General features: G+C 42.0%; 7 protein-coding genes across 22 annotated transcripts; 5 read left to right on the top strand and 2 right to left on the bottom strand.

The window, feature by feature from the left end:
* Positions 1 to 72,335: 72,335 nt before the first annotated feature.
* Positions 72,336 to 230,372, top strand: ly75 (lymphocyte antigen 75). Its single transcript, XM_078552240.1, has 35 exons — positions 72,336 to 72,516; positions 75,113 to 75,490; positions 97,738 to 97,908; positions 110,751 to 110,915; positions 112,909 to 113,019; positions 113,688 to 113,828; positions 122,177 to 122,365; positions 130,628 to 130,785; positions 133,442 to 133,555; positions 134,262 to 134,350; positions 137,622 to 137,791; positions 139,527 to 139,723; positions 143,288 to 143,430; positions 155,254 to 155,335; positions 157,425 to 157,496; positions 162,380 to 162,494; positions 163,123 to 163,158; positions 168,171 to 168,346; positions 170,003 to 170,067; positions 174,320 to 174,414; positions 183,952 to 184,094; positions 185,821 to 185,926; positions 187,913 to 188,073; positions 191,216 to 191,339; positions 196,882 to 197,111; positions 199,634 to 199,802; positions 200,419 to 200,586; positions 200,873 to 200,989; positions 206,651 to 206,848; positions 211,736 to 211,959; positions 216,834 to 217,008; positions 222,111 to 222,275; positions 223,324 to 223,446; positions 225,683 to 225,856; positions 227,204 to 230,372. Exons 1-35 carry the CDS (start codon positions 72,420 to 72,422, stop codon positions 227,407 to 227,409), a joined length of 5,247 nt encoding a protein of 1,748 aa, XP_078408366.1. The 5' UTR covers positions 72,336 to 72,419; the 3' UTR covers positions 227,410 to 230,372.
* A 25,384-nt stretch (positions 230,373 to 255,756) lies between these two features.
* Positions 255,757 to 305,074, top strand: LOC144686691 (CD302 antigen-like). Of its 3 annotated transcripts, none has more exons than XM_078552243.1 (6): positions 255,758 to 255,929; positions 267,064 to 267,183; positions 281,074 to 281,193; positions 288,711 to 288,893; positions 301,558 to 301,587; positions 304,265 to 305,074. In XM_078552243.1, the coding sequence occupies exons 1-6, from the start codon at positions 255,845 to 255,847 to the stop codon at positions 304,465 to 304,467; spliced, it is 741 nt and encodes a 246-aa protein (XP_078408369.1). In that variant the 5' UTR covers positions 255,758 to 255,844; the 3' UTR covers positions 304,468 to 305,074. The 3 variants fall into 3 exon arrangements, with proteins under 3 accessions (XP_078408370.1, XP_078408369.1, XP_078408367.1); XM_078552241.1 differs by having other exon boundaries at positions 255,759 to 255,929; positions 301,555 to 301,587; XM_078552244.1 differs by lacking the exon at positions 267,064 to 267,183 and having other exon boundaries at positions 255,757 to 255,929; positions 301,555 to 301,587.
* Positions 305,075 to 325,145: 20,071 nt separating this feature from the next.
* Positions 325,146 to 389,340, top strand: marchf7 (membrane-associated ring finger (C3HC4) 7). Of its 6 annotated transcripts, XR_013577974.1 has the most exons (13): positions 325,290 to 325,346; positions 333,759 to 333,938; positions 340,166 to 340,324; positions 340,438 to 340,624; positions 350,776 to 350,892; positions 351,571 to 352,816; positions 355,373 to 355,548; positions 356,382 to 356,491; positions 360,251 to 360,364; positions 361,000 to 361,048; positions 372,515 to 372,632; positions 388,400 to 388,478; positions 388,727 to 389,340. XR_013577974.1 is itself a non-coding variant. In XM_078552237.1 (12 exons), the coding sequence occupies exons 2-11, from the start codon at positions 333,765 to 333,767 to the stop codon at positions 372,583 to 372,585; spliced, it is 2,403 nt and encodes an 800-aa protein (XP_078408363.1). In that variant the 5' UTR covers positions 325,284 to 325,397; positions 333,759 to 333,764; the 3' UTR covers positions 372,586 to 372,632; positions 388,727 to 389,340. The 6 variants fall into 6 exon arrangements, 5 of the variants coding, with proteins under 5 accessions (XP_078408362.1, XP_078408363.1, XP_078408364.1 ...); XM_078552237.1 differs by lacking the exon at positions 388,400 to 388,478 and having other exon boundaries at positions 325,284 to 325,397; XM_078552236.1 differs by lacking the exons at positions 388,400 to 388,478; positions 388,727 to 389,340 and having other exon boundaries at positions 325,146 to 325,346; positions 372,515 to 373,341.
* A 79,055-nt stretch (positions 389,341 to 468,395) lies between these two features.
* Positions 468,396 to 790,734, top strand: baz2ba (bromodomain adjacent to zinc finger domain, 2Ba). Its single transcript, XM_078552234.1, has 37 exons — positions 468,396 to 468,467; positions 619,274 to 619,420; positions 625,547 to 625,738; positions 642,394 to 642,561; positions 644,159 to 644,343; positions 662,579 to 662,845; positions 666,843 to 667,238; positions 668,385 to 669,018; positions 675,293 to 675,565; positions 684,121 to 684,184; positions 688,992 to 689,100; positions 693,091 to 693,192; positions 695,680 to 695,890; positions 695,973 to 696,065; positions 696,180 to 696,241; positions 703,386 to 703,451; positions 715,985 to 716,050; positions 716,475 to 716,519; positions 716,787 to 716,813; positions 718,675 to 718,740; positions 724,685 to 724,825; positions 728,815 to 729,069; positions 730,772 to 730,986; positions 731,069 to 731,143; positions 731,488 to 731,731; positions 733,040 to 733,102; positions 744,880 to 745,024; positions 750,161 to 750,840; positions 764,945 to 765,197; positions 770,810 to 770,965; positions 771,145 to 771,308; positions 777,763 to 778,070; positions 778,458 to 778,593; positions 779,303 to 779,449; positions 785,307 to 785,578; positions 788,996 to 789,139; positions 789,248 to 790,734. The coding sequence occupies exons 2-37, from the start codon at positions 619,276 to 619,278 to the stop codon at positions 789,399 to 789,401; spliced, it is 6,723 nt and encodes a 2,240-aa protein (XP_078408360.1). The 5' UTR covers positions 468,396 to 468,467; positions 619,274 to 619,275; the 3' UTR covers positions 789,402 to 790,734.
* Positions 790,735 to 796,103: 5,369 nt separating this feature from the next.
* On the top strand, positions 796,104 to 844,474 carry wdsub1 (WD repeat, sterile alpha motif and U-box domain containing 1). Of its 7 annotated transcripts, none has more exons than XM_078552228.1 (12): positions 796,104 to 796,226; positions 804,863 to 805,327; positions 813,748 to 813,935; positions 818,060 to 818,158; positions 821,200 to 821,293; positions 826,285 to 826,318; positions 826,747 to 826,787; positions 833,783 to 833,886; positions 834,101 to 834,280; positions 836,316 to 836,456; positions 837,023 to 837,225; positions 844,351 to 844,474. In XM_078552228.1, exons 2-11 carry the CDS (start codon positions 804,930 to 804,932, stop codon positions 837,208 to 837,210), a joined length of 1,467 nt encoding a protein of 488 aa, XP_078408354.1. In that variant the 5' UTR covers positions 796,104 to 796,226; positions 804,863 to 804,929; the 3' UTR covers positions 837,211 to 837,225; positions 844,351 to 844,474. The 7 variants fall into 7 exon arrangements, with proteins under 7 accessions (XP_078408354.1, XP_078408352.1, XP_078408356.1 ...); XM_078552226.1 differs by having other exon boundaries at positions 796,110 to 796,258; XM_078552227.1 differs by having other exon boundaries at positions 796,142 to 796,268.
* LOC144686686 (protein TANC1-like) lies at positions 837,768 to 1,107,811 on the bottom strand. Of its 3 annotated transcripts, XM_078552222.1 has the most exons (28): positions 1,107,724 to 1,107,811; positions 1,097,423 to 1,097,496; positions 1,068,108 to 1,068,192; positions 1,018,794 to 1,018,868; positions 1,008,347 to 1,008,532; positions 977,808 to 977,924; positions 966,502 to 966,632; positions 965,659 to 965,848; positions 944,426 to 944,671; positions 937,925 to 938,047; positions 929,912 to 930,193; positions 928,717 to 928,868; positions 918,002 to 918,233; positions 915,237 to 915,403; positions 907,104 to 907,711; positions 899,454 to 899,562; positions 896,533 to 896,655; positions 887,399 to 887,635; positions 870,846 to 871,031; positions 869,634 to 869,712; positions 865,637 to 865,770; positions 864,810 to 864,933; positions 864,551 to 864,726; positions 860,631 to 860,763; positions 857,093 to 857,184; positions 847,992 to 848,138; positions 840,118 to 840,218; positions 837,768 to 839,939 (listed from the first exon to the last, which is right to left on the bottom strand). In XM_078552222.1, the coding sequence occupies exons 2-28, from the start codon at positions 1,097,477 to 1,097,479 to the stop codon at positions 838,583 to 838,585; spliced, it is 5,649 nt and encodes a 1,882-aa protein (XP_078408348.1). In that variant the 5' UTR covers positions 1,097,480 to 1,097,496; positions 1,107,724 to 1,107,811; the 3' UTR covers positions 837,768 to 838,582. The 3 variants fall into 3 exon arrangements, with proteins under 3 accessions (XP_078408348.1, XP_078408351.1, XP_078408350.1); XM_078552225.1 differs by lacking the exons at positions 1,097,423 to 1,097,496; positions 1,107,724 to 1,107,811 and having other exon boundaries at positions 1,018,794 to 1,018,871; positions 1,068,108 to 1,068,200; XM_078552224.1 differs by lacking the exons at positions 1,068,108 to 1,068,192; positions 1,097,423 to 1,097,496; positions 1,107,724 to 1,107,811 and adding an exon at positions 1,059,327 to 1,059,942 and having other exon boundaries at positions 1,018,794 to 1,018,871.
* Positions 1,107,812 to 1,119,604: 11,793 nt separating this feature from the next.
* LOC144686294 (death-associated protein-like 1.S) lies at positions 1,119,605 to 1,142,337 on the bottom strand. Its single transcript, XM_078551376.1, has 4 exons — positions 1,142,094 to 1,142,337; positions 1,127,614 to 1,127,682; positions 1,121,730 to 1,121,784; positions 1,119,605 to 1,120,193 (listed from the first exon to the last, which is right to left on the bottom strand). The coding sequence occupies exons 2-4, from the start codon at positions 1,127,676 to 1,127,678 to the stop codon at positions 1,120,083 to 1,120,085; spliced, it is 231 nt and encodes a 76-aa protein (XP_078407502.1). The 5' UTR covers positions 1,127,679 to 1,127,682; positions 1,142,094 to 1,142,337; the 3' UTR covers positions 1,119,605 to 1,120,082.
* Positions 1,142,338 to 1,153,433: the final 11,096 nt, after the last annotated feature.

Raw genomic sequence — 1,153,433 nt, 5'->3', positions numbered from 1 at the left:
TCTGCAAGTACTGGGCCTTAAGAGGAGGGCACTCCCCCAGTCAGAAGGGGGCTTCTGATGGAGGCAGCCCCCCCGCCTCCCAACCTCCCCACCCGAGATCAAACTTACTTTATTTTCACGAACTGTCCCTGAGCAAGCTGTCATCCATCTGCCAGCCTAAAAATGGAGGCTGGGTGGGAAAAGGCCCTTAAGTGGCCATTAAGTAGCCATTTAAGGACCTTAATTGAGGAAAGGGCAGGCTTCCCATTCGAGGTCATGCCCGCCCCAGCTTAAAAAAGCTACCAGGTCAGAGGAGGGGGGGAACCTGGAGGGAATCCCATCTGAGGGGGTGGGGTGGGGGCCAGCATCTGCAGTGCTGTGCACAACCTGATGTAGCAGATGGGTGAGCCCTTACATCCAGAGGATGTGGAGAAGACTTACTTCTCGTGATGAGTAGGGGGCAGAGGAGGCAGAACAGCAAGATGAGTTGCCTGCACCAGAAGCAAGAGCCTTGGAGATATATGTTAGGGAGGCTTCTGACAATCTAATTCACAATCACTTCCAGTAGGCATCAGGTCCCTAAGCTGCCTGTGCACATCACCAACGGGCCACAACATCCCCACATATCATCATATTTGATAAATATCAGCATCTCATCACTGAGTATCTCCAAGTCTAGTGCCCCATGCACACAGACTACACACACCTTACAAACAGGTAGATGAGGGTCCAAGGGTTCACACTGCCATTCAGTAGCCAGCAGTCACTGAATAAAAGATTCAGGAATAAATGCAATACAATTTAATAATGCACAAATACCAATTAGTAACATTTAAAGTATAAACACCCATGCTAACCTGATGCTTTTAGGCTTCCAAGTGCCCTGACAGGGTGTGGTTCAGGCATCTGCAGCTAAGTTGGAGGCAGGCTGCTGAATGTTATGCTCCATGGCCTGAGGTGACCTTGGCAGCTGTCCACTGGGTGCTCAAGGCCTGAAGGGCCCAGGCATGCAGAGGGCTCCTGTGCAAGTGCTGCTGCCTCCTCTTTGGCTGTGTCTACTGGAGGCAGTCTGGTAGCTCCACTAGATATTCCCTGTGTGTCATTGCACCCCCAGCAGGCTCAGTGTGGCCGACACCAGAAGCCTGTCATCAGCCTAGAGCCAGCATTGACCTGGCCTCCAACAGTCCTCTGACTATCAGGGCCCTTGGCTGTCACAGCTTCTGTCAGCTGCTTCTGTGCGTCAGTGAGGTGTTCACCAGCTTTTGACCCTGAATTGAGTCGCAAATACATATTCACTGAGGCAATTGTATCTGCACTTGTGGAGGGTGCAGCAGAATGAACTGACCTTGCATTCTCCTCCTCAGAGATGGACAACAGAGTCCCTATTGAGGCAACAGTCTATCCTTCCAGAGTGTGGATACCTGCATGGGAGAACATAATCAATTAGGTCATAGGCCTTCCCGTTCCCTCCTCTCATCCAACCTTAACATGCACTTCCTGTGTTCCCAGAGGTGCACATCAAGCTCGAGGCTTCCATACTCCGACAACACATCATTCTGATCTGGTCAGGTATATCCAGCTACCCTGCTCTCCAGCCAGGTAATGATCCTCCTCCTCAGCAGGTGTCAGGGTCCATATGTCTAGCACACCTTCATCCAACCTTGCCCTTTCCCTGGTGTTGTGGGCCCCTTTCTCCTGCAGGTAGAAGGGGAAACTAAGTCTCCATAGTGTGATCAACTGCATCCCTACTCAGCTGGCATCGCTCAGGCACATGATGGGAACTCCCAGATGTTCATTCACACATCCATTCTCACAGGACTTGGAGGGCGCTGGCACTGAGAAGCAGATGCTTGTCATCCACAAGCAGCCATTTCGCAAGAGGCAGGAGCTGCTGGTGCATACCATTCCTTTGACTGCCTGGTCGATCTCTCCCTACGTTGAGAGCCCCCTCCCGTCGTGTGTTGCCCAACGGGCAGCCATGGTGCGCGCATCATACGTTCGCATTCACCCCGGCTGTGAGGAAGGTCATTGACCCAATTCCGACTGTGGACCTAAGTGTGCTGCTGGACCCCATGACTATTAACCTCTGCCACTATCTCTATTCAGACTTCCTTGGTCAGAAAGGAGGGTCTCTTGCCATCTGTTGGAAACAACACCTCACTCCATCCCACTGCAGTCTTGAGGAGAACCAACAGGGAGTCATTGCTGAACCAAAGAGCCACCCTTCGACTGTCCTGCGACATTTCTGTGGTGACAGACTCCTACTCCGCTACATGGATTGAGCACTGCAGACACAGGAAGTGAAGGTTGTTGGTTTGGAAGCTGAGAGATCTCTATCTTGGAGCTGAGGGATCTATGTCTATCAGCTGAAGTGCTAGAATGTGGGCCCTTACAACAGCAGCCATAATGATGCAAAGCTTTGAGGCACTGCTGACAGGTCTAGCATGCCATTTCATAAAGGCGCAAGCATCTATCTCCCATCTCCTGACACTGGGATCGCCGCCTTCCTGTCTGTCCCCAACACTTGATTCGCTGGGCCCCATGGCTCTAACTTGTTAATTGGCTAGCTGCCATGTGATCCCATTTGGCCGGCCGCTTCGACCCCAAACTGCAATGCCACCTGCTTCTGGGTCCGCCAACAGGACCTGCACTGCGTTGTGTATAAAATATCTGCATCATATGTCTTTCTGTTTTGACAGACCGTTGCAGCACAGGAATGTGGTTTAGTTTTTAATGGGCAGAATTTTGCCCTTGGTGGGCGGGTGGGGGTTGTCAGGAAGCCAATGGCCGCCCGCGATCAGGATCGGACTGTGATTTCATGCTGGTGGGCCAATTAAGGCCCTCCCAGCATGTAACACGAGCGGCAGCGCTCAGCGATGCTGGTGTGGGGGGGGTGAGGAGGGCAAGCGGGCTGAGCATGAACTTCATGCAAGTGAGCGCTTCATAATCTCCCTGAGGCAGAAGAGTTGTTAAAAAAATAAAATAAAAATGTAATGAAACATGTGACTCTGTCTGATGAGCAGGGACATGTTATTAATTCAATTTTAAAACTTTTATTTTTATTTGCTTTTGGAAACCTCATCCTGCCCATGGATGAGGTTTCCAAAAAAATACAAAGGCTGCTTGGCCTGTTCGCCTGCCCGCTAACCGTTAGGTTAGACGGGCAGCAAAAAATTTAAGTTAATTGATTACTTAATGGCCTTAACAGACCTTTTAATTGTCGGTGGACACGCTGCTGGCTCTGGTGCACGCCCGCCAACTGAAGACTGCGTGTTGACGTCGGCACACTCAGCCGACATCAATGCGCGTCATCTCACTTTCAGGTGGGTCGGGTGAGCGCCTGCCTGCCAAGTGAAAATTTCTGCCCAATATGTTTGTAATCATTAACTTTACTTCCTTCATTTTAATGAATCAATAAGGGGCTATTCCATCTTTTGGGTGGATGGTTGATGGAATGTGCAAGCTAACTAGGGGGTGGTGCCATAGGAAACCATTTTTTGAACCAAGCCTCATTTAAAAATATAACATCATCACATTTTGGCCAACATGTTTTACTGAGTGGAGCAGCCACCACCTGTGTTCCAACCAGTAGGCCATAAAAATGGTTTTGGGATCCTACCTATGTAACAGAACGTTGATCTGAATGTAGACATGAGGCTCACTGTGGCAAGACAATAGCAGAGGGGCAGAGAACAAGCTGTAAGTCTACTGCTTTGATTATGTTTTAAATAAAGACTTAAGTTAGTAGCTAAGGAAGAAGACTGTAGTTGCACAGCGTAATGTAGCAATCGTCCCTTTAGATGTGTTTATAATCATAGCTCAAGTAAATAAAGATTCATTTAAAGCTATGCATAAATGAAGATTAACAAATCTTCCATTATCCATTTACTGCCTCTTTTCATTTGAAAAGTATGTAATTTTTTCAAGAGTTTTCCTGCAGTTTTTTTTTTCTTCCAGTTTTTACCTGTATAATCATTAAGTGCAATCACCAGCTAAACTTGAATGGCTAGTTTCAAGACTAAATGCTGCTGTCTTCTGTATCATTCCTGAAACAGATTCTAACTGTTGCCTCAGGCATTCTTAGTGTTAGACTCGGCATGTGGATCAGCAACTCAAAATTCATATATTTAAAAAAAATTGGATGAGTCTAATTCTGTCGTGCTGGAATTTCATCTTCTAGATTTACGTTGCTTCAACTTATGAATCCACCGTACCAATTAGATATTGATCACTCAATGGGTTTCCCATAGAGCTCATAGAGTGAAGATGGCAGTCACTGTAGGAGTAGGCCATTGGCCCCTCAAGCCAGCTTGGCCATTTGGTCAAATCATGATTAATCGGATTGTGACCTCAGCTCTACTTTCCTGTCTAACCACATACCCCTTTGCTTCCTTGTCAATCATTCTCTTTCACTTAATGCCATACAATTAAACAAAATGTATAGGAGACAATGTATTGTGGAAATATATATATAAGGCGCATTCTTGCATTGTTTCCCTCAATTGTTGATGTCATCAACATTAAGATAACATCCATGGTTACACTCTTTGCCCAGGAATAGGAGAAGCCATTTGATGACTTAATCCTGTTCCACCATTCTAATAGGTCATGGCTGATCTGTACCCCAACTCCATTTATCTGCCTTCAAAATTTCTATTGACCTAGCAACCACGTTTTAGAGGACAGAGTTCCAGATTTCCAATGTCCCTCTTTGGAGGGGAAAAGAAAATTCCTAGTTTCATTCTTTATTGCTCTAGCTCTAATTTTAAGATTATGGATTCCCACATCAAAGGAAATGGTTGTACTGCACCAATCCTATTGAATTCCTTCATAGTGTTAAGCACCTCAATTAGGTCACTCTTCAACCTTCAAAATTGAAGGACATACAGACAAAATTTAGGCAACCTGTCCTCGCAATTTAACCCTTTAAGCACAAATATAATTTTGATAAATCTACTCTGAAAATCCCTCCAATGCTATTGTATCTTTTCTCAGATTCAGGGTCCTCAACTAAAAGCAGTACTTCAGATGGGTTCTGATCACAGTTCTGTACAGCGATGCATCAAACCTCGCTTTCAATTATCAGATACCCTTGAAATAAAAGTCAATAATCCAATATCCTTTTGACTGCATTTTTAGCTAAGGATGAACTAGGGGGAGAAATTAATTTGTGTTATGCTGCTTGAAGAACACTATGAGCCATGCAGCCCATAGCGATGCCTGTCCCCAGGGAACCGATCAAATGAATTTCTATCACAGTCTGTGTAATGAGGTGACCTAAGAAATAGTTAATTTACTTTGCTTAGTTCGCCAATTGAGCATTAACAGTTGCTGCATAATTGCTGGGATTTACAGTAAAATTGTAATATATGCAATGAACCATCATAGCCTGATATTATGTAATGTTTCCATTTTTGTGATGGTTTGTTGCATAGCACATTTTCTAAACTTTCATTTATGTTTTCTCTTTTCCATGTATGCATATTTAGTCTCAATCATATAATTGTAATGAAAGAAACTTGCAGTTACCAGTGGTACTGCAGAGAAAGTGGTGAACCAAAATATTTAATGAATTATTCAATTAACTGTCAATTATAAATTGCAGTTAATTTAATTTTTTGTTTGTTTGATTTACCTTGTTAGCACAATAAGTAATTGCACTGTCTTTACCAACCTTCTGAAAACATGCTTCCTCAAATATTATATGTTAGTTTTATTTAGTTACATTTGCTTATACCCGTTTGCTTATACCCATTCAGTAGTCATGGCGATGTAGTCTACATGTACTATCATCTATCCAGTTTTTATGCAATGAAGATGTGATAAAAACTTAGGACACAGTGAAACTGATTATTTTAAGTTATTCTTTTATTAATGAAATATAGCTTTAAAAAACTTTTCAAATGAGCACTATTACCTAATGCTTATCTGATCAAATTTGGGCTTGTACCTGTTTGAAAAAAGAAAAATATCTATGCGTTTCTACAATGGACAGTTTTCTTGCTACTCTGTATCGGTTAAGTGGAAAATATCTCAATTTAAGTTCCTGACATGGTTGTATATAACAGATGGCAAAATAATTCTGGCATATCTGTTATGCTTCTCTGCACATGTTTTTAAACACTCTAAACACTGCATTGGTTAGGAACTAAATTGTGTGCTAGATAATTAAGAATATGGTTTGATTTATTAATGAAATGAATAATGTAAATCAGTTGCCTTTAATAAAACGTATTTCACACAAATAGAGTTTTGATTTACTTGACTTGCTCATGTGGAGGCCACGTTTCCTTGGCCACAGCAGCAGAAATCAGAAGTCCAATGGAAGCAGAATTCGGAGCTGGACCAAAGGCTGCAAGGTTCTCCACTTTGCAACTTGCTGGTGTCCAATTTGCACAGGCAGCTCAACAGGCAGAACTCCTGTCCAGTCTAAACATGAGTGGGGGTGGGGGGTGTTAGTTAGCTATTATGCCAAGCATTTCCTCAGCATCTCCCTACTGCCAAGACAGCTGGATGCTGGGATGAGTCAAGCTTATAGGTTACCTCCATGTTGCAAATGTGGCCAAACTGAGGATCCAAGCCTGGCTATAAATATTTATCACTTTTATTTCTCTCCAACATCCCATAAAGCAGGCTATTGCAACATTTTGTTTTTAAAACCTACTTGGCCAGTGGCACTAGTTGCAGCAGCAGTGGCTTGTCTGTGACAATTTTCCTGCACCCTCTCCTCTAACTGTCTAAACAGGAGATTACAGGGATAGGGGGGAACAACTGGTTGTGTGGAGAAGGAACCACAAGAATAAAACTGGGGTAAAGCAAAACTTCCATCGATCATAGTAGATTCCATGTGCTTGAGTCTGGATAATTCCAGGAACTGTGTGTACCATACAAAGGTACCCATTAACAATTATGGAGCAAGAGAGAGGCCAGGGGATATTAATGAAGAAAGCACTGATGGTCTACAACCAATCTACCACAGATAAGCAAATAATATATTCAGGTGATCGCTTGGGCAATACACTGTAAAACTCGGAATGCTGTACTTGCACTATGCAAAGTCCTGGTTTGCGAAAATTTAAAGTACTGCATCCAGTTTTGGTTCCTGTAAATGGGTTTTCAAGGCCCTAAAGAAGGTCTGACAAACAGTGACTAACCTGGAGATGTAGCTCAAAAAAGGGGACGAATTGATGCATTAATATTTCTGGGTATAATGTATTCAGGAAACAGGCAGAGGGAAAAAGAGCAGGGACAGCAATTTTGATTAAGGAAAATATTACAGTGCTAGAAAGAGAGAATGGTCTTGAGGGGTCAAGGACAGAATCTATTTGGCTGGGATTAAGAAGCTGTAGAGGAGCTATTATGCTACCTGGTATGTTTTATAAGCCACCAAATATTGGAAAAGATAGGGAAGCATATCTGCAAGCAAATTACAAAGAAGTGCACAGACTTTGTTTCAGGAGGCAGTTGCACCCCTTAGGCTAGATACTTCAGCTTTGGCCAGTGGTCAGGGACAGGATGCTATGACTACAAGTGAAGCAGGTATGGGGATCCAGGAGTTAGCAATGGACAAGCTTCAGCCCTGCAATTACCCCAACGGGTTCAAGTTTCTTGCAGCATGTGTGGATGAGAGCAGGGACAGCAGGGGGGATGAGCAAACTGACCAAAGCACCGTGGTGTAGGGAGCCATTCAAGTCAGTGGAGTAAAAAGTAATGTATTTATATTAGGGTACAGTTTGGTTGGTTGGATGGATACTGTTCTCTTAGCGGAGAGCTAGAGTCGCGAACATTGTGTTGTCTGCCAGTGCCAGGTCAAGGACCTCTCTTCAGGACTGGAGAGGAACTTGAAATGGGAGGGGAAGGATCCAATTGTTATAGTGCGTGTTGGTACCAACAACATAGGTAGGACTAAAAAAGAGGCTCTGCTGAGGAAGTATGGGCAGCTAGGAACTAAATTAAAGAGAAGAATCACAAAGATAATCTTTGGATTATTACCTGAGCCACAAGCAAATTGGCATTGGGTAAATGAGATTGGAGAGCTGAATGTGTGGCTCATAGTTTAGTGTGGGAGAAATAGCTTTCTGGGGCACTGACACAAGTAGTGGGGAAAGAGGGAGCTCTACCATTGGGACGGCATTCACCTGAGCTGTGCTGGGACCAGTACATTGGTAAATTGTATAACTAATGTTGTGGAGAGGGCTTTAAATAGTTGAGGGTGCTTGGGGAAGGTTCACCTGAGGGGAGACTTGTGAAGTTAAAGAGAAAGGACAAGGCAGTCGTTCAGGGTAATGAAACAAGTAATGATAACCAGAGTGTGACGGGAAGGGAGAGAGCATACAAATGGTATACCCGCAAATAAGGCAACACAGGCAAAGTTTAGGTGAAGATAAGAAATAGCAAAGGAAAGAAGTCATAGCTGGGAGTGGTTTATAGCATGCCCGCCCCTCCCCCAACCTTAACAGTAGCTATACTGTAGGACAGGGTATAAATCAAGAGATAATGGAGGGCTTGTAAGAAAGTTACCTCAATAATCATTGGCAATTTTAATCCTCATATAGGTTGGAAGCATCAAATCCACAAAAGTAGCCTGGAGGATGAGTTCCTAGGGTGTATTCAGGACAGTTGCTTAGCACAATACTTTCTGGAACCACCCAGAAAACAGACTAAAATAATAAGATCTGGTAATTTGTAATGAGACAGGATTAATTAGTGACCTCACAGGAAAGGATCCTCTAGGCAAATGTGATCATAACATGATAGAATTTTGCCTTCAGTTTGAGGGTGAGGTGAAATGTGGGTCTGAAACTAGTGTCTTAAACATAAATAAAGGCAATTACAAGATTATGAAGACAGAGTTGGCTAAAGTGGAATGGGAAAACATGTTAAAAGGTAAGAAAGTACGGAAGTAATGGCAGACAGTTAAGAAGCTAATTCATAACTCTCAGCAAAGATATATTCCACTGAGAAAGGCACTATAAGAAGGATGCATCATCCATGGCTAAGCAAGTAAATTAAGGATGGTATCAAATTGAAAGAAATGATGCATAATACTGAAGGGATTGGTGATAGTCCAGAAGATTGGCATATCTCTAGAAACCAGTGAAGGATGACTAAAAAAAAAGCAGGGAGAAATTGGAGTATCAGAGAAAACTAGCAAGAAATATAAAACAGACAGTAAAAGCATCTACAAGTATATAAAAAGGAAGACAGTAGCTAAAGTAAGCATTGGTCCTTTAGAGGGTGAGACTGGGGAATTAATAATGGGAAACAAGGAAACGGCAGCGACTATGAACAAATAGTTTCCATCTGGCTGCATTGCAGAAGACACAAAAAGCACCCCGAGAGTAGTAGAAAATCAAGAGGCAAAAAGGAGGGAAGAACTTAAAACAATCATGATCACTAAAGAAAAAGTACTAGGAAAACTAATGGGACTTAAGGCTGACAAGCCCCCTGAACCAGATAGCCTGTATCCTAGGGTCTTTAAGGAAGTGGTTGGGAAAATGGTGTATGCATTGGCTGTAATCTTCCAAAATTCCCTAGATTCTGGTAAGGCCCTGGTAGATTGGAAAACCACAAATGTAACACCACTATTCAAGTAAGGAGGGAGACAGAAAGCAGGAAACTATAGGCCAGTTAGTCCCAACATCTGTCATTGGAAAATGCTAGAATCATTATAAACAAGTTAGTAGCAGGACACTTAGAAAATCATGATAAAATCAGGCGAGTTAACATGGATTTGTGAAAGAGAAATCATTTTTGACAAATATATTAGAGTTCTTTGAGGATGTAACAAACAGGATGGATAAGGGTTAACCAGTAGATATAGTGTATTTGGATTTCAAAAAGGCCTTTGGTAAGGTGCCACATAAAAGGGTACTGCAAGATAAGAGCTCATTGCATTGGGGGTGGTATATTAGCATGGAAAGAGGATTGACTAACCAACCAAAAACAGCGTGTTAGTTAAATGGGTCTTTTTATTCATTCATGGGATCTGGGCATCACCGGTTAGGCCTACATTTATTGCCCATCCCTAATTGCCCTTGTTCAGAGGGCATATAAGTGAACCTTCTCTGAACTGCTTCCAATGCAACTATATTCCTCCTTAAGTAAGGAGATCAGAACTGTACACAGTCGTCCAGATGCAGTCTCACCAATACCCTGCATGCATAGTTGTAGCAAGAATTTCTTACTTTTATACTCCATCCCCTTTGCAACAAAGGCCAACATTCCATTTGCCTTCCTAACTACTTGCTGTACCTGTGCGGTCACTTTTTGTGAGTCATCTACAAGGATACCCAAATTCCTCTGTATTGTAGCATTTCGTAGTTTCGTAGTGGGTCTGAAATCACATGTAGGCCAGACCAGGTAGGCATGGCAAATTTCCTTCCCTAAAGGACATTAGTGAACCAAATGGATTGGCAAACTGTAACTAGTGAAGTGCCGCAGGGATCAGCGCTGGGTCCTTAACTATTTATAATCTATATTAATTACTTGAATGAAGGGACAGGACAGACTGTATTGTAGCTAAATTTGCTGGTCATACAAAAAAATAGGAAAGCAAGTTCTGAGGAATACAAAGTCTGCAAGGAGATATAGATAGGTTAAGTGAGTGGCCAAAAACTTTCAGATGGAGTATAATGTGGGCAGATGTGAGGTTGTTCAGTTTGGCAGGAAGAGTAGAAAAGTAAAATATTATTTAAATAGAGAGAAACTACGAAATGCTTCAATACAGAGGAATTTGGGTATCCTTGTAGATGACTCACAAAAAGTGACCGCACAGGTACAGCAAGTAGTTAGGAAGGCAAATGGAATGTTGGCCTTTGTTGCAAAGGGGATGGAGTATAAAAGTAAGGAATTCATGCTACAACTATGCATGCAGGGTATTGGTGAGACTGCATCTGGACGACTGTGTACAATTCTGATCTCCTTACTTAAGGAGGAATATAGTTGCATTGGAAGCAGTTCAGAGAAGGTTCACTGGGCCGATTCCTGGGATGATGGGGTTTTATGAGGAAAGGTTGAGCAAGTTGGGTCCACAATGGGTGTTTCAAAGAATGAGAGGTGATCTATTGAGGCACATAAGATTCTGAGGGGGTTTGTCAGGGTAGATGCTGGGAAGATGTTTCCTCTCATATGGGAGACTAAAACAAGGGGCACAATTTAAAAATGAGTCCCCCAATTAAGGCAGAGATGAGGAGGAATTTATTTTATCAAAGGATTGTTAGTGTTTATAATTCTCTTCCCCAGTAAGAAGTGGAGGTTGGGTCAATGAATATATTCAGGACTGAGTTGGACAGATTTTTTGATCAAGGGAGTTAAGGGTTATAGGGAACATGCAGGAAAGTGGGTTTAAGGCCACAATCAGATCAGCCATCATCTTATCGAATGGCAGAGGTTCAATGGGCTGAATGGCCTAGTCCTGCTCTGATTTCTTATGATCTTATGAACCATTAGCCTTCTACATTCTAGGCAATACAACCATAAAGAACTTAATCTCTCTTCATATTTTAACACTTTCACTCCAGATATCATTCTAGTAAATCGACACTATCTTCCCATCAAAGCTAATGTATCCTTCTTTAGCTGCGGCTCCCAGAACTGCTTGCAGAACTCCAGGTGTGGTCTAAAAGGCATTCGTACAGCTGAAGCATGGCTTTTTTCCCTTTGTATTCCAGTCCTCTAGATATTAAGGTCAACATTCCATTGGCCTTTTTGATTATTTTTTGTTCCTATTCATGACATTTTAATGATCTATGTACTTTGACCTCCATTCTCTTTGGACCTTCATTCTTTCTAGCTTTTCACAATTTAGAAAGTACACTATTCTATCCCTTTTGGGCCAAAGTGGATGACCATACATTTTCCTACATTGAAATCCATTTTCCACAGTTTTGCTCATTCATTTAATCTATCAATATCTCTTTATAATTTTATGCTTTCATCTACATGGCTTACAATACCACCAATCTTTGTGGCATCACAAATTTGATTATGTGGTTTTTGATTCCATCATCTAAATCATTAATGAATACAATGAACAGTTAAGGCGCAACACAGATCCTTGTAGGACACCATTAGTCATACACTGCCAGTGAGAGTTCCTTCCCATTATCCCTATTCTCTCTCTCTCTCTTTCAACACTCAGCAAATTTCCAAACCAGGTCAATAACTTGTCTTCAGTTTCATAAGCTTCAATTTTATCTCAAATGCATTCTGAAAGTCTATATAAATAACATCCAAAAGTATTCCCTGTCCGTTACCTTATCTTTTCAGAAAAATTCAATCAGATTTATCAGGTTTGATCTACCCTTTACCGATACATGCTGGCTCTCCCTGATCAACTGAAAAATTTCAAGGTGTTCAGCAACCCTGTCGTTAATTATAGATTCTAGCAAATTTCACTACAACAGAAGTTATAACTGTTCTATAACTCCCTGGTTTCCCTCAGTCACCTTACTTAAATAGCAGCATGACGTGCACAATTTTCCAATCTAAAGTAATGGTTCCTGAATCATTAGAACTATGATAATTTATAGTTAGGATATATACCATGTTCTAACCTACTTCTATTAAATCCTTGGGAAGGAAACCATCTGGTCCTAGTGATCTATCACTCTTTAGTGCTATATGTTAACCTGAAGTTAATATATTAAAATGTAATTGCTTTTTATGTTAAGTCAATTTTAATAAGCTCAGGGATGTGTAATTTTTAACTACCACCAGTTTTGTATGTCATTTATAGCATTCTGATGCAGCATATGTTGTCAGTTTCCTTAGAGACTTCATATTCTGAGGTGAGATATATTAGCACTCAGTCTCCTTGACACCCTGCTGCATTACTGTCAGCTTGCTTGTGTTAATTCTTCTTGAGTCCCTGTCTCTTTTTAAATAATAGTTTCTTTGGGATCTCTGACCATGCTGACCACTTCCTCTGTTGTAAATACAGAAGCAAAATGACCACTATTTCGATATTATTATTGACAACGTTATTATAGTTTTCAAGGGGAACACCTTGCCTCTGACCATCCTCTTTTTCCAAGGTGTAATTTGTAAAACTTTGTTGGTGTGATTTTGATATCCCTTGCAAATTTCTTTTCATTCTCCCTTTTTGTAGCTCTTACTATCTGTTTTGTAACCCTTTTCTGCCCTATGTATCTTTCCCATTCGCCTGAATCTATGCCAAGTTTTGCATTTTTGTGTGCATTTCTTTTAGTTTTATGTTGTCTCTCATATTATTCATTGCTATCCTTTTTGGCAAATAGCGCCCTTGCCCAGGTCTGGGAGAGAAATCAGGGCCCTAGTGCTTCTCCTGTTTCCGGGCCCTTATTCCCACCCCCCACCCCAGCACCCCCCACCCCAGCACCCCCCAAACCCCACCACCACCACCCCTTTTACACTCCCCCTCAAGCGTGCACATTATTTTTTTGAATTAACTTCAATTTATGCTTGACATCTTAACCTCAAGTTAATATATCTAAAAGCTAATTGCTTTTGATGTTAAGTCGTTTTAAATACGCTCAAGGATGTACAGTTTTTAACCACCACCAGTTTTGTATGTCATTTATAGTATTCTGATGCAGCATATGTTGTCGGTTTCCTTAGAGACTTTATATTTTGAGGTGAGATATGTTGGCATTCAGCCTCAACACCCTGCTGCATTTATTATTTTGATACTGCCTGAAATCCAGTATATTGTAACGAATATCTAGTTCAATGTTTATCTTACTATTTTAGAAGTAATGGCCCACAACGTTTGCACTCCCCAGGGTGGGATTTGGGGGTTACCCCAAAGATGCGCTGGGGAATCCCTCTGGCAAATTCCCGGGTAAGAGTGCCCACGGCAATTGCCCAGAAGCGCACACTTCCTCTGGACAATTGTGCTGTGCTGGGAACCATCCAAAAATGCAATTTAAATCGCAAACTTCAGATGGTTCCGCCGGGGTTATACTAATAGTTACTCAAACAGTTACAAGAATTGAAACCTCTTCTAACTTCTGAGTAACTATTGTAAAGACCCAGACCGGCCTCACAACCCCGACCCCGCCCCAAACCGCCAACCCCCTCCCCCCCCCCACCCCACCCCGATTTCGGAACACCCCTAATGCCCCCCACAACCTCGGACATCACAATCCCCCAACCCTCCCACCCAACCTCGGAACCCCTAACCACCTTCCCCCCGACTTCAAACCCCCACCCAACCTCGAACCCCATCCAACCCCTCCCCACCTCCCCACCGACCTTGGACACCCCCAAACCTCCCCAACCCCTCACCCAACTCGGACACCCCTCTGACCTGGGTACCCCCCCCAACCCCGACTTGGACATCGCCTGACCTCGGGGCCCCCCCACCTCCAGACTTCCGAACAACCCACCCACCCCCTCGGACCACCACCTCAGCCCCTCAGACCACCCCCCTGGACCACCCTCCTGATTTGATTCACTCCACGTAACATCAAGAAATGGCCGAAGGCACTGGATGTTGCATAGGCTATGGGCCCTTACAATATCCTGGCAATAGTGCTGAAGATTTGTGCTCCAGAACTTGCCCCATCCCTAGCCAAGCTGTTCCAGTACAGCTACAAAATTGGCTTCTACCCAGCTATGTGGAAAATTGCCCAAGCATGTCATGTACACAAAAAGCAGGAGAAATCTGACCCAGTCAATTACTGCCCCATCAATCTACTCTCAATCATCAGTAAAGTAGTGGAAGGGGTCATCAACAGTGCTATCAAGCAGCACTTGCTTAGCAATAACATGCTCACTGAAGCCCAGTTTGGGTTTCGCCAAGGCCACTCAGCTCCTGATCTCATTACAGCCTTGGTTCAAACATGGACAAAAGAGCTGAACTCCCGAGGTGAGGTGAAAGTGACTGCAATTGACACCAAGGCCACATTTGATCAAGTGTGCCATCAAGGAGCCCTAGCAAAACTGAAGTCAATGGGAATCAGGGGTAGAACTCTCCACTGGTTGGAGTCATACCTAGCACAAAGGAAGATGGTTGTGGCTGTTGAAGGTCAGTCACCTCAGCTGCAGGACATCACTGCAGGAGGTCCTCAGGGTAGTGTCCTCGGCCCAACCATCTTCAGCTGCTTCATCAATGACCTTCCTTCCATCATAAGGTCAGAAGTGGGGGCTCTAAAGAAGGGTCAGACGGACTTGAAACGTTAATTCTATTTCTATCTCCACAGAAGCTGCACGACTTGCTGAGTTTTTCCAGCATTTTATGTTTTTGTTTCAGAAGTGGGGATGTTTGCTGATGATTGCACAATGTTCAGCACCATTCGCGACTCCTCAGATACTGAAGCAGTCCATGTCCAAAAGCAGCAAGACCTGGACAACATCCAGGCTTGTCTGACAAGATGCAAGTAACATTCGCGCCACATGAGTTTCAGGCAATGACCATCTCCAACAAGAGAGAATCCAACCATCGCCCCTTGATGTTCAATGGCATTACCATCGCTGAATCCCCCATTATCAACATTCTGGGGGTTACCACTGACCAGAAACTGAACTGGACTAGCCATATAAATACTGTGGCTATAAGAGCAGGTCAGAGGCTAGGAATTCTGCAATGAATAGCTCACTTCCTGACTCCCCCAAAGCCTGTCCACCATCTACAAGGCACAAGTCAGGAGTGTGGTGGAATACTCTCCACTTGCCTAGATGAATACAGCTCCCACAGCACTCGAGAAGCTTGACACCGTGCAGGACAAGCAGCTCGCTTGATTGGTACCATATCCATAAACATTCATTCCCTTCACCACCGATGCACAGTAGCAGCAGTGTGTACCATCTACAAGATGCACTGCAGGACTTCACCTGGGCTCATTAGACAGCACCCTCCAAACCCACGACCACTACCATCTAGAAGGACAAGGGCAGCAGATAGATGGAAATAACGCCAATTGGAAGTTCCTCTCCAAGTCACTCACCATCCTGACTTGGAAATATATCGCCATTCCTTCACTGTCGCTGCGACAAAATTCTGGAATTCTCTTCCTAACAGCACTGTGGGTATACCTAAAACACATGGATCTACAACGGTTCAAGAAGGCAGCTAACCACTACCTTCTCAAGGGCAACTAGGGATGGGCAGTAAATGCTGGCCCAGCCAGCGAAGCCCACATCCCATGAATGAATAAAAAATAACAACCAACCCTAGACCATCCTTCCAACCCCTGGACCACCCACCACCAACCCCCGAAGAACACCCCTCCGAACCCCAGACACCCCAATCTCTAAATCCTTTCTACTTACCTTAGACACTTACCTTTTCCTGGCCTGTCAATTTCCCTGGTCCTTTAAACTTATCTGCTTTACGGCAGCTAGTGCCGTAAAAAAGAGGGCGTGACCTCCTTGAATACGCTGGATCTAGACTTCGCTGGGGTCTGCAAGGAGTCTTTCAATGCAGGCCCCAAGCAGCACCAGCGAATGGAAGTGGCAATGTTAATGTAAGTAGGTATTTATTTCTTCTAATTTCTGTAGGCTAGCACTTTCCAACGCTGGTCGGAGGTTTCAGCCCAATGTTTAGTTCTGGGAAGATTGTTGTTGTGAAGGTAAGGTACATAAAATGCTAGGCTTTAGAGATTGCCAGGACACCTAAAATAAAATGGTAGTTTTGGAGATAACCCTTGTTTGTTGAATAAAGTCAGAAAAGAAGAGATGAAGCCATAAAATAGCAGGTGGGGTTACTAAGCTGGAGAACTGGAGATGTGATGTCTATACTGCTTGCAAAGAAGTGCAGTCCAGAGATGTTTTGTTTGGGAGTTAAGTTAATTTCTAAGCATTTAGTGAACCCTGAAAGGCTATGTCCTCATGGAGATGGGTGGAGCCTAAGAAGGTTCACTGGTTTCAATTTATCTGTGTGTTTGCTAGAATAGGGGGTTGTTTGCAGTTTGGACCTCGTGTGGTTTGCAGCTCACAGAGAAGCCCTGGGAGCTGTTCGCAAGCTCTAGGCAGTTAGGGCTTAGAGAGGTCCTGGGCAGCTGAGAAGGCAGTGGAAGGTCATTAGTTCCATGCCAGATAGTTAGGGTTCAGAGAAGCACTGGGAGCTAATAATAACTTGGTGGAGCTGGGAGACTGGAGTTCAGAGAAACACAGGGGCAGGGCCAGCTTAGTGAAGCTAGGAATCTGCTAAAGAGTTGGCATACTGGGAATTAGATTTGGGAGTGCAGCTTTGTGAATCCCATGAAACGCAGTCTCAGGAGAAGGGATTGAGCCATTGGGAGATTGAGACAGTCCAAGTTGGAGTGGCTTTTGAAGGAATTCTGGAGCTAGATCTCAAAAGTGAAGAGCTGAAAACCCTCAAGGGGGGATACAGAGTTTTATTGAGATATTGTGGCTCACACTGGTCACTGACATCTGGGTGCTTTGCTAAGAAATCCGGGGGATCTGTCTTGGTTGCATCTGCTGTGTGGTCATGTGTGATCAACCATAGTTTGCCTGTTAAGTAATGTTTACATCAGGTTAATTCTAAATGTTAGAATATAAGATAGATATTGTAGATTGTTTTACATGTCTGACTTTGTATAGTAAAGTTTATTTTGTTTGTTTAAAACCATGGAATCTTGTGGCTTTATTCTTTTAGTAAGTACCTGGCATTTAAAACTTTGTCTACTTTAAACAAAAGGTTACTGGTCCCTAACCGGATTGTAAAATAAATTGTTGGCTCTTGCAGGATTTTGAATCTACAGACAAATACGGGTGCTGGGACTTGCAGAGGTTAAGGCTGACAAGATTTTCAGTGAATTTTATTATAATTATTGAAAAACAGAATGGCTTTGTCAGTGGCTATGACTTTTCTGGAGAGGGAAGATTTATCCCTGAGTGATTTGCAATTAACCAAGGTTAGGTTAATCGCATTAGCAGAAAAGCTGAAGTTTAAAAGCAGAGGCTAAGAAAGCAGACATAGTTGAGGTAATTGCATAACATTTGAAATTAGAAGAAGGAAAAGTTAATCCAAACAGCAATTCATTTGAGTTAGCTAGAAGTCATTTACAGATGAAGCAGCTTGAGAAAGAAAGAGAAATACAAAGGCTTGAACTTGAACTTTAGAGAGAGAAGTTAGCAAGGGAATGAAGAGAAAAGCAAATAGAGCTTCAAAGAGAAGATATCAAACAGTACAGACTAACTAAAGAAAAGCATAAGATACAGGGGGAAAAAAGTAGTTCAGCTGATGAGTCGAATCCCACTCTGAGCTTTGAAATAATGTAGAATCTTCACCTAGTGCCTAAATTCACTGAGGACAGAGTTGAGAGATATGTTATCTTATTTGAAAAGATGGCTACAAAGCTAACGTGGCCAAAGTACACAGGGATTCTCATTTTGCAGAGCATTTTGGTCAGGAAAACTATGGATGTGTATTCTAGCCTTTCAGCAGAGCAATTCTCAGATTATGAGACAGTTAAAACTGTGGTACTTAATGCTTACGAGCTTATCCCTGAAGCATATCGGTTGAAATTTGGGACTTTAAAGTAAAAATTGAATGAAACATTAATAGAATTTGCTAGGGAGAGAGTAATGTTGTGGGACTGGCAGTTTCAGGCACTGAAACCTGAACAGGATATTCAGAATGTGAGAGACATAATGATAATGGAAGAATTTTGAAACAGCATCCTAATAGCTATAAGGTCACACCTGGCAGACCGCAAGGTTTCTAATGTTAGGGAAATGGTTGTTCTGGCAGATAGGTATGATATATCACATAGGCAGCTAGGGAGCAGTAGATCTCCATTTGTAAACCTACAGAGAAGCTGGAGGAATAGAAGAGTTTAACTTTGGGGAGAAGGCAGAAGCTGTTCCAGTCAATGAAAATGATGGTATAGAGGGTAAATAAACCATTTTGCTAAGACAAGGCATAATAAAAGCAAATTGTTGGAAGTGGAATGGTAAATCAGTGGCGGTAATAGGGATGTTTAAGGAGTCTTCAGGAAAGGTTGTACCAGAAAATGAAATGGTGTTAAATCACTGGCACTGATGGAAGTTACAGGACTTTCCACAGAGAAACCCATTGCATCTAATGTTTTTTTTTTGCCTTGGGAACAGATAAGGATGCAAAGGATTATAAGGGGTTTATATTTGAAGGGGAAGTCACTCCACTTTGTCCAAGAAAGTACCTAGAAATATTGTTATTCTTAGAGGTACTGGTTCACCTCAGAGCTTATTGTTAGGAAAGAATTTTCTTCGGAAAGTTTGCTGAATCAGAATGTATTAATGCAGGGTATTTATGGGAAGTAAGTGCCTTTCCCATTTCATAAAGTAAACTTAAATTGTGCTCTGATGAAGGGGCCTTGTGTGGTTGTAATTGTTCCTAAATTATTTATTAAAAATATAGATTTTATATTGGGAAACGATATAGTGGGCAATATTGTTTTTCCACAGTCTCAGATAGTATTGCACAATTCAGGAATGGTTCCTGTAAGTAAACTCCTCACTTATCTGTGATCCAGTTAAGAAACAAAATGATGCAAGAAAAAATATTTATGGAATAATTTTAGTGATGGGCAGTACAGAGGCAGCAAAAAGTGTGTGCAGAGTTTCAAAATCAAACTTCGCCACAGAAAGGACTGAGACCTCAGATGACCCTAAAGGGTTAATGACAGTTGACACTGAATTTAATCGTCCTGTCAGTACCGAGACATCACAAGAATTAACTATGCCTATCAGTGTTGAGATACTGAATACAGCTGAAAAAAGACAGGCAACTGGACTGAGTTCAAAAGACCAGTTGCAACCTCAAAACGATTGGGATAAAGTAATTTGTGAATTGTGTGGAAGTCTCAAAGTCTTAGAAAGAAAATTCAAGATCCAAAAAAGGAAGGCTATTGATGTTCCTCGGAAATAAATAAAATTAGGTCTGAATGGGATCAGGCGAAACTGAAAGATTACAAACTGTTTAAAGATCAGACCAAATAAGAATATAAACCTTTCTGCTTCCGCATAAAAAGTATCTGAGTAATATTCTTAAAATGGCTAAAGAAGATTGTGATCACAGAAGGAACGAGTTGTTGGCACAAAAAGAAGCCTGTTTGAACTTGTTATCTCAAAAGGAGAATTTAAAATGTTTGAATCTGGAAAACGAACTTAAAAATAAAGATACAACTACAGCTAATGGAGAGGGCGATAATTTAACTATGGACTTAACTGAGACCTTCTTTGTAGTGTTTAAAGATGAGAAAGCTACATACAAGGAGGACAATAATGTTCAAAGCTGAAATCAGCACAGACTGTTTTAAAGACTAAGCTTGACAATTCACCTGTGCATAACGATGAGGAATCTTCTTTTGTAGATGGACCTTTGGAATGTAATGATTGTAAGGAGAAAACTTTCTGAAAGCATCATAAAAAGTATTCTTTTCATCTTAAACTGGACATGAAATTCAGCAGAGTGCTGATGAACTTGTGAATTTTATTGGAAAATGGGGGGGATGATTATTCTGGGTAATGCATGCTTAGATAGTTTTAAAATATATAACATGTGGTAAATTGTTATATTCTAAATGGTAAATGGAAACGCATCACATTGGTGATGCATTTCATTTCTTTGGCGGGGATGTGTGATGAATATCCAGTTCATGATTCATGTTAATATTTTAGAGGTAATGTTTAGCTCCAGGAAGATTGTTGTTATGTAGGTAAGGTAACTGAAGTGCTGTGTTTTAGACAATGCCAGAACACCCGAAGGAAAATGGCAGTTCATAAGGTTACCCATGTTTGTTTAATGGAGTCAGAATAGAAGATATGGAGCCATAAAATAGTACATGGGCTTACTTAGCTGGAGAACTGGAGGTGTAATGTCTGCACTGCTTACAAAGAAGTGCAGTCCAGAGAGATGGTTTGTTTTGGGAGTTAGAGCTAAATTGATTTAGAAGCATTCAGTGAACCCTGAAAGGTTATGTTGCCATGAAGATGGGTGGAGCTTAAGAAAGTTCTCTGGTTTCAATTTATCTGTGTGTTTGCTGGGAGAGGGGGGTTGTTGCAATTTGGACTTCATGTGGTTTGCAGCTCACAGAGAAGCCCTTGGAGCTGTTAGCAGGCAGTTAGGGCTCAGAGAAGTCCTGGGGAACTGAGAAGGTGGTGGAAGGTCACTAGTCCCATGCCAGACAGTTAGCTCCCAGTGCTTCTCCAAGCCCTAATTATAGCTTGGTGCAGCCAGGAGACTGGAGTTCGGAGAAACCAGGGGCAGTGTCTGTTTAGTGAAGCTAGTGATCTGCTAATGAGCCGATAATTAGAGAAAGGAGTACAGCTTTGTGAATCCTGTGGAACATTGTTTCAGGAGAAGAGATTGAACCATCAGGAGGTGAGCAGTCATTGAGGCAGTCCAAGTCTGAGCAGCCTTTGAGAGTATTCAGAGGGTATATCTTCAAAAGTCAGGAGTTGAAATCCCTCAAGAGGGAGTCAGAGTTTTAACAAGAAATTGTGACTCATTGTAGTCACTGATGTATGGGTGCTTTGCTAAGAAATCTGTGGGATTTGCCTTGGTCACATCTGCCATTTAATGTGCAGTGTGGTGTGTTCAACCACAGTTTGCCTATTAAGTCTTATTTACTTCATGTTAATTCTGAATGTTAGGGTATAAGATAGATATTATATGGTTTTACTTTTCTGACTTTGTATAGTAAAGTTTATTTTGTTTGTTAAAAACGTTGGAATCTTATGGCTTTATTCTATTAGTAAGTACCTGGGATTTCAAACTTTGTCTACTTTAAACATGAACTTAAAGGTCCCTAACTGGATCATAACAATATAAAATTATCTTGCAGATTCTTAACTGTACATTTCACCTGTTATGTTATATTTCCAACAGACTGTAATACAGAGATGTTACTTGATTTACAACCATTGATTTAGCTTGCAGAGCTCTGAGTTAAATTTGAGGCTTGCATAGTCCCTCATTATGCATTCCGTTAATTCAGATACAATAGATTAACTCATTGTTTTAGTTAAAATAGCATGAATACGGTATGTTTTTATTTTTCTTACCAAAGTGCGATGGGCATAATCATTAAACCCATCATCAAATGCATCTTTACAATGCTTTTATCATATTTATTTGTTTATTATTATTTATCATACCTCCATTTAAAATTATGAGTGAGAAAATTCACGAAATCTTCCCGCAAATCAACGTGTCGATCACAATAATCCCAACATCCACATTTAACTCCTTCACCATTACCTTTCAATTTGAGCTGGCTGATGGAAAATTCACGACAGAGCTGTTATTGTAAAAGTTTTAAATTTAACTACTCGACAGATCAGACAGTTAACAGTTTACTGAGATCTTGCACCTCATTATAATATTTATCAACACAAAACCAAATGTGTTTATTTCACTCTCCCTTCAACTGAAATCTATTTTTTGGACACATTTATTTGCCTTGCGGATCAGGATGCTCGCACTGACGGAGAAATTGCGCTAAAAATAGGAGCCTCGCCAACCGAATGACCCACCTGGATTCCACATCTCATTGGAACATCCCCACACATATTGACCTATCATCACAGCAGAGACCTACGGGATTCTGGGGATTGTAGTCAATTCCGCCCCGTCTTGATCCAATTGGATTAAAACCCCCGAAAATCCATTTGATTTCAGGTACCTTGCATCCAACCTCCCTGCACAGCCCAGGCATTCAGGAAATTCTGGTGATACCTGTGGCCTGAAGCAATCTGATGCATGGAAAATATTTGCTTGAGCCCAGGCCCCCGCTAGGTGCCTTGTGCACTCCCCTCTCCCGGGCCTTACTCTTACCCTTTGTGGATGTAAACTCGTTCTTTATCACGTTAAATTATTTTTTGAACACCTCCCACTAATCATGTTTTATTTTATATATTAACAGATTTTCCCAGTTTACTGTGAGCAATTTCTGTCTCAATCCTACTGAAGTCAACCTTATCGCAATCTAGAATCTTAGTTATTTTACGTTCCTTCTTAAGGGTGTCTGAGCACAAATTATTGAAGGTGGCAGCACAGGTTAACAAAGCAATTAATAAAGCATTTGAGATCCTGGGTGTTTGAGCTTTATAGATAGACAGGTACAGTACAAAAATCAGGAAGTTATGCACAACCTTTATAAAACATAAGTTTGGCCTGGATAGAGTACAATTTTCCATTGTGAACACCACAATTTTGGAAGGATGTGACTACTTTGGAGACATTACAGAAGAGTTTCACTAGAAAAGTTCCAGGGATGAGATTATAGTCACGTGGATAGACTGGAGAAACTGGGGATGTTCTCCTTTGAACAGAGAAGGCTGAGGAGATTTGATAGAGGTGTTTAGAAGGATTTAGATAATAAAGAGAAACTGTTTCCAATTCTGAAGGCTTGATAACCAAAGGAAACAGATTACAGGTGATTGGCAAAAGAACCAGAGGAAGTATGAGGAAAAACGTTTTTACACAATGTGCGGTTAAGATATGGAATCCAATGCCTGATAGGGTGGTGGATATTGATTCAATAGCAGCCTTCAAAAGGGAACTGGATAAATACTTGCATGACAAAAAATGGCAGGGATATGAGGAAAAAGTAGAGGAGCGGGATTAACTATAGAGACAGCGTAGACCTGATGGGCTTAATGGCGTCCATCTGTGCTATATTATTCTGTGGTTCTATGGTGCACAGTGTTAGGGCTGTTATCGGTATTGAGGTCAACAAAATGTTCTTTTTCTCATTGGAAAAATGTAGATTCAAGGAAGATGTGTTTGTATTTTTTAAATGATTAAAGAATAGGTTTGGTCTGGTTGAATACATTATTTGAGCATATAAAGCATATAAATATAATTGAGAGGAGGGTATAAGCATAAATTACAGCAGTGAGAAGTTAGATTAGATGTCAGGAAGCATCCCTTTCCATAGAGAACCATTGCTCTCTGGAAAATATTACTGGTTAAGTATGGGCTCCCTGCAAATCTTCAAAAGGAAGCTGGAAAAGTTCTTGAGTAATTTGAATGTCCCAAGTTAACGAGTAGATGTAAGGGAACTGAGATGATCATTCAGACTCCAGGAGACTAACTTGTTTGCCTTTGAGGGTCAGAGAGGAATTTTCCAGCGATTTCCCAAAATTGGTTTCAGTTTTTTCTCTTTTTGCCTCATAAGATTGTATTTGGGTTGATCGTGCATAAAGGTTGAACCATGGATGGAGCATACTTGATGAATCAGATGGAATTTTGTCATCCATGTTATCTGTTTGTATCCAAAACTAAATGAAATGTCTGTCTGGAATTGATGGTTGCAATGTCAACAAATCCTATCTAATATGCTACCTGAATCTAGTAAACACTGCTACATTAATAAGCTTCAGAACGAAGCAAGCGTGCTTTGAATTGGCATAGTTGCATAACTTTCAATGTTGCCAGTACACCATTACAATATAATTTTCAAATGGAACAGTCCATACTATTGTTTGTTTTTTATGGAACAATTTGGTGAAACATTCAACATACGGCAAAATGGAAATAAAATTTTGATCCATCCTTTCTCACTTAATTCACATTAAATAATTGGACTCAAGCAACTTTTCTTCTAAGACATTAATATATTGTATCATTTACCTAATAATCATCATTTTGCCGAAAAGGGAGATGTGCTGAAGCTTTTCATCTTGCATTGATCAAGATAAATGCAAGAATGCCAAATTTCAAATAATCACAACAATTTATACTGCAGGATAAGACGGGTGCTGATTGGTTGGCAAGTTGACATAGATTGGCTGGGGCTTTGCCATGTAGATTGCAACAGGTAACCACAGGCTCCATATGCTTCCAGGTAATTCAAAAAAGGTGCAAGGCTTGAACACATTCCTTTTGTTTGCACAGAATGGATCCCTGTGTATGAATCTATGTCACTTCTAGCAAGTGTAAATGAGCCACATTACAAGGTTGACTGATTATCTTAAATTGGTTGTTAATATAGCTATTAGCGCATTCCGTATTGTTCAGCAAGTGCTGCCCAATCAAAGAATCACATCTAACTGTAGATGCATTTTGGATTTTGCAAACTCGCAAGTGGTCCAAACTGCCACTTTCAGTGGCACGGACCCATTCTCTGCAGACAAAAGGAATAGGTTCAAGCCTTATGCCCTTATTGAATTATCCGCAAGCATGGGGTGCCTAGAGATCCCCGTTCCATAACAATCAGAGTCGGCTTGCCAACAAATCGGCATACCTTTTCTCCTATAGTATAAATTGTGATTGTTTGAAATTTGGCATTCTTGCATTTGTCCTGATGGAGTGCAAGATGAAAATCTTCAGCAACATGTCTCTCTTTTCAGCAATATTCAAGTTCTGTACTAACAAGCAACTGTTACTAATTATTAGCTCACCAAAAGGCTAGTCAACACTAAAAATCATAATTAGGAAAAGAGAAAAAGTTCGGTGAATGGTAAACCATGAGTGCCTACACATCAGTATTTAATAGTGCATAACTGCACTGTGGGATGTGATATTGAGGCATCCAGACTAGGAATGTTCCAGATTTAATCCCTGGCCTAAATTGAATTAGCTAATATCAGCGTGACAGTGACGGGTATGATAATTTGCCTCTGCATCTCCAGGCTATAGGAGATGAAAAATTGGCTCAGGATTTGCCCCTGATTTTTCCCCAGTGGAAATACACATGTGTGAACATCTTCTGGGAAGAGATCAGATTTAGGTGTGGTCAACTATTAAGATCATTGTATATTATAACCAAGCTAGATTCATTAGCTTTGCAAAAAGAAGGGACTAGGAAAACACAGCTGCTTCTTGGCTCCATTGACTTGCTGCACATTACTCCTTGAAAAATATGTCCAATATGAGGATGATTAGAACCTAAAACATTAGAGTGGTAAAGCGGAGTTCACAACCTAAATTGGCATTTGCATGAGGTTTTCCCCTGAAGGACAAGTGTGGTTTAGTTTTACTGGGTTATCTCTGGAAGTGAGTGAAAAATGTCAAGGATGGGAGTGATATTCTTAAAACCATTCAATGGTACATCTATGATGTATAAACACTTCCTGGGTTATACATGATGGATGTGTATAGGGGATAGGAAGGAAGAAGTAGAGAAAAGCTATAAGGTACAACTGTTGTTTAGTGCTGCTTAAAAATGTGTTGTGCTTTTAAAAAAATCACAAGTTTCATTTGAAGTTTACTTTTTAAAGAAGTTAAGACAGGTGTCAGACAGACCTGCAGAACATAAGATTGCTGTTGTATTTACAAGCAAAGAAAACCACTTTAGCTGACAACCACTAAATGGCAGTTGCTCTTGGTACTTTGCAGCTGCTGAACTGCAGTAATCGAGAAAGATATATCAAAATTGAAATCAGTATTCCTTAAGGCAGTAAACAATTTGATATTAAGGAGATTAAATGGTTAAATGTCAAGAGGTTAAAGCAACTCCACTCCTTAAAAAGCCACCAAATAGCAGATTATGAAATTGTGAATTTACTGTCTAAGGAGTAAAGTTTCCACTTTGGGCCCAATAAGTAATCCAGGTGCAGGTTGCACTCAAAATTGCACTAGATTTCAGAAGCTTTATTTTGGCTTGTTTTCACTCAAACTCATTTGCTGAGCTTAAAACCCTCTATGAACCATGCAATCAGGCAGTGTTTGAATATGTAATTTAGTTTTTAATTTTTAGCATCAAAAATACATTATTTGATGAATTTAAGGGTAATAATTGGGCAGTTTATTTAACGCAGCTGAAAATGGGTCTATTACAAAAAGCAAGCTGATTTAATTAGTGGGCAGAATTTTCTGCCTGTCGGGCGGGCGGAGGGGGAGTGGGCGCGGGCAGGCATGGACACGATCGCTGCCTGCAATCAGGTCTGCGCCGCCATTTTACGCGGGCAGGCCAGTTAAGGCCCGCCCAGCGTGAATCGCAGCTCCCGAGGACAGCGGGAGTGGGTGGGGGTGGCGGGACTGCAATGAGCACCGGGTCCAATGGTGACCCGACAGCCTGTTTTAAAAAGTTGCTGCATGTGAATCATGGCCAGTGGAAGGGCTCCCCAGAGCGCTGTTGGTGAGCAGGCCAGGCAGGAGGGTAGTGCAGGGGTGGCACTGTGCCCCTCGTTTCTCAGACAATTGCCTTGCTGCCCTCCTTGATGACGTGGCAGCACGGCTGGAGGTCTTGGTACCCCAGGACGGGAGGAGGAGGCCCCCCCAACATGACCAAACGCGCCTGGGAGAAGGTGGTGGAGATCGTGAGCTCCCGCGACGTGGTGCGGTGCACCTGGGTCCAGTGTCGCAAGCGCTTCAATGACTTGTTGCGCTCAGGAAGGGTGAGTACCATCTTGGCATTGGTCACTTAACCCAACAGGTAGGCTTTCCCCCCTGGTGCCCCCCCACCCCACCCAATCTGAGTGTAGTGACTGCATTGAATCATTGACAGCACGTGTCCTTCGCTGGGTGGGCCAGCAGATATTACCCATGCCAAGCTCACCCTGAGAGGGTGGTGAAGAGATGGGTTCTGCACCCGCAGCATGTGGTACACTGAGACCGACATTACTGTTTTGGGGACAACCTGGAGGGGCTGCATCTAGGCTCAGTGCTGGAACTCCAGGATATGTCAAAGTCAGGGTGATGACATTGCTGGGAGGGGAGCTTCAAGGTGACGTTAGCACCGATGGATCTGCTGTCCTCTGCGCTTCACGTGCTTGTGCCTCCTTGCTTGGAAGGTTAGACCGTGTGGTGCCTAATGTGATGTAGGCAGCATTTGGCCAAGGGGGTGGGGGTAAGGGGGTGCAGACCTAGCATTTTTTTGTGAGTGTATGGCAGCAGCGGGGTGAGAAGGCACTGGAACCCTGCAATGTCCCACTCTGGTTGGGGTGGGCCGTCCGCAAAGAGAGTCCAGGTACAAGAAGCACTAATCAATGCACTTCTCTCCTTTTCAGGAGAAGGATACACATAATGCCACCGGGCGGGTGAGAACTGGCGGCCGCCCAGCACAGTTGGCGATTCTCAGCCGCTTCGAGCAGGAGGCCCTAGATTTGGAGAGGCGCCATGCGCTCAGGTCCACAGGTGTCAGTGAGGCTGGGGTGCCACAGGCAGGTATGTTTGCCCAGCAGTGAGGTCACCATTGTTCTCCCAACAGCCATGGCAGTGCTGAATGTTCAGTGATTGAAGTTTGCAATATGGCTTGACCATTGCTTATGGAAGGATGAGCGCATAATGATCTGGGGGACAGGGATGCACATTGACATTGTCTCCACGCAAACTGATCCAATGTCCTTGTTCTTCCTTTCAGCATCAGCGGAGCAGGGCCGGGAGGAGGAGCAGCAGGGGCCCCCTCTCATACCTGAGGACCCTGAAGTCTCGGACTCACCAGCGTCACACCATCTCTGCCAGGCAGGCACCAGCGCAGATACTAGCACCTCAGTGGGAATTAGAACATCAGCTAGTGTCCCAGGGCACAGCAGTGAGGGAATTTCACAGTCACTGGAGGAGTTGGCAGAGACAGAGAGTGCCCATGGCGCCAGCAGTTGGAGGACTGCAGGGGACCAGGCACATGCTCAATCGGCGGGTGATGATGTGCCTCTGGAGTCGTCCGCGATGCAGCAAACACAGGAAATGCAGCCGGGTGTGTGGGAGCATCTGGTGGAAATACATGAGGCTATGCTTGGCTTGGTGTCCGTGGTGGAGCAGTCTACACGGACTATCGCTGAAGCAATGAGCCTCATGGCCGAGCACCATGTGTCCGCCATGGAGAAAGTGGCGACTCTCGTGGGGAGGCTCCTCTAGGAGACCCATCAGGGCTTCCTGGGGATGCACTCTGACCAGCAAGCCCTCACATCAGTATTTACCTCAGCTGGTCATTGCCAGTGTGGGAGATGGTCTGGGCACCAAGTTTCCCAGTTCAGTGCCCATCCATCCATGGTGACCTCATGTTGGCGCAGCAGCTGCCTGTTGTCTCTGCGAGTTCCTCTCAGGGCACTCTGGGTAAGGGCGGCAGCTCCTCTGCCCCTTTGCCAGTGACTGTTACATCCGATAATGCTGTGATGACTGGGGAGATGCCAGCTGTGGAACTGGCAGCTCCCTCCCAGGCGGGGCCAGCATAGGCTCCACGGGCCAGAGGACGACCGCCAAGGTCATCGAGGCTAATAGGACAGCAGAGTCAGCAGGCTGTCTCAGATGCCACTCCAAGCGATGGGGCAGCACCAAGACTTAACACCCGGAAACGAAAACATAAGGCACCTTAGACAACCACGGGTTTATCACTGGTGCTTTTGTGTTGGCCGCAATGAGGTCTTTATGAGTTGGTGTGATTTTTAACACCTTTTTCATTTTGTTTCATTAAGTTTCTGTGGTTGTAATATTAAATTCATTCATGTCACCATGGTTGAGGGTGCCTCTTTTCTTCTGCAGGTGGATGGTTTCCAAAAATATTATGAGTGTTTTGTGGGACATTCAGCTTTATTAACAAGGACCTTTGTTAATGTTCCTAACCTGGCAGATTTTGCACTTAGGGATCGAGTATGAAGCCTACAACCCAGCTTGTCCTGGAGGTCCATATGTGGTGGGCTAGCTGAAGGTTCATTGGATTAAAGCCTCCCGGATGTCCCTGTCTCCCTGCAGTATGCCCGGGTCAGCATCTACCCCCTCAGCATTTCCCTGTGCATGCTCATCCTCGGACTCGGTGCTGGACTCATCGTGTGCAGCCGCAGACACTGCGTCTACGTTCTCATCATCCACTGCATCCCCCCTTTCCAGCGCAAGATTGTGGAGAGCGCAATCTGACCGGCCCAGGCATCAGAAGCGCATCTTGAGAAGACCGATGGCTCTCTCCACCACAGCCCTTGTGGAGGTGTGGCTCCTATTGTACCGCTGCTCAGCTTCTGTTCTTGGATGGTGGAGAGACATCATGAGCCACCTTCTGAGGGGATAGCCCTTGTCACCCAGCAGCCATCCATCCAGCCGGGCTGGAGCACTGAAGAGTCTTGGCACTTGGGAGTGTCTGAGGATGTAGGTGACGTGGGAGCTGCCTGGGTACCTTGCACAGACTTGTAGAATCAGCATCCTGTGCTCACACTATCTGCACGTTCATGGAGTGGAAGTCCTTCCTGTTGACGAAGACACCGGGTTCACCTGCTGGCGCCTTGATGGCCACATGTGTGCAGTCAATTGCACCCTGGACACGGGGGAAGCCAGAAATGGCCGCGAAGCCTCTGACTCGCTGTTTCTGGCTTGTCTGGTCTCAACGGTAGTGGATGAGGGTCAATGCACGCCTGAACAGAGCGTCTGTAACCTGCTTGACACAAGTGTGGACAGCTGATTGGGAGACACCGCAAAGATTACCCACTGACCCCTGGAAAGAACCGGAGGCATAGAAGTTGAGGGCAGCTGTGACCTTTAGAGCCACTGGAATGGGATGTCCACCCACACAGTTAGTGGAGATCTCAGGCTCAATCATCTGACAGATATAGTTGACTGTCTCCCTTGAGAGACAGAGCCTCCTTCGGCACTGCACCTCAGACATATTGAAGTAGCTACTTCACTGCCTGTATACCCTGGCAGCAGGGTAAAGGCGTCTTCTGCAGCCCCTTCCGCCTTGGTCTACCTCTTGGCCCTGCACACCTTGTGCCTGCACTTGACTTCCCAAAGGTGGCTCCCCTGGAGGCTGAATATGCACTCCTGGCCTCCTCCCCCTTCTAGCCCTCCCTTCCTCCTCAGGAGGTGCCTCCAGTGGAGAGTTCAGCTCCCATTCCTAGGCTAAGGCTTCCTGAAACACGCAGACCCAAAAAAGATTCCTCATTGCAGAGTGCTGACCTAAAGGTTGTGAGTCCAGCCCAAGCAGCTGAAATGCGTTTTGAAGTGTTGCAGATCACACAGGCAAGTATCAGTAACTCTGAAAAAACAATATTTGACAGAATACACTCGCGACCTCACTGAGCCCTCTTATCCTGCTCGTGGATGAAATTTATACAAATATGTCCTATCCGCTTGTCCGTTGCGCCCATGCGCCAACCCAAAGATCGCAGGGCACTGAAAAATCGCCGTTGATTGGCGCCTCAAGGGCCTTAAGTGGCCGGTTAATTAATGGCGGGCGCACATCGGAGATCATCGCGCGCCCGCCCAACGAAATATCGAGATAGCGCTCGCCCGACATCACCGCGCGTCATTTTACAAGCAGGCGTGCAGAGCCCACCCCGGCACGCCAATGGGAAAATTCTGCCCAGTGTGTCAAGTCCACTACCTGTGAGTAACCTGACATTAAATAACTGAAAAATACTTTAGAGAGCTATGCAGAATCATTTACTGATTTTATTGCTGTACAGTAGTCTGTTTCTTAGTAAATTAAGTATTTTTTAATACTTATAAGTTTTTAAATTATTAGTATCTAATAGTTTTTAAACTATTAGTATCTTTGTGCCTAAAACAAACCTTGGCTTTGTGCCTCATTCAAGGCCCACAGATGAGTACAATTAGCAGAAACTTGTAAATGTGATGAATTCAATCTTCGTGCATTGTCAGTTTTGTGTGCACGGCTGGCTTCCAGCGTGATTTTTTGTTTAAACTAGCACTATAGATGCAGAAACTTAAGTTGCACTGGATGTAATTTGCACCTGAAATTCCTTGAACCTTTGCCAATTTTGGATGAATTGTTCTGAAAAATCCAGCACAATCAGGCAGAAATTCCAGGCATCTTGTTCACAAAGATGATCCATAATTGGGCATACTGCACATGTAAAGCAAAACAAATGCAATTGTTGTGGTCGTAAGCAATAACAGCAGCCATAACATCAATGCAAGAGTTGCCATTAACATTGTTGGTTACTTGGACTCTATCACCTTTCCCTCTCAGGGATGTGTATCACACAGAAACCTTTTGAGGGAAGAGATCATTTAAAAATTAAAAGAGATTCAATGTAAGAATACTGAATTTTATCATATATTCCTTGAGAACTATTTTTTCATAAAGCTTTTGAATTGACTTCCAAACATCAGAATGCAAGTTACAAAGATTCCAATGACAAGAATTCTCAAGAAAGAAGATGGGGTTTTGCATAGCAAAATGGAGTGCCTCCTGCAAAAGTTAGTTTTGCACTCTAACTGAATTTTCTGAGTCTATAATGGTGTCCTCAAATTGAAGGTTTCATTTGTGAACATTCTCTGAGGCATCAAGCTGTTATTCTTCTAAAGTCTTTATTGTATTGATTTCCTAATTAAAAAGCTATAGTTGGATCAATCAATAACACATAGTGCAAATGAATTATCACTACATACCTTCTTGAAGTAATGAATCCATGAATTGGGCTGTGCAACAGTTGACTCCCCTCCTGAAAACTTACTGATACTTTTTTTCCATGTTTGGTTACCAATTATTCACTTGAAATCTGAATTAAATGTCTTATCACCCTATTTTTTAATTCTTCTGCTCTCTCTTTCTCCATCTCACTCTTTTCTCTCCTCATTCCACACATCATCACTTTTAATTCCCCTATCCATCTTTCTCTCTCAAAGCTTTCATACATTCCTTTCTTGTGACTTGTCATGTCCCCATTCCTTTGTCATTCCTTTCTCTCTCCCTCTTACCTATTACTCTTTTTTTCCTCCACCCCTTATTCCTTTCTTTCACAGTTACCAGCAATGGTTCTTAGTTTCATGGATTTGTATCTTTGGACTGATCTTTCTCTTCCTCAAACATCCACACCAGACATTAGACAGTGTCAGTGCAGTCTAAATTTAACATTGTTGTGCAGATTTAATGGGCTTAAAACGCTTGCAACCATAATTAATTTAGCAATGGAAAAAGATGAGGAATAGATCATATCTCAAATCTTAGTTTTAACTCATGCAAAAAAACAACTGCATTTAACATTGTTGGAGACATGTTGCCAAAGCGTTTGTCTTGCACTCATCAAAACAAAAACAAGCATGGGGTACATGAGGAGGACCTTTTGAACTTACCTTTTAAAAGGTCCCCTCGTGCAGACTAAGGTTCATGACTCCTCTAGGGGCTGTGAACCACCGACTCTTTAAAACTGCATGGGCAGGATTTTTCATATGGCGGGTGGGCTGGGCGGGAGCGGACGGGGGCGGGCACGGAACGGATTGCAGCCTGGGATCGGCTCCGCGCTGCCATTTTACATAGCTGGGCCAATTAAGGCCCACCCAGCATAATACGCGACCGGTAGCGCTGAGCGCTACCTGTGTGGGCAGGGGGGGGAGGGAGAGTTGGGGCCAGCGCTCTTTCACACATGCGCACGAAAAAGCACGGCAATCTCTCTGAGGCACGGAGCTGCTTCAGGGAGATTGAATGGATATTAAAATAATTGAATTAATGATTTAAAAATATATTTAAACATGTCCCCTCATGTGACTGTATCACATGAGTTGGAACATGTTTTTATGTTTATGAAAATGTATTTACATTTATTTAATAAAAGCCTCAGGAAACCTCATTCTGGATGAGGTTTCCTGAAAAACGTGAAGGCCACTTGGGCTTTTCGCCTGCCTGCCAACCTTAAGGTTAGACGGGTAGCATTCACAAGTGCTTCAATTAATTTCTTAATGGCCTTAATAGGCTGTTTACATTTCGGCGGGCGCGCAGCCAACTCCGGCGCACACCCACCGAAGGAAATATCACGATGGCACGCGGTGGCGTCGGGGCGCATGCCCAACGTCATTGCGCCTCATTTACACGTCAGCGTGTTGGGGTTGCCCCCACACACCGACCGGAAAATGTGCCCCATGAAAATTGCAGATGAGTCAGATATTCCTATCTACCCAATGGAGCCAGCTAGGTCACGAGTCCCTGGTGTGGGCTTTAGACAGGAACCGGCCCACACCCATAAAAGGCACTCCCGAAAATCAGACCAGGAATGGGATCCGACAAACCTGGAACCAGGACTGGCCCACCATTTTTAAAGGGCTCCCGACACAATGAAAATCCAGGCCTTTAACTCTGTTTTTCTGTCCACAGATACTGTCTGACCTGCTGAGTATTTCCGGCATTTTCTGTTTTTATTTCAGATTTCCAGCATCTGCAGTATTTTGCTTTTACATCAAAGCCTGCTTGGTTTGAGAGGCTGGAATCTTCCTCCTATCCTTGGGAAACATCACCTCACTTCAGTCTCTCAGATTTGCAATTAGCAATGTCAGCTACCTTGGGGCCCAGGGATTGAAGTTGGATGGTCAGCAGTTTGGTGGAATTGGGGTCAAATGAATGGAGGGTGGTCTCATTGACAACTTGAGCTTGGGGAGGGCATGATGTGAGGTAAGAGAAAAATCAGAGAAAGACACAGGTATTTGGGAATGTGTGAGGGTATATTTCTTGGTAGTAAACGAAAAGGAGGAAGCAGCAAAAGAAGATGAATCAGTCTTAATAAAAATATAAGTCCATGCGTTCTTTGCACTTGCTGTTGGAAGTGAGGCTGAAGAAGGCAAAGGAATGGGATGGTTGGTAGTTGGGGGTTATCTTCACACTTCAGGACGATCTTGGAGTAATAGTAAATGATTTGGGTGGGAGAATGAAGCTCAATGGTTCTTGCTGTTGCCTGATCAGGCAGTTGATGACACCTAAATGAGTAAAATACTCCAAATGTGACTACTTCTGTTACAGCACCACCCCACCACCACCCCTCCACCCTAACCGCTACCCTTTCCCTCACAACTTTTTCTATTTTTCATGAAAAGGAATGTGAATTTTTTTTAAAAACCTCTTCAATAGATCTAAAAGACAAACCCAAGATACATTTTCACAGCAGTGGCATGAAAATTTAAACTTCAAACTTTGAACTGCTTGATTATTTTGTAATATATTAAGTGGCTCGGGGTGGCTGAATTTCCTTTATTTGTGAATATGCAAAAGGGGTTCACCTAAATCAAGATAATTTAAAGCAAGATAGTGATGCTCACATCCCATGAAAGACTGAAAAAGAAGTGTTTTGTTTTATTCATTCATGGCATTTGGTTATCACTGGCAAAGGCAGCATCTATTGCCCACCCTTAGTTATCCTTTAGAAAGTGGTGGTGAACCGCTGCAGTCCATGTAATGGAGGTAAACCCTTACTGCTGTTAGGAAGGGAGTCCTAGGATTTGACCCAGCAACAGTGAAGGAAAAGTGATAGAGTTCCAAGTCAATATGGTGTGTGGCTTAGAGGGAAACTTGTATGTGGTGGTGGTCCTATGCACCTGTGCCCTTGTTCTTCTACATGGTAAAGGTCCCGGGTTTGGTAGGTGCTGTTGAAGGAGTGTTGGTAAGTTACTACAATGCAACTTGCATATGGTACACACAGCTGTCACAGTATGCCAGTGGTGGAGGGAGTGAATGTTTATCTTGGTGGATGGGGTGCCAATCAAACATACTACTTAGTCCTGGATGGTGTCAAACTTCTTGAATGTTGTTGGAGCTGAACTCATCCAGGCAAGTAGAAAGTATTCCATTACACTCCTGACTTGTGCTTTATAGATGGGCAGGCTTTGGAAAGTCATGAGGTGAATTATTCACCACAGAAAACCCAACCTCCGACCTGTTGTCACCATAGTATTTATAAGGCTAGTCCAGTTAAATTTCAGGTCAGTGGTGAGCCTGGAGTGTTGATGGTGCAGAGTTCCGTGATGGTAATGCCACTTAATGTCAAGAGGATGTGGACAGCTTCTCTCTTGTTGGAAATGGTTATTGTCTTGCACTTGTGTGACGCTAATGTTATCAGCCCAGGCCTGAATGTTGTCTTGGTCTTAGTGCATCATGAATTGCTTCATGACCTGAGGAGTTGTGATTGGAACTGACTCTGTGCAATCATCAGCAAGCATCCTCACTTCTGACCTTATGATAAAGGGAAAGTCATTGCTGAAGTAGCTGAAGATTATGGGCCTATGACGTTGCCCTGAGCAACTCCTACACCAATGTCTTGGAGCTGAGATGATTGGAGTTCAATTCCCACAACCTTGTATCTTCCTTTGTGCTAGATATGACTCTAGTCTTTGGAGAGCATCCACCTGATTTCCATCGATTTCAATTTTACTCTGGTTCTTTGATGCTACCCTCAGTCAAATGCTGCTTTGATGTCAAGGTTAGTCACTCTCACCTCACCTCTGAAATTCACCACGTTTGTCCATGTTTGGGCCAAGGCTGCAATTGGGTCAGAAGCCAAGTGGTTTTGCCAGACTCCAAATTTATCATCGGTAGGCAGGTTATGCATGAGTAAGTAACATTTGATAGCACTGTCAACGAAACCTGCCATCACTTTACCAATGATTGAGTGTAGACTGATGGGGTAATAGTTGGCTGATTGGATTTGTCCTGCTTTTTTTATGGACAGAACATGCCTGGGAAATTTTCCACCTTCTCCGGTATATGCCAGTTGTTGTTTGGTGGTACAGAACTTGAATGTTGCTGAAAAGAGAAATTTTTTTGTCGAAGCTTTTCATATTGCACTCAGCAGGACCATTTGCAAGAATGCCAAAAGAAACAACAATTTACGCTTCATGAGAAGTGAGTGCTGATTGGTTGGCACATGGACTCTGATTGGCAAAGGCATTGAAGAATGCGCCAGTTGATGGTGACTGATGGTTAACTGCCAAGCATTGCTTGAAAATTAAAACCAGGCAGTTTAACTCTGCTTCGTCAAGGCTTTGCCCTGAGGAATGAAGCAGTGCGTGGCTGTCACTTATATTGTTTAGCTGAAACAGGCACAATGTGTGTACATGTTCTTTGTATTAATAAATGTAGCTTCCAGTGCACACAAATGCACCACACTATGAGCCCAACTGACAATCTTAAATTATTTGTCAGCATAATTCTTAGTACACTGAGGATTATTTCACCATTGTTGTCCAATCGTGGAATCACATCTCCTGTTGGATGTTGTGTTTTGAGTTTCACAAGCACGGGCTGGTTGGGTACGGTCTGTATGTTGCCCATTTTGAGTCCACTTAACCAAACAGCACTCTCTTCTCATATAGTATAAATTGTTGTTCCCTTTACATTTGGTATTCTTGTAAATTGTCCTGATGAGTGCAAGATGAAAAACTTCAACAAAAAATGTCTTTTTTTTCAGCAATACTCAAGTATATGCCAATGTTGTAGCTGTACTGGAACAGCTTGGCTAGAAATCTGGCTAGTTCCAGAGCACATGCCTTGAGCTGGGATGTTGTCAGAGCCCATAGCCATTGTTACCAAAGCCAACTTACCTTCTCGTCGAGAGCAGAGGTTTGGAACTCCAAGTGCTGACAAACCTTGGAAGTTCTGCACAGGCATGGACCCGGAGTGGGCTACGCCTGCACATTTCAGCATTGTAAGTTCTTTGGGTCCAGCGCGCTTGCGCGTAAAGAGAAACAGCACAAAAAACCCAGGTCATGTGACCGGGAGTGGAGCGCCATTGCAGATAAGTGTCCCAGGGCAGGGGACAGGGAGAGGTCCCAAAGAGGCAGGGGAAGAGGACATGCAAAGGTCTCAGTTAAGTTGAAAATTAAAGAGAGGAGTAGAGAAATGGGCTCCAAGCAGGAAAGAGCTGCAGTTAGCAGACTGTAAGTAGTGAAGGCTCAGGAGAAGCTCTGAGGATCTAAGAAGGCAGCAGAAGGTTGGTTACTCCGTGCTACGGGTCATTAGGCTGAAGGTACACCTGTGGAGCAGTAGTGGTTTACTCAGAGCTGAAGTTGTGCTTGAGTTGGTGCTTGAATGCAAACTCAAGAATCCAGGGGAACGGAATTTCTAGAGACGAGATTGAAAGCCTGCAAGGTGGGCTGTCGTTGATGCTGTCCGTGTTGGAATGACTTTAGGAGAGAATTCCGAGGTTAGATCTTCAAAGGTAAATCCCTCATGAGAGAGACAGAATTTCAACAAGATTGGTTGACTCAGTGTTTTCTGACAACTGGGTGGGTTGTTGAGAAATCCATGGACTCTGCCTTTGTCGCATTTGCCATTTATTGAGTAGTGTCATGTGTTCAACCAGAGTTTGCTTGTTAATTCCCATGTAGCTCATATTAACCCTAAATGTTGACGTATAAGATAGATATTGTAAATTGTTTTATCTTTTTGGCCTTGTATCATAACATTTATTTTTGTTTGATTCTTGATAAACAAGGGGATGAAAGGTTATCGGGGGTAGGGTGGAATGTGGAGTTGCAGTTTCAATCAGATCAGCTATGATCTTATTGAACGGTGGAGCAGGCTTGAGGGGCTGAGTGGCCCACTCCTGATCCTAATTCATATGTTCGTATGTTCATATGTTTGTTCAAAACCCATGGAATCTTGTGATTTTATTCTATTAGCAAGTGTCTTGGATCTTAAACTTTGTCTATTTTAAACAAAACGTTATTGATCCCTAACCAGATCTAAACTTGGTCCAGGTTCATAACACCATTTCTTGCTACCACGTGGAGTGAATCGAGGTAGCTGAAGACTGGCATCAGTGATGCTGAGGAGACCTCAGGACGAAGTCAAGATGGATCATCCACTTAGCTATTCTGACTGAGGATGATTGCAAATGCTTCAAGCGTGTTGATTGTGGAATTGCTTAGCTCGGTCTATCACTTGTTGCTTCTTCTATTTATCATGCATGTAGTCCGGTGTTGCATCTTTACCAATTTTTAGGCATACCTAGTGATGCCCCTGGCCTGCCTTCCCACACTCTTCATTGAAGTATTTAAAGGGAGCCTGCACCTAAAAGACTCTCAAGAATATTATGCACGCAGAAATATGAATGAAAAAAAATGTGACATTCTCTTAACTTTATATTCTCCTTTTGCAAAGGTAAATGTTTTTGCCTAATCAGCAGCAAAAGAAAACTGCAACGAGAGGAAAATACCAATCTTGAAAATTTTGGACAGAATCTTCTAATTGCATCCAGTGTCCCAGCAGGACAAGAAGTGCACGGGACTTCCATTCGGAGACCGGATGTCTGGCCTGGCACAATCACATGGCAGCCAGCCAATTGGATAGTTATAGTCGAGGGGTCCAGCCAATCATGCAGCAGGAATAGGCAGGAGATTGATGACCCTGCTGTTACCTCACAGGGATCAGAGGTCCAGACGCCATGTTTAAAAGGCATAGGCCAGAATTTTACATTCGTTGATCGGGCGGGCCCAACTGACTCAATGGCGGGCAGGCGGCCGATTGCTGCTGGCGAAACGGGCCGCGCCGCCATTTTCTGTGGGCGAGCCAATTAAAGCCCGCACCGTGGCTTTGCAACTCCCGTGGAGAACGGGAAAATAGTCGCGGGGGCAGGAGCCAGCAGCCTGTTTAAAGAGTGGCAAGGCAGCCTGCTTGAAGCAGTGCACCATGGCCACTCAGAGATCAAGAAATGTTGCATGTAGGGCAGAGGAGGAGGTGGAGGAGGAGGGGGGCAGGCTGCAGGAGAGGCCAGCGGGGGGCCACTGCGCCCCCAGATTTTCCGATGCATGCCTTGCTGTCCTCCTGCAACAGGTGGGAAACCGGCGTCAGATTCTGTATCCGGAGGATGGGAGGAGGAGGGCCCCACATGTCGCCAGCCAGACGTGGAAGGAGGTGGGTGATGCTGGTAAGCACCCATGATGATGTGCGGCGCACTGGCACACAGTGCAGGAAGCGATTCAATGATTTGCTGCGCTCCGGACGGGTGAGTACCATGTCTGTCTTGGCCATTTGACCCAGAAGGCAGCCTTAGCCTTTGACCCCACCCCGCCACCATGTATGGCTGTCGTTACTGCATAGGGCATCTGTCGCACACTGGCTGGGCAACTGGGTACTGACAATGCTTACATCAGCCTTAGTGGTTGAGGAGAAGAAGGACTTTCCCCGCAGCATATGTTGGCGTTTGTGGCATTTGAGTAGTCTGGGGGCAACCTGCAGGGGAGACCGGTAGACACATACTCAGAACTCCAACACATGTCATATTGATGGTAATGAGATGGTCCAAGGGGTGCCTCAAGGTATTTTTGGCAAGTCCCATCTGCTGGCATCGGTGCTGCACGTATTTACTCCTCCTTGCCATGGGCACTAGGACCTGTGTGCTATTCAAAGCGATGGACGCCGAATGTGTCCAAGGGGACCGTTAAGGGAGGGGGTTGGGACCAGCCGTACTATCTTCTGGGAACTCATCGCTAGTAGTATGGACAGGAGCCACTGGAGGCCTCAGATGGGCCACTGTGGTTGGGGTGCGGCATGCGCGTGCAGAGTACATGAGCGAGCAGCCCCAATAAATCCTCTTCTCTGTTTTGCAGGCAAAAAGTAACCACAATGCCCTGGAGTGCCTGAGGACTGGAGGTGGGTGCGCCCTCCTGCAGCGCCTCACACCCTTTGAAGAGCAGGCCATGGAGCTGGGCAGGAGGCAGGAGGCCAGGGCAGCCAGGGGCGGCGAGGCTGGGGTCCAGTGGGCAGGTATTTGAGGTCCACAGTCCCATCCACTCTGTCTGCACACCATCCAAACCACTGATGGTTGCTGCAATCGTTAATGCTGAAACAATGCTCATTCATAGACTGAGACATTCTGACATTTGGGTCTATGCCCCTCCTAACGGAATGAAGGGCAATAATATGACCTCTCAATCTCCTGTGATCGACGGCAAATGTCGCTACTGTTTGCGATGTTTCCTCAGCTCCGCAACTATCCAGGCAACAATACATCCACATCAGGTACCCCTGCACTCTCCCCACTCCTATGGTTCATAACAAGCCATGTGGCATTCCTGAGGCCATCTGACCAGCCTGTCTGCATGGGCATTTAATGGTTGGGGCCCATCTTGACTCATTTCCACCTCACCAATGTTCTTCTCCTTAGGGTCTTGAAGGGTGAGCGACTTATGAGGCTGGGGGGGAAAGGGATGAAAGGTTGAAGTGAATGTACGCTAACTGATGCACTGTCCTTGTTGTTAATTTCAGCATCACCACCAGAGCGACCCACACGTCTGCACTGCAGCACCTCCTCCACACCTGAGGGCCAACAAGTGCAACTTGCGGCACATCATTTCAGCCAGCCAGGCACCAGCGCAGACACACACACCTCGGTGGGGACTTTACCATCAGCTAGTGTCCCGGGTCACAGTGGAGAGGGCACATCACGATCGCTGGAGGAGATGTTAGGGGCAGAGAGTGCCAGTGGTGCCGGAGGGCTGCAGGGGACGAGGCACATGCTGAGTCCGGGATTGATGACGTGCCTCTGGAGTTGTCCCCATTGCAGCAGCTGCAGGAAAGGCAGCAGGAAGTGCGTTTGCATCTGGCAGGGTTGCATGAGGGAGTGGTTATCTTATGGCGACACAACATTACCATCCCTCTACTGGCCAACTCCCAGACTTGCACTCCCGCTCCAATCACTCAACTTGAAATTCCCAGCATCAGCGTCCACAGGCTGTCCTAGAATGAGGGATGTGGGACAAACTGTCAAAATAAGGAACAATCCCTTACAATACGGGACAGATGGTCACCCTGAGCAAGGGGTCAGTAGCAGAAGCAAGCCAGTAGCACCAGCAGGAGCAGAGTCTTCTCCACACAGGCCTGTCATTTCACAAGAGAGAGGGATGGTCACAGTGGTGTAGGTTGCAAGAGACAATATCCTCAACAAAGGGTATAAAAGCAGAGGATTAGCTTCCTTGACACGTCTGAACAGTGGTGCTTCTGTCGGCTCCAACTATCAGGCTGATAGATTTGATTGGCCGGCAGCTCTGGCAGTCCCAGCAGCACCTGAACTCAGCAGTGGATGCTGCTGGGACTGCAAGGAGGCCCACAGATGAAGAAGACATGGCCTCCCGAGCGTGGTAAGTTGGTGGAATTGGACAGAGAGGGATCAGGGAGCACATGTGGAAGGTCGGAGTGAGTGGGGGGGCTGATGGGAGGGTGGGTTTTGGAGGCCAGGAGGGGAGGGACAAAAGGGGACATCATCATGGGATGGTGGCCCCAATGCACACAAGTCACCCACAAAGGATGTGCCTCCCCACTTCCTGCCTTCTAAGTAGATTCCTTTAAAAAAAATGGTCTGCTCGTAGGCAACATATTATTCTGGTCAATTGTCTTGGTAATTGACTGCTAATTATTTACTTAAAAATTGCCCCCACCCAACAATCATGTTATAAGGGACATTTCAGGGGTGTGGGGGGGAAGGTAGTGAGCTTACCAGCCCTCATATTTTACATGCCTAGTCTGCTGAAAACATGCGTGGCAGGGGGCTGTATAATCCAGCCTATCCTGTCAAGTTGTTGCAACCACTTGCTGCCGACTGAAAGAATACCTGCTACCAATTGGAACTGATGGTCATGCTTTGCCAGTGTTAGCAAACTTCTTTGCCTCAGGCTCATTCCATGGATCTGCAGGAGATATTTGCAAAACATTAGTCTTCCTCCCATAAATGGATCACATAGGTGACCAATGCCATGTTTACCAGGGCAGGAAATTATGTATAAGTTTACCGCCAATGAGACCAGTCAGAATGAATGGGCGTGCAGGTTTGCAGCTCTGGCTGGCTTCCCAGAGGTGCAGGGCATTATTGACTACACACATGTAGCAAACAGCACAGGCAGATCACCCCAGAGTGTTTCACTCCACCAAGGTGTGGCTCATGTACAACTACAAGAAGATCATCATGCAGATGTACGCAAGGTTCCCAGGAAGCTGCCATGCTTCATTCATCCTGTACCAGTCCACTCTCCCTGAGCTCTTTGCTCTTTGGCATCCAAGCTGTATCCAGGATCGGAGACAGAATAATCATCTCGTGGACACTACTTCACTCGACATCTACTACGCAAAAGGTGGCATTAAAATTATGTCATATGGCATAGGGCCATTCTGTGCCATGCCCACAGTCACATAAAAATAACGCTTGCATCTGATGCAAGTCAGATGTGATTTTATTTGTGCTAGCAAACACAAAAATAACACGCTTGTAATTTTAGAACTGCCTAGCTTCAGTTGTAAGCTTGTGATGGCTTCTAAAACTATTCAAGCATTTAGAGATTGTCATGTGAGAGAAATATTTGTTTCCATGCCTGCAAGTTAACTCAATTAAATACTCAATAGGTCATTTGGATCAAAATGAAGAAAGTGTAAGGAAATTAAATTACTTCAATAATGAGTACTTCAGCCCCTGCTGTCATAGACATTGCTAGAGGAAACACTGACTCTCTGAATTCACAGCTTTTGTCTGACAGCTAAATGGATTTTTTAAAATAAACTAAATTTTGAGAAGATTTTGTGTGACTAGATTATGCTGTTTGTTTTACATGTCTACATGTCTATTTTTGTCCTCGTAAATTGACTAACATTTGAATGACTTTTGTGATTTTTCTGATTATGGGAATGGAGTTTTTGCAGTATGTTCAGGGCTCACTATGTACCTGGTGTGTAAAAGGAATCAATAGGAAGTAAACCAGGGCAGAGAAGAAAATGTGGGGCAGCGCTTCCCAAATATTTTCCCATGTGACCCAATTTTAATGCCTCAGATTTTGTGTGACCCAGGGATGAAAATTTGGGGGGTATGAGAGTTGTTGAGCAGGGCAAGGAGGGTGACTTCAATTGTTGAACAAGTGAGGGAAGGAGGTGAGCGTGACCCATCTCCCCCTCCTTCACCTCCCCTATCTCCCCCTCCTTCACCTCCCCTATCTCCCCCTCCTTCACCTCCCCTATCTCCCCCTCCTTCACCTCCCCTATCTCCCCCTCCTTCACCTCCCCTATCTCCCCCTCCTTCACCTCCCTCATCTCCCTCATGGGACAAGTTGATGAAAAGCCAAGGTTTCTCAAAAAAAATCCAAACCCATATCTATTCACTATCTTTTAGCAGCAGCCACCGGGCTTCAGATAGCAGGCCATTAGGTCATGCCAACCAACAAATAAAAATGAGGATTTAAAGAGGCCTCACAGCTCTCAGAAATCAGTCCATGATTCAGGGCAGCCATTACTGCCTCAGAGCTCACGACCCAAGAATCTCATCTCATGACCCTGCTGGATGCCCCGACCCATGGGTTGGGAAGCCCTGGTGTCAGGGAACATCTGGGCAATAGAATCATAACATAATAAGGTTTAAAATAATAATTGAAAAGGAGATAAGTGAGACAAGGCCCAAACTAATAGTTTGGAAAAAAGCAGTCAATAATGAAACACTATGGAAGAATTAAGTGATAAGGGTAAAATTGAAACTAAAGAAGAAGGTATATACTAAGTACATAGATAATAAAGGATAGGATGACAAAAGGGAATATGAAGAGTTTAGGAAAAAAGTCACAAAAGCAAGTGGAGAGCAAGGAGGATCTACAAAACTGAATTATAAAGAAATGTAAAAAGAAATAGTAAAATATTCCACAGACACATAAATAACAAAAATAAAAATTAGGGTAAGCATATGGCCACTGAGGGATGCATAAGAAATAAGGGATACATAGGTAATGACAGCGAAATGGCAGAAATATTGAATAGTTACTTTGCCTCAGTATTTACCAGGGAGACTAACAATATGAACATACCATGTGAAGAAGAGATCAAAAGAAATATAAAGACATTTAAGACAGCAAAGGCGAAGAAAATTACTAAACCGAATTAAATTTAGAGGGCAGGATTTTTGAGGTGTTGGGGTTTCCCACCCCACTACCGGAAATGTCACCACTCCCAGCAGGCTGCCCCACAGCCATGTAACGCTCTGGAGAGTGTTAGTTGGCTTGAGACAGGCCTTCCACACACATCTGGGGAGGAAGTCTCATCTTTGAGAGCTGCCTGCCAATCTGGTTGGCCGGCAGCTAATCCCAACAACGCTACCGGGAGTGATAGCAACTGCTGGTACTGCATCGGTCCCCAAAGGAGAAGAGCCAGGAGCCAGATGACAGGTATTTTGTGGGAACGGTGGGGGCGGGGGAGGGTGGGGGGGTGGGTGTGGTGGTTCAGCGTGACCAGGATTGGAGGCCCTGGGGTATTGGGGGATGCACAGGCAACAGGGGAGGGGGCATTGGGGAGCAGACCTTGATGAGAGCAACCTGATGTGGAAAGGGACATCTTGACGGAGGCCATCCCCCATTAGGCTCATGGCCTGAGGTCAACCCCCCCGCCCCTGAACTCCTCCCATCAGCCTCAAAATCAAGGCTGTGCATGAAGCGGCCTATATGTGGCCAATAATTGACCACTTAAGGGCTTCAATTGAGGCAAGGGTGAGTGAGCTGCCCTAGGCCTTGCCCGCCCCACGGAAAATTGCAGACTGGTCAGGGTGGGGTGGTAGGGCTGCGGGAAGGCCAACTGTGGAATTTTACAGGTGCTCCCATTTGCAAACCCACCAGCAGGGTACTGTAAAATTCTGCCCCTTGTTTTGATGAATTACATCTGCACATATCAAAAGCAGGGAAATCATATTACATACTCCAAGTTAGAGTACTGTGCAAAGTTCTAATCTCCATATTATGGAAAGGAGATGGAGGCACTGGGGGAGGTGCAGACATGATTCCCAAGGATAATGCCAAAGGTTATGAGAGTTCAGATGAGAGATTATAACATTCAGGGAAAACTGAACAAGCTGGGGCTCTTTCCTCTAGAAAAAAGGCCGGAGGAACAACTTCATAGAGGTTGTTAAGATAACGAAAGGATTGGTGGGGCACATGTAGATAAAATGCTTCCCCATGTGGGGGAGACCAAAACTAGAGGCCATAATAGACCCAGTAGTGGCCATAAATATATCTAATAGTGATTTCATACATAAAAGAGTGATAGAGTGTGGACTGCATTACCACAAGGAGTCTTTGGACAAATGGCATAGATGGGAAAGCGAGATAATTATATGAGAGAGATAAGAATAGAAGAGTATGTTGATAGGGTTAGATGAGGGCATGGGAGGAGGCTCATTTGGCATATAAGGACTGGTATGACCAGTTGGGCTGAATGACCTGTTTATGTTCCATAAACCCAATATAATATCCCATCGGAGGCAATTTGTCAGATAAATTCATTTTTGTTTACTATTGTGAAAAATTGATATATGCAATGTGAGACACATCAATTATAACACAACAATTATATTTATCAGAAAACAGAAACATTTCTAATTAACCTTTTGCCCTCAAAGGATCATTTTTTTTAAATGAAAGACAAAATACTTATTTGAGCAGTCATTAGAAAGGCAAGAATGCAAGTAATGTTATCAAGAAGTCCAAACAGACATGCATTATTCGGATGAACAAAGTCAGCTTTGAATATTTAAATACAGTAAACAATAGAAGATACACAGCAAAATAAACAAAATAGGGAATGTCACCAAACTACATTTCAACTTGATTGTTTAAAACTTTCTACCTACTGTACGTCCCATTTTGTAACCACATTTCAATTCATAATCTGTCATTAAATTGTTCTTGATCGAGCTAAGCCATCCCAAGCCAACGGATCCAATCAAAGCTGTGGAGTCCAGCCACGTCCAATCGTGAATGGTGGTGAACAATTAAACAATTTAACAGGAGGAGGAGGCTCCTCAAATACCCCCTTCCTCGATAATCAGCCCAGCACATAAGTGCATGAAACATTTGCAATCATCTTCAGCCTGGATTGCCGAGTGGATGATTCACCTCAGCCTCCTCCTGGTGTTACCCAATATGCCAGTGCCAGTCTTTCAGCTAATTCAATTCACCCCACATGGCATCAAGAAAGGGCTGAAGACACTGAATACAACAAAGGCTAGGACCCTGACAAAATCCCTGGGAGCAGTACAAAAGATTTGTGCTCCAGAACTAGCCATGCTCTAACCAGTACAGTTACAACACTGACATCTACCAGACAATGTGGAAAATTGCCCAGGTATGTCCTGTCCTCAAAAAGCAGGACAAAACCAATCTGGATAATTACTGCCCTACCAGTCTACTTTTGATTATCAGCAAAGTCATGGTAGGCCTCATCAACAGTATCATCAAGTGGCATTTAAACAGCAATCACTTGCTCACTGATGTTCAGTTTGTGTCCTACCAGGCCACGAGACCTCATTGCAGCCTTGGTTCAAACACGGACAAAGAGCTAAATTCAAGAGGTGAGATGAAGTGAGTGCCCTTGATTGACATCAAGGCAGCGTTTGGCCAAGTCTGGCATCGGAACCCAAGCAAAATTGAAGTCAATGGGAATCAGGGAAGTCTCTCCACTGGTTGGAATCATACCTAGCACAAGGAAAGATGGTTGTGGTTGTTGCTGGCCAATCATCTCAGTCCTAGGACATTACTGCAGGAGTTCTTCAGGTTAGTGTCCTCAGTCCAACTAAGTTCAACTGCTTATCAATGACCTTCCCTCCACCATAAAGTCAGAAGTGAGGATGTTTGTGGATGATTGCACAATGTTCAGCACCATTCACATCTCTTCAGAAACTGAAGAAGTCTGTGCCCATATACCCAAGATCTGGACAACATTAAGGCTTGGGATAACCTTCACAATGACCATCTCCAACAACAGAGAATCTTATCATCTTCCCTTGACATTCAATAGCTTGCCATCGCTGAATCCCCCACCATCAACATCCTGGGGATTACCATCGATCAGAAACTGAACGGGTCTGGCCATATAAATACTCCAGTTACAAGAACAGGTCAGAGGATGGAAATTCTGCAGAGAATACCTTATCTCCTGATTCCCCAAAGCCTGTCCACTATCTAAAAGGCACACGCCAGGAGTGTGAGGGAATACCCTCCACTTACCTGGATGAGTGCTGTTCCAACAACACTCAAGAAGCTCAACATCATCCAAGACAAAGTAGCCTGCTTGATCGGCACCCCACCACCTTCAACATTCATTCCCTCCACCGCTGGTAGACAGTGGCAGCAGTGTGCACCATCTACAAGATGCACTGCAAAAACTCGCCAAGCCTCCTGCGACAGCACTTTCTAAATTCCTGATTTCTACCACCTAGAGGAACAAGGGCAGCAGGCATATGGAAACATCACCACCTACAAGTTCCTCTTCAAGTCATACACCATCCTGACTTAGAACTATATCATCATTCCTTCTCTGTCACTGGATCAAAATCCTGGAACTTCCTCCCTACAGTACTGTACGTGTACCTACACCGTGTGGACTGCAGCAGTTAGGATTGGGCAATAAATATTGGCCTCGCCAGCAATGCTCAGGTGCTATGACCGAATGAAAAAAATTATAGTCAGTGCTGATATATTTCAGTTGCTTATCCATCTGCTCCTTAATATCTGCTTGGGTCAGCTTTCCAAATCAGAAGTTTGTAGATTTAAGGCCCAATCCAGAATTGACGCATATAACACTGACTCACATTTAAGTGCAGTACTGAGGAAATGTTGCATTGTCAGAATTGTGTTTGTTCAGGTGTATATAAAAGATTCATAGCACTATTTGAAGAAGACCAGGAAGTTTTCCCGATGTCCTGGCCAACATTCATTCCTCAGACAACACCACCAGAACAGAATACTTGGTTGTTTATTGAATTGTTTGGAGGATCATGCTGTCCATTTGACAATAGTGATTACATTTCCAAAACCAATTAATTAGTTATCATGCACTTCGAAATGCGCTAAGGACATAAAATATGCTATGTAAATGCATTTTCTTTCAATTTTTGCACGTTAACCTGGTTCTGAGCCACCTTTTGTCTCTCTCAACTATCATATTAGATAGGATTTCACTGTAATTTTTACCTTTTAAGGGCATTGCTGGTGTTATAATGCAAAATGTAAATGATAAAACTTAGTAATTTCTGGGCAAATTTTAACATTCGGCGACTTATCACCCATTTTACACCATGGCCAAAACTTAAAATTACCTCCTCTTAGTTTTAACCATATAAACCACACAGGGAACGGCGAACATTTCACATTTTTTATTTTTCTTTTCTTCATTTTCTTTCATGTTCAGTAATTTTGTTGTACTTTTCTATTTGTGACTTGGCTAAATTTACTTTCTTCTCTTTCACCTCATTATTTCTCACTTAGCTCCTGTTTTATTTACTTCTTCTTTGCATTTCGTAATTCCTATCTCTCCGACCTGGAAGATATTATAGATGAACAGTTTATAACATAAATAGACCTGACAAAGGACATGAACGTTTTTCCTCAGACTTTATTCTTCTCCCAACAGAGGCTGCCTGACCTGCTGAGCATTTCCTGCTCTTGTTTCAGATTTCCAACATATCCAGTATTTAATTTTTGAAGAAATAACAAGTTAAATTTTTTACCTATTAGTATAAGTATTTATTTTCCATCTGCATGACTATGAACGTCCCATCCCATATGTAATTAACATGCTGTCTGTCGTTTATTAAAGACTGCATTTTGCATTTTGTCCACTTAAGGTTACAATAAAAACCAGCAGAGAGATCATGGAAGGAAATAAAAGAATTCACGTTTTAACAGCATGTGTAGTTCTGATTCATAATACTGTTTCTTCTGAAGACCGTTACACTGCCTAGTCAGAAGTAAGTAATCAGCTCAAACCAATTCCCCAGCCTCAGTCATGAGGGAAGAACTGTATAAAAACAATGACTTATTTTCTTTTAGTGCAAAATTTGAAAAGATAATAAGTGGAATTTTCCTCTCCCACCATAGGTCCCGTGGCGGCATGAGAAAGTGGGAGTAATTCCTGCTGTGGAGCGGGAAGGCTTTTACACGCAATCATGCATTCCCCAACTCATTAGTTATGCATGCACGCATTCCACATTGAGTCTCGTGGCAGGAAGTCAGGCGCCCCGCCATCATATTCAGGTGCTATATTTAAAAGGCACCCGGACAGCCCATCACTAATGGGAAGAAGGAAAGGATGAGCAGGAGAAGGCAGTAAGCCGTGGCACCCCACTTCAGCAACACATCCCTTGAGCAACTCCTGGAGGCAGTGCAAAAAGGCTGGATGTCCTCTTCCCCAGGGATGCCTGCAGGAGGCCATCCCAGCTGACCACCGCAGCCTGGGAGGTGGTAGCCAGGATGGTCAGTGCCCATTTTTTTAATTCATTTATGGGGTGTGGGCTTCATGGGCTGGGCCATCATTTATTGCCCATCTCTAGTTGCCCTGAAGAAGGTGGTGGTGAGCTGCCTTCTTGAACCACTGCAGTCCATGTGGTGTAGGTAACCCACAGTGCTGTTAGGAAGGGAGTTCCAGGATTTTAACCCAGCGACAGTGAAGGAACGGTGATATATTTGCAAGTCAGGATGGTGAGTGACTTGGAGGGGAACTTCCAGATAGTGGTGTTCCCGTCTATCTGCTGCCCTTGACCTTCTAGATGGTAGTGGTCATGGGTTTGGAAGGTCTTGTCGAAGGAGCCTTGGTGAACTCCTGCAGTGCATCTTGTAGATGGTACACACTGCTGCTACAGTGCGTCGGTGGTGGAGGGAGTGAATGTTTGTGGATGTGGTGCCAATCAGGTGGGCTGTTTTGTCCTGGACGGTGTCAAGCTTCTTGAGTGTTGTGGGAGCTGCACTCATCCAGGAAAGTGTAGAGTATTCCATCACACTTCTGACTTGTGCCTTATAGATGGTGGACAGGCTTTAGGGAGTCAGAAGGTGGGTTACTTGTCACATGATTCCTGGCCTCTGACCTGGTCTTGTAGCCACAGTATTTATATGGCTAGTCCAGTTCAGTTTCTGGTTAATGGTAATCCCCAGGGTGTTGATAGTGGGGGATTCAGTGATGGTAATGCCATTGAACATCAAGGGGTGATGGTTGTATTCTCTCTTGTTGGAGATGGTCATTACCTGACACTTGTGTGGCACGAATGTTACTTGCTACTTGTGAGCTCAAGTCTGGATATTGTCCAGGTTTTGCTGCATTTGGACATGGACTGCTTCAATATCTGAGGAGCCGCAAATGGCGCTGAACATTGTGCAATCATCGGCGAACATCCCCATTTCCGACCTTGTGATGGAAGGAAGGTCATTAATGAAGCAGCTGAAGATGGTTGGGCTGAGGACAGCATCCTGAGGAACTCCTGTGGTGATGTCCTGGAGCTGAGATGACTGATCTCCAAAAACCACAACTATCTTCCTTTGTGCTAGGTATGACGCCAACCAGTGGAGAGTTTTCCCCTTGATTCCCATTGACTCCAGTTTTGCTAGGGCTCCTTGATGCCACACTCTGTCAAATGTTGCCTTGATGTCACTCTCACCTCACCTCAGGAGTTCAGCTCTTTTGTCTATTTTTGAACCAAGGCTGTAATGAGGTCAGGAGCTGAGTGGCCCTGGCGGAACCCAAAATGGGCATCCATGAGAAGGTTATTGCTAAGCAAATGTCGCTTGATAGCACTTGTTGATGACCCCTTCCATTACTTTACTGATGATGGGGAGTAGACTGATGGGGTGGTAATTGGCCAAGTTGGATTTGTCCTGCTTTTTGTGTATAGGGCACACCTGGGCAATTTTCCACATAGCCGGGTAGATGCCAGTGTTGTAGCTGTACTGGAACATCTTGGCTAGGGGCACAGCAAGTTCTGGAGCACAAGTCTTCAGTACTATTGCTAGAATACTGTCAGGGCCCATAGCCTTTGCAGTATCCAGTGCCTTCAGCCGTTTCTTGATTTCATTTGGAGTGAATCAAATTGGCTGAAGACTGGCATCTATGATGCTGGGGACCTCTGGAAGTGGCCGAGATGGATCATCCACTCTGCACTTCTGGCTGAAGATTGTAGCAAATGCTTCAGCCTTATCTTTTGCACTGATGTACTGGGCTCCTCCATCATTGAGGATGGGGATATCTGTGGACCCTCCTCCTCTGGTGAGTTGTTTAATTGTACACCACCATTCATGACTGGATGTGGCAGGACTGCAGAGCTTAGATCTGATCCATTGGTTGTGGAATCGCTTAGCTCTGTCTATCACTTGCTGCTTATGCTGTTTGGCACACAAGTAGTCCTATGTTATAACTTCACCAGGTTGACACCTCATTTTTAGGTATGCCTGGTGCTGCTGCTGGCATGGCATCCTGCACTCTTCATTGAACCAGTGTTGATCCCCTGGCTTGATGGTAATGGTTGAATGCAGGATATGCCAGGCCATGAGGCTACAGGTTGCGTTCGAGTATAATTCTGCTGTTGCTGATGGCCCACAGCGCCTCATGGATGCCCAGTCTTGAGTTGCTACATCAGTTCGAAATCTATCCCATTTAGCATGGTGGTAGTGCTACATAACACGATGGAGGGTATCCTCAATGTGAAGGCGGGACTTTGTCTCCACAATGACTGTGGTGGTCACTCCTACCGAAACTGTCATGGACAGATGCATCTGTAGCAGGCAGATTGGTACAGATGAGGTCAAGTATGTTTTTTCCCTCTTGTTGATTCCCTCACCACCTGCCGCAGACCTAGTCTAGCCGCTATGTCGTTTAGGACTCGGCCAGCTCAGTCAGTATTGGTGCTACCGAGCCACTCTTGGTAGCGGACATTGAAGTCCCCCACCTAGAATACATTTTGCACCCTTGTCGCCCTCAGTGCTTCCTCCAAGTGGTGTTGAACATGGAAGAGCACTGATTCATCAGCTGAGGGAGGGCGGTACGGGGTAATCATCAGGAGGTTTCCTTGCCCATGCTTGACCTGATGCAATGAGACTCCATGGGGTCTGGAATCGATGTTGAGGACTCCCAAGGCAACACCCTCCCGGCTGTATGCCACTGTGCCAACACCTCTGCTGGGCCTGTCCTGCTGGTGGGACAGGACATACCCAGGGATCATGATGGTGGTGTTTGGGACATTATCTGTAAGGTATGATTCCATGAGGATGACTATGTCAGACTGTTGCTTGACTGGTCTGTGAGACAGTTCTCCCAATTTTGGCACTAGACCCCAGATGTTAGTAAGGAGGACTTTGCAGGGTCAACAGGGCTGAGATTGCCGTTGTCATTTCCAGTGCCTAGGTCGATACCGGGTTGTCCGTCCAGTTTCATTCCTTTTTTGAGACTTTGTCGCAGTTTGTTACAACTGAGTGGCTTGCTAATCCATTTCAGAAGGCATTTAAACATCAACCACGTTGCTGTGGGTCTGGAGTCACATGTCGGCTAGACGAGGTAAGGATAACAGATTTCTTTCCCTAAAGGACATTAGTGAACCAGATGGGTTTTTACAACAATCAACAATAATTTCATAGTCATCGTTAGACTTTTAATGCCAAATTTTTATTGAATTCAAATTCCACCATCTGCTGTGGCGGGATTCGAACCCTTGTCCCCAGAGCATTAACCTGGGCCTCTGGATTACTAGTGTTACCAATGATGCAAAGGAGGACCACCTTGCAGTACAGGAAAACAATTTAATCCACGCTGCTAGGCTCAGTGAACCTTCTACCCTTCCAATCCAGCCCACCGCTCATTTGTGTTTCTCTCATGGTACCTGGGCGTCATTGGCAATGCCAACATTTCTCTTGCCCATCCTTAAATGTCCTTGACAAGGTGGTGGGTTGCTGCCTTGTTGAACCCCTGCAGTCCATGTACTGTGCTATTAGTGAGGGAACTGAAGAGTTTTCACCCAGCCACAGTGAAGTCACAGCCATGGGGTGAAGTGCAGGGCAACTAGCACGTACTGCTGCTCCCATGCGTCCACTAATCCTTGTCCTTCTAGCTAATAGAGCTTGCGGGTTTGGAGGGTACTGTTCAAGGAGCCTTGGTGACTTGTTGCAGTGCATCTTGTACATGGTACACACTGCTGCCACTGTGCATAGGTGGTTGAGGGATTGAATGTTGAAGATGCTGGATGGGGTGTCAATAAAGCAGGCTGCATTCTCCTGGATGGCGTCCAGCTTCCTTAGTGTTCTTGGAGTTGCACTCATCCAAGCAACTGGAGACCATCCCATCTCACTCCTCACTTGTGCCATGCACATGGTGGTCAGATTTTGGGGAATTACGAGGTCAGTTAGCAGCCACAGAATTAGCAGTCTGCGACCAGCTCTTTCATCATACGTGTTCACAACCTATTGATCTGTCTATGCAAGTGAAGGCAGGAGAGAGAGAAAAAACAGGAGGGGGATGCCTGAGCTCTGGCCCCTCAACAATTTGAACAGCAGGCTGCCAAGCTGGCAGAAAACCGTGACTGTATCTGTGCCGATGGCGAGGTTGGCATCCCCCAACTGTCTAGTGAGGAAGTATGTGTAATCCAGACAACCTCAGAAAATCAAGGTGATTGATGAGTGCCAAGTTTAAGCCAGCCTCGGCAGTCACTCATTCCCTCCTCCCCATTCTAAGTGCCAGCAGGAAGAGGGTGAGGCCAGCCCCCACACCTGAAGTCAACCCCAGTCCACAGGAGACCTCAGAAGAGGACAAGGATGACTTCTCACCTGTACAGCCATCACAGCATTCACCTGCACCCCCCATCAGCGCAGAGACACAGCTTGATGTTCATAGATCTAGTTTAGGCTCGGGCTCACACTCTGGTAATCACCACACAGGCACATGCCCACAGCTGGTGGAGGAGTCTGTCCGCATTCTCTCTGACGTAGTGGCTCTGACATGTGAGCACATCAAAGTCTCTATGGGAAAGGTGGAGGATGCCATGGGCCCAGCAGAACGCCCAGTTTATGCCAAAGATGCGCTCAGACCTGCACTGCATCCCTGGAGCAATGGGTGAGCTTTTGCAGTGGCTATGCAAGAAGGGGATGGGGCACCTCGGCCTCCCTCCAGGTGCCCCTTCTCCTCAAGGACTCAGGGAGGGGCCCTTGAGCACCCAAAGTGAGGATGAGTGTCAGGCGGACACCCCAGGGGCATCCGCCCAGGAATCTCCAAGTATGTCCAGGCGTGCCCAGTCCGCTCTGCCTGTGACCCCATCAGCTCCAGCTGCTCAGGCCAAGGAGAGTGCATCTGCCCCTGAGCGGGAGACTCAAAGCAGGCCGCGGCCCTAGAGGCCTTGGTCTTCCAGAAGACGCCAGCCTAAGTCATCACAGACACAGAGCATGGTAGTCAGCCGGCTGCTTCCAGCTCTGCTGCGGATGTTGAGAAGCACCTAGATGTAGAGATAGAATAGGGAAAATTAAAAGTATTAAATGAGCACTGTGGCATGTGTGTTCAATGATTGTAAATAGTTCCTGCACTCCCAAATATATGTTATGTTGCACTGTTTGGAAGTCTCCTGGATTCATTCTTGTTACTCATTGTTTTAATGGTCGCATGCACTCCACCCCTTCTAGGGGTGGGCCAAGAATGGGTCTTCTTCCTCCTAATACGTGGCTGGTCATGGAGACATTGCTCTTTGACAAAGGTGGTGATTGCCATGTAAGAGAAGCCCCCGACTCACACGATTCCACTTGCATCCACTGCACTCAAAACTCTACGGATAGACCTTGTCACAACGGAAAGACTAACCGCATGAGCCTTTGTCAGGCAGGTCCATTCTCCCAGGATGATGGAGGTTTGCAGTCACATCTTGGCTGCCATTCACCTGCATGCCCCTTGTAGGCATTCCCTTTCCTCCTTTCTCCCTTCTTCCCTAACTCTGCCTGAAGCAAATGACCAATGGCTCAGAGTGGACATCAGCTCTGCACCTTGCCGGGATCTCATTGTCGTGAGAACCCTCTAGGCCAGACCTGCTGCCATGTGGCCTTTACCAAATAATAAGCAATAGCAAATGACAAAGCTCTCATACATTCTCCGCATGTTTATCAGGGTTTCCCTTTAGTTGTCCACTTGTGTGAACCTTCAACTCCAACCCCTTAACAGACCCTCCCCCAACCTCAATATTTTACAATTGAGCATCAAGGGCATTGCTTGGTCTGCAGTGGCTCTGTCTCAGGATGGTGCATGTTTCATTTCAAACTGTCTCCACCACCTTTTACCCTCTCCCTGTCACCCCCCCAACTACCCCCCATCACCACCGCCCCCCGCCCCCCAAATTCACCTTCACTCTTGCCTTGGTTACCCTTGGGCCTCCCCACCATCACCCTGAACCCTATCACTGTTAATCTGCACAAGCCTTAGCTCCCCACTGAGCCCACCCCAGTCACCATTCCTATGCCAACACTGATCCTCCCCATTTTTGTGATCCGTGTCACCATACTTGTCCCCCACAATGGCCCCCCGGATGAGAACTATACCTGCCACACCAGGACTCTGACTCTCCCACCCTACCACATCCCACTTCTCCCCCTCACAGTCACCATCCCCTCATGTCACCAGCACCCCCAGTTCTCCCCCACAGGATCCCAACATCAACTCATCCCTCTGAAGTACTCTGGCCCCACCCCAGCTCTGCTCCCTCGCCATTCCCTTCATACCTTCCCCCCTTCCTCTTCATGCCGCCTTTCCCCCTTCCCCTTCATGCCTTCCTTCCACCTCCCTTTCCCTTCACTCCATCCAGACATCCCCTCCCTTGTTCTCATCCTGACCCCTTGTTCTCCTCTGCCCCTCCTCCTCTCCTCTGGACCAACAACGCACCCCCCCCACTACTTTGCGCCCACCACTCCCCCAACCTGCGTGCCTTCCGCAGCCAGCTCCAGTGGTGCAGCCAGCTTCGACTCCAGGTAAGTGCTTTAAAATTCTCCCTTGCCAGGTGCAAGCCACAAATGTCCAGTCAAGTAACAGAACGGCGATATTCCCGCTGGCGGGCTGGAGGATTTGATGGGGGTGGACGATTCCGGTCTGCTGGGGTTTTAATGAGCATGTACGAGATGCAAAGTAGGTTCCTGCTGAGCTTCAGCAGGAGACCTGACCCACCAGCAACCTGCCATGAACGTCGGGATAGGACAATCCCAAAGTGATTTCCCGGCGTTGGGAAACCAATTTTTCACTCCTCGCCATATCTTCCGCCCCCACCCACCACGAATTCTGCTGATGGTGGTGGGGGGAAGATTCAACCTAATGATATTTTGCATTCAAAATCTGATTACTGCCTGTGGAAGAAGATATTTAAGGTCTGGATGGAAGCTTAATCCTGATTGTGGGACTTTCAACATCTGATATATAATATTCGTTCCAAACATACAGAGGTAGAAATTGTCATCATTGTACCCATTTTCCAGATGAAGACAGATGCAAAATAATCAAATTTGTAGGACTGTGACATGCATCCAAGGATGCCTGAAAAACATTCGCAGCCATTTTGGCATCGGGTGATTTTCTGATATCGAAGTGTTGCAAATATGAAATTTATAAGTTTGTTATGTTTTGGGACTTTTTTGTTTAATTTAAGGTAAAATGGAGTCGTGGAGGGGTTCATGTGACCTGGTCCGAATCCTGCTTGACACAAGCTTGAGTGACTTTCTTGCTATGGGGATAGTGAAGCTCAGGTTGTTTTACTGGGAAGAAGGTACAAGATGTTCATATCTAAAGACATTGGGAAGAGCATCTGTGCTGACTTTAGGCAGACTGTTAGTCTCCAAGTCTCACAGGAAATTGTCAGGAATGTCAGCCTTTAGAAGCAGTTATACTTTAAACTATCTATTTAATTGCAAGATGGAATGGAGCTGGGGCTTTAGAAGATAGTTAATCAGCATTTCTATCTGGATATGAGGCCCATGTGATTCACATTTCAGTGGAGATGGGCTGTGAGAGGAGAACAGGCCATAGAAAGCCATTGTAGTTTTGACTTACAGGCTTTTTCTTAAGATACCCCTTAAACTTACCAACAGGTCAGTCTGCAGGAATCTGAGAGAGAGAGAGCAGAGAGAGAGGGGCAGCCAGTTTCTGTTCCTCACCATGCAGAATTCAATTAGGATCTCGCACTCAGATTGAAGAGGCCAAGTGTGTGAGGATTTAAGCAAGGCTGGGAGATTCGCCTAACTGTGGCTAGCTAGAGGGAGGAATCCCTCGGGTTTTGAGACTGGCGGGAGGTGGTCAGGAACCGGTGGGGGAAGCCTCCTTCACTGGCCCCCTTTACAGGCACTCCCTTCAAGGTCTGCCTCCCCATCGCAAGGTGCTCATGCTTAACTCCATCCTGGCTCCAGAACGAAGAATCTGGGGGCTGCTTGTACTCCCAGCAATGGCCACCATTCCCGGCAGTGCTGCTGAGGCTACAGAGCTGCTGGCCAATCAGATTGGCTGGCAGCTCTCTGAAGCAGGACTTCTTCCTGAGTGAGGGGCAGAAATCTCACTTCCAGCCAATTACATAGCTGCGGAGCAGGCAGCATTGGCAGGGATATGTTCCCCACCAACTCTTTAGGCACCCGTAAAATTCTGCCCCATGACTAGATGGGAGTGAAAGAAATTGCTGTGTATGAACCATAAATCTTTATTTGAAAAATGTCAATTATGATACTCACTGCCAAATTGCACATCTCATTCTCAATAGTTACATTCATCCAGCAGTGCTTAGTGAAGAATTGCTTAGTGAAGCATTGCTTAGTGAAGCATTGCACATGACTGAAAGTGGCTGCCTTACAGATATCCTAGAGTGGCATTTTGTTCAGCTGGTAGTTATGCCCTAAAGGCCAATAGCAGAGTAAAATGCTATCAGTCAGGCAAGAGATAGTCAATGTGGAGACAAAAATATCGAATAATTTTGTTCATATGGGACACAATCAAGTTATTGTCTGATACTCTAAATTCTGTCACCATAGGAACAGAGACTCATTTTAAAACTAATCATTTTGAATTAATATTTGTTCTTGTGCCAGTGAAGACCAAAATAGCAATATGGCTTTGTACCTTCCAGAACCACTTAGATACATGTCATCATGTTAACTGTGAGATCAAGGCTTCAATCTTGTATTATTGAAGTAAGGTTATATTTTCCACTCATTTCACAGGGCGGTAAACAATAGCCACTCTATGAGCCTCAATAGAATTAGGTTTAGGTCTCAGGCACTCCCCCACATTGAACAAGGGTAAAAATAATTCAATACATTTTCTACTTCATTGGTTGCTTTTGCATGGCTATACATATTTTTTTTTCTATATCCTGTTACAAACACTCCTGTACAAACAATTGGGCAAGGTTTTGTGGAATGGTAGAGATTCCATCGTCAAGGTGGTTTTCAGGTGGGAGGCACAACTTCCCATTGCAATATTGCAAGAAGGGGGCAATTAAGAGCCAGCAGGCAGGAGAGGCAGTCAATTAAGAGAAGCAGACGGACTTTCCAAGCTGCCGGTCCAATCAGAGGCCAGCAGCCCTGGAGCCTCAGCAGCACCACTGAGAGGACCACTGCCGAGACAGCAATGAGAATGTGAGGGCACTTCCATTTTGAGGCATATGTGGGCCAAGCAGGCAGAACCTGGAAAAAGGAGGTGGTGGCATAGTGCTTTTGTCACTGGACTAGTAATCTAGAGACCCAGGGCAATGCTCTGGAGACCCGGATTCGAATCCCACCACGGCAGATGGTGAAATTTGAATTCAATAAAAATCTGAAATTGAAAGTCTAATGATGAAACCATTGTCAATCGTCATTAAAAACCCATCTAATTCACTACTGGAAATCTGCCTGCATGTGACTCCAAACCAACATCAGTGTGGCTGACTCTTAAATGCCCTCTGAAATGGCCTAGTAAGTCACTCAGTTGTATCAGACCGCTGAAAAGCCTAAAAGGAATTAAACTGGAGGGATCACCCAGCATCAACCTAGGCACCAGAAAAGATAATGGCAAACTCAGCCCTGTCGACCCTGCAAGGTCCTCCTTACTAACAACTGGGAGCTTGTGCCAAAAATGGGAGAGCTGTCCCATGGACTAGTGAAGCAACAGCCTGACATTGTCTATGAGGTATGATTCGGTGAGTGTGACCATGTCCCAGTTACTACCATCACTATCCCTGGGTATGTCCTGTCCCACCAGCAGGACAGACACAGCAGAGGTGGAGGCGCAGTGGTATACAGTTGGGAGGGTGTTGCCCTGGGAATTTTCAACGTCGACTCCGGACTCCATGGCGTCTCATGGCATCAGGTCCAACAGGTCCAACATGATTACTATGTATCATGCCCCCCAAACTGATGAATCAGTACTCCTCCATGTTAAACACCACCTGGAGGAAGCACTGAGTGTGGCAAGGGTGCAGAATGTACTCTGGCTCGGGGTACTTCTGTGTCCATCACCAAGAGTGGCTCAGTAGCACCACTACAGACTGAGCTGGCCGAGTCCTAAAGGGCATAGCTGCTAGACTGGGTCTGAGGCAGGTGGTGAGGGAAAAACACATTTGACCTCATCCTCACCAACCTGCCTGCCACAGGTGCATCTGTCCATGACAGTATCGGTATGAGTGACCACCACACAGTCGTTGTGGAGACAAAGTCCTGCCTTCACATTGAGGATACCCTCCATCGTCTTGTGTGGCACTACCACCGTGCTAAGTGGGATAGATTTCAAACAGATCTAGCAACTCAAGACTGGGCAACCATAAGGCGCTTTGGGCCATGAACAGCATTGATGTACTCGAACACAATCTGTAACCTCATGGCCTGGCATATCCCCCACACTACCATTATCACCAAGCCAGGGGATCAGCCCTGGTTCAATGAAGAATGCAGGAGGGCATACCAGGAGCAACACCAAGCATACCTATAAATGAGGTGTCAACTTGATGAAGCTACAACGCAGGACTAGTTGCATGCCAAACAGCAAAGCAGCAAGTGATAGACAGAGCTAAGCAATTCCATAACCAAAGGATCAGATCTAAGCACTGCAGTCCTGCCACATCCAGCAGTGAACAGTGGCGGACAATTAAACAACTCACTGGAGAAGGCTCCATAAATATCCCCATCCTCAATAAAGAGAGAGCCCAGCACATCCGTGCAAAAGATAAGGCTGGAGCAGTCGCAACAATCTTAATCCAAAAGTGCCGAGTGGACGATCCATCTCGGCCTCTTCCAGAAGTCCCCAGCATCACAGATGCCAGTCTTCAACCAATTCTGTTCACTCCACATGATATCAAGAAATGGCTAAAGGTGCTGGATACTGCAAAGGCTATGAGCCCTGACAATATTCTGGCAATAGCACTGAAGATTTGTGTTCCAGAACTTGCCCTATCCCTAGCCAAGCTGTTCCAGTACAGCTACAATACTGGTATCCACCCGGCAATGTGGAAAATTGCCCAGGTGTGTCTTGTACACAAAAAACAGGACAAATCCAACCTGGTCAATTACTGCCACATCAGTCTACTCTTTATCACCAGTAAAGAGATGGAAGAGATCATCAACAGTGCTAACAAGTGGGACTTGCTTAGCAATAACCTGCTCACTGATGCTCAGTTTGGGTTCCGCCAGGGCCACTCAGCTCCTGGCCTCATTGCAGCCTTGGTTCAAACATGGACAAAAGAGCTGAACTCTCAAGGTGAGATGAGAGTGACTGCCCTTGATATCAAGGTAGCATTTGACCGAGTGTGGCATCAAGGAGCCCTAGCAAAACTGGAGTCAATGGGAATCAGGAGGAAAACTATCCACTGGCTGGAGTCATACCTAGCACAAAGGAAGATGGTTGTGGCTGTTGGAGATTAATCACCTCAGTTCCAGGACATCACTGTAGGTGTTCCTCAGGGTAGTGTACTAGGCCCAACCATCTTCAGCTGCTTCATCAATGACCTTTCTTCCATCATAAGGTCAGAAGTGGGGATGTTTGCTGATGATTGCACAATGTTCAGCACCATTCACAACTCCTCAGATTCTGAAGCAATCCATGTCCAAGTGTCAGCAAGACCTGGACAATATCCAGACTTGGGCTGACAAGTGGCAAGTAACATTCACGCCAAACAGTACCAGGAAAGGACCACCTCCAACAAGAGAGAATCTAACCATCGCCTCCTGACATTCAATGGCCGTCACTGAATCCCCCACTATCAACATCCTGGGGGTTACCATTGACCAGAAGCTGAACTGGACTAGCCATAGAAATACTGTGGCTACAAGAGCAGTTCAGAGGCTAGAAATCCTGCGGCGATTAACTCAGCCTCTGACTACCCAAGACCTGTCCACCATCTACAAGCACAAGACAGGGGTGTGATGGAATACTCCCCACTTGCCTGGATGAGTGCAGCTCTAACACTAAAGAAGCTTGACACCATCCAGGACAAAGCAACCCGCTTGATTAGCACTCCATCTACAAACATTCACCCCCTCCACCATCAACGCAAAGCGGCAGTAGTGTGTACTATTTACAAGATGCACTGCAGGAACTCACCAAGCCTCCTTAGAAAGCACCTTCCAAACCCGTGACCAATATCAACTAGAAGGACAAGGGCAGCAGGTACTTGAGAAAACCACCACCTGGAAGTTCCCCTCCAAGCCACTCACCACCCTGGCTTGGAAATATATCACCATTCCTTTACTGTCACTGGATCAACATCCTGGAACTCCCTTCCTACAGCACTGTGGGTGTACCTACACCACACAGACTGCAACAGTTCAAGAAGGCAACTCATCTTCTCAAAGGCAATTAGGAATTAAGAAGGCAGTAAATGCTGGCCTAGCCAGTGAAGCCCATATGTCATGAATGAATAAAAAAAGTGGCATGTTTCGGGTTGCAGGTGCACATTTGTTGCCAGCAGCCCTCTGCTCCCTGCACCATGGAGCCTTTGGCTCCGACGGTCCTTCTGGGATGCTGCTGGGAGGCTGCCTCATTGCAGCTGGTGGCCTCCCCACGGGTAGGTAGCTGCCCCAGCACTGGTAGTCTGGAAAAACTGCCCTTAATTGGCATATTAATCCTTCAAATTGGCTTCCTGCCTTCATTGGGTGGGCAGTCAAGCCGCTGCCAGTTCCACTGCTGGGAAACATCCTCAGTAGCAGGACTGCGCCAGGAAGCCCATCCAGTATTTTATTACCACTCTACCTCCATTTCTGCCACTTGGGCTGGTAGAATTTTGTTGTGTAGAACAGGAAAACACAAGAAATAGGAGCAGGAATAGACCATATGGCCCATTGAGTCTGCTCCATTATTCAATACGATCATGGCTGATCTTAGGCTTCAACTAAAGCTTCGTGCCCAACCTCCCCACCACCTACCCATAGCCCTTGATTCCCTAAGAGACCAAAAATCTATCAATCCCAGTCTTAAATGTAATCAATGATGGAGCAGCCACAACCCTCTGGGTTAGAGAATTCTAAAGATTCACAACCCTTTGAGTGAAGTAATTTCTCCACATCTCAGTCTTAAATGATTGACCCCTTATTCTGAGACTGTGCCCTCCTATTTTAGATTCCCTGGCCAGTGAAAACAATCTCCTCAGCATCTACCCTGTCAAGCCCCTTCAGAATTTATATGTTTCAATGAGATCACCTCTCATTTTACTAAATGCCAGAGAATATGGGCCCAATTTACTCAGCCTCTCATCAAATTCCCTCATCTAAGAGACCCATCGAGTGAAATTTTGCTGCACCACCACCAATGCAAGTATATCCTTTCTTAAATGTGGAGACCAAAACTGCACACACTATTCCAGATGCGGTCTCACCAAAACCCTGTACAATTGTAACAAGACTTCTTGATTCCTGTACTCCAATCCCCTTGCAATAAAGGTGAACATGCCATTTGCCCTCCTGTGTAGCTGTGTCCTTTTGTGTGCAAGGGTTGCTGGATGCTAAATAGCATATCTATGACTTGAAATTTAACTTACAGGATGTAATTTTAATCCTCTTAGACCTAAGTCATAAATTGGCTTTAACAATCTTCTTCATCTTAATGATTCGGTTTTGCAATTTTAGTTCCCAGCACTGACAAAAGTTCTGAAACTATGGTTATCCCAAGATGTAAGGATCTACAAGGATTTGTTTATGGTTAGTCACTGATATTTCGTTCTTGCTTGCCATGCTAGCTGACATTATAAATTGGTTCCCTCTTCTCAAATGCCATCCCATTATTTCAAAATAGATATCATCACCCCCTTTGTCTTTGCAATCTATCACTCCAAACTCAAACTCCAAATTTTTCTCCAGACTCCTCAAATGTATTATCACCTCTAAAATCATGCTCATTTTTACTGCAAATCCAAGTTTGAATCTCCCTAATCTGGTTTCTGCCCCTGCCAGAGTATCTAAATGTCCTTAATCAATGTCACCAATGGTATCCAATGTAGATCTGGTCATAGAACATTTGATCTTTGACACAGTCTGCCATACCATCCTCCTCCAATGTCTTTTTTTCCCAATGTCCAGCTCAATGGAAGTACCTTCGCTTGATTCTCTCTTATGCATCTAAATATAGCCAGAGAATCTCCCCCTACATTTCAATTCTGAGGTCCCGCAAGGATCTATTTCTTCCCCCCTGCTCTTCCTCATCTACACACTACCCCTTGGCAACATCATAAGAAGAAGGGGGTTATCTTCCATTGTTGCAGATACAGCTATCTTGCCCCACTCCATTGCTTCTGCATTCCCTGACAAACTTTGCTTGAGCTGCTGTCTCCTCCATTGAAACATTGGGAAGACAGAAGCCATCATCTTAGGTCCCCAATAAAGTCCACACCACCAATTCCCTCCCCGGTCACTGTCTCAAGTTGAACCAGACTGATTTCAATCTCACTGTCCTATCTGATCCTGAAATGAATTTCAGTCCCTATGCACTCTCCATCACAAGGATCATCCATCAACTGCCATCTCTGTAGCTTTGCTCAACTATCCTTGATTCAGCCCATCTGCTGCTGAAACCCTCCGTCATGCCTTTGTCACCTCCAAACTTGACTACTTCAATATTCTCCTGGCTAGCCTCCTATCCTCCAAACTCCATTAGCTTCAACTCATCCAAAACTCTGCTGCCCATATTCTAACCTGCTCTGAGTCCTACCCATCCAACACCCCATGCTTGCTGGCCAATATTGGCTCATAATACCTCAAATTTAACATTCATCCTAGTGCGTAAATCCTTTGTAGCCTTGCATTTCCGATCATTGTAACTTTCTCCAGTCCTACAATTCTCCAAGAACTCTGCATTCTTCCAACTTTGGCCTCTTTTGCATTAGTCACTTCTTTCACCCCACTATTGGCTGCTTCAGCATCTCCGCCTACTCTCTGGAATTCCCTTCCTAAACTTCTCTGGCTTTCTATTTCCCTCTCCTCCTTTAAGACCCTCCTTGAAGCCCAACTTTTTGATGACATTTTTTTGTTATTCCACCCAAAATCTCTTTGGTTGGCTCAACATTCATTCTTGTCTGATTTGTAAGGCACCTTAGGATGTTTTTATAAGTTAAAGAATGTAACTTCTTGTCTTCACATTGAAAATGGAATGATTTCATTTACTAAACTGCAACTTTTTAAAATTCTTGCCTCATAAGAGCAATTCAAACAAGTTGGCAAAGGTATTAGGATGTTTATATTGCCACAGCATTGCAAAAAGGATTTCCATGGTAAAACAAGGCATCATATCAGGAATTTCTACAAACATTTTTATTCTAATATCCTGAAAAAGAAATCCAGTAATTGCAGATTGACATTTTTTTTTACATTTAGGGGTCTGCATCAGCTCGTGCCATACATAGTCTATACATATGTAAAATAATCGATTAGCATTAACCGTTTCATATTTTATTATTTAACCTATGATTTTTGGTGTCACTAGTTGCCTTGAACAGTATTCTAAAGATTACAAAATGGATATACATGAACGCACAGGACACCCTGACTGGTATCAGTCTCACAGAAGCACAGGTATCATATAATGTAAAATCCACACAACAGAAACAGACCATTCAGTTCACCTGGCCTATGCTGGCATTTATGCTCCACATGTGCCTTTTCTCATCCTTCTTTATCTCACCACTCTTTCCGTAAAGAATTTTCTCATGAATTCCCTATTGGATTTAGTAGCAATTATCCCATAATTATGGGCAGAATTTTTCATCCCGCGGACAGGTGCGTGCCTGGCCCAAAATAGCGCACAACGACATTGGGCGAGTGTCCCAACGTCATCACGCATTCTCACGATCTTTCGGTTGGTGGGCGCACGCGAGATGTGGCAGCGTGCTCACCAGCAATTAAGAGGCCTATTAAGGCCCTTAAGTAATTAATTAAGTTGCATTTTTCACTTCCTGCTCAACTGTTCGGTTGGCAGGCGGGCGAATAGGGTAATCAGCCTTTGCACAGGCAGGATGAGGTTTCCAACTGTTACTAAAAAAAAACTTTTTTTTAACATCCTTTTTTACATGTTCCTCTTCATGTGACTGGGTCACAAGTGGGGACTTGTTTGTATAATATGTAAAAAGTTTATTTTTCATTTTAAAATCCTTCAGTTCCCTAAGGCAGCCCTGTGCCTTCAGGGAGCTGTCAGTGTGCACTCCCCCGCGCATGCGTGCACTTCAGCGCTCGCGCTCCTCCTGGCATCGCTGAGGCTCTTAGCATGCCTTTCACACTGGCTGGCCAGCCAGTGTGAAATTGCGGTCAGAGCCTGATTGCAGGCAGCAGTCAGTCTCGCGGCCGTTCCCAGGCCCGCCCACTGCACCCGCCGAACAAGAGGAAAATCCTCCCCTGTGACTTTTTGTTTTTGTGTCTCCCACAAGTTTTCTCCACATCTACCTTGTCAAACCCATTCATTGTCTTAACGTTGTCTATTAGGTTACCCTCAGCCATCTCTTTTCTTTGAAAAGTGTCCCAACCTGGTTGTTATAATCTCTCAGTTCTTATAACATCCTTGAAAATATTGTTTCATCTTCTCCAATGCCTCTACAAACTTTTTAATCAAATGGAGACCAGAACTGTGCACAATACTCCAAGTGTTGCCTAACCAAAGTTCAATACTAACAACATAACTTCACTGTTTTTCAATTCTGTCCACCCTGAAATGAATCCCAAGGCTTGGGTTGTATTTTTTAATGCCCTTATTAATCTGCTTCTCGACTTTTAGTGACTTGTGTATCTGTACCCTAGAACCCTTTGCTCCTCTGCTCCATTTACTCTCATTATCCAAGCAGCTTGTGCCCTCCAAATATACCACCTCATACTTACCTATATTGAAATTTATCATCCAGTTATCTTTCTCTCCCCATAGTTGCTGCCAGACCTGCTGAGTATTTTGAGCATTTTTTGTTTTTAATCCAATTATATACCAATTTTCAAGTTTATTAATGTCGTCTTGTATTTTGTAGTATTGTTCCTTTGGATTATGTATACCCCAAATTTGCTGTCATTCTCAAATTTTGAAATTGTACTTCTGATTTCCAAGTCCAAATCATTAATGTAAATTGTGAACAACAGTGGCCCCAACACTGGTCCAAGTGGAACACCGTTTCCCAACTTATGCCAGTCTGTGTTATTAACTTTAAACCCTCCTCTCTGCTTTCTGTTTTGTAACCATTTTGTTATCCATTCTACTACCAATCATCTGACACCACATGCCCTAACCTTGTTTATGAATCTATTAATGCGTTACTTTATCGAAGGACTTTTGAAAATCCCAATGTATTACATTTACTACCTTATCAACATCTACTCTTTCTGTTCCAAAGAATTCATTAAGGTTCATCCCACATAACCTTCCCTTTTGAAATTCGTGCAGACTACTCTTTTTAATATTTTTGATTTCTATATATTTTTCTAATACATTTTTGAGCAAAGATTTAATTACATATTCTACCACTAAGGTTAAGCTCACTGGTTTAGAGTTCCCTGGATTTATTCATTTTTAACACAAACAAAACAGAAAATACTGGAAAAACTCAGCAGGTCTAACAGCATCTGTGGAGAGAAAAACAGAGTTAACGTTTTGAGTCCATATTTATTTGTTTTTAATATGGGAATAATAACACCATTTCCTTTCTAATTAACCTTTTACTTATTCTTTTATGGGATGTGGGTGTTGCTGGCAAGGCCAGCATTTGTTGCCCATTTCAGAAGGCAGCTAAGAGTCAACCACATTATTGTGGGTCTGGAGTCACATGTAAGGACAGTAGATTTCCTTCCGTAAAGGACATTATTGAATCAGATGGGTTTTTACAATAGTTGATGAATGGTTTCACAGTCACCATTATTGAGGCTAGCTTTCAATTCCAAATTTTTATTAATTGAATCTTTTAATATGCATGGATGCAATCCTTCTGCACCAGGATTTTATACTCTAACTCTGATTAATTTATCAATCATCTCCCATCTATCTATCTTAAATGTCTTGGGTAATTATTTTGGGGTGAGGTTGAACACAGATGCTAAGTGAATGCTGTGCTTGTAAGACACATCTGTTTAAAGGTTGGTTTCAGCTCTCAATTTTGGGGCTGAGTTGTGATTTAATTGTGCCTGGAGGCACTAAAACAGAGATTTACAACTTTTCATGAAGCTGTATATGCACGCTCACACATCTACAGAAGGTGTGGAGTGCTCTGGCTGATAGGCAACAGCACATGTCATGATGGCTCAGGGACTGAACTTTCAGTGGCAGTACTAGAAGAAGAACTATGGAGAAGATGGAAGAAAAATTATGGAGGAGGCATGTCCTGTGGTCTATAAAGGGAGATTAAGGCCACAGAGGCAACTAATGGGAGGAGATCTCTGAAGAGGTTGTAGTCAGGTGTGCTTACTCCAGAACATGGGGCCAGTGCCACAAAAAGTGCTATGATTTAACACAATTGGTCAAGGTAAGATCTCAAAGACACACTTCTCAACAACTGCACCACAACCAGTGTCACAACTTTATCACACTGCATTCACCATCTAATTATACTTTGACATTCATGCAACCCACAATACTGCATCATTCACAAGCACTATTCACAACTTAGATGCACCTCACAATTCTTCAACCATGTGAGGCATCACATCCACATAACCACACCTGCCCATGCACTCACTTAAAATCAGCTTTCTCTTTTAGGTGGATAACACAAAAAAGGTGCCAGCAGGACCTGATCGGGGAGGGGGAACATGACTCCATGAAATCACTTTCCTTGAGGAGTTGATGCTGGTGATATTAAGGAGGAAAGTGACGGCTGCTGTGATCACAGGCAGAGCAGGGGACATATTGCCTAAGTATGCAGCCTTTCCAGATTCCTTATATACCCACAACTATTCCTCAGTTCTAAATCCCAAACATAGGGTGCAATTTAATGCCATCCCCCATGGCGAGTTTGATGGTGGGGGGCATTTAATCAGGCAGGATGGCCATCCCACCCTTCCACCAATTGAGCCCCTTAAGGAGGCAATTGATGCCCAAATAAGGACCTCATCCCTCCACCAAGATTAACACAGTGACAGGTGGGGGGCTCTCTATGCAGGGAGCACGACAAACAAACCTGTGATAGCAGATGGCAGATGAATTGAACCAGTATTTTGCGTTGGTCTTCACTATAGAGGATAACAGTAACATTCCAGAAATAGCTGTAACTCAGGAATTGGAAGGGAGGGAGGAACTCAAGAAAATTACAATCACCAGGGAAGTAGTACTTAGCAAACTGTTGGGCCTGCGAGTTGACAAGTCCCCGGGTCCTGAAGGACTTCATCCTAGGGTCTTAAAAAAAGTGGCTAGTGAGATAGTTGATGCGTAAGTTCTAATTTTCCAAAATTCACTCGTTTCGGGGAAGGTTCCATTAGATTGCAAATAGCTAATGTAACTCCTTTATTCAAAAAGGGACGTGGACAGAAAACAGAAAACTCCAAAGTTTAGTTAGCTTAACAACTATCATAGGGAAGATGTTAGAAGCTATTGTTAAAGAAGAACAGGGCACAGAAAAATTCAGGGTAATCAGGCACAGTCAACCTGGTTTTGTGAAAGGGAAATCATGTTTAACCTATTTATTGGAGTTCTTTGAAGAAGTAACATGTGTTAGGGATAAAGGGGAACCAGCGGATTTACTGTGCTTAGATTTGCAGAAGATTTGAAAAGGTGCCACATCAAATGTTATTGCAGAAATTAAAATCTCATGGTGTAAGGGGATACCACATTGGTATGGATAGAAGATTGTCTATTTAACAGGAAACAGAGAGTAGGCATAAATGGATCATTTTCGGGTTGGCAAGAAGTAACAAGTTGTGTGCCACAGGGATCAGTGCTGGGGCTTCAACTCTTTATAATTTACATAAATGATTTGGATGAAGGACTGAAGTTATGATTGCTAAATTTGCTTATGACACAAAGATAGTAAGGAAAGTAAGTTCTGAAGGGACATAAGGAGGCTACAAAAGGATATAGGTAGGTTAGGTGAATGGGAAAAGGTCTGGCAAATGGAGTGTAATGTGGGAAAATGTGAAATTGTCCATTGCGACAGGAAGAAAAAAAAGGAAGCATATTATCTAAATGGTGAGAAATTGCAGGGCTCTGGGATGCAAATCGGTCTGGGTGTCCTGGTGCATGAATCACAGAAGGTTAATATGTAGGTACAGCAAGTAATTAGGAAAGCAAATAGAATGTTATCATTTATTGTGAGGGGAATTGAATACAGATGTAGGGAGGTTATGCTTCACTTATACAGGACATTGGTGAGACCACATCTGGAGCACTGTGTGCAGTATTGGTCTCCTTATTTAAGGAAGGATGTAAGTGCTTTGGAAGCAGTTTAGAGAGGGTTTACTAGACTAATACCTGGAATGGGCAGGTTGTCTTATGAGGAAAGGCTGGACAGGCTAGAATTGTATCTGCTGGAGTTCAGAAGAGTAAGAGATGATTTGATTGAAACATGTAAGATCCTGAGGGGACTTGACAGGGTGGATGTGGAAAGGTTGTTTCTTATGGGAGAATCTAGAACTAGGGGTCATTGTTTAAAAATAATGGGTTACCCATTTAAGACAGATGAGGAGAATTTTTTTCTCTGAGGGTTGTGACTCTTTGGAACTCTCTTCCTCAAAAGGCGGTGGAGGCAGAATTTTTGAATATTTTTAAGGCAGAAGTAGATAGATTTTTGATAAGCAAGGGGGTATAAGATTATTGGGGGTAGGCAGCAAGGCAAAGTTGAGGTTTAAATCAGATCAGCCTTGAACTTATTGAGTGGCGGAGCAGGCTCGTAGGGCTGAATGGCCTACTCTGGCTCCTAATTTGCATGTTCATATGTAAACCTATACAGGGCTGCTTGCAGGCTGCCCGGTGGGGTCCCTCATTCAAAATCACTCAGTGCCTGATCGGGAGACCTGGCATTGGGAAAGGGGGACCAGCTCAGGGCCATCCCCCTGCTTTTGCTGCTGACCCTCACTTCTCCTCCCCTGTGACCTCAACCTCACGATCCCCTCCAGCCATTATTCACCTGTGATCTGGGATCCAGCAACAAACAATACTAGGCCCCAGTTGTGCTGCAGTTTAATAGAGCTGCTGACCACTGATTGGCTGACAGCTCTTGGCAGGTGGGACTTCCGCTCCCTGTGTCCTTGATTCCAGGGAAGGCACGCCACTATCTGGTTAAGTGCCTGCGTGCTTAATTTGGCGAACCTTCCCTACAAGATGCAAAGAAGGGCTTTTGTGTCACAAGACCCCAAATGCCTCTGTTAAATATGCCCCAGCTCAATATTCCCACTAACAAGCTCCATATAGAACCATTACACACATCCTCCAAAGTGCCACACACACTACACCCTAACCCCTCTAGCTTTAACATTGCAGGCTCTCAGCAGCAAGATCCACCACGCATTCAACCTTCCCCCCTGCACCCCCCAACTCCCCAGGGAAACTGAAAGAGGAGGAAAAACCAGCTCACCCACACTTCCACACCACCCCCACCCCCACCCCCACCCCAGCCCCAGCCCCAGAGGAAGATAGTGAGGGTAAAGACACAGCATCAATTGTTACTATTGTCATAGGCACTGGCTGAGAGAATGGCACCATGTATAACTTAGAGGTCAGGGTAGAACACGGATCTGCAGAGTGGGATGCACTGGGCACTACTGGGCAGCAATCACTTCAGATGGGAGGGACTCCACAGGTGGTACTTTTCCAGGGGCAAGGTCACATACTAGTCCTGCTATAGAGGAATGAAATGAGGACTGGCTGTGAGTTAAGCTTCTTCTTGGTGGCCTGATTCCTATCCTGAATTTTCTTTTGTAATTTATGTGTTCCTCCTTGACCATTTCATTTGGCACTTCCTCTTTGCTTTCGTAATCCTTTTTTGGACTTATTTCCTAACGTCTATGTACTGCGTGTATGCCTTTTGCTTTTGTTTCAGTTTTGTCCTTATCTTTTTATTCATGAATTAGTTTCATGATTAACTAGTTTTTTTTAATCAGAGGAACACATTTCTCCTGAACTTTTTATCACAGTTAAAACTATTTCTCACTGCCATTCTATAATAAATATTTTGCTTTTGAATGTCAGTTTTTTTTTTCAATTTACCTGCCCTAGTTCCATTAACCTATGCCTTAACTTCTTAATCATTTTAAATCTTATATGTTAGGATTGTTATTGCCTAGATGAAAACCACTCACAGTATATGCGTAAACATGCAGGACACCCACACCGGCTTGTTTCCTAAGATTACAGGAACCCAAGCATTGCCGGGAATAATTTACGTCGTGCACCATTCAAACATACAAAACCCCTGAAGAAATTAGTCGTCCCAAGGTCAGTTGTCGCATTTAATTGCTGATGCAGTCAATTTATTTGTTCAGACGGATTAGTTAGATTTACAGATAAACTGGATTGTAATAGCTTTCACTTTTGTTTCAGTTCACTTTTGAGATATTAGGGGGAACGTGACATATCTTGAGCAACCAATAAGGAAGTGCTAATTGAAGGCTCTCCTGCCTCCGCCAATCGAGTCCAGTGTTGCTTGTGTGGAGCAGCAGCGGGGTGAGGACGGGGCTCGGTTAATTTCATATTCCGCCGGCATCGCAGTGTGAGCACCAGAAACAGCCTAGAAATTGCGCAGGCATGAAGAGGTGGTGCGGCAGACAGATTCGTCTTTATTTTATTCTGATATTCGAGATCTTTGTTGAGCGTTGGGCAATAACAGCTTCTCAGAGTACAGGTGCGGTTAAGTTTAGAACAGTACCTACATATATGTCTGGTCAATGTATATGTTGTGTCGTATTTTTAATAACTATGTCGATTTTGAATATTTCTTCTGTCAATATTTTAATTGGCGTTTTTTCACGAATTGCCGATTATATATGAATGAAATGTGATTTTCTTCCCGGCTTTAATGAAAGAAAACAATTGTTTCTCGAGTAAGACTGGATTGTCGCTGGCTCAATTCCAACTATCACTGGTGAAGAAGGAAGTCACCTCTTTGCTTACTTGTTTTCTGGTCGGGTTGTACTGGCAATTTCTGGTAAACGTGTTCTAGCTAAAGGCTGGGTTTCTGCAAAGGCCTCCATGTATATTTACTTTAAAGTCCGTTAAGAATAGAACAGCACTGGAGTTCAATTTTGAACATCTTATTTGCCCCCTCCACTTCGCTTTCGGGGTGCTCACCCCATTTGCACATGTAGCTGAGTGGGTCGAAACTCCAAGCCTCCTTATAATGGCTTGTCATAAATATTCACGGGATTATGCAAAATATTTTGGGAACTGGACAATGTCATACTATCTCTTACGAAACCTTAGCATTTAGCATTCCATGTGGCATTCCCACTGAGAATCTGCCCAATGATAGCTGACGCATTCGAGTTACAGGTGTTCTGTGGATGAGTCAAGCTGCTATTTGAAAGTACAGCATTCCAAAAACGTCCATTTAAATTATAAAATCAAATAGGATGGTGTCTGTTCAGGGGAAAAATGGATTAACTGTTTCCACTTAAATCATTGTCAATGTTTTTGATTTCATCAGGGTTGCCATTTTACTGTCTTGATTGAATGAGATCCACGTTTTTTTTTGCTTTTTTTTTCGTATGTTGGTGCCACTGGCTAGGCTAGCATTTATTGCCCATCCCTTATTGCCCTTGAGAAGGTAATGGGGAGTGAATGCCTTGAACTGCTGTGTCACTCACTGTGCTGTAAGAAGGGAGTTCCAGGATTTTGACCCAGCAACAGTGAAGGAATGGCAATGTAATTCCAAGTCAGGATCGTGTGTGACTTGGAGAGGAACTTGAAAGTGTTGATGTTCCCCATGCATCTGCCGCCCTTGTCTATCTAGGTGGCAGAGGTCGTAGGTTTGGAAGGATCCTTGCTGAATTGCTGCAGTGGATCTTGTAGATAGTTGCAGCAGTGTGTACTGTGCATTGGTGATGGAGGGAGTGAATGTCGAAGGTGGTGAATGGGGTGCCAATCAAGTGGGCTGTTTTGCCCTGAGTAGTGTTGAGCTTTTTTGAGTGTTGTTGTTGGCATTGCACTCATCCAGGCAAGTGGGGAATATTCCATCACACTCCTGACTTGTGCCCTGTAGATGGTGGGGATAGGCTTTGGGGAGTCAGGAGGTGAGTAACTATCAGAATTCCCAGCTTCTGACCTGCTTTTGTAGCCACAGTATTTATATGGCTAGTCCAGTTCAGTTTCTGGTCAATGGCAACCCCAGGATGTTGATAGTTGGGGATTCAGTGATGGTAATGCCATTGAATGCCAAAGGGAGATGGTTAAATTCTCTCTTGTTGGAGATGGTCTGGGACTTGAGTGGCACAACTTTACTTACCAGTTGTCTGCCCAAGCCTGAATTTGCCCAGGTCTTGGTGCATATGGCACAGACTGCTGTGAATTTGCTTTGTGAAGTGTTAGGAAAAATGATTGTCATTTAATTTTAATTTTTCATCAAATTATTGGTACGTGTACAAATTATATGTACGTGGGTTCTGTATTAATAATCCAATTCTTCAATCTGCTTTAAGTTTCTGAACACTGGTTGCTGCTTTATTCTTCACCTGCCAATGAAATTACTTTTCGTTGAATTTTCCTTTTGGCAGAGCAATAGCTTTTATAAATCTTTCTGCGTTAAATATTGTATAACACTTCACCGTATGAAATTTACTGATTCAGATAATTTGAAACTATTTTTCAAACTGCATGCTGATGGGAAATCACTAAATGCAGATTGTTCATACTGCTTGGCTGTACTTTGTACGCTGTGATTTTTCTTTCACACAATTAGTGTTACTGCAACCATGACTCACCCGTGAAACTTTGGTATTGAAATTAGTGTTTCAGAATCACTAAAGGGGATTTTTAAGAGCAAAGTCTGTCATCTAGCATAAAGGGAAGTAAAATAGTGTGTCATGCTTCTAATTATTGATAATAATTCTGGGGTTGGGGGTGGAATTCTAAATGAATTTCATGACCAGATATCAATCATCCTGTTGCATAACCCAGTGCACAATGGTCAACAATGGAATGCTTGGTTCATTCCTCCATTCCCGTGATGCTATTTTTTTTTAGTGTACAATCCATCAATCTTAACTCATGAAAGACTGTATCAATCACCCAAAGGGTACACTACTGTCATTGAAAAACATATATTTAAAATCTGGTCTTATGGATGCCAGTTTGAAAGCCTGTGACTTGGTTAGTTAGACTTTTGTATTATTTATTTGTATATTTGTTCCTCGTGTATAAGGTGAGCTTCACCCTTTGAAATAAAGAAGTGCTTAAATTACTTTGAATTTCTCATGTCTTTTGTTCTTTATCTTATCCCTTAGGTAATGGCATCTTTGCCATTCAGCATCAAAATACAACAAAATGCCTTGGAGTACATTCCCCTAGAATGACAATGGAACATTGCAATCAGCTAGAACAGCTTCAGCAATGGAAGTGGGTGTCTGAGCATCGGCTGTTCAATATTGGCACTAAAAAATGTCTTGGCCTTGATTCTTACAACAAGGAACAACCATTAAAAATGTTTGAGTGTGATACAGAAGTTACAACCTTGTGGTGGCGCTGCAAAGATAGTACACTATATGGCTCATCCTCCTATAAACTGACTGTCAAAAATGATTCTCCAACAGTGAGCATTGATGCAACTGATGCATGGAAACAAAGTGGTGATGGCCATGATGTTTGTGAGCAACCATTTCGTAGTAAGTAACATTTGGTATATACAATAAATGTTGATGTGGTTGTTGTAATGTATGGAATGAGTACTTTGCGAAGCAAGTTATTTACATTGGACATTAAACATGGAATTAAATATAATGGAAGTTTTGAATTAACAATATTTGGAGAATTACGATAAGTTAAATCAAGTTTTTGCTGAAGGTTGTTGAACGTTTGACTTGTCCTTTTAACTGTTGTAAAATAAAATGCATTGGTGTACTTAGCAGGGAAGTGGCAGGATTGAGGTGCTCACATTGCTATATATTTATCAAAATCATGCCCTTGTCATAATTCCAGGGACTTCCCTACAAAGAAGAAGGTGAAATTTGAGAGGGAGTTTTCATTTCAGTTATGCTAACTTTAAGCTCAGAAATTATGCCAATGCTCTTGCTAATGAATATCAAGGTTGTTTGCAGTGATGATGCATTGGAAAACTTGGGGACTCACCCTGGTTATACTTCAGAATAATTCAACAGCAGTAGGAATGACGTTTTAAAGCACTTATGCACACTGAACTGATTCAGATCTGACAGTGAGATTTTCGGTTGTCAGGTTAAGGTCTGTTCATGACAGCAATGAAGCATGTTGCTGGCCTGTATTCATCCCAATGTGTTTGAAAGTTCATATGCAGGTGGCAAACCTGAGTGGTGCTGGTGGACTTGAGGTCTTGCATTTTTTTAATTCAGTCATGGGATGTGGCTGTTGTGACTAGGCCAGCATTTATTGCTCATCCTTAATTGCCCTTTTTCAGAGGGCATTTAAGAGTCAACCACATTGCTGTGGCTCTGGTGTCACATGTAGACCAGACCAGGTAAGGATGACAGATTTCTTTTCCTAAACGGCATTAGCAAACCAGGTGTTTTTACGACAACCAGCAATGGTTTTGTGGTAATTCCAGATTTTTAATGAATTCATATTTCACCATCAGCCGTGGTGGGATCCAAGCCTGGGTCTCTGGAACACCAGTCCAGTGATAATACCACTATCCCACTACTTCTCCTATTGGTGCAAAGCCAAACATGAATAGTTTCATACCCTTGCGCCCTCATCTCAATGAATTTCGGGCTCAGCACAATGCTGAACTCTTCTTCCGCCGCCTTCGTCTCCATGCTCACTTCTTTGGGCAGGAGTCCTCTCCCCGTTCAACAGATCATTTTATCCACCTCCAATAATCTTCCTCCACCTGGACCTCTCCCTCTGGATTCTTACCTTCTCTTGATCTTTTCATTGAGAACTGTTGGCGTGACATCAGTCGTCTCAATTTCTCTGCTCCTCTCACCCACTCTAACCTGTCTGTCTCTGAACTTGCTGCACTCCATTCTCTCAGGTCCAAACCTGATATTGTCATCAAACCTGCTGACAAGGGTGGTGCTGTTGTTGTCTGGTGCACTGACCTCTACCTCCTACCTCCCCCTGGGCCATGACCCCACCACTGAACATCAAGCCATTGTTTCCAGGACTGTTACTGACCTCATCTCCTCTGGAGATCTTCCTTCCACAGCTTCCAACCTCATAGTCTCCCAACCTCGGATGGCCTGCTTCTACCTCCTACCCAAAATCCACAAACAGGATTGTCCCAGCAGACCGATTGTGTCAGCCTCTTCCTGCCTCACGGAACTCATTTCTTGCTATCTTGACTCCCTTCTCTCTCCCCTTGTCCAGTCCCTTCCCACCTACATCCGTGATTCCTCTGACACCCTACATCATATCAACGATTTCCAGTTCCCTGGCCCCAACCGCCTCCTCTTCACCATGGACGCCCAATCCCTCTACACCTCCATCCCCCACCGGGATGGTCTGATCGCTCTCCGTTTCTTCCTCGCACAGAGGCCCAAACAATCCCCATTCACCACTACTCTCCTCCGTCTGGCTGAACTTGTTCTCACACTGAACAATTTCTCCTTAAACTCCTCTCAGTTCCTCCAAATAAAAGGTGTGGTGTGGGTACCCGCATGGGCCTGAGTTATGCCTGTCTCTTTATGGGGTATGTGGAACATTCCTTGTTCCAGTCCTACTCCGGCCCCCTTCCACAGCTCTTTCTCCGGTACATCAATGACTGCTTCGGTGCTGCTTCATGCTCTCGTCTGGACCTGGAAAAATTTATTAATTTTGCTTCCAATTTTCACCCCTCTATCATTTTCACATGGTCCATCTCTGACACTTTCTTTCCCTTCCTTGACCTCTCTGTCTCAATTTCTGGTGATAGACTGTCCACCAATATTCATTACAAGCCTACCGACTCCCACAGCTACCTCGACTACAGCTCCTCACAGCCCCCTTCCTGTAAGGACTCCATCCCATTCTCTCAGTTTCTTCGCCTCCGTCGCATCTATTCTGATGATGCCACTTTCAAAAACAGTTCCCCTGACATGTCTTCCTTCTTCCTTAACCAAGGTTTTCCACCCACGGTGGTTGACAGGGCCCTCAACCGTGTCCGGCCCATCTCCCGCGCATCCGCCCTCATACCTTCCTCTCCCTCCCAGAAACATGACAGGGTCCCCCTTGTCCTCACTTATCACCCCACCAGCCTCCGCATTCAAAGGAGCATCCTCCGCCATTTCCACCAACTCCAGCATGATGCCACCACCAAAGACATTTTCCCTTCTCCCCTCCCCCCCGGCGGCATTCCGCAGGGATCGTTTCCTCCGCGACACCCTGGTCCACTCCTCCATCACCCCCTACACCTCAACCCCCCTCTCACGGCACCTTCCCATGCAACCGCAGAAGGTGCAACACCTGTCCCTTTACTTCCCCTCTCCTCACCGTCCAAGGGCCCAAACACTCCTTTCAACTCAAGCAGCATTTCACTTGCACTTCCCTCAATTTAGTCTACTGCATTCGTTGCTCCCAACGCGGTTTCCTCTACATTGGAGAGACCAAACGCAGACTGGGTGACCGCTTTGCGGAACACCTTCGGTCTGTCCGCAAGCATGACCCTGTGGCTTGCCATTTCAACATTCCACCCTGCTCTCATGCCCACATGTCCGTCCTTGGCCTGCTGCATTGTTCTAGTGAAGCTCAACGCAAACTGGAGGAACAGCACCTCATCTTCCGACTAGGCACTTTACAGCCTTCTGGACTGAATATTGAGTTCAACAATTTTAGATCATGAACTCTCCCCTCCATTCCCACCCCCTTTCTGATCCCCCTTTTTTCTAAATATTTATATAGATTTTTCTTTTCCCACCTATTTCCATTATTTTAAAATGTATTTCCATCCATTGTTTTATCTCTACCTTTTAGCCTATTTTGATCCCTTCCCCCCACCCCACCCCCACTAGGGCTATCTGTACCTTTATTAGCACATTCCTTAGATAATATCACCAGCTTCAACACCTCTTTGTCCTTTGGTCTATGACATCTTTTGCTTATCTCCACCTATCATTGACCCTCTATCCAGCTCTACCTGTTCCACCCCCCCCCCCCTTAAACCAGCTTACATTTCACCTCTTTTCTATTTTCACTTAGTTCTGTTGAAGAGTCATATGGACTCGAAATGTTAACTGTGTCCCTCACTGCAGATGCTGTCAGACCTGCTGAGTTTTTCCAGGTATTTTTGTTTTGGATTTCCAGCATCCGCAGATTTTTGCTTTTATCTTACATGAATAGAGATTGGTTGCTGCTGATAGCATGAGTATTGGTTGACTTGCATTACAGGGATGCCTCAGGTGCCAAATTACCATAATGGAAGCTTTAACAGGCACAAATATCAAAGCAGGCTTCCGACTCACATTCATTAGTGATATGTGCACCTCAGGGGGCTTACAAAAAAGATAAATCATTGTTTAACTCAGGATTGTCCTTTTGAATTCCATGATGAACGGAGAACCCTACTTATCCATCCTTACTGGGAGATTTTCACCTGTTATGAGCCTTAATCTTTGAGATTTTATGTTGGTTCAGAGCACTTTATCTTCATAACTGTCCTTGAAACAGATTGGAGAGGTTGGGACTCTTCTCCTTGGAGGGAAGAAGACTAAGAGGAGATTTGATAGAGATATTCAAAATCATGAGAGGGCCGGACAGAGTAGATAGGGAGAAGCTGTTCCTGGTCATAAAAGGATCAAGAACAAGAGGGCACAGATTTAAAGTGATTTGCAAAAGAAGCAAATATGACGTGAGGAAAAACTTTTTCACATGAGTGGTTTGGGTCTGGAATGCACTGCCTGGAAGTTTGGAGGCAGGTTCAGTCGAGGCATTCTAGGGCATTCGATGATTGTTTCTATTCAAATAATGTGCAAGGATACAGGGAAAAGGCAGGGCAATGGCACTCAGTCATAATGCTCATTTGGAGAGTCGGTGCAGACACGATGGGCAAAATGGCCTCCTTCTGTGCCGTTAAAATTCTGAGATTTTGTGAAAGGAGCAGAAATGATCCAACCTTGCTTAAGTTAAATGTTTACCATATAAAACATTTTCTCTCTATCAAAGAGTTGGAAATAACTGTTCCTGTGAGGCTTTTAGTGCTAAACAGCAGGCCACAACAGGCCATAAAAGATCACATGCAGTAGAACGTTAATTTGGCTTGCGAGTTGGTGAGTCAACAACATTGGAGAGTATGTCATCTATGCTGTTCATTTAGTGGGATTTTCCAGATTTTCTTCTGAGTTCTCTGCCGGAATACCGTGACCGCCTCCATGGGTAGGGCAAGGAGGAAGGTCCTGAATCCACCCAAGCCAAAACAGGGATCAAATCCCATGCTGTTAGCACCAATCTGACCCACACGGGCTTGTCTAGCCACTGAGCCAACCGGCCCCCCAAGGGAGTTCAAGTTGCTGTTGGCAACATGCAATTCATGTACATGTTGCAGCCCAGAGCTATGAATAGTGATGGTAAAGGCTCCAATGTTCTTTCCATCACTGGCAGAACAGGAATCTCTCCTCTTACTACCTGCCATTGGAGGTTGGAAGAATTTACAGGTTGAGTATCAAGTGTGAACCCACCTTCCTTGGCTATCAAGCCCTGGAGTGGAACTTGAACCTGTAGCTTTTGGCTCAGAGGCAGGAATGCTACCCACTGCACCACAAGACCTCCCATTTTTCAGATATTTACCTGCAGTTGTGACCATGCCAGAAACTTGAGGTTTGGGATCTAAACAGGGATATTCCTAGAAGACAAATTTACAAATATAATAGTGTCTCATTTGGCTAGTATATGAACATTAGAATTTCCACATGCAGAAAATTGTGATGAGCTGCGTCAACTTCTCTGGCACAAAAATGGAACAGTTGGAGCAATTTACTCTGATTTGTAGAGGTTATGTTTTTAAAAAATAAATAAATCTTTTTCCTTTCATGCTCTTAATCCTATCTTTCTTTCCCTCTCTTCCCATATCTAACTTGATTCTTAATTCACCTTTTTTCTTTTGCTATTCATCTCTTTGCTATTCCTCTCTTTTTCTGTCCTCGATAAGGAGATATACTGTTGGTCTCAACATTCACCTAGATCTCCGATATGACGATGTTCTTGCTGTGCCATTAGCAGCTCACATGTCAAATAATTTGCAACACACAAAGCTTTTTTGAGCTGCAGGATGAGGGAAGAAATATCAAATAAACTGGGAACACTGCAAGATGCCCTGCTCCAGCAAATTCTGGGCCATTAAGATGCTGTATTGATGCTGTATTCTGGAAGAGCTAGATCAAAGGAACCAGGGGACCTTTTCATTCCTAATCTATTGTTTTCAATTCCAGAAAGTAATTATGGATGAAACCTTGATTTAATTGCAGCAAAATACTGTTAAACTTAAGATATCCTCATTGTATTCAATGTGATTTTATGTTGGCTAGTGAATGTTTAAATTTGTACCTGCCACTGGTGCCACATTTACAAGGAAAAACTCAGCAGGTCTGGCAGCATCGGCGGAGAAGAAAAGAGTTGACGTTTCGAGTCCTCATGACCCTTCAACAGAACTGAGTAATATTAGGAGAGGGGTGAAATATAAGCTGGTTTGAGGTGGGTGGTGGGGGCGGGGGGTGTGGTTGTAGGGACAAGCAAGCAGTGATAGGAGCAGGTAATCAAAAGATGTCACAGACAAAAGAACAAAGAGGTGTTGAAGATGGTGATATTATCTAAACGAATGTGCTAATTAAGAATGGATGGCAGGACATTCAAGGTACAGCTCTAGTGGGGGTGGGGTGGAAAGACTAACAGGGCATAAAAGGTATAGATTTAAAAATAATGGAAATAGATGGGAAAAGAAAACTCTATATAAATTATTGGAAAAAACAAAAGGAAGGGGGAAGAAACGGAAAGGGGGTGGGGATGGAGGAGGGAGTTCAAGATCTAAAGTTTTTGAATTCAATATTCAGTCCGGAAGGCTGTAAAGTGCCTAGTCGGAAGATGAGGTGCTGTTCCTCCAGTTTGCGTTGGGCTTCACTGGAACAATGCAGCAAGCCAAGGACAGACATGTGGGCAAGAGAGCAGGGTGGAGTGTTAAAATGGCAAGCGACAGGGAGGTTTGGGTCTTTCTTGCGGACAGACCGCAGGTGTTCTGCAAAGCGGTCGCCCAGTTTACGTTTGGCCTCTCCAATGTAGAGGAGACCGCATTGGGAGCAACAAATGCAGTAGACTAAGTTGGGGGAAGTGCAAGTGAAATGCTGCTTCACTTGAAAGGAGTGTTTGGGCCCTTGGACGGTGAGGAGAGAGGAAGTGAAGGGGCAAGTGTTGCATCTTCTGCGTGGGCATGGGGAGGTGCCATAGGTGGGGGTTGAGGAGTAGGGGGTGATCGAGGAGTGGACCAGGGTGTCCCGGAGGGAACGATCCCTACGGAATGCCGCCAGGTGGGGTGAAGGGAAGATGTGTTTGGTGGTGGCATCATGCTGGAGTTGGTGGAAATGGCGGAGGATGATCCTTTGAATGTGGAGGCAGGTGGGGTGATAAATGAGGACAAGGGGGACCCTATCATGTTTCTGGGAGGGAGGAGAAGGCGTGAGGGCGGATGCGCGGGAGATGGGCCGGACACGGTTGAGGGCTCTGTCTTTTTGTTTTTGTTTTGAATTTCCAGCATCCACAGTTTTTTGTTTTTACCACATTTACAAGGTTGAATGTGAAGGCAAGGAGAAAAAGTACAGTCACCATACTACAGAAACAGGAAGACATTGTCTCTCTTGCAAAATAAAATTTTCTAATAATTGTGAACTATCACATTTGAGCTGGGTGATATGCTTACTCTGGATATGACTCATTGGTAATTCACTGGTTCATTGATAATCCAAGCTGTTTCAGCACTTTCTGCAAACAAACTTCATTCCATGACTGGGCCTCAGACTTCAGTTTTGTACTATTTTATATTGTCTGCTCCCTGTTTCTGATCAGGATATGTCTTTCTCATGTTAAACTTCTTAACAGCCAGTAGGTGAAAGAGGAGACCGGAAGTCGGTCTTTACTCACGTTAGACTCATACAGAAAGTGAAACATTACAAGTGTATAGCTTCTAATCCTATTTATCACCCCAGTGTCAATAAATGTCTCTTTATGTGTGCTCAAATAATGAATGCCCTCTACCTGTTTATCCTTGCTGTTGTACAATTAACAGATTCCCTTTTATTTAAATAAAAGTTAACGTTTAATGCTCACAACAGTATTTCAAAACTAAGCGAAAAAAATGATTTTCCACATTGTATATATAGAAAGTATTACATTATAAGACACTCCTCTTATAGGACCCCCAATAACTTCTTGGTGCAAGCACTTTTTGTGAAACAATCAGATAATTGATGACTTTGCACCAACCCACTTAATCTTGGAGATTTCCTCCCTCGCTCACATTTGTTTCATGTTAGCATGTCAATTTTTTCCACTTAATTTTTTGTAGAGTGTATGTTATCCACCAGGAGCAATTATCATTGTAACATTCAATAGGTAAACTGTTTTCAGTACACCCCTTGTGTAGAATTTCCCCCAAAGTATTTGACAAATTGAATCCCATATCCACTGCTTTCACAAGAACTAGTGTTTCTTCAGCTAAAGCACTTTTAACAGTCTTTTTTTACTTTTTCCACTGTGGGAGAGTCGTCTCTAACATGCATATTTCCCATTCGCTCTTCAAAACCCCAAGCAACTAGCCCTGCTTTAAGTCCCATCTGTAAGGACATTTTCTGTACAAATCTACCAATGCTAGAAGGCTAGCTGTCCCCTATTTGGTATACTTCAGAATAACTCCCAATTCCTTCCTCCTATCTAATTCACTTTTCTTTTGCTTCTTATTAGTTTACCCTCTAGTTTATTAGCAGCCACCTGAATTTCACGGTCATGAGGCCTTCTGCTTCTAGTCCTATCTTGAGACTGTTCTATAGCCCTCCTTTCATTGCGTAATCTATTAAAGTTACAACTCTACTGGCATTTCAAAGTCTTTCAGGACAACTACTGTAAGATCCTTGTGTGTGATCGGAGATCTTGCTCGAGTATGTGATCATTTTCTAACACTTATCACGCTTAGACCCACTATTAGAACTCGCACTGCGCTTTCTTACATTCTATTCTTTTGTCCCATTCTGCCAGTCCATGGACCTCACTTCTTGGCCATCATTTTAAGCATTTAACAAATATATAAACTTGCCAGTAACTTTTCCTGCAAATCCCACTATAGTTGCATCCCTCTATTCACTGGATCCTTTTCAAAACAGCTGCTATGATTCTGGGAGTTTGTAATCGATCCCAGTTAACCATGAGGAATGAACCAGGACCCAATGGGTATTAGTTTCCGGGATTTACGCAGAACTTATGTTAACGAATACTGGATGATCTCAGGGCTGTGTACTTACACCTTTGCTTTTCATCCGTTACAAGAATGATTGTCGATCAGAGTACAATGATCATAATGGTCCTGAAGTATGCTGATTACTTGTGGGTCTCAAAAGGAATAACAAATGAAACTACAAGAACTCTGAGAAGTTCATAAAATGGTACAATAACAATTCTCTTAAAAGTGATCGAAAACAAGGTGAAAAAACTAGTTATAGACTTTAGGAAAAAGCCAATTAATGATATTGCTCCTGTGAAGATTCATGATGTGGACATTAATACCTAGATATTTGTCGTTACTTTTAAAGTAGATTTTAAGTTGAATGTAGGGGGTGGGTTGGGAACAGTGAACAGATGTGGTGGCCAAGGGATACTACATCAGAAAATTAAAATCCTTTCGAGTGCACCCCAGAATCATGAAACTCTTTTGTACAGCCGTAGTTTAGAGTGCTGTCCTTTATGGATGCCTCTCCTGGGACTGTTGCCTTGGGAAAGCAGACTCTTTAAGGGTACAGAGATTATTGAACCAGGCAGGAAGGTTATTTGATGAGCAGATCTTTCTTGACAAAATCTGCTCTCAAAGAATTTTGACAAAAGCAAAGAGTGTTATGAGCAATGAGAATCACCCCTTGTCTCCGTATTACTGCTGGATGTGTTCAGGGAAAAGGCTACAATCTTTCTGACGCAGGACAAATCGGTTCCTGAACTCATTTGTGCCTTTCTTGATAGGAACGTTTAACAGGAGTTTGATGTATGGATGAGGATTTGCTGTCATGGTGGGACTCACTGATTATTTTAATACATTGGAATAGTTTTTAATAGATACCTTAGTTAAAGTTAGACCTCTGGGGTAATTTTCTTTCTTTTTATTGTTATTATTCACTTATATGTAATTGTTCATTTGTTAAACAATGTACCCAAAATGAATTTCTATATGGACGATAAAGTGAAATTGCATTGAATTAATAGTTTGATTACCAGGTTGGTAACCACTGTATTAGCATCATGCCCTATTAATTTACCAGGACCTTCCCATTCCTTGTTGCCCTCTCATTTGTAATTGACTAAAATCTATCTTAGTTGGACTTAAGATGCCTTAGAGCTCTCTGCATTTTTTTTCCATGACCTCATCCTTGGTGTGCAGAAAAGTTGGAACTAATATTAGTTCCCTTTTAGGGCAGGGGCTGTCACCCAGAACAGAAGGTAATTTGAGATTCCTCCCATAGAACAATTGATGAGGACTATACCTTCCAACCATCTGAAGCGAATTCTTTGCATAAACTGCCCATGCCAGTGCAATTATCAAATTAGTTTGGTTGATTTGCAAAGATTTTATGTAGCGCATGATTCATTTCAGAGTCCATTGTTGAAAAGACTTTAGCTTCATGGCCACAATGTTTGTGTTTTCACATGTCTCTAAACTTGTCATTAGCAAATTCCTCTTCATTATCAGTTAGAAACTTAGCTGGTGCTCCAGATCCGGTTCCTATCCATTTCTCTATGGCTTTATCTACAATCGGCGTTTGTTCTTGCCATGTATTCCTGTAGGAAGACTAAATCTGGTTGCCATGTCTATAAAGTGAAAATATTGTGGGTCTTTGTCCCATACCTTTAGATCCATGGCAATTACCTTATTTAAAGTCACATGCCAATGGAAGGCTTCCAACAGGATTTGATGGTGTGCTCCAATACATTTTACATATTTCACATTTTACAGTAACTTCTTTGAGCCTTAAACTCCTTATCCTTTAGCAGGAATTTTAATCTTTGACAAAAAAGGCTAAGCAAATTGCCTGTGCAGCTTTAAGAGAATTTGCTTTTCTTCTTGGTTTCTTATAACCTGGTGCAATTTGTTAAAGTGTACAATAATGCCCTGATTAGATAAACTGCATATCCACTGACTTTCCAAAAACAATTGCTTTGTCATGCTGTGTCCAATTTCATGTGTGCCTTTTTCATGGAAGGCTTACTTAACCATAAAGGCATCTCACTGTAGACTAAATCTGTACCAATAACGTGACTTACTCCAGTTATTTTGCATGGACTCACTACTCTCTCAACCTCAATGTGTTGTCATCCCTGAACCCTAAACAAGTAGAACTTTGATAGTCCCTGACCTTGCATTGATCCTCACTACTGAGTGGCTAAAATGTTATCCAGATTCAATCTGTTCCACACACTGTCCATGTGAAAACACTATCTAATGCCATACAGTTAAATCAGCACTTTCTTTAGTCTTCACCACTACAATTAACACTTCCTTTGTCTTGTGTCCATGACAGTTTTGTCTATCTCTCCTTAGCCCCCACCTATAGCTGACCTTCTATCCTGCTTTACCTGCTCCACCGTTTAAACAGTATAAATTCCATCACATTTCTACTTCTCTTTAGCTCTGAAGAAGAGTGATACGGAAAAGAACCATTAACTTTGTTTCTCTCTCCGCAGATGCTGTCAGACCTGAGTTTTTCCAGCATTTTCTGTTTTTATTTCGGATTTCCACCATCTGCACTATTTTGCTTTTATTTGCAGAAGTCAATATTTACTTAGTTTAGATTTATTCACAAAATGAAACATTACAAGTATAAAGCTCCCAACCCTAATCATCACCCTAGTGTCAATGTATCTCTTTATATGTAGTCAAATAATGAATGCTCTCCATTTGTTTCTCTTTACCCTTAATTTATACAATTAACATTTCAATCTCTGCCATGCCTATGTAACCAAAATGTTCTGTCTATCCACAATGCACATGGATTGCAATGGTTCAAAAAGGCAGCTCACCACCACCTTCTTGAGGGCAATTGGGGATGGGCAATAAATGCTGGCCTAGCCAGCAATGCTCACATCCCATAAAAATTAGGTTTTTAAAAATCCCAGGTTTGAAACCCCTTGAACGATTGCATGGCTACTTTCTTTGCCTCTCTCGACATGCTCCAAAGAGGCCATTTGGGCACTTATTACCCCCCCCCCCCTCTCTCTTTCCCTATTTTCACTGTGCTTCTGTCCCCTCTCAACTTCTGCCCTATAAACTCTCCTACCCATATGCCTGGCTAACCCTTTTCCATCTATGGCCCCTCTACTCTTGTTCTCTGGAAAGACCAACTCCATCCACTTTCTTATATCCCTTTCAATCCAAAAAAACATACTTTCATCCAACCTCACTTCCTTCTGCATTCCTCTCTGAAAGGGGAGAATGGGTGAGGAAACTCCCTCAAACCTGCACTTTCTCACACACACACACACACACACACAGCTGCCTGCCCTTGGCCTTCCATTTGCCACTATACTTTTATAGCCATCAATTCCCTTAACCACTTCCAATGCCCGTTTCCCCCAGACACACCTTCACCATCTCCCATTCAGGTTTTCCCCCCCCCCAATGCCAATCTTTGTTTCTTATATTCAAGTCTGTGCCCCTTGGACTTTACCTAGTACATAACTGACTTCACCATCCTTTGATAGATCAGGTTGGATGATATTAGATTCTGCCTATTTTCCTCTGCCAAGACTGCTCACAATTGAAGGATCATCCTGGAGAACAAAAATAACACCCAGCTTTTTCTACTATCTAACACCTCCTTCTGCTCTGCCCTCTCCATACGTGAGGAGCTCATGAAATTCACTGTCACTAAAATAGAGACCATCTGTTCAACTATCTCTGCTACTTCCTCCCCATCCCCATTTCTACCAAGTAAAATATTCCTCCAAGACCCTACCCCTAACCTCAGACCTGAATCCCAGACTTCCTCTCATTTGTTTCCGGTCTCTTCTCATTCTTTCTGAGCTCATCTTGTTCCCAAGACCCACCAGCATCTTCCTTGATCTCTTTCCCACTAAACTGCCAACCACCCAACTTCCCTTCCTACCCAAAGCTACTGGACGTAGCAAAGTATTTTCTCTCCTTGGGCACTGCCCTGATTCCTTTCAAAACCACCATCACCATCCCTCTCTTAAACTCTCTGTCCTTGCAAACTGCCAAACCCATCTAGAACCTCAGTTTCATTTGCCAGATCCATAAATGTGTTGCCTTCCAAATCTTTGCACTTAAGTTCTGATACTCCCATGTTTCAATCTCTCATTGTGCTTTCATCTCTGTCACAGCACTGAATGGGACCTAATCTTAAATCACGAATGACTGTGGCTATGCTGCATTATTCACCTTTATTACCCTCAATCATTCTGCAGCTTTTGTTATAGTTGACCACATTGGTTTTTCTCCAATTCCTTTCTTTTGCTATCCAGATCAAGGCTACAGCACTCACTCAATCCCATTCTTACCAAGTGAATTGTAGTCACAGCAGTTGCAGAAATGACTTCTGTTCCAGCCCTCGAATCATTATCTTCAAAGATCTTTCCTTTTTCCTCTGGAGATATTATCAGAAACATGTAAACTTTTGGCAGCTAATTACTAATAACACCTGCCTCTACCTCTCCACTGCCTCTATGCTGTCAAATTGCTTGTCCAACGTCCTGTTTTGGCTGAGCCACAATTTCCTCAGTTAGGCACTGGGAAGACCAAAGTTATCATCTTTGCTTCCTATCACAAAGCCTGTTATAGATTCTGTACCACAATCAAGCCACTATTTTGGATTGAACCAGACTATTTGATTGTCTTGATGCCCTAGTGACTCCAAGCTGAACTTCCGACCCCATGATTCACTCCAACACAAATGCCACTATGCCTTTCGCCTCACCCCATTACTGCTGACTAATTCATGCTGTTTTTCCCTCCAAACTCGCTATTCCAATGTTCTCCTGGCTTACTGCCCATCCTTTAGCTTCTGTAAATTATAGTTCATTCAGTACTCTGCTCGTGCCCTATCCCTCAACAAGTCCTGCTCCCTAATCAACTCTGCCCTTACCAAGATCCTGAGGGGTGTTGGCAGGGTGATCCTTCTTTGCAGCAAAATCAAGAACTAGCGGTCACTGTTTAAAAATAAGGGATCACCTATTTAAGTCAAGAGGTGAGGAGAATTTTTTTCCTGAGGGTAGTGAGTCTTTGGAACACTCTTCCTCAAAAGGCAGTGGAAGCAGAGCCTTTGAATATTTTTAAGGTAGATTCCTGATAAACAAAGGGTGAAAGGTAATCGAGGGTAGGTGGGAATGTGGAGTTGAGGTTACAACCAGATCAGCCATGACCTGGTTGTAACCTCAACTCTGAATAGCAGAGCAGGCTTCGAGGAGCCAAGCGGCCTACTCCTGCTCCTAATAGGTATGTTTGTATGTTCGTCTGTATGTACTGATCTACGTTAGCTCCTGGTTCCTTAATTCTCAAAATGTAACGTTCTTGCTTACAAGTTAAACAGCATACATTTAAAATTTTTAATTTTAACTAATTGCCTCACCCCTCCTAGCTCTGTAACCTCCTCCAGCCCAGCCATTTGAGCTCTCCTTTCCTCTGACTCTGACCTCTTGTGCACCATCTATCCCCTATGTCCCACGGTTAGCAAGGTGTGCCTTCAGTGTTCTGGGTCTCATACTGTAGAATTCTCTCCTTAAACCTTTTGCTCCTTTCAGTCACTTATTAAAACCCATCTCATCCCTTCTAATATCTCTTCCTTTGCCTGATGTCTAGTTGATTTCAGAATTACCTGGAAAAACTCAGCAGGTCTGGCAGCATCGGCGGAGAAGAATAAAGTTGACGTTTCGAGCCCTCATGACCCTTCAACAGAACCCTTCTGGGTTCTGTTGAAGGGCCATGAGGGCTCGAAACGTCAACTTTATTCTTCTCCGCCGATGCTGCAGACCTGCTGAATTTTTCCAGGTAATTCTGTTTTTGTTTTGGATTTCCAGCATCCGCAGTTTTTTGTTTTATCTAGTTGATTTCATCTCACTGAAGTCATTTAAGATGCATTCTAGAGTTAAGGATACTTTGTAAATATTTTACACTGACTTATGATTGAATGTGTAAAATGCTTTTTCACTAACAATGTATTAGGGAAGTGCTAATGGTATTTTTTGGATTTCCACTAAATGGTTGTGTCCCCACACATTCAAGAGTTGTAAACTGGTGACCTTGACGATGATTTTACGTTTAGCTATGTAATGAATCTTGGTGCCTTCTCTTTTTTATATAAGTGCTGGGGGAATGTCCAGGAACTTGCTAGAATTTCTTTTGAAGTTCTGGCTACACTTAGTAAGATCTTGAAAGTGTTTTAGATACCTTCACAGCCAGTTCCAGGACAGAAGTGGGACAGCAGCAATTAGAGATTTTTTCAAGGGTTGTCAAGAGGAAACCACATAGATGCTTGGAAGTAGTTGGAGTACTGGGGTGGAAGAGCAAAACCCTTTATGAATTCCCCTTCCTTTACATTGGAATTTTACAAAATAATTTCTTCAGTGATGTTTGAAATACTGTTTGCACTGTACTTCTCCAGGAGGGGAATTCCTAAGTTATGTCACTTACCATGATAATGATTTGGAATAAGTGAGTTAAGTATTTGCTTGAAGTAGTTACTAATGGAAAAAACTGTCGTAAATATCTCAATAGTTTAATGCAAATTCCCAGATACATCTTATTGGGAATTCCTCGGTGTCAAATGGATAGGAAACGGGCAGGTGTTTGGCATGGAGATTATGGCATTGGGTAGGGGTGACAGCAACCAATGGGGAAAGACCTCCTTGGTACAGTAGGGGAGGAGAAGCCATCACAAGATTAAAAAGAGCCAGCATGGGGATTATTAGTTCTGGACACTGCTACCTGCCTAAAATTGTGTTGCAGAACCCAGCACATGATCCAAAAATAGATGTTGCAGCTGCTCTACAAGAAGCCTGCAGGAAATATGTTCCCCAGTGCTAGCCCAAAATGCTCTGATCCTATTCTTCTATTTCCTCCTCAGACTTTCTCTTCCAGAGTCTGCTTCCAATCTTTGGGCCCAGTGACCATGTAATACCACTGAATATTTTTTCTCCTGCCTCCATTACAAGTATAGCCTTCTGGAACAAGGGGAGTGTGAAATCACTGAGCCTTTTGATTCCAAGTGCATTTGACTGGAATGCAACAGATGTTTCTGTAGCTGATATACTCTGTCCTGGCACTTTAAAACAGTTAACCATAATGTGCCTTTTAGACTGGCCAAAGATTTACTGGAATTGCCGGAAGTTCTGATTATAATGTTTGCTAAAACTGTTAGTCCCCTGCTCCTGTTGCGGTCTCCACACCAGAACAGAGACTCGCAATTGCAAAGCTGAATACTGATCCTTAGACGCACTCAGTTCGTTCTGTTGATGGTCCTGATTATTGAACATCAAAGTGAGCTGCAGTCCTACTCTCCCAAAGCAACAGTAAGAGCTGCACTGACTGCAAGCCCTTTTTCCATTCAGAATCAAAGTCTGAATGCTGCCTACCCTCCTGCTGATTCAGAGATGCAAGCACCAGAATACTGACCTCAATCTTATTGGACAAGTAATCCAGACACCCAAACTAATGCTCCAGAGATATGAGTTCAAGACCCACCATGACACCTGAGGGAATTTAAAATGTAATAATTAATTAATCTGGAATAAAAAGCTGGTCCCAGTAATGATCATTAAGCCACCAGATTGTTGTTTTTTGAAAAAACCCACCTGGCTCACCAATCTCCTTCAGGGAAGGAAATCTGCTGTCTTTACCCAAACAGGCCTATATGTGACTCCAACAGTGTGGTTGACTCTAAACTGCCCTCAGAAATGGCCTAGCAAGCTATTCAGTTGTATCAAACTGCTACAGAAAAGTCAAGTAAGAATAAAACCGGATGAATCACCTGACATTGACCTAGGCACTAGAAAGGACAAAGGCACACCCTGCCCAGTCGACCCAGTAAAGGTCTCTTCACTAATATCTGGGAACTTGTACCAAAATTGGGAGAGCTGTTCCACAGATTCATCAAGCAACAACCTAACCGAGTCATACTCATTGAATCGTATCTTACAGCCAATGTTCCAGACTCCTTCATCACCATCCCTAGGTATGCCCTGCCCTACTGGCAGGACAGACCGACCAGATGTAATACAATGGTATACAGTTGGGAAGGAGTTGCCCTGAAGATCCTCGGCATTGACTCTGGACCCATGATGTCTCATGGCATCAGGATCAAACATGGCCAAAAATAACTTTGCTGATTACCACCACCTCCTCTCCCTTAGCTGATGAATCAGTACTTTTCTGTGTTAAACATCACTTGGAAGAAACACTGAGGGTGGCAAGGGCACAGAATATACTCTGGGTTGGGGACTTCAACATCCATCACAGAGTGGCTTGGTAGCACCATTACTGACCAAATTGGCTGAGTCCTGAAGGAATTATCTGTCAGACTGGGCCTGAGGCAGATAGTGAAAGAACCAACAAGAGAGATTAACCCACTTGACCTTGTCCTCACAAAACTAGCTATCACAAATGCATCTGTCCATGACAGTATTGAAAAGAGTGACAACCACATAGTCCTCATGGAGACGAAGTCCTGTATTCACACCGAGGACATTCTCCATTGAGACATGCATCACTATCAATGTGCTAAGTGGGATAGATTCAGAACAGATTTAGTAGCTCAAAACTTATCACCCATAAGGTCCTGTGGGCCATCTGCAATAGCAGAATTGTATTAATCTACATTCAGTAACCTCATGGCCTGGCAGATTCCTCAGTCTACGTTATCTTCAAGTCCAATGAGGACTGTAGGAGAGGTGCCAGGAGCAGCACCAAGCATATATAAAAAGGGGCTACCAACCTGCCGAAGCTACAACACAGAACTACATGCTTGCCAAAAAGCAGAAGTAGCATGTTAAGGGGGACAAGTTAGAGACTAAACGCAGACTGGGTGACCGCTTTGCGGAACACCTTCGGTCTGTCTGCAAGCATGACCCAGACCTCCCTGTCGCTTGCCATTTCAACACACCACCCTGCTCTCATGTCCGTCCTTGGCCTGCTGCAATGTTCCAGTGAAGCTCAACGCAAACTGGAGGAACAGCACCTCATCTTCCAACTAGGCACTTTACAGCCTTCCGGACTTAATATTGAGTTCAACAATTTCAGATCATGAGCTCTCTCTTCCATCCCCACCCCCTTTCTGATCCCCCTTTTTCCAATAATTTATAATTTTTTACAACTATATTTTTTTCTTTTCCCACCTATTTTTAAATTTATTTCGATCTATTGTTTCATCTCCACCTTTTAGCCCATTTTGATCCCTTCCCCCCACCCCACCTGCACTAGGGCCATCTGCCACTAGCTTGCTTCCCTTAATGTCCCCATTAGCACATCCTTTAGATAATATCACCACCGTCAATACCCCTTTGTCCTTTTTTCTATGATATTTTTGGCAGTCTCCTCTTGGCCTCCACCTGTCACTGGCCCCCTATCGAGCTCTCCTGTCCCACCCCCTTCTACCAGCTTATATTTCATCTCATTTCTATATGTCTTAGTTCTGATGAAGGGTCATACGCACTTGAAACGTCAACTGTATCCCTCTCCACAGATGCTGTCAGACCTGCTGAGTTTTTCCAGGTATTTTTGTTTTTGTTCTACAAGTTAGCTCAGTTGGTTAAACAGTTAGCATGTGGCTCAGAGTAACACCAACAATGCAACGTTCAATCCCTGTTCTGGCTGAGGTAGATTTGGGGCCTGCCTCCTCACCCTGCCCCGTAGTAAAATCACAGTGTAAGCTCTGATCTGGTGACCCTCAAATAATCAAGAATGTTACCTGGAGTAGAAATGTTACAGATAGAGCTAAGTAATCCCACAATCAACGAATCAGATCAAAGCTCTGCAATCCTGCAACATTCAGTCATTTAAAGGTGGTGGACAATTAACCAACCAGAGGAGGAGGCTCCACAACCTCAAATGTCCCAATCCTCTATGATGGAGGAGCCCAGCACACCTGTGGAAAAAGACCAGGCTGAAGTGTTTGCAACCATCTTCAGCCAAAAGTGCCAAGTGGATGATCCATCTTGACCTCCTCCTGAGGTCCCCAGACTGACAGATGCCAATCTTCAGCCAATTCGATTCACTCCATGTAATATTAGGAAATGGCTGAAGGCACTGGATACTGTAAAGGCCATGGACTCTGATAAAAATCCTGGCAGTAGTATTGAAAATTTGTGAATTAAACCAGTTATGTCCCTAGCCAAGCGTGTTCTAGTACAACACTGGCATCCACCTGACAATGTAGAAATGTCCTATCCACAAAAACAGAACAAATTCAATCTAGAAATTCCTGCTCCATTAGTCTACCTTGATCATCAGTAATGGAAGGTATTGTCAACAGTGCTATGAAACAGCACTTAACATAGCAATAGCTTGATCACCAATGCACAGTTTGGGTTCCGCCAGGGTCTCACGACTTCTGACCTCGCTACAGTCTTGGTCCAAACATGGGCAAAAAGAACCAAATTCCAGAGGTGAGGTGAGAGTGACTGACCTTGACATCAAGGCAACATTTTACCGAGTGTGGCATCAAGGAGCCCCAGCAAACTTGAAGTCTATGGGAATTGGGGGGAAATTTCTCCTCTGGCTAGAGTCATACCTAGCAGAAAGGAAGATGATTTGTAGTTGTTAGAGGTCAGTTATCTCAGCCCCAGGACATCACTGCAGGAGTTCCTCAGGGTAGTGTCCTAGACCCAACCATCTTCAGCTGCTTCATCAATGACCTTCCCTCCACCATAAGGTCAGAAGTGGGAATGTTTGCTGATGCTTGCAGTGTTCAATCGTATTTGCAACTCCTCAGATAATGAAGCAGTTTGCGCATTGTGCAGAGCAAGAAGAGTCATATGGACTTGAAACGTTAACTCTGTCTTTCTCGCCACAGACGCTGTCAGACCTGCTGAGCTCTTCCAGCATTTTTTGTTTTTGTTTCAGATTTCCAGCATCCGCAGTATTTTGCCTTTATAATAGGAGGGATAAGGTTGTCTAGCAAAGCTCTTTACAGGGTATAATTTTATTTTCTTGTCTGTTACATATAGTATATAAAATGTACAACACAGAAATAGGTCAGTCAGCTCAACTAATTTATGCTTCACACAAGTGGCCTCCTTCCCCTCTTCATCTAACCCTATCAGCATAACCTTCTATTCCTTTCTGCCTCATGTATTTTTCTAGCATCTCAAATGTTTTTTTTCTCAGATAGGCACTCCATATTCTAACCATAGCCTGGATAAAGACATTTCTCCTGAATTTCTCAGTGACTCTCTTACATTTCTAGTTTTCGTCTCCCTCATTGGACTGAGTAAAACAAGTCATTTGGGGTCAGCTCAGATGTTAAATTTTTAAAAAGATGAAACCTAACCCCAACCCACCTTCCTGGTTCGACAGAGGTGGGACAAGGAACAGGCAGCCAAGCTACTCCCAAAAAGTGGACTGGTAGTTGCATATTTTAATGAGGTGGGGAGCCTCTAATCTAACCTGTTTTACAAGTTTGATTGTGGCTGAATGGGTTTATCATGCTTTGGGGAAACTGGCAACTATTAGGAGGGGAGGACAGCTTTGTGCTGTCTTTACAGCACTGCCTATGGATCAGGAGGAGCAAGTCAAATTCCAGCTTGCACCTTCTACATGTTCTTTACTTCCCATTCCTTCATCACCTAATTTTCTTCCTAAACCCCTCTACCTTGCTTCATCTCACCACAGTTTCAAAAGCCTGTTTATAGTTAAGGTAGAATGAGTTAAGATAAAACAGGAAAAACTCAATCGGTTTGGCAGCATCTGTGGAGAAACAAAATTAACGTTTTTCAAGTCCAATGTATTCCAAAGAATAGTCATGTTGGACTTCAAAAGTTAAATCTGTTTCTTTCAACACAGATGCTGCCAGACATGCTGAGATTTTCCAGCACTTTGTTTATTTCAGATCATCAGCATCTGCTGTATTTTGCTTATTAGAATGGATTAAGGCTGTGGATGGGTTTATAAAGATGGTCGACAATTTGTAAATCTATGCGCTGAAGTGTCCCATTTTGCTACATCAGAAAACTAAAAGGTCATCTTCAGCTAGTAAGATAGCAGTGTAAAAGCCTGGGTGGCAAATCGCACAGCCCCTGTGCTGGGCATGGTATGTGGTAATTGAGAAAAGTGTTGCTGTTGTTGCGGTTACAATAGACAAGATGTTGAAAAATACATAATGCAGGAATAAATGAATAGCTTTGTAATGTGATTGACCCGCTCCGTAAGGCAATAAATCTGTATTGTGGTGCAGTGCTGCAGGTGGAAGGTGCCTTGCCAGTACCCTGTCCGAGTAGCCACCTTTCATGCGTGAACCAAGATAGCAAATGCCAGTAAGCTATTCAACTACATGGGACATTACAGCTGAACTCATCCTTGTTGTCACTGAACCTACACACTTGCAACAGGAATTTGCTGAACAGCAACTAGGAGCAGGAAGCCTGCCAATTTTCTTTTATCTCATCTAGGGGCACTAAGGCCAATAGTAACAGCCAGCACCATCTCCAAGAAGATCTGTTTATTCGCAACAGACCAAGGAATGAACCTTGCAGTGTTTCCCTCATCATTTTGTTCAATTCCATTTTTAAATGCTGTTCATCTGTAACAACTTCCAATTCTGATGAAGGGCCCATATCCGAAGCATTGGCTCCAGCTCTATGATCTGCTGAATGTTTCCAGCATCTCTTTTTGTTTATGAAATAAAGGAGACTCTTTGAATAAATGGTAAAAAGCAATTTGTGGTACTTAATGATTCCTAAAGTTATACTAAACATTGGAATAGTTTTAGTTATCCCTTTATTTAGCATTGGCTGAAGATGAAATACCTTTAAGTTGGTGTATGCTTTATGCTGTTCTGATTTTTAATCATGTAGAAATGAAGTCTTGTGATGGGCATATCAAGCAGCTGCCGCTTTCATTTTAGAAGTTGCCACATGTCTTAACTAAGTTTCATGACAAAACAACTGAACCTTTTGTTTATTAAATATTGGCAGTATTTTCAACTTCCTGTGAAATTGAGGGGGATGGCCTATCACTGCAGCTGCTGGTTAAAAAAGGCAGCGTTCCTGTTGGGGATGGAGTTATCCTTCCTTTGTTTGAACATATCTTGAGGAATTTGAAGGGCTTCTCAGGAATTCTTCCTTGTTTTATGTTTTTCTGCTATATCTACTTTACAGCTTCTGTATGGTGTTAGGTCAGTGAGAAGGTTTCTTGGATTGCAAAAACCTTCACTGCTGTTTCTTGTGAACGTGTGCAGTAAATTTTCGAGACTGCCTTGAACTTATTAATTATTTTAACAGCTGCTTAATCCTAATAGTAGCAAAACTGAAATTTTGGAAATCAAAGTGACATAGTTACCTCACCATGCACAGCAGTGAATTAATCATTTTTATATAATTTAGAGATTTGCTGGAAACATGAATTGCACTGTTAGAAAATGCACTGCAATTCCTTCATTTTAAGAAGGCCAAAGCTAAGCTGTATTTATGTAATATAGCTCCTAATAGCAAATATATAAAGCTAGGATAATGCATCTCAATACACTTCTGCAATTTATTCATTTAATATTTCTTGTCATAGAGATCTACACAACTGGTGGAACTGCTCATGGAAAACCCTGTGTCTTCCCATTTAAGCACAGAAGAAAATGGTATTATGAATGCACTACTGATGAAAATGGTGACGAGGAATGGTGTGCTACAACTGCTAACTATGAAAAAGACAGAAAGTGGGGGAATTGTTTGAAACCAGGCAAGTGATGAAGTTTACAACTCAAGATTTAAAGATAGATTAAAATGTTTTCACAATCTCATTGAACATGTCATAGGAACAGATGTAGGGCATTTAGCCCCTCGACTCTGTTCCACCATTCAATAAAATCATGGCTGATCTGTGACCTACCTCCATATACCTGATTTTGCCCTGTTCCCTTAATATCCTTTGGGTAGCTAAAACCTATCAATCTCAGCTTTAAAATTAAGAATTAATCTAACATCAGTTGTTGTTTGCAGAACTTGCCTGACTTTATATGTATCAGTGGAAATCGTTTCATTCTGTCTACCTTTTCTGTTCCCTTTAATATCTGAAATTTTGATCCGATCCGAACCTTCTAAATTCCAGGGAATACAACTTGAGTTTGTGTAAAAGCAAAAAACTGCAGATGCTGGAAATCCAAAACAAAAACAAAAATACCTGGAAAAACTCAGCAGGTCTGGGGGGGTTCGGAAAGGGGGTGGGGATGAAAGAGAGAGTTCATGATCTAAAATTGTTGATCTCAATATTCAGTCCGGAAGGCTGTAAAGTGCCTAGTCGGAAGATGAGGTGCTGTTCCTCCAGCATGCGTTGAGCTTCACTGGAACAATGCAGCAGGCCAAGGACGGACATGTGGGCATGAGAGCAGGGTGGAGTGTTGAAATGGCAAGCGACAGGGAGGTCTGGGTAACGCTTGCGGATGGACCTTTTAGCCTTTTTCGATTCCTTCACCCCACCCCACCCCCACTAGGGCTGTCTGTACCTTGCTTGTCCTGCTTTCTACCCTTAATTAGCACATTCCTTAGATAATATCACCACCTTCAACACCTCTTTGGTCTTTTGTCTGTGACATCTTCTGGTTATCTCCACCTATCACTGGCCCTCTATCCAGCTCTACTTGTCCCCCCCCCCCCCCCCCCCCCTTAAACCAGCTTATATTTCACCTCTCTTCTATTTTTACTTAGTTCTTTTGAAGGGTCATTCGGACTCGAAACGTTAACTGTGTTCCTCTCCGCAGCTGCTGCCAGACCTGAGTTTTTCCAGGTATTTTTGTTTTTGTTTTGAGTTTGTGTAATCTCTTTTCGTAATTCCACCCTTGGCATCCAGGTATCTTTCTGGTAAGCCTATGCTGCACTCTCTCCAAGGCCAATATATCTTTTCTAAGCTGCAGTGCAGAAAATTGCTCTCAGTACTTTGTGTTGTCTAACCAGGGCTTTGTGTAGGTGCAGCATGACTTCTACCCTCTTTGTATTCTAGTCCTCGAGATATAAAGACCAGTATTCAATTAGCCTTTTTAAGCATTGCCTGTTCCTGTTCCCGTCTTTTTTTTTTGCAAAAATATACTTTATTCATAAAATATCTTCAACCACATTCCAAACCATTTCAAAAACACCATTACAAAGGTACAATCAGGTTCAACTTTTACAACATGTATCACAAGGTGCATCAGTACAAACAATGAATATTACAATCATTTACAGACATTCATTTTGAGCTGTACAGCCCGAGGGGATTTAAACAGTTCCCAGTCCCTCGGTGCACTGTGGCAGAAAGGTCTTAGGCAGTGACCCTTCCCCATTCCACCTTTGCGGCAGCTGCCCCAAGCTTTATTGCGTCCCTCAGCACGTAGTCCTGGACTTTGGAATGTGTCAGTCTGCAACACTCAGTCGGGGACAACTCTTTGCGCTGGAAGACCAACAAGTTTCAGGCAGACCAAAGAGCGTCTTTCACCAAGTTGATGATCCTCCAGCTGCAGTTGATGTTTGTCTCGGTGTGTGTCCCTGGGAACAGCCCGTAGAGCACAGAGTCCTGTGTCACAGATCTGCTCGGGATGAACCTCGACAGAAACCACTGCATCTCTCTCCAGACCTTCTTTGCAAAGGCACAATCTAGAAGGAGGTGAACAACGGTCTCTTCCCCACCACAGCCACCTCAAGGGCAACGTGCCAAGGGGGTGAGACTCCTGGCGTGTAGGAAGGATCTGACGGTGAGGGCCGCACCACCAGCCAAGCTACGTCTTGGTGCTTGTTGGAAAGTTCTGGCGATGAGGCATTCTGCCAAATGACTTTGACAGTCTGCTCGGGGTACCATCCCACAGGATCCACCCTCTCCTTTTCCCTCAGGGCCTCTAAGACGTTACGTGCCGACCACTGCCTGATGGACTTGTGGTCAAAGGTGTTTCTCTGCTTAAATTTTTCCACAAGGGACAGGCGGTGCGGCACAGACCAAATATTTGGAGCGTTCCGCGGCAGCATGGCCAGACCCATCCTTCGCAACACCAGGGACAGGTAGAACCTCAGCACGTAGTGACACTTGGTGTTTGCGTACTGAGGGTCTACGCACCGCTTGATGCAACCACACACAAAGGTGGCCATCAGTATGAGGGCGATGTTGGGCACATTATTTCCCCCTTTATCTAGAGGCTTGTACATCGCGTCCCTGCGGACACAATCCATTTTCGACCTCCAGATAAAGCGGAAGATGGCTCGGGTGATCGCCACCACGCAGGAGTGTGGAATGGGCCAGACCTGCGCCACGTACAGCAACAGCGAGAGTGCCTCACACCTGATGACCAGGTTCTTACCCGCAATGGAGAGGGAGCGTCGCTCCCACATGCCCAGTTTCCTTTTCACCATAGACACTCGCTCCTTCCAGTTTCTAACACATGCCCTGGTCCCTCCGAACCATATCCCCAGCCCCTTCAGGCCGTCAGCCCTGACAGTGAAGGGGACAAAGGATCGGTCAGCCCAGTTCCCAAAGAACATGGCCTCGCTCTTCCCACGATTTACCTTGGCTCCCGAGACCAGTTCGAACTGGTCGCAGATGTGGATCAGTCTGCGCACCGACAGCGGATCCGAGCAGAAGACGGCGACATCATCCATGCACAGGGAGGCTTTGACCTGAGTGCCTCCACTGCCTGGGATCGTCACTCCTCTTATGCCCGGATCCTTCCTGAAGGACTCAGCAAAGGGTTCTATGCAACACATGAAAAAAACAGGCGAGAGAGGACAGCCCTGCCTGACTCCAGATTTAATCGGAAAGCTATCTGATTCCCACCCATTGATTGAGACTGCGCTGCTGATGTTAGTGTAGAGCAGTTGGATCCAATTTCGAATTCCCTCCCCAAACCCCATTTTGGAGAGCACATCCATCATGTAGGTGTGCGATATTCTGTCAAAGGCCTTCTCCTCATCCAGGCTGATGAGGCAGGTATCCACACCCCTGTCCTGTACATAGGCAATCGTATCCCTGAGCAGTGCGAGACTGTCAGAGATCTTCCTGCCCGGCACAGTGCAGGTCTGGTCAGGGTGGATCACCAATTCCAGAGCGGATTTGACCCGATTGGCGATGACCTTGGACAGAATCTTATAGTCCACATTCAACAGTGAAATGGGTCGCCAATTTCTAATTTCCTCCCTTTCCCCCTCGTGCTTGTAGATGAGGGTGATAATGCCTTTCCTCATGGATTCTGACATACTGCCGGCCAGGAGCATACTCTCGTACACTTCTAGCAGGTCTGGGCCGATCCAGTCCCACAGAGCCGAATACAACTCCGCCGGCAAGCCGTCACTTCCGGGAGTTTTACTCTTCTTGAAGGACTCAAGGGCCTTAGTCAGTTCGTCAGGAGTTAGCGGTTTGTCCAGGCTCTCCCGTGTACTGTCGTCTAAGACCTCCATGATAGAGGACAGGAAGGACTGGGAGGCCGTGCTGTCTGTGGGCTTCACATCATACAATCCGGCATAAAAGGATTTGCTGATCCTCAAAATGTCGGACTGCGATGACTTTACTGAGCCGTCTTCTTCCTTCAGGCTGCTGATCACAGAGCTCTCTCTGTGTACCTTTTGGAAGAAGAAACGTGAGCACGTCTCATCCTGCTCAACGGAGCGGACTCTGGAACGGAAGATGATCTTGGAGGCCTCCGAGGCAAAGAGCGAGGCTTGCTGGCTCTTCATCTCTTGGAGTTCCTCCTTGACATCGACCCCCATCGACCGCAGCCGGAGCAGATTCTGCATGTTTTTCTGGAGTCGAGACATTTCCCTCTGTTCCTTTCTAGCTTTCTGGGTGCCTTTGAGGATGAAAAACCTCTTGATGTTTCCCTTGATCGCTTCCCACCAGTGTGTCAGGGACTCAGAGGGGTTTCACGGTTCTCTAACCTTTGTAATCCCTCTTGAGCTCCTCAATGTTCTCTGGGGTCAGCAGTTGCACGTTTAGCTTCCATGCCCCCCTGCCCACCCTCTGGTCCTTCTCTAAGTGGCAGTCAGCCAGTAGGAGGCAGTGGTCAGAGAAAAACACCAGCTTGACGTCGGTGGATCTGACTGCGAATGCACGGGACACAAACAGGAAGTCTATCCTGGAACGGATGGACCCGTCTGGCCGTGACCAGGTGTATCTACACTGCGCTCCGTCTGCAGGGTTGCTGAAGACGTCATGCAGCTTGGCATCCTTTACTGTTTCCAACAGGGATCTGGACGTAGCGTCCAATCTGCTGTCGCCCTGCTGGATCATCCAGCCGCATCGATGATGCAGTTGAAGTCACCGCCCAGAATGACCGGCCTGGAGGTCGCCAGCAGCAGTGGGAGCTGCTGAAAAACCTCCAGCCGCTCGGCCCCTTGTGACAGGGCGTACACGTTAATTAACCGGAGTGGAGCGTTCTTGTACATTACGTCTGCTACGAGGAGGCGCCTGCCCACCACCTCCTTAACCTCGGAGACGGTGAAGTTGCCTCCCCGCAGCAGAATACCCAGGCCGGAGGAACGAGAGTCGTTTCCGCCCGACCAGACCGATGTTCCTGTTTCTGTCATGTTAATGATCTCTCTGCTCGGGCCACCTCTGCTGTTTTCTAGCTTTCCGCTGTTTAGAAAGTGTCTTTTTCTATCCTTTTTTTAAGTCCATGTTTCCTTCATGGAAATCCATTTGCCACTGTTTTGCCCATTCATTTAATCAGTCTATATCTCTTTGTAATTTTATACTTCAATCTGCACTGCTTACAATTATGCATATCCTAGTGTCATAATTGCATTTAAGGCTTTCTAGCCTGTCATCTAAGTTATCAATTAACATGCTGTATAAAATGATAGGCCACATCTGGAGTACTGTGTGCAGTTCTGGTCACTACACTATAGGAAGGATGTGATTGCACAAGAGAGGGTGCAGAGGAGATTCACCAGGAAGTTGCCTGGGCTGGAGCGTTTCAGCTATGAAGAGAGATTGGATAGGCTGGGATTATTTTCCTTGGAGCAGAGAAGGTTGAGGGGGGGCCCTGATTGAGGTGTACAAAATTATGAGGGGCATAGATAGGGTAGGTAGGAAGAAACTTTTCCCCTTGGTGGAGGGGTCAATAACCAGGGGGCATAAATTTAAAGTAAGGGGCAGGAGGTTGAGGGGATTTGAGGAAACATTTTTTCACACAGAGGGTGGGGGGTATCTGGAAGTCACTGCATGAAAGGGTGATAGAGGCAGAAACCCTCACACAACATTTAAGAAGCACTTAGATGAACATTTGAAATGCCATAGCATACAAGGCTACGGGCCAAGTGCTGGAAAATAGGGCTTGATTGCCAGTATGGACACGATGGGCCGAAGGGCCTCTTTTCTTGCTTTAAGCTCTATGACACTGACTAATAGCTGAGGCTCAAACGCAAATCCCTGAGGGACACTGCTGATAAGTCCTGCCAATAAGAGTATCTGCCTCACTGCCATTTTCTCTTTATTTTCTGTTGTCCTTTATAACCTGATATATTCTGCCCCTCACTGACTTGTTGTCATGTCTCATATCAAACTTGCCTTTATTTAAATTTAAAATTAATTTGTAAATTATATATGCTTCTTTGTATTTTGATATGTAATTCTGTATTTTATTGTGCAATTGTCGTGCCAAAATTGCTAAGTAATTAAGCAGTAATTTTATTGTCTAACTTCTTATATCATAATTATGAATTAGGGAGATTAATGACTTAAATCATCCATGCAGATATCTATAGCACTTCACCAGTTTCTTAAAGGATTCCATAGCTTTCACCTCGATTACTCTATGTAAATGTTCATTCATTGTGTTCAACACAATGTGTCAAGAAAAGTTTCCTGATAGAGATCTTACATTTATAATTTTACTATCTTAAGACATGATTCTTTTTATTTTAAAGACTTAACTTAGTGCTGGCAACTGTTTCTTGCGGTCACGTGATGGCCTCCTGCCACCTGATTGTAACATCTGGATAGCTGATTCCCGACAACTTCCAGTATATTTTGATTGGGAAGTGGACCAGAGGCAGGGTAATGACGCCCAACCATTAAAATTAGATGGGCCTCTCTGTTGGTGCTTCTTGACGGGCCAGCTGCTTGTTAGGCCATGGTGTTGTTTGAGCTTAAATTAAAACCCTCCTACCCAGGGTGCAATGCCCAACTTTGTCTAGACTTTCCTCATAATTCAGACTCATTGCCTGCTCCCTCGATCCTATTTCAGCCAAACTGCCGACCACTCTTTCTTTTCTTGGGTCCCATATTAGCTAATATTGTTAATGGTTGCCTTTCCTCAGGTACTGTTTCCTCTTCCTCCTGCTTCAAATCTGCTGTCAACATCCCTCTCCTCAAAAAAAAACTATTCTTGACCACTACTCTCTGCCTGCAAACTATTATCCCATTTCTGACCTCCCATTTCTCTCAAGCTCTTGAAAGTGTTGCTTGCGAAATCCTTGCCCATCTTGTTTGACTCTATCCTATCATATTTTCTGGCTAGAGACTGTACTGAAATGACCCTTGTTATAGTCACAAATAACATTCTTTGTGACTGACCATGATAAGCTATTCCTTTTTCATCTTTCTCAACCTGCCCATAGCTTTTGACACTGTTGACCATGCTACCCTCCTCCAAAGTTGCTCCTTTGTTATCTAGCTGGGTGGAATTGCCCTAGCTTGGTTCCATTCTTGCGTCTAATCTTAGCCACACAATCACTTGTAATGGCTTCTGTTCGCACTCGCATGCTGTTATCTCCTGAATTCCTCAGGGACTTGCTCTTGACCCTCTTCTATATTTCATCTCCATGCTAACGCTTGATGTCATCTGAAAACACCGCATTATGTTCCACCCATAAGCTGTTGACACTCGGCTCTATCTGGCCACCACCATCTTGGACCTTCAACTGTCTCTGACTTGTCATGCTACTTGTCCGACATCCAATATTGGATGAACAGAAATATTCTCCAACTAAATATTGAGAAAGCTGAAGCTATTGTCTTCAATCCCTGCCACAAACTCTGTTTCCTGTCCACTGTTTTCCATCCCTGGGAACTAAAACTGCACAAGCCAACTTGCAATCTCAGTTGAGTTTCTGACCACAATTCCACACCATCACCAAGACTGTCTAGTTTCAACTCTGTAATGTTGCCGGACTCTGATCCTCCCTTAAATTGTCTGCTGCTGAAATCCTCATGTCTCTAGACCTGACTGTTCCAATGCTCTCCTGGCTGGCTTCTCATCTTTCACCTAAGATAAACATGCACTTATCCAAAACTTTGCACGTGTGTTGCTCCAAATCTCATTCACTTACCACCCCGGTGCTTGCTGACTTTTGCTGGCTCCCTGTCTCAGTGCCTCAATTTTAAAATTGTCATGTTTCTTTTCAAATCCATCCATGACCTAACCCTTCCCTTTTTCTACAGCTTCCTCCATCCCTACAAGCCTTTGAGATCTCTGCACCCGTTCAGTTCTGGCATCATGAGCATCCCTGGTTTTAATTACTCTGCCATTGGCAATCTTGCTTTCAGCTGCCTTGGCCCTAAGCTCTGACCACTACCTCATACTTTTGTACAGTGAAGAAAATGGTCAGTTTGAGCTTAAACAGCACGATCATTCAACACTTCATGCCAATGTGCCCATCCTGATGTCTAATAGATCGAAGAAGGCTTGCATCATTAGTATCGCAATTCCAATTTGCAATTCCATTTGCTATTTTTCTAAACTTAACTCCCGATTTACTTTTAGAAGCTACAAAATAGGATTTTTTTTGATGAGTGGAAGGGGAGGGGTAGTGAATGGATGTGTGTATAATGTCATGATTCCTATAGAACCCGTTAACATTTAAAGAGAAATCTGAACACCCAGTGATTAACTGAAAGATCTGTGCCACAAGACTTCACGTTTTTAAACAATAACAAACTTTACTGTATATGAAGAGAAATAAAACAAAGCAAGCACCATTAACTTAACACTAGCTATAGTTTATAAAGGCTTACGTTATAAAGTCAGTTCTGCTTCTTTCTTCTCCTCAAGAGTTCCCTTATCTTACGAAATATTGAAGGTTCATTCACTTTTCCTAGGACCAACCCAGGGTATACCACATCCCTCTGAATTTCACTTTAATTCCTCCTTTGTGTTCCAGTTATTCTTCTCCGAGGAATGGAATTTTGTGAGGACCCTTCCATTGGCTTTTCAACAAGTGATCCTCCAAATTCTCTTCAAAACTTTACGACTGTGGATTTTTTAGCTCAAACTTAAGTTGGAGAATGCAGTGCAGTAAAGCCTAAACTGGTGGTTTTCACTAGGCTTACTGTAGCTCTAAGCTATAAGACCATAAGACATAGGAGCAGAAATTAGGCCATTCGGCCAATCGAGTCTGCTCCGCCATTCAATCATGGCTGATAAGTTTCTCAACCCCATTCTCCCGCCTTCTCCCCGTAACCTTTGATCCCCTTACCAATCAAGAACCTATCTATCTCGGTCTTAAATACACTCAATGACCTGGCCTCCACAGCCTTCTGTGGCAATGAATTCCATAGATTCACCACTCTCTGGCTAAAGAAGTTTCTCCTCATCTCTGTTCTAAAACGTCTTCCCTTTACTCTGAGGCTGTGCCCTCGGGTCCTAGTCTCTCCTACTAATGGAAACATCTTCCCCACGTCCACTCTATCCAGGCCTTTCAGTATTCTGTAAATTTCAATCAGATCCCCCCCTCATCCTTCTAAATCCAGAGTCCTCAAATGTTCCTCATATGTTAAGCCTTTCACTCCTGGGATCATTCTCGTGAACCTCCTCTGGACCCTCTCCAGGGCCAGCACATCCTTCCTGAGATATGGGGCCCAAAATTGCTCACAATATTCTAAATGTGGTCTGACCAGAGCCTTATAAAGCCTCAGCAGCACATCCCTGCTTTTATGTTCTAGTCCTCTCGAAATAAATGCCAACATTGCATTTGCCTTCCTAACTACCGACTCAACCTGCAAGCTAACCTTGGGAGTCCTAGTCCAGGATTCTCTTAGGTCCCTTTGCACTCCAGATTTCTGAATTCTCTCCTCATTTAGAAAATAGTCTATGCCTCTATTCTTCCTACCAAAGTGCATGACCTCACACTTCCCCACGTTGTATTCCATCTCCCACTTCTTTGCCCATTCTCCTAACCTGTCCAAATCCTTCTGCAGCCTCCCTGTCCCTCCACCTATCTTTGTATCATCTGCAAACTTAGCCAGGATGCCCTCAGTTCCTTCATCTAGATCATTAATGTATAAAGTGAAAAGTTGTGGTCCCAACACTGACCCCTGTGGAACTCCACTAGTCACCGGCCACCATCCTGAGAAGGACCCCCTTATCCCCACTCTCTGCCTCCTGCCAGACAGCCAATCTTCTATCCATGCTAGTACCTTGCCTCTAACACCATGGGCTCTTATCTTACTGAGCAGCCTCCTGTGCGGCACCTTGTCAAAGGCCTTTTGGAAGTCCAAGTAGATAACATCCATTGGCTCTCCGTTGTCAAATCTACTCATTACCTCCGCAAAGAATTCTAACAGATTTGTCAGGCATGACCCCCCCCTTGATGAAACCATGCTGACTTTGCCCGATTTTACCATGCACTTCCAAGTATTCTGAAATCTCATCCTTAATAATGGACTCTAAAATCTTACCAACGACCGAGGTCAGGCTAATCGGCCTGTAATTTCCCGTCTTTTGCCTCACTCCCTTCTTAAACAGGGGGGTTACATTAGCGATTTTCCAGTCCTGTGAGACCCTCCCTGGCTCCAGTGATTCCTGAAAGATCGCCACTAACGCCTCCACTATCTCTTCAGCTATTTCCTTCAGAACTCTGGGTTGTAATCCATCTGGTCCAGGTGATTTATCCACCTTCAGACCTTTCAGTTTTCCTAGCACCTTCTCCTTGGTAATGGCCACCATACTCACCTCTGCCCCCCGACTCTCTTGAACTTTGGGGATGTCACTTGTGTCTTCCACTGTGAAGACTGACGCAAAGTACCTATTCAGTTCCTCCGCCATTTCTTTGTTCCCCACTACTTCTCCAGCGTCATTTTCCAGCGGCCCAATGTCCACTTTTTCCTCTTTCTTACCCTTTATATATCTAAAAAAAACCTCTTGCAATCTTCTTTTATATTACTGGCTAGTTTACCCTCACATTTAATCTTCTCCCTCCTTATTTCTTTTATAGTTGTCCTCTGTTGGTCTTTGTAGGCTTCCCAATCCCCTAGTTTCCCACTGCTCGACAGATATTCCAGCTTCTTTCCCCCTCACGAATTCCAAACTGAGCTCGAGCCCCCTCTCGCATTCCACATGGTGAACGCTAAAGTTAGTATTGTTTCTGTTTAAGATGCAGACCAACATTTATCTCCTTTTGCTTCCCCGACTCGGTGAGCTGCAGCCTACACAAGACCAAAACTGCAATTGCCGTCTGTGAGAAACACCCAGATAAATTAAACAAAACCCCCACAGCGCGCATCCGTGAAAATGTGACATACTTGGGAATGTTCCAAACAGAAATGTAAATTAACTATCTTTAACCTTCAAAACCAAACCCTTTGATTCTGTAACCCATATGAATAATTTAAATCTCTAATGGATATAATTGCCCTCTCACCAGACTTACTGTCCCTATCAAGGAACTCCCTTGCTAACCAGCTGCTTTTGGCATCTTTTCATCTGGGAACTAGATAGGCAATTTACATCTTTTACTAAGACGGAATAGCCCTCCTGGCTCCATTACAAGCCCAGAGATGGGTCATTCATTGTTTAAGTTTTACACTTTTCCAACTCTGATCTTTGTAAGATAAACATAGGTTAGCTTTTAACTGCAATCAACCCAAGCTTGTTTGATTTGCATGCACTTCAGGGTTGGGTTGTTAATTACTAGATTCTTAATCGAGGTTTCCATTTATCTTTCATTTAACACCTTAATCTCCAACCTAAAAGTTATATTCCTAAAATTGAAAGTTAAGCCTCCAAAACACATGAATTATGGAATCCGATATCCACATATTCCAGCAACGGATTGTTGGGGCTTTATGAAAAGTACTAGTGTCCCAGTAGCCTCAGCTACTTGGACTTCTAACTCTTGGGGACACTGTGTGCAAACTACAGTGAGAGTTTTTTTTATATCTACAGATGTGAATGTTTTCTGTGGAAAAAGGTGAAAACATTTAAATACTGTTCACCACTTTAAACACTTTTAAAAGTTTAAACACTTTTCCCCAAAATTGAACACACATATATTTTGATTTAGGCTTGCAATTTTCCACTTCTGTATTTTTATTTTCTTCTTAAAAACCCCAGTCATTTAATAGTTGGTTACTGTATCAACTGTGGCCCAGTTGGTAGCACACTCATCTTGAGTCACAAGGTTCTGGGTTCAAGTGCAGGGCTTGAACACAAGAAAACAAGACTCCAGGGCAGTACAGAGGGAGCATTGCACTGTTGGAGGTGCCGTCTTTCAGATGACGCATTACCCGAGACCCCATCTGCCTGCTTGGGTGAGTGTTTTTTTTTAAAAATCCCATGGCAATATTTCAAAGAAGAACAGGAGAGTTATCCCTGGTGTGCTGGCCAATGTTTATTTCTCAATCAATATCACAAAAACAGAGTATCTGGTCGTTATTGCATTGCAGTTTGTGGAAGTTTGCTGTGCTTAACTTGGCTGCCGCTTTTAAGACCATAAGACGTAGGGGCAAAAGTAGGCCATTTGGCCCATCGAGTCTGCTCCACCATTCAATGAGATCATGGCTGATCTGATAATCCTCAACTTCCCTTTCCTGCCTTGTCCCCATAACTCTTGATTTCCTTACTAATTAAAAATGTCTACCTCAGCCTTGAATATACTTAACGACCCAGCCTCTACAGCCCTCTGTGGTAAAGAATTCCACAGATTGACTACCCTCTGAGAGAAGAAATTCCTCCTCATCTCTGTTTTGAGTGGGCACCCCCTTACTCTGAGATTATGCCCTCTGGTCCTAGACTCTCCCACAAGGGGAAACAACCTCTCAGCATCTACCCTGTCAAGCCCCCTAAGAATGTTATATGTTTCAATAAGGTCACCTCTCATTCTTCTAAACTCCAGTGAGTACAGGCCCAACTGACTACACTTCAAAAGCACTTAATTGGCTGGAAAGTGCTTTGAGATGTCTGGTGGTTGTGGAACGCTCTATATGAATGCAAGTCTTTGTTTTCTCTTTTTGAGTGAGGTGGGGGAATGCAGAAACAGAAAATGCCAGCTTTCATTCCTGAAACAACTTTACACAATATTGTCAATTAATTTAACCTAAAATGAGTTCATTTTTTACACACAGTTACCATAACGTGGAAACAATTGTCCTGTCGCTGGGAAATTGTTAGTAGTCTGGAACAAAAGCTTACTGACAAATATGGTGCTTTTGTTAACATTTTAGCTTTTTATTGGGCTGAAGACAGCAGATCTGCAATTATTTTCTTCTAACTGCTTGAATAAATTATCAAGAATGCCATCTTTTGCATTTCCTTCCCCTTCCTCAAATTAACTATTTAAACAGTGTATCACTATTTGTTGTATTTATTTATAATAAAAGTAAATTCTGTTTCACTGATTGTTTTACAGATAGTGAATGCAAAACATCCTGGAAGAAAGATAGTGCAGAACAGACTTGTTACCAATTTAACTTTCAATCTCTTCTCCCCTGGAATGAGGCCCGTCTTTCCTGTCAGAGTCAAGGAGGGGATTTACTGAGCATTGCTGATCCAAAAGTACAAAAGTACATTTCTGGTAAGTTAGTGTTAATTATCCAGAGTGTACATGAAGTAAGCTGTCAAAACACACCAAGATTTTCTGTCCCATTGTGCCCATGACTTGGCCTCTATTTTCACAATCTGTCAGTGTTAATATAAATCAAGCTACAATTGTAATGCTATGTAAAAAATGCCAAACTTATTTGGTAATGTTAAGTTAAAATTCTGTGGAATGTTCAGTCCAGCTTTGCTGTTGTAGTTCAATATGCTACAACTTATTTTGATTTATTTATATATTTATATAAATATATAAAATTTCTATTTTGGGTGAAGGCTGGCTAATGTGGGAAAGCAGAGGAATTTGAAAGTTCAGGTTCACAAGATATTAAAAGCATCTCATTAAGTGACGTATGACATTTAAAAAAAATAAAGCTGTTGAAATACTGCAAGAGGTGCAGAACTTGCAAGTTGAAATGCAAATCTTAGTAAGATCACAGTTAGAGTACTAATTGTAGTTTTGGGCTTCATTCTATAGGAAAAATGTTGAGCAACACCGAGGGTACAGTGCAGAATCATTCAAATGGTGCCTGATACGAGGAAATAGGAATACGGAGAAAAATTCTGAAACATTGGGGTCATCATTGGATCAGATAAGATTATGGATGATTTGATGGGTGCTTAAATTTCTGAAGGGATGGGATAAACTAGGTATAGGCAGGCTTTTTCCAGTGATTCAAGAGATTTTTTTTTAAAAAGGAACACATGTGGAAGATTAAATTAGGGGCAGAGATCAGGATAACTTCTCTTTACATGGGTTGGAATGCATAACCAGAGTTGGTGTTTGCAGGAGAAATCATGTCAACTTTTAAAAATGTATTATTAACAGTACAATCACAAGAGAAACAACCAGGGAGATGAGGAAATAGTGGATGTATGAGATTAGGACTACTGCTAATGTGTTGCTAAAACATTAGCATGGATTTGTGGACTGAACAGCCTTTTTCTATGTGTAATTTCTACATAATTGACCATTTGCCTACAATGGAATAATTACACTGCAGCAGGAACTTTGACTCAGCAGGGTCTTTTAATTTTTCCAGCTTTTGTATTGAAGTATCATAAATAATTGATTTGTAACACTAGGTGGCATCCATACAACGGCAAATGGATTTCCTGTTTATAGTATAGTGGTATGGCATTTACCTTTTTTTAGCTCTTCCATTGCTGCTACCTACTCTCACATGAAGTAAAATGATTCAGGCCACAGCCATGAATTTTAATTGGTCGACAATCATCATCTAACTGTGGAAGCAAGCCAGTTCTCTCAACTCCTTATGCCGTGCGATGGTTTGCTAGTTGACCCTGCAGTTGGGAGGCTGAATTTAAATTTAACTGGTGCCAGTTGTATTTGTCAGGACTTGGGGAAACTTGGCAATGAAAGGAAGGTGGGAGCTGCCAGCTCCAGAAGGCAAGACTTTCCCTTACCCTCGAGAAGCCTTTAGCTTCTCTGCTCTGTCATTTGCAGCCTCTTTCATCACCCCATCCCCCTGCCCCAATCTGCAGGCTGCCTCATGATCACTGACCTGCCCACCATTCCCCCCCTACTCCCAGGTTCAGTCAGCAGCCTGCCCAGATATCATGGCTGCCCAACCCCCAACCCACCAATCTTCAGCTCACAAGGGTTCCGAGCTGCCACCTGCCACTGGAATTCTCAACTGGCAACCTGCCAGAAAAAAATTATTATTGAGATCCTGCTGCTGAATTCAGCAGGACCTGTGCATCCCAGCCTTGACGGGTTTAGTGCTTGCCATCTTGCTCCCTTTACACCTCCCCACTGCCTCCTAAATATTGGAGCCAATCTGTTGGGTTTAAATTCCAATTTACGGAGATGCTATGGCTGTTTGTTCAATGTGCAGAAACATTAACCAAAGCAACATGTTTGGCCCGAAGTGTAGTTCCAAAGCTCTTAAATATTACCTGAATTAAATATTTCTACATATTTCATGGCAATTACTGTGATCTTTTAATAGAGCAACCAAATGTTCCAAAGAAAATGTGGATTGGTCTAAATCAACTGAACATGGCTGGTGGCTGGCAGTGGTCGGATGGAACACCTCTAGTATTTGTTAACTGGGACGATGGTAAATAAATTTTTTTCATTTACAAAGCTGTGCTATCTTATTTTCAAACTTGATGTGTGATTAATAGCAGAAAGCTACTGGAGACAAGAGATTTCAATGCTAAGAGTCAATGCAGATCACCATAACAATTCACAACTAAATTATATGTTTGGATTTTTGTCGGTTCAGAAGTAAAAATGGTTTTGGTAGTGATCATGTGAAGTCAACCGGAGCGTTATAGGAAGGACCTTTTTTTCATTTTCTGCCTTTCCTCTTTTTGTTTCCTGTCCTTTATTCATCATTCCTTTCTCTGCTCTTTCTTGCTCCATCCCTCAGTTATCCAAATCATTCTCTTTCTATTCCTCCTGCTTTCTTAAAACTGTGATTTTCTCAATTACTGGTTTTGTATTTTCTTATTCTGTCTCTCCCATTCCACTTAACTGTTTTCTGATTTTATTTCCTTCCCATCATCATTTTATATCTGTTGCATTTCTCTCCCATGCTGTCTGCCTCATTCAGTGCAAGCGGTCAGTGATCTAATTGAAGAACTGATCATTTTATGGAAGATGTAGAATGTAACACACATTTTTAATTTACCTCAAGCCCCTCTGAAATCAAACCAAGTAAACAGTTATTCCCACAAAATAGTGAGACTTCTCCGTTGAAACTTTGCAATTTATTATGTTTAGGTATATTATACCATCTTGAGGAATCCAGCTGTGCTAGTATGAGCTCTGATTCTGATGGTCGCTGGCAAACTAGCCCTTGTGAAGCTGCCCTACCTTTTGTATGCAAGAAACAGCTCAATCAGACGAGGGGCGAGACGATTGGTAAGTGTAATTTGTTTTTTTTCTCCCCTTGTGAAATTATTTCCTCCTGTTCTATTACTGATTCAGCTCTTAAACTTTATCAATTGTTTCTTCTATGGTCATTTTGGACTGTCTTATTTGGCACTGTCACTATCAAAATTATGCTAGGGACATGGGGTGGAATTGCTTAGACATTAGAAAGACTAGAATTTATATAGCACCTTTCACTGATTACCTCAAGATGTCCCAAAGTACTCTGCAGCCAAAGGGGCACTTTTGAAGTGTGGTCACGATTATAAACTGCTATACTGAATACCAAAATGCAAGCAACTCAGTGGCCCCAGCTACCAGTTGTACAATATAAATTAAACTACTTAGCTTTTCCTTCTCAGCAAAATGTGGCAAATTACTTATTCTTGCATCCTATTCAATAATGAATTATAGGGAATCAATTGGAACACCAAAGCTAGGGAAGGGCAAAAAACCTCACTTTGGGGAGAGACATGACATATCCGCGATCAGCTTAAAGCACTCTGTGGCCCCTGAAATGGGACTAAATATCACACTGCATTTCTGATTGATCTTTTGAATGCACTAATCAATTACATTGAGCAAAGGAACCTCATACAGCATGCTGATCAGGGCTCAGGAAGCAAAGTGACACCTAAAATAGTATGCACATGGTATGGGAGAGTGGTGTTGGTTAAAAAAAAACGCAATCACTCAAGGAAAATTATGCAGTTGTGCAACATTAGCAGAGTAACAGCACCATTTTAACAGTCTCCCTGTGATATTGTGCTGGATTATACACTGAGAGCGGAATCCCCGCATCCCAGTGTAAACATCAGGGAAAAGCACACCTCCACTTTGCCAGCTCGATCCACTTTAATTTTTTGGGTGGCAGCTCTTTAATTAGTAAGAGGCAAGATTTCCATCCGTTTCCAGAAGAAAGTCCTGCCTCATAGAGCTAACTGGTGGCCAGCAGCTCTGCATCACACCAGGATCGGTGGCCATTGTCAGTATTGCAGGAGGCCTGGGAGGAAGAGGAACCATGCATGCCTCGAAACGCAGGTAAGTCCGTTATCTCACCAGGGCCAGGTTGGCAGGCCCCAGTGAGAGGGGTGGGGGATCATGTTGGACAGGGTGGGGAGGGCAGACGCATTGAGGCAAAACTGTGGGGAGGGTGGCCTCCAATTGGCACAAGGGGCTCCCTCCCCATTCACTGACCGGCAGCCCATAGTGTTAAACCTGCCAGGCTACATATTAGGCCTCTACTGCCGCCTGTTAAATTGGAGCAGTTGTGGGATGAGGCCACTAATTGCCCACTTAAGGGCCTCGATTGGGCTATGGGCAGGCGACGCCCTGATGCCTCCCCCACTATCCATTAAATCATGGCGAGGGTGGGCAGTCCATCACCAATGGTACGGTATCCTAATTTATGGGTCCACACACCTGATTTCCCACCTGCAAGGGCCTGTAAAATTCAGCCCAATGTGTTTTTCTTTCTGTTAGATAAAGGCAGCAACAAAAGGAGAAATTAAAACAGAAGATGCTGGAAATACTCAGGTAGATGGCGAGTGCATAATGAATACAGACATTGATAGGGGGGTCAGAAATTGTCAGGGGAATGTAATGGAAAAAGGCTGAGTAACTAAGATATGGGAGGGACATAAGCTCCCATCTGTTGGTAAAGCTGGAGACTTGAGAATCTAGGGGGAGGTGAAATGAAAGACGAGACACTTCTTTGACCTATTAAAATTAGGATTAATGTAATATCTCCTCAAGATCTAAAACGGATGAATGAGGAACTTGTCTGAATATAATTGGAAATCCATGCACATGTGCTGGGATTGTATACTGGAAACAAAGAAATATAGGAATACAACAAATTGCATCATTCTTTATGCGCATTTATGTGCATTACAACCAGAATCTGGGGCTAAAACTACAAAGCTTCTCTTGCAGGAGGCTGTTAGGGACCTTTTCAATGCACATGTGTTGGGATGGAAATCTGTATTCTTTTCCATCACTTGAGGTTGGCTTTATTTAATTGCTTTGGTTTAATTTCAATAACTTGTTGTTTTGAGCTGTGTTCCAAACATTGATCAGGAGTAAACAATTGTTCTCAGCTCCTGTACTGTCTTTCACTCCAGATGCCCTTCAATCCTGTTTTAACATCAGCGTTGCCAGATTTTTTTTCTTGCATTTAGATTTTTTTTCCACCTCCAGAGCTTACAAACTATCTCCATATCTCATTAAATATTTTGTTTTCTTGTCAGTGCTTTTTTTGCCTATGACATATAGCCTGGAACCTTTGACCTCAATCTTGACTGGGGTAGATTTAGTGAGTAGGAGGGGAGGAGTTTGCTTGGGAATCCTGGATGCCTAACTTTCCCTACATGCTGTGCAGCTTTAACGTCATTGCATGTGTCCTCCAGCACATTCCCTGCCTGGAAGTCTGCCTGAAAATCATAGCTGCCTGTTGACTGGGGACTGCTCTGGAGGAGGCCAGGATCAGGCAGGGAACCTGTAGCTGTATAACTGGGAGGAAAGAGAAAGGGTGGAGTGAGGTGGATGCTGATCTCGAGGCTGGGGGTGAGGTGGTGCACTGGATTGGCACTCGATAGGATGTGGGGAGGGTTGGATTCCTATAATGGTAGAGGTGCTGGTGTCTAATGATGAGCAGATAAGCTTGGTGGACTAGGAGAAAACATACCTGTTCCTCGATCTATGAGTAATACAGCAAAGGCATTTGCCGCTTCTACAAAGCAGTACTTGCCCCAATTTAGCTGTTGGGCTATCTGAGGCCCCCGGAAGCCTGGCCAGCCAAAGTTAAACCTGAGGCACCCAGTCTTCCCATAATATTTACATGTCCAACCTGCTGCGTGGGAGCTATTTGGTTGCTTCAACTAATATAGTAATTGCCTTCATTCCTCTCTTTTCCCCGCACACCTTATTTAAACTGTGAAAATGTACCCTATAGAAAAATGTAAGTTTGAAGCTACCCAAGATTGAGAACTCCAGTGATCTTGCCACAACTCCAGAGTTCGAATATTGTATGATTTGTTCATTGTACCTATGGATGTATAAGTTATTTTAATTTATATTTATCCTGACATAAATACACATGTTAAAACATCATTTCATGGGTCAGAGGGCAGAAAATGATCTCCAATGCTACTTTCCAACCATCAAATTAATTGTGCACAATTGTTGCCAAAGTAAATTGCTTTCAATCTTTGGAAATGCTTTACTTTGTTTTGGCACTTCTCCAAATGTCCCAATGTTGGCAATCTGCCATGTGATGCATCTCAAGTTGCAAAATCAGGTCATATGCTACTGTGATGCAATGACCAGCTGAATGACTTCCCACTTCCTCACTTGGTAATATTTGATTCTTGAGAGGATTTTTGTTCATGGGTTACATAAAACCATGCACCACCAGTTACAGAATTATTTAAGAACACAATAAAACGACAAGTAGGTGTTTTACAATATTCTTTCATGGGATGTGGGTGTTGCTGGCAGGGCCAGCATTTGCTGTGCATCCCTGATTGCCCTTGAACTGAGTGGCTTGCATTTCAGAGGGCAATTAGGAGTCGACCAGAGTGCTCTGGAGTCACATATAGGCCAGACCAGGTAAGGATGGCAGGAATTCCTTCCCTAAAGGACATTCGTGAACCAGATGGGTTTTTATGACATCGGTGGCATGCTCATCATTACTAAGACTAGCTTTATAATACCAGATTTATTAATTTATTTTAAATTCCACCAGCTACTGTAATGGGATTTGAACCCATATACCCAGAGCATTAGCCCGGGCCTCTGAATTACCAGTGCAGTGACATTAACACCACCATCTCCCCGGTAAAATTTAATGTTTCATTAGGATATGATCCCTTTAATGTTTTATGTGAATTAAATGGAAAGAATTAAATGTTCACTGATGGATGTGCATCCTCATTACCTTAACCAAATTTTTATTTTTGAAGGTTGGTTTTGTTCTCTGTTGATGCTAGGGTAGGATCATTTTAACTTTGAGAGTTTTGAATGTTTAAGATTTACAAAGCTAAATGGTATTTTCTAAAATTTGCGCTGGTCATCAAATTTCTGTTCTTCATAAAATTTGTTTATAAATTCTAACACTTGTTTAAAGCACCAGACAGGTATGTAAATGATCTCTGCACTCAAGGATCACAAAAGATTGGTTCTCAGGCCTCATCTGAATATTCATGGTGAGCTGCCTCCACTGACAGCTAAATCTTCAAGTAAATCCCATGGGAGGGAAAGAACTATAGATGAGGGGCTGATGAGAGCTGCAGGGGCTATTGGAAGTATCCCAGCTCCTCCTGGCTCTAAAAATGTGTATTTACTCACTCCTTTTCAGTTGTAATCACTGGAAAGGCTGCATCCAGATCCTGAAAACTTGAGTGAAACAGATTCAAGGCCTGCTCCAATCTCAGCAGCCCAATTCCAAATAAGAGACCATCACAGCGTCTGTTTAAGGAATTTAATGGAGGTGACGAAGGTTTCACCAGCCGATTGCAGAGCCGACGAGAGCCCCGTGTCACCTCTTTTAGGGAAGACCCGCCAAATTAAGTGCTAGTCAGACACTGAGCTGGGCAGGGGTGGGCCTTTCCTGGGATCAAGGACCCTGGGGGTAGAGGCACCAATTAGAGGCTGGAAGCTCTATCCAATGGCAACACCACCATGGAGTCAGTGGCTCGTGCCAGTATGACACCCACCCAAGGCCTGGATCCCAGACCACAGGTGAGGGATGGTGGTAGGAGGGTCGCAGGGGATCAGCAGCAAGGGCAGGGGTGGTTCCCCCCCAATCCTGATGCCTGATCCCTCGATCTGGCACTGATTGAGTGTCTTTTTAACAAGGGACTTACTTACATTTTCCCCCCTCCACCCCCAGCCAGGAACCTGCAAGCAACCCTCCACGTGGGTTTGCTTGTTTTGCTTTCTGCATGACAACACCCCCCACCCAGTTAATTGCCCAAGTAAGGGCCTCAAATGGTGGTGACAGGGGAAAGGTCATCAGCATGCCTTTCCGCTATGGACTTAATCAGATGGAGGCAGGAAGGTGGTAGAGTTCCCACCTGCCACCCTCCCAGTGGGTTAAATGCCCCACCGCCACCACTGAACACGCCACAGGGGAGGGCATTAAATACCACCCTAGGTCCCTAATTAGAATATGAAAGAGGCCAAGTGCACAATGTGCCCCCCCCTAGGATAGCTAGAAAATGGCCTGACCAATTTCAGGTTGGGGGGTTTTCAAGATGTTGCATTCCAGAATTTACACCTGTAGCAAGGGCACCATAAACAATTTCTACTCTACTATTTACAAATGCCAAATATTAATTTTCTTAGGTTAATATAAAAGAAGGAAATTGCAAAAAAAATGTAGGAGTTGTTTGATGGTACAGGACTTGTCTCTTTATTCAGCAATACTTATGTCTATGCTTTTCGTCTTGCATTCATCAGGACACCCGCAAGAATCCCAATACAGGGGGGAAAAGAACAATTTATACTGTACATGAGGAGAGTGCTGTTTTGCTGGCAAGTGGTGTTGCCATGGAGAATGCACCACTGATGGTGACTGACAGTTAACTGCCAAGTATTGTTTGAAACTTAAACCTGGCAGCATGACACTGGTCAAAGCATTGCCTTCAGGAATGAGTCCACAAATGGCTGTCACTTATTTTGTTTACTTTGTACATGTTCATTTCCAAACATATCGATAATGTTTAAAGTAAGACATAGTCCCATGGTCGACCGAGTGTTTATGCGAGATAAGATTGAACAGATTTGTAATGGGGTTACTAATTTACGCCATGCCCTACACTGCACTTGGTCTAAGCTGCACAAATTTCTTAATTTGATCCATTTATGCCGCTATATTGCTTCAATAGATGGCTGTGCCATAAACAGTACCCATTTGAAACAGGTCCACTTCATAAACTCACTCAAGCAGAAGCAGTTTGGCAATGCAATTAATTATGCCACTAAATAAGTAACACATCTCTCTGACCATGTATTCTTGGAAAATGAGGAGTTTGTTCTTGCACATGGTCTCAATTTTGGTGTACCTTCATCTCAAATCAAACAGGAAGAGATATTAGCTGAGTTTGAACTTCTCTACTTCCAACTATCCCACCGCGAATCAGCATCCATTGAAAACACTGAATCCTTGAAAGTGTACCTAGTTGATCTAGCGCACATATTGCTGGATTCTGCACAACCTGTCTAAGACATTCGCATTGCATGTGAAAGTCAGTGTTGCGAGGACTTAAGATCAACCTGGGCATACACATCAGTAAACCTGACAAAGGGATGGGAATAGTCATCCTTAACAAGTGTGACTATATCAACAAAATGCACATCATTCTTAATGACAAGTCCAAATTCGTATCCATTGGACCTGTCGCTCAACATGGCTGGACAGCCTTGCTCAAAAGTACGTTTAAAAAAACGCTTGCTGGACTTGTCTGAGAGTGATGAGCTACGCACGATACATATGACAAGGTTCATCTTCACATTTTGCTACGTTCACGTATATGTGGGCTGGCCGAGACACACACAAGTGATGTCCTTCTATGCCCCATCTTATCCATAACCGGTTCTGCACAACATGAATTGGCCAAATGGCTGGGTGAATTGTTACAACCAGTTTTGACCAAGTTTTCCACATACACAGTGAAGGATTCCTTCACGTTTGCAAAGGCCATACAGGACTTGCATATCGATAGCAATGCTGTGTCCATGTGCTCATTTGACATTGCTAGCCTATTCACCAATGTTCCACTTAAGGAAGCCATGTATATTTGCACTGCAGCACAATGTCATGTCGATCTAGACCCGCCACCATTGCGTGAGTCAATATTTGTTGAACTTAGGAACTTGGCAACTCGCACAGCTGAGTTCAGTTTTAATGACATCACGTATGCCCAAATAGATGGTGTTGCTGTGGGATCCCCTCTAGGTCCAACTCTCGCAAACATCTTCATTGGGTTCCATGAGAAACGTGCCTTCGATGAAATGACACCTGACCTCCTACCCCTCGCATAGTTCCGATATGTGGATGATACATGCAGCTGCGGATTAAATATAGCAAATGTAACAATTTCCTTACATGTCTTAATGAATCCATCCTGTGCTCAAATTCACCTATGAAATGGAGCAGTTAAATGATCTCCCCTTCCTTGAGGTAGTAGTTGTGAAATCTACCAGGGGATTCTCTATCACAGATTACCGCAAGCCTACCTTTACTAGTCAATATACGCATTGGGATTCTTACAGTTCGACACACTATAAGATCGATCTTATCGGCAACCTTGTAAATAGGGCCCAAGCCATTTGCTCACCTTGCAAGCTTGATGCTGAAGTAGGACATGTCAAAGACATCCTGCAGGATAATGGCTACCCTCATTTCATGCTGTACATTATGCAAACTCATGAGTGGGCCTAAGGCCATCACTTTGTCCTAAAAAGTCTACCTTGGATTACCCTGGAAGGGCAATGTATCTCAAAAACTTGAGCAACAGATGAAGTTAGCTGTTTCACACAGCTACTATGCAGTAGCAACAGGAATGGTATTTGTCACTAATAGGAAGCTGCTGTCAAGCCAATAAGATGTTCTGCCTATCACACAAAGGAGTAATGTGTATATGAAGTTCAGTGCCAGTGTGATGCTAGGTATGTGGGCCATACGACCCAAAGACTGGCAGATCATATCAAACAGCATATCCCAGGCATTGTTTGCAACGGGCAGGGTACAGACCATACCCAACCAGCCCATGCTTGCAAAACTCAAAACAGTGTCCAACATTAGATGTGATTCAGCGATTGGACAACATTTACTAAATAATCCTCAGTGTGCTAAAAATTACGCTGACAACCAATTTAAGATTGTCAGTCGGGCTCACAGTGAGGCACATTTGTGTATACTGGAAGTTACGTATATTAATACGTAAAGCCCTGGTCTTTGCAGACAGACAGACAACATGCACACATGTTGTGCCTGTTTAAGCTAAACAAAATAAGTGACAGCCGTTTGCTAACTTATTCCTCAGGGCAATGCCTTGACCAATCAGGGTGAAGCTGCCTGGTTTAAATTCAAACAATGCTTGGCAGTTAACTGTCAGTCGTCATCAGTGGTGCATTCTCCATGGCAACGCCCTTGCCAACAAATCAGTGCTCTTTTCACATACTGTATAAATTGCTGTTTTCCCCTTATGTGGTATTCTTGCGAGTGTCCTGATGAGTGCAAGACGAGAAGCTTAGACATGTCTCTCTTTTCCAGCAATACTCAATGTAGAAGTTGTATTAAATTTACAAAATTATTGTGGCTGCTTTGTTATCAGATCCTTGGAAGTACTCCAGTACAGAATGTGAAGCTGGCTGGCTTCCATTCAATGGCTTCTGCTTTTATATGAACACAAAAGAGTTGAAATGGGATGATGCAAGCAGTTCCTGTAAATCCAATGAAAGTCAACTGATCAGCATACATTCATTAGCAGATGTGGAGCTGGTTGTCAGCAAGCTTCATGAAGGTAAGAAAAGTGTAAACTCTAATCTTTCTAAGCAGCAAAAGTTGTGTAACACCTCTGGTTTAAATCTAAGCAAACATGTATTCATATCACCCTGGAAAGCTAGCAAAAGCTGTCGGTACTCAGGGAGCTGACCCTAAAAGAATTTAGTGTATTTACAAACCTATTGTGAAAACAATTACTGAGATAGAAATTGCAACACAAATTTTGTTTAGAAAATGATTTTGTCTCCACAGCTCCTCTCCTTTTGCCTTTCAAAACACCCTCCTCAAAAATCAAAATACACCCCCAACCATAGGACTCAAAAAGGAAGACCCCAATGTATACACGGGTTGAGGGTTGGGAACCTGAACATAGATTCAGAAGGGCGATAAACAAAGCTGGAAATGAAAGACAGGAAGTTAGTAAGTGAGCATAGAAGGCAGATGAAACAAAGGCTAGAAAACAGACAACAAAGGAATTGTTTAGTGATCAGTGGTATATAATCCAATGCAAACAGCCTAGTAAATGAGGCAGATGGTGCTGGTGGGAGGGATGATATGTTGAAAAAGTCATTGAATTAGGCTACATGGGTTGAACTGACGAATGACAGAAGGGTTATCACACTGCTGTGTGTACATACTGTAGACCCTGTTATCCCCGGATCCAAATTGATACAATATTTCCAGGTTAAAGTCCTTGTAACTTCACCTGAAAATATCAAAATTCAATTATGCCATTTGATATTCTACAAATAAACTATTCTATAAATTATCCTAGTGTTCTGTACAGGAGGGGGATTAATTTAAACAGCCCTGATTTCTCCTCTCACTACCTATCCATAAACAGAAAGGTGTTCCAGATTTTTGATTTCCCGCTTTATATGTGGTGGCATATTTTCCCAACCCCTCAGTTTTGGTGTGATCCAATTCTCTACTAATAACCCCACAGCAAACTCGAGATAGGCTGAACTATAAAAGTTAATTTATTGACACACGCTCAAATGTGAAAGGAGGCGGGGCAATGTGGCCTCCTTTTCATTCCTACAATAAAAATGGGATAGAGAACAGAAAGAGCTACAAGGCAAAGGCAAAAGTAAGAAATATTGTTTCATGAGAATCCAAAGTCCACCGGTATATTCTTTAACCAAGTCAGCAGGTTGAAAGCTGATGCTGGATAATCCACTTCTCCATTAGAGAGAACTTCCACGATGAGATGGGCCTGTAGGGATGAATTAGTCTTGTAGATACAGAAGTTTGAAAGTCAAGTAGAAAACAATGTAGGTGGGGAGCCAGGTATTCAAAAACCTGGACACAGAGCCCTTTCTCTGCTGCTGCCTTGTTGGTGAGAAATGGCAATCACCCAAACATACGAAATAGGAGCAGAGTAGGCCATTCGGCCCCTCAAGCCTGTTCTGCCATTCAATAAGATCATGGCTGATCTGTTTGGGCAGAATTTTATGCTTGACGCGCGGGTGGCGGAGCCCGCACGTCAGCGCTTAAAATGTCGCGCGAGCATCCTGGCGTCAGCGCGCGGCATCGCGATATTTAGGTGGGCGGGCGCTATGAAGCACGACGCGCGCCCGCCCGCCATTAATTAAAGGCCTTGTTAAGTTCCTTAACTCGGCAATTGAAGCCGATTTTGATGAGCCTGTGCGATCTTCGCCTCGGCACACGGGCCCAACGGGCAGGCAGGTAACTGATTTTTTAATCAAGCCTCATCCACGGGCGGGATATGTGGGCTCAGAGAGGTTGTTAATGTTTTTTCTGAAGTATTTAATGCAGAAAGTGTTTTAAACTTGCCTGTGTGATTGTTAGCAGTTCAGATCGATTTCCAATAGCTTTCTCTGTACTTTGAAGCTTCAGCTCAGCAATCTGCAGACAGTAACCTTTATCGGGCCTGCAGCTTTGCGGAGGCCTCCATTTAGCCTGGGTATGGGTTCTGACCTCTCCACTGGAGGCAGCTCCCCTGAGGAGGAAGGGAGGGATAGAATAAGGAGGAGGCCAGGAGTGGACAATCAGCCTCCAGGTGAGCCACCTTTGGGAGGCCAGGTGCAGGCACAAGGGGTGCAAGGCCAAGAGGTTGTCCAAGGTGGAAGGGGCCGCAGAAGACGCCACTATCCTGCTGCCAGGGTATATAGGCGGCGAAGCAGCTACCTCAGTATGATTGAGGTGCAGTGCTGAAGGAGGCTTCGGCTGTCAAGGGGGACAGTGTACTATATCTGTCAGATGATTGGCCCTGAGATCTCCCCTAACTGTGTGGGTGGACACCCCATGCCAGTGGCTCTAAAGGTCACAGTTGCCCTCCACTTCTATGTATCTGGCTCCTTCCAGGGGTCGGTGGGTGATCTTTGCGGTGTTTCCCAATCAGCTGTACATGCTTGGGTCAAGCAGGTTACAGACGCTCTGTTCAGATGGACATTGACCTTCATCCACTTCCGCTGAGACCAGGCGAGTCAGAGGCTTCGCAGCCATTGCTGGCTTCCCCCGCGTCCAGGGTGCAATAGACTGCACACATGAGGCCATCAAGGCACCACCAGCACAAATGTCGCTCTGACGTACATAATGAAACATTCCCTAATCTGGGGCCAACACAAAATCACCAGTGACAAACCCGTGGAGTGCCTAACGTGCCTTATGCTTACATTTGTGGGTGCTACGTCTAGGTGCCGCCCCATCGCTCGGAGTGGCTTGTGAGACAGCCTGCTGACTCTAATGTCCTGTTGGCCTCGATGACCTTGGCGGGCGTCTTCTGGCCCGTGGAGCCTGTGCTGGTCCCACCTGGGAGGAAGTGGCCAGTTCCAGAACTGGCACCTCCCCAGTTGTCACAGCCTCAATGGATGCAACGGTCACTGGCAGAGGGGCGGAGGAGCTGCTGCCCTCATCCGGAGCGCCCTGAGAGGAGCTCGCAGTGACGACAGGCAGCTGCTGCGCCGACTTGAGGTCACGTTGGACCTCCCTGCTCACTGCAGATGGATGGGCACTGAGCGGCGACACGGTACCCAGAACATCTCCCACATTGCGAATGACCACCTGTGGCCATTAGCACTGAGGGCTTGCAGGTCAGAGCGTAACCCAATCAGAAGATTCTCAATCCGCTGGAAGCCCCTCACCATGAGAGTTGCCAATCTCTCAATGGAGGAAGCCTGAAGCTCTGTCCTGAGGTTCATGCCTTCACTGACACTTTGCCTGGATTCCTCCAACACAGAAACCAAGTGAAGCACACCCTCATGCAACCCTGCCAGATGCTCCCGTACACCCAGCCGCTTGTCCTGCAGCTGCTGCATGGCTGACATCTCCAGAGGCACATCATCATGGCCTGACTCAGCATGTGCCTGGTCCCCTGCAGTCCTCTGGCTGCTGGCACCATCGGCACTCTCTGTCCATGCCATCTCCTCCAGCGATTGTGAAGTGCCCTCTCCACTGTGCCCCGGGACACTAGCCGATGCCATAATCCCCACCGATGCGGTAGTCGCTGCGCTGGTGCCTGGCTCGCTGAAAGGATGTGACCCAAGTTGCAAGTGTTCGCCCTCAGGTGTGGAGGGGAGGCTCTGGACTTGTTGTTGGTGGCCATGCGGTGGTGATGCTGAAATTAACAACAAGGACAGTGCATCAGTTAGCGTTCAGTCACTAACACCATTCATCCCTTTCCCCTTCAAGAACCTAAGGAGACGAACATTGGTGGGGTGGTAAATAGTCAAGAGGAGGCCCAAACATTACACATGCATACAGAGAGGCTGGTCAGATGGCCTAAGGAATGTCACATGGAATGTTATGTGGATAAGTGTGCGGTTAAGCACTTGGGCAAGACCAGCAAGGTACGGGAATACATGAGTAATGGTAGGACCGTGAGAAGTCACGACAATTACAGGGACCTTGCTGGGCAGACCCGTTAAGGTAGCAGAACAGGAACATAAGGTGTTTTACAAGGTCGAAGCCAGACTTGCCTTTATTAGCCGAGGAATAGAATGTCGGAAAAGGGAGGTCATGTTGCAAGTGCAGAAAACGTTGTCGAGGCCGCATCTACACTTCTGCATCCAGTTGTGACCTGCGCTTCATGGGAGGGATGACATTGGAGTGGGGAGAGTGCAGAGGTTCCTGACCTGGATGCATGCTGGCCTGGAGAGTTGAAGTGGTGAGGAAACATTGCAAACATTTGCGACATTTGCCGTGGAGTACAGGAGATTGACAGGTCACATTATTGATCTTCATACCGTTATGAGGGACATAGAACAGGTGGACAGAAGGCAACATTTCCCCTTGGCACAGGGATGACTAACGTGGTGGCATTTATTTGAGTTGCGTGCCATGAGGTTGACAGGTGAGGTGCTGAGGACTTTTTGGACAGAGTAATGTGGGACGCACTGGCTGAAAGGGTGGTGGAGGTACAAACCCTCCTAAGATTCAATAAGTCTTTGGATGTGCAGCAGCTATGCCATGGCATGTTAAGCCATGGGGATAGTGGTCACAAATGGGATAAGGTGACTTTGGAAGGTGCTAGAGCTGCGCATCCTCAAGGGGCCAAGGGACCTTTATGTATGACCCACACGTCTGACTGTATCAGTCTATGAATGAGCACTGTTGCTGCATTAACGATTGCAGCAATCATCAGTGCTTTGGATGGTGGGGAGACGGAGTGGATGGGACTGTGGCCCTCGAATACCTGGCCGCTGGACCCCAGCCTTGCCGACACCTGATCTGGCCGCCTTCCTCCTCCTCAGCTCCATGGGCTGCTCCTCATACGTGGTGAGGTGCTGCAGCACAGCATGCCCACCACCAGTCCACTGCCGCTCCCGCATATTGCTCTCAGTTTTTGCCTGCAGAACAGAGAAAGACATTTATTGGGGCTGATCACTCATGTACTCTGCACGCGCACGCCGCACCCCAACCACAGTGGCCCATCTGAGGCCTCCAGTGGCTCCTGTCCACACTACTGGTGATCAGTCCCCAGAAGATCGTACGGCTGCTCCCAACCCCCTCCCCCAACAGCCACCTTGGACACATTTGGCGTCCATCACTTTGAATAACACAAGGGTCTTAGCGCCCATGGCAAGGAGGCGCAACTAGGTGTGGCGCCAAGGCCAGCAGATGGCTCTTGGCCACGACAACTTGTGGCTCCCCTTCCACCATCTCATCACCATCAATAAGACATGTGTTGGAGTTCTGAGTATGTGTCTAGCTGCCTCTCCTGCAGGTTGCCCCCAGACTACTCAAATGCAACAAACACCAACATATGCTGCAGGGAGAACCCATCTTCTCCTCAACCACTAAGGCGGATGGTCACTATCTGTTTGCCGATCCAGTGTGCGCCAAATGCCCAATGCAGTAACGACACTAAGGCGGGGGGTCCTCAAAGGCTAAGGCTACCTGCAGGGTAAAATGGCCAAGGCTGACATGGTACTCACCCTTCCAGAGCGCAGCAAAACTTTGAAGCGCTTGCGGCATTGGGTTCCTGTGTGCTGCACAGCATCTTGAGAGCTAACAGCCTCCGCCACCAACTGCCACACCTGCCTGATCACCTGGGGGGCCCTCCTCCCATCCTCCGGAACCAAGACCTCCCGATGGTTGGACACCTCTTCCAGGAGAACAGCAAGGCATGCATCAGAGAACCAAGGGGCACAGTGGCCCCCCGCTGGCCTACCCTGCAGCCTGCCCCCCTCCTCCTCCTCTGCCCTCACCTCTTGTGCTGCCCGGTGACTGGCCATGGTCAACAGCCTAAAGGAGGCTGCCTGGCCTTTCTTTATACAGACTGCCAGTTCCTCATTGGAACCGATGGTCTGAACACACCCGCCGCAAATTTAATTTTCCCGATGAACACGGGAGTCTGAAATGCGCTGGGCGGCCTTAATTGGCCCGCCCGTGCAAAATGGCGGCGCGGCCCATTTCAGCAGGGGGGATCGGCTGCCCGCCCGCCACCGATTCGGTCGGGCCCGTCCGCCCGACAAACGCAAAATTCTGCACTGTGTTTCAAGTTCCACATTCCCATCTACCCCCGATAACCTTTGATTTCTTTGCCTAACAAGAATTTATCTACCTCTGCCTTAAAAATATTCAATGACCCCGCCTCCACTACATTCTGAGGCGGAGAGTTCCAAAGTCGCACAACTCTTAGAGAGAAAAATCTTTCCTTATCTCTGTCCTAAAAGGGTGACCCCTAATTTTAAAACAGTGCCCCTTAGTTCTGGACTCAGCCACAAGAGGAAACGTCCATTCCACATTCACCTTGCCAAGACCATTCGGGGGGAGGTGTAATGTCACGTGACTCCCACTTCTCCACCTTGGTTTGGACAAGGAATGTATATTCCTTAATAAAAACAAAAAATGCTGTGAAAATGCTGGAAAAGAAACTCAGCAGGTCTGGCAGCATCTGTGGAGAGAGAAACAGGGTTAACGTTTCGAGTCTGTATGAATCTATTTCAGAGTTGAAGAGAGGTAGAAATGTGATGGATTTTATACTGTTTGAGGGGTTGGAGCAAGTAGAGCAAAATAGAAGATCAGGATAAAAACAAAAATACCTGGAAAAACTCAGCAGGTCTGACAGCATCTGCGGAGAGGAACACAGTTAACGTTTCGAGTCCGTATGACTCTTCAACAGAACTAAGTAAAAATAGAAAAGAGGTGAAATATAAGCTGGTTTAAGGGGGGGTGGGACAAGTAGAGCTGGATAGAGGGCCAGTGATAGGTGGAGATAACCAAAACATGTCATAGACAAAAGGACAAAGAGGTGTTGAAGCTGGTGATATTATCTAAGGAATGTGATAATAAAGGTACAGATAGCCCTAGTGGGGGTGGGGTGGGGGGAAGGGATCGAAATAGGCTAAAAGGCAAAGATAAAACAATAGATGGAAATACATTTAAAAATAATGGAAATAGGTGGGAAAAGAAAAATCTATATAAATTATTGGAAAAAGGGGGGATCGGAAAGGGGGTGGGGATGGAGGAGAGAGTTCATTATCTAAAATTGTTGAACTCAATATTCAGTCCAGAAGGCTGTAAAGTGCCTAGTCGGAAGATGAGGTGCTGTTCCTTCAGCTTGCGTTGAGCTTCACTGGAACATTGCAGGCTGGAGCTCAGGAGAAATTTGACAAAGATGTCGTGGACACAGGACAAAGGGACTGTTAATGGTTGTGTTAAAGAACAAAGAAAAGGTGCTGATGTGTTTATAGCATTAGAAGGGTCAGTGCTCTGTGAAAGCAAAACATAAAAACAAGTGACAGGAATGGCCCTGGGGGGCGGGGGGCAGGGAGTTGCTTTAAATAAAATGGATTAAAAAGGGTCAAGATGGAGGAGAGAGTTCATGGTAGAAGTTGTTGAACTCAATGTTAAGTCCATTAAGAAAATTTGAGTTCAACAACTTCAGACCATGAACTCTCTCCTCCATCTTGACCCCTTTTTCAATCCATTTTTTCCCCAACTACCACACCCCCGCCTCACCCCACAGGTCACTTATTCTTATGTTTTGCTTTCACAGAGTGCTGACCCTTGTTTTGCCATTAACGCATTCTGCTACCTTACCCTTATGCCACTATCAGCATCTTCTTTGGTCTTTAATGCTCCCATTAACACTCCCTTTGTCCTGTGTCCATGACAACTTTGTCAAATCTCTCCTGAGCTCCCACCTATCCCTGATCATCTATTTTGCTCCACTCCCTCTTAAACAGTATAAAATCCTTCACATTTCTACCCCTCTTCAGCTCTGAAGAAGAGTCATACGGACTCGAAACATTAAATTTGTTTCTCTCTCCACAGCTACTGCCAGACCTGTTGAGTTTTTTTCCAGCATTTCTGTTTTTATTTTGGATTTCCAGCATCCACAGTATTTTGCTTTTCTTTTGATGTATATTCCTAGCCTGGATTTTTGAGATGGTTAATATTTCAACCATTAATGAGTTCAGAGGTTTCCAGGTCCTTTTGTCCTCTCAAACAGATTGTCTCCTTTGGCCAGGGGCCTGGCCTTAGAAATGTAAAGGGCCTTTGTACAATTCCTGGGGATTTGATCTCTGCAGCCACAGAGGCATGTGCCTCTGTAGCAATAACAAGGTGCCTGCTGTTCTGAAGACCAAAAATTCCTTTTGTGTAAGTCACAGCCGGTCATGGCTTTAGTCAGTTTTGAATCCTTTATCCAGTTTTGAAAAAAATAATTTTATAGATTAGCCAGGATGATATATAGATAATATAGAGTGAGGTCTTAGCCCCTGACATGGGAGTAATTTGGTAAATTCCTGAACAATCTTAATCTCTATTGAATTTCCATAGCTATTGTTACTTAAATTGCTATTTTTTTTAGCTTACAGAGATGAAGTGTGGACTGGGTTAAGAAGTAATCAGTTCCCAGCTTTGTTCAAGTGGTCAGATGGATCTTCCGTGATCTTCTCTTACTGGGACCAGGCTCAACCCAATATCGCCTATAACACTACAAAACACTGTGTATCCTATGCAGGAAAGGTAAGTTCACGACTAATGCATTATTTCTACATTCTCTCTTCTATGAGTGTGTTTCTTTAATTCATTAATACACTATTAAACATTTTTTTAAACTCAGGCTGAAAGTCAGGCAGGCCCTATCATTGGCAGCTTGAGGCCTGGGTGATTTTGACTCCCCCTGGTTATCTCTGCATACCCATGGACAGTTTCCTGCCTAAGCCATCAAAAACAATTTCCCTTCTTCCCCCCTCTGAATTCCAAAGGGATTGTCCTCTCCATGACAACATAGCCTACACTTCGTTTGAGACCTTCCTTGACTGGGTACTGTATGGCTTTCATGTGTAATGGATAGTGTCAAAAAAATGGAGGCATTTTTGGTAGATTTATTTCATTTAGGTTGATGATACTGGGGCAACCCAATGTCCCCTCATAGGTCAACAGCAAAGGAATTGTCCACTTTTCCATCCCCCTCAAACATTTGCTTTTCTTCCCTTTGCATCTTCCCATGTGAGTGCAATAGAAGCAACTGGTTTGTGGGCCATTGTGACAATAGCTTATTTCCAACATCTTGGAGTCACCCAGCCCCAACAGTGGTGAAAACCTTGGCTGTCACAGTCATCATCCTATCGGGTGCTTATCTGAACCCGGATTTAGTGATGGCTTCTTGGACTCAATGGGAGTTCAGCAGTGCTATTTCCGTTTTTTGGGTGCATTGCCTTCTCCAATACTTTTAGGGGTTGTGCTTGAAGGTTGTGACATTTTTGGTTGTGTATAGATGTAATGGTCCATCTTCTTTTCCAGCTACATCTAATCCTTTGTGATTTAGTTTTGTATGGAAAATACCAACCAGCTGACAGACCCAGCATTGGGCCCAGTCTATTTTTAGGGCTGGGATTTATAAGAATGACAACAGGCTGCAGCTTGAGCTCGAGCATGGTGAGGCATTCTAGCAGCTCTGAACCATCCTTATGTCGACCTACCCGGGACTCTAAGAAGGACCCCAATGCCAGGGGATGGAAAGACTGTGAAAGCGGCGGTCTGGTTTATGGTGCTTGGAGAAGAATTCCAGCTCCTTCTGGCCCTACAAAAATAGAGGAACTTACCTTTAAGATTCTCTTCAGCCAAGGCCACCAGCTAACACTGGTCAAAACATGCACAGAGCATGCTCCAACCAGTTCAGTCAAATAACATAGGACTCCAATTAATATTTTAAATGGGCCTACTGTGTGACAAGAGGGGCCACCTGAGCTGCCTGGTGGGAGACCCAGGGAAACATTGCTGCAATGATAGTAACAGCTTGGTGGTTGATCCTTTGCCCAGTATTGTCAAGGCACCATCATCCAATTCTGCTAGTGGTCAGCCTGGAAATTAAGACTGTAGAATATAAACAAAAATAATTAAGATGTGGATTAAAAAGTTTTACTTATGGTAATAAATAATAGTTACAAATGGCTGATCAAGCTGTTAGTTATTTGACCTCCTTTTGCAAAAACTATGCTTATGCCACTTTTTCTTTTATAACAAAATGCTTTTGGATATGTGAGATATAATGCAGTAGCCAGATTTAAGGTACCCAGAAAAATTCTGGTCAACACTAAGCACCCCAATGAAGGTGTTTTCCATCTCTGTAACTTAATTTTTCAGTGAAGGTGAGTGTAGAACGGGCACAAAAAGGAACGGTATCAGAAACGGTTTTTGGCTGAAAACATCCAACGTGAAATTGGGTCAGACTATTTATCAGGCATCTAGGTTGGACTTCTTGCAAATACTAATCAGGCCCAACTGGCTGGCTAACTGTTTTAGGACCCTTAGCAGAAATTGGGTCGCCATAATCTTCTCTCTTTTAAATTTTGGTTAAGTCAAATAAAACAGTGAAACCCTCAAAACTATGAAAAACCTTCAAAGGAAAATAACAAAAACAAATTAAGAGCAATCCTTTCAAGTGCCATATTTAAACCATAATACCATAAATCTGTAGAATCTTAATTCTCGCATGCTTATTTTTCCTGAACATATTGCATGATCTTACTTAGTTTAGTTTTAGGTTCTTCATGTTAATTATTCTTTTTTGTTGCTACTGTATTAGTTTTAAGTTCTGAAGAAGGGTCGTACAGACTCAGCGTTAACTCTGCTTCTCTTTCCACAGATGCTGTCAGACCTGCTGAGTTTTTCCAGCATTTCCTGCTTTTATTTTAGTTTTTAAGTCTGTCTGTCTGTTGAATATAGCATCACTCGAGATGGAGTTTCCTTTACCAGCCATGGCTAACAGGTTTCAAGTCAGACTCCAGACACTCGAGTGCAGTATTAAAGGGAGTTTTGCACTTTAAGAGTCTTTAGGATGAGCCATTAACACCTCGGGTGGATATAAAATCTCCCATGGCACTATTTGAAGATAACCATGGAAGTTCTCCCTGGTGTCCTGGCCAATATTTATCCCTCAACAAACATTGCTAAAAGCAGGGCATCTGGTCATGATCACATGACAGTGGAACTTTGGTGTGGTTCCCACATTACAACAGTGATTATGGAGTATTTCATTGGCTGTAAAATACTTTGGGATGTCTTGAAGTCATGAAAGGCACTATGCAATTGTAAATTCTTCCTTTTAAATAGATTATTGTACTTGGAGAATGTGAACTTCTGGATACTAAAACTTTAAAATGTTCTTATCCCACAGTTGGGTCAGTGGAGGTTTGCAGACTGTGACGGCAAACTATCTTACGTTTGTAAGAAACCAGGCAGGATTAAGAATGAAACAGGTCTGCCTGATGTAGGATGCCCTCAGAGTGAGGTAATCTTTTTATTTTATGGTAACTCGAGCACTGTGCCTACTTGATTCTTTTAGATTAGTCCTGAAATGTACAGTTTTCTGATGGCTTTAAATATGCCAAGCTAAATTGAAGTAAAATATATTTTTAAAAACCTGTCAGCAACTGTTAGTATTATAAAGTTTGCTGATTGAATTGTTATCTGAACTTGGTAACACTCTGTTCACAGAACAACGTTTTGAACATTGACTTACTATATGTCACCTTTATTTGATTTTTTTGATACCCATTAGTATTTCTTGTGCTATATCAATCCATGTATGTATGTACCAACGTCCTGTGTTCTGGGCTGGTGAGACATAAATTTGTGCTTGTATCTTCATTCTTGTCAAATTTTTGATCTCATTTGAGATGTATTGGGTGAAGTCTTAGAACTCCCCATCGAGGGAGGTGAGTAATACTAATTTACTCTTACACATAGCCTAGCAGATGGTTGCAGCAGAACATTGGCATAGACATGGCAAGTACATAAAGATGGGGAGAAATTTTACAAAAATAGGGATTTTTAAAAATTCATTTATTATAACTGGGGATTTATAGCAAAGAAATGTTTGCTAATATGTAGCCATTATGCATCATAAATATAAACCAGTAAGATTAAAAAAACCTGTTACACCTTGGCTCTTGAAGGTTGAAAATAATTCTAAATCTTATGTTCTCCCTTTTAAGACCTGGAAAAGGCATGGAAACTACTGCTACAAACTTGACTCGACAGAAGTAGAGTTTGAATCAAAATGTCATCTTACAATACAAAGCAGGTACATAAAATCTTGTCATTTACTTTCTACTTTAGGAGATGGATACAATTTAGGATCATTCTCATTCAAACACAATGACCAGGATTTTACAGTCCCTCCTGCCTGGTGGGATATTACGGCCCCACCAAACAGTATGGAGATTTAAATGGCTCGCTGCATCTGCTGGAGGGTCTCGCACCATGACGGGGCCATAAAATCCTGGCCAATGTTTCTGCAAAAAAGTGTGACTTTTATAACAATGGCATGAATTTGTGTTTCAGTTGGTAAGCATCAAGGAATACATTTTTTTTTAATTCTGTTGCATTGTGACAGTTCCTCATGATTTTGTATATATAAAAAAAATCTTTTTTCTCCCAAACACTAGCATGTAGTTTTCTAGTTCCTGTGCTTCACCTTGGCACACCAGCTGAAACATAGTTTGGGAAGCAGAAATATACTTTCCGACCCAGCTCTAGAGCAAGTACTACATTGATTGATTATTCTTTCTGTTAAGCTCTTTATTTCATTTCCTTTCTAATGCAAAGTGAAAAGTCCAGCTCCGTTGTTATCAACTGAAAGGAGTCAGTGCAATTACAGAATTCAAAAAACGCTACATATTATTATGAGTACAGGATGACACTGTTAAGTTCAACATGACCACTGGAACAGTTTAGATCCTGCTTCTATATGTCCATGAAATTAACATACATTAAAATTTCCTGCTGGCATCTAAGAGTAAAAATATTGATTATCTTCTATAAAATCAATATCCTTACTCCATAAAAGTGGAAAAATTTGCATACAGAGTTTTGGGACATTTTAACAATTTATATCAAGTACTTTTTTTAAAATGTGTAGTCTTGTATATGCAGATTACCGCCCTTTACCACACACAATGATGGACCAATCCAATGGAAATCCATGGTCGCCAATGCCCTCTTAGGGCATGGTCCCTGAAGGAGGAGGAGGAGGAGTCTTGTATTAAGGCACACAACCCTTCTGCTACTAATTTGCCTGGCTTGAAGGCTTGTGTGCCCAAAAGGTGATCACTTGCCCTGTTATGTGGCACTGCCAATGGCATTATTTTACTTTTGCTAGGATTTGGGCAAAAGTAGACTTGAAAATACATAAAGATTGAGGATGTTGATCCCCCCCACCCCCCTTCCCCCATACCACATCACCTATATGGGTGCGCAATTCCTGTTTGGCATTTCCCTATAGAAATGGTCATTGACTCTGCAAACCAAAAGATCAAAACTACATCTTCAGTTCAAGTTGTTGTTCCAGTGCATTGTGCCAGTATATCAGTTTTTATTTCTTGAATAGTAACTGATTCTTTGTGCTGCTCATGGATAGTTAATAGTCTGGAGCTGTTTACCTGGCTTGTTCCTTTCTTAAGGCTGTTCAAGTACAACCCATGGCTAAGTGGCCTACAGTATACTCTTCACTTAAATTAAGTGAATTTAAATTATCTGATTTTTTTTCAACCACTGGGTACCCACTTTTTTTTAAATTGCATTGCTTAGTAAATGAGATTAGATACCTTTGCAAGTTGTTCTATAATTACAGCTGCTCGTCTTCTAACCTGGGGGGGGAGGCCAAGTTATCCCAAAATTGAAAAAACACAGGGCATAACTGGCTTTTTTTGTATACTTTGAAAGATGTTTCAGTTGTGATTTGTTGATGTATATAAAGGTGGAACATCTAAAGAATGACGGATATGTTAAACGCATGACTCGTTTTTTTGGGATAGTTGTACTTTAGCTGTTGTCTGTATCATTAGTAATACCGTTTGCTTTGTACATAAGTATTTTTGCACTCCTCTCAGGTTGTTTCACATCTTCTGCCATGATTAGGAAAGTTGTTGCTGTTTTGCTGACTGCAAAGAGATGCAGAAGTATGCCATAGAATGATTAACCATCCAATTTTCCATCACTTTCTGTGGTGGGGGTGGTCCCAGCCTCCTCTCTCAAAGTACAATTAAGAGTGGGAACTTGTACAAACTATTCACAGAAACCCATGTCTTACCACTCCAAGGTGCATCACATCTGTGCACAAATCCACTGCAACCCTATAAGGGTATGTAGCATAGTATATATGCTACTTGATCATTAATCTAGATAGACTAATCACCTGGAGACATGAATTCAAATCCCGCCACAGCAGCTGGGGACTTTAAGTTAAATTAATTAATTTAATTTAAATCTGAAATTAAAAGCTCATGTCAGTGATGGTAATCATGAAACTACTAAATTGTTTTTTAAAAACCCAGTTGGTTCACTAATGCCCTTTTCAGGGAAGGAAATCTGCAGTCCTTGCCTAGTCTGGCCTTTATAACTTGTTACGAATATCGAGTTAATAATTCATATGTTTTAGAATATAACTTGTAATTTTCAGAATATCACTTTTAGGTTTGAAATTAAAGGGTTAAATATAAGATGAATGGAAAAGCCTGGTTAAGAAACTGATAACAGCCCTCATGTAAAAGCAAATAAAACAAGCCTTAGTTAGAAGGTAACCTGTGTTTATGTTACAAGATCTGAGTTGGAAGTGGGGGAAAAAAATTGAAACATTTGTTGACCCATCTCTGGACCTCATAGTGGAACCAGGGAGTCTGGAGAGAGAGGCCAATTACATCTATTAGAAATATATACGAACTTACGAATCAGGAGTAGGAATAGGCCACTCTGCCCTCAAGCCTGCTCCGCCATTCAATAAGATCATGCCTGCCTAGCCTCCAAGAATCTAATAGAAATCATTCACATGGGTTACAGAATCAAAGAATTGCAGGGGAAGTGAAAGTAGAACTGAGTTCATAGCGTAAGTAGTTATAAACTATAGTGTTAAATTAATAGCGCAGGTAGGTACCTAAGTTCTTAGAAACAAAACCAAAATTTATTGTATATAAAATATGAAATCTTGTGGCATAGTTCTGTTGGTTGAATGCTGGGTGTTTAGACTTCTCCTTAAGCATTAATGGTCCCTAATAGGATCGTAACAAACTCCAGACTCTCAGCAATGTGGCTTACTCTGAAATGCCCTAGTAAGCCTCTTAGTTGTGTTCAAGATGACACACCACTATCTTCTCAAAGGTAACTAGCGATGGGCAATAAATGCTGGCCATGCCAGTGACACCTGCCTTCATTTATCAGACCTGTACTAGCCATAGAGTAGTAAGTTTCTCTTATAGTTACAGTAAAATTTGAAAAGTATCCATTTTGTGCTGCATCTACTCAATAGAAAAGAACCATTTTTTTCTGAAAAGTAAATGCATGTTTTCTCCAAACTGCAGGTTTGAGCAAGAATTTATTAATAGCCTGATTGCAAAACATACCACAGAAAATGGCAAGTACTTCTGGACTAGCTTTCAAGATAGGAATGTTACTGGAGAGTACACATGGGTTACTACATACAAAGAGAAAAAGTCTGTAACATATACAAATTGGAATGAATATCAGCCAGGTAGGTACCTAAGAGTATCCATGATTAAATTAAAAACATTAAATAATCTTATTTGTTGTTAAAACTAAAAAGCTCCAAGTCCTTTCCAATTGCTCAGTTGGTGAATGTCCTATCTAATTTAGAACTGAGCCAGATAGATCAAGGAGGTCCCAGGTTTTATCCCCTGTGGGCACTGAGTTAGATGAGCTTAACTGGGAGTTGGGGGAGGGGATGCACAAGGCTGCATTTGGCCTCAGTATCTTTTGATCTATAATGGGCTAAAGCCAGCTTTCTACCTCTGCTGTTCAACTCCCTGGATTAATGGAATATTCTTGAAAATGGTCACCAGACAAGAACACAGTTAGGATGCCTACGGAGCCAAAGTACATGATAGCGGTCACTGCCACCTACCTTTGCGATAGAAAGATGATGAACATGACCTTGTGCGCGAATTGGGTTATAGTGAAGTGAGTTGCACACCAGTAGCCTCACTCTCTTGGCCTGCCCTATTTTGGTCCAGTAACAAGACGAGCCTAGATGACTGGAGATAGACCCGGATGCAGCGGGTGACCACAACGTTTTCTGTGTCTTGGCGAGAACTACGTGTTCCACAACACAGTGCTAAACGGTCTTCAAGACTATCGGACCTCAAATTGATCTCATCTGCTCAATCTGCCGGAATCAGTCTTCACATGCCAGGGTAGATAAATCTCTAAGTTGCTGATTCAAAGTGGGCAGGGTATGGCCTCTGTTGCATGATAACATCTACTTGGAACCACAGATGAGATCTGAGTGAAGGTGAGAGAACCAAGACAGGACAAGCCACTCCAAAGAGTACAATGAACCTGCATCTGAGAGGCAACTCCTCCCTTACACCCCTTGCTTGCAACAGCTTCGGCCTTACGATCAGCATGAAGAAATTTGAAGAAACATACCAGCCTGCTCCAGGAAAGCCTTAAGTCGAGCAAAAGGTCTCAGTCCATGACCAGAACCTGTCACTCCAGCGGAGAAGTTCACTTATCTCAGTAGCACACACTCCCGAGCTGTCTAGGTCGACGGTGCTTGTTCACCGTCCTGCATTCAGTCATTCTGGAGCATGATCCAGGAGACCACAATTCCAGAGGGCAAAGTTTCCTGGCCCTACCCACAGGACGTGAGAACAACTCACAAGAAAAGTTGAGAACAGCTCTTGTTACAAGCTACAGTGAGGTGCATGCCCTTCATGGCAGTGAGCAGCCCTTCCCACAATAAATATAAAGACCTTGAAAAAGCACAAATAGGACTTTTCTAATGATACAGAATGATGTCTGGATTTTGCCTGTAACTGGAGAAATGTGAATTAGTCTGGGGCATGATCTTACAGGTTCACTCAGCACAAATTACTCCCTCCTCTTTTCTCCCCCATCCATAACTCACAATAAGAAGAGTGATCCCAATTGACATGGCCAATAGTCAGTAAAACGTCTTCTTTTTTCCCTGCACTGCACCTCCCATCATGTATTTCCAGACCCAATTACTCCTCAGACAAGAAAACACTAGTTCTTTTAAACCCCTCAACATACACTATTCTCAACACATGCATAGTCGTGGTAAGAAACCTTTATCTAGCGATGCACCCTTTCTGTAAGTATTGGGTGAACAGTACATAATGACTATTTTTTTAAAAAGTCATGGCGCTTTCAAAAGTGTACAATTTAACTTTTAAAAAAAAAATACTGTGTTGAAACAAATTACAGAATTTCCTTACTTGTTCCAGCATCTCCGGGTGGATGTGTTGTTATGGCCACAGGAAAAGCTCTCGGACGGTGGGAGGTCAGAAACTGTAACAACTTCAAAGCAATGTCCATTTGTAAGAAGAGTATTGGCAATAACACAGAAACTGAGGAAACTCCGCCAACAGGTTCTTGCCCTCCTGGGTGGCAGACTAATGCAGACCTTGAACACTGCTACAAGGTGAGAATAGCATCAAATTTATTTGATGTGTATGTTGTTTTTCTTTTTTAAAAAAAACAATCTGTGCATTTAAATCACCCCCCCCCCCCCCCCCCCCCCAACCCACATTTGGGCAGCAATAGGTAATATATATGGCCAGGGAATTAGTGAAATAGGCAAATATACCACCATACTTCAAAGATTTGCTAGAAGAGATCTGACAACATACTCCTCTGGGGAAAGCTGTGAAAATAATCAGGAAATAAAATGTATGAGTTGCATTTTTGATGGACATGAACAGAGATGTTTTCTATATGTATAAAAAAAACAATAAGAATACACATCCTCACAGCAAAAAGTCCCAAGAACTGAGCTCAATGTAGCATTGATCATTTTACCATATTTTAAGATACAAAGTAGAACAGGAAGGTGAAAATTGGATAGCATACCAAAAGATTGGATAGCACCCCTATTCCTGATTACTCCTGCTGGAAATATATATGTGCATGGGCATGAGAAGAGGGCAGGATTTGGTTCAATCATGATAGTACTCACAATCAAATAGTTTGCCCACACTTGCTGTCTGATGTTCGGGTATTCAAGAGTGTTATTGCCTATAGAATAGTACCTTTTCAGTAGAGGAAAGAAGGGGAGAATATTGCTGGAAAAAGGAAGAAAACAAGTTTTTGGGGGACACTTTGGGATTTAAAGTTGGCTGAAGTAATGGCAATCAGGAGAACACTAATTTTTTTCCCTCACTAACCCAAGGGCATTGAGATGAATCATTGTAGCATCTTTGGTGTCCATATCATGATTTATTAAAGTGTTGTCTATGCCAGCCTCTGTCTTGGAATAAATAGGTTAAGTTTCTAATGACTAACCTGTCTGTGTAACCCGGGAGTGCCAAACCCAAACGCAGTCATTGCTTCAATTCCCAGTAAATCCACACATCAGCGACTTGAGTGCCATTAACGGAAAGCACATGAACAAATTTGAACATTTGTTTGAGAAATCCATATTAATTTAGGTGCTTTCAAAACTGTTTGTACTAAACTTTGTTACGTTTAGTACATCCGTAGCAACAGTGTGTTTGGGATTTGAACAGAGACTTGTATGCATTGTGCTGGTTGACTATTAAATTTGGCCTCTGAGGTGTAGTGTGGAAACATTTGAGATGGAGTGCCTAGAGGCCCAGGCTGTGTTCAGAATATTGCTCCTGGCCATCTTCAGTGTGTATGTTTTCTTCAGTACTGAATAAATCAGAAAGTGAACAGACAGGGACTTGATGGTACAGCTAGTCTGACATTGATTTTTCACCAGCCTCAATTTGATAGACTTGAAGGCCTGTCTCTGTGTCATAACATTCTATGATTTATTTCTGTGTTTGGTGTTCAAATCCAACCCAGACTGCTGCCTGTATTGCACCTGAAAAATAATGGTCCACAATTGAAAATGAATGGGAGCCATGGTAGTGGGAAGTGGTCGCACAGCGCAGCCATCTCAGCTTCCCTTTGACATCTGATGTGATATCAGTTGGGTCAATAATCGGCAAATAATTTCAGGTGATTGAAATTGCCATGTTAAATATGCAAATCTGGGTCCCACAAGACTTGTCGGATATCAATTTTGCAAAACTCAAATATAAATAAGGGGGTTTGAGCAGTGCTGATCCACCAGATGTTGACAACTGAACCTGCCTAACTCCATTGGAGGCTGCTCAACAATTGCCAAAGGAATTCTTAGTTTTTATTTTTGTGAGTGCACACGAAATTTTGGTACACTGCCCATGATTTTGACCCAACCTAGCTGCTGCCTGCACATTTTAGCTCTCCGATTTTCCTGCCGTTTCTAACCAATATAATTGCAGGTGTCCATTTTGCAGGTGTCCATTTTGCACCCGTAGCTTGCTGGAGACCGTTAAATGAGTTTATACTAGTACTGGATGCATTAGCAACTTCTCAGCCATTCAATGAAAGTCTTTTCTGTCTACTTGGTGTAGGGGTCTCGTGTGAAATGAGTTTGTGTGAATTCAATTTAGTTATGGATCAAAACTGTCCCTTATTTGCTACAAATTGACTGTTCATTAAGATAGACCAAAGGTTACTTGGTATGGAAAATGTGCCACACGAGTGAAATAAAGTTGAAGTTGATGTACATTAGAGGAAGTTTTGTTCTGCATCTAGAATTAAGAGAGAGGGGAGTGCTTAATACTGAAACTGCCTGAAATTAAATATGTCCCACTCTCCAGCGCTGCCATTCCTCATCTTGACAAGCCCAAAGAACAAAACCAGTCAGTTCATATGGGCAGAAAATATTTCAACAACAACTTATATTTATATAGTGCCTTTAGCATAACGAAACATCCCAAGGTGCTTGACAGGGGCATTATAAAACAAAGTTTGGCACCGAATCATATAAGGAGATATTAGGTCAGATGGCCTAAAGTTTGGTCAAAGAAGTAAGTTTTAAGGGGTGTCTTAAAGGAGGGTAGCGAGGTAGAAAGATGGTGAGGCGTAGGGAGGAATTCTAGAGCTTGGGGCTTAGGCAACTGAAGGTACAGCCACCAATGGCAGAGCAGTTAAAATCGGAGATACTCGAGGCAGAATTAGGTGAGCGCAGATATCTGAGGGTTGTGCGGCTGGAGTAAATATGGGCAAGGCTACAAAAGTATTTGAAAACAAGGTTGGGAATTTTAAAATCAAGACATTGCACGGCCAGGAGCCAATATAGGTCTTTGAGCACAAGGTGATAAAGGAACCAGACTTGCTGCAAGTTAAGACATGGGCAGCAGAGTTTTGGATGACTTCAGGTTTACGTTTGGTAGAATGTGGGAGATGAGATGAGCCAAGTGTGTGTTGGAATAGTTGAATCTAGAGGTATTGAAGGCATGAATGAGGCTTTCTGCAGCAGAAGGGCTGAGGCAAGGGTGAAGTCTGACCATGTTAAGGAAGCCTAAATAGGCAGTCTTATTGATGGTACAAATATGTGGTCGGAAGTTCACCTCGAGATCAAATGCAACACCAAAGTTGCGAACAGACTGGCTTAGTATTGAATTATTGCCAGGGAGAGGGATGGAGTTGGTAGCTGGAAAACAGACTTGGAGTGGGATTGAAAACAATAGCTTCAGTCTAATCAATATTTAATTGGAAAAATATTCTGCTCATCCAGGATTGGGTGTCAGAAAAGCAGCCTCATAACTTTACAAAAGTAGGGGGGTTGAGTGAGGTGACAGTGGTGAGGTAGAGCTGGTTGTTGTCAGCATACATGTGAAAACAAAAAAATCTGTGCCTTCAGATGATGTCGCTGAGTGGCAACAGATGCGGCCAAAATAGAGCCTTGGATGCCAGAGGTAATGATTCAGGAGCAGGGAGTAAAACCATTGCAAGCGATTTTCTGGCTATGGTTAATTAGATAAGAATGGAATCAGGTGAGAGCAGTATCTCTGAGCTGGACGACAATGGAGAGGCATTGGAGGAGGATGGTGTGGTCAACCGTGTCAAATGTTTTGTTCTATATTTAACTACATATTAGCTTCTAACAAGTAAAACATCAAAAGCATAATTGTTATCCAATTTACATTTGTAGGTCTTTCATCATGAGAGGGTGGCACGAAAGAGAACATGGGAGGAGGCTGAACGATTCTGTGAGGCACTTGGAGCCCACTTGCCAAGTTTCAGTCACAATGATGAGATGTTATATCTTCACAGCTTGCTGAGAAAAACAATTACGTAAGTAAAAATGCAAAAGCAAGTGAATAGTTTAACTTTGTTGCTTCCATGCTTCGCTTTGCATAATTTGTAAACTGTAGTTTAATTCCTTGAATACCAGATACTTTCTGTATGAAGCTAACTGGGTTATTGTGTACATCACAAGCTGTTCTGGGTTATGCAGGGAGTTGGATGTCAGCTGAAGACATTCACCAGATCTTCAACTACAAAGTGGTACCTTATAGCTTTTGGCTGCCTATGACTTTGGGGTGGGATGCTCTTACCGAAAATGGGCAAGAATTTCATTTCCGTATTGTGATGCATGCCAAATAAATGTTCATGGAATTTTCTGTATTGCAAAGTGCATTCATCCCCTCCATATAAACCAGACATTTTGGATTGCTTGATTTTTGTGTTAATGGAAAGTCAGCGTTTAAAGGGAGAAAAAATTTATCCTGAATTTTCGGATGTTGCTGGAGGGGAATATTACGCTTTTGGGGTGTTTAGTTTGGCTTGATTTTATGTTCATAAAGTTTGTGCATAGAGTTTTAACATTGCCATTTTGGTTCATTGTTTGGTCCATAGATTTCCAAACAGAACATCTCTATAGAGTCTACTCCTGAATTCAAAGCAGCTCAAATTAAAATTATTTACTTCAATTTATAGATGTTGAAATTTCAGCTATGAATGAAGCGACATAAGCAAAGTACATTATTTGATAAATCAAATTTTTGTGGTGTAAAAATTACTTCAAACTATCAGGTATAGAGAAAGAGGTGCAAAGCAGCAGTAACAGACAGGTGAGGTGGTACCAGAGGTGGACAGCTCACCCTCTGCTGTTTGCATGTATATCTGGGTTCTAGGCTAAAGTAAATTCAGCCTGGATTTGCCAGGAATTCTTGCCCTTGTGCACTACACTCAAGCAGGCAGACTGTGACAGTTGGGCTAAATGCTAAAATTCTATTTTAGGAATGGCATAACCAGTGGTCATCAAGGTTACCACAGCATTCAGATTTTCTGCATGACACTTATCATTTCAAGTTATTACAGGGGAATATTGATAATAACAGTCCCAGGAAACACACTGGGTTGCTTGTGGGGCAGCCTCTGATTCGTCCACCCCGTTGTCACCTCGGGCCATATTTAAAGGGCGCACCCGCACAGAGCTAGCACACTCCGAGGAGTAGGAAGCTGCTGGGAAATGATGGCTGCCAAAGCTAGAAAACACGCTACCCCCAAATTTAGTGATACCTCTCGAGTCCCTACTAAACAGAGTGGAGGCCTGCCACGATGTCCTCTACCCCCAATCTGGATGAAGACCAGCAAGCAAGGTGACAAATCCAGCATGGGAGGTGGTGGCAGCAGTGGTCAGTGTCTGCAAAAGAGGACAGCCGCGCAGCATCAAAAGAGGATGAATGATCTCCTTTGTTCCACCAGGGTAAGTCACTCTTCTCATCACTTTCAACTCTCACACTCTCAAATCCATCACACATCCACAGGGATCTCGCTTACTGCTAGTTCAAGGGACATCACCATTCACACACTCGCACACACCTTCATCTGTTCTGCAGATCATGTCCTAATCCTGTCCATGGCACTACTCACCACCCACACATGCCAGGCATCCTTATTATCTGGGCTGGTAGGCTTCCTGCTTACACCCTCGCCATCTGTCTTCATGCAGGACAAGCTGGCACACAACAAAAGGAGAGGTCGCAGATAGGTGGAGGAATGCCTGATGTCAAGGTCCTCACAGACTTTGAAAATAGAGTCATCCAGCTGGCCAACGGCTATCTGAACCATTTGTTTGCTGACAGGGAGGTCAGCGGTGCCCAACCAAGTGAGCATCCAGCAGTGCAACATCCATCAGGCAATCATGCGAGTCAGTCCCCCTGTTCTACAGTCCCTGACTTTGCACTAATTATCTCTCCTTGCTTTCGCAGGCACATCTGGGAAGCAGCCAACTTGAGCCCCGAACACACGTCGAAAGAAGGATCCGATGACACCCTGGTTGAAGACCCATCACAGCGCTCACCCACAGCCTCCGCCAGCGCAGAAGACACACACCTCTGTGGGACCTAGATCTAGAGTAGTCTCAGGCTCTCAATTTGGTGAGCACATCGCACTGTCTGATCCACAGCAGGCAGTGGCAGGGACTTCCCAGATTTCTGGCACTCAGAGGACTGCTGGAGTGCAAGTCAGATGCAGAGCCTCTAGACTCAATCATACCTCAGTTGCTGGAGCTGCAAAGGCAAACTCAGGAACATTAGGAAGGGATGTCCGCTGCAGTCCTCAGATTGCAAGGCCCGATGGAGGAGCCTGTCCACCTTCAGTCTGAGGTGATAGCGCCGCCATGCAAATGCACCGAGGTCAACACTGGTAGGATGGCAGCCGCCATGGAGACCTTGGTCCAGTCCTGCACTGCTGCACAGGTTGAACTCCATCACTGACGCCATAGTTGGCCTCCAACAGTGTCAACACGAGAGGGGTGTGGGGCAGCTCAATCTCACTCCAGCTTCTCCTTCTCAAAGAGTCAGCCAGGGACCCTCAGGCACGCATAGGGAGACAGATCAGCAGGTGCACACCTTGGCCATCCATCCAGGTGACTCCAGGAGTGTCCGGCCCATCCGAAACCCCTCTTCCTGTGACCCCACCAGCTCCAGGTCCACAGGCTGAGGAGGATGCCACTGACACATAGCAGGACCCTGAAAGCAGGCCAGGGCCCTCCAGGTCTCCAGCCTTCAGAGGATCTCTGTCAAGTTCATCACAGACAGGGCGTTGCAATCAACAGGCTGCCTCCGCCTCCGCTGTGGATGTCGGGGGAGCACCAATTCATAAAGGCAAGGTTAGGAAGGTTAAGAAGATGTAGTTGCACAGCCTGGGCACAGGTGTTAATCACTTTGTGCATTATGTTCACTATTGTAAATAAACTCCCAAGAACATCTCCTTGCTTATGACTCCTTGTTATAATGAGCAATGTTCATGTCAGCCTTAAATGAAAGCTTGGTTCCTGCAGAAGATAAAGGCAGTTGTCTCAGTCCCTGTGCTTTGTGCAACCTCCCCAGCACACTGATGGGCCTTCACAGTCACTGGACACATCAGTCATGCCTGCACCTCGATGGGGCTTATCATCACTGCCAGAATGTCCTGGGCTGGCGGCATAGAGTTCCGTCATTCTCTGTGTCCTCTCAGCACCTTTGAGGTGATGCTCTTGCATCCTGGCTTTCCTGGTCCCGGGCGAAATGCACAAAGTTGTGTGCCTTCGCGACTATGGCATCTGTGACCTCCCTGGATATGCTTGTGCATGGAGGCTTGTGAAATCCCGCACGGGTCACCTGTGCAGCCCTGGAAAGAGCCACTGACATAAAAATTGAGTGACACAGTCACTTTCATGGCAACTGGCAGTGGATGCTCTGCATGTCCCCATGGTGCCAAAACCTTCAGCAGGTGGCAGATGTAACTGACCAGTTCCCTGGACATGCACAGTCTTCAGCGACACTAGTTCTCAGTCAGCTGCAGGAATGACAGACGCCGTCGATAGACCCTGGCTCCAACTAGGCTCTGACCTGTGACGGCACACTGTGGCTCTTCAGTGGTGTGCGCAGGACCCCCAGCTACTCCTTCATTTTGTGGTTGCTGCTGCTCCCTCTGCCTAGCCAGGTGCCTCCATTGCTCTCTTCAGCTTCGTCTCTGCTCCCTGTAAGCCATGAGGCATACAGCTAATTCATTAAGCTCCATGCTCCTGACGTACTCCTGCAGGATGAAAGAAAGAGAGAGACGCGTGGGTTAGCATTCGTCTCCTAGGGACCTCATGGTTATGTGTGCAGAACTGGCTCCATCTCGAGGCCCTTTTTAACGCATGCTGGGGAATGCTGGCAACCACTTGGGTGACCAGAGTTCAGTATGCTGCATGGCTGCCTGAAACCCCACCCACATCCGGCCCACTCCACCTAACAGATTGGCGGCAGCTTCGCTCACTGTACTGCATGCTGTGTTCTTAGCTCAGGTGCATGCATTCTCCAAACCCACATTGCAAGGCAGCACTGTTAGCTTGAACCATTGGGTCGACTGGTCCAAACCCGAATGACGACATTGCGAGGGGCTGTGAGCGCCTCCACCAGTGACTGCTCAAAGGCCAGCTTTTGCAAGGAGATTGTACAACTTGCCCAGAAATCCAGTTGTTCTACAGCCCCTTAAAACGCTCTGTTTGCAGTCTGTGCCTGAGGGGTGCAAAGTTCAGAAGCACTTTTATACCTCTGCGTTGAGTGGGTGGATAATCTGGAGGCCCGATTCCAAGCATGTCAATGTAGCTGCGCTTGAACTGCCTCAACTGCGGAAGAATGCTCACTTTATACAAGGTTTCCCGAATGCATGGCTGCTTCCTCCCACCCCACACCATCGCCGCATGTGCTTGTGTACTATCATCAGACCGTGCTGCCTTGCACCCACATCCCAACTCACCCCTTGCCCCAGCACCGCACTGTCAGCCAGCTGGGAAAATGCAACATGCCTGTGCCCTTCCTTGGAAGTTGAACAGGCGACCCTTGTGAATGCTGCACAATGTTAGTGTGCACTCACCTCCGAGTTCCCCTCAAAGCACAGCTCGTCAGGTGCACACCTTTTAAATGCTGTTGTGAAACCGACGTGCCCAGATAATCCAGCATGGGCGTCTGACTCCAACGAGCGGGACTTATAGTGAAGTACAAATGTATTAAAATGACGTTTCCAACGTTGGATAGTGGGAAAGGCAGCCCGCCATTGATAGGTGGAGCAGATGATTATAAACTGGTTTCAAACTGGTGTAAAACCAATTTTTGGCCTTCTTGCCATATTGCCTGCTCATGCCCACCATGACGCCCGATGCCAAAGGGGATAGAAAATTCCAGCCAGTGTTGCACCTTTTAAAATTGAAAGGCATAATTGGTCGAGGACCACACAAAGCTGCCCCTTTTGAACTACACTATCAACGTGCAGTTTGTTGGTGCAGCACAGGATTACGCACGTCACTGCCTGCTTCCCATGCAGCAGCTATGTGTTCGCTTTAGGGCAATCCTTCCACCATTATTTGATGTGCAAAATGGAGTATGAAGCTGGCTCCTCGGAAATCAAGACTACTCTTTTTGGCCTTGGTTCATGATAGCTATGTGACAGTTGTTGAGCATCGGCGTAATGAAGTGTGTGCAGCGAGGGGAACCAATTTTGACCATGCCATTGATATTTTGAAATAGTGCTTCAGAATTTTGACACATGTGGGAACATTGTTCTGTACAGCTCATTCAAAGTGCCTCTAATCATCATCAGTCTGCTGTAGACTGTTTTCCATGCAATAAGGCGTAATCATAAAGCATGTATATAAAAAAAAGGACAGTTGTCTATGAAAGAAGAGAAAAAAGCACAGGTAGAATCTGACAATTCTGATAGGCTACTAGAGCCATACAAAGTTTCGACAGGAGCAATACATGCATGCAAAAAAGATGACATGTCTAGCCTGCCTCTGTGAGGGTGGATGAGAGGTTTCTGCTGTGTATTATCCTGGCGTTCCCAAATTCCTGCACAGCCATCTAAGGCCTGAATTTTACCCCTGGCGGATGCGCGATCACCAGGCCCGGGACCGGTTGGGAAACGGACTTTTGCCCGCAATCGGTCTCCGACCACGATTTCACGCTGGCTGGCTAATTAAGGCCCACCCAGCATGAAACACGTCTTCCCAATGGTCGAGAAGGCGGGGGCCTGTTGGACGCCAGGTCCAATGGCAACCCAACCAGTGGCCTAAAAACAGCACAGGCAGCTCCTTGAAGGCTGCCAACGAAGACCATATCTTCTGCGTGCTGAAGACTGAAGCTATCACCTCAAATGCAGCTGGAGACGCCAGGCGGGAGGGCACATTGGGTGGGCACTCGGCTCCCCAGTTTTCGGGCGAGTGCCTCACGGTCCTCCTGGAGGAGGTGGTTGCCAGGAGGGACACCCTCTTTCCTAGGGATGCAAGGAAGAGGCCACCACACCTGACGAAAAAGAGCTTGGGAGGAGGTGGCAGCCCAGGTCAGCAGCCACAATGTTGTGCGGTGCACACGGCTGCAGTGCTGCAAAAGGTTCAACAACTGCATTCAGCCAGGGTGAGCACTGTGTTGGCATGGATCAGTGTGTTGAAGTATTATGTCTGGCCGTCCACCTATGGAGCTCAGGGGTGTTAGAGTCTAATGCCAACTGTCAATGACACGGAGTTGGCCAAGGGGGTGAGCCCTGGCTGTTTGGACTGAGTGCTTTGCGGCTTGAAGGCCACGACATGGATGTGCTGCAAGGTGTTCCTTGGGTGAGGTTGGCCAAGCTGTAATGGTGCTGCAGGTAGGGAGTGGACTTATCAATGCTCCTCTGTCCTTTCAGGGGAAGACAGGCCATAGCAACATAGAGAGGTCGCGGACAGGCGGAGGCCCCCCAAACCTCCTAATCCTATCCAGATTTGAGCAAGACGCCTTGGAGTTGGGGAGGTGCCATGCACCTCGGTCAACTGGCCGTGGAGAGGCTGGGGTGTCAGACGAAGGTAAGAGTGCAGTGCACTGAGGTGAGAGTTTCAGTTTGTGCACACATTCTTCTGTCGTCTCTTCATTGATGGGAGCCTGAAAACTGGAGGCCCCATTGATCATTGAAAGACGATGGCACTATGATGCAGATCACCATTGTCTCACCAGGGTGCCTGGTATGCACAGTGATAGTGTGATTACTTTAACTATTGACATGTCGTTGTTCTCCCTTTGTTTTGCGAGCGCACACTCCATTCTCAGGACCCCGAGGAGCCACCCCTGACGCCAGAGAACTGTCGGGCTTTAGCTGCACCTGCGTCACACCAGCGCAGATACCAGCACCTTGGGCATAGATCTTCGGCTAGAATGTTGGAACACAGCAGTGAGGGCACTTCATTCTTGCTTGAGGAGCAGGCAGAGGCAGAAGAGTGCCCAGGGTGCCAGCAGTCAGAGGACTGCAGGAGACCAGGATGATGCTAGTTGAAGGCAGATGATGAGCCTCTGGCATCGTCTATTGGGCAGCAGATGCTGGATGTGCAGGAGGATCTGGTGGAGAGCATGCACGCCATGGTCTCTGTTGTGGAGGAGTCCATGTGGAGCATGACCACTGCGTTGATACTCATGGCCGAGCGCACTGCCTCCTCCATTGAGAGAGGCAACTCTCATGGAGAGGCAGCTCCAGGGACAGAATCAAGCGCTCGGACCTGCAAGCCCTCACACAGGCAATTACCTCAGGTGGTCACTGCCAGTGCGGGAGATGGATGAGCCACCCAGTACCCCAGCTAGGTGCCCATCCGTCAATGGCGAGAGGGGGGTGCAGAGCGACCTCATGTTGGTGCACGAGCTGCTTCTCATCTCTGTAGGCTCCTCTCGGGCGCTCTGGATAACAGCAGCAGCTCCTCCACCCCTCTTCCAGTGTCTGTGGCATTTGATGAGGCTGTGATGGCTGGGGAGATGCCAACCGTGGCACTTGCCGCTCCCTCCCAGGCAGGGCCAGCATGGGCTCCACTGGTCAGATGACGATCACCAAGGTCATCAAGGCCAACAAGACACCAGAGTCAGCAGGCTGTCTCCAATGCCGCTGGCAGCGATGGGGGACACCAAGACATAGCACTCGCACCATGAACACAAGAGGGACTGGTCACGGTTGATCTTCTGTTCTATAATGTTTTGTTTATGTTAACTGGTCTGGGAATGAAGACCAGAGAAGGTTATGTTAATTTGTTTGGGTTGTGAAAATGACATAAATTTTGTTTTTGTCGTAATGCAAGATATGACAGTATGTAATGCTGGACATGAATGGCTGTAAACTTTAACAGCACAGGCACTAAATGGACTTTGGGTGTAAATGAAAGGGTCATTTCAGACATCCGGAATGGCGGCGGCAATCCTGGCATGAAGTGGAAGCAGATCTTTGGCAGCCTAGCTGAAAGAGCGTTGGATCAAGGTGTCCCTGTCTCTGTGAAGGATACAGAGGCCTGTCTCCAGGCCCTCAGCATTCTCCTCACTGTGCATCTCTTCTGACTTAATGGCGGATTCGTCCTTTTGTGGCCTGTGGAGCTGTGTCAAGATCCTCTTCCTCAAGTGAGTGCCCCCCTTGCCAGTGCCAGATTGTGGAGAGTGCAGCAGGCAACCACTATCAGTGACACCCAATCTAGTGGGTATTGTGCTTCCCCCCCAGCCCCAAAACGGTCCAGGCATTGGAAGCGCATCTTCAGAGGACCTGTGGTCCTCTCTATCATCGCCCTTGTGGAGGCATGACTCCTGTTATAACACTGCTCTGCCTCTGTTCTTGGGTGTCCGAGAGGCATCATAAGCCACTTTTTCAACGGATAGCCCTTGACACCCAGCAGCCATCCATCCAGCCGGGCTGGAGCACTGAATTGGCTAGGCACCTGGGAGTGTCTCAGGATATAATAGTCATGGGAGCTGCCAGGGTACCTTGCACAGACTTGCAGAATTTGCATCCTGTGGTCACACACTATCTGCACGATCATCGAGTGGAATCCCTTCCTGTTGACGAAGGCTCCCGGCTGACCCACAGGCGCCTTGATGGCCACAGGTGTGCAGTCGATTGCACCCTGAATGTCGGGGAACCCAGCAATAACTGGCTCGCTCAGCCTGGCTGGCTTCATCCGTACAGAAATGAATAAATGTCATTACCCACCTGAATACAGCTCCTGTCACCAGCTTGACGCAACTGTGGGCAGCTGATTGAGACTCTCCACAAAGATCCCCCATTGACCCCTGGAAAGAGCTGGAGGCATAGAAGTTGAGGGCCACTATGACCTTCAGAGCCACTGGCATGGGATTTCCACCCACACAGCTGGAGGTGATCTCAGGCCCAATCAGCTGACAAATGAAGGTCATCATCTCTCTGGAGAGGCGGAGCCTCCTTCAGCATCGCACCTCAGAAATGTTGAGGTAGTTGCATCGCTACCTGTAAACCCTAGCAGCAGGATAATGGCGTCTTCTGCGGCCCCTTTCACCTTTTGGACTACCTGCTGGCCCTGCGCCCCTTGTGCCTGTGCCTCTCCTCCCACAGGTCACTCCCCTGGAAGCTGCATTGGGACACCTGGCCTCCTCTCCCTTCTGCCCCTCTCTTCCTCCTCAGAAGAGGTGCCTTCAGCGGAGACCACAAACCCCATTACCAGGATAACAGAAGGTTATATGATACCTGGAAGGGTCCACACGATCAAAATCCTCCAGGGGCCTTGGAAACAATAAGCCCTGGAATGAAGCTTAGAAATGCTGAGATTAAAGCTCAGAACTGAGAAAAAGCTGTTGAATTCAAATAAGCAACCAGCAGCAAACTCTCTCTTAAACTCCTCACTATTCACACTGGCAATGCTGCTGGCCCTTTTCATCCCGCCCTTGGATGAGGTTTTGCAAACTGTGGGCTTGTCCACCTGCCCGTTTTGCCCATGCGACGAGTGTGACATCACATGGGCAACGTAAAATTGGGTTCCATTGGGTTTTTAATGGCCTTAAGTGGCCTTTTAATTGGCGGACGTGGCTTCGCCCGCACGCACCCGCCGACCTGAAGATTGCTCACATGCAGAATGATGTCGGGACACTTGCCCAACGTCTTCTCGTGCTATTTTACGCCCGATCAGGTCGGGTGCGCGCCCGTCCGTCAGGCATAAAATTCTGCCCAGGATGTGAATATGAATAGTCTACTCCTCCATACTGGCCTTCATCTGTTGTCACTAGATAGTCTTAATCAGTGGCATCAATGTTCTGTGGCCTAAGATAATTTTTCTTTCAAATCCTGAAGTTTCATTGGAGTATAAAAGACTCATTTTTTCAGATGCACCACTGATAACTTTCAGTTTTAGCTAGCTTGACAATCTGTCACATGAGCTTCATTGTAAACTTTGATGCCAAATGCTGAGTGAGTTAGTCAGCGTATAAATGAATTTGGTAAGAAAATGAGAAGCCTGGTACTGTCACTTTGTTGGAGAGACCTTCTACTTCAAGGTTGTCAAATATTTGGGGAGTAGTCGATTCAAAATCTGTCCTTGGTAGTTCATGTGACTCCATCCACCTACATTTCTTCACAACTATTATTTATTCTTCACCCACAAAATGATATGTGAAGTTCCAATTATCTGAAGCATGTACAGTGACAGCCATGTTGTATCCATATTCAGTAACCTTACATGTGCATGTGATTTGTAGTCACAGATGATAGGAGTGACAATGAATTGTATAAAATGACAACCTACAGCAGAAAAACAGGGAATTCGGTCCATCATGTCTCTACCAGAGCTTACATTCACACTAAACTACTCCCACTCGATTAGTGGGTGAAGGAGGGGGTCATTCTGAAGGTTTTTTCTCTCAGTTTCAAAAGCACTACCCTGCCACCTGTAGCTATAAAGTATGTGTGTATGTAACTGCTGAGATATGATCCTTCTAAAACTTTGAGATAAAAATATATTAAATTTAATATTGTAATGTTTATTGGGCTTATTTTTAGCTAGTTATGTAGCATAATTATAGGGCTACTTTTCAGCTAGTATTGGGTTAACTTTGGGCTGCAAATTTATTTTAATTTCTAGAAACCTGGACACTGAGGGGAACTAGAGCAGCAGAAGCCTGCAAAAGGAGTGAAATGCTGTCCTAGACCCTACAACAGCATATTGGGAGATGATGGTTTTATGCTAAATGATTCACTGAAGCGCCTCATTCACATGCATTTCTTATTTTTATAATGGTACATAACCAGATGTTTTAATGATTATGTTTTTTGTTATGCTGAGTGGCTTATCTATTATACAATAAAGCATTTTTCTTGAATAGGTTGAACATTGTTTCGCCTAGTGGGATCCAAGAGTGTAACAATCAAGCTCTGTTGTTCTGCGTGGGATCCCTGTTTTGCACACATGTTCTCCTTTAAATTTCTTTGGCAGATCAGGTTAACACAAGAAAATACCATGTTTAATATGATTCATGATATTCTTTTAGTGCTACAGTTTAAGAAAAAGAAAACATGCAGAACGCCATTCAGGGTTTCTTTGCTTGTATTGGGAGGGAGAGCACAGCTGCATTATGTAAAGAGGGACATGATGCAGAGGGGCTAGGCTGTTCTTGCTGCTTTCTTTGTGCTTGTTGCCATAGCATAACTGGTTTGTGATATGAATGGTTGATTGTACAGTATTTCAATGAAAGAAATGTGACTGTGCCAGATAGAATTCTATGTGAAGAAGTGCGATGTCATCAACTTTGGACCTGAGAGTGACAAATCAAAATTTTTAATGATCAAAGGCTAGGAACTTTTGGAGCAGCAAAAGGGTCCAGGTGTCCATATATGTGCATTCTTATAATACAGTTACAAACGATAATCAGAAATGCATATAGTGCAAATTGACCCAGAGGATACCAAGACATGAAGGATTTAAATATGAGGACAGGTTGCATAAATCTTGCTTGTATTCTCCTGAATTTATAAAGTCAGGGTGATCTATGTATTTAAAATGATTATGCAATTTGCTAAGGTACATACAGAGAAACTACATCCCTGGGAAGAATCCAAAGCAAAAGAGTAAATCTGGGTCATTTGTGTGTGAAATCAGTAAACATCTTTTCACATGTTGGGGTAGTCTGGCACTTGCTCCACAAAAGGCTGTGGTAAATGTTGGGTCAATTGAACTTTTAAAGATTGAGAGATTTTTGTTAAATAACAACAGTATTGAGGGATATGGTACACTAGGAGGTAAATGTAGTTGAGGTACATATAATGCTCATAGGTTTGAGGAGCTGAGGGCCTACTCCTGTTCCTGTTTCCTAAACTTCTTGTTCTGTTAAATTTCCCCTCTTACAGTGATGAGCGTTGGTTTTGGGTTGGATTAAACAAGAGAAATCCAGATTCCGAAGGCTCTTGGGAATGGAGTGACAGCAGACCGGTAAATTTTTATCTCTTGCGGTTTAGCAGATTTTGTTTATGTTAATAAAAGTCAATTAGAAGTCCAGTGTCACGCCAAACTGTTTCAGCTTCAGAGGTTTCTCTTTGCAGATATGTTCTCATGTTTTATTCCCACTTTGATTTGTTAATTTTGCTTTTTTATCCACGTTTCTTAAATGAGTATTTCCAGTGCTAGTGTTACACTCAGACACGGAAGTAAATGAAGTTAATCATGAAACAGAGGCCACAAGTGTACCATAAGTTTTTTTTTACTATATCCACAATATAATGGCGTGGTGCCTACATTGTGAAAAAATAACTTTTGTTCTAAAAAAACAAATAATGATGATGATTTTGGTATATCATTGGCATGGATAACCTCAAAGCAGAATTTTTTTAAAAATTGCAGGGTAGAAATCCTGGGAATATAAAGTTGGATTAAGATAAGTGTTCAGCTTTTCTAGATTCCTTTTGTTGTCCAATGTGTTTTTCTGGACTCGAGCAGCTTATACAAAATTCATACACTTTTGTTCTTCATTGAATTGGTACTTTATTAATCTCAAGGTTTTTCATTAATTCACCAATTAGCTGCAAATGTCAACTTGTTCCACTAGTTCACAACTTGAAATGTAAAATATACCAATGGTGCACCTGTGCACAGGCATACACCATCTGTATTAATGACTTAGATGAAGAGAGAGTAATGTACCTAAGTTTGCTGATGATACCCCAAGCTAGATGGAAAGGTAAGCTGTGGAGAGAACACAAGAGTTTGCAAAAAGATGTAGACAGGTTAGGTGAGTGGGCAGCAAGATGGCTGGTGGAGTATAATATAGGGAAGTGTGAAGTTATTCACTTGGGTTATAAGAATAAAGAAGCAGAATATTTTTTAAAAAGCAGAATATTTTTTAAAAGGTGAGAAACTTGAGTGTTGATATTCAAAGAGACTTGGGTGTTTTTGTTCAAGGAACGCAGAAAGTTAGCATACAGGTACAGCAAGCAATTAGTAAGGCAAATGGCACGTTGGCCTTTGTTGCGAGAGGTTTGGAGTACAAGAACAAAGAAATCTTGCTGCAATTGTACAGGGTTTTGATGAGACCACATCTGGAGTATTATGTGCAGTTTTGGTCTCCACATTTAAGAAAAGACATACTTGAATTGGAGGCAGTACAGTAAATGTTCACTAAATTGTAATTTGGTCGTAGAGAATTTGAGTATTGCTGAAAAAAGTCAACATTACTAATCAGAGACAACTTGTCAATCAATCAGCATTCTGTTCTCATGCAGTGTAAATTGTTGTTCTCTTTACAATTGGTATTCTTGCAAATCTGTCCTGATGAGTACACAGCAAAAAATTTCAACAGCATGTCTCTTTTTGCAGCTTTACTCAAGTTCACAAAATTGGCACCTGAGATGAGAGGATTATTCTATGCTGAGAGGCTGAGTAAATTGGGTTTATATTCTCTGGAATTTAGAAGAATGAGAGGCAATTTCATGGAGACCTACACAATTCTGAAAGGGCTTGATAGGGTGGACGCTGAGAGATTGTTTCCATTGGTCGGGGGCACAGTCTCAGGATAAGGGGCCAATCATTTGGGACTGAGATGTGGAGAAATTACTTCACTCAAAGGGTTATGAATCTTTGGAATTTTCTGTCCCAGAGGGTTGTGGATGTTCCATCGTTGAATACATTTAAGGCTGAGATAGACAGATTTTTGGTGTCTCAAAGAATTAAGGGATATGGGGAGTGGGCGGGAAAATGGAGCTGAAGCCCAAGATCAGACATGATCGTATTGAATGGTGGAGCAGGCTCAATGGGCTGTGTGGTCTACTCCTGCTTCTATTTCTTACCTTCTTAAATTAAATTCAACTAGAGTGTCTTTTCATAGTATATATTTCTGAATCATCGTTTATTTGTTGTACTTATTAGAGGTCATTTTGCAATTTCAACAGCGAGTCACTCCCATGGAGAGCATGGATCATGCACTGTTGTCACTGATTGGCTTGTGTATGATTGTTGCTGCCCACTGAGAGCACATTTTCTGAAACATTTTTTGCCAGATATTTTCTACTTTTTTTATTTTTGATAGGTTTCCTTGGTGCTGTTACCCTTTGAGTTTAAAGAAGATGATTACGCTGTCAGAGATTGTGGTGCATTTCAGGTGAGATTCCAGCACTTTTCTAGAACTAAATAGCTTTGATTTATTTGTTCCAAGATATGTGTGATGCTAGCAAAGCTAGAATTATTGCTTCCTTGTTTGCCCTGAGAAAATGGTAGTGAATCATCTGTTTCTGTGGAATTCTCTTATATATTCAATGCTGAGTTAGATAGATTTTTGGTAGACAAGGGAGTCGAGGGTTATGGAGGGCAGGCAGGAAAGTGGAGTTAAGGCCACAATCGATCAGCCATGATCTTATCAAATGGCAGAGCAGGCTCGAAGGGCTGAATGGCCCACTCCTCTAATTCTTGTGTTTTTGCACTGATGTTCCCACGATTGTTTTAGGTAGGGAATTCCAGAATTTTGACCGAGCAACAATGTAGAAACAGCATCTAGGTTCACTTTAAATTTACTTCCAAATCACATCATCCTAGCGATGTTGATGTTTCTGTATAATTCTTGCTACTGTTTTCCGTGATAAAGGTCACAAGGCTGGAAGGTGTTCTTTAAGTAAGCTTGGTGAGTTGCTGCAGTACATGCTGTGGTTAGCTCATAATGACTTCAGCACACTACTTTGTCCTTAATGGTGTTTAGATTTTTAAGCACAGTTACAGCTGCTGCCATCCATTTGAGTGGTGAATATTCCATTATACTCCAGACTTGATTGTGGAGAGGCTTTGAGGAGTGAGAAGGTCAGCTTCAATGCTGGTGGTCAAAGTACTCTACACTGGCCCAATTCAGCATCTGATCAGTTGTGACCTTCTGGATATTTTTGAATAGTATTTTAGTGATGAATATGTCTCTCTTTTTGAGTGTCAGAAGAGGTGGTTAGGCCTTCACTTTTTGGAGAAAGTCATTGTCTGCCTCTGTGCAGTGTAAATATTACTGGCTATTTTCAACCCAAGCATGGTTGTTATCCAGATTTTGCTGGTAAGAGCTATTCCATCATTTGGAGGAGTTGAACATTGTAGCACAGTTGGCAAATAGCCCTATTTCTGATCTTAAGACAAAAGAAAGTCATTGAAGCTGCTGAAGATGATTTGGCCAAGAACACTGCACTGGGGGGACTCCTGCAGAGATGTTATGGGCTCTGATGATTAGCTTCTGTGCCGACTCCAGCCACTGCAAATTATTCCTCTTGACTGCAGATGACCTCAGTTTTGCTAGGGATCCTTTATGTTATGCCCAGTTAGATGCTGACTTAATGTCAATTGTTTTTGTCTTTTGGATTCCCTTTGGTTGCAATTTGAATGTTGTATTACTTCCTGCAGCATCTTTGCACAATGTTACATTTTTTTCCATACTCTTCACACAACAATCTTGCTAACAGCTACAGTGTGATTTGCAGTAACAAATGCTAATAATGAAGTCCTTTGAGGGTTTTACTGACACTCTGAATCAGAGGGGGAGAAATGTGTGAAAAAACATAAAAAAACAGCCAAAATGATTAGTGTAGCAGTTTCTGACAACACATTTACAAAAGTTGCTAATCCAGGCCTTTTCCCAGTAATTCTACACAATCATGCATGGTATAGTGCCCCAATAAACTCCAATGTTTCCATTACCATCTACTGTATGTTGACCAGTGATATGGCTGTTGCCCCATTTGATTTAATGTTGTCTTTCTGCAAGTGAACTGTCAGGGCAACAAGTACAACCAGTTTTGTTTTCCTCCTTACTGTATGGCCAATGTGGTACTAATGTTTTAGTCTGCCTGTTAATTGTTATGCCCCCAGCTTATTCCTGTCCAACATTGCAACATCGGTTAATGTGCTGCTGAGACATGTTTCAAACAGGTGACTGATGAATTAGTCATCATGACCAACACTTCAAACATTTTTTCCAATAACAACTTTTATCATCCTTCCCAGTAACAAAAAAATTGGATTTATATAACACCTTTAACACAGTAAAACAATCCAAAGTTCAGCACAAGGACATTGTCAAATTTTTGTTTGGCAATGAACTATATAAGGAGATATTAAGACATGTGCCCAAAAGCTTGGTCAAAGACGTAGGTTTTTAAGGAGCAACATAAAGGAGATGAGGGAGGTAGACAGAGAGGGGTGTGGAGGAATTGTAGAGTTTAGGGTTTTGGGAGCTGAAGCCACAAGTCCAACAATGGAGTGATTTAAATTGGATACATGAGAGATCAGAATTAGGAGAGCACAGACAGCCTCTTAATGTGATGACATTGCTGCATTTCCCAAAGTGCAGGAGGTCATTAATGCGAGTTATCCAAGCAGTAGGTTCCTCTCCATGTTTTCCGTTAACATTTGCCACTCCTCACCTGTGCACTGTCTCAAACACTGCAACCTGCTCGAGAGTTTAACTGTATTCTCCAGGGTATGCACTGCTGCATTAGTATTTGTAAACTTGAGTGTGTGTGAGAGAGAGGGAGAATGCTGGGTGCTGCTGTCTTCCTCTGAGACACTGTTATACAGAAAGTGATAGAACCAGGATTATTGTTAGAATGCTGGCTGCAAGAAATATGACCGAGAAGGGAATAGAGGGCTATGATTGATTGAGATGAGGAAAGTTGGGAGTTGGCTCGAGTTGGCCATAAATGCTGGCATTGACTGGTTGGGCCAAATGGCCTGCTTCTGTGCTGTTTTTCCTGTGTAAAATACCTTTTAAATGGACTTGACATGGCAATAAGCTGTGTATGATCTTTTACGTTATAGTGGTCATGTATAGCTGTATGGAGGTGAGTGAGAAAAGAGATGACATCTGAGTAGGATAGTATTAAGCCTTATAGGTAAGGTGCAATGCTGTCCTCTGGGGAGATGCCTTGGAGATCCAAACATTTGCCAGACTTTCTATACCCACAATATGCAGCTGCACATCCACTTTGTAAGCTATCAAACAACAGTTTGATGTTGTGCCACTTGCCAGTGACTGCATTTCATGTGTCTTTGTGAAGTTTCTTTTCACTTCAGTTTCACACATGCGCCAAAAACCCTTGTTAAAAGAGATTGATAAAAACTGAGAATCCATTTGAACCTTTATATAGACCGAAACAATATTTGCACCCAAAACCAGCTATTTGGCTTGAAGTGGCCTTAATCCTTTAAATTTGAGATACTAGCCATATTTTCCATATCCTCACTAAGTTATCTTCCAGCTCAAGGCCAAAAACAAAATGCTAAGCCAGCATTTCATGCTAATTATTTAAATGATTTAATGCTAGAAAATTGTGAGCTGTGAACCCAATGGACTTTTTGTTAACTTTGTGCTAGCAGCTGAGCTATTTGTCAGGATTGCAAAATTTGCCCTTGATATTTTGAAAGAGAAAACGAGTACAGGTCAAAAATTCACCCCATGTTTATTTGGTGGAGTGGCCTTACTGCTTGCCAGAAGCCAGCATTTTGAGGCCATTTTTAGGTTTGAACCCATTTAAACACATCCAGAGAGCTGTGGGCACCAATGCTCTGCTGCAGCTCATTGGTTGTAAGAGGTCCAAAAATTGGGTGGTTCCTACACTGACCCAGTCATTAGGTTAGAACATGGAGACTACATGGAGAAAACCAGTTTCCAGAAAGATAGTACAAGTCAGCAGCAAATCACAGTATTTTTCTGGATAAAGCTTGTGCTATTTTTGTGGAGCAGCCATGCTCTTACAGTTGTACTTTAGAATTGCAGTCTGAGCTTTACAACTAGTGCAAGACTCAATTTATATTTCTAAATGGATTTTAATTTGAAACTGATGATATGCTGTTAATATTTTTACAAGCCTGATTGAAAATTACATTAGATGGAATTTAATGCCCAGGACGAGCTGCATGATTGGGAGGGAGAGTGAAGGATGGAGATCCCGTCACCTTCCCACCTCTTTGAGATTAAGTTTGGGGCAGGAAGGCTTGCAGGCAGCCTTTCCGTCCAGAGGCCAATTGAAAACTTTAAGTGGCCATTCAAGGGCCACTGAAAGGCCTTATCCACAGCTGCTAGTTTTCAACCAGTGGCGGGCAGGGAACTTGCAATCCAGGGAGGCACCTGCAAATTGATTTTGTCTGCAGACCTCTTTGGGGTTCCTCGTTCTCAAGCACTCTGCCCAGTCGAGGGATCGGGCACATTCACAGTGAGAAGTGAGGGATCCCACCGGAAGCCGTTCACGCTCCTTCAGACCTCCATCCCGCTCACCTCTATCTTGGAATCCATCCGTGATCCTCTGCATAGGCCCCAGTGCAATACTGGCACCGCTCCCGGTGGTGCTGCCGACACCGCAGACCTGCTGGCCTTTGGCTGTAGCTCTCAGCAGGATTTGCACCATACTGGAGCCTTTACAGTGGGATGCCAGACACTGTCCAGGAAGTGTCTGGTTGCCTCAGAATTGTGTTGCATCTTGCTTGGAAAGGAGATGCTGGGCTTCCACCAGTTTTCCAACCGGTGCGGTGAATCCATGTCACCGACACTAAATTCCGCCTATCAGGTGAGCCTTGGTTATGGCAGTGTCTTCACCCTTGCCTCACCCCACACCAGCATTTTCACCTGCCAGCTGCTTAATTTTCAGGTAAGAAACTGATGGGAATCAGTTGAAAATGTGTATATGTTTGAAAGTATTAGTTAAAATGCTCATAATAACAGAATTGGTCAGAGATTTTGTAAATTAAAAATCAACAGCGTTTGTTTTCAAGGGCTATTGGGAGAAAAAGCTGAAGTTAAGCAACAGTAATAAATTTAACCCCTTATTCCAATAGGAGTACAAGCATATGGACCTGTGAATGTGCACCCAACAGAGTGGGCAGTAAAGTGTTCCGATTTTATAGCTCCTTTGCAGCTGAAATTTTCAGCTATTAACAACATAGGTTGGAAGCATCAAATTTGTAATGTAATTCTTTTAGATTATGTTGAACAGTGCTTTACAGTTTTGTTTTGTTCTTCCACAGACCCAGACACCTTTGTGGCATCATTTTATGTTTGACATCAGAAGGAAATTTGAATATCACCTAATGCCCTTCCACTGTGATATTAAACTTGAGTGGGCGTGTCAAATACCTAAAGGTAAATTATCGTTTGTCCAAATTAACTGCAATTGTCCGTGACAGGTTAGTCAACTTTGTTGCCACAATGATCATTGCACCCCTCATTCAACTACATATTTAACGCCCGGCCTTTACATTGCAAAATTCATTACATTATCAGAGAAAATGATGCCAGGAAATGGGTTAATCTTGCTGAGCTTCATTTATTTGAATTGACTTGTAGTAGAAAGTTAATATGGAGCAAGTTTAGGATTTATTGTTCAATGATCCTTTTCAATTTTTGCTTTATTTGTTTTATGTATTTTTACAAGTCAAAGAGCCAAGTTGGGGAGAGTGCAAGTTCATTTTGTGACACTAATAAAACAAACTAATGTTAGAAATGGCACAGGGAAAATTTCCACAGGTTCCCCATTTCTTGCTGTAACTTCAGGGAAGATTGGTAGAATCCATGTAGAAACAGCTTAACTGGCCTCTATAGCCGTTTACACTGTTTCTCCAGGAATGTTGTCAAGGTTATGACAGGAGAGTGGGAGAGGTTGCATGGAAATTTCAGGTGACAATTCATTAGAGATACGTTTTTTAAAGTTTATTTTAATAAGTTTCATCATTTGCCTATTAGTAATTATTTTACACTTTTGATTTGGCAGGAGCTAAATTGAGGACACCTGCCTGGTACGTTCCTGGTAAGTCATTGCAAAGACTAGCCTCAGCCTGAATTGTACTGAGATTCGAGTACCAAAATTTCAAAAAAGAGCTGCATAGTATTTTGTTTCCCACATTACTTATCTGTCTTATTCTGAGTACAGTAAGCCTAGAATATTTAACTACAGTCACCTGAGTTCCTGAGCACATATCAGCACTGGTCAGTGTTCAGGAAACACAGGCACCACACAATGTCAAGAACTCAACAATTTCAGTCAATGCAGGAGTCGTGTCTGCTTCAGATGACACCAATGCAGCATTATCCAAGAAGACTTCTATGTTCTCCAGTGCTGAAACTTTAACAGGAACCATTGGCAATGATGGGAAAGGGAGAACCCCAGGAAAGCTGAGATAAGGCATGAGAGGAATTTGTGGACAAGGACAACGATTCTCAATTTGGTCCTTCCACGAACAGTAAGCCAAAATAAGTCAGTGAGGATATGAGGGGGAGGGGGGTGGGTGATTGAGACTGAGTATCAGGCAGGGTGAAGGCAGAGAGTTTTGGAAGAGATGAAGTTTTTAATAAGTATATAGTTGAGCTTGGAAAGCCAGTGAGGATTTTGGAGAAACCCAGTCTAGAGATAATAAAAGAATGGCTAAGGCTGAGTGGAGACGTGCAGTATTGCAGTGGTATAAGTACGCTGTTTAGTGATGCTAACATACAGACCAAGGGCAGGATTTTCCTGTCAGCAAACAGGGGATGGGGCCCGCTCGCTGACGCGTAAAATGACGTGCGGTGATGTCAGGGGGAACACCCGACGTCACCGCGCCCCATTTAAATTTTCCGGTAGGAGGGGCACAGCAAAATCAGCTGCACGCCCGCCGACCCGTCAATGGCCAATTGAGGCCATTGACAGCATAACTAAACTAATTAATGGACCTGCCCATCCAACCTTAAGGTTGGTGGGGAGGCCAGGAGCCCCAGCGGGAATTAGAAAAAGCATGAAACCTCATCCACAGGTGGGATGAAGTTTCATGTACGTTTTTAAAAATTTTATTAAAGTTTTTGTAAAAATTATGGACATATCCCAACTCATGTGACAGTGTCACATGAGAGCACATGTCAGGAATTTTTTCTTCTGTTTTTAATAATTGTCAAAGAACAGCCAATCTCCCTGAGGCACCACTTAGCCTCAGGGGAGATGAGTGTGCTCTCGATTTTGGGAATCCCCCCGCCCCCATAGGGGGCGCTGATTGGAAGCGCGCCTGTGTGCGTCTGCCCTTCAACTTCACCCCCCGGCGGGGGAAAATCTTGCCCCAAGAGTATTTGTTTAGGTGCAAATGATAATCCAGGTGTAAATTGTGGTAGTTTCCTGCATTGAAACTATCACTTGGGTTTCTGCTCAAATTCGTTTACATTTTATTGAACATAAAGCCATTCACAAATCATCACAATGAGTCAGCATTTTAGAATTTTTTAAAAATAATTTTACATTAAATACTATTTCTGAGTAACCTTGGTGCAGTTTCATTAATATAACTGAAAATAGCTTTGTCACAAAAAATAAATTTAATCAGTGTTTAGTCCACCACCTGCAAGTAACCTCATTTTTAAAAATAGAAAGTTACATTAAAAAAAAATACAGCACCATTTACTTGTTTCATCTTTGTATGGTAGTCAGTTTGAGGAAATGTCATATTTAAAAGATTTTAGAGTTACCTATTAGCGCACTTGTCTTTTTTTTTTAAAAAGCTTAATTTTAAGAGTCACCTCCAAAGGCTCTCAAACAGGTGTAATTTGTGGAAGTTCTTCATGGTCCTTTATTTGATTTTTAGGGTGTGGAAAGTTTTAACAAATAGCGCATAAGATCATGAAAACTCAACTTGTGCTTGAAATTCCAAACCTTTTATGCCAGTTTGGCTGATTTCAGCTGAACATCACAAGGAAAATCTAGACAACATAGCAGGAACTCTAGGCCACAAGTTTTGAAGTTCATCTTGACACACCCATCACAGTGTACTGAGTAAGCAAACAGCAACCGAGGTGCTCCTCCCAGTGGCCATAAAAGTTGCATTTATTTTACTGCTTGCTAAGGTGGCTGTGTGCATGAAATGTAACATGGAGCCCGGATGTAGAGTGGGGAAATTTACAGCGTAGGTGACGAGCAGAATCTCACTAGTTACTGCTGAAGGAAAGGATGAGATACTGAGCCATTTCAAATCTCCCAAGTTGAGTGCCTGTAAACAAGGGCAATTCGGGATGGGCAATAAATGCTTGCCTAGCCAGCGATGCCCACATCCCATGAATGAATAAAGAAAGGTGCAAACCATTCATCACAACAAAATTAAGCAATTAATTTAAAGTTCTAATTTTGTTGTGATGAATGGTGTGCACCTTTCTTAATTCATTCATGGGATGTGGGGATCGCTGGCTAGGCAAGCATTTATTGCCCATCCCGAATTGCCCTTGTTCAGAGGGCATTTAAGAGTCAACCACATTGCTGTGGGTCTGGAGTCACATGTAGGCCAGACCAGGTAAGGACAGCAGATTTCCTTCCCTAAAGGACATGAGTGAACCAGATGGGTTTTTACAACAATCAACAATGGTTTCATGGTCATATTAGACTTTTAATTCCTGTTCGGTTTTGTGGCCATCTGATCAATTTTTTAAAATTATGAAGGAATGAATTTGCTACTGCATATTTGTTTAGTGTACTTTGTTATTGCACTTAATACTGCTTTTTTTTGAGATTTTCACTGTGCAACTGCTCCACCTTTCCATTTGGATTTCACTCTTTACAAAGAGATCCAGAGGAAGCAAACATGAGAGAATGTTTCATGTACATTCAGCAATATACTTTTTTCCAACCCTCCTTTAACTGGAAAGGAGAGTCTTTTTACTTACTTGACAGCTATAGATTTCTCAGTAAATTAATGAGCCCGTTTCACCTTTTTCCAATTTTGGAAAAATTTTGACCTTCTGATATTGGGGATAAATCAAGCACAAGAAAAATAAAGTCTGGCTGAAGTGTCAATGTTATTTTACCAAATATACTGCTATGGATTATTTTAGTATATGGTGTATTATTAAACTTAGCCGCAATTTAAATTTAGGACCATGTAGCCTGGAGATGGCTGTTGATGTTAGCAAATGAGTACTTGACACATTTTTATGATGTTCCTCGGTCTTCTTGGGATAACTTCATTTAAACAGTGGTGTAAATGGGTTAAAGCTTCAGTTAACATAGCCGAGAGAGGAATATTGTATGAACGTGTAAAGCATTCATCCGCTAATGTTTCCAGCAGCCATTTCTAGAATAATATTTATGAAGGTTTCATTAACTTGTAAAGCAGATTTGAGGAAGAAACAGACCACGCCACTTGAAGTACCTTGTGACCGATGTGCTGTTTTAAATGCAGAAATTTACTTTCAATTAGGGATATGTCATGATCAAGCGCAAAGCAAAGTGGAACTCAAAGAAATTTTTAGTTATTTTGCTCCAAAGCTTCAGAAATTCTGCGTTAACAAAATTAAGTTCTTCACCCAACCCCATCTGTCTGCCTGAAATGGAATCTCTACATGAAATATCTTTGCCCTTCAAAAAATCTCTGATTTGATTAAGTTGGAGTCAAATGTTACTTGGAGCTTCGACCTAGAAATAGCATTTGTAGCTGGAGTCCTGAAAGGAAGTGCTTAGACAACATCTTATGCTTACAATGACACTCAATGTGCATTCAATAAAAAGTATTAGGTGAAACACAATTTCAGTGGGACTGCAGAACAGAAGTTGTAGATTAGCTGCCAATTATACGCACACCTCATTCTCCTTGCCATTTACTTCGGGGTGGAGGGGAACATCGGGTGAAGTGTACAATGGGCAGCTGATCCCCTACTAGCAACCCCACTGAGGTTGAATTTGAGCCTCTACGCTAATGGGATAAAATTCAACAGATGCATTCCCTGTTTGGGTTGGTGGGGGAGGAAGATGGGGAAGCTTTCTGAAGAGAAGGGAAAAAATTATAGGACACATTTACAGGCAAATATTTAAAATTCATAACACATACCTCTAAGTTACTTGCCTTAATTTTCCTCTTCCATATTCCCTTTGGAACTATGTTGGGCAGGCTTCATGCTCACCCAGGACTCCTGACACTGATCCCAGGGAATTTTCCTAGAGCAGTTGTTTTCTTTTATTTCATGGACTGCCAATGGGAGTTCCAGTAGTGCTGTGGAGCTTGATGAAGGGGAGGAATATCACTGCTACAAGCCTCGGACACCTGAAAAAGTATACAAAAATTTTCAAATTTTACATTTGTCATGCAAGCCATTTAAAAGGTCATCCCCCATACACCCCCATCTCCTTGGCAACATTGGAATGTAATGAAATTTCTGACATCCAGCATCGTTAACATATTAATGAAGAAAAATACATTGGATGATTTATTTTCTTCATTGACATGCCATTTTCAGCATCAGCTAAATGCTCCAAAAGAACCACCCAGAAGTCAGGTGTGAATGGTGAGAAACAGAACAATCCTCTGGCTGATGTCTTTTCCCTCACCAAATATCACTCAAAAGTATGTGGCCAGGTCAAACAAGATCTAGCTCGCTATCTGTCTTATCATTTAATTGTGATATATCAAGTTTTGTACAGCTAAATGAACCATGGCATAAACTGGTAGAATGTTGGTATGTTCTTGTACATATTCCGCCTCTCCCCCCACTCTGTTTATTGGGCTTGAAGCCAAAATACAGTGAAACCACACACCTAAAGATGGGGAGGAGACAAAAATCAGTGAGGTATTCTCAACTCGCTTCCATGTACATCCTAAAAGGCAGTAGGGAATGCCATTGGCAAAGCGCTGAGACCAAATTTTCAACAGATAGATCAAAGCCACCAGAAAAGTACTATTAGTTGAAAAGTGCTCTCACATTAAATAATGTTGTCTATTTTTCCCTCTCTCAAAACTGTAAACATTCATAACACTGTGCACAAACTGACATTGTTTCATTCTCTTAACTATCAGCATTTTCCTGTGTACACTTCTTTAGATGGAGAGAGTATTCATGGGCCCACAGCTGTTATTGATGGTAATGAGTATTGGTTTGTGAACAACACTCTGTTAACCTACCAAGAAGCTGACCTATATTGTGCAAGGAACGAGAGCAAATTGGCTACTATAACATCCAGACCTGCAATAAAAATGATTAAAACTTATCTACAAAGGGTGAGTTTTCTTTATTGGTTTTTTACATAGATTTCTTTTGTCTGTATATTTGCAGCATTAATGATTGACTGAAGTATTTTTTCAATTTATGCTCTGAGATAACATCAAGCATATCCAGGAGATAATTTAGTGACTTTGGGTGTGCCCCACCATCAGAACAGTGTTTCCTTTAAAATTTGGTTCTTGTGCACAACCAGTTTATTTTTTACAATGCACAGCACCTTTAGAATTTTTGTGCCATCACGCATACGTGATACCTAACACCAACAAAGCCTGCACATTACCTTTCAGGCTGCTGCAGGGCTGCAGGTGCATGTAGCTTAGAGGGAATATTGGGTTACCAAGTAACGAGTGTTTTTGTTTATTCATTCATGGGATGTGGGCTTCGCTGACTGGATCAACATTTATTGCCCACCCCTAATTGCCCTTGAGAAAGTGGTGGTGAGCTGCCATCTTGAACTGCTGCAGTCCATGTGGTGTAGGCACACCCACAGTATTGTTAGGAAAGGAGTTCCAGGATTTTGACTCAGTGACAGTGAAGTAACGGTGATTTAGTTCCAAGTCAGGATGGTGAGTGACTTGGAGGGGAACTTCCAGGTGATGGTGTTCCCATCTATCTGCTGCCCTTGTCCTTCTAGATGGCAGTGGTCTTGGGAAGAGTGGTTCGTGGGTAGTGTGGAAAATCATATCCAGTATGCACTCCCAGCAGATGAGATGACCCACTATGAGCACAAAATCAGAAATTTATAACTCCATTGTACAGCTTCTCAAAGATGGGGCTGTGCTACACAATCTTTTCCTTATTGGGAAAACTCAGTTCACACTTGCTGCTGTGAGCCTTGCAACCAAGAACAACAACTATTATCCAGACTCTCAGATCATACAGGAGAAAGTCTTTCCCCTCCACTTGATGCATTTGGAATACAATGTGTTATGGAAGACCTCCATACAGGAGCTTTCAAGTTCTATTAAAATATTGGCGTAAAATAATTTTTGTTGTATTCACGGACCTTGCAGATGCGCAACACTGAGTCTTGGGGATGACGTAAATTTTATATCCACATTTCTTGTACCTCACATCGATACTAACAGTCCTTTGTATTCTGATTCAGAATCTACCTACCAATGACGCAGCATTTTAAGAACGGCCTTTTTTTTTTAAACCTCCAGGAAAAAGCAGTTCAAATAGTTCAAACCGATAAGTGCAAAAAGGATTGCGTTTTTCAGATCTTGGGGGCTGCATCTTGAACACCACTGATATAATAGTTGAAGTTCAAAAAATATGTAGTCTAACTGCATCAACTGACAGGCCTGATAAAACCACCATCTGCTGACATTTGCATACAGATTGCCCTTGAGGTTACCAGGTTATAAGGAATAACACAGAGTAGTTAACATTCTGGGCCAAATTAAAGGAGGGAAACTTTTCTATAACTATAAAAGTATTCCAGCAACCTAGTCGGAGACAGCAATGATGATGACTAAAGATAGACCAGATCATCCAATCTCCTGGAATAGGAAGGAAGGCCAAAGTGTGAGAAGCTCTGTTTGATGGGAGAGGACTAAAATTGGAAGATACTGAAGTTATAGTTCACAAATTTAAGCCTAACTTGTAACTGCATTAAAAAGATATAATTTGACTTTTCTTCCCCACAGCACTTCCCTTTATTGCCAAAGTGGTGGGTAAAGAAAATCAATTACAATATGATGAGCAGTCCATTGTGAGTATAAAATATAATGGCATAGAAAATATATATTTCAAACTTTCTACTTATAATAATTTTATGTTCAATTTCTTAGTTTATTTCACAATATAATATAAATTCAACGATATATGCCTTTGTAGTCTTTTCCTAGTATGCCTTTGTAGTGCAGTCTTTTCCTCGTGTTTAGTGAAAACTTATTTTTATGTAAATTATTAGATTATTTTTGTGGATGTTCAATCCAAATTCAATGCAAGTTATATTTATTTTGTCTTGGCATTAATTGCAGTAATGTTATATTCTACTACCAGCAATTTAATTATGGAAATCCATTATTTATTGTACTAACTAATAGCTTAGTTAGGTATTTTACTACAGAGGAGACCACAAAATTCCAAGGTATAATCCTCAATCTATTGTGACCTAACTGAAAATAATTAGGATTAGGATGAGGAAAATTGGCCAGGTATCCACTGCTGATCATTATCCAATAACTCATTGTTGGAAGTAAATATATGGATGTAATATGGGGACTTTTTTTAATTTGCTCACGGGATGCGGGCGAACTGGCAAGGCCAACATTTATTGTCCATCCCTAATTGCCCTTGAAAAGGTGGTGGTGAGCTGCTGCCTTGAACTGCTGTAGTCCATGTAGTGTCGGTACACCCACAATGTTGTTAGGAAGAACTTAGTCTCTTCAAACAGGAAGAATGATCACTTTGGTAAGATGCTAAACCATGACTGATGTCTACAAAGTATATCTTACCGAGGATTGTCCCAGAGAGCAGAACTAATCCCTAGCTAATTTTCTCTACTGTTAACTCTTTAATTCCATCTCCTTTCCATTCCCATTTCTGCAAAGAATTTGTTGACCTTTGGCGCCAAGATAGAGATCATCAATTAAACTGGCTTTGCAACTTCACCCCCTTTCCCTGTCCATTAAGCTAACCTCTGTCCCATTTACCTCTATATCCTCCCTGAACTCATCCCATCCATAAAACCCACTTCCCATTCTGGCCCTTGTACTACTTGATGTGGTAAATTGTTCCTTGTTCCTTGGTCTCAGGTATTGTTCCCATTCCTTTCAAAATTGTCATTGCTAAGCCCCTCCTCAAAAACAAATGTACCCAATTTCTCTTTCCTTTCACAGCTCAACTCTAGCCTACCTTACCAAAATTTTGAACAGATCTGTGACCAACTTTCTGGCAATGTCCTGTTCAAATCTCTCCAATTGGGTTTCCACCCTGCCTGTAGTGCTGAAATTCCCCTAACCAGTTATGAAATAAAATATTTGAAACCTCATGATGCATTATCTCTTCCTACCCTCCTCAACCTTTCACCAGTCTTTGACATGGCTGACCACGCCATCTTTATCCAACACCTCTTTCCTTGTGCACCCGTCCCCCTCCAGCTTAGTAAGACTCCCTTTGCATGGTCCCATTCTGACCTGTTTGATTGTAGCTAGAGTATTTCTATCATTGGCTCCTCTTCCTACCCCCACGCTGTCATCTTGGGAGATGTTTTCCTGCCCAACCTCCCCGTCTGTTTCTCATCTATATGCTACTCCCAGTGACGTTGTCCACAGATTTCTTGTCAGCTCCCAATGTAAATTGACGACACCTAGTTTTCCTTCTCCTGACTCCTGCACTGCACCTGTGCTAACACCACTCCTTCACTGATATCCAGTCTTGGTGAGCTACAGTTCACTTTAGCTGAACATTCAGAGGACCAAAGCCATAACCCTCACCACAAATTCTGTATACTTGTTGTAGATTCCATCCTCTTCCCTAGCCACTGTCTCACATGAACCAGAATGTTTTAACTTCTATGTCTCATTCCACCTCAGATTGAGCTTCCAACCCTATATCCTCGCATTTTCAAAGACAGGCAACTTTCATCAGTAACATAACATAACACACCTCAGCCACAGTCTCAGCCTATCTGGTATTGAAACTCTACTATCCTTTAGTCACCTCTCAGATGTAATTCATCCAGTGCTCTCCAAGACTAGCTTCTTATTCTCGATTCTCCAGAAACTTTAGCCCATCCAAACTGGCAGTGTGAGCACCATGCGACCCATGCAATTACTGGAACTCAGAGCCAGTAGGGTACCCCAGAGAGATCAGGTGATAGTTTGCCCATAAAATATAGGGATCCAAACTGAACCTATACACGGGGTCCTCAGAAAGCAAACGTTGCCCCTGAATCCAAACTCTGCTGCCTGTATCTAGTTCCACAAGTCCTTCCCTCACTAACTTATATTGCCTCCTAGACCTCCAGTTTCTCTCATCTAAAGTTCTCATCATGGTTAAACTCCCATATCTGGATAACATCCAGTAGCAATACAGCTACACTCAACCTCTCCATTCCTCCAGCTCTTGGGAAAAGGGAGGGAAGGATGCCCGTCATTGGCAGCTGTGCCATTGATCGCATAGGTCCAATGCTCAGGAATTTGCTTCCTAAATCCCCCTGTCTCTCAGTCTCCTGTAAGACCCTCCTCAAAATTCACTTCTACCAAGATTTTGGCATTCCTTTTAATATCTCCTTGTCTAACTGACCACTTTTTTTTCTTTTAATGCTATTGAATAGACTAGGAACGTTATTATACGTCAAAAACATTGCATAAATCAAGATTTCTTTTGTTATTCTTGAATGATATAAGAGTGTTGCTGAGGACACCAGCATCTGTTGTCCTCTTTAATTGCCCTTTAGAAAATGGTAGTGAACTGCTGCAGTCCATGTGTAGGTACACCCACAGTGCTGTAAGGGAGGGAGTTCCAGGAGCAACAATGAAGGAATGGCAATATAGTTTCAAGTCAGGAAGGCTTGGAGGGAAACTTGCAAGTGGTGGTTTCTCAAGCATTTTCTGCCCTTTTCCTTTGAGGTGGTAGAGATGACCAGTTTGGAAGGTGCTGTCAAAGGAGGCTTGGCAAGCTGCTGCAGTGTAGTTTGTAGATGGCACACATTGCTGCCACGGTGTGTCAGTGGTGGAGGGTGTCAATGTTTAAGGTGGCGGATGGGGTGCTGATCAAGTGGGACTGCTTTGTCTTGAATGGTGTTGAGCTTCTTGAGTGTTATTGGAGCCACACTCACCCTCCTGACTTGTGCCTTTTAGATGTTAGACAAGCTTTGGGGTGTCAGTAGGTAAGTTATTCACCAGAGAATTCCCAGCCCCTGATCTGTTCTTGGAGCCACAGTATTAAAAGGCTAATCCAGTTCAATTTCTGGTCAATGGTAACCCCCAGGATATTGATAAATGGGGATTCAGGGATGGTAATGCCATTGAATATTAAGGGGAGATGGTTAAATCTCACTTGTTGGAGATGGCCATTGCCTGGCACTTGTGTGGCATTAATTTTACTTCCCATTTATTAGCTCAAGCCTGAATGTTGTCCTGGTCTTGCTGCATGTGGACACTGACTGCTTCAGCGACTGGAATTTAATGTGGGTGATGGGGTTCTCACCTGCTAGTTGGAGAACCAGTGGGAGCTCCATGTTGCTTTTTGCTGGGAGGCCTGACGCTATTCCGAGGTAATCTGGCACTTAACTAGGCAGCATAGAGCCTCCTGCCAGATTAAGCCCCCCTATTGAGTGGAAATCCCACCCCTGAGAACTGCCAGCAAGTCGGAGGTTGGAGCATTAGGGGGCCACCATTGGTATTACAGTGGGGCCTACCATGAGGATCACAGATGGATTCCAGATAGAGGTGAGTTTAGGTGGGATGAGGGGCAAAGGGAGGGAGCCACAGGTGAGGCGGGGAGGGGTGGTCGGAAGCAAGGACAACGAAGTGTCTTCCTGCTAGGGCCCTCTTCCCAATGCCAGGACCTTCAGTCATGCACAAGAGTCCATAAACTAGGCCTCCCCCACCAAACAGGGTTTGCTGCGCAGTCTCTCCAGGTAGCACTTGAATACCAATGCTGATGGGAACAGGTCCTTAAATAGACTTGATTAGGAAAGGTCGGAGGTGGGAATCCCCGCTCTGCACCCAATCACACACCCGCTTTGTCTCCGAACCCACTATTGGCGAAGGGGCGTTGAATTCCACTCAGTACTCATGGAATCGCAAATAATACTGAACACTGTGTAATCATCAGTGAACATCCCCACTTCTGTCTTTATGATGGTAGGAAGGTCATTGATGAAACAGCTGAAGATAGCTGGGCCCAGGACACCAACCTCAGGAGAGAAGAGGGAAAATTTAACTTCTGTTTAATAAAGCAATTAAACATTTGATTGCACTATGACCTATGTTTATATTTTTCCTTTTTAGTTTCCGTTCCACTTACTTTTACCATCGATTTCACTCCTTCCATAACCGAAATAGGGATTGTTGGTTTATAACTCCTCACCATGTAAGGTGGAGTGGTAAGTAACTTGTGTATTATAGGTTTATTTTGTATTTGAATTGCAGATTCATTGATCTCATAGCCATAAAATTAATGAGACACTGACAGCATGGATACAAATTTGGCTGAGAGACAGGGAAATAGATAGCAGTGAGTGGTTGATTTTCAGACTGGAGAGAGGAATACATTGTGTTCCCTGGGAATCAGTATTTAGACCACTGCTGTTTTTGATATATTAATGTCTTGGACTTGGGTATACAGGGCATAATTTCAAAGTTTGCTGATGATATGAAACTTGGGAATGTAATGAGCAATGAGAAGTATAATAACAGACTTCAGGAGGACATAGGCAGACCAGTAAAACGGACAGACAGGTGGCAGATGAAGTTTGGAAATGGAAACCATAGTCATTTACTGCACAGAAGGAGGCCATTCAGCCCATTGAGTCCATACCTGCTCCGTATGGAGCTCTGCAGTCAGTCCCAATCCCCCACTCGATCCCTTTAGCCCTGCAAGTTAATTTCCTTCAAATACCCATCCAATTTCCCTTTGAAATCATTGATTGCTTCACTGGGTTCTAGCTCATTACCATTCTTCCACACATTCCCCCTGCATCTCTTATATCTCTGTCCCTTAGTTCTTGTACCGTCAGGAAGAGTTTTTCCTTGTTACCTTATCTAGGCCTGTCATAATTTTGTACACGTCTATCAAATTTCCCCTTAAACTCCTCTGTTCCAAGGAGAACAACCTCAGCCTTTCCAAACTAACCTTGTAACTAAAATCCCCCATCCATGGAACCATTCTCCTCTGCACTCTCTCAAGGACCTTCACATCTTTCCTAAAGTGTGATCACCAGAGCTGGATGCAGTCCTCTAGTTAGGGCCTAACCAGAGCTTTGTAAAATTCATCATGACTTCCCTTACTTTTGTACTCAATGTCTCTGTTTATGAAACTAAGATCCCATATGCTTTGCTAACCACTCTCTCAATATGTCCTGCCACCTTCAAAGGTTGTTGCGCATGCAACCCCAGGTCCCTCTGTTTTTGTACACTCCTTAGAACTTTGCCATTAAGTCTATATTGCCTCTCCCTATCCCTTCTGCCAAAATGCATCATCTCACACTGTATTAAATTCAGTCTGCCACTTGTCTACCCATTCTGCTCGCCTATGTATTTCTCTATTTAATGCAGAGAAGTGATATAATAAATTTTGTTATGAAGAATGAGGAGAGGCTCTTTTTTTCTCCACACACTTCTTCCTTTTCTGGGTGACTTTTGATACCTCATCAAAGTGAGTTGCTCTTTTGAGTTTGGGCCCAGAGCGTGAGAGAGCAATTGAATGTGTGCAGAGTTAAACTGTGGGAATCTAACATTATTTCATCAATGTTTCAATCAGATACCACCACTCTAGTATCTTGACCACCCAAATCTCTAGTCCAATTTTCACAATTCCTCACTTTCCTATTCCTACCACCATCTCAGGCTGCAATAACTTAGGCACAGAAGGTAGGCTTATGCATTCTCCAAAGGGCCTATTGAAGTATGTTGCTACCTTATGAGCAGCAACCACAACTGTTCCTTTCTCTCTTGCTGATTTTTACCACACAGTGCACACACTGGGGATTAATTTTACCGCCTCTTTTTTTTCCACTTGTTTACCCCTCCCACTGTTGATCCTTTTGGAGTGTGCAGGCAGGTCATCAGTCACCACCCATCTCCATCTCTCTCTCCAAGATGTCTGTTCACTTACAAATAGGTCCCTTGCTATCCCAAATGTGTTGTGGATGATTGCATTGACATTGTGATCTTGATGGAAACTTGGATCAAGGGTGAGAGCACTGCTTCCTGTCTGGTTATGCAATGCATCACATACCCCATCCAAACTGCTGTGACCTTGATCACCAGATCTGATCACAGTCTGTCCTGCTACCCTCTGGCATCTTCTGCCCTGTTAAACATCTTGCCTTGTTCCATCATTCTCCCTTCTCTACTACCCTCCCTCAGTTTCTCACTATGATATTTTGACTCCTTTCCTCTCTTAGCCTCTGCAGTGAATGACATCTCATCCTCCAAAACTTTCATTTCAACTCACCCCACCTCTTTTCCTGAGTTCTGCCCTCCTGTCTTCTCTTAACCTCTGAATATAAGCTCTATTACACATATTCACAACTACCCCCTCCACCACAGCTTCCATTTCCATCTGATATTTCCTTGCATCCCTCACCAACCCCATCCCACTGCCAACCCCAATTCTCTCTGCAATCATCCCTGGAAACAAAATGCTTTCCCCCAGGTCATTGAAAATGCACTTCCAAACTTTCCACAATCTAGTGTTTAGTCCTCCAATTGTCATGATGGTCCGGCAGCTACTGACCTGCTCAATCACTCCATCACCTCTGCATTTGATACCCTTGTCTTATTCTCCACCACCGTGGTCCTTTCCTCCAGTACGACCCCCTCTCTTAGCTCCCCAAGGTGCAAACTTTAACGTGCTGTTCCTTCACTGGTGCAAAATCCTAACATCGTTGTGAGAGTACGTACACCCAAATAGACCTCAGCGGTTCAAGCAGAATACTCACCACCTTTGCGAGCATAGCTAAAGATGACTATAAATGTGGGCCTTGGTAACAGTGCCTGTACCCCGAGAATTTATTTTTAAAGAAAAAGCTGGTTTGCCCTTTCACTGCCGGGTCAGGCAGGCCACATCAAGCCTCATTTAGGACCTGCTTTCTACCCAAATTGCTTGCCACTCCAGTGTTGTCCTGGAAGGCAAAGGTAACTGACTGTTGTTTCTCTCCGCTATCAACTGTCTCCTTGAACCCCTCACCTGCCATCTCCACCTTTTCCTCCAACAGGTACAAGGAGTTCATGGACTTCTTTGTCATTGACCTTGGGTCCGTCTGTGTCACATTCCTACTTCGCCTTGACCACCTAGCAAAGTTTCCCCATGCCCTAGTCCTGAACACCTACCTTCCTCTAGTTTCTTTCCCATCTCCCCTGTGCCCACTCTGAGTCCATATTTTCATGACCTCCAGCTCTGTTGACCCTATTCCCACTAAACAACTAAACACGCTGCTTCCCTTCCTAGCCCCCTACCTTGCTGATAGTCTGAACAGTTCCATCTCATCAGGTGCTCTCCCTTTCCCTTTCAAATCTGCCGTCATCACATTGCTGCTCCAAACAAAATCCACCCTTAACCCCTCTCCTTGCAAACTATCACCCTATTTCTAACCTCTTTTTCCTCTCCATAATCCAAGGTTGTATTGTCCCCTCTTATGTTTGAACCCATCCAATCCGGTTTCTGCTCTTGCTGCAGCACCTGTCTGACATAGAGGGCAGAATTTTCCGTTTGTCGGGCAGGTGGGCCTGACTCAATCGCCGGAGGGCGCGGAGCCGATCGCCGCCAGCGATCAGGGCCGCACTGCCATTTTACGTGGGCGGGCCAATTAAGGCTCAGCGTGACGTCTGCTGGGAACCGCTATGCACTCCCTGTGCGGGCGGGGGGGAATCCCTGAAATCGAGAGTGCGCTCTTTCGCGCATGCGCACGAAAGAGCGCACTCATCTCCCTGAGGCTAAGTGCTGCCTTAAAATTTTTAAAATATTAAAAATAGAAAAAAAAAATTCCCTTACATGTCCCCTCATGTGACAATGTTACATGAGTTGGGACATGTTCATAATTTACATAACAAATTTATTACAATTTTTAAAACCCTACATGAAACCTCATCCCGCCACTGGGTGAGGTTTCATGTTTTTTCTAGTTGCCGCCAGGGCTCCTGGCCTGCCCGCCAACCTTAAGGTTGGGCGGGCAGGTCCTTTTAATTGCTTAATTGATGCTGTCAATGGCCTCAAGTGGCCACTCACAGGTCGGAGGGCACACAGCTGATTTTGCCATGCTCCAGCCTTCCTGAAAATTTAAATATGGCGGGGTGACGTCGGGAGTTCCGCCCAATGTCATCCCGCGCCATTTTACGTGTTGGCGAGCGGGTCCCGCTCCCTGCTCACCGACGGCAAAATTCTGCCCAGAATTCTGAATGAGCTTTAATTTCCTTGAATTATTCAGTGGGAAGACCAAAACTGTTCTCTTTGACCGCAGCCACAATCTCCATTACCTCACCATTCCTCTCTCTGCCCATTGTCTCAGGATGAACTAGTCTGTTCACATGACCTATTTGACCCTGTGTGGAGCTTCCAACTCCATATCCCCTTGTCACAAAAACCACCTATTCCTGTCACCCACTTCTGACCTCCCATCTTCCATCTTTCATAAACTTGAGCTCATTCAAAGCTCTGTTGTCCATATATTATCCACACTTAAGTGCTGTTTGTCCATCATGTCTGTGCTTGCTAAACACAAATTTAGGGCCCAATCCACCAACAGCTCGCATTTAAAATTCTCATCCATGTTTTGAATTGTTGTGTTATGCGGTAGATAGTTCATGCTGGGCAGACCAAATCCTCAAGGGAAACTTGGCCACGCTATCACAACGGTTATGCAATTTGTATTTATTACAAGAAGATTTGTGCACTGAATTCAGAAGTAATGAGTCCACTAACACCTTTAGTAGTTTTAAAAATTAAATTAAAACATTTATTAATAAGAGAAAAAAATGCCTATATAAGATTACAGTTACTTGATGTTATACCAAATCCCAAAATTCCTAATTAATCTGACTCCAAACTACACAACCCCCCCTTTAAGGCAACAGTCCAAAATAGATTTGAAATTTAAATAAGCAATCCAGCAAGGTTACCACAGCACACACTCAACAGTGAAATTCCAAAGGTTTTTAACACCACTTTAGTTACTGGAGCAGCACCTCTTCTGCAACAGTGGCTAGGGTTTCATTCAAAGTTGTTTCACACGGTGTACCTTTCAAGATTTTACATGGCCACACCCCCACATAGCCTTCCATCCTTTTATATATGTTTCTCTCTCTTTAATGTGTAAAATCCCATTGTTCTACATGTCTTTGGAAATTTACTTTTCCCATAGTTACTTTTCATCATTATGGGGAAAAATAAACTTACTGCTTTGCCTCACTTATCTTGTTAGTTGTAAACATTATACCATCCCGTTGAAAAATCAAAAAACCCCTTCACTTATCTAAAAATGCAAATTTCCTTCACACCCTAACTCTTTTGATAATTTCAGTCTTGTAGTCTAAGTGTCTCTCATCTAATTAAATCAGTCACACAGAATCATCCACACTCACACCCACAGGCCTACACTAATATTACGGAAAATATGATAGTTTTGTGACAAAACCCATTCATGGCCTCCCTCCCCCTGTCCATATCTGTAACCTTCTCCAGCTCTTTAACCCTCCGGGAAAACTCTGTTCCTCCAATTCTGCCCACTTATGCAGTTGCTAACCCCTTCTGGCAGCCGTACCTTCAGTTGCCTTGGGTTGAGCTCTAGAAGTCCCTCCCTAAACTACCTGCACACCACCTCTCTCCTCTTCTTTAAGACCCCTCTAAAATTTACTGTTTTAAGCAAGCTTTCAGTTTCCTCTCCTAACATCTCCTTTGGCTAAGTGTCATGTTTCATCTGATTCTGTTCCTGCGAAGCTCCTTGGGATGTTTTCCGAAGGTAAAATGTGCTATATAAATGGCAGGTAGTATTAATAATAATGTGACAGCATGGATAGGAAATTTGCCAAAAGGCAGAAAACAAAATATTGGTTAATTGTTTTGGACTGGAGAAATGTAAATAGTGGTTCCCAGCTCCCACCACTCCCCTCACTCCAAGATTTCAATGTTGTAACCATTGAACAAGTCTTAGATGGAAGGGGCACAATATCAAATTTGTAGTCCTGCAAATAAGGTGAGTCATTTACTGTAAAGAGGAGGATAAGCCATTTCATAAGGACAGTGGCAGGTTAATAGATTAGGCAAATAAATGTCAGATGAAAAATTTGAAGGCGTGAATTGTGAGGTGATAAGTTTTTGGAAGGATAAGGAAAGGATAAATGTACACTGGTAAAGCTTCAAAAAGTGTTGAGATACTTGAACATTCAGGATATACAACATTTAAAAATGGGGAGGATGTGTTGATGAAGTTCGGGGGCAGGAATTTCTGGACTCATCTGCCATTTTCAACACGATGGGGAAGCTTTCCGTCATGGTGAAAATCTGAGCCAACGTATTTGTTTAGTTTCCCTGCCATTTCCTTATTCCCCATTGTAAATTCTCCCAGCTCTGCTTGTAATGGGCCCACATTTGTCCCTGTAATCTTTTCCTTTTCACATACCTTCAGAAGCTTTTAGAGTTTATTTTATGTTTCTTACTAGTTTACTTTCATATTTTTTCTTTCTTTATCAGTTTCTTGGTCCTCCTTAGCTGAATTCTAAAATACTCCTGATCCTCAGGCTTACTACTTTATTGGCTACTTTATAAGTCACTCCCTTTTGATCTAATACAATCCCTAACTTCTCTTGTTAGCCATGGTTGTATCACCTTTCCTGCAGGGTTTTTGTGCCTCAAAGGAATGTAAGTTTGTTGTGAACCATGCATTAATTCTTTAAATGCTAGCCATTGCCTATCTACCGTCATTTTATTGTAGCTTCCCAATCTACTTGCTCCTCATACCTTTTGTAGTTTCCTTTGTTTATATTTTAAGACCCTAGTTAGATTGAACTACGTCACTTTCAAACTTTATATAAAATTCTATCATATTATGGTCATTTTTCCCTATATGCTCCTTTATAGTGAAATTATTAATTAGCCCTTTCTCACTGGGCTTAGATTTAGTATCATGCATCCTCCAGCTAGTTCCTTAACATATACAACAACATATATATGCCAGGAATTCATCCTCCATAGCATTAGTGCTAATTAGGTTTACTCAATCTATATGTAGATTGAAATCCCCTATGATTACTGTATTATCCTTGTGACATGCACTTCTAATTTCCTGATTTATACTGTGCCTTACACTATCATACTTTTTGGTGGCCTATAAACAACTCCTACCAATATTTGATGCCCCTTGCTGTTTCTTAGCTCCAGCCAAACTGATTCTATATCTTGATCTTCTGATCTAAGAACCTCTCTCACTAATCTCATCCTTTATTAACAGCTTTTCATGACTTCTTTTTCTTTTTGCCAATCCTACCTTAACGTTGAATACCCTTGAACATTCACTTCCTAGCCTTGGTCACCCTGCAGCCTCATCTCTGTAATGGCAATTAGGTCATATCTGTTTACTTCTATTTGTGCTGTCAATTCATCAAGCTTGTTGCGAATGCTGCATGCATTCAGATAGAGTTCCTTTAATTCTGTCTTTTTGTTATTTTCACAACCTTATAGCCTTACCTACTGGTGCACTCTTAAGTTTGTACACTCTGTCCCTCCTGCCACGCTCTGATTACCATTTCCCTTATTGCTACCTTGCTCTCTTGCCTTCTCCTCTCTTTTTAGTTGATCACATCTTCCCTCACCCCTGCTATTTAGTTTAAAGCCCTCCCTATCACCCTAGTTATACAACTCACCAGAACACTGGTCCCAGCGCAGTTCAGGTGAAGACCATTCCAACAGTATAGCTCCTATTTTCCATGGTACTGGTGCCAGTGCCTCATGAATTGAAATCCATTTCTCCCACACCAATCTTTGAGCCTCGCATTTAACTCTCTAATTTGATTTACCCTATGCTTATTTGATTGTGGTTCAGATAATGATCCAGAGATTATTACCTTTTGAGGTTCTGCTTTTTAATTTAGCCCTTAGTTGCGAGTACTCCCTAAGCAGAAGCTCTTTCCTAGTCCTAGCAATGTTGTTGGTATCTACGTGGACCACAACAGCTGGATCCGTGCCCCTCCCACTGAAAGCTCCTCCCCAGCCCAGAACAATGTTCTGAACCTTGGCATTGGGCAAGCAACACAGCCTTCTGGACTCTCGCTCTCAACAATTGCAGTTTTTAAAATGTATGAGCACCTAGCTAATCAGTGGACTTGACTAAGCTCCAGAACATACAATTTCCTAGTAACTAGAACTTGTGAAACTTGTGATGTTTAAATGATGAGAAGGTCTTATAGTTACATTTGTGAATAGCATAATCTATTAAAGGAAGAGTAGTGTTTACATAATACAATTAGGAAATGTGGCCTTTTCTAGGCCAGGCAAAAGTAGTTCTCATTTGACTTTCAGGATATCACAAAGCACTTCACAATCAATTTAGTATATTAGAAGTTTAATCACTGTTTATAACATTTGGAAGTACAACAGTAATTTGGACACAGCATGGTCCCACTAATCACAAGAAGTATTCAATTTTGGACAAGATCTCAGGAGAATTCCTCTGCCCTTCTTTGAATAATGTCATGGGATCTTGTACATACAATAGAGAGAATGGATGGAATCTCAATAACATCTCATGTAAAAGACAGCACCTCCAACAATAGAGTATTGCACAAAACTAAAAGTCTAAATGTTGCGCTCATATCTGGAGTGGGGCTCCTGTCTCGCATAAGAGTTCCACCACCAACACTAAGTAAATCAGTTTACAAATTGATTTGTGTGGAGACGTGCCATGTTATAGCGCAAGTTTCCATAATGGGAATGTGAGTGTGGCATGCTGCACTGGAATGTAATGATTGTTAGCCTCAAAACAGAGAAACTCTGAAACACTTAAGTTTAATGGGATGAATTTTGCCGTCGGCAAACAGGGGGCGTGGCCCACTCGCCGATGCACAAAATGATGCGAGATGACATCGGGGGGAACCCCCGACATCATCCTGCCCCATTTAAATCTTCAGGAAGCTGGGCCCGCAGCAAAATCAGCTGTGGGCCCACCAACCTGTCAATGGCCAATTGAGGCCATTGACAGGATCATTAAAACAATTAAAGGACCTTCCTGTCCAACCTTAAGGTTGGCAGGCAGGCCAGGAGCCCCAGGGGGGATTAAAAAAAACATGAAACCTCATCCACCAGTGGGATGAGGTTTCATGTAGGGATTTAAAAAGCTGAATAAAGTTTTAATGAAATTTATTAACATGTCCCATCTCGTGTGACATTGTCACATGAGGAGGACGTGTTAAGAATTTTTTTTCCTCTATTTTTCATGTTTATACAACTGTCAACGATCTTCCTGAAGCAGCACTTAGCCTCAGGTAGATGTGCACTCTTTCGTGCGCATGTGCAAAAGAGCGCACTCTCGCATTTGGGGAATCTCCACCCCCCCCCGCCCCCCCGCACCCCTTCCTGTCCGCACAGGGAGCGCATAATGCTTCCTGCCGGGTATCACGCTGGGCGGGCCTTAATTAGCCCGCCCACTTAAAATGGCAGTGGGTCCTGTTTCTCCGGCGGGGATCGGCTCCCCGCCCGCCGGAGATTGGGTCGGGCCCACCCGCCCGGGTAGGCAGAAAATTCTGCCCAATGTGTTGAAGTGAGGTGAAGTTCCTGATTGATATTGATATCTGGTGAAGACAGCAGCATTATTATAAAGGGCGGTGCTTAAATAGAACAGCCAACAAACTGGCGGTTCTAAAACTGGTGAGAGTTACCACTGTACAAAGTTAATGGTCCTATTGCTTCAACATTTTTTCTTACCCCACAGAGTATTATGAATTTGTGGACTGCTCCAGACGTCTTCCCTTCATTTGTCAAAAATTAAATATATCATCATTAGAACCATGGTCTTCAGAAACCAATGTGTCAGGTACCCCATGCACTGATAGTTGGACCCCCTTTGGAGATAATGTAAGAGTAAAGAAGCTTTCTTCTATTTGTCACTTTTATTTAAGAGCACAATAGTTACATAAGCTTTGCGAATATTTGTAAGAATTTGTGATGTATTTATTTTTGATATAAGTTCTTGTTAGTTGGAAAAGATATTGAAAAATGATGACATCAGTTAATGAATCTTAAGATCCAGAGCTAATTAAGGATGAGCATGATTATTTGACTCACTGATGGTCATTCATCCAGAATAACCACTCCATTATCTGCAGCCCATTCCCTGTGTTGATTACTCTTTCTGTGAAGAAAGACTTCAGGACATTGGGACTAAATGTGCTTGCTATTAGTTTGAATCTGTGGCCTCTTCTTCTGTCCTTGCAATTTTCCAGATTTACTTTGTCCATACACAATCTTTTATACCTTAACAAAATCACGTCCTGGGCAAAAGGCCATGTTTTTCCAGTCTTTTTTAATGACTGAGACTTTTATGAACAGTGATCAGCCTGTGGCTGTTCCCTGTACTACTTCCAACATTTGAGTGAACTTATTAAAAGGACTTTGCTCAAGCAAGTATTCCAGATGTCCAGTGGCAGGCCTTAGGAAAGATTGCATCAGCTATACTATTGCAGGGACAACAATAACAACTTGTATTCATATAGCATCTTTAACATAAAATATCCAAAAATGCTTCACAGGAGAGTTTATGATGCAACATTTGACAACAAGTGACGTGAGCTATTAGGGCCAAAAGCTCAGTCAAATTGATAAGTTTTAGTGAACACCATAAAGGAGGAAAGAGGGGTAGACAGAGACAGCATGGTTTAGGGAATGATTTCCAGAGCCTGGGGCCTAGGCAGCTGAAGCCACCAATGGTGCATCAATTAAAATGAAGGATGCAATGAGGTCAGAGTTAGACAAGCACAGATATCTTAGAGTTGTGGGGCTAGAGATAGGGAGGGACGAGGCCATTGAAAATAAGGATAAGAATTTTTAAATCAAGGTGTTGCTTGACTGGAAGCCAAAGTAGGTCAGTGATCACTGATGGGTGCTGGGGTGATGGGTGAATGGAACTTGGTGCTTGTAAGAACATGAGTCCAGTGTTTCAGATGATCTCAAGTTTACAGCGAGTTTGGCCCATTGGACTGGTGGAAGGGAGGAAAGCGGCAGGGCAGCTGATCGAATGGTCTTGATCTTAGTGACATGGAAGTCCATGATCTCCTTATCAACTTATTGTTGGAGATGAGGGTAGAGGAGACAGAGGAGAGGGGTTTAAGAAGACTGTTTGTAGTAGGGAAAAGAAAGGGGTTTTCTTTGCAGAATGAGGTGTTAGGTCATACTTGGCCATTTTCAGGGGTTCAGTGCTCTTTCCACTGGTGACGAAAACCTAAAAATCTCCCCCATAGTGCTCTCTTAATTGGAAAACCATGCCCTTCTTTCACAATGGAAAGGCATTTTGTTATCCTGCTAAACGTTTGTTCTTGTTTATATCTGCGTAACATTAATGAAATACATGTTACTTTAATCAGATTGTTCACAGATATTTATCATTTTATTAATTTTAGAGGTTTTGATGCTAGGATTATAGGACAGGTGTTTCCTTTGTGAAAGAAGTTATTTTCCAAAGCACAAACAACTTTAAATAGGAATACTGTATCCACTTGCAAAATAAGGTAAATAGGAACTAATGATATGTCAAGAATGAGTAGTAGAAAATGTATTGTCATGAGTCATATTTCATCTGTTTTAGTGCTATTACTTTGTAAAACCACAAGCTCTCACGTGGGCAGCTGGAGCACGACTCTGTCAGAGCTTCGGTGGGAACTTGCCGACTATCGCCAATTCTGTGGAACAAGGTATGTTATTGGCTGAACCTCAGTGTAAAATAAACTCCAAATCTGAAAATGTTCCATTTTGTTTTGTTTGTTTAAATAGATTTGCAGTGTTTTTAATTTTAAAAAATCATTTGTAGAATTGCCTAGAGATTGGATAGCCCCTGCCCATTTCTTTGGGCACTAAATGGATGTTTAGTTTCCAGTATAGTGGGCAGGAAGTGCACGTTCATTATGAGCCAGGAGTCTGCCGTCTGCCATATTGGTATATGTTGGGGTGTAGTGGGGGAAGCATCCAAGGTCTACATCTGAAATGGGCATGAGATCCTTTGCATATTCAGACAAGGAGCTAGGCGCCTGTTTGACGTTCTCTCTGCAAGATTGAATTGGCCTGAGCCAGATCTATATGCTGCCTAACAGGCGACCTGCAAAGTATACTTACCTGAATGTGGAGCCAGGATGGGTAAGAAATGTCCATTCACGTCTGAAGCCCGCCAGCTTAATGATAATGAGACCCAAGGCCCAATATTACATGCATCTTAGGTTTATCCATTTAGGCACAGGGATTGCAACTTGCATGCCAGTTTGTGGGCACACTCATTTCTAGACCTACATCTTAATTGATGTAGCTTCCCAGGACATAATTAATATTAATACCACCTTAATGCTCAGTTTAATTTCCTATCCAGCTTGTACAGACTTGGGAATGTGAAGCATGAGGTGGATATGTTGTTGCTGTTTCAGCTCCGCAAAAACTTGTGTTCCAATCTAGCCAGACTAATGGGATGATGGTCTCATGGAGACCACAGTGACCAGTAAATGGAACTACATTTGGTTGGAGTTGTCAAAAGTGAAAAAAATATTCAACATCCTATCACTGAAATCTCTCCTTTCAAACAATACTAAAATTCCCCAGTTGGACATTGGCATTCAGTATTTTCAGGTTAGTATAAAACAGGAAGTTAATGCACTATGCTTGTTCTGCATAGCATTAATATTGTTAGCCTTGACTCAGTAGCAGCACTCTGTGAGGCTACTTCAACAAAAGAACATGCTAAGAGGAGAGGCAGCAAGTGTGCAAAAGAATGGGGAAGTGCTGTTGTGAAAGATGGTGGCTGCAATGAGAAAAGATGGAAGCGAAAATGCCTTGCAGTTGCGATCCAAGTGAATCAGACTGCTGTTCGTGACTGTTGACCAGGAAGTGAGTTTATAATTGTAACGAGAAGAGGAGCTGCTGCCCTGACCCTCGATAAGCATTGAAGTATACAGTGACTGTATGGGGAATGGGAGGGAGAGGAGGAGAAAAGAGGGAGTCATGCAGAGGGGTATAGAGGAAGGTTCCAAAAAAACTGCTTTAGAAAGGTGTGACTCGTATAAATGGAGACAGCAAGACATTTATGCTTGCTGTTCTAGTTGGGTCGTTGAACCTCTTTCTGCACTAAGCTTAGGATAATACTGTGGTCACAGACCACCTCAGCAACCTTCTTCAAAGCCTGTTGCTGTGATTCTTTTGGTATCCTTATGCCATCTGTTTCAATGCCTCTACTATGAAACCAGAAAGTTCTGCATATACTGCAAGCAAGTGAAGAAATATTAAGAATTGTTCTTCACAGGGCCACTGAATGAAAAGCTACTACAAAAACAAAATCACACCGTTTAAAAAGAAGCAGTTTTTGGAGGCCACTGAAATAATACAATTGCTGGTAAATTGATACCAGTCAGCAGGCAGCACTCATGATAGGGTGTCTCAGCATGACGTTTTAACAAGTGCGTTGATCCTTTATGTCGGGCAGCAATACTGCCTCCCAGTTGGCAGGCTGTTGATCGATGATCTCATGCCTGGGCAACCTGACAAATGCCAGACAAATAAGGTGAAAATCTACCCGTTATTACCTTAATGAGAGATGGTCGGGACAAAGAAGGAAGAAAATTGCCAGTAACCATTATTGTCTTTGCTTCCGAACTGATTCGAAGTTGATTTCTTAAATCTGTTTGCACTTTATTCAATAGATTTTATTGTATCCCACTTATCATCGCTGCCAAACAAAATTTGGCTTGGCATGCAGGCCTCGAACAGAATTGAAACCAACAAATGGGTAACCGGAAGACCAGTTGATTACACAAATTGGCAGCCATCATTTGAGTTGGAATTGGGCATACTAGATTTTGATGTAAGTTAAATGTTTATGTAGTTAATTTTTAAATTGTGTGGAGTTAAACTATTGTGTTTTATTGCTTTTTGTCTAGTCATGAGTGCATTTGGATCACAGACCTTTGCCAATTCTTTATAAGATGAGAGTGGTTTGAGTTTTCCTCCAATATTCTATTCTCTGAGTAACTAGGTCTGATGGGTTCCAGAACTCATTTCTCAAGTTGTACTGAGTTAAGTGATTTTTCCCCTCAAGCCTTTTTGACAAAAATTCTTCTACATTTAACGCACAATCATATGAACATTGAAATAGGAGCAGGATTAGGCCCTACAACCCTTTAAGCCTGTCCTTCCATTCAGCAACGCTGAGTTGTTACATCACTCCGTACTTTTCTGCCTCATCCCCATATGCCATGATTCCACAGTGCCCAAATATCCACCACTCTATCTTGAATATACTCATCAATTGAGTATGTACAGCCTCTAGGGCAGTGAATTCCAAAAGTTTCACAACCCTCAGAGAAGATATTTCTCTAAATTTCGGTCTAAAATGGCTGACCCTTTATTCTGAGACTATGATACCTATTTCTATAGACTCCAGCCAGGAGTAACACCCTTTCAGCATCTAACCTTTTAGGCCTCCTAAGAATTGGCTATGTTTCGATGATATCACTTTTCATTCTTCTAAACTCACAGGAATATAGGCCCATTCTACTCGATCTCTCCTCATAAATCAGACCCTGATCCCTGTAATTAATCTAATCAACATTTATTAAATCCCCTCTAAGGCAAATATAATCTTCCTTGGGCAGGGAGACCAAAACTGTACTCCAATTAGGTTTTTGCCAAAATGCCATATAAATTCAAGAGTTTCTTAACTTAGCCTTTATTGCAAGCAATTGCCATATATCACGAAATTTGTCTTCCTAACTGCTTGATGTACCTGCATGTTATGTGCAAGGACCCCCAAATTCTCTGAATCCCTTTACTTGTGTCTCACCCTTTTTAAGCAAAAGAAAATTCTACTTCATTCTTCCTCCCAAAGTGGATAACTTCACATTTCCCCACATTATACCCCATCTGCCACCTCTTGCCCAATCATTTAACCAGCCTATATCCTTTGCAACCTCATTATGTCTACCTCAGAGTTTACTTTATCACCTAGCTTTCATTATATTACTTCACTAGTTACACCCTGTTATCCCAAAAATGACCCACCTATTCCTAATCTCTCTTTCTGTCCATTAACCAATCCTCAATCTATGCTAATATATTACCCCTAATTCCATGCAGTGTAACTATAGTATATGGCAAGCCTTGGCCTGCAGCATATTTTCAGGGACTAACAAAACAAATCTTTTGCAAAAATGTTAAACATATCCAATTCAACTCAGAATTGTTGAGGTTCTGCAACTAACCTCAGCAGTCCTGGTCTAGAGAGGAGAATATTGTCAAGGGTTCCCATTATTGGAAGAAAGGATGTGTAAATATCGGTTGAGGAATGATGACAATCCACTCTCAATACGTGACCAAGTTTGGTGGATGATGGGTGAACTGGAAGTGATTGATGTTCAGCTGTCCAACTATAGGGACCATCAGCTCTAAGGCCAACCCTGTCATCACTCAAGAAACACATGTACAATATAGCAGAGGTTGCTAGATGACTCAAGAATGGGAACTGCTACCTACCTTTTTCTAGTTTAGAAACAGTGAAATGAATTCCACTGTTCCAAGTTGCTCCAATTGAAATAATTCAGTGCAGATAAGGTTCAAGTCTGGGATTCTCCTGACCTGCTTTGTCCATGTAACAAACTAATCTTGAAAGCAGAATAGGTAAATAACAAAGGAACACATGGCTTTTACTACAGTACCTGTTTTCCCCAGAAAATATTTTTTCTGGCTTATGATTGGCAATAAAGTGTTGCCACTCTTAGACAACTGACCATTTTTATTTTAAATCTATATATATATATATATATATATATATATATAACATCATAGATCTGGCATGAAGTAGTAGTGACCTACTTAATCTCTGTGCAGTGTCTAAAAAAAAAGGCTGCGGATTGATCTAATAGAAGTCTTCACCAAAACCTTTCATAATTTCAGAGTGGATTCACGGTGATTTGCAAAGATTGCATACATTGAACTTAAAAAAGGGAACATACTGGAAATACACAGTCTTTTTTATTCAGTAGCTGAGAAGAGAAAAAACAGTTTAATGTTCATATGTGGGCACTTCATGTTTTTTTAAACCTCAGATTACTACAATTTGTAATTCTCCTTTTTATGATGAATTTGCTATAAAGCTAGTTTAAAAAAAATATTGGGCTGTTACAAAAGGAATCCTGGGGGAAACTTTTCCCCCCGTTGGGGGGGAAGTGCGGGAGCGGGAGCGGGCGCAGGTGGGTGCGCCTCTGATCGGCCCATCAGGGGCACACAGCCATTTTACGTGGGCGAGCCAATTAAGGCCCACCCAGCGTGACATCTGCCAGGAAGCGCTATGCGCTCCCTGTGCGGGCGGGGGAGGATTCCCTCAGCCGGGAGTGCGCTTGTTCGCGCATGTGCACGAAAGAGCACAGAGATCTCCCTGAGGCTAAGTGCCGCCTCAGGGAGATTGGCACCAAATTAAAATTTGCAATACAACTGATGGAAAAATTTCCCTGACATGTCCCCTCATGTGACACTGTCACATGGGTTGGGACATGTCCATAACGTTTATTGAAACCTTTATTAAAAATTTAAATACCCTCATGCAACCTCATTCCGTCTGTGGATGAGGTTTCATGCTTTTTATGAAGCCCGCCAGGGCTCCAGGCCTGCCTGCCAGTCTTAAGGTTGGACGAGCAGGCCCTTTAATGACTTTAATTAGTTTCTTAATGGCCTCAATGGCCGTTGACAGGTCGGCGGGCGCGCAGCTGACTCGGCTGCGCCCCTGCCGACCTGAAAATGGAAATGAAGCGGGGTGATGTCGGGAGTTCCGCCCGATGTCATCCCGTGTCATTTTACACGTCGGTGAGCAGGCCCTGCCCCCGCTCGCCAACTGGAAGATCCTGCCCCTGATGAAGTGTTCAAAAAGTCAGTTACCTTACAACAGGAGATCAGAAATTACATATTTTCCAATGGTGACAAGTTACACTTATTTTCATGTGATTTGTTTTCAGTTCTTTGATATAGAAAAACAATGTGCTGTTTTACTAAATGACCCACGCACAGCATTTGTTGGAAAATGGGATATGACAGCATGTGATGATAAGCAGTTCATTGCTGTGTGCCAGAAACATCGAGGTAATGTCTATAATATATTTTTATAAACTTTTATTTCTAATTTAGTTCCAACCTCTATTATGTATAAAGTGGCATCAAACCTGATGGAGCATATTCTTATTCAACGATGTGCTGTTCATTTCACCCAAAAAGACCCCACATCTTAATTTGCACTGACTCCCAATAATTTGTGGGTGGATTGGGATTGATTTCTTTCCAGATAATCTCAGTTGGCATATTTACATTCAGAGCATTCTACATTAGTTACATTCTACTTGGACTTCAGCAAGGCTTTTGATAAGGTCCTGCATGGGACACTGATAACGAAGGTAAGAGCCCATGGGATCCAAGGCAATTTGGCAAATTGGATCCAGGATTGGCTGAGTGGCAGGAAGCAGAGGGTGATGGTCAAGGGGTGTTTTTGTGACTGGATGCCTGTGTCCAGTGGTGTTCCACAGGGATCGATGTTGGGTCCCTTGCTGTTTGTAGTATATATAAAAGATTTAGGCTTGAATGTAGGAGGGTTGATCAGTAAGTTTGCGGATGACACGAAAATTGGTGGGATGGTAAATAGTGAGGAGGATAGCCTTAGATTACAGGAAGATATAGACGCTGGTCAGATGAGCTGATCAGTGGCAAATGGAATTTAATCTGGATAAGTGTGAGGTGATGCACTTGGGCAGGATAAACAAGGCACGGGAATACAGGATGAATAACTGGGAAGTACCGAGGATCAGAGGGACCTTGGTGTGCATATCCACCGGCCCCTGAAGGTAGCGGGACAGGTAGATCAGGTGGTTATGAAGGCATATGGGATACTTGCCTTTATTAGCCGAGGCAAAGAATATAAGAGCAGGGAGGTTATGCTGGAACTGTATAAAACGCTGGTTAGGCCGCAGCTAGAGTATTGCATGCAGTTCTGGAATCCGCATTATAGGAAGGATGTGATTGCACTTGAGAGAGTGCAGAGGAGATTTACCAGGATGTTGCCTGGGCTGGAGAGTTTTAGTTATGAGGAAAGATTGGATAGACTGGGGTTATTTTCCCTGGAGCAGAGGAGATTGAGGGGGGACATGATTGAGGTGTATAAAATTATGAGGGGCATAGATAGGATACCCAGGAAGGAACTTTTCCCCTTGGTGGAGGGATCAATAACCAGGTTGCATAGATTTAAGGTAAGGGGCAGGAGGATTAGAGGGGATGTGAGGAAGAATTTTTTCACCCAGAGGGTGGTGGGAATCTGGAACTCACTGCCTGCAAGGGTGGTAGAGGCAGATACATTCATAACATTTAAGAAGTATTTGGATGTGCACTTGCGATGCCATGGCATACAAGCCTATGGGCCTAGTGCTGGAAAATGGGATTAGAATAGTTAGGCACTTGTTTGACCGGCGCAGACACGATGGGCCGAAGGGCCTTTTTCTGTGCTGTAGACCTCTATGACTCTAGCACTAAAAGCCCAAGCAATGATTGGGTATAAACTTGCTTAAATTTCTACCTCTAACTCATAGAATGGTTACAACACAGAAGGAAGCTACTCAGCCCATTGTGTCCTTGCAGGCTGTCTGCAAGTACAATCCGCCTAGTTCCACTGCCCTGCCTTTTCCCTGTAGCCCTGTAAATTGAGCTGTCATGTTTCCTACAACAATGACTACACTTTAAAGGTACTTCATTGGCTATAAAGACTTTGCGATTTCCAGTGGCCATGAAAAATGAAATATAAGTGCTAGCCTTTTTGAAAATTGTATGAGATGCAAGTTCTTCCATCTAAATACTGGGAAGACTGGAGCCCGTCATCATTAGTCCCCATTACTAATTCTATATGCTCGCCACTGATATTATCACCCTCCTTAGCCACTATTTCAGGCTGAACCAGACTCTTTACAACCTTGGTGACCTTTTGAACCCCAAGCTGAATGTGCTTCCCCACATCTTCTCCAACACGCTTATCATCTGCCTCTATCCCTACCTCTGTCCTTCTGCCACTGAAACCTTCAGCTATATCTGTATAACCTGCAGATGTGAGTATTCCAGTGCTTTCTGAACCAGCTCCGCATCTTCCACCTACTGTTAACTTCAGATCATCCAAAACTTTTCAATCCTCTGCTCACCCATGACATCTTTCTTTGCTGACATGCATTGGCACTGCCCCCCACACTCCTTCAACTGCCTGAAATTAAAATTCCCATCCCCATGTTTAAATCCCTTCATGCCCTTACTGCTCTCTAACCTCTCTGCCTGTAACCTCTATCATGCCTGCTTCGAACCTGCAATGGGTAAATGATCTTCTCTTCCTGATTGCCACCCCAGGCAGCAAAGTTTAAAATGACCCAGTTGTCCCTGTTTGCAAAGGGAAGAGGAGATCAGCATTTGATGCAGATTATGATGGCACGAGAGAATAAAGGATTGCGATAAGTTTTGGTTTGTTCTAGAAAGGAGTGAATATAGATACTAGGGCCATATGGCCTCTATTTGTGCGATTTTCTTCAATAGTACTAAATAATAAAATGTGTTCTGCTCATGAATTGCTTCTATGTGTAATGTGATGAGCCTTTTTAAGGACAAATTGTTCTGCCTTTCTGCAGTTAATGAGGAGCTAATTTTCTTGATCAGATTTTAAACTCAATAAAAAGCCAGAATAACCTACAGAAAATATCTTGTATGTTTTATAAGCGAGATTCCTAAGGTCAATTAGAAGGATTTTTTGGTTGAGGAAGTTTCTGTATAATTTGGAAGTGATTGTCCATCTTTTCTTTCTACTGTTACGGAGAGGAGTGGGGTTTGGGTTGGTGGGGGGGTGGGGGGGGTGGTAATTTAAACGGCAATGATTTTTTTTCTTTGATCACCTGTCCGTAAGCAGAAAAGTATTTTGATTTGCTTCCCTCTTTATAAGACTTATATTTGACAAGACCCCTTGGTTTTGGTGTGATCCAATTTGTATTAATAACCCCACAGCAAACTCATGATAGGATGAACTCGAAGGGATTAATTTATTTGTACACACTGAAATGTGGGAGGAAGGTAGCAATCTTGCCTCCTTTTCATTCAAACAGTAAAAAGGGATAAAGAAAGAAAGATTTACGGGGCAAAGACCACAGAGAAAAGAACTATTGTTTCACGTGAGTCCAGAGTCCCGAATCAAAGTCCAATGGTGTATTCCTTCACAAAGGTCAGCAGGCTGAACTGATGCTGGATAATTCACTTTTCCTGTAGCGTTGACTTCCATGATCAGATAGGCACGCAGAGATGAATCAGTCTTGTCGGCGTTGGTACAGAGGTTCCAGTCGAAATAGTGCATATGGGGCCAGGCATTTAAACCTGGACAGAGCCCCTTTTCTGTCCTGCTGCTAGTTAGATGGAAAAATGGCAGACTGAGCTTTGCTGCTCTACAAGGCAATATTACTGGTTCCACCCACTAAGGGGATCATCTCACAGGACTCCCACCTTTCCACTTTGGTTTTGACAAAGGATGTGTGTCCCTTTGTCTGGGTCCCTGAGATTGTTAATGTTCCAACCATTAAGTCTTAAAGGGATGTTGCGGGGCGCTTTTTCCTAGCAGACGTATTGGCTCCAGTTGGCCAGGCCTGGCTTATGAAATGTAGATGGCCTCTGTATACTTCCCTTTGAATTTGGTCACTGCAGCCCACAGGAGTTCATTAAGGTCTCCAGGGATAATGAGATGCAAACTTCTTCGATACTGCCAAATAGCCCCTTTTGTTCAGGGTTACAGCCAGACATAGCTTCAGCCATTTTAAAAGGTCATTGAGTTTTTAACATTTTAGAAATTAGCCATGAGGGCATATGTATATTTATAAAAATATGCAGTATGAGGTCTTAGCCTCTTGACACTGCTTTTCATAAAAGTGTGGCACACAAATGTGCATATTGCAGCTTTAAATATGACAAATATATCTTGAAACTATAATATAGATGAAGGCCCCAATTGGTATGAATAATTGTTGAAATAAATTGCACCACCTTCAGTCAGCATGGTTTTGTTAGGGAAGATTATGTCTTACTAACTTAATAAAATTTTTTGAGGAAGTACAAGGAAGGTTGATGAGGGTAGTGTAGTGGATGTTGTCTATATGGATATTAGTAAGGCATTTGACAAGATCCCACATAGCTGACTGGTCAGAAAAGAGATCCCATGAGTATACAGGGGAAGGTGGCAAGTTGGATCCAAAATTGGCTCAGCAACAGGAAACAAAGGGTAATGGTCGATGGATGTTTTTGCGAATGGAAAACGGTTTCCAATGGTGTTCCACAGGGCTCACTGTTGGGGCTCGTGCTGTTTGTTGTATATATTCATGATTTGGACATAAATGTGGGAGGCATGTTGGGAAATTTGCAGATGACACAAAATTGGCCATGTAGTTTATAGTGAAGAGGATAGCTGTTGTCTCCAGAATTATATCAATGGTTCGGTTGAGTGGGCAGAAAAATGGCAAATGGAATTCAATCCGGAAAAGTGTGAGGTAATGCATTTGGGGAGGGCAAACAAAGCAAGGGAATACTCAATAAACAGGAAGATATTGAGAGGGGTTGAGGAAGTGAGAGACCTTGGAGTGTATGTCCACAGGTCCCTGAAGCTGGCAGAACAGGTAGACAAGGTGGTAAAGAAAGCATATGGAATGGTTTCCTTATTGGACGAGGTACTGAATACAAAAGCAGGGATGTAATGATGGAGCTGTATAAAACGCTGGTTAGGCCACAGCTGGAATTTTGTGTACAGTTCTGGTCACCACATTTACAGGAAGGAAATAATTGCTCTGGAGAGAGTACAGAGAAAATTTACAAGAATGCTGCCAGGGCTTGAAAATTGCAGCTATGAGGGAAGATTAGATAGGCTGGAACAAAAACAAACTGCTGGAAAAACTCAGCAGGTCTCTCAGCATCTGTGGAGAGAAAAACCGAGCCCATATGACTTTTCTCCAGAAGCTGAAGAATTCAGGCTGGGATTGTTTTCCTTAGAGCAGAGGAGGCTAAGGGGTGACCTAATTGAGGTGTATAAAATTGAGGGGCCTAGATAGGGTAGACAGGAAAGACTTGTTTCCCCTGGCTGAGGGATCAGTTACCAGGGGGCATAGATTTAAGGTGATTGGTAGAAGGATTAGAGTGGACGTGAGGTAAAACTTTTTCATGCAAAGGGTGGTGGACATCTGGAATTCACTGCCTAAATCAGTGATTGAGGCTGGAATGCTCAACTCATTTAAAAGGTACTTGGACCTGCATCTGATGTACTGTAACCTGCAAGGCTACGGACCAGATGCTGGAAAGTGGGATTAAAATGAACGGCTCGTTTCTTTTTCTTCATTTTCTGACTGGCACAGACATGATGGGCTGAATGGCCTCTTTCTGCACTGTAACTTTTCTATGGCTCTATGGAGTTTATTTCATCAGGGGCTAGGGCACAAAATCATACTTTTCGGAAAGCTAAAACCATGTTATAGGCTACACTACCAATGTTGTTAATTTACACCTTGAGCAGTTTTGTAGTCAACGCATTAAATATTTACCTGAGCAGTCACTAACAGTTTTTTTCCATTTTTTTTTTCTTTAGAACATTCCATCAATGATAAGGTCACTCAGCCTTTAAATGACACATTGAATTTTCTCAACCATACCTATCTAATAATCAGGAAGAATGTAACTTGGGAAGAAGCACTAACTGAGTGCCAGAAGAATGGTAGCAAGTTGGTCAGCATCACTGAACCCTACCATCAAGCTTTCCTCACAGTTACTGTAAATACTCTGGGGTATCCAGTGTGGATCGGATTGTACAGTCAAGATGTATGTTCCTATTGTATAATTTCTGAGTTTTTTTGAATGGGGAAGGTGGTTTACAGGCAGTCTTGGTTTTAATGGAGCTGGAGAAGAGTACAATCAATGCTGTTATGTTCCCAGTAGAAACTGTTAACATGTGAAGAGAGATTCAAACAAATAGCAATCAACTAAAAGAAATTATGCCACAAGTTCCCAAAGTTTAAAACAAATTAATTTTACTATACAAGAAAAAAGTAAAGCAAATTACTAAATAAACACTGTCTTCGGTAATACTTATACTTTGCATCGAAAGGCATAATAAAAAACATTCACATACTTTATAGATTAAAATTCTCATCTGAACCTCCCCTTTTCCTTATGATTCCCAGCACCAACCTCCCCACCCCCCAACAGAGAGTTTTTTCGCTACTTATTAGGCTCATGAAGGTTTGTTCACTTCCTGAGACCAAACCAAAGCTTCACAGCTCACAGGAATTCAGAATTCAATTCTCCTCCATGTTCCTGCTATCCTCCGAAGTATGAGTTTTCTTGGGGTCCTTCCACTAGCCTCCAGCTAAGTGACCCTTCGCTACTCCTTAAGCACCTCACAATTGTGGACATTTCAGCTAGAGTATGAGCTTCACTGCACTGTTGCTTAGTGCCTCCACCTCAGAAATACCTCTGATGTCTGATGGTCCTTTTGCTTCTGGTCTATAGCTTCTTTGCAGTTCTTAGCAGACTCCCTCTCTCTGCTTGATCCTGAGCTGAACTTTTTATCTTGTGTCAGCAAAACATACAGGTTAAAAAAACGAAAGGAATTTCCCTAACCTGCACAGCCCATCTCCATGGCAATGTGGCCTACTTGGGATGTTCCAAACAGAAATGGAAATTAACAATCTTTTACTTTCAAAACAACCCCTTGTGATTTTGTGACCCACATGACTAATTTATATATTTAATTGGTATATTTGCACTCTCCTCCAGACTTACTAGTTCTACCATGAAACCCTCTTATTTGTTAAAGGTGTTCTTAGCTTCAAAAGCAAAACTTTTGACACTGAGGTTTGCATGACTAATTGACTTCACTTAAAAAAAAACCAGGGCAATGTAGGTCAGGCATTGTCTCCAGTTTTCTAGCTAAGTACCTGCCATCTTTAGCCCACTTTCCCTTCTACTTTGACTTATTAAATAAACACAGGTCATTTTTTGAACTGCCATGATTTGAGGTCTGGCAATTTCTAAAGCCCAGAATTTTAATTACCTTGCCCATACAAATTTAATCTATCTAAAACTAAAAGTTGCCTCAAAAATATTAAAATAAACCTGGAAACTAGATGATTATGGCAACATTCATTGCAATCTATTTCTTGGTGAATTGATGAAGACCATGGAGCTCAAAAGGAATAGAGAAAAGCAAACTTGTTGCAGAAATAAATTTGTAAATGTAGCTGTGATGTCAAGACCACATTGCAAACCTTAAAGTTCCCAAAAAAAGTAAAATACACTTATATAACATTCTTAGATTTTTCATTATCAGAATACATTGCTGTTTCTTGAAACCTTTGGTTAGTTGTTTCTACATGTGTGCAAAACTAACATCAGACCAGTTTGTATCTTTACAAAGTATACTTTGCCATGGTGCTCCTATATATACTGCCATTAATCACTGGAGCTCCATTTACAAGCAAGTTGTACCATCGTTTATAAGTAACAGTTGGCCACGTTCAGCTTAAAGATGCATTTTAATCACTCTTGAGGATATTAATAGGTTTATATTGCAAGAAGTAATGCAATGTTATACATTGAAGTGCATCCATTGTTAGAGAAGCATCATTCATGCCTCCACATATATCACTTTATTACAATTATTTTTAACACAGTCTGAAAGATATTAACCTAAAAAAATGTATTAACTTTAATTTGTTTGCATAAATGAAGGCATGGTCAAAGTGTAGTTTTTGATGCTAGTGAAGTATATTACATGTTAATTATATGGCATGTGTGATATGATTGAAGATAATTGAATACATCCAACCTACCCCCGCCCCTGTCCCCACTGTCCAAAAAAATTGGCTTTTTTTTTTGAGAAGGTATCCTTAAGGCAAGCTCTTTGGTGAGATTGTGATGAAACTGAACCCTCAATACATCTATGTATCCTGTATTCCCAGTTGAGCATGGCAAACAGCTCCTAAAATTGAAACAGCCGAGTATAGAGCTGCCATCAAAGGGACAGTGTTTGGTTCCAAGGTTACAATGCTGCAGTGCCAATTTTCCAATACATATTCTGTTGAATTCAGGTTCCATGTTGAAAGCCCCCGAGGATTGGATTAATTTATTCTCTACTGTTTAGTGAGCCTTGAAGTCCAATTGTTGATTTGCATTTCCAGAATTGAGGAAAACAACCAGTAAACTGCTGCTGACGTGAGAATTGTGTGTAGTCTACATTCCTGATCTCTGTGTCTGTAGGTGTGTTTGTAAACTGTAGGTGAGTTTAATAATTGTTAGTTTGCGATGTGAAATGTAATGTTTTGTTCTGTTTTCAAAATCAGGATGGGTTACACTTTCGCTGGTCAGATGGAAGACACACAATATATAGTCATTGGAGCAGAGATGATTCTGCGCCTACTGACAACTGTGTGTACATGGATGTTGATGGGTTCTGGAGAACTTTGGGCTGTGATTCAACTTTAGAAGGAGCTATTTGCCATATTCAGCAAAGTAAGTATCTCACCTGATTCAAAATGTTTGCTATATTTATGTCTGAGGGGTTGCTAAAAGTGCTGTCTTTCAGATGTGATGTGAAACTCAACACCCAGGTGCTTAATGGTCGTAAAGCACTTTGGGACATCCTGAGGATATAAAACATGCTATATAAATGCAAGTTTTTTCTTTCGTGGGACTAGCAACAACCAACACTTAAATAGTGCTTTAACGAAGTAAACTGTCTTGAGATGCATTGCAGTGAAGAAGTGGACATTGTACAACAAAGTTAGGAGAGATGACAAAGCCTGGCCAAAAGGATTTTGAAGATGTAGACAAAAATAACAAAGCAGAAGAGTTAAGGGAGGGTGTTCAGCGGGAATCTGCAATGTGTAGGAACCTGAATCAGAAGATCAAAAGGCTTGTGTTGGGACTTGGGGCTGGTGGAGGTTAGGTGGAAGGATGGGTGAGGCTGCGGAGAGATTTATAAAACAAGACAAGGATTTGGAATTCTGTGCTTGGGAGGAATAATATTTGTGTAATAATTGATTATGCTGTCTGTGCTACTTGTATGATCTGTTCAGAATGAAACCAGTAGGTTGCATACTTTAAAATATATACTTCAATTTGGCAGAAGAATTAGCACCCGAAAAGCCTGATGTTGAAACCGTGAGGTGCCCTCATAAGGTTCAAGGACCATTATGGATACCGTTCAGAAATAATTGTTATGCTTTCCTACTTAATTCTGAAAAGCCTAGGTCTTTCGAAGAGAGCACTGTCCACAGCATGTGCAAGAAATTGGGTGAGAAATATTCTGTTGCCAGTTGTAATTCTGTAGCTTGCTTTATCAGTTCTAGCCAGTAAATTCTGCATACTGTGCTGTTTGAAGTAGTTCATCTTTAAATCTTTTTATGCAATATGCTTTAAAATCTATTGATATGCACAGTTGTAGAGCTGAAAAATATAATGGAACCAGCTGTTTCTTTAATCCCTAGTTTTCCTTTTTAAAACATTTATTCAACTTGTGACATGGATGCATTTTAAACTTGGTGGAAAGTATAATTTATGTTACTATCTTTTGCCAAAAGATTTGCAGTCCAATATTTTGACAATTAGAAGTGAAGAAGAGAACAACTTTGTCACAGAACAACTTATAATTCACAGTTACCTATATAAATGGGTGTGGCTAAGTGTTAGATATAATGGTAAGTAATGCACAATGTCTTATTCCTAGTTTATATGGTTTGAATTCCTTTCTTGGTGCTTGGAGTCATGATAGATGGTGTGCTCCTCAAGATATCCTTGGTTATGTAATAATGTCAGTTTTTCTTCCCCTATGTTGGATAGATTGTTTATCATTGCATTTCTTGGAAAAATAAATGCATAATGTATGATAAACTGGCCTAGAATCTAATTTGTCATTTGACAAATTATGATTACAAAATTAATTTGAAATTGTACCAGATATGCAGGATTATTCAACAGTTGTAATAGTTGTCATTTATTAATGTAGTTTAGCTAGAAGACTTTCTTAATCATGTCAAGGTAATGTACAATTCGCTCTAATGTACAGATTGTTCCAATGAACCATAAGTTTGATAAAATCATCTAAGAATGGAATTTGAAATTGGATTTACTCACGCTGCTGATCTTCAATTTTTTTTGATTGGCTGGAATGCTGCAACAATTAACGAGCCAAAGCATTGGGGTGACAAATTGCAGTTTATGCATTCTAGGAAAGGAAACTTTATATCTTCCTTACCTTCAACCTGCACTTCAGAAAACTAATAATGGGGCCCTGATGGAGACCAGCAGGCTTAATGCAGTAACGTTTTCTCCCATTTCCCTCCTGTTCAACATTTTCTGCAATTAACCACTATTAGATGAATGACGAATTGCAATTAAATAGTTGTAAGTTCTCACATTATAAAGGTTGAAAAGAAGGATTTTCCTGTTACACGTGTTTTTTTAAGCATGAAAGCCTTTCAAGCTGCATAAGTGTTGGTTTCCAAAAGGTGTTTGGTGCCACACCAAAGGTTAATATGTGATCTAAGGGCTCATGGAGGAAGGGGCAACATATTAGCAAGGATGGAGGATTGATTAACAGACAGGGAGCAGAGAGTAGGGATAAATGGGGTGTTTTCAAGTTGGTAAGCTGTAACCAGTGGAGTACCACAAGGATCAATGTGATTTACAATCTATATTCGTAAATTACATAGACCGAGAATAAGTTTGCTGAGAATACAAAGCTACATGAGAATGGAAGCTCTGAGAAGGGCACAAAAAGGCTGCAAAAAGATAGAGAAAAGTTAACCGAGTGGGTAACAAGGTAGCACATGGAGAATAATAGTATAGAGAATTGAGGTTATTCACTTTGGTCATAAGAATAGAAAAGCAGAATATTTTTTTAAAAGTCATGAAACTTAAATGTTGATGTTCCTAGAAACTTGGGTGTGCTTTTACACAGAAAACATAAAGTTAACATGCAAGGACAGCAAGCAATTGAGAAGGCAAATGGCATTTTGGCCTTTATTGCAAGGGGATTGGAGTATAGAAATCAAGAAGTCTTGCTTTAATTGTATGGGATTTTGGTGAGACCACCACACCTGGAATAGAGTATATAGTATTGGTCTCCATATCTAAGGAAGGAAATACTTGCATTGGAGGTGGTATTGGGGAGGTTTACTAGATTTTCTTTCTTCCTCTAGTTTCTCTCATCTCCCTTTTGCCCTATCCGAACCCACCTTGACCATGGGACCCACCACCTGCTGACCAGACAACTTGCTCTCCTGATCCCCAAGTTAGCCAATATTGTAAACACTTCACTATCTTCAGGTGTTGTCTCTCTTGCCTTTTTAAATCTGCTGTCATCACCCCGTCCTCAAAAACTAGACCTTGACTCCACCAGCTTTGCAAATTTCAGCTCCATCTCTAACCTCCTTTTCCTGTGAAGTTGTTGAATGTATTGTCACCTTCCATATCGGTGTCCATCTTTCTTGGAACTCCCAAGTTTAAATATATCAGGTCCGCACCCCCACCTTACTGATAATGTCTTCATCAAGATCACAGATGACATCCTATGTGACTGTGACAAAGGTTAACTTCTCCTCTCATGCTGTCTATAGCATTTGACATGCTTCACCACACTATCCTCCTCCCAAGCCTTTCCACTGCTGTCCAGCTGGGTGAGACTACTCTCATCTAGTTTCATTCTTGTCTATCTAATTGTAGCTAGAATATCACTTGCAATGGCTTCTCTTCCTGCTCCTGTGCCATTATCTCTTGTGACCCTCAAGGATCGATCCTTGGCTCCTCCTATTTCTCATCTAAATGCTGCCCCTCAGCAACATCATCCAAAAGCACAGCATTGGTTTCCACATGTATGCTGATGATGCCAAGTTCTACGGCCCCACTACATCTCTGGAGTCCTCCACTGTTGCCAAGTTATCAGGCTGCTTATCTGACACCCAGTACTGGATGAGCAGAAATTACTTCCAATTAATTATTGGGAAAATTGAAGCCATTGTTTTCAGTTCCTGCTTCAATCTACATTCTCTAGCTACTGACTCCATTGCTCTCTCTCTCAACATTCTGAAACAGAACCGGTTTGTTCACAATCTTGGTGCCATATAACCAGATGAGCTTCGAACCACTTATTTGCTAATTTCCACCTCCTGAACATTGGCCAACTTCATCCTAGTCCAAATTTGCATAAAGGTCAGAAGGCCTTAGCTAAAATAGCGCCAGAGCCTGGAATCTGGAAGTCCCAACCCCGAATCCAGCACCCATCATTTTTACTGTTGGGGGTGTGGGGGTGGGAAATGGGGGCAGGATATATTTCACACATCTGCAGATCAGCAACAGCAGCACATTTTAAAGTGCAACTGACTTCAAACAGGAGAAATTTTCGTCACCCAGGTTTCTGAAACATGACTCATGAGCTTTAGGCATTGAGGGAAATGTCTAAACCTACTGGAGTTCTTTGGAGAGGTCAGGTTCCCCTTTGGGAAAGGTCAGATTCCCCTTTGGGAGGGGTTAGGTACCTTTTGGGTTTGTTAAGAGCAGACATAAATGTGTGTTAAAAATTGGATAAGGTCTTTGCAACTGTCAGGTCATTTAAATATCTTGCCTTTTAAGTTATGGAAAAACAGCCAGCCTGCAGTTGAAAAAAAAAATCAGTGTTTGCAATTTCAGTAGACATTTGTTGACATGAGCCTGAGGGTCATCATTATTGGATTAGTGCTGCTAGACTGCTTCCACAACCTATCATTATCACAGCTGGAGGGCCTGTAAGTTCACAGTTTGTTTGACTGAGCAGAGAGGAGAGTTTGGGGGTGTGAAGGGAGAGGTTAGAAAGGGATTAGCTATCTTTGATACGGAACTATGAATACAAATGTTTGTTTTTATAAGGAATTAAGTACTGGGATTTTAAATGTATTGAACAGTAATTGAAGAGTGAAATCTGTAATATTTTATTTAATCTCACCATGGCCCCTGAGGTCAGCCCATGGTTGGTACTGGGTGAGTTGGCAAAGAGGGTGTAAGGGCAAAGGGTAGTGGGTGGGTGGTCATGAGTTGGCATCACTTGGTACTAGTTGCCATAGGGGCTATGTGGATGAGTTTGGGGGGGTCATGGGCTGGCATGAGTTGGTGCTAAGTTGGAATGGAGGGCATGAGGGACCATGGGTATGGGTAGAGGTACATAGGTGGCATGGAGAGTAGGAGGAGCCATGGGGAATGGGCAGAGGACATAAAATGGCATGAGTTGGCATGGATGGGGCATGGGGAGTGTGTGGGGCATGTGAAGGATGAGGTCTTGAATGCTGCTTTTGATTTAGCTACTTTTGTTACAACTGGGACAAAGTCCCAGAACACCAAGGTAGGCCTTTTAAACAGTCCACCTTGGCACTCAGAAGCCTCTGTAGCCACTTCCAAACTCTTTGGGGGATTGGCAGGCCCAACTCCAGTTTGCAGCCACCACGCCAGAATGAAAATCTGACCGTTAGAGGCACTTTCTCCTGAGTCGGGTTTGTGGAGTTGGAAATCTTCCTTACTCTGCGCTCCTGGCACAAGAGTGAAAATTCAGCCCAATGTCTCAGCTATTTGTTGCTCAAGCCCTGCTTTGTGTTTTTGCTGCCTCTATACTTAACTATTCAAATACGCTCCTGGCTGGTCTCCCAAATTCTACCATCCATAAATCTGTCATGCCAAAACTCTGCTGCCCATGTCTTAACTCGCACCAAGTCCCATTCACCTAACACACCTGTGCTCACTGACTTACATTGGCTCCTGGTCAAGCAGCATGTTGATTTTTAACATTCTCATTCTTATTTTCAAATCCCTCTGTGACCTCGTCCCTCCCTATCTTTGTAATATCTTCCAGCCACACAGCCCTCTCAGATACCTGTGCTCACCCAATTCTGGACTGTTGAGCTACCCTGATTTTGATCACTCTACCATTGGTGGTATGCCTTCAAGCTGCCTAGGCCCTAAGCTCTGAATTCCCTCCCTACAACTCTTGTCTCAGTGGCTCGCTTTCCTCCTTACTACTACTTAAACCCTACTTCTTTGATTAAGCTTTTGGTCATCTGACCAAATATCCCATTATGTGGCTCAGTGTCATGTTTGGTTTTATAATGCTCTTGTGAAGTACCTTGGGACATTTTATTATGTTACAGGCACTACACAAATTCTTGTAGATTGGTTGTTTGGAATGAGTAAATTGGGACTATACTCTATGAAGTAGAAGAATGAGAAGTGATTTATTTGAAATATGCAAGGTTCTGAAAGAACTTGACAAGTTAAACACTGAGGTTGTTTCCCTTGGTTGGGGAATCAAGAACATAAGGACGCAGTCTCAGGATAAGGGGCTGATGCTTTAGCACTGAGATGGGGAGAAATTAAGGGGAGAATTTTCCCCTTGGGCAGGCATGGTGGGTGGGCCCAAAGTGGCTGCACAACAGACTGCTGCCAGCGATTTCATGTTGGCTGACCAATTAATGGCCAGCCAACGTTAGTCGCATGCTGAGAACTTCAGCGCTGCCAGTGTGGGGGGAGGAGGGTGAGTGCGGAAGTCAGCACATGCGAATGGGTGTTCTCTCAGAGTGCTCCCTGAAGGCACAGAGCTGCCTCAGGGAGCTGAAGATTTTTAACTTTACAAATAAAGTTCTTAAAATTAAGGAAAACATGTCCCCTCATGTGACTCTGTCATATGAGCAGGGACATGTTAAAAATGAGTTTTAAAAGTTTTTATCTTTTTTTAATCACTCTTTGAAACCTCATCCTGCCTGTGGATGAGGCTTCGCAAAAAACGCAAAGGCCGCTTGGCCTATTCGCGGTTGGATGGACAGGGAAAAATTTAATTAATTTATTAATGGGCTTAACGGCCCTCTTAGTTGTCAGTGGGTGCTCTGCTGACTGCTGTGCATGCCCGCCAACCGAAACATTGCGTGGGTGCACGATAATGTTGGGACACTCGCCCAATGTCATCGTGTGCTATTTCACGTTCATGCATGTCGGGCAAGCACCCGCACGCCGAGGTGAAAGTTCAGCTCTAAGGGTTCAGAATGTTTGGAATTCTTTACCCCAGGAGGTTGTGGAAGCTCTATCATTGAGTGTATTTAAGGCTGAGAGAAACAGATTTTTTTGTTTTCTCAGGGAATTGAGGGATACAGGAGTGGGTGGGAAAGTGAAATTGAGGCACAAGATCAGCCATGATTATATTGAACAGTTGAGTGACTTGAGGGCCCACAAGGTCATCTATCCTTATTTTTTGTTCTTTCATTTCGCAAGGAAAACTTTTTTTATATATATTTGCCATTTTTGTAATTCTAGAAACAGTGTAACTTTTTTTTCCTCTGTTTTAGGCAATCATACGATGTGGTACGATGGTTCTTTCGTGCAATATTCAAACTGGCGCTCTGGAAGGCCCGACTTTCAGAATGCACAGTACCATTTTCTAGCAGCTGGCCTTGATATGGATGGTTTCTGGCATCAGTTTGACCATCCTTTGCAGCGAGTACAATTGATATTGCAAAGCATTTTTGCTTGTAAAATTGAAAAAGGTAAGAAACTAATTTAACAATATCTTTTGACTACAGCTAATTCTAGTGATTAAAAGTATTGCTAAAAAATATTGTTAATATATGTCATTAGATGCCAAAAGGCATTTTATTGAATGTGACTGTATGACAACATCAGTGGCCTAGATCTTCTGGTCAGCAGCAGGAGTACCTGTCGCTGACTGCAATTTAACTGCCTTATGTTGGAGCCTTTGCAACTTCTGGTCCCAACTCCAGTTTGAAAACAGTGATGAACAGAGTTAGGAGGTCAAATGGCAAAGTGTAATTCCAGCGAAGCCATGCCCCTTTTTGTGTCATGAACTGAAGACACATCCCTTAAGGTCTGTCTTCAGTTCATTGAGTTACACAGCTTTTAAATGGACCTGTCAACCCCTGAAGCTGCACAGCCTCGCCCCTCAACAATGCTCATCCCCATGACCACCTCGACACTGCTCAGCCCCCTCACCCCCCCCCTCCCACCCTGAACAACTCATTTCCCCCTTCTTCCCCCATACCCCCGACAATACTGACTCCCCTGACATCAGCTGGACAGGAGCCAGGGATCCGGGAAGGTGAGTTGCGAGAGGGGATACGGGGTAGTGGTGAGCACTGTCAGCGGGTGGGTGGGTAAGCAGTGTCTTGGCGGGGAGGTTAATGAGAATTGTTTGGAGGGGATGCTGTGAAGCGTCAGGAGCTAGAGCCTGAGTCTGCTTGGAAATAGCCGTGTCATCCCACTGTTGTAAGGAACTTTGCGGCAATTCTGACTTTGTAAGGACAGAAACACTATACAGTACAGTACAAAACACAATGTAGCACATTTTAGTTGTACATGTATGTGTTTTAAGATACAGATCCCAAAATTCAAATGGTTTGGTAAAGCATGAACCCAGCGATACATCTGGGAGCAGAGTCAGAATTTGGGACTTGGATGTGCTGGATTTATAGTCCATTTAAGTTATTCCCTAAATTCTGTAAAGGGGTGTAAGATTAGCTAACCCTAGCTGAGATGCAACCATGCCAGTGATAGATATAGGTCAAGATGACATCATTAACCCTAAATTCTGTCATTTAACTCAAGGATTCACGGATCTGACACAGCCTCTTGGGATTGTTCTGCCATTCAGTTTGATCACTGCCAATCTGTATCTTAGCTCCATAGAGGGGGTGAGGAGGCTGAGCAGTGTCGAGGTGGTCATGGGGATGAGCATTGTTGAGGGGCGAGGCTGTGCAGCTTCAGGGGTTGACAGGTCCATTTAAAAGCTGTGTAACTCAATGAACTGAAGACAGACCTTAAGGGATGTGTCTTCAGTTCATGACACAAAAAGGGGCATGGCTTCGCTGGAATTACACTTTGCCACTTGACCTTTCTCTGTATCATTTTGTACCATTGTCCATCAAGAATCTATCAGTCTCCAATTTAAAATTATTAATTGAGCTAACATCTGTTGCATTTTTGTAGGAGAGAGTTCCACACTTGTACCATCCTTTGCCTGAATGAGTGTTTCCTAACTTCTCTCCTGAATGGACTGACTCTGATTTTAAGATTACATCCATTTGCCCTGGACTCTGTCACCAATGGAAAAACTTTGTATCGATCCATAATATATTTTTAATTGTTAAATCTCATTCAAATCGCCCCATGTTCTTCTATATTCCAGGGAATACAGTTGGGATTTTCCATAGGAGGTGGGGTTGAGACCCAGTGCAGGCGAGCAATGAAAATCAGGACCCTGAGGGGTGCCTCCAGATCTCAAAGCCTCAGGAACAGTTCTCAAATTTTCAAAGGGCTAGAGGGAGGGAGCAGGGAAGGTGTCTGATGCCAATTACAGCCTCTTAAGTTCCTTAGGGAGCTTGTTAAGGAGCCGTTGCGGGCCACAATTGAATTTTCGGAAGATTTCTTCAGATGAGGCTGATCAGTCCTCGTGCATGTCAGTCTCGTGTTGTCTAGTTCACAGCACGACCCTAATAACTTCATTGGTAATGGTTTTTAAACCGATCTTTAGGGCCAACCAGCGCTGACCCTACCTTGCCATGCAAGGTTGCTGCCTGCCACATTCCATTTCCAAGGGGCTACCTGCTCACGCGAGGCGGGCAGTTCCACTTCCTTGAGGTGCCGAGCTCACCCGCTCCTGGCCAATTAGGCTATTTACATTTAAAAATGACATCATAATAGTGGCGCAACCTGAGCACAGGGCCGGGACCCAGAATTCATCTGGGTGTCGGCTCCCCAACCCTGCATTGAAAACCCACCTGAACAAGTTTAGTTTATGTAATCTCTCATACTCTAACCCTTGGAAAGCTGGTAACATTCTGGCAAATCTGTGCTGCACTCCTTTCAATGCCAATATATCTTTTCTAAGGTGCAGTGTTCAGAACTATATACAGTACTCCAGATGTGATCTAACCAGGGATTTGTACTGCTGTTGCAAATCTTTCCCCCCGCCCCACCACGTATGCGCGCACACACTCACTTTATAGCCTAGCCCTCTAGTTATAAAAGCTAGCATTCCATTAGCCTTTTTAATTTTTTTAATACCTGACTATTACATTTTAGTGATTTTGTATATAGACCATTAAATCTCTTTGAACCTCCACTGTTTCCTAGTTTCTTGCCATTTGAATAATAATTGGATATATCGTTTCTTGGTCCAAAGTGAATGACCTCACACTCATTTACCTCTTTTGAAATCCTTCAACCACAGTTTCACTCACTCACTTAATCTGACAATGTTTCTATTTAATTTTACGCTCCTGTCTATACCACTTACGTACTACTATGAAGTAGGGGTTACTGTGAATAACACCCCAGGAAGGCTGATTCTGTCTTTCTTTGTGGAATTGTATTAGAACAATCCTTGGGCCTCCCCATTCTGGCACCCTGTCACTTGCTCTGTGTTAAACTCTTTTGAGTCAACCAAATAAACTAAGTTAACAAAATTGGGGACAAATTAAAAAGCAGCCCCTTAAAAGGAAACTGCAAAAACAAAGACAAAATTTAAAGGAAACTTACAAACATTAAACCAAAATTAAAACACCCCAGTCCCCACAGTGCCCACCGAGCACGGAAGGCCTTGACAGTGCCGGCAGACACTACGTGCTCCCTCTCCAGGGACACCCAGCCACGAACATAGCTGTGGAAAAGGGGCAAACAGTCGGGTCAGATGACCCCCTCGATCACCCACTGCCTGGACCTCTCTCAAAACGTAAATGGTTGAAGAGGATCTCTGTGGAGAAATCAACATTCAGCCTTCCATTCGTTTTAGGGAAATTTCTCCATACAGAAGACAGTCTTGAAGTGGACTTCCAAATGAAACACCGGGCCTACAAGATAAAAGACTTTAAAAAATCTTGCTAAAAGACCAGTCCAAAGTAAAGATGCTCCTAGCTTCCATTCAGCTATCTCCTCCTTTCCCATTTGGCATGGGGTCAAGACGCCAGTTGGCACTGATCTGCAGGAACACAGAATTTATGAAATTATAATTCTTAAACCTTGAGATTTAATGTCTTAAGTCTCCTACGAATGCTAAAGAATGGTTTCTGAGAGTATTTGGAATGTTGTGGATGTCAATATGGATATTTTGTCTTTCAAAATATTAATGTCACCATTACAAGCCTGCATGTTGATTTGCCTCCAGGATCACATAAGCTATGATTGCCTATGTTGCTGCAAAGGAGGACGTTGAACTGTGCGTTTAACCTGGCCATCTGCTGCACTTTTTCAGAGGCTTTGTAGGAGTTTCACATGTGCTTGATGCTCTACTAGCAGAGTTTTCATGACAGGTTCCCTGAGATCATTCAAATGCTCTTCAGCTAAGAGCTGATTAACTTCTGCTCATAACTGAGACAATACGGGGCATCTCCACTCAAATTTGGTTTGTGCAGAATGAGTCCTGATGTTCAAAATCCTAAAAGGAAATTTCTTTATCCCTGAACCTACTCTGTGGAGATCTTTTCATAAGCAGAACCGTTTGACAAATGTTATCATAGCCAAGGCTAGAACTGTCAACGTTTTCCAAATCTTAAAAGTGTATTTTTCAATTGCAAGCGAAAATAATAAATAAGTTTAAAAGCAGCAAGCTGTACCTGTCCCTTGGGCCAAAGGGAGTAGTTTAGCTCTATTAATGTAATCTTCTCTCCTCTTTTGTACCCTCTTTTTTTGCCTTGTCATGCTTTTGATTTGTTTTCTTCTGAGCATTCAAAAAAGGAACAACTCCACACACTAGGCAACAGAGCCTCCCTAATAGCCTCCAACAATGCTAATTCCTAGTTTGTGAGGAGTGGATGGAGGGAGGTTCAAAAAATAATGGCCAATTTTGGAACAATGCCTATGTAACTAAATTGGGCAATTAAGCAAGCTCCAAGAGTCGGTGGTTGCCGATGATTTATCTAATCCAAGCCCTGTGTAAATGCTTTAAATTCTTTCGAGTTATCAGCAGTCACAGATTGCAACTCTTTTGAGTACAATCACAGTTCTTGGTTTCCGGGAGTGGGACATGAACCCACAACCTTCTGATTCAAAGGCGAGGGTGCTATGGACTGAGCCACAGTTGACACCTTGCTTCTCACTCAGGGACTTGTTAATTTCCTTATAAATAGGCTCTAATGTGCCCATCCTTACCGTGTGCTTGGATTGCTTGTTGTTCTAAAACAATATGGAAAAAATAAACATTTTCCTGGCATCTAACCTGACTTTTGCCTACATATTTTATAACACTGCCTCACTGTCTGAACGCAATAAGTGACAAGAGTGCTAACATCTCTAGATGTGACAATTTTCCTGTTTATAAATCCTATCCCAGTCACATGAAGTGTTTTTCTTCAAGAATGTAAAATGCAATGAATGGTGAATAAAGACATGTGGTTTAATTTTAACATCTCTTATATGTTTAGACCCTAACCCAGGCCACTTTGAACCTCCACCTACAAAGGCAGAATATGGAAGCCACAAGTACATGTTAATTCAGAACAAGGTGAATTGGTATGCAGCACTGCAACAATGCCAAATGTCTGGATATCAACTCGCCAGTGTCTATAATGAATCTCAGCATTTGTTCCTGAAGAGCTTAGTGAAGTCCGATGGTTTTCCTCTTTGGATTGGCTTGTTCAGTCAAGATGTAAGTTTTCTAAAAAGGCACATTACACATCATCATAACTATAGCACATTAATATAGTACCACAAACAAAAATCAGTTGCTGCTTAAAATTCTGCCCAACCTATACAAAGGTGTTTAGTAGCTTTTGTTTTAGAGCTTTTGTTTCTGTTATTATATGTCTTTGCTTGTATGATAACCCAGCAATAGGTCGAGTCTGAATTTTGAACTGGAAAGTAGAAAGTGTATGAGAGCAATCTGGGGTAACTCAGTCTGATCTATTGCTCCTCCCTGTGGAAAGTCCCTAAAGTGTGGTCTGTTGGTTTGGCATCCCACTTGGAGAAAGTTAAGTAGACCTTCACTTTATGTAATAGTGTAAATCAGGCAATGGCAAGTCAGCAATCTGTTTTACATAGGACATACAGTACAGAGACTGTGCAGCAAAGTGATCAGGAAACATTGCTTCGTAAACTGAGTACTGAAGTCAGGAATTTGGTGCAAGTGGGATCTCTCTGGTAAATATTTCTCAAACTGTAATTCAGATTAACATTTAGAATTTGACTTAGAAATTGAAAACTGCAAAAGAAAGTGCATGCTAGTTAAAATGCATAATTAACAGAAACTGCCTGTCAGTGGCAGTTATCTGGCAATCAGCTTAAAAGTAGTTGCCTGAATAAGTGTAAATTACTGTATCAAAAAGCTGATTTAGCCATTGTAACTTGGGTATGAGTAATATCTCTATATAAGTAGATAGTGTTTACTACTAATGTGGAGCACAGTGATCAGGGGGAAGAGAATGCATTGTAAACTGTGTGTTATAGTGGAATTTGTTGTAAAGGAAAATAAGGTGTTGCTTTTTATTCTTGTAGTTTTACCTCCAGTTCCTCTTTTTGTCTCCAAGCTAGAAGACTGTAACTTGCTATTAATTTACTGATTCAGTAACTGGTTAATTAGTCAACTAAATAATTAGTGATAGATATGGCAGGGCAGGTGCTCTGCAATGACTTCAATATGTGGGAGTTTGTGGAAAACACTGCAACCCCAGACAATGTACCTGCAGTAACTTAAGCACCTACAAGCTGGGCAACTTTGGCTTAAGAGTTACTGAGCTGGAGTCTGAATCACAGACTTTGCGGAGCATCAGGGAAAGGGAGAATTACCTTGACGCTGTTCCAGGAGGCAGCCATGCCCCTTGTGTTAAGTAGAACTTTAGAGTTGGCCAGTGGACAGGGATAGCAAGGTGTGACTGCAAGCCAGGCAGGTATGGGGGGGATCAGGGATGTAGTGATGGAGGAGCCTCAGCCCTTGACTTTCACCACAGGTACAAAGTATTTGTTATCTGTGTGAATGAAAACAAGGACTGCAGGGTAGTTGGGAAAACTGACCATAGCACCATAGTACAGGAAGCCATTCAAGTGGGGGGAGTGAAAAGGAGAATGGTAGTGATAGGGGACAACATGGTCAGGAGGGATAGATGCTGTTCTCTGTAGCTGTGATCGGGAGTTTCGGAGGTTGTGTTGCCTGCTCGGTGTCAGGGTTAGAGACCTCTCGCAGCTGGAGACAAACTTGGAAGGGGCGGGGGCTATTCCAGTTGTCGTGGTCCATATAGGAACCTAGGACATAGAACTAGAAATGATGTTCTGCTGAGAGTGTTTGAGGGCTTGGGGTCCAAAGTTAAAATGCAGAACCTCAAAGGTAATTATCTCTAGATAATTACCTGAACCACATGTCAATTGACTTAGGGTCAAGCAGATTATTAAGCACATGACTCAGAGTGCTGTGGGAAGAAGGGGTTTTGACTCATGGGGTGCAAGCATTAGTGCTGGAGCATGAGAGAATTGTCCCTTTGGTATGGGCTCCACTTAAACCCGGCTGGGATCAGAGTTCTGATGAAGCATATAACTGGGGATATGAATTGAGCTTTAAAATAAAAGATGTGGGGGCGTGGTCAGATGGAGGGAAATTTAGAAATCCAAAGATGAAGTCGAAGGAATAAAGTAGTGTAGCAATTTGAATAGACAAGTGGAATGGGATTTATATATAAATATAAATGTATAAATAAGTGTGAAAGACCTTCCACCTGACCTAGACTACATTCTTGTGGCAGACTGCATTTACTATGAACAGTCTTTAGAGTCCTTGCTGAGGACCATGAAGGAACTTACAAGGAACAATAGCTGTATCTTATGTTGCTATGAAGAGAGGATAATAGGAAACAACTGTAAAATAGAGATCAGTTTCTTTGAGCTTTTGCAGCCTGATTTTGAATATATATGTGGGCTTCTCTGGCTAGGCCACCATTTATTGCCCAGTACACCCATGGTACTGTTAGGGAGGAAGTTCCAGGATTTTGACCCAGCGACAGTAAAGGAACGATGATATATTTCCAAGTCAGGATGGTGAGTGGCTTGGAGGGGCATTTCCAGGTAGTGGTGTTCCCATGTATCTGCTGCCCTTGTCCATCTAGAATGGTAGCAGTCGTGGGTTTGGAAGGTGCTGCCTAAGGAGCCTTGGTGAGTTTCTGCAGTGCACCTTGTAGATGGTACATACTGCTACCACTGATTCCCATTGACTCCAGTTTTGCTAGGGTTCCTTGATGCCATACTCAGTCAATTGCTGCCTTGAAGGCAGTCACACTCACCTCTGGAGTTCAACCCTTTTGTCTATGTTTGAACCAAGGCTATAATGAGGTCAGAAACTGAGTGGCCCTGGCGGAACCCAAACTGAGCATCAGTGAGCAAGTTATTGCTAAGATAGAGTCACTTGATAGCACCTCCTTCACTTTGCTGATCGAGAGGAGACAGATGGGCCAGTAATTGGCCAGATTGGATTTGTCATGCTTTTTGTGTACAGGACATAGTTGGGCAATTTTCCACATTGCTGGGTAGATGCCAATGTTGGAACAGCTTGGCTAGGGGCATGGAAAGTTCTGGTGCTCAAATCTTTAATACTATTGCCGGAATATTGTCAGGTCCCATAGCCTTTGCAGTAACCAGTTCCTTCAGCCATTTCCTGATATCACATGGAATGAGTTGAATTGGCTGAAGACTGGCATCTGTGATGCTTGGCACCTCCGGAAGAGGCCGAGATGGATCATCCAATCAGCACTTCTGGCTGAAGATTGTTGCAAATGCTTCAGCCTAATCTTGTGCACTGATGTGCTTGACGACTCCATCATTGAGGGTGAGGAATTGTGGATCTTCCTCCTCCAGTGATTTGTTTAATTAGCCACCACCATTCATGACTGGACGTGGCAGGGCTGCAGAGCTTAGATCTGATCCGTTGGTTGTGGAATCGCTTAGCTCTGTCCATCACTTGCTGCTTATGCTGTTTGACATACAAGTAGTCCTGTGTTGTAACCCGACCAAGATGACATCTAATTTTTGGGTATGCCTGGTGCTGCTTCTTGCATGTCCTCCTGCACTCTTCATTGAACCATTGTTGATCCCCTGGCTTGGTGGTAATGGTAGAGTGGGGGATATGCCAGGCCGTGAGGTTGCAGATTGTGGTTGAGTACAATTCTGCTGCTGCTGATGGCCCGCAGTGCTCCATGGGCAGTCTTGAGCTGCTAGATCTGTTCAAAATATAACTCATTTAGCACGGTGGTAGTGCCACACAACATGTTGGGGGGTATCCTCAGTTCAGTTCTGCTGAAGGGTCATGAGGACTCAAAACGTCAACTCTTTTCTTCTCCGCCGACGCTGCCATACCTGCTGAGTTTTTCCAGGTAATTCTGTTTTTGTTTAACATAGCTTCTCTGCTTTTCAGTTTTGTCCTCTAGAAATGAACGTTAGTGCTGTCTTTGCTCTTTTAGCGATTTAAATCTGTTTCGCTACTTCCAGTGATAATTGTATACCTGCACCTCTTGTTTTCTTTGCTCCTCCGCCCCAGTCAAAAGCTTATTTTCCAGCAAGAATGTAATATGTCAACAAATAATTCAATTTCACCCATTCAATACTATCTCTCAAGGTCAAGATCTCCCATTCGTGTGTTTTATGAGCTAATCAAGCAGGCATAAGGAAAAAAACCCATCTGCTTCACTAATGTCCTTTAGGGAAGGAAATCTGCTGTCCTTATCTAGTCTGGCCTACATGTGACTCCAGGCCCACATCAATGTGGTTGACTCTTAAATTCCCTCTGAACAAGGGCAATTAGAGATGGGCAATTAATGCTGGCCTAGCCATTGATGTCCACATCCCATGAATGAATTTTTTAAAATGCTCACTTGTTCTAGCAGGCAATTTAGGGGGCTCCAAGTAAGAGAATGCCTGGCTTTTGCTAAATTAAAATCAGGCAGCCTGAAGAACAAGTGACTCCAAACCACAGTACTGTATTGATCAAGATCTAAAAATTGGTTGTTTTCTTGCTATCTGGGACAATGTTTTGCAGAGAAGTGAAAATGTGAAATTAATTTTAAAATTTGTTTTCCATTTCTTTTAGAATAGTGGTAGCAAAGCCAAAGTTAGAAATTTATGAGTACATTCCCCACTCATCATTAGAAAGATTGTTTTGAGCTGCTACTGTAATTTGATAAACATAACACTCGATGTATTTAATAAAAACATTTATCTAATGCTTTATCATGTGGTGGGGATGTCCCTTGGCACATTACAGCTACTGTAAACGCAGCTACTCATTCAATAGGTAAACATAACACTAATTTGCTCACCAGTCCAAAAAAAAACAAATTAATTAATGGCCAATCAATTTAATTTTTGTGGTTTTGGCCAGGTACAATGGAAGGATTTCCTGCATTTCGATAAATGATGCTATGGGATAGTTTACCTCTTCCTCTGTTAAAAGATAGGGCCTCAGTTTAAGGTCTCATCTTAAAGATTTAATTTTAATTAGCTCATTGCAGTTATCCCTTTGTTTTAATTTTCCTTTCTTTATATTAGGAAGGATCAACATTCGAATGGTCAGATGGAAGCAATCCAGAATACAAGCCTTGGGAGTATGGACATCTTGATTCACTTGGCAATTGTGTGTTTATGGACACTAAAGGTTTCTGGAAACGTGCTAGTTGTGGCACCGTGAGTGAAGGAGCTATATGTTATGCTTCGCAGAGTAGAAGTACGTATCAAAATCTGACAAAATAATTGATTTTTTTCTCAGAGTTGTGAAAGCAAACTGCTTTCATCTAACAAAAGTCTTATTCAGAATAACTTTTTAATAAGTGTAACATAGCATTATTTATAAAGGAAAATTACTGCGGATGCTGGAAATCTGAAACAAAAACAAAAAGTGCTGAAGGGTCACACGGACTCCAGACGTTAACTCTGTCTTTCTCTCCACAGATGCTGTCAGACCTCCTGAGTTTTTCCAGCATTTTTTGTTTTTGTATAGCATTGTTTATATTACATAAATGTCAGAAAATGCAAGTAAAATTTCTAAAAAAAATAAGCCTCTCTCTCTCATTTCGGCTTGCAGCCCAAACAGTAACTCATGAAACAAGCAATATATCAATGAACTTAATTTGCCAAAAATATTTTTAAAATTTCAGTTATTCCGAATTCATTATTTTTTCACTGGAACATATAGAGCTCATAAGCTTCAGCTCATTTATCTCATAACTAACATCACTGACACCTTGACTACATAATGCAGTTTCCTGGTTCCATTGTAACTTGTTAATCAGAATGCTAAGCTTCCAGATAACTATGAAGCCATTTTCATGCTGCTTTATAACATAATGAAGCAGATACTTGCAGACTACTCTTGGTAGGTGTCTTGTGCTCAGATGCTTGAAATACCAATTATGATGGCATTCTCCATAGGAACGTAAGAACTTAAGACTTAGGAACAGGAGTAGGTAATTTTGCCCTTCGGGCCTGCTCCACCATTCGATAAGGTCATGGCTGATCTGATTATGGTCTTAACTCCACTTTCTTGACTGCCCCCATAACAGTTAATGTCCTTGTCAATCATGAATCTATCTAACTCAGTCTTGAATAAAGTCAATGATCCAGCCTCCACTGCTTTCTGCGGAAGAGAATTCCACAAACTAATGACCATTTGAGAGGAAAAAAAAGTCCTCATCTCAGTCTTAAAAGGGAACAAGAGAAGCCTCTTATTTTTAAAAGATTAGTGGTAAGCCAGAGGATTGGGAAAGTTCTAAAAACCAACAAAAGCTAACCAAAAATAATAATGAGGGAGAAAACAAACTTTGAGGGTAAACTAGCAAGTAATATAAAAACAGACAGTACGTGCTTCTTTAAATATATAAAAAGAAAGAGAGAGACCAAAGTGAATATTGGCCCCTTAAAGAATAAGGCTGGGGAAATAATAATGGGCAACCAGGAATTGGCAGAGGATTTGAATAAATGCTTTGCTTCAGTCTTCATGGTAGAAGATATTAAAAACATTCCAAAAATACGAAGTAATCAAGGAGCAAAAGGCAGGGAGAAAATAAATACAATAACTATCACTGGAGAAAAAGTACTAAGGAAACTAATGAGGCTAAAAGCTGATGACCCCCCTGGACCTGATGGGTTGCATCCTAGGATATTAAAGGAAGCAGCTACAGAGATAGTGGATGCACTGGTAGTAATCTTCCAAGAATCCTTAGATTCTGGAAAAGTCCCAGAGCAATGGAGAACGGCCAATGCAACATCCTTATTCAAAAAGGGAGGGATACAAAAAAACAGGTAACTATAGGCCAGTTAGCTTAACATCTGTCATTGGGAAAATGTTGGCATCTGTTATAAAGGATATAAAGCAGAGCATTTAGAAATACAAAATCTAATCAAGCAGAGTCAGCATGCCTTCATGAAGGGGAAATCATGCCTAACAAATTTATTAGATTTCTTTGAGGAGATAACAAGCAGGATAGATAAAGTGGAACCAGTAGATGTAATATATTTGGATTTCCAAAAGGCGCTCGATAAGGTATCGCACTTAAGGCTATGTAATAAGATAAGAGCCCGTGGTGTCAGGGGTAGTATATTAGCATGGACAGAGGATTGGCTAACTAATAGAGGACAGAGTTGGGATAAGGCAGGCATTTTTGGGATGGCAACCTGTAACTAGTGGAGTGCCACAGGGATGAATGCTGGGGTCTCAATTATTTACTATATGTATTAATGACTTAGATGAGGGACGTGAATGTACTATCACCAAGTTTGTGGATATCACAAAAATAAGTGAGAAGGCAAGTGGTGAGGATGACACAAGTCTACAGAGGGATATAGACAGGTTAAGTGATTGGGCAAAAACTTGTCAGATGGAATATAATGTGCGAAAATGTGAGGTTATGCACTTTGGCAGGAAGAATAGAGGAGCTGAGTATTTATTTAAATGGAGAAAGATTGCAGAAGGCTGCAGCACAGAGGGATTTTGGAGTCCTTGTGCATGAATCCCAAAAAGCTAACATACAAGTTCAACAGGTAATAGGGAAGGCAAATGGAATGTTGGTCTTTATTTCAAAGGGAATGGAGTATAAAAATAGGGAAGTCTTGCTAAAACTATACAAGGCACTAGTTAGACCACACCTAGAATACTATGAACAATTTTGGTCCCCTTATCTAAGGAAAGATATACTGGCATTGGAGGCAGTCCAGAGAATGTTCACTAGGTTGATCCCAGGAATGGAGGGATTCTCTTATGAGGAGAGGTTGAGTAGGTTGGGCCTGTACTCATTGTAGTTTAGAAGAATGAGAGGCGACCTTATTGAAACATACAAGATTCTTAGGGGCCTTGACAGGGTAGATGCTGAGAGGTTGTTTCCCCTTGTGGGGGAATCTAGAACCAGAGGGCATAATCTCAGAGTAAGGGGTCGCCCATTTAAAACAGAGATTAGGAGGAATTTCTTCTCTGAGGGTGGTCAATCTGTGGAATCCTTTACCGCTGAGGGCTGTAGAGGCTGGGTCGTTAAGTATATTCAAGGCTGAGATAGACATTTTTAATCAGTAAGGGAATCGAGGGTTTTGGGGACAAGGCAGGAAAATGGAATTGAGGATTATCAGATCAGCCATCCTCTCATTGAATGGCGGAGCAGACTCTATGGGCCGAATGGCCTAATTCTGCTCCTATGTCTTATGGTCTAAAATGTGTCACCTAGTTCTAGCCTATCCCACAAGAGGAAATACTTGCACATTATCCACTCTGTTAAGTCCCCTCATGATCCTGTAAGTTTCAATAAAATCACGTCTCATTCTTCTAAAATCCAATGCGTATAGGCCCAATCTGTTCAACCTTTCTTCATAAAATAAGCCCTTCATCCCAGGAATGAGTCGCGTGAACCTTCTCTGAACTGCATCTAATGGTATTATATCCTTTTTCAATTAAGGAGACCAAAACTGTACACAGTACTTCAAATGTGGTCTCACCAATGCCCTGTGCAACTGTAGCAAAATTTCCCTACTTCTATATTCCATTCCCCATGCTAAACAACATTCGATTTGCCTTCTTAATCACTTGCTGCACCTGCATACTAACGTTTTATGATTCATGTACCAGATCCCTCTATACCACTGAGTTCTGCAATCTCTCTCCATTTTAAATAGTATCCTGCTTTTCTATTTTTTCCTGCCAAAGTGGACAAGTTCACATTTTCCCACATTATTCCATCTGCCAAATTTTTGCCCACACTCTTAACCTATCTATATCCCTTTGCAGATTCTTGACTTCCCTTGGCAACTTAGTTCCCTACCATTTATCCCTACTCTCTGCTTCCTGTTAGCTAACCATTCCTCTATCCATGCTAATATGTTACCCCTACACCATGAGCTCTTATTTTGTGTAGTGACACAAAGGTGTTGCACTTTATCAAATGCCTTTTGGAAATCCAAGTAAATACCACATCTACCAGTTCCCCTTTATCCAGCTTGCCTGTTACTTCCTCAAAGAACTTTAATAAATTAGTCGAACATGATTTCCCTTTCACCAAACCATGTTGACTCTGCCTGATCACATTATGACTTTCTAAGTATCTGCTATAACCTCCTTAATCACGGATTCCAGCAATAATGGATTCTAACAATTTCCCTGTGACAGATGTTAGGCTACCTGGCCTATAGTTTCCTGCTTTCGGTCTCCCTCCTTTCTTGAATCAAGATGTTATATTAGCTATTTTCCAATCAACTGGGACCCTTCGAGAATCTAAGGACTTTTGGAAGATTATAACTAATGCTTCTACTATCTTTGCAGCTGCTTTTTTTCAGACCCTAGGGTGCAGGCCATCCAGTCGAGGGACATGTCAGTCTTTAGGCCTAATGGTTTTCCCAGTACCTTTTCTCTGGTGATGGTGATTGTTTTAAGTTTCGCCCCTTTCACTTATTGATTTTCAAGTACCTTTGGAAAGTTTTCTGACTCTTCCACAGTGAAGACAGACACACAATATCTGTTCAATGCTTCCACCATTTCCTTGTTTTCCATTAATAATTCACCAGACTCTCTAGAGGATGAACACTAGCTTTAGTTACTCTTTTCTTGTTTAAATACTTGCAGAAACTGTTGCAGAAACTCCTACTATCAGTTTATATTTCTTGCTAGCTTTCTCTCATACTCTAATTTCCACCTTCCCCCTTTTTTTGTGTAGTCATTTTTTTGCTGGTTCTTAAAATCTTCTAACCTACCACTATTCTTTGCAGATTTGTACAGTGTTTCTTTCAATAATGCTAGCTTATGCACCATAATATGTACTTGCAAATAAATTCACACCATTGTGTAATATTAGTAGCATTTTGCATCCTGTGTTGGGAAAAATATTGGGATAGCTCCTAATTATTCAAATTGACTTCGGTGAGTGGGGTTCAGTTGGATTTATCCTACAATTGCACAACGCTGAACGTAATGAAAATATGGTGCTGCCTGACTGAACCTTTATGGTTTAATTTTTTACTTTAATTATTATCTGCATAAATTTTATTTTTGGCGGAGGGAATATAATTTTGCCACCATTGCCTTCAGCAGTTGGTCTCCAAGAGATTCTCAAGTGTTTTTCCTTCCCTTATCCAAGCTGGGAAATGCTGTACTTGTTAAGCTCAGTGAAACCTGTGCGACTATTGCTGAGCACCATTGCCATGCCCCTGACACAAACATCCTTGCAGGGAAACTTTTTCCAGACCATGTGTAATATATTAGTCTAACAGGAGTTAACAAAAAGCGTTTGTTCCAATCAATTAATATATTTTAAGGTAAAGTGAGTTTATACAATTGAAAATATCTTTTTGCAGGAACATTACCTAATCAGCAGGAAAAATACTCAAACTTCTGCCCACAGAAAAATGGGAAGTCGCCATGGATTAGATTCAAAGAATACTGCTATGCATTCGACATGGGTTTATATAACTGGTCTATATTTACCATGGACGAAACCAAATCCGTTTGTCATCAGCTAGGTATGTTCTGCTTCCATGTTTGGTGCAGTTTACTGGAGTATCTGGTGGTGCTGAAGAAAACATCCAGTATCTGTGATGAGGTGCTCTACGTGTATTGTGTATTGGATTCATTATTAGTTGAAAAACATTGCTCTGAGTTTGTGGGGTTTTTTTTGTAGTCTAATTTAAAATGTAATTCATAGTAGTTGATGTAGATCTATTCTGGAATCTCTAAAATGCCTGTTTAGGGGGCCCAAAGGTCTAAGTAATTAAAGTTAAAATGTTCAGAAATGAAACCTATATTGTACAACCCTGAACTGTACCAACTGTACGCAATCATCTCAGTGAAATCTTTAAGGACCAAGAGAATGACATTCAGTTAGATTATGACTGATTTGTACCTCAACACCATTTATCAACCTTTGCTCCATATCTCTTACCTAACACAATTCTATTTGTCTCGGTCTTGACCGTATCTACAGCATTTTGAAGGGCGAAGAGTTCCAGATTTCTACTACCCTTTTTGAAGGAAAAATGCATCCTGATTTTTCTTCTGAAGAGACTAGCTCCAATTTTAAGATTAAACCCTGATTTCTCTTTTTTTTTCATCCCACCACCTCCCCCCACCGACCAAGCCAGAGGAAATAGTTTCCTCATATCTACACTATCAAGTCAGTTTTAACGCCTTGATTGGATCACCCTTCAATCTTTTGTAATGAAGAAAATACAAGTTTATGCAACATGTCCTCATACTTTAACCCTCTAAACCCTAGAATCATTCTGGTGAATCTGCACTGGACCCTCTCCTGGCCAATATGTTCTTCCTGAGATGCAGTGAACAAAACTGGACACAGAACTCCAGATAAGACTTGGCCAAGGCTTTGAACTTTACAACGGAAGCAAAAGTTCCTTCTTTTTGTTCCACCCACCCTAAACACCAACATTCCATTAAACTTTTTGATTGCCTCTTGCACCTGTACGATTCATAGTATCTTACTATTTAATAAATATTAGTATTAAGGAACTTTTTTTATTGTTAATAGTAAAATACGAACTTTTTAAAATCTAGATCCCTCTGCTACTATCTTGAGTATTAAGGACAGGGAAGAAAATGATTTTGTAACGAGACAAATACAAGAAGAGCACGGCATCACTGGACGGATCTGGCTGGGAATTGTTCAAAATCGTAAAGGTAAGGGAATGTGTGTGAGCAATCAAAAGAAACATTTGTACATGTTAGAAAAGTTGAATTTATTTTTAGATATAGGTATATATTTTTATTCACATGCTGTGTATATATGAGCAGTGATTTTATTTTTTACATGCAACTCTGCATCTTCTAAGTTATTTTCTTCCATTTTCCGATTGGATCCTGAAACATCGCCCCAGTGAAAGTCAAGTAGATTAATGATCAGTTTTGTTTTGAAATTAATTATAGGACGATGCTTCTCCCACTGTCTTTCTCCTTCTCTGCTTAACTCCCATTCAGCAAATTGGCTAAAGTCAACTATTTAGTGGAACAGGTGATAATGAGTGCAAAGTACAGTTGTCCACTAGGTGGCATTTTTAATTGTTGCTCCAAATGCAATTGTGCTTTTTACAAAAAGAACACATGCTTAAATTATACAGTTCATTATATGTCCCTCAGAAATGTAGTAAAGCTGTTCCACATTGAATTACCTTTTTCAATTTTCATGTAACCAAATTTGATGGCCATTTTTCACAAATAGAAAGCACTGGATGTCAGCTTCGATTATGTGCACGGGTTCTGGAGTAAGATTTAAACTATAAACTTGTGATTCTATGATGAGAATGCTATCAGCTGAGCAATGCTGACACTTTTACATAAGGCATGTATAAGTGCAGGAGGAGAGAAAATAAAATAATTGTCAAGATGCCATGCATTGGGACTTTTGTCATATGCAATTTTGGAAAATGTGTGATTATCACCTGTATTTTTCCAATCTTGGTTGCACTGAGTGATTGTACTTTGCAGTCATTATCACCTGTACCACTAAAAGTTGACTTTAGCTGATTTGTGGACTAGACCCTTTAATATAAAGATGGGAGGTGGTGGCATAGTGATATTGTCACTGGACTAGTAATCCAGAGACCCAGGGTAATGCTCTGGGGACCTGGGTTTGAATCCCACCATGGCAGATGGTGGAATTTGAATTAAATGAAAAAAAAAATCTGGAATTAAAAGTTTCACGATGACCACGAAACCATTGTTGATTGTTGTTAAAACCCATCTGGCTCACTAATGTCCTTAAGGAAATCTGCCGTCCTTACCTACATGTGACTCCAGACCCACAGCAATGTGGTTGACTCTCCAGGCAATAAATAATGGCCCAGCCAGCGACACCCACATCCCAAGAACAAATTTTAAAAAGTATTCACATTATGCTTTCTCAATCTCTGTGAGACAATTATGTTTAATGGAAATCCACATTTTCATACTGAAAGAGCTATGTTTTACTTCTAATTAATATACTTATATACTTATAATATATTTATATTAAAAATATGAAGTCGATATTAACAGACTTCTTATTGAGGAAGTTCTTTGAGGTGTTGTAAGTTTCATTTTCAAAACTATAGATTTTTTTCCTCCATACAAAGTATTAATTTTTGACTTTATGCCAAAATAAATTAATTTCTATAATAAATTCAAAGGAGAAGTTAAGATTGCCCACTGAACATGTAATACATTTCTCAAGGTGCACATATGCAGCCATTTAAATTTTTTCTTACATTGCCACACAAATTGCTCAGCATCAAAATAAAAGTCACAGTTTAACTCCAGAATTCAGATCGCAATCCAAGCAGACAAGTGTGAGACTTCTTCAAGTAGGCTGTTTCATATCAGCTGTGCTTGACGCCATATGGAATACGACAGAAATGTATTGTGAAGCTGGGTTTAAAAAATTGTTCAAGTTTCTTAAAATTACTGTAGCAACCTTTTTTATTGTTGTGATAAATTAGATACTGCCACCAGACATCAGAAATGGAGCTCTGAATAGCTATCACTCTTGGCTAGTAGAGTGAAATTTGCAGCAAGGGAAGCCCATTATATAACTAAGGTGTTGCTGTCTGCAATTGCAATATACTATAATTTAAATGAAACTGATATTGCAATAAACCTGCAATCCTCAGCGAAAATGGAGCTTCAAAGTCAAAGCACGGTAATATAGAGACTGTGGAGCATGAGGTACAACTGAAGCAAGAGAAATTCAAGGACTGGTGCCTCTTGCTAAGTTGCTGTTTCAACCTCCTCATACGCGCACACTTATGAAAGGTGCCATCAATGCAAGTCTTAATAATCACAATCATATCCCTTTGAAGGTTTCCTCTGTTAAGATTCAAATGTACATGTTGCAGTAATGCATTTTAAATTATTTAACACTTTTTTTTGTCCTGGCATACAGATAAATCCTTACAGTGGCCAGATGGTTCAAACCTTACCTTTGCTAACTGGATTAATACAAACCTCACAGTTCCAATTCATGATAAGTGTGCTGTTATATCATCCAAAAATGGGACATGGATTCTGACCAGCTGTTCAAAGAGTCATAGCAGACTTGTTTGCAAGGCTCCAATGCGTAAGTTTTACATTAACAGCTTTCAATGCTTCAACTCTTTCTTAATTCTTGCTTAACATGTTAAACTAGATTTTACTGCGTGTTAATTTTGGAGAAAAAGTAGTTGCGAATTCAAAGTGGGTAATGTTGATAGAAAGTGCTAGTAAGCAATCAATCTAAGTTTAGCAGTGATATATTACCACTCTAAAAAATAGATCCATGAACATGTGAGAAAGAAACATGTCTTAATTTGTGACAACAAAACTCATGCAGAATTCTACAGCTAGGCAGTCAAATTGTATTAAACTCTAGGTCAGGCCAAATGTTGTGGAATTTAGCAAATAGGAAGATTTCCAAGTAGCATTTTAGTAGTGAAATACACAGGTGTTTTCTAAATGGCAGCCTGGCTGTATAGACATTTGATGGGAAGGTTGTACTGGGATATGAGAAGTAGAGCACAGAGAGCTGAGGAGGTACACATCAAACGGCTGGTGTGGCAAACGGTTGGCTTCCTGGGTATGGTGAAGAAGCTGTGCATTCAAAGGCCTAGGCTTATGATGTAATTTGTAACAAAGCTGCAAATGCAATATCAATGATCACGAAAGTCCCCGTTGAACTTAACCTTTGTCATAAGGTTTTCTAGGTCTCCACACGTAACATCTAAAGTAACATGTACTTTGTTTAGCTTTTGGACAGATAACATGTTATTCAGCATTTTGGAAGGATGACAATGCAGGAGACCAGAAAAATTATTCCACTGGCAGCGTCCAGACCTCTCAAAATGGCCCGAAACTTTCCCCAAAAAAAACTGTTTTCAATCTGTCTGTCTTTGGGGACTCATCGGAGCACTGTATGTCGGGGGAAGGAATGTAATGTCCTGAACAATCACATTTTCCACCATGAGTGGGCAGTCAGTCAGCCAGCACATTTCCAATGATGTGGAACAGGCAGGCACCAAAGGTGCACTCCAAGTGGTGCCTCTGCTTGACTGTATACATGCATATTAGATGCCATCACAATGATCCTGCAAACTCCAGTGAGGATCAATGTTTGGGGATAATAGGGGTATGCTACCAGTACAACTGCCAGGATCACCACCCATGGAATTTTAGTGCCTAGTTGTTCACATTGATTGTTGTCAAATAATCATTTTCAGCTGTTCAGATTTTATGTTTGACAAACTAGGGGAGTGTACAGCCAGATTATAGAATTTGTATTCTTGGTTGAAGCGTCATTCTTTTTGTAACATTTTATTACAATGCATTTACTGAGTAAAAAAAATACTCATTCATCGGTTTTTCTTACATTTTTAAGAAAAAACATACAAATAAAAAAAACTTATTTTTTTTAATTTCTGTTATTTTGCAGGATCCAGTCACAGAGTTGCAGCTTTAGTGATAACAGTGATTTTTATCCTCCTGCTAATTGTTGGAATTGTGTGGTTTTTGTACAAAAGGAATAAGTGGCGATGGGCTAATCCCTTTGGAACAGTGCACTATGAACGTAGTTATAATGATCCCACAGATTCAGATAGTACAGTTATGATATCAGAACTTAAGGAATTCCATGACTGAAACTTACTGTTATCTGTTACCAAAATGCTGAAGAGGATTTTCATAACATTGATATCCTTTGTCTTTATTTTGAAAAATTGCTAAATAATTTCATTTATAAATATTTCCTGACTTGCACTACTTACATTTTTGATAAACACTGCTACATAGTTATTACTCTGGCAGTTTACAGAGGTTGTGTTCTTTTGTGAAATATTTGCTTTAAAAACATATTTTTATACTATATTAAGTAAACATTCCAATGTTGCAAAGAATCATAATATATGCAATGTCTTAACTGAAAAAAAACTTTTGCCAATCATGTTGTGATATCACGCGGTTGCTTATGTGACAGACATTTACTGATGCCTCTGTATATCTGAAAGCCATTGGAAATTTTACATTAACAATGAAAAATCAAATGTGTGTATATTTTAAAGACCTTAATAGTGTCAGATGTGTTCAAAGCCATAACAAATTTGGGCTTTAGATGACTTGTGTAAACTGGAAAAAATTGCTATTGTTTATGAAATCCTCCTTTTTTTTTATGTCAGTGCCTTGTAACTTCTTTTTCACAGCAGAACCTCAGTCAAGAATTAGTTCTGAATTGACCTATTATCCACACATAATATGAATATTAATAAATCACATTAAGGTACACATTGTGTGCTTAACTCTTTTTAAGGGTTGGGTTTATTAATGCATACAAACTCAAGATTATTGCAGTATTTTCAACAGATTGAAATTGCTGTTTACAGTAAAACCATCGCGAAAGCAAGGTTTGTTTTAATTTTAAAAATTGAAGTGTAATCTATATGAATGTTTTGGTAATCTAGTCCTAAGAGGTTCTGCTGTGCTTCTATTTGTGTGTACTTAGAGCTCCATCTATTACAAATTTAGCAGTAGAGATTAATTATTGTACTGTTTTTAATTTGGGCATTTGATAGAAACAATATCAATTTAGTTAATGTCATAATGCTCTTTTTGTGTGAGGGAAGAACATAACTTGTTGCTTTGTACATATTTACAAAGTACAAAGGCCAAAATGGCATAGCATTACTGGACCGTATTGCTGAAAATCCTTACTTTGAATTATTTTTTTAAATCGTTTGAACCAAATTTAGTAATTGTAATGTTGAAAATTAAACATTCATAACAAAGTGCTCAAATAGGAAAATCAGTATTACAATTTTGCCATTTCTGGCTTCTTTGAAATGTATATAGAATTCTTCATTTTCATTGCAAAAGCTACCTAATAAAACATCTTAACTGTAATGAGGTCCAAACAGCCAAAGTTTTACATGTAGGTTAGGAAGAGGAGTGGGTTTGATCAACTCGACCTATTTATCTCTCTCAAATTAAGCTGCAGAAATTGGCAATCTTCCTTATGTAATATTAAATAGTCTTTGCTTTTAAATTTAATTTTGATTGCACAGATTTTACAGCTTTAATGGCCCAAAACCATTAAGTGGGTACTTTCAGAGCTATGCAATTGCGTTTGAATAATGTGTTATTTTTCAGTTTTTTTTTATACATACTAATATTATTGACATTCTTTTAATTAAAAAAAAACTTCACGGGTGGAATTTTACAGCAATGGAATTTTACCTTCCTGCCGAAGTCAGTGGAGTTTAGAATGGCTCACCGCAACACGGCCCTGTGACTGCTGCGATGAGGCCATGAAATTCTGGCCCATGATACGTAAGAGGTAGAGGTAGCTCAACATTAAATGCACTCCCAATTAGGTACCAGATTCAGGTTCCTCCAGGATTTACATGTTTTTGTGTATTTTATTTTGGGTGACTTTACTATATTCTCAAGTTATAGTCCAGAAAAATGTATACAGTGGGGTGATATACTATCTTTCACCTCTAGGTCCTGGGCTGCAATTCAACTTGGGCTGCAATTCAACATGGGATGAAAGGCTCTTCTGCCCAGTAGGGCTGTTTTGCAAAATGGTTTTAGGCAATTGTAACACAATTCCTATAGTAAGTAGGTGAAACAACACAAAATTGCATAATACTGAAAGGCAGCAACAGTGGCGAATGAACAAAATGCTAGTCCACTGCAGGAGTGGTTGCTCCTTTGAAATTTACATTAAGGGAAATTTATTACACATTTGACCTGTGTTGCACATGACTATAGTGCTTTATACTACTGCTAGGTATTTGAGATAAGGTGTTATGTTTCCCAGAGGTGCTATGCCTTCCCAGGAAGACATTGGGGTAGTGGTAATGTCACTGGACTAGTGATCCAGAGACCCAGGCTAATGCTCTGGGTACATGAGTTCAAATCCCACCACAGCAGTTTCAACTCAATTAATAAAACCTGGAATTAACAGCTAGTCTCAGTAATAATCATTAAAGCATTATTGGTTGTTGTAAAAACACATCTGGTTCACTAATGTCCTTTAGGGAAGGAAATCTGCTGTCCTTACCCAGTTTGGCCTACATTTGACTCTTAACTGCCCACTGAAATGGTGGGCAAAGATGTGTAAGAAATGCTGGCCTTGGTAGCGACACCCACATCTCACGAAAGAATGAAAAAATGCTAACTACACACTCTCACCTTGGGGAGCACCAAGATTCACCAAATAAGCTTGCCCTGTGTTTCTTGTGCAGTATTTGGGGAGCTGCATCTTTGGTGATCATGGAGAAATCTGTGGTACAAATAATTCTCCCCCTGCGGATTGGTGCATAGAGAAAATGGAGAGCAAATTATTTTCTGAAGTATGGACGTGTAAATGTAAATTTATTCTTGCTCTGCTAAGCAGACTTATTTGTCAAATAGTGTTCTTGTAAAATGTCTTTGTACGTATACAAGTTCTAAACGTGCCTTTTGCTGTTAATAGGAGCTGAGAGATTAACTGGGAGCAAAAAGTCATGATTTGTGAAAATTATTTTAGTGTGGACTGCTCTGTTTCACATACTGATCATGTATTTTACCACAACTGTGAGTTATTAAAAGCAGCACGTGTTTAATTAGTAGAGTTCATCATTTTTTCCTTCTATTTTGTGATTAACTGAAGTAGCTGGGAATACTTTGTCATTGCTGGCCATAAAATAGCATGCGAAATATTGTCATTACTATTCTTTGCATTGGGCTTCCTTAGACCAGGATTGTTCCAGGTTCAGCCAGCAGTGTACAGATTGTATCCGTGCATGCACTCTTTAAATATCTGAATTGGCAAAATTTAGTGCTGCTCCTGCTTGAGTCCTCGGTGACACTCCCGTAGGAACCACTTGCCAACCTATATGAAATGCTACTATGTATAAGATATTAGTCAAGAAAATTACATATCTCAAAATACCCACATCCAGCAGCATTTCTACCATGGAGGAAGAGTAGCTTGAGAGGGGCAAAAGGAAGTTGGAGTATATCCGTGAAGTACCAGAATGAATCTGAGGGAGGGGAAGGAGAAGAGCATGAATTGAAGCATGTCAGCATGAATAGGAGCAGGGCATGAATAGGAGCAGGGCATGAATCATTGTGATCTGGGGCTGGAAAGTATTAGCATGTATGAGAGGGGGAAGGAAGCAATTTTAAAAAGTGCAGCAGAGGAAATGGATAAAAGGTGCCAGCGTGAACACAGGGTAGATTACATAATCTGAGGAGAGGAGATGGAAGGGTATCAACGTAGGGGTGGAAGAAGGTTAAAGAGATATGCTGAATTTTCGCTCAGCTAGGGAGGTGGAACCGTAGGCGAGTGGGCTGGCAATTTGTTCCTAGCGGCTGGCATGCCAGTTTGCTGGCATGTTCCCGGCCTCTGGACCCTTTTGGAGCAGGCTGATTCGGGAAGGGTGACAGCTACCCGCCCATAAGTGGCAGGTAACTAAACCAATTAAAGGGCCTACAAAGGCCACTTTCCTGCATGCGGACCCTCGACTAAGGCCATAACCCAGCAGATAAATGGAGGCAACCTCTCGGTGGCAGATTGAAGAGTCAGCACTCCATCATCAGAGTTAAACCTAACCCTTATCCTGCAGTCACTAACCGTAGGACCATAGCTGCAGCCATAGACAGTCCTTCGGAAGGGTTTTTCCTCCACAATGCAGGAGTGACAGCTGGTGCCACTTTTTAATTTAACAGCTTGAAGATTCTTCTGAAGGTACCTCCATCTTGATTTTCCAGTGCTAGAGGGCCTCCTATTGGCCCTCTAGCCTTGTGAGCCTACCTGTTGCCCTTAATTGAATGGTGAGTGCACTATCCAGCGACTAATTGGCCATCTTCAAAATTGTGTCAGGCACCTGCCTCTGTTGCAGGGTCTACCTGAAATGCTCTGACATTGGGGTCCTAACCCAAAACTGAAAATTCAGCCCAGTGTCTCTGAAGGGGCGAGTGACAGTTTTAGTAGCTCTTGGGGAAGTTATGGCTGGATTGTCTATCTCAGCCCTAAATATGCCCAACGATGGAGCATATAAGAGGCCAGAAGCTAACCAAGCAGCAACCAAACATAATTATATTCATAAAAGTCATATGTGCCAACATCCCAGCTTTCCATCACCATGCTGTCCCATCCCATTGGCAAGATCGACCCACTCAAGATGCATGCACTGTGATTTAGGTGGGTGTGATCATGGAGTGCAGAACATCAGCTCTGGATCCCATGTATAAACACTACAACAATTCCCCAGAAATGAGGAGGAGGAAAATCTGTTCTGTAATCCCTGCTTGAACTATGGGCGGGATTTTCTGGTCGCACCAGTAGCAGGCATCGTTGCAGGCAGGATGGGAGAATTTGGAGACCAGCCAAAAGCCTTTGGCCGCTCTCCAAATTTTTCCAGCCCAGCCAGGACCATGCCCACCACTGGTGGGACTGGAAAATCCCAGCCTATGTGTGTGAATATATGTCCCTATAACCAAACAGCAAGGTAAAAATACTCCTGCATCCAGGGTGGCCATTTAAGGGAGATTGCAATGGAATTATACTCGAGCAAGAGGTCAACACCTCCAGCAGAGAACAGGAGGGAAATTGACAAAGGAAAATGCCAAATTCCTGCATTCGTATGTCTCATTGACCAGCATCAAATGAAATTTTTGTAGAGCCCAAGAAATAGTGATGTAACAAGTAAGGGCGGAAACATCTGGTCCTGTTGGTGGCAGACAGCAGGGCGGGCAAACAATTCAGCAGGAGGGGCAGAAATCGATTTCACACCGGGGTAAAAGCAGAGCGGGATCATCCAATGGTGTCTGCCATGACAGAATGCAAAGCCTGCTGGAGGCCGGCGTAAACCTGATTTGCATCTCAGTAATTGGATGCAAAGTAAGGCCCGGCCAGAATTGTCCCCCTGGGTTCGATTTACCATTACACCAGCGGGAAAATACGCTGGCCAAGAATACGTTTGGACAAGAGTGATGTGCAGAAGTCAGGACTTACCGTCAGGGCCTTGCTCAGATCATGGACCTCTGAGAAGATAATGATGCTGGAGCCCTACAGCTACCAGACCCTGGAGGAATATATTCATCGCATGCTGGGTGGATTTTCATGGACATGGCTCCAACATGAAGCAGCTCACGGAAGGTGGGAGGTTTCCATTGATGCTTCGGAACACCATGGTCATGGCCATGGGCTCCTATGGACGATCGGCGGTGAGGGGTGATGAAGGTATACTGGGGATGGGTGGGAGGGGAAGGTGTACCGGGGTGGGGAACGAAGGTGTGAGGGGTGAGGTCGGCGGGGTGGGGGGGAGAAAAATGAAGGTGTCAGGGATGGGGGGAGGAAGGTGTCGGGGGGGTTGAGGTCGGGGAGGAAGGTGTCGGGGGGGGTGAAGTCGGGGAGGAAGGTATCCGGGAGGGGAGGACAGAAGGTGTGGGGGGGGGTGAGGGTGGGGAGGGGAGGACAGAAGGTGTTGGGGGGGTGAGGTCGAGGAGGAAGGTGTCGGGGGTGGTGGGGGGGGGGGCGCAGCGGTGAGGTCGGGGATGGGGGGACTGAAGGTATTGGGGGGCGGTGAGGTTGGAGAAGTAGGGAGTATGTGGGGAGGAGGGTGTAACGGAGGAGAATGGCACCACGGGTGGCCTAGCCATACAGGAGGGGAGGAAGAAGAGTGGAAGATCAGTACTGATAGGGGATTCTTTAGTAAGGGGAGCAGACAGCCGTCAATGTGACTCCCGGATGTTTTGTTGCATCCCTGGTGCTAGAGTCAAGGATGTTACAGAACGGCTACAGGACATTTTTGTGGGACAGGGAGAACAGCCAGAGGTCGTGGTCCACATTGGCACTAACAACATAGGTAGGAAGGGGGATGTGGTCCTGCAATCGGAATTTAGGGAGCTGGGTAGAAAATTTGCAAGCAGGACCTCTAAAGCAGTAATCTCTGAATTATTCCCAGTGCCATGTGCAAGTGAGCACAGAAATAGGAAGATAAGACAGGTGAATGTGTGGCTGGAAAGATGGTGCAGGAGGGAGGGCTTTAGATTCCTGGGACATTAGGACTGGCTCTGGGGGAGATGGCATCTGTACAAGCCAGATGGGTTGCTGAACACAGCTGGGACTGCGTTCCTTGCGGGGCGTTTCGCTAGTGCTGTTGGAAAGGGTTTAAATTAACTCAGCAGGGATGTGGGAACCAGAAAAGAATATCAAAGTAATACCAGGGTGCAGCAGGAATGTTGGGAGAGGCAGATAACACTAAAATAGAGAATAGTAAGTAAATAGATGGAGTCAGAGTAAGGGAGCAAGTAACGACGTCTAAATCAGGGTTACACTGCATATATGTGAATGCACCGAGTATAGTTAATAAAATGGGGAGTTACAGACACAGATTGCCTTGTGGGATTATGATATTGTGGTGATAACATAGACCTGGCTTAAGGAAGGGCAGATCTGGGTGTTCAATATTCCTGGTTACAGAAAAGATGGGAAAGGTTAAAAAGGAGGAGGAATGGTGTTTTTGGTTAGGGAAAGCATTGCAGCACTGGAGAAATAGGATGTGGCAAAGGATTCAAAATTTGAACCGGTTTGGCTAGAGCTAAGGAATAAGAAGGGTGCAATTACATTTTTCAGTGTAATATATAGACCACCAGCTAGTGGGAAGGATATAGAGGGACAAATCATCTGCAAGGAAATTACAGACAGGTGTAAACATCATAGAGTAGTTATAATGGAGGACTTTAATTACCCTTATATAGACTGGGATAGTGGTAGTGTTAGGGGCAGTGAGTGACAAGCATTCCTATTTTGTGTTCAGGAGAATTTCCTACAGCAGTATGTGTCAGGTCCAACAAGAAAGGAGGCACTGCGAGACCTGGTTCTTGGGAATAAGGTGGGCCAGGTAGATCAAGTGACAGTGGGGGAACATTTAGGGGACAGTGATCATTGTATCATAAGGTTTAGGATGACGGTGGAAAATGACATTGGTCAATCCAGAATAAGAATAATCAACTGGTAGAGAGCAGACTTCAAAGGGGCAGGGACGGAGCTGAGCCAGATAGACTGGAACCAAAGGTTGGCGGGAACGACAGTAGCTGAACAATGGGCTACCTTCAAACAGGAGATGGTTTGGGCACAGTCAAGGTATGTTCCCTCAAAAGGGAAGGGTAGGACAAACAAATCCAGAGCTCCTTGAATGACAAAGGAGGTAGAAATTAAGTTAAAGAAGAAAAAATGTGCTTACAACAGGTAGCCAATACAATTGAGAACCAAGCTGAATTCAGAAGGGATGTGAAAAAGCAAATACGAGAAGCAAAGAGGGCTTATGAAAAAAGACTAGCAGCCAACATAAAAGGAAATCCCAAAGTATTCTATAAGCACATCAATAGTAAAAGGGTGGTAAAAGGAGGAGTAGGGCCAATTATGGACCAAAAAGGATATTTAAACATAGAGGCAAGAGGCATGGCTGAGGTATTAAATGGATACTTTGCATCTGTCTTTACCTATGAGGTAGATGCTGCCCAGGACAGAGGAGGAAACTTAGTCACTAGAAGGGTTTAAAATTGATAAGGAGGAGAACTTGGATAAGCTGTCGGTACTTAAAGTTGATAAGGTACCCGGACCGGATGAGATGCATCCAAGAATATTGAAGGAAATGAGAGTGGAAATTGCAGAGGCACTGGCAATAATCTTTCAATGTTCTCTGGATTCGGGTGAGGTGCCGGAGGACTGGAGAATTGCAAACGTTTCACCCTTGTTCAAAAAAGTTTGTAAAGATCTGCCCTGCAATTACAGACCAGTGTGTTTAACTTCGGTAGTGGAGAAACTTCTAGAAACAATTATTCGGGGTAGAATTAATAGTCACATGGAAAAATGGGGATTGATTTGGAAGAGTCAGCATGGATTTGTTGAAGGAAAATCGTGTCTAAGTAACTTGCTGGAGTTTTTTGAAGAGGTAACAGAGATGGTTGATGAGGGCAAGGCCATTGATATGCATATGGACTTCCAAAAGGCGTTTGATACAGTGCCACACAACAGACTTGGAAGGAAAGTTACAGGTCATGGAATAAAAGGGACAGTAGCAACGTGGATGCAAAATTGGCTGAGGGGTAGGAAACTGAGTAATAGTTAATGCGTATTTTTCGGGCTGGAAGGTGGTTTGTAGTGAAGTTACCCAGTGGTCAGTATTGGGACCCTTGCTTTTCCTGGTATATATATATATATATATATATATATATACACATATATATATATGATCTAGATCTTGGTATGCAGGGGACAATTTCAAAGTTTGCGGATGACACAAAACTTACGAGAATTTTGAACTGTGAGGAGGATAGTGAAGAACTTCAAAAGGACATTGACACATTGATGGAGTGGGCAAATAGGTGGCAGATCAAGTTCAATGTGGAGAAGTGTGTGGTGATACACTTTGGTACAAAGAACATGGAGAGACAGTATAAAATAAGGAATACTGTTCTAAAGGGTATGCAGGAGCAGAGAGACCTGGGTGTATATGTACATAAGTCATTAAAGATGGAGGACAGGTAGAAAGTTTCTAAAGCATTCAATATTCTAGGCTTCATTAATAGGGGCATAGAGTACAGGAGCAGGGAGGTTTTGATGAACTTATATAAAACATTGGTTAGACCTCAGCTGGAGTATTGTGTACAGTTCTGGGCGCCACACTATAGGAAGGATGTGAACGCATTGAAGAGAGTGCATAAGAAGTTTACGAGAATGGTTCCAGAGATGAGACGCTTCAGTTATGAGGAAAGATTGGAGAAGTTGGGACTGTTCTCCTTGGAGAGGAGAAGGCTAAGAGGAGACTTGATGGAAGTTTTCAAAATCATGACGGGTCTGGACAGAGTAGGTAGGGAGAAACTGTTCCGCTCGTAAACTGATCGAGAACTAGAGGGCACAGTTTTAAAGTGTTTTGCAAAAGAGGCAAATGCGAGGTGAGAAAATTTTTTTTCACATAGCGAGTAGTTAGGGTTTGGAATGCACTGCCTGGAAGTGTGGTGGAGGCAGGTTCAATTGAGGTATTCAAGAGGGCATTAGATGATTATTTAAATAGAAACAATGCACAGGGTTACAAGGAAAAAGCAGGAGATTGGCACTAAGTTAAGATGCTCAGAAAGCCGGTGCAGACACAATGGGCCGAATGGCCTCCTTCTGCACCGTAACCATTCTGTGATTTTGTGAATGCAGCAAGTGGGGAAGTAGGTGTAAGGGGGAGGAAGGTGTAAGGGAGGGAGTTTGGACAAGGCGAAGTTGTCCAGGGGGAGGTGGGAGTTCAGAGTGGGGAAGGTGTCCGGGGATAGGAAGGTGGCCGGGGGCAGAGGAGGGAGTTTGGAGGGAGTAAGGTGTCCGGGGGGAGGAGGGAGTTCAGTGGGGGAAGGTGTCCAGGGAGGATGGAGTTTGGAGGGGGAAGGTGTCCAGGGAGAGGGGGAGCTCAGTGGGGGGTGGTATCCGGGGGTAGGAACTTGGGCGGTGAAAGTTTGAAGAGGCAGGGTGTCGAGGAGGGAGTTTGGAGGGGGGAAGGTGTTGAGGGGTGGAAGGTGTCCGGGAGGAGGAGGGAGGTGCAAGGGACGGGCTTGTGGAGTTAATAACTGCCTCCTGGAAAGTGAACTGAGGGTAGACATGGTAGGAGGGAATGGTGAGTGTGAGAGGGGGCAGAGGAGCCGGTTGGGTGGGAGGGTGAGGGTGCATTAGCAGTGGTAGAAGGGATGGCGAGGGTGATTGGTAGGGACCTGGAGATAGACATGTACCCTGGGGGTAGGAAGGAGGAGGTCGGGGAGGTCAACGTGGATGGGGGTGGGATCCTCGAAGGTAGGGAATGTGCACGTTCACCTGGGCATCCTGGAAAGATGAGGGTTCGGGTTGGTAGGTGGTGGGGAGGTGGAAGGTGATGCCAGGTGGGTCAACAATGACAGGGGAGGACATGGGTGACATGGGGAGGGAAAAGGATGGGAGCTAACAGTATACTTGACCATGATCATAGTTGTCAAATCCAAAGTGAGCTGAGTCTTGTGTTGATGGGCACAGGTGCTGTGTGGGAGTGTGATCAGTGGGTGGATGGAGATGCAGCTCAGCTCAGATGGGCAACTGAAAGAGAACCCCAGCAGGCAGCATTGAAAATGCTCAGGACATTGAGAGGAGTTTGATGGATAAAGGCTCCACATACGTGGGAAAGTGTTTGCAGGAGGCTCCGAAAGACACTGCCACACACGCACTTCTCCCTCCAGATTCACCCGTGGTCCGGCTGTGTGCAGCTGAACTGATAGTGGGGAGAGATGCAATGGGAGGACATGCAAAGCCCGTCAATGAATCTGAAAGGCAATACACGTAATTCGGTGAAAGTGAATATTTTGTCAGATTATAAAGTGACAAAATGTGTTCGCCTGTGCAACTACTTGTGATCAGAATTTCTTAACTTTTATAGGCCTACCAATTCTTCAGGTGCTGCCCTGACATCTGCAGCAGGGGTGAAGACAGCATCTGCAATGGATGGCCCTGTTGCCTCTGATGACTTCGGGTGCATCCTCTGGAGAGCCGAGACCTTGAGTGCCCTGGCTTGGTTTGGCTGTCCTTCTGTGGCCAGCTGCTCCCTCTGCAGTGACAGAGGTTGAGGGGGTCACAGGCAAAGGGAGCTTGTAGGGAGAGGATAGCCTCTGAGATTCCTGAGTGGATGACCCAGGGGTGTCCAGCTGCCGTTCCTCCTTCCTTCAGGGGCCTGAGAGCCCTGGCCTGACTCCTTGAGGAGAAGGAGCACCTGGAGGGACACTGAGGGGCCCGGTTTCCCTCTTGCATTGCCACTGAAGGAGCTCACCTATGGCTACCGAGATGAAGTGCAGGTCAGCGCGCATCTCCGCGTTCTGCTGGACCAGAGTCTCGATGGCATCCATCATCCTTCCCATGGAGACTTCCATGCATGAGCATGTGGGCACCACTTCATCAGAGAGCAGGCGGAAGCACTCCTCCAACTCGCGTGCCACTCTGTTGAGGATTTCCATCAGCTGTGTGTGATATTCCCCCGCCGCCTTCTGAATCTCCACGATGAGTTGGAAGGTCGAATCCAGAGGCTCGTCATTTGACTTGGACCTCACAGATGCTTTTTCCTCAGTAGTCCTCCAAGTGCCAGGGAGCTCGGCTGAAGCTGTCTCCTCCGGCTTCGGACACGTGTCCGTGCGGTGACTACCAGATTGTGAACCCGCGCCTGCTCTAGATCTCGACCCCACAGAGGTGTGTGTCTCTGTGCTGGTGGAGGGTGTGGGTAAGCGCTGTGACAGGTCTTCCAAGCTGTTTATTTCCAGCTCTTTAATGGAGGAGGTGTCCTCTTTGCTGGAGGTGAGGACCTGGATGGAGCTGAGGGACTGACTGGCTGAGGATGTCAGTCAATTGGCTGAGCTCCCTGTGAACCAAAGTAGAGATAATTAGTGCATGGCAGCAGAGTTAAAAACAGGGAGAGAGAACACTCACAATTGTGTTGAGAGAGCATTGATGTAGTGCAGGATCTTCATGTGGGTGTTCGCCACTGACCTCACCATCACCGCAGGCACGGTCCACATCCTCACCAGTATAGTGAGCAGAGCCATGGATGGGATGAGGACGTGAGTTCCAGAGGATATGAGCTTGATGAAGTTGTGAAGGTGTGTGTGAGAGTTAGTGGTGTTGTCCCTTGAGGTGTGAAATCCCTGTGGATGTGTGATGGGTTTGTGAATGTGTAAGTTGAGAGTGAAGAGATGGTTGACTTACCCTGGTGGAACAGATGAGATCATTCATCCTCTTCCTGCACTGGATGACTGACCTCCTCTGAGCTCTGAAGGCACTGGCTGCCACTGCCACCACCTCCCAGGCTGGATTGTTGACAATGGTGGACCTCCTGCGGCCAGAGTTGGGGTAGAGGACATCGCGACGACCTTCCACTATGTCCAGCAGGTGGCCAAGAAATTTGGGGGCTGCTGTCTTCTTTGCTTTCAGGGCCATTTGTTGCCTGGAGCGGTGCTAGTCTGGAGTCATGAAGTAGGCTGTGCTTTGGTGCGCTTTAAATATTGTGCCTGGAGCGAGGAAGTGCTGAGGTCACGGATTGGTGGGAAAATCTGAGCCTGCTCGCCAGCGATCCAGCGTGTTTCCCATGAATGCATTATTAATGAGGCGGGATGCACCGGGGAAGGGGATGATATGGTGCGTAAACCCGCCATTGTGGCCAGCGGGTAAAACATTTTTCATGCCCGCTGCTTCACTTCGTGCAAATCTGGGACAATTCCTTCCTAAGAGTAGTTTTTTTTTAAATGCCACAGCATTTACTTCTAGTGTCATTTGTTAACCTGGATTAATGATTACATGCACAGAATGTAATTTCCTATTCAGTGTTTTTCTGGTGGGACAGGACATACTCTGGGATGGTGATGGAGGATTCTGGGACATTGGCTGAAAGACATGATTCGGTGAGTAGAAATCTGTCAGGCTGTTGCTTGGCTAGTCTGTGAGGCAGCTCTCTCAATTTTGGACCAAGGCCCAGATGAGGAAGACTTTGCAGGGTCAACAGGCCTTGGTGTGCCTTTGTCTTTTCTGGTGCCTAATAAGAATAATGCACCTATACGCAAACACTGCTGTAGCTACGTTTGTAGTGTATTTTTGTTTCTTGCAAAAAAAAGATGGCTAAAAACGAGAAACCTAGAAGGTCTGTTTTAATTTTACCATAATTATTCTTTGGAAAAACAGATTTGTATGCTTTCTCAAAATAAAGCAAGATATAGAATGGCAGTGATGTAAATGATGCCCAAGGTTGTTTATTAAACTCGAAAAGCACTGTTCACCCTAAAGGCACATTGCAATTATTTTCATGACACTTCATTAAAGCTTTTAAGTGAAATAAACCGCAGTAACCCATGTTCATTTCCCCAGACTCTTCTCCCACATCCTGGCAGACAGTTACAAATCATCACTGCCAGATCCCTGGGAGCAAGCCACCTGTCACCCGTTCATCTAGTGAGTGATGTGTTTCTCTGTGGTCCAGAAAACTAAGAAGGGAGATTGTAGCTGAAAAGCAAAATGATAAGGAAAGTAAATGTGTGTCTTTAAACTGTGGGAACTACAGTTCCCAAACAAGGAAGAATCAAAGAACTGATTATGTTGTTAACATAGAAAAGCTTTGAACAGAAGAAAATTGGTTTATATAGCTTATCCTTCCAAACCTCCCAAGTTGTTCTTTACCATAATTCTAGAACTAATAACTCTCCCAGCCCCATTTTTTAAAAGCCTGCCATAGTTTCCTGTTCTACTGGTAGAGTTCTGCACAAGCCTGTAATTATCAAGAAATTGATGTCTAAATTTGCTATTTTCTTCCAATACCCTTAACTTCAAACCATGCCACCATAGTTCTCAAATATTGTGCCCAACAAAAGAATTCTCTGGATCCAAATTCTTCATACCTACTGAAATATTTAAAGTTGTCTATTAAATTGAACCACATAGGAACAGAAGTAGGCCATTCAGTATTTTAAGTCTCTCCACCATTCAATCAGATCATAGCTGATTGATACGTTAATTACATTTTCAAGCCTTTGCTCCATTTCCATTGATACCCTTATCCAACAAAAATCAACATTCTCAAAGGGTATTCGTCCCAGGATTACACTAAGTGTGGGAGGTAGCGGGCGTGAAAAACGTTATACCCACTGGCCACAATGGCGGATTTTTGTGCCGTATCATTTGCTTCCCACTTCATTAATTATGCAGCCACAGGAAACACGTTGTCTTGCTGGCAGGCAGCCTCTGAATCGCCCACCATGCTATTACCTCACTGTTTCCTCACTCCAGGTGCCATATCTAAACTGCAGCCATGGACACAGTTCTCAATGCTTGCAGCCCAGGACTGCTCCAGTGAAGACATGGCCCTGAAAGCGAAGAAAAGTTCTGACCCATCACTGGAATGCCTTTTGGAAGCCTGCCGTGATCTCCTCCACCCTGCTCTGGCCACAGGAGCTCCAGCAGTCTCATCATTCCAGCTTGGGAGGCAGTGGCAGTGGTGCTCAGTGCCAACTCTACACAGAAGAGGTTGGCCATCCAGTGCAGAAAAAGGATGAATGATCTCATCTGTGCCAAGTCAACCATCTCATCACTCTCGACTCTCACACTCATAAGGTCATCACACATACACTGGCGTCTCACTCACTGCCAGCACAAGGGACATCATCGCTCACTCTCTCACACATACACATTCTCACATCTCTGGCTTCATTTCCTCTGGAAACTGCCTTCTCTGCCCTCACCATCTTGAGGCCACTTGCACAGATCAACATGCCCCTACACACACCGTGGGATACCCCCTTCTCCAGTACAGCCCTTGCCCTGCAGCCTCTTCCCTTGCCTGAGGCCACTTCCCCCTTCCCCACGCAAACCCTATCCTTCCAGCTGTTGAAAAGTCACCTCCGCCTTATGGCTGATCTGGTAGGCAGAGACCTGCCCGTGAGCCCCCCTAAAAGTGATGTGGTGCTGCCTGCGAAGCCTGATGCTGATGACTGAGTGCTGCCCAAAGCAAGGCTGGCAAACAAACTTCGAAGTTGCAAGCGAAGTGCAGCTCACCAGGTTGCTTACAGTTGAGAAACACAAGGCGACAGTCATGCCGACATGCCCAGATGATCAAGCGTGGGGGAATAATTCTGGCGAGCAGAGCTTATAATGAGATGCTAAAGTATTGACATTAGGCTCCCGACGTGCGGCAGCAGGAAACGCGGCCCGCCATTGATGGGTGAATAGGATAATCGCTAACTGGTTTTATGACGGCAAGAAACCAATTTTTGTGATCTCCTGATATTTTCCACTCCCGCCCACTGTGACGCCCGCTGCAAATGGAAACAAACGGATTCAGCCCTCAGTCTTGAAAATTCCAATTGGTCCAGTATCCACATTCCTGTAAGGAGAAAGTTTCAGACTTTTACAACTATTTGTGTGAAATGATGCTTCCTTATTTTATTCCTAAATGTTCTAGCTGTAATTTTAAGCTCATGCCCTTTTCTTCTGGACTCTGCCAGGTGAATAGTTTATCTGTATCTATCCCATCATTCAGTGTACAAAGCTGAATGCAGGGCTCAGATGGGTTATAGACAAAGTTCTATTTAATTGAAGAATAACTTCGTCCCCTTCATATTCCACTCACCTTGAGATAAAGGCCAACATTTCAATAGCACTTTTTGATTGCTTAATATATCTTTCCACTAGTTTTTAATAATTTGTGATTATGGACATCACTTTCCTCCTTTAAGATACTCCTAAAACCTACCTCTTTGACCAAGCTTTTGGTCATCTGACCTAATATCTCCTTAAGTGATTCGGTGTCATACTTTGCTTTCTAATGTTCCTGTGAAGTGCCTTGGAACATAAGATTATGTTGAAGATGCTATATAAATGGAAGTTGTTGTTGTTGTTGATTGAGCCCTAAATCTCTTCCTCAAAAAATTCAATTAGGTTAGTCCTACATACCCTTCACAAATCCATGTTGACTCTCTTTGATCACCTCATATTTGTCCAAGTGCTCAGTCACTCTGCCCCTGACAGATTCTAGTAACTTCTCCACAACTCATGTTAGACTGACAGGTCTGTAATTTCCTGGTTTCTCTCTCCCATCCTTCTTAATAATGGAGAGACATTAACAATTTTCCAACTCAGTAGTACAATTCACAAATCAAGTTTTGAAAGATTATTACTAACACATCTGTGATTTTCTCACCTAGTTTTTTTTTTAAATACCCAGGGGTGGAAGCCATCAGGATATTCAGATTTGTTTATCTTAAGACTCATTATTTTCTCCATTGCTACTTTTTTTTTACTTGTGTTAAATCCAATAAGCTCTTCCTTTTGATATATATTTTCCTAGTACCACTGGAATTTTGTCCTACTTCTCTACTGTATTAACAGGTGTAAAGTCAACATTTAACAACACTACCATTTCCATCTTGTCATCTTTCAGATGAGACCTTAAACCAAGACCCTGCCTACCCTCAGCTGGATGAAGTAGATACAGTGAGAGTTTTTGAAGAAGAGCGGGGAAAGTTTTTCTGGCCAATATTTATCTCTCAACAAATATCACTAAAACAAGATATCTGGTCATTATCAGATTTCTGCTTGTGGGATCTTGCTCTGTGCGAATTGGCTACCACTGTTAGTACATTACAACAGTGAGTTCATTTCAAAAGGACTCCATTAGTTGTTAAGTGCTTTGGGCTATCCTAAAGTGGTGAAAGGTGCTATATAAATACAAGACTTCATTATTATATCACCTGCAACTGTCTTTAATGGGCATACATTTCCCTTAGCCACTATCTTTCTCTTAATATATTTATAAACCATTTACTATTAATTTTGTAAGTTTTTCCCGTATTCCCCGTGGTCGGCAGCAGCAATTCCCTCTCGGAAGCAAGCCACCATGAGAATAGGACCATAGAACCATAGAAAAGTTACAGCACAGAAGGAGGCCATTCAGCCCATCTTGTCCATGCCAGCCCAAGGACATCCAGGTGCCCTTTCTAATCCCACCTTCCTGCACCCAGTCCACAGCCCTGCAGCTTACAGCACTTAAGGTGCAGATCCAGGTACTTTTTAAAAGAGTTTAGAGTTTCTGCCTCTACCACCAACTTGGGCAGTGAATTCCAGACACCCACTAGCCCCTGCGTAAAAAAGTTCTTCCTCATGTTCCCCCTACACCTTCTGCCACTTATCTTGAATCTATGTCCCCTGGTTCTAGAATTCTCCACCAAGGGAAACAATTTTATCCTGTCCACTCTATCTATTCCCCTCATAATTTTGTACACCTCAATCAAGTCGCCTCTCAGCCTTCTTTGTTCTAAGGAAAATAAGCCCAACCTATCCAATCTCTCCTCGTAGCTACACTTTTCTAACCCTGGCAACATTCTTGTAAACCTCCTCTGCACTCTCTCCAGAGCTATTACATCCTTCCTGTAATGTGGTGACCAGAACTGCACACAATACTCCAGTTGTGGCCTCACCAGTGTTTTATACAATTCCAACATTATATCCTTACTTTTATATCTTATACCTCTGCCAGTGAAGGAGAGCATTCCATATGCCTTCTTTACAACCCTGTCTACTTGAACTGCTGCCTTCAGGGACCTGTGTACTTGTACGCCAAGATCTCTCACTTCATCTACCTCTCTTAGTATATTCCCATTTATTGTGTAATCCCTGTAACTGTTTGACCTTCCTAAATGTATGACCTCACACTTTTCTATGTTAAAATCCATCTGCCACTTTTTTGCCCACTCCACCAACCCATCTATATCATTTTGGAGATTATGGCTATCCTCTACATTATCCACTACTTGGCCAATCTTTCTGTCATCTGCAAATTTCCCAATCGTGCCCCCCACGTTCACGTCCAAATTATTAATATATAACACAAACAGCAAGGGTCCCAACACCGATCCCTGTGGAACACCACTTGAGACAACTTTCCATTCGCAAGGGCATCCATCGACCATTACCCTTTATTTCCTGTTACAAAGCCAACCTTTTATCCAGTTTGCCACATTACCCTGAATCCCACGGGCTTTTACTTTCCTGACCAATCTGCCATGTGGGTTCTTGTCAAATGCCTTGCTAAAATCCATGTACACAGAAACCACTGCACTACCTTCATCAACCCTTCTTGTCATTTCCTCAAAGAATTCAATCAAATTTGTGAGGCAAGACCTTCCTTTAACAAATCCATGCTGACCATCCCTGACTAGTCCATGCCTTTCCACATGACAGTTAATCCTATCTCTCAGAATTGATTCTACTAATTTGCTCACCGCTGATGTAAGACTAACTGGCCTATAGTTGTTTGGCATTTCCTTTGATCCCTTTTTAAACAATGGAACTACGTTTGCATTTCTCCAGTCCTCTGGTACCTCCCATGTATTTAGTGAAGATTGGAAAATCATCCTCAGAGCATCTGCTATCTCCTCCCTGACTTCCTTCAGCAGCCTCAGAAACAATCCATCTGGCCCTGGTGACTTTTCAACTTTCAAGGATTTCAGCCCTTTGAGTACTTCCTTTCTATGACTATCCCGTCCAATATCTCGCAGCGTTCCTCCTGGACTACTATATCTACATCCTCCCTTTCCTTTGTAAACACGGAGACAAAATATTCATTCAAAGCCCTTCCCACAGCCTCTGCATCTGCACACAAGTTTCCATCTTCATCTCTGATAGGTCCCACTTTTTCCTTAACTAACCTTTTAGCATTAATGTATTAGTAAAACATCTTTGGGTTATCTTTAACTTTACTTGCTAATCTTTTTTCATGCCCTCTCTTCGATTTCCTTATTTACTTCGTCCCTACACTTCCTATATTCGTTTAGGCTATCTGCAGTGCTTAGGTCTTTGTGCCCATCGTACGCTTTCTTTTTCTGTTTGATCTTCCCATGTATTCCTCTAGACAACCAGGATTTGGCAGTACCACTCTTATTTTTGTAGGGGACATGTCTACTTTGTACAATTAGGATCTCGCTTTTTAGTGCTTCCCACTGGTTTTCCATTGTTTTATCCTCCAGCAGTGCTGTCCAGTCCACCTCAGCCAAGTCCCTTCTTATTTCTGCAAAACTTGCCTTCCCCCAGTTCAAGACTTTTACTCCTGCCTTATCTCTGTCCTTTTCCATGGTAATGCTAAATCTAACTGAATTGTGATCACTGTTCCCGATATGGTCGCCAACTGTCACTTCACCCACTTGCCCTTCTTCGTTCCCCAAGACTAGGTCTAGAATTGCATCTCCTCTCGTTGGGTTTGTCACTAAGTGGTTGAAAAAAATTTTCCTAGACACACTGTATGAATTTTTCTCCCTCAGTGCCCCTTATATTTTTTGAATCCCAGTTGATATTAGGATAGTTGAAGTCTCCTACTATTATTGCCCTCTTGTTCTTACAAGCAGAAATTTGCCTACATATTTGTTCTTCTATCTCCCTTTCACTATCTGGGGGTCTGTAGTATACTCCCAGTAGTGTGACTGCCCCTCTTTTATTTCTAAGCTCAATCCATAAAACCTCGTTTGTTGACCCATTTAGTATATCATCCCTTCTCACAACTGGAATTGATTCTTTAACCATTAGTGCTACCCTCGACCCTCACCCCCCCGCCCCCACCCACCCTCCTTTTTTATCTCCTACTCTATTGTGTCTGAAGGGATATTATCGTGTCTGAAGGGCTAACCAGGGATATTAAGCTGCCAGTTTTGTCCCTCCTTTAGCCAGGTCTCCGTTATAGCAATGACATCCTGCTGCCATGTGTCTACCTGTGCCCTTAACTCATCAACCTTGTTTGTAATACTCCTTGCATTGAAGTATAAACAGTTTAACCCCATCTCAGCACCTTGAGCCTCTTTTAGCACAGGAGCAGCAAACTACATCTTGTAGAACTGGACTTCAGGTTGTACCTCAGAAATGCACTAGAATTGGAGAAAGAAAGGCACATTAACTATCCAGGAAAAAGTAGGCAAATTAATTAGCAATGATATGATAACCATAAGAGGGTTCCACTTGTCCACCCACCAGCTCTGCATTCAATGGATCATCCTCCACCATTTCTGCCACCTTGAGCTTGATGTCAAAAGCATTGTCCCTTGCCCTCGCCTTTCAGCATTCTGAAGGGTTCGTTCCTTCTGTGACACCCTGGTCCACTCCTCAGTCACCCCCAACAAAACCCTCCTTTCTCGGGACACCTTTCCATGCAAGTGCAGGTGATGCAACACCTGCCCTTTTAAGTCCTCCTTTCTCGCTATCCAAGGCCCTAAACATTCCTTCCAAGTGAAACAATGATTTACTTGTACTTCTTTCAATTTAGTATACTGCATTTGCTACTCACGATGTGGTCTACATTGAGGAGGCCAAATGCAGACTAGGTGACCACTTTGCAGGACACATCCGTTAAATCCGCCAGCATGACCCTGAGATTCCTGTCGCTTGTCATTTCAATTCTCCACTTTGCTCCCACTCTAACCTTTCTCTCTTTGCTCTGCTAGAGTGTTCCAATGGACTTGGTGCAAGCTCAAGGAGCAGCACCTCATCTTCTGAATCAGCACTCTACAGTCTTCTGGACTCAACATTGAGCCCAACAATTTTAGATCATAGCCTTTGCCTCCATTTTGTCACATTTCTTTTTCATTTTACATTCAGCTATCCAGCCATTCACACTCCATTTGGACACATATTTTGTTTCTTTACTTTACCCATTACCACAAAATATTTTATCATTTAATCTCTCCTACCCCCCACCTATCACAGATCATCATTTTTGTTCCCCCCAACTCCCATTTCCTTTCACTTGTTCAAAACCTATTATATTTCTATCTTTCCTCAGTTCTGATGAGGGGTCAACATCAACCTGAAACATTGACTATGTTTCTCGCTACGATGCTGCCTGAACTGCTGATTATTTTCAGCATTTCCATTTTTTAATTGAAAAACTAGGCTAGCTTCTATTTACTTCAGAGTTTATTGCATCAAAGGAGATTGCACACTTACATCATGTTCTGTTACTCATTGAGATTATATCCATGCAGGAAAGGATGCATTATTTGATGCTGATTCCTTCAAATAAGTGTGATGTCAGTTCTAAGATGGGTACTGGATTGAAGCTTCAATCCATTATTTGAAGGGGAAGAAAATCTTAGGCAATGTCGATAAAGGTAGAAGAGAAGCATTTGATGATTAAGAGTTGTACTACATAGGATTGCATAGGATATACAGCATAGAAGCAAACCATTTGGTCCAACCAGTCCATGTTGACAATTATGCTCCACTCAAGCCTCTCCCATTCTTCCTCATCTAAATCTATCATTGTAATTCTCTATTCCCTTCTTCCTCATATGCTTGCCCTGCTTTCCTTTAAATGCATCTTTACTATTGACCTTAACCACCACTCTTTAGGGAAAGAAGTTTCTTCTGAAGTTCCTACTGGATTTTTTGGTGACTATCTTATTTTGCTAGTCTCTAGTTATGCTCCGCCCCTTAAGATGAAACATTATCTCTGTATCCACTCCATCAAAACCTTTCATCATTTTAAGACCTCTATTAATTCACCCCTCCGCCTTTTTCCAAGATAAAAGATACCCAGCCTGTCGATCCTTTCCTGAAAAAGCAGCCCACATATTTCTAGTATCATCCTTGTAAATGTTCTCTGCACCCTCTCCAGTGCCTCAATGGGTCCTTCTAATAATATGGCAACCAGAACTGCACACAGTAGTCTAAGTGTGGTCTAACCAAGCTTCGCCACAGGTTTAACACAGTCTACTTGTCAGTTATATCCCACCAGAAACAGAGCCTAGGTACTGTTTTGCTATTTTGTGGCCTTGCTAAACTGTAGTGCAACCTTTGCTGTATTGATATTCTGAGATCTATATTCCATGATCATTTTGTTCCTCTAACCCACCAGATTTGCACCTTCCAAGTAATAAGTGATCTCCCTATTCTTCCTACCAAAATGTACTTCCTCACATTTATCTGTGTTGAACTTAATTTTGCCAAGTATTTGCCCATTCTTCAAGTTTATTAAATTCATTCTGTAATTTGTTGCAGTCCTCCTCAGTATTGACTAACCTCCCGATATGATGTCATCTGCAAATGTCGAAATTGTGTTTTTAATTCCAAAAGTCCAAATCGTTAATGTAAATTGTGAGCAGCAGTAGTCCCAGCAGTGATCCTTTGGACCTCCACTTCCCACCTTCTGCCATTCTAAATAATTACCTTTTATTCCCAATCTCTGTCTTCCACCATGAAACCAGCTAGCAATTCATTCTGTTACTTGTCTCCTAACTCCACATTCTCTGACCTTATTCATGAATCTATTAAGGGACACCTTATCGAAGGTCTTTTGAAAATCCAGATAAATTATATCTACTCCATTACCATTGTCTACTATATCTGTTAACTTCTCAAAAATTCAGTGAGGTTGGTCAGGGAAAATTTTCTCTCTTGAAATCGCTGTTGATTATTCATTATTATATTTTACATAATTACACCATAACATGATATAATTTTCTGATAATTTTGAAGGGGTCATGGAGTCCTTTGACACCTACTTTAACCTCAGAAGCAATAAAATTTTGGAATGAGCAAAATTTAACAAGAGAGTCCAAAAGCCCGGGAAACCCAAAGGCTCTTTTGTAAATGAGTTATACAGATTGGCTGAAGGCTGTGGCTATGGTGAACTTAAGTTGGGAGCTCATAGGAGACCAGATAGTAGTAGGAGTGGCCGATGATACTCCTTTGTATGTACTCCAATCTAAAGAAGATTTGACTTTGGAAAAAGCCATCCAAATTGTCAGACAATCGGAAGTGCATCAGCAAAACTGATCCATTTGCATAGCAAAGTTAAACCGTGGTACAGAACAACCCCAACAGTCTAGCTCATAAAGCAATAAAGGGGTAAGGAGGCTCCAGCACAAAGAAAGCAATACCTAAGCAAAACATAAGACAGTGGCAGACCATGTCAGTATCATGGCGCCAAAAGACCTCACAGCTGGTGTGGCTCATCTATTGCAACGGACTCATTTGGGATCGTCCACATATCTCGAGGTTTTGGACTTAGACATCTTTCCAAAGTGTCCAGCGATTACTCTGCAGTTCTTTCATTGCAACCACTCTGGGACACTTTGGAAAGATGTCTAAGTCCAAAACCTCAAGATATGTGGACGATCCCAAATGAGTCCGTTGCAATAGATGAGCCACACCAAGAAGAAGTCCAACAATGTTTCTTGGGAGAATGAAGGATGCCAGATTCACATTTTGGAATGCTGACATATCTGTAAACGTTTGCCTCATGAGTTTCAACTTAGACATAAGCGCCATTGTGAGGGTCCTGTTAGATAAGGAACCATGGCTAGTGAATCAATGTCTGAAGCCGCCTACAACACAGTTACATGGACCAGGAGACATCAAGCTCCAGGTCAAAGGTACATTGCAAGCAACGCTCCAATATAAGAACAAATAAATGCAGGAGATTTTGTGTTCAACAGCCAAGAATTTTCTCTCCTGAGCAAGAAAGCCTCTGTCGACATCAGCCTCATCCAATTAGTCACCTCCTTGAAAAATTCAATCAAATTTGTTAGACAATCCTTGTTAAAATTGGAACCAGATCCTTGTTGGTTAATCTTGTTGATCTTTTGGATGAGGTTGATGGTCGGAATCTGGAACGCACTGCCTGAGGGTATGGTACAGGCAGGAACCCTCACAACATTTAAGAAGTTTTTAGATGAGCACTTGAAATGTCATAACATACAGGGCTATGGGCCAGGTGCTGGAAAATGGGATTAGAATAGATAGGTGCTTGATGACCGGCATAGACATGATGGGCCAAAGGGCCTGTTTCTGTGCTGTATAACTGTATGACTCTATGATTTCCCAAAACTTTTCACTGGGCTGGGGCGACTGAAGACAGCATAGAGCATAACACTGAGAAATGATGCCAAACCCATGTGCTTGTTCACACCAAGGAAAATACCACACCCGCTTATGAAGCAAATACAAAGCAACTTGATGAGATGACCAAGATGTGGTCATCTCCCCGTCACTTAGCCGACAGAATGGAGTTCCAGGATCGTTCCAGTTTCAAAGCCAAATGAGTCCATTCACATCTGTGTTGACTTGACACAACTCAACAAGGCAGCGGCAAGGGAAATCCACACGATGTCCTTCCTCAGTTGGATGACAGCTTGACCAACTCACCAAATGCACAGTGGTCTTGAAACTTGATGCCAACAGCAGCTTCTGGCAGGTTCCATTGGACAAGAAATCTAAGAAAACTTTTATCTCTCCATTTGGCAAATTCTGCTTCAACCGTTTGCCCTTCAGCGTTATCTCGGCACCTGATATTTTTCAGCACACGACATCGGCCATTTACAAAGCCTGAAAGGAGCCATCTGCCATGTGGATGATGTCTTTATCCACAGTATGACTGTCAAGAAACACAATAGTAGACTCACAGCCATCTTGAAATGCTTACAGGAAGTAGGATTGATGCTGAATGATAAGTACAAGCTCTCTAAGACTTCTATTCCATTCTTAGGTCATATTGTGAGCAGCAAAGACATCATGGCTGACCCACACGAAATGAAGGCAATCAGCGAGTTTCCGACCCGGTCTTCCATTCCAGACCTCCAAAGATTCCTAGGCATACGAACATACAAACAAGGAGCAGGGGTAGGCCATTCAGCCCCTCAAGCCTGCTCTGCCATTTAATAAGATCATGGCTAATCTGATTGTAACCTGAAATCTGTGTCCCACCTACCGCCAATAACCTATCACCCCCTTGCTTATCAAGAATCTATCCACCTCTGCCTTAAAAGTATTCAAAGACTCTGCTTCCACTGCCTTTTCAGGAAGAGAGTTCCAAAGACTCACAACCCTCTGAGTGAAAAAAATTTGCCTCATCTTTGCTTTAAATGGGCGCCCTCTTATTTTTAAACAGTGACCCCCTAGTTCTATATTCTTCCACAAGAGGAAACATCCTCTCCACATCCACCCTGCCAAGACCCCTCAGGATCTTATATGTTTGAATCAAGACACCTATTACTCTTATAAACTCCAGCGGATACAAACTTAGTATGTCCAACCTTTCCTCATAAGACAAACCACCCATTCCAGGTATTAGTCTAATAAACCTTCTCTGAACTGCTTCCAAAGTGTTTATATCTTTCCTTAAATAAGGTGACCAATACTTCAAATGTGATCTCATTAGTACCCTGTACAACTGAAGCATAACCTCCCTACTTTTGTATTCAATTCTCCTCTCAGTTAACAATAACATTCTATTAGTTTTCCTAATTACCTGCTGTACTTGCTAACTAGCCTTTTGTGATTCATGCAGTAGGACACCCAGATCCCTCTGCACCTCAGAGCTCTGCATCTCTCACCATTTAGATAATATGCTTCTTTTTTATTCTTCCTACCAAAATGGCCAATTTCACATTTTCCCACATTATACTCCATTTGTCAGATTTTGCCCACTCACTTATCTATGTCTGTTTGTAGCTTCCTAATGTCCTCTTCACAACTTACTTTCCTACCTATGGTAGCATGGTGAACCAGTTGGCGAAATTTCTGTCCAACTTTGCACAGATCACAGAGCCTCTGCAACACCTCCTCAAAAAGGCCCAAGTGTGATGTTGAGATGCACACCAAGAACAAACATTCCTTCAGATCAAGACATGCTGCTCTCACCAGATATTCTGGCTCACTATGACTCATTTCTGCTAACTACAATCACAGCGGATGGCTCATTAACAGGATTGGGGGCAATTCTGTTCCAAGGGCGGTTGGATGGATGCTGCCAGCCAGTATATTACGTGTCTAGGGGGCTGTCAGACACAAAGGTGCGGTATGCAGTTATTGAACAAGAGGCCTCACAGTAACATGGGCTTGTGAGAGCTTCTCTGATTATATTGTTGCGCTAAATGTGATCATTGAGAAACTTCACAAACCATTGATCTCACTATTGGTCGAGAAAGAGCTCACCAGGATGTTCCCCCCGCCCCCAGAATTCAGAGATTTGGCTTGTGTCTCTTGCGCTTTGCGTACGAGAAGGTGGATGTCCAGGGGAAGCATCAAACAATTGCTGACACACTGTCCAGGGCTGCAGTTGACAACCCTGAGACATACAGTGTCAATCTGATCAACGAGCTTGAGTCATATTTCCAGATTGTGACAACACAACTGCCGGAGAGCTCCAAAAAGCTTCAATAGGTATGCCAGGAGCAGATGTGAGATGAAGAGTGCGTCCATCAGTACTGTCTACAAGGTTGGCCACTGCAGTGTCCAGGTGCCAATGTTATGAAAATTTACTTTACACAGCATAATAACGTTACGGTTATTGATGTTCTGCTGGTGTATGTTGAGTGGTTGGTCATTCCTGTCTCACTCCAGCCAGAGATTCTACAACGAACCCACCAAGGCCACTTGGGCATCACAAAGTGCAGAACACGAGCCCATTCTGCAGTGAGGTGACCGGGAATATCAGGAGCAATGGAAGGGATGATTTTAAACTGCCAGGTGAGCGCATTGCACAAACCATTCCAGAGTCACTCATCCCCACACTGTTCCCTACCAGACTGTGGGAATGTTTGGGAATGAATCTATTTATATACAACAACAAGTCCTTGGGGAAGGTGATGGTGTAGTGGTATTGTCACTGGACTAGTAATCCAGCAGCCCAGGGTAATGCTCTGGGGACTTGGGTTCGAATCCTGCCATGGTAGTTGGGGGAATTTGAATTAAAAGTCTAATATTGTCAAATGTTGTAAAAACCCATCTGGTTCACTAAGGAAGGAAATCTGCTGACCTTTCCTGGTCTGGCCTACATGTGACTCCAGACCCACAGCAATGTGGTTGGCTCTTAAATGCTCTCTAAACAAGGGCAATAAATGCTGGCCTAGCCAGTGATGCCCATATCCAATGAATAAAAAGAAAATCATTGTTGACTATTTCTCTTGGGGTATCAAAGCGAAGGGTACGCACAACGACCATAGAGTCGGTCATTAGGTTGTTCAAAGAAATCTTTGCGATCCATGGCATCCTGGACCAGGTGGTGTCCGGCAACGGACCGCAATTCGCTCATGAATACATCACTCATTTTGCCAGGAATTACAGATTTCAACATCTCACCAGCTCCCCAAAGTACAATCTAACAGTGAGGCGGAAAGGGGTGTCTGCACTATTAAAACCCTCTTGAAGAAAAACGATGACTTTCCAACCACGCTCTTGACATGTAGATCCAGTCCACTGCAATGTGGATTAGCCCCTTCAGAGCTGCTGATGGGCAGAAAAATTTGCATTCAACTCCCCATGCTGCCGAAGAAATTAATCCCACAGTTGGCAGTCAGGGAATATCAGAAGGTTCAGGACTGAGAACAGTCCTATAGGCAGCGACAAGCTTCCACTTACAGTAGGAGGTACCATACTAAAAAACCGCCCAGGCTAAAGAGAGGTGACAAGGTTTGGATCAGGGACCTTGACAGAGAAGACATCATTGTCCTGAGGGATGACGATCACTCGGTGGTCTTACTTGATACATACCCCAGAAGGCACAATCAGACAGAACAGGAGAAGACTTCTCCTCATTCCTCGTGTTGAACCTCCTATCATACATTTGAGTGAACCAGATGGTAGAAACCCATTTAATTGAAACACCAAGTTTAAAAACTTCAACTCCAGACCAACAAGGTCAGCCCAAATCAGTTGAGCTCCTCCAAACTTGAAAACAACCAGATCTGGAAGATTTGTAAAGCCTGCAGACTGAATCTGTAAAGTCAGAGGCTTGGGGGAAAAGGGTAGCATGTAAATATTATTGCAAATACATTTGGGTAAAGACTTGGTTGGGGGGGGCGCGGTGGGGGGGGGGGTGCAAGTTGTAATATTAGGGTGTTCGGAACTGTAGGAGTTAATGTTGAGCTGGGGAAACAGTACCAGCCAAGAGTTACATAGGAGTAGTAGGGAGTCTGGCAGAAGATTGAACCTAGTCAGGACTGCATCCTGTATATATGTTTATAGTTATGTTATTAATAAACAGTTATTGTTCAACCATACAAGCCTCTAGACCTCTTCATGAGACAACATAAAATGTTACAGCACAGTCCAACCCAATTTGTTCTTCAGGAAAAACACTTGCCCCAATTTTAAACTAAGGTGGTGAAATTGAACTCGAATTTCAGGCCGGGGCAAATGATTAGTATTACGAAATATGGAAGCGATGCAAAATTTCACTTGTCACACAAGTTTATTTTTGATTTCAGGCAAATCTGGAATATTTATATAACATTGAGGTAGTTTCTATTTGCAACTAAATTTGGAGTGTTTCATTATTTCTTTAATCTGCCCCTTATATGTATTTGGCTGCATTGACACGTGTGTTGTCTTTGCAGTTACTTTCTACATTGCTTTATGAGCTTAGCCAGGCGCTTTTTTTGCCAATTCGTTTTGCAACATATTACACAGCAACGCAAAAATGACGCATCTAAAGTTCAAATGTTCACGAGGTTAGAGTTAAGCCTCCCATCTGTTTTCAGACACTGTGAAAAGCCTGGAAATTGAGATTTAAACATGGACGTTAGGAAAAATCGAGCTTTCCACTTCGTGTATCTGATCGCCGGGTGTCTTTCCTCTTTGTCATCCGCAAACCAACTGGGTGAGTTTTAAACTGACTTTCCTTAAGTCAGTATTCCTGATTTCTTCATAAAGCAGAACAAACCTTCCGAGATTTTCGAATTCATCGCTTCCCCTCCTCGTCTACCCAGTTAGAAGTGAGTTAGAAAGTTGTCATGAAATGATCTGTAACTCTGATCTACTTGGGAGTTATTCTCCAGCAACACTTCAATTCAGAGTTGCTCGGAAATGTTATCCTTACAGAATCCCGGGGTGGAGGGAATATTCAGCTCCAGTTTGTGATTTCTTAGCTACCTCGCCAGATGGTAATTTAAAAATGACACAAACATCATACTTTAAAAAATACACAACTTTAATGTACGTAGGGCTACATTTGTCGCCCTCTAACGGCAAAGCAATTTTGCTCGGGTAAAAAATGTAGTTCTTAACGAAGGGTTGCATTCTATCGATTTTAAGTTTGAAAGTTTTCCCAGATCCTGACTAGTCTTTTACCAAAACATTTCTGTATTTCATTCACTATCTTCAGACGAATTTTGCCTTTTTCGAAAAGTTAAACAGGAACAACAAACGTCCCAGTTGCAAGTGATGTTTTGTCAAAGCAATATATGCAAAGTTTTCGTCGGTAAAAGTAACATCTTTCTACAAATAAGATTATAAATTTGTAATGCTCCAGTAAGCCTGTGAAGTTTCTGATTGGCTGTACTATGTTACATGGTTACCATAAACCAATCAGTTCCTCACAAGAACACAAATGCAGCCATTTCTTATTTATTTTTAATCTTGGCTTTTATTTAAATCACAGCTCCTCGTGCCAGTTTCCAAACCTCACCTTCTCTGTTGTGATTTACCCAATGGCCTGTTCTCTCTCCCGTTCGATCATATCTGCAGAGTTGCCAACTCTGTTTGGAGATATTCCTCAGCAATAGAGTGTAGTTGAGTGCCTTAATGGTTTTGCACCAGCAGCAAAAACACAATTACCTGGAAAAACTCAGCAGGTCTGGCAGCATCGGTGGAGAAGAGTCGACGTTTCGAGTCCACATGACCCTTCAAGTTCTGTTGAAGGGTCATGTGGACTCGAAACGTCGACTCTTTTCTTCTCCACCGATGCTGCCAGACCTGCTGAGTTTTTCCAGGTAATTCTGTTTTTGTTTTGGATTTCCAGCATCCGCAGTAGTTTTTTGTTTTTGCACCAGCAGCTGTTGTGAGATGTTCTGAGAACTATAGGAAGCCACGCTGAAGCGGGCAATAATAAAGGAAACCAAGGATGAGGAGGAGAGAAAACTGAAGCAGTAGGTATCCTCGGCACTGTGTGAGGTGTGGTCAGGCTCCCAGTCACTGCTAAGTTTAACAAGGGCCATCTCTGCCATCTCTTTGGACGCGAAACTGAAGTTCTGAGTAAAGATGACATCTCTGAACTGGGAGCCTAACTCAGAGCAAATCTGTATTTGGGCTCGTTGCATCAAAGCTGACTGGTACAGACTGTTCTGAACCAGAGAGAGATTGTGCAAAAGGTTTTGGGCACATCTCAGAGGATATATTGTTTTAACTTCAGCTCAGCATCAACGTTTCTAAACCAGTAACTGGATTTGATCTTAGTAAAAGAAAGTTTTCATGAATGATATCACAGCCACTATGCCTTCATCAGTCTAAGCCTATATGTGAAAAATGTCTATGATGGGTCTATCTCAGAAGGCAAATTTGGTTTGTCTGAAAACTGTAACTGCATTGATGCTCCTCTACCCATAGCCCATACTCAAAGATGTGTTAGGATAAATGGGGATTTCATGAGGATTCTGCATACTGCAAAGCCCTACCTGGTGATTCCATTGGGAAGAACCAAACTAGTAAACAAATTAGAGTAACTCCCCAGTGTATAAAGTTTGGAACAATTACAGTATCATGTCTGACCCTAAGCTTTTCACTTAAGAGCTGTACATCTGAAAATGCTGAATGTTTGGCCCAAGGTGCAACGTGCCTATGATTACAATATTTCATGTGATTACGATATCTTATGAAGGGATACAGATCCTTTTACTGTTGCACTATCTGTTTATAAGGCTTTTAAACCACAACACCTGGTTACATTCTTAATGAAACTGGCTGTCAAATTCATGCATCCCCACTTTAAGCCTTTATTCTGTTGTCCCATAAGATGGTGATACTTTTGGATCTGGTCTTAACAACATGGGTCTTGTCAGCAACCATAATTTAGTATGAAGATTAAATAAGCTTGAATTCCTATCCAAGGATTTCAGAACTTGAAGAGGTTGTGGTTCTCTCAGTTTGGTATCTCACAGGCCTTAGCTTTAAATTTTATATCATGTAAATATAAAGATCTTTCTTGCCTGTCAGTTTGCTTTGAAGGCCTCATGGTTTGCTGGGTAGATTCAGTCTATGGAAATTAATTTTTTTCAGGAAAGAAATCAGAATTTACATTGTCGAATTCAGGTTTTTTTTCACCCTTTTAATCAAATAGAAAACTAGACCTCCAAGGGAAGGTTTCCTTATTTTGCGACCAGGTACACTAGAATATTGGAAAATTAGGCAGGCCAGAGAGTGTACCTATAAACAATGCATTTAGTTTTCCTTACTTATTGATTTAAATCTTTCCTAATCAGCTAAGAAAATATGTGCCCCTTCCCTGATAATAGCCAAGTCACTTCTGTAAGCATGAGCACAGGATTATGCTGTGCACCCACTTCCTCAAAATGCACAAAATACCTGGAGTTTTGTTACTCTGAATTTAATAAAATTAATGAGTATTAGTGCTGTGTGAGAACACCATGAAGATCTGACTCAATATCTTTTGCAACAAACACCTTTTGGTGTAAAAAGCAATGTTCATGAATTCATCCAACACTTTGAAATTATTTGAAACAAAAACAAAAATAGCTGGAAAAACTCAGCAGGTCTGACAGCATCTGCAGAGAGGAATACAGTTAACATTTCGAGTCCGTATGACTCTTCATCAGTTCTGCTGAGTTTTTCCAGCTATTTTTGTTTTGTTTTGTTTCGGATTTCCAGCATCCGCAGTATTTTGCTTTTAACTTAGAAATTATTGCTTGACCTATGCTGTTATCTTGAGCTCTTTGCAGAATAAAAAGTCTTTTATTTCCTTATACCACACATACTGAACATAGGCAAGTAAGTGGTACATTTTAGAAATGTCTGTGGATTCATCAAGCTGTGTGACAAAGTCATTGCCACGCAGTTGATCAATGCACAGGTAAACTGTGTTCTGACATTAAATCAAGCCATCCCATGACAGTGTCGTTAGAAATTGTTTCTTTCCAGTTCCTTGGCCTTCTGCTCTCCAAATGTTTTCCTTGCCATTTCAATGGCACACTGCATTATCAACTCCTCAGCATTTGTATGTAATTTTTTTTCATTTGCTTCAGCGATTTTCTGCACTGATATGTAGGATGAGACTACAAACTTTTTATCAGCAGTAGCTATGAATTTCATTAGTGTTTTAGTACTGACCATTTCCTTAGCTATTGGCTCAAAAAAAATGTTTCTTGTTTTTATTTCATTACCAAGCATTGAATATATGTCTTCGTAATTGAGACCATTTGAAGATCATTTGACTGTACTTGTGCACAAATTACACCCTACGGTTGAGGTATAATAAAACCAAAATTTAAGTACCTGCCCTTGTATTTCCTTGCTTTCGCAAGGCTAATGGCTTTGTTTTTTACTCACACCTTCACCATTGAAAAGTTTTTCACCTCTTAGGGTTGAACTTGATGAAGAAAGCTCTGCGTGATCACTCTGTGGGTTCTGTTGTTTTGAAACTGGTCGGCGCATTAAAAAAAATATATATCAAGCATTTATGATGTGTTTACAACAATTATCTCAGTATTTTTGTCATTTTTCTTGCTCCCGCTGAAGTAGTACCATATATAAAGAAAGAATTTATTAAGTCCTAAATTTAAATTATGTGCCCTTCTGCTGCCTAAGGTCTGCTCCACCCATCAGTCATTTGTTTAACAGAAAATGAATCAGGAGCAACAAACACAGTGCTCACTCTGGCCCATTTTGTGTTGAACTGGTCTAAAATTCCAGGATCACGTCCTCCATTTCAGAAACAGAACTTCCTTCTTAATTCTATCAAACCCCAACACGGCGGTAAAAACCAGTGACTCAAATTAACCACACCAGAGAGGACTGTTGCCCACCCAACCTCATCACCATAAATCATTTAGTGACAAAGGCAATTTCCCCCTTTCCTTCTCTTCACTCCTTCACAAATAGCCAGCAGTATCAACTCGAAAGATACAGGCAGCCAAATTATGCCTATCCATCCATCAGAGAAGAATGTGGCCATGGATTTAAAGCTCTGAGTCTGGATACAAAGAAAATCTGTGATAATACCATGAGCTATTTTGCTAATGCAGACTAAAGACGTTGACGGGGAGAATCACACTTTAACCAGATTTATTGCTGCAGGTCCAGAGCCTGGCCAGTCTCTTTCTGTTTCTTTCCACCCCTCTTTTCCTGACCCATCCGCCCCCGACACACACAGCCACACACCAGCCAGGACCACATGGTGCGCAGTGACTCAGTTGGTAGATGTACCTTACAATGTAGTTCTGAACCACATTAAGCAGGAATGTGCTTGGGTTTGATTCCTGACCAATGTTGAGTTACTAGATCTGAGTCAGTGTGGCAGTAGTGATGCTACAATTGGTCTTTAAGCCCCCGTTTCCTCCTATCTTAACGTCAAACTCCAACATGGGTACGGCCTTGCTGCAGACCCAAAGGAACTAGCAAGTCCTTTTCTTTCTGCCCCTCCCCACTGAAGGTCACCTGGCATATGCACTCTCCATTGATGGTGCCCCCTCCCCATCTCAACCACCACTTAAATGTGGTAAAAGGTCTCTTTTTAATTACGTAACTAACTTCAAACCTATATAGGCTAGTTCCCTTATAAGAAGAAAGAAAAAGGAAGTCTTGCTACCTCAGCCCATGCAATGCCAGACTCTTCACTGATTTTTCCACACTAATTGCTGGTTTCAAGAGTCTTAACTCCTTCTATTTTATCTTATAGTTAAAAGCAGTAAGTGGACTATGTTTATGAATGTAAAAGTGATTTAAAAAGGCTTGATGAGATAAATCCATAGAAGCAGTGGTACTTGTCAGAGGAACTCATCCAACCACGTTGAAAATGACTTCTAATAAGCCTACACATATACAGTTTTAGTGTCTGACACTTTTCTGATTGTCTCAATGCATCGGGGAGCACAGAAGACTACTGATGGGGAGAAACCAATTAGCAGGAGACTAGTGGGACAAACTAACTTGAGGACCCCTGAAACCCCACAATTCTCCCGATTGTCAATCCAGATCAGGGTTGTCAAATGCAGTACAGCACTAAGTGAGCACTGTTTTGTCAAACGTGCCACCATTTTGATCGAACCTTAAACTGAGGCTGTGTCTGCCTACTTAAATCGATGTAAAGAATTCCATGGCACCTTTTGAAGATGACTTAGAAGTTCTCCTGGTGTCATAACCAAATAGTCATTCTGTCATTTACTCTTTGTGGAACTTCTCAGTGCATAAACTGGCTGCCACTTAACAGCAGTCAGTGCATTTCAAATTGATTGTAAACTACTTGAACATCTTTGGAATGTGCTATATAAATGCAATTTTTTATTCTACATTGCAAGCAAGTTAGTATGAAATGCAAAAAAGCTTTAAATTAAAACTGAATAACTATGCTAAGAACACATTAAAACAATGACAAATCCATTCCCGTCTCAACATCCTGGGGGTTGCCATTAACCAGAAACTGAACTGGACCAGCCATATAAATACTGTGGCTACAAGAGCAGGTCAGAGGCTAGGAAGCCTGAGGAGAGTAACTCACCACCTGACTCCCCATCACCTTGCCAGCGATGCTCAGATCCCATGAAATAAGTTTAAAAACCCATTAACCAATGCTCCTTATACTGTGTACACATGCAGAGTAGTTTTTGTACTGGCTGTTTAAACAAATAGGAGGTATTAATATTGGCTACTTATTTAATATTTTGCATCAGCCTTTTCAAATACTGACAGAAATGACATGTGGAAGTACAGTAGCATGTGGACTAACTGTTGAGAGATATCTATACCAAAGGAATTGTATCTGGAAATGCATAGCAGAATTTAGAGTGGGTAAGTCACTGGGCTCTGATTTCATGCAACCTAAACTGTTGAAGGAGCAAAGAAGAGATGGTAGTGGATTGGACTACAATTTTCAGTCCCAAATTATGCTAAAAACTCTGTAATTTACTCTGTAGCACCCAATTAGAAATGACATTAAAGCCATAGAGAACATACAGAGTAGATTCACCAGATTAATACAAGGCACATGGAGCTATTTGAAACTATATTTGTGAGATGATACTTACGGTACTGGGATATTTCCACCCAAAAAAAATGCTTCACATTTTGTTTTAAAAACCTCTGTTAAATCTACTCCTTAATTTCTCTAGTTTCTTAATAGAGATTTTTAAAATTATAAAGTTAGGGTGAATTAGGAAAAATTATTTCCTCGAGTGGAAAGTCAATTTTAAATGATTGAGTGTGAAAACAGTGGGTTAGAGATCCTGCTATCTTTCCTTCTCCCTCCAATTAAGTCTGGGACGGGAAGGTTCAAGGGTGGCCTTCATGCCCTTAGGCCAATTGTGGCCCTTAAATGGTCACATAAGGGCCCCTTAAGAGCTTCATCCTGCTGCCGTTGGTATTCAACCAGTAGCCGGTGAGGACCATGTCACATAGGCCATGCCACCCTGGCAGTTAGGGTCAGATCTGGTTGGGGGGTCCCTCCTTGCTGGGCACTCCATGCCCAATGGAGGCACCTGCCAGTAAGAACACAAGGACATGGATTAAGACCCCATCCCCCAACCTTCAAATTGGGCCCCCCTCCAAACCCCTCCCCCCTCACCAGAGCCTCCCTGTCTGGACCCAGCAAACCTGTCCCACTCACCTTACTCCTGGGGCTCCATCAACAATTCTCTACTTAGCCGTACTGTGGCAAGGGTCACCACTCCTGGTGGCATGGCTGGTGCTGAAAGCTGCCAGCCAGTGGGATATCTGCCCCGTGCTATGATTTCTGGGGAGAAATCCCCCTCATAGGAGCTGGGAAGCCCAAAAGAAGCAGGTAAGTGCCTCCCGAAAATAGCTGTGGTTGGGGTTGCCAGCAGTTTTTCCAGCCGATGGGTGGGCCCCCCACCGTGACCATTAAATTCCACCCTGATAACAAGTAGGGAGAAAAGGCGGAATGGAGGATATAAGTGAATTAGAATGTATCTACGAAATCGACTAATGCTGACTTTGCTATTAAGTCTATAAAAACAAAAAGCTAAAAGCTACTGCGGATGCTGGAAATCCAAAACAAAAACAGAATTACCTGGAAAAACTCAGCAGGTCTGGCAGCATCGGTGGAGAAGAAAACAGCTAACGTTTCGAGTCCTCATGACCCTTCGGCAGAACTGAAGTATAGTTAGGAGAGAGGTGAAATATAAGCTGGTCTAAGGTGGGGGGCGGGGGGAGAGAGAAGTTGAGGGTGGGGTGGTTGTAGGGATAAGCAAGCAGTGATTGGAGCAGATAATCAAAAGATGTCACAGACAAAAGGATCAAAGAGGTGTTGAAGGTGGTGATATTATCTAAGAAAAGTGCTAATTAAGAATGGATGGCAGGATACTCAAGGTACAGCTCTAGTGGGGGTGGGGTGGAAAGACTAACAAAGTTTTAGTTTTAGATTTAAAAATAATGGAAATAGGTGGGAAAAGAAAAATCTATATAAATTATTGGAAAAAAAGGGGAGGGGGAAGAAACGGGGTGGGGATGGGGGGAGGGGGAGTTTAAGATCTAAAGTTGTTGAATTCAATATTCAGCCCGGAAGGCTGTAAAGTGCCTAGTCGGAAGATGAGGTGCTGTTCCTCCAGTTTGCGTTGGCCTTCACTGGAACAATGCAGCAAGCCAAGGACAGACATGTGGGCAAGAGAACAGGGTGGAGTGTTAAAATGGCAAGCGACAGGGAGGTTTGGGTCTTTCTTGCGGACAGACCGCAGGTGTTCTGCAAAGCGGTCGCCCAGTTTGTGTTTGGTCTCTCCAATGTAGAGGAGTCCGCATTGGGAGCAACGAATGCAGTAGACTAAGTTAGGGGAAATGCAAGTGAAATGCTGCTTCACTTGAAAGGAGTGTTTGGGCTCTTGGACGGTGAGGAGAGAGGACAAGCAGGGGTGGAGGGTCCCAGATGGGTGTTGGTGTCGATGAGTTTGATGATTGAGTCAAGCTCCAACAACTCATCGACACCAAAACCCATCTGGGACCTTCCACCCCTGCTTGTCCCTCCGTCCCCACCCCATCTTCCAATCCCAGCCCCAACCGCGTATTCACTATACCCCCTGACCTTCCCCTCTCCGATGCTGAACGTTCAGTGCTCAGCAAAGGACTTAGTTTCATACCCTTACGCCCTCATCTCAATAAATTTCGGGCTCGGCATGATGCTGAACTCTTCTTCCGCCGTCTTCGTCTCCGTGCTCACTTCTTTGGGCAGGAGTCCTCTCCCCGTTCAACGGATCCTTTTACCCACCTCCAATATTCTCCCTCCACCTGGACCCCTCCCTCTGGATTCTTACCTTCTCTTGATCTTTTCATTGAGAACTGTCGGCGTGACATTAGCCGTCTCAATTTCTCTGCTCCTCTCACCCATTCTAATCTGTCTCTCTCTGAACTTACTGCACTCCGTTCTCTCAGGTCCAACCCCAACATTGTCTTCAAACCCGCTGACAAGGGTGGTGCTGTTGTTGTCTGGCGCACTGACCTCTACCTCGTGGAGGCTGAGCGTCAACTCGCAGACACTTCCTCCTACCTCTCCCTGGACCATGACCCCACCACAGAACATCAAGCCATTGTTTCCAGGACTGTCACTGACCTCATCTCCTCTGGAGATCTTCCTCCCACAGCTTCCAACCTGATAGTCGCCCAACCTCGGACGGCCCGCTTCTACCTCCTACCCAAAATCCACAAACAGAACTGTCCTGGCAGACCGATCGTGTCAGCCTGTTCCTGCCCCACGGAACTCATTTCTCGTTATCTTGACTCCCTTCTCTCTCCGCTTGTCCAGTCCCTTCCCACCTACATCCGTGATTCCTCTGACACCTTACGTCACATCAACAATTTCCAGTTCCCTGGCCCCAACCGCTTCCTCTTCACCATGGATGTCCAATCCCTCTACGCCTCCATCCCCCACCAGGATGGTCTGAGGGCCCTTAACTTCTGCCTTGAACAGGGGCTCGAACAATCCCCATCCACCACTACTCTCCTCCGTCTGGCTGAACTTGTTCTCACACTGAACAATTTCTCCTTTAACTCCTCTCACTTCCTCCAAATAAAAGGTGTGGCTATGGGTACCTGCATGGGCCCCAGCTAGGCCTGTCTCTTTATGGGGTATGTGGAACATTCCTTGTTCCAGTCCTACTCCGGCCCCCTCCCACAACTCTTTCTCCGGTACATCGATGATTACTTCGGTGCTGCTTCATGCTCTCGTCGGGACCTGGAAAAATTTATTAATTTTGCTTCCAATCTCCACCCCTCCATCATTTTCACATGGTCCATCTCTGACACTTCTCTTCCCTTCCTTGACCTCTCTGTCTCAATTTCTGATGATAGACTGTCCACCAATATCCATTACAAGCCTACCGACTCCTACAGCTACCTCGACTACAGCTCCTCACACCCCGCTTCCTGTAAGGACTCCATCCCATTCTCTCAGTTCCTTCGCCTCCGTCGCATCTGTTCTGATGACGCTACCTTCAAAAACAGCTCCTCTGACATGTCCTCCTTCTTCCTTAACCGAGGTTTTCCACCCACGGTCGTTGACAGGGCCCTCAACCGTGTCCGGCCCATATCCCGCGCATCCGCCCTCACGCCTTCTCCTCCCTCCCAGAAACATGATAGGGTCCCCCTTGTCCTCACTTATCACCCCACCAGCCTCCGCATTCAAAGGATCATCCTCCGCCATTTCCGCCAACTCCAGCATGATGCCACCACCAAACACATCTTCCCTTCACCCCCCCTGGCGGCATTCCGTAGGGATCGTTCCCTCCGGGACACCCTGGTCCACTCCTCCATCACCCCCTACTCCTCAACCCCCACCTATGGCACCTCCCCATGCCCACGCAGAAGATGCAACACCTGCCCCTTCACTTCCTCTCTCCTCACCGTCCAAGGGCCCAAACACTCCTTTCAAGTGAAGCAGCATTTCACTTGCATTTCCCTTAACTTAGTCTACTGCATTCGTTGCTCCCAATGCGGTCTCCTCTACATTGGAGAGACCAAACGCAAACTGGGCGACCGCTTTGCAGAACACCTGCGGTCTGTCCGCAAGAAAGACCCAAACCTCCCTGTCGCTTGCTATTTTAACACTCCACCCTGTTCTCTTGCCCACATGTCTGTCCTTGGCTTGCTGCATTGTTCCAGTGAAGGCCAACGCAAACTGGAGGAACAGCACCTCATCTTCCGACTAGGCACTTTACAGCCTTCCGGGCTGAATATTGAATTCAACAACTTTAGATCTTAAACTCCCCCTCCCCCCATCCCCACCCCGTTTCTTCCCCCTCCCCTTTTTTTCCAATAATTTATATAGATTTTTCTTTTCCCACCTATTTCCATTATTTTTAAATCTAAAACTAAAACTTTGTTAGTCTTTCCACCCCACCCCCACTAGAGCTGTACCTTGAGTATCCTGCCATCCATTCTTAATTAGCACTTTTCTTAGATAATATCACCACCTTCAACACCTCTTTGATCCTTTTGTCTGTGACATCTTTTGATTATCTGCTCCAATCACTGCTTGCTTATCCCTACAACCACCCCACCCTCAACTTCTCTCTCCCCCCGCCCCCCACCTTAGACCAGCTTATATTTCACCTCTCTCCTAACTATACTTCAGTTCTGCCGAAGGGTCGTGAGGACTCGAAACATTAGCTGTTTTCTTCTCCACCGATGCTGCCAGACCTGCTGAGTTTTTCCAGGTAATTCTGTTTTTGTTATGCTATTAAGTCTAGTGGGTTTCCTGAAACTGTAACTCTTGGAAATTTATGTTGAAAATTTATGATTTTGAAAGCTGGATATAACAAAATTTTCTCCCTTCTTTTTGAAAGAATGTGATTTTGATTCTGGTATCACGTGGATTCCATTTGGAAGCAAATGGTACACTTTCATTTCAACTCCAGGAAATGGCTACAAAATGAGCAAAGCTCAAGAAATGTGCAAAGAAAGTGGTACTGTATCCCTTTTAAAATATTTCTTAAAATTGTTGAATGTACATTTCATACAAAATACTATGCAACATCGCTGCAAATATTTCAGATTTGGTTATTGATAGAGCAATTTGCATTCTTATAACGTTTTTAGCATAGAACAACATTCCAAGACACTTCAATGAGGTACATTCAGTTAGAAATGATGAACCAAAGAGAGATATATATGAGCAAGGTTGGCAAAAAGCTTATTGAAGAGGTGAGTTTTGAGAAAAGTCTTGAAGGAAGTTGGGAATTAGGAGAGGAATGGGTTAGGGAGGGAATTGCAGAAGATGGGGTCTAGGCAGCTTAAGGCACATCCACCAGTGGTGGTGTGAAGAGAAGGGAGATGCACAAATGTCCAGAATCAGAGTTTTAGGGGGTTTTTGAAGAGCAAGACAAGGTTACTGCAATAGGGAGGAATGAGTTATGGAGGAATATAACATTAGTGTGAGCATTATAAATTGGAAGCATTGGTGTACTTGGGAGCCAAGGTAGGTCACTAAGGATAGGGGTGATATGTAAGTGAGACCTGGTGTGAAATGCTTTTGGAATGTGAAAAATGGAAGACCAACCAGGAAAGCAATGGAATAATCAAAGATGGAAATGATGTAGGTGTGGATGAGGGTTTCAGCATCAGATCGGTTGAAATAGGAACAGAGGTGGGCAATGTTACAGAGGTGGAAGTAGGTAATCTTTGTCATGGAGATTACATGGGGTCAGAAGCTTTGTGTGGACTCAAATAGGATACTAAGATTGAGAACAATTTGATTTAGCTATAACAGTAGCTGGGGAGGGGTAGGATTGGCCCTGAGTGTATAGAGGTGGTGCAGGGGCTGCAGAGGATGGTTTCATTCCCCACATTGTTTAACTGGAGGAGATTGCACCTCATTCAAGACTAGATAGTGGACACACAAGCTGACAACACAGAGATACTGATCTGATTAAGAGAGATGTTGCAGAGCGAGAGCTGCCGATTATTGGTATCTGTCTATGGATGATGTTGCAAAGCAGCAGAAAGTAAGTGAGGAAGAAGAAATGGCCAAGGAAATGGGTGGACTCCAGAGGTATTGGTTTTGGAAACACAAGGAGATCACTTTGCTGGAGATGTTCTGGCTATGATTGGATAAATAATGGTGGAAACAAACAAATGTTGCAGAGGGGTTAAATATTATCTTCTGTGACTATTTTCACAGTCACAGAAGATAACATTTGTGACTATTGTTAGGACTGTTTCAATGCTATGGTATGGACTGAATTGCATAGGCACTGAATTGAAAGGCAACAACATGTTCAAGAACTTTGTAGAGAAAAAGGAGATTGTTTTGGTTCTAGTTTCCAAGGATGTGGGTGTGTTTTTAAAGTAAGTGCAGAATTAAGATATTTAAAGGAAGAGGAAACCATTTATAATATTAGCTAGCACATGGACCAGGGAAGGAAATTGGGTGGTTAGCAATTTAGCCGACAAGAAGTATACAGGGAGCAGAATGATATAAGGAATGAGGCCCAGGAGCAGAGTGGTCAGAGAGAACCAGGCAGAGTGGTCAGAGGAGCATGACCCAAGAGCAGAATGGTCAGAGGAGCGAGTGCAGAGTGGCCAGGGAAAGTCAGACGGATTGGTCTAAGGAGTGAAGTCCAAGAGCAGAGTTATCAGAGAGAGTCAGTGTGACTTTTAATCAGTGAGTCAATTAAAAAGGATTTTTTAAAAAATTGCACAGTGATGTCACAGCACAAAGGTCACATGGGAGTAAGACTACAGTTAAATATTTAATTTGATTTAATCAGCATCTATGATATGCTAGATCAATTAATTAGCACAAAAACTGAAAATAAGACAATTTGATGAAATACATAAGCTTTAACTTATCTATATTCTAGACATTGTAGATTTGATAATGTATCACAATTACAATTGGTGCTAAATTAATTAATCAGATCTGGGGATAAAGTTAGAATTAGATAGAGAATTGTAAACATTAACAAATTTCTCTTTAAATTAAAATCTGAGATATGTAGGTAATAAGAATTAAGTAAAATATTTAAGTTAAAACCCTGTAAGATAAAGTGACCCCAGCAGAATGGAAGGAGCTGATTGATGAGAAGCTTGTGAGTGTTTATTTAAGTGTTAAGTTTATTTCTCTTAATTTAGTTAATAGTCTAATAAATAGTTATAACAGAGCATCCCAGTTCCATGGAAAGCGCATCCTGCCCTATGTGAACTCCAGGCACTTCTTGTCTCCTGGACAATGATATGTGCAAGAAGTGTCATCAGCTGGTGAAGCTTGAGCTCAGGTTTCAGAGTTTGAGCAACAGCTGGAGTCACTGCAGTGCATCCATGAAACTGAGGGCTACGTAGATGATAAGTTTCTAGAGATGGTCACCCCGCAGCTCAATGATGTGGAGGCAGAGAGGGAATCGGTGACCGCCAGGTGACAAAGAAGTTCCCTGAGAGCATCTCACTCTCTGACCAGCATTCAGTTCTGATAATTGTTCAGAGGGTGATGGTTCCTCTGGTGAGCGCAGACAGAGCCAAGTCCACTGTAACTTGGGTGGCACAGCTATACAGGGAGGCAGGAGAAAAGTAGGGTAAATATTTAAAAGGAGATTCTATACTTAAGGGAACAGACAAACGTTTTTGTGGCTGCAGCCGTGATTCCAGAATGGTATGTTGCCTCCCTGGTGCAAGGGTGAAGAATGTCACTGAGCTGCTGTAGAGCATTTTGAGAGGAGGAGGGTGAATGGACGGAGGTTGTGAACCATATCCGACACAGCTAGAAAGAGATATGAGGTCCTCGGGTAGATTTTAGGGTGCTAGGAAGGAGACTATCAAGCAGGACTTCAAAGGTAATAATCTTTGGATTACTCTTGGTGACATGCATGATTGACTATAGAAATAGGAGGGAAGAGCAGATGAATGCATAGCTGGAGAGGTGGTGCAGCAGGGAGGGCTTTAGATTTCTGGGAAATTGGGACTATTCTGGGGGAATTGGGACCTGCATCGGCCAGACATGTTGCGTCACAGCAGCACCCAGACCAATGTCCTTGCAGGGTGGTTTGCTAGGACTGTTGGAGACAGTTTAAATGAACTTGACAGGGGAATGGGAGCCAGTATGTAGCAATATAAAAAAGAAACCAGGCGCATGAATGATTGGGAGAGACAGCGCGAGAGTAAGAAATACGAAGGTATCAGGTTGGATAAGACTAAGAGGGAATGCAGTAAGGTCTTAATTAGGTTTATGGTGTGAGTAAATAAGTAAGTGTATGTGTGGTAAATAAGGTTGGTGAACTGCAGGGGCAGATAGCCACATGGAAATAGGATGTTGTGGCATTAATGGGAACGTGGCTCACAAAAGGTCAGGACTGGGTACTAAATATTCCCGTATACAAGGTGTTCAGGAAAAATAGGGAAGAATGGAGCAAAATTAACACTATTGATTAAAGAGAATATTACAGTGCAGGAAAGAGAGGAATCGAGGACAGAATCTATTTGGTTTGAATTAAGAAACAATAGAGCTAGCATTACACTACTGGATGTTTTCTATATGGCACCAACTAGTGGGAAAGATATAAAGGAGGAAATTTGCAAGGAAATTACAGAGAGGTGCAAGCACCATAGGGTAGCAACAATGGGAACTTTAATTATTCTAATATAGACTGGGATATTGATAGTGTAACGGGCAAGAGAGGAAGTGTTTCTGAAGTGTGTTCAAGAGAATTTTCTTGATCAGTATCAAGATCAGTACAGCCCAATGAGGAAGGAGGTATTGTTGGATCTGGTTGTGGAAATAAGGTGGATCAACTGTCAATAGGAGAACTTTTAGGGAACAGTGTATCATAAGATTTAGGTTAGCTATGGAAAAGGGCAAGGAGCAATCTAGAGTAAAAATATTTAATTGTATGAGGGCCACTTGCAGTGGATGGGAAAGGATCTGGTCCAAATAAGTTGGAATTGGTAAAGGTTCACAAATTGGTCCCAGAGATGAGAGGGTTGCTCTATGATGAGAGGCTAAGTAAATCAGGCCCATATTCCGTGGAGTTTAGAATGAGAGGTGATCTCATTGAAATATACAAGATTCTGTAGCAACTTGACAGGCTAGACACTGAGAGGTTGTTTCTATTGTTTGGGGAATCTGGAATACAGGGACACAGTCTCAGGATAAGGGGTCAATCATTTAGGACTGAGATGTGGAGAAATTTCTTCACTCAGAGGGTTGTGAATTTTTAGAATGCTCTACCCTCCAGGGTTGTGTATGATCCATTTTTGAGGCCGGGATGGAGAAATATTTGGTCTCTCTGAATCGTGGGAGCAGGCCGGAAAGTGAAGTAGAAGCCCAAGATCAACCATGATCGAATTGAATGGCAAAGTAGGCTTGACAGGCCGTATAGTCTGCTGCTGCTCCTATATCTTGTGTTCCTGTAGAATCAAAGATTGGCAGCAAAATTGTAACAGAACGATGGGCTGCTTTTAAAGAGGGGATAGTGGAAGTACATTCCCACTAGGGACAAAGGTAAAGCAACCAAAGGCAGAGCCCCCTGGGTGAAGAAAGAGGTAGAGAATAAGATGAGGCAGTGAAAAGGTGCAAATGACTGACGTCAGGTTGATAATACAAGTGAGAAACAGGGTGAATTTAAAAATTCAGAGGAGTGAAAAAGGAAATAATAGAGGCAAAGAGAGCGTATGTGATTGACAGCTAACATAAAAGAGAATCCAAAAGTCTACAATTGACATATGCATGGAAAGAGGGTAGTAAGAAGAGGGGTGGGGCCGATTAGGGACCAGAAAGGGGATCTACACACAGAGGTGGAGGACATGGCTGAGGTACTAAGCATCTGTCTTTCCCAAGGAAGAAGATGCTGCCAAGGCCATAGTGAAAAAGGAGGTAGTTGAGATATTAGATGGGCAAAACATTGATAAACAGGAGGTTTTTGAAAGGATAGATATACTTAAAAGTTTATAAATCACCAGGACTGGAGGGGATGCAACCAAGCATGCTGAAGGAAGTAAAGGTTAAAATTGCAGAGGCACTGGCCATAATCTTCCTTAGATACAGAGGTGGTGCCAGTGGACTGGAGAATTGCAACTGTTGCATCCTTGTTCAAAAAAGGGTGCAAAGATAAACTCAGCAGCTACAAGCCATTCATTTAACCAGGGTGGTGGGAAAACTTTTAGAGATGATAATCCAGAACAAAATTAGCAGTCACTTGGACAAGTGTGGATTAATTAAAGAAAGCTAGTATGGATTTGGTAAAGCAAATCATGTTTAACTAGCTTGTTTAGAGTTTTTTTGATGAGGTAACAGAGAGGTGCATGGACTTCCAAAAGGCATTTTGATAAAGTGCCACCAGAGTTGAAGCCCATGGAATACCCCATGGAGGAGGCAGTGACATGGTGGTATTGTCACTGACTAGTATTCCAGAGACCCAGGGTAATGCTCTGGGGACCTGGGTTTGAATTTGAATTTGAATTCAATAAAAATCTGGAATTCAATGCCTGATGATGACCATGAAACGATTGTCGTAAAAACCCATCTGGTTTACTAATCTCCTTTAGGGTAGGAAATCTGCCATCCTTACCTAGACTGGCCTGCATGTGACTCCAGACCCACAGAAATGTGGTTGACTCTTAAAATGCCCTCTGAACAAGGGCAATTAGGGATGGGCAACAAATGCTGGCCGAGCCAGCAACGCCCATATCCCATGAATGAATTTTTAAAAAGGGACAGTGACAGAAAACAGAGAGTAATGGTGAACAATTGTATTTTGGACTGAAGGAAGGCACATAATGGCATTCCCATTACCAGGACTACTGCTTTTCTGATATATGACTTAGACTTGGGTGTGCAGGGCACAATTTCAAATTTTGCAGATGACTCAAAACTTTTAAGTATTGTGAACTTTGAGAAGGATAGTGAGAGACTTCAAGAGAATATAGATAGGTTGATGGAATGGATTGATATGTGGCTGATGAAATTTCATACAGAGAAATGTGAATTGATACATTTTGGTAGGAAGAATGAGGAGAGGCAGTAGAAAATAAGGGATACAAATCTAAAGGAGGACAGAAACAAAGAGACCTGGGAGCATATGTACACAAATCTTTGAAGGCACAAGGCAGATAGAGAGTACAGTTCATAAAGTATACGGGATCCTGGGCTTTATAAATAAGAGCATGGAGTACAAAGGCAAGGAAGTTATGATAAACCTGTTCAAAACACTGGTTCAGCCTTAACTGGAGTATTGTGTCCAATTCCGAACATTACACTTTAGAAAGGATGTGAAGGGTTTAGAAAGGTTGCAGAAAAGATTTACAAGAATGGTTCCAGGGATGAAGGAACCAGGGATTAGTTACATGGATAGATCGGAGAAGCTGGGATTGTTCCCCTAGAAAAGAGAAGTTAGAGAGGAGATTTGATAGAGGTGTTCAAAAGCATGAGGGATCTACAGAGTAGATGGAGACAAACTGTTCCCACTGGTGGAAGTGTCAAGAACCAAAGGGCACCAATTTAAGGTAATTGGCAAAAGAAGCAATGGTGACATGAAGAAAAACACTTTTACACAGCAAGTAGTTCGACTCCAGAATGCACTGCCTGAGGGTGTGGTGGAGGCAGATTCAATGGTGGTTTTTGAAAGGGAATTGGAGAAGCACATGAAGAGAAATTATTTGCAGGGTTCCAAGGCAAAGGCAGGGAGTGGGTCTAGCTGAATTACTCTTGCAGAGAACCAGCACAGGCACAGCAGGCTAAATGTCTTCCTCCTACACTGTAATTGTTCAGTGGTGTGGTCCAGCTAGATCTGATGATGGATAGCTAGACCAATTGTGCAGCAGAGGTATGAAGTTTGAGCCCTTTAGACCTGGGAAATGAGAAAGGAGTCATACCAGGAGGATGAATGAGATGGGAGAGAGTATACGTTTTGAGGGCAAGGGCAACAAAGACGGACTTGAGGGCGTGGTTAAATGGACCAATGGCTACAGAAATATTATGCCATTTTTTAATCAAAGGTTTGTTTGATTTACAATCTTCTTTAGAATTTTTATCACATGCCATCACTCCTCATTCCCATCAACTGGAGCGGAAGGTGAAGGTGTACTGTTTTTTGTTGTAGCTCTTTCCTTCCTCCTCCCTCCTATCAGATACCCATATCAGAAGATAAGATAGTGACCTGGAGTTTGTGGTCAGTGATGAAGCAATGGCACTCACTGCTGACCTCAAAGAAAGCTGCCCACAAGGATCTAGCATTCTCTGTGGCATGGGCTTCCCTGAAGTTCACGTTAGTTAAAAAAGATTTTCCATTGATTGCAATTTGGGAGACCTCAACATCACACTCTCCGGAAAAGCAACAAACAGACGTTTCTGGACTTGTGCATTATTTGGCACATGTGCAGTCCCAAAGTTGCTTTTAGTTTCAGTGGAGTATTGAAGGTGAATGCTGATGGTTTTGCCACCATTACCACCACAAAATCCTGGCCATTATGTTTCTGCAAGACAAATTATCAAGTGATTGAACCACTCCTGGTAATGAGCTTCATGTGTGGCTCAGATTCGGTCTGAAATTGTGCGCTGAGAACTTCAAATGCCATTCTGCCAGATCACTTCCTTTTGTGTTGTTTAAAATATTATTGTCCTGCATTGCTGAGCTGTCTCAGTCCACAGTCTTTTAAATTAGCAAATCCAGTTTGAATCATTGCTTAGGAAAAAAGGCTTTGGATGGAATTTTCTGTGCCCGCTGGCGTCAGGCATCATGGCGGTGGTAACCAGACAATATCGCGAAAGGCCAAAAATTGGTTTCACGGTGTTGTGTAACTAGTTTGCAATCGTTTGCTCCGCCCGTCAATGGTGGACCAGGTTTCCCACCACTGTACATCAGCAACTTCATTGTAATACATTTGCAAATCATTATAAGCCCAGCTCGCCGGAATCATTCCCCCACGCTGGATCATCCGAGCACAACGGCATAATTGCACTCTGACGTGTTTCACAACAGCATTGAAACAGCATGCATCTGGCGAGCTGCATTTCGAGGGGAACTCGGAGGTGAGTGCACAGTAATGTTGTGCAGTACTTGTGAGGGTCGCCTGTTGGACCTCAAGGTTGAGGCAAGGGCACAGGCAGGTTGCATTTTCCCGGCTAGCTGACAGTGCAGTGCCGAGGCAAGGGCTGCACTGTGGTTGAGATAAGTTTGGGGGGGCAGGATGCAAGGGCTGCACTGTGGTTGAGGTGAGTTGGGGGTGCAAGGGCTGCACTGCAGTTGAGGCAAGTTGGGGGGTGCAAGGGCTGCACTGTGGTTGAGGCGAGTTGGGGGGTGCAAGGGCTGCACTGCGGTTGAGGCGAGTTGGGGGGGTGCAAGGGCTGCACTGTGGTTGAGGCGAGTTGGGGGGGTGCAAGGGCTGCACTGCGGTTGAGGCGAGTTGGGGGGTGCAAGGGCTGCACTGTGGTTGAGATGAGTTTGGGGGGGCAGGATGCAAGGGCTGCACTGTGGTTGAGGCGAGTTGGGGGGGTGCAAGGGCTGCACTGTGGTTGAGGCGAGTTGGGGGGTGCAAGGGCTGCACTGTGGTTGAGGCGAGTTGGGGAGTGCAAGCGCTGCACTGTGGTTGAGGCGAGTTGGGGGGTGCAAGGGCTGCACTGTGGTTGAGGTGGGTTGGGGGGGGTGCAAGGGCTGCACTGTGGTTGAGGTGGGTTGGGGGGGTGCAAGGGCGGCACTGTGGTTGAGGCGAGTTGGGGGGTGCAAGGGCAGCACTGCGGTTAAGGCGAGTTGGGGGGTGCAAGGGCTGCACTGTGGTTGAGGCGAGTTGGGGGGTGCTAGGGCTGCACTGTGGTTGAGGTGAGTTGGGGGGTGCAAGGGCTGCACTGCAGTTGAGGTGAGTGCATATGCATGTGCCGGGGGGCTGGGGGGGTGGGAGGGAAGCGTCCACGCATTAGGGAAACCTTGTATAAAGTGACCATTCCTCTGCAGCTGAAACAGTTCAGGCGCAGCCACGGTGACGTGCTTGGAGTCAGGCCTCTAGCTTATCTGCCCACTCAAGCAACGCAGAGGTCTGAAAGTGTCACCAAAAGCTCCAGAGTTTTTCACCCCTCAGGCACAGGCTGCAATGTAATGAGCATTTTAGTGGACTGCAGAACCTTTGGATAACTGGGCACGTTGTACAATCTCCTTGCTAAGGCTGGCCATGGAGCAGTCACTGGTGGAGGCACTCACAGCCCTTTGCAATGTCATCATTCACGTTTGGACCAGTCTCCTGCATGGTTCAAACTAAAAGTGCAGCCTTGCAGTGCGGGTTAGGAGAATGCCTGAGCTGAGAACTCAGCATGCAGTCCAGTGGGCAAAGCTGCCACCAATCGGTCAGGTGGAGTGGGGCGGAGGTGGGTGGGGTTTCGGGCAGCCATGCAGCGCACTAATCTCTGGTCATCCAAGTGCTGGCCAGCGGTCACTGGGATGCATTAAGGAGCCTTCAGACTTAACCAAGAGAGGTTCTTAGAACACCCAAGCTAACCCACAGGTCTCTCTCATCCTGCAAGAGGAATACATCAGGAACATGGAGGCTGGTGACCTATCTGTATGCCTCGTGGCGTACAGAGAGCGAAGATGACAGAGAAGAGAACGACGGAGGTGCCTGGCTGGGCAGAGGGAGGAGCAGCACCCTTTGGAAGAAGGGGCTGCTGGGGCTCCCACACACGCCGCTGAAGAGCCACAGCGAGCCATCACTGGTTGGTGGCCTAGCTAGACCCAGGGTCTATAAATGGGGGCTGTCATTCCTGCAGATGACCAAGAACCAGTGTCACTGAAGGCTGCGCATGTCTAGGGAACTGGCCGGTCACACCTGCCACCTGCTGCAGGATTTGGCGCCACGGGGACATGAAGGGCATCCACTGCCAGTAGCTGTGAAAGTGACCGTGGTGCTCAATTTTTATGCCAGTGGCTCCTTTCGGGGCTCCATAGGTAACCTCTGTGGGATATCACAAGCCTCCACGTATAAATGCATCTATGAGGTCATGGACACCATCTTCGAGAAGGCACACAAATTTGTGCATTTAGCCCGGGAACAGGAAAGCCATGATGCACAAGCGCTGGGATTTGCTCAGACCTCAGATTTTCCACAGGTGCAGGGTGTCATCAACTGCACTCAAGTGGCACTTAGATCTCCATGGCAACAGGCAATCAACTATATCACTGCAAGGGCTTCCACTCGCTGAATATTTAGTTGATGTGCAACCACCACAAACACATCCTAGAGGTCTGTGCATGGTTCCCAAGGAGTGTCCATGACATTCTCAGTTGGTCTCAGATCCTGACATCTTCCAGAGTCCACAGAAGCTGCAGGGCTGGCGTCTCGGTGGCAAGGGCTACCCACAGAGGACGTGGCTGATGACATCTGTGTGGCGGCCTCAGACTGCAGAAGAGAGAAGGTACAAAGAGGCTCATGCTGCAATTCGCATTTTGGTGGAGCAAACCATTGGGATGCTGAAAATGAGGTTCTGGTGCCTGGACCAGTCTGGTGGAGCCCTTCAGTATAGTCCACAGAGGGTGTCACACATTGTCGTCGCCTGCTGCGCCCTTTACAACCTGGCACTGCAACAGGGAGAAGAGCTGGCTGATGAGGAAATGGAGGAGCTGTACACCTCCTCCAATGAAGAGGATGTTGACGGGGATGAGGGTGAGGAAGTCCTCGAAGACGAGGATAACAACGATGAGGCCATCACACTGGCCAGGCAAGGCAGGTGTGCTCAGGAGACCCTCATAGCTGCTAGATTCATAGAGAATGATGAAGACATGCAGTGAGGAAATGCTGTAGATCCTCACATTACATCTGTGAATGTTTGATTCCAGTCTGGTTGATGGCTGTGCACATACCCTTTGTGATAAGGCTCCTGTCATGGAGGCGCAGCGGATGCCCATAGTCCCTACATTCCAGGAGGATGATGCCGACATGCAGAGAGGACATTCCATAGATCCTTACATAGCTTATGTGAATATTTGACTCCTGTCTGTCTGATGGCACCTCCCTTGTGCTCTGTGAACAGGGTCATATCATGGAGATGCAGCGAAAAACTTTAACTTCTCCTGATCCTATGGCATCCTTCACGAGCTGAACCCTTCAAGACAACACTGTCACCAGACACAGATGCTGATGAGATGATGGGGTCAGCTGCACCTCAAAGGTGCTAGAAGCACACAGAGAGAATGATGGAACTCTGTTCCGCTGTCCCAGGACATTCTGGCAGCAATGATGTGCTCCATTGAGGTGCAGACATAACTGATGTGTCCAGTGACTGTGAAGACGCACCATCAGTGTGCTGGGAAGGTTGCACAAAGCACAGGAAGAGGGCCTGGACTGAGACACCTGCCTTTATCTTGTGCAGGGACCAAGGTTTCACATCTGAGTGACACGAACACTGCTCATCAGAGCAAGGAGCCTTGGGAAGGAGACATTCTTGGGGGTTTATTAACAAAGTGAACATTATGTACAGGTGATTAACTCCCGTGCCCAGGCTGTGCAACTACATCTTCTTAACCTTCCTAACCCTGCCACTATATCTTGGTGCTCCCCCAACTTCCACAGCAAAGTTGGAGGCAGCCTGCTGACTGCTACGTCCTGTCTGTGATGGCCTTGACAGGCGTCCTCTGGAGGGCTGAGACCTGGAGAGCCTTGGCCTGCTTTTGAGGTCCTGCTGTGTGGCAGTGGCACCCTCCTCAGCCTGTGGAGCAGGATTTGCTGGGGTCACAGGAAGAGGGGATTCGGATGGGCTAGACACTCCCGCAGTCACCTGGGTGGATGGCCCCAGGGTGTGCACTTATGTGTGCCCCTATGGGTGCCAGAGGGCCCCTGGCCGACTCCTTGAGAAGGGGAAGCTGGGGTGAGATTAAGCTGTCCCGCACCCCTCTCGCATTGACATTGTTGGAAGTCAGCTAGTGTCAACAATGGAGTTCAGCCCATGCAGCAGTGCAGGACCAGTCTCCATGGCAGCCGTCATCCTACCAGTGTTGGCATCGGTGCGTTGGCATACTGGTGCTATCACCTCAATCTGAAGGCAGATGGGCTCCTTCATCACGCCTTGCAATCTGAGGAGTGCAGCGGACATCCCTTCCTGATGTTCCTGAGGTTGCCTTTGCAGCTCCAGCAACTGAGGTCCAGAGGCTCGTCATCTGACTCGGACTCAGTAGATTTCTGGTCTCCAGTGCCGGAAACCTGGGAAGTCTCTGTCTCCACCTGCTGTGTATCAGTCAGTGTGATGTGCTCACCTGAGGCTACTCTAAAGCTTGGTCCCAACAAGGTGTGTGTCTCTGCGCTGGTGGAAGGTGTAGGTGATGCTGTGATGGGTCTTCAATGAGGGTTTCAGCAGATTCCTTTTCTGAAGTGTCTTCACAGCTTGAGTCGAGGACCTGGGTTGTGGACTCCCTCACTGTTTCCCAGATGTGCCTGCGAAATCAAGGAGAGATAATTAGTGCATGGCAGTGGCCTATGAAACAGGACACATCACTCACAGGATGGTTGTCATATGGATGTTGCACTGCTGGATCCTCACTTGGTTGAGCACCGCCAACCTCGCCATCAGCACAGGAACAGTCCAGATCTTCACCGACCAGCTGTATGACTCTATTTTCAAAGTCCGCGAGGACCTTGATTTCAAGCATTCCTCCACCAGTCTTCAACCTCTCCCTTTTGTTGTGTGCCAGCTTGTCCTGCATGAATACAGATGGAGAGAGTGTAAGCAGGATGCCTGCCTGGCCAGATGATAAGTATGCCTGGCATGTGTGGGTGGTGAGTGGTGTCATGGCTGGGATGAAGACAAAGGTATGTGTGAGAGAGTGAACGGTGATGTCCCTTGAATTAGCAGCGAGTGAGATCCCTGTGAGTGTGTGAGTTGAGAGTAATGAGAAGAGTGACCTACCTGGCAGAATGGAGGAGATCATTGATCCTCTTTCGGCCCTGGATGGCTGTCCTCTTTTGCAGGACATTGGCGCTGACCACTGCTGCTACCGTCTCCCAAGCTGGATTGGTGATGTTGCTGCCCCTCCATCGGCCAAAGTGGGAGTTGAGAACATCACAGTGGGCCTCCACAGCATCCAAAAGGCATTCCAGGGATGCATTGCTAAATCAGGGGTGCTGCAGTCTTCTTGTCTTTCGGGGCCATATCTTCTCTGCAGCAGTCCTGAGTTCGAAGCACTGGGAGATTTGCACTTTAAATATAGCGTCTGGCGTGAGGAAGCGGCGAGGTGATGACGTGGCAGGCAAACCAGAGGCCGCCCGCCAGTGAAACGGCGTGTTTCCCAGGAATGCATGATTAATGAGGTGGGATTGGGACAATATGGCGTGAAAAACCGCCATAGCGGCCAGTGGGGAAAACATTATTTTCCCCGCCCTCTACCGCACTTAGTACAAATCTGGGACAATTCCACCCTTATTCTTAGATTTTCAAGTTGTACCAGGGAACTAACAAGTGAACAGATTTTACCTTTTTTACATTTTGTACAGTCGTGTACTTTACAAATATTATTGAAGATAGCTTATGTCTTGAAGAATTAAACACACTGTACACTGAATATCTGTTCAGCAGGAACACCACTTTAATTAATATGGCAAAATAAAGTATTTGTTTTGAAATGTTACATAACGTTTACAATACAGAATATAGTGAAACAAATATGGTTTTTCATATTTAACATTTTAGTCTTAAGGTAATTTAAATCCATTCATGATTCAAGTTAACTGCCAAATTTACTATGACATTGAGGAATGCAGGCAGCCTCATTAATTGCTCCCATTTTCAATATATGGGTTTGAAGGTATCTTTTGAAGCAATTAAATTTGCCTAACGTTCAACCTTTAACTGTGATCACTTCATATTTCATTTGTGACTATTACTTTTCCCTCAGCTCCAGGTGCCAATATTGTCTGCATTCTTAATGAAAAGGAAAACAAGTTCATTGTTGACCAGTTTAACAGGACTGCACAGTCTGGAACTATTTGGTTGGGTATGGTCTTTGATACAGACAGTAAGTATTAGCTAGTATGTTCCATATAACACACTAAAAATAAAGTTGCAACAGTCGTATTTTGCAAAGATTTTATTTCAGTTTTCATTATTTATATATTGTGCTTCAAGATATTTAGAATAACCGAATAGTAAGATATAATCCCAGATTCATTCACCCTGCTTAATGAATTATACGCTATTCAGTTGATTTGTTTGGATGTTTTTGTATTTTGAGCCGTTATTGGTTAACTTTTTTGTAGGAAGCATATTATATTAATTGTAAAAATGTAATTGTTTAATATGATTTGTTTACATTGTCAAAGGAAGCATCTGATTGTTTCTCTATAAATTTAATCATTGAGGCATTTTTCACATAATCTCAAAATTCCATGCCAAAACTGATTTTCAGTTTAACATAATTTTTGGCATGTTCTGTTAAGTTATTGTTCTGACAAGAAATCTGTAGCTTTGGCAACAATTTACAAAGTTAATTAATTTCCATTTAATGGCTGTTGATTATCCAGGAATCTCTAAGTTTGATTTGTGATAACTGCTAAATAGCACAGAGAAACAAAAACTATCTGACTGCATGTTTTTGGAACTAGACATGTTGATTAAAAATTCAACAAAGTCTTCAAAGTCCAACATTAAAAATGTGAATTACACTATTTATTAGAGCTTTGATTCCCTAAAACCATAGATACCTACAGCACAGAAAGAGGTCATTCAGCCTATTGTATCAACGCTAGCTTTTAATTAAAATAATCCAAACTGCATCCCGTTGTCTACTGATACATCTTCCGTGAGTTTTGAGATTGTGCTCAAAGTACAAATCATCTACACGTACTGTGCATAAAAGTGGATTCAGCATTGACTGGTAAAGTGCGCCGTGTCCAGTATACCAGGGCCAGGATTTTCCGTTCTGGGGAGTGGGAGTGGGTGCGCACCCGATCGCCGCCCGCGATCGGATCCGCTCCGCCATTTTACATGGGCAAGCCAATTAAGGCCCACCCAGCATATTTGCCGACTCCTGTGGATAACTAGTTTCTTAACCAAGTGTTTCCACTTATCTTACATTTAACCCTTCAATTCCTGAAACTAAAAAGTTATATTCTAAAACTGATGTATTATGAACTAGATATTTGCAACACTCTAACTATTTCTTTACCTTTTTACATGCTGATTAAAGATCTTTTTTTATCTGTTTTTAGCTTTTCATATCTCTCTCACTTTCAAACTAGACTTTTTATATTTCCTGCGATTAGTCCTAATTTACCATGTGCCTTTGTTTTTAGTTTCAGTTTATTTTTAATTTATCTATTTTTGTGAAAAGAGACATGCTGTTGAAACTTTTCATCTTGCACTTTTCTGGACAGATGCATGAATGACAAATTTCAAAGGGAATTGTTGCTTCCCTTGAAATTTGGCATCCTTATGTCTGTCCTGATAAGTGCACGATGAAAAGCTTTGACAGCATTTCTCTTTTTTCAGCAATACCCAAGTGCTGTACTACCAACCAACTGTTATCTATTTTTCAAGGAACCCAGCCTGCAATGATTTTTTTTTGGCATAAGCAGTCTGACACTCTAACAACACTAATATTAGAAATAACTTTATTATCATAACAGTAGCAATACATTAAACATTTAAAACATAATTTTACAATTTAAAACACCATTCTAATTGTGATCTCCATGACAATTTCCCTCCTTTCCTCTTCACTAATTTTTCTATCCGATATTTCATTTTAACATAATTTTCATTGTTTTTATGAATATGTATCTATTTAGCCTCTTCTCACCTTACTTTCTTCTCTGCTTTAAGTTTCAAGCTTTTACTTCTATTTACTCTTCCTATTTTAGAGCGAGGAATATGTTTTTAAAAATAAGCTTTCCAATCAGCAGAATTCAGAGGTGAAACTTAGCATCCAAAAGAGGTGGGGTTGGTGTTGGGTTAGAATTTAAAGTTTTAAAAATGTGAAATCTGCTTCCACCTGCCCACTTCCAGGTTTAACACAGATGGGTGTAAGGGGTGGACAACCAACCTCCTCCCAAAAAGCGAGTTGGCAATTTAAATATTTTAATGGGGCTGGCAGCCTCCAATTTTACTTTGCAGGCTTTACAGTGGCCAACCAGGTTTCCCAGGCCCTGAGAAACCTGGCAACTGAAGGGAGAAGTTTAGGAAAACTTTAGGGAGAAGTTAGGTGCCTTTACTGCACTATATGTGGGACAAGAGGAGCAGGAATGCACCCTAAGTTCACCCCATCCCACATCAGAATCCTTGCCCAGACAAAGATCCCAGCCCCCTATGCCAATTGGAGGCCCTCCCCACACAGTTTTGCCTCCCCGTGTCCACCTTCCTCACCCCAGCCTGTTCAATATGTCCCCCGCATCCCCCTTGGCGGGCGCTGCCAATCCAGCCCCGGTGAGAACACGCAATTACCTGGGTTTTGGGGCATCCATGCTTTTCTCTTCCTCCCGGGCCTCTGGCAATACCAGCAGTGGTCACCAACCCAGGTGTGGCACAGAGCTGCTGGCCTCCAATTGAACAGCAGATCTATGAGGCGGGACTTCCTCCTAGAGCGAACAGAAGTCCTGCCTCGAACTAATACAAGGGCCGCAATTCAAAAAAGTTACAGAGGGGTGAGCCAGCCAAGAGGAGGCGAGCTTGCCTGGTTATGGGAAGCCCGTCCTAAGCATATAATCCAGCCTTGTATCTCTTCAAACAATCAGATTGAAGAATCCTTATTGAGACATGCAGAGTCTAAACCAGGATGCGTAAGATTGAATTAAATATTCTATGTAAAATCATGTAAAAAAAAAAGAGATTGAGAGAGATGTAAAAGACAGATGGAAAACAAATGTTCCAAAAAAATTGTTTCAACTTTAATGTTTTATAATCTCCAACAATAATGAAATCTGTAGAATTGAGAAACCATACTTATAAAAATTAATTCTCAATCCCAGAGCATTAAGCAGTAATTAAGAGTGTCAAACTGTTCAAAATTCACCTACACTTGAATGAATAAGCCCAAACCTTTTCTGCTTTAAAATACAATAAAACTGCTTTTGTTGCGAACTAATATGTTATTTATTTTCTGACCTGCTTTCCAAATATTCTCCATCTACCTAGAGAAATAATCTGGGCCGAAATTGAAGACTGAAGAACAAAGTACAGACTCTTTAAGTTTTAGCCATTACTGTGCATTATAGTCAAATCTGGAAGAGAAATTGATATTTTTCCAAGTAATTTTAACTGCAGTTTTATAATTTGTTCTCAGAATTAGGGCAAAATTAGCAAGGTTAAATTTATTGTCTGCTCCTAATTATCTGGAGAAGGTGGTGTTAGTTTTTAAATTACAGGATATTGACCCTGTGACAGTAAAGGAATAGTAGTACATCTCCAAGACATGGTGCGTAAATTGGATGGGAACTTAAAGGTGATGGTGTTGCACTGCTATTGTTCTTCTTGTCTTTCTTGGTGACACAAGATGCTGCAGAATAGGGAGGTGCTGCAGTGTATTCTGTACATTGTACATACTGCAACCATTGTGTACCAGAGCTGCAGGAAATGGATATTGAGTTCAGTGGCAGGAGGAAGTAACCTATTCTGTTCTGGATAGAGTGGAACTTCTTGAGTGCTATTGCAGCTGTATCCTTCCATCACACTCTTAATTTGAGTCTTGTAGATGTTGGAAAGGCTTTGAAGAGCAAGCATGTTGCAGGTTACCCCACTTCTGCCCCACTCTTGTAGCCGTGTCTGATCATTTAAGTTTCTGGTAAATGGTGAAGTGAATAATTTGGCAATGAGAGTGCCATTGAAGGCCAATGAGAGATGGCTGGCCTTTCTCTTATTTTGGCTCGTCATTATCTGTCATTTATGTGATGGGACTCTTACCTGCCAATTGTCAGCCCCAAGGCTGAATATTATCCAGGTCGTGCTGTGGGTTAGAAAGGGCTACTTCATTAACAAAGCAGTTATGAATGGAGCTGAACACTTTGAAGGAGTCAGCAAACAATTCCACTACTGAACTTTTGATGGAGGGAAGGTGATTGATGAAGCAACTGAAAGTGATTGGGCCAAAGACAATTTTCCTGCAGAACTCCTGCAGTGATGACGTGAGGCTTTGGGCAACCACTTTTCTTCTGTCAGGTATCACTGCAGTTATTGAAAGGTTTTTCTTTCCCCCCCACCTTTGGCCACAGTTTTGCTAGGACTTCTTGGTGCACATGCAAAAAAAGAACTGAGGGATATTTTCACTATTATTAAAAGCATAGGTAAGGTTGCTAATGCAAATCAGAAAAATAAATCTACAGAATATGATTATTGGAATCTGCACATTATTCTCAATCTCTGATTCAATCAAACAATATTTCTCTTTTAAGGAGGACCATTCAACAGTTTGGGAAACAAGGATAAATAGTACTCCTTAACTGGCAGACAAAACAGGTTCACAGGTTCTTTGTCATATATCGTTGCTAGTATGTAAACCTTGCTTTTAACTCAAATCTCTAAATACGTATAATGAGAAGCTAATAAGTTAGGTTGACATATTATCACATTATCCACCCTCTGCACAATACAAAGTTTGCTAATCCTTTGGACTACATCGATGTTTCTAGAATAAACATACTAAAATTAAATTTGCCACATCTAACAATGTACCATAAACAGCATAAAGTTAGGCGCTTAACCTACTGATGTCACAGGAAAACTAGATTGTCATTTGGTGGTACAGAACTTGAGTACTGCTGAAAAAAGAGACTTTTTTTGTCGAAGCTTTTCACCTTGCATTCATCAGGACAATTCGCAAGAATACAAAATATAAAGGGAACAACAATTTATAATATATGAGAAAAGAGTGCTAATTGATTGGCAAGTGGACTCCGATTGGTAGAGGCATTGGTTGATGGTGACTGAAGGTTAACTGTCAAGCATTGTTTGAAATTTAATCCAGGCAGCTTGACTCTGCTTGGTCAAGATTTTGCTCTGAGGAATGAACCAGCAAAAGGCTGTCACTTACTTTGCCTAGCTGAAACAGGCGCAATATGTGTACATGTTCTTTCTGTCTGCAAAGAACAGGGCCCTGTGTATTAATATATGTAACTTCCAGTATATGCAAATGTGCCACACTGCGAGCCTGACTGACAATCTTAAATTGGTTAAATTGGTTGTCAGCGGAATTCTTAGCACACTTGAGGATTATTTAGTAAATGTTCTCCAATTGCATAATCACATCTAATCTTGGACACTGTGTTTTAAGTTTTGCAAGCACGGGCTGGTTGGGTACAGTCTGGTGAATGCCACTCATGTTTCTACTGCCATGTAGCAGGGCAATCTCAGGTAGACCATCTACATCAGATTATTAACTCAGATGGCTGTCTACCTCAGATTATGTTGGAAGGGCAAAGTATCTCAAAAATTTGAACAACAGGTGAAGCTAGCTGTTTCACACTGTTATTCTGCAGTAACAACACGAGTGGTATTTGCCACGAACAGGATGCGACTGTCAAGCCAAAAAGATGTTCTGCCTATTACACAAATGAGCAATATGGTATATGAATTTCAGTGCCAGTATGCTGGGTTTGAAGGCTGTACATCTCAAAGACTGGCAGATTCCGTTGTTCGCAACAGCCAAGGTACAGATCGTACCCAACCAGCCTGTGCTTGAAAATTCAAAACACAATGTCCAACATTAGATGTGATTCTGCGATTGGACAACTTTTTCCAAATAATCTTCAATGTGCAAAAAATTATGCTGACAACCAATTTAAGATTGTCAGTCAGGTTCGCAGTATGGCGCACTTACATGTACTGGAAGCTACTTATATTCATATGTTCTTTGCAGACAGAAAGAACAAGTACATACATTGCGTCTGTTTCAGCTAAACAAAATAAGTGACAGCCATTCACTGGTTCATTCCTTAGGGCAATGCCTTGACCAATCAAAGTCAAGCTGCCTGGTTTAAATTTCAAACAATGTTTGGCAGTTAACTGCCAGTCACCGTCAACTGGTGCATTCTCCATGGCAACGCCTTGACCCATCAGAGTCCACTTGCTAACCAATCAGCACTCTCTTCTCACGCAGTATAAATTGTTGACATTTGGTATTCTTGCAAATTGTCCCAATGAGTGCAAGACAAAAAACTTCAGCAAAAAAAAATCTCTTTTCAGCAATGCTAAAACTAGATTATTTGCTTGGTAAACAAATCTGTTCATGATGTTAACGGTAACTTAGTAGCCCAAACCCAAAATTGTTGATCATCATCTAAATTGTTTTGCTGGCCTTCTCCTCACACCAATGATCCAAATTCAAAGTCTAATTTAATCAGCAACCTTCGAGTTGATCCACAACCACAGGTTCTTGAATTTGAGTACTGAAGTTTACTGCTGTTCACACAACTTATGTTACTTAGTTACTTACATCAACCTTCTTGTCAGGAACTAATTAGAGTACTACATTAAATATAAGAGGTCAGAAAAGAATTAATTGGTTCGCTCATTCATCTTGAATCAAGACTGCCCACACAATAGTACTTTGTAGTGGAGCTTAGAGTCTGCTGCTAACAGAGTTAGAGAAGTCAGGCTGTGGGATGAGAAAAACGGGAGGAAAGAAGAAAGCTGCCTTACATCAGCAAATTACTATTTAATTCAAACACGATTATAGCCTTTTTCTATACAAATCCTGACCAAACTAGTCAACCAGTTGCCACTGAAAATAATGAAACATTGGCTTTTCATCTCTAAGACAATGGCTTTGAATCCAGCCAACTAATAGGAGGTTTACATAGGATATACGGCACTGAAACAAATCATTCGGTCCAACCAGTCTGTGCCGGCAGTTGTGCTCCACTCAAGCCTCCTCCCATCTTTTCATATCTAAATTTATCATCATAATCATCCATTCTCTTCTCTCTTGTATACTTGTCTAGTTTTCCCTTAACAGGAGTGAAAGTTCTTGTCAACAAGTTGTAAGAGTTCTATGCTAAATTAAATTGTGTTCTTAACCTACTTTGTAGTGATGGCAAAACCAGAGCTCAAACAGTCTCTAAATTAGTACCAACATTGCAGTGAATTTGCACTTTCACTCACCAGGGAGCCAAAAAATTGCTGGCATGAGTAAAGGAAAATGTGTGTTGTTTTAATACAGGTTGCTCTTTTGAGGTCCAGTAGCCTGAAATAACCCTGACCTCACTGGGTGAAAATGATTTATTTCTGTTCCCCATGCCAACAATCTTTTTTGGTCACTGTGTGAAAGTACAATTTAGTGCCAGTTTGTGCTAAATTTTATGCTGGACCAGAGTAGGAGACTCTGTTTTTCTGTAACAGAGTATGTATCTTGTTTACCAAGTTTTTCTTGGAGACCTTTGTGCTGACGCTTTTGGTGCTTAAAGTGGATACGTATCGAATTCACATCGCTTATTCTGATGAACATAAAAAATGCATTGAAAGTAGAACTAGCTGTATTCCAATAGATCTCTATCCCATGAATTTCTTTCTTCGGTGCACCATGAACTGACTTTAGTTGTTTTTCAGGCAATACCATGAGATGGTTTGATCAGTCTGAAGTAAGTTTCTCAAACTGGGCTCCGGGGGAACCATCTGAAGGGACACCTGATGTTGACACATGTACTGTCATGGACACAAAGTCAGGACAGTGGAAAGTAGCTAGTTGTGATGAAGGCTTTGGAAGATCAGTGACATGCGAAACAACAATAAGTGAGTAGGATTCAAGCTAATCTTTGGGTAGTACATGTTTTTGTTTACTATCGCTAAATAGATTAAGAAAAATTCCATTGAATTTATTATCTCAGTATATATTTGTGGTCCAGAGAGATGAATTGTTAATTTTTGCTATATTCTGCTAACATCTGGCTCCATTCATTAGATAGTGAGATGCTTTATATAGATTCTCTTGTTACCTTGTGTGCACTGATTCTGAATAGGATGATAAGTGACATAGTGTACTTAGAACTTTAGCTGTTTGTCTGGATCATGGATTGTAATAAATTCTGACATTGGTATATATTGGTTATTTTCATTGTGACTGTTTTGAAAGCTGTTTCTGTTTTATATATATATATATATATATTACTGCTATTTGAAATCAAATTTGATATTTTACTACTTCACGGGAAGCTTTTAACTTGCATGATAAGATTCGACACAATGAATACTTCTTTGTCCTTCCACATTTGTGACCAGGATTTGATCCAAAAAGATGGAATAGACATATCCCCAAACCCCACTTTCTTTATAAGGCTCCAAAATGAGTTTGATCAACTTTAACAAAGTACCCAATCATCACAAAGCCCATAAGACAAATTGATATTAATTCAAATACAAATTAGAGAAAGGCACGTGATAAAAATTCTAAAGAGCCATCTCACTCTAATGCACATTTTCTTTTAATAATCCTAGGGCAATAATCAACATTTGTAAACAGGAATAAAATCCTGTTAAGAAATGTTAATGAACATTTTGTCCTTTTTTTCTCTTTGCCCTTGGGCAAAGCCAACATTTATTGTGCATCCCTAATTGCTCTCGAGAAGGTGGTGATGAGACACCTTCTTGAACTGCTGAATTCACGTGGTGTAAATTAATCCACAGTGGTGCTGGGGAGGGTGTACCAGCATCAGCGAAGGAACAGCAACAATAAACGCAGACTGGGTGACTGCTTTGCGGAATACCTTTGCTCAGTCCACAAGCATGACCACACCCTGTCACTTGCCATTTCAATTCACCATCTTGCTGTCATGCTCACATTTCTGTCCTCGGCCTACTACAATGTTTCATTGAAGCCCAACACAAACTGGAGGAACAGCACCTCATCTTCCGCTGAGAAACTTTAAAGCCTCCTGGACTTAACATTGAGTTCAACAACTTCAGGCCATGTCCTCCATTTTGATATTTTTTCCCCATCCCCCTCCTCCACCCGGCCAGTCTCTAACTTGTTTTTATGTTTTGCTTTCAGAGAGCACTGACCCTTGTTCTGCTATTGACATATTCTGTTATCTGACCTTTATGTCACTATTAGCACCTTCTTAGTCTTTAACATTATCATCACAACTCCCTTTGTCATGTGTCCATGACATCTTTGTCAAATCTCTCCTAAGCTCCCACCTATCCTGAACTTCTCTTTTGCTCCACCTGCTCTACCCCTTCTCTTCAACAGTATAAAACCCATTACATTTCTACCTCTCTTCAGTTCTGGAGATTCACATTGGACTTGAAATGTTAACTCTGCTTCCCTCTCCACAGATGCTGCCAGACCTGCTCAGTTTTTCCAGCATGTTCTGTTTTTATCACTGAATTTATGTTGGTAGCTCTTTGTCTATCCACCATTCAATCCTATGGTATACCTAATGTGAAGGGTATTATTGCATAAACATGCAAATCATAAGCAACCAACACAGGAAAATACCAGAATTAAATATTTCAGCTGGATGAGCAGAAAATTTCTCCAACTAAATATCAAGTGTTTATTTACTTCACATTAAATGCAATGATTGACACAGCTTCAGTAGAAATGTTCATATTAAGTGATGAATCACAAGAATATATCACCCTAGGCACTTCCATTCAGACATGAATTGAATATTCAGTTATACTTTGCGTGAAAAAAATAAACTTGTACTGATCCTACATAAGAACACATGAGATAGGAGCAGAAGGCAGCCACTCAGTCATCAAGCCTGCTCCGCTATTCAGTAATATCATGTTTGATCTTCTACCTCTGCTACATCTTACTGCACTATTCCCTTTTCACTTGGGGCAGAATATTACGCTCAGGCATGCGTCCCGACATCATCGCGCACTTGTGCAATATTTCATTCGGCGGGCGCACACTGGAGTCAGCTGCGCGCCCGCCGATAATTAAAAAGCCTATTAAGGCCATTAACAAGCTAATTAAATTCAATTCTATGCTGCCCGTCCAACCTTACGGTTGGCTGGCAGGCAAAAAGGCCAAGTGGCCTTTAATTTTTTAGGAAACCTCATCCACGAGAGGGATGAGGTTTCCTAAAGCAAATAAACATGAAATAAAAACTTTATTTTGGAATTAAAAATGTCACATGAGGAGACGTGTTTTATTAAATTTTTACTGTCTTTATTAATTTTTTAAAAAAGTGCTTCAATCTCCCTGAGGCAGCTCCATGGCTCTGGGAGATTGAAGCACTCTTTCGCGCGCATGCACAAACTGAGTGCTAGACCCCACTCTCCTTCCTCCCCCCGCCTGCACAGGCAGTGCTCAGTGCTGCCACTCATGATCCATGCAAGGCGGCCTTAATTGGCCCGCCTTCATGAAATCATGGTGCAGAGCCGATCGCAGGCAGCGGGCGGCTGCCCGACCGCCCCCATTGAGCAACCCCGCCAAGGGCAAAATCCTGCCCTTGATTCCATTGGTGTGTCCAGAAATATTTCAGTCTCCGACTTGAACATACTCAACAACTGAACATCCACAGCTCTCTGCAGTAGAGAATTCCAAAGCTTCAGAATCCTTTGAGTAAACAAATTTCTCCTCATCTCAGCCCTAAATGGTTGATCCTTATTCAGAGACTGTGATCCCTAGTTCTAAGCTCCCCAGCCAGAGGAAATATCCTACCAACACTTACCTCATCAAACCCCTTAAGAATTTTATAAATTTCAATGAGATCACCTCTCATTCTCCTAAACTCTTGGGAATATAGACCTAGTCTACTCAACCTCTCCCTATAGGACAATTCCCTCAGCCCAAGTAACAGTCCAGTGAATTTTCATTGCACTGTTCCTAAGGCAAATATATCCTTCCTTAGATAACGAGACCAAAACTTATACAGTACTCCAGATGTGGTCTCGCCAGTGCCCTATACAATTGTAACAAGATTTATTTACTCTTCCGCTTCAATCCCTTTGTAATAAAGGCTAACATATTATTTGCATTCATAATTGCTTGCTGTACCTGCATGTTACCTTTCTGTGATTTGGGTATAAGGACACTTAGAACCCTTTGAATACTAACATTCCCCAGTCTCTCACTATTTAAAATATATTCTGCTTTTCTTCTTTTCCTTCCAAAGTGGATAACTTCATATTTCTCCACATTATATTCCATCTGCCACATTCTTACTCACATAACCTGTCTGAGTTTTTTTACAGCCTCTTTGTGTCTTCCTCACAGCCTAACTTCCCACTTAACTTTGTATTGTCAAAAAACTTGGATACATTACACTCAATCCCCTCATCTAAGTCATTGATATGGATTATAAATAATTTAGGCCAAGCACTAATCCTTGCATTACCCCACTAATTACAGACTGCCAACCCAAAGGTAGCCAGTTTATTTCTGCTCTTTGTTTTCTGTCCATTAATCAATCTTAATCCATGCTAATATTAGTTAATATATTATTCAACATATTAATGTTGAATGTTTTTTGCACTATATCTACAGTGGCTCCTCCTTATCCACCCTACTAGCTACATCTTCAAAAAACTCTTTAACAATTTTGTCAAACATGATAACATGTTCCAAGTAATAGATTCCTGCATTTTCCCCACTACTGATGTCAGGCTAACTGTTTCTCTTTCCCTCCCTCCTTTCTTGAATATTGGAGTTACATTTGCTACCTTCCAATCGGTAGGGATTATTCCAAAATCTCAGGAATGCTGTAAGATCCAAAGCAATACATCTATTATTACTGTAGTCACCTCTTTCAAATCCGTAGGATGTAGGCCATCAGGCCCAGGGAATCTTTTGGCTTTTAGTCCCATTAATTTCTCCAGTTCTGTTCCTTCGCTTATATTTTACATAGGATGGGATTACATAGGATACACGACAGTGACAGTCACATCATGCATGTAAAGATAATTGGGCAGTGGACTCTATTTTCAAAAAGGAAGCAACATGGAATAATGAACACTGTATTCTCCTAAAATGGTCTCCGGAAAGTCTGGTGACTTCTGTTTGTGGTTTCCAACAAACAAAGACAAAATGTCTGGGAAGTTATTTAAAAATGCAAATGGATTTTCCAGGTGCAAATTGACTGCCCCCATCATTTCAATGGAAGAGATTTAAAAGGCAATAGTTACCAGATCTGTCGGCATCATGAAGAATGTCAAATAAGGTCTTTCAGTGAACTAATTATAGCTGGTATGTTGTTGGGATATCAATCATTTCTCCCCCCGCCAGCCCGCCTCCACAACAATCACCTTGGGCCCAACCCATTATGTTGGTAACGGTTCACGTTGAACCTGCAACTGATTTCTTCTCCACCGATGCTGCCAGACCTGCTGAGTTTTTCCAGGTAATTCTGTTTTTGTATCACATTATCAAAACCCGGTGGAGAGGTGGTTCAGAACTTACTACGCTACAAGAGATTTCAGCAAGGCAGTCTGGAGACCAACAGAACAGAGAGATCATCAACCAGCAAGAAGAAAGGAAACCTACCTCGAGCAGAAAGTCACCCAGACAGTGAAAAGATTGGCTAATTTGTTTCAGCTGCAAGAATATATTTCTTCTCTGTAAAAGGTCAGCCACAATTTTGTATGAAAAAACCCAAAAACTTCCAAACGCTATTGTCTTCATAGAACCAAGAGAGGGAATCCTACAGGCCTCCAACACTTTTCATATTAAAGGACTGGTTAAGAATACATGGCTTGTTTCTGGTTGCTCTGGGTGGAATTATCTGCTCCTGCCAGTGACGGAAATCATGGCGGGCAGGGGCACTTAATTTGGCGGGTGGCAAAAAACCTGTTTCCCGACAGCATTTATTCTCCCAACATTCAAGGTGGGTTAAAGGCAGGTCGAACTTCCTGACAAACAATGTCGGGAGCCCCATTTACATGCATTAGCACATCATGCATGCTAATTAAAATGCCACCTCACCAGAATTAAATTCGTCCTCCAAATTAAGTTACCACCAGCGAGAATTTAGAATGTTCAATTTTACGACTGTATATAAGTGGCGTGAACCTGGTGAGCTGCACCTTTCTCATGACTTTGAGGGTCGTAGATGTTGCTTTCTCCTTCTTGGGGATCTTGCATAACTTCATTCGAGTGCCGTTAGCAAACGCTGTGCAAAGCCTGGACAAGGGAGGCAGGCGAAGGCTGGAAGTGGGGCTAGGGTGGAAGGGTGGAGCGAAGGCTCAACAAGGGAGGCAGGCTTACGGGGGAGGGTGGGGATAGTGTCCGGGGAAGGGGGGATGAATATCCATGGAAGGGACGGGAGAATGTCCATGGAAGGGAGGGATATGTTGGGGAAAGTGGGGGGTGTCTTAGGGGGCAGGGTTGGTGATGGTGATGTGGGGAGAACTCAGGGTACTGGTGATAGGAGGAAACAGTCAGAGGGGGGAGTGGGATGGAGTTGAGTGGCAGGTCCAGGGTGAGAGTCTTGTAGGTCACGAAGGAGGACAAGACAGGTGGCTTGGATAATAGGAGGGAACAGGGTCAGGGTGGGCATGGGGACGGTAATGAGTATTGGCTCTGAGGTGAGGAAAGGCATGTGGAGGTGGATCGTGATAGGGTCCAGGATATTGAGGGGAGGTTCAAGGGTGACAGAGGGGAGAGGAATGGTAATATTTAATGGGTCTGTGGCAATGGCAGGGGGATGGGAAGTTGGTGGGTGACAGGGGGAGGGAAGAAGATGGTGGAGTGAGTTTGAAAGGTGACATGCAATGTTTTTCAAAAATGACCTTGACCACATAGTTAGTCGATCCCTTGAGGGGAGGGTTGGAGAAGGGTCTTTACGGGTGAGTGGAGTTCAAGGTCAGCAAAGGTGGCTGATTAAAGTGACACCCTAATAATTAGGAGGTAACTAGATGTTAAAAGTGCTCACTTGTGTTCTCTTCTCAATGGTGAAGCTGCATTGCAGCAGGTTTGTTCCCAACTCATGGGTCTCATAACATCGAGATCCCAGCAAAGTGTGGAACTGCTGTCCATTCTGTACCATTTGCCATCAGTTGGTGTCAGAGGCAGGGATGAAGGGAGGTGGAATGCCTACAAGGGACACAGCTGGAGGAGGGCTGCCAACTCATGTCTCCAAACCTCCATCCTCCCAGGTCTTATCTGTCAAGGGATCATGTGGTTAGTCTTTCTATGCTGCCAAGGCAATTCTCTCTCTGTAGAGTTTTGAGTGTAGTGGAGACAAGTGGAAAAATGTCCATGTGAAGCTTCTTGCACATGACTCTCATCATCCTGGTCAAGTAGCAATGTCTCCATACACATTCATGTATGAACAGGAGGACCACCCATCTCTGCTCCTCCAGGATGACCTTTAAATGGAAGGGGTGGGATGGGGATGCCATATTTAGACAGAGGGCAGGTGAAGGGCTTAGCACTTGCCTGCTGGTTTTGAGATGGAAGGAAACTTATAAAGGACATGATCACTTAATGTATCATTTATAACTCATTCACACATCCACTGGGGCATTGATGATACAGACTGCAGGCAATCCTGCCTTGGTAATGGCTGTCATCCAGGTGCAGAGAAGGAGGGCCTGTCACCCGTTGGTACAGGACTTGAGCAGCAAGAGGCAGCGGGGCCTCTCAAAAGGTCAAGAGGCTGGAGAACGTAGACCACTGCAACAGTGAGCATTGACTTGAACGTGGATGTGTTGCCAGTGGTGCTCTTATCTAGAGATGAGCAAAAGGCAATGCCAGAGGCACCCTCATGTGTCCCAGGATGTGGTTGCTCACATATGCGATCTTCTCCAGTACGAGCTGCAGCCGCAAGGAATCTGGAGGAGCAGTGCAGAGCTCTTGGCCTTCAATGAATGAATCTCTATCCAGGTGCCCTTAAAATATGGTGCCAGTGCCTTCGACCCCATGAGGTAACGATGGGGCAGGTGACTTGCGATTCGTGAAGCTCCTTGCTGATGCATATTTAATGAGCTGAAAGGCAGAAGATCGTGCGTGTTCATCTGCCCCGCCACCCAGCAGGAATCACGCCAATTTTCTCTCCCGCCACCGGACTGTCTCCAGAGTGGAAAATTTTGCCATCTGTTAATAATCTCTGTGCATGTTTCATCTCTAGAACTCATTCTTTCTTGTGTGTTCATGTGTCTGTGGTTTGATGGAGTGGGTGCTTTGTTGCGTTTACATTTCGGGTGTTGTGCAAATAAATGTTTATCCTTTCTTTTGATTTAAACTTACCAGAAAGCCTATTTGTGCCTATTCTTTAAAGTCACAACACTCAAAAGGTTTAAAACATTCCTTTTCAAAATGTATCTTGTTGCAGTCAACCAAGATATAAGGAAAAAGTTATCCTACCATCTCTCCCTGTCTGTAACACAGCACAGAAATAAGGCATTTGGCCCAACCAATCCATGCTGGTGTTTATGCTCCACTCGAGTCTCCTCCCATCATTTCTCATCTAAACCTACCATTGTAACCATCTATTCTCTTCTTCCTCATATGCTTGTCTAGTTTTCCCTTAAATGGCATGCTATTCACTTCAATCACTCTCTGTGATAACGAGTTCCAAATTCTTACCATTCTTTGAGTGAAGCAGTTTTTTCTGAGTTCCCTATTGGATTTCTTGGTGGCAATTTTATATCAATGACCTCTAGTTATACTCTTCTCCACTTAAGTCTCTCACTTTTGCAACATCTTTGGTTCCCTATGGCTTCTGGAATGTTTTTTTGTATTTTCTACCGTGAAGACATATACAAATTATTCATTAATGTCTGTACCATTCCCTTATTCGCTGTCATAATTTCTCCTGTCTTGCCCTTACCCTCTAATCGCTCCATTTTTACAAACCTATAGAAACTTTTACAATCTGTTTTTATGTCTCTAGCTAGTTTACTCTAATATCTTAGTTTCTCTTTCTTTGTCAGTTTCTTTGTCGCCTGTTTCTGAATTTCAAAATCTCCCCATTTCTCTGACTTTACTACTTTTTCTGGCAACATTATAAGCCTCTTTCTTTAATCTCACATCTTTAACTTCACTTGTTGGCCACAGTAGGACCATTTTCCTGTGAGGATTTATTCCTTAAGAGAATGTATAAATGTTGCAAATTATGATTTTTTAAAAAACGTTTGCCATTGCCTATCTACCCTCAATTCTTTTAATCTAGTTTCCCCATCTACCTTAGCCAACTTGCCCTTCAAACATACATAGTTGGTTGTTTTCAGATTTAAGATATTAGTTTCAGATTTAACTTAATTACTCTCAAACTCAACATAAAATTCTATCATACAATGATCACTGTCTATTATAGGCTCCTTTACTGTGAGGTTATTAATTAGCTATGCTTCATTGCACAAAACTATATCTAAAATAGTCTGTTCCCTTTTTGGTTCCTTGACATATTAATCTAGAAAACAATCTTGAATGTATGTCTTGAATTCATGTTACTGCAAACATGGTTTGCTCAGTCTATTTGAAGATGAAAGTCCTCCATGATAACCTCATTACCCTTGTTACATGCACCTCTAATTTCCTGACCTATACTGTCAGGCACAACAACTACTGTTAGGGGGCATATAAACTACTCCCCGTATTGTTTTTTAACTTGTTAATTGCCTTAATAGGCATTTTAATTGTCAGCGGGTGCGTTGACGACTCCGGACCACCAAGCGAAATATTGCGCGACTGCGCGATGACGTTGGGACACACGCCTGACGTCATCGTGTGTCATTTTACGCTCGGTCGGGTCAGGCACGTGTCCACCCGCCGAGCTAAAATTTTTCCCCTGATTTTCTAAGCCAAGATCCTATCACTCTGCAGTCTTCGATCATCCTTTATTATCAGGGCAACCCGTCCTCCTTTTCCATTTTGCCTAACTTTTGTAAAGGTCAGTGGAATATTAATTCCCATCCTTCATCACTCTATGACCACACCTCCATAACGGCTAATAGATCAAGTCCTTTAATTTATTCCTGTCCTATTAATTCACCTATTTTGTTGAATATGCTTTGTGCATTCAAGTATGCCTTTAGCTTGATTTTTTTTCTACATTTCCCTTATTTGACCTAACTTGCAATAAATTCTGCTCAATCATCTCCCATTTGTTTGCTAACCCACTTAGTTTAGAAATTCTCATCACTGTTTTCAAATACCTCCATGGTCGTGCCCCTTCCTATGTTTGTGAGCCCCCCAGCATCTCTGGGCTCTACCAATTCTGGTCTGTTTCAAAGAGGTTGGTTTTAAGGAGCATCTTGAAGGTGGAAAAGGAGGTAGATAGGTGGAAAAATTTAGGGAGGTAATTCAAGGGCTTAGAGCCTTGGCAGTTGAAAGCATCACTGCCAAGAATGGAACGATTAAAATTCAGAATGCTCAACAGACCAGAATTGGTAGAGCCCAGAGATGCTGGAGGGCTCACAAACATAGGAAGGGGCAAGACCATGGAGATATTTGAAAACAATGATGAGAATTTCTAAACTAAGTGGGTTAGCAAACAAATGGGAGATGATTGAGCAGAATTTATTGCGAGTTAGGACAAGTAAAATTTTAATCGTTCCATTCTTGGCAGTGACGCCTTCAACTGCCAAGGCTCTCAGTCCTTGAACTAACTCCCTAAATTTTTCTGCCTATCGACCTCCTTTTCCACCTTCAAGATGCTCCTTAAAACCAACCTCTTTGATCAAGCCTTTGGTCATCTGCCCGAAATTTGCCTTATTTGGTTCAGTGTCAAATTTTGTTAACATTTGTAAAGCACCTTAAGATGTTTAATTACATTAAGTACACTATAGAAATGCAAGTTGTTGTCATAATCATCATTGTCATCCTAGTCACGAATATCCCTTTGCTGCTTTTTACACAAATTGCTACTCTGTTCTCCAGCCTTAATATTTCTCTTATTGCCTTTGAATTTAGCCTTTCCTCAATCTTCCCACCCACCCCCTGCATTATTTGAAAGCCCTAACCAGTTATTTGATTTGCCAAGACATTAGTCCCAGCCTGGTTTAAGTGCAACTCACCCCAACGAAACAATTCCCTCTTTCTCCTGGTTCCAGTGTCCCATCTATCAAAACCCTGCCTCCCACACCACTTTTCCAGCCACACATTTAACTTTGTGATCTGTTCGTCCCTATGCAAATTGGAAATGGTTCAGGTAACAATCCTGAGATTGCTACCTGTGAGGTTCTGCGTTTTAATTTCGACCCTGGCTCCTCAAATTATCTTAACAAAACCTCATTCCTAGTTCTGCCAATGTCATAGTTCTAATGTGGACCACGACAGCTGGATCCTCCCCCTCCCACTCCAAGTTCTTCTGTAGCCACAGGAGATGTCTTTAACCCTGGCACCGGGCAGGCAATACAACCTTCAGAACTCTCAATCAGAGCTGCAGAGAACAGTATCTATCCCCCTTAATACACTGTCCCTCGAGATTTAAGTCCCCCTGTTAACAATAGCCCTTTCAAAATGTGAACACTTTATTAGATCTTCTCTGCTTCCCTAAATTCAATCCTCATCCTTCAAGTCTCTCTACCATAACCACCCTCTCATCCATGTAATTATTATCCTAATAAATCTACATTACACTTTTTCCATGGCTTCAATATCTTTCCATAATGGAGTCCCCAAAACTTTTCACAGTAACAGTGGCCTGAGCAATGTCACGTACTGTTTAATTGTCTACTTCCTACTTTTGTATTCCTGTTATGTACTTTCAGTTTTTATTCCATTGTTTCTCCCATGCTTCGTGCTTGTGCATACACCTATAAATGAGAGGAGAATTGTATATGTGTAGCCAGGGATAATAAGTGGGCTTGTTCTCCATCGTAGTGACTGTAGTAGGCATCATTGTCATTGTATACTCATCCCCAACTGAAATTTACTTTATCTATTATCCTTCCTTGTTGTGGAAACATGTAATCATTGTGCTTTACTGCAATAAGAGCCATATATTCCTCAGTGATGTTGTAATGCTAGATCGCCACACTTAAGCAAATTGCTCAAGATTTAAAATAATGGAGTACTACAATCAAATCCACATCAGTATAAAGCTCTGGAATGCTTTGAAACTGAAATGGGTCCATAATACTGACTGTGTACTACAGTGCAAGATTTAACTGAGAATTAAATCATCTTAGATTATTTTGACAATTTAAAGTCACAATTTAAAATCACTTTTTGATTACTTTGTTTTTAGCTTTTGAAAACAAAACTTAATTTATAGTAACCTAAGGAGATTTATGCACACTGGTTGCACAAAGGAAACATTGGCTCTTCAGATCAATAAAAGCAAATAAGAAAAATCTAATTTTGCAACAAGGCACTGCAAATACCAGCCAACTTGATAGTTAGCCTCTTATCAGTTTCTAGCCACCCTGCAAGAAAATTTTAGATAGACATAAAGAGTTAAAACATTCCATCTGGATTTTGGAGTTTCTTTCAGGTTATGCAAGAGTTATGTTCATAGCGGGTGATGAATTTCAATAAAAATATCACCTTAGCTCTTTGTTTCAAGACAAGCATGCAAAGGAGCAAAAAAAGCTTGAGCCTTTTAGGTCATATGCTGACACCAGTGACCATACTCCCTAGACAGTCATATGTGGAGCAAATAAAATTAACATTAGTGTACACAGAGCTAAGGTACAAATCGCTTAACACATGTGCCATGCTCCAACGGAGCTGTGGTCAAATGGTACGCCCTTTGGCATTGATCCATGTAGTACATTGTATGCAGGATGACTAGCTCATGGGAAATAATTTAAGGTACACTTTGGCATCCGAGTGGGCGGGGGTGGGGTGTGTGGAGGAAGGTGGGGGTGCTGGTAAGGCTGCAATGGGGCTGGGGCGTGGGAGCTGCTGGTAAGTCTGTGAGAACAGGAGGGATGGGGCTGCTGGTGAGTCTGAGAGCAAGGGAGTGGGGGTGCCGAGTGTATGAAGGGGGTTGGGGGTGCCAAATCTGAAAGTGGGGGTGGGGCTGGTTGCTGATGCTGGTGAGACTGAGAGTGTTGGGAGGGGTGCCGGTGAGCCTGGTGGGGTGCTGGTGAGCATGAGAGAGTCGGGGGTGGATGGGGGTGTTGGTGAGTCTGTGTCTGAGAGGGGGAGGTGGGGGTGCTGGTGACTCAGAGTGTGGGGTGGGGTAAGGTTACTGGTGTGTCTGTGAGGGAGGGTTGGGAGTGCTGGTGACTCTAAGAGAGTGGGGTGGGGTGAATGAGTCGCTGGGAGGAGAACACATGTGCAAATTCGATGGCCAAGAATACAGGACAAACAGTATCCTGGATGCAGGCAACCTAGGACATGTGCCTCAAATATGAACCTGTAAATTAGGGCATCATGCCATTAGAGGCATGCCCTCTGCCAGCCCGTCTGCACCCACCATGCTTTATTTCTTAGCTTTACAGGTTAGTTTGCCACTCAATCAGAGTCACTAGTGAAGAACATAGCATTACTGGGTATGCAGCATGTAACTTCACTCTGAAACTCATCTATGTTTTATATTTTTTCTAGTAGCTGTACCTGATGGAGAAAAATGCTCAAGAGGTGAGTATATAAGCCAAGCAACAACATTTTAAATCTCTACTATTTATTTTTCATGGCACTTTCCAACAACTTAATTGTTGCTTTTTCCTAGTGCTAATATCAAAATACAGGTGTAAAATAGGTGCAATGAGGCCCAATTTCAGGGACCATTTCCTTGAGTGAAGGGCAGGGCAGGTGTGTGAACATTTTTGATACATGAAGTACGTTTCATTCACATACCATCCATCCAACATGATCAGTTGCAGTAGAGCACCCAGTCTCTACATCATTTGTACTGCTTTCATAGGAACAGAGAGCAATTGCAAAATGAATGAAGACCAAAGTCCATCTAGTTCGCCTTCCACCATCCTAGGGAAGGGGATGCAGTGAGAGTTCACTGCCACACAAGTGCCAGGCAATGACTATCTCCAACATGAGAGAATCTAATCATCGCCCCTTGACATTCAATGGCATTACCATCACTGAATCCCCTACTATCAACATCCTGGGGGTTACCATTGAGCAGAAACTGAACTGGACTAGCCATATAAATACTGTGGATACAAGAGCAGCTCAGACGCTTGGAATCCTGCGGCGAGTAACTCACCTCCTGTGTCCCCAAAGCCTGTCCACAATCTACAAGGTCCAAGTCAGGAGTGTGATGGAACACTCTCCATTTGCCTGGATGAATGCAGCTCCATAAACACTCAAGAAGCTTGACACCATCCAGGACAAAGCAGCCCATTTGATTATCACCCCTTCCACAAACATTCACTCCCTTTACCACTGACGAACAGTGGCAGTAGTGTGTACCATATACAAGGTGCACAGGAGAAGCTCACCAAGGCTCCTTAGGCAGCACCTTCCAAACCCACGACTGCTACCATCTAGAAGGACGAGGGCAACAGATACACCACCTGGAATTTCCCCTCCAAGCCATTCACCATCCTGACTTGGAAATATATCACTGTTCTTTCACTGTCGCCAGGTCAAGATCCTCAAACTCCCTCTCTAACAGCGCTGTGGGTGTACCTACACCACGTGGGCTGCAGTGGTTCAAGAAGGCAGCTCACCACCATCTTCTCAAGGGCAATTAGGGATGGGTAATAAATGCTGGCCTAGCCAGTGACGCCCACATCCTGTAAATAAATAAAAAAGAGAGAGATTGAGTAAAATGGGCTTATTCTTTCTATAGGTTTAGGGGAATGAGAGGTGAAATTATTAATACATATGGGATTCTGAGCAGGCTTGACCTGGTAGATGCTGAGGGCCTGTTTCCCCAGCTGGAGAATCTAGGACTAGGGGAAATAATCTTAAACTAAGGAGTGAGCCATCTCAGACTGAGCTGAGAAGAAATTTCTTCACTCAGAAGGTTGTGAATCTTTGGAATTCTATACCCCAGAGAGTTATGGATGCTCAGTCATTGTGTATATTCAAGGCTTGATAGATTTGATAGATTTTTGGACTCTATAAGGGAGTCGAAGGATATGGGGATCAGATGGGAAAGTGGAGTTGAAGGTCAGCCATTATCTTATTAAATGGCAGTTCAGGCTCAAGGAACTTAAGGAACACCTGCTCTTATTTCTCATATTCTTATGATACAATGGTAGAGTTGTTGACTAATCATTGCAAAAAAATCGATATTGATCAATCTAAAACAGACCAGAATCAAGGAAAACCTTAGTGTTCCTCTCAAGCAGGCTACGCTTACCATGTCATGGCTCAAAATACTCATATACTGTTTACCAGTATGTTATTTTTTAACTAAGCTCTATTCAACTTGCATTTAAATGTTGACTATCTTCTGAGTGTCAATACACCTTTGTGTCCTGAAAATTATTGCGTTCCAACTCTAATAAGTATGTGGGTGGCAAGACTGGCACAAAATATAGGCAGCTAAAAGGATTTAAAAAATCTTCAGGAACAATTCACTACCAGCTGCAGGTGAAACTCCAGTTTCATTGTTCCCTTTCTGGGCCCCTAAAGTTGACTGTCATGTCAGGACCATAAATCATCTCATTAATAGGGTTCTCTATGACATTAATTCCCAGCCCTAAATGACTCTGACAAGAATAATACATAATAACTTCATAAACCCAGTACTGTCATAATTGCCATTAAGTTCAAAGTGGTTCATTTCAAGTAAGTTCATTTCATGGCGGGAAGGAACTTTTATTGCCTTCAGCAGTGCTAATGGAGGAGTAGATCAAATCATTCAGCAAAATGTGGAGAATCGGAAATTTATTTACTCTGCAAATCCTAGATTTTTTAATAAATTAATAATGGTGACCATCATTATAATGAAGCAACTTCCCAGCAATTTCTCGCTCCATGTGATGCACTGGCATGCACTGTAAAACTGTGGCTTATCAATAGAGAACACCTAGTATTAGAATGAAAAAGTTTTAGCATTTAACTCTTTATATTAAGGAATCCTTGTTAGCATACATCTAAGTTTTTGACTCCCTTTCAGAATATGGTTGCTTTCAGACTGGAAAGGCTGTCCATAAATAGAATACTCTGCTCCTACTCATAAGCTTAATTAAATAGTACATCCATGTTATCAATAACACTTCATTATTCCAGATGACAAATTAACAGTGATAATGCAATCTTGTCCCTCAGGGACCAGAAAGATTATAATACATTGCTTTATTAGGTCCAAACCATTAAAATGTATTTCCTGTGTTTTTTGCAGGCAGCAAAAATAATGTATTACCAACAGCATTACTCATCACAGCTGCAGCAATTTTGGCGATAATTTCAATAGTTACGTGGTATGCGTACAAAAGAAAACATCTTGCTGCAAATGGATTTAATTCCATCCAGCATAATCCAACAGATCAAGTTACAGATGACAGTGTTTTGGTAGAGAATGAAGAAAGGGAATATGTAGCATAGCCTTTTTAATCATGACATGGTATTAAATACTAATAATGTAATTGCACAAAAAATGATGAAACAGAGCTACATTGGCATTTGCTATCAGTAATTTGATAGAATTTTTATATATTCAATCCATATTTTTATCTTACAATTACTAAAGGCAAGAATTTAATACAGTAGACAAAAGAAGGCATAGCTTGGAATGTAAAACCCGATGTTTTAAATATATATTTAACCAACTGCATAATCTAAATAATTTAGCAACCAAAAACTTTTATCAACACTTGGTTTAAGTGAGTCCCTTAAAGTTACGTACTTTAAAGAAGTTCTCCAGGAACAACTACTACCAATTCAAAGGATTAAAAACAATAGGAGAAATAAAGACTGTAAACTTGTAACAGAGTTATTTATCTCACAGATTTTGTGCATGAATAAGATTAGTTCAATCGTTTCACTGGATTTGGAAGAAAGGTTTTCTGTTTTTAACAGTGATTAACATTACAGGATTAAAATGTTTGTATCTTAAAATATGTAAATATTGGAATAATTTTGTTTTAATGGTATAAAGTAGTGCTCTTACCATATATAGTATTTAACAGCTACATAAAGACAATGATCTGAATGTATTCATTGTTTATTGCATAGCCTTGTTGATGGAGTGGCACAATGGGGTATTTCAGGCCTGCAGATTGGTGTATGAGAAACTGATAGTGGCTTCAGGCTCAAGTTCCATCGGCAGAAGTTTTCGCTCGGCGGGCGGGCTTGCGACCGACCCGCTCAAGCGTGAAATGACACACGTCGGCTGAGTGTGCCAACGTCAAGGCACAGTCGCGTGATAGTTCGGTCGGTGGGTGTGCGCTGGAGCGGGCAGTACAGCCACCAACAATTAAAACTTCTGTTCAGGCCATTAAGTAATCGATTAATTTAAATTTTTCGCTGCCTGTCCAACCTAACAGTTGGCGGGCAGGCAAAAAGGCCAAGTAGCCTTTGCATTTTTTTGGAAACTTCATCCATGGTCAGGATGACGTTTCTAAAAGCAAATAAAAATAAAATAAAAACCTTAATTTTTCATTAATAACATGTGACAGAGTCACATGAGGAGACATGTTTCATTACATTTTTTTTTCATATCTCGTCATCTCCCTGAGGCAGCCTTGTGCCTCAGGGAAATTATGAAGTGCTCACTCACGCACATGCGCGAAGAATGCGCTTGGCCTGCTCACCCTCCTGACCCCCCCCCCCTTACACAGGCAGTGCTTAGCGCTGCCGCTCAGGTTTCACGCTGGGTGGGTCTTAATTGGCTCACCAGCGTGAAATTGCAATCCGGTGCAGATCGTGCACGGCGGTCGGCTTCCCAACCACCCCCGCCAAGCCTGCCCACCAAGGGCAAAATTCTGCCCCGTGATTTTGTGCATATTTTCACAGAAACCATAAACCAGTTGTCTTGGTTACTATTATAAGTTAGTTTAACAGTGTTGTTAATTTTATCTGTTAAGTTTTTTCAAAACTGGAGATACAGAGGAAGATAGTAGGGAGATGCTTTGGGAGTTTGTTAGAACTGCATTAATAGCATGAGGGAGATGGGAAATTGTCAGTTGGTAATATTGGGAGATCGGTTCTGGGGTTTGAATAGAGGTTTGGGGTATGGGAGTACTGTGGGGGGAGTGTGGTTAGGGTACAAGAATCTGGAAGAACTAGGGGGAACATCGCCAAATATGGAAAGGGGGTACCAGGTTATGCGATGCCAGAAACTGCAGGATGTGGGTGGGAAGAGAAATGACCTAGTTGAATGGTGGAGCAAGTTTGAGGTCATCGTGTTACAGAAGGAGGCAATTCAGCTCATTGAGTCTATATCAGTTCTCCATAGAGCAATCCAGTCAGTCCCATTCCCCCGCTATATCCCCATAGCCCCGCAAGTTTATTTTCTTCAAATTACCATTGATTTTCTTTTTTTAAATCATTTATTGTCTCTGTTTCCATCACCTTTGTGAGCAGTGAGTTCCAGGTCATTACTATTCGCTGAGTAAAATAGAGTTCTTCCTCACATTTTCCCTGCATCTCTTCCCAAAAACATTAAATCTGTGTCCCCTGGTCTATCTATGTCCTGTTACAGTCGATTTATATCATCCTCACTGTTTGCCATTCCTCCAAATTTGGTATCAACGGCAAATTTTTATTTTACTCTGTGTTCCAATATGTAAGTCATGAATATATATATAAAAAAACAGTGATAGTCCTAGCACTGACCCTTGGAGAACACCACTGTCTATCATCCAGCAATCTGAAAAATAACCATTTACCATGACTTCTATCCTTACGCCCATTTTTTATCCAAGCTGACATTGATCTTTCTACTCCATGAGGCTCAATTTTGTTAACCAGCCTTTTATGTGGTACTTTGTCAAATGCTTTCTTAAGATCCATATTGACAACATCTATTCCATTCTCTTTATCAACCTTTATGGGTAGAGTTTTACATCCCACAGGCAGGTGCGCGCCCGGCCCAATTGGGCGTAAAATTGCACTTGATGACATCGGGTGAGCCACTTAAGGCCATTTAAAAGCCAATTGATGGCGATTTTTCATTGCCCATGTGATTTTGCGCTCATCACATGAGCAGAATGAGCAGGCGGTCAGCCAACATTTTTAAAAATCTCATCCACGGGTGGGATAAAAAGGGTGAACAGCATTGCCAGTGTCAGTAGTGGGGAGTTTGGTACATAGTTTGCTGCTGGTGACTTATTGGTACTTGGCAGCTTCATCTCTGTTCAGGGCTTCATTCTTAGCATTTCCAAGCTTCATTTCAGGACTCCCTGGTATCTCCAACGCCTCCGCAGAATTCAGACCATGTGGACCCTTCCAGGTATCAGACAACATTCTGTTACCCTGGTAATAAGGATTGTGGTTTCTGCTGGAGGTACCTCCTCTGAGGAGGAAGAGAGGGGCAGAAGGGAGAGGAGGCCAGGTGTCCCAATGCAGCTTCCAGGGGAGCGACCTGTGGGGGGAGAAGCACAGGCACAAGGGGCACAGGGCCAGCAGGAAATCCAAGGCGGAAGAGGCCACAGAAGACGCCACTATCCTGCTGCCAGGGTTTACAGGCGGCGATGCAGCAACCTCAATATGTCTGAGGCGCAATGCCGAAGGAGGCTCCGCCTCTCAATGGAGACAGTGACCTCCTTTTGTCAGATGATTGGGCCTGAGATCAGCTCTAACTGTGTGGGTTGGCACCCATGCCAGTTGCTCTGAAGGTCACAGCTGCCCTCAACTTCTGTGCCTCCAGTTCTTTCCAGGGGTCAATGGGGGAATCTGTGTGGAGCCTACCAATCAGCTGTCCATAGTTGCATCAAGCTGGTGACAGAAGCTCTGTTCAGGTGGGTACTGACCTTCATTCTTTACCATACAGATGAGGCCAGCCAGGCTGAACGAGCCAGAGGCTTTGCAGCGATTGCCAGGCTCCCCCACATCCAGGGTGCAATCGACTGCACATGTAGCCATCAAGGCGCCAGCGGGTCAGCTGGGTGCCTTTGTCAACAGGGAGGGATTCCACTCCATGAACTTGCAGATAACGTGTGACCACAGGATGCATATTCTGCAAGTCTGTGCAAGGTACCCTGGCAGCTCCTTTGACGCTTATATCCTGAGACACTTCCAGGTGCAGAGGCTCTTCAGTGCTCCTGCCCGACTGGATGGATGGCTGCTGGGTGACAAGGCCTATCCGTTGAAGAGGTGGCTCATGACACCTTTCCGCCACCCAAGAACAGAGGCAGAGAAGCATCACAGTATGAGTCATGCCTCCACAAGGGCAGCGATAGAGAGGACCATGGGTCTTCTCAAGACGCGCTTCTGATGCCTGGACCGTTCAAGGGGTGCAATACAATACCTCCCCCCAGAGTGGGTGTCACTGATAGTCACTCTCCACAATCTGGCACTGGCAAGGGGGGACCCACTGGAGGAAGAGGATCTTGATGCAGCTGCAAAGGCCACAGATGATGAGCCCAGTAGTGAACCAGAAGAGGAGCACGGTGAGGAGAACGCTGAGGGCATAGAGGCAGACCTCGGTAACCTCCAGGGAGGCAGGGACAATAGGGAAGCCTTGATCCAAAGGTCCTTCAGCTAGGCTACCAAAGATCAGCTTCAATCACATGCCAGGGCCACTGCCTCCATCCTAGGTGTCTGAAATGATCCTTTCATTTGAACCCAAAGTCCACTCAATGCCTGCGCAATAAAGTTTAGCGTCACTCACGTCTAGCATTACATACTGGCATCCCTGCACCAAGAAAATAAAAATGTGAAGCATACTCAGGCCATTACAACAAAAACAAAATTTATCTCATTTTGACAATCCAAAACAATTTGCATCTCCAAGTCACTGCAGCCTCATCAGATGCGACGGTCACTGGCGGTGGAACTACTGCCATCGTCCAGAGTGCCCTGAGAGGAACCCGCAGAGACATCAAGCAGCTCATGCGCCAACGTGAGGTCGCCCTGGAGCTCCCAGCTCACCACTGAGGGACGGGCACCTAGCTGGGATACTGGATGCCTCATCCATCTCCCACACTGGCACTGACCACCTGAGGTCAGTGCCTATGTGAGGGCTTGCAGGTCCGAGCGCAATCCCAGGAACCCTTTATTCTGTCCCTGGAGCTGCCTCTCCATGAGAGTCTCTCAATGGAAGAGGCAGTGCGCTGGGCCATGAGGGTCAACATAGAGCTCACGCTCCACATGGACTCCTCCACAACGGAGACTATGGCATGCATACCCTCATTGATCTCTGCCAGATCCTCCCGCACATCTTGCTGGACATCCAGCATCTGCTGCTCAATGGATGACTCCAGAGGCTCATCATCTGCTTTCGACTGGGCATCGTCCTGGTCCCCAGCAGTCCTCCGACTGAAGGAGCCCTGGGCACTCTCTGCCTCCGCCTGAACCTCATGTGAGTGTGAAGTGCCCTCACCAATGTGTACTGACATTCTGGCCACCAATCTAATGCCTACCAAGGTGCTAGTATCTCCGCTGGTGCCTGCTTCAGAGAGCGGGTGTGACGCAGGTGCAAGTGAAGCCCGGTGCTCCTCCAGCATCATGGGTGACCCTTCAGGGTCCACAGAGCGATTGCATGCTGGCAAAACTAAAAGGGAGAACAAGGTTAACGTCACCACACTGCCGCTGTGCATGCCAGGCACCTGGTGAGACAATGGAGATCTGCATCATGGTGCCATCGTCTTTCAATGAGCAATGTGGACTCCAGGCTCGAGGCTCCCAACAATGAAGGGACTACACTAGAAAGGTTGCACAATCCAAAACTCTCACCTCTGTGCACTGTGCTCTTACCTTCGTCTGGCATCCAAGCCTGTTTCCACAAGGAGCATGCCATCTCTTGAGCTCAAGGACGTCTTGCTCAAACCTGCTGAGCAGCAGGAGGTTGGGCGGGCCTCCGCCTGTACGTGCTCTCTCTGCTTGGTTATGGCTTTCTTCTCCTGAAAGGACAGAGAAGCATTGATTAGTCCACTCTCTACCTGCAGCGCCATTTCAGCCTGACCAACCCCAGCTGAGGAATGCCTCCCAGGGCACATCCAAGTCATAGCCCTCGAGCCACAAGGCACTCAGTCCAAGCAGCCAGGGCTCACCCCCTTGACAAGCTCCGGCGTTATTGACATTGGCACTCAGACTCTAGCACCCTTGAGGTCCACAGGGGGACGACAACACCTTAATACTTCTGCACACTAACCCATGCCAACACAGTACTCACCCTTCCCGAGCACAGCAGGTCATTGAACCACTTCCAGCACTGCACCTATGTGCACCGCACCACGTCATGGTTGCTCACCAGGAGCTGCCACCTCCTCCCAAGCTCTTTTTCTAAGGTGCAGTGGCCTCCTTCTTTCATCTCTGGGGACAAGGGTGTCCCTCCTGGCAGCCACCACCTCCAGCAGGATGGCAAGGCACTCATCCGAAAAGCGGGGGGCCAAGTGCCCACCTGACCTGCCCTCCCGCCTGGCGTCTCCAGCCGCAATTGACTCCATCACTTAAGTTTGCTGACGCACAACAGATGTTGTTCCATGGCAGCCTTCCAGGGGCTGCCTGGGGCATTTTTAAACCGGCTGCCGGGTCGCCATTGGACCGGCGGCTAACAGGTACCCATCCCTGCTCAGCCCTTCTCAATCAATGACGAGCCGCGTTTCATGCTGGGCGGGCCTTAACTGGCCCACTAGCATGAAATTGCGGTCAGGGGCTGGTCGCAGGCGGCGGACCATTTCCCGGCTGCTGCTGGGACCACCTACCGCGCCCGCCGACCTCAAAATTCTGCCCCATGTGACTTTATCAAAAAATTCAATTAGTCAAGCACAATCTGCCTTTTATAAATCTGTGCTGACAAGCCTTAATTAACTGAAACCTTGCCATGTACCTGTTGATTTTTTCCCCTGATCATTGTTTCTAAAACCTTACACATCACTATGTTAATATCATGTTGTTACTAGGACTGTCCTTGCACTCTTTTTTGAATAAGAATGTCACATTTGCTATTCTCCAATCCTCTGACTCCTCTCCTGTATCTAGTGAATATTAGAAGATTACAACAAGTGCTTTTGCTATCTTCATCCCCACTTCCTTTAACAACCTGGGATGCAAGCCATTCGGATCAAGCAACTTATTCTACTCAAAGCATAGCCAGCCTTTCCCGTACACCCTGCATCTCAATTTTCACCCCAGCCATTATCTCTACCGTTTCAGCTTCTACCGATATTTCGTTAGCTTCCTCTTCCTTAGTAAACACTCAATAAACTTACTCAATAAGTATTCTAGCCTTATCCTGCATACAAAGTGGGTGAATGCTACTCCTGTTCCAATGAACACTTCTCATCACTTCCCTTATACACTGAACCATGAAGGAATTATGTGTTACATTCACCAGCTATGGCTCCAAACCTTTGGGTTTTCTAAGTTTATATTTGGATGATTTCCCACTAAAATAACTTTTCTGTTCTCATATACCCTTATTACTCCTTGTGTTAACCTGGTGGTCTGCAGTGTCCCCCTAGAACCAGGTTGGATTTTTACCATAATAGAGATGTCTAGTCAAAACAGCTAATTGAATAAAAAGCTTCATACTGCATATGCTAGAAACCTGAATTAAAGATAAAATTGCTAGAAATACTCAACAATCCAAGCAGTTTCTGCAGACAGCACTGTCAAAGTAACAGGTATGCAGTCCTCATCAAACCAAAATGTAATTTCTAATGAAGCTTTGGTACCTGGCATGTTAGCTACATGACCTTTGACATTTTCCGGCACTTTATTTTTTTTTGTTTGAGTTCATTATTTAGCTTAACCCCTCCCAAAGGATAAAGTTACTTTAGCTCCCAGATGTCTCATACACATATAGGTGCACCACTGCCTGTCCACTTTGTTCTTTCTGAACACTCAGGGTGATTTTCAACTGTTGGCTGTCCCATTTGCAAGGTGTCCAGCAGTTCAAAATACTCAGTATGCAGGAACCAGCCTTTGGATGCCCAGGGTTGGCTGATGCAGTATTCAGGCAGACCTGCAATTAGACATTCAGCACTCCTGCCCGAAACAGGCAGGAGTCTGCTTCTACATGCAAATTGGGGTCTTATGTCGGTTATGGGATACTATTTGTAATTTTCAGGTACAAATGAGTGGAGTACAAATACTACTCAATCCCCAAAAAACTACTGAAGTTGCTGATGGGTAGGCCACATTTCTCAATCCAGCTTTCCTTTCCTCCTTTACTGCTTTCCAGTTTGTCATACCCATGGAGCTGTTGGAATTCTCCCTCTCCACTTAGCAAGCTGCCAGATAACGCTAAATACAAATAATTTGTGAATCCCATTGAACTCATCAGGCAGGCACTGAGTGCATGCCATTCTGGGTGAAAGTTCAAACCCTCACCCCCACTCTCTCGATATCTCTGAATATCTTACTCTTTTCCGTCCTTTGAGTTAAGCTATGTATCTTTGAATTCCTGCCATCTTTTTGTTGTAGATTTGCTTCCTTTCATGTACACCAGTGTCTGACTATATCTGGTCTTTGGTACATATATGTTTCTATGTTGAAACATGTCTTCTGTTTTGTTATCTTCTATTTAGGTTGATGATCTTCCCTCCCTTCCCACCACCTACCTAATATAAATGATTTTCAGTTGCTGCTTCAATGTTCCTTTCAGATCTATTTATCTGATTTGATTTAGGAACAGCTTGCCTCTCTTGTACCAATCCTTTTTATTCTGAAAATCTTCTGAGCTGGGGGTTTATTAAGGTACCCTTGTTGTTTTGTCAGCCACTCATTTACACCTTCATTTAGGTAAACAGTACTTTTCGCCTACTATTTTTGAGTTTTATAACGATCCTCATGTATGTGACATCTAGGGCCCATATATTGTTTTTTCTAATGTTGCTTACTTCTTAGTAGTGTACCATCACTAGGCCTATTCATGTCCATTTGAACATCTCTTTTAACCTTTCTTTACTGTTGGCTGCTCTAATTCTAGGCAGACAGCCCATCATCCTGTCGGCCAGGTCTTTACCACATACATAGCTCTATTTTGCTAAGCAAAGAATCTGCTACAGCCATATTCTCAGTGAACTGCAAACTCTATCCTTATACAAATGGTCCAATCGAGTATTGCAGTTGTCTCACTTTCAGGACATTTTCTTTTTTACTTGTTCATGGGATATGAGTGTCGATGGCAAGGCCAGCATTTGTTGCCTATCCCTAATTGCCTTTGAGAAAGTGCTGATGAGCTGCCACCTTGAATTACTGCTGTCTATGTGGTGCTAGGAAGGGAATTCGAGGGGTTTTGAGCTAATGACAGTGAAGTCAGGATTGAGTGTGGCTTGGAGGGGAACTTGAAGGCGGTAGTGTTCCCATGTGTCTGCTGCCCTTGCCCTTCTGGGTAGTAGATGTCACAGGTTTGGAAAGTGCTGCCAAAAGAGGATTGATGAGTTTCTACAGTGCATCTTGTAGATGGTATGCACTGCTGCCACTGTGCGCCTGTGGTGGAAGTAGTGAATGTTTAAGGTGGTGGATGGGGTACTGATCAAGTGCACTGCTTTGTCCTGGATGGTGTCCAGCTTCTTAGGTGTTTTTGGAGCTGCATTCATCCAGGCCAGTGGAAAGTATTTCATCAGATTCCTGACTTGTGTCTTGTAGATGGTGGACCTGAATTACTCACTGCAGAATTTCCAAGAAGTAATTAGGAAGGCAAATAGCATTTTGGCCTTCATTTTAAGGGAATTGGAGTACAAGAATAAGGAAGTCTTGCTACTATTGTATAGGGCTTTGGTGAGACCACACCTAGAGTGCTATGCGCAGGTTTAGTCTCATATCTAAGGAAGGATATTCTTGCCTTGGAAGCAGAACAGCAAAGGTTTACTAGATTAGTTCCTGGGATGATGTGGTTGTCTTATGCTGAGAGGCTGAGTAAACTATGCACTCTGGAGTTTAGAAGAATGAGAGGTGGTCTCATTGAAACATACAAGGTTCTGGTGCTTGACATGATCGACACAGAGATGTTTCCCCTGACTGGGGAATATAGAACATGGGGGTGTAGTCTCAGGATAAGGGATCAATTATTTAGGACTGAGAAGAAGAGAAATTTCTTCATTCAGATGGTTGTGAATTTTTGAAATTCTCTATCCCAGAGCGTTATGGATGTTCCATCATTGAGTATATTTAAGTCTGAGGTAGATAGATTTTTGGCCTCTCGGGGAATCAGGGGATATGGTAAGCAGGCAGGAAAGTGGAGGTGAGGTGGTAGAGCAGGCATGAGAGGCCGTCTGGTCTACTCCTACTCCTATTTCTTAGGTTCAGCCTGGGGCTTTCTCTTGGTTGATCCAAATAAGTTTCTCATCAATGGTAACCCCCAGGATTTTGATTGTGGGGGATTCAGCAATAGTAATGCCATTGAACATGAAGGGAATGTGATTCTCTCTTGCTGATGATCATGATCATTTCTTGGCAGTCGTGTTATAAAAATTTTACTTGTCACTTATCAACCCAAGGCTGAATGTTGTACTGGTCTTGTTGCATGTGGGTATGGACTGCTTCAATATCTGAGGAGTTATGAATGATATCCAACACTGTGCAATCATCAGCAAAGATCCCCAGTTTTGACCTTATGGTTGCAGGAAGGTCATTGTGAAGCAGCTGAAGATGGTTGAGCCTTGGACACTGCCCTAAGGAACTCCAGCAATATCCTGGGGCTAAGATGAGTGGCCTCCAATAACCACAGCCATCTTCCTTTGTGCTAGGTATGATTCCAACCAGTGGAGGGTTTTGTCTCTAATTCCCATCAACTTCTGTTTCTTAATATAATCTCAAGGTTAGCTTTGCAAGCTTTCTTATGCGTAACTTATTTTTAACCCATCCTGTATTCATTTGTTTTTAGTCAAAACCTGCCTTCATATCATGGCTATATGGTCCCTAGTTATACTGGCCTCCAGCTTCATTCCCTAATGATCTGCTCACAAGGTGCAATGTTGATATGGCCATCTTAATGAGCTCTCTCATGCTTAAGTATTTCAATATTTTGCTGCAAATCTGGCTGTGTTCCTGGTCTAATTATTGATAGTTCCCAATGGAAAGCAGAGGGTCCCATATTGATGACCTGGTTGGGGATTCACTAAACAGGGTGTTAAACCTACTTCATTTGAAGTAGAGGCCCATCAGCGTCACCACTCCGGCTTGGGAGGTGGTGGCAGTGGTGGTCAGTGCCAATGCTGTACAGAAGAGGTTCACCAAATAGCCCACTTACTTGCACTTACATAAGAATGATTCATGAGACATAATACCACATAGAAGGAGGCCATTCAGCTCTTCGTGCCTGTGTTGGCTATTTGAAAGAGTTATTAATTAGGGCTCTTTCCCAAGAGCCAAGCAAATTTCTCCTCTCCAAGTTTTTATCCAATTCTCTTTTGAAAGTTATTATTGAGCCTACTTCTGCCGCCCTTTTAGGCCATGTATTCAAGACAGTGACAACTCGCTTTATAAATCTTCTTTCTTCACACCACTTCTGGTTTTTTTGCCGGTTACTAGTTATGTATCATTGGATGTGGCACCATAGTGGTTAAGTAACTGGGCTAGTAAACCAGAGGCCTTGACTAATGATCTGTGGAAATTAGTTCAAATCCACCATGCAGCTGGGGAACATAAATTTAATTAATTAAGCAAATATAGACTAAAAAGCTAATCTCAGTAATTGTGATCATGAAACGACTGGACTGTTGTAAACATCTATCTAGTTCATTAACACCTTTGAGGGAAGCAAATTTCCCATCCTTACTTGGTCAGGCCTGTGTGTGACTCCAGACCCACAGCAATATGGTTAACTCCTAACTGTTGACTGAAATGGCTTAGCAAGCCACTCAGATGTATCAAAACTGTTTTCAAAAAGTCTGATAAGAATAAAACCGGAAGGACCAGCTGGTATTGACCTTGGCACTGAGAATGATAAAGATACAGTCGACCCTGCAAAGTCCTCCTTAATAACATTTGGAAATGTGTGCCTTAATTGGTAGAGCTGTCCCACAGACTAGTCAAACAATTCCCTGACATAGTAATACTCTCAGAATTATACCTTTCAGTCAATCCAGTCATATAACCATCCAGAAGATGGCAGAACACTGGAGTACAATCAAGAGGGAGTGACCTTGGTCTTCAACGTTGACTCCAGATGCCCTGAAATATCATGACATTAGGTCAAATATGGACAAGGAAACCTCCTGTTACCCCCTACTGCCCGCCCTCAGCTGGTGAATCATCATGTTGAGCACCATTTGGAAGAAGTACCGAAGGTAGCAAGGATACCGGATGTACTCTGGGTGGGAGCCTTCAATGTCCCACCAAGAGTAGTTCGGTAGCATTACTGCTGACCAAGTCATGAAGAATGTAGCTATCAAACAGGACCCATGGCAGGTGATAAGAGGGCCAACATGAGGGAAGAACCTATCTGACCCCGTCCTCACTAACCTACCTGATGCAGATGCATTTATCCGTGAGAGTATTGGTAGAAGTGATCACCACACAGTCCACTGCTCCAATTCCTGCAACAGACAACTCCTCTCAAACGTTCTCTTTTATGAGCAGGAGAGGCTCCATCACAATCGCGGAGAATGTGAGAAATCGTTGTGGGGGGTGGGGGGGGTGGCGGTGCAACCATTTTTCAGGCCTCTGACAGAATTCGAGAAGAGCGCATCTGAGCTCACAGGAGTAGAGCAGGACAGACCAATTGACGATGGGGAGCTTGGCCTTGGGTGTCTACCTAGTAAGGATTCATCCATTCAATGCAAACCTGAGGGTTGAAAGTGCCTCCATGTTGGAGGCAGCTGATGCTGTCACTTGCACCCTTCTATCTCACAGGTGCCTCCAGGAAGAGACCAAGGCCTGAGGAGGAGGAGGACTCCCTGTCAGGCGTCAGCCCCAGCCCCAAGCCAGAGATGTGTCAGGAGGGAGTGGAAGAGGGGAGCTCCATACCTGTAGGGGTGTCACAACAGTCACTTGCGATCTCCGCCAGCTCAGGAACACACACCTCAGTGGGTATTTGTGCTAGCTTAGGAAGGGTCTCACAATCTAGTGGCCACCGCATGTGTCCACTTCAGGAGGAGGGAGCTTCAGTCAAGCTCCCCAGTTATCGGAGGACTGCTGGGAAGAGGCATCTTTAAGGTCCAAGTGAGATGACAAGCCTCTGGAATCAGCCTTCCAACTCATGGTGGAGAGTCAGCAAGCGGGGGAACATAACGCAGAGCTGTTGGAAGCCCTCAATAGAGTGGCAGAGTTAGAGGACTGCATCCACCAGCTCTCTGATGAAGTGGTGCCCACATGTGTACTCATGAGGTCTCCATGCAGAGGATGGCGGACGCCATGGAGACCCTCATCCAACAGAACACCCAGTTTCTGCCAGAGATGTCCGCAGACCTGCACTCCATTTCCGTTGCCATTGGTGAGTTCATGTAGTGGCTACACAAGAGGGGAACAGGGCACCTCCATATCCCTCCAGGCACCCCTTTCCCTCAAAGAGTCAGGCTGGGACCCTCAGGCACCCAAGGAGAGGAGGAGCAGCAGCTGGACAGCCCTGGGCCATCCATTCAGGACTCTCAGAGGTTGTCCTCTCCCTCTGAATCCCCTTTGCCTGTGACCCCTTCAACCTCATTCTCTGTCACTGCAGAGGGAACAGCTGGCCCACAGGAGAACAGCCAAAGTAAGTCGGGCCTCCAGAGGATGGCTGCCGCAGTCATCAAAGGCAACAGGGCAAACAACTCCATAGGCTGCCTCCACCCCTGCTGCGGATGTCAGGACAGTACCTAGAAGAAGTGGCAGTCAATATAAAATCAAGAAAATTTGATCTCATGTGGTTTCATGGGTGAACACTGTCACTGTATTATCTGCAGATATATTCACTCTCACTAAATAATGTCGACTGTTGTTGTTTAGCATCATATAGGCTTCACGAGACCTCCCCGCACCACCACCCCCATCAACCCCCACAACACTAGCAGTTCAGCTGCATGCAGCCAGAACATGAGTGATTCTAGAGGGAGAAGTGTCTGTGACAGGGCCTTTCGGAGCCTTGTGCAAGCACTCTTCCATGCACACAGAGCCTTCATCTATCACACTCACCTCAATATCCCGAGCACTTTCAATGCTGCCTGCTGGAGTTCTCTTTCAGTTGTCCAGCTAAGCTGACCTGCATCTCCACCCACCCATTGATTGCACTCCCATGAAACACCTGTACCCGTCCAACACGAGGCTTCGCTCACTTTCGATATCACAAGGATGGCAGTAATCAGATTTCTGATGAGTTCCCCCGCTATTTCCCCTCCCCCAGTCACCCATGTCCTTTCCCCCATAACAATAGAACCCCCTGGCAAAACCTTCGACCTCCCCACCGTCACCTTCCAGCCCGAACCCTTCTCATTCCAGGGTGTCCAGGTGAACGTGCATGTTCCCTGCCACCCAGAGAACCCCACCCCCGTCCACAATGAACTCCCCAACTTTCTTCTTCCCACCCCCAGGGTCCGTGTTTGCCTTTGTCACCACCCCTTCTATAGACGCATCCTCACCCTTCCACCCTACCGGTTCTCTTTACCCCCTGTTATTCTAACCATCCCCTCCTATCATGCCCACCATGAGTTTGCTCCCCAGGAGGCAGTCATTGACTCCACAAGCCCCACCCTTGTATGTTCACCTGGACATTCCACCACCCCCCTTTACCCTCTCCTCCACCCTCACTCCTTCCTCCCCCATACTCCCTCCTCTCCCCAGACACCTTCCCCCCACACACTCCTTCCTCCCCCTGTACTCCCTCTTCCCTCCGTATTCCCTCCTCCCCCTGGACACCTTCCCCCTTCTGAACTCCTTCCTCCCCCCGTATTCCGTCCTCCCCCAGACACTTTTCCCACTCCGAGCTCCTTCCTCCCCCCACCCCCATACTCCCTCCTCCCCGCAGACACCTTCGCCCCTTCCGAATTCCTTCCTCTCCTTGTACTCCCTCCTCCCACCAGACATCTTCGGCCCTCTGAACTCCTTCCTCCTCCCTGCTGGACAACTCCCCTACCCCCCGAAATTCCACCCTTGCACCTTTTTCCCCTCCTTACACCTACATCCCCACTTGCACCATCCTGTCCAGTTACACCTTCCCCCTCTGAGCTCCCTACCCCCCCATCTTCACCCCCCTCCCACAAGATCTTCCTCTCCCACTCACACCCAAACTTGCCTCTTCCCTACCACCACCCAGCTTCTTCGCCGCATCCTTACCAGCCCCTGGCAAAGCCCACAATGTTCCGAAACAGGGCTGAAGCATCAGCAAGGTCCATAGATAGAAACTAGGAGGAGTAGGTCATTCGGCCCTTCGAGCCTGCTTTGCCATTCAATATGATCATGGCTGATCCTCTATCTCAACGCCGTATTCCCACTCTCTCCCCATACTCACCATGGCCCTGTACAGCTGCAGTAAAACATCCTTGCTCCTGTACTCAAATCCTCTTGCAATGAAGGCCAACATACCATTTGCCTTCTTAACTGCTTGTTGCACCTTCATGCTTGTTTTCAGTGACTGGTGTACAAAGACACCCAGGAACCTTTGTACATCAACATTTCCCAATCTATCACCATTTAAATAATACTCTGTCATTCTGATTTTCCTACTAAACTTCACACTTATCCACATAATACTGCACCTGCCATGTATTTGCCCACTAACTCAAATTGTCTGACTTGCCTTGAAGCCTCTTACCATCCTCCTCACCACTCACATTCCCACCTAGTTTTGTGTTGTCAGCAAACTTGGAAATATTACATTTGATTCCCTCATCCAAATCATTGATATATATTGTGAATAGCTGGGGCCCAAGCACTGATCCCTGCGGTACCCCACTAGTCACCGCCTGCCTCTCTGAAAAAGACCCATTAATTCCTACTCTGTTTCCTGTCTGTTAATCAATTCTCAATCCATGCCAATATATTATCCCCAATCCCATGTGCTTTAGTTTTTCACACTAACCCCTTATGTGGGACTTTATCAAAAGCTTTCTGAAAATCCAAATACATCACATCCATTGGTTCTCCCTTATCTATCCTGCTAGTTATATCCTCAAAAAACTCCAGTAGGTTTGTCAAACATGATTTCTCTTTCACAAATTCATTTTGACTTTGTCTAATCCCATTGATATTTTCTATGTGTCCTGTTAACACATCCTTTATAATAGACTCCAGCATTTTCCCTACTACTGATGTTAGGCTAACCGGTCTGTAATTCCCTGATTCTCCCTCCCTCCTTTTTTAAACAGTGGGGTTAAATTTGCCACCCTCCAATGTGCCGGGACTGTTCCAGAATCTATAGAATTTTGGAAGATGACATCCAACGTATCCACTATTTCCATGGCCACCTCCTTTAGTAACCTGGGATGTAGATTATCAGACCCTGGGATTTATTGGCTTTCAGTCCCATTAATTTCTCCAGCACTTTTTTTTAGTAATACTAATTTCCTTTGCATTTCTGGGAAGTTATTTGTGTCTTCTTCCTTGAATACAGAACTAAAGTAGTTGTTTAATTGCTCTGCCATTTCCTTGTTCTCTACTATAAATTCTCCCATTTCGGATGGTAAGGGATCTACATTTGTCTTCACTAATCCATGAAGATCCAAAGCCTCAATGAAGTCAAAGCTGCTGCGTGGAGACCTCCCATCTTTCAAGAACTGCTTCACGGTGGAGCCATGTGCATGAGGTTCCACCTACCATGCGATGCTACGTGTTCCTCCAGGGTTTGGCAGCTGTAGGCCTCCAGCATCTTCTTCTCCTGGATGTCCGCAATCTGAGCAAGGCTGTAAAGGTAAGTCCGACTTCTGCACGTCACGCTTGTCCAGATGTGTTCTGGACTGGCTTGTTTTCCTGCTGGCATAACAGAGAATCGAGGGTGGGGGTTGATTATGGTAGGGCCTTCATTTGCATTCCATTAGCGGGATGAAAATTGGCTTCACATCGGCCTCTAGCGGGATTCCCGATCCGCCTTAGCAGGCAGCATCGGAAGATCCTGCTGATAATTCATGTCGGTGTGAAACCGATTTTTGGACCTCCCGTTTAATTCCCCCCCTACCCACCCCCAGCTCATCATTGATTCTGCTGGCAGGGGCATGGGAGAATTCCGGTCATTGTGTTATGGGGCACTGCCATCGTGCTAAATGAGTTAAATTTAGAACAGATCTAGCAACTCAAAACTGGTCACCCATTAGGTGCTGTGGGCCATCAGCAGCAGCAGAATTGTATTCCACTACAATCCAACCTCATGGCCTAGCATATCCCTCACTCTACCATTACCATCAAGTCAAGTTATCAACCCTGGTTCTATGAAGAGTGTAAAAGAACAGGCCAGGAATATGCCTTATACTGCAACATAGGATTACATGCATGCTAAACCAAGGAAGTAGCATGCTATAGACAAAGCTAAGCAATCTCACAACCAACAGATCAGATCAAAGCTCTGCAGTGCTGCTGCATTCAATTGGGAATGGTGGTGGATGATTAAACAACTAATGGGAGGAGGAGGTTCCATGAACATCCACATCCCCAATGATGTCAGATCCCAGCACAAGTGCCAAAGTCAAGGCTGAAGAGTTTGCAACTTTCTTCAGCCAGAAGTGCCAAGTGAATGATGCATCTCAGCCTCCTCCTGAGATCCCCACCATCACAGACACTAGTCTTCACCCAATTCAAGTCACTCCACAGATATTGAAACATCTGCATGCATTGGGAAGAGAAAGGCCAACTATAGTCCTGATGACTTGTGCTCCAGAACTAGCCAAGTTGTCCCAGTATAGCTAAAAAACTTGAATCTATCCAACCAAGTGGAAAGTTGCCCAGATATGTCCTTTCCATAATAAACAGAACAAATCATTCTACTCTCAATCATCAGCAAAGTCATGGAAGATGTCATTGAGATTGATATCAAGTGGCACTTACTCACCAATAAGCTCCCCCCCAAAACTCAATTTGGGTTCCACTAGAACCACTTGCCTCATTGCAGCCTTGGTCAAAACATGCACTACAGAGCTGAATTCCAGAAATGAGGTGAGAGTGAATGCCCTTGACATCAAGTTGGCATCAAGGAGTTGCAATAAAATTGAAGTCCCTGGGAATCAAGGGAAAACTTTCCACTGGCTGGAGTCTTACCACAAAGGAAGATGGTTGTGGTTGTTGGAGACCATTCATCTTATTCCCAGGTCATCGCTGCAGGAGTTCCTCAGGGTATGTCTTCGGCCCAACCATCCTCAGCTGCTTCATCATCGACCTTCCTCCAATTACAAGGTCAAAATTAGGGTTGTTCGCTGATGACTGCACAGTGTTCAGGCCCATTCACAAGTCCTCAGACAATGAAGCAGTCCGTGCCCACATGCAGCAAGATCTGAACAACATTCAGCCTTGGGCTGCTAATTGGCAAATAACATTCATTCCACACCATTGCTATGCAATGACCATCTAACCATTTGCACCCTGTCTAAGGCCTTGATATCCTTCCTAAAGTGTGGTGCCCAGAAGTGGACAGAGTATTCCAACTGGGGCCTGAACAGTGTTTTAGAGAGATTCTACCATCCTTACTGTTTATATTTCCTAGTTTAGTGTCATCTGCAACTTTGGATATTATACCCTGTAATACAAGTTCAGGTCATAAATATATATCAAAAATCTATCAAACATTATGGATGCAATATGGTGGTGAATTTGAAGACTAAGTGCCCTGATAAACAAGATGCATGGTGGCTTGAACTGGCAGACAAGAAACGCACTGCAGGTTGTCCACATGTTAGGTTTCCAATTGGGGGAGGGCTGGGATTGGAAATCATTAACAACTTATACTTATATAGGACATTTTACATAATAAAATGTTCTGAAGCACTTTGCAGGAGCATTACAAAACAAAGTGTGACACTGAGCCACATAAGATGACATTAAGTCAGATGACCAAAGCCTTGGGCAAAGAAGGTTTAAGGAGTGTCTTAAAGGAAGAAGGCGAGGTAGAAAGGCAGAGAGGTGTGTGGAGGGTAATTCCAGAGCTTGGGGCAAAGGCAGCTGAAGGCGTGGCTACCACTGGAAGGGTGACCAAGCATTCTGTATTTTATGGGATTATGCCATAATTTAGCTAATTGTTCCACGTTCTGTACCATTTCCTCCGGAACCCCGTTTGTCCTGTTTTTCATTGACAACGACTGTTGGGTGCCCGCGTATCGTTGGTGCTTGTGCACGGTGTGCTGCTGCACATCTGTTGCTGTGACATCAGTCTACTTGGCCACCTGGAGTTAGACTGGACTGGAGCTAAAGACCCGGAGGGGGTGGCGGGGAGGCGGAGGACTCATTTAAAGTTAAGGGGGGTCTGGGGGGGGGGTCCAGGGAAGTTATAGCACAGCCTCAGTAACGGGCCAGGGATCAATCAAGCAGGCCCAAGTCTCAGGTGGCCCAAGTCTCAGGCAGGGAATCAGGCAGGCCTGGGCCTCGGGCAAGAGGTCAGACAGCCTGAGTCTCAAGTAGGGTGTCAGTTGGCCCGAATCTCGGGCAGGGTGCCAGGGCAAAGGATTAGAGAAGCTCGAGTCTCAGGGCGGGGTCAGGCTGCCAAGTCTCGAGTGGGGATTCAGGTGGCCAGAGTCTCGGGTGAAGGGTCAGAGAAGCTTGAGTCTTGGGCAGAGGGTCAGGCAGCCGAGTCCCAAGTGTGGGATCAGGTGCCCAAGCCTAGAGTGAAGAGTCAGAAAAGCTCAAGTCTCAGGCAGGAGGTCAGAACATCCAAGTCTTGAGTGGAAGATTAGGTGGATTGAATCTCGGGCGGACTGTTAAACGGCCCGAGTCTCGGGCGAACGGTCAAAGGAGCTCGAGCCTCAGGCGGTGGGGTCAGGCAGCTGAGTCTCGAGTGGGGTGTTCAGATGGCCCAAATCTCATGTGATGTGTCCGTCAGCCTGAATCTTGGGTGGGGAATCAGGGAGGCTCGAGCCTCAGGCTGGGTGGCAGGGGGCAGCAGGGAGGGGTGCAGGGAGTCTTGAGTTTCAGGTGGGGGTCAAGCGACCCGAATCTCGGGCGTGGGATCAGGCAGGCCTGAGTTTCTGGTGGGTATCAGTGAGACCTAAGTCTTCGGTGGGGGACCAGGGAGATCTGAGTCTTGGGCTGGGGGGTGGGTTAAGCAGCCTGAGTGTTGGGTGGGTGGTCCAGCAGCAGCCCCTGGGGAAGGATTTGGGGGAGAGGACCTGCTGAGTTTGGAGGGGCAGGGGGGAGGGGTGTGGGAAGAGGGGCTGCTGAGTGTGTCAGGGATAGGGGTTTGGGGAGAGGTGCTGCTATGTGTGAGAGAGCAGAGTTGGGAAGAGGTTTCTGTTCATTTGTGTGATGGGGAACAGCATGGAGTGTCTATGGAGCAGCTCATGGAGCATTAAGGGGGCTCGAGAAGGCAGTCTGGAAGTAAAGTGTATGTGGAATGTTGTGAGTGGCCTAGCAACACCCTCCAGCCCCCCTCTCCAGTCTTACCAGCAACCTCCCCGCCCCGTCTCCAGTTCCACCAGCAGCCCTTTTGTTGATTAAGTGTTTCTTGTTTTATTTTCTGAGTTAATCTGGGATGGGTCTTTCTACCTTGGAATCTAGGTGTGGGACTTGGTTCTTAGCCAGGCTATAGACATAATCTGGTATCTGCTTAACACTTTTTATTAATACTACATCTAAACGATTTACACGTTTGTTGTTCATAGGCATGATTCTAGCCCCTCTCTTGTCTAACACATAACTGACTGAAGTCAGGAGGACATCATACATTAGTGTATCCCATCTGTTAACCCTTTATACTACAGCCACCCTGGCCAATGGTGCAGCAGTTATAATTGGGAACAAGAGTCCAGAATTACAGGAGTGCAGATACCTCAGAGGGTTGTAAGGCTGGGGGAGATTAGAGGCAGGGAGGAGCCTAAGGAAGGAATTGAAAACAGGGATGAGAACTTGAAAATCAAGACGTTGCTTGACTGGTCAGTGAGCACAGAGGGGATAGCAGAACAGGACTTGGTGCGAATTAAGACAGCAGCAGCAGTAGCAGCAGCGTCTTGGATGACCTCAAGTATGTGGGAGACTGATCAGGAGTTTAAAAATCATGATTTTTAAATCCGAATTTACCAACTTCTATTTTTTGACTTGAAATTATAAATTCGGTTTTTTTGTATCAGCAGTGTATCATTTACCATTGAAACCAGGACATCTCTGACCCCACACCAACCCTGAGGGTAGTGACAGCCCAAGGCCGCCAGCTCCATGACCTCAGAATGGCCGCTGCCGGAACTGACGTGTGATCTGCTTCCTGCTGTACTGACCCCACCTAAAGACGCCATTACAAGTGGTTGCTGCTATGTTCAGTTAATATTTAAAAGGTGAAATATTCGCACTCCTCTTAAATATCGGTCCGTGCGCGTTGACGTGGCGTAAGTGTCTTAATTGCTTGTGTTGCCTTTAAGGAAGGAGCGTTTGACTATTTTTAAAGTTTTAACACCATTGGTGCTATCAGACCCCAGAGAGATAATAAATGTTGGGTTTGGGCCTACAGTAGGGAAGGAAGTAACAGCAATAACTGCTGGCTATTTTACCAGTTGTACTAAAACAGAGCAGGTTGTGATATATACGATGCAAAAACGGATAACTTTTATTTGATGTTGGAGGAAGTGCTTATGGAAATACTTGTACTCTTAATTTTTAGCGATGTATAAATACACTTAAACATCTTGATCTAATATTTACAATCAGGGCTAGTAGTTTCGTAATAGTGGAATACGTCATAGCAGAAGTGTTAACTATTATTGAGTTGGAATAAAATCTGACACTGGGCGGTTTAGTTCTTTTTAATTTATGAACGAAACTTGGTAAGCAACGGTTATATTACTGACAAATAAGGATATGTTCAAGACAACCTGGAGCTTGTGTTTTTATGTGCTAATTTAGTTCTAAACTCTGGGTGAAAAAACTGGGATTGTTTGAGCCTTTTTTTTGGATTCTTTAGGTGCAGTTAGAACTCCAAAATCATATGAGGCATGTGTGCGGGCTTGGGGTGAATTGTGCTGAATGTCATATTGGCGAGGGTATTGCTGTGTGCAGGAAGCATCTACTGGATGTATGCAAAGTAGGCAGATCATGATGTGCAATGGTGATTTGATATCAGTGATGACATTTTGGAGATCATTGCCTCAGCTAACACAATCTAATCCTTGCACAACTGAACCCGTTAACCAGCAGGGAGAGCCCCTCCCCCTGCCCCAATCAAATGGTGCTACTTAAAGGGACCATCAACTGTTTGCAATGTTGCTTCAAATCTAGGTGTTTGCTTTCTATAGTTGTTTAAAGTTGCAGAGGTTTACAAGAAGTGGTATGGTAGGTGCTGAAATATCTATTGCTGACTTCAGGGCTTCTGTACAAACCAGTTGCATCCAGACATGGGTGCACTCGTCAGCATTCCCCTTGGAATGTAGCATGGCCATGTAGAGCAGGACAAGACAGAAGAGGGACGGAGAGAGAGAAGGCCTCTCATCAGAAGGCCACATCTGCCCAAGGTGCTCAGGGATCACTTCTCCTTGGCAAAGAAACAATGTATGAGATGTTTGTGCTTCAGTAAGGATGTCCTCACTGAAATCTGCCCCCTGTTGCAGTCTGAGCCACCATCTCGGAATAGGGCAAGGACAGTGGTGGTGAACCTTTGTGTGCTGGCTCCTTCTGGGTTAGGGCTGGAGATATTGGCAATACTTTGCAGTTTTCCACCTGCTGTTTGTGAGGGAGGTCACTGTCACTCTGTTCGTTGAGAGATAACTATATTTCATTCCCTCACTCAAGAGGAGTAAGCATGTGGCTTCGCTCGGATTGTGGGTTTTCCCAAGGTGCAGGGTGCCATTGACTGCAGAGGCATTGTTTTGCAGTTGCCACATGTCATCACTGCCCTACACTAGAGCCAAAAGGGATTACACTCCCTCAACATTCCACTGTAATGCAGGTCACTGCCCAGTATCCTGGCTGCCTTCATTCTGTGCTGCCATTGCATTTGAACCACCATGGCAAACGAGAGGGTGGTTACTGGATGACGAGGGCTATTTTCTCCCAACATGGCAGTAAACTTGTGTGCAACCCATGCACATGTGTGCAGCATGCATAGAAAGTGACAGAGCAGACCATTGTGTGCTAAAGCAATATTTCCATTGGCTGGACCACTTTGGAAGAGCCCTGCAGTACTTGGTAGAGTGTGTGTCAAGATTTGTGGTGGTCTGCTGCATGCTGCACAACCTTGCCATTATGAGGGAGCAGTGCCTGACAGCTATATGCTCAGCAGTTCAGCAAGAGGAGGAGGAGGGAGCAGCCAACCTAGACTGTCTCGTTCTGGCCAAGCTGCCTATGAAGATCGCAGCATCCGACCCCAGTAACAGCCGCACCAATTCCCCATTTACACACAGCCTCACACCTTTAGTTCTGCCTGACACAGATCATCATTGTCTCTGCTTGGCCACAATGCAAAAATAAAAGCCACTAGAAAATAATTTCAAGACAAATTTATAAATGAAATTATGCCATATTGCAACTAATCACCCTTGTGCATTACCTTGGTGCTTGTCTTCCACAACACAAGAAATGGGAGCAGGAGGAGGCCATTTGGTCCATTGAGCCTGCTCCACCATTCAATAAGATCATGGTTGATCTGACTGTGGCCTTAACTGCACTTTCCTGCCTGTCTCCAAAACCTTTGACTCCTTTATGGTTTAACAATTTGTCTAACTGAGCCATGAATATATTCAATGACCTCCCTTCCACTGCTGTCCAAGATAGTGCATTCCAAAGATTTGATAACCCTCGGAGAAGAAATTCCTTCTCATCTCCATCTTAAATGGGAGACTCCTTATTTTGAAACTCTGCCCTTAGTTCTAGATCCCCCCACAAGGGGAACCATGCTCTCAGCATCTACCCTATCAAGCTCCCTCCGAAACTCCCCTTATATTTCAACAAGATCATGTCTCATTCTTCTAAACTCCAATGAGTATAGGCCCAACCTGTTCAACCCTTCATCATAACAGAACCCCTTCATCCCAAGAATCAACCTCGTGAACCTTCTCTGAATTGCCTCCAATGCCAATTTATTCCTCAAGTAAGGAGACCAAAACCATGAGCATTTGCCTGCCCCAGTGCCCCTGTACAGTGCTACCCCAGTGGCTTGTGGAAGGCTGTTTACTTTCAGGAGACTGCAGATGGGCTTTGAGGGCGATCCTAGAGCAGCTCTGGGCCTAGAGGGCCCAGCTGTGAGCAAAACCATCTCAGCATGGATGGCAGTAGTCTGGAGTGGCTGGGACAGGCAACAGCAAAGGCACTGGTGGAGTGACAAAGGGTTGAGGACAAATGCTGCTTTTGAGAGGACAGCAGATTTGTGCTCCATGATGCCGCTGCCACTCCACCACCACACACACACACACACCCACTTCCCCCAGCACCACACCTCAGCAATTCTAGTAATCTGTTGAAGGACAAATTGCTGGACTGCTGTGATACCCTGCATGCCCCTTCTGAATACCGTAATCCACAGCCATGATAGCAGCCACTTGAACCAGCCTGGAAACAAGTTAACCTTGCATGCCAGCTGTCCAAGCTTCAGTTGTAACACTCGGATGTTAGGTGACATCAACTTATGCTGTGATGGAAGCTATGATGTTAGCCATCAGTCACTGTGTCATGGTTGGGTCCGCAAGTATGTAAATGGATTTGGCCTCCAGTTCTGTTCTGCAAAGGATAGGCTCCAAGCTCAATATAAAGCACTGTTAAAGTTGGTGCTGAACTCTATACTACTTGGTGTTAGCCACAGGCTTCCTAGTGTACTGAGCATTTTGGTGTGGTTATCCATCAGTGTTCTTTTATAGTTCACCCCATGGAAGTGTTCATCTGAGTCCTGTGCAACAGAAAGCATATGCAATCTTGCCCTCTGATCTGGTACCAGCATAACAATCCACTTGTTCATGGTCACTATTAGTCATGCTAGTTTCATGAAGAGATTAATGTCTATAATATTATTGGAAATTATTTTTTTTAAATAGAGTTTAGTGATGTCTGTGTGTGTGTGTGTGTGTGTGTGTATGGGTGTGTATTAATTGGATTAAAGCCAGCTGGTCTAGAGGCTTTGTATGGAAAGAAGTAGATTTGAAATGGTAATTAAACATGGAGAAGTTTAGAAACATAGGTGTCAAGGGGGCAATTTGCATTTTTAAATAAGGCATTCAAAAGAATGGGTGAAATCTTGCACCTAGCTGGAAAACACCAAACAATTTTTTTTTCAGCTTACTAATAAATGAATGGAAGGATACTGTTAGAAGATGTAACGTTTAAAGCCTAGTGATACAGTGGAAAATTTACTTTCAAAGGTAAATCTAGATATAAACAGAAAGGAGTTTGTGTGTGTGTAAGGCAGAGGCATTTAAGATTTAACCAGCCTCCAATTGTGTGTGCAAGAAATCAACTGGCAAGGAGCCTCATTTTGAATTCGTAAGGTCAAATGTGCTTTGCCTGGGGTCTTTTTAAATCTGAGTTTTACTGTTGCCTTAATGGGGGTGTAACTGAGAGTCAGATTAATTAGGGAATTTTTGTAGTAGTAATTTTGTTGACATATATATGCTTACAATTTTTCTTGTATCAATGTTTAATTTTTTAAAATAAAAAAACCTCTTGAGATTCGGTGGCCTTATTACTACTGAATTCAAAGCCTGCATCTTGAAATATACAAGTTGCAAAAATGGGTTATGACAGTTGTTTCAAGTTTCCCTCTGGGATTTGAGCAACTCGGACTTTACCATCGGCTGTGTCATAATACTAGCCTTTTGTTCCAGATATTGTTTAATTGAATTTAAACTACCCAGCTGCCGTGATGGGATTTGAACTCGTGTCTCCAGATCATTAGTCTAGGCCTCTGAATTCACATCATCACTATGCTATTCTACCCCTTGTGATGTAATTGAACTTCATTGTACTGCATCCAGGTCCTCAGAGCTTGATTCCTGGCATTGGCTATCTGCTTCCACTGCCTTCTGAACATGTGTACACAACCTCCTAGCCCCAGGTGAAAACAGAACATCTTTCCTCCTTTTCCACCATCTCTACCAAAGCTTCCAGTGCAGTGTCCGCAGTGCAGTGTCTGAAAACCTTGGATCCTGCACTCCCCCATGTAGTGCCATTCCTCAGTGTCCCCCAGGTCAGAGGCACTTCTGCATGACTGCCATCACCTGCTACAGCCAGAATGCACTTCCCCTATAAGTGATGCTAGACATGCACTATAATTTCCCTGCTCAATTCCTTACCTTTGTAATTGCCTTTATTTAAATTTATGAAGACAGTTGGCTAAAGTGGGCTGGGAAAATAGATTAAAAAGTAAGATTGTAGACAAGACCCAGTGGTAGCCATTTAAGGAGTTATTTCATAATTTGCAGCAAAAATATATTCCATTGAGAAAGGGGGGCTCTACAAGAAGAATGAGTCATCTGCAGTTAAGGATGGAAGCAAATTGAAACAAAATGTGAAGGTTGGTGGTAGGCCAGAATATTGGGAAAATTTTAGAAACCAAAATAAAGAGGAAGGAAAGAGATTGAGTAAACTAGCAAAAAATATAAAACAGGCAGCAAGAGCTTCTACAGGAATATAAAAAGGAAGAGAGTAACTAAAGTAAATGTTGGTCTCTTAGAGGATGGGACTGGGGAATTAATGATGGGAATCAAATAACAGAGACTTTGAGCAAATATTTTGTACATCTTCATGGTAGAAGCACCCCATTAATAGAAAATAGAGTCAAAAAATATGGATGAAAAAAGTTATCATGAGAGAATGAAGTACTAGGCAAACTAATGGGATGAAAGGCTGACAAATCATCTAGATTTGATGGCCTACATCCCAGAAGTGGCTGTAGAGGTAGTGGAAGCATTGGTTGTAATCTTCCAAAATTCCTAGATTCTGGAAAGGTTTGGAAAACCGCAAATTCAAGAAAGGAGGGAGACAGAAAGCAGGAAACTGTAGGTCCTTCATCCTAACATGTCATTGGGGAAAATGCTGCAATACATTCTGGAAATAGGACATTTAGAAAATCAGTGCAGTCAAGCAGAGTCAGAAACTGAGGATGGAGTTTGGTGAGCAATAGCAAATCAGGATTTTAAAGAGATTAGGAGACTGGAGCAAGCTGACTGACTCAGATGAGAAGGTGCCAAAGCACTAGGGAAACAAACCAAAATGAGATTTGGTTATCTTGGCATTTTGGACAGAGTAAATGATGGAAGGTATAGGTAGGCAGATGGCTTCATAAGCAGAATGGTGTCAGTTTCTGAGAGTCAGGTTTTCATCTGAGTGGTCATGTCAATGCAATCATCTATAATAAGGTTATGAATGGCTGGGATAAAAACAGAAATGCTGGAAATTCACAACTGGTCAACCAGTACCTATGGAGCAAGAACAGTTAATTTTTAGGTCAATGACCTGTATTCTGCTGATTGGTCATTCACCTAAAAGGTTAATTCTGTTCTTTCTCCAAAGATGCTATCTGACCCACAAGGTATTTCCAGCATTTTCTGTTTTTATTTCAGATTTCCAGCATCTGCAGTATTGTTTTTCTATGAATGACAGGAACCTTGTTTCTAAGTAAATGAACATTGTGGAGGGAGATATGGAGATTAGCCTCTGTCAGCAGATCAGCATCAGGTTAGCAGTGGGAGCATTGAGCTGGATGAGAAAGAAGTTATCAAGATTAGCCCCCAGTGCATGCACTAGGTTTGTAAGGTCAGCAAGTGAAGCTGGGACAGGAGAATAGGTAGTTAGTTCAAAGGATACTCTTTCGAGTTATCAACAGTCACAGATTGCAACTCTTTTGAGTGCAATCATAGTTCTTGGTTTCCAGGAGTGGGACATGAACCCACAACCCTCTGATTCAAAGGCGAGGGTGCTATGAACTGAGCCACAGCTGACATCTCTAGTTCAAGGGATCCTCTTTCGAGTTATCAACAGTCACAGATTGCAACTCTGTCGAGTACAATCACAGTTCTTGGTTTCCGGGAGTGGGACATGAACCCACAACCCTCTGATTCAAAGGCGAGGGTGCTATGAACTGAGCCACAGCTGACGCCTCTAGTTCAAGGGATGGTGGAGGATTTGTGGGATTTTGGGAATGAGGTGAGATGTGAAGTACCCAATAAGGAAGCAGTGAAAGGTATTATTGGGTAGTGGAAAAGGAAGGAAATGGTTAAGGTAGGCCCAAGAAGAGTAATGATGGGAAACTCTTTCGAGTTACCAACAGTCACAGATTGCAACTTCTTTCGAGTACAATCACGGTTCTTGGTTTTCCAGGAGTGGGACATGAACCCACAACCCTCTGATTCAAAGGCGAGGGTGCTATGAACTGAGCCACAGCTGACACCTCTAGTTCAAGGGATGGTGGAGGATTTGTGGGATTTTGGGAATGAGATGAGATGTGAAGTACCCAGTAAGGAAGCAGTGAAAGGTATTATTGGGTAGTGGAAAAGGAAGGAAATGGTTAAGGCAGGCCCAAGAAGAGTAATGATGGGAATTGGAAGTAATTGGCTTGGAATGCAAATTGACATTAAGGAAATTCAGGTTACTTAAGAATAAGATAGATACAATGCCCAGGATTTAACTGCAGAACAGGGAGAAGTCATTAAGACAAAATCTTAGTTATGGTCAGTGGTGGAGTCCGTTTGGAGCTTGCTTCTTATGCCTAGGTTTGGAGACAGATGTCTGTATATTGATTGGCATACTAGGTCAATTGACTCTTAGTTAAGATTTGATCTTGCATTATAAATTTTATACTTAACCAAAGATACGATTTGAATTTCAAATGTGAAATTGCTGTGTGCTTTTTGGATAGATTTCTTCTTAGGTTACCCATTTCCTTTTGCAATGGAAGGCCCAACATGCTTGCAAACGGGCTAAAGTATAGAGCTATCTGTTCAAAGGTTGCTGATTGTAAATTGATTATTTTTCTCAAAGGATATGGGGAAACATTATTTTCACTATGTAACTTCCTTTTCAGCAATTGCTAAAGTAGTGTATTTCTTAAATAATTTACACTGAGAAATTTACAGAGAAATGCATTTAGACACGTGAATAAAATTCATCTTGAATACTAAGCTTTCATTTAAACTAAAGTTTTTTGGTTTATTGTACATGATACCAGCTCAATGGATGTTCACATATAGAAACTAGTACACTTGCATGTAGCTTGCTCACCATGACTTATTGGAATGTATATGTCCTGCCTTTTCAGTTTGCTGCGGCAGATAAACTATTCATTTGGAATTGGTCACTGATTTAATTTTGCTTCATAATTTCACACAATGGCTATTTATGATGCTACTGATAACCCAGCAAGTATCACCTGTCTCAAATTTTCTTATTTATTCTACTCATTGCTCCCATCTAATTGAGGATTTTTTCCCACAGGATTTTGTCATTAATGCCAAAAACAAATGCCTCCTTAAAATGAGTGTTTTAACCAGAGTCAAGAAATCTATTTTGTTTGACTGACATTTGAAGCTTTTTTCCTGTGTTAATTAGTGACCTGTCCGGGTCTATTGATTCTTATTCAATATCCTGCTGAAAAGGAATTTTGTTATGTCCTGGAGATGATCTACACATTATCTGCTTTGTCTAGCTTTAACCAACATGATAATTAGCAAGCGACTAATAATTGTACAGATATCTTAACACTAAAGGATCAAAGCACATTTATGTAATTTTCAAATGTAGAAGCACCTAATTCATTTTTTTTTAAATCGCAGTGCTTTATGGGGATGGAGCCCAAACCCTCAAGACTACCCACAAGATTATCTGTTGAAGCACATAACCCTTTATCAACATCTTCATCGGGAACAAAAAAGTTGTATGAGGGTAGATCAAATGGCCTGGGTGACTCGTATGCAACAAGAGAAACTCCAAACAAAATTGAAAATGAAGTTCAGGTAACAGCTACTTCAGTTATCTTTTGTGGCAATTGTAGCTATGAAATAAATACTACAATTACTTGCAATTATAAAGTATCATTTTATTTCTAAAAAATACTTCACAGGACGAGTAAGTGAAAATAGCTATGATAGAGTTTGGACTTGATTGCTGGATCGAAAAGATGGGGTTTTATAAAGGCTATTAAATATAAAAACAGGAGGAAAGGAATTTTAGAAATTGGGGCCGAGGTGCTCTTTTTCACCAGTGGTGAGATGCAGAGAATGTCAAAGTTGAAGAACTTAGGAATATGGGAGAGGGCGCAGTTAGGTGAGGTTGCAGAGGGGAAAAGGCTATGAAGAGATTTTAAAATGGACACAGGTTTTATATTCTAGAAGGCTGTTTGAAGGATAAGACCAGAGCCAATCTTTAGGCATTCATTTATAGTTATACATTACGAGCATACACCTTCTAACCCAACAACCATTTAGTCATTTGGTATTTCAGAACTTGAGTATTGCTGAAAAAAGAGACGTCAAAGCTTTTCGTCTTACGTTCATCAGGACGCTTCAAGAATACCAATATAAGGGGAAAACAACAATTTATACTGTATGAGAAGAGTGCTGATTGGCAAGTGGACTCTGGTAGAGGCGTTGCCAAGGGGAATGCACCAGTGATGGTGATTGAAAGTTAACTGCCAAGCATTGTTTGAAATTTAAACCAGGCAGTTTGACCCTGATTGGTCAAGGAGCTGCCCTGAGCAATGAATCAGTGAATGGCTGTAGGTTATTTTGTTTAGCTGAAACAGGTGCAATGTAGGTGTGATTCTGCGACTGGGCAGTATTTGCTAAATAATCCTTGGTGTGCTAAGAATTATGCTGACAACTAATTTAAGATTGTCAGTCGGACTCACAATGTGGCACATTTACGTGTACTAGAAGCTACATGTATTAATACACAGGGCCTGTTTCTTTGCAGACAGAAAGATCATGTACACATTGCGCCTGTTTCAGCTAAACAGAATAAATGACAGCCATTCACTGGCTCATTCCTCAGGGTAATGCCATGACCAATCAGGGACAAGCTGTCTGGTTTAAATTTCAAATGATGCTTGGCAGTTAACTGTCAGTCACCATCACTGGTGCATCCTCCACAGCAATGCCTCTACCAATGAGATCCCACTTGCCAACAAATCTGCACTCTCTTCTCAAACAGTATAAATTGTTGTTTTTCCCCTTTTTTATATTGGTGTTCTTGACAAGTGTCCTGATGAGTGCAAGACGAAAAGTTTAGACATATCTCTTTTCAGCAATAATCAACACCCATTGGTTCAGTCGTGTCTATTTATAGGAGCACGAATGAATTTCCTGTTTCCACCGCCTGCATGCAATTAACAGATTTCCAGATTTAACGTTTTATTTGCCATGAAAGATTCTCAACTTTTAACGTGTTTCATCGTAGTACTTAACTGTAACATATCAAAACCAGTGTCTGGCCTGGTCTGTGTGTCCAATAGTTCAAATGACCAATCAAGCTTTACAATTGTTCTCTCCCTTCTTTAGATGTAACATCTTTTTGTGAGGACCTTGTACGATTAACTAAAATGGGAGTGACACTCTAACTTGAATTGTTGATTTGTAGTTATTCCAGGTCTATTCCACTTAATATCGAAACCAATATCTTTAAAAGCCCCAGAAGACGAACTCCCAATTTTAAATTGTGCTCTAATCTTAACATTTCTCACTCCGCAGTACCACCTCAAAAGAAATCAATGTGCATCATGAAAATACCTGAAAGTTTTCTTTTATAATACCAATCAAACATTGCAAGATCATCTTTTTAGTTAAACTTAACCTATTTTCAGCAAAACAGATCTTGCCTAAAAATAACACACTCTAAGCAATATTCAAGCTATAGATATGTTTATCTTCCATAGTTACCTTCTGCATCTGCCAGCTCTTTGGATGGTTTCAGAAACAATTCTCTCTAAAAGGTACCACCCTGCAGAAATGCAGCTTTTATATTGATTGATCTCCACTCATGAATATGTAGCCAAAAGAGTTAAATAGATTACTTTTCCAATTATGGGAGAAACTGTATCACCCAATTGCTCTTCAAAACCCTTAGCAACTAACCTTGCTTTAACCTTATTTGCCCATCTACAAGGATTTTCAGTACCAATCCACCCATGTGACAAAACTGGTTGCACCTTGTCTAGTACCTCCAGAATAAAATCAACTTTCTCCAAATAGGTAATTTCCTTTGTTTTGCCATTCTTTAGTTTATCCTTGATTATTAGCAGCCACCATGGTTTTTATTTAAAACCCATCTGATTCACTAATGTGCTTTAGGGAAGAAAATCTGCCATCTTTATCTGGTCTGACATGTATGTGACTCCAGACTGTCAGCAATGTGGTTGACTCTTAACTGCCCTCTGAAATGGTCCAGTAAGTCACTCAGTTCCAGGGCAATTAGGGATGGGCAACAAATGCTGGCCTTGCCTGCAACACCCATATCCCATGAAAGAGTTTTAAGAAGTACATGGTTGTAAGGACGTCTGCTTCTAGTTCTGTTCAGAATCTGTTCTGTAGTCTTTATTTCATTATCTAATCCAGTAAAGCTACAACTTCTACTTGCACTTTAAGACTGTTGGGACAACTGAGATCTCCCATCTTGCGCAATTAGAAGGTCTTTCTCTGGCACGTGATCCTTTTCTGACACAAGTCACTCTTGGACTTGCTATCAGTATTTTCATAGCTTGCTCTTGCTTTCCACTCTTTTACCCCATTCTGCCAGTCCATGGACCTCACTTCTTGGCCATCATGTAGAACATCCAATCAATATTTAAACTTGCCAGTGGTTTTTCCTGCACATCCCACAGTTGTTACAGCCCTCCATTCATTAGACCCCTCTAGAATATTTGACACCCACTCTGGCAATTGGCTGTTGGATGTAACGTCTCATGTGTGTCATGATTATTTCCATCACTGCTATTCAGCCCTTGATCTACACTCTTCTGTTTCTCATGGCCTTCATCACAAAACTCATGAGCATTTGAGGTACAAGGTGCCTTGTTTACTTCTATCAACAGCTCTGAGATTTTGTATTCAATTCTGGTTAATCATGAGGAATGGGCCTTAACAGTTTGATTGCTATTTTTGATAAGTACTGTCTTGTAATCACAGTTTATTACTTTACCAGGGCCTTTCCACTTCCTATGACCACCTCTTTTATAATGCACCACATCTCCTGAACTATATTTTGTCTTCAATGGTTTTAAGATGACCAAATGCTTTCTGAATTTTCTCCCAGGCCTCAGCCTTGATTGAAAGCAGGACTATCTGCATGTGAAGCATTATAATGGACAGAGAAACATTGAATACATTCCAGTATCTTCTAGAGCAGGAAGAATATCGCACTGCACAGACAATTTGGAATTAAACACATAGATTAACTTGGCTTTTCATCAATTGCCACGTGATTTATTTCATGGAATCTATTACTGAAAGATTTTCAGCTGTGGTATTAATGATCATAATGTTTTTTATACATATCTCTGAACTCGTTATTGGCAAATTCCCCACTAATTATTAGTTAGAAACTTCACTGGTGCCCAAGTCTATGGGTGAAATCCCAAATTGTCTGTGCGGTGCAATATTCTTTCTGCTCTAGAAGATACTGGAACGAATTCAGTGTTTTTCTGCCCATTATAATACTTTACATGCAGATAGTCCTGCTTTCATCAAGGCTGAGGCCTGGGAGAAAATTCAGAAAGCACTCAGTCATCATAAAACCATTTAAGACAAAATTTAGTCCAAACGCTTTCTCCATGATGTTGTCTATAATAACCCTTTTGTCCTTTGAGTATTATTGTAGGTAGACTAAATGTGGTCTACAAAATGTAGAGATGAAAACATTTCTTTGCCCCATACCTTTTTATATCAATGTCAATTACCTCATTAAAGTCACGTGCTTATGGAATCCTTACAGGAAGACGTGGTGGCACCCTCTGATACTTTTTACAGATTTCACAATTGTCACTGATCTCTTAGCCTTGTTCACTTCATTAACCACATCTGCATCAATTTAGCACCATTTTTAACCGTTGACAAGTCGGATTAGCAAATTGTTCGTGTAACTCGGTAAGAAGTGTTTGTTTTTCCTTTACGATTCTGGTCACCTGACCCTTGTCTAATGTATGGGCATACAATAATGTGCTGGAAACTGGAGAATCACTAACTTTCCAAAAATTAATTGCCTTAACCTGCCCCATGTCACGTTTCACGTATGCATCTTTAGTAGAAGGTTTACTTAACAACATAGGTATTTCGCTAGGGACTATATCAATACTTAAAATGGCTTATTGCAGCTATTTTACACGGAATTACAACTCTTTAGTGACCTCAGTGTTATCACCAAACCTAAAGCAAGTAGCGCATCTACACTCCTTAACTTTTCATTGATCCTCACTGCTTAGTGAATCAAGATAACATTTTAACCAATCTGTTCCACGTACTGTTGAAGTGCAAGCACTATCCAGCAATGAACAGTTAAAGGAGTCCATAACTAACACATTCACCAGAGGACTTTAAATTTGTGATCAGCACAATTTGTTGGGATGCATCATTATCTTCATCCTCTTCCTTAGAATTCTTTTCATCAGGTGGGGACCCAACCTCTTCCACTTTAGACAGTTCACTGCCTAAAGATACTTCAAGTCACACCTGAAGCACCTATTAACTGTTCCTTGGGCGTTCCGGTGATTCCTTCATCTATTATTGTTGTTTCATTTCAGTCTTCTGCTGTAATAGCCAAAAGTGTTTTCATCCTCATGTTCCTTCTCTTTAATCCTTCCATTGTATTGATGCCTGTGCCCAGCATTTGAACCATTTCGAAATCAGGTTATCATTGCGTCTTCTATTCTTTGCGTCATCGTGGAATGTGACATTTGTTCCACAAAGGCTGAGGGAAATGACTATTATCTCTGGAATTTTTTCAATGCAGCAGACATGTGATCCAACAGGGTCTATGCATCAGAGAACTAAATGTCATTTAGAACCTATAAGGTGGTCCATACGAGACACCTTAGAACATCCAGCAATTTAATCGCTAGTACTAATCCAGGGATCTTCAAATTGAATTTTGTCCAAATTTTATACAATCTATTAACAAGTCCATGTTGTTCTATTCTTCGATAGATTTCAAAAAAAAAATTGCCACTCCATCAAAGTCTGACCATGTTGCATTAGCATTTAACAGATCATCTTTCATGTAGATTTCACCCAAGAACTCTTGTAGAAGGTCCAAACATTAATCACTATTCCAACTGACAGGCATCCATCTCACAAAGTATTTCTGATTTCATTACTATTTGTAGGAAGTGACAACCTAAAGCCATACCTCCTTTCCTTTTTGAAAGGGATCTTAACATATGTTCATTTCATTCTTTCACTGGTCATATAGTTGTTACTCAACATCTGAGAGTAATCACAGCCTGACAATTTCCTCCTGCTTTCTACCATTTTCCACAATGGTTACTAGGATTGTAGTTTTCTGTTTGAGAATTTTTTTCTTAAGTTTCCAACCTTCACCTTTAGGATACTGTTCTCTGCTACCATGTTATATTCCAGAAAGTAAGTTGAAGGATAGAACTGGAGTCTTGAGTAGGACTGGAACAAAGAATGTTCCATATGTCCCACAAAAAAGGCAGGCATAGATGGGACCGTTGCATAACAACACCTTTTTTATTTGGAGGAAGTGAGTAGAGTTAAATGAAAAGTTGTTGTTGAATGTGAGAACAAGTTCAGCCAGACAGAGGTTGGTAGTGTATGGGGCTTGGTTGGGCCTCCATTCAAGGAAGAAATGCAAAGCTCTCAGACAGTCCTGATGAGGGATGGAGGTGTAGATGGTTTGGGTGTTGGTGAAAAGGAGATGGTTAGGGCCAGGAAACTGGAAACTCACTAGCACTAGTATGTCAGGATCTGCTCAAGGAGCTTTTCTTCTCCCTTTAATTGCCCATTGTCTGTTAGATCTGTTAATGTGTTGGTTGTGGGACCAAGTGGCTCTGCTGCTTTTGGTGTACAGCATGCAGCCCTTCTGTACCTTTTTTATTGGGTTGATCCTTGAGTCTAAATTCTTCCTAATGCTGCTCTGTCATTTCCTCTTATAGTCCTCATTGAATGTTCCCCTTGTTCCTCTTTTGTCAACTCTTCCTATATATTGCCTTAACAGCTATTCTTTCTTGCAGGGATCTCGATTGCACCATATTTCCCGCAGAGACTTTCCTATATCTGAAGCAGAGCACGGTGAACATATGTTGAAACTATCGACCACCGCTTCAGGGCGCAGCTCACGAGGATGTGAAGGACCATGGTCCATGGGTTTTTCGGGAAACAGAAATAGAATGGTATACTCAGTTTCAGATTCAGGAATAAATTAAATTTCATTGTTGCTTAACTAATTAAAGATACATTAATTTTCCAGTAGCGTTAACAGTTTAAAAAATTTTTTTTTATACAGTTCTCCACATCTGAAGGTTGCCATTTATCTGCACCTTTGCAGCCTACTATATATAATGAAACAGAGAGACTTCCAGGAGCACCTTCAAGATTTTTAACACAGTCCCAGAACAGTGATTCCAAGAGGCCTAAACTAGCATCGACTTGTTCTCCTAGTAATAGTGCCAATTGCTTGAGCAACAATTCAGGTATTTTTCTCCTCGCCATCCCTACCATGTGAGCTTCATTTGCAATTAGCTCTTTCTATCTTGTTTTCCTAAGGTTATATAGTTGAAAGTGTTAGGCTTGTAATGCCCAACATACTTCTGAGGTAAATGCTATGCTATAATGGAATGAGAGTGGCCAAGGATACCTCTTGATACTGTTGTGTCTCTTTCTACTGTGGCACAGTATTGCAACATGCATTGCACTGACCTGACACTCGGAACTGTATTATCATAGTGAAGGTAAGTTTACACTAGGAATTTCCAACAGTGTCTCCTAGATGTTCTCAGCAAATGAGCTTCACCATGTAATTCTTATGATATAATAAAAAGCTCTGCATGGGTAAGCAATGAAGCATTAACTCTTCACAAGGCAACAGCTGATGTAACACCTTTAGCACATAGCAATTGGGTGGAACAGTAGATGGTGACTTAGTGCAAATATTTGTTCAGGCTATGCTTGACTACAATAAAATGGTGTGATATCAAAGTTTGTGGTGAATCTTGTTTGAAATATCGGAAACTGCCTTGACCTTTTATCCATCGAGTATCTTGGCACTTGGAAACCCAATTACCATGTTTTGGATCATATCTACAGTGCAAGTGCTAGTGAAAACTGGTTTTGTTGTCACAAGATATATGCATGAGAAGGCCTATCCAGAAAAGCCCTGAATTTCCTCCATTTCAACATCCAATTGTTTTCACTTTCACTACTCTTCTGGAAGTCTATTCCATAGATTGGTCAGTCTTTATGTAAAGTATTTTCTGACTTCTTTCCTAAGTTTGCCTTTTACTGAATTGGAATTATGTCCCTTAGTCTTAAAGTTAAAAAAAATGTTGGAGTAATAGTTGTCTTTTCCATTCCCTTAGTTATTTTATACATTTGAAAGATCACCACATGAGCCCCATCATTCCAGACTGAGGGGCTCAATTTTCTCTGATCTTTCCTGAGAACAACCGACTTCCCTGAATTTAGGAATCAGTAGTATGGCTCTTCTCTGCATTTCTTCTTCTAGTGTTTGATTGTCTCCCTTGTTTTCTGCAGAAGTGCTCAAGTTTTCACATGGCTAGACAGTTTTCTCACAACTTCTTTCTTGTGTGCTGCTGTTTTGGCTATGTAGTTCTCCATTATATTGCCTTTGATTGCTACTCTAGATTAGCTGACCTGTCAACATGAAGTCTGCTGAGATCCAAGGTTTTGTTCAGCTTCACCCTTGATTATTAGGCACACAGCGTTGTTTTTTCCCTTAAGCACAGTACTTTGCATTGCACTTAATTTTATGTGCATATTTGCATTTTAATTCTGTACTTTCTGAGCTGCTTCATCCAATTCCACTGTTCCTCCTAATTTGGCATCTTCTGCAAATTTTTCTACATTTTAAGTTGAATAAATGCACCCATTACTTATGCAAGATAGCAGCAGAGTTGAAAGCAACCCAGTCGGTACTAACACCTCACCTCACACACAAGCACTCATATATTTTATCATCATGAAAACAGAAAATGCTGTCTCATATTTTATCCTTCAGCTAACTTTGCCTATCCCCTGGTACTAATGGCTGAGGTCATGTGAAGTTGGAATCACGGTGTGAGCTTTTATAAAATTGTACTCCAATGATTTTCTATTTTTCCTGAACAAGGAGTGTTAGTGGATAGCTCAGTTGGGAGGGGAGGAGCGAGAAAGGAAAATGAAGCTATTAATTTGAGCTTGATCCAGTGCTTGCCATATATCTATATGTATGCACAATGGTCAGCACAGTGAATACTGGCTTTTCATTCTTTTTTGGCATAATCTGAAAGCTTTAAGATGAATTCTTACAGTTTAAATTGCTTCGCTTGAGATTATTAAATACCTTGTAAAGTGGAGATAAAAATTTTTCATTTTAATTTCCTTGCAGTTAGAAGTACCATGACCTATTCAGATGGTCCCTTTGGAAAAATTCAGAATTCCGTTTATGTGCCCTTAAATGTTTATTATGATACAGACCAGCCTGAAAACATAGCTGATTTTTCAAAGTTGTTTTACAATGCTAGATTTTTGTTTTATTTAGAGTCTAGTTGTATTAACTTAGAACCAGTGAAAAATGAAATGGTGTTAGTGTTGAATCTGTTAGCTCGTAACTAATATCTGTAGTTGTCCTGTCTCGGCACCTAAAACCTTGTTGCTGTCCCAATTTCATTGTAGTTTCTACATGTGTGTTTATTTATCTAGTTGAAAGAAAATTCTGTCCGCAAACCTAATTTGTCACATTTTGAATACTTCAGTATTTACAATGGAAAATTCTGTGTAACCATTCATAATGGGAATTACTATGTAATTAGATGCCAGTTATCAAGTAGCTGTAGGCCTCCAGTGCCTGAGTCCACCATTTTATTTTGCTCTTTTCTTAAATTGAGAATTTGGTTACAGGTTGGTTTTTTTTTGCTGTTTCCAGGCCTGCACTCCTACATTTGCAATTGCACCCCATCGTACTGCATCAATGTTGGGCTGGGGCCAGCTGCCTCCTTTTTTTGCTTGCTCAAGCCTTCTACATTTGCTTCCCATATCCTACTGTAACCCCAGGTGTGCTGTTGCATCTTCATCTGACTTACTAGCATCCTGCTGGCTTCCTTGCTCCAGCATTGTGCTTGGCCTCCTCTTTCATCTTTTGCTGTTAAACCAGAACCATGGTTTGGAAAGCACAATGAGTGCTTATATTGTACTCTTTGCAGGGGGTGCCACGGAGTTTGGAGAGAGCAGATTAGTGAGGAATTAGCTTAAGACGGTGAGGGAATCGTCATTGTGTCACCAATGGAGAAAATAGATATTACAGGTATGTAGGAGTAATAGCAATGACAGGTTGGAAAGTGTTACAAATAAGCAAGATAGGTATGAGAGGCATTATTTTAGTGCATTAGTGCTACCAATTAAATGCAATAAAAGCAATTGTTGCTTAAATTTTTTTTGGAGACAACTAATCAAAACAGGAAATGGCTTCTCTCAAACATTTTAACATTAGAGCATTGTCTTGGAGAAATGGCTTTCATTAGTAGAAAAAGTGATGTGTAACAGTACTGGACACTGAGAATGAGCTAAGAATATAGAAACGGGTGAGGGAGCGAACTAAATACAGAAAATGTGCATTTAATTCTGTTCTCTTATCTAGATATTCCTGAAACATTGCTGCAATACCAAATATGGACACCCAAAAATTTAAAGTTTTGGTTGTCTTGCTTTTCCTTAAGCTTTTTTATTCATTCATGCAGTATGGGTGTTGCTGGCTCGGCCAGCATTTATTGCCCATCCCGAATTGCTCTTGAGAAGGTGGTGATGGGCTGCCTTCTTGAAACACTGCAGTCCATGTGGTGTAGGTACGCCCGTAGTGCTATTAGGGAGCAAGGTCTAGGATTTTGAACCAGCAGCAATGAAGGAGCGACGATATATTTCCAAGTCAGGATGGTGAGTGGCTTGAAGGGGAACTTCCATGTGGTGCTGTTCCCATGTGTCTGCTGCCCTTGTCCTTTTAGATGGTGATGGTTGTGGGTTTGGAAGGAGCCTTGGTAAGTTCCTCCAAATGGTACACATTGCCGCCACCGTGTGTTGGTGGTGGAGGGAGTGAATGTTTGTGGATGTGGTGCCAATCAAGTGGGCTGCTTTGTCCTGGATGGTGTCAAGCTTCTTGAGTGTTTTTGGAGTTGCATTCATCCAGGCAAGTGCAGAGTACTCCATCACACTCCTGACTTGGGCCTTGTAAATGGTGGGCAGGCTTTAGAGAGTCGGGTGGTGAGTTACCTGCCACAGGATTCCTAGCGCCTAGCCTGCTCTTGTAGCCACAGTATTTATATGGCTAATCCAATTCAGTTTCTGGTCAATAGTAACCCCCAGGGTGTTGATAGTGAGGGATTCAGCGATGGTAATACCATTGAATGTCAAGAGGCAATGGTTAGATTCTCTCTTGTTGGAGTGTGTCATTACCTGGTACTTTGGTGGTGCGAATGTTACTTGCCGCTTATCAGCCCAAGCCTGGATATTGTCTAGGCCTTGCTACATTTGGACATGTACTGTTTCAGTATCTGAGAAGTTGCGAATGGTGCTAAACATTATGCAATCATCAGTGAACATCCTCGCTTCTGACCTTATGATGGAAGGAAGGTCATTGATGAAACAGCTGAAGATGGTTGAGCCTAGGACACTACCCTGAGGAACTCCTGCAGTGATGCCCTGGAACTGAAATGATTGACCTCCAACAGCTACAGCCATCTTCCTTTGTGCTAGGTGTGACTCTAAACAGTGAATAGTTTTCCTCCTGATTTCTATTGACTTCACTTTTGCTAAGGCTCCTTGATGCAGCACTCGGTCAAATACTGCCTTGATGTCAAGGGCAGTCACCCTCCCTTCCTGGAGTTCAGCTCTTTTGTCCATGTTTGAACCAAGGCTGTAACAAGGTCAGAAGCTGAGTGACCCTAGCGGAACCTAAACTGAGCGTCAATGAGCAGGTTATTGCTAAGCAAGTTCTGCTTGATAGCACTGTTGATGACCCCTTCTATCACTCTGCTGATGATCAAGAGTAGGCTGATGGGGTGGAATTGGCTGGGTTGGATTTGTCCTGCTTTGTGTGTACAGGACATGTCTGAGCAATTTCCCACATTGCTGGGTAGATGCTAATGTTGTAGCTGTACTGGCACAGCTTGGCTAGGGGCACGGCAAGTTCTAGAACACACAACTTCGGTACTATTACTGGAATATTGTCAGGGCAATATCCAATGCCTTCAGCCATTTTTTGATATCACATGAAGTGAATCGAATTGGCTGAAGACTGGCAACTGTGATGCTGGAGACCTCTGGTGGAGGCTGAGATGGATCATCCACTCGGCACTTCTGGCTGAAGATTGTTGCAAATGCTTCAGCCTTAGCTTTTGCACTGTGCTGGGCTTCCCCATCATTGTCTTATTCCTAATGGTAATTCAAAGTTTTCATAAAAGCTTGAAGTTCAAAAGGAAATCAGTTTCTGCATTTGAGCTTGAGCATTTTCTGGTGTAATCTGCTTATGTTCCATGTTTGAGAGGTTGAATTTGATTTGGGATAAATGAATTTTAATTATTTTGTGTAGATGCCAATCAAAGCATGCCAAAGCAGTCAATGTTTTAAATTAGCGCAACAGGTCAGTGAGCATCAAGAAAGGACAGGTTATAATATTTTTATCTTTCGTAAGATTGAACTCTGAGATAACCAGGCATTCAGTAAGGTTGGAAAAATAGTAAAGGAGAAGGGAGAATCAATAAAAAAAAAGCTTGCATTTAGTTTGCACCTTTCACAACCTCAAAGTGCTTTTCAGCCAATTGAGTACTCTTCAAGTGATTCAGTGATGTAATGTAGAAACGCAACATACGTTTTGTACACAGTAATGTCCCACATAATATCCAATTTATGCACAGCAAGATCCCATGAACAGCAATGACATAACCAGATTTTTTTTAGGTGTAGGCTGAGAGATAATTATTGGTTAGGACACTGGGGAGAATTCCCTCGGTGGTACTTTGTATTGGTGATGTGGAATCTTTTACACCTACCTGGGAGGGCAGATGGGGCCTCTGTTTAGCATCCTAAGTGAAAGGCGATATCTGTGACCTTGCAACACTCAGTAACGCATTGACGAGCCAGCCTTGATTTTGTAAAATCCCTAGGGTGGGACTTGAACCCACAGCTTTCTGATTTGAAGCCAAGAGTGCCACATAGATATGTCAGCCAGAAAGGGAGTTTGTGTTTAATGACCTAGCTCTGACCAATTGCTATTTTTTTTATGTATGTCACTTTATTTGAATTAATACAGATATATGGAATGAACAAAAGTAGGGGAGGTGTGGTGAAAAAGACATGGGACCCATGTACAAGAAAACAATGAAAAATTAAAATAATTAAAAACCTGTGAATGCAACAGAAATTAAAATGGAAAATGCAAATGAAACAGTGTACCTGCCGTTGTAAGTAGATAAAGGAATGGCCAACACCAAGGGCGTAGACTCCCTCTATTGTACTTTAATGAACATCTTCGACATCAGTTCACATCCTCCACCCCCCCAGCCTATCCTTTTCCTATACATGCATAATTACAAGAACTTGCTGTTTGGGAAAGAATGAAGGGCTTCGTTAAGACCTAGTTTGCAAACACCCCTTGGAGGAGGCTTATTATAAATATTTAAAGGTATTTTACAAGAGGGAAAGTAGCAATGTTGATTGCTTGAACTAAGGGAGGGTTGGAACTGGTGTACCTCCAGTAGCAGTATGGGATTAACTTTTTGTTTTTCATCTACAGATGAATTAGATGTGGGTATAAGGAACATAACCTTGAAATTTAGAAGCAGGAATTTTGACCTATAGTGAGTAGAGCTATAAAACGCTAAGAAAACAGGCATTACCAAAAGAGCAGAGAGATGATAGATGCAATTTAATGTGGATAACTGTGACTTAATATAGTATGGGGTGAGAAAACAAGAAATGGAAGTATACACTTGATGGAAAAACACTGAAGAATGTGGATGCACTGAAAATCTTAGGGGTTTAATTGCACAATTCTCAGAAAATGTCAATATAGGTAGATTAAGTCATAAAGTACAGTAGGGTTTGGGATATTATTAACATGGAGCACATGAACTAATGATGAATTTATGCAAAGGATATAAAAGTTAGAAAGTTTGTTCTTGGAGGATTATTGGAGAGTAGAATGTGTTTCAACAAGCATGGTTTAAATAGAGGCCCCTAATTTTTCTTGGAATACAATGAACATTTGAAGCAAAGAAAGATGTAAGGCCAAGGGAAAGAGTGAAGGGTTAGTTTTGGATTGCACTAGCAAAGAGACAGGTGACATGTTAAATGCTCTCCTTCAGGTGTCATCCTCTTATCTACACACTGCCTTTTAGTGATGTTATCCACAGGCATGAAGTCAATTACCACCTGTATGATGACCAGCCCTACCTCTCTACCCCCTTTCTCTCAACACCTTCATTGGCTCTCTGCTGGCAGAATGCTTACCCAGTAGCCAGTCTCAGAAAACTGAATCGTCTTTGAATCATCTTTGGCCACCAACACAAACTAAGTACTCTCTGTCTCCTTACATGGCTACTATCTCAATCTGAATCAGACTGTTTAAGATGATAACCTTGGTGTCTATTCTGTGATGACCTACTTAACCTAATCTTATCCATCACAAAAACTGCCCACTTCCACCTGTAAGATTGACTGCCACCTCCCATCTGCCACTGACCCTCTTAACCATAGGAACAAGATTTGGCTATTTAGCCCCTTGAAGCTGTCCTGTCATTTGATGAGGTCATCCGATCTGCCACCTAACTCCACAAATTCCTTATTCCATGTTCCTTTTTTGGTTATCCAAAAGGTATCATCAATCCAAGATTTAAAATTAATATTTGATCTAGCATCACTTGTTGCTTGTGTAAGAGGGTTCCAAACTTCTACCACCCTTTGTGTGTAAGTGTTGCCTAATTTCACTCCTGAACAGTCTAACTCTAATTTTAGTCTAGTCCTGGACTCTCCAACCAGCAAAAATAATTACTCTTTATCTACCCTATCTGTTCCTAATAATATGTTGAAAACCTAAATCAAATCAACCCTTAACCTTCTGAGTTCCAGAGACTGCAACCCTAGTTTGTGTAATCGCTTTGTAATTTAATCCTTAAATCCAGGTGACATTCTGGTAAATGTAGGCTGCACTCCCACGGCCTTGTCACCTCCACACTTGACTGTTGCAGTGCTCTTCTGGCCAGCATGCCTTCTTCCAACCTCTAAACTTCAACTTACCCAAAGCTCTGCCCCAAATTTGGTTGTACTTAGCCAACACCCCTGGCCTTCACTTACCCTGGCATCCACTCACCCACTGCCCTGTGTGTTAAAATGAGTGTTTTACATCCCTCTATGGACTTTCTTTCCCCTATATCCATAATGTCCATCAGCTCTTTATTCCTTCCAACACCCCCAAACTTTTTTAATTTCCTCTTTTTGTGAATAGAGCTCTTCTCACCCCCTCTCTTTTAGTCTCATTAATGCTCATGCCCTTCCTTCCCATAGATTCCATAACCTGGAAGTCTGTACCTAAACCCAACTATCTCTTCACCTAAGGTTCTACTTAAAACCCATCCGTTTGAACAAGCTTTTGATCGCCCCATCTAATATCTCCTCCTTTGACTCGTCTTTTTTTAATGTCTCCATGAAGCTTCTTTGAAAAGTTTACTTCTTTGAATGCAATTGTAAATTTCTGTGGATCACTGTTAAGACCAATGTGTAGATTGCTGAGATCTTGTTCTTGAAGCTTGTGGTGAACTTCCTTTGAACTACGTGGAAGACCAAAGCTAGGGATGTCGAGCTATGTTGATAAGACAAGGGCCATACTTTTAGACAGATTGGAGGTGTTCAGTGAAACAGTCAATTAATTTCCACTTAAGTTTCCTCTATGTAGAGATTAACATGTAAATTGCCATCTCGCGATAAGGTGTATTTGGGGTCCTGGATACTGGGGTGGGAGGATTTTCAGGCCAAGTGTTGCATCTCCTACAGATCTGCAGTTTCATTGAAGGTATCAGCAAGGCAGCTGAGAGTGAGGGAAGAGAGTTAAAATTCGCCTGGCTGTGGAAAGCAGATGAGGGGGAAAGCCCAGGAAGGGAATGGATGCCCAGGTGAAAGTGAGGGATGGGTAGAAATGGAATAAAATTCTCCATGTTGGAACGATAGCAGGAGACCGCACCAATACAATCATCAGTATAAGGAAGTGATTGGTGAGAGGTAGGAGACTGAATATGTTTGGAGCGGGGAGGTGGGGGCGCTGAGTAAGTTTGGAGAAAACAGTATTCTACATATCCTGCAAAAAGGAGAACATGGCTCGGGGCAATATGAGTTCCCTTAGCAGCGAACTAGAGGAATTGAGTGGAGTTAAGAAAAGTACAACCAGGCAGGAGAAGCTGCTGGTGATTGGAGCCACAGCCACAGTACAAAATAGAGAGCTTGGAGACCATCCTGGTGAGGGGTGTAATTGTAGAGTAATTGGACATCATAGTGAAAAAGACACTTAGTGACCAGAAAACCTTGAATGGTTTAAGTGATGGAGGGCATTGGAGGAGTCATGAATGTGGATGGATGGAGAAGAGTCAAGATTTCAGTGAAATCCCAGACATTCTGAATGCCACCTACTTGCAGCACCAACAGTGGCCACCCTGCTGCTGGTGTGCCAGAGTGCAGAGCTGCTGGCTTCCGATAAGCCGGCAGCTCTGTAAGGAGGGACTTCTTCCTGGAGACAGATGAAAGTCCCACTGCATACTAATTAGAGGGCTGTTGCCTGAAAAATTTAAGTGGGGTGAGCTGGCTAAACAGAGGCAGGCTTGCCCTCAACATTTACTATGGGGTGCAGGGAGCTTGCCCTCAACTTATAATGCAGCCCTAGGATGCAGTAGCTAGCAAAATGGGTTATGTGCTGCAAAACTATTCGCTTAAAATTTGCTGCACATCTACATATTTTTGGCAATTTCCATAAAAGATAATAGTTGAAAAGTCGAGTATATATAATAGCTCGGAAAGTGGAGTCTTGAGTATTGCAATTTAACATGGAGTGGGATAAAATTCAGAATGACAGTTCATTTCACCTTTCAGGCGTTGTCTAGTCTATCAGTTTTCAGCCTTGACTGCCCTGTAATCCACTGGCTCTGAAAATCAAATGCCTTGAGAAGTGCGTGAGTTGTTTTGGTCAATCGAGTGGGTTGATTCATCTTCATTCCATGATGTTTCTTCATTTTAAGTGGGTTGAATAACAGTTGTCGAGGATCACTGTAGTCTATATGTCTGACTGTTTTCCCCAACAAAACTTATTGTAATTCTACATATTAATTATTGTATTGTAGAAAACTGTCAGCTGTTCATTTTAAAATATTTTTCATATCTAAATCCATAACCTTTAGGTTGGGATAATAAACACGAGCGTTTGTAGTTAGTACTGTTCGTCATTTGTTTAAATAGAAGACAGATTAACTAGTTTTGCGGTTCACCTTAATATTTTTTACATGTTTATTATAAGTAGTTGTCTATACCTTGTATTGGTTTATATTCCATATCAGGTTTCAAAACTTGTTAAACAAACCACTTTTTCATTTCTCAGATTCGATGTGGCGGTGTACTCAGTTTCCAAGATCATCAGCAGTGCAATTCAGTTCAACATCTAGAGCGGAAACTACCCTCAGTGAAGGAACAGAGTCCAATGCTGAAGGTGAAGAAGGTGACGACTATAGTCAGGAATATCAATATATCATGTTTATTCTCAATGCTGTTCACTCATTCAAAATATTTTTACATATTTATTTTGTGAATCAACATTTCATGGCTATCCTGAATTTAAATACATAAGAGTACAATTTTTTTTGCACAAAAATTGACTATCAGCGCAGTAGAATACCCACATTATAATGTGAAGTTCAGTAATTACTGAAACCTTGAGTAAAGCTCATTAATTTTTTAAAAAATGTTATATTAAAAGAAGAAACAGCCTTCTAGTAGTTCTTCTAAAAGAAAGTTCTAATACTTGCTGTTTTCCAAAAATTTATCTTTCGTTCTAAATATTTTTTGTTTATATTATAATGATTTGTCCAAAGGATTCCTGAACTTTAGAAGCGTCCTTTATTTCAGAGACTGATACTTCAGGTCTAAAATAAACATGATTAGGTGCATGCTAGATGCAACTGGCAAGTGAAAGTATCCCATTAACCCCGCTAACATGAATTGCTTTGTTTGTGATGTACCTGGCATTGTAGGTCAACAACCAAATGAAATTTCATGGCTTTGTTATGCTACCCAAACCTGTTGCAAGGGCCTCATTAATATATGTAGAGCTATTTGAGCAGATATTCTCAACTTTTAAGGGTTTGTTTAATTACATTAATATATTTTCCTACTTCAGATCTTGAAGATAGAGTTTTATCGTCCTATGCGCAAGGTGCAAGACCGAGGGACACATTGCTTGGATCTTTGAGACGCACTACATCAAGCTTAAGTCGAGCACTTTCCTTGCCTTCAGAGAGTCAACCTGTAATCTCAAGAGACTTTAGTAGCAGTTCTTCCAGGTCTTCTAACAGCAGTCGTCCCTTAACAAACATTGAAGTGATACCACAAAGAAGTAGAGAGTGTGGTTTTATGCGTAGTAGAACTGGATCTGGAGCTTCAGAATCAGTAACCCCGGAAAGGAGAAATATGTCTGTGTTGCAACCAAGACCACTAAATGACTTTGTAGCAGAATCTAGCAACAGGTGTAGACCTAGACAGCTGTTGTCCCGCCTGGCATCCAGTATGTCTTCGACTTTCTCTGGCAACCGAAGATCCAACCAGGGGCATTCAGTTGTAAGGCCTTTTGAAACAACACGTTCCTTTGGGCATTCAGATAATATATCATTAGGTGGAAGATCTGAAAATTTTGCACAGGCTAATAGCACAAGCAGACATGATGCCACTAATTTTTCAAACAATCAATCCTCTGAATCATCTCAGGGATTTGGATTTTTGAGATGGAGGAGAGCAGGAGCACCAAACATTTCACAGTCTCAAAATATTAATGGGGGTGTAGAAAGTTTGGTAAATTCAAGGCCAGATTATTCTGAAAATCGAAATACTGCTTCATGGTTATCATCATCATTACGAAACAGGTGTACCCCTCTCTTCAACAGAAGGAGAAGGGAAGGAAGAGATGAAACTGCAAGAATGGCTGCCGCATCTCATAGTACCATAAATGAAGCAAGAGCAGACCACTCACCAGTCCTCCAAAGAGAAGTTGGAACATGTGAAAACTTGAGCAGGGAACAACCAAATGTTATCCAGGGTGCTACTGTAGCTTCTTCAATGGCTTTGACCTCCACCACTACAGGCAGCTCCACGTTTTGCACTCCAACATCTCTACCAGAGAGCCCTCGTGGTGGTGGTGGTGGTGGTGGTGGTGGTAGTAGTAGTAGTAGTTCAGGAATTGCAGGGATATTCCCTAATTCTGTCATACGCCTTACTATGCCATATGGCCTTGGAGATGAATTCTCTGATAATATACTGATAGCAGTAGACTTTGCAAGTCCATCTAGAAGTCATGTAGAGGCTCCAGAAAAGCAGAAAACTGATAGTACATCTTCAAGGGATCCAGAAAAACTCAGAAAATTACAAGAAAGGTATATTTTATACATCATCCCTCAATGCCTGTCTTTATATATTTTTTCTTAACGTCAATTTATTAAGCTACCAAGAAACTTACTTTGGTTGCACCTTATTCAGATTTCCCTTGCATTGCTAACCTACATATATTGTTGCTTGTTATTCTCTTAGGGAATTTCCTTTCCTTCGGGGAGAGATGTGTATGGGCATGAAGTTTTTTTTTTATCATGTAGTGTTGATTTATAGAGAAAACAACACTCCAGACTGCAATGTCCAGCAAGAAGAGAAAGTAATGGCAATTTTCTTTGAGAGCTGGTTGGGTTTGGAGGGAGAGGGAAGAATAGAAGAAGTCCTTCAGAAGAGATCTGGACTGATTGGCTGGTTTGTTTTGGAAGCAAGCAACTTGAGGCTTAAATGACTACGCACTTGATAAGCAAGGGTTTTCTATGCATTTCTTTCCCTATGTATCCTGCACACAACGTTTAAGATTTTTACCCTTGCTGTCATGGATGCGCAGTGACTATTTCAAGTTGACTGTCCATTTCATACCCTGGTTGTCTGTTGTGGACAGGTTCCCTTGGTTTGAAACACAAAATAAAGTTCTGTTGCACCATATAGTGAATATTAAAAACTCCCCTTCTAATGAACAACTTTTGATCCTGTTGGCCTGATCCTGTCAGGACAGGAAAATGCAATGCAAAATCATGTGGTCTATAATTTTCACTTCTGACCACCTGAAATTTCTATTTTCCCAGCAATCTCATAAGTTTTCAGAAACAGTGTTAGCTTTTTTTTTTGTATTCATGTTTGTTTTCAGATGACATTTGCAGGAAGAGTTCTTAACATGGTTAATTGAATTGCCAAGGAACTACCTGCTGCATTTCTTATGTCACACGTTTATAATTGAACTGTTAATTTTGAGAAGAGCGACAAGCCATTGTGTCCCTCAAATTGACCAAGAAACTTCCTCTTGCGGCGTATATTGCAGGTAATTGTACAGGTGGTAGAAATAGCAGATATAATTTCAGATTACTGCTACTTCTGTTTTAAGATTCTTTTTGTCTGTGCAATTGGGAGAGGAAGGGAATAGACCTGATTATTGAAAAGTTGAATCATTTTGTTTACCTGGTGGGGGTGGAAGACAACTTGCATTATCACAGCATACTTGATTTCTATTTCACCTTTTTGATACTATTTGGAACTCTTATGATTTATTCCCATATTCTGGTATTGATCAATTCAGATTACTAAGATAAAAGTATCGGAGAGCCAAACCTAAAAGCAGAGCTGCGCAAAGCTTCCTGTTGATGTGTGTATGTATTCCAAGTAAAGACTGGATACAATATAAACACCATATACCTAAAGAAATAAACTAGCTGCCTGGGCTGGGAAGTACGTTCCTAGTAACTTTGACAGAAACCATTGTTTACAAATTCACTGGGTAAAATTTGTTGACCAGCAATTGGAATTGCCCACATCCCTTGCCAAGATTGCAACAGCCCCAATCTCATCATAGAATTAATTCCTAATGATGAAAAATAATTTACAAGCTAAAACTCCAAAGATAATGTGTTGTTCTTAAGGTAGGATATGTTTCAGCCCACGGATATCCATTCGGTAGGCATGCCAGGTTGCCTTAAGACCCTACAGATATACTGCTAGAGCTCTGGAATTTTTTTTTCAAAAAAATCTGCTTCAGAGATTTTGAAGACATCCTTAACTTTTAAAGAAACCAAGTATACCTCAGATGTGAAAGCAAAATAATGTGGATACTGGAAATCTGAATTAAAAACGCAAAATGATGGAAAAACTCAGCAGGCCTGGCCGCATCTGTGAAGAGAAACAAGAATTAACGCTTTGAGTCAATATGACTCTTCTAGCTCTGAAGAGTCATACAGACTCAAAACATTAACTCTGTTTCTCTCTCCACAAATGCTGCCAGGCCTGCTGGGTTTTTCCAGCATATTTTGTTTTTATTTACTTCAGATGTGGCCATTTTTCATGTGCAAGCCTGAAAATAAGTGATGTTAAGATGACTTGAAGACATCGAAGCTGAGCCCAGTCCCACCCTTTTTTTATGCCAGGTAACTGGATAAGAAGTGGGATTTTGTATGCATTTTTTCTCTAGCCCAGGAATACTGATATTGATTCAGCTGGGGTGCCAATGGAACTGCTTTATAGTAGCCCTAAGGCACTTCTGTAATCTGTACTGCTGAGGAATCTCAGGAGTAGAGCAGACCAAAAATGATGAACTTTCATTCAGCTCAAAGTACTGTTTTCCCACCTTCATTCCTCAGCTTTCCTTCAATATGGTATGAAAACAAGTGAAATATACTTGCTAATTTACTTTTTCATAGTAATCTAAAAATTCTTAAAACCAGCTACATTGTTTTCTGTAGAAGATTCGGTGTTTTAGGGTTTTGGAGCAGGAAGGAATCTTCTATCCAACAATGGTAATATGTCACCTGGAATTGAAATCCATTGCACTGCTGCAGCAGCCCTTCTTGTTTTTCTTCATTTTGCAAAAATGCAAACTTATATACTTGTCATTAATGTATGCTTCTTTATGACAGCCTACTTTTGGAGGATTCTGATGATGAAGAAGATGATATCTGTCGGATTTGCCAAATAGGGGCTGGAGCTACAACACCTCCAAATCCTTTAATACAGCCATGCAATTGCACTGGTAGCTTGCAATATGTTCATCAGGAATGCATGAAGAAATGGTTGCAATCCAAAATAAATTCAGGTAAGATGGGTATCTAGATAATTGATATGGTGGCCAAAAGGATGCATGACTTTAATCATTTTTAGCTGTTGGGTGGGATGGGTTGGGGTTTTGAGTTGCATGCTGTTTATCAATAACTTGCATTTGGACTGAAGTTCCTAGGTTACTTACCCATAATTCCAAAAATGTTTTTCCTTGATCATATTCTACTAGTTTTCAGGGTATGACTGCTCTTAAAAATACAACTTTTCACTGAGACTCGAGTTTCTGGATCTAACAATGTTGGGATGTGGATTCTATGATTTTCCCCTGCAAGTTCACAAGTTTGTGGGCTTTCAGAGACTGACAGGGACGAAATCTTCCCATTTAAGAAAGAGTAATTGAAGGAAAATCCCTATAAATGGTTTCAAATCTCAGTTGTATGATTAAGGCCATAGAGCAGATTATCTATCTGCCTGCCATTTCCCTAGACATGGTTTGGAGAACCTATTAGATTGAAAGTACAATGAGAAAATGAGAAAAAGTCTATAAATAATAAAATACCAAATATTGACTGTAAAGTCCGCATGTCGAAAGTTCTCTTGATTTGGATTAACTGAACTAAGAAAACTGAATCACAACTGGCATTCACCTCGCATGTTGATTTTGGTCTTCTCTCAGGTTAGAAGTATGTAGGAACTGTCCAGGGTTGATTGCTATCCAGCAGCATTAATTAACATGTCCATATACCTCATGAGAATGATATGTATAAGGAATGAAGGGGTGTGTATAAGAAAGGTGATGATCCAGTATTAACAAACTTATAAACATATAACCAAACATTAAATAGATATTGTGTGCTAAACTTAATGCAGGTGCTGATCTGACTGCTGTAACCACCTGTGAATTGTGTAAGGAAAAGTTGCAGCTGGATTTTGAAGATTTTAATGTCCATGAATTGTATAGGACACATGCAGATGAACAGGTGTGTATGGGCTTGTGTGGGCTTTTAAGTGATTGATTGCCACATGTAAAAAAAAAAGGCTATTGAGTGTAACTGTTACATTATTTGTTTAGCATTAAGTTATGCAATATATAATAGATCTTGGAAAAAATCTTCAGCTCTCCACCAACTTAATATCGTGTGATTCCAGAGGCTTACTTGGGAAAAGCCTTGCATAGCTCTCAGTTGTTTGTAAGGATTGCAGGCACCACATTTCAGTTATTACTTCTGCACTAAAGACTGTGCTATCTGAGCTCTGCGCTCCTGAAACACACTCTCTTGTTCTGTTTGGGCAATAATCCTATTGAGCAATGATCAGGATTTTGAAAATTCCCCATTTAAGTTTGCAATCTGTTGCATTTGTTTGTGTTCAATAAAGTATTTCCTGCCACTCTTATTTTAAAATGCAATCCCTGCCATCTAGCCTCTAAATACATATGTCTTTAGACCATTTGATAGAATAGTCTCTTTGCAATTAAATAGTGATGACTAAATAGTCTCTTTGCAATTAAATAGTTTTAAAACTTTCACTGTCTTTCACAGAAAATGGTAGCAATCCTTAGATGCAGCAACGAGCTAGTGTTTGGAGTGTTACTTACAGGCTAGGAAGAAAAAACATTGGCAGGTAAAATAAAGGAAAATCCAAAGTTATTTTACAAGTACATTAAGAGTAAGAGGATAACTAGGGAAAGAGTAGACCCCATTAAGGACCATAGTGGTAATTTGTGGAGCCGGAAGATGTAGGTAGGGGTCTAAAGGAATACTTTGTGTCGGTGTTCACAAGTGAGAGGGAGGACATGGGTATGGAAATCAGGCAGAAGGACTGTGATATAATTAAAGAAATTAGCATAGAAAGGAAAGAGGTTCTAAGTGGCCTGGCAGGCTTAAAAGTAGATAAATCTCCAGGCCCGGATGAAATGTATCCCAGGCTGTTGAGTTAGGCAAGGAAGGAGATAGTAGGGGTGCTGGCAGTAATTTTCAATACCTCTCTGGCCACAGGAGAGGTGCCAGAGGACTGGAGGACAGCCAATGTGGTACTGTTATTCAAGAAGGGAGGAAGGGATAAACCAAGGAACTACAGGCCAGTCAGTCTAACCTCAGTGGTGGGGAAACTATTGGAAGCAATTCTGAGGGACAGAATTAATCTTCATTTGGGGAGGCAGGGATTAATCAAGGACAGTCAGCATGGTTTTGTTAAGGGGACGTCATGTCTGACCAATTTGATTGAATTTTTCGAAGAGGTGACCTGGTGTGTAGATGAGGGCAATGCATTTGACGTAGTCTACTTGGACTTCAGCAAGGCTTTTGATAAGGTCCCGCATGGGAGACTGATGACGAAGATAAGAGCCCATGAGATCCAAGGCAATTTGGCAAATGGGATCCAGAATTGGCTGAGTGGCAGGAAGCTGAGGGTGGTGGTCGAGGGGTATTTTTGTGACTGGATGCCTGCGTCCAGTGGGGTTCCACAGGGATTGGTGTTGGGTCCCTTGCTGTTTGTGGTATATATAAACGATTTTGACTTGAATGTAGGAGGGTTGATCAGTAAGTTCACGGATGACACGAAAATTGGTGGGGTGGTAAATAGCGAGGAGGATAGCCTTAGATTACAGGAGGATATAGATGGGCTGATCAGTGGCAAATGGAATTTAATCTGGATAAATGTGAGGTGATGCACTTGGGCAGGGCAAACAAGGCACGGAAATACACGGTGAATGGTAGGACCCTGGGAAGTACCAAGGATCAGGGGACCTTAGTCTGCATGTCCACTGGTCCCTGAAGGTAGCTGGACAGGTAGATAAGATGGTTAAGAAGGCATATGGGATACTTGCCTTTATTAGCCGAGGCATAGAATATAAGAGCAGGGAGGTTACGCTGGAACTGTATAAAATGCTGGTTAGGCCACAACTAGAGTATTGCGTGCAGTTCTGGAATCCGCATTATAGGAAGGATGTGATTGCACTAGAGAGAGTGTAGAAGAGATTTACCAGGATGTTGCCTGGGCTGGAGAGTTTTAGTTATGAGGAGAGATTGGATAGACTGGGGTTATTTTCCCTGGAGCAAAGGAGATTGAGAAGGGACATGATTGAGGTGTATAAAATTATGAGGGGCATAGATAGGGTAGACAGGAAGGAACTTTACCTCTTGGTAGAGGGATCAATAATCAGGGGGCATAGATTTAAGTTAAGTGGCAGAAGGTTTAGAGGGGATGTGAGGAATTTTTTCACCCAGAGGGTGGTGGGAATCTGGAACTCACTGCCTGAAAGGGTGGTAGAGGCAGAAACTCTCATAACATTTAAGAAGTATTTGGATGTGCACTTGCGATGCCATGGCATATAAGGCTATGGGCCTAGTGGTGGAAAATGGAATTAGAATAGTTAGGTACTTGTTTGACCAGTGCAGACTTGATGAGCCAAAGGGGCTTTTTCTGTGCTGTCGACCTCTGACTCTATGGCTCTAAGAAAGAGGAGAAAAAAAATTACTCAGCCACTGCATATGCATGTTCAAGTGCTCTGATGACTCTTCATTTGTTCAATGAGTATCTTGAGGCATCAGGACCAAGAGGGTCCTAGGTTTAATGCTCGTTGCAGAATTGGCTAATTTCTGCCGAAGTGAGGGCATTGCAGTTGACCTCACAGCCCTTGAGGCATTACAGTTAATATCAATGTCCCAGTGTTAGGAAGAGGAAAATTGGCCAGGATTCCCGTTCCTTTTGTTATCCAGCAATTCCCCTGATAAGGACAGGATCAGGCTTGGTTGTGGCTTGCCATACTTGAATAACCTGCTAACAATCCCTGTAATAGGTCATGTATCTAAAAGGGCCATTTGAAAAAAGGTTTTATAGAGTGACCTACTTAATAAATATCCAACAAATAATGAATGGTTTCAGCATTGAGCGAAGGGAAGAAAATTGGAATTAAGATGATTGGTTTATCATCATCTTGGCTTCCTATGACTTCAGATTTGCAAACTTTTAAGAATTGTGGCTCAGATCTTTGTTGTCTTTTTGTTTTTAAACAATAGTTTCACCATTTTTAATCTCCTGCGCATACCTGAAGTCTGTGATTTGTTAGTTTTATTCCTAAGCTCCCTTTCTTTGATTCATCCGTACCAGGGCAATTGGGAAATCTTCGATTCAATTTGCCGGCAAGGAACCCTCACTGCTTGCTGTCAGTTTGCCAGTGCGGTTTAAAAGAACCAAATGAGATGAGGGCAGCAAAGTCACTTACTGCTGAAAAATTTTGTTTTGCTTTCCTTGTAACTTTCATAATTGAGTTATCTGATTTCTCTTCTCCCCCCCCCCGACATTGGAATGTGGAGATTATCTTGATTTAAGCCTGATCTACCTTTCACGAACCTACTCATTTTGAGTGATGCTGTTGTCCAGTTCATACTGTTGGCAGGTTTATTCCTGGTATTAAACATTATAGAATGCACAACAGTTGGTAGCATACAGTGTGAACTGTATATCATCTCAATTATAACTTGACAATTTTTTTTTTGTAACTAAAAAACAAAGACTCAAGATTGGATCTACAGACTTATATGAGATCACTTTGCCATTCACAGTGCAGCTTCACAGCACTAAAGCATGCTTGTGCTATATATGTGCTTGTGTAAGATCATTAATTCATGACTGGTGAAGATGGTTGAACCCCATAAATCTTTGCATATTTACTTATCAGTTGTATGGATTTTTAATTTTTAGATCCTGTGTATCTTAATTGTTAACAATTTCTTTAGGCACAGTACGAATTCATCAGTTCTGGTCTGTACCTTGTTTTATTGCTTCATCTGTGCGAACAGAGATTTTCTGACATGATGGGTGGCACAAGTGAGATGCGGACTAGACTTCGGGTAAGCATATAAGTGAAAAATGGATTACAAAAATCTGACTGTGTGAACATAAACTAAATTATTAATTTTATAGCACTTCTTTAACTTGGACAATCTGTGTGTTTTGCATCAAAGTAACTCTCATATGTAAATGATTGCATAACTATTGTCAGCTTAATCATAAATAGACCATAAATACCAGATCACTTTAGTGCTTTGTCACTGGGCCAACAATGTTCTGACATTACCTGCGGTGCTAGGAGGCCAACTAGCAAAAAGATTATTTAATTTCCTTTTCAGAACAAAGGTGTTTTGCTAGCTTCATGATACATTATTTATAAAGTTGTACAATCATTTGAGTTTTGTTTGAGAATTAGTAGTTTATGCAAATAGTATGTGAAGAACCAGCTCAATTAGTACACAGGGTAAGGTGAGAGAATGAATTACCTACCCTTAATATTTATTTTATGGTTGGTTGGTATGGTTGGTGCAGTTTTAAACACAATGTTACCAATTCAGCACTGCAAAACAAGGTTATCTACCAGCTAGATTGTATTATTTTTGAGAGTTGTAATGACTTTTCCCCCCTCACTCTTTGGTACGTTGGGTGAAGCCAGGTATGCGGTTTTGACGTTATCCACTTTTCTTGCTTTCAGTTCATCCATCTGGCAAGAACCCTACAGCAACACATACAAGATCTTGAAAGTAGGTCAGATACCCTTTAGGGCCCTAAACTGTGGTTGATCCAATGGTCTTTGTTGCCCATTATTGAAACTGTACTGTATTTTAAGTCTGTCTGTGAAAACTGAACCTGTTGGCGTGTTATTCTGGATTTTCCAGTGGTGTGTTATTCTGGAAGTCCAAGCACAAGAAAATTTCAGAAGTCACGATCCATATGCTGAAAGTAGACACTATAAAGATGTCTTTTTGCAAAAAAATCTAAGTTTATGAGCATTTTTATTGACTGAACAGGTAGTAGGTGTGTGCATCAGGTTTCAATATCTGTTAAGTTTTAAAATATTGGGCCATAAAACTAAATGATTCTCAATGAAGCACTAATATAATTAAATATCTACCTTTGCTCCCACCCTCTCTCTTTCTGTTTTACATATACTGCATGAACTTCCAGAAGTTGTCATTTTTGTCTAATATGCCTGTGAAGCACTTTGGGATGTTTCCAACTTTAAAGGTGTTATATAAATGCAAGTAGTTGTGGATGAATTGGATTCTTCAGTCAACTCTGTTAAAATTGCCTTAAGACTTGCCCATATTTGAGCATTGTGCCTTTCTGTAGGTGATTCCTTAATGTTTGTCTGCAGAGGGTTGTTCATTCTGTTCCAGCTCATGAACCCAAAAATAGGAGAGGCCTTGGTTTTCCTTCCAATTAAGTCAGTTACATTATCATGGCAGCCAAAAAAAATACTCCTTTCTACTGGTGCTTCACTGGCATTGCATCACCTGCAGTGTAATGGAATAGCTGTTTACACTTATAAAAAGGGTTTCTGCGCCACATATGGCAATGTGATGCCAGCGAAGGGGAGAAGTTCAGAGGAATTTCCATTTAGAATAGTTTGGGAAATTTGAAAATGGCATATTGTCATTCAGTGTGTTGATGGCTAACCCATGAAGAATAGCCCCTTGGCTGATATACTGGAGAGCAACTACTGGCTGTGGACCTATACTTCAACATATTCAAAGCCCTTAGGAGAGGGAAATCGAGCTAATTGATTGGAAAAGTTGGAGGGGAAAGTCATAAAAGAAAGCTTGGTAGCATATCAGATTTTTTAAAAATTAAAGCAGCAACATCTATGAGCTATTTTTTGAGCATTCTCATTAATTGTTGATGTGATATACTCTCATTCTATAAATGAGATAATTGATAACATTAATAATGGCATGAATGATTAGCGCACCTGAAATTCAGCAACAAGTTTGGCACAATTTAATTTATCCTGTTAAGATGCACTAATTGTTTTTGTACATGGGGATAAATGCAACCTGCAGCAGTACTAATCAAACACAGAATTTGAGGTGACTCATTCCAGTGAATTACAGTTTGCTGGTTCAACCTAGTTAACCACAACAGGTAGCTTGTGGCTATCTAACAAATGTAGAATGATTACAGCACAGAGAAGGCCATTCAGCCTGTCGTGTCTGCTGGCCCTCTGAAGGAGCAATTCACCTAGTGCCGTACCCCTGCCTTTTCCCCGTAACCCTGCATATTCATCCTTTTCAGATAATAATCCAATTCCCTCTTGAATGCCTGGATTGAACCTGTTTCCACTACACTGTCAAGCACTGCAGATACTGGAGAGCCTGTGGACTTACGTTCCAACAAATAGTGTCATATACCTATAGTGTGTTAGGGCAGGGGTCAAAATTTTCCCTAAGGGCTACTTTTTCAGGGCTCTTTTCTCATTCTCATTAACAGCTTTATTAGGTGATGCAGTCACGTGGTAACATTACCTTTTTGTTCTGCATTGATTGTATTTTTTCTTAACAAAGACAAGTATGTGGGGTGGGTGCATGTGATTTACTTAAATTAAGAAAAACATCTTGGCTATAGATTTCAAGTTAAACCAGTGCACGCTTATTCGTTTGTTTCACACGGAATCTATAAGATGTTTTGCTTAATTTATTTTAAGTTAATCTCCCAAACTCTATTTCCGAAATGAAAATCATTACCTGTTTTGGTGTTGACCTGGGAGGGATCTCCCCACAATTGTTGAACTTTATAAGTCACCAGGAAACAATAAACAAGGCCTTCTAATATATATATTTTTGTTTATAAAATATGAGCCTTAAATCAGAGAGAAATGAAGGAAAACTAAACAATTTAGTCAGTCAAGGAGTAGGGGGTGCGCATCAAAAAGACCTCGTATTACTGAGACATTGCTCCTGCAGGTAAACTCTCCAGTTGATTATGGATATTGATTTTCTGCACAAAAAAAAAACTCCGTCCTAGAAACTCAGGTAATGGGGGGGAAATAAGATCAACTTTAAGCTGAAGTGAGGATAATGTCACCAGTATTCTTTAATATATGTATATAAAATGAAAATGGGATGGAAGCGAGGGAGAAAGAAAGAGATGACCAAGTTTAGACGGTTAACATTAGAGTGGAGGTGGCAGCTCTGAGAGACGCAGTGGCGTTGCCATCTGATGCGCAAGTGCAAGGCAGCCACTACTGCCCTCAGTGATAGCTTGACAGACCACAACCCACAGATGATGGAGAAAAATGAGACCTCTCATCTGCCCCCACGTCATCTAACTCTAACCACTGTAATTGGATAATCTGCATCATTCTTATTACTGCTTGTGCTTCAGGGCATTGGTGGTTTTACTTTTGCTGATGTGGTGCTACACCCCATCCTTTCTGCATTGCAATGGGGAAACTTGGTGTGCAAAGGAGGCAGGGCAGGGCACCACCACCACTCCGGTGTTCAGGCTTATGTGGTGCTACCCTCCTCTTCCAATCACGGGCTGATTCTCTCCCACACTAGCTGCTGATAGGCCCAATCCTCTCAGCAGCAAGCGTGGGAGAGAATCAGCATGTGATTGGAGGAGCAGCTCATCACAGATTCTGTCACTTTCACAGATGGGGGTGACCTTCTTCCTATTGGTTGCCCTGGTAATTGGATTTTCCTAGGCTTTTTGGGGGCTTTCCAGGGTCAATTCACCTGTTGCCCCTGTGTATTTTGAGCCCTGGTTAAAGGAATCTGTACTGGGAGATCCACCAAACATAATGGACATGTGATAAGGACAGCCTATGAAACAGCTCACTGGAGGACAAGCTTATATCCTAATCTGCTGAACAAAGCTGTAGGCAATTTGCTGCACACGCCTATAACAGCATTTTAAAATATTTGTGTAGGTCCTGTATGTTTTGCAGAATTTGCAATATTAAATTTAGCTTTCACGATTCCTCATCATACCTGTAGGTGATGCTTTTGTTATCATAGGTCCTTGTGAGGACAGCCTTGCTTGATCAACTTTATTGAATTCTTTGAAGTGGTAACAGAGTAGACGGAGATAATGCAGTAGGTGTAATGCATCTAGATATCCAAAAGGCCTTCAGTAAGTTGCCACATAATAGACTAATAAATAAACTAGGAGCCTGGAGGGGCAGAGGAATGAGTAGCAGAATGGATGGCTGGCTGAAAGGAAGAAAGCAGAGTAGAAGTAAACAATAGCTACACAGACTGGCAGATGGTGGAAAGTGGGGTTCCATAGGGATCAGTGCTGGCACCACTGTTGATTGCAATTTATGTTAGCGATTTAGACTTTGGAATCAAAAACAGTTCAAATTTGTGGATGACACCAAATGGAGTGGAATAGTCAACACTAAAGGATGCAACAAATTACAAGAAGGCATTAATAACATGCATATGGGGTATAATAATTGGAAAATGAATTTCAACATATAGTTTGGTAAGAAAAATGAGATGGCTTAAGGAAAATTATCTAATCTAAATGGGGCAGAGGAACAAAGGAATGAATACAAGTACACAAATCACTAAATGTTGCAATGCAGGTCAATAAGGCCATAACTAAAGCAAATCGGACAATAGGGTTTTTTGCAAGGGATAGGATTGAATTTGTGAAGGTGAAGTTAGGCTAAACATGTATTGAACCTTGGTTCCACGCAGTATATAGTTGCCAGATTCTAAACGGGATTATACTTGCACCGGAAAGGGTGTAAAAATGATATACACGATACCGTAATTTTGAGGTTATATTTCTCAGGAAAGGATGAACATGTTGGGTTTCTCCTCTGGGGAAAAAAGGAAGGCTGAGGGGTAACCTAAGAGAGGACTTTAAAAAATATGAAACATTTTGATAGAGTAGGTGCAGAGTGTGCATTTCTACTTGTTGGCAAGAGCAAACCTAGAGGCCATCAATATAAAGTCACCAAAAAAAAGGGAATTTGTAGGATGCGTCTTTATTGGAGAGATGAGAATGTGGAACTCGCCAATACTAAATAGTTGAGTCAAGTAGGAGCGATGCTTACCTGGCCTTCCCTTAAATGCATAAGGGAGAAAAGTAGGGAAGTTATGCTGATAAAGTTAAGTCAAATAGTTGCTTGGTAGTACAGAACTTGAATATTGCTGAAAAGAGAGGCACATTGCTGAAGCTTTTCATCTTGCGCTCGACAAATGCACAAGTACCAAATTTCAAATGATCACTACAATTTATACTTTTTATAATTTAAGATATCAACAATATGTTTTGACTCTCGGGTAAGTTTTCGATTAAATTTCTCCTATAGTATAAATTGTTTTGATCGTTTGAAATTTGCTATTCTTGTGTTTGTCACACGAGTGGGAGCCGAGAAGCCTTGGCAACATATCTTTTTTTCTTCAGCAATATTAAAGTTAGATCAGGAATGGTGGGAAGAAATGATGCAGAAACTCAACTCCTTAGGCAGAACTTCAGACTTAGAGCTCCATACTTTGCCCTCTGTTGCAGGCTGCCCCCTTGCTCTCTCTCTCTGTCTCTCTCTCTCTACCCCACCTCCCCCCCCGGTCAAAGTGTCAACTTCTGGCTTGCTTCATTGATTTCCACCCCTGGGTTTTTGTTTTGTCACCAATCTCAAAATAAATGTTAATATAATGCATCCCATTGTTGCCTCTCTCTTGATAAATTGCCCCAACCTGAATATCTTGACATTCCATCCCCAGGACTGCACCTTATCAAATGCCTTTTGGAAATCCAAGTACATCACGTTGACACGTTCCTCTGTGTCCATGTTGCTTGTTACTTGCTCAAAGAACTCTAATAAATTAGTCAAACATGATTTCCCTTTCATAAAATCATGTTGACTCTGCCTGAATACATTGAGATTTTTTAGTGCCCTGCTATAACCACCTCAATAGATTCTAGCATTTTCCCTCTGACAGATGATAGGCTAATTGGCCTGTAGTTCCCTGCTTTCTGCCTCCTTTCTTGAATAGAGAAGTTATATTCATAATTTTCTGATCTGATGGGATCTTTACAGAATCTAGGGAATTTTGTAAAATTTAAACCAATGCCTCTACTATCTCTGCAGCCACTTCTTTGAAGACCCTAGGGTGAAGTCCATCTGGATCTGGGAACTTGTCAGCTTTCAGCTCTAATAGTTTTCTCAGTACCCTTTCTTTAATGATAATTGTTCTAAGTTCCTCCCTCTCTGTCACCCTTTAATTTAAAAGTGTTTCTGGGATGTTATTTGTGTCTTTTACGGTGAAGCTGGACACAAAATATATTTCAATACTCCCTTATTTCCCATCATTAAATCCCCAGATTCACACTCTAGAGGACCCATGCTCACTTTAATTACTCTTTTCCTTTTCAAATACTTGTAAAAAGTCTTACCTGTTTTTATATTTCTAGCTAGCTTTCTCTCATACTCTAACTTCTCTGTCCTTTGTTATTTTTTTAGTCATTCTTTGGTTTTAAATTCTGTACCATCTTCTGATCTACCATTATTCCTTGCACAAGTGTATGCTTTTTCTTTGAGTTTGATGCTATCTTTAGCTTCCTTAGCCACAAATGGTGCATCCTTTTCCTAGCCGGTCTTTCTCACTAGAATGTATCTTGCTGAAAAATGACAACTAACTTCTCATAATGCTTGCATAAAAATGTTACTTAACTTATTTGATTATTACGAAGGGTAGTGGCCATGGTAATATTTTGCACATTATGTTGAATAAAATATATCTTCTAAATCCCTCAAGCATTATTTCAGGTTTACTTGTTGACATATGATTCTTTTTAAAAAAAAACTTTTAGCAATTCCTGTAAACAATTTTTTTTTTTTTAGCTGTCACAACTAAAATTTGCCTGTCTGTTGTACTTCTCTAAGTCATCTTGGCACTGTCGTTAAGGTTTCTGTCCTGGGGCCTGTACAAATCCCACTCTTCAGAACTGGGATGGGTGATGAATATATTTGAATTTTCATGGATTAATAGCATGAAACAAATGTAAACCACAAAAGAAGAACTTGCATTTATATGGTGCCTTTCATGACTTCAGAATGTTCCAAAGCTTCATAACCAAGTCTCATCACGGTTATAATGTGTGAAAACATGTCAGCTAATTTGTACACTCTGAGGCCCCAGAACCAGCAATAAGGTAAAACACCAGTTAAATTGGTGAGGTTCGAGGGATAAATGGTGGCCTGGGCATCAGGAGGATTTCCCTCTTCAATTAGTGTTATGGCATCTTTTACATCCTCCTGGAAGGCCAGTCTAGATTCTGTGCTCTGGTCTTGGAGTGCAGCTTGATCTTTCAATCTTCAGATTCAGAGTTAAGTGGTACCACTGAATTTTCTAAATTAATGGCTGAGGGAAATTTGTTAGAATTTTCTGTGTGAATTTCCATTGGCAGCATTGGGCAAAAGCAGCTAGTTCTGGCAACAATGGCCAGGCAGGGAAAATTATTGACAAGAATTTCCACACTTGAGGTCCGTGTTGGATAGTGTACAATGTGAACATAAAATGACATCTGTTTTGACTCCATTGCCTCCCATGATCTCACAGCCATTGGCAACTATTGTCTAAGCTTACATATCAAGAATAGTAATTTCAGCTAGGTGCTGGATGCTGTTATCTGCAAAATGTTAACTTTGCTTTGAGAGGAGAAAATTTTAGAGAGATCAAAGAAAGCAGAATCGACTTCAAAACCAATTAACCGTAATTTGTAGAATTGGCTTAAAGATATAAAAGCCCAAAGTTTGTAGCAGGAGAAACAGTAAGGTTATCAGCAGTTGGTAGGGAACAAATCCCACAACAGCATCCAACGTTGATGTCTGACTTGCCCTGCTCTTCCACAAGCTTTATTGCATTAATACCTAGCCTGCAGACTCTGTATTAAAATATCCAAAAGGTGTGAAGCTACCCACTAAACTCAGCAGAAAAATTTGGGCCTTGTCCATTCAAGTGTAAGTAATTATGGCAGAATAAGTCTTTTTACCAAGCAACCTGAAAATTAAGTGTGGAGCCTCATTCCTCAGTGAGACACACTGTTTCTTACTCACACAAGTCCCAGACCGCCTGTAGAGGTTACTATATAAAAATTGATTTCTAATTACTAAGTTGCCATGCAAAAGTCCATGGGCAGTTTAAAGCATAATGAACGGCAAGTACTGTTCGTTTGTCTCTGACCTCAGTTGGGCCAATACTTTACTTGACTGACGGGTCATTTTGATAGTATATTCCTGAAATGATATGTTGACTTTTCGGTACAAGATATATGTTAATCTGTCCAGTTAATCACTATGCTATCAGATTGTTTAAACAGAGCAGATTTCCATCTGTTCGAATCTCACCTGAAGGTTTCAAAACTGGGCTTTCATGTGTTTTGCTCAGAATTTTTAATATCTAAAACCATGAATGATATAGATTGAATATTTGGAATGTTATCTGTACTAGGGTGAGGTCCTATATTTCTTGGCATTCCCCTGGCTGAGTATAATAAATAAAATGGGATTTGGGGGTATTTTATCAAGACAAAACAATCAAGTACAGAAAATATTAAGAAACAAAAGCTATTATGCTGAGACAGTATGAAGAATGGCAAATAATAGAATTCTAAATGATATTATGAACTCAGTTCAAGAAATGGCATGGCCATTTAGAGAAAATAAATAATCTTGTGGAAAATAAAGGCATACTTAACATGTTAAATCTATAGAAACATAGAAAATAGGAGCAGGAGTAGGCCATTCAGCCCTTCGAGCCTGCTCCACCGATCATTTATGATCATGGCTGATCATCCAACTCAATAGCCTGCTCCCACTTTCTCCCCATATCCTTTGATCCCTTTCGCCCCTCGAGCTATATCTAACTCCTTGAAAACATACAATGTTTAGGCCTCAACTACTTTCTGTGGTAGCGAATTCCGCAGACTCACCACTCTCTGGGTGAAGAAATTTCTCCTCATCTCAGTCCTAAATGGTCTACCCTGTATCCTCAGATTGTGACCCCTGGTTCTGGACTCCCCCACCATCGGGAACATCTTTCTTGCATCTACCCTATCTAGTCCTGTTAGAATTCTCTTTTGGGTTTACGTGAAAATGTGTGGTAATGGCACTGAAGGAGTCAAAAGAGGAGGAGATTGTTCAACTGGATAGAAAATCTGTGGATTAAGAAGTTGTGCTGAAAAGAAAAATCAAGTAATAGATTGCCTGTGTCCTGGAATGCTGACTGAGGAAGTAGTGGAGGCTTTTAACTACAATCTTTCAGACCCTTCAATTATGGTTGCCAGAGGACTGAAGGGCTGCCAATGCAATGTCTCTATTTAAAAAGGATCAAGTTATAAACCTAGTAATTATCAACCAGTTGGCCTAATAGTTACAAGCAGCTAGAGCCTGTAAAGATATTAAATTTATATCATAGAAAAATATAAGCTAATCATGGATTTTTAAAAAGCAATTTGTCTGCCAGAGCTTTTTTTGAGAAATTAATGGAGAAATAAAGGATATGATGTGAATAGGTTTTCAAAAAGTGCCACCTAAGAGTCCTTCATAAAATTAAGGCACATGGTACTAAAGAAGAGTAGCACCGTGGATTGGGATTTTAGTTAAAGGACGTAAAGCAAGCGAGCATTTTTTTTGGATTGGAGTGATGTAAACAGTTTTGTTCCCTCAAGCAGTAGTATCAAATTTTGCAGGCGCAAAATTAGGAGTTGGGTTTACTGCAGACTGTAACTGGCTTCAGGAATTTGAAAGGGAGATTGTGATGTATTGGTAATGTCACTGGACTAGCAACCCAGAGGCCCCAGCTAATGATGTGGGGATGTGTGTTCAAATCCCATCATGGCAGCTGGTGGAATTTGAATTCAATTAATAAATCTGGAATTAAAAGCTAGTCTTGGTAATAGTGACCATGAAACCATTGTCGGTTTGTCTTATAAGCCCATCTGGCTTGGGGAAAGAAATGTGCCATCCTTAGCTGGTCATGTGACCCCAGACCCACAGCAATGTGCTTGACTCTTAAACACCCACTGAAATTGCCTAGCAAGCCACTCAGTTGTATCAAAACCCTTAAAGTCTAAAAGGAATGAAACCCGGCATCGACCTAGTCACCCAAAATGACAACGGCACACCAAGCCCCATCAACCCTGCAAAGCCTTCCTTACTAAAGCCTGGGAGCTTGTGCCAAAATTGAGAGCTGTCCCACTGACTAGTCGAGCAACAGCCTGACACTGTCTGCAAGGTATGATTTGTTAAGTATGACTATGTTCCAGGCATCACCATCCTTGGGTATGCATCCTGCGCTGTTAGCTACATTAACAACCAATTTAAGATAATCAATTGAGCTCATAACGAGTCCTATTTAAAAGCAACTTAAGAGGTGTCAGCTGTGGCTCAGTTCATAGCACCCTCGCCTTTGAATCAGAGGGTTGTGGGTTCACGTCCCACTCCCGGAAACCAAGAACTGTGGTTGTACTCAAAAGAGTTGCAATCTGTGACTGTTGATAACTCGAAAGAATTTTTTTTTTTAAAAAGCAACTTATATTCAGGAACCCATTCTCTGAAAACCAAAGGAATATGTTCAGCCTTGGCACCCATTGAATTACCCAGGAGCTTGGGGAGCGTACCCAGGGATGGTGATGGTGGTGTCTGAGACTTTGCAGGATTGACAGGGCTTGGTGCCCTCTTTTGCACAACCTAGAAGTATTGCTGGTAGGAAATACAAGTTTCTAATGTATTTGGAATTAAATAGTTTTCCATACTGGAGGAAAGTGTGCAGTAATGTCCTGGGGTGCTTGTTGGGACCACTGCTATTTTTGATGTACATTAATGACCTGGATTTGAGAATACAGGGAATAGCTTTGAAATTTGAAGATGATCTGAGATTCTGGGTAGGGTGGTGGGGAAATAGTAAACCATGAGGACTAAGTAATAACAGACTTAAAGAAAATATTGACATGAAATGAGCAGAGACTTGCCAGATGAAATTTAACACAGGGAAGTGTGAATTGACTGATTTTGGTAGCAAGAATGAGGAAAGACGACGTAAACTAAACGGTACAATTGGAAGGGGATTTTAGGTACAGAAACCTGGGGGTGAAGTTGCACAGGTCTTTGAAGATGGTAGACGTTGAGATGGATATTCTGGAATACAGAATCCTTCTCTTTGTTCATTGAGGAATAGAATAGAAAAGCATAATTTCATAGCTCTTTTAAAAGCATGATGAGCTGAATGGCTTCCTTTTGTGTTGTAGATTTCTATAATTCTGTGTAATAGTTGTATTAAAATATGAATGGAGTGGGTAATGCCCCCAAGTAGCAGGCTAGCTCATGAACATGTTAACTGGGGTCCTAGTGCCAAACTTGCCAGATTTGTGCAGAACATGCTCCATTTCAGTTTTTCCTGGTCTCTGTATCCTAACCAGTGATTCTAAAGGGACTGATTGAAGCCACCGAGTAACAGGTAAATTTCTTAGTTTTTAATTTGCTTCACTGTGGCACCAGGAGGAGTAGCTCTTCCTAACCTCTCACCATCACTGCAAGCCATTGCCAGCTTATGACTGCAGCATCCCTCCTTCCCAACTCGGAACTTGACTGTGGATCAGCTTGGCATCTAAGCTGGCCAATTATATGAGCGACCTGACCGGTAAACCTGTGCAGTCACCCAGTTGACTCCCACAGCTCACTGGCTTTATGGAAATGAGGCAGACTTGAGACTCAGTTTTGGAGTACAACTTGGACTTCTGTCCTTGGTACAAATTTCAAACATGCCATCTACCTGGTGCCTGTTCCCAGTACAAAAATATTTTCTCCACCTTTTGTATCTTTATTACTGAGGTTCATGTTTGATTTTGCAGGGAACTAATTTCATAAACCACCCACTTTGTAGACAAATGCAATGGGATAGTCAGCCTGCTTCAACAATTTGGGAATATTTGACATCTGTTTTCATCAATGCCTGTGCTGCAATGAGATTCTTGGCCTTGGCTTTAGGAACATTGATGGATAAAAATATTTGCCAAGTAGATAACCTTGTCACTGCCACAGCATTGCAACAACTGTGATGAGCCTAGTAAATATCTTTTTGTAAGCAATGGAGATAAGTAAATATCTTCAAATTTGGTACAACCAACTAAAACAACTTGCTAACCTTAGACATTTTAAAACCTTTTGCATGTGTACTTTTTTGAAAATTAATTTTTATTTTAAATCTTCACAGCTACAGATGAAGATTCTGAAGATGAACAGGATAGCTTTGGCAGCAGTAGAACATTGGGAGATTCTGCTTAACGGACTCACGATGGGGCTTGTATAGCACAAATGGAATCAATGCAACAGTGAGGAAAGCCCCTGTAGGCTTTATTCAAATGGCTAACCATTGTATTCAAATTTCAATTTGCTTTTGCTAGAAATTGCTAGTGGAGCATCATCAAAGAATAATACTGAAACATTAGGTGCAGTTTCTCAGTTTTGTGACTACATGATAAATGATAACATGCTTTATAATTTGATAAAATAACAATTAAAGCTTTTTATTTTAAGTTAGCATTAGAAACTAAGCAGTAAGGCGACACATTGTATATTCATATAATCTGCTTTTCACTTTTTAATATTTTCGGTCTTGGAGTGAATGTGGGCATCTGAAGTTTTGCAGCACAATACAGGTCTGACTTGCTTGGATGAAATATAGGCCATGGGACTCTTTCAACTCCAGAATTTGCAGGAGATGCAAGAACCACAGGTTTCTGACATCATTAGAAACTTCTATATATTTAAATGGATATTTTTGTCCAAGTATGTTTCCTTTCATGAGTACATAGATTCATAACTGTCAATAAGGATCTTGATGCAATTTTAAGATAAATTGATTGCTCAGAATTTCTTGTTGGGACTGCGTGCCCCATTGGCAAATGATGTTCAGATGCATTCAATCTTTTGAGATCCAGGTAAAATTGTCTGCCTTATCAAAAGATAGATATGGTGATTAAAGTAGCAGTTTTCTTTGTTCAGAAAATTATTAAAGGTATTAAGTTGTAAAAAAAAAAATTCTTGTTACATTTTTGGCTTTTTACAACTGTTTTTGAGAAAATGTCATGTTTATAAGCCAAATTCCCTTGTAATTGCTACTCTTAGTATCTTCAACACAATGCACTTTGTTTCAAAGAGTGCACAATATTTAAATTTATGAAGTAAAAGTTTTTTTTGGTGTGGAAGAATTTTTATTCATAGATTGCAAGGTAATTATGGATGAAGAGAATCATTCAGCGCATCTTGGTTCATCCAGGGAAAGTGTGAATCATTTGTTACTCTGACCTCCCTTAAAAAATGTATATCTAGGTTCATCAACAAATGAGAATACAAACTGTTCCTTTGGTACATGTTGTCTAAAGTAATATAACGTGAGTACGAATGCATCTGTTACATTTTTGTTTTGTACTAGTTATAAATGGTGACCATAGTCTGCTGATTTACTTGAAACAAATCATTCAAAATTTTAGAAATCTGAAATACAAACAGGAAATGCTGGAAACTCTCAACAAGTCTGGCAGCATTGGTGCAGAGAGCAAGGTGGCTTCTGACAGCAGATCATTAATCTGAAATGTTAGCCCAGTCTTCCTCTCTCCACAGCTGTTGCCTAACCTGCTAAGTGTTTGCCTTCCTGTCTTAGCTGAATTCACAGTTTGGCATGAAATAAATCATTTATAGCAAGAGTATTTTTCATGGGATGATCTTTTTATGTAAAGTCTTAAAAATCAGACTCTGGCCTTCCTTTTTAGGGCTAAAAACTGAAACTGGCATTTGGAAATAGATCCCAAATGTGAAACTTGTCTGTATGATACTTTTTCCAAATACCTCTATCCACCTGAACAAATTAATTATATTTGAAGCTTAGTCTAATAAGCAAATAGAACAGCTATTGTGTGCTATCAAGGTTCTACAAGCAGCAGGGCCACAGCAAGCTTGGTAGGCCAAGTGGCCTCCATCAATCCTGTATGATTTTGAACACCTTATTAATCTCTTTGTCTTGTACAGATTACACTTAGTCTACGAACCAGCTGGGCTGAGTAGCCCATTTGTACTAGGTCGCTGTTTATGCTGCACATAAATCTCCTTTCACCTTTTCTTTATATAATTCTATCCATACACCTTTCATTCCTTTCTCCATCGTGCTTATCCAGCAGCTATGCCCTTTGCCTCAGCTACTGTATCTACCTCTGTAAAAGCTGATCTCATGAAAGCCAACCCTTGATTTTTGGCTTCAAATTTTGTAATTTTTCATATCTCATGTAAAAGACAATCTTAGTTTTTCAGACATCAAAGCCCATTGGCTGTCCTGTTCTCTTCTCCTCCCTTCTGCCCTGGAGACCTCTTTACACGCTTATCAAAAAAAGGCAGCAGATGAGAGTTGTTGTCCAGGAAAGCCCTGGTGTCAACCTGCTTGTTTACTGAGCTGCTTGAAATGAGATTCCGCTAACATTGTCACCGTAGACGGCCCAAATCATAGCACTCCCCAAGGAAGCACAACCATGACTGGACAATTACCAATCTTGCCCTGGTACGCTGGGGCACAGAGCTAAACAGTGCAGTCTGTCTGACTGTGGCAGACTGAACCTTGCCATCCATGTCATGGCAACAGGCAGCTGGCCAATCAGCAGACACATTTCGATATCCAATCCATTTACAGGATGCTGTGAGGGCCCAAATTAAGCACGCTTGTAAACCCTTCAAATATTACTCAACCCTTAACTTTTGCCTAAAAAATTCGACTTTTACATGGGTACATAAATACCTCTTGTGGTTGTGCCATTTTCATTTTTCCCACTTTTGACCCTTAACTCAAACCATCACTACCACTCTGTCTTCCTATCCACCTGCCGTACGAGGCTTAAATCTCCCTTGGATAAGCCCATTAAGGTATCCGTCACGTCTCACCAACTTCCCTGCCTGGCATGTATATTAGGATATAACCTTACTAAATTCTATCCAATCCATTACCACAATCCATTAAGACTGTGTGTCAGTGGAGTATTTGTTGCCTGGATCTACATTTTCCTCAGGAAGGTTCATGCCATCTATGATCTTAGTGTGAATGATTGCATTGTCATCCTGGCTTTGGATGAAACTAGGCTCTCAGGTGCCAACTCCTTGCCTCTTACCAAAGCCGCCTCCACTTGGCTATACTTCCCACCACTGCTCAAGTTGACATAGTGATGGTATGGCCCTTATCACCAAACTCATACCTTGGTCTCTCTCCTTATACTCCATTATCACATTCAGCTCCTTTTCAGCACCTCAGCATCCTTCTGTACCCCAAGGTATCCTCCCTCAGCCCATGGACTCAGTGAAATCAAGGTTGAGAAGCCAATCTCCACCTCATCCCCTTGTCTTCTCCATCTGATTTTAATTGTTCTTCATTTAACCTCTCTCTTCATCTAACTTGATCATATGCATAGTCATCCCCTTTTTTGCTATCTCCTTGCTTAGCTATCCACCACCAAATCTGTTGGATAACACTAAGTACCAGTGGATCTCAGTCACTCTTGTCAAAACGTCCACTATTCCAAGATCATCTTGGAGAGTAAAGATGGGCTTAGATTCTTATCTCTCTTATGAATGGTCTCCTTTAATTCTTCTTCCTTTGCCCCTTCCACTAACAAATTGGAGGAGCCCATGGACTTCTGATCCACCTTCCCTGTTCCTAGCATGCCAGAGTAATGAAAATGTTACTGGACTAACAATCCAGATCCCACAATGACACTTTATAACTGAATTCAAATTATCAAAGAACTTGCATTAATAACAGCTTTTATGATCTCAGGGCATGTCAAGTTGCTTTACACTCAATGAAGTACTTTTTTTTAGTGTGGTCAATGTAATGTTGGGAAACATGTGAGCCAGAACCAAAGGATCAGGTAAAACTCTGTGCCTGTGGCCATAGTACATTTTCCCTTCCTTGACATCTCTGCAGCTTTTGGCACAGTCAATCACATACTTCTCCTATTTCTGTCCTCCAATACCTAGTCGAATGGGGAAACGCATTGTTGGTTACATTTTTACTTATAGAAAATAGGAGCAGGAGTAGATCATTCGGTCCTTCGAGCTTGCTTTGCCATTTAATATGATCATGGCTGATCCTCTATCTTAACGTCATACTCCCGCTCTCTCCCCATACCCCTTGATGCCTTTAGAGTTTAGAAACCTACCTGATCGTAGCCAAAGCATCTCAAGATTGACTTTGCTTACTACCCCATGTAATTAATGTTGAGTCCCTGCCCCCACAACATATCCTCGGTCATCTCTTTTTTTTTCATTCACCTCAAAGCCTCCCTTTGGCAACATATTCCACAGCATTGGGAAGCTTCCACATTGTATAATGACGACACCAACTCTACTGCCTGTCTTGACCATTCTGTACTAAGAGTTTGCTTGTCTGACATTCTGTATTGGATAAACTCTGCTTTCCTCCGGATAAACATTGGCAAAACTGAAGCCATTGCCTTTTTTCCCCCATCACAAACTCCATATCCTTGTTGCCAATTGTATCCCCTCCCCGGGCAACATCTCAAGCTGAACCAGACTGTTCACAACCCTAGAGCCCTATTCCAAGTCAGCATGATGTGTGACTTGGAGGGGAACTTGCAAGTGGTGGTGTTCCCAGGTATCTGCTGCCCTTGTCCTTCCAGGTGATAGAGGTCAAGGGTTTGGAAAATGCTGTCAAAGGAACCTTGGTCAGTTGCTGCAGTGCTCCTTGTGCTGCCACTGTGCGTTGGTGGAGGAGGGAGTGAATGTTGAAGGTGGTGGATGGGGTGCTTATCAAGTGGGCTGCTTTGTCCTGGATGGTGTTGACCTTAAGTGTTGTTGGAGGTGCACTCATCGAGGCAAGTACGGAGTACTCCATCACACTCCTGACTTGTGCCTTATGGATGATGGACAGGGTTTCAGGAGTCAGGTGAATTAATATCCACAGAATTCCCAACCTCTGACCTCTTCTGGCCTCGGTATTTATATGGCTGGCCCAGTTCACTTACTGGTCAGTAGTAACCCCCAGGATGTTAATAGTGGTGGGTTCAGCACTGGTAATGCCTTTGAATGTCATGGGGAGACGGTTGGATTCTCTCTTGATGAAGATGGCCATTCCTTGGCACTTGTGTGGCGTGAATGTTACTTGCCACTTTTCAGCCCAAGCCTAAATATTACCCAGGACCTGCTGCATATGAACAGCTTCACTATCTGAGGAGTCACATTTGGTGCTGAACATTTTGCAATCATCCCCACTTCTGACCTTCTGATGGAGGGAAGGTCATTGATGAAGCAGCTGAAGATGTTTTGGCCCAGTACACTACCCTGACGAACACCTACAGCGATGTGCTGGGACTGAGACGATTGACTTCCAACAACCACAACCATCCTTTGACTCGAAACAGTGGAGAGTATTCCCCCTGATTATCATTGACTTCAGTTTGGTTGGGGCTCCTTGACGCCATGCTCAGTCATACGAATTAGGAGCAGGAGGAGACCACTCGGCCCCTCAAGCCTGCTCTGCTATTCAATAAGATCATGGCTGATCTAATTTTTAACCTCAACTTCACGTCCCTGTCTACCCCGAAAACTTTACACCCCCTTGCTTATCAAGGATCTATCTACTGCCTTAAAGATATTCAAAGGCTCTGCCTCAAGCACGTTTTGAGGAAGAGAATTCCAAAGTGTCTCAGCCTCAAAAAAAAATTCATCTGTCTTAAATGGGTGACCCCTTATTTTTAAACAGTGGCCCCAAGTTCTAGATTCTCCCACAAAGGGAATCAACCTTTCCACATCCACCCTTTCAAGTCCCCTCAGGATCTTGTGTTTCAATTAAGCCGCCTCCTACTCTTCTAAATTCCAGTAAATACAAGTCTAGCTTATCCAGCCTATCCTCATAAAACAACCCACCCATTCCAGGTATTAGTCTAGTAAAACCTTCTCTGAACTGCTTCTAATCATTTGCATCTTTCCTTACATAAGGAGACCAGTACTGTCAGTAGTACTCCAGATATGGTCTCACCAATGCCCTGTATAACTGAAGCATAACCTCCCTACTTTTTTATTCAATTCCCCTTGTAATAAACAATAACATTCTATTAGCTTTGCTAATTACTTGCTGCACCTGCATACTAACCTTTTGCAATTCGTGCATTAGGACACCCAGATCCCTCTGCATTTCAGAGCTTTGCAAACTCACCATTTAGATAATATGCTTTTTTTAAAAATTCGTCCTTCCAAAATGGGCAGCCTCACATTTTCCCTCATTATATTCCATTTGCTAGATCTTTGCCTACTCACCTAACCTTTCTATATCCTTTCGTATCCTCCTTATGTCCCTTCACAGCTTACTTTCCTATCTTGTTATCAGCAAATTTAGCAACCATACCATCAGTCCCTTCATCCAAATCATTTACACAGATTATAAAGAGTTGAGGCCCCGGCACTAATCCCTGTGGCACACCACTCGTCACATCCTGCCAACTAGGAAAAAAACCATTTATGCCTGTTCCCTGTTAGCTAGCCAATCTTCTATCCATGCCAATATGTTACCCCCCACTCACAATGAGCTTTTATTTTCCACAGAAACCTTTGATGAGGCACCTTATCAAATGCCTTCTGAAAATCTAAGTACAGCACATTCACTGATTCCCTTTTTCCACAGCACCTGTTACTTCTCCAAGAACTCCAATGAATTGGTTAAACATGATTTGCCTTGCAGAGTTAACATGGCTTTGTGCCTGATTACCTTGAATTTAATTAAGTGCCCTGTTATAAAATCTTTAATAATAGCTTCTAGGTCAAATGCTGCCTCCATGTCAAGGGCAGTCACACTCACCTCCCCTCTGGAGTTCAGTTCTTTTGTCCATGCTTGGACTAAGGCTGTAATGAAGTCAGGAGCTGAGTTGTTCTGGCAGAACCCTAACTGAGCATCCGTGAGCAGGTTATTGCTGATTAAGTGCCGCTTGATAGCACTGCCAACGGCACTTTCCATTACATTGCTGATGATCGAGAGTAGACTGATGGGGTGGTAACTGGCCGGGTTGGATTTGTTCTGCATTTTGTGGACAGGACATACCTGGCAGTTTTATATGTTGCCAGATAGATGCCAGTGTGTTGTAGCTGTACTGAATTGGTTGGCTAGGGGCATGGCTAGTTCTGGAGCACAAGTCTTCAGTACCATCACTGGAATGTTATCAGGGCCCATAGCCTTTGCAGTATCCAGTGCCTTCAGCTGTTTCTTGATATCATGGAGCGAATCAAATTGGCTGAAGACTGGCATCTGTGATACTGGGAACCTTGGGAGGAGGCCGAGATGGATCATCCCCCTCAGTACTTCTGACTGAAGATGGCCACAAATGCTTCAAACTTTTGCACTGATGTGCTGATCTCGCCCCAGCATTGAGGATGGGGATATTTGTGGAGTCTGCTCCTCCAGTTAGTTTAATTGTCCACCACCATTCACAACTGGATGTGACAGGACTGCAGAGCTTAGATTTGATCTGTTGGTTGTGAGATTGCTTGGCTTTGACTATCGCATGCTGCTTCTGTTTGCCAGGCAAGTAGTCCTGTGTTGTAGCTTCACCAGGTTGACACCTCATTTTTAGGTATGCCTAGTGCTACTCTTGGTATGCTCTCCTGCACTCTTCATTGAACCAGGATTGATCCCCAGCTTGATGGTAATGGTGGGGTGGGGGATATGCTAGGCCATGAGGCTACAGATTGCGGTTGTATACAATTCTGCTGATGGCCCACAGTGCATCAATTTTTGAAAGTGACTGGACATAGCGAGAGAGTGGGTAGCAAAGCACATGTGTTCTTGGATTTCATAAATGTATTGAGTGCAAAAACTGGGAAGTTGTACTGAGCCTTTATTCTGTCCAATTATGGTCACCTCATTTTAGGGAGGGTCACATGGACCAGTATTTCTTATTCAAGAAAATTGCAATTGATCCCTTTACAATGGATGCAAAGTCTTAAAAGTCCTTTTCAAACATTCTTAAACAGTTACAGATTCGACAAACATTTTAAAGTAATTACAAATTTTCCTTGCTGTACTGCTTCTGAATCAAAGGTCTTCATGCATTCAATACTTCTGTGAAGAAGTAAGAAAGTGTTTAATAAAGGAAATATAGTGAATGTTGTGTATATATGGATTTTCAAAAGATGCATGAAGTGCTGCAGGAGGATCCTTGATGAAATAGGGCACATATCATTACAAGGAACCTGTCACCATATGTTGATAAACTTCCAGGTGTAATAGATTTGTTAATAGACGGAGGAAAAAGAAAAATCAGGCTTGCGTTGATATACGACCACTGGACGTCTCCAAGCACTTCACAGCCAGAGAAGAGGCGTAACAATCATCTCACTCGTGTTAATTTACAGCTTTATCAACTTGTCTTCACATTCTTTTTAAAGATGTGTACCTCAACTGTTTCCCATATATTGTATATTAGCTCTCCTTATTCTAACACTTAAAATGTATCGCTAGATAATTATTCAGTTTGGATAGATAAATTTTATCCAATGTTATCCATTCAGCCTGCTAACCTATCTGTCATCCTGAAATAAAATACTGAAAATATGCATGAGGCTAATCATATTTGCAAAGGGAAAAGATTACTGACTATTTCTGGCAGAATCTTATCTGCAACATTAATCTGCTGATTATTTCTGGAATTTGTTTTTGTGATATTTAATGCATTTGCAGTATTTTATATTTTTAACTCCACGTGAAGTATCTCTAAAGCCCTCTTCTCAATTATTTGCACAGCCTATTTTTGTTTTGTTTGTAAATTTGATTTTGTGCTCCCCATACGAAAGACCTGATTTATATGTATATCAAGAAGGGCAATGTTCCTAACATTGAACGAAGCAAAAATATGGACGTTATTTATAAATGGAGTACAGAAATAGAGAATGTTAAATCCATACAAATGATTGGTTGGAATGTTGCGCCCAGTTTTGAGCATACTATTTTAAGAAGAGGGTGGAGGTCAAGGCTGCAGAGGGGTTGTAGAGAAATTTAGGAAGGTGATGCCAAGGATGAAACCTAATTTTGAGAAAATTAAGTATCTTTTCATGAGAACAGGGAAGGTTAAGAGGAAATCTGATGTAAGTGCTCAAAATTTGACTAAGAGTAAAATATTATCCAGTGAGTGGAATAAAGCTAAGGACATCAGAACTAGGAGCAGTAGTAGACCATGTGGTCTTTTGAGCCAGCTCTGCCATTCAATACAGTAATGGCTACTCTGCCTCAGCTCCACTTAGTGCCTGCTCCCTATATCCCTTGATTCCCGGAGACGCCAAAAATCTATCTCCACCCTAAATATACTCAATAATAGAGCATCCACAACCCTCTGAAGTAGAGAATGCTAAAGATTCAGAATCTTTTGAGTGACGCAATTTCTCATCTCAGTCATAAATGATTGACTCATCATCCTGACAATCTGATGTCCCTGTGTTCTAGATTTCACAGCCTGAAGAAACAACCTCTCAACGTATACCCTGTCAAACCCCCTCAATATGATCACGTCCCATTTTCTAAACTCGAGGGTATAGGACCAGTTTACTCAGCCTCTAATCCTAGGATGACCTCATTCCAGGAACCATTCTAGTGGAAGGGTTGTGAATCTTTGGAATTCTCTATCCCAGAGGGTTGTGGATGCCCCATCATTGAGGCTGAGAGAGATTTTTGATGTCCCAGGGAATTGAGGAGTGGGCAGGAAAGTGCAGTTCAGGGTGAGGATGAGGATCAGCCTTGATTGTATTGAATGACTGAGCAGACTTGAGACCATATAGTCTATTCCTAATTATGGCCTTCGTTGTACTGTCTCCAATGCAAATATCCTTCCTTAAATATGGAGATGAAAACTGTACATAGTACTGTGTGCTCTCACCAAAGCACTGTACTATTGTAGCAAGACTACTTTGAGCGCTCACTCTAATCGCTTTGCAATAAAGGCCAAATGCTATTTGCCTTCCTAATTGTTTACTGTACATTCTTGCTAACTTTGTGTTCCTGTATGAGTACATCCAAGTCTCTGAACATCAACATTTAGACATTTCACTCCTTATAAAAAAAATATTCTGCTTTTCTATTCTCAGTACTGAACTGAGTAGCTCATACTTCCCTACATTATGCTCCATCTGTTGCCTTGTTGCCCATTCATTTAACCTGTCTCTTTGCCGCCTCTGTCCTCCTCACAGCCTGCATTCCCACTTAGCTTATATGTTATTCTTGGTCTCTTCATCTAAATCTTTGATATAGACTACAAATAGCTGAGGCCCCAGTTTCAGCCTGCCAATTTAATATTGCCCTGTTTAACTCTACTCTTTGCTTCCTGACTCTTAACCTATTCTATATCGTAGGAAATCCATGCTAATATAGTACCACCAGCTCCATGTGCCATTGTGTATTAGCCTTTTGTGTGGCACCTCTTTGAATGTCTTTTGGAAATCCAAGTATATTACATCGTCTGGCTCCCTTTATCTACCCTCCTAGTTACATTCTGAAAAAACTAACACATTTGTCAAACACTTTCACTTTTGTAAAAACATGTTGACTTATTTAATCATACTGTGATTTCTAAGTACATTAAGACTTCCTTAAGAGATTCCAGCATTTTCCTAATGACTGATATCAGGCTAATTGGCCTGTAGTTTCCTGTTTTCTCTCTCTCTTTCTTCCCCCCCTTATTTATTGAATAAGATAGTGAAATTAATTGGCCTTTTTTTGTGTAGCGCGTATTAAGACATAGAATTCCCCACCAGAAACAGTGGTGGAAGCAGAAACCATTGGTAGCTTTTAAAAGGGAAGTGGATAAATATATTCAAAAGGAAACTTTTGAAAGATATGGGGAATAGGAGTAAGTGGATTGTGGAACAGGTGAGCTGAATAGAATGACCTTCTGAACTGCAGATTTCTATAATAATGACACTAAATGTCTGAAATAGTGCTAGGAGCCTGAATACTTTCTAACACCCCTGACCTCGATGGGCAAAAATGTAAGTTTCAGATTTTCTATATTTTAATCATCTGAACCTGAGCTATATTATAAATTCTGAGATTTCTCCTGCTGATATCTGACAAATACTGGATTACAACCTGGTAGAATAGAATTTGGTTCTCCCATATTGCCATATGTCTTAAAGCAATTGTCCATAAGCTACCTGAGGCCCTTTAATCTGTGACTCAATTTTAGATTTCAAACACCAATAAGAGAGTAGCTTTTTACAAACTAGCAGGCTAACCAAGTTCAAATGGACCAAAAGCCAGCATTTATTACCCAACCTGAATTGTCCTTGAAAAGATGGTCGTGAGTTATTGTCTTGAAATGCTGCATCTGTGTGGTTATAGGTTCAGCCCCCAGCCCTGGTAAGTAGGGAATTCAAGGATTTTGATCCAGCAATAAAGGCACGGTGATATATTTCCAAGTCAGGTAGGTGTGTAACTTGAAGGGAATCTTACAACAGATGGCATTCCCATGTGCCTACTGCCCTCGTTCTCCGAGGCGCTAGAGATTGCAGGTTTTAGAAGGTGCTGTTGAAGTGTTGACAAGTTTCTATAGTGCATCTTGTAGATGGTACTCATTGCAGCCACGATGTGCTGGTGATTGAGAGAATGAATGTTTAGGGTAGTAGGTGGGATCCCAATCAAATAGGCTGCTTTGCCTTGCATGGTGTCAAGCTTCCTGAGTGTTTTTGGCGCTGTAGTCATCCAGACAAGTGGAGAGTATTCCAGCACAGTCCAGACTTCTACCGTTGTAGATGAAGAGGCTTTGGAGAGTCAGGAGGTGAGTTGGACTTGCTGCAGAATACCCAGGCTCTAACGTTCTCTTGTTGCCACAGCATTTGTGGTTGGTCCAGTTAAGTTTCTGATCAGTCGCCACCCACCCACCCAGAATGTTGAATGTCAAGGGAATTGCTAAGACACTCTCATTGGAGATTATCATTACCTGGCATAAATGTTATTTCCTGTTTATTGACCAAAGCCTGAATGTTGTCTAGCTCTTGCTGCATGCGAGCATGGATAGCTTCGTTATCTTTGGAATTGTGACTGGAAGTGACTCATCAACCATCAGCGAACATTCCCAGTTCTGACCTTATGACAAAGGGAAAAGTCATTGAGGTGTCTGAAAATGGTTGGGCCTAGGACCCTGAGGTAGTGCAATGTCCTGGGGCTGAAATAATTGGCCTCCAACAACCATAATCATCTTTTGTATTAGGTAGGATACCAACCAGTGGAGAACTTTCCCCTGATTCCCATTTGCTTCAGGTTTACTAGGCTCCTTGATGTCTCACTTGGTCAAATGTTGCTTTGATGTCAAGGGCAGTCACTTTCACCTCACTGGAATTGAGACCCTTTGTCCTTGTTTGGACCAAGGCTGTAATCAGGTCTGGGTCTGCAAGGCCCTGGCAGAATCCAACTGAGCATCGGTGAGCAGGTTATTTATTGATGAGTTAAGTGCCACTTGATAGCACTATTGACAACACCTTTGCTGATGTTTGAGTGTGACCTGATGGGTGGCAGTAACTGGCTGAATTGGATTTGTCCTGCTTTGTGGGCAGGATATACCTGGGCAATTTTCCACTTTGGGCGGATGCAGGTGTTGTAGCTGTGCTAGAAGAGCTGAGCTAGAGAAGCGGCTAGTTCTGAAGCACAAAATTTCAGCAACACAACCAGGATGTTATCAGTGCTTTTGTTGTATCCAGTGTGCTCAGCAATTTCTTTATTACGTGGAGTGAATCAAATTGGCTAAAATCAACATTTGTGAGGGACCTCAGGAGGATGTCAAGGGGAACTGCTCACAACTGTCTCTGCCTCCATCTCCTTGTGCAGTGTGTTTCACCTTGCGCCACCCATTCAACATTGAAGACCCACTGAGGTGAGCTTATCTGTACTGGTGGAGGGTGAACTTGAATGATGTGATGTTGCCAGCTCTGGTGCTTCTTTGCAGATGACGACCCTCCTGCAGCCACAGGCTCCAACTCCACTGCTGGCCCTGTGGGAGGTGTAAGAATGGAGACATGCGAACTTGCCTGCATCAGCAGATGCTTCTGCAGAGCTGAATCATGACATAGTTAACGTAATGGCATGACATTGACAGGGGAAGAGTGCAGTCCCCCTTCAAGAGGATATTTTGAGATTATTTCATCCTTGAATTCTCAACTTTGGTGATGGTCTTGGGGCTGGGGCACAGGGCACGGGTGATGGCAGGTGTTGGAAGTCAACTAATCTCAAAGATATATTCCTCAACAGTTAGATTCTGATTTCCATCACGTACTCCCTGAAGCAATGTAACCCTCATCAAATCTAGTGCTGCTGTGGTGTGGGTCAGGATCTGGAAGTTCATTCAACAGTATAGAGCTTTGCATGTCTCAATAAGGATTCTTCACTGACTAAAGAGATGCAGTTGCTTGGCCTGTTCACACAAGTTTTGGGTACACTGTAGAGGCCACTGTGCCAAAATTTCTAACTAATTTCCTTGGGTTCCAGTGCAAAAGTCTTCAAAAAGTCCGAGGACAAGTGTAAGTGTAATGAATGGCTGACTTCATTCATTCACCACTGACCGTGAGATCTTGCGCTTTTAAAAAATGCATTCATCCATGGGATGTGGGCTTTGCTGGCCGGGCCTTCATTTATTGCCCATCCCTAGTTGCCCTTGAGAAGGTGGTGGTGAGCTGCTGCCTTGAAGAGTTGCAGTCCATGTGGTGTAGGTACACCCACAGTGCTGTTAGGAAAGGAGTTCCAGGATTTTGATCCAGAGACAGTGATGGAATGGCAATATATTTCCACGTAGGATGGTGAGTGACTTGGTATATTTCCACGTAGGATGGTGAGTGACTTGGAGGGGAACTTCCAGGTGGTGGTGTTCCCATCTATCTACTGCCCTTGTCCTTCTAGGTGGTAGTGGTTGTTGGTTTGGAAGGTGCTGTCTAAGGAGCCTTGGTGAATTCCTGCAGTGCATTTTGTAGATGGTACACACTGCTGCTACTGTGTGTCGATGGTGGAGGGAGTGAATGTTTGTGGATGTGGTGCCAATCAAGCAGACCGCTTTGTCCTGGACCATGTCCAGCTTCTTCAGTGTTGTAGGAGCTGCACTCGTCCACGCAAGTGGGGAGTGTTAGCTTCCTGCATTAAACATAATTGTGGTTCAACATTATTTCCTCAATTCTACCCACAACTGCTCTGATTTTTAAACAAATTTAATTTGGCAAATCACTAGCTTTTGTGATTGAGCAGTAAAGTTCTCCCTTTCTAAATCTGTATGATTTCTCACTTTTAGCAGATTTATTTATTATGAAATCCATTTTTAATACGAATTCTAGTTATGGTAATATTTTTCTGTTAAGTATTTTCTCCATTAAGAAATGGTTTATTTGGCTGATTTCCCTCCTGCAAATACAGCTTTGAACCAACCTCCCCCAGTTTATGTAACTGAGATGAGTTAATTTCCTCCACTTGCCATCACCTGTGCCCTGCGCCCTAGTCTCAAGACCATTGCCACCATTAAAGTTGAGAAGTATTTCAACTCTTTTTTTTTTAATACCTGTTTAAGAATCTGGTAAAATTGGGAACCTCCCGTTTAGGCTTTGTGAAGGTAAACCCATATTCTATCATTCCACAATGCTTAAACCTATTGCACCGGTGGTTTTGCACAGTTACCATAATATTTTTAGAAAATATAGATTCAAGCCCTGCCCAAGGACCTAAGCCTGTAAAGCAAAACTAAGTGATCGTTGTGGTGCCTTTTAGATGAGACATTTAAACAAAAGTCCTACAGCAGACTCTAGTGGTTTTTAAGATCCTATGCCACTATTCAGAGGTGCAGAGTTTTCTCCATTGTATTCTAGCTGAAGTTCTTTTGTTAACCAACCTCATTCAAAACAAATTACTTAAATGGCCATCTTATGACGACTTATGCAAAAATTGCTGCCATATTTGCCTTCATAAAATTATATTTCTAAATAATTGTGTGAAAAACTTTAATATTTTTGAGACGTGATGGTGTGAAATACAGCAAAAGAACCAAATGTGACATGAGAGTTTTTAACACAGTGAGTGGTTAGGATCTCAAAATCATAGTCTGAACGAGATGGAGGCAGATTCGATTGTGACTTTCAAAGGGCACTGGATAATTATCTGAGGAGAAAAAAGTTGCAGGGCCACAGGGATAAGGCAGGAGAGTGGGACTTGCTGAGTTGCTCTTGCATAGAGCTAACACAGATGTAATGGACTGAATGGCCTCCTGTGCTGTAACCATTCTATATACACTGCTATCCCTTTCAACCTTTCTAGCTTCAAGAATTTGTATAGTGTATGACACAAGACTATTTATCAAATTGATTGCTGCCAGTAGTAAGTTCCAAGACTTGAATCACAAGATACAAGTGACACAAACACAACTTCTTTCTTAAGACAGTTTTAATGTGATTAAGCTGTTATATTTTCTGCAGTACACACGTCAAGGAATGAGTGATTCATGATCAGCCTGTAATAAAGTCAGTGAATCATGTATTAAAGGTTACTAGCTTTTATTACAGGTAGGTTACCATTTCATTTGTGTATATGCTAATAATTTACATTTCTCTAGTCACTCCGTCATTCTACCCCCCCGCCCCTCACCTTTCTCAACATGGTAAACTGGAAATCAGAAAATTATGGGGGAGGGAACTAAAAGCAAGGGAATAGGAATGTTTTTAAAACTTGGAAAAAGAGTAATGTGGGCAAAATGCCTTTGGAAAAGAACTTGAAGAAGTAAAGATATAATACTGAAAGATTAGCTCTGTTTTATGGGAGTTAAGTAGTAAGCCAAAGATAAAGAATTGGTAGATGAGAGTTGGAACTAATGGTTGAGCATATCATTGAGACATCGTGAGATGGTGAAAATATTTGGAACCTCTGTAGCCTGCAAAGATAGTGTTGAGAGTGCATGATTTACACAGGAGATACAGTACAGAATCAAGACATTCAGCCCAACCTGTTCATGGTGTTTATACTCCACTTGAGCCTCCTCCCATCTTTTCTCATGTAAATCTGTCATCGTAACCCTCTCTTTCCTTCTTCATGCTTGTCCAGCTTCCCCTGAAATACATCTATACTATTGGCTTCAACCACTCCCTGTGGTAGCAAGTTCCACATTCTCAGCACTCTTTGGGTAAGTGGATTTCTTGGTAACTGTCTTATATTGATGGCCTTTAGTTATGCACTTCCCCACAAGAGGAAACATTCTCTATCCACTCTATTAAAACCTTTTAATAATTTTAAAAACCTCCATTAGGTCACCCCTCAGCTGCCTTTTTTTCAAGAGAAAAGAAACCCGGCCTGTTAATCCTTTCCTGATATTGTCATGAATGCTGAACCTTGCCAGACTGTTATGCTTTAAAATGTCCCCTTTAATTTAAGGTGAAACAGAACGTTTTGGAAAGGAGTTAGTGAAGTCATGATAAACCCCTCCACTTGGAAACGTGACCATGCGATCTGGTTACCATGGGAAGAGAAACTCAGAAACCCATTGAAGTGTTGGGTGCCAGTTTTAACACCTTTTTCACAATATCTCAGAAAAAAGACAGCTGCTGTTTGAGATGCAGAAACAAATAAACTACTGCTGTGGAGAAGCAGCTGGACTGTTTTATGCTACCACCCAAGCAGAATGCTGAACAAATGGGGCTCTTGAGCATTTGGGGAACTGGGAATCGCTGAGGTGTGACTTGTTGATGATAATCAGTTTCAGAAAACTGGAATATGGGAGTGAAATAATTGTCAGAGGACACTGGAAGTTTCACCTGGTGTAGAGGGGAGAAGAGATCCTGCTGGGGCACTGGGAGTGACTGTGGGACAGTTGCTGTAATGCTACATATCTGCCAGCAGTGCGGCACATGGTGAAAGGGTTTCATATTAAGGTTGCATTAGGTAATGCGAAAATACCTTTTCTTTAATTCAATGTATTAGTTGCCTGTTAAGTAATGTTTGATCTATGTTGATTTTAGTTTGTTACAGTAAAAGTCTTAAAACATGAACTCTTGTCCGTCAGTTCTTTCCATCGGTTGCTGGGATGTTCATCCTTTTTTTTAAAAAAGAGTCCTGTCTCTCCTGGGATCATAAATACATGTTTACCCATGTATTTCTGGTATCACCCTCCAGTGCCTTGATATCCTTTTATATGGTGACCAGGATGGCATGCAGTACTCAAAGAGGGGGATTTTATGGAGCCTCCAAGAGTAGGCATGCAGGGTGACTTAATTAGGCAGGATGCAAAATTTTGATTTGCTGACGGTGGACCGTGATAGAGAGAAAATCTGCGGTCAGGCCTCAGGCTGCCCTATGGCAGGTTCATACTTGTAATACATTTACATGCCATGAATAGCTTTGAGATAAGGTCAGCGGTGCATGAGAATCTTGTTGCACCTGGTTCACATTCGTTTAAAGGTGTCATGCAGTTGACTTTATGGAATGTGTGAGGTCAGTTTTTCTCGTTTAGCTCTCTGGCACAGGGGTGCAGAGCAGCAGAATGGCAGCTTGCATGGAGGCTTGGGAACGGCAAAGTTCAATCAGTGGTGCTGGGTGTAGAGTGTGGTCGGGAGCGTGGAAGAGTGAAGTAGGAAGGGCCTGGCCTACTGGGTATGGTGGAGGGTGATGGGGACAGTCAATTGATGTAAGAAAATGAGTGGCCCAAATGTGGGTCTATCAGAATTCTTACAGGGCTTTTGAGTTCACCTACAACATTTTAATTATACCCGCTAAGAGTGATCTTGGACAATGTTCTTCGCAACATATAGAAGGGAGGGTCAGCAATGTCCCACAGAGTGGCAAGTGCAACACTGGACATGAACATGAACGTTCAATAAAGTGAACAAAATAACACAACAATCATTCATCCATAATAAAGGAAATATCCCTAACTCCCCTGTGACTATCAATTCATCCCACTCATGAGATGTGCCAGTACATTTAGCTCTCTCACTTATCTAGTCTCAACAAATAACGATGATCCACACATGAAGAAAGTGAAACCAGTGTAATGTGAATTATGTGCAAGTGAAATTTAAATTAGAGAAACACCTATGCTGGCTTTGTGCTCTCAATAAGTCTTATATTAATGACAATGGAGTTGGGTAGGAAAGTTTTGGCTGTGATGCAGAGCGCCTCTGTTTGACCAGGAGGATGCTTTATAGCCCAGCCATAGATGCAACCTTGCCAGCCTACGACAAATTTCGCCACTGAAAAGCTTCCCCTGCCACAAAATCTCACGTGTCTCCCATACAAGATGGTGGCACTTCACATTTTAATTATAATCACCTGGGAAACACGAAAAAGCAAGAGTGTGGCACGCTCTTCCAGGTCCCCCTTCAGGAATTGCATGCTGCTGACAAAATTTCACTAAGTGTGGTCGAAGATTTGCTACAGTTTAGTATAACTTCCCTACTTTTCAATTCTATCTTTCTAGAAATACAGCCTAGTGCTTGGTCTGCTATTTTTAATGGCCTTGCTGAACTGTGGCAGAGCGTTTAGTGATTGGTGTATTTGTCCCTTTAATCACCTAGACTTGCACCTTCCAAGTAATAAGTGACCTGTAGTTATCATGTCATTCTTCCTACCAAAATACCTCAGATTTATGTGTGTTGAACTTTGCCAATTATTCACCCATTCTGCAAGTTTATTAATGCCCTCCTGTAATCTTTGCAGTGCTCCCCAGTGTTGACTATTGCTTGCACCACCAGCACCCTGCCCCCATCACCCCTGAAATTTGATGTAATGAACAGTAGTGGCCCCACTTTTTGTCACTGAATAATTACCCTTTTACTCCTGGCACAGCCTTCCTTCATTTCATGATATACCAGTAAAATGTTCACCATTTTGTTTTATGTTCCTTGATAATTTATTTTCATAGTTTCTCTTTGCTTTTCTAACTATTTTTAACTTATTTCCTAATCTTTTTGTATTTTCTCTGATGCACTCCTCTGTGGTCTGTATTTAATGTATGCCCCTTTCCTAACCCTCAATTGGTCCTTTGTATTGTTATTCATCTATGGAGTTCCACTTGTGTTTAGTTTGTTCTTTCCTTTTAGCAGAATATATCTTTCCTGTACTCTGAACATGGTTTTAACTGATTTCAATTGTTCTACGTCAATTTTTTTATTAATAATGGTGGCCATTTTAGTTTCTCAAGTTCTACTGTCAGGTCCTCAATCAGCTTTTCTTCAATCTAATAACTTGATTTTAGTCATACTTGCATTCTTCTCTATCATTATCTTAAAGCGTATTATATTATAGTGATCGAATCTGTGGTTTCAAAGCTTGTAGTTTTTGAGACAGACCCTAACTGGAAAGGGAAACTGACCCTCCAGTTTCTGGGGAAATTAAGATTGGAAACCAAAATTTCTGGTTGGAATTGTAAGAGAACACCAAGCCACCAGAGCTCCGATGACGATCCCAGTGGTCCAGTATAGGCAGGCTGAAGAAGACAGAGGCTCGATCCAGAAGCTGAGAAAACAAACATATGAACAAGGAGCAGGAGTAGGCCATTCAGCCCCTCGAGCCTGCTCCGCCATTTAATAAGGTCATGGCTAATCTGACAGTAACCTGAAATCTGCATCCCACTGACTGCCAAAACCTATCACCCCTTTGCTTACCAAGAATCTATCCACCTCTGTCTTAAACATATTCAAAGACACTGCTTCCACCACATTTTCAGGAAGAAAGTTCCAAAGACCCATGACCCTGAGTGAAATAAAATTAGCCTCATCTCTCTTTTAAATGGGCGGCCCCTTATTTTTAAACAGTGACCCCTAGTTCTAGATTCTTCCACAAGAGGACACATCCTCTCCACATCCACCTTGTCAAAACCTCTCAGAATCTTATAGGTTTCAATAAAGTCTCCCTTTACTCTTCTAAACTCCAGCAGATACAAGCCTAGTCTGTCCAACCTTGCCTCATAAGACAACCCACCCATTCCAGGTATTAGTCTGGTAAACCTTCTCAATATAGGTCAATTTATAGTTGCTGCAGCTGTTTCCTCTTGAAGATGGCACTAGTGGATCTGCGCCATTCAGACAATTATAAGCAGAGTTGAGGTTCTGCAGACGTGTCATTTTTGGTGAAGACCGTGCCTGTGGAACTTGGGTTGGTTGTGCGCTGCTGTTGGCTGGGGATCAGGTTAAATCCTAGAAGAGGAGCTAAAATTCTTCGTGAGGAAGACAGATCTTGGATACTTTTTTTTAATTACTGGTTTTGATCAAGATCAGAACATTATGGTCACTAGTGCCTAGATGTTTCCCTAATTTTTTATTTCTCTAATCTGCTCCAGTTTATTCCCAGTTACTCGATGCAATATCAAATCTTTCCTCCTTTGTTTTTTTTACATATTGGGTTAGAAAGGAATCCAGTATACATTGTAACAGCTTTACTTCCTTATTGTCTTTACCTACCCCTTTCCAATTAATATCAGGGAGTTGAAATCTCCCATGATTATTATTCCAATGTTTTTTATTCAATTTGCTAATTTATTCCTCCACCTCCCTTCCGTTATTTGGTGTTATATGGACCATACCTGTTAGTGTGATTGATCCTTTATTATCTTTTATCCCCATCCATATGGATTCTATTTTTTTTTTTACTGATAACTGTGTTCATTTTTTCCACTGCCATTATGTTATCCCTAATAATTCAGCTACACCACCTCCCCTCAATCCTTCCCTATCTTCTCTAAATACATTTTACATAGGATTTAACCATTACAAGTCCTGATTTTTCTGTAGCCATGGGCTGAATTTTACGTGCCAATAGCAGGCAGGAAAACAGGCAGGTAGACCCATAAATTTGGGTGCCATGCCTTTGGCATATCCACCACCAGTGCACCTGCCCCCATCCCCTCCACAATTTTATGAATGACCAGGTAGGCACAGGTGGGTTGCCCACTAGTACCCCAATTGAGGTCCTTAAGTGGGCGATTAAATCCTGATTAAGGACCTCATCCTGTCACTGCTCTGATATAATGGGCAGCAGGACAGGTCTGCACCCAATGTGTAGCCTAGCAGACTGCTTGTCACTGAAAGTGGGGGGGGGGGGGTGCTTCCTTCCCAAGCCCCCATGTTCCAATCAGAGGCCCCCCTTCCCACAGTTTTGCTCCCTATATTCATACTCCACCTCATTCCCCGCCCGCCCCTTTCTGTCCAGCACGCACCCCACCCCCTACCTCAGGCTGACCCCAGCAAGATCTTGGACTTGTCCAAATGTCTGATCCATCAATGCCTTGTTGGCCTACCTGCTGCACCAGCAGTGGCTACCACTCTACTTGGTGCTGCTGGCCCCCAATTGGCTGGGAAGGCAAATGGTGAGGATGACACAATCTACAGAGGGATATAGACAGGTTAAGTGAGTGGGCAAAAAGTTAGCAGATGGAATATAATGTGGGAAAATGTGAGGTTATGCACTTTGTCAGGAAGAATAGAGGTGCTGAATATTATTTAAATGGAGGAAAACTGCAGAGGAAAAGCTAGCATACAAGTTCAGCAGGTAATAGGGAAGGCAAATGGAATGTCAGCCTTTATTTCAAAGGGAATGGAGTGTAAAAATAGGGAAGTCTTGCTAAAACTGTACAGTAGTTAGACCAGACCTAGAATACTGTAAAGAGTCACAGAAGTCTACAGCAAAGAAAAGGGACCTTTGGCCCATCCAGTCTGTGCCAGTCAAACAAGTACCTAACTATTTTAATCCCATTTTCCACCACTAGGCCCATAGCCTTGTATGCCATGGCATCGCAAGTGCACATCCAAATACTTCTTAAATGCTATGAGGGTTTCTGCCTCTACCACCCTTTCAGGCAATGAGTTCCAGATTCCCACCACCCTCTGGGTGAAAAAATTCTTCCTCACATCCCCTCTAAACCTTCTGCCCCTTAACTTAAATCTATGCCCCCTGATTATTGATCCCTCTACCAAGAGGAAAAGTTCCTTCCTGTCTTCCATATCTATGCTCCTCATAATTTTATACACCTCAAATCATGTTCCTCCCTCAATCTCCTCTGCTCCAGGGAAAATAACCCCAGTCAATCCAATCTCTCCTCACAACTCAAACTTTCCAGCCCAGGCAACATCCTGGTAAATCTCCTCTGCACTCTCTCTAGTGCAATCACATCCTTCCTATTATGTGGATTCCAGAACTGCACTCTAGCTGTGGCCTAACCAGCATTTTATACAGTCCCAGCATAACTTCCCTGCTCTTATATTCTATGCCTCAACTAATAAAGGCAAGCATCCCATATGCCTTCTTAACCACCTTATCTACCTGTCCTGTTACCTTAAGGGACTGGTGGACATGCACACCAAGGTCCCTCTGATCCTTGGTACTTCCCAGGTTCCTACCATTGATCATGTATTCCTGTGCCTTGTTTGTCCTGCCCAAGTGCATCACCTCACACTTATCCGGATTAAATTCCATTTGCCACTGATCAGCCCATCTGACCAGCCCATCTATATCCTCCTGTAATCTAAGGCTATCCTCCTCACTATTTACTACCCCACCAATTTCCATGTCATCCGTGAACTTACTGATCAACCCTCCTACATTCAAGTTGTAAGTCGTTTATATATACCACAAACAGCAAGGGACCCAACACCAATCACTGTGGAACCCCACTGGACACAGGCATCCAGTCACAAAAACACCCCTTGACCATCAGCCTCTGCTTCCTGCCACTCAGCCAATCCTGGATCCAATTTGCCAAATTGCCTTGGATCCCATGGGCTCTTAACTTCATTATCAGTCTCCCATGTAGGACCTTATCAGGAGCCTTGCTGAAGTCCAAATAGATTACGTCAAATGCATTGCCCTCATCGACACACCTGGTCACCTCTTTGAAAAATTCAATCAAATTGGTCAGACATGACCTCCACTTAACAAAACGAAGCTGACTGTCCTTGATTAATCCCTGCCTCCCCAAATGTAGATTAACTCTGTCCCTCAGAATTGCTTCCAATAGTTTTTCCACCACTGAGGTTAGACTGACTGGCCTGTAGTTCCCTGGTTTATCCCTTCCTCCCTTCTTGAATAACAGTACCACATTGGCTGTCCTCCAGTCCTCTGGCACCTCTCCTGTGGCCAGAGAGGTATTGAAAATTATTGCCAGTACCCCTGCTATCTCTTCCCTTACCTCACTGAACAGCCTGGGATACATTTCATCCGGGCCTGGAGATTTATCTACTTTTAAGCCTGCCAGGCCACTTAGAACCTCCTCCCTTTCTATGCTAATTTCTTTAATTATATCACAGCCACAGCCCTTCTCCCTAATTTCCATACCCACGTCATCCCTCTCACTTGTGAACACCAACACAAAGTATTCATTTAGAACCCTATCTACGTCTTCCAGCTCTACATACAAATTACCACTGTGGTCCTTAATTGGTCCTACTCTTTCCCTAGTTATCCTCTTACTCTTAATATACTTGTAAATTAACTTTGGATTTTCCTTTATTTTACCTGCCAATGTTTTTGCATGCCCCTTTTTTGCTCTCCTAATTTCCCTTTTAAGTTCCCCCTTAAGTTCCCCCCTACACATTCTATACTCCTCTGGGGCTTCTGCTGTTTTGAGCCCTCGGTATCTGCCATAAGCCTCCCTTTTTCTCTTTATCCAACCCTGTATGTCCCTCGACATCCAGGGTTCCCTGGATTTGTTGGTCCCACCCTTTGTCTTTACTGGAATATGTTGGCCCTGTACTCTCCCTATTTCCTTCTTGAATGAGTCCCACTGCTCTGATGCAGATTTACCTAAAAGTAGCTGCTCCGAGTCCACTCAGGCCAAATCATATCTGATCTTATTAAAATCGGCCTTCCCCCAATTTAGAACTCTGATTTCTGGCTCATCCTTGTCCTTTTCCATAACAACCTTGAATCTAACGGAGTTATGATCACTATCTGCAAAATGCTCCCCCACTGATACCTCTACCACTTGTCCAGCTTCATTGCCTTGTAGGACCTTCTACGTACTGACTTAAAAAGCTCTCCCGGATGCATTTTAAGAATTCTGCTCCCTCTAAACCTATCACACTATGACTAACCCAGTTAATGCTGGGGAAGTTGAAATCCCCCCCTATTACTACCCTATTTTTACACTTTTCTGAAATTTGTCTACATATTTGCTCTTCTGTTTCTCTATGACTGTTTGGGGGCCTTTAGTACACTCCCAACAATGTGATTGCTCCTTTTTTGTTTTCCAGTTCTACCCATATAGTTTCATTTGAGGAGCCTTCTAAGATGTCATCCCTCTTACTGCTGTAATTGATTCCTTGATCAATATTGTAATACACCCTCCTCTTTTACCTCCTTCCCTGTCTCGTCTGAAGACCCTACATCCTGGAATATTGGAGCTGCCAAACCTGCCCCCCTCTCAACCATGTCTCCGTGACAGCAATGACATCATACTTCCATATGTTAATTTGTGCCCTCCACTCATCTGCCTTATTCATCAGACTCCTTGCATTAAAATAAATGCCATCCAACCTTTCCAAACTCCCATGTGCCTTAACTGCCCTATAATTTCTATGCCTTCCAGACTTACTTGCTCTCTCTTCTAATTTTGGCTGTGCATCTCCCCCTGCTGAACCTCCTGTCAGGATCCCATCCCCTGCCAAGTTAGTTTAAACCCTCCCCAACAGCACTAGCAATCCTCCCCGCAAGAATGTTGGTCCCATTCGGGTTCAGGAACAACCCGTCCACCTTGTACAGGTCCCACCGCCCCCAGAAACGGTCCCAATGTTCCAGAAATCTAAAGCCCTCCCTCCTGCACCATCTCTCCAGCCACGCATTCACCTGGACTAACTTCCTATTTCTATACTCACTAGCACATGGCACTGGAGGTAATCCAGAGATTACTATCTTTGAGTTCCTGTTTTTTTAATTTTGGTCCCCTTATCTAAGGAAAGATATATTAGCATTGGAGGCAGTCCAGAGAATGTACACTAGGTTGATCCCGGGTATGGAAGGATTTTCTTATGAGGAGAGGTTGAGTAGGTTGGACCTGTACTCATTGGAGCTTAGAAGAATGAGAGGTGACCTTATTGAAACATATAAGATTCTTAGGGGGGCTTGACAGGGTAGATGCTGAGAGGTTGTTTCCCCTTGTGGGAAGGCATAATTTCAGAGTAAGGGGTCACCCATTTAAGACAGAAATGAGGAGGAATTTCTTCTGAGGGTAGTGAATCTGTGGAATTCATTAACGCAGAGGGCTGTAGCGGCTGGGTCCTTAAGCATATTCAAGGCTGAGATAAACAGACTTTTAATCAGTAAAGAAATCAAAGGTTATGGGGGAAAAGGCAGGAAAGTGGAAACTGAGGATTATCAGATCAGCCACGATCTCATTGAATGGCGGAGCAGACTCAATGTGCCAAATAGTCTAATTCTGTTCCATGTCTTATGGCTGGCAGCTCTGTGAGGTGGGATATCATCCTGAAGATGGAGAGAAGTCACGCCTTATACTAATTTAAGGTCTATTGCCGACTAAGTGGATGTTGACTCGCCCCTGAAATTTATGCTGGGATGTGTGGGGAATCTGTCTTCAGGGTAAAATCCAACCCCTTTTCTCAATAATCCCGACGATGTCTGATTTCTCGCAATGAACGAATGTCTCCCGCTCCCCTGTTTTATTATAGACACTGGATGCATTCCTGAACAGACATTTTAATTCATTTTTAAAAAGGATTTCCTCTCAATTTATGTTTGACTATATCTTTAGGTTATTGTTCTATAACTTCATTTATTCCCTTGCCATCAATATCCTCCCTTACCTTATTTTTTCCTATGCCCTCCTTCCCTGTTTTGTTTATATTTAGGCTGCTTACATTTCTTGCAGAGCCCTCCCCCCATCTTGTTAATTTAAAGACTTTGCCTGCTCCTTATTTAACTTTTCCACGATGTCATGTGCCTCATCTGGGTGGAGCCCATCCCATCAATACAGCCCCTTCTGTCCAAGAACTGGCACCTGTATCCCATCACACTTCTTTCCCACACCAGCCCTTCAGCCACATGTTAATTCTGCTGATCTGTCTCCTCCTATGCCTGTTTGCACGTGGCTCGGGCAATAATTCAAATATTATTACCCTTGAGGTCTTGCTTTTTAACTTGTAGCCTAATTCCCGGTACTCCATCAGAAGGGCCTCCTCCCGTTCTTACTTTTGTTGCTTGTTCCAACATGGACTGTGACAACTGGATTTACCCCCTCCCTTTCCAAGTTCCTGAAAGCCTTCATGAGATATCTTTACCCTGGCACATCAGGTGTGCAACACACCCTTCGGGATTCTTGTTCATGGCTGCAACAGACGCTATCTATCCTCCTAATTATGGAGTCTGTTTTACTACCACATTTCTATTCTGCTCTTCCTCCCCTGGACAGCCTTCATGGACTGGATTGTGGCTGCCCTCCCTGCAGCCTTTCTCTTTGTTCTCACAGGTAGCATGTATATCATACCTGTTGGACAAGAACAGTGACTGCAGTACCTTTTTTAAAGTTTTCAGTTTCCTTGAAGTTGTGTAACTATAGCTTCAACAAATTCCCCATAAAAGTTGAAATTTCCTTGCCTTTAACAGCCCCATCAGTGCTGTGCAGATAGTTAAGTCCCTATTAAGACCATAAAACCATAAGACTTAGGAGCAGAAATTAGGCCATTCGGCCCATCGAGTCTGCTCCGCCATTCAATCAAGGCTGATAAGTTTCTCAACCCAATTCTCCCACCTTCACCCCGTAACCTTTGATCCCCTTACCAATCAAGAACCTATCTATCTCGGTTTTAAATACACTCAATGACCTGGCCTCCACAGCCTTCTGTGGCAATGAATTCCATAGATTCACCACTCTCTGGCTAAAGAAGTTTCTCCTCATCTCTGTTCTAAAACGTCTTCCCTTTACTCTGAGGCTGTGCCCTCGGGTCCTAGTCTCTCCTACTAATGGAAACATCTTCCCCACGTCCACTCTATCCAGGCTTATCAGTATTCTGTAAGTTTCAATCAGATCCCCCCTCATCCTTCTAAACTCCATCCAGTATAGACCCAGAGTCCTCAAACGTTCCTCATATGTTAAGCCTTCCATTCCTGGGATCGCTCTCGGGAACCTCCTCTGGACCCTTTCCAGGGCCAGCACATCCTTCCTGAGATACAGGGCCCAAAATTGCTCACAATATTCTAAATGTGGTCTGACCAGAGCCTTATAAAGCCTCAGCAGCACATCCCTGCTTTTATATTCTAGTCCTCTCGAAATAAATGCCAACATTGCATTTGCCTTCCTAACTACCGACTCAACCTGCAAGTTAACCTTAAGAGAATCCTGGACTAGGACTCCCAAGTCCCTTTGCACTCCAGATTTCTGAATTCTCTCCCCATTTAGAAAATAGTCTATGCCTCTATTCTTCCTACCAAAGTGCATGACCTCACACTTCCCCACATTGTATTCCATCTGCCACTTCTTTGCCCATTCTCCTAACCTGTCCAAATCCTTCTGCAGCCTCCCCGCCTCCTCAATACTACCTGTCCCTCCACCTATCTTTGTATCATCTGCAAACTTAGCCAGGATGCCCTCAGTTCCTTTATCTAGATCATTAATGTATAAAGTGAAAAGTTGTGGTCCCAACACTGACCCCTGCGGAACTCCACTAGTCACCGGCCGCCATCCTGAGAAGGACCCCCTTATCCCCACTCTCTGCCTCCTGCCAGACAGCCAATCTTCTATCCATGCTAGTACCTTGCCTCTAACACCATGGGCTCTTATCTTACTGAGCAGCCTCCTGTGTGGCACCTTGTCAAAGGCCTTCTGGAAGTCCAAGTAGATAACATCCATTGGCTCTCCTTTGTCTAATCTACTCGTTACCTCCTCAAAGAATTCTAACAGATTTGTCAGGCATGACCTTCCCTTGATGAAACCATGCTGACTTTGCCCTATTTTACCATGCACTTCCAAGTATTCTGAAATCTCATCCTTAATAATGGACTCTAAAATCTTACCAACGACCGAGGTCAGGCTAATTGGCCTGTAATTTCCCGTCTTTTGCCTCACTCCCTTCTTAAACAGGGGGGTTACATTAGCGATTTTCCAGTCCTCTGGGACCCTCCCTGATTCGAGTGATTCCTGAAAGATCACTGCTAATGCCTGCACTATCTCTTCAGCTATCTCCTTCAAAACTCTGGGGTGTAATCCATCTGGTCCAGGTGATTTATCCACTTTCAGACCTTTCAGTTTTCCTAGCACCTTCTCCTTGGTAATGGCCACCATACTCACCTCTGCCCCCCGACTCTCTTGAACTTTGGGGATGTTACTCGTGTCTTCCACCGTGAAGACTGATGCAAAGTACCTATTCAGTTCCTCCGCCATTTCTTTGTTCCCCACTACTAATATGTCAGAGCCTCTCCAACTCACCCTCCTGCTCAATGACTCTGAGCCGGAGAGATTCGAGATGGAGACACCTCCTGCAGACTTGTTTGCTCAGGACAGTATCGTCGTCTACAAACTCCCACATTCTTTAGTCCAGACACATAATCTGCTCTGCCATATCTTAGACTGGCCATGTTTTATTTAATTAATTAATTAAACTCTTCACTCAACCATTATTTGTAGTTAGATTAAGTAATTTAACTAGTTAAATTTTATATTTAATACATATAAAAAGTACGAAAGTAGTTATACTTTCCTGGTCCTAGTTTAAACTACTACCCTAGTTTAGAGAAAAAAAACCTTAACCCTTCCTGCTTGCTTAATTAATGCCTCTAGACTTCAGTTCTCAGGTCTTGCTGTCTCCTGCTTCTCCTGTCAGACTACTGCTTGTCATATAAAACACTAGAACTCTCCTCACTGCATCAAATTCCCTCGGTCACCAAATTCCCCGAGTTAAGTAAATATTTTCTGTAAACTAGGGTTTGACTGTAGAATTTTTGTTAAACTGGAGTTCCAGTGTGGAACACATTCAAAACTCAATTCTGGGAGAACGAATGCTGCATTATCAGGCTGTGATCATTTCTCACAAGACAATGGATTAAATAACACACAAGAATTTTGTTGATGAACTTTTTATGCTAATCCAGATGAGGAGTTCTGGCACTGGAAAATAAAACATTTCTATTCCATAAACTTACTGTTAGCATCAAGCACAACTAGGTCAGATGCAGAGTAATGCAGTCTCTACTTTTCTTCAACAACATGCCTTAGCTCATTTCCTTATAGTCTCTCTGTGTGAGGTTTCTAATTAGTACCAATTTTATACTGTGTGCCTACACCTGTTAATAACTGTGCTGAGATTGTCAACGTTTTTCATGTACAACCTTTATAATGAGCTAACACAAGAGACTTTAAACCCATTAGTCAGAATTGTATTCACACTCATGCCCCAGATTTGAAAGAAGTGTGTGCCACCTAAGCCCAGTTCAAAGATTGAAATACTTTAATTGCTGTATAAGATTTTAAGAAAGCATCTGGTGCAATGACTTACTCAAGATTGAGGTAAAAATTTTTCAGTTCAAATATTTTATAAATTTGCTATAAATTACCGAAATAATAGGAAAGAAAGGCTAGCAATCAAAAAGCAGCCATTCAACAAGTAGCCCTAAAGATAACTCCAGGACCTTTGTTCATAATCTATAATACATTATAATTTTACAACTGCATCCATTTTTCACTGCAAAACCTCACTGTTGTCAGTTTTGTGTTCTTTTCATCTTTTTTTCCTTCCAGGTGGATAGTATGTTAGGGAACATAATTGTCTGAATTTTACAGGGCGCCATGGTCCCTGCCCATCCGGCTAAAATGCTCGAGGGGACCCTGCTCACGATCCTGAGGGCAGCCCGGCAGCAACTTAACACTTAGAGCAGCATTAATTGCTTTTTCTCTATCTTGGGAGGAAGTCCTGCCTTAAAGTACTGCTGGCCCATTGGATTGGAAGGCAGCTCTGTATTTGCAGCAGTGCTAGCCAGGAGTCGTGGCCACTGCTGTGACTACAGGCAGTCTCCAATGCTGAGGCCCAGACTGACAGGTAAATCTGGGATTGGAGGTGTCAGGAAGGGGTTGAGTTGGACAATTGGTGGTGTTGGGGGGGCGGGGGGGGGCGCATTTAAGAGGCCAGAGGGGAGGGTTAAAGGGGGGAATGACCTTGTGGGGGGTGCCTCCAGTGGGCCCAAGGACTCCCAAAGGAGGTCCTACCGCCTCTTGCCCGATACCAGCCCCCACATCTAAAGCTGCTGGACTTCCCGTGTGATGTGGGATTCCCCCTATCACAGGTAAAATACCAATCGTGCAAGATGAGGCCCATTGGCCACTTAAGGACCTCAATAGGCCCGAGGGTGGGCAAGCCGCTTGACACCTCCCCCGCTCCCCTGTAAAATTTCAGACATGTCAGGGGGGGTTGGGCAGGTAACTGCAGGTAGGTTGCCTACTGGATTTTACATGCCACCTGCCTTCCCGCCTTAAAATCCGCCAGAGGGGAAGTGTAAAATCTGGCCCTGCGTCTTTTCCTCTCACTGCTTTTTTGTCTCATAGGTTTAAGAAATTAGAATCTCTGTCTTGCAGATGCAAATGATTAACATTATTTTTTCCTAACTGTTAATAAAACACTGATGAAACAATCAATTGGCTTCAAAATTCAACTTGTGTTTTTCTGTTAATTGACGTAACATGAAATGAAAAATACAGCCGCTCCTTTATTCTCTCATTTTTCTCTGACTCTAGTCTCTGTATGTCTCTCATGTATAAGCAATAATTAGTCTTGACCTTTTGTAACTGTCAATGAAATATAATTAACTGCCCTTCAGCTTAATAAACTTTCTGAAGTTTATGGTACTCAAGTAAACAGCTATAACCAGTAGATTTTCTATCTCATATGGACACATGCAGTTTCCTTTATTTTTTTAAGTATAAATTTTATCTCAAAGCTTTTAAAATTGTTTTTCTTCTTATTATTTTTCATAGGAAACTGACTGAGTTAAAAAGTGCTCAAAGGAAAAGCTTCCAACAATACAACTGACTACTATGAATGCATCCTGGGAAACTAGGCAAAGTGGACAGTCATAAACTACACAGTTCAAATTCAGCTCACAGGGTCACAGCTCTGGGCATAAAAAGTCAACTCGAAACTCAGGAGAAATTGAGGCCTTCAAGTAAAGCTTCACTGAAGACATTAAAATATACAAAAGCCAAATCAATGGATTCATTTTATCATGTTATTGTGAAGTAGGCAATTTTCTGGATTTTTAAAAATATATGTATTCATTCACAGGATGCGGGCATTGCTAGCTAGGCTAGCCCAATCTTAGTTGCTCTTGAGAAGGGGGTGGTGAGCCACCTTCTTGAACTGCTGCAGTCCTTGTGCTGTAGGTACACCCACGGTGCTGTTAGGAATGGAGTTCCAAGATTTGACCCAGTGACAGTGAAGGAAACAATGTAGTGCTAAATCAGGATGGTGTGTGGCTTAGAGGGGAACTTGCATCTGGTGGTGTTCCCATGCTTCTGCTGCCCTTGACCTTCTAGGTGGTAGAGGTTGCAGGTTTGGAAGGTGCTGTCAAGGGAGCATCAAGGAATTGCTGCAGTGCATCCTGTAGATGGTGCACACTGCTGCCACTGCATCGGTGGTGGAGGGAGTGAATGTTTAAGGTGGCAGATGGAATGCCAATCAAGCGGGCTGGATGGTGTCAAGCTTCTTGAGTGTTGTTGGAGCTGCACTCATCCAGGCAAGTGGAGAGGGCGCTATGGACAGGCTTTTGGGAGTCAAATTACTCTCCACAGGTCGCAGCCTCTGACCTGCTCTTGAAGCCCCCTGTATTTATATGGCTAGTCCAGTTCAGTTTCTGGCCAGTGGTAACTTCCAAGATGTTGTTAGTGGGGGATTCAGCAATGGTAATGTCATTGAGTGCCAAGGAGAGATTCTGTCTTGGGTATTGCCTGGCACTTGTGTGCTGCAAGTGTTACTTGCCGCTAATCAGCCCAAGCCTGAATATTGTACAGGTCTTGCTGCATATAGATACAGACTGCTTCATTGTCTGAGGAGTCACAAATTATGCTGAACATTGTGCAATCATCAACAAAAACCCTCACTTCTGACCTTATGATGGAGGAAAGGTCATTGATAAAGCAGCTGAAAATGCCTGGGTCCAGGACACTACCCTGAGGAACTCCTGCAGCAAAGTCTCTGGACTGAGATTATTGACCTCCAACAACCACAATCATCTTCCTTTGGACTCGATGGGCCGAAGGCCCTCTTCTGCACTGTGATTCTGTGATAGGTATGACTCCAGCCAATGGAGAATTTTCTCCCTGATTCTCATTGACTTCAGTTTTGCTAGGGTTCCTCGATGCCACACTCAGTCAAATGCTCTCTTGATGTCAAGGGCAGTCACTCTCGCCTCAACTCTTGAGTTCAGCTCTTTTATCCATGTTTGGATCAAGACTATAATGAAGTCAGGAGTTGAGTGGCTCTGGCAGAACCCAAACTGAGCATCAGTGAGCAGTTTATTGCTGAGTAAGTGCCACTTGATAGCACTCTCAATGACACCTTCCATCACTTTGCTAATGGTTGAGAGTAGACTGATGGTGGGGGGTAATTGGCTGGGTTGGATTGTTCTGCTTTTTGTGGACAGGATATGCCTGGGCAATTTCACACATTGTACGGTAGATGCCTGCGTTACGACTGTACTGGAATAGCTTGGCTAGAGGCACAGCTAGCTCTGAAGCACAAGTCTTCAGCATTTCTGTACTGTTTTTAGTACGATTGCCAGAATTTTATCAGGGCCAATGGCCTTTGCAGTATCCAGTGCCTTCAGCCATTTCTTGATATCATGTGGAGTGAATCAAATTGGCTGAAGACTGTGATGTGGGGACCTCAGGGGGAGGTCGAGATGGATCATCCACTTGGCACCTCTGGCTGAAGATGGTTGCAAATGCTTCAGCCTTATCTTTTGCACTGATGTGCTGGGCTCCCCTATCATTGAGGATGGGGATATTTGTGGAACCAGCTCCTCATGTTAGCTGTTTAATTGTTCACCATCATTTACGACTGGATGTAGCAGGACTGCAGTGCTTAGATCTGATCTGTTGGTCGTGGGATCACTTAGCTCTCTCTATCACATCCTGCTTCAGCTGTTTGACACACAAGTAGCCCTGTGTTATAGCTTCACCATGTTGACATTTCATTTTTAGGTATGCCTGATGCTGCTCCTGGCATGCCCTCCTGCACTCTTCATTGAACCAGGGTTGATCCCTTAGCTTGATGGTAATGGTAGAGTGGGGATATGCCAGGGTATGAGGTTACAGATTGTGGTTGAATAGAATTCTGCTGCTGCTGATGGCCCACCACACCTCATGAATGCCCTGTTTTGAGTTGCTAGATCTGTTCAAAATCTATCCCATTTAGCATGGTGGCAGTGTCACACAACACGAGGGAGGCTATCCTCAGTATGAAGGCAGGATTTTGTCTCCACAAGGACTGTGCAATGGTCACTCCTAACAATGCTGTCATGGACAGATGTATCTGTGACAGGTAGATTGATGAGGACAAGGCCAAGTAGGTTTTTTCCTTCTTATTGGTTCCCTCACCACCTGCCACAGACCCAGTCTAGCAACAGCCAACTTGGTCAGCAGTGATGCTACCAAGCCACTCTTGCTGAAGGATATTGAAGTCCCCATCCAGATTGCTTTCTGTGTCCTTGCCACCTTCAGTGATTCTTCCAATTGCCCTTCAACATGGAGGAGTACTGACTCATCAGCTGAGAGGGGACAGTAGGTGGTAACCAGCAGGAAGTTTCATTGCCCATGTTTGTGGTCCAGAGTTAATGTTGAGGACTCCCAGGGCAACTCCCACCTGACTATACACCACCTCTGGTGGATCTGTCCTGCCGGTGGGACAAGACATACCCAGGGATGGTGATGCTGGTGTCTAGGACATTGTCTGTAAGATATTGTTCCATGAGTATGATTATGTCAGGCTGTTGCTTGACTTGTCTGTGGGACAGCTCTCCCAATTTTAGCACAAGGCCCCAGGTTGTTACTGAATGGACTTTGCAGAGTCAACAGGGCTGTGTTGCCATTGTTGTTTCCAGTACCTAGGTCAATGCCGGTCAATCCAGTTTCATTCCTTTTAGACTTTGTAGCAGTTTGATACAACTGAATATACAAACTGAAAAGTTTGAAAAAACTGAAATAGGCCATTGCAGAGGGCAGTTAAGAGTCAACCACATTTCTGTGGGTTTGGGGTCATATGTAGGCCAGACCAGGTAACGGTGGCAGATTTCCTTTCTTAGGACATTAGTGAGCCATCCCTGGGTTTTTGCAACAATCATTTCATGGTCACCATTACTGAGACTCACATTTCAATTCCAGATTAGTTAATTGAATTTAAATTCTACCAGCTGCCATGATGAGATTTGAGCCCGCGTCCCCAGAGCATTAGCCTGGACCTCTGGATTACTAGTCCAGTGCCATTACCGTTACACCATCACCTCACTATAACCTTCCTCTTAGATGCAGAAATTTCAGTTACTGGGGAAAAATGGTGGTTTAAACTAAGTCCAGAAGTGACTTTGAGCAAATTGTGAGAATCCAGTGGCCAAATTATGCAATCACAGTGTGACACACAGTCATCATAAAATAGCAGCTATAGTATCTAGAATTGCCAACTTTGGTTGCACACATTCCAAGAAATTTCATCGCATGGGATAATGGCTTTTAAGAACTGAGCTAAGAAAGGTGAGACTGCACTAACTTTATCTTGTCATAATTTATTTATAGTAGCGTTGTAATAACTGCCTGCTCAGTAATCTCATCATGTTGCTGCTTCAAAATGTTGGAGCAAAAGGAAAAACTGTGACAACCACATAAATCTGATACACCACTCAACACTCATTTTGCGAATTCGTTGTGCCTTTTCTCCCACATTGCTCACAGTGGTGTCCAAAAGATTAATTTTTAATTCCTGTGGATACCAGGACAATCAACAGGATGGACAAGCCTAACTGGGTGTCATACAGTGTGATGTCTTTAACAATGAAAATACCTATCACTTTGTGACCTACAAGATACTGCTGGCCACTTATAATGAGTTTTCAATTAACCGTGCACCCCACGTATTCTAAAAGTACAACTAAATTCACAGATGGTCCTGAGTTTAGTGGAAAAGCAAGATGTTGAGAGGCTATTGTTAAAGTTCAGGGATCTGTAGAGGCAGTTAATACAAATTTTATTTCATATTGAAGAAATTATAAAGAAGTACATAGTGCCACAAGTACCAAACATAATTACAAAATAAAGGGGCCTGGATCTTCTGAGGAGTGGCAACCATTGTTGGATTGCTGCTCCGCTTGAACTTTCTTCCTCCTCGATGCCGCTCCATATTTCTTGCCAGGGCTTCTAAGCCTGGCTTTACCAGAAATGCGTAGCGCAGCACCCCTCAGGGAATTCTGTCACAGTGTTGCAGTCGGAGGAAGACAGGACACGCCCTATTTTACAGCACTAGCTGCCGAATGGTAAGTTTAAATGTCCATTATGAATGATAATGAATGGATGAATGTTAGTGAATGGGTAGGGTGGGTAGGGAAAGTGGGAGGTTGGGTGAGGTGGTAGGTGGGTAGGATAATAGATGGGTGAGCTGGTTGGTGACTGGGGTGGCAGGTGACTGAGATAGAGTGGTAGGTAGGTCAGGTGGCAGGTGGGTGAGGCGATGGATGGGCAGGTGGGTGAGGTGGTAGTCGGTCTTGAGGGTAGCTGGGTAGTCAGGGACTGGTCGAATGATCGGGGGGTTGTAGTCTGGTGGGGTCGGGGGACAGTATGGGGGTCAGGGGGTAGTCAGGGGTGTTAGTAAGGGGGTCAGTTGGAGTGATTGGGGAATCAGTTGTAGAAGTAGCCTATAAGTTAGACTAGGTTTTCTCTGTCTAACATTTCCTGGGTAACTATCTAGGTAAGTACATCGGAACTGTCCAAAGTCTCCGACTCTATGTTCAGAGTCAGAGGCATTTGCAGAGATTCCTGGGGAGCAGGGGAATTGACCATCAGAAGATCAAACTTCCTGGGCAATTCCCACAGAGGTCAGCACATTAGGACTTCCACAGGGTCCTGACACGCATCTCTGGTCATACATCTGGTCTCCAATGATCCAGAGACCAGAAGATTTGGGCAAGCCAGAAAGAAGATTGCTTGTGAGTGGAAATTAAATGTAGCCTAAGTGTTGAAGCATTGAAAGTGTTAAGGAAGCATAGTTTTGAAATAAAATATCACTGTGCACATGTAGGTTCACAGAACAACAAAGTTTTAGTTGAGTTATAGTCTAACTAAATTAAATATATTAGTAGAAAACAGAAAATTAAATGGGCATATTCTAAGTTTAGAAACAAGGGTGGAAGTTAATCAGATGGGTGTTAAAAAGACATTTGAGCATAAAATATTTTAAACTAGCAAGAACTAGTATAATAAAGGTATGAGAGATGCAAAGAAAAGCATCAATGTCCTAATGAGACTTTGATCACATTAACATGTAAACATGTTTTGATGGGAGCTTCCAATGCTTATCTCAAATCTTACAAGGAAATTGATTTCTGCCCTATTTTAATTTTTTAAAGCCATCACAATGATACGTTTTGTTCTTATCTACTACCTAGGCCAGTAACTGAAGTCAAGCATTTGTTTCAAACAGAAAACATTTAGAAGGCCAGCAGCTGCTAATGTTTTAAGTTGTTTTTTATTGGTGTAATTGTGTAAATTGTTGATTATTAGAGACTCATTGTACCTGAAGGGGATTTCCTGCATGATTTTAATGGATAGCTCTTTCAAGTCATCTAACTCTTTGCTCCATGGGGTCATTTCAGAAATCCTAATCTTTCTTTCAAGAAAGAGGAGGAAGAATACAGGAGGAGGATACTGCAGCAGTGCCATGTTAAAAGAGGACTGTTTGCGCCCACCCTTACCATCCCAACTGAATACTCAGGCCAAGGACAACATGCATGCAGTTAACTGAAGAGCAATGCAGAAGAAAGCAGTAACAGACACCTTTAGGCATTATGTGTTCTTGGCTGAGAGGCCAGAAATGCATTAGCCTGTTGAAACGCCTGAGCCCCAGGGAAAATATTGCTTGATTGACAGCTCTAACTCTCTGATCTATGCTGTCAATTTCACAATGTTTATTTACACTAGATAAAGAGGATTCAAATACTTGAAGTTTCTGCTGTTAATACTTTATAAAGCCTGGATGATTGATACTTTTATTGGGCTGTAGTAAAAAGGAGTTTTTTTAAGAAAGTGGAAATTCATCAATGAATGCATTTTTTACACATCCTACAGTGACTATAGTGTTAATTCCTTCTATACAATGAATAATGAGTAAATAGGCATGGAAGTGCCTTACTTGGCATAGGGTCATGAGGGGATTATAGGTGATGGGGAGGCATACCTTGGCATAGGGGGCATGAGGGGCCATCAGAGTTGTGTGGGTGCATAGCTTGGCAAGGGGTGTGGGGGGGCATGAGGGGCCATAGAGTATGGGGAGCATGTGGGAAGTGACAGGTTGTGAGGGGTGAGAGCCAGAGGGCCTTTCTGTTTTTAATTATAACTTGGACTCTAACCCCCACAGCACCAAGGCGTGCCTTTTAAATGGCACATCTCTGCACCTGGAAGCCCTTTGTGCTGCCCCAGGAACTTTTCCCAGGTCAGTTGGCCTGACTGCAACCTGCACCTGCCCCCACACAATGAAACACCAGGAATTTTACCAACTTCTGCAGCCTGCCTTGAGGATGAAAATCCTTCCCAAACTGTAGGTCAAATTTATGATACTGGATGATATCTATTTATACCTTCTTTATACGGTTACAGTAAGATACATGCTTCTACAAGAGCCAGCATTGAGCACATAGACAATTGAAGCGTTTAAAAAATGCTTCTGATGCCTCAACAAGTCTAGAACGGTCTTCCAATGTAACCCATGCAGAACGTTACACTTTGTTGCTGCATGCTTCACAATTTTGCCAAGCATTAAGGGCTATTTATGGAACTGCCATTATTGGAGGTCCTTCAGCCTTATGAGTGGATGGATCCCATGACATGGAAACTGCTGGAGATCAACAATTGCCTTCTACTGGAGCTGATTGGAAACAATCTGACAAGGCAATAAATTTATGAGACCCTGAACCCTTCCCTTCCACCATTAATGATCCTGCCAACCATCTTCTAAAGGTCCTGGAAATATTGTGTTCTCACTAACACAAGCAGCAACTACTGCCAACAAAACCATTCATCTCCAAACCATTGAACTCCAAAATGACTATATAAATTCTCTACATACATAACCAATAACACTGTAACCCCTGATGTCGAATGGCCGGGCACCAGGTACATTTGCGTGTGCGCACTCAGCCCACACTACGTCCACCATGGCAAGCATGCTTTTCTTTTTTTTCGTTCGTGGGATGTAACCATCACTGGCAAGGCCAACCATTTGTTGCTCTTCCCTAATTTCATTTTAACTAAGTGGCTTCCTAGGGCAATTCAGAGGGCAGTTAAGAGTCAACTACATTGCTGTGGATCTGGAGTCACATGTAGGCCAGAGCAGGTAAGAACAGTAGATTTCCTTCCCTAAAGGATATTAGTGAACATGATGGGTTTTTACAACAATCGATGATAGTTGTCATGGTCACCATTACTGAGACTAACTTTCAATTCGAAGTTTTATTAATAGAATTCATTTGAACCTGTGTCCCCAGATCATTAGCCTGGATTAATTAGTCCAATGAGAGTACCATTACACCACCACCTCCCCTCATTTCCCCTATCACTAGTGTCATTCGTGTGTACCCGTCGGCTAGTGCCAGTACTGGTTTGCGCCTACGCTGTCCAGTGTGCTGCCTGTCTCTTGCCCCCTTTTCCCAGAGCCCTCGCCATCCCTCAAAGCCCCTCTCCCCTCCCTCCACAGTCTCTCACTTGCCACCTCTCCTGCCACCCCCTTCCTGAGCCCTCACTGCCCCTCTCCTCTCACTCCACCAATTCTCACTTGTTGCCCTTCTCCCAAGCCATTGCCACTCCTCTCCTGCACTTACAGCGCTGGTTAGATACAGAGGAAACTGCCCTATACATTGTCCCATCACAAATGCCCCAGGAAAGATACAACACAGATACCTGTCAGTCTCCCATCAGACCAGAAAAGCATTGTTTTCTGAAGCATTACTGTCACATCTTGAAACGATTATCGCAGGATCTGTCACAATCTCCTGCAATCATTATCTGATATTCAATCAGCTTAAATATTACCATTTTTTATTTTTAAAAAAGCAAGTGAGTTTTTTATAGAGAAGAAGATATAGCATTGTTTGCACGTTACAGTTCAAGATGCAATGTTTTTCCACCTGAATTTGGTCTGTGCCACCTTTGATACAGGCAGTGACATCACTGGCACTGCAATTACAAGTGCAGGGAGTGGCCGTCTAGTGTTGCAACGGCACCAAACTCAGCCTACTGTTAAAGTGTCAATTTACTTCTTGCTTATATTGCTTTTACTCAAGTGACTCCTCTGGATAGTTGGCTTAAGTGTTCTAGTGCCGATTCAGTGCTTCAATGATTTAATCCCCCAGAGATTGGAGCAAGGGAGCAAGTTGTATCTGAGTTAAAAAGTTTGGAGATTGCTTCTCCTTATTAAGAGAATGGCTATAATTCCCTTGTCATCCACTAACAAACCCTTAAGTGGTACAGATTCTGAAATCCCTATTTCTTTTCCACCTTGGACATTCCAGCTATACTTTAGCTATAGTGACCCAAATAATTTTGAATTCAGAAAATCTTGAAGGCTACGCACTGATTGCTGTGCACCAAAAGCAGTTTTACCAGCATTAGCGACTACTTCTATTATCTTCTGAAAGTTTGGGCTATGCCAAACCACTGTAGTTAAAGATGCTGGTAACAGGTAATAGCAGCTGAGGCTTCATTCATCTGAGCAGAAGCATGTAATCAGTTTGTCCTCAGGCACAGGACCTGCTCTTTTAACTCCAAGCATATCAGAGGCATGCACTGATTGCCACTTGGCATTGGAATCCATTGGATATACGACACAGAAGCAGACCATTCAACCCAACTAGTCCATGACAGTGTTTAGGTTCCACACGAGCATCTTCCCATTTTTCCTTCATCTAAATCTACTATCATCACCATCTATTCCTTTCTCTTGCAAATTCTTGTCTAGCTTCCCCTTAAATGTATCTATTCACTTCAATCACTCCCTGTGGTAGTCCATATTCTTAACTCTCTTTGAATAAAGAAGTTTCTGCTGAATTCCCTTTTCGATTTCTTGGTGACTATTTATATTGATGGCCTCTAGTTTTGCTCTTTCCCACAAGAGGAAACATCCTCTCTGTATCCACTCTATCAAAACCTTTCAGAATTTTTAATTCATCCTTTAAGGCACCCCGGCCTCCTTTTTTCAAGAGAAAGGAGGCCCAGCCTGTCAATACTTTTCTGATATGCATACCCACGTTTTTGGTATCAGCCTTATAAATCTTCTGTGCACCCTCTCCTTTATATCCTTTTTATGATATGACAACCAGAACTGCACATAGTACTCTAAAAGTGATCCAACCAAGCTTCAATACAGGCTTAACATAACTTCCATATTTTCCAATCCTATCCCTCTCGAAATAAAGCCGAGTGCTTGGTTTGTATTTTTTATGGCCTTGCTAAAGTGTGGTGCAACTTTTAGTGAATTTATACTCTGATATCCCTTTTTTCTTCTACCCCACCTAGACTTGTACCTTTCGTTCTTCCTTCAAAAATGTCCTACCTCACATTTATCTGTGTTGAACTCAATTTGCCAGTTATTTTCCCATTCTGCAATGTTATTAATATGCTCCTGTAACTTGTTGCAGTCCTCTTCAGTATCGACTTTCCTCCCCAATTTTGCATGATCTGCAAATTTAGAAATTGTGGTTTTTATTCCAAAGTCCAAATCATTCATATAAGTTGTGAGCAGCAGTGGTCCCAGCACTGATCCTTGTAGAACATCATTTCCCGCCTTCTGCCATTCTAAATAACTAACCCTTGTTCCCACTGTCTGCCTTCTGTCTTGAAGCAATTCCGCCGCTTGTCCCCTGACTCCACATTCTTTGAACTTATTCATTAGCCTATTATGGGGCACCTTATTGAAAGTCTTTTGAAAATTCAGATAAATTACAGCTACTGCTTTATCATTGTCTACGCTCTCTGTTACCTCCTCAAAAAATTCAATAAGATTGATCAAGCAAGATTTTTCCTTTTAAAATCTATGCTGATTATTCATTGTTATATTTCTCATTTCTAGGTGTTCTTCTATTCTCACCTTTAGTAGTGATTCCATTATTTTCCTACCACTGATATTAAGCTGACTGGTCTATAAATCCCTGTTCTGCCTCATTCTTAAATATAGGAATTATATTAGTTGTCTGGCAGTCCTCTGACATTACACCTTTTTCTAATGAATTGCCTCTGCTACCTTTTCTTTAGATCCTTTTAAAATATGTGGATGCAATCCATCGGGACCAGGGTTTTTATCATCTTTGAGTTTTGTTAGTTTAATTAATACATCCATTATTTTATTTCAAATACATTATCACATTGCTCACCTCATCATTCAATGTCATTTGTACCTGTTCTAGCTCCCTGATAAATACCAAAGTAAGATAATTATTTAATATATCTGCCATCTCTCTATTGTTACATTTGGTATTGCCCTGTCTATCGCTTAATGGTGCTATTCACATCACAGCCTTCCTTCATTTATTTTAGACTTTGTAGCAGTGTGATGCAACTGAGTGAATTACTGAACCATTTCACAGGGCATTTAAGAGTCAACCACATTGCTGTGGGTCTGGAGTCACATGCAGGCCAGACCAGATAAGCACAGCAGATTTCCTTCCCTAAAAGGACGTAAGCTCCTGCAACAAGAGCACATTAAAGGCATGCATTTTTAACAACAATGGCTTCATGGTCACCATTACCAAGACTAACTTTTTTAATTCCAAATTTTTTTTATTAATTGAATTTAAATTCCACCAGCTGCTGTGGTGGGATTTGAAGCCATGTACCCAGATCCCTCTGGATTACAAGTCCAATGACATTTCCACAATCCCACCACCTCCTCCTAGCAAAACTGGAGTCAGTGAGAATCAGGCAGAAAACTGTCCACTGGTTGGAGTCATACCTAGCACAAAGAAAGATGGCTATGGTTGTTCAGATCAATCATCTCAGCCCTAGGACAACACTGCAATGTCATGTCCTAGGCCCAACCATCTTCAGCTGCTTCATCAAATGATCTTCCCTCCATTAAAAGGCCAGAAGTGGGGATGTTCACTGATGGTGAATGGTGCTGAACATTTCAGCACCATTCGCGACTTCTCAGATAGTGAAGCAGTCCATGTCCAAATGCAGCAAGACCTGGACAACATTCAGGCTTGGGCTGACACAAGTGCCAGGCAATGACCATCTCCCACAAAAGAGAATCCAGCTATCTCCCTTTGACATTCAATGGTATTACCATTGCAGATTCCTCCACAATCAACATCCTGGGGGCTACCATTGACCAGAAGCTGAATTAGACTAGCCATATAAATATTGTGGCTACAAGAGCAGGTCAGAGACTGCAAATTCTGCGACGAGTAACTCACCACCTGACTCCCCAAAGCCTGTCCACCATCTAAAAGGCTCAAGTAAGGAGTATGATGAAATGCTCTCCACTTGCCTGGATGAGTGCGGCTCCAACAACACTCAAGAAGCTAGACACCATCCAAGACAAAGTAACCCACTTGATTGGCACCACATCCACAAACATTCACTCCCTCCACCACTGACACACATTGGCAGCAGTGTGTACCATCTACAGCAGGGGTGGAGAACCTTTTTCTTATTAAGGGCCACTCACACATAGACAAAATCAGCCACAGGCCACACACATGTAAAAACCAACTTAATTTGTATTTTAGAGAGAATACGGAAACATTCATCTCACCCACTGTTTTAATGCGATGGTTGAGTTTACTTTTCCTTAATGAGCCTTGTTATATCTGCTGGCACTAATGATGTTGCTCCTCGCAACTGGCTTTTCTCTCTCTCTGTCTCTCTCTCTCTCTTTTTTCCCACTTTGTTTGTCTCTCTCTCTCTCTCTCTCCCCTTTCCCACTCTTTCTATCTGTCTCTCTCTCTCTCTCCAATTCCAACTCTGCCTCTCTCTCCTTTCCCACTCTGCCTCATCCCCAAACCATCCCAGGGCAGTGACTCAACGACCCAAGGCTCTGGCCAACTCCCAGACCGAGGTTGCAGCTGGGCCTGGAGCCTGTACCTCTTCCTCAGTTGGCAGGGGCTGAGCCCCTGTCCTGGCAAACCAATGGAGTTGGGAAGGAGGGTGCGGGTGAACTGCCAATGGAGCTGGGTGCCCAGTTCCCTTTCTTCCCCATCCCGGGTTACTAACACTTCACCACTCGATTGACAGCCAGCAGCTTCCCATCCTTGCCCTGCACTCCTGCTCCCAAGTCTCGGGCCTCGCTCTCTCCCCACAGCCTGAGTCCCTGGTGACTGGAGACAAGGCTCAGGCATCAGAACATGGTGGCGGCTGGCCCAGAGTGCAGCACACAGCGGCAGTGGAGGGGTGGGTGGGTGTGTGGTTGGGGATGTGTGTGTGTGCAGATTTTGCAATCTCACCGGGGGCCCAGATGAAAAAGTGCAATGGGCCAGGTGTTCTCCACCACTAATCTACAAGATGCAACGCAGCAACTCACCAAGGATCCTTTGGCAGAACATTCCAAGTCCACAACTTCTACTATCTACAAGCACAAGGGCAGCAAATACATGGGAATGCCACCACCTCCAAGCCACACACATTCTTGATTACTTTTTATTTGTTTGTGGGATGTGTGTGTCACTGGCTAGGCCCACATTTATTGCCCATCAGAACTGAGTGGTTTGCTAAGCCATCTCAGAGGGCAGTTAAGAGTCAGGTAAGGACCCCTAAAGGGCCTTGAATCAGATGGGTTTTTACAACAATCATTCATGGTCATCAGTAGACTTTTAATTCCAGTTATTTTATGTAATTCAAACTCTTCCATTTGCCATGTTTGAACCTGGGTCCCCAGAGCATTACCCTGGGTCTCTGCAGTACCAGTCTAGTGACAATACCACTACGCCACCAGCTCCTTAAAGGAAAATTGGACATTTTTATAAAGCTGGATAATGAACTGGAGTGATTTCTGTTGATACCAAGGACCTGTGTATATATATGCATGCATCTGATAATGTAATAGTGTAATAAGTATAGGAAATAGTATGAGATGGGTTATTAAAAAATGAAGCTGTGTTTTAGAATTATGATGGTTCATTTTTCGATAGGAGGGGGGATGTCAAATGTTGTTGGAAGTTATTTTTTTTAAATAGAGGTTTAGTCTGTGGGTGTGTCTTAATTGGATTAAAGCCAGCTGGTCTGGGTGCTTTGATATATACTAGTTTTGAGATGTAAGCAGAGGTAGAGGTACATTTGCATTTTGTTGAATAGAGCATTCAAGAGTGGGAGTGAAATCTTGCACCTAGCTAGGAGAGACCAAACAATGTTTATATTACTAATAAAATTGGTGCTATGAAAGGAGTTCAAAGGGCCTGGTGATACAATGAAAACTTACATTCAAAGAGAATGCTGGGCATAACAGAAAGCAGTTTTGTGTGTGTAGGGCATGTGTGTAACATCAAAGTAGCTGTAAGCCTACAACTGTCTGCAAGGGAACCAAAGTGAAAAGTACCTCATTTTGAATTTGTAAGGTGAAAATGCTTTGCCTGGTGTCTGCTTAAAGTCTATAGGTTGTTGTTACCTTAGTGGAGATTAGTTTAGGAATTTGTTAAAAAGTTATGATATTAGTAATTTGTAGCTATGTGTATATGTTTAACTTGTGTAAACTAATAAATGTCTCATGTAGTTTGATATAAAAACCTCTCGAGAACTGATGGTCTTATTCCTGAATTTAGAGCTGCAACTCAAAACATACCACTTGAAAATATAGGTTATGAAATTGTTTAAAGTTTCCCTCTGGGATTTTAAATAACAGCCTTTACCAACTGCTGTGTCATAACAAAAATATATCTCTGGAACTGTATGGAACTATACTGCTGTTCCTTCACTGTTGCTGGGTCAAAATTCTGGAACCCCCTTCCTAATAGCACTGTGGGTGTACCTACACCACTTGGATTGCTACGGTTCAAGAAGGCAGCTCACTAACACCTTCTCAAGGACGATTAGGGATGGACAATAAATGCTGGCCACATCCCGTGAAAGAATAAAAAAATTATTGTTGTGCCTGTAAAAATTTTACTATTTTGTTTTATGTTCCTTAATAATTTAATTTCATAGTTTATCTTTGTCTTCCTAATTTTTTTTTTTTCACTTCTCTCCTAATCCTTTTGTATTTTCTCTTATGTACTCCTCTGCTGTCTATGTACTTAATGTATGCCTCTTTCCTAACCCTCAATTGTTCCTTTATGTCTCTATTCATCCATGGAATCCCAGTAGAATTTAGTTTGTTCTTTCCTTTTAGTGGAATATATTTTTCCCACACTCTGTTGAACACCATTTTAAGTATTTCCCATTGTTGTACCACATTATTGTTTGCCAATACAGTTACCAATTTTATTTTCCCATGTTCTAGTCTCAGCTCCTCAAAACCAGCTTTTCTCCAATCTGTTAACTTGGTTTTTGTTATACGTATGTCCTTCTCTGTCATCATCTTAAAGCATATTATGTTATGATCACTATTGCCTATATGTTCCCTACTTTTACTTCTCTTATCTGTTTCATTTCCATTACTAGATTCAATAGCGAATTTTCCTTGTTGTGCTTTCACATAATAGGTTAGAAAGGAGTCCCTTACACATTGCAGGAACTCCACTTCCTTTTCCCCTTCACCCACCTCTTCTGTCCAATTAATATCATATTTTTAGACTCCCATTCTATAACTCTATTTATTACCTTGCCATCAATGTCATGTTTTACTTATTCTTTCCTATGTTCTCTTGCCCTGTTTTGTTTAAAATTAGACTGTTTACATTTCTTGTCATTCCATCCCCCCATCCTACTATTTTAAATAGTTTTCCACCTCCCTATTTACTCTTTTCACCAGGACAAGAATCACTTCCTGGTTCAGGTGGTGCCCATCCCATCAGCCAAGTTCCTTCCTGTCCCATAACTGGTATGCCACTTTTCCACATCAGCCCTTCAGCCATGTGTTAATTATCCTGATCTGTCTGCTCCTATCTCAATTTGCAAGTGTCTCGAGCAATAATCCAGAGATTACTATCCTTGAGGTCTTGCCTTTTATTTTAGAGCTGGTATTCTTCACTGAATCATAACATCATAGAAGTAAGTCATTCAGTCCTTCATGTCTACGCCAGCTCTCCATAGGAGCAATTTATCTAGTGCTACTACATTGCCTTCTCCCTGTAGTCCTGCACATTCTTCCTTTTCAGATAACAACAAATTCCTTCTTGATTACCTTGTTTGAACCTTCCTCCACCACACTCTCAATCAGTGCATTCAAGATCCTAACCACTCACTGTGTGACATGTTGCCATTGCTTCATTTGCCAATTCCTTTAAGTCTGTGTCCTCTTGTTCTTGATCCTTACACCAATGGGAACAGTTTTCCCTATTTACTTGTCCAGGCTCCTCATGATTTTGAATACCTTTATCAAATCTCCTCTCAACCTTCTCTTCTCCAAGGAAAACAGTTCATAATTCTCCAATATATCCATGTAACTGAAGTTCCTCAAACTGGGGACATTCTCAGGAATCTCTTCAGCACTCTAATGCTGTCACATATTTCCTAAAGTGTGGCACCCCATAATTGGATGTAATATTCCAGTTGAAGCTGAACCAGTGTTCTGTACAAGTTCAACATAACCTCCTTGCTCTTGTATTCTAAGCCCCTATTAATAAAACCCAGGATACTGAATGTTTCATTAACTGCTCGCTTAACTATCCTGTAACATTCAATGATGTATGCACACATGCACCCAGGTCCCTCTGCTCCTGCACCACCATTAGAATTGTACCCTTTATTTTACATGGTTTCTCCACATTCTTCCTACCTAAATTAATTACTTCACACTTCTCTGCATTTAATTTCGTTACCACCTTTCCGCCCAATCAACCAACTTGTCTCTGTCTTTTTAAAGTTCTACACTATCTTCCCCACAGTTCACAATGCTTCCAAGTTCTATATCATCTGCAAATTTTGAAATTGTGCCCTGTACATGAAGGTCTAGGTCATTAATATATATCAGGAAGAGCAAGGGTCCCAACACTGACCACTGGGGAACTCCACTACGTACCTTCCTCCAGTCTGAAAAAATATCCATTAACCACTATTCTCTGTTTCCTGTCATTCTGCCAATTTTGTATCCATGTTACTACTGTCCCTTTTATTCATGAATTATCACTTTGCCTACAAGTCTTTTGCATGGCACTATATCAAATGCCTCTGAAAGTCCATGTGCACCAAATCAACATCATTACCTTCATCAACCCTCTCTGTTACCTCATCAAAAAACTCCAGCAAGATAATTAAACACAGTTTGCCCTTTACAAATCTGTGCTGGCTTTCCTTAATTAACCCTCATTTGCACAAGCAGCAATTAATTTTGTCCCAAGTTATCGTTTCTAGAAGCTTCCCCACTACCGAAGTTAGGCTGACTGACCTGTAGTTGCTGGGCTTAGCTTTACACCCTTTTTGAACAAGAGTGTAATATTTGCAATTCTCCAGTCCAAAGGCACCACCCCTGAATCTAAGGAAGGCTGGAAAATTATGGTCAGTGCCTCCGTAATTTCCACTCTCATTTTCCTCAGTATCCTTGTATGCATCCCATCCAGTCTTGGGGCCTTATCTACTTTAGTCACAGACAGCCCATCTAATGCCACCTCCTTATCAATCTCAAACCCTTCAAGTGTTTGAATTACCACCTCTTTCGCCATGATCTGCTCAGCATCTTGTTCCTTGGTAAAGAAAGAATCAAAGTATTCATTTAATACCTCAACCATTCCCCCTGCCTCCATGTGTAAACCCCCGTTTTGGTCCCTAGTCAGCCCCACTCCTCCTTTAACCACTCTTTTACTATTTATATGCCAATAGAAGACTTTTGGATTCCCTTTTATATTAACTGCTAGCCTCTTGTCATGCTCTCTCTTTGCTTCCCTTGTTTGCTTTTTCACTTTCTCTCTGAACCTTCCATATTCAGTCTGTTTCAGTTGTATTGTCCACCTGACATCTGTCATAAGTACATTTTTTCTTCTTCATCTCTATCTCTTTCGTCATCTAAGAAGATTGTGATTTGTTTATCCTGCCTTTCCACTTCGTGGGGATATATATTGTCTGTGCCTATCTCTTCTCTAAAGGCAGCTCATTGTTCAGATGCTGTTTTGCCTGCCAACCTTTGATTCCAGCTGAGCTGAGCCAGATCTACTCTTACCCATTTGAAGTTGGCATTCCCCACGTTATTTAATATTATGACAAATGTTAGGCTAACTGGCCTATAGTTTCCTGCTTTCTGTCTCCCTCCTTTCTTGACTAGAGGTGTTATATTTACAGTTTTACAAAGTGCATGGACTTCTCCAGAAGCTAGGGAATTTAGGAAGATTACAACCAATACATCTATTTTATCTGCAGTCATTTCTTTTTAAGACCCCAGAATGCAGGCTATCAGGTCCAGAGGACTTGTCAGCCATTAGTCCCATTACTTTTTCTCATAGTTTTTCTTTCATGGTCTTGCTTGTTTTAAGTTCTTCCCTCCTTTTTTCCCCCTGCTTTTCTTAGCAGGACCATAATTGTTCCTACTTCTGCTGTTTATTTCAACATGAAGCACGACAACTGGATTTACCCCCCTCCCATTCCAAGTTCCCCTCCAGCCCTCGTGAGATATCCTGACCCTGACAGCAGGTAGGCAACTCACCCTTCGGGATACTTGTTTTTGGCTGGAGGGAATGCTATCTATCCTCCTAATTATAGAGTCTGCAATACCTACCACATTTCAATTCTACTCATCCTCCCCTGGACAGCCTTCTGAGCCCAGGTGCCTTGGACTGTATTGTGGCTGTTCCCCCTGCAGTCTTTCTCTTTGATATCACAGGTAGTGTGTACATCGTACCTATTGGACAGGAACAGTGACTGAGGTTCTAAACTTCTCCCAACTCCCAGTTGCCTGGTTTGCTATCAGTCACATACTCCCTTTCCTGAACCTTTCCCTTGGGTGTGACTATATTCCGGATAAAACAGTCCAGAAATTCCTTACCTTCCCTTGTGTTGGAGTCTCACCAACTCACACTTCTGCTCAATGACTCTGAGTCAGAGAGATTCCAAATGATGACACCTCCAGCAGATATGTTTGATCCAGATAGTCTCACCATCAACAAGCTACCACATTCTGCAGTTGAGACACACAGCCTGCCCTGCCATATCTTAGCCTAGCCATATTTTATTGATTTAGTTAATTAAAGTCTTATTCAATTATTATTTGCAGTTACATCAAATAGTTTAACTTATTGCTTTTAGTACCTATAATATTTAACTTCCCTGGTATCACCCATCTATGATTTGCCTGTACAGTTACAGACTCACAGGGTGCAGGGTGGTCAGATTACTGTGAGTTATCCACTAGTTGGTCAGCATATGGTATCTGTGCTCTTGCATATTTAATGGTTTGCATGCACATGTGAAACTACAAAATGATTATTCTGCTGGGCAAGTTGACTCAAATCAGTGCACTCCTGGTTAAGCAACCACATCCTTAAATCTTCTGGAATCAGTTCCAGAAAATGATGATTTAACAGTATTTAACAGTTCTTTATAAGTGGTTACATTCTCCCCTTCCAACTACAATTTCCATATATCTTCCAGCCCTGTTGGCAGTTGTGCTGCTGTTGACCCTACTAGATGGGTCTTTCCACAGCTTTTTAAATTTTTACCTACAAGCTTCAAATAATATCTTGTGAAATTTGCACATTTTGCATACTGCACTGTTCACTGATCTACTAGTGAAAACACAGTAAGTGATTACCAGTAAGTGGTGGCAAGAGAATTTCTGCCCAAATTACTTAGTTCCTGAAGAATCCATCAATTATATTCTATTCTTTACAATTTGGCATGAGGTTGAATTTAGTAAAGTTATTCCACACTTGGCTAGGTCAAGTGTACCCTCAGTTACCAGACTTTATGTCAATAAATTTTCTGCTAGTTAAGTGCATTTCAATGCTGCTGCTTTTCCACTGTCTTGTGTTTGTGGTGTATCTTTTCTGTCTGAATTTGCACTATTATTTTCTCTCCTCATGCTTGCACTGCCCATCCAGAGTAGCCTCTAGTTTAAGCAGTTCTGTCTGACACACAAGGGGCCTTTCCTCTCTTTTCTGTTTTTTGCTACAACATTCCGAACATCTCTTCTTTGCCTCCACCTATCACTGGCCCTCTATCCAGCTCTACATGTCCCACCCCCCTCAACCAGCTTATATTTCACCTCATTTCCATATTTCCTCAATTCTGATGAAGAGTCATACGGACTCGAAACGTTAACTGTATTCCTCTCCGAAGATGCTGTCAGACGTGCTGAGTTTTTCCAGCTATTTTTATTTTTGTTGCATAATTCTCAATGCTTGCAGCCCAGGACTGCCCTGGTGAACATATGGCCCAAAAAGCCAAGAAGAGTGCAGCCCCATCAATTCAATGACGCACCCCTGGGACGTCTTCTGGGCACCGTGAAGGCCCGCCACAATATCCTTCAACCCCAGTCTGGCCACAGGAGGTCCATCAGTCTCACCACCCTGGCTTGGGAGGCAGTGGCAGAGGTGGTCAGTGCCAATGATGCACACAAGAGGTCAGCCATCCAGTGCAGAAAACGGATAAATGATCTCATCCGTGCCTCTAGGGTAAGTCAACCATCTCATCAATCTCAACTCACCCACTCACAAACCCATCACACATTCATTGGCATCTTACACACTGCCAGCTCAAGGGACATCACCACTCATTCTCTCACACACACCCTCACATCTCCATCTGGCTTCATCTCCTCTGAAGATAGACTCCTCATTCTGTCCATGGATCCACTCAGCACACAAACACGTCTGGCATCCTTCTCATTTGGCTTGGCATGCGCCTTGCTCGCACTATCTCCATCTGTCTTTATGCAGGACAAGATTGCACACAATCAACGGGGAAGGTTGCAGACTGGGGGTGGAGTGCTGGACACCAAAGTCCTCACTCTGTTCAAGAGTCACACGTTGGAGCTGGCTAGAAAGGACATGGACCGTTCCTGCAGCGGTGAACACCCACGTGAGGACCCAATATCACACCATCTCTCTCTCAACGTGACTATCCAGTGTTCAACGGGGCTGCCAAACACTAATAATCTCCACTTTCTGTACTAGGCATATCTGCCCTCAAGGCAACCTTGATCCCGAACCCAGTGCCAAGAGCACCTCGGATGAGGACCCTGAGGGCAGCATCGTTGAAGTCACAGCACTCACCCACACCCTCCACCAGTGCAGCAACACACGCGTCGGTGGCACATGGATGTAGAGCAGCCTCGGGATTGCTATCTGGTGAGCATAGTACACAATCTGTCCCACAGCAGGCAGAGGTGGGGACATCTTTGTTCGCCAGCACTCAGAGGACTGCTGGAAGCGAGGAATCTGCTGAGTCCGAGTCAGATGATGAGCCTATGGACTTGGTCCTCAATCAGTTGGTGGAGCTGCAAAGGCAAGCACGGGAACATCAGGAAGGGATGTTTGGTGCACTCCTCAGATTGCAGTTTCCTCAGAGTCCGTCCACCTTTAGTCCGAGGTGATAGCGTCGGCATGCCAACGTGCCGAGATCAACACTGGTAGGATGGTGGCCCCCATGGAGACCTTAGCCCAGGACATTGGTCCTGCACTGCTGCGTGGCCTGAAATCCATCGCTGGTGCAATAGTTGACCGCCAGCAGTGTTAACGCAGGAGGGGTGTAGTGCACCAAGATCTCACTCCAACTTCCCCTTCTCCTCAAGGAGTCAGCAGGGGCCTTCAGGCACCCATATGGAAGAGGAGCAGCAGCTCAACACCCTGGGGCCATCCACCCAGGTGACTCCAGGAATGCCCGGCCAATCCAAACCCCCTCTTCCTGTGACCACATCAACTCCAACTCCACAGGCTGAGGAGGGTGCACCTGGCCCACAGCAGGGCAGCCAAAGCAGGCAGGGGCCCTTCAGGTCTCTGCCCTCCAGAGGATGCATGCCAAAGTCATCACAGACAGGGCGGAGCAGTCAGCAGGTTGCCTCCACCTCCACAGTGGATGTCAGGGGAGCACCAAGATGTAGCAGTAGGGTTAGGAAGGCTAAAAAGATGTAGTTGCACAGCCTGAGCACAGGTGTTAATCACTTGTACATAATGTTCACTATTGTAAATAAACTCCCAAGAATGTCTCCTTGCCTATGGCTCCTCGTTATGATGACCAGTGTTCGTGTCACTCAGATATGAAACCTTGGTTCCTGCAGAAGGTAAAGGCAGGTGTCTCAGTCCAGGGCCTCCTTCCTGTGCAGTGTGTAACTTTCAGGGCAATTTGATGGTCTGGCTTCACACTCACTGGACACATCACTGATGCCTGCGTCTCGATGGTGCTTGTTATTGCTGCCAGAATATCGTGGGCAGGCATCACAGAGTTCTGTCATTCTCTCCACCTTTGAGGTGGGGCTGGACCCCATCTCTTCAGCATCTGTGACCTGTGACGCTGTGCTCCTGAAGGGATCAGGTGCTGAAGGCTGACAAAGGATCAGGTACATTTAAAGTTTCACAGCTGCATCTCCATGATATGCCCCTGATGACAGAGCACAACTGAGTGCCCTCAGCCAGACAGGAGTCGGACGTTCAGAGAGGCAATGTGAAGATCTATGGAGCATCCTCACAGCATGTCGTCATCATCCTCCTGGAATCTAGTGACTATTAGGACATCCGCTGCATCTCCATGACATGAATCTGAGCACTGAGGGTATGTGCACTGCCAGTAGCTACACAAGAGTCAAACGTTCACAGATGCAAGGTGATGCTGTCAGGATCGTCCTCACTGTATCTCGCCATCATCCTCCATGAATCTTGCGGCTATGAGGGCCTTCCAAGCGTGCCTGCCTCGTCTTGCCAGTGCGACGGCCTCATCACCAACATCCTCACCTTCGAGGACCTCATGACCGTCTTTTCCTTCGATGTCCTCTTCATCAGAGGATACGTGCAGCTCTTCCATCTCCTCCTCAGCCAGGTCCTCCCCCCATTGCAGCGCCAGGTTGTATGCACTCACCTCTGAGTTCCCCTCGAAGTTCAGCACGCCAGGTGCACGTCTTTAAAAGAAGTCATGAAGCACTCATTCCGAGGTCATGCTGACGTGGGCAGTAAATTTGACATGGGGGGACTATTTTGGCATGAGGGCACAATGATGAGATGCAAATCCATTTAAATTAAGTTCCTGACGTTGGACAACAGGAAATATGGACCGCCATTGATGGGCAGAGTAGACAATCGCAAATTGGTTTCACAATGGCGTGAAGCCAATTTTTGGCCTTCACGCCATATTGTCCATTCACACCGCCATGATGCCCACCACCAACAGGACCAGGCAATTCCGCCCCATGTATCATTTAAAAAATTTTAATTCAGGTCCACATTGCCAGCTTATCATACCTTTCCTACCATCAATTGTTAGCACTGTTAAAACTCCCAAGCACAATTTCTGAAGTCCAATGACAGTTTAGTTCATAAGCAAACTCACGCTCCCTAGAAAGCAAAATGTGAACTAATCTAGGATAGTGAGCTACTGGATAAACAATGAACTCTTATACAGATGAGGTAAACACTGGAAATAATATGATTACTACTACTCTTTATTTCTCAGACATGAGCAAATAGCACTCTGACCGATTAGAAAACCTGTCCAAAGTCATAAAATTATCTATTTGGCATATTTTTATCATTCAAAACAAGATATATAGCTAACATAATAACTATAATGTCAGTCAAAATATTCAGATGAGGATTCAATTGATTTCTGATTCAGCATGGAATACGAATTTAGTGTAAAAACGGAGGATAAATGGACGGATTGAATCCTGAAACTGAACTTATATAATGGAACGAACGAAACATGCTGAATTACTTTCTTGTGGCTACATCTTTAGGGCCATATTAGTTAAGGTTTAACATGAACAATCACAGCCTCTTGATGTGAAAGTTTTACTATTTACCTTTCACTATGCAAATAGAAAACATTTTCTTCATTTTTCTTTCCATTTTTATTTGCTTTTCTAACTATTTTTTTTGCAAACCCCACATCACTGACTAGTTGAGAAGGGTAGCTCTGCACCCAGGCTTTTTTGTGAGTCCTGCTCTGGAACTGGCTGTGGTGTGAAAAGTTATCCTGTGATTGGTTTTCTGTGATTTTTCTTCACTTTTTTTAATTCATTGACGGGATGTGGGAGTCGATGGGTAGGTCAGCATTTATTGCCCATCCCTAATTGCCTATGAGAAGGTGGTGGTGAGCTGCCTTCTTGAGTCACTGCGGTCCAAGTGGTGCAGGTACACCCACAGTGCTGTTAGGGAGGGAGTTCCAAGGTTTAGACCCAGTGACAGTGAAGGAACGGCGATACAATTCAAAGTCAGGATGGTGAGTGTTTTCAGGCGTTTCTTGATATCATGTGGAGTGAATCGAATTGGCTGAAGACTGGCATCTGTAATGCTGGGAACCTCCGGAGGAGGCCGAGATGGATCATCCACTTGGCACTTCTGGTTGAAGATTGCTGCGAATATTTCAGCCTTATCTTTGAAGAAATATTTTGTTTCCATTTGGGAACTGGATGAAATATCCAATACTGTGAATTGAATCCCGTTAGATAAGAAGTCACTGGCATAAACCATCCTTTGACATGATGTCGACACATTGTGCTGTCACATGGGCCGCAGCAATCAAGAAGGCAGCTCACCACCACCTTCTCATGAGCAATTAGGGAAGGGCAATAAATGCTGACCTAGCCAGCGACACCCACATCCCGTCAATGAATTTTAAAAAAAGATAGTGAAGGCATTCATAGCAGACAGGAAATGGTTGACACAGCAGGCGGAATCAAGTGAAGCTCCCAAAAGCGGGAAACGAGGCAGGTGGGGGCACTTAATTGTGCAGGAGGGGAAATGTCAGCGTTCTCCTCCGAAATGGTGGTAAGCTGCCTTCTTGAACTGCTGCAGTCCATGTGGTGTAGGTGCACTCATAGTGCTGTTAGGAAAGGAGTTCCAAGATTTGGACTCAGCGACAGTGAAGGAACAGCGATATATTTCCAAGTCAGGATGATGAGAGACTTGGAGGGGAATTTCCAGGTGGTGGTGTTCCCACCTATCTGCTGCCCTTGTCCTTCTAGATGTTAGTGGTCATGGGTTTGGAAAGTGCCTTGGTGGTGGATTAAAGGTAGATCATGGTTCCCAATGGAAGGAACTTATTTTTAATGTATCAGCATATCATGCATACTCGTTAAAACACATGGTCACCAAACTAAATTATACCTTTGCAATTAAGTTGGCAGCAAACAAGAAACATGTATCTTCAGATTCAGATCTGGTTAAAGGTGGCGTGCAGCAGGCAAGATAGTCTTCCTGGTAGTTTTGTAGTGAGTAGCAGCTGCTTTTCTTGTATGGGGATCTTTGTTAGACCACGGGAGACGAAGCTGAGCTATGGCATTGAGCTTGGGTGGCGACTGTCCAGGGAGATTGGGGCATGGCTGTCCAAGGGAGGGAGGGTGGCAGCTGTCCACATAGGCCAGGGTATGACTGTCCATGTAAGGGAAGATGGCAACTGTCCAGGGAAGTTGGGTCATAGCTGTCTGAGGGAGGGAGGGAGGGCGGCAGCTAGCCATGGAGTTGGGAGCATGGCTGTCCCAGGGAAGTAGGTTGTGTGGCGGCAGCCCTAAGAAGGCATGGCTGTCCAAGAGAGGGAGGTTGTGAGAGCAGAGAGATGGAGCTAGACGACAGAGGGAAGATCCATCTTTACCGAAGGCAGCTCAAGCATGATGGAGGGAAGATCAAGGGGGATTGAGGGAAGGTCAAAGGTGAGTTTGGAAGAGTCAAGCATGATAGAGGGAGGGTTGAGGATGTTGTTTGGCAGGTCCAAGGTGTTGGGGGCAGCTCGATGGCAATAGGGGGCAGCTCTAGGTTGACAGACAGTTGATCAAGGGTGATGGTGTGTCCTTGAGGGTCACAGGGAGCAGGGCTAGGCTGATGGAAGGAGGGTTAAGGGTGATAGAGGGAAGGTCAAAGGTGAATGCGGGAGGTTGCAGATGATAGCTTGCAGTTCCAGTGTCAGAGTGGGAGTGTCCAGGGGATAGGTGTGACTGCTGGAAGAGGTGACTGGAGACCAGGCCAAGGAGAAAGTTGGCCACAGTTGGGTGGGTGGAGAACAGGGTGTGCAGGGCCAGAGCAAGAGTATTAGGCACCCTAGGCAAACGTTCAGGCTTGCACCCCCAACATCCCCACCACCCGCACCCCCCACCCCCCCCACCACAATTAACTTTCGAAAATGAATATTGTGCATTAGTATGAATAAAAATTCTACATTTATAATTACCGATTTATTTTACATGAAAAAGGAGAATATTATTATACTGATTGTACTTTCTCATTGTTCTACACTTTTCACAGGATATGTACTAGAAGAAATGCACATTATAATGTGTAATATGGCTCACTTCATGATGTAATACTATGTGCTCCTGTAACAGTTACTTAATGATTTTATGCACAATTTACACAATCAATAATCATTACGCTAGAGTGGGCTAGATTAAATTACGTTCTTTGGTATTATTTACTGGTTTGCAGTTTTGGAATAGTCATGTACTCATTTGTAAAACTGTCGCATAAACAGAATGAGGAATATAATATGAAATTTTGGAAATGACTGCAATGTAAATACATGGAAATCCATATGGATGTCAGTAAATCTGATTCACCACAGATCCTGAGAATTAGGCAGCCAGGGCAATTGGATTCAGCTCCGTAGCTGGATTTCCACAATTGCACACAACTGATGCTGAGAGCTCCCTAGGAACAGCCAGCAGCACTAATAAACTGAAAGGGGTTTCATTCCATCAATGTGCAGTTGGTTTGTGACCACCGCAAGTGAATCCTACTTCTCAGGGAGCTTTTATGATTCACTTCCCAGTCACTTTCAGGTACCACATCTGTTTGCTCCCCCAGGGTAACTACAGGGATGGCTCCTGGGTGACAGGGGATATCCTCAGAAGACCTGGCTCATGACACCTATGCGGAACCCACAAAGCCCAGCAGAGAAGAGGTATAATGCCTCCCATACCTCGACAAAAGCAACGATAGAACAGACCATTGGACTGCTGAACATGAGGTTCCTCAGGCTGGGCCACACAGGCAGAGTGCTGCAGTATGCTCCAGATAGAGTCACTTGGATCATTGTGGTTAGCTGAGCCCTACATAATCTTGCGCATCAAAGAAATGAGGATTTGCCAGATGAGGAGATGGAGGAGCCGGATTCATCCTCAGACAAGGACAAAGGGGAAGGGCGAAAAGTGCTGGCTGAGCCAGTGATGCCCACATCCTGTAAAAGAATCATTTTTTTAAAAATAGGAAGATCCCACAGTGATGTATGATGCTCCAGCTGCAGATGCCAGGGCAATGGAGCAACGCACCAGATAGGCCCATGAGACCCTCATTGCATCCCAATTTCAGCCAGCGTGAGGCTCCTGCAAGATCTCTTGATTTCTGCCACAAGAAATTTTGCTGTGGAAGTCCAACACATCTGGCACACTCCCTCCAAGACCAACCTACAGGTCTACGACCTGTGGCAACTAGAAGGCAAAAGGCTTCAGGCCCTTGACATAAACAAGCCTATCTGCATGATCCCGCCAAAGCCTCACACAATTCTGACTTGGAAGGAGGTCACAAATGACTCAGTCACATACGTTCCAATCCTGGAAAGGCCTGGTTAAGGACTCTGTGGATTCACCTGCAAAATATGGAATGCTTCAACTGCAGACACTGCTGAGACAACAGCTTCTGAGGGGCGATAAGGGTGTGAGCAATATATGCTGGCTTGCCAGCAAGGTTCCAATCCATTGACCTAACAAAGGTTAATTACATAGAAACCATCATGTGCCAAGAAGCTCAGATTTGCCACTACTTCCAAGGCTCAACAATAAATGGGGTGTCCATAACTCCCACACCAGCCATCATTGAGTTTTAATGAAGTGCCAAGCACTTTTAGGTCCCCTTATTTAAGGAGGGATATAATTGGATTAGAAGCAGTGCGGAGAAGGTTCACTTGACTGATTCCTGAAATGAAAGGGTTGTCTTATGAGGGAAGGTTGGACAGGTTAGGCCTGTATCCATTGGAGTACAGAAGAATGAGAGGTGATCTTATTCAAACACATAAAATCCTGAAGGGATTTGACAGAGTGGATGCTGAGAGGATCTTATCCCTTATAGAAGAGACTAGAACTAGAGAACACAGATTAAAAATAAGGGCTTTCCTATTTAAGATGGAGATGAGGAGAATGTTTTCTTTCAGAGCATCATTATATGTGGAATTCTGTTCCCCAGAGAGTAGTGGAGACAGGGTTGTTGAATATTTTTAAGGCCGAGTTGGGTAGATTCTTGATTAACAAGGGAGTCAAATGTTATAGGAGATGTAAAAGCAGAGTTGAGGCTACATCAGATCAGCCATGATCTTATCAAATGCAGAACACGCTTGAGGGACCTAATTCGTATATTCGTATGTATGTAAGTTCGTTAAAGCCCCCATCTGATTGCAAAAGTCCCAACATGACCATTCAACACATCTGAACAAAGTGCTCAAAACTATATATTTACACATAAACTTGCAAAGATTACTTGCAATGATCAGAACAAATCAGCATGGTTTTACTAAAGGGAAATCCTGTTTAACAAATTTATCGGAGCTTTTTGAGAATGTAACTAGTAAGATAGATAAAGGGGAACCAGTAGATGTTGTATGCCTGGATTTACAAAAGGCATTTAATAAGGTGGCACACAAAAGGTTAATAGGTAAGATATTGGAGGCACATGGAGTTGGAGGTAATATATTAGCATGGATAGAGGATTAGTTAACAGACAGGAAGCAGAGAGTGGGCACAAATTGGATATTTTCAAGTTGGCAGGTAGTGAATAGCAGAGTGTCACAAGGGTCAGTGCTGAGGCCTCAGCTATTTACAAGCTATATTAATGACTTAGATAAAGAGACAGAGAGTAATATATCTAAGTTTGCTGATGAAAGATAAGCTCTGGGGAGGGCACAGAGAGGCTGTAAAGAAATGTAGACAGGTTAAGTGAGTGGGCAACAAGATGGCAGATGGAGTATAATGTAGGGAAGTATGGAGTTATTCGCTTTGTTCGAGAGAATAGAAAAGCTGAACATTTTTTAAAGGGTGAGAAACTTGTAAGTATTGATGTTCAAAGGGACTTGGGTGTGCTCATACAAGGCACACAGAATGTCAGCATATAGGTCCAACAAGCATTAAGGAAGGCAGATGACATATTGGCCTTTATTGTAAAGGGATTGGAATACAGGAATAAAGAATTCTTGTTGGAGTTTACAGGGTTTTGGTGAGACCGCATCTGGAGTATATGTATAGTTTTGGTTTTCACATTTAAGAAAATGTATACTTGCATTGGAGGTGGTACCGCAAAGATTCACTAAATTGGTCCATGGGATGATTTGGGTTGCCCTATGATGAGAGACTGAGCAAACTGGGTCTATTTTCTCTGGAGTTTAGAAGAATGAGAGGTGATCTCATTGAAACGTACAAGATTCTGAAGAGGCTTGATAGGGTGGACGCTGAGAGATTGTTTCCGCTGCTCGGGGAATCTAAAACGCAGAGGCACAATCTCAGGATGAGGGGCTGATCGCTTAGGACTAAGATGAGGGGGAATTACTTCACTCAAAGGGTTATGAATCTTTGGAATTCTCTACCCCAGAGGGTTGCGGATGCCCCATCATTGAATATATTTAAAGCTGGGATAGACAGATTTTTGGTCTCTCAGGGAATCAAAGGATATGAGGAACAGGCATGAAAGTGGAATTGAAGCCCATGATTAGCTATGATCATTCTGGTAGAGCAGGCTCAACGGACCATATGGTCTACTCCTGCTCCTATTTCTTTTCTTCTTGACACCCGTGCCATCTTTATGTCTTTAAAGGCTTTTCACTTATGTTTTCTACCACTACACCTTGGTGCAACCCTGAAATTTGGAGCTAAGATGGAAGCAGCATTCTGAGAGGTGTGCTTCATTGCCTGAGATGACCTTGGTGGCCATCCTCTGGCCTGCTGAGAGTCTCCTGCACAGGTACAGGTGCACCCTCTTCTGCCTCACCTACTGGAGGCACAAGGGTCACTGGCAGAAGGAAGGAGGATTGGAGCTCAACCTTGGAGCACCCTGAGATGATGCCCCGAGGCGGATTGCTGGCACTCCTGCTCCTTGTTGGTGCGCAATGGCACCTCCCTGACTCCAAGAGGAGAAGGGACATCTGGAGGGAGATCAAGGTGTCTCATCTCGTCTAGTCACCAATGCATGAGGCCCATGGCCAGAGCAATGGAATGCAGGTCCAAGTACATATCCAGCAGCCACTGAGTATTCTGATAGACTTGGCTCTCCATGGCAGTCATCAACCTTTCCATGGAGGAAGCCATGCACTCCCTTGCTGGAGCCATGATCGTACTCATGCCTTGGATGGACTCCTCCACCAGTCACTTAAGTTTGTGTATAGACTGTAGCATCTCTGGCAGATGTTCCCCTGCCAGTCTCTGCATCTCCAGCAGGTTCCTTGCAGCCGTGCCCAGAGGCCCATCATCAGCCTGGGGCTCGTCATAGGTCTAGTCTCCAGCAGTCCTCTGACTGTCAGGGCTGTCACATCATCCATCAACTGTTGTGACGTGCCTGTGATGTGTTCACCAGATTGTGACTCTGAGCCTAATCGCAAATGCATCTGTGGTGACTGTCTCTGTGCTGATGAAGGGTGTGGGGGAATGATGTGACTGTGCGTCCTCTGAGTATTCAGTGTCATCAGCCTCAGAGGTGGAGTTCTGGCCTGCTGCAAACTATAGGCATTGTGTCCCCTGACAGCGAGGGCCTGTAGTGGAGAACACAAAGAATTAGTTTGAGGTTATGCGCAATCCCTTTTTCCAGCACTGTGTCATGAGTGTCTCCTGTATGCCCAGTTCTCAGCAACAGGTTGGAGGCATCCTGACCCTGTTGAATTGACAGTCTGGCCTTGCCATCCGCAACTGAGCATCTGCCTTGCTCCCCTGGCCAGATCGACCACATCCTCCTCTGCAGGGATCAATGCGTGGAGATCAGGGACACTGCCATCAGTCTTTGAGTGTTCCCTGTTATGCGTTCATTTGTCCTGCAGGCGGATAGAAGGATTGAAAATTATCTCAATGGACAGTAAACCCCTTTAAGAGTGTGCAGGCCTATAACAGCTAATGTCACCTCCCTGCTAAGTGTTTCACACACATACTCTCCTGCAAATCACAGCATGAACTGGCTCCCACATTCAGTCCACATGTTCCTTCTGGTGCTGAGGCCTAGAACCCAAAGTTCCACCTGGCATACTTCTTCACTCACATATTTACATTGTTTTATGCCATCATGAGTGCCACTTTGCATTGACCTCACTGTGCCACTTACCTTTGTAGAGCACAGGAGGTCATTGACTCTTTTGCAGCATTGGACCAATTTTGCTCATGGGCCCCATGGCTGTTAATGTACACTGCAATCTCTGTCCAGGTCACTTGGGTGGGTCTCCTACAGCTATTGCTGGGAAACAGGGCCTTCTGTCATTCCTGGATGGCCTGGAGGAGAACCTGCAGGGGGCATTGCTAAACCGTAGGGCAATTCGTTCTCTGCGCTGAGCCATGTGTTCAATTTTGAATGGCGTGACAGCAGGTGATTGGAATCCACAGGTGGGCAGGGGGTGACAACAGTTCCAGCTCAAAAGTCGGGAGGAATGATGCTGCTCCTTGGAGGAAGTGGATGCCTATTCGGGTGCCATTTAAATACTTCCTGCTTGCCCCCGCCATACAATTGGCTGGGCCTGTCAACTGTGCATAGCTAATTGGCTGGCCGCCATGTGATTGTATGACCAGCAAACCCACTACTGAGTATAAATCCCACTCATTCCAGATCCCATCGTCAGGACATGCGCTGCTGCAACAAGATTCTGCCCAATATCTCAGTGGAGTACCATTTGTACCAGTGACTTAAAATAAACATTATTCTTAGTTCAAATAAACATATTAAAGTTGTTTTCCCTGGTTTCTGGACTTTGCTGTGGCCTCCATCTTTTCCACTGCTTTGTACTGGGATTTTATTCTCTGCTGGGTTTTTTTTTAATTCATTCTTTCACAGTGTGTGGGCATCACTGGATAGGCCAGCATCTATTGTCCATTCTTAATTGGCCTTTAGATGGTGGTGGTGACCTGCCTTTTTGAACCGCTACAGGCCAAGTGATGTAGGCATGCCCACAGTGCTATTGGGGAGGGAGTTCTCAGCAACAGTGAAGGAATGGCAATATAGTACCAAGTCAGGATGGTGAGTGGCTTGGAGGAGAACTTGCAGGTGGCGGTGTTCCCATGCATTTGCTGTCCTTGTCCTTCTAGGTGGTAGAAGTCGCAGTTCACAGAATCACAGAATCTTTACAGTGCAGAAGGAGGTCATTTAGCCCATCGAGGCTGCACTGGCTCACTTAAAGAGCATTCTACCTAATTCCACTCCCCTGCCTTATCCCGGTAACCTTGCACATATTTTTTCTGATAGCAATCCAAATCTCTTTTGAATACCTCGATTGAACCTGCCTCCATCGCCCTTTCAGGAAGTTCATTCCAGACTCCAACCACCCTCTGGGTGAAAACACTTTTCCTCACCTCACTTCTACTCCTTACAAAATCACAGAAGGGTGTCATTGAATGAGCCTTAGTGAGTTGCTGCAGTGCATCTTGTAAATGATACACACTGTTGCTACTATACATCGGTGGTGGAGGGAGTGCCAATCAAATGGGCTTCTTTGTTCTGGATGGTGTCAAGCTTCTTGAGTGTTGTTGGAGCTGCACTCATCCAGGCAAGTGGAAAGTATTCCATCACACTCCTGACTTGAGTCTTTTAGACGGTGGACAGACTTTGGGGAGTCAGGAGGTGAGTTACTCGCCGCAAAATTCCCAGCCTCTGACCTACTCTTGGAATCACAGTTTTATATAGCTGGTCCAGTTTAGTTTGTAGTCAATGGTAACCCCCAGGATGTTGATTGTGGGGGATTCAGCGATGGTAATGCCAATTTATGTCAAGGTGGGGGGGGGTGGTTGGATTTTCTCTTGTTGAAAATGTTCATTGCCTGGCACTTGCGTGGCATGAATGTTACTTGCCACCTATCAGCCCAAGCCTGAATGCTGTCCAGATCTTGCTGCATATGGACATGGACTGCTTCAGTATCTGAGGAGTCGCGAATGGTGCTGAACATTGTGCAATCATCATCAAATATCCCCACTTCTGACATTATGCTGCAGGGAAGGTCTTTGATGAAGCAGTTGAAGATGGTTGGGCCTAGGACACCACCATGAGGAACTCCTGCAGCGATGTCCTGGAACTGAGATGATTGACATCCAACAACCACAACCTTCTTCATTTATGTTCAGTATGACTCCAACCGGTGAAGCATTTTCCCCCTGATTCCCATTATTGAGTTAGCTTTGATCTGTTGCTGGTTGTTCCCACCGCACTCTGGTTTCCGCTCCCTTCCTGGTGAATGATCTCTTCTTTCTGCTTGCTTCTTATGGATGCTGACTCTATTTGCCCTTCAGAACTGTTTGGTCACTCTTCACTGGACTGGCTTGGATGATTCCTCAAGCTCCTATTTATTGCATCAAATCTTGTGTGCTCCTCGCATACCAATAGCTGTTCGTTAGATCAGCTCCTCTGGAACCCCAGAGTTTAACTTTGGACTCTCTCATGTTGTCTCCTATTTGTCTTGTGTTGACAACCAGCACAGCTTTCTCCTAATCTCTGCAATGTCTACGTAACATGAATTCTTTCTGTGTTTATTACTGTTATCATGCCGGTAAAGCATGAAAGAGATCATATAAATTGCTTAAATCAAACCTTACTTTCTGTTTATTTAAAAATGACCTTCGCTGGACCATAGACATGGCTGTTATACAGGTCACATGATTTGCAAATTGGCTACATTTCTGGAAACTTCTAACGGCAGTTACAGGACGAAGCTCAACACTCATCCTTGTGAAATTTTACACCTATCATTGTGCGGACCTATTACAATCAATGAAACAATGACGCGTGATGACATCGGGCGTGCGTCCTGACGTCATCACGCACTCATGCAATATTTCAGTCGACAACTAAAAGGCCTATTAAAGTCATTAAAAAGTTAATTAAAAGAAACTTTTCACTGCCTGTCCAACCTTACGGTTGGCAGACAGGCGAAAAGGCCTTTTTTGGAAACCTCATCCACAGGCGGGATGAGGCTTCTAAAGCAAAGAAAAATCAAATAAAACTTTATTTTTTCATTAATAACATGACAGAGTCACATGAGCAGGGATTTATAAAATCTTTAATATTTTTTTAAAATCAGTTCACCTCACTGGGGCAGCTCTGTGCCTCGGAGATTATGGAGCACGCACTCATGCGAATGTGCGAAGGTCGCACTCACCCGGCTTGCACTCCACCCCCTACCCCCCACCCCCCATCCCCTGCCTGCACAGGCAGCGCTCAGTGCTGCCACTCGTGTTTCACGCTGGGAGGGCCTTAATTGGCACCCCCAGCATGAAATTGCCTTACGGGCCCGATCGTGGGCGGGGTCGGCTTCCTGACTGCTCCCGCCCACTCCCACTGAGCCCGCATGCCAAGGGCAAAATTCTGCCCATAGAAATTGATTGTTAACCTGAAACTGGCTCATCAATAGGCAATACCTTGACCCAAGCTCCTTTGGCCTTTGGGAAGTTTTAATGTTACATTGCTGGACTCCCAGGGTAGTCTTTTGTTAACATCCAGCCTGTCAACACCAAAGCAGGATTCCAAGCTGACAACAAAGCCTGTCTCAAGTCTAAACCTCCTCAAAGCCTGGTTCTCTGGAAGATTCCTGCCATCGCCTGTGCAGCGGACCAAGTCTCTGTATACCAACTTCATCTTACTGCGTCATCACCAATTTTGAAAGAATTCAGCAACTCCTGCTTTCAGCTAGCTGAACTTGCCTAAACTTTAACTTCTTTGTGAAGGAACACTCACTGGACTCTGACATTCTGGACTCGAACATTCGCATGAATTAACATTCCTAGCTTTGTTTCTTTTTGTTCTAAGTTATTCCTAGTTGTCAAACTCTTTGCCTTCCTATCTCCTTCTTGTGTGCTTGTTTGTGAGTATGTGGTTGTGATGACCATCCCTGGATTTGAATGTATGAATAAAAAATACTTCTGATTTAACCCTAAAGAGAGTTTGCTGCAAGTCACTGTAAAATTTACCTCACAAACAGTGGATTTGTGGAAAACTCCACAGTCTATTTCAAAAGTTAAAACACCCCTGCTTACGGACAGACAGCTAGTAAAATAAAGGAGTTCAGTTTGCCTCTCTCCTCTGTCTATAACAGTGTGCATATGTTGCTGCCACTCTGGACCTGATCCCATAATTCCTACCTTCTTTTTTATCCCCCACTTGGACTTTCTTGGACTCTTCTTGGCTTGTCCGCATCTCCCTGTTGCACAGTCTTACCATCTTAGATATTGCAATTATTTTTTCCTCGTGGATACTTTGTCCTTTCATCCTCTAATCAGCCTCGCCTCCTGATCCCTGTCCACCCATTGCTACTCCACCTGTCTACTCTCCTACCACTGTCCCAGTCCTTGGATGAGACCACAACTCTCTTAATCCCTCTTTTCCACCTTTGATGTCCCCAGTAAAATTTTTACTCCTTCCCATCCCAATCGTGCCCCTAGAATCAGCGAGTTGCATTTCCAGAGAGCCTTGCTCAGCATTCTATGAAGTGCCCATCAAGGCACCCATCTCTCTGCTTTTATGAGCAGCAACCTCAACTGATCTATCTATCTCTCATCAACTGCTTTGTCCAGTTCCCATTTGGCCTGCACTGGCTCTCCAAATAAGCAATTCACCTAGTGCCATTCCCCCACCTTCTTCCTGTTACCCTGCACATTCTTCCTTTCCAGATACCAGCCCAATTCCCTTTTAAATGCTTCGATTGAACCTGCCTCTACCACACTCTCAGGCAGTGCATTCCAGACCTTATCCACTCACTGAATGAAAAAGTCTTTTCTCATGTTGTGATTACTTCTTTTGCCAATTACTTTAAATCTATGCCCTCTCATTCCTAATCCTTTCATGAGTGGGAACAGTTTCTCCCCATCTACTTTGTCCAGACCCCACCTCTATCAAATCTCCTCTCAGCCTTCCCTTCTCCAAGGAAAACAGTCCCAAATTTTCCAATCTATCTTCATAACTGGAACCATTGTCATTAATCTTTTCTGCACTCTCTCCAATGCCTTCACATCTTTCCTAAAGTGTGGTGCCCAGAACTGGACATTTCCTCTTACTGAAGCCTCCCTTCCCTGACTATGCTTACCATCATCTGCCTGGCCCAAAGTGTTGTGATGATGGTGTGGCCTCTATCACCAAACTTTGGCTCTTTTCCCTACTCCTCTGGTACTCTCATCTTCTTGGAGAACTTCACTTGTCTCTCCTTTAAAATTGTCATTCTCTACTGCCTCCCCCAACCCCACCCTGAGTTTCTCACTGAAATTTATTCCATTTTTTCTCACTCAGCCCCTGCAGCTCTCTTTGCCTTCTCTCCTCTGATTTTAATACCATCCTAATCTCCCTAAACCTTCCTTTTTCTTCCAACTCTGAAAACTCTTCCCCAAGTCACATACTTCCAAGTTGCCTGCTTCCTACCCATTGGCCCTCTGTTTGCCACAGTACTTCTGCAGCTGTCAATTTGTTCAACTATTCCCTCTCCTCCACTTTTGATGCCCCTAGTAAAATCTTTACTCCTTCCCATCGCAATTGTTAGAAGTAGTGACATGCATTTAGAGAGAGCCTTTCACAACCTCAGGATGTTCCAAAGTACTTTACAGCCAATTAAGTACATGTTTGCAGAGTAGTCACTGTTATAATGTAGGAAACATGGCAGTCTATCAGCACACAACAGGATCCCATAAACTGTTAGATGATAATAGCCAGGTTATCTGTTTTGGTGATGTTGGTTGAAGGATAACTATTAACTGGAGTGTCAGGGAGAACTCTTCTGCTCTTCTTCGAGGTACTAGTGTGGGATATTTTACATCCACCTGATGAGGAAAATGAGGTCTTGGTTTAATGTCTTATGTGAAGGATAGTACTTCTGAATGCAGCACTCCATCTTAACTGCACAGATATCATTATTGCACAGATATCGTGCCTGGGCTGAGTCTTAACCCAGAACCTTCTTACTTAGAGACAAGAGTGCTATTAACTGAGCCATAACTAACACCATCTTCAAGGTATAGGGGTGCAGACTTCAGCATATTTGGTGCACACCCGATTCAGTCATCCATCAGCAGATTTGAGTGGAAAACATCACGCATTATGGAGACCTGCTCTCCTATGTCAAAATCACTCATTACTCCAGGTTCATCAAGGAATGCAAAATAAGCCACTGGCTTGTTTTCTCCAACACACACCTCTCTTAGTATAACCACCCTTTCCTCCAATGGGATTTTTAAAAAAATGTCACTGAGTAATTCAGAAGCTTGGACAAATGCTCTGAAGACACCATGGCAGTTGGGGAATTTAAATTCAACTAAATAAATATGGAATAAAATGCTAGTCTCAGTAATAGTGGCCAAGAAACTACTCGGATTGTCAGCGGAAGCCCATGCAATTCACTAACTTCTTTAGGGAAGGCAATCTGCTGTTCTCAGCCAAACTGACCCATATGATTCCAGTCATTCTCCACAGCACCCCTAGTCAAACTGTTCCATTCCAGCTGCAGCACTGGCATCTACCTAACAATGAGCAAAATTGCCCAGACATGTTGTGTCCACAGAAAGAAGGACAAATCAGCCCTTAACTGTCCTCTGAAATGGCCTCAAAAGGCACTCAGTTGTATCAAACTGCTATGGAAAAGTCAAAAGAATAAAACTGGATGGAATCATGTAATCAACATAGCCTTGGGAAAGTCATATCCAGCCCATTCAATTCTGTAAAGTCCTCCTCACTAACAACTTGGAATTTGTGCCAAATTGTGGCAGCTGTCCCACAAACACATCAAGCAACAGCCTGACATAGTCATGCTCACGGAATCATATCTTACAGCCAATGCCCCAGATTCCTCCATCACCATCCCTGGGTATATCCTGTCCCACTGGCAAGACAGCCCCACCAGAGGTGGTGGCAGCACAGTGGTGTACTGTTGAAGGAAAGTGGCCCTGGGAGTCCTCAACATTGACTCTGGATCCCATGAAGTCTTATGGTCAGGTCAAACATGAGCAAGATCTCCTGCTGATTACTGCCATCCCTCAATTGATAAATCAATACCCTTCACGTTGAACGCTACTTGGAAGAGGCACTGAGGGTTGCAAGGGCACGAAATATACTCTGGGTGGGTGGGGAAGTGGATAATATCCATCACCAAGTGGCTCAGCACCACCGCTACTGACTGAGCTGGGCGAGTTGTGAAGGACATAGCTGCCAGACTGGGCACATGGCATGTAGTGAGAGAACCAACACTTGACCTCAACAACCTATCTGTTACAGATACATTTATCCTTGACAGTATTGAAAGGAGTGACCGCTGCACAGTCCTTGAAGAGATGAAGTCCCGGCTTCCAACTGAAGACACCATCCATCTTATGTGGCACTGCCACCATGCTAAATGGGATGGATTCAAAACACACCTAGTAGCTCAAAACTGGGCATCCATGAAGCACTGTGGTCCATCAGCAGTGAATTTCTATTCAACGCTAATCTGTAACCTCATGGCCTGGCATATCCCTCATTCTAGCATTAGCATCAAGCCAGGGCACCACCCTGGTTCAATGAGAAGTGCAGGAGAGCCTAGCAGGAGCAGCAGCATCCATACCTAAAAATGGGTTACCAACCTGGTGAAGCTGCAACACATGAGTGCAAACATGAAAAAGAGCAGAAGTAGCATGCTATAGATAGAACTAAGCAATCCCACAACCTATGGATCAGATTAAAGCTCTGCAGTCCTGCCACATCCAATTGTGAATGATGGTGGACAAATAAACAACTAACTGGAAGAGGAGGCTCCACAGATATCCATGCCAGTGCAAATGTCAAGGTTGAAGCATTTTCAATCATCTTCAGCCAGAAATGCCAAGTGGATGATTCATCTTGGCCTCCTTCTGAGGCCCCAGCATCACAGATGCTAGTCTTCAGCCAGTTCAATTCACTCCACCTGATATCAAGAAACGGCTGAAGACACTGGACATAGCAAAGGCTATGGGGCCCAATAACATCCCAGAATGACAATGAAGACTTGTCCTTCAGAACTAACCGCACCCCTAGGCAAGCTATTCCAGTACAGCTACAACATTGGATGGAGGTGTCAGCTGTGGCTCAGTTCATAGCACCCTCACCTTTGAGTTAGAATGTTGTGGGTTCATGTCCCACTCCAGGACTTTGAACAAAAAAAAAGTCAAGAACTGTGAATGTACTCGAAAGAGTTACATCTTCTTAACGAGGTGTCAGCTGTGGCTCAGTTCATAGCACCCTCACCTTTGAGTCAGAAGGTTGTGGGTTCATGTCCTACTCCCGGAAAAAAAAAGTCAAGAACTGTGAATGTACTCGAAAGAGTTACAACATTGGAACTTGCACAACAATTTGGAAAATTGCCCAGTTATGTCCTGTCCACAAAAATCAGGACAAATCCAACTTGGCCAATTACCACTCATCAGTCTACTCTCAATCATCAGCAAATTGATGGAAGGCATTGTCAACAATGATATTAAGTGGCACTTACTCACCAATAACCTGCTCACTGATGCTAAGTTTGGACCACTCAACTCCAGACCTCATTACAGCCTTGTCCCAAACAGGGACAAAAGACTCCAGAGTTCAAGTGAGAGTGACTGTCCTTAGCATCAAGGCAACAGTTGACTAAGTTTGGCATCAAGGACTCCTCATAGAATATTTTCCATTTGCCTGGATGAGTACAGCTCCAACAACACTCAAGAAGCTTGACACTATCCAGGACAAAGCAGCGAACTTAATTGGCACCCCATCCACCACCTTAAACACCCACTGATGCACAGTGGCAGCAATGTGTACCATCTACAAGATGCACTACAGCAACTCACCAAGGTTCCTTTGACAGCATCTTCCAAACCTTTGACCTCCACCACCTAGAAGGACAAGGGCAGCAGATGCATGGAACACCAGCACCTGCAAGTTCCCCTCCTAGCCACACACCATCCTTATTTGGAACTGTATCACCATTCCTTCATTGTCACTGGGAAAAAATCCTGGAACTCCCTTTCTAACAGCACTGTGGGTGTTCCTATAACACATGGACTGCAGCGGTTCAAGAAGGCGGCTCGCCACCACCTTCTGAAGGGCAGTTATGGATGGGCAATAAATGTTGGCCTAGTTAGCGATGCCCACATCCCATGAAAGAATTTTTAAAATCATCTCAGCCCCAGGGCATCACTGCAAGAGTTCCTCAGATAAATGTCCAAGGCCGAACCATTTTCAGATGCTTTATCAATGATGTTCTCTCCATCATTAAAAAGAGGAAGATTTGCATTTAGAAAGTGCTCTTCATGCCCCCCCAGATGTCTCAAAGTGCTTTACAGCCAATGAACTTTATTTTGAAATGTAGTGACTGTTGAAATGTAGGAAATGTGGCAGCTACTTTGCACTCAGGAAACTCCCACAAATAGCAATGTGATAATGGCCCTGTTTTTTGTGATGCTGATTAAGGACACCAGGAATAACTCCCTGCTCTTCTTTGGAAATAGTGCCATGGGTTCTTTTACATCCACCCATGCAGGCAAAAAGGGCCTCGGTTTAACTTCTCATCTAAAAGACGGCACTACCAATAGTGCAATGATCCCTCAGTAATCCACTGGAGTGTCAGTCTTGATTTTTATGCTCAAGCCCTGGAGTACAACTTGAACACAGAACCTTGTGATTCAGAGGCAAGTGTGCTACCAGCTGAGTGACAGCTAACTGTCAGAAGTAAGGATGTTTGCTGATGATTGCACAGTGTTCAATCCCATTCATAATTGCTTAGATACTGAAGCAGTGTGCCCTCATGCAGCAAAGCCTGGACAGCATTCAGGCTTGGGCTGATAAGTGGTAAGTAACATTTGCACCACTCAAGTGCCAAGCAATGACCATCTCCAACAAGAGAGAATCTAGCCATCTCCCTTTGTTATTCAACGATGTTACCATTGCTGAATATCCCACCATCAACAACTTGGTGTTTACCATTAACCAGAAATTCAATTGGTCCAGCCACAAAAATACAGTGACTACAAGAGCAGGTCTGAGGTTAGGAATTCTGCAGCAAGGAAATCACCTCTTGAAACCCCAAAACCTGTCCACCATTTTCAGGGCACAAGTTAGGTGTTTGATGGAACACTCTCCATTTGCCTAGATGAGTGCAGCTCTAACAGCACTCAAGAAGCTCAACATCATCCAGGACAAAGCAGCCCACTTGATTGGCATCCCATCCACCACCTTAACCATGCACTCCCTCCAACACCAGTGCACAGCGGTAGCTGTGTGTACCATCCAGAAGATGCACCTCTAGCAACCCAATAAGGCTCCTTCAACAGCACCTTCCAAACCTATTACTTCTAGAACAAGGGTAGCAAGAACATGGGAACACCAGCACCTGCAAGTTTCCATCCAAGTGTCAAGGAAATATCATATTTTTCTTAATGTAGGATACTTGAAAGCAGGCTTATGTTTGTGTGCATGTATGGTTCTGTGTGTGTGGCTAATTTAATTAGACTAGAGACCATTAGACTGCAAAGTTTAAATTATTAAAGGAGTTAGGTGTAAAACAGGCATTTGAAATGGAGATGAGTAATAGGGTGAGGTCTCAGCAGGTACGGTGTGGATGGAATTTGCATTTTTAGATAAGTGGAGAAGTGTTTGATTTTCGAGGGGACATGGGAAATGTTTACAACTGGCAAGATAAATCAGGCAAGGTTATTATGTTGATTTTTCCCAAAAGTGCTGGCCATAATAATATGAAAGATCTTTATATTCTTAGAAAAGTAGCTTCTAAAGGCAAGTTGAAATAATGGTATTTAGAGATCCAAAAGGGAGAAATACATTAAAAGAAGGATGGAAGGCTGCGTGAAGTGTGGCCATGTGAGATCTTGAAAGGTGCACCATGTGAAACAGACCACTGGGAATAGCCTCTAGCCACCCTGCAGAAGTTTACTGTTCCAGTAACTAAAGTTGTGTTAAAAGCCTTTGGAAGCCCATGGTTGAGTGGGCACTTATGGTATTATTGCTGGATGTCTTTATAAATTTGGAATCTACTTGTATTGTTGCCTTAAAGGGGGTGTCTAGTTGGGAGTCTGGTTAAGGAGAAAATTTGGGAACTGTTATCACTGTGTAACTGTAATCTTGTGCATGTGTTTTAAGTTTTCTCTTCTTTTGTTAACAATTGTTTTGATTTCATCTTTAAAATCTCTAAAGCTGGTAGTGGATTCATTATTTCTGACTTCAGTGCACAGGCCTTCTCATAATAAATACAGATTGCAAAATCGTTGTGATAGCGTGGTCAAGTTTCCTTTGTGGATTTGGTCAGCCTGGCAAATACCACCTGCCATATCATAACACAGGTCACACACCATCTTGACTTGTAAATATTTTGCCAACCCTTCATTGTTACCAGGTTAAAATCCTGGAACTCCCCACCTATAAAGCAAGGATTCCAGCAATTCAAGAAGAGAAAATGTACTGGAAAAACTTAAGGGATAAAAATCTGACAAATCTCCAGGACTTGATGGTCTACATCCTAAGGTTCTAAAAGAGATAGCTACATGGATGATAGATGTACTGGTTATGATTTTCCAAAATTGCCTCAGCTTTAGAATGGTTCCAGTGGATTGCAAGTTGACAAATGTAACACCATTATTCAAAAAGGGAGAGATGGAGCCACTCACCATCCTGAATTGGAAATATATTGCCTTTCCTACACTGTCACTGGGTCAAAATCCTGGAACTCCCTCAATAACAGCTTTGTGAATGTATGTATACACCACATGGACTGCAGCGATTCAAGAAGGCAGCTCACCACCACCTTTTCAAGAGCAATTAGGGATGGGCAATAAATGCTGGCCTAGCCAGTGATGCCACCATCCCAGGAATGAATAAAAAAAAACAGGTAACTGCAGGCCTGACAGCAGTAATCAGGAAAGTGCTGGAATCTATTTTTAAGGAAGATTTAGGAAGTGAATACTGCTGATGAGACATGTTGCCAAAGCTTTTTGTCTTGCACTGATCAGGACAAATGCAAGAAATCCAAATTTCAAACAATCACAACTATTTATACTGTAGGAGAAAAGGGTTCTGATTGGTTGGCAAATCACTCTGATTGGCTGAGGCATTGCCATGGAGAAAGCAACAGGGAACTATAGGCATCCCAAACCTGCGGGTAGTTCAAAAAAGGCACAAGGCTTGAACATATTCCTTTAATTTGAAGAGAATAGGTCCCTGTGCATGAATATGACTGTGCTTGAAAATTTGAACAAGTTAAGGAAGCCATTTCACTCTGCTACTATGCAGTGGCTACTCAAGTGGTTTTTTTCCAATAACACGGGGTGCTCCTGACAGTCCAAAAAGATATTCTGCCTACGACAAAATTGAGCAACATTGTGTATGAATTTCAATGCCGGTATCAGTAAAACAATCAAGTCAGAGGGAGTACAGCTGCATTAAGTTTCGAGGGAGTAAGGCAAGGCTGGATGACCTCTACTTTAATGCCAGGAGTATTACAGTTAAGAAGGATGAGTGAAGGGTGAGGATTGACACGTGGAATTGTGATACAGTAGCCATCACTGAGACGTAGTTGAGGGAGGGGCAGGATTAGCAGCTCAACATTCCGGGATATAGAATCTTCAGGCGAGACAGGGGAGGGGGTAAAAGGGGAGGAGGCATTGCATTATTAGTTAAGGAGTCAGTTACTGCAGTAAGGAGAGATGATATCTTGGAGGGGGCATCGAATGAAGCTTTGTGGATAAAGCTTAGGAATAAAAAGGTGTTTATTATAGACCCCCAGATAGTCAGCGGGAAATTGAGGAGCAAATATGTGCACAATTTGCGGAGGTGTGTAAAAACAATAACAATGGAGTAATTATATTAGGTGATTTCAACTTTCCCAACATTAATTGGGAGAGACATAGTGTTAAGGGCTTGGATAAAGTGGATTTCTTGAAATGTGCACCGGGGAACTTTTTAGGTCAATATGTAGAGGGTCCAACAAGGGACGGCGCAGTGCTGGACTTAATTCTGGAGAATGAAGCTGGACAGGTGGTTGAGGTGGTGGTGGGAGAACATTTTAGTGATATCGACCACAACATGGTACAATTTAAGCTTGTTATGGACAAAGAAATAGACAATATGCAAAAAAATGTTTTAGACAGGGGGAGAGTGGATTTTAGTAAAATAAGACAGGATCTGGTCAAGGTAGACTGGGAACAGCTAGTTGTGGGGAAATCTACAGAGGAGCAGTGGGGGGCGTTCAAAAAGGAAATGGGGAGGGTACAGGCTCAACATGTCCCCTCTAGGGTGATAGGAAGGAGTAACAAGCCCAGAGAACCATGGATGACCAGAGATATTCAGGATACGATGAGAAGGAAAAGAGAGGCTTTTAGCAGGTACAAGGGAAGCAAATCAGCCGAGGCATTAGTGGAGTACAGACAGTGCAGGGTGGAGGTAAGCAAAGCAATTAGGAGAGCAAAGAGGGGATATGAGAAAGCTCTGGCTGGTACATTAGGGAAAATCCCAAGATATTCTATAAGTATATCAATGGGAAGAGGATAACCAGGGAAAGAGTAGGGCCCATTAGGGACCAAGGGAGCAATCTATGGGTGGAGCCAAAGGACATCGGTAGAGTGTTGAACAAATACTTCACATCTGTCTTCACCCAAGAGAATGAGGATGAAGGTATTGAACTCAGGGAGAGAGACTGCGAGGTTCTTGAGCAAATTGATATAGGGAGTGACAAGGTATTGGAGGTGTTGGCAGGCTTAAAAGTTGGCAAATCTCCAAGTCTGGATGATTCGTGTCCCAGACTGCTGAGGGAGGCAAAGGAGGAGATCGCAGGGGCTCTGACCTAAATTTTTAATTCCTCTCTGGCCATGGGGGAGGTGCCAGAGGACTGGAGAACAGCTAATGTGGTTCCGCTATTTAAGAAGGGTTGTAGAGATAAGCCAGGGAACTACAGGCCAGTGAGTCTCACGACAGTGGTAGGGAAACTATTAGAGAAAATTCTGAAGGAAAGAATCTATCTCCATTTGGAGAGGCAAGTTTTGATCAGGGATAGTTAGCATGGCTTTGTCAGAGGGAGGTCATGCCTAATAAATTTGATTGAATTTTTTGAGGAAGTGACCAGATGTGTAGATGAGGGTAATGCAGTTGATGTAGTTTATATGGATTTCAGCAAAGCAACAAGGTCCCACACGGGAGACTTATAAAGACGGCAATTGCACATGGGATACAGGGTAATTTGATAAGACGGATTCAAAATTGGCTTAGTTGTAGGAGACAGAGGGTGATGTCAGAAGGATGCTTTAGTGACTGGAAGCCAGTGTCCAGTGGCGTACCACGGGGATCTGTGTTGAGTCCCCTATTATTCGTCATTTATATAAACGACATAGATGACTAAGAGGGGGGTAGAGTTAGTAAGTTTGTGGATGACACAAAGATTGGCCAGGTGGTTAACAATGAGGTTGAGTGCCTTGGGCTACAGGAAGATATAGACGGGATGGTCAAATGGGCAGATAAGTGGCAGATGGAATTTAACCCTGGAAAGTGTGAGGTGATACACTTTGGAAGGAGTAATTTGACAAGGAAGTATTCAATGAACGGCATGGCACTAGGAAGTTCTGAGGAACAAAGGGACCTTGGTGTGTGTGTCCATAGATCTCCGAAGGTGGAGGGGCATGTTCGTAGGGTGGTGAAAAAGGCATATGGGACACTTGCCTTTATCAATTGAGGCATAGATTATAAAAGTAGGGAGGTCCTGTTGGAGTTGTATAGAACCTTGGTGATGCCACAGCTGGAGTACTGTGTGCAGTTCTGGTCGCCACATTATAGGAAGGGTGTGATTGCACTGGAGGGGGTGCAGAGGAGATGTTGCCTGGGATGAAACATTTAAGTTATGAAGAGAGGTTGGATAGACTTGGGTTGTTTTTGTTGGAGCAGAGAAGACTGAGGGACGACCTGATCGCGGTGTACAAGATTATGAGGGGCATGGACAGGGTGGATAGGGAGCAGCTGTTCCTCTTGGTTGAAGGGTCAGTCACGAGGGGACATAAGTTTAAGGTGAGGGGCAGGAGGTTTAGGGGGGGTGGATGTGAGGAAAAACTATTTTACCCAGAGGGTGGTGACAGTCTGGAATGCGCTTTCTGGGAGGGTGGTGGAGGCAGGTTGCCTCACATCCTTTAAAAAGTACCTGGATGAGCCCTTGGCATGCCATAACATTCAAGGCTATGGACCAAGTGCTGGTAAATGGGATTAGGTAGGTAGGTCAGGTGTTTCTCACATGTAGGTGCGGACTCGATAGGCTGAAGGGCCTCTTCTGCACTGTGTGATTCTGTGATTCTGTGATCAGGCCGTATATTCCAGCGGTTGGCTGATCGAACCAAACAGCATGTTCCTTCAGTTGTTTGTAATCTGTACTCAGCCAGCCCACATTTGCAAAACCCAAAACAAAATGTCTACTGTTAAATGTGATTCTACAATTGGTTAACACATGCTGAACAATCCTGAGTGTGCTCATAGCTACACTAACAACCAATTTAAGATAATCAGTCAAGCTCATGACTCATTTACTAATGATTTAGATGACGAGACAGAGAGTAATGTATCTAAATGTGCTAACAATACAAAGCTAGATGGAAATGTAAGCTGTGAGGAGAACGCAAAGAGACTGCAAAGAGATGTAGGGCTGAAATTTATGAGGGGTGCAGGTGGTGGGGGAGCGTATTCCTCACCTGCCCTGGAAGGAAAGTTGGTGCTGCACTGACTGACGCACAACAAGCCCACCCTGCGGCAATAACATGCTGCCGGCAGCCTTAAGCAGGTGAGGGTCGGACCTCCACCCTTTAGTGGAAGGAAGTCTTGTCCTTGAAAACTGTCGGCTCATTTGATTGACCAGCAGTCCCACCAGTCCAAGGAGTGCCAGAACTCAGTGGCAAGAAGGCCCACAAGGCAGAGCGATGGTGTCTGGAGTGAGGTAAAGTCCTGGGCTTTTAGGGCGGGAAGGGATTGGGCAACCTAGGGAATGGGATGTGAGGGGTTGGGGGGGGGTGGGGGGGGGGTGAGGATTTTGGAGACCCAGGTGGGAAGAGACAAATCTTAGTGGGGGTGCCCCCGATGTGTATAGAGCATGCCCCCCCCCCCTCCCCCAACCAAAGGACGTACCTCCCTTACTTCCACCTTTTAAACATCTGGGTTAAAAACACAGCCTTCCCACACCCGCCCGGCTGCCCACCATATTATGACTTGGGTAGCATAATATACTGGCCAATTGTCTTGTTATCAAGCTCAATTGCTTGTTAATTATCTTTTTAAAAATGGCAGGCGGGCTACCAATTTTGGCACCTGCCCACCCATCATATTATGGGGGTATATCAGGGGTGGGCAAGAAGGCGGGGGGCTACCCACCCATCATATTTTGCGTACAACCCCCACCTGCCCAGCAGGATCTGTAAAATCCAGCCTATAGACACGTCAAGTGGGTGGGCAACAAGTTGGCAGTTGGAGCATAATGTGGGGGAGCATGTATTTGTTCACTTTGGTAGTAAGAATGAAAGCAAAATATTTTTAAAAGACCTTAAACCTGTAAATGTGGATGTTCAGAGGGTACTCGTACAGGAATACAGAACATTAACATACCGGTACAGCAAACAATTAGGAAAGCAAATGACATGTTGGCTTTTATTGTAAGGGGATTGGAGTAGAGGAATAAAGAAATCTTGCTCTAATTGGACAGCGCTTTAATGAGGCCACACCTGGAATCCTGTTTGCCGTTTTGGTCTCCATATTTTTCAGGAAGAATATATTTGCATTGGAGGTGGTACAGAGAAGATTCATTAGATTGGTACCTGGGGTGAGAGGGTTACCTTATGATGAAAGGCTGAGTAAATTCGGTCTATATTGTCACGCGGATGTGCTTTTGAAGTTATGATTTCTGATTTTTTTTCACTGGTTGGGTTTTAAACTGGAACTTTATATAGAAGTGTTATGTATTTTTTTAAAAGGAAGAGCCCAGACAGGCTGAGCTGCTGTAAAACACAATTTCACATACCACAAAGTTGGAATGAAGACAATCAACCCCCTGGGGAGCATGAAAGACCCCATCCCCTGTCTATTCACAACACACTGAGACTTTGCAAATGCTTCTGAGATGAGACATCAAAATTCAATTACCTGTTATGAAATAATAACTGCAGCAGCCATGAATTAATCAAGCCTCTCTGGAATACACAACCAGCAAGGCATTTCAAGGGAACCCCTGTGAAACAGGGCAGAGGGAGGAGTCCGCACTGAAACAGGTTGTTGGAGCCATGTGCTTTCTCTCTTGCTCTGGAGATACTGCGCCCAGTTTATGAAGTGATCACCCTGAGATGAAAACAACTGTGAAATTTTAAAATGTGTGACTGCATCCAGGAGAACAGCTTAGCTGAATGGGCTCAACATTATAAGGATTTTGTGTCAGAAGGAAAAGTGCCCCCCATTTCCCCAGAGTGACATGAATAAGCCCATAGTCATAATGAGGGATATCAGAGACAGTCAATCTCGACTGCTGGAAAAAGGCATGACCTTTCCATCAGAGAGTGCAGTAAGTGCCAAAGTGCTGGTAAGGGGTATTGAGGGAGCGTACATGTCCATTTCTTAATACCTGGTGCACCTGGGATGTGATGTTATTTCAGGACTGGTGACCATGGGAGTCGACCCCAGTTTACTTGTGGACAGAGTTGACCCTGCTCCTCGGCAATAACCTGGTGGGATCAAAGTTGTTGGTGTTCCCAGTTGTCTTAGGGAAGTCAAGCAAGGTCAAGGAGACAGAGCAGCTGCAGGAGAAACGCTCGGCATTTTCCCTGGCTACATACTGACTCGGTCCATGGCCAAACAAGCTCCATTAGAGAAGGCTGAATTGGCACTGCAGGCAGTAACCCTGCCATCTGGTTATCTGAATTCTTTCTCAGGAGTCTAGAGAACCCTAAGGAAGTAATGAATAGCTCTCCCTTGGCCTCAGCAAACTGACTCAGTGTTAAAAAAGTTAGCACAGACTGCCCAAACTGAAGCTGAAGCACAGTGAGTCCCAGAGTGCCACTATTTGAAAAATGACATGCTAATGAGGAAATGGAGACCTCCTCAAAGATCTGCAGACAAGGAGTGGACAGTGATCTACAGATAGCAGTGCCACCAAGGTATCTGTGGGGAGATATTGAGGGTAGACCATGAAACCCTGATGGCTGGGCATGTTGATATGCGAAAGACCCAAGCCTGCATAAGCTAGCATTTTTACTGGCCACACTTCCACAAAGATGTGGAGAGGCCCTGCGAAACCTGCCACACCTGTCAGGTTCTGGGAAAGCCTCAACTTGTAATTAAACCTGCACTTGTGATTCCCTTGGCAGCTTTTGGGGGACCATTCAGCAAGGTGCTAGTGGATTGTGTGGGATCCCTGCTGAAAACAAAAGGGGGGTACCACTATATTCTTACTATTATGAATGTGGCTACCCGATTCCCAGAGGCCGTTCCCCTGAGAACATTGCCAAGGTAGTGGTGGAGGGATTAACACAATTCTTTACCCGATATGGGCTGCCTGCCGAGTTCCAGTTGGATCAAGGCTCAAGTTTTATGTCTGGAATATTCCAGGAATTCATAGGTAACCTGGGCATAACCCACCTAAAGTCCTCAGTGTACCACCCACAGTCACAAGGAGTTTTAGAATGGTACTACCAGAACCTAAAAACAATGATCAGGGCATACTGCTACGAGTACCACCATGACTGGGATAAAAGACTGGGTTTTCTTGTGTTTGCCACCTGGGACTCACCCAATGGGCGGAATTTTCTCAAATTTGCATTAAGTGTGGTAGCGGGTGGGCAAAATGGCGTCCTACCCGCCAACGGCAATGGTGTGTTTTCATGCCGTATCATCCCAAACCCGCCACGTTATTTATGCATTCCCGGGAAACACGCCGTTTCCATGGCGGGCGGGCTCTCATTCGCCCTTTTGCCGTTACCCCACCGCTGCATCATGCCGGCTGCCATGTTTAAAAGGCAGCCACCAGCACACCACTCATTGCTACCAGCTCACCGCTGTTGCCCAGGAGACATGGCCAGCAATTGAGAAAAAGACTGAAGCCGCCCGGTAAAATGACGGGTCCCTCGAGCGGCTGCTGGATGCCATGGAGCCCCGCCAGGATGTCCTGTACCCCTGCTCTGGCAGCAGAATGGGCAGCAATGTGACCAATCCAGCTTGGGAGATGGTAGCAGTGGTGGTCAGCGCCAGCGCCCTTCAGAAGAGGACAGCCACCCAGTGTTGCAAGAGGATGAATGATCTCCTCTGTTACGCCGGGTAAGTCACTCTTTTCATCATTCTCAACTCATACACTCATAAACCCAGCATACACCCACAGGACCCTCACTCACTGCCAGTTCAAGGGACATCACCATTCACTCTCTCATACACACCTTCGTTGTCCTCAGCCCATCCATGGGAGCACTCACCAACTGCACAGGCCAGGCACATTTATCACCTGGCCCGGCAGGCGTCGTCCTTACGCTTTCTCCATCTCTATCCATGCAGGACAAGATGGCACGCAACAAGAGAGAGAGGTCGCAAACCAGTGGCGGAATGCCCGAAATCAAAGTCCAGATCCAACCAGCTGGCCGGCGAGGATCTGGACCAGTCCTGTGTTAACGGTGAGGAGGGCACTGCTCTCCCAAGTGAGGATCCAGCAGTGCAACATCCATCAGACTGAGTGATGCGTCCTCTTTCACAGGCCACTGCCATGCACTAATTATCTCTCCTTACTTTTGCAGGCACATCTGCCTAACAGCTGACAGAGTCCATGACCCAGGGCCTCCAATCAAGCCCTGAAGAACCTCCGAAGGGGAATCTGAAGGCATCTTCCTCGAAGTTCCATCACAGCACTCGCCTACACCCTCCACCAGTGCAGAGACACACACCTCGGTTAGAATAGACACAGGATCACAATCTGGTGAGCACATCACACTGTCTGATCCACTGCAGGTGGCGACAGGGACTTCCCAGGTCCCCAGCATTCAGAGGACTGCTGGAGGCCAGAATGTTGCTGAGTCCAAGTAGGATGATGAGTCTCTGGACTCGGTCATGTAACAGTTTCTGGAGCTGCAAAGGCAAGCTTGGGAACATCAGGAAGGGATGTCCGCTGCATTCCTCAGATTGCAAGGTACGATGGAGTGTTCCACCTGCCTTCAGGGTAGGGTGATAGCATCGGCATGCCAAAGCATGGAGGTAAACACTGGTAGGATGGCGGCTGCCATGGAGACTTTGGTCCAGAACTTCGCTCCTGCACTGCTGCATGGGCTCAACTCCATCGCTAATGCTATATTTGGCCTACAACAGTGTGTATGCGAGAGGAGTGCAGGCCAGCTCAGTGTCACTCCAGCTACCCCTTCCGTTCACGGAGTCAGGCAGGGGCCTTCGGGCACCCATAGAGATGAGGATCAGCAGATGCACACTCCTGGCCTAACCACGCAGGCGATTCCGGGAGTGTCCGGCCCATATGAATTACCTCTTCCTGTGACCTCAGCAGCTCCAGCTCCACAGGCCAAGGAGGGTGCCATTGCCACACAGCAGGACCCTGAAGGCAGTCCAGGGCCCTCCAAGTCTCAGTCCTCCAAAGGACACCTGCTAATGTCATCACAGACAGGGCATTGCAGTCAGCAGGCTGCCTCCACTTCTGCTGATGATGTCTGGGAGGAACCAAGACATAGAGGCATGGTTAGGCAAGTTAAGGAGAATTAGTTGCACAGCCTGGGCACAGGTGTTAATCACTTGTACATACTGTTCACTATTGTCAATAAACTCCCAAGAATGCCTCCCTGCCTATGGCTCCTTGTTCTGATGAGTAGTGTTTTTGTCACTCAGATGTGAAACCTTTCTGCACAAGATAAAGGCAGGTGTCTGTGCAGCCTTCAGACCACAGTGATGGTCTAGCTGCATGCTCCCTGGAAACATTACTGATGCCTGCACCTCGCCAGTGCTTGTCATTGCTGTCAGAATGTTGTGGGCGGGCACCACAGAGTTCTCTCATTCTCTCGATGTGCTCCCAGCACTGTTAAGGAGGGGCTGGCCCCATCTCTTTAGTATCTGTGACCACTGATGCTGTGCTTCAGCTCCTGAAGGGTTCAGGTGCTGAAGGCAGCTGAAGAGGACAAAATATCAGATGCTTCTAAGGTTTCTTGGCTGCGTCTCTATGATATGGCCCTGGTCTCACAGCGCAAGTGAGCTGCCCTTGACCAGACAGAAGTCAGACATTCTCAGAGGCTATGTGAAGATTTATGGAGTGTCCACATTACATGTCATCATCATCCTCCTGTAATCGAGTGACTATTATGGCCTCCACTACATCTACATGACAGGACAGGAGCATTCTTACAGAGGGTATTCGCGCTGCCATAAGCCAGACTGAAGTCAAACGTTCACAAATGCACTGTGAGGATCCATGGGGTCACTTCACTACATGTTGTCATCATCCTCCACAAATCTAGTAGCTATAAGGGCCTCCTGAGCATGCCTGCCTTGTCTAGCCAGTGCGAGGGCTTCATCCCTGTCATCGTCGCCTCCGAGGACCTCCTCAGCCTCATCCCCATCAGCATCCTCCTCATCGGAGGGGATGTGCAGCTCCTCCATCTCCTCCTCAGCCAACTCTTCTTGTCGTTGCAGTGCCAGGTTGAAAAAGGCGCAGCAGAAGACAACGATGCGTGACATCCTCTGCAGACTGTATTGCAGTGCTCCACCAGACCGGTCCAGGAAAGGGAACCTCATCTTTAGCATCCTAATGATCTGCTCCAACAAGTTGCGAGCTGAAGCATGAGCCTTATTATACTGTCGCTCTGTTGCAGTCTGAGGTCGCCACACGGGTATCATCAGCCCTGGCCTCTATGGGTAGCCCTTGTCCCCGAGGAGCCATCCCTGCAGCTTCTGTGGACCCTGGAAGACTCCAGGGATCTGTGACCGACTGAGGATGCAGGTGTTGTGCACACTCCCTGGAAACTGTGCGCACACCAGCAGGATGCGTTTCTGGCAGTCACACACCAGCTGCACATTCAGTGAGTGGAATCCCTTGCGGTTGATGTAGTCCATCGTGTGTTGCGATGGGGATCTGAGTGCCACAGGAGCACAGTCGATCGCACCCTGTACCTGTGGGAAACCTGAGATCTGGGCAAATCTAATCATTCTTGCATCCTGGCTGTCCCGGTCCCAGGCAAAATGCACAAAGTTGTGTGCCTTTGTGAAGATGGCATCCGTGACCTCATGGATGCATTTGTGGCTGGGGCTTGAGAGATCCCACAGAGGTTACCTGTGGAGCCCTGAAAGGAGCCACTGGTATAGAAATTGAGCTCCCCAGTCACTTTCACAGCCACTAGCAGTGGATGCCCTCCATGTCCCTGTGGCGCCAAATCTTGCAGTAAATGGCAGATGTGTGACCAGTTCCCTAGTCTTCGGCGACACTGGTTCTCAGTCATCTGCAGGAATGAAAGGTGGCATCTATAGACCCTGGGTGTCACTAGCACTGACCAGCGACGGCTCGCTGTGGCTCTTGGGCCGCGTGTGCGGGAGCCCAAGCTCCCCCTTCTTCCTGAGGTTGCTACTCCTGTTTCTGAGCATCCCAGGAGCCTCACTCGCCCCCTCCTCCATCTTCTTTGTGCTCTGTAAGCCATCTGGCATATGGCTAGTTCACCAGGCTCCATGATCTGGTGTAGTCCTCCTGCAGCATGAAAGAGAGAGAGACATGGTTAGCTTTGGTGTACTAACAACCTGTCCTGGTCCAGTGTGACAGCCCCTTAACGCAACCCAGAGAATGCTGGCCACCAGTTGGATGGCCAGAGATGAGTGCACTGCACAGCTGCCCTGTTAGCTTGCAACATGGGGGAGACTGGTCCAAACCGGATGCTGACATTGCAAGAGTCTGTGAATGCCTTCAGCAGTGACTGCTACATGGACAACTTTAGCAAGGAGATTGTACAATGTGTGCAGTCCAACTGACCTAGAGTCCACTAAAGTGCTCGTGGATTTGAAGTCTGTAGCTGGGGGTATTGGGGGGGCATGGGCCATGGGCGGGGGCGGGGGCGGGGGGGCCGGGGGTGGGGGGGGTAAGGTCTGGAGCACTTGGTGGCACTTTGGTGCCTCCAAGTTGCTTTAGTGGGCAAGTTGGCAAGGAGCCCAACCCCAATCATATCAATGTGGCTGCGCCTGAACTGTCAGAGTTGCAGAGGACTGGTCACTTTATACAGGTATCCCTAATGCGTGGCCACTTCCCTCACCCACCCTACCCCGCACCTCGAATGCTTGTGTGTGAGATTCAAAGCCGGGGCAGCATTGCAACCCCTCATCCCCCCCACCAGTGGCCTGTGAGGCAGGGCAGCACTTAACCCTGACCCCAACCCCTCCCGCCCCCAACACCAGTCACTCCCAAGGCGGGGCGGCACTTAACACCAACCCCCGCTCTGCCATCACTCGCCTTCGAGGCACTTACCCCCCGATCCCCTCCCTTGCCATCAGTCGCCTCCAAGACAGGACAGCACTTGCCCCTCAGATCTCTTTCCTGCCGCCAGTCGCCTCCAAGACAGGGCGGCACTTAACCCCGACCCCCCAACGCCACTGAAGCCTGCAAAGCAACAGGCAACCCTGGTGAGTTCTGCAGGACGTTACTGTGTACTCACCTCCAGTTCACCCAAAGTGCAGGCCGCTAAGTGCACATCGCCTCTCTGCTGTTGTGAAGCACATCGGCGTGCTTTCCCACCGAAGTGGACGGACAATCCAGCGGGGGTGCAAGAGCCTGGCAGGATTGCCTGATAATGATATGCTGATGTATTATAATGAAGTTCCTGATGACTGATGGCAGGAAATGCAGCCCACTGTAGGCGGACTGAGAGGACAATGCGACTTGCCTTCCCATGGTTGTGCCACCTATCATGCCTGCCGCCAGCGGGCACAGAAAATTCTGTCCAATGACGCTACTGGTTTTACTCTTTTTGAATTAGTTTACAGACACAGTGAGAGGTCCGCTGAAACTAATCAGGGAGACATTTCTAGAACAGAAGAAAGAGGTCTCCATGTTACACTATATATCTGTGCTCTGTGAGCGGCTCATGAGAGCCTGCGATTTTTTCACGAGTACCTAAAAACCTCCCAAACAGCTATGAAAAAGCAGGTAGATAAACATGTCAAGGCCCAAACCCTTCAGCCAAGAGATTATGTGCTAGTGCTCCTGCCAGTATGGGGTAAACTCCTGAAAGTCCTGGTTCAGTGGCCTGTACAGGGTAGCAAAGAGAACTGGGGAGGTAAATTATTTAATTGACACCCCAGACCATAGGGAAAAGTAAAGGCTGTGTTGTGTGTCCATGTCAAAACAGTATCACAGCCGGGAAAGAGACAAGCAAGTAACCGTCTGTCAGATAACAAAAGGACTGGAGGATGAAAGGGACAGTGAGGACGAATTCGAGGGATGCCTGGGTGAGCCCCGAATTGAACTTCCTACCATCTGGTTGGGAAGCACGGAAATTTTAGAGAAATTAGACACCATATTCACCTACTTAAATGCAGAACAAAGAGGAGACCTGGCAAGGCTGTTCACCACACTTAACAACATCTGTAGGATGTTCTGTAGAATCTGTAGCAAGCCAAACTGCACCACATTAGATCTACATGATGTGGATGTGGGAGAGACCCCTCCCATTAAGTAGGGTTCCTACTATCTAGGTCCAGAAAAACTGACCCAGGTTCAGGGGGGAACTAAATGTACGTTGGAGGACTAACTAATTGAGCCCAGCAACAGCAGCTGGAGTTTCTCCGTTGTGCTCGTGCCAAAGCCAGATGGCTCCACAAGGCTCAGCATTGACTACCGAAAGGTTAATGCAGTGACCTGAGCTGATTCCTACCCGATTCCCCACCTGGAAGACTGCAGAGATAGGGTAGATGATGCAGCCTACATCACTACGATAGAAATAATAAAGGGATGCTGGGAGGTTCCTATGACCACCCAAGTGAGGGAATTCTCCACCTTCACCTTCATAACTCCAGATGGGTTACTCCAGTGTCGAATCATGCCATTTGGACTCAGAGATGCCCCAGCCACCTTCCAAAGGCTGAAGAACCAGGTAGTGGCAGACCTATCCAACTGTGTAGTGTACCTAAATGACCTCCAAGTGCAGTGACACCTGGGAAAACCACCTGAAACAACTGGAAGACCTCATCCAAAGGTTACAGTCAGCTAACCTAGTGGTCAATCTCACAAAGAGCAAGTTTGCTATGGCTCAGGTGACCTATCGAGGGCATGTGGTGGGTCAAGGACAAGTACTGCCAAGGGCTGTGAAAATACAGACAGTAGTGAATTTTCCCATCCCCACAACAAAATGGGAAATAATGAGATTTTTAGGGATGGGTGGTTTCTACTGTAAGTTTGTTCCTAACTTCAGCACTATAGCTGCCCCACTAACAGGCCTAATAAAGAAAAAAGCAAAGGTAGTATGGACAGAGAAATGCCAGGCAGCTTTCAAAAAGCTGAAAGCAATTTTAGTAAACGAACCAATGTGAGCAGCTCCAGACTTCAACAAAGCATTTAAAGTAGTCATCGATGCTAATGATAGGGGTAGGGGCTGTCCTACTCCAAGAGGACAATTCAAGCATAGAGAGACTGATTGGATAGTTCTCCAAGAAGTTGAACAAACACCAGAAATGATATTCCACTGTGGAGAAAGAAACTTTAGGATTATTACTGGCTCTCAAACACTTTGAGATATATGTCCGAAATAGATACAGGGAGATCACAGTCTATACAGATCACAACCCCTTGATCTTGGTGGAGAAATTCAAACCCAAAATGCGAGACTATTTCATGGAGTTTGTTCCTGCAACCATAACAAATAAAGATTACCCACAATACAGGGAAAAATCATGTGATTGTGGATACTCTATCCAGAGTTTAACACCCACTGAGGAACAACCCACCCAGACCTTAAACAGAGCACAAGCAACAGAGTAAAGAAGATGTGAGTGTTGTGAATGAATGTGTACATATGGTTTTTGTTTATTTTTTATTGTGCTCTTTTCCGGTCTTGTAATGAAATGAGTGAATTTCAGGTGGATGTACTTTTTGAAGGTATGGAACGGAATCTTCCAGGCCTGCCTTGATCGAGAAGCTTGGTGGGTGGGGAACTTAATTTAATGGGAGGCCACAAATCAGTTTCCTGACAGTGGGATGAACTTTTGTAATCAAGTTCATGGAATTCTAAAGGCGGGTAGAGCTTCCCGACGAATAGTGTCAGCAATCCTTTTTGCAAGCATTTGCATGTCATGCATGCTCATTAAAAGTACACTACTTCACCAGAAGTAAGTGCCTCCTCCAAATTAAGTTTTCTGCCAGCAAGAAATTTGTGCATTCACATTTATGACTGCACATAAGTGACATGTACCTAGTGAGGTCAATTTCTTCCGGGACTTTGGAGTGAGCAGCGGCCGCTCTGTCCTTCTTGGGAGCCGTTCTAAATGTCAGCCTCTTGATTGAGATTGGGTGCCAGTAGTCCAAGAGAGGTAGGGTCAGTGGGGAAGGCTGGAGCGAAGGCTGGCCATGGGATGCAGGATTAGCAGGGAAGGGCGATAGGGTGTCTGGGGAAGGAAGCCAGACTGTCCAGGGCTTGTTCGGAGAGTGTCCGGGGAAGGAAGCCAGGCTCTCTGAGACTTTTTAGGAGGGTGTCCGGGGAAGGAAGTCCGACTGTCCGGGGCTTGTTAGGAGAATGTTCAGGGAAGGAAGCCAGACTGTCTGGGGCCTGTTGGGCGAGTGTCCGGGGAAGGAAGCCAGACTGTCTTGGGCTTGTTAGGAAAGTGTCTAGGGAGGTAAACCAAACTGTCTGGGGCTTGGTCCTAGATGGTCTTAGTATTCATGCAAGACTGTGTTCTGTCATTCTGGATGCCCCAGTCAAGTTAAACATTTTCCTGCATGGACCCTGCAGAGCCCCGTAAGAGCTTTTGATGCTTCACATAGATAGCTTCTCTGTCCCCTGCATGGTCCAGCACAGGCCCATTCTACTTGCTCCCACCTCATGGGATAATACCCCAGTCCTTTAATGAAGTCCGGTGCACTTTGATTGCAATCATTTTATGCAAGGTCTATTCTTACCCTTAATCCTACACTCAATCCCTCTTGCATTCAAGGCTAATTTGCCTGTTGCCTCCTTACTTGCAGCTTTCCCCTGCATGTTAGCTCAAGATTACATTTGAACAAGGACATCCAAGCACGATTGGATGTGCACACCTCATCAATTTCCTAACACCTGGGGAAGCCTCTGGTTTTCTAATCTTCAGGCCACAGTGGAAAGCTTCACTTTTTTAACCCTCAAACTGCATCTGCAGTGTTCCTTGCCACTCACAGAGCTTTGTAACACCCCTTGAAGACTCTTTGCATCCATCTCACATCTCATATCAGGGCAACAGCAGCAGGAGATGCAAAGACTTCACTGCACACTCAGCGCAGACATCATTCTCAGAGCTCAGAACTTGGTGAGCTGCAAGTAATGGATTGCATGATGTTTGCCAAGGCCGCACACTCACAAATGACGGCCAGTGCTTAAGCATCCTCATGTTGGAATATTCAGTGATCATAATGTTGATAATGTGAGAAATGTGACTCTGCAGGAGGACATATTGGACTCTGATGGGGCCCAGGTTCCACACCCTTAAATGCCCATGACCATTGAAGCAACTAGCAGCAAGATGAGAATCCAGGAAACTTTCAAAGAGTGCAAGTGAACAAATATTTACAAGTCTAAAAAATATATACAATGGTTGTGCAACCGTACCATCTGTGTGCCTTCAAAACATTTTACCTTTCTTTTTATAGCACTACACCTAGGTGCAGCCCCGACAACCACAGCTGAAGTGGAGGCAACGTGCTAACTGCTATGCCCTCTTGGCTGTGATGACTTTGGCGAGCATCCTCTGCTAGCTCAAGGCCTAGAGGGCCCTGGCCTGCTAAGGGTCTCATGCTTAGGTGCAGGTGCTGGAGGTGGTGGGGGTCACTAGCAGAGGGTGAGAGGGCAGAGGTTGAGCAACAGGGCATGTTGGAGTGTCCGGGGTGAACCCCCGGAGTGTCTTGTTGGCACACCTCCTCATTGTCTTCATCTACCTCTCCTTCTTTAAGACCTTTCTTAAAACACAGGTATTTGGCCAAGTTTTTGGTTATCCCTCCTAATATATCCATTAGCTTGGCATCTATTTTTATATAATTATGCCTTTGTGAAATACATTGGAATATTTGTCTATGTTAATAATGCTGAATAATTGCAAGTTACTGTTGTAGCTTCTATTTAAAACTTTAATGTTGGCTGAAAACATTAAAATAACTGATAAAGTTACCCAATTGCTCAAATGAAAATATGCAGAATATGATCCTAATAATAATACCTAGGGTCAAATAAATTATATAGCAGTCAATCCAACAGTAAAGAATTAATAGTATGCTTTTGACTGCCCAAATTTAAATATTAATTACCTCCAAATTGAATAAGCCAGTTGCTAGATGTAACAGTGTCCAATGACTTAATGCAGGGTGCTTATATAATTCTAAAATGCAATGAAGTAAACACAATACTTTAGTATAGCACTGTTGAAGAGCCTAGAATTGAATGACGATGACCTAATTACAATTTTTATAAAATCATTCAGTGGATCATGTGTATAATAGATTTTCAAAGTGAAGCAAACTCATTCAGCTGACTGTTGTACCAACTTTGAATCCATTGAAAAAGAAACTCTTAAGGGTAGATTAGGAACCTAGTAATCCACAATAAATTGTCCTGAACCAGCACAAATTACATCCATAATACACAAATTATTTTTTCTAAAAATGCAAATTCCAGGAAACAACTTGTGTTACATTTTAATTCTTCACAACCAGTCTTAATGAAGTACTGCAAAATATCAAAAGTGCCTTTTTCATACCCGATAAATCTGGAGATTAATGACATACCCCCAAAGGGGAGAAATTGTATTGTAAAAATTAGTCATGGAGCTCATGGGAAAGAATTTGTTGGGAGCACAAGGATGGTGTAATTATTGGAGTTTCACAGGGGTCCATATGGTCCCCTGAAGTTTACATTTCATAACATGAGAATATTTCTATAAAACATTAGCAAAGCTGTATAGTTATGTGACAGATATAAACATGAATGATAATAATCAAAATTAATTGAACTAAGCAACAGGAGGTTTATCTTTTTTCCAGTTCTCTCCTTCAAACATGGATGCTTGCTGAAATCAGTCCAACAGTTGCTTGAATCCCTCCAGTACCTTGCAGTGAATGTTACCACAGATCACATCCAAACCCAATGCTGTCCCTCTGCCCTCCAAACTGCAGCCACCTCCTTGTCACCCAAAACTCTGCATGCAGATGGACACTGGATAGCAATAATAGTTGCCTGATTTCTCCCCCTTCCTTAGCATAGGAGCATCCAGGAAAGTTGTATAGTCAAAGTGCTGTCCTGTCTGAGATCTGTTAGTTCAATATAAGCTCAGAATCCAACCTGGGATCTTTCCTCGCAAAGGTATCCGGCAGCTTAACAAGACGAATTACAAACCTAGAATCACAAAGAATCAGCACAGAAATGGGCCACTCGTCCTGACTAATCTATGTCAGTTCATACTGCTCATGGGCTCCCTAACACTCTAATTACCTCTTCCCAACCTGCTGCTGTATCCCTCTATTCTATTCCCTTTTCCTTACGTATGCACTAAAAATGCCTTTAGACACTATTTGCTTCAACCGCTTCAACTGGCAGTGAATTCCATGTGTAAAGACATTACGCCTAAAATCTTTACTTGACTAATGGCTAACTAGTGGCTAACTTCATTTAAGTTTCCTTGTTCTGGACTCCACCACGTGGAACCAATTTCTCCACATCTACCTTATCAAACCTCTTCATAATTTTAAAGACTTCTATTAATTCTCCTAATAGTCTTCTCTTTTCCAGAAAAAAGAGCCCAGCTTCCTCAATCTTTCCTTAGTGTTAATGATAGTTTCTATTCAGTAACTTTAACATTTCAGTATAATTTTCTTTACATTTATCTCGTTTATGCCTTAGAGGCTGTAATCTTATTTTAATTTTATTTTGTTACTTATGTCTCTACAGGATACTTCACTATTTTTAATTTTTTAAAATATTTTCATTTCATATTTCCTCTTTGCCTACCCGATTGCCTTTTTAAACCTCTTTCTTAAACTCATCAGATTTACTTTTGACATCTTTCCATTTATTGTTTATTTATGCTTTTTTCTTTAGATTCCATTTTATCCTTATTTTTTATTTATCCATGATACCTAACCTGTGGCTTGTTTCTTCTTATTTTTAGTGGATTATATTTTTCCTGAACTGCATTGATTTTGCCCACGGTTGTGCTACCCTTTCTCCTGTCAATATTTTTCTCCAGTTTATCTTCCTTAGCTCCATCTTCATTCCTACATAATGAGTTTTTTAAACAAAATATTACTTTGGTATTTATGCTATCTACATCTCAGTCATTATATTAAACTTGATTATATTGTGAATACTACTCCCCAGATGCACTTCTACCCTTGCTGCTCTTATCTGTTCCAGTTCATTTCCCATTACTAGCTTTAGTAGTGCTTCCTCCCTTGTTGGGGTTCTTACATATTGAATCAAATTGCAGTCTTGTGCACATTGCAAGAAACATCACCCCCTTCTCCCTTTTTACTCCCTCTCCCTTGCAGTTTATTTGGCAGGGAAACAAGTTGGGACTGGCAGCAAATTAGTTAAAATTCCCCATATATATGTTTCTGCTATCTTTTACTCATGTCATAGATTTACCTAAATATTTCTCCCTCCACTTCCTTTCCACTTTTGGTGATGTCTGGTATACACCTAATAGTGTGACCAATCCCCTCCTTGTCTTTGTTTCCAACTATATGGAATTGGTTTCTATCTCTTTAGGTCTGTCCTTTCTTGTTCCTGTCATTATGTTATTTCTGAGTAACACAGCTACCCCCTAGCCCTTCCTTCTTCCCAATTGTTTCTATATTTAATACCCTGCAATATTTAATTGGCAATCTTTTCCTGTTTTCAGCCATATTTCTATTATCCCTATTACATCTAATTACTTCCAATTATTGCCTCCAATTTCCCTTTTTGTTGCTGATGTTCTGTACATTGCAATACACATAATATAATATGCTCTTGTTTTTAATTACTCTTGCTTTCTTCATCAGGTATTTTGTTATTTCCTAACCATTATTATTCCCTGAGTATGTGTTACCTTTATTTCTTCTAGCATTCTGACTTTTGTTTCTTATCTTTAGGTCACTATTATATCCATGGGATCCTTGCCACCACCAGCCCTCCTTTACTAACTTAGTATCATTTTTACAGTTTATTTATTCTTTCCGGTAGAACATCAGTGTAAAAATGCTAAGATACTGAATTTTGAAGCAGAAAATACAGAAGTAGATGTCATTAGTAAAAGAAGAAGAGCTTGAATACAATTATTGACCATTCACTAAAAATAAGGAGTCAACATGAAGTTATCATCAAGGGGGCTAATCAAACAGGGAGCTCCATGGACTTGAACTCTGTATAACTCATGAGTAAATTTGAACTTAGAATATTGTCTATAGTTTTAGGCATCTCACCATCAAAAGAAAATTGAAAATAGCTTAAAGAAGATTAAAGAGAGAATTATTTAGGGGCTTTTATTTTAAGTTTTGAAGAGTTGAACTTGGCTTTCCTGGAGAAATAATTGAGGATCAGACATGATGTATGCTTTCAAAATAAGAATATGGATAATGTAAATTTGTGCAGGGTATTTGACGTATGCTATGACCTAAGACCAAAAGATCACAAGTACAAGACTAGGATGCAGTATATGCCAAATGGACTTCATGAAGAAAGTTAATTCTTCATTAATTAAAATCTTTAAATGTTTCAATATATGTTTAAATTGAGGATTGAATGTTACAGTAAGGATAGGGCTGAAATTTTGCTCCAAAGCACTACTGGTGCTAATGCATACTGGGTAGAAAACTATGTTTAGAGTCAATGCAACTGATCTGTGTTTGCTTCAGGTTTTCCAATGGGCATGCCCTGAAGACACAGGGGGCTGGCATTGCTCCATGCTGTAAGCCTTATTATAGCAATAATTTTGGGGCAAGTATTTAGGGTAGGGCATGGAAATTCTGATGAGTTGTGTCTTTGATGTGAGGCCAGGGCAGTATACCTTTAAAAGTTGGAGCAAAACAGCCCTGTGCAAGTGAATTGAGATTGAAAATAGTTGGAAAACTGCCCAGACTTTCCTTTTGGTGACATTAGTCTTCATTTTTTGCTGTTTTGGTTTCTTGGCAAGAAACTATTACTTACTTCTTTAGATTTGATGTTTAATATTCGGTCCAACTTCAGTGCTGGAATCCACCTTACAAGACACGTTGTCGCTGCAATACAGAACTGTAAAAATATATTTCCTGCTAATTTCCTCCCATCTTATTTCTGGTGCTGACACCTTGCTGGAATACAGTTTAATAGCCACCAGGCATCCTCATCCAAGAGATCATTATTCAAGTTCAAATTGTGCTAGTGTCTGTCAATGGGAAATCATGGCAAACTAATCCTGCCCTCCCATAACATCCATACATATGCATTTCGAAAGAGAGTGCCCTGGTCAATTTTTCTCACTGCAAGGCAGGAGCATTTCTCACTGGATAAACTCACTGATGCATTGTGGGAGGCCAAGTAATATTTCCCTCTGACCTTATATCAGATCATAATTTTTTTGTACAAGAAACACTCACTCGATTTATAAAAAATCTTACTTGCTTTGGAACAAGACATCAGTGATGTCCCAAAGAAACTTCTATTAATTTACTTGAACCATAAATGCCACAAAACTACTTATTTTTTTTACAAACTATAAATCTTTACTATAAATAGAATATATCATGGTTATGGGTGATATACAATAATTAACATAAAGACTGAAACATTATATTGTCTAAATCTTGCTATTAGGTGAGCAAGTAATACATCTGTTGCCAGGACAACACAATAAACTAACATTTCATTAAAAGTGAACATATCCAAGATTTTTAATGTTAAAATACATTTTATAGTAAGTTTCATTATTTGCTATTTGTGCTTTATACTTTTAACATCCACCAGAGACTCCATGCGCTATACTTCAATTCCACTAACATTTATAAAGTATGCAATTCCTCATTTATTTAAAGTTGCATTCTGATTACTGGAATTGTTGATTAATTCCAATGTAACTCAAGTTACCGTCACTGATTTAACTCCCAGATTTTATGAGGGGAAAATCTTCCATCTACATTGTTCCACTGATAAAAATAATTTGTAAACAAATATACTGAAGCAAACTATGTACTCCGATATTTTTACTTAATGTAAATGAAAGGCATATGTGGAAATTATCAATATTACAGTAATAAGTCAAATTAGATTGTCAAACCATTGATTCCCACCTTAAGTATTGAGGGGAAAATATTGAATTAGAGAATGGTTACAGCACAGAAGGAGGCCATTCAGGCCGTTGTGTCTGTGCCGGCTCCCTGCATGAGCAACTCAGTACCAATAAAGAGAAATTGTACCCCGTTCAAATTAAACGTGTTTCAAAGTAGGATTTTTTTGCTTTGTAATTTTAATGAAATTACTGTATAGTATACTGAAGCGATCAAATTTGTATTCCCGGACTGTAGCAGTGAAAAAAATCAATAACTGCAAGCACAGCGCAGCTGTCTGATGCAGATCCTTGGGTCAGTTTATGATCAAAATAATTAATACCATACAACGAATTGAACACTGCTTATTTTACAGAACCATCCGTCTTTGCTGCATCTTTGAAAAAAAAAGTCCATGCACCTCAAAATGATTTCAACACAAAATGTTCTCTTGTAAAACGACTGACGATTCGAATAGCTGAACACTCCGCACCTTCCCCATATGTATGTGCTTGGATTGCAATCATTGTACTTGCACTTATTATGTTACAAATGACCGCGGTAAAGGGCTGCATGGGCTGACATTCGCATCGCTTGCGGGAAAAAAAAGGGATGAGAAGCTTTCTTATATATATATATATGAATTGCAGGGCTTTACAATTCTCACGTGCTCATATAGTTTATGATCCTTAAAAAAATATCGAAAGTTATGTTTTTTTTAAAAAAAAAGAAAATCCTCAGTTGATTGCTTGGAAGAAAAAGGTGTGGGGGGCGGGGCGAGGGGGGGGGAGAAGAGAGACCCATAATCTACTGTTTTTCCCTGCCGCTAGATGATAAGCTGTTGGTTTCATTTAGGAAAATGTTTCTTGTAGCAGCAAGTTTCATTGTTTGAGCCATGCCTGACGTCACCAGTTCGTGAACCACATGCATTGAAGCCGAAAAAGTCTCGGTCTCCCTCACCGCTTCTGGTGAATTAACGAATTCTCCCCTTTCTCCTCCCGCCTCAATTAAAAAAAAGTTTCGAAACGAAAACAAGAACGTTAACAAATAATTCCACCATCTGTCCTCCAACTCCCGACGTATCCGGAAGGGAAGTCGATGACATTTGCGAGCTAGGTGAGTTGCATTTTCTTTTCGTGTTGATGTAATTTTTATTTTTTTTATATATATTATTTGGAGTGGGGGAGGAGGAGGAGAGGGAAAGGGGGTGGGGGGCGGCCGGCCGGCGGCGGTGGTTGGTGTAGGGAAAGAAAAATAATTGATAAATGTGAGTTGTTGGGGTGTGGATTGGGGGAAGGGGTGAGAGGAGGAATGAGTAAAAATATCAGGGCCGGAGAAACTCTTGAGCTGCTCGGTAACGTCCAGCCGGTGAGGCTGAGTCTTGTCCTCCTTTCACTTTGTGTCTCTAACCGTCTCTGTCTTTTACATGTCGCTTGAATCGGATCCTTTTGTAGCACAGAGCGGCCCCCGGAGAAGGACTTTTTTTTTTCTTTTTAAAAACACCTCAACGGGCAATTGTGTGTGTGTGTGTGTGTTTTTTTATTTAGAGTAATTTCCGTCCGCACTAAAACTTGTGTTTTGACCTTAAGGTTTTTTTTAAAAATTAAATGTTTGGGCACGGGCGCTTTTGTGTCCCGCTCGCTTCTTCCCCCCCGCGGGGTGTTTACTATTTTATCCACTTTCTCTCTCTCTCTCTCTCACTCTCTCGTAGTTTATTTTCAAAAAAACACAAAAACAAACGGGCGCAGCAGAGCCTGGAGAGCGGGCCGGGGCCGAGTGGTTACAGCCGGGGGAGGTGGTTTGAATGTGGACAGGACGCTGGCGGAGCCCGTGTCCCCCCCGGGGGGGTGGGGGGGGGGGACCGGAGGGTGGTTTGTGGTGTGAAACCGGCCTCCCCTCCCGCTCATCCCCGGCCCCCCTCCTCCTCCTCTTTTTTTCCCCACCCCCTCATTGACAGTCCGGCTGCCAGGCTGGGCTGGGCCGGCCGAAACAGCACGGCCCCGGCGTCACCCGTCACATCTGCGTCCCATCTCATCCTCCCCGTCAGCGCAGAGACACCAACATGCTTCATTCAGATCAATTATGCGATAACTCCTCTTGTTTTTTTTTTGTGTGTTGTGTGTGTTAAATATAATCTGGTGGCCGGCTGGGCTGGCTGGCTCCCCGGGGCTCCGTGTGGGTGCCCCTGCCGCTCTGGGTGCCCCCCTTTGCCTCTTTCTCTCCATCATCCCTCCCTCCCTCCCTCCCTCTTGCTCTTGTATCTCCGCCGCTTCCTTATTCAAGCCGGCTGCAGGCGAGTTGTTGAAATTTATCCCTTTGTGTATATTACAATATCCTCCATTTTTCTTTTCTTCAAAACAACAACCCTTCGCCATCTTGGGTAATGTGTTTTATTTTGAAGTCTTTTGTTTAGAGGAAGGGTTTTACCCCCCCCTCACCCCCACTAAGTTGGGCATGGTTTCTGGGGACAGTGACGTCATGTAAAGTTTAGTCAGATTTGTCCCTTGTATTTATGGCCTTTTTTTTAAATCCTGTTCTGGAAAGGACTTTGTTTCTTTCGCCATCTGATTGTTAGCAGCTTCAATTGCAACAGCTTTCTGAAATGTAACTATAGAGGAACTTTAGATAGGCTTTACTGTGGGTTTAGAATGACAAATACAGTAATAAATTCTCAGTCCTAAAATTGAGCATTTTGTGGAGCAAGACCACTGCTGTTTCTTTGTCAATTAAAAATCTGTACATGTGTTCTTTTTTTTAAAAAAAAGGGAAATTGTTTCCATGTAGTACATAGTGAGTTTACTTAAAATGTACGAATTTGGTTAGGAAATGAACAATCAGTGACATCCAGTACTTCGCAATGAATGTATCGCAGACAACCATGGAAATGTGAATATTTTACACGAATATCTGCTGGCATTTATATGCTTTTGTTTAGAGATCTATTATTTAATATACAGTAATGTGTTTAACAAACTATACATTTAATAGTTGGAATCTCGAATAAAAGGTGTAAATAGTGAATGGTAATAAATATAAAGCCCATTTTTGAAGAGATTCTCAAACTTCCAATATTAATACTGTTTCTCTCGAGGCCTTTTATGGTTCTTCAAAGCAAGGCCTTTTAGAAATAGGTTTGCTTCCATAGTGTACATGGCATGGTTGGCCCACAGTATATTTCTAGTAATATCTGCAGCTTTGATTATGTATTAATTTTGAAAGATGTGTATGCACTGTCTTATTTTAATTAAAGAGCTGATTTCAACTCAGCTATATAACCATGGTTGGCAGTAAGATGAAAGTTGTAAACATTTTAAGGTCTGAATTTGTTTTTTTAAAAAATCCTTATTACCTCTGGCTATATTCTCTTGTGTCAGATTAGTATGAGTTTAAACAAAGTGGTACTGTTCAATTTTTATACCTGTGAACAATAGAATTCTCTTTTCATTGTGCAAAGTTCTGAATCCCTTGGCAGAAAATAATAAAAAGAAAATCAAGTTGGAACGCCAGGCAGAATCAGTTGCATTTTAACTTGAAAATATTGTTAGAGCTTTTAAGTGGTTTTGTGGTTTTATGAGCTACCATATTTTTTAAAGTCTTTGTAGTGGGGAAATTTAAAGACATGTAGAAAAACTGCTTTGTCGTTTTTATATGTAACTACTATTTTCACAAGGGAATGCACTGTAACTGGATACTTGAATATTAGTAACAAACCCATTCTGTTAGTTACTCTGATCTTGAGTTTTTTTTTAAATTTAAAAGCCCAAACAGCAGATGGCTTTAAATTATACATGCAACAAAAGCCTGCAAGATTTGGAAGATTAAGCAGGGGAAATAAGTAGATCAAAGGAAAACAAAATATTGCTTGCATCATAGTTGAATTTCTTATGCAGAGTTGCTTGAAATGCTGCATTTCGTATTGTAGTTTGATATTTATTTAATTGTTCTATTTACATGTTTTATGTTGGTGATACTAAGTAAAGTAGGACTTGGGATTAATGAATGGACTTTCCCATTATTGTTTGATATAGTGTTTGTGGTGTCAGATTGTTCGTAATCAAGGCCAATTAGTAAAATAGTCTAAAGTTCCTAACTGCATTTCTTGAATCAGAGCTGTATTTTGAGAAAGGAACATATATGTATTTTTATTACAAGTTACATTAATAATTAGATAAACTTTGCAGCTGAAGTGTAATTTATGCATTCTTTGCCACATCTGACGTGAAAAATATCAATAGCTCACCTTCCTTTCCACCAGGTAACACCAGTTGGAGTCGATCATCAGTTTGACGCATGAGTAAAAATGGATTCTGAAATATTGCGTTTTAAACTGAACAAGAAAAGTTCTTTTGCTGGTGCTTGTAATATTCACTCCTCATCATTTAAAATTGATAATTCAACTGTAGTTTTCTAGTCACCCAATATTGCAATTGGGTAGTGATCATATTCTCGACAATAGCACGGTATTAATAAGCATTGAGCCTATGTGAATATCTATTCATAATAGTTCTCTGTCACCTATCAGGAATTATTGTGTGAAAATTGCACACAGTGTTAATGGTGGTAAAGGTAAATAATTATTTTTTCATTGCTAAAAAATCTTATGTGCTTAGTAAAAATATATACAAGGCATTTCTTTGTTTAGCTGTTTTTGTTTTGTCAGATGAAATGTGAAGGAGCAGATGTTTTGCCAAACATCCTGATGTGTTCGTTTCCTTATGGGAGTGTATGACTTTTTCTTCTGATGCATTGAGTTGACAGCTGCTTGATTTCATGGAGCTGCTAAGAACCCATTAGTGGTGTCATTGAATTGAAACAGAACAGTCACTCCCAGCTTGAATTGTAATTCCAAATGTCTTCAATTGTTGTATATTTGCAACACGAGATTTTAATATCACATCTTGATGAGGTCTGTTCCCACATACTTGTTTTGCAGGAGAGATGGAAAGAATAAGCATGAGCTTATGTTTGAATTCTAAAATGATAGAAATGTCGTTTTATGCAAATTGTATAGTGGCAAATGTCGTTATGGAAAATAATCTTTGCAAAGCTAGTAATTCAGGTGTTAATAAGTCCCTTGCAGTTTATTAATCAAAGTATCCAAGCAGAGTGTTACTAGTATCCCTGTGTATTTTTTTTTTACCAGAAATAATTGCATTGGTTCCTTTTAGCAATCCCTACTTGTTCCTAATAGGGAAAAATCTGTAGGTCAAAATCATTGAGGGGTAACAGTTGACATTGTTTGATCAGAATGTAGGGTGTTAGGGTTGTATGCATGAGTGGTTCCTGTATGTTTAAATTGTTTCAAAGTTATCTGCATGTTTAATATCAGAAAATAGTTTCAGTTTCAGAATATATTGGCAAAGCAGAAGTAACTATAAACTTAAATGAACAGTTTTCTTGCTGGAATCATTAAAGGTGTGTTCTCAAATTAATAGATTGGAAACAACTGGCTGATGTTTCTCTTTAAATGTATTTGGCCTGATTTCAAAGTATAACTATAAGAAATGTTTCTGTTTATAAAAAAGCGCGTTTTTGGTGTCTCTTTCCAATATTTATGCAACCAATTCAGCTGTTGTTTAAATATTTCCTCCTTCAAAAACATGAACCTACTCCACCATTCAATAAGATCATGGCTGATCTGATTGTGGCCTTAACTCTACTTCCTGCCTGTCCCCCATAACCCTTAACTCCCTTGTCAATCAAAAATCTGTAATTTAGCTTTGAATATATCAATGACCCAGCCTCCACTGCCCTCTGTGGAAGAGAATTCCAAAGACTAACTACTTTCTTAGAGAACAAGTTTCTCCTCAACTTGGCCTTAATGGGAGGCTCCTTTTAAACTGTGCCCCCTAGTTCTAGCTTCCCCCATGAGAGGAAACAATGTCTCAGCATCTACCCTGTCAAACCCCCTCAGAACCTTATGTTTCAATAAGATCACCTCTCATTCTTTTAAGCTGCAATGAGCATAGGCCCAACCTGCTCAGCCTTTCCTCATAAGACAATCCCTTCACCCTAGGAATCAGCCTAGTGAACCTTCTCTGAACTGTTTTCAATGCAGGCATATCCTTCCTTAAATAAATGGACCAAAGCTGTACACAGTACTGCAGGTACACTGCATTCTTTCTGGAATCTGCCTTGGACCTCAGGCCCTTGTAATTGTATCAGCAGTATGTGTGTCCTGCTTACACTTTCTGGGTCCTGCTATGGATATTGGCACATCTGATGAGATGATCATTTTTTAAAAAAAAAATAAAAAGTATAATCATTTCTGTGTTGCTTTGGGCAAGTTGCACTGATGTGCAGAAAACATTGAATGGAAGCATGTTTTATTTATTTTACAGAATGAAGGTACATTTGCAGCTTGTTGAAAAGTTAGGATTAATATTTTATTGCAAAAAAACAAATAAAATCAAATTGCCATGTTTTATGGTTTGAGCTGCTCTGTAGGTTAACTGAGTTTCAGCCTGGGTGTCTCTTGCAAAGTTGGTGTGTTGAGGTATTCTACCAGCATTAACTTAAGTAATTTAGTAAACAAGTTGTACTTGGCTGAAAAAGAATAAAATGTCAAAATAAAATTGTCTTGTACCTATCTTTTTTGTTGGTCTAAATCTAAATATTTTTCTGTTGAAAAAAAAAATTAAACTATAAATTTAGAATAATAAAAACAACCAGAAACTGGTGAATTTATCTTGATTAGCCAAAATATGCACAATCTTTGGTATTTTTACCATGCCATTTTACATTGAAGAAGGTTCTTTGATCTATTTTTGATTGTTGGGAGGTATAAAGTGTAGATTAGCTTGCTTTATCCAGTGGCTGAATTTTAAAGCAAGATTCCTAGGTTTTATTCTGTTGATAAACTGTTGGTAAATGAATAAAACCAATGACTTGAGAGCCATTTGCTTACCTGCTGAAACTGTGTTCCAAACTGGGAAAATTAGAGTTCTTCACTTATTATAGAGAATGGTTAATGTAGACATTAATTCTCAGTAATAGCTTAAATAGCAGACGCCTAGTATATTGCGTTTGTCTTTTGCTACAGATCTTCAGTGGCCTGTAACTGTCCTTGGATCTTCTGCAGAGAAATGAAAAATCAAACAGGTCAGCAGTTCTTGTGGGTACTTTCACTGATCAGAATTTTGAAACAAAAGAAGAAACAGCCAGAAAGCAGCTGCTGTAATAATGTACCAGTATTTGATCACTGTCAGAACTGGCAAATGAAAATGTGTATCTTCAGTGTGATTTTTCTAATGCTAAGCTTGATATTGATACATAGCACAAAACATTGAGTTGATTTGCGGGTGTTGGGAATGTGAAACTGCTTAGCTGCAATGTCAAATGCTGATGAAAGAGTCCAATGTCTTGGACCAGTGTCCTGATCATAAATAGGATATCAAGTACATCATCCCTCAAGAGAGGCATCAGGTTAATTATTACTTTGGCATTTTTGTGCAGGGGATAATCGTGTTTTTACATTGTTTTTTTTGTTCTTACCTTTTCCACAAGCACATACTCATTAATCAAACGAGCACGACTCCTACTGAGGGTAGAGAGGTTCATCAAATTGGCAGTTGGTTTGGTGTTAAAGACAGTGCTGAGGCTCCTAAAGGATGGGCATAAATAAATCGGAGGTCTTTGTATGCAAACCCTGGAGGTTAATACTGTATAATTCGATGTCCTCTTCCTGTTTTGTATGATTGATGTTTTTAAGGATTTGAAGCAAGATGCAAGTCTTCCAGTAGGTCATGAATGACACCTTCTGATTGGTCAAATTGCAAAGTAGGGGTGGGGGAAGGGGAGGCCTTGGAATATTCTGCAGAGATTGCTGATTTTCCCTGAGATCATTGTCATATTGCCTGTGCTGTTATAAGAACATCTGAGTGATTGACGTCTCCTGCTGTGATAATGGGGGCTGGTGTTTCAAATGCCAGTAGTTTTGCCTGTTAGTACTGCAGATTAATGCTGTTTGCACTCTTAACATAGCTAACATGTATTACATGAATAAACTACTGAGATTTTACTTCAAAAATAATATTGAAATTTGGCTGTGGGAGGAATGGTCTCTTAATAATTTAACAGCAGTTTTAGAAAGTGTACTTCCATTTGCAGATTTCATAAAGGCTTGCACATCTAAACTGCATTGGATAGAAATAGTTTTTATTGATCATCTTCATTTAAGAATCTGGTCACTTCTGTCACATAGGCTTTCTTTTCTGCTGTGCTAGCAACATGGCTTCAATTTTGAATTAGTAATGTAGATTAAATGCACAAAGTGGCGAGACAAATTGAGGCATATAGTGAAGCAGAACACATTCTTTTGTAGTTGGTCTAAAAAAGAATACAAAACCCTGATTATTTAAGAACTTCATAATCTTTATTCTTTAACCAGTCAGTGGTTAGGAATTTCTCCATCCCTCCTTGTTCAGTACCATTTTTGTTACCTTTCTGCCTGAAGTTAGCTGACTTAATTTACATGCATAAAAATAGGCAAACCGATGAGTGGTTCCATTTTTGTCAACAAGCACATTCTAAAGCAGGAAACATTACTTTGATACCAATATATTAATTATTATATATGAAATAGCTACTCTAGAACGTGGCACATAAATTGACCTTTGTAGCCGCCAAAAACAGGAGTTGACTTATGCTGAGTGTAAAATGTGAACTACTGGTGTGGGTGATCACCATTTTGAAATATGAAAAGAAAACATAACATCAGTAATTCATATCAAATTAATGTGGCAAGGTTTATTGAATTAATTCATTCTACAAAGATATATCTTTAACTGCGATCAGTGTTTAAAACCCATCAAATTCATTGTCTTTGGCATACGCAACCCAAGAAAAAGGAGCAGGAATAGACCATATGGCCTGTCAAGCCTGCTCTGTCATTCAGTACGATCATGGCTGATCTTGGGCTTCAGTTCCATTTGCCTGCCTGCTCCCCATATCCCTTAATTCCCTGAGAGACCAAAAATCTGTCTATCCCAGCCTTTAAATGTATTCAACAATGGAGCATCCACAATCATCTAGTTTAGAGAATTCCAATTTCTCTTCATCTCGGTCCCAAATGATCAGCCCTTTATCCTGAGACTGTGCCCTCATATTTTAGCTCCCCGACCAGCGGAAACTATTTCTGTGTCGACCCTATCAAGCCCCTTCAGAATGATCACCTCTCACTCTTCTAAACTCCAGAGAATATAATTTACTTAGCTTCTCATGATAGGACAACCCCCTCATCCCAGGGACCAATTTAGTGAACTTTTGCTGTACTGTCTCCAATGTGAGTATATCCTTTCTTTAAATGTGGAGACCAAAACTGCACACAGTATTCCACATGTGGTCTCACCAAAACCCTGTACAATTGTACCAAGACTTCTTTATTCTTGTATTCCAATCCCCTTGCGGTGGAGGCCAACATGCTGTTTGCCTTCCTAATTGCTTGCTGCACCTACATGCTAACTTCCTGCAATTCTTGTATGAGCATCTCCAAGTCTCTTTGAATGCCAGCAATTACAAATTTCTCACTTTTTTTTAAAGCTTTTTTATTTTTGCAGCCAAAGTGAATAACTTTACACTCCCCTACATTATACTGCATCAGCCATCTTGTTGCCCACTCACTTAACCTGTCTATATCTCTTTGTAGCTTCTTTGTGTTCTCCCCACAGCTTACCTTCCCACCTAGCTTGGCATCATCAATATTGCTTCCTGTCTCTTCTCTTCATCTAAGTCATTAATATACATTGTAAATAGCTGAGGCCCCAGCCCTGATCCTTGCGGCACTCCACGATCCACTATTCACCCACCAACTTGGAAAAAGTCCAGTTTATGCTCACTGTCTGCTTTCTATCCGTGAAGCAATCCTCTATCCATGCTAAAATATTATCTCCACCTCCATGAGCCCTTTGCTTTGACGCAAAGAGTTCAACAAATTAATTCTGAGTTACTTTGGTTATGGTTATGTAAGGATCCCACTCTGAATCAGATGTGGCACTTTCGGTTTCATAATTACCCTCCACAACAGATTATCATCCTCTCTATCAAATTGGATATACCATATTTTTTGTATGATCTGATGACGCTTTGTGCACTTATAGCATCTCACAATTTGATGATGAAACCCCACAAAGCATTAAGTGGAGCAATATGCATATTTCCACACTTTTTTTGTGAAGGTTTTTTCTCCATCAATCATCCAAAACCTCCTATTCCATTCGGCGCGAATATGATCCTTGAATGACTTGTTGAATACACGTCCAAAGTTTGAACTACAGCCATTAGATCCCCTGGTATAACTGCAATTTGGGTGCATTTGAAAATCTGATTCAAAATTCATATTTTTCAGAATATGACTTGTAGTTTCAGGAATACAACTTTTAGGCTGGAGGTTGTAAGTATAATATAAGTGGGCATCTGATTGAGAAACTGATAATTCTGAGATAAACCCTGGCTTGTTTTAATTGCATTTATTACGCTTGAGGAGACCTGTGTTTATCTTACAAGGTCAGAGTTGATAGTGAACAAGTATTTAAACAATGGATGATCCATCTCTGGACTTCTTGGTTGAGCCCGGTTGTCTAGTACTATCTCCATAAAAGAAGCTAAAAGCAAGCAATTCAGGGAAAGAGGGTTATAAACTCCATTAGTGATAGAAATTATTCATATGGGTTACAGAATGGAAAAGTTGTGTTGAAGGTAAAATAATTTGTTTGCATTTGTGTTTGAACCAATCCAAAGCATGCCAAGTTGTTATAGAGATAGATGGTGATTCAAGATGGAGCCTTGGTTAGAAGGTTTTGTTTTATTTATCTGTGTTTCTCTCAGAAGCAAGTAGCTCAGTTTGGGAACAGACGGAGGCAGTTGCAGATTTGACCTTGTCTAGGCTGCAACACTGAGTTGGGAGAACCAAAGAAAATAAATGTTTGTCAGACCTGCATCTTCCGCAGACAAAATACTATCTTTATCGTTCATTGCAAGGAATGTGGGTGGGGTTCAATCTCAGTTTGGATTTCATGAGGAAAAAGCAGCTGGGAGATTTGCTCTAGCTTGCAGCTAATGGAAGAGATCTACTGTGGTCCTCACAGAGCCTTGGCAGAAAGCAATCAGCAGAGTTAGTGTGGAAAGCTGTTGGAAGGCAGTTGGGCATCTGTTAGCAACCTGAACGAGATCCTGAGGAATCCACAATCGCGAGGTCTGTAAAGAAAAGATGGAGGGTCGCGTGGCCAAAAAGCTAATGGAATGACCCCCATAGAACCTTACCTCAGGATAGCTAAAACACTGAGGAGAATTAGTGAATCCTGGAGGACTCTGGCATACTTTGGGGTGGTCCCAGGAAAAATGAATGAACCTTCAAGATTTCATAAGATGAGGGAGCGCTTGTTGGGAAATAAAAAGTAGAACTGCATTTATTGTCTTAAGTCTTTGTAAGCATGTATATGTATTGATATTTATATATATTTGTTTTTGTTTAAAAGAAGTAAAATCTTGTGGCATTGTTGATGCATTGGTTTTAATTTTGCAAAACTCCCTAGATTCAGGGATGGTCCCATTAGATTGGAAGATAGCAAATGTAACTCTGTTATTCAAAAAGGGAAGGAGACAAAGTGGGAAACTACAGGCCAGTTAGCTTGACATGTGTCATAGGGAAAATGTTAGAACCTATTATTAAAGAACCTATAGCAGGGCATTTGGATAAGTTCAAGATAATCGGGCAGAGTCAACATGGTTTTGTGAAAAGGAAATCATGTTTAACCAGCTTATTGCAGTTCTTTGAGGAAGTAACATGTGCTGTCAATAAAGGGGAACCAGTGGATGTACTGTACTTAGATTTCCAGAAGGCATTTGATAAAGTGCCACATCAAAGGTTATTGTGGAAAATAAAAGCTTATGGTATAGGGGGTGATTATGTTGGCGTGGATAGAAGATTGGCTGGCCAACAAGAAGCAGAGAGTAGGCATGAATGGGTTGTTTTCAGGTTGGTAAGATGTAATAAGTGATGTGCCACGAATCAGTGCTGGGACCCCAACTATTTACAATTTATATAAATAATTTGGATGATGGGACGGGCAGGATGGTTGCCAAATTTGTTGATGACAAAGATGGGTAGGAAAAGTAAGTTGTGAAGAAGACATGAAGCTATAAAAAGATATAGGTAGGTTAAGTGAGTGGGCAAAGATCTGGCAAATGGAGTATAATGTGGGAAAATGTGAAATTGTCCATTTTGGCAGGAAGAATAAAAAATAAGCATATTATCTAAATGGTGAGAGCTTGCAGAGCTCAGAGGCAGAGGGATCTGGGTATCTTAGTGCATGAATCACAAAAGACTAGTATGCAGGTATGTAAGTAATTAGAAAAGGTAATAGAATGTTATCATTTATTTTAAGAGGAATTGAATACAAAAGTAGGGAGGTTATGCTACAGTTATATAGAGCACTAGTGAGACCACATCTCGAGGACTGTGTACAGTATTAGTCACCTTATTTAAGGAAGGATGTAAATGCATTGGAAGCAATTCAGAGAAGGTTTACCAGACTAATACCTGGAATGGGCAGGTGTCTTATGAGGAGAGGATGGACAGGCTAGGCTTGTATCCCCTGGCGTTTAGAAGAGTAAGAGGCGTTTTGATGGAAACCTACAGATCCTGAGTGGTGATGTTTCCTCTTGTGGGAGAATCTAGAACTAAGGGTCACTGTTTAAAAATAAGGGGTTGTCCATTTAAATCGGAGATGAGGCAAAATTTATTCTCTGAGGGTTAAGAGTCTTTGGAACTCTCTTCCTGAAAAGGTGGTGGAAGCAGAGTCTTTGAATATTTTTAAGGCAGAGGTGGATAGATTCTTGATAAGCAAGGGGGTGATGATTATTGGTGGTAGGCAGGATGCAGATTTGAGGTTACTATCAGATCAGCCATGACCTTATTAAATGGCGGAGCAGGCTCAAGAGGCCGAATGGCCTACTCCTCCTTGTTCGTATGTTCATATAGTTCTGTTGGCGAAATGCTGGGTGCTTGGATTTCTTCCTTAAATGTTAATTCCCAACGGGATTGTAATAGGCGTTATTTTTTCACAGGCGCCTCTTGGTCATATTGGTTACATCGTACGTGAACATGTCCCACACTAATAAGCTGCATTCTTTGCGTAGCCCACTGGGTTGCCTATTCCATACATTATCGATCCACAACTTCACCCCATCTCATCCATCCAACTGTTGTCATGGACGTGCCGGGAACTTGATTTTTGGCATGGTTTTACATTTGGAAATTGCCATAGGCTTTAATTTTGTTTCATCGACTATGCAGGCTAGTATCGCCATGAATTGTGTCTTCTCATGTCCTGTGGTTTACATGAGAACTGCTTTCAAACCTTTCCACAGTTGCTGGGGATATTGAAATTCATGGGCATTTAATTTATGACGCTAACATGGCATAATGGGTACTCGTGTTTTTACTGCTGTCTGATGATGAACCCCTGAAGATTGGTAGTTTTGGTATTGAGGCCTTTTTGTAGTCTGAGCAATCTTGGTCTTCTGCAACACCAGAGATTTTTGTTTCATAAAGTGGCTCCATCTACTAGCTGTTGTGCTGAAACCTTTGCTGGACTTAGGGTTTGATTTGGCCCACTTAAGTGTGTATAAGCGCATTGTATTTCTGGTGATGACGTAACCATTCTGACGATTTTTGACTACCCATTCCGATACATGCTTCTCAAGATCAGGCCAGTGGTTGGTCCCTGTTCTCGTGGCACATTTGTTCTTGGGCATCTTCAGGGTGGATTCCTCCTCCTTCCATTCTCAGACCAGTTTTTCAGTAATGCCGTATTCCCTTGCTGAAACAGTTATTTAACGGGTTAACAAATGTTACGACTTTTAGCTTGAAACCAGCTTCATACTTCATTCATTTTGTAGGAAGACTCCTTTCTCTTTGTTGCTCACCATGCGCTGTCTACTTCGTGTGGGCATGTCTTAAACTCTCATGCTTCTTGACAACACAACCTGTGTCACTTGCTTGATCCCTTGCACCCAGTTATAAGGTAACGGTGAGTAAAACATGCATTTGTGGGGTGAAAAATTTAGGCTGACTAATGTGAGTATAGCATGTTGTGGCTGAAAAGAGGGGTCAACTTATGCATGTATACGCCAGGCTGACTTGTACTTAAATCATAAAAGCGCAACTGTTAATATTCATTTTTGATTTTATTTAATTGTCCTTAAGCTAAATCATTTGGGGGATGGGTGGCAGTGCAACTGGAGGAGGAGGAGATCAGTTTTACATTCATTTAAATGGAACTGTTCAATGTACTGCAATTCTTGCTGTACTTGTGATATAGAGAATAGGGAGAAGTGTACAATGTGCCAGTTACATATATGGATTAAAAATGGACAGGTGTGAATCCAGAATATAAGTACTAGTGAAGAACTGTTTGCCTTTTTTTGATGGAAATATCTGCACAACTCTGCTTCTTAATGTAGCTTGTGTGGAACTGCAGCACTTCAATAAGTAATTCATTTTGTTCAGGGCTATGAGTTATCTCAATGCAAAAATGCATTGCATAAATGCAAGTATTAATGATACCTTCATCAAGTCTTGTCAATGCACCATTGTGACCTATAAATTATAGAAAAGTTTGAATGATGTCATTTTTATCTGAAACAAGGAAAAGTTCGACTAAGCTTTTTTGGTTACAACAGTCATGAAATAGTAGTCATATGAATTCATACTTGAATAGTATTTCTTTCTTTGGTGCCATATTTAACAATTTGCCAAATCAGTGCCCATTGTTTTTTTTAATATAGCTGTTCCTTTTTCAGCTTTCCTTTTTCTACTGGAATGTTCAGATATCCCCCAGTGAGGAATTTTTTAAACTTCCTATTCACTTGGGTTGGACAACAGTGAATTTTACTCCTTGAAGTAGCTAAGTACTGTAAACTTCATAGACTGTATAAAGGAATAAGTTTATGCAAACTACTTCCCGTCCTGAAAACCATTGTTTGTTGCAAAGCTGTGGAAAAACAGTTGAGGGCTTGCTGATTAAATTGTTACTACTTTTAGATGTCATTGAAATTGGAAAGTCATTGCTTTTTTTTCTTGAATCAGGATGTAAAAGTTACAATATTTATTTACTGATCTGATTTTTCTTTGATAATTTTGCTTTAAGAAGTGCTAGAAACAGAATACATTGATGAATTTCACTATGATGGAACAGTGCATATCTGATCACTCTATATCCGTTCTTCTTTCTGATTGTCCCTCAACTCTAACACATGTAATGTGTGATTTTCTCTAGCTTATGATGTGGACAGTGCATAATAATATGGTAATGTTGTGCTACCTGTTAAGCTAATTAAAATAGGATTAAATGGGATGATTGTGCCTTTTAATGTTAATTTAATTTTGATTACCATTGTATCTGTCCACACTTGCTCTTGTAGAATTTGATATGTACGTAATGTTGGCTAACCTGTTGATTCATTAGCATTTCAAAAAGTTGCAGTTCAAAAAGTCGTAGTTCTTCTTAGGTAAATTCAGTGCATTTCAGAAGTATTCTTCTAGCTTTAGAACAGTGAGAACATTATTTTGTTTGCCATTTCTTCTCTCTGCCTAGATTAGGCCGATTGACATAGGGAAAGGAGAGAGGAATAATGGATACAGTTTAGGAGTTTTATACTGTTTTTGTCATTTGATCTTGTTCCATTTTTGCACTGTCTAAAGTTACTACAGAACAGCCCTCAATTCCTTATTTTCCCAATTTAAAACAAGTTCCTGAACAAACTTTTAGTTTTTGTACTTTCTGTCTTAAATCTGTAAGAGTTAGCCATTGTTATTCTCATTTTGAAGTGACTTTTTAAAAAAAAAACTGATCAAAAGTTTTTTCTGCATGCCTGCAAGGAGGTTCAAACCTTGCATCCCCTGATTTTTGTTTCAGAAACTAAATGTCATCCAACATATTTTTGTTTGCTATTGAAATGCACTTTTTGAGCATTGTGTAGTTTACCACTATCTCTTTAGACTCAATAGTATCGAAAAACTGGAAAGTGATCTTTGAAGTTTTGGCTCAGTGCATTAGTCTGTCTTTGAAACTGCCTAGAGTCCAAAATTTAAAGGAGAACTAGAGCTCTAGGTCTCAGAGCAACACAAAACATACACATGAAAAGCAAACAGTTTTAAGAGCACTGATTGAGGTAGGTTCTATATGTCTTAATTTGCCTAAAGTTGAGACTATAGTTCAGCCTTTGCTTAGTAGTGGTGCTTTTACCTCTGAGTCAGATGACTGTGCGTTCAAGTCCCATTCTTCCACTTGAGCACGTAATCTAGGCTGGCATTTCAGCGCAGTACCAAAAGAGTACTGCATTGCTGGGAGGTGCTGTCTTTCAGGTGAGAAAATGACCAAAGCTTTGTTTTTTCTCTTTGGTGCTCTGGGATCTTTTATAGAAGGCAGGGAAGTTCTTCTGGTAGGCTGGTCAAAGTTTAACCCTCAACAGCACCACCAAAACACATTGCCTGATCATTTCATTCTTGTCTCTGGGACCATGCTGTGTGCAAATTGACTGCTGTGTTTTTAAGCATTACAACACTGACAACACTTAAGAGCCAATTATTTTTTAAAGTGCTACAAGATGATCTGAGGTTGCGAAAGGAATGATATAACTGCAAATTTGATCTTCTAAGGTGGATATTGCTAGCTTTTTAGATTTTTAAAAAAGGCTGGTGTTAGTGACACATTTATGGGCAAGGATACAGTTATTGTCACAGGCCTCTTGCAAAATTGTGCTGACCCACTGCAATAGCCAATAGAAAACTGTTGCAGAAATATCCGATGTTTATAATTATAATTGGATCTGTTATAGACAGAATTTATGTGGTCCCTTGCAGTTTGTAATCAGGATGTTTCTATGTAAGGTGTATGTATTTCCTTACCCTCAGAGATATTTCCCAATTTAAAATAAATTCCAGCAGCCGGCTTTTTGGTGATTTTATAAATAAAGGTTATTTGTCATCAAGCACTTGCCCTGGATGTTTAAGTTGCAACATCTCAATCGCCTGTGTTGCTATCACTCTCAAAGATTAGATATGGATGAAGTTAAGGCCGTAATTATAAAAATGGAACTTATAAGTAATCTATGTCAATGCAGGCCTGATGCCTTCTTAGTTGAGTTGATACCTCAGTTGGAGTGAAGGTCTCCTGGGAACAAAGGATTCTCATGAAATTGCGAAGCCTCTTGTAGACAAATAGCCAGGAGATTGGTTCACAGGTAGACTTGGAAGCTAGAACATTGGCTTCGTTAGAAGACTTTCAGCAATGATGTTCAGATGTTTCTGGTGTTTCAGATGTTTCTCTGCTGGATTTGCTTTGATCAGAATATTTTTTGCAGTCTCTGAAAATTAGTTTCAGTCACATGACTGCATAGTTAACACTTCTGAGGTCCAGGCCACCACAATATAATAGCAATTAACAATAGCCGTGCAATAATATCTCTGCCCCAACTTGAGCTCAAGTATTCGCCTTTGTTCAATATGTCACTCGGAGACCAACAGTCTAGAGATCCCATATTCCTCAAATGCTAGATCATCTTTAAATGATGAAATATTTAAACTTCACAAGTGGCTGCAAAGCATCCTTGCAAAGGTCCATGTTCAACTAAATATTGTGCACAGGATTGAATATTGTCCACAGGTTAAATGCCCATAGTCACATGTTAAGTTGTAGCCATTTTAACAGGTTTTGTGGCTACTTTCACAAAGTATGATCTTGTAGTCCGTAATATCCAAACTCCTTGTGCTTGTACTGAGCATAACATGATGCCTGCTGCCCCCCCACGCCCCAAAACAGGAAAAAATGGAATATAATACTTTTATATGGTTCTCCTGTGAAGCAAGGAAAAAATTGCACATTCATTCTGCATACACATTTTGGTATTCACACAGGAATCTATTGTTGTCACAGATTTACACATTTGTTACATCCCCTGGCTGGCTTATACTTTGGATAGCGTGCCAGTGATGACATTTATTCTTTCCAGCAATGTGGACAATCTTTAAATTAAAAGACTGTAAGAGGTAAACTCCATTGATACAATCTGGCATTGGTCACTTTAAATTTCTCCGGGATCTTCAAAGGGTTATGGTCCATGTATATTCGGGTTTCTCAGTGCCCATTGTTAATGTAGATCTCAAGATGTTGGTGAGCTAATGTTTCTTTCTTGACTGTAGAGTGCTTTTGCTGATGTTTGTTTAGCTATTTGAGAAATCATCCTCAGGAAGGATGTTCTGGCCCTGGAGAGGGTCCAGAGGAGGTTCATGAGAACGATCCCAGGAATGAAAGGCTTAACATATGAGGAACATTTGAGGACTCTGGGTCTATACTCGATGGAGTTTAGAAGGATGAGGGGGGATCTGATTGAAACTTACAGAATACTGAAAAGCCTGGATAGAGTGGACATGGGGAAGATGTTTCCATTAGTAGGAGAGACTAGGACCCGAGGGCACAGCCTCAGAGTAAAGGGAAGACCTTTTAGAACAGAGATGAGGAGAAACTTCTTTAGCCAGAGAGTGGTGAATCTATGGAATTCATTGCCACAGAAGGCTGTGGAGGCCAGGTCATTGAGTGTATTTAAAACCGAGATAGATAGGTTCTTGATTGGTAAGGGGATCAAAGGTTTAGGGGAGAAGACGGGAGAATGGGGTTGAGAAACTTATCAGCCATGATTGAATGGCAGAGCAGACTCGATGGACTGAATGGCCTAATTTCTGCTCCTATGTTGTATGGTCTTAAATAGCAAACCGGGTGTTCAAGTCCAGAGTCGTCATCCTGGAGTGGGTCAGCTTAAAGATTTACTGAAATCTGGGGTGGCTAGCATAGGTTCATTTGTGAGAATGGCTTTAGATTTCTCAGCAAATCTGTTAGGGGCACCTGTTAGATGCTAAAGTTTGGGACAAACGTTCAGTAGAACCCACACATGCTCAGAAATTGCAGGATTTTTCTCTTTGTTTTGGGAATAGGAAAACCGACCAGGGCGCATATTTTCGCTTTTTCTCTTTATTCTTTCATGGGATGTCACTGGATAAAGCCAGCATTGTTGCCCATCCCTAATTGCCCTTCAATCGAACACATTTCAGGGGACAATTGAGAGTCAACCCACATTGTTGTTGGCCTGGAGTCACATGTAGGCCAGGTTGGGGTAAGGATTCCCTCCCCTAAGGGACGTTAGTGAACCAGATGGATCTTTACAACAATTGTTAGTTTCATGATCACATGGCCACCATACTATCTTAGTACTCTAGATTTATTAATTGAGTTTAAATTCCACCAACTGCCGTGGTAGGATTTGAACCCATGTCTCCAGAGTATTAACCTGGGCCTCTGGATTACTAGTTCAATGACCGTACAACTATGCCACCATCTCCGTCTGTTTACTGGGGTGATACTTGGCCTTGTCCTATCACATGCCCTAAGTAAATTACCTTTGCCTTTGCAAACCCATTTTTAGCTAAATTCACTATAATGTTAGCCCTTCATAGATCCTCGAACACTGCCTCCAGGTGGTCAAAATGATCCTTCCAGGTATCACTGTAGATTTACAGGTCACCCAGGTACACCACACAGTTTGGAATTGCTGGCGGTATGCTTCCGGGATGAGTTCATAGGCATTTAGGATAGCGGCTTTTGCCTGTTCATAATTTTCGGAACTATCGGCGGGCAACAGAAAATAAAACTTGTGGGCTTTTCTCTTTAAGTGACCTTGCAGCAGAAGAATCCAGACTTCATCTGGCACTTCATCTCATTTGAAAAGCTTGTTGCTAGATTGAAGAATGACTCTATATCATCCTCATCAAATATGGGTGCTAACCTAGAGTACTTTTTTAAAAAAAACAAAGCTTTTCTCTGAACTAGGGTTAGTCAAATCACCAAATGCTCCCCCACTATGTAAAGACAAGCTCTCCCTAGCCAATTTAATTTACCTTAAGTCTCTTTCCTTTTAGACCTGAAATTCCTTCTCTACCTTCTTCAGCTGGAAGACGCGTTCTCAGTCTTTTGCTCTTTCTTGGAATTCTAATTGTAGCTTCCACGCTTCTCAATGAGATTGTGTCAGGATAGCCTGGTCTAATTCAGGTTCTGGATTCTGTACCTGTTCTGCTTAGCCAGCTCTTTCAACACCATTTTTTTTCTTTATTCTTTCATGGGATGTGGGTGTCGATGGGAAGGCCAGCATTTGTTGCCCATCCCTTATTGCCCTTCCAGGCTAAACTGAGAGGCTGGCTAGGCCATTTCAGAGGGCAGTTAAGAGTCAACCACATTGCTGTGGGTCTGGAGTCACATGTAGGCCAGACTAGGTAAAGATGCAGATTTCTTTCCCCAAATGACATTTGTGAGCTAGATGGGTTTTTACAACAATTGATGATAGTTGTCATGATCACCATGACTGAGACTAACTTTTAATTCCAGATTTATTAATTGAAATTAAATTGAACCCATGTCCCCAGAGCATTCCACCCCCCCCCCCCCCCCCCCCCACCCCCACACCAACCTCATATTTCCATGCCTTCAGATGTATTTTTAAGTTCCACCTGCTTATCTACGGTTCTTAGCCACTCTATGGTTAGGAACGCTAATTCAGCCCAAGTCTTCCTGCTGCATGAATGCTTTTATGTTGAACGTAGCCACCTTAATTTTTGTTGTTAGTACTCACAAAGCTTATCGCCAGAAACACCTTTTTTGTTTCGAACAATTTTTAGCTTTGTAACCTTAACTCTTCTACTTCCAGTTTCTTTTGCAGGAAGGTTGTGGAGAAGCAAAGGTATGAGAATGTGCTCAGACTCCTATTTTTATTATTGATATGGCATCGAGGTAAATGTAGCTCAAGATAGAATCATAAAACAATTTCTGACATAGAAGGAGGCCATTTAGCCCATTGTGTCCACACTGGTCAATGAAGAACCACCCAACTAGTCTCACCTTCCTGCAAGAGGTTTGTAGCTGTGCAGGCCACAGCCCTTTAACTAGACTTCCAAGAGTTTTTTTTAAATGTAGTGAGTGTTTCTGCCTCTACCACCCTTTCAGGCAATGCATTCCAGGTCTCTGCTACCCACTGGGTGAAAAAATGTTCACTTATCTCCCCTTAAATGCTTCTACCAATTACTTTAATGCAATGCTCCTGGTTTCTGCTACCTCTGCTAAAGTAAATAGGTTGCCCCTATTTACTCTATACTGGCCCCAAATAATTTTATACACCTCAATTAAGTCACCCCTCAGCCTCCACTGTTGCAATGAAAACAACCCCAGCCTATCCAACCTTCCCTCATAGCTAAAATTTTCCAATCCTGGCAGCATCCTCATATATCTCCTCTCCCATGCAATCACATCTTTCCTGTAATGTGGTGATCAGCCTGCCAAAAATTCTTTTGAGTTATCAACCGTCACAGATTGCAACTCTATCGAGTACAATCACAGTTCTTGGTTTCCGGGAGTGGGACACGAACCCACAACCCTCTGATTCAAAGGCGAGGGTGCTATGAACTGAGCCACAGCTGACATCTCTGATCAGCCTGCCAAGTGGGACCTTGTCATAAGCCTTGCTAAACTCTGTGTAGACCACATCCTCTACTCTGCCCTCATCAACCCTACTTGTCAACTGCTCAAAAAATTCAATTGGGTTAGTCAGATGTGACCTTGCCTTAACAGATCCATGGTGACTTTCCTTGATTAATCTGTGCCTTTCTAAATGAAGGTTTATACTGTCCCTCAATTGATTCCAATAATTTGCCCACAGCCAAAGATAAACTAACTGGCCTATAATTACTCAATTACCTCTTCCTCACTTTGTAAGCAACAGTACAACATTGGCAGTCCTCCAAATCTCTGACACCACTCCTGTAGCAAGGGAGGATTGAGATATGATGGTCAGAGCCTCAACAACTTTACCCTTGTTTTCTTTTAACAACCTGGGATATATTTCACCTGAGCCTGGTGATTTATCTACTTTCAAAGATGTCAAACCCTTTCATCCTTCCTCTCTTACATTGTTTATTCCAACCAATATTTCACACCTTTCCTCCTTAACCATGATGTCATCATCGGCCTTCTCTTTTGTGAGGATGGCCACAAGTATTCATTAAGAACCTTACCCACATTCTCCACCTCCACACACAGGTTATCTTTATGGTCCCTAATAGGCCCTACTCTTTCTTTAGTTACCCTCTCTTTTTATATACTTATAAAACATCTTTGGATTTTCCTTGATTTTACTTGCCTGTATTTTTTTCTTGCCCTGTCTTTGCTTTCCTAATTTCCCTTTTAATTTTATCCCTATACTTTCTGTATTCTTCTTGGCTTTCTGCAGTATTAAGCTCTTGATGTTTGACATAAGCTTTCTTTTTTTCCCCTCATTTTACCCTCTGCGCACCTGATCACCCAGGGGAGGCTCTAGATTTGGCTGCCCAACCCCTTTGCTTTGTGAGAACATGTTTGTCCTGAATCCATTAAATCTATTCTTCAGTGCCTCCCATTGCTCTGATACTGATTTACCTTCAAGTAGCTATTTCCAGTCCACTTTTGCTAAATCTCGTCTCAACCTTATAAACTTGGGCTTCTTCTAACTGAGAACATTACTCCTTGTGCTTTTCCATAACGATGCTAAATCCAGTTGAATTGTGATGACTACCACAAAAGTGCTCTACCACTTATATTCCTTCCACTTTCCCAGCTTTGTTCCTTAAAACTAGATCCAGAATTGCCCCTCACCTACTCTTCTCCCTCCACCCTCCCCGCCCCTTGATGGGCTTGCCACATACTGCCTAGAAAAGTTCTCCAGAATGCAATTTAGAAATTCTGGGCCCTCTGTACCTCTTATTTACACTTTGCCCATCATCGATTTGGGTTCCAATAATAAGTAAATCTTTCTCATACTCTTAATAGATAGAATTTAGTATACCAGTGTTTACTGAGGAAACCTCACACCCCCATACTCCACACTGTTGTGCTAATAATATATTTAAAATACAGCATACTGTTCAGTGCAGAACTTACCTCTGAGATGCATTAGACTCAGAGTAGTTTATGGTACCAAAGGAGGCCATTCAGCCCATTGATTCTATGCTGCCTCCCCACAGAACAATCCAATCAGTTTCACTCCCCAACCCGATCTCCATAGCTCTGCAGATTTATTCACTTGTTTCCTTTGGAAGATCATTGATTGTTTCCAATTCCACTACCCTTGTAGGCAGCGAGTTCCAGGTCATTACTATTTGCTGCAGGAAAAAGAAGTTGTTCTTCACATTCCCACTGCATTTCTTGCCCAAAATCTTAAATCTGTGTCAGTGTGCAAACAACTAATGGGAAGTGTTTTTCCTTGTCTACTTTAGGCCTGTCATAATTTTGTATACCTCTATCAAATTTCCTCAAACTCCTTTTGCTCCAAGGAGAACAACCTCAGCCTTCCCAACCTAACTTTGTGCCTAAAAATGCCCCCATCCATGGAACCATCCTGGTAAATCTCCACTGCACTCTCTTAAGGACCTACACATCTTCCCTGAAGTGTGGTGACCAGAACTTGGTGTGATACTCAGCTTTATAAAGGTTCAGCATAACTTGCCTGTTTTTGCACTTGATGCCTCTATTTGTGAAACCCCAGTACCCACATGCTTTGCTAACCACTCTCTCAATATACCCTGCCATCTTCAATGGTCGATGCACATGCACCCCAGGTCCCTCTGTTCTTGCACATTCTCTTTAGAATTGTGCCATTAAGTCTATTGCCTCTCCCTATCCCTTTTGCAAAAAAGAATCACCTCACACTTCTGTATTGATTTCCACCAGCCACTTGTCTGTTCATTCTGTAAGCCTATCTATGTCCTGTTGGCAGGTGATTCTTATTGAACTCACTGTTTGCCACTCCTGCAAGTTTGGTATCATAGGCAAATTTTGAGATTTTACTCCATATTCCAAGTAATTTATATATAGCAAAAAAAAAAGCAGTGGTCCCAGCACTGACCCTTGGGGAACACTACTGTTTACTACCCACCAGTCTGAAAAACAACCACCTACCATGACTTGTTGCTTTCTGTTCTTAAGCCAGTTTTCTATTCAATTAGACACTGACTCCTATTCCATAAGCCTCAATTTTCTTAACAGGCTTTTATGCGGTACTTTGTCAAATGCTTTCTTAAAACCTATATAGACATCCACCAATATTCCCTTAATCAACTATCTCTATTAGTTCTTCAAAAAAATCAATAATTAAGCATGGCCTGCTGTTAACAAATCCATCCTGCTCTCCTTAATTAAGTCAAACCTCTCCAAGTATGTGTTGATTTTTTTGCCCTGATTATGGATTCCAAAACCTTATCCACCACTGATGTTAAACAAACCAGCCTGTAGTTACTAGGACTGTCCTTACACCCTTTCTTGAATTAAGATTGTCACATTTGCCACTTGCCAATCATCTGGCTCCTCCTCATGTTTAGGGAAGATTGAAAGATTTGAGAAGCCTTTCTGCTATCACCACTCCCTCTTCCTTCAGTAACCTGGGATGCAAGCCATCTGGGCGAGGTGACTTCTCTATTGTTAATACTTCCTGTTTTCCACCATTTCCCATTTCCATCCCTATCTTTCCATCCTAACAAATCTACCTTTCCATTTCTGTAACCTCAGGAACCTCTCTCATCTGCCCAAGTTTCCATTCTTAATATTAGCAAGATTGTTTTGGGTGGAAAAGGGCATTTTAACTGAGTATAGTCCTGCCTTCACCCACGATCTATCTGCACTTTCCAGCAGGAGTTCCTGAAGATTATTTGGGAGTGAAAATTATGCCCCCCCCCCCCCCCCCCACTCTGTGACACAGGAACAATGAAACCAATTCTAATATTCCTAGCAATATCTCAGCTAGAATTGAGTAGTGAGTTGTCTTTGTGTGTGTGGTTCAGTGTGCCATTGGAAGGGCTAGTTTCTAACTATTTAATGCTATTTTTAAATTATTGTAAACAGAATTGTATTTTGCTAAAAAGAGAGACATGTTGCTGAAGCAGGCCTAGATAAAAGTAGACAAGGAAAAGCTCTTCTCATTAGTTGATGGCATACTGACACAGATTTAAGATTTTGGGCAAGAGATGCAAGGAGAATCTGAGGAAGAACTTTTTTTTACACAGTGAATGATAATGACCTGGAGCTTGCAGCCTACAAGGGTGGTGGAATTGGAAACAATCAATGATTTCTAAAGGAAACTGGATGGGCACTTAAAGGAAAAAAATCTGCCAGAGCTACGCAGATCGAGTGGGGGAGCGGAACTGACTGGATTGTTCTGCGGGAGCCAGCATAGACTCAATGGGCCGAATGACCTCCTGTACCATTAATGTCTCTGAGTCTAATGTATCTCAGAGGTAAGTTTTGCACTGAACAGTATACTGTACCTTAAACACAGTATTAGCTCAACAATGTGGAGTATGGGGGTGTGAGGTGTTCTCAGTAAACACTGGTATACTGAATTGTATCTATTAGAGTATGAGAAAGATTTACTTATTATTACAACCCAAATCAGTGATACCCTCTTAGCTCTCTCACTAACCAATGGGAACAATCGATCAGTACGCTTAATTTAACATCATCATTCATGTCTTGGGTCACTCATTTGGCTTCATATTTGTGGTGCATATTTGTGCCATGCTAAGACTGCCTATTTCCACCTCCGTAGCATTGCCCGAGTTCCCCCCTGTCTCGGCTCATTTGCTGCTGAAACCCACATTTGCACTTCTATTACCTTCAGACTTGTCCATTCCAACACACTCCAGGCTGAGAGCTGTTGACCAATCGGAGGTTGACAGCTTTCCATTTCATGTAGCGCCACTGGGAGCAGTGGCTGCTACTGGTAATGCACCCAGGGAGAGGCTAAGGATTGCCGAGGGACCTGGGCCACAGGTGTAAGGGAAAAATGGAGGTCATGGGGGGTCAGGGGGGCTGGAGGCAAGAGCAAGCGGTGGCTTTTGGCAGCCACACCCTGCCAAATGCTGGCTTCCTTGATTGGGCACTGCCTTTGAAAAAGGGACTCCAGGTTTGCCTCATGGCCTCCTGGAGTTTCAGGAAAGCTGTGTCATTTACATGTTACCCTGGGCCGCCATTAAATTCCAGTGGGCTCAGGGATAATTGGTGTCATTTGGGTCAATAATAAGCCTAATTGACAACCCACTGTGAGCAGGTGAGTTTCCCCTTATGGGGCTTTTCCTGACTCCAACTTAATCGCAGGAGGTTGTCTGACATATGCCCTCTCCTGTGATTAAGTGGGCCTGGCTGCCATTTTTCCCACCTCTGTGGGCTGCATTAGATCCAGCCCAATGTCTCCTTATTTGGCACGTCATATTTTGTTTTAAAATGCTCCTATGAAGCACCTTGGAACGTTATGTTAAAGGTGCTATACAAATATAAGTTGTTTCAATAAACCCCATAAAATGTTTTCTGCTCCTGGGATCAGAACACACTTCAGTGAGGTGAGTACTGTTTCTTGGAAAAAGGCTCCTTTGCTGGGATAGGAGGGAAATATCTATCTGAAGAAGCAGATGATCAAATAGCAAATGGGAAATGAAATACTTCAACATGGAACAATACTGAATCTTTCAGCAGGAGCACTTCTGACTGATGCCCATCTTCCACTCTCAGCAGCACTGCTCTCGCCCTTTAGTTAGGACCTGAAGTATTGTAGACTGAAAACAGGTCTAATAAGAGGGAGTGATTTTGAAAGCAGGAAATGAGTGTAAGTTGGGAGAGAAGAGAGAGAGAGAGAGAGCAGTACTACCTATCAGACTTATGTTCCCCACTTTGCCGCCAGTATTTTTTGCCCTGAGATTTCAGATATCATCATCTTCTCTAGGTAGCATCCTCGATCACGTGATTTTACCACTGGGTAGGGCAAAGAAGCAGGCCCCAAGTCTACCTCAGCCAGAACGCAGATTGAATCGCGCACTGTTGGCGTTTATCCTGAACCACACACTAGCCATCTAGGCAACTGAGCTAACAGGCCCCCATTTCAGATATAAGCATTTGTAATTCAAATAATTGTCATCTCACTTGTGTGATCTGTACTGGGAATACAAGAGATCTACACAGAGACAGTTTCCTTGTTAAACAGAACAAAATTGGAAAATCGTCTGGATTTGACCCATGGGTTGGATATCCTCCTGTGAAATTGACCACATTTTTCCTATTGATTCAGTTTTTCATCAGTGAAACAGCAATTTTTGTCCCTATGTATGCGAGCAGCACCAACCTCTGTCCTCAAACTACAATAATTGCTGCCACCTAAATGAAGTTTATCCTTTAGGTGTTAGCTTTGGCTCAGAGGTAGCACTCTTGCCTCTGAGTCAGAAAGTTGTGGGTTCAGGCTCCACCTAGGGACTTGACCATATGGTCTACTTAAGTGTAATACTGAGGGATTGCTGTGCTGTCAGATTGACTGTCTTTTCAACGAGATGTGAATTGACCCACTTTGTACTTTCTTGGATGGATGTAAATGATCTTTTGGCACTATTCAAAAAAGGGCAAGGGAGTTCTGGGCTTGCCAATATTTATCCCTCAGCCTAATTGACAACCCAATGTGAGCAGGTGAGTTTCCCCCTTGGGCCTGTTCTAACCTCCAACTTAATCGCAGGAAGTTTTCTGAATTATCTGGTTATTAATCTCTTTGTGCAGCCTTGCTTTGGCTAAATTGACTGCTGTGTTTCACTGTTACAAAAGTAACTACACATCAAAAATAAATTGCTTTGCAACATCCTGAAAGAGTGAAAGGATAAATATATAATCCAATTATGTCAGATTGCCAGTATCTGCAGTATTTTGCTCTTGTATATAAAATCCAAGTTCCTTGCTGCATTCTTCACTCTTTTAAACCTAACCTGTGTCTCAAACCATTGCCCCATCTCCCAAATTTCCAAGAGCTTTGATGTCGTCACCATCTCATTCCTTACATGTCTCTCCTGACTGCTCTTTATTCAGGTTTGCCAAATCTTGTTTCATTTCTAATAACACATTTTACCAGGATGGTTTGGTGCTATTGGGACTTTAGTTTGCTATCCCTCCTTGATCTTCCCATGTTTTTTGACATTCCTATCCTTATCCACAGTTTGTCCTTCATAGTATATGTCTATGACAGAGCCCTGTTATGATTCTTATTCTTACCTTTATACTTGCAATAATCTTACTTCTTTCAAAGGGACCCATATAATCACCTGCAGTAAGTGAAAGCCTCTGTTTGTACCTTGTTGTTACCATCAGCCATGATAGTAGGATTGGTTTCTATATGTATGTTGAAGACTTCCATCTCTATCCTTTTGATTCCATGTCTGCCACCATTTTGTATGTATCACAGTGCAGAAGAGGCCCTTTGGCCCATCGAGTCTGCAGCAACACGTGAGAAACACCTGACCTACCTACCTAATCCCATTTACCAGCACTTGGCCCATAGCCTTGAATGTTATGACGTGCCAAGTGCTCATCCAGGTACTTTTTAAAGGATGTGAGGCAGCCTGCCTCCACCACCCTCCCAGGCAGTGTATTCCAGACTGTCACCACCCTCTAAGTAAAAATGTTTTTCTTCACCCCCCACCTTGAACTTATGCCCCCTTGTGACTGACCCTTCAACTAAGGGGAACAGCTGCTCCCTATCCACCCTGTCCATGCCCCAAGTAATCTTGTACAACTCGATCAGGTCGCCCCTCAGTCTTCTCTGCTCCAACGAAAACAACCCAAGTCTATCCAACCTCTCTTCGTAACTTAAATGTTTCATCCCAGGCAACATCCTGGTGAATCTCCTCTGCACCCCCTCCAGTGCAATCACACCCTTTCTATAATGTGGCGACCAGAACTGCACACAGTACTCCAGCTGTGGCATCACCAAGGTTCTATACAACTCCAACATGGCCTTCCTACTTTTGTAATCTATGCCTTGACTGATAAAGGAAAGCATCCCATATGCCTTCTTCACCACTCCACTAACATGCCCCTCCTCCTTCAGAGATCTATGGACACACACGCCAAGATCCCTTTGTTCTTCAGAACTTCCTAGTGCCATGCTGTTCATTAAATACTTCCTTGTCAAATTACTCCTTCCAAAGTGTATCACCTCACACTTTTCAGGGTTAAATTCCATCTGCCACTTATCTGCCCATTTGACCATCCCGTCTATATCTTCCTGTAGCCCAAGACACTCAACCTCACTGTTAACCACCCGGCCAATCTTTGTGTCACCCGTAAACTTACGAATCCTACCCCCCACATAGTGATCTATGTTGTTTATATATATGACAAATAATAGGGGACCAAGCACAGATCCCTGTGGTACACCACTGGCTTCCAGTCACTAAAGCATCCTTCTGACATCACCCTCTGCCTCCTACAACTAAGCCAATTTTGAGTCCGTCTTATCAAGTTACCCTGTATCCCATGTGCATTTGCCGTCTTTATAAGTCTCCCATGTGAGACCTTGTCAAAGGCTTTGCTGAAATCCATATAAACGACATCAATTGCACTACCCTCATCTACACACCTGGTCACCTCCTCAAAAAATTCTATCAAATTTGTTAGGCATGACCTCCCTCTGACAAAGCCATGCTGACTATCCCTGATCAAACCTTGCCTCTCCAAGTGGAGATAGATATTCTCCTTCAGAACCTTCTCCAATAGTTCCCTACCACTGACATGAGACTCACTGGCCTGTAGTTCCCTGGCTTATCTCTACAACCCTTCTTAAATAGTGGATCCACATTAGCTGTTCTCTAGTCCTCTAGCACCTCCCCCCGTGGCCAGAGCGGAATTAAAAATTTAGGTCAGAGTCCCTGCGATCTCCTCCCTTGCCTCCCTCAGCAGTCTGGGACACAAAGTATGGTTGAGTTGCTGCTTTTTACAGCTGAACATTAGCAAGACTGATCCTGTTAAGTTTCCTGCGAAACCTTAACACTTGAGGTACTAATTTCTTCTACTCTGGCTGCTTGCTCAGATTAAAGCTGTAGGGCTGCCACTTTGTTGTTATAGTTGACATTAAGTACATCCAAAAGGCAATGGTAATTTGCATTTATGTAGCACCTTTAATGTACAAATTATCTCCATTTTTTTTATTTGTTCATGGGACGTGGGCATTGCTGGCTAGGCCAGCACTTATTGCCTATCCCTAATTGCTCTTGAGAAGGTGGTGAGGAGCCGCTGCCTTGAACAGCTGCAGTCAAGAGTACACCCAGAGTGCTGTTGGGGAGGGAATTCCACGACTTTGACCCAGTGACAGTGAAGGAACAATCATATAGTTCCAAGTCAGGATGGTGTATGTCTTGGAGGGGAACTTGCAGGTAGTGGCTTTCCCATGCTTCTGCTGCCCTTGTCCTTTTGGTGGTAAAGGGTGTGGGTTTGGAAGGTGCTGTTGAAGGAGCCTTGGTGAGTTGCTGCAGTGCATCTTGTAGATGGTACACACTGCTGCCACTCTGCACCAGTGTGGAGGGAGTGAATGTTGAAAGGGTTGCCAATCAAATGGGCTGCTTTGTCCTGGATGGTGTTGACCTTCTTGAGTGTTGTTGGAGCTGCACTCATCGAGGCAGGTGGAGAGTATTCCATCACATTCCTGACTTATGCCTTGTAGATGCTGGGAAGGCTTTGGGGAATCAGGAGGTGAGTTAATTGCCACAGAATTTCCAGCCTCTGACCTGCTCTTGTAGCCACAGTATTTATATGGCTAGTCCAGTTCAGTTTTGGGTCAATGCTAATCCCTAGGATGTTGTTAGTGGCCGGGGGGGGGGGGGGGGGGGGGGGGGGGGTGGGGTGGTTCAGCGCTGTTAATACCCCTGAATGTCATGGGGAGATGGTTAGATTCTCTCTTGTTAGAGATGATCATTGCCCGGCACTTGTGTGGCGTGAATGTTACTCGTGTATTTTGCAGAGTGGCAATAAGAGGAACACAACGTTGAGACAGGGAGTTTTTTTTATTTATTCTTTCATGGGATATGAGCATCGCTGACATGACCAGCATTTGTTGCCCATACCTAAGTGCCTTTGAACTGAGTGGCTTGCTAGGCCATTTCAGAGGGCAGTTAAGAGTCAACCACATTGATTTGGATTTGGGGTCACATGTAGGCCAGATCAGATAGAGACAGCAAATTTCCTTCCTGAAAGTAACCACATGGGTTTTTATATGACAATCAATGGTTAATTCCAGATTTTATTAAAAAAAAATTAAACTCCACCAGCTGCCATGTTGGTATTTGAGCCCATGCCCCAGAGAATTAGCCTGGGCCTCTGGATTGCTAGTCCAGTGACAATACTACTATGTTCCCTACTCTCCTTAAGGAGAGTTGAAGGTAGATGGTTGAAGATTTGAGGCCTCGGTTTAAAAGAAAGACACATCCGACAGTGCAGTATTCTCTCAGTAAGTAATACGTGGAAGTGTCAACCTATATCATGTTGGGTCTCACGACTTCAGACTCCGATTGGTCTGTTAGCACTGAGATAAGCCTGCACCTAAGAATGAGGTTTGTATGTCTTGACAAGGAACAAGCTTACTCGTTAGTGCCTCTCAAACCTGTGATTCTTCCCTTCGAATTCCCTGCAAGCCGCACACCATCCTGACATGGACATGGTATTCTTTCAATGTTGCTGTGTTAACATCCTGGGCCTGCCTATCTAACAGCATTGTGGGTGCACACAAGTAAGACATAATGCAGGACAGGATATAGACAGCTACATTTTGGACAAATTATAGTTTATGGAGTATGAATGAAGGCTAGCTAGCAGGACAGTGGAATAATTAAATCCAGAAGTGGCAAATAACAGGTAAGCGTTTCATTGTGTAAGAGATGTAGGTGGGCAGGATTGGAATTTTTGGTGGACCCAGAGAATGATCAATTTGATAATGTTCAGTTGAAGGAAGTTGTAGTTCATCCAAGACTTGATGTCAGACAGGCAGTTTGAAAACATGGTGGAAGTCACAGCTCAAAATAAGTTGTGGCAAGGTAGGGGTGGGTGTTATCAGCAAACAAGGTAGTTTGACCTTGTGCCTGTAGATTATATCAGAGAGGGGCAGTGTATAAACAAGGACAGCCAAGGATGGATCCTTTGGGGACTCCTGAGGTGTTGATGCTGGTTGAATTTTGAAAGGCATGAGTGAAATTGTAAGAGTTGGGAGAGCAGGGCAGCTTCAACTGTGTTAAGTTCAGCAAATTTAAGGATAATGAGCAGGGTTAGTAATTTCATGGTCACAAGGCAGAAGACGTTCAATTCATGATTTAGTTAGTGGAACAACAGACAAAGCTAAATATCATCCATCAAGCACACTTGATTGGCATCCCATATCCAATGCACCCTATCCGCCATCAGTGCATAGTGGCTGCAGTATGTACCATCTGTATGATGCGCTGCAGAAATTCACCAAGGTGTCTTCAACAGCACCTCCAACCTCTATTGCCTAAAAGGACAATGACAGCAGGTATATAGGAGCACCACCATCTGCAAGATCCCCTCCAAGCCACACATCATCCAGACTTGGAACTATATCTCCGTTCCTTCATTGTCACTGGGTCAAAATCCTGGAACTCCCTATCTAACAATACTGTCGGAGTTCCTACACTACACAGACTGCGGAGATACAAGAAGGAGACTCACCACCACCATCTTGAGGGCAATTAAGAATGGGCAATAAATGTTGACCTTGCCAGCATGGCCCTCATTCCTGTGTACAAAAAAAACCTCAGTAGTAGAATGGGTGGACAATGGATTGTAGCGATTGTAAGAGGGACTTTCTGGAGAGATTGACATAGAGTGGGAGGTGAGGACATACTTGAAAATGTTAAAGGGGAAAGGAAAGTTTTAGAGTTTGAGGGGGTGAAAGGGCTAGGGGTAGGTTTTTAGAGTGGGAATGTGCTGGTGGTTGCTATGAACATACTGTGGAAAGAGAACAGTTAATGTCAGCCATCATTGGGACCATAACACAGGCTAATTAATTGATCAGAAATTGGATGAGGTGGAAATCAAGTGAAGGGGATGCCACATGGGCACACAGGTTTGGAGAGGAAAAGAGAAACTTTAGAATAGAAAGGAATCAGGACTGAAGGGGTTTAAGATGGGAGGAGATGCCTAATTGTATTGGGTGTGAGGATGGGGAAAGCAGGTGAAGGCGTTTGAGGAGGTTGTTAGTTGTAACAGAGAGAAGCCTTGGTCTCTAGGAAGATTTTGGAATAGCATGTGCTTTTGCCTGAAGTGAATGAGCCCTGGTAAAGCTTGATTTGATCAAACCAGAAATAACAATTGAAAATCAGGCTGGTTTGGTCCCAGATATGTTTAAATGTAATCCCTTCTGACATGATATTGAGGAAGGGGTGCATTACCAGGGGGTGTGACAGGAATGGGAGACAATGATTAACTTGCTGGGAACAAGGGAATAAAAGAAGTTGATACTAGAAGTATTGCAATACAGGGTAGTAAGAATGAAAGGAACAGGAATTATGAGAAAGAGAGAAGTATTGAGGCAGTTAGTGGAAAGCTTTTTCCATTGACAAATAATGGCCTGGACTTTGCAACTATAATGCCAGTGAAACTATTGGTGCTTGCCGTCATTACCAAGAGAAACTGACAGCAATTTCTGGTATCCACACATGCATAGTTAAACCAGGAAATCCACAAGTAGCTATCAATGATTCCTCCACAGGCTGCATTGTTGAATTGCCAGCAGATGGCAATCTTTAAAAATCACAGAACTGACGAGAACTCCTCCTTTTATGCTGTAATATTGCTGTTAAAAGCTCCTGAAAAGTTATGCTTGCTTATTGAGGTGTAACTGGGGATTTAAATGACGTACTAAATCATAACTACTGCTGAACAACCTTTTGGGCCCTGGAAAACTAATTTTGCATTTGTTTAATGCCAGATATTTCCATTATGGTAATTTCTTAGTTTTTAAAATATAAATATAATTTAAAAAATAATTTCAGCCTCTGATGTATACGTCCCAGTCTTTTTTTCACCCTCTGTACAAGTTATTAAGAATTGAAGTAAATTGAAGTAAGAAATGAAGTAATTATGTAAAAGATAAAGATAAAACAGGATTTAAAGTTCTAAGTTGGGGCAAGCCCAATTTTACAAAGCAGAGGAGTAATTCAGCAAAAGTGGACTGGAAACAGCTACTTGAAGGTAAATCAGTGTTAGAGTAGTGAGATTGAAGGAGTTCAGAGTAAACATGTTCCCACAAAGAAAAAGGATGGGATGGCCAAATCTAGAGCCCCCTGGATGTCACAGAGCTTACAGTGTAAGGCAAGGCAGAAAAGGAAAGCTCATGTCAGACACCAAGAACTCAATACTCAAAGCCGAGAGGAGAATAGAAAGAGGAGGGGTGAAATAAAAAAGGAAATTAGGAAAACAAAGAGAGGGCATGAAAGAGTATTGGCAAGCAAAATCAAAGAGAACCCAAAAAATGTTTTATAAATACGTTAAGAGTAAGAGGATAATTAAGCAAAGAGTAGGGCCCATAAAATACCAAAAATGTAACCTGTGTGTGGAGGCAGAGGATGTGTGCATGGTTCTTAACGAATATTTTGCATCTATCTTCACAAAAGAAGGGGACAATGCAGACATTGTAGTTAAGGAGGAGTGTGAAGTATTGGATGTGATAAACATAAGGAGAGAGGAACTATTAAGAGGATTAGCATCCTTGAAAATGGATAAATCACCAGGGCCAGATGAAATGTACCTCAGGCTGCTAAAAGAAGCCAGGGAGGAAATTGCGGAGGGTCTGATCATTTTCCAATCCTCACTGGATACAGGTGAGGTGCCAGAGGGTTGGAGGCCTGCTAATGTTGTACATTTGTTTATAAAGGGAACGAGGGATAGACCGAATAGTTACAGGTCAGTCAGTCTGATCTTGGTAGTGGGAAAATTATTGGAATTAATTCTGAGGGGGCGGAATAAACTATCATTGAGAAAGGCATGGATTAATCAAGGACAGTCGGCATGGATTTGTGAAGGAAAGGTAGTGTCTGACTAATTTGACTGAATTTTTTGAGGAAGTAACAAGGAGGATTGATGAGGATAGTGCAGTTGATGTGGTCTACATGGATTTTAGCAAGGCTTTTGACAAGGTCCCGCATGGTTGACTGGTTAAAAAAATAAAAGCCCATGGGATCTAGGAGAATGTAGCAAGCTGGATACAAAATTGGCTCAGTGGCAGGAAACAAAGGGTAATTGTTGGGTGTTTTTGTGACTAGAAGGCTGTTTCCAGTGGTATTCCGCAGTGCTTAGTACTAGGCCCCCTGCTTTTTGTTATATATTAATGATTTGGACATATATGTAGGGGAAATGATCAAGAAGTTTGCAGATGACATAAAAATTGGCCGCATGGTGGATAGCGGGATAGCGAAGAGGATTGCTGTAGACTGCAGGAAGATATTAATGGATTGGTCAGGTGGGCAGAAAAGTGGCAAATGGAATTCAATCCAGGGAAGTGTGAGGTGATTCATTTGGGGAGGTCAGACAAGGCAAATAATTACAAAATAAATGGGAGGATACTGAGAGGTGTAGAGGAAGTGAGACACCTTGGAGTGAATGACAACAGATCCCTGAAGGTAGCAGGACAGGTTGATAAGGTGTTTAAGAAGGCATAGGGAACCCTTTAATTTAACATCTGGCGCATAGAATATAAGAGCAGGGAGGTTATGCTGGAACTATTTAAAACATTAGTTAGGCCACAACTTGAGTTCTGTGTGCAGTTCTGGTCGCCTCATTACAGAAAGGATATAGTTGTGTTAAAGAGGCTACAGAGGAGATTTACAATGATTTTGCCTGGACTGGAAAATTGTAGCTATGAAGAAAGGTTAGATAGGCTGGGGTTGTTCTCCTTGGGATAGAGGAGGTTGAGGGGATATTTGATTGAGATGTACAAAATTGTGAGGGGCCTGTATAGAGTGAATAGAAAGGGCCTATTTACTTTAGCAGGGGGGCCATTGACTAGAGGGCATAGATTTAAAGTGATTGGTAGAAAGTTTAGAGGGGAGATGAGGAAGTCTTTTTTCACCCAGAAGGTTGTGGGGTCTGGAACTCACTGTCTGAAAGGGTAGTAGAAGCAGAAACTCTCAACTTATTTAAAAGGTGTCTGGATATGCATCTCAAGTGCCGTAACCTGCAGGGCTACAGGCCAAATGCTGGAAAGTGAAATTAGGCTGGGTGGCTCATTTTTCGACGGTTTGAGATACGATGGGCCAAAGTGGCCTATTTCTGTGGTGTAAACTTTCTATGCTCTGAAGGCTAATAAAGTGCATTTTGCTATCTGTGAGAATTGTTTAATGTGATTGGATGCTTCGGCTGCTTGGAAAAATCCTCTTGGTTTGGTACCAGAATTGAAGTCAGAAAATCCGTGCAACAGAGAGGTCTTTATATGAGGCTGCCTTCAAGGTTAGTGGCGAACCCCGTTGTTTCGCTGCTTGCTGCAAATTCTGCACCACTGAGAGTAATGGGATTGGTGAGGCTGGGGAATATGGGTGATCAGACAGTAAAACAGTCAAAGATTGTCATATTCGTGATCAAACTTCATCTTCAGAGAGGGTATAAAAGGGTGATCGAGGCATGAGTTGAGTAAAGAATAAAATGGAGGACAAGAGGGAAAAGAAGTCAGAGGTGGGGTCCAGATGAAGGAGTGAGTAAAATGGTAAAGAGATAAGTGAACCCCAAGTAAGTCTGAAGGATGAGTTGACCAAGGAGTGAGGATGAGCCACTTGAAGTTGGTGCTCTGATTGTCAGCACTGTATCAAAGTGGGGTGCAATTGATAAATAGGAGATGGGGATCTTTGTTTGAAATGGCAACCAAATTCTGCAGTTGAGAGATGTAAAAGTAATCTAAATTACATGGCCCAATGTGTGAGATCTGTCTAGGCATGGTAAAGAAAGGAGCTGATTAGAGAGAAAGTAATTAAACCTAACATAAGGGGGAAATAGGCTTCAGGTAACATTGGAATGTTGGTTGGGAAAATGATGAGGGGGCAAGCTATAGTAGCAATGATGACAACTAGACATGTTGACCAGTTAAGGAATTGTGGAAGTAGGTTGTTTAAAGCCCAGTCAATAAGAAGTTGATCTCGGAGATAGTGAAATCCAGAAGCAGCTACAGACCAGAAGCAGAGTGGTGCTGAGTACAGAGATCTGAGGGCATAAAAGAGACTGAGATACAGGGACTGATCTCCCCCCCCACCCCCCCCAGGACATCAGGAGCACAGAAGTGAGGCCCAGTCTAGTGAAATATCACCTTTCCAACCAACTCATCCATTTGGCAGTTCATGTTCTATGTGCGGTTTGGGACACCGCACCATAGGGAGGCTATTGAGGCAATGGAAAAGGTGCATTGAAGATCTGGCAGGTTGTTGCCTGATGTCAGGGAATGTAAAAATGAAGAAAAACTGAACAACTGGGGCTGTTTTTACTAGAACAGATAAAACTGATTGATTCAATAGAGTTTTTTTAACATTATTAGGAGATGGGGCAGAGTAGGTAGAAATAGATTGTTTCTGGTAGTTGGGCTGAGAATGAAGGAACATAAAATGAAATATAAGGAGATTTATGGCACCGAGACACATTCCATTCCACGAAGGGTTGTAAGGCTTTAGAGAGATTGAAGAACAGAGCTTGTCATCGTTTAAGACTAGGTTATCTGTGTGGTGGAAGGAGAGGGACAAATGATATGGAAATAGGAAGGCACATTGTACTACTGATGAAGAAGCACTGGGGCAAAAAATACAGAAACTACTTATAGGGCTGGTGCCAGATCTGAGAGATTACAGATATCAGGAAATATTGAACAGGTTTGGGTTTTTTTCTTTAGAAAATTAGAAGACTTAGAGGTGACCTGATAGATGTCTTTAAAATTATGAATGGGTTGAACAGGGCAATGCTTCCAATTGTGGAAGAATCCAACCCAAAACTAGGGACTGTAAACACAAGATAGTTATGAATTAACCCAATCGGTAAATGAGATCTTTCTTTACTGAAAGATTGGTTAGAATGTAGCATTTGATACTACAGGAAATAGTTGAAGCAAATAGCTTAAATGCTTTCAAAAGGTAACTGGATGAGTACATCAGAGTCAAAGAGAATAGAAAGATGTGTTGAAAGGCTAAGTTGAGATGGGTGGAATGGGAGGTGACTCTTGTGGAGTATCAGCACCAGCATGGACTACTTGAGTCAAATGACCTGTTTCTGTGCTGTGTATTCTGTGCAATTCGTCTAGTCAACTGGCTGAACTGAAAGGCCTGTTTGTGTTGTAATTTCTGTTTAATTGTACATAATTCTATGTTTTGCGCACCCTTGTTGAGCTTGGATGGTTCCCTGATCTATAGTAGCAACAACCTCAAAATCATCATCTCGTCTTCAATTCTCCACATGGCATTTCTCCACTCTATTTCTATCCTAATTTCCAGCCCCGTACCTTCTGCTCTAATGTGTTTTTTTTCTTCCCTTCCCTCTCAACGCTTAGCAAAAAGCTGCACCACACGTGGCCATCGCATCCCCACACTATTATTCGCTCCCTAAACCTTTAGATTTTCCTATATATCTCTCCTTCAAAAGCCTCTTCATAACTTAACTCTGACTAGTTTCCTACTTTGTTCAGTGCTCTTTTAAAACATATGGGATATTTTGTCACATAAAAGGTACTACATCAAAATCATTTCAAGTAATTTATTTTTAAAGCATCTATATCTTTTTAAAGGAAATACATATTGTTTCCTTCCATGGTCTTCCATTTACCATTTAAACCTAAAAAAATCCAAGATTTAAGTACACAACTATTGTTGTCACAGCGGACTGCTTCAATGAAGTAAATCAAAAGCAAAAAACTGCGGATGCTGGAAATCCAAAACAAAAATAAAAATACCTGGAAAAACTTAGCAGGTCTGGCAGCATCTGCGGAGAGGAACACAGTTAACGTTTCGAGTCCGTATGACTCTTCAACAGAACTAAGTAAAAATAGAAAAGAGGTGAAATATAAGCTAGTTTAAGTGGGGGGGGTGGGGGGGGTGGTGTGGGCTCTACCTGTCCCACCTCCCCCTTAAACCAGCTTATATTTCACCTTTTTTCTATTTTTACTTAGTTCTGTTGAAGAGTCATACGGACTCGAAACGTTAACTGTGTTCCTCTTCGCAGATGCTGCCAGACCTGTTGAGTTTTTCCAGGTATTTTTATTTTTGCTTCAATGAAATGTTTGTGGTACGAGCAAAAATCAACTTTTAAAAAAATTTAGATTTGTTATTTTCTAGTAATTAACAGAACATCACCTGACAACTAAGGAAATAGCTGCTGAGCTGAAGTTTTGAATATCTTGAAGTTTTTCCCATCTAATAGTACTGCATTTATGTAGTAAATCATCATTTTGCAATGTCCGAAAGCATTTCACACCATGAGTTACTGTTGAAGTGCAGTGACCGGAAGTGTAGCAGAAATGGTCTCATAAGGACCTTTCTTATCCAAAAGAAAAATCTCTACCATGCATTCAAATATTAAATGGAAAGTACAAAGTTATTGAGTCAAGGTAATGGAATCCTGAAATTAAACCCTAATGTACTTGCACACTTTTGGAAGAGCGACACCAAACAGATTTCTGTACGTTGCTCTTCAATATTTATATTGTCTGGTCTCCAAGCAGTCCTGTCTGCATGCGCTGAAGGTGGCCTTTCTAATTTTTAAATCTGCCTCTGAATAGGTCTGTAGAAATGTGGACACACAAATTATTTGATTCCTTCTCTTGAGCATTAAAAAAAATCTGGAATGCAGGCCCTGATGCTTTAATGCTGATGCATTGAACCACAAGAACCTATTTGAAAGGCCTCTTTGGGAAACAGTAGTACAAATGATACCTAGAGAGGTCATTGCATGTTGGGAGTCATGAACATTTGAGTAAAGTAGAAAGTGCCTTCAGTTGGTCCCAATGGTTTTGCACTTCCTGGGATGAACTACTAAAGCTGCTGTTTTTTTTTGTCCAGGACAGCTAGATGAAAATGTTGTCTAAGAGCAAGCAACAGTTTCTTTCTCTACCCTTGTATCTTTATGTTGTCATGTGCGCACATGGGATTAGACCCCATTCTAGTTGCTTATTGGACTGGAAGGAAATGAACAGTGTTGTCCCCTCATAGTTGGTATTGGGACCACTACTCTCTTTTGATGTATATTCATGACTTAGACTTGGATATAGCAAGCATAAAGTTTTCAGTTAGTGCAAAGCTTGGAAATGTAGATAACGGTGAGGAGGATTGTAACAGGAAGGGTATAGACAGTGTGAAGTTTTTTATTCTTTCACGGGATGTGGGCGTCGCTGGCTAGGTCAGCATTTATTGCCCATCCCGAATTGCCCATGAGAAGGTGGTGCCTTGAACTGCTGCAGTCTATGTGGTGTAGGTACACCCACAATGCTGTTAGTGGGGGGAGTTCCAGGATTTTGACCCAGCGACAGTGAAGGAACGGTGACATAGTTCCAAGTTAGGATGGTGTGCGGCCAGTGCCTAGGTCGATGTTGGTGATACATCCGGTTTCATTCCTTTTTGTAGACTTTGTACCGGTTTTGATACAACTGAGTGGCTTGCTAGGCAGTTTGAGGGTATTTAAGAGTCAACCACATTGCTGTGGATCTGGAGTCACATGTAGGACAGACCAGGTAAGGATGGCAGATATTCTCCTCCTAAAGGACATTAGTGCACCAAATAGGTTTTACAGCAATTGACAATGGTTTCATGTTCAGGACCACTTGCGTGCCAAACAGCATAAGCAGCATGTGACAGACAGAGCTAAGTGATTCCACAACCAATGGATCAGATCTAAGCTCTGCAGTCCTGCCACATCCAGTTGTGAATGGTGGTGAATAATTAAACAACTCACTGGAAGAGGAGGCTCCACAAATTGCCCCATTCTCAGTGATAGGGGCACCCAGCACATCAGTGCAGAAGATAAGGCTGAAGCATTTGCAACAATCTTCAGCCAGAATTGCTGAGTGGATGATCAGTCTCTGCTTTCTCCGGAGGTCCCAAGCATCACAGAGGCCAGTCTTCAGCCAATTCGATTCACACTGTGATATCAAGAAATGGCTGAAGGCACTGGATACTGAAAAGGCTATAGGCCCTAATAATATTCCGGCAATGGTACTGAAGACTTGTGCTCCAGAACTCCCTGCGGCCCGTGCCAATGTGTTCCAGTACAGCTATGACACTGGCATCTATTTAGCAATGTGGAAAATTGCTCAGATATGTCCTGTACACAAAGCAGGACAAATCCAACCCAGCCACTTACTGCCCTATCAGTCTACACTCGATCATCAGTAAAGTGATGGAAGGGGTCATCAACAGTGCTATCAAGAGGCACTTGCTTAGAAATTGCCTGCTCACTGACACTCAGTTTGGGTTCTGCCACTCAGGGTCACTCAGCTCCTAACCACATTACAGCCTTGGTTCAAACATGGACAAAAGAGCTGAACGCGAGACGAGGTGAAAGTGACTGCCCTTGACATCAAAGCAGCATTTGACAGAGTGTGGCACCAAGGAGTCCTTTCAAAACTGGAGTCAATGGGAGTCGGCGAGGGGGGGGGATGGGGAAAACTCTCCACTGGTTGGAGTCATATCTACCACAAAGGAAGATGGTTGTAGTTTTTGGAGGTCAGTCATCTCAGTTCCAGGACATCACTGGAACAGTTCCTCAGGGTAGTGTCCTTGGCCCAACCATCTTCAGCTGCTTCATCAATGACTTTCCTTCCATCATAAGATCAGGAGTGGGGATGTTTGCAGATGATTGCACAACATTCAGCACCATTCACTACACTTCAGATGCTGAAGCAGTCCATGTCCAAATGCAGTAAGACCTGGGCAGCATCCAGGCTTGGGCTGAAAAGTGGCAAGTCACATTCGCGTAGGGGTAGGAATAGACCATACGACTCCTTGAGCCTCTTCCGCTGATGGCTGATCTTGGGCCTCAGCTCCAGTCTCTCGCCTGCATATCACTTGATTCCCCAAGAGATGAAAAATATCTCTTTCTCAGTTATAAATATACTCAATGTTGGAGTATCCGCAACCCTGTGAGGTATAGAATTCCAAAGATTCACAACCCTTTGAGTGAAGAAATTTCTTCTCATCTTAGTCCTAAACGATTGCCCTCCTGAGATTGTGTCCCCATGTTTTAGATCTGTCAGCCAGGGGAATTAACCTTTCAGAGCCTACCCTTCAGAACCTTAGATATTTCAAAGAGACCAGCTCATTCTTTATGTGCACAATCTTTGAAGATGCCAGGAAAAGTTATTAAGGCTTTTTTTAAAAAAAAAACATTCAAGACTCTCAGCTTTATAAATGGGGTCATAGACTCAAAAAGCCATGAAGTTCTGGTGTATTTTCCTCCAATCACTGCTTAGGACCCAGCCAGAGTATTATGTCTAATTCCAGGTATGACATTTTTTAGGAAGGTAGCCAAGGCCTTGGAGGGGGGTGGGCAGAGGAGATTTATCAGAATGGTACCAGGGCTTAGGGACTTCAGTTATGTGGAGGGACTTGAGAAACTGGGATTGTTTTTAGAGCAGATCTGTTTAAAAAGAGATTGGCACAGTCGGTACACCTTTTTCACATGAACTGCAGTAATTCAAAAAAGCGGCTAAACACCACCACCTTCTCAATGGCAATTAGGGATGGGCCAGCAACTCATTTCCCCTGCATCCTCCCCTATCCCACCTCCCCCAATCCCATGAACGAATAAAGGGAAATTAATAGAGGAATTCAAAATTGAGGGGTTTTGATAGAGTAGTTAGAATTACCAGGAATGTTGGTAACCAGAGGACACAGATTTAAGCTAATGGGGGAAAACCTCCAAGGGGAAAATTAGTTTTTTTTTTAAGAATACATCGAATTGCTATGATTGGGAATGCACTACCTGAAAGGTGATTCAATAGTGACTTTCAAAAGAAAATTGAATTTATACTTGTAAAAAAGAAATTTGCTGGGCTGTGGACAAACAGCAAGGTAGTAGGGACTAATTGGATAGCTCTTTCAAATATCTGGTGTGGACACAATGGGCTAAATGGGCTGCTTCTGTGTTCTATGATTCTAACTGATGGCCCAGAGAGCTGACATGGGTATAAGGTGCCAAATATCATCCTCTGTGCTGTGTGATTTTAATGCTCTACTTGTAGATAGTGAGATTGTCGTAAGGGAGAAGAGTAATTTGAATGATGGATGTTATCTGAAGACCAGTTGCCAGTCAATGGGTTTCTTGAAGGGGCATAATCAAGGAAAGCAATGTGATTTCTAGATAGGCAAAAGAAAGTTAGTGAAGGAACAGATGAGCAGATGTCTTCTGTAGACTGACATAAAGCTTGCATGTTTCTGGGAAATTGTGCTTCCTGGGTAATGGAAAATGCTTGAAGCTAAATAAATGTTTAATTCAGTAAGGTACAAAGGGTAGAAACCAGATGCTATTTTTAAGTCTGAGTAGTTTGTTGAAGACTGTACTTTGGACATCTGAAAGAAGGACTGTCTCAAGTTAGATATCCTGCCCTTGGGTGCAATAGCACTCAAAGTGCTTAAGTATGCTGTTGTTCGTAGCACTTTGAACCAAGTGAACTATTCCCTATAGATTATATATATAGGTTGCATAAATTTTGCTACAAGAGATTAAATATATATTAATTTTAAAACTACTTCTGTGTCATTGGAAATGTGACTGCAGACTGACTTGAGTAGCAATTTTGCTGTGCATATTTGAAAACTGAATACCAGCTTCGTTTAGGAATGTTTTCAATATGGTACGACAGGTCGAGTATCCTTTATCCATAAATCCCAAAACCACACTTTTTTTTTTAACCTTATCGACTTTTGAGCATGGAAGTCTCTGACCTGAGCCGAAACAAATCTTGCCGACTGTACCCGACCTTTCGCGTCAGTGTCTGTCTGCACTGTTTGTCTTGCGAACCCTCTCCTACAAGCAGAATTGCAGATAGCACTATGGGTGGAAACTTATTACAGATACCCTGTATTTATTATTCAGTGTTACATCTTAGTTTTCTAGCCATTTTATTTACTTAAGACTTTGGCTAGCCTAGGCTTTGGACATTGTAATGTTAACAGGCCTAGGCCTATATGCAGTATCCGAATACCAAAATTACCTGAAAACCAAATTGTAAGCGGCCCTGAGGGTTTTGGTTAAAGGATACTTGTTAGTTTCAGGCAGACTTTTGCAGATCATATTCCTTGTCAGACATTTAGACTGGACATATGAAACAGTGTTATTGTAGTATAATACAGTATAAGTGCATTTCAGGTGAATTTGTTGGCTTGGCTAGATTTGTATGATCCAAATATTAGAGAATGAAAGCATTAGAAAACTATATTACTGATAACAGTGCTGAAGCATCCATCATTCAGTTGTTTAATGCTGGCAATTTGCATGAAGATCAGTGTAAGATGGATATGCTTATTCTAGAAGTTATCAGGTGCAATTTATGTGCTTTTATAAGCTGTTTTCCAATATTTTAAGTGAAAAACATTCCTTCTGTCTTCTAATTTATATTTTTCTAATAAGTGAAAGTAAAATTTTAGTTTGATTTAAGTCAGTTTATATAATTAGAATATACAGCACAGGAATAGGTCATTTGCCCCAACCAGTCCGTGCTCTGCTCAAGTCTTCCTTTGTCATTCCTCATCTAACTCTTACCACCATAACCCTCTATTCTCTTCTCTTCTCCCTTATATACGTATCTACTTTCCCCTTAAGTGATCTATTTTATTCACCTCAACCACTCTGTGTTTATATGACTTTTAAACTAGAATTTAACTTAATAAATGCCGTCTCCGGCTTACCCCACGTGGATTTCAACTGAAATTCCATCCCTCATGTTTCGAACCCACCCAGGATTACAGGTATTTCCGGGACATAAAACGTTTCTCGGACTGCTGTTCCCGTTGCATTCTGAGATCCACACTCAGTGCCATGTGCCGCCATATGAACACACTCGACCTCTCCCTCCAGCAGCACCGCTGCACCCTTTTTCAAAGCTGCGCGTGCCCCCAGTTTCGTTTTATTCTTCGTCTCATCCGACGCCTCAACAAAAAACTTTTTCTCTTTCTCTCAAGTGCTAAGGAACGCAAGCTCCAACAACTCATCGACACCAACATCCATCAAGGACCCTCCACCCCTGCCTGTCCCTCCGTCCCCACCCCATCTTCCAATCCCAGCCCTGGCCGTGTATTCACTATACCCCCTGACCTTCCCCTCTCCGACGCTGAACGTTCAGTGCTCAGCAAAGGACTTAGTTTCATACCCTTACGCCCTCATCTCAATGAATTTCGGGCTCGGCGTGATGCTGAACTCTTCTTCTGCCACCTTTGTCTATGTGCTCACTTCTTTGGGCAGGAGTCCTCTCCCCGTTCAACGGATCCTTTTACCCACCTCCAATATTCTCCCTCCACCTGGACCCCTCCCTCTGGATTCTTACCTTCTCTTGATCTTTTCATTGAGAACTGTCGGCGTGACATTAGTCGTCTCAATTTCTCTGCTCCTCTCACCCATTCTAACCTGTCTCTCTCTGAACTTACTGCACTCCGTTCTCTCAGGTCCAACCCTAACATTGTCATCAAACCTGCTGACAAGGGTGGTGCTGTTGTTGTCTGGCGCACTGACCTCTACCTCGCGGAGGTTGAGCATCAACTCGCAGACACTTCCTCCTACCTCTCCCTGGACCATGATCCCACCACAGAACATCAAGCCATTGTTTCCAGGACGGTCACTGACCTCATCTCCTCTGGAGATCTTCCTCCCACAGCTTCCAACCTGATAGTCGCCCAATCTCGGACTGCCCGCTTCTACCTCCTACCCAAAATCCACAAACAGGACTGTCCCGGCAGACCAATCGTATCAGCCTGTTCCTGCCCCACGGAACTCATTTCTCGCTATTTTGACTCCCTTCTCTCTCCCCTTGTCCAGCCCCTTCCCACCTACATCCGTGATTCCTCTGACACCTTACGTCACATCAACAATTTCCAGTTCCCTGGCCCCAACCGCTTCCTCTTCACCATGGATGTCCAATCCCTCTACACCTCCATCCCCCACCAGGATGGTCTGAGGGCCCTTAACTTCTTCCTTGAACAGAGGCCCGAACAATCCCCATCCACCACTACTCTCCTCCGTCTGGCTGAACTTGTTCTCACACTGAACAATTTCTCCTCTAACTCCTCTCACTTCCTCCAAATAAAGGTGTGGCTATGGGTACCCACATGGGCCCCAGCTATGCCTGTCTCTTTATGGGGTATGTGGAACATTCCTTGTTCCAGTCCTACTCCGCCCCCCTCCCACAACTCTTTCTCCGGTACATTGATGATTACTTCGGTGCTGCTTCATGCTCTCGTCGGGACCTGGAAAAATTTATTAATTTTGTTTCCAATCTCCACCCCTCCATCATTTTCACATGGTCCATCTCTGACACTTCCCTTCCCTTCCTTGACCTCTCTGTCTCAATTTCTGATGATAGACTGTCCACCAATATCCATTACAAGCCTACCGACTCCCACAGCTACCTCGACTACAGCTCCTCACACCCCACTTCCTGTAAGGGCTCCATCCCATTCTCTCAGTTCCTTCGCCTCCGTCGCATCTGTTCTGATGACGCTACCTTCAAAAACAGTTCCTCTGACATGTCCTCCTTCTTCCTTAACCGAGGTTTTCCACCCACGGTAGTTGACAGGGCCCTCAACCATGTCTGGCCCATCTCCCGCGCATCCGCCCTCAAGCCTTCTCCTCCCTCCCAGAAACATGATAGGGTCCCCCTTGTCCTCACTTATCACCCCACCAGCCTCTGCATTCAAAGGATCATCCTCCGCCATTTCCGCCACCTCCAGCATGATGCCACCACCAAACACATCTTCCCTTCACCCCCCCTGGCGGCATTCCGTAGGGATGGTTCCCTCCGTGACACCCTGGTCCACTCCTCCATCACCCCCTACTCCTCAACCCCCACCTACGGCACCTCCCCATGCAAACGCAAAATATGCAACACCTGCCCCTTCACTTCCTCTCTCCTCACCGTCCAAGGGCCCAAACACTCCTTTCAAGTGAAGCAGCATTTCACTTGCATTTCCCCCAACTTAGTCTACTGCATTCGTTGATCCCAATGCGGTTTCCTCTACATTGGAGAGACCAAACGCAGACTGGGTGACCGCTTTGCAGAACACCTTCGGTCTGTCCGCAAGACTGACCCAGACCTCCCTGTCGCTTGCCATTTTAACACTCCACCCTGCTCTCTTGCCCACATGTCTGTCCTTGGCTTGCTGCATTGTTCCAGTGAAGCCCAACACAAACTGGAGGAACAGCACCTCATCTTCCGACTAGGCACTTTACAGCCTTCCGGACTGAATATTGAGTTCAACAACTTTAGATCTTGAACTCCCTCCTCCATCCCCACCCCCTTTCCGTTTCTTCCCCCTCCCTTTTTGTTTTTTCCAATAATTTATATAGATTTTTCTTTTCCCCCCCTATTTCCATTATTTTTAAATGTATTCCACCCATGGTTTATTTCACCCCACCCCCACTAGAGCTACCTTGCTCGCCCCGCTCTCCAATCTTAATTAGCGCATTCTTTTAGATAATATCACCACCTTCAACACCTCTTTGTTCCTTTGTCTGTGACATCTTTTGGTTATCTGCTCCTATCACTGCTTGCTTGTCCCAACACCCCCCCCCCCCCCCCCCCCGTAAACCAGCTTACATTTCACCCCTTTCCTATTTCTACTTAGTTCCGTTGAAGGGTCATGCGGACTCGAAACGTCAACTTTGTTCTTCTACGCCGATGCTGCCAGACCTGCTGAGTTTTTCCAGGTATTTCTGTTTTTGTTTTTAATAAATGCCATGCTTTCTTATTTTTTTCTGGGGTAAATGAGATAATAGCAAAGGCAATATTAGCTGTGTTTTGGTGTGTCGAAAATAACTCAATGGTACAAAATTCTGTAGTTTGGTTAAAGCTCAGCAATATGCAGATTACAGAATAATTAAGGATAAACTGGCTATTTACTGAATGCTCCAGGTATTCTTGACAGAATAGACGCCTTTCAAAAATGTATCTCCTTTCAATGTATTAGTAGAATTTTGAGCTCATCAAAGACCTGGATATTGCAGACATGTTTGCATCAATGTGCTTTATGCTACTTTCGTCAACCTGAGAATTAACATTCCAAGGTGAGTTATAGCCATCATGATATAGCATGTTAAATGTGGAGCAAATTTTTTTTACTCTACTCCAACCTCCAAAGAGTTGACTTTTTACCAACTGCTATGAACCATCTTGCTGTTTTGACATTTTCATTTAATTTTATTTTGAATTTGTTCTTGGTATGTGCATGTTACTGGGAAGGCCAACATTTGTTGCCCATCCCTAAGTGTCCTTGAGAAGGCAGGGCTGAGCTATTGCCTTGAATTGCTGCAGTCCATGCAGTATAAGTACGGCCATAACACTGTTATGTAGGGAGTTCCAGGAGTTTGACCCAGTGACAGTGAAGGAACAACGATACAGTTCCCAGTGATGATGTTGTGTGACCTTGGAGAGGAACTTGCAGGTGGATGGTGGTGTTTCTTTGTGTCTGTTGTCCTTCCAAATGGTAGAGTTTGTAGGTTTGTAAGGTGCTGTTGAAAGAACCTTGGTGAAGTGCTGCTGTGCATTTTGTAGATGATACGCACTACTGCCACTGTCTGCAGGTGGTGGAGGGAGTGAATGTTTAAGATGCTGGATAGGGTGTATATCAAGTGGACTGCTTTGTCGTGGATGGTGTCCAGTGTTTTGACTGTAGTTGGAACTGCATTCATCCCAGCAAACTGAGAGTATTCTGTCACATTCCTGACTTTTGCCTTGTAGATGGTGGACAGGCTTTGGGGAGTCAGGTGGTGAGTTAGTTGCCACAGAATTTCCAGTCTGTGACCTGTTCTTGTAGCCACAAGAGCTGAAGCTATTTTCAGTGCCCTTACTGCAACCATGAAATACCTCAGTTATCCCAGCAGTGAGTGAACCTGGGAACACTCTGGCTCAGATACTGAGTAAATTTGATTTGCTTCTGGAGGAGTTCTTCCAATGACAGCTAAAGGAAAATCCTAAGTTCGGAAAATCCTAAGTTCAGAAGTTCAATAAAACAGCAACAGATTTTAATGTTAAACAAATATTTTCTCCCAAATTTTTATATTCATTGAGGTGAGGATATTAATGATGGAGAACAGAATGCTTCCCAGTTCAAGCAACCACTGTCAGCATCAAGAACTCCAAAGTTATATATAGCACTCCCAAGATGCAGAATAAAGCTTCCTCTACTCTGTCCCCCAAATCATACCGTAGCTCCAATTTCAGAAAAGCAACTGATGCTACGCCAGTGTACATTTTTTCCCCTACTTCCTTTCAGTGGCTTCAATAAAGAAAGATTTGCATTTATACCGTGTCTATCTTGACCTCAGGATGTCAGTGTCTTATAGCAAATGAAGTACTTTTGAAATGTGGCCACTGTTGTAATGTTGGAAATGTGGCAGCCAATTTGAGAACGGCTGCTCCCTTAAGCAGTAATGTGATAATGACCAGATAATCTCCTTTAGTGGTGTTGTTTGAGGGATAACTAATGGCCAGGACTCCAGGGATAACTGCTTTGCTCTTCTTTGAAATAGTGCTTTGAGATCTTTTATCTCAACCTGAGCAAGCAGACAAGTGGATGAATGTCTCATCCAAAAGACAATGCAGCACTCTCTCCGTACCGCACTGAAGTATCAACCTAGATTTTTATGCTCAAGTCTCTGGAGTCAATGTGCAAACAGATTTTATTCTGATAGTCTAAACTTTATTTGAAACTGGGTTGCAGAGTTGGAAGACTAGTGTGCAACCTAGTGCACCATTGAGTTGTCTTGTAAACAATCGTGTTTAATTGGCATGTTGTGTACCGAGATCGAACTATTCCTGCTCTGTTTTTGACCAAGCAGGAAAATTTTTTCTGTAACTTCCATTTGTTCGTGCTATCTTTGGTCTGAACAGTTAGAATGGTACCTTCTTAACGGGTTAACGGCCCGCACTCAAAAATTGCTCATAACAGCCCTTTAAATGTTCATTATCAAATCAGCACAATATAGCCTGATTTCTGTGGTATAATTGACTCTCTTGTCGTCTTGTACTATGTGCAGTTGTTCAGGGGCACAACATACAACTGTTCTCAACCCCTGGAGTTTTGTAGCTGGTTGCTACATTTTCAAGGGTGGCATGAGTTAATGGACTGATTGTGCAATTTTCATTCTAATGGGAACTGCCTTGCCCTCAAATTACTAACTTTCTGACGAGTGATCTGAAAATATATCTTTATCACAGAGTAGTGAATCTATATCCTATTGCTGCCATGCCTGTGTCAATTTGCTGTGTCCTTGAACTGGCTTATTTTTCAGAGTCAAAACACAAAGTTAAATTTGAACTTTAGATAGGCTAGGTGGATCAATTTAGAGCAGAAGAAATGGAAGAACTCCTAAAAGCAACAGACAGAGAGAGAAGGGGGTTATTGACTTCGAGCAACAAAAAGTAGTTTGTTGAACAGCATGACAGATATTGTTTATGAAGTTTTATAAATTTTGGGATAAATCTCATTAGCACAGGAGAAAGGAAGCTTGCTACAGAAAAAATGTTCAACGTCAGTAATTTGAGTTTCCGCTGTTTCATGTTTTTAAAAATTCATTTATGGGATGTGGGTGTCGCTGGCAAGGCCAGCGTTTATTGCCCACCCCTAATTGCCCTTGAGAAGGTGATGCACATTTTTATTTTCTACATACGTGGACTGCACTGGCAGGGGGCTGCACTTGTTCCCATGAGAAGCTGATCCACGACCTAACCCTGTACACCTGCCTTTGCTCAATATCCCTTCGTATTTTTGGTTAACAAAAATATATCAACCTCAGATTTAAAATTAACAATTCATCTAGCATCAATTGCTTTTTGCGGAAGAGAGTTCCAAACTTTCAACCACCCACTGTGTGTAGAAGTGTTTCCTAATTTCACTTCTCTAATTTTTAGATTAACCCTAAACTCCCCAATCAGCGAAAATGGTTTCTCTCTATCTGCCCTATCTGCTCCCTTTAGTATCTTGAAAACTTTGATCAAGTCACCCCTTAATATTCTAAACTCCAGGGAATATAACCTTGGTTTGTGTAATCTCTATTTGTAATCTAACCCTTGAGCCTATATCATCCTCGTAAATCTGCGCTGCACTCCTTCCAAAGCCAATATATCCTTCCTAAGGTGTGGTCCCAGACTTCTCTCAGTACTCCAAGTGTTCTCTAGTCAGGGCTTCGATAGCTGAAGTATGACTTTTAACCCCTTGCATTCTAGTGCTCTAGATATAAAGGTCATTCCATTAGCCTTTTGATTACTTTCTATACCTATTCATGACATTTTAATGGTCTATGTACTTGGAACCCAAAGTCCCTTTGGACCTCCACTGTTCCTAGCTTCTCAGCATTTACAAAATATTATCCCTTTAAGGCCCAAAGTGGAAGATCTCATATTTGCCTATATCAAAGCCAATTTGCCACAATTTTGTCTATACACTTAACCTATTAATATCTCTGTAATTTTATGCTTCGATCTACACTCCTTACAATCCTGCCTGTCTTTGTTTCTGTTTCTAATAACACAGAGAAAATAGGAGTAGGTCATTCAGTCCTTTTGAGCCTGCTCTGCCTTTCAATATGATCATGGCTGATCCTCTACCTCAACGCCGTACTCCCGCACTCTCCCCATACCCCTTGACACCTTTAGAGTCCTGAAATCTATCTATTTCCTCCTTAAATGTATTCCGTGACTTGGCCTCCACAGCCTTCTGTGGTAGATAATTCCATAGGTTCACCACCCTCTAAGTGAAGAAGTTTCTCCTCATCTCAGTCCTAATTGGTCTACCCCGTATCCTGAGACTGTGACCCCTGTTATGATCCCCAGCTGAGGTTACCCCTGGAAAAGCCTGATCCCAGAGTGGAACCCAGCTTGATAGATTCTATCTTTCATTTGTTTGTTTGGATACGTGGAGAGTAGCTACTGAACAGAGCCACAGGAGTTAGCAGATGAACTTATAACAAAAGAATAAAATATTTTTTCAACAAGAAAGGATGAACTATATTACAATACTCCTTCACCCATAGCTACATCTTTACAGATTTGTAAGGATGACACAAGTTACGAAAGCTATAATATACTTTAATGTTCACAGTAAATGCACAGTCCATGTAAACCAATAGGCACCCTGTGGTCAGACACAGCACACTCTGAAACCAAGTGACAGATGCCACCTCAACCAGATGGTATGGATCTCTCCTTAACTTCCCCCTCCCAGATGCTTGTCACACTGAGCCATTGCACTCACTGCACTCCATCTTTCACACGAGGGTTTCCAAACTCCAATTTCCAAGAACTCGCCTTGGAAACTTCTCTCAGATGCTTTCTCTCAGACGCATTCCGCAAGGGTTCACCTCCAGGCTTTCGAACTCTCCTTCCGATGTTCCTCTTCCCTGGGTCACCACATGTATTCAAGCTGTCTCCCACGTACTCTCTCTGACTTAACCATGCACAGTACCACTGCTTCACATGCCCATAGCAAAGAGTTACAGACCTACAGTTGTCCCTTTGGACCTTCTTGCCTCTTGCAAGTTGTTTCCACTTTAAATCTGCTTTCTGCAGTTTTTGTCTCTTTAAACCTGAAGCTTGGAGCCTTTCTCTTTGCCCCTCACTTTTAATTTCACTTAACGGGACCTTTTCCAGGTTCCTGTTCTTCCTTTGCCAAGAAGGTCTTCTTGAGAGTTGCCCTGTTTCTGTCTCACTCCCTTGGTCTTGGGACCTTTTGGTTCTTTTGGGAAATCTGCAGCTTCCTCTCCCAGAGTCCAGTTTCTCCGGGGTCTCGATTTCAAACTGAAACTTAAAACTGCTGTTTCTTTAGTTTTTCTGTGTGCCTGTGGGAGGGACCTGCCTCTGGACCCCTGTTGCTAGGCAATAGCCCAATTCTTACTCTTTGTTTACTTAACTGAAGTCGTAAACTCTTTATTAGAAATGTAATCATCCTTTTAAAAATGAAACTAAAACTCAATTTGACCTTTCTTAACACACAGATACAGAAATACAAATCAAGCTTAAACATTAAAGCTCAAACTTATTCCTAACACCCACAAATACAAATATAACATTAAACTATCTCTCTTTCCTAACACCCCATGTTTTAGACCCCCCGAGGCAGAGGAAATATCATCCCTGCATCCAGTCCGTCCATCTGTGTCAGAATTTTATGTTTCAATGAGATCTCCTCTCATTCTTCTAAACTCCAGTGAATACATGCCTAGTTGGTCCAATCTCTCCTCATAGAACCATCCTGCCATCCCAGGAATCAGTCTGGTGAACCTTCGCTGCACTCCTTCTATGGAAAGTGTATCCTTTCTTAGATAAGGGGGCTAAAACTGCACACAATACTCCAGGTGTGGTCTCACCAAGGCCCTGTACACCCTTGCTCCTGTGCTCAAATCCTCTTGCAATCAAGGCCAACATAGCATTTGCCACCTTAACTGCTTGCTGTACCTGCATGCTTGCTTTCAGTGATTGGTGTACAAGGACACCTAGGTCCCTTTGTACATCAACTTTTCCAAATCTATCACCATTTAAATAATACTCTGCCATTCTGTTTTTCCAACCTAAGTGGATAACTTCACACTTATCCACGTAATACTGCATCTGCCATGTATTTGCCACTCACTCAACCTGTCTAAATTGCTTTGAAACCTCTAAATCTCATCGCTCACATTCCCATCAAGTTTTGTGTTGTCAGCAAACTTGGAAATATTACACTTGGTTCCTTCATCAAATCATTGATATATATTGTGAATAGCTGGGGCCCAAGCAGATTCCTGCGGTACCCCACTAGTCACTACCTGCTACTCCGAAAAAGACCCATTTATTCCTACTCTCCGTTTCCTGTCTGCTAACCAATTCTCAATCCATGCCAATATATTACCCCCAATCCCATGTGCTTTAATTTTGCACACTAACCTCTTATGTGGGACTTTACCAAAGGTTTTCTGAAAATCTAAATACACCACTGGTTCTCTCTTATCTATCCTGCTAGTTACGTCCTCAAAAAAAAAACTTCAGTAGGTTTGTCAAACATGATTTCTTTTTCATAAATCCATTTTGACTTTGTCAAATCCCGTTGATATTTTCTGAGTGTCCTGTTATCACATCCTTTTATAATACTCTAGCATTTTCCCTACTGCTGATGTTAGGCTAACCAGTCTGTAATTCCCTGTTTTCTTCCTCCCCACTTTTTTAAATATTGGTGTTACATTTACCACCCTCCAATCTACCAGGACTGTTCCAAAACCTACAGAATTTTGGAAGATGACAACCAATGCATCCACTATTTCCATGGCTACCTCCATTAGTACCCTGGGATGTAGATTATTGGGCCCTGGGGATTTATCAACTTTCAGTCCCATTAATTTCTCCAACACTATTGTTTTAGTAATACTAACTTCCTTCAATTCCTCATCTTCAGTTGACCCTTGGTCCCTAGTATTTCTGGGAAATTATTTATGCCTTATATGAAGACAGAACTAAAACAGTTGTTTAATTACCCTGCCATTTCTTTGTTCTCTATTATAAATTCCCCTGTTTCAGATAGAAGGGGCAAACATTTGCCTTCACTAATCTTTTTCTTTTTACGTACTTATTGAAGCTTTTACAGTCTGCTTTTATGTCTCTTGCAAGCTTACTCTCATACTCTATTTTTCCCCTCTTAATCAATCTCTTGGTCCCCCTTTGCTGAATTCTAAACTGCTCCCAATCCTCAGGTTTGCTACTTTTGCTGGCAACTTTATATGACTCCTTTTTGGATCTAATGCTATCCTTAATTTCTTTTGTTAACCATGGTTGGGCCACTTTTCCTGTTGTTTTTGTGCCAGAAAGGAATGTATAACTGTTGCAGTGCAACATTCGTTGTTTACATATTAGCCACTGTCTATTCACCGTCATGCCTTTTAATGAAGTTCCCCAATCTATCTTAGCCAGCTCTTACTTCATACCTTTGTAGTTTCCTTTGTTAAGACTTAGGATCCTAATTTCAGATCAGACTACTTCACTTTCCATCCTAAAGAATTCTATCATGTTGTGGTCACTGTTCCCTAAAGGACCCTGCGCAACAAGATTATTAATTAATTATTACCAAACTTGGTTGTGTGCCTTTTTTATTCCACCATCTAAGTTGTTAATAAATTATCTTCCCTGTAGAGACCAAAACTTTTAAAGAGCGTTGAATTTCCAAAACGAATAATGGAAACAAACCGGTGAAGAAAATTTACTTTTTTAGGATTTTTACTGTAACAAACAAACTCATATCAACATAGATCAAACATTTATTAATAGGCAACTAATAAACCAAACTAAAGCAAAAGGTAAGTTTTGCACTCATGAACTTACACAACCAAAATACATCTTGCAAAACGCTTTTACACAATGCCTCACTTCTGACCAATTAAAAAAAATTTTTTTTAAATTTATTTGTTCGTGGGATCTGGGCGTCACTGTTTTAGACTTAATTGGACTTTGTCCTGCACAGGACTGGAGGAACTATGGGCGGCAAGATTCCGCCACCAGCCCCAGTCCATTGCAATTTCTTACACTCTAGCTGAGGCGGTGTTCCGCTCACCCTCCTCAAATGTACCTCGCCAGGTCTTCTTTGGCCGGCCCTGTCGTCGTCTCCCATCTGCCGGTGTCCATTCTGCTGCCACTGTGGTAGTATGTCCAGGAGGTGAAATACGTGTCCTGTCATCTCTCTGGTACAATGTTCTGTAGGTGCCTCTGCCCAGTCCTCTGTAGCACTTTGTCATTAGTGATACTGTCTCTTCATGTGCTGCCCAGGACCTTAAGTAGACAGTGCTGGTGAAAGTTGTCCAACTTAAGTGACACCTTTGCTGTTCTCTTTCATGTCTCACTGACATAGATTGAGTTTGGTGTTCTATGGACCTATAATATTGCAACTTCATGGCTGTGTTGATGGCGTTGGCTGCCCACACCATGTAGAGCCGCTGGCAGACCAATGTTGCTTTTTCGATTCTTGTGTTGGACATTGATCTCTACATCACCCTCCCTGGAAATGTTGCTTCCTTGGTAGGGGAAGTGGTTAACATCTTCTGTGTTCTGTTGCCTGATGGTGATAGGAGGACCTTGTTGCTGTCCAGTTGTCGTTGTCTTGGTTTCATTGCAGCTGATGGGTAGACCAACCTTGGTGTTGCTACTCTCGGGATTGGTGGGCATGTCTTGGGCTAGCAAGGCGATGTCATCTGTGAAATCCAGGTACGTCAACCAGTCATGTTGCCACGGAATGCAAAAGCCTGCACCACCATCGTCGTCTTTGTGATGAAACCAGTAACCAAGAAGAAAAAAAATGGGGAGAATATTCTGCCTTGCCATACTCCTATGAAGATGTTTAAGGAGTCTGGTGCCCATGCTGGTCTTGACACAACAGCTGGAGTTGCATTTATTGCCCATCCCTAATTGCCCTTGGGAAGGTGCCGGTGAGCCACCTACTTGAACTGCTGTGGTCCATGTGGTGTAGGTACACTGTTAGAGCTGCTGGGAAGGGAGCTCCAGGATTTTGATCCCGTGACAGTGAAAGAATGTCGATCTAGTTTCAAGTCAGGATGGCGTGTGGCTTGGAGGGGAACTTACAGATGGTGGCGTTCCAATGCATCTGTTGCCCTTGTACTTTTAGGTGATAGAGGTCGAAGGTTTGGAATGTGCTGTCGAAGGAGTCTTGGTCAGTTGCTGCAGTGCATTTTGTAGATAGTACATACTGCTGCTGCTGTGTGTCAGTGGCGGAGGGAATGAATGTTTAGGTTTGTGGTTGAGTGCTGATGAAGTGGACTGCTTTGTCCTGGATGGTGTGGAGCTTCTTGGTGGTGTTGGAGCCATGCTCATCCAGGCAAGTGGCGAGTATCCCATCACACTCCTGACTTGTACCTTGTAGATGGTGGATAGGCTTTGGGGAGCCAGGAGGTGAGTTACTCGACACAGAATATCCAGCTTCTGACCTCTTGTAGCCACAAGAGCTGAAGCTATTTTTGGTGCCTTTACTGCATACCTCCAGGTGATTTTGAGAAGGAGGTGGTGAACTGCCTTTTCTAATTGCTGCAGTCTGTATTAGGCAGGGCATTCCAGAATTTTGACTCTGCAATAACGAAGGAATGATATATTTCCAGTCAGGCTGGTATGTGACTTGGAGGGGAACTTGCAGGTAATTGTGTTTCTATGCACCTGTTCCCTTCTTGTTCTTTGGTGGTTGCGGTTTTGGAAGATGTTGTTAAAGGAGCCTTGGTGAGTTGCTATAGTGCATCTTTTAGATGGTATGTGCTGAAGCCACAGAGAGCTGGTTCGTGGTGGAGGGAGTGAATGATGAAAGTGATGGATAGGATGCCAGTAACGCAGGCTGCCTTGGCCTGGATGGTGTCAAACATCGAGTGTTGTTGGAACTGCACTCATCCAGGCACGTGAGGAGTATTCCTTCACACTCCTGGCTTGTATGCCTTATAAATAGTGGACAGACTTTGGGAAATCAGGAGGTGAGTTACTCATCATAGAATTCCTAGCCTCTGATCTGCTGTTGTAGCTACAGTATTTATGTGGCTGGCCCAGTTCTGTTTCTGATCAATGGTAACCCCCAGAATGTTGATAGTGGGGGATTCAGCAATGGTAATGCCATTGAACATCAAGGGGTGGTGTTTAGATTCTGCCCTGTTGGAGATGGTAATTGCCTGGCATTTGTATGGTGCAAATGTTACTTCCCCTTATCAGCCCAAGCCTGATTGCTGTCCATATCTTGCTGCATGTGGGCACGAAGCGATTCATTTTTCTGAAAAGGTGGGAATTGAACTGAACACTGCAATCATCAGTGACTGCTAATGTCTGACCTTGTGATGAAGGAGAGCTTACATACGAGCAGACGAATTAGGAGCAGGAGAAGGCCTCGAGCCCTTTATACACATCACATGTGACTCCTTCAAAGAACTCCAATAAATTGGTTTAACATTATTTCCCTTTCACAAAACCATGTTGACTCTGCCTGATTGCCTTGAATTTTTTTTAAGTGCTCTGCTATAACATCTTTAATAATAACTTCTAACATTTTCCCTATGACAGATGTTAAGCTAACTGACCTGTAGTTTCCTGCTTTCTGTCTCCCCACCTTTTTGAATAAAAGGGTTACATGTGTAATTTCCAATCTTAATTGAACCTTCCCTGAATCCAGGGAATTTTGCAAAATTTAAACCAATGCATCAACTACCTCACAAGCCACTCCTTTCAAGACCCTAGGATGAAGTCCATCAGGAACCGGGGACTTGTCAGCCTGCAGCTCCAATAGCTTGCTCAATACGACTTCTCTGGTGCTTTTAATTTTCCTGAGTTCCTCCCTCCCTTCCATTTCCTGATATACAGCTATTTCCGGGATGTTACTTGTATCCTCTGTAGTGAAGACCGATACAAAGGTTGCTTATGAAACAGTTGAAGATGGTTGGGCCTAGGGCACTGCCCTGAGGAACTCCTGCAGGAATGCCCAGGGGTTCAGTTGAATTGACCCTCAATGACCACAACCATCTTCCTTTGCAATAGTGGAGAGTTTTCCCCCTAATTCCCATTGACTTCTTTTGTTTACTGGGGCTGCTTAATGTCATACTTGGTCAAATGCTGCCTTGATGTCAAGGGCAGTTACTGTTACCTCATCTCTGGAGCAAGACTGTAATGAAGTCAGGAGCTGAGTGGTTCTGACAGAGCCCAAACTGAGCATGGGTGAGCAGTTTACTGGTGAGTAAATACTGCTTGATAGCACTGCTAGCACTATGCTGATGATTGAGAGTAGTCTGATGGGGTGGTAATTGGCTAGATTGGATTTGTCCTCCTTTTTGTGGACAGAATATACCTGGGCAGGTTTACTCTTTGTTTGGTGGATGCCAGTGTTGTAGCTGTACTGGAAGAGCTTGGCTAAGGATGTGGCTAGTACTGGAGCATGTCGTCAGCAGTACAACTGGGATGTTGTCAGGCCCGTATCCTTTGCAGTACCCATTGCGCTCAGTCGTTTCTTGGTAGGCGGAGTTTGTTGCCATCACTGCTCTTGCGCAGTTCCCCTTCTCCATCTGTCTGCTATCATTTCAGTCGCAGCTTCTATCCCATACCCACATAACTCCTCTCCCAGATACATTGATGATTTTACTAACACCTCTTCAAGCTGAATTAGAGTGTATAATGTGTTACCCTGATTCTTAAAAAGGAAACTAACAAACTTTGACTGCACCCGGACACATCCCTGGCTCCGAGAGACAAGGACATCCCTCTGTTTTATTGCGGGGAGTGGGGGAAGGGCCATGTGTAGCGCAAGTACCGAGTGCCCAGGGACTCTGGATTTACTGGAAATAAAACCAGCTCTACTTGAAATCTGCTCCCATCCCCGGGACAGGGATCAATTGATCAGGGATCAGCTCTTTCCTTAGAGACCTGGGTGGCTCTGAAAAGAGCCTTTGGGTTTGGGTTGTTTCACTTCTTTCCTGATGCAGCTTTCTTAGCCTTTGCTGCTTTCACTTTGGGCATGGCCTTCGATTTATCCGCTTATTTTTACACCTGTAGCATTTTGGCAGGCTCGGTACAGCAAAATTACGTCATTATGTTTTTGTGCATGTGCAGACCAGCGTGCATATGCAAATAGGTATTGGTGGCCATCTTGCACGGTTATATTCTGTTGGCAGGAGACAGTGTTCTTGCTATCACATGATGTGAATCAAGTTGGCTGAAGACTGGAGCTGTAATGCTGGGAACTTGAGGAGAAAGTGTTCATGGAGTTTCCTGCTCTCGTTAGTTATACAATTGTCCATCACCATGCACAACTGCCGAGCTTTGATATGATCCGTTGGTTGTGAGATCACTTGGCTCTGTCTATTGCATGCTGCTTTGGCTGTTGTAGTGTGAACGTAGCTTCACTAGGTTGGCATCTCATTCTTAGGTATCCCTGGTGCTGCTCCTGGCATGCTTTACAACACTGAATCAGGGTTGATCCCTTTGCTTGATGGTTATGTAGAATGAAACGCAGGGCCATGAGGCTATAGATTATGCTGGAATACAATTCTACCCCTGATGCCACACAGCACTTTATGGATGGCCAGTTTTGAGTTGCTAAATCTGTTCTGAATCTATCCCACTTAGCATGGTTGCACAACATGATGGAGGATGTCCTGGTCCATATACTGGAATTCGTATCCACAAAGCCTGTGTGGTGATCACCCCTACTAATCTTGTCATGGAAAGATTCATCTGTGACAGGTTAGTGAGGACAAGGTCACGTAGGTTTTTCCCTTGTGTTGGTTCTCTCGCAACCAGCCTCAGGCCCACTTTGGCCGATATGTTCCTTGGATTTGATCAGTAGAGGTACTACTGAGCCACTATAGTAATGTATCTTGTGTCCAGATTGCTGCAGCGTGTAAACCATTGTTATTCTTTGCTTGACTTTTTTGTAACAATTTTATGTAACTGAGTGACTTGCTAGGCTGTTTCACAGGGCAATTGAGAGTCAAACACATTGCTGTGCATCTGGACACAAGTAGGTCAGGATGTTAAGTTTCTTTCCCTAAAGGATATTAGTGAACTAGGTGGGTTTTCATGCCAATCTTGTCGTTTCATGGTCACCATTACTGAGGTTAGCCTTTTCTGTATACCAGCTTTCTTTATTTAATTATCTGAATTCAAATTCCTCAGTTGCTGTGGTGGGATTTGAACTGGTGTCTCCAAAGCATTATTGCCTGAATTCCTAGTTGAGTAATTGTTCAGAAAGTTACCTATATATATTGCTAAGCTTTTATAAAGGCCACTGTAGTTTTTTTAGCGCCGCTGGCACCTTTCACAACTCTGCTTCTGAAGTGCTTCTATCTGGGGGAAAAGGTTTTATAGAATTCCCATTTTGCATTATGACATCTAATTGTGTTTCAGTGATGACAAAAATGAAGACAATAGATTGAGTAACATTCCCAATTTATGATGTTACCAGACTGAACTTCATGAAATGCTATTGTGTAGTGTTAGATGAAGTATCTATTAGTCATTCTGAAACATGAAAGTGCAGCTATCTTTCTTTATTTTGGATTGTGAGTCAATTAAATGTGCTTATTTAAGTTTTTTTGTAATTTTAGCAAACAAGTTTGGTTATAGTGAATCATTCTGTTGTAAATGTAAGTGTATATGTATTCCTTTATCCCAAGTGAATAGGTCACCTCATGGCAAGTTACATGAAGGTGATGTAAGTAGTGATTTTAAGGCAATGAAACATCCTGAGGTACTTCGCCTGGGAAGGAGGCAATGTTTGATTTTTTTTAACTAATTGCTTAAAAATAAACATCAGTTGTTAATTATATTTGGATTTCTTCTAGGTGAAACTGCCAGCTGTAAGGTGACCGTCCTGCAGTCCAAATGAGAACTGACAATTCAATTGTGATTGGCATGATGTGTTTTAAGCTACACTGAGACTTCTCCGCTTGAAAAGTGGTAAGTTTCTGAATTATTTTTTACTCTTTGATGGGATGTGAACGTCGTTGGCAAGACCAGCATTTGTTGCCTATCTCTAATTGTCGTTGAGAAGAAGGCTTGAACCGCTGCAGTCCATCTGGTATAGGTACACCCACAGTACTTTTTGGAAGGCAGTTCCAAATTTTTGACCCAGTGACAGTGAAGGAACGGTGATTATAATTCCATGTCAGGATGGTGTGTTGCTTGGAGGGGAACTTGATGGCCGTGGTGTTCCCATATGTCAACTGCTCTTGTTCTTCTAGGTGATAGAGGATGTGAGTTTGGAAGGTGCTGTCAAAGGAGGGGTGGCAAGTTTATGCTGTGCATTTTGTATATGGTGCACGCTGCTACCACAGTGTGCCAGAGTTGGAAGGAGTCGATGTTTAAAGTGGTGGATGGGGATGCTGATCAAGCGGGCTGCTTTGTCCTAGATGATATTGAGCTGCAATCATCCAGGCAAGTGCATCACACTCCTGACTTGTGCGTTGTAGATAGTGAACAGGCTTTAGGGAGTCAGGAAGTGAGTTACTTGCTAGCCCAGTTCAGTTTCTGGCCTTTCCGAGAATGTTGATGATAGGGAATTCAATTGTGGTAATGTCATTGAATGCCAAGGGAAAATGGCTAGATTCCCTATTGTTGGAGGTGGTCTTTGCCTGGCACGAATTGAGTGGCACGAATATTACTTTTGACTTATCAGCTCAAACCTGAATGTTGTTCAGGTCTTGCTGCACGTAGACAGGGACTGCTCCAGCATTTGAAGAATTGCCAGTGGTGCTTAATACTGTGCAATCATCAGCAAACATCCCCACTTCTGACATGATGAAGGGAAAAACACTGATGAAGCAGTTGAAGATGGTTGGGCCTAGAACACGACCCTGAGGCACTCCAGAAGTGATGTCTTGGGGCTAAGATGTGTGGCTACCAACAACCACAACCATCTTTCTTCAATGCAGGCATGACTCCAACCTGTGGAGAGTTACTCCCCTTTACTCATTGACCTATTTTTGTTGGGGCTTCTGATCCAGTCTCCATCAGCTTGCCTGTACTGCATCACTAGACTCACGAGCTACAGAGCTCTGATGGCCCTGTCTCATTTTATATAGTTTCAACCAGAAGTTTTGGTTCCAATCTCAGTTTCAGTTTCCTTAGCACCAGGGAGTGCTGCCCCCTTTTCACACGAACTGCTAGAGTGAGGCATATGGTGGGCCGTGAGACTACAGATTGTGGTGGAAAATGACTCTACTGCTATTGCAGATGGTGCTGTTTTGAGCTGCTATATCTGTTCTGAATCTATCCCATTTAGCATGGCGATAGTGCCAAAATATCCTCGGTGTGAAGATGGATTGTGTGGTGGTCACTCCTAACAATACTGTTTTGGGCAAATATTTGTCTGCAACAGGAAGATTGGTGAGGTAGGTTTTTTCTTGCTGGTTCCCTCATCTGGACCCAGAGATGGTGATGGAGGAGTTTGGAACATTGGCTGTAAGGTATGATTTGGTTAGTATGACTATGTCAGGCTGTCCTCCCAATTTTGGCACAAGTCCCCATTAAGGAGGATTATGCAGGGTTGACTGGGCAGGGTGTACTGTTGTCATTTCCTGGTTGTCTGTCTGATCTGTTTTTATCTTTCAATTTTTCTGTTATGGATTGGGACAGGTGAGTGGCTTGTTAGGCCAATGCAAAGGGCAGTTAAGAGTCAGCCACATAGCTGTGGACCTGGCATCACATGGAGGCCAGACCGGGCAAGGACCGCAGATTTCCTTCTCTAAAGGGCATTAGTGAGCCAGATGGGTTTGAGGCATTAGCTCTTGTCTTTTTCAAATATTGTGGAGTGCTACAAGTTCGTTATATAATTTGACATTTCCTTCTACCCATCATAGCTTCATTATTCATATACGCTTGTTGATGATCTAGGTTATGTTTTCACTACGACCCAATCATCATCTGTAATATTCAGCTCAGTCTTCGCTTGGAGCTTCAGAGCCCTACGTCTTGAAAGCATTCTTGTATAATTTTCCACTATGTCTCCATATCCTTCTGTAGGAAAGGAACCCAAAATTATACATATGATAGCCCAATGGTTCTGGACTAGTTCAAATATCATCATGGTAAAGTTGTAAAGTGAATTCAGTAACTCTGAGTATGAGCCGGCACCAGAAAATGACCATAAGCACTGCAATATTTTTTGCTAGAAACCCTACTGGTTTACAAATGGAACTTACCACCTTGACCTGATCTGGCTAAGTCACGTGACTTAGACCCACATTACTTGTTTGACTATTGATGCCTTCAAGGCAGTTAGAGAGGGGCATAAATACTGCTTTGCCATTGTTACCCACATCCCAAGAATAAACATAAAACAGATTGTAAATGTGATCTTTCCACCAATCCAGGCAAAGTTAGAATTCCATGTCTCAACATGGGTAAATGTCCTTAGATCATTTTAGAATTCCATGTCTCAACATGGGTAAATGTCCTTAAGATCATTTTAGAATTCCATGTCTCAACATGGGTAAATGTCCTTAAGATCATTTTAGAATTCCATGTCTCAACATGAGGTAAATGTCCTTAAGATCATTTTTAATTTTTAAGGAAACTGCTTGACAACCATTTCATATTGACTAAAAACTGAACAAATAATCAATAATTCTCATTCTTTTCACTTTTAAGTTGGCTAATGGACAACTGAACTTTGGACAAAATCAAACTTTCATTATGTATGCATTTCATGCTTGGTGTTGCAATATACACAGGCTTATATGTGTATGTGCATTAAAATCTGTGTGCTCATTCTGAGTATAAATAGTAATGATTGAGGGAGTTTCTATTTTCATCGAAGGAATATAAAGCTGCAGGAGTGTTTAAGTGTATAGCTGGGCAAAGGAATTTCATTCAAAGGGACCTGGATGTGAAATGCAAGCATAGCCGAAGTTCAGATATTTGGGCTGATTTTTGCTGCATCAATTTCAAACCACTAGATGGAGTGCTTCATAGTAGTAGTAGTAGTAGTAGCAGCAGTTAAGAAATGGCTCTGTAATATTTTGTAAGGTTAAGATGTACTTAGCATCATTTAAGTTTATGTTGTTGGACCATCTGCACAGCACTGCTACTTAGTTTCTAGTTACAGGATCTTCTATGTCATGCAACTCAAAGGCCCAAGAAGGTCAACCAGTGAGAAATCAGATCACTGAAGTGACCTGAACTACCAGTATCCAAAAATATTGGCAGATTTATTTATATAGATGCAAAGGGAACTGCTTAAGTATTTCTTGGAGTCTGAGTATAGCAGTGCCTCCTGACTCATTTACTGCAGGAGCCTGGATATCTTTTGACAGCTTCTGTAAAGTAAATACAAATGTTACTTTTACTTTTTGATTTACTTTTAAACAGATATGAAAATTGCTATCAGCAGAGGAGCTTACTGGACTTAGTTTTTGAAATTTAGCATCTTGATTGAAGTAGGGGGGAGTGCCTAAATTTTAGGCTCAGGATTATAACAGCTAGATCTGTCTAAAGAGTTTATATTTTTGCTACTTTGTGCAAAGTCTGCATATACCTTGAAAGCACTTCCTTTGTATCTTTTCTCCAGAGAGATTTTTTGTCGTCATTCTGGAACTGTATTCAGTGGCAAGAGTAAAGTAGTGGAAAAATGTCGCAAGTTTCTGATTTGTCTTTTGACAAATAGAATGCATAACACACTTAGCCCCCACCTATCTGTCAACCTTAAAAAAAACTCTCTTGGGAATGGTATAGATGAATGATATAGGGGAGTAAGATGTATTCCAATACCATCTAGAAACCTGACCTTGGTTTCCAGATTTTAAATTCATAATTTGTAATTTATCGAACAAACACTTTGCATGATTTGGCACCTGGTGTCAGACATGAGTGGTTGTGTTGCTACTAAACTGGCAGTTGTTTATGCACATAGATGGTAAACTAACTTTCTATATAAAATACCAGTTAAGAAGTTTCATACATGCCTTCTTTCTATGGCACATTGACTACCTGAAATTCTGTCCCTTGACTACCTGAAATTCTGACCCTTGCATGCAGAAACTTGACTTCAGTAAGCAGTAAAGCCCTGATCCAAGGTAGCTGGAGCATTAAGTTTCATATGTGTGTGACTTGTCTGTTGGTACACCACACAATTTCTCCAAGTATTTTAGTGTTCCAAGCAACCATTAGGATAAAATTCATGCATTTGCCCTCTCCCCCTGTTAAATACTCAATGTACAAAAATGAATGTGAAGAAAGATATTTAATTCTGAATGCAACATTGTGAGTTTTTTAAAAATGTAGCTTAACTTTTATTTTGAACCTATAGGGTGAATGCGTTTCAGCTCCCCTTGCATTTCAAATATCCATTTTAAAATGCTAAAATATTATAACATGGCTTTGTTTTGAATTGTATAAAAGTGTCTAATGTTGGGAATCGTATGAAACCTATGTGGATTTTTTAAAATCTGGGCTTAAATTGATTTCGGATATTTATGGCTAGATGACTAGTGATTTCTGCCAAAGAATGGATGCTAATATAAATTGGACGGTAATGCTGATAGAGGTTATGCCAAAAAAGAAGTCAAGGAACGAGTGCTGAAATTCCTTGATGACAAGGTGTGTTTGTTTTAATTTTGCCAAATGTGCTGGCTTAGGATGTATGAGAGATTAGTATTTATAAAAGCTCTTGTTATATAAATTAAAACATTCACAGAAACCAAACATTAGATTTTATATATAATGACTGTGGAATCCATACCCCATCAAGTCTTTGCCATCAGGTCAGTATGGGAAAATATTAAAAAAAGACTTGGATTTATACAACACCTTTCATAACGTCAGGACATCTCAAGGCACTTTACAGCCAATGAAGTACCTTTGAAATGTAGTCGATGTTGTAATGTAGATGCAGTGGCAGTCTTTTTCCTACATTTTCTAAATAATCTGAAAAGGAGGAATGTGCAAGGATGTGGACAGTGTGGGGGAGCGGCAGTACATGAATTGCTCCTTTGGAGAGCCTGCACGGAAACAATGGGCCAAATGGCTGCCTTCTGTGCTATAATGATTCCCTGATTCTATAACTCAGCAAAGATTTATCCTCATGAGAAAAAGACCCTTTGAGAAGGATGCATCATTCATGGCTAAATAAGGACATTAAGGATAGCATCAAATTGAAAGAAACGCTGTACAATTCTGCGAAGGTTAGTGGTAAGTCCGAAGGTTGGATAGTTTTTAGGAACCGGCAAAGAAAGACTTAAAAAAAAAAGAGGGAGAACTTAGAGTATGAGAGAAAGCTAGCTAGCAATATAAAAACAGATAATAAGAGTTTCTACAAGTATTTAAAAATGAAAAGAGTAACTAGAGTGAATATTTGTCTTCTATGGAAAACAAGGAAATGGCGGTAGCGTTGAACAGGTTTTTGTGTCTGTTTTCACTGCAGAAGACTTAGAAAATGTCCCAAAGGTACTTGAAAATCAAGCAGTGAAAGGAAGGGCGGAACTTAAAACAATGACCATCACCTGGGAAAAGGTACTGAGAAAACTATCAGAACTAAAGGCTGACAGATTCCTAGGACTTGATGGCCTGCATCCTAGGATCTTAAAAGAGACTGCAAAGATAGTAAAAACATTGGTTATAACCTTCCAAAATTCCTTAGATTCTGAAAGGATTCCAGAGGTGTGGAAAATAGCTAATGTAATTTATTCAAGAAACGAGGGAGACAGAAAGCAGGAAACTGTAGGCCAGTTAGCCGAACATCTGTCAAAGGGAAATTGCTAGAATCCATTATTAAGGACGCTATAGTAGGATACTCAAATCATAATGGGATCAGGCAGAGTCAACATGGTTTTGGAAAATGGAAATCATGTTTAATTAATTTATTAGAGTTCTTTGAGGAAGTAACAAGCAAGGTGGATAAAGGGGAACCAGTGGATGATGTGTACTTGGATTTCCAGAAGGCATTTGATAACGTGCCACATCAAAGGTTGCTACACAAATTAAAAGCTCATGGTGCAGGGAGTAACATATTAGCACGGATATAGGACTGGTTAGCTAACAGGAAACAGAGTGGGGTTAATTGGTCAGTTTTGCGTTGGCAAGCTGTAACTAGTGGAGTGCCACAGGGATCAGTGTTGAGGCCTCAACTATTTGACCTACATCAATGACTGGGATGAGGGGAATTTGCTGATGACGCCAAGATAGGTAGAGAAGTAAGTTGTCAAGAGGAGGTAGAATGTCTATAAAGGGATATAGATAGATGAGTGGGCAAACATTTGGCAGATGGAGTTTAATGTGGGAAAATGTGAACCTGTCCACTTTGGCAGGAAGAATAGAAAAGAAGCATGTTAATTAAATGGAGAGAGATTGCAGAACTTGGTGGAGCAGAGGGATTTGGATGTCCTGATACACGAATTACAAAAAGTCAGTCTGCAGGTAATGCAAGTGATTAGCAAATGGAATGTTGTTTATTACAAGGAGAATGGAATATAAAAATAGGGAAGTTTTACTGCAGCTGTGCAGTACCTTGGTGAGACCACTTCTGGAATACTGTGTACAGTTTTGGTCTCCTTATTTGAAAAAGCTTATGAATGCTTTAGAAGCAGTTCAGAGAAGGTTCACTTGGCTCATTCCTGGGATGAAGGGCTTATTTTATGAAGAAGGTTGAACAGGTTGGGCCTATACCCTTGGATTTTAGAAGAATGAGAGGTGATTTTATTGAAACACATAAAATAGGGTGGATATCGGAAGGATGTTTCCCCTTGAGGTGACTGGAACTAGAGGACACAATCTAAGAATAAGAGGTCTCTCTTTTAAGATGGAGATGGGAAGAATTTTTTTCTGAGGGTTGTTAGTCTGTGGAATTCTCTTCGCCAGAAAGTAGTGGAGGCTGGGTCATTGAATTTATTCAAAGCTAAGTTGGATAGATTTTTGATCTACAAGGGAGTCTAGGATTATGGGGGGCAGACAGGAAAGTGGAATTGAGACCACAACCAGATCAGCCATGTTCTTATTGAATGGTTGAGCAAGCTCGAAGGGCCAAGTGGCCTACTCCTGCCCTCGTGTCCTATTTTGCTATAAAACATGACAACAAGTTAATGCACGCCAAGCTCCTACTAACAGCATTATGATCATGACCAGATGATTTATTTTTTTGATATTGATTGAGGGAAAAATATTGGTCAGGAGATTGGGGATAGCTCTCTTGCTCTTCTTTGCAATAGTACCGTAGGATCCTATTACGTCCACCTGAGACGATAGATGGACCTCGGTTTAATGTCTCATCTAAAAGACAGGGAGAACTTGCAAAACTGAAAATGTTTTATCCAGTTGGGGCAAAATTTAACTGTGGCTTTATAGATGCTGTCCCTGCTTCACATTGTTTCAGACTACATCGAAATAAAGTTCCTTGGAAAATAAAGAAGGTAAGCAAGGTTTTCCTTACCATATGACAATTTAGATGATAGAAAAACTGTAAAATGAGGTATTGCCAAATGTGATTTTGTTTCAGTGAATAATCATACTCCTGGATACATTAAAACAAAAGTATCTCTAATTTGGATCTTGAAATGCACATAAACAGCTGCTACTATAACATATCTAATTATTACAAATAATCATTAGATTGTTGACTTGTCTGGATGTGAGGGATAGAGAGCTTTATGAAGCCTTCAGTAAAAAAAAAACCTAAACCCGAGACAGTGCTATCATTAAATGCTCCTCAATTTTTAGAACAAAATGTTTTCATTTTTGTCAGGTTTCTTCCGTATTCTTCCATCTTGTCTTGAAGGCATTGACTTGCCTGGGGCGTGGATTCCATAGTCATTGGTTATTGTCAGGTTGTCAAGTAGCCATTATTAATGTGTGGGTCTTGACAGCGAGTGTTGGAGGCATCTCATTTGAAGCTGCCACTTCTCCTGAGATCAGATAACTTGGTCCGGATTGGAGCGAGATTTTGGGACCACCTGCTCTCAGCTGCTCACATGATAAACTTGTTGAGCTTTTGAAGGAATTGGGAAATGGGAAGTCAATTGGAAGCAAAAAAGGCCAGTTTTAGCATTACATAAACAGAATCATTTGAAAACTGAGAAAGGAATATCATTTGAATTTGAAATAAAAATAATTTTACAATTGGAAAACATGTTTACATAAGAAAAGGAACAGGAGTAGACCATTTGGCCCCTCGAGCCTGCCCCTCCATTCAATAAGATCATGGCTGATCATCTTGTGTTTTGATTTCCACATTCCCATCTACCCCCGATAATCTTTGATTCCCTTGCCTAACAAGAATCTAACTACAACAAAAAAGGAAATGCTGGAAAAACTCAGCAGGCCTAACAGCATCTGTGGAGAGAAAACAGTGTTAATGTTTTGAGTCCATATGACTCTTCTTTAGAATCTAACTATCTCTGCCATAAAAATATTCAATGATCCTGCCTCCACCGTCTTCTGAGGCAAAGTTCCAAAGTCGCACAATCCTCAAAGAAAAAAATTCTCCTTACGTCTGTCCTTAATTTTAAAACAGTGCCCCCTAGTTCTGGACTCGCCCACAAGAGGAAACATCCTTTCGACTTCCACCTTGTCAAGGCCGTTCAGGATCTTGTGTACGTCAGTCAAATCATCCCTCACTCTTCTAAACTCCAGTGGAAATGAGCCCAATCTGTCTAACCTTTCCTCAGTAGACAACCCACTCATTCCAGGTATCAATCTAGTAAACCTCCTCTGAACCACCTCCAATGCATTTACATCCTGTCTTAAATAAGGAGACCAAAACTGCGCATAAGTATTCGAGGTGATGCCTCACCAATGCCCTGTATAACTGAAGCATAACATCCTTATTTTTATGCTTAATCCCCCTCATAATAAAGGATAGCATTCCATTAGCTGCCTTAATTATTTGCTGTACCTATATACTAACTTTTTGTGACTCATACTAGAACACCTAGATCCCACTGCACCTCAGAATTATGCAGCTGTTCTTCGTTTAAGTAATACTTTGCTTTTTTGTTCTTCCTGCCAAAGTGAACAATTTCGCATTTTCCCACGTTAAACTCCATTTACCAGATCTTTGCCGACCCATTCAACGTATCTATATCCAATTACAACTTTTCATGTCCTCTTCACAACACACTTTCCTATCTATCTTTGTGTTATCTGCAAATTTAGCTACCATGTCTTTGCTCCCCCCATCTCAGTCATTGATGTAAATTGTAAAAAGTTGAGGCCCCAGCACAGATCTGAAAAAGACCCATTTATGCATACTCTCTGCTTTTTGCCAGCCAAACTTCTATCCATGCTAATGTGTTATCCCCTACACCACGCACTTTTATTTTCTGTAATAACCTTTGATGTGGCCCTTATCAAATGCCTTCCGGATATCCAAGTACAGTACGCCTACAGGCTCCCCTTTACCCACCGCGCATATTACTCCTTCAGAAACTCCAATAAATTGGTTAAAGGAAATGTATAAGAGACTAGAATGAAATAAATTGAGTGGAGTTTGTAGGCAGGCAGGAAGTGTAAAAAGATGAGGGAGTAAAAGCCAGTATTTAAATACAATGATAGCCTCTTTTAATTTTGAACTGCTGTGGAACCAAGAATGTGGCAGTTATAGGCTAGTATGGCTTGGTGTGGCAGCAGTTTTGAATGGCAGAAGGTTATGGAGGTCAACCATGACAGCACTGGAGCAATAGTTTAGAGGTGGCAAACGTATGGATGAAGATTTCAATTGTAAATGGGCTGAGATTAGAGACAATATAATGTACGTGATTTTGTTATAGGCAGGATAAGGGCTCAGAAGCTCGACTTTGTTCAAATGGGGACTTATGAGGTTGTGTGCGGTCTGACGGCCTGAAGCAGTAGCTGGGGTTGTTTGGGGGGTGGGGGGCAGGGGTGGTGCTGGGGATGGGTGTGGGTGGTGCTGGGGTCAGGGGGCAATGGGGTGGTTGAGGTTGCAAAGGGAGGGTGGTGGATTCTCCAAAGAATCAATCCTTTGAGTTTTTCCAGGTAATTCTGTTTTTGTTTTGGATTTCCAGCATCCGCAGTAGCTTTTAGCTTTTTGTTTTTATCTCTGTGTTTAATTGACTGCCACCTCTCTTCAAGAAATGCCCTCCCTGAAGAAGTACTGCTCTGTTCTCCGACAGGATTTCGCCTGTCTGTTCTGCCCTGTTCACCTTCATTGCTTTCCATTTCTCTCCTGGTGTTTGACAAGGTGTTTACTAAAACCCGCTTTCACAGCCATATTTCCTTTCTCAGTGACTGTCTCCGTCTCCGACTCACCCCACGTGGATTTCAACTGAAATTCCATCCCTCTTGTTTCGAACCCACCCAGGATTACAGGTATCTCCAGGACATAAAACGTTTCTCGGACTGCTGTTCCCGTTGCATTCTGAGATCCACACTCAGTGCCATGCGCCGCCATATGAACACACTCGACCTGTCCCTCCAGCAGCACCGCCGCACCCTTTTTCAAAGCTGTGCGTGCCCCCAGTTTCGTTTTATTCTTCGTCTCATCCGACGCCTCAACAAGAAACTTTTTCTCTTTCTCTCAAGTGCTAAGGAACGCAAGCTCCAACAACTCATCGACACCAACACCCATCAAGGACCCTCCACCCCTGCTTGTCCCTCCGTCCCCACCCCATCTTCCAATCCCAGCCCCAACCGCGTATTCACTATACCCCCTGACCTTCCCCTCTCCGACGCTGAACGTTCAGTGCTCAGCAAAGGACTTAGTTTCATACCCTTACGCCCTCATCTCAATAAATTTCGGGCTCGGCATGATGCTGAACTCTTCTTCCGCCGTCTTCGTCTCCGTGCTCACTTCTTTGGGCAGGAGTCCTCTCCCCGTTCAACGGATCCTTTTACCCACCTCCAATATTCTCCCTCCACCTGGACCCCTCCCTCTGGATTCTTACCTTCTCTTGATCTTTTCATTGAGAACTGTCGGCGTGACATTAGCCGTCTCAATTTCTCTGCTCCTCTCACCCATTCTAATCTGTCTCTCTCTGAACTTACTGCACTCCGTTCTCTCAGGTCCAACCCTAACATTGTCATCAAACCCGCTGACAAGGGTGGTGCTGTTGTCTGGCGCACTGACCTCTACCTCACGGAGGCTGAGCGTCAACTCGCAGACACTTCCTCCTACCTCTCCCTGGACCATGACCCCACCACAGAACATCAAGCCATTGTTTCCAGGACGGTCACTGACCTCATCTCCTCTGGAGATCTTCCTCCCACAGCTTCCAACCTGATAGTCGCCCAACCTCGGACGGCCCGCTTCTACCTCCTACCCAAAATCCACAAACAGAACTGTCCTGGCAGACCGATCGTGTCAGCCTGTTCCTGCCCCACGGAACTCATTTCTTGTTATCTTGACTCCCTTCTCTCTCCGCTTGTCCAGTCCCTTCCCACCTACATCCGTGATTCCTCTGACACCTTACGTCACATCAACAATTTCCAGTTCCCTGGCCCCAACCGCTTCCTCTTCACCATGGATGTCCAATCCCTCTACACCTCCATCCCCCACCAGGATGGTCTGAGGGCCCTTAGCTTCTTCCTTGAACAGAGGCCCGAACAATCCCCATCCACCACTACTCTCCTCCATCTGGCTGAACTTGTTCTCACACTGAACAATTTCTCCTTTAACTCCTCTCACTTCCTCCAAATAAAGGTGTGGCTATGGGTACCCACATGGGCCCCAGCTATGCCTGTCTCTTTATGGGGTATGTGGAACATTCCTTGTTCCAGTCCTACTCTGGCCTCCTCCCACAACTCTTTCTCCGGTACATCGATGATTACTTCGGTGCTGCTTCATGCTCTCGTCGGGACCTGGAAAAATTTATTAATATTGTTTCCAATCTCCACCCCTCCATCATTTTCACATGGTCCATCTCTGACACTTCCCTTCCCTTCCTTGACCTCTCTGTCTCAATTTCTGATGATAGACTGTCCACCAATATCCATTACAAGCCTACCGACTCCCACAGCTACCTCGACCACAGCTCCTCACACCCCGCTTCCTGTAAGGACTCCATCCCATTCTCTCAGTTCCTTCGCCTCCGTCGCATCTGTTCTGATGACGCTACCTTCAAAAACAGCTCCTCTGACATGTCCTCCTTCTTCCTTAGCCGAGGTTTTCCACCCACGGTCGTTGACAGGGCCCTCAACCGTGTCCGGACCATATGCCGCGCATCCACCCTCACGCCTTCTCCTCCCTCCCAGAAACATGATAGGGTCCCCCTTGTCCTCACTTATCACCCCACCAGCCTCCGCATTCAAAGGATCATCCTCCGCCATTTCCACCAACTCCAGCATGATGCCACCACCAAACACATCTTCCCTTCACCCTCCCCTGGCGGCATTCCGTAGGGATGGTTCCCTCCGTGACACCCTGGTACACTCCTCCATCACCCCCTACTCCTCAACCCCCACCTATGGCACCTCCCCATGCCCACGCAGAAGATGCAACACCTGCCCCTTCACTTCCTCTCTCCTCACCGTCTAAGGGCCCAAACACTCCTTTCAAGTGAAGCAGCATTTCACTTGCATTTCCCCTAACTTAGTCCACTGCATTCGTTGCTCCCAATGCGGTCTCCTCTACATTGGCGAGACCAAACGCAAACTGGGCGACCGCTTTGCAGAACACCTGCGGTCTGTCCGCAAGAAAGACCCAAACCTCCCTGTCGCTTGCCGGTGCCAGACCTGCTGAGTTTTTCCAGGTAATTCTGTTTTTGTTTTGGATTTCCAGCATCCGCAGTAGCTTTTAGCTTTTTGTTTTTATATTTTAACACTCCACCCTGTTCTCTTGCCCACATGTCTGTCCTTGGCTTGCTGCATTGTTCCAGTGAAGCCCAACGCAAACTAGAGGAACAGCACCTCATCTTCCGACTAGGCACTTTACAGCCTTCCGGGCTGAATATTGAATTCAACAACTTTAGATCTTAAACTCCCCCTCCCCCCATCCCCACCCCGTTTCTTCCCCCTCCCCTTTTCTTTCAATAATTTATATAGATTCTTCTTTTCCCACCTATTTCCATTATTTTTAAATCTAAAACTAAAACTTTGTTAGTCTTTCCATCCCACCCCCACTAGAGCTGTACCTTGAGTATCTTGCCATCTATTCTTAATTAGCACTTTTCTTAGATAATATCACCACCTTAAACACCTCTTTGATCCTTTTGTCTGTGACATCTTTTGATTATCTGCTCCTATCACTGCTTGCTTATCCCTACAACCACCCCACCCTCAACTTCTCTCTCCCCCCGCCCCCCACCTTAGACCAGCTTATATTTCACCTCTCTCCTAACTATACTTCAGTTCTGCCGAAGGGTCGTGAGGACTCGTAATGTCAACTGTTTTCTTCTCCACCGATGCTGCCAGACCTGCTGAGTTTTTCCAGGTAATTCTGTTTTTGTTTTGAATCCTTTGTCTGCTCCTTTTCTTCACCTACATGATAAGTGTTCTGGACCTTTTTACCTTAAAGTTGTATGTGATGCAAAGTTGCCCAGGCAATAGCACATATAAAAGTCTTCCTTGAGGACCAGTGGGTTTAGATAAAAATAGGAAATAAAATATGGAGTAACATTTTTGGAAGGAAGTAATAGGCAGTGGGAAGAGAAAAGAGATTTTAAAAAAATCAAAGTTTTAAATAACTTCCTATCGATATGAAAACACTCCAGTTGAGTCATGACACCTGCTAGGCAACTTCATTGATATCACTGCTCAGAGGTATTGCAGAATGACTTGCAAACTGTGATAATGTAACTTCTGACTGGCCAGAGTGCCCTCTCTGACTCCTAGGAGACCATCAAGTACTGGAGATGCCAAGTTATCTGTAGCAGTACATTGCTGGTTGGAAATCGTGCCCCTTTTTTTCCAAGGAGCTACTCCGCAGTCCTCACCGTTGGCATCACTCCCTGTGGCATGGCAGTGAATGAGACTAGAATTGATGGACTTCATGGCAAAAAAAGGTGTTACTTTAAATAAGAGCGTGATCAAAATTCTTCTGAGGCTGACTTTCTCTTAACTCAAAAGGGGAGGGGATACATTTTATTCATTCATGAGATGTGGGCGTCACTGGCAAGGCCAGTATTTCGTGCCCATCCCTAATTGCCTTTGGTGGTGGTGCTCCACCTTTTTGAAACACTTCAGACCTTGCACTGTAGGTCCAGCCACAGTGGTGTTAGGGAGGGAATTCCAGGATTTTGACCCAGCAATACTCAAAAGACAATCTTACTAGATTTTCCTTCCCCTTTGACAAGAGTCAAAGCTTTTTAAAAATAATTTTTTTGTCTTGCTATATTGTTTGTCACCGTTCCTTGAAACTGACATTATTATGAAGAGCATACTTTCCTGGCGTTTTGTATTGTACATCAGTGCCATAGTTTTTATTGATGATGCATCTAACCAATCGATCATTTTTTTAATCACAAACATTAATATTTCATAGGAGCCAGTTTTCTTCTTGTTCCTAGAGTGATGCATATCAGCTGTTGAGAAACAGACTTTTCGCCTTGGAAGTGCGAAGACTTTTTTGGGGAATAGATTAAATGTTTGTTTTGTTATCTAATATGTAATCTTCTAAATTGGTAAAAATTCTAACTCTGATTCTAATGTTTTGACATTGTTTTAAGATGACATTAATTGCTGCTTGCTGTTTTAAATTATTCACTAAATACAAGGGAAGTAAAAATTGAAGCTTTTAAATGTCACATGATCGGTATTAAACACTTCAGCTTCCCATAATTTCTCTTCTGACTTTTCTATCCACCTATTCTCACCCAACCTTATTCTTCTCTTAAACTTTCACCCATATTCCAAGCCAATTCCTCAGTCTTGCCATTTTGAATGGCTCCTCTTCACATCTGAAGTCTTGGCGACCACTTCTCTCATCTCCTTTAACACTCATGTGACCACCTATTTTGCCTGCCCCACCCATCTATTTAAAAGAAAAACTCTACTTCAGCTCCCTCAAAAACCCCTTCAGAAACTCTTTTTCCTCTGGCTCCCCAACTGTCAACTTTACTGGTGGTGATATGCCCATTTAACATTGCCTCAGTTTTCTAGAACTCCATTCCCATCAAATATCTGTTTACCAGTTCTGTGTTAACCCAGTACAGTTCCCATATTTGAAGCTAAGAACTGTCAACTTGAATGCATCTAGTGCATGGTCTAATGTGTGTCACTCTATTCGGTTTATAATTCCTGGATTATTTTGGAGGGTAAAGCCAAGTATAGTAACTTTTTCTCCATTTTGGGCTACTTCCTCAAATTCCTTGTGCACTTTTAGTTGAGGGAGTGCTGCACTGTCTGATGTGTTGTTTTTCAGGTGAGACATTAAATTGGTTGATGTAACAGATCCCATGGCACTATTTCAAAGAAGAGCCTAGGCATTATCCTCCCTGTGTCCTGGTCCAATATTTCCTGGCAGCTTCCTGCCTTGTGAGATGATGGTTTGAACCTTGGTGATCAACTCTGTGTTAAACATCACCTGGTGTGGCTCAGGAGCCTCACTCTGGCCTGGCAATCTCTGCTGCAGTTGTTGTCGATAAAGGCAGTAGGCTGATATGATAAAGACCTCTGTATTTTCTGGGTCTTGTTCTCAACCAGTTGAGCTTTCTGATTCTCCTTGCCTCTTCCAATGCCCCTCCAGATTGTCAGCCTTCAAAGGTCCTGGCTGTGTCTCAGTTATCTATGTCAATGTCCACCATCTTCATATCTCGACTGCAGACGTACTTGGAGTGGAGATATGGATGCTAATAAGATAGTTCGTGACTCAGTTTACAGCACAGAAGATACATATGAACATATGAATTAGGAGCAGGAGTAGGCCATTCAGCCCCTCGAGCCTGCTCCACCATTCAATAAGATCATGGCTGATCTGATTATGCTTTCAACTCCACATTCTGCCTACCCTGATAACCTTGACTCTCTGGACAGTCAAGAATCTATCTACTTCCACCTTTAAAAATATTCAATGACCCTGCCTCCACTGCTCTCCGTGGAAGACACATGACCCTCTGAGAGAAAAAAATTCTTCTCTCCTCTGTCTTAAATGAGAGACCCCTTATTTTTAAACTAGATCTAGTCTCTCCCACAAGGGAAACATCCGTTCAGCACCCACCCTGTCAAGTCCCCTCAGGATCTTATATGTTTCAATAAGATCACCTCTCATTCTTCTAAACTGCAATGGATACAGGCCCAGCCTGTTCTCATAAGATATCCCAGGCATCAATCCAGTGAACCCTCTCTGAACTGTTTCCAACACATTTATGTCCTTTCTTAAAATAAGGAGACCAAAACTGTACACGGTGCTCTAGATGTGGTCTCATCAATACCCTATACAACTGTCACAAAACATCCCTACTTTGATATTCTATTCCCCTTGCAATGAATGACAACATTCCATGTATGTTCCTAATCACTTGCTGCACCTGCAAACTAACCTTTTGTGATTCATATACCAGGACACCCAGATCCCCCTGTACCTCAGAGGTTCTGCAATCTCTCTCCATTTAAATAATATGTTGCCTTTCTATTCTTCCTGCCAAAATGAACAAGTTCACATTTTCCCACATTATACTCCACCTGCCAATTTTTTTCCCACTCACTTAACCTATCTGTGTCCCTTTGCAGACTCCTTATGTCCTCTTAACAACACTTTTCTTACTATCTTTGTGTCATCAGCAAATTTAAGCAACCATATATCCAGCCCCTTCATTCAAGTCATTGATATAAATTGTAAATAGTTGAGGCCCCAGCACTGATCCCTGTGGCACTCCACTCGTCACATCTTGCCAACCCGAAAATGACATATTTATGCCTACTCTCCATTTCCTGTTAGCTAACCAGTCCTCTGTCCATGCTAATATGTTACCCCTTACACCAAGAGCTTTTATTTTGTGTGGGAACCTTTGATGTGGCACCTTGTCAAATGCCTTCTGGAAATCTTAAGTACAGCACATCCACAGGTTCCCCTTTATCCATATTGCTTGTTACTTCTTCAAAGATCTCCAATAAATTAGTCAAACATGATTTTCCTTTCATAAAACCATGTTGACTTTGCCTGATTGCAGTGAGATTTTCTAAGTGTCCTGCTATAACCTGCTTAATAATAGATTCCAGCAATTTCCCTATGACCGATGTTAAGCTAACTGGCCTGTAGTTTCCTGCTTTGTCGTCTCCTTTTCTTGAATAGAGAGGTCACATTCACTATTTTCCAATCTGATCAGACTTTTCCAGAATTCAAAATTCCAGACGAGGCAAGTGGGCCATGCTGCGTCCCTGCAAGCTCGCTCTCCCTTGCCCCTCCCTCCTTCTGGGCAAATGATGCGGCTCATCAGCAGCTTCTGAAGGGGAATTAGGGAGGGGCAATGCTGACTTTACCAGTGATGTCCACATCCTGTAAGTGAATTTAAAAATAAATATTTGGAGGAAGTGAGCTGAATGATATCTTCATTTCCTATCCTGACCAAGCAGGTCCAGTTAACTGTCAACTGAGGCTGCTGCAAACTCGGCAGTTCCTTTCACTTTCCACTTCCTCCCCTTACTTTAAAGATGCAGCACCCACGAGAAAGTTTTAGGGACCTATATCAGAACACAGTGTTGACTGCACCTTCCAAAGACTCATAAACAACAGATTCCTGTTGTGAAGTGTGGGACTGGGGATATGATAAGACAATACTACATAATTGTAGCTGTACTCCCTACAGAGGGCACCCTGAATCCTACGCTGTCCACCTCCCAAACAATGAAACTGTATCTATATGATGTGAAAGGCTAAGCAAGGGGAAGGAGATGGAGACTTTGAGGAAATCCGATCATTTGCTGAGTAGAGATCAGGAGGTGACTGCAAAAAGAGATGATCTCAATGCCAAGGCATTGCAGCAGTGTCATCCATGGCTGAGCGGAAACTCTGTCGCCTCTGATTGAAAATATTCAAGTTCCACTCGAGACTTAATCACACCATCTAGGCTAGCATTCATTCCTCCCTCCCTCCCTCCCTCCCTCCCTCCCTCCCTCCCTCCCTCCCTCCCTCCCTCCCTCCCTCCCTCCCTCCCAAAAAATTTCCTCCGGAATGTGAGCGCATAACTGGCAAGCAAAAAACCCTCCATCACCTATGCAAGAACGAAAGGAAGAAAATTGTGCTTCCACAGGCTTACACTTGTAGAATGTGGAACTGAGATAAGTCACGTTTCTGACTGGAGGAATCATTGATCTTTCTTGACATACCTCTGGGCAAAATCAGGACGCTTCTACTTAATATACAGCATAAGGAGATGCACAACAAAAATCGTTTGGATATATCGGTACTCCTGCTGTATTAACTCCCCCATCCCTGCTCATGGGACCATTCAGGTGTAGGTCCCTAAAACGTCCGACTAAGATTGAGCTAGCCCTCAATTCTAGTACCACATATAATTGTATATGGAACAAAAACAAAAATACCTGAAAAACTCAGCAGGTCTGACGGCATCTGCGGAGAGGAACACAGTCAAAGTTTCGAGTCCGAATGACTCTTCATCAGAACTAAGGAAAAATAGAAAAGAGGTGAAATATAAGCTGGTTTAAGGAGGGGTGGGACAGGTAGAGCTGGATAGAGGGCCAATGATAGGTGGAGATAACTAAAAGATGTCATAGACAAAGGGACAAAGATGTGTTGACGGTGGTGATATTAGCTAGTGAAATGTACTAACGGGGACATTAAGGCTAGAAAGCAGGACAAGCAAGGGACAGATAGCCCTAGTGGGGGGGGGGGTTTAGAATCGAAATAGGCTAAAAGGTACAGATAAAACAATGGATGAAAATACATTTAAAAATAATGGAAATAGGTAGGAAAATAAAAATATATATAAATTATTGGAAAAAGGGGATCGGGGAAAGGGGGTGGGGATGGAGGAGAGAATTCATGATCTAAAGTTGTTGAACTCAATATTCAGTCCAGAAGGCTGTGAAGTACCTAGCCGGAAGATGAGTATATGTATATGAGTAATTGTATATGACCTCCATTGCATATCTGTGCAGTTATTGTGGAGCCTATTTGACATTAAGTATAGGGAGTCCTCACTTAAAGTTATGGCTGCATTCCTGAAAATTGTGACTTTAAGTGAAATGACTTGAAAGGAATAACAGGTTCCCATAGGAATCGATGTTAAAGCCAGGGTTAGATTCCTTAGGCATTTCTTGCCCAGAAAAACCAATGCACAGGTTGAAATACTGTGCTGTACATGTACAAAAATCACTAAATATAAAAGAAGTACAATATTAAAATGTTTAAAAGAATTACAGTACTCTCGCCTACAATACAGGACTTTGAGATTGACCAGGCTCCTTCTGATGGCAGAAGTTGGTCGGTGCAGGTAGCAGCTGAAGTGTGAGGACTACCTGCACTGACCAATTTCTTCACCAGATGGAGTCCAGGACTTCAGTGTGAGTTCAGCAGGGGAGCCAGGAGCGTAGCCAGCAACAGGAGCCAAGAGAGGAGCAGCAAGAACAGACCTGGTGACTAAGGTAAGGACAGAGGCAAGGCTGGGGAATAATGCCGTGAGACAAGGCTGGGTAGAGGCAAGGCTGGGGAGCAACGCCAAGAGGCAAGGCTGGCAGTGGGAAGAAAAGGGAGTGATGGTGAGAGTGGAAGTTCAGCAGAAAAGGTCATGTGAACACGCAGGCCATAGAAGAGATGTCAAATGAGATTAAAGTGAAACTGGCAATGTTACATTAATTCTACTTTATTAACGACATTAAAGTGAAACAACATTAAGCGAGTCAACATTAAGCGGGGACTTATTGTACTCAGTTTCAAACAGTGTCCTGAGAAAGCATCTTAATTGCTTAAAATAATTAAAATTACTGTTAAAGTATCTACTGTTGTGCTCAGCAGGTGCTCTGAGCCCCTAATCAGTATTTTAAATGATATTTGTGTATGCTACACCTGATTAATTATAGTATCAACACTCCTGGAATTGTGAATTAAAAGACTTGTTCAATTTACTGAAATGTACTGCAATTGGACTTTAAATTCAATATTTTAGCAGTTCTAAATCTTGGTCAAACACTTATGTAAACATTTTATGATTAATTTCTCAGTATACAAATTAATTTTTAATAAGGGACACTTGCAAATTCCATTACATCATTACTTACTCACAGGTGTTCATTAAAATTCACCACAATGTTAACATTAATAAATTTGTGATTTTCACAGATAAACAATAATGTTTGAAATTGGCCAAGCTGAAAGCCAGCTTCACATCTTTTTAAGTTGATATCAAGCTGTAAGCTAGCATATTGACTTAATTAACATGCCTTTTAAGAAGATTGAATTTTATTTATTTTCAGGGTATGAAACTCTTTTCTCTCCAACCAAGTGTCACAGCACAATGAACCTTCAATGAACTTTTTTTTTAAGTTTTCAGCTTTTGCATCATGATCCTGGAATACAGACTCATGTTGCAACAACAAAACTTCTCAAATGTCAGAAGTTTTTTTTTAACTGTAATATAATCGGAACCTACAAAATAAGATCTTAGGTTTTAATTAATTAAAATTTTAATTTAAGGCTGCCTTAGATGCTACTTATATTGAACTGATTTCCAAGCTTATAGTGCTGTAGAAAAAATATTTGCACCTTCAGCTCCACACATTTACAAAGGTGATGTCAAGGTGAAAGCAGACATGCAGAATGGTTGGAAGTCATTGATATTCTGACTCTGAGGCTACAAATGGCTCTGTGGCAGATGGAGTCTTTGTCAAGAAAGAAAAATGGCAGTTCAGGAGCATCAGAACTGTTTCTGCTATCAACTCGGCTCACAGGCTGTGACCTTCTCGTATTCAGTGACCTTTGGTTTCCTCTGATCAATTGTTCTCATTTTCTTTCTAAGTAAGAAATGTAAAAAATCTTATGATTGCAGAAATCCACTACATTGTAACAAGGTTTTTTGCTTTGACAAGCTGTTTTGTAATTTGAATGAAGTAAGAAAACTGTTTCAGAAGTGAGTAAATATGTTTTAGCTTGTATGCTAGTATTTATTCTCACTAATTCACACAGATTTGGCATTGGTGAACAGCAATATTATCAAATATTTGCTGTGATAAAAACAGTGATGTGAATTAAATGATTTATTTTTGGGTTAGATTATTTTCAGCTATATTTCTGTCATTACTATCAAGTTAGAAATAGGAACATCTGTTGTAGTGTAATTCATTTTCCAGGAATCCTGTGACATGTGAACAGTTTAAAGAAATATGAAAATTGATTTGCTTCCAGAAAGAACATTTCATTCAATATAGTGGTTTCCCCCTCTAGCAGGAAAAGGCCAGAACAACATTGTGTGTGTGTGTATATATATATATATATAATATATATATAAAATAAATATATATATATGTATATATATATACTCTATCTATCTTTGAGCTCCAAATCTTTTGATTCTTCCATATCTTGTTTACAGATTTATACCAATTGTCATTTGTCCTATTTGATATTGATAGAAATTTGAACTTAACAGCAAATACCATAGTATGATGTTGAAGTCTGTAATTGCAATTTAAGATTTTGTAATAATGGTTCTTCGTAAAGTTTTTGGTTTTTTTGTGTGTTTTACAAAGTTCATCTCTGTGCTTTGTGAGGGTGGGGAGGTAGCAGGACTTCTGCCCTCAGTCAGGGGTAGAGAAGGCTGAGGTTACATTCATTGGATGGGTGTCAGATGTGTTTGGTTGAATTTTTCTGAGAAGTGAGGGGATTGAGGGGCTTAGTAGTCTTATGCTTTGTTGGGTAAGCAGGTGTTGGAGGTAGATGCAATTTGGAGGCAGGGTGTGGAATCTCGAGTTTTAACTCAGTGGGGTAAGGAATTGTATCTTGAAGGATTAAGGTTAATTGCACTGTTTGCTCAGAACTAAGGATAATATTTCAGTCTCTGTAATTGCTCAAGCCATTCAGTTTCTTAACTTCCTTCGAAGAGCAGGCCAAACAGCTATTGCACAAGTTCTCATTTTCGAAGACTGGTTACTTCAATGTGTCCTTTGACATTTTTCAGTTTTCATCTCTGGCTTTCGGGGTATGGGAGTGCCAGAATGCCTGCTCAGTTTTGGTGCAAGGGCCCGCTTGATTTTTTTTTAATACACTTTTTTATGGGATGTGGGCGCCGCTGGCTAGGCCAGCATTCATTGACCATCCCTAATTGCCCTTGAGAAGGCGGTGGTGAGCTGCCTCCTTGAACCGCTGCAGTCCTGTGGCGTAAGTACACCCACAGTGCTGTTAGGGAGGGAGTTCCAGGATTTTGACCCAGTGACAGTGAAGGAACGGCAATGTATTTTCAAGTCAGGATGGTGAGTGACTTTGTAGGGGAACTTCCAGGTGATGGTGTTCCCTTGTGCCTGCTGCCCTTGTCCTTCTAGATGGTGATGGCCATGGGTTTGGTAGGTGCTGCCTAAGGTGAATTCCTGCAGCACGTTGGTGGTGGAGGGAGTGAGCGTTTGTGGATGGGGTAACAACTAATGTGGAAAATTGCCCAGGTCTGTCCAGTACACACAAAGCAGGACAAATCCAACCAGGCCAATTACCACCCCATCAGTCTACTCTCGATCATCAGTAAGGTGATGGAAGGGCGTCCTCAGCCCATGAATGAATTAAAAAAAAATTACACCAAAAAACAATACTTACCCGAGTATTAGTTGGGGATAAAATTTTGAAGACAACTAACTGGCTTATGAAACAAACAAAAAAATGCTGGAAAAACTCAGCAGTTCTGACAGCATCTGTGGAGAGAAAGAGAGAGTTAGCATTTCGAGTCCGTATGACTCTTCTTCAGACCTGCTGAGTTTTTCTAGCATTTTTAGTTTTTGTTTCAGATTTCTAGCATCTGCAGTATTTTGCCATTAAGTAACTGGTTTATGTTGAGCTATCAGGTTAAGATACAAAAAATAACTTGCATTACTGCTGGGATTTTTTACTCAGCAGCAAATTACTGTTGTTCTCACTTATTGCCGCTGTGGCAGTGGTTTATTTTCAGATTATTAATATAGACGATAGTTCCCTCTCTCTTTACTTAAGCTTTATGAAGTTAATAGCTGGTATCTAAAAGATCAGTTAAAAACTGATTCAAGTTCATTGTCCAGTTTTAAATATGACTCATCACCCAATCTGAAATTTGAGATCATTCAGTATTAATTTATTACAGACTGTAGATGGGAAAAGAAAAACAATATTATCAAGAAAGATTTATATGGAATCCTTTCACATTCTGATGGTGCCTCGAGGCATTTCACAGTCCAGGAATTTGTTGTTTTGTAGGCAAAAAAGACAATTTGCGCACATCAAGGCCCCACAAAAAGCAACAAATAAATGACTAGAATAAATGAATATGAATTAATAAATGAATTTGTTGATTCATTGATTGAAGGAGAATTATTGGCCAGGATACTGGAAAAACTTTTTAGCGCTGAGATCTTTTACATCTACTTCAACAGGCAAATGGGGTCTTCATGTTTCATTGGAAAACTGGCTCCTCTTACAATGAGGGAGTGCTGCATTGTAAGAGTGAAAGTTCCTGGAATGGAGCTTAACCCATAACTTCTGACTCCAAGACAAAAGTGCAATATTTCTCCGAATAGATATATAATATCCATTGTAAAATTGCATGGCCTTTAGTCAGAATTATTTCTATCTCCTATTCCTCGCAATAAAATAATCAAACTTTAAATGGACAACATCATTTAAAAACAATGCTCAGCAGATCTTTATTAGTTTGCAAATATTGAATGCTGTGAAATCAGTCATGGCATCCTATTGCATCACTTACATAGCATAATTTTCCTCAGCCGAGGAAAGCTTGTTTCTTTAAAACGGTACTTCTTTGCAATAACATTGCTTATAGTTTTTATTTTTTCAATAGACAGAAATATACAAATTTACTTTCCAATTTTCTTTTCTCTTCTGAGTGCTTTGACTCTCTCTCTGGGCTATTTACACAGGCACATGTCACCCTCTGACAGCCTGCCTAAGCGACCATTGTACTGCACCCTCACAAATCTGCCTGTCACAGATGCATCTGTCCATGACATTATTGGTAGCAGTGACAACCACACAGTCTTTATGGAGATGATGTCATGTCTTCTCACTATGGTTACCCCCCATCAAGTTGTGTGGCACTATCACCGTGTAAATAAGATAGATTCAGAATAGATCTAGCCACACAAAATTGGGCAGCCGTGAGGTGCTGTGGGCCATCAGTAGCAGCAGAATTGTATTCAACCCGCAATCTATAATCTCGTGGACTGGCACATCCTTTGCTTTACCATTACCTTCAAGCCAAGGATCAGCACCCAGATCCCTCTGGACCATAGTTCTTCAATTTCTCTCCATTTAAACAATATGCTACTTCTCTATTCTTCCTGCCAAATTGGCAAGTTCATGTTTTCCCACATTATAACACTATCTGCCAATTTTTTGCCCACTGACTTAACCTATCTATATCCCTTTGCAAATTCATTATGTTCTCTTTACAACTTTCTCTACTACCTCTTTGCTAAATTTGCTGATGGCACAGCCATACATTCGGTCTTTACATGCAAGTCATTGATATAGATTGTAAATAATTAAGGTCTCCGCACTGATCCATGTGGCATTCCACTGGTTACATCTTGCAAACCCGAAAATGACCCATTTACCCCTACTCTGTTTCCTATTCGCGAACCAATCCTCTATCCATGCTAATATGTTACCCACTACACAATGAGCTCGTATTTTGTGTAATAACCTTTGATGTGACACCTTGTTTGATGTCTTCTGGAAATCCAAGCGCACCACATCCACAGGGTCCCCGTTATCCACGTTGTTTGCTACTTCCTCAAAGAACTGTAATAAATTAGTTAAATGTGATTTCCCTTTCGCAAAACCATGTTGACTCAGCCTGATTGCATTAAGATTCCTCAATAATGGATTCCAGCATTTTCCCTATGACAGATGTTAGGCTAACTGGTCTGTAGTTTCCTGCTTTCTGTCTCTTTTCCTTGAATAATGGAACTACATTTGCTATTTTCAAATCTGATGAAACCTTTCTAGAATCTTGGGAATTTTGAAAAATTAAAACCAATGCGTCTTCTATCTCAGCAGTGTTTAGTTCTAATGATTTTCTCAGTACCCTCTCCCTGGTGATTGTAATTGTTTAAAGTTCCACCCCCCCTTTCACTTCTTGATTTACAAGTATTTTTGGGATGTTATTTGTGCCTTCTACAGTGAAGATGGACACAAAATATCTATTCAGCACTTCTGCCATTTCCTTATTTTCCATTATTTTCCTCGACTCATTTTCCAGAGGACCAATGCTCACTTTAGTTATCCTTTTACTTTTTAAATACTTGTAGAAACTCTTACTGTGTGTTTTTATTTTTAGCTAGCTCTCTTTCGAACTCTAATTTCTCCCTCCTCTTTCTTTATTCATTCTTTGCTGGTTTTTATATTCTGTCCAAACTTCTGACCTGTCACTAATCTTTGTGTAATGTACACTTTTTCTCTGAATCTGATACTATCCTTAATTAGCCACAAATGATGTATCCTTTTACTTTCTTTCTTACTGGAATGTATCTTTACCGATTGTTACGAAATATCTCCTTAAATGTCTTTCACTGCATCTCTACTGACCTAAGTCTTAACCTAATTTCCCAGTTTATTTTAGACAGTTCTGTCCTCATAGCCTTACAATTGCCTTTATGTAAGTCTTAGACACGAGTCTTAGACCCACTCTTCTCTTCCTCAAACTGAATGTTAAGCTCATGATGCTGGGGATCTCGAGAGGAGGCCGAGATCGATCATCCACTTGGCATTTCTGGCTGAAGATAGTTGCACATGCTTCAGCTTTGTCTTTTTCACTGATGTACTGGTGTCATTGGGGATCAGGGTATTTATGGAGCTGCCTCCTCTGATTAGTTATTTAATTGTCCACCACCATTCATGACTTGATGTGGTAGGACTACAGATTTGATTTGATCTGTTGGTTGTTGGATCGCTTAGCTCTGTCAATTGCATGCTGCTTCTGCTGTTCGGCATGCAAGTCGTTCTGTGTTGTAGCTTCACCAGATTGACCTCTCATTTTTAGGTATGCTGAGCACTACTCATGGCATGCTCTCCTGTACTCTTCATTGAACCAGAGTTGATCCACCAAATTGATGGTAATGGAGTGAGGTGTGGACTGGGTGACAGTTCAAAAGCAGTGCAAGAGGGAATGAGCGAGAGAGCAGACCTGTTGACAGCTCAACCGGCACACGCGAGAGAGTAAGAGGGTGAGTGAACACAATGCGAGAGGAAGCATGGACCCGGTGAAAGTTCGAAAGCGGTTAGGCTGTGTCTGTGGCCACCTTCTGAGAAAAATTAAAGTGTGACATCACAGGCAAATAGGTAAGTCATTGGTTGATGAGTATTTTGCTTGTTATTCTATCAAAGCTCAGGTAAGTTATTAGTAACTATAAGGTTTTATTTGTAGTAGTATCAAGGTTTAGTTACAGCAGTAAAGCTTATTAGGAGAAATAGGGTTTATTAATTATAAATTAAGGAAAAATAAATAAATTAACACACAATAAAGATGACAGGGCAGGTGATGTGTTCTGGCTGCAGTATGTGAAGTTGTTGGATGCCAGAGTGATCCAAGGTAACCACATCTACAGTAAGTGTCTGTCTGTGATTCGAGGAGCTTTGACTCGGAGTCGGTGAGCTGGAGCTGAGCTACGTGCACTGCGACGCACCGAGGAGGAGGAAAGTTACCTGGACTCTTTGTTCCAGAAGCCAATCACACCTCTTAGGATAGGGCCGTCTGATTTGGTCAGGGACTGCAAGTGAGGCAGGTAAGGGGACGGAGAAGGTAGAGCGGGGGAACCTCAGTCCTTGCAATTGTCCCAAAAGGTTCCAAGTTCTTGCAGCTTGTTCGAATGAGAATAGGAGCTGCAAGGCAATAGCTTCAAGGCAGAGCTAGGTAGATTTTTGATAGACATGGGAGTCAAGGGTTATGGGAGGCAGACAGGAAAATGTAGTTGAGACCAAAACCAGTTCAGCCATGATCTTATTGAATGGCAGAGCAGGCTCAAAGGGCCAAATGGCCTGCCCCTGTGTTCCTATGAGGGATATGCCAGGCCATGAGATTACAGATTATGGTTGAATATAATTTTGCTGATGACCCACATGCCTCGAAGATACCCATTTTTGAGTTGCCAAATCTGTCCTAAATCTATCCCCTTTCGCACGGTGGAAGTGCCACACAACACGATGGAGGGTAAATAGTGAAGACAGGATTTCTTCTCTGTAGTGGTCACTTGTACCAATACTGTCATGGACAGATGCATCAGCAACAGGTAAATTGCCACTGATGATTTGACAAGTAATTTTGACAAGGAAGTGTTCAATGAACGGCATGGCACTAGGAAGTTCTGAGGAACAAAGGGACCTTGGCGTGTGTGTCCATAGATCTCTGAAGGCAGAGGGGCATGTTAGTGGGGTGGTGAAAAAGGCATTTGGGACACTTGCCTTTATCAATTGAGGCATAGATTACAAAAGTAGGGAGGTCATGTTGGAGTTGTATAGAACATTGGTGAGGCCACAGCTGGAGTACTGTGTGCAGTTCTGGTCGCCACATTTTAGAAAGAGTGTGATTGCACTGGAGGGGGTGCAGAGGATATTCACCAGGATGTTGCCTGGGATGAAACATTTAAGTTATGAAGAGAGGTTGGATAGACTTGGGTTGTTTTCATTGGAGCAGAGAGGACTGAGGGGCGACCTGATCGAGGTGTACAAAATTATGAGGGGCATGGACAAGGTGGATAGGGAGCAGCTGTTCCCCTTAGTTGAAGGGTCAGTCACAAGGGGACATAAGTTCAAGGTGAGGGGCAGGAGGTTTAGGGGGGATGTGAGGAAAAACTTTTTTACCCAGAGGGTGGTGACGGTCTGGAATGCGCTTCCTGGGAGGGTGGTGGAGGCGGGTTGCCTCACATCCTTTAAAAAGTACCTGGATGAGCACTTGGCACGTCATAACATTCAAGGCTATGGGCCAAGTGCTGGTAAATGGGATTAGGTAGGTAGGTCAGGTGTTTCTCATGTGTTGGTGCAGACTCGATGGGCCGAAGGGCCTCTTCTGCACTGTGATTCTGTGATGAGGTCGAGTTGGCTTTTCCCTCCTGTTGCTTCCCTCACCACCTGCTGTAGACCCAGTCTAGCAGCTATGTCCTTCAGGGCTCAGCCAGCTTTATCAATAGTGGCACTATGGAGCCACTCTTAGTGATAAACATTGAAGTCCTCCACCCAGAGCACATTCTGTGCCTTTGCCACCCTTGGTGCTTCTTCCAATTGGTATTCAACGTGGAGAAGTGCTGATTCATCAGGGGGAGCTGAGGAGGTAATCAGCAGGAGGTTTCCTTGCTCATGTTTGACCTGATGCCATGAGCCTTTGTGGGGTTGATGTTGAGGACTCCCAGGGCAACTCGCTCACAACTGTATATCCCTGTGCTGACACCTCTGGTAGGTCTAACCTGGATGGAACAGGACATACCCAGGGATAGTGATGGTGGTGTCTGGGACATTGTATGGTATGATTTGTTGAGTATGGCTATGTCAGGCTGTTGCTTGACTAGTCTGTGGGGTAGCTCTCCCTATTCTGGCACCAGCCCCCAGATGTGACTAAGGAGGACTTTGTAGGGTTGACAAGGCTGGGTGTATTGTTGTCGTTTCTAGTGCCTAGGTTGAAGCCAGCTGGTCTGTCCGGTTTCATTCCTTTTTTGACTTTTTTGTAGCGGTTTGGTGCGTTGGAGTGGTTTGTTAGCCATTTCAGAGGGCATTTAAGAATCAGCCACATTGCTGTGGGTCTGGTGTCACATCTAGGCCAGGTCAGGTAAGGATGGTAGATTTCCTTCCCGAAAGGAACTAAAAAGTGAACTGGATGGGTTTTTATGACAATCAAAGACAGTTTCATGGTCTCCATTATTTGGACTAGCTTTTAGTTCCAGATTTATTAATTATTCAAATTTAAATTCTACTGGCTGCTGTGGTGGGATTTGAACCTGTGTCTCCAGAGCATTAGCCTGAGTTAATAGATTACTAGCCCAATGGCATTACCTCTATGCTACTGCCCCCCCCCCAATTATTGTTTCAGGTTATTGGTTCCTGCCTTTATTTGCATGCGAAGCTTCCTATCTTTTAGTTTTTATTTTCACTTTTTCAGCCCTAAACCTGATTTCTCAGAATTGAAATAAAAAAACAACAAAGTACATGGCAAACAATCGTCTTGTGGACTGTCAGAACTTTTTTATTTTCCTTTGCCACTTGTATGTATGTCCAACTTTGTATGTAACATAGTGAGCCCTGTGCACATTGAAGAATTAAAATCAATGACACAGAAAATTCAGGAAAAAGAGCTCTAAGAAATTGACAACCATAAAAAGTAAATAAAATAAATCTTATGTCTGCAAGGTCAAACTTGGTAATTAACCTGCAGCTGCCAACCATAATGTGGGAAAGCTACTAATGTCCACTAATTAGCTTGATTGCAATAATAGTTTAATGCTGGCTAACACATAGTGTCCGATGGAGGGCTATTGCTACATTTGTAGTTCCTCAATTTAATGGAAAGGGAGAGAGGAGGAAGAATGGTAATATTCACAAAGGTGACATCACAAAGAAGACACTACTGCTTACAAAATCTATCTTATGTCTTGCACAAACTTGGTGTTTTGTGTGTGTGATGTAAAGTGGTTTAAAACCCCTTTGGTAAACAAGTTGATACAGCAATAATTCCATCTGCTCTTTTATGTAAAAAAAACTTAGGGCTGGATTTTTGCCGAGTTGGGATGGCTCGGGAGTCTTTTAAAAATGGCAGGCTGGTCCTGATTCCAGGATTCCCGGCCCTGTTCCTGGAGTTTATGATTTTCAGGAGTGCCTTTTAAAGGTGCAGGCTGGTTTGGGTCACGAGCATGTGCCCTGCAATCCTGACATGGCTGGCTTCATTGCAGATATGCACGTCCTAGTCCTCTGTAATTTCATGGAGTTGGGCCAGCTTCTCCAAAGAGCCATGGTTCATGGCATCTCAAGAGGTGTTGTGAACCAGAGTCTGCATGAGGGAATATTTTTAAAGGTAAGTTCAAAAAGTCCTCCTCATGGCCTCCATGCCAAGGTATGCCCCCAAACAACCCCTATGACTCTTCTAATGCCCTCCTTGCCAAGCAATGGCACTTCCATGTCCATCACCCACTATACATTGTAGAACCAACGAACCTTATCGTGACAGTAGGATGTGTAAAAAATTTTTTAAAAGTCATTCATAACTTTCCACATGCTTAAAAAAAACTCGTTTTTGCTGCAGCCCAATAGAAGTGTCAATCATCCAGATGCTTTACAGTATCAATAGCAGAAACAGCAAACACTTGAAATCTCTTTATCCTTTGCAAATAAACATTGAGAAATTGACAGCATGGATCAGAGATCCAGAGCTGTCAATCAAGCAATGTTTCCCCTGGGGCTCAGGAGTTTGAACAGGCTAATGGATTCCTGGGCTCTCAGCCAAGTCCCATTGTCTATGTAGATGTTTGGGGTTTTATTTCTTGAAATAGCATCATTTAGACCTTAAAATCAACGTGCTTCTGTAGTATGTCCCTTCACTGGTTCTAACTATTTGTCTCATTGATAGGAATGGATCAATTGGTAGTGCTTTAATCTTGGAAACAAAAGGCCATGATTGAAGTCGTAGGAGACTTGATCACACAACCTAGGCTGACCCTTCAGTGCAATACCAAGGGATTGCTGCATTGTCAGAACTGCTGTTTTGCAGGTCATATGTTAAGCTGAGACTCTGTCGGCCCTTTCAGGAGGATGAAAAAGATCTCACGGCACTATTTCAAAGAAGAACAGGGGAGTTCTCCATGGTATCCTGGTTAATGTTTATCCCTCAAGTAACATTTTGTAAAACAGTTTATCTGGCTGTTTATCTCCGGGCTGTTTGTGGGAACTTGCTGTGTGCAAACTGGCTGCCATGTTCCGAGGTCATGAAAGGCGCTTTATAAATGCAAGTTTTTTTCTTTTAATAAATGCATTTCACATGTATGATGCTCTTAACTAACCATTCTTATCTCCTCTCGTGATGATAGAAAATCTATTCAGGCATGTGCTTTTGTGTTTTACATATTGGAGTGGTCCTGTATTTGTTACAGGTCATATCTTTCTTGCACATATTTGTAACCATTGCCTTTTTTGTAGTCTTTCTCTTGTGCATTTGAGCAGTCTAACATGAATTCCACACTAGGCCATTATTTGTGTCTGGCACTTGTAGACAAGAGAAGCTGCATAAGAGGGTCTGACAATGAAATGTTGTTGCATATTTCTGACATATTTTCACTGGTAATATATAATGGTTACGTCAAAGCAAAAGAAAATGATTTTTTCCTGTGTTAATGGAAACTGGAAAAAATTCCAAAAATGTAAAGTGTAGCTGAGGAAGTGGAGCTGCACCAAACTCTTGATCAAAGTTCTGTAAACAACCTTGTCTCTGTAAGGTACCAATCTATAAGGTACCTTGCATACATATCAATTACACTGCTGTTGCTCTGTAGCCTTAATTTTCTCTTGGTTCTCGTCTGGTTTCCCTAGTGCTTGCACCATTTTTAACTAGAACCATGTTTCTTCAGTTTCTGATGCTATTAATGAAATGATGCACCATCTATAAAGTTTTGGGAGTATTGTTTCCTCCACGTAGGAAATTCTGTTTATTTTGAGTTGAGTTTTGTGCGGTGGTACAATTAGGAGCAAACTACAGATAGAACTTGGAGACAAAATCGCCAGAAAATTATGTTTGGGTTATAGAATATAATGTACAGATTTTGGTAACGGCAACTGTGTGTGTGTGTGTGTGTGTGTGTGTAGGGTTAAAATATATACATACAAAGAAGTAGAATATATTGCCCATTTATAAAGGTTTTAATGAAAAGTGAAGCACAGTAATGTACTGGTCTATTGTTTAAATATGTTGATAGCATTATAATGTCACATACTGTAATATATTGTTGAATTGGGAAAAATGCTTTCTGGATGTAAAGAATAAAATAACTGAGCAGACACTGTAATTGAAAATGAAGCTGAATTTTGTACTTGCAAAACAATGCATTTGTGTAATACTGATTCTCTTAATTCTCCACGGTAATTTTTTTTTGGATGCATGTCTAAAGCTTCAGATTGAAACAAACAGGTTTGAATTGTTATGAGAATGATGCAACAGGGAACAAAAGTTAGCAAAGGGAAATTATGAAGCCTCCAATACGATACATGTGTAGGTGCACAGTGATAGTTGATTTCATTAGTGTTTCTCATTTATATGCACTGCCTGTTCTTCTGCAGTAAAATGAATATTCTGATGCCTTGTTTGAAAAGGATGATGCATTTCAATATGTCATACATTTACAGGATATGAAAGTGTACCTTTTATTAGTTTCTGTTTATTTTTTGGATACTAAGGTTTAAATAAGGAGGCTTGAAGTGTCCAGGTTTTTCTGTAAAGGTAAATGGGTATATTTGCTCTTAGCAGACATTCTAATTTTAAAAACACACAATTTCAGCATCCAGAATATTTCAGACAAGGTTACTGAAGGTACTTATATATAGGTGGAACATTTGCATTAAAAGCTACTTGTATATGGGACAGTATTTCATTTCTTTGTATTTATGTTTGCTATTTTTAAATAAGGTGAAGCCAGAAAGGTGTACAGTAAACAAGATGGTTCTGGAAACTCCTAGTATTGGGCAGGGGTGGGATGTAGGGACAGAAATTTTCAGTATCCTCTGCTGCAGTCACTATCAGAGCATACTTGGTAGATGAAAAATAAGCAAAGGTTTGCTGTTTAAGATTTTATCATGGAAAAACTTTGCCTTGAATTTTTTTCTAATCCTCATGCTGCTGTATCCATTGCACAATTGTCAGTCATGCCATTCAAAAACCTCCCAGTTGCACTGGCAGTAGTTGATATCTAAGAAGTATGTAAGACAGTTTTTAGTAATCTTGGGCTATGCAATTTCAGTAACTTTAACAGAAGCTTTTTTTCCCCTGAAGACCTCCAACAATAGAAAGGTCACCACTGTCTTAATGTAAGATATTCCCTCATCTGGTGTAGTTTCTAATTAGATGGTCAGCAAGGAAGAAGATGAATCCTATTCTTCACAAGAAATGGAATCCAGAACTAGAGATGAGGAGTGACATGAATGCTCCAAGAATTCAACCACTGGGAAACTTTCTTCCCCAAATAGTCTGCTTGATGATTGACTGCAATCTTTGTTGCATAAACTCAAACGCTGCTCTAAAGTGCTTTTGAGCAGCTATCCTCTTCTCTTTGTTGTACTCTTGTTGGTTTATGACTCCTTGTTTTCTCTTTAAACTTTAGCCATTGTAATTTCTTTTATAGAAACGTGCTAAAACTACATGGTAATAATGGAATGTTCAATTTTCCTAATGTAGACTGAGATAGTAACAGCGTATAGGGAAATTGGGGAGAAATTCCTGAAAGAAGCAGTGCTGGATCGAGTCCTGGGAATCAATGACTGCTGAACAAAAAAACAGGAATTGAACAAAGAGTACATGATTTGGGTATAGAGTTCCTAAAGACATGTTCCTATGAGAGGCAATGATAGAATTCCCTGGATGACTCAAGTTATAAAGGTTAAAATGAGACTGAAAAAGGATGGTTATGACAATTGAAAGATTAATACAGTAGAAAACCAAGCTGAAAATAGAAGTACGGAGGAGATTTAAAAACAGAATGAGGGGAAAAGATAGAGTATGAGAAAAGATTAACAGCTAACATAACTGTTATGTTAACATAACATAACCCAAGAGTCTTTTATAAATGCAAATGGTAAAAGAGTAGTCAAATGAAAGGTGGGACAATTAAGAACCTAAAAGCAGACAGTCTTGTGGAAACAGAAGGCATGGCAGAAGTACTGAATGAGTACTTTGCATCTGTGTTCACCAGAGAAGAGGATGCTGCCAGTGTGGCAGTAAAGGAAGATACAATAGGGACATTGGATCGGATAAAAATAAAGAAGATACTTTTGAAAGGGTTGACAGTCCTCAAAGTGGAAAGGTCGCCAGGTTTGCATGGGGTGAAGGATGTAAGGATGGAAATGAGAGAGGCTTTGTCCACTATCTTCCAATCCTTCTTGGATGCGAGGATGATGCCAGATGACTTGAGGATTGCAAATGTTACACCCTTGCTTAAGAAAGGGGAGAGGGGTAAACCTAGCAAGTAGAGGCCAGTCAGTTTAACATCAGTGGTGGGGAAACTTTTAGGAACAGTAATCTGCTTCACAATTAATCGTCATTTGGAAAATAAATGGGTTATTAAAGTCAGCACAGAATTGTTAAAGGTAGATCATTTTTGACTAACTTGATTGAATTCTGTGATTAAATAACGAGCAGGGTTGATGTTGTCTTTGTGGACATATGACAAAGTACAACATAATAGACTTGTTAAGCAAAATTAAAACCCATGGGATTAAAAGATAAGGGCCGCATGGATACAATGTTGGCTAAGGGGCAGAAAGCAGAGAATAGTGGTCAGCGGATGTTTTTTCAAACTGCAAGTATAGAATGGTGTTCCCCAGAAGCTGATATTAGGACCAGTACACTTTTTGATATATTATACCTGGACTTGGGTACCCTGGGCATTATTTCAAAGTTTCCAGATGATACAAAACTCGGAAAATGTAGTGAACAATGAAGAGGCGACATAGATTGGTAAAAAGGGTGCCCCCTTAGCCAACTTTGTATCCATGTTCCCACTGTTCCTTTAATCCCGAGTTTTAATTTTGCTAATGATTGGTAGTTTGTCATATGTCCACATTGACAACACTAACTTCTTATGTGGGACTTTATCAAAAGCGCTCTGAAAATCCAAATACATCCCAATTGGATACACTGTTCCAGCTGAGGGATTTCCGTTATGTGGAGAGACTGGAGAAGCTGGTGGAAGGTGTTCTCCTTAAAGCAGAGAAGGTTAAGAGGAGATTTGTTGAAGTGTTCAAAATCATGAAAGGTTTTGATAGAGTAAATGAGGAAAAACTGTTTCCAGTGGCAGAGGGTCAGTAACCAGAGGACACGGTTTTAAGTTGATTGGCAAAAGAACCAGAGACAACATATGAGGAACCATTTTTTTACACACCAAATTCTTGTGATCTGGAATGCGCCCTCAATGGGTGGTGGAAGTAGATTCAATAGCCACATTTAATAGAGAATTGGATACATATTTAAAGGGTAAAAATTATAATGTTATGGGATAAGAGCAGGGGAATGAGATTAATTGGATAGCTCTAGCAAAGGACCAGCTGGCATGGGCACAATGGGCTGAATGACCTTCTACTGTGCTGTATCATTCTAAGATTCTAACCCTAGGTTACTTAACACCTATCGGACTGTATTTATAAGGTTTCACAAGGAAAATTTAGAATTTCGGGTCAAAAATGTCAAATTTCCTTCAATGGCTAATATTATTTCCCTGTTGAACAGTGGTGTTAAACCAAAATGTTAGGGTTAATGAGAAGTGTCACTTTCACCATCCAACCCCCCAAAAAACAAGGAACCCATGAATATCAGTGCTACAGTAAAGATCATGGCTAGAAAAATATTAGTAACACAATTTTCTTCCAGTTGACTTCATTTAGATTAATGGCTCTAAAATCTGCAGAAAATCAGTGATCTTTTGAGGCTTTGGCACAGGTGTTCCTTTCCACTCAAGGAGCAAATGATACTATCAGCATCTTAACAACCCCTTTTATTTGATACTTTATTTAATTTTCACCTTGATTTCTCCTCTCTCTCTCTCCCTCCCTTCCCCAGCCCCCACCAAAAGTAAACTGAAACAAAAATGGCTGCTTTAATAGGAGCTCACTGAAATTGTGTACAATGCTTCCAAGGAAAAGAACCCTTCAATAATACCTGAAGTTATGAACTGAAACCTCATGAAAAAAGCATTATCCATGTTTTAAAATGTACTTTCATTTAGTTTCAACAAATTGGGATCAGCATGTATTGGCACAGGCTGACAGGTAATTAAACAACCTAATCTAATTTGCCCATGTTATATTTGTATTTGCTACAATAATTTAGTTACATCCTTCAAAAAAGCCATCCTTTACAGAAACGCATCAAATCGTTAGTATGTATAAAAATATATAAATGCACAGCATGTGACAAATTTTTTTAACATTTGCGTCCATTTTATAATTGTATTGACATTTTCATGCTAACTGGCATATAATGAAATTAATTTAATGTTAAATAGTGATAATAATGCAAAAATGTAAACTGTGTTGGTTAAATACCACAGTAGTTGGCTGCAGAAACCTAAATTTAAATAACTTGGTTTGTGAAAAGTTTTGGAAACGCATTTGCAGATGATGTGCGGTATACTTTATTAAAATCTGTGTTTTGGATAAAGAATGATTTAAATAACAGAAGTCTGCATTTGGTAGAAGCATTATAAATACTGGTGTTGTGCTGAGATTTGCAATGTTTATTTTTGTGAAAAGTGGTCATGCTAAAATTATATATTTTTTTAATGCAACACATTTGATCTGCAAACTAAAAAGGAAAACTGTTTCATATTTACACTTGCGCAGCCTTAGGGGATGGAAACTACTTATTTCACTGTTTGTTTCCATTTTAAAGCAGACTTTTAGAACCACATTTGCATTTATCTTCCATGAAACTATGAACTCCAGCTGTTGAAATGAGATAAATTGGTTGCTTTGTGATGGCACAATATTGCCTTTGTTGTGTATCACCAACATATCACCAAATAAAGCACTTGTGTGATAATGACTTAATTATTACATAATTATTACAGTTCAGTATATTTTTGAAGATGTTTTGAAATACTGGTTGCCTGTAAAACATGCTTCTTTTCATTGAGCAGTTCATAATCCGAACAATTCCAACTTATTCCAAAAACTTACAATTGCTCTTGAAGGAGGCACTTTCTAAACATATTGCCCCTATTTCATCAGGTTTGTGTGCAGGCTGCCTTAGAATTTCCATGCAAAATATTTGAAAGCATTTATATGCAATCAATTCTTTTTTAGTGTAACCACTGTTAAGTCAATGAGTGCAAATTTACATAAGATAATTTCTCACAACTTGGGGGCACTTCTCCCAAGGCACATTGTCCTAATTTCAGCTTAGCATCAACATTTTTAACATGTTGGATTCACTAAAGGAGAGTTTTCATGGAATGTATAAACTACTGCACAGAAGGAGGCCATTTTTGTGCTATCTGTACTGTTACTGGCACTCTCTTCTATACCCCATTCTCCTTCGATCCTTTCATATTCTTTCTTTTCATACACTTATTTTCTCTTTTTAAATTATATTTTAGTCTTTGCCGCAATAGCCATTTGTAATGAAGCATCTCATGATATAATAGTCTTTAGTTCAAAGACCGCCCTTCTCTTTCATTTTGGTTCTTCCAATGAGAATCCTGAATTTTCATTCCCTTGTTCACCATTTGCCTACCATTGGAAATAATCTTTCACCTATTTACCCAGGGTTCACAATCCTTTATTGGCTGCTCCTCTCTTGGTACGACTCCCACTTATCAGCAACTGATGATCATTTTTCTCCTGACTCCGCAGGAAATGCTGGAGCGGACACCCATTCATCACAACGTTCGTCAGTCTTCCTATCTCCCAGATTCCCTGCACCTCTAATCCACCTCCTGTCACCTCTTTTCCCCAACTTCCAGACCCTGGTTATACAATTTTACTCCCTGCATATCCAAATTGCATCTTAGATCCTGTTCATCCTTTTCCAACTCAGTCCAGCACCTCTCCTCACTCTGTGTTTCTCACTCTGAGGGTGAGGGAAGAGATGCAGCTGTTTCTCTCCTTAAATGGGTATGGCTTTCTGTGATGGGGAGGGGGGGGGGGGGGAATGCGGGGGAGGGGTGATGTTTCAGTTACAAGCTCTGTGGCAGCAACTGAGGACCTTGTCATGTTTTGATGGGGGCGGGTGAGGTGCTTATTGTGGTGAGAAATTTAATGGGTGGTGTTTTCCCTGTCTGCCAACTGCGGTGCTTAGGAGATTCATGCCTTATTCAGAAAACTGTCTGAAAATCCAAGGAGTGGGTGAGGGGTGGGCATTGGAAACCGTAGAATGTTCACAGAGATTTAACCTAGTGTGTGGTTCATGCTAAATCTTTCCAGAAACATTTTTCATCAGCATTTTGTGGCATATAGGTCATGGCGAGAATGATAAAAATGTAGGTGAGAGAAAATGCTTTCTTAATTTTTGCACTTTGTAACGAGCAAAAACCTTTGGGCTACATCATTCCACAAATCTTATCAGATGTTTATAGGCAAACTTTGGACACATCTCGATCACGAGGAACTGCAAAATAACACATGGATCAATCTGTGCTTGTATTAAATATTGCTGTTTAAGTCCATTGTGTGCGGACAGTTTATATTTTGGCATTTTAATCTGTTGTCGCGATGATGCTTTTAGGGAACTCCTCTGTTCTTTGGAACACTGTAGTGTTATGTCTAATGAAAAGGGCTACAGGGACCTTGGTTTAATGTCTTATCCAAAAGACTTCACCTCTAACAATCCAACACTCCTTCAGTACTGTGCTGAAAGGTAAGCCTAGATTGTGTGTTCATGTCTCTAGAGATGCAAGAGTACTTGCACTGAGCCAAGTTTAAAAACTAGGTTCACTTCCAGATAATTGTCTAGTTTGTTTTTAAACATATTTAAAACAAGAATAGCCAGAATAGAAATGTTTCATTTGTTTTTTGTTTTGAGAGCAGAAATTTCCTGCAATTAAATATTGGGAAAACTGAAGCCATCGTTTTCCATTCCCAAACTCTGTTCCCTTGCTATTGACTACATATCTCTCTGGCAACAATCTGGGATTTAACCAGTCTATTTGCAACTTGGGTGTCATATTTGATCCCAAGATGAACTTCCAACCTCACATTCGTGCCACCACCTAAGGCTGCCTATTTCCACCTCCGTAACATCACCCGACTTCACCCCTTGCTCAGCTCATCTGCTGAAATCCTCATTCATACCTCTGTCCCTGTAGACTTGATTACTCCAATGCACTCTTGGCTGGTGTTACACATTCTACCTTCCATAAACTTGAGATTACCTAAATCTCTGCTGCCTGTGTCTTAACTCTCAGCAATTCCCATTCTTTCATTCTTGTGCATGCTGACTTACATTCACTCCCAGTCAAGCAATGTCATGATTTTAAAATTCTCATTCTTGTTTTCAAATTCCTCAATGACCGTGTCCCTTTCTATTCTGTAATCTCCCCCAGTCTCACAACCCTCTGAGATATTTGTGCTCCTCTAATTCTGGGCTCTTGTGCATCCCCAGTTATAACTGCTCCACCATTTGTGGCTACACTTTCAGTTGCCTCAACCCCAAGCTCTGGCATACCCTCCCTACACCTCCCCAACTCACTTTTCTCCTTTAAGACACCCTTTAAACCTTCGGTTCTGCAGGATGTTTCTGTCCTCACTGAGCTCACCTTAGGACACCTATGTTACAGTGTGACCGGTATACTGCTCCAGTCAAACACCCCATCTGACCTAATATGTCCTCATGTTTTACTTTATAATGCTCCTGTAAAGCACCTTGGGAAGTTTCAGTACGTTAAAATAAATATAAGTTATTGTTGCTTCTGTTGTCTAGGTATCTGGTAATTCAATTCAAATTTTATGCTTTTCATTGGCATCTGTTTGATCGCCCTTTGAGTTTGCGACCATTTAAATCTCCTTCACTCCAGTTATATTATTTGAAAATTATTTCTTGCTCTACCTTGGTGAAGTTGTGTGGCCTATCCAACTCGCCGATGGATTTGGATTGACTGGAGGGTCTCCAAACTGTCACACAAAGTTAATGTTTGGGCATCTTCTGTTCCATCCAGTCTACATTACAGCTTAGTATAGCCAACATGACTTTTATTGTTCCTTCGGAAATAGAAAGTAGAGTTAAGCTTGTAGCTTTTGTAAACTTTCTGTTCACAATTGCTACTATTTGTTTATCCATTTATTGTTTGATAAATTTGTTTCACAGTATAGCAAAGTGTTTATTGTACCATCTTTTGATGGTACAATAAGGAAGCTCATTTGAGGGTGTGAGATATAACCAGCAAGCTCAATTATAGATATGAGGGTTTCCTGTTTAACCTGGACTTGCCTAGTTTTTAAGTAATTTGTAGCAAATGCTGGCATGTTGCAGGTGATATGCCACACAGATTTGCCTACAGGAATAATCTGTGATGCTGAAAGAGAAAAATATTAAATCTGAAAACCCCAAAAAAGTAACACCATTTTGAATTGAAGAGCCCTTCACACATGAGAACTCAAGCCCTTGATTTGAAGTTTTTAGTTTTCCATGATGCCTTCTTATCACACCTGGTTAAAATCATCTAAGGCTTTGCTCTTATTGCATGTGTTATACCACATCATACATGTCAAAAGCAGTCTTAGAGAGATTGTAACTCTCAATTTTTATTGAACGTTACAAACATCCCAAGTCTTTTCCTATACTGTGCGAAGGAAGACTTTGTTTGGGAATTGAAAGTTCTATCCCTTCTACAATATTATTATTTCATCGATAATGCCTATATGGTGGTGGATTACTTTGACCAAAATAACTAAGTTGCGTCAAGCTCGATCAAATCAGACTAATTACAATTGTTACCTATTTAGTATTTTAAACTACTTAATATTAAATAACAACTGTATTTCAGCTTCTTAAGTCAGGTTTTCTTGTTTGCAAACATTTGTCTTATTTTGACCTATTCATTTAACAATGCTTATAATTTTTGCCAATAATATAGTTTTTCCCAACATGAGAATGGCAAAGTTATTTCTAAACTTTTTCATTCTAAATGTAACGGTCTTTATAACTTAGAAGATAGCATTTAAAATGTAATTAAAACCTTCTCTAAGAATAAATAGTGTTTGTTTTATTTATGCCCATATAATGTGCACAAAATTTTGAGTAGGTTGTTTAGATCTGGGTTGCTATCTATTATAGGAAGGCAGTCAAAGTTATTTTGCAGAGGATTTTGCATTAGGTGGAGTTCCATGTCGTGACGTGCATGTGGTTTACCTGCTTGAGTTCCTATTCGAATGTACAAGCTCATCAGTGTGCTGACTGCTCCACCTGCTTTTTAGTTGTTTCCAGGAAATCATGATGTGTGAACAGCAGGAAGTATTGCTTTGACCCCACAGACAGTATCTCATTACAATAATTGCTAATCTCTGAATAAGACAGCCATGTTTTGCGTGTGAGGCAAGATGGTGTGGAGGAGACCAGCTGCTCTAGAAATCTTTAAAATATACAAGGAAGCGTTGGCTTGTGGTTCGTTTTTAACTGCCTTTTTTTCTAATAACGGAGTTGTCTCTTGTGTGTTTGTGACCTCAAAAGGTCAGTAGCTGTTGGCAATACAGTATGTATTTGTTCCTTCATTCATACAAACTGAAAAAGAACACGGTCTGTTGCGAGAGCTGTCACTACTGTGTAGTGGAAGGATAATGGCTACTTCCTGATTAAACCACCGTTTATGCAGTTGATATTAAATAACTGCTTGTTCCTCAAGAGACTACAGTATATGGATGTCTTCCTTTTTTAAAAAAAAGCAAAGAAGTAATTTCTACATCTGTACCTTTTTAAAATTGAGGGCAACATTAATTCAAGAAGAACTAAAAGACTGAAATGCCAAAACCAGCAATGAAGTGAAGAAAAAGTCATTTTTAAAAACCTTGATTAAATTGGGAAAGTTTCAAAAATATGCAATGAAACTGATATTGCATACTACCTAGATATATTGTGAAAACATTTTCTCCAAGAGTCACTCGTGTGGTTGACAGGTACTGTACTTTACCAAAAATGTGGGCAAATCTTTACAATGTTCCTTCAAGCTGATGTAGCTAACTGCATTTAATGAGTTATGTGGATGATCTATTTTTCACCTGTTATATGTTCTTAGGAGAAAATGCTTCAGAAATAGCTTTTATAATTGAAAATAATTGTTAGTGGTAAGCCTAGGAATAATGGCGCTTACAGAAAACAATTTTTTTTCCTGTTTTTCTTTCGTAGATTTTTACGTCTTTTACCCCTGCCCATACACAGAATTTTTCTGCTCCCTCTTAAGGTAATGACTCATTCCCATGCACATGTACCAGAAGCCCTCTTATGTTTTTCCCAAGGATAGATGAGAGTCCAAATAATATTGACGTGGCATTCAACAGTAAGGGCATCGCAGCAGAGCCAGACCCTGTTCTCATTGATGTGGCTGATTCCTCATTTCCCCCACCACCCCCAAAAGTGGAGGGTTGTTAGAAAGCTGCAGTACAATTACTCTTGCCCTTGTGATCAACTAACTCAGCATAGAAGATGCAGTGAATTTATCAGTGAGCCATCGGCAAACAATTAAAAAATTAGCTTTAATCTGCAAAAATCACTTCTCTACACAAAGTACTGCCAAATTGATTATTTGATTGTTTAGCAGATAATTTTCATGGGTGGAAAGATTCCTAAAATGTACAGTAGAATGTAATATCTTATGTGTAACATGGCAACCCTGATCTCCAACAGTAATAAATAAAACAAGCACTTCTCTCTTGTCTGTGGCAGTTCTCCTGTATAATGGTACTATATACCTGGGTAATGGCTCAAAATCTGTCCCCCACCCCACACTTGAGGCCTACTGTTGTTGATGAGAGTAGCATTGTGAGATGGCAGATGGTGTCATTGTGTTTTGTGGTATTAAATGTTTGGTACAGCATGAGTTTGGCTTTGATTCGTGCCTTCATATACTGAGGTCTGAGTTTGTCTCATGGATCTAGTGGCCCTTCAGCCAGTAGCAAAGTAAACACTGGTAATAGGATGATAATAAATTCCACATTTTCTAACTTTAAATACTGTCTTGGTTTAAGAGATTGAATTTTTGTAATGCGATTGAAATTTGACCTGTTAACTTTGATCAGTTGACAAGCATTTCAGTTTTACAGATGTATTTCCTTTTTTCTCATCATACTTTAAATAAACAGCACTGCAAATTTTGCATTGAGTAAATGAGTAACTCTTCCATGATATCTAAGAATAGATGCAAATGTATGCATGCTTTTATACATTGGGTACATTCAGGATTTTAAAAAAACTTGGATAGTGCCTGTTTACATCAGGTTAAGTTGATTCCACTTTTTTGATCTTGCTTTATGCAGTTTTAGATTTTTGTTTTGTGTTTATTTGATATTTCAACAAAAAGCTTGTGGTTAAGCTCCAAGAAGCAATAACTTTGAACTTAGGCCTGCAACCATGTTTGGGGTGTCAGGTTTTTTATTTAATGCCAATGATCCCAAGTAGGATGAAGCTCAAGACGAGGCAGGATTTTATCAGAAACCTGCATTTATGTAAAAATGCTATACTAAAGAGAAGCAAATCAAAAACACAAGATTTCTTATTGTACAGTATAATAGGGATGAAATTGGTCAGTAAACAGAACTTTTTGAAAGTTAGAAACATAACTCTGGCCAAAATGAAACAGACAGGAAGCTTCCTATTGTATACCAGAAAGTGCAGAATTTTGGGTGTGGAATTTCATAAAGCAAAGTCTTTCTGGGCCTCAACTTTTTTCTGATTATAATGTCTCTACTCTCTTGAGATACATACCTTAGCTCAGTTGACCTTCTGTATCAGAGACCAGTGGGGCTTCCTCTGAGCACCATGAAAATATTTTTGGCTAGACTTCGGGAGCTACATGCAAGTAACCCAATGCAAGAGTCCTCACCTAGTATTTTTCCTCCTCAATTCAACGCAGCTGATATTGACAGCTTGATAGAGTCAATGGTTGAATCTGTGTGTAGCACCGCTGCATTGCACTATGAATTTCAATAAAATAGTAGATATATTTGTGTAACATTTCGGCAAGAGATTATAATGAACAATGTGGTAATCTAAAATAAAGATAATGTGTCAGAACAAGATAATTATATGTGAAAACTATATTCTAATGGTTCCTCCACAATCAGTGTTTTACCTGGTTCACAAGAACTCAGACTTTGATATAGTAACTTGCAGCAAGAGTTGTAGTACTTTTGCTTCCTTCCGTGAGCCTGTAACAAATTTTGCCTGTATTTTTTTTCTAGAACCAATAGTTGTTGATTTTTGTTTATAAGTTATACAGCATTGTGATCAACTCTATGATTAGGTTTAAGAAATAGCTTTGAGTGTTTAGTTAAAGTTGTTCGATGATTAGATATCGTGGACAGGTGGAAGAGGTGGAGAATATAGAATCTTGCCCAATAAAACAAACATTTTCCCCTCTTTCTATTGTCTGCATTTTTTTTTACTGTAGAACTTAACCACAATTATCACCAGCAAGAGAGTTCTGTTTACTGTGGGTTCTTTTTTTTAGTATTTCGACTCCATAGTTTTGCAGGATGTATAAATGTGCATATATATTTCAAATTAGGAGCTTGTTCAAAAATGAATATTAAAATGTGGTGTAAATTAAGTATGACATGCTAGAAAATGTAGTAATTAATTCAACCAGCTTTCAACACTCCCTCAATTGCAGTTACTAAAGTTACTCAGCTTGTTTTCAACTCAATGGTGTATTCTTTCCTTCCGCCATTGCTTCTTATCAGGCATCACAATGTTTTATAAATTTGCACAATGATTTAGTTGGACCACAATTGAATTGACGTGTGCCGCTATAAAATTAATTCAAACTTCAACACTCATTGTAACTTGCTGGTGTACAGCATTTGCAGCTTTGCAGAAACATAAATTTTGCAAAGCGAGGCTGGCTGGAGTGAAAATAATTGTAGGGCTGCAAAGTTCAGTTCCACAGTGCCACCTGTGCAGGTGTTACAGAAGCCTGGAGCTCATTAAATGGTGGCCATACTGTTTATGGCCACTTCAAGTGCAGCGCTCTCTGATTGTGAGATTGCTAGTGCAAACATACAGTCCATGCTGGAAGCATGCAGAGGGGGTGGATTCACCTTTGTGCATTCCCTGGTGCCTGTCTTGCTGGTGTCTTTGCTAGGTGTAGTGCTGCTAAGCAGTGCTACTCTAGTGGTTGCAGCACAGCTGATGGAAGGCTGCTGACTTTACTGGGTAAACTGCAGATGGCTTTAGTCTCGGCTGGCTGGAAGGGCACTGGCGGAGTGACGGTGGGAGCATGAATGCTATCAGCCTGAGCGAGGACAGCAGCTTTGTGCACTACAGAGTTCTTGCCGCTCCCTTGGGCTGGTGCCTCAACAATCCAATGGAGCACAGGTTGCTGGACAGCTGTGGAAACCTGCGTGAACATGGGTCTGCAACATGGTGACAGCAGGCTGAGCATGCAGGCATCAATCTGTGCTTGCATGGCAGCAAGAATGTGTCTTGTGACCTTAGCCTGAGTTTCCATTACAGCATTGAGATTCTGGGTGGCTTAGGTATGTGCTGCAACGGAAGTTGATATATCGACCACCAGAGGCTACGTCAAGGTTGAGACTGCAAGTCATGTCATGGAGTTGACCATCCATGCAGAAAAGCCATGTGCCAAGTTGGGGCTGGACACCTCCATGCTTCTGAATGGTGACAGCACGTGCTATCCTTTTCCCTGGCCTTTTTGCAGCCCAGTGCCTGGTGAACTTACCATGTGCTGATCAGAGCTCTGTATGACTTTCTAAAGCGCATGCAGTTCCCTTTTTCTGAGCTGGTGTTTGAGAGTGTCATATCAAGTGATGGTGCTTCTTCACTTGACATCTATTACTTTCACCTTGTATAATGAAGCTGCACTGCTTGACTAAGTGACAAGTAATGGGTACTGGAAAGCAAAAATGCAGAAGGAGGGTTAGCATGAGGGAAGGGGAACAGGTAGGGAGTTTAGGACTTGGGGGGCATAATCTAAAAAATTAGAGCCAGACTTTTCAGGAGTGAAATGAGGAAACACTTCATGTGAAGTGAGGTACAAGTTTAGAACTCTTCTGCAAAATCCAAGTGATGCTAGATCAGTTAATTTTAAAACTGGCAAACCATAATCTTACGAGACGGAAGGCTTGCTACTATAATTTTAAAACTGAGACTGTTAGATTTTTGTGAACCAAAGTTATTAAGGGATATGATGCAAAGGTGTGTATATGGAGTTATGTCTTGAGGGCCTCCTGGCCCCATTTGGAAACATAACCACTCCTCCTGTTAACCTCCTGTGCTAACATGTCCAGCACCACATCAGAGAATCCTGGAGCCCTCTCTCTGGCCTGTTGCTCCATTTGCAGTCCCCTTCCTCCCCTCAAAAACTCTGACCGTTCCAGCACCTGCTGTAGCACGAGTGCAACCTCAGTTTAAGAAGGCAAGTTGCCTTTAAGAAGTGCAGGCCAACAGTACATTCTGCAAGCCATATACACTCCTGAGCACCCCTGCTGAGCTGCAGTTGCTCAGCAGCATGTTTTGTGCTGGGCAGCACATTGCAATTATTGAAATGAACCGGCAGCACAAAGTTTGCATGCTGTTTGCCTCAACTTAACTGAGTATGGGGAAATCAACATTATGATCGCCATGCCTGCTAACGAGCTGGATCCAACTCTTGGCCTGTTTAAGACTTGTACTTCTAAGATTTACAGTAGAAATACTGTAAATGTAAATGCATGTGTAAGTACAGTTAATACATCAATGAAGACTGAATCACAAATCTATTGTTAGTTCACTTCATAATAAATGTAGGTCATAATAAATATAGGTATTTTAAGCATTTGTTAGCGTAGGTCTGAAGCAGATATATATGCTTTGATAATGTGGAGTTTTTATTTTGAGGAGAATTATGGTTAATGATTAATTTAAAGCCGCCTTAAAGATCATTCATTGATTTATTGTCCAAGTGCATCGAGCCCTTGCAATATCTTGTTGATCTGACTATTTTCGCGAGATACCATAAAGCGTCTGCTACAGTGAATGTCAAGTGTATATCAGGATATTAAGTGTTGTAATAGTCTTGAGCTTAGTGGGTGATTGCCTTGCACAGTTTGATACGAAGCCACGTAATAACAACAACTGCTTGCTTTTACATAGCACCTTTTAATGTAGTAAAATGTTCCATGACACTTCACAGGAGCATTATCAAACAAAATTTGGCACTGATTCACATAAGGGAATATTAGGGCAGATAACTAAAAACTTAGTCAAAGAGTTTTGAGGAGTTAAATAAGTTTTGGGAGGGAGATCTGAAACAGGAAAGTCTGCAGTACTCTAGAGCTATGTTGATGGTTGACCAACCAGTCTGTCTCTCATCAATAGTATCTGCAAGGATAAAGCTATCACTGATACCTTGGATTCTTTCTGCTCAGCTGTAGATAATTTGCAAATGCTGCTATGTAAGGTAGTCCTGGGTGGTCAAGTAATGGGAAAATTATCAGTGGTTGCTGCTGATGAACTGTGCTGTCAGGCCAAAGTCCTGTAGTGTTCTTGTACCCAATTTCGGTTTGCTCAGCCTTGGGTCTCGGCAAGCTGCACCAAGGTTCCCAAGTAAGTGGGGTGTAGAAAATCGTACATTCCATTTTTGGAGATTCTTAACCTTGGTGAAAGGCTATTTGAAAATTAGACAGCTGGATGATAAAATAAAATGATGTGTGAGGTGGACAAGATCAGGCCTAGGAATAGTGCCTGAATGGTAAACTATCTCACTAAGGCTTGCAAATAAATTGCCACTTGGCCATTGACATGTGCGGAAGTATGACACTGCTAACATTGTAAAACATTCCATGCCATCAAAGGAGCATAATTAGAAGATTAAAAATTTGACACTGAGCCCAACAATAACAATGTGTATTTATAGAGTGCCTTTAACTGAATAAACCCTTCAGGATTTCTGCACTCCTCCAATTCTGGCCTCTTGCGCATCCTGATTTTAATTGCTGAACCATTGGCGGTCATGCCTTTAGCTACTTAGACCCATTCCCTAAACCCCTCAACTTCTCTCTACTCCTTTAAGATTCTGCTTAGAACTTACCTCTGGATGAAGCTTTTGATCAATTGTCTTAATATCCCCTTATTTGGATCAATGCCAAAGTTTGTTTCAGAATGCTCCTCTGAAGAACTTTGGGAAGTTTTGTGGCTGAAGGAGGTTAGAGGTAGGAAGGAGTGAACTGAAACAACACTTGTGCTGTTTGGGCTGCTCTGAAGGAGTGCTGCAGTACTTGGTAGAGTGCGGGTCAAGATTCATGGTCTGTTGCATGCCACACAACCTTGCTTTTGAGAGGTCCTTGCTACCAGCTTTACGAGGAGGAGTAGGAGGAAGAAGAGGAAGGTAGGAGGTAAGCAGCACAGCTCCTTTTCTGGCTGGTGACACCAGTAAATGCAATCCCAGTTCCCCATTCATCAACAGTCCTGCGCCTTTCCTACCACTGTTACTCATCATCACAGCGCCCAATTTGCCAAAATGCAAAAATAAAAGCCGGCACAAAGGTTCTGAACCAATTCTAAACCGAATATAAATTGAATCGTGTCATATTGCATATAAATGTCGACTAATCATCCTTGTGCATTCACTTAGTGCCCGTCTTAGAGTCATAGAGGTCTACAGCACAGAAAAAGGCCCTTCGGCCCATCGAGTCTGCACCGGTCAAACGAGTACCTAACTATTCTAATCCCATTTTCCAGCACTAGGCCCATAGCCTAGTCTGCCATGGCATCGCAAGTGCACATCCAAATACTTCTTGAATGTTATGAGGGTTTTGGTCTTCTGCATGCCTCTCCTTGTCCTGATACTCCTATGATGTATTACCCAAGTGGCTGCAACATAGTGGTGAAAGGCTACTGACTTTCCGTTAAGGGGACAGCAGTTGGCCTTGGGCGACATCAAGCTGCTCTGAGCCTAGTAGTCCGGCTTTGCGGCAGGGGCGGCAGAAGTCCGGGCTGGCTGCCTGACAGGCAAGATCGCTGGTGGAGAAGCAGTGGCGGGACGATGATTGCTGTCAACCTGAGAAAGGACAGAAGGTTTGTGTTCCACAAAGTCATTGTCACTTTCCTGGGGTGATGCTTCAGCAATGCTGGTAATCTGGTGAATTGGAGGACAGATTGCTGGACTGCTGTGACACTCTTTAACAAGCCCTTTTGAGCACTGGTATCTGCAGCCATGATGGGAGCAGTCTGAGCTGCATGACAGCGAGCTGAGTTTGTATGTCAGAAGTTTGAGCTTCTGCTGCAGCACCTAGACATTGGGTGATTTCTACTTGTGCTACAATAGAAACTGAGACAAAGCCATCAGATTCTGCATTATGCTTGCCTGTTTTTGACGTTTGGGGGTGGGGAGAAGGGGGAGGAACATGGGGCTGCCAAATTTATACCCCAGTGAGGATTTTAAAATTGTGGCATTGCTGGACCTGAAGCCAATATGCTTTATGTAGTTTATGGAGGGTGGAAGATCGGAAGCTTGTCCTGGTATCTAATAGTTTGTTGAGGTTACTGAACAGCCTTGTTCAGCGTGAGATGGTGGCCAGGGAGAAGAATGGAATCTGCAGTCAGGGAATGGGGTACTTGATTTGGATCAAGAACAATAGCTTTCATCTTCCCAGTGTTTAATTGGAGAAAATGTCAATCATTCAAGACTTAATGTCAGACATGCAGTCTGACTTGAGGTAGTGAAGGGATTGAGAGAAGTGATGGTGAGGTCAAGATGGGTATTGCCAGTATACATGTGGAAACTGAAGTCGTGTTTGGTTTCTTCCTATTACTCAATTACGTGCTGCCCTCTATGACATCTTCCATTGATATTGGTGGACTCCAGAGGTAGTGGAGTACATGGGATTAGAGGAGAGGCATTGGAGGAGAATGGTGTAATCAATTGTGTGAAAGGCTTCAGACAAGTTGAGAAGTATAAGGCTGTATTTATGATTTTGATTAAAGCTGTTTCTTTGCTGTGGCAGTGATGGAAACCAGTTTGGAGAGATCCAAATATGATTTGAATGACGAGCATGGATTTACGTAGCGATAACTTGTTGAAAGACCATGGAGAGTAAAGAAAGGTTGGAGTTGGGGTGGCAGTTTGCAAGGACAGAAGGCCAAGTGTGTTATTTTTTGAGATGGACGATGGTGGCTGCTATGAAAGGAAGTGGCACATTACATGAGGAGACGGAACCATTTACAATATCATCCAGCCAGAAAGGCAAGTTACGTGGTTAGCCATTGAGTGGGAGTAGATTCAAGAGAGTAGGTGGTGGGTTTCATGGACAGGATAAACTTGGGAATGACAGGACCAGAGTTAGGAGAGAAACTAGACTATGTTGAGTTTAAATGTAGAAGGTTGGGGAGGTGGGGGATGTTGCTGGAGGTAAGGCGAAAGAGGGATAAAGTGACCGAAGACTGTAAAAATGAATAAAGGGATTGGGATTATTGTAGAAAGGTTGTAGAAAGAAAGTCAATTTCTTAGGAACAAAAATATGATCTCCAGAGCCAAGAAGGGTAAAAGGTGATCTGATAAATATCTTCAGGAATAAGAAGGGTTATGTTAAGGTATTATTTGCATTGACCAGTGAGGTTCTTGCAGGTACAAATTGAAGATAACTGCAAAAAGAAATGTTAGAATTATTTCTCTTTTTACGAATGGCGGTTAGAATGATGCTTAAGTTGTGTCCATAAATTCTTTTTGAAGGAAGTTACTTCCTCAAAAACGAGAAATATTGAAGGGTTATTGGAAGAAGCAGGAAGATAGGATTGGCCTTGAGGGGTTCATGGAGAAAAGTCTATGCAGCAGTTTAATATTTCTGTTTTTGCATGGTAATGTACACTGATTCTATGATATTGCTTTTCAAATATCACTATCAAAGGCAGCTGGAATGATTGCAGGGGCCTGCTATTCATTGCTGAGATCTGTCATCTTCAAAAAAAAAGTAAAAAGCAAACAAGACCATGTCATGAGATTCATTTGTGTCTTTTTTGTGTGGGTTAACATGCAGGCTAGAGTGTGCTATAAGATAGGTGCATCTCAAGGTTTGGATAACCGTGGCACACTGCAAACTGCTTTGTGGTTTGACGTCTCTCTTGATCTCAGTCTGTTGCTACCTTGCAATGTAGTCATTTATCTCTTCATCTATATATAATAATTTTTTTATTGTAGCTTCTTTAACCTCACTTTTTAAACAAAGAGTGTGCTGAAATGCAAAATGGAATACTCCTTGTTTGCCTGTTTACTTTCAGGGAATCAAACTCTTTAATATAAAAAAAAATTATATTTTTCAGAATTTATGAAATTTAGTATTTTGCTATGTGAACATGAACTGCTTAGCGTATTGTTTTTAGCAGGATAACAGAATCACTGAGCTCAAAGACAAAACAGTCCATTAAACATAGTTCAGTAGAAGACTTGTAATCAGTTAACAGATTACATTTAAATATAAAGATAAAAACAAAAAACTGCAGATGCTGGAAATCCAAAACGGAAACAGAAATACCTGGGAAAAACTCAGCAGGTCAGGCAGCATCGGTGGAGAACAGCACAGTTGACGTTTTGAGTCCTCATGACCCTTCAACAGAACTAAGTAAAAATAGGAAAGGGGTGAAATATAAGCTGGCTTAGGGGTTTTCGGGGGTGGGGGGGGTTGGGACAAGCAGCCAGTGATAGGAGGAGATGACCAAAAGATGTCACAGACAAAAGAACATAGAGGAGTTGAAGGTGGTGATATTATCTAAATGCTAATTAAGAGTAGCGAGCAGGACAAGCAAGGTACAGATAGCTCTAGTGGGGGTGGGGTGAAAAAAGGGCATAAAAGGTATAGGTAAACAATGGGTGGAAATACATTTAAAAATAATGGAAATAGGTGGGAAAAGAAAATCTATATAAATTATTGGAAAAAACAAAAAGGAGGGGGAAGAAACGGAAAGATGGTGGGGATGGAGGAGAGAGTTCAAGATCTAAAATTATTGAACTCAATATTCAGTCTGGAAGGCTGTAAAGTGCCTAGTCAGAAGATGAGGTGCTGTTCCTCCAGTTTGCGTTGGGCTTCACTGGAACAATGCAGCAAACCAAGGACAGACATGTGGGCAAGAGAGCAGGGTGGAGTGTTAAAATGGCAAGCGACAGGGAGGTCTGGGTAATGCTTGCGGACAGACCGAAGGTGTTCTGCAAAGCGGTCACCCAGTCTGCGTTTGGTCTCTCCAATGTAGAGGAAACCGCATTGGGAGCAACGAATGCAGTAGACTAAGTTGGGGGAAGTGCAAGTGAAATGCTGCTTCACTTGAAAGGAGTGTTTGGGCCCTTGGACGGTGAGGAGAGAGGAAGTGAAGGGGCAGGTGTTGCATCTTCTGCGTTTGCATGGGGAGGTGCCGTGGGAGGGGGTTGAGGAGTAGGGGGTGATGGAGGAGTGGACCAGGGTGTCACGGAGGGAACGATCCCTATGGAATGCCGCCAGGGAAGGTGAAGGGAAGATGTATTTGGTGGTGGCATCATGCTGGAGTTGGCGGAAATGGCGGAGGATGATCCTTTGAATGCGGAGGCTAGTGGGGTGATAAGTGAGGACAAGGGGGACCCTATCATGTTTCTGGGAGGGAGGAGAAGGCGTGAGGGCGGATGCGCGGGAGATGGGCCGGACACGGTTGAGGGCCCTGTCAACTACCGTGGGTGGAAAACCTCGGTTAAAGAAGAAGGAGGACATGTCAGAGGAACTGTTTTTGAAAGTAGCATTATCAGAACAGATGCGACGGAGGCGAAGGAACTGAGAGAATGGGATGGAGTCCTTACAGGAAGCGGGGTGTGAGGAGCTGTAGTCGAGGTAACTGTGGGAGTCGGTAGGCTTGTAATGGATATTGGTGGACAGTCTATCACCAGAAATTGAGAGAGAGGTCAAGGAAAGGAAGTGTCAGAGATGGACCATGTGAAAATGATGGAGGGGTGGAGATTGGAAGCAAAATTAATAAATTTTTCCAGGTCCCGATGAGAGCATAAAGCAGCACCGAAGTAATCATTGATGTACCGGAGAAATTTAAACATTTTTAAAAATGTGCCCAGTGTATTTTCTTGATTTGGCATGTGTTCTCAAAACAGAATGCTAATTTTATTCTTCACACACTCACTCCAGGCTGAAATGTGTTGCTGAATTTATTTTTATTGCAACTATTTCAGCAGTACATCTATATACTTATAGATATAAGATAGATGCTAACATACATACCAGTATATTTTAAAGGCCAGTTGGAAACGTTGAAATAAGTTTGTTTCTTAGCTGTAAAATGTCTTTTTGAAGGTTGAGAATTCAATTACTTACCTTTTTTTGTTTTTTTGCCAAAGACCTACCTTCATAAAGCATGGTTGATAAATTGACCTATCATTGAAAGTTGTTATAGGAGGGAAGTTTTATGTCCATTTTTGTAGTTGTAGAATGTGCTGTGAAGATAATCATATTAATTGCCAATTTATATTGAAACAAGGTAGAGGCTTCTTTACTTTTAATTTGTTGCTGCAACCCAATTTGAGACTATTTAACACAATTGCTGCATGGCACATATAGTGCTGATGCCACATCACAAAATTGTTAAATGATGCAGAAGGATAGCTCAGCTAAACACCTGCTAGACTTGTTTGTCATGTGGATGATTGGCAAACAATAGCTGCTGCTTCATACAAAGCCAGCTCAAGCAAACCTAACATTTTAAGACCCTTGGCTAACTATGCATTTTAATTAATAGTTGATTGGTAGGAACTAACTAAGGATCAATTCAAATGTTAATTGAATCCAATACAATTTTGCTTAATTTAATCTTGATTTTATCGTCAAAGAAAATTCTTAGTTTTCCCACCTATACTCAACAGTACACCGATACTCAAACTTGTAGTTTTATAATTATGCTGACCATCATAACTATGATTTGTGCATTAGGTATCAATCTGGTCCAAATTCATTAAGGGTTCAAGTTTGTGGATCCTGCAGTATAACTGTTGAAATAATACGAATCAGCATGATGTGCTTTGTAAACCAGGGCCTAAAAACACTGCCTTCAGTTGTAGTGCTGCCTTGCCTTTTATGGCTGTTAAGCTGCATTGGACAGTGCAGAGCCCATTGTTTTCTGAATAAATTTGCAGTTTCTGAACCAGGTGTGTATTAACAAATTTTGAGTGATCTCTAATAAAGAAAAGTGTGCGTTTATTTAGCACCTTTCATGAAAACAGGATTTTCCTCAAGTGTCCTAGAACCATTGAGTACTTTTGAAATGTAGCCATAGTTGTGATGAAGGAAAGGTGGCAGCCAGTTTGCACATGGTAGGGACCACTAGCAACAATATGATAATGATAATATAATCTGTTTTTGTGAGGGATAAGTATTGGCTAGGACACTGGAGACAACTCCCCTTCTCTTTTTTGAAGTAATGTTTTGGAAGCGGACATGGCCTCTGTTTAATGTCTCACCTGAAAGACGGTAGTGCAGCAGTCCCTCGGCACTTCATTACCGTGTCAGCCTAGATGTTTTTGCTCAAGAGTCTGGAGTGGGACTTGAATCCGCAACCTTCTGACTTGGTGATGAGAGTGCTATCAATTGAGCCACTTCTAATGCACAATTTCCATACTTCATCTAGAAATCTATTGCTTGTCTATCCTGATTGTTATTATTTCTGTGCAAATATAATGCTTATGATGTTGAGCTGTTTGTAGAACATGCTAAATTTAGTCAGGGGTGCAAGGTGTGACTAGCAAGTATTGGCTTTATGGTGATGAAAAAGACAATCTTTCCTCCCAAGCTTATGTTGCAGCTGCATGTTTTGACTTTAATTCTGTTGACTTTATTGATTGGAATCCCCTAACTGTAAAATATATTATTAAACAGAGATTGTTAAATATTTTGGGATGGAAATGAAGTTCAAAATTCTACCTACTAAATAGTACTTTTCACATTTTTGTAATGTAACCATTTTTGAGTACATCACTACACCCTTTTTTACAATCACACTAGCTTAATCATACCCCCCACAATGCACAGCACGCAAAAACAGATGCTTTTGTTGTTTATCAGTTGGTTCCCTTCATTTTCAAAATATTTTGCAAAAAAAATGACTAATATTATTGCAGGAATTTTTAAACATAGTTTAATATTTCTACATCTATCCTGCAACTGGATCAAAAGATTAAACAACGCATCTAAGTAGTAATCATTTCAAATGTGCTTTTTGAGCAGTTCTCACAGAACATGGGATTGTAAAATGAAATTTGCAGTTGACCTTAATGGTCGCTGTGGCCTCAAAGATGTTTTCCATAGGTTCTAGTGTAGGTCTGGTGTCTTTAATGCGCTCACACATAAAAGATGGAAGATGCAGAGCTCTTTACAATCCAATACATTTTAATTGAATGGTTGCTGACGAAGGAACAGCAGTGATATATATATATGTACATTCCATCATAGTGCTGTGTTAAACCTTGTGGTGGTGAGGTTTTAGGGGATCAGGGAGTGAGCCACTCGTCACAGAACAGTGACACCAACTTGTACTTAAATAGTGCCTTTCGCGTATTATAATGCTCCAAGGGCCTTTATAAGTGTTATCAAACAAATTTGACACTGAGCCACAAAAATAAATATTAGGCCAGGTGACCTTGATCAAAGGTAAGTTTTAAGGAGTGCCTTAAAGGAGAAAAAAAGTAGAAGGACAGAGAGGTTTAGGGAGGCAATTCCAGAGCTTAGTGCCTCACCAGCTGAAGGCATGGCTACCAATGGTGAAGTGATTAAAATTAGGAATGCTCAAGAGGTCAGGATTGGTGGAGCATAAAAGTCTGTTGTGGAGTGGAGGATGCAGAGGTGTGGGTGGCTGTATGGGTGCAAGAGATTACAGAGATAAGGAAGGTTGAGGCCATGAAGGAATTTGAAAGTAAGTATGAGATTTTGAAATGAAGTGTTGCTTATCCAGCAGCCAGTGTAGTCATGTGAGCACAGGGGAAATGAGTGAATGGGATTTAGTGCGAGTTAGGACGTGGGCAACAGAATTTTAAATGACCTCATGTATGTGGAGGTGGAAGTAGGGAGGTCAGCCAGGAGTGCATGTAATAGTCAAATCTGGAGATAACCAAGATGTGGGTGAGGGTTTAAGTAGAAGATACGCTGAGACAAGGATTGAGTCAGGCAGTGTTACGGTGGTGGAAATAGATGTTTTTAGTGATGGTTCGGGTCTATGGTAGAAAGCTCATCCTGGGTCAAATTTAATGCTGAGGTTGTGAGGAGTTTGATTCGGCCTCGGCTTCAGCCTCAGACAGTTGCCAGGGAGAGGGATGGAGTCGGTGGTGAGGGATGGGGCTTGAGATAGGGACTTCCCAACATTTAGTTGGAGGAAATTTTTGCTTATTCGGTACTGGATGTCAGACAAGCAATTTAACAGTTAAAGAGACAGTGGGTGGATCAAAAGAGATAAAATGGGCATCATCAGAGTAGATGTGGAATTTGACAATGTGTTTTCGGCTGATGACATCTTAAAAATGCATGAATGTGCAGCCTTTGACATGCTCTAGTAGCCACAGCGTTTATATGGCTGGTCTAGTTGAATTTCTTGGCCAATCGTGACCCTTCGGTAAGGCTGATTTTTGCGGGAAATGGTCATTGTCTGGTACTTTGGCGGTGTGGGTGTCACTTGCCGCTTATCAGTTGAACATTCTGCTGTCATCAGCAAACATCCACTTTGATGGAGGGAAGATCCAGAAGCAGCTAAAGATAGTTAGGCCTGTTCTGAGGCACTCCTGTATTGATGTCCTGGTGTGAGTTAATAGGTCTCCACCATCTTCCTCTATGTCAGGTATGAGCTCAGCCACTGGAGCATTTCCCCACTTGTAGTTTTACCAGGAATCTTTGATGTCAAGGGTAACCACTCTCAACTCACACCTCTGGAATTTATCTCTTTTATCCATGTGTAGATCAAGCCACCAATGAGGCCTTGAGCTGAGTGGTTCTAGCAAAAACAATATCGAGCACCGGTAAACATATTATTGATAGATAAATGCTGCTTGACAGCAATATTGATGACTTCCTCCATCATTTTGATGCTGGGGAGGAGGCTGATAGGACAGTAATTGACCAGTTTGGATTAGTCCTGTTTTTCTGGGCAGGGCATACCTTGGCAGTTCTTCATTGTTGCATATATGCCAGTGCTGTAGCTTTATTGGAACAACTTTGTTAGAGGCATGGCTAGATCTGGAGCACAGGCCTTGAGCACTGCATACAGGACGTTGGACCCTGTGGCCTTTTGTATCCAATTCACTGTGCTGATACTTGATTATGTGGAGAAAATTGAATTACCTGAAGACTGGTGTCTGTGATGATGGGAACCAAGAAGGATCATTCACTTGGCATTTCTGGTTGACGATGGTTGCAAAAGCTCCATCTTTGTCTTTTGCACTGATGTGCTGTGCTCCGATATCATTGATAGGGATGCTCATGCAGCCTCTTCCTTCTGTTGGCTGTTTAATTGTTTACCAATGTTCAGCACCCGATGTGACAGGGCTGCAGAATTTTGACCTAATCCATTGGTTGAGGGACTATCCAGTGCTGTCCATAGCATGCTGCTGCTACTTAGCATAGAGGTAGCCCTTTGTCGGAGCATCACTAGATTAACATCTCATATTCAGGTTCTGCTCCTGGAAAAGCTCTCCTAAACTCTTCATTGAACCAGGATTGGTCATCTGGCTTGATGGTAATGGAGCAGTGAGCAATATGTTACAGATTAAGGTAATACAATTCTGCTGCTGATGTTACGGTTTTGAACTACTATATCTGCTATTAATCGATCCCACATAACATGGAGATAGTGCCATTCAACATCATGGAAGGTGCCCTGAATGTGAAGACAAGTCTGCTGCCCTTGTCCTTCTTGTAGATGGTGCACACTGCTGTCATTGTGCGCAGGTGGTGGACAGAGTCACTGTTCTTTCAGTTAGTGGATGGGGTGCCGGTCAAGCAGGCTGCTTTGGCCTGGATGATGAGCTTCTTGAGTATTGCTGGAGCTGCACTCATCCAGGAAAGTGGAGAGTATTCCATCACACTCCTGACTTGTACCTTGTAGGTGGTGGACAGGGTATGGGGGTGTTGGGAGGTTGAGTTACTTGCTGCAGAATTCCCAGCCTCTGACCTGGTCTTTGTCACCACAGTATTTGTATGGCTGGTCCAATTCAGTTTCTGGCCAATGGTAACCCCCAGGATGTTTATGGTGGGCAAATTAGTGAAGGTAATGTCTTTGAATGTCAAGGGGAGATAGTTAGATTCTCTCATATTGGAGATGTTTATTGTCTGGCACTTGTGTGGTGTGAATGTTACTTGCCACTTAGCAGCTCAAGCCTGAATGTTGTCCAGATCTTGCTGCATGTGAGCACAAACTACTTCAATATCTGAGGAGCCACGAGCATATCATCAGTGAACAGCCCCAGTTCCAACCTTCAAATGAAGGGAAGCCCATTGATGAAGCAGCTGAAGATGCTTAGGCCTAGGACACTACCTTAAGGAACAAATGTCATGGGTTATGTTTGGGCTCTAGCAACCACTACCCTTTTCTTTGTGCTCAGCATGACTCTAGCTGGTGGGTAATTTTCCCCCTGATTCCCATTGACTTCAATTTTGTTAGGGCTCCTTGATGCCACACTCAGTCAAATGCTGCCTTGATGTTAAGGGCAGCCCCTTTCACCTCACCTGTGGAATTCAACTCTTTTTGTCCATGTTTGGACCAAGACTGTAATGAAGTCTGGAGCCGAGTGGCAGAACCCAAACAGAAAGTTGGTGAGCAGGTTATTGCTGTGTAAGTGGCACTTGTTAGGACTGTCAATGACTCCTTCTATTGCTTTACTCTTAGGCGGTAATTGGCTGGATTTCCATCCTAACATGGGTTTTTACCAGAATCCAGTAGTTTCATTGTCACTATTGCTGAAAGTCGCCTTTTTAATTTCAGATTTATTAAGTAATTGAATTTAAATTCCACAAGCTGCCATGATGGGATTTGAACTCATGTCCCCAAAGTACTAGCTGGGGCCTCTGGATTACTGTACCAGGCCAGTAACAGTTCCAATTTATCACTGGCCCCCTGAGCTTCAGGTTGTTGTTTGGCTGATCTTTGAGGCAGCTCTCCCAACTTTGACATCAGTGTCCACATGTCTCTGAGGAGGATTTTGCAGTTCAACCCAGCTGATGTGCCTTTTTCTTAATCTGATTTAGTCCCTAGCTCAGCGGGGTGATCCATTTTTAAAAATTCTTATTGTTTGTAGAAGTGTAATACAATTGAGTGGTGCGCTAGACCACTTCAGAGAGCTGTGAAGAGTTGGACTGGAATTACGTATAGCCCAGACCAGGTAAGAGCAGTAAGTTTCCTTACCTAAAGGATGCTTTGAAGCAGTTGATAAAAAAAATCACAGTTTTCCTCCCTATTTCTGAAGACGCTGTTTCTTCCTGCATGGGAGACATTGGCAGTAATGTCCCCAGTGGGGAAACTCGGAAAGAAACGTGTTGGACTGGCTTCCTGATATTTCCCGCCTCCGAGTGCATTGTCCAAAGGCAGGTTCCCATTGGCAAATTAAAGTAGTTGAAAGTTCAATTATCCGCTATTTTGGCAGTTCAGTGTTGTTTTCCAAAGGTTATATGTGGGCCCCCTGCAGTGTTTGCAGCTGGTCTCAACACAGGAGGCAAGAGCAGCACTGAAGGTTGTAGTGACATGACAGGCATGTGCTGAGGTTTCTTAAAGGAGCTTGGAGAGGCTTTCATTTGGAAATATTTCTCCTGCAGATGGATCGAATGGTTTGTGCTGGGCATCAGATTATGGCTGGTAATTCCGGCATTAGTATCGCCCCTCTATTTTGTGCTGCCCTTGCCCCCTCCATATACCTTGAGCAGCACAGACAATTCTCAGTGGGACTGCTGGCTGCCGTTTACTCTGGTCGTTCTGATTGGCTCTCCTCTGTCCGGTACCCTCCCACTCTTCCTAATTTGATGGTGAACCTGGATGTGGCTTGTTAAATGGCTGCCTTCTGTAAGATTGAACTGGAGGATGAACCCCTGCCACGAGAGGGGTTAGGACCTGGAAGTGATCCCAACATTAGATTCCTGAAGCTCGTGGGAAGCTTTAGTCTGGAGGATTGCAACAGTAGAATCATAGATGGCACAGACGGGAGGCCATTCAGCCTATCCTGGTGTCATATTTGATCCCGATTGAGCTTCTGACCTCATATCCGTGCCATCACAAAGACCACCTATTTCTGCTTCTATTATCGCCCAACTCGCTCCTATCTCAGCCCATCTGTTGCTGAAACCCTCATCCATGCCTTTGTTACCTTTAGACTCTATTATTCCAATGCACTCCTGGTTGGTCTCCCACATTCTATCTTCAGGCCATCTAAAACCCTGCTTTCTGTGTCTTAACTTGGACCAAGTTTCTTTCACCTGTCACCCCTATGGCTGCTGACCTACATTGGCTCCTGGTCAAACAATGTCTTGATTTTAAAATTCTCATCCTTGTTTTCAAATCTTTCCATGGACTTGCCTCTCTCTATCTCTGTAATCTCCTCCAACCCCACAGCCCTCCAAAATATTTGTGCTCCCCTAATTTTGGCCTCCTTTTACATTCCTGATTTAATTGCTCCACTATTGGTGGCTGTGCCTTCAGTTGCCTAAGCCCCAAGTTGTGGAATACACTCCCTGTACCTCTCTGCCTCTCTGTCTTTCCTCCTTTAAGACGCTCATTAAAACCCCTTTGACCAAGCTTTCGGCCGTCTGACCTAATTCTCCTTATGTGGCTTAGTGTCATACTTTTGCTTTATAATGCTGTGGTGATGTGCCCTGGGACAGTTCATTACATTAAAGGCTTTATATTTATATAAAGTTATTGTTGTTATTGGAGCCCTTGGGTGCTTCAACTAAGTGGCTGCCTTTTTGTGAGCTTAAAATAGTGTTGATAGGTCATTCTACCAAGTGCTAAATATGGATCCTATTCTTAGCTGTATTAAAATATACTTTCCAGGAGGGATCACTGGTTAGCTGTGGAAACTGGGAACCCTGGCTTCCTTTCCCTTTTATGACTTAAAAGATACTGAAGTTCATTTGGAGAACCTAAAATGTTACCTTGGCTGAGATCAGTTAATCAAGCAATTGCCAGGAATCGTACCAGGGACCTTCTGGTCTATGTTTCACCAGGCTGTGCTTGTATCACTGGTTTAAGCTTTACTTGTGAAGTATCATTTATATTTATGCTGTCAAATAGGGCAAAAAATAATTCTGTAAACAACCTTGCATAATGTTACATACTGAAGAATTTTCTTAAATGCACAATGCCTTATTAGTTTTTGTAACATTGGGTTAAACTTTTATGATTATTGTATTTAATTTTTCAAAGGGGTTATCTTTTTCTTTAACCTCAAAAAAAATGGTAAATTAATGAGGCTGAGAATTTGCACATCTGTTGCAAAGAGTTACATGTCTGAGCCCTCAGGTTCCTAGCATTAAAGTATATCCTTTCTAAATGGACACATTTGATCTCAGGAGAGTAAATAAGTGAACAGAGGGCACACAAATTTTGTGAAATTGTCTTCACTGATGTTTATAAGGGGTAGCCTTTTCCCTTTGTCTTGATTTTTAGATGCACGCCTACTGCATTATGCATATTCTGTGTGACTGGGGTTGTAAATCCCTACACAGCTGACACTTAGCTACAATGCACTCCAAGTAGCTTCTTCATTTGCTGTTCATTAAATTGGCATACATAATGGAGTCTTTTGGGTTAAATAAATAGAGGCAGACATTTTGTTTTGTAGAATTGTTTTGCTTTGTTTGATTGGATTATAGGTCATACAGATTTAGCTTTATAAAAAGTGCACTGTAGTTACACGTTAAAAAAAGTCTTGCACTCTGCACATCAGGCTGAAGGGTTGCATGATTTAGTTTACGCTTCTTTCTTTTAGCACATAATGTGCTGCCTAAATAATAAAGATCAATAAAATAGGTGTTTTTATGGTGCATTTTTTAAAACAATCATTCATTATAAGGTATGTGTATCCTCAGAATTTTTTCTACATGTCTATAATTTTGATATTATGATCACAATATAGTTTTGTGCTTTAAGTTTAAAATTATATTGTCTGGATTATGACAAGATTATGAAGTGTTCCTCTCCACTTTAAAGAACATTGCAAAGGAAATTTATAATAAATTTGTTCAACAAATAATATTGTAAAATCAGATTTTTATAAAATCAAATTTTATATTTGTGGGGTAAATTTGTGGGCTCATTAGGTGAGGATATCAGTATAAAATTGCAAATGTTGAGTGTCTGAATCATATGAAGAGTTAATATTGCAGATTTAACTTAATTGTTCCAAGGTTTTCAGCATTTTCTGTTTTTGTAGGAGATTGGTGTTGCACTTCACTAATTTTGTTACCTACTGTCAGTGCTCTGTGTGCTTCAGCATGGGCCAGCTAGAGAGTAAAGCTGTTTTATCAGCTGACCTAAAAATGTCCCTTAGTCTCAATCTCAAGAGCATCAAGCACTCCATTTGATAGAATTTTTCCATTTCCCAAGCCAGCCATGTAGATTGCCTATTTTCTTCATTCAGTCCATATCCATCAAATGTTGGGTTTGCACTTGACAAATTCATATCATGTGCTCCTTGCTAACAGTCAAACCATTTCATCCTCAACTTAAACCATATAAAAAATGTATAAAACTTGTAGGTAACAATTGACAGCTAAAGTTGTAGTTGCTTTTTTTTTTAAGGCCTCATGCAGTCCAATATTGGAAGATATTTATTGCATGCTTAAATTTCAATCGGTAATTAATTTTTACTGGTTTTATTGTAGAAATCCAATTAGAGTGCCCTCAATTCCTAACGGGTTAAATTATCTCATGTCTCAAGTATAGTACATACTGTAGTTGGTTAAGTTTCAAATTAATAGACAATAAAACAAGCATGTTGCAAAATGATGTGTTGAATTCACCTTGTTGCTTTTTGCCAGTGATGTTTATTTGTCATGTCGATTTTAATATTTAAGAAACCAATCCATTTCATTTTGCTTAGTAACGACCTGTTGGCTTGTTTTGAAAGTAGTGCTGATTCACTCCAGTCTTAGTCTAAGGTTCTTCATATGTGGCATGCAATGAAATATGCCAACCATGTTCTCAAACTATTAGCAACTTTGGGACCTACTGAACCCTATGAACTTATGATCTTGTATCCCCTTCCTTCTCCCTCTGTAATATCACCCGTCTTTGCTCCTACCTCATACTATTTGCTGTTGAAACCTTCATTCATGCCTTTGTCACCTCCATGCTTGATTACTCCAATACCTGCCTCCCATCCTGCACCCTTTATAATGTTTAGGTAACCCAAAACTGTACTGGCTATATCCTTCTCAGTGCCAATCTTACTGACCCAGCAGCACCATCCTTGCTGACCATAAGGATGAGAATTTGAAATTTGCAAGGGCTTCAGTTTTAAAATCCTTATCCTTGTGGTTCAATCCTCAGTGGCTTTGCTCCTCTGCAATCTAATTTCCTAATTCCTACAATCCTCAGGCCCTGACCTCTCTGTTCTTTTGACTCTAGCTGTTATGCGTCTTTCCCTCCTTTTTGCCCCTCATTGATGGCTGTGCCTTCAGCCACTTAGCCGTATAGAATTCCCTCCCTAAACCTTGCCGGCTCTCGTTGAAAACTCATCTTGGTCACCCAACCTAATCTCTTCCTCAATATTCCAGTTCACTCCTGGTTGGTCTCCCACACTCTGTCTTTAGGTCATCTAAAACTCTGCTGTCTGTGTCTTAACTTCATTTTCGTTGTTCAATGTCTTAAGACATTAAAGGCATTAAATCAGTGCTTTTTCAGGTGATTTCCAAATTCAGTGTGTGATTGGCATTAGTCCCAGTGTTTTCTTTATGAATGGTAATTTCTTCAAGTCGTAATTATAATAACAAATACAAATGATGCATAACACAAGATAAAAATCATGAATTTTATATTTTTAAGTAACTGAAAATATAGAAAATTCCTTTGTGTTTGCGTTAATAATTGGACATTTGGGACCTACTGGGTTTTGATATACTCAATGTTTTGTCTATAGGCTATTCTTTTGAATTAGTAATTAGTCATTTTTGTGCTGATTTGAATATTTGCCAGATTAAAACACATACCGAACTGTCAGATTTTTAATTTTGAACGTTCATTTTGCAGTAAAAACAAATAGAACCCTGATATTTTCTGTAGCTAAGAAATGTTTTTGTATGCTAGTGCATCTTTTATACGTATTGTAGCAATTTATGTTAAATCAATTTTATACATTCTACAATGAGTTGTTTGTTTAATGTTGGCTTCATGGATATTATGGGGAAGAAAAATCCATTAGAATGGAAACAATTTTCCTGAAATAAAAGTCAAATACTGCAGATGCTGAAAATCTGAAATAAAAACAGAAAATGCTAGAAAAACTCAGCAGATCTGGTATCTGTGGAGAGTGAAACAGAGTTAACATTTCAGTTTCTCCACAGATGCTGCCAGACCTGCTGAACACTTCCTGTTTTTATAACAATTTTCTTCAGTTTGAAATTCTCTCATTTTCTGCATGCCTACCACTCGCCTCCAGCCCTGAAAAGCAATCTTAGTACTTACATTCTGCCAGAACACTAAGAAGAACTAACTTTTGAAATTCCAATATATTCCGAGGACTATGTCCTTCCTGGCATCTGATTTTCTAAACAACACAAAAACAAAGTTGGTATGAGTGGTGTCTTGAGAAAGCACTGTAACCAGCAATTGCATAACAACTATCTTTCATTAAGACTAATAATTGTTTTTTTGTATATCAAATGGCTGCTTTTCTTTTGTTTACTCTATATAAAATAGTGATGGTGAAAATGAAAGTCTATATTAGTTCCACTCTGCTGGCTGAAGGGGAGGGAGGGTTCTTCAGTTATGGATGCCAATTTGTTTTATTTACAACTAATTTTATATTCCTGTTCAAACATTCATGAAGACATTCTAAAATACTTTGTATTTATACAGTTTAAGATTATCATATGTGCATATCAGAATGTTTTTCTAACTTAAAAGGTGAACAGAAAACAGTTCTGCTATAGTTGAAGAGTCCTTCATGACCATATAAGCATAATATGTCTATGGGATTTGTTGCTTACAATTTGGTCCCGTCGGCACCAAAAAGACTGATTTTACTGGTAAAATGATTGCCTGCTCTGATTTACAATTGAACATCCTGTGCAGCTTTGAAGAAATTATATCGCATGGGAACAAAATGATGCAGAATATTTACAGCAATGTTTTTGTTTCAAATCTGTAGAGATGCATGCATCAGTAGATGGAAGAGGATTATGTGTCTGAATTTTAATCACTGCATAATTTGGACACGCCCAAATCTAATGATTTACTTATATTCCAAAAGGCACTAAATTTCTGTTTATAATGGAGTAAACATTGTACAGTTTGTATAGCAAAGAATATAACATTTGTATGAGGCTTTATGTAAGAGTTTAACTTAAAAGCGAGTGTTGCTATTGTTTCTGTATTTGTTACAGAAGGATGTAGGTCACCATTATGGTTGATTAAATTAATTTTGGGGAGCGGGGCGGCGAAGAGGGGGTTGTGGCTACATGGTTAATAAATATTATAAGAAAATTATAACTTGACATAGAACTCCTTATACATTTACATAAAGTAATCCATATGCATTGTAAAGATAGCAATTTCATTTTGAGAAGAATTTTGGTCCAAGGTATCTTGATTTCCTTTAATTTTAAAAACATTTAATTAAGCCTGTTGTAATGTGCTTGCATGTTGAATGCAAATAAATGTGACACGGTTGTCCAGGAATGGTGGTGGCTTAAAATTTGCTTGTCTAGGTTTAAGTATGCACAAAGATCTGATTATGATCCAGTCATAAAGGGGTTAAATGGATTTAAAATTTTGTAAAATTAAAAGTGCCAGACAAATATCTTTACTAATTTTTCTGGCTGCAGTGCTTTTATTAATTTTAGAAGCATTAGGTTGGACATTTTTTTTACATTACCTGGTAATCTGATGACAATAGTCAACAGATAGGTGTGTGTGAATGACTCTGTTGTGGTTTCTAGTCACTAGAATTTATTCATTTACAACCTAATTTTGCCTTGCCCTGTGTTGGACACCAAACATCCCCTGCTTTATAAAAGAAATGTAAGCCCATATGCAAAGAAGCTACTTTCATCTGTTAAATTGAACATCAAAAGGTTCTCGAGTGTCGAACAAAGTACTTCATAAAGGTAGCTGGACACCCAGGCTTCAGTACTAAGGAGGGAGAAAGAGACTGACCTAATGGCACAGATTTAAGGGCTTCTGTGGTCATGTGGCAGAAATCACTGGTTGTATGGTCGTCTCAAGGGAAGGCAAATGAGAAACAAATACGTTGTCAGTTTAACTTGGCTAGTTATTGTAATGTTTCCAATCTCGGGTGAATATTGGCCTTGTTTTGACGCACACACTTTTCACTTTAACAGTTTTATGGTGATAAATAAAGAAATAAACAGCAGCAAGAGGATAGAAAATGCACTGGAAGCAACCATCCCTGGCTTTGGAAAAGGGTCAATGCCTTTTTAAAAAAAAAATCTCTTTCCCAGTTTGCACCTTTCATTAGCGGAAAGACATTGTGTCCAGCAGCATGATTATTGCTGATCCATGCTGATGACTCTGTTGCAGGGATTATCTCTTGTAGCATCAGCCATCTGTTGTGGTACTGTCTAAAAAGGAATTGGACAGGAATGCTTAGAGAAGTCTTAGTGATTTTTTTTGTTTACAGCTTTAAAATTGTACTGGTTAATTATGCAAATATTGCAGCAATTGGTTTTGTAATTTAATTGTATTTTAAAATTAGGGAAGATGTTTTAATTGTGCTTTTAAAAAATCTAATAGTTGCTTTATGAATAATTGAGATTAGTTCTTATTAGCAGCAGGAAAGAATCTTGGATTAGTCAGTGTTCAGATTACAATATGGCCTGGTATATTAGGTTTCAAATGACAGCTGTGGGCTCGATTTTATAATTGTTTACAGAAGAAATCACATTGAAACAATTAATATATAGTTCCCTAAAACTTGAAAAATCTTTTCTAGTTGTAAATGCACAATAGGTTATAAAATTTGCCAATGATGTGGTCAATGACATCAACAAGATCAAATCTGTTAAAACAAATAAGACTTTGTACAGTATTTGGTCATAAGAATGAGCTAGTAAGACAAATGGAAACTAATATGCAAAACATAGTCAAATTGGGTTATTAAGAGTTTTCTGTATTTCTTATAAAAATGTGACCTTGTAAAACTATTTAAAGTTAAGTATTTCTGTCATACCACTGTAAACACATGAATGGCAATCTACATCCATGTAGCGACCTAGTGACATGACATAAATTCAACTTATGTCTGTCTTTATTCATTGTTTATGTGAACGTGAAATAATTTTAATGTATGACTAGGGTAGTGGACAAAATCTGTACCCTCTTCTCCCCCTCAAAAGATCTTCCCAATGTATTTAATTCAGTACTACAAAATGGCTTATTTGCTCCATTTACATGAGGTCATCCAAACCTCTGCTGCCTGTGTCTTAACTTGGAGCAAATGTGTGCTTGCTGATCTACATTGACTCCTGGTCAAGCAATGTCTTGATTTTAAAATTCTCATCCTTGTTTTCAAATCCACCCCCCAACCCCATGCCCTTGTCCCTCTCTGTAATCTCTTCCAGCTCCTACAGTTCTCCAAGAAATTTGCATTCTTCTACTTCTAGCCTCTTGTGTATCCCCAATTTTACCCGCTCTTTTATTGGCGACTATACCTTCAGTTGCTTAGGCCCCATGCTGTGGAATACCCTTCCTACACCTTTCTGCTTCTCTACCTTGCTTTCCTTCTTTAAAACATTCCTTAAAACCCACTTCCTTGTCCAAGCTTTTGGTCATCTGACTTAATATTTCCTTACATGGCTCGGTGTCATGCTTTGTTTGGTAATGCTCCTATGAAGCATCTTAGGATGTATCATTATGTTAAATGTGCTAGATAAATATAAGTTGGTGTTGTAAACTTAAATATAAACATACTGTTGCACACAGCCTTTTGACTTGAGGGATGCAAGAGGGTATTCCCTTGCCCTGTGCACTTAAACTTGACTTCTCTTCCTCCACCTTGCATTAGTTAGAGGAAAGGACAGTAACTTGACTAAACAAAAAATTCTTAGAAAATAATTTGTTCAAGTACAAACAGAGCGACTGTGCTTTAGGATGTTAAGATATTGGATAGATTGTAGAATGCTGTGGTCTGCTTTCAGCTCTGAAGTGAAACAATTTTATTTAATATCCTAATTATGATTGTGGACCGCAGCTACATCACCTGAAAGCCTTGCTTGCTTTCAGTTTGTGGCTGTAGACATTGCATATGAAGTCCACTCTGGAAAAAGTAGAGGTTGGAACGTACAGACATATTAAAAGTTTATTTTCACTTTTGAGCTGGGTTTCTATTTTATTCTCATTTCAATTACATACAGTGCTCTGCAATTATAACTGTTAAAAGCTCCATTTACCAAATTTGGAGTTGAGAAAACATGGCTAATACCTAAATATAGCCAATATAATTTTGTCCTCTGTTATGATTATCATGATTGCTTTTAATAGGCTTCCTTTTAACATACTCAAAATTCGACGAAAAAGTTAGTATATGCTCAAAAATCCTTTAACCCATATGCAACAGTTGGTTCAATAGAAAGTACCAAATTCAAGGTAAGTCATTTATTTTTCTCAATTCTATTTCATAATTTTCTTGAGATCCCAGCATGAATGTCATAAAATATGTCTGGTTCATTCATCTGCAGTCATTTTTCATCTGTGAATATATTTCCATGCGCAAAAGTAGCTTCATTATTTCCATTTGCTTGTCAGTAAAGTATGTTACATTAAGATTGCTGGGGAATGGAGCACTTACCCACCCCTCTCCCAACCCCAGCACAATCCTTTCACCTCATTTCAGTCATCCGGTGTTACAACTAAGTGTTCACATATCGAGTATGATGCAACCAGCTATAGACATGAGCTCCTTCTACTCTTAACAATGTCTTACCCTATCCCCTGAGCACCCTCTGCTGCACATTTTCATTTTTTACACAAGTCAATCTTCTATCTCTTCTGAGTGACTTTGCTAATTTAATAGCAGTTATTGAGTTTTTGGTTAAGGGTGCCCAAGCTCATTTCACTTTGCACCATCAGAGTAGAAAGGAGACTTATTTCAGAAATAAAAGGTTTGAGTGCTAACCCATTAAATCCTTTCAAAAAAAGTTAACTAATGTAACCCTCATAAAGAAGTTTGAATATTCACGTTCAAGATTATACGTAAACCAGCAATATATATTTAGCATGAAGAATATAGGGGACAACAAATGTTATTTTAAGTTCTTAATCTTGGTGCACTAAATTTTAAGTAATTTATACATTCTACTTTATGAATAAATAAACATAAGTATAATGGTTTTAAATGTTTACAGTCACCCTGCCACCTGTACTACAACTCTACTTTCCTGTATAGGAGGAAAATGTGAGCATAGTGCTGTAGCATATTGGTAATATTACTGGACGTCATCCAGAGGCCTGGACGAATGCTCTGGAGACATGAGTTCAAATCCCACCACTGCAGCTTGAAGAATTTAAATTTAATTAATTAAATAAAAAATCTAGAATCAAAAGCTAGTTTCAGTAATGGTGACCATGAAACTACCAGATGGTTCTAAAAGCCCATCTGGTTCACTAATGCTCTTCAGGTAAGAAAATATGTAATCTTTACCTGGCCTGGCCTACATGTGACTCCAGACTCTCAGCAATTAACTCTTAACTGCCCCCTCAAATGTCCTAGCAAGTCACTCTCAATTGTATCAACTCCCATGGGAAAAAGTCTGGTGAGAATAAAACAGAATGGACCACCCAGCATTGACCTAGGCATCGAATTTGACAAAGGCACGCCCAGTTGATCCTGCAAAGTCCTTCTCATTAACAGCTAAGGACAAATGCCAAAATTGGGAGAGCTGTTCCACAGACTAGCTGAGCAACGGCCTTACATAAACATACTCACCAAATGATACCTTCCAACCAATGTCCCAGGCTCCTCCTTCACTGCCCCCACATCAAGGCCTAGAACAACAACAGCAACGCTGTCTAAGTATCTTGTGAATCACAAATGGCGAGGGTCCTGAGGAGGTTCACGAGAACAATCTCAGGAATGAAATGCTTAACATATGAAGAACGTTTGAGGACTCTGGGTCTATACTCGATGGAGTTTAGAAGGATGAGGGGGGATCTGATTGAAACTTACAGAATACTGAAAGGCCTGGATAGAGTGGACGTGCGGAAGATGTTTCCATTAGTAGGAGAGACTAGGACCTGAGGGCACAGCCCCAGAGTAAAGGGAAGACCTTTTTAGAACAGAGATGAGGAAAAACTTCTTTAGCCAGAGAGTGGTGAATCTATGGAATTCAATGCCACAGAAGGCTGTGGAGGCCAGGTCATTGAGTGTATTTAAGACCGAGATAGATAGGTTCTTGATTGGTAAGGGGAGAAGGCGGGAGAATGGGGTTGAGAAACTTATCAGCCATGATTGAATGGCGGAGCAGACTCGATGGGCCGAATGGCCTAATTTCTGCTCCTATGTCTTATGGGAGGACAAAAGAACACAAATGAGCATACTCCAAAACAGACATGTCAAGTATAGAGGCAATGATAATCTCTCATCACATCAGATGGATGGGACATGTCATCAGAATGCCCAACTCGAGATTGTCCAAACAAAGTGCTCTACTCATAGCTACACAAGGGAGCTCATTCACATGGTGGCCAAAGGAAATGTTTCAATGACAATGACAAAGCTTCCAAGAAGATGTGCTCTATTAACATGAACACATGGGAAACAGATGCCCAATTGTGATCAATATGGCGATTCATCATGAAACATGGTGTTAATACGTTCCAATCAAAAAGAGCAGCCACTGAGAGAGAACAGCGAGGGATGGAGAAGGCAGCTGCTCAAGCCAACAATCTGCCACCACCTCTACTGGCCGACAACTGACGCCCTCACCTTTGAGTCTGCAAGGCTAAGGTAGAGCTTAGAAATCTGCTGTGAACCCATAGCCAACAATAACATCTTGCTTCTATCCAGCCCTCCACAAGAAAGACTGATCCTCAACAGCAAGGATTGCCAATAGGGAGAGACATCCTTGGGTATGCCCTATCCAACCGGCAGGGCAGACCAACCAGAAGTAGCTACGCAGTGATATGCAGTTTGGTGAGATTGGCCTTAGGAGTCCTCAACACTGACTAATGGCATCAGGTGAAACATGGACAAGGAAACCTCCCTTACCATTACCACTCAGCGTCCTCCCTCAACTGATGAATCAGTACTCATCTGGGAACTTCAATGCGCATCACAAGAGTGGCTCAGTGGCACCACTACTAACTAAGTTGGCCAAGTCGTGAAGGACATGCCTGCCAAACTGGGCCTGTGGCAGGTAATGAGAAAGCCAACAAGGGGGAAAAAACTTGAAATAAAAACAAAATGCTGGAAATACTCAGCAGATCTGGCAGTATCTGTGGAGAGCGAAACTGAGTTACTGTTTCAGGTCTGTGACCTTTCGTCATAAACTAAGGGTCCTGGTAACATCCCTGGCTATAGCACTGAAGATTTGTTCTGATGAAAGGTCACAGACCTGAAACATAAATGAACTTTCTCTCTCCCTAGATGCTATCAGACTTGTTGAATATTTCCAGCATTTTCTGTTTTTGTTTCAGATTTCCCACACCCACAGTATTTTACTTTTTGTATGAGGGGAAAAACTTGCTTGAACTCATTCTCACTCTACCTATAGGAAATGCATCTGTCCATGACAGTATCAGTAGGAGTGACAACAACAACAGCCCTTTTGGAGACAAAATCCCATATTCACACTGAGGAAACCCACCATTTTGATCTTCCATTTTGTGATACGTGACAGTAACACCCTCCTAAATAGGATTGATTCCGATCAGTTGTAGTTTTTCAAAACGGGGCATTCAGAAGGTGATATGGACCATGAGGGCCCAGCATATCTCTCACTCTTCTATTACCATCAAGCCAAGGAACTGCCCTGATTCAATGAGCATTGAAGAGCGTGCTAGGTGTAGCACCAGGCATACCTAAAAGTGAGGTACAGCACAGGAATACAAACTTGCTAAAAAGCAGAAGCAACATGTGATAGACTGAGCCAAGAGATCCCACCTCCAACGAATCAGATCAAAGCACTACAGTCCTTCCAACCATCCAGTTGTGAATGGTGGTGGGTAGTTAAACCCCCCTCCTCCCATTAGCTGTTTCACAAACATCCCCATCTTGAATGATGGCCAAACCCAGCACGAGTGCAAAGCCATGGCTGAAGTGTGCACAACCAGCTTCTGTCAGATGCATTGAATGGATGATCCATTTTGGCTTCCCCCAGAGGTCTTCATCTCAGATGCTAGGCTTCAGCTAATTCGGTTCAGTCTCGTGATATCAAGAAACTGCTGAGTGCACTGGACACGGGAAAGGCTGTGGACTCTGACAACATCACGCTGAAGTGCTGAAGACTTGTGCTCCAGAACTGGCTGTGCCTCCAGCCAAGCTATTCAAGGATAGCTACAGCACTTGCATCTACCCCCGTAAAGTGGAAATTTGCCCATGTACAGCCTGTCCACAGAAAGCAGGACAAAGCCAATCTGGCCAATTACTGCCCCGTTCATCTCTCAATTATCAGCATATGATGGAAGGTGTCGTCAATAATGCAATCAAGTGTGCAAACTATTTCCATTGAAATGACTTCAAAATCCAGATTGTCTTATGATTGTGTGCCTTGATCCAATTGTTTCTTGCCCTTAAAAATTCACTTCACTGGAAGATTACATTGGCCTTAATATCCTGAGTGAACCACCATCAGAGATTGAGTAGTAGTGTGTTAAAAGTCTTGTGTGCAGTGTGCACTCCAGTTTGTCACATTTGCCATCATACTTTGTCTCAATGTAAAATAAGAACTAAAGACATATGAACAAGAAACAAATAAGTGAATTATTTTAATATTTTAATTTTATTGCAGCATTTTACTTGAAGAACTCTGCCTCGTGCAAGAGTATGAGCGTTGTGACAAATATCCAGCTCATGGTTCATAATATTTTAGAGGTAATATTTAGTTCTGGGAAGATTGTTGTTGTGAAGGTATGGAAGCTAAAATGCTGGGCTTTAGAGATTGCCAGAATACCTAAAAGAAAATGCTAATTCAGAAGATTACCCATGTTTGTTTAATAGAGTCAGAATAGAAAAGATGGAGCTATAAAACAGCAAGTGGACTAACTGGAGATATGATGTCTATACCACCCGCAAAGAAGCACAGTCCAGAGAGATGTTTTGGGAGTTAGAGCTAAATTAGTTTAAAAGGATTCAGTGAACCTTGAAAGGCTATGTCATCATGGAGATGGGTGGAGCTTAAGAAGGTTCTCTGCTTTCAATTTATCTATGTTTTTGTTGGGGGAGAGAGTGTGTTCTGCAGCAGGGGAAGAGGCTGGATACCAAAAAGGTGCTACTGTCAACAGGCTGCAGGCATTTAGGGCTCAGAGAATTCCTGGGGAGCTAAGAAGGTAGCGGAAAGTTGCTGGTTCTGTGCTGGAAGCATTTGTGGCTCAGGAGAAGCCCTGGGAGCCATTTATAGCTCTGTGTGGCTTAGAGACTGGAATTCAGAAAAACTCTGGGTCAGCGCCAGCTCAGTGAAGCTAGAATTCAGAGAAGATCTAGAATTGTGCAGGTAATTAGAGGTGGGAGTGCAGCTTTGTGAATCCTGTGGAACACAATCACAAGAGAAGGGATTGAACCATCAGAAGATGGCAGCCATTGAGGCAGTTCAAGTTGGAGCAGCTTTCGAGACAATTCAGAAACTATATCTTTGAAAATAAAGAGTTGAAATCCCTTGTGAGGGGAGACAGAGTTGTAACGGGACTTTGTGACTCACAGTGGTCACTGATGCCTGGCTGGTTTGTGGAGAAATCTATGGTATCTGTTGAAGTTGGATCTGCCATTTAATGCACAATATGGTGTGTTGAACTGCAGTTTGCCTGTTAATTCGTATTCCTCATGTTAATTCTGAATGTTGGTGTACAAGATAGATATTGTAGATAAAAGCAAAGATATTGTAGATTGTTTGACTTTTCTGACTTTGTATAGTTAAAGTTTATTTAAAACCATGGGATCTTGTGGCTTTATTCTCCTAGTGGGTAACTGGGATTTTCAAACCTTGTCTACTTTAAACAAAAAGTTACTGGTTCCTAACCGGATCATAATAGCTTGGACATGACGGCCCAGATCTTGCGTTCCTAATCATGGCTAACGCTGACAAATTCGACACTATTGAGGACCACAGTGGTACCCCAACTTATGGGAACCCACTTATGCTTGAACCTGGAGGTTGAGGTTCACCTGAAAGGGCTCCAGGGAAGCCTACACTGGTGGTTCGGCTGGGGCCTGTCAGCATGGAAGCATGGGCTGATGGATCTGGGCTTAGACCTGTATTTACACTGTTTTACTTAGGGTTGCTCCTAGTAAGAATAGAGCCTGCTCAGGAGTGCAGCTTTTTAAATCAGCAGGAATGTGAAAACGCTCCACCCACCCACCCCTTTATAGACGGGGGCCGAGGTGTGGGAGACACCTGCCCTGCCCCATTTCTGCACCCTCCCCACAGCAGTGCTAAACACCAGATATACATCCTCACACCCTCAGCTTTAAAGATGGTAAGAAATGAACAAAACACATAAAGCTAGAAGAAAAATACAAATGAAACCACTCATTTACAATTTTTACAGTATAATTGAGAGTTACACTTTTTCTGCCCTTGTATGTTTATTGCCCTGATTTGTTTTTGATCAAGTGATTAGATCTAGTTTTTCTCTTTTTGACTCCAGACCTTGTGTGGACTTTTCCCCTCAAATGTTTGGTAGGTTGTCCTAGGTGTCGCATTTCAGTTTATTTTGACAAGAATTGGATGACCCGTTATGCTTTGTGTGTGGGAGGTGAGAAAATATACAAATATCAGTTCAGATTTAAGTGCACCCAAAAGATAGGATAGCAATTTTTAATGGTTTAGACTTTTACTTTTCCTGTGTTTTCCCCCCACCTGCTGTTTGTAACTACCACTTATTTATGGATTATCTGCCGCGCCCCACCCCATCTTAACGTGACATGGGTTGGTGTGGTGCACTCGAGACTTGCAATTCTTGGGAAACAGGAGTTGAAACTGCCCAAGTGAAATTTTCAGTGGTGGAAAGAAACCTGCATTTGTGCTTATACCTGAGAGAAGGGGAGGCAGGCTTATTTTTGCTAAACTGCTTGCATGAATTTCTGGCACTGATTAAGCACTCAGTGATTCAGAGTAATTCAATGGGTTTTTTCCTCTTCCTTCAAAATGTTGTAATCTTTTGAGTGTTTGGAGTGTTAAATTTAGTTTGCCTGCACATAATGATCTCAACTGGGAAATAAAGAATCATCTGAAAACGTTTTGAGAAAGTCTGGAGCAATTTAGTTGGCAGTTTCTGAATCTGGATTGCTGGATATTTTAAATATAGAAAAGTGATTTGAGTAGGTGGCTTTTGGTGCTTACTTGTTGCTGTTAACTCATTTTATCTGTTTTGTCAATGCATATGCTTTTGGTTGGGCTTTATTAATAGGTTATTTGACCAAATTGATACAACTAAAGTAAACCAGTTGTAATTAGCTGAACCTGTTAAGTGCTTGAGCCATGAATATGCACATATATACAGAACCTGGTTTATCATCAGTGGCCCATGGGAAAATACAGCTTTGTTTCCAGCTTGCATGTAACACTGACAGTTTTATAAATTCATTATATCTGGTTGTATTTAAGTGACAGCTTTTCAAATTTGGATCCCAAGGGATTCACAAATGCATCAGATTTTGTTGATTTACTGTTTCTACCTATATATTGAGCTTGGCATTTATGTATTACAATATGCTCCAGATGATGCTATTTGCTATGGATGCCAAACAGTTTGTTTCTATAAAGAGGAAGAAAACAAGTGATTTAATTGTGAGTTATTCTGACTTGGAATTTGAAATTTACAAACAATTTGCTAACTTCTAACTGGCCCCAGCAGTTTAAAAGCCTTTATTATTACCTGCATTCTCATAGGGTGTAACTGAGCAGTAGCTTTCAAGAGACTTGAATATTCCTAACTAAACAGTACAACTGTTCTTTGGATCTGAGGCTGCTCATGAGATCTGCTAACGCCAATAAACATCTTTTTGCAATGAGACTAGTGCTACTTTTTGAATAGCTGATGCTGTCTTTTGGAATTTAAGTCAGTAGCTCCTTTGGTAATACTTGCATTGGCAAGAATCAACTGGGGGTTGGGGGGCTTGGATGTTAATATTTACATAGGATTTTCTCACATAGCAGTTTGGAAAATACCGGTTTGAGGTTCTTTAATTTCTCAAACAAGAAAGTTGGAGTGAACAATGTGTTACGGTTAATTTTTTTTTGTTGAAGCCTTTAGTTGACTTGGCCATTGCGTTTCTAAATTTATGTGCATCCAGGGGGAAAAAAAGTTTTACATAGGCTTTGTGTCCAGAAATATCATAAATGTTCAAGGTTTCTGGAAAAAACAGCTTTGTATACTTGATATGAAAGTAGAGCATAGCACAGGAATACCACAGAAAGAATTGTGTAGCGTGGCATTCAGAAAGTGAGAAGCATAATGGAAAGCAGCATACAAGGCAAGAAATGAATATTTGAGAAGGAAAGGCAAAATGATAGTTACGCTGATTTATTAGATTTTTTAGATGCACAAGTTAAAACACCAAGAGAAATCTGGTAACCTTTTCATTATTTCTCTGATTGTCGTGTACAGAGTGCAACTGAACACAGTACTGTTAGTGCTTTTGGCCATGGGAACAAGACAGTAGACCAGTACAACCCAGCGATTTGCTTGAGATGACCTCAAATGAAATGCGCTAGTCAATTAGGATTTAGATATTTTCCTTTTAGGCACAGGAACTGTTAACTCTGGCAGTAATAATCAGTTGTATCATCAAAGGTTTGCTCTGCTGGGACTTCCAGTCCAGTTTCTAAAGCTGTTTGTATCCTACAGCTTGTTGTTTTCAGTTGGATTCTGGGAGATCAGCACTGTAAATAACTCCCCATGTTCATAAAGTACTGAATCTGATTCTCATAAACACTTTTTATAAGTATCATTTTTCCACCTGAATAATGTATCTTGTAGTCTGCATGCTAAAAGTTGGCCCATGGGTGCTTGTCTCACAGGATTCAACCTGAATGAGTTGCTGCACAAAAGCAGCTTTTGTTTATCTACTCCCTTTCAATTTTTACTTGTGTCTGTGGGTCATATGAGCTGAAGAAGTTTGTTAATCCTAAAACTTATATGGATAATATGTTCCTAACATGAGTTGGTATAATGAATGGAGTTTGGAAGGTGATTAAATAGCACAATTCAAACCTGACACAAATTTGTGTTATTTAAGTTCAATTGGATCTCATTGATTTTGCATGATTTCTGAAGCACTGAGATAAAATGAATTTTAAATACTTGATTCTCACTTATTTCAAACTCTAAGTTTTGTTCTGGTTGAAAGGGTTGGCCATGGTTAGTACTTTCATTGATTTTTTAGTTAATCACTGTTTAGTACTCTGCAATTGTGTAACAAACATGGCCATGGTTAGTACTTCCATTGATTTTTTAATTCATCACTGTTCAGTACTCTGCAATTGTGTAACAAACATGGAAGTCTAAATGTTTGGCTCAAACATATTATGGAGCACTTAAATATTCTACTAATGTTGCTCTCACTCCAGGTCTTGAGTAGAAGACTAACCACCTCAAAAATAAGTCAAAGTGAGCATCTCTGTCGATGAGACATTAGTTGAAGTATGGTTTGAAATCCACAGTTGGCTGTTCTAATGATGATGAGAATATTTGTCAGGAAGTTGTGTTTCCATATTGGTTGTGGAAATGACTAGGTGGTGCTGGCACGAAAGCATACAAATGTCCAAGCAATAAGCGTCCAACACCTGAAATCTGTTTTGATACTTGTTAGCTAAAGTGGGTCCATGTGCTCCTGACATACACCCACCAATGTTTGTGTTGAGGAGGATACAGAAGGACTGTGGTGTTGCCAGAGGCATGAGGATAAAGGTTAAGCCATTGATGCATTTGAGTTCATTGGAAAATGGCCAGGATCATTGGGGAAATCTGGTCAGTGGGTAAGCAGATAGGTTTGGCATCCCTGAAGCATCACTGGTTGCAGCACCATTTAACTGCACAGTACCCCAATGCGCATTTGTACCGGATTTAACTTCTGTTATAATGCATTCAGTTTATTGTTTAGCAGTTTAATTGGGTAGTTCAATTACTACAGCAAGTTGCAGACCTCAGTTCCTGTTGATGGAAGGTTCTCCTGCCTGCACATCAGTACGTGTTCTTTGGCACGTGTTAAAGGCTAACAGATGCATCTGGTTTTTAAGGGAAGATGGAAAGAAGACCACTTTTGAAGTACAACGTGGCCTCGTTCTTCAGGCCCAACTTCAAGAATATCTCCTGAACTACAAGGGCGCTCTATTGGAACTGAGTCATCACTTCTACAAAAACGACTGTCCTTATACAATCTTTTTTCTTTTCCATCCATTCAGTATAAAGTTTGGAATTCTTGTATGTGACTAAGAGAGATCCTCAGAATTAGTTCTGGGATAAATGCTGCAGTGTATATTTTAAAGTTTTGCATCTTGCCAAAAATCTATATTTTACAATTTATCTTTGCTTGATGGACATAATTTTGTTTTTATTCAGTCATGGTATATGGACGTCACTGGCAAGGCCAGCATTTATTGCCTATAACTGATTATCCTTGGGAAAGTGATGGTGAGCTGCTGCTTTCAACCACTGTAGTTTACGTGTTGAAAGTTACTTCATCATAGTGGTTTGGTATGGAGTGGTTTGCTAGGCCATTTCAGAGGACAGTTAAGAGTCAAACACATTGCCGTGGGTCTGGAGCCACACATAGGCCAACCCAGGTAAGGGTGGCAGATTTCCTTCCCTAAAGGACATTTGTCAACCAGATAGGTTTTTTTTACTTGGCCACCATTATTGATGCTAGCTTTTTTTATTCCAGATTCATTTAATTGACTGAATTTAAATGTCCTAGCTGTCATAATGGAATTTGAACTTTTGCCTCAAGATGATTAGTCCAGGCCTCTTGATTACTGTCCGGTAAAATAATCGTTATGCTAGCATCCCAATGAATATTTTAGCTGTTACTTCTGAAATTAAACACACACAATGCTTTAAATGTACGGGAGAGCGTCTTTAAGAAAGAGACAAATTGTTGCTCACTTTGTATAAGTGCAAAAATATTTTCCACAATCAGAACATCTATTCTGTTTTCATCAAGAAATGTTTTCCTTCTTAGGCAGTAGACCTTGAAAAATACTGGACAAACTATTTAATTTTCTAAAGATTCCCTTGTTTTCCCTATTCAGATCTGTGGTAAATCTCAGCAATGAACCAACAATTGTGTAAATGTAAACAAGAAACATGCCTGGTCAATTTCAATTAATATGACAGTTACAGTAAGTTTTCAAGCAGTTTTACACAATACCATACTAACGAGCCACACTAACATTGCCTTCATCACGAATAGTTTGAGCAAACTGACGATTCTAGAAAATATGTTTTGGCTTTAGAAGCTTGCCTGGTACAATGTGTCATTTTTGTTTTTCTATAATCTGTGGAAAAATGAGTTTTCTTAAAGCTTTCTCAGTTTTGTAGGAAGTAGGGAGAAAAAACTTTCAATATAGTTTAAGGTTAAATACTGTGGATGCTGGACATTGAAACTAAGTGCAAAAAAATGGTGAAAAAGCTCAGCAAGCCTGGTGTCATCTGTGGGGAAAGAGACAGTTGATACTTTGGGTCTGTGTCCTTTCATTTTATCACTATAACTGGGGTGTTATTGGGGCCCTTGGCTGTTGGAAAAAGGCCGCAGAGCTGAAACATTAACTCTGTTTCTCTCTACAAAGATGCTGCCAGGCCTGCTGAGCAGTTCTAAAGATTTAAGTAAATTTATTAGTTTTCATGCGGAATGGGCGTGTAAGGAGGGAAAACAGGTAAAATTTTCTTTTATTCGTTCATGAGGTGTGGGCATCGCTGGCTAGGCCAGCATTTATTGCCCACCCCTAATTGCTCTTGAGAAGGTGGTGGTGAGCTGCCTTCTTGAACTGCTACAGTCCCTATCATGTAGGTACACCCACAGTACTGTTAGGGAGGGAGTTCCAGGATTTTGACCTAGCGATAGTGAAGGAACGGCGATGTATTTCCAAGTCAGAATGGGGAGTGGCTTGCAGGGGAACTTCCAGGTGATGGTGTCCCCATATGTCTGCTGCCCTTGCCTTTCTAGATGGTAGCGATCGTGGGTTTGGAGGTGCTGTCTAAGGCGCCTTGGTGAGTTTCTGCAGTGCATCTTGTAGATGGTACACACGGCTGCCACAGTGCGTTGGTGGTGGAGGGAGTGAATATTTGCAGATGGGGTGCCAATCAAGTGGGCTGCTTTGTCCTGGACATGTCCAGCTTCTTGAGAGTTGTGGGAGCTGTACTCATCCAGGCAAGTGGGGAGAATTCTGTCACACTCCTGACTTGTGCCTTGGAGATGGTGGATAGGCTTTGGGGAGTCAAGAGGTGAGTTACTTGCTGCAGGGGTCCTAACCTCTGAGCTGCTCTTGCAGCCACAGTATTCATATGGCTAGTCTAGTTCAGTTTCTGGTCAATGGTAACCCCCCTAGATGTTGATCCATCCAGGATGGAAATCCAATTCATGGTTTTAACTGTTTCTTTAGGACGTGAACATGCAATAGATATACGATTTAAATTAGTTCAGACATTTGCTGAACTTGGGAATGCGTGTTCAAAATTTCTATTTTACATTTAGATGTTCAAGTGCTGTATAAACTTGAACAAAAGAAGTGGGTTTTGTTTGCTTACGTGGTAGGTTTCATGTTGGTCCACATTTGGAGTGATTTTGCAATGTAAGCATTGCTTGCATCTGATGTCATTAACCTGGATTAAAAGCCAGAAGTTCTTGATGAGTCAAATGGTCTAATCTTTTCATATCTGTTATGGTGGTAACATTCAAATTCCTTGTCCCTGTGGCTTGTTTTGGGCCATTTAATAGATGTGGTCATATTTAATGGGTGTGATCATACCTGTACAGCTTTTTAAAACCTGGGTATTGCAGAAGAATTTTTTAGATTTCCATTTATAATTGCAATTGGGAATTGAACCAACCTTGAAATTGAATTTCTATTTGCTACTTTAAATGCTATGTGCTTGACATTTAGGAGACTTCTTATGTTTATGCCTACAACTATAACAAAAAATAATTTTCTGCCCTTGCATACTGAAATAAAAGGCAATGGTGCCAAAAATACAATTGCTGCCAGCCTCTCCTAATATTCTGGTGGTGTGACAATTTTACACTCACTTATTGACATAATGGCTCTATAATGTAAAGAACTGGGTGGTGGGTTGGGTGGAATGATATATAAAAAACTGCACAGCATGTATATGCACACATTTTACTGTGCTGGTAATCAAAACTAAACTGCTGGAAGGATTTATAAACAGGAATAAACAAATTAAAATTCAGGGCAAGGGTTTTTTTGGAACCCTTACTATTTGGTTTGAGTGTTTTCAATATTTCCATTTTGTGGAAGAAAGTGATGGCCTATCAGACAATGCAAATTTATTTTGTGGGCATCAAATGCCAGTTTCCTATTAAATTACATGACTGCTGTGTTTTAAGAAAATGTTGCATTTTGCAGTGATTCCAGACCTCACTTGTGCTCCTCATGCCAGATGCCTATCGTTAGTTTGCTGTGGGGAAGGGGGCTGCTGAGTTCATACAAATCACTGCGGCACCAATTGGGTGAGTGACAGTTATGGGAGTAGCATGGCTCAGATTATTTTACACAGTTGGATCAGAGAATAATTGTAATTATGCAGCTATGGTTACAAAACTATGGAGGAAGATGAATGAAATCAACTACATTTTGAGAGCTTGAAGAGAAGTCCGGGGAAAGTTTGTAGTCCAATTAAAAGTTCAGTTGAAACACAACACGTGGCTACATAAAGTTGAAATGATAAATTTGACATTGAACTAACCCGATATATTTAATGATAAACTAATAAATAATATCCAGTTTTGTTGTAAGTCAAGCTTTACAGGTTCTAGTTAATGGGCATTTATAAAATCATTTATCTTTTAATACTAAAGAGCTACAAAAACATATTTTTTGCTGGGTTTTCTGCTTGAATTTCTGAATTTTATTCCAGTCAGGCTTGTGCCAAAAAATGTTATTTTAATTGTGTAGCCTATTTAACAACCTATGCCACCTCAGTCTAAAATACCAGAGCAGTTTTTGTGTTCATTCAGAGAATTTATCACAAACATTGACAAAGAGGAAAAGCTGCAGGTTTCAGGGTATTGTTACATAAGAGAGTGTAAAGTATCAGTTGGACACTTTCTATGAAATGGGGTGTTTCAATTTTAAAGAAATATCCTTCCTGATTGCATTTTTTTTTACATTTTGCGCTTTGTTTCTAGATGTCATATCCTTATGGACAACATTACTAGTGTGGGCAACATGGCTGTCGGTAATTGAGAACTAGTTTAATCCAGTTTTGCCTTATACACGAATTGCCACAAGAGGGTGCTATTACACTCCTCCCTCAATAAGTAACAATATGCTTGCATTCCACATAAGCTTGATACATTTCTTGTTTTTATTTATTTACAAATCAAACTTAACTACTGCTTTCCTATTCCTAGGAGGATACCTCCTTTCTAATCCAAACTTTCAGAATTTGGGGAAGGGCCTTGACCCATCTTGGCTTGAGTCTGAGGAGAGGCTGATTTTGACCTTGACCTTCAATTGAATTTTCTACTTCACCAGTCATGTCTGGGTGACTGACTTGGATCTGCACTGATTTCTGGTATGACTTGTGTTGGAGTAACTATTGGTACTTGTATCCAAACTATCTGATTCATCAGACTCATTTGATTCTTCTCAACTTGTTTCATTTTTGTGAACCTCTGAAGGTACCACATGATTTATGTGTACAAACCTAACCTTTCCACGAGCAAATGCCTGACCAAATATGTGTGTGGACCAAATATTTCCACTTCCTGGGAACCACTGCAACCACTTATGATCATGATTCTTCACTCTAACCTTCAGGTTCAACTTCAGGCTTTTTTCCCTCACTCTACCCCTATAATTATTCTCTTTCTGCTTGGATTGTTTCTCTTCTACTGACTGCTAAATGTGGCTTTAGCAATGAAAAACTTATTCTGAACTGTCTTCGAAGAAACAATTCAGCTGGCGTTCTGCTGGTAGTAGTGTGAAGTGTGTTACAATAAATAAAGAAAGTTTACCAGTCTGTCATCCAACAAAAACTGACTCTTCAGATTTGCACCTAGCGTTTGTTTAACAAGAGCATACTTAACAATTTGCATGGTGTGCTCTCTGCTGCTCCATTGGAAGCAGGATGATATGGTGGAACTCTCGTGTGTTTTATCCCATTCATTCTCATAAATTGTGCAAACTCTTGAACAAAACTGCAGTCCGTTGTTAAACACAGTTTCCTCTGGGAACCCACAAGCAGCAAACAAACTATGCAAAGATTCATCGGAAACGCACTTTGAATGGCTATAACTGTTGCCCTTCAAATTCTGCAAAATCTATGTGCAACCTGTGCCACACTCTAGTTGGCTATTTCCGTGGTTGCAAAGGTACTTATGGCAGCTTCTTTCCATTCTCCATTCAATGCTTCTTGGACCATGGTGCCCTGCAAATTTCTATTGGACATCCTTGTGCTTCTGATTGCATGGATCTCAACCGACCCCTCTTTGACCTGCTGTCTTTCAACAGCCTTATGCAGCGATTGCCATTTTCTCCAGTTACCTTACTGTGACATGCCTTAGCAAGATGACCCACCTTCTCGCAGCTGTAGTACTCTGCCTTCCCAAATGGAAAACTCTGTACCCAATGTTGGCCTAAGCACTGGTAACAGGACATTGTTGTACCATTGCTACTACCAACTGCTGTCTTGGGGCCTCCTTACTCATCTGCAGCTTATTTACTTCAGACACCTTTTGGTTGTTAACTCTAATTTCTCTCGAGTCACGTTCCGCCATGCCCATGGACAATGCTGTTTGGCAAACTATTTCAAAAGTCAACCTTGGCAATGCCCAGAAGGTAAAAAACAGTTTGGACCAGTACTCTTATTTCCCAGTTTTACTGGTGTTCCATATTAAAGTGTACAAGACCGTTTGGACCAGTATTCTTACTTACCAATTTTTACTGTTCTTTTCCTTCTGGGTGACATCAACTTACTGCCAATGCACTCACTTTTTAAAAAACGAACAAATCTGTCCTGCAACGTGCTGTCTTGAAACTCTCCAAAATTACAATGAATGAGCAGCTTTTTCAAGGCTATGATCAAGTCTCCAATGTCCTCACTGGACAACTGATTCCTAGTTCCAAAATGATAGCTTTCTGCAATCTCCAAAAGCTTAGGGTTGTTGTGCCGCTCAAATTAATCAAAATGTCCGACAACGGCATTTCTTGGCTTTATTGGGACCTTCAGTGTCTCATACACCTGGGCCTGCTTCAGTCAATAATGTCATCCTTTTTCTTTCCAACACTGGTTGATAGACCATAAGACATAGGAGCAGAAGTAGGCATTTGGCCCATCGCATCTGCTCTGCCATTCAATGAGATCATGGCTGATCTGATAATCCTCAACTCCACTTTCCTGCCTTTTTCCCATAACGCTTGATTTCCTTACTGATTAAAAATCTGTCTATCTCAGCCTTGAACATACTTAACGACCTGGCCTCTACAGCCCTCTGCAGTAAAGAATTCCACAGATTCACCACCCACTGAGAGAAGAAATTCCTCCTCATCTCTGACTTAATTGGGCGACTGACCCCTTACTCTGAGATTAAGCCCTCTGGCCCTAGACTCTCCCAGAAGGGGAAACAACCTCTCGGCATCCACCCTGTTAAGCTACCTAAGAATCTTACGTGTCTCAATAAGGTTGCGCCTCATTCTTCTAAACTCCAATGAGTACAGGCCCAACCTACTCAACCTCTCCTCATAAGAAAATCCCTCCAGATCTGGGATCAACCTAGTGAACCTTCTCTGGACTGCCTCCAATGCCAGGATATCTTTTCTTAGATAAGGCGACCAAAACTGTTCACAGTATTCTAGGTGTGGTCTAACTAGTGCCTTGTATAGTTTTAGCAAAACTTCCCTATTTTTATACTCCATTCCCTTTGAAATAAAGGTCAACATTCCATTTGCCTTCCCTATTACTCTGCTGAACTTGTATGTTAGCTTTTTGGAATTCATGCATGAGGACTCCCAAATCCCTCCATATTGTAACTTTTTGCAGTCTTTCTCCATTTAAATAATATTCACCTCTTCTATTCTTCCTACCAAAGTGCATAACCTCACATTTTCCCACATTATATTCCATCTGCCAAGTTTTTGCCTACTCACTTAACCTGTCTATATCCCTCTGCAGACTGTCATCCTCACCACTTTCCTTCCCACCCATTTTTGTCATCCGCAAACTTGGCGATAGCACATTCACTTACCTCATCTAAGCCATTAATATATATTGTAAATAATTGTGGCCCCAGCACTGTCCCTGTGGCACTCCACTAGTTACAGGTTGCCATCCTAAAAATAACCCCCTTATCCCAACTCTTTCTTCTGTTAGTTAGCCAATCCTCTATCCATGCTAATATAGTATCCCCAACACCATGGGCTCTTACCTTGTGTGTTACCTTATCGAATGCCTTTTAGAAATCCAAATATATTACACCTTCTCGTTCCCCTTTATCTATCCTGTTTGTTACCACCTCAAAGAATTCTAATAAATTTGTCAGGCATAATTTCCCTTTCATGAAGCCACGCTGATGCTGCTTGATTATATTATGCATTTCTAAATGCTCTGCTATTACATCCTTCATAATAGACTCTTAACGTTTTCCCAATAACAGATGGTAAGCTAACTGGCCTATAGTTACCTGTTTTTTGTCTCCCTCCCTTTTTGAATATGGGCGTTATTTTGGCAGTTTTCCAATCTTCTGGGACTTTTCCAGAATCTAAGGACTCTTGGAAGATTACTGCCAGTGCATCCACTATTGGTGTAGCTACTTCCTTTAATCTCCTCGGATGCAACCAGAGGACTTAACGGCCTTTTGCTCCATTAGTTTCCCCAGTACTTTTTCTCTAGTAATAGTTATTGTATTTATTTCCTCCCCCACTTTTGCCCCATGATTATTTAGTATTTTTGAAATGCTATTAGTGTCTTCTACCGTGAAGACTGATGCAAAGTATTAATTCAACTCCCCTGTCATTTTCTGGTCCCCCATTATTATTTCCCCAGCCTCATTCTCTAAGGGGCCTATGTTCACTTTGGCCTCTTTCTTTCTTTCTTATACATTTAAAGGTAACAAGCAGGATGGATAAAGGGGAATGAGTAGATGTAATATATTTGGATTTCCAGAAGGCATATGATTTGTTTAAAGAAGCTCTTACTGTTTGTTTTTATGTTACTTGGTAGTTTACCCTCCAAGTTTATTTTCTCCCTCTTTTTTTTTGGTCATTTTTTGTTGGTTTTTAAAACTTTCCCAATCCTCTGGCTTACCACTAATCTTTGCCACATTGTATGTTTTTTCTTTCAATTTGATATCCTTAACTTCCTTGGTTAACCATGGTTGGTTTATCCCCTTCCTAGAATCCTCCTTCCTCACTGGGATATATCTTTGTTGTGAGCCTTGAAATATCTGTCATTGTTCATCAAGTGTCCTTTTCTGCTAAACTCCTTTCCCAGTCCAGCCAACTCTGCCCTCATTCCTTTGAAGTTATCCTTATTTAAGTTTAGCACAGTTGTTTCTGACCCAAGTTTCTACTCTCAAACTGAATGCTAAATTCTACCATGTTATGGTCACTGTTTCCTCAGGGAGCTTTTACTCTGAGATCATTAATTAAACCTGCCTCATTACACATTACCAGATCCAAAATATCCTGATCTCTGGTTGGATCCACAATATACTGTTCTAGGAAATTGTCCTGAATACACTCTTATGAATTCTTGCTCGTGGCTACCTCTGCTAATTTGATTTTCCCAATCTACATGAAGATTAAACAAGATTTATGTACTGCCTTTTTTACATACCCTCATTACCTCCTGATTTATTCTCTGCCCTATAGTATAGCTACTGTTAGGGGACCTATAGACTACTCCCGCCAACGTCTTAAGAACATAAGAAATAGGAACAGGAATAGACCATTCGGCCCCTGCTCCGCCATTCAGTGAGATCATGGCTGATCATCTTGTGTTTCAATTTCCACATTCCCATTTAACCCCGATAACCTTAGATTCTTGTTAGGCAAAGGAATCAATTTACCTCTGTCTTAAAAATATTCAATGACCCCGCCTCCACCACCTCTGAGGCAGAGAATTCCGAAGTTACACAACCCTCTAAGAGAAAAAATATCTCCTCGTCTCTGACCCCTAATTTTAAAACAGTTCTGGACTCACCCACATGAGGAAACGTCCTTTCGACGTACATCTTGTCAAGACCGCTCAGGATCTTGTATACTTTAATCAAATCACCCCTCACTCTTCTAAACTCCAGTGGAAACAAGCCCAGTCTGTCCAACCTTTCCTCATAAGACAACCCACTCATTCCAGGTATCAAATCTAGTAAACCCCCTTTTAACCACCTCCAATGCATTTACATTAAATAATGAGACCAAAACTACACACAGTCCCCTTGTTATTTCTTACCTCCACCTACATGGATTCTACATCTTCCAATCCAAGATCATTTCTTGCTATTGTACTTATTCTATCTCGTACTAACAAAAGCTACCCCAGCACCCTTTCTTTCCTGCCTTTCGAAAAGTCACATACCCCTGAATGTTTAATTCCCAGCTTTGATCTCCTTGTAACCATGTCTTCGTAATGGCTATAAGACCATACCCATTTGTGCCATTATTCATTTATTTTGTTCCGAATACTATGTGCGTTCAAGTAAAGAGCCATTCATTTTGCCTTTTTTTTAAACAATTTTTCCCCCTTTGACCCTATTTGCTGCGTTTTTTTATGTTTGTACACTCTGTCCCTTCCTGTCACGCTCTGGGTCTCATTACCGGAATAGCTGCCCCACAATGCTGCCATGTCCTTTTGCTTTGTAAGCGTACGTATCCTCTCTCCAGAATCCTAACCCTCCCCACCTATTTTAAAGCCCTCTCTACAGCCCTGGTAATTTGATTTGACAGGACACTGGTCTTAGCACAGTTCAAGTGAAGCCCTTCCCACTGGAATAGCTCTCTTCTACCCCAGTACTGGTGTCAGTGCCCCATGAACTGAAACCCATTCCTCCCACACCAATCTTTGAGCCATGCATTTAACTTCATGACTTTATTTACCCTATGTCGGTTTGCCTGTGGCTCAGGTAGTAATCCTGAAATTATTACCCTGGAGGTTCTGCTGTTTAATTTAACTCCTAACTGTTCAAATTCTTTCAGCAGAACCTCCTTTCTAGTCCTATCAATGTCATTGGTACCAACGTGGTCGACGACAACTGGATCCCTTCCCTTCCACTCCAAATTTCTCTCCAGCCTTGAGGAGATGTCCTTAACCCTGGCACCAGGCAGACAACACAGCCTTCGGGACTCACGCTCACGGCTCTAGAGAACAGTATCTATCCCCCTAATTATGCTGTCCCCGACTACTATTACGTTCATCCCCCACCCCACCCCACCCCACCACTTGAACTGCTCCCTGTACCACGGTGCCATGGTCAGTTCACTCATCCTTCCTGCAGTCCCCGCTCTCATCCGCAATGCTTGCAAGAACCTTGTAACTGTTGGACAGTTGCAGGGGCCAAGGCTCCTCGAACGCTACCCCCTGGGTCCCCATACCTGCTTCACCTGCAGTCACACCCTCCAGTTCCTGATCACAGACCAAATTTGAATTACCTAACCTAGGGGTGTGACCGCTTCCTGGAGCAAAGTATCCAGGTAACTTTCCCCCTTCCTGATGTGGTGCAATGTCTGCAGCTCAGACTCCAGCTCCTTACCTCTGATCCGAAGTTCCTTGAGCTACAAACGTCTACTGCAGATGTGTTGACTCTGGATCACCTTGGTGTCCACCAGCTCCCATATGCTGCAGCAGCAACACATCACCCGTCCTGCCATCATTATTGTATTTTAGCTGGATAGCTGGATTATCAGCATCTTTATGAATATTGTTAGCAATGAAAAATATCACACTCCATGTATATACCAAAAGACTCTTGGTCACATCAGTACCCCCTCAGTTGCCTGATAATTCCCGTAGGTGCAGCCATTTTGGTCAGACCACCCACGTGTTCAACACACAATTTTTAGACCAGATTTTAAGCCTGTTTCTCAACAAAGAAAACTTGGGTTCCTAAGTCGGTTAGCTCCAATCTAAATGGTTTCAGTTAGGGTATCATTGATCCCATCCTCACTGCCAAATTGTCATAGCTTTACAGACAAAAATCACTGGTGTGGACAAAATGGTCGTCAGTAAATGAAAACTAGTTTAACTTCAGCTTTGCCTTGTATATGTAAATACATGAATGGCCATAAGAGGGCACTACTACACTCGAGTACTGCTATTTTTTCTTATATTATGTCTTGATTTTGAAAAGGCTGAAATATATGGAGGTATCCAACTGAAATGTAAAGTGTACAGTAGCGCAGTATTTGAAATCAAAAGTAATTTATCTGATGGGATTTATTGTGGAATGGTGTTCATATATGGCTTTGGTTCATGTCGCTTCAAATGCCGTATCATGGCAAACCTTTAAATGCTGAAAAGTTCAATAATGAGTCAAGATTTCTTTGGAAGGAAGGGACATGCCCTTGACCTTCGAACATATACATTTTGCACCATAAGAGCTCGCTTTCCCCTTCTAAACTCACCACTGATCATCCAAAATTACACTTGTGTGGACTTCAGCTTTTTTCTGGTAGGGAATATGCTACTGAGGAACTGTACTCTCTTGATGCCACCATTTTCCTGAACTTAATTTAATTAAAATGTATTTTTTGATAGTAATGTGATAGAAAACAATGTAGAAATCTGTAGTAACTGAGGTGGAGATCTTCTGCATTCTCTAAATTTACTTTTTTTGCACTTATTTTTGGTAATGTTTGATTCTCTTTTCAGATATGGAGTCTGGGGAGTGGTTGGCATCTACTTCCTCTGCCCCATCTTCTACATCTTCAGCATCCTGTACAGCTACAGCATCAGCTGCTTCTAAAGGCAGCCTTTCCACAGGAGCTGCAGGGTTTGGCTCCACATTGTCGACCTGCGGTAAGGACAGTGCTTTGCTTTTAGAACTCTGTCACATTAAGCTAACTGGTGAAACATAGACTAACAGTGAAAGCTGTAAATTAGGGGCACATAAGAGCTTTGCATCAGATGTCCTTTATTTGCACTGCCTTCATTTCCAAAGTGGTCATTGTATGTGCAGTATACCGGTTGAAACAAAGAACCTAAAATTGACTATACCTCCTGAAACATTCCTTTCTTTTACTCCCGTCTAGAAGCATGCCTACTTCCAGCGGGATTTTATGTTCATTGAGTTTCTCAGTTCAATGCTGCCCTGGGACCCTTTTCCATTGAGGGCAAGATATCCTGATCCTGGGATCTGCTACAGTGCAAAACAGCTGTTGTAGGGCAAGCGCCTGGATGATTCCAGCCAAATTAGGCAGAAGGGAGAGGGGGGAATTACTGTTCTGCACCCTCCTTCCATGTGCTGCAGCTGCTAATGTTTCAAGTGCTGTTGGGTGGGTAGAGGGCCATCAGTACTTGACATACTGGTGGAATGAAATGTGATCTTCGAATTGGAGCGTTACTCTTTCCCACTTTTCCTCGGCTTGTTTTGGTTTGGGTTTTGAAGGCTTGGCCCGTCCCCATTGATTGAAGTGTGACCTAAGCTTTCCCCTTGTGTGACCTCTGCTTTGCGCAGTTTTAAATTAGAAATACCTGATGATATTTGACAGGAATGGATACAATTGATTTCATTGTCTGAAGTTGAAATCCTCCACTGGTTGACAGACTGAAGTTTAAAGGGCTGCCTAGATAGAGTTGCCAGCTCTTGATGCATTTACCTTTTATAAGGTTGAGTTAGCCCTGTAGTTGACTATTTTTGCTCATGGTTACTTATACACCAGCAGCTGTTGTGTGCCAAGAACCAGGACGCCACGCACAAGCAGCCAGAGGGGATAGCAAGAAATTACTGCACAGGAGGAGGCCTTCAGTCCCTGCTGCTGGCCCTCTTCCCTGTAATCCCAGGTCCATATATATATTTTTTCTTTTAAGATATTTATCTCTTTCTTTCATATTAGATATTTGTCTCTGTATAAATTGACAATTGTGGTGAAGGATCCCATGGTCTCAGTTTGACAATCTTCCTCCATCTTCAAGTTTCGTTCTGCTACTCTACTGGCTACCCCTCAAAGCTGTTGACACCATGTTGCTGCTGTTCCTTGTTCTGCAAAGAATGCTGGTGCCATCCTCTTCCCCACCCCTTCCTTTAAACCTTAATGCCCCATTCCCCTTCTTTTCCTCAGAATCCTTTGCTTTCCGCAGAATCCTTCACTTCCCATAACCCATTTCCCAGCTTCCATCTGTTCGCAAGCCTCCATTGCTCTCATGTTCCAATTTTATAACCAGTCTCTGAATACAGAGCCCCCTTGAGCTGTTGAGATGTTCCCTACCCTAGACCCCCTTCTGAATATTGACACCAATGATTTCCAAATCACGAGCCGCCTCTTAACTGCACTCCATATGGTTGCAGTGCTCTGTGGTGGTGGTTAGATGATGTCACTCGGTAGGCAGGCATACTGTAGTCAGGGATTTAATGCCATAAATCTCCACAAAAGATCCCATTATCTTGCAGGCTAGTAGAGGCAGCGCCCTGGAGACCGATGCCCCATTTCACAGGTGTACCGGTCATTCTGATGCAGTTCCCAGCATTTGTGAAGTTTCGTGTTAAGCATCCATAGTGGTAGAGAAACCCCTCTATCCCTGAAACAAAAGCCATTTTTTCCACCCGTTGCTGTCTTGTACTGAGCTACATATCCGGTGTTTTAAATTTCAAAGAAACCTAGTGCATTGAGGGCTGTCTGCAGTTTGCAATTTGCAGTTTCAAAATTCAGCGTGTTGTTAATCATATGTGTTATTTGGGATAGCCAATAAGTGAATGTTTTTATTTACATTTGTCTGATTTTAGGAGCGTTATCCCAGAATAGCACAAAGTAGTCATTTGGCCCACTGATCTATGCTGATGTTTATGCTCTTTAAGAGCCTCCTCCCACCCTACTTTACCAAACCTTATTTGCATAATTTCTATTCCTTTCTTCCCTCATGTACAGATCTACATACCTTAAAGGCGTTTAGACTGTTTGTCTCAACTATACCAAGTGATAGCAAGTTTACTGATAGTTGTACCTGCTGAGTTCTGATATTAACCATGCGAATCAAGTTCCCTCAGTGCCTCTACTATATCCTTTTTGCAATATGAAGACCAGAACTGTGCACACTATATTGAATAATCAGTATTTTTGAGACAGTGACTGATTTCCTGCATGTACATTGCATTCAATAAAGCAAAAAAAAACTCTTATAATTGGTTTATTTTCATTCTGGTTGAAGTTCACTGAAATTTAAAATAAGCTCAGTTTTTGAGTTAACTTTGTATAAATCAGTGACCAGTTTTAATTTTTTGATCTCTAATTCTTTGGCATTCACATAGATTTAATAATCTATAGGCATTTTTGGAAAAAGTGAACTTGAGAGTGAGAGGAAATGAGGTTAAACTTATGAAGTCCCGAAGAAAGGAAAGACCTTTTTGATTATTTGTTTGTCGTTGCCTGTAGAATTCTATACTTAAATGTGCTGTAGAGATGTTAAGATTAACTACTGGAATTTTATCTTAAAGTGCATTTTTCCCCAATATAATTTCTGTGCAAAGAATCCATGCCTACTTCTCCAAAACAATTTTCTTAAATCTCTCCAATTTGGTTTCTGTACCATTCACAGCACCAAAGTGGCTCCACATAAGGCAATAAATGAAATTCTGCATGATTGTGATGATGGTGCCCTATCCCTCCTTAATGTCATTGGCATGGTCGATTACACAATCCTGCTTCAATGCTTATTCTCTCCCCCACTTCTACAAGCTAATTAATGTTCTTCTATAATTTGTTCCGGGCCTCCTCAGTATTGACTGACCAACCAGAGGGGGAAGTGATTGTGTAGTGGTATTGTCGCTGGACTAGTAATCCAGAGACCTAGGGTAATGCTCTGGGGACCTGGGTTCAAATCCCGCCATGGCAGATTTTTATTTTCAATAAAAATCTGAAATTAAAATTCTAATGATGACCATTGTCATCTGATTCACTAATGTCCTTTAGTGACTCCATGTGACTCCAGCAAAGACTCTTAAATGCCCTCTGAAATGGTCCAGCAAGCCACTTGGTTGTATCAAACTGTTACAAAGTCTCAAAAAAGGAGTGAAACCAAACTGACCACCCAGCATTGACCGAGGAAACCACCAGTTTCAAACTCAGTCTTGTTGACCATGCAAAGTCCTCCTGCCAAAATTGGCAAAGCTGTCTCACAGACTAGTCAAGAAACAGCCTGACAGTCATCCTCACAGAATTATATCTTACAGATAATGTCTGAGCCACCACCATCACCATCCCTGGGTATGTCCTAACAGCAGGACCGACCCAGCAGTGGCGGCACAGTGGTATATAGTCAGGAGGGAGTTGCCCTGGGAGTCCTCAACATCGACTCTGGACCCCATGAAGTATCATGGCACCAGGTCAAACATAGGCAAGGAAACCTCCTGCTGATTACCATGTACCGCCCTCCCTCAGCTGATGATCAGGGCTCCTCCATGTTGAACACCAGTTGCACAGAAGCGGGAGACTTCTACGCTCAACACAGAGTGGCTCAGTCGCACCACTATTGACTGAGCTGGCAGAGTCCTAAATGGGTCTGTGGCAGATGGTGAGGAAACCAACAAGAGGGGAATACTTGACCTCATCCTCGCCAACCTGCCTGCCGCAGATGCATCTGTCCATGACAGTATCAGTAGGACTGACCACCGCACAGTTGTTGTGGAGATGAAGTCCTGCCTTCACATTGAGGATACCCTCATTGTGTTGTGTGGCACTACCACCGTGCTAAATGGGATAGATTTTGAACAGATTTAGCAACTCAAGACTGGACATTCATGAGACGCTGTGGGCCTCAGCAGCAGCAGAATTGTACTCAGGATCTGTAACCTCATGGCCTGGCATATCCCCCGCTCTACCATTACCATCAAGCCATGGGATCAACCCTGGTTCAATGAAGAGTGCAGGAGGGCTTGCCAGGAGCAGCATCAGGCATACCTAAAAATGAGGTGTCAACCTGGTGAAGCTACAACAGGACTACTTGCGTCCAAAACAGCATAAGCAGCTGTGATAGACAGAGCTAAGCGATCCCACAGCCAGCGGATCAATTCTAAGCTCTACAGTCCTGCCACATCCAGTGGCAAATGGTGGTGGACAATTAAACAACTCACTGGAGGAGGAGGTTCCACAAATATCCCTCAATAATGAGGGAACCCAGCACATTGGTGCAAAAGATAAGGCATTTGCTACAATCTTCAGCCAGATGTGCCAGATGGATGATCCATCTTGGCCTCCTCTGGAGGTCCCCAGCATCACAGGTGTCCGTCTTCAACCAATTCAATTCACTCCACATGATATCAAGAAATGGCTGAAGGCACTGGATAGTGCACAGGCTAAGGGCCCGGACAATATTCTGGCAATAGTACTGAAGACTTGTGCTCCAGAACTTGCTGCGCCCTAACCAAGCTGTTCCAGTACAGCTACAACACTGGCATCTACCTGGCTGTGTGGAAAATTGCCCAGGTATGTCCTGCACTCTAAAAGTAGGACAAATACAACCCGGCCAATTACTGCCCCATCAGTCCGTCATCAGAAAAGTAATGGAAGAGGTCATCAGCAGTGCTGTCAAGCAGCACTTAGCAATAACCTGCTCACTGACGCCCAGTTTGGGTTCCGCCAGGGCCACTCAGCTCCTGACCTCATTCGAACCTAAGTTGAAACGTGGACAAAAGAGCTGAACGCCCGAGGTAAGGGGTGAGTGACTGCCCTTGACATCAAGGCAGCATATGACCGAGTGTAGCATCAAGGAACCTTAGCAAAACTGGAGTCAGTGGGAACCGGGCAAGGGAAAGCTCTTCACTGGTTAGAGTCATACCTAGCACAAAGGAAGATGGTTGTGGTTATTGGAGGTCAGTCATCTCTGCTCCAGGACATCACTGCAAGAGTTTCTCAGGGTAGTGTCCTTGGCCCAACCATCTTCAACTGCTTCATCAATTACGTTCCTTCCATCATAAGGTCAGAAGTAGGGATGTTCACTGATGATTGCACAATGTTCAGCACCATTCACGGTGACTCAGGTATTGAAGCAGTCCATGTCCAAATGCAGCAAGATCTGAACAACATCCAGGCTTGGGCTGACAAGTGGCAAGTAATATTCGCGCCACACAGGTGCCAGGCAATGACCATCTCCAACAAGAGAGAACATAACCATCGCCCCTTTATGTTCAATGGCCTTACCATCACTGGATCCCCTACTATCAACATCCTGGGGGTTACCATTGACCAGAAACTGAACTGGACTAGCCGTATAAATACTGTTGCTACAAGGGTAGGTCAGAGGCTGGGAATCCTGCGACAAGTACCTCACCTGACTTCCCCAAGCATGTCCACCATCTACAAGGTACAAGTCAGGAGTGTGATGGAATTCTCCCCACTTTCCTGGATTGTGCAGCTCCTATAACACTAAAGAAGCTGGACACCATCCAGGACAAAGCAGCCCGCTTGATTGGCACCACATCCACAAACATTCACTCTCTCCACCACCGACGCACAGTAGCAGCAGTGTGTACCATCTACAAGATGCACTGCAGGAATTCACCAAGGCTCCTTAGACCGCACCTTCCAAACCCATGACTGCTACCATCTAGAAGGACAAGGGCAGCAGATAGATGGGAACACCACCGCCTGGAAGTTCCCCTCCAAGTCGCTCACGATCCTGACTTGGAAATACATTGCCGTTCCTTCACTGTTGCAGGGTCAAAATCCTGGAACTCCCTTCCTAACAGCACTATGGGTGTACCTACACCACATGGACTGCAGCAGCTCAAGAAGGCAGCTCACCACTACCTCCTCGAGGGCAATAAATGCTGGCCTAGCCAGCAATGCCCACATCCCATGAATGAATAATTAAAAAAAAATACATGCTGATGTTTTCAAACTATTTGCTTCAAACTATATTAAATATACGATTTTCACTCTCCCATACAATTTTATAAAAATGCTATAGAATTTACCTTTTGTTCAATTTCAGGGCAAATGTTTCGAGCAGCAGCTGGAGATCAGCCTTTTAATTTGTCTGCAGTATCGAGTGCCTTCCCAATGGTTAACCACGCAGCCTTCGGACTGCACACTACAAGCTCAGGGCGTTCGGAGTTTGGCGGTCTGGGAACAATTGGTGCATCAACAGCCTTAGTGGGACACACACAGCTATCATCTTTTCCAGGTATTATGAAGTTTTAACTAATTTCTTTCATTAATAGCGATTCACAGTGTGAGAAGGTTTAAGCCCAGAAATTCAGTTGTGCTGTCCCTGTGTTTTGGCACTAACTGGCCTGTTAAGGTCCTAATATGGTGGACAGGAAGTGCACACACTTTGACCTGAGGTGCGGAAGTGCACATTGATAACGTTTAAAGAGCATATTTATTTATGTTATTGTCCTGCACTTTTGTGGGACCTATTTTCGACTTTCAAATGGCCTGTGCTTCACTCACCATATGCTGAGTTCACACAGCACAGAATCAGGATGGGCAGGGCCCTCACCAACGATACATAAAAGAATTATCCAGTACATACAATTTAGTTGCTGGTTTATCATGTCAGGCTGATTGTTGATTTCTGACCATTTCTTGGTGTGTTTTATCACTCTGGGGAAAATTCACTTTGTCTAAACAAATAAAGATGTTGCTAGTGTTACACTCTTTTAGGCTGCCTCAAATTGATTGGCTGAAGACATGGGTGGCCTCATTGGGCTGCCTTTGGTGCTGAAGGATGAAAGGATTTTGGAAGCAGATTCAATAGTAACTTTCAAAAGGGAATTGGATATATATCTGCAAAGAAAACATTTGCAGGGCTATGGATGGAGACCAGTAACGCTGGACTAATTTGATAGCTCTTTCAAAGAGTTGGCAGAGGCACAATGAACCAAATGGCCTCCTGCTATGATTCTGAGTCACTGCAAGCAACTCACAATCTAGAACAAAGTCAAATTTATCAATCAAATTTGTTATCTCATTATCCTATAGCTTATGCAAAGGATTGAGACTCAGTCTTGTAGCAGCGTTTAGAACCCGTCTTGTGTGTTTCTTTCCCTATCCTAGTGCTCCTACAAGGTGATTCTCCAGTAGCTACAGCTTAGGAGGTGGAAGCCTGTCGAGCTCCCCGAAGGACACTTCGGATGGTCATGGTGGATGACCTTGAGCACTGGGCCAACTGCAAACTGCATGATCTCAACACAGACTGGAGCAGTCTGCCCTGGCTTTATGGCATCAGCCAGGTGGAATGGCTAGTAAGGAATCAGACATGCTGTCATTCTGAGAGGATAGCAGTGGCCTCTCCTATAGAACTAAGGCCATTCTCCTGACATGATGCTCCAGTGCTCATGTGGCTTGTTAAGTGCAGAACTCCTGTGACATTTTGAAGGCCCCTGTTGACCTTTGTCCCCATAAGCAAGATGTCAGCCATGTGACAATGTATGAAAGCAGTTTGAGCTGCCATTACAGTTATCTGAGCTTTCATGCCAGCAGCTGACTCAAATATTGGGATGCGTGCTCTTTCACCAAATTACTCTGCATGGTTGACAAGTGCATCCTTCACGGCCTCATAGCCAGTCAGCACCACTACATTTCTGGGTCCTAGCTTGATGCTGAAAACTGTGCCGTACTTCTCAGATAGCTCCATCAAAGATTTGTGCAGCCTCTTCAGATCCAACATGTGCAGGTTGCCTTGGAAGTTGTCAGTAGAGGCCCAATCGTGATGAGTGCCATTTTGTTGTTAATGGAGCTGACCACTTCATCCATGTTGGACAGAATGGTCGATGGTGTGCACAAAGCCCTTCAGGTAAATTGGAGCTGGGTTCCCCCATGTTCTTGTTACATTGCTGTAGCCCTCTGGCAGGCTTCCAGTGGACCTAGTATTTCCTGGTAAATGCTCAAGAGCCTTCTTCAGTAGCCTGGATCCTCGGAAGTCAACATGTAAGCCCTCTGCAGAAGAATTAGGATATGACCTTGTCTTCTGGAGATATCCTTTACTCCAGCCTTACCTTGTGTGCATTTGTGTCCTGTGAGTCACCAAATTGTAGGTGCCACTTTAACTTAGCCTTTGTAGCATGCGTGCTACCATTATTTGAATTGGCGCTCGTGAGTCAGATTGAATGACATAGACCTACCTGAACGCATGCCACCGCTTCCTTGGCAGGCACATGGGCTTCCAGACTCTCAGCTCCCAAAAAGGAGAGGTATGAGGGTTAGTATTTTTGGTGTGAAGTGAGAACAATGGTATGTCCACGTTTATAATGGATTTTATTTGGATAAACACTCAAAACAATCTGAACCTTGGCTGTGCAGTTTAGTCACTGGATTCTCTCAATTTTCTCTCAAAGACATTTTAAGAAATTATTTTCCACCTGGCTTTTTTGCCTCAGTAACTAAAATTTCTAATGCCCAACATTAAGGTTAAGCTTTCTATAAAAATTAGACCATGCATTTCACAACAACATGGTCAAATGCACCCATTTCGTCATTTTAGTGTCTTTTAATGCCTTGATTAAAGATTTTAGTTGAAGCTCTCTGCCTCTCCAAAATGTCTGAGCTTGTAATTAATATACTTATCCAAAGCTGTAACACTGAGTTGAATTTCGATTCAGTTTGAACAAGTGCAGTGTACCTAATTGTCCAGGATATAACCGTACCATTCAGTCAACAGTACTGTAGAATAGTTTTTTCTTAAGCTTCTTGCAGTTTCTGCTCAAAGGTTTTCAAAACTACTTGAAAAGATAGAGGATCAATGCAAAATTTTTATTCAGGTAAAATTTATTTAAAGATTTCTTTTCAAAACCTATCATGTCCCTTGAAAAGCAAGAAGAATTTTGGTGGGGATAACAGATGGACTGATGTTGACATGTCTGTATTAACTTCAGGTCTGTATTAACTTCAGGTCTGTATTAACTTCAGGCCTGTATTAACTTCAGGTCTGTATTAACTTCAGGTCTGTATTAACTTCAAAAAAATGTGTTAAGCTGAGAGACAGAGGCTGGAATTTTCCGGCCCCGTTGTTGTCGGCCATTACGGCAGGTGGGGGGAGAGCAATATGGCGCAAAAGCAAAAAACTGGTTTTACGCCGTTGTGAAACTAGTTTGTGATCGTCTGCTCCGCCCATCGATGGCAGCCGCCTTTCCCACCATTGGACGTCGAGATGTCATTTTAATACATTTGCATCTAATTAGAAGCCCTGCTCGCCGGAATCACCCCCCCACATCAAGTTTACCACCCGCTCCGGCGTGACCTCAGGATGACGTGCTTTACGACCACCTTTAAAAGGCGTACACCTGGTGACCTGAACTTCAAGGGGAACTTGGAGGTGAGTGCACACAACCTTGCGCAGTATTTGCGAGCATCGGCAGTAGGACATCAAAGGTGAAGCGCTGCACATTCGCGGGGGGGGCACAGGAAAGTTGCTTTTTCCCAGCTGGCTTTCAATGCAGTGCTGGGGCAAGGGCTCCAATGCGGACCAGGGGGTGGTGTGGTTGTGGTGGCAAGGCATCACAGACAGACTGAAGGAAAGACTTAAGCACATGCTGGTGGCATGGGGGCAAGGCAGCACAGACAGACTGAAGGAAAGAGTAGAGCACATGCCGGGGGAGGGAGGCAAGGCAGCACAAAGAGACTGCAGGAAAGACTCAAGCTCATGCCGGGGTGGGGGAGGCGGTGGGAGTAGGGAAGCAACCACGCGCTTGGAAAAGTGAGCATTCTTCTGCAGCTGAGACTGTTCAGCTGCAGCAACATTAACATGTTTGGAATTGGGCCTCTGAAGCTTTCCTGCCCACTCAAGCAATGTGAAAGCATGAAAGTGGCACCAAATGCTCCAGAACTTTTCACCCCTTCGGCACAGACTACAAATTAATGTGCGTTTTAGGGGGCAGCAAAGCAATGGCCAACTGGGCAAGTAGTACGATCCCTTTGTGAAGGGTGGCCATGGCACAGTCACTGGTGGAGGTGCTCACAGCCCCTTGCAATGTCTTTATTAAGGTGTGGACCAGTATCCATTATGTTTAAAGTTAACAGGGCAGCCTTGCAGTGCAGGTTAGGAGAGTGCCTGTGCCTGAGCTGAGAGCACATCATGCAGTCCAGTGGCCGAAGCTGCTGCCACCAATTGGCCAAGTTGGAGTGGGAGGAGCTGGGTGGGGTTTCAGACAGCCAATGAGTGCACTACAGACTGGCTATTCAAGTGGTGGCCAGCACTTTCCTGCATGCAGAAAGGGACTTTAAGACTTAACCAAGAGAGGTTCTTAGGACACATATGCTAACCCACGCATCTCTCTTTGATCCTGCAAGAGGAGAGCGTCAGGATCATGGAGCCTGGTGATTTAGTGGTATGCCTCATATAGCTTATAGAGACCAGAGAAATAGAAGAAGAGAGTGGCGGAGGTGCCTGGCTCGGTGAAGGGAAGAGCACCTCCCTCAAGATGAAGTGGTGGCAGGACCTGCGCAAGCAGCTGAAGATCTACAGTGAGCCGTCGCTCGTAGGCACCTAGCTAGATCCAGGGTCTATAAGACGGCACTTGTCATTCCTGCAGATGACTGAGAACCAATGTCGCCGAAGACTGCACATATCTTGGGAACTGGTTGGTCACATATGCCACGTGCCACAGGATTTGGCGCATGAGGACATGGAGGGCATACACTACCAGTGGCCGTGAAAGTGACTGCGGTGCTCAATTCTTATGCCAGTGGCTCCTTCTGGGCCTCCACAGGTGATGTGTGCAAGATCTTGCAAGCCTCCATGCATAAGTGTGTCCAGGTCGTCACGGATGCCAACTTCGCAAAGGCACACAACTTTGTGCATTTCGCCCAGGATCAGGAAAACCAGGAAGCAAGATTTGCGCAGATCTCAGGTTTTCAGGCAGGGCTTTTACTTACTGAATGTTCAGCCGGTGTGCGATTACCATAAACACATCCTGCAGGTCTGCACACGATTCCCAGGGACCGTGCACGACTCCTACATCGTTAGCAGGTTTCTGATCCCTGACATCTTCCAGGGTCCAGAGAAGCTGCAGGGTTGGCTACTCTCAGACAAGGGCTACCCACAAAGGATGTGGCTGATGACACCTATGCGGTGGCCATAGACTGCAGCAGAGAGACGATACAATGAGGCTCATGCCGTGACCCAGACTTTGGTGGAGCAAACTATAGGCATTTTGAAAATGAAGTTCCGGTGCCTCAACAGGTCCGGTGGAGCACTGCAATACAGTCCACTGCGGGTGGCGTGCATCAAAGATTCATGGAGGATGATGATGAGATGCATTGAGGACAGTCCTGACATCTTCACCTTGCGTCTGTGAATGTCTGACTCCTGTCTGGCTGAGGGCAGCTTGCTTGCGTTCTGTGATTAGGGTCATATCATGGAGACACAACCATGAAATGTTAAATGCACTGATTCTTTGACCGCCTTCAGCCACTGACCCCTTCAGGAGCACAGCGTCACCGGTCACAGATGCTGAAGAGATGGGGGCCAGCCCCACCTCAGAGAGAATGACAGAACACTGACGCTTGCCCACGATATTTTGGCAGCAAGGATAAGCACCATCGAGGTGCAGGCATCACTAATGTGTCCAATGAATGTGAAGACAGACTTTGATCTGAAAGTTGCACACTGCACAGGGAAGAGGCCCTGGGCTGAGACTCCTGCCTTTATCTTGTGCAGGAACCAAAATTTCACAAGTGACATGAACACTGCCCATCATAGCAAGGAGCCATAGGCAAAGAGACATTCCTAGGAGTTTATTTACAATAGTGAACATTTAAATACAAGCGATTAATATCCGTGTCCACGCTGTGCAACTGCATTTAAAAAAAAAAATTCCTAACCCTGCCAACTACGTCTTGGTGCTCGTCCGACATCCACAGTGGAGGCAGCCTGCTGACTGCTACACCCTGCCTGCGATGACTTTGACAGGCATGCTCTGTACGGCTGACACCTGGAAGGCCCCAGCCTGCTTTTGTGGTCCTGCTGTGTGGCAGTGGCACCCTCCTCATTCTGTGGAGCTGGAGCTGCTGGGGTCACAGGAAGAGGGGATTTGGATGGGCTGGATGCTCCCGGAGTCACCTGGATGGTTGGCCCTGGAGGGGGTATACCTGATTCTCCTCCCTGTGGGTGCCCAAGGGCCCCTGGTTGACTCCTTGAGGAGGAGGGGAAGCTGGAGTGCAATCGAGCTGTCCTGCACCCCTCTCGTGTTGACGCAGTTGGAGGCCAACTATGGTATCAGCGATGGAATTCAGCCTGTGCAGCAGTGCAGGACTGATGTCCTAGACCAAGGTCTCCGTGGCAACCGCCATACTACCAGTGTTGACCTTGGTGCCTTGGCATGCCGGTACCATCACTGAAGGCGGATGGACTCCTACAATTGTGCTTTGCAATCTGAGGAGTCCAGCAGACATCCCTTCCTGATGTTCCAAGCTTGCCTCTGCAGCTCCAACAGTTGAGGTATGACTGAGCCCAGAGGCTTCTCGTCTCACTTAGACTCAGCAGATTTCTAGCCTCCAGCAGTCCTCAGAGTGCCGGAAACCTGGGAAGTCCCTACCGCCACCTGCTGCAGATCAGTCAGTGCGATGTGGTCACCAGATTGTGACCCTGAGGCTACTCTAGAACTAGGCCCCACCAAAGCGTGTGTCTCTGCGCTTGTGAAGGTATGGGTGAGTGCTGTGACGGGCCTTCAATTAGGGTGTCATCAGATGAGGTGCCTTCGGGGCTTGAGTCAAGGATCTGGGTCGCGGACCCCCTCGACTCCTTTCCAGATGTGCCAGCGAAAGTAAGGAGAGATAATTAGCGCATGGCCGTGGACTGTGGAACAGGGGAACTGACTCACGGCATGGTTGTCTGATGGATGTTGCACAGCTGGATCCCCACTTGGTTGAGCAACACTGACCTCATGGTCCAGATCATTGCTGGCCAGCTGGATGACTCTATTTTCAAAGTCTGTGAGGACCTTGATGTCAGGCATTCCCCCACCAGTCTGCCACCTTTTCCTTTCGTTGTGCCAGCTTGCCCTGCATGAAGACTGGTGGAGAGAGTGTAAGCAGGACACCTGTCAGGTCAGAAGATAAGGATGCCTGGCATGTGTGTGTGGTGAGTGGTGCCACAGATGGGATGAGGACATGATCTGCAGGGCAGATGAAGGTGTGTGAGAGATTGAATAGTGATATCCCTTGAACTGACAGTGAGAGAGATCCCTGTGGATGTGTAATGGGCTTGTGAGTGTGAGTTGAGAATGATGAGAACAGTGACTTGCTCTGGTAGAACAGAAGAGATCATCATCTTTTGGCCTATCCTCTTTTGCAGGGCCTTGGTACTGATCACCGGTGCCACACCACCACCCCATGCTGGTCTGGTGACCTTGCTTGCTGGTCTTCGCCCAGAGCGGGGGCAGAGGACTTCACAGTGGGCCTCCACAGCATCCAGTAGGTGTCCGAGGAAGGCGTCACTAAATTTGGGGGCAGCATGTTTCCTCCCTTTGGCAGCCATGACTTTCCAGCAGCTTCCGATGCCTTAGAGAGAGCTAGCTGCAGGGATGGCCTTTAAATATGGCACCTGGATTGCTGAAGGCCTAAGGCAATAGCACGCCTGGCGAATCAGAGCCTGGCTACCACCCTCTGGCCCCAGGTGATCCAGCGTTTTTTCTGGTGATGCATTATTAATGAGGCGGATAGGCTGGGAATGGGATGATATGGCACAAAAAGATGCCATTGCGGCCGGCGGGTACGACGCCTTATTTCCAACCCGCTACTGCACTTTGGGCAGAATCGCCCCAGATTTGCACTGTGTCTCTTCCTCGTAATTCAGTTGATTTTCCAAAAAAGTTGAATTTGGAAGAACTAAATTCTCATTATCCTGATAAAAGCTAAGTCGGCATTCCGTAGGGACTGTTCCCTCTGGGACACCCTGCTCCAGTCCTCCATCACCCCCTACACCTCAACCCCCTCCCACGGTACCTTCCCATGCAACCGCAAAAGGTGCAACACCTGCCCCTTTACTTCCGCCCTTCTCACCGTCCAAGGGCCCAAACACTCCTTTCAAGTGAAGCAGCATTTCACTTGCACTTCCCTCAATTTAGTCTACTGCATTCGCCGCTCCCAATGCGGTCTCCTCTACATTGGAGAGACCAAACGCAGACTGGGTGACCACTTTGTGGAACACCTTTGCTCTGTCTGCAAGCATGACCCAGACCTCCCTGTCACTTGCCATTTCAACACACCACCCTGCTCTCGTGCCCACATGTCCATCCTTGGCCTGTGCAATGTTCCAGTGAAGCTCAACGCAAACTGGAGGAGCAGCACCTCATCTCCCGATTAGGCACTTTACAGCCTTCCAGACTTAACATTGAGTTCAACAACTTCAGATCATGAGGTCTGTCCTCCATCCCCACCCACTTTCCGACCCCCCCCTCTTTCCAATAATTTTTAATATATATATATATTTTTTTAAAAATGTATATTTTTCTTTTCCCACCTATTTCTATTATTTTAAAATTTATTTCCATCCATTGTTTTATCTCCACCTTTTAGCCTATTTCGATTCTCCCCCCCCCCCCCCCACCCAACCCCCACTAGGGCTATCTCTCACTTGCTCGTCCTGCTTTCTACCCTTAATGTCATCATTAGCACACTTCTTAGCTAATATCACCACCGTCAATACCCCTTTGTCCTTTTGTTTATGACATCTTTGGCAATCTCTTTGCCCCCACCTATCACTGGCCCTCTATCCAGCTCTACCTGTCCCACCCCCCTCAACCAGCTTATATTTCACCTCATTTCTATTTTTCCTTAGTTCTGATGAAGAGTCATACGGACTCAAAATGTTAACTGTATTCCTCTCCGCAGATGCTGTCGGACCTGCTGAGTTTTTCCAGCTATTTTTGTTTTTGTCTCATTATCCTGATATTAGCAATCGTGTTGTCAGTGGAGACAGCTCCAATTATCTCTCCTGTTTATCACCTGTGTTTTGTTGACAGGACAGCCTATAATTATTTTAATTACAAAATGTGACAAACAGTGTATCTGGAATGCTTTAATCAGAGGAAAGCCCACTTGATTGGTGCCAGTCATCCACCAACTTAAGCATTCACTCCCTCCACATTAGTACTCATTTGCTGCAGTGTGTATCACTGCTACAGTGTGCACCGTAGCAATTTGCCAAGGCTTCTTTGAAATCACCTTTCAAACCTTTGAGCAACACTGTCTAGTACAGGCTTGTCCAACCTTTTTTCGCTTGAGGGACCCACATTTCCATTTTTTTTTCTCTCTCAAGGGGCTGATGAGCAAATTTGGGAAAGATAAGGTTCAGCACAACTTTAAACTGAACTTCAAAAACAAAGTTAATGTATTAAGAAAAGAAACAATTGCTGAGCAAAAATAAAGCAATGTCATAGCATTAAGTTGTTAAGTTTAAAAAAAAAAGAGTAATTCACAAAATTGACCAGTGTGTGATAGAGCAGGAATGTTCCTCACCCCCAGTCTCAGGGTGCCACCAACCCTCACCCACTGTAGAGGGTGTGTGTATGTGTTAGTGTGGTAGTGACAGTAAGCAAGAAAATTGAGACTGGGAGTCAGGCAGACACAATTGCGCATTCTCCCCCAAAACGCATCCACGCACGCAGGCACCGTCTCTCTCACTCATTCCCTCACTCCCATCCTGCCTCGCTTCCACCCTCATTCCCACACTCCCACGCACCCACCCACACTTCCACCCTCATTCCCTCTCCCACACACTCCCACCCCCATTCCCCACCTCCATTCCCTCTCCCAAACCCTCCCTCCCATCCACTCGCCCGCCCGCCCTGCTGCTGACTGCCAGTACAATAACTGGAAACAAAGCACATCAAGCACCTGGGCAGAGAGAGATGTCAAGTTCGTAGATACTGCACTGAATTAATCATGAGGAGGGAGACCACGCTTCTGCGAGGGGTCAGGTAATCCTCAAGGAATGCCCTTTGAAGGAAATGGGAGCAAATGGCCAGGGAGGTCAACTCCTGGAGCCTGGCCCCTAAGCTCTAGCAATGATTCTGGAAGAAGTTCAAGATGGATGGTCAAGGTCAGTGAATGAAAAGTCATCAGATGACATCACGAAGCCACTGCACCAGCAACTTCTTATGCTGCTCAATGCACCACACCAATATCGCTCACCCATTTAGCAGTCCCTGCTATTCAGGATTCAGGCCTCACACTCAGACACTCCACTACACTTTTGCACGCCTTCCAAGGATGCCAGCTGACATCCACCTCGCGCTGCCTCTACATGCCTCTAGTTATTCAGTCATGGCAGGTGCATCACTCAAGCAAAGTGCAACACAGTCACTGACATTCTTCCCTCTGTTGCAGCTCAAGGTGGTATGTGAGAGAAAGGAGCAGAGCTGAACCAGCAGGAGACAGGCACACCTGCATCCCCGAAACCCTATGGTGATGCTCTGGGTGATGCTCTGGCTGTGAATTCTAATTTAAAACTGCTTTATTATTTCAGAATCTTTCTTGCGCATTTTGTGAATTTATTTTCACTTGAATTTTTTTTGCATTAGTATTATTCATTAACCACTGGATTTTTTTTGAAGATTGGCATGCTGGGATGCAAGATACTATATTGAAGTGTTTTATATGCCTTTAAGAGCTAATGTATTTTACGAAATTGTGCCTAATTTTATCTCTATTCTGGTTTAATGTTTTATTGTCTGTGACACTAAAATCTGGTTCTGATTAATTTATAATTTTATTGACAAGCAAAGGGAACAACAATAGGAAATATTTTAAAAAGTGAATCTGTAGAATGCAGGTAAAATATGTTTCCCTAAAAAAACAAGAGCAAGCGAGATTATAATTGCACTCAATGGATGAATAAGTAATAAGGTTAAAATTGAAACTTTAAAAAGGCATATATTAATTTCATTGATTCATTCAAGTGTGCTCTGCCGAAAGGCAGGTTCTTGGCTGATTATCTGCTGATGCTTCATCCTGGTTTGTTTTCTTGGCTGTTTTCTTTTTGTCAGTGATGGCTTGCTATTGCCTTTCACTCTTAGGGGCAGGGCAAGGAGGCAGGTCCCAAGCTAATCTCAGCTGGAATGGGAATTGAACCTCTGCTGGTTGTGTTATCTTGAACCACATGCTAACCACCCAGCCAACTGAGCTAACTGGTTCCCATATATTAAGTATATAGGCAATAAAGACGACGATGGCAAAAGGTAATTCAAAGAAGATTGTAAAGAAACAATTTGAAAGGCAAGAGAAATTACAAAATGAAAACAATATAAAAAGAAATAGTATTCTATAAACACACAAAAAACATAAGGAAGTTAATATAGGGATCAAGCCACTATGGGATGCACAAGTAATGGTGAAGTGGCAGAAATATTGAATGTTTACTTTGCTTCAGTTTTTACTAGGGAGACTAATGTAGTGGACATGATATTAGAAGAAGAGATCAAAAACAATAAAGACAGCTAAGAAGGAGGTAATAAACTCTAATTTTGGGAGGATAAAACCTCAGGTCTGAATGAATTGGATCTATCCATTCCCAAACTAGCTAAGGAAGAGATAGCAGAGGCTATGTATTACATGGAATTTTACAGAAACAACCCATTCAGCCCAACCGACCTATGCTGGTGTTTATACTCCACTCTTTTGGCTTCTTTAAATTATTTTCCCCCCCCATTAGTATTAAATTATTTATTTATTCTTAGTGAATATAAAATCTTTGTTTCCTTCCGTACAAACATCTGCATGGCAAGACTTGGAAACCTGTTCTCTCAATTCTCTAAATAGTGTGCATCAGCCAGCAACCAGTTTGCATGTGATACCATCCTCATGACAATTCCCTTTTCAGTTTTTTTCCACTTCTGTCCCAATCCCCATGGGAAAGTGCGACAGTGACCAGGAAATTAGCAGAGTTGGAGTAAGGGTTCAAGCTGCAATATAGTGGAAGCTGCCGATGAACAATGGTAAAATATAGACACTTCATGAGCGTCCCAAATATCTTGTTGTAAAACCACAAGAGGCACTGTGGAATGACAGACAAACTAATGCAGCAAGCCCTATTTACTTACTGTATTCTCTACCTTAAAACTTGGGGCAGTGTATCTTCCCTAAGATGATGAGCCTAAAACTGGGCAGAGTGCTCCAAATGAAGTCTGACCAGCATTCTATTTAGTTGAAGGTAATCAAAAACGATTTCCAGGCGATAATGGCCACAAGGAACATTACCCAACATACTATCTATATTATTTTAGTACTACTTTGTATACAGCAATATCAACCACCTCCAGGAGCTTGAACTGCTTTCTTTTGAATCTTTGCAGCAAATCTGCCCTCTGCTCACATCAACCATGGTTCTATTGGTAGCACTCTTGCCTGAGTCAGGAGGTTGTGGACTCAAATTCCACTCCAGACACTTGAGCACACACATCTAGGCTGCTCATCCAGTACTGAATTAAGGAAAGGCTGCACCATGAGAGGTGTCATTGCTCAGGTGACATGTTAAGCTGAGGCCCTGTCTGTCCTCTCAGGTAGAGAGAAGTAAGATCGCATGACATTATATTGAAGGAGAAAAGGTATCCTACATAAGAGCATAAACTGACATTTATTCCTCAATCAACATTACTAAAACAGGTTATATGGCCATTATCACACATCCGTTTGTGGAAACTTGCTATGTGCAAATTGGCTTCCATAGGCCTGGTAAACAATTTTGGAAATTGATTTCAAAATGTACTGCTGATTTTCAGTTTTAGGCATGTCTTTCTGCTTAGTAGAGAGCACTCTTGGTTTTAAATGACAAAGAGGTTCGAGGACTTCTTGGTCTTTCAGCTTTACCATGAGTTGGCTTTGACTTTTAAGGTTGACCCATCAGGACCTTGTAATTTGATAGATGAGGGTTATCTGTTTGAGCCATTTGACTTCATATGATAAAACAGAGACCCCTGTTCCTGTGTCTAATTTAAACTCTGTGGGCTGTCCATCCACTTTGAGTTTAATACTCCAATACTTGTTTTCAGTATCACTTAGCTCCCCCAGGAAGATTAGTTCCTTTGCTTGTGATTCTTCCACTTCTCGTATGTGGCTCTGTTTTAAATTTTTCTTCCTCTTTTTACAGATTGTCAGCATTTTCGAGCGACAGTTTTAAAATAGCCTATTTTTCCACAGTTGTGACACTTTGCCCCACCGCAGCCCCCACTGGACATTCTTCTCACTTGTGCGGCTTGTTCCTGAAGACACATAAAAATGGCGGTTGGCATGCTTTTCCCTATTTAGGCAGTCTTAAGCTTTGGTGCACTTTCTCTCTTATGGCCCACAAACTGAAGGGTCTCAGTCGATATTTTGCACAGGACCTCTCCTTCCCCACGAACAAACGCCACATTCTGCTTCCTGAGTTCAATTTGCCTCACAATCTGCACTGCTTTCACTATTGTGAAATTCTCTCTGGTCTGTAAGAGACCTGACACTGCTTCATCTAGGACCCCAACTGCGTGCGAATCAGCTCATTCTTTAAGATTCCATTATTGTAGTTCCCTGAGAAGGTTGTTGAACAAATCCATGCATTCACCTGGTCTTTGCTTTCTTTTATTAAATGTAGATCTGTGTTATTAAATTCTGACGGATGCTGAAATAAGAGTCGAAAGCTTGCAGGACTTCTTCATAAGGAGTTGAAGTCTCAACAGCCCCCTGCCTTGCTATCACGTCATTAGTGATAGATCCTACTGCATAAAGTAGTGTACTGACCTGGTCCTTCTGTAATTTTTTGTGTAATCGTGAAGCATTTCTGTACCCTATGAACCTTTTAATCAAGTTGTCTCAGTTCTGGGCCTGTTGCAAGCCTTCTGCACTCTGAAAAGGTTCTGGGAGTGGAAGTTTGGGTCCTGTGCTTCTGAGCCCTGGAACTTGGCACCAGTGTTTTCAGGACCTGAGGTTGCTTGATACAGAATACAAAGGTTGACACCTATGTATGGCACAATGTTAACCTTAGTAGTGGACTAATTGAATTCTCTGCATTGTTACCCACTTCTGACTTAAGCCTCCTGAGCTCTTGAATACATGGCTACTGCATTTTCTCTTGACTATAACCCATTGCCAGTTGACATAAGCTGAAGTCCAGAAGCAAGGTGAAAGTGGCTTCCAAGTTGATTCAGGAATGAAGTAAAGTGGGTGGTATTCCCCTTACTTACTAAATACCAAACTACCATCACATCATATCCATGTCCTCAGTGAGCTGCTGCTGACGTGCTTTTTAATGAGCAAAGCTTCCTAGAAATTTTTCAGTATATGTGTGTGTACATATGATGAGAGGCATGGTTAGGACCAGAGTCATTGTGTTAAGGCTTCCTCAAACTAGACACTTTAGTTCAGAGAAACAGTGGCCAGACAGAAGTAAAAGAAAGCAGATTGTAACCACAGTAGCAATTCAAAAATAGAACCTACGAACGCATATTTATTAGTTGTAACAAGAGGCTCTAGATCTTGATACATTTTTGGTTTGGAACTGGAAGTTTGTACGCCATCTTACACTTCTCTCATAGCAGGGATCATTCTCAAGTTTTAAGCTCTTCAGCATTATGCAAATTACTAGCTGGTTTAAATGCAAGTCTTTCAGCCTTGATTATCCCATCACAATGAAATGCAGACAAAATAGTTTGCCTGAGATGGTATGTCAGATATGACACTGTGATCTAAACTTATTGGGAGACTACAACGATATCTTATTAAAGAGTAATTATTTTAAAAAAGAATGATGGGGCCACGTACATTGTTTTAGCTCCGTGAGAGTTTATATTGATTTTATGACTGAAGGAATGACAATTCAAGAATAAACCCTGTTCAGGTTTGCTACAATTATGTATAAAGTCAGATCTTTCATTTGATAGTCCCAGTTTGGATGTCAGTTATTTGAACTTGTAGGTTTTTGCGAAAAAAGTATTTCTTTGTAACCCTTATTTCAGCACACAGGGTTGGTGATTACATATTTTGGCAATGAATCCACTTTTTTCATTTAATTGTTCAGTGAAATAGCAGATGATTTAAAAAATATTTTTGTTTACCTCAGGTGGATCACAGTGATGAAGCCTTATCTACCAACTCATCTTTCTTACATTGAAAGGAGCTAACACTCTTTTGATGTACACAGAATTTATGTTTAGGAAGGACAAAATATTTGTGCGAAAACAAGCCTTTGATTAGGAGTCAGAGCTCACTCTGAGTAATCAAAGGCATGGATGGAAGATTGGCTAGCTAACAGGAAGCAGAGAGTTAGCACAAATGGGTCTTTTTCTGGTTGGCAGGATGTGACAAGTGGTGTGCTACAGGGATCAGTGCTGGGGCTTCAACTTTCTACAATTTTTATAAATGACTTAGATGAAGAGTCCGAAGGAATCGTTGCTAAATTTGCTGACGACACAAAAATCTGGCAAATGGAGTATAATGTGGGCAAATGTGAAATTGTTCACTTTGGTAGGAAGAATAAAAGCGAAACTCATTATCTAAATGGTGAGAGATTGTAGATCTTTGAGATTCAGAGGGATCAGGGTGTCCTAGTGCATGAATCACAAAAGGTTAGTATGCAGATACAGTAGGTAATTAGGGAAGCTAATAGAATGTTATCATTTATTGTGAGGGGAATTGATTACAAAAGTAGGGAAGTTATGCTTCAATTGTACAGGGCATTGGTGAGACCACATCTGGAGTATTGTGTACAGTACTGGTCTCCTTATTTAAAGAAAGATGTAAATGCATTAGAAGCAGTTCAGAGAATGTTTACTAGACTAATACCAGGAATGGGCAAGGTTGCCTTATGAGGAAAGGCTGGACAGGTGAGGCTTGTATCCACTGGAGTTTAGAAGAGGCGACTTAATTGAAACCTTTAAGATCCTGAAGGATCTTGACAGGGTGGATGTGGAGAGGATGTTTCCTCTTGTTGGAAATCTAGAACTAGGGGTCACTGTTTAAAAATGAGGGATCGCTCATTTAAGACAAACGAGGAGAATTTTTTTCTGAGGGTTAAGAGTCTTTGGAGCTCTCTTCCTCAACAGGCAGTAGAAGCAGAGTCTTTGAATATTTTTAAGGCAAAGCTAGATAGCTTCTTGATTAACAAGGGGGTGAAAGGTTATTGGGGGTAGGTAGGAAAGTGGGGCTGAGGTTACAATCAGATCAGCCATGATCTCATTGAGTGGTGGAGCAGGCTTTAGGGGCTGAGTGGCCTATCCCTGCTTCTAATTCGCATGTTCGTATATAAGACTGATAAATTGGGAGTGTGGAATGCATCTTGTGTCTCTCCTTGGTGAGGCCAGGACTCATCTGGAAGAATGAAAACCTGTTGATTATATGCAAGTGTCAGCTTTTGGGAAAAGGTGAAGGAGTCCATGACGCTTGAAGTGGCACTGGTAATTTATACAATGCTTTGGTATACAGTTGCACCCAGTCTATTGCATTCTCTACAACAAAAGCAAAATTCAGTTAATTGAAATGTTAATTCTGTTCCTTCCTCCATAGATGCTGCCTGTCCAGCTGCGTATTTCCCAGTATTTTCTGTTTTTATTTGTTGCGTTCTGTCTTTGATCTGCTTATGATTTGAACTCTCTGAATTTGTTATTGTTCTGGAAGCCGAAAAGGAAGGGAGAAAATAAAAGTACCAGCAGAAAGGAAGCTCTCTGCCCTCTGCTGTGCCAAACATGGTGACAGGTGGGCAGATGAGAAAACTTGGGGGGGCATTTTGGTCAAGAATGGTTGATATGAATTATGTAACCACTGATATTTGAGGAAATGTAATTTTTCATGTTCGATTAAGCCCTTAAATTCAGTATTACACAGTTGCCTAAAAATATGAACCACCTCATAAAGATGTTGTTTTTTGTAAAGGTACTGAATGGTGGCGAGCTACAGAGACGCAGACTCGTGCAGGTACAACTTTTTTCCCATCAGGCATGCTACGAATTCCACCAGTGTTTGCTGCTTCAACTCCAAATCATGATTCCAATCCATTCCATTCCCGAAACACAAACAAATTTGGCCGAGGGACACAAAAAGGTGAGTGATAGCAAAGTATATATACTTGTGAATAGTCTAAGTTGAGTTTTGCAAACCCCAAATAGTTAGAAGTTCTTTAAGTATATGGTTTGGATTTCATTAAATGATTAAAATGCACTTCCCACTTTTGACTTGAGCCTTCTGAGCTCCTGAACATATGGCCACTGCATTATATCTTGATTGTAATCCATTGCCAGCTGACACAAGCTGAGGTCCAGAAGCGAGGTGAAAGTGACTGCCCTTGACATCAAAGCACCAGTTGACCACACGAAGCCAGAGTAAAATTGGTTGTTCTGAATTGCAAGAGAAACTCTCCAGTGTCTGGAGTCATACCTGTCATCTCGGTCCCAGGACATAGCAGCATCTGAGACACAACTATCTTCAGCTGCTTCTTTAATTAACTTTCCTCCATCATAAGAACAGAAGTGGGGATGTTTGCCAATGATTGCACAATGTTTGACTCCATCTGTAATTCTTCAGATAATGAAGCAGCCCATGCTTACTTGTGACAAAAACTGGAAAACATCCAGGCTTGGATTAATATGTTGCTAGTAATATTCATGCCACACTAGTGCCAGTCAATGGAGATGGCCTACAGAAGAGAGCCTAACCAGCTCCCGTTTATATTCAGGAAGTCATTGACCAGAAACTCAACTGCACCAGCCACATGAATGATGTGATTACCAGAGCAAGTCAGAGGCTGAATATTCCTGCCGCAGTCTCTGTTAACACCTACAAGGCACAAGTCAGCAGTGTGATGAAACGCTCTCCTCGTTCCTGGTTGGATGCAGCTGAAGCAACACACAAGAAGCTGAACACCGTCCAGGAAACAGCAGTGAGCACCTCATCCACTTGCCAGACATCACTCCCTCCATCACGACATACCGTCACTTCAGTGTATACTATCTACAGGATGCACTGCAGCCACTTGCTAAGGCTTTTTTTGAAAGGATACCCCAACCTGTGACTTGCAACACTCTGAAAGAAAAATGAGGCAGGTGCATGACAACACAATCAGGCTTCCTTCCAAATGTGCATTTCCAAGTGCTGTAAGATTCTACGAGGCTGTCCATGCTGGTACTGTTCCTTCACTTTTTAACCCCAAATAACCGATGGAAACTGGACTACCACATTGATTATGGGGTTGGATGGCCAGTTTTCTTTCTTGTGTGCTGCATACAAGGTCTCATGCTGCTGTTGTTTTGCAGAATTGGGGCTGTAGTGAAAAATAGTTTACCTAGTTCAATCCTACGTTGTTATCAGTTGAAAATCCATTTTTTCCCCCTAGCTGTGCTGCAGTAAATTGTATTCTGCCATCACTTGTGAGCATGCGCACGCACACACACCCTCCTGAAAATTGATTCAAGGCCCTTAATTCCTGGAAACATTTTAATTTTATATTTGAAATTATTAAGGTTATTCAAGAGAGACAAAATGCTTCTGATTAGTATTTCATGTAAAACCTTCGCTCATTTCTCCACAAATACTGCAACCAAGAACAATAATCATTGTTTAGATACACTTGTTACATTCACACAATGGTTGTTTGACCAATAGTACTGGAGCACCTTTTCACAGTTTGCAGTTTCTTTTGAAGGTATGAATGGGTCACTGAATGGTAACAGCATTACAGCCGTGTCAGGAGTCAGCACATCTGGACTGGCTACCATTGGAATGATTTCATCAGGACAAGCTAAGATGACAATTTCAGGAAAGGGACGCAAATGCATTTTTGAACAAAATAAGCATTCGGAAACTCCAGCAGACAAGCTAAAAGAAAAAGTATGTAGCATTTAACTCTTTGTCCTGTAAAATTCTGTTTAAACTGATTTTTATTTTATTAATAGCGAAAACTCACTGCTATGGCCAAGCTAGCAACTTTTAACTTCAAAATCGCTACAGTGGCATCTGTAGTGCTGTGGGTACTGTTTTGCTACCAAAATGATATATCCTCTGGGTGCTATTTCGGTGAGGTCATTGGGTGTGGGCACCAGAAGTATGCAGACTAGTTAGATCATCAGTCAGAGTATAATGGTGTTTTGAGGTAAGTGCATTTTTAACCTTGGTGCTCTAGCTAGCTCCTTTAAAAAAAAAACATGCACAGCTGAACATGCATTCAGCAGCAGGAAGAGCCCACCATTTAATGGGACCACCCACTGCTTTGTGCAACAAGATAGGATTAATTAATGATCTCATTAGGCGCCCCTAGGTAGCAGCAACCATAATATCCTTGAATTTTACATTCTGTTTGAGGGAGAGGGGAATGGGTCCAAGACTATGTTTTTAAACTTAAATAAGGGCAATTATGAAGGCATAAAACAGAGCTGGCTAAAGTGAATTGGCAAATTAGGTAAGGGGTAGGTCAATAGAGATGCAGTGGCAGACTTTTAAAGGGATATTTCAGAATACACAGAATAGATACATTCCAACGAGCAAGAAAAAGCCCAAGGGATGGTCACATGATCCGTGGTTAACTAGAAAGGTTGAAGACAGTATCAAACTTAAAAGAAAAACTATGTAATTGTGCAAAGATAGGTGGAAGGCCAAAAGATTGGACAGAATATAAATAACAGCAAAGGATTATTAAAAAATTAATAAGATGGAAAAATTAGAGTACGAGAGAAAGCTAGCCAGAAAAATAAAAATAGATAAAAACAGTAAGCGTTTTTATAAATAGTTTAAAAAGAAATGAGTTAACAAAATGAGTGTTGGTCCTATAGAAAGTGAGTCTGGAGAATTGATAATGGAAAACAAGGAGATGGCAGGTGAATTGAAGAGGTGTTTTGCATCATTCTTCACTATTGAGAATACAAGTAACATCCCAGAAGCAGCTATAAAACAGGAAATGGAAGGGAGGAAGGAATTCAGGAAAACTACAATCACCAGAGAAGTGGTACTGAATAAATTGTTGGAGCTGTGGGCTGACAAGTGCCTGGGTCCTGATGGACTTTGCCCTACGGTCTTAAAAGAAGTGGCGCGTGTGTTAGTTGATGCATTGGTTTTAATTTTCTGAAACTCCCTAGATTCAGGAAATTTTCCATTAGATTGGAAGACAGCAAATGTAACTCTGTTATTCAAAAAGGGAGAGAGACAGAAAGCGGGAAACTACAAGCCAGTTAGCTTTACACCTGTCATAGGGAAATTGTTAGAAGCTATTATTAAAGAAGCTATATCAGGGCGCTTGGATAAGTTCAAGGTAATAAGAAAGAGCCAACATGGTTTTGTGAAAGGGAAATCATGTTTAACCAACTTATTGCAGTTCTTTGAGGAAGTAACCTGTGCTGTGGATAAAGGACAACCAGTAGATGCACTTAGATTTCTAGAAGGTATTTGATAAAGTGCCACATCAAAGGTTATTGCAGAAAATAAAAGCTCATGTTATAGGGGGTAACATATTGGTATGGATAGAAGATTAACTGGCTAGCAGGAAGCAGAGAGTAGGCCAAAAATGGTTCTTTTCCAGGCTGGCAAGATATAACAAGTGGTATGCCACAGGGATCAGTGCTGAGACCTCAACAGTTTGCAATTTATATAAATGACTTGGATGAATGAGATGTTTGCTAAATTTGCTGATGACACAAAGATAGGTAGGAAATTAATTTGTGAAGAGGACGTAAGGAGGCTACAAAAAGATAAATATAGGTTAGGTGAGTGGGCAAAGATCTGGCAAATGGAGTATAATATGGGAAAATGTGAAATTGTCCATTTTGGCAGGAAGAATAAAAGAGGCAAATTATCTAAAGGGTGAGAGATTGCAGAGCTCTGAGATGCAGAGGGATCTGGGTGTCTTATTGCATGAATAGCAAAAGGCTAGTATGCAGGTACAGCAAGTAATTAGAAAAGTTAATAGAATGTTATCATTTATTGCGAGGGGAATTGAATACATAAGTAGGGAGGTTATGCTTCAGTTATACAGAGCACTAGTGATACCACATCTGGAGGACTGTGTACAATATTCGTCACCTTATTTATGAAGATGTAAATGCGTTGGGAGCAGTCCAGAGAAAGCTTACCAGACGAATACCTGGATCGGGCAGTTGTCTTTTGAGGAAAGGTTGGACAGGCTTGACTTGTATCGGCTGGAGTTTAAAAAAGTAAGAGGTGACTTGATTGAAACAAGAAGGGACTTGACAGGGTGGATGTGGAAAGGGTGTTTCCTCTTGTGAGAGAATTAGAACTAGGGATCACTCTTTAAAAATAAAGTGTCGCCAATTTAAAACATAGATGAGGTGAATTTTTTTCTGAGGGTCATGAGTCTTTGGAACTCTCTTCCTCAAAGGGAGTGGAAGCAGTCTTTGAATGTTTTTAAGGCAGAGGTGGATGGATTCTTGGTAAGCAAGGGGGTGATAGGCTATTGGGGATAGGTGAGATGCAGATTTGAGGTTACTATCAGTTCATCCATGGTCTTATTAAATGGCGGAGCAGGCTCGAGGGGCCGAATGGCCTACTCCTGCTCCTTGTTTGTATGCTTTCAGGTGAGAAGTGCTGTGAGTTCTCCGGTCCTGTTTAAAGTTGGTGAAGTCAACAGAGAGTGGTGCTGCACTTGAAACCCTTGGGTATGAGTTCAAGTTTTCTGGTCAGTCACTTTCTCCTAGTCATGGATGTTGTAGTAACCATGCCCCTTGGCCTGCAACCTGAAAGGGAGACTGAGCAGATGCAGCACAGAAGAGAACAAACTGCTCTCCGAGAGGGGGAGAAGGACTCTCACCAGGAGTCCTCATCGACCCAGGATCTTCAGGGGACATTTCTCTTAACTCACGTAAGCCAGGAACAGTGTCTGCATTGAATATTGCTGAAAAAAGAGACATTTTTTGTCGATGCTTTTTGTCTTGCACTCGTCAGGATAATTCGCAAGAAAATACCAATGTGAGGGGAAACAACATTATGATATTGTACGAGAAGAGAGTGATGATTGGTTGGCAAGTGGACTCTGATTGGTAGAGGTGTTGCCATGGAGAATGCACCAGTTGATGGCGATGAACAGTTACCTGCCAAGCATTTTTTTAAATTTAAAACAGGCAGCCTGACTCTGATCAAGGCATTGCCCTAGGGAATGAACCAGCAAATGGCTGCCAATTAGATTATTTAGCTGAAACAGGCGCAATTTGTGTACATGTTCTTTCTGTCTGCAAAGGACGGCCCTGTGTATTAACACACGTAGCTTCCAGTATACGTAAATGCGCCACACTGAGCCCGACTGACTATCTTAAATTGGTTGTCAGCATAATTCTTGGCACACTGAGGATTATTTAGCAAATGTTGTCCAATCGCAGAATCACATCTAATGTTGGACACTGTATTTTCAATAATGCAAGCATAGGCTGGTTGTGTACGGTCTGTACCTTACCTGTTGCAAACAGTGGAATGGACATGCTGTTTGATGCGATCTGCCAGTGTTTGAGACATACGGCCTACATACCTAGCATCACACTGGCACTGAAATTCATATGCCACATTACTCATTTGTGCGATAGGCAGAACGTCTTTTTGACTTGACGGCAGAATCATGTTAGTGGTGAATGCCACTCGTGTTGCTACTACTTAGTAGCTGCGTGAAACGCCTAGCTTCACCTGTTGCTCAAATTATTTGAGATGCCTTGTCCTTCCAGGGTATTCTGAGGTAGACTGGGCACTTCTCAGGGTCAAAAGTGATGGCCTTGGGGCCCGTTCATGAGTTTGCATGATATACAACGTGAAATGATCTGATCAAGGTAGCCATTATCCCGCAGAATGTCTTTGATGTGCCCTATTTCAGCATCAAGCTTGCCTGCTGAGCAGGTGGCTTGGGCCCTATTTACGAGGTTGTCGTTAAGGCTAATCTTATAACGTGTGGAACTGTAAGAGTCCCAACGTGTATATTGACCAGTGAAGGTAGGCTTGTGGTAGACCGTGGCAGAGAACCGCTTTGCAGATTTCTCAATTAGTATGTCAAGGAAGGGGACTTCATTAGACTGTTCCGCTTCAAAGGTGAATTTGAGCGCAGGATGGAGCCCAGTAAGATATGCAAGGAAATTATGACACGTAGCTACAGATTTAAATATAGCAAATATATCAACCACATATCAGAAATATGCAAGGGTAGGAGGCTGGGTGTCATTCCATCGAAGATACATTTCTCATGGAACCCAACAAAGATGTTTGCGAGAGCTGGGCCTAGAGGGGATCGATCCCATGGCAACACCATCTATTTGGGCATACATTGTCTCATTAAAGCCAAACTGGACTGCACAAGTTGCTGAGTTCATAAGCTCAGTGAATACTGATTAATGCAATGGTGGTGGTTCTAGATTGCCATGATATAGTGCTGCAGCGCAAATGCCTATGGCCTCCTTAAGTGGAACATTGGTGAATAGGCTAGCAATGTCACGTGAGCACAGGGACACAGCATTGCTATTGATATGCAAGTCCTGTACGGTCTTCAGCCCTATCTTACTGTGACCGGTCCTGCAGATCATGAATTGGCCAAGTGGTTGGGCGAGTTGTTACAACCAGTTTTGAGCAAGTTTTCCACATACTCGTGAAAGATTCCTTCACATTTGCGAAGATCATACAGGACTTGCATATCGATAGCAATGCTGTGTCCATGTGCTCATTTGACATTGCTAGCCTGTTCACCAATGTTCCACCTAAGGAATAGATATTTGCCTTGCCGTACTATATCATAACAATCTAGATCTGCCACCATTGCATGAGTCAGTGTTCAATGAACTTATGAACTCGCAACCCGTACAGTTGAGTTCAGCTTTAATGATACCATGTATGCCCAAATAGATGGTGTTGCCATGGGTTCTAGGCCCAGCTTTCGCAAACATCTTTGTTGGGTTCAATGAGAAACGTGTCTTCGATGGAATGGTATCCAACCTCCTACCCCTGGCATATTTCTGATATGTGGATGATATGTTTGTTATATTTAAAGCTGCAGCTGCATGTAATAATTTCCTTACATGTCCTAATGGGCTCCACCCTGCTCTCAAATTTACCTTTGAAATGGATCAGTTAAATCAACTCCCCTTCCTTGATGTGCTAGTTGAAAAATCTGCCAGGGGCTTCTCTACTGGCCAATACACACGTTGGGACTCTTACAGTTCCACGTGCTATAAGATTGGCCTTATTGGCAACCTCATAAATATGACCCAAGCCATCTGCTCACCATGCAAGCGTGATGCTGAAATAGGGCACATGAAAAGACATCCTGTGGGATAATGGCTACTCTGATCAGATCATTTCATGTTGTACATCATGCAAACTCAGGAACGGGCCCAAGGCTATCATTTTTGGCTCTGAAAAGTGCCCAGTCTACCTCAGATTACCCTGGAAGGGCAAAATATCTCAAAACTTTGAGCAACAGGTGAAGCTAAATGTTTCATGCTGCTACCATATGTGGTATTTGCCATTAACAGGATGTTGCTGTCAAGCCAAAAAGATGTTATGCCTATCACACAAATGAATAATGTGGTGTATGAATTTCAGTGCGGGTGTGATGCTAGGTATGTAGGCCGTATGTCCCAAACACTGGCGGATTTTATCAAACAGCATGTCCCTTCCACTGTTCGCAACATGCAGGGTACAAATCATACCCAACCAGCCCGAGCTTGCAAAACTGAAAATACAGTGTCCGACATTGGATGTGATTCCATGATTGGGCAACATTTGTTAAATACTCTTCAGTGTGCTAAGAATTACACTGACAACCAATTTAGGATAGTCAGTCGGGCTCGCAGTGTGGCGCATTTATGCCTACTAGAGGCTACATATATTAATACACAGGGCTCTGTTCTTTGCAGATAGAAAGAACATGTACACATGTTGCGCCTGTTTCAGCTAAACAAAATAAGTGGCAGCCATTTGCTGGTTCATTCCCCAGGGCAATACCTTGACCAGAGTCAAATTGCCTGTTTTAAATTTAAAACAATACTTGGCAGTTAACTGTCAGTCACAATCAACTGGTGCATTCTCCATGGCAACGCCTCTACAAATTAGAGTCCACTTGCCAACCAATCAACACTCATTTCATACAGTATAAATATGTTGTTTTTCCTGACATTGGCATTTTCTTGCAAATTGTCCTGATGAGTGCAAGACAAAAAGCTTAGACAAAAATCTCTTTTTTTTCCAGCAATACTCAAGTTCTGCACTACCAAATGACTATTAACATCAACATCGTTTCTGTTTCATGCAGGAGGTGCTCACTGAAATTTAAGACCTCACAGGCCTGCAGCTTCAAAGCGGGGAAAAGGCAGCACTGTTGATAGCCAAAAGTTTCTTCATGTTGCGATGTTTCTAGACTGGAGCAGATAGATTCTCTAACTTCTCCCAGTTTGCTGTCCAACTGCTACATATTCTAAGTTCTTTATGCCAGGACCAGAGAAGTACATTGTGTTCTCTTTAACTGGAGAGAAGCAGGCGAAGCATGCAAATGCCTTTGCCAGGATTGCAGGCAGCTCCCATGTTGCAGGGCGCCAGGTGCCATTGACTGTATGCTCGAGGCTTTGAGGGGATTGCATCTAAATGCAGAGGTGTAAAGGTTGCCACTTTTTGGACATGCAGTTGGTGTGTAACCATGCTCAGCACAACATGCAGGTTCATGCGTGGTATTATAAGAACATAAGAAATAGGAGCAGGAATAGACCATTTTGCCCCTCAAGTCTGCTCTGCCATTCAATAAGATCATGGCAGGTCTGATTGTGACCTTAGCTCCACTTTCCTGCCTGCCCCCATAATGCTTGACTCCCTTGTCGATGAAAAACCAGTCTAACTCGGTCTTGAATATACTCAATGACCCAGCCTTCAATGCTTGCTGTGGAAGAGTATTGCTCCTCATCACCGTTTTAAATGGGAGACCCCTTATTTTTAAACTGTGCCCCCTAGTTCCAGATTCCCCACATGAGGGAAAGAACTCTCAGCATCTAGCCTGTCAAGCCCCCTCAGAATCTTTTATGTTTTGATAAGATCACTTCTCATTCTTCTAAACTCCAGTGGGTACCGGCCCAACCTGCTCAATCTTTCCTCATAAGCCAGTCCCTTCATCCTAGAAATTAACCCAGTGAATGTTCTTGGAAATGCTTCCAATGTAAGTATGTCCTTCCCTTAGTAAGGTGACCAAAACTGTATACAGTACTCTGTATCCACAAATGCCCTGCACAGTTGTAGCAAGACTTCTCTACTTTTGTGCTCCATTCCCCTTGCAATAAAGGCCAATATTCCATTTGACGCATTATTTACTCGCTGTACCTGCATGATCACTTGAAGTGATTCATGTGTGAGGACAGCCAGATCCCTTTGTACTGCAGCATTTTAATTTCTCTGCTAAAGTGGACAACCTCACATTTTCCCACATTATAAGCCATCTGCCAGATTTTTGCCCACTCATTTAACCTTTCTATACCCCTTGCAGACTCTGTGTATCCTCCTCACAAATTGCTTTCCTACCTATCTTCGTATCATCAGAACATTTGGCCACAGTACCATCGATCCCTTCATCTAAATCATTACTAAAGATCAAAAATAATTGAGGCCCCAGCAGTGATCTCTGTGGCACTCCTCTGGTTATAGTTTGCTATCCTGAAAATGACCCATTTATCTTGACTCTCCATTTCCTGTTAGTTAGCCAGTCCTCTATTCATGCTAATATATCACTCCTAACACCGTAAGCTTTTGTCTTGTGTAGTGGCACCTTATTAAATGCCTTTTGGAAATTCAAATCCATTACATCTACTGGTTCCCATTTATTCACCCTACTTGTTACATCCTCAAAGAACGTGAATAATTTGTCAAACAAGATTTCACAAAACTTATGTTGATGCTGCCTTGATAAGACATTTAGAAAATCATCATAATAGATTAAAATCTTTAATAATGGATTCTAATATTTTCCCAGTGACAGATTTTAGACTAACTGGCCTATACTTTTACTTATTTATTCCCTCTTCTTTTGAAGAGATGTTACATTTGTGGTTTTTCAATCCACTCGAAGCTTTTAAAAATGTAGGGAATTTTAGAAGATTACAACCAATACATCCACTATCTCTGCAGCCACTTCTGTTAAGACCCTAGGATGCAGGCCATCAGGTCCAGGGGACTTGTCGGCCTAAAGTTCCATTATTTTTCTCATTACTTTTTCTCTAGTGATAGTGATTTAAGTTTCTCCCTTTTTTCTTGATTTTCTACTATTTTTGGAATGCTTTTTGTGTCTTCTGCTGTGGAGATGATACAAAATACTTGTTCAAAGCCTCTGCCAATTCTTTGTTTTCCATTGTTAATTCTCCAGTCTCACCCTCTAATGAACCAAAGCTCATTTTAGTTCCTATTTTCCTTTTTATAGACTTGTAGAAGCTTTTACTGTCTGTTTTCTTTATTTCTGGCTAGTTTTCTCTCATACTCCAATTTCTTCCTCTTAATATTTTTAAATCATTCTTTGCTGGTTTCTAAAATGTTCCAGTCTTCTGGCGAACCACTAATCCTCACAGCATTGTACGCCTTTCCTTTCAATTTGATATCACCCTTCTTGGTTAGTCATGGATGCTGCATCCTTTTGTTAGAGTCTTTCTTCCTCAATGGAATATATCTTTATTGAGAGTTATGAAATATCTTCTTAAATGTCTGCCACTGCTTCCCTACCATCTCTTTTAACCTATTTACCTGGTTCACTTTAGCTAATTCTGCCTTCATATTTTTGTAATTGCCTTTATTTAAATTTAAGACACTAGTTATGGAGCCACATCTCTTGCTGTCAAACTGAATGTGAATTCATCATATTATGATTACTTTTACCAAGAGGATCCTTTACTATGAGGTCTATAATTAATCCTGTCTCAAATCACATTACCAGGCCCAAAATAGCCTGTTCCCTGGTAGGTTCTAGAACTTATTGTTCTAAGACACTGTCCTGAATACATTTTACAAACTGATGCTCCAGGATATCTTTGCAAATTTGATTTGTCCAATCTATGTGAACATTATTTAAGTACCTTGCAAGCCCCTATTGTTTCTTGATGTATACTCTGTCCTATTCTGTACCTACTGTTCGAGGGCCTATAATCTAATCACACGAGTGACTTTTCTTTTTCTTATCCCCACCCAAGCTGATTCTACATCTTGATCTTCTAAACCAAGATTATTTCTCACTATTGTATTGATCTCATCCTTTATTAAGAGGTACCCACCTCCTGTTCCTTTCCTCCTGTTCTTCTGAAATGTCAGATACCCTTGAATATTTGGTTCCTAGCTTTGGTCACTTTGCAACTACTTCTCTGTAATGGCTATCATATCCAACTCATTTATTTCTATTTGTACTATCAATTCATCCATTGCTGAGAGTATTCAGATAAAGAGCCTTTAATTCTGTGTTTTTACCTTTTTTGCCTACTCTGACCTTATACGCTGGTGCACTCTTATGTTTGCACGCTCTGTCCCTTCCTGTCACAGTCTGGTTGTTATTGCCCGTATCATTACCGTGCACGATTGCCTTGTCCTTTCTGTTTAACTTTGCAAATCTCCCGTCACATGAACCCTTCCCCATTTTTAGTTTAAAGCCTCTCGACAGGCTAGTTGTACTCTACTCCGAGCATGGTTCAGATGAAAGCCATCCCTACAATACAGCTCCCTCTTTCCCCAGCACTGGTGCTGGTGTACCATGAATTGAAACCAATTCCTCCCACTCCAATGTTTTGAGTCACACATTCAGCTCTCGGATCTTATTTACTCTGTGCCAGTTTGCTCATAGGTCATCTGGTAATCCAGAGTTTATTACCTTTGTGGTCTGCTTTTCATTTAGCCCTTGGCTACTTGTACTCCCTCAGCAGAATCTCTTTCTTAGCCCTGTCTATGTCATTGGCACCCAAGTGGACCACAACACCTGGATTCTTCCCTCCCACTCCAAGTTCGACTCCAGCCCTGAGAAAATGTCCTTAACCCAGGCACTGGGTAAGCAACACAGCCTTCGGGACTCACGCTGTTGGCTGTAGAGAATGGAATCTATCCCCCTAACTGTACTGCTCTCTACTACAGCTACATTCCTTTTAACTCCCCCCAGTTGAATGGCCCCCTGGACCACGGTGCCATGGTCAGTTTGCTCATCTTCCCTGTAGTCCCGGATCTCGTCCACACATGCTGCAAGAACCTTGAACCCTGTTGGACAATTTCTAGGACTGAGGCTCCTCCAGTTCTACTTTCTGGATCCTCATACCTGCCTCTTTTGTGGTCACATCCTCCTGTCCCTGACCATGGACCAAATTCAAAGTACCTAGCCTGAGGGGCGTGACTGCCTCTCAGAACAGGTAACTTTCCCCCCCTTGATGTGCCGCATTCTCCAAAGCTCAGATTCCAGCTCATTAACTCTGAGTCCAAGTTCCTCAAGCTGCAAACAATGTAGATGTGGTTGCTGTGGATCACACATGTGTCCACCAGTACCCACATGCTACAGTTGCAATACATCACCTCCCTGCCATCTTTACTGTGATTTATTTAGCAGTTCAAATGATTATCTGTAGTTAGATCAAGTGGTTTAACTAGTTAAGCTATAAATTTAATACAATAGTTGTGCCTTCACAGTACCAGTACTACTGCTCCTGTTTATAGGAAGGATTCCAGTACCAGTTTAAACTACTGCCCCTGTTTATAGCGAGAAAAAAAATTAAAACTCTCCACCACTCGTCTATCTGCTCACTGAATTAATGCTTCCGGGCTTCAGCTCTCATCTTGCTGCTGGTCTCCAGCTCTCTCTCTTATACTACTTTTTTGTAAAAAGCCAAAACAGCACCTCCTCCCTCACTGTACCAAATTCTCTCATTTATCAAATTCCTAAGTTTACACACTATCTTGAGCTGCACTCAATCACAAACTGTTATGTTCGTGCTTGCTTACTTTGTGTGCTTAGCAAAACCACCACTGCTGGCTAGAGCCACCAGTTTGAACTAGCCTGCTAAGTAACTGATTGTAGCTGCCTCTCCAGCAGGGAGCTTGTTTATTCCTGACAAAGATTGAAATAAACTTAGCTTTAACAGTAAATTGTAGTTAAATTCTAAATGCAAATTTGACTAGATTTTAGAAAGAGATTAACCCTTAAAATTCCCTCGCTTAGCAAATTCCCAAGCTTACATTCCTGTCTCGAGCTGCACTCAGTCACAAGTTGCCATCTTCGTGCTTGCTTATTTATCCTGGCAGCAGCCACAATGCTTTTATTCTGCACCAGTCTGCTGCTCCCTCAATATTTGAGCCATCATTTCATAACATAGCACCAAGGGCTATCTGCTGACCAACTAGCTGATGACCCTGTTGTGCAGCCCAATCATGTGACCAGCCTGCATATAATGAGAGTCATGCTGCGACAATAAATACCATTGATAATCATTTGCAGTGCTTAAGCAGCGGTGCTGCTGCCTGGACCACTATGTTAAAGTCCTGCGGTACTTGCCGGAACTTGTCATGATTTGTTGGGGTCTGCTGTATCCTACACAATCTCACCACACAGAAGTCAATTTATCATCCTTGTGCATTCCCTTAGTGCCTGTTTGTGAGTACTTCTGCCTGTCTTTGTGTTCCTACACAATGCTTTCCCAGTGGCTGCAATATGACTGGTGGATGGCTGTTGACTGGTTGGAAGGCTGCAGATGGCCTTGCAGGATGCCTCAAACAGCTCCGAAACTAGTTCAGTAAGGCCTCACTTAAAGCTGTGGTTGTGTTCCTGAAAATCACAACTTTAACGAGTTCCCATAGGAATCAATGTTAAAGCTGGGGTTATGCCCCGTCAGATATTTCTCACCCAGAAAAACCAACATACAACTTGAAATACTGTACCATATATGTACAGCATTGTGCAAATTATTTTTCTGAAATAACTTGCAAAATAAATCACTAAATATCAAAGAAACACTGTATAATTTCAAATTAGATAACAATCGTCAGTCTCTCTTTCTGCTTAGGCAGTCCCTCAGGTTCGGGGCTGACTTGCTTCCGCTCTGGCACGATGGTTTTTAAGATGGCTGATATGTCCAATTCACACACTCCAGGCTCTGCCATATCTGGGTAGGTGTTGTTTGGACGATCAGTTAGATAAGCTGCTTGGAGGGTTTTGCACTCTCTGCTGACTTGACTTAGCCTCTGCCTGTTCCTGACAAAGACTCTCCGTGTTTGGTGCCTTCCCAAATGAACCTTCTCACATTATGTGTTGGTCATTATGAGTTGGGGAGATGTTTGAGCTCTTCAGGGATACTTTGAGGACAACCCTAAAGCGTTTCAGTGAAGGTAGTCTTGAGTGATTTAGAGCCTTGAAGCTGGACATGTTGGCTTGGAGGAAGGCCTGGCTGTTGCACTGCCTTTCTTGCCACTGGATTTGAGGATCTTTTGAAGACTCTGCCGGTGGTGCTTTGAGCTGCCTGCATGATGCCATGACCTTGGGGTTTTAGTTCCTGGTCTTCCTCTTCTGAGAAGTTCAATGACTGAAGTTGGAAAGACTTTGGTTTTGAATTGAAGGTGGCGTGCAACATCCAGATCCTTGTGGAGTTAATGGGATGAAGGGCCAGGATTCTGAACAACCTTAAAATTTACTCCCAAGAACTGTTGGGCAATTTTCTTTTGCTTCTCCTGGTAGATCCCTCTGTAGCAATCCCCCTGTTCACTTTGGCACTGTGCTCTCTGTTTGGCTCATCCTTCATGAAGATTTCCATTGCCTCTTCTATGAGCTGCATCATGGTCAGCTCTACAAGTGTTCTCATGGAATTGGAGATCACTTGCATAAAAAAAACCCAGATGCAAAGTTCTGATGAAGGAACATCCAATCCCACCCACTTGGGACATTACATCAGCAATCCTTGTAATATATTGGAGGACAGATTGCTGGGCTGCTGAGAGATCCTGCAAGCCCCTTTCAGCACCGGTATCCACAGCCATGATGGCAGCATTCTGAGCCTTTGGGGCAGTAAGTTGTTCCTGCATGACAGCAGGCTGAAATTGCATGACCTCAATTTCAACTTCCACTGCACCGCGCAGGCATTGGATGGCTTCTGCCATGGTGGAAAGAGTGAGCTCCAATGTCTTCGCAAAGCCCTGTGCCAAATTGGGGTGGACTCCTCCATGCTCCTTGACAGTGATAGCTGGCTTTCTGGCAAGCCTGTCTCTGCACCAAGTTTATCAACCTTTTTCCACAGTCTGCCTCACAAAATCCTCATCTGAATCCTCTGCAGTGGCACTCGTGTGTGATCTTGGCCTTTGGGGAGCTAGCTGCAGGTCATCCATGCCTGGTGATTCACCATGTGCAAATCCTGCAGTATGCACAGTGCCAGTAGCTGAGCTAGTGACTGCAAGTATAGGATCAAGTGACTTCACACCCAGTGTCCGACAAAGTTGCAGTCCTTGTGCCTTTCTCTTTGCAGATACCCAAGAGTGGCTTGCAGTGAGGAAAGGGGATGGGGTGGAGGGGTGGGATGGCAGTGTTGGAAGAAGAGGTGCATGCTTATATCATTTGCAGCTTGTATATCAGAAGAGATTGTGGGATGACCGTTAATTGGAATGTGAGGAGGTCAGTTAGATAGGAAAATGCCAGAACTATGATTTCAGCCCCGCCAGTGGCCATGGGCTCAGTCATGGCTGCTCTTATGTTTGCCAGCACTGCCTCCTCCTCCGTGGGGATGATTTGCAGCCATGCCTGTCCCCCACCAGTTGGCTTCTGCTGCCTCTGTTTATGTGCCACCTTGTTCAGAGGAAAGTGTGTCGGTGAGTGTGGTGCAATGTGTTTGGGTGATGTGCTTGTCATAATTGAATAGCTGGCAATATGTATGAGATGAGGAGAGTGGATGTGAGGCTTGTAGCTGTGCTAAGTGTGTGTGATGGTAAGGTGAGGTTATTAAAGTTGGGTATAGTCACGCTTGAATGAGAATGTTGGTTGGTGAATGAAAGAAGTTGGTGAATTGAGCAGTGTGTGAGGTTAATAATTCATTTGTAAGGCAAATGACATTTGAAGATGCATTCACTGATCTTGACCAGTTGTGAAGATCATTAAACTTCTTCCTCCGCTGCATTTAGGTCCTTGGTGTTAGACTGCTTGCATTGGCAGTGATGGCTATCTGCTCCCATTGCCTTCTCGATGTCTGTCTGGAGGGCCTCCTGACTCCCTGTGGGTAAAGAACCTCTGTCCTCCTGTCCATTTCCAGCACCAAGGCCTCCAGTGCTGCGTTAGACAACCTTGGAGCATGCTCTTTGCTCTGTTATGCCACTTTCACTCTTGCAGGTCAGAATGTCCCCAGCCACTTCCAGCACCTGCTGCAGCCAGAATGCACTTCCCCTTAAAGAGGTGCAGGCTGGGTTTAGGAGGTACTAGCTTGCACAAGTTTGGGCTCCCTGCTGAGGCGTGCAGCCACTTGACAGTGTGTGGACTGCATGCTACTAACATTTAAATTAGCAGGCAACATGAAGTTTGCACAATGCCTGCATTGCAATGGACTCATGGGGACCATGATGCTCCTTTTTCAGACTTTTTTTCAATGTTTGCCAGACTTTTGAAATCTGCACCATCTGCATATTTTTGTGTATGGCTAAGTCTTTTTTATAGCAGAAGTATTTAAATGGCTGCTTAACTTTTTCTAGTTTTATAATTTTCAGATAGTTCCAGACCTTTGACATGTATTTAATAAACTCATATTAGTTACTTGCCAGAGCTAGCAGCACCATCAGACAGTTTATTCAATATCATAGTTTAACTTTAAAACCAACAGTGACAACTAATTTATTGAGCAAAATACTGAGGATGCTGGAAATCTGAAATAGAAACAGAAAATGCTGGAAAAACTCAGTAGGTTTGGCAGCATCTGCGGAGAGAAAAACAGAGTTAACGTTTCCAGTCCATTTGACTTTTTCAGAGCTAAAGAGAAGTAGAAATATATTGGATTTTATACTGTTTAAGATGTGGTGGAGCAAAATAGAAGGTTAGAGATAGGTGGGAGCTAAGGAGAAACTTAACAAAGATGTCATGGACACAGGACAAAGGGAGCATAAATGGTAGTGTTAAAGACGAAAGAAGATGCTGATAGTGGCATAAAAAGTAAGATAACAGAATGTGTCAATAGCAGAACAAGGGTCAGCACTCTGCAAGCATGACCCAGACCTTCCTGTCACTTGCCATTTCAGCACACCATCTTGCTCTTATGCCCACATGTACACCCTTAGCCTGCTGCAATGTTCCAGTGAAGCTCAGTGCAAACTGGCGGAACAGCATTTCATCTTCTGATTAGGCACTTTGCAACAAAGCGGTCACCCAGTCTGCATTTAGTCTCCCCAGTGCAGAGGAGACCGCATTGGGAGCAGTGAATACAGTAGGCCAATTAAAGGAGATGCAAGTGAAGCACTGCTTCACCTGAAAGGAGTGTTTGGGGGGCTGGGACAGTGAGGAGGGAGGAGGTAAAGGGGCAAGTGTTGCACCTTTTGCAATTGCATGGGAAGGTGCTGTAGGAAGGGGGTGAGGAGTTGGGGGTGATGGAGGAGTGGACCAGGTTGTCATGGAGGGAACAGTCATTACGTTGACAGGGAATATAATGTGGGAAAATGTGAGGTTATGCACTTTGGCAGGAAGAAGAGAGGAACTGAATATCATTTAAATGAATAAAATCTGCAGAAAGCTGCAGCACAGAGGGATTTGGGAGTCCTTGTGCATGAATCCGCAAAAGATAAAATACAAGTTCAACAGGTAATAGAGAAGGCAAATGGAATGTTGGCATTTATTTCAAAGGGAATGGAGTATAAAATCGGGGAGACTTGCTAAAACTATACAAGGCACTAGTTCGACCACACCTAGAATACTGTGAATAGTTTTGGTCCCTTTATCTAAGGAAAGATATACTGGCATTGGAGGTAGTCCAGAGAAGGTTCACTAGGTTGATCCTGGGTATGGAGGGATTTTCTTATGAGCAGAGGTTGAGTAGGTTGGGCCTGTACTCATTGGAGTTTAGAAGAATGAGAGGTGACCTTATTGAAACATATAAGATTCTTAGGGGGCTTGATAGGGTAGCTGCTGAGATAGCAGAACAAGGGTCAGTGCTCTGCAAGCATGACCCAGACCTTCCTGTCACTTGTCATTTCAACACACCATCTTGCTCTTATGCCCACATGTCTGCCTTTGGCCTGCTGCAATGTTCCAGTGAAGCTCAAAGCAAACTGGCGGAATAGCATTTCATCTTCTGATTAGCCACTCTCCTTGTGGGAGAGTCTAGGACTAGAGGGCATAATCTCAGAGTAATCTCTGCATTTAGTCTCCCCAGTGTAGCGGAGACCGCATTGGGAGCAGTGAATACAGTAGACCAATTGAAGGAGATGCAAGTGAATCACTGCTTCACCTGAACGGAGTGTTTGGGGGCTGGGACAGTGAGGAGGGAGGAGGTAAAGGGGCAGGCGTTAAATCTCAGAGTAAGGGGTCATCCATTTAAAACAGATGAGGAGGAATTTCTTCTCTGAGGGTAGTTAATCTGTGGAATTCTTTACCACAGAGAGCTGTAGAGACTGGGTTGTTAAGTATATCCAAGGCTAAGATAGACAGATTTTTAATCAGTAAGAGAATCAAGGGTTATGGGGGAAAGGCGGGAAAGTGGAGTTGAGGATTATCAGATCATCCATGATCTCATTGAATGGCGGAGCAGACTCGATGGGCTGAATGGCCTACTTCTGCTCCTCTGCCTTATGGGGGTGAGGGGAAGATGTGTTTGGTGGTGGCATCATGCTGGAGTTGGCAGACATGGCAGAGGATGATCCATTGAATATGGAGTCTGGTGGGGTGACAAGGGGGACCCTATCGTGATTCTGGGAGGGAGGGGAAGGGGTGAGGGCAGAGGTGCAGGAGATGTCAGACACAGTTGAGGGCCTTGTCAACCACATTGGGGGTACCTTCGGTTAAGGAAAAACTAAGATATGTCAGAAGCGCCATTTGTCAGGTAGCATCATCAGAACACATGCCATGGAGGCGGAAGAACTGGGAGAATGGGATGGATTCCTTACAGGAAGCAGGGCGTGAGGAGCTGTAGGAGCCAGTGGGCTTGTAATGAATATTGGCACACCGTCTATCACCAGAAATGGAGACAGAGAGGTCAAGGGTGGGAAGGGAAGTGTTGGAGATGGATCATGTGAAAGTGAGAGAGGGGTGGAAATTGGAAGCAAAATCGATAAATTTTTCCAGGCCCAGACTAGAGCATGAATCAGCACCAATGTTGTCATCGATGTAATGAAAGAGTTGTGGGGTTTATTGAGCTACAGTTTTTTTCCATTGTAATGACTTGTCATAGTTAATTGAGAAAGTGGAGCTATATTTAATAAACTCATTGTCTGTTAAGCATGTTTTCTTTTGGCTATGTTGGTCACTAGGTGACGTTAGTTTTGGATAAGTTATCTCACCTGTTGTGAAAATAGTTCTCCAGGAGATAATTTAGCATTGATGGAACTTTTTTTGTGGTTTCATTTGGAGGCATCAAAAAGATTGATGCGGCATGTGAAAAATTCCCACTTGGCAAAAAGATGCATCATTTTGCGTTTGGGCTATAACTGAATACATATTCTGGGAAAACAGCTTTTCTGTGCATCTTTGATGTTGCTGTTAGTTGCTAAAAATAGATCAGTCTGCATTTCCTGGCTGCTGCCACTCCTCTTCATGAGTTCTAGAAATCTTGAGAACCATTTCCTTGGTGCTGTTTACAAGTGTTTCAACCTCTTTTGCCACGAAGTAGAAAGAAGTAGTTTTTCATCCTTAGTACTTGATACAGTGTATGTGTTCTGTGTGTTCATATGGAGCTGTGCAGACATATTTACTCCCCTGGCAGGAGTGATAAGTTGAAAGATATCTTAGTCAAGGCTGAATCAAAACTGATAATGCTAGAGTTCTGGAGCAGATTGTGCCCACTTTATGCTTTCAGCTGCAAATGTTGTTGTATGTGTTGGGTGGGAAGACTCGAGGGGTTCATTTTATGTTTTAAATAAACATCCAAGTACTTGGATTGCTGAAGATAAATGTCTTGTGCAATTTGTCTAATTGGAAAACTTTTAATAGAAGCCCAGAAAGAAAGCAATTGAAAGCTCCAGCAATAGTGAAAGTGAATCAGGCACGTCATCAGACTCTTCCAGCGAGGGTTTGAGCAGCAGTGATTCTGATGACTTTGATGACGACGACGATGATGACGACGATGATGATGACGATGACGACGACGACGACGACGATGAGGAGGATGATGATGATGATCATAGCATTGGTGAAGAAGATAGTGAGGAGGGTGATTCAGATTCTGAAACTGAAGCTCCACATGCAAAAAAGACGAAGGTAAAATTTAAGACACAAGATTATTGTTTCCTTCAAATAGGTGTGTGACATATTTTAATATTTATTCTTTGGCTGACTTTGTACTTAAATATATTATTAGCATTTTTATTTGTGTGTTGGATAGTTAATTTTGCCTTTCACCAACTCAGATTTACATGTGCACTGACTTTCATCCCTTCCATCCCTGACCTCCAATAGCGACTGACTTTCAAAAGGCAGTCAGTGCATTTCATTAATTATTTGTCTAAGCTTGCTAATGTTCTCTTTGATGTAAAAGACCCAATTGATTTTAACAAATTTTTAGAAAATTATTTTGCTGTACATAGCTTCTGTTTCTCAGTTCACCTTTTGTTCTTTTGTATTGTTGGGTCCAGTTTTAAACAAAAATTGAGCTTTACATTCATTCCACATGACAACCTGCTGAGAGTTTGTGAAGATCAATTGAAGTAGCTGTATGCCATAAGATAGATAAATCATGAATTAGACAAAGGGCTTCTAGGTATTAGTCAAACAATTTGTTTATACATTGCAGCAAGAATACTGTCGTGTAATTAGTATGTTATTAAAAACTTGACGAATATTAATACACCTTTTGAAGGTCAAAGGTAACAGATGAAAATATGTGGAAGTATACATTTCAACAGAACTGAAGATAAAATGTTTAAATCATGTAGCAGAAGTATGACATACCTGATACTTCGTACCTATTATTATTTATGCCTGAAGGCTTCTGTAATGCATATTAACGTGTGTACACACCAGTCTGCTGCTCTTTGTTCATATGGCCTGAGTAAAGTCTTAATAACGTAAAATCCTGAGCCCTTCTAATGATGGCAAGAAGGAAGACTTTATTTGTTTACCTGGATTATCAAAAATTGTGATTCAGTTAAGTAGGTTGACATCAAAATATAATAGCACAGGGTAAATATTTGATACTCATGCCTGAGTATGTGTTGTTTTAGTATTTTGTTTTCCCTCTGATGGGATGTAGCTCGTCAGAAAGATTCAGATTGCTACCTTGGATCTTAATCACCTGTGCAGAATTCAGATTATTGCCGGGGAAGGAATATTTTTTGACTGCGTTCTTGCTTTATGGGATAAATATTGCCATAGAGGAAGTGGTGTTGAAACTTGCAGTTAGAATCATAGGTGCAGCACAGGAGACCTTTTGGCCCAGTGTGCCTGTGCCAGCTTTGTGAAAGACCTGTCCAATTCATCCCGCTTTCCCCCTACTTCCCCATAGTCCTGCAGATTTTTCCTCTCCAAGTATTTATCTAACTTCCTTTTGGAAGTTACCATTGAATGTGGTTCCTTCACCCTTTCCAGCGGTGCATTTCAGATCGTCATAACCGGTGTCCCTCATTGCTTATGGATCGTTTGACAATTACCTTAAATTGTGTCCTCTGTTAGCAAATCTTCTGCCACTGGAAACAGTTTATCTTAATTTACTCTATCCAAACCCTTCATAGTTTGGAACAACTCTATCAAATCTCCTCTTAATCATCTTTGCTCAAAGATGAACAATCCCAGCTTCTCCGGCCCTTCCACATAACTGATGTCCTACACCCCTAGTACCATTGCATTAAATCTCCTCTGTGCCTTCTCCAAGATCTTGATATCTTTCCTGAAGTGTGTTGCTGAGAATTTCCACAGTCCTGCATCTGGAGCTGAGCCAGATGACAAAAAAACAATAGAATGTATACTGAAGGTAATTGACCAAAGGACTAGAGGGGAGATGAGTAGAATTTTTTTATGGAGTGTGTTATGATCTGGAATGCACTGCCTGAAAGAGTGGCGTAAACAGATTCAATAATAACTTTCAAAAGGGAATTGAATAAATACTTGAAAGGAAAGATTTGCAGGACTATAGGGAAAGAGCAGGGTGGTGGGACTAATCTTTCTTAATCTCTAATCTCTTCTGTGCTACATCATTCTGTGCAGAGAAATATTGAAGAGATGGATAATGGGCCAAAAAGTGACAGATGGAATGTAATATCAGTAGTGTGCAGTGGTACATTTTGGTAAAGGAACTGACGCTCATAATTATACTCTAAATAGAAATAAACTAATTGATTTGAGGATAAAGGTTCTTGGGACCTTGTAGACAGTGCTTCAAGTTGATGAGGCTGTTTTTAAAAAATAAAAGCTAATGGAGTTCTAGGTCTCCCAATAAGAAGTATAGATCTAAAATCCAAGAAGTGGGTCTATGTCAGGCGTTAATAGGAGTACTTAGCACTGAATTAGACTGCATACTGTTGGAAGAAGGATATTGAGCCTTTAGAGAGAGTGCAGTGCAAATTCACTAGGATGTTCCCTGGTATTACCAATGCATTGTATGTACTCAGTTATGATACGGCAGGTGGTATTTGCCAGGCTGACCAAATCCATGAGGGAAACTTGGCCATGCTATCATAACGTTTTTGCAATTTGTATTTATTACGAGAAGATTTGTGCACGGAATTCAGAAGTAATGAGTCCAGTAACACCTTTAGAGATTTTAAAAATTAAATTAAAACATTTATTAACAAAATAAAAGAATAAAACATGTACACAAGATTATATTTACATGGTTACTTAATATTATAACAATTCCCAAAATTCCTAGTTAACCAGACTCCCAACTACAAGCCCTCTTTAAGGCAACAGTCCAAAATAGATTTTAAATTTATAGCGACAATCCAGCAGGGTTACCACAAACACCCACTCGACAGTGGAATTCCAAAGGCTTTTAACCCAATTTTGGGTACTGCAACAGCACACTTCTGCAAAGTGGCTAGAGGCTTTTCCCCAAGTCTGTTTCACCTTCCAAGTGTACCTTTCAGATATTACATGGCCACACCTCATACAGCCTTCCATTCTTCTTTAAATACATTTTTCCTTCATTGATTTGTAAATCCCATTGTTCCCACATGTCTTTGGAATTTACTTTTCCCATAATATAAAAAATATTTTCCTGTTGTCATCATGGTCAGCTCTTTTGGGAAGAATCAACGTAATAAACTGCCCTATTTATCTTGTTAGTTGTAAACATCCTACCATCTAGTTGAAAACCAAACACCTCTCCACTTACTTTAAATTGCAAATTTTATTCACACCCTATCTGCTGACTTTACTCTAGCTCACTCATTAGCATTTCAAATGCCCTTCTTACACCTAACTCTTTTGATAATTCCAACCTTGCAGGCCATCTGTCTCTAATTTAATTAAATCAGCCACACAACCATCCACACACACAAAAACATAAACCTACTTTACAATTAATATAAATAATATTATGAAAAATATGATAGTTTCATGATAATTCACATATAAGTGAATATATACTCGCTCTCCTTCTGGCCTATTCGCGCTCTTATCTATTCTGTACTCTATTCGTGTTGTCCTACTTCAATTTTTTGACTGGAAAATAGATTTTCTATTTACCAACATTTATTTGTAATAAGAAGACTCTCTGATGGCTTAATTCCTTGCAACAATGATTAGCTTTCTTAACTATCTGAGCCATATAGAACAGATTTATTTAAATGTCTCTTCGCTAACTTGAGGAATGTTAGATCTGCATTGACATCTCTTAGTTAGGAAACGGAAAATCAGCCAGGATTTTTACATGTGTACCGCTAAAGAGCCCATTCTGAACCTAGTTGGTTACTGATGGCAACCTATTCAATTTTGCAGAGCATCACAACTAAACCAAATTGTTTTCTCCCCACCACTTCCAGTTGCATGCTTTTCACAGAAATTAACTAGTTAAAGGCAGGAGCAAGAACCCCATCTCATCTTTTCCTTGGACCTTCATCTCTTTCTACACTACTGGCTCCAACACAAGTGCTGATCCCAATTACTTATTTTCTGTATGAAAAAAGCCTAATTTTCTAAAACGTTTTAAAGATGATTATAAAAGTTAATCTTAGCATTAGCAAGCCTAAGTATAAAAGTGTTGAAAAAAGGACCTAACCTACGATTCTTTAAATATCATAAATTTAAATTTTATTTGCAGAGTTTGATGCACACTGCGAAGGAGCCAAAAGAAACAGGCCAGACTGTTCGTGACCTTAAGCATTCACATGACAAAAGAATGAACCAGCATCTACACCTTGCCACAGAATCTCAGACTTCACATTCATTCCAATCCCAGCAAAAACAGCCTCCGGTTTTGTCACAACTTTCCCTCATTTTCCAGACCTCTCACACAAATGATGAGTCTGATAAAAAACATCAGAGTGTCATTCAGTCCACAGGACTAACAGTTGGGATGAAACCTGTGCCTTTGGTCAATCAGGGAAGGAAAGAATCTTCTCCAAAACTAACTGGTGCTTTGCCTGAACTTCTAAAGGCAGGGAATATATCTGCTTCTGAAGAACTGGGGTCACCACATGATCTTCGTTTGAAGCAGGCAAGTTGACTTAATACCTTCAGTTATCGTAGATTGAGTGTATAAAACTGAAAAACCTAGGCACGGGGCCAAAACTCATTATCAGGCCACCATCGACTTTAAAAGGAATAGGAGAAAAAATGTGATAACTTGAGATGTGGTTAATCAGGCCATGCGAAGCTTGAATTTTAAAAACTTATGATTGTAAATTCAGAGCTTAGGTGAGGTTTTCCTTTTAATTTTGAATTGTTTTCTAAGTGCTGCATTACTGGTGACTAATCATTTTCATTTACCGTAAAGGAAAACCTTTCCAACCGTTTTTGAAGCAGCTTAAACCATTACACCAGAACTAATCAACGTAATTTTGTTAGTTTACCTTTACAAAAAGATCTGTCACCAGACAGATTAAAAATGTCTTTCTTTAACACAACCAGCCAACCCTGCCCGCCTCCCTCCCACAAATTCTGGAGGGTCTGTCATCTTTATGATTAAGACATTCCGATAATAATTCTTGGAGTGCTTTAGGTAAATTTGCACCGTCTGATATTTTCTTTAATGCATATTGTCTGTACTTGTTGATTTGCATCATCAGGCTATGAACAGCAAGTTGACATCCTGAAGACATGTAAATACATTATTTTAGTAGCAGTGAACGTTGATCTTTTGATCCACTATTGAGTTTTATGGTTTAGACTCCTGCCTTGGCTTTACATCTGTTTTAAAGATCTGACCTTAATGTAACTCCAGTATTTATAAAATGTACAGCTGTGCTTCTACACTGGATCCTAATGAAAATTTCTTGTAGTTGTTAGGGCTAATTTTGCAAATACCTACCTGTAGTGGGGAGCCTTGTCCCTCCAGTAGGACCTATAGAGAAATCGCATCTGTGATCTCCAGTATGGGTCCATTGTGGGCAATGTTCTCCACCAGTAATGTGCTTTCATAAAATTGGTGTTATAGTTTCTATTTTGAAATTATTGCAAGTGCATTAGGTAATATTAAAGTGAAGTGAAACCAGATAGCTAATACAGCTACTCATGAAAATGACAAGCAACTAAAATTTAACATTGGTGTCATAAATATTTGCATATTGTTTTTGGCTTGCATTGTTTTTATTCTATTGAACATTTGAATCCTTGTTAATTGACTATTCTGTTCTATTTACAGGAACTATTCAAGCAGTCATTTCCAGCACAATTAAAGAAACAACAAGAACAGTACAAGGCCCAGAAGAAGGCAGCAGCAGGCGGTAACAAGAGCTTCCAGACCCCATTGTCTAGTCCGAAATCTGCTGCTAATTCACCAGCACACCAGAAGCTGCCTCCAATTGATGGTAACCAGTCAAACCCCTTGATAATAAGTGCACTTGTAGCACAGCAGCAACCTAATGGGGTAATTCAGAGTGTCATTCAGGAAGCACCTTTGGCACTTACGACCAAATCTAGAATCCAAATTAAGAATTCTGACAAAGTAGTTACAAACTCTGGTAGCACTACATCCATTTCGCCACTTTCCCTGGGTTCTAATTTGAAGAATCATTCCAGCAATCATGTGACAGCAGTTCGACATTCTACCTCTCCTGTATTATCCCAGAGTTCTCCAAAAGACAAATCAGTGAGCGTTAAGATCACTGCACCTGTCCAGCATCAACATCATTCTATCCAATCTTTGGCTGATCATTTTAGAGGGAATGAATCTGATATTCCAAGTAGCAAAGATTCTGATGAGTCCAATGAAGAGGAAGATGAAGATGAAGATGATGATGATGATGATGATGAGGAAGATTCTGATAGCCAATCAGGTTGGAATTGATATTAATGTACTTTTTTTTTAAAAAATGGATTTTGAAAGGAGGATTTCTATGTAATGTAGAGGTTGAAGCTCATGTTAGGCAATAGAGCAAAACATGTTAATGAATCCAAAACCTGTTTTGCCCTCTGCCTGATCTTCCTTTCTTTTGAAGTTAGTGGAGGGAAAATCAGTTGGCGTATAAAACAGATTACTGATTTGTTCTCACCTGTTTTGTGCTACTCTCCAAGACAAATTTTGCTTAATATTTTTCCACATACAACACATATTTCAGCATCATATCAATTTTATAAGAGCAGATCCTATTACAGATCACTTAAATTCTCTCCACCTAGTGCTTACTGCAATCTCTTGATTGCTATATTTTTTTTCATAAACATTAGGTAACCAATTGAATATTGTGCTAAGTATCTGAAAACAATAAAAAAAACTCATGCTAAGTTGGTGCAGCACTATTTTGATACTATGATATCCAACTTTATTTAAGTCTACAGTGGAGAATTTTTATGGTGTAAGTGACATATAATGCTGCATGGGTTTCTTTTTGTTACTATTCTCTCCCTTTTTGTCCATCACCAGAAGTTATACATGTATACAAGTTATACATTATTAGGATTTTAAGCTGGTAAGGGAGATGGAGGTTTCAGACAAGGATGAATTTATAAGTCTGAAGGGAAAAGACAAGGCTGTAAAGCAGAGAAGCGATTTGGCTAAAATCAAGCACATTGTGGCAGGAAGTAACAGAGAGTTAACTAACATAGTTGGACATTAGCTAGCAATGAAGGATACATCAGGAAAAATAGTAAAATGTTAAAATTTAAGGCAGTATGTCTGAATGCTCGAAGCATTTGTAACAAGGTAGTTGAATTAATGACACCAGTATAAATAAATGGGTGTGAACTAATGGTCACAATGACATCTCAATGATGGCTAAGGTTGGGAACTAAATATTCCAGGACAATTGACTTTTAGAAAAGATAGGCAAAATGGAAAATGAGCAGGGGTAATCCTGATAAAGGATGAGATAAAGGTAGAAGAGAGAGAGAGGATCTTAGCCTAGCAAATCAGAATGTAGAATCAGTATGGGTAGATCTAAGAAATAGCAAAGGGCTGAAAACACTTGGAGTAGTTTATAAGTCCCCTGACAGCAATGAAGTGTTGGACAGAGTATAAATCAGGGAATTAAAGGAGCATGTAATGAGGATAATACAGTAATATTGTGAGATTTCAATGTTTGTATCAACTGGGCAAACGAAATTGGCAGAAGTAGCTTGGAGGACAAGTTTATGGAATGCATTCAAAACAATTTTCTAGAACAGTATGTAAAGGGACCAACTAGAGAATAGGCTATTAACAATGTGAGGAGATTTGTTCTTATAGTGACTGCCCTACAGATGATTGAAGGAAGTCGGAAGCATTTGTTTTGCCTTTTTTTGTTCTCCCATCAATTTCATGCTGAGTATAGTACCACAGGAATGGCTCCCCTCTGGTATATGACTAAAGTGCTCATTATTTGTGTTAGCCAAGATGATAAGTGCTGGTGCAGCCAAGTTCAGCTCTGTCCTCACCTGGTGTCTGTACACATCGGTTTCCAGCACCTGATGTTAAATAACATGCAGGAGACAAGACGCTGACAAGGTATCTCCCCTACATTATGGATGCATTATTGCTTATCAGGAGGCAATTATTATATCTCTGATTTGGCATTTTAACTGAAAAATTACACTATCTACTTTTTAACAGAGACAATCTTGTCATTTATGGAACTCTGTTGGCACTTAGATTTCTTGTTCATGTTCAGGAGTGTTTGACCCTCAGTGCAAAGTTATCCCTCACCTGACTGCAATTTTACAGTGTTAAGACATGAGTAATTAACATAAATTCCCGGCGCAGCATTGACCTTGTGCTGGCAACTCGACTAATGAGTACTTGTGAAAAATGTGGTTAACACCTGAATTTAAAAGGGATGAGTCATATAAGTGGCTGCATCTATAGATAAATATTGTTTCAAGATTTTAAAAATTTCAAAAAGTTTAAAATTTTTGTCAGCCTTTGCCAATGCTGTAAAGGGGAGGGAAGAATTAAATGAAAATAAATACAATATATAGGCACGAAATGAAGTCAGTAGGCAAATGCTGGAGTATAACACTAATCTGACCCCCACCCGCCCCAGTTGTTGACAGGCAAAGTGGACATGCAGCTTTATGAGATAAGTATAAAGAGGATTGTACTATTTGGTATTCTGGGACATCCTTGCCAGTGACTGCCTGTCAGGAAATGGCAGCCAAATTCAAAGGTTTGTATAACATGTGAATGGCTTCAGTAATGCTTTGCACTCTTGAGTACTTGCTATCTGTGAAAGATTTTGTGTGCTGTTGAGGTGATATCACCCTTCCACAGTGCGTGTGTTGCCTCTTGCAGACAAAGTTCTGTCACTTTCTTGATGTGACTATTGATCGCATTTTTGGTGTCAGTGCTACTGACCATCCTTGTTAATGGACCTCCTATTCCTTATGATCAGAGTATGCTCTTTTCTATCCAGTATCTATTTAAATGTAGCAAGAAATGGGGTCAAAATGGAGACAGTCTTGTCCTCTGTACTCCAGGATCTGTACTCCAGGATAACTGAATATATTGCATGTGATCTCCTCAACTTCAGAAGGCAGAAGAGTTCATACTACCAGATCACAGCTCAGACTATAAACTCACAGATTAAGTTATTGGATGTTAAACCAGTGAATGAACACTACTCAGTACAAATTATATATTAACAGTAATAACAAAGTTTACAATGCTTGATATTAAAATACACTTCTCTAGCACTAACCCTTAACCTTAATTTGACCCTTGAAAGATTTAGCTATCATCATTACCAGAGTCCTCTGACTACTGAGTTTAAACAGCCAAATATAAATCTGCTTCCTGTAGTTCCTTGCTACAGACTTGTCTGTTCAAGCAGCCACAAAGAATTGTAGCATGTCCCCCTCTCAAGTCTGTCTTAAAAGCAGATATAGCTATCAACTAAACCTATTGGGTTAACAAGATTCTCAGGACGTTAACCACATGAGATGTTTGAATTTAATGGAATGGCTTATCTTGTTGAATGATTTGAGATGCCCAAACACAATGGGAGCAATCAGCCTGTGCAAATAAGGCTTTATCCCAAATGTGTACTAATTAGCAGGCTTGGGACGTATGTTCTCTGCAGCCTAAGAAATAGTTAGCGACCAACTTTAGCCATGTATGTGCTCTATCAAGAAAGAATCCAATGGGAAAAATGTTAGAAATTATTATTAAAGATGTTATAGTAGGGCACTTAGAAAAATTTAAGGCAATCAGGCAGAGTCAACATGATTTTGTAAAAGGGAAATTATATTTAACCAATTCATTGTAGATCTTTGAAGGAGTCACAACTGCTGTGCATAAAGGGAAACGAGTGGATGTACTGTACTTAGACTTCCAGAAGGCATTTGATAAAGTGCCATATCAAAGGTTATTGCAGAAAATAAAAGCCCATGGTGTAGGGGGTAACATATTGGCATGGATTCAAGATTGGCTAGCCAACAGGAGGCAGAGAGTTGGCACAAATGGGTCTTTTTCTGGTTGACAGGATGTGACAAGTGGTGTGCCACAAGGATCAGTGCTGGGGTCTCAACTCTTTGCAATCTATATAAATGACTTGGATGAAGGGACTGAAGTTATGGTTGCTAAATTTGCTGATGACGCAAAGATAGTAAGGAAAGTAAATTGTGAAGAGGACATGAGGTTACAAAGTGACATAGGTTAAGTGAGTGGGCAAAGATCTGGCAAATGGAGTATAATATGGGCAGATGTGAAATAGTTCATTTTGGCAGGAATAATAAAAAAGAAGCTTATTATCTAAATGGTGAGAGATTGCAGAGCTCTGAGATTCGAAGGGATCTAGGTGCCCTAGTGCATGAATCACAAAAGGTTAGTATGTAGGTAGAGCAGATAATTAGGAAAGCTAATAGAATGTTATCATTTATTGTGAGGAGAATTGATTACAAAAGTAGGGCAGTTATGCTTCAGTTGTGCAGGGCATTGGTGAGACCACATCTGGAGTATTGTGTACATTACTGGTCTCCTTATTTAAAGAAAGATATAAATGTGTTAGAAGCAGTTCAGAGTTTTACTAGACTAATACCAGGAATGTTTTATGAGGAAGGGCTGGACAGGTTAGGCTTGTATCCACTGGAATTTAGAAGAGTAAGAGGTGACTTAATTGAAACCTTTAAGATCCTGATGGGTCTTGACAGGGTGGATGTGGAGAGGATGTTTCCTCTTGTGGGAGAATCTGGAACTAAGGGATACTGTTTAAAAATAAGGGGTCGTTCACTTAAGTCAGAGATGAGGAGGATTTTTTTCTCTGAGGGTTGTGAGTCTTGGAACTCTCTTCCTCAACAGGCTGTGGAAGCAAAGTCTTTGAATATTTTTAAGGCAGAGCTAGATAGATGGTCCTTGATTAACAAGGAGGTGAAAAGTCAGCAGAAGTAGGCAGGAGTGTGGGGTTGAGGTTCCATTCAGATCAGCCATGATCTTATTGAATGCCAGAGCAGGCTCGAGGGGTTGAGTGGCCTACTCCTCCTAATTCGCATGTTCGTACGTAATAAATAATACTTTATAAGCAAAAATGTTTCATGGAATCGTGGGATGGTACGGAATGGAAGGAAGTAATTTGTCCCATTGAATCTGTGCTGGCTGTCAGGAAGAGCTACTCAGCTAGTCCAACTTCCCCAACCTTTTCCTGTTGTCCTGCAATTTTTTTCTTTTCAGATAATTATTTAATCCTCTTTTAAAAGCCATAATTGAGTCTACCTCCATCACAGTCTCAGGCAGTGCATTCCAGATCTTAACTACACGCTGTGTTTAAAAAAAAAAAGTTTTACCTCATGCCGCCTTTCGTTATTCTGCCATTCACCTTAAATCGGTGTCCGCTGGTTCTCCACCTTTCTGCCAATGGGAACTTTTTTCTCTATCTACTCTGTCTAGACCCGTCATGATTTTGACCACCTCTCTCAAATCTACTGTCTCTTTTTCCCTAAGGAGAACAGCCCTAGCTTCTCCAATCTATCCACGCAACTGAAGCCCCTCATCCCTGAAACCATTTTTGTAAATCTTTTCTGTACCATCTCCAATTCCTTCACATCCTTCCTAAAGTGTATAGTGCCCAGAATTGGACACAATACTCCAGTTGTGATCAAACCAGTGTTTTAAAATTGTCTTAATCCTAAATTAGCTTTCCAAATAGTAGTTATTACACAATAAGATTTGATCATGTGTCCTCAAATTTACTGAAGTACCTGATAAATCAATTGCACATTAAAAGCAGTAAAATTTGGATAGTTTTTTCAGTGAATGTTTTTGTAAAACCTGGCTGAAACATACTTTTGTTTATACTGAGCAAGGATGTACTTGTCTTGGAGAGAGTGCAATGGAAATTCACAAAACTGATTCCTGAGAAGAGAAGATTGTCCTATGTTGACAGATTGAGTAGACAGGACCTGTATCCCCCAAAGATGATCTAATTGAGCCAAACAAAATCCATAAAGTCCTTGATAGAGTGAATGCTTCGCAGTTATTTTCCCTAGCTGAAGAGTCTAGAACTACAAGGGTCACAGCCTCAGAAATTATAGTCTCTGTTGACCATTGAGGACTGAGATGAGAAGAAAGTCCTTTACTCAGCAGATTACGGTTGTTTAGAGTTCATTACCTCAGAGGACTGTGGATGCTCAGTTATTGAGTACATTCAAGGCAGAGATCGACAGATTTTTGGATACCAAAGTGTTTAAGAAATATGAGGATAGTGCAAGAAGGCGTTGGAGCTGGAGATCAGCCATGATTGTATCAAGTGGCAGAGCAGATTCAAAGGGCCAAATGACCTACTCCTCTTTCTTATATTACATTTTTAAACCAAAGCAACATAGATCTTAAATCAAACTTCTTCTGAGCCGAAGCATGTGTATGTTTCCCTAATGCAATGTAGCGAAAATGTGAATGAATTCAACATAACATTTTACTTGCATTTTCACAGTCATGTAATGAAAACAATTTAATGGCTTCACAAATGCAATTGTGATTTCTATTTTACATATTTGTAATGATGTGAAGTTAGAAGTTCAAATTAAAGTTGGCACTATTTATGGATAGTGTCATGACTAATTTGACCTTGGATCATCTTCATTTTGCATGTTTTTAGGAAGGATTGTTTATAGAATTTCTAAAATAATTTATTATTTTCCCATTAGAGGCTGATAGTGACTCAGAGACAGAAACAGATGGATCAGATGAAGAAGTTAAGGAACAAGATAAGACCGAAACAGAGAATGAAGGAGAAGATATTCCTCATAAAATAAACAAAGCTGCTCATTCAAGTCACACTTCTTCCAGTCAGTCAGCCCACTCGACACCCATTAGCCTCCATGTATTGAAGACTCCAAAGTCAGCACCTGGCTCATTGGCATCAGAATCTACAACACTGGTCTACACAGGGACCCCGTCGTCTTCATTTGCACCATCTGGTAATATTTTTTCCATTCCATTTTCCACCTTTTCTTTTCCTGAAGACAACAATTTCTTGTTGGAATGCATTTTTGAGGGGTGCCAAGCCTCCTCCAGCACCTTTCCATTCTTTGTATTGTCTTAGAAAATGCCTGTTCATGAGCAGCCCAACCATTTTAAGTGTTGGTGGGAGCGGCAGCATCACAGTAAAAATCTGTTCCTGTCCTTCCTCATTTCCACATATGCACACTTCCCATGAGGGCTGTTGGACAATGAATCAGGGAGTGGAAACACTGGCAAACTATTTACTTTCTAAGCATGGTAATTGAGGCTAATTATAGTGTCTGTACTGCTGTCTGGGCTGAAATCTTAATGCAGCATGTGGCAGTTAGGGATGAAACCTAGGCTCTTCTTTGTCAGCATGCCTCAGCTGGTTAAAGCATTGAGAGCTGTGTTATTAGATTCCGTTTCCATTTTATTGGGAGTATTTTCATTGTGCAGTAATTACTGTAGCATTCATATCAATTTTTAAAAACTTTGCTGTAGTAACATTCTCAAGTGCTGAAATATATCAGTCTTCAATTTTTTCAAAATATTTTGGGTTTGTGGATGAATATTTGGAAATCTTTGTTTTTCATAGATATGATGGCAAAAACTTGGCTTATCTGTCATATTGCCATTATGGGGACATAAGTTGATTTTGTTTTGCAGGGAATATTAGGGATTGGAAGGCAGGATGTCTGTGCAATAGCACATTGCATTGCACACCAATGTGATCTGTTGCTCAACTGAGACATTATTGGGCAAGATTTAACTCATTCAAAATCCATTCACTGAGTTAAAATTGCAGCCCTATGTGCTTTCACCTTTGAAACCTGGACAGTGTTGTGGACTTATGTCATGAAGTGGTACGGACCATGGAACAGAGACACAAACCTTAAATTTAAAGTTGTGTTGCAATCAGCTTAGAGACTGACTTTTAAAAAGATATTTGAACTTGCAGTGACTGACTGCAAGGATCACACAAGATTTCACATTTTAAGACTTTTACTGTAACAAATGAATTAAAAGCAACATTAACTAAATACTATTTTTGCAGACAACTTACACTTTAAACTACAGAAAAGAACCTGCTCCCAGGTGCGGCCAGCGGCTGGCGCCCCAGTTGCAGTCGGCGGCTGGTGTAGCTTGTTAGCTTCTGTTAAGGTACTGGACTAGCAACCCAGATATCACGAGCTCAAAACTCACATTGGCAAGATATGAAAATGAATTTGATTCAACTGGTAATTTGTCAGCTGAGGCCAGGAAAAAATTACATTGAAAGCTGTTGATTTTCATTAAAAACACCACTGGTTCATGAATGTCCCTCAAGGAATGGAATCAGGCACACTACCACCCCTGGCCCTACACTATGTGGTTAACTCCTAACATCTTATGAAGCAACCTAGTGAAAATGGACAATAAATACTAGCACTGCCTAGACTATAAAAGGAGAAAAAAAGTTCCATCAAAAATCACATAAATTCCAGTATTTAACTTGAGTCCTTGAGTCGATAAGTCAGTTGCTAATTCTAATGCAGAGCAGAAATCAGACATTTAGACAGTTTTTCAAATAACATAATTCCTAATCTGTGAGTTGCACATCTTTGTATTTGCCAAAGACACACACACAAGCGCGCACACGTATTTTAATTCATGGGGCATGGATATCGTTGGCAAGCAATGTTTCCTCTAAGCTGTGCATCAGCGCAGCAACCCGGAAGCTCCCACACAGGTTGAGCATGAGTTGGTCCTCTGAAGTTACTGTGCATGCATGACTGTGCAAAAAAACCCAAAAATTAAAGCGCCCACCTACTTGAATGAAAAGCACGTTCGCAACAAAAGAAAATGAGAGGGAATGTTGCAAGGCCAACATTTATTGCCCATCCCTACTTGCCCTTGAGAATGTGATGGTGAACCATGTCAGTCCATGTGATGTAGGCACACCCACAATGCTGCTGGGAGTGTGGGGGAAGTTACAGTCCTTTGCCATTCTTTCACTGTCGCCAGGTCAATGTATTTCCAAGTCAGAATGCTATGTGACTTAAAGGGGAACTTGCAAGTGGTGGTGTTCCTATGCACTTGTTGCTCTTGTCCTTCTAGATGGTGGAGGTCAAAGGTTTGGCCGTGCTGTGAAAAGGGCTTTGGCGAGTTGCTGCAGTGCATCTTGGAAATGACGCACAATGCAGCCAAGGTGTGGCTGTGGTGGAGGTAGTGAGTGCCTAAGTGGTGGATGGGGTGCCAGTCAAGCAGATTGCTTTGTTCTGGATGGTGTCTAGCTTTTTCAGTGTTGTTAGAGACGTTCTCATGCAGGCAAGTGGAGAGTATTGCATTACGCTTTCAACTGTTGATGGTGGACAGGCTTTGGAGAGTCAGGTGATGAGTTACTTGCTGCAGAATACTCAGTCTCTGATTTATGTGGCTGGCCCAGTTCAGTTTCAGGCCAATGGTAACTGTCCCCTCCTCTTCCACCACCACCCACCCCCAGGACATTGATGTGGGAAATTCGGCGGTCGTAATGCCATTGAATGTCTGGGGGAGATGTTTAAATTCCTTCCTGTTGGAGATGGTCATTCCCTGGCACTTTTGAGGTGGAATGTTACTTGCCACTTAGCAATCCAAACCTGAATGTTGCCCAGGTCTTGCTACAATGGGCATGGATTGCTTCATTACCTGAGGAGTTGCAAGTGGAAGTGAATACTGCAAACATCAGCAAAAATCCTTACTTTAATGCCTTTTCCTCCATCATAAAGTCCGATAAATCAACTGAAGGGGTTGGGCCGAGGACACTTCTAGGCTTGAGGAACTCCTGCAGCGATGCTTTGGGGCTAAGATGAGCGATCTCAAACAACCACAACCATCTTGCTTTATGCTAGACATGACTTCAGCCAGGGGAGAGCTTCCGCTGATTCCCATTGACTTCAATTTTACCAGGACTCCTTGATGCCACATTAGGTGCCTTGATGTTAAGGGCAGTAAGTCTCACCTCACCTCTGGAATTCAGTTCATTTGTCCATACTTAGTCCATGATTGTGAAGAAGTCTGTAGCCGAGTGGTCCTAATGGGAATCCCAAATGAGCATTGGTGAATAAGTGCCACTTGATAGTAGCACTGTCGACAACATCTTCCATTTCTCTGCTGATGATTGAGGGTAGACTGATGGAGGGATGATTGGTCGGATTGGATTTGTGCTGCCTTTTGTGGATAGGACTTAACTAGACAATTTCCAATTTCAGATAGATACTGGTGGTATAGCTGTCCTGAAACAGCTTTGCTATTGGCGCAGCTTGTTCTGGAGCACAAGTTTTCAGCACTACATCCTGGATGTTGTTGGGGCCTGTAGCCTTTGCTATCCAGTGTGCTCAGCCATTTCTTGATATCACGTAGAGTGAATAAATTAGCTGAAGCCTGACATCTGTGATGCTGGGGACCTTCTGAGAAGGCCTACATGGATCATCCAATTGTACTTCTGGCTGAAGATGTTTGCAAATGCTTCAACTTTGTCTTTTGCACTGACTTGTTGGGTTCTCCCATCATTTAGGATGGGGCTGTTTCTGAAGCATCCCCCTCCTATTATTTGTTTAATTGTCCACTGCCATTCATGACTGGATGTGGCAGGACTGCAGAGCTTTGATCTGTTAGTTTGGGATTGCTTAGTTCTTTTAAAAGCATGCTGCTTCTGCTGTTTAGCATTCAGGTTGATACCTCATTTTTAGGTATGTTTGATGCAGCTCTCGGCATGTTCTGCTATACTCCTTATTGAACCAAAGTTGATTCCCTGACTTGATGCTAATGGTGGAGCGAGGGATGCTAATGGTGGAGCGAGGGATGCTAATGGTGGAGCGAGGGATGCTAATGGTGGAGCGAGGGATGCTAATGGTGGAGCGAGGGATGCTAATGGTGGAGCGAGGGATGCTAATGGTGGAGCGCATCCATTATTCTACATTTGGTAAGATTTCCACTTAAATGTCAGAGGAAAGAACTGCAGCCAAATGCGTTAATGTTTGTATGCTTATGTTCCACAAGGTAAATTCATAATCTGTGTTTTGTATTAAATGGTAGAAATCAATTTTACTGATTATTTTGACACTGTGCTATGAATATTAAGTGTGCTGATCAGTGGACAAAAGCAGTTGAACATGGACAACATCACCTAGAAAATCGACTCTCCAGTCCCATATCTCAGCCTGTAAGTGACTTATTAAGCTCTCAATCTGACTGGTACAGAAGTGGCGCATAATTCCAGTCAGAAGCGTGTCACCTACCAGATAGGTGGAGGACGGCGCAGTGTCAGCAGGAGCATAAAGCCGCAACAATCTTGGTTCAGAATAATATATGCAAATTTGGTTCCTGCGCTTGTTGCAGCACCTGTTTCCTATTTTTGATCACCCCGGTGCTTCACTCACTTTGTGCTGAATTCACATTACACAATGAGGTACTAACCAACAGGAAGGTCCCCTCAATAACAATGTTTAAACGGATTATGCAGTACTTGCACATTCGTTGGTAGTTTATCATTTCTGGCTGTTGCTTGACTTCTCAGCCTACATTTGGCATGTTTTATCAGACTTGTAAGTTCACTTTGTGTGCACAGAAAGATTTTGCTGATCTTGCATTGACCTTTACCCTCAAAATAGTTTGGCTGCAAGCATGGGTGGTCTCATAGGGATGCCTTGGTAGGAGGATGAGATAGAGCAGCAAAGAAGCTATCATGGAGCAGGAGATGCTGCTAGAAGAGGGGGAAGGAGGGGTTCAGAGGGTCCTAAGGGAACACTTCTGCACCCAGTTTACTTGAGGGGCAATAGTTTCCCCAAGGAGGTGGTCACAGTGCTATGTCACCTGCTGCAGTTACCAGTTGAGCCACAAACCAGGACATTGCGGCACTGTCTATGGCTGTCAACAATATCATGGCCTCAACTTGTAAGTCATGAGCTTCTTTTATTCTGCAAACATAGAGCATGCAAGGCAATCTATCAACTGCCTGGCATCCTTATCAATCTAAAGTAATTCCTCAATGGTATGGCTGATTTGCCACCACAAGCATCTCAGCATGTGGGTCTGTGCTCTCTAAATCAGCAAAAGTGACAAACCCTTCATCCTGTACCAGTCTTCAATGCCATATTTATTACAGTTAGGCTGCCAAGCTACAGGCTGGCTGTTATGCAGCAATCACTATCCTCTTTGGACATTGGTTAAGGCTCTGGTACCTCCCATACCTGCAGAGCACAGCTACAATGAGAACCATGCTGCCTGGAGCAACATTATCAAGCAAACAGTTCCATGCTCGAGCAATGTTCCTGCTGTATGATCCATTGTGGGGGAGCTTTATAGTACAGCTTTGAATGGGTATCCAGATTTGTCCTCATCTGCATGTTGCATAACTTTGCCATCGTGAATGACCATCTCTTACCATCACCTGGTTGACAACAACTACAAAAGTAGTAGGTAGGAGAGGCAGTAACCACCAGAGACCCTATCTACTGAGCACTGAGCGCTTAAAAGATTGAAGGCTGCTGTGCTTCCATTGAGGCCACTTCAGGTGGCCTCAATGAGATTTGAGCTGCTTTGGGAATGTGGTTGCCATAGTGGAACAGCTGATTGTGTGTAAATTGTCGATAACTGAGAGTTATAATAGTGGTGAATGTGCGAACATGAGGAGTTATACATAATCTCAAACAGCAGGCAAAACAGGTTCATTTTGGAAGCATCCTGACTAACCAACTTCCTTCTTGGTTTCTTTGAGGAAGTGGCAACCCAAGTGGATTGACCGATGACAAAGATGTTTTGACGCCGTTCACATGAAAGAGTATTAGTTAAACTCAAAGCTGTGCAGTTTCAAAGTAAAACTTGAGAGTTGTTAACAATTTGGCTGAGAAGTATTTGTTAGTAGGATGTTGTCAGGATGGAAGGACCTGGTGGGTTGCTCCAGAGCTGAATGGTTGGACCCACAACTGCTTCCATTTGTATCAGTACTTAGATTCAAAAACTTTTGCAAATTGGTACCAAACTAGAAGAGGCAGCTTAGGAAAAAACAGAATGGGTTTGATAAAATATGTAAGTGGGAAGAGCAATGGAAGATGCACTTTAACTTAGACACGTATAAAGTGCTTTATGTGAAAGGGAAACAGATCATGCACCATGTATGGAGGTTGAATTAGCTTAAGAATGAATTTGAAAGAGACCCAGGAGTCTTGATAGAGTTGATACTCAATGCCTGACCAATTCAGAGCAAGGGTCAATAAAGCCAATAGATTTTTGAACTACATAGTTAAAACATTAGAATACACATCAGAGGAAGTCAGAAAGTAGTGAAAAGTAAATTTAGCACTGCTGTCTGGGAAATCTCCATGCAGAGTGATCTATGCATGGAGCATTTCTTGTATTGTAACTATAATCCCAGCACTTTGTTTTTTTTCCCATATTTGCTATTTACAATGTGTAATGGCCTAAAAAACAATCCCCAAGAGACTCCATTAGGATCTGGTCATCACGTGGAGCCATTACCATTACTGACAGCCCTCAGTAACTGAGAACACAACCAATTCCATATCCAACCCGGGATCTTTCTCCAGTGCCACAGAGAGAACACTGTTACATTGCAGCCTGTTCTAAGGTATCTTATCAAAAGCAAGTCTATTATTGTGCTAAGATTTAATTTTGTTTAAACTTTTGTGTTGCCCAAGGAATTGTGTTATCATAATCTGAATCTATTATTAGAAAATTTTATTTTCTGCTCTTATACATAAATATTGAAAATTTTAAACATCAGTTATTGCAGTTAATCTAATTATACATAATTTAAATCTTGCACCTGATGTAGTACATTTAAGTAGTGTGTCACAGCTATCCAGAGAGCAAAAAAGAATCACATTTGGCTCAAATAACTGTGAACAATTAAGATAATTGTGCTGACCAGCTGAAATATCCTATTGACTAAATGTGAAGCAATCAAAAATCATTGTCACTCAAGATGGAGAGGGGGTAAGTTTCTAATTGGCAGTTAACCTGTGTCACATACTCATCCAAACAAAATTGTTCACATTTTTCTAATCCAGCAATCTGAAGCCAGCATCTATCACAACAAAACCAATCAAATCCCTGAAATAATCTCTGCATACAGTTTTGTCCAGCTTTTTCCTTATTAAGGTTGCAGTCTATAACTAAATGATATTATTATGACTGCCTATTTCATAGGAATGTGGGGCCTGAGTTTTGCTTTAGACCCAAGTTGGAAATTTCACCTGCGCTTTCGATGTTGGTGATTCCCAGCTACTGTTGACAAATTCTTCGTGTGTGTTTTGATGCCTAATGGAAGTTGTTGTTTTCATTGCTTTTGCGGAAGTACAATTTCCTCAGTGCAATGTGGCAACCAGTCAGATCATTTGCAAAGAACCGAGGATTGATTAATGAAGCAAAACAAAATATATAAAAGACCGTTTTATTTCAGTTTGAGCTATTATTGAAATGTATACATGATTTTGTGATGAAAAATTTTGAGTTTGCTTAGTAGACATGTTTACACCAAGGCTAGAGGTGGATGATAAGACAGTGATTTTGAGCTTGTACACCTTGGCTAAAATAGGTTTGGTTATGGTAGCTGACTAATTGGTTGTTGGTGACTCGATTGTGGGAGGGTGGGGGTTCCTCTCAGGGTACTGTAACAGCAAAATCTTCAGGAACAAGTCCAAATTGATAAATAAGAGAAAAAAACCTATGTTTTATCATTGCTCATCTCAATCTTTGATGTCTCCTTCCCTGACTGATCAAACTCACTTGTTCCTGGCTGAGTGGGTGTGACTTCGGGTTTGGTGAGATTTTCTTTTCTGAACGAACCTCTTGCTTGCGAGAAAGGAAGAATAAATAAGTGTTTATATCAAATAGTCCAAGTGGGAGGTAGAGTGAAAAATTTTTGTAATGTTAATTAAGAAGAGATTTTCAGAGCAAACAAAGGAATTTTCTCATTTCTTCACGTTTTCGTATGCCCAAATAACATTATAAATGTTATGTCTGAGGTCACCAGTAAATTGTTTAATATCTTTACCTCATATTAGTTATGAGATATATTGCTTACATTTACCTGTGTTGCAATGATGAGCAATGTGCTTGTTTAGATTGCAGTGGAACCACATCAAATATTGGAAACCATACTCTACGTTATGGGTTATTCATGAGCAATGGTATAGGAGATCTGGTTGTCCTCAATTAGTTCATGGTGCATTCTGTCTAACTATATTTAATAGCTGACAATTCACAATATTAAAACACACAGCTAATGGCAGTAAATTAAACCTTTTATCATGTGAAATTCTGAGAGGGTGGGAAAAAGAAATTAGAATTGCAGAATTGATTTAGTAACATTGGCTTCTCGAACTGATTTACAGTTGCATCTGCATCCCATGATCACCTTCAGGATTTGTGTAGCCATCTTATTTCTTACCTTATAAGTCATTCGAGATACACTTCTGGTAGGGATGTATATATGTGAGGTTTATTAACCTACCAATGGTACTTTTTTAGCAAGTGATTTTTGTTTTAGTAGGTTCGGGTAAAAGAAGAAGAGTCACGGATGAAAGAGAATTGCGTATCCCCTTGGAATATGGGTAATTGTTTTATGTAAACTGAGTTCCATGTATTTTATTTGTATTACGGTTGAATATTTGGTTTACAACTCTCCAGTCCGTCTTGAAACACATGTCACAATAGAAACTTAGTGGAGAAAATCATTTGGGGGGGGCGGTTTTGTTGTAAAGTTCTTAATTGCTAGAGAAAGTGGTTTTCCTGACATGTATTCCTACCAAAGATTATACCATTTGTTTAAAGGTGTGATCTTGGGATTGGCTGGCCAGTTAATATGTGTTTACAGTTTAGAGCTATGCTCTGATACTATTTGAAACACAGAAGGTTCTTATAAAAAGTACATAATTTGCTGTGAAATGCTTTGGAAACCTCTTGTGTGAAAGGTACCATATAAATGCATTTATAGATTTAGCATTCCCTCCCTCCACTGCCCTGCTGCAATCTTGTTGGCTGCAGTCAATATGGCGCGTTACCCGGGCATGATCTTTGTTGCAGTACTAAAGGCTATGTTTCAACTCTCACCTTCCCATTACTTACAACTCCTGTACATTTTGTCTTCAAGGATTTGCTTAAAAAGAAGTCGTTGATGGTTACGAATCAGTTATGAGCCCACAGAGGCTGCTTTGCTTGACCTCTCACCCATTTAACTTTAATCTATCCAGTGTTTAATCTTTTTAACAGATTTTAGAACCAAAGAAATATTCAAACAAGCGATGATTCGGATGCAGAAAGCAATAAAGACTGTGCACCATAAACTGGAATAAAGGAATTAAAATGAAATTTCAAATGACTGTGTAGATTGACGTCAATTAATGTGGAGAAACATGAGGTGATATATTTTGGGAGGAAGAATAAAGAAGGGACATATACGTTAAATGGTACAGTTTTAACGAGTAATGGTGCAGAGAACAGGAGGCTTCAGTTGCATAAATTTTTAAAAAGTGGAAGGGTGTTAATTAGGGGGTGGCTGTGGAGAGAGAGATGGGGTATGGAGTACAAAAGCAAGGAGGTAATGCTAAATCAATACAAATAATTGGTTTGGCTGCAGTTAGAATATTATTATAGAATGGTTGCATCACAGAAGGTAGACACTTGGCCTATCATGGCTGTGCTGTGTCCCTTTGAGCAACTCAGCTAATCCTACTCCTCGGCCCTTTCTCTGTCGCCCTGGAATTTTTTTCTCTTCGGGTGCTTATCCAATTCACTTTTGAAAGCCACGAATGAATCTGCCTCCTTTACACTCTGAGGCAGCATATTCTCCATCTAACCACTAGCTGTGTAAAAGAGCTTTTCTTCATGACACTGTCAGTTCTTTAACCAATCCTGTTAAATTGGTGTCCTCTGAAGTCCTTCAATCACCCCTGCAACCATTCATTGAAACATACAAGGTTCTGAAGGAGCTTGAAAGGGTAGATACTGAGAGGTGATTTCTCCTGGCTGGGGAACCTAGAACACGGGAGCAACAGTCTCAGGATAAAGGCTGATCATTTAGGACTGAGATGAGAAATTTCTTCCCTCAAAGGGTTGTGAATCTTTATAATTCTTTATCCCAGAGGGTTGTGGATGCTCCATCATTGACTATATTTAAGGCTGAGACAGATTCTTGATCTCATGGAGTCAAGGGATATGGCGAGCAGGTGAGAAAGTGGAGTTGAGGCTGAAGGTCAGCCATGATCATATTGAATGGTGGAGCTGGCTTTAGGGTTTGTATGATCTACTTGTAGTGCTATTTCTTATGTTATTCTTGTAAATCTTCTCTGCACCCTCTCTAATGCCACACCTTTCTTAAGCGCATTGTCTAGAACTGGACACAATAGTCCAGTTGAGGTGAAAGCAGTGTTTCATAAAAGTTAATCATAACCTCCTTGCTTTAGTATTCTATGCCTCTGTTTATAAAGCCCAGGATCCCATGTGCATTTTTAGCCACTTTCTAAACCTGCCCTGCTATCAGCAACAATTTGAGTAAATATACCCTGAGTTCTCTCTGTTCCTGCACCCCCTTTAGAATTGTATCCTTTATATTGTCTCTCCTCATTCTCCCTACCAAAATCTATCACTTCACACTCCTCTGCATTAAATTTCATCTGCTATGTGTCTGCCCATTCCACTAACCTGTCTATGTCCTCTTGAAGTCTATCACTATCCTCCTTACACTTGCCAATACTTCCAAATTTTGCAATTATGCCCGAGTCTAGTCATGAATATAGATCACAAAAAGCAGTTGTCCTAGTACCGACCCCTCCCTTCCTCCAATCTGGAAACAACTGTAAACGCTCTGTCTCCTGTCACTTAGCCAACTTCCGATCCATGCTACCACTGTCTCTTATTCAATTTTGCTGACAAACCTATTATGTGGCACTTGAACTTCCAAAAGTGTTTGATAAGGCACACCATATCAGCTGCACTACTCTCATCAATCCTTTCTGTTACCTCATCAAAACAATCAAATCAAATTGGTTAAACATGATTTGTATTTAACAAATCTGTGCTGGCTTTCCTAAATTAATCCACACCTGTCCAGCGATTGTTAATTCTGCCCTGGATTATCGATTCTAAAAGCTTTCCCACCGCTGAGATTATTCTGTCCAGATTTGAGTGCATTACTACAGAACAGATGTCAGCAATATGGAGAGAATGCAGAAGAGACTTACCAAGCTGATGCCAGCAATCAGAAGATTTTGTTATGAGACAACACGAGAAAAACTTTGGATTTTGTCATTAGATCTCTCAACTTTCTGAAGTGTTCAAAATTATATTAAAGTAAATGCAAATTTCTTCCATGAGGACCACTCAACTAGAAACTTGCAAAAGCAGAATTTCCAATAGCTTTTCAAAAAGGAGGTTGATAGATATTTGAAGAAGAAAACTTTTAATAGATATTTGAAAAGGGCAGGGGACCAGGACAAAGCATATAGCTCTTTCAAAGAGCCAGCAGTAGTGTGATGGGCTGAATGACCCCCTTATGCTGTAAAACTCTATAGTACTAAGTTTACAGGGCAGAATGATGCCATCCGCCCATGTTGTTTATGCAGAATGTGCAATTCAAAATTAATTTCACTGCCCTGTCCCCTCCCCATAGTCCTAGATCTCCCTCAACTTCTAGTGCTTATCTACGTTTCCTTTAAAAGGCTCACTGCCTCTACTACTGAAAAACTTGATGTGTGTTTACTACAGTTTCGTGGTGCCTTGATAGGAGGTCTTGCATCTAAGGCAGAGTAAGATAATTAAGTCGTTAAGTTAATGCATGTGGCAGATGAGCTGTAAAGAATCTCCAGTTTCATGACCTCATCACCCATTGGTTAACTAAGTATTTCAATTTTTTTTTATTTGTTAATTATTATTCTCTTTCGAGTTATCAACAGTCACAGATTGCAACTCTTTGAGTACAATCACAGTTCTTGATTTTCCGGGAGTGGGACATGAACCCACAACCCTCTGATTCAAAGGCGAGGGTGCTATGAACTGAGCCACAGCTGACACCTCTTTGTTAATTATTATCATGCGTCAGTTACCAATGGCATGAAACAAGGTTGGGGATTTGTTCAACTAAGTAGGTAGATCATGAGAAAACATTAGTAATAGTTAGACTTTTCAGACTATTCTAGCCTTTTTCATTCTTGTGGCTGAAAGAAATTGCATGATAATGAGCAGGTGCATTGGAGAAAAGGAGCAATCTGTAATAATAGTACTCAGTTTTTTTTCTGTGCAAGACAGTTTTGATTGCTCAGTTTAAAGGACACTTACTTTGGTGGGTTAATATTTGGTGGGTGGTGCCTGGTATGTGAGGAGGTGGATGGAGGACTAGGGTGCATGATGTACCTGTTGTTGCCAATGATTGGTGGTGGTGGTGGCAGCAGCATGGTTGCCTTGATGGAGAGCAGAAACCGTGGAAGGTAAGGGGAGCCCAACAACAAAGTTATCTGAGCTGGAGAGATTGTTCGCATGAGGGGTGGGTTGCAATTGATGGGAGGGATAGGGATAGAAAGAGCAAGGAGGGAGAGGCATAGGAAGGGTGGAGATGGCATGGGAAGAAGGGAATGACATTGGAGGGGTGGATGAGATGGTGGAATTGGTTCAGTGCGGCAAAATGTCAGAGACAATTATTTGTTACAGCTTATTATTCAAAAGCTATTCTTTGTGCTAAAAATTAAGATTTGCTAGATTTGAATGAAAAAAGTCTTAAAAAGCTGTCAAGTGAATTTAAAGAACACGGCAGTATTGATTCTATAGATGGAGATGATGATAGTCTATAGCCTCCAGAGTTTCTGCACAATCTAATTCCAACCGGCATGCCACTGCACAAACTTAGACTCAAGGAAGGAGCAGTTATACTGTAGCTATGAAACTTGAATCCTAAATAAGGACTTTGGAACAAGATTGATAATTGTAATTAGGAATCTGTTTCCTTTGATGATAAATGTTGAAATTATAACAGGCAAATTTCAAGGAAGTGGAGTATTCCTTATGTAATATTGGGCTCATCAACTTCCAACTTTTCAATTCAGGAGAAAATAGTTTCCAATTAGACTTTCATATTCTATGACTATTAGACACAGGGTCAGACTCTTGACAATATTTGTGTTTCTATTCCTAGGCCTGTTTTTACACATGGACAGCTTTATGTAGAGTGAGGAGTTTTGACCCTATTGGTCCTTTATTTCAAAAAATACTGTTACAATAAAGATACTAATTTGACCACAAATGTTTTGCTGGTCTCTGCTAGTATTTAAATATTACTGTCCCAAACATTAATTATGCCGATTAAAATTAAAGAATCTGATTGATGTTGTGCCTTGTCATTCGGAATTAATGGATTTCTTTGTTGTTTAGGTGGCAGAGAGAGACCAGAATTAAGACTGTTGGTGGCCGTCTCCAGGGAGAGGTGATTTATTATGCTCCTTGTGGGAAGAAACTTCGTCAGTACCCCGAAGTGATAAAGGTAATTGCTGTGTCTGAATTCCACAATTTTATGTTGTCCCAAATCTTTTTGAATCTGAAATATATTTAAAATGAATTATAGCTTACAGGTAACAATTACTTTTTAAATTATTTAGTGATATATAGTTAGCATTTAATGAGTTCTACCAATTTATTTGTATTTGCTTGAGCATTATTAAATATTTTGTATGGCATGCACTTCCTTTCCATAAACCCATCTTTCCTATATCATGATTTCCCATTTCTAATGGGAAATCTTATGTTAAAATATGAACATTAACTTGTAACAATTAATTTGTAATGCCAAGAGGCAATGGTCTAACTGGGATTGCAATGTTACGTGATAACATTGGCATATTATGCTGCTAAGCTGGTACTGTTAACCTTTTCCCCAATAAATCACTCAAAATACTTTCTCAAAAAATTCACCCATAATTTTTCCTCAGTAACTGAAATTATTCTTGTCCAAAATATGTTTTAAACAAAATTTAAAAGTAATAACATATTTCACAGTAACATGATTAACATTGAATTGCCTTTTGCATTGTATGCCTTCATTTTTTACTTGAAGACCTTTACCCCTCCCAAAAGCCTGTGCTCAAAAGTAACGGGAGAGAAGCACATTAAACTATGGGCAGAATTTTGCCCTTGGGGGTGAGCGGGAGCGGTCGGGAAGTTGAACGCTGTCCGTGATCGGGTCACGAATGCGATTTCACTCTGGCGGGTCAATTAAAGCCTGCCCAGCGTGAAACGCGCACTGCAGTGCTGTAGGGGGTGGGGGGGGGGTGTGGGGCGGTGGGTGGGTGCAGGTGGTGAGCGTGGAAGTTTCCGGATGCACGCAGGAAAAGCTCCCTGAGACACAGAGTTGACTCAGGGAGATGAAGATTTTTGAAAATATAAAAAGATTTTAAATGTTATTACCATGTCCCCTCATGTGAGCAGAGATGTGTTAGAAATTAGTTTGAAAGATTTTTAATTCTTCTTATGACTGATTGAAACCCCATCCCATCCATGGATGAGGTTTCACAAAAAATCCAAAGGCTGCTTGGCCTTTTTGCCTGCCCGCCAATCGTAAGGATGGACAGGCAGTGAAAAATTTCATTTAATTACATTTTTAATGGCCTTAATAGGCCTGTTAATTGTCGACGGGTGTGCTGCCAACTCCCACGCGTGCCTACTGACCGAAATATTGTGCGAGTGCGCGATAACATCGGGACACTTGCCCAACGTCATCACACATCACTTTTTGCTCGTTTGAGCCGGACGCGTACCTGCCCAACGAGCGAAAAATTCCAGCCTAGGTCAATTCCCCAGGGGCAGGCAGCATCATGGGCCAATATCTTCATGGTGTTTTTCAACTATATCAATGGAGAGCGCTACACAGGCCATAACCTGTGGTGCAGCTTACCCCTGGGGTAGCAATGTAGGTTGGCATAGCGCTGCTAGAAGTAGCATTGCACAAACTAATTTCTCCCCCAATATTTTTGCCCATAACAGTGGCTCAATTGAATGATTGCTGTCTGGGCTTGTGCAGTGTACCTAATTCCCCAGGATGTGTCAGCCAAACTGTTGGAGTATTTTTTTCCGGCATCCATCAGTTTCAACTAAATTATTCTTCAAGCTTTTTGTAGAAAAATTATGAGAAATTTCAAAAGCTTTATTCAAGTAATGTTTAAATTGTACTTTTAAGTGGCGAGGTTGCATGTGTGTGTGTGAGAGAGAGAGAGAGAGAAATAAATACTGACTTTACTGATTACACACTTTACAGTTTTATTTTGATTTAATCAAAAGTGAGCAAACTTGGGACATTTTTTGACATCAACGCCACAATATGTATGCAAATTGTGTTCAATAAACTTCAGAAAATCTCTTAAACTGGGCATGAAACTGTCATGCCTTATCTAGGAGTTGATAATTTTTTTAAAAAAAACTTGAGTTAAATTTTAACACATTGCAATTACTAACAGATATAAAGAAATGATGAAAACAAATAAGTTGATAGTAATTAGCATGTTTCCTTTTCTACAGCAATGGCGCAGACACAGATAGATTAAATGAGACATACGTGCATGCACTTGCCCTGGCACTTTTACCCTCACGTCCACACACTACTCCACCCATGCTGTCTCCTCACTTCAGGTAGTGAATAGGGGCGAGACTTTAACTCCGTCAAAACCCACTCACTTATACAGTTAAAATTGAACCCTAGGTATCTGCCACTAATCTGAAATTGACATTCCTTTTTACATGAAAATTCAGGGCTCTCTTCCACAGTTACTGATGGACTGATAGAACCAGCACCCCCATGCTGTCAAACACCAGCAACATACATACGAATTAGGAGCAGGAGTAGGCCACTTGGCCCCTTGAACCTGCTCTGCCATTCAATAAGATCATGGCTGATTTGAATGTAAGCTCAACCCCACATTCTTGCGTACCCCTGATTAACCTTTCACCCCTTTGTTAATCAAGAATCTATCAAGCTCCGCCTTAAAAATATTCCAATAACAGTTTCACATTTGCCCAAATTACACTTCATTTGCCAGATCTTTGCCCACTCAATTCACCTATTTATGTCACTTTGTACCCTCCTTACGTCCTGTTCACAATTTACTTTCCTACCTATCTTTGTGTCATCAGCAAATTTAGCAACCATTCCTTCGGTCCTTCACCCAAGTCATTTATATAAATTGTAAAAAGTTGAGGTCACACCACTTGTCGCATCCTGCCAACCAGAAAAAGACCCATTTAAGCCAATTTTCTGTCTCCTGTTAGCTATCCGTGCCAATATGTTACCCCCTACACCATGAGCTTTTATTTTCTGCAATAACTTTTGATGTGGCACTTTATCAAATGCCTTTATCCACAACACCTTTAAAGAACTCCTTTAAAGAACTCCAATAAATTGGTTAAATTTCCCTTTTATAAAACCATGTTGACTCTGTCTGATTGCCTTGAATTTTTCTAAGTGCCCAGCTATAACATCTTTAATAATTGCTTCTAACATTTTCCCTATGATAGATGTTAGGCTAACTGGCCTATAGTTTCCTGCTTTCTGTCTCCCCTTTTTGAATAAAGGAGTTATATTTGCTATTTTCCAATCTAATGGAACCTTCCCTGAATCTAGGGAACTTTGAAAAATTAAAACCAGTGCATCAACTATCTCACTAGCCACTTCTCTCAAGGCCTTAGGGTGAAGTCCATCAGACCTGGGGATTTGTCAGCCTGCAGCCCCAACAATTTGCTCAATACCACTTCCCTGATGATTGTAATTTTCCCCAGTTCCTCCCTCCCTTCCATTTCCTGATTTACAGCTATTTCCAGAATGTTACTTGTGTCCTCTATAGTGAAGACCGAAGCAAAATACCTGTTTACCATAATCTCCTTACTTTCTATTATCAATTTACCAACAGCATAGTCAACTCCAGGTCCCATGTTGTAATTCTATCGAACTGCAGTTACTGCAATCTGGGACTACCCTGATTGCTGTCAAAACTCAATATGCCCCAAAATATGTTTACACGTTATTCCCCTTTTCCAGTAATGGTCGATATCAGCCATCTGTAACCTAAGGGTTTTTCATTTATGGCTTTCATGGAACAGTGGAGTGTGTTGTGGAGTTACATCCCTGCAACAGCAGTAAAAATCCAGAATTTGGTTTATTTAAGCAGTGTAAGATAGTGGCCAACATTTTATACTCTAAATGGCATTGAAAAATTAGATTGTTATAAAATGATGTATCCTTTGATTCATTCTAAACACTACAATGAGCATTTCCTTTAAGTATATATGTAACTATCACATTTACTCCTATAAGTCCCATGCTTAGCCCCTGTAACACTTTCCTTGTTACACTTAATGGATAATACCCCATTGCTTTTAAAACAAAAAGTACCCAGTGATTGGCCATAGGCAATGCCATAAGAGATTTGCTGGTATCACCTCAGCTGTAAAAGCATTTGTGTAATACTGTAACTCTTTTTTCCTATAGTACCTTACTAGGAATGGAATAACAGACATCACTAGGGACAATTTTAGCTTCAGTTCAAAAATGAAGGTTGGTGACTTCTATGAAGCCAGAGATGGGCCTCAGGTAATGCTGGTTTTAATCACAGATAATTATTGTTGGCACTTATGATGACTTTGGTTTTCATTATTTGTAAACCTTAGATGGTCTCTTCCGTTGACCACAGGGCTAATGTACTTCATGGTGGGGGAATGAGACATACAAACCTGTAATATCTCTGTTTCAGTCTCTGCTTTGTACTATTTGCCAATGTCAGCCAGAGTGGGGTAGTCAAGTATACTCACCACCTCTGAGGTAAAAATAGAGAAAAGTGCCCAGGCTTTCCTGCTGTTTTTTATCCACTGACTCCTGCTCATGGAGCTGTGCATGTCTGGGAGGAGAGGGTTATATTCAGCTATGAGGCCTCCAACTGGCCAGGAAATATTAAAATTGCTTGCTTGAGCATTACCTTGCATGCTCAAAGTAAGTGAGCATGGCTTCCCTACCATGGGTCATTGCCTTAAGCAAGTATTGTGGGAGAGAGGAAACCTAGACAATGAAGTATCATCTTTGTTGACATATGACTTGCAAAGGAGGAATCAAATAGTTGGAACACTTCTATAATCGATTCTGTATAAATGAGATTTTTTACTCCAGGTTTCATTTGAAGCAGTAACATTTGAACATTATTTTGGATCAGGGTGGTAATCAATATGTGGAATGCTTCATTTGCTATTTTTTACTCCAAGACTTCGTTACTTGAAATGTTATTGAGAATATTCATCAAAATTATGTACCAATAGTATATAGAAAATGGTTTCCTGTTTCTTTTTTGCTGTAAACCATATATGTTGTCCTATTTTTAGGTTACTTACTTGTGTAGGATTAAGAAAGAGTATGCAGATCTTTTCGATATAAACTTGGTATTGAAAATGCTTAATGCTAATTAAGATTTAGATTCTGAGTCAAAAGTCATATGTGCAAGCCCCACATAGTCTAGGCTGACTTTGGGCAGCACTAAGGGAATGGTACATTGTTGGTGGTGGCATCTTTCAGATAAATGTTGATTTGGGGCTTGACTATCTGTTCAGATGGACATAAAGGAATTTATGAAGTGCATGATGGGTTCCCCAAGTGCCCAGGCCAACAATTATCCCTTCACTAACACCAAAGACAAAGTAATTAGTTATTATCTCATGCTGGTTGTGGCATCTTGCTGTGAACATATTTGCTGCTCTCTCTGCCTGCATAACAATGGGGTTTATATTTCAGAAATAATTGATTAGTTGTAAAGCTACTTTGGATGTCCTGAAAGGTACTGCATAAATGCAAGCTCTTTATTTTTCCCTAATCTTTGTACTTTTACCAGGCACTAATTGAACTAGGGTGTAAACAGATGCAGTTTAGCATGACTCTTTTGAGTGTTATCTTTAGCTCTGAGATGTATACAGTCCCTTTTTAGTGATACTATTTTGACATAGTGTTCCTCTTTTCATTCCCAGTAATATTGCCTTGCATAACTGTGAACAGTTTTGGTCCCCTTATCTAAGGAAAGATATACTGGCATTGGAGGCAATCCAGAGAAGGTTCACTAGGTTGATCCTGGGTTTGGAGGGATTTTCTTATGGGCAGGGATTGAGTAGGTTGGGCCTGTACTCATTGGAGTTTAGAAGAATGAGAGGTGACCTTATTGAAACATATAAGATTCTTAGGGGGCTTGACAGGGTGTATGTTGAGAGGTTGTTTCCCCTTGTGGGAGAGTCTAGGAACAGAGAACATAATCTCAGAGTAAGGGGGGGCGCCCATTTGAAACAAAGATGAGGAGGAAATTCTTCTGAGGGTAGTCAATCTGTGGAATTCTTTACCGCAGAGGGCTGTAGAGGCTGGGTCATTAAGTATATTCAAGGCTGAGATAGACATTTTTAATCAGTAAGGAAATCGAGGGTTTTGGGGAAAAGGCAGGAAAGTGGAGTTGAGGATTATCAGATCAGCCATGATCTCATTGAATGGTGGGGCAGACTCAATGGGCTGAATGGCCTCCTTCTGCTCCTACATCTCATGGTCGTATAATGCCTAGAGATTGGTTTAGTATAAAATAATCTTGTTCTTGGCAATCCCTTTTGATTTATTTAAAAACCTGTATAAAACTGGTTCATTTTTCTTTAGAATTAGTAATCATGAAAATAATTTTTAGTAAAGGGGAAAGAATACCTTTCATCATGAAGATATCATAATTATCCTGCGTTAATGGAAAATGTCACAAAGTAGTCTATTTGGAACAAAAGAAATTAAAATTAATCAGATCACATTACAATAAAGGTATGGGAAAAAAGAAGTTCTGGGGTTTGAGGATTTAAGCTTCCTATAGGAGGAGTCACCCCGAGTAATTTTGCTTGTGACGCTACTCAACCCATAAATGGATTTATGGAGTATTAATTGAAAAAATGAAGAATACTGCATGACAAAAGTGAACAATTTAGCTGTGATGTTCACTAGCTTTAATTTAGTACAATTTATTATAGAAAATATCTCAGTTTAGACTAATTTAAAAAATCCCGCGGAACATCATTTCAGGGTATGCAGTGGTGCCATTTAAAAAACGAGGAAATAATGCCAAAAATAAAGGCAATGGAAGGACGGAGAGGTCGTCCACCAAATCCAGAAAAGCAACGTGCAAGAGATGAATCCAAAATGAGACGTCGCAAAGGCAGGCCACCAAACATTGCAAGGCCAGATTTCCAAAAGAACAGTGATGTAAAACTGTTACGAAAATTGGAAGCTCAAGGTAAGCATATATAAATTGGATGCATTACATTTCATTATCAAAGGCCAAATACTTGATAAGTTTTATGTTTAAATGTTTTCAGCATATGCAAAGAAAGCAGCAGAATTAAAGATGATGCAGAAACTTGAAAAGCAAGCTTTGGCACAGAAAGCTAAAGAAGCTAGAAAACAACAAGGTAAGTACTGAGAAAAAAAATTATTGGGATCGTCACCAATTGTGCAAAAAGGTTACAGATTTTTGGATTGTTTATTTAGACTTGCTGAATTTACTGGGCAAATATTCTTTCCAGCAATAATGGCAGCAGAAGAAAAACGGAAACAAAAAGAACAACTGAAGATGATGAGACAGCAGGTACTCCTATATGTTTAATTTGCTGCTTTTAACATTTACCAAATCATCTTTTTTGTGCCTTTGATTAGTATTTTTGTCTCTTATTTACATTTTCACTCGACGGGGAGCACAATTTATTCCACTCTTTTGGTGGTACTTCAGCCATAATGGAACTTCAAGTGCCAATTAGAGGGAAGTTTGTGTTTATGCAACTACTGCAACTTCTATCATGAACAGTGATTGATATGCACAGTTAATGTATTGATCTGTCAGTTAAACACAATTATGTGTGACTTCTGGAAGTAGCTGCCTTTGGGTTACTGAATGGTATTTCACATATTTGTGCCTTTCCTGTATTTTTTAGTGCTGTGTTCATCCATGTATCCAAAACAATTTTTTTTCCAGGGTCCATAGTTGTTCTCCAAAGTCGTTGGTAGCTTTACCTTGGGAATTTGAGCTCTTATTTTCAGTGTCTTGTGCTTCATGTATAAGAGCTTTTGGTATCAATTTTTTGTCACGTAGTTTTATTTTATTTGAAATGTATTTTTAGTAAATTGTGTGCAGCAAAGTTAGACTGCTTATGCACGAATCTCAATACTTGTTAGTTGTTATGGGACTTGTATCATTGTTTTTATTTTCTGTGCTTTTGGCTAACTATTACTATTGTATTGGTGGCACCCACAGTAGATAGCTAACTTTTGGATATTTTTATATTACATTTTATTAACATTCATATTTATTGGGTAAGACTTCAGTGGTACATCGTGGGGGCATCTGATTTTAAGCCAGAGCATGTTATTTGAATCTTTATAACTGAAGTGTGACACAATATTTAAAATGTTGTGCACAATTTTAAAAGGATTTTAACTCCCATTGGAGGAGAGAAAAGACAAATGTTTCAAGATTTAACAAGTTAAAAGTAGATACTTACAAAATTAAACTTTTCTATGAAAGATCGTGAGAAACCTGAGAAGCTCTTTAAAATGTTGAAAAGGCATAATGTGAGATGAAAACTATTAAACGAGTTTCAAAAGTTGAAAAATTTGTCTACCTCCACAGTGTAATGGAAAATGGGGAGATTTCAAATCAAATATAGTAAATGTCTTTTCATTTAAGACATTTCTTGTTGCATAGTGGAACCTAGATTACCTCAAATTGCAAGAAAGGGCTATCCATTTTTCTCTTCCTTTACACGAGTTTTCATAGATATAAGGAGGTCAGCAGGTGTCAGGCTGTTGCTCTTTTTTTTTGGTTGTTAGACAGGATCCAGCTACTGGTAATATCAGATGGCACCACAATAATTTACAGGTTAGTGTGAGAGCTCTGAGCTGGCAATTGATCCTGTTGACAGGAATTAATGAGTTTGGTGCTGTTTGGAGCGGTTTAAGGTGGATGGGGGTGGAGAAACCAAGAAATCCATAGTGTACAGCAATTTGAGGACTCCTGTTTCTTTTGCTAATTTTTGTTGACCACTAGGTGGGCCCTCTATGTTGTGAATAAACAAGGAGCGTACATGTGTTAACTGCTTTGAAAAGGAGCTGGATATATTTCTGATTAAGAAATGGATTCAAAGTTATGAAGATATATGCAGATAATTGAAAATATTGCAAAGCTCATGTGCATTTGGGATTATGGAAATGTCCTTTGTAGAATGGAACAATTCATGGTTGAATGATGGTTTTTGAACTTGCTCAAGACTTAATAAATTAGTGTCCATCACATTGCATGTTGAACATTGCCTATTGTTAAGGGCAGGCCTTAAAAGCTAAATAGCAATTTCTTGTTACATTGTTATTGCATTGTATTGGTATTTCTTTTTCTGGATAAAAACTTTATACTGCTCTGTCTTGATAACTACTTGATCTCCATAATTTGGATTATTATGTGTTTTCCATTATCACCGATCTTTATGTGCAATATCGCATGTGATTACACAATGACCTCAGAGCTCAAGTTTTTTGCCTACCAGGTAACAGTCAAAATAATAATGCGTGGAGAATTGGGCTAAACACAGCATTTTCAACTGCTTTGCTTTACTTGCTTTTATCGGAATCCCATGTATTGGACTCTGGGATTGGAGTTGATGCATGGGCAGTCCTTTCTGCTGACCAGAGTTCCTGGAGACAAGCAGACAGGAAGGCCATGGAAAAAGCAGAGAAGACAAGAAATGAACAGCTGGTGGAAAAGAGAGCTCGCCGGAAGGAAAAATTATCAGTTGCCTTCGGACTAACTATTTATCTATGCTAGCTACAGAAGGGACTGCCACTCACGAATTGACCTCTACAGCTGCAACAGACGATATTCAATCCAGAAGTCACATACATCCTGGGTGCAGTCCGTCCCAAGACGAATGGATGCCATCACTTGATTTTAATTTAGTATGTGCTGATGTCTCTATTCAGTAGTGAAGGTGCTGAAGGAAATGGATCTGGCCAGTTTCAACTGACTTTGTAATGCAATGCATGCAAATCAAGATGCAAATAAACCTGCCCATAGTTTGTCACTCTTTGCTGGTCAACTTCAGAGTTCACAAGAATGTTGAACATAGGAAATATGAAGTACACGTTAGTGCAACGTCGGAAGCTGTTTTGTTTTGTCTGTGTAGGATTATGTTAGCAGAGTAGAGAGTTTTTCCTGCACCTAGTCCATGCTTATTCTGACCTGGGGCTACTTTATGCCAACAGTGAATATCTAAGGTAGACAATGTTCCTTTTTTTTTTTTTGCTGAGCATAAATATATTAGTGACCTGAGCCTGGAAACTTCCTGACTCCTGCAACCTGCTTCTAGGATGAAAATCCAGCCCCTCGTCTCCAAGTCCCAGGGACGTGTTAGGGATGTTAGGTTTTGGTAAACGGTTATACTTTAAATTGTCTCCTTAATTATAAGATAGAATGGAATTTAGAAGATAGCTAATTAGCATTTCTACCTGGATACAAGGCCTATGTGATTCATGTTGCCATGGAGATGGACTTTGAGAGGAGAAAGGTCCAGAGGAAACCATTATAGGATCAGGCTGCAAATTTTCCTAAAAATATCACTGAACCTCACAGACGGGGTCAGCCTGCAAGAATGCGAGAGAGTTAGAGGCAGCAAGTATCTTGTTCACCGTGCAGGATGCAAGTGAAAGCTTGTGCTCAGATTGTAGAGACCAAGTTCCCTGGTAGACCAAAATAAAAACAAAAAACTGCGGATGCTGGAAATCCAAAACAAAAACAGAATTACCTGGAAAAACTCAGCAGGTCTGGCAGCATCAGCGGAGAAGAAAAGAGTTGACGTTTTGAGTTCTCATATGACCCTTCAACAGAACTGAGTAATATTAGGAAAGGGGCGAAATATAAGCTGGTTTAAGGTTGGGGGGGAGACGTTGATGGGGGGTGGTGGTTGTAGGGACAAGCAAGCAGTGATAGGAGCAGATAATCAAAAGATGTCACAGACAAAGGAGCAAAGAGGTGTTGAAGGTGGTGATATTATCTAAACGAATGTGCTAATTAAGAATGGATGGCAGGACACTCAAGGTACAGCTCTAGTGGGGGTGGGGTGGAAAGACTAACCGGGCATTAAAGGTATAGATTTAAAAATAATGGAAATAGGTGGGAAAAGAAAAATCTATATAAATTATTGGAAAAAACAAAAGGGAGGGGGAAGAAACGGAAAAGGGGTGGGGATGGAGGAGGGAGTTCAAGATCTAAAGTTGTTGAATTCAATATTCAGTCTGGAAGGCTGTAAAGTGCCTAGTCGGAAGGTGAGGTGCTGTTCCTCCAGATTACGTTGGGCTTCACTGGAACAATGCAGCAAGCCAAGGACAGACATGTGGGCAAGAGAGCAGGGTGGAGTGTTAAAATGGCAAGTGACGGGGAGGTCTGGGTCTTTCTTGCGGACAGACCGCAGGTGTTCTGCAAAGCGGTCTCCCAGTTTACATTTGGTCTCTCCAATGTAGAGGAGACCGCATTGGGAGCAACGAATGCAGTAGACTAAGTTAGGGGAAATGCAAGTGAAATGCTGCTTCACTTGAAAGGAGTGTTTGGGCCCTTGGACGGTGAGGAGAGAGGAAATGAAGGGGCAGGTGTTGCATCTTTTGCGTGGGCATGGGGAGGTGCCATAGGTGGGGATTGATGAGTGGACCAGGGTGTCCCGGAGGGAACGATCCCTATGGAATGCCGCCAGGGTGGGTGAAGGGAAGATGTGTTTGGTGGTGGCATCATGCTGGAGTTGGCGGGAATGGCGGAGGATGATCCTTTGAATGGGGAGGCTGGTGGGGTGATAAGTGAGGACAAGGGGGACCCTATCATGTTTCTGGGAGGGAGGAGAAGGCGTGAGGGCAGATGCGCGGGATATGGGCCGGACACGGTTGAGGGCCCTGTCAACAACCGTGGGTGGAAAACCTTGAGTGGAACTGTTTTTGAAGGTAGCATCATCAGAACAGATGCGACGGAGGCGAAGTGAGAGAATGGGATGGAGACCTTACAGGAAGCGCGGTGTGAGGAGCTGTAATTGAGGTAGCTGTGGGAGTCGGTAGGCTTGTAATGGATATTGGTGGACAGTCTATCACCAGAAATTGAGACAGAGAGGTCAAGGAAGGGAAGGGAAGTGTCAGGTACATCGATGATTACTTCGGTGCTGCTTCATGCTCTCGTCGGGACCTGGAAAAATTTATTAATTTTGCTTCCAATCTCCACCCCTCCATCATTTTCACATGGTCCATCTCTGACACTTCCCTTCCCTTCCTTGACCTCTTTGTCTCAATTTCTGGTGATAGACTGTCCACCAATATCCATTACAAGCCGACCGACTCCCACAGCTACCTCGACTACAGCTCCTCACACCCTGCTTCCTGTAAGGACTCCATCCCATTCTCTCAGTTCCTTCGCCTCCGTCGCATCTGTTCTGATAATGCTACCTTCAAAAACAGTTCCTCTGATATGTCCTCCTTCTTCCTTAACCGAGGTTTTCCACCCACGGTCGTTGACAGGGCCCTCAACCGTGTCCGGCCCATGTCCCGCGCATCCGCTCTCACGCCTTCTCCTCCCTCCCAGAAACATGATAGGGTCCCCCTTGTCCTCACTTATCACCCCACCAGCCTCCGCATTCAAAGGATCATCCTCCGCCATTCCGCCAACTCCAGCATGATGCCACCACCAAACACATCTTCCCTTCACCCCCCGCCCCCCCGGCGACATTCCGTAGGGATTGTTCCCTCCGGGACACCCTGGTCTACTCCTCCATCACCCTCTACTCCTCAACCCCCACCTATGACACCTCCCCATGCCCACGCAAAAGATGCAACACCTGCCCCTTCACTTCCTCTCTCCTCACTGTCCAAGGGCCCAAACACTCCTTTCAAGTGAAGCAGCATTTCACTTGCATTTCCCCTAACTTAGTCTACTGCATTCGTTGCTCCCAATGCGATCTCCTCTACATTGGAGAGACCAAACGTGAACTGGGCGACTGCTTTGCAGAACACCTGCGGTCTGTCCGCAAGAAAGACCCAGACCTCCCTGTCGCTTGCCATTTTAACACTCCACCCTGCTCTCTTGCCCACATGTCTGTCCTTGGCTTGCTGCATTGTTCCAGTGAAGCCCAACGCAAACTGGAGGAACAGCACCTCATCTTCCGACTAAGCACTTTACAGCCTTCCAGACTGAATATTGAATTCAACAACTTTAGATCTTGAACTCCCTCCTCCATCCCTACCTCCTTTCCGTTTCTTCCCCCTCCCTTTTGTTTTTTCCAATAATTTATATAGATTTTTCTTTTCCCACCTATTTCCATTATTTTTAAATCTATACCTCTAATGCCCGGTTAGTCTTTCCACCCCACCCCCACTAGAACTGTACCTTGAGTGTCCTACCATCCATTCTTAATTAGCACTTTTCTTAGATAATATCACCACTTTCAACACCTCTTTGTTCCTTTGTCTGTGACATCTTTTGATTACCTGCTCCTATCACTGCTTGCTTGTCCCTACAACCACCCCCCCCCACCCCACAACTTCTCTCCCCCACGCCCCCCCCACCCCCCCACCCCCACCTTAAACCAGCTTACATTTCACCTCTCTCCTAATATTACTCAGTTCTGTTGAAGGGTCATGAGGACTCGAAACGTCAACTCTTTTCTTCTCCACCGATGCTGCCAGACCTGCTGAGTTTTTCCAGGTAATTCTGTTTTTGTCCCTGGAAGACCACCTAGCTTTGGCTAGAGGGAGGGATCTCCAATTCATCCCTCACTGTGAACGTCAGTTCAGGGAGTAGAAGTAATCCAGCTGGAAAAGGAAAAAGGAACTGAGAATAGCTTTGGACTGTTTCTGGAGAATGAAGTGTCCACTTAAGGGACAGAGTAAAGATAACTGTGGCAGGGGGATTTTTGGTCATTGTAAAAGTTAAATTGGAACTCTCTTCTGTAGTTTAGAGTATGTGGCCTACTGAAATGGTGTTTAGCTAATGTTGCTTTCAGTTTGTTACATTGTCATGTGATCCTTAAGTCATTCACAGGAAGTTCAAATTTCTTTTAAAAAAAGTTATCAGTTTCTACTGGGATCGTAACATTGTTCAGCTCCTTAATCTATGTAGGCATTTCCTGTATCCAGCATTTTATAAAGGCATCCTGTTTCTTCAGCCTCTTTATGGACTGGAGAAAAAGCTTATTCCATCCCCTTATAAGTGGTAGTTGTTTATTATGTTGCTGGTTTATTGAAAATAATTTACCACTGAATATTGAATAATTTTATGACTAGTAAAAGTATAATAAGGTAGATGATTCATTTTGATGAAATCAGCAGAAAAATAGCCATCTTAGCATTATGTCCATCACCTTAATACTACATGGGTGCAACAACAGTATTTAATTCACACAGAATATGCAGAGCTAAAAGCTGTGCACATAAAATTAACCAGCTTTAATAGGGTCTGACCAATGGTTACATGACTTCAACTCCCAGTAAAGACATTTTATGCTGCGTTGATCAACATCTGCAAAAAAAGTGAAATTATCACCTGTGGGTGTGGTACTAAGATTGCCAGGTATCTAAAGAAACATAAGTTTGTGCCCATTTGTATTTACAGTAAAATCTTTTGTTCAATCTGCTAAACTAACTTTTTATGCTAATTTATTAAATTTAAAGAATAGTTACTTTTTTTTAATGTTGGTACTGTATATATTTCTCTACAGGAAAAAATCAAAAGAATTCAGCAAATAAGAATGGAAAAGGAACTGAGAGCTCAGCAAATTCTAGAGGTAGAATCTCCCATGGATTTTTTGTGTATGTTTAGACTTAAAATTAGTAATTTGATGTGATGTTTAGATTGTAGAGTTTTGATTTTGTGTTTTACAGTGCATGTGTAAGGGCTATTCCAGAATCTTAAGAGATATGCAGGTGATATTGCCTGGCCGCCTTAGCAGGATTCAGTGTTTAATTAAAGTTAAGTCCAATGGTTGTTAATGGAGGCCTGCTTCCTCACCTTGCCCCATGCTTGCGGAATGGTGCCTCTCAAGCCAAATATAACCAATTGTCTCTATAATGGAGAGAGATGCCTATGACCTCTGTTTAATTACTAAATTACTTAGTGACTAGGATCTTCCAAAACCCCTTGTTCACGATTCATATTTTGAAATAGTTTTGTTCTGTACTACGGGGAAAAGGCAGGCATGTGACACTAGGTGAATTGCCCTTGCAGATAGTGGGCACAGACATGATTGGCCAAATGGCCGCCTCCTGTGCTGTAACCAATCTCTGGTTCTACCTTTGTGTTGTGAATTTGCAGTGCTTGTTTAAAATGTAAGTATTTCATTTTCTCCTTCCCTAATTTAAAAAAAAATTATTTCATTTATTAATATTATTTGAAAATATATTTTTCTCTCCTTTTCTTCCAAATGGTAGATTTTGCAATTCTTGCTTAGGCACTTCTTGTTAAAGTGTTTCCAGTAGTTGAGTCTCCAAGGAGCAAAACCTTATGCATGTCATTCTAAATGGACCTGGCTAGCTGAATAACTCTGGTTGCAGTGTCTCAGCTCAGCATCCAAATGTCTCGAACATTACAAACTTTAAAACTCAGAAGGTTTATTTAAAGGGTATCCAGAATACTGGAAGGAAATCCTCTACAAAGGCCAAATTGCTTTTTTGAATGCTTCTTCGTTGTGTGATGGATTGTTGAGGTATACATTGGGCAGTGTACTTGCACAGGCTGAAAACTCCCATATTGTATCTCTATCATGCAGAATTTGATCGTTACAAGCTGGAAATTCTCACTGCCCAGTTTGAACGAACAATTTGTACTTATATGGCACCTTTATCGTAATAAAACGCCCCAAGGTATATTTACAAGAGCATTGTAAAGCAGACATTTGACACTAAGCAATGTAAGACAGACAACCAAAAGCTTGGACAAAAAGATATATTTTAAGGAGCACCCTAAAGGAGAAAAGAGATAAAGAATCAAAGTGGCTTAGGGAAGGAATTCCAGAGCTTAGGACCTAGGTAGCTGAAGATACAGCCACCAGTTACAGAACAATTAAGATCGTGGATGTCATGAGGCCAGAATTAGGTGAACGCAGATACCCTGGAGGATTGAAGGGTTGGAGAAAATTACTGAGACGAGGAGAGGCGAAGCGTCAAAGGGACTTGAAAACAAGGATGAGAATTTTATAATTGATGTGTTACTAGATCAGGTACCAACGTTGGACAGCGAGCACAGGGATAATGGGTGAATGGGACTTAGGAGTAAGGACATAGGCAGCGGAGATTCGGATGAACTCAAGTTCACAGAGGGTAGATTTTTTTTCATTCATTCATGGGATGTGAGCATCGCTGGCATGGCCAACATTTATTACCCATCGTTAATTGCTCTTGAGAAGGTGATTATGAGCCACTGCCTTGAACTGCTGCAGTCCATGTGACGTAGGCACAGCCACAGTGCTGTTAGAGAGGGAGTTCCAGCATTTTAATCCAGTGACACTGAAGGAATGGCATCCAAGTGAGGATGGTGTGTGACTTGAAGAGGAACTTGCAGATAGTGGTGTTCCCAGGTATCTGCTGCCCTTGTTCTTCTAGATGGTAGAGGTCACAGATTTGGAAGGAGCTGTTGAAGGAGTCTTGGCAAGTCGCTGCAGTGCATTTTGTAGATGGTGCATTCTGTTGCCACTGTGCACCAGTGGTGGAGGGAGTGAATGATTAAGATGGTGGATGAAGCGCCGATCAAGCAGGGGCTTTTTCCTGGATGGTGTCAAGCTTCCTGAGTGGTGTTGGAGCTCATCCAGGCAAGTGGAGAGTATGCCATCATACTCCTGATGTGCCTTGTAGATGGTGGGAGCCGGCCAGGAGGGAGTAGTTGTCTCGAGGTGACAGGCATCAATGACTGTTTCAGCTGAGCTGAGGCAGGGGTGGAGTTTGGTGATGTTACTGAGGTGGGAATAGGCAATGTTTGTGGTGGTCAGAAGGTCTTTCAGTTGCAAACAGTCTTGTTCAGCTTCAGACACTTGCCATTGCAGTTCCACCCAGCTGGATGACAGTGGAGATGCGTGGAGCAGGATTATCTGATCAACTGTGTCAAAGGCTACAGACAGGTCTAGAAGGACAAAGATGCATAGTTTATTTTGGCTACTGTCACAAAGGACGTCTTTGATAAGAGCTACTTTGATATTGTGGCAGGGGCGGAGACTTGATTGGAGGGCAGAATGCAGGGAGGACGAGCACCTGACCACAGCACCATGGTACACAGCGCCATTCAAGTTGGGGGAGAAAAGAGAAATGTAGTAATAGGGGATAGCATAGTTAGGGGAATAGATACTGTGCAGCAAAGACAGAGAGTGCCGAAGACTGTGTTGCCTGCCTGGTGCCAAGGTTAAGGACATCTCTTCTGGGCTGGAGAGGAACTTGGAGTGGGAGGAGAAGGATCTGGTTGTCATGGTCCACCTGGGTACCAATGACATAGATAGGCCTAGGAAAGAGGTTCTGTTGAGGGGCCAACAGCATCCCAGGGCTAAATTTAAAAAGTAGAGCCACAAAGGTGGTAATCTCTGGATTACTACCTGAGCCAAGTGAAAATTGGCACAGGGTAAATAAGATTAGAGAGGCAAATGCATGGCTCAAAGATTGGTGTGGGAGAAATGGGTTCCAATTCATAGGGCATTGGCACCAGTACTGGGGAAGGAGAAAGCTGTTCCATTCGTTTGGGCTTTATTTGAACCATGCTGGGATCAGTGTCCTGGCAAATCGTATAAATAGGATTGGAGATAGGACTTCAATTAGTTGGGGGAGGGAGGGCTCAATTAAAGAGAAGTTTAAAAAATCAGGAAGAAACGAGAGAGCAGAGGTGCAGATAAGTGAAGAGGTGAACAATAATCAAAGTGTGACAGGAAGGAGCAGCAAATATAAGCAGAAAAGTACAGCAGAAATTGGAATTAGAGTGAGCAATAATGGTAAAATGTCAAAGCTTAAGGCTCTTTATCTGAATGCACACAGCATTTGTAACAAGATAGATGAGTAGACGGGACAAATAGAAATAAATAGATATAACTTGATAGCTATTACAGAGACGTGGTTGCAGGGTGACCAAGACTGGGAATTCGATATTCAAGGACATTCAGCGTTCCGGAGAAATAGGTAAAAAGGAAAAGGAGGTGGGGTAGCTTTGTTAATAAAGGAAGGTATCAGTGCGATGATGAGTAGTGATATAGGTGCAATCAGTTTGGGTGGAAATAAGGAATAGGAAGGGGAAGAAGTCACAGGTGGCAGTCATCTATCTGAAAAGTTGCCTCACTGTAGGACAATGTATAAATCGGGAAATAATGGAGGCGGGTAAGAAGGGCACTACAATTGTCGTGGGTGATTTTAATCTGCATACTGACTGGACAAATCAGTTTGGCAGGGGCAACATAGTAGATGAATTTGTAGAGTGCATCAGGGATTGTTTCTTGGAGCAATATGCTGCAGAACCTACCCAGGATTTAGTAAATGTGTAATGAGGTAGGATTAATAAGAGATATTGTAGTTAAGGATCCTCTAGAGGGTAGCGGTCACAACATGTTAGAATTTCAAATTCCATTTGACAGCGAGCAACTCGGGTCTCAAACCTCAACTTAAATGAGGGCAATTACAGAGGTATGAAGAAAGAGTTGTCAAAAGCGGGCTGGGAAAATAAACTAAGGGGAAGGTCAGTGCATGACCTGTGGCTGACATCTAAGCAGATATTTCATAACACCCAACAAAAATTTATCCCGGTCAAAAAGAAGGACTTGATGAGAAGGATGAACCACATGTGGTTAACAAAGGTAGTCAAGGAGAATGTCCAATCAAAGCAACAAAACTAGTGGTAGGCCAGAGGATTGGGAATTTTTTCGGAACCAGCAGCAATTGACTGAAAAGCTAATAAAGTGGAAGAAAATTGATTATGGAAGTAAATTGGCAAGAAATATGAAAACAAACAGCAAGAGCTTTTATGGGTATATAAAAAGAGAGTGTGGCTAAAGTGAGAGTGGGACCCTTCGAGGATGCGACTGGAGAATTGATGGTGGGGAACAGGGAAATGGCAGATAATTTAAACCAATATTTTGCATCGATCTTCATGGTGGAGGACGCTATAAACATACCAAAGATATCAGATAAGCAAGGAGCTAATGGGAGGAAAGATCTTGTAACAGTCTTTTCACAAGGGACAAAATATTTGACAAACTAATGGGACAAAAGGCAGACAAGTCACCAGGAGGGGGGATATTTCCAAGGGTTTTAAAGGAAGTGGCTGCAGAGATAGTGGAGGCATTGGTCAAAATATTCCAGAACTCGCTGAATTCCGGGAGGATCCCAGTGGATTGGAAAACCGTTAATGTGACACCCCTGTTTAAGAAGGGAGGGAGACAAAAAGTAGGAAACTATAGGCCAGTCAGCCTAACATCTGTCGTTGGGAAAATGCTGGAGGGGCCCATTGTTAAGGAAGAAATAACAGGACATTTAGAAAAGCTTAACACAATCAAACAGAGTCAACATGATTTTGTGAAAGAGAAATCATGTTAGACAAATTTGCTAGAGTTCTTTGAGGATAAAACAAGCAGAGTTGATAAAGGGGAACCGGTAGATGTGGTGTATTTGGATTTCCAGAAGGCATTCGATAAGGTGCCACATAAAAGGTTATTGCAAAAGATATGAGCTCACGGTATTGGGGGTAATGTATTAGCATGGATTCAGGATTGGTTAACACACAGAAGACAAAGTCAGGATTAATGGGTCTTTTCCAGGTTGGAAATGCATAACAAGTGGAGTGCAACAAGGATCAGTCCCAGGGCTTCAATTATTCACTATCTATATTAATGACTTGGAGGAGGGGGTAGAGTGTAATGCATCCTAATTTGCTGACAATACAAAATAGGCGAGAGGGCATGTTGTGATGAGGACATATAGAATCTGCAAGGGGATATAGATAGGTTGAATGAATGGGCAAAAACTTGGCAGATGGAGTTTAATGTAATAAAGTGTGAGGTCATACACTTTGGTAGAACGAATCAAAAGGCAGACTATTATTTAAATGGAGAGAGAATCACAGAATCATAGAAAATAGGAGCAAGAGTAGGCCATTTGGCCCTTCGAGCCTGCTCCGCCATTCATTATGATCATGGCTGATCATCCAACTCAGTAGCCTGCTCCCGCTTTCTCCCCATATCCTTTGATCCCTTTCGCCCCAAGAGCTATATCTAGCTCCTTCTTGAAAACATACAAAGTTTTGGCCTCAACTACTTTCTGTGGTAGCGAATTCCACAGGCTTACCACTCTCTGGGTAAAGAAATTTCTCCTCTCAGTCCTAAATGGTCTACCCCGTATCCTCAGACTGTGACCCCTGGTTCTGGACTCCCCCACCATCGGGAACATTCTTCCTGCATCTACCAAACTTCAAAAAAGTGCAGCACAGAGGGATCTGGGTGTTTTTGTGCATGAAACACAAAGTTAGCATGCAGATGAGGTAATTAGGAAGGCAAATTGAATTTTGGCCTGTATTTGCTAGAAGGTTGGAGTTTAAAAATAGGGCAGTCTTGTTGCAGCTGTACAGGGTGTTGGTGAGGCCACACCTGGAATAGAGTAGCCTTTTCCGTGGGTGACGTATAAGGCAATAGGGAAATTTCTACCTCAATCCCAGGCTTCAGATTGAAAGGTAGATCTATGTAAAAGTTCTTGGAAGTATTTCTGACATATTATTGCCATTTTTAGGGCTAAATTTCATGATTTTATTTCAAAATTGTTTTTACATTTAGTTGTTTCAAGTTATGTACACTTATTTAAGTGAAGAAATGGTCGGAAACTATGCTGAGAATTGTTTGAACAGGTTTGGTAATACTTGTCGCTATATTTTTTTAATTCATTCACGGGATGTGGGCTTCGCTGGCTGGGCCAGCATTAATTGTCCATCCCTAGTTTCCCTTGAGAAAGTGGTGGTGAGCTGCCGCCTTGAACCGCTGCACTCCATGTGGTGTAGGTACACCCACAGTGCTGTTAGTAAGGGCGTTCAAGGATTTTGACCCAGTGATAGTGAACAAACGGTGATATATTTCCAAGTCAAGACGGTGAGTGGCTTGGAGGGGAACTTCCAGGTGGTGGTGGTGTTCCCATGTGTCTGCTGCCCTTGTCCTTCTAGATGGTAGTGGTCATGGGTTTGGAAGGTGCTGTCTAAGGAGACTTGATGAATTCCTGCAGTACATCTTGTAGATGGTACACACTGCTGCCACTGTATGTCAGTGGTGGAGGGAGTGAATGATTGTTTAAGTGGTGCCAATCAAGTGGGCTGCTTTGTCCTGGACAGTGTCAAGCTCCTTGGTTGTTGTTGGAGCTGCACTCATCCAGGCAAGTGGGGAGTATTCCATCACACACCCGACTTGTGCCTTGTAGATGGTGGGACAGGCTTTGGAGAGTCGGGAGATGAGTTACTAGTTGCAGGATTCCTGGCCTATGACCTGCTCTTGTAGTCATAGTATTCATATGGCTAAGATAAAAGCCAAAATACTGCGGATGCTGGAAATCTGAAACAAAAACAAAAATAGCTGTAAAAACTAATCAGTCTTACCAGCATCTGCGGAGAGGAATACAGTTAACATTTCGAGTCCATATGACTCTTCATTAGAACTAAGAAATATAGAAATGAGGTGAAATATAAGCTGGTTGAGGGGGGTGGGACAGGTGGAGCTGGATAGAGGGCCAGTGATAGGTGGAGGCAAAGAAGAGATTGCCAAAAATGTCACAGACAAAAGGACAAAGGGGTGTTAACAGAGGTGATATTAGCTGAGGAATGTGCTAATGATGACATTAAGGGTAGAAAGCAGGACAAGCCCGAGTGGGGTGGGGGGAAGGGATCGAAATCGGCTAAAAGGTAGAGATAAAACAATGGATGGAAATACATTTAAAAATAATGGAAATAGGTGGGAAAAGAAACATATTTATTTAAAAAATTATAAATTATTGGAAAAGTGGGTATCGGAAAGGGGGTGGGGATGGAGGAGAGAGTTCATGATCTGAAGTTGTTGAACTCAATATTAAATCTGGAAGGCTGTAAAGTGCCTCGGCGGAAGATGAGGTGCTGTTCTTCCAGTTTGCGTTGAGCTTCACTGGAACAATGCAGCAGGCCAAGGACGGACATGTGGGCATGAGAGCAGGGTGGTGTGTTGAATTGGCAGGCGACAGGGAGGTCTGGGTCATGCTTGCGGACAGACCGAAGGTGTTCCGCAAAACAGTCACCCAGTCTATGTTTGGTCTATCCAATGTAGAGGAGACAGCATGGGGAGCAGCAAATGCGGTAGACTAAATTGAGGGAAGTGCAAGTGAAGTGCTGCTTCACTTGAAAGGAGTGTTTGGGCCCTTGGATGGTGAGGAGGGGGGAAGAAAAGGGGCAGGTGTTGCACCTTCTGCGGTTGCATGGGAAGGTGCCGTGGGAGGGGGTTGAGGTGTAGGGGGTGATGGAGGAGTGGCCCCTCAACCGTGTCCAGCCCATCTCCCGTGCTTCCATCCTCACACCTTCCTGTCCCTCCCAGAACCATGATAGAGTCCCCCTTGTCCTCACTTATCACCCCACCAGCCTCCGCATTCAAAGGATCATCCTCAACCATTTCTGCCAACTCCAGCATGTTGCCATCATCAAACACATCTTCCCTTCACCCCCCCAGCGGCATTCCACAGGGATCGTTCCCTCCGGGACACCCTTGTCCACTCCTCCATCACCCCCTACACCTCAACCCCCTCCCACGGCACCTTCCCATGCAACCGCAGAAGGTGCAACGCCTGCCCCTTTACTTCCCCCCTCCTCACCGTCCAAGGGCCAATACACTCCTTTCAAGTGAAGCAGCACTTCACTTGCACTTCCCTCATTTTAGTCTACTGCATTTGCTGCTGCCAATGCAGTCTCCTCTACATTGGAGAGACCAAACGCAGACTGGGTGACCGCTTTGTAGAACACCTTTGGTCTGTCCGCAAGCATGACCCAGACCTCCCTGTCGCTTGCCATTTCAACACACCACCCTGCTCTCATGCCCACATGTCCGTCCTCGGCCTGCTGCAATGTTCCAGTGAAGCTCAACGCAAACTGGAGGAACAGCACCTCATCTTCTGCCTAGGCACTTTACAGCATTCCGGACTTAACATTGAGTTCAACAACTTCAGATCATGAACTTTCTCCTCCATCCCAACCCCCTTTCCAATCCCCCCCTTTTCCAATAATTTATAATTTTTTTAATATATGTGTTTCTTTTCTCACCTATTTCCATTATTTTTAAATGTATTTCCATCCGTTTTTTTATCTCTTCCTTTTAGCCTATTTCGATCCCTTCCCCCCACCCCACCCCCACTAGGGCTATCTGTCACTTGCTCGTCCTGCTTTCTACTCTTAATGTCATCATTAGCACATTCCTCAGCTAATATCACAACCGTCAACACCCCTTTGTCCTTTTGTCTATGACATTTTTGGCAATCTCTTCTTTGCCTTCACCTATCACTGGCCCTCTATCCAGCTCTATCTGTCCCAACCCCTCAACCAGCTTATATTTCACCTCGTTTCTATATTTCTTAGTTCTGATGAAGAGTCATACGGACTCGAAACATTAACTGTATTCCTCTCCGCAGATGCTGGTCAGACCTGCTGAGTTTTTCCAGCTACTTTTGTTTTTGTTATTTATATGGCTAGTCCAGTTCAGTTTCTGGTTAATGGTAACCCGTAGGATGTTGATAGTGGGGGATTCGGTGATGGTAATGCCAATGAATGTCAAGGGGTGATGGTTATATTCTCTCTTGTTAAAAATGGTCATTGCCTGGCACTTATGTAGCGCGATTGTTACTTGCCACTTGTCTGCCCAAGCCTGGATATTATCCAGGTCTTGCTGCATTTGGACATGGACTGTTTCAGTATTCGAGGAGTCACGAATGGTGCTGAAAGTTGTGCAATCATCATCGAACATCTCCACTTCTGATCTTATGATGGAAGAAAGCTCATTGGTGAAGCAGCTGAAGATGGCTGAACTGTGGACACTACCCTGAGGAGCTCCTGCAGTGATGTCCTGGAGCTGAGATGACTGACTTCCAACAACCATCTTCCTTTGTCCTAGGTATAACTCCAACCAGTGGAGAGTTTTCCCCTTTATTCCCATTGACTCCAGTTTTGCTAGGGCTCCTTGATGCCACACTTGGTCAAATGCGGCCTTGATGTCAAGGGCAATCACACTCACTGCACTTTGGGAGTTCAGCTGTTTTGTCCACGTTTGAACCAAGGCTGTAATGTATGTATAACTGAATGGTAGATTTAAGAGAAAATTGAGATTTGAATTGCTCGGTTTTCTAATGTTTGCTTGTTTCTCCATGGCCTTTCCTGGTACATTTTTGTTAATTTATATTTAGTCAACTGGACAATTCATTGATCATTCAACAGATGTGTATTTTGTTCAATGTGATGTTTAGAGATTCCCTTAGCCCACATGCAGATTTGAAGCCTTTGAAAGATGTGATGCTATTGAAGTGTGCTAGACATAGTGTGCAGCTTAGGTGATATAAAATACTTCGCTTTTGAGATGATGAGACCAGATTGTTTTATTCATCAGATCTCTTGTTTTACGGAAATTGTGAATCACCCTGTACTTGAGCAGACATGATATGACTCTTTGCTCTTCCTAGGGATGGCATTGCTCATGATGATATTGGTCATATTGCTTGTGTGACTTGTTTTTGAAGAGTAATTTGAACAAGCTGCATTGATTTTGCTTCCTTTTTCTGAATACATTCCTTTCGGGCCATTTCTCATTAGAGCACTACTGGAAGCATCACTCTTCAAAGCTTCACCAACTGAGTAAAAAAATCTTAATGGGTATGTATGTTTAGGTTTTCCTGATGCATGGTGCCTAATTTTGGCTTATGGTTCCTGTTGCCTATGTTAAGGTACACCCTATTTCAGAAAAAATTAAGTGACATTCGTACTATTTCATAAGTGCAGTTTCGACATAAATATTTTAAAGTATTATTTTAATAAGTGCAGTTTAATACAAATAATGCATTCAAATCTTAAGGCCTCCTGAATTTGCTGAAAGCTTGGTCATAGTATTAGTGCACCTGTGGAGTATACCATTATTATGATGCAGAAATTCTAGGAATTTATGGCAGGAGTGAATTATGCCATTTTGTACATCTGGTCATACGTTTTTGAGACTTTTTCACTGTTCCACAAAGACCTTGTTCATAAATGTTGAAGAGTTAATTGTCAGAATTCCACTCCTCTGTTAAAATGTCTGGGTTTGCTCAATTAACACCAATGTATTTGTCACAATCACTGACCATTAGAGAATGGCGTTGCAGGGCTCAGAAGTAATATTCAATCACTAAGCATGTTTTGACACTATAAAAAAATTATTTATTCATGGGATGTGGGCGTTGCTGTCTCGGCCAGCATTTATTACCCTTCCCTTTGCATGAAATTCCCAATAAACAAAATTCTCTTGAAGGGGAGTTATACTAAAATGTAGCTATTTTGATATCAGATTACTTTATATGTTGAAGAATGATGCTAATTTAGTTAAAAACATAACCCTAGTAACGGGAGATGCAAGGACTTACTGATATTGTTCAGTGTGGGTAAGAGATATTTCATATTTGTCTACTTTATCAGGAAAGGAAATGTGAACAATTTTACCCAATATGTTTGATGTTTGTTGGAAGATAGTTAGTTTTGAGGTAATTATATTGGCTCCCCCACCCAAACATTTGGTCAACCAAGTGTCTGATGCACAATGCCCCCAAGTGAAAGAGGCACTTGTCTCCTTGTACTCCTCCATTTAACAAGTTCAGTCTTTCTCTATCAAACCGGCCTTACATTAATGTCATTTATTTTTTTCAAATAAAGCAACCACCACTTACTCTCAAGATAGGCTGCTAGAAGTGAAATTAACCAAATACTGTGATTTGTAAGAAAAATGAGCAGCCATTGTTTTAACAGACTGGTGCAATTTTGTGCCAGCCTGATGATAAACCATGAAAATCGATTGCATAGTAAGAAAAATATGAACCCTGTTCATACTTACCATTTTTTTAAAATATGAAAAAAGGAACCCCTGTAAAAAAAAATTGTTCAATTCTTTTGTTCTTATTGAAGTATTAAATAACCTATTGTTCCATTTTGTATTGTGTTCCGGTGTCTTGGATGTGTATTGGACATGGGCCGTGCTGTTTCTGATTGGCCACTATGTAGGTTTGCTGCAGCATTTTCTAATTATTTTTCTGGTGTGAATGTAACACTGGAGGATTGAGATGAAAGAGGTTTAAATTATGATGTTTGCTGCTATTGCTGCAAATTCTGGGTCTTAAACTTGTTTTAATAGAATAAGAAAGATAGTTGGTTCTTTGTAGCGGTGTAACTGACATCCTTTTGGTGATAAATCCAAATTTCCCAAATTTTTCCTGCTGTGACCCCATTTTCACGCTTGAAAATTGGCGCGACCCCAGATTAAGAGCAGGGGGTTGTTGTGCGGGAGCCAAGAGCTTTGTCTACAGCCGTTTTGAAGACTCTGGGGCCTTGGAGCAAAGAATCCTGCGTGCGCATGTAATGGAACTTCAGTTCCATTCCCAGTTCTGTTGCATCAGTTTATGCATGACAGCTGCCATTGCTGCCTCGGAGCTTGCGACCCCAGGTGAGGACCCATGGTTTAGGAAACCCTGGTGATCCTTGCAGGTTCTTCCATTCTGGTGATAATCCATTGACAAAAAGACTTGGTTAGCCTCTGGATGTGATCGAGTGACATAAAATAAGTGATTGGTCGGAACTGTATTAAAAACAGAAAATGTTGGAAATAACAGATCTGGCAGCATCTGTGAAGAGGGAGACAGAGTTAGTGTTTCTAGTTGATGACCTCTTCTTAGGACACATTATGTTATGGATTTAAATGAAGTTTACCATTTTGCTGGACACAGTCCCTGCTGTTGGTGGGCATTAGTCCTGTACTGTTTTAAGAATGCTCATACTTCTGGTGGTATAGCATTGTAAATATTTTGGTCCTGAGAGAGGGAGTTCTTGAATAGCCCTTAAAACCTTTTCTTTATCTCTCCAAGCATTTAAGTTATTTGTAATGATGGTTTATATATGTTTTGTGTGAAATTTTAAGCTGTTAGAAATATTCGTGATCTGTGTATCCTAGCTGAAGTTCTGTAGAAACTCTAGCTCATTGGCACTTTGCTGTGTTGTATAGTGTGTAACTCTTAAAAGCTTGAGATTGTTTCAAGTTCCAGTAGTGCTTTTTGCGTGACCTCCAGACCTGTTTTGCATGCACAGGCTAAGAGGAAAAAGAAGGAAGAAGCAGCAAATGCAAAATTATTGGAAGCCCAGAAACGGATGAAGGTTAGTTTAGATGGCTCTCTAGACATATGAACTTCAGTGGGCAATTGTGTAGGGAGATTATGTAATTAAGTATTACAAATATTCAGGTAATGATACTCAATGAATTATGTAGGGACCCTAACTAAAATATAGAGGAAATAATTTAGACAGTAATATCGCAGGACCTTGTTCGTGGTGGCATGCCATTCGATTATATTGTTTAATATGGAAAGTTTTGTTTGGTTGTTCCTCTCTACAGGTAATTCAAAACAAAGTTGCTTTTACCTTTTATTAATTTCAGAATCTTACACTTCATGCCAGTCAGGGAACATTGATTGGTATATTATTGAATTGTAATCTCCATTCAATTAGTCTCTTGCTTCACTGTTCATTCTTGTATATAAATGATGTATTCAAGAATTTATATATTCTATTCCTTTTTAAGGAGAAGGAATTGAGAAGGCAGCAAGCTGTTCTCCTTAAGCATCAGGTTGGTAAATTTATCTATACTGTACATTATTCAGTGATTTTTTTTGCTCTGCTGTCTGATTTCTTCTTTAGCTATGGGGAATATGTTGAAGTAAACATTTGTTCAAACTACAAAGATTTATCTTACCTCATTGTAATTAAATGTAATTTTTCCTCAAGTTAAGTTGCCTTGCTTTGGTATTGGGAAAGTAATTTTTCTTATAATATGAACTGGTTTTATCATTTTGTGATTACTGTTTCATAATGATGTGCCAACTCTTTCTACCAGGAGTTGGAGAGGCATAGACTAGATATGGTATGGGTATGTTTTTTGTACATCTAACACCGCATCGTGATTTGGTTGTGATATGGTTGTCATAGTAATGCATAAAGTGTAGCACTGGCTGCTGTCATACTACATACTTCTGCATGGCTTTTACAGCACAGTGCATTGCATACATCTGCTATAACTTCAAACGAAAAAAACTTTATGAATCAACAACTGTAGCTTCCATGTTCAACAGTCTCCTTAAAAGATAACTTTGCCTCTTTGTAGGAGACAACAAAAGGATAAATATATAAGCCCTAAAATTCGATGTATTCCTTCAGAAATGATTAGAATACCATTTAAATGTTTGATTTTTAACACAATTCATTTCCTTGCCCACATTCTATTAAAGTTTATTCTTTACATCCCAATACAATGCCATTCCAGCAAACCAAATTTCACACAGTTAAGCACAGTTGCTTTGAGTTCCTTCTCCCTGTTAGTAAATTGAAGACAGCTGGTCAGAAACATCTGAGCAGCTGACATACATGTGTCATTGTGAATGATAAAAATTGTCCCCATCCACTGTTTCTATTCATATTATCAGTGGAGTGGACTTCATGATATTACATCAGTGAATTTATTCACAATGTATCTTATGATGATCTTGGCTTCCTCGAACCAGCAAATCTAAAACAAAAAAAATTTGCTAAAAGCCACAAGTTTCCGTGCAGTTACTTTGCATTGTAACATTTCTAGTTTATAGAGAATTGCCTATCTCCTTTGGGTTCAATTGTTTTGTTAGTTGCTAGTCCATGGCATTGCGCATGGCCTACACCAATTATAATATTTAGATGAGGTGGGATCAAAGAGAGTGGGATAATTTGAGCAGAGCATGCTAATATAAGATTTATAATAATATGCTTTTATATTATCTATTGTTAGTTCTAGTTAAATAGCAAAACATATGACAATTTGAGAAACAGAAAAGTAGAGTTGGCTAGGGCTTAGGAGTATGCCTGCAGTACAGGAACTGGAAAATGAAAAACTGAGGCATGAGGTTCCACCTAACTTTACAAAGGCATTTTCCATTGTAAATGTGGACATGTGGAAATTTATAATATAGAATCTAAGATTCTTAATATAAAGATTGTGAAATTGATGTTAAGTGAAGAACTAAGAGTAAAAAGAGGGGGAATGAGAGGAAAAGCAAGAGTGACATAGAATAACTTTTCAGTGACCCTGCTGCACTCCACAAAAAGGTTTACTTTCTAAATTTGAAACTTCTGGCAGTGGTTTGAAATTGGTAAAAGCAATAATTTTGTTTGCTGGAATATGAGCATAACATGCTAAAATAGTAAATTCTTCTTGAATAAAATTGATGTGGGATAGCTCAATATTTTTCCTCTAGTTGATGTTCTGGAATGCTAATTCTAATCTTGCATTTAAAACTTAGATATGCAGGTAATAAATGTTACAAAATTGGCTAATTACAACAGATATTTATACTAATTGGCCTTTTACTAAATGTTTTGCGTCTGAAGCAGATGTAAGGTAATTAGCCTGTTGAAGCCGACCATTGCGCTTTATACCTGACAGCTATGGAGAAGCATCGCACTGGTTTGCTCTGCTTTTCCAAGAACTACGTACATAACTTAAAGCATACGCTTTCGTTTTACACTGTCTTTACATCTGTTGCTTTTTCTGTTTTGCTTTTGATTGTCCATGTTACTTCCTAATCCTCAACTAAAATGTACACAAACTTGGCCATTGTCCGTTTTTATTGTAAACTGTTCACTATTGTCTAACTTATGCTAAATATAGTAAAACTAAATTTTTGCAACTTAAACATTGTTATTAATGTATAGTCTAACCACTTAAACCTGAAATTTATCTTGTGCACTGTCAGGAAAAAGAGAGGAGAAGACAACATATGATGCTCATGAAAGCAATGGAAGCCCGGAAGAAGGCCGAAGTAAGTAACAGTGTGTTAGAGAATCTTAATACTTGATTCAGTTGAAAGGACCATTACTGTTTAAGGTATATTTCCTCTGGATCCTTGTAAAACAGGAATGTTTAATTGTTATATTACACATAGTTTATGTATAGATAGTTGGTTAACTCTGTTGTAGACCAGGATCTTCTGCACCTAAAATTGTATTTAACTATGGTTGAGTTGTGTTAATTAAACTGAGACTCGAATAGAAACACTATGATAACACAGATTATGTATTTCACTTAGTGTTTAAATCCACCTTTTCCACAGAAGTATCTGTTGAGCATTGTTGGTCTTATGTCAACAGTAGTTTTTAATTTTTGCTTGTAATTTCAATGGCCTACAATTTTTTAGTAGGCTTATACAGAATCAGTTATGCATTTTCTGATTGATTGATCTATTCTTCTAAAAATGGGGTTGTCCTAGTGAAACTCAACTGCATTTTTAATTACCTCAGGTTTTAGACTTCTTTGAAATTATTTTGAAGACCTGTGCTTTCTCTGAATCACCCATGTATCCAAATTATTATATTTTTAAGTACATTATTATTTGATATCTTTACCTGTATTTATCTGTTAAGTACCTTGCATCGAACATTTTTCCATTGCGCCACTTGTCTAAAAGGCATCACATTTCAAAGTTATTGTGTATCTGTAGTGTAATAATTATGATTTGCTGAAATAACCACTATCTGTTGATTGCTCCACATATAGTCAATTGCGTATTTGATCCAATAAAAAAGTTTCATTAACTGAAAAGCTGCCACTCTGTGAAGAACAAGCATCCCAAAATCATACAATAAGATTGCTGACCTTTCAAAACCAGTAACCTGGAGCCTGCAACAAAATAAATTTCTGTGATATTTCGCATTGCTTTCAGCCGTCATTTTGTTTACTTGGGTTTAGCGAATACACCGAATATCAACTGTTAAAACATAAATGTCAAAAATCACCATTCCAACATAATTGCTTTAATAATTTAATGTTATCGGTGCGCGCAAGAAACTCCTCTAAAGAAGATAGAAATAATGATGGATCAGAAAAGATCCTCTGGTCATCCCAGCCTGTCCCCCACAATCGTGGTGCCTTGTATATAACAATATATAAACTCCGCACCCCACCCAAAAACATGCGATCTTCTGGGAGAGATGAAATACTACGAACATAGGAACATAAGAATTAGGAGCAGGAGTAGACCACTCGGCCCCTCGAGCCTGCTTTGCCATTCAATAAGATCATGGCTGACCTGAATGTAACCTCCACTCCACATTTCTGCAGACCCCCAATAACCTTTCACCACCTTGTCAATCAAGAATCTATCTAGCTCTGCCTTAAAAACATTCAAAGACTCTGCTTCTACTGCCTTTTGAGGAAGAGGATTCCAAAGACACTCAACCCTTAAGAGAAAAAAATTCTCCTCATCTGTCTTAAATGAGCAACCCCTTATTTATAAACAGTGACCCCTAGTTCTAGATTCTCCCACAAGAGGAAACATCCTCTCCACATCCACCCTGAATACTAGATAAAGACCCATGCCAGTTTAGTAATGTCAGAGTATCGCTGGGAAATTTTTCTGTTACCCTATTAGGCAATTGAAACTAATCTTATTTGTCATTCCAGATGAGATCTGGCTTTATACAACTAAAAATTGTGACTCCTGATCTTGCCTGATCTCTTTAGTTGGATCCACCTGTCTACTGGGACTAAATCTATTTTCCTCCATGCCTCATCTAGAGACACAAAATTAAATAAATAGTCAACATGGAGCCTGAAAGGCTAAATCATACTGAACTAACGTGGTAGAATTCTTTGAAGAAGCAGTGGATTGAGTAGACAGGGGTAATGCTGAATATGTCAAAGGTAACTTAAATTTTAAAAAGGCCTTTGATAATGTGCCACACAGTAAGATCATGATGAACATCAGGGCATGTGTTGTCAGGGGTTAAATAGCTGAGAGGCTACTCTGCGACCCATATCTTAACTTACTCCAAATCTCATTCACCATAACAGCTGTGCTTGCTGACCTTCATTGGCACCCCATCCAGCAATGTCACAACTCTAAAATTTGTTTTCAAACCCCTCCAATACCTTGCCCTTCCCAATCTGTGTATGATCCTCCACCCTACATGTCAGCTTTGGTTCAGTTGGCAGTATGCTTGCCTCTGAGATTGTGGGTTCAAGACCTACTCCAGGGCTTAAAAACAACAAACTAGGCTGACACCCCAGTGCAGTACTGAGGGAGTCTTTCAGATTATATGGTAAACTAAGGTACCATCTGCTCTTTCAGGTGGACGTAACTCTAATTCAAAGAACAGCAGGAGAGTTATCTTTGGTATCCTTGCCAATATGTATTGTTATAATCCCTGTAGAGATTGTTAATGTTAAAAGAGAAATTCAAGCACCTAGTAATTAACAGAAAGAACTATACCAGTAGATTTCACATTTTTAAACAAAAAACAACTTTATTGTGTATATAAATAAAATTTAAACAAAGCAAGCACGACTTAAGGCTATAGTTTACAACTACATATGCTATTAATCCAATTTTATTTTTACTTGCCAACCCCCCCTCCCCCCCAAGAGTTTCCTTATTTTATGAGATCTTGAAGGTTCATTCACATCTTCAGGGACCAACTCAAAGTTATGCTACAGCCCTCCAGAATTCACTTTGATTTCTCCTCAGTGTTCCATTTATTCTCCGAGGTACACAATTTTATGGGGATCTTTCCATTAGCTTTTGGCTAAGTGGCCCTCCAATTTCCTTTAAGATCTCACGTCTGTGGACTCCTCAGCTCAAGCTTAGGCTTCAGTGTGTTCTCCAAGTTAACTGGTTGTTTTCACTATCAGGGTTACTGTAGATTTCCTCCTCAAGCTCTAAGCTAGGCAAATCTTACAGCCTGTCTTCCCCTTGTGAACTCTGTCTCCAAACTGATCACGCATATTCTACGCAGTGAACGATGAAGTTAGTATTTTCGCTGCCTCAGATGCAGGTCTGGCTAACATTTATCTCTCTTGCTCCTTCAACTCAGTGAGCTGCAACTATCTCTGTATGTTCAGAAACTGAACTGCTGACTGCTTGCTTCTGTGAGCAACCGCACAAAAAATTAACAAGGGAACCTCCCTAATCTACACAGCCCATCTCTATGACAGTGTGGCATGCTTTGGGGTGTTCCAAACAGAAATACAAACCAATCACCTTTCACCTTCAAAACAACCCCTTTGATTCTGTAATCCATATGAATAACTTACATCTCTAATTGAGTTTATGACCCTCTTTCCCAGAATTGTTAGTCCCACCAAGGAACTTCATTGTTTACCCATTGCTTTTAGCTTCTTTCAACTGTAAACTAAATCTTTTTCTTAGATAATGATAGATGCCCTGGTTCTAACAGTAGGTCCAGAGATGGGCCACCCATTGTTTAAGTTTTCTCACTTTCAACTGTGACCTTTTAAGATAAATGCAGGTTGCATTTTAACTGTAATTAACTCAGTCTTGTTTGATTTGCATTCACTTCAGGATGGTTCACTAGGTTCTTAATCATGTTTTTCCATCTGTCCACTTAAAAATTCCAATTCCTAAGCTAAAAGTTATATTCTAAAGCATCCCTAATTTTAATAGCTCCACCTGTGCTTTCAGCTGCCACAGCCCTAAGCTCTGGAATTCCCTCCCTAACCCTCTCCACCTTTCTACCACTCTCCTCATTTAAGATGCTCCTCTTTGATCAAGCTTTTGGTCATCTTTCCTGATTTTGTCTTTTATTAATATTGTTGTTATTATGCACATTAGGCTGCTTTTCTATTTTAAAGGCATAAATATAAGTTGATATAGCAAATTGGCTAAAAAAGAATAGAATGCACAGAGTAGCAGTAAAGGGTAGTTGTTTAGATTGGAGGAAATAAAACATGGTGTTCCTCAAAGATAAGGGCTGGTGGGACCATTATTATTCATAAATCCAAATGTTAGTTATGAGTAAATAACTATCAACATTTGTATATTATATCAAACTGGAAATATAGCTAACACTGAGAAAGAATGAACACAATACATCGGGGTTTTGGGGTTGGGGGGGGCAGAGAGATTTTATGGAGCTCATAAGAGTGAGAAACTTGGCATATGGCATGACATAATTAGGCGGAATGCGAAATCTCGATTTTCCAATGGTGGGTTGAGATGCAAGGATAAAGTCAGCACTGTGGTTGTGGTGTGTTGAACCTCATGCTGGCCTGTGGTGGGTTCATACATGTAATATATTTGCATGCCATGAATACTCATTAGCATGAAACTTTTTAAAAATGAGTTTCAAGATAAAGTCAGTGGCGCATGAGGATTTTGTGCCACTCGCTTCATGTTTATTTAAATGTGGCGTGCACCATTCAGCTTTGTGTAGTTGTGTGTAAGGTCAACGGTTTTCTTTGTTTAACTCTATGGCACAAGGGAGGGCAGCAGGAGAATGGCAGCTTGCATGGAGGTTCAGGACCAGGTGAGTCGGGTGGGAGAGTGGATGTGGAGTGGGATTGGAGATATGGAGGAGTGGAAGAGGAATCCCGGGGAGGACAGTGGGTGAGGTCAGGGGAATGGAGAAGTGAAGTGGGAAGGGCCTGGCATCCTGAGTGTAGTGAGACAGAGGGTCGGCTGGAATAGTCGATCAAGTTAAGAAAATGAGGGCATCATCAGTACTATCCAAATGTGGGTCCATCTCAGAGTATTGACAGGCAGAGTCCTTCATCACAGAATGTTGAGTTCGCCTACAAAATTTTAATTAGTCGCTAGGTAGTGCAGAACTTGAGTATTGCTGAAAAAAGAGACATGCTGTCGAAGCTTTTCATCTTACACTCATCAGGACAGATTCGCGAGAATGCCAAATCTCAAAGGGACCAACAATTTATACTGCATGAGATGAGAGTGCTGATCAGTTGGCAAGTGCACTCTGATAGGTAGAGGCACTGGCTGTGGAGAATGGACCAAGAAATAGTTAACTGCCAAGCTTTTGTTTAGATTCAAACTAGGCAGGTCAACTCTGGTCAAGGCATTGCCATGGGAAATGAACCATGGAATGGCTGTCCACCAAGCTTTTGTTCAGTTGAAAAAGGTGCAATGTTTGCAAAAGACAGGGCCCTGCGTGTGAGCCACACTGCGAGTCTGACTAATAATCATGAATTGGCTGCCTGTGTAATTCTTAGTGCAATCAGGATTGTTTAGCAAGCGTTGCCCAATCATGGAATCACGTTTAATGTTGGACACTGTGTTTTAAGTTTTGCAAGCATGGTCTGATTGAGTATGGTCAGTACTTTGCCTGTTGCGAATAGCCGGAGGGGTGTGCTATTTGATACGATCCACCAGTCATTGGTACATAACGACCTACGTACCTGGCATCACACCAGTTCATTCCCTGGTTGCAAACTCCCTGTTGGACAAGGAGATACTTTTTTATAGCCCACCAGCTGACGGTGGGTTTCACTACTGAAAAGCTTCTCCTGCCGCTTAATCACACGTGATTGTTGCATGCCGAGAGGCCAGAATTCGAGGTGTGCAGATATCTCAGGTTGTGGGGCTGGAGGAGATTACAGAGACAGGGAGATACAACACCATGGAGGGATTTGAAAACAAGGATGAGCATTTCAAAATAAAGACATTGCTTAATTGGGAGCCAATGTGGTCAGTAGCACAGGGGTGATAGGGGAACATGTCTTGCTGTTAGAGATGGGACGAGCATTACATATCTGTTGACAATCTATGCAAAATCCATTAGCAATGCCACAGAGATCCGCTAGTACATATTACTTTTAAAGTTGCTAATTCATGATTATAGAGTGTAGCTCTGCTAAGTTTCTAAATTTGAATGATCATTGTAACTGAATTAAATTTTGAACCAAGTACATGTTAACAAGAAAGTAAGTAAGTTATAATCTGTTATTACTCAAAGGAAAAGGAGCGACTAAAGCAGGAGAAGAAGGTTGAGAAACGTTTAAATAAAGAACGAAAATTAGAACAGAAGAAATTGGAGCTGCAAATGGCAAAGGAGCTAAAGAAACCCAATGAAGATATGTGTTTGTCAGATCATAAGGTAAGCTTATTACAAGAATTAATCAATTTTTTTGATTCCCAAAAATTGCATCAATTGCCTATCGGGTCTACTATTCAACTGGGTATTTGTATATATACATGCATAATTTGAAATTAATGTATCATGTCTAATGAATTTTTAGTGTTCTGACCAGATAATTATAGCATGAAACAAGATGTTCTGAGACACAGCCAGTCTTAAAAAAAGTAAAACAAAGCATTATATAAATCAAGAAATATTGATTGTGATGCCAATCTTGGATTTAAAAGCTAAAATGATTATTGGTGACAGGAAAAGCCAAAGAGCTTTGAGATCTTGGAAATGAACTAAATTACAATAGAAGACTGTTAACCCATATGGTGGGTGGGGTGGGACGGGTGGTTGTGGTGGGGTGGGAGGGAGGGGAAGAGGAGGAAAATATATAGAGGTGATTATTTGCAGTTTAGAAGAAATGAGTTCAAAGTTCAGGCCAGTGCTAATCAAAGTAGCATTGATAAAAATGGAGACACAAGAAATAGTGGAGGAGAGAGGTTAGAGATGAGACAAGCATTATATATCTGTTGACAAGTTTATCTTTATTTGACCAAGCGTAAGAAAAGTGTTTGGAGCTACTTTCCCAGATATTAGTGTTATTCAATTCTTGGATGTGTTTTGCCTTTATAGAAAGTTATAAGTTGTTGAGGGGAAATAAATATTTGGGAGAAAAGAAGATATCAAGCTTCATGACAGTAGCTTCAGCTGCGTCAATCTTTGAGAATGGAGGAGACACCTTTTAATTCGGTCATGTGATGCAAGCATCGTTGGCAATGCCAACATTTAATGAGCTTCCCTAACTGCCCTTGAGAAGGTGGTGGTGAGCTGCACATTTGTCAGTAGATAAAAAAGGAACTAAGGGTGTAGTCATCAAGGAGAAACATTAAGAAGCTGTCTTTGAAGAATTGTAAGGAGAAAAAAAACTAGATTTCCATTGCCCTGTCAAGTGTATGGAGCACATGAACATGTGATTTCTACCATATTCTGCCAGTGGCTTGGGTAAAATAATGGTCAGAAGAGTGCAATGATAAGGAAAAAGATTTAGTCTCAGAACCACAGGAGAGGTGCCAGAGGATTGGAGGACAGCGAATGTGGCACCATTATTTAAATGGAATTTAATCCTGAGAAGTGTGAGATGATGCATTTTGGGAAGACTAACATGGCAAAGGAATACACAATGAATGGTAGGACCCTAGGAAGTACAGAAGATCAGAGGGACCTTGGTGTGCATGTCCATAGATCCCTGAAGGCAGCTGGCAGCAGCATAGGCAGATAAGGTGGTTCAGAAGGCATATGGGATACTTGCCTTTATTAGCCGAGGCATAGAAAATAAGAAAAAGGAGGTTATCTTGGATCTGTATAAAACGCTAGTTAGGCCACAGCAGGCAGTTCTGGTTGCCACACTATAGGAGGGATGTGATTGCACTGGAGAGGGTGCAGAGGAGATTCACCAGGATGTTGCCTGGGCTGGAGCATTTCAGCTATGAAGAGAGACTGGATAGGCTAGGGTTGTTTTCTTTAGAGCAAAGAGGGCTGAGGGGGGACCTGACAGAGGTGTACAAAATTATGAGGGGCATAGATATAGAGGAAACTTTTCCCTTTAGTGGATGTGTCAGTAACCAGGTGGCATAGATTTAAGGTTAGGGGCAGAAGGTTTAGAGGGGATTTGAGGAAAAATGTTTTCACCCAGAGGGTGGTTGGAATCTGGAACCCACTGCCTGAGGGGGTGGTAGAGGCAGGAACCATTGCAACATTTAAGAAATATTTAGATGAGCACTTGAAGTGTCAGAGCAAACAGGGCTATGTGCCAAGCGCTGTAAAATGGGATTAGAATAGATAGGTGCTTGATGGCCGACATGGACACGATGGGCTGATGGACCTGTTTCTGTGCTGTATTACTCTATGATTCTGACTCTATAACTTACTAGAGTGAGAAAGGACATAGATTTGCCGAATTACCGGGTTAATTAGGATGCAAAAAGGCTGATTGACAAAGTTGTTCAAATAATTCAGGATAACAAAGAGAATCTGCATTGCTGCGAGCCTGGTGCGGAGTTAAGTGAAGAGCATTGATTTATTAAAGTTGTTAAGAAGTATGGTTTTTAGCAGAGATAAAGTTAGAGGTATTAAATTCAGCTTTGCTTTATTTAAATAAAAGATTGAGTAAACAAAATGGGGAGAAGGGTAAGGCAGGATTTAATGTAGGTGATGAAGGTTTCTCCCATTGCATTACGTGCCAATCTGGACAAGGCAAGCCTTCCAGGATTAAGGACCCTGGGGCAGAAGTCCCACCCACAGAGTTGCCAGCCAATCAGAGACTGGCAGCACCTCATTGCTTGGCCGTGCTACTGGGGAAACAGTGGCTGCTGATGGAAGTGCACCAGTCACTCTCCCGCCTGTTTAAGTGTCACCCCACCACTAAACTTGCCACGGGGGAGAGCACTAAATTACGCCCATAGAGACGACAGATGCATCTAGTGAAGTGTGGGAGCCACAGATAGGTGATTCAAGGGATCTAAGGCAAGTAGCAAAAGTATGATGAGGAATATAAACTTGAGTACCACCCTTAGTTTGAAAATTGGAGCAGGAAGTACAAGAGGGAAAAGAATCATCAGAGTTGTAACTTGGATTTCAGTAGAATTATTCAATTAGGTTGGGTTGACTTGAGATGGAAATCGATAGAATTTAGGATTCAATGGAATCCCATGCATGTTAGTAAAATGATGGACAAAGCAAGTGGAGTAAATCATAGATTCAGTTGGGATCTATTCTAGGGTGTTTAATGGTTAGCATGGACCAAATAGCAAATTTGCAGGTTCACTGTAGTATTAAATCTTGCAATCTTATTGACTTCCAGACACATAACTCCCATTATTTAGATTGATTGTTTCATCAAATCAGATTTACCAATTTCACTTCCTTTAACAATTAAGGTTATTAAGTGTCTTTTCCAGTATTAGGGCTTATGAATAATTGATCAAAGCACTATAAATCTGTGACGCAGATGCTCATTATTATTGAGTTTCTGCTCTGAGAGCAAAAGCAGTGAATACTTGTTTGTTTTGCTCTCTTTTACATTCTTCCTTGGAAGCTTTTTTTTAATATGTTCTTAGAGATTGCAAATTTTATGGCTTTATGCATTTACCTTTCAATTCCTTATTTTTCTGATTTCACTTAATTCACTGGTTAAGTCATTATAGTTATGTTCCATTTGAATGAGCAGGGAAGGAAACTTTTTGTTTTCCTGTTTGGAGAGTCAAGGAAATAAAAGACTAATTGCTGGAATAGTGATTTAATGGAGGCATTGATATCAAATGATCATAACAGAGACAAATTCTAGTTCAAATAAAAGCAAAATACTGTGGATACTGGAAATCTGAAACAAAAACAGAAATGCTGGAAAAACTCAGGTCTAACAGCATCTGTGGAAAGAAAAACAGAGTTAACGTTTCGAGGCTGTATGACTCTTCAGAGCTAAAACAAATTCTAATTCGACTATCTGATCAAAACTTTTCTGCAAGGAGATGAACTCTCCTTCAGGGAGCTAAGAGAATGTTAAGGAATATACTATAGAAATGATTGCATAGGCAAAAAGAAATGTCCAAGTTTATCGTAATTCTTCATCAGTTTGAGTTTTGATGTTCAGTGATGCTTGTTGTGTTTTTGTCTAAATGAATGTGTAAGGTTAGTTTGACTTCTGTGCTTAGTTAACTGGAGACAATTCAACTTAACTTTCAATAACTTATTGAGTTGTCTCATCTTTTATTAAGAACTCACGCTGAGACAAAATCTTAAACTTTTAGGAGAGGACTTTGCCAAATTGGCATCTGTAAGCTGTAATTTCTTGGAGAATGGTACTATTGTGGTCCAATAAATTATAAAGTAAACCATTATATGGCTAGTTATTCTTCAAGGAAATATTTCTGTGCACTCATTTTTCTTTTTTCTGCTGCTAGGCTCTACCAGAGTTCTTCCCCATTCCTGGTCTTGTACTGCCTGGGGGTGCCTTTGCTGATTGCCTTATGGTCGTACAGTTTCTTCACAACTTTGGTAAGGTTCTAGGCTTTGATTTAACTATTGATGTCCCAACTTTGAATGTACTTCAAGAAGGACTGCTTAATATGGGTGACAGCATGGGAGAAATCCAGGATTTGTTGGTGAGACTATTGGCTGCTGCTGTCCATGACCCAGGACTACCATCAGGCCATAAGGTATGACATCCACTTTTTTATTAACTAGGACGTTAAAGTAAATCAAAGTAACCCAGATTATTGTTCATAAGTAGTTGATTTTGTTTAATAATGACATTCTTCAAAAGTTTCTTTATATTATGTATTATGTTTTACTAACAATGGACTAGCTTATTGATTAAGATAAGGGTTAATTAATCTGTCATTATCAATTCAGCTCAGATCATCATCTAATGAACCAGTTCACATAAAAAGACGGTCACTAGATAATTTTAACAACAAAGCCTAAAAGGATTTTGCATTTTTAAATGTTCAAATTAATGATTAATTAACTCTCAGACACTGAGCAGACCGATCAAAATTTACTTTGAACAGTTGCTGTCATTGTTTATTAAGAATGCTCGTCTGTATGTATGAGAAATTCTGAGCTCAAATAGAAGCTGCAGAACGTGGCTCTGCCTCAATATCTCTACAGTTGTAGATAGTTTAGCTAAATCGGTTTGAGAATTAAAATAGATATTGCTGTAATGTGAAATGATGTCTGGGTTTATTTTTTCTTTAGCCTTAAGCAATTCTTTTAAAATAATGTTGGAATAATAGTAATGCACTGTGACACATTAATGATACAATAATGTAAGTTCGCCATCCTTCTTTGAAGTCTCCATTTAAAACCATTGTTAAGTATTGTCAAATTGCGTCCTGATAAATCGACTAGGAAGGTAACTGTTTTTGTTAATTCCAACCTTCTATCTTTAACTTTTCTAAAGGTCCTTTCATCTTGTTGTCGATACAAAATGCAGTTTGAGTGCCCTTCACTGTTTCTTTTAACACACTGTGTTACTCTCGTAAGCCCATTGGATGCCAGTTGGAAATATGACGACCCATTTTTTTTAATCCATTCACAAAACTTATTGAAGGCATTAGAGATATTCAATTCAGTATGAGAATTTTAATTAGGTAGTTTCTAATATTGCTAATTTGACTTTAGAGATGTATACCAGTATCACAGCTAATCGTTTCCAGTCAAACATAAGTGTCTAAATAGAAGCCTTTCTAATTTACAAAAAGGAAAATTTCCTTTTCAAATTATTCTTCATGTCATTGTGAATTGTTCTGAAAGAAGGACTAGCACATTAACCTTGAATTTTGCCTTTGCATGGTGAAAAAAAAGAGAATAATGCAGGCAATGTTACTAATCTCAAAAAATGCCTTTGAAAGAATGTGTCTGTCACATTTTTGGGAATGAACGCTCTATATTTTCTTGAATTGAGCCTTAGTTGTCATTTATGTCAGCAGATCTTGCTGGAGTGCACCCTTTTCTGCACACAGCCTAGACAAATGATGATGAGACCCAGGGGTTACAACAGAGAACCCCTAGGATGTAATACAATTTTTGGAATGTATTATGTGCCATTGTGTGATTCTGCTCTTTTCAGAAGATTGACTGGATAGGCTTTTTTGCTAGATCAAGACTAGACTTTGGATCAAAAGATTGTTTTATTTATTTAATCCAGAATTGAACAACATAACAGAGTGTAATGTGTATTTCTTCAGCTTTCTCGATACGTAAAATAATGAAGACACCACTTTCTAACAGCCCAGATGTAGGCATTTGACTTGGATACTGGGGTAAACTCCTGTAATCAGAAGGATCCCTGTATTTTATGAATAGAGATGTTACCAAGTAATTTGTAAATTTTTTTTATAATATTTTGTTCTACAGGCACGGACTTTTCTTGGAGACCATGTGACCAATGTAAGGATCAACAGGGACACTGTTTCAGAGATTTTGCAGATCTACCTGGAGGCCCACAATGGACAAACTGAACTTACTGAAAGTTTAAACACAAAACCTTTCCAGGCACACACTCCAGCTCAAAAAGCTTCTGTACTCGCATTCTTGGTTAATGAACTTGCATGCAGCAAGGTTGTGGTAAAGTAAGTGCTTTTCCTTGAAATTTCGTACAAAATGTGCTTTGTAGAATGTGAGCTCTGCTAATTTACAATGCATTTCTTCTAGTGAAATCGATAAAAACATTGACCACATGTCCAATCTGAGAAGAGACAAATGGATTGTTGAAGGCAAACTTCGGAAGTAAGTTATATAATGTCCTTCCTTGGACTTCACAAATGAAACTAATTTCTCGCTATTTACATTTTAATTTGAAACATTTCTGGATCTTAAATTTTTTTTTAGGTGAAGTTGGCAAGTGTTATTCAGCATTATTACTGTCCTTTCCCCTGTTTCAGTCAGATGGCTGGGCTGAATAATGAGGCTTATGTACATTGTATTAACTGGATGAAATTTATCAGAAGGGATACTATGAAATTCTTAGATTTTTGTTTCCCCTAAAATCTTTAGTTGAATGCCCTTCTTGTGAACTGCTAGAGCTAGTGCTCTAGTTTAAAAGACTGCTGACATGCTTTAATTATTCCTAGGCTTAAAATTATTCATGCTAAACGAACTGGTAAGAAAGAGACTATTGGCAGTGCTGATGGCAATGGAGAGCACCGTTTTTTAGGAACTCCCACTCCTGGCCGAAAGAGAAAAAGAAAATGTGGGGATAGTGATGATGACGATGACGATGATGATGACAGCGATGATCAGGGGGATGATGAGGACGATGAGGAAGATAAAGATGAAGAGAAGAAAGCAAAAAAAATGGAAATTGCTGAAGATGAGGTAATTTGAGCAGAGCCTGTTTTGAAAAGTTGTTGAGATTATGAGCTTAAACTGTTTTTTAATACTTGAATCCTGAGTTCAGGTCTTGGTGGTTGCTAATGGGGACAATGGGGGGTATCAATTTGAAGCTTGTGTTTCCTTGGTGATATGGAATCGCAGATCCAAGTTATACTGCTGGCTTTGCACTGTTTTCTGGTCAGCTAAAAATGAACTCTGCAAATGTATGCAGGCTTGATTATGTGTAGGTAATGAAAAGGAGTATGCATATTTTTAGTACTGCTCCCTTGTTTGATTTTGGTACAATCCTAATTGGACAGCTAATATCCAGGATAACATGGCAATGAGATAATGTGAGTAAAATTACATCACATTATAGCTAGTATATGCACTCAGTTCATTTATGCATTTGCACACTCATGAACATGATTTGTTGACCAAGCTTTTAGTCATCCCTCCTAATCTCTATCTTCCTGGTTTGACATCCATTTTCCTTACTCCTGTTTGTAAAGCATTTTGGACCTTTTCTAAAATATCTCTGTGTAAATTCCAGCTGGTGTGATTGGGAGTTGCATTATGTAAGAGGAGGCACATGCATGGCACATGGTGCATCACAGACTCATTCCATTAAGTTTTCTCTTGGGCTACTTTGTATATAGTGGAAACGATACTGCTTAAATTGTAGATCACATAAAAAGGTTCTTCCTGGCCCTTAAAATTTTCAATATTATGCAGATCAACTCTATGCTTTATCAACATTATCAATATCAAATGCCAGCCTACCATTGAATCAAAATCAAATTTTAACTGATGAAAGTCACAGGAAATAGTATTTAAGTCAGTGGTGCTCATTGTCAGTCATTTTGACTGTGCTAACTTGGCTTGGCAAGGTAATTCGATGTGGAACACACCTTACATTTGTTTGTACAATGAGAGAGGGAAGAGTATTACATGGACCTGGAAACCCTTTTCCTAAAAAAATTTTCAGTCTTTTTCTGTGTTTTTATTTTAACATGTTGCCTACAGTATATATTTCTTTGAAGATGAAATATGCATTACCAAGATTTCTGTCAACAACTGTGAAGTGTGGACAGGAGACTAATAAATAATGGCATTTGATCCTGTACACTGATCTAATGAAGTAATAAATGCATTTTGAAAAACGGAAATGGTCTTCTGCCTTGTAGAATTGTCAGAGCTCAATTTGATCCCAGTTGATCTTGGGTGAACTTCACTGCATCTAATTTTGGACAGCTTAAAAATGTTGCAAGTACTTGTTCATAATTACTTCTGCGTGGGTTTTCTCTTTAGGATGATGGAGAACAGTCGACTAGTGTGGAGGAATTGGAGAAACAGATTGAAAAGTTGAGCAAGGTAGAGGTTCTTTTGCTTCCAAACTCTAATTTGTATCAACCAGCACTGAGTATTTTTAGTTAATTATTTTCCTTTGCCTTTGTCCTGTCATTCCTCAGTCAGGATTAAATTATTTGAGCTGCATGTTTCCATATTGTATCAATCAAACACATTTGCCTCTCCTTAAAAGAGTTGGTTCAGGTTAGGAACACAACATCTAATACTCTGTTTACATAGAATTGCTGCATATTATTTCACAATCTATTTATTATGAATTGAATGAAAGTGAATTAATGTATTTTTCACATTGTATTTGTCAACTGAGTAGCAACAGCTCTACTGTCGCAAGATTCGCTTGCACAGTACCTGTATTTTTGGTGCTTCAGATACCATTTAAGGTCCAAAATGGAGTCCACTCCACGCATGTGCACTTGTGCAGGCTGTGTCATGTGCTATTTTGGCGAAGTTGTTAGTATACATGCTGGGAGTGTGTATTGTAAGTGTATTGTACTCCAGCTAATGCCCTCTCTTTCCCACGAGCAGTTGAGCCTATGTTCAGTGGCAGAGCCCAGGGGAGGAGCATGTAGATGGTGCTAAACGCTGGGGCTTGGGGGGCCCGGGCTCAAGTCCTCCTTTTCTATATAAAAAGTTGATGCCCTACATCATTGTTCTGAATTGAACTCTTATTTCCTACCACCTCCCGCTTATTTCCTCCATCAATGTTAAGCGGGTGCAAGGACTGAAGCATTGCAGAGAGGGCGGGGGAGCTGTGTTTGATTGACATGACGTTTCAGCTTTCTATTCGTCAGTGGCGCTGTCCATCAATTGAACTTTTGCACAGGATTGGTTGGGCTGACATGCGCTTGTATGGACATGCGCATGGCGGGCAGAGGTGTTAGAGCGCTGGATACAACACGAGGCACTAGGAAGGCAAATGAGTCTACAAATCTGGCTCATTATTTTGGACTTTAAATTAACTGCTTTGTGTATGCCAAGAATTCAAGCAGATTCTGGTATTTAAAACGGGATCATATTTGATTCATGAGTTGGCCTTTCAAATCCCTCACCTATTTAGACCTATAAAATGTAACTTGCTGTTACATGCATATAGCACCCAACATATTCCAAGTAATTTGAATTATCTTTTGAGTTGATGGGAGTTTTTTATGTTAATTGGACAACACTGTACAGTTTATTTTAAGTGATCCTGAACATGCAACTCTTGTAGGTAACCTTTGATTGTAATTGTATGGACTTCAGTTAAAAACCTACAAATTTGAAAGCCCTCACTGGGACAGTTCCCAAAACTAAAGAAAAACAGCTCTATTTTTTAAAGGAGGCGAGTAACTGATCCTCGGGTGATTGTTGCTCTTATATACATGCGAATGGTTTTTGCTATGGGATTTTAATAGAACCCAGACAGTGGAACTGGGCTGTTGTTTAAAGAATAACAGTGCACTTCATTCCCTTTTAAAGCTGTGATACGGTTTATCAGAAAATTCATAACATATATAATTTATCCGATGTAGTATCAATTAGGCACTTTGCGATGGAACCTCAGCTCAGGGTTGAGTAAGACACTGAGATTACAATTTGGTTCAACTTGAGACAGTGAATAGGGAGCGAGATGGAATGGTGCTGTTTTAACTATAATGGTGGATATTACAACTCATTTAAGACTGGGTCTCAGATGAGGAGGCTGGCAACACAGAGGAAATGGAGATATAGTGAGATTTGGTGTGGAGGCTAGAACTGGGTGAGCTCAATCAACATACATGTACAGGGTTGGGAAGAGAAACCATTGTTGGAGAAGCTCTGATTATGATCAAATAGGTAAAACTGGGACCAAGAGAGGGAAATCTCACTGAGCTGGATGGCAGCAAAAACAAGTTAGAGAAAGGATGTATTGGGACCACATCAAAAGCTGCAGGAAAATCAAGGCCTCATATGCACCTCAGTCACAGTCACAGAGGATGTCATTGCAACTTTACTAAGAGTACTGTTTCAGTGCTGTGGCAGTGGCAGAATTCTGATTGGAGAGATTCAAAAACGGACTTGCAGGAAGGATGGGCACTGGAGGCAACAACATGTTCAGAGGAAAAGGATGTTGGAAATAGAGTGGTAATTTGCAGGGACAGAGGGATTGAGAGTTGCTTTCTTTAGGGGAGGAGTTTTGAATGTGGAATAGACAGCACCTGAGGATAGCGAACTTTTTAAACCACTTCAGCTAGCATGGGGATCAGGAAAGGAAGTTGGGTGGTCAGCAGTTTAGTGGGCAAATATCAGGAAGTTATTTTAAATCTATATAAAATACCAGTTCACCCACCGTGAGTATTGTGTTCAATTCTGGGCACCACACTTCAGGAAGGATGTGAAGATTTTGGAGAGGCTATAATAGAGATTTACTAGAATGGTACAGGGATGAGGGATTACAGCTGTAGAAGGTGGGGTTGTTCTCCTTAGTGCATAAAAGGTTAAGAGGATACTTGATAGATGTATTTAAAATCATGAAGAGTTTAGTTAGAGAAAATAAGAGAAACTGTTTCCAATATTGAAAGGTCAAGAACCAAAAAGGCTCAAATTTAAGGTGATTGACAAAAGAACAGAGATGATATGAGGAAAAACTTCCCGTTTGCAATGAATGGTTGGAATGCACTGTCAGACGAGGTGGTGGAAATGGGGTCGATAGAAGTTTTGACAAGCATTTGAAGGAGGAAAAAAATCACAACGATATAGGGGAAGAGTGGGACTAACTGGATTGCTCTTTGAAAGAGCCTGCCCAGACTTGATAGGTCAAATGGCCTCCTCCTGTGCACTGTTATTCTATCCACTTTTAGATTTCACGGTGCATAGCTCTGTGTCGAAGGATGGTTCTTGATTCCATATTACAAAGATTAAATCTTGACAGATGGACTGTTGTTCACCGCCCTCTGAGTTAGAGGATATGAAATGAAAAGTTCAGATGTTCAAATGATTTCTGGAAAGACTTTTGAACAGAGCATGAAAATAATATGATGCATTGTTTTGATAAGCTGATTGTTCAATAATAGCATTTCATATATATGTATAGTTTAACATAGCATATTCACTTGTAATAAAATTGGTATTGTGTGCAAAGAAATTGAAACTCTGGAACAAACAGAATTGTTGAACATATTTAAATTCAATAATTAAAAATTGTTGCATAATGTGACCAGTGGTCCCGGAAACAGGAGAAGCACCAGGGCCCATGACTTCTCTTCCTGGCTTTGTTCAGCAAGAAAGACACTGCCCAACCTCACTATCTAAGGGGGTCATCAATCTCTTTCAGCATAGTTACTGATTGATTTATGCTGGCTATTGGTGAGTTAATGAAAATGTTTCGTGGCTTTTGCTGCTCCATAAATTGATGGAAGACTGCAAGGAGTGGTGTGATACGTGCTGAAAGCCTTGATTCTCACTTCAAGTGTTCTGCTCAGATCACTTGTTCCCACTCATGGCTGTTGTAGTTTCTATCCCCCTTGCCCTGCAACATAATGAGGAGAATTAGCACAGGTGATACCGAGGACAAGCTGCTCAAAGAGGAGAGAAGGGCTATTAGCAGGAGGCCGTGTTCAAGGAGCATTTCTCCTACCTCAACCTAAGGCAGGAACAGTCTGTCCGATGCTTCCGATTCACTAAGTCAGTGCTCATTGAAATCCGTCACCTCTTGCAGGCAGACCTGCAGCTTCAGAAGAGCAAGGACGACGTTGCTATTGGCTATAAAGGTGTCTGTGCTCACCAACTTCTTTGCAAGAGCTCCTTCTAGGCTGAAGCATGGGTTAAGTCCAACATCTTGTAGGTCACATTGCAACGGAGGTGGTGACTGATGCACCATAAGCAAAGAGAGGGGAATACATTGCTGCCTTCCCTTTCCAGAGAGAAGCTGGAGTGGAGTGTGGGCTTCCCCATAGTGCAGGGTGATGTTGAATGTACACTCGTTGCTTTGCAGGTGCTGTATCTAAATTCAGAGAGACAGCGCAATTGCAAAGGCTTCCACTCAATGTGCTGCTGGTGCCTGACCATATTCAGAGCGTGATCCAGGACAAAACAGCTCACTTAGTCAGCACCCATCCACCACCTTAAGCATTCATTCCCTCCACCACCGGCGCAGCAGTGTGCAGCATCTATGAGATGCAGTGCACCAACTCATCAAGGCTTCTTCAAAAGCATCTTCCAAACTTGTCCTTCTAGATGGTAGAGGTCACGAGGGCAGCAGATGCACGGCACCACCGCCAGCTGCATGTTCCCTTCAAGCCACACACCATCCTCACTTCGAGCAGTATCGCTGCTCTTTCACTGTCACTGCATCCAAGTCCTGGAACTGCCTCCCTAACAGCACTTTTGGTATACCTGCACCACATGAACTGCTGCAGTTCAAGAAGGCAGCTCATCATCATCTTCCCAAAGATAATTGCTTTGGGCAACAAATTCTGGCCTTGCCAGCACTGCTCACATCCCATGAACAAATAAAAAAAATTATGCACATGAATGTCTGGATCCTGCCAATAGTCATGATACCTTTACTTTCTGTCAGTGAACTATACCATCAGTATTTCAGCCACCATGAGAGGCCAGAGGGTGGCTACTGGGCAACAAGGGCATTCGCTGACCACCTGACCCTTGATTCTCATGCGTAACCCACATTCATGTGGCTGGCACAAATGTAATGAGAACCATCCTGCCACATACATGAAATGTCATTGAATAGACCACTGGAGTGCTGAAGCAAAGCTACCACTACCTGGACCAGTCTTGGACCATGCTGGAAGAGCCCTGCAATGCTGTCCAACATGAATCATTTGCCATGACCTGTCGCATCCTGCCCAGCCCATGCCAACAGGTACATAGTAAGCAGCTGAAGAGGCAACCAACATGTCCCCTTTCTAGTTGGCTGTCTGTGATTGACTCATCATCTTGCAGTACCAGAGAAAGCAACTAAATTCCCTATTCGGCAACAGTCCCACCTTACCATCCTGTGTTACTGCTTCCTCTTGACCACAATGCTAAAATAAAAACCACCACAAAACAAAGATTCCAAACAACTTGATCAAACAAATCATCCAATCTTCTGTACAAAAAGTCAGCTAATCACCCTTGTGTTTTCCCTTACAGTCTGTCTTCCATGTCCCCTTGCCTGTCCTAGTGCTCCAATGCAATGCTAACGCGTGTCTGCAGCATGGTTGGCAGAAGGCTGCTGACTTTCAATATTGGAGTACTGCAAATGAACTTGCAGGAAACTCGAGCCCTTGAAGGCCTTCACCACCTCACCATGGATGGCAGCAGTTTGGGTTGGCTGGTTGTCAGGCAACAGCAAGGACATAGGTGGATAGAAACAGCAGTGGTGCATGGTTGAATGCTCTCATCCTGACACAGGACAGCAGGTCCATGCTCCATCGAGCCACAGGAGGAAAAATTGCAGACTGCTCTGAGCACTGGTCTATAAAGGCAGCTCACGTGGCAGCAGGCTACACTTGTATGTCCAGTTCAGGTGGAGTCAATCCCATCGGTACAGCTCCTTCCTGAGCCGGAACTGATGCCAGTATCATATGAAAAGGAACTCTGCTTTCCCACACCAGCCGTTCAGCTACGTCTTAATTCTCCTGATCTGTCTGTTCCTTTGCCAATTAGCATGTGGCTCAGGCAATAATCCAGAGATTATTACCCTCAAGGTCTTGCTTTTTAACTAGAGCCTAACTTTTGACAGGATGATCTCCATGTTCCCACCTATGCCGATTGCTCCAGTGTGGACAGTTACAACTGGTTCTCCCTTTCCAAGTTCCTCCAACTGCTGTGAGATATCTTACCCTGGTTCTGGATATGCAACACAGCCTTTGGGATTCTTGTTCTTGGCTGTAGAGAATGCTATCGATTCCCCCTAGTTATAGTCTCCTATTATGACCACATTTTAATTCTGCTCTCTCCCCACCCAACCCTGGACAGCCTCCCATAGTGCCATGGTCTACATTGTAGCTGTCCTCTCTGCAGCCTTTCTCCTTGTCCTCACAGGTAGTGAGTACGTTGTACCTGTTAGACAGGACATGTGCCTGCAAGACCTCCTTTGCAACCTCTGCTAAATCCACACTACCCAACTCTCTTTCAGTCACATCCTCCCCTTCCTGGACTGTGCTTTCCTCTGGGGTATTACTGTATTCTGAATAAACAGTCTAGAATTTCCTCCTCCTCCTCCCTTATGTGTCGCAGCATCTGGAACTCGCACTCTAATTCAATGACTCTGAGCCAGAGATTTGAAATGGAGACATCTCCTGCAGCCATGTTTGCTTGGGATAGTCTGGCTGTCCACAAGCTCCCACATCCTGCAGTCCGGACAACAGCTTGCTCTAGCTTATCTTTATCTAACCGTGTTTTATTTATTTAATCAATTAAAGCTGCTATTTAACGATTATTTGTAGTTATATCAAATAGTTTAACTAGTTACACTATAAAATTAATACAGTACTTAACACTTTCCCTGTCCTAGTTTGAACTATTACCCTAGCTTAGAGAGAGAAAAAAGAAACGTTAAAACTCATCAACCTATCACCTACCTGCTTACCTAATTAATGCCTTCGGACTTCAGTTCTCAGGTCTCCCGCTTCTCTTTTCGGATCACTCCTTATTTTGTAAAAGACCAGAACAACACTTTCCTCACTGCTCTGAATTCCCTCACTCACCAAATTCCACGAGTTAGGTGATTACGCTTTTGAAGCAGTACTCTGTTGACTTGGACTTCGTGCTACTAACTTTTTGTATAAGCAGAAACCGCTTGTATTTGTATTAGCACAAATTCCAAAGACCTAAGTCAGCCCTTGCTGTTCAGGTAAGCAGTTCGAACTCACCACTTAATTAACTGACTCTGCAGCTGCCACTAACAGTTTGTTTACCAGTGACTAAGATTGAAAAAAACTTCCAAGTTAAGGTTATAGTTAAATTAAATGCAAAACTTGACCAGATTTTAGTTAGAGATTAACCCTTAAAATTCCTTCACTAACCAAATTCCCCAAGTTAAGTAAGTACTCTGTTGAAGCGGTTCTGTTAAGCTGGACTTTGTTCTGCTTTGTGAAATGTTTCAGTAGTTAATTTCTTAATAGTTTGGTAACAGCAATTTAACCTTTGTTTTTACAATTGTAAATGTTAGTGTTCATTTTATGAGCACTTCACTTTTTGAATATCAAGGAAAATAGACAATGTAGTGTTCGAACGACATTTTTGATAAACCAGTTACGTATTCTTGGTAATTTCTGAGTTTACTGTCAATCTGACTGAATGCTTTTTGTTTTGAATTCTCAAAAAAGCACATTTGTTATACAACTTACGAGAGCAGATCAGAGGCTGGGAACTCTGTGGCAAGTCACTCATCTGTCTCACCAAAGTCTGTCCACCATCTACAAGGCACAAGCCAGGAGTATGATGGAATGCTGCCCACTTGCCTGGGCGAGTGCAGCTCCAATAGCACTCAAGATCATCAACAACATCCAGGACAAAGCAGCCTGCTTGATCAGCACCTCATCCACCATCTTAAAAATTCACTTTCTTCACCAACAATACACAGTGGTAGCAGTGTGTACCATCTACAAGATGCGCTGCAGCAAATTGCCAAGCCTCCTGCAAAAGCACCTTCCAAACCTGTGACTTCTACCACCTAGAAAAACAAGGACAGCTGACACATTGGTAAACCACCTCTAAGTCTCAAACTATCCTGACTTGGAACTACATCACTCCTTCACTGTTGCTGGGTCAGATTCCTGGAACTCCCTTTCTAATAGCACTGTGGGAATATCGACACCACATGGATTGCAGAGGTACAAGAAGGCGGCTCACCACTACCTTCTGAAGGCCAATGGGAAATGGTCAATAAATGCTGGCCTTGTCAGCAACGCTCATCCCATGAATAAATTTAAAAATTATGACATTTTGTAAATGTAAGCATATGGTTCGTTTAGTGCTTTATAAAGTTATTGTATATTTAGGGAATGGTTAGTGTTTCTTAATATGCCCCACTTTTCAGGGCACTCCCATACATGCCAGAGTGGTAAGATGTCTTCTGGCAAAGATAAGCTAAGATTCTACTGTTTCTTATTGAGTTTGTCATGTGAAGGATCTGTTTGACCCATCCTGTTTGACAAAGTGAACAACTAATCTGCATTTTGTCTCCCCAGTGTAGAGGAGACTACATGGTAAGTAGGGGATATAGTGGATTAGATTGGGGAAGTACATATGAATTTCTATCTCACAGGAGTATCTAGGGCTCTGCAGAGTGGTTTGAGAATTTGTGAATGGACAGGTGTTCATATGTATTTCCTCTATCTGCTGCAGATGAAAGGGAAAGAAGCTGAACGTTGGGTTGGTGGAATGATGAAGGGTATCTAGAGGGAATGGGCTTTCTGAAAATATGGAGGGGAAGGTAAAGTGGAATCATGTAAAAAGAAATGTCATATGATAATTGCTGATAGAAAGATGCAGGATAATTGAGGACAATGATAACTTTGTTATTTTTGTGAGAGGAAGGGTGTAAGGGGAGAGCTATGAACATTGAGACAGACATGGTCAAGTACCCTATTAACATTTTTTTGAGGAAAGTGTCAGCTGAGAATAAAAGAGAATATTTTGTAAGTATTGGTGCAAAAGTGGAGTAACTTAATGGAGATAGAGAAACTGAGAAATAGGATTGTGTTACATGAAGCAGAGCAAGAAGAAATAAGGTAATTTTGGAAATCACTGGCATTCTAATGTCTTTGGAAAGTCTGTGGCTGGAAATTGAGTTAGGCCACTTAGCTCGGTTGGCTAGAGTGTGGGGTTTTACGATACCAGTGCAAGTTCAATCCCTGTATCAGCTGAGGTAGTTCTTGGGCTTGCCCTTCGACTTGCCCCATGATATTATGGCATCATTGAGCCATAATTAGCAACCCTCATAGCAACATGAAGAGAAAGAGTGAATAGAGAGAGACTGCAAAGATGAGAGATGGAATGAAATCAGAAGGATAGTTGAGAAATTCTTCTGACCAGAGCAAAAGCAGAAACCCTGTTTGTAACAAAGAAAGAGGTCAGGATTGTTTCTGGGTAGGATTAGTGCTAAAATTGTTCTGCGTATAGGATATGTTTGGCTCTGACCCATGTAAGTTCTTAGAGTGACGCTTGTCTTCAGAGGGATTTTAAAAAAATTGTTTTTGGGATATGAGGGTTGCTGGCAAGGCCAGCATTTATTGCGCATCCCTAATTGCACTTGAGCAGGTGGTGGTGAGCCACCTGCAACTGAGTGGCTCACTAAGCCATTTCAGAGGGCATTTAAGAGTCAACCATATTGGTGTGGATCTGGAGTTGCATGTAGGCCAGACCAGGTAAGGATGGCAGACTTTGCTGCCCAAAGGACATTAGTGAACCAGTTAGGTTTTTACAACAATCCAGTCATGTCATAATCAGTAATAATGAGATTAAATTGTGTATAAATCACTGGTTCGGCCTCAACTAGAGAAATTGCATCCAGTTCTGGGCTCCGCACTTTAGGAAGGATGTGATGCATTAGAGTGCGGAAAAGATTCACAGGAATAGTCCCAGGGATGAGGAATTTAAGTTACATAGATAAATTGGAGAAGCTAGAGCTGCTCTCCTTGGAGAAGAAAAGGTTGAGAGGAGATTTCATAGAGGTATTCAAAATCATGAGAGGTCTGGACAGAATAGATAGGGAGAAAATGGTGAAAAAAAATCAAGAACCAGAGAACATCAATTTAAGGTGATTGGCAAAAGAAGCAATGGCTACGTGAGGAAAGTTTTTTCATGCAATGAGTGGTTAGGATCTGTTTTGCACTGCCTGAGAGTATGGCGGAGCTATATTCAATCATGGCCTTCAAAAGAGAATTGGATCATTTTCTGAAGAGGAAACATTTGCAGGTCTATGAGGATAAAGCAAGGGGGTAGCACTAGGTGAATTGCTCTTGCATGGAGCTGGCACAGACCCAATGGGCCAAATGGCCACCTGTGCTGTAACTGTTCAATTATTCTATAATTTAAACTCCCCCGACTGTCATGGTGGGATTTGAACTTGTGTCTCCACCAGAGCATTAGTCTGGGCCCCTGGGCCATTAGTCCTGGGCTACTAGTCCAGTAACATTACTACTTTGCTACCCTTCCCCTAAACTGAATTGATTTAAAAGAAAAATTCTTCAAGATCAGCAAGGTGGAGGAATGTATTGATGTGGACTAGTTAATGGGTGCTGTTCAAGAAAGAAGCTGAGGGACTGAGATCATCCTACAAAAGGACAGAGATGTAGACAGACTGTATACTCATGGTGGGAAGGAAGGGATGCAGAAGAGTCATAAATGTAGGTGGCTAAAGATTGGATAAAGGAAGAATAACAGTCAAGAAAAAGTGAAACCAGTTTAATAGGATAGGTTACAACAATTAGTTGTTAGGGACACTCCTGTTAATATATCTGGGAAGGGGATAGAAACTAGACTTAACTAGAGGGACGTAGTTCTGTTCAATGACTGTTGTTGTATTGCTCATAATAGTTGCTGGATAGTTTATGCAAGCTCCCAATGTAACTTCTTATTCAGTCAACATCTAATTGTCTCTGTAGGCAAAGCAGGACAGTTTTTGGTTTACAGTCTACTCTATTATTGCTTAAACAATTGGCCTGTAAACCAAATGGGCAGTGACAAATAGCTGCATAACTGCAAGTAGTCAAGTAGTGAACGTGATTTATAATACTTTTAGGACACAGCATCAATGTGTGTTATTGTAGGCTTTGACTGTTACTGGATAAATTATCATTTGACAAGCCTACAAGAATATAGCTCTATCTGGTATGACTGTGATTTATCAGTTTGGTATTTCTATGGAATTAGTCTCAAATAAACCTTAACTTTTAGTTTCTTGACTGCTATTTCAGCATGGCTTTGTTGTAAATTCTACCAAAAAGGAATGATACCAATTTGAATTGCATTTAAATAATTCAGGTATTGGTTGTTTGACCCTTCTGTTTTAACAGTATTTGAAAGTTGAAGCACGTGATCAAATGTAATGTCAGGATGGACAAGAGCAAATGACTGTATCACAAATGTTTTATAGGTTAGATTTTTTTACTGGGTCAGGATGTTTATTTTCCCATAGTGTTTCCTGAACTACAGCCTTGTAAGTGAAATAGACTATGGGGGTCGCTATAGGAGTTTTACTCTTGAGACTTCCATATCCCTGCAATCCTTTTGACCTACAACTTCTCCAATACCCCCAACCATCTGCAAACTCTGTGGTTCTGAGTTTGGCTTCTTGAGTACTCCTCCGTCCCTTTGTTCTATTGTTGTCAGCTGTAACTTCAGTTGTCCAAATCTTATGGCTTGGTATTTTTTTTCTCAAGCTCCTCTGCATCTCCACCTCCCCCTCCTATTTTAAGATCTTGCTTAAAACCAGTCTCATTGGTCAGGATTTTTGTCACCTCCTAATACCACCCCCTTTGGATCAGTATGCATTTCTCCCCTGTTGATCTCCTCCTCCCTGGATATTTTGTGTTAGAGATACTGTCTAAATTCAAATAGTGTTGGTGCAAACCTATTGCAGTACAGAGACCTAACCGATCAGGACAGCACCTCTTAAAGCTTTGTTTCACTAACATTTTGTACTTTTACTCTTCGTACTGGTCAGAATATTCTTATCATGTTACAGCACTTATGTTTACTGTGAAACATGCTTTAATGAAATTAAGCAGTGAAGCGTATCTTTTTGTAAACTGTGTTCAATACTGTAAAAATATTTTTGTCTGACTATAAATGCTTTATTTGAACAGCAACAAAGCCAGTACCGTAAGAAGCTGTTTGAAGCCTCTCATTCATTGCGTGCCATGACATTTGGCCAGGATCGTTATAAACGACGCTACTGGGTACTTCCTCAGTGTGGGGGTGTGTTTGTTGAAGGCATGGAAAGTGCGGAAGGTAAATTGACGCCAGCTTCTTTTTTACTACATGTCTAAAACCTGGCTAGGGTTCCTAGAAATAATTTTATTGCTGTGGTATCTGAAATCCTTGTAAATTAGCAGGTTATAATCAAACTAAGATGATAAATTAGAGAAACCTCTAATCTTGTTGCAGATAGAAAGTGGATAACTCAGTGGTATACTTTTTAAATGAAGATAATTTTGCTTTTATAAAGGGCATGCACTTGTGGCTTTTTTTTGCCTGTTTTTGCACTAATAGATCCTTCTCAGTCTTAATATTATTAGAGAATGGCTAGATCATTCTCAGTACACCTATTTGGCAGGTGCCAAGAAATATGGCAACATGACATGGTATGGGCAGTTTGTCTCTCTTTCTTTTGACTTTTGCTTTCTTTCTGTCTATTTCATTTGAAAAGCCTTCTGTTTTTGATAGAACTTGATAGAAGCATTTAAATAAGCATTTAACATCTGCCTGAAGTACCTAGAGCAAGCAGATCATAATGTCAATCAACACTCAATACTGATTTGTCTTCAGCGCTGCCATTTTAGAGCTTCACGTTCCAGCCAAATCCCTTTGAACTCTTGTATCATAGCCTTGATGATGGCAATCTGAGTTTGCGTGCTGCAAGTTGACTTTACACAAGAACAATCTGAGTTCCTTTAGGAACTCGCACTTTGGGTGGCTGCTGCAGCGGAACCTGAGACATTGGGCATCAGAAACTACACTCTGGTTGGGTCCACAAGTGTACTGATGGAGTTAACTACCAGTTCCATGCTGGAAAGGATGCACTCCAAGCTCTCTGCAGTGCCAAGGAGGATTTGATATTAGGATGACTTCATGTGGCCACTGGCCATTCAGCAATAGCCATTCTGATGATGGCTAAAATGGTTTCCTCCATCAGGGTTAGAACATGCCGGCGTGCCTTCCCACTGTTAGTTTCTGCTGTCTCCAATTGTGTGCCATTTTTTCTCGCAAGAGAGCGAACTGTCAGTGAATGTAGTGCAATATGTTTAGATAATGTGGCTGAATAGCTGGTGTTATGTGCAAGCTGTGAGTTGTGGGTGTGAGGCTTACAACAGTGCTGTGAGGCTTACAACAGTGCTAAGTGTGCGGGAGTGAGGTGAAGGGTATGAATATTAGGTTTGAGTTCCGAATGGTAGAGACTGTTGGTGGTGAGTAATGGGGTGTAATGAATTGAGCAGTGGCTGAGGCAATTGTGCAGTTTGAAGGATATAACAATTGAAGATGCGTTCACTGACCTTGACCACTTGTGTGAGGCCATTGAACTTGTGACACTGCATCCAGGTCCTTGGGGCAGAACTTCTAGCGTTGACCTCCGCGGCTATCTGCTTCCACTGCCTTCTCACCACATACTTGGAAAGCTTCCTGCCTCTGTGGGTACAGGACATCTTTCTTCCTTTCTACCTCCTTCGCCAAGTCCTCCAGTACAAACTTTGATGCATGCCGTCTTCCGATTAGTCATCATTCTTTGTGGGTCAGCACTATTCCAAATCATGTCAGCTCACTGCCATCTTTTCAAGGGCAATTAAGGATGGGCAATAAATGCTGGCCTAGCCAAGCGATGCCCACATCCCATGAATGAATAAAAGCAAACTTCCAGTAGCCACAATGAACCTTCCGTTTAAGAGATGCAGGTAACTTTAAGTAGTACAGGCTAGCTTTAAGTATTGTTAGCAAGTTTGGCCCCCAATGGTGTATGCAGCCAATGAACAGTGAATTTAGCCCCTTAAGGTTTTTTTTAGAAGTTAGCAAGGCTTTTACATTTCAAAAAAGTTATTAGTATGGTCTTTTCAGCTGACGTGGTTTATTTTCTGTGGTTTTATATTGGCCTACTAAGACCTACTTTGTGTGGGTTAATTCTAGTTTGCTCATCCTCAGCCTTTGATCTTTGTAAGGTCTTGGTTTTGATATCTGTTGATTTTCATGGATTCTTCTGATTAGAAACAAAACAAATTCATCGCAGATCAACACTCATGATGGGATAGTAGAAACTGAGCATTACACTGGCACCTTAACTCAATAGGTTCTCTGAAAGAGATGGTACAGGGAGGAGCATACCTTTAAGTTGTATCAACATTCTTTAATTTATTTTGGTTTTGGCTCTTGCAGTCATATAAGAAGCTCCAGATGCCAGCAGGGAATTTTCACATCTCCAGGAAGTATTCAAAATGTGATTAAATTTCTTTGACGTGCAGCCAGGTGAACACAATAGCCTGTGTGCACAACAAGATGCTGCAGACGAGCATGAGATTAATGTGGAGCCTATTTTTATTTTCATGATTGTTGAGTGTGAGCAGGAAAGCCTTTGATCTTAAAACAGTGTCAGTGGATCACCTGAGCAACTGCATATAAATGCAGATGTTTTGTTATGCATCCATATTGTGTCAGCCATGGGTCATTTGGTGGTACTCTCGCCTTTGAGTCAGAAGGTTGTGGGTTCGGAGACTTGAGCACAAAAATCTAGCTTGACACTCCAGTGCAATATTAAGTGAGTGCTGCACTGTCTGAGATCCCATCTTTCAGATGAATGTCTGCCCCCTCAGGTGGACGTAAAAGATCCCACAGCACTATTTTGAAGAAGAGCAGAGGAATTATCTCCAGTGTCCTGGCCAATATCTGTTAATTAACATATAAAAAGATGATCCTGTCATTATCACATTGCTGCTTGTGGGAGCTTGCTGTGCTCAAATCAGCTAAAATCATATGATGGTTACAGCACAGAAGGAGGCCATGCAGCCTGTCATGGCTGTGCTAGAATAGGAAGCTTAGTCGTGTTTCTTACAACAGTCACTACACTTCAAAAGTACTTGATCGGCTGTGAACTGTGAAGTGCTTTGGGATGTTCTGTGGTTGTGAAAGGTGCTATATAAACAGCAGATGTTGCACTTTGCCATGTGCATATTTCTGTCTCATACTTTAAGGGGGGAAATTGTAACCCATAGGAAACACTACAGTGGAAAGGTTAAAATAGAGGTGGTAAATTAATTAGCTAGAACTTCATTTTTTTTATTCATTCATGGGAGGTGGACATCACAGGCTAGGCAGCATTTATTGCCCATCCCCAATTGCCCTTTTGTTATGACCATGCAGTTGGTAAAGCGGAGTTATTTTAAAAATCCCAGAGGGAAACGTTAAACAACTGTCATAACCAATAATTTTAAGTGTTAAGATGCGATTCTAAACTCAGGAATCAGACCACCAATTCTCGATGTTTTACATTAAACTAAATGAAACATTTTATTAATTTACACAGGTTAAAATATATGTACACATGGCTACAAATTACTACTGTCATAACTTTTAACAAATTCCCAAACTAATCTCCATTCAGGCAACAGCAGCCCATAGACTTAACCAAACATCAGGCAAAGCATTTTTACCTTTATGAATTCAAAATGAGGTTCTTTCCACTGTTGGAGGCTTAGAGCTGCCTTTTGATCTTACATTGCCTCTGCCTACACACCCGAAAACTACTGAAGTTATACCTACCACCACCGATTGAATTCAAATTCTCATTGTCTCACCAGTCTCTTTGAACTTTACCATTTAACGAAGAAACCTCATTCGTAATACCAATTCTATTAGTAATATAAACTTATTGCTTGGTGGCTGTTAGAAAGGCATCAATTTTTACCCCACTTTTTGAATGCTCTATTCAAAAAATGCAAATGCATGCTATCTCTCTTCCATATCAAAACTAGTACCCATCACAGCAACCAGACTAGCTGGCTTTAATCTAAACTATGACACACCTCTATTTTAAAAGAAAAACCTTTTCCAAAATATTATATACATTAATAACGCTTCATGACACTTGTTCAGAGGGAGATTTAAGAGTCAACCACATTGCTGTGGGTCTGGAGTCACATGTAGGCCAGACCCTGAAGGACATTAGTGAGCCAGATGGGTTTTTATGACAATCGACAATGGTTTCATGAGTCATCATCAGACTTTTAATTCCAGATTCTTATTGAATTCAAATTCCACCATCTGTTATGGTGGGATTCAAACCCGGGTCCCCAGAGCATTACCCTGGGTCACTGGATTACTAGTCCAGCGACAATACCACTACGCCATCGCCTCCCCATTAGCTATGTAAATCAAGGTCCTGTGATGTACATAGGACTGACAATTATAGTTGTTTATTGGGTGAGCATCCGCCATGGTGGAACAGCAGAAGGTAGGTGTAAAAATAAAAATTTGGGGACCAGGAGGAGCTGGAACACTGTAGAGAACCATTTTTTGTTGTTTGTAGAGAATAGTTCCCAGCTACAGGAAATACCTTCTTGATTGCAGGGTGTTGCTAAGAGCAATGTGCTTCCTGTTGATCTATGAAACTGCTTGTTTTACAGACCTTGTGGCTTATCACAAGTAATAAGAAGCATCTTAAATGAATCTGAACTTTGATATTGCCTGGCATTTCTCTAAATTATGCTTCTGGTGTTCGGTGCTTTAGGTTTAGGAGGTAGTGGAGCAAGAGAGAATTACAATGCTTATCTTGATTTCATCTGGCTCTCTTCTCTAGTCAAATATCTAATGTCATGGTAAGGAACAAAGTCATGCATAAAGTGTAGGGGAAGCTAGCTTTTGAATAGGTATGCAAGTATGTGGATTTTGCTAAAAGGGAAGCTCCTCTTGGTTTCGTTTTTGGACTTTGTATTTGGAGTTATTGACTTGACTATTATATTGCTTAATCCTGCTGAGATCGCTTTGACTACCTTATTGGCCATCTTCTATAAGTGATCATGTTGGATCAGCAGACTATGTGGCTTAATTATGGATGACTCATAACATGAACCAGCAAATTGTCCAGTTTGCAAGGCATATAAAGTGATTAAGTCAAATGATTATGTTCACAGCGTTAGCTTGGTCTTGTGAAAATTTATGGATATGGCTGCTGGTTTACATTTACATCTTTTAATTCCACATTGTTTTATGTAAATGTTTCATAGTTTATCTTTTAATGTAATTTACGTATATATTATCCATAATAGCCAAAGGCTGGACTTTAAAAGTTAGTTTTGCATACAATGCCACCCTTTTACGACATCAATACTTAATGTAAAAATGTTAATATGTTGGATTGTAAGTAAAACTAATTTATTATTCCAGGTTCTGAAGAGATGATGAAAGAGAGAGAAAAACTAAAAAATGCTAACAGTTTGCAGATTAAGGAAGAGCCTTCTGAGCCACCCGAAGAGAAATTAAACAGCTCTTGTTCAGCAACTAACTGTGAAGATTTGTGCAGAAGTGATTCAAAAGGAAAAAGTAGCACTAACCTGTTCTTGCAAAAGCCAGGTTCTTTTTCAAAACTGAGTAAGCTGTTAGAGGTAGCAAAAATGCCTCCTGAATCAGACTTTGTGACTCAGAAACAAAATGTGAACCAAGTAATCGGCACTCCATCATCATCTCCTAGTCGTTGTAACTCTCAGAACTCCATCTCAAGTTCCCAGCTTACAATTCCATCTGGCAACTCAGAAAAATTAGACTCGTGTGCAAACCTTTTTAACCCACTGATAACTGGCACAGGGAAACTCTACAATTCTCCTTTACTCCAAAATGACCAGTTGCTGAAAGTACTTACAGAGAAAGGTGGACAGTGGTTCAGCCTCTTACCAAGAATGCCTTGTGATGAATCTTCCATCACCTGTACAAACGTGCCTCCAGCCTCCTCACAACAAATGGCACAATCTCAATTTAATTCCCAGTCTTTGTCCCCATCTCCACTTTTGGGTTCAGGATCCCTGCAGAATCCTCTGGGACTCAATCCTTTTGCATTATCAGCACTACAGGTGTGTATTCTTTGTTTCTGTTTATGTAACTAATACCTTACCTAACTAGTTCAATTACAGCAAAAGACTAACTGTTAAAAGATTTTTCAAACAAAAAAAAATTATATATTTTCTGCTTTTCGTTTGTAAAACTAATTGTTTTAGAAATTGAAATGTTATATTACTCAGAACAAATGTAAAGGGTTGATCCATTTCTTCTTTTGTATGTCCCAAATACTATTTACCGTTTTTTGAATGAAATGTTTTGAATAACATGTTTTGTCAATATTCCTCTGAAAGATATACTAGGAAGAGTTGATTTTTTTTTTGTGTGTCCTTCTTTGCATCTCAGGAAAAGTAGCTCAACTCTGGTTACTGTTTTTCTCCTGATTTCTTGACCATTATTAACCAGCTCACTATTTAGAGAATAATTCTCGTTCCCCAATATACTCCTTCACAAAGCCAATGGGTACATGTTAGCCTTAGTTAATGTTCAGTTCCGGAGCAGAGATGGCATGAAATTTTAATTTCACGTATCATGTTAGCAAATCACAAGATGCAGGTCTGAAAAATTAATTCTTTTGATTCATACCTAACTATACCTAACTAACATTAATTCAAAGAAACATGCATCTTGATCAGGAATAAGTGTCAGTTAAAGTTTGTAATACATTTTTGAAAATCCAGAGAATTCTTCCAAGATCAGATCAGCCATCATCTTATTGGATAGTGGACACCTCAAGGGGACATGTGCCTTACTTGTGTTTTTTGTGTTCTTATGTTCCTTCAGCCTTCACTAATAAATGCCATATGATGGGATGGGGAGGAGGATAATGGAGATAGACGAACACTATGGCATTCATACTATTTTGTCATCATTTTGACCAAGTATACTTTTTAATTTTTTAATCTTTTTGGCCACAGCCAGGTTTTCACAGAATTATCAATTTCCAAAGTTGTTCCCTTTTTTTATTCTTTCACAGGATGTTGGCGTCGCTAGGCCAGCATTTATTGCCCATCCCTAATTGCCTTTGAGAAGGTGGTGGTGAGCTGTCTTCTTGAACCGCTGCAGTCTGTGTTGTGTAGGTACACCCACAGTACTGTTAGGGAGTTCCATGATGTTGACCCAACGACAGTGAAGGAATGCCGATATAGTTCCAAGGCAGGATGGTGTGTGGCTTGGAGGAGAACTTGGCAGGTGGTGGTGTTCCCATGCATGTGTTGCTCTTCTCCTTCTGGTGCTATAGGTCATGGATTGTGAAGGTGCTGTCGAAGGAGCTTTGGTGAGTTGCTGCAGTGTATATGGTATATGGTGCACACTGCTGCCACTGTGTGTCGGTGATGGAGGGAGCCAGTTTTTAAGGTTGCAGATGGGGCGCCAATCAAGCGGGCTGCTTTTGTCCTGGATGGTGTCAAGCTGCTTGAGTAGTGCTGGAGCTGCACTCGTCCAGGCCAGTGGAGAGCATTCTATCATGCTCCCAACTTGTGCCTTGTAGGTGATGGACAGGCTTTGGGGAGTCGGAAGGTGAGTTACTCACTGCAGAATACCCAGCCTCTGACCTGCTCTTGTAGCCACAGTATTTATATGGCCGGCCCAATTCAGTTTCTGGTCAGTGGTAACCCCCAGGATGTTGATAGTGGCGGGTTCAGCAATGGTAATACTACTTAATATCAGGGGGTGATAGTTAGATTGTCTCTCATTGGAGATGGTCATTACCTGGCACTTGTGTGGCACGCATGTTACTTGCATTTGATAGTTTGTTTTTCTACTTTGTGTAAAAGGGACTGAAGCCCATTTTGGACAGATCTATTCCAGTTGATACTGTCATTTGGTTTTAAAATATTCAGCAAATGTTGTTGATTCTACCCTGTGGCTACCATCTATTGTGGAGACTATATTAAGAACCAGATTACAGCTTCTCTCTCGGTTTTCTCCATTTTGCCCCATACCCCCTTTTCAACCTCATCTTACCCACAAGAACCACTTGCTGCTCCCTTGGCCCCATTCCCACTAAACAGCTAACTATCCTACACCCTTACCTGATTCGTATGTTGGTTGATGTTGCAAATGATTTCACCCTCACATGCACTGCTCCCCTTCCCTTTCAAAACTATTTTTATCATCCCTTCCTTAAAAAAAAATCCACCCTCAACCTTTCTGTCCTTGCAAAATACTGCTCCATCTCCAATCTCTTTTTCCTCTTCAGTCCTTGAATGTGTTGTTGCCTCCCAAATCTCTCTCATTTCCATGTTTGGAGCATTCACTCAGGTTTTAGCTCAATGCCAGGACACTGAAATGACCCTAATCCAAAGTCATAAAAGATATCCTCTCTGACTATGACCATGGTGCATTATAGTTCAAAATAAACTTCTGGCTATCCACAGTTGTGGCTACGGTATGACACTATTTTAGCCACGTGCAATAGAAAACGCCTTCTGCACACTCGCATGACAGAGGTAAATATACTTCCTGTTTCTTTACTTAACTAACTTCTAGCCCCATTCAGTAACAAGGGAGTAAAGCACTCAACAATCAAAAGACACTTGCGTATTATACTTTTTGTCTTACCATTTTACAAACAAATACACAAAGGTTAAAGCGCACACATTATGTTATTATAAGGATTGAGATCACATGCCTGATGACGGTGCCTTTTGTTCAGCTTTTATGTATTAATCAAACTGCAGTTAGCCACATATGTATTCCTAACTAAATACATATGGCTGATAACTAACATATTGGATAGCTCTGGATTACATCATACCCCGCCAACATCTTTCCTTTACTGTGCAGCTCAATGGGACTATCTTTGCCTGGTTCGACTTTTACGTATCTGATCATAATCAGCAATGGCTTCTTTTCCTACCTCCTGAGCTGAGATTACAAGCCACCATGTAGTTGCCAACGCAAACATCTTCTTTATCCACCTTCATAATATCGCCTACCTAGGAAAGTAAGTTGTGAAGAGAAGGCTGCAAAGGGACATAGATAGGTTAAGTGAGTGAGCAAAGACCTGGCAAATGGAGTATAATGTGGGCAAATGTGAAATTGTCCATTTTGGCAGGAAGAATAAAAAGAAGCATATTATCTAAATGGTGAGAGATTGCAGCGGGGTTTCTGAGATGCAGCAGGGTTTGTGTGTCCTAGTGCATGAATCACAAAAGGCTAGTATGTAGGTACAGCAAGTAATTAGGAAAGCTAATAGAATGTTATTGTTTATCGTGAGGGGAATTGAATATAAAAGTATGCTTCAGTTGTACAGCGCACTAGTGAGACCACATCTGGAGTACTGTGTACAGTATTGGTCTTTTATTTAAGGAAAGATGTAAATGTGCTAGAAGCAGTTAAGAGAAAGTTTACCAGGCTAATACCAGGAATGGGCAGATTGTCTTATGGGGATAGGTTGGACAGGTTAGGCTTGTATCCACTGGAGTTTATAAGAGTAAGAGGTGACTTGATTGAAACCTTTAAGATTCGGAGGGGTCTTGACAGGGTGGATGTGAAGAGGATGTTTCCTCTTGTGGGAGAATCTAGAACTAGGGGTCATGGTTTAAAGATAAGGGGTCACTCATTCAAGACAGAGATGAGGAGAAATTTTTTCTCTGAGGGTTGTGAGTCTTTGGAACTCTTCCTCAAAAGGCAGTGGAAGTAGGGTCTTTTAATATTTTAAGGCAGAGCTAGATAGATTCTTGATTAACAAGGGAGTGAAATGTTATTGAGGGTAGGTGGGAGGTTACAATCAGATCAGCCATGATCTTATTGAATGGCGGAGCAGCCTACTCCTGCTCCGAGTTCGTATGTTCAACCCATCTGCTGCTGACACCCTCAATCATGCCTTTATAACAAAATTTAACTTTTTCCAATCTTTTTGTATCTGGTATTCCATCCTCTCCCCTCCATAAATGTCAGCTCATAGAATTTCTGCTGTTCATATCATACCCTGCACCAAACTACACTCATCTATTACCACTGTCCTCATTGACCCACATTGGTTCCTGACCCCTCAATCTCTCAAATTTAAAATTCTCATCCATTTGATTAGATGCCATTCTGGCCTCATTCATGTCTACCTATATAAATCTACAACCCACTCCCTGAACCCTCTTCCTTCTATGTTGGTCTTTTGTGTGACCTTCCCTGCACCCAACCTAGGTTCGATGCTCTGGAATTATCATTGGAGTTGTCAGCTTTGTTGAAATAAGGGTCCAAGCAGAGTTATGTACATAGAAGTAAGTGTATTAACCAAGAACAATAAAGCTAGTTAGCAACAGCAATATCATCCTTCTACTTCACAGTCTCTCCCTTTCCTCTTTCTTTCTTTCTTTTCTTACCTTTCTGATTTTACCTTGGATATCCAACTTTCTTAACCTGTAGGACTTGCAGTTCAATCTTTTTACTGGCCCCCTCTATCTCAATCTCCCTCTGATCTCCTGCCATTATATGGTATATCAGATGCTCACAATCATGAGAAAGAAATTTAACGTCAAAACATTGAAGAAAGCTATATAAAATACCAAAATCATAGCTGGTTCCTTGACAGTTATTTGGCAATTATGCTATGATTGTTAACATTTTTGAATGTATTAGATTTTTCCAGTTAATAGCTCAATTTTTCCCTCCCTCACACTCTAAGAAACCTGAGATTAATTGATGCTGCACTGATAAAACTGAGTTGCAGGAATAAAAGATACATTATCACCTTGGGGGATAGAGAAATTCAAAGTCAGACAATCCTAATGATTACAAAGCAACAAAATTGATCCAAAGCAAACAAAAGTCTTATCAGATGATCCCCAATTTTCCAAAGTCCCACCACAGGCCACGTGGAAGCATTGTAATGTCCTTTTCTGCTTCTTCAGATTCAGCTCCTGAAGGCTTTGTCTCACTGCCATTGCATAAGCATCTCTATTAAGAGAGCATTGGACCATGACACACAAAATGGGTCTTAGAAAATGAAGATAAGAATTGTTCCCCAACCAGAGTACCCTCAGGATTTTCTGGTACCTCTTTATTGGGTTCCTCTATGAACTTTTCCCCGTGCCCAGTTTAGAAAAAAGCTTCACTCATAGAAAACACCAAAAACTTATCTTACGGTAACTTTGGAATCTTATAATTTGTGTCTTATGATTTTCCAAGTGTGCTGTGTGGGCCCCTGTAAATGGGAGCTAGTTTAGCTATGTTACATTGCACTCTACCGTCAGTCGAACATGGGTCCTTAGTTTCAACATGTTACTGGCTTTGAAATTCATGGCCTGTTTTCTGCTATGATTCCTTTGAATCACATGTGCCATTATCAAGTGATACATATCTTCACTTCATTGTAGCAACCATTAGATTTTCAAGCAGGTCAATAGGTATTACTAAATAGCTTCCAAAGTCAGTGGTTAATTCTTGTGTTGAAAAAGAGTTGCAGTTCTAATAACAAAAGCAAATGACATGTGGCTCAGATCCATAAAGGCCTGTAAAGTAGCATTGATCAGTTTGCTCTCTGGTTTGATTGAGGTTCATAAGGTGATGTTGTGTTGCATGATGCCCAGTGCCTCTGAACATTGCAATAAATGGTTTATGAGTCAGATAGCAAGGATTTCTGAAATGCAGAAAAAATTTCAAAGAGTCTACCTACTTAGAACTGTCAAACTGTGAAATGGAAGGCACCCCACTGTGATGATGGAAGGATGTGAAATCAGTCATGAAGCACAAATCCTGTAATGACAACCCTCAGACTTATGTCAACACAGAGTGAAATAGCAAGCAGTGTTTTTTTTTAACACGTAGTACTGAAGACTTGTGCTCCAGAACTTGCTGTGCCCCTAGCCAAGCTGTTTTAGTACAGCCGCGACACTGGCATCTACCTGGCAATGTGGAAAATTGTCCAGCTATGTCCTGTACGCACACAGCAGGACAAATCCAACCCGGCCAATTATCGCCCAATCAGTCGACTCTTGATCATCAATAAAGTGATGGAAAGGGTCATCGACAGTGCTATCAAGCGGCACTTGCTTAGCAATAACCTGCTCACTGACGCACAGTTTGGGTTCCGCCAGGGTCACTCAGCTTCTAACCTCATTCCAGCCTTGGTTCATACATAGACAAAAGAGCTGAACTCCAGAGGTGAGGTGAGAGTGACTGCCCTTGACATCAAGGCAACATTTGACCAAATGTGCCATCAAGGAGCCCTATCAAAACTGGAGTCAATGGGAATCAGGGGGAAAGTTCTCCGCTGGTTGGAGTCATGCCTAGCACAAAGGAAGATGGTTGTGGTTGTTGGAGGTCAATCATCTCAGCTCCAGGACATCACTGCAGGAGTTCCTCAGGTTGGTGTCCTAGGTCCAACCATCTTCAGCTGCTTCATCAATGACCTTCCTTTCATCATAAGGTCAGAGTGGGAATGTTCACAGCTGATTGCACAATGTTCACCATTCGTGACTCATACTGAAGCAGTCTATGTCCAAATGCAGCAAGACTTGGACAATATCCAGGCTTGGGCTGACGAATGGCAAGTAACATTCGTGCCACACAAGTGCCAGGCAATGACCATCTCCAAAAGAGAGAATCTAACGATCACCCTTTGACATTCAATGGCATTGCCATCGCTGAATCCCCCACTATAAACATCCTGGAGGTTACCATAGACTAGAAACTGAACTGGACTTGCCATATAAATACTGTGGCTACAAGAGCAGGGAAGAGGCTGGGAATCCTGTGGCGAGTAACTCACCTCCTGACTCTCCAAAGCCTGTCCACCATCTACAAGGCACAAGTCAGGAGTCTGATGGAATACTCTCCACTTGCATGGATGAGTGCAGCCCCAACAACACTCAAGAAACTTGACACCATCCAGGACAAAGCTTGCTTGGTTGGCACCCCTTCCACAAACATTCACTCCCTCCACCACTGACACACAATGGCAGCAGTGTGTACCATCTACAAGATGCACAGCAAAAACTCACCAATGCTCCCTCAGCAGCACCTTCCAAACCCACGACTGCTACCATCCAGGACAAGGGCAGCAGATACATGGGATTGCCACCACCTGGAAGTTCCCCTCCAAGCCACTCATTCTGACTTGGAAATATATTGCCGCTCCTTCACTGTCGCTGGATCAAAATCCTGGAACACCCTTCCCAACAGCACTGTGGGTGTACCTACACCACAGGGACTGCAGCAGTTCAAGAAGGCAGCTCACCACCACCACCACCACCTCGAGGGCAGTTAGGGATGGGCAATAAATGCTGGCCTAGCCAGCGACGCCCCCATCACGTAAATGAATTTTAAAAAATTATCAAGGTGTTACTCTTCCCCCTTCCCAAATATAGACATTGGATTCAGCCAGTCCTGCTCCATTGTTAATAAACATAGTGGACTTCTTATACTAATATCTGACAAAATAATGACTACCGCGATGGTTTCTATCAGTACTTGATACTGGCATTTGTATTTACATCAGATTGATCTTGGCTGCTGTCATGGCTTCTCCCATTGGGATACTTCACACAGCTCTCCCCCTAGTTTTGGGATACTTCACACAGCTCTCCCCCCTGGTTCCTGTTAGTTGTTTAATTATTCCCTTCTACATCCTGCTGTAGCCATGGATTTATATATTCTGCCTTGGGCTGCAAATGAACCTTCGAATTGGGAGCAGGAGTAAGCTATTCGGCCCCTTGAGCCTGGTCTGCCATTTAATAAGATTATGGCTGATCTGATGGTGGCCTCCTCTTTACCCCCATACCCTTTGATTCACTTGTCAATCGAGAATCTATCTAACAACCTTAAAAATATACGATGGCCCTGCCCCCATCGCTCTCTAGGGAAGAGAATTCCAGAGACTAATGATGTTCTGAGTGGGAAAAAAAGTTTCTCCTCATTTCCATCTTACTTGGGAGACCCCTAATTTTTAAAACCGTGTCTCTTACAAGCAAAAACTTCTTTTCAGTATCTACCCTGTCAAGATCCCTCAGGATCTTACATGTTTCAATAAGGTCACCACTATTATTCTAAGCTCCAACAGGCACAGGCCCAACTTGTCTTATCTTTTCTTATAGGACACCTGCTTCATCCCAGCAATCAGTTGAGTGAACTTTCTCTGAACTGTCTCTAAAGCAATTATATCCTTTCTTAAATAAGGAGACCAGAACTGTACACAGTACTTCAGATGTGGGGCTCACCAATACCCTACACAACTGTAGCAAAACATCCCTACTTGTGTATTCCATTTTCCTTGAAATAAACAACAACATTCCATTTGCCTTCTGGTATGATCCTTAGCCAGACCCCGGGATGTGGGGGAGATCCAGTTAGAGATCAATAACTTTTTGTTTCAAGTGCAGATAAAGTTTGAGATTCAAGACACTGACTAAGTGAATAAGCCACAAGATTCCATGGGTTTGGAACAAATAAAATAAACTTTACTACACAAGTTCAGAAAGATAAAACAATTTACAAAATCTATATTATACTCTAATGTTCAGGGTAAGTATAAGATACATGTGAATTAATGGGTGAACTGTGGTGGAACACATCACACTACACAATAAATGATAGATGCAACCAAACCGATTCCATGGATTTCTCAACAACCCACCCAGATGTTTGTCACAATGTGAGCCAACCAATCTCACTGAAACATTGTCACAAGGGTTTCCAAACTTCACCTTTGAAGATTGCGCCTTGGAATTCTCTCCTAAAGTCGTTCCCACTTGGACGGCTTCAACAATCACCCACCTCGGAGGGTTTCAATCTCACCTTGGGAGATTTCTTTCCTCTGGATCTCCATATACACTCAAGCTTCACCTTTCAAGTAAAATTTCAGGTCTTCGGCCGTGTCAAGCAGAACACCACTGATCCAGAGGGGTACCTTTGCCCCAATGGCTTGCAGCACAGAGTCACCAACCTTTGGCTGCCTTCTTGCATCTTCAGGGCTGCTCATGTGCCCACTTTGCTTAAAGTCTACTCCCTGCAGCTCTTTAATTTGGAGCCCACGTCTTTGCTCCTTTTAACTTAATGGGACCTATCTCTGTCCCCTATCTTTTATCCCTTGCATGGGACTTCCCTTTGGGACCTCTCACTGCCCCCCCCCCACCCAGGTTTGGGATCTTTCCCTGTCCCGCTCCCTGGGGCACCTACTTGATAATGGCCCTCCATTCTAGGTCATTTGACCTTCCTTTTTGCGCTGTTCTTTCTTCCTTCTGCACAGCGTGCAGGGCCAGTCCTCGGCCTGAAGAATGAAAAATACCCGGTCGGCGCATGCGCAAAAGACCCGCAGTTTGTCGGGAATCTGAGTCCCTGACCTTCGAACTAAAGCTGAGTTTGAGTTTCATTATACTTCCTAATTGTTTGCTATACCTGCATATTAACTTTTTGTGATTCATATATACCAGGACACTCTGATTCCCTCTGTACCGGATTATGGGGTTTGACTCATGGATCAAGCCGGCTACTCTTGGTATGGTTCATAGCCCTTCCTGGTTTATTGTGAAATGAACAGATGAATTACAAAGTTAACATTATTCAAAGGTTAAATCATTTTTTAAAATCACTTTCTGCCCCAGCTGTATGAAGTGGCAGTAAAGCCATTTCCACAGTGACACTTGAAATTAAATCAAACAGCTAAGGTTATGAAACATCTTAGTAGGGAAGATACAGAACTGCTTATCAATTTAATGTCTGCCTCCTTGTACCAGATATATCAATCTTTTGTCTATCCTATGGCTTAAATGTTACAATGTCTGACTAAGTATTATGACACAGCCGATTGTAAAGCCTGAGTTGTTCAAATTCCAGAGGGAAACTTGAAACAACTGTCATAACCCATTTTTGCTATTTGTATGTTTCGAGATGCAGGCTTTGAATTCAGTAGTAATAAGACCACCGAGTCTCAAGAGGTTTTTTATAAAACTAACTTAAACATTTATTAATACAAAGATTGTAAATTCATACGTATGTCTACAAAATTACGACTACAACCACTACAAAAATCCCCTAATTAATCTGACACTCAGTTACACCCCTGCTAAGGCAACAGTAAATCTCATAGATTTAAACAGACACCTGGCAAAGCACACCCTGGACAGTCGCATTCAAAATGAGTTTCTTTCAGCTCTGGGTCCTTACAGATAGCAGCTTGAGGCTTGCAGGCTGGAGGCTTCTCACACTTGTTGGATCTTAAAATGCCTCTACCTCCTTTATACTTATCTTTCTCTTTGAATGTAAATTTTCCAATGTATCATTAGGCTTTTAACTTTACCTTTTCTAACAATAACATCCTTTCACCCCACCAATTTTGTTAGTAAACTGAAAAGAAATAAACATTGCTTGGCATCTTCTAGCTCGGTGTAAGATTTCACCTGCAGTCTTAAGTGGTTTCTTTTAACAAATGCAAATTTACACTTTACCTTCTACCCTTACGTTTACCTAATTAACATCTCAAAACTATAATACATCAAAGCACCCAGAGTAGCTGGCTTTAATCCAATTAAGACACACACATAGCCACAGACCCCACTAGAAATCTATTTTAAAAAATAATTTCCAATAACATTATAGACATTAATATCTCTTCGTGATATTAATTAATTGCCATTTTTCAACCTGAATTGCTTTTCATTGAGCACTTAATCCTCTTTTATATCAAATAAAAGATATAAATATGCAGAACCATCTGAAGAGATTTGGTATTTTTAGCAAAGAGATGTCTTCAAAAGTTGTTTTCACATAACTAAATATATACTTTCCTTCTGTAGTTTTGATGACAATTAATTTTCTCGCTATTTGTGAGTCTAGCAGTCACTTGGCCTGATCGACCTTCAAGTAAAATGCTGCCGTGTGACCAGCTATTTTAGAAAAGCTGGGAGCTCGACAAAATCACTGAGAATGTGGGAAACACTTAGCAGATTGATCAGCATCTGTAGTAAAAAATGTTTCAGATACAACCTTCATCAGTTCTGACAAAGGGCACTTTCTGAACCAGTTGCCTTTCCCCACAAATGGTACCTGAGTATTTTCAGCGTTTTTTCTTTTTGTTTCAGGTTTCCAGCATCTGCAATACTTTATTTTTGACAGCTCAAAAGCATCCCTGAATATAAGCCTATTATCCATGAAAATAGGTACCTGTAGTTACATGGACTTTATGAACATACAGACATATAAATTAGGAGCAGGAGTAGGCCATTCAGCCCCTTGATCCTGCTCCGCCATTCAATAAGATCATGGCTGATCATATGGCTTCAGCTCCACATTCCGCCTACCTCCAAAACCTTTGATTCTCTTGTTAGTCAAGAAACTCCCTTCCTCTGCCTTAAACATAGAAACTAGGAGCAGGAGTAGGCCATTCGGCCCTTTGAGCCTGCTCTGCCATTCGTTATGATCATGACTGATCATCCAACTCAATAGCCTGCTCCCGCTTTCTCCCCATATTATTTGATCCCTTTCGTCCTAAGAGCTATATCTAACTCCTTCTTGAAAACATACAATGTTTTAGCCTCAACTACTTTCTGTGGTAATGAATTCCACAGGCTCACCACTCTCTGGGTGAAGAACTTTCTCCTCATCTCAGTCCTAAATGGTCTACCCCGTATCCTCAAATTGTAACCCCTGGTTCTGGACTCCCCCACCATCGGGAACATCCTTCCTGCACCTACCCTGTGTAGTCCTGTTAGAATTTTATAGGTTTCTATGAATTCTATGCCATATTCATTGACCTTGCCTCCACCGTTCTCTGGGGAAGAGAGTTCCAAAGATTCGTGACCTCCTGAGAGAATTTTTTTTCTCATCTCTGCCTTAAATGGGACACTCCTTATTTTTAAACCATGTCCCCTGGTTCTAGTCTCTCCCACAAGGGGCAACATCCTCTCAGCATCCACCCTGTCAAGTCCCCTTAGGATCTTATATGTTTCAATAAGATCACCTCTCAATCTTCTAAACTCCAATGGATACAGGTCCAGCTTGTCCAATCTTTTCTTGTAAGGTAACCAAACCCACCCCCCCCCCCCCCCCGCTCCCCCCCCCCACCCTGCCTCCCTCCCAGGTATCAGCTGAGTGATGTAACATAACTTTGTCAATAAACCTAAAGTTTAAGTTACATTTTTTCACTTGTATTGGAGGAATAAACATAAGTACATGAATGCTTGTTGAATGAGGAAATCCAAATGTCGAAGGCACAAAATTACTTAGTACATTTCTAGGGGGATGTGTGTGTGTATGCTTACTTAGAAAATTTGAAATGTTTACATGCATAGTTGAAAGATTTTAATATTAAAGATGTGAAGAAGTAACCACTACAGTCATTCTTGCTGTATTGCACTATGCTTATTCTATAAACTGAGACACTATGTCATCCAACTTCTTATTCTTTCACAGGGACATCTCTGCTTCTCCAACTATCCCACTTCAGACTGGCACCCTTCATCCTTTTACCACTTCAATTCAACCCGGAGCTTTTCTTCTACTCCACCTTGGTTGAAATTAACACTGTACTTCCTATCCCCCTCATTCCAATTAGTCACTCATTGACCCAGTTCAAGTTTGTACTTTACAACCAGCTTTCCTTTGGTTCAGGCTGGCAGCCTTTCTACCACTCTTCCCAAATTACTAATGAAATTTTCTTCCTTGCCCCAAACCAAAGCATGACTCTCTGCTTGTCCTCTTCTTTGATGGCCGCTCCCCTCTTCCCTTAATTACCGTATATTTCTACTCATACTATTTCCATTTTTCTGCTCAGTCATCGTGCAAGTGATTCTGTGTGCTGCATACTATGGGTGTGAGCTCCTGTTCAAAGAATTTCCAGCTAAGTATGGAGTGGCAGGAATCACTTTCATTAATAATAGGAGCAGCACTGAAGGGCAAGGAGCCTGTCTTATGAGGTTTTTGTCAGGGACCTGGGGACCCCAAAACACTGAGGGCAGGATTTTCCATTGGGTATTGGGACCCTGATATCGGGTTCTAAGCCTAAATTTGCAGGGAGCCAGGCCGGAGGAGCTATTCTCCTGCAGTCTGCCTTCTAGTTGGCTGCCGCCGTGCTCGCTATCCTATTAAGGAAGGTGGGCGGGCACTTGATGCTGCCAGCCCAAGCACAGGGCTGGCAGCTCTAGAGCCTTGGCATCCCCAACAGGAGAGGAGGATGTCGCAGAGGCAGATAGGAGACCTAAAGGGCTCATCAACATGGAGGCATCCTTGGAGGGTAAAATTAAGGGTAAATCAGAGTTGCCAAACTGGTAGACCCTCAGGTTGGAGGGGGAGTCCTTCCAGATGCATCGTTGGGACTACAGGAGCTGTCTTTCTTGCCTGAGTACCCCTCTTTGGGGCATGGAGCCTCCAACTCCAGTGGTCGCCTCTGTAAACCTGGTGGCCTCTGCATTGGCAGGGGCTACTTCGCCGCTGGCAAATAACAGTGAGGCCTCTAAATCACCCCTAATTGGGGCCCTAAATATGCAATTTGCTGTCCACCCCATCAGCAGCCAGCTGATCTGTTTCCCAGGATATCCCTGAGAAACTTCCTTGGCAGCGAGAATGCTTCAAGAAATCATCCTGATGTGGCTCCCCAATGTTTTCTTGCCCCCTCCCCAAGTCCATCACCAAAGGACTGGGACAATTTAGTCTTGAATGCCAGTTTGAAATGTCGCTTGCCCATGTTATGATGATCTAATAAATTAATCTAGTTCATTTTCTTGCAGCGAATCTCATGTTAAAGATGAAATAAACTTTCTTAGCCTGATTATTAGCATAAACTTTTACAGTTTTATAAGAATATTTATTGCTGTTATTTATTGTTTTAATAAATTCACTCTACCTCATTTGTTTAATGAGACCAGGATACACCCTGTAGCCCAGTGACCTGCTTCTAGAGCTCTAACAGCGACAGTCTTTAACTTGCCTATGGGATGCATGTAGCAATACACACCCATCCGGTTTCTCTCCTATGCTTACTGCACCAGCTGGGCACTGTAATACTCTTGCTTTGCATGCTTAGTAACTTTTCATAAGGATATGTAGCGTTCAGCTGCTCATTGTTAACTAGCTTCTGATGAAGCATCCAAGATGGTTTTCCAACATAAGCCATAAAAATTTCCTGTCAACACAATCTTCATTTGTAACAAATGCAAATAAAATCATTTAAACCTTTTTTTCCAGATGAAACCAGGGTTACCTCTAATAGGACTTCCTTTCTGTGGATGGCCAACTGGAGTACTCAGTCCAAGTATTGCCTTTTCCTCACCTGGCCTTGGATTAACGGAAGGAAATGCTAATCCTTTCCTGCTACCTAGCATTCCTACGAATGAATCACCAGCACAGCAAAATGAAAAACTGCAGAACAGTGCACCTTCTTCAATAGCTGAAGTAGCAAAACCAGTGGATTATCCTAGTCCAAAGCCCATTGCAGAAGGTAAGTAGAAAAGCTGAGTTGTGCTATATTGAAACATGGAACAGTATTTCCAAGATTATGATAGAGGTTGCAGCCATAACCACAGCAAAATCTTTCTAGCCTATTCAAGCAACATAGTTCTCATCATCATTCACTGTATTTTTGATCCTTGTTATTGAGTCTCTAGATTATGGTTTCAGTAGAGTAGCAAAATTATGTTTTTACTTTTATGTTTCAAGATCTTAGAATGATGATTTAAAAATATTTAGCAGTTTAACTTATTAGAGACTGTAATATGATGATTTTGTTTGGAATGTGTAGGCTTGAATGGCTTAAAAAGCAAACAGTGATCTGTGAAATGGCTGCAGGGAAAGTAATGTAGAGTTTTAAAAAAAAACACTTTAAAAACATGTTCATAAACTAAAAAGATATAACTTTCATGCGAATATACAAACATACAATTAGGAGCAGGAGTTGGCCGTTCGGTCCCTCAAGCCTGTGTCAAAACTCACTGGGGATAGTGCGCTGTAATACCAAGCCCCACTGTTCCCCGAGCCATGACAAATGTGAAAAAGTTTGATCAAACCACCAGATTGCCCAGATTCTACCTAATTGTTTAATTTAGGTTAACAGAATACAAGCACCAGGTTTGTAAATTGAAGTAAATAGCTGTTTATTCAACAAATTGCCTTTAACTAGTGGCAAAAGAAAGAAAAGTGAACTGTTAATTTCTGACACTATAACTTAAACGCTACCCCCTCCTTAAATCCCTATACACACACATGAGACACACAAAACATGGATTTTAAGGGTAGAATAAAACAGTTGAATAGCACCGATCCGGATTACAGTATTAGATGGGTTGATTTTGATCAGTATCTTCCAAATTCCTTTCAGTTCTTGTTGATAACACGAGGTGGTCTTACAGCACTTTCAGTATTTAGTTCACTGGTTGAGCACTTGCTTTTCAATGTCTCTAACATTTCCCCTTTTCCTTTATATAATGGTTTTCAGAGAAATAGCAGGTTATAGAGATATGAGAATAAAAAGTCAGCTAGCTATTATTGTGGAATTGTTGGAATCTTCCTCTCACAGAAGAAAGAGGTTTTAGGTCTTGTTCCTTTCAGGCTAGGAGTTATTCAGCTACACTGCCCTCACACAAAACCTGGTCACTTTGTCAGGAGCCAATTAAAATGCTGCTGTCAGGCAGCTCCCTTGGTCCAGGACTCTTTTCCGGCACCATCCTGTTTTTCATGGCACACTCTGTTCCAGGACTACAACATTGTATATATCTCTCATCCTGTTCCAGTGGACATGTCTTTCAAACTGCAGCCATTGCAATTTTAATCCACAGTCCAATAGAAAATAAAAAGATATGTTCCTTACACCTGCTTCACCGTTTCATAAGATCATGGCTGATCTGATTGTTGTCTCAACTCCGCTTTCCTGTCTACCCCCTAAACCCTTTGACTCCTTTGTGAATCAAAAATCTATCTAACTCAACCTTAAATATATTCAATGATCCTGCCTCCACTGCTCTCTGGGGAAGAGAATTTCACATTCCAAAGACCCTCAGAGAGAGATTTTCTCCTTGTCTCTTTCATAAATGGGAGACCCCTTATTTTTAAACTGTGTTCCCTAGGCCTCAGCTTTCCCACAAGGGGAAACATCCTCTCAGCATCCACCTTGTCAATTCCCCTCAGGATTTTATATGTTTCAATAAGATCATCACTCGTTCCTCTAAACTCCCAACGGATACAGGCCCAACCTGTCCAACCTTTCCTCATAAGATAGCCTCTTCATCCCAGGAATCAGTAAGTGAACCTTCACTGAACTGCTTCTAATGCCATTATGGCCTTTTTTAAATAAGGAGATCAAAACTGTACACAGTACTCCAGATGTGGTCTCACCAATGCACTATAATTGTAGCAAAACTTCACAACTTTTATATTCTGTTCCCCTTGTAATAACCAACAACATTCCATTTGCCTTCCTAATCACTTGCTATACCTGCATACGAACTTTTTGTGATTCATGTACCAGGACATCCATATCCCTCGGTACCGCGGAGTTTTGCAATCTCTCTCCATTTAAATAATATACTGTTTTTCTATTCTCTCTGCCAAAGTGAACAAGTTTACATTTTCCCACATTTACTCCATCTGCTAATTTTTTGCCTACTCACTGAACCTATCTAAATCCCTTTTTAGACTCTTTATGTCCTCAAAATTTACTTTCCTACCTGCCTTTGTGTCATTGGCAAATTTAGCAACCATACATTTGGTCCCTTCATCCAAGTCATTGATATAGATTGTAAATAGTTAAAGTTGCAACATTGATTCCTGTGGCACTCCACTGGCTATAGCCTGCCACCCCAAAAATGACCCATTTTTCTCTACTACTCTGCCTCCTGTTAGTCAACCAATCCTCTATCCATGATAATATGTTACCTCCTAGACCATGAGTTGGTATTTTTTGTAGTGACCTTTTGATGTGACACCTTATCAAACACCTTCTGGAATTCCAAGGATACCACATCTACAGATTCCCCATTATTCACATTACTTGTTACTTACTCAAAGAACTCTGAGAAATTAGTCAAATGTGATTTCCCTTTCACAAAACCATGTTGACTGTATCTAGTTGCATCAAGATGTTCTAAGTGCCCTGCTGTAATCTCCTTAATAATAGATTCTAATTTTTCCCTCTGGCAGATGTTAGGCTAACTAGCCTGTAATTACCTGTGTACTGTCACCTTACTTTCTTGAATAGAGGAGTTACATTTACTATTTTCCAATATAATGGGACCCTTCCAGAGTCGAGGGAATTTTGGAAAATTACAATGAATACATCTTCTATCTCTGCAGCCACACTGTTTAGGACTCCAGGTTAAAGTCATCAGGTCCTGGTGACTTGTCCATCTTTAATTCTAATAGTTTTCTCTGTACCCTTTCGCTCATGATTATAAATATTTTAAGTTCTTCCCTCCCTTTCACCCCTTGATTTACAAGTATTTTTGGGATGTTATTTGTGTCTTCTACGGTGAAGACAGACACAAAAAATATCTGTTCAATACTTCCACCATTTCCTTATTTCCCAATATTAATTCCCCAGATTCACACTCTAAAGGACCCACGCTTACTTTAGTTCCTTTTCTTTTTTAAATACTTGTAAAATCCCTTCCTATCTGTTTTTATATTTCTAGCTAGCTTTCTCTCGTATTCTAATTTCTCCCTTTTCATAACAGGATAGGACCAGGAGTATATCATATGGCCCCTTGAGCCAACTCCATCATTCAATAAGATCATAGCTGATTCTCGACCTCAACTTACAAACATCTTGAGTGAAGAAATTCTTAACTCGGTCCAGCCAAGGAAAACTGCTTCTCATATATACCCTGTCAAGCCCTCTTGGAATCTTTTATATTCCAATAAAGTCACCTCAAATTCTTCTAAATTCTACTTTCCTAATAAAACAAGTCCTCATCCCAGGAATCAATCTAGTGAATCTTCATTGCACTCTCTTCATTGTACTTCATTGACTGTAAAGTGCTTTGAGGTGTCTGGTGGTCATGAAAAGTGCTATATAAATGCAATTTGTTTCTTTTTTTACCTCCGTACCTTCCTTGGGTATGCAGACCAAAATTGTACACAGTACACCAGTTGCGGTCTCACCGACATCCTATCAAATTATCTGATTTGGATCATGGTCCAATCTAGAATCATGCAGATACATTCTGCTACTTAATTGCATTCCTAATTTACATTTTCATAAATCTAAGCACTGAAACTCAATTTGTATCAAATTAAATTATACTAGCAGATCTAATGTGGTAATGCTGATGGGTAATCTGGACTAATGTTTAGCTGCAGGCTGGAACTGTGTTTAATTGGCTTCTCCCTTGAGAGCCACAATTCAGCAACATTCTGTTTTGGTCCTCCAGGTACATCTTGAGATCAAATGGAGGCCAGGACTAGAAAGTGCTTACAAATCTCCAGCTCCTCCCTTAGGGTAGAGGCTGGGCATTTAGATCGGGAAAAACTAGCAGAGTTAAACTGACCGTTGTTTTAGATAATTTAATGGTGATTTTTTGCTATTTTACAAGAAGTATTTGAGGTAATTGATGCAATTGGCATTCTTTGCAACTGGCATAAAAACTTTGCAAACATGATCATTTCTCCAGGGTGTAAGGTGCCATAGAATGCACTTGCATTTCTTGTATGCTCACCATCACCAGCCCAGCACCGTTGTCAATTGAAAAGCATTTCCCCCCTTCAACGTATAATTGGTTTGTGACCACAGGAGTGCATCATTCAGGTCTGAGTCTGGTTTCCTGCCAGGTGTCATAACTCATGTATCATTTATTAGTCCTCTGGGTTGCCTTTATTCCAGCCAGGCTGGCTACCAGGCTACAAGGGTCATCGCCTCCAGACATCACTCCTGACTCCAGTCAGGAGCCCCGGAACAGTTGCATATGTTGGGGCACAGTCTCAGGATAAGAGGCCAATTGTTTAGGACTGATATGAGGAAATTACTTCATTCAAAGAGTTGTGAATCTTTGGAATTCTCTGCCCCAGAGAGTTGTGAATGCTACATCACTGAATACATTTCATACTAGGATAGACAGATCTTTGGTCTCTCAGGGAATCAAAGGATATAGGGAACAGGAAAGGAGGGGAGTTGAAGCCCAAGATCAGCCATGATATTAAATGGTGGAGCGGACTTGAAGGGCCATATCGTCTACCCCTCCAATTTCTTGTATTACCCTCCCCAGGTAACAACTCCTCAACTGGTGGTTTGCCTTATGGGTGGAAGAGAATCTCTCTTCCTGTCCTCCATTTGGATCAGGGCCTCTGAAGTAGCATTTAGGAACTTAATGGACACGATCTGCAGGCCTAGCAGTCAAATTGTGTTCAAAGAATGCCTTCCTGTCTGTAGCCAGAGGGCATCTTCCTTTTGAGGTGTTGGCTGTTGTTAAGTGGCATCAGAAACACCTGATTTCTGCCATGAATCGAGCAGGTTGCTTGCCTGACTCATAAGCTCACAGCACAACTATTACATGCTGCCTGGGACAACACTAACGGGCAGATGAAATGTGTGCTCTGCTCCTTATGTGCCCATTTTCCAAAGCAATGGAATTTCTTGGTTGTTATTTTTAATCCCTCCAGATGGAATCTATTATTGTTCACTGACCATGTGGGGTATTTTCCTTGAAGTAATTTTCCTTTTGTTTCTTCTACTGTTTTTGTTATTGGTTATATGTTATTCTTGGCACCATTTACTTGGCAGCAAATCGGTTCGGTTGTTTTGCATGCTGCATTCAGTATATTTTCTGCCTGATTATAATGAGGATGGCGAGTGATTTTTAACTTCATTGTGAGGTAGGTGCTAGCCACCTTGTAGTGCAATTATCTTTATTACATTTTCTTCTAGCTAAACCCTATGTTAAAGCCGCCAGTGTTAAAATAAAATCTGATCCACTGAGCTATCCTGCTTGGTTGGCACTCAGGCAGTCAAATTCCTGAAATCCTCATAGTGTTGGAGGGAATGTAAAGAAAACTTTTCATAAATTTTAAGATCACTCTTCAAAAAATTATAAATATGTGTCAGTATGTATTTGTTTCTTTCATAAGAAATGCAGCAAGGCTGGTGGAGAATCATTGATCCAGAAGAGCTGAAGACTCTGTCTAAAGTACTTCATCTCAGGGGAATAAGAGAAAAGGCTTTGCAAAAACAACTTCAAAAGCACATGGATTACATCAGTCAGACCTGCATCAAAAGTAAAGATGGTATGTAGTTTAAAAAAAGTTTACTTTGTATAAATAGAATTCTTATTTGACTATCAAATTTAATCTTCATTAAATGCTGAACTGACTGGAATACAGACTTTGCAGCAGCCTACTTTTATATTAGGAGACAGAATAACAACAGAAGGATTTTCAGCAATTCAAAATTATTTCTCACTTAGTTGCAATATTTGAAATAAGTGAAGATGATGAAGAAAACCAGGTTACTGATGAAGCTGTGCATAACTGGTCAGTTGAGGATCAAGCATTTGAAATTGATGTAGCCATACTTCAGCAAGTTGAAGAGCTGGAAAGGAAGGTGGCATCAGCAAGCCTGCAGATCAAGGTAGGGGACTATTTCAGGAATTCATTTTGTGCAAAATGGTATAAAAGCCTCCATAAACTGATGAAAGTTTGTAATATATAAAGAGAGGAACATATGAAATAATGGTTAATATTAATCATGAATAGGATGATACCTATAATTAAAGCCAGATATGGTAGCATAGTAGTTATTTTATTGGACAAGTAACCCAGAGAGCTGGACTAGCAATCCAAGGAACCTGAATTTAAATCCCACAATAACAGTTTGGAAAATGTTAATTCATTTACAAAAACCTGGAAACAAGATGTTGGTATAAAATTCTGACAGGATAGGACAGACTGGATGCAGGGAGGAAGTTTCCCCTGGCTAGGGGTTCTAGAACAAGCAAGATAAGGGGAAATTTCTTCACTCAGAGGGTGGTGAACCTGTGAAATTCTCTACCACAGAAGGCTGTGGAGGCCAAGTCACTGGCTATATTTAAGAAAGAAATAGATTTCTAGACACTAAAGGCGTCAAGGGGTATGAGGGGAGAGCGGGAGTATGGAGTCGACATGGAGGATCAGCATTGATCGTGTTAAATGGCGCAGCAGGCTCAAGGGGCTGAATGACTTACTCTTGCTCCTATTTTCTATGTTTCTGTGGTACCAGTAAACCTAGCTGTCGGAATGTCGAACTCATTCACTGATATCTTTTAAGGATGGAAACCTCTGCATTCTGGTCTATATGCAATTCCAGTCCCACACTAACGTCATTCACTCTTACCTGTCCTTAGAAGTGGCCTGGCAGCCTACTCTGTTTTATTAAACTGCTAGAAAGGCAAGAAAGAAACATGTGTAGCAATAAAGATATCGCTAATCTAGTTGACCCTGCAAAGTTCCCTGCACTTGTATCAAATTTGGGAGGGCTGTCCTACAGACTAGTCAAGCACTAGTCAGGTCAAAATTACTAAGGAAGAGGAATCTGACAAAATATTGGTAGAAGCAGAAATATTAGAAGCAATGGATAGGGTGAAAATTGAGAAGGTGGTGGTACTGAAAAGGCTGGCTATGTTTAGGGTAAATAAGTCACCTGGTCCGGGTGGTTTGCATCCCAGGTTGCTAAAGGAAGTGGGAGTGGAGATAGTGGAAGGGCTTGCCTTAATCTTTCAATCTTCCCTATATATGGGGGAGATGCCAGAGGATTGGAGACTCGCAAGTGTGACACCCTTATTCAAGAAAGGGTGAAGGATACTACTAGTTACTACAAGCCAGTTAGTTTAACGTCAGCGGTGGGTAAGGTTCTAGAAACAATAATCAGGGAAAAAATCAACAGGCACTTGGAGAGGCTTGACTTAGTTAAGGATATCAGCACGGGTTTATAAATAGATCATGCTTGACTAATCTAATTTAAGCTTTTGATGAAGTAACAGAGAAGGTTGATGATGGGGAATGCAGTGGATGTTGTCTATATGGATTTTAAGAAGATTTTTGACAAAGTACCACTTAAAAGGCTAGTTGACAAAATTGAGGCTTATGGAAGGGCAGGCGATGGCATAGTGGTAATGTCACTGGGCTAGTATTCCAGAGACTCAGGGTAATTCTCTGGGGACCTGGGTTTGAAACCCACCACGGCAGATGGTGAAATTTGAATTGAATAAAAGTCTGGAATTAAATGGCTGATGACCACAAAACCATTGCCGATTATTGTAAAAACCCATCTGGTTCACTAATGTCCTTTAGGGAAGTAAATCTGTCATCCTTACCTGATCTGGCCTACATGTGACTCCAGACCCACAACAATGTGGTTGACTCTTAAATGCCCTCTGAACAAGGGCAATTCGGGATGGGCAATAAATGCTGGCCTAGCCAGTGATACCATGAACAAATTAAATAAAAAAATAGGAGGGTCAGTGTCCAATTGAATAAAGAAGTTGGCTTGAGTACAGAATGCAGTGAGTCATGGTAGATGATTGTTTTTGGACTGGAGGGTGGTGGACAGTTGTGTTCCCCAAGGATCAGTGCTCTAGGACCAGTGTTTTTTTTTGCTATATGTAAATGACTTGGATCTTGGAATACAGGTAAAATTTCAAAATTTGCTGATGATACCAAATTTGGAAGCGTGACGAACAGTGAGGATGATATGAACCACCTGCAACATGACAGGTAGGATAGCAAAATGGGCAGACAAGTCACAGATGGAATTTCATACAGAAGTGTGAGATGATGCATTTTGACAGAAGGGATAGGAAGAGGCAATATAGATTTAATGGCACAGTTCTAAAGGTTGTGCAGGAACAGAGAGACCTGGGGGTGCATGTGCACCGATTTTTGAAGGCATGACATAATGAGAAACTGGTTACCAAAGCATGTGGAATATTGGGCTTCATAAATAGAAGCACTGAGTACAAAAACAGAAAAATTGTGCTGACCTTTTATAAAACTCTGGTTAGGCCCTAACTATAGTACTGCGTCTGGTTCTGGTCACTACACTTTAGGAAGGATGTGAGAGTCCTTGAGAGGATGTAGAGGAGATTTATCAGAATAGTTCCAGGGTTGAGGAATTTCAGTTAGGTTAGGTTGTTCAGCTTGGAGCAAAGGAGATTGAGGGGAAATTTGATAGAGGTATACAAGATTGACAGGTTTGGATAAGATAGATGGGAGGAAAAACTGTTCCCATTAGCTAATGGCACAAGGACACAGATTTAAGGTTTTGGGCAAGAAATGCAGTGGGAATGTGAGGGGGAACTTTTTAATGCAATGAGTGGTAGTGACCTGGAACTTGCTGCCCACAACGGTGGTGGAAGTGGAAACAATGATTTCAAAAGGAAATTGGATGGGCACTTGAAGGTAATAAACCAGCAGGACTAAGGGAATCGAGCGGGAGTGCTCTGGATTGCTCTGCTGAGAACCAGCATGGACTCAATGGGCCAAATGGCCTCTTTCTATGCCATAGTGACTCTATGACTTTAATGTCTATCATTGTAAGAGGCTTGGTTATATCACGTCTGACTTAACTAGCTAAGACCTGAATGACGAGCTGGGCTTGTGATTAGAGTCAACATGAGGGAATAACCCTTCTGACTTCATCATCAATAACCTATCCATCACAAATGCATCTGTCCATGACAACATTAGGAAGAGTGGCCACTGAACAGTTCTTGTGGAGACAAAGTCGCACCTTCTGAGGATGCTCTCCATCATGTCATGTGGCTCTACTAATGTACTAAGTCGGGTAGATGGATGGATGACAGACTTGCCAACTCAGAACTGGTCATCTATGAGGCACTGTGGGTTATCAACAATAGCTGAATTGCCTAACACTACAATAAGTAACCTCATGCTCTGGAATTTTCCTCACTTTTCTATCACCATCAAGCTAGGTGACCAACCCTCCTCCATTGGGAAGTGTATGCCAGGAGGAGCATCAGTTGTAGCTGGTGAAGCTACACTGTCTGCATGCTAAACAATGAAAGCAGTGTGGGCAAGATGTTTTGGGCAGTTTTGCACCCCGCCATCTGAAGAGATGATGGGGAACGCATCCCCGCTGATACGGCTGCCCTACAGCCATTTAACACTTGGTGTGGCATTAATCGGCTAAGGGCGAGATTTCCGCCCCCATCTGGGGAGGAAGTCCCACCTTAGAGAGTTGCCAGCCAATCCAGTTGGCTGGCAGCTCTGTAGTCCCAGCATCACCAGGTTCAAATGATGGCCCTGGACCCAACTATCTGAAACTAAAAATTTGCGTTGCTATGGGAAAAGAGTGAAGGAATGGGATTAATTAGATAGTTCTTTCAAAGAGCTGGCACATGCATGATGGATTGAATGGTTTCCTTCGTGGCTATATGATTCTGTGATTCAATGACCATTATAAGGTTAAAAGTAGAGCAGTTCACTGATGATTACATTGTGTTCAGCTCATTCCGCAATTTCTCAAAGAATGAAATGATTCTTGCCCGCTTGCAGCAAGACCTGGGGCAGGATTTTCCGTACCCGCCCATCGCCGTGATCTTCCGGTCCCGCTGCAAGTCAGTGGACTTCTGACTGGGGTGCTGCCTCGCCCGCAGCGGGTCCCGCCCTCAACGGGGCGGGAAAATCCCGGCCCTGGACAGTTTCCAGGCTTGGGTTGGTAAGTGGCAGATAATATTCGTGCCACACATGTGCGAGGCACTGACATAGAAACATAGGAAATAGGAGCAAAAGTAGGTCATTCAGCCCTTCGTGCCTGCTCCGCCATTCAATATGATCATGGCTGAAGCTGGGACCATCTCCAACAAGATATAAACTAAATGGTACAATTCTAAAGATGGTGCAGGAACAGAGAAACCAGAGGGTTCAAGTACATAAATCTTTGAACATAACAAGAGAAGTTGAGAAGGCTGTTTACAAAGTATGTTGGATCCTTAACTCTGTAAATAGAGGCATAAGAGTACAAAAGCAAGGAAGTTAGACTCTACTTTCATAAATCAACAGTTAAACCTCAGCTGAAGTATTGTGTCCACTTCTGAGCATCACAATTCAGGAAGGATGTCAACAGTGAAGAAGAGATTTACTAGGGTGATATCAGGGATAAAGGAATCAAGTTACATGGAAAGACGAGAGAAGCTGGGATTGTGCTTCAGAAAGCAGAGAAGGTCCAAGGGGAGCCTCAACAAAGGTGTTAAACATTATGAAGGGTTTTGATAAGAGTAATTAAGGAGAAACTGTTGCAAGTGGTAAGAGGGTCCCAACTTGAGGACACAGATTTATGGTAATTGGCAAAGAAACTGGACGGGCGAAGAGAATTTTGTTTTTGTGCAATGAATTGTTATGATCTGGAATACATTGCCTGAAAAAGGTGGTGGAAGCACATTAAATAGTAGCTTGCAAAATGTAATTTGATATATACTTGAGAAAAAAAACCCTTGCATGGATAAAGAATATGGAAATGGCTTTAATCAGGTAACTTTTTCAAAGTGCCTGCATGGGCACAATGAATTCGGTTGGCCTCCTTTGTTGCTGTATGATTCCATGACACCACCACCTCATGACATTCAGCGGCATTACCATTGTTGAGTCACCCAACATTAATATCCAGGTGGTCACTACTGACCAGAAATTCAACTGGACCAGCCACATAAATGGTGGTGTTACTAGATCAGTTCAGATGTTGGATTTTCTGTAATGAATGGCTCACTTTCTGACTCTCCACCACCTACAAGGCAAAAGTTAGGAGAGTGGTGAAATGCTCTTCACTTCTCTGAATGGGTGCAGCTGCGACTACACTCCAGAAGCTTGATATCACCCAAGGCAAAGCAGTCTATTTGATCAGCACCACAATCACTAGATCAGACATTACTTCAGAGACAGCATACTATGGATGTGTAGTGTGCACTATCTACAGGATGCAATGTGGCAAGTCACCAAGTTATCTTTGCCAACATCTCCCAAACCCATAATTTCCACCACAGAGATAGACAAATGCAGCACTGTCACTATACAACTGCAATTCTTATAGAAGAAGGCCCATCATGGCCGCCTTAAAGTCATCTATTGTTGAGCAATAAATGCTGGACCCACCTATCCAGAGATTGAATATATTATTAAAAAATTAGAGCATTACTTGCCTTTTGGTGATGTTTTTTGTGTGGGTTTTATTTAATTGTGTGGGTTTTATTTAAATATTTTATAACTGTCCTGTAGTATTCTTTAGTTATTGGTAGAGTGATTATTAAGCCTAATAACCCTGTTCCTTGATGGATTGTGATGGATCATGTCTAATGTTTTTTAAAAAATTATTCACCTATGGACGTTTTAATATAATAAAGGTTACATTTTGGAGACTAATATGCAAGAAGAAACCAAATGTGTCATGGTCCTTATAGGTTATGATGCTCATACCACAAATAATTTTTTATTTAAACCACTTGATCGCAATATGCTTTCTATTTATCAAATAAGCAGTTTGTTTTTTAACATTTTAAATTCACAAGTTTTATAGTGCCTACAATAACAGCCTCCTGTATATTTCTCTTAGGTGTTTTTAACAAATGACGATATGATATGAAAAATATTTCCATAAATAATGCTGCCTGGAAGATTAGTGGTGGTAGATCTAGCTGTGTGAAGTGTATGTTTGCTTCATTTTAAGAATAGTCACCCCAAATAGCTCAATGATCTCTGGTCTGTGCAGAGCAATCTTATCTCAGCCAGTACAGTAGTAAGATGATTATAGTGTGCAATAGCATCTTAACCTAAGGGAAAAATTAGCAGGAACTATCCTAGAAACTCTGATGCATGCATTTGATGTCAAAGAAAGGAAAGGATTGGTGATTCTTCCCCTTCCCTTCCCCATAGTTATATAACCTACCTACATTTTCCAGGCTTTTACATGACTGCACCTGAGAGCTGCCAGCACCTGTAGAATTGTACCTCCCTATATGATTGCATTCAGGAGAGAAAATTCAAACGAAAACATATATTTGAAGAACAATGAAGCAAACTTTTTTATCCTTACACAGGGCTGGATTTGTCCAGAGCCTGCTTCAGACCGAGATGATCTAGTCTACTATGAACATAAACCTTTTGAAATGGAACAGACTGATGGAGAACACACTGGGGAAGAGGACGAGGAAAATTACAGCAATATAGAACGGCGAGATGGCAACCCTCTAGATATAGCTGTAACGAGGCTGGCTGATTTGGAGAAGAACATAGAGAGAAGGTATCTGAAGAGCCCCTTAAGTACCACCATTCAGATCAAACTGGATAATGTGGGCACAGTTACAGTTCCTGCTCCTGCACCATCCAATACTGGTGATGGTGATGGGTAGGTTATCGAGATTAACTTGGAAAATTATTGTGCTTTTCTGCTAATTGGAGCCTTTTTTCTTGCCTGTTTTCCCCTTGTTTCTTGTGTGTGTGTGATCCATGTGGATCATCCTTATCTGCATGGTGCTTTGTAGAGACTTCTTTTACTGTGGATGTTTTTGTCTGCAGGAATGTCCTACGTCATACTGGTCCTTTATTAGCTTTAAGGCATGTTGCCACAATGCTATAGGGGAGTTCAAATGCCTAAACGTTATATCAACTCTTTACTGGCTGTGCACACTGCTGTTTAAAAATTGGTTGGCTTTATGTAATATTTATGTACTTGGCAGCATAATCTAAACTGAATTAAATTTTTTAACCATTAGTTTCTTATTGCTTTCAACAGAAGTGATGAAGACATTGCCCCTGGATTGAAAATGTGGCGTAAAGCCCTGTTGCAAGCTCACAATGCTGCTCAAGTAGCAATGTGCCTTCAACAGTTGGAAAAGGCAATAGCGTGGGAGAAATCGATCATGAAAGTTGTGAGTGTTGTTTTTTCTTTGTATTAACATACTATTTAATTAATGTAGTTATAGTGTAATTAACTGAGCTACAGACTATGCAACATCTCCTGCAATGCCTATCGCTAGAGGAACCCTGCACTGTTGCAGATCTTACCGAATTCAACAACAAGGCGCAAAAATGTGTCCAGTTCTGGCTGGGCCATGTATAGACTGTCCGTGAACACGATAAGATAAGATTAATGTAGTTGTATTATTTTCATTTCTCCCATTACATACAACTATAAGCACATGCAGCACCCTTCTTTCAGACAGTAGGATGAGACAATTTAGAGCAGAGCCGTATCAACATTGCCAGAGTGCTCTGTTGGGTGGGACTGATCTTACAAGCTTTTTCCCCTCTTTCAAAATGCTCATGTGATGATCTAGCAAGCAGCTAGAAAAACTTACCTTTTCAGGAGAAACAAGTTAAATGATTCCTGCATCTGGTACTCCAGATGGATATTACAAATAAAAGTCCCAGCAGAGTTACACAAACCAGGCCACAGATGAAGAATTATTTTATGTTGTTACAATATTCATTGATATGCCTTTTTAAAAATTTTGTAGCAAAATGTTATAACTGCTGACAGTTGTCTACTCGATAATGGCCTATTTCAGTGTACTTAACAATAGCCACATGATTTCTTGATCCAGTTTAACTGAGTCTTTTTTCTGTCATTTTGATCAGTACTGCCAGATATGTCGAAAAGGAGATAATGAAGAATTGCTTCTACTTTGTGATGGTTGTGACAAGGGATGTCATACTTACTGCCACAGACCCAAGATTACCACAATTCCAGATGGTGACTGGTTTTGTCCTGCCTGCATCGCTAAGGTAATATAATCTGAAATTTCAAATATGTGCACTTCATAATAGGTATTTGTTTTATATTTTATATTGTCTGAGACATTTGTCAACTGTTAAATTTGTAATTGCAAATTGTATGGTGTAACATAACAGACTGTCTATAGAAGAGGTTTGTGAATGTGTTGGCTAGCATTGAGGGTGCTAGGGCCATATTGTGTTTTACTTTTCAAAACCCTATTTATAATATTTAGCTAATTAGTTTCATTTATTTGTTTATATGATCTGCTTTTCACATGTTGGTTCTACTACTGACCTTCCAAATTTGCACTAAATCTGAAGAGAGCATTTGAATTGTAAAACGTTCAAATGGGTGCTATTGGCTACAAGACTTTCAACATTGGCAAGTTTGGAAGAACAGTAAATGGAAAAGGATTAAATCAATAGATGGAATGCAAGTAATATAAATAATTGGTTTGTTCATTTTTACATGTTTTGTCTGTGGATCAAGATTTTTCCCATTTTACTTCCAAACTCTACTTCACTTCCTTGTTTCCATTGAAAAAGGAATGTTCTATCAGAAAGGCATAGTTCTAATTTGACATGAATCTTCAAACTCTGTCATCTTTCTCATCTATGTAATATATTTAAAAGGACTTAGTTAATTCACAGGAAATTTTCAACAAAAACTGCACCTTCGTGTTAATAATTTTGAGTGCATTGAAACACTGACTTTTGTTAGTGTGCGCAGAGGGAATAAGTTTAGTGATATGATTCCCCTTAAAATGGAAATAGCAAACTGAAATTCTAGCATTCTTCTTGTTGCCTTTCAATGTCATATAATAAATTTGTTCCACCAAACAAAGGAAAGCTTCTTGTCAGACTTGACGGACATCATGGTGCTTTTATTTCTGTCAATTTGAACTGTAGTTTGAAACACAACATAGATTTAAAAAACACAGATCGGCATCCTTCTGTGCCAAAATGACTCATCACTATTGGAGAGAGGAAGTCACTTGTGTTGTTCTATAATCATTGAAAGATCTGCAAAGCAGCTATTGAAGTGATTTACTGGATTATCTTCAGTTTAGCTAATCCTAAATTAGTCTGTTTGCTTCCCGAATTCTTTGTTTAACATTTATTAGTTGGACTTTTTCAAAACAAAAATACTCAATTAGGTGATTTATCCAGTTAGAACAATCATGGTGAATGTATTACTTGAGAAACATTGGGCAAAGTTGTATAATCTTCTCTTCGTGTAATGCTGAATAGATACTCAGTATTTTTGCTAATCTTATGATTATGCTTCTGGTGGTCATGTGACACTAGAGGATCAGATTAGTTGGGGCCTTTGTTTACAAAAAGGGGTTACGCATTACAGTTAAATTAATAATCAAAGCCAACAATTGCTAACTTGGAGCACCAATTCAGTCAGAAGTGAATATTCAATAGGTCATATTGCAATACAGTGATAGTATGTAAAGTGTGCCTTCACGCAAAAGGTGAATATTATCATTGGACATGTTTATTGGGCCAGATTTTGTTGGAAAAAAACTAATTATTAATGTAGAATTTGACTGACAATTTGTAGTGAGGAAAAGCTGCTCTGTGAATTGTGGATTCCACAAACTGCTGTCCAAATGTGGGTTGCTCCACCATTAGCAAATGGCATTTTGTGCTTAAGCCTCTGTGATTTTCATGAAATTACTGCATTTGCACATTAATTGCATATTAAACTTGCTACAGAAAGTTAAGTCTAGTAACAGTGTAAGTACCCTTTTAATGGCATTATTATTAATGCCTGTTAATCAACCTCTCTTGCTTTGCAAGTGAACAGAAAGTGTGGAGCCTCTTCCTCTACCTTGCGAATTGTTTTAGGAGACTTTTTTTCTAACTTTTCCTTTCTGTTTCTCTTTCTTTCTTCTCAGTCCAGTCTATGGTTCCCTCTATTTCTCTTTTTGTACCTAATTTGACATTGAATTAAGCCGTTCTAATTCACCCTCCTTCTCATTCCTTTCTCTGTTTATTTCTGAATCTTAAATTTCATTGGTTAAGGAGATACACTACTTGTCCTGTTGCTCACCGAGGTCCCAGATGCCCTATTACCCCTGTTGGACTGTTATCAACACTTTTCACAACTTTGTGGGCAATTTTTTTTAAAGCCTAAATGCATAAACAGGTCTAACTGATGGGAGTGCCATGAAATGTCCAATCCAGCAAATTCTGACCCAATAATGTGTCATTATGCTTAAGGCGATTATGACCTTCTTCTGTGGTGCTCTAATTCATGACCTCGAACTGCTCCACCATGACTGCCACCAGGAATTGTCCTGTAACCGCCATTTTTAATGCAAATATTTTTGCATTTTAAATTGTTATCTTCACACAGTGAAACTTTGGACAGAATTTATAATTTTACGACTGTGTGTTCAGCGTTAAGGACATAAGAAATAATAGCAGGAGAAGACCATACAGCCAGTTGAGCCTGCTCCACCATACATTATGATTATCACTGATCTTGGGCTTTGGCTGTACTTTTCCACCCGCTCACAATATCACTTGATTCCCTGAGAGACTAAAAATCTATCTATCTCAGCCTTAAATATATTCAGTGATGATGCATCCATAACCCTTTGGGTTACAGAATTCCAAAAATTCACAACCCTTTGAATGAAGAAATTTCTCTTCATCTCAGGCCTAAATGATTGGCCCCTTATCCTGAACCTGGCCCCTTATTCTGAATCCATGCCCTCTATGTTCTGGATTCCCTAACCAATGGAAACAGCCTCTCTACCTCTTATTCTTCTAAACACTGGAGAATATAGACCCAATTTACTCAGCCTTTCATCATAAGACAACCCTCTTATCCTAGGGACCAATCTACTGAACTTCGCTGTACTGCCTCCAATGCAAGTATATCCTTCCTTAAATATGGAGACCAAAATTACACACACTACTCCAGGTGTGGTATCACCAAAGCACTATACAATGATAACAAGACTTCATTCTTGTACAACAAACACCTTGCAATAAAGGCCAATATGGCATTTACTTTCCTAATTGCTTTCTGCACCTGCATGCTAACTTCTTGTATTCCTTGTATAAGTAGACCCAAGTCTCTCAGAACATGAACATTTACAAGTTTATCGCCTTTTAGAAAAAAATGTGCTTTTCTATTCTTATCACCAAAGTGAATAACCTCACACTTTCCCACATTATACTCCATCTGTCACCTTGTTGCCCACTTGCTTAACCTGTTTATATCTCTTTGGAGCCTCTTGGTGTCCACCTCACAGCTTGCATTCCCACCTAGCTTTATATCGTCAGCAAACTTAGATACTTTGATTTAGACGAAGAGACAGAAGTATTCATATAGGATATAAAGCTCTGAGGATCCAGTTCTGATCCTTGCGGCACTCCACTAGTCACAGCCTGCCAACTTGAATATGCGCCGTTTATCGCTACTCTCTGCTTCCTGTCCATTAACCAATCCTCTATCCATGCTGATATATCACCTGCAACTCCATGAGCCTATGTGTATTAACCTTTTGTGAGGTACCTTTATCAAATGCCTTTTGAAAATCCAAGTAGACTACATTACTGGTTCCCCTTTACTTACCCTATCAATTATATCCTCAAAAAAAGTCTAATAAATATGAAAGTTAATTTATCTATTAGAATCTTCCTGACGTGACTTTCATAATCTAAGCTCTTAAAAGTCCTGGCTGTGAACTATTTCAAATTGTTTTGCACTATAAAATAACTCATCTTTGTTCTTGTAAAGTATGCAAATTATAGTGAATCCATCATCTGCTTAACAGAAATATAGGCGTAAGAATCTTAGTACAAAGCAGGTGAAAACATAGAACATAGAAAATATAGAAATCTGTTGTGCTGGATTCACAGCGTATTTAATGCTGATTCTGAAACCATGATATTTTTCTTTACATGTACCTTGTTTCTTGGTGGAAGATCCAAAGATCCAATTTATCTATGTTTTAAATTTTAAAATTATAGTTCAATTCTCAAGACAGTGTGAATCACTTATAACCACGAGTGAATGTGTTATGGATCATAGAACAGAAAATCTCAGACAGGATGAGACTACAGGTCCACATTCCTGGTGTCCCAGTAATTGTATTCTGCGATGTGTTCCTCTTTGAGATTCATGTCCAATTTTAGCTTGAAGAGATCTAAATTACGTGTTCCTACAACCTCCCTCGGTAAGCTGTTCCACAAAACTATCATTGGGGTAATATTCTATACATCCTGCTTGAATCCACCTTTTCCCCAATATATTCTCTCATGCCCTTGTTCTGCTGTTTCATGGCAATATAAATAGTGCTGACTGGTCTCCTACATCCTGGAGCCTTACTAATTTGAAAATTTGAATTATATCCCTCAGCTTCTTTCTTTCCAGTAAGGAATGTTGCATTCTTTGAGCCTATCCTCATATATATTTCTTGATCCTTTTAACATCATAATAGCTTTTCTCACTTTCTAGTTCAGCTACATTCTTTTTGTGTTGCAGATTCCAGAACTCAGTATTATAATTTAAGTGGGCCTGACCAAAACTCCATATAATAATATTACTTTGTTTATCTGCATCCAATTAGCTTTTTAACAAGAATCAGACATTGATGTTTATTGGTCAGTATTTTCCTATTTACTCTGCAATTCATTTGTCTGGTCTGTATCACTAAATTTATGACTTTACATTAAATTGGAACTGCCAGTTGTCCATCCACATCCTCACAGAGTTTCATGTTCTATTGTAGTTTGTCCTCATCACCACTGTATTACCTGCTCCCTGCTATTTTTATGTAATCTGTAAACTTTGAGATGAAGCTATGATTACCCACTTCCCAGATCGTTTATGAACATTTTGAAGTGTTAGGTGCACCACTGAGCTTATCCGGCACACGTGTTCCATCCAGAATACCTCTCATTGATACACTCTGTCAACCACAAAATCCCTCTCAACAATATTGTGTCTTCTAATTTTCCAATAAAGTATAAGAGCATAAGAAATAGAAGCAGTTGTAGGCTATGCAACCCCTTGAGCCTGTTCCGCCATCCAGTAAGATCATAGTTGATATAATCTTGGCCTCAACTCTGCTTTCCTGCCTGTTCCATGTAGTTCAGAAATTTGTCTATCTCAACCTTGAATATATTCAGTGACTCAGCCTTCACAGCTCTCTGGGCTAGAGAATTACAGAGATTCATGACCCTCTGAGAGAAGAAATTCCTCCTCATTTGTCTTAAATGGGTGACCTCTTATTCTGAACCCGCATCCCAGTTCTAGATTCCTCAACAAGGAGGAATATTCTCTCAGCATTTTCCCTATCAACCCCTTTCAGAATCTTGTGTTTCAATAAGATCACTTCACATTCATCTAAAATCCCAAGTGTATAGGCCCAACCTGCTCGACCTTTCTTCATAAAACAATTCCTTATTATCATTGCATCTTAAAGAGTCTTACTAAAGTCCAAGTACATTTTTCTTACTGTTTGATTTATCTCACTAAGTTCTCCACTAACTTGTCCTTGATAACTGAATCTAGAATTTTCCTTGGTACTGATTAACTAGCAGATCATGAACATGTGTATCATATATGGTGACACTGAGTATTGATGAATTTCTCACTTCTGCATTATTGAATGCAATGCATGTAATTTTCAGAGTACTTGCTTCAATGGATGTAATTTCCAATATGTGCTGGCAGAAGGCAAGCTTCCTCACTGATGGTATATAGTCTGATCTTTCAAAAGTGCTACATTTGACGATAATAAGACTATGCAGCTAGAAAAACATTGCAAAATTTAACAATGAAAATTTTCATTTTTGCTACTCTAATTTCTCTATGTCCGATATTTCCTTTTGGTAGGCAAGTGGTCAGTCTCCACGGAGTAAAAAATTCCTAAATCGTCCAAGGAAGAATTTTGAACAGAAGAAGGGCAGGAGGTTATCTGGAGCTGGTGTTAGTGACGAAGAGGAAACAGCTAGTACAAGTAGTACCCCAAAGAAGGGAGGTAAAGAGTCCAAAAAACGAAAAGTAGATGACAGCCCATCTGTGAACTCGCCTAAGTTAGAGGGACCATCACCTACCAAGAAGTGGAAAACTATAAAAGATAATAGCAAGGATTTGGCTTTGTGCAGGTATGAATTGGACTTTCAACTGTTTAAATATGTTTAATATAAAAAGTGACCTTGATCTGTTGTTAAACTAAAACAAAAAGTGCCAGAAACAATTTTCTGGCAAAGCAAAGATGGCTGCTGTCACCTGGGTCTATGGCAGAGAAAAGACATCAGTGATGCAGACCATCTGTCAGCCAATTGGGGATTCCCATCCTAAGCTCTATTCTTTATATGTGCTGATGTTCCCATCCTACATTACCAGCTGCCACTGACTGAGAAAAAATGACGAGTATCCAAAGTCAGTGTTAAGGTCAGAAAGCTATGAAGTGCCAAGTGTTTTTGTTGTTCTAATGAGTTTCAATGTGGAAGGCCAAGGAAAGAGAGGTTAGAGAGGGAATTAAAATGACAGGTGACCTGAACTTCAGAGTCATACTTGCGGAAGGAATGAAGCTGTTCATCTAAGCAATATTCCAATCTGCATTTTGGCTCCCCAGTACATCATAAAAAACAAAAACAGTATACTAGTTTGGAAAACGATTCAAATAAATCTCAATTTTACATGAAATGAGTATTTGGAGTGCTGGGCGATGTTACTGAAGCAGTGGAAATGACAGGTGTGGCAGTTCCTGAGTTTACATGGAAATATGATGGGGTATGGAGAGCAGGTGTTGGACTTGATGGAGTAGTGGACCAGTGTTCACTGGAACAAGGAATGGTCCCTGCCAAATGATGGAGGCAAGGGTTGCAGTTGATGCAGCCATGATCTTATTGAATGGCGGAGCAGGCTCGAGGGGCCGAATGGCCTACTTCTGCTCCTATTTTGTATGTTCGTAATGTGGGAGATATTTCAGCCAAGTGGAATAATGTGGTGACGCTTACCCCTGCTTGCTCGTGCTCATCCCTGCTCTCCCTCTGTTGCGCGCGCTCACCCCCGCTCGCGCTCTTGCACGCGCGCATTCACCCCCGCTCTCTCTCTTCTATGCATGCACGCTCACCCCCTTGCATCTCCCGCTCGCGCTCCCTCTGCGTGAGTTTTCCCTCCGCGTGCACCCTCTCCCCCTCTGATGCGCTGTTTCCCTCATTCGTGCGTGCATACCCGGGATCTTTCCATCTCTCGCACAAGCACCTGTCCTCTTTCCCTGTCTCATATGTGCCTGCGCTCTTTCCCCCTCACCCGTGTGCGTTCCCTCACGCCTGCGCTCTTTCCTTTATTTTGTCTGTACATGCCTGCGCTCTTTCCCCCTCCAGCTCGTGCCCCCGCGCTCTTTCCCCCTCCAGCTCGTGCCCCCGCGCTCTTTCCCCCTCCAGCTCGTGCCCCCGCGCTCTTTCCCCCTCCAGCTCGTGCCCCCGCGCTCTTTCCCCCTCCAGCTCGTGCCCCCGCGCTCTTTCCCCCTCCAGCTCGTGCCCCCGCGCTCTTTCCCCCTCCAGCTCGTGCCCCCGCGCTCTTTCCCCCTCCAGCTCGTGCCCCCGCGCTCTTTCCCCCTCCAGCTCGTGCCCCCGCGCTCTTTCCCCCTCCAGCTCGTGCCCCCGCGCTCTTTCCCCCTCCAGCTCGTGCCCCCGCGCTCTTTCCCCCTCCAGCTCGTGCCCCCGCGCTCTTTCCCCCTCCAGCTCGTGCCCCCGCGCTCTTTCCCCCTCCAGCTCGTGCCCCCCGCGCTCTTTCCCCCTCCAGCTCGTGCCCCCGCGCTCTTTCCCCCTCCAGCTCGTGCCCCCGCGCTCTTTCCCCCTCCAGCTCGTGCCCCCGCGCTCTTTCCCCCTCCAGCTCGTGCCCCCGCGCTCTTTCCCCCTCCAGCTCGTGCCCCCGCGCTCTTTCCCCCTCCAGCTCGTGCCCCCCGCGCTCTTTCCCCCTCCAGCTCGTGCCCCCGCGCTCTTTCCCCCTCCAGCTCGTGTCCCCCGCGCTCTTTCCCCCTCCAGCTCGTGCCCCCGCGCTCTTTCCCCCTCTCTTTCCCTCCCTCGCGCGGGTCCACGCTCATGTGTGGGGGATAGAGTGTGATGGGCTTACTGTCTATCAGCAGCAAACACAGGAGAGGAGTGGCCTGTGATTGGTGGAGCAGCTCTTTTCAGAATCTCCCAGTCCACTTACCGGCATTTTGAAAACACGTGTTTTTTCTCCAGTTCTTTTACCAATTACCTTAAATCTGTGTTCTCTGGTTCTGATCCTCTTGCCACTGGAAACAGTTTATTTCCTCCATCAAAACTCTTCACAACTTTGAACAGCTTTATTAAATTTCCCATTAACTTTCAAAGAGAACAATCTCAGTGCCTTTAGTTTCTCCACATAACTGAAGTCACCTCATCTCTGGTGTAATTCTCCTAAATCACTGCACCCTCTCCAAGGTCTTGATATCCATTCTAAAGTGTGTTGCCCAGAATTGAACACATGGGACTGGAACTACTTGGATAGGTCTTGCAAAGAGCCAGCACAGACATGATGGGCTGAATGACTAATCGCTATGCTTTCTGATTCTATGATTACCTGATCTTCACAAATCCATGCAGGTACTTCTGCACATACTCTGTCAGATTGTATCTGATAGATTCAAATAACTTCCCAATAGTTTATGCTAATTTTTCCCTTTCTGTCTCAAATAGTGGAGTGACATGTGCAATTTTCCAAAACTACATGCTTGATTCCTGAATCTAGAGTGTGTTTGGAAAATTATGACTAATGTATCTGCAATTTCATCACTTTTTTTTTATTATCCTGGGCTGGAAACCATCAGGCTCTGGAGATTTGTATATCTTAAATCCCGTTTTTTAACTTGATTAATCTATTATGTCCATCCCCTTTTCTTATTTTTTTTTTTCTTCCTTTATACAGCTGGTGTTTTGTCCTCTTCCTCCATGATGGAAATGGATAGAAAGTACTGACTTAATAAGCCTTCAATTTCCTTATTATCTATTATAATCTCACCTGCATCCATCCTTAATGGACTCTCATTCCCTTTACCACTTATTCCTCAATGTATTTGTCAAAGCTTTTACTGTTAGCTTTGATATCTCATGCAAGATTTTCATAATTCCTTTTAGTACCACATTACTTTCTTTGTATCCTTTTTTTTGCTATTTATAGCTTTTCCCAGTCTTTCCACTTTTTCTTGCATTTGTGTGAGCCCTTTCTTTTAACTTAATACTATACTATCTCTTGCCTTGTTTGATGACCATGATTTATTTAACTACAAAAGTGGAACCAATGTCTTTCAGGGGTAGGAACTGATTTGGCATCATACCACATATCTTGTTAAATACTTCTCACTGTTTGTAAATGCATCCATCAACAACTAAGCACAGTTTGCTGCAGTCAATTTATTTCTTATCTCTTAGAAGTTCCCCTTAAATCGCATTTATCACTTGACATGTTCTGCTTTTCCCAGTGTGGCATAATTCTAGGCTTTGTTGTGACCTCATTTAAGTTAAGGAACATTATTTTTTTTTAAACAGCATTATGTTATCGGAGCTGGAAACCCATGAGGATGCTTGGCCCTTCTTACTCCCTGTGAACTCCAAACTGGTACCAGGATACAGAAAGGTTATAAAGAAACCCATGGACTTTTCTACAATTAGAGAAAAACTCAGCAATGGACTGTAAGTATCTGTATATTTTTTCATCAATCATATTTAAAATATTCAAAGTAATATAGAGTAATCTTCCTTTTGGCGATAATACTGATTCCTAAACCCATTCTTTCCTAGATACCCTAATACTGAAGTATTTGCTGTGGATGCGAGACTAGTTTTTGACAACTGTGAAACATTTAATGAAGATGATTCGGACATAGGCAGAGCTGGTCACAACATGAGGAGATTTTTTGAGAAGCGATGGGCTGAGCTTTTTAAGGGAAGCTAAAGCAATCAAAATACAAATTGAATTATAAAGACATTGGGACCAGCAGCCTGAAATACTGGTATCTTCATATCAATGGGGAAGTGCAAGATAATTTGCACAAAGCAACAGAATACTTCACATAACTTCTTAAAATGTGGAAATGCCAGCCAAGGATTATTCTAGAAAAGAAGGTTCGCTCCTTTGGAAACCATAGCTCTTGAACTATGAAAATGTTTTACGGACAGCTTCGGTAGAACAGGGAAGCACACCCAAAGAGTTCAGTGGCATGGGGTGGTCCTAGTGCAATAGCAAACAATATTTCAAAACGCACTGAATTAATATACAACCACCAGAGCTGTAATGGGGGACTGGAAATCCTCTCCCCTTGTAGAAAAAAAAAGTACATGGAAGTAAATGGAAAAAATCTTGAATTTTTTTGTAGCTTATATTTTAGTGAATGTATTTAATTTTTGTTAATTTATGAATAAAATGTCAAGTCTTCATTTTCTATGAAAAGGAAGAGGCAGCAAAATTGCTTTAAATCTTCAAGGAAATAAAACAACGAATGTTTTTGAATAATAAAACAAAGCCAATTGATAACTGTTTACACTGTTCTGTCCGAGAAGGGCACTGGAGAACCTGTTGTTACTGTAGACATAAATTTATAGATCTGCTTATCAATGCACCACCTACTTAGTCTCAAAGTGAATTCGAGAACAGTGGATCAACAAAGAAACATTTGTATATAATTGTTCATTAATGTTAATATTAATTAAGTCTTGTTCAAATATGTATGATGTGTACATATTGTTTGCAGGCATTGAATATTGTTATGCCTTAGAATAACCGTAGCATTTTATTTTAGTCTTAAAATGATTATACGTATATGGCTTGTACATATCCTCTACAAACACTGTGGAGTCTCCTAATGTTGGGTAGTGCCTGCCTTTAAAACAGGGTGTAGGGGATATTAGGTTTTCCATTTTCTATTTTTGTTATATAATTTTTGAGCCACTGTGGTCTCAAATTCCAATATAATCATTTGTATCCATACAATAAATTACAATTTCCTATACACAGTATTTTTCATAATGCATTTCCCTCCAACTGCCTTGCCACGGAACCTGGTACACAATGGCTCTTTGTAACCACTGTGTTTAACCATTGTGTTTAACTACTGTGTGTTGCAGTGGCCTGTTGGAGGCAGCTCAGATCAGAAATTTTTGTACCTGAGTCAAAGTACTTGAAGTTATTTTATTTAAATATGTTGTGAAAAAAGGGTAGTTTTCTTTCTTAGGAGCATTATTTTTCACTAGTATGTGTGGCACGGACATAATAAAAGGGTGTTTTCCAATTCTGTTTTCTATTTGTTTTGATTTCTGCAATATATATATTTGAGCTGTTTTATTTTGCATTACTGTGTCAGTTGTGAATAATTTTGAAAACTTAAGGTTCCATATAGCTATGTTGAACGTGGCCCATTTTGATAACGTGATGGTTGCTAACTTTTTTTGACATGTTAGAAATGAATTACTAAAAATTGGGATAATTACTGAGAACATTAAAATTGTAATCAATCCTTGAATATTGGGAGAACCCACAATAGAAATACTTTAAACCTGAGAATAATGGCTTATATGCATTTATATTAATGCATTTTCACTGCAACTTTTCAAAATACTTGTAGATCTCCTGTAATGTTGATTCATATTCTAAGACAAAGGATGGGGAATGAAGCCGAGCGAGAGGAATATCTGGGCTAAATGGAAGCTGGAGTGGAAAGTCAAAAGTAACAACTTGAATTTGTGAAGTATTTTGCATGACCTTCAGATGTTACAAAGTGCTTTACAGCCAATTAAGTATATTTTGAAATAGTCACTGTTGTAATGTAGGAAAACTAATTAGATTAAAGGGACAGGTTTCATATACTTGGCCTGAATTCCCTTGCGTGTGGAAGGAGGGTTGAACCAATAGAGGTGTTAAAATAGTAAAAGGATTTGATAAGATATAGAGAAATTATTTCCTCTGGGGGAATCAAGAACAAGGGGCATAATAAAATTAGAGCTAGGTCATTCAGGAGTGAAATCAGGAAGCACTTTTTCAGACAAAGGAAAGTAGAAATCTGGAACTCTCTTTCCCCCAAGAGGCTATGGATGCTAGGACTTCAAGAACGAGATGGATTATTGTTAGGTAAGGTTAAGGAGGGATATGGAGTAAAGGTAGGAAAATGGAGTTGAAGTGCATATCACCCATCCTCAAATTTAATAGTGCAGCAGATAAGGGCTGAACATCCTACTCCTGCATCTAACCTTCCTATGAAACACCGCATCTATTTTGTGCATCCTGTATTGAGCAACCTCAACAATGAGATATGGCCAGCACACTGGAAAAACTGTCCTGCTCTTCCTTGAATAATGCCATGGGATCTTTTAAGTCCACTTGAGAATGCAGATGGAGCCTCAGTTTAATATGTCATCAGCAAGATAGCACCTGCAGCAGTGCAGTACTCCATCAGTAATGATTATATGCTTGAGTCTGTTCAAGAAGGGAGGGAGACATAAAACAGGAAACTACAGGCCAGGTAGCCTAACATCTATCATTGAGAAAATGCTAGAATCCATTATTAAGGAGGCAATAGCAGGACATTTAGAAAACATAAGAAGTCAGGTAGAGTCAGTATGGTTTTATTAAAGGGAAATTGTATTTGACAAATTTATTAGAGTTCTTTGAAGATGTAATAAACTGGGTAGATAAAGGGGAACTAGTAGATGTAGTGTATTTGGATTTCCAAAAGGCATTTGATAAATCGCCACATACAATCAGCAGGAGTTGCAAGTCTAGAAATGTAATATTAAAACTTTCTAATGGCCAGAAGCTTAGATCATGTGATGTTGTCCATTAATGAATCAGTTGCAGGCTAACTGCAGTTTCTATGCCTCTGGTTAAAATTCCTTGTTTACCTTCGGAGCTAGATGGTGGCTTTTAGTGGCTGTGCAGGTCGCACAAGTTTCAATGGCACTCCCTTTGTTATAGGACCAGGCTGGGGAGACAGATTGTCTGCTGGTCCCTGGTTTCGTTGATTGTAATGTGTCCTCACAATGAGAGTTGTGAGATACCACAAGGATCAGAGTTGAGCTTTTGTCCTGTAACTTCTATGGGAAATTTCCAGAAACTGTAGCCAACTTGTGAATCATGTGACCTGTAGCAGTTGTAAGCTGGCCTAGGTTTTAGATTTTATTTTAGTAGACGTTAGTGTGTTGGCTTAACTTGGCCATTTTATACTAACATCATGTGAACAGAAAGAGAAGCCATGTTGATGATGTTAACCTGTTACAACAAACTAACCCAAAACAGTATTACGAAGCAGTCACTGACTAGCAACAGTTGATTTCATTAGAAGGAAGTACCTCAATTAGTCTGGTAATTGAAGGATAAGTAATTAATAAGCAGTAGTTAATCAGTCAGTTTATATTATTTCTTTATTTCTCCATTAGCATTTCTATGAGGGAATTAAAGTGCTGCAACAGCTGGGAGAGAAATGGCATAAGTCTTGGATTCCCTCCCTATCGGGAACACACACGGTCCTTGACAATTGAATCCGTCTTAATGAATGGGACTCCTGTAAAGACCACCAAAATAAGAGACGTAGCTTAAAGGAAGGCATTCTTCTAAGTTTAAGACAATGTGTGTAATTAGCTAGAACCAATGGAGTTAACTCTTACATTATTGACAAATTGTAGACCAATTGGCCATTTCCAACAACTTCGCTATGGTGAGCTGACAACATTTTTGAGTATTTCAAAAAAAAGGGTTGCGGGAACCATCTTTATCCACATCGTGTGGGAAAAACGGGTTTAGATTTTCGAGGGTAGCTGAGCATCCTCCTATCATTGCAAAGGCTGTTTCCAACAAATTTCAGAGGCAGATGAATATTGAGGGTGGTTAGTACTGGGACAGGTTTGGTGATGGATTCTCTGCCAGTAGAAATCCCAGGAAGGTGTAGTGCTTCTCGGAGGCAGTGATGGTTTCTCTGTTGGCACATTGTTGTCCATTTCTCTTGGATCGATCACCCATTTGAAAGTGTGGATATGGTAGTTTCACTGATAAATATACTTTTCCTATATTCTTCCTCTACTAGTTAGGTGATAAGTTTCTAAAATTTGCTTAAAATCAATAAATTTTGATACCATTTACTAATTTGGTGTCTGAGTTTTGCCTGATGGTTATATCTGTCGAACTCAGAGTTTAAAAGGGCAATTTGGATTCCCGTATTAGGCTGTGCAAACTAAATTAAAACAAGTCTAAAATATCAAAACGCCCCTTTTAAATCTTTCACAGCCATCTTTTGGTTCAGCAAGGTCCACTTTTTAAATAAACAAAAAGGTAAGGTTTGATTTAAATAGTTCATGATCTCTCATGTCTTAGGGACGTGAGAGTTTCCATTAGCAAAAAGGTTGAGAACCAGAGGACACCAATTTAAAGTGATTGCCTATGCCTCTGTTTTTTTTTTGCCAGCAGCAGGAAATTCTTTTTATGCAGCAAGTGGTTAGGATCTGGAACGCACTGCCTGAGTGTCTTATGGAGAAACTTAAAGGAAATAGAAAGGCAGAGATTTAGGAAGGAAATTCCAGAGATTAATGCCTTGGCAGCTAAAGGCTGAAGCCAATAGTGAAGTGATTAAATTCAGGAATGCTTAATGGCTGTGAAATGCTTTCAAATGTCCAGTGGGTGTGAAAGATGCTATATAAATGCAAGTTTGTCTTTTTTTAAACACACTTTCGTATTTATACTACGAACTATGTCAGGCTAAATTCATTGATTTAGCCTGAACTAATTAAGGAAGTTGAGGCCAAAGACAGGTACTGCAGTGATCCAATAAGGGTGATTTTAGTTTTAACAATCTCCTACAGATCAAAGATTCATTTTGTCATGGATGAGATATCAGTCAGATAGTTGGAGAATGTAGTAATACGTCTGTGGTTGATGTGTAAAGGTAAAGCTGAATATCATTGATATGCATGTGGAAATTGACTACTCTTTTGTGGATCATATTGTCAATGGACATCATGTTATTTATGGAGATGAGGACCACTCAATTTCAGTAGGGAAAACCATTGGAAGATATATATGTTGCAATGGGTATGAGTGGAACCACAGATTTTAAGGTAAGTTTCAATTATAGTGTTGGCTAGAGATGTTGTAACCCTTTCATTCTATCTCAACTCCTTCAAAACCTTGATCTTTGGCTATGGAGCAGCTACCTGAAAACAAAACTAGGCTACCATATGGATCTGTTTGAGTAAAATAGCTTCCCATTGATTTTGTGAATACAATTGTAAATGCCAGATGGATCTGATTCAGATTACCTTCCATGAACATCCTGATAGTTCCTAATATTGTGATACCTCTGCCACCCAAACCACCACAAAATTTACAGCAGCACATTATTAATGGGATAATATCTTTACCCAGACCAACTTCCCATCAATAACCTGGCACAGATCTCCTTACTAAGGATATTGATTATCAACGGGTGGACAAAATAAGCATACCAGTTTTGTTACCAATAGACTTAACCTCACTGGATTTGGAGAGAGAAAGTTAGCCAGGGTCTCACTCCATGGGCTGGACTTTATGGCCACAAAAAGGGTGGGTTCTCCCACCCCACCCCCAAAATCCTTGCGCGAATTTAAAATACAAGGTAATGACGTCAAAGCAACAATAAAACGTAATCCTGACTTGGAACAATATTACCATTGCTGGGTCAGAATCCTGAAACTCCCTTACAGAACAGTGGGTGTACCTACACCCCATGGACTGCAGCGGTTTAAGAAGGCAGCTCACTATCTTCTCAAGGGCAAATGGGGATGGACAATAAATGCTGGCCAAGCCAGCAATGCCCACATCCTATGGGCAAATAAATTCTAAAAAATGTTAGTCTCAGAAATTACAGATGGTGAGCAGACATTGAAATTACCAAATTAACGAGCTGGAGCCACTTGTATGCAATTTTTTGTTGCCCGCTGAATTTCTTGGGTATCGGACGGAAAAAGGTTTGCGAATGCTTTCGGGCAGGTATGATGAGGCAGCACAAGGACAGAGCACTCACTTTCCTTTCTGCCTTCCTCACCCTCCCAAGAAATGTAAACTCGAGCCCCATATTTACTATCCTTGTTTGGATGGGAATGGCTCCGATGGTGTGGTTAGCTCTGAAGAAGTCATAGGGACTCAAAACGTTAACTCTGTTTCTCTCTCCACAGATGCTGCCAGACCTGCTGAGTTTTTCCAGCATTTTCTGTTATTTCAGATTTCCAGCACTGCAGTATTTTGCTTTTATGTTATATTGGTGTGTTTAGCATAGTGTTAACTAATATTACGTTTCCTTCCTCAATGCACTGAATGCTACTGGGACATGGTTCCACAAATGAAAACAACCACGTATCTTGTGCCCAACTCAGCCAAAATCAGCATACCATTCAACCGCAGAGGCATATTAGCTGAGACGAGCTTTTTTCGCGACATAATTCTGCTACTACGGTAACCATTACCCATCTCAAAGTCCGAGTAGTGCAGTACGACTAATCTGATTTTCCGTTTACTGTTATTGTCCGCGCGGTGCCAGTCCGAACGGCGAGCGGTAGCCGGGGCAGTCCAATCAGGGGGCGGAGCCGGCGCGGGCCGTGGGGTTGGGCCAGTCCAATCGTGGGGCGGGGTCGGCGCGGCTCGTAGGGCGGTGCTGGCGCGGGCCGTGGGGTGGGGCCAGTCCAATCGTGGGGCGGTGCCGGCCTAGAGACTGGGGCTGGTCAGTCTCCGCCTCCGCACTGTTTACCCGTGTCGTTTTTGATGGTCGGCTGACTGTTGTTGTTTACGGACGTGGCGTAAGTAACTGTAGGTTCCGTTTCTCCGGCCCTATTAATTTTAATCTAAAAGTGCCGATTTACCGAGTGGCCGTCTGAGCCGTTGGTGAGGTTGTGCAGTTTACTGGAAGGCGGCTGTGATTCTCCGCCCTCGCGAGTTCCAGTGGCAGCAGGTGCAACCCTGGCACCGAATGCGGCCTCCCTAATGGGAGCGGGTTCGCTTTTGCCCAATCCTCCAGCACCGAGTGCTCACCACATTCTTTGTTTATTCGTGCTATAGTTAATGGGCGGAGAAGCCTTTCCCCGTTTTATAGACATTTATATTCATTCGAGGAAAAGTTTCATTTTGTTTTTTGCATTGCGGATTCTGGTCTCCCTCCGATGGGAGCGTTCCCAGAGGAAACAGTGAACGACTCGCCCTCAGGCCATCTCAAGAGTCAATTTTTAGTCATGGAAACCCTGAAAACGTGATAACTGGAGAGTATACGATGCTTGACAAAACAAGACATAAAAATGTTCTTAATCTCCATTAGATCATAGTGGAATGTTCTTTTCTGTTTCTCGACGCACACTGCCTATGGGTTAGAGATTGGGAATCACAGAATTGTTACAACGCAGAAAACGACCCTTCTGCCCATCGTGTCTGCACTGGCTCTCCGAATGAGCAAATTACCGTGCCATTCTTACTGCCTTACCCGCCCCCTGCACATTCTCCCTTATCAAATAAGTCTAATTTCCTTTTGAATGCTTCATTTGAACCTGCCTCCCTTCACACACTCAGGCAGTGCATTCCAGGTATTAACCACTTTCTGCGTGAAAAAGTTTTTTCTTATATCACTTTTCTTTTGCCAATTACTTTAATTCTGTGCCCACTTGTCCCTGACCCTTCCACGAGTGGGAACAGTTTCTCCCTATCTACTCTGTCCAGACTCCTCATGATTTTGAATACCTCTGTCAAATCTCCTCTCAGCCTTCTTTTCTCCAAGGAAAAACAGTCCTAACTTCAACTTCTCCAAGTCATATAGGTTGAAGATGATGATTGTATTATCTTGTCCCCTTTCCACATGGACAGACAATTGTCTAAATTAATTTGCAAATCTGGAAAAAGCGGGAATCAAATTGATTTCTCAGTAGCCTTGGGATTCAGACATGCTACTTCTAATACTGTGAACGTTCACATATTTTGCATCTACATAATAGTTATCACAAGGCTTATTCAGTGTATTACCCCAGTACAGATCCAGTAAAATGGCACTTGTGTGGTAGTCTTAATTTTAAACTCAAATTACCCCCACTTTGGCCATCACCAGTGACAGATAGTTGAAGGGGGAGGTGGTGGCATAGTGGTAATGTCTCAGACTAGTAATCAAGAGGCCCAGGCCGTTGCTCTGGGGACGTGGGTTTGAATTTAAATTCAGTTAATAAATCTGGAATTAAAAAGCTAGTCATTGTAATAGTGAGCATGAAACCATCGCCGATTGTCGTAAAAACCCATCTGGTTTACTATCGTCCTTTAGGGAAGGGAATCTGCCATCTTTACCTGGTCTGGCCTACATGTGACTTCAGGCCCACAGCAATATGGTTGACTCTTAATTGCCCTCTGAAAGGGCCTAGCAAGCCACTCAGTTGTATCAAAACTGCTACAAAGTCGACAAGAAAGAATGAAATTGGATGGATCACCCAGCATTAACCTAGGCGCCGGAAACGACAACGGCAACGGCAAACCCCAACACTGTCGATGCTGCATAGTCCTCCTGACTAACATCTGGGGCTTTGTGCCAAAATTGGCAGAGCTGTCCCACAGACTGTCAAGCAACAGCCTGACATAGTCGTACTCATGGCATCATACCTTACAGACAATGTCCCAGACATCACCATCCCTGGATATGTCCTGTCACACTGACAGGACAGACCCAATGAAGGTGGTGGCACAGTGGTATACAGTTGCGAGGGGGAGGCCCTGGAATTCTCAACATCAACTCTTGACCCCATGAAGTCTCATGGCATCAGGTCAGGCATGGGCAAGGAAACCACCTCCTGATTACCACGTACCACCCTCCCTCAGTTGATGAATCAGTGCTCCTCCATGTTGAACAGCACTTGGAGGAAGTGCTGAGGGTGGCAAGGGCACAGAATGTACACTGGGTGGGGGCCTTCAATGTCCATCACTAGGAGTAGTCGGTGGCACCACTACTGACTGAGCTGGCCGAGTCCTAAACGACATAGCTGCTAGACTGGGTCTGCGGCAGATGGTGAGGGAACCAACAAGAGGGAAAAAGCCCATTTGACCTTGTCTTTACCAATCTACCTGTTGCAGATGCATCTGTCCATGATATTATGGGTAGGAGTGACCACCGCGCAGTCCTTGTGGAGAGAAGTCCCGTCTTCACATGAAGGATACCCTCCATTGATACCATACCGTGCTAAATGGGATAGATTTCAAACAGATCTAGCAACTTGAAACTGGGCATCCATGAAGTGCTATGGGCCATCAACGGTAGAATTGTATTCAACCGCACTGTGTAACCTCATGGCCTGACATATCTCCCACTCTACCACTACCATCAAGCTTGGGGGATCAACTCTGGTTCAATGAAGAGTGCAGGAGGGCATGCCAGGAGCAGCACCAGGCTTACCTAAACCTGAGGTGTCAACCTGGTGAAGCTACAACACAGGACTACCTGCAGGCCAAGCAGCGAAATCAGCATGTGATCGACAGAGCTAAGCGATCCCACAACCAATGGATCAAATCTAAGCTCTTCAGGCCTGCCACATCCAATCATGAATGGTGGTGGACAGTTAAACAACTAACTGGAGGTGCAGGCTCCACATATATCCCCATCAGTGATGGAGGAGCCCAGCACATCAGTTCAAAAGACAAGGCTGAAGCATTGCAGCAATCTTCAGCCAGAAGTGCCGAGTGGACAATCCATCTCAGCTTCATCCTGAGTTTTCCAGCATCACAGATGCCAGTCTTCAGCCAATTCAGTTCACTCCACGTGATACCAAGAAACGGCTGAAGGCACTGGATACTGAAAAGGCTATAGGCCCTGACAACTTTCCAGCAATAATACTGAAGTTGTCTGCTCTCGAACTTGCTGTGTCCCTAGCCAAGCTGTTCCAGTACAGCTACAACATTGGCATCTACCCGACAATGTGGAAACTTGCCCAGGTATGTCCTGTCCACAAAAAGCAGGACAAATCCAACCTGGCCAATTACCGCCCCATCAATCTACTTGCAGCAAAGTGATGAAGGAATCGGCGACAGTACTATCAAGTAGCACTTACTCAGCAATTACCGGCTCACTGATGCTCAGTTTAGGTTCCACCAGGGTCACTCCTGACCTCATTACAACCTTAGTTCAAACATAGACAAAAGAGCTGAACTCCCAAAGTGAGGTGAGAGTGACTGCCCTTGACATTAAGGCAGCATTTGACCAAGTGTGGGATTAAGGAGCCCTAGCAAAACTAAAGCCAATGGGAATTAGGGGGAAACCCTCCACTGGTTGGCATCATACCTAGCGCAAAGGAAGATGGTTGTGGTTGTTGGAGGTCAATCATCTCACCTCCAGGACATTACTGCAGGAGTTCCTCAGGGTAGTGTTCTCGGCCTGACCATCTTCAGCTACTTCATCAATGACCTTCCCTCCATCATAAGGTCAGAAATGGGGACGGTAGCTATTGATTGCACAATGTTCACCATTCAAAACTCCTCAGATACTGAAGCAGTCCGTGCCTATATGCAGCAAAACCTGGACAACGTTCACGCTTGGGCTGATAAGTGACAATTAACATTTGCACGACACAAGGGCCAGGCAGTGACCATCTCCAGCAAGTGCGAATCCAACCATCTCCCCTTGACATTCAATGGCATTACAATGCCCCACTATCAACATCCAGGGGGTTACCATTGACCAGAAACTGAACTAGACCAGCCATATAAATTCTGTGGCTAAAAGAGCAAGTCAGAGGCCACATATTCTGCGGAGAGTGACTCACCACCTGACTCCCCAGAGCCGGTTGGCCATCTACAAGGCAAAAGTCAGACGTGATGCAATTATCTCCACTGGCCTCAATAAGTGCAGCTCCAACAACACTCAAGAAGCTTTACGCCATCCAGGACAAAGCAGCCCACTTGATTGGTACCCCATGCACCACCTTCAACATCCACTCCCTTCACCACTGATGGCAGCAGTGTGTACCATCTGCAAAATGCACTGCAGCAACTCACCAAGGCTCCTTTGACAGCATCATCCAAACTATGACCTCTACCACCTAGAAGGACAAGGGCAGCAGATGCATGGGAACACCACCACCTGCAAGTTCCCCTCCTGACTTGCAACTATATCACCATCCCTTCACTGTCACTGGGTCAAAATCCTGGAATTCCCTTCCGAACAACGCTGTGGGTGTACCTACATCACATGGACTACAGTGGTTCAAGAAGGCAGCTCACTACCACCTCTCAAGGGCAAGTTGGGATGGGCAATAAATGCTGGCTCAGCCAGCGACACCCACATCACATGAAAGAATAAAAAAAATCTGTAACTATCAGTACTTAGTTCCATTGGTTTGTAGCGCAAACTACTAGATGTTTTCGTATTTCAAGTGGATATGATGTAAGCATTTCTTAGGCTCAAATTGCACTTCACTGAAATTCGAAGGAGAAAAGCTGCTGCATATGGTATGGCAGTATGAGGCTTTGCTTAATTCTGAGCTATAGGGTGATGACTGAACAGGACTTGGTATAAGTTAGGCTATGGGGCAGCAGAGTTTTGGATGACCTTAAGTGTATGGAGTGTGGAAGATGAGAGAGGAACTGGCCAGGGGTGCATTGAAGTAGTAAGTTAGAGATAACAAAGACCAATGAGGGTTTCAACTGCAGTTGAGCTGAGGTGGGTGTGGAGTCAGGCTGTTGCAGAGCTAGAAACAAGTAGTGAAGTTTGTGGCAAGGGAACAGAGTTTGTGATGGGGACTGAAGACAATGGGTCCTAACATTTAGTTGGAAGAAGTTTCTGTTCATCTGGTACTTGATGCCGGACAATCAGTCTGCCGATTTAGAGGTAGTGGAGGGGTTGTGAGAGGCAGTGGTGAAATGGAGCTAGTGCCTGAAAGATAGATACAGTTTTCCACAGATTGTTTAAAAACACAAGTGTAACAATGAATATAAACACTGTGTCTCTGTTTCCCTGGAACTGTAAACAAACATGCCACCGTTTTATTGAAATTCACTTTTGGCTTTCAACTAAAAGCTTCAGCAATTTTTATATCTTTGTAAGCAATTGACAAACACACGCAAAAGAACACGAGATAGGAGCAGGAATAGGCTGGGTCGTTAAGTATATTCAAGGCTGAGATAGGCAGATTTTTAATCAGTAAGGGAATCAAGGGTTATGGGGAAAAGCCAGGAAAGTGGAGTTGAGGATTATCAGACCGGCCATGATCTCATTGAATGGTGGAGCAGACTTGATGGGCTGAATGGACTACTTTTCATCCTGTGTCTTATGGTCATACAGCCTGTCAAGCCTGCTCTGCCATTTAATATGATCATGGCTAATATTGGGCTTCAACTCCACTTTCCTGTCTACTCTCCACATCACTTAATTCCCTGAGAGATCAAAAATCTGTCTATCCCAGCCTTAAATGTATTCAACGAGCATCCACAACCCTCTGAGGTAGAGGATTCCAAAGATTCACAATTCTTTGAATGATGAAATTTCTCCTCATCTCCATCCTAAATATCCTGAGACTGTGCTCCTGTGTTTTAGATTCCCCAACAGCGGAAATAACCACTCTCTACCCTGTCAAGCCCCTTGATAATCCATGTTTCGATGCGATCATCTCATTCTTTAAACTTCAGAGAATTTAAGCAAGGCTGTTGCAAACAGTAATCCATGTGATGAGCTGCTGTTATTTTCTCAAGTAGAAACATCCAAGTAAGGGTCAAATAGAAAGCTGAGAAAATGGAGATGTAGCAAGTGGCAAATTAACACCCACAGCCAAGAATGTTGGAAAAATCGTGAAAGAAGGGAGTGGGGAGAGGATGAACCTGACTGATCCTATCTAACCAGGCTCTGTTCAGGGAAATGAAGCGGCCCGTGGGGTTCCAGGATGGTTTGGTGTTGCTGTAAGACTGTTGGAAAGTTCAGACTGCTGAGTGATGGAGCGGAGGGGGTTTGGAAAGAACAGCTGTTGAGTTTGTGTGGGGAAAGAGGGGTGAATGAGGGGCTGATTACAATGTATATGTGTGAGGAGAGGGGCTTCACTGAGTCTTCCATCTCCAGGGAATATGGAGCTTGGCGGAAACCTACATTTTTAAAAAACATTTTTGCAAAATACTTTAAAAACACAGATTTTCATATTTATGTGATGTATTATATGTTGATCTATATCATGCAAACTTTAATAATTATATACTGAATGTTACAATGCAATACTTATTGCAGTTTTCTTTTTGCTGATGTCTGGGGTCACTAATTTTCAAGAGATTTTTTATACATTTGTTCATAGGATGTGGATATTGCTGGCAGCCAGCAGATTTGTAAAGGGAAAATTGTGTTTAACTAATTTGATTGCGTTTTTTGATGAGATAGCAGAGGATTGAAGAGGGTAATGTGGTTGATGTAGCATATATGGACTGTCAAAAGGCATTTGATAAAATGGCACAGAACAGGCTCCTCAGCAAAATTAGAGCTCATGGAATAAAAAGGACAGTAAATTGTAGCTCATGGAATAAAAGGGAGGCGATGGCATAGTGGTATTGTCGCTCGACTAGTAATCCAGAGGCCCAGGGGACCCGGGTTCCAATCCCATGGCAGATGGTGAAATTTGAATTCAATAAAAACCATTGCCAATTGTCGTAAAAACCCATCTGGTTCACTAATGTCCTTTAGGGAAGGAAATCTGCTGTCCTTACCTGGTCTGGCCAACATGTGACTCCAGACCCACAGCAATGTGGTTGATTCTTAAAAGCCCTTTGAAATTGCCTAACAAGCCACTCTGTTGTCACCACTTCTCAAGGGCAACTGACCCAGCCAGCAAAGCCCACATCCAATGAATTAAAAAAAGCAAAATTGGCTGAGTAACAGGAAACAGAGGAAGGACTCACTGTATGTTAATGACCTACACTTTGGTTACAGGACACAATTTCAAAATTTGTGGATGACACAAAACTTGGGAAGTGTTGTGAACCGTGAGGAGGATAATGATAAACTTCAAAAGGAGTGTGCAGTGATTTATTTTGGTAGGAAGATCGGGAAGAGGCAATATTATAAATTCAATTCTAAAGTGGGTATGGGAGCAGAGGGACCCAGGGTCACAAATCATTGAAGGTGACAAGGCAGGTTGAGAAAGCATATGGGATTCTGGGTTTTATAAATAGGGGCATATAGTATAAAAGCAAGGAAGTTATGATAAATCTATAAAACACTAGTTTGGCCTCAACTAGAGCATCGTGTCCAGTTCTAGGCACCACACTTTAGGAAGGATTTGAAGACCTTAAGAAGACAGACAGTGCAAAAAAGATTCATAGGAATGGTTCTAGAGATGAAGGATATCAGTTGCATGGATAGGTTGGAGAAGCTGGGGCTGTTCTACTTGGAGAAGAGATAATTAAGAGAAGACCTGATAGAGGTGCTCAAAATCATGAGGGCCTGGAGAGAGTAAATAGGCGAAATTGTTCCTTTTGGTGAAAGACTCGAGAACCAGAGGACACCAATTTAAGGTGATTGGCAGTGGTAACATGAGGCAAAACATTTTTACACAGCGAGTGGTTAGGATCTGGAATGTACTGCCTGAGAGTGTGGTGGAGGCAAATTCAATCCAGGCCTTCAAAAGAGAATTGTCTGAGGAGAAAAAATTTGCAGGGCTACAGGGAAAAGGATGGGGTATGCAGAGAGCTGATATGGACACAATGGGCCAAATGACACCCTGCACTGTAACCGTTCTATAGCAACAGTATTCAAACAGAGAAGTTTATAAGCTAATAAAGGCTTTCAAGATGACGAGTGATTTTGATAAAGTAAATAATAAAAAGCTGTTCCCTCTGGCGAGTAATTTAAAATTTGGTAACCAGAGGTCACGGATTTTAAAATCATTGACTGAAGATCTAGAGGAGGGATGAGGAGAACTTCTTTCACTGAGTTGCTAGGATCTGGAACACTCTGCATGAAAGTAGTGGAAGCTGATCCCATAAGTAATTTTGAAAAGGAATTAGACAGTATTTACAGATGTAAAAACTTAGAGGTTTATGGACAAAAAGCAGGGAAGTGGGACTAAGCATGACTGCTCTTTCAAAGAACCAGCACAGACACAATGGACTGAAGGACCACCCCCGTGCTTTAAGTTTCTAAGATTCTGACAGTTGTTTCAGAAAAAACTTAAGACATTGACATCATTTAAAACTTTAAGGGAGGAGTTTGTATGTTTTAATATTGGCAGTTAAGTTAACATTAGGTAACAATTCACAATGTACTTTGGATCAAGGATGGTTTGAAAATGTGTTTCTATCATTTTTCATATCTGTTTACAACAGAACAGCTTTTTTTTTACTGACATAAGCACAATAGTTTTTGCAGATAACAGCACTGGTATTAATCTCTGCTTTTTTTCTGGGCTTTGTTACAGGTTTCATTATTTTGAGAGAGAGAAAGAAACCAGGTTCTAGTATAAGCAAGAAACAAAACTGTTGGCCATGGTAACACTCGTCCAAACTCTTATGGATCATACTGATGATGTTAATTGCTGTGCTTTCTCTTCCACTTACCTGGCATCCTGTTCATTGGACAAAACAATACGCCTTTATTTATTGAAGGATTTCTCTGAGCTCCCTTTCTCGCCACTAAAAGGCCATAGCTATGGTGTACATTCCTGTTGCTTTAGCTCTTGTGGGAAGTTTCTAGCTTCAAGTTCAACTGATGGGACGACTGTTCTTTGGAATCCCCAGTCTGGGGAGAAGTTGGCAACATTGAAACAGCCCAGTGAAAGCCCAGTAAGGGTTTGCAAATTCTCTCATGATTCCAATTATTTGATATCTGGTGCAGCTGATGGTACTGTGGCATTATGGAATGTTCGCTTGAAGAAACTTCGCAGGTTAGTTAGATGGAAAGCATGCAACTTTTTCATCACTAATATTTACATGCAGTGTTTAAATATATTTTGATTTAAGCTTTTTAATAGTGAATTTACATATTTTTCATTTAAATGAACTCTGAAGCAAATGTAGATACGAAATTGAATTGAAGAAACTAAATCTCACTATGGAATCACTTCAGTGCTTATTTTTGTCATCTTTCAATAATCAACGAAACGGATATTTGGTAATTACTAACATGAATGTGAAATAACCCCATTAAAAAAACCTACTGTCAACCCCAATGTCCACTTGAACTACTACATTATCCCCAACCTTTATCTTCAAGGTCCTCAAATATATTGTTGTTTTGCACCCACCATTCCCTCTGACGCATCCATTCTATTCATTTAGCAACAGCATCAATGTAACTGCAACCATAGAGTGCTGGCCCGCTTTGCCTTCCTGGTTTGCTCTGGGGCATTATATACAGTGGATTCTTTCTTGGTCTATTTTGTGACACCTCTTTCTTGTTCCACCCCTGCCTATCCAAACATAGTCACTCCATGAATCCCAGTTGTTTCTCCTCCCTCCCTTGTAATGTGATTTCTAGCACGGCTTAAGGCTCTATACTTGGCCCTGTCCCTTTCTTCAACCATATACTGTTCCTCAGCAAATTTAAGCATTTGATCAGCTTCCACATGTATGCCGGTGATAGTTAACTTTTCCACTCCACTGCTACCCTCAATCTATGATTGCAACTTTGTTGTTTGTCTGCCTGACATCAAGTCCTGGATGAGCCAGAACTTTCCACTACCCTGTTCAGCTCCTGTCAGAAGTTTTGAATCTCCAGGATCAATACCATGCCCATTCCTGGTTGCTTGGTCACCAAGTGCATCGTTGTGTTCAATCTTAATGCTCTCTTTGATCCTGAATTTTTTTCCCCCCATTATTGCAGGCTCTCATCACAATTTGGTCTGTTGTAGCTTTCTCCCACTTTGTCAGAGAGTTTGAGCTGCTACACCTTTGTACACTCTGTCTTGCTATGTCTCTTCCACTATCACGTTTCCTCAAAAACATTCTTCAGCTAGGCTTTCATTCACCATGCTTAATTTCCTCTCTTCCTGCTCAGTGTCCATTGTGCCCTCAATAGAATATCTTGTTAAATTTTGTTATAAAAAATTAGAAGATTGTCCAGGATTAGATAGTGTGTTTAATTTATTGTTTTGGAATAGATCAGAAGTTTTGTTGCATTTTTATGCCCTAACCTATAGTTCATAAGCTTTAAATTACATTTATATTTGGCACCGTAATAATAAGATGCACAAAGTTAGTTCACAAATCTGTTGGTATAGGTCTGAAACATACTGAAAGCCTTGCCAAATGTGGTTTATATGTTCTTAGCTGTAAAGCTCCAATAGCTGTTTGATAATAAAGACAGACTCCTTCAAATTGAGTTTTATTTCTAGTGCATAAAATTCTACAGAAATAACTTGTCTCACCTGTTTTCCCTTTTATACATCTAAATGGGTACTTAGGTTGTTAACTGATAATTAGAAATTGAACTCCTTGTGAGTTAACTGTTTCCTTCCTCAACAGATTCCCCTCAGAAGAAACCCTTAAGTTTATATAATCACAAAAAAGATTGATCTTCTCTTCCATAACACAAGCATCAATATATATATTTTCCATTCAATAAATCCACCGTATTCTCCTTTCTTTAAAAAAACACATATAGAAATATCCACACAAAAATAATATTCCTTTTTGTCTTAAGGGAAAAGTTATCCCTCTTTGAGGATCTCCAATAATTATTTGTAGCTTGGCTCTCTTTTCGTGAAGCAGCCAGACAATTGGTAGCTGCTATAAATCCCTATGATCTTGGCAATCTCCTATTTTCTAGCGTCTGTTTTAAGCTTGCAATGTCATTTCTCAATCTCTTTTCATAAATGCACTTCGTAGAGTGAATATTTTTCCAAAGTGACTTATTGTCTGTAAGACATTCCGACAGGTACCCTTTTCCATTTAAAATTTCTGCCAGCAACTTTGATATAAAGAATGCCATTTCTACTGCCTCAACAAGGGCGAGAGTCTCCGCTGCCAACGTACATTTTACAACCCTTCGTATCTTTAGATTCCCATGCCAAAGGGCAACATTTACCTTTTCCCCCCATGAGAAATATTATAATTCCTCCTGCACTCAAAAATCCATCACAGATTTGCATAAGACACATCACTAAACACAGTTTCATTTTTCTAAGATCACCCAGAGATGAGAATTTCAAAACACAGTGCTCCATTTTTAATTTTGTCAATGTTTTATTTTCTCGAATGATTTCTTCAACCTTGGGAAGATCCATTTTAGTGCTCAATTCCAGAACCTCAAAACTGACATCCAGCCTTGTTTGCCCAGCCAATTGATGTGCCCAATTAGATTTCAGAGTTCCTCTTTTTTCGTTTCAGATGCCGCTGTGTCTTCCTGGGAGGCCCTTCTATGACCAATTGTAACGGGGTTGACATTCTCCAAGTAGGATTGCTGCTTAAAATGATGCGTGATCCACTTTGCCTGATTTCCAAACCAACGTATTTAAATGCACCAGAAGCCCGACTTCCAATTTTGAACTCCGTTCTGAGCCTATTAATGATCAATTTCAAATTCACTGTTGCCTCCCTACAAAAAAATAGTCTACATGCATCATAACGATGCCTGCAAGTTCTCCTCCATGGTGCCAATAAAACATTGCTGGGTCTGCTTCCAACTGAAGACAGCCCAACTTTAATAAAACTGACCTCACCAAACTCTGGAGGCATAATTTAAACCGTATACGCGTTTATTTAGCTTCCAGAGTGTCCCTTCTGTGATTGATGCCTCTTTCGGTAGATGGAGAAAAACTTCCCTTTGAAGTTGATGTCCCTGCAAAAAGAAAAGCAACTTTAATATCAATGGACTTACCTTCCTGAGCATTTGTAGCTAACAGAGCCAAAAAGATCTTAATAACTTTTCCTGCTGTAGGTGAATCTACACTTATATCCTTGTCACCCAATTTTTCTTCAAACCCTCGAGCCTGGCTTTAGCTTTACAAGTCCCATCAGGAAGCACCTTTTCCATGCATATCCATTTATGAGATAGAGCTGGTTGTCCCCTATCTGGCACCTCTGTGTATACCCCAAATTCTTTCCAACTATGTAGTTCTTGCTGTTTGGCATCCTTTATTAATTTATTGTCTAATTTGTTTGAAGCTACTAAGACTTAGATTACATGGGCTTCTGCTCCTTGTAGTATTACCAGTCTGTGCCAAATTCCTTGACCTTGTTAAACTACGCCCTCTTTAATGCACCAGGCTGTTGCTGTTGATTTCCCTCTCCCATTTATATATGTTATTTCAACAGTTTGCGATCTCTTCCTAGAGGCATGTTCACTCCCAGACCCACTATCGGAACTGAAGCTATGTTTTTGTGCCTTCCATGTCTGTACTGCACGTTCCCAATCCATAGGTCTAACCTCCAATCCTTTATCTCGTCCATTTAACCAGTTTTTACATTTTCTAGTGGCCTTCCCTGCTCTACCTATAATTGTCACATCCTGCCATTGACTGGCTCCTTCTGGAAGTATGTAACTTTAGTGCCAGCTTTTGGTAGTTGTCCTCTGGGACAAATCGCCTCATCTGGTTTGTCCGAATTACTGTATTCATCTTCAGATACCCTGTCAACTTCAGCTACCTGGTCCTCACAATCATGCAACATATGGGTATAAGTACATGGTACTTCATCACTTGCAACAACCCTTTCCGGACCTGCAAATTTGTAATCCGTGCCAACTAACCTCGATGTGTACCCGAATAGTCTAGTTCCCATGCTGTAAAAATGACTGTTTTACCGATAACTTTTCACGGGCCTTTCCCCTTGTTAAGTCCTCTTTTATAGTATACTATGTCTCCCTGATTGAAAATAGCTTCCAATGGCTGTACATTGTATCTTAAGGCTCACCGAATTCTTGCGGAAACTTCAGCTTTAAGGAATGCTTTTCTGTCCGCACGTAATGCATTTAAATGCTCAGAAAAAGTAGAGGTAATCGTAGTTCCCTCCCAAGATGATCACTCAGGAGTGAAGGAATTTTTGGATTTCTACCAAAAACCAACTGATATGGAGTACAGCTTCCAACCATCTGCAGTGAATTCTTGGCCCAGACAGCCCATGTTAGAGATGATGTTAATTTACAGCTTGGCCTACTGCCGATATTTTACAAAGTATCTCAGCACAGTGCGATTCCTTTCACACACCACACCATTACTAAAGCAGTTTCTGCTGCTGTATTCATAACTCATTCCTGTTTTCGCTCATATCCCAAAATGCATCGTTATCCCCATTACCAGTGAGGAATTTTGCCAGTGGTCCCAATCCACTTTTCCATAACCTGATCCACAATTATTTTTTCTTTACTGTACATGATTGCTGACTGGCTAAACCTTGTTGCCAAATCTATGAAATGTAAAATAAAAAATATTCTTTCCTCTATCCCACACCTTTAAACCCATCGCCACAACTTCATTGAAATCCCTTGCTAAGGGTAGACTCACTATCGGCCGGGATGATGTCCTTCTGTATTTCTTAAATATATCACATCTATCGCTTATTTCCTCTAAGTTTTGTGTACTCTCCATCCCTTATTCCTGCATTCCTTAGCAAAATTTTTAATCTTTGGGAAGAAGGGTGGGCAAACTGCCGATGCAGTTTTAACACAATTAGTTTTTTGTCCTGTAAATTCTTATTCCCTGAGGCTAACAGCACTTCTTTAATTTCCTTAGTAGAAAAATTAGGTTTCGTTATAGGAATTCTATAGTGTCCAGATTGCATAAATTGGTAAATCCACAGGTTTTTCAAATACAAGGATCCTTCGAGAAGAGGACTTCTACATCCTTTAAGCACAAGTGGAAGGCAATGAAAAACCACCCCATGTATTCTTTTCCCTAGTCATATTACTCATTGAAATTAAAAATGGGAGGATCTTACAGACAACTGAAGAGGAAAGCACAGGACCGCAAGTGATGAAATGGTTACAACATAGAAGGATGCCATTCGGCTAGTTGTGCCCATGCTGATCCTCTGCAGGAGCAGTTCACTTGGTACTACTGCCCCACCTTTTCCCTGCAGCTCTGCAAGCTGTTTTTCCTTTTCAGATAATGATCCATTTTGAATGCCTTGATTCAACCTGCTTCCACCACACTCTCGGGCAGTGCATTTCAGATCCTAACCACTTGCTGCGTAAAAAAAAATTTTTCTGCATGTTGCCATTGTTTCTTTTGCCAATTGCCTTAAATTTGTGTCCTCTGGTTCTCAATCTTTCTACCAATAGGAACAGTTTTTCCCTATCCACTCTGTCCAGACCTGTCATATCTCACAGTTCACAATACTTCCAAGTTTCATATTGTCCACAAATTTTGAAATTGTGCCCTGTCTGGCTCATTAATATATATCAGGAAGAGCAGTGGTCCTAACACCCCTGACCCCTGAGGAACTCCACTATAAAACTTCCTACAGGCTGAAAACCGCTGGAGAATTGCAGCCAATACTGACCACTACACTTTAGGAAGGATTTTTAAAAATCCATTCATGGGATGTGGGTGTCACTGGCTGGGCCAGCATTTATTGCCCATCCCTAATTGCCCTTGTTCAGAGGGCATTTAAGAGTCAACCACATTGCTGTGGTTCTGGAGTCACATGTAGGCTGGCAGATTCCCTTGCCCTACAGGACATTAGTGAACCAGATGGGTTTTTACAACATTTGGCAATGGTTTCATGGTCATCATCAGACTTTTAATTCCAGATTGTTTTTTAAGTTCAAATTTCACCATCTGCCATGGTGGAATTTGAACCCAGATCCTGAGAGCATTACCCTGGGTCTCTGGAATACTAGTCCAGTGACAATACCACTACGCCACCACCTCCCCATGTTAAGGTGTTGGAGAGAGTGCAGAGAAGATTTACTAGAATGCTGTAGGATATAAAATACTTCGGTTACATGGAGAAAGGAGAAAAACTGGGGGTTTTCTTCACGCAGAGAAAATTAAGGGGAGATTTGATAGAGGTGTTCAGAATTTGGAAGGGTTTTGAAGAGTAAATAAAGAGAAACTGGCAGAAGGGACAGTAACCAGAGGGCATGGAATTAAGGTGATTCGCGAAAGAGCTAGAGATGATATGAGGAAACATTCTTTGTATAGCCTGAAAAAATGTGGAAACTGATCCAGGAATTTTCAAAGGGGATTAGTCAAATGCCAAAGATGTTGCACAGGGGCATGATAATCTAAATGGACGTCTTCTGTGGTCTATAATTCTTTGATAATATACTGCATTGTAAAGTTATCATTAAGGTCAGAGTATGTGGAGTCAAGAGATGAACAGCAGAATGGATAGCAAATTGGCTACAAGATGGAAAACAATAATTGCTCAGATTGGCAGAAGGCAGGAAATTGTGTTCCACAGGGATTGCTGCTGCGACCACTGTCATTTGTATAAATAATTTGGACTGCTCATCGAAGTACAGTCTCAATATTTATATTTGGCACAAAATTGGGAGGTACAGTTAATACTGAGGGAGATTGTGACAAGATGTTAATAAACATACAGTGTGAGTATATGGCAAATGAATTTCAGTATAGATAAGTTTGAGGTGGTGCACATTGATGTGCTACTCCTTGGATGACAAGTCTAAATGAGGTAGATGCACACACACGGACTTCGGGGTATAGATTCATGCTATTGACAGTAGCAATGTAGATAAACAAAACCATTAAAAAGTGCAAGCAAAACACTGGAGCTCCTATCTAGAAGAATAGAAATGAAAAATAGAGAAGTTATGTTGAACTTGAATAGAACCTTGGTTAGACCACATTTGCAGTACTGCGCACAGTCCTGGTCCCCATATTACAAAAAGGATGTAGAAGCAGCGGAGAAAGTCCAAACAAGATTTACAAGGATGATACAAGAACTGAGATGGTACAAGAATCAGGCAAGACTGAACAAAAAGCCTGTTTTCTCTAACAGAGAATGAGAGGTGACCTCAAGGTTATGCTTCAAAATTATGAAGAAGTTTCACTTGTAGATGGGCCCAAATCAAGGGCCAATGAATATAAGATAATCATTAATTAATCCAATAAAAAATTCAGGAGAAATGTCTCTACTCAGAGTGGTGAGAATGTAGAACTTGCAACCAGGAGTTGTCGAGATAAATAGCATAAATGCATTTAAGGGGAAGCTAGATAAGTCAATAAGGGAGAAAGGTGTACAAAGATATGTTAATGGGACAAGATGAAGGAAGGTAGGCAGAGGTTCATGTGGAACATAAATACTTGCATAAACTTGTTGGGATGAATGGCCTGTTTCTGTGCAGTAAATTTCATGTAATTCTGTCATATTGCATCATTATGATTTCCTATCTAAATGCTAATGTTACACCTGTGTGCAATCCTGTCAACTTTTTTCCATTTTAAATTCTTATGACAGTATCTATGTTGGAAAGTCAGTAGATGGCCAGTGAGAACACTGCATTGTAAGTGTGGACATAAAAAATTATAGTGGAAATGCTGGTGGGAAGCCCTCCTGCTTTTGGATTAGCTGTAGGAATTGGATAAAAATGCAAGATTTTTAAAAGGATGGATGAAATCAAATAAAACATTACATAAATACATATGACATTAAAATGAATATCAAATTAGATCAGCTGCCCTAGTTCAATGATCCCTGCCCTTTTTTTCACCCAAAGTTTACATGGTCTCCTTGTGTACAATGCAACTAGTGGAGATAACTTATTAAAAATTTTTCATAGGCTCAATACTTCCTGCTCAAAAAACTTGCTACCTGTTTGTCACTATTTTGTTGTAACATTTTGGTATTAATATTTTCTTGTCAACCATTTAACAGTAGACTCAGATCTGTTAATGTCACAACTACTTAGAATTCCACCATTTGGCTATGAGATGATTTGGTGTCAAATTTCTGAAATCTTTCTTGCATTTTGATTGCCATTTTTGCTTTCTATTTCTGAATATGCATTTTAATAAATATTTTGCCTGCTGCTTCCTATTCCACATTTCTCCCCTCCCTATTCTGCTCTGGGCTTCCACTACCCCTCCCACCAGCCTCTAACTTTCCCCTGTCCTTTTCACTACTATTCATTGCATTACTCTAACTCTACCTTCCTACCCTGCCTCCATCCTGATTCCAGGACACTATCCCTGGCATACCTTTCCCCTGCACCCCCCCCCCCCCCAAAACCCCCTCCGGCTCCAAATACGCCCTAACCTCCTCCTGATTGATTAATATTGCTCTTACTTGAGTATCAAGTTTGTGTAAAATATTTTCTGTCTAATTTTTGTTTTGTACAGATTGTTTGTTTAGATAAGGATAGGTGTGACATTGTAGCTCATCCGAATTGTTACTTCAGGACAGGCGCTGTTGAGGATGGATCAGTGATTGCCTGTGACTTTTCTCCTGGTGGTAACTACTTTGTAACTGGCTCAACATCCGGAGAGCTGACTGTTTGGGATTGCCAAATGAAGTGCCGCCTTAATGTGAAAACAGCTCATGATCTGGGAGTCACCTGCTGTGAATTTTCACCTCAGCCAATCAGTGGTACGTTTTATCTTGAATAGTTCAGCAAATGTTATTTCAAATATTTTAATATTTATGTAATGGCATTTTGAGCAAATTACTGACAGTACATCTTATTTTTGATTGTACACCTTTTGAAGAGAAGTATCAAAGGGGCATTACCAGTCTGATAAGATATTTTGACAATTTTATTTTAAGATGAAAGGAGGGTTATTTTGAACATAGTGAGTTCAAATAACACGTCCCTCAACAAAAATATTATCCGTTTGGCTAGAAACTTTTATTTAACAATTGATATTTTAAAAAATCAGCAGGCAGAATTCAAAAAAATTAACATAATTAAATGAATGCTAGATTGTTGTTAATACAAGTTTAGCAAAATGAGGAAGTAACCAGGCATTTTGAAAAAGATGAATGACACTAAATTTAATATAAATTGATCTTTCATTTTAAAACTGGCTGCTTAAAATGACCTAAAATCAGGCTCTGATTTTCCCTTCCCCGACGTGTTCCTTCCTGGGCCCGGGATTTTAAAAAAATCATTGTCCACAAATGTCATAGCAGATACGTGTAAGTGGCCTAAGGAAATAGTAGAAGCATGGTCATGATTAGGCATAAATATCTATGTTGACATTTTATTCTAAAAAGAGAACTGCACTGTTTTTGATACTGATCATGAGTAATACTGCCATTTCAAAAACAGGGAACATTGAGCATTTTTCCGTGCATTCAAGGAAAGAAAGAAGAACAGTATTAGTTCCATAGGAAAAAGTTTACTCATAAAAATTTCTTTTTTCTCTCTTTCAACTTGGGTACATGTTCAAGTTCAGGGAGTCATCTGACAATTTGTTATGGGGGACCATTCTTTGTATACAATCACTTGTGATGATCACACACTGTTCCCTCATGGGATCAAACTCCACCCTGTCCTTGCTGAATACTTATGCAGCCATATTTTCCAGCAAGTGCCATTAGATGATATGGGGTGGGAACTGTAGCTGATTCCCCACCTCTTTTCCTTGCTGAAGTCATCTGCAGATGACATCAATGAATTCTGCACAGACCAGGGATTAAACCTGGGACCTTCACAGTCTTTATGACACAGTCTCACTAGGTGGTGAATTTACCCAAGGCACCCAAAATTGGCATTGGAATTGGCTGAAGCTTGAAGTTGAGGAAGTTCTTAAGTAACTAATTTGGGCAGTCTAATAATTAATAACTAGGAATGATTTCTTTATCACATACATGAAGATAACCAATTTTAGGAGAGAAAAACAAACTATTAGACCTGTATAGTTTAAACATATATGCTTTTGATTTACAAAGATCTAAAATGGATCTTTTAGCAATCAGAATTGAACTAACCTTGTAGACAAATGCAATTGATATTCCTACTGGTAGGCTGGATCTGATCATCACCTGACGTGACTCACTGTTGCTGGGTCAAAATCTTGGAACTCCCTAACAGCACTTTGCGTGTACTTATACCACATGGGCTACAGCATTTCAAGAATGCAGCTTACCATTACCTTCCCAAGGGGAATTAGGGATGGCCAATAAATGCTGGCCTAGCCAGTGATGCCCACGCCCTGTGAAAGAATAAAAAACCCAGCATTCTCAACACATGCAGCTATCACAAGGATCCACTCCCTGATGTGCACCAAGGTTAGGATACAACCCTTGAAGTTTTTTCATTCAAAGCAGAAACACTATCCTCGTATCAACATCAGCAATACTGCCTATCCAGATTAAAATCAACAGTTCTTTGACTTAATTGAACAGGTGCTCTCCAGCATTCCCACTGAGTGCAGCAGTGGAATAAAACATATTTTGAGACACGATGTACAATACTGTACTCTCAACATGAGGGATGCTGACTGGTTTGAGGCCAGCATCACTGTGATGGAACCTGTCATTGAAGCCAAGCGGTCCACTCTCATTAACGAGAGAGCTGAGCAAGAAGACTCTGAATGCACTGTGTGCCACTCAAAGTAAAGTCCAACGGACTGCCAGGCAGTGCGCCAGTGACTACTTTGCCAGAAAATCCAGATGCCCTTCAGTACAGGGAATGTGAGGGGCATGTATGAAGGGATCAAAAACGCAACAAGTTCATCAGCAAAGAAAACAGTCCCATTGAATATAAAGGCAGGGGAGGTAATCACCGACTGTAAAAAATAGTTGGAGAGATGGATGGAACACTGCTTCGAGTTGTACTCCAGGGAGAACACTCTCACTGAGGAAACTCTAGACACCATAGAGAGCCTGCCTGTCATGGCAGAGCTGAATGTCAAACCCACACTGGAGGAGCTTAGGAAAGTTATTGACTTGATCGTCGTGGGTAAAGCTTCAGGTGCTGATTCCATACTGCCTGAACTCATCAAGCACAGGAAACCGGCACTCCTACAGCATCTTCATGAACTTCTCTGTCTCTGCTGGAAGGAGGGAGCAGTGCCCAGGATATGCGTGATGCAAAAATTGTGACCCTTTCCAGAACAAGAGTGAGTGCAGCGATTGCAATAATTGAGGCATCTCCCTGTTAAACATTGTGGGAAAAGTATTTGCCCTTCTCCTTGTCAGACTGCAGATCCTGGCTGATCACATCGATCCTGAATCCCAGTGTGGTTTCAGAACTGGAGGATCTACAGTTGACATCTTCAGTCTGGCAGCTGCAAGGGAAATATCGTGAACAAAGGGGACCACTATATATTGCCTTCAAGGGTTTCGACTATGTGAGCAGAGGAGATCTATTTAAGCTGTTGGAGAAATTTGCCTGCTTGCTGAAGCTGCTCAATGTGATCTCTTTCTTTGACAACGTGATGAGTAAGGTCAGTTATGATGGAACAACATTAGAACCCTTTGAGGTTCTCAGTGGGGTCAAACAAGGTTGTGCTCTGACATTCTTCTCTTTGCTGCTGTCATATGCCATCTACTGAGAGTGTCTACTTAAATGCCAGACTGGAAAGCTGGTCAGCCTTACCTGCCTGAGGTCCATAACAAAGGCCTGTCAAGTCCTCATCAGAGAGTTGCTGTATGCTGACGATGCTGCAGAAGCATTCCATACACATGGCAAATGGACAGACACTTTCACCTGTCAAGAGTATCGTTTGACTATCAGCATCAGGAAGACAAATATCATGGGCCAGGACATTGCCATACTGCCATCTGTCAGCATTGACAATGTGACATTAGAGGTTATTGATAGCTTCCCGTATCTAAACTCCACAATCACCACCAATCCGTCACTTGATGCTGAAATCAACACGCATTGCAAAAGCTGCAGCTGTTATGTCCAAGCTGAGTAATAGAGTACCACTCGAGGTAGCATTCCACCCATCTTTCCAACCGTTTATTGCAGTCGGTGAGAACACCAAACTGCAAGTTTACCGAGCCAATATTCTCAGCGCACTCTTCTATACTGTCAAGACCTGGACTGCATATTCTAAGCAGGAGAAAAGGCTCAACAGTTTCACCTTCTCTGTCTCAAACATATCCTTGGCATCTCTTACTCAGAGCTCCTCAAACATGCTAATTCCATCAGCACAAACTCATTACTAAGCTAACGTGCCTGTGCTCGGCAACATTCATCTGATGGATGATGGCCGTATAACCAAGGACCTTCTGTAGGTTGAACTGACTGCTGGGTCAGGGCCTCCCTACCTCTGCTGTAAGGACACTTGTAAGCGAGATACGAATATGGCAGACATTGACACTGACAACTGGGAGACGGTCACTGACAACCGTAACCTCTGGAGGCTGACTGTTTGGAAAGGCATTGGAAGAGGCAGCTGAAACGAAAAGATGAGCTGGCCAAGAAGGCGGCTCACTGAAAACAGAGACCAGTGAATCATGCATCTTCTCAGCTCACTGCCTTTCTCTGTAGCAAATGTGGCAGAGATTGCCATGCCAGAGTGGGGGTTCTTGAGCCACACCAGCCAATGCTGCACAGAGTTTACCACTACGACCCAAACCATTCTCTTAGGAGACGAAAGGCTGCCACAGGCAGATTATGATGCCTGTACACATAATTACCTTTTGTCTCTTCCTGGAAGTAAATTGTTTATAGCAGGCCATGTTATTTGTCTCTAAGATTTTTTTGAGTTTTTTTGCATGCAGTGTTGCATTATAAATTTTTTTTGCTTTGTCAGGTGACATGGATAGTTCAGGATCACAGTGCTTTCTGATGGCTTCTTGTGGACAGGACAACAAAATAAACTTTTGGGTTATGTCTCATAAAGATGCAGCAGGTATGTTGAATATGAGCAACTTCAGGTAGCAGGCCAATCTACTCCGAGGCCTGTATTGATACTACGGAACCAATTAGCAAGAGGCACACTGCCCCAATCATGGCTGACCGTTGCCATCCGTTAAAATTTTCTTGGCTTCTTTTAATGTCTTCAGATAACTGACAATCTTAGTTATGTAGTTGTCACTGTGGGGGTTGTAATCTGTACCTTTTGCTGTTGTAGTATCAAGTGTCCTGACTTCTGATGTGCCCTGTGTGAGATTTATGTCCTCAACAAAACTTGTGACAATGTAAATGAGGGCAGAATATAGAGAAATGCAACATGTTTGCATTAGAGATTCTGGAGTTCAAATTGGCTATGATTTCCTACATGATTCAAGGCAGAGCATTGGAGACCTTTAAATGAAAACATGCTAAAGGAAAATCACTTTCTCAGAAGAAAACATGTAATAAGGGTGGGTTACGTTCCTAACTTGTAATTTCTACATTAAAAATCTATTGGTCATCTTAAACCTAACTGGCCCAAAAATCCTATTACTAACTCATACTAACTCTCATTACTTGTCTCCTGCTTGCTGCTTCCTCTCCCCGCCCTCCCGCTTCCTCTCCTCAACATCCAGATTGCCGCTTACCTTCCCTGACCCTCCTGTTTGCCGACCCTGCTAGCTGCTTCCCTTTCCCAACCCTCACAGCTTCCCGCTTGCTGCCCCTCTCCTGAATCCTCACTCACAGTGAGGGCCTGAGAGGGGTGGTAAGAGGGAGGGAGCAAGTGAAGAACCAAAAGGGCCACGAGTGGAAAGGTGGTGGAAAGCAATGATTGGAAAGATCAGGGAAAGCAGCTAGCGAGGGGAGCAGGTGAAGAAAGCGGCAAGTGAGAGGGTCAGGAGAAAGAAGTGGTGTGAGTGAGAGGGTCGAGAGAAGGAAGAGGCAGGTGGGAGGGATGGGAGAAGGAAGCGGTGAGCTGAAGGGTCGATAGAAAGATGCAAGCAAGGGTGTCAGGAGAAGGAAGCTGCGAGCAAGGGGGGTCCGGAGAAGGAAGCTACAAGCAAGGGGGTCGGGAGAGGTGGCAAGGGGTAGTTTGTTTTTAAAAGAGTGAGCATGCGGAGTAACCGCACTAAAATGAAATTGGAGGGAGCACTACTGGAGGAAAGTCCTTAATTTACAAACAGCGCTAAAATGAAAATGCGCTTGGAACGTGCTTTTAGATGGGGAATATCTTTGTTAACCACAAAGGAGTCCATTAAGATATCTTCTTTGGGAACCAACTCAATATTCCCTGTTTTGAAATTCTGCATGTACCCATTGAGACAGGATTTTTTTTAACAAGCTTAACAGGTTGGATGGCTGTTCCTTTTGTGATGCTGCAAGGGTCAGTGCTGGGGCCTTGGCTATTTACAATCCATATTAATGATTTAGATGAAGGGGTCAAGTGTAATGTATCCAAATTTGCTAACCTTACAAAACTAGGTAGTAAAGTAAGCTGTGATGAGGACTAAGAACCTGCAAAGTGATATAAATAGGTTATGTGATTGGGCAAGAAGGTGGCAGATTATAATGTGGAGAAATGTGAGGTTACTCTATCCTTGTTCATGAATCAAAAAGTTAACATGCAGGTGCAAGCAATTAGGAAGACAAATAGTATATATTCCTTTATTGCTAGGGGATTAGAGTAAAGAAGTCCTGCAACAATTAATTATACAGGGCTTGGTGAGACTACACCTGGAGTACTGTGTACAGTTTTTGTATCTGTAACCAAGGAAGAATATACTTACCTTAGACGGGGTGCAACAGAGGTTCAGCAGATTGATTGCATGGGATGAAAGTGTTGTCCTGAAAGAATGAGAGGTGGTATCATTGAAACAAGCAAGATTTGAGAGAGTTTGACATTGTAGATGCTGAGAGGTTGTTTCCCCTGGCTAGACAGTCTAGGACTAGGGGACATAGTCTCAATTAAGAGGACAGCCATTTCAGAATGAAATGAAAAATTTCTTCCCTCAGATGGTTGTGAAACTTCAGAATTCTCTACCCCAGAGGACTGTGGAGTTATTATGTACCATATATTCAAGGCTGAGTTTTAGACTCTTAAATAATCAAGGGATATGGGAATCAGGATGGAAAGTGGAATTGATGTTGAGGATCAGCCATCATCCTAGTAATGGTGGCTCAAACTCAAGGGGCTGTATGGTCTACTCCTATTCCTATTCCTTATGTACTGTTAGTTTCTAAATCTCTAGTGTCATCCATCGTTCAGTTAGTAGCAGTAGGACTCTCATCACAGTCAGAAGATTGTTGGTTCGAGTACCGCTCCAGGACAAAATTCAAGGCTGGCACTCTAGTGCGGTACAAAGTTACAGTTATTTTGGATGAAATGTTTAACTGAAGCCCTGTCTACCCTCGGTTGGACATGAAAGATACAAGGCACTATTTTGAAGAAGAGTAGAAGAGTTATCCCAATGTTCTGACCAATATTTTTCCCTCAATCAACATCACTAAAACAGATTGTGTGGCCATTATCGCATTGCTGTTTGTTGGAGCTTGCTGTGTGCAAACTGATCCCTGTATTTTCTACATTGCAAAACTAACTATGTTTCAAAAGTACTTCAGTGGCTGTGAAGCACTTCCCACATAAAGATGAAAAGCTGCAAGTCAGAAAATATTAAATAGTAAAGGTAATATATCCATTGTGATAACCTCTATTGATTGTGAGGCATTGAAGCCTCCTTCATTTCAACACTAGAATGATGCATTTAAGGGAAAGCTAGATAAACACAGGGGAGAAAGAAGTAAATAGTTATGCTGATACTTACATGATGATGTTTGGTAAGAGGCTAGTGTGGAGCATAAACCAGTTGGACTGAGTAGCCTGTTTCTGTGTTGTATATTCTATGCAATATTGACCTTCACTTCTGTCAATCATCCTTTGTTAATTTAGTTGAAAAGAATGTTGGAATGATGAATACCTACTGGAACAAAATATGTAGTAATATTTTCTGCTTGGCTACCTTCTACATTTTCTTGTGATAACCCCTTTTATACCTGTAGGCTGTGAACTTAGAATGAGATGTTCATTAAACCATCACACAGCACCTGTTTTGGCATGTTGCTTTTCACCAGATGGGCAGATCTTAGTCTCTGGGTAAGTGCAGTATCTTTCCTGATACCTTATGATTCTGTTACATTGAAGTTGAATTTTCCATTGGAAGAGTCAAACTTGTCCCAGTTTTTCTAAAAAAAAATACAAAAGGGTTCCATACCTGTTAAGTGTTAAGAAAAGATATAAATTGATGCTTTGGTTCCTTGGATTTTTGGAGTTTTGTTTGCAAGTAAACTTCATTTTATATGAAATTTTGGCTGTGTTTATGCATGCTCTGCATCCATACAGTAAATTGGCAGTTTCACACTAGCAATTTGTATCCCACCTTACTCATCACATACTGCCTCAGTTGAATCCTAAGTCAAATGGCTAAACCACTTGTGTATTGGCACTTCTGAAATTTTTCATTGCTATTTCCAAATACCACAGAAGATTGTACAATCCTGCATTGCATAGTCTATGTAAACAGGTACACCAGATAATTGCATTGGTTGACGACTTGTGCTTATAGACTTCCTGACCTCAAATTTGCAGTAGTTGTGGTGGACTCTCCTGGTATATATGGAAAACCAGACCAAGATCTGGATACATGGCCCCAGCTTTGGAGATATTTCCCTAATAACCTTGTGATCGCAGAGCCTCTGCCTGCTAGGTCTTTACATGGGAATCAACATATAGGGGTGGGGCAGTGGAATGGACCCTGAGCAAGGTGCAATGGGCCTCCATGAAACATCATACTAATCTGTTCTTTCCAAAATAGAACGTTATGGTGTTTGGGTTATAAGAATACAGCAAAAATCTGCCCTGTGGTCCTTTTAGAAGGCCAAATTGAGTAGACAAAGTAGACAGCCATTATAACATAAAATGCCCGAGCTAGAATGTTGTCATATAGTTTTGCCCTTCAATACTGACCATGCATTGATCAAAAATAAAATGCCTCTATAGTTGGGTCTGCGTGCCAGTAATAATAGCTTCCAAAAATGTTAAATACTTGCAAAACATAATCATTCACTAATTATCACAATCATTGTATAAAATATTTATCACTGAAGATTCCAAATTTGTCTCAGATATGGAATTTTCAAAAGTTTTTCCACAATACTTGAAACAAGGTAGGAAAACCCAGTAAGCCTAGCCACTCCAATCAGGCATCTCTGAATGTTAGTACTTGATAATGTCGAGGAAGTTAAAGCTGAAAGTTTGTCAGAATAAAATTCTATCTAAGCCAAATGAAGATTACACCTGACACCTCCAAAGAGATAACTTTAGGTTTCATAACCAGAATCCTGTTGTATAATGGATTCCTGATGGTAGAAGTCCATCCTTGCTAATTCTGCCTGTTTTTTTGCTCAAAAATTATCCAATAATTTAAAATAAGCAAGTTAAGTAAAATAGAATGGGAACTGTTTGCAGTGTATCAGTTAGTTTCAATTCAGCAGCTTAAATTGAAAGGAATAAACTAATATGAAAGTGTTTCACTTTTAGGTCCATGGCAGCTGGGCACACAGTTTGGATTTTCTGTGGTAGTGTGAGCATCTTGAATATCTAGGTGGTTATTTTGGTGAAAACAACCACAAAGTAGGTGCTGAACTAAGACATGCTTGTCTAAAACTCTGATTTTTAGCTTGCAATTTTGGGGCTGATTGATTTTGCCATGATTTAAATGTGCCTGGAGGCACTAGAACAGATACCCGCAGGTTTAACGCTCAAGCCCTGCTGAGAAGCAATTTTCGTGGACCTGTATGTGCCGCCACCAGGCACTCACTTCCACTGAAGGTGTGGAGTGTCCAGGCTAACAAACAGTGGAATGTTTCAGGATTGCTCAGGGGCTGTGGGAGATTGGTCGTAGTGGCCCTGGCAGAACAGGGAGGTCCTGTACCTCCAGTGGGTGGGAGGCAATGGGGGAGCCCACCTTGCCTTCCTGTTCCTCCTGTCGTCCTCTCCTGCAGCAGCTGATGCTGCTCTACCTGGCCTAATAATCTCTTCCCATTCCACTTCCACACCAAGGGGGACTGCTAACAAGATACTCTTTACCAAACACCCTCTTTGTCCTGGTGACTCCTAAAAGATAGAGTAACATAGCACTCAATCCTTTTAGGTGAATTTAGAGAATTTCCACCACCAATGTTACTAGTGTGTTGGAGAAGTCTTGACAAGTTTCAAATATTCTTTTCAAATCTCCAGCAGAAGTCGAATAATGAAAGTTGAGCATAGCTTTAAGTAGTGCTCACAATCGTCTTCTTTACTCTAGTTCAACTGGTCACTGAGGTCATTAATTGAAGCACTATCCACCAAAATACATTGAAGCCTCTTTAATGTGCGCTAGCAGGAAATTTAATTGTCAATCATATCCTTAACAATCTCCCAGATGGCTGTTCGCAACGCATGCTTCAACTCCTTTACCAAGAGGTTGGGTTGCACTAAAGGCAGGCTAAACCAGCGTTGCAGCTCAAGACTACATCTTGGCCACCTTGGAGGCTCTTCGGAATCTATCACTTCCTTAATGTTCTCGTAAATTGTTTAAACCTTGAGGCCTAGTGTAGGCTTTCCTGATCGGAATGGACTCATTGCATCACCTTACTGCTCATAGTTCAATTTGAGTTAATAAATTATTTTCCTATAAATTAATCTGCTGTTGCACAAGGCAGAAATGGAAACTCGTTTCTACTTTGCAGATACTGCACTGTTTCTTGTCAGATTCTGCAATTTCGAATCTGTGCCGCCTTCTAGCCACTGTGGACAGACACTGAAAACCCACTCCATCCCGCTACAATAATGTCATGCTTTGGATAAACTCTCACCCCACTGCCTTCTCTACTCTGCCAGATCTTATAAGCTCCAAAGCCCCCCCAGCAGTGTCATTCAGTAAATTAAGACGCTCGATCCAATTTGCTGGTATTACCATACAGAAACAAACCCAGCAGTATCAAAGCTTAACAAGTGCCTCATAACTGTACTACAATTCAACTCAAAATGCTGGAAATACTCAGCAGGTCTGGCAGCATCTGTGGAGAGAGAACAGAGTAAACATTTCAGGTTGTAACCTTTCATCAGAATTTCAGCATGAGTGCTTTTGATGTTCAGGCCTTTGTGGAGAAGGAAGAATTTGTCTCTTAGTGTCTTCAAACACTTGACAAAAGATAATTTGAAGGCAGTACTAAAGGAAATGGGAGTCTGCTTAAGATCAGGTGCCACAAAGTTAGAGATTATTGAGAATTGGAGCTCGAGGAAGAAAAGGGTATCCCCGATAGTACTTGAGTAGAACTAGCTTGACTTCAATTAGAAAAAGAAAAGTTAGCATTTGAAAGAGAAAAAGGGAAATAAAACAATATGAGATAGAAATGAAAATTAGGAAGAGAATTTGAAAATTAGAAAGGGAGAAACTAGAAAGTGAGGAAAGGAGTAAAAGAGAATTGGAAAAAGAAAGGCTCAGAGTACTATGAACTTGAATTGGCGATGAAAGGTGAGGATGACTTAGAATAAACTACTCCTAGTTTTGATTTGGCAAAGAATATTCACTTGGTTCCTAAATTTAGTGAAGAAGGGGTAGAAATTTACTTTGTAGAAATGACAAAATGTCATTTGATAAAATTGCCATGAATCTGAAGCGGCCTAAGCTATCTTGGGCTATTGTCCTACAGAGTACTTTCGAAGCAATAGTTTTGAAGTTGTACTTCTTTCAGAGGAGAACTTGCATGACTATAACTAAGTAAAGACCACTGTTCTCAATGCCTATGAATTGGTACCAGAAGCCTACAGACAGAAATTCAGAAATTTGAAAAGGAAACAGGGCCCAACCATTACTAGCAAAAAGGAAATGGTGTTTGATAGGTGTTACAGATCGATGAAGATGCTGCTAAATGCTTGTGCCCACACCAGTTTACTACATGATTCTTAATTTCCTTTAATAGAGGTAAAGTATATTCTCAAAATGCAAAAGTAAAGGAACAGTTAATTAATCAAGGCCACTCAGTTACATTTATCCTACTAGAGAATTGACAGAGTGATTGTACTTACAGACTGCAGTTGCTTACCATTGTTTATGTCTGAAGTTTGGGGGGGTAGAAGATTGCTCCAGAGGTTGCATTTTTAATTGGTAGAATCTAGCAGCCACAATTTCAGATGCATGAACCAAGTATATAGTGGAAGCAAAGGGCTGATCTGAAATAAGTAAACATTGTAGGAGGAAGCTAGCAATATTAAATAATGGAGCTGGAAGGAAGGCAGCATGAACTATTTGCAAATAAATTTAAATACAAGCTTCAGTACAATTAAAAGGGGTCTGACATGCATTTTTAATAGGGCAACAGCAGGAGTAGGCCATTGCTTGATTTGGGAAAGAGAAGCACTTTTAGTTTAAATGTTGGCTGTAGGCCAGTTGTGTAGTCAATGATACAAGCATGAAATGTGGTAAAATTAGGAAACCCTCTATTAACTTAATGAGGTCAGGAAAAGGCCATGTCTAAACATTGCAGGTGGGAACTGAGGTAGAGTTGGGAGGGGTGTGGGATGACAGAGCAAACAGAATGTTTTGTAAAATTTAATTTTAGGTTAAAAGGTTTCCAAAATGTAATTTCCAGTGTTTAATTATGTGGTTAGCAGAAGGAGAGGGGCTTGGAGACTTGGAGTGGTATTATTAAAAATTTTGTGGAGTGAACATTCATGTTTCCCCTCCACACAAGAAAACAGTTGTATTCCTGTTGCCCTATCCTGTTCCTATATGCCCTCAAGTCCCCTTTTTTTCTCATTCATCTATCCAATCTAATCTTGAATGTTGACAATCTCTGCCTCAATTATTAACCCTAGAAATAAAATCCACAACTTCACAATTCTGTTAAAATTTAAGCATTGAGGATGTTCTGTTTTTCCATGTATGATTAAAAGAAACTAGTTAAATGAAAACAATATCTCATTTATAGAACACTGCAATCATCAGTGAAACTAATAGTAATTTATTTTTACAAAATATGAATCAGCACAACTTTATTTTTGCAGCAATTTTGTAGTTGAAACCTTTTGCTTTCTCTTTAAAGGTCTGTTGACAAGTCTATAATAATTTGGAATTCGGTAAGTATGTGCCAAAGCTGCCTTGAGCTAGTTGAAAATGTTACAATTCAAAAGTCTGCAAGCTAACATAATGTAATACTATTTTCATACTAAACAAATTGAGGTTCTAAACTCATGTTAAGTTTATACCATTGATATCTTCTTCTATTTTTAAGCCCAGTCTGGTAGACTGCAATTATCTGAAAGCTAATGAAATAATACTCGTTTAAGACTGGTTGCATAATATTTTCCACAATGCAATGTTTGTTAGCACTAAATGTTGCAGTTTTATTTTTGACTTGTATTAAAATACAAGATTAAAGAAAAACCATGCAATTTAAGATTCAGCCTTGATTAATGACACACTTTTAATTTATATGATTGTATAATTTTTTTTTAAAGTTTGCTATCAAATTGTTTAATTTTGTTGTCGCTTTTTTATTATGTAGAGCAGTGGAGCACCACTTTACACACTGACACAGCATGAAAGGTGTGTAGTTAATATTTTGAATCATGGGACCAATTTTGTTTCCTGTTGTCATTGCTGCACTTGCACAATTCACGGCTGCCTACCTTATGAAGTAGCCTTTCATGTGTCAGGATGGTGGAGGGTGGCAGTAGGGCTCTTTTCCCCTCCTCTGTTCCCATAACACGCGTATACTTCAGCTAATACAAATCGGGATCTTATGGTACACATAAGATCCTACTGAAATTTTGGCCTTTCACTGGGCAGAGTAAACTATGCAAGCCAGATCCAATGAAACTGTAGATAGAACTGCCTGTTAAAGGGACCGCTAGAACACACTACGAAAATGGAAAAGGTAAGTTTTTTGTGGGATCAGGAAAAACCAGATCACTCTTCTTGGGTGTGCACTCCTGTCCCACACTGGAATTCAACTGACTTGGCTTTATGGAGAAGCTGGTGGATTTCCTACCTGCTGCGCCTCATCCACAAATGGCAAGCTGCCCATTGGCACCAAGTGCACAGTCAGTCAACAACAGCTTTAATGAGACCTGGACATGAAAATTAGTCATGCCTCTTGTCAGTGACATCAGGCGGGTGGACTCCTCTCACTGCCCAATGCCTAAATAAACTCAAAACTGCTTCTGGCAATATTTTACAATTTTATTTAACCATGAAACTATTTTCAAAAACTACATTATGAACTAATGCTAATAATGCAAACATGGAAGTAGAGGTTTTACACACTGACTTGTTTATACTGAACATTGTCTGATTAACCTATTGAGTTGTTATAGTTAATGTCCTTCAGGGAAGGGAATGTGTCGCTCCTATTTGGCCTGATATATATGTGACTGGTCCACACTACATGTTTGACGCTTAATATCCTATAAAGTAGCCTCACAAGGCACTCAAAACAAAAACAGAATTACCTGGAAAAACTCAGCAGGTCTGGCAGCATCGGTGGAGAAGAAAAGAGTTGACATTTCGAGTCCTCATGACCCTTCAGCAGAACTGAGTGAAGTTAGGAGAGGGGTGAAATATAAACTGGTTTAAGGTCGGGGGGGGGGGGGGGGGGGTGCGGAAGAGAAGTTGGCGGGGGGTGGTTGTAGGGACAAGCAAGCAGTGTTACAGATGATCAAAAGATGTTACAGACAAAGGAACAGGGAGGTGTTAAAGGTGGTGATATTATCTAAGAGAATATGCTAATTAAGAATGGATGGCAGGACACTCAAAGTACAGCTCTAGTGGGGGTGGGGTGGAAAGACTGACCGGGCATTATAGTTATAGATTTTAAAATAATGGAAATAGGTGGGAAAAGAAAAATCTATGTAAATTATTGGAAAAAACAAAAGGGAGGGGGAAGAAACGGAAATGGGGGTGGGGATGGGGGAGGGAGTTTAAGATCTAAAGTTGTTGAATTCAATATTCAGCCCAGAAGGCTGTAAAGTGCCTAGTCGGAAGATGAGGTGCTGTTCCTCCAGTTTGCGTTGGGCTTCACTGGAACAATGCAGCAAGCCAAGGACAGACATGTGGGCAAGAGAGCAGGGTGGAGTGTTAAAATGGCAAGCGACAGGGAGGTTTGGGTCTTTCTTGTGGACAGACCGCAGGTGTTCTGCAAAGCGGTCGCCCAGTTTGCGTTTGGCCTCTCTAATGTAGAGGAGACCGCATTGGGAGCATCGAATGCAGTAGACTAAGTTAGAGGAAATGCAAGTGAAATGCTGCTTCACTTGAAAGGAGTGTTTGGGTCCTTGGACGGTGAGGAGAGAGGAAGTGAAGGGGCAGGTGTTGCATCTTCTGCGTGGGCATGGGGAGGTGCCATAGGTGGGGGTTGAGGAGTAGGGGGTGATGGAGGAGTGGACCAGGGTGTCCCGGAGGGAACGATCCCTACGGAATGCCACCAGGGGGGGGTGAAGAGAAGATGTGTTTGGTGGTGACCCTATCATGTTTCTGTGAGGGAAGAGAAGGCGTGAGGGCGGATGCGCGGGAGATGGGCCGGACACGGTTCCTTCGCCTCCGTCGCATCTGTTCTGATGATACTACCTTCAAAAACAGTTCCTCTGACATGTCCTCCTTCTTCCTTAACCGAGGTTTCCCACCCACGGTCGTTGACAGGGCCCTCAACCGTGTCCGGCCCATCTCCCGCGCATCCGCCCTCACGCCTTCTCCTCCCTCACAGAAACATGATAGGGTCCCCCTTGTCCTCACTTATCACCCCACCAGCCTCCGCATTCAAAGGATCATCCTCCGCCAACTCCAGCATGATGCCACCACCAAACACATCTTCCCTTCACCCCCCCTGGCAGCATTCCGTAGGGATCGTTCCCTCCGGGACACTCTGGTCCACTCCTAAATCACCCTCTACTCCTCAACCCCCACCTATGGCACCTCCCCATGCCCACGCAGAAGATGCAACACCTGCCCCTTCACTTCCTCTCTCCTCACCGTCCCAGGCCCAAACACTCCTTTCAAGTGAAGCAGCATTTCACTTGCATTTCCTCTAACTTAGTCTACTGCATTCGTTGCTCCCAATGCGGTCTCCTCTACATTGGAGAAACCAAACGCAAATTGGGCGACCGCTTTGCAGAACACCTGCGGTCTGTCCGCAAGAAAGACCCAAACCTCCCTTTCGCTTGCCATTTTAACACTCCACCCTGCTCTCTTGCCCACATGTCTGTCCTTGGCTTGCTGCATTGTTCCAGTGAAGCCCAACACAAACTGGAGGAACAGCACCTCATCTTCCGACTAGGCACTTTACAGCCTTCTGGGCTGAATGTTGAATTCAACAACTTTAGATCTTAAACTCCCTCCCCCATCCCCACCCCCATTTTCGTTTCTTCCCCCTCCCTTTTGTTTTTTCCAATAATTTATATAGATTTTTCTTTTCCCACCTATTTCCATTATTTTAAAATCTATAACTATAATACCCTGTCAGTCTTTCCACCCCACCCCCACTAGAGCTGTACTTTGAGTGTCCTGCCATCCATTCTTAATTAGCATATTGTCTTAGATAATATCACCACCTTTAACACCTCCCTGTTCCTTTGTCTGTAACATCTTTTGATCATCTGTATCACTGCTTGCTTGTCCCTACAACCACCCCCTGCCCCCGCCAACTTCTCTTTCCCATCCCCCACCCCGACCTTAAACCAGCTTGTATTTCACCCCTCTCCTAACTTCACTCAGTTCTGCTGAAGGGTCATGAGGACTCGAAACGTCAACTCTTTTCTTCTCCACCGATGCTGCCAGACCTGCTGAGTTTTTCCAGGTAATTCTGTTTTTGTTTTGGATTTCCAGCATCCGCAGTAGTTTTTTGTTTTTATCACAAGGCACTCAGTTTGATGGCAGTCATTGTCTTTGAGAAACTTCAGAATGCTTCAGTGCACAGGGACCTGGGTGTCCTCGTGCATACAAACTAGGAGCAGGAGTAGGCTATTCGGCCCTTTAAGCCTGCTCCGCCATTCATTCTGATCATCCAACTCAATAGCCTGCTCCCGCTTTCTCCCCATACCCTTTGATCCCTTTCGCCCCAAGAGCTATTTCTAACTCCTTCTTGAAAACTCAGTGTTTTGGCCTCAATTACTTTCTGTGGTAACACATTCTACAGGCTCACCACTGTCTGGGTGAAGAAATTTCTCTTCATCTCAGTCCTAACTGGTCTATCCCTTATCCTCAGACTGTGACCCCTGGTTCTGGACTCCCCCACCATCGGGAACATCCTTCCTGCATCTGCCCTGTCTAGTCCTGTTAGAATTTTATAGGTTTCCATGAGATCCCCCCTCATTCTTATGAACTCCAGCAAATATAATCCTAATCGACTCAATCCCTCCTCACATGTCAGTCCTGCCATCCCAGGAATCAGTTGGGTAAACCTTCGCTGCACTCACTCTATAGCAAGTACATCCTTCCTCAGATAAGGAGACCAAAACTGCACACAATATTCCAGGTGTCGTCGCAGGCATGAATTGCTGAAAGCTAGTATGCAGGTACAGCAGGTAATAAGGAAGGCAAATGGAATTTTGAAATTTTTTGCAAAATGAATAGAGTATAAAAATAGGGAAGTGTTGTTGCAACTGTACAAGGCATTGGTGAGACTGCACCTGGAGTACTGTGCACAGTTTTGGTCCCCTTACTTGAGGAAGGATGTAGTTGCATTGGAGGCAGTTCAGAGGAGGTTCACTAGATTGATTCCAGAGATGCGGGGCTTGTCTTATGAGGAGAGATTGGGCAGTTTAGGCCTATATTCGATAGAGTTTAGAAGGATGAGAGGAGATCTAATTGAGGTATATAAGATGCTAAAGGGGATAGACAAAGTAGACGTGGAGCAGATGTTTCCCCTTCTGGGGCATTCTAGAACGAGAGGCCATAGTTTTAGGCTAAGGGGTGGTAAATTTAAATCAGAGATGAGGAGGAATTACTTTTCTCAAAGGGTCGTGAATCTGTGGAATTCACTACCTCAGAGTGCAGTGGATGCCGGGATGCTGAATAAATTTGAGATAGATTTTTAATTAGTAATGTGTTGAAAGGTTATGAGGAAAGGGTGGGAAATTGGAGTTGAGGCCAAAATGAGATCAGCCATGATCGGAATGAATGGCGGGTCAGGCTCAAGGGGCTGAATTGCCAATTCCTGCTCCTAGTTCTTATGTTTGTTCTTTCTTCTTTATGGCTGATGCAAAGCAACAACTATAATTTTACATTCAGGTGGTTAAGGCAGATACTTAAATCAAGAGTAGTGTGCGTAATGCTGTGATGTCTCCTGTGTATTTGAGAATCGGGCATTTGTTTTTATATTCGTTCATGGGATGTGGGTATCGCTGGCTAGATCAGCATTTATCCCTAAATACCCTTGTTCAGAGGGCATTTTAAGATTCAACCGTATTGCCGTGGGTCTGGAGTCACATGTAGGCCAGACCACGTAAGGATGGCAGATTTCCTTCCCTAAAGGGCATTAGTGAACCAAATGGGCTTTTATGACAATTGACAATGGTTTCATGGCCAACAACAGACTTTTTTATTGAATTCAAACTTCACCATCTGTCGTGGTGGGATTCGAACCCAGGTGCCCTGTATTACCCTGGGTCTCTGAAATACCCGTCCAGTGATACCACTACGCCATCGCCTCCCCATCCATGATCTGTTCTGGGTGATCAAAGTCGCACAATGGAGAGTTTTTAATTTTTCCATTTGCGCACTAAATATCCACATCTATCGTGGTTTGCATGGATTTAGTTTAGGCTTATCCATGCACTTTGTGGAAGGTCAAATCCAGGGATTTACTTAGTCAAGACTTTCACAAGGTATTTGTTCGTGATTTCTTGTGAACTTCACTCGGCTTTCCAAGCTTCTTCAAGGTTGAAGGTGCATTGTCAAAGGTTAATCACATGGACCCAAAGTGCTCGCTTGACTTCAGGTGATGGTGAGCGATGCTATTGATGGCCTGATGAATGGGGATAAATTTGTTTTCCACAGTTTGCTAGATTTCTGAATGGATTGGGGGTCGATTCCGCAACACTATGAGCAGCCAGGTTGTTGGGGCCAATTGAGGGTTTGCCTGGTTTGAATATGGCAATCTATGATACTCATGTACACTTTTCTAATGGTGTCCCTTAAGGTCTAGTTGAAGAATAAATTCTGTAGAGGCTCCCAAACCCCTCAACTGCCTTCCCTTTCTTCATTATGTCCAAACCCTCCTCCGCTTACCTGTGTAGATGGTGGTCGGGCCTTGTGGAGGGATTGAGGTCATTGTCCATTGTGGTTGACGATGGATCTTTTGATTGGTGTTTTTGTCAAGTGGTCCTTTTGTGCTCTCTACTAGTTTGGAGGCTAAGGAGTTGATTCAGACTTATGAGATACGATATGCTGTCCAATTAGTGGCTTCAGGGCATTGCCCTAAGGCCCAGGCAGCATGTGTGAGGTTCATGCCTGCAATATACTCAATCCACAGCTGGCATCTGGCTGAACTATAGCAGAGACTATAGCAGAGCCTTTGTAATCTGTGAGTTACCCAACTGGTTATACTACAGGAGCAGGTCCTAGGTCTCTTTTGCCCAGCAGGATGTGAATTCACCCCACAAGCCCCAAAAATGCCCTGTTTGACAATGGCGATAAAGAGGCCATTGAGCCAATAACATTCCAGTCCTGCTGGCATTCCAAATGTTTCTTTTTCTGTGATTTCCATCTAGCAATCCCAGTCATCTTTGGTCAGGTTTCACTGTGGGACTTGCTTTGACAGAATCACTGGGATTTCAGTGCCAATGTTGTTGATGATGGGCTAATGCAGGCTTTTGGGGGAGTTGGAGAGTATTTTAAAGGATGAGTGATATGTGCTTCTGCTTTGATCTTTGGTGAAATCCAGGTGATAGTCTATGTTTCCAGCAAGCAGAGTGGAAAATTGTTTGGGGTTTAGAATCTAAGACCAGTTGCAGATCTTTGCTGTCAACTTATTTGCTTTAAAATCACCAAACTGTAGGGTTGTGATTGGTGTGCTTGGGAGCACAGGTTTCATCCATTTCAAATTAGGGGTTTTGTACACATTCTGGGCTTGGACTTGGGGCCTTGCCTGTGACACTTCCATTGGCAGAGGGACTGACCACAATTTCAGGCCCTTAGTCGTGTGGAACCAATGCATTTCACATTTAGTAGAAAGGGTTGGCATAACTTGCATGGCTCAGCCATTAATTTTGGTGGCAAAAGGTTTTTTTTGAGAAGTAGAGAGAAATGAGCTTTTCAGCATTTTCTCACCACTATCATTACAGTAGGCAGTAGTTTTCATGGACCTTTCAAATAGTTACAGGAGTCTGAAAGGTAGCAGGAATATGCTACCAGTACAGGGCATTGTTATTTAGTTTGGCAGCATCCAAACTTTATGAAAACTATGCCAATTAAAGCTAATTCAAGCCTGGACACCTAATTTGAACAATTGGGCTTATGAGGATATTCTCCTATATTCTATATGATCTTCAACTTTATATGTTTTGTGGCATCTGGGTTTCTTATAGATTGATTTTTGGTGACACTTTCAGGTATGTGACAGCTTGTGCATTTGCACGTAATGCCCCCTTAATTGCAACTGGCTCAATGGATAAAACTGTGAATATTTGGAAATTTGGATCAGGAAACAGTTCTGGTTAGTATTTATCTTTGGAACTTCATATCATGAACATGTTAAAATCATAATATGTATAATGACAATTATCTGAAGAGTCCAATAATAATTTCTCAGACCTGAGTAATTAAGACTTAATAAAATTATATAGAGATTATAATGGAAAAAGTGAACAAATGTATAAACATAATTCATGGATATGCGCAAACCTATTTCTAATGATTTTTTTTTCAAGATAATGATTTGAATGGGAAGTTTAAACGCTCTGTTCAGCACTGGTCAGAAGATGAGGTCTGTTCTTGGCTTTCAGCAGAAGAGCTGCAGGAATTAGTAGCTGTTTTCAAATCTAACAATATTGATGGCCAGGAATTGTTGAATCTTACTAAAGAAAACCTTGAGAACGATCTGAAAGTTGGTAAGATCTGTAAAATAGTAATGCTTAAAATAATTAGTGACTTAAATCAGATTTTAAAAAATATTAAATGTGAATGGTTATACTTAGATGTGCACTAAATACTATATCAAAAATGATTCAATTAGCGGTTAGCTTTTATCAGTGCTCACAAGACTAAGCCCCATATTTCAGCTAAAGCTAAGTTCCTATTTGGAAAAAAAGACAATTGTCTGATAGCGAAATTTGCAGTCTAGGCTAACCCATGTTTTTAATGGATGCGGTTCAAGTGCTTAGTTTCTGTCATAAAATGCCCATGTGAATATATAAAATGTTTTTGTGTGGGTTTTTTAAATAATGATAATGGTACATCAACTATTTACATCTATACAACTCTTATTAATGCAGAAAATTGTTTGGAATTTCTTCCATATACTCTTGTGCGTTTAGTTCACTCTTCACCTTTAAAAACCTCCTATAAACCAATCTAACTCCCCCACAAAAGCTTTGAGTTTGAAATGGTAGGGTGGATAAAATCAAAGGGAGAAAGAATAGTGCCAGAAGGAGGCTAAAACAGAGACCTTAAAATATTTGGGCCAGTGGCAAGGAATTAATCATAGTGATGTTCATAAAGTCAGTTCTTAATGAAGCGAGGTAACTGATCCAGAGGCCAAGATTAATTTTAAACTATTGTCCTAGTTTGCAAATCATGCCATGGCCTATCTCTCACCTGCAAAAACGTATGCATGTGCTAAGCGATGAGTTTGTGATAAGCCTCTTCATTCCTGCAAGTTTTGGGGCAGGATTATTGTTCTTGGTGCAATCAGGGGTGTCAGTCTACTGGTACATACTATCATATATTGAGGACAAGAGCATGCTTAGCTGGTTGTTTGTGAGACATGTAGGGAAATAATTGTGTAATGCATATTGTTGCCTGTGAGAGTGGGCCACGCACCAAGGTCTGGTGCAACAAATGCCTACGTGAGTGGTGGTTGTGTAGAATCCACATTTTTTTGAGTTTAGTATCTAAGTTGCTGTAAAGTCAGTATTCAGCAGATGCAACAGATGTGAGTAAATTCAAGTTGTCATCTGAAGATGCAGAAGAGAGAATCAGAATAATGGAGGAATTGGAATGCTGTCACTAGTTTTGAGAAGTGATGTGATTGCTGTTTTCAGGATCTTAAGGAACTAGGTAATGTAGACAAGCTGTTTCATATTGGCTACAATGAGAGGACATAGCCCACTTTTGAAGTGGAAGATAAATTCAAAATCAATCTGCAGAAACAATATTTCAGTAAGCAAGTGGTCCATCATACAGGCTCCCTGGACAGACAGTGGAAGCAGTTAGTATTGACTGGTTCAAATGCAAATCGGATTTCTTTCAGAAAGTATCATTTTGGGATACAATATATGAGGAACTTGAGACATGAAGTGTGTGCACTTGGATGGAACAGGTGACTTTGGACCCATGTCCCCAAAACTCTCCACTACAACAGAAAGGATATGAGGAAAACCTCAGTAGAGTAATTAATGGATATTGATTGTTATTATGCAACTAACAGGATAGTAGGTGATGAACTTCATGACCTATGGTCTTTAATTATCTAACATGCTCTTGGTGGATAAGTACAGACAGAGCAGCGATTCGCGTTTGGGAGCCAATGAACAGTGTGAGATAGACCATTGCACTTAACACTGACATGCATTCAAAACCCAGATTTTTAGTATACTGGGTCCAAGGTCATATTGTAAGTGAGAGTTGGGAGAGGAGACAGAAGAATAAACTTAAAATATAAGCTCAGGGATGGGTTACACACAAGGACGAGTGCAAGTTTGAGCTAGAGAGTTCAAGGCATCATTGCCTTCACAGGTGATATCTTGGCCAACCCTCGATGCACATTTTGAAATTTTTCATCCCACAAATAAACTAGATTAATTTTGTACAAAGATTCTCCTCATATGCTTTCTAGTACTTTTAAGAAAAATAATTGAGGTTGCTACGCTTAATACAATTACAATAGAGCTTTCATTCTGCTGCTGTTTGGAAATCATGTTGCAGGGTCACTTGGACTGCGTAACAAAGTACTGCGAAAAATTGAAGAGCTAAAAGCCAAACTGGAATCCATTTGTATTGGTGTACCAGATGAATTCCTCTGCCCAATATCCAGGGAAATCATGACTGATCCAGTGATTGCTTCAGGTATTGACAATTACATATTTGATGTATAGATTTAAAGTTGGATCACATTGGTGTAGGATAAGCATAGTTTTGTTACTCCTTTTGTGGGTGTTGCTGGCTAGGCCAGCATTTATTGCCCATCACTAATTGCCCTTGAGAAGATTCTTGGCGCTTTGTGTGTTAATTTGCTGCAGTGATGGATGGATTCTCAGTTCCATGGAGCTAAGAAAGTCTGGCTCTTCCAAATTGGGAAAAAAAAGGGATGTTAATCATCCCCATGTTCCACTCACACCTATTAGCAATTTGTTTAAGATCTAGACTAGAAGAAGGCTGCTGTGACACGCCCACATCGCTGCTTTAAACGAAAAGCAGTTGTTGCCCCCTTCCGTAACATTTGGAATGGGAGGTCCTCGGTACAGAGGTTCCCTTTGGAGCATTTTGTCAAATATTCAAAATGGAATTACATTCATGTCGAATTCTAGGAGAGTAAATAACTACAGTAGGACTGACTGGTTGGTCTGTGGCATGAGGGGCTCCTTTTTTTGCATGCAACTGACACCTGAAAAACATTTTTTTTCATGTGATAGATGGCTATTCGTATGAAAGAGAAGCAATTGAGAGCTGGATTAATACTAAAAAACGTACAAGTCCGATGACAAATAAGCCACTGGAGTCATCTTTAATAACACCCAACAGAACACTTAAAATGGCCATTGACCGCTGGATAGAAGCCCAGCAAGTACTACAAATGCCAGCAAACCAAGGCTGCAATTAAAATGTGAAATATTTGGTTAGTAACATTTTCTTGATTATCAATTAGTGAGTAATACAAACAAAATCCGAAATGTTGATTTTCTAATTAAAATTATTGTAATTTAAACACTAGCATACATCTAGAACTGGACCAATAATGTCACAATTTAATGAAGGGTTTGTGTGTCTAACAGATGTTCTTTATACCTTTAAATTCTGAGAATTTACTGTTTTTGAGACAGGAGTTGAATCACAGGTGCTACAATACTGATAGCTTGCATTCCATGGGGATCATGATAGGGAATAAATATCCTGCAGTAAAAAAATGTCAGCACAACTTGCATTTATATAGCAATTGACAGAAGGACATGCCGAGGCCAGAATTGCTACTGGTTGCATGCTATTTGCGCAGTGAGAGCTGAGGAAGAACCTTCTTCTCAAGCCCAAGTTTTGCATGCCAGGATGAATTCAGTCTCCAGGAATGAGCAAGGGCTGTCCAATTGAAGTATGCTGTCTATGGTTTAAGCAGAAATAAAATCAGGTAACAGCAAAGACAGTTCACAACCCAACCCCAAAATATTAGAATATACTTTTGTATTTTATTTTTTTGAATTAATTTGCCATATATATTCCAGGAAAAAAAGTTAGTCAAAACATTAGGCACAATACCTTGCCAGAAATTATTTTTTCCTCTACTTGGCAATACAGTATGCTATAAAATAAATTATTAGATGTTTATACTGAAAATAACTAGTGCTCTTAAACACTTAAGCTGCAATGAAAATTTATGAAGACATAATACATAGTTAAGTAAAAGGTCCAATTTTACAAATTAAAAGCATAAGCAAATAAATAAAATTAGTATTGGAAATTGATAACAGAACCATTATATTTATACAGTTTTTAAAATTTGATTAATGTGCAACATAATCCTCGATTACAGATGACTACTTCATTAAGTTTTTAAAGATTACATAAACCATTCTAGAATTGAAGGATTTGAATTTGTCCAAGAAATGGCTGACTTTAAAAAAAAGTTGTAATGTGGCTGTTCAACAACTCCCTTTTTACTGATAACAATGCTAATGATGCATGTTCTCTGTTCCTTAACTGAATCTATACAAGTTAAAAACATTTAAATTACAACAAAAGCACTTCAGGACATCTTATAATTTGTACTTTAATAAAGTGCAGTTATTCATTTTGTGTTAAATGCCATATTACAATACTCAGTGCAATAGCCAGCTGGATTAAAGCTTACCATTTTATAACCAACATGCAATGCTGTACTGTAGCATAGAGAAATTTTACTGATAAGCACCAATAGCTACAAATTCTACTATTAGATTACAACATACGCAAAAAAGTAGTAATTTTCAACAGTCCAATTTACTTTACACGTTAGATTCTATAAAAGATCGCTTTGGTTTTATAGAATGTGCATCTCTAGGTACATGAGATTGTGGTTTAGAAATACTCTGTGGAACCATCAAGGGTGAACTGGGTTCTTGAAAGTTTGTGGCTGTCTGACAGGTCTTGGAATGCATTCCATTGTGAAGATTTCCAGCAGAGCCCTGAGTTGGAAGTTTTATATGGTCATGATAGGCAATAACAGATTTGGCAAACTGTGCTTCACTGTGAATATTTTGACCACCACCAACTGAAGTCGCATTTGTAACAAATCCATCTGTTGATTGATCGTGCCACGTGCGAATCTGTTGACTGTTGGACTGATGCTGCTGGGATCTTACAGTTTTATCTATTATTCCCATAAATGGTGTAGTCCTTGGTCTGTATTCAGCCCCACTCAAGTTTTTGTTTGACTTCTCCATCTTGTATTCCAGACTGCTTTTGATGTGAGCATCTGAAGTTTGCCCACTGTCAGAGACACTGCAGTTGGAGGCTAGACTGTTAGTAGAACCAGAAACTTTCATGATTGTTTGATGCACAGGCACAGAAACACCTGTTATTGATCCATCTTGGTTTACATCCGAAGACTTTGCTTGAACTCCTTGAGCAACATTTTCTAATAAATCAATACTCAGTTGGGACTGTGCAAGTGGGCTTTCTACTGGTATTGTCATATTTGTAGAAGTCTCAGTTGTAGTAAGTTCATTGTGCTGCAGCTGCACAGATTGAGCAGAAGTCACTCTTTCGCCATAACTCCCAGAATATGTTCTACTATTGACTGCAGATTCTACTTGTTGAACATTTCTATTGCTTGGCAAGGGAAACTGAGTTTGTGGTGGAGCTTTACCACTGTATTGATAACTTGCAGCTCTTCCCCCAGCCTGTAATAAATTCATGTGCTGGTTTGTTTTCACAATTTGAGCTTGTTTGGGAGGTTGTGTAACTAGTCCTTGCTGTGGGAGTGGTTCTCGAAGGTATTTGTGTTTAGATTTATTCTGAGGAGAGACAGGCCTTGGATTCTGTTGAGAACCTGCATCATCTTGAAGTCCCTTTTTGAATGGAACTGAGCTTGGAGAATGCCTTGCTGAGGCAGACTGAATGTCAGTAGGTGGTCCAACACCAGGATCATCAATGTCAAATAATGAACTCTCAAGATCTTGGTGTAGTAATTCCTCTTCATTATCAGATTCATTGTTTTGCTGTGGTTGCTGACACTGTTGCTGCGCTCGATGCATCTGATTATATTCCTCTTCTATCCGAGCCAGAAGCCGCTTTATTTCACGGTTGTTAGGACAAAGCTTAGCAGCTTCTTGTAGATCTGAAAGAGCTGCAGAAAATTGCCTGTGAAAAGAAAATAATATTGAACTAATGGATTGGAATTCACTACATTAGCTAACTTTCTAAGCAGATATGGGCCTATTTTCCTACTTAACTTTTATTTTAAACAGTTTTTTTGTATAATTAATTGCTTCAAGTGGGTTCATAGACTATTTTGGGAGGTGTGGATAGAACTTCTCACCTGCTGCTCCTTTTAGCCCTTCCTCTGGCATAGTAAGCTTCATATGATTTTGGCTTTAATTCCAATGCTTTAGAAGCAAATTCCTCTGCCATTCCAAAGTCCTGCCAGCAAGAAAAACAATAGGTTTTTTTCTTTTTATGATGATCAAGAGCAAAATTTCATAATATTTTTTCAAAACATTTCCTTAGTTGTATAAATATTGCACTGAGGGAGGAATTGGGGGGCAAATATGAGGCAGTCTAAGATGGATTTGGAGCGCATATACGTAAAAGCATGTGAGCATGGTAAATAAGTTTGAGCTACAGGCACATCATGTTGCCACATGTGAGTATAACAAAGAAGGAAAGATCAGGAATGATAAAAGCAGGTGGCAGTATTGATGCAAAGAAACTTACAGCATTCGAGAAAGATGAGGGTGATCAAAACCATGTACATCTATTTGGCTAGAATTAATAGGGAAGCTATTGTGCTAATGGGTGTATACTGTATCTCCTTCCCATTCTTTGGTCACCTATGATAGAGGAGCAAATTTCAAAAAGATGCAAGACGACCATATAGAATAATATAGCACAATTGTATAAAGGGCAAATGGGGAGCAATTTCTGAAATGTACACAGGAATGTTTTGCGTTTAGTGGGTTTCCAGCCCGGCAGAACTAAATATAGGATCTGTGAAATAAACTGGGCGTTTCAGTGCAGCAATAAGTGGAGAATGGTGATCATATAGTTCTCAAAAGACAAGAAACAATCGAGCATGAAAATACTTGACTACAGGGAGTACTAATTTCAATGAAAAGTGAAAAAAGGTAGGCAAAAAGGAGATGATTAGGATATAGAGAAGATACTTAAAGGCACGGTGGTGATAGAACCATGTGGGGGTAAACAACAGAGGAGAATAGAATTGCTTTGAAAGTCAAACTTCTGGTATTTTGGAAAGCGTTCAGAGAAAATTGGGGATGTTTGCAAAATTTTCACTACCATTCTCAGCAACTCCTCAGATATTGAAGCAGGCTGTCCATATGCAGTAAGACCTGAACAACATTCAGGCTTGGTCTGATAAGTGGCAAGTAACATTTTGTGCCACACATGCCAGGAAATGACTATCTCCCCATGACATTCAATAGCATTACCATCACTGAATCCACCACTATCAAAATCCTGGAGGTCAGCATTCACTAGAAACTGAACTGGACCACCCATATAATAAATACTGTGGCTACAAGGGCAAATCAAAGACTGGGAATTCTGCAGAGAGTAATTCACCTCCTGACTCCTCAAGGGCTGTCCACACTATCTACAAGACATAACTCAGGATTGTGATGGAATACTCTCCACTTGCCTGGATGAGTGCAGCTCCAACAACACTCAAGAAGCTCGACACCATCGAGGACAAAGCAGTCTGCTTGATTGACACCCTATCTACCACCTTCAACATTCACTCCCTCCACCTGTGGAGAAGCTGGAGTTCTTGGAACATAGAAAGGAGGGTAAGGGAGATTTGATAGAGGTTATCAAAACTATTCTGCTTTTGAATGAGTAAATTAAATAAGGATAAACTTTTCACTAGCAAAAGAGTTAGTAAACAGAGGATAATGATTGTCAAAAAAATCAGAGGTGAAATAAGGAAACTTTAAAATGCAGCAACTTGCTGTAATTTGGAATGGTGGTATGAAAGGGTGGTGGAAGTAGCTCTCAAAAGAGGATAAAATACCTAAGAGAAAAAAAGAGAAGAGGAGTGGGATTAATTGGATAGCTCCAGCAAAGACATAATGGGCTGAATTCATTCTATGATTCATCTTAGGTGAAGGCCAGAGTAAGTCTAAACAAAAGCTGGCAAATGAAAGTAGTGAATGATCAATGGAGAATGTTTACGAACAAAGGAGCCAGACTAGACAAAGAAAAAAAAGACTTACATTTATATAGCACCTTTCATGACCACAACATGTCCAAAATTTCTTTACAGTAATGAAGTACTTCTGAAGTGTACTCACTGTGGTAATGTAGGAAATGCGACAACCAATTTGCAAACAAACAGCACTGTGAAAATGATCAGATAATCTGTTTTTGTGATGTCAATGGAGAGATAAATATTGGCCTGGGCACCAGTGATAATTTCCCTACTTTCAAAATAGTGCCTTGGGATCTTTCTAAACTATCAATCTGAGGGGCAGACGGAGCTTCAGTTTAACACCTATATTGCAACATTTCCTTAGTACCGCACTGAACTGAGCGCCTTGATTTCTTTGTTGAAGTCTTGGAATGGGACTTGAACCCATAACATTCTGGCTCCAGTAAGAGTACCTACCAAATGAGGTACAGTTGACATACATACAGAAAATAAATAAGCTAAAAGGTTTATGAACATGTATTAGTCTTAGTAAATGAGGCATCATAGGTCTGTGAAATGGCCAAGTCCACGAAAGTGACTATTATTTGGGGTCCAACATAACCAAGAACAGGGTTGGCAAGAACTGAGGGAAGCCAAAGCAGTGGGAATAATGTATGGATAGTTGAGACATATTAAGAAAGCCTACGAGGCTACTTGAGGCTACATCAATGAACAGATATCAAGCTCTGTTTATCAAAATAACAACAAAGATGATCTCAAAAGTGGTAGCTTGTAAAAGAGAAGACAGTGTGCACTGAGATATAATTTGTAGTCAGAGGGGGCTCTGCTCAGGAACATGAACAATGTTGTGTAATAAAGGCAACTTCAATCGGACAATCAGTTGTCTATCTGGAGTCAGAGCAGTACATATCAAAGAAAGGGATGCCGAGATAAAAGGTAAAGCACAGTGGTGATAGTCCAGGTAGATGTAAACAACAGAGAATTGCTCAGAATCACAAAATTTTAACAGCACACGAGGCCATTCAGCCCATCGTGTCTACACCAGCTCTCTAAATGAGCATTATGGCCTAGTGCCATTGCCCTGCCTTTTCACCATACCCTTGCACATAATTTTAATAGAAACAATCATCTAATGCCCTCTTGAATGCCTCGACCACACTTCCAGACAGTGCATTCCAGACCCGAACTATTCGTCGTGTGAAAATGTTTTTTCTCACGTCACACTTGTTTCTTTTGCAAATCACTTTAAATCTGTAAAATCTCATTCTTGATCCTTTTATGAACGGGAACAGCTTCTCCCTATCAAATCTCCTCTTAGCCTTCTTCTCTCCAAGGAGAAAAGTCCCAACTTCTCCAATCTATCCTCATAGCTGAAGTTTCTCATTCCTGGAACCGTTCCGAACCATTCTTGTAAACCTCTTCTCTACTCTCTCCAATGTGTTCACATCAGGGATGCAAAGTAAAGTTTTACAGTAAACTTTAGGAGTTGGGCAAGGAAGTTCACAGATCTGACAACTTGGTGCATAAATAACTAGGAACACATTCAGATAAAAGAGTGGTACAAGAGAGGGCAGCATCTAAAACATAAGATAAACAAAATTTGATGGAGTAGTCAAGAATCATTTAAACTAAACAAGGTAATGGTGAAGGGCAGGGAGTAAACCATGTCCCAGATAAGCAGCTTACAGAGTAGAAAGTGGTTATAGATGGTAATATATAGAGTGACATACAAAAACTGGAAACGAGGAATTGGTAGGCACTAAGGAACGTGAAACAAAATTATCCACAAAGTGCTGGAATTGGAAACTGTAATGACAATAGGGAATTATGACACAGTGGGGAAGAAACATGGCTGAAGCCATGGATGGAAATGAATTTAACATTCAATAGATATAGTGTGTTCAGCAAAAAAAAAGTGCACAGAAAAGGCAGTGGCATCCCTGTATGTGAGGAACACTGCAGAGGTAAATGAGATTTATTTTGTGGGAGGGAGCAAGCTACAAATGAGCTACTCTGGTCAGAGACTTAAATCTATGAAATACAAGCTTACGTTAGTAGTATATCTCAGGACAAGGACAATTTCCTCTAGAGATTAGGAAAGGGCTAAATGCAAACGAATGCGGGAACGATGAAGGAAAATGGATTTTAGTAGGTTGCTGTACAGGACAAGGACAATTTCCTCTAGAGATTAGGAAAGGGCTAAATGCAAACGAATGCGGGAACGATGAAGGAAAATGGATTTTAGTAGGTTGCTGTACAACGTATCAGTGGGCAAGTAGAACCTTCAGAGATATAATCCCAAAGATGTCAGATAAATGCATTCCTAAAACCAATAAATTCAAATTAAACAAAAGGAAAAATAAATCTCTTCTTTTCTCCCTGCAGGACTTGTAAAGTGGTTACTCGGATGAAAATAAGAAAATGCAGAAACATGCTAAATGGATGCTCAGAGGAGAAGATAGGAACTAAAAAAAAAGCGTAGCAACAGAGGCTAAACACAACAGCTAAAAATTCAGTTATACAACAGAAAGAGGAATGACAAAGATGAAGTAAAAATCCTAAAAATTGCAAATAGGCTTAAAACCAAAACTTAAGGCTAAGCCTTAGTATGTTATGAAGGAAAAATCAGTAACTTGAAATTTTCAACTTGCAAAAGGAATGTCTAAGGAGGAGATATAGGTAAGTAAGATAGTGGAAACAAGATAAATCTATAATATTATTTTACATCAAATAGAGGGTAGAATAAGAGGACATAGGTTCAAAGCTAGTAAAAGGTACAATTTACAATAGATGTCTGGAAAATTACTTACACACAGATCAAATATAGAATAAAAATACCTGGAAAAACTCAGCATCTGCGGAGAGAAACACAGTTAACGTTTCGAGTCCGTATGAATCTTCAACAGAACTAAGGAAAAATAGAAGAGGTGAAATATAAGCTGGTTTAAGGGGGCGTGGGACAAGTAGAGCTGGATAGAGGGCCAGTGATAGGTGGAGATTGCCACACCTATCACTGGCCCTCTATCCAGCTCTACTTGTCCCACCCCCCCTTAAACCAGCTTATATTTCACCTCTCTTCTATTTTTCCTTAGTTCTGTTGAAGAGTTATACGGACTCGAAACGTTAACTGTGTTCCTCTCCGCAAATGCTGTCAGACCTGCTGAGTTTTTTCAGGTATTTTTATTTTAGTCAAATTAATGACCCAGCTTTCTGAAATAGCATTCAGGACTCTTTAGAAGACACTGGTTGGGATTATGGATTTATCTATCTGGTGCTAAATGCAAAAGAATGTTAAAGATGCATATTAACTAACAGTTTGGTTCTCAAACATTTTACCCAATACAGATGACATATTTAGGAAAGACCTTGGTAACTGGGATAACCATTTTCACTACAGGTTGAGGTTTAAACTCTCAGCAGATTGGTTTCAGTCGATTCTGACAGAAAATCTGCAATGCTTCTCCCAGCCCTCAAGCAGGTAAGTGCAAAAAAGTCAGAAGAGAAGGGAGAGGTCAGGAGAAACAATGGAAAAAAAACAGCTATTTAGTTTCTGGAGTGCTATGTTTTTTTAGAAAGTACATAAGCTGCTTGAAAGCTTAATACAATTCTACAGAAGTAGAAGTGGGGTTAAAAGTAGAACTTTAAGATTAAGGCAGGTTATGCATTTTATTAGACTGTGGTTCGAAGTGAAAGGAGTTTATTGGCAATATAGAGAAATATATGCATGTCAGGTTAGCTCAGACACAAGATGGCAACTGAAGAAACAAGAGATTCCTGAGAAGAGCAGCATTCGAAAGAAGATGAACAAAGGATGCCTCAAATCCAGTCAACTTAAAGGACCATATACGTCCAGACTTGTATGCTAGAGCTGTTAACTGGTTATCAACATTAAATACAAACTGTAAATCTGGCCTTGGCTAAGCCGTATAATATCCTTGAAACATTACAAATGACAATGTTGTGGCAAATAGAGAACACTCAACTGCAATGGGGGATACTTTGATACACTTAAATTACATTTGTGCCTGCAATGACATACTCAAGCACCTGTTGTAATTCTCAATACTTAACCGTAAGAGGCATTGAATATGTAAACACAAATAAAACATATCTGTCTGACTTCATCTTTTAATGACTAGCAAAGAAGTTAATTCATTCCACTCAAAAGTTATACAGTAATCCCATTTTGTTGGTTTGGAATGAAACTATCAAACTTAACTGGGTATATCAGATGGTTCAGAGGTAAGCTAAACTGAACATAAAAACCTTAAATGCGTACGAGAGAAATCCACTCCTATTCCTGGGTGCATCTGTTCGGAAGGTCAAGTCTTGGTTCTTAAATCTCTCCCGCACCCCGTCCCCCCCCCCCCCCCAAGCAAACTCTCCCCATATTCACAGACACCCTATTGACCTTGCCATCTCATGTTGTCTTGCTAGTCCCATCTCGCCAATTACAGATAAGGGCATCTCTGATCACTTCCTTGCATCACTTACCATCCCTATTACTCAATTCAACTATCGGTGATAGTTTCATGCTCACCATTATTGAGACTAGCTTTATATTAGGGATTTATTAATTAATTTTAAATTCCACCACCTGCCGTAGTGTGATTCGAACACATGTCCTCAGGATTACTAGTTCAGCGATATTACCACTATGCCACCATCTTGCCCAATTAAATATTCGGAAGACTCCCCACTCCAAGCCCTGTTCCCTAGCCACCAATTCCATTCCTCTCCCTGGCAAAAATCTGAGATTAAGCCCATCTGTTCACAACCTTGGTATCACATCTGATCCCGAGATGAGCCTCCAAACCTCATTTTTCCCCAAGACCACCTATTTCATCTACAGCTGAAACTGTCACTCATGCCTTTGTTACCAATGGACTCAACTATTCAAACGCACCCCTGGCTGGTCTCCCACATTATGCTCTCCGTAAACTTGAGGTCATCCAAAACTTTGCTGCTCATGTCTTACATCACAGCAGGTCCCATTCCCCTATCAAGCCTGTGCTCACTGACCTACAATGGCTCCCAGTCAAGCAAGACTTTGAATTTAAAATTTTCATCCTTGTTTTCAAATCCCTCTATGGCCTTGCCCCTTTCTATCTCTGTAATAATCTCCCACCCCACAACCCTCCAAGATATCTGCACTCCTATAATTCTGCCCTTCTGTGCATTCCCAACTATAATTGATAATTGCTCCAGCATTGGTGGCCATGCCTTCAGTCGCCTCAGCCCCAAAAGCTCTGGAATATCCTCCCCACCTCACTTTTGGTTGTCTGACCCAATAGCTCCATGTGTCTTGGTGTCATACTTTGAGGTTATGTTACTGCAAGGCTCCTTGAGATTTTTCATTATATTAAAGGGGTGGTATAAATACAAGTCGTTGTCTGATTTTTACATATATATATATATATATAAAATCAAACGTACAGTGAATATTGGAGGTGCCAATAATCAGCACTAAACAGGCATGTTCTACCATTCATTGGTTACCTTGTAAAATTTGCTCCACTTTTTTCCTTATGCCAAGTAATGCATATAAGCGAGACACTGCAATTCGTTTTGATATTAATAGTTGATGCATCCCACAGTTCTCAACATTCACCTGAACAAATCTGAACATCTCTTATGAAGAACCATACCACTGGGAATTCAGCAATCTCTCAGCCCTGCCTAATCTGCCATGGCTAGATTAGGCCTCCAAGTACTAGTATGGAACACATCGCCTTCTGACCCAGAGGTCAAAATAGTAACAAATGTGCCAAGTTGATACTCAATTGAAGATTAGTAATACCAAAGTAAAACTTTCTTATTGGTATTACGTAATGACCTGTGGCATAGCCAAAGTAATAAGTAAAACTTTTAGAGCTCTAGTTGCATTTTCACCAGAACAACTCAAAATAAAAAACACATTAATAGAGATAAATATGGCCAGCCGCCTTTTAAACAAAGAATTTTCAATAGGTCAGGCTTTAAATAAATGAACCAGAAGTCTAACTAAACCAAATAGAATAGCTTACATTAGTTTTCCTCCGACATCGGGATAGGTTTAAATATAGAGAAACTCTCAGATCTCTAAAAGATTTCATTTCATCCCCAAAGCCTTCTCGTGGAAATTTTCTTAATGCGTACTGATATCTCTGGGCTGCTTCTTTCATCTTTCCTTTCTGCAGGAGTTGAGAGTGAAAACATATGGCTTTAGTATTATAAATATCAATTCACTTTCGACATGTTATCAGACATATTTATCAGTCATGTGTCTAAGATTATTCATACTCTTAAGACATCGGTTTATTTTTTACCCAAAGGATCTCAGGGAAAAAACATGATAAAACCCAATGTATCTAATGTCTGCAATGGCCTGAGGTATTGATAAATTGAGGTTGCAAAATATGAAGGACATTGTTGGGTCAAAGAAATAAAACCCCTAAAATTAGTTACCCTTCAAGTTCTGGATTCCTTCACGCCTTGATGAAAATTGACAATGTCATGGTATTAGGAAGAGTAAGGTCCTTAAAAACAGATTCCAGAATCAAAAAACCAAAATGTGAATCATCACAGTTCCTGCGCCTAATCAGGAATTCTGTCGTAGTTTTACAGATGCTTTTAATGATACTTATTTCAAAAATGCCCACAAGGTGACTGGGGATGCCACTGAATATCAAAAATAAAACGATTAGTTTTAATAGAATCACTTGGGGATGATGGAGTCGTCTTAACTGTGAAAAATGAAGTGGTGTCGAAGAATTTATGAAATAATTATTAGGAGATAACTGTAGAAAAGGAATTGGTTCATTTCATACTTGCTGCTGCTCTGTCAACCTGTTTGCTACATTGTCTGTCCAGTTAATTTGGTCAGGTTCCCTTTCACCTTGCTGAACTTTTGCTTATTTTTCCAATTCAACACCTTTACCGTTGACTTTCACAAACTGAATCCAACTATGTTGTAGTCACTAATTCCCAATTGTTCTACTCTCAATACAGTTACTTCCTCCACCTCATTTCCCAGAACTAAATCAAGAAATATATCTTTCCTTGGTCTAGAACGAACATAGGAAGCAGACCTGGATACATTCTATAAAGCGTTCTGTATTTTGAACATCTGCATTATTCATATGCTAGTCTATTTTGGAATAGTCAAAATCATCCAATATTACTACCTTTCTGTTCTTACAAATATCGCTGAACCAAATGCGGAGCTCCACCTCTAGCCATTTATCTAAGCTTCAAAGTTTCCTACTGGTGAGAAGATAGCAACAAATATTGCATTCTATTAGCCATTTGCTAATCTTTGTTTGAAATTACTTTGCATAGGATTTTGGGACCTTTGAACAGGAAAACTGATGACAGTGATTTGGTGTACCCTATTTAAAAGAATGAAGTCCTTCAGGTACCCAAATAGTGAAATCAACAGCATAGTTCCAAATGATAAAAGCAAAATACTGCGGATGCTGGAAATCTAAAACAAAAACAGAAAATGCTGGCAAAAGTCAGCAGGTCCAGCAGTATCCGTGGAGAAACAGAATTAATGTTTTGAGTCTGTATGACCCTTCTTCAGCATAGTTGCAAATGAGTATGATATGGATAAATGCAGAGAGAACCATTTTTTAAAAATTATTCATTCATGGGATGTGGACTTGGCTGGCTAGGCCAGCATTTATTGCCCATCCCTAGTTGCCCTTGAGGTGGTGGTAGTCAGTGACCTTCTTGAATTGCTGCAATCCATATGGTGTAGGTACACCCATGGTGCTGTTAGGAAGAGAGTTCCAGGATTTTGACCCAGCAACAGTGAAGGAACAGCGATATGTTTCCAAGTCAGGAGGGTGAGGGACTTGGAGGGGAACATCCAGGTGGTGGTGCTCCCATCTATCTGCTGCCCTTGTCCTTCTAGATGGCAACGGTCGTGGGTTTCGAAGGTACTGTCTAAGGAGCCTTGGTGAATTCCTGCAGTGCATCTTGTAGATGGTACACACTGCTGCTACTCTATGTCGGTGGTGGAGGGAGTGAATGTTTGTGAATGTGATGCCAATCAAGTGCACTGCTTTGTCCTGGATGGTGTCCAGCTTCTTCGAGTTGTGGGGGCTGCACTCATCAAAGCAAGTGGGGAGTATTCCATCACATTCCTGACTTGTAGCTGATGGACAGGCACTGGGGAGTCAGGTGGTGAGTTACTCATCGTAGGATTTCTAATCTGACCTGCTCTTGTAACCACAGTATTCACATGCTTAGTCCCATTCAGTTTCTGGTCAATGGTAATCGCAGCATGTTGTTAGTGGGGGCTTCAATGATGGTAATGCCATTGAACCTAAAGGGACGATGGTTATATTCTCTCTTGTTGGAGATGGTCATTGCCTGGTACTTGTGTGGCAAAAATGTTACTTGCCACTTGTCAGCCCAAGTCTGGATATTGTCCAGGTCTTGCTGCATTTGGACATGGACTGCTTCAGTACCTGAGTCGTGAATGGTGCTGAACATTGTGCAATCATGAGCAAACATCTCCACCTCTGACCTTATAAGAAGGAAGGTCATTGATGAAGCAGCTGAAGATGGTTGGGCCGAGGACACTACCCTGAGGAACTCCTGTAGTGATATCCTGGCTGAGATGACTGACCTCCAACAACTACAATCATCCTCCTTTGTGCTAGGTATGAATCCAACCAGCAGAGAGTTTTCCCCCTGATTCCCATTGACTCCAGTTTTGCTAAGGCTCTTTGATGCCACACTCAGTCAAATGCTGCCTTGATGTCAAGGGCAGTCACTCTCACCTCACCTCTGGAGTTCAGCTCTTTCGTCCATGTTTGAACCAAGGCTGTAATGAGGTCAGGAGCTGAGCGGCCCTGGCGGAACCCAAACTGGGCGCCAGTGAGCAGGTTATTGCTAAGCAAAGCCACTTGATAGCACTGTTGATGACCCTTTCCATTACCTTACTGATGATCGAGAGTATATTGATGGGGCGGTAATTAGCTGGGTCGGATTTGTCCTGTATTGTGTGTACAGGACAATTTTCCAAATAGCCAGGTAGATGCCAATGTTGCAGTTGTACTGGAACAGCTTGGCTAGAGGTGCAGCAAGTTCTGGAGCACAAGTCTTTAGTACTATTGCTGGAATGTTGTCAAAATCCATAGCCTTTGCACTATCCAGTGCCTCCAGACGTTTCTTGATATCACGTGGAGTGAATTAAATTGACTGAAGACTGGCATCTGTGATGCTGGGGACCTCCGGAGGAGGCCAAGTTGGATCATCCACTTGGCACTTCTAACTGGAGATTGCAGCAAATACTTCAGCCTTATCTTCTTCACTGATGTGCTGGGCTCCCCCATCATTGAGGATGGGAACATTTTTGGAGCCTCCTCTTACAGTGAGTTAATTGTCTACCACCATTCACAACTCGATGTGGCAGGATTGCAGAGCTTAGATCTTACCCGTTGGTTGTGGGATCGCTTAGCTCTATCACTTGCTGCTTATGCTGTTTGGCGCGCAAGTGGTCCTGTTATAGCTTCACCAGGTTGACACCTCATTTTTAGGTATTACCTCCTGCCCTCTTCTTTGAACCAGGGTTGATCCCCTGGCTTGATGGTAATTGTAGAATGAGGGATATGCCCGCCATGAGGTTATAGATTGTGTTCAGAGTACAATTCTGCTGCTGCTGATGGCCCAATAGCACCTCATGGATGCCCAGTCTTGAGTTGCTAGATCTGTTCGAAATCTATTCCATTTAGCACAGTGGTAATGCCACACAATTCGATGGAGGGTACCCTCAATGTGAAGACGGGACTTCGTCTCTACAATGACTGTGCGGTGGTCACTCCTCCGAATACTGTAATGGATAGATGCATCGGCGGCAGGCAGGTTGGTGAGGATGAGGTCAAGTATGTTTTTCCCTCATTGGTTCCCTCATCAGTAGTGCCGTAGACCCAGTCTAGCAGCTACATCCTTTAGGACTCAGCCAGCTCAGTCAGTATTGGAGCCACTCTTGGTGATGGGCATTGAAGTCCCCCACCCAGAGCACATTCTGGGTCCTTGCCACCCTCAGTGCTTCCTCCAAGTGGTGTTCAACATGGAGGAGCACGGATTCATCAGCTGAGGGGGAGGGGCTGTACATGGTAATCAGCAGGAGGTTTCCTTGCCCATGTTTGACCTGATGCCATGGGGCTTCATGGTGTCTGGAGTTAATGTTAAGGACTCCCAGGGCAACTCCCTCCTGACTGTATACCACTGTCCTGCCAGTGGGACAGGACATACCCAGGGATGGTGATGGTAGTGTCTGGGACATTATCTGTAAGATATGATTCCGTGAGGATGACTATGTCAGGCTGTTGCTTGACTAGTCTATGAGACAGCTCTCCCAATTTTTGTTAGCAAGGAGGACTTTGCAGCGTCAACAAGACTGAGTTTGCTGTTGTCCTTTCCAGTACCTAGGTCGATGTCAGGTGGCCCATCCGGTTTCATTCCTTTTTTGTGACTTGTCACAAAGCCCCTCCCCTTCAGCTTGCTAGGCTATTTCAGAGGGCATTTAAGAGTCAAACATTGCTGTGGGTCTGGAGTCACATGTAGGCCAGACCAGGTAAGGATGGCAGATTTCCTTCCCTAAAGGACATTAGTGAACCAGATGGGTCTTTACAACAATCAACAATTTCGTGGTCATCATTAGACTTTTAATTCCAGATTTTTATTGAATGCAAATTCCACCATCTGCCATGGCAGGATTTGAACCCAGGTTCCCAGAGCATTAGCACTATTACAGTGACAATACCACTATGCCATTACCTCCCCATTTAAAAAAGCTGAAGATTAGATTGTAAGAGTATGAATAAGGCCTAAGGATGGTTTAGTTGAAATGCTAGACCAGATAGTGTTGTTCCACAATAAGCTGAATCTTGCTTTCCTTGAGAGCCAGCATTATAAACATTGCAGTTCACCAAGAACTTGAGATTGTATGAGCTAAGAAACTTAAAGGAGCACTATAAAAGAGCCTGTGCTCATGATACTCCACAACAGAAACAGGTTTGGGTGCATGAGACACTTAAGATAAATCTACTTATACAGAAAGCTTCTTAGTGAATACACATTAAATGCTCTTGTCCCTGCAAGTTTCCTGTAAAAGCCAACTGATTCCATTGTCTTTCTCCTGCTCCTGTCTTGTTCCTAACAGCTCTCCCAATCTTTTAAATTTTCATCCAATTGCTCATATAGCTAGGTGACCTGACTCCCTTACTGCTGCTAGTTAGTGGTGAAGACAGGCTGGCTGCTTTAGCTCACACCATCTCTCATCATCAGGCGCTACAGCTTACTGTTAAATAAATGTATGTTTTATCTAATATTTGCAGCTGTTACATTACTATGACAAATATATGCATACCACAGAGAAACTGGATACCTGCTGCTGAATCTGCATTTTCTTCCTTCAGAAATTGGCCTTAATCGTAGGATGGTTATAACACTAAGCCATTCGGCCTGTCGTGATCATGTGTTGGTTCGCTACATGAGCTACTCAGTCCCTCTACCCCATCTTTTCCCTGTAGACCTGCAATTTATTTCCTTTTAGATAATTATCCAATTGCTTTTTGAAAGCTACAATTGAATCAGCCGCCATTACACTCTCAGGCAGTGCATTCCAGATCCTAACCACTCACTCTGTAAAAAGTGTGACTTACCAACTTTAAAGTACAGCCATCCTTCCTAATATCTCCTCTTTATCAATTTTTAGCCTATCCAGTGTCTCAACTACTTCCTGTTTCATTCACTACAGTGTTTGGCAACATCTTCCTTGATAAAGACAGATGCAATGTAGCTATTTAATATCTCAACCATGCCCTCCGCCTCCATGCATAAATCCCCTTTTTGTGCCTAATCAACCCCACACCACCTTTTTAATATTTATATGCTTATGGATGATGTTTGAACTCTCTTTTATCACAGGACTGGATGAGATGCCTCCAGAGACACTAAGGGAAGTAAGGGAGGAAACTGCAAATGTTTCACCCTTGTTTAAGAAAGGGTGTAAGGATAAACCCAGCAACTACAGGCTTGTCAGTTTAACCTCAGTGGTAGGAAATCTTTTAAAATGATAATCTGGACAAAATTGACAGCCAGTTGGACAAATGTGGATTAATTAAGAAAGCCAGCAGGGATTTAAGAGTAAATCCCTTTTATGTTAGCTGTCAGTTTCTTCTTATACTCTCTCTTTGCTGCTCATTTATTTTTTCACTTCCCCTCTGAACTTTCTATACTCAGCCTGATTCTCACTTGTATTATCAACTTGACATCTGACATACTTTTTCTTTAGCTTCATCTTACACTCGTCATTCAGGGAACTCTGGCTTTGTTTGCCCTGCCTTTCCCTCTTGTGGCAATGTCCTTTGAATGCACCCGAACTATCTCCTCTTTAAAGGCAGCTCATTGTTAAATTGTGGTTTTGCCTGCCAATCTTTGATTCCAATTTAACTGGACCAGATCCATTTGCACCCCACTGAAATTGCACCCTCCCCCAATTAATTTATTTTTACTTTGGATTGCTCTTTGCCCTTTTCCATCATATCACAAGGTTTAGGTTAGCTATGATCAGTGTTCCCTAAATGTTCTCCTCCTGACACTTGATCCATTTGTCCCATCTCATTCCCAAAAACCAGATCCAGCAATAACTCCTTCCTTGTTGGACTGGAAACATACTGTTGTAGAAAATTCTCTAGAAACTCTTCCCCCTCTCTGCCCTTTATAGTATTACTATCCCAAACTGTATTAGGATAATTGAACTCCTTCTTAGGGATGCTAGAGAATTCTAGTGTCCTGTATATAAATTTGTGAACAAGCAAACTGAAGGTTGTACCAGGGGAGTTGAGAGGATTACATATACAGACCCTTCTCATGATCATGAAACAAGACGGAAACTACCAAGGAACAGCTGATGGAATTTTATGGAGCTGGGTTTCAGCAACAAATTGACATGGTTTAGAGTTTTCAAGCACTGGTTAAATCATGATTGGAACACCACAAAACAACCTCCTACATCTGATTTTGTATGCCCTCTTATCGGTAGAAGATTTCCTACATTCTAACAGAGCACTTACTTTGGAAAATGGATCATCTTAATATGAGCACAGCTCTAGGCCATTGCATTCTTGATGCAACCTAACCGTTATTTTGTGCATTGTGGCCTCTTTGCTTTTCTACTTCATCCCTCCCAACATAAACCCAAAATCCTATTTATGCTCACCCACCTCTAAGGATTTATTTATCTCTATAACTAAATTCCTTTTTTGTTTCACTGTGGTTTGGTCTGTGTTCTAGCTCAGTGGGCTTATCCAAAATGACCACACAGAATAGGAAGTTTATAGGTGGAAACCCTGATCTGCACTAAGATAGGCAATAGCAACTCTGGCACTGCCCAGTTGCCACAATTGGCCTAGCCACCTATGTTTGGAAGGGTAAAAATTCATCCAGCGTTCCTACACAGACTGCAACCCAGAATCTTTGAAATGTCAAGATTGGGTTTTGCTGTAGTGTTTTTCATCGTAGAACAGCTTGCTCATTCTAATTGTGGAGGATCATACATGAATAACAGCTATGGGCATAGTACTGTCAGGGCAGCTAGAACTCACAGAATACACCAAAGAATCAATATCTTGAAGCAAGCAGAAAAAAATGTAAGAACCCAGAACCATGGTCACTTAGATCAATATGGAGATAGCAAGCACTTTCACCCTTCTGCTTTGATTTACGAACTGTGCGAACTGAGAAAGGGGTAAAATATAGATTGACATTTTTATTTTCTTTGTAAGTATGGCCTTTGTAGCCTCCACCCAGACTTGTTCAAGACCAAGGCCAGAAAAAAAAGAGATTTGGTGTTTGTCAGCAAGTACTGGAAGTGTTCTGAACTACTTCCGAATAGATCCATTCATGAGCTGGGTTATGGTCTCACTAATTACATCAACAGTTGAGTAGGCCAGCCTGGCTAGAAATTTTCCAACAAAAAAAAATCACTCTATGCTTTGAACAATAACAAGTCTTGACATTAGCCAGTGTTAGAAGATATCTTTGTTCCCTCTTCTGATTAGATGAATCTTTGGTACTGGTAGTGGGAAGGTGCCCCTCACCACCAACCCCTCCCCTCCCAATGGATCTTACTGGGAAATGCAGACAGATTGTAAATTGGATCATATTGTTCAATAAAAGCTAGAAGTAGTAAATGCCAGCATACACTGGGTTCTTTTCAGAGTTAATACCATCAAGCCAGATCATTGCCACACTAGTGTTCTGAGATGGAGTCAGTTGATGTCAATGCTGTGCTCATCTTGGTCATGGTGTTAAAAGAAAATGTGGGATTAGGTGATAATATCCTAAGTTTGTGGCATCAGACAACACAGAAAAGGTTAATGCCAATCATGTACCAAGACTGATTTTCGATTTACGTTTAGTTGATGGAGGATTTGATTCCAGTGAAAAATCTGGGACAAGCTTGTTATGCTGAAGTGTTGCATGGCAATGACAAGTGTCAAAGTGATAATGTGACCATGTTTGAAATAGTATTTAATTAATCCACAATGAACATAGCAAGTAAAATGTTTCAACTTTATTATAATTGAATGAACCTCAGACAGTACCAAGACTTACTTCCATTCTAGTATTATGTCGAGGGTGCCAAGATTAGAAACACTTCCATTCTAATACAAGTTACATGTAGGGGCTTTTTCTAAATTTGTGCTAACTATGTTCTTTAATAAAAATAAAAACACACAAATGTGGGAATTGCAATTTTAAAAGACTGCTTTAGTTTCTATTCATTGCTTTTTTAAAAAAAATATTGAGAAACTTAATTGAAGGCTTTAGTCCAAAACACCAAGGTGAACAATAGTGGGAGGGAAGACAATGTAAATCAGAAAGCAGTGATTTGGTGATGCAAGATTGGATTTTATAGGCCTCTATGTTGTAGGAAAGAGGGAAGACTGAACAAGATACAGTAAAATACCCCATAATTGTGAGCTCCTGGGTAAGAGTGGATTAGAGTATTATCACACACGATACATCATAAAGGAACAACACCTTCAGAAATGTATTTATAGTATGAAGATGTGTGCATTGTCCTAAGTCATGTATAATAGTTCAAAATATGATTGGACTATACCTTATAAAGTAGATTTCCCTCTTCCATTAGTTTCTGCAATAAAATGATCAGGATGTCTGGTTTGGATGTGGCCATTGCCCAAGCTGCATTACCTATACAAGTAACAATATGGCTTAATTTTAGAAAAGGACAAGGTTATATCCTTACACAAAAAAATTTGTAAAGTTGTCCTAGCAAATGCTGTCTTAAAAAAGAGCAAGCCAATATCTGAACAGTCATTAGAACTTCTGTAGCCTTTGTAACGTATTAATGGAAGCATTTAAGGAAAGGAATGAAAGGGTTAAAACGTTATTGTAAGACTTAAAAAGTCAATACTGTTGACTTCTACTTCCATGTAAAATAAATAAGTTTTTGTAACTGTGATGGCTCCTTTTTAAGTTTAAATTTATACTTAAAGCAAGGTGTCCTACTGAAAATTATACTGGCAATCTGATTAATTTGGCACATACTTTCATTGTTGTAACAGAAGCTATTTCCACTTAGTTTCCAATTACAAGGTGCTCTGTTCTTTGAAATTAATTAGTCATCTGTAAACAGCACATAGTAGGAATAGCTTAACTTTTGGTATAAAAAAAATGAAGTTTATGCCACATTTAGAAGCACTGGTGCAAGTATTAGTGAATTCCTTTTTTCTGAAAAGGCATTAATTTATGAGTGAGTCAATGTTAATAGATTTCTTCAGAAATACTGGATATGAAAAATCCAAAATATACATTTAAAGCCTATACTGCCACAGTACAGGTACTATTTTGGACATACTTTATTAAAAATAATTGCCATGGCACTGGGCAACATTATTGGTAATAGCAAGTCAATGCACCTTTAAGAAAATTCTTCCAGAATATATACTGTCATATTGTTGCCCATATGAGGTGTTTGAGGACACTAATGGCTAAGGAGGAAGCAGCACCAAGGGTGTGGAAAGCAATGAAAACATTTACAACCTGCTTGCAAAAACAAGCCACCTTGGTGAGTAGCTATATTACAGTGGAAAGAATGAATTAAAATCAGAGTTTATCAAGAACAAAAGAAGCACATCACAAACTGTTAGATACAAGTTGGACTTTGGTCTCTAGAACAAATTACTGTAATTTTATTTACAAGATAATCTCCAACAAAATCTCCACAATTAAAGAAAATGTAAAACTATCATTTCAGTAGCAGCCTACATTTTTCAACCTGTAATATTTTAATGTCTCCATTCATTTACAATTAAACGAATAATGCAGTGTGGAAAATCTTGGCTTGCTATGTCTGACCAAAGCTATGGTGTAAACAGGAAATGTGGCATGTGTACATTCACAGTGGATACATTTGACAAACAACTTACAAATTAGAAATTACCACACTTGTCAATGAAAATACAGTTCTTCATGTGAGATCACAAACTCAAATCAAAATTCTCATGAGCATAATTGTATTATGCTCAAAACATAATTAAATTAGGAGAGACAGAATTAACAATCACCAACCTGAAATGTTAACTCTGTTTCTCTTTTCACAGATGCTGCCAGACCTGCTGAGTATTTCCATCAATACCTATTTCTCTTTAAGATTTCCAACATCAGTATCTGTAGTATTTTGCTCTTGAAATTAAATTAGGCCTTGGTATGTAATGGTACATTCAATCACATGTTAAAAGCTTATGCAAAGCTGAGACTGCTTCCCACTGATACTAAACTTGGGAGTGCAAATCAGATGTGAAGCCTCAAACTCTTTGAACTGAAGTGAAGTGGAGTGTGATTTCCTTTTCCAGGGTCTCACCTGATGTAGGTGAAATACTGGTGTCTCTTAACACCAAGTTAAAAAGGTAAGGTACTGACAGTCTCTGTTCAGAAATCTTTGATGGCTAAGTAAACTGTTTCAAGGCTAAGGCTAAATAGGTTTACAGCAAAAAAGGTCCAAAGTATTCTTATATTTTCAGAAGTCAAGTCAGGAATGCTGATTAAAATCGGGTCCTGCTGATCTAGCCATTTGCAGTCTTACAAAATCTAACTCTGGTCTGGAATTGGAACCTGATCAGTACTGAGCCATTGGCAGTTGCATGGCAGCATATTGTTAGCTGCAAATGAAGTGCACATGGAGGGAGATTGAAGAGTTAATTTTACCTTATGGTATGCCAAGATGGGAAATATCAACTGCATCTATCATGTGATCAACTGGAAGCCCAACCGATTAGTCATTTATCTTGTGTCAGTGTTAGTTGGCACCAAATGTCATGTTACTTTGCGAATCAGCCATTTTGTAATTGGATCAGGACAAAAATATAAGGTGTTCAGAGGATTCTGAGGTCCTGTCCTGTCCTTTTTAAAGAAATCAAATGTGGAACCAATGTTACAAAATTGTAAAAACGAATAAATCTAATTGGTCTATTTTCAAATTAGCAAAACTCAGAAATCCAATATTCTAAACATGATCCATTGTATGAAGAGCCTCATTGTTAGTTTACTGAGGATCTTTGTCATTTGTGCCTGTAAATATGCCTGTAAAATACCAAAACTGAGAACCTTTCATACATGAATCCAGAAACAATCCAGAAACATAAATGATAGAAGCAACTTGTATTAATGGAATGGTTGCATCAGTTGAAATGGTTTGGTGTAATAATCTTAATAATTCAAAGGAATTTTATCTCTTAACAATGATGCCATAGGAACATCAATAAGCCATTCAGCCACTCGAGCCTGCTCCACCATTCAATTATGCCATGGCTGATTTATACCTCAATTCTATTTATCCACCTTACCTCCAATATCCCTTGATACTCTTATCTAATAAAAACTGTTAGGCAAGGTGTCAGAGTCCATTAAACTAATAATTAAGGGACATCAAATTACTTGTTTTCTTCTTGCAGACATTGTATATCCAATGCACATTTGATAATCAATCCACACAAAAGGATAGCAATTAGTAATTCTGCTTTACTGTGAATTAAAATCTCTGCTATTTGGTGCTGTCCAGGAGACAAATTATTTCTGACAATTAAATGAAGCAACAATATTCAATAGTGTTCAGTAAAGAATGTTAATTAGCCAATTAACACATGCGCTGTGTATTTAAAATAGTCTTAATTTAGCTTGAATAACTAGCTATCAATACATTATTGTAGTAAAATGTAAATGCAAGTAAAATGATCTGCACAAATATTTGTATTATAAACAAATGATGTCTAAAGATGCAAATACATCTGACATTTCTCGAAAATAAATTATTACATGGTGTTTGACTAACAACGAATTAAGATTTTCACATGGACCTTTATAGGACTTTCGTGAACGGGACCAGACAAATAACAAAATAATACCAAGCACCAAATTTCCCAGATTTTTTTTGAAACAGGGAAATTTCATATTTTCAATTGATAGTAACAATGAAAGATGTTTACAGAAAATTTAGCTGCATACTTTACAATACTGTCTAGGACAAATCTGCTCCCATTTTCTGTCAGTCAAAATTATGGGCAAAAATGGCAACATAACTTATGAAAACTGCTACAATTAATTTGTAATCTGGTTTCCTGTCAGTCATAAAGCCATACCTAGTTTTGCACCTTTCTTGAGCAGCATCACCACCACTGAAGTGTTGCAACATCCAATTGCTCTGTCTAATGGACGCATTCCACTGTGGTCAACATGCTCAATCATTGCACCTCTTTCCACCAGATACTGAACCTGAACAGTAAATATGAAATTTATTAAACACGTTTATCATATGTAATGACACAAGATTTCCTCACTGTTTTGACAAATCATCTCTGGTTTTACAGGATCATTGTTTTAAAGTGAAATTGTTTTAAAGTGCCTGAAACAGCTTAAATATTCATCAATCTTTCTCTTTGTTTAGAGGTGATTGAAACCTGCATTAATGCGGAGCTAACATTCAATTATATTCAGTGCCCAAGATACATCTTAATCTAATCTTATTGCTCCTTATATTAACATTCCTAGAAGCGATTTTGATTTTCTCTCAAATAATGAATGCAATTAATAATACATCAATTTCACTTTACTTCAACCACCCCTTGTTTGAAAAAAAACAGCAACATATTTTCCCTCCACCTCCTTTCCTGAAGGTTTCTTGCTGGGGTTTCACAAGAATCGGTTGGCCGATGAAGGTATGATTCATGTGTGAGCTTTGACATACTATTCATCCACCACCTACTTGCATTTATATAGCATCTGTAATGTAAAAATAAGTCCCATGGTGCTTTACAGAGGAAGGAGAAAAGAATTGGCGATAGCTAAAGAAGCAGATGCCAAGCTATGGAGGGCAAGTAATTTTGTTTTATTCTTTCATGGGATGTTGCTGGCAAGGCGAGTATTTGTTGCTCATTCCTAACTGCCCTCGAGAAGGTGGTGGTGAGCTGCCTTCTTGAACTGCTGCAATCAATCTGGAGTAGGTACACCTACAGTGATGTTTGGAAGCAAGTTCCTGGATTCTGATCCAGCAACAATGAAGGAACAGTGATACATTTCCAAGTCAGGATTGTGTATGGCTTGAAGGGGAACTTGCAGATAGTGGTGTTCCATGCGTCTACTGCCCTTGTCCTTCTAGGTGGTAGAGGTCATGGGTTTGGAAAACGCTGTTGAAGGAGCCTTGAAGAGTTGCTGCAGTGCATCTTGTAGATGATACACACTTCAGCCACTGTGCGTCAGTGATGGAGTGTGTGAATGTTTAAGGTGGTGAATGGGGTGCCAATCAAGCAGGCTGATATGTCCTAGACGGTGTTGAGCTCCTCAAGTGTTGCTGGAGTCACACTCATTCAGGCAAGTGGAGAGTATTCCAACACACTGATTTGTGCCTTGAAGATGCTGGACAGACTTTGGGGAGTCAGGTGGTGAGTTATTCACTGCAGAATTCCCAGCCTCTGACCTGCTTTTGTAGCCACAATATTTATGTGGCTGATCCAGTCACATTTCTGATTAATGGTAACCTGCCCCCTGCAAAGATATTGATGGTGGGGGTTACTGCAATGGTAATGCTGTTCAATGTCGCAGGGAAGCGGTTAGATATTCTCTCATTAGAAATGGTCATTGCACTTCTGTAGCATGAATATTACTGGCCACATATCAGCCCAAGCCCAAATGTTATCCAGCTTTGCTGCATATGGACACGGACTGCTTCAGTATCTGAGGAGTCACAAATAATACTGTATGCTGTGCAATCGACTGCGAACATGCCTACTTCTGACCTTATGATGGAGGGAAAGCTATTGATGAAGCATGTAAGAAATAGGGACCTTTAAGAAAGTTTTTTTTTAAGGTTTGTAAGGTACTCTCATGGAATTAGCTGGCACAGCATTTAATTCTCTGTGTGGGGGAAAAAACAAAACAATTCTGAGGAGTCAGGGACCAAGACAAGGTAGAGATAAAGGCCAGAAACATTGCACTCTATAAACATTCCTGAACCAATAACAGGAAGCCTCCTGGCGCCCTGCCTTTAACTAGCAAATAAAAAATAACCTCAAGCCAGGGTAATGGACAGGCTGGGCTGGGGGGGGGGGGGGGGGGGGGGAGGTGATCACTCTGACATCTTGGGTACCTGTCCCGTGGCCATTGGTCAAAAGGGTTTGAACATGTGATTGACACTAGGTAGCTACCAGCCCCCAAAATTAGGATATATCGATGGGTGCTCTGGATAAGGGCCAGCCCTTGCTTGGAAGAAGACAAAGAGCTCCCAGACATTCTAGCCAGCTTGAGGAGGAGAACAACAAAGAGAAGGCGGCTGCCATTGGAAAACAGTGAAAGACAGAGAGCCTGACAGTCACTTCAGGCTGCAGAAATCGACAGTTTTCATCCTCTGGAAGCAGAATGCTACTATCACAAGCCATTGAGATCAACATACTCTGTACTAACTGCCCATTTATCCTCTCCACTGTCATGGGTTGTATACTTTACTTGTCTATTTAGTTAATGCATTATATCTAAACTGTTATTTCTTCATAAACTTAATAAACTACCTTAAAATTACTTACGAATACTCGACTGCCTATCTTAGATACCTGTGGTTCCGAAAACCAAAATCTTACAAGCAGATGAAGATGCTTGGGCCTAGGACACAACCCTGAGGAACTTCTGCAGAAATGCCCTGGGACTGAGATGATCAGCCTCTGGCTACCACAACCATTTTCCTTTATGCTAGGTTTGACTCCAACCAGTGAAGAGTTCTCCCCCCGTGCCCGATTCTCATTGACTTCAATTTTGCTAGGGATCCTTTATGTTACACTTTGTCATATGTTGCCTTGATGTCAAGGGCAGTCCCTCTCACCTCACCTCTTGAATTCAGTTCTTTTTATCCATGTTTGGTCCAAGGCTGCAATGTCAAGAGCCATGCTCCTGGCAGAACAATAAACTGGGCATCGGTGAACAGTTATTGCTGTGCAAGTGTTGCTTGATAGCACTCAACACCACCTTCCATCACTTCGCTGAAGATCGAGAGTAGACTGATGGAGTGGTAATTGGCCAGGTTGGATTTGTTCTGCTTTTTGTGGGACAGAATATACCTGGGTAATTTTCTACATTGTCAGGTAGATGCCAGTGCTGTAGCTGTACTGAGACCGCTTGGCTAGGGTCACGCATAGTTCTAGAGGACCAGTTTTCAGTACTGCTGCCAGGATGTTGTTAGGATCTACAACCTTTGCATATCCAGTGCCTTCAGTCGTTTTTTGATAACACATGGAGTGAATAGAATTGGCTGAAGTAATTGGAATTTGGGTCAAAATGATGAGATTGAGAAGAAGTTTATTAAAAGGAGGAAAGCGAAAAGGCAAAACAATTTAGGAACAAACTTGCAGAGAATAGGAACAAAGCCACTGAAGGCTTTTCCAACAATGGTTGGGCTAAGTGCATGTGTGGAAGCACAAAAGGCTAGATATGGTGAACCAAATCATACTGGAAAGATAAAAAGCTACTTCACAAGGGTATCACAGCTGAGTCCAATCCCCTCCTCATTTAATGTTCATACACCTGTACTTGCAACACAAGTCACTTGGCAGCAATCAAGAAGGGGAACTCCAACCAATTTCCTTCGCATCCCCCACTAAACCCCACCTTAAGCTAGGGTTCTGAGGCCAGGTATACTGCAGGAGTTGAATTCAACACCAATCAGGGATCAACTCTGAATCTTCCCAATCTTTAAGGCTCAGCTATGGACTGCTTACAACCACTGAACCTCTAGATAAGTTGTCCATTTCATTCATGAGTTGGAAATAAAGAAAGAACTGATTGGGTAAACATATTTATCTACTGAACCTTATAGACCAGAAAGGTCCCAGGTTCAGTCCTTCATACGGGAACAATAATTCGTCTTACTGTCCCTCATTAGTGAGAAAGTCAAAGATGGATTCTGCTCCTGATCACTATCCAGTGATTTGAATACCCACTTATCAGCATTGATCAATGCTTGTTACCAAACTCAACACATCAATACATACCATAAGCAAAGTTTGACAATACTCACAATGTCAGAGTCTCCATAAAAAGCTGCTAGATCTAGGGGTGTGCGACCATTCTTATCTGTGTGGTCAATAGCTGCACCCCTCTCCACCAAAGTCTGAACCACAGATTTTTGACCTTTCAGGCAGGACCAGCTCAAAGGAGTCAATCCTTCCTTATCTACTGAAGATAAGGAAGCACCTAAAGATCAAAGCCAAGTAGAATATTGAAACTTAGCAGAAAAATATAAATGCACAATTTAATAAAGATTGACAATAGTTTACCTTTTGAAAGTAGAAATTCAACAGTGCTCACATGCCCTTCACAAGAAGCCACCATAAGTGGTGTACGTCCCTGCTTATCTGTTGCGTTCAAATCAGCACCATGCTGAAACAACAGGTCAGCAATCTAAATTTCCACAAAATACAAGAATGAGAACAGCACCGTATTGGCAGATATTACAGTCCTCCCCACCTAAACTACCCACATTTCAATGGGTAATCGTTTAAATCAGCCAAATGCTAAGCATTTTCCATTATAGTAAATTACAGCATGTTTAGTATCTTGAATATTTTAGGCAGAAACAGCTATCCACTGAGTAGTTTGCACTTTGTTATGCATACAAGGTAATTGTACCATAATCACTTGTAAGTGTGATCAGGCTACAGCTTATACTATTCAGGGCACATTCCAAATCAAAGTAAACAGTATATTGTGAAGATCCAAAGTACAAGACTGATAACCTTTTCTTAATTTTATTATTCAGCTTTCTGACTACACCTACTAAAGAAATATTCACAAATAACCAGTCATTACACACTTACACACAAAATAGCTAAATCTTAATAAACTTTTTAATACGTCTGTTGACATATTAGCATCAACTATTTCATTGTACAGAACATCACAGGTGTTGCATTTACAGGAAATAAATAGTTGAATGTGTATAAGGGGAATTGCAGTAACACAAAAATGTCTTTTATAAACGGTGGAGACTTTACCCATTATTATAAACCTACTAATACTAAACCAAAAATGTTGTATCTTAAACAAAAAAATCATTTTTCCAACCATAAAAAAAAACATTGCAACAAAATTGCATTTACACTACCTGCCAATGACCTTGTCTCGCTGCACAAAATACTGGAGCGATACCCCTTCGATTGGGATGGGATACCACAGCTCCTTGTTGCAGGAGCAGTTCACAAACTTCCAGTTTACCCCTGCCTGCTGCTGCTGTGAGAGCTAAGAAAGGAAAACAAAATGTTCAATGCACAAAACACAAGAGAATGACATTCAGCCCATTTTGCCGTTGCTGGCTCCTTGAAAGATGATCCAATTAGTTCCACTCCCAATTTTTCCCCATTGCCCTGAAATTTTTGCCTTTTCAAATATATATCCAATTCCTTTTTGAACTTATTACTGGACCTGCATCCATCGCTATTTCAGGCACTGCATTCCAGGTCATACCTCACCGTGCAAAATAAATTCTCATCTCCCCCCCGGGTGTTCTTTTGTCAATATCTTAAATCTGTGTCCTATGGTTATCATCCCTCCTACCAGTGGAAAGTTTCTTCCTATCTTAACAAAATGCTACAATTTTGAACGTCTCCATTGAATTTCCCTTTAACCTTCTCTTCTCTAATTTCAGGTTCTCTTAAGTCTTTTCATTTAACCGTCTCTGTTTTTTGAAGAAATGTGTAACATTTGCAACCCTCCAGTCCTCTGGCATCACTCCCACATCCAGGGAGGACGAAAGATTGTGGCCAGGGTACTGCTATTTCCACTCTTCCTGCTCTCAGTAACCTAGGCACCCCATCTCGACCAGGTGTCTTTTCCACTTTTGAGTTCTGGCAATATTTTTAGCACCTTTTTGTTTAATATTTCATCCTTATCCAATTTCTCTACCCATTCTTCTTTACTGTGATATTGGCAGTATCCTCTTCTTTTGTGAAGAGATGGAAAGTACTCACTTAGTATCACAGCCATGCAGTCTGCCTCCACAAGATTTCCTCTTAGGTTCCTAAATCAGCCCACCCATCCTTAGGGTATCCTTTTATATTTCCTTTTTATGATACTTGCTAGTCTCTTCTCATACACTCGCTTTCTCTCTGTAATCTCCTCCTTCTGTTCTCCTTTGCAGTTTATTATCTGGCTTGATTCTTTATTTATTTTTTATGAACTTGACATTTATCATAAGCCTCTTTTTCCTGTTTCAGGAACATAGGGCTTAGGAGTAGGCCATTCAGCTCTTCAAGCCTGCTCCGCCATTCAATAAGATCATGGTTGATCTGGTTCAATTCTTTTACGCATCAAGGAAGCTCTAGCTTGGAATGGCCTTCCTTTTCCCATCATGGGAATGTGTTTAGTCTATATTCAAACTATGTTCTCTTTAATCTCCTCATCTACTATTCTACCCGCCAATCTTTGATTCCAATCCACCTAGACCAGAACTCTTTTCAGCTCAATGAAATTTGCCCTCTTCCAGTCAAGTATCTTCATCTTTGATTGCTCTTTGTCCTCTTCTACAACTACTCTAAGCCTAATCATATTGTGATCACTGTTTCCCAAATGGCCTTCCACTGAAACATAAGAAAAAATAAGTAGGCCATATGGCCCTCGTGCCTGCTCCACCATTCAAGAAGAATATGGCTGATCTTTGATTTCAATTCCACTTTCCCAATGGTCCATGGTTCACTTGCCCCAATTCATTCCTCAGAACTAAATCTAGCACTGCTTCCTTCCTCATTGGGCTAAGAACATAATGATCAACAGAGTTCTCTTGCACACATTTCAGGATGAGCAGCAAAATAACAATTCTCACTGGCTAATGTTTGTTTACAAGTGTACAGCTCACACACTGACCTTGTACTGTATTTAGATGTATATAAAAATACTATCAAAATTAATTCTATTTGGCATATTCTCCCCTCCCCATTTCCCACATTCACTCTGCCCTACTTTTGCCCTAATTGATCCAACTGAGCTTATCTTTTCTCCTGAAAAAAATTAAGTTTAACATTTTTATTTTATTTGTTTCCTCCCAGCTATACTCATTGAAAATTGCTATTAAAGACTTTCTTCAACCATTAAAAGCCAAGACATATGAATGGCATGATTGCATTATGGTGCGAGGTCAATTTTAATATTTTATGCATCAAATTGTGGAAAAGGCTCACATTGACAACCTACACAACACAAAGGCACCTGCTTGAATAAACCTGATCACTGCAGTTGGAAGGATAAAACTGCAACATTCGATTAGAAGCATGTCTATCTTGGAAAATAATATTTTGGAATCATTAATATGAAGTAATGTACGTCAAATATAGTTTAACCGAAGGCATTCTAGAAATTCATTGCCTTTGCTACTTGGACTTTACTGCTTCTTGCAATGTGTGTGTAAATTAAAATCTTCCATTATATACCCATTATTTGTCACCTTGCTCATTATATCAGTATTATGTCAGTAAACAACTCAGAGTCTTGCATCCTTTGCTGTATCTTAACTCTACCCAGATTGCTTCCATAGCCTGATCGCCTCCACTGAAATCCCTTCTTTCTACTGCTGCAATTGCGTCTTTTATCAATATTGTGGCACCTTCTCCCTTTCCAATTTCTCCATTTCTTCTGAAGATCCTATATCCTGTAATATTTAGTTCCCAATCATGCCCAGCTTGTGGCCGGGTCTCTGTAAAGCCACATCATCATGGGCCACATCATCATACGTTTTAAGCTGCATTTTGCTTTTAACTCACTTGATTTGTCGAGCTAAATGCTCCACCCTGCCCACATGTCCTGCTGGTCTTTCTCACATACATGCCAAGTCAAATGGTATTCTCCCTTCCTGCTACCCCCAACTAGTTTGAATCATTTCCCCGCTGCCTTATTTACTATTTCCTCAAGAGCCTAGGTCTCTTTCCTATTTAGATGAAGGCCATCCTGTCTGTACAGTTGACGCTGTGCCAAACATGGCCCCTGTATCCCAAGATCTGAAACCCTCACCTTAATGCCTTTGAGAGGAGAGCAGTGGAGATGAAAATCCTGAAACCATTTAGAAACAACTAGATGAAGCAATGAGTGGGTTTGCTCGGGGGGGGGGATGGCAGCGGAGGGTAAGGTATTCTGGATGGATGAATTAAAATGCGCAGAATGCTCTCATAGAAAAAAAGAGGCGAACTCTGGAACCTGCATTCAAGTTTTAATTGTTTTTGCTTCTCGTTTCTTTCTAATTTATGCTACTACTTCTCTATTCATATCTTTAACAATTTCTCATTTTTCTTCTTGTGGAAATTTTATACGTTTTATTTTATCATTTATGTTTTGATTCTGTCAATATTCTTCTTTTCTCCATTGCATCCAATTGAATATTTCATTACTTCCCTTCCTTTTTGAAAAAACTTTTTCTATTCATATTTTGAAAGTGTAATCCAAATAAGAAATGTCTCTGAGTGAAAATTCATTCAGGGAATTGATTTCACTCCATGGAGATTCTTTTTGAGAACCCTGATTTTTCACAACAGACTTTCTGGAAAAAGCTCTTCATTCTATTATCAAAGACAAATGTACTTTTGTTTTCTTTCGTACAATTTAATTCCCTAACCATCAGATAAAGATTGAAGTACTTACAAGAACATCCATTGACATAAACCCTCTACATTAAAAATAAGCTTCCTAAATATAAATCTCATCATAATTATTTTTGCACACTACTTCAAGTGCTAACTCAGTACAACCCATGAATGTTTCCATTTTATTCTGAAAATGGATCTGCTGAATGAAATCATATTAATAGAAGTAATGAAACAAATCATCTCCTGGACAAAACGGCGGCATTGCTAAGTATTATTAATTAAAACAAAAAGCAAATTTAACCAAAATTCAAAGTAATAAGTTAAATTCAAATACAGTAAAGTACATTCAATCTCATTATATATAAGTTTCACAATATTAGTGCTCATTGCTAATGAGCAATTGCAATGCAACAGTTAAAATGTAATCATAATCATTTAGTTATCTGGTGAAATAGTAAGAGTGCATGGGATCCTCCTTTAAACTGTAGGAACTTGATTTATAGTGCAAACAGAAAAACTCTCAAAAATGATTACCTGTTTCACCCCAAAGAGTGTCGAAGCTATTGACCTCTACTCTATTCTCATTGTCGAGTTCTTGCAGATTCTTCACAATCTATAAGTAGCATAGATGCAAACAAAGAAAAATTGAAAAGGATGAATGTCAGACAGGAATAAAACATACTAATTTTTCCTAACAAGCTTCAAAATTCAAAAATTGGAGGTGCAAAGTAGCGTTCTCCAATATACTTCCATTGTTTAGGAAAGAACAGCTTTTCAATAAAATTTTAAGAATTTAAATGAATGGCTGGCAAGCTGATGTCAAAGCAACAACTTATTTGTAATAAAATCATCAAAATAAAAAGGGCTGGTACAGGATAGGCAGGCTGCCCACAGTTTCAACTTACAAAAAGTAATATTAGGACTCATTTCAGAAGGTTCTTCTTCACACAGTGATCAACACTTGGAATGGGCCTTTGAGCAGAGGGGTGGTGATCAAAACCCTGGAATCTTTTAGATAAATTTGATGCAGCATTTGGGGAGAAGTATAAGGCTGCTCTGGATGGATGAATTGAAATGCACAGAAAGGTCTCTCTCTGATTAAACATTGTTTAGCTTTAATTTTTAAGCGTTGAAATCTTCTGCAATATACACTTAAAAGAATGAAGCATTATTCTGCGCCTTTGGGTAATTCTGTTCTATACCAGTTTTCCACTGTGGTCTGTTCATTGACCACCACTAGGCAATGTGGGAAAACCACCTACAGTGACTCTTCCACCTACTTCCAATATGAGAAGCTGCCCGCTGGCAATTCACATGTGAAGGATTATGGACACAAACAAGCTCTTCAACTAGCATTCCAGTAAAATCGGGTTCCAAAATAAAATGAGAGAAGAAAATATTTTGCTTGTAAACATTTGCAAAGAATATTCCAGAAAGTAAATCATGGATGCCACAATACAGTATCCACAAAGCAAATCATTAATTCCAAACAAAGAAATGAGAAGAGATGCCATACAGAATCAAGAAACTACTCAGAAACAAACTTGAGCTCACTAGATAACAGGCCCACTTAATTGCATGTTCAATGAAGGATCACATCCATCCAAAACATAAAGATAACTTCATTCTATCAAATGTTGTACAAATGTAAATGACAGATAGTCCTCAAAGTATTTTGGTGGAAAATGTCCAGAATTATGTATGTATAATATAAGCAGGTTGATATATCACTTTCTTGGAACTTACTTCAGTATGTCCCATGCTTGCTGCTGCAATCAGGGCTTGCTGAAGGGCCTGACTTTTCCTGAAAGAATGCTGGTGCTGCGTGGTTAATGCCCAATCTACTTGGAGTAAATATTTAATAACTTCACGATGACCTCGTAAAGAAGCATGAACCAATGCACACTGACCATTTTTATCTGTGTAATCAACCTGCAAGTTAAAAAATTTAAATTAATTTAACAGAATAATTGTACATTGCATTGTTTTCAAACACTAACATGGGATTCTTTTTAAACTCACATTACTATGATCCCTATTTTTAATTCCTTTTACCATTCTAGTTGAAAGCCTTTCACGGAGATCAGCAACGAGATGGTACAAAACAAGGTGGTATCTATAACTTTGAATTCTAAACTTTGAATTCAACATGATCAATGGTTTTTCAGTAAAGTAGTTACACAAAATATCTGTATCTAAAAACTTTGTATCATCCATAAACAAGAGTATCGTAAGCGATTGCTTCATTATCAGTGTTACTTATGCTAATTATACTAAATTATTTGAGATAGTTCACTACATATACATCACTGATTAAATAAATTAGGCATAAAATATATGTATAAAAATTAAACAGTAACAAATAACAAGGTAGATTGCCGTAGGTTACAACATGAAACTTAAAAGTTCCTCTGGCTCACAGTAATAAAGATGTGATGATTTACTAACCCACCCATCACCGAAACTGAGTTGCTGCCTATTGCTTAAAAAAAATGCGTACGTGGCAAAGTCCATACCATCAAACCTTCCCTTATTCAATTTCACATCAACAGAACAGGAAGACATAGTGAGAGCAGATTCCCTTTAGAATTACAATTATCCAGCTACCCCCTCAAAAGATCAAAGCTAATTCAAAAATTGATATGGTACACAATGAACAAACGTTCCTGTTCAGTGCCTAAAACTATTCATGTAATTAGCCCTTGCTCTCAAAGAACTGGTGTGTAACTTTATACCCAAATACGTCAATGCAGCTTTACAGAGGTTGAACAGAAAGCCTGGTTACTGCAATTTAGCTCACTGGATGAACACAAGCATTTTTGTATTCCCCTTGTTTTTATATAACGAAATATAAACATTATCAGACCATGTAAACTACTAATCATATGAAAAGGAGCAGAAAGTCAATACAGCTGCTTTCATCCAATTCTACGACTTTGAACCCAAGTGCTGTATGAAAATAACCAAGAATGTAACACTTGTTAACTCAGTTAATATTGTGAAACCAGATCTAATAGCTAACAATTTATAAGTCATGCATCGACATGAATTTTCCTGCCTCTTAATAGGCTAAGGAAATGGCAGCACATGGCTTGAGATAAAGTTATCTCCTTTTTAAATTCAAAACCAGTTAATAGGAAATCAAACAGCATCTTTTACAGCTAAATGAAGCTCGTAAAATTCAGAACATAGGAACAGGAGTAGGTCATTCAGCCCCTCAGCCCATGAAGCAATTCAGTTCCTCACCAGTTCAGATCCTGGCCAGATCATGAAGGACATATCTGTCAGACTGGGCCTGCAGCAGGTGGTGAGAACCACCATGAGGGAAAACCCCTCTTGTCCTCACCAATCTACCTATTTCAATCCGTGCTAAATGGAATAGATTCAGAACAGATCTAGTAACTCAGATCAAAACTAGCAATCCATGAGGGGCTGTGGGCCATCAGCAGCAGAACTGCATTCCACAACAATCTGTAACCTCATAGCCTGGCATATCCTTCACTTTATCATACTGTCAAGCCAGACGTCAATCCTGATTCAATGAGGAGAGCATGCCAGGAGCAGCACCAGGCATACCTAAAAGTAAGGTGTCAATCCAGTGAAGCTACACACAGGATAACATGCATGCTAGGCAGTGAAAGTAGCATACTCTAAGCAGAGTGAAACAACCCCACAACTAACAGATCACATAAAAGCTCTGCAGTCCTGCGGCATCCAGTCGTGAATCTTGCTGGATAATTAACAATGGGAGGAGATTCCATGAATATCCTCATCCCCAATGATGGTGGAACTTAGGGTGAGTGCAAAAGACAAGGCTGAAGTGTCTATGACTATCTTTAACTAGAAATGTCAAGATGATCCATTTTCACCTCCTCCTGAGGTGTCCAGGATTGTAGATGCCAGTGTTCACCCAATTAGATTGACTCTACATAATAGCAAGAAAGTTGAGCACAATGAATACTGAAAGACAATGGACTGCCAATGACATCCAGGCTGCAGTGAGCCCAGTCTGGCACTTCTGTTCTTCAAGTAGCACTTACTCACCAATAACCTGCTAACCAATGCTTAGTTTGGGAATCACCAGGATCACCTGGTTCCAGACCTCAATAAAGCCTTGATCCAAACATCAGCAAAGAAGCTGAATTCCAGTGATGAGGTGAGGGTGACTGCCCTTAACATCAAGTCAGCATTTGACTGAGTGTAGCATCATGGAGCCTTGGCAAAACTGAAGTCAATGGAGTCAGGAAGAAAACTTTCCACTGGTTGGAGTCATGCCTAGCACAAAGGAAGATAATTGTGGTTGTTGATAGCCAATCATCTCAGCCTCAAGACATTTCTGTTGAAGTTCCTCCGGAATGTATCCTAAGCTCAACTATCTTCAGCTGCTTCATCAATGAACTTCCCTCCATCACAAGGTCAGAAGTAGGGATATTCACTGATGACTGCATGGATGTTCAGTTCCATTCTATTCACTGCTTAATCATCTGCAAAGTTGTATGCATCCACGCCTCATGAACTGGATAACGTTCAGGTTTGGGTTGATAGGTGACTAGTGACATTCAGACCACCCCAGTGCTGAACAATGACCATTTCCCCATGGCGTTCAATGGTATTGTCATCTGTTCTAAGTGGTAGATGAAATGGTTTCTTGCTCTCTCACACACTTTTACACAAAGGATGAAATCAGAAATCAAATGACTATGGCAAGCCACAGTGCAAAAGGTAAAGGCACTTCTCCAAAACATCCCTCTTTTCATAAAGAGAAAAAAAAACAACTTGCACACACTATCATTTGCAGTTACAAGTCAGGTACATACATGGTCTACAATGAAAATTATCACATATGTTCAGAAAACTGTTTGTATATTCTAGTCTGTCCCACTTTCGTCTGTCTCAAGCATGCATTACGCACAATCTTTAAAGTCTTCATGTTTTCTAATTGTGCATGTGAGAGTTGTTATTGGCTGTTCGTCTGGTGTCCGCTCATTCCTGGGGTGATGTTGCCTCGCCGGGGAACGTCGCTGCCATGGTGAGTGTTGCTGCCATTGAAATTGCAGCTGATCTGTTATCTTTGTTGGGGAATGATTGACCCCTGGGGCTGATGGTCATTGAGTTCCTTGTCCGGTTGATGAAATTGCATCTTCCTCATCAGCTGTCTGCTGTGAGGGAGCAGGTTCTCCAGTTCTATGTATATGTCTGCGGTTATGATGATTTATCTGGTTGTTCATTTTCACCATGTACAATCGAGGTGACAACTTCTCTACACAGGTCTCAAGTTGACAGGTGGGATTGACTTTTGTTGAGTGTTGAATGCTTGCAATCTGACCGGCTCTCCATGTCCCAGTTCTGGCAATGATTTGGCGGCTCTTTCAAAGTGAAATTTGACTTTCTATTGTTTCACTTTGATTTTGCCACTCACACCTGTTACTACTACTGGTTTCAGCAATTTTTTAGTTATCGGAAGAGTAGTTTGGGTGCGCATGACATTAGTTGCTGAACTGGACTGCTTTCCATGCCTCCAGCAGGTGTATTTCTCCACTCTAGAATTGCCTTGTGCTCATCTGTGCTGGATCCACTCAATTTATTGATGATCCCTTTGACAATTTTCATCATTGCCTCAGCCTTTCCATTTGATTGTGGATATTGTGGAGATGATGTATAGTGCTTAATTTCCCAATCACTTACAAGTGCCTGAATTCTTCACTTGTGAACTGAGAGCCACTGTCCCTCACCACAATGTCAGGAATGCCATAACAAGAAGTGTGCTCTCAAGCTTTCTACGATCTCACTGGCGGTCATTGACGTCAGCTTACCTAATTCCCAGTAGTCTGAATAGTGGTCACTGGTAATGTGATAAGACAATAAAGAGGTCGAAGGATGGGGGGTTTGGGGGGTGGGGAGGGTGTGATCAGGGTCATTTCATGGTGGGAAGGATGAGGACCTCGGGCAATAGGAGCCCTCGCTTTCTGTTCCATCATACAGCCTCCTTCATTATCGGGTCACCATCTTGAGTAGCTTCACACAGGTCTGAGAAGCTAATGATGTTGCATGTAGCACCAGTGTCTACCTGACACCATATTAATTTGATGCTCTCTTTCTGCAGTCATCATTCCAATAATCACAAACCATTTTTTCCCTCAAAACTTGAGGGTGTGAACCTGTTCTCGGGTGTAGAGTGATTAGTCAGGATCATCGTCCAACATCTTTCCAGCAGCCATTTTTATAGACTTTACTTTACTTCTTTCCAGAACACTTACGTACAAAGTCATTCAGCTTCATGCACTTATAACACTGCTTTCCCCAGGCTGGGCATGCTTCCTTTTCTTTCATTTGGTGTCCCCTGCAATATTTACATCCAGTACTTAGGCCTTGATCTTTCTGCTGGCCCTTCTGCAAATAGTCCTTCCTTTTCTCCATTGTCTTGTGCTTGGAAGGCCTGAACTGTCTCTCAGCATAGTGCAAAGCCTCATCAGCTGATGTTTGACCACTTCAGAGCTTCTACAGCTGTCAATAGCTTTCTTGAGAGTAAACTTCTCTTCTCTTAGCAGATGTGCTCTCACGGCAGGATCTCTTGTTCCTAAGACAATCCCATTGTTGATCAGGTCATCTCTCAGTTGCTCAAACTCAAGATTCAGCTAGTGGACGTCTCAATGAAGTCACACACTGTTCAATATTTTCGCTCTCTTTCTGACCTTTGGTGCTGAACACATAGCGTTCATAAGTAACATCAATACAGGGCTCAAAGTGGGTCCTCAAAACCTCCAAAATTTTACAAGACTGGCTTTTCTGCACCTCAGTGAGGTCTAGGGTGCAATACAACTTGTAGCCCTCCTTCTTCAGCACTTATAACAAGAGTTAATATTCTTATTAGTCCAGATTTCTTGTTTAACTCTGTGGCAATTTCATAGTTTGGCCATTGAGACTGGAAGAATTTCCAATTTATTTTCAAATCTCCTTTAATCTCCTCCATAGGAGCCGATACTGGAATATTCAAAGCCGTACATACTGACTCATCCAGCAGAAAATGTCCTGTACAAAGTTGCAGACTGAAGTTTTAATTATTCTCTGCTGTTTCTTACAGCACCTCGCTTTCTTCCAGCTATCAAAATACACTCAATTTCAGCTGCATACTCCTGAAACCATGTTCCAAGTGGTAGCTGAAGTGGCTTTTGCTCTCAAGCCTTTATACACCAAGGTTGACTTCAGAGGTCACATGACTATGGCAAGGCACAGTGCACAAAGGCATTCCTCAAACTACTATTGCTAATTCCCCCACCATCAATATCCTCAACCATGAACTAGAAACTGGACCAGTCACACAAATACTGTGGCTACAAGAGCAGATTAGAAGCTGGGAATTCTGCAGTGGATAACTCACCTCCTGACACCCTAAAGCCTGTACAACATCCACAAGGCACAGGTTAGTGTGTGATGGAATTCTCCTTACTTGCCTGTGTTAAAATCCCCATGGGGGAACAGCAAACCAAAACAACCAAATTTACCAAACGACCCTCAAATGAAGAAACTACCAACAAGATTTCATTTATTGTAGCTTTTACTTTAACACAAATTAGAACCAATGCAAATGATACTTCAAAGAAAAAGATAAATTTCATTTTAAATAGTCAATATAAAGATAAGTCTTAAACAACCATGCAAGCACCCACATCACTCCCAGCACAAATATGGCACTACGTGCAATTTCAGTGTTTCCACCTCAATCAATTAAGCCCTCGAGTCGTATTCACTAGCGCATGTCTACCGACCTTCTCTCACTTGGGTCACATCTGTCTTAAGGGCATAGCTTTCCAGAGTTCCTTTTCAACTGACCAACCAACAACACTCAGTTTACAATCTGGTCCTCTCATACAAAGTCTCAGCTTCTTCATGTGCCCAAGCTATTCACACCACTTATTAAGATTCAGCCCCTTTTAGCACACTCATACGTTGCTTCCTCAAGAACTTCTGGAACTCTTTTTTCTCCTTCTTATTGCCAAGCAGAAAACTGACCTTTTCGTAGTACTTTGCTGGCTTCCCCTCACACGAATTCTGTATTCCTCTTTCTGTCTCTGCTTGCTTTCTCTTTGTGTCTTCAACAGTGTGATCAACTTCACCCTCCAGCTCTCCTTTGTGTCTGGCCACACGGCTTCTGTCTTAACTTTCTTTCTGTTGGTACTGCTTCCAGGTCAAGCTTCATTGGGTCACATGAACCGGTATTTCTTATCATTCAAGAAGATTACAATCAATCCCTTTGCAACTGATGCAAACTCTTAAAAGTCCTTTTCAAACATTCTTAAAAACAATTACAGATTCCAGGCCTTGTTTCCATGAAACAAGTACAAATTTTCCTTATTGTACTTTTTCTGGGTCTAAGGTTGTCACACCTAGATGAGTGCAACTCCAAGAAACTGTCAAGAAGCTCGACACCATTCAGGACAAAGCAAGTTGTTTGACTAGCACTCTATCCACCGCCTTATGAATTTATTTCCTCCAGCACCAGCACACCACAGCAACAATGTACACTATCTACAAGATACAATGCAGCAACTCACCAAGGCTCCTTCGACAGCACTTTCCAAACCTGTGTGCTTTACCACCTCGAAGGACAAAGGCAGCAAGCATACATTATCACCTGCAAGTTCCTCTCCAAGTCACACACAATTCTGACTTGGAACTATATCACTGTTTCTTCAATGTCAAAATCCTGGAACTTCCTAACAACACTGTGGGTTCACCTAAATCACAAGCTTCAGCTGTTTAGAAGGGAGATCACCACCACCTTCTCAAGGGCAATTAGGCATGGGCAATAATTGTTGGCCTTGCCAGCAATGCCCACATCCCACAAACAAATTAAAAATAAATCTATATTCTACTTCCATTTACCAGCCTTGGCTCCATATCCCTTAATATCCTTACCTAATAAAAATATCAAGGTTTCCACATTTTCAACTGATCTTTTCTCAACAGCTACACTACTTGGTGCCCTACTAGCGTGAGTTGTACAGTACCAAGCAGCAGTATGTGCAATCTCAAACTTATACATCATAAGGTAGATGATAAATGTTTATGTTGCGAGGTGTCCTATCAGCGATGCACTGACTGAAAGGATGGTGGAAGGAGACTCAATAGTGTCTTCTGAAATGGATATACTTTAACAAGGAACATTTTCAGGGCTATGGGGAAAAAACAGGTGAGTGGGACTAGTTGGAAAGCTGTTTCAAAGAGTTGGTACAGGTACAAATAACTGATTGGCCCCCATTTGTTCCGCATAACTCTGATATTAGTATAACAATGGGCCAGAATTTACTAGAGATTTAAGGATTGAGAAATAAACGGAAAAAGGATGGAGATGATGAGTGAATCAGGCTGGGTGAATTCAATATCAAATCAAGTACAGAAAGTGAAATAAAGAGAAGGAAAGGAAAGATTGCATTAAGAGAAAAAAGGCAAAGAAAAGGGAAAAAAAGTGAATATTTTAAATTTGACATTATAAAATGTCCAATTTGTTACTTAAGGAATGAGATTTCACACTTTTAATTGTTCATTTTCTGGATCAGAAAGGTTGATTGGTAACATTAACAATCATCATGCTGTTAAAAGGCTTCTTATGCTATTAATTACTTGACTTTCTGTGGCAAGTTTAATGGGCAATTGATATGGAAGTGCAGCAACTTCCTGGGCAGGATTTTTCCCTTGGCAGAGGTGGTAGGGAAGCCGACCGCCACCTGTGATCAGCTCCGCACTGCGATTTCATGCTGGCGGGTCTGCGTGGAATGCGAGCGGCAGCAGTCAGTGCTGCCTGTGTGGGCAGGAAGAGGAGGGCGAGCGGGCCTAGTGTGATCTTCGTGCATGCGCACGAAAGAGCGCTTCAATCTCCCTGAGGCATGGAGCTGCCTCAGGGAGATGAAGCTCTGTTTAAAAAAAAAAGGAAATAAAATAGTCGTAAAACATGTTCTCTCATGTGATTGTCAATGAACTGGGACATGTTTTTAGTTCAAAAATAACATTTTTATTTGATGTTTATTTGCTTTAGGAAACCTCATCCTACCCATGGATGAGGTTTCCTAAAGAACGTAAAGGCCACTTGGCCTTTTCGCCCGCCCGCCAACCGTGAGGTTGGATGGGCAGCGTAAATTTGAATGTAATTAGCTTCATAATGGCCTTAATAGGCCTTATAATTGTTGGCGGGCCCAGCCAACTCCGGCATGCGCCCAAGAGTGAAATATCGTGAGACTGCGGGATGACATCAGGGCGCTTGCCTGACGTCATCACGCGTCATTTTACACTCGGGCGTGTTGGACGCGCACCCACACGCCGAGCGTAATATTCTGCCCCATGAAGCTCATGAGGTGGTTAATGGTGAGAAGCCATTTCCACAAAACTAATGGTGGAATGCCGCAAAGCACCCAGCAACTTGTAGTGATTCACAATTCACAGCATATCCCTTCCTCTCTACAAGTTGCTGGATGATTTGCACATTTATAAATGAGTGTGTCATGCAGACACCATTATTAATGTATAAATTCCAGCCCCTAATTGTCATCAGCTATCCCTTGATTCAAGGACGATGTCTACTCAGGGTTGCGAATTTCTACCATGGGTCTTCATGTGACAGAGCAGGCCGATTCTCGACCCATAGATCTTTGGGTACATGGGGCAGGGTGTTCCATGAGGTGCTGAGATCCGGAGTGCAAGATTCGCTTCCTTTTCTTTCCTTCTCTGCCACCACTGTGCCTCATCAATAAGGCGCTTGGACTCAAAACGTGATGCTGCATGATGGACAAGTTGTCGCCATTTTGAACAGTTGGTAGCGAGCTCCATCCAGTCATTAATGTCAATGCTGCCGTGCTCCAAGGAGAGCTTCAGAACATCTTCGTAATGTTTTCTTTGTCCTCGCCTAGAATGCTGCTCATTTGAGATGATATATACATGCATACATACAGACATACACAAACATGTCCTTAGAAACAGTATTTAAATTCTTCTTTAATTACAGTTACATGAACACAGAAAATGACAGGTTAATTTCTTGATTGCAGCTGGGAACTCTGCTAGAAAGTACACAAATGCAATTGTAGAGAATTCAGCTTAGAGACAGGTCAAAACATGAGTGCCTCCATTCTTTGCATTCACTCTCAGAGAGCTGCTTGCTTGAAATCACGGTTCAGAGAATGACTCTTGCAATGGGATATAAGGCAAAAATAGTTGCATCAGTTTGGTTCAGTCAGTAGCACTCACTCAAATCAGACAGTTGTCCTGTCAAGCCCAATTCCAACTCACCATGCAATCTATTTGGTACTTCAATGCAGCATTGGCGGATTGCCACATTTGCCTTTTTACTGGATGTAAAAGGTTCCATGAATTTGAGCAGAGGTTTTTCCCTAGTGCCCTAAAGAACATTTCTTTTCTCACCACCACCAAAAACAGATTAGCTGGTCATTCATTCACTTTCTGTAGAAATTTTGTTAAAAGGTTTTCAATAAAACAGGAACCTACTTGAAAGGTGCTTCAATAACATTCACAGAATCTCTCAGTGCAGAAGAGGCCCTTCGGCCCATCGAGTCTGCACCGACACGTGAGAAACACCTGACCTACCTACCTAATCCCATTTACCAGCACTTGGCCCATAGCCTTGAATGTTATGAAATGCCAAGAGCTCATCCAGGTACTTTTTAAAGGATGTGAAGCAATCCGCTTCCGCCATACTCCCAGGCAGTGCATTCCAGGCCATCACCACCCTTTGGGTAAAAAAGTTTTCCTCACATCCCCCCTAAACCTCCTGCCCCTCACCTTGAACTTGTGTCCCCTCGTGACTGACCCTTCAACTAGGGGGAACAGCTGCTCCCTATCCACCCTGTCCATGCCCCTCATAATCTTGCACATCTCGATCAGGTCACCGCTCAGTCTTCTCTGCTCCAACGAAAACAACCCAAGTCTATCCAACCTCTCTTCATAACTTAAATGTTTCATCCCAGGCAACATCCTGGTGAATCTCCTCTGCGCCCCTTCCAGTGCAATCACATCCTTCCTATAATGTGGCGACCAGAACTGCACACAGTACTCCAGCTGTGGCCTCACCAAGGTTCTATACAACTCCAACATGATCTCCCTACTTTTGTAATAGAAACATAGAAACTAGGAGCAGGAGTAGGCCATTCGGCCCTCCTAGCCTGCTCTGCCATTCATTATGATCATGGCTGATCATCCAACTCAATAGCCTGCTCCCGCTTTCTCCCCATACCCTTTGATCCCTTTCGCCCCAAGAGCTATATCTAACTCCTTCTTGAAAACATACAATGTTTTGGACTCAACTACTTTCTGAGGTAATGAATTCCACAGGCTCACCACTTTCTGGGTGAAGAAATTTCTCCTCATCTCAGTCCTAAATGGTCTACCCCATATCCTCAGACTTTGACCGCTAGTTCTGGACTCCCCCACCATTGGGAACATCCTTCCTGCATCTACCCTGTCCAGATCTGTTAGAATTTTATAGGTTTCTATGAGATCCCCCCCCATATTCCTCTGAACTCCAGCAAATATAATCCCAATCGACTCAATCCCTCCTCATATGTCAGTCCCACCATCCCAGGAATCAGTCGGGTAAACCTTCGCTGCACTCCCTCTATAGCAAGAGCATCCTTCCTCAAATAAGGAGACCAAAGCTGCACACAATATTCCAGGTGTGGTCTCACCAAGGCCCTGTACAATTGCAGCAAGACATTCCTGTTCCTGTACTCGATTCCTCTGGCTATGAAGGCCAACATACCATTTGCCTTCTTTACCGCCTGCTGCACTTGCATGCTTACCTTCAGCGACTGGTATACGATACCCAGGTCTCGTTGCACATTCCCCTCTCTCAATTTCTAGCCATTCAGATAATAATCTGCCTTCCTGTTTTTGCTACCAAAATGGATAACCTCACACTTATCTATATTATACTGCATCTTCCATGCATTTGCCCACTCACTCAGCTTGTCCAAATCATACTGAAGCATCTCTGCATCCTCCTCACAGCACACCTTCCTACCCAGCTTTGTGTCATCTGTAAATTTGGAGATATTACATTTAATTCCCTCATCTAAATCATTAATATATATTGTGAATAACTGGGGTCCCAGCAACGATCCCGGCGGTACCCCACTAGTCACTGCCTGCCATTCGGAAAAAGACTTGTTTATTCCTACTCATTGTTTCCTGTCTGCCAACCAGTTTTCTATCCATCTCAATACACTACCCCCAATCCCATGCGCTTTAATTTTACACGCCAATCTCTGGACTTTGTCGAAAGCCTTCTGAAAGTCCAAATAAACCACATCCACTGGCTCCCCCTCTTCAACTCTACTAGTTACATCCTCAAAAAATTCCAGTAGATTTGTCAAGCATGATTTCCCTTTCATAAATCCATGCTGACTCTGTCCAATTCTGCCACTGTTTTCCACGTGCTCAGCTATTAAATCTTTTTTAATGGAGTCTAGAATTTTCTCCAATACCGACGTCAGGCTGACTGGTCTATAATTCCCTGTTTTCTCTCTGCCTCCCTTTTTAAATTGTGGTGTTACATTAGCTACCCTCCAATCTGTAGGAACTGTTCCAGAGTCTATAGAATCTCAGAAGATGACCACCAATGAATCACTATTTCTAGGGCCACTTCCTTAAGTACTCTGGGAAGTAGATTATCAGGCCCTGGGGATTTACTGGCCTTCAATCCCATCAATTTCCGCAACACCATTTCCCCTCTAACACTGATTTCTTTCAGTTCCTCCCTCTCACTAAACCCTGTGTTCCCCAACATTTCGGGAATGTTATTAGTGTCCTCCTTTGTGAAGACAGAACCAAAGTATGTATTTAGTTGGTCAGCCATTTCTCTGTTCCCCATTCCAAATTCCCCTGTTTCTGACTGCAAGGGACCTACATTTGTCTTCCCCAATCTTTTTCTCTTCACATACCTATAGAAACTTTTACAGTCAGTTTTTATGTTCCCTGCAAGCTTACTCTCGTACTCTATTTGCCCCTTCTTAATCAATCCCTTGGTCCTCCTTTGCTGAAATATAAACTGCTCCCAATCCTCAGGTCTGTTGTTTTTTCTGGCCAATTTGTATGCCTCTTCCTTGCATCTAATACTATCTCTAATTTCCCTTGTAAGCCACGGTTTGGCCACCTTTCCTGTTTTACTTTTGTACCAGACAGGAATAAACAATTGTTGCAGTTCATCCATGCGTTCTTTGAATGTTTGCCATTGCCTATCCACCCTCATCCCTTTAAGCAATGTTTCCCAATCCATCACTGAGCCAACTCCCACCTCAAACCATCGTAGTTTCCTTTATTAAGATTCAGGACCCAAGTCTCAGGATCAACTACGGCACTCTCCATCTTGATGAAGAATTCTATATTATGGTTGCTCATCCCCAAGGGGCCTCGCACAATTAGATTGCCAATTATTCCTTTCTCATTACACAATAGCCAGTCGAAGATGGCCTGTTCTCTCGTTGGTTCCTCAATGTATTGGTCCAGAAAAACATCCCGTATACACTCAAGGAATTCCTCCTCTGCGGTATTGTTACTAATTTGATTTGCCCAATCTATATGCATATTAAAGTCACCCATAGCTACAGATGTTCCTTTATTACATGCGTCTCTAATTTCCTGTTTAATGCCATTCCCAACATCACCACTACAGTTTGGGGGGCTACATACAACCCCCACTAAAATATTTTGCCCCTTAGTGTTTCTCAGCTCTACCCATACAGATTCCACATCGTCGGAGCTAATATCTTTCCTCACTATTGCGTTAATTTCCTCTTTTAACCAGCAATACAACTCCACCGCCTTTTCTTTTTTGTCTGCCCTTCCTAAATACTGAATACCCTTGGATGTTCAGTTCCCACCCCGGGTCACCCTGTAGCCATGTCTCTGTAATCTCGACTATATCATACCTGTTTACATCTATTTGCGTGGTTAATTCATCCACTTTATTGCGAATGCTCCTCGCGTTAAGGCACAAAGCCGTAAGGCTTGTCATTTTAACAAATACTTGTCCCGTTCCCACTATTTTTCACTGAGGCCCTGTTTGATTCTTGCCCTTGATTTCACTATCACTTTTCTTATTCCGCTTTCTGTCTTTTGTTCTTGTCCTTGATTCCCCTTCCTCTGACTCCTTGCAAAGGTTCCCATCCCCCTGCCATTTTAGTTTAAATCCTCGCCAACCACTCTGGCAAATGTTCCCCTTAGGACATCAGTCCCTGTCCTGCCCAGGTGTAACCCGTCCAGTTTGTACTGGTCCCACCTCCCCCAGAACTGGTCCCAATATCCCAGGAATCTGAAACCCTCCCCTTCACACCATCTCTTCAACCACGCATTCATCTGATATATCCTGCTATTTCTACTCTGACTGGCACGTAGCACTGGTAGTAATCCTGAGATCACTACCTTTGAGGTCCTACTTTTCAACTTACTTCCTAACTCCCTATATTCTACTTTTAGGACCTCATCCTTTTTTTACCTGTGTCACTTGTACCAATGTGTACGATGGCCACTGGCTGTTCACCCTCCCCCTTCAGAATGTCCTCTAGCCACTCTGAGACATCCTTGACCCTAGCACCAGGGAGGCAGCATACCATTCTGGAGTCTCGTTTGCGGCCACAGAAGTGACTATCTATTCCCCTTCCAAGTGAACCCCCTATGACTATTGCATGTCCATACTTTTTACTCCTCCCCTGTGCAGCAGAGCCAACAGCGGTGCAATGAATTTGGCTGTTGCTGCTTTCTCCTGAGAGGCCATTCCCCCTCAACAGTATCCAATGCGGTATATCTGTTTTGCAGGGGAATAGCCACAGGAGATTCCTGCACTGCCTGCCTAGTCCTCTTGCTCTGCCTGGTGGTCACCCATTCCCTTCCTGCCTGTGGACTCTTAGCCTGCGGTGTGACCACCTCTCTATATGTGCCATCCACGATACTCTCCGCCTCGCAGATGCTCCACAGTGTCCCCAGCCGCCGCTCCAGCTCCAAAACCCGGGCTTCCAGGAGCTGCAGTTGGAGACACTTCCCACACACATGCTGGCCCTGAGCACTGGAAACGTGCCCGGCTTCCCACATACATCAGGAGGAGCACACCACAGCTTTGAGCTCTCCTGCCGTGACTTACCCCTTTAAATTAAATTAAACATTTTGGAAAATACTTAATATCAATTACTCTCAGGCCCTTCTTCCCTGCTCCTCGTTGTGACAGAATATAGCCCCTACAAACGATGAACCACAAAATAAGACCTTAAAAACTATAAGCAATAAAAGTAGTAAATGCTTACCCAGCCGTACTCTCAGTACTCAAAGGATCATCTTGTTCCCTCCTCACCGAACTCCCTCGGTCACCTCTGCTCTCCCACCTTCTCTTCAACTCCCGGCTCCTCTCGTGCTCCTCTTCAACTCCCGACCCCTCTCGCGTTCCTCTACAACTCCCGGCTCCTCTCGCGCTCCTCTTCAACTCCCGGCTCCTCTCGCGCTCTTCTTCAACTCCCGGCTCCTCTCGCGCTCCTCTTCAACTCCCGGCTCCTCTCGCGTTCCTTTTCAACTCCCGGCTCCTCTAGGTGCTGCTGACTGCCTGTCCCAGAGTCCTCCCTTCGCTCTCTCCTCTAGGTGTTGCTGACTGCCTGTCCCAGAGTCCTCCTCTCGGACTCTCCTCTCGGTGCTGTTGGCTGCCTGTCCCAAAGTCCTCCTCTCTATGCCTTGATTGATAAAGGCAAAGGTCCCATATGCCTTTTTCACCACCCCACTAACATGCCCCTCCATCTTCAGAGATCTATGGACACACACGCCAAGGTCCCTTTGTTCCTCAGAACTTCCTAGTGTCATGCCGTTCATTGAATACTTCCTTGTCAAATTACTCCTTCCAAAATGTATCACCTCACTCTTTTCAGGGTTAAATTCCATCTGCCACTTATCTGCCCATTTGACCATCCCGTCTATATCTTCCTGTAGCACAAGACACTTAACCTCACTGTTAACCACCCAGCCAATCTTTGTGTCATCCGCAAACTTGCTAATCCTACCCCCCACATAGTCATCTATGTCATTTATATAAATGGCAAATAATAGGAGAACCAGCACAGATCCCTGTGGTGTGCCACTGGACACTGGCTTCCAGCCACTATCGCATCCTTCTGTCATCACCCTCTGTCTCCTACAACTAAGCCAATTTTGAATCCACATTATCAAGTTACCCTGTATCCCATGCGCGTTTGCCTTCTTTATCAGTCTCCCATGTGGGACCTTGTCAAAGGCTTTGCTGAAATCCATATAAACTACATCAACTGCACTACCCTCATCTACACACCTGGTCACCTCCTCAAAAAATTCTATCAAATTTGTTAGGCATGACCTCTCTCTGACAAAGCCATGCTGACTATCCCTGATCAAACCTTGCCTCTCCAAGTGGAGATAGATACTCTCCTTCAGAATTTTCTCCAACAGTTTCCCTACCACTGACATGAGACTCACTGGTCTGTAGTTCCCTGGCTTATCTCTGCAACCCTTCTTAAATAGCGGAACCACATTGGCCGTTCTCCAGTCCTTTGGCACCTCCCCCGTGGCCAGAGAGGAATTAAAAATTTGGGTCAGAGCCCCTGCGATCTCCTCCCTTGCCTCCCTCAGCAGTCTGGGACACAAATCATCCAGACCTGGAGATTTGTCCACTTTTAAGCCTGCCAACACTTCCAATACCTTGTCACTCCCTATATCAATTTGCTCAGGAACTTCGCAGTCTCTCTCCCTGAGTTCCATACCTTCATCCTCGTTCTCTTGGGTGAAGAGGAATGTGACGTATTCGTTCAACTTGTTTGGTTATTTTTCCTAACTTGCAGTCACAAGACATAATAAATTGTTCTTTGGTAATAAAGAACTTGAGTATTGCTGAAAAAAATTTTGTCGAAGCTTTTCACCTTGCACTCTTCAGAATATACCAACCAAGCAGTACTCTCCTCTCATACTGTATAAAGTTGTTGCTTCCCCTGACATTGGTATTCTTGCAATCGTCCTGGTGAATGCTAGACAAAAAGCTTCAACAAAATGTCTTTTGTCAACAATACTCAATAAATTGTCCTGAATGACTTTTGCAATTTTAGGCTTAGACTGCATATCATTTGGTTCCTCTTAAATATTGTAATTTTGATGGTTTGGGAGAAGCCATATACTGCCACTGACGAAGATATACATACTAATTTTGGGGAATATTTTGTGTGCTCAAATACACAAGTCTATTTTATCAATCACCAATAAAAGCATCAGTTAAAAGGTTAGCACCCTCTTACCTTTGCTCCTTTCTTGCACAGAAGAGTCACAATATTCAGGTGTCCTGCAGCTGCAGCATGACAGCAAGGGGTAATACCACTTTCAGAAATATGGTCAACCTCAGCTCCAAATTCAAGCAGCAGATTTACCATTTCCTGATGACCAAGATGTGACTGAACACACAGGATGGGTGCATTGCTCAAGGCCTCAGTTCGGTAATTCACGCTGGCTCCTCCCAAAATCAGCAATCGACTCACCTACAATTTGTTACAGAAATAGAATATTACTGCTTTACTTATTTCAATGGGATTGAGATTATACCCTAAACATGTAAGAAAAAAATGAAATATCACTGCATTAAAAAATGCAATGGGAGCAACATCAGCAAACTGGACAATTTTGCTAACAAATTTATAGTGTGTTTTTTAATATATATATATTATATATATGTATATATATAATATATATATATATATATATATATATATATATATAAGAAAGACTACATGAGACTGATCTTATTCTTGCCCTTTGGCTTCACTCCACTTCCTTGCAGATTTACACTTATGAAACTGAAGTATTTATACTGATCATGTTTTGACAGATACAAACTAGAATGCATCTGTAACAAATTAACTTCATCACTATTTAACTGAACTCAGCCAACATAGATTCTGGCTAATGTTCATCTTTCCTCTATCAGATGCACTCATGACCATTGATATCTTCATGACAATCAACACTCTTCTGAATCATGACAGCAGTACTGAGGGCATTGTCACAGGTTCTGTTTTTCGATGAGTTAGTAAACCAAGGCCCGTCCCATCTACCTGTTCGAGTGAATATAAAAGATTGTATCAAAAAAAAAACAGGAAAATTTTCCCAACATTCTGGCATCTCACTGATGCTTATTTGTCTACAAAATAACAGAAAGCACATTTCAAAATGAATTTTTTGTGCTGTAAATAGCTTTGGGAAGTCTTGAGGATGTGGAAGGTGCTGCATAAATGCAAGATGCATCGAACATATAGCACAGAAAAAGTTCCAACTGGTTTATGCTCCACACAAGTCTCCTCCCAACCCTCCTCATCTAATCCAAACAACATTATCTTCTATGTCTTTCTGTGTCATGTACTTATCTAGCTTCCCCTTAAGTGCATCTTTCTTAGTTATTGTGGATATTAGCTCCAATCTACACAAGGTAATCCATGTTTATGTCCAGAAACCTTACTTTCTTTGTCATGCTCTTATATCAAGAGCTAACATTCTAATTGAAATCCATATGTCAACACTTATGACAAACCCCTACCTGAACATGTTAACATATTACGACATTTTAATTGATGAATGTGCCAAATCAATCAAAATGGTTGTGGGAAAACAACATCTTCAGCTGCCATTTTTCCCCCTCAGCAACTAAATTTCTAATACTCAAACTAGTGTGCTGAAATAAAATAAAACCATGAAAAAATTACATATTTCACAATAAAGTGATTAAATTCATCAACTAAATCTTCATTCCTACTTAAGACCAAGGCCAGTCTCAAAGGCTTGTGCTGCAACTAGATATTTTTAGCTTTCAACAGAAATACAGTTTTCAATGACATCATTGCATTGTTGCAAATATCTGATTCCATAATTCATGTGTTTTAGAGGTATAACTTTTAGTTTTAGGAATTAAAGTGTTAAATATAGATAAATGGAAACACTTGGTTGAGGAACAGGTAAACAGACTTGGGGTGATTGCAGTTCAAAGGGTAAACTAGGTTTATTTAAGGCGGTTAGGATTAAAAAGTGATAAAACTTAAACAATAGATGACCTACCTTTAAGCTTTTGGTAGGTCTACAAGAGGTCTACAGTTATGTCAATAAGGCATTTAGATTATTCATGTAGTTTCCAGATCAAAGAAGCTAAAAGCATCTTTGCAAATGAGAGTGCTCCCTGGTGGAACCAGCATGTTTAGAGGAGAGGGTCATTAACTTAATTAGAGATACATGAAGAATTATTCAAGTGGGTCCCAGAATCAAAAGATTTGGTTTTGAAGGTAAAGGATAGTTAATTTACATTTCGCTTTGGAACATCCCCAAGTATGCCATGGAGATGGACTGTAGGGGTTAGGGAAGTTCCTTTATTTATCCGTGTGTGTGCTTTTACTCAGAGAAGCAGGCAGTCAGCAGTTCAGTTTGGAGACAGGCCTCATGAGGGGAACAAAGGCTGGAAGATTTACCTAGCTTAGAGTTAGAATACGACATCTACATTAACCCTCATGGTGAAAACAAGCAGCTGGCTTGAAGAAGGCAGAGAGAGAAAGAACCTGCCAAGAGCTGCGCCTGTCCCAAATCAAACCAAGGAGCATAGAGGCCATTAGGAGCCAGGGTTTTCCTAGTTTTTAAATCACTAAGCGTGAATGCAATGAAGCCTAAGATTAGGCTGAGGAGCCCAGTTGGAGGATCACACCAAAAGCTAACAGAAGGGTCTCCATAAAATCAAATACCTCGGAGAATAGATGGAACACTGAGGAGAAATCAGATTGAATTCCAGATAGCTGTGGCATATTTAGTGAATTCCAAAAGGGAGAAATGAACAAATCCTCAACATCTCGTGATGTATAAAGGGAATCTTGGGTGGAATTAGGAAGGAAAAGGGGATTTGTATGCTAAATCTTGACAAACTATAGTGTTAAGTTAGCAGTGCTTGCTTTGTTTATTTATTTAATATACAGTAAGGATGGTTTTATTTTTCTATTATGAATTATCCACAGATAAATCGTGCATAAAACAGTTAGGAAAGAAAAAATACATTTTTATTGAAAATTGATATTTTTAATTCATTGCCTCTTTACTATTGATCAAAATTCAGTTAAAAATATTCTTCCTCGACAGTTTGAAGCTTAAGGATTTTTTTAAAAATAACAATTTGGAAATTGTAATTAAAGAAATTGTAAGGTCATTTTTATTTGGTTATGGAAATTTGTGTGTATTATTAAAACTGTATATTTTGAAATTCTCATTAACAGTTCAAGTTTGGCTTTTGCACTTCTGCATGCTGGGAGCACATAATGAGACAGTGCACAATCCCAATTCTTGATTTTCCATCTATTAATTTTAAGTTGTAGTAAATCTGGACTTAAATACATTAAGTCAGGGGTTTAAATACAAGGACCAACTGCGAATTGGGAAGTGGTGGTAGTAACATGGGTAGTTGAATCCTCAAATGTTCTGAAGACTGAGTTGACAGGCAAGGCTGATGGTGTGATTGCTCAGGTTCAAATGGGTAGATGTATCCCACTTCCTTGTTCAACCATCCATGTGGTTAATCTGTTCCACAACATAATCAACAATCATGCGGAAGATACATTAATATCAGCTTATTTGAAGTAGTAAATATGGTAGGTCACTGCATACATTTAAAATCTGTGATACCTACATCACACAAATAGGAAAACCACCACCTCACGTTAAGTGCTGTGAGGCATTTCCTCAATAATACTCCTCTACCCAGGGAGGCAGCTCATGGAGATATTGATCACAATCCTCCTCTTTTCTGCAGAGTTTTTTCCCTAATCTCATTCTCACCTGACAATAATCCACACCAGTGCTCTCTCTGTTAAGCACTTTTTCACACTATCCCTTTGTTCTCCTATTCCAGCCCCAAGAGCTTCCTCATCCATATTCTCTCAAAACTTCAAATCCATTTCAAGTGCAAATAGGTCACATTTTGAGCATTTCTATACTCAGCCACCAACTCTGCATAGTTCAGTAGCTTGCTTTCAGACATCTCAGCTTGCAAGCTTCTGCTTACTTATTAACAGGACAAGTTCAGCTTTTCACAGAATAGAAAAATGTTGAATGTAATCCTCACACCACCAGTGAAAGCTAAGAATTTCATGCAATTAAAAGCATCATTTGATTTATCCAGTCATCATACATAAACCTTTGTGCTGATAAAACCAGTAAAAATCCCCTGGGCAAAAATGGAACTTGATTTAATCATCACAATCTACTGGCTCTGCATGTCAGTTAATGAACCCAATCCCAGTCCCACTTCCAGTTCTGTCTTAAACGCTGCAAAAGATAGCCATCCTATTTCAGCAGGAGGGATGCTAATTGTAGATCAATTATGTTTAAATATATGTAGTGAAGGGCATTAATTGGGGTTTCACTTGAGCATACAAAAAGAGACATTTACTGTGGGGTTAAGTTAGAAAATATATGCTTGTGATGTTTCACTCTGTAAATAAATGTAAGAGTAAAGATTAGCTCCAGTATCATCCTTTACCAACTGGTTTCCTGGAGTAAAACACAATCGCAGAAAATTGTTCCCTGAAGGTGAAGATTGGAAACAAAGAAAAAAATTCATAGAGAAACCTACAACCTTAGTAGCTATTGTGAGAAATAACAGAAAGCAAGTGTAAATTGTTGAGGTAGGATTACCTTCTGAAGTGTTCGTAGTCTTAACCATATGACCAGTGGTGAATGGAGTGGATATGTGGACATGGGTTACATCCCCTACCAAAGAGGAAACAAGGCAGTGCTGGACCTAATTCTGGGGAATAAAGCCAGACTGGTGGCTGAGGTGGTGGTGGGGGAGCATTTTAGTGATAGCAACCACAACGTGGTACAATTTAAGCTGGTTATGGACAAAGAAATAGACAAGTTGCAAAAAAATGTTTTGGATTGGGGCAGAGCGGATTTTAGTAAAATAAGGCAGGATCTGGCCAAGGTAGACTGGGAACAGCTACTTGTGGGAAAATTTACAGAGGAGCAGTGGGGGGCGTTCAAAAAGGAAATGGGGATCGTACAGGCTCAACATGTTCCCTCTAGGGTGATAGGAAGGAGTAACAAGCCCAGAGAACCATGGATGACCAGAGATATTCAGGGTACGATGAGAAAGAAAAGAGAGGCTTTTAGCAGGTACAAGGGAAGCAAATCAGCGGAGGCATTCGTGGAGTACAGAAAGTGCAGGGTGGAGCTTCAGAAGGCAATTCAGAGAGCAAAGAGGGGATATGAGAAAGCTCTGGCTGGTAAATGTAGGGAAATTCCTAAGATATTCTATAAGTATATCAATGGGAAGAGGATAACCAGGGAAAGAATAGGGCCCATTAGGGACCAAGGTGGCAATCTATGGGTGGAGCCAGAGGACATCGGTAGAGTGTTGAACGAATACTTCACATCTGTCTTCACCCAAGAGAATGAGGAAGAAGGTATTGAACTTGGGGAGAGAGACTGCGAGGTTCTTGAGCAAATTGATATAGGGAGTGTCAAGGTATTGGCAGGCTTAAAAGTGGACAAATCTCCAGGTCTGGATGATATGTGTCCCAGACTGCTAAGGGAGGCAAGGGAGGAGATCGCAGGGGCTCTGACCCAAATTTTTAATTCCTCTCTGGCCACCGGGGCGGGAGGCAGAGGACTGGAGAACAGCTAATGTGGTTCCGCTATTTAAGAAGAGTTGTAGAGATAAGCCAAGGAACTACAGGCCATTGAGTCTCACGTCAGTGGTAGGGAAGCTATTGGAGAAAATTTTGAAGGAGAGAATCTATCTCCACCTGGAAAGGCAAGGTTTGATCAGGGATAGTCAGCATGGCTTTGTCAGAGGGAGGTCATGCCTAACAAATTTGAATTTTTTGAGGAGGTGACCAGGTGTGTAGATGAGGGTAGTGCAGATGATGTAGTTTATATGGATTTCAGCAAAGCCTTTGACAAAGGTCCCACATGGGAGACTGATAAAGAAGGCCAACGCACATTGGATACAGGGTAACTTGATAATGTGGATTCAAAATTGGCTTAGTTGTAGGAGACAGAGGGTGATGACAGAAGGATGCGATAGTGACTGGAAGCCAGTGTCCAGTGGCATACCACAGGGATCTGTGCTGGGTCCCCTATTATTTGTCATTTATATAAACGACATAGATGACTATGTGGGGGGTAGGATTAGCAAGTTTGCGGATGACACAAAGATTGGCCGGGTGGTTAACAGTGAGGTTAAGTGTCTTGTGCTACAGGAAGATATAGACGGGATGGTCAAATGGGCAGATAAGTGGCAGATGGAATTTAACCCTGAAAAGTGAGAGGTGATACACTTTGGAAGGAGTAATTTGACAAGGAAGTATTCAATGAACGGCATGACACTAGGAAGTTCTGAGGAACAAAGGGACCTTGGCGTGTGTGTCCATATATCTCTGAAGGCGGAGGGGCATGTTAATGGGGTGGTGAAAAAGGCATATGGGACCTTTGCCTGTATCAATCAAGGCATAGGGAGGTCATGTTGGAGTTGTATAGAACCTTGATGAGGCCACAGCTGGAGTACTGTGTGCAGTTCTAGTCGCCACATTATAGGAAGGATGTGATTGCACTGGAGGGGGTGCAGAGGAGATTCACCAGGATGTTGCCTGGGATGAAACATTTAAGTTATGAAGAGAGGTTGGATAGACTTGGGTTGTTTTCGATGGAGCAGAGAAGACTGAGGGGCAACCTGATCGAGGTGTACAAGGTTATGAGGGGCATGGACAGGGTGGATAGGGAGCAGCTGTTCCCCTTAGTTGAAGGGTCAGTCACAAGGGGACATAAGTTCAAGGTGAGGGGGAGGAGGTTTGGTGGAGGGGGGGGATGTGAGGAAAAACTTTTTTTACCTACAGGGTGGTGACAGTCTGGAATGCGCTGCCTGGGAGGGTGGTGGAGGCGGGTTGCCTCACATCCTTTAAAAAAAAGGTACCTGGATGAGCGCTTGGCACGTCATAACATTCAAGGCTATGGGCCAAGTGCTGGTAAATGGGATTAGGTAGGTAGGTAGGTCAGGTGTTTCTCACGTGTCGGTACAGACTCTATGGGCCGAAGGGCCTCTTCTGCACTCTGATTCTGTGAATTGTGAAGGTATGGCCTTGGCATTGTCACTTTCTACCAGAAGTAAAATCAGAAATCAAGTATTTTGTGAGCTGTATGCCAGTCAGTTGGATACTGATGAAAGTTTTGATCATCTAATAGAGTTCTAGGATGAAATTTACAAGGAGGATAATATATTAATTGACTGTGGGGCATGGTTAGAGCTTGATAGATTTTGGAAAACAGGTGGTTATTCAATGCAGGAATATATCAAGGACTTTAACAGATTGTATAAAAGATGGAGAAATTAAACTTAAAGGTCTCTGGTTCAGTGCTAGCATTTAAATTGCTGGATTATGTCAAGGTATCGCATAGGGACAGGCTCCTGGTTCTATCTGGTGTTTGGTTCTCAGGCTCTCTGTTGGATCAGATGTCCGCCGCTGCCTTGACAAGGTTCCTCAGGAAATTGTCATTCCTGCAGTTTTGGGACTTAAGGCTAAACCATGGCTCGCTGCTTGGGGTTTTGGAGAGAAACTGAGTGATACAGATGTTGGAGTGGACCCCCCCCCCCCCAACAGCTGGAAAACTAATTTTGAAAATTCCTTTAGCTCTTTTGGCTATATATTAACTGGAGTGTGGGTCAATTGACATAAAATCAGCATTTCTGGAGGGTGATACTTTTCATATCATGAAATCAGCTATGCTTGAATACCCATTAGGAAAATTTGCATGCAAAGTATCATTAAAAATGACTAGTTTTATGTTTTAGGGTCGCTTAAGGATGGCAGCTTAAGTATTCTTTTCCGCATATTTATTTTTTAATCAATGCTTTAGAAAAAGTGTTTCTGAAAGTATTTCTCAAACTACCCAAAGAGGCAGCTGATGCAGAGGGCAACTATGGCAACTAAACAAATGCACCTATGGCCTGAAACATGCTTCCAGGGAGTGATATTTTTCAGTGAGAATCGGTTTTGCTGGTTTTCTTCAACTGAAAGCAGATCTTGCAATGCTTTATTGGAATCATAAAGGAAAACTTTCAGGCATCTTCGTGATGCAAGTTGATCATTTCTTATGGGCTGGTACAGTAGAATTAAGATTAGAGTAGGATTTAAGATTGACAGTCAGGCTTCTGGGGCTTTTAAATAAATTGGTTTAGATATTAAGCAGAGTAAGTTTGGAATAACTTTAAATCAATAATCCGAGTTAGAGTGTTTCTCACATCCCATCATGCTAGGTCATCATAAAAGACGACGTCATATCTAAAGAAGAGACAAAGCAATTGCAAAACTTGATTGGTCAGTTGAGCTGGTTAGATAATCAGACTAGACAAAATGCTGGTTTTGATGTGTTGGAGTAAACTACAATGAAATAGCTTAAAATAGTGAATGTTTTAAAACTAAATAAAGCATTGTGAAAATTAAATATGGAGAAAAGCATACCTAAGCTCCCATCTCTAAGTGACCCAAAAAAAAAAGAAATTCATCATTTTTACTGATGTTTTGCACGCGAATCTTCCTAGTGGGTAATCAAGCGCAGCTGATTTCATATCATCTCTGATGGGTGAAAATAGGAAATGTTGCCCTTGAGCTTGGGAAGCTGAGAAAATAAAAGGGGTTGTTAAAAATATTTTAGCTACGGAAACACTGGCTGTTGTGGAGGGAGTGGATATGGGATTCTATTTATCAAATATTTTAGGTGAGATTCCATAGAGGGGGCTTACCGAAGAAAGTATATCCATTTAATGTTATGTAGATGATCATTTTCCTTGAGGGATAGTGTACACACTACAAAAATTAAGTGAGAAAAGGTTATGGATCGATCATGTTGACTTGAAACAAATACTGGAGACAAAATGTGTCTTTAAAATGGGTAGATGCAAGTCATCAACTGTCTGATTGTTTTACAAAAATAAATGCCAGTATGAAGAAATATGCCCTAGAGGAAGGGCACCTTGCAATATAATGTTTTTTATGGAGTATTTTTTTGATTTTTGAAATACTGTTTATACGTGTTAACTATAAGTTTTATTTAAAAAGGGAATCTGTTAATTATATATCAGTTGTGTTTAATTTTATGCCAGTGGAGGGTATGGACTGGGATTTCACTTGAGCACATAAAAAGAGACATTTTCTGAAACTATGAATTAAGAGGTATATGCTTGTAAGGTTTCACTCCGAAAATAGATGTAAGACTGAATAAAAATTGACTGATTACCATCCTTCACCAGCTGGCTTTCTGGGGAATAACAAAGGAAAAATGTTAATTTTGCCCAAAAGCATTGCTTACAATGTAGAAAAAAATTATAATACCACTGCAACTACATAAATCCTCTTACCTTCACATTGGGAGTGTAAAGATTTCTTAAGGATGTGAGGGCAGCAGACAATCCATCACTGCTATAGCTTATCCACAGAGCTTGAAGGACACTAGAAGAGATTCCCGTCCTTTTGCTTAGGCCCTATGAATAAGTTAAAAACATGAATTATTAGGTTTCAAAATGGAATCCATTATATATTATTTTCTCAAGTCCTTAAACATCCTAGTTAACATTTAAATATTATGTTGAAGCCCTGATTTATCTGCTCTATTAGCTGTGAACCAATCCACTCCAGTTGTGGTTTCAGCTTGGGTCAAGAAATCAGGTTTTGCCTTTACAGACAGAAAAGGTAGCTGTAGCATGACAAGTTAAGTTTGTGGAGATATTTTTGTGAAACACAAATCCGATATAGAACTAAGACATCTTTAATCTTGAGATAAAATCATGTGCTTCCAATATAAATGCCACAGTCAATGTTTTGGAAGCCTTGTCCACATGCCAACATTTGCTGCCACTTAGAGGGGATAGGATGCACCCTCCCCTCATAGCTGCTCAAATCCTGCTGTTAATGAGTGAATCTAGCCTTTGGTGCACTATGGTTGCAATTTCTAGCAAAAGGAGAGGGACAGGGCCACAGATGGCAATGAAGGGGAGAGGTCAAAAGCTGAGACAGCAGGAAGCAGAGACTAGAGGGAAGAAAAGCACCAACCTAAACAGGAAGCACAAGAGAAAAATAGTAGATTTTAATTGTGTGTCAAAGCTGATTAATTGAGCTAGGTTTAAAGGAGAGTAGGATGCTAGAATAAATTGAAGGGGGAGAGCAGTGCGTTCCATTGAAATGGGATGAGGGTGGATGGAGGGGCAGAAGAGCACCAATTTTAACAAGGAGAACTGCAAGAGGAGAGGGCCTTTCTGTGAAAGGTTAGGGATTGGAAGAAGTGAAGGTGTTTCTGTGAACTGAGGCAGAGGAGTAGAGGTTTCAATGTTGGAAAATGGTCCACTCCACGATGAGTGGGCCATGGTGCACACTGCAGCAACTTGTCAAGGATTTTTTGGCAGGACCTCCAAAACCCACAGTCTGTACCTTCTAAAAAGACAAGGGCAGCAAATACATCAATTCTAGATTCCTGTCCAACATACAGATCATCCTGAATTGGACATATACCATCATTCCTTAATTAACCCTGGAACAAAATCCTGGAACTCTGTAAGCAGCATTATGGGAACAGATTCACCATACAGATTGCAGTGGTTCACGAAAGCAGCACACCACCGCCTGCCCAAGTCACCCTGGGATGGAAAGTAAATGCAGTCTTGCTGATGAATATTCCATATTCCAAGAATAAACAAAAAAGTAAATATTGGGGAAGCGATGGCCTGCTTGGTCGATAAAAATTCAAATATCATACTGTTCTTAGATTTAAACTTAATCAATTGTCTAGTATAAAAATGGGCTATTTTACTGCCTCCTCCCAGTGTAATTGAGGTGATATCGGCTGGATAATGATGTTGAGCCATCTACTGTAATGTCTCAACCACTGCCATTTTTGAGAGAACGCATGAAGTGATGGCTGAATGTTGCTCAAAAAATAACCCAAAAGAGATTGTTAACTTTCATTTTGTAAGGCTGAGGACCAAAAATATTCCAACCCCGCTACACCTCCCACACCATTACCTTCCCCCTCCCTAAGCTTCAGGCTCTTCTAGCCAGATCCAAAAAGTGAACTCGTTTCGTACCTTCCCAAACCAGTGAGCTGTGAAATGACGGTTGGCACAGAGTTTGCAGAATACTTACAAATTAGGCCCAGGCTTCAAAATGCCTCTAGCCTCACAGCAGTTACAACATATGAGCAATGGGTGCACAGAGCACCCATTGTGTGCCTAAACTGAAAAATCAGCCTCAAAGTGCTTAAATTGAAGTGTTTAGATTTTAATATAAGATTCCCTCTCCACTGTAGAAAAGTATCCAACGTTGCTCCTACATTTGCACTTCACACTTGCACTATTTTTTCTCCCATCCAATACGACTCAAGGAATATTGGGGCAAATCTATTTTTCATATGCTGCTGGTTTATAATCAGGGAATTCAATCAGTTTTTCTGAAGTTGTAGAGTCAACTTTTGTTGGTTTTCTAGGGAGTCATGTATGTTCAAGCACTCGGCTTCCAAGAGTTGAACCGTACTGCAATTTATTTTCTACTCAATCTTTTAAAATTGAGAGAATCAGATTATCAACATTTGATCTTCTTAGTCTCTATTTAGTAGTTGCAATCTTGCACATTTGCAGAGGTGGCAAGTTACATCAGAGTTTACAGTTCTGATTCAGCAGCAAATTGCACAATTTCATGTTGGTTCTGATGAAAGGTCAAAGGCCTGAAGTATTAACTCTATTTCTCTCTCCACAGATGTTGCCAGGCATGCTGAGCATTTCCATCATTTTCTGTTTTTATTTTGTGTTGGTTCTGTTGATCCAAAAAAAATGAAAAAGCAAATACAGGAAGTGGCTTGATGCACCAAAGCAAACAATAAGCCTGTATTTATTGTGCTTTTCCTGACTAATGTTTTCAGTCCAAATCGCAAGTTCTTGATTATTTGCTAATTTTAATTATCCACCATGAACGGCAATCATTCTCCACTACGGAAGAAAAAATGAGGATTCTGTCAGTATCCAGATACCGCTATTCTCTCTGCATTGCTGTGGAACGTTTGCTGAGCCAGGTGGTCCGATTAAATTAAATGTCTAACAATTCCTTTTGAATTAACCTGCATTTATAATTAGGAATCCCCAACTGATAAAATAAACAAGTTCCTTAAACATGAAACTAAAAGTTGTGGTCTTCTCTAAATTTAAATGTGTATCTGTTATATAATTCAACATTTAAACTATATAGAAGACTTTGCTTTTGTTTTCACAACATGAATTAATTTATCTGTACTTACCTTGAAAATATGCGCTTTCAATATGTGATGTCCAAATTCTACCGTCTGTTGTCGGTTTAGTTTTCCTTCTTGGCGAGAGAACATAAATGCCATAAGAGCATGCCCACTCCTGAGAGAGAACAGGAATCAAGGCGGCAGAGTTGTAATTGATCATTAATTAATGCTGTAACATTTAATAGTTCTTCTTGAAATACTGCCAGTCCAACATATTCTATTCTACCTCTGACAATAATATAATATCTATGTAGTCACTGTGGTTGTCTTTGCTAAGGACTCAAATGCTGAATTGGAGGAGGATAAGAGTACGGTGGAAATGTAATTTTTTTAAAGATACAGTTTTGCAGTATATTTCAGTAGGACATATGCAACTCTACGGTTTCACAAACATTTCCTTTTCAAAAGTTTGACGAATTTATTTTTTTTCCCCAAGAGACGTTAGCTGGAGATGGGTTTCTCTTGATTGGCTGTTATCCGTGCCAATTAGCAAGTTCATCCTTTCACCATTTTGGTTCAAATTCAGTAAAAGAATTACTTCTGAACTATATTTGGAGCTAGAAGGTTATTTCTTTTACCCAAATACCTGAAAATTATTTTTAAAACTTTTGAGGTATGGTTTGCTTTTCAATAGAAATTTATGCCTATTAAAAGCCATTTGCCACAAACTCATCAATTCTGTACTAAGTGCTTTAAGGTATAAAGACAAACCAGCAAAAGCAATGGGCGGGGTTACCTGATGGCCCAAAATAAAAGCTTTAAATGGGGTAACAAGTGCAGCACCTGACAGACCAAAAAGGGGGCAAGGACAGCTTACGTCACATTCTGTCGAGCATCACTCTCCCATAATGCTGTTAGGCCTGCTCCTCAATACTGTCATATCTCAACAAACCATCCAACACTGCCAGTCTCACAAAGGAAGGAATGGGAGTTGGATGGTCCAGACCGGAAAATCCAGCATATAGTTTATGGCTGATCTATGGGGCTCCAGCAATAGTAGTACTGGATGCAGAAGGTTTCTCCATGGTCTGACATGTTTCAGCTGTGGGAAGGGAGGCCACTGATTATGGAAGTGCTGAGATTTAGAATTCTTAGGAAGGAGATATAGGATCTGGGAACAGTCAGAGGGTTCCGAGAATCCAGAAACATCTGTAGAGTTCAAAGCAGGAAGTTCAGGTGTCAAGTGTTCTGACCAAAGATTTGAAGTGTTAAATGCTTCTCTCTCCACAGATACTGCCCGACCTGCTAAGTATTTATCATTTTACACTTTTATTTCAGATTTCTAGCATCTACAGTATTTTGTTTATGCATAATTTTATGGGCAGAGTTCAATGAACCCAGTTGTTCAAGTCCCCAGACATGACTGAAATCTCAAATTGTTGTGTGACATTTGATAATTTTTTTTGGTGAACTAGTGTAGCAACACATGTGTGATTCACAAAGTTTTTAACACTGCTTATTTCCAGCAACATAATAGATTTTACGTTAGTTCATATTAGCCTGAAGTCTGGGATGAAGCATTAAGGTTTTCTATACAACAACTTATGTTTATATAGTGCTTTTAAAGTAATAAAACGTACTTCACAGGAGCATTAAAAGCAAAAGCAATGAGGTATCAGGTCAGCTACCAAAGGTTAGGTTAAAGAGTTGGGTTTTAAGGAGCATGTTAAATGAAGAAAGAGAAGTTTAGAGGCAGAGTGTTTTAGGGAGGGAATTCCAGAGCATGGGGCCTACACAGCCTAAGACACAGCCACCAATGGTGAAGCAATCAAAATTGGGAATGCTCACGAGGCCAGAATTAAATGAGTACAGATATGTCAGAGATTGTGGAACTGAAGGAGATTATAGAGATAGGAGGGGTGAGGCCATGGAGGGATTTGAAAATAAAGGTGAGAATTTTAAAATTGATGTGTTGCTAGCTTAGGAGATATGTAGGTCAGTGAGCACACGGGTGTAGGTGAATGGCACTGTGAAGTAAGGACACAGACAGCGGGATTCTGGAAGACCTCAAGTTTATGGAAGATTGAATGTGGAGGGCCAACCAGGTTGTGCAATGGAATAGTCAAACCTATAGGTAACAAAGGCATGGATGAGGATTTTGGTAGATAAGCTGTGGCAGGGGAGGAGTCTGATAATTTAGCTTGGAGTGGAGGAATTGAGAGATATGGTGGTGAGACAGCATTGGGTGTCATCAATATAGCTGAAAACATTCTGGACGGAATCGTCCCAGATTTGAACTAAGTGCAGGAGCGGGCAGGAAAAAGGACATTTTACCCAATGGCGGCTGTTGATGCTGTGTTGTCCCAATTCCACCTCATTAATTATACATTCCTGGGAAACATGCCGTTTCGATGGCAGACAGGCTCTCATTCGCCCGCCATGCTGTCACCTCATCACACTGGATGCCATATTTAAAGTGCAGCCACATACACACCTCTTAGTGCTTCCAGTCCAGGACTACTGCAAAGACTTGGCCCTGAAAGGCAAGGCGTCTGCAGTCCCCCCTGTCTAATGACATGTCCCTCAAGCGTCTTTTGGATGCAGTGGAGGCCCGCCGTGGAGTGTCCTCTACCCCCGCTCTGGCCGCAGGGTGGGCAGCAACATCACTAATCCAGCTTGGGAGGCGGTGGCAGCAGTGGTCAGCGTTAACGCCCCACAAAAGAGGATAGCCACCCACTGCCAAAAAAGGATGAATGATCTCCTTCATTCCGCCAGGGTAAGTCACTCTTCTCATCACTCTCAACCCTCTCACTCACAAACCCATCACACATTCATAGGGTTCTCACTCACTGCTAGTTCAAGGGGCATCACCATTCACTCTCTCATACACACCTTCATTGCCCTCATCCCGACTGTGGGACCACTCACCACCCATACATGCCAGGCATACTTGTCTCGCCTGGCAGAGGTCCTGCTTACACTCTCTCCATCTCTATTCATGCAGGACAAGCTGGCACACAACAACAGGGAGGGTGAGTTTGCAGGCTGGTAGAGGAATGCCTGAAATTATGGACTTTGAAAATAGAGCCACCCAGCTGGCCAGCAAGGATCTGGACCATTCCTCTGTTGACGGTGAGGTTGGTGGTGCTCTACCAAGTGAGGATCCAGCAGTGCAACATCCATCAGGCAACCATGCTGTGACTGATTTCCCCTATTCCACAGTCCCCTGCCATGCACTAATTATCTCTCCTTCTTTTGCAGGCACATCTGGGAAACAGCCAATGGAGTCCACAACCCAGGGCCTCCAATCAAGAAACTCTGAAGAGAAATCTGGAGGCACCTTCATTGAAGATGCATCACAGCGCTCACCCACACCCTCCACCACCACAGAGACACACACCTCAATGGGACTTAGCTTTAGAGTAGCCTCGGGATCATAATCTGGTGAGCACATCGCAATCTCTGATCCACAGCAGGTGGCAGCAGGGATTTCCCAGGTTTCTGATGCTCGGAGGCCAGAAACCTGCTGAGTCCGAGTTAAATGATCAGCCTCTGGACTTGGTCATACCTCGGTTGCTGGAGCTGCAAAGGCAGGCTCAAGAACATCAGGAAGTGATGTATGGTGCACTCCTCAGATTGCAAAGCATGATTGGAGGAGTCCATCTGCCTTCTGGCTGAGACCTTGGTCCAGGACATCGCTTCTGCACTGCTGCATGGTCTAAACTCTATTACTGACTCCACAGTTGGCCTCCAACAGTGTGTACTCGAGGGGGGTGCAGGTCTGCTCGATCTCACTCCAGCTTCCCCTTCTCCCTCGGGCACCCACAGGAAGGAAGATTAACAGGTGCACAGCCTGGGGCCATCCCTCAAGTGACTCTGAGTGTCGGGCCCAACCGAATCCCCTCTTCCTGTGACCCCAGCAGCTCCAGCTCCACGGGTCTAGAAGGATGCCAATGCCACACCGCAGACCCCCCCCCCCCCCCCCCAAACCACCAAATCAGGCTGGGGCCCTCCAGTCTCGATCCTCTAGAGGACAGCCGCCAAGGTCATCACAGACAGGCTGTAGCGATCAGCAGGCTGCTTCCACCTGGCAAGCATCAGGACGTGGCAGCAAGGTTAGGAAGGTTAAGAAGATGTAACTCTTTCGAGTTATCAACAGTCACAGATTGTAACTCTTTCGAGTACATTCACAGTTCTTGGTTTCCGGGAGTGGGACATGAACCCACAACCCTCTGATTCAAGGGCGAGGGTACTATGAACTGAGCCACACCTGATGTAACTCTTTCGAGTTATCAACAGATCGCAGATAACTCTTTCGAGTACATTCACAGTTCTTGGTTTCCGGGAGTGGGACATGAACCCTCTGATTCAAGGGCGAGGGTGCTATGAACTGAGCCACAGCTGATGTAGTTGCACAGCCTCGACACAGGTGCTAATCATTTGTACATAATGTTCACTATTGTAAATAAACTCTCAAGAATGTCTCCTTGCCTATGGCTCCTTGTTCTGATGAGCGGTGTTCATGTCACTCAGATGTGAAACCTTGATTCCTGCACAAGGTAAAATGTAGGTGTCTCAGTCCACGGCCTCTTCCCTGTGCTTTGTGCAGCCTTCAGATCATAGTGATGGTCCGGCCTCACACTCCCTGGACACATTACTGCTGTCTGCACCTCAATGGTGCTTGTCAACGCTGCCAGAATATTGTGGGCAGGCATTACAAGAGTTCCGTCATTCACTCTCTGTGCTCTCAGCACCTTTAAGGTGGGGCTGGCCCCCATCCCTTCAGCATCTGTGACCAGTGACGCTGTACTCCTGAAGGGGGGTCAGGTGCTGAAGGCTAACAAAGGATCAGATGCATTTAAAGTTTCATGGCTGCATCTCCATGATATGACCCTTATCACACAGCGCAAGCAAACAGCTCTCAGCCAGACATTCACAGAGGCTATGCGAAGATCCAAGGAGTATTGTCATCATCCTCCTGGAATTGAGCGAATATTAGGGCCTCCACTGTGTCCCCATGACAGGTGCCTTAACACAGAGGGTACGTGTACTGCCATCAGCCAAACAGGAGTCAAACGTTCACAGATGCAATGAGAGGATGTATCGTATCTCCTCACTGCATGTTGTCATCATCCTCCACAAATCTAGCAGCAATGAGGGCCTCCCGAGGACGCCTGCCTCGTCTGGCCAGTGCGATAGCCTCATCCCCATCATCCTTGCCTTCGAGGACCTTGCACCCTCATCGCCATCGACGTCCTCCTCATTGAAGGAGGCCTCAAGCTCCTCCATCTCCTCCTCAGCCAGCTCCTCTTCCCATTACAACCTGGTGCTGCAAAGGGCACAGCCAGCGACAACAATGCATGACACCCTTTGTGGACTATATTACAGGACTTCACCAGACCAGTCCAGGCATCAGAACCTCACTTTCAGCATTCTGATGGTTTGCTCCACCAAGGTGCGAGTTGCAGCACGAGCCTCGTTATACCTTCACTCTGCTGCAGTCTGAGGCCGCTGCATGGGTGTCATCAGCCACGTCCTCTATGGAAAGCCCTTGTCCCCCGAGGAGCCATCCCTGCAGCCTCTGTAGAACCTGGAAGACGTCAGGTATCTGTGACCGACTGAGAATATTGGAATCGTGGACACTCCCTGGGTATCATGCACAGACCTGCAGGATGCATTTGTGGTGGTCATACACCACCTGCACATTCGGCGAATGGAAGCCCTTGTGGCTGACATAGTTGACCACTTGTTGCAATGGAAATCTGAGCGCCAAGTAAATGCAGTCAATAGCACCCTGCACCTGTGGGAAACCTGAGATCTGGGCAAATTCAATCGCTCTTGCCTCCTGGCTTTCCTAGTCCCAGGCAAAGTCATGTGCCCTCATGAAGATGGTGTCTGTGACCTCGGATGCATTTGTGGGTGGAGGCTTGTGATATCCCACAGAGGTCACCTGTGGAGTCCTGAAAGGAGCCACTGCTGTAAAAATTGAACGCGCAGTCACTTTCACGGCCACTGGCAGTGGATGCCCTCCTTGTCCCCGTGGCGCCAAATCCTGCAGTAGCTGGCAGATGTGACTGGCCAGTTCCCTAGAGTTGCAGAGACTTCGGCGACACTGGTTTTCGATCATCTGCAAGAAAGAAACACAACACCTGTAGACCCTGGGTCTAGCTAGGCGCCGACCAGTGATGGTTCTCTGGGGCTCTTCAGCAGCGTGTGTGGAAGCCACAGCCGCCCCTTCTTCCTGAGGGTGCTGCTCTTCCCTCTATGCAACCAGGAACCTTCTGCTGGATGAAAGAGACACACACATGGGTTAGCTTGGGTGTTCTAAGAACCTTTCTTGGTTAGCTCCGAAGGCCCTTTAACGCATCCCGGAGAGTGCTGGCCATCACTTGGGATGGCCAGAGTTTAGTGCGCTGCATGGCTGCCCGAAACCCCATCCTCCTCTAACCCACTCTACCTGACCGATTAGCAGCAGCTTCGCCCACTGGACTGTATGCTGTGCCATCAGCTCAGGCACAGGCATTCTCCTAGCCCACACTGCAAGGCAGCACTGTTAGCTTGAACCATGGGAGAGACTTGTCCAAACCTGAATGATGACATTGCAAGGGGCTGTGAGCGCCTCCACCAGTGATTGCTCCAGGTCCAGCTTTCACAAGGAAACTGTACAACCTGCGCAGTCGTCCGACTGTTCTGCAGTCCACCAAAACGCTCATTAGTTTGCAGTTTGTGCCCGAGGGGTGAAAAGCTCGGAGCACTTGGTGGCAATTTCATGCCTCTGTGTTGCTTGAGTGGGCAGAGTGAGCAGTAGGCCGGACTCCAAGCATGTGGCTGTGTCTGAACTGTCTCAGCTGCAGAGGAATGGTCACTTTATACAAGGTGTGGCCACTTCCTGCCCCCCCCACCCCGCATGTCTTGTGCACCAGCATGAACCTTAGGGCAGCCCTTGCGCCCCCTCCCCCCGCAGCCCCCAACTCGCCTCAACTTTGAAATCAAACAGGTGACCCTGGTAAGCGCTGCACAATGTTACTGTGCACTCACCTCAGAGTTCCCCTCAAAGTGCAGCCCACCAAGTGCATGCCTTATATCTCGGCTGATCCAGCAGGCTGGGATTATATTGATATGCAGATGTATTACAATGAGGTTCCCAATGTCCAATGGCGGAAAAACAGCCCACTATTGACAGGCAGAGCAGATGATTGCAAACTGACGTCATGAAACCGAGTTTTGGCCTTCTCACCATATTGTCCGCTCATGCCGCCGCACACACCCGGCACCAGCAGGCACGGAAAATTCCGCCCTCTGTTTTCGGGTGTGTTGCCAAGCACCTCCAATAGTGCAGCATTCCCTTAGCACTGCATAGGAATGTTGGCCTAGATTTTTGTGCTCAACTCCTGGAGTGGGACTTCAAACCACAACCTTCTGACTGAGATGACAATACTACCAACTGAGCCATGGCTAACAATCATGCACATTGGTCAAAGGGAGCTTTTAATTTATTTTTAAAGAAATAATTAATTTTGTTTTCCTTCACTGCGATAAATGCACTTCAGCCTCAAAAATCTCATTTTTGCTGAATGGCAATGAATTAGTTATCACTAATCTGGAATCAGGAAGAAAGGCAAGGTTGAAATAAATGGACAAAAAAGAGCAAAGTAATCTTCAGTTCTAAATTAATCTGCACATATAAGAGTTGCTTTAAAATTCAAATACACTAACCTTGGGTCACAAAGAAAGTCCATGTTTTCACCATCTGCTCTCCAAACAAGCCACTCCCTAAAGGATGGGTGGCAAAACATTCGTGTTTTGTCCCTTCGTTTGATCAGGAAACATGAAAGGCTCTCCATTCTCTGCTGGAAGTCCTCCCACTCCAAGTCACCCTTCACACAGCCAGCATTTATTGCTTGGAAGATCTGTTCATCTGTCAGTGGATGAAGGGATGCCAAGGCTACATTCAACAGAGGAAGAGCCTTTTCAAAGGAAGTATGCGTTAGAAACTTCATGTTGCATTGTAGCAGGTACAATTCAGACAGGGACACTGGGACTACCTTGTAACTTGCACTCTTAATAACCAAATGGCCCTTTTCAAACAAATCCAGCGTCAACTTCAAATATAGATAAGATCCTTGGCTGCGCATGATAAGATGATTGCTGACTTTGCTCACTGTAACGGTGTCAGCTTTTCCACTCAAAAAGATATTACTGAGTATTCCGTGACTATTGTTAATTCTGTGATGGATATAAGCATTCAGATCCCTGTTAATATCTTCGTTCTCCGGAAAATCATCCAGAGAAATTTTGACAAATGGAAGTAGACTTGTGATCTCCTATAAGAAATCAAAATAAAAGATGTAAATATTGCAAATCTAAGCTCAAACGCTTAATATTGCGGAAGCATTTCTACATACCATTTCACTTTGTTTTATACAACATTCTATAATTTGGCAACTTATTCTATTTCATTTTTTAAAAACAATTAATATTAGCTATGGGGTGTAAATTAGTGATGTGTGATGTACTTGACAAATTTTTGCTTTGGAAATCTGAGGATAAGTTTGATGCTTTAAATGTTAAAATACAGCCCATCACTCTAAGCAATTTCAGCTGATAGGAAATTTATAGAATAGTTTCTGGTTTGTGGAGTGACTTGTTAAATAGATCCCCCACCCCCACCTCTCCACCACCCATTGGCACAGCTTTATTCTGAAAATCCTTTATTCTATTAATTTTCTAAATTTAAAATGACACATGCATGATGGATTTTTTTCCCGAAATAATTGAACTTGCATTGTGTCTTTAACTTCTCAAACCGCTTCACAGCCAATTAAGTTTGTTTGAAGTGGTGCCACTGTTGTTAAGTTGGCAGTTAATTTGCACGCAACCTGATCCTATAACAGCAAATGAGGTAAATAGCTAGTTTTTATTTTTAATGGTGTTGGTTGAGGGATAGGTCTTAACCAGGACACCAGGAGAATGTCCCTGCTTTTTTCCACCCCTCAACAGTGCCATATTTTACACCCACCTGAAGAGATGAAATATACAGAGGTCAAGTTCAAAGTTTCTTGCAAGAAACATAGCTCCAACAATGCAGCATTTTTTCCACTGATGTGCTCAACTCCCTGGAGTGCAAGCCTTTGAACCCACAAACTTAAATTTATTCAAATGTTTGAATTTTTATGACTATTCAGTATTGTCAATGTGCAACAACTCATACTTGCACAATATGGGACAGAATAAACACTAGAACAGTACTTTAAAGAGGCATATTAGTAAGCATAACACCTTGAAAACTCTTTACGGAATCACCTCGCTGGTGCTGGTAGCTGTCCTGGGTCTGCCCGGCAAATAGATCAGCACTAGTCACCTGCTGATAGTAAGTATGAACGGAAACTAACATCACAAAATGAGCCAGTGTCTCATGGCTGTTTTTAGTTTCTTAGTCAGTCAAAGCAGTTTTAGCAAATGAGGTGTGCTGCAGGCCAGGGCTTTCCTGCTAAATTTAATTCATCCATCCATTTTCACACCGCTTCTCCTGGCGAGGGTCACAGTGGCAGTAAGCTGAGCAGGGCCAACCAAACTTCCCTTTTCTCAGCCACAGATTCCAGCTCCTCCTGGGGGATTCCCAGGCCAGCTGAGAGATATAATCCCTCCAGCGTGTCCTGGGTCAGCCTCAAGGTCTCCTCCCAGTGGACCATGCCCAGTGCAGCTCCAGCAGGAGCCTACCAGGGGGCATCTTTATCAAATGCCCGAACCATCTCAACTGGCACCTCTTGATCCAGAGGAGCAGCGACTCTACTCCGAGGCTCTCCTGGATTGCCAAACTCTTCACCCTGTCCCAGATAGTACACCCAGAAACCCTGCGGAGAAACCTCATTTCTGCCGCTTGTACCTGCAATCTTATCCTTTCAGTCATTACCCACAGTTCATGACCATAGGTGAGGATGAGGTTGTAGATTATAGTCTTTAAATTTTGGCCTTCTCATAAAAATCTCCTGACTGATGTTTTAAGGAACAACAGGATTTATGTATTCCAATAGGGGCGTGACAATGAAGGGAGAAGTTAATTTGCCTTCGTTGCTGGCATATTTGGTGGGCTTCCTTTTTCTTTGAACTTCTCCCCCCTTTAATTGTATCAGATAGCAATAGGACTCAAAGAAGGTTAATGCTACTGCTTCTGCAAATTTCTCCATAAGTCTCTGGCTTGTCATTGCCACTCCTAATCGAGAGCAAGAAGTAGAAGAAACCTCTAGTTCTCCCAACCCAATCTGTAATATATGAGATATCCTTGATTCTTTGATGGAGATTGTAGATGCACTGTTAGCCCTTTAAGACAGCACTTCCACCTTTATCCTGAATTCAGCTTAAATAAACCTGCTTGAAAAGGCACCCATCGGAAGGTCGAGTGAAAAGGCAGAAACATTCAGATGTTGGGCTCAAGTCATCATAATCCTGTCATTTTTTTTCTCTTGATGTCAGTATGGGGGTGGGGATCCTTCCTTTACATGCCCACACTTGTACTGGGATTTAAGCTGCATTTTTAATAAGGCAGCGAGCCAGCAGATCAAAATTCTGCTAAAATTACCTGACTGCCCTCTGACCAGCTCAGGTGGGGACAGGTAGTCAGGTATAGGGTACTGGAGGAGGGTGGGAAAGAACCTATGGGGGTTGAAAGTCAGTTGGGGGGGATGCGGATAGTCAAGAGAAATGGGAAGGGGAAGATAGTTGAGGGGCTGGGGGGGTAGAAAGAACGGGACCAGAGTTGGACCGGAACAAAGAATTATCTACATATCCTATGAAAAGGCAGACATGGTCAGGTTCCTACATCAACACCTTTTATTTGGAGGAAGTGAACAGAGTTAAAGGAGATAAAAACAAAAAGCTAAAAGCTACTGCGGATGCTGGAAATCCAAAACAAAACAAAAACAGAATTACCTGGAAAAACTCCAGTTTGCGTTGGGCTTCACTGGAACAATTTGGTGGTGGCATCATGCTGGAGTTGGCGGAAATGGCGGAGGATGATCCTTTGAATGCGGAGGCTGGTGGGGTGATAAGTGAGGACAAGGGGGACCCTATCATGTTTCTGGGAAGGAGGAGAAGGCGTGAGGGAGGATGCGCGGGATATGGGCCGGACACGGTTGAGGGCCCTGTCAACGACCGAGGTTTTCCATCCACGGTTTCCATTTCCGCCAACTCCAGCATGATGCCACCACCAAACACATCTTCCCTTCACCCCCCTTGACGGCATTCCGTAGGGATCGTTCCCTCCGGGACACCCTGGTCCACTCCTCCATCACCCCCTACTCCTCAACCCCCACTTATGGCACCTCCCCATGCCCACGCAGAAGATGCAACACTTGCCCCTTCACTTCCTCTCTCCTCACCGTCCAAGGGCCCAAACACTCCTTTCAAGTGAAGCAGCATTTCACTTGCATTTCCCCTAACTTAGTCTACTGCATTCGTTGCTCCCAATGCGGTCTCCTCTACATTGGAGAGACCAAACGCAAACTGGGCGACCGTTTTGCGGAACACCTGCGGTCTGTCCGCAAGAAAGACCCAAACCTCCCTGTCGCTTGCCATTTTAACACTCCACCCTGTTCTCTTGCCAACATGTCTGTCCTTGGCTTGCTGCATTGTTCCAGTGAAGCCCAACGCAAACTGGAGGAACAGCACCTCATCTTCCGACTAGGCACTTTACAGCCCTCTGGGCTGAATATTGAATTCAACAACTTTAGATCTTAAACTCCCCCTCCCCCCATCCCCACCCCGTTTCTTTTCCCCTTCCCCCCCCACCCGCTTTTTTTTCAATAATTTATATAGATTCTTCTTTCCCCACCTATTTCCATTATTTTTAAATCTAAAACTAAAACCTTTAGTATTTCCACCCCACCCCCACTAGAACTGTACTTTGAATATCCTGTTTTCCATTCTTAATTAGCACTTTTCTCAGACAAAGACCACCACCTTCAACACCTCTTTGACCCTTTTGTCTGTGACATCTTTTGATTATTATCTGCTCACACCACACCCTCAATGTGTCTCTTCTCTCCCCCCCCACCCCCCGCCCCCCCCACCCCCCACCCACCTACCTTAAACCAATTTATATTTCTCCCTTGTTGAAACTATGCTGCAGTTCTGCCGAAGGGCCATGAAGGCTCGAAACGTTGACTGATTTCTTCTCCGCCGATGCTGCCAGACTTGCTGAGTTTTTCCAGGTAATTCTGTTTTTGTTTTGTTTTAGAGTTAAAGGAGATGCTGTTCAATATGAGAACAAGTTCAGCCAGCCAAAGGAGGGTGGTGGTGGATAAGGACTGGTTGGGCCTCCATTCAAGGAATGAGTGTTCAGACCTGGTGGGGGATGGAGATAGAGAGACTGGATGCCCATGGTGAGAAGGGGATGGTTACAGCCAGGAAACTGGAAACCATTAATGGTGGTGGGCATTGGAAGAGTCATAGATGTAGGTGATGATTCAGCTATTCCCATTTATACCTCTCCTAGACATTTCTTTTGTTTCTTGTCCCATTACAATCCCTTTTTGCCTGCACCATTATCCCATTTAATCTCTCCTACCTTCCACCTTAACACAGACCTTGCATTCACCCCTCACCCCTTTCCTGCCTCCCTTAAAAGCTAATGGATCTCCAAGTGCTCCTATTTCTGAAACATTAACTCTTGTTTCTCTCTCCACAGATGCCATCAGATTTGCTGAATATTCCCAACATTTTCTGTTTTTATTTCAAATTTCCAAAATCACACTTCGTGTCGCACAGATCACTGTAGTGATGTGATAAATAAAACAATATTAATGTCAGGCAATTTCTTTACACTTTGAACCTGGAATCTAGGTACAGAACAGATGAGGGAAGATTGTTCTTCAAGATGGGGCCAATGTATTTCATCTTCATTTGTAACTTGTACTTGTCCTACATAGTTTTAGACACAGATATGATTGGGCAGTCAAGGTAGCAGAAATTGCCCCCAACTCTTATACAAATCACTAGAGAATTCTGCAACCTAAGTTACAGAATATATTGTTTTATATCATATATATATATCATATAACATATATATACTATAGCACTTAACTCAATGTATTGTTCTGCTGCACAGTGGGGAACCATGGTGTAAACAAGCGTACCTGAAGTCAATTAGAAGGCATTTTCTGTTGCTTTGAAAGTTAATCTATAGGTTAGAAACTGTTACCGTAGCACCAAATCCATCCCTCATCTGACAACTGCCCAAGGCTGAGTTCATAAGCTTGGTGCCATATTTAAAAGAGAGATAAACTTCTGACTACATATGCACTTCATCACCAAGATTGCCTACTTTCAACTCCATTCCATTGCCCAACTCTGCTGGTCTCCCATCTTCCAACCTACATAAACCTGAGGTCATCCAAAACTCTGTTGCCTGTATCTTAACTCGTATCAAGACTCATTCATCCATCACCCATGCTCTGACTCATATTGGCTCCCGGTCTGGCAACAACTCAAGAATTTAGATTTTCATCCATTCAAATCCCTCCAAAACTATGCACCCTCACTATCCCTTTGGCCTCCTCCAGCTCTTCAAACGTTCGCTATCTCTCTGCTCCTCCAATTCCAGCATCTTGCACATCCCCAACGTTAAGCACCCCACCATTAGTGGTGGTGCCTTCAGTTGCAGAGGCCCTAAGCTCAGAATTCCCTCCTTAAACCTCTATCTTTCTCTTGTTCTTTAAGATGCTTCTTAAAACCTACCTCTTTGACCAAGCTTTTAGTCATCTGTCTTGACATTGCCTTCTGTGCGTCAGGTAAATAATTTTGATTAATAACACTCTTATGAAGCACCTTGGCATATTTTGCTATGTTGAAGGTGCTGTATAAAGGCAAGCTGTTGTCTTTGCTCTATTCCTGAGGCCCTAAAAATTAGTAATAAATGACCAATTCCTTTTTCTCTTTTCTTTAATGCTTTTATGCCACACGTGCAGAAATTTGCACATAACACTGGAGTACGAGAAACATGGCATCAATATTTTCAATACACATTAGTGAATCTCCTGTGACAATGCATACAGTAAATCAGATACATCTTATAAGAGAATCAAACCACACACTGCTCAATTTATTATTCTGCTGTTAATACCTTGTAATACAGGTGGATCTATGTTGTCTTAAGGTCAGAAAATGTAACTGCTATAAAGTAAATACAACAAAGATAATTCTGAGTTAACCGCTGTTTCACCATGAAGATTTAATTATGTATATGAACCATTCTGAAGTTAAATATTTTGTCTGTATTCTGATATAATATAATTTTAGAACAGAGATGAGGAGAAACTTCTTTAACCAGAGAGTGGTGAATCTATGGAATTCAGTGCCACAGAAGGCTGTGGAGGACAGGTCATTGAGTGTATTTAAGACCGGTTCTTGATTGGTAAGGGGATCAAAGGTTACGGGGAGAAGGCGGGAGAATGGGGTTGAGAAACTCATCAGCCATGATTGAATGGCAGAGCAGACTCGATGGGCCGAATGGCCTAATTTCTGCTCCTATGTCTTATGGTCTTATAACAATGCATTGAGTGTCCACGATTATCATGGAAATTGTCGATGCAAGCCTGTCATACTGTAATTACATCCTCTAACCAGTGGTGGTAATGCCGTATCTTCATAAGAGTGGGGAAAACAGGGGATGCCAGATACAATTACAATGTCAACTTTACATAGACAATTTTTATTATCACTATGCATATCAGAATCCAAAATGGAAAAGTTGCAGGAAGTGCGTGCTGAAGCAACATTTTATTATAGATTTATACATATGACATAATTAGGATTAAAATTAACACTAATTTTTCTAGTGGCATATATATGAGAAAGAAATGTCCAATTTAGATTTAAGCAAGCAATGGATTGAACACCCCAAGTAAGTTTAATTAAATGGACCCTAATTAAAAGGCCATTAATTTGCACATTCAAATAATTCTCTATGCTGACACCTATCCATGAGAAAAATTGTTAATCGTGACAGGGCGTTGCATTGCTCTGAAGAATCAAATTTACACAAAAATAACAAATGTTTAAGTGATGAGAACATATTTTAGCTTTCAAAGGCTGAACTTGATTAGGCACTTTGCCAACTTCTGCTGACTATATCACCTCATGCCCTATAATTGAGGATCACATACTGAATAACAACTATTCTTGAGCAACACTTAAAATCAATTTGCTGTATATCAACAAATAACTGAAATCCTTTCAACAAAATGCCTACGAGTGCAATTAAGGAAAGTTCACCAGCCAAATGAACGTAATAAACATTCAACCATTTTAATTGCTCTGGTGTCCAGCCACCTGGCTTTCAGCCAATAAATCCATTTTCATGCTAGAAAAACAATGCAATGTGGAAAGGTTTCCTCATCATTGTTGTCCCTAGTTACAGGGCTGCTGTTAACTTTATCTGTGTAATCTTTATAGCAAATTCACGCTACAGTTGTTGGATCTAACTTGTTGTTGCAATGTGATTAGTATCTTTATTTGTATTCTCTACAACTCTGATATCAACATGAAAGTTAATATCCAACTCAATTAGTAACTACGGCAGAGTATAAGGAATAAGTTGTTTAATTGTTGGAATTCATAGTGACTTTTGTCAAACCAACAAAATGTTTTATTTTGATAACTTATTGAATTATGACAAATCTACAAATGCTAGTTCATCAGAAAAAGTGGTATAAGCAAATATTAACGAGTAGTGAAGTGCCATTAAAATTAATACCTTATGTAAAGTATAAAATACACAGTAGTATTAATTTTTGAAGTATATAAAATGCAAATTTCAGCCAGTGCAACCAAAACTTAAATGAATGTCTTTACCTGTAGATTGGTTCTAACAGTAACAACCAGCTTTAGCCAAGCTGGAAACTTGGAAATTATTTTAGTGATAAAGGAAGCAATTGTGTCACCATAATCAGGTTTATGGAATTCAGCCTCATTTAAGCCATCCACCAAAATAATATAATCGTCTGCAGGGATCTTCTTTTCTGCAGGACAAAGTTAAATTTAATTACAATTTGTTGCTATACAGAATCTATATTACCACATGCCCCAACTGTCCTGTCCCACTGAGTTACCTACGCCATGTTGTTCATCTGCATGAAAGAAGATCGAATCAGAGAATGGTTACAGCACAGGAGGCAGCAATTTGGCCTGTCAAGTCCGTGTCAGCTCTTCGCAAGAGCAATTTAGCTAGTACTATTCCCGGTCCTCTCCCTGTAGCCCTGTAATTTTTTTTCCCTTCAGGCACTTATTCAATTCCTCTTTGAAAGTCAAGGTTGAAACTGCCTCTACTCCTCCTTCAGACAGTGCACCCCAGATCCCAACCACACACTGCATAAAAAAAAGTTTTGCCTCGTGTTGCCTTTACCCCTTTTGCTAATTAAGTCTGTGTCCTCTCTTACGACCCTTCCACCAATAGGAACCGTTTTTCTCTTGTTTCGGCCCCATGTAATTTTGAGCAACTCTATTAAATCTCTTCTCCATCTTCTCTTCTCGAAGGAGAGCAATCCCAGCTTCTCCAGTCTATCTATGTAACTGAAGCTCTTCAACCCGGAACCATTCGCATGAATCATTTATGTACCCTCTCTACAGCCTTCACATGCTTCCTTAAGTGTGGTGCCCTGAATTCCACACAATACTCCAGCTGAGGCCAAATCAGTGTTTTATACCATAACTTACTTGCTTTTGTACTCTATGCCTTTATTTATAAAGCTCTGGATTCCATATTCTTTTTAACCACTTTCTCAGCCTGCCCTGCTACTTTCAACAACAATTTGCACTCATGTATCCCTATGTCCCTGCATTGCTTTTAGAATTCTACCCTTTAGTTCATATTGTACCTCCTCATTCTTCCTACAAAAATGTATCACTTCACACTTCTCTGCATCAAATTGCAACTACCACGTGCCTGTCCATTCCGCCAGCCTACATGTTGTTGAAGTCTATCACTAGCCTCCTCATAGTTCACAATATTTCCAAGTTTTGTGCCATCTTCACATTTTCAAATTGTGCCCTGTACACCCAAGGCCAAGTCATTAATAGAGATCAAGAAAAACAGTAGTTCTATTGACATCCTGGAGAAATATCACTAGATACCAGCCTGCAGTTCGGAAAACCACCGTACACCATTGTCCACCATTCACCATTGCCCCTCGTTTCCTGTCATTCTGCCAACTTTATACCCATGCTGTCACTTTCCCTTTTATTCCATGAGCTTCAACTGAGCTGACAAGCCTATTATGTGGTGCTTTATCAAACGTTGCTTAGGTGGTTAGCATATGGTGTTTCTACCCACAAGATTTCATGTTCAATCCTAACTTGGTGAACTCTGCTACTTTGCTAGTATGATAATCAATTCATTTCAAATGTTAGAGTAAAAGAGTAAAGTACATTACACTACAATGTTCCCACCATGCAAATATCCACATATGCCTTAAACCAAAGCATCGTCAACCCGTGCGCCTTAAAGAATCATCAATCCATATGCTTCTACGCCTTGAATTTAACTTATCCCCAATTTAGTCAGTTATCTTAATTCTGGAAAGAAAATGCAGCGTTAAGCATACAGAATTTAGCAAAGAAGTCTCGATGAACATGAATGCTATTTCTTTAGAAGCTAGACATGTTTTTAAATTAAAAATTACAGAAACAGGAGAGAACTAATTGACATTACAGGCCATATTTTGCATGTAGTTATTAACATGCAAACAAGCCAATAATTTGTAGTGTGGAAGAGATACCTCAAATTGCAAATTTGCAGTTTGTTGGCCGAATGGCAATACTTCACCATTAGCTTTGTAAAAACAGGATCTCACACTTAACCTCCATGATTTTCATAAAGTTTCTGAATTTACACATTAATTGTCCATTAAAAATTTACTGAAAGTTAAGCCTTGCAATTAACAGCATAAGTACCATTTTAACAATTGTTAATTGTTAATGATTGCCAATCAAGCCCTCTAGCCCAGGAAATAAACAATTATAAACATGAGAGACTCATTCCTTCTGGCTGTGAATTGTTTCAGAACATTTTTTAAAGTGCTAGTTTTAAAAAATCTTTTCTCATTCTTCCTTTCTGCCCTTCGTCTCTCTCTCTCCAACTATCCAATCTTTCTTTCTTCCTCTTTATTTTTCTTTTTATACCTGATTTGACATTGAATCCACCCTCTAATTCAGCCTCCTTCTCAGTCCTACCTGTTTTTCAATATATTAGCATAATTGGTTAAGGATACATTATTAGTCCCATTGTTCATTACGGTTGCAGAGGCCCTAATGCCTTGTCAGCTCAACTCCAGAAGCTTTGTTGACAAAAAATGTTTAAAACCTTAAGGTTCCCAAACAAGTCTAAATAATGGGATACACCACACAGTGTCCCACTCCAGCAAAATCTGGCCATACATGAGTATTTCAAGGTTTAATTTTTAATATTTGCCATCTAATTTAATAAAACAAACAGGCCGATTATTTTTTTTTTAAAGAGCAAAGCATGTTCTATGCTGGAACATACCTCCAGCAGACACTAATTCTATTTACATACCCATCAGACATCTAAGACAAACTATTTACATCTATTAGAACCTTACCCTTTATCAGGTTTACAAGAGGCTCCAAAATACCTCTCTTAAATGCAGCCATGGGATCCTGGACACAAGAACGTAGACTGAGTATGCTCTGTATGTGTGACTCCTTCAGCAGCAAATCCCTGAATGCTGCTAGCTGAGGTGCACGACAAAGCAAAGCTGCTACACTGTGGACAAATTCTGGTACAAGGCAGGTGTAAGTATTATCAGCCTGGCAGTAGTGATAGGCAACAACCTGTTTAAAAAATGAAATGAACAAGATTTTTATTTCTGCATTTTATTCTTTATATAACAACAGGTTTCCTGTGGTACAACAGCAAAATACTGCATATGCTGGAAATTTGAAAGACAAACAAAAAATGCTAGAAATATGCAACAGGCCAAGCAGCATCTGTGGAGAGAGAAACAGAGTTAACATTTAAGGTCAATGGCTTTTCCCGTTTTTCTCTCTCCACAGATGCTGCCCGAACTGAGTGCTTCCCGCATTTTCTGCTTTTATTTCAGATTTCCTGTGGTGTTAACTCACAAAGGATTGAACAGGATGCTTTTATAAAGGGCGCTTGGTTTCTCCATTGCTCCTTATCTTAATTATGCTTGTTCTCTAATTCTCATATTCTGTTATTCCTTCCTTTCTATAGTTCTCCTATTTCTACTCTCATTTGCTGCCACTACATAATGACTCACTCTCCTTGTTCAGCTTTTGTTGGCCAGGAAGCACTATGCATGGGTGAGTGAACCAGCAAGAGCAGTAGCAAAGTTGACAAACAAACAAATAGGGATCGCTCGGGAATGACTGCTCTAACAAGTAGGCCAGCCAGAAGGCGGCCAGAAGATAATGAGCAAGCTGAGAAGTGCTCAAATTGGACAAACTGGAGGCCCAGGAAGGTTTCAGAGAATGAGAGAAAAAAAACAAGTGGGCCAGAAAATATTCAAAATGAGAAGGAATGTAAGCTGATCTGCCAAGAAGCATCTTCCATGGCCAACGTCTACAGCAGGTCAGCAAAACTGCAAGGCAAATGATCTTACAGTGCTGAAAATGTCATCTCAAAATGTGGGAGATCTATTCTGTCTGCAAAGTATACTTCTAGCATCCAATAAAGAATCACAATCAACTCTGCATCTAGGATTGTCTAGTTCTCCTAACCGCAGAGCAGGGACAATCAAAGTAAAAAGACAAAATATACAAACTTATGTAAAAAGAATTAAATAAGTAATTTTAAAATTCCCAACTATCCTGATAAAACAATTTTCAACACTTAAACCTGTGCAATATAACTATCTGAAGTCTGCCCCCTCAAGTAGTCACTATAGCCACACATGCCCTTCAGTCATATTTTAGACATATGGCAGCAAGGCAGAGTATTAAACATGAAAAATATATTTTATTTTAATTGTTACAGTATATTTCATTCATATTTATTAAAGATACTTGTGAAGGACTTAAAGGTTTTGCTGAACTACTGTGTTTTCAAGCTTAAAAATATAGTTCTATCTGCATAATGCTACTGGTAACCCTATCAATAGCATTTCAGCTCAAAAGGTACCACATGTCCATAGGGGGAATAAAGCATGACTGATTCAAAGAACAAAATATAAAGCAATCCAAAAAACAATTTCATTCATTAGACAGATAAGTTCATATTAAAAAAAGCATCTCAAGACCAGTTAAATTACTAATTTTTTTCCAAATCCATCAAGCTGGGATTTTTAAAACGGAAGCTATAGTTACAAGTCCTCAGCTGTCTTTTTGAGTTCAAGATGATACTTCCAGTTGGTTTGGGGGGCGGGGGGGGGGGCGCCAGTACAGGAAACCAAAACTAGGGGGGATAAATATAAGACAATCACTAATAAATCCATTAAGAAATTAGGGGAAACTTCTTTATCCAAAGATTAGTGAAAATGAGAACTCAATACCACATGGAGTAGTCAAAACAAACAGTAGAAATGAATTTAAGGGAAAACTGAACATGAGGGATAAATTGACAGAGTGAGATGAAGAGAAATGGGAGGAAGCTCATTTGGAGCATAAATGCCACCATAGATTCTCTTGGGCTGAATTGCCTGTTCTGTGCTGTAAATTATATGCAATTCTACGTAATCTGGTAACAACTACCACCAAATGAACCAAATTGGTCCAAATAATTCTTCACTATTTTCTGCCACCCTTTTACTCAGTTTAAAAGAACATAAACCATCTGGAGAAAACACTAAACTTACTGTAGCAAAACGATTTTTAACATTATAAGAACGTAAGCTTTTAAATTCAATGTGTAAAGGGTTAACTCTCAAAGCTGAACAGTATTTTGAATCAGTCTATTCGATTTTCTCACAATCTTAGTTCGATCTGGTTTGCACAATGAAGGTCTACGGTGTTAGTTCTTCATCCTGAGAGGGACCATTATATACTCCCTCAAACATCTTGCAATGTTTTATAGAATGCTCCATTGATCACAGGAGTAACATTGTAACATCTGGTTCCTTATGTCATTGTAGAGGTATTCAAGTTGTAATATGTGGAGAGTAGGGGGAGAAGGAAAACCAAATGTATACAAAGAGTAGGCCCTCAAACCCAGGTGGTGACTTTATTTAACAGATATTTCTCAGCCCTTTGAACTAGGGGTAATTAATCAATTGGCTGGAGCACTCTGCGATCAGCAGTTCAGTTTTTCAGTTCTGAGAGCAAGTACAGGACATCAACGTTTTGGTAACTTGCAGGCATGAGCTGTGTTTCTGTTCCAAAAGAGCTTAGCCAACAAAAATCAAGCTAGTTTGAGGTCATATCAAGTAATCATATGGTTAGTGATGATACTTAAGGAACATGTTCTACTGGCTGAGTGCAGGGAAAATATATAGTCTCAGTATATACTGTTCATTCATATCTCTCATACAAAGAAAACCATCTGCTGTTTCACAGCCTGTTTCGAATCAATGAAATGTTCTTTGCCATCAATAACATTCTAGAAGCTTGTGTACGAGGGCTTCATGATCTTTTGAGTCATGCTCATTTATCTAGATATAGGACAAGAAAAGGTGTGCTATGGATCACAGGGCACACAAATAGCTTCTCACAGCAGTGATGCTGAATCTGCAAAAGTATCTAGTGTTAAAACCTCAAAATAATGACACTTATCCATAAAATTGAGTGCTTAATATTAGAATTGCCTATAAAGTTTGCACTACATGAATTTGCTGTTCTAACTGCAGCCTGAGTATGACATTTTAGCTGGTCCACAGCTGTTTGAAGTTCCAAATGTAAAAATTCTGTGCACGTCATTTTCACTCTGCTCCCATAGAAACTACAATAGTGTGTCCCCAAATTGTCCATAACATATGACAATCAGGCAGAAAATTGAGCTTAAATGAATTTGTATTTTAGTTTCTCAACTGTTATAAATTTGAATACAAGAAACTTACATATAAATTGCAACACCAAAGGGTGATAAACTGTTTGACAACACCAGACACTAAATACACGGCTTTGATAACACTTTGTTTATCTTCCATTGCGTTGCTCATGGTGAGTCAAAAGGTGCACTGCTCAGGGAAGTCAAATTCACTTTTATTAAAAAAATTCTGGGAGTATTATCTGTATTTTTTAGTTTGAGCTCTACAACTATGTCCAAACTTCTGTAAAAAAATTAAATTTGACATGATCATCATTGTACATTGGTGTATATACTCAATTTTATTTCAATCCTTTTACAAAGGCTGGAATAAATTACAATGTAGCAGGATGGATGAAACCATGAAGCAATACTGGGTGCGTGAAACAAGAGTGGTGGTTCTGGAGCTTACAAACACAATGGTGACAGTGCTAAGATTGTGCAGGGTGAGTTACTTGGGTTGGCACACAGGAAGGGAGCCTTGGGAAGTGGGAGTACTAATAGGGGTCCAAACCTATGGCAGGCTTGGCTTTATAGGAGATTGGTTGGTGGGGTTGGGTGGGTGGAGGAACAACAGGAGTTAGAGTCAGGAGACTTTGAGAAGAGCTAAAGTCTGCAAGCAACAGGGTGGGATCCTGGAATCGGATAGCATTAGGAAGGAGTCTAGGTATTGCAGACCAATGGCAAAATGGAGCCCAAGTGTATGGTAGCACTGGGGCAGGGTCCTGGCCTATAAATCTACAGACATTAGGGACGATGCCTGCTGAGAATGTGGACAATGGACATTAAGTCCCAGGATCAGAGGACTGTTGATATCATTGAAACATTCAAGATTCTGAAGAGGTTTGACAGGGTAGACATTGAGGTTGTTTCTCTGGCTACAGAACATGGTCTGCAGCTAAGGATAAGAGGTTGATTATTTAGGACTGGGATGAGGAGAAATTTCTTGACTCAAGAAGGTTGTGAATCTTTGGCTTGTCTACCCCAGAGGGCTGTACATCCTTCATCATTGAATAGATTCAAGGCTGGAATAGAAAGACTTTTGATCTCTCAGGGAATCACAGGATATGGGAAGCAGCAAGAAAGTGGAGGTCATGCAGAAGATCAGCCATGATCGTACTGAAAGGGAAGGTAGGCTCGAGTGGCCATATGATCTGCTTCTGCTCCTATTTTTATGTTCTTATGATGTCACAAGAGTCGGAAACTGCTTAGGGAGAACCCCTGAGATCTTGGAGAGCTGGAAATAGGCTGAATGGGTTGGAAGCATCAAAATTGTGTCAAAAGCTGGATCCACTGAAATGGTTGCCAGGTGGGGGCAAAGGCTGCATATAGATATAGTTAGAGAGTCTGGAGGTTTAGGAAAGGTCCTGTAATGTGTGTTGTTCTAATGATAAAAGCCTCACATTCTCAAGTTTTTATTCCCCAGACCAGGCAATCTAAATAAAATTGCTGCAATATCTTTAAAGCCTCAATTTTTATCCTCTAGTGTGGAACCCAATACTGCACAGTGCTCTAATTGAATTTATATTCAGTAGTAATTACATGTATGATCCGCACTGGCAAAAAAGGGTGCCCAGCAAAGAAAAAAAACATTTTCCCCACAAATATTGCTTCTACTTTCTTCAGAAACTGCACTAGTATAATTTTAATATAATTCAAGTATAATTGTAGGAAATTTAAATTTTCCATCTCCTATTTCAACCTATGAGAGTTACAGTTTACATTAAAAAATCATCCTAATGCATTGGACTGGATTTTGCAGTCAGCAGCTAACCTCAAAGAAAGCTGCCCACGATAATCTAGCAATGTGAGAATGGTGTAGCTTTCCCCTTTCCTACCAACAGTTTAAAGCTGGCACCAAGTTAAGGAGATTTCTTGAGATGCAGCATCAGTAGTGATGTCAGCAAGCAGGTAAGCAGCCAATCACACTGAAGTATTCATACACAATAACCAAGAAGTTAAAACACTTAATATCATTCACTTTTAATTTAAATTTTCAGATAGCAAAATAAATGATTATGACTGGATTAACACAGAAGCTAAAATAAAGAAAAAATTTTTTAGAATTATGTTTAATTTGAAATGAGAAAGTTGACATTCACAAATATAAAATTAACTTCTCAGGGCCAGTGGAGATCTTTAGCAGTAATTGTGAAGTTAATTGGCCATTAAAAACTCAGTTACACCTCATTCAGGAAGGTGTAACCTTTTCAAGTGTTTTCACAACAAGTATGCGGAAGAGTGAAAGCTTCCACCGATTAAATTGATTTCCCATTATTTGCAGTTTGGGGATGCCTCAACAGCACACCTCTGGAGAATCTTAGAATCACTAACAACAACTTCTGGATTTCTGCACCTATGTGGAATCCAGAAGTGCCGACAGTTTTGATGAAGTAATGTATGTGAATGCTGAGTTTTGCCATTATTACCACCACAAAATCTGGGCCATTAGTTTGAAAAAGCTGTTAATGGTGGCCATCCATATGACTAAATAGGGCACAGAATGTTATATGGGTGGGGAACTTGAATGCCCATCACCAAGAATGGCTTGATAGCACCATTAGTGACCAAGCTGGCGAAGTCCTGAAGTACCTATCCACCAGACTGAGCCTATGACAGGTGGTCAAAGAACCAAAAAGTGGGAAGAAACCTACTTGACCCCATACGCACCAATCTAGCTGTTGCAGATGTCCGTGACCACTGCACAGTCCTTGTTGAGACAAAGCCCCCTCTTCACACTAAAGACACTCTCAATCACTGTGCTAAAAGGAATAGACTCTAAAACAGAACTAACAGCTCAAAACTGGGCATCCATAAGGTGCTGTGGACCATCAGCAGCAGGATTGTATTCAACCACAATCTGTAAGCTCGTGGTCTGGCATATCCCCTCACTCCACCATTATCAAATTAGAAGACCAATCTTGGTTCAATGAGGAGTGTAGGAGAGCATCCCAGGGGCAGAACTAGGCACACCTAAAACTGAGGTGCCAACCTGGTGACCCTACACATGCTAAAAAGAGGAAATAGCATGTTATAGACAGAGCTAATTGATCCCACAACTAACGGATCAAATTAAAACTCTGCAATCCTGTCACATCTAGTTGTGAATGGTGGTGGACAATTAAACATCCAACCAGAAGAGGAGACTCCCTAACCTCAATAAATGGCAAAGCCAGCATGTAGGTGGCAAGGACAAGGCTGAAGCATTTCCATCCATCTTCAGCCAGAAGTGCCTAGTGGATGATCTATCTCAGCATCCTCTTGAGCTTCCCAAAATCACAGATACCAGTCTTCAGCCAAATCAATTCACTCCACGTGATATCGAGAAACAGCTGAAAACACTGGATACTGAAGGCATGCCCTCCAGAAGGTGCCACATCCTTAGCCAAGCTGTTCCAGTACAGCTACAACAGTGGCATCTACCCGACAATGTGGAAAATTGCTCAGGTATGTCGTGTCTACAAAAAGCAGGACAAATCCAACCTGGCTAATTACCACCCAATCAGTCTACACTCGATCATCAGCAAAGTGATGGAAGGTGTCATCGAACAGTGTTATCAAGCAGCACTTAATCAGCAATAACATACTCACTGATGCTCAGTTTGGGTTCCATCACGGCACTCAGCTCCTGACTTCATTACAGCCTTAATCGAAACATCAACAGAAGAGCTGAACTTCAGAGAGGAGGTGAGAGTGACTGCCCTTGACATCAAGGCAGCATTTAACTGAGTGTGACATTGACAATCCTTAGCAAAATTGAAGTCAATGGGAATCAGGGAGAAAACTCTCCACTGGCTGCCATACCTCGCGAAAATGGAAGATGGATGTGGTTAGATTTAGCTCCAGGAAATTGCTGCACAAGTTCCTCAAGGTAATGCCTAGACCAAACCATCTTCAGCTGCTTCATCAATGACCTTCCCTCTATCAGAAGGTCAGAATTGGGTACGCTCGCTGATGACTGCACTGATGTTCAGTACTACTCGCAACTCCTCAGGTGCTAAAGCAGTTCATGCCTGCAAGCAGCAAAGCCTGGACAAAATTCAGGCTCAAGCTGATAAGTGGCAAGTACCATTCGGGCCACACAAGTGTCAGGCAATGACCAACAAGAGAAAATCTAACCATCTTCCCTAGACATTCAACTACATTACAATTGCTGAGTCCACCACAATTGACATCCCAGGAGTTACCATCAACCATAAACATAACTGGACCAGTCATATACTGTGGCTACAAGAGCAGGTCAGAGACATGGAATTCTGTGGCGTCTAACTCACCTCCCAACTCACCAAAGCCTACAAAACACAGGCCAGGAGTGTGATAAAATATTTTCCACTTGCCTGGATGACCGCAGCTTGACTTTATCCAAGAAAAAGCAGCCCACTTGATCAGCATCCCATCCACCACCTAAAATAATCGCTCCCTCTACTACCAGCGCAAAGTAGTGCAAACCATCTACAAGGTGCATTGCTGCAACTCATCAAGGTTCCTTCGTCAGAACCTTCCAAATCTGTGACTCCTACCATTTAGAAGGGCAAGGGCAGCAGATGCATGGGAATACCACCGTCTACAAGTTCCCCTCCAAGCCACACACCAACCTGACTTGGAACTATATCACTGTTCCTTCATTGTTGCTGGGTCAAAATCCTGGAACTCCCTTCCTAACAGCACTGTGGGTGTAACTACATCACATGAAATGCAGTGGTACAAAAAGGCATCTCACCACCACCTTCTCAAGGGCAATTAGGGTTGGGCAATAAATTGGCTTGCCTGCAAGCTCATTTCTCAAGAATGAGTGAAAAAGTCATTTTTTGCGACTGACAGCTCAGTATTTAAGGGTAGGAAGTTTTTAAAAAATCTTATGCCTACCAATGCTCAATGCAAAAACATTTAAGTTAGTTCAAAAGATCTGCTCCTGGTTCCAGAATCTCTTTCTGCCAATTCACAAACATTTTTATATCATCATTCATAAGCAGAAGAGAATGTTTTTATGTTTTGAATTTTGGATAAATTAATTTAAAATGCTAGAATCTGGCCGGCATACTTATTTATTCATCATGCAATGATTATTATTATAGGATAGGAGCTCTTTAAAAATGAATTTCTCCTTTCTGGTAAAAAGGTTTGCCTTGGGAAGGAACAAGTCAGGGACTCATCATATTTGATATTCTACAAAATATTGTTGGTAATTCTTTTGAGGGAACGTTCAGATTTAATAACTTGGGAACGTTTTTTAAGCAACTGTGCTTGTTAAGCAGAGCCAAACAAAACTTCTGGCTGGAGGCATGTATTCAGAAAGATTCTAAGCTCAGGAGATATTGCTAGTTCCCATCCACTCTGGGTGCCAATTGATCACTCCAAAAACAAATGCTGGATTACAGTCATGGAGCCATGTATCAACACTTAGGCTGCTGGTACTATATAGCTACTAACAGTAGCTATGTGACATAATTCAACCATTGTAACTTGTGATTTTTAATCCTGTTGCTTTCATCTAATTGTCTTTCCCACAATAGCACTGCATTGAACAAATAACACTTATGTTTTGGTTATCTGTAGCTCAAATCACATTGACAAGGGCTAACAAGAGGCTCCAAACACAAAAAGAAAATCCCTTCTGAAGTAACACCTGCTCAAGGAAAATTATGGATAGGCAATAAATCGTGGCCTGGCCAGTGATGTCCAAACCACATGAAAGAATTTTTTTTTTAAAAAATGAGATGCGGGTGTTCATTTATGTATGGGCAGAAGAAATGTTAAGCAAAGTTTGATAACCTGTCAATTTGGATGCCCTTCCCAATCTACATGTAAAATAAAATGTGTCTTACAGTGTGGTAAGCAACTCTCAAAGCTTGGAGTAGGCAACAACCAGCGCCTCAAACAGAGTTAGAATTATTTACAGCATAGGAGGAGGCAATTCAGCCCATCAACTCTATGCATGCTCTCCGTAAAATAATCCAGTAAGTCCCATTCCCCCACTCTAACCCTATAGCCGTGCAAGTTTATTTCCTGCAGGTGCCCATCCAATTTCCTTTTGAAATCATTGATTACCTCCGCTTGCACCACACTATTAGGTGGCGAGTGAAAAATTTCTTCCTCACAGAGAGGCTGCATAGACTGACCAGTAACAAACACAATACTCAGTAAGTAGGTACTGAATTATTGGTCAATGTAACTGATTTTTTTTTAAAACTATTATGTTTGCATTTTTAACCTGGTTACAAAGTTAACTTATTTGAAAATAAAAAGCAGCTTGCTATCAGCTTATTTGCAGTATTTTAAATGGAAAGTAAGTAGCTTAATATCAAAATAGTGAATAAGCAGGCAACAGCATAGAAAGTGTATTTTGTGTGCTCTGGACTGTTAATGTTGACTCTTGCATAACTTCTGTTTGAGTACTGGGGTGCATTTTATGGACACCAACTTCATTACAGAGCTCAATCTCGGTCTGGCTTTGGATTGGTAAAAAGATTTCCAGTGTGATTTGCCAAGAATTAAAGTCATATTGTAAAATTACATAATTAAGAAGTTCTGCTGTTTCTCAAGTAGATTTCCTGATCTCAGTCATGCCATAATACTTCCTCATACACATACTTCCTTATTGGGAAATAACCACTCCCACCTGGTCATAGAGGCCTACAGTACAGAAAAAGGCCCTTCCTTCGGCCCACTGAGTCTGCGCTGGTCAAACAAGTACCTAACTATTCTAATCCCATTTTCCAGCACTAGGCCCATAGCATCGCAAGTGCACATCCAAATACTCCTTAAATGTTATGAGGGTTTCTGCCTCTACCACCCTTTCAGGCATAAATCCTGACAATTTACTGATTATCGAGCAACATTGGTAGGATTTTGTTGTTCTCCCTTCCCAGTTAATGAATGTATACATTGAATGAATAAAATAAAGAGAACTCATGACTGTATATATATTTAAGAAAAAACAAAAGTGGGCCTATTTTTTGCTCAGAATAATGTAATAAAGTTCTGTAATCATTCTATAAACATGGAAATCTTAGAAGAAAGCTTCTGACTTTTGGCTTTCATAGAAAAATGGAATGGGTTCGTGAAATCCTATAAAATGAAGAATTTGACTTATTCAATCATTGTAAACCAGCAACCAGAGAACAGTCGTACTTTAGTATGTTATAAGCAAGGCTTTTCCTTCTCCTTTCTCAGAACTAAAACATACACTGTGTAATGCCACTGCCAAAATACTATGAGCTCTGGAATCACATGCATTCATTATAAATCAGTAACCATACTTATAAAAAAAATCTGCCAGAAAACGCTAACTTCTCTTGTGTCGAAAAGATACTACAATATGAAGATGCAGTTTACCTGTGCTGCGAGTTTCTTCAAAGCTTCTTCCCTTCGTCTTTGTAGCTCAGGGGTTCCGGGAAAACTCCCATTGCTCGACGTATTGGTACTATGAAAGGAAGAAGAGGTTTGGGGCGGTTGGCTCAGTGGAAGTTCCTGGTGTAAGTTTGTATCTGTTGGCAGTTTAAATAAATTAATTGTAATAGCTGAAGAAAATGAGAACATTAAACAAAATCCATCTTCCCTCACCTCCACCTCAAATAAAAGTTGTTGAAACAAATTATTAACCCATTCACAAAGCAAAGTATATACAGGTAAGGAAGTGTCATTGGTAAAAGAGGTCCCTGATTCTAATTAGCACAAGTGTGAAGATGTTGGAGTTTAAAGTAAGACGACCGAATCTTGTTGGAAAAGAATGAAAGCTCATAAACACATATTGCTAAAAATGAGCAAATCAGCCAGCAAGCGCAAGGGAGTAAGGGATAAAATGCGAGTTACAAATCTCCAGGATTTATGCTACTTTGCACAGGTGTCATTGGACCATTAGCCTCCCTGTTTTTTTTTAAGGACTTGCTGGATTTGCACATTAATTGCCCAATAAACTTGCCACCCAAAGTTAAACCTGGTAATCAAAAGTGCAAGCACCTTTTTAGCATAATAATTGTTAATGTATTGCCAATCAACCATTCTGGCCCAGAAAGAAAATGTGGTTGTTTTAGGCAATATTTAAAATGTCAACTTTTACATGTTTTTTCTAATTTTTCCTTTGTTTCCCACCCCCCCCTCATAATCCAAATTTTCTTGCCCTTTCATTGCATGGTTTGACCCTAATTCAGCCATTCTAATTCATCATCCTCCCCGACTGTTCCTGTTTCTTCCTCAATCCTTAATCATGTTGGTTAAGGTGACATACTGTTGGTCCTGCCATGAACAAATGTCCCAGATGTCCTATGGCCCTCGCCATGGTCAGCTTGCACTTCCAACAATTTGTCTTGCAATTATATTTGAGGGGATTGGTGCAGAAAAAAAATGTATATCTAATGGGGCTCACCACTAGCTGCCCTGCTCCAGCAAGATCCAGCTTTATAGCCTACATTTTTATATGGGTAATTTGATGCAAATACTGACAGAGTATTAGGGACCTTTAGTTCATGTAAAACAGGAACGCTTGGGTTCAGCTGCACCATAATTCAAGTACTGTGGACAGAAAACTCACTTTTTGAAAATACACTGGAGCTGTTCGATGCAATTTGTCTCATCCGACCTCCATGACAGCTCAGTGCCACCAGCCTGGAAATAATGGCCGTTTTCCCAAATCCAACATTTCCAACAATTACTGTTCCTTTGTTCTCCAGAGTCACTCCATTGTTCAGGTTCTCATCTATCTTCTGGAACAGCCAATCCCGACCAATAAATATTGAATCTGTAGTAATGCTTGGCACTTCAAACAATAATGGCTTTAATATAATATCAACTGGCTTGTATGGAGTAAATCGCACTAAATAAAATTTAAAAAATAGACTGGATTAATTTTCATCAATGATGTCACTTAAAAATATGCCCAGAACAGCACTACAATGTTCATGAAGCTAAATCTATGCCAAAGAAAAACTCAATCAAGTGCCATCTATTGTATCAAAAAACTTGAAAAAACAAAGCAAGACACTTCAGGTTATGTCACTGCTCAGAAATATTAACTTGAAATACGTTTTAATTACAGCTTGCTTCATTTCAATGTTATGTTTTGAACAGAAAACTAATTTGGTATTTGAGTGTTAGCACAACACACATCCCATATAATGTATATTAATTGAAAATTGCATTCATACAACGCCACAGTATTTTATACCATCAAGGCAGATGTAAAAAAACAATTCTGACAATGTCAAGAATTAAATTTAATTTAGCAATGCTGGGATAAAACAATTGCATAAACGTAATTCCTAAACAATATTTTTTAATCTTTACCCACTAAATTTTAACTAAAAGCAATTATCATTTCATGGTACATACTTATTAGTCCATTTTCTATTACAGGTAATATTGTAATCACAAAGTTATTCAAAAATTTAACTCTGGTAACCATTTGTGACTGAGGAGAACCTCATAACTGCTAGAAATCAATTACTTTGACAGAGTTGCTTGGTTAAAGAGATTAGCCATCCCTTTAAGCTAAGTTATGTGATCAATGTCACTATAATATTTTCAAATAAGTAGCTAAAAGCTTTAAAGAATAGTCTTCAGTAGTCTTCACTTTACTCTTGAATGGAGTCATATTTGATATGTTTTTACAATGGTCTTGCCATTTCTTTCAATCAAACCAAATTGGGCACTCAAAACCTTAAATCGGCATTGTTATCCCATTCAAATACAAAATAATTTGGCATGAAAATATGAAATAGTTACAACACTAGTGAACATTGCAACTGCAACAACTTATTTTTATATAGCGCCTTTAACACAGGCTTGTCCAACCCACAGCCCGCAGGCCAGTTCGTGGCCCCCAAGGCCTGTGGACTCAAACCGCCAAACTTGTTGGACATTCAACTGACTTATAGTTGAAAACTGCTGTAAAGCTGTTCATCTAATCACAGGCTGCTTCCTCCCTGCATTTGCTGCTGATAGGTTCACTAGTGAGTAATGAGGTGTATGAATTTCAGGGCCAGTGTGATGCTAGGTATGTAGGCCATACGTTCCAAAGACTGGCAGATTGTATCAAACAGCACGTCCCGTCTGCTGTTTGCAACGGGCAAAGTACCCAACCAGTCCATGCTTACAAAACTCAAAACACAGTGTCCAACATTAGACGCGATTCTGCGATTGGACAACATTTGCCAAATAATCTTCAGGTGTGCTAAGAATTACGCTGACAACCAATTTAAGATTGTCAGTCGGGCTCGCAGTATGGTGCGTGTGTGTACTGGAAGTTACTTACAACAATACACAAGGACCTGTTCTTTGCAGGCAGAAAGAACATGTACACACATTGCACCTATTTCAGCTAAACAAAATAAGTGACAGCCATTCGCTGGTTCATTCCCGAGGGCAATGTTTTGACCAGAATCAAGCTGTCTGGTTTAAGTTTCAAACAATGCTTGGCAGTGAACTGTCAGTCACCATCAACTGGTGCATTCTCCATGGCAAAGCCTCTACCAAAGAGTCCACTTGTCAACTAATCATCACTCTTCTCATACAGTAGAAATATGTTGTTTCCCTAGACATTGATATTTTCTTGCGAATTTGCCTGATGACTGCAAAGCGAAAAGCAATACTCAAAGCACAGTATTTTGAATATAACCAACAGAATCAAGTTATGCTCTCTAAATGTAAGTTGTGACTTGTAAGATTAGTACAGTAGTGAGAAATAATTTTTGCTTGGCAGATTGAGGTAAGAAGTCACTGGTGGGAGTAATCTATAAGCCCCCCTACCAGTAGGACAGAGTATAAATCAAGAAATAATGAAGACTTATAAGAAAGGTAATGCAATAATCCTGGGTGACTTTAATCCTCACATAGATTCCACACAAATTGACCAAGGTAGCCTTGAGGACAAGTTCATAAAGTGAATTTGGGACAGTTTTTTAGAACAATACCATGTGGAACCAACTAGGGGACAGGCTGTTTTAGATCTGGGAATGTGAGACAGGGTTAATTAATGATCTCACAGTAAAACAGCCCCTACAAAAGAGTGATCCTGTCATGGTGAATTTCACATTCAGTTTGAGGGCGACAAAGGCGAGTCTGAAACTAGTCCCAAACTTAAATAAAGAGAATTGCATAGATAGGAAGACAGATTTGGCTAAAGTAGACTGGGAAAAATAGATTAACGGTTAAGATGATAGATAAACAGTGGATGATGCCTAGTTGAATAAAAGGCAAACAACGTTGCTAAAATTAGTGGCAGACCAAAAGATTGGAGAATTTTATAATTCAGCAAAAATGACAAAAAATAAAGATAGAAAAAAATAGACAGGGAGTAAACCAGCTAGAAATATTACACCAGGCAGAAAGAGCTTCCACAAACATAAAAAGGAAGAGAGTTGCTAAAGTAAACATTGGTCCCTTAGAGGGTGAGACTAGGGAATTAACAATAAGAAACAAGGAAATGGCAGAGACTTTGAACAAATAGTTTGTTGTCTGTATTCAAGGTGGAAGACACTAAAAATAGTAGAAAATCTAGGGGCAAAAGAGAGTGCAGAACTTAAAATAATGATCACAACAGAAAAAAGTACCAGGCAAACTAATGGGACTGAAGGCTGACAAGTCCCTGGACCTGATTGCCTACAATGTAGGGTTTTAAAAGAAATGGCTGAAGAGATAGTAGATGCATCAGTTGTAATTTTCCAAAATTCCAAGATTTTGGATTCTAAAACTGCAAATGTAGCCCTCCTATTCAAGAAAGGAGGGAGACAGAAGGCCAGAAACTGTAGACCAGTTAGCTTAACATCTTTCATTTGGGAAAATACTCGATTCCATTATTAAGGAAGTAGTAATAGGGCATTTGGAAAATCATAACAACAAGCAGAGTCAAGGTGGTTTTATGAAAGGAATCTGTGTTTGACAAACTTAAAGTTCTCTGAGGATGTAACAAGCAGATTGGATAAAAAGGAACTAGTAGGTGTAGCGTATTTGGTTCTAAAAGATAGTAAGGTACCACAAAGATGGTGTTTGGGTAATATATTTGCATGGATAAATGATTGGCTAACAGGACAGAGTTGGGATAAATGGGTCAATTTCAGACTGGCAAATGGTAACAAGTGCCACTGGGGGCCTCAACCATTCAAAATCTATTTTAATGACTTGGATGAAGGGTCCAAATAAGTTTTAGCCAAATTTGCCGATGATACAAAGATAGGTGGGAAAGCAAGTTGTGAGGACACAATCCGCAAGTGAGTGGGCAAAAATTTGGCAGAGTATAGTATGGGAAAATGTAAGGTTATCCACTTTGGTAGTAAGGGTAGAGAAGGAAAATTTTATTTAAATGGAGAGAGTCTACAGAGTGCTGCAGTACAGAGGAATCTTGGTCCTCTGGTACATGAAACAGAAAAAGTTAGCATGTAGATACAGCATGTAGTTAGAAAGGCAAATGGATTGCCAGTCTTTATTGCAAAGGGTTGGAGTATAAAAGTAGGGAGGGCGGTGCTCTCCTAAGACAATGATTTGCTCCATGGTGGTCAACTATGTGTCCAGCATCACTTGGTATGACACAGAAGCCCCAGTCTGCCATGGCAGTCTCTGCCACATTTGCTGCAGAGGAAAACAGTGGGCTGAGAAGGTGCATAACTTGCTGTACTCTGTTTTTTCTGGGCCCCCTCCTCGGCCAGCTGAACTTTTCATTTCTGCTCGCCTTTTCCAATGTCCTTCCGAACGGTCAGCCTCCAGGGGCCACAGTCACCAGTGACTGTCTCCCAATTGTTAGTGTCAATATCTGCCATCTTCATATCTCACTTGTAGGTGGTCCTTATAGCAGGGGTATGGATGCCTAGGGGATAGTGACCCATTGGCCAGTTCACCGTACAGAAGTTCCTTGGGTATACGGCCGTCATCCATCCAACGAACGTGGCTTAGCAATGAGTATATGCTGATGAAGTTAGCACATTCCAGGACCTCAGAGATGGTGGCCTTGCCCTACCAAGATTTGCCAAGGATATATCTGAAATAACAAAAGTGGAAACTGTTCTGCCTTTTCTCCTACCTAACACATGTTGTCCAGGTCTCACCATTGTAGAGTGCGCTGAGGATGCAGACTTGGTAGGCTCTCAGTTTGGTGTTCGCAGTCAGGTTGCTGTTGTTCCACACTCTCTTACTCAGCTTGGACAAAACAGCTGCAGCTTTTTTGCGATGCGTGTATTGATTTAAGTGAGATAACTTCATGCATTTAGGCTCCACAATCACCAGCAATCAACAACTTACAGCATCTCAGTGTCAATACTGATAGTTGGTGGTATAGCAACATCCCAGACCATGACATTTGTCTTCCTGATGCAGATGGTCAAAGTAAACTCTCCACAGGCATGACATAGTCTACCATTTGCGACTGAAGATTTTCCGCGGCATGGAATACAAGTGTGACATTGTCAGTATAGAGCAACGCTCTGATGAGGACTTGGTGCACCTTTGTCTTAGATTTCAGGCGAACAAGGCTGAACAGCTTTCTGTCAGCTCTGGTATTTAAGTAGACACCCTCAGTGGATGACCTAAAGTATGACAACAGCAAAGAGAAGAATATGCCAAAGAGTGCTGGTGGCAGAAGACAACCCTGTTTGACCCCACTGAGGGTCTCTGTTGCACATCATAGCTGACCTTACCCATCATGTTGTCAAGGAAAGAAATCACACTAAGCAGCTTCGGCAGTCAATTGTCTCCAGCGGCTTAAAAAGACCGCTTCTGCTCACATGGTCAAAAGTGCCTTGGTGAAATTGACTAAAGCAATATTTAGTGGTGTCCTTCGTTCACAGCATTTCTCTTGCAGCTGCTGGACTGAGAAGATTATATTAATTGCAGATCTTCCAGCTCTGAAACCACATTCAGGGTAAATGCGTTCAGCCAGGATCTGCAGTCTGACAAGGGCAACACAGGCTAACATTTTGCCCTCGCTGTTCAGCAAAGAGGTGCCTTGATAGTTGTTGCAATCCTGCATTCACCCTTTTTCTTATACAGGCCACAATCTTTGCATCATTCATATCCTGGGGCACTGCCCCCTTCCTCCATCAGAGACAGAAAAGTTTGTGCAGATGCTACAGAAGTGCCAGTTTACTGTGTTTGGTGAGTCCAGGAGGTATAAGCATCATCACCAGGAGCATCACCATAGCAAGTGAGTCAATAGCTTTTCTAGGCTCCATTGTAGGTTTGATATCCAGCTCTGCCATGACAGGCAGGTTTCTATGGTGTCTGGAGCTTCCTTGGTGACAGTGTTCTCCCTAGTGTATAATTCAAGGTAGTGCTCCACCCATCTCTCCAATTGTTTATTGTAGTCGGTGAATGACCTCCCTACCTGTGTTTTCAATGGAGCCATTTTCTTTGCTGATGGACCTGTTGTTTTGTACGATCCCTTCATACGTGCCCCTGACATTGCCTGTGTCGAAGGACGTCTGGATATTCTGGCAAAGTTGTAATCACTAGTCACTGTTGCTCCGCCTAGCAGTCTGTTAAGACTTTACTTCGAGCGACTCTTAGCGCATTCACAGTCTTCTTGTTGGGTCTCTCGTGTAATGAAAAAGAATGACCGCTTAGCTTCAGTGACAGATTCCATCACAGTCACGTTAGCCTTGAACCAGACTGTATTTTTCCGCCCTTGCTTCCCATATGTGAGTGTACAGGATGGTGTCTCTAAGTATGTTCCATTTTGCTTTTGCACTGTGTGGGGATGCCAAACAGCACCTGTTCAACTGAGTAAAGGAACTATTTTTTTTTAAATCTGGGTAGGCAGTATTGCTAACATTGATACAAGGATGCTATTTCTGCTTTCAGAATGGAAAAAATATATGGGTTGTACCCTACCCCTGGTACACACAGGTAGCAACCCATCTGTATCTCACAGTCAGCGCTGTGGGAGCTGCGTGTGTTGAGAATGTTGTTCACTAGGTTGATCCCTGGGCTGAAGGGATTGTCTGATGAGGAATGGTTGAGCAGGTTGGGCCTCTATTTATTGAAGTTTAGAAGAATGAGAGGTGATCTTACTGAAACATAGAAGATTCTGAGGGGGCTTGAGAGGGTGGATGCTGAGAGGATGTTTCCCCTCGTGGGGTAATCTAAAACTAGAAGGGAAAGTTTCAGAATCAGGGCCCTTCTTATTAAAATGAAAATGAGAAGTAATTTGATCTCTGAGGGTAATGAATCTTTGGAATTCTCTAGCCCAGGGAGCTGCGAAGGCTGTCATTGAATATATTCCAAGCTGAGATAGACAGGTTTTTGAACTTTAGGGGAGTCAAGAATTATGGAGAAGAGGCAGGAAAGTGGAGTTGAAGCCTAGGCCAGATCAGCATGATCTTACCGATGAGGGAGGGGCTCTATGCATCCTCCTGCTTCTTTATGTTGTTATTGTAGGAATTAACAATCCAGAATGCAAACATATCTAAATTAACAAGTTAATAACCCTAATATGCAGCAATTTTATACATTTAGGGCCATAATTTTAATTCAAAAAATGGCAAGTAACCCAGGCAAAGTGTTTAGAAAACAGACCACAAAATTATTTTGTATACACAAGAGGCACAATGTATGGGAGGGAGGATCTAAACCCATTTATATATTTAAATACAGGAAAAAGTGTCAGAAGGAAAGTAGTCACGTAAAATGTAAAATTGTGGCAGTGTAGTCAAGCATACTTCATCCCTTTCTTTCCCACCTATCTGCATTATTTATTTTTTAAATCATCATCACCTATTTACATTCTTTCAACTTTAATTTACACCACAATGAACGATCCATTTTCTAAATGTTCCATTATTGTGCAACTTCCTTCCCACTTTTCTCACGATTTTGTTTCTACCCAGTTTTATATTTATTTTAAAGATCCCTGTATTGCAAAATTAATAAAATACAATAGCTTCAATGTAAAGCAAGTTCATAAATAGCATCCCCAGTTTTTAAAAAAGTTAATTGATCTCTCCTCTGGTGCTTATTACATTTAAAATTGAAAAATGGAAGATGCATCTTTCCCTCCCCTCCCCTCTAACTGTCTCGCCTTTTTTGTCTTCCATTTTCTTTTTGTCTAACACAGATGCAAGATACTTAGTTTAGTGTTGATTATTCCATTGAACTATTTCTATGACTCAAATTATCCCAAGATCCTATTAATGGCATTTTTAAGCATTAATACTGAATAGGTTTCAGCAAACTGCTTCAGGAATGAAAGATTAGAGCGTCATAAAAAATGTTACAATATGACCAGGACTTAAAAGAATTATAATTTTGAAAAAATATAGGCCAGTTGATTCTTTTCCCTTACAGGAAATTAAAGTACTCCCTAGTTTCGATCAATGATATTCAATAACATATGGAAGTAATGTATTTAAAGAATATTACACAAAGTAGGTGCACACAAGTTTTGTTTCTATCCAAACCTTAATTACCGTAACTTTCAGGTTTTACAGTAATTAAAATGTGGAAAACATGAGAATATTATTTCAAGTTAGGTAATGAACCATATTGCAACATTTCTAACCTTCATAAATAGTTTTATGATTTGCTTCAAAACATAAATAGCATATATATTGCAATACAACACCTTTCACATTTTGCTGTACTCTTCCTCCAGCTGTGTTATGCCAAGGCATCCTAATAGAGGTACGCAGTGGTGTACTTCTTTCATCCAGATAGCTCAAATCTTCCAGCTTTGCTGAACTAGTTGCTGTGACAACAAAGGGTCAAACCATGCATAATCACTATCAGTCAAAAACATCCAAGCATCTTTCAAGGTATGTTGTGCCAATCAGACTAAAAATGATAGGCTAATTAGTAACATTACAAATTAATGCCCTAAATGGAATTGCTCTTCTATCATTATCGTTTATCATTAGCAATGCAATAATTTCAATTTCTATAGTTTCACATTTTATTCAAGATATTTACAACTTCGCTAAAATGTAAATTCCATACTTACACATTTAATAGTGAAAAGTAGCAGATGGGATAGCAATGGTATGACATTTCAAGCCATTTTCCTTGATAGGGTCTAGCAGTCATCCTGAACATTTTTAGCAACGAGTTACTGCATAACTAAATAGTTCTTCTGCACCAGTGATTTCATCCAGACATTGACAGTACTCAACTTGTAATTATACTTGGCACATTCTCTGCAATGATGCCAGTATCCCAGAACAAAACATTGTCTGAAGGATTAATGTATTTCTTCATGGAGTTGATTAGTCAAGGCTACAGAATAACAATGCTTCCAAGTTCTGAAAGCTCCTTTAAAGAACTAGTACTCTGCAACAGCGTAAAGCTGGTTAATCATGGTTTACGCCGGTATTGAACCATCCATTAGAAATTAATCAGTAGCACGACAGCAGTCAGGCATTCCTCTTTCATTGGTACAATGAATGAGAAGAGTAAAGACATGCAGGGAAGATGGCCATGCATTCAATTTAGACAGCCCTGCTGGGTACATCAGCCTGTTGTGTACGCATCAGACTGCTCTCAACCATAGCTTACATAGAACGGTTTTCACAGAGACCACTTCAGCATACAAAACTGATATTTTGTCTTTTCATTGTTCAAGACATCAGGAGCTCTTAACTCTTGGAGGACTTTGATAAGTAAATGAAACTACCCCCTAAAGCTCCACCAGTAGTTACATAAACTAGAATTTATGCTACCATAGCAAGAAATATATACTGAAATAAAGAAAAATGTTATTTTAGTAACAACTTTATAGTGAAAAAGGCCAATTAATCAAATAAAATGTAACAAGTATATCGATATTCTGTTAAAACAAGGGTTACCATGAGTGGATTACAATTTCAATCCTACCTTTAATTTTCACATAGCAGGACTCCCTTATGAACATATATCATACTGCATGTGATGAGTCATTAGTGAAATGGATACTACAGGGTTGATTATCCCTTTTTTAAAAAAAGGGCATTTGATTATCCTGCAACAAAAACACAGGTTTCCCCCATGCATTTACTTGAAGTCTTCTAGTTTCCCAAAATGCCATGCTTTTTCTTCCTGCTTTGCATTCAAATTAACTTAAGGAGTCACAGGGTAATACTTTTACTTTTTGCACGCACACAGAGAATATGCTGAGAATGGAATACAGATTGTATGCATGCAACTTTCTACAACTGTACAAATTTATTTTTTCCACCACTTACTTATTCCTTGAACTTTACACAATTTTGGGAGAGTCAAGTATTTCACAAAATACATTTTTTTCTAAAATATAGGAACAGAGTTCCACACATTATATGCAGCATCTCATTAAATTGGTACTGTTAATACAGGTGATAAATTATGAGCTTTCAGCTAGCTGGCTTAATTTCTTAACCGTTCTTATTAAAATTTTTTAAATCTTTCTATACCGGTCATTGGAATAAAAGGAAATTAATATTCTGCTTGTCATTATTTTGAATTTGTAAATATTTCATCCAGTCAAAATAAATACTTTTGCAAGTTAGCTGAAAATTCCTTACTTTGATATCACTATTACAAGAACAAAAAATGTTAATAAAAGGATACATTAATAAGCACCAGATCTGTCAAGCGCACTTTGTTCATCAGAAAAAATAACAAATAACACAACTAGTTTAGGAGATTGGGAGATTTCTTTATGATCCCCCAGATGCTATATCTGATAGTCACAGAATCAATCAAGTTTTATTTAAGATTTCCTACCATCCCACAAGAATATCTTATTTTTCCTTGTATCAACAGCAGTAGCTCATCTATTGCTTCACATTGTTGAGCAAACTGGACTTAAAATTTGTTGAATTCAGGTGCCCAAAACCAAATCTCTCAGGACATTAGCATAGTAGCCTAAGTGTAATACTTTCTTCATAATACTGGCTCACCATATAATTTCAGTAGATTGACGTGCATCAATTCAAGAGGAAAGGAAAACTTGCATTATTATGTAAGTTTCAATTCTGAGAAACCGTACATCTTTAAATATTTGAACCAATTGAGGTCAACTGAAAAGATACCTCCAAGTCAGGAGGCTTGGAGACCTAGGACCTGAGGAGTATGGGGTCTCACATAGAATGATCAACTTAATACCCTAAAATCAGGCACATGGCATCTAAACTATGAAACATGCAGTAGGATGATCACAGGCTTAGGGAAATAAAACAACATAACTTAGGCATGCAGTGAGATTTTAACCTCCCAGTTGGAGACCAAAACAGTGATGAGGTGAGCAGTCTGCTGCTCATAAACAATAGTAGATGATCAGTCCATTTTCAAATTTTGTAGAATATGGTGATTGAATATAGGAGTAATTAATTTGCTTTTCTGCCATCAGCTAATACTGACTGAGAAGCATTTGAAATTTCTTTTCCTAATGTAGAATAGCAAAAGATTCATTGCCAATCATGCATATATTCAAATTCAAAGAAAAGTCATTCATGCATCACATGCAAGAGTGTGCATGTAAAAATTTCAGCAGGGCAAGGCTTTTTTCTTTCTCATTTGGATGACAACCTACTAATTTATATGAGGAACAAACAATGGCCTACTTATCTGAAGTCCAGCAAATGAGGAACAATCAGTAACATTAGAATAAATTAAAATAATGACAGCTGGACAGGAAAAAAATACCAGTAATTTTCCTTTTTTGTTTTGTTAAACGCAACTTCTAACCATCAACTGTCAGGGGATTATTAAGAAGGTATTTGCCACATATTATGACTATAATTAGTTTTCACAAACCAAAATAAAATTGGAAATATTTAACTGAAACTTTGGTGAAAAGTATGTAGCGTTAAAATGTTTCACTTAATAGTCAATACAAGTTTCATTTAAATGTATATATAAAATTATAATGAGCTAAAGATTTCATCCATGAATGTTGGAGTGAATGCTTCTGCACTGAACAGCATGTAAATAAGCCTACTGACAGTGAAGTAACCTCTGGGGAAAAAAAACCCAGCTGCAATGAGCAGTTTGTAACCTTGAAGCTGAGCTACTCTTAATTTCTATTATAAAAAATTTAACTGGAATAAATCATTAAACCATGCTTTTAAGGGAGCAGACTTCAATAAGACAGTACAGCCAACTTAATTTAACAAAGCACTCTTAACACAAATTATATGTTTCTGCACTCAAACACGATATAGAAAGCAACAGAGTCTAAACTATAAATAAAAATTTCTGTTCGGCTCTTCCATTCCACCCAATCATAAAGTTATCTGTAATATTTTACTGAAAGAAGTAGTTCAGTACATAGCAAAGCTCAAGCAATACATACACCTACAGCCTTATTGAGGCATCTTGAAATGATAGGATATTTTTTTCTATAAGTATTGCTTCAATACACAATTGAAAGTTTGGCATATATTTTTCTTCACCTCTTCAAATTACTCTGATGCTCTCCTCACCAGAATCTTGTCCTTCGCTACATAAGCTTCAGTTCATCTGAAACTCTGCTACTTGTATTCTATCCTACAAAGCATGCTCTCCCATCATCCCTTTACTCACAGACATGCACTGGTTTCCCAGTGCCCCAATGCCTTAAATTGAAAACTCTTTGAATGTAATTTTTACTTTGACCAACAGTATAAAATCTGCAATAATCGGGTTGTCCGGCTGTGAAACACCTCCCCTGATTTTCATTTAGGAGAGTTATTTAATTGATGGCTGAGTCGATATCCTACATTTTACACTATCTTCCATAGTCAAAATGACCCCATATGTGTTTAAAGCCCTCCATTTCTTCACCTTTCCTCATCTCTGCAATTTCACCCAGCATAACAATCATCCCCCCATGAACGCTACATTCCTCCGATTCCAGTCACTTTATGCATCTCCCATCCCCCCCTTTCACCTACCATCAGCAGCTACACCCTCAGCTATTTAGGAACCAAACTCTGGAACCCCTTCTTTAAGCTCCAACTTCTCTCTCTCTATCCCTCTCCTTCTTTAAGACTCACCACAGAAACCCACCTCTGATTCAAGCTTTTGGGCATCTCTCCTAATATCTCCTCCGTGGCTCAGTGGCGGTTTTCCTTATGTCTCTGTGGAGCAACTTGCAACATTTTTCAGCAATAAATGCTGTTGCTGCTGTTGCCAAGATTATCCTACAATCTCCACCACTGAGAGGACAAGGGAAGCAAGGTGTATTAGAACACCATCAGCTCTAGGACCACACCCTGACTTCCAAAGTCATACAAAATTCCGACTTTAAGATAGATCACCACTTCTTTATTGTTGCTGATCAAAATCCTGGAATTTCCTGCCTAATAGAATTGTGGGAGTACCTTTGCCACATGGACTGCAGCTGCTCCTGCCAGAGATCTGTAGTCATGAAATGCCATGCTCATCTGTCTTGCGCCATCCTCACACACCCACTGCAGCTCATCTGCAACCACACTGTGACATCCGCAATCCAACTTTGCCTAGGTCGACCCCTTTCTGCTGCCCTCCTCTTTGCCCTCGAGATGATATTTCTGTATCTTTTCAGCTTTGATTAGATGATAACAAAGGGTGGGTAATAAATGCTAACCCTGCCACTAACAGCCACAGCCAGAGAATGAAGATGGAGACTAAGACACTAGGACAACAAACATGTTCTGCACAATGTTGTAGCGAATAGTATGTGGTGATGCATGTTTGCGGTGGCCATCGTGCAGGTGAATGTTATATGGTTGGTATGGCACATATAAGTAGCAGCTGACAAAGTCACTTGAGGCAGCTGCCGCAAGATACTGATGGCATGATGCATCAGGTAGCAGAAATGCAGTCGAACAGGTTATGGAAGGAAAAGAGAAGAAAGTCCAAGTAAAAAAAAGGCATGAGGCAATGTAGAGGAAAGGGGAGTTCAAGGGCAAGATGCAATGTAAAAGAAAGGAGATCAGAAGCAAAGGGGCAGATTAAAAAGAAGAGCAGTGTATTATATCATACAGGGAGCAAGAGCAAGAGAGAGAAAACATATTTATTATCACAGGCTTGTGACTTGTTCCAACTGTATTACAGCAATAATTACCCAGAAAAAGTTAGAAGAATTAAAACTGCTTCCAGGTTCTGGGTAACAATTGTAGTGACACCTCCTGACACCCAGCCTGAACTTGCGGCCTGAGTTGGAAGACTTGGAGTGGAGAGGCAATCTTACTCTGATTGCCACTCTGCGGAAGTTCAGGCCCAAAGACTTCAACAATGTCTGCCAGGCATAAATATAGAGCAAAGAATTGGAACAGGACAACTCAGTTATTTCTCATATCTATGAGTTTGGGTAGTCACAAGCTAGTACCTACAGAATAGAAATCAAAGCACAAAATAACGAACAACTGAACACAAACTGGCATTATTAATTATAGACTATAAAGGTGGCTGATGGGAACTGAAAAAAATTCATTTGGGTGCAACAGAAGTGTTCTTCAGAGGCTGGGTTTGATGCACATTATGGGAGCAGAGTAAAGTGAGCTTTATTTTCTTTTTCTCAAACTAAACTTGTCCTGGAAGTCAATCCGGTATTCTATTCCCTAGAACTGAGACTCTTGCCTTTTCAGCAGAAAATCCACCATATATAGGCACTTTTAAAAAGGCAATATATACCACGTAAACATCACATCCTCTCCAAATAATTTGCCAAGGAAAAACATCAACCATTGAAGAAATGTCTTATATGGTCAGATAAATGAGGGATTTTTAAGTTAAATGTGTTAAAATGCATAATGTTCTATGGTTAAGTGAAGATTAACAGTATACATGAATTTGGGGTTGCTACAAAATGCTGAAAACAAATGACAAACTGATTCCAAAACACTTCAATAGGTTTCTACTCCAGAAATTATATAAACTTTTGTGCATACAAAATGGGAAATTAAAAGATGGCACTGCTGTTAATGCTATATTTCTCTGCTTTAAACATCCAAGGTCAATTAAGCAGTTTAATTTTACTTTCAGAGTAAAAGCCTCTGTGGCTTCTGTGGAGAGATACATTTACAGAAATACAGCTTAGGCTCCTGTTATTCTGCCTGTGTCATTTCTCTAAGTTTCTATTTCAATAATATTTTCACTATTCAAACCTAAAAATAATTTTACTCTTACATATGAACATAATTAAATATACCTGCAACTGAATTAGGTCGTGGCGTCAGGTATGGTGACACACTCTGGTGTACATAAGCAATAGGACCATCAAAAGCGGCTTCTGATTTTGAAAGACTTGTGGCAGGATCATGTGGTTCTTCCTCTGCTACAGGCAAGCAACCCTCAAGTCTTAAATTCTTTGTGATACCACGCATACTGCTACCTTTGTTCCATTCTAGACTTGAACCACTTTTTTCTTCATTTTCAGATGAGCTGGTTACTGTAGCTGAAAATACAAGGAACCCAAGTTAAATTCACTCTGCATTGAAAGATAAAGTATTGTCCAATATTGTTGCAAAAAATATCTGAAACTAGTTTCATATTGGATTGTATGCAACTCTTCTTCGAGTTCTCTGCCCAAAGGCAGGCCCTATCCCCCAACACTTGCCTATAAAAAAATCTAACTCTCCCTTGAAAATATTCAATGACCCCAGCCTCCACTACTTTCTGGGGAAGAGAATTCCACATACTAACAAACCTCTGCAAGAAAAAAAATTCTCAATTCCATCTGAAAAGGGACACCTCTTATTCTTAAACTGTGTCCCCTAGTTCAAATCCCCCACAAGACGAAAAATCTCATCAGTATCCAGCCTATCAAGTCCCCTCAGGATCTTATTTTTCAATAAGATCACTTCTTGTTCTTCTAAATTCCAATGGGTATAGGCCAACCCATTCAACCTTTCTTCGTAAGATAAGCCTTTTGTTCCAGGAATGAGTGGTATACAACTCTTAAGAGGTCAAAATCCAAATTAGGACAATATCAACATTTGGTTCATTTAATTTTCCCATAATTTTTAAGCAATAATATTTCTCCACAAAACTTAGAAGAGCATAGAAGGCAACTGAAAGTGAAGAAATAGGCATCCCAATGTCCATAGTGGCAAAAAATACATGAGGGCATTCGACAAAATAAGTGAGAATCCAGTGAACACAGCTATCATAGGGAGCAGTCAGCTTGATTTTGGAAGTAATAGGTCATACCTTACTAACTGACTGGAATTCTTTGAAGATGTAACCAAGTCAGTGGACAAGGGGAATTCAGTGGAAGTAGTTTAGATTTTCAAAAGGAATTTGTTAAAGTTCCTCATGTGAGAAGAGAACTGGGGGTGAGGCTCATGAAACAGGTAACAAATTCTCTAGATGGATTGAAAAATGACTCCACAACAGAAGACACAAGATGACAATAAGTGAAAAATGTCCTACCAGAAAAAGGTAACTAGTTGTATTCTGCAGGACCTATATGACTCCTGGTGCTCACAGTATGTGTGTGAGATATAGAACGAGAAACATGACGGCCGAGATTCTGTGGTAGTAATGACAGCAAAACTGACAAGAGTCACTGTCATTACTCCTCTGAAACTGACAACTACTGGGTCCAAATTTTTAAATAGTGGCAGAGGCGGAACCAGAGGTGGGTAGGCCCACAATTTCCAGCCACCAGCTGCATTGCTGGCATGTTCCCACCTCTGGGCCATTTTTAAACATGCCATTCGGCAGGGGGACAACTACCCGGCCGCAAGCGGCAAGTAACCAATAATGCCCCTGTGCAGGCACTGTCCATAATTGTGAAGTGATGCAATTTAAAAGGAAGAACGAGAATTCTAAAGGAGGAGTATAAGGACAGATATCTGCAGGGTAAACGTGCACAAATCATTGAACCTGACAAGGCAGGTTGAGAAACCGGTTAAAAAGGCATTTTGAATCCTGGGTTTTGTAAATAGAGGCATGGAGTACAATAAGGAAGTTATGAACCACTTGTTCAGCCTCAACTGGAGTATTGTGCCCAATTCTAGGTACCATACTTTAGGAAGGATGCAAAGCTTTGGAGAAAGTGCAGAAAAGATCTACAAGAATAGTTCCAGGCATGAAGGGCTTCAGTTAAGTGAATAGATTAGAGAAGAGAAGGTTGAGAGGAGATTTGATAGAGCAGTCTAGGCAGAGTAGCTGGGAGAAACTGTTCCCAGTGACAGAAGGGTCAAGAACCAGAGGACACTGATTCGAGATGAATGGTAGAAGAATTAAAGGCAACACAAGGGAAAATGTTTTTATGCAGCAAGTGGTTAGGATCTGGAATGCACAGCCTGAGTGTGTGGCAGAGGCAGATTTCATTTTTGCTTTCATAAGGGATTTGGATAAGTATCTGAAGAGAAAAATATTGCAAGGCTACAGAGAAAAGGCTGAGGATTGGAACTAGTCAATTTACTGTTGTAGAGAATTGGCACAGACTCGACAGGCCGAATGCTTCCTTCTGTGTTGTAACCATTCTGTATTTCCAATAGGAGGCTGAGGATGCGATAAGGGAGCTCATTATGGAACAATCATACACTGACTCTGGATGGAGTGTGTTCAACACACCAAATGACTTTTTCTCACTCTACCTTATGTGAATTAATAATAGTACAACTATTAAGTTTCCTAGACTCCAATTCAAAAATATGCAACACTAAGAAAATATAAACTCTTTAAACATTGAAAAATGACCTTTAGCAATGTACAATTATTTTCCTCAATACATCATCAAAATTTAAAGTTCATTTCCAATAGTGGGCCAGGAACAAGCTAGAACATGTATAACAGTAAAAAGGAAAAATGGTAGTGGATTATAAACTAGCTCATTGCCTCAGATCAGGATGCAGAATTGGTTTGGGTAGGAGATGAGGGATAGCAGGGGAAAGAAGTCACTAGTGGGTGTGGTCTACAACCCCCTAACAGTAGCCACAATGTAGGACAAAGTATACAAGAAGAATATTGGGTGCTTGTGATAAAGGGATGGCAATAATCATGGGTGATTTTAATCTAAATATAATTTGGAAAAATCAGGTTAGCAGCAGTAACCTGGATGAGTTCGTAGAATGCTTCCAAGATAGTTTCTTAGAGCAGCACGTTCTGAAACTGACCAGAAAGCAAGTTATATTTATTAATATTTACTAATATTGTGTAATGCGACAGGATTAATTAATGACCTCAGAGTAAAGGTAGCAGTGACCACAATATGATTGAATTTTACATCCAGTTTGAAAGGGAGAAGAGTGGGTCTAAGACTAGTATTTTAAACTTAAAATAAGGGCAACTATCTGGGCATGAAAGCGGAGCTAGCTGAAGTGAACTGGGATACTGGCTAGAGAATAGATCAATAGAGAAACAGTGGTAGACATGTATGGGGATATTTCAGAACACACAGAATAATTATATTCCTATTATTTAAAAAATCCTGAGGGGAGGACCCACCATTTTTGGTTAACTAAAAAAGTTAAGGAAAGCATCAAAGTTAGGGAAAAAGCAAATAACTGCAGAAAGATGAGTGGTTGGTCAGATGATTGGTCAGATTATGAAGAATGACAGAGAATGGCTAAAAGGTTATCAGGAGAAAGAAATTAGCATTAACAGGAGAAGCTAGCTAGAAATGTAATGGATAGCAAGAGTTTCTACAGGTACTTGAAAGAAGTGAGTGTTAGTCCTCTGGAGAGTGACAATGGGAGTTAATGATAGATAATAAGGAAATGGCAGATTAAATGAACAACGTCACAACTCTCTAGGGATAGTGAGCTGTTCCCCAAGCTGTGACAAATGTGAAAAATTTGACAAAACCATCAGGTTGCTCCAATTCTACCTAACTGTTTAATTTAGGTTAACAGAACACAAGCACCAGGTTTGTAAACTTAATAAGAATTGTTTATTGAACAAACTGTCACTAACCAGTGGCAAAAGAAAGAAATATGAACTGCTAATTTCTAACTCTATAACCTAAACTCTACCCCTTAAATCCTTATACACACACATACAAGACAAATAAAATTATGGATTTTAAAGATGGGATAAAACAGTTCAATAGCACCAATTCCGGAGTACATGATTAGATGGGTTGATTTTGATCGATGTCCTCCAAATTCCTTTCAGTTCTTGTTGATGACACAAGGTGGTCTTCCAGCACTTTCAGTATTTAGTTCACTGGTTGAGTACTTGCCTTTCAATGTCCTTAACAGTGATTTTCCCCTTTGCCTTTTGACAGGGGTTTTCAGGGAGACAGCAGGTTATAGAGATATGAGGAGAAAAAGCTAGCTAGCTATTACTGTGGAATTACTGAAATCTTCCACACACAGGAGAAAGAGGTTTTAGGTCTTGTTCCTTTCAGGCTAAGAGTTATTCTGCTACACTGCCCTCACACAAAACCTGGTCAGGAGCCAACTAAAAGGTTGTTGCCAGGCAGCTCCATCGGTCCAGGAATCCTTTCTGGCACCATCCTGTCCTCCATGGAACACTGTTCCAGGACTGCAACATTCTATATATCTCTCATCCTGTTCCAGTGGGCATGTCTTTCAAACTGCAGCCATTGTAATTTCAATCCATAGTTCAACGGAAAATAAAAAGTTATGTTCTTTACAACAGTCCAACTGAAATAAAAAATAAAAAGATATGTTCCTCACAACAAATGCTTCTGTCTTCACTATAGAAGATATAAAAAAATTCCAGTAAATCAGGAGGTGGAAGGGAGGAACTGGTGAAGTTACAATCACTAGGGAAGCAATACTGAGCAAACTGATGGAGCGGCAGGCTGACAAGTCTCTGGGTCCTTTTTTTTTATTCGTTCGTGGGATGTGGGCGTCACTGGCTGGGCCAACATTTATTGCCCATCCCTTACTGCCCTTGTTCAGAGGGCATTTGAGAGTCCAACCACATTGCTGTGGGTCTGGAGTCACATGTAGGCCAGATCAGGTAAGGACAACAGATTTCCTTTCCTAAAGGACGTTAGTGAACCGGATGGATTTTTACAACAATCAACAATGGTTTCATGGTCATCATCAGACTTTTAATCTGATGATGAATTAATCTGAATTGAATTCAAGTTCCATCATCTGCTGTGGCGGCATTTGAACCCAGGTCCCCAGAGCATTACACTCTGGGTCTCTGGATTACCAGTCCAGTGACAATACCACTATACCACCACCTCCCCTAAGTCCTGATGGACTTCATCCTAGGGTCTTAAAAGAGGTGGCTAATGAGGTAGTAGATGCATTGGTGTTAATTTTCCCAAACTCCTTAGATTCTGGAAAGGTTCCATCAGGCTGGATGGTAGCAAATTTAACCCCTCTATTCAAGGGGAGGGAGGGAGGCAGGAAACAGAAAACTATAGGCCAGTTAGCTTGATGTCTGTCGTGGGGAAGGTGTTAAAAATCGATGATTAAAGAGGTTATAACTGGGTATTTGGAAAAACTCAACGAAATCGGGATGGATGAGCATGGTTTTGTGAAAAGGAAATCATGTTTAACCAATTTATTGGAGTTCTTTGAAGCCGTAATATGTGCTGTGGATAAAGGGGAGCTTGTAGGCATACTGTACTTGGATTTCCAGAAGGTATTTGATAAGGTACCACATCAAAGGTTACTGCAGAAAATAAAAGCTCATGGTGTAGGAGTAACATGGTGCCTGGGTAATATATTAACATGGATAGAAGATTGGCTGGCTGGCAGGAAACAGAGTATGAATAAATGGTCTTTGTCTGTCTGGCAGGATGTGACGAGTGGAGTCCCGCAGGGGTCTGTGTTTATAATTTATACCAATGACTTAGAATGAGGGGAGCGAAGGCATGGTAGCTAAATTTGCAGTGACACGAAGATAGGTCGGAAAGTAGGTTGTGAAGAGGGGGGTTGCAGACAGATATAGATAGGTTGAGTGAGTGGGCAAAAGTCTGGCGGAATATAATGTGGGAAAATGTGAAGTTGCTCACTTTGGCAGAAAGAATAAAAAAAGCAGAGTATTACTTTAAATTGAGAATGACTGCATAATTCCGAGGTGCAGAGGGATCTAGATGGTCTCGTGCAGGAGTCGCAAAAAGTAAGTATGCAGATACAGGAAGTAATTAAAAAGGTTAATGGAATGCTAGCCTTTATTACGAGAGGAATTGAACATAAAAGTGAGGATGTTATGCTTCAGTTATACAGGGCATTGGTGAAACCACATTGTGCAGTTTTGGTCTCCTTATTTAAGGATGGATGTAAATGCATTGGAGGCGGTTCAGAGGATGTTTACTAGATTGATACCTGGAATGAATGGGTTGTCTTATGAGGAAATGTTGGACAGAGACTGGGCTTGTTTCTACTGTAGTTTAGAACAGTGAGGGGTCTTGATTGAAGTATATAAGATCCTAAATGGTCTCGACAAGGTGGACGGGGAAAGGATGTTTCCCCTTGCTGGTGAGTCCAGAACTAGAGGGCACTGTTTTAAAATTAGGGGTCGCCCTTTTAGGACAGACACGAGGAGAAATTTTTTCTCAGAGGGTCATGCGACTTTGGAACTCTGCCTCAGAAGGCTGTGGAGACAAGGTCACATGAATGTTTTTAAAGCAGAGGTAGATGGATTCCCTTGCCTAACAAGAATCTAAGCTCATTGGGGAATGTGGAACTTGAAACACAAACAAATCAGTCATTACCTTACTGAATGGCAGAGTAGGCTTGAGGGACTGAATGGCCTACTTCTGCTCCTATTTCATATGTTCGCATGTATCTGGATTTACATCCAACCAATACTGCTGAGATAAGTATTGTATCTCTCCACTATGTTCAAGGATTCCACATGAAAAGTCAGCTCTAATTTAATTCTTAATGACAAAGTACAAAATATCCCCTACATCGGCAATCTCACTGATAGTGGCCATGGAATTGTAAATGTGAGAAATGCAAATTGTCACATTGGTGGAAAAGAGTTGGAGGCGAGGTACCAAGATTATTATCTGGACTTTCAAGCTCGATGCAGTTGCTTTCTGTTCATGGGCTTGTGCACAAGTTTAGCAGTTTGAACTTCCCCGATCTGGAAAATTTTAACAATCTGCATGTTCTTTGGTGAATTTAGGCCAGCAAAAAAGCAGCCATCAAATTTGGGAAAGTTCAAAGCATTCAATAAGCACAACAAAGGAAAGTGAAAAGATAAAATCACAACAGATATTATTTTGAAGATTGTAGAGGTAACAATGGTGAGTGAGCAATGTTAGATCAGGCAAGGATGGGAAGCAGAGTGCACAAATTGGAAGTAGAAATGCAGGGAGTGGAGAACATTAGCCAAACAAACAAGTAACAAATGCATGTTTAATATCCATTAGTGTGCCGATTTAGGGGAGGCGGTTGTGTAGTGAAAGTGTCACTGGACTAGTAATCCAGAGGCCCAGGCTAATGCACTGGATACACAGGTTCAAATCTCACCACGGCAGCTGGTGGAACTTAAATTCAATTAATAAATTTGGAATTAAAAGCTAGTTTCAGTTATAGTGATGTGAAACCATTGTCGTAAAAACCCAACAGGTTCACTATATCCTTTGGGGAAGGAAATCTGCCATCCTTTCCTAGTCTGACCTACATGTGAATCCAGGCCCACAGTGCTGTGGTTGATTCTTAAAAATACCCTCTGAAATGGCCTAGCAAGCCACTTAGTTGTATCAAACTGCTAGCGGTTCAAGGAGGCAGCTCACCACCACCTTCTCAAGGACGATTAGGGATGGACAATAAATGCTGGCCTAGCACATCCTGTGAAAGAATACAAAAAAAGTCACTTGGTAGTACACAATATTGAATATTCTTGAAGAGAGAGACATGTTGCCGAAGCTTTTCATTTTGCACTCATCAGGGCAAATGCAAGGATGCCAATTTTTAAAATGATCACAACATCTTATACTACAGGAGGAAAGGAAGCTGACTGTTGACAAGTCGACTCTGAATGACTGAGGCTTTGCCATGGAGAAAGCAACAGGAAACTATAGGCTCCCCAACCTCTCAGGTAATTCAAAAAATGATATTCTTTTTGTTTGTAGAGAACAGGTCCCTGCATATAAATGTATGCTGCTTCTTGTAAGCAAAATCAGCCACGTTATGAACGCGACTGATTTATCTTAAATTGGTTGTAAGTGTACCTATTAGCGCACTTAGGATTGTTCAGCAAATGCTTCCCAATTGCAGAACCACATCTAACTGTAGATAGTTTGTTTTGGGTCTTGTAAGTGCAGGCTGGTTGTATATAGTCTGTACTTTGCCAAAAAGCACTCTCCAAAGTGGCAGCCTTTGGCCCATTTGAGAGTCTGTCAATACACAGCGAACAATGATCTGCTCAGGTTAGCCAGGGAGATGATGGCGCAGTGATAATGTCACTAGACTAGTAGTCCAGATGCTCAGACCCAGGGCAGTTGGTGGAATTCAATTAACAGATCTGGAATTGAAAGCAAGTCTTGTACGAGGTTGCAAATATGATAGGGATAAAGACTTGGGGTGGGCGGGCAGGTGGAGAGGGAAGTAGAGTAAAAGATTAACATCAGAAGCATTAATGATACTGATGCAATAATGATGTCAGATGACCTGACTGAGAAGAAAGAGAGATCTGTAAGGAGAAGCTCCAATCTCGTAGGGAGGTCCAAACGTGTAAATGCTTGCTATAAATAAAGAGTAATGCTTTTAAGAAACTACAGGCTTGAGCATCGTACTTTGGGAGAATAGACAATCCCCAAAGCCCCTGTCCAGATCCCGACCACCTCAATGAAACATTGTGTCAACGAATAAAAGACCCAACAGACCTTAAAAAGATACAGGGCTGGAAAGCAGAAAGATTCTTGAAGGAAGGACAAAAGTAGAATAAGAATTATCCTTACCAAGGCGTCAGAACATCGTTGGGGGGCAACAGATGTAAGCTGAGACACAGGCCCGGAGACTGGACAGCAGTGAGCACAGTCCCGAAGTAGCAAACAGCAACACAAAAGCAGGAACAATTCCAGGGCTCAACAGAAGCATGGAATCAACACTACCATTCCCAGAACCATTTCAAAGTGCAGAAGGCTAGCAGCTTGCCCAGAACTGGGACGACGGGCATAAAAGATTTACAAGGTCCTGAACTGATACATGATTATACAAAAAACATCAAAAAGACCAGATCAGTACACTACTTTATGCATTAGGATCTATTGCTGATGACGTGATAGCAAGGCAGAGGGCTGATGAGACAACCTTCTTATGAAGAAGTCATGCAAGCTTTAGATTTATATTTTAGCGTCTGTTGGAATTTAATAATAGAGGGCTAAATTTAGAGAGAGAAAATAAAGAGCAAAGAGGGAAAATAAAGAGCAGGTGAAGGAACGTATTCGTTCATCAATGATCTCTATAGGCTGGCAGGGAACTACGATTACAGAATCGTAAAGGATGAGCTAACTTGCAACAGGGCCATTGTCAGGGCCTAGATGAAGCATCATCAGATTTCTTTTAGACAAGAGGGGATTTAACACTAAAGGAAGGAGTGCAGAATGCAAGGCAAAAGGTAATCAGGAAACAGATTTGGGTGGCTGTTTGCAGGGAAGGAGAGGTCCCATGGAGAAGATCAAGCAGGTCCAGTTTGTCAGCCATAAGAGAAAGTGCACCAAAGCCCAAGCCCACCAAAATGGGAAAAACGTGCCAACTGCCATTTTGAAATGTCATCGATGTGGCAGGAACAAACCACACAAACAAGAAGAATGTCTAGTAAGGGGGGGCAGAGTGCCACAACTGTGGAAAAATAGGCCACCTCAAAAATGTTTGTCACTTGAAAACACTGAGCCTGTAAAAAGATGAAAATTTTACAACAGAGCCACATACAAGTAGTGTAAGAACCAAAAGCAAATGAACTAACCTTCCTGGAGGAAGTAAGAGATACTGAAAACAAACCTTGGAACTTTAAACTCATAATAGATGGATACCCCACAGAGTTTAAACTAAACATGGAGCAGGGTTTCTGTTTCATCAGATGAAGTCAAATGGCTCAGATTACACTGCAACCCTCATCTATCAAATTAAGGGATAAAAACAAAAAACTGTGGATGCTGGAAATCCAAAACAAAAACAGAATTACCTGAAAAAACTCAGCAGATCTGGCAGCATTGGCGGAGAAGAAAAGAGTTGACGTTTCGAGTCCTCATGACCCTTCAACAGAACTGAGTAATATTAGGAGAGGGGTGAAATATAAGCTAGTTTAAGGTGGGGGGGGGGGGGGGGGAGGTTGTAGGGACAAGCAAGCAGTGATAGGAGCAAATAATCAAAAGATGTCACAGACAAAGGAACAAAGAGGTGTTGAAAGTGGTGATATTATCTAAGAGAATGTGCTAATTAAGAATGGATGGCAGGATACTCAAGGTACAGTTCTAGTGGGGGTGGGGTGGAAAGACTAACCGGGCATTAAAGGTATAGATATAAAAATAATGGAAATAGGTGGGAAAAGAAAAATCTATATAAATTATTGGAAAAAAAAGGGAGGGGGAAGAAACGGAAACGGGGTGGGGATGGACAAGGGAGTTCAAGATCTAAAGTTGTTGAATTCAATATTCAGCCCGGAAGGCTGTAAAGTGCCTAGTCGGAAGATGAGGTGCTGTTCCTCCAGTTTGCGTTGGGCTTCACAGGAACAATGCAGCAAGCCAAGGACAGACATGTGGGCAAGGGAGCAGGGTGGAGTGTTAAAATGGCAAGCGACAGGGAGGTTTGGGTCTTTCTTGCGGACAGACCGCAGGTGTTCTGCAAAGCGGTCGCCCAGTTTACGTTTGGTCTCTCCAATGTAGAGGAGACCGCATTGGGAGCAACAAATGCAGTAGACTAAGTTAGGGGAAATGCGAGTGAAATGCCGCTTCACTTGAAAGGAGTGTTTGGGCCCTTGGACAGTGAGGAGAGAGGAAGTGAAGGGGCAGGTGTTGCATCTTTTGCGTGGGCATGGGGAGGTGCCATAGGTGGGGTTGAGGAGTAGGGGATGACCAGGGTGTCCCGGAGGGAACGATCCCTACGGAATGCCGCCAGGGGGGATGAAGGGAAGATGTGTTTGGTGGTGGCATCATGCTGGAGTTGGCGGAGGATGATCCTTTGAATGCGGAGGCTGGTGGGGTGATAAGTGAGGACAAGGGGGACCCTATCATGTTTCTGGGAGGGAGGAGAAGGCATGAGGGTGGATGCGCGGGAAGGAGTGAATGTTTGTGGATGTGGTGCCAATCAAGTGGACTGCTTTGTCCTGGATGGTATCAAGCTTCTTCAATGTTGTGGGAGATGCACTCATCCAGGCAAGAGGGCAGTTATTCCATCACATTCCTGACTTGTGCCTTGTTGATGGTGGACAGGCTTTAGGGAGCCAAGAGGTGAGTTACTCATCACATGATTCCTAGCCTCTGACCTGCTCTTGTAGCCACAGTATTTATATAACTAGCCCAGTTCTGTTTCTGGTCAATGACCACCCCCAGGATGTTGATAGTGGGGGATTCAGTAATGGTAATGCCATTGAACATTAGGGGACAATGATTGGATTCTCTCTTGTTGGAGATGGTCATTGCCTGACACTTGTGTGGCGTGAATGTTACTTGCCACTTGTCAGCTCAAGTCTGGATATTGTCCAGGTCTTGCTGCATTTAGACATGGACAGCTTCAGTATCTGAGGAGTTGTGAATGGTGCTAAACATTGTGCAATCATCAGTGAACATCTCCGCTTCTGACCTTATGATGGAAGGTCATTGATGTAGCAGGTAAAGATGTTTGATCTGAGGACACGACCCTGAGGAACTCCTGCAGTGATGTCCTGGAGCTGAGATGACTGGCCACCAACAACCACAACCATCTTCCTTTGTGCTAGGTATGACTCCAACCAGTGGAGAGTTTTCCTCCCGATTCCCATTGACTTCAATTTTGCTAGGGCTCCTTGATGCCACACTCGGTCAAATGCTGCCTTAACATCAAGAACAATCACTCTCACCTCACCTTGGGAATTCAGCTCTTTTGCCCATGTTTGAACCAAGGCTGTAATGAGGTCAGGAGCTGAGTTGCCCTGGCGGAACCCAAACTGGGCATCAGTGAGTAGGTTATCGCTAAGAAGTGTTGCTCGATAGCACTGTTGATAGCCCCTTCCATTACTTTACTGATGATCGAGAGTAGACTGATGGGGCGGTAACTGGCCAGGTTGGATTTGACCTGGACAATTTTCCACGTAGCCGAGTAGATGCCAGTGTCGTAGCTGTACTGGAACAGCTTGGCTATGGGCGCGGCAAGTTCTGGAGCATAAGTCTTCAGTACTGCCGGAGTATTGTCAGGGCCCATAGCCTTTATACTGTCTAATGCCTTCAGCCGTTTCTTGATATCATGTGGAGTGAATCGAATTGGCTGAAGACTGGCACCTATGATGCTGGGGACCTCTGGAGGAGGCAGAGATGGATCATCCTCTCGGCACTTCTGGCTGAAGATTGTTGCAAAAACTTCATCCTTATCTGGTGTGCTGGGCTCCTCCATCATTGAGGATGGGGATATTTGTGGAGCCTCCTCCTCCAGTGAGTTGTTTAATTGTCCGGCACCAATCACAACTGGATGCAGCAGGACTGCAGAGCTTAGATCTGATCGTTGGTTGTGGAATCGCTTAGCTCTGTCTATCACTTGCTGCTTATGCTGTTTGGCATTCAAGTAGTCCTGTGTTATAGCTTCACCAGGTTGACAACTCATTTTTAGGTATGCCTGGTGCTGCTCCTGGCACGCCCTCCTGTACTCTTCATTGAACCAGGGTTGATCCCCTGGCTTGATAGAGTAGGGGATATGCCAGGCCATGAGGTTACAGATTGTGTTCGAGTACAATTCTGCTGCTGTCGATGGCCCACAACACCTCATGGATGCCCAGTCGTGTTGCTATATCTGTTCGAAATCTATCCAATTTAGCACGGTGGTAGTGCCACACAACACGATGGAGGGTATCCTCAATGTGAAGGCAGGACTTCGTCTCCACAACAACTGTGCGGTGGTCACTCCTACCGAGGAGGATGAGGATGACTATGTCAGGCTGTTGCTTGACTAGTCTGTGAGACTGCTCTCCCAATTTTGGCACTAGCCCTCAGATGTTAGTAAGGAGGACTTTGCAGGGTCGACAGGGCTGAGATTGCCATTGTCTTTTCTGGAGCCTAGGTCGATGCTGGGTGGTCCATCCCATTTCATTCCTTTTTTGTGACTTTGTAGCAGTTTGAAACAACTGAATGGCTTGCTAGGCCATTTCAGAGGGTATTTAATAGATAACCACATTGCTCTGGGTCTGGAGTCACACGTAGGCCAGACCAGGTAAGGACAAACGATTTCCTACCCTAAAGAGCATTCCTCCCCTAAAGGACATTGACAATTTTTTCATGGTCATCATTAGACTTTTAATTCCAGGTTTTTATTGAATTCAAAGTCTATGGCAGGATTCTAACCCGGGTCCCCAGAACATTACCCGGATCTCTGGGTTACTAGTTTGGCGACAATACCACTGCGCCATCGCCTCCCTTTAGATTCTAAAATCTGTAAGGGTAGTTGAACAGAAAAGGGGAAAAGGGTAGTTAAGATTTGTGGAACTGTTTATTGAGTGAAGCCATTCCTGAGTTTAAGTGTAGTTGCGTTTTATATGTTTGTCTTTATTCTTTTAATAAATATTTACTTTACTATAAAATCATCACAAGTAGTCGGGGACAACATTTCTCGTTTTTGGAACAGCTGCTCATATTATGCAAATTGCAAAAACCATTTTGGCAGCTGTTTCAAGTTTCCCTCTGGGATTCCAGCAGCTCGGCATTTACCCTCTGCCGTGCCATAACAAAAGTCAAAGGCCAACTCACGTCAAAGCTGAAATATAAAGACCAAGAGAACCTCGAACCTCTCCATCTCATTAAAAATCAAGAGTGGTCTCTAACAGGCAGAAAGGCATGCCTAAAACTGAAATTAATCTATAAAGTGGACGAAGTTGCTGATGAGAACTGCAGCAGCATGTTTTGAAAGTAATTTCCAAAATTGTTTACTGGCCTAGGGAAGCCAAAGACCAGGTACCATATCACCCTACAAGTTGATGCTAAACCAATTTGCCTCTTTAAATTGAGTAAAGTTCCTCACCCACTCTTGGACAATGTCAGGGGTGAAAGTGAAAAGATGCAAGGGGTTATCTCACCAGTCACCATACCAACAAAATGGTATTCAGGAATGGTTATGGTCCCAAAGCTAAATGGCTCCATAAGAATCTGCATGGATTTAACACAACTAAACAAATCAGTGGAATGTGAGAGCCACCCAATGGCAAAGCTCTCATCCACTGAGGCCAAACTAGCCAAGAGTCCTTTATTCACCAAACTGGATACAAACAATGGATTCTGGCAGTTGCCTCTGGACAAAGAATCCAGATTGCCGACCACATTCATAACAGCATTTGGTTGTTATTGTTTAACTAGATTGCCGTTTGGAATAAGGTCCACTCCAGAAATTTTCCAGAGAACATCATTTCACACTCGAGAAAGCTTGGAAGGAATATTATGCCATATGGATGACATACATGGTTCCATGAGCGAAGAGCATGATCACAGAGTCAGAGCAGTCCACAGGCCTGGCATTGAATGAAAAATGCGAGTTCGCCAAATCTATGATCCGGTTTCTAGGTCACATTGTACATGCCACTGGAATCACAGTTGATAGACAAAAAAGACAAGAGTAATCAGAGAATTTCCACAACTCAGGAACATAACGGAGCTTCAGAAGGTTCCTCAGGATGGTCAGCCAAGTGGGCAAATTTCTACCAAATTTAGCAGAGGTCAACAAACGCTTGAGATAGCTGTCCAGACAGGGTCAACAACTTTTAATCTCTTCTGAAGTCTTGGCACATGATCATCACAGAATTACTGACCATAGTAGCAGAAGATGCATCGTCAACAGGTCTGGGGGCAGTTTTATTTCAAGTGCAGAAATATGCTAAGCGTAGACCAGTCTACTATGCCTCTAGGTCACTAACAGGAACAGAAAAATGGTATGCCATGATAGAAAAAGCAGCATTGGTAATAACTTGGGAGTGCAAAAAATTTTCAGACGGTTCTGGGATCACATTTCAAAATCCAAACAGACCATTAGCCACTAGTATCACTTCTAAACATGAAAGAAATTGCAAAGATGCCACGCAGAATCCAGCGGTTCAGAATAAAATTGGTGAGATATGATTCCATCGCAAGAGTATGTGCAAGGGAAGAATCAAACAATGGCAGACACTGTCATGAATACCATAAGATTTACACTTCAAGGAGACTGAAGTATATACATCTTTAATCACTCAGAACTTAACTGCTACTGCAAAAATGTTGCAGAAAATAAAACAAGCCCAGCAATGAGATGAAGGATGTCTCCAAGTCCAGGAATAGCATCTGGAAGGATGGCCAGACTATATCCCCACTAATCCAATACTACAGCAGTACTTTGAACATCGCAAACACCTCTTGTCATTGACTACTAGCCTTCAATGAGAGAATAGACATACCAAGAACACTTCGGCTTGATATTCTTCAAAGACTTCACCAAGGTCATCTACGAACAGCAAAACGTCATGCGAGAGCACAGCAATCAGTCTGGTGGCCAGTCGTTACTCACTCTATAGAAGAAATTATTTCTAACTGTCTTACTTGTGATGTAAAGAAGAACTACCACTATTACCTTCTGCTTTTACATCAAGGCCATGGGAGCACCTGGGAATGGACTTATTTGAATTTAAAATGAAAACCTTCCTTATTGTCATTGATGGCTACTCACGGTGGATTGAAGTAAACAGATTGCATAGTATCACAGCAGAAACAGTCATCCAATCCCGCAAGAGAATTTATGCAACACGTGGCATCCCGGACATCGTAATCACAGAATCACAGTGCAGAAGAGGCCCTTCGGCCCATCGAGTCTACACCGACACGTGAGAAACACCTGACATACCTACCTAATCCCATTTACCAGCACTTGGCCCATAGCCTTGAATGTTATGACGTGCCAAATGCTCATCCAGGTACTTTTTAAAGGATGTGAGGCAACCCGCCTCCACCACCGTCCCACAGGGAGTGCATTCCAGGCCATCACCACCCTCTGGGTAAAAAAGTTTTTCCTCATATCCCCCCTAAACCTCCTGCCCCTCACCTTGAACTTGTGTCCCCTCGTGACTGACCCTTCAGCTAAGGGGAACAGCTGCTCCCTATTCACCCTGTCCATGCCCCTCACAATCTTGCATGCCTCGATCAGGTCGTCCCTCAGTCTTCTCTGCTCCAACAAAAACAACCCAAGTCTATCCAACCTCTCTTCATAACTTAAATGTTTCATCCAAGGCAACATCCTGGTGAATATCCTCTGCACCCCCTCCAGTGCAATCACATCCTTCCTATAATGTGGCGACCAGAACTGCACACAGTACTCCAGCTGTGGCCTCACCAAGGTTCTATACAACTCCAACATGATCTCCCTACTTTTGTAATCTATGCCTTGATTGATAAAGGCAAGTGTCCCATATGCCTTTTTCACCACCCCACTAGTATGCCCCTCCGCCTTCAGAGATCTATGGACACACACGCCAAGGTCCCTTTGTTCCTCAGAACTTCCTAGTGTCATGCTGTTCATTGAACACTTCATTGTCAAATTACTCCCTCCAAAGTGTATCACCTCATGCTTTTCAGGGTTAAATTCCATCTGCCACTTATCTGCCCATTTGACCATTCCGTCTATATCTTCCTGTAGCCCAAGACATTCAACCTCACTGTTAACCACCTGGCCAATCTTTGTGTCATCCGCAAACTTACTAATCCTACCCCCCACATAGTCATCTATGTCATTTATATAAATGATGAATAATAGGGGACCCAGCACAGATCCCTGTGGTATGCCACTGGACACTGGCTTCCAGTCACTAAAGCATCCTTCTGTCATCACCCTCTGTCTCCTACAACTAAGCCAATTTTGAATCCACCTTATCAAACTACCCTGTATGTCATGTGCATTTGCCTTCATTATAAGTCTCCCATGTGGGACCTTGTCAAAGGATTTGCTAAAATCCATATAAATGACATCAACTGCACTACCCTCATCTACACACCTGGTCACCTCCACAAAAAATTCAATCAAATTTGTTAGGCATAACCTCCCTCTGATAAAGCCATGCTGACTATCCCTGATCAAACTTTGCCTCTCCAGGTGGAGATAGATTCTCTCCTTCAGAATTTTCTCCAATAGTTTCCCTACCACTGATGTGAGACTCACTGGTCTGTAGTTGCCTGGCTTATCTCTGCAACCCTTCTTAAATAGCGGAACCACATTAGCCAGTCCTCTGGCACCTCCCCCGTGGCCAGAGAGGAATTAAAAATTTGGGTCAGAGCCCCTGCAATCTCCTCCCTTGCCTCCCTCAGCAGTCTGGGACACAAATCATCTGGACCTGGAGATCTGCCCACTTTTAAGCCTGCCAACACCTCCAATACCTTGTCACTCCCTATATCAATTTTCTCAAGAACCTCGCAGTCTCTCTCCCCGAGTTCGATACCTTCATCCGCATTCTCTTGGGTGAAGACTGATGTGAAGTGTTCATTCAACACTCTACCGAAGTCCTCTGTCCTAATGTCCGACAACGGGCCGTAATCTGCTAATGAACTATTCTATCATTTCGCAAACAAATAGGACTTTGTTTATGTAACCAGTTCACCTCTGTATCTTCAAACAAATGGAGGAGCTGAGAGAGGGGTGCTAACTATCAAAGATTTATTGAAGAAAAGCGAAGACCTTAATCTAGCTCTTTTGAGTTATTGAACTTCACCACTACAAAATGGTTTCTCACCATCAGAGTTACTAATGGGTTGTTGATTGAGAACATAGCTTCCATCTCTAGAACAAAAACTCAAATCCAATGTCACCACAAACGACCAAGAGGGTAAAACAGTACGACTGAGAACAGAGAAACAACCAGGCTCGGAACTTTAATGACAGGCATACAGCATGTGAGTATTATGCCACAGTCGATGGTAAATGCTGAGCTGTTTAAATCCCAGAGGGAAGCTTGAAACAACTGTCATAACCAATTTTTGCAATTTGTATGTTTTGAGAGGCAGGCTTTGAATTCAGTGGCAATAAGACCACCAAGTCTCAGGAAGTTTTTATAACACTAAATTAAACATTTATTAATATAAGAAAGGCTGTAGGAAAAAACATATGTCTACAAAATGACTATAAGAAGTACACAAAATCCCCTAATTAATTTGACTCCTAGTTATGTCTCCATTAAGGCAACAGTAAAACACAGATTTAGACAGACCCCTGGCAGAGCACACTCTGAACAGTCGCATTCAAAATGAGTTTCTTTCAGCTCTGGGTGCTTGCAGTCAGTAGCTTGAGGCTTACAGGCTGGAGGCTTTCGATCTTGGAATCACTGTCCTTTTTACCAACGGCCTTCTCTTCCTTTATACATATTTTCCTCTTTGAATGCAAATTTTCATTGTATCACAATGTCTTAAGAACTTTACCTCTTCTAATAATAAGACCCTTTCATAATACCTAATTTATTAGTAATCCTGGGAAAAAATAAACAAACACACTGTTTCTGAGCTTCACCTGGTTAGGTGTAATATTTCACTCATTCTTTTGAATGGTTTATTTAAAAATGCAAATTGGCCCCATGACACCTATGTTTCTAAACTTCCCCATGTTTATCTAATTAATGTTTCAAACCTAGTGCTCTTCTATACATCAAAGCCTCTGGAACAGCTGGCTTTAATCCAATTAAGACACACACACGTAGACACAGGCACCACTTAACTCTATTTTAAAATAATTTCCAATAACATTATCATATCTTCTTGACAGTGAGTTACCAGTGCCAAAGTCCAGAGAGGGCATATGGGTCCAAGACCAACAAAAGAAAGGCACAATCATTGAAAAAACTCTACAACCATGTTCATACAGGATTTAGACAGGCCAGGGTATCATAAGGAGTAACCGCAGTGCCTTAGTACTCTTTGGAGAGAAAGCCAATAGATACTTGAGCTTACTACTCAGATCTTGAGGAAGAAGAAAGGCTTACTAGGAGAAAAACACTCACAGCTACAGAAGCGAGAGTACGGAATATCCTCGACCTCAAAAGGAGGTCAGAACGAGATGAGGGAGATTGATTAAGGCACCTCAGAGACTAACCCTGTGAAATCTGAGATTCTGCGGGGAGATGCAGGAGCATGTAAATATGGTGGGGTTCAAGGCTTTGGTTGGGGGGGGGGGGGGGGGGGGTTGTGCAGGCCGGGGAGATGTAGAATAAAGGGTTAACAACAGAAGCATACATGATGACGTAATAATGATGTCAGATCACATGACTGAGGAGAGAGATCTGAAAAGGAGGAAAAGGTCAGGTAGAGGTCCAAATGTGTAAATACTTGCTGTAAATAAAGCATGATGGTTTTAAGAAACTACAGACTTGAGCAGCATACTTTGACAGAATAGATAATCTCCAAAACCCTCATCTGGACCCCGACCACATGTTTCAGTAATAGTGACGATGAAACTATTTTCGATTGGTGTAAAAACCCACCTGGTTCACTATTGTCCGTTAGGGAAGGAAATCTGCCATGCTTACCTGGTCGGGCCAACGCGATTCCAGGCCCACGACAATGGGTTTGACTCTGAGCTGCCCTCAAACGGCCTAGCAAGCCACTCAGCTCAGGGGCAATTTGGTATGGGCAACAAATGCTGGCCTTGCCAGCAAAGCCTATATCCCAAAAACGAATTTTAAAGAAATCCAGGTGATCAGAACTGCTTTCATAACCTATTAATTCTGTTAGTTGATACCTACACAAATACTTGATTACTCTTACAAAAAAGTATAAGTTAATTAATAAAGAAATTATAGTTTTAATTTTATCATGAAACAGAAGACTGCAGCATCCCCTTGCAAGAGGAGGTAAAAATTAGAGGGAAATATTGCATTTGATTATTTCCAGATTCATCTGGTTGTCAACTGGAGAGAATCTGCAAATAGGCTAACCATTCACCATTCCAACAGAAGAGATGGCTAGATTAGTTGGACCAAACTAGTAAGAGGAGAGTTATTGAAGCACTGGCTTCTTTTTCATCAGGCAACCATGTAACCATGGTACAGGAGGCAGCCGAATTGGATTAGTGATTTCTAGGTCCCAAATAGCAAACCAGTTATTAACCTGGAGTTTAACTCCAAAACTATTTGAATTTTTAATATTTTAGACACTCCCACACACAATTCATATATCTCTTGTGGCATTATACGTGGATAGTCAAACTATCTAGAAATAGATCTGTGGTTTCTGGAACTGAAACAGCATGGAGACAGTTACTGGCTTTGTACAGGGTATCTGAGATAGTGAGTGATGGAGAGAATGCGAGGGAAGCATTTTGGAGAGGAGGGGGGTTCGCAGCAGCAAAAGCTAAACCGGTAGAGTCTAGGTTTGTAGGCTGCTACTTGCATTCATAGCTTGCAAAATGAATTACAACAGTGCTGTTTAAAATGAAGATATTATGTTTCTGAACTTTGGAAGCAGAAGGAAGTGAGTTGGAGAGCAGATTGTTAAAGCAACTGGGAATGGAACCGTGCCAAAAAATGGGAATGAATGATGTCAGGTAGGAAGAAGCACAAGTTGCAAACATGCTGCAACACTGACAGAACAATATACTCATTTGGATTGGTAGGCTTAAAAGGGGACTGACCAGTTTTTACCTACCTAGAAAGCTTAGCAGAATAACACAATGCATATTAAATTGTTTCATATTTCAGTCATAAAACTCTTAATACCTACCCATACGCAATACTGACTTTCAGCTAAGATTGTTAACTTCAACATTACCAAATTCCAGCCACAGTAATATCAAATATTGCAGAAATCATTTTATTTTGTGATACGCCAAGGTACAATCACAGATGCCTCCAAGGTACAATCACAGGGATGAACTTTTTTAGCTTTCGTACATGCCCAATTAGTTGTTAGAATACTAAAAGTTAACTGTTATCACATTAAGTTAATTTCAACATTAAATTCAACTAACGATGGGTGGAACAAATACGTGAGAGCTATCACCACTATTGTTTCCAACATACCCATCTTTGCATGTTTGCTGACAGTTTTGGCAGTGGCGACTCATGAATCTATGTTTGCCTACACCATCAGATCAAAAATGAAACAGAAGTCAACTTAAAGTAAAAGCATGATCTTAAGTCATTCTTATCAACTCAAAAATATCAACTTCAAAATAATTGTATATAATTAAATAACAATACAACAATTACTGTTTTGGTTTATACCATTCAAACAGAAGTGATTTAAACAACGATTCTTACAAATTGGGTTTTTGAGGATAACTGATGCGCCTTCAAGTAACAAAGTGATAATCAAAGGTTGAACACAGGGTGCGCGGGCATTACATATTTTCAGAAACCCAAATCTCTTACCTATAATGCCACTGTCCTTGCTTTCCAGTGTGGAGCTTAAGCTGGTAATAGTTCCACAGGGACTGGGTTTTTTTTGTGGTGGTTTGCTGATGCAGCTGTTCAGGGTTGAGCATGGGCTGTCAGTGCCTGGAGATGCAGTACTGCTCGTGAGTGTCGAACATGGACTGATTCCCTGAATAGCAGCTGAAAACTGAAGGACATAAAATAAAACAATTAGTTCTAGAAATAAAATATTTGCAGAATAATTATTTGATAACTAGTCAATCGAGTCCAGCATTGTGCAGATGAAGTCAAGTTCACGTCAAGCAGGGCTAGAGGGCAAAAGATAGACTGAACTTGGGTGGAGGTGAAGAGAGAGCAGGGTGGAGTGTCATAGAAAAGAGGGACAGGGTATAGGGGCGGGAGGGGGAGAAGGAAGAGAATGCATGGGGAGGAGAAGAGTTTGGGGGGGACCATGGGGAATTGAGAAGTTGAGTGGGATGAAGGAGAGCAATGAAATAGAAAGGCAAACTAACATATGCAAGAAGTTCTCGGTAGCAATTAACTTAATTGTCATAAACACTGATTTAGTAACAGTGTAATTTTAAAATGTTTCCGACTGAACATCGAATAAACATCCAATATCAAATAATATCTGAATTACTAAATTTCTACCAAAAAGACTTATAATGCAACTTCTTTTGATTACGATCTACCTGAACTGTTCGATAGCTTTTCGTAACTTGTGTAAAAACTGAATTATTTCAGCTGAACGGTGTCAAAATGCCAAATTATATACCAAGCAGCATCCTTCATGTTCAAAAACAAAAAGTATGTTGATTCTTTTCAATACGATAATCATACCATTTTTTCATTCTTCTCTTCCACAGGTAAACGAGCAGAACTTGGAATCCCTTCTCCTAACAGAAACCCTAATCTAGTCATCAGTTCCTGAGCAGCAGGGGAGGAGCTTCGCTCATTACTCTTCTGTGGCTCTGGAAGAGAAATAACCACAGTTATTCAATTTACTACCGCCTTAATTATAGGTTCTTAGTTACTTAGCAGGTCTATTACAGAATTCTGGTTGTAGGTTACTAAAATATATTTTCATCTTACTTTATAATGCTGATTTACTACAAATTCATAATGTAAAATTAATTGTGCCCTAGCTTTCTGATGCATTTATCTTTGAAATTCTGCATACAATACAATTTCTGTTCTATTTCCTACTGTTCATTCAGATAAATGCAGGTTTAAAACAGTATACTTAATTTGTAGAAAAGCTTAATATTCCAAAATATAAAAAGGCCCTGTTCACAATTTTAACATCAGTTCAATGTTCTGCAACAATTAGTATTTTCACATTAATATCAACTACCTCCACTAGCCGATTTTTACCAAGCACATGATTGTTTCTAGGTTACCAATCTCATTTCAGCACCAGTTCACTCTTTCCATATGCTATTGACACTGTCACAAAATTGTAGGAACAAGTTCAATGGTTCATCAAGTGTAGAAATGACATTGTCCATAGATTTCATTTTCAAGTAGTAATAAATCCAATGTCAAAGTCTCAAGTCCAGGACCTATAGTGATTGCTGCAAAATTGCCAAGATCAATTCAAGGTTGCTTTCAATATTCATCCAAAAATTGTGACATGTATAGGTAAAATTAGGGGTTAACAAGTCAGAAGTTACTAAAAATCTGAGGAACGTAGTATTTAGAAAGAGCACTTGATAAGGTTCTACATAGCAGCCTTCTAGAAATGATTAAACCTCAAGAAGGGGCTGGATGGTCCACTCCTGCTCCTATGTTCCTTTGCTTCTAAGTAATGTTCAAAATATTTGTAAGTGATTTGGGGGAGGTATTAGAACTGGTTCTGCAGGAGATGGGACATGTAAAGGCCGGATGGATTGCACATAAACAGAGTCCAGACCAATGTCTTTGCAGGGCAATTTGCTAGTGCCAATCGGGATGACTTAAATGTGGGAATCAGGAGATAATATGAGAGGGGAAAACCGAGATACATGGAGAACTGGTAAAGACGATGGCACAAGAGTAGGCAATAGTAAGGATAGGTGGCGTCAGAGTAAGAGGAAATGTAGTAAGGTCTAAATTAGGTTTCTGGCACGTATGTGAAGGTGCAGAGAGTTTTAAAGAAGGTTTGTGAGCTACAAGCACAGATAGCCATGTTCCAATAATTGAGGCCTAGCTCAAAAAAAGGTAGGACTGGCTACTAACTATTCCTGGATACAAGGTGTTCAGGAAAGATAGGGAAGGAAAGAAAGGAGGAGGGACAATAGCATTGATTAAGGAGAACATGAAGAGTTCTGCAGAGAGAGGATGTCCTAGGGGGGTCAGCGACAGAGTCTATTTGGTTAGAGCCAAGAAACAGTTTAAGTTCCATTACAATACTGGGTGCATTCCATAGGCTACCAACTGGTGGAAAGGTCAGAGAGGAACAAATTTGCAAGGAAATTATAGAGAGGTGCAAGAATTAGAGAGTAGTTATAATGGGAATCTTGAATTATTCTAATATGGACTGGGATAGTAATACTGTAAAGGGCAGGTAGAAGCAAGAGTTTCTAGGATGTGTTCAGGAGAATTTTCTGCATCAGTATGTTTCCAGTTCAACTAGGCAGGATCTGGTTCTGGGGTATGAGGTGGGTCAAGTGAATCAAATGTCAGGAGAGAGACATTTAGGGGACAGTGATCATAGAATCATAAGGTTTTGGCTAGTTATGGAAAAGAACACAGAGGATTCCACGGTAAAAATAATTAATTGGGATAGGGTCAGCTTCCATGGCATCTGGCCCAGGTAAAGTGGAACCAAACACTCACAGGCAAAACTGTAAAGGGACAATGGGCTGGCTGCCTTTCAAGAGAAGATCATTAGGTACAGTCCCACAACGGGGAAAGGTAGGGTAACAAATCCATAACTCCCTGGGCATATAAATAGTAAAAAGGCGGTTAAAGGAGGAGTGGTGCCAATGAAGGACCTTAAAGGAAATTTATACAGAGACAAGGGACATGGCTGAGGTACTAAATGTGGAACTTTGCATCTATCGCTACCCAGGAAGATGCTGCCCAAGTCATAGTGAAAGAGGAGGTAGCTGAGGCACTGGATGGGTTAAAAATTGATAAAAAGGAGGCATCAGATAGTCTGGCTATACTTAAAGTGACCTGGACTGAATGAGATGCATCCAAGAATATGGAGTGAAGGAAGGGTGCAAACTGCGAAGGCACTGGCCATAAACTTCCAATACTTCCTGGATACAGAAGTGGTATCAGAAGACTGGAGAATTTTAAATATGACATCCTTCTTCAAAAAAGGCTGTAAGGATAAACCCAGTAGCTACAAGCAGTCAGTTTAACATCGGTGGTGGGAAAGCTTTTAGAAAGATACTTTAAACCAAAATTAGCAGTCACTTGGACAAATGTGGATTAATTAAGGAAAGTCAGCATGGATTTGTTAAGATCAAATCATGTTCAACCACTTTGACTTTGTCGTTGAGGTAATAGAAATGGCTGATGAGGTGATGGGTTGATGTGATGCTTGGACTTCCAAAAGGCATTTGATTAAGTGTCACATAACAGGCCTATCAGTAAAGTTAAACCTCATGGAATAAAAGGGACAGTAAGGAAGGGAGAGATAGTAAAAGTTCCCATAGATATTTATATAAGAAAATAGCTCACAAAGTGAGTGTTGGTCCTATAGAAAGTGAGTCTGGGGAATTGATAATGGAAAACAAGGAAATGGCAGATGAATTGAACAGATATTTTGCATCAGTCTTCACTATAAAGTATACAAGTAACATCCCAGAAATAGCTGTAATGGAAGGGAGGGAGGAACTCAGGAAAATTACAAACACCAGAGAAGTGGTATTGAGCAATTGTTGGAGCTGCGGACTGACAAATCCCTGGGTACTGATGGACAAAATCCTAGGGTCTTGAAAGAAGTGGCTAATGGAATAGTTGATGGGTTGGTTTTAATGTTCCAAAGTTCCCTAGATTCAGGAAAGGTTCCATTCAATTGGAAAATAGCAAATGCAACTCCTTTATTCAAAAAGGGAGGGAGACAGAAAGCAGGAGACTACAGGCCAGTTAGCTTAAAACTATCAGAGGGAAAATGTTAGAAGCTATTATTAAAAGTGTTATATCCAGGCACTTAGAAAAGTTTACGGCAATCAGGCAGAGTCAGCATTGTTCTGTAAAAGGGAAATCATGATTAACCAATTTATGGGAGCTCTTTGAAGGGGTCACGTGCTGTGGATAAAGGCGGATGTACTGTACTTAGATTTTCAGGAGGCATTTGATAAGGTGCCACCATCAGAGGTTATTGCAGAAAATAAAAGCTCATGGTGTAGGGGGTAATATATTGGCATGGATAGAAGATTGGTTGGCTAACAGGAAATAGAGGGTAGCCATAAATGGTCTTTTCCTCGTTGACAGGACATAACGAGGGATAAGGAGCATCAGTTACATGAATAGATTAAAGAAGTTGAGGCATTGTCATTGGAGAGAAGATTAGGAGATTTGATAGCGGTGTTCAAAATCATGAGGGGTCTCCAGAGTACACGGAGAAATTGTTCCTATTGGTGGAAGGATCGAGACCAAAGGGCATTGATTTAAGGTGACTGGTAAAATAAGCAATGGCGACATGGGATAAAACTTTATGCACCAAGTGGTTGAGATCTGGAATGCACTACCTGAGAGGGTGGTGGAGGCCATGACTAAACCTGCCTCCAAGAGGGAATGGACAATTATCTGAACAAATAAAAATTGCAGAGCTGCAGGGAAAAGGCAAGGGAGTGGGCCTAGGTGAATTGCTCTTGCAGAGAGCTGGTATGGACGGGATGGTCTGAATGCCCTCCTTCTGTGCTGTAACCATTCTATGATTCTATAACCTGTACCAGGCTAGATGCCCAGGTTAGGAATACTGGACAAACATGGAACAATGACATTAAAGTAAAAGAAACTAAGAAAATCAGAAGGTTGGGGACTAGGGAAGAGGTGGGGGGTAGAAGTGGGGGCGGGGGGGGCGGGGAGAGAGAGAGAGAGAGAGAGAGAGAGAGAGAGAGAGAGAGAGAGAGAGAGAGAGAGAAAAGCACAGAAGGGCTAGATACACTGTTTTGATCTTGAGGGAGGCCAGTAACCTTTAAAAAGAAATCTGAACTAAAATTAACTGAAGTATGACACCACAAGATTTAACATTTTAAACAAAAAGCTTCACTGTACAAAAGTTAAACAAAGCAAAAACTACTAACACTATTTCATAAACACTTATTCTTCAAACCCCAAAATCTCAACAGGGTACTTTGCCCTAAATTTACTTCCATTCCCCCACCCCCAACCACCTCAAGAGTTCCCCAATACTTTACAGGGTTCTTGTGGTTCCTTCACTTTTCCTCGGACCAAACCGAGGTGTGCCACAGCTCTCAGGACTTCATTTTGATTCTCGTCAGTGTTCCTGCTATTCGCCGAGGTATGAGATTTCTCGAAGTCCTTCAATCAGCGTCCGGCTAGGTGACCCTCCAAATTTCCTTGAGCACCTCATGTTTGTGGATAGCCCAGCTCAAGCATGGGTCTCAATGTTTTCTTGTTCAGTGACTCCAAAATCAGAAAACACCCTCGGTTTCTGATAGCTCGCTGCTACTGGTCTACAGCTTCTGGCAGATTCCCTCTCTCTGCTCATCTCAAAAGCTGCTTCCAGGCTCTAATTCTGTTTCTGTGATAAATGACACAGCTAAACCAAAAACAAAATACAAACACCCTGCAATTTATCCCCATGGCAATTTGGCACAACTGGGATGTCCCAGATAGAGAGTTAAAATAAATATCTTCTATTCTCAAACCTCCCATTTGTTCTGGGAAAACAAATGAATAATTTAAACTGCATATGAAGATAACTATATACATCTCGTATCCACCAAGAAATTCAAAGAGCCACCATTGTTTAATGTTCCCCACTTCCAACTCTGACCTTATTAAATATGCACAGGCCATCCTTTGATTTGCAATTAATTTAGGTTTATTTACCAGCTTCTCACTAGGGATTTTCATTTATCTTACACTTAAAAATTTCAATCCCCCAACCTAAAAGTTATACACGTTAAGACATAGGAATCATGAAATCAGACATTTTTGCAACAACACAGAGAAATGAAACACAGAGAGCGAAGGAGGCACACACACAGGAGTGAACAGGTAGAGGGAGAACAGAAGTTGAGAGATGCACAGAAAAAGACAAAAATGCTCACAGGTATGAGACACACCAACACATTCTGAAGTGTAAAGCTGAGCCATGCACAGAAGTTAAAGCACAGAGCAAGAAACATATACACATAGAGCAACAAGTGAGCGAATCACTAAAGGAGTAACCCGGCTACTAACCCTGCAATTTCCTCCCTTTTTCTAATTACTAACTGGAAGTTTTCAAGTCTTCTGCTCTGCTGACCTCAAATTTTGCTTGCAGCTACACCTGTCAACCTTGGTTTATGCTACTGTCATTCAATTACTCTACACTGTTTCTGCGAAATATGTATTTTCTTTTTAAACATTGCTTACGACCTTATTTTAAATATTTGTAGTTGTACTTCCCAAGAAAAAACTGATGCTTTTTTCCTCCAGAAAACATTTTGAATGATGTGGGAGAAAAAGATATGCATCATCACTTAGTAGTGCTGCAGGAAATCATTACACATCTATGATAAGATCAGACTTAGAAATCCTGAAAGCACTTGCCACAAAGCAGCATCACAGGGAAAGAGTCACAAACACCTTCACAGGATAACGATAACTTCCACAGGGATATTTTCATGGTACATGTGACCCATAAACAAACTTTAATAAATCATTTATTGCTGCATTGCACACGGACAGTGCAGATGAATTGTAATGTTTTGAGTGTAAAATTAGAAAGTGGGATATAATTGGACCAATTATAAAATCATACTTGTACAACTGTATGGAAACACAGGTGCCCTTTGCACCTTACATTGAAGCAGAAGGGTAAAAGGGGTCACCATAAAAATCCAAGTACAAAAACTGTTTCTAAGAATGATTTTTACTAACGCAAAGGTTAAATATGCAAATAATATAAATTTTATTCATTTATACCACCATGCTGCTCTTTTTCAGGATTAAGTGGTAGAAATAAAAACTATGTTCTAATGGAATAATTACATTATGAGTGCAAGATGCCATTTTGACAAATTACTGCATCCAAGTTTCAAGAATACAGTCATTATCACTCTAATCACTCATTTAAATCAGGCAATCATATAAATCCAAAAAATAGTGCAAATCATTTATCATTGCCATTATCGCCAATTACACAGTTATCATGGAATATGTTATGCCTGTTGCTTTTTTGTTCAAGTGAGTAGTTCACACCTTGATATGGTGCAATTACAATATATTTCCTGTTTAAGCATATCGGCTATTTCAGACATAGAGCAACATGAGAAATTTAGCTAGAGAGAACCGGGACAAAGTTGGCTGAATTCTGAACAGCACTAGCGTGGAAGCATAAATGAGGAGCTCATGGTTCTTTGCCATGTTCTACTGAAGTGTACATTGCTCCAGGGTTCAAAAGAGTTATATAGAATACAGGGTTCCAACAGCACTTTCCATTAACAAATTAGTACAGGTATAGTCAACGATGAGCAAGATTAACAAGCTTTGAACTCTTTGAAATACTCATGAAGAAAAATTATCCCAGTCAAGAGTTATAAACAAACAACACAGATTCAGGTAAGTCATCTAACAAGTGTAGCAGGCAAATAACATTAGGATCAATATAGTCACTATAATGGTGGAGATTGCTTCAGCTTCAATATCATAAAATACTTGTTTACCATCAATGGATTCTTGTTAAATCTTCTGGCTAAGGGCTCATGATTAAAACTACATGTGGACTGATACCAAAAGCAATATATTGTTATTATAAATTAGTGTTCAGAGTGGAAAATAAAACTGCTTGGTAAGCAACAGATCGGGGGTTGGAATAAATGTTTTCAGATATTATCAGTGATAAATACATCAGAGGTAGTAATCTTGAAAGAACCTGGCTCTATGTAAAAAAAATGATTGGCATATTTCTCGATATCATGCAATATTTTTGGTTTACAAGGGCCAGCTATAAGGCTACATAAACAAACCAATTCAACCTATTGTAGTTTTCAACTGTTCAAGACACACAAAGAGAACAAAGAACAAAGAAAAGTACAGCACAGGAACAGGCCCTTAGGCCCTCCAAGCCTGCGCCGATCATATTGCCCATCAACTAAAACATTTTGCACTTCCGGGGTCCGTATCCCTCTATTCCCATCCTATTCATGTATTTGTCAAGCTGCCTCTTAAACACCACTATCGTACCTGCTTCCACCACCTCCTCTGGCAGCGAATTCCAGGCACTCACTACCTCTGCGTAAAAAACATGCCTGGCACATCTCCTCTATAGTTCTCTCCTCTCACCTTAAATCTATGTCCCCTAGTAATTGACTCTTCCACCCTGGGAAAAAGCTTCTGACTATCTACTCTGTCCATGCCACTCATAATTTTGTAAACTTCTATCAAGTCGCCCCTCAATCTCCGTCGCTCTAGTGAGAACAATCCGAGTTTCTCCAACCTCTCCTCATAGCTAATAACCTCCAGACCAGGCAGCATCCTGGTAAACCTCCTCTGCACCCTCTCCAACGCCTCCATATCCTTCTGGTAATGTGGCGACCAGAATTACACGCAATATTCCAAGTGTGGCCTAACCAAGGTTCTATATAACTGCAGCATGATTTCCCAGCTTTTATACTCAATACCCCTGCCAACGAAGGCAAGCATGCCATATGCCTTCCTGACTACCTTATCCACCTGCGTTGCCACTTTCAGTGACCTGTGGACCTGTACACCCAGATCCCTCTGCCTGTCAATGCACTTAAGTGTTCTGCCATTTACTGTATAATTCCTGCCTGTATTAGACCTTCTAAAATGCATTACCTCGCATTTGTCCAGATTAAACTCCATCTGCCATTTCTCCGCCCAAGTCTCCAACCGATCTATATCCCGTTGTATCCTTTGACAATCCTCTTCACTATCTGCAACTCCTCCAACCTTAGTGTCGTCTGCAAACTTACTAATTAGCCCAGTTACATTTCCTCCAAATCATTTATGTATACTACAAACAGCAAAGGTCCCAGCACTGATCCCTGCAGAATTCCACTAGTCACAGCTCTCCATTCAGAAAAGCACCCTTCTACTGCTACCCTCTGTCTTCTATGACCAAGCCAATTCTGTATCCATCTTGCCAACGCACCTCTGATCCCATGCGACTTTACCTTCTGTACCAGTCTGCCATGAGGGACCTTGTCAAAAGCCTTACTGAAATCCATGTATATAACATCCACTGCCCTCCCATCGTCGATCATCTTTGTCACTTCCTCAAAAAACCTCTCCTTCACAAAACCATGCTGCCTCTCACTAATACGCCCACTTGCTTCCAAATGGTAGTAAATCCTGTCACGAAGAACCTTCTCCAATAATTTCCCTACCACTGACGTAAGGCTCACTGGCCTGTAATTTCCTGGGTTATCCCTGCTACCCTTCTTAAACAATGGAACAACATTGGCCATTCTCCAGTCCTCTGGGACCTCACCCGTAGCCAGTGAGGATGCAAAGATTTCTGTCAAGGCCCCAGCAATCTCCTCCCTTGCCTCCCTCAGTACTCTGGGGTAGATCCCATCTGGCCCTGGGGACTTATCCACCTTAATATTCTTCAAGACGCCTAACACCTCCTCTTTTTTGATCTCAACATGATCCAGGCTATCTACACACTCTTCCCTAGACAAATCGACCGCTAAGTCCTTCTCTTTGGTGAATACTGATGAGAAGTATTCATTTAGTATCTCTCCCATTTCTTCCGGCTCCACACACAGATTCCCACCTCTGTCCCTGAGTGGGCCTACCCTTTCCCTGGCTACCCTCTTGCTTTTTACATATGTATAAAAGGCCTTGGGATTTTCCTTAATCCTGGTTGCCAGTGACTTTTCATGACCCCATTTAGCCCTCCTGACTCCTTGCTTAAGTTTCTTCCTACTTTCTTTATATTTTCCACAGGCTTCATCTGTTCCCAGCCTTCTAGCCCTTACGAATGCTTCCCTTTTCTCTTTGACTAATCTCGCAATATCCTTCGTTATCCAAGGTTCCTGAAACTTGCTATGCTTATCCTTCATCCTAACAGGAACATGCCGGTCCTGAATTCTTATCAACTGACGTTTGAAAGCCCCCCACATGTCAGTTGTTGATTTGTCCTCAAACATCCGCCTCCAGTCTAGATTCCTCAGTTCTTGCCTAATATTGTTATAATTAGCCATCCCCCAATTAAGCACCTTAACCCGAGGGACTCCTGTTATCCTTATCCACCAGTACCTTGAAACTTACTGAATTATGGTCACTTTTCCCGAAATGCTCCCCTACTGAAACTTCGACCACCTGGCCGGGTTCATTCCCTAATACCAGGTCCAGTATTGCCCCTTCCCTAGTTGGACTATCTACATATTGTCTCAGGAAGCCCTTCTGGATGCACCTTACAAATTCTGCACCATCCAAACCCCTAGCACTAAGTGATTCCCAGTCAACATCTTTCCAAAATCTGCCTACATAACTGTTCCTCAATCTCCCGCCGGCAATTGGGCGGCCTATAGTAAACCCCCAACATTGTGACTGCACCCTTCCTATTCCGGAGCTCTACCCATAATGCGTTGCTTCATGAGCCCACCGAGGTGTCCTCCTGTCGTACAGCTGTGATATTCCCCTTAACCAGCAGTGCAACTACCCCACTCTTCTACATCCCTCTCTATCCTGCCTGATACATCTAAATCCTGGTACGTTTATCTGCCAATCCTGTCTATCCTTCAACCAAGTCTCTGTAATAGCAATAACATCATAGTCCCAAGTACTAATCCAAGCTCTAAGCTCATCTGCCTTGCCTGTTATACTTCTCGCATTGAAACAAATGCATTTCAGACCCCCAGTCCCACTGTGTTCAGTAATTTCCCTCTGCCTGCCCTTCCTCTTAGTCCTACTGGCCATATTCACTGGTTCCCAGTCATTTATTTCACCTGCTGACCTATTGCTCTGGTTCCCACCCCCCTGCCATACTAGTTTAAACCCTCCCGAGTGACACTAGCAAACCTCGCAGCCAGGATATTGGTGCCCCTCCAGTTTAGATGCAACCCGTCCTTCTTGAACAGGTCCCACCTGCCCCAGAAGAGATCCCACTGATCCAAATATGGGAAACCCTCCCTCCTACACCATCTATTCAGCCACGTGTTCAGCTGCACTATCTTCCTATTTCTAGCTTCACTGGCACGTAGCACAGGGAGTAATCCTGAGATTACAACCCCAGAGGTCCTGTTTTTTAACCTTCTGCCTAACTCCCTGAACTCCCGCTGCAGGACCTCGTCACTCTTCCTGCCTATGTCGTTAGTACCAATGTGTACCACGACCTCAGGTTGTTCTCCCTCCCTCTTCAGAATGTCCCGTACCCGATCAGAGATATCCTGGACCCTGGCACCAGGGAGGCAACATACCATCCTGGTGTCTCTTTCATGACCACAGAAGCGCCTATCTGAGCCCCTTAAAAGATCTAAGAGAATAGCTATTTTGTTCCATAAAAATGTATACCAAGCTTAATATTCAAAGTAAATAATTACAAACCATCAAGCAATAAGATATAATCCAAGCACAGTACGATACTTGGATAATCCTCTTGCAAATACGTACAGCATGCCCACTGGAAGTGAAATATCATCTTCATTGGGCATCCTAAGAGGCAATTCTTTGATTTCACTCTCCTAGCAAGCAAGCCGGGCTTGAAGGGAACATGTGTCAGAGAAAGGGCTACAACATTATTGGCCAAATTCTGTGATCCATGTTTCCATTATGTGCAGCTCCTTGATAAAAGAATGAAATAACAGAATTAACCGCACAAAATCAAGTACATTCCAGGCTACCTAATGATTTTAAATAAACTTTGTGGGAACTTCCCTTCGTCAAAACTGCACAGAATGCTGAAGGCCTTCTAATCTTCTTTCCACTTTAGGTAACTTTTAGCTACAGCAGCTTCAATCATTTACTCTTAAGACTATTTAAAAAAATAGAAACAAGAAACTCACCATTTTGTGCTAATTGGGAAGGGTCTGTTTTCTGTGCCAACTTTGTCAATGCCGAGGCAATTACATCATCTCCTGGCACCTTAGGGCTTTCCACATATTTCAACTTCCTGATTGGGCCTGCATGAAGAAAAAATCTTTTCCTGTTAACTTCTTCCAGACACAATCATTTTGAAGATAAACATGCCTGCAACACTGCCAAAGTTTAGTGCAGTTGCTGTCAGTGAAACAGACAACTAAACATAATGCTCATACTTCCAATAGGTGAGTAATTCACAAAGGAAAATTTCAGCCAAAAAAGTTCTAGGAATATAAGCTACGCCACAAAACCAAACATCATCGCACATTCGTGCGATATTTCGGTCAGCGGGCGAGTACAAGAGTCAGAAGTGCGCCTGCCGACAATTAAGAGGCCTATTAAGGCCATTAAAGTATTAAGTGCTATTTTTCACTGCCCGTCCAACCTCACAGTTGGCAGGCAGGCAAATCAGCCAGGTGGCCTTTAGATTTTTAGGAAACTTCATCCACGGGCAGGATGAGGTTTCCGACATCAGTTGAAAAAAAATAAAAATGTTTTGACATAATTATTATAATGTTTCTGTTCATGTGAGTGAGTCCTATGTGGAGGCATCTTTTCCCGATTTTTAAAACCTTTATTTTTGATTTTAAAATTCTTCAGCTCCCTAAGGCAGTTCCCCGCCTTTTGAGAGCTTTCAGTGCGTGCTCCCTCGCGCATGCGCAGACTTTTGCGCTCGCCCTGCTCCCGTCCCCACCCCGGCCACACTGAGTTTCTCAGCGCACCTTTCACGCTGGCTGGCCAACTGGCCGTTAACTGGCCAGCCAGCGTGAAATCGCCGTCAGGGGCGAAGGGCCATTTCCCGGTCGCTCCCACACCAATCCGCCCACCCGAAAACCCTGCCCTATAAATTCCATATTAAATGGCAAGTACAACTAAGGTTGATCTTATAAATTGGCTTAGCAGTCCACTCAGATTTTGGTGATGACACAAAGTCCTTCAAAAATGTCTTCTTCACAAACAATTTTAGCTCATCTGCCTCACAAACAATTTCAACTTCTCTTCTTCTAAAAGCTAATCTGATCCCAAATTGACAGCAGCCCAGAACCAACCAGAGTTCCAAGGGCACGGTCTTCACCACAAATGGCACACATCTGCCAAACCTGCTCCATTGTGTCTGGGTAGGGTAGATCCACCGATGTTATCTTCAATTAACAGAAACCAAAACTCCAGCTTCTGGATCTGGACTCTGCCTTCTTAAACTTGCTTGTTTTGCACCAACGGACTCAATTGCTGCTGCTCAGCTTGAACTGATCTGTGTCCTCTTTTATCTTTTAATTAGGTTCAATCTGCCCAGGAGTTTTGGTTTGAAAATCTGTTTGTTTTTGTCTCTTTAGAAACCGGGAGGATCTGTTTCCCTTTTCTGACTCCAGTTAAGGTCTGCCTCAAGAAATACAAAATTCAAAACACAGATTCCCTCATGCTTTACCCTTGGGAAAAGGGAGCTTTGAAATACAAGAAGTTCTTATCATCATAAATGATTTAACAAACAGTTTATTACATACTATATAATGTTATTTAACACAAATCGTATGTACAAAGTTATAAGAGCTTCACTAAAAGCAAAAGTAAATGTGACAAATAGGATTACCAGGATTAAAAATCATGGCATTATCAGAACTGAGCCCGCCTTCTCCTACATCCTTTCCTTAAACTCTGAACAGAGCATCAGCAATTGCTTGTATTTTGTCCCAGCAGCATGCTCAATTTTTAGGACAAAGGGTTGCAGCATCAAACTCCAGCTAAACAACCAAAGGTTCTTCATGCCAAACATTTCCAGAAACACCAATGAACTATGACAAGTGTAAATTAATGTCTCTCTTTCATTATTCAAAACATATATTTCGAATCGTTGAAGAGTCAAGACAAGACTTAACATTTCCGATAAAAACAAAAAACTACTGCGGATGCTGGAAATCCAAAACAAAAACAGAATTACCTGGTAAAACTCAGCAGGTCTGGCAGCATCAGTGGAGAAGAAAAGAGTCGATGTTTCGGGTCCACATGATGAACCCGAAACGTCCGACTCTTTTCTTCTCCACCGATGCTGCCAGACCTGCTGAGTTTTTCCAGGTAATTCTGTTTTTGTTTAACATTTCCTTCTCAATTGTACAGTATTTTTGTTGAAATGTATAAAGATTTCTTGAGGAGTAACTGACTAAATGCTCTGTATCAATGTCATCCTCTTGTAGCAACACTGCTCCTACACCTAAATCATTGGCATCAATAGCTATTTGAGTGGAATATCGAAATTCAGAGCAGCCAAAACAGGTTAATTTACTAACACAGCCTTTAACTTCTCAAAGGCAGTCTAACAAGACTCTGCCGGGTTAAATTTTATATTTTTCTTCAATATGTTTGTTAATGGAGCAACTACCAAACTGAAATTTGGGATAAACTTCCAGTAGAACCCACACATTCCGAGGAGCCAAGTATTTCCTATTTTGTTTTAGGGGTAGGAAAGTCCATAACTGCTTTAACTTTAGCTTCTTTGGGCAAGACTCAACCTTACCCCACGACATGTCCAAAATAGGTGACTTTGACCTTGGCAAACTCACGCGTCGCCAAATGTAATCACCAAATCAGCTTTTTGTACTTTATCAAATAGTGCACTTAGTGCTCCACGTGTTCTTCCCATGTGTAACTGTAGACCAACAGATCATTGATACACACAACACATTGCATAATCCAGCAATTACTTGCTTTAATCAATCTTTGAAAGGTGCGTTCTTCATTCCAAATGGCATAACCTTACATTGGTAGAGGCCATTTGGGGTCACGAAAGCAGAGATTCCTTTGGCTTGATCTGTTGGTGGAACTTGCCGATAGCCTTTAGCAAATTGATCTTGCTAACAAAGTCTGAATTTCCAAATCTATCAATGCAATCCTGAAGTCAGGGAATTGGATAAGAGTCACTTTTTGTTACAGCATTAATTTTCCTGTAATCAATGCAGAACCTTAGAGATCCATCAAATTTTGGTATCAGTGTGACTGGGGGACTCCAGCTAACTGCCCAACGTAAACTTAATTTCCTGTCTTACTTGAGCCAATTTTTCACAAGTCAGTCGTTAAGGGTTTTTTTCTGAAGGGTTCAGCATTTCCCACATCAATGTTATGCATAGGTAAAGACATTTGTACTAGTCTATCAATACACAATTACTTATATTTTTTAAGCAGCTTTGCTACGTCGCCCTGAAACCTCTCAAGAAGATGGTATAATCTTCTATCCAAATTTTTAAACAGCTCCGCATCAGCTAATTTTATTACTGGGGGGGCTTTGATCTGAGAACTTTCAATCTCTGTCTCATCATTTGAACCCTCAACTATATACATAATCACTATTTTCTTTCTCAACGACTTGGAGTGCACTCACTGGTTGACTAGCCTTCCTGTCATAATAGTTTCAAGATACTTTTTAGACACAATTATTGATGTTTCCTTCTGTCCAGAGCAATAATTACATATTTGTCTCATTTCATCATTTTTTAACATAATTAGGTCCACTAAACCTGGCCTTTAGTGCTTCACTCGGCAAAGGTAAGAGAACCAGTACTTTAAGCCCAGGTTTAAAAGGTCGAGTTTCAACTATCACCCACTTGGTTTTTCATTACTGGTTGGGAAACCTTAAGATGTTCCCAAGCTAACGCGTATGCTTTTGACAGTCTTTTTCGAAACTTGGACAAGTAGTCTAAGAGTAATTTCTTCTTCCTGGGCCATAATTTTCTCTTTAATGAATTTAAGCCATCCTTTTATCATGTCCATAGACCAACTCAAAGGGACTGAAATAAGTTGACTCATTAGGTGCACCTCTAATGGCAAATAATAAAAATGAAATCCCCTTATCCCAGTCCATGAGATATTCAAAAAAATAACCTCAAATCATAGTTTTTAAGATTTGATGGCATCTTTCCAATGGCCCATGACCGTGGGTAGCATGCAGATGATTCAATCTGCTTTACTTCTAAGCTATACACTCACTGACTCCTAGAATACAAATGACGTAAATTTGATCCCTGATCAGACTGAACTTCTCTGGGTAACCCATATCTGGTGAAAAACTGATTTAACCCTTCGATTACCACCGTTGCAGTGATTTTTCTTAAGGGTATTGCCTCTGGGAATCAGATAGACAAATCGTAATGGTTAAAATATATTGGTGCTCTGTTTTGGTTTTGGGTAGGGCTCCCATCCAATCCACAAGAACCCTGCTAAATAGTTAATCAAAAGCAGATATTGGAATCAATGGAGCTGGTTTAACCGACAGCTCAGGTTTCCCCAATGATTTGACGTGTGTGGCATGTCTTGCAGAATTAAACCACATCTCCATGCAATCCTGGCCAATAAAAGCGCTTCATTATTTTAGTCCGAGTCTTTCTTATTCCTAAATGACTTGCCTCAGAATCTCATGGGTAATCCTTAAAATTTCCCAACGGTAACCAGAAGGGACAACAATTTGATGGACTACTGCCTACTCCTCATTTGCTGGTCTCTGAGGAAGTCTCCACTTTCTCATTAATGTGTCATCTTTTTAGGTATTGGAAGTCAGGGACCCTTCCTGATTCCTCCTCAGAATATGCCATCTGAGACAATGCCCACAAACCAGGGTCCAGCCTGCTGGGCTTCAATCAAGGAAGCTTGGCTAAATAATTCAGCCTTGCTATTTTCAGGGTCTTTAACCTCATTTAAATTCATGAAAAAAGTCCTATCCAACCAAACACCTGAATTATCCTCCCTCTCAATTCATTCCACTTCATCCTGTCTAGCCTTGCAAGCTTGGGCCCTAGTTACCATGCAATCTGGGAACAATCCAGGGTGCTTCTCCTTTAAGATCTTAGTTTCTCCTACCTCAACCATCTCTCTCAAAACTCTTGGAGATGCTAATACTTTTAAACCTGCCAAATCATTACCCAGTATAAAATCTACCCCTTCAATCGGCAAACTAGGAACAATTTCCACAGTACAACTCCATTTACTAAGTCACTTTGTAAATTAACTTTATACAAGGGAACAGGTTCATATCTCCAATGAATACCCTCTAGCAATACCTTTTCTTTCATCAAACGATCTGGAAAACAAATCATATCATCAGCTACCAATGACTAAACTGCCTCAGTGTCGCAAAATATTAATTTGTTTACTTTTTTGTTGGAGGGGTATGGGAATACTTCTCCCTCAGAGAGGAATCCCCTAAAACCTCCAGTAACCTTACACACCATCAATATCCAGGGAAGAATCCCCTCGAATATCCTGGGCCATAGCCACCACTCTAGAAGGTTCTGAGGGAACACTTTGCAATTGTACTATTGCTCTTGCTTTATCACCTATTTCTTTTATTGGTACGGTGTTTTCCAAAGACTCCTTAGGCAGCTGTAGTACTGCCACTGATTTAACTTTCAGCTTCCAACAATTTGCTATTACATGCCCCGTCTTACAGCATTAAAAGCAAACGGGTTTCTTTGTCATTTTTATCCTCTATTTGGGAATAAAAATGAATGGAATTGCTTCTCCCTTCTCCATCAAGCCACAATCTGCTCCATTCCCAAATTTTCTATTCTTCAAATTTCCCTGTGGGTTTGCAAATGGAGGTCTACATCCCCCTAGCTGCCTATTTACCCATCTGCCAGAACCACCGCTTCCCTTATTTTAGAAATCTTGCTCCCTTCTAGGTGTGACTTGATGACTATTGGAATGCTGTTTCGAAATTCTCCCATTATTGTTACTTCCCTCACATTCTCAAAAGCCTCCTCTAACTTCACAGAACGAAGCCACCTGTCAAATGACTTTTCTTTCTCCCTGGCAAATCCTATAAATGTTTGATCATGTCTTTTCTTCAAAATCTGAAATTTTGATCAACATACTTTGGGGACAAGCTCATAAGCATTAAGGACCACAGTTTAAACTCTCTCATAATTTGAGGATTGGTCTTCTGAAAGACTTGAATAAACATCCACTGCTTTCCCTACTAAAATACTCGGCAAAATAAGGGACAATGTGTCCTTCGGTCACCCTGGCTTTGTAGCTACTTTTTCAACCAAGGCAAAATATCTCTCAACTTCATCCTCAGTGTATTAAGGAACTAGGCAAAGATTCTTTGTTAAATCAAAACTTGGAGTGGGACTCGACTTCAGCATCCGAACTATTAGCCTCTCTTTCACCCTCTAACCTGTTACTCACAATAAGAGGTTGTGGTAGAAGAATTAATCCAGGCTGGTCTTTTGGTTCAAGCTGGTTTATTTTCAAGACAACTCCTCAGTGCTACTGACTTCCAAGTAGCTTCTACACAAAGTGTTCCAGCTGTATGCTTTTATTCTATTTAGATGGGGATAATCAATGCCCATCACCTGTTTAACTAGAAATTGTCTTTAACAAGGTGATTGCCACATTGACAGATTTCCCTCTTTTTTAAAACTTTGAAAAAAACTTTTAAAACATCTTTTTTAAACAAACAGAAGGAAATGTCACACATTTAATAATTTCTTAAGAGCAGGCACTTTTCGTAAAACAGTCTGATATCTGGTGACATGTGTCAACCCATTTTATCTTCGAGATCCCTCTTCTCTCTAACATTTCCTTTATGCCGGCTAGGTCTATTTTAAGCCTTTTCTCAGTGACACTTTTCGTGGAATGAATGTTGTCCAAAGAGACCAGTTATCAACATAACATTCTGTGGGCAAACTTTTCCCACGTTGCCCCTTATATAATATTTCTGTCAGTATATTGTATAGGTAAACCCCCATATCTAATGCTTCTACCAAGGCTAGCGTTTCAGCAGCTAAGGTGCTTTTCACTACCCTTTTTATTTTCTTGGCCTCCTAAGCCAGCGGGCAACATTTATCATTCTTTCCGACCAAGGATATGATAAACCCTGCTGTGCCTAGCTGGAAGATTGGCAAGTGAAGCATCACTAAAAATGACCAACCTCATATTTTCTGGATCACCCAAGGCTGGAAACTTGAGCACACATCTCTCAGAATTTAATTTTTTTTAAAGTGTTTTATTTGCTCTCAGAACTTGCTCAACTGTAGCATATTTCATCATGGTACTCAGCTCCAACACATCATAAATAGCGTCAGGCATAGTCTGAGTGCACAACCAGTTCAACTGCCCAATCAAGCTTCTCAATTGTTTCATTTCTTCCTTGGTAGCAGGATCCTCTTTTTGTGAGGATTTGCCTCGAGTTATTGGGATATGATTAACATTTTCTAGATAAGATTGTTGATTCAATGTCACTCCTAACTTGCTCTGCTTAGTGTCTAAACCTATGTATTTAAAGGCCCCTGAAGCCTTACTTCCAGCCTGGAATTCCTTCTTTATCTTCTTGATTACCCATTGTTCAAATTCGACAGAGATTCCCCACAGGAAATCATCAATATGCATGATAATGATTCAAGCTAGTTTCTCCTTATGGTACCAGTAGAACATCATGGGGTCTGCCTTTAACTAAATGCAACCTGTTTTCAACAGGAGAGACCTCACGGAAAAATACCAAACTCTTGACGCATCATTCAATCCATAAACACAGTAATTCAATTTACATAGCTTTCCTTCTATATCCCTGGCTTCTTTGGGCGGTTTCAAAAAAACTTCACTTTGAAACTTCTCCTCCTGTAAAAACGCAGCCTTTATATCAATAGATTTGCATTTCCAGGGATAGGATACCAAGATAGCTAAAAAAAATCTTCAAACTCACTTTCCCCGCAGTAGATGAGTCCACTCTGACATCCCGATCTTCTAGTCTCTCTTCAAAGCCTCGGGCTACTAATCTCACTTTGGCCTTATCCGTGCCGTCTGGGAGTGCCTTTTCTGTACAGGTCCATCGATGAGATAAAGCTGGCTATCCTGTCAGGTATTTCAGAATGTACCCCAAATTCCTTCCGACTTTCTAACTCTTTCCATTTGGCTTCCTTTATCAACTTATTTTCCAATTAATTAGCAGCTACTAGAATCTCTCAGTCATAAGGACTTCTTCAACAATTGTAGCTTGCCCTCTAGTCCTTGTTAAGCTACGGCCTCTACTCACATTCCTCTCTTTTTCTGGAACACTACTGTATGATCTTTCTCCCATGCGAGCAGAACCCTGTTCGCAAGTCTGTGATTGTTTTCTAAGGTCACGACCACTTTCTGGTCCACTGTCAGAACTCATACTATGCTTTCTGGGTTTCCACATCTTTACCTCAGTTTGCCAATCAATAAGCCTTGTCTCCTGTGCTTCATCCTGCACATTTAGCCAATGTTTGTATTTACCAGTGGCCTTTCCTGCTCTCCCTATGATGGTGGCATCCCTCCAAACAGTGGTCCCTTCTGACATATATGTTACCTTTGTTCCTACTTTGGGCAGTTGCCCTTTTGGACGAATAACATTATCCTGTGCCTCAGTGTTACTTTGTTCATAGTCAGTCAACCCTGTATCTGCCATCGTCTGCTCCTCATAACTACCCAGTGTGTGTATATGTGAAGTGCATGGTGCCTCCTCGCATTCTATGTCCTGGTCAGAACCTGTAAAGGTATAGTCAGTACCAATTAACCGCGAAGAATGCACCCTAACAGTTTGACTGCCGTGTTGCACAATTATTATTTTCCCATCACTCCTTATTACCTTGCCAGGTCCTTTCCACTCTTTCTGGCCTTCCTTTTTATAATATACCATGTCTCCTTATCTAAACTATTTTCCTGATGGCCTTATGCGGTGCTGTAGGGCCTGCCAAATTTTCTCCAAAACCTCAGCTTTAATGAAAGCTTTTCTGCCCACATGCAAAGCGTTCAGGTGTGCGGAAAAGGTGGAGCTAATTCTAGTCCCTTCTAGAGCAGGGGGAAGTATCTGACAACACAAAACTTCAGATTTCTTCCGTACACCAAATGGTACAGACTGTACCCCCCCCCCCCCCAATCATTTGCAGAGAGTTCTTTGCGTGCACCGCCCATGCTAGCGCCGTTTGCAACTTACAATCTGATTGATCAGCTAATATTTTATGTAACATGTCATCTACTACCGCATGGTTTCTTTCACAAAGACCATTACTAAATGGGCTCTCAGCTGCAGTGTACATAACTACGATGTTTAAATTTTCGCACATATCTCAAAATTCATCATTGGTGAATTCCCCACCATTATCTGTAAGGAACTTCGTTGGTGTTCCTAATCCTGTTTCTGCCCATTTCTCCATGACCTTATCGACAATGGTCCTTTTGTCTTTACTATGTATCACAGTGGATAGACTAAATCTGGTTTCCATATCTATGAAGTGTAGTTAAAAAATACCCCCATCCTTGTCCCAAACTTTCAAGTCCATTGCCACTGCATCGTTAAACTCCCTGGCTAATGGCAAGCTCACAACAGGAGGTGGTGGTGTCTTGCAATATTTAAGGCAAATTTCACACTTGAGCAGTGATTTGTAGAATAAAATCATCATATCCTTTATCGACCATTCCTGCATCTCGAAGTAGAGTCTTCAGTTTGTGGCGCTGGATGTGCAAACTGCCTATGTAATTTCCAAATGATCTTTTTGTTCACCAAATTTTTATTCTCAGCAGTTAACAAGACTTCATGAACTTTTTGATGAGAAATCTCTGGCTTCCTTAGTGGCAAGCAGTAATGGCCTGACCGAGTGAAATGTAGATCCACATTTTTCCAAACACGACTGCTCTTTCATTCTTCATATCTAGCGTCATCTGAGCCTTCTTCATCGCAGATCGACTCAACAATAGCGGTATCTCATGAGAAACCACATTGATATCGATAAACAGGTTGATCCCTGCTATCTTACAAGGGAGGACCACCAATTTGGAGGATGTTAATGTATTGTCATCTCCGAATCTGAAGCAGGTAGAGCTTTCATACGCCTTGACCTTCTGCCAGTCTGCCTCATGAAAAGACTCCAGATAGCAGTCAAGCCAGTCCAAGCCATACACCGTAGAAGTGCAACCACTGTCCAGAACTGCACAGTTGAAGGAATCTGCCATCAAGATACTCATCACTGGATTCAAACTCTCAGTGATTAATACAATTCCATCATGGCAGTCACCATCATCATTTTCAGATGAATCTGTCTCGTGGGTCACTTCAAAAAGGCGATTCCTTCGCTGTGGGCAGTTCAGAATCACAGAGCAGAAGAGGCCCTTTGGCCCATCGAGTCTGCACCGACACGTGAGAAACACCTGACCTACCTATCTAATCCCATTTACCAGCACTTGGCCCATAGCCTTGAATGTTATGACGTGCTCATCCAGGTACTTTGCAGTTCATCATGCAATGATACTGGGAATCACACCGAAAACACCAATTAACCACTCCCCATACATTTTTTGGGTTTAAACACCTACGGTCACTGTCCCAGACACACTTTTTGTCCCAACTCTCAAATTGGCTAGGGTTAGGACCATTTTCAGACCTTTTGTCATTAACTATGTCTTTGTATTGGAATCTTCGTCTAACATTTGATCGACCTCGAAATTCGGCCACCATTGAATCTTCCATCCTTGTTTTTACAGCATAGTTGTTCGCATTTGCTAAAAAAAAAGTGGCAGGGAACGACTGTTTCCCCAGAAATTTTTTTTTTTAGAGCAGCAGCCATTTGACCGACGAGAGATTCTCTCCCCCAGAACTGAACCCGTTAGTACTAAAAGACTATCAACATGGGAAATGCGAGTACAGTCCAGCAATGTAAATGCCAATACCGATTCTGGAATTTCAAGTTCAAATCTCTGTAGTCTCCTGTACCATTTATCAAAATCCATGATATATTCTTCAATGGACTGATCATCTGATTTCCTAAACCTATCAAAGATTGCCCATATGCTTCCACTAACTCATCTTTTTTATAAAACTTGTCCAAAATTTGTAACAGAAGGTTTAATCCCTCTACATGATCAAATCATCCATTTTCCACTCTGAAAATACCTTACTCCTTATCTTACTTTTGGCTGGTAGTAATAATGTTAAAGCAATACCTTACTTCTTCCGGGGTATAGAAGTAACCTGGGTCCACATTTCAACTTTAACCTCCCATTGCTGATAAGGTTCAGAGTCAGAAAAAATTGGTGGATAGTCAAAGCTTGCAATTTTGCACCGTCCTTCCGCCATTCCGTAACTTAAATTGTCAGCAACAGTACACTTCTTTTCCCTCAGAGGATTGAGACAGAAATCTTCATATAGAGCAATCAATCAGCAAAGCTTGAAGTTCATCCTCTGCTACCATGTTACTCACAATATGAGGTTGTGGTAGAAGAATTAATCCAGGCTGGTCTTTTGGTTCAAGCTGGTTTATTTTCGAGACAACTCCTCAGTGCTACTGACTTCCAAGTAGCTTCCACACAAAGTGTTCCAACTGTATCTTTTTATTCTATTTAGATGGGGATAATCAATGCCCATCACCTGTTTAACTAGCAATTGTCTTTAACAAGGCGATTGCCACATTGACATAGCCTAAGCTTTTCTTTAGCCAGTTCATACTGTCTGACTTCTTTCTTTGAAACTCTGTCTCTTTCTCCCCTTGTTAACTCCCCTCTCTGGAATTCAATTTGAAGGCTATGCATTTTCATTTGTTTTGCTCTTACTTTTTCAAGTTCAAGTTTGTTCATTTTTATCTTTTTCTATTTCAAACTTCTTTTCTGCAACTGAATTATATACGAACTTGGAGCAGAAGGCCATTCAGCCCTTTGAGCCTGCTCTGCCATTCAATAAAATCATGGCAGATCTGATAGTAACCTCAAATCTGCATCCCGCCTGCCCCCGATAACCTATCACCCCCTTGCTTACCAAGAATCTATCCATCTCTGCCTTAAAAATATTCAAAGACTCTGCTTCCACCACCTTTTCAGGAAGAAAGCTCCAAAGACTCTCAGCCCTCAGAAAAAATTTCACCTCATCTCAGTTTTAAATGGGCGACCCCTTATTTTTAAACAGTGACCCCTAGTTCTAGATTCTCCCACAAGAGGAAACATCCTCTCCACATCCACCCTGTCAAGACCCCCCAAGCTCTTAAAGTTTCAATCAAGTCGCCTCTTACTCTTCTAAACTCCAGTGGATATAAGCCTAGCCTGTCAAACCTTTCCTCATAAGACAATCCACCCATTCCAGGTACGAGTCTGGCAAATCTTCTCTGGACTGCTTCCAATGCATTTACATACTTCCTTGAATAAGGTGACCAATGCTGTACACAGTACTCTAGATGTGGTCTCACGAGTGCTCTATTTAACTGAAGCATAACTTCCCTACTTTTGTATTCAATTCCCCTCACAATAAATGATAATATTCCATTAGCTTTCCTAATTATTTGCTGTACCTGTATACAAGCCTTTTGCGATTCAGGCACTAAGGCACCTAGACCTCTCTGCATCTCACAGCTCTGCAATCTCTCACTATTGAGATAGTATGTCTCTCTTTTATTCCTCCTGCCAAAATGTACAATTTCACATTTTCCCACATTATACTCCATTTGCCAGATCTTTGCCCACACACTTAACCTATCTATATCTTTTTGTGGCCTCTTTACGTCCTCTTCACAAATTACTTTCGTACCTATCTTTGTGTCATCAGCATATTTGGCAACCATCCCTTCCTCCAAGTCAACATATAAATTGTAAACAGTTGAGGTCCCAGCACCGATCCCTGTGATTGGTTAGATCTTGCCAACCTGAAAAAGACCCATTTATGCCTATTGTCTGCTTCTTGTTAGCCAACCAATCTTCTATCCATGCCAATATGTTACCCCCTATACCATGAGCTTTTATTTTACACAATAACCTTTGATGTGGAATTTTATCAAATGCCTTCTGGGAATCTAACTACAGTACATCCACCGATTCTCCTTCATCCACTTCCTCAAATAATTCCAATAAGTTGCTTAAACATGATTTCCCTTTCAAAAAACCATGTTGACTTTGCCTGATTACCTTGAACTTATCCAAGTACCCTGCTATAACTTCTTTAATAATAGCTTCTAACATTTTCCCTATGACAGATGTTAAGCTAACTGGCCTGTAGTTTCCTGCTTTCTTTCTCCCTCCCTTTTGAATAGTGGAGTCACATTTGCTATCTTCCAATCTCATGGAACCTTCCCTGAATCTAGGTAGTTTGGAAAATTAAAACCAATGCATCACCTATCTAGCCACTTCTTTTAAGACCCTGGGATGAAGTCCATCTGGACCTGGGCATTTGTAAACCCACAGCTCCAACAATTTTTTCAGCACCACTTCTCTGGTGATTGTAATTTTCCTGAGTTCCCTCCCTCCCTTCCATTTCCTGATTTAGAGCTGCTTCTGGGGTGTTACTTGTATCCTCTATAGTGAAGGCTGATGCAAAACACCTGTTCAATTCATCTGCCATCTCCTTATTTTCCATTATCAATCCTCCAGATTTCTCTCTGAGAATTCTCTCAGTTTCTATAGGACCAACGCTCACTTTGTTAACTGGTTTCTTTTTTTAAGTATTTATAGAAACTCTTACGATTTGTTTTTATATTTCTGGCTAGCTTTCTCTCGTACTCTAATTTTTCCCACCTTATTAATCATTTAGTCATCCTTTGCTATTCCTTATATTCTGTCCAATCTTCTGACCTTCCACCTGTCTTTGCACAATTATATGCTTTTTCTTTAAGTTTGATACTATCTTTAACCTTTCTAGTTAACAATGGATGGTATGTCCGACCCTTGGACTTTTTCTTACTCGTTGGACTGTATCTATTCTGTGTATTCTGAAATATCCCTTTACATGTCCGCCAATGCATCGCTACTGACCTAGTAGAGAGTCAACCTAATTTGCCAATTCACTTTAGCCAGCTCTGTTTTCATGCCATCATAATTGCCCTTATTTAAGTTTAAAAGCATGGTCTCGGACCCACTCCTCTCTCCCTCAAACTGAACGTAAAATTCAATTATATTATGGTCACTACTACCTTGGGGTGCCTTCACTACGAGATCAATACCAGGTCTAGTATAACCTGCTCTCTGGTTGGCTCCAGAATGTGTTGTTCTAAGGAACTATCCCAAAAATATTCTATGAACTCCTCATCTAGGCTACCTTTGCCCATCTGACTTTTCCCATCTACAGGTAAATTAAAATCTCCCACAATTATCGCGTACCTTTCTGATAAGCTCCCATTATTTCTTCCTTTATGCTCACCCCACCATGGGGGCCTGTACACAACTCCCACAAGTGACTGCTTGCCTTTACCATTTCTCATCTCTAACCAAGCCTTTTACATATCCTTGTTTCTTGAACTTAGGTCATCCCTCTCTATTGTGCTAATACCATCATTATCAAACAGAGCCACCCCTCCACCTTTTCCTAGCTTCCTGTCCTTCCAAAATGTCCTGTACCCTTTAATATTCAGGTCCCAATCCATGTCCTCTTGCAGCCATGTCTCTGTAATGGTCATCAAATCGTACTTATTTATTTCTATGTGCACGCTCAGTTAATCTGTTTTGTTTTGAATGCTTTGTGCGCTCAGATACAGATCCTTTAGTTTTATCCTTTTATTCCTTTTACAATCTCTAGACTCATCTGTTAATTTAAGATTAGGCTTGTATTCTCTATCCCTTCCTGCCACGGTCTGTTTTTCATTTCCCTTTCTCTTTTGCCTCGTCTCTACCCTGATCCATCACGCCTTCCCAAATTTGATCCCTTGCCCCCATTACTTAGTTTAAAACCTTCTCTACTTTCCTAGTTATGCGGCTCACGAGAACACCAGCCCCAGCATGGTTCAGGTGTAGACCACCCCAACAGTACAGATCCCACTTTCCCCAATCCTGGTGCCAGTGCCCCATGAACTGGAACCCACTTCTCCCACACCAGTTTTTCAGCCAGGCATTCATCTCCCTAATCTGATTCGTCCAATGCCAATTTGCACGTGGCTCAGGTAATAATCTAGAGATTATGACCTTTGAGGTTCTGCTTCTTAATTTGGTGCCTAGCTCCTCATACTGACTATGCAGAACCTCCTTCTTTGTCCTGCCTATGTCGTTGGTACATACATGGACCACGACGACTGGGTCCTCCCTCCTCCACCAGCAGGTTCCTCTCCAGCCCTGAGCAAATGTCCCAAGCCCCGGCGTTGGGCAGGCAACAAAGCCGTCTGGACTCTCGCTCCTTGCTACAGAGAACAGTATCAATCCCCCTCACTATATTGTACTCTACTACCACTACATTCCTTTTTGCTCCCCCCACTTGAATGGCTTCCTGTGCCACAGTGTCATGGCCAGTTAGCTCATCCACTCTGCAGCTCCCATTCTCACCCAAACAAGCTGAAAGAACCTCAAACCTGTTGGACAATTGCAGAGGCTGACACTCCAGCCCTCTGGGTCCCCTTACCTGCCTCAGCAACAGTCACACCCTCCTGTCCCTGACCACTTTCCAACTCAGATCCTATCCTGATGGATGTGACTGCCTCCTGGTACAAGGCGTCCAGATAACCTTCCCCCTCCCTGATGTGTCACAGTGTCTGCAGCTCAGCCTCCAGCTCAATGACTCTGAGCCGAAGCTCCTCAAGCCACAGACACTTACCGCAGACATATTTGCCCTGGGTCACACTGGTATCCAGGAGTTCCCACATGCTACAGTCATAACACATCGCCTGTCCTGCCATTCTTGTACTTTAATTACCTAATTATTCCATTCAAGTATTTATTCTCTTATGTATATTTATTAATCTTATCACTAATTCCTGTGCTATTTTAAACCTTAAGAATAGAACAGACCTTGACCACTTACCAAATACTCACCAAACAGCTAGCTTCTTCCCTTGTAGTAGAGCGAGAACCAGTTACTACACGGTGAAAAAGTTAGAAAAAGCAGAGGAATAAAATACTCACCAATCATCACTTACCTAATTCCCTAAGACATCACATTTGATTTTCTCTGAATGCGGTTGGTCCACAGACCAAGACCCACCAGCACAACCTAGTTCTTTTAACTCTCCAGCCCCGCTCTCAGTCTCGCCCTTTCTCAGGCTCTTTTAATTCTCTGGCTCTGCTCTCCAATTCAAGCTGCGTTCTTCCCGAGTCAGGCTTTTCTTCTTCCAATCCCAAATGCTGTGCTATTACCTCAATTATGTCTGCTTTTTTGGTCCCTGCTTGTAATTCCAATTTTTCTGGTAATGCTATTATTCAGGGATAAATCTTTCTTCTACAGAAAAGTCAGAGCAATTGACAAAGCTATCCTGCTTCTCAATAACTACAGTAAAATTCACAGTGAAATCTTGTTAGCCTTAGCTTTACTTTGCAGATGACACAATGCTGGGTGGGAGGGTGAGCTGTGAGGAGGATGCAGAGAGCTTCAGTGTGATTTGGACAAGCTGAGTGAGTGGGCAAATGCATGGCAGATGCAGTATAATGTGGATAAATGTGAGGTTCTCCACTTTGGTAGCAAAAACAGGAAGGCAGATTATTATCCAAATGGCTATAAATTGAGAGAGGGGAATGTGCAACGAGACCTGGGTGAGGACACCAGTCGCCAAAGGTAAGCATGCAGGTGCAGCAGGAGGTAAAGACGGCAAATAGTATGTTGGCCTTCATAGCCAGAGGATTCGAGTACAGAAGCAGGGATATCTTGCTGCAATTATACAGGGCCTTGGTGGGATCACACCTAGAATATTGTGTGCAGTTTTGGTCTCCTTATCGGAGGAAGGATGTTCTTGCTATTGAGGGAGTGCAGCGAAGGTTTACCAGACTGATTCCTGGGATGGCGGGACTGACATATGGGGAGAGATTGAGTCGGTTAGGATTATATTCGCTGGAGTTCAGAAGAATGAGGGGGGCGGATCTCATAGAAACCTATAAAATTCTAACAGGTCTAGACAGGGTAAATGCAGGGAGGATGTTCCTGATGGTGGGGGAGTCCAGAACCAGGGGTCACAGTCTGAGGATACGGGGTAGACCATTTAGGACTGAGGAGGAGGAGAAATTTCTTCACCCAGAGAGTGGTGAGCCTGTGAACTTTGCTACCACAGAAAGTAGTTGAGGCCAAAACATTGTATGTTTTCAAGAAGGAGTTAGAAATAGCTTTTGGGGCGAAAGGGATCGAAGGATATGGGGAGAAAGCGGGAGCAGGATATTGAGTTGGGTGATCAGCCATGATTATGATGAATGGCCTACTCCTGCTCCTATTTTCTATGTTTCTATAAATCCCAGCACCTGTATCCATCTGTGAACTCAAAATTCCACAAACAGCCCCCAATTGTATTATGATCTTAGGAAAGACCAATAACTTTTTTTTAAATTAGAAGAAATGCAAAATACCAGTTATTTACTAAAGTGAATGAAGACAGAAGATTCCACAGTTTAAAACAGAAGAATATTTACTACACAAGAATCAAACAAAACCAACACTAAATACTAGCTTAGATAACCTCTACTCTAACATTCAGAATCAACGCAAGTTAAACATGAATTAACAGGCAAATTGCAACCAAGTATAAATTGTACAATAAATGGCAGATGCAACTATGGCCAATCTTATGAATTGCTTCAGCAGTCCACTCAAAATTTAGTGACCACACTTAGTCACAAAGTCTTTCAAAACTGTCTTCCTCACAAACAATTTCAGTTCCTCCCCTTCCTCATGAATTTCAGCTCCTCTCCTCGGAGCTAGTCTGATTCCGAACCAACAGCAGCCCACAACCAACCCAAGTTCCATGGGGACGGTCTTCAACACAAATGGCATACATCTGCAGAACCTGCTCAACTCTGTCTGAATGGGTCAGATCCACCAATGTTACCTTTAATTAACAGAAACAGCTAAGCAACTTATTCTCAGCTTCTGGATTGGGTGTTGCCTTCTTCAGCCTGCCTGCACCACCGGACTCATCAATTGCTGATCAGCTTGGACTTACCTGTGCCCTTTTATATCTTTCAACCAGGTTCAGTCTGCCCAGAAGTTTTGGTTTCCAAGCGCCAGTTTGCTTTGTTTCCTTAGAAACTGGGAGAATCAGTTCCCTTTTTCAATTCAATTTCTGTTTTTATTTAGGCCTTAAGAAATACAAACTTTAAGAACATAGATTTCCTCAACTGCAAGCGTGACTAGCAGATCATCTGGCTCAACCAGCCTATGCCAGCGTTAATACAAGCAAGAAAATCATTTTAAGCACATTTACTCACTGTGTTCCAATATCCTTTCTACCTCACAACCAAAACACCCAGGTCACAGATGTGCTTTACACTATACTTTAAGCAGCCATTTGATTTTCCCAGGCCCAATCCAATGTAATTCTTAGCTCCCAAGGGTTTACTTCCGTTCCTTTCCTTTCCCAATCTGGTAACATTTAACCCCAGAACTGTCTTTCAGTGAAAGCTTTTCCTGGCAATCCTCCCTCTAACACAAGCTAGGTGAATCTTCCAGCCTCAATGCAAATCCCCATCAATTTGGTCTTTTCAATTTGAACGTGAGATCCCACCCACATTTCTGTGCGGTGATCCATAGAGACTTTTGGCCACTAGCTTCTCCCTCTCTCTAGGATCCTGCAAATTGCCTTGCCCGAGAGTTTTCAGGGATCTCTTAGAAATCCTTCCCTTTTCAAAGCCCATCTCCATGGCAGCGTGAATCACATAAACGAGTATCCAGGTAGAAATGCTGATTAGCCATTATTGAAAACTCAACTCTCTTATCCTGGAAGTAAATGGACAGCTTAAAGCATAACTGTTTACAATCTGATATTCTCAACACCTTCCTGAGACGTTGGAGGCTAGTACTCCAACCACCATATACACAGGTGCTGCTGCCATTGTCTCAAAGTGTGAACACCTTCCACCTTCTTTCCTGCAGAACAACCCAGGGCTCCCTTTAATCTTTAACAACCAAGTCACTGAGGCCTGTTATCAGGCAGACTTCAGAACAAGTCACATGGTCTCCTTCATCTTCTCCCAAATTAAAAAAACTCCCAAAGCATAACAATCTTGTAAACATTATTATTATAACAGCCTGTAGATTACGGCTGATCTTATTGGGGCCTTATCTCCACTTCCCTGCCTGTACCCCAATAACCCTCAAGTTCCTAGTAGGTCAAAAATCTGTCTAACTCAGCCTTCAATATATTCAATGACCCAGCCTCCACTGCTCTCTGGGGTAGAGAATTCCAAAGGTGAATAACCCTCAGAAGAAATTCCTGTTCATCTTCATCTTAAATGGGGGGCCTGCTACGACCGGGTTGGGAGGAGTGCACAGTTAATCTAGCCCCACTACTCCACAGGTTGTACCATTAACATAACTGTTTAATTTGCCTACCAAACTGGCCAATTATTTACCTTTGCTATTGTTAGAGCCAGGCTTCTTTCAATAAACTCAATGACTGATTTATTATAAAATGAAACTTCTTTAAAATAAGTTGCAAGAATATCTTAACACAATTTGTAATCTGAAGCGTAGCTATCTATTCCTTTTAAAATTCCCCAGCACACACACACCACACACACACACACACACTGAGTTGAGGGTTCCTAGATTGCCACTGATAACCACACTATTTCAAACAAGGCAAGGAGGGCACGAACTGGGCAGCTTTTCCTCTTTTCAGTTCATTCCCAAATGAGTTCAAAAAAACAAGTTCAAAACATAAAGCTCCTCCATCAGGTGATTTCCAGTAAACAACCAGGCCTTTGCCTTTAAAACAGGTTATTTTTCCATCAATTAAAGTGATTGCAGTTTAAGTAGACAAATATCTCTCCTCCATAGTTGCCATGCTGGTCATTTAGCTGAAGTCATGTGATTTCTTGGAAAAGGCAATACTTGCGCCAGTCCAAGATGAACTTATGAACTTTTTTTTAAAAAAATCCAGATCAGCTCCCAAGTGTCCAAATAATGCAGTGCTTCCAAATTTCAAAAGAAAATATACTTCTTGTAGATATGGTTCTAACATGCCTCTGGCCTTAAGAAATGAAACACCATTTCAAAATGTGTTTCATTACAAAGTGTACAGGAAAAGATATGTACAATATATAAAACAAAATTCAAACACGTATTCACTCAGTCATTCACTTCTTAAACGGAATCTGTATAGTTTTCTCCGACTTTCTTGAAGTCAAGATAAGTCTACAAAAATTACAGTCTTGGTAATGCATCAATTATCCTTCCCAGCAACATGAACAATCTTTAAGCTATAAGGCTGTACTAACATACTCCATCAGAACAGTCTGGTATTTTGAGTCTTAAAATTTTCCACAAAGGCCAAAGGATTATGGTCAGTATATATTAGTGTTTCTTTACAACCAGGACGCATATATACCTCAAAATGTTTAAGAGCCAGTGGCAATCTCTTCTATCATAGAGTATCTCTTTTTGTGTCAATTTAATTTCTTTTTTGGCTGGCTTCTCTATGCCCGATTTATCTTGCAATATGACCGCACCCACCCCAAGTCACCAGCATCGATTGCCAGCTTGAAGGGTTTAGCGAAATTAGGGGCAGCTAACACTAGTTCATTAATTAGGATTGCCTTCAGTTCTTCAAAAGCTGTCTGGCACTTTCTTGACCATACCACCTTTGCCTTCTTTTACAATAAATCCATTAGTAGAGCAGCTATTGTGAAGTTTGGCACAAACTTACGATAGAAGCCACACATCCCCAAAAATCTTATGTTTTCCTGTTTAGTTTTAGGGATAGATAATTCCATCAAAGTCTGTACTTTTGCTTTTCTTAGCATCACTTGCCCCTGCCCTATGATATACCCTAGGTAAGTTACTTGCGCTTTCACAAACTCACTCCTGGCAAGGTTTATTACGAGATCTGCCGATTGGAGTTATTTAAAAACATTGGAAGCCCTATTTAAATGATCTTGCTAAGTGTTTCTGTAAACCAATACATCATCCAAGTAAACTATACAGATAGGGACATTAATTAAAACTTGATTTATTAGTCTTTAGAAAGTGGCTGGAGCATTTTTTAGCCCAAACGGCATCACTCACGTGGTATAGCCCATTCAACGTGACAAAAGCTGATATCTCCTTAGCTCGCAATGTTAAAGATACTTGCCAGTACTCTTTCAATAAATCTTAGTAAGGAACGTGGCACTGCCAACCCTGTCAATACAATCTTCTAAATGACGGGATGGGTAAGAGTTTTTGTTATTGCATTAACCTTTCTATATTCTATGCAGAATCTGGTTGACGCATCAGATTTAGGCACCAACACTATTAGGGAACTCCAATGCTTTGACTTGGTTCAGTTAGGTGATTTTCTAACTTATACTGAATTTCTGCTTTCACTGGAGTTTGCTTCCCTGGACTTAAATAGAGTAAGATTCTCCTACATCCACATTATGCATGGCTAAAGTTGTACACCCTGGTTTATCCTTACAAATTCCTTGAAATTATGTAACCTCATTAGATCTTATCATTGTCCTGCCTCCTAGTATGAGAATATGGTGTCCAGCTGTCTCAATATTCCAGTGTTAGCTAACTGGTTTGTAGGAGGCTCAAATGGTTAGGCCTTCTGCCTCATTTTCACTCTCTCTCTCTCTCTCTCTCTCTCGTCCGCCACTGTGCTTGCTACCTGACATACGGCTCCTCCTTATCCTCCCTCCCTACGATGGTATAGTTTTAACATATTGATATGACACAGCTGATTATTTTCCTGCGATCTGGGGAGTCTATCAGATAATCTACATTACCAACCCTCTTAATGACTTTGTACAGACCACTGAACCCATTCCTTCATCTTTGTTTGTGAAACTTAAAGGTGCTCTTGGGCCACTTTGCAGGTTCCTGTAAGCCGTTCCGAGTACACAGACACGTAATCTAACATAGAGGATTCATCCTTCTCTCCTTAAAACATTTTTTAATTTCATATCTCATGCCCATTAATTAATTCAAAAAGGCTAAAACCGGTAGAACCATTCAGTGAATCTCAGGTAGCAAATAAAAGTCCAGTCCTTTGTCACAATCATGGAGATATTCATGATGATATGCTTTAATCATTGTTTTGAGAGTTTGTTGGTACCTCTCTAAAGCTCCCTCTGTATGTGGATGATATACTGTGGAGTTTATTATGTCTTGAAGAATTTGAGACATCAAATTGGAACCTTAATCCAACTGGATCTCCACCTGTAACCCACATCGAGTAAAAAAAATTGGGTTAACAGCTCTACCACCCCTTTAGCGATAATTGTTCTTAAAGGGATGGCCTCTGGAAATCGAGTTGTTAATTGTAAGGATATACTAATATCCTGCTTTCATTTTTTCTAACAGTCCCACACAGCCTACTAACACCCTACTAAATGGTTCCTCAAAAACTGGTATGGGAATTAAGGGTGCCAGTTTGATCGTAGGTTGCGGTTTTCCTATCATCTGGCACAAAGGCACGTTTTGCAAAACTGCACCACATCTTTGTGAAGACCCGGCCAGTAAAACAGCTGGTTTATCTGTGCTTGCATTTTCCACATCCCTATGTGTCCTGCCATAGGATTTCATGTGCTATCCATAATATGTTTACAATATTTGGGCAGTACCACTCAAATGATGAACAACTGTCCACTCTTCATCTGTAGGTCTGAGAGGTGGTCTCCGCTTCCTCATTAGTATCCCGTTTTTAATACATCATCCTGGAACTTCCTTAGCTTCAACTGGGTTGATTGTGCTATGTTACTTCACTCCGGATCAGCTTGTTGAGCCTCAACTAGAAGAGATTTACTAAACGTCTCTTTCAGGCTATCTAAGCCTTTAAAGAGAGTTTCAGCTAACCAAATATCTGCCTGTTGTATCACTTTGACTTCTGATGATGGGCTTTGCTTAGCTATTGCTCGGGTCATCACACATGGAGGAAAAATTCCTGGAACCTTTTCTTGTAACTGCTCTGTCTCTTTAACCTCACTTGGGCTTTCCGTAATTATGGGAGAAGCTACTACCTTCACTCCATCTAAATCATTTCCCAGGAGTAAGTCAACTCAATCTACAGGTAACTTCTTGACAACCCGTACCGTCACTGTTCCAGACATTAGGTCACATTCCAAATGCACCCGAAACAAAGGTATGAGTTAATATTCCCTGCCAGTACCATTCATTAAAACTTTGGCTTTTAACGTGCTTTCTGGTAGAAAAGTTATGCCTTTCCCCAACAAAAATGTTTCAGTGGCTCCCATATCTCTTAATATAATTACAGGTTTAGCTGTCTCGTTTGAGGGATAAAAGTTCTTTACAACTCATGTAGCATATGCACCTCTCCTGAACTCACAGCAGTGTTCACACTAGGTTTCACAGCTGTGGTTGATGCTACAACTTGATCCATCGTATTTTCAGTCAGAGCTCCTTTTCCTGAATCGCCCTTAAATACCCCAATAAGTCCCATGGATTTCCCATGCAACTTCCAGCAATCTGCGCAAACATGTCCCACCTTGTTAGAATGGAAACACTTAGGCCTTTGAATATCACCTCCATCCGCAGCACCTTACTTTCTGGTCTGAGGAGCAATTCCCAGGGCATTCCCTGCCTGAAGGGAAGCTGTCCCTTCTCTTCCCTGGCTACTTGCCTTCCTTTCACCTTCCCATCTCTATCCTTCTCCGGTTTGTGCAAAAAGGTTTGGATTTATGTACCAGCTCATAATCGTCAGCCATCTCCGTGCTATCTAGCTGTTGCAACCCTTTGGTCTTCAACATGGGTTCTAACTACTGGAGGAAAAATTTTTAAATTCTTCCACGAGAATTATTTACGAGTTTCATATTACGCATCTACCTTAATGCCCATATCCAATGGTCAAAATTACTTTGCTTTACCCTCTCAAATTGAATATAGGCCTTCCCAGGCTGTTTCCTTATGTTTTGAAATTACTGCCCGTACACCTCCAGGACTAACTCATACGCAATAAGAATAGCGTTTTTTTACTGCATCATAATCCATAGAAATCCCTTCTGAACGTGATGCATAAACCTCATGAGCTCTACTCACCCACCTACTCTGTAGGGCAATGTCCAGATTTCTTTTGGCCACTTCATTTGCTTAGCTACCTTCTCAGACAAAATAAAGAATGCCTCTACATCCCTTTCCTCAAACTTTGGACGGGCTTGTACAAATTTAAACATCTCCTCACTAGGCTTCGAATTGGGGGTGGCTTTCAGTCATCAGAACTTTCCCTGGTATCTGAGGCCTCATTTTTTAAATTCCAGGTTTTTAAGCTGGTATTGCTTTTCTTGTTCCTTCAGTCTTTCCGCCCTTACTCTTTCAGCCCTTACCAACTTCTCCCTCCGGAGGTCAAGTTCAAGCTTTTTCATTTCCATTTCCTCTGTTCTTTTTCTTTTCTTTCTAATTCAAATGCTCTAGTTTCCTTTTCATGTTCATACTGCTTCATTTGCAATTGAATCCTAGCTAACCCAACTGACTCTCCTCTTAGAGAAGGTGGTCTCTCTTGTTTCCCCTCCAATTTCAAACACAGCACTATTACCTCAACTATGTCTGTTTTCCTCGCCCCTACAGTTAATTCTAACTCCAATTTATCCACCAATCCCATTGGATTACACAAAGTAACCAAAACTAAGTTAGTCAGGTACATCTTCCATCTCTAGAAAAGTCTCAGCAAATTCCAAAGCCATTTTGGTTTACTAATGTAGAAGAAACCTGGCATCTGTCCTTTTATCCTTTACCAATTATTATTATTATTCCACGCCCAATAACCCATTGTCCACGTTTCAAAATCCTGCAAGAGCCCCCAATCTATGTTACGATCGGGATGGGGGAGTGCGCAGTTTATCTAGCCTCACTACTCCACAGGTCGTACCATGAGCTAAATGTTTAATTCACATACCAAATTGGCCAATTATTTACCTTCGCTACTGTTGGATCCAGAATAAAAGAGACTTTAACCAGGCTTCTTTCAAAAAACTCAGAATGATGTATTATCAAACAAAGATTATTTTTTAAAACAAGGTGCAAGAACACACAATTTACAATCTGGAAGTGTAACTACCTATCCTTTTTTAAATTTCCTAGCGTGCTATGCGCGCACACAAACAAAAAGACAAAAGTTCACAGGGTTTTGGCGCTGTTGATCTGGTGCTCTTCTCAAGCGAGGCCAGGTCGCTAGTCACAGTAGATGTCTGGAGGTTCTCAACGGAGTTTCATCATGGAGGAAAAGAGAGCTGGATAACCCCTTCTCATCTCAACCTCTAGGGTTTCCAAATACAGACAAGTTCCCCTCAGATGAGGATTCCTAGCTGGATACTGATAACCACACTGTATTTGAAGCAAGGCAAGGAGAGCAGGAACTAGGCAGTTTTCCCCTTTCTCAGTTCATTCGTAACTGAGTTAAAAAAAAACAAGTTGAAAACATAAAGCCCCTCCGTCAGGTGATTTCCATAAATCACCAGGCCTTTGCCTTTAAAATAGTTTTCTTTCATCAACTAAAGTGACTGCAGTTCAAGTAGACAAATAGCTCTCCTCCACAATTGCCATGCTGGTCATTTGGCTGATGTCACGTGATTTCTTGGACAAGGCATGCTTACTCCAGTCCAAGAAGAACATATCAAAAACTAAAGCACATAAAGCAGCGAAAACTAGTGGTCGACCAGAGGATTGGGAATTTTTTTTTTTAAAAACCAGCAGCAGATGACTAAAAAACTAATTAAGAGGGAGAAAATTGATTATGAAAATAAATTGGCAAGAAATATAAAAACAAATGGCAAGAGCTTCTACTGGTATATGAAAAGGAAAGAGTGTGGCTAAAGTGAGCATGGGACTCTTGGAGAATGCAACTGGAGAATTGAAAACGGGGAACAGGGAAATAGCAGATAACTTAAACCAATATCTTGCATCGCTCTTCACGGTGGAGGACACTATAAACATCCCAAAGATAACAGATAAACAAGGAGCTAATGGGAGGTAAGATCTTGTAAAAGTCTCAAACACAAGGCACAAAGTATTTGACAAACTAATGGGACTAAAGGCAAACAAGTCACCAGGACCTGATGAACTGCATCCAAGGGTTTTAAAGAAATTGGCTACAGAGATAGTGGAGGCATTGATTGAAATATTCCAGAACTCACTGGATTCCAGGAGGGTCCCAGCTGATTGGAAAACCGCTAATGTGATGCCCCTGTTCAAGAAAGGGGGGAGACAAAAAGCAGGAAACTATAGGCCAGTAAGCCTAACACGTGTCATTGGGAAAATGCTAGAGCCGGACATTGAGAAAAGCTTAATGCAATCAAACAGAGTCAACATGGTTTTGTGAAAGGGGAATCATGTTTGACAAATTTGCTAGAGTTCTTTGAGGATATAACAAGCAGAGTTGATAAAGGGGAACCGGTAGATGTAGTGTATTTGGATTTCCAGAAGGCATTTGATAAGGTGTCACATAAAAGGTTATTGCACAAGATAGGAGCTCACTTTATTGGGGGTAATGTATTAGCATGGGTTGAGGATTGGTTAACACACAGAAGACACAGTTAGGATTAATGGGTTGGAAAGACATAACTAATGGAGTGCCACAAGGATCAGTCCTAGGGCCTCAATTATTTACTATCTATATTAATGACTTGGAGGAGGAGGCAGAGTGTAATGTATCCAAATTTGCTGCTGATACAAAAATAAGTGGGAAGGCATGTTGTGATGAGGACATAAGGAATCTGCAAGGGGATATAGATAGAGTGAGTGAGTGGGCAAAAACTAGGCAGTAGGAGTTTAATGTAGGAAAGTGAGGTCATGCACTTTGGTAGGAAGAATCAAAAGGCAGACTACTATTTAAATGGAGACACATTCCAAAAAGTGCAGCACTGAGGGATCTGGGTGTTCTTGTGCATGAAACACAAAGTTAGCATGCAGGTGCAGCAAGTAATTAAGAAGGCAAATGGAATTTTGGCCTGTATTGCTAAGGGGTTGGAGTTTAAAAAAAGGAAAGTCTTGTTACAACTGTACGGGGTGTTGGTGAGGCCCCACCTGGAGTACTGTGTACGTTTTGGTCCCCGCATTTAAGGATATACTGGCATTGGAGGCAGTTCAAAAGAGATTCACTAGGCTGATTCCTGGGATGAAGGGGTTGACTTTTCAAGAACGGCTAAACAGGTTAGGCCTTTATTCATTTGAGGGGTGATCTTATTGAAACATTGAAACATACAAGATTCTGAGCTACTTAGTTCTATTGAAGGGTCATGAGGACTCGAAACGTCAACTTTGTTTTTCTCCACCGATGCTGCCAGACCTGCTGAGTTTTTCCAGGTAATTCTGTTTTTGTTTAAGATTCTGAGCAGGCTTGACAAGGTAGATGTTGAGAAGATGTTTTCACTAGTGGGAGAATCTCAAGCTTGGGAACATAGTTACAGAATAAGGGGACACCCATTTGAAACTGAGATACGAAGGAATTTCTTCTCTGAGGGTAGTGAATGTCTGGAATTCTCTACCTTAGTTGTGGAGGTTAGATCGCAGAGTATTTAAAGAGGAGGTGGACAGATTTTCGAAATATCAGGGAGTTGAGGGCTATGAGGAGCTGGCACAAAAGGGGAGTTGAGGCCTGGGGCAGATCAGCCACGATCTTATTGAATGGTGGGGTAGGCTTGAGGGGCTGAATGGCCTACTCCTGCTCCTATTCCTTATTTTCTTATGTTATGCCCTCTTTTCTTTTAGGGAAAAAATCTAGGTCAGCTCCCAAGTGCCCAAATAATTCAATGTCCCTCCAAATTTTAGAAGAAAATATAGTTCTTCTAAAGACCCCTTATTTTAACACTGTACCCCCTAGTTCTAGATTCCTCACAAGAAGCAACATCCACCCTGTTTTAGCCTATTTCGATCCCTTCCCTTCACCCCACCCCACCCCTTCACCCCACCCCCACTAGGGCTATCTGTACCTTGCTTGTCCTGCTTTCTACCCTTAATTAGCAGATTCCTTAGGTAATATCACCACCTTCAACACCTCTTTGTCCTTTTGTCTATGACATCTTTTGGCTATCTCCACCTATCACTGGCCCTCTAACCAGCTCTACCCCGCCTCCCCTTAAACCAGCTTATATTTCACCTCTTTTCTATTTTTACTTAGTTCTGTTGAAGAGTCATACGGACTCAAAACGTTAACTGTGTTCCTCTCCACAGATGCTGCCAGACCTGCTGAGTTTTTCCAGGTATTTTTATTTTTGTTTTGGATTTCCAGCATCCGCAGTTTTTTGCTTTTATCCACCCTGTCAAGCTTCCTTAGAATCATAAATGTTTCAAAAGATCACCTCTCTTCTAAACTTCAATGGCCCAACTTGCTCAACCTTTCCTCACAAGACAATCCCTTCATCCCAGGAATCAACCTAATGAACCTTCTCAGAACTGCCTCCAATGCAAGTATATCCCTCTTTAAGGACCAAAAGTGTACATAATACTCTTAGGTGTGGTCTCACCAATGCCCTGTACAGTTGTATACTCTACTTTTATATTTCACCCCCCTTGCAATAAAGGCCAACATTCCATTTGACTTCCTAAATACTTGTTGTACCTGCATGTTAATCATGTCCAAGAACACCCAGAGCTCTCTGAAATGCAGTATTCTTGTCTCTCTCTATTTAAATATTTTGCCTATTCTTCCTGCCCAAGTGGACAGCTCACATTTTCCCACATAATACTCCATCTGCCAAATGTCTGCCCAATCACTTAGCCCATCTATATTCCTTCGCAGAATATGTCGTCCTCACAACTCACTTTCCCACCAATCTTTCTGTTAGCAGCAAATTTGGCTACAAAACATTTGGTTCCTTCATCCAAGTCATTAATATAGATTGTAAACAGTTGAGGTCCCAGCACTGAGCCCTGTGGCATTTTGATTTATAAACATTTACATAACTCCTTTGCTTTTGCACTCTATGTCTTTGTTATTAAAGCCAAGGATCCTATATGCTTTTTAACAGTCATCTCAACTTGTCCAACCACCTTCAAAGATTTGTGTATGTTCACTTCAGATCTCTTTGATCCTGCACCCCCCTTAAAACTGTACCATTTAGTTTATATCATCTTTCCTCAGGATGAAAAATCTCTGTGAACGAGCTGACTTTCTGAAGTCAAGAACATGACGTGGGGAAATTACCCAACTCGGGGATCCATCACTGAGGGGAAAATTCAGCCCCATGTCTCATCCAGGCAGAACTGATGAAGGGTCATCGACCTGAAATATTAACTCTGTTTCTCTAAACAGATGCTGCCCGACCTGTTGAGTATTTACAGCATTTTTTTTCTTACAGACTGAATAACCATTTATTGAACATTGTCAGGCGGTAAGTATGATTCTAAGAGCCTTGTGGCTCATCACTTCAACACCATTTCTCATTCTCACTCCAATCTCTCAGTCTTTGCTCTCATCTATGCTCAAAGTTAAATAAGAACGTATATTTCTCCTGGGCTCTCGGATATTTAACAACTTCATATCTCAACCATTTCCTTGATTTTCCTACTGAATACTCCAATATGCATTCAAAAGATTGCGCTGTCATATGGAATTGTATTTAATTGGCCTTTTAGTCTTTTGATGGCATTTTCACAAACTTAAATTACCTTTATGAAATGTGCAGGTTTCTCACCTCATCATTCCACTTTAAAACTTACTCACAGATTATATTTTTAGTTGACATGTAGCTAGCAGATCTGTATTCTCTACATCTCCCTGCCATTCTTCCTTCACCCTTTGGATAGCCAATCACAGATCGGTTCTCCCATCCTCGATATCAGTTCTTTCAAAAAGATCCACCCAAATGCAAGCCTCTTTCACTTTGATAATGACCGATTTATTTTAAATATTCTCTTCTCAAATGTAAATAATTATTCCAAACTCAGCATTACAACAATTCTTTTTAGGTATTTATTTATTTCAAGTTACCTTACTCAACTAAACCTACACTACTTTATTCTGAATAGTCAGTTGAAACTTCAAACTAAAGTATCTTGCATGAATTTGTTTTGAACAGGGCTGCTCTACAACAGCCTATGTATGTGTATAAGTTTTGCTTCTGGTAATTATACATTATCAAAAGTTTTCAAGAAATAGCAGAGCGCTTCAATACATTATGCCCAAAATTCTCTGGTAAAAATAAATGCTTGCGTTAAAGGACAAAATCCTACTCAAGACGACTATTAAAATATAAGGCAGCTTCCAAAATATGAGTTTTTTCTAAGCAGCAATGAAATATAGCTTCAATTGCCAATCTACACTAAGTTAACTGTTTTTAGATGGAGCAGCAATAAATGACTTCACAAACCAGATTTGAGGGGTACAAGACTGAGGTGGGATATCAATCCTGACCATATTCAATGATCGATGCTAAACAAAAAATTGTGATTGTTTGAACATTGGAGTTCGAGTGGGTTACTCCCTAACATGAACAGACTACAGATACTCTTGACCAAGCTACCAGAGAGAGCCAACTATTCCAACAAGGAATCAACACTTGGAAGAAACAGAAAAAGTTAAAGCAGAACCTATTGTTAAACATTAATGCATGACCAGATGTAACGTTTTGAGAAAGAAAAACATTAAGCTTTAAATTCAGTATTTCTACAGCTACTAAAATGTACTTTTGGGCTCTTATTAAAAATTTATACCTGGGGACCTTTTGCCTGTCCATGCATGCATCGTAAATGGCTGACGAGGCAAGAGTGGCGAGGATGGAAGCGACATGGACACTCCTTTAGACATGCTCATTTTGTATATATCCTCTTGTATGGAAAACTGGCCAGAACCACCATCTAAAATGCCAACTTTCACAGAACGGTCAGAGTAGGAGTCGCCTGTTGGAACCAAATAGTGTACAATAAACATTTGCTAAAAATCATGAAAGGAGACTGACAACACAATAGATATAAAAAGTTTCAACATCATGTTAAAAAATGAACTAGAACTGGAGGACGAGGAGGATGAAAGTAGGTAGATAAGAGAGGGAAAAGGAGGATAGGAATAATGAGGAGACATGGGAGGTGAGGGGGAAGATGGAAAGGGAGGTTGGAGAGCAGCAGAAACACAAAGAAGAACAGCAATTGTGAAAGAGAGATGGGGAGAAGGATGAGGAGAATGTTGCAAGAAGGAAAAGGAAGATAATGCTAATGGAAGGAAGAGGAACATGCGTAGGCCATTAAGCATTCACCCTGTTCTGTTCTGTCATTCAGTTAGAATATGGCTGATCTGTTGTTCAACAAAACATATCTTCCTCTTCTTTGTATTCTTTGATATCTTTACCTAACAAAAATCTAGAGAGCTTAATTTTGAAAATTCCAACCAACTTAACATCCACAGTATTTTGGTGGACAATTCTAGATTTCAACAATCCGGTTTATGAAAAAGTGCTTCCTAATTTCATTCTTAACTGGTCTAGCTCTAACTTTTAGATAATGACACATTGTTCTCAATTCCCACATCAGAGGAAATAATATGTCCATATTTACCCTATAGAATACCTTTATAATTTCAAACACATTATTAGGATTACCCTCAATCTTCTGCACTCTGGGGAATGACAACCCTTTTTCAACCTCTATCATTCTGATGAAACCAGGCTGAACACCTTCCAAGGTCCATATATTTTTCCTGATGTGAGGTGACCAGAACTGAACAAAGACTTTGGTCACAAAACCTTGTATGAATGAGGTACCCCTTCCTCACTTTTGCATTTCTTGAGGTAAGAGTCAAGTTCTTTGATTGATTTCTATACTTTTGAATTAGCTTTTAAATATATGTGCTTATAGACATCCAAATCCCTTTGCCCCTTCACAACCCCTAGCCTCTCAGCATTAAGTAAATATTCCAACTTTTCATACTTTCCAACGTTGAACTCCATTTGGCACTATTCTGTTCACTCACTTAGTCTGTGTCCCTATATAAATTTCTCTTACCATCAATACAACTTTCTGTGCCACCTAAATTAATGTCATCTACACAACTCACTAGTCCTTCATCTAAGTCATTAATATATATGGTTTAAAGAAAAATCTAAGCATAGATCCATAGGAAGAATCACTTGTCACATTCGACTAGTGAACAAACTTATCATTCCAAATGTTTGTCTTCTATCGCTCCACCCACGTCACAAGATTACCTCCAATTTTATGCAGTCTCTAATAATTGCTAATACTCTCTTGTGCAGATCCTTATCAAATACCTTCTGGAATGTCATATAAACCACTGACTGACACATCACTATCCACAATGTTAGTGACCTTGTCAAAAATTAACCTAAATCAATCAGACAAACAACCTTCAACAAACCCATGCAAATGTTCTCCATTGAGCTCATGCTCAGTCACTGATGATAGATGCCAAACACATCCCTATAACCAAGGTTAAACCGAAGAGGTCTATAGTTTCCTTCTTGCTGCATCCCTTTTGTTTTAAATAATAGAAGTGAATGTTCTAATCCAAAAGGCACAATCCCCAAGTCAAGCACACTTTGAAAAATTGTAATTAAATAAATCAGCAACTTGTCATACCACAAAGATTTAAGTATATGTTCCCTCCCTCCTTTCATTTTTTTTTTTAAATTATTCGTTCAAGGGATGTAAGGATAGTTGGCAATTTCAACATTTATTGCCCATCCCCAATTGCCCTTGAGCAGTTGGGGTGAAATGTCCTTAAACTGCTGCAGTCCATATGGTGCAAGTACATCCACAGTGCTATATGGGAGAGTGTTCCAGGATCTTGACCTAGCAATAGTGAAGGAACAGCGATATATTTCCAAGGATGGATGGTATGTCATTTGGAGGGGAACTTACAGGTGGCAGCTTTCCCATGCCTCAGCTGCCCTTGTCCTTCTAGGTGGTAGGGGTCACAGTCAGAAGGTGCTGTTGAAGAAGCCTTAGCATGTTGCTGCAAGTACATCTTGTAAATGGTACATACTGCTGCCACAGGTGATGGAAGAAGTGAACGTTTACAGTTGTGGATGAGGTGTCGATCAAGCAAGCTGCTTTGTTGTGGTTAGTGTCCAGCTTTGATTGTTGTTGGAGCTGCACTCATCCAGGCAAATGGAGAGTATTACATCATACCCCTGACTTGTGCCTTGTAGATAGTGAACAGGCTCTGGAGAGTCAGTTGGTGAGTTACTTGCCACAGAATTGCCAGCCACTGACCTATTCTTGTAACCACAGTGGCTGATTCAGTTATGTTTCTGGTCAATGGTAATCCCGACAATGTTGATGGTGAGCGATTCAGCGATGGTAATGCCATTCAACATCATGAGGAGATGGTTAGATTCACTCTTGTTGGAGGTGGTCATTGCCTGTCACTTGTGTGGCATGAATGTTGCCTGCCACTCATCAGCCCAAGCCTGACTGTTCAGATCTTGCTGTATATAGGCACAACAGCTTCATTGTCTGAGAAATTGCGAATAGAACTGAATACTGTGCAGTCATCAGTGAACATCACCACTTCTGATCTTCGATGAAGAGAGGGTCATTGATAGAGCCGTGGTGTGCTCCTCCTCCTCTATGTGGGAAGCCGGGAACATTTCCAGTGCCCAGGGCCAGCACGTGTGCGGGAAATGTCTCCAGCTACAGCTCCTGGAAGCTCAGGTTTCGGAGCTGGAGCGGCGGCTGGGGACACTGTGGAGCATCCACGAAGCAAAGAGTATTGTGGATAGCACATATAGAGAGGTGGTCACACCGCAGGCTAAGAGTCCACAGGCAGGAAGGGAATGGGTGACCACCAGGCAGAGCAAGAGGACTAGGCAGGCAGTGCAGGAATCTCCTGTGGCTATTCCCCTGCAAAACAGATATATCGTTTTGGATACTGTTGGGGGGAATGGCCTCTCAGGGGAAAGCAGCAACAGACAACTTCGTTGCACCATGGTCGGCTCTACTGCACAGGGGAGGAGTAAAAAGTGTAGAAATGCAATAGTTATAGGGGATTCAATTGTAAGGGGAATAAATAGGCATTTCTGTGGCTGCAAACGAGACTCCAGGATGATATGCTGCCTCTCTGGTGTTAGGGTCAAGGATGTCTCAGAGCAGCTACAGGGTATTCTGAAGGGGGAGAGTGAACAGCCAGCGGTCAAGGTACACATTGGTTTAAACGACATAGGTTAAAAAAAAGGGACGAGCTCCTAAAGGCAGGATATAGAGAGTTAGGAAGTAAGTTGAAAAGAAGGACCTCAAAGGTAGTGATCTCAGGATTACTACCTGTGCCACGTGCTAGTCAGAGTAGAAATAGCAGGATATATCGGATGAATACATGGCTGAAGAGATGGTGTGAGGGGGAGGGTTTCAGATTCCTGGGACATTGGGACCGGTTCTGGGGGAGGTGGGACCAGTACAAACTGGACGGGTTACACCTGGGCAGGACCAGGGCAGATGTCCTAGGGGGAGTATTTGCTAGAGTGGTTGGGGAGGGTTTAAATTAAAATGGCAGGGGCATGGGAACCTATGCAAGGAGTCAGAGGAGGGGGAATCAAGGACAAGAACAAAAGACAGAAAGGGGAATAAGAAAAGTGATAGGCAGAGAAATCAAGGGCCAGAATCAAACAGGGCCTCTGTGAAAAATAGTGGGAACAGGACAAGTTATGTTAAAAAGACAAGCCATCAGGCTTTGTGCCTTAATGTGAGGAGCATTCGCAGTAAAATGGGTGAATTAGCCGCGCAAATAGATGTAAACAGGTATGATATAGTCGGGATTACGGAGACATGGCAGCAAGGTGACCAGGGATGAGAACTGAACATCCAGGGGTATTCAGTATTTAGGAAGGACAGACAAAAAAGAAAAGGTGGTGAAGTTGCATTACTGGTTAAAAGAGGAAATTAATGCAATAGTGAGGAAAGATATTAGCTCCGACAATGTGAAATCTGTATGGGTAGAGCTGAGAAACACTAAGGGGCAAAAAACGTTAGTGGGGGTTGTATACAGACGCCCAAACTGTAGTGGTGATGTTGGGAATGGCATTAAACAGGAAATTAGAGACGCATGCAATAAAGGAACATCTGTAATTACTTTAATCTCCATATAGATTGGCCAAATCAAATTAGTAACAATACCGTGCAGGAGGAATTCCTGGAGTATACACGGGATGGTTTTCTGGACCAGTACGTTGAGGAATCAACTAGAGAACAGGCCATCCTCGACAGGGCATTGTGTAATGAGAAAGGAATAATTGGCAATCTAGTTGTGCAAGGCCCCTTGGGGATGAGCGACCATAGTATGATAGAATTCTTCATCAAGATGGAGAGTCACGTAGTTGATCCTGAGGCTAGGGTCCTGAATCTTAATAAAAAGAAACGACGATGGTATGAGGTGCAAGGTGGCTATGATGGATTGGGAAACGTTACTTAAAGGGACGAGGGTGGATAGGCAATGGTAAACATTCGAAGAGCGCATGGATGAACTGCAACAATTGTTTATTTCTGTCTGGTACAAAAGTAAAACATGGCCAAACCGTGGCTTACAAGGGAAATTAGAGATAGTATTAGATGCAAGGAAGAGGCATACAAATTGGCCAGAAAAAACAACAGACCTGAGGATTGGGAGCAATTTAGAATTCAGCAAAGGAGGACCAAGGGATTGATTAAGAAGGGGCAAATAGAATACGAGAGTAAGCTTGCGGGGAACATAAAAACTGACTGTAAAAGTTTCTACAGGTATGTGAAGAGAATAAGATTGGTGAAGACAAATGTAAGGTCCCTTACAGTCAGAAACAGGGGAATTTATAACAGGGGACAAAGAAACGGCTTACCAACTAAATACATACTTTGGTTCTGTCTTCACAAAGAAGGACACTAATAACATACCCGAAATGTTGGGGAACACAGGGTTTAGTGAGAGGGAGGAACTGAAAAGAATCAGTATTAATAGGGAAATGGTGTTGGGTAAATTGATGGGATTGAAGGCCAATAAATCCCCAGGGCCTGATAATCTACATCACAGAGTACTTAAGGAAGTGGCCCGAGAAAGAGGATGCATTGGTGGTCATCTTCCGAGATGCTATAGACTCTGGAACAGTTCCTACAGGTTGGAGGGTAGCTAATGTAACCCCACTATTTAAAAAGGGAGGTAGAGAGAAAACAAGGAATTATAGACCAGTTAGGCTGACGTTGGTAGTGGGGAAAATTCTAGAGTCCATTATAAAAGATTTAATAGCTGAGCACTTAGAAAACAGTGGCAGAATCGGACAGAGTCAGCATGGATTTACGAAAGGGAAATCATGTTTGACAAATCTACTGGAATTTTGAGGATGTAACTCATAGAGTTGATGAGGGAGAACCAGTGGATGTGGTTTATTTGGACTTTCAGAAGACTTTCAACAAAGTCCCATATAAGAGATTAGCATGTAAAATTAAAGCGCATGGGATTGGGGGTAGTGTATTGAGATGGATAGAAAACTGGTTGGCAAGACAGGAAACAAAGAGTGGGATAAAGGGTCTTTTTCCAAATGGCAGGCAGTGACTAGTGGGGTACTGCAGGGATCGGTGCTAGGAACCCAGCTATTCACAATATATATTAATGATTTAGGTAAGGGAACTAAATGTAATATCTCCAAATTTGCAGATGACACAAAGCTGGGTGGGGGTTGAGCTGTGAGGAGGATGCAGAGATGCTTCATTGTGATCTGGACAAGCTGAGTGAGTGGGCAAATGCATGGCAGATGCAGTATAATGTGGATAAATGTGAGGTTCTCCACTTTGGTAGCAAAAACAGGAAGATAGATTATCTGAATGGCTATAAATTGAGAGAGGGGAATGTGCAACGAGACCTGAGTGTCCTCGTACACCCAGGTACAGTCGCTGAAGGTAAGCATGCAGGTGCAGCAAGCGGTAAAGGCGGCAAATGGTATGTTGGCCTTCATAGCCAGAGGATTCGAGTACAGGAGCAGAGATGTCTTGCTGCAATTATACAGGGCCTTGTTGAGACCACATCTAGAATATTGTATGCAGTTTTGATCTCCTTATCTGAGGAAGGACGTTCTTGCTATAGAGGGAGTGCAGCGAAGGTTTACCAGACTGATTCCTGGGATGGTGGGACTGACATGTGAGGAGAGATTGAGTCGGTTAGGATTATATTCGCTGGAGTTCAGAAGAATATGGGGGGATCTCATAGAAACCTACAAAATTCTAACAGGTCTAGACAGGGTGGATGCAGAAAGGATGTTCCCGATAGTGGGGGAGTCAAGAACCAGGGGTCACAGTCTGAGGATACGGGGTAGGCCATTTAGGACTGAGAGAAGGAGAACTTTCTTTACCCAGAGAGTGGTGAGCCTGTGGAATTCGCTACCACAGAAAGTAGCTGAGGCCAAAACATTGTATGTTTTCAAGAAGGAGTTAGATATAGCTCTTGGGGTGAAAGGGATCAAAGGATATGGGGAGAAAGCGGGAGCAGGCTATTGAGTTGGATGATCAGCCATGATCATGATGAATGGCGGAGCAGGCTCGAAGGGCCAAATGGCCTACTCCTACTCCTATTTTCTATGTTTCTTTGATAAAGCAGCTGAAGATGCTTGGGCCTAGGATACTACCCTGAGGAACTCCTACAGTGACATCTTGGGGTTTAGGCAATTGTCCTCCAAGAACCACAACCATCTTCCTTTGTGCTAGGTATGTCTCCAACCAGTGGAGAGCTTTCCCATTGACTTCAATTTTGCACCAGCTTCTCGATGCCACAATTGATCGAATGCTGCCATGATTTCAAGGACAGTCACTTACACATCACCTAAGTTCAGCTCTTTTTATAATGTTTGGGCCAAAATGAGGTAAGGAGCCAAGTAGCCCTGGTGGAACCAAACTGAGCATTGGTGAGGTTATTGCTTTGTAAGTGCCATTTGATAGCATTGTCGATGATATCTTTCATCACTCCATTGATGATTGAGAGTAAAATAATGGGGCAGTAATTGACCGGATTGGAATTTGTCCTGTTTTTTGTAATCGGGACATGCCTGGGAAATCTTCTGAATGTTCAGATAGTTGCCAATGTTGTAGCTCTATTGGAACAGCTTAGCTAGGGGCCCAGCTAGTTCTGAAGCACAATTCTTCAACACAACAGCCAGGATGATATCAAGCCCATGGTTTCTGCAGTATCCAGTGTCTTCAGCTGTTTCTTGATTGTTATGTAGAATGAACCGAATTGGTTGAGGACTGGCATCCAGGATGCTCAGAAGGGTACAGAGATGTATCATCCACTCAGCACATCAGGCTGAAGATGGTTACAAATGTTTCAGCCTCATCTTTTGCAGCAACATGCTTGGCTCCCCATTTCTTGAGGATGTTGTGCAGCCTTCTCCTCTGGTTAGCCATTCAGCTATCCACTGTCATTCACAATTAGATCTGGCAGAACTGCAGAGTTTTAATCTGATCCATTGGTTGTGGGACCATAGCTAGCTCTGTAGCATGCTACTTCTGCTGCATGACATGCATGTAGTCCTGTGCTATCGCTTCATCAGGTTGGCACTTCATTTTTAGGTATACCTGGTGCAGCTCCAGGCATGCTCTCCCACACTTTTCATTGAAGTAGGGGACCAACACTGATAATGGTGGAGTGAAGGGCATGCCAGACTAGGAGGTTACAGATTGCACAGATACAATTCCACTACTGATGTTCAACAGTGCCTCATGGATGCCTAGTTTTGAGCTGCTAGATCTAGTCTCAAGCTATCTAATTTAGCTCAGTGGTAGTGTCACATGGCATAATGGGGATGTGCTCATCACGAATTTGGGGTTCCGTCTCCACAAGGACTGTGCAGTAGTCACTCCTAAGAATGGACAGATGCATCTGCAACAGGTAAATTGGTGAAGGCGAGATCAAGTTGGTTTTTCCCATGCTGGTTAGCTCACCGCCTGCCATAGGGACAGTCTAACAGATATGCCTTTCAGGATTTGGCCAGTTCAGCCAGTTAGCCTTGGTGGTGGACACTGAAATCCTCCACTCAAACTACATTTTGTGCCCTTGTTATCCTTCGTGCTTCTTCTACTGATCCATAATCTGAGAAATGGCAATATATGGTAATTAGCAGGAGGTTTCCTTGCCCTTGGTTGACCTGATGCCATGAGACTTCATGGGTCCGTAGTCAATGTTGAGTGCCACTGCCTCCCGACTGTACACCATTGTGTCGCCACCTGCGATCTGTCCTGCCAGTGGGACAGGATATACCCAGGATAGTGATGGATGGGTTCAGGACACTGGCTGCAAGGTATAATTCAGCAGTCATGGCTATGTTAGGCTGTTGTAGTGATGGAGGAGTCCAGGACATTGGCTGTAAGGTATGATTCGGCAGCTATGGCTACGTCAGGCTGTTGCTTGTCTAGTTCTGTAGGTCAGCTCTCCCAACTTTGGCACAAGTCCTCAGTTGTTACTGAGGAGGTCTCTGCATGGCCCAATGGGCAGAGTGTGCCTTTATCATTTCTGGTGCCTAAGTTGATGTCAGTTGGATCATCCAGTTTTTATAATGTTTTTTTCTGTTGGGGTTTGACACAACTGAGTGACTTGTTCAGCCATTTCAGAGGGCAGTTAAGAGTCAACCATATTGCTGTGGGTTTGGAGTCACATGTAGACCAGACTGGATCAGGATGGCTGATTTCCTTCCCTGAAGGACATTAGTCAAATCAGATGTTTTTTTTCCAACAATCCAGTATTTTCATGGTCATTAATGAGACTCTTGAATTCCAGATTTTTATTTAATTATTTGAATTTAAATTCCTGCAGTTGCTATAATGGGATTTGAACTCATGTCTCGAGCTTTAGTCCAAGCCTCTGGATTGCTGGTCCAGTAATATCACCAGTATAGTATCGTTCCTAGAAAACTGTATCATTTAGTTTATATTTCTAATCATCACATGAGTAAGTTCATGGCTTTTCTTTATTTTGCATCAATATTTATGATAATGGCTATATATTGATTTGGTTGAAGTAGAAAAATCACAAATTGCAGAAATTTTTTTTTTCCAGTTAAAGTTGTAGCAGGTGCAGGCTCCAAGAAAAAAATCTGAGTGATTTGATTGTGTAGTTTGCTCACTGCTAATTGGTGGTGTTGCTATCTGTGTAATAAATGGTTCTTGCTTTCAATCGGCTCCCTTATTCCCTACTAATTATGAAACAATCAGTGTGGGTCAACTTAAATAGTAATTATGATAGTCAGAGTTTGTCTGCCCTACAGACATGATTTTTGAGATACAATATTTTTGAATTGTGATACAATCATGCACTATGATCACAAAGCACAGAATTTAATTCCATTACGAAAGTTGCATTTAGAGTGCCTTTCATGACCTTGAAACTCCTGCAAAGCCGTTACTCCCATTGTGGCCTTGTGCAATCCCTACCATGAGATTTATTCAGATACCATTCCATCTGAGTGCACCATAGGAAGACAGGATTTCCCATCCTAACTCATTTAGAGCAGTAGGCAAAGAATTCCAAGACAGGGATGTTAAATTGGGTCTCCACCCATACTTAATTTTCACTATTCCTAGAAATTAAGCATTCCCCAGGAGCAATAAAAAGGAAAATGTGCCTTAAATCAGTCAGTGTACTCCTAATTATTTTAAGTCATCTTCCATGCTAAAAGAACTGAATTATCAATAAAATGAGAATATAGCTAAAATTATCTGATTCAGTTTTTTGTTAAATGGTTTCAAACCAAGTAGACAATAATCAGAAAAATTAAATGATCTGCAGGTTCGTGTTTTGAAAAGTAGCCCATGCCTCATAGGAGCAGGTCACATGTAAAATTTGCTCAAACTTTGAATAACCCATTTCTACATTACTAAGGTGACACTTACCTACTCACAGCTAAATTAAATAACACCCAACAATTTTAAAGTGCACACATACCCAAAATGATAGTTATTCAAAGTTACATTTTAACTGATTAGAGAGACTGAAAATATAAAGACGGACAAATTTTCAAAAGATTTATTCTATGATCAATTAGAATAGAAAAAGCCAAGCAAGTCATTAAGTTTGCTAAATTTATGACCTTACAAGGTAAATTTTAGACCCATTTCGTAAGTTTCCAAATCAAAGCAACAGATAAAACAGAAATTTTTTAGGTTGGCATTAGACTGGTTGAACATGTACTGCATTATTTACCTTTCTTCTGCCTCTGCTGTCCGCAGTCATCACTGAGGTGTGGCTTGTCTTTTTGTTGCTCCATTTTGTACACATCTGCTTTTTGAGAAAATAAAATGAAGAAGAAAAAATACCTTAGAAGTGCAATTACTGCATAGAATTTAAATCAAGACCAACATGATCATAAAGACAATCCTTGAAACCTTTGTACTATTTTTTGGATAAAACCAAATTACTGCCACACAGCTAGCATCCCATTACAATGCAGAATTGTTGAGAGTTCTTAAAACAGATAGCCTTTGCAACAGAAGACTAAAAGAATTGAGGAAAATAGCTTTAAAAACTGGAAGGAGGGGGATTATCATCTGACTGGAAACGAAAGACAATTGCTAATCATTTTAAAAGGACATATAATGCGCACATTCAAAAAATATATTTTATATGCAGAACAGCCCTAAAAGGTTCTGGAAGAATGAAATCACTACAAGATCTTTACCAAGGTTATCCAATGCTGCACATGTTTATGTCAGAAAATGCACTGTTTTAAAAGGACAATGTTATGCCAGCTGATGAACAAAACTATGAGATGAGATACAGTCGTGAATGATCTAGTCTGCTCCTTTAACACCACCAAGTCTAAAATGCGGATTTGATGAGGTTTATTGTTCAGGAGAAATTTGTCTATGTTCAATTATTCCCTCTCATCTTCACCATCCCATTATCATCTGCAAATATTTGACAATTGTATATTTAGTTAATGCATTGCTCGGAACAAGGCTTTAACATATCTCCCTGGGGCACTTCACTTCTACTCTCATGTTATTACATGCAAATTTTTGGTATCAGGCTAAAAAAAGAGTTAAATGATGACCTCTCTTTTTTCAAAAAAAGTACTAATTTTCAATACTTTTAAAACTTGAATTTTTTTTAATACTTAACAAGTATGACCAACACATCTCTCAAAACTAAAAAAATCTTACATCCTAAGCATGATCCAATAACTTGGGTATAAACGAGAGAAATACTAAACATTTTATAAAGGCTGAAAACAAATCACCCCCAGGAGTAGATGATATTTATCTTATAGCACTAAGATTTAGGAGGAGATTTATAGGCACTGACATACCTTGAAAGCAAAAAGCATATATTAGAACAGTTACAACAAGTGAGGGGGACTTGGGGGATCAGGGTGGCACTGAAATAGGGTAACCCAGGTCTCAGTATTGAGATGGCCACAGTTTCTGATTTCCAATGATCTGGATTAGGAAATTCAATGCAAAGAGGTCAAATTTGTTAATGGTACCAAGCTAGGCGAGGCATTAGAATCACAGCAGCAGCTCAAAAGTTACAGAAAAAGCTGAGAAAAATATGCAGGTGCCAAGAAAAATGGCAAATGAAATTTAATGCAGGCAAAAGTAAGTAATACATATACTCCTTGAATGGTGCTAAAATAGTTGAAGAAGAAGCTAAGAGGTTTAGTAGACTTGACACTCAGCATGATCAACCAATGAAGAGCAGTGATCAATGCCAGTAAAATGGTGAACTACCTAACCAAAAACATTGAAGAAAAGTCACAGGAAATCATGACCAAACTCTACAGTGTTGTGGTCAAGCTGCATTGATACTGCACCCTGCAGATGCCAAGACACATTAGAGGAGGACATGCTGAAGACCGTGCACAGAATATCAAAGGTCTGAATAAGAAAACACTGAAAAATGACCTTTTCAACCTGGAAAGGAAACATCTAAAAAGGTGATTTGAGATTTTTAAGATAGTTAAGGAAATGAAAAAAGTAAATTCAGAATGTTCCTTTAAGAGTGAATTCAGAACAGGGAACACAACTTTGAACCTGTAGATAGTAAACTTAATGCTATTACAAGCAAATTCTTTACCAAAGGTTAATCAATATATGGAACAGACATCTCAGAGCTGCAGCGAAGATGAAAATCCTGCAATTTTTTTTGCAAACTCTTGGATTTTTAAAAATTATTATTCATTCATCGGATGCCAACATTGCTGGAAGGCCAGCATTCATGGTCCATCCCAAATTGCTTAGGGTACAGATAAACCTGCCTTCGGAAGCTTTTGAAGATCAGATGGCAGCAATACCAGACACTGAAGTGCTCACTCGTGTTGGCATACCAAGCAACCATACCACATTGAGACAATCGCAAGTGAGTTGGGCTGGTAATGTAGCCAGAATGTCTGACACTCGGTTACCAAAGCCAACCTTGTATGAAGAGCCTGAGACAGTGGTAAGCTCTCATGGCTGTCAAAAGAAGCGTTACAAGGATGGTCTGAAAGCTTCACTTGAGTTTTGATATCAACTTCCTAGTCTTGAGAGAACCTCACCCAGGATCACCAGGTTAAACGGTGGTGTAGTGGTAACATCACCAGACTAGTAATCTGGAGGCCCAGACTAATGGGCTGGGGACAAAGGTTTGAATCCCACCACAGAAGCTGGTGGAATTTAAGTTCAGTCAATAAATTTGGAATTATAAAGTTAGTCATGGTAAAATGATGAAATCACTGTCGATTGTCGTAAAGCCCCAACTGGTTCATTAAAAGCCTTTACAGAAGGAAATCTGCTGTCCTTACCTCGTCTGGCCTGCATGTGACTCCGACCCACAGCAATGTGGTTGACTCTTAAATGCCCTATGAAATGCAAGCCACTCAGTTGTATAAAATCACTATGATGTCTACAAAAAGGAATGAAACCGGATGGATCATCCAGCATTGACCTAGGCACCGGAAACAACAACAGCAAACCCTGCCCCATCAACCCAGCAAAGTCCTCCTTACTAACAACTGGGGGCTTGTGCTTAAACTGGGAGGGCTGTCCCACAAACCAGACAGTAATACTCATGGAATCATAGCTTACAGACAATGTGCAGACACTACTATCACCATCCCAGAGAACGTCTAGTCTCACCGACAGGACAGGCCCACCAGAGGTGGTGGCAGTGTTATACAGTCGGGAGGGGGCTGCCCTGGAGTTCTCAACATCGACTCTGGACCCCATGAAGTCTCATGGCATCAGGTCAAACATCGGCAAGGAAACCTCCTGCTGATTACTACCCTCCCTCAGCTGATGAATCAGTACTCCTCCATGTTGAACACAAGGAAGAAGCCCTGAGGGTGGCTAGAGCACAGAATGTATTCTGGGTGAGGGGCTTCAATGTCTGCCATGAGGAGTGGCTCAGTAGCACCACTACTGACCGAGCTGGCCCTGTTCTAAAGGACATAGCTGCTAGACTGCATCTGCGGCAGGTAGGGAGGGGACCAACAAGATGGAAAAACCTACTTAACCTCATCCTCAACAATCTACCTGTCCATGACAGTATTGGTAGGAGTGACCACTGCACAGTCCTTGTGGAGACTACGTCCTGCCTTCACGTTAAAGATACCCCCCAGAGTGTTGAGTGGCACCACCACCATGTTGAATGGGACAGATTTCCAACAGATCAAGCAACTCAAAGCTGGGCACCCATGAGGCATTGTGGGCCATATGCAGCACAAATGTATACAACCACAACCTATAACCTCATTGCCTGGCAAATCCCCCACTCTACCATTACCATCAAACTGGGAGATCAACCCTGGTTCAAAGAAGAGTGCAGGAGGGCAGGCCAGGTGCAGCACCAGGCACACCTAAAAATGAGATGTCAACCTGGAGAAGCTACAAGGCATGTCAAACAGCAAAAGAAGCATGCGATTGACAGAAGTAAGTGATCTCACAAACAACGGATCAGATCCAAGCTCTGCAGTCCTGCCATATCTAGTGAATGATGGTGGATAACTAAGCAACTAACAGGAGGAGAGGGGTCCATATATATCCACGTCCTCAATGATGGGGGGGCCCAGAACATCAGTGCAAAAGACAAGGCTGAAGCATTTGCAACAATCTTCAGCCAGAAGTGCCAATTGGATGATCCATCTTGGCCTCATCCTGAGGTCCCCAGCATCACAGATGCCAGTCTTCAGCCAAATCAATTCACACCACTTGATATCAAGAAACAGCTGAAGGCACTCGATACTGAAAAGGCTATGGGCCCTGACAACATTCCAGAAATAGGTACTGAAGACTAGTGTTCCAGAACTTGCCGCGCCCTTAGTCAAGCTGCTCCAGTACAGCTGCAACACTGGTATCTACCCGGCAATGTGGAAAATTGCCCTCCTATGTCCTGTACACAAAAAGCAACCTGGCCAATTACTGCCCAATCAGTCCACTCTCGATAACCTGCAAAGTGATGGAAGGGGTCATCAACAATGTTATCAAATGGCACTCTCTCAGAAACAGCCTGCTCACTGATGCTCAGTTTGGGTTCTGCCAAGGCCAATGAGTTTCTGGCCTCATTACAGCCTTGAGCCAAACATGATCAAAAGAGCTCAACTCCAGAGGTGAGGTGAGGGTGACTCCTCTTGACATTAAGGCAGTATTTGACTGAGTGTAGCATCAAGGAGCTACAAAACTGGAGTCAATGGAAATCAGGGGGAAACTCTCCGCTAAGGATATGGTTGTTGGAGGTCAACCATCTCAGTCCCAGCACAGCACTGCAGAGTTCCTCAGGTTAGTGTCCTAGGCCCAGCTATCTTCAGCTGCCTCATCAAAGACCTGCCCTCCATTATAAAGTCAGGAGTTGGGATGTTCATGGATGAATGCATTACGTTCAGCATCATTCGCGACTCCTCAGATGCTGATGCAGTCTGTGCCCATATGCACTAAGACTTGGACAACTTTCATGCTTGCACTAAGTGGTAAGTAACGTTCGCACCACAAGTGCCAGGCAATGACCATCTCCCAACAAGAGTGAAACCAATTATCTCCCCATGACATTCAATGGCATTATCATCGCGGAATCCCCCATTATCAACAATCTGGTGGGGGGGGGGGGGGTTTATCATTGACCAGAAACATAACTGGACCAGCCATATAAATACTGTGGCTACAAGAGCAGGCCAGAGGCTGGGAATTCTGTGACGAATAACTCACCTCCTGACTCTATCCACCATCCACAAGGTACACATCAGCAGTGTGATGAAATACTTTCCATTTGCCTGGATGAGTGCAGCTCCAACAACACTCAAACTTGACACCATCCAGGACAAAGCAGCTCGCTTGAATGGCACCCCATCCAGCACCTCCAACATCCACTCTCTCCACCACTGACACACAGTAGCAGCAGTGTCTACCATCTACAAGATCATTTGCAGCAACTCACCAAGACTCCTTTGGCAGCACATTGCAAACCTGTGGTATCTACCACCTAGAAGGACCAAGGGCAGCAGTGGCATGAGAACAGCATCACCTGCAAGTTCCCCTCCAAGCCACACACCATCCTGACTTGGAACCATATCACCATTCCTCTCTCTGAACTCACTGCACTCCGTTCTCTCAGGTCCAACCCCAACATTGTCATCAAACCCGCTGACAAGGGTGGTACTGTTGTTGTCTGGCGCATTGACCTCTACCTCGCGGAGGCTGAGCGTCAACTCGCAGACGTTTCCTCCTACCTCTCCCTGGACCATGACCCCACCACAGAACATCAAGCCATTGTTTCCAGGACTGTCACTGACCTCATCTCCTCTGGAGATCTTCCTCCCACAGCTTCCAACTTGATAGTCGCCCAACCTCGGACGGCCCGCTTCTACCTCCTACCCAAAATCCACAAACAGAACTGTCCTGGCAGACCGATCGTGTCAGCCTGTTCCTGCCCCACGGAACTCATTTCTCGTTATCTTGACTCCCTTCTCTCTCCCCTTGTCCAGTCCCTTCCCACCTACATCCGTGATTCCTCTGACACCTTACGTCACATCAACAATTTCCAGTTCCCTGGCCCCAACCGCTTCCTCTTCACCATGGATGTCCAATCCCTCTACACCTCCATCCCCCACCAGGATGGTCTGAGGGCCCTTAGCTTCTTCCTTGAACAGAGGCCCCAACAATCCCCATCCACCACTACTCTCCTCCGTCTGGCTGAACTTGTTCTCACACTGAACAATTTCTCCTTTAACTCCTCTCACTTCCTCCAAATAAAAGGTGTGGCTATGGGTACCCGCATGGGCCCCAGCTATGCCTGTCTCTTTATGGGGTATGTGGAACATTCCTTGTTCCAGTCCTACTCCGGCCCCCTCCCACAACTCTTTCTCCGGTACATCGATGATTACTTCGGTGCTGCTTCATGCTCTCGTCGGGACCTGGAAAAATTTATTAATTTTGCTTCCAATCTCCACCCCTCCATCATCTTCACATGGTCCATCTCTGACACTTCTCTTCCCTTCCTTGACCTCTCTGTCTCAATTTCTGATGATAGACTGTCCACCAATATCCATTACAAGCCTACCGACTCCCACAGCTACCTCGACTACAGCTCCTCACACCCCGCTTCCTGTAAAGACTCCATCCCATTCTCTCAGTTCCTTCGCCTCCGTCGCATCTGTTCTGATGACGCTACCTTCAAAAACAGCTCCTCTGACATGTCCTCCTTCTTCCTTAACCGAGGTTTTCCATCCACGGTCGTTGACAGGGCCCTCAACCGTGTCCGGCCCATATCCCGCGCATCCTCCCTCATGCCTTCTCCTCCTTCCCAGAAACATGATAGGGTCCCCCTTGTCCTCACTTATCACCCCACCAGCCTCCGCATTCAAAGGATCATCCTCCGCCATTTCCGCCAACTCCAGCATGATGCCACCACCAAACACATCTTCCCTTCACCCCCCTTGACGGCATTCCGTAGGGATCGTTCCCTCCGGGACACCCTGGTCCACTCCTCCATCACCCCCTACTCCTCAACCCCCACTTATGGCACCTCCCCATGCCCACGCAGAAGATGCAACACCTGCCCCTTCACTTCCTCTCTCCTCACTGTCCAAGGGCCCAAACACTCCTTTCAAGTGAAGCAGCATTTCACTTGCATTTCCCCTAACTTAGTCTACTGCATTCGTTGCTCCCAATGCGGTCTCCTCTACATTGGAGAGACCAAACGCAAACTGGGCGACCGTTTTGCGGAACACCTGCGGTCTGTCCGCAAGAAAGACCCAAACCTCCCTGTCGCTTGCCATTTTAACACTCCACCCTGTTCTCTTGCCAACATGTCTGTCCTTGGCTTGCTGCATTGTTCCAGTGAAGCCCAACGCAAACTGGAGGAACAGCACCTCATCTTCCGACTAGGCACTTTACAGCCCTCTGGGCTGAATATTGAATTCAACAACTTTAGATCTTAAACTCCCCCTCCCCCCATCCCCACCCCGTTTCTTTTCCCCTTCCCCCCCCACCCGCTTTTTTTTCAATAATTTATATAGATTCTTCTTTCCCCACCTATTTCCATTATTTTTAAATCTAAAACTAAAACCTTTAGTCTTTCCACCCCACCCCCACTAGAGCTGTACTTTGAATATCCTGTATTCCATTCTTAATTAGCACTTTTCTCAGACAAAGACCACCACCTTCAACACCTCTTTGACCCTTTTGTCTCTGACATCTTTTGATTATCTGCTCACACCACACCCTCAATGTGTCTCTTCCCCCCCGCCCCCACCCACCTTAAACCAATTTATATTTCTCCCTTGTTGAAACTATGCTGCAGTTCTGCCGAAGGGCCATGGAGGCTCGAAACGTTGACTGATTTCTTCTCCGCCGATGCTGCCAGACTTGCTGAGTTTTTCCAGGTAATTCTGTTTTTGTTTTGTTTCACCATTCCTTCACTGTCACTGGATCAAAATCCTGGAACACCCTCACAAACAGCAAGTGTGGGTGTACCTACATAACATGGACTGCAGCAGTTGAAGAAGGTGACTCACCACCACCTGTTCAAAGGGCAATTAGGAATGGGCAATAAAAATGCTGGCTTAGCCAGCAACACTCAAGTCCTCTGAAAGAATAAAAAAAGGATTGCTGCATCGGGCATAACCTAATAAAAAACAAAGCAAGTGCATAACAGTGGCAGAGAGCAAATGCAAGTAGAGGAACCCCAAGCCAGCAATCTGTCTAAAACTCAATTGTCAGTGGTATCCTGTCCCATTTGTGGCAGAAATTCTGAGGCCAAATTAAACTTAGCAGCCACCCCATCCACAAACATTCACTCCCTCCACCACCGACGCACAGTGGCAGTAGTGTATACCATCTACAAGGTGCACTGCAGGAACTCACCAAGGTTCCTTAGACAACACCTTCCAAACCCATGACTGCTACAATCTAGGAGGACAAGGACAAGGATAACAGGTGCATAGGAACTCCACCACCTGGAAATTCCTCTCCAAACTAACCACCCTGACTTAGAACTATATTGTCATTCCTTCACTGTCGCTGCATCAAAATCTTGGAATTTCCTCCCTAACCGCACTGTGGGTATACCTATACCACATGGACTGCAGTTCAAGAAGGCAGCTCACCATCACCTTCTCAGGGGCATTTAGGGTTGGGCAATAAATGCTAACCCAGCTAGTGACGTCCACATTCCATGAATGAATAGAAAAAAATCAGGAGGGCTGTTGTGTCCTGGATGGTGTCCAACTTTGTGTGTGTTGTTGGGGCTGCACTCAACATGGCAGGTGGAGAGTATGCCATCACACTCCTGACTTGTGCCTTGTCAATGGTGTAAAGCTTTGAGTAGTGTTAGGAACTAGAGATAGTTTAAGTAAGTTATATTTGTATTTGTGGGTGTTAGGAATGAGTTTTAGCTTTAAGTTTAATTTGTGTTTCTGTATTGATGTGTTAAGGAAGGGTTGAACTTGAGTAAAAGCAAAAACCTGCGGATGCTGGAAATCCAACTTGAGTTTTGGTTTCAGTTTAAATGACTCTTGAAGGGAAGTTAAAACAAACTAGGTAGAAAAATTGTGTTGTTGCCTAGCGGCAGGGATCCGGAGAGAAGGACTCACAGAGACAGAGAAAAGCAGAAAATAGTTCAGTTCAGTTGAAACCAGGAGCCAGGAGGAGCTGGGCAGAAGGTCCCAGAAACCAGGGAGCAAGTCCTAACGGGAAAATAAAAGAAACTCCCTAGAAGACCTTCTAGTCAAAGGAAAACAGGAATCTGGAAAAGGTCCTGTTAAGTGAAGTCAAGAGTGAGAAGCAGAGGAAGGCTTCAAGCTTAAAGGGAGAAAGCTGCAGCACACAGATTTAAAGCAAAATAGACTTGCGAGAAGCCAAAAGATCAAAGGAAACAGCCGAAGGTCTGAGACTCTTTACTATGGGCTTATGAAGCTGTGGTGTTCTATTGGCACGGCTGAGTATTTGAGAGAGAGCACGTGGAAGGCAAAGTTTGAATGTACATGGAGATCCGGGGAGAGGAACATTGGAAGGAGAGTTTGAAACCCTGGGGTGGACCCTTGTGGGAGGCATTCAAGAGAAAGTGTCATTTGGGAGAAGATTCCAAAACGAGTTTTTCTAATGTTTGGGGGGTTAATGAGGGGTGCATAGCATCTGTCTGGGGTGGCATCTGTCACTTGGTTTCAAAGTGTGGTGTGTGACCATAGGTCACCTATTGGTTTACATGGACTATGTACTTGCGGTGAACATTAGAGTAAAAGCTTTTGTAGCTTGTGTTATCCTTACGGATCTGTATATACCTGTATAATTGTGGGTGAAGGAGAATTGTAATATAGTTCGTCTTTTCTTGTTTAATACAAGTGTTTTATTCTTCTGTTAAAAGTTCATCAGCTGACCCCTTTGACTCTGTTCAGTAGCTATTCTCTACGTTTCTAAACAAAAATTAAAAGTTAGGATCTATCAAGCCGGCTTCCACCCTGGAATCCGACTTGTCCAGTTGTAACATTAGCTGGGATCATAACAGAAGTTAGGAGGTGAGTTACTTGCTGAAGAATTCCAAGCCTTTGACCTACTCCTGTAGCCAATTAAGTTTCTGGTCAGCGGTAACTCCCATGATGTTGATGGTGGGGCATTCAGCAACAGTAATTCCTTTGAACATCAAGGGGAAATGGTTAGGTTCCCTCTTGTTGGAGATGATCATTGGCTGGCACTTGTGTGACGAGAATCTTACTTGCCACTTAACAGCCCAAGCCTGAATGTAGTCCAGGTCTTGCTGTATGTCTGTACAGGATGCTTCAGTAACTGAGGAGTTACAAATGGTACTGGATGGAATGTGGAAACTTTAGAATCTTTCTGGGTGAACAAATTAAAATAAGACAAATGGATTTCCTACTTCATAACTATTTTATGTTCTCCCACAGCATTGCTCATGGTGAATTAGGGGTCCACTTTGGAAAGAAGAGTGCCCACCTAACCTTACAACAACGACTTTTCTTTATACAGGACATGTTAACACATTAAAGGCACTAAGGTGCTTCACAGAGGCATTATCAAACAAAATGTGACACCGGACCACATAGCCATAGAACCAGAGAACCACAGAAAATTTACAGTGCACAAAACCATTCAGCCCATCATGCCTGTGCCAGCCAGAAAAAGAAAAAGAAACTAACTGCTCATTTTAATTCCACTTTTCAATACCTGGTCCATAGCCTTCCAGGTTACAGTGCTTCAGATGTTGATCCAAGTACTTTTTAAATAAGTTGAACATTTCACCCTCAACCACCAATTTAGGTAGTGAATGCCAGACGTCAACCACCCTCTGGGTGAAAAAGTTTTTCTTCATGTCCCTTCTAATTCTTCTACTAATCACCTTAAATCTATGCCCTTGGAAACTGACTCCTCAGCTAGTGGAAACAAGTCTTTACTGTCTACCTTATCTAGGCCCCTCATAATTTTGTACACCTCAAGAGGTCACACTTCAGCCTCTGTTCTAAGGAAAACAAACCTAGCCTATCCAATCTTTCCTCATAGCTACAATTTTCAAGCCCTGGCAGAATTCTTGTAAATCTTCTCTGTACTCTCTGCAGAGCAATTATGTCCTTCCTGTAATGTGGTGACCAGAACTGTACACAAAATTCCAGCTATGGTCTAGCTAGTGTTTTATACAGTTCCATCATTACATCCCCGCTTTTGTATTGAATACCTCGCCCAATAAAGGTGGTATGCTTTCTTTACCACCTTATCCACCTGTCTTGACACCTTCAGGGGCCTGTGAACATGCAATCCAAGGTCTCTCACTTCTTCAACCCCTCTCAATATCATAGAACCATAGAAAAGTTACAGCACATGAGGCCATTCGGCCCATCTTGTCCATGCCAGCCCGAGGATACCCAGGCGCCCTTTCTAATCCCACCTTGCTGCACCCAGCCCATAGCCCTACAGCTTACAGCACTTTAGGTGAGATCCAGGTACTTTTTTAAAAAGAGGTGAGAGTTTCTGCCTCTACCACCAACTTGGGCAGCGAATTCCAGACACCCACTACCCTCTGCGTAAAAAAGTTCTTCCTCATTTCCCTCCAACATCTTCTGCCACTTATCTTGAATCTATGTCCCCTGGTTCTAGAATTCTCCATCAAGGGAAACAATTTTATCCTGTCCACTCTATCCCCCTCATAATTTTGTACACTTCAAATCACCTCTCAGCCTTCTTTGCTCTAAGGAAAATAAGCCCAACCTATCCAATCTCTCCTCGTAGCTACACTTTTCTAACCCTGGCAACATTCTTGTAAACCTCCTCTGCACTCTCTCCAGAGCTATTACGTCTTTCCTGTAATGTGGTGACCAGAACTGCACACAATACTCCAGTTGTGGCCTCACCAGTGTTTTATACAATTCTAACATTATATCCTTACTTTTATATCCTATACCTCTGCCAATGAAGGAGAGCATTCCATATGCCTTCTTTACAACCTTGTCTACTTGAACTGCTGCCTTCAGGGACCTGTGTACTTGTACGCCAAGATCTCTCAATTCATCTACCCCTCTTAGTATATTCCCATTTATTGTGTAATCCCTGTAACTGTTTGACCTCCCTAAATGTATGACCTCACACTTCTCTATGTTAAAATCCATCTGCCACTTTACCACCCACTCCAACAACCCATCTACTTCGATTTGGAGATTATGGCTATCCTCTACATTATCCACTACTTGGCCAATCTTTGTGGCATCTGCAAATTTCCCAATCGTGCCCCCAACGTTCACGTCCAAATCGTTAACGCAAACAGCAAGGGTCCCAACACCGAGCCCTGTGGAACACTTGAGACAACCTTCCATTTGCAAGGGCATCCATCGACCATTAACCTTTGTTTCCTGTTACAAAGCCAACCTTTTATCCAGTTTGCCACATTACCCTGAATCCCATGGGCTTTTACTTTCCTGACCAATCTGCCATGTAGGACCTTGTCAAATGCCTTGCTAAAATCCATGTACACAACATCCACTGCACTACGTTCATTAACCCTTCTTGTCACTTCCTCAAAGAATTCAATCAAATTTGTGAGGCAAGGCCTTCCTTTAATAAATCCATGCTGACCATCCCTGACTAGTCCATGCCTTTCCACATGACAGTTAATCCTATCTCTCAGGATTGATTCTACTAATTTGCTCACCACCGATGTAAGACTAACTGGCCTATAATTGTTTGGCATTTCCTTTGATCCCTTTTTAAACAATGGAACTACGTTTGCATTTCTCCAGTCCTCCGGTACCTCCCCTATATCTAGTGAAGATTGAAAAATCATCCTCAAAGCATCTGCTAGCTCCTCCCTGACTTCTTTCAGCAGCCTCGGAAACAATCCATCTGGCCCTGGTGACTTATCAACTTTCAAGGATTTCAACCCTTCGAGTGCTTCCTCTCTCTTTATGACTATCCCGTCCAATATCTCGCAGTGTTCCTCCTGGACTACTATATCTACATCCTCCCTTTCCTTTGTAAACACGGAGACAAAATATTCATTCAAACCCCTTCCCACAGCCTCTGCATCTACACACAAGTTTCCATTTTCATCTCTGATAGGTCCCACTTTTTCCTTAACTGACCTTTTAGCGTTAATGTATTGATAAAACATCTTTGGGTTATATTTAACTTTACTTGCTAATCTTTTCTCATGCCCTCTCTTCGATTTCCTTATTTCCTTTTTTACTTCGTCCCTGGACTTCCTACATTCGTTTAGGCTATCTGCAGTGATTAGTTCTATCCTCCCATTTATTAAGTATTTCCTTGCTTTGCTTGCCTTCCCCAAATGCATTACCTCTCGCTTTTCCGGATTGAATTCCATTTGCCACTTTTCTGCCCACTCAACCAAATCATGGATATCATTTTGGACACAACAGCTATCCTCTTCACTATTAACTACACAGCTAATTTTTGTATCATCTGCAAATTTCCCAATCATACCGACATTTATGTCCAAATCATTAATATATATAACAAACAGTAAGGGCCCCAACACTGAGCCCTGTGGACCTCCACTGGAAACCATTTTCCATTCGCAAAAACATCCATCGGCCATTACCCTTTGTTTCCTGTCGCTGAGCCAATTTTGGATCCAACTTGCCACCTTCCCTTGTATCCCATGGGATCTCACTTTTCTGGCGAGTCTTCCATGTGAGACCTTGTCAAATGCCTTACTAAAATCCATGTAGACAACATCCACTGCACTACCCTCATCAATCCTCCTTGTTACTTCCTCAAAAAATTCTATTTTTATGAAGTTAGTAAGAATGATCTTCCCCTAACAAAACCATGCTGACTGTCCATGATCAACCCTTGCCTTTTTAAGTAACAGTTTATCCTGTCTTTCAGAATTGATTCTAATAATTTTCCCACCACTGAAGTCAAGAGTGACCGGTCAATAATTTTCTGGCCTATCCCTTGCACCCTTATTAAATAATGGTAGAACATTTACAGACCTCCATTCCTGTGTTATCTTGCCTGTATCTCGTGAGGATTGGAAAATGATCCACAGAGCATCCGCTATTTCCTCCCTGGCTTCCTTTAACAGCCTGGGATACAATCCATCTGGCTCTAGTGACTTATCCATCTTCAAGGATGTCAGTCGCTCCAGTACTTCCTCTCACTATGCTTATTGTATCTCATGTTTCACACTCCTCATTAACCAGAATGTCTGCATCATCCCTCTCCTTAGTGAAGATGGAGACAAAGTACTCATTGAGAACCCTGCCCACATCTTCAACATCAAAGCACAAATTACCATGTACATCTCTGATAGACCCTTCCCTTTCTTTAGTTATTCTCTTGCTCTTAATATACTGGTAAAACATCTTTGGGTTTTCTTTGATTTTATCTGCCAATATTTTTTCATATCTTCTCTTTGCTTTCCTAACTTGCATTTTTACTTCACCCCAGTACCTTCTATACTCCTCTATGCTTTCTACAGTATTGAGTCTTTTGTAACTATCATGAGCTTTCTTCTTCTGTCTTACCTTGGCCTGTGCGCTTCTGGATAACCAGTGGGCTGGCTAGATTTAGCAGTACCATCCTTTTTTTTGTGGGGACATATCTATACTGTGCCCGTAGAAGCTCGCTTTTCAATTAATATATACAACAAATGCCCCTAGCCAAGCTGTTCCAGTACAGCTACAACATTGGCATCTACCTGGCTTTTTGGAAAATTGCCCAGGTATGTCCTGTACACAAAAAGCAGGACAAATCCAACCCAGCCAATTACCGCCCCATCAGTCTACTCTCGATCATAAGTAATGGATGAGTCATCAATAGTGTAATCAAGCAGCACTTGCTTAGCAATAACCTGCTCACTGACACCCAAGTTGGATTCCGCTAGGGTCACTCAGCTCCTGACCTCATTACAGACTTGGTTCAAACATGGACAAAATAGCTGAACTCCCGAGGTGAGGTGAGAGTGACTGCCGTTGACATCAAGGTCTCATTTGACAGTATGTGGCATCAAGGAGTCGTAGCAAAATTCAAGTCAATGGGAATCAAGGGGAAAGCTCTCCACTGGTTGGAGTCATACCTAGCACAAAGGAAGATGGTTGTGGTTGTTGGAGGTTAATCATCTCAGCTCCAGGACATCACGGCAGGAGTTCCTCAGCCCAACCATCTTCAGCTGCTTCATCAATGACCTTCCTTCCATCATAAGGTCAGAAGTAGGGATATTCGCTGCGCAATCATCAATGTTCAGCGCCATTCGCGACTCCTCAGATACTGCAGCAGTCCATGCCCAATGCTGCAAGACCTGGACAATATCCAGGCTTGGGGTGACAAGTGGCAAGTAACATTCGAGCCACACAAGTGTCAGGCAATGACCATCTCCAACAAGAGGGAATCCAACCATCACCCCATGATCTTCAATGGCATTACCATCACTGACTTCCCCGCTGTCAACCTCCTGGGTGTTACCATTGACCAGAAACTGAACTGGACTAGCCATATAAATACTGTGGCTGCAAGAGCAGGTCAGAGGCTAGGATTCCTGTGACAAGTAACTCACCTTCTGACTCCCCAAAGCCTGTACACCATCTGCACAGCACAAGTCAGGGGTGTGATGCAATACTCCCCACTTGGCTGGATGAGTGCAGCTCCCACAGCACTCAAGAAGCTCAACACCATCCAGGACAAAGCAGCCTGCTTGATTGGCACCACATGCACAAACATTCACGCCCTTCACCACTGACACACAGTAGCAGCAGTGTGTACCATCTACAAGATGCACTGCAGGAATTCACCAAGGCTCCTTCAACAGAACCTTCCAAACCCACGACCACTACCATCTAGAAGGACAAGGACAGCCAATAGACGGGAGTACCACCAACTGGAAGTTCCCCTCCAATTCACTCACCATCCTGACTTGGAAATATATCGCCGCTCCTTCACTGTTGCTGGATCAAAATTCTGGAACTCCCTTCCCAACAGCACTGTGGATGTATTTATGCCACATGGACTGCAGCGGTTCAAGAAAGCAGCTCACCACCACCTTCTCAAGGACAACTAGGGATGGGCAATAAATACTAGCCCAGCCAGCAAAGCCCATATCCCATGAATGAATAAAAAAAACATGCCTCCCCCTGATTTGACAAGTTTTCCCTTCCAATAGTTGTATCCAGTCCACTCTTGCCAGCTCACCTGAGCTTCCTAAAATTTGTCTTCCCCAATTTAGAACTTTCACTTCTGTTCTATCTTTGTCCATTTCCATACTGATGCTAAATCCAACTATATTATGGCCCTAGTCCAATCCTCCATCACCCCCTACACCTCAACCCCCTCCCACGGTACCTTCCCATGCAACCGCAGAAGGTGCAACACCTGCCCCTTTACTTCCCCTCTCCTCACCGTCCAAGGGCCCAAACACTCCTTTCAAGTGAAGCAGCATTTCACTTGCACTTCCTTCAATTTAGTCTACTGCATTCGTTGCTCCCAATGCGGTTTCCTCTACATTGGAGAGACCAAACGCAGACTGGGTGACCGCTTTGCGGAACACCTTCAGTCTGTCCGCAAGCATGACACTGGCCTCCCTGTTGCTTGCCATTTCAACACTCCACCCTGCTCTGATGCCCACATGTCCATCCTTGGCCTGCTGCAATGTTCCAGTGAAGCTCAACGCAAACTGGAGGAACAGCACCTCATCTTTTGACTAGGCACTTTACAGCCTTCCGGACTGAATACTGAGTTCAACAATTTTAGATCATGAACTCTCTCCTCCATCCCCACCCCCTTTCCCAACCCCCCTTTTTTTCAATAATTTATATAGGTTTTTCTTTTCCCACCTATTTCCATTATTTTTAAATGTATTTCCATCCATTGTTTTATCTCTACCTTTTAGCCTATTTCGATCCCTTCCCCCCACCCCCCACCCCCACTAGGGCTATCTGTACCTTGCCCGCCCTGCTTTCTACCCTTAATGTCACCTATTAGCACATTCCTTAGATAATATCATCACCTTCAACACCTCTTTGCCCTTTTGTCTATGACATCTTTTGGCTATCTCCACCTATCACTAGCCCTCTATCCAGCTCTACTTGTTCCCCCCCCACCCCTTAAACCAGCTTATATTTCACCTCTTTTCTATTTTTCCTTAGTTCTGTTGAAGAGTCATACGGACTCGAAACGTTAACTGTGTTCCTCTCCGCAGATGCTGTCAGACCTGCTGAGTTTTTCCAGGTATTTTTATTTTTGTTTTGTATTATGGCCACTATCGCCAAAATGGTCCCCCAGTGTTACTACCTCCACTTGCCCAGCTTTATTTCCTGAGACTAATCTAGAATTGCACCCCCTCTCGTTGGATTTGTTACATGCTAAGGAGATACTAGGGCAGATTTGAACAAAAGCTTGAACAAAGAGGAATGTTCTGATGAAAAGTCACAGACCTGAAACATCAACTCTGTTTCTCTCTCCACAGATGCTGCCTGGTTTCTGAGTACTTGCAGCATTTTCTGTTTTTATTTCAGATTTCCAGCACATACAACATTTTGCTTTCATGGTTATGGAGATCTTAAGTATTGTCTTAATGGAGGAGAGAGAGGTAAAATGATGGAGATGTGTAGGATGGAATTCAGAACTTAGAGCCTTAGAGTTGACTTTATGTACACTAATAGTACGCTGAGCTGCTTCAATTTCAAATTTGAAATTGTTGCTGAATTGCGATATGTTTACAGGATGATTCTGAGGTCGATGCCATTCCACTGCAACTCCCATCAATTCTCATGATCAGACATATCATCAAAAACACTTTGTTATTGAAAATCTGCCATCCCACACCACCCCCAACCCTCAAAAACATCATCTTCTTTCGTAGCTCAGTTTATGTCTTTTGCCCTCAGAGAAGCTACAAAACCTAACAGCACAGAATCAAATCCATAAGCCCTAGGTATACTGGTTGATACAATAACCTTACACATCAGAGGTGACTTTACAGCTTCAGGCCAGAGGTTTTATCAACACTGATGCTAGTGAAGCGTCTGTGCCAACTTAATCACTTAGTTGAAGATGCCACTGGCCCTCAATAGACTGGTTTTCTGGGAGTGACCTGCTCCAACATCAGTGGGAAATTGAAATATGTATGGGCTTGCCAGTCATGCAAGAGCTTTCTGCATAAAAAGAAATATGTTCTATGCCAACAAAATAATTTCTTTCTAATGAGTAAGCATATGGTGGATACACTTCAGGACCATTTGTGGTTCAATTTCAAAAAACTAAATTCCAAATCAATTTCAAGTCTCAAGTTCGGATGCAGTACTAGGGAACTTTATTAGTATACAGCACTAAAGGCAGGCATTCATCTCAAAAACCCAGGCCACTACTCAAAGAGGAGCAAGAAGATTGGATGTCCTGCCAAAATGTTCTCCTTGCAGCAAAATGGATTTTTGCCTAGGTTACCAGTGTTGAATTTTTAAACTTGGAACATTTTTGTTATGTTAGATTAGAAGGGGGTTAACTCCCAAAGCTGCATGCTGTATGCTTTTTAACAAGCAATCAGGCTGAAACCAATCTGCTTGTTCATTAGATTTTCCCCAAAATGCAGATTTGTTTTTGCTTACACAAGTGATTTAAAATGATAATCATTGAGATGTCAGGGAGTTATTTATAATCTGAAGCATCTCATGGGGATAAGCAGCAGCTCTTTGCAACACCTGATTGTCTACGCTGCCATTCTATGCCATTTGTACAAAGCCAGACAAATGTTTCTAGCCCCTCATTATGGGTAGGTCCTCATTCCAACAAAGTGATTTGACAGCTATTTTTAAATGTCTGACAACTCAATGAGCAAAAACTTAATCTCAAAAACCTAAGAGGGCTGTTCACAAAACATAAACTCAGTCACAGAATCAGGATTCATTTTAGCAGCCAACAACAAAGATTGAGTGTGCATTAAAGCCCGAGTTAGCTTAGCCTCAAAGAGTTAAAGCTAATCAAAGCAGCCTATTGTTTTGGCACTCACGCTCAGAGATAAAGCAAGTTCTCTTATTATTTTCATAAACCAAGTAGTGACGGAAAATTTATATTCTCACTTTGTAAACTGTATTTGTATGCCTCATGTAAACAGACCATCTATTGCTGGAAGGTTGTGCCAATTCTCAGTGAAGTACTTATCTTTAATCTGCTTGCCTTAAAGAGAGAATTCACATGGTGTGCACATTGGGCCATAACTTCCGACGAGCATTGGAAAGAAATGTCCCACATGAATTAGAAATAAATACATATATACTTATCTGCCCTTGAAAATTACACTGACACTTCCAATTGCTGGAACTGCTTTGGGCCTGCATCGAAAGACTTCTTGCAGGCCACAACAAAGTACAGCTCTGGCAGATTCAAGGAGGCCACACCCATTTTTTATGGCACTAGCTGCCATAAAGCAAGTTTAATGAGCCAGTAAAATTGACAGGCCAGGGAAGAGGTAAGTGCTAAAAACAAAAAAACTACTGTGGATGCTGGAAATCCAAAACAAAAACAGAATTACCTGGAAAAACTCAGCAGGTCTGGCAGCATCGGCGGAGAAGAAAAGAGTTGACGTTTCGAGTCCTCATGACCCTTCAGCAGAACCGAGTAAAATTAGGAGAGGGGTGAAATATAAGCTGGTTTAAGGTTGGGGGGGGGGGGGGGGGAGAGAGAGAGAGAGAGAGAGAGAGAGAGAGAGAGAGAGAGAGAGGAGAGAGAGAAGTTGGGGGGGAGGGGGGTTGTAGGGACAAGCAAGCAGTGATAGGAGCAGATAATCAAAAGATGTCACAGACAAAGGAACAAAGAGGTGTTGAAGGTGGTGATATTATCTAAGAGAATGTGCTAATTAAGAATGGATGGCAGGATACTCAAGGTACAGCTCTAGTGGGAGTGGGGTGGAAAGACTGACAGGGCATTACAGGTACAGATTTAAAAATAATGGAAATAGGTGGGAAAAGAAAAATCTATATAAATTATTGGGAAAAAACAAAAGGGAGGGGGAAGAAACGGAAAGGGGGTGAGGATGGAGGAGGGAGTTCAAGATCTAAAGTTGTTGAATTCAATATTCAGTCCGGAAGGCTGTAAAGTGCCTAGTCGGAAGATGAGGTGCTGTTCCTCCAGTTTGCGTTGGGCTTCACTGGAACAATGCAGCAAGCCAAGGACAGGCATGTGGGCAAGAGAGCAGGGCGGAGTGTTAAAATGGCAAGCGACAGGGAGGTTTGGGTCTTTCTTGCGGACAGACCACAGGTGTTCTGCAAAGCGGTCACCCAGTTTACGTTTGGTCTCTCCAATGTAGAGGAGACCGCATTGGGAGCAACGAATGCAGTAGACTAAGTTAGGGGAAATGCAAGTGAAATGTTGCTTCACTTGAAAGGAGTGTTTGGGCCCTTGGACAGTGAGGAGAGAGGAAGTGAAGGGGCAGGTGTTGCATCTTCTGCGTGGGCATGGGGAGGTGCCATAGGTGGGGGTTGAGGAGTAGGGGGTGATGGAGGAGTGGACCAGGGTGTCCCAGAGGAACGATCCCTACGGAATGCCGCCGGGGGGGTGAAGGGAAGATGTGTTTGGTGGTGGCATCATGCTGGAGTTGGCGGAAATGGCGGAAGATGATCCTTTGAATGCGGAGGCTGGCGGGGTGATAAGTGAGGACAAGGGGGACCCTATCATGTTTCTGGGAGGGAGGAGAAGGCGTGAGGGCGGATGCGTGGGAGATGGGCCGGACACGGTTGAGGGCCCTGCCAACGACCGTGGGAAAACCTCGATTAAGGAAGGAGGAGGACATGTCAGAGGAACGGTTTTTGAAGGTAGCATCATCAGAACAGATGCGACGGTGGCGAAGGAACACAGGATTTAGGATGGGGGTGGGGGGGGGGGGGGGTCAGATGTCCAGGGTGAGAGGTCAGAGGTAACACACTGCGGGTCATCAGAAGCAGCAGAACTGTATACAAACAAAATCTGTAACGTCATGGGCTGGCATTTCCCCACTCTACCGTTATAATCAAACTGGGGGATCAACCCTGGTTCAATGAAGAGTGCAGGAGGGCATGCCAGGTGCAGCACAAGGCATACCTAAAAATGAAGTGTCAACCTGGTGAAGCTACAATACATGACAACTTGCATGCCAAATAAGTGAAAGCCGCATGTGACAGACAGAGCTGAGCAATCCCACAACCAATGGTTCAGGTCTAAGCTCTGCAGTCCTGTAACATCCAGTCCTGAATGATAGTGGGCAATTAAACAACTAACTGGAGGAGGCAGCTCCACAAATATCCACATCCTCAATGCTGGAGGAGCCCATCACATCAGTGCAAAAGATGAGGCTGAAACATTTGCAACAATCTTCAGCCAGAAGTGCCATGTGGGTGATCCATCTGAGCCACTTCCTGAGGCCCCAGCATCACAGATACCAGTCTTCAGCCAACTCCATTCACTCCACATGGTATCAAGAAACAGCTGAAGACACTGGACACTTCAAAGGCTATGGGCCCTGACAACATTCCAGCAATAGTACTGAAGACTTGTGCTCCAGAACTAGCTGCACCCTTAGCCAAGCTGTTCCAGTACAGCTACAACACTGGCTTCCACCCGACAATGTGGAAAATTGCCCACGTATGTCCTGTCCACAAAAAGCAAAACAAATCCAAGCCGGCCAATTACCGCCCCATCAATCTACTCTCAACAAAGTGATGACAGGGTCATTTGCAGTGCTATCAAGCAACACTTTCTCAGCAATAAACTGCTCACTGACACTCAGTTTTGGTTCCACCAAGGCTTCCCAGCTTGTGACCTCATTACAGCCTCAATCCAAACATGGACAAAAGGGCTGAGCTCGAGGTGAGGTGAGAGTGACTGCCCTTGACATCAAGGCTGCATCTGAGTGAATGTGGTGTCAAGGGGCACTTGCAGAACTGGAGCCACTGGGAATCGGGGGAAAGCTCTCCACTGGTTGGAGTCATACCTAACACAAAGAAAAATGGTTGTGGTTGTTGGGGGTCAATCATCTCAGTCCCAGGACATCACTGCAGGAGTTCCTCAGGGCAGTGTTCCAGGCTCAACCATCTTCAGCTGCTTCATCAATGGCCTTCCCTACATCAAGGTCAGAAGCAGTGATGGTCGCGGATGATTGCACAACTTTCAGCATCACTCGTGACTCCTCAGATACTGAAGCAGTCCATGCCCATATGCAGCAAGACCTGGACAATATTCAGACTTGGGTTGATAAGTGGCAAGTAACATTCGCACCTCAAGTGCCAGGCAATAACCATCTCCAACAAGAGAGAATCTAACCAACTCCCCTTGATATTCAATGGCATTATCATCGCTGAATTTTCCACTCAGTTCATAGCACCCTCGCCTTTGAATCAGAGGGTTGTGGGTTCATGTCCCACTCCCGGAAACCAAGAACTGTGATTGTACTCAAAAGAGTTGCAATCTGTGACTGTTGATAACTCGAAAGAGTATCAATATGCTGGGGGTTACCATTGACCAGAAACATAACCGGTCCAGCCATATAAATGCTGTGGCTACAAGAGCAGGTCAGAGGCTAGAAATTCTGTGGCAAGTAACTCACCTCCTGGCTCGCCAAATCTTGTCCGCCATCTACAAGGCTCAAGTCAGGAATGTGATGGAATACTCTCCACTTGCCTGGATGAGCACAGTTCCAACACTCCAGAAGTTTGACCACCATCCGGGACAAAGCTGCCCACTTGACTGGCACCCATCCACCACCTTCAACATCCCTCCACCACCGATGCACAGTGGCAGCAGTATGTACCCTCTACGGCAGCAATTCACCAAGGCTCCTTTGACAGCACCTTCCAAACCAGTATCCTCTACCACCTAGAAGGACAAGGGTGGCGGACGCATGGGAACACTACTACCTGCAAGTTCCTCTCCAAGCCACACATCATTCCGACTTGAAACTACATCACCACTCCTTCACTGTCACTTGGTCAAAATCCTGGAACTCCCTCCAGAACAGAATTGTGGGTGTACCTACACCACAAGGACTGCACTAGTTCACAGCAGTACCACCTTCTTAAGGGCAATTGGAGATGGGCAGTAATATGCTGGCCTAGCCAGTGGCCCCTATGAATAGGATAAAAAATTCCTTTTTTCATTGGATTTCAGAATTTTTATTGTATTTTGGGCTCACATTCTGCAATTCAGTTTGTTTAGTTGTGAAAACATCAAGTCCAATGGCTCCATGTTTGACATACCAAAAGATGCATGCATACTAACAGAAGCAACTACATGGAATGCAGTGAAAGATAATCTAGTAACACTAAACTGAATAGTCCAAAAATTGTGTCATACAGGGGAAAAAAGCCAAAGCGGATAAAAGTGCAACTTTTGCAAGAAGTATTTCAAGCTGATGCAACTTTTAGTGCTTTTGGGAATGTTTGGTCTTATGCCCTCAAGAAATTGATTGACACTTTTTGATGTATTTTACCCTGAATGCACAATATCACACCTTCAAAAAATATCTCTCTCTAGTCCTCTACTACAGTGCTGTTGAACAATCTATTTTTTAGTTCTTCCCTCGATCCTTTAATTTACTCCCTTACTTGTTATAAACCTATACCATGACCTTAAATACAACCGATTCCCAAAGCATATTGCGATCATTATCACTGATGATGAGCTCCATTCCCTCTACACTGACTGGGTCAAGATTAACCAAGCCTGCTCTGATATCTCTTTCAGAGAGAATATGCTAATAAGCAAGGTAAAAACCATGTGGCCAGCAGATATTGTTCAGAGGAACTTTCAGTTTAGCTAGCAGCATGTGGTGTGAAGGAGTTACAGCTGTACTTTCCTGTTAACAATAGCTGTTGAATCTTTATAGTAAATCTGTCTGCTGACCAATTCTGTACGACATCTTCAGATAAACTGAACCAATGTTTAGCTTACCAGTCCTGCTTGAGATTGGTAAGTTTGTATTATGTAAACATAAAGATACAACGCAGCCTTTCACAGCTTCCTGATTACACTGAGTCATGAAACTATCATGAAATAAATTTACCAAGTCTGCCCTATACCATTTGCATTTCACAATTTACATTTGGCTAATTAAGGTCTGCAATTCGAATTTCATTCCTGCTCTGTTATGTTAAATTACATTAAAAAGGTACCATTTAGAAGAAAGCTGATCTTCTCATGCAGCCTTAATAATCAATTAATTACAACTTCTAGGGAATTCAGTAAACAAATTCCGAGTGAAACATACCCTGATTTTATTGGAACAAGAGATGGATAAAGTTTAATGGCCCCAGACTGAATATTCCTGCTTCCAACTCTTTCTTTCCCACTTATTAAAACCAGTAGTAAGCTGCACAGAACCAAAGAAACGCTGCTTTAAATCCACTGTCATACCACTTTGACCACATCTTGCCTAGGACTTGAGTGGCCTATCAATGAAGAATCATTGCAACGGTGAGGGAGAGTTGGATTTCAATCCTAACCATCTAGATACATCTGCTGTGATCCTTCTTTCTTTAGCCAATAAAGCAGCCTCCACTCAGGCCGTACCATTGAAAGAGTGAACAAAATGCTTTGCTTCTTTGATTGATGGGCTGACTCAAAGATATAAAGCTATTAGTGCCCAACCCTAAAGCAGAAACGTTTTTTTCCTTCGCTATTTTCTGTTCAGATCAGAAATCACCAATATTGACAGCCTTGAGATGAATAGAAACCGATAAAGTAAATCATCTGGTGAACAATTTTGAGCTATATTATTCTGGAAACTGAGCAGAAAATCTAGCATTGTAGATCATGGATTGCAAGGTTTACTAACAGGACCTTTCAGGTCCAAGAACATATCTATTGTAAAAATTCCAAACTGTGACACTCCCTCAACGAGCACCAAAGCAGATTAGTTGGTTATTTATCTCATTTGGCGTTAATAGGTCCTTGCTGTGCAGAAATTGGCTGCCAACATATAAACATTGCTAAAGCAATTAATTGGTCATTAAGTTCTCTGGGATGTCCAGATAACATGATAGGTGCAACATACATAAAGTTTATCCTTTGGTGGTCTTACAGATGTAGAATTATCTTCCCAAAAATCTACAATGATGCAAATTACAATAAAGATCTTCTTTAATCCAGTAAAGCACAACAGAAAACTTGAAGCACTGCAACAAATGGAATTCTGCATATTACAGAGTGTTGTAATGTGTTGACTGTGAGAATTATTGGGCACAAACTAGTGCATTTCAGGCACTCAGGAATTTTCCATACCAAATGGTAGGAAAATCAAAGCTCAAACACTTTAAAAAATTGGAAGATATACACTAAAAACAAGTAATGGATAGCAATTAAAATGTTACAAATAAATATGCTGTACAACACAAATTCTCAATTTTTTTTGATTCTCTGTTCATGTGATTATTACACATAGCAGAAGCCAAGTGCCAAGAACTACACTGTCTTTGTTACCAGTCCCAGACAAGATTTTTGGCAGCTTTTTTATTTATATTGAACAAAGCTTACTGTGTTTTGCAACATTTCAAAAAAAAAGGCATTGCTATGAATAAGATTTTAACTCTATGATGCCCTCATGGAAACTAACTTTGTTTTTCACACTTGACCACTAAAACTGGTCCAATAGCCTGAGAGATATAAATGGGTTTTAATTTCCCTCCCCTCCCCTTTCAGCATTCCAGAAGGTCTGCTCGCTCAGCCGACCCTGTTCCACTCTATCATCCCCAACATCTTCCCATGCAAGCACAGAAGATGCAACACCAAACCTTTCACCCTTTCAACCATCCACAGCTCCAAACACACCCTTCAAGTGAAAGTAATTTATTTGTAATTCTTTCCATTAATACACTGTATTTGCTGCTCATTAAACAGTCTCCTCTACATGGAGAAAACCAGTTTGGATGATCGCTTTGCTGAACACCACTGTTCAGTCTGCAAGCATGAGCCTGAGATCACTTGCCATTTTAATTTTCTGTCCCGCTCCCATTCTGACCTCCTCCTCCTACACTATTCCAATGAAGTTTATTGGAAGCTGAAAGAACAGCACCTCCACCAGATTCAACATCAAGCTCAACAATTTCAGATCATAAGCACTGCTCACATTTTTTTTGGGCAGTAGCTACCAGTAATGGTTGTGCCGTTGCCATATACAACTTCTCTAGATATGTCTTTTGATCCTTTCCTTGTCCTAGTACCACTTCCTTTGTTTTGCAACATCAATTCATCAATCCTGCCTTCCTCTCAATCACACACGTTGCCATTTGTACATTTTTCCCCTTCTCTATTTCTCTGCCTCTGTGCTTGCTTAAAAAAACTTTACATTTTTTACATTATTCAATTCTGATGAAATGATCTGAAACATTAACACTTGCGTACTGCACTGAGCAAAGACTCACCATGAGGATTCATGACAAGTGGTCATTGTTGAACCAACTTTATTTATATCTCCCCAACAGAAAGAGGGCAGCAGAGGCAGCTCTTAAAATGTACTACACTCCCTTCCTATTTCAAGAAAAACTTATACATTAAATGTAAAATGGTACATGTACATAATTTCCCAGACTATAATACAACTAAATTGACAGTAATACCTGAAATTTGATAGGTTGGGTTGCAAATTTGTTTTTACTGTAATCCCAACTAAAACACACATGACCAATACTTCCGGAGTAATTTACAGGTAAAAAATCTTCTTCCTTAACACCAGTATGTATGTGTGTGTTTAATAAAAGTACCACTTGACAAGTAATGAAAAGAACAGCTTCTTTCTTACATTCTTTCAACTAACCTACTGGCTTCTTTCTCTATGTATCTTCTTTCATTTCCATTAGCTTCACTCTGTTCTCTCAACATCTCTGACTGTGTCAACCCTGAACTTCTACATATACTCATTCCCATGAATTTTTTGCATTTGACCATGGAATGGAAGGATTCTTGGGTGGGTCGCAGATAAGCTTCACAATTTTTCATCAACTCTTCCATATCTCGGTTTACCTTAGAATACCAAAAATAGTTTCTTGCTACTGCCTTCATGTGGACAATCCTAATGTGCTCTTGATGGAAGTTTTTCTAACAATTTCTCACTGAACCCTGGCAGAATAATGGATCAAACCCCAAAAGAAACAACCTTGATCGACACTCAGTTCATTTCTACATGTGAAATGCTCTTGCAACTTAATCATCACACTGTTTAGGTCAGCCATTCGTTACATAATTGAGCACTTTATTAAGACAACACATCCTTGCAAGTTTTTTTTTATTCATTTGCGGGATGTGAGCTTCACTAGCTGGGCCAGCATTTATTGCTCATCCCTAGTTGCCCTTGAGGAGGTGGTATGAGCTGCCTTCCTGAACCGCTGCAGTCCATGTGGTGTAGGTACACCCACAGTGCTGTTAGAAAGGAAGTTCCAGGATTTTGACCCAGTGACAGGGAAGGAATGGCGATATATTTCCAACTCAGGATAGTGAGTGACTTGGAGGGGAACTTCCAGGCGGTGGTGTTCCCATCTATCTGCTGCCCTTGTCCTTTTAGGTGACAGTGGTCGTGGGTTTAGAAGGTTTTGTCGAAGGAGTCTTGGTGAATTCCTGAAGTCTTCACTAATTTCTCTGGCAGACACTGACATGTCATTTGTGTATGTAATTTACAAGTACCTCAGTGGCTAGGAATGAATCAGTCTTCAAGGGAAATATCAAGAACATCCGCATGTGCATGATCTGCTGACTTATGATATTTAACATCCACTGACAGGCCACCAAAATCAACACCGACCTGACAGCTGCTTCCCTCCACTTCAGCTCTGCCACATCCAGATAAGGTGGAGAATCCAGGTGGGGCAGGTGGAGTGGTGGGAGGGGGTGAGTAAGTGTGGCTGAATGGGGAGGAAGGGCATGAGTGAGTGAGTGGGAGCTGAATGGGGAGCGAGGGCATACAAATGTGTGCAATAGTAATAAAAATGCGTCTGTAAAGGTTGTCCATGACATGCCGTTCCCAAATGTCTGGAGATTATTGTTTGCAGTTCTAAGGTTCAGAAAGTTTGGCCACCGCCGTATTATATGATCACTAATGATTTTTTTCTCACCTTGAGAGTAATTTTGCTATGACTTGTTAAAATATGTGAAGCATATGCTGCAGGCTTCTCCAGTGTCTTCCATTACGTGAGATAACACATCTAAGCCCTGTGGTGAGGCATCATACGCTAAAACCAATATTTTCTTGAGATCATAATGTGTCAAAACAGCTTCACTAGTCAGTACATTCTTCACTTCAAATGCTTTCTGAATCCACAGACCACTCCCAATCTATTCAATCTTTCAACAGTTGATACAGTGGAACGAATGAACTTACAATCGTAAAACTTCCATAGGGATTGTTGTGTAAATTCTGCTTTGTTCTGTGGTCTCTTTGCTTTCAAAATTCCCTCGACCTTATCCTGTGCTGAGTGGATATCCTCACCATCTATTTGATGAGCTAGCTATGTTACTCTTGGCACCATGAAGCAACACTTGTGCTTTTAAGCTTTGAATACCATATTCAAAAGTCAACCTAGGACCTCATTCAATCTTTCAATGTGCTCTTTCTCTGAATGTCATCTAAGAAGCAGCACATTCCTTCCGTTCCACTTAATACCCGACTCACGGCACTCTGGAACGCTGCAGGAGCAGTGGACACCCCAAATGGTAATTTTTTGTACTAGTACAACCCTTGTGTGTATGAATGGTAAGCAATTCCTTGCTCTTGTCAGTTAATACTAATGGTAAATATGCATTTAACAGATCTACCTTATTGAAACACCTTCCCACTGTTGAGGTGTCAGCTGTGGCTCAGTTCATAGCACCCTCGCCTTTGAATCAGAGGGTTGTGGGTTCATGTCCCACTCCCGGAAACCAAGAACTGTGATTGTACTCGAAAGAGTTGCAATCTGTGACTGTTGATAACTCGAAAGAGTTTCCCACTCCCGGAAACCAAGAACTGTGATTGTACTCGAAAGAGTTGCAATCTGTGACTGTTGATAACTCGAAAGAGTTTCCCACTGGCTAAATTAGAAAACAAATCTTCACTGCTAGGCAGTGGGTAAGTATCATTCTCAATCACCGTATTTACCATTTGCTTATAATCTACACAAGTCCAAAAGGAACAGTCTGTTTTCTGAACTACCACAATGAGGGCAGCCCATTCACTGCTCTTCATTCTCTTAATTGCCCTGCTCTTTCTAATCTAACCAGCTCATTACTTAATGTGTCTAACCTGTGCATAAGGCACTGGCCTAGTCTTGCAAAATGTTGGCTGTACATTGCCCTTAATCTTGACTTCAGCTTTGCAATGCCTAATTTTATCAGTTGGTCCTCCTTGCTGAAAGGCCACTTTCTCTTCTCTTAGCACTTTCTCAATGTCAGGCGTACTCTTACCGATCCCTACTATACATAACTCAGCCCAGTTTAACCATATCTTCTTCAGCCAATTGCTTACTATCTGGAAGACTTTGGTCCCTCCTACTACTACCAACGGTAAGTAACAGGATATAGCATATTCCACCCTAACACTAACTTGACCTAACACTGGAATACTGTTATCGGAATAACTAGCCTGTTAACAAAGTGCAGAAACAGAGAGGGCAGCAGAGGGGCAGCTCTTACAGTGTGCTACAACACTGTTTCTCTCCCCATAGATGCCACCTTACTGGAGTATTTCTAGCATTTCTGCTAGAGTATTTCTAGCATCCACAGTATTCTGCTTTTGTGTTGGGGTTCAATTTGGTTCCGTGTCCAGATTAAATGTAAAGAGAAGTCTATTTTATTAGCCATTTTTTTACCAAATTTACCAAATTATGTTGTTAAATTCCAGGTACGGTATTTATAGTTGAGAAAGCAATTATAAACTTTAGTGAAGCTAAATAAGGACCACAACTGAGCTCAGCTAAAGGTGCAGTGGTGAGAGTGAGTTGTAAAATCAGGAGTCCACCCTCTGGTTCAAGGCAGATTGAGAAATTTGAATTGCGGAAAGAGGCAGCAATGCAGGAAGTACAGCCTATCTTTAAATAAATATTCCAAAGAATACCCCAATTTTAGACAGTTAAATCCTCCACACACCAGTTTATTTACTAATGAGTATATTTCAATGCTTGGAGAATTGCATGGGATTTTTTGAGACATTTTGATGCCAATTTATAAATGACATCGTTCTCAGCCCCCTGGTAAATACTCATGTAGAATTCCAATCATAAAAAACAGTGGAAGAGGCCAAATACTACTGATTACAAACATGTCTTAAGGCCCAAGAGGAAGAAAGGGTAGGACCTTGCTGTGAAGGATGAAAACAATCTGCAAAAGATTCTTATTTTTGTCATTAACTAACTCTGCACAAACCAATGAAGACTAGCATGAACTTGATGGCCAAATGGCCTCCTCCTGTGCCATAGTGACTCTAGGACTCTATCAGTGCACAGAAGAATACAAGAAATAGGAGGAGATGATCATATGACCCTTCAAGCCTGCTCCACCATTCAATATGATCATGGCTGATCTTGGGCTTCAAATCCATTTCCCTGCCCGTTGCCTATATCCCTCGATTCCCTGAGGCGCCAAAAATCTGTCTATCCCAGCCTTAAATGGATTCAATGATGGACTATCCACAACCCTCTGGGGCAGAGAATTCCAAAGGTTCACAACTCTGAGTGAAGTAATTTCCCCTCATCTCAGTCCTAAATGATCAGCCCCTTATCCCAAGACTGTGCCCCACGTTTCAGATTCCTGACCAGCAGGAACAATCTCTCAACGTCTACCCTATTAAGCCCCTTCACAATCCTGTATGTTTCAATGAGAACACTTCTCATTCTTCTGAACTACTGTTAACCAATCCTCTATCTATGCTAATACATTGCCTACAACTCCATGTGCACTTATCGTGTCTATTAACCTTTTGTGTGGCACCTTATCGAAAGCCTTTTGGAAATCCAGGCAAACTGCATCTACTGGTTCCCCTCTATCTACCCTACTAGCTACACCTTCAAAAATCTCCAATAAATTTGTCAAACAGGATTTCTCTTGGGTAAAACCATGTTGACTTGTTCTAATCATACTATGCTTTTCCAAGTGCATTGCCAACACTTCCTCAATAATAGATTCCAGCATCTTACCGACAACTGATATCAGGCTAACTGGCCTATAGTTCCCCATTTTCTCTCTCCTCCCTCTCCTGAAAAGCAGAGTAAGATTTGCCAACTTCCAATCTGATGAGGCTGTTCCAGAATCCAATGAACTCTGGAAAATCATAACCAGCGCATCTACTATCTCTGCAACTATCTCCTTTAGAATCCTAGGGTGTAGGTCATCAGGCCCCAAGGATTTGTTGCATTTTAGTCCTGTAAGTTTCTCCAATAAGTTTTCCCTATTGATATTAATTTTCTTAATTTCCTCACTTCTTTTAGCCCCTAGTTTACCGTCTATTTCTGGAATGTGAGAACAGATGCTTTCTTTTAATATTTTTGGGTAATGTGTTATTCTGTGAAGAAGGCTGTGTGTATGTGTAAATAAATTAATTAAGCTGAGGAACAGTTACCAGAAGACATTGTCTGATGGGTTTAAAACACGAAAGAATAGAGGCATTAGGTTTGGGGTACAAGTGAATAAGTTGGATCTAACATTAGCATTTTTAGATAAGTTGAGAGAATCGTTTGAATATCAAAGGGAAGTCAAAGGTATCAAGAAACATGTTTGCATCTTGCAGAAATTCCATAGCTAAATACAAGCAGGTATATTACATTTTATTGACCCGAAAGCAGGGACAAAATAGAAACATGAAACATTTTATATTTGAAAGGATTTGAGTTTCAAAGAGGTGCGAGAACAATGGAACCTGAGATGAAAGGGCGGGAAAAGGTATTTTAGAGTTACTGTGGAAAGCTTAAGGTAGTTTTTTATTATTATTATTCATTTACTGGCATCACTGGCTAGGCCAACATTTTATTGCCCATCCCTAATAGCGCTTGAGAAGATGGTGGTGAGTGGCCTTCTTGAACCTCTGCAGTCCCTGGGGAGCAGGTACACTCAGTGCTGTTAGGGAGGGAGTTCCAGGATTTTGACCCAGCAATGGCGAAGGAACAACGATATATCTCCAAGTCAGGATTGAGTGGCTTGGATGGGAACCTTCCAGGTGGTGGTGTTCCCATCTATCTGCTGCCCTTGTCCTTCTAGATAGTAGTGGTTGTGGATTTGGAAGGTGCTACCTAAGGAGCCTTGGTGAGTTTCTGCAGTGTATCTTGAAGATGGTACACAATGTTGCCACTGTGCGTCAGTGATGCAGGGAGTGAATGTTTGTGGAAGGGGTGTCAATCAAGCGGGGTGCTGTGTCCTGGATGGCATCAAGCTTCTTGAGTGTTATTGGAGCTGGACTCATCCAGGCAGGTGGAAAGTATTCCATCACACTCCTGACTTGCGCCTTGTAGATGGTGGACAGGCTCTGGGGAATCAGGTAGCGAGTTACTTGCCGCAGTATTCCTAGCCTCTGACCTGCTCTTGTAGCCACAGTATTTATATGGCTAGCCCAGTTCAGTTTCTGGTCAATGGTAACCCCCAGGGCGGTGATAGTGGGGAGGTCAATGATAGTAATGCCACTGAATGTCAGGGGGCAACGGTTAGATTCTCTCCTGTTGGAGATGGTCATGGCCACTTGTGTGGCATGGAAGTTACTTGCCCAAGCCTGGATATTGTCCAAGTCTTGCTGCATTTGGATATGGACTACTTCAATGTCTTGAAGAGTCGTGAATGGTGCTGAACATTGCACAATCATCAGCAAACATCTACACTTCTGACCCTCTGATGGAAGCAAGGTCATTGATGAAGCAGGACACTACATTGAAGAACTCCTGAAATGATGTCCTTGAACTGAGATCACTGAGCTCCAACAACCACAACCATCTTCCTTTGTGCTAGGTATGACTCCAGCCCGCGGAGAGTTTACCCCGATTCCCACTGACTCCAATTTTGCTAGGGCTCCTTGATGCCACACTCGGTCAAATACTGCCTTGATGCAAGTGCAGTCACACTCACCCCTGGAGTGCACTTCTGTCCATGTTTGAACCAAGGCTGAAATGTGGTCAGAAGCTGAGTGACCCTGGCGGAACACAAACTGAGTGTCAATGAGCAGGTTATTATTAAGTAAGTGTCGCTAGATAGCACTATTGATGACCCCTTCCATCATGTTACTGATCGAGAGTACACTGACGGGGCAGTAACCGGCCGGGTTGCATTTGTCCTGCTTTTTGTGTACAGGACATACCTGGGCAATTTTCCACATTGCTGGGTAGATGCCAGTATTGTAGCTGTACTGGAACAGCTTGGCTAGGGGTGCAGCAAGTTCCGGAGCACAAGTCTTCAGTACTATTGCCACAATATCGTCAAGGGCCCATAGCCTTGGCAGTATCCAGTGCCTTCAGCCATGGCTTGATATCACGTGGAGTGAATCAAATTGGCTGAAGACTGGCATCTGTAATGCTGGGGACCTCCGGAGGCTGAGATGGATCATCCGCTCGGCACTTCTGGCTGAAGATTGTTGCGAGTGCTTCAGCCTCATCTTTTACACTAATGTGCTGGGCTTGTCCATCATTGAGGATGGGGATATTTGTGGAACCTCCTCTTCCAGTGAGATGTTTAATTGTCCACCACCATTCACGACTGGCAGGACAGCAGAGCTTAGATCTGATCCATTACTTGTGGAATCACTTAGCTCTGTCTATCACTGTTTGGCACACGAAGTCCAGTTTTGCAGCTTCATCAGGTTGACACCTCATTTTTAGTTATGCCTGATGCTGCTCCTGGCATGCCCTCCTGCACTCGTCATTGAACCAGGGCTGATCCCCTGGCTTGGTGATAATGGTAGAGTGGGGGATATGCCGGGCCATGAGGTTACAGAGTATGGTTGAGTACAATTCTGCTGCTGCTGCTAATGGCCCACAGCACCTCATGGATGCCCAGTCTGGAGTTGCTAGATCTGTTCGAAATCTATCCCATTTAGCACAGTGGTTTTGCTACACAACACGGGAGGGTATCCTCAATGTGAAGACGGGACTTCATCTCCACAAGAGCTGTGCGGTGGTCACTCCTGCTGACACTGCTGAGGACAAATGCATCTGCAGCTGGCAGGTCGGTGATGAGGTCAAGTATGTTTTTCTCTTTTGTTGGTTCCCTCACCACCTGCCGCAGACTCAGTCTAGCAGTTATGTCCTTAAGGACTCGACCAGCTTGGTCTGTGATGGTGCTGCCTAGCCACTCGATGATGGACATTGAAGTCCCCATACATTCTGTGCCCTTGTCATCCTCAGTGCCTCCTCCAAGTGGTGTTTAGCATAGAGGAGTACTGATTCATCAGCTGGGGGCGGGGGGGGAGGAGAGAGTGAGAGTGAGTGAGTGGTAATCAGCTTGAGATTTCCTTGCCCATGTTTGACCTGATGCCAGGAGACTTCATGGGGTTCATGGGAGCTAGAGTTGATATTAAGGACTCTCAGAGCAACTCCCTCCCAACTGTATACCAATGTGCCGACACCTCTGCTCGGTCTATCCTGCCAGTGGGACAAGACATACTCAGGGATGGTGATGGTGGTGTCTGGAACTTGATCTGCAAGGGGTGTTTCCATGAGTACGACTGTCAGGCTGTTGCTTGAATGTTAGCAACACGTGAAATAGTTCTCCCAATTTTGGCACAAGCCCCCAGATGTTAGTAAGGAGGACTTTGCAAGGACAACAGGGCTGGGTTTGCCCTTGTTGTTTCTGGTGCCTAGGTCGATGCTGGGTGGTCCGTCTGGTTTCATTCCTTCTTATTGGCTTTTTAGCTGTTTGCTATAACTGAGTGGCTTGCTAGGCCACTTCAGAAGGCATTTAAGGGTCAACCATATTAGCTGCTGTTGGTTGTTAGCTGTGTGAGGAAGATCTCCTGAAAACAGCTCTAGGCTGGGAGAAGATGCAGGTTGAATCAGCCATCCACTCAAGCCAGAAAAGTCTTGGGCTACGACAAGCAGTCTTATTCTGAAGTATTGGATTTCCACAGCAGAGTGGGAGAGAGTTTAAGAGATCATAACAAGAATGAAACTTGTCTCTTCTACTGTGAAGACAGAAAATATTTGTTCAATGCCTCTGCCATTTCCTCATTCCCCATGATAATTTCTCGTCTGATTCAAACAAACTAGCATTAACTTTAGTTACTCTCTTCCTTTTTATATACTTATAACAGCTCTTGCAATCTGTTTTTTATGTTCCTGGCTAGTTTACTCTCATATTCTATTTTCTCTCCTTTTCATCAACTTTGCTGGCTTCTAACACAGTCCCAATCCTCAGACTTGTTACAATTTTTTGCACTATTGTAAGCCCCTTCTTTTAATCTAAAGCTATCCCTAAACTCATAAGTGAGTCATAGATGGGTTTTCTTGATGAGTTTTTGTTTTTCCATGGGATGTATTTTTGTTCGACATTTTGAATTGTTTCTTTAAGCGTTTCCCATTGTTCATTTGCAGCTATACCTTTTAGTCCATTTACCCAATTATCCTTGGCCAGTTCTCCCCTCATATCCATGTAACTGGCTTTGTTTAAGATTCTTGTTTGTGATTGGAGTATGTCACTTTCAAATTTAATCTAGAATTCAATGGTATTATGATCACTATTTCCCAGTGGATCTTTTACTGCAACATTAACAAACACTGCTTCATTACACAATACTAGATCTAAGATAGCTTCAACCCTAGTTGGTTCCAAAACACATTGGTCCAAGAAACTATCACAAAAACATTCCACAAACTCATCTTCAAGACCATTCTTGCCAATTTGATTGTCCAGACTGTGTGAAGATTAAAGTCCCCCACAATTATTACATTACCTTTGTTACAAGCTCCAACGATTCCTTGTTTAATGCTCTGTCCAACAGTTTAACTATTGTTCGGGGGCCTATAAACTACTCTCACCAATGTTTTCTGACTCTTGCTACTTCTAATTTCTACCCATACTGATGCTACTACTACATGATCTTCTGAGGCCAGATCCCTTCTCTCTAAATTCCTCATGTCATCCTTTGCTATCAGGGCGACACCTTCTCCTTTGCCATTTCATTTGTCTTCCCAAAATATTGTGTATCCTGGAATATTTATTTCCCAACCTTGATTACCTTGTAACCATGTCTCTGGTAATGGTGATTAGATCCAAATCATTTACCACTATTTGCACCACTAGTTCATCTATTTTATGCTTCGTGCATTCATTCAGATATAGAACTCTTAAGTTCTTTTTTACTTCTATTCCCTGCAATGACCTTATTCATTGATGTAATTTTTGTTAAACACTCTGTCCCTTCCTATCCCCTTCTGCTTGTCTTTACCCATATTGTTATACTCCTCTGATGCCTCAACTTTTCTCTTTGGATTTCTAAATCTCCCTTCACCTGAACCCCACCCACATCACCGCCCCGAACCCACTAGCTTAAAGCCCTGTCCACAGCCCTAGTTATATGATTGGCCGGGACACTAGTCCCAGCCTGGTGTAAGTCCAGCCCATCCTAATGGAATCTCACTCTTCCCCGAGTCCTGATGCCAGTGCCCCATGAATCAAAACAAAGCACTCTAAGTCAATCTGCTTGACCCCAAGGAAGTGGTGGCGTAGTGGTATTGTCACTGGACTGGTATGCTAGAGACCCAGGGTAACGCTCTGGGGATCTGGGTTCGAATTCCACCAAGGCAGATGGTTCAATAAAAATCTGGAATGACGTCCAATGATGACCAGAAAAACCCATCTGGTTCACTAATGTTCTTTAGGGGAGGAAATCTGCCATCCTTACCTGGTTCAGCCCACAGTGGTTGACTCTTAAATGCCCTCTGAACAAGGTTAGGGATGAGCACCCACACCCTATGTTAGGGATGAGCACCCACATCCCATGAATGAAAAAAAAATACCATGCCAACTGGCACATGGCTCAAGTAACAATCCAGAGATGTGTGATGAGACCTTTGATGTTCTGCGTTTTAATTTGGACCCTAAACTTCTAGCTCCTCTTCGGCCACAAGGGGATATCCTTAACCCTGGCACTGGGCAGGCAACACACCTTTTGTCACGGTTGCAGAGAACAGTATCTATCCCCCTGAATATACTGTCACTACCACATTCATCTTCGCTCCCCCCACTTGAATGGCATCCTCCACCATGGTGCCACGGTCAGTCCGCTCATCCACCTTGCAATTCTTCTTCTCATCGACACAGGTAGCAAGCACCTCATACCTGTTGGAAAAAGTCAGGGGCTGTGGCTCCTCCAGCTGGATCCACCTTACCTGCCTGATGCACCGTCACACCCTCCTACCCTTGACCAGTGATCAACTCTACAGATCTGCATTGCCTAAGGGGTGTGACTGCCTCCTGGTACAAAGTGTCTAGGCAACTTTCCCCCTTCCTGATGTATCACAGTGTCTGCAGCGTGGCATTCAGCTCAATGACTCTGTTGAAGCTCCTCAAACTGCTGACACTTATTGCAGATTCGTTTGCCTTGGTTTGCTGGTGTCCAGGAATTCCTACATACCACAGTCACAACACGTTAACACATAATGAAAATGGCAGGGCAAGTAATTAATTTATTGCCTTTTTAATTAATTCATTTTAATTAATAAACCCTATGCCCAATAAGCTTTTCTACTGCTACTACAAAAAACTTTACTACTAATAAAATCTTAGTTACCAATAATTTGTACCAGTTCAAAAAAGAGAAATGAGCAAAATAATTACCAACCAATCGCTTACCTGGTTCCCTGTGATGTCACCCTTGATTTTCTCCGAATGCAGACAGTCCAGAGACTTAGCCCCCTCCACCACCAGCAGCTAGACTCCAGATCCTCTCTCTTTCTCAGCCTCTCTCACACTCTTTGAAGCCTCCAGGCCCCTCCCGCCCCCCCTGTCTCACACCCCCCCTCCCCTCACATATGTATGTATGTATGTCTGTATGACTCTTCTTCAGAGCATCCGCAGTATTTTGCTTTTATCACTATGAATTAATAATTGGGCTAAGCTGTGGTGTTCCAACAAATAAAGAGTTAACATTCAATCTAGGCTCACATTGAATTGTACGCACTTATGCAAGGTTCCAGAGGCATTCTACCACCTAATAACCAAAGCCTAACATGACTCAGTTGCCTGAAGACAAGCGGGAAAAAATTAGTTTGGCGATCCATTTGAAAAATTACTTTGACACTTTGCGTTTGTTGACATGAACCAGAAAACTGGATTTCTAAAGCAAGTAAGTATTTATATATATCTCTTCTTAGGGACTAACTTTCAGTAATTGGTAAAGGAGGGTAATCATGCAGCTTTTCAGTATTTAATTGAAGCCTCCGGGTCCCCCCTCTGTCTCGCACCCCCCCCCCCATCCCCTCACGCTCTTTGAAGTCTCCGGGTCCTCGCTCGGTCTCATCCCCTCTCGTGCTCTTTTAAGCCTCTGGGTCCACTCTCCAATGAGAAGAATAACCTTTCCTCGGGAAGAAATATTCGAGAACAAGGGCGAAACTCTGAAAATGGCCATCACATCCAAGCAATAGTACTTTGAACTATACAGATTGCTCTACCTAGCAGCTTTGTATATTTGGTAATGAAATTTAATTTAAGTTAAACCAAATCAAACTGAGTGAAATCTACTGGGCTGAACTGCAGCACTTCCTACCTGCCAGATATTATTAGGGAACTAAGGAGTAATTCACCTTCTGCCTCCCCAAAGCCTGAACACCATCTACAAGGGAAAAGTCAAGAGTGTGATGGGATACTCTCCACTTGGCTGGATGAGTGCAGGTCCAAGACTATTCGATAAGCTCGATGCCATTCAGGACAATGCAACCTGTTTGATTTGCAGTCCATCCACTGCCTTAAACATTCACTGGGACTGTAACAGTACTTCAACTCTTGCATGTCTTAAGACAAACGAGTTTGATTTCACATAATGCAGTAAAAGTCAAAGAATAATCATCACCAGAGACTTCAATCACCCCCAAATAAACTGGGAAGTGGTAGAGGATAGAGGTAAAGGGAACTAAGGTCGTGTCGCGCGCACCCCACCCCCCGAAGTGTTCAGGACACCTTTCTTACCCAGTATGCAAGAACTCCAATAAGACACGAGTCACTGCTAGATCTAGTAATGAGAAATAAGCCTGAGCAGATAAAAGAAATAAGCATAGGGGAATATCTCAGCAATAGCAATAAAATTTTTAAATAATGATTGGCAAAGACTTTATCAAGTCAAGGACCAAAGTAATCTAGAGGAAAAAATGTTCATGTTGAGGGGATGAGAACAGAGCTAGAAAGGAAAACTGGAAAACATTTTCAACAGAGATAATACAGCAGAAAATATTTATGAAATTGATCGGTAGAGCTCAGGAGAACTATAGTCCACTAAAAAAAACAAACTGGCCAATGATAAAAGATCAAACATAAATAACGAGATAAGGGTAAAACTGAAATGAAAGAAAAAGACAAAATAAGTACATAAAAAGCAAAGGAGAGGATGATGAGGATACAACAGAAGATTAGGAATAAAGTTTAAAAAAGGAAAGCAAAGGAGAACAGTGAAATTATATTATCAAGCAATGTACAAAACAGTATTCCTCAGATGTATAAATAGGGTCACTAATGGATGCATAGGATAAACTCACAGATAATGATAATGAAATGGAAGAAATGTTGAATACTTACTCTGTTCAGTATTTATCATGACAACCAACACGGACATGATATTTGAAGAGAACAAAAATGATATGAAGACATTTAAGATGGAAAGGTGGGGAGATACTTAATAAACTAATCAAACTTAAAAAGGATAGAACCTCTAGTCTCGATAGATTGCGTCCACACATATTAAAATATTTTGTGCTCGAACTGCTGCTAACGTGCCCCATTCACACCTCTTCTAGAGGCATCTTTTGATTCTTCATTTGTCCCATTATGTTCTGTTTCCTACCCTTTCACATGCTCAAAACCAATTACATCTCTAACTTTTCTCAGTTCTGATGAAAGGTCACAGACCATAAGAACATAAGAAATAAGAGCAAGAGGCCATTCAGCCCCGAACCCCGTCCGCCATTCAATAAGATCATGGCTCATCTTCTACTTCAACACCATTTTTCTGCACTACCCCCGTATCCCTTGATGTTTTTATGTAGAAATGTATTGATTTCAGGCTTGAACATACTCAACAACTGAACCTCCAGAGCATATGCACATACGAAATAGAAGAAGTAGGCATAAGGCCCCTCAAGCTCACTCCGCCATTCAATAAGATCATTGCTGATCTATTTGTGTTTCAAGTTCTACATTCCCATCTAGACCCCTGCCCCCATGATAACCTCTGATTCCCTTGTCTAACAAGAATCTACCTACCTCTGCCTTAAAAATATTCAGTAACCCCACTTTCACTGCCTTCTGAAGAAGAGAGATCCAAAATCGCACAGCCCACAGAAAAAATTTCTCCTCATCTCTGTCCTACAAGGACAACCCCTCATTTTAAAACAGTGGCCCCTAGTTCTGGACTCACCAACAAGAGGAAACATCCTTTCCACCTCCATCTTGTCAAGGCCATTCAGGATCTTATATACTTCAATCAAGTCACCCCTCACTCTTCTAAACTCCAGTGAAAACAGGCCCAGTCTATCCAACCTTTCCTCATAAGACAACCTGTTCATTCCAGGTATCAATCTAGTAAACCTCCTTTGAACCCCCTCCAATGCATTTACACCATTCCTTAAACAAGGAGACCAAAATTGCACACAGTATTCAAGATGCAGTCTCACCAATGCCCTGTATACCTGAAGCATAACATTCTTACCTTTATGTTTGATTCCTCTCATAATAAAGGATAGCATTCCATTAGCCTCTTTGATTACATGCTGAACTTGCATACTAACTTTTTGTGACTCCTGCACGTGAACATCTAGACCCTCCTGCACCTCGGAATTCTGCAGTCATTCTCTGTTGAAGTAATACTCTACTTTTTTATTCTTCCTTCCAAAGTGAACAACTTCACATTTTCCCACATTATATTCCATCTGCCAGGTTTTTGCCCACTTACTCAACTTATCTATATTCATCTGCAAACTCCTTTTGTCTTCTTCACAACATACTTTCCTATCTATCTTTGCATCATCTGCAAATTTAGCTACCGTGCCTTTGCTCCCTTCATCTAAGTCATTGATATAAATTGTAAAAGGTTGAGGCCCCAGCACAGACCCCTGTGGGGCTCCATTAGTCACATCCTGCTAATCAACGACCCATTTATGCATGCTGTGTTTTCTGCCAGCCAGCCAATCTTCTATCCATGTTAATTATGCTACGCTTACACCATGAGCTTTTATTTTTTGCGATAACCTTTGATGTTATATGCCTTCTGGAAATCCAAGAACAGCACGTTTACAGGCTCCCCTTTATCCACAGCACATGTTACTCCTTCAAAAGAACTCTAATAAATTGGTTGAACATGATTTCCCTTTCACAAAACCATGCTGACTCTTCCCGATTAGCTTGTGTCTTTCTAAGTACCCAGCTATAACCTCTTTAATGATTTATTTTAACACCTTCCCCACAACAGACGTCAAGCTAACTGGCCTACAGTTTCCTATTTTCTGCCTCCCTCCGTTCTTGATAAGAGGGGTTATATCTGCTACTTTCCAGTCTGATGAAATCTTTCCAGAATCGAGGGAATTTTGGAAAATTAACGCAATGCATTTACCAATGCATTAGCCACCTCTTTTAAGACCCAAGGATGAAGTCCATCAGGACTGGGGACTTGTCAGCCCACTGTTCCATCAGCTTGCTCATGACCACTTCCCTAGTGATTGTAATTTCACCAAGTTCCTCTCTTCCCTCCACCTCCTGATTTGCAGCTATTACTGGAATTTTTTTTTTTGTTTCCTCTATAGTGAACACACAAAATATTTGTTCATTTCATCCGCTTCTTCCTTTTTATCTACTGTTAACTCTCCATTGTCACTTGCTACAGGACTAACACTCACTTTACCTACTCTTTTCCTGTTCAAATACCTGTAGAAACTCTTGCTATCCGTTTTTACATTTCGAGTTAGCTTCCTCTCATACTAATTTCTTTCTCCTGATTGACTAAAAAGATTATTCTCTGCCGTTCTTTATATGCTGACCAATCATCTGACCTGCCCCTTATCTTTGCGCAGTTATATGCTTTTTCCTCAAGTTTGATGCTTTCCTTAATTTCTTTAGTTAACCACGAATGATGGGTCCTCCCCTTAGAATTTCTCTTTCTAGTAGGAATATACTTATTCTGATTATTCCGAAATATCGCCTTAAATGTCTACCACTGCTTCTCTATTGATCTATTCCTGAGCCTGGTACCCTGGCTAACTTCAGCTAGTTCAGCTTTCATGCCCACAGTGTTACCCTGATTTAAGTTTAAAATGCTAGTCTTAGACCCACTCTTCTCCCTTTCTTACCAGATGTAAAATTCAATTATATTGTGGTCGGTTCAACCTAGGGGTGCCTGAGGTCATTAATTAATCCTGTCACATTACACAATACCAAGTCTAATATAACCTGCTCTCAGCAAGTCTGGCAGCACTGGCGGAGAAGAAATCAGTCAACGTTTCGAGCCTTCACCTGGTTGGTTCCAGAACATTCTGTTCTAAAAAGCGCTCTCAAAAGTATTCTATGAACTCATCCAGGCTATTACTGCCAATCTGATTTTTCCAGTTTATATTTAGATTAGTCACCCATGATTATTGCCACTCCTTTATCACAAGCACACAATATTTCTTCTTGTATACTTTGTCCTATGCTGTGGTTGCTGTTAGGGGGCCTGTAAACCACTCCCACTAGTGACTTCTTTCCCTTACTATTCCTCATTTCCACCCAAACCGATTCAACATCCTGATCTTCTGAACCAAGGTCATCTCTAACTATACCATTGATGCCATCCTTGATTAACAGTGCTACCCCTCCAGCGTTACCTAGCTTTCTATTATTCTTGAATGTCATATACCCCTCAATATTCAGGACCCAATCCTCGTAATGCTGCAGCCACATCTCCATAGTGCCTATCAAATCATATTTATTTATGTCAATGTGCGCTATCAATTCGTTTACTGTGTTATGAATTCTATGTGCATTCAGGTGCAGCTTTTGGTTTTGTCTTTTTATCTTTGTTACATCTAATCTTGATTCTTGGTGCATTCTTAGGCTTTTTCTCTTTGTCCTTTCCTGCCATTCTTAGACCCTCATTTCCCATATTACTATTTTCCTCTCTTACTTTGACTCTCTTTGATATACGACATCTTTCCACATTTAATCCCTTGTCCCCACTATTTAATTTTAAATCCTCTCTACTTCCCTAGTTACGCAGTTCGCATGAACACTGGTCTCAGCACAGTTCAGGCGTAGACAGTCCAGCCCCCACTTTCCCCAGTACTGGTGCCGCCCCACAACCAGAACTCAGTTTTCCCACACCAGTCTTTGACCACGTGTTCATCTCTTTAATTTTATGTACCCTATGCTAATTTTCAGGTCTCACGTAATTATAACCTTTGGGGTTCTGCTTTTCAATTTAGTACCTAGTTCCTCATACTGACTATGCAGAAACTCTTTCCTCACCCTGCCTATGTCGTTGGTACCTACATGGACCACGACAACCAGATCCTCCCCCTCCCACTGCAAGTTCTTCTCTAGCCCCAAGCAGGTATGCCGGCACTGGGCAGGCAACACACACAGCCGTCTGGACTCTCGCTCTTTGCTGCAGAGAAGAGTGTCAACCCCCTCACTATACTGTCCCCTATTGCCACTGCATTCCTTTTTGCTCCCCCCACACTTGAATGGTTTCCTGTACCACTGTGCCATGGTCAGTTTGCTCATCCACCCTGCAGTCCCCACTCTCATCCAAACAAGCTGAGAACACCTCAAACCTATTGGACAATTGCAGAGGCTCACAGTGCTGCCCTCTGGGTCCCCTTACCTGCCTCACTCGCAGTCACACCCTCCTGTCCCTGATCGCTGACTAAATCAGAAAACCCTATCTTAAGTTTTTTTTTAATTCATTGTCCTTAAGTGCCCTTGTTCAGAGCGCATTTGTGTGTCAACCATTGCTGTGGGTCTGGAGTCACATACAAGCCAGATCAGGTAAGGACAGCGGATTTTCTTCCCTAAAGGGCATTAAAAACCATCTGGTTTGCTAACGACAATCGGCAATGGTTTTGTGGTCTCAGGCTTTTAATTCAAGATTTTTATTGAATTCAAATTTCAAACCTGGGTCCCCAGAGCATTACCTTGGGTCTCTGGAATAAGAGCCCAATGACAATGCCACTATGCTACTTCCTCCTCTAGTGATGCAGCTGCCTCCTGGTACAAAGCATCTAGGTAACGTTCCTCTTCCCTGATCTGTCGCAGAGTCTGAAGCTCAGTCTCCAGCTCAATGACTCCGAGCTGAAGTTCTTAGAGCCACAAACATTTACCGCAGATGTTTGCGCCCTGGATCACAATGCTATCCAGTAGCTACCACATGCTGCAGCCTTGACACATCACCTGTTCTGCCACCCTTAATGTGTTTTAATCAACTGCTTAAATGTATTATTCGCTTATTTATGTTGCTTTGTTATATATTTTATTAACTTTACCACCAATGTGTACACTATTTTAAACCTTAGGAACAGAACAGAACTTACCCACTTACCAGATACTCACCTTTCCCTGTAGTAGAGTAAGAACAAATTCCTATAAGGTGAGAAAGGTAGGCAAGCAAAAGGAAACAAATACCTCCTTCTCTGAACTCCCCAATCACATGCCCCAAGTCTACACTCAATTTCCTCAGCTGGACTAACATTTGCCTTAGCTGCAGCAAAGAGGCCTGTATTTATAGCCAACTGAACTGGGGCTAGAGTAACCAGATTCAACCCTCTGGGGCAAAGAATTCCAAAGATTCACCACACTCAGTAAAGAAATATCTCCTCATCTCATTCCTAAATGGCCTACCCCTTATTCTGAGACCATGTCCCCTGGTTCTAGACCCCATCCCAGCTGGGGAAAACCACCTTCCTACATTTACCTGTAATAATTTTGTACATTTTAATGAGATCATCTATCATTCTTCTAAACACCAGAGAATAAAGCCCCAATCTATTTAACCTTTCCTCATAAGGCAATCCATCCATAGCAGGAATTAGTTTGGTGGACCTTCATTCACTCGAGAGAGAGAGAGAGAGAGAGAGAGAGAGAGAGAGAGAGAATCTGACCATCGCCCCTTGACGTTCAATGGCATTACCATCACTGAATCCCCCACTATCAACATCCTGGAGGGTTACCATTGACCAGGAACTGAACTGGACTAGCCATATAAATACTGTGGCTACAAGAGCAGGTCAGAGGCTAGGAATCCTATGACGAGTAACTCACCTCCTGACTCCCCGAAGCCTGTATACCATCTACAAGGCACAAGTCAGGGGTGTGATGGAATACTCCCCACTTGCCTGGATGAATGCAGTTCCCACAACACTCAAGCAGCTTGACGCCGTCCAGGACAAAGCACATCCACAAACATTCATTCCCTCCACCACTGATGCACAATAGCTGCAGTATGTAACATCTACAAGATGCACTGCCGGAACTCACCAAGACTCCTTAGAAAGCAGTTTCCAAACCCACGACCACTACCATCTAGTGGGACAAGGGCAGCAGATAGATGGGAACACCATCACCTAAAGTTCCCCTCCAAGTGACTCACCATCCTGACTTGGAAATATATCACTGTTCCTTCACTGTCACTGGGTCAAAATCCTGGAGCTCCCTTCCTAACAGCACTGTGGGTGTACCTACCCCACATGGACTGCAGCAGTTCAAGGCGGCAGCTTACCATCACCTTCTCAAGGGCAAGTGGAGATGGGCAATAAATTCTCACCCAGCCAGCGAAGCTCTCATCCCATGAATAAAAAAAAACTCCCTCTGCAAGTATATCTTTCCTTAGTTAAGGAGGTCAAAACTGCACACAACACTCCAGTTGTGGTCTCACCAAGGCTCTACATAATTGTAGTGTGACATCTTTACTCCCATATTCAAATCCTCTTGTAATCAAGGCTAACATAACATTTGCCTTCTTAATTGCTGTACCTGCATGTTAGCTTTCAGTGACCCATGAACAAGGATCCCCAATTCCCCTTGAAGTTCAACACTTCCCAGCCTGTCATCATTTAAGAAATACTCTGTATTTCTGTTTTTCTTACCAAAGTGGATAAACTCCAATTTCTCCACATTGTATTCCATTTACCAAATGTTTTGCCCACTAACTTAGCCTCTGCAAAATCCCACTGAAGCCTATTTTAGGTCATCTGCAAACTTGGAAATATTGCATTTAATCCCCACATCCAAATCATTGATGTAGATTGCGAACAGCTGGGGCCCAAGCACTTGCGACACCCCAAAGGTCACAGTCAGCCAACCTGAAAATGACCCATTTATTCCTACTCTTGTTTTCTGTCCGTTAACCAGTTCTCAACCCATGCAAATAAATCCCCCCAATCCCATGTGCTCTAATTTTGTTTACTAACCTCGTGTGGGACCTTATCAAAAGTTTTCTGAAAATTTAAATATACCACATCCACCAGTTCACCGTCATCTATTCTGCTAGTTACATCCTCAAAAGACTGCAACAGGTTTGTTAGACATGATTCCCCTTTCATAAATCCATGTTAACTCTGCCCAAACCCTACCATTATTTTCTAAGTGTCCTGTTATGACATCCTTTATAATAGGTTCCAGCATTTTCCCTACAACTGATGTTAGGCTAACCAGTGTGTAGTTCCCAGTTTTCTCTTTTTCCTTTCATATAGTGATGTTACGTTTGCCACCTTCCAATCTGCAGGAACTAATCCAGGGTCTATAGAATTTTTGCAAGATGACCATCAATGCATCTACTATCTCTACAGCCATCTCTTTCAACACTCTGGGATGTAGATGATCAGGTCCAGGGGATTTAATTAATTTCTCTAGTACTATATTTTTACTAATATTCGTATCTTGCAGTTCCTCATTTACACTAGTTCCTTGATTCTCCATAAAACCATAGAAAAGTTAGTGCAGAAAGAGGCCATTCAGCCCATTCCAGACACCCACCATGCTCCAAGTGAAAAAGTTTCTCCGCGGGTCTTCTCTAATCCTTCTGTCAATCACCTTAAATCTACGTCCCCTGGTAATTGACCCCTCAGCTAGAGGAAACTAGTCTTTCCTGTCTACCCTATCTAGGCCCCTCAATTTTGTACACCTCAATTAGGTCACCTCTCAGTCTCCTCTGCTCGAAGGAAAACAACACTAGCCTATTCAATCACTCCTCATAGCTGCAATTTTCAAGCCTTGGCAACATTCTTGTAAATCTCCTCTGCACTCTCTCCAGAGCAATTATGTCCTTCCTGTAATGTGGTGATCAGAACTGTACACAAAATTCCAACTGTGGGCTAACCAGCATTTTATATTCCATCGTTACATCCCTGCTTTTATATTCAATACCTCGCCCAATAAAGGAAAGCATTCCACTGCGTGGACCCGCGGGAGCGGCGACAGGGCACGGGCCTGGGTGAGAGCGAGGACCTGGGTGAGAGCGAGGGGAGTGCCGTCAGCACAAACGAGACAGCAGACAAGCAAAAAGGAAGGGAGAGTGGGGAGTAAAGGGGATTCATAAAGACAATGGGCAGAAAACAACCTGGATATAAAATTCCACCCCGAGGGGTCAGGTTTGGGACATGTTCCATGGCAAGGCAAGCAGTTTAAGGAGACAGCTCTCAACTGCAAGGCTGCAGTTCAACTACTGAAATTAGTCTACATTTCTTTCAGCTTCTGTTAATCATAACTGTGTAGTGACACCTGCCAGACAATACCTACGAGAACACATCAGTCTTGGACAGGATCAGGCTCAGTTATGATGCCAACTATGATTAAATAGCTCACCAACACTCAGTTTTGTGTAAAACATGCAGTTAGACAAATGGCCTCCCCCTTCTCTGCTGTATCATTTTTATGATACCGCCTGGTTGGTGTCATCCATCGAACCCAGTCTAACATTAAAATGTTAATGCCCTCGAGTATTTGAGTCATCAATTTACTTTTGGTTTCAAGAGTTTAGGAATATACCATTTTATACCATCTCAAATACCTGTTCTGTGAAATAATGGAAAATGGCAAGCCATGGAGGCAATGTACAGCAAAGTGAAATAAAACAAGAGGATATTTCCTCTACTTAATTAATCGAAAACATCTGTACAAGTTTTTCTCTCAAGCATTTGAGGTTGATGTTTAATTTACCGTACTTTTAATGTGCTGAAAAAATTAATGATTTCATGATCAAATTACAACAATTATATAGGTCATTGGTTAGGCTGCCTCTGAAGTGCCACAGCCAGCTTTGGTCCCCTTATATGGTGTATAACATTGCGGCTTGGGAAAAGATTCCAATGAGAAGAATGAACCCTAAGCTTAAAGAACCATATTTACTCAAATCGGCCTAAAGAGCCGTATCTATTTATTTACAATAACATAGATTTAAGATATGACCAATTGAGCTAAAAAAAATGAAAGAGCTAGGTTGTCTGCCTGGTGATCAATTATTACACTTTGGCAGATTGGGGAGAATTGGGGAAAAGCATTTAAACTATGAAGCAGTAAGAGTAGGCTAGACGTTAAGTAGCTCTTTTTCCAGAGAGTTCTGAACCTCTGTTGCTGGCTTTTGCAGTGTGCTTACTCTTCTTGTGAGTTTTAAGAGGAAGCTGGACTTTTTGTTCACTGGGGTAGAGATTACATCATGTAAAAAGGTAAGTGGGTTTTGAGTTCAATGGTCAACGTGCTCTCCTGGATTGGCTTTGACTACCTGGGAGGGGTTGGAGAAGAGTTTTCCAAACTTTTCCCCTTCATTATTCCTGGGTTTTCTGCCTCTCCTAGGATGTTATGTACCTAAAGGGCTTTAGGAAGGGTCTAGTCATGGTGGTCCAGGACCTTTAACAACTGGTGCCTATTGGACTTTCTTTTGTGGACCAAGACAGACCACTCCTGGCCACACAAAACTAAAAAAAATATTCATTTCCTGAACACTTTCTAAGTCATTTAGTGGACACTTGGTTAATCACACAACACCTGTTACGCTTAGGCACCATGAAAGGCCTACCCATTTTTATCTGAAAATTGGGACCTTACAACTGGCACAAGACACCAATTTGCTTTGTTAAGCAATTCTGCACCTGGTTCAAACAGGCAGATTTTTTGGCCAAAGGCCAGTCTCAAAATTGCATCATGTGGACCTTGGGCATTAATAAAGTTGGCATGATACTCCCTCCCCCAATCCGAATTTCAACTGCTGGCTACGATTTTTCAGGCAGGAAATGATCAGCCAGAAGTTGAAAATTCCCCCTATAAGCATTTGTATCAACTGTGTATTATTGCAACTTGTCAACTACTTATAAGTTAGAACCACAATTGTACTAGTAAATTTGAAATTATTTTCCACTTGACAATGTATTTAAGCAGGAAGTAGATTTTAAAATAGTTCTTCTCTCCAATTTCCTAGTTAAAACATCACAAAGTTTGTTTTACAAAAGTTAAAAAAATTCCCATTACATACCAAAATCTTTCTTGCTCCCTTTTCCACCTTCGCGATTTTTCTTCAGAACAGCTTTGAACATTGTACAAGTTTTCTGAACTCCCTCCTATAATAGTAAAGAAAACATTATCTGCATAGGAATCACAATTTGATGTTCTCATTCTTCAATACTTACTAAAAATGACTGAAGAAAGCACAAACTTAAAAGTTTCAATACTTATACCTTCACTTAAGCTATTTCAGAAATATCCTTTTGAAAGTAACAATCCTATATTGGTTAGGAACATAGGAAATAGGAGGAATAGGCCATTCAGCCTCTCCAGCCTGCTCCACCATTCAATTAGATCCTGGCTGATCTCCCATCTCAACACCATTTTCCCACACTATCCCCATATCCATTGATGTCTTTACTAACTAGAAATCTATTGATCTCCATCTTGAACATACTCAATGACTGAGCCACCATAGCCCCCTAGGGTAGAGAATTCCAAAGATTTACCACCCGTTGAGTGAAGAAATTCCTCATCTCTGTCAAAAATAGCCTACCTCTTACTCGGAGACTGCCCCCCCCACCCCTGGTTCTCGACCTCCCAGCCAGGGGAAACATCCTTCTTGCATCCACCTTGTCAAGCCCTTTAAGAAGTTTGTATATTTGAATGAGATCACTTCTCATTTTTCTAATCTCTATAGAATATAGGTCCAGTTTCCTCAATCTCTCCTCATAGAACAATCCAGCCATCCCAGGGATAAGCGCTCCCCCTATAGCAAGCATATCCTTCCTCAAGTAAGGATACAAAAACTATCCACAATAGGTGCAGTCTCACCAAGACTCTATACAATTACAGCCAGACATCTTTACTCCTGTTCTCAAATCCTCTTGCAATAAAGGCCAACATATCATCTACAATTTTAATTGTTTGCTGCACCAGCATGCTAGCTTTCAGTGGCTCATGAACAAGGAAATTCCCTTGTTCCCAAGAAAAATATCCAGGTCCCTTTGGATATCAACACTTCCCAATCTCTCACCATTTAAAATATATACTACTTTTCCTGCCAAAGAGGATAACATTACATTTTTCCATATTATATTTCATCTGCCATGTTCTTGTCCACTCACTTAGTCTGTTTAAATCTCCTTGAAGCCTCTTTGCATCCTCCTCACAACTCTCATTCCCACCTAGTTTTGTGTCATCAGCAAACTTGGAAATAATATATTTGGTCTCCACATCCAAATCATTGAATAGCTGGGACCCAAGCATATATCTTTGGGGTACCCCACTAGTCACAGCCTGCCAACCTAAAAATGACCCAATTATTCCTACTGTTTTCTGTCCAGTAACCAATCCTCAATCCATGCCAGTATATTACCCCCAATCCCATGCTCTTTAGTTTTGTTTACTAACCTCTTGTATGGGGCCTTATCGAAAGCCTTCTGAAAATCCAAATACACCACAGCCACTGATATTCCCCTTATCTATTCTACTAGTTACATCCTCAGAAAACTCCGGCAGGGTCAAACATGATTTCTCTTTCATAAATACATGTTGACTCTATCCAATCCTACCATTATTTTCCAAGTGTTCAATCTTCACATCCTTTAAAACAGATTCTAGCATTTTCCCTCCTACTGCCAGGCTAACAGGTCTGTAGTTCCCAGTTTTCTCTTTCCCTCCTTTCTTAAATAGTGGAGTTGCATTTGCTACCTTCCAATCAGCAGAAACCTTTCCAGGATTTATAGAATTTCAGAAGATAACCACTAATGCATCCACTAGCTCTACAGCCACCTCTTCCAGCACTCTGGGGTGCAGATCATCAGGGTCCTAGGGATTTACCAAATTTCAGTTCGATTAATTTATCCAGTACTACTATTCTCACCATTGCTAACTTCTTTCAGTTCCTCATTCCCACTGGTCCCTTGGGTCTCGAGTGTTTCTGGGAGGCTTTTTGTTCTTCCTTCATTAAGGCAGACACAAAGTATTTGTTGAGTTTCTTTGCCATTTCCTTACTCCATTATAAATTCTCCTGTCTTTGCCTGTAATGGGCCCACGTTTATCTCAGTTAACCTTTTCCTTTTTACATGCCTAGAGAAGCTTTTACACTCTTATTTTCTCATTAGTTTACTCTCATGTTCTATTTTCCCATTATCAGTTTCTTGGTCCTCCTTTGCAAAATTTTAAGCAGCTCTCAATCCTCAGGCTTACTACTTTTTTGGCAATTTTATAAGCCTCCTCCCGTGATCTGACACAATCTTTAACTTCCTTTGTTATCTTTCCATGTTGTGCTTTGGTCCCTCAAAGGAATGCAAATTTGTTGTAAATCATGTATTAATTCTTTAAGTGGTGTCTACCACCTCTTAATGTAGTTTTCCAATCTACCACAGCCAACTTCCCCTCATACCTTCATGGGTTCCTTTGTTAGATTTAAGACCCTAGTTTTAAAATGAACTACATCACTTTCAAACTTAATGCAAAATTCTATCTTATTATGGTCACTCTTCCCTAAAGGCTCCTTTACAAAGGGATTATTACTTAGCCCTTCCCCTAAAATAGCACATTCCCTTGTTGGTTCCACAATATACTGTTCCAGAAAACCATCTTGTAAACATTCCAGGAATTCATCCTCTACAGCATTAGTACTGATTTGGTTTACCCCAGTCTATATGTAGATTGATTGAAGTCCCCTATAATGACTGTATTACCCTTGTTACATGCATCTCTAATTTCCCGATTTATACTGTGCCTACATTACCACTACTGTTTGGTGGCATGTAAATAACTCCCACCAATGTTTGCTGCCTCTTGCTGTTTCTTAGCTCCAGCAAAACTGATTCTATGTTTTGATCTTTCAATCTAAGATCCCCTTCTCACTACTGTACTGATCGCATCCTTTATTAACACACTACACCACCTCCTTTTCCTTTTTGCCTGTCTTTCCTAAATGTTGAACACCTTTGAATATTCAGTTCCTAGCCTTGGTCACCCTGCAGTCACGTCTCTGTAATGGCAATTAGATCATACCCGTTTATTTCTGTTTGTGCCATCAATTCATCTACCTTGTTATCTGAATGCACTCAGCATTCGCAGAGAAAAGAAATGTTATATATTCTAGTCACTATGATCAATCCTCAACAATCTCTGCAATAATGAAATTATTAAGCCTAAATATTCAATATTTAGCTACAGCTCTAACAGAAAATTGCAAATGTAGTACCAGTTACAAATCCAAGTACAGGGTGTATTTTCTACTACACATTCAGTGTAATAATTTCTACATACTCAGAAATCACAGTATCTTTACACAGTGCAGGAGGCGGCCATTTGGCCCATTGAGTTTGCACTGGGTCTCTGAAAGAGCATTCTGCCTAGTCCCACTCCCCCGACTTATCCCCGTAACCTTGCACATTCTCCCTTTTCAGATAACAATCCAATTCCCTTTTGAATACCTCAATCAAACCTGCCCTCACCATCCTCTCAGGAAGTTCATTCCAGACGCCAACCATCCTCTGGATGAAATTTTTCCTCACCTCACTTTTATTCCTTCAGCCAATTATTTTGAATTGGTACCCTCTAGTTCTTGATGCTGTCTTGAGTGGAAACAGTTTCCCACAATTTACCCTGTCCATACCCCTCAGGATGTTGAATACCTCTATCAAGTCTCCTCTCAGTCTTCATTTCTCCAAGAAAAACTATCACAGCCTCTCCAATCTATCCTCATAGCTACAGTTCTTTAACCCTGGAATCATTCTAGTGACTCTCCTCTGTACTCTCTCAAATGCCTTCACACCTTTCCTCAAGTATGGCACTCAGAGCTGGGTGCAGTACTCCACTTGAGCCCTAGTGTCTTATACAAATTCAACATGACCTCCTTAACTCTTGCACTCAATGCCCTTATTAATAAAGTCTAAAATATTACATGCTTTATTAACTGCTCTCTCAACATGCCGTCATCTCCAATGACTTATGTACATACAACCAAGGTCCCTCTGTTCCTGCACCTCCTTTAGAGATTTTCCTTTATTTTATACTGTCTCACCATACTCTTCCTGCCAATATGAATCACCTCACACTTCTCCACATTGAACTTCATCTGTCACTTGTCTGTCCAAACCACCAACATGCCTATGTCCTTTTGAGGTTCAAGACTATCCTCATCACAGTTGACGTTTCCAATCTTCGTATCATTTGCAAATTTTGAAATCATGCCCTGCACACCACAGTGTAGGTTATTAATATATATCAGAAAGTGCAGGGGTCCCAACGCCAACTCCTGGGGAACTCCACTACAAATCTGAAAAGCAACCATTTATCACTACTCTCCGATCCCTGTCACTCAGTCAATTTCTTATCCAAGTGCCTACTTTCACTTTTATTCCATGACCTAGAATTTTGTTCAAGTCTGTAGTGTGGTAAGGTTTCAAATGTCTTTTGAAAATCCATACAGACCACATCAACAGTGTTTCCCTTATCAACCTTCTGCTACCTCAAAAAACTCTAGCAAGTTAGTTATACAAGATTTTCCCTTGAATCCACGCTGGTTTTCCTGCACTTGTCTATGTGACTACTGATTTTGTTTTGAACTATAGTTTCCAGAAGTTTCCCATAGTAGAAGGTTTCAAAAGTTTTTGCTTCATTCTGCCCTAATTGTAATTACAATAACATAAGAAGGCATGCTGATACTACATAGAATCATAGAAAAGTTACAGCACAGGAGGCCATTCGGCCCATCTCATCCATGCCAGCCCGAGGATACCCAGGCGCCCTTTCTAATCCCACCTTCCTGCACCCGGCCCATAGCCCTGCAGCTTACAGCACTTAAGGTGCAGATCCAGGTACTTCTTAAAAGAGTTGAGTTTCTGCCTCTACCACCAACTTGGGCAGCGAATTCCAGACACCCACTACCCTCTGCGTAAAAAAGTTCTTCATGTCCCCCCTACACCTTCTGCCACTTATCTTGAATCTATGTCCCCTGGTTCTGGAATTCTCCACCAAGGGAAACAATTTTATCCTGTCCACTCTATCTATTCCCCTCATAATTTTGTACACCTCAATAAAATCACCTCTCAGCCTTCTTTGTTCTAAAAAAAATAACCCCAACCTATCCAATCTCTCCCTGTAGCTACACTTTTCTAACCCTGGCAACATTCTTGTAAACATATTTAAGTCTTGTGGCTCTGATAAAATAAGATACATCTTTCAACTGTTCACCAACTTATTTAACAATTATAAATATTGTGCACACAAAATATCAAGTTTCATCCTGAATATCAAATCCTCTTCGGCAGATTTTGTCATTACATGAGGCCTTGCTATCTGATATTTCTATCACTGACAATGCCATCGCTGATTACTATGAAAGTAAAATGCTGCAGCTGCTGGAAACCAGAAATAACAGAAAACAGTGGAAATACTCAGGTCTGGCAGCATCTCGGGAGGGAAAAACAGAGTTAATGTTTCATAGAACCATAGAAAAGCTACAGCACAGAAGGAGGCCATTCAGCCCACCTTGTCCATGCCAGCCCGAGGACACCCAGGTGCCCTTTCTAATCCCACCTTCCTGCACCCAGCCCGACCCGTTTCAGTTTGATGATCTTTCATCAAAATTGTTAACTGTTTCTCCCATCTCTGATTACTTCTTGATTCCCTCAAATGTGCACATCTTCCTGCCTTTTCTCTAATCCTCTACCAGTATCTTTCATTCCCAGGGAAAACAAGCTTTTTTCAGTTCTCTTTCTAACACCCTCGCAAGGTCCAACTTTCCTCCCCCTTCATAAAGTTGCTGTTGTTGACATGCTCAACAGGCTGCCTTGGTTTTCCCCCTCCATCAACTTCTTAAATCTCTACTTCCTTCACCTGCACATTTCCAGCTTTGTATCAAGTCTGGGTTGCAGGGTTGAGCACACCTGATGCACAGTTGACCTGGCTGCTCACCATCAGATTTGGCTAAACAAGTTAAACATCTCAAAATAAATAATGATCAAAGTTACCATAGTAGATGGTCAAGGGCTCCAACATAAATAACTGGAACAACATTTTTGGGGTGGGAAGTTACTCACCAAAAAATAAAATAGTAATTTGTATTAGATATATCAGTGATGAAATATTTTTCAATTATGTGGTATATTTCTTCAGTGCATTTGCTATATTACAACAAAGGGTAGACCACCATCATACTTTGCAATGCGACTAATAAACATTAGAACCTGTGCTCTACACTACCTGGAACAGAAAGTTTAGTAATACTTACAAAAAAAATCAATGGTTATGAATTCCACTTCTATATTAAGCATTAACAGAAATATTTACAAATTTAAAAGTATAGAAAACTGAATGCATAGCATTAATTGCCCTAAAGCTTACAGCAATCAGTGTAGCCATTTTTACAAGATTTCAGTCTCAAAAATTTCTTTCAACAGTTTTGCTAAAGCCAACTAAAAATGGAGCCAAGGTAAATAACCAACAGCGACGCACCATCCTCCAGGCCACAAACAAGCCATCTAAACGAACTCGTTTTTAGAATACCATTATTTTTAACTTAAAAGAGAGTAAAGCTAATTTAAAATTTCATTTTGTCATTATTTTCTGCCCATCTTTAAAGCACCTTCATCTATATGGGACTCTACAAAAAAAAACGTTGAGGAGATTCATTGCTTCTGACGCCAATGCTATTATGCACCAATCGTGACTCGATGCATTCATTCTCCATCACTACCTTTGGACATTTCACTTTCTGTCCCAAAAAGACTAGTCAATGTCACAAACTCACCAGATGGTTGAAGATCTGCAGAGCACCAGAGTTTAACGTCCCACAATTTACAACATTAAGTGTGCCAGAGAAAATTTAACCCAGCAATCTGGATTTGTAACCATCAATTTTAATTACAACAGTAGCCTTATATTTCTAGCAACTGAGCATTATATTGAATTAAGACTTGCAAAAGTTCACATTCCAAGCTCAACAAACATGCTCACCTAACTTCATTAAAGATATAAAAGCACAAAAAGACAACAGACTTCAGAGTACCTTCCCCCCATACACAAAACTCTTTGAAATTAGGGTACTTGGTGGAGCAGTGTACCACTAGTTAGGCTTTTTCCTCCACCCTTCATCTTGAACATCATTTGCACCATAAAGTTCCTAGAAATGCAAGCTGATAATAGGACAAGGGAAAATTTGAGGCCTGAGTGAACAACAGGACCAACAGTTGCTACTGGATTTTTGGATCCTGGTCCAGTTTCTTCGAGGCACAGATTTGCATCATTAAGTTGCCTCTGTTTGTCATTAATTTGCCATCTCATTGAGGTGACAGAATGGTGTTGGAAATGCAAAAAAATGTCACTAATTCAGAAAGGATATTCTTCTGAAGGTGGGGCCAAGGCATATTGATTAAGAGTAGATGGAATTTTATGGTGTATCTCACTATGGCATACCATACATGTTGGGCATGATGGTCATACCAAATAACTGAAACATGATATCCAGCATGGGCTTGGTGGGCTAAGTGGCCTCCTTCTGTGCCGTAAATGCATCTCTCTCCTATTAACATTTCACTTTGATGAGCACAAGAAAATTGTAAACTGTGGAGATAATTTTCATAAATGGCAGCAGCAGGTGGAGTATCCACTGAGCCACTACTTGCTGTTGGCAGGATGCTTGATCAAAATTCATGATCAAGTCTCATTTGAATACAAAAGGCAAACCGGTAATGCTAAATGTGTTCCACACAGATTGTTCCGATTGACGAACTATGAGAAACCCAGTGGGATGGCTGTTTCTTAAAGCAGCTTCCAACCTTTAAAGGGAAGATGTAATTTGAAAAGGAGGGCAGTAAAGAATGTGTAATGAGGCATCAGGTAACATATCATCATCCATGACCCTGAATTCCTGATTGATAAAAAGCATTCACACTCAAGATCTGTTGCTAGCCTTGTAGCTAATTTCCCCCCTTTTCCACACATGCAGATTCTTCCTCACATCATGCAAACCACGCTAAGCTGTCTCGCCCATTTTCAAACCCTTCTACATGCTACGTTTTAATCCAATGTCACTCGTAGGAGAAAGCAGTTTCAAGAACAGCAGTCCCATTAGACTGTGACACCTAGACAAGATGTGGCCATGATCAGACGTGGCCATGATCATTGTTAGAGGGAGGACATGTAGCATCGGAGGTGAAACAGCTGGAAACACCATACACAGTATTTGGGCATCTTACCTTCCTTTTCTCTGCCTACCTAACTCGGTCACTCTGATGAGTCATACCTTGGGTCAAAATCAGAGACTCAAATGAAAATGGTTAATCAGGATATTGCAGCAAGCCTGACTGGTTCTCAATACTAGTTAGTATAATATTATTGTGCTTTTGCTGTAATTGTGACTATGTGAAATGTTAGCTTCTTGTCCTAAAAAAGCAAAATACAGTTTATATAGTTTTAAACCATAATATTTTGAAATAGTTAATCCAGGTCTGACATATTTAGCTAACGTGGGAGGGAATAAAAAAATCCAAGTGGGCAGATGCCTGTATGAAAAATGCTGCAGTGAGATGCATAAAAGCAGCCTGTGAACATGTAACTGAGATGGCTCCTACAGTTGAATTGCCTTGAGAAAGGGAAATAGTACGCTAGGTTAGAAGTAGCTGATGCTTCAGTGCTAATTGCAAGAACATTGACAGCAAACTGTTCAGGCAAGTGTGATAAAGTTCATGAGAAAGCTGAAAAAACAAAGTTACAGAACTGTCACATAGTAGGAATTAAAAAAGGTCATGTAAAGAAAGGATACTAGTATTTAGATAGGAAGCTATGACAAATCGTCCACAGAAAACGGAGGCCAATACTGGTTTAGCTCCCAGAATATAAATAATCCTGTTTGCAGCTTGCTTCAAAACAGAATTTTTTAAAAATTACTTGTATAGTTGTATCTGATTCAGCAGGAGTGTCAAATTTTAATTCCCTTAAGAAAAAGACTACTTCAACAACAGTCTGCAGCAGGGAGTTCCACATTCTAATCCAGGGGTGAGGAATCTTTTTCTTATCAAGGGCCACTCACATAGAAAAATCAATCACGAGCCACATACACATAAAAGCCAACTTTTTTTTTTGAAAAGAGAGAATACAGAAACGTCCAACTCAGCCGCTGCTTTAATGTGATGGCTGAGTTTGCTTTTCCTTAATTTGTAGAATTTCCTTGTTTTGTAGAATCTGCTCTGTTCACAATGTCTAGTAGTTCGGTCTGCATTATTGCCACTTCCAAAGCCTCCTGCCCATCACTCCGTGTTCGCCAGAGGCATGAACACTGTGGACTGTTACTGCTGCTGGTGATGACCATTAAATGGTGGACTTTGGCTCACCACCTTTTCAAGGGCAATAAATGCTGGCCTATCCAGTGATGCCCGCATCCCATGAATGAAAAAGACGGCACAGTCTGAATTTGTTTCCCTTCCTAAACTCAGTTAGGTTCTGGGAGTAGATTTTGTGATGGGGTAGTCCTCCGATATGCCCTGGCATCCTTCTTTTCTCAACCTCAAGGGACAGTATGGTCCTGAGGCCAATCCCCTGGTGTTACAGGAGAGTGGCAGCAAACAGAAATTAACAGGGCCGTTTTGAAAGAGCAGAACAGGGTCTCCACTGAACACCAACTGAAATGGCAAAAAATGAGCGCACTGTTGAACAACGGAGAATATCAAAGAATTCCCCCATCAGGCAATATATGCCTTGAACTGGTAAAAAAAAAACTCACAATCGGGTAAATGGCTCAGGAATTCATAAGACGCTACTGAGTTCTGGATTTCCAACTTAGATGCAGAAACAGTGTTAATGGCAGAACAGGACAGAGGCGTTCTCTTTGTCATATTAAATAAGAATAAAATATTAACCACTTAGCAGAGGCCATGTTAACACAGAGAGAAGGGAAAGGAGTGAAGGTACAATCTTATTCTACCCTGAGGGAGATTTTGGTGAGGAGAAGCAGAAAAGCTAATATTCAACCATCTCAAACAATACTTGATTACTGCGAGGAAACTTCTAACCATCCATGGAGGTCACCTTATAAAAGAGTCTTTGTTTCTGACATGAGCAAGTTTGCTTTAAGATTAACTGACTTAACTGCAATAGTTACTTCCTTGAACTCCTGAAAGAAATTTGCTTCTCACAGATACGTTGCTCTGAGTTAACCGTTAGTGCACTGAGATATTCAGAAGCTCGATGTAGGCATTTTCAATGACAGTGGGATAGCACAGGGGGGTATAACGAACTGAAGCACATCCTGATGCAAGTGGAGATTTTAACACCATTTTTCTGTCAAAGTTCCAACAATTCTGAGAATATTCAGAGCTTTACCTGACCGTTCATTAGCATGCTGACACTCCCAGCTGATTTATGGTCAGTCTATCCACCACTGATTCCTCAACCCAGACTCTGCTCTAAAAGTGTTAGAAAACTGCATTTGAGATGTTAGAAAATGGGACAGCAAAAATCTGTTAAAGGAAATGTATGATACACAAAAATACCAAAATTATCGAGTGCCTGGCTAATTTTAAATTTGGTACTATAATTTGGCGGGGTTGCAAGTGCAACGAACTAAAATATATTTCCGCCTAGCTCTCAATCAACGACTTTAGGCATTTGAAGTTCAGAAACTGGTAAATGACAGAACAAATAAATCACCATGACAGTTGGCCTGTTGTGTATTTATCTCAGTAACAGTCATACAGCAGCGTCACTTCACAGGTCGCAGGGCAACACTGGGGAGAGCTCGCTGTTATTTTGCCTTGCGTTTACCCTATGCGGGGTGTCTTCATGAGGAGATTGTCTGAGCGACATTGGAATTAGGAAAAGTTATAGCAAAAGCATCGGCTTCTCAGCCACGTAGATTATGTTTCACTCACAAGTAGCTCAGCAATGAAGCACACATTGCGCGGTTCCAGAACGTTTCAAAGTAATTAGCAACACATTATGATTCCGTTGTACAGCATTTTTAAAAGACTATAGAAGCAGCAAGTGTTTTTTGGCCTAGCCAGCAGCTGACCGCCTATTGAGAAATTTGCTTACAAATAGGCTTTGCTGAAAGCAGCATTTGCATGAAATTGCTGGCAAGCAAGTTATTAATTCGTGTAAACTCTTTTGCTCTATGACTATTTATTTAGAAATTGTTTTCTCTGATGGATCTTTTGAAATCTCACCGCGGACCAGATGAAAAGTGCATCCGGCCCCCGGGCTGGGGGTTCCCCACCCCTGTTCTAACCACTCTGTGGTGACACAATACAACATTACATTTTCTGAACATAATGCATTTCAAGACTGACTTTATAAATTTTCACAAAAATCTTCACACACTAAAGCTCTACATGCAAAACCCATCAAATTACCACAGAATGTTTTCAGAGAATCAAAGGAGCCTAAATATTTGCCCAATTTTTTTAAATGATCGCTACAAAATCAAAGGAACTACAGAATATCAGTGCAACTTGAAAAACATTCCTTAAATTTCCAAGTATTTCCAGGGTTTATGAAAAACTAATTACATGTCAAACTAAATTCCCAAAGGGAAAGCAGGAACTACCTTCATGAGCATCACCTATCAATAGCAAATTGAACCTTTATCAACAATCATCATGGACAAGATCTGTAAATTTGAATTTTGGCATTTCTACATATCAGGCCAGAGCTTATGCAAGAGAAAAAACCTTCCTGCTCCTCAGGTCAGCATGAGCCTAGACCAGGTGTTACAACATACAGTTCCACTGTATTTTTCACTCACAATCACAATCTTAAATATCAACTGCTCATCTGCTAGTCCAGTTCCAAAACATCACATCCCTGTAGAATTTTCAATCTCTGTGGAAGTGTTTTCACAAAACCTGATAAGCTCTGGATTGTCAATTTGGCTCAGGTGGTAACAAAACTGCTGAGTCACGATTTCAAATCCCACTATATAATTAATACTGAACTTCAGTGCAATTATCAAAAGGATACTGCATTGTCGAAGGCGTCATCATTTGGAAGAGAAAAACCTGGGCCCTAACTGCCTGCTCAAGTAGTTGAAGTGGAATGCTTCAAAAAGCAAAGTCCTTCCAGTGTTCTGACCAACATTCTCCCATTAGCCAACACCACCTCAAATTATCAAATCACTCATTTGTTGTTTGTGGCACCATGCTATGAGCAAATTGTTGCCTTCATAACACTGACATTTCAAAAATTCAGTTATAAAACATTTTGGGACATACTAGGGTGTGGTAAGGCTACATACAAATGAAAATTATCTTTGTATATCAGCCAAATCAAGAAACAATTTTTAACAAGCAGTATTTAATCAAACTAATTACTTTGAGAGATCCTGATCAAGAAGTCATCAAAACAGTATTGAGAGTGTTTGTTCACAGGCAACAGATAAGTTGTGGAAAGTATGAAGATAGAGCTAGCTAAAAGTCAGTAATTCAAACTCAAAACATTCACGAACTTAATTCCTCTGCGAGTTTCTGAATCCAAGTTGTAGATGTGAATTAGGAGTAGCTGGGATTAGGATCAATAATGCCTGTAGCACCTCACTCAGCAATTGTCTTCATTCAGGCATATCTAACAAGTAACTGTTGCTTTCTACCCTTCAACCAATTTCTTAACCACTCCTAAGCCTTTGCCTTAATTCTTTTCTTATTCTTTGGGATGTGGGCATCACTGGCAAGCCCAGCAACTGTTGCCCATACCCAAGAGCCCTTTAGTTGGTCAGCCACCTTGTTGAACCGCTGAAGTCCATGTGATGTAGATATACCCACAGTGCTGCTAGGAAGGGAATTCCAGGATTTTGATCCTGCAGTGAAGGAATGGCAGTATAATTCTATGTCAGGATGGTGTGTAGCTTGGAGAGCAGCTTGCAGGTGGTGGCGTCCCTTTGTCCTTCAAGGTGGTAGAGCTCTTGAAACTAATGGATAGCCTTTCATACAGGACTTCGATAAATGCTTTTTGAAACTTCAGGTCCAATTCAGTTTGACTGGCAATTCCTCAATAAAGTCTGGAGTGTGACCTCAACAGAATGTGAGTTGAGGGAGTTTGGCGAGGAGGGGAGGGAGGCACTCCTTTGCTTTTTCTAACATTTTCACCCTGCAGGAATTGGTTCTTGCTCAACTACAGGGGAAGAAGCGAGCTGCTTGGAGAGTATCTGGTGAGTATCAGATAAGAATAGAATAGACATTGACCACAAGGTTTAAAATAGTACAGGAATGTGTGATAAGATAATAAATATATAAAAGAAAATAAATAATTGAATGAAACAATTAATTAAAGCACATAAGCATGGCAGGACAGGTGATGTGTCATGGCTGCAAGATGAGAGAGCCCCTGGATACCAGTGTAACCCACAGCAAGCACATCTGCAAGCGTCTGTGGCTTGAGGAGCTTCGGCTCAGTGTCATTGAGCTGGAGGCTGAGCTGAAGACACTGCAACATATGAGGGAGGGCAAGAGTTACCTGGGCGCTTTGTACCAGCAGGCGGTCACAACCCTTAGGATAGGGTTTTCTGATTTTGAAGTTGGTCAGGGACAGGAGGGTGTGACTGCAGTTGAGGGAGGTAAGGGGACCCAGAGGGCAGAAGTGCAGGAGTATCAGCCTCTGCAATTGTCCAACACGTTTGAGGTTCTTTTGTTTGTATAAGAATGAGGGCTGCAGTGTGGATCAGCTGACTGACCATAGCACTGTGGTACAGGAAGCCATTCAAGTGGGGGGGGAAAGAGGAGCACAACGGAATGTAGTGGTAGTAGGGACAGTGTAGTAAAGGGGATTGACAATGCTCTCTGCAGCAAAGAGCAAGACTCCAGACGGCTACGTTGCCTGCCCAGTACCAGGGCTCAGGACATTTGCTCAGGCCTGGAGGGGAACTTATCATGGGAGGGGGAGGATCCAGTGGCCATGGTTCATGTAGGTACCAATGACATAGGCAGGATGAGGAAGGAGGTTCTGCATAGTGAGGGGCTAGGCACCAAATTAAGAAGCAGAACCTCAAAAGGTAATAACTTCTGGATTACCTGAGCCACGTGCAAATTGACTTAGGTCAAGTAAGATTAAAGAAATAAATGGAGTGGGAGGTGGATTCCAGTTCGTCGGGCACTGGGATCAGTATTGGGGAAAGTGAAATCTGTACCGTTGGGATGGTCTACACCTGAACGGTTCTGGGATTGGTTTCTAGCAAGCCACACAACTAGGGAAGTAGAGGGGGATTTGAACTAAATAGTGGGACCGAGGGATCAAATTTGGGAAGACCAATTTGTGGTAAACCAAAAGAGTAGAGACAAGGCAAGAGAGAAAGGTACAAATATGGGATATGATAAACAGACCATGACAGGAAGGGCCAGGGAGTACAAATCTAAGAGTAAGTCAATAGATATGGCTAGACTCTACAAAAATAATAAAAAGGACAAAACTAAAGGCTCTTTATCTAAATGCACGTAGAATTAAAAAACAGATTAACTAATAGTGTAAATAGACATAAATAAGTACGATCTGATAGCCATTACAGAGACATGGCTGTAGGGTGACAGACTGGGACCTGAATATTGAGGGCACGTGACATTTAGGAAGGACAGGGAGTTAGGAAAAGGTGGAGGGGTGGCTGTGTTAATTAACGATGGTATTAGCACATTAGAGATGGCCTCAGTTCAGGAAACCAGGATATATAAGTGATTTGGGTTGAAATGAGAAATGATAAAGGCAAGAAGTCACTTGAGGGTGTAGTGTACAGGCATCTTAATTGTAACTGCACAGTAGGACAGAGTATAAAGGAAGAAATAATGGGAGCTTGTCAGAAAGGTACCGCGATAATCATGGGGAATTTTAATCCATATATGGACTGGAAAAATCAGCTGGGCGAAGGTAGTGTAGATAAGGAGTTCATAGAATGTTTTCGGGATAGTTTCTTCGAAGAGCACGTTCAGGAGCCAACCAGAGAGCAGGCTATACTAGACCTCGTATTGTGCAGCGAGATAGCATTAATGAATGACCTCAGTGAAGGCGCCCTAAGGTAGCAGCGATAATATCAAATTTTACATTCATTTTGAGAGAGAGACTAGTATTCCAAACTTAAATAAGGGCAATTATGAGAAAGCGAAGCTAGCTAAAGTGAACTGGCAAATGAGGTTAAGGGATGGGTCAATAGAGATGCAGTGGCAGGCATGTAAAGGGGTATTTCAGAATACACAGAATAGATACATTCCCAACAGAAAGAAATATTCCAAGTGGAGGACCCAACGTCCATGGTTAACTAAAAAATTTAAAGGCTGTATTAAACTTAAAGAAAAAGCATATAATTATGCAAAAAAGGGTGGTACGTCAGAAGATTGGACAGAATATAAAGAACAGCAAACAATGACAAAAAGATTAAAAAGGAGGGAAAAAAGAGAGAAAGATAGCTCGAAATTTAAAGACAGGTGGTAAGAGTTAGGAGATACATAAATAAGAAAAGAGTTAACAAAGTGAGTGTTGGCCCTATAGAAAGTGAGTCTGGGGAATTAATAATGGAAAATAAAAAAGAGATGACAGATGAATTAAGCAGGTATCCTGCATCCTCTACAGTGAAGACCGATGCAAGTAACATCCCAGAAATAGCTGGAAATAGAAGGGAGAGAGAAACTCAAAAACTAAAATCACCAGGGAAATGGTATTGAGCAAATTGTTGGGACTACAGGCTGACAAATCCTTGTGTCCAGATGGGCTTCATCCTAGGGTCTTGAAAGAAGTGGCTCATGAGATAGTTGATGTGTTGGCTTTAATTTTCCAAAATTCCCTAGATTTGAGGAAGGTTCTATTAGATTGGAAAAGAGTAAATATAATTCACTTATTCAAAAAGGGAGAAGAAAGAAAGCAAGAAAATACAGGCCAGCTAGCCTTACCATCTGTCATTCAGAAAATTTTAGAAGCTATTAAAGATGTTATAGCAGCTCACGGAGAAAAATTCAACCAGACAAAATCAACATGGTTTTCTGAAAGGGAATTGGAGTTCTCTGAAAGAGTCACATGTGCTGTGGATAAAGGGGAACCAGTGGATGTACTATACTTAGATTTCCAGAGGCATTTGATAAGGTGACACATCAAAAGGTTATTGTGGAAAATATAAACTCATGTTGTAGGAGGTAACATATTGGCACGGGTAGAAGATTGGCTAGCTAACAGTAGGCATAAATGGGTGTTTTTCTGGTCGGCAGGAATGTAAGGGTGGTGTGCAACAGGGATCAGTGCTGGGGCCTCAACTTTTTCCAATTTATATAAATGACTTGGATGAAGGGACTGAAGGTGTGGTGGCTAAATTTGCTGACACAAAGATAGGTAGGAAAGTAAATTGTGAAGAGGACATATGGAGGCTACAAAGGGACATAGATAGGTTAAGTGAGTGGGAGGAGATTTGGCAAATGGAGTATAATGTGGGCAAAATGTGAAATGGTCCATTTTGGCAGGAAGAATAAAAAAGATTACCCGAATGGTGAGAGGTTGCAAGAGCTCTGAGATTCAGAGGGATCTGGGCATCCTAGCGCATGAATCACAGGCTAATATGCAGGTACAGCAAGTAATTAGGAAAGCTAATAGAATGTTATTGTTTATTGAGGGGGGAATTGATTACAAATTTTGGAGGTTATGCTTCAAATGCACAGGGCACTGGTGAGACCACATCTGGAGTACTGTGCACAGTATTGATCTTTTTATTCAAGGCCTGTGTCCACTGGAATTTAGATGAGTAAGAAGCAACTTGATCGAAACCTTTTCCGAAGGGGTCTGGATAGGGTGGATGTGGAGAGGATGTTTCCTCTTGTGGGATAATCTAGGTGTCATTGTTTAAAAATAAGGGGTTGCTCATTTAAGACAGGGATGAGGAGAAATGTTTTCTCAGAGGGTTGTGAGCCGTTGGAACTCTCTTCCTCAAGAGGTTGGAAGCAGAGTCTTTGAATGCTTTTAAGACAGAGCTAGATAGATTCTTGATTAACAAGGGGCTGAAAGGTTATCAGGGTAGGCAGGAATGTGGGGTTGAGGTTACAATCAGCCATAATCTTATCGAATGATAGAGAAGGCTCGAAGGGCCGAGTGGCCTACTCCTGCTTCTAATTCGTATGTTTGCATCTTCCTATTTTGAATCCAAATTGACTGCAGGCTGGTATCATACTGGTAACCTGAAAATTTATTCCACTTTTTTACCCTGCTGTAAAGCAAAACCAATTTGGTTTGTAGCAGCACATAACTGCATTATCAACCTTTCAGAGCATTGCACTATGATTGCCTGGTTAGTTTTCAATTATAGCAGTATAATTTCATCCACTACCATTGGGCAATATGTAACACGTGCACCCTTTGGGGCTATGGCAAAATCCTCAGTTTATTCCTCATCTTCAAGTAAACATTTCATATGTCTGACTACCTGATTTACTATGCATTGTTCATTAGTATGGAGTATAGCTGTGACATTTAGAGACTAGCCTGGTCTGTGCCTTTAACTCTACTTAGATACTTCCTGTGAATTGGAAAACTGCTGTAAGAAGTTTCCAATTGACAGGTAGTCGTAGATTTCTACCTATGAGGGAGTAAGACTTGCACAATGTATTATTCTGTGAACACATTCGTGTTCCTTTAAGGCAATAAATGCATGCTGGGAATTGAAGCGTTGTTCCTTGACAAAAAGCTTCAGCTGACTGACAGCTCTGAGAAGCGCCAGGAAGCTCTGTCATAACATTTATACACGTTTAAACAGAGCTTTTGTATGGGGCAGATTTTACAAATGCATGCTAGCACATAGCTTTGCCCTCTAGAAGTGCACAGCAGGAAAGCTTCATTATTTTCGGGTTTTAATTCACAGAAAATAGCAGGGAGTACACATGCAATTTCCCAACACGGATTCTGATAGAAGAGGTTTCATACCTAAATTCTGTAAATCTTGGTCTTTATTGCAATTTTATTTTCAATCAAGAACCCTCAAATTAGTGGAGAAAGCAAAATTGCAAGCAAAAGGATTAAAAAGTATTATTTGCAATGATCTGATTTCTTTACTTTTTCCAACTGATAGACTTGCAGACTGCCAAGTTTCTTCGGTAGTTAATTTGGTGAAAGAATGAACTCGCATTTATATAATCAGCCTTACATGACCTTAGGATATCCAAATGTGTTTTATAACCAATTAAGTCCTTTAAGTGTAGTCACTGTTGCAAAGTATTAAATGCAGCAGCCAATTTTTGCAGAGCAAGGTCCCACAAAGAGCAGTGAAAGAATTGACCAAGTTCTGTCCTTAGATTTTGATTGAAGGGCAAATATTAGTCAGAATATCAGGACAGCTTTCCTGCTCTTCTTCCAATAGTGCCATGGGCTCTTTATGTACATTTGAGGGGGCAGCTGTGGCCTTTGTTTAACATCTCACCCAAGACAGTGCTCCCTTCAGTACTGTACTGCCAAGCAAGATGGTGTGCTAAACCTGGACTTGAACCCCACAACAATCAATGAGCCAAGACTGACAGCAATCTATATTCCTCACATTTGATACATGCTTCCTACATTCCAGTTGTGATTTATTGCTGTTTCATTAATATATCTGAGCCAACCAGGTGCAAGTATAACACAATATCTGTACTTAGACATGATGCCAAAATGTGCCAAACAAAATGCAGGATCCAAAGGGCTTCTCATGTTGAATCCTTCTGAATTGCAGGGTTATAGTGTTAAATATTGAAATAATGCCTTTGTACAGTATATTTTATTTTTATATTAGTGATGTCCAGTAGAATTGCTGACTGAAGACTAGTGACAGTGTTAACCACATGTACAAATTATTGTAGAAGACACTTTATACACAATACAGATATATATATTTTGGATGTACATTAACTCAATACCTACCACCGTTCAGTGTGCAATATTTCTTCTACACAAAAGTTTGGCATACCAGCAAGAATTTCAGACGAACATCTTAATGCAGCTTCTAATTTTTTGACCAGCAGACACAAACAGTACTATGACTTTATTCCTGAGAATGTCGACTCAATGAGACACACCAGACTTGCGTGTACTCTCCCAGATGCAGCTTTCTCTTTGCCATGACATGCCCTATCAGAGTTACTTGTGATTGACTGGGCTTGCCTTCAGCCTTTTTTTGAGATTGGTTGACCTGACCACAATGGTGGTTCTCCATACAATGTTGATGTTTCCACGGGATCGAAGATTGGTATTTTCACTCATACTATACATCACTTTAGCAGATTACTACCAGAAATTGCAGTGAATGAGTCATCCCATTTTTCTGCCCCAAAAATCATGTTTTTGCATATATTTGGCATTTAAGTCAAACGCCCTTTTTAGCCTACATTAGTAGCCAGTCTCAATTTTTCACCCCACAAATGCATGTTTTGGTTCCCAGTACCTCATAACTGGGCACAAGGGATCAAGCAAACAACATGGGCTGTGCTGCAAAGGTGAAGACACACCCACTCATTGCATCAGAAGCTGATGACATTTCAAAATGGTGACCACCCACACCCACTGTTCACTTAGCAAAGCACACACTATAATCAAAGACCTCACTCACTACTTTTTGTCTTGCCCTTTTACCAACAAACACACAAAAGAGTTACATAGGTGAAACTCTCAACAGAATTCCCACTGTCATCAGTGGAAATTCTGTTAAGAGTTCCATCTACTGGCATTACAGGAAAATATAATAGCTAATTATGAATGTTGAAATATTGAATATTTCAATATTGAATATTGAAATTCCATATTGTTTTCATAGGTCAGTTGCTCCACTGTACGTTATATAAGAATTTTCATTTATGTATTAAATATATATTATGGAAAACTAAATAATTATACATACCAATGGTGTCCAAAACATTATGTGGCTAATTTGAGAATCTAGGTGTGGCTACTTGCATTCTTGATTAGTAAATAAAGAATAATAGACACTAGGCATGTGATTGGAATACTTTAATTTTCATGATGTATACCTCTGTACTGTAACCCTTTTGTGTGTTTGTTGGTGCAGAAATAGGAAGGGGCAAGGCCAATGGGGATTTGAATAGGATAAGAACTTTAAAATCGAGGCACTGCTTAATTCAGCAAGTAAAGGGGTGATAGATGAGTGAGATTTGGTCCAATTTAGGGGACACACGACAGAGTTTCAGATTACTTCAAGTTTAGAGGGTAAAACAAGGGAATCGAGCCAGCAATGCATTGGAATAATCAAGTCTAGTGGTAATGAAGGCATGAATGAGAGTTTCAGCAAATGAGTTGAGGCAGAGGAGTCGTCGGGTAATGTTACAGAGGTAGGTAACGGTGATTTTAGTGTATATCCACATATCCTTACACTGACTGAGTACTTAGACAACAAAAGATAGGATGGCAATTGGGAACAGGAAGTTAGGAATGATGTCAAAAAAAAAACTTAGGAAAGCAAAGATAAACTATAAAATTACATTATCAAGCAACGTAAAAAGAAATAGTATTCTTCAGACATAAATCAGGCCACTAATGAATGCATAAGATAAACTCAGATAATGACAGTGAAATGACAAAGTATTGAATTATACTTTGTCTTAGTATTTATTGGGGACACTAAAGTGGGCATGATATTTGAAAAGAATAAAAGTGAAACAAAGACATTTCAGTTAGAAAGTGTGTGTGTGTGTGTGTGTGGGAGGGGGGGGGGGGGGGGGGAGAGATAGTTGATAAACTTATCAAACTTCGAGAAGAAAACTCCTGGTCTTGATGGATTGTATCTATGCATATTAAAAGTTAGCAAAGTGATACCAAAGACACAATTACATATGCATAAAAAATTACTAGAAAAGAGAATGGTGCCAGAAGACTGTTAATGGGATTCCTATATTTAAAAGGATGACAGAATAAGTCCAGGGAACTATAGACCAGTTACCTTAACATCTGTGTGATAGGAAAGATAATGAAATCTTTACTCAAATGTAATAGGAAAATATTTAAAAACCAGAAATATAACAAGAGTAATCAGCACAGATTTCAAAAGGGGAATAATTCAAGATGGAAATATATTTGGGTTTTCAAAACGCTAACACCTGACGCTGATCGGCCAGGTGTCCGTGCATGCGCACAGTTGTGAACACGCATTCGGCTCACACTGCGCCTGCCGGTGTATGTGCAGTTTCTCTCATCACTAACATCGGTGTGCACCCCTCAATTAGTGACAATGCTAGTTTGCACCTGCCACGGTGACATCATTACACACTGGCAATTGTCTGCCACTTACTAAGCTGCTCTCTCAGGCTCTGGCCAACAGTGTGTTGGTCACTTCACCTCTAACTCTTACTGCCTGCAGCTCAAGCAGCCATTCTGCCCACCTCCCCCTTGCACCCTCTCCTGCACTCCATGCTGTGCAGGGCTGTAGTCTCCTGCCGTTGCCAGCAAGGCTCCATTTCACTCCTCCAAGGACTCAGCACTTAAATCCTCTAACCTGGCAGACTTGCCCTAGGTTAAAATCTTGCCTTCGAATTGAAAATCCCATTTCATGCAGCTGGCCTAAATTTACTACAGCAGTTGTAAGAAAGGTGACAGATTGGGCTGGTGCTTCCTAATACAGTAAAATCCCAATGAGTTGAATCCCAGAGAATCTGCCCACAAATTCTCTGTAACCTAATATGCCTACAAATGTGATTTGTCTAAAACAAGATTCAAATGCCAAGTGAAAACACAGTAAAGCACCAAGCGTGAGTAAGTTTTTATTCAATTTGTTCACACCTTACAAGGGCTTGAACTTGTTAAAGCCCCGGAGCTTTGCATTGAAAAATGTTGGGAGTTAGCTCCGGAAAAGCTCCGTAATATTTTCCTGCATAGCATGCTGTCTTTGAATGTGCGTGATACAGGCCACCATGTCGTCAATGCAGTCAAACATGCTTTTGGTGTTTTCATCCTACAGTGCGAAATCCCAGAGCATCTCCACAGCCTTTGCAGCATCAGCTAAGGAAACAGGTGGCCATACAGACTCTTCAGGGTTATCAGCCTCCTCAGGCTCCTTGATTGAAGAATGTACTGCATCTATGATTACATCATCTGTCAAGGCATTGGCAAGATCATTTTGGAGCCAATCATTTCATTGCTGCTGTAACTGCTGCACCCTCACTGCATACCACACAGAAGACGACGTCGTGTTCCGAATCAGTGCAGCCATCTGTCGCTGTAGGTGGAGTCCATGTCTGGCCCAGCTTCTTTGCCAGGGTGGCTCCCCTTTCCTGCAGGATTGGACTGGAAATGGGAATGTTTTCTGCTCGGGCTAACTTGAACTACATTAGCAGAGCTTCTTCAACGTCGGAAAGGCAGCTGTTCTCATCCTTTTCCTTGCTGGAGAGAATGCCTGCTGTAATCCTTTTCCTTGCTGGAGAGAATGCCTGCTGTCAAGCTGTTCCAAGATGTTCACCTTGCATTTCATAAAGGTGGACAAACTTGATGGTGGAATCTCCCATTCCACCGTGATGTCCACTTGCTCTATCAACTTCAACTTTTCTACCATCGACAGCACTTTTAACTTTCTCACAGGTTCAACCAAACTCTCTGGCTTTGCATGTCCTTTCACAAAGAGGTCTCGATGTCAAATGATGGCTTGCCCAGCACTGCGTGATTTTGCATTCTTATATGGTTTAACTCTGCTCTGATTGGTTAGCACGGTCATATGACAAGCTTAGACAAGTTCAAATAATCAGGAGTCACCAGTGAGGAATTCTAGCTTATCACAGGCATCGTTCTATGGGATTTGCTATTCTGCCAGCAGAAATGGTTGACAACTTTGACATAACTGGAATTTCGTGTCATCTGAATTTGACTCATTGTGATTTCACTGTATCTGCAGAGATCCTATGGCAGAGAATTATTTGCAAAACTATTCTGCGAAATATTCTAACTGTGATGCAACTTCAGCTTTTTCAAGGATAACCAGTGCAATTTAGGCATCACACATTAAATGATATCTGGCAAAACTATCAGGGCAGATTTCATTTTGAAATACATCGATATTATTGTAGAGCTGTGTTATCTCATTTTTGTCCTGCTTTTTGTACACAAAAAGCAGGACAAATCCAACCAGGCCAATTACCAACCCATCAGTCTACTCTCCAACATCAGTAAAGTAATGGAAGGGGTCATACACAGTGCTATCAAGCAGCATTTGCTTAGCGATAGCCTTCTCACTGACACCCAATTTGGGTTCCACCAGGGAAACTCAGCTCCTGACCTCATTGCAGCCTTGGTTCAAACATGGACAAAAGAGCCAAACTCCCGAAGTGAGGTGAGAATGACTGTTTTTGACATCAAGGCAGCATTTGACTGAGTGTGGCATCAAGGAGCCCTAGCAAAACTGGAGTCAATGGGAGTCAGGGGGAAAACTCTCTGCTGATTGGGTTCATACCTAGCACAAAGGAAGATGGTTGTGGTTGTTGGAGGTCAGTCATCTCAGCTCCAGGATATCACTGCAGGAGTTCCTCAGGGTAGTTTCCTCGGCCCAACCATCTTCAGATGCTCATCAATGACCTTCTTTCCATCATAAGGTCAGAAGTAGAAATATTTGCTGATGACTGAACGACGTTCAGCACCATTTGCAACTCCTCAGATACTGGACAATATCCATACTTGGGCTGACAAGTGGCAAGTAACATCCACGCCACACAAGTGTCAGGCAATGGCCATCTCCAACAAGAGAGAATCCAACCATCACCAGGAGCAGGACAAAGCAGCCCGCTTGATTGGCGCCACATCTACAAACATTCACTACCTCCACCATCGACACATAGTAGCAGCAGTGTGTACCATCTACAAGATGCACTGCAAGAATTCACCAAGGCTCCTTTGACAGCACCTTCCAAACCCACAACCACTACCACCTAGAAGGTCAAGAGCAGCAGATAGATGGGAACACCACCACCTGGAAGTTTCCCTCCAAGTCACTCGCCATCCTGACTTGGAAATATACTGCCGATCCTTCACTGTCGCTGGGTAAATATCCTGGAACTCCCTCCCTAACAGCACTGTGGGTGTACCCACACCACATTGACTGCAGCAGTTTAAGGCGGCAGCTCACCACCACCTTCAAGGGCAGCTAGGGATGGGCATTAAATGCTGGTCCAGCCAGTGAAGCCCACATCTCATGAATGAATTTTTTTTTAAATTGGTGGCATTAAATTTCCAGTCGCTGAAAAATGATGCAGCATTGTCTGCAGCTTCCAGCCCAGGTTCAATTTTTTTCTGCCGTGACCCAGTTAGCAGATTGCAAAACAGAGCATTTAATGCAAAAATAACCATAATCAGAGTTTCTGCTTAAATCCAAATAAGAGATGAATACAGTCACTGAGCTCCGTGCTGCAGAGTGCTCCAATCTCTGGCTACTGCCAGGTGCGATCTATTGGGCTCCGTTTCTCTCCCACAGGACTCAGCACCACGCTCTAAACCAGCAGACCCACTCCTTCCCTCCACCTGTTTCTGTTAGATGGGCACTATTTTGATGCAGACAGCTGCATGGGATGTCACTGACCTTGACTGCATGTGCAGGAAGTGTGCCCTCCGCAACTGCAGCATCACCCAACTTAGCCTTCCCAAAATGCACAATAGAGTCAAGGCTATGGGTACAGCATGTGGAGTGAGGGGACAAGTAGCAGTTTGGGCAGCAAGTTAGCTACAGAACAGGAAATAGAGTAAGGCTTAAAGGTAACTACACTGTCTGGCAAAGAGTGGGAAGTGGTGTTCCACCAGGATCGTTGCCAGGATCACTTCTGTTCATAATTTACATAAATTATTTTGAATTCTAGAAGAGAAGTACAATTTCAAAATTCAAAGACAACACTGAATTGGGGCTTGTAGCAAATAATGGAAGGAAGACTGCAATAAAGTACAAGGTGGCACTGATAAACTGACAGAATGGGCATGTAACTGGCAAATGAATTTCTATATGGATAAGCATGAGCTGTTACATACTTGCATAATAAGAGTCTAAATGGAGTAGAGGAGCAAAGTGATCTAAAATCATGAAGTAGCAGCATTAGTAAGGCCATTAAAAATGGTAAACCAAGCTCTGGGTTTCATTTCTAGAGGAATAGAACTAAAAAGTGTGTGTTAAACTTGTATAGAACCTTGGGTTAGACCACACGGAGCACTGTACACAGTTCTGATCTCCATAATATAAAAAGGGTATAGAGGCACGGGAGAAGGTACAATAAAGATTCACAAAAGGTGATGCCAATACTCAATGAAGGCTGAACAACAGGGGCTCTTTTCTCTACAAGAGAGAAGGCTACGAGGTCTTTAAGGTTATGAAAGGGTATGACAAGGGTAGACATAGAGAAGATGTTTCCACTTGAGGACACAACCAAAATTAAGGGTTGTAAATAAATAGTCACAAATAATTCCAATAGAAAGTCAGGAAGGTGGAATTTGCTGCCCCAAGGAGTAGTTGAAGTGAACAGCAGAGAGATTTACAGGACAGCTAGACAAGCACAAGGGAGAAAGAAGTAGAAGGATATGCTGAAAGGGTTAGATGAAGAGGGGGTAAGAGGAGGCTTGTGTGAAGCATAATGCAAGTCTTTTGGATCAAATGGCTCCTTTTGTGCTGTACGCCATACATAAAAAATAGATCAATGAGAAGGCAGAGTGGGAAGAGGTGCAGGAAGGAATGGGGTAAAGGCCAGGGAAGGGAAAATGAGTAATGTGTAGGAGAAGCATAGGTAATGAAGTAATAGATAGGCTAAAAACAAAAAGCTAAAAGCTACTGCGGATGCTGGAAATCCAAAACAAAAACAGAATTACCTGGAAAAACTCAGCAGGTCTGGCAGCATCGGTGGAGAAGAAATCAGTTAACGTTTCGAGTCTTCATGACCCTTCGGCAGAACTGAGTATAGTTAGGAGAAAGGTGAAATATAAGCTGGTCTAAGGTGGGGGGGCGGGGGGAGAGAGAAGTTGAGGGTATGGTGATTGTGGAGATAAGCAAGCAGTGATAGGAGCAGATAATCAAAAGATGTCACAGACAAAAGGATCAAAGAGGTGTTGAAGGTGGTGATATTTGTCTAAGAAAAGTGCTAATTAAGAATGGAAGACAGGATACTCAAGGTACAGCTCTAGTGGGGGTGGGGTGGAAAGACTAACAAAGTTTTAGTTTTAGATTAAAAATAATGGAAATAGGTGGGAAAAGAAGAATCTATATAAATTATTGAAAAAAAAGGGGGAGGGGGGAGAAACGGGGTTGGGATGGGGGGAGGGGGAGTTTAAGATCTAAAGTTGTTGAATTCAATATTCAGCCCGGAAGGCTGTAAAGTGCCTAGTTGGAAGATGAGGTGCTGTTCCTCCAGTTTGCGTTGGGCTTCACTGGAACAATGCAGCAAGCCAAGGACAGACATGTGGGCAAGAGAACAGGGTGGAGTGTTAAAATGGCAAGCGACAGGGAGGTTTGGGTCTTTCTTGCGGACAGAGGCTAGCTTCACCGTCACATCACCTACTATCCCCAACCATAAAAGAAAGTAGAAACGGTCGTGAGGATAAAAAGGACAGACCGGAAAGTATCTTAGTGCTTCACAAGTCCAGGGTACTCAGACCATGCCTGGAGGCAAAAGTCCATCAAACTTTATTCGCCGAGTACCAGTTTCAATAACTTGCATTTTGGACAAGCCGACAGACCACCTTCAGGTCCCTCATGGACCACAATTTTGACCATCCGTGCACTATTGTTAGGAAGTCTAGACTAGCAGTGACTTCTTTCTCTTGATATTTCTCATCTCCACCCAAACTGATTCTACATTTGGTCTGCTGAACCAAAATCATTTCTCATTATGAAGAGTGCAGGAGAGCATGCCAGGAACAGCACCAGACATATCTAAAAATGATGAGGTCTCAACCAGGTGAAGCTACAACACAGGGCTACTTGAGTGCCAGACAGCATAAGCAGCAAGCAATAGACAGAGCTAAGTGATCCCACAACCAACAGATCAGATCTAAGCTCTGTAGTCCATTTAAACAACTCACTAGAAGCGGCGGCTTCACAAATATATTCCCATCCTCAATGATGGGGGAGCCCAGGATGTCAGTGCAAAAATAAGGCTGAAGCATTTGCAGGAATCGTCAGCCAGAGGTGCTGAGTGAATGATCCATCACGGCCTCCTCCTGGAGGTCCCCAGAATCACAGATGCCAGTCCTCAGCCAATATGGTTCACTCCACGTGATATCAAGAAACAGCTGAAGGCACTGGATACTGCAAAGGCTATGGGCCCTGACAACATTCCAGCAATAGTACTGAAGACGTGCTCCAGAACTTGCTACACCCTTAGCCAAGCTGTTCCAGTGCAGCTACAACATTAGCATCTACCGGCAAAGGGGAAATATGCCCAGGTATGTCCTGTACACAAAAAGGACAATTTGAACCCAGCCAATTAATGCCACATCAGTCTACTCTTGATCATCAGTAAAATAATGGAAGGGGTCATCAACTGTGACATCAAACAGCACTTGCTTAACAATAACCTGCTCGCTGACGCTCAGTTTGGATTCTGCCAGGGTCACTCAGCTCCTGACCTCATTGCTGCCTTGGTTCAAAAAATGGACAAAAGAGTGACTGCCCTTGACATTAGGGCAGCATTTGACCAAGAGTGAGCCCTAGCAAATCTGGAGTCAATGGGAATCGGTGGTGGGGGGGGGGGGACGACACGGACCCCTTCACTAGCTGGAGTCATACCTAGAATAAAAGATGATGGTTGTGGTTGTTGAAGGTCAGACATCAGTGCAAGAGTGTTCCTCAGGACCAAACCATCTGCAGCTGTTTCATCAATGGCCTTCCTTCCTGCTTCATCAATGACCTTCCTTCCATCATAAAGGTCAGAAGTGGGGATGTTCGCTGATGATTGCACAATGTTCAGCACCATTCACGACTCCTCAGTGACAAGCAACATTCTTGCCACACAAGTGCCAGGCAATGACCATCTCCAACAAGAGAATCTAACCATCGCCCCTTGACATTCAATGGCATTACCACCACAATCCTCACTACCAAAATCCAGGTGGGGGGGGGGGGGGTTACCATTGACCAGAAACTGAGCAGGACTAGCCATGTAAATATTGTGGATAAAACGGGTCAGAGGCTAGGAATTCTGTGGCAAGTAACTCACCTCCTGACTCCACTATCTAGAAGGCACATGTCAGGAGCGTGATGGAACACCTTCTCACTTGCCTGGACAAGTGCAGCTCCAACAACACTCAAGAAACTCAACACCTACCAGGACAAAGCAGCCCACTTGATTGGCATCCCATCCACAAACATTCACTCCCTCCACCGACGCACATTGGCTGTGTACACCATTAACAAGATGCACTGCAAGAACCCACTAACGCTCCTTGGACAGCACCTTCCAAACCCACAACTATCATCTAGGAGGACAAGGGCAGCAGACATGGGAACACCACCACCTGGAGATTCCCCTCCAAGCCACTCACAATCCTGCCTTGGAAATATATTGTCATTCCTTCACTGTCGCAGGGTCAAAATCCTGGAACTCTCTTCCTAACAGCACTTTGGGTGCATCTGCACCATATGGACTGCAGCAATTCAAGAAGGCAACTCACCACCACCTTCTCAAGGGCAATTAGGGATGGGCAATAAATGCTGGCCTAGCCAGCGACACCCACATCCCATGAATTAATAAAAGTAAAAACTACTGTACTGATTCCACCCTTTATTAAGAGCTACCCCAACTCCTTTACCTTTCTGCCTATTGTTCCCAAATGTCAAGTGCCGCTGTATGGTTGATTCCCAGCCTTGGGCACTATACAGACCTGAACTAAATATATTCTGCTTTGCGCACAAGTCCTGTTACATCGTCTAAACTATATTCAATACTATATATTGCAAAATACACCTCTATTTTGACTGTCCACATAGCAACTGAAGCCCTAAGTATAACCATAATCATCATGGAGTTTACCATTTTGGCAGCAGGATCAAGTATCAATTGAGGAAAAACATGTTCTCCAAGGAGTTCATTGGCCAAGTCTTCATGTTCATAAATTACACTGCACAATTTTTTTCTTTTTTTTCAGCATACCCATTTGCAAAAGAGAGAAAAAAGTACCTTCCACTACAGGAAAGTACAAGATCTGCCAGTTGAGAAATCACTATGTTGCACATTATAGGAGCTGCATGCTTGAATATTTACCTCAAGTTTAGCAAACTAAAGCTATATTTGAATGTTTTTCCTTAGCATTTATCAGCAAGTGATATCATGGATTTCATTATTTTAAATGCACAAATTGCTGCATGTAGTAATTGAAGCTTTAAGGAATGTAGTGACTGCAGCTTTAAGACCTATTGTGTTGTATAGTATCACATGAAACAGCACTAACCGCAGAGAACCTTAGAGTTGTAGTTCTTCTTCTAGTTGTGGAGCTTGATGGAAGCATGTAACTGCTGCTGCAGCCTGTAAATAAAGTTCGATGTTTCTAATAAGAAACCTGTCTGGAAAATAAGTCCATAACACTGCATTACACTAAAATTAGATAGCTGGCTACCCAATTCCCAAATGTCAGTCATAGCAAATTATGAGCTCCTGATGAAATAACGCATTTAAAAAACTATAATTGAAAAATGATGTTTCAACAATTTTTTTTGGACAGAAATGAATAATAGATTCCGGTTTTGACAAGGGCTAGTGCTCAATTTAGCTAACTTTTCAATCTGGTTTTGATTAGAAACACTGCAAAGGATTGGAGTCCAATAAATTCCAAAGGGAATGGCATCAACTACCCATTATTCAAATTTTAAAGACAAGTAATTTTACCATCCCCCGTCCCCTCAAGATGCTTCTGAACAGATTTTAAATGTCAGTTATGTTATTATACACTGTAAAAGCCTAAAACTGTAATTAATTATTGTATAGTTTTAAAATTGCAATATTGGAAAATCATAACTGACATTTAAAATAAAGACTTAATAAATGGATGAACAAAATATAATACACTTGATGGCATACTGCTTGTCAAAAAAATAATGATACGCATTATTGAACTCTCCACCTAACTACCCACCCCACCACCTGTGAACACCAAACCCCTCTGCACTCAAATTCCTGTTTCCCCCACCTCGTCTAAGTCCTACCCAACTATATTACCATGTCACACAATTCCTCCAGTTTCACCCCTCAAATATAGTTTCTAGGTGTAATGCTTCTTCCTTAAACAGCATCCCACAAAATGCACATCCACACTCTCCTCTTCCTTTAGCTTAACCTCTGAACAATTTCTTTCAATTCCATTTACTTCATCCAGATACAAAGCATTGCTGTAAGAAATCTACAGAGGTTTCAGCAATGCTTCTTTTTCTGCATAATATGGGCAAATTTCCCCATCCTAAAATCAAGCACACACCCCTAACTTTTCCTTCACAACACTGAAAACATTACTGCTATTTCTGTCCTTGCTCTGAATTAGAGAATTTCGATGATTACGCCTCCTTCCTTCCCACCCATCACTCATCGCCATATTGCCCATCTCTGACTGTTCCCTTCACATACTTCTTTCCCTCCCTCCTTCACAGGCAATAAGCTTGCAACAGGTATCCATCACAAGCCCAAGACTCATGCAAATACCTCATTTTTTTCTTTCCATCAGTTTACCTTTATTCCTTGTATGGAAGTTTGCTATGCTTTTCACCCATCTTAATTATTTGCACTTTCTTCTAATGTCTTTTCATCACCACACAAGATGCAATCTATGCAAATAGATTCCTGCTTTAAGCAGCAGTTTTCAAGTCATCCATTAACTTACACTGTGCTTAGTGTTTCCCATCCTATAAGCTCACTGGCACCATTTTTTTTTTATTCATTCACAGGATGTGGGCTTCGCTGGCTGGGCCAGCATTTACTGCCCATCCCTAGCTGCCCTTGAGAAGGTGGTGGTGAGCTGTCTTCTTGAACCGCTGCAATCCATGTGGTGTAGATACACCCACAGTGCTGTTAGGGAGTTCAAGGATTCTGACCCAGCGACAGTGAAGGAACGGCGGTATATTTCCAAGTCAGGATGGTGAGTGACTTGGAGGGGAACTTCCAGGTGGTGGTGGGGAGGGAAGGTGACAGATTCTACTAAGCATGACAAAGGATAAGTGGATATAAGACCTGATAAAATTAATGAAATCAAACCATTGCATCCACATAGCTCAGTCAGCAGCAGGATCCAAGCAAGTAGGTAGTCAAAGGTACAGAAATGGGCCTCACAGCAATCTTGGTAGCTGCAGAGTTAAAAGGCTTTTAAGAGTAATGTAAAAAGAGCAAAGGAGATTCAGAAGGGAGTCAACAAAAACCAAAAGTCCCATTTCAACAAACCTCAGGCGTATAAGGTGCATACCGAAATGTATATGTTGAGGGTATAAGACAGGCATAAGGGGGGGGGGGGGGAAACACAGCAATAATAATTACAACATTTAGAGTATGCGCATGTGCACCTTAATATCTTGAGTTTAACATTTGCCTCTAACACTTTAAAAGGTGCAACATTTAAATGCCAGTGGTCAATTTAGAACCTGAAATTTAAGGAGGTACAGTTCGTCTATGATTGTTTTTAGCATTCTACAATTTTACCCAACGCAGTGTAAAGCTTTCAAATCACATTAGTGCTTAAGCATCATTGCCATGCTCCAGTGCCAAGGTATGACAAAATAGCTTGCAGACAGTATGTTATGCATTATCAGCGCCACTGATTTACAATGATCAAAAAAGATATGCATTTATATAGCACCTTTCATAGTCCCTTTATGTCTCAAAGCACTTTACAGTCAATTAAGTATTTTTGAAGTGTTGCCACTGTTCTAATGTAGGAAACGTGGCAGCCTATTTGCATACAGCAAGCTCCAATTCACACAGATGTGATAATGACCAGATAATGTGTCTGAGGTTGATTGAGTGATAAATATTGGTCAGGACACCAAGGATAACTGCATCTGAAAAACAGCAACATCAAGTAAAATCGCATTTTTCATTCAAATATCAATTACTTTCAGATTCAAATTATGATTTATCAATGTTGTGTGAAAATTGTGAATCAGTGGCCTTGATGAATATATTTGTTATCTAACATAGATTTGATAACTGTATTTTTAAATGTTGGAACCAGAAGCTAAGGCTCCAGGTACATAGGTGTGTAGCATAAGAGAACAGGGCAATGGAAAGCTTTAATTCAGGACCATTGTCATGGATGTGCACAAAATCTCCTGCAGGGAACTTGATTTTCGGCATGGTTTTATATTTGAAAATTACCACACGCTTTAATTTTGTTCCGTCAGCCATGCAGGCTAATATCACTGTGAATCTTGTGTTCCCTTGTCTTGTGGTTTTCACTTTCCACTTCATGATTCTGGTTTCTGGGCATATTGAAGTTCATAGGTGTTTCATCCATGTTGTCAATGTAGCATAATGGGTACTCGTGTTTTTGCCGCTGTCCGATGAATCACTAGAAACTGGTAATTTGGCATCAAGATCTTCTGGTAGTATGAGCAATCTTGGTCTTCTGCCACTACACGAGACATCTGTGTTCCATGGAACAGCTGCACCAACTAGCTTTGCTGGTCTCAGTTTGATTTGGCCCACTTAAGTGCGCATACACATGGCATTTCCGAGAACAGTGTAACCATTCCGACGATTTCAGAGGGCCTTTTCCAATACATAGTTTTCAAAATGATGCCAGTGGCTGGTCCCTGTTCTCATGGCACATTTGGTCTTCGGCATCTTCTTTAGGGCAGACTCCTTCTTCCATTCTTGTACCAATTTTTCATTAATACCAAGTTCCCTCACTGCAGCAGTTATTTGATGAGTTGAAAAATGATTTGAAGAAAAAGTGAACCCATTTCTGTTCCTCGTCTGCCACATGCGGCCTGCTCTGTGTGGGGACGTCTTAAACTCCTGCTCATCTTTTTGGCAACACAGCCTGTATTCACCTGATTGACCTCATGCCCTGGCTTAAAGTGAGATGATGAAAAATCAAGTCCAACTCCTAATATCAATTCTTAGCAGAAAAGAGGCGGGTGATTTATACGCTGTATATAGGCCTAAATATATTTTTGACATCAAATAAATGGGGTAATCTTTTATGCCAGGTTAGTAAGTGGTTTGTAAAAATAAAAAAAGGTACTTTCTTGGCCATTACTGGCAAACACCTTCAAGTTCTTTGAAGTGTATACTTTTCTTTGCTATCTTAGGGCTTTTGTCACAGAGGCAGGATATTGATGGGGGGGCAGTGTGGGAAGAAAAGAGAATGTATGGGTAGACGGGAGCTGAATCAGAGGCTAAGCATGATAGATTACAAGTAAGAGCAATGGAACAATTACCATGGGAACAGCATAGCCCAGGAGTGTTAAACTTAAAGAGTCAACATTATACTCTAGACTTATATAACTATATGACTCTTCTGGTGTAACACATTAAGAGTCTGAGTTTACACTGTTTTGTGGTATATCGTACATATATATTATAGCGATTAATAAGCCAATTTACTTTATTGGAGTAATTGAAATGTCAGTGATACTTTTGAGGCTCAAGTTCTATGATGATATGCATACTCGAGAGGAAACTATAAATCAGTAACCTTAATTATTTAAAAATTAGCTTAACTACATATTTGCAGTTCATTTTATCTCACCCTTTAATTTTCAGCAAATGCTCCATTTCTGGCACAGGTACGATGGGCCAAGTGGCCTCTATCTGTGCCATAAACTTTATATAATTCTAAGTAAGTAAAAGACAGGTTTTCAGACCTGTATAGCAGCTTTGCAGTGTCGGGGAATTATTTGGGTTGGTTGTTTTGGGAGGGCGATCCTGGGGGTTCAGATTAGGGGCTATATGCAGAGAGTGGGATAACAGTTTCAAAAAGCAGGGGTGCGGCTATGGAATGTTGAAGCTTTGGAAGAACTGTTCATCACTGGGAAAGGATCACCTGTGAGAAGGTAATGTCAGGGCATGGAATGGTTGGATAGAAAAAGTGTTTTGGCAGACAGGTAGAGTTGAAGGCGTCGCAGAGCTGGGCCATTGACACTGGGCGTGGAAGTGATGGGAAAGTAAGCTTAGGATACAGCACTACTCAGGTATGAAAGCAATATGTAGGGGTGTGGAGATAGGGATTTTCTTAGGGATCACACATGTGGAAGGACATGGGCATCCAAAAAATAGGTCTGACAGTTGGAGAAAATGGGGAGGGGGGCAAGTTTCTCAAGAAAAGGTTTTCCCACCAATGACTTTCCACTTGTTGGGAACCCAAATAAATTGGTGCTCTCCCAACCTCCATACCCCACTTCTGGTCCTGGTTCCTCCCTCCATATCAATAGTATCAAAAGCCACACTTTTGCCCATTGCTAGGAACCAATTATAAGCTTGTCACCAAGTAACACACCAGTTTCAAAAGTAGTGAACAGCATACATAGTTTCCAGCGATATAGTTTTCAACATCCAGCGAAAGGCTTGGGGATAGGGGAAGTAGCCTTGGGAATGAAAAGGTAGCAACTGCACGTGAGGATTTTTATTTCGTAAATCACAACACGACCGATTAGGAAATCGCATTTTAAGTGAATCACAGCACAGACACCATTGGAAGAATGAATTGAGAAAACTGAATAGAACAATTCAAACCTGACAAACATTATGCAAATAGTATAATAGGAATAGATTACAAAAGTAATTACATGCAGCAAGTTTTAATATTCAACTAATAGATCACCATGGCATTGCTCACTTAGCCAGAGAATTCTTTCATATTAGCTGGGTGCTGATTATCAGGGCTACTGATTTACATTGAATAAATAAATCAAATTCCATTTTTAAAATGTCTACTGAGATTTAACTGATGTCCTTCACAGTGAATAAAGTGGGTGACAATGGTGTAATGATGTCACTTGACCAGTAATCCAGAGCCCCAGACTAATGGTCTGGGGACATGGGTTTCCATGTTGGAATTTAAATTCAATTCATAAATCTGGAATTGAAAAGCTAGTATCAGTAATGGTGACCATGAAACTATCATTGATTATCGTAAAAAAAACCATCTGGTTCACTAATGCCCTTTAGGCAAGGAAATTGGTCATCCTTACTTGGTCTGGCTCTATGTGACTCCAGGCCCACAGCAATGTGACTGACTCTCAACTGCCTGCTGGAATGGCCTAACAAGTCACTCAATTCAAGGCAACTAGGGAAGGACAACAAATGCTGGCGTTGCCAGCAACGCTGACATCCCATGACAGAATAAAAAAACTTTTGAAGTGTATTACTGTTGTACAGCACTGTACAAATATAACAATTAGTGCATATAATTGATAAGTGATCTGATTTAGCAATGTTAGGACACCAAGAGAACTTCCCTGCTCTTCTCTGAGCATATACTCTAGGCTGTCACTTCAATACAGTACTACTGAGGGAGGTATAGGCTGCTGCTCTTACCTATAAAACATTCTGCCCATTTCAAAGTACTCATTATGAAGCACAATGGGATATTTCTGACACATGGTAAGGTATTATGGAAAAGCAAGTCTCTCATTGTTTATAATGAATAAATCATTTTGCCCATTCTACTAATTTGTGGGTAAGGGGCTACAAATAACAGGGAACAAGCTGGAGTTGTTTTTAATTCAGTTGTTTTGAGGAAAAAAATTCCATAGAATGTGACTGCTTGGTTGAAGGTGCTACTGAAAATTGTGAATTCAGGGGCGTACAGGACAGAGAAAAGCAAAGCTGGAGGTTTAAAAAGGATGAGAATTTTAAATTTGAAATGTTATGAACTATGTGACAGCCGAGTGATGGGCAAGTGGAATTTGGTCAGCTGAGTTTTGGATGAACTTATGGAGGGTGGCAGATGAAAGGCCAGCCAAGACAACACTGGTACAACCAAGACTGAAAGTAACAGAAGGTCTGAAGGTTTCAACTGTAAATAGGCTGGGACATTCAAGACACTTATTGTTGGTTTTCAATGTGTACAGCACTATCAAGGCTGAATTTTACTTGCCTATCCCTAGTTCCCACGAAAAAAGGTCTTCTCCTTAAAGCATTGAGGTCTTTACAACATAGTGTTCCCAGAAAGAGTAGGAAATTACAGGATATGATTTAGTCGCAATAAAGAACAGCAGTGATCTATTTACAAGTCAGAACGGTATGTGACTTGGTATGATTGGGGTCAAAAGCTGAACGTCAAGTCAAACAGGACAGAGGTTATAAACAACCTAGCTCATCCGGAGAAGCTCATGGCAAAGGTATTGTTTGTGCAGGGGCAAAAGACAACAGCCAACATTTAACCGGAGAAAATAAAGACTCACCCAAGACTGGATATCAAGCAGACTGTCCAACCAGGCAGAGGCAGTGGAGAAAATTGAGAGAAGTGGGGAGCTACAGCTGGGCATCATTGGCATACAAGTGGAAGATGATTCCATGATTATAAATACCATCAGCAAAGGGCTGCATTTAGTTCAGTGGTGCATGGATGCATTCCTGTGTTCCAGAGGTAACAATGTAGGGTGGATGGAGAGGCCATAACTAGCGATGCTATTAGAAATGCTGTGGCTACAATTACATAATTAAGAGTGGAACCAAATAAAGACCGCCCACAGAGCTGGAGAATGCAGGAAAGAGAATGTCATTGCTGGCCATGTCAAAGGCAGCAGAGACACAAAGCAGGGATAGTGCACCACAGTTAGAGAACAAGGAACCCTATGGCCTTTGGGTGCAAGAAAAAGGAGGCAACAGTAATTTTTAGACTTTAGAGCTGGCGAACATAACTACAAAGGTCTTTTCAGGTCCTGTACATTCCTGCGCTGTGCCTTCATTATATGTTTAAAATAGTGAAATATATTTCACAGTATAAAATTATATATTTGTGATTAAAGAGTTATTCAATTTTAGCCTTTGATAGAAAAAGTACATTTGGTTAAACCCACCCACATACTAAGTATTTTTGAAAGGATGAATAGTACACACAATAGTTACTTCTGATTCAGAACTATTTCATGATAAATATAGAAAGTTCAGAGAGGAAGTGAAAAAGAGAGGCAAAGAGAGTATATGGGGAGACTGGTAGCTAACATAAAAGGGATTCCAAAAGTCTTCTATAGGTATATGCATAATAAAAGCAGAGTAAAAGGAGTGGTGGAACGAATTAGGGACCAAACAGGGGATCTACACACAGAGGAAGAGATCATGGCTAAGGTACTAAATGAGTACTTTGCATCTGTCTTTACCAAGGAAGAAGGTGCTTTTGAAGTCAGTGAAAGGAGGTAACTGAGACACTGGATGGGCTAAAAATTAATAAAGAGGATGTAGTAGAAAGACTGGCTGTACACATTGATAAGTCACCAGGACCAGATGGGATGCAACTGAGCATACTGTGGGAAGAAAGGGAGGAAAAAGAGGCACTGACCATAATCTTCCAAGCCTTCTTAGATACAAGGATGGTATCAGAGGTTTGGAGAACTGCAAAAGTTACACCATCATTCAAAAAAGGGGTGTAAGGATAAAGCCAGCAACTACAGCCCAGTCAGTTTAATCTGAGTGGTGGGAAAGCTATTAAAACAATAATTTGATACAAAATTAACAGTCACTTAGACAAGTATGGATCAATTGAGGAAAGCCAGCAGGGATTTGTTAAAGACAAATAGTGTTCAGCCAACTTGCTTGAGCTCTTTGATAAAGTAACACAGCAGATCGATGAGAGTAACACCACTGATGTGGTGTACGTCAAATGCCACATAATAGCCTTGCCAGCAAAGTTGAAGCTCATGGAATAAAAGGCAGTGACAGCATGAACACAAAGTTGGCCAAGTGACAGGATAGAGAGAGTAGTGGTGAGAGTAGTGGTGAGCTGTTGTTTTTTTTGGACTGGAAGAAGGTATGCAGTGGTGTTCCCTAGGGACCAGTACTTGAACCACTGCTTTTTTTGGTACTTGAACCACTGCTTTTTTTGATATTTATTAATAACCTAGACTTGGATGTGCAGGGCACAATTTCAAAATTTGCAGATGACACAAAGCATGCAAGTATTGTGAACTGTGAGAAAGATAGAGATAAACTTCAAGAGGGCATAGGCAAGCTAGAGGAATGGGCAGACAAGTGGGAGATTAAATTTAGTACAGATAAGTGCAACATTTTGGGAGGAAGAATAAAGGGAGGCAACAAAATAAAGGGTGCAATTCTAAAGGGGATGCAGGAACAGAGACACCTTGGGTTCAATTGCACAAATCATTGACGGTGACAGGCCAGGATGAGAAAGTGATTAAAAAGATATATGGAATACTGGGTTTTATAAATGGAGCTATAGAATAAAAACAGAAGTTATGATGAACTTTTATAAAATGCTAGTTTGGCTTCAACTGCAGTACTATATCCAATTCTACACACTGCAGTTTAGAAAGGATGAGAAGACTTTACAGAGGGTGCAGAAAAGATTTACAAGAATGACTGCAGGGATGAAGGGCTTCGGTTACATTGATAGGTTGAGTCTGCTCTCCTTAGAGAAGCTTGAAAAGCGATTTGATAGAGGTGTTCAAAATCATGAGGGGCCTAGACAGAGTAGATAGAATGAAACTGTTCCCTTTGGCAGAAGGGTCAAGAACCAGAGGGCACTGATTTAAAGTTACTGGACTTTAACAGAGCCAATGGTGACCTGAGGGAAAACCTTTTTTATGCAGTGTGTTCTGGAATGCACTGCCTCAGAGCGTCCTGGAGGCTGTTCAATCGTGGCTTTCTAAAGGAAACTGGATAATTACCTTAAGACAAAAAAATTGTAGGGCTACCAGGAAGGGACTGGGAGGGGTGGAACTAAACGATTTGATCTTGCAGACAGCCGGCAGGGACACAACGGACCGAATGGCCTCATTCTGTACTGTAACCAATCTAGAATTCTATGACCTGAACGGCACGAGGACCTGCTGGCTGCTATTTTCAAGCTGTGCCTGTTCACTTTCCCACTTGCCACATCAATTTTAAAGTGCCGTATTAAAAAAAAAACTGCTCACCTCCCAATTGAACGTGCCGCGAAATTAGCAAAAGCCTTAATTTTAACTCAATGCTTAAAAAAAAAAGTGAAGTGAAAAAGAACTCCGGGAGAAAGAAAATGCTCCCAAAACATACAGCTGCTGGAATGATTGGGATCGTCTGCTTCACACCCGTCCGCCGACATCCACATCAAAGAAGCTTGTTCTTTTCGCGGTCAGGGCGTTCCCATCGGGTCAGGAACAAGTCCTCGCATTTCCAGTTCTCAGGCAGTCCGCACCCTGCCGGGGCCAGCCTGTGACATGGGAACCCGAGCTCTCCTCCATACCCCCGCCCCCAACCCCCCCGCCACCTCCCGGCCGGGCTCGGCCGCCCAGCCGCCCAAAAAAAAACCCAGCACGGCAACCTGACAAGCCCCGGCTCCCTCCAACTCGTTCCTCCGCCACTCAACTTTTCCAGAACTTTCCCGCAGATAAATCGGTGCCGCTGCCGTAACGGGGATCTCGGCTCGATTCGGCCCAGCGGCGGTTTGAGCTCGCCAACATTAATCATCCAAGATCATTACAGATCTCGGAGAAAGTTCGCGCAGCCAATTAAAAAAAAAACCTTCCCAGCCGTCCACGCGGAAAGCCAGCAAGAGGCTCGCGCGCGAACAACCGCGGCGGTCGCCGTCCTTGGCCGAACTTTCAAACTTACCGACTCTCGGCGAAAGTTTCCCTCTGTTCCAGCCGCCGTCCGTCGCATTAGCAGCGACCAGCCTCCGCTCACTCTCTCGCGCCCCCCCGCCCCCAACAACCAAACCACCAGCACCAATGAGGTCATTAGAAGGAACTCCCGCCTCCTCCCCATCTCCATTGGCTGATTTCCACACGCACAGACCTTCTCCAGTGAATAATTGACCGAGAGAACGTCAATCATATTTAAGCCTCGCCCATTTAGAAGGAACCCTCTGTACATTAAACAGAATAGGAATGTGCTGAGGTTGGAGATGAATTAACAGGAACTGCTCCACCTATTAGTGGGTTTACAAAGTATCTTGTTATCCCCCTACACAAATCTCATTAATGAAGTGGCAAGTAGTCTAGCGGATAAAAGCAAAAAAATTGCGGATGCTGGAAATCCAAAACAAAAACAAAAATACCTGGAAAAACTCAGCAGGTCTGGCAGCATCTGTGGAGAGGAGCACAGTTAACGTTTCGAGTCCGAATGACCCTTCAACAGAACTAAGTAAAAATAGAAGAGAGGTGAAATATAAGCTGGTTTGAGGGGGGGGGGGGGGGGGGGACAAGTAGAGCTGGATAGAGCTCCACCTATCACTGGCCCTCTATCCAGCTCTACTTGTCCCACCCCCCAACCAAACTAGCTTATATTTCACCTCTCTTCTACTTTTACTTAGTTCTGTTGAAGGGTCATTCGGACTCGAAACATTAACTGTGCTCCTCTCCGCAGATGCTGCCAGACCTGCTGAGTTTTTCCAGGTATTTTTGTTTTTGTTCAGTAAACAGGACCTGCGCTTTTTCTTGAGCTGTATTAATGACTTTGACTCAGTGTACAGAGCACAATTTCAAAATTTGCAGATGACACAAAACTTGGAAGCATTGTCATCCATGAGAACGGTGATAGACTTCAAGAGGGCATATACTGGTGGAATGGGCAAACATTTGGGAGCTGTAATTTAATGCAGAGAAGTGTGAAGTGCTACATTTTTGGAAGGAAGAACAAGGTGAGGCAATTTAAAATAATGGATATATTTTTAAAGGGGGTTGGGAGCAGGAATATACAGTACATACACAAATCATTGAAGATGGCAGGACAGCTGGCAAAAGTGGTTACTAAGGCATGCAGAATTCTCTAAATAGAGACATAGAGTACAAAGGCAAGGAAGTTTGGTGAACCTTTATAAAACATTGGTTTGGCCTCAACTGGAATAGTATGTTCAATTCTGGACACCACACTTTTGGAAGGATGTGAAAGCTTTAGAGAGGGTGCAGAAACGACTTATGAGAATGAAATCCCTCATCATTCAAATCAGTTATGAGGATAGATTCAAGAAGCTGGGGCTGTTTACCACAGAGAAGAGAAGGTTAAGAGGAGATTTCATGGACATGTTCAAAAACACTAGAACACAAAAGGACTAACCATATAAATACTGTGACTACAACAGCAGTCAGAGGCTAGGAATCCTGCAGTGAGTAACTCACCTCCTGACTCCCCAAAGCCAGGCCACCATCTACAAGGCACGAGTCAGGAGTGTGATGGAATACTCCCCACTTGCCTGGACGAGTTCAGCTCCCACAACACAAGAAGCTCAACACCATCCAGGACAAAGCAGCCAGCTTGATTGGCATCCCATCCACAAACATTCACTCCAACCACCGATGCACAGTAGCAGCAGTGTCTACCATCTACATGTGCACCACAGAAACTCATCAAGCCTCCTTAAAGAGCACCTTCCAAACCCACGGCCACTACCATCTAGAAGGACAAGGGTAGCAGACAGATGGGAACACCACCACCTGAAAGTTCCTCTCAGAGCCACTCACCATCCTGACTTGGAAATATATCACCGTTCCTTCACTGCCGCTGAGTCAAAATCCTGGAACTCCCTCCCTAACAGCACTGTGGGTGTACCTATGCCAGATGAACTGCAGCAGTTCAAGAAGGCAGCTCACCACCACCTCCTCAAGGGCAATTAGGATTGGGCAATAAATGCTGGCCTAGCCAGCGACACCCACATCCCATAAACAAATTTTTTTTAAATGAAGAGTCTAGATAGAGTAGATAGGAAGAAACTGTTTCCATTAACAGAAGAGTCGTGAATCAGTGGACCCTGATTTAAGGTGAATGTAAAAGAACCAAAGGTGAAATGAGAAAAAACATTTTATGCAGCGAGTAATTAGGATTTGGAAAGAATATGGTGGAGGTAGATTCAATCGTGATTTCTAAAATGCCATTGAGTAATTATCTAAAGAGAAAATATTTGCAGGGCTATGGGAGAAAAAAGCGACAAAGTGGTATTAGCTGAGTTGCACTTACAGAAAGCTAGCAGCCTTTGGAATTGCTGTGAACAAGCAGCTCAAATTGGTTATGCAAAAGTAGAGTGTTGGTCTTACTTTACTCATTGTTGGTCAGATAATGTATTTAGAAATTTACTCTATGTACATCAGACCAAGAATAGACCAATTAACCCTGCAAGCTGGTCCCTCCATTCAATGAGATCATGCAACCTAAATCCATATACTTGTCTTTGTCCCATATCCCTTAACACCTTTCCATCAATCACAGATTTCAAATTAACTATTGATTTAGCATCAATTGTCATTTGCAGAAGAAAGTTCCAAACCTCTGTCACCACATGTGTGAATTGTTTCCTTAATTTGACTCCTGAAATGTCTGGCTCTAAGTTTTGACAATGCCCCTCATCCTAGACTCATCATGCAGACATGGTTTCTCTAAACACCCTATCTGTTCTCCTTAATATCTTAATTTCAATCAAGTCACCAGTTACCCTTCTAAATTCCAAAGAATATAAATCTAGTTTGTTTAATCTCTCTTCATAATTTAACCCTTGGAGTCCAGATATCACTCGGGTAAGCCTACACTACACTCCCTCCAAGGTCATTATATGTTCAGGTGTAGAGCTAAAAATTCCCCCACTATTCCAAATGTTAAGTACTCAAAGTTTTGTATATCTGTAGCATAACTTCTACCCCTTTAGTCCTCTAGATGTAAAGGGCAGGATTAACATTTTAGTACCTGTCCTGTCCATAATATTTTAATAATCTATGTGCATGTACCACCACCATCCACCACTCCGAACCCTACAATGTCTTTGGACCTCCACTATTCCTAGCTTTTCACCATTTGGAACTCTATTCTATCTTTTCTTGGTCCAAAGTAGATGACCTCACATTTGCCTACATTGAAATCCATTTTCCACAGTGTTTGATTCACTTAATCCATCAATTCTATTACAATTTTAATCTACCATCGACACTGCCATCTACCTTTGTATCATCGCCAAAGTTGGATTTTTTTAATTCATTTTTGGGATATGGGCATTGCTGGCTAGGCCAGCATTTATTGCCCACCCTAAATGCCTTTGAGAAGGTGGTGATGAGCTATCTTCTTGAACCACTGCAGTCCCTGTGGTATAGTGCACCCACAGTGCTGTTAGGAATGGTGTTCCAGGATTTTGACCCAGTAACAGAGAAAGAACGGCGATACAGTTCCAAGTCAGGATGGTGAGTGACTTGGAGGGGAACTTCCAGGTGGTGGTATTCCTATGTGTCTGCTACCCTTGTCCTTCTAGATGGTAGCAGTCGTGGGTTTGGAAGGTGTTACCTAAGGAGCATTGCTGAGTTTCTGCAGTGCACATGTAGATGGTAGACACTGCTGCCGCTGTGCTTTGGTGGTCGACGGAGTGAATGTTTATGGACGTAGTGCCAATCCAGCGGCTGCTTTGTCCTGCATGGTGTCAAGCTTCTTGAGTGTTGTTGGAGCTGCACTCATCCAGGCAAGTGGGGAGTATTCCATCACACTCCTGACTCGTGCCTTGTAGATGGTGAACATGTTTTGGGGAGTTAGGAGGGTTATTTGTCACAGGATTCCTAGCCTCTGACCTGCCCTTGTAGTCACAATATTTATATGGTTAGTCCAGGTCAGTTTCTGGTCAATAGTAACCCATAGGAAGTTGATAGTGGAGGATTCAGCGATACTAATGACATTGAATGTCAAGAGCCTATGGTTAGATTCTCTATAGTTGGAGATGGTCGTTGCCTGGCACATGCGCGGCAAATATTACTTGCCAATTGTCAGCCCAAGCCTGCATATTATCAAGGTCTTGCTGCATTTGGACGTGGACTGTTTCAGTATCTGAGGAGTCATGAATGGTGCTAAACATTGTGCAATAATCAGCAAATATCCCCACTTCTGACCTTATATTGGAAGGAAGGTCATTGATGAAGCAGCTGAAGATGGTTGGGCGTAGGACACTACCCTGAGGAACTCATGAAATTATCTCCTGGAACTGAGATGATTGATCTCCAACAACCACAACCATCTTCCTTTGTACTAAATATGACTCCAACTAGCAGAGAGTTTTCCCCCTGATTCCCATTGACTCCAGTTTTGCTAGGGCTCCTTGATGCCACATTCATCAAATGCTGCCTTGGTGACAAGTGCAGACACTCTCACCTCACCTCTGGAGTTCAGCTCTTTGTCCATGTTTAAACCAGGGCTGTAATGAGGTCAGAAGCTGAGTAACCCTGGCAGAACCTAAACTGAGAGTCACTGAGCAGGTTATTGCTAAGCAAGTGCCGCCTGACAGCACTGCTGATGACCACTTTCATCATTTTACCGACGATCGAGAGTAGACTGTTGGGGCGATAATTGGCTGGGTTGGATTTGACCTGCATTTTGTGTACAGGACATACCTGGGCAATTTTCCACATTGCCGGGTAGATGCCAGTGTTGTAGCTGTACTGGAACAGCTTGGCTAGGGGCGCAGCCAGTTCTGGTGCACAGGCCTTCAGTGCTATTGCTGGAATATTGTCAAGGCCCAAAGCCTTTGCAGTATCAGAGAGTGGACCTGTGTGAGAGGGGCAGCGCCAGCGGGACATAAAACCTGGCAGCAGCGAGGGTGACCCAGCACAAGGAGAGCAGACCAGCATGAGAAGGGCAGCAGTGGCAGGAGATAAAAACTGGCGGCAGAGAGACCCAGCACACAGAGAGTGGACCTGCATGAGGAGGACAGCAGTGGTGGGAGATAAAAACCCGTAGAAGAGAGCCCCTTCAACCTGTTTCCACGTGCCAGAGCCGAAGTGTGATGTCAAAGGAAAACAGGTAATGATTGATGGGTATCTCTTCTGTGTCTCTTTTGATTGGCTAAGTGGTTTAAATCAGGAGATGTTATTACAGCTGAAGTGTACAGTTAAGAAATTCACTTTTAAAATATTTAACATCCAAATTAATTAATTAAATAGAAAAGAGATAGCTGGGCAGGCAAGGTGTTGCAGCTGTAGTATGTGGGGCCTGGTGGACGTCGGTGCGACTCACGGTGGCCACATCTGCAGCAAATGTTGGCCGCTCGAGGAACTTCGGCTCAGAGATGATGAGCTGGAGTCAGAGCTGCAGACTCTGCGGCACATCAGGGAGGGGTAGAGTTACCTGGGCACTGTGTTTCAGGAGACAGTCACACCCCCTTAGATTAATTACATCAAATTTGGACTGTGGTCAGGGACAGGAGGGTGTGACTGTGAGTGAGGCAGATATGGGGATCCAAAATTTAGCTTTTGAGGAGCCTCAGCCAGTGCCCTTGTGCAATAGGTATGAGGTTCTCTCTCCCGGTGTGCACGAGGGCACAGACTGCAGGAAGGATGAATGATCTGATCACAGCATATAGTACAGAGTGCCATTCAAGTGGGGGGAGAAAAGGAAAATGTAGTAGTAATCAGGGATAGCATAGTTAGGGAATAGATACTGTTCTCTGCAGAAAAGACAGAAAGTGCCAAAGGCTGTGTTGCCTACCTGGTGCCAAGGTTAAGGACGTCTCTTCTGGGCTGGAGAGGAACTTAGAGTGGGGGGGAAAGGATCCAGTTGTCGTGGTCCACATAGGTACCAATGACATAGGTCGAACTATGAAAGAGATTCTGCTGATGGACTACGAGCAGCTCGGAGCTAAATTAAAAAGCAGAACCACAAAGGTAATAATCTCCAGATTACTACCGGATCCACGTACAAATTGACGTAGGGTAAATAAGGTTAGAGAGATAAATGCGTGGCTCAAAAATTGGTGTGGGAAAAATGGGTTCCAATTCATGAGGCACTGGCACCAGTACTGGGGAAGGAGAGAACTGTTCTGTTGGGATGGGCTTAATTTGAACTATGCTGGGAACAGTGTCCTGGCGAATTGTATAACTAGGGTTGTAGAGAGGACTTCAAACTAATTAGTGGTGGGGGGGCGTGGACGGGGGTTCAATTGAAGGGAAGTTTAAAAAATTAATAAGAAATGAGAGAGCAGAGGTGCCGGGTAGTGAAGAGGCCACCGATAAACCAAGTGTGACAGAAAGGGGCAGAAAATATAAGCAGAAGACTGCAGCAGAAATTAGAACCATAATGAGTAATAATGGTAAAAAGTCAAGGATTAAGGCTCTTGATCTGAATACATGTGGCATTTATAACAAGGTAGTTGAGTTGATGACACAAATAGAAATAATTGAATAATACTTGATAGATATTACAGAGTTGTGGTTGCAGGGTGACCAAGACTGGGAACTCAATATTCAAGGGTATTCGACATTCTGGAAAAATAGGCATAAAGGAAATGGAGGTGGGGTAGCTTTGTCAATAAAGGAAGGTATCAGTGCAGTGGTGAGTGGTGATATAGGTGCAATAGATCATGATGTGGAATCATTTTTGGGTGGAAATAAGGAATAGCAAGGGGAAGGAATCATGGGTGAGAGGTGTCTACAGGCCCCTGAAGAGTTGCCCCACTGTAGGACAAAGTATAAATCAGGAAATAATTGAGGCATGTAAGAAGGGTGCTACAATTGTCATGGGTGATTTTAATCTGCATATTGACTGGACAAATCAAATTGGCAGGGGTAACATGGAAGATGAATTTGTAGAGTGCACCAGGGATTGTTACTTAGAGCAATATGTTGCAGAACCTACCTGGGAACAGGCTAGTTTAGATCTAGTAATGTGTAATGAGGTGGGATGAATAAGAGATAACGTAGTCAAGGATCCTCTAGAGGGTAACGATCACAACATGATAGAATTTCAAATTCAGTTTGAGGGCGAGCAACTCGGGTCTCAAACCAGTATCCTCAACTTAAATAAGGGCAATTATGGAGGTATGAAGAAAGAATTGAATAAAGTGGGCTGGGAAAATAGATTAAGGGGAAGGTCAGTAGATGAGCTGTGGCAGACATTTAAGCAGATATTTCATAACGCTCAGCAAAAATTTATCCCAGTCAAAACAAAAGACTCACTGAGAAGGATGAACCACTGGTGGTTAATGAAGGTGGTCAAGGAGGGTATCAAATCAAAAACTAAGGCATACAAAGCGGTGAAAACTAGTGGTAGGCTAGAACATTGGGAATTTTTTAGGAACCAGCTGCGAAGACTAAAAAGCTAATAAAGAGGGAGAAAATTGATTATGAAAGTAAATTGGCAAGAAATATAAAAATAAACAGTAAGAGCTTTTACGGATATATAAAAAGAGTGGCTAAAGTGAGCATGGGACCCTTGGAGGATGCAACTGGAGAATTAATAACAGGGAACAGGGAAATGGCAAATAATTTATATCAATATTTTGCATTGGTCTTCACAGTGGAGGATACTATAAACATCCCAAAGATATCAGATAAGCAAGGAGCTAATGAGAGGAAAGATCTTGTAACAGTCTCTATCATGAGGGACAAAGTATTTGACAAACTAATGGCACTAAAGGCAGACAAGTCACTAGGACCTGATAGCCTGCATCAGATAGTGGCTGCAGAGATAGTGGAGGCATTGGTCGAAATGTTCCAGAACTCACTGGATTCAGGGAGGGTCCCAGTGGATTAGAAAATTACTAATGTGATGCCTCTTTCAAGAAGTGAGAGAGACAAAAAGCAGGAAACTATCAGCCAGTAAGCCTAACATCTGTCATTGGGAAAATGCTAGAGTCCATTATTAAGGAAGAAATAGCAGGACATTTAGAAAAGCTTAATGCAATCAAACAGTCAACATAGTTTTGCGAAAGGGAAATCATGTTTGACAAATTGGCTAGAGTTCTTTGAGGATATAACAAGCAGAGTTGATAAAGGGGAACCGGTAAATGTAGTGTATTTGGATTTCCAGAAGGCGTTCAATAAGGTGCCACATAAAAGTTGATTGCACGAGATAGGAGCACACTGTATTGGGGGAAACGTATTAGCATGGATTGAGGATTGGTTAACACACAGAAGACAGTCAGGATTAATGGGTGTTTTTCATGTTGGAAAGAAGTAACTAGTGGAGTGCCACAAGGATCAGTCCTAGGGCCTCAATTATTTACTATCTATATTAATGACTTGGAAGAGGACGCAGAATGTAATGTATCCAAATTTGCTGATGATACAAAAATAGGTGAGAGAGTATGTTGTGATGTGGACATAAGGAATCCGCATGGGGATTATAAATAGGTTGAGTGAGTGGGCAAAAATTTGGCAGATGGAGTTTAATGTAGGGAAGTGTGAGGTCATGCACTTTAATGGGACGAATCAAAAGACAGGCTATTATTTAGATTAGAGAGAGACTCCAAAGCGTGCACTACAGAGGGATCTGGCCTGTATTGCTAGGGGGTTGGAGTTTAAAAATAGGGAAGTCTTGTTACAACTGTGCAGGGTGTTAGTGAGGTTGCACCTGGAGTACAGTGTACAGTTTTGGTCCCCATATTTAAGAAAGGATATACTGGCATTGCAGATAGTTCAAAAGAGATTCACTAGCCTGATTCCTGGGATGAAGGGGTTGACTTATCAAGAACAGCTAAACAGGTTAGGCCTTTATTCATTAGAGTTTAGAAGAATGAGGGGTGATCTTATTGAAATGTACAAGATTCTGAGAGGGGTTGAAAGGGTAGATGTTGAGATGATGTCTCCACTAGTGGAGGAATCTCAAACTAGGGCACAGAATAAGGGGACACACATTTAAAACTGAGATGTGAAGAAATTTCTTCTCTCAGAGCAAAGTGAATGCCTGGAATTCTGTACCCGAGAGTTGTGGCGGTTAGACCACTGAGAGTGTTTAAAGGAGGTAGATAGATTTTTGAAATATTGGGGAGTTGAGGGCTATGAGGGACTGGAATAAGAGGAGTTGAGGCCTCAGGCAGATCAGCCATGATCTTATTGGTTGGTGGGGCAGGAATGGAGGGCTAAATGGCCTATCCTGCTCCTATTTCTTATATTCTTGCTTCTTGATATCATGTGGAGTGAATTGAATTGGCTGAAGACTGGCATTTGTGATGCTGGGGACCTCCGGAGGAGGCCGAGCTGGATCATCCACTCAGCCACTCTGGCTGAAGATTGTTGCGAATGCTTCAGCCTTATCTTTTGCACTGATTTGCAGGGCTCCTCCATCATTGAGGGTGGGGACATTTGTGGAGCGAGTTGTTTAATTGCCCACCACCATTCATGACTAGATGTGGTAGGACTGCAGAGCTTAGATCTGATCGTTGGTTGTGGAATCATTTAGCTCTCTCTATCATTTGCTGCTTATGTTGTTTGACACGCAAGTAGTCCTGTGTTATAGCTTCACCAGACTGACACCTCATTTTTAGGTATGCTTGGTGCTGCTCCTGGCATGCCCTCCTGCACTCTTCATTGGTTGATCCCCTGGCTTGGTGGTAATGGTAGAGTGGGGGCTATGTCGGGTTCTGAGGCTGCAGATTGTGGTTGAGTGCAACTCTCCTGGTGCTGATGGCCCACAGCACCTCATTGATATCCAGCCTTGAGTTGCTAGATCTGTTCAAAATCTATCCCATGTGGCTTTCTATCCCATCATCCAAATCATTAATGAGGTTCCAACACAAATCCTTATGGAACACCACTGGTCACATCCTAGCAAATAACTTGTATGCCCACTGTCCCTTTTGTCTGTTCAACTTGGCCAATTATTTGCCAACAAGTCCATCAGTTTCCAATTTGGCCAAAAGTCACTAATTAAGGCTTTCAAAAAGTTTATTTAAAAAATATCCAAATACATTTCCTTGCTTAGTCACCTCTCCAAAGAAAATAATTCAATCTGGCTGGTCAGGCTGATCTACCCTTTACAAATTCATGCTCACTCTCTCTGGATATCTGAAAATTTAAGGCATTCAGTCACTCCATCCTTAACCAGAGACTCTAGTGATTTCCAGACAACAGATGTTAGGCTAATTGCTCTACAATTCTCTTTTGACCTTTCTTAAAACTGAGGAGAGACATGCATAATTTTCCAATCTAAAAATGAGCAGTTCTCAAATCAAGAGAATCTTGGAAGATTATGGTTAGGGCATGTGTGATATTCTTCTCTACTTTTGGCACCCAAGATTTGAGACTCTTTAGCACCAATATTTTCTTCAACTGTTGTTATTGTTTACATTAATTTTGGTATACAAATGTTCACTTTAAAAAATCATTATGGGGATTTGGTGTCATTAACAAGGCAGCATTTATTGCCAACCCCTAACTGACTTGTGGCAGCTGTGGCTCAGTGGGTAGCACTCTTGCCTCTGTCGGAAGGTTGTGGGTTCAGGTCCCACTCTGGACAGCTAAGCACAAAAATTCAGGCTGGCACTCTGCTGCAATATTGAGGAAGTGCTGCACAGTTGGAAGTGCTGTTTTTCAGATGAGATGTTAAACTAAGGCCTTGTCTTCCCTCTCATATGGATGTGTAAGACCCCCCTAACTGACTTCAAGAAGCAGCCCCATCCGTGCGGTAAAGGTTCTCCCCCAGTGCTGTTAGGTAAGGAGTTCCAGGATTTTAACCCAATGACAGTTAAGTAATGATAATATATGTCCAAGTCAGGACATTGTGGGACTTGAGGACATGGGCAGCTGGCATATGCTAACACCATCACTTAAGTTCCCTTCCAGATGGACAAGAGTTTAGGAAGTGCTATCAAAACTTTAGTTAGTGCTGCAGTGCATTCCGCAGATAGGATACTGCAGCTCCAGTATTGTGGTGAGAGAAAGTGGATGGACTGTCAACTGAGCAGAATGCTTTGTCCTGGATGCTGTCAGAACGCATTGCTAATTTGAGACCTGTATCTTGCTCAAAGATAACTTAGATGCATGTTATTTTTCTAAACTTGATTTACATGCCAGGCTTCATGCAGCAGCCTGGATTCAAAGCTGTTTAAGACTGCAACCAATGTTGCCCCGATCCGGCTCCATGGAATAAACAAGTCACTAACGAAGCACTTCCTTGGATTTTCCCAAATTGCAACATGGAAGTGTGCCTTATTGGTAGTTAGTAAATCCACATCACACAGACAAGGTCAGATGGTGCATCATAACAATAAGCTGTCATATCATAATGAGCATGATTTCCACACAACTACAAATGTCTGCACAAAGTGTTCATGTAAATTGTATAAGAATTTTAAAATGAAAAATTGCTTGAACAGCATCCAAAATATTTATACCTTTTAGCCAAACAGGCTGAATCCATCATCTGAATTCGTAACATGCATGAGACAAATTTTATTTATTTGTTCTTTCATGGGATGTGAGCATCGCTGGCAAGGCATTTGTTACCCATCCCATATTGCCCTTGAACTGAGCAGCTTGCTAGGTCATTTCAGAGGGCATTTAAGACTCAACCACATTGCTGTGGGTCTGGAATCACATGTAGGCCACACCAGGCAAGGATGGCAGGTTTCCTTCCCTAAAGGACAATAGTGAACCAGATGGGTTTTTACAACAATCGATAATGGTTTCATGTTCACCATTGAGCCAATTCATCCAATTTGAATACCAAGAAATACATCTTGTACTACTTAAATTCATATTTTTGAAGGGTGGAGGAATTAGCATTGAAAATAGAAATAAGAAACAAGCACCATTGTGAATGCATCAAAAGTAGTAGTTTATTACCAATATGGGGGTGACAGAGTAAACACAGCTAATCCTCATTTTGGTCCCTTCAATCACCCCATGTACAAGCTACACCATAAATGGATTAATATACTATGGAACTTCTACTGTACTAATACTCTTAGACACTTGCCATTTAGTTCGAGAAGACAAGATTATAAAGGGTAACTGAACTTCCATTTGTTACAGCTGTTTTACTTATTGAAGATAATTTTCAATAGATTAATTAGCCCAGGAGACACTAACTACATAACTCTTATACACCCTTGCAAGCAACAAACATGTTGGACTAATGTCTCATTTGGCCAGGAAGGTTTCTAGTAGTTTAAGGATAACGCAAGGAGCAGTAGCATTGTATAACTTGGAAGAGACTGATATTTACATTTTAAACATGCTATCATTGATTTCTTCACTCTGCATGGTGACTGTCATATGTTGCACAGGTAACTTCTTTCAACATTTGCGAGGCTGGTTAATGGTGTGAAATTGTCTCGGTAGTGGAATCCTCTCCAAAGCAGGCTGATGCTTTTGCGATGTAATTTCAGGTGGAAATTTACGACTCAGCTAAGGAGGGAATAAAAACAAGTTATCAGTGTGCGAGGAAATGTAGAACAATTTCTTTGAAGAGTTTGTTTAGGGATACAGGATCAAAAGACAATTTCTTTTCCAGGCATGTACCCTGGACTGCATATTGTGGAAACAAATAAACCACAGCCAGATTGACAGAGAATTTTAAAAGCAACAAAAAATCCTACATGCACAATCCCAGTAGTTGCATGGTGATTGCATCTGGAGCGATAGTATTTTCAAGATCACTGGGAGCACCTCACCTGCATGGCTTTTGAAATCCCACTTGAAGCAACCATTTGGCCTATGCCAGCATAATCTCAGCCAATTATCCACCCACAACAGGGGGTTTTGTTTGCCAGCTGTTTCTCAGTCCCTTCCTTTCCCCCTCCTTTGTTGCACCAATGAATAATTAAATTGTTTCTGCTAGAGAGAATTAACTGGTGACTTTAGATTTTTGGCTGTTTTGAGGACTCACATCATTAAAAATTATATAATCACTAGACTAACTTTATAATGCCATCACCTCTTTGCTCTCAAGGGAGGTCAGACAACTTTTATATTATTTACACACATGAATATGACACCATTTTCTATTACTCATTCATGGGATGTGGGCATCACTAACAAAGCCAATATTGCCCTCAGGTTGGTAGAGAGTCACTTTCTTGAACTGCTGTAGTTTGTGGGGCTGAACATTGCGCAATCATAAATGAATATCCCCACTTCTAACCTTATGAAGACGGTTGAGCCTAGGACACTACCCTGAGGAACTCCTGCAGTGATGTCCTGGAACTGAGATCATTGACCTCCAACAACCACAACCATCTTCCTTTATGCTAAGTATGACTCCAACCAGCAGAGATTTTTCCCATTGATTCCCATTGACTCCAGTTTTGCTAGAGCTCCCTGATGCCACACTCCGTCAAATGCTGCCTTGATGTCAAGGGCAGTCACTCTCACCTCACCAATCAATAAAATTATTTGCAAAGTCACCAGTCTGGTTGGAGATTTTTCCGAGACGTTAGGAAACAAAAAGGCCAATACCTTTTAAAAAGAAAAACAGGTTTCCATCCACAGAACTCCCAAAACGCCCTTGTCTTAAAGATGTAAAAAAAGGTTTTTAAACAGGCAGGGCTATCAGTCCACAAGTAATGGTTAGGTTCCAGTACCTCATCCAAAATCATAGCACAAGAATAGACATTTGAGCTACTGGATTGTTTTTTTTTAAGTATGGTTGGGGTGGGGGGGCGGCGGGGGGGGGGAGAGAGAGGAGGAGAGAAGAGAGAGGGGGTGGTGGTGGTGGTGGTGGTTGTGTGTGTGGAAGAGAAGTGGATATTATAACCAAACATTATCTTGTCTTCATCCAACATCCACTTACTCATAAAAGGGTTACCTGACTCTCAAAAGGGAAACCGAGAAAATAAGTATATTTTTAAAAACTTAAATTCTAAGTGCACATTTTTGTAGACTCAACCCTGCTTTGAATTAAAAATACCAGTAAAATAGCTTCAATAGAATCCAATTACTCACCTTGTCAATGGTTCTAGCCAATATAAAACTCCTTTTTGATGAGTTGATAGCAGTACTGCAAAAAGAAAACTTGAGTACTTCAGTTACATGGCTAGAAATTGGATAGGTTTATAATCCATAACGGATGAGAAGCTAAGAAACTAAAACCAGACACAAACACAAAACTTACATCAAATCTTGTTCAGCCATTACCCAGATTCTTCCTGGTCTATATTTGCTTCTGATTAAGCAAAACGTCACAATTTTAGAATGCTTATTTTCAATGCTTCCATGTTTTCAAAGCCCTCCATGGCCTTGAAATGGCCAAAACTGTGTCTGTCTTTGACCTCTGAACAAAATAAACCACTTGGCAGCTTTAGGAAAAAACCTCGTCAGCTCCGAGGAGCCCCTAACAACCCTCTGCGGATTGTACAGCCCAACTTCAAAGAGAGCTTTACAAAGACCATCTTAATTTAATAACTCCAGATGGCCAGGAGATGGATCGTCAGCTAGACAAAGGTCCCGCAGCCTTCCTTTCAATTCCTAATGGCCAAGACTCTTTGGAATCCAGATGATGGATACACATCCTTTGTCAAAGATGGTGGAGGTGGGATCCATGTGACATAGGCTTCTCTGGCTTGTGGAACAAGTAATATTGACTTGCAAAACTGCATTGTCTCTATCTGCTGTTTACCTTCTAACTGGCGGGCTCAGAAAAGGAGCTCTGCCCCCCGGTTGAACACTTGGCCCCATCTATACTTCTGCTTGAAATCCTGTACTATCACAAGACTGATTCATCTCTGCATGCCTCACATCGTGTGAAGTCCACACCACCAGAAAAGTGAATTATACTGTTTGAGTTTTCAGCCCAACCTCCGTGAAGGTATACCTCATTGGACTGGAGTATGGAATCCACGTGAAACAATCTCTCTTTCCTCTGTGGTCTCTGCACTGTAAAGCTCTTTTCTCTATCCCTCTCGTATGGAAGCAACATTGCAACCCTCCTTTCACTTTTTTGAGTGTGTGCAAATAAACTAGCCCTTTGAGTTAATCCCATCTCTAGTTTGCTGTGGGGTTATTAATAGAAAACTGGATTGCACCAAAACCAAGGAGTTGGGAAATACACTACTGCTTATAAAAGGGGAAACAAAGCAAAAAACTCCTGTTTATGGACAGGTGGCGAGAGGAGAAATTAGTGCTGTTTAAAGTAACCCCCCTCCTGACCATAACAATATGATTTTAATTGCTCCAGCATATGTCCAGCTGGCAAGGCTGTAAACTCCAGAATTTCTCCCTAACCCCCTCCACATTTTTTCCTTCTTTTAATTGGCCAAATAGCCTCCTTCTGTGCCATAATAACTCTATGATTATTTAAAACTACCTATTTGAGCAAGGTATTGGTCATCTGCCCCAATATCTCATGTGTCTCAGTGTTAAATTTTGCTTTATAACACTCCTGAAAGTACTGCAGGATGTTTCACCATGTTAAAGGACTACATAAAGAAGTTTTTTTGTAATATAGGCATTGGCTATACAAGGCTGGATTCCACATTTTTGGATACCTCATTTATTGAGAAAACCAAGTTGTGCCTTACAGTACTAACTTAAATTAGTTTTTATATAGGGCTGGACAAGGTCACCTACCTGTCTCTTGGCAGCAAAGCCAAGTTCAGGAGATTGATGAAATGGATATTTTTTAAAAACCTGGATTTTGCAACAATAGTGATGGCAAAACAGCCACTGTTTGTCATCAATACTCATCTGAAACTGACAAACTTCTGGTTGTTCGCAGAAATCCAGAACTTGATGCAAGTGATTCTATGTTTCTTCTTAGTATGTACCATTGAAATTTTTTGACTGCAATCAAGTAAGTCACTGTACAGATTAAAATTTGCCCTTTTATACTAGTCTCATTGAAAACCCTTGGAAAAAATTATAATTTGTTGAACATGGTGTAACTGGGCTTTTAAAAGTGGCATATCAAGTTCATAAATTTCCACTGAACAGCCTTAAGTGACTTCCTGTCCCAGCTGCAGGACGCAACCATCAGAGAAGGCAGCCAGGAGGGATAGTTGTGAGGTGCAGAAGTGCCGAGGCCATGCCCCCTTTGCTGTCAGTGGCACAAGGAATGTCCTTTTTTTAGTCTAACAGCTTGCTGCGTTAGGGTGGTTTGCTTTGGAGGTTCTTAAGCTTTTTTGAAAACGGCTTTTAATCTTTCAAAGACAATTGCCCTTATGAGTTTGTATAACTTTTAATGTAATGCAAGTAAACATCGAAGTCTTGAAATGAATTTAAATACTTAAATGAAATACATTTTACGGTACTGTTAGTGTAGCCTTGTAAGGCAAATAGCAATTTCTATTTTTTTTAAAACTACTTTCAATTGCTTGCATATATGTTTTCAGTTTAGACGGCTGCTGAGATTAGCAGTTCTGTCATCAAATTGTTTATTTGGGATATTTGGGGGCTCTTGGATGCATTCTAGCTTTAATAATAACAGGTTCGTTTATTTTTTTTTTTTTTATTCATTCAGTTCAGTTTCTGGTCAATGGTAACCCCCAGGATGTTGATAGTGGAGGATTCAGTGATGGGTAATGCCATTGAATATCAAGGGGCGATGGTTGGATTCTCTCTTGTTGGAGATGGTCATTGATTGGCATGAATGTTACTTGCCACTTGTCAGCCCAAGACTGTATATTGTCCAGGTCTTGCTGCATTTGGACATGGACTGCTTCAGTATCTGAGGAATGGTAATCATCAGTGAACCTCCCCGCTTCTGACCTTATGATGGAAGGAAGGTCATTGATGAAGCAGCTGAAGATGGTTGGACCGAGGACGCTATCCCGAGGAACTCCTGCAGTGATATCCTGGAGCTGAGATGTAGGACCTCCAACAACCACAACCACCTTCTATCATGCTAGATATGATTCCAACCAGTGGAGAGATTTCCCTGATTCCCATTGACTCCAGTTTTGCTAGGGCTCCTGGATGCCACACTCAGTGAAATGCTGCCTTTATGTCAAGGGCAGTCACTCTCACCTCACGAGTTCAGCTCTTTTATCCATGTTTGAACCAAGGCAGTAATGACGTCAGGAGCTGAGTGGCCCTGGTGGCACCCAAACTGGAAACTGGGCATCAGTGTGCAGGTCATTGCTATGCAACTGCCGCTTGATAGCACTGTTGATGACCCCTTCCATTACTTTACTGATAGAGAGTAGACTGATGGGGTGGTAATTGGCTGGGTTCGATTTGTCCTGCTTTGTGTGCAGGATACACCTGGGCAATTTTCCACATAGCCAGGTAGATGCCAGCGTCATAGCTGTACTGGAACAGCTTGGCTAGGGGCACAACAAGTACTGGAGCACAAGTCTTCAGCACTGCTGGAGTATTGTCAGGGCCCATAGCTTTTGGTCTATCCAGTACCTTCAGCCGTTTGATATCGTGGAGTGAATCGATTTGGCTAAAGACTGGCATCTGTGATGCTGGGGACCTACAGATGAGCCAGAGCTGGATCATCCACTCAGCATTTCTGGCTGAAAATTGTAGCAAATGCTTCAGCCTCATCTTTTGCACTGATGTGCTGGGCTCACCCATCATGGAGGATGGGGATATTTGCAGAGCCGCCTCCTCCAGTGAGTTGTTTAATTGTCCACCACCATTCTTGACTGGGTGTGGCAGGACTGTAGAGCTTAGATCTGATCCGTTGGTTATGGGATCGCTTAGCTCTATCACTTGCTGCTTATGCTGTTTGGCACACAAGTAGTTCGGTGTTACAGCTTCACTAAGTTGACACAATTTTACGAATGACTGGTGTTGCTCCTGGCATGCCCTCCTGCACTCTTCATTGATCCCCTAGCTTGATGGTAATAGTAGAATGACGGATACACCGGACCATGAGATTGTGTTCGAGTACAATTCTGCTGCTGATGGCCCACAGCGCCTCATGGATGCCCAGTCTTCAGTTGCTAGATCTGTTCGAAATCTATCCCATTTAACATGGTGGTAGTGCTACACAACACGATGGAGAGTATCCTCAATGTGAAAGTCAAGACTTCGTCTCCACAACAACAGTGTGGTGGTCACTCCTACCGATCCTGTCATGGACAGATGCATCTGCAACAGGCAGGTTGGTGAGGATGAGGTCAAGTATGTTTTTTCCTGTTGTTGGTCCCCTCATCACCTGCTGCAGACCCAGTCCCGTAGCTATGTCCTTTAGAACTTGGCCAGCTAGGTCAGCAGTGGTGCTACCGATCACTCTTGGTGATGGATATTGAAGTCCCCCACCCAGAGTACATTCTGCACCCTTGCCACCCTCAGTACTTCCTCCAAGTGGTGCTCAACATGGAGGAGCACTGATTCATCAGCTGAGGGAAGGCGGTACATGGTAATCAGCAGGAGGTTTCCTTGCCCATGTTTGACCTGATGCCATGAGACTTTTGGGGTCCGGAGTCAATGTTGAGGACTCCCAGGGCAACTCCTTCCTGACTGTATACCACTGTGCTGCCTCCTCTGCTGGGTCTGTCCTGCTGGTGGCACAGGACATACCCAGAGATGCTGATGGTGATGTTTGGGACATTATCTGTAAGATATGATTCTGTGAGGATGACTATGTCAGGATGTTGCTTGATTAGTCTGTGAGACAGCTCTCCCAGTTTTGGCACTAGCCTCCAGATGTTAGCAAGGAGGACTTTGCAGTGTTTGTAGAGTTTGCAGTTGTCATTTCCGGTGCCTAGGTCGATGCCGGGTGGTCCATCTGGCTTCATTTCTTTTTCGAGACTTTGTAGTGGTTTAATACAACTGATTTAAGAGACAACCACATTGCTGTGGGTCTGGAGTCACATGTAGGTTTCCTTCCCTAAAGGACATTAGTAAACCAGAATGGTTTTTACAACAATTGACAATGGTTTCATGGTCATCATTAGACTTTAATTCCAGATTTTTATTGAATTCAAATTCCACCATCTGCTGTGGTGGGATTCGAGCCCGAGTCCCCAGAGCATTACCCTGGGTCAATGGATTACTAGTCCAGTGACAATACCACTATGCCATCGCCTCCTTTAAAGTGCACAATGAGGGTGAAGGGGGGTATTAGTTGTTTGGCAAGTTTTCTTTTAAATATATTGAGACTTTGCCCAATATAGCTCCTGCTGTTAATCACTTTCAACCCAGGTCCCAAGTCTTGTGATCAACAGGCTAATAAAGAAGGGCAGACCATTTGGCCCCCCTGGGCCTGCTCTGCCATTCAGGATGATAAGGGCTGATCTAACTGTGGCCTTAACTCCACTTTCCTGCCTCCCCCCATAACCCTGGTCTCCCTTGTCGATCAAAAAAAAACTGTAACTCAGCTTGGAATATATTCAATGACCCAACCTTTGCTGCTCTCTATGGAAGAGAATTCCAAGGACTAAAGACCTTCTTGAGAGAAGAAATTCCTCCTCAACTCCATCTTAAATGGGAGACCCTTATTTTTGAACTGCATCCCCTAGTTCTAGATTCCCCCATGGTGGGGGCAGGAGAGGTACAACCTTTCAGCATCTACCGTGTCAGATCTCCTCAGGATCATACATGTTTCAATAAGATCACCTCTCATTCTTCTAAACTCCAATGAGCACAGACCCAACTTTTCTTCATAAGACAAGCACCCCCCCACCACCATCCCAGGAATCAGCCTAGTAAACTTTCTCTAGCCATGTCATGAATAGGAATGATTCTGTCCTCAGATGGAGAAAGATTGTTCATAAGACATTCAAGAAGATCCTACCTCAGTTCATCATATCTCAGTTAACTATTGTTTGAAGGACTAAATGGCTCCTAGTATAATATTTTCACAGTATCTTTTCAAATAGCCACCTGCCTTGTCCATTTGCTCAAGCACAAATCAGAAAAAGGGTATGGAATCATTTACCTCGGAATACATTTCTTGGTTTTTTGATCACTTCCATTTTCCTCTTCTTTTGTGGCAACCCTCATATCACTATCACTGCCTTTTGAGAGTAGAAAATAAGCAGCAATTCAGTGCATAATTTCACTTTACAGTAGTTAAAATACAAATATGTTTGGTCAAATGTCTGACCCAATTAAATTGCTTTATAATAGCTACTCAACATTTTAGTGATCAGTGCTGCTAATCTTGCCATTGCCACACTTAAAAATGTACCAGTTCCAACTAACGTTTTGTTCAATGGCTAGACCAATCAGAAATCATGGACTGACTGGTCTAGTATATACTAGACAGAAAAAAAATGTTGGCAATCGTCATGTCCAGTAGCATCTTTGAAGAGAGAAATAGAGTCAACATTTCAGGTCCATGACATTTCATCAGAACTGAGAAAAGTTAGAGATTTAATGGGTTTCAACCAAGTTGAGGGGAGAGGACATGAAAAATTAAAGGGGAGATCTGCAACAGTGTAGAAGGCAGGGGAAATTAAATGACAAAAGGGTTGATGGTGCAAGGCCATAGGGAGTGGTAATTGTGTGTGTGGAAATTGGCTATGCTTTCAACTCAAATCAGGAGTGAAGAAGTGCACATAAGATAAACTTTCGAATTCAAATCTGACAGTTGGCAATTGCCAATTGGAGCAAGAATTCTGGAACCAAGTTATATTCAAAAGTGCTGTCACATTATTGGGTAAGCCTGTCTCACAGTGACATTCCTTTTCTTAGGCAGCAAGAAAGGCCACACACTAAATCCCAATTTGTCAACAAACTTGTCATGGGTTCAAGCCCTACTCTAGAACTTCAGTGCATAATCTAGCCAATAATTGCAGGGCTAAGGGAGTGCTAGATTATCAAAGGTGTCACTTCTTGGATGCAACATTAGTCCAAAGCCCTTTTCATGTGGTACTATTTGAAGATTAAGACAGCCCTCCTGGAGTCCTGAATCAACATTAATCCCTCAGCCACCATCACGAAAACAGAACAGCTGGGTCATTTCAGAATCTCAGCCGTGTCGACCCTACAACGTCCTCCTTACTAATATTTGGGGGCTAGTGCCAAAATTGGGAGAGCTAACTCACAGACCACAGACTAGTCAAGCAATAGCCTGACATGATTCCGTGAGGATGATTATATTACAGATAATGTCCCAGACACTATCATCTCCGGGTATGTTCTATCCCAGCGGCAGGATAGGCCCAGCAGAGGCAGTGGCGGCACAGTGGTATACAGTCAAGAGGGAGTTGCCCTGGGAGTCCTCAACCACTGGACCCCATGAAATCTCATGGCATCAGGTCAAACCTGGTCAAGGAAACCTCCTGCTGATTACTAGGTATCACCCTCCCTCAGTCGATGAATCAGTGCTCCTCCATGTTGAACACCACTTGGAGGAAGCACTGAGGGGGGCAAAGGCACACAATGTACTCCGGGTGGGGAACGTCAATGTCCATCACCAAGAGTGGCTCAGTAGCACCACTACTGAGCTGGCGAAATCCTAAATGAGATAGCTACTAAACTGGGTCTGTGGCAGGTGGTGAGGGAACCAACAAGAGGGAAAAACAAAGTTGACCTCATCCTCACCAACCTGCCTACCGCAGGAGCATCTGTCCATAACAGGATCAGTAGGAGTGACCACCACACTGTCGTTGTGGAGACGAAGTCCCACCTAAACATTGAGGATACCCTCCATTGTGTTGTGTGGCACTACCACCATGTTAAATGGGACAGATTTTGAACAGATCTAGCAACTGAAAACTGGGCATCCATGAGGTGCTGTGGATCATCAGCAGCAGCAGAATTATACTCTAACACAATCTGTAAGCTCATGGCCTGGCATATCCCTCATTCTACCATTACCATCAAGCCAGGGGATCAATCCTGGTTCAATGAAAAGTGCAGGAAGGCATGCAAGGAGCAGCACCAGGGAATACCTAAAAATGAGGTGTCAATGTGGTGAAGCTATAACACAGGACTACCTGCATGCCAGACAGCATAAGCAGCAAGTGATAGACAGAGCTAAGTGATCCCTCAACCATCGGATCAGACCTAAGCTCTGCAGTCCTGCCACATCCAGTCGTGAATGGCGGTGGACAATTAGACAACTAACTGGAGGCGGTGGCTTCACAAATATCCCCATCCTCAATGATGGGAGGAGCCTAGAACATCAGTGCAAAAGATGAGGCTGAAGCATTTGCTACAATCTTCAGCTAGAATTGCCGAGTGGATGACCCAGCTCGGGCTCCTCCGGAGGTCCCCAGCATCACGGATACCAGTCTTCAGCCAATTCGATTCACAGCATGTGATATCAAGAAACAGCTGAATGCAATGGATGCTGCAAAGGCTATGGCCCTGACAATATTCCAGCAATAGTACTGAAGACTTGTGCTCCAGAACTTGCCGCGCCCCTAGCCAAGCTGTTCCAGTACAGCTACAACAGTGGCATCTACCCGGCTGTGGAAATTGCCCAGGTATGCCCTGTATATAAAAAGGACAAATCCAATCTAACCAATTACTGCCCCTTCACTCTTGATCAGTAGAGTAATGGAAGGGGTCATCAACAGTGCTATCAAGCATCTGCTCACTGGTGCCCAGTTTGGGTTCCACCAGGGCAACTCAGTTCCTGACCTCATTACACCTTGGTTCAAACTTGGACAAAAGAGCTGAACTGCCCTTGACATCAAGGCCGCATTTGGCCGAGTGTGGCATCAAGGCGACCCAGCAAAACTGGAGTCAATGCGAATCAGGGGGAAAAATTCTCAATTGGTTAGAGTCACACCTAGCACAAAGGAAGATGGTTGTGGTTGTTGGAGGTCAATCATCTTGACTCCAGGACATCACTGCAGGAGTTGCTCAGGGTAGTGTCCTCGGCCCAACCATACTCAGCTGCTTCATCAATGACCTTCCTTCCATCGTAAGGTCAGAAGTGGGGATGTTTGCTGATGATTGCACAATGTTCAGCACCATTCACGACTCCTCAGATACTGAATATGTCCATGTCCAAATGCAGCAAGACATGGACAATATCCAGGCTTGGGCTGACAAGTGACAAGTAACATTCGTGCCACACATGTGTCTGGCAATGACCATCTCCAACAAGAGAGAATCCAACCATCGCCTCTTGATGTTCAATGGCATTAACCAACACTGAATACCCCACTATCAACATCCTGGGGGTTACCATTGACCAGAAAGTGAACTGGACTAGCTGTATAAATACTGTGGCTACAAGAGCAGGTCAAAGGCTAGAAATCCGGCAATGAATAACTCACCTCCTGACTCCCCAAAGCCTGTCCACCATTTGCATGGCACAAGTCAGGAGTGTAATGGAATAATCCTCACTTGCTTGGATGAGGGCAGCTCCCACAACACTCAAGAAGCTTGGCACTGTCCAGGACAAAGCAGCCCGCTTGATTGGCGCTTGATTCCCTTCCTCCACCACCGATTGTCACCTGAACTAGACAACCAGACTGTTTTCTTGTGCTTCTAACCTATCCTTTCCCCATCCCCACAAAAAAACGATAGGATTCTTTCTTATCAAATGTTTGACAGATCATCTGCCATCATAACATTTCTTCCCCTACCCTCTTTCTGAAGGGACACTAGCTTCCATTATGTCCAATTCAATTTGACCACCCCTCTCTCCCCAGGACCTTCCCACTGAGATGACAGCACTTGTCCATTCACCACCTTTTTCCACAGCACTGTCCAGGGGCCCAAGTACTGCTTCTCAGCGAGGGAGCAATTAAATGTATGACAGACATAAATACTGTATCGGGTGCAGTCTCTTCTGTATTGAGACCAAATGCAAATTATGTCACTGCTTTGCCATACATTTTGTTTTGTTTAAGTGTGAACCTAAGCTCCCTGTTGCTTGTTAAGCTACAGAACAGCCATGATATAATTGAACGACAAAACAGGCTTGTGGAACTGAATGACCTACATACTCTTGTGTTCTAACTCCAGGGATGAAATCAGGTGAACTATGTAAATGGAGGGGTAGTAATGTGTTACAGACCGTGATGGGAGGAATACACAGTTAATTCTAGGCCCACTTCTCCACAGGCCGTAACAATAGTTTAAATGTTTAATTCACCCATAAAATTGGCCAATTGTTACCCTTTGAAACGGTTATTCCCAGCATAAAAAGACTAACCAGGCTTCATTCAATAAACACAAAAAATTGATTTATTATAAATCAAACTTTTTAAAAACAGGTTAATAAACTGGCTAACATACAAGTTGTAGTTTAGAAGTGTAACAATTTGCTCTTTCTAAAAACGCAGCTATTTGAACCCCCATACACAAATACAAAACAGGACAAAACAAACAAACAAACAAACACAGTCCTCTGCAGATGCTAGAGTATGGGAACGTTTCTTTTAAAAGAATATATTTTGAAGAGATAATCGTGACGCTGTTGATCTAACAGAATTCTACTCATAATAGGTCTGGAAGTTCCTTCAGATGGATTATCTGGTGAAACTTGATGACTTCTACTTATCACAGCTTTTGCAGGCTTTCAAAAAAGAACAGATGATTTATTCTAATGAGACATTTCTGAGAAAGGTGAAACTCAAAGGTGGGGCAGAGAGAAAGAGAGAGTCTTTTTCTTGCAGCCTGCTTCCAAGACGCACACACATTCACTAACTCTGCCTGACAGTTTCAAAGACTAAGACGTTCAGAGAATACTTCCCTTAGGCCAGGTGCTTTTAACCAATCAGCAGCAGCTAAAGAGCCTGGCAACAGCAGATCTTCGTTAACTTAAATATACAAAGTATATCTTCCCTCTTCAGGTGTTCGCCACGAGACATTTATCTTGACCTGTGTTTTCTTGAAGAATGGCATATTCACAGCCAGAATTAATATTGCAAACTTTTACAAATAACTCATGAGGAAGAATGTCCACAATTTAATGTCCTTCAAATTTTCCAAAAATGGGTTCCTCACACAGGGCAAAAGCTTGACAGTCATTTATACAATAAGAGTCCATTGAATATAAAAGCTATCCAATGCAATGAGTCAGTCTGTAAAGTGCTTTGTGATGATAAACATATTAAGTTAATCAAAATAAAAGTACGCTCAATTGCAAAATTAGTGACATTTGAGTTAATACAAGATCACAATGTCAAGAAATACAACACCAGTGTTTGACTAAAGCTGTTTTTAATTCAACTTTCAAAGAGACCAGCATCTTCTAGCTGCTGTTTTCGGCTACTAAATAATGGCTCCCAACATATGTCTTGCTTTCACCTACAAAGTTAGAGTCCAAATTTAACTGGCTGAACAGAACCAGCTCCGATATTGGGTCCAAGAATCAGTTTAAAACAGCATAAATGCAAGTTTTATAAATTAAACCAAATTCAACCTTTACTCCAGAGTAAACTCCAATAGCTAAAAATTAAAATGGAAAATTAATATAGTTTAATTTGACTTTTAGATAAAGCTTTTATCTTCAATAGATATATATTGAAGAAAAACCTAGCAGTCCTTGAGGATTAACTCAACTTTTGGAATTCAGATGCTCTATGTGGAAGGTAATGCCTTTTTGGTAGTACAGTTGATGGAGAGGCTGTGGATGAGAAGATGGAAGCAAAACTGCAGAATTATCTATACCTTACATGCAAATATATCAAGCAGTTCTTCATGTATAGAAGTCATAGAAGCTGATGCCTCCCTTAGTGGTAGAAGGGGAAACAAGAGTAGAACAAAAACTGAGACACACAGTATGCCACTTTTGCACATTTTCAAAGTGGACTATCACAGCAGGAAGCCTACCTGCCATTCTTCAGCCCAAAGAATCTCTACCGAGTTCTCTCAATTGCCCTTCTCAAATAATTGGAACATCTCACATACTTATTGATCACTTCAAGATAGGAATAAGTGGTTTTATATTCGAAAGTTGTTTATAACTATGCAAATATTCCACAAATTTTTAGAGCTCAGATGTACAAATACCTTTACTTAACTTTCAAATATAAAAGATTGGTACTTAATGTATCTACATCTAAAGAAACACGAGTCTTTGATTGTCTCCTTTTTCCCAACGAATAAGGAAACTTGCATACACTTGTTCTCACCACTGCTCAGGTCCTCAAATTTATCTGCTGCATGTACTATTTTACACCAGTTCTACATCATCCCCAACAACATTTATCCTCTAATATTTAGGCGAGTTAGTTTCCATTACAGTGGGGAGGGGAGACGATGGCGAAGGGGTATTGTCACTGGACTAGTAACACAGAGACCCAGGTTAATGCTCTGGGGACCCAGGTTTGAATCCCGCCACAGCAGATGGTGGAATTTGAACTTGAAAATCTGAATCTGACCATTAAACCATTGCTGATTGTTGTAAAAACCCATCTGGTTCACTAAGGAAATCTGCCGTTCTTGCCTGGTCTAGCCTACATATGATTCAACTGACTCTTAAAGGCCCTCTGAAATGGCCTGGCAAGCAGCCACTCTGTTGTATAAAACCTCTACAAAGTCACAATAAAGGAATGAAACTGGACAGATCGCCTGGCATCAACCTAGGCACCCAAACGACAACCACAAACTCAGCCCTGTCGACCCTGCAAAGTCCTTCTTACTAACATCTGGGGGCTAGTACCAAAATTGAGAAAGCTGTCTCACAGACTAATCAAGCAACAGCCTGACGTAGTCACCCTCACGGAATCATACCTTACAGATAATGTCTCAGACACCACCATCATCTCTAGGTGTGTCCTGTCCAGCAGAGCTGGTTGCATAGTGGTATACAGTCCGGAGGGAGTTGCCCCAGCAGTACTCAACATTGACTCCGGACCCCATGAAGTCCCATGGCATCAGGTCAAACAGAAAGGAAACCTCCTGCTGATTACCACATACCGCCCTCCCTCAGCTGATGAATTAGTGCTCATGTCAAACATCACTTGGAGGAAGCACTGAGGGTGGCAAGGGCACAGAATGTACTCTGGGTGGGGGACTTCAATGTCCATCACCAAGAGTGGCACCACTGCTGACCAAGTCCTAAATGACATAGCTGCTGGACTGGGTCTGCAGCAGGTGGTGAGGGAACCAGCCAGAGGGAAAAACATACTTGACTTCATTCTCACCAACCTGCCTGCCGCAGATGCATCTGTCCATGACAGGATCTGTAGGAGTGACCATCACACAGTCATTGTGGAAATGAAGTCCCGCCTTCACGTTGAGGATACCCACGAGGTGTCAGCTGTGGCTCAGTTCATAGCACCCTCGCCTTTGAATCAGAGGGTTGTGGGTTCATGTCCCACTCCCGGAAACCAAGAACTGTGATTGTACTCGAAAAGAGTTGCAATCTGTGACTGTTGATAACTCGAAAGAGTTTCAAGATTTTTAGAGGTGTCAGCTGTGGCTCAGTTCATAGCACCCTCGCCTTTGAATCATAAGGTTGTGGGTTCATGTCCCACTCCCGGAAACCAAGAACTGTGAATGTACTCAAAAGAGTTACATGAGATCTGTTGATAACTCGAAAGAGTAGAGGATACCCACCATCATGTTGTGTGGCACTACCACCATGCTGAATGGGATAGATTTTGAACAGGTCTAGCAATTCAAGACTAGGCATCCATAAGACGCTGTGGGTCATCAGCAGAAGAGTTGTACTCAAACACAATCTGTAACCTCATGGCCTGGCATATCCCTCACTCTATGATTATCATCAAGCCAGGGGATCAATCCTGGTTCAATGAAGAGTGCAGGTGGACAAGCCAGCAGCAGCACCAGGCATACCTAAAAATGAGGTGACAACCTGGTGAAGCTATAACACAGGACTACTTGTGTGCCAAACAGCATAAGCAGCAAGTGATAGACAGAGCTAAGTGATCCCACAACCAACGGATCAGATCGAAGCTCTGCAGTCCTGCCACATCCAGTCATGAATGGTAGTGGACAATTAAACAATTCACTGGAGGAGGAGACGTTACAAATATCCCCATCCTCAATGATGGAGTAGCCCAGAAAATCAGTGCAAAAGAGAAGGCTAAAGCATTTGAAAAAATATTCAGTCAGAAGTGCGGAGTGGATGATCCATCTTGGCTTCCTCCGGAGGTCCCCAGCATCACAGATGCCAGTCTTCAGCCAATTCGATTCACTCCACGTGATATCAAGAAACAGCTGAAGGCACTGGATAGTGCAAAGGCCACGGACCCTGACAATATTCCGGCAATAGTACTGAAGACTTGTGCTACAGAACTTGCCGCGCCCCTAGCCAAACTGTTCCAGTACAGCTACAACTCTGACATGTACCCAGATAAGTGGAAAATTGCCTAGGTGTGTCCTGTACGCAAAAAGCAGGACAAATCCAACCCAGCAAGTTACCTACCCCACCCCACCAAATCAGTCTACTCTCGATCAGTAGAGTAATGGAAGGGGTCATCAACAGTGCTATCAAGCAACACTTGATTCACAATAACCTGCTCACTGATGCTCAGTTTGGGTTCCGCCAGGGCCACTCAGTACCTGACCTCATTACAGCCTTGGTTCAAACATAGACAAAAGAGCTGAACTCCAGAGGTGAGATGAGAGTGACTGCCCTTGACATCCAGGCTGCATTTGACCAAGTGTGGCATCAAGGAGCCCTAGCAAAACTGGAGTCAATGTGAACCAGGGTGAAAAATCTCCACTGGTTGGAGTCACACCTAGCACAAAGGAAGATGGTTGTGGTTGTTGGAGGTCAGTCATCTCAACTCCAGGATATCACTGGAGTTCTTCAGGGTAGTGTCCTCACCCAACCATCTTCAGCTGCTTCATCAATGACTTCCTTCTATCATAAGGTCAGAAGCAGGGATGTTCGCTGATGATTGCACAATGTTCCGAACCATTCGCGACTCCTCAGATACTGAATCAGTCCATATCCAAATGCAGCAAAACCTGGACAATATACAGGCTTGGGCTGACAAGTGGCGAGTAACATTCGTGCCAGGCAATGACCATCTCCAACAAGAAAGAATCTAACCATCACCCCTTAACGTTCAATGGCATTACCACCACTGAATCCCCCACTATCAACATCCTGGGGATTACCATTGACCAGAAACTGAACTGGACTAGTCATATAAATACTGTGGCTACAAGAACAGGTCAGAGGCTAGGAATTCTGTGACCAGTAACTCACCTCCTACCCCCCCCCCCCCCCCCCCCCCCCAAGGCCTGTCCACCATCTACAAGGCACAAGCCAGGAGTATGATGGAATACGCCCCACTTGCCTGGATGAGTGCAGCCCCCACAACGCTCAAGAAGCTTGACACCATCCAGGACAAAGCAGCCCACTTGATCGGCACCATATCCACAAACATTCACTCCCTCCACCACCGACACACAGTAGCAGCAGTGTGTACCATCTACAAGATGCACTGCAGGAATTCACCAAGGCTCCTTAGACAGCACCTTCCAAACCCATGACCACTGCTACCTAGAAGGACAAGGGCAGCAGATAGATAGTTTTCCTCCAAGTCACTCACCATCCTGACTTGGAAATATATTGCCTTTCCTTCACTGTCACCGGGTCAAAGTCCTGGAACTCCCTTCCTAACTGTGGGTGTACCTACACCACATGGATTGCAGCAGTTCAAGAAGGCAGGTCACCACCACCTTCTCACGGGCAACTAGGGTTGGGCATTAAATGCAGGCCCAGCCAACGAAGCCCACATCCCGTGAATGAAAAAAAGGATCTTCACCATTATGTATAACTAATTTGCAATAATGGAAAGTCCATTGTACAAGAGGCAAGCTGCATGAGTTTCATGCTGGGAATGCCACTGTAGTGCATGAAATTCCTCTGCAGCTTAGATATAAAAGTGCATACCTCGTACTCCTAATTCTTAGCATCCTCCCACTAGCAATATTCACTTCACCAATAACCTTCTCAACAATGCAGATTCTTCCAGAGCCACTCCACTTCAAATGTATTTGTAGCCTTGATTCAGACATGGAGAACCAAATGGCAGAGAGAGGAGTTGCTGCTCTCAGTAAGTACAGAACCAGGGAGCCTTAGAAAAACACAATTTATTATGGAGTGGGAGGAGTTCAAATGAAAACCTTTCGGTATACCCAATAAAAAGAAGTGGTCGAAGGTTAATTACACCCCAGAGCATAGTTGCAAGAATACAGCAAGGTTTTCTTCAGCTACTTCAAAAGGACCAAGCAAAAGTTCAGGGGTTATTCAATAACAATCTAGTTAGTGTTCACCTCCTTTCGCAAATCCAATAATAACAGCCTAACAATCCAGGCAATATCTGGTGCATTAGAAAAGGAATATGTGCAAACCTTTTTTGAATTACCCAGAAGCACAATTCCTCATTGCTTCTCCATGGCAATGCCTCAGCCAGAGCCAACCAATCAGCACCCTTTCCTCCTCTAGTATAAATTATGATAGTTTGAAATTTGGTGTTATGTTTGCCCTGATGAGTGCAAGATGAAAAGCTTTGGCAACATATCTCTCTTTTCAGCAATATTCAAGTTCTGTACTACCAAGGAACTGTTTACATTGCTTTGGTTACAAGCTCCATTAATTTCTTGCTTAATGCTCTGCCCAATGGTATAATTACTGTTAGGGGTGCCTATAAAACTACTCCCACCAATGTTTCCAGACCATTGCTATTCCAAAACTCCACCCACACTGATTCTACTTCCTGATTTTCTGAGCCAAGACCCTTTCTCACTAATGACTTTTTGTCATCTTTTATAATCAGGGCTACCTCTCCTTTTCCATTCTGCCTATTTTTCTGAAATGTTGTGTAGCCTGGAATATTTCCCAACCTTAATCACCTTGTAACCATGTCTCTGTATTGGCAATTAGATCCAAACCATTTATCTCTATTTGTGCCACTCATTTATCTATCTTATTGCAGATGTTCCATGATTCAGATAAAGTGACTTCAATTGGTTGTTTAAAAAACTACTATTCCCTGCATGGACCTCACTCTCTGATGCAACATTACCATTAAACAATACTTTTCCCCCTTCCTGTTCCACTCACCTTGTCTTTATCCACATCAATATACTTCTCTATTGCTGAAAATTTTATCTTTGGATTTCTAAATCTCCCTTTACCCAACATTCCTCCTTCACTGTTAGTTTAAAGCCATTTTTCCCTAAAGTAACCATATTTGGTGCAGATTGAAGCAACTCTAGTGCTTCACCCAAGTGATTATTCACACAATTCTAGTGTCAGTAGCTATTTATCCTGGGGGTGAGTGTACATGGGTAAGGGAGTTATCACAAATCAAGCTGTATCCCACCTCTGGACAGCCACAAAATAGTTCCTAGGAAGATGACTGGGTAACTAGCAGTAAGCAATTAAATAGATACTTTGAAAAAAAATCTGTTTATGATTACAGCTGAGCATAACTAATTCATTACAGACCTGGGATCAGATTGCCTCCTTTGTGGTTTAAGGATTCAAACATATCACATGGCACAAATATTCATGGGAAAAAAACTAACTTTAATTAACAAGGCTTGGGTCCTACCTTGTGGAAAAACACTTCTACATTGCTGTAAACAGAATGCATTAATAGTTTCACTTTAAATGCTCAAATCTTCTTCCTTTTAAAAAGTACCCAAGTATTATAGTATCTTCACAATTGTACACAAAAGCAAGAATACATGTTCTTATATTGAAATATTTGTGCTCTTTATGAAATGTTAATTGAGCAGCCTGGAAGACTTTACAGACATGCTGCTTAGGCTATTGTACCATGGACTAATTTTTGGACTGAAGACAGGAATTTAAAATGTAATTTTGCCCTCCTTCCCCACAACTATCACTTTCAGAATATCCTAATCCACAGGTTACAGGAAAATGATGATAGCATAAAAAATATTAAATTTGCAATATTCAGATCTATAACAGAGATATAGGCATTGCGGCAATAAACAAAAATCCCTGGATGATCAGATTCATGTCTTGGTTACTCAGCTTCTGTTGGACAACAGATTAAACAAAATACACATCACTTTGGATGTAATTCAAAATTGATGTTTGAAAACAAATTCAAGAAGTGAAAAATTAAATAGAATAAATATTCATGGAATAAAATACCTGTACTTGGATTGAGGCCAAGGTACTAGTTTATCATTTTGCGCTTTAATATGCAATTAATGTGAAAATCTACTTGGCTGAGATTTTCCTGGAAAACTTACTCTTGTTCCAAATGCAGGAATTTCATCTTAGTTATGAGTACAGCATTTTAACAATGCCAGAATGTTATGGGCTTTTCTCTCTTCATCATGGCCTCCTTGAATTTTGAAGTGAGAAATTGTGCTAATTAGTGTTAAAACTACAATGGTGTGTACTCAAAGACTTCCTGAAGGCACAGGATACATTTCACATTGACAATTAGTAAACTCAAAGTTGTGGGATTCAGAGCAAAAACTGGACATCCAAAGTAGTAGCTGAAGGGTAGAAAACAAGTGGTGCTAAGAGCAGTGTCATCCAATGCTTTTAGGCAAATTGCATTTTTGATTAGTAAATAAAAACAGGCAGGTGATCAAAATTAATTGAAAACATGTGTTTTGTGATTGTTTTCCTTGCCATTTTACAAACAGAACATGCAAGTGTTTGTTTTGTGCTCTTTAACCTCCTTGTTTGCTGACTGTCTGCCAAAACAGTGTACCAAGTTGACAACATTGGACTTCTACACTATCATAGTGAAGTGAGGCTGTCATGGCCAGCTTGACCAAACTAAATTAACCATGACAAAAACAGAATTACCTGGAAATACTCAGCAGGTCTGGCAGCATCGGCAGAGAAGAAAAGAGTTGACGTTTCGAGTCCTCATGACCCTTCAATGCCTGGTCAGCTGAAGAAATCAACTAACCCAATCAATAACTAGCAACACCAATAGGACTCTTGGATGCAAAAGAGCAACCACCATCCAATTGCATTCTAGATAGAAAACAGACTGGTCTGGTGCATCTCATTGCTGAGAATATTGACCAATGTGTTTTCTCTCCTTCAAAGAAATTATAACTCAAACTACTGGACAAAAATCCTAGAAGCTGAACCAAGATGAGCAGTGCCTGATAAGTTCAGTCCAGAATGCTAGCTTTGAAGGAAAAAACTGAAGTTTCACACTAACTTGTGGTTACATATGTTAATGCAAGTAATTATTTTACTTATGTGCAAGGAGTTTTCTACTTAAGAAAAGGGTAGGTGGCTAAAATGGTGATCCATGGCCAAACCTACGATCCATTAATAACTTGTATTGAACATACTTGTTTAGAGCGGCAATTCCCAGGGGAAGGGAATACTGGCTGATATATCTCAGGACTCAGGGACTACTATTGTTTCCAAATTAGATCAGTGACTTAAATTCAGAAACCCTGCAGTACATAAAATTATAAATATCAAGAGAGGTAGAAGAATTGAAAGAAGCAGATTTAACAGACAAGTGCAAAAAATTGCCCAATAAAATGAACAACCCAGAGACTATGAATGGTGTTGAAATAGTCAACTATGAGATTGAGTAGTTTTATAGACAAATAACCAAAGTCCACACCTTGAGTGTATGTCAATTAGAAGAATCACCCGCAGTTTACCTACGAGCTTTAAGTTCAGTAAAAAAAAAATGGCATGCCCCACGGCATCAGGAAGTACAATAAAATCAACAAGAAACATGAGCATAGCAACAAGACAATGTTCTAGTCTGTGGATATGGAGTAAAGGCAGTGTCTGGAACTGGGGTTAGGAGCGGCAGGGAAGTAGTACCACGGAGGTGTATGCCACCTCAAAAATGAAACCCAAGACCATTGTTCAGCCAAAGTCATCCAGGCTCCAAGACATCAGCACCTTGCTAAGATGTAGCTAAAATCCAACCTCGGCCACGTCCCTGATCCACTTTCCTCACATTATTCCTTCCTATTCCCCCCAAAAGTAATAAACCTGGTATCAACATTCAATAACTATTGCTAAAGCTGAAGACCATAATTGCAGGCTTCCTGTAATGTCGTAATCAAGAAATAATGTAGAAAAATTAACTTATTAACAATATTTCACCAAAACATTCTTGCACCAGATTACAAGTTATGTAATCGTCAGTATCAACTTTCAGTCTTTTCTCTCCGACCCCACCCCCGTCATCAGAGAACTTATGTCATGAATTTCGCAATTCAAAGGGAGAGTAGAATTTTGAATCGGAAGGAGTAGGAAATCTAGCATTCTAACGAAAAACAATTTTAAAAACGTCAAAGGGTAAAAGTAAGCCATTAAAACGATATTTCCACTTAAACGTAAAGTTACATGAAAGTTCACTAACTCAACTATGGAAGCTGGAGTTCGATCTCTCTCTCTCTCCCGAAAAACAGACCAAGGCGTTTAAAAAAAAACTTGGAACTAAAACGAGGGGCAGCTTGCTTGTACTTTAATGAATAAAGCAACTCTCGCCTACGCAGTTTACACCAACCAAATTCTCAACTATAATTCCAAGAAACTACTTACAACCAAATTCCCTCCACGTTTAAACTGTTTTTTCCGACTCGAAGCAGCTGTTTCTGTGCGTTCCTATTTGAGTTTGCTGCTACACAATGGAGGGAGTCATAAAATTGACTTGCGCCTCCAAACAGCAATATCCCTTGATTGAACTGTAGATGAAATAATTTAAAATGACAGCTACATTTAAATCATCACATAGTGGAAATTCAGGCCATGCTTGGTATCCATTGGGAATTAGGAAAGATTGGAGAAATAAACCCCCTCTTCAATTGGTCCCGTCCCAGTTAGTACGATCCATATGGAGTATTTTCTTAGGAAATGGAGAGAGATGCCTATGGGCTTTTGTGGACTGCGGCTAATTACTTATTTTCTGACGTTCAAAACACTTAAAAGATAATAGTATCCCCTTGAATGGGTTATCACACACCCGAGCCTTTGTCCCTACAGCTTTAAAATCATGAAGTCTGCTCATCCCTACTCCCCATCTCACCTTATTTTTTTCACCTATGAAACATCCTCTCAGTCTTTGCACAAAGCTTCTTATCCTTAGTGAATTTAATTATGGTTATAGACACACAACCTTGTAGGGATTTGGCTCTCTAAGGTCCAGAATGACCTGTCCAGTCCTCTTGTCTAAAGTTCTGCATATAGCAGATAATTTTGTTAGGAGAGATGATGTCACAAATTGTAAATCCCCAAGTTATTGACTCCCTCAGGACAGTGTGAAAGGTTATGTTAGAAGTTATTCATTTTAGAGAATGTGTTAGTATCCGAGAAAGTAAAGGAACAGTAGCCAGTGTATTATCTTGTTTGCGCTTGTTAGGTTTTCAACTTTCTATACTGGTACACAATTCTGGGGGTGAGAGAAGCAGTAATGAGTGCTATCGCCACCTTTTTCTACATGACACTCAGTGTTTTTCTGTTGTTTCCTCCCATTGATATTCAGCAGCCTTCTTCCTGACTTCGCCCTTGTCTCAGCTCATCTGCTGCTGAAACCCTTATTCCTGTCTTTGTTACCTCTCGATATGACTACTCCAACACACTCCTGGCTGATCTACCCTCTGTAAACTTGAGGTCATCCCAAACTCTGCTGCATGTGTGTTAACTCACAGCAAGTCCTGTTCCTCTATTACCTCTGTGCTTGCTTACCTACAGGTCAAGCAATATCTTGATTTTAAAATTCTCCTTGTTTTCAAATCTCTCCATGGCCTCGCCCCCTTCCTATCTCTAAAATCTCCTCCAGTCCCACAGCTGTCTGAGATATCTGTGCATCTCTAATTCTGGCCTCGATTTTGATTGCTCAACCATTGGTGGCTGCATATTCAGTTGCCTCGGCCCTAAGCTCTGGAATTCCCTCCCTACATCTCTCTCCCTCACTTTCCTCCTTTAGGACACTCCTTTGACCAAGCTTTTAGGCAACTTACCTAAGTTTGCTTATGTGGTTCAGTGTCATACTTGGTTTTATAATGCTCCTGTGAAGTGTCTTGGAAAGTTACATTACAATAAAGGTAGCATATAAATATAAGTTGTTGTTGTTGTTCTTCTCCTTTGCTCCACCTCACCTGAAGGTGAGACTATTGAAATTCTGTGTTGTTCTTTGCCATCTTGTAATACCGGGATCTTCCACTTGTAGATGTGCTTTCAAAATAGCATTAAATCAGATATGAATCAGCCATTACAACTGCAGGACGGCCAACTCACAATTTCCTACTCGTTTAATGTTATGCAGCCTCCTGCAGCAATCTTTAGCCATCCTTAGCTTTTAAAAGATTGCACTCTTGCTTTCCGAGTAACCTCATTTACACAGGAGTTACACAACTGAAATGCAAATTGCTATTTAAATAAGCTAATTTGCAATTTACATTGAGGCTAGTGCTGGACAGCATTGCTGGCCAGAAGTCTGAGCTTAGGGGCACAAGAACAGGATTAATGACAGAATGGAATTTTAAAATCCTTGTGCTTTTGTACCTGTGCACGAATATTGTAGAAATTCAACAAAACAATATTAATTCCAGTGATCTCACAAAGCATTGATATAAGACAGTCCTTACTGGAAAAACATTGCATTATGTCACAGGTCAATAAAATTGAGCAATTAACACTATAACAAAAATGTTATGTTCTCTAAGTTTTGATTTAGTGCTATCTCTTTAAAACTCAGTCATTGTCTTTAGCATTCTGAAATAATCTAGGGTAAGAAGACACAAAAATGTTTTAAAGAATTAAGATTAATCTTAATTATGTATCTTATAGGGTGGAATTTTCCCAGAATTGCACTAGCGGGCAGATAAAATGGAGTCCTACCCGCCGACAAAAATGGCAGGTTTTCACGCCGTATCTTCCCCAGCCCACCTCATTATTTATGCATTCCCGGGAAACATGCTGTTTCCTTGGCAGACAGACTCTCATTTGCCCGCTCGCCATCATCCCACTGTTGCATCATGCCAACTGCCATCTTTAAAAGGCAGCCGCCAACAAAGCACTCATCGCCACCAGCTCACCACTGCTGTCCAGGATACAAGGCCAGCAAAGGCAAAAAGATTGCAGCCCCCGCCCCCCACTTCAACAATGGGGCCCTCGAGCGACTGCTGGATGCCTGTGGAGGCCTGATGGGATTTGCTGTACCTCCACTCTGGCTGCAGGGTGGGTAGCATTGTCACCAACCCGGCTTGGGAGGTGGTGGCAGTGGTGGTCAGCGCAAGCGCCCTGCAGAGGAAGTCAGCCACCCAGTGTGGCAAAAGGATGAATGATGGCCTTTTAATTATATGCTAATGTATTACAATTAGCTCCCCACTGACTGATGGTGGGAAACACGGCCCGCTGTTGGCAGGTTGAGCGGACGATCGCGACCTGCCTTCAAGCCGTCGTGAAGCAGGACGTGCCATATTTTCCACGCCCACCCACCGACCTAAATATTCTGCCCCTTGTTTACATGTATATCAGGGGGCTCTGCTGATCTTGCAGCTAATCTGGAGATGCCCCAAGGGAATTCCTGGCATTAGGTTTTTTTCCCCGGAACATGAAGAACTTCCACTGAAAATTTCCTCAGGGTTTCTCCTTCCCTGCTATTGTAATTTCAGCAGAAGCCTAGCTAACACACATAAATTGAGTCTCTGCTGAAGTTATGATGGCAGACATATTAACTCTTGTGAATTTATCATGAAAGAGGCTATTCTGAAATAAATTGGAGCATCATTCGCGATCTTTTGAGAGGGTTCTGAAATCTCGGGGTTTTGACAGGCAGGTATGAAGCAATCCTTCTCCATATGCAGCAAGACCTAGGCAACATTTCAGTCTTGGGCTGATAAGTGGCAATTAACATTCGCACCACACAAGTGCCAGGCAATGACCATCTCCAACAAGAGAGAAACCAGGCATTTCTTCATGACGTCAACAGCATTACCATCGCTGAATGCCCCACCATCAACATCCTGGGAGTTACCATTGACCAGAAACTTAACTGGACTAACCATAAAAATACTGTTGCTACAAGAGCAGGTCAGAGGCTGGGAATCCTGCGATGAGTAACTCACCTTCTGACTCTCCAAAGCCTGTCCGCCATCTACAAGGCACAAGTCAGGATTGTAATGGAATATTCTCCACTTGCCTGGATGAGTGCAGCTCCAACAACACTCAAGAAGCTTGACACCATTCAAGACAAAGTGGCCTGCTTGATCAGCACCCCTTTCACTACCTTAAACTTTTACGCCCTCCACTGTCGACGCACATTGACAGTAGTGCGTACCATCTACAAGATGCACAGCAGCAACTCACCAAGGATCCTTTCACAGCATCTTTCAAACCCACAAATCTCGATCACCTAGAAGGACAAGGACAGCAGATGGGACCACCACCATGTGCAAGGTCCACTCCAAGTCACACACCATCCTGATTGGGAACTATATTCCTGTTCCTTCACTGTCACTGGGTTAAAATACTGGAACTTCCTTCCTAACAGCACAGTGGGTGTAACTAGAACAGATTGACTGCAGTGTTTCAATCATGCTACCATTTTCTCAAGGGAAATTAGGGATGAGCAACAAATGCTAGCCTAGCCAGTGACACTCACATCATACCTTTTGTTATGCCCTGTTCCTCCTCTGGACCACATGGACCAATGGTGCAGTTTGGATGGTAGGTCCTTAAATGTGAAGTTGTCATCTGGCGACGTGGGACAGTGTGAGTGGAGCTGTTGGTTATCAGAAACATAATCTAGGAGCATGGGGCTAGCTTCCATATTGGATCTCACAATTGCCGAGCTGCTTGGATAGAGCCACAACCCCAAGCAGGGCCCCGACTCCGGCCTCCAACAGCAGGTGAGTGCTGGGATTTGTTGCTTGATGAGCTGGGGGCTGAGGGTTGACGGTTCCTACAGTGACTCGCTTTGAGAGTTGGGACCACTGAGTGAGATCTACACACATCAGATGCCCAGGTCAGCTCAATGGGCCATAGTTTGCTGAAAAAATAAGATGACTGAGACTTGCCATTATTCTTACCTGATATTCCGATCCTCACCATTGGGATGTCCATTATTGTTGCATTTGAAGGGAAATGAAAGTTGAATTCTTGGCAGCTGTTAGTAGGAGTTAGGTGGGGGAAATGGCTGGAGACAGTGAGCTGGGAAGCCAGAGTGCTAGCCACCACCTTTCCTTCTCTCAACTCAGGCTTTGCAAAATAGCCTGTCTAGGCCTCGTAACTGCAAGACCCAACAACAAAAAGCCTGGGCCTGATTTCCGCTCCTAAAGGCACGTTTTTTAACCATCCATGTTTTTAAAATTTCTCTTCACTTTATCATTTTATTTTCCCCTACCCCCATTATAAAAATTAGTTTGTAGTTACTGGATAGAAAGGTGTCATTTGGTTCCTGCATCCAATTAAAACTCCAATTCATGCTACCACTGCCTCAGGGTTTAAATTCTGTGTGTCCCGGCCAGCGTCCTTTCTGCACTCTGTCACAAGCTTAAATATGCAACCCATGTCCTTATTTTCTCTCCCATCAACCATTTTCTTTAATCTTCAGTGGTCCCTGTGCCATAGAGTGTTGAATTTTTGGCCTAATGTTCAAATTCCTGCAAGCCCACTCTGCTCCACTAACACCAAACTTCTTGCCGATTTTACTTCCTCACTCCTCTACCGAGTGCACCATAATTAACCATTACTGACCTGTCCTCTCTTTTCAGTTTTCTCTACCCTTGCTGCTTAAAAAAAAACTCCCCAAAATGTTTTTATTTCAATTTTTTCATTTCCCAACCCACCCTTTATTTTCCAACTTTCTCCTTCTATTTAGCATCCACTGCTTTGCACTCTTCAATGTAAAGCACTTTGGATAGGTCCCTGTAAAAGTACTGTAGAACTGCAAATTGTTGTTGATTTGTACTAAAAGAGTAGCAAAATTGTGCCATTCACTAAGTATCTATTATGGTGCATATCCATTTGTTATATTATTTCAAGATTTTGCAGATGAAAATAATTAAAATTGATCGTTGAAATTGGTAAATTAAGAGCGGAATTTTCCCAGGTTTGCACTAAGTGTGGTAGCGGGCGGGTAAAATGACATTATAACCACCAGCTACAATGGCAGGTTCTCACACTGTTTTCTCCCAAACCCATCTCATTATTTATGCACTGCTGGGAAAAATGCCATTTTCATGGCGGGCGGGCTCTCATTCGCCCGCCAGCTATTACCCTGCTGCCACATCATGCTGGGCACCGTGTTTTAAGTCCAGCCGTAAGCCCAGTGCTTATTGCTTCCAGCTCACCACTGCTGCATGGAAGACATGGCCAGCAAAGGAAAAAAGACCAGAGCCCCCCTGCTTTAATGATGGGTCTTTTGAGCTGGATGCCGTGGATGCCCACCGGGTTGTCCTGTACCCCAGCTCTGGCCACAGGGTGAGCAGCATCATCACCAATCCAGCTTGGGATGTGGTGACATAAGTGGTCAGTGACGACACCCTTCAGAAGAGGACAGCCACCCAGTGCCGCAAGAAGATGAATGATCTCCTCCGTTCTGCCAGGGTAAGTCACTCTTCTCATCACTCTCAATTCACACACTCACAAACCCATCACACATCCACAGGGCCCTCATTCACTGCCAGGGACATCACCATTCACTCTTTCACACACACCGTCATTGTCCTCATCCCGTCCATAGGACCATTCACCACCTATACAGGCCAGGCATATTTATCATCTGGCCAGGCATATTTATCATCTGGCCTGGCAGTGTCTCGCTTACTCTTTCTCCATCTCTATCCATGCAGGGCAAGCTGGCACACAAGGGAGAGGTGTCATAGACCGGTGGTGGAATGCCCGATATCAAGGTCCTCATGGGCTTTGAAAACACAGCCATCCAGTTGGCCAGCCACGATCTGGACTGGTCCTGTGCTGATGGTGAGGTCGGCGGTGTTCTACCAAGTGAAGATCCAGCAGTGCAACATCCATCAGACAACCATGCCGAGTGTGATGTGTCCTGTTTCACAGGCCACTGCCGTGCACTAATTATCTCTCCTTGCTTCCGCAGGTACATCTGCCAAGCAGCCGACAGAGCCCATGATCCAGGGCCTCCAATCAAGCCCCAAAGAAACCTCTAGAGAGGAATCTGGAGGCACCCTCCCTGATATCCCATCACAGCACTCACCCACACCCTCCACCAGCGCAGAGACACACACCTCAGTGGGACCTAGCTTTAGAGTAGCCCTGGGATCACAATCTGGTGAGCACATTGCACCGTCCGCAGCAGGCGGTGGCAAGGACTTCCTAGGTGTCTGGCACTTGGAGGACTGCTGGAGGCCAGAACGTTGCTGAGTCCCGAGTAGATGATGAGTCTCTGGACTCGGTCATGTGACAGTCACTGGAGATGCAAAGGCAAGCTAGGGAACATCAGGAAGGAATGTCTGCTGATTTCCTCAGATTTCAAGACACAATGGAGCAATCCGTCTGCCTTCAGGCTGAGGTGATAGTGCCAGCATGCCAACGGACTGAGGTCAAGACTGTTAGGATGGCGGCTGCCATGTGCCAGAGGGGCGGGGGATGGTGTGGTGTGGAGCGCTTGGTGGCACTTTGGTGCCTCTGTGTTGCTTGCATGGGCGGGCAGTCTAGGAGCCCAACCCCAATGCACCTGAACTGTCTCAATTGTAGAGGAATGGTCAGTTTATACAGGTGTCCCTACTGCATGGCCACTTCCCTTGCCTACCCTGCCTCCCACCTCGATTTCTTGTGCGCGGGATGCAATGCCAGGGCAGCAGTTGTCTGCGGACCCCCCCCATCCCTGACAACAGTTGCCTCCGAGGCTGGGCAGCAGTTGTCCCTGGACATCCCCCCCACACCCCAACAACAGTCACCTCTGAGGCAGGGCGACACATTACCCCGGCCCCCCGGCACCCCTGAAGCCTGCAAAGCAACAGGCGACCCTGGCGAGCTCTGCGGAATGATGCTGTTCACTCACCTCCAGTTTCCCCAAAGTGAAGGCCCCCAAGTCCATGTAGCCTGTGTGCTGTTGTGAAACATGTCGACGTGCTTTCACGCCAACGTGGACGGACGACCTGGCGATGTTCCAAGACCCTAGCGGGATGGTCTTTTAATGATATGCTGATGTATTACAATGTGCTCCCCAACGACCGTTGGCAGGAAATGCGGCCCAACATTGGTGGGTTGAGCGGATGATCGTGACCTGCCTGCCTGTCATCGTGAAACCGAATGCGCCATATTGTCCGTGCATGCCACCTATCATGCCCACTGCCAGTGGGCATGGAAAATTCCACCCTAAGTGTCTACATTTGATGGGTGGGGAGCATATATAGTGTGATACACATGGGATTGCAATTGTAGGCTGGATGGGCCAGAAGGTCTTTACCTATCAGTTATTATTCATATTTATGTATCAATTTAACCAACATTTTTTGAATAACTTGAATTTGGAGGTGATAATGGTTACTTCACTGTATAGATAAAGGTATTTTTAACATATTAAGTATTCAGCTGGGACACATTGATTAGGTTTCATCCTATAAGGAGAGAGCTGTTTCAGCCAATAGTGACTGTTGTGGGAGGGCAGATCTTCCTTTAACTCATGCAGGGATATCAGGTAAGATTTTAAAAAAAGTTTTTTGTAAAGCATTTCAGTAATATAGTTTTTAGAGTAATACAGCAGTAATATAGTTTTTGTAAAGAGCTCTTATCTGTTACAGATTAGACTCCCTAGACAGCACCTTCCAAACCCATGACCACTACCATCTCAAAGGACAAGCGCAGCAGGCAAATGGGAATACCGCCACCTGGAAGTTCCCCATCAAGCCATTCACCATCCTGGCTTGGAAATATATCACCATTCCTTCACTGTTGCTGGGTCAAAATCTTGGAACTCCCTCCCTAACAGCACTGTGGGTGTACCAACACCACATGGACTGCAGCGGTTCAAGTAGGTAGCTCACCACCACCTTCTCAAACCAATTAGGCATGGACAATAAATGCTGGCTCAGCCAGTGAAGCCCACATCCTGTGAATGAATGAAAGAAAAGTAAGTCACTAAAGAGGTTTGTAAAACAACTGTCAATTTATATAGGTTTATGTTCGGAAAAAAATAGCAGCTTATCATTTTTATACCAAATTTCTTGATTTTTAAGGAAATGTCTCTTGAGTTTTGAGATGGTGGGGTTGGCATTATTGCTATAATAAAGTTGGAGAGGACCCAGGGAAATTCCCAGCATTTAAAATACATTGGGGATTGTTATGACTAGAAATTATTAGGGATTATTTTGAATGCATCAACATTAATTTCAATGGAACAAAAACCAGACTGGCTTTAGAAAGGGCAGATGATCCACTTTGTTGGTTACTGCTCTGATGGCTAGATTGAAAATTACCCCTTTGTAATGTGTGCTGTAGGTATTTATTAAGCAGGCATTTTTTAACATGGAATTAGGGATAGTATATTAGCTTGGATAAAGGATTGGCTAACCAACAGAAAGCAGAGAGTCGGGATAAATGGGTCTTTTTCTGGATGGCAAGCTGTAACTAGTGGGGTGCTACAGGGTTTGGTCCTTGGGCCCCAACTATTTACAATCTATATTAATAACTTGAATTCAGGGATAGAAGGTCCTATAGCTAAATTTGCAGATGACATCAAAATAGGTGGGAAAGTAAGTTGCAATGAAGAAATAAGAAATTTACAAATGGATATGGACAGGTTAGGTGAATGGGTCAAAATTTGGTAGATGGAGTTTAACGTGGATAAGTGTGAGGTTATCCATTTTGATCAGAAGAATAAAAAGGTGACTTATTTATATGGAGAGAAACTTCAGAATGCTTCAGCGCAGAGGGATCTGGGTGTCATCATGCATGAATCGCTGAAAGCTAGTATGCAGGTACAGCAGGTAATAAGGAAGGCAAATGGAATTTTGACATTTGTTGCTAAAGGAATAGAGTATAAAAATAGGGAAGTGTTGTTGCAACTGTACAAGGCATTGGTGAGACTGCACCTGAAGTACTGTGCACAGTTTTGGTCCCCTTTAGGGAGGATGTAGTTGCATTGGAGGCGGTTCAGAGGAGGTTCACTAGATTGATTCCAGAGATGCGGGGCTTGTCCTATGAGGAGAGATTGAGCAGAGGCCTATAGTTGCTAGAGTTTAGAAGGATGAGAGGTGATCTAATTGAGGTATATAAGATGCTAAAGGGGATAGACAAAATAGACGTGGAGTGGATGTTTCCCCTTGTGGGGCATTTTGGATGAGAGGCCATAGTTTTAGGCTAAGGGGTGGTAGATTTAAATCAGAGATGAGGAGGAATTACTTTTCTTAAAGGGTTGTGAATCTGTGGAATTCACTACCTCAGATTGCAGTGGATGCCGGGACGCTGAATAAATTTGAGGGGGAGATAAATTTTTAGTTAGTAGCGGGTTGAAAGGTTATGGGGAGAGGGCAGGAAATTGGAATTGAGGCCGAAATGAGATCAGCTATGATCGTATTGAATGGCAGGGCAGGCTCGAGGGGCTGAATTGCCTATTCCTGCTCCTAGTTCTTATGCTGCTTGAAATTTCTGCTGATCTCAAAAATTTAATGCTATGCCTTCAGCTATGGCTCTAAGCTCCAAAATTTCCCCTCTAACCCACTCATCTCGCTACCACTCTGTCCTTCATTAAGATGCTCTTTAAAAGTTATGTCTTTGGCCAAGCTTTTGGGCACCTGCCCTAATATTTCTTTTTATGGCTCAGTGTTAATGTTTGTTTTATAATACTCATCTGAAGCACCTTTTGCGTTTTATTGCTGTTGCTGGTTTTTGGTTTTATAAATGATGCAATGATTCTGCTCCTTGTTGTTTAAGTATTCCTGGTTTGTCTCCTTGCCTTGTGGAGTGTTCAGCACTCATACAGTGTGCATCCGCCCCCGTCCTTGATCATGAACCTTTCAGCACCAGTTTTGCCGGATTTCTAGTTCACTCATTCTCAAGTTCCAGTGCTTTTTTGAATTTGGAGTCCTTTTTGGTTTCTGGCCACAAGATAGGCTATTATCTGGCTCCAAGAGGACTGCCTCTGCACTTTCCTGTTGTAGGATTGGGAGGTGTCAATGTTCTCACAATGAACTGGGTAATCTGGCTGCAGATGGAGGATATGGGTTCCTTGCCCCAAAGGAATGAATTGCGGCACTAGTAATATGAGCAATAGGATAGGTCATCAGATGCTTGCTGGAGAGTGATAAATACATGGTTAGAGATTATGTAAGCACCTGATGCAGCTTTGCATTTATCTCTGATGGGGTTGCTTCCAGAAAAGTAGCACCTATAAGAATGAATAACTGGATGTTAGAACTCCAGGCCCTCATGCAGATGATATCCTGCTGTAGGTGATCAGCCCTACTGCTTTCCTTCTGATCATAAAAACATTTAGCCAGCGATTAGGCTACAAGTTGAACTACTCCTGGTTCTTGCTCAGGAGATTTTCATGCAAATATAGAGGATTATCCCTTTGCCTGGAAAAATGCTGGGTTAAGTGAATGCACATTAAAGCCCCCAAACTCTTAGCACTTCACATAGAAAACCTCTCAACTTTTCCAGAAAATGTTTCAACTTAAACAGGTGGGAGTGCCTGTCCATCTCGTTGCTGCAGAGATTAATATTAATAAATTAATGTGTACCATACCATACATGCTCTATTTGCTGCCCATATGCATCTTAGTTCAGCAGTTCTGAAATTTTAACATATTACCAGGTTTCTCTGGGCAGAAAGGTAATCAAGAATACATCAGAGATGACTTTAACTCTCCCAAAAAATAGCAGAGGTACCGAAACCCCATGTGCTACTTCCCCGACAGTCCAGCTCCATAGCATCATTAAAATTAAAGCAAAAATAC

The sequence above is a fragment of the Cetorhinus maximus genome, chromosome 11, assembly GCF_964194155.1.
Source record: "Cetorhinus maximus chromosome 11, sCetMax3.hap1.1, whole genome shotgun sequence".
NCBI lineage: Eukaryota > Metazoa > Chordata > Chondrichthyes > Lamniformes > Cetorhinidae > Cetorhinus > Cetorhinus maximus.
The sequence above is the reverse complement of the archived record's forward strand: the minus strand, read 5'-3'. Positions and strand labels throughout refer to the sequence as shown.

Excerpts from the sequence above, each read along its gene's own strand:
- LOC144686686 (XM_078552222.1), bottom strand. The coding sequence starts at position 1,097,479 with ATGCTTCCATCAAGCTCCACAACTAGAAGAAGAACTACAACTCTAAGG. Across the intron at positions 965,849-966,501 it reads AAGAGAAGAATGAAAAAATG|TTTTCAGCTGCTATTCAGGG; the intron begins GTATGATTATCG and ends TATGTCCTTCAG. Across the intron at positions 915,404-918,001 it reads TCTTGTAAACCTGATAAAGG|AAAAGAAGATCCCTGCAGAC; the intron begins GTAAGGTTCTAA and ends TTTGTCCTGCAG.
- wdsub1 (XM_078552228.1), top strand. The coding sequence starts at position 804,930 with ATGGTAACACTCGTCCAAACTCTTATGGATCATACTGATGATGTTAAT. Across the intron at positions 805,328-813,747 it reads CGCTTGAAGAAACTTCGCAG|GACAGGCGCTGTTGAGGATG; the intron begins GTTAGTTAGATG and ends TTGTTACTTCAG. Across the intron at positions 826,788-833,782 it reads ACACTGACACAGCATGAAAG|GTATGTGACAGCTTGTGCAT; the intron begins GTGTGTAGTTAA and ends TGACACTTTCAG.
- baz2ba (XM_078552234.1), top strand. The coding sequence starts at position 619,276 with ATGGAGTCTGGGGAGTGGTTGGCATCTACTTCCTCTGCCCCATCTTCT. Across the intron at positions 642,562-644,158 it reads TGGCCGAGGGACACAAAAAG|GTATGAATGGGTCACTGAAT; the intron begins GTGAGTGATAGC and ends TTTCTTTTGAAG. Across the intron at positions 703,452-715,984 it reads GAGCTCAGCAAATTCTAGAG|GCTAAGAGGAAAAAGAAGGA; the intron begins GTAGAATCTCCC and ends TTGCATGCACAG.
- LOC144686294 (XM_078551376.1), bottom strand. The coding sequence starts at position 1,127,678 with ATGAGGGTTGCCACAAAAGAAGAGGAAAATGGAAGTGATCAAAAAACC. Across the intron at positions 1,121,785-1,127,613 it reads ACCAAGAAATGTATTCCGAG|TACTGCTATCAACTCATCAA; the intron begins GTAAATGATTCC and ends TTCTTTTTGCAG. Across the intron at positions 1,120,194-1,121,729 it reads TGGCTAGAACCATTGACAAG|CTGAGTCGTAAATTTCCACC; the intron begins GTGAGTAATTGG and ends TTCCCTCCTTAG.
- LOC144686691 (XM_078552241.1), top strand. The coding sequence starts at position 255,845 with ATGGACGTTAGGAAAAATCGAGCTTTCCACTTCGTGTATCTGATCGCC. Across the intron at positions 255,930-267,063 it reads GTCATCCGCAAACCAACTGG|AATGTGATTTTGATTCTGGT; the intron begins GTGAGTTTTAAA and ends TCTTTTTGAAAG. Across the intron at positions 301,588-304,264 it reads TGGAGAAAAATGCTCAAGAG|GCAGCAAAAATAATGTATTA; the intron begins GTGAGTATATAA and ends TGTTTTTTGCAG.
- ly75 (XM_078552240.1), top strand. The coding sequence starts at position 72,420 with ATGAAGAGGTGGTGCGGCAGACAGATTCGTCTTTATTTTATTCTGATA. Across the intron at positions 188,074-191,215 it reads TGGGCATACTAGATTTTGAT|TTCTTTGATATAGAAAAACA; the intron begins GTAAGTTAAATG and ends ATTTGTTTTCAG. Across the intron at positions 225,857-227,203 it reads TGTTTGCAAGGCTCCAATGC|GATCCAGTCACAGAGTTGCA; the intron begins GTAAGTTTTACA and ends GTTATTTTGCAG.
- marchf7 (XM_078552237.1), top strand. The coding sequence starts at position 333,765 with ATGGGGATGGAGCCCAAACCCTCAAGACTACCCACAAGATTATCTGTT. Across the intron at positions 340,325-340,437 it reads CGGGAAACAGAAATAGAATG|TTCTCCACATCTGAAGGTTG; the intron begins GTATACTCAGTT and ends TTTTTTATACAG. Across the intron at positions 340,625-350,775 it reads TTGCTTGAGCAACAATTCAG|ATTCGATGTGGCGGTGTACT; the intron begins GTATTTTTCTCC and ends TTCATTTCTCAG.